Source organism: Athene noctua, chromosome 7 (assembly GCF_965140245.1).
Source record: "Athene noctua chromosome 7, bAthNoc1.hap1.1, whole genome shotgun sequence".
NCBI lineage: Eukaryota > Metazoa > Chordata > Aves > Strigiformes > Strigidae > Athene > Athene noctua.
This window is the reverse complement of record NC_134043.1, coordinates 37,845,414-38,976,672: the sequence shown is the minus strand read 5'-3', so window position 1 is coordinate 38,976,672 and position 1,131,259 is coordinate 37,845,414. Positions and strand designations below refer to the sequence as shown.

At 41.0% G+C, this 1,131,259-nt stretch overlaps 13 protein-coding genes and 2 long non-coding RNA genes across 45 annotated transcripts; 10 read left to right on the top strand and 5 right to left on the bottom strand.

The window, feature by feature from the left end:
* Nucleotides 1-231,904: 231,904 nt before the first annotated feature.
* On the bottom strand, nucleotides 231,905-261,102 carry LOC141962541 (uncharacterized). Its single transcript, XR_012633958.1, has 4 exons — nucleotides 260,990-261,102; nucleotides 240,093-240,182; nucleotides 236,639-236,740; nucleotides 231,905-234,726 (listed from the first exon to the last, which is right to left on the bottom strand). It is a non-coding gene; the product is annotated as an uncharacterized LOC141962541 (long non-coding RNA).
* A 12,714-nt stretch (nucleotides 261,103-273,816) lies between these two features.
* On the bottom strand, nucleotides 273,817-483,986 carry PLCL1 (phospholipase C like 1 (inactive)). Of its 3 annotated transcripts, none has more exons than XM_074910800.1 (6): nucleotides 483,484-483,986; nucleotides 316,740-319,211; nucleotides 314,334-314,537; nucleotides 303,388-303,463; nucleotides 299,462-299,571; nucleotides 273,817-275,760 (listed from the first exon to the last, which is right to left on the bottom strand). In XM_074910800.1, the coding sequence occupies exons 1-6, from the start codon at nucleotides 483,754-483,756 to the stop codon at nucleotides 275,578-275,580; spliced, it is 3,318 nt and encodes a 1,105-aa protein (XP_074766901.1). In that variant the 5' UTR covers nucleotides 483,757-483,986; the 3' UTR covers nucleotides 273,817-275,577. The 3 variants fall into 3 exon arrangements, with proteins under 3 accessions (XP_074766901.1, XP_074766902.1, XP_074766903.1); XM_074910801.1 differs by lacking the exon at nucleotides 483,484-483,986 and adding an exon at nucleotides 421,709-421,869 and having other exon boundaries at nucleotides 273,822-275,760; XM_074910802.1 differs by lacking the exon at nucleotides 483,484-483,986 and adding an exon at nucleotides 324,012-324,074 and having other exon boundaries at nucleotides 273,822-275,760.
* Nucleotides 483,987-500,137: 16,151 nt separating this feature from the next.
* BOLL (boule homolog, RNA binding protein) lies at nucleotides 500,138-526,615 on the top strand. Its single transcript, XM_074910808.1, has 11 exons — nucleotides 500,138-500,155; nucleotides 502,956-503,099; nucleotides 507,106-507,197; nucleotides 509,445-509,499; nucleotides 512,391-512,466; nucleotides 515,842-515,966; nucleotides 517,888-517,959; nucleotides 518,929-518,976; nucleotides 520,059-520,184; nucleotides 521,654-521,728; nucleotides 526,545-526,615. The coding sequence occupies exons 1-11, from the start codon at nucleotides 500,138-500,140 to the stop codon at nucleotides 526,566-526,568; spliced, it is 855 nt and encodes a 284-aa protein (XP_074766909.1). The 3' UTR covers nucleotides 526,569-526,615.
* Nucleotides 521,657-571,699, top strand: RFTN2 (raftlin family member 2). Of its 4 annotated transcripts, none has more exons than XM_074910805.1 (10): nucleotides 521,657-521,728; nucleotides 538,072-538,218; nucleotides 543,185-543,368; nucleotides 545,395-545,506; nucleotides 547,497-547,809; nucleotides 550,796-550,996; nucleotides 555,497-555,618; nucleotides 556,782-556,885; nucleotides 563,210-563,288; nucleotides 568,373-571,699. In XM_074910805.1, exons 2-10 carry the CDS (start codon nucleotides 538,080-538,082, stop codon nucleotides 568,640-568,642), a joined length of 1,524 nt encoding a protein of 507 aa, XP_074766906.1. In that variant the 5' UTR covers nucleotides 521,657-521,728; nucleotides 538,072-538,079; the 3' UTR covers nucleotides 568,643-571,699. The 4 variants fall into 4 exon arrangements, with proteins under 4 accessions (XP_074766906.1, XP_074766905.1, XP_074766904.1 ...); XM_074910804.1 differs by lacking the exon at nucleotides 521,657-521,728 and adding an exon at nucleotides 537,753-537,844 and having other exon boundaries at nucleotides 538,014-538,218; XM_074910803.1 differs by lacking the exon at nucleotides 521,657-521,728 and having other exon boundaries at nucleotides 537,759-538,218.
* A 2,260-nt stretch (nucleotides 571,700-573,959) lies between these two features.
* Nucleotides 573,960-587,441, bottom strand: MOB4 (MOB family member 4, phocein). 2 transcript variants are annotated; one of them, XM_074910783.1, is made up of 8 exons: nucleotides 587,269-587,441; nucleotides 585,126-585,188; nucleotides 584,507-584,607; nucleotides 582,859-582,901; nucleotides 582,509-582,595; nucleotides 578,173-578,252; nucleotides 577,261-577,372; nucleotides 573,960-576,375 (listed from the first exon to the last, which is right to left on the bottom strand). In XM_074910783.1, exons 1-8 carry the CDS (start codon nucleotides 587,326-587,328, stop codon nucleotides 576,244-576,246), a joined length of 678 nt encoding a protein of 225 aa, XP_074766884.1. In that variant the 5' UTR covers nucleotides 587,329-587,441; the 3' UTR covers nucleotides 573,960-576,243. The 2 variants fall into 2 exon arrangements, with proteins under 2 accessions (XP_074766884.1, XP_074766886.1); XM_074910785.1 differs by lacking the exon at nucleotides 585,126-585,188.
* Nucleotides 587,442-587,604: 163 nt separating this feature from the next.
* Nucleotides 587,605-590,420, top strand: LOC141962523 (uncharacterized). The gene is made up of 2 exons (XR_012633956.1): nucleotides 587,605-588,142; nucleotides 590,274-590,420. It is a non-coding gene; the product is annotated as an uncharacterized LOC141962523 (long non-coding RNA).
* A 2,186-nt stretch (nucleotides 590,421-592,606) lies between these two features.
* On the bottom strand, nucleotides 592,607-597,248 carry HSPE1 (heat shock protein family E (Hsp10) member 1). Its single transcript, XM_074910786.1, has 4 exons — nucleotides 597,115-597,248; nucleotides 595,085-595,249; nucleotides 593,541-593,630; nucleotides 592,607-592,967 (listed from the first exon to the last, which is right to left on the bottom strand). The coding sequence occupies exons 1-4, from the start codon at nucleotides 597,115-597,117 to the stop codon at nucleotides 592,917-592,919; spliced, it is 309 nt and encodes a 102-aa protein (XP_074766887.1). The 5' UTR covers nucleotides 597,118-597,248; the 3' UTR covers nucleotides 592,607-592,916.
* Nucleotides 597,249-597,594: 346 nt separating this feature from the next.
* On the top strand, nucleotides 597,595-607,636 carry HSPD1 (heat shock protein family D (Hsp60) member 1). The gene is made up of 12 exons (XM_074910780.1): nucleotides 597,595-597,726; nucleotides 598,516-598,691; nucleotides 601,560-601,812; nucleotides 602,355-602,437; nucleotides 603,117-603,212; nucleotides 603,517-603,610; nucleotides 604,023-604,191; nucleotides 604,538-604,637; nucleotides 605,719-605,964; nucleotides 606,173-606,347; nucleotides 606,954-607,132; nucleotides 607,224-607,636. Exons 2-12 carry the CDS (start codon nucleotides 598,518-598,520, stop codon nucleotides 607,374-607,376), a joined length of 1,722 nt encoding a protein of 573 aa, XP_074766881.1. The 5' UTR covers nucleotides 597,595-597,726; nucleotides 598,516-598,517; the 3' UTR covers nucleotides 607,377-607,636.
* A 2,083-nt stretch (nucleotides 607,637-609,719) lies between these two features.
* COQ10B (coenzyme Q10B) lies at nucleotides 609,720-621,267 on the bottom strand. Its single transcript, XM_074910781.1, has 5 exons — nucleotides 621,154-621,267; nucleotides 617,276-617,422; nucleotides 615,643-615,835; nucleotides 612,865-612,966; nucleotides 609,720-609,933 (listed from the first exon to the last, which is right to left on the bottom strand). The coding sequence occupies exons 1-5, from the start codon at nucleotides 621,237-621,239 to the stop codon at nucleotides 609,766-609,768; spliced, it is 696 nt and encodes a 231-aa protein (XP_074766882.1). The 5' UTR covers nucleotides 621,240-621,267; the 3' UTR covers nucleotides 609,720-609,765.
* A 6,686-nt stretch (nucleotides 621,268-627,953) lies between these two features.
* Nucleotides 627,954-651,212, top strand: SF3B1 (splicing factor 3b subunit 1). Of its 3 annotated transcripts, XM_074910777.1 has the most exons (25): nucleotides 627,954-628,055; nucleotides 634,190-634,356; nucleotides 635,669-635,770; nucleotides 636,476-636,590; nucleotides 638,428-638,507; nucleotides 639,709-639,876; nucleotides 640,014-640,248; nucleotides 641,077-641,289; nucleotides 641,677-641,798; nucleotides 642,424-642,621; nucleotides 642,713-642,814; nucleotides 643,554-643,733; nucleotides 644,187-644,273; nucleotides 644,402-644,672; nucleotides 644,937-645,082; nucleotides 645,171-645,317; nucleotides 645,431-645,556; nucleotides 645,951-646,172; nucleotides 646,450-646,632; nucleotides 646,732-646,843; nucleotides 646,930-647,050; nucleotides 647,477-647,608; nucleotides 648,496-648,768; nucleotides 649,229-649,445; nucleotides 650,732-651,212. In XM_074910777.1, the coding sequence occupies exons 1-25, from the start codon at nucleotides 628,028-628,030 to the stop codon at nucleotides 650,888-650,890; spliced, it is 3,906 nt and encodes a 1,301-aa protein (XP_074766878.1). In that variant the 5' UTR covers nucleotides 627,954-628,027; the 3' UTR covers nucleotides 650,891-651,212. The 3 variants fall into 3 exon arrangements, with proteins under 3 accessions (XP_074766878.1, XP_074766880.1, XP_074766879.1); XM_074910778.1 differs by lacking the exons at nucleotides 627,954-628,055; nucleotides 634,190-634,356; nucleotides 635,669-635,770; nucleotides 636,476-636,590 and adding an exon at nucleotides 638,081-638,111; XM_074910779.1 differs by lacking the exons at nucleotides 639,709-639,876; nucleotides 640,014-640,248; nucleotides 641,077-641,289; ... (15 more) ...; nucleotides 649,229-649,445; nucleotides 650,732-651,212 and adding an exon at nucleotides 638,056-638,111 and having other exon boundaries at nucleotides 638,428-638,482.
* Nucleotides 651,213-671,677: 20,465 nt separating this feature from the next.
* ANKRD44 (ankyrin repeat domain 44) lies at nucleotides 671,678-814,942 on the top strand. 18 transcript variants are annotated; one of them, XR_012633955.1, is made up of 30 exons: nucleotides 672,986-673,048; nucleotides 735,185-735,268; nucleotides 744,881-744,959; nucleotides 752,133-752,203; nucleotides 755,768-755,968; nucleotides 757,534-757,621; nucleotides 759,899-760,041; nucleotides 761,425-761,637; nucleotides 763,068-763,146; nucleotides 766,308-766,422; nucleotides 769,944-770,026; nucleotides 771,317-771,434; nucleotides 773,861-773,929; nucleotides 774,682-774,822; nucleotides 777,592-777,702; nucleotides 778,714-778,825; nucleotides 785,488-785,514; nucleotides 791,276-791,347; nucleotides 794,340-794,541; nucleotides 798,364-798,442; nucleotides 799,450-799,567; nucleotides 800,605-800,821; nucleotides 801,547-801,634; nucleotides 803,568-803,651; nucleotides 804,926-805,071; nucleotides 805,910-805,992; nucleotides 807,153-807,235; nucleotides 808,137-808,228; nucleotides 808,506-808,606; nucleotides 810,427-810,531. XR_012633955.1 is itself a non-coding variant. In XM_074910755.1 (29 exons), the coding sequence occupies exons 1-29, from the start codon at nucleotides 671,758-671,760 to the stop codon at nucleotides 810,690-810,692; spliced, it is 3,291 nt and encodes a 1,096-aa protein (XP_074766856.1). In that variant the 5' UTR covers nucleotides 671,678-671,757; the 3' UTR covers nucleotides 810,693-814,942. The 18 variants fall into 18 exon arrangements, 17 of the variants coding, with proteins under 17 accessions (XP_074766856.1, XP_074766859.1, XP_074766857.1 ...); XM_074910755.1 differs by lacking the exons at nucleotides 672,986-673,048; nucleotides 808,506-808,606 and adding an exon at nucleotides 671,678-671,784 and having other exon boundaries at nucleotides 810,427-814,942; XM_074910758.1 differs by lacking the exon at nucleotides 808,506-808,606 and having other exon boundaries at nucleotides 771,371-771,434; nucleotides 810,427-814,942.
* A 1,357-nt stretch (nucleotides 814,943-816,299) lies between these two features.
* On the top strand, nucleotides 816,300-861,789 carry PGAP1 (post-GPI attachment to proteins inositol deacylase 1). 2 transcript variants are annotated; one of them, XM_074910771.1, is made up of 30 exons: nucleotides 816,300-816,472; nucleotides 820,557-820,710; nucleotides 824,105-824,280; nucleotides 824,905-825,076; nucleotides 826,146-826,306; nucleotides 828,272-828,324; nucleotides 828,500-828,566; nucleotides 829,818-829,923; nucleotides 830,514-830,569; nucleotides 830,648-830,731; nucleotides 832,491-832,540; nucleotides 833,918-833,969; nucleotides 834,215-834,292; nucleotides 836,742-836,817; nucleotides 837,099-837,172; nucleotides 837,259-837,310; nucleotides 838,004-838,070; nucleotides 838,951-839,059; nucleotides 839,434-839,472; nucleotides 840,537-840,630; nucleotides 841,282-841,372; nucleotides 841,590-841,787; nucleotides 843,847-843,982; nucleotides 844,798-844,839; nucleotides 845,148-845,198; nucleotides 846,455-846,675; nucleotides 847,019-847,123; nucleotides 847,964-848,045; nucleotides 859,021-859,165; nucleotides 861,568-861,789. In XM_074910771.1, the coding sequence occupies exons 1-29, from the start codon at nucleotides 816,320-816,322 to the stop codon at nucleotides 859,144-859,146; spliced, it is 2,925 nt and encodes a 974-aa protein (XP_074766872.1). In that variant the 5' UTR covers nucleotides 816,300-816,319; the 3' UTR covers nucleotides 859,147-859,165; nucleotides 861,568-861,789. The 2 variants fall into 2 exon arrangements, with proteins under 2 accessions (XP_074766872.1, XP_074766871.1); XM_074910770.1 differs by lacking the exon at nucleotides 861,568-861,789 and adding an exon at nucleotides 860,102-860,217.
* A 603-nt stretch (nucleotides 861,790-862,392) lies between these two features.
* Nucleotides 862,393-883,403, top strand: GTF3C3 (general transcription factor IIIC subunit 3). Of its 3 annotated transcripts, none has more exons than XM_074910484.1 (19): nucleotides 862,393-862,550; nucleotides 863,534-863,636; nucleotides 866,139-866,341; nucleotides 866,775-866,898; nucleotides 867,369-867,560; nucleotides 867,841-868,006; nucleotides 869,036-869,183; nucleotides 870,814-870,886; nucleotides 871,895-871,975; nucleotides 873,057-873,160; nucleotides 873,762-873,933; nucleotides 874,382-874,584; nucleotides 875,191-875,292; nucleotides 876,204-876,339; nucleotides 876,972-877,209; nucleotides 877,575-877,765; nucleotides 878,440-878,564; nucleotides 881,323-881,475; nucleotides 882,418-883,403. In XM_074910484.1, the coding sequence occupies exons 1-19, from the start codon at nucleotides 862,452-862,454 to the stop codon at nucleotides 882,538-882,540; spliced, it is 2,736 nt and encodes a 911-aa protein (XP_074766585.1). In that variant the 5' UTR covers nucleotides 862,393-862,451; the 3' UTR covers nucleotides 882,541-883,403. The 3 variants fall into 3 exon arrangements, with proteins under 3 accessions (XP_074766585.1, XP_074766584.1, XP_074766586.1); XM_074910483.1 differs by having other exon boundaries at nucleotides 871,889-871,975; XM_074910485.1 differs by lacking the exon at nucleotides 871,895-871,975 and having other exon boundaries at nucleotides 862,393-862,560; nucleotides 863,532-863,636.
* A 44,191-nt stretch (nucleotides 883,404-927,594) lies between these two features.
* HECW2 (HECT, C2 and WW domain containing E3 ubiquitin protein ligase 2) lies at nucleotides 927,595-1,100,512 on the top strand. Of its 3 annotated transcripts, none has more exons than XM_074910722.1 (29): nucleotides 927,595-927,758; nucleotides 983,146-983,486; nucleotides 1,016,614-1,016,721; nucleotides 1,029,252-1,029,346; nucleotides 1,032,488-1,032,563; nucleotides 1,033,296-1,033,465; nucleotides 1,036,106-1,036,248; nucleotides 1,038,951-1,039,051; nucleotides 1,040,529-1,041,866; nucleotides 1,043,250-1,043,345; nucleotides 1,045,965-1,046,115; nucleotides 1,046,471-1,046,574; nucleotides 1,049,935-1,050,059; nucleotides 1,051,538-1,051,723; nucleotides 1,056,523-1,056,657; nucleotides 1,059,483-1,059,585; nucleotides 1,060,604-1,060,700; nucleotides 1,064,741-1,064,824; nucleotides 1,067,906-1,068,015; nucleotides 1,071,946-1,072,066; nucleotides 1,074,173-1,074,286; nucleotides 1,077,908-1,078,060; nucleotides 1,080,121-1,080,219; nucleotides 1,081,998-1,082,127; nucleotides 1,082,717-1,082,863; nucleotides 1,083,530-1,083,644; nucleotides 1,084,398-1,084,483; nucleotides 1,085,769-1,085,881; nucleotides 1,091,466-1,100,512. In XM_074910722.1, the coding sequence occupies exons 2-29, from the start codon at nucleotides 983,195-983,197 to the stop codon at nucleotides 1,091,575-1,091,577; spliced, it is 4,704 nt and encodes a 1,567-aa protein (XP_074766823.1). In that variant the 5' UTR covers nucleotides 927,595-927,758; nucleotides 983,146-983,194; the 3' UTR covers nucleotides 1,091,578-1,100,512. The 3 variants fall into 3 exon arrangements, with proteins under 3 accessions (XP_074766823.1, XP_074766824.1, XP_074766825.1); XM_074910723.1 differs by having other exon boundaries at nucleotides 1,085,769-1,085,889; XM_074910724.1 differs by lacking the exons at nucleotides 1,080,121-1,080,219; nucleotides 1,082,717-1,082,863; nucleotides 1,083,530-1,083,644; ... (1 more) ...; nucleotides 1,085,769-1,085,881; nucleotides 1,091,466-1,100,512 and having other exon boundaries at nucleotides 1,077,908-1,077,978; nucleotides 1,081,998-1,082,115.
* Nucleotides 1,100,513-1,104,985: 4,473 nt separating this feature from the next.
* On the top strand, nucleotides 1,104,986-1,124,005 carry STK17B (serine/threonine kinase 17b). The gene is made up of 8 exons (XM_074910725.1): nucleotides 1,104,986-1,105,084; nucleotides 1,107,693-1,107,848; nucleotides 1,111,600-1,111,812; nucleotides 1,116,047-1,116,191; nucleotides 1,116,410-1,116,536; nucleotides 1,117,518-1,117,566; nucleotides 1,118,957-1,119,136; nucleotides 1,121,139-1,124,005. Exons 2-8 carry the CDS (start codon nucleotides 1,107,727-1,107,729, stop codon nucleotides 1,121,419-1,121,421), a joined length of 1,119 nt encoding a protein of 372 aa, XP_074766826.1. The 5' UTR covers nucleotides 1,104,986-1,105,084; nucleotides 1,107,693-1,107,726; the 3' UTR covers nucleotides 1,121,422-1,124,005.
* Nucleotides 1,124,006-1,131,259: the final 7,254 nt, after the last annotated feature.

The following is a 1,131,259-nucleotide window of genomic DNA, read 5'->3' as shown; positions in this document are numbered from 1 at the left end:
CTTTAGCCTTACCTCAGGGATGGGGAGGGAACTGTCCTCGCTCACTTAGAGGGGAATTTTGTGGGGGGTGTCTTTTCTCCACTCAGGAAAAAAATCTGCAGGAATTGGGTCACTGTCATTATTTCGCTTTGGGTGTTGCGAGTAAGACAACTGCTTGCTCTGCACTAGTTCTGTGCTTGAAATCTTAAAGTATTGTCATGCGTGTGTGGCATTTTTGATGAACTGGTACATGTGAAGCTAGATGACGAAATGTATAGCTAGTATCTTGGATTTTATTTACTGGATAGGTCAAGTTTGAAGCTGCAGGGACTGAAGTTTATGCTTGATTTGATGCACATGAGTAAGCCAGTTGAATTCAAAGTTCAGCATCTGTGCAAGGCTTCAAGACTGGGGACTTGCTTTGTAAAGAGGATGATGTTTTCCTGTCACATTGCTTGGAATTAGAGAAGACTTTGCTTTTGTTGTCTTTTCTTATTCCAGTCTGAAAGAGAAACATCTGCCAGAGAAATCTTGGGATGTGACCTGTTTCAAGAACCTCTCAAACAATTCATGTTTGTAATAGAAGTGAGAACTGAAAACCACCTTATCTTCTAGTGTAAATATTTGGAAATATCATTAATACATTATAGTAATGGGATAATTATTAAATGCTTTGGTACTTAGTGTCACATTTTGATGAAAATCACTTGACAACAAATTAAAGCACTTTTATTGTAATTGCTATGGTTCTAGAGGATACACATGGTTATGCAGCATTAATTTTAAAGACTTACATGAATTTTTAAGCTTAGCAGATACAAACCTTTGGAGAATAGCCAGTATTCTTGAATGTGCTATATACACTCTAAGGAGTATTTAACTAAATCTTTTGGACCTTGGTTGGAAGTAATTAACATTTCTTCTAAACTTGCAATAATTCATACTTTTTTTTTTTTTTCAGTTACAGCTGCAGATTTGTTTAAAGTAAGCTCAAATGCTCTGTAGGTGCAAGTGGCAGGGGGGGACATATGAAAGTGATATACATGCTCCAGAAGATTGCAACATCTGATAGTTAATAATCTACACGAATAACCAAGCAATTGTGGATTGGACTAAGTGACTACTAGGAGCACAATTGCTACTGAAGCCAGTAAAAATCTGTTTTCTAAATCATGTTCCAGGAAAATGCTCCTTCATGTTATTGCATCTGTCCATTAAGAAGAGCAATTGGTCCCATGGAGGAAGGGCATCTTTAGCTGGCATATCTCTACAGAACATTTTGTGGGGTGGGATTGTTTGGTGATCCTCCAAGTAAACTGGCTCATGTCTGCTGCGTTCACAGGTTGTCCCTTAGGACTTCAGTGACCTATTTCCCAGACATGTCTTAAGTCAGTCTTATACACAATGGCTTTTGTTGGCTAGTTTAGTCTCTAATGTCTGTAAGACTTAAGATTGCTGAATTTGGATGCTCATGATGAGGCAGGCCTGGATTATTTTAAGATGAGGGTGGGACCTAGCCCTGTGCAGACATGGAACTGGATGTCGATAGTCCTGGACTTGTGGGTCACGTGAAGAACTGATGCATCAGGCTCGCCTCACATGTTGGATCAGTTGTGCTGTGAGGATTGTCTGTATTTCTGCCGTGTTTAATATTAGGCTTAGACCTCTGTCTCTGTTGCCTAAGAAAGAAAAATACAGCATGAGGACTCAGAAACTGGGAAAAGCAGCTGGAAAATCTTGCCCATATAGGGCCCAGCACTTAGTACATTAAGATTCATGTTGGTTCTCCTCAGCCTGTACTCCTCAGGGCAGCTGCTTACCCTTCCTGTGGCTACTGAAAGCCTTTAAACACAGTTTGTGGACTAGCTTTTATCCCTGTGGCACAGGATGACTGCCATGGGATTGTTGGCTGGAGCCTCTGCAACGACTAATGAGGTGGTGCTGGCCTCAGGTGGAATGGCTGGTGAGTGGGGATGACCTGAAGAGAAATAGTCTGTGGAAAGTTTGGCACAGACTCTGCACTGGGGTGCCTGGAGCAGGGAAGCACTGTGAGGGATGTGACAGCCAGGTCAAGGGCTCCCAGATGAGGTGGTAGCATGATACTCAGGGTGTTGAGGGTACATTGTGAGTGAAAAGCGCAGCAAGCTAAAAAACACACTGGGAATCTGAAGTTCGGGGAGAAAACTCCAAAAAGGGGCAGAAGAGGGATGAAAATTCTTTGGGAACTACATGTAGTCTAGGTTTAGCTTTGGTATTAAACCAAAGTTTCCTGTTTCCTCAGAGATGTATCCTGAGGCAAGGGCCTAAAATAGACTTGGGTATGTTCCAGGATCTCTATAGTGTGGTGAGTACGTATCACACTATTCCCCTTCAGGAACCTTACTGTTAAAACAAAGCCAAAAGTCTATTATGTTCCTGTATTCCCTGACAGTAAAAGTTTGTATTTCAAGAACAAACTCTTGGGGTTATAATCAAACAGCAACATTAATCTGCCCTCTTAGATGCGGGTAATTGATTGTACTAAGTAATTTTGTTGTGGTCTGTTTTAAGGAAAACATGTGGCCTGGTCTTCTGTGGGTAGAACTGCTTTTTCTTATGCTAGCTGAACATCCCATGTATCTTCTCATATTGGTTGCTTTTTTAAAGCAAAACCCAAAGGTAGTGACACAGAAATTGTTGTCTTCATTTGTGATGTCGTGTCCAAATTTTGATTATGAATGCTTTGTCTAGAAGGTTATGAGAAATTATGCTTCAGTGAATAAATGTTGTAAGGTCTGTGACTTCTACAGTTCTGTTAGTTCATTGGAGAAATACAGCTGAAAGATGGTGACAAATGTGTGTGCAGATGCTTTGCTGTTGTTCCCATATCTCTAGTGCTGGTTAATGTGGGATGAGCAAAAGAGCAGACTCATTGTCCATTTCTGTTCTGGTATGCAGCTTAGTTGTGCATTCATGTACTTAAACTATGTTAGGTTTTGTTTTCTTTAAATAAGCTTTAATAATGCAAGGCACCTTAAGAAAATATATAATTATGTGCAATTTGCTGCTTAAGAGTACACGGCGCTTCCTATTTGAACTACTGCTACCTCCTGAAAGCAGGAGCGGAGAACATGTCATCTTTGAAATTGAAAGCATTTTTCTCCTATGTGCAGAGTGACAGAATGCATAAAGCTGGTCTTTCAGATGTGCATATACAAAGTGAGATCGTGATGAAGCCTATTTTGAAGTAAATTTATTACAGCTATTCTGTATATGGCTATTACTTTCTGTTGTAGAACATTCTTTTCAGCTTCTGCAGCAGCTCTTTCTCTGCATGCAGGCTCTCCCCTTGTTCTCGTTTGGTTCTCTCAGTGTGAAGCTAGACTCTTGGATTGTTCTGGAAAGGTGTTTTACATGATGAACTCATGGGAAAATCAAGGACTGTGAGAAAAGTACTGAATCAATCTGGTTTTTAGCTTTAAATTCTCCCAGTGTCCCATTTTTCCTTTCTTTTAAGGGCACCACCAGGTCTTAGCAGAGTTCTGCAGATCGTAGAGGCTGTTTCACCTCATCCTATATGCAGCCTGCCATACCCACGGAATAGGTATGGTTCCTTGGTCTGCCGATTCTGAATTTTGCTTACTCCTGAAGTTCCCAACTGTCTGCAAAAATAAGTATTAGATACTCTGAAAGCTACAAAGCCCTTCTGTATTTTACAGACAGGCTGCATGCTATTCTCCTGAATGTCTAAACTGTACTTCTATCACCTTCACTTTATCCATGGATGCCTGGTTGTTGCCATGCATTTAACAAGAGCTGCAATTTAACCCAGTAAGTCAAGCTACTACAGGAAGTTCAGCCTGTCTATTAAGTGGTATATTTTGCCGTGGGCTTGTGTTGGGTTCAAGGCAGTAATTTTAATCTTCAGGATATCAAATGGCCCAGGCATCTTAATCTGCAAGATTTTCCATCTCTTCCCTTATGCTCCAAGACACAGAGAACCACCATCTGTTCCCACCTCTGGGTCCCATGAAGGAGTAACACATCATGATCAGAAAATGCCTGTGCTGGGGTACCAAACCTGGGATAGCCTTTTTTAATGAGGCAACATTCTCCCAGATTATACTTCCAATGTACTGCCACTTTAAATATGCCTGTAATGCAGATACTCAGTAGGAGAAGATGCTGGATTCAAAGAAGCTTATTTGTAAAATAAGCCATTTTGACTTTCAAATGTCATCTTTTCCTTTCTGTAAAATGGGAATGATTATATTTCTTGAACTTTCATTACCCTCGAGGTCAGATCTAATCTTAGAAAAAGCTTGAGGATTATAGTGTTTGCTTTTTTCCAGCACGCACAGTTTAGGAGACCACTGAATTAGACTCCTAGGTTGAGGGCAGGACTTTGAGATGGCTGCCTTTCCTGGGTGGTGATATGCACAACTTGCAAATTCCTTGTTCAGGGGTGACAACTGCAAATCAACAGCATTCTCCTGCCTGGCCTCAGACACACACACTTCTCTAAATGGAGACAACTGCTCTTATGCTAATGGATGTCTGCAGCTAGTTTGTGTGACTTTTTGATGATGAGAAAAAACTGCAGTGATGCTGGTCATTTTGATCTTTTTGTGGTTTTTTTAATACTGCTTTCTCCTCAAGTCTAAATTTTCTTAGCTAATTTACCACATCAAGGTGCAAAACTTCTGCCTTGCAATTTTTCAGTTTTGAAGACCACTAAAAACATCCTGGTCAACAAATGTTAAATTTCCAGTAAAAACTTGGTACCCTCCTGAAGTGGCAACCCTCATGGTGAAAAACCACAAACCCATTTGGCCTGGCCAGATGCTTAAATCTCCTTAGTTCAGCTGAGTAAATGATTCCTATGGTTCACCCCCACCCCCTCCCACTGCTTTATTTACTAACAGAGTAGTAGGATCCAAGATAGAGGGGTTAAAAGCTGGTTTCTCTCTGTTTTTTTTTTTTTTCCTTTCTTTTGAGGACATGACCCTTTCACATAAATGTTTTTAGCTTTCCCAGATTCTAGTCCCATTGTGGAATGTATGGAGGCAGCAAATAAATGATACTTTAAAAATGACATAATTTCATATTTACTGAAAATGTAATTATCCTATTAGTGTTGTAATGAACAGTCTATCCACCCACTCCGGGGAGAAAAGACAAACCAACAGTAGATCAAATACTGACAAAAAACCAATAGTAAACAGTGTGAGCAATTAATGCTTTTGGTATCTGCTGAGACAGTAAAACCTTGTATTGGCTTAGTAGTGTCTGTATTACAAATATGTGCCTGCTTCCTCCTGGATTTTGGCACTGCAAATTCTTGCAGCAGTGTAAGTTTTCTGCATCAAAGGTGACCAGATTTGTCTACCAAAGGAGGAAGGATGGCTGCTACAAACCGTTAACTCCTTTTGAGAAGAAGGTAATGAGCATGGAAGAGATGGTTCTGGAGATGGCTGGAAGGAAGGAGTGGGCCTGGAGGAGTTGCTGCCTTACGCTTTCTCTGGATGTACAGACACTTGAAACCCCTCAGCTGGGACAGCACAGCGTACTGGAAAATACAGAATAGCCTAGCTTTGAGGGCTGTGTCATGGATGGCAAAATGCATTTATTTGGTCTCATTCATGTTTCTTGTGAATGGTGATGACTGGTGAGCAGTAGGACAAGGAGCAGAGCAGCTGCCCTGGGTTTCTATACCTTGAAGGGAATCTGACTCACCTTTTAATAGTGATGCTTGCCATCAGGACCTCTCCTTTCTTTGGTCTTCTGTGGAGTTTTGCCATCCCTTAGTTGTGCCTGAGACAAGAAGGGGGGGTAGGCTTTTATTATGGGTGAATTGTCTGTTGTATGCAGACCTCCAGCTGAAGGTCTGTCCCTAGCTGTAAGGCTTCTTGACAATTAGGACAAGCACTGGGGAGAGGGCCAGGGTCACATTTGGAGTGTCCATTGGGATTTTCCATGCCTGTTTACTTGCAGCAACAAAGCTAAACCTAGAAAGAGGGACAGTTTTCATGGATATGTGAACAAGTAGGAAAATGCTAGTCTTATGTGTCCTATTGAACTGATGGAGGCAATACTAGCTAGTTAAAAAAAGCCCCACTGTTGAGTACTTATATAGAACAAAAAGATCCATGTACAGTAACGTCAAAGCAGCAAGAATGCAATTTTAATATAAGCTATTGCCTGTATGATGTGATATTAATTTTTTTTGTTTTTATATTAGGTGCCAAAGAATCCAAGGTCTTAGCCAGAGAACAGCCTGTTTGGTTTATATTTCTTCTTTTACAAAATTTGAAAAGAAAATATCATTCTGTTGGCATTATAACAGTGCAGGAAAAGTCATAACTGATTTAAGATGCTCTGTAGGCCAGTCCTCAGCATTTCTCATTTACATGGACCAATATGTTTACTCTTACATTTTTAATTAATTATAATCATATTAGAGTTATATTCCATATCTTTCAGAAACAATATTAAGCTATCAAAGGGAACGCATGTGTCTATACACAGACATTTCACTGCTATTAATATCAGAGTACTTCAACTTATGCTATGGGTTTATACTCTCATCAGTGCTGAAGGGCAGGGATGTAATTGTTAGCATTGTAAAGGTAGAGATTCGAGGCCCAACAGTCAGGACTGGCAATCCCTGAGGAGATGAGGTGTTTGGCTAATGTGAAACAAAACTCACATTAAATGAAAAATGAAGTTGTAAGAGCTTTTGGCCCTCTGAATGTGGTGCTATGCAGTAGTGAAGAAGACAGGAAGTCTGTGAATAAAACAGCGACTCACCTGAAGCAAAATCTTTCTCCAGCTTCACCTTTATGTTTTCCCTCTGCTCTCTCTTCCTCTGGTTTTGGCTTGAATGGAGAAACAGGTTTTTCTCTTTCCTGAGCCCACTGGAAATAATGCAGTACATTAGTAGTCCTGGGATGTGGTAATGGTGGAGGTAGAAGTTTCTTCTGGGCTGAGGTGCTAGCAAAACCAGATGAGACTAAGAGGAGCGAGCCTCTTCAGAGGAGAGTCCTAGCAGACATGCATGCATCTTAAATGTGTGCCTGGTAATGAATGTGCTGTGGAGGAGACTTGAACATCTGGTCACTTCATTCTAGTATTTCTTAATTTATAAGGATATGAAAATTTGAACATGATATTCCAGATAAAGTTACCAATCTGATAAGACTGTCATTCCCCATGAGTGAGCATTGTTCATGTGAATATGAGATGGAACTATTACCGTATCATCTGTGCCTGTAGCTCATTAGCAATGCACATTTCTGAGCTGGAAATCTACTTCATTTATGACTTTAAACTTGTTGTATGAGTGTCCCAAATTCTTTGCTGCTGCCTCTCTCAGAAAACTACATATCCAGGAGAGACTATTCTCCAAAAAATATTTTGTATATGCAGTTTGAAGAGCAGCTGACATATTTTAAGAGTCAAAACCTTTGACAGACATACTGTTTCACGTGTTGCATGCCTGGTGTGTAAATGTGCTTTTTGGGATGCCATTTCCCTGGGAGGGCAGAGGCAGGCTATCTCCAGGATGGTCAGTATCAGCTTGCAACTCAGCTGGGAAAACCTCTCAATCTTGACAGAACCTGAAAACAAATTAGGCTGATGCAAGAATAAATGCCTAGTTTTAAAGATCTTCCCTTCACAGGAAGAGGATGACCCTGTTAATCAACATTAACAGGAAGAACTCCTGGTGGTCCTGACCGAGGAAACAACTTCCACCCAGTGTCGTCTTTTATTTTTCGTTGTCTTTAAAAGCAGACCAAATGTTTGCTGCTCCTGCCCCCCTGCCCATCTGTCAGCTGAGATATAGGCTATGGCTTCTGTAAGATGAAGTTCTTGTGTGACAACAGTACCTTAACTGTGGCCAAAGGCTGGCTGTGGGATGCTGGCAGATGCCCTAGGGAGATGCTGTGTTTTCAGAGAGCTGAGGGTGCTTGAGGTACTTGCCATGACTTGCCCTGTTGCAAACTAGAAGTCCCAAAGCAGTGCTGAGATGGCTCACCAGCCTCTGTCCCCTGTGTGCTGGTGGCATATCTCTCCAGCTCCTGATTAGTGGGGGTGGCAGCAATAGCCTGAGACAAGCTCTTTGGTCTCCTGTTCCTCCTCCTCCTGTCTTCTTCCAGAAGACATGATCCCAAGGTATCTTGTTGCCTATATAAGCTGTGAGGCCTAAGCAAGACAGATGCTTGCTATTGAAGGGAGCCCTTTAAGGCAAAGGGTTAATGGCATGTAGGCTTGTCTTAAAAAAAAAAAAATCCTTCTTGTTGGCTGTGTGCCAGCTCTTCAGCATGCCCAGCAGCCCCTTCTTGGCACCTGGTGGCAGGGCCAAAGCAGGGACACCACGCTGGTACCCTTGGTTACCGCAAGGTGAACTCATAAGTGTTCTGAAGGTGGAAAGACTTAACTTTTTCATCTTTTGTGTATTTAACAATATGATTCTGTGGGGGCCTGAAGAGAGAGCAAGCCATAACTGTCTCCTTAAGCTGCTGCTTTTGGAGGTTTTTTCTTTCTGTGAAACATGGAGAAATAGAGCTAAGGTTTACAGTGATAGTTTGGAGTCAGGATGAGTGGCATCATCCTGGGACACACAACCAAACTTTGGCCTGTATTTCTGCAATTATTACCCTTAAAAACACAGTGCTGGATTTATTTTTTTTATCCATCCCCCCCCTTTTTTTTTCCCTGGAGACTAAAGCATTGTTCATTAATGCTTACCAAGACCCTGAGTGTTCTTGGAGAAAAGTCTTTTGGAAAGTGTCACATTATATAATCATGCTTTTTTTTTTTTTTTTTTTTTCCCCAAGTTGCCACTTAGTGCCATGCTTGCTCGAGTACTGTGTGGTCAGACAGGAATGCCAGACAGGGGAGGAGCCTTTTGGATCAGTAAATTTGGTCTGAAGAACAGCTACTGTTTTCAGGGCAGAAAAGCATGTTCCTCCTCCATCTTTGTCCCATAACAAAATTACAGCAAACTAGAAGAGAGAATTCTGTTAATCAGAATAGTCAATTGGGGAATCATTAGCTCTGATTTTAAACACTATTTGTAATTTGCTTTAGGGTCTGTAGCCTAATTCTTTCCTTTGAGTTAATTAAAATATGTTTGAATGTGACAGACATTTCCAAATCTTCCTGCAATCCAGGAGGAAGGGTAGGGTTTTTTTGTCATCCTCCATCAAGTACAGAGGCTCTGAGCGCAGAAGAATTTCACTACAATGCTGCAAGGTTGTTTACCTTAGCTCCTTCACAAAAGATAATCCAACAAATTACATTAATTATAAACCAATATGTTCTGTTCAATTCCCACATGAGCCAAACCTGGGTATGAGCATCTGCTCTTATTTTCTGAGCTGGGTTTTGAGGACAAGACTCACAACAATGCTCAATCCATAATTAACAGAAAAATTAAAGATGCAACATCCCTTGCATCCTGCTTTTTGAAGCAGCATGTTTAAAAATATACATGCACTGTCCTGGCAGTTTTTATTCAACATAAAAAAAACAATACTCTATTGTTACCCCTGGTGTGTTTTTGTTTGTTTAAAATATTTACATTTATGTTAGGCTTAAAATAAACATGTAAATACTTTCCATAAGAAAAAAAAAAGATTCATAATTCCCTCTTGTGCTACATTTTTTCTTTTCAATTGTTTCTCTCCCTCCCCCCAAAGATGACCTCTTTTCATAAAATGTGGTTTATTCTGCATTAAGCATATTGTTTTCTTTATGAAAAAAGGACTGGTTGGGCTTCTTCTTATTTTATTTTTTTAAGTGGCATATTTTTTCAGTTTCATTTCATAACAGGAAACAAAAGAGAACGTGATTGTTTGACCTGGTTACCAAAGAAATATTTGGCTAATAAAAATCCCATTAGCATGATGCCAAGTTCTGCTAGTTGTTTATGGTAAGCATGCCTATACAATTATACTCCATTTGCATGTCGAAGGGTGGAGGAAAGAGAGCTTTTGTGGTTTAGGCACTAGACTGGCACTTGAGATAAGAGATCAGTTCCCAGCTGTGCAGCAGACTGACTTTGAACAGACAGCAAATTTCCGTGGCTTACTTTTGCAGAAGGGATTAATAACACTCATTTTCTTGCATTTTCCATCTTGTTTCTGTAGAAACTGGACTCTCAAAGGCTGCTTGCCTGACATCCAGCACTGGGCCAGTTGTAGGCCCCCACCCCTTGTCCAAGGGGGATAACTGCATTGCCTTTACCTCAGAGTGCTGTAGGAGCAGGACTAAATTCATAACTCACTCCAGGGGATTTATTAATTGATGCTCAATAGAGCTCATGCAACATAAATTAAATAAAAAAATTATGTGATTGCTACAATCCATTCCCATTTCAGGGAGGAACAACTGAATTTCTTGATAATGAAGGCCTTTCCTTTGTGCCTCCCATTCCTTGGATTTGCCTATGGCCATGTCTGTGCTGACAGCCCCACAGCTGTTAGCTGCTGTGGAGCAGCCTGTTGGCCTACCCCAGCCCTGGTCTTGCCCATCCTGCCCAGAGGTGTCTTCCTTGCCCAGGACCCCTGTGTTGCTGCTGGAGACATGAGTATGGTCACTGTCCTGTTGTAGTTGCGCTTCTTGTACCGCCATGCTGTGCAGCAGCCTCTGTAGGATTGCTGGGTTTCCTGCATTTCATGCAAGCTTTGTTTTAATGAACAAATAATCGACAAGAAAACAATAGAAATTCATTAACTATGGGTGGGGAAAAATAACACGGAAAAGTTTAACATGTCGGGAAGCATTTCTTCTGGAAAGAGAGAGGGAGGGGCCATTTCTTTGAAAGCCAAGACATGTAGCCCCTGGAAGTTCAGAGATGTTGCCTCTGTTCCCTGAGCTTTTTTTGTTCCCTTGGGACTTGCAGCATGGATTCAGCTGTGAACATGCTGCAGAGAGCAGGATGTGGTGAGCCAGAGGCTCTGTGGGCTCCCTGCTTGGCAGCGCAGTCAGAGCTAGTGGGGCAGTCCAAGGAGGGACTGTGGGAGCTTTTCTGGAGTGACTGGTTGGTGCAGAGGATTTTTCTTGTTTAACCTTGCTTGTAGGAAAGGCCTTGAGCCTGGTTGTAATGGTCAGGAATGCCAGCTCCTGCTAAACACTCAGATCGTCAAAGCTTGTTATTCTGGTGTTCTTGGCATTTGTTTGAAAAACAGGGAAGCTCCCACCCCTTCCAGTTAAGGGGGTGAGCTCAGTGTTAATAAGCGGGAATAAATCCTCCAAGTGTTAAATGTTGTGGTTTTTAGTCTCAGAGCTGGCTGGTGATCTCTGATACTGGGTGTAGATGTATCATAACAGGTACATGGGAATGGAGGGTGCTGCTGCCCACAGGTGGGAGGGAGCAGGCCTGATGAGAAATGCACCCAGAGAGTTGCCCACCTTCCTTCTGCAGTGCTGGGGAAGGGGCACTGGCCTGGGGCAGAGCCCCTTGTGTCTGGAGCAGCTGCTCCTGTGTGGCCCATGCCACCCACAGAGGTAGGGCTTGCTCAAGCTGCTCCTGCGGAGATGGGTAAGTGGTGGCCTTTGGGTTGGGTTGTCACGTGTGATTTCCTTTAGACAACATTTGTATCTTCCTGGGCTGTAAATAGGTAACTATAATGTCCTCAGTAAGAGAAACTTTCAAAGGCACTTCTCAACCTTCTTCTAAATTTAAAAAATAATCAACAGGCAGTTCTTGGTCTCTCTTGCATCTTTGATCATTTCTCCTCCCACTTCAACTCTGCTCCTTGAATTCTGGGACACGCACATGCCAAAACCTCTTCCTTTGCTGGGAGTATGAAGTTTTCAGCTGCACAGTTTGCAGTGCGCACTTGAGGAAAAGCCTTCTGCCTTCAGTACGGCTCTTGGGGAGAAAGATCTGTGTTCACTGCACAGCTAAGGCATGTGCTGTGCAGCAGCTCTTGCTTAGTAGGACTCTGAAAATGACTTCAAAATGGCACAGTGTGAATGCTGCATGCCCAACGTGTGATATTAAAACACTTAGAACTGGATCAAATCAAACCCAGTTTTCACCACAAACGCGCAGAGGCTGTTCTTGTTTGAAGACTCTTTTCTTGCCAAATTCCATCTTTCCACACTGAGCTGCTTAAAAAAAAAAAAAAAGCCTTGTGTATGTATGTATTTATATAGCTGAATGTTTTTTTGTTCACATTTTATACAAAAATATTGCCTTTTGGCAGGGAGTCAGCTAGTAGGTGTTAGATTCAGAACGTATCGTAAAGTTACGAGTGACTGCAAATGACATTTACACCCTGTAAATCTGGTAAGGAAGTGTTAAGGTCCAAAAATCAAGGCCTTCAAAGCTGGGGAATGACAGAATTAATAATTGAATTGAGCTCTGTGTGTGTGTGTGTGTATTTATAATTATAGTTACATGACTTCTTTCTTTTTTTTATTCCATGGGACCTGTCTCTTCTGGTGTGTAGGTGGTTATTCAGTCTTACTCGCACCATGTGTGAATTTTCACCACCAGAGCCCTATGGAGTTATCTATATGTGTCTGTGCTGGGAGTGGGTCAAGGCCATGAGGTGCTGAAGTCAGAAGTAACCTGACATGGAGACTCAAGCATCAAGTCCTGTGAAATGGGTGGCTATTCCTCCCTCATGTGACAGATTGTATGGAGTCCCAGGTATGTGCAGGGTAGGGGGAGCCACTGTAGCCTGATGCTTTTGTTATCCCGCAGTCCCAGAAGTTGGAGGCAGCTGTAGCTGTTAAATATGGTCCTGTGAAGCCCCAGGCTCCTGGAGCTGCAACAGAGACTGAGATAGCATAGCTGGGGAGCAGGGTGGGAATGTCTAAGTTGTGTTCATGTGGGAACTACAGATATCTGCAGAAGTTTCTGAAAAGCCTGCAGCTTGGATCAATAAGTCTGACTGGATTTCCCATGAATGCATGTGTCCCAAGACAGAATGCACTAGTGTTTCTCAGATAAAAGCTGCAAGAATCACCCAAGATTTAAGGAAAAGTTAGAGTATGGGGGTGCACCTGCTCTGAGCCCATGCCAAGAATCCCTAGCCCATCTCTGAAGGAAGTTTTCTTTTTGTTAAATAACCTTCAAAGAAGGAGGTCCCCTAAGCTCCTGTAGAGGGCTTATTCAAGTACTGAGCTACCTTGATATTTTTTTCCTTCCTAATCATAAGAAAAGTGACATTTGCGTGAATCAAGGCAAATTCTTTCTGTGCTATCCCTAATATTTCTGGAGAGCAACTGCTCAATGTCTTTTTCATAACCTTTTTTGGAAGAGCCTTATCATGTAATCTGTTGTTTCTAAACAAAAGTTTACAATGAAAACTGTCACTTGGAGCAAAGGCTCAAAAAGCAAAGGCACGTCTGTGTGTTATTTTGTTGGTTCTGCATTGCAGAACCTTTTGGAACCCACCACAACCCAAAAGGAAAACCTTATAAAGCATTTTTTTATTATTGGATTTTTGAGTTATTTTCAGTTTGGGGGATATTAGGTTTCTACATATTATAGTTGGCTTAAGCTTTCTTGTTTGCTTGAGGTTTTCTCCTCTTAGGATAATTTTTTTTTAAAAAAATGGAATTCCTCTTCTTTTAATTCTTTCTATTTTAAAGCAATGTGTTCATTACACTTGGATCCTTATTTTGGAGTCACTTCACTTACTGGAGGATTAAATGGCATTTCTACATGTGTAAGGAGTTTAACAAAATTGAGTGGCATTTATTGAATGATCTTGTTTTTATTTATTCACAAAGTGCACCAGGATATTACTCACTAAAGCTCAAGTCTGATTTTTATCTGAGGTCCTGGCCTGAGTGAGAGACAAAAACACGGGCAAATTAAACAAGAACATCAGTAACAACTCTTTAAAATAAACTTGTAAAGTAAATTTAAAAACTGTGAGTGAAGTGGAAGAAAACTAAAAGAGAATGAGGAAAGCCAAGCCTTCTCCCAGGTCAGTAAGAGGGAAGTCTGACGGTGTGACTGAGGGTAGAATTAGCCCCATCTGCCAAGTGCCTTTGAGCAGTAGGGATGTCACCTGCCGCCCACTCCCCAGGAAGGCTTTAGGCCAGACTCTGACCTGATTTTCACCTTGTGCAATACTGACTGCAGACTGTCTGCACAGATGCAAGTTAGAGAAGAAATTGACTGGGTGGGTTTGTAAACATAAGTAAAGGAGTACTGTTTCTGTAAGCTCTGAAATAATGTTTGCCTCCTGTGATAGTAACTTCCTTTCAGTACTTGCTAGAGGTGCCAGGCTGAAAGCCCTGGGTGATGGGTCCCTCTCAGCAGCTGTGGGAGCTTTACTAGGCTTTCATAATAAACACTCCTCCCCTCCAGCCAGTTGGTTTGGTCCTCGGGGTCTCTTCTGACACTGCCATAAACTGAGACCAAATTTACTAATTTAAATGAAATAGATGTGCAACACTGCAGTTTAGCAGTCAGTGCAAAACTAGCTGTTCATAAAGCAGAATGGCTTCTACTGATAATTCTCTAGAAGGATACAGGTTCTCTCTGTGATGGCTGCACTGCCCTTGTAATCTGCAGCTTGTGGAAATTGCTACAGGGCTATTAAACCCCATATATGCCAGAGCAGTACAGAGTTTGTTCTGGGTTATGTCTCTTGGGTTTCAAATAGGATGCAACCTATACTCCCTTCAGGTATCTACACTGAATGACTCAGAAGATGGAGAAGGGTTTGACTTGTGTGAAGGCATTTGTAAGGTGTAATTTAGGCATGTAAATTAACTGCTTCAGCTCAGATACCAACGCAGTGGAGAGCTGCTGTTTTTTTACCAGCTTCTCTTGAAGAAGCTGAGCTTGCCTGGGTTTGATGACCACATGTGGAGGCTGGCTCCTGTGGCACCAATGACTTTAGGAAAATGTCATGAATTTCCCCTCAAGTGCAAAACTGATCACCTAGGTCCTTATAGATGTTAGCCCTCTGATCCTCTGCAGGGGTGCTTTGCCATTGTTGACACGTGTTTCTGGAAACCAGGGACTGCTTCAGTCATACTTGAGCTTTCTGTAACTGTAAAATATACTGTGTCCCTTTTATTGCATTTAGAAAAATTAGTCTGTTCTAAAACAGCTGGCTGCTTTGAGGGCGTGCAAGTATGTGTGTGACAGCGCATGCTTTTACTTTTTAATGAACTATTTCCCCTGGCTTCATCTTACTTCCACAGTCTATTTTTGTTGTTATAATGACACTGGTCAGTGAAGCTCAGAGGAAATCAGTCATCAAGATGCATGGTGCTGAAGCAGTATTTCTGCTGTGGTGGGGATTGCATTAATGCCTTTGGAGATTTCTTGCTGTTGTCACTGCTGCATCCACACCATAATGCAGAACTACCTAAATTGAACCAAGAGGCAAAATTTGGAGCTATATAACTAAGTTACCTAAGAAAAATTTCTTGGGACATTAATTTTAACTCATGCTAGAACAGTCAAAGTGACCCCTAATATGTTCTGTTGGGATACCTGGCATCTGTTATCTTACTCTAATGCACAGGATTTTCTTCATTTCCTCACTAGCAAAACTGGCCTGGAATCTGTGAAACTTTAACATTGTGAAAATAAAGTACACCACCAAAATAACAACATTTTGGAAATTAAAGTTCTTTTGGTCACATACAGTTAAATGAGGGTTTAGAGAAAGGGACCACCCATATTGACCATCTAGAACTTTGAACAGCTATTTCATAACTTCTCTCTTTTGCTTTCCTCCTCCTCCTGCAGGTGCCCCTTTTCCACACTGTTTTGCACTGTGTTTCTCCAGGTGTGCTGGTATATGTAAACCTGGTCTATGAACTATAGCTCTGCAATAGGTATCATATCAGACAAATCGGGCTTCTTAAACCCTACAGAAACATTCATGGTTATCTTCTAGCAAACTCCCTGGGATCCTTTATCCCTGTGATGTTTCTAGGATATTCCTCTTGCTTTTGCTGCCTCCACTTGCTTAATCTCTCATCTCTGCTTGGTTCCTTTGCATCTTTTCAAAAAGACCTGAACAGAAGCTCGGTCAGTCTGTGGGGGGAAAATCAGAACAAGCCCAGACAAAGTGAAATGCTGTACCCTTTTTGCTCAGCAGCCTAAGTGGCTTGGAGAGCCAGCTGTCTTTGGTTCCTACCTCTGCTATAGTGCTCTTGTGTATGGGGATGGTTCAGCATTTATGCTTCTGTATGCATAGCCCTAAATGTAACAAATCCAATTGTTCTTAAACTTTCTCTTCAGACATTCAACCCCAACTAGCTAGTATCTTTTAGGGATACAAGCAAAACCCAGTTTTCCAGTTCTTTAGAATATCTTTTCTACTGCTTATTCACCATTGCTTGTTTTGTTTTGTTTTGTTTCTCTTTTTATTAGTTGCACAGTGGATATATTCAGACAGCAGGGTAATAAAAGAGCACATACCTGGCCTGAATGCCTATCAAAATGGACATTATGAATGCAATTAGTCTTCAACTCCCATGAAATAAAACTAGTATCTGAAAATTATTCTTTAACAGAGAGAACTGGCTCTTTCCTACCTTCCTTTTTAAGAAATAACAGCAAGAAACTGTGGTATTTGAGATGGCAAGTGGGAAGTCCTACTCATTTTGTTTTCTTTCTCAATTTTTTAAAAGTTGATTATATTTTTACCTGAAACCAAATTTGTCAGCTTCAGATGCCTTGTTAACATAAAATTAAGACAACAACAACTTGTAAATTGTAAAATTTATGAAAATAAAAATGGATTAATATTTGATGAAGCATCCATAAAAAGAGACTTAATTGTTCATATATTATTTACGAACTTTGGGGAACAATTTATCTTGTTTTTACCTTTTAGAATAGCCCCTGAGAGCTGTGGTGCAGAGCTGCCTCTCAGAGTAGGAAGGGCTTAGTGTTCCTTCTTCCTGGGGGCTTGTTTTCTACTCAGCTGACCATGGTCAGGGAATGAACCCTCCTGTACTATCAGGCCACAGACACCCCCCCGCTTCCAACCATCTCTTGCTGTCCTTGATGTGACCTCAGGCCACAGGTCAGCATCTGTGTCAAAAGACCCAACTACAGCTTCAGTGAGTAGCATTGAACGTGACACAAAATTGTTCTGCCTTCACACACAAACTGTTGCACATCCATTTTCCACTCCTTACTGAGCACAGAGAGGGAGTCTGATGGGAGAACTTTGTGTTGCAGATGATGTAAATTGCAAAACCTGCTAGAAAATTTTGATTAATTATTAGTTGGGTTTGTGTGTGTGTGTGTATATATAGGCACTCTATGTATAGGATATGTAGTATGTATGAATGTGTTGCCCTATGAGTATGTGCCTTCTGTTCTTAAGGATGTATAAAAGCCATTTTCCCCCTTCAGCTGCCCTGGTAATTTTTTTCTTTTCTTTTTTTCCCCTCCCTCCTGTAGTCTATTCATGCAGAAGCGATCTGGGCAGAAACGGTAGATGAAACCTTTCCTTTTCCTTGGGAAATCAGGGAGTAGAACTTGGCAATGACTATCAGTACAATAGAAAATGTTTCCATGCTCCACCAGCAGACAAGTACTTAAAGGGGCTTCTCATTAGTGAGTCTTGTTACAGGTAATAATGTGAGGTGTAAAAGTCACTTTGCCAGACATCAACTTTTGATAAATATATTTTAATTTCTTTATTGAGTTTTAAAGTATAAAACCCATTGTTGAATAGGTGCAACTGAAAAACATATTAAATAGCCTTCAACTCTTCACATTTGTATTGAACATCCTCTCCAGGAGTGACATTTCATGTTACCATGGAAACAAATTTGACATTTCAAAAATACATTTATTGCTGGGTCACCAAGATAGGAATTCTGAAAGAAAAAAGGTCAGAATATTTGCCTGTCTTAGAGATATTATACAGTTTGCTGTATTCCTTTGGAGGAAAGAAATATGTGGTATCGTTGTAAAATAGCACGCTCCAGCTTGATCCAGTTTGAAAATATTTTGACAAGATGGTGGCAATGTTACAGGTCAATAAAGCGTGTCTCAGTCTCTGAGATTTTGCAAAGTGATTGAAACTGTTTCTTGGATCAAGACCTTTTCTGGATCAATTCATGTTCCTAAGGACTTTCAGTCATGGCTTTCATAATTGCAGTAGCTGTTCTCAACTTCATCATTTCTCCTCATAGAAAATATTTGAAAGATTGATATCCAGATTTTTATTTCATATTCAGAAAAAAAAATACTATCTTGAATTGGAATTATGCCAAAGTTTTATCCCAGATAACATATTTAATATAAAATAGAAAATTGAGGAATCAGTGCTAAGGTTTGATACTGAAGAATGTGTGCTGTATTTAAAAAAGAAACATGTAATTTAGATACTATTATATTAAGATGGGTCAAACGCTGTTCTTGAATTCTTTGAAGTAGTTCTGTAGTGATATACTATAAAATTAAATACTGGTAAAGTGAAAATACTGATCATATAAAGTGAAATACTGCCTTTTCATACACCTTTTACATGGAGTTATTAAAAGCTAATAACAATTGGAGAGTGAGTTATGCCCTGCAGTTAAGATCTTTGTCATTTGTACTAGAAAATTATATCTTTGAGCAAGGAAAAAAGTGGGGTTCAGGGGAATGTGACTTTGGACAAGTCCAGCTCCCTTAAGTGATACTGAGCAACTGCAACAAATGTTTGTGTGGAGAGGTATGCACAAACCTGGCCTCTGGTGCTGACTCAAAGCTGGCTGGATGAGACCCAGGTCTATTGTGTGAGTCCTGGGCACTCCTGCACCCAATGATGCTCTCCGAGAAGGGCTTTTCAGCTTCCAATCCAGAGTCAGCTTGTATCTGGCCGACTTGAAGTGTGGAGAGGTCACCAGGCATCTGTCTAGCCATGTCTCTGTAGACATATATCCACAGAGTATCAACATACACGTATTTCATTAGACAAAGAAATACTTTTGGGGTGGGGTAGCTCTGCTCTTCTTAGGTCTGTGTTTTTGCCACTTTGTCCCACAAGTATGTTTTCCGAGCATCATGAAAGGGGAAATCGCTTGACTCAAAGACATCCCAGAAGTAGCATTAATTACTGTGCCCAGCTGAATTGTCATTGGGCTGCGTGGGGACTGGGGAGGAGTACCTCCCATTAATATCAATGGACTAGTCGTGTGATGAAACCCTTAAGGACCACACAGAAGACTGACCTACTTAGGTATTAACACTGCTGTTGCTAGACTTGTATCTGCTTTCAACAGCAGCAAGGCTTTCGCTTCTTAAAATACAGCCATCTAACTTTCTTGTAGAAGAGGAAAAAATATCTGAATAAAAATCTGCCTCTGATTGCTAAGGAGGAAGGTATCAGTTAACAAGAGAAATTTTTGAATGGCCTTTCCTTTTTCTCCTTGTTTTCATGGTGAGTGTAGCCTGGGTTGAGTTCTGGTCCTCTTTGCCTCTGAACTTGCATGAAATCAAACCGGACCAGCAGTTTGTCTGCTTAATGTAAAATGTAATTGGAAAATGTGTAATATAAAAAACTCCAAACCCATAGGAAGTGTGTGTGTCGCAGCTAGACTGTAGTCAATATATGACTTGTGTCGAGCCTGTATTCTGTGTGAATGTCCAAGTTGCAAGGGAATAAATCTTTGGGTTTTGCTGGTTCTTTTAATGTACCCTGTGTCTGTTCAGAAAGCAAGGTGTTAAGTACTTGCAAGTGCAACAGCTGTGCAGGCAAACATGATTGCTTGCAACTTATATTCAGTTGTATCTTGTATGACCTTGGACATTAGAGACTGTTTACTGAGAGGGGATGCTGCCCGGGACACTGGGGTTATCTGCTACCCTCTCCAGTGTCTCACAGGTTGGACAGGTGGGTGGACTTTGTTTCAACATCATTTCAAACACAGTGTTAATGCTACTGAGGCAGAGACTCCTGAGATTAGCACCTATGTTTATGATGCTGAGCAAAGCCAAGTCAAACTTTCAATGTAAAGATACTAGTTAATATTTTATATAAAGTCCAAACTAGCTGCAAAGCTAACAGGGATAGTTCCATGGTATTGGCAGCTTTAAAGTCAACTGTGATAGTCTGGTACAACTTCAGGTTCTCTGGAGCACTCCCAAACCTCATGAGTTTGGCTCATTCAGTTAGGTGTACATAGGACTGGAAACCCTGAGTTATTAACAGAATTGTAATCTGCTATACAATAATGTGCAGTAAAAATACCTGTGACAGAGTGCAATCAAAGCTGAAATCCCCTGCTGGGCTCCCAACAGAAAAGGTGATTCCTCGCTGTCTGTCCAATGCCCCTTCAGAACAAGGAGCTTTGGGAAGTGAGCACAGCCAGTCTCCCTTATATTGGTGCTGGTGAGACTGCCAGCCTCTGTGGGAAGGGCATGTGCTCATGTGAGACAGGGCATCCACAAGGGACAGCCCTAAACGTGTACTTTAGGACTAAAATGGTTTGAGCATCTAAACATGTGTGTATGTGCATGGGGTACTTCAGTCTGCTTTGTAGACACATGTGCCATAATCTCATGTGAGCTATCAAATCCCAGTTGACCTCTCAGTATGCCTGCTATGATCTACTGTGATTTACCCTGAATTAATTCCAGTTTGAATTAAAGCTGATCTTTGAGGGATAGACTGTCAAGGAACACAGTCACATCACTGTTCCTGCCTCATTCCATGCTGTCTAGTGTTAACTAACTGCATAGATCAGGACTTTGTTTCTACTTCACGCTTTCCAAATCTTTTTTGTTATTTTTATGATACTCCTGCAAAGCTGTTCCAGCTCTTCAGCACCTTCAGCTAGGACACCAGAGAGCAGTTACAGCTAGTGCAAAATTGTGGGCACTTCAGGGTCTATACTCCTCCTGGCAATGTCCCTGCTTGTGAATAGAGGAGGATGTAATACCCTTTTGCCTACGTCCTCACTGTGAGGGTTCCTATGCAGGTGATTGTCCACCAGGATACTGTTAAGTGTTTCTTAGAGATGAAGATAGCCCTCTCCCCATACCCAGAAGGTACAACTCACTGGTTTGTTGGTATTTGCACCCTGTTTACAAAGCAATCCAGATTAGCCTCCCTCTTCCTTATTAACCACTCTTTCACTTGTATCATCAACCTCCTTTATCACTAATGATAGGTTTTCTCCCGGGTCACTGAAAAACAGAGTGTAGGGCTGAAGGCTGGGTCACTGCTAGGAACACACCTGCTCAGGGACATCTTCCTTTCCATATATTGTGTTTTGTCAGTTCACCATTCATAAAGAGTTAATATGTGCCAAGCTGACTTTTTGTGTTGTGTTAGTATCATCATGCGGTCCACTGCCTTTGTAGAAATATATACCTATTACCTCAGAACTATTACCTTTATTGGCAACACTAATTTTATTTAGAGAAAAGATGTCAAATTAGTTTGAGGAGCTCTGTTTTCCATAAACCTTTGGTGCTCAGTATTAGTTATATTACCTTCCTTAAATTTTTAATTGATTGAATCCTGTATCTGCTCTTCCATTATTCTACCTGGGACAGTTCTTTGTTCTGTAAGTCATTATTTACTTGCGCCATTCCATTTCTCTTCCCAAAGCATTGCCTCAGCATTAATTTTGTTTCATTGATCTGGTTCTGTCACAATATCCAAAATGTTCTTGAAAATCAGCTCTAGTTATTCAGAGTACCCTGATCTTTATTTTTAAAATTCACAGGTGATGATTTTTGAGACTAACTTGATCTAAAAATTAACCTTAGCAGCCGCTTGATTTTTGCCTCCCCATATATTGTAGAATTTAAATATATATTTGCCAGTTGAGTATTTTGTGGTGTTTACCTACTGTTTCCAGATACTGATGTTTGAGTGAGTTTGCAAAACACTTGGAACTCTTTATTGTCCTCCTTGTGTTCATCGTAATTTCTCTTGTGCATTTATCAGTTTTCTACAGTTCCTAGTTCTTTATTTATATTTATTACTATCTAATTTTGTCTCCTTACACTTCTGCTTTGGTGAGTGTGTTTAATTTATTCTGATTGCTCTGACTTCCCTTGAGCCAGGTTGAGTTTCTATCCAATGTGGCCTTTTTTTCTTGATTGTGGCTTTTGGGCCACAATCTAGTAATACGTTTTTAAGTAGTTGCCAGTTATCATTCATGTTTTTCTATTTAAATTCTTTCCTAACTGGTTCGGTCCATAATTGTTTTCAGCTTTGTATACATGTGATAGTTTAAAAAGACAGCTATAACTTACGAGTTTGGGCTTTATTCTGTTTGCATGTAAATGTAATCAAGTCACAATCACTTCTATGTAAGCTACCACTAATTTTTAGTTCTGTGATCAGTTCTTCTTTATCTGTCAAAATGCGGTCTGGTAGAGAATTTATTTGAGTTAGGAAATTGTCAGCTATAATTTTTGGAAATTCCTAGCATGTTTCATTATACAAGACCTCCAGCATGTCACTCAAGTTGGTGTTCTTCATACTAGTGTGTATATGTCTACACACACGTGTGTGTGTGTATGTATGTATACATATAATTGGTCTTTTGATAAGATTATGAATTGCCGAAGGAGCTTAGATTGAAATAAAAAAAAGAACACGACTAGAATTCAATTCCTGCTTTTAGTCATTTTGGTTCTTGTAAGGATTGTAAGGTTTTGAACAGCTGCTCAAAATCTGAAAATTCAGAAATCCTCCAACCTGTTTCTGACTTGTCATACACATAGATAACACTGGTGCGTCATTTCATCATTTACCATTTGTGAATTCTTATTTATTTCTCAAAAAAACCCCAAACCCTGTCTACGCAGCCCAGCTAGCACAGGAACTGTTCAAGTGTGCCAGCAGAAACCATCAGCGCCATGTGACTGCTCTTAGGCTCTGCATAGCAAGAGTTGTTGCCATCAGACAGCAACCCATGGGTCAAAGATTGTTTCTTTAAACAGTTTGGAAAACATATCTGTATAATGCTCAGGCTTCGGATGACTCACAAATAGAAGAAGCTCTGCTTGTAAATTGAATTGCATAGGAAAAAAATCCCAGCAATTCTTTTGGTGACCCTTATTACAAACTATCACACACAAGTGAAGTACTTAGTCCAGGGAGTACTCTTAGCTCTATTTTCTTGTGATATAATGCAAAGAGATTGTTTACCGTCAGAGGAAGAAAGGTGAACTGCTGGTAAGGTCTGAGACCTTTGCTCACCACTCTGGCTGTGACAGTGTTACTGGGTGATGAATTTCTCCTGTGTTCAGAGTGCCTGGATAAAATAATGCTAAATTAAAAAACAAAACAAAACAAAAAACACCCTGTTCTTCTCAGGAACATTTCTGGAATACAGTAGCTTTTTACTGACATGTTTAGTACAAATCCTGCCTCTTTGTATCCTGTGGAAGCTACCAATAGTTGTTCTTGAAAGAGCATACTGTATCCCACCTTCTCCCGGCTGCCTGTCTCCTGCTCCTGCTCCCTGAAGTCCTCGGCTTCCTCGTGCTCCTCTGCTCTTGAGGACAGGGCACTGCCACCTCCCTGGGCTAGCAAGGGTGCCTGGAGGAGTTTCCCTGGGTGAGGGGTGCCCTTCTCAGGCTTCGCTGGCTAATGAGCCCCGTGCGGTGCAAGGAGTTGCTGGAGGGAAATTCTCGGTGCTGCCTGATGTACAGGAGTGAGAGGCGTTCGCGTGCCGTGCCATTAGCCTTAAACACACATTCCAGCACCTTCGCCTTGACCTCTTAATGGCTCACTTAGTGGAGGACTCGGGGATTATGAATGAGTGTGCTTGATCGTTCCCCTGTGTTTACCGATTCAACTATGTTAGGGGCTTGTTTTCCTGCATCAAAGAAGAGAAATACACTAGGATGGTTGGGGGGGGGGGGAGGGGAACCCAAACCAACCTAAAAAAAAAACCCAAACAAACAAACTGGCTACACAGAGAAACATATGCAGAAGAAACTTGTTGGTGTGGAAATAGAAGGGTTATTTTCACTTCTGAGGAAGTCCTGTCAGTCCTCCCAGCATTACATACCAGAAGTAGAAACCGCTCTGGTTTTCTGGCTCCTGGGGCTCAGGACTGCTGCCATACTTGAGACATGCTGGTTTTGACAGCACAGGAGAGGTCAAGATTTGCTGAATTACTTTTGCAGGCAGGGACTGCCTTAGCTCCTGCAGTTGATTGTGTCTCCTCAGCCAGAATGTCTATTACTGGGACAGTGTCAGCAAAGAGAGAGGTAGCAGTGGTGGTATGACTGAGAGGATGTGAAAACCAGTGGAGGTGAGATCTGTGGAGAGAGATCAATAGACAAAGCATAGCCGGTTGGGGTCACAGCAGATGCTGTTAGGAAGGAGGACTAGGAATGCCTAAAACATCACACTAACAGGCTCTCTGCCTGGATCAACCTGAGTATCAACATATTTGCACCTTTCTGCAATTTTTTGTAAACTTCAACAATTTCTGGTGAAAATATTTTTTGCCCAAAGCAGGAGGGAGGGGAGAGCAGAAATTTGGGTTTTGGTTAAAATGTTGAAATGTTTCACTGCTATTTTTTAACTTCCGTGAAAGAAAAAACCCTCCTGTTTTGTTTTACTTTCTCTCTCCCTTTTTTCAAAGAAAAGGTAAATTCTAAAAAGCCTGTTTATTAACTTTTCAATTAAGAATCTGACAGTATACTGAAGTTCTTGAGTGTAATCACAGCACTTTTGACATCTATCATGAAATGTTTTCTTTGCAACCAGTTTGAAGTGCAGTCACGTAAGCACGAAGAGACTGACAGGACATACCTTGAAACGTGTGGCAGGGCACTGAAGGGGAGTTACTGCTCTCTGCACTGACTGGATATAAGCTGAAGCCTGCCACTGCCAGGATGGGTGGGCCAGGCCTGGAGTGGCCCTTGCTGGGGCAGAGACCTCCTACCTTTCTGCTGTGTGTCTCTTGTCCTTAGGAAACAAAGACTTTGAGCAGTGATAGACTGCTCTTGCTGGCTGTTGAAAGTGGATTCCCAAGTTCAGCTGGGAAATGGCAGATGAAGGATTTGCAGAAAGGCACCACTCATTCTCTGAGGCTCAAGTCTCCTCTCATCAGAGGGTGTTTACTTTCCTTCTCATGTCTGTGTTTCCTTCTCATGCTGCTGCTTTCCTTGCTGCTCACTGCTCAGAGGAGCAGTGGGCTTGTACTGCTTCATGGGCTCACCTTAACTGCAGGGTCACAGCTCTCAGATCTGGGCCAAGCATTTTGCTCCACTGGCAGCTGCTTATAGACTGCTGGCCGCAGTTGCTTCTCAGGCTTTTGTTTAAAACTTGGACAGTTTTTCATCTTTGTTCTAGCACTGGTGCAGCTCCAGAGAAAGTAGCAGTGGTGGAAACAATGGCTTATTCATTTTTATCACTCTTTCCTATAGCTGCTTAGTGTTATCCTTCATTTTTGCCTACAGGCAAGGTAAAATGCTTCAAGGTCAGCTCAGAGGGGAGCCAAAAGGCTTGCTTGTGCTGTGTTTGCTGGCTAGAGAACCTCAACGGTGTGCCTCAGAGGAGCCCATTGCTCTCCATCTGAGGTGTGAGGCATCCTGATTCAATCAGAAGACTATGCTACACTGCCCAAACCCAGTCCAGAGCAGGCAGGTTGAAAGGTTGCATCCTGCCCAAAACCCTCCTGGGAAGGAGTTGCCTGTGCCAGGGTTTGCATGGAGATCTCTGTTGTGAGGCTGAAGGAAAGGCAGAGATGTTCAGCACTTTCACTATCACCCACTTGAATGCAAGAGAAAGGGAGATGAAGCCCCAACAGGCTGATCCTGCGATTGCCTCTGCTTGCCAGTAGCCTGGCAGTTGCACAAACCCCTGCCAAGGCCGGTGGGTTCCTCTTGTGGGAGGGAGCAGTCTCAGACCCCTGAGTCTAAATGACCAACTGGAAAGTCAAGCAAGTATGAAGAAGTGATCCAGTTACAGTCTGTACTTGAACACAGGACCATACCAGGTGTTATTTTAGGGAATGGCAATATTTTCCATTAAACAGATTAAATAGAGGAGTGAAAAAGAATAAGTAAAACCGAAAAGTGTTTCCAGTGGAAGAACGGAAAGAAAAAAAGAGGTCCAGGGCAACCTTCAGACAGATCTAAGTAAGCTTAGGGGTTGATGCGCTCTTTGCTGGCAAATTGTGGGTGGCAGGCCTCCTGTAGCCCTTCCCCTCACCAGCTACTGCTCCAAGTAAAGTATATTGCTTTTTGGGGGCAGATGTGCTCACTACTGGGGAACATGCAAGGATCAGTTTAGCAATTAAATGCAACAGCCTCTGCTGCACCCTGGTCAGAAGGCAGGATCTCCTACTGGCATCGAACCTGCTCCCCTTTCAGAGGGACCAGTATGCTTTGAATAAAAATGTGTTTAATAAATCACAGGCTCTATTTAAATAAACCTTGCTTAGATTGTTATTTTTAATTGGGGAGAGGTGTGGGGCACAACAAAAACAACCTGACATAATAAAAGTCAAAGGATTGGGTAAGCTTTGCTCTGGGAAAGGGGCACAGGAGGGGGCAGACAGAAGTCCATGAAATCCAGCTTGCAATGTGGTGCTGCATGCAGAACGTAAATAGACTTTGTGTGGGTGCAGGCCTAATAGGAAATGGGTGTGCTTGCCCATACTTGGCCGCCTGGAAAGCGGTGGCCATGCTGGGCTCACCCTGCCCTGGCTCAGCCACAGCTGCCTGATTGTACGTGGCATTTGGAGCAGAAGCTGTGCCTCAGGCTTTGACGCTGCCCAAACGTTTCTGCCTTTGCTTTCTGCTTTTCTTCTTTCAGGAGCCTGTAGCCTGCTTCACTGCTCTTTTTCTCAGGCAACGGCGGTTGGTTCTGCCAACAGTGTGGTTCAAACCTGTTTATTAACAGTTGAAGTAGAGTTGCGCTCCAGAGTGGCACTAGCTTCTGCTCTTTTCTGATGACAGTATTTGAAGCTTAGGGCCATGCAGGGTCATATGGTATCACTTAACAGTATGCCGATATGGTTTTCAAGAGTATGCTCATGGTCTTACTTCCTGCATTCTTTCTTTTAAAGATCAAGTAAGCTTAATTATCTCTTGGCACCTCTGTGCCCTTCCTGCCTTTAAAGCTGAATTGTGAGCCATTTCCATCTCCATGGGTGGATCTGACAACTTATCCTTCTATTTATCTAGTTTGGTATTTTATGGAATCTATTATGGTTAAATGTTCTGGTTCATAAAGCCCAGTTTAAAAATAAAATATGGAATTGGTGATTCAGATGTTCTCTGCTTTGTGCTTTAGAAATTCTGCTTGAAACAAGTCTCTTCCTCCCTCCATTGCTACACATCACAAGGATTTGCAGTCTAGAGTTCATTAATATTGCCTGCCCATTCCCCTAAGCACTCAACCCTAACTGATAGTAGAGGCTGCCAGTGTGGCAGAGAAGCTGCTTAGGAGAGAAAAATAAGCAGAAACACATCCAAATATGAGCAGGCTGGGAGAAGCGTCCCTTTCCCCATCACTGGCTGGGCCACTGGGCACGAAGAGAAGTGCTGTGGGAAGGAAAAGGAGTTTGGTGCCTTAGGGAGGAGGATTTGGAGATTTGCAGGGAAAGCTTGGTGGGGACCTGGGGAGGGCCAGAACACACAACTGGGCTGTGGTAGTATGGCTACCTCTGAACTTCATTTTACACTTTCCCTTTTGCAGTAAGATGTTGCCACGTTTTTGGTGGTTGTGTCCCACGCCCCAAGGCAGGACCTACAGTGATCCCTGCAGCCAGCTTCAGCAAAGGGAGGTTGGCTTGGGTCTTGTATCTCTCATATCTTCAACAGCAGGTGAGCAGGATGGAGCCAAGAGACAAGCGGACAGGCCTCAGCTGGCTTAGCCTGATACAGCTTGGAAAGGGATAAAACCAACCTGACTTGTGCCAAAGGAGTAACTGGCCCTGGGCCATGATGGTTTTACCCTGATCTCTGAGTATAGACATGCAAAACCTCCTTAATACTGCTATATAACTGCTCTCAATGTTACTAAGTCAAACTCAGGAAATCATGATCTCTTCTTTCTGACCTTCAACTTATTTCTTTTGTTTTCAACTAAGTGTTTCTTTGACACTGCTTAAAAACAAATGGGATCCTTTGTGTTCCACTTCCTACCACCTTGTAATTTATGCTTTAGCATGTTGTTCCTACCAGTCATTTTTGGAAAGATCTCTTTCTATTAACTGTTACTCTCTTTTGAGAAGAAAACTCTTTGGGAGACTTCCCTAGCCCCACTTATTTAAATCACAAATTCTGGTCACTACTAGGAGTTGCATCTATTTCTTTGATGAAATGGTAGACTAGGATTGTAGCCAATACCTATAAAAGTGGCATTAGTAGAGTTGTAAGAGTCTAATGGCTGTGAGTTTAAACTCCACATACAGTGTAGTAAATTTTACAATCCACATTTTCAATGTAAAAATGGAAATGAGATAGAATAAGCAGCTCCCCTGAGGTAGCAGTATAAAATCTACAGTAAATTCTTATAGCACTAAAAAAGAAAAGAAAAATCACAGCTAGTTGCTAGTGACTATAATATGAGGAGTTCCTGCTCACCTTATTCTGGGTTATCTCTGTGCATTTCTGGCCCTTCTGCTTTGTAGGTATTTGTTAAGCACATCTTTGCTAGTTTTGCATAAAAACACACAGTCCAGAAGCATGTCTGCTCCAAAGAGCTGGAGTCAAGTCGTCTTGCCACAAGGAGGGGGAGTGCTGTGCAACAGAGCAGAGTAGCTTATCACCCCTTAGCTTAGGCACCAGCAGTGATGATACGAAGTCTCTGATCTCAGCAATGACCTGCAGCAGTAGCTTTGGGAAACTGTGGTACCCCAGGGGAGGATGAGACTAGGCTTGGCCAAATGCTGTAAAAACAGTACTGGGAGATCCTGTTCTAGATTAGCCTTCATGTGGCTCCCCTCGCACAGGGGGAATTTCTATTTTACTGAACTCACAAGTAAAACAGGCTAGTGTGGGTTGTTTTTTTCTGTGCAAAATTGAAAGCTGTTTTTCCTTCGAGATGGGGGTGCTTTACTGGCTATATAGGAAATAGTACTGTACCAATTGTCTGTTCGGAGAAACCTTGTCTGGTAATGACAACCTGACTGGATTTCCAAACTAGTCTGTTAAAATGTTCTGCAGGAAAGTTAGTATGCTCTTTTGGCAGCTATAAAGGAAAGTTAATTGTGCTTGGTTTTTCCTCTGGGAAAGAAGTCATTCTGCATGGGATGCTTTTCCTTTGTATCTGCCGTGCCAGCCTCCAGGGCTTCTAGGGAATTGCTTGTAGGTACACAGACCTGCAAAGATGCGTGTAAGTTGGTTCCCACCTGCTGAGAAGAGGCTGCAGATGCCCACTCTGCAGTCAGCATAGCCTTTGGTGCAAGGCTGCCCTTTCTGCTATGTCCCCTCAGTCAGCTTTCTCCACCTGCTGCCCAGTCCCACACAGGGTGTGGTACCACAAGGGGCCTGCGCAGACTGTCAGCAGAGATGCCCATGCTTTCCGTGTCCCAGTCTTGCTTGGGCATGACAGACAGTGCAACATCTACTCCCAAATATCTAGATGAATGATTACAAAAAGTGCTATTTTTGAAGACATAGCAGTCGATTATGCATTTGACAGAAGGTTTTAGGAAATAGGCAATGTGGGATGTACTGGGAGGAAAAAAAAAATCAATCTGTGTATTTGTCTCTTAACTAGTTGGAGACACATTGGCACATATTTTTGGCACATTAATGAATTCTGCCTTATTTAATCTCTGCTACTCTTATAATATGAATTTGTGTTCCATTTGGGTGTTAAAAATCAGAAAGTCAGGGAGTTAAGTTTCTAGAGGAAGTTATAATCACTTCAAGCTCCTGAGCCGGAATGAGGAGGCAGCTAGAGTTGCTCTGAAGGAGAGCAACCAGACAAAAGGCTTCGTAATGCAGTTTGCAGCATGTCCCTGTAGCTGTACATCGGTGACAGGGAGGGCTCCGCGTAGCAGCGCAGCTCCTTGCAACTTCCTGGCAAATCATTGCTCAGCCACGTGCTCCGGCCCAGGCTGCCAGCTGTGCTGGATGCAGAGGCCAGGGAGCACCAAAGCCTCAGCAAGCATGCTGGGGGCTGGAGACTGCCCTTTTTCAGAATAAACTTTGCCAGTTTCTTTGCATCTGACTCCATCCTGCTTTAAACTTGCAAGTGCTTAGCGCTTCTTGCCAATGACTTACTTTCGGTAAATGTAACATAGTTCTTTTTCCTTCTTTCCTCATTGTACAACCACTTCAGTATTTTTTTTACTTGAATGAGTAGAGGACTGCCATGTACAAAAGATCTTATAGTTTGGCAAAAAATGGCTTAAGTAAGAAAACACTATGTTCTGTGGAATAAGTCATCTTTTTTTCCCCAAGGGCAAATATTTAGGAAGACAAAAGGGGAAGATTTAGAGAAAACATCGCTGTTTTGATCATGAGGTAACAGCACTGGAGCTGGCATCAACAGCAGTAGTATGGGCAGCAACAGAGAAGTTGGAGAACTAGCTCAATTGTATGGTGTTAAACTTGCTTTTGTGGTGTGTTAGGGAGGACAGCCATGGTTGAAGCTGACTGCGGTGGGCTACCTGGGGAGTAGACGCTCGCAGTGCATATCTGAGTTTCAACTGGATGTGGCCTACATTTTTTCATAGTGCAGTTTCATTGAAATCAAAACATTTCATGAGAGCAGGTAAATTGTTGATATTTGTGAGATGAAAAAATTGTGGGTTTTTTTCCCCATGCTTTACAAAACAATTTTGTTTTGACAGTGTCAAAATAACAGGCTTTCAGAGAATTGTTTAGAAAACTCAAAAATGTGATTTTGTCAAAACCAGTTTTTTTCTGTGTGAAATTGTCACTTTTGATTAAATGTTTGATCTAAAGTTTCTAGACAAACTAGAGGTAAATGGGGGTGTTTAATTCTGAATAATTTTGTCTAATTTCCAGTATTTTGTACGATTCCTTGTATTGTCCTTTCATCTCACAACTCCCTTCCTCTACCTGTTCATCCTCAATAAGGTTGGCTCATAAAAGCACATAGAGTTTAAATTTATGTTACAGGAAACACAGAAAATTTGGTATTTGTTTTGCCACTTTTGAGACAAAATATTTTGAAAACATCATCAACAGCAATGTTAGACACAGAAATTGTTTTTATTTTTATATTTTATTTCTGACTGACAACAAAGCCAAATTCCAAAATCAGATCAAATTTTTCATGAAATGTAAATGTTGAGGTCTGGTCTGCCTTAGGGTTTTTGGGTTTTTTCCCCTATATTTCTGAAAGAAAAGGATTTAGCAATATAGTTATGAATGATTTCATTAGTGCTAAGCTGAAGTGAAAATAGGTTTTAATCTATAAGAAAATCAAAATTTTTTTGAGGCTTGGAATGGAGTAGAGGAAGGTGTGAATTCCAGTTTCCAGCTACATGCAGTGTCAAATACAGAAATTCAGCTGATCCTCAGGCTGCACAATTTTTTATGAATGAGGAGGAAGGAGGGGAGGAGACCAAGTTTACACTACAGAAAGTGGAAGTGGGAAAAATTTACCTACCATCCAGGTGGATGCTGATGGCCCAGGAAGTGCTCCCCTGGGCAGAGCAGGGCAGCTGGGGGGTTGTAGGCCTGATGTGAGGGGGGGTTGCGCTGCTCTCCCCATGGAGTCACCTTGTCCACAGCAGGGTAGATCCATTTCTGGTCCAGCTATCGGGAGCCCGTGTGCCCCACTTGCAGCCTCATGTATAAGCACTTAGTGATTTCGTTTTATGTGAAGTCCAGCTGTCCTCATTCTTTGAAGTACCTTCTCTAGCATTAACAGATGTTCAGTATCACTTTGCTGCTGTAATCAGGATGTCCTTGATCTTCATTAGAATGCACTGTACCTCTGTGAGCAACTCTGTGTGTGTATTTTTCCCTGGTCCTCTGGAAGATTGCAGGTATGGAGGAAGCTCACTCCCCAGGTGGATTTGGACATCTGACTGAACATCACAGTCAGCTGGGGCAGAGCAGCAAGTGGCTGCTCAAGTTCATTGCCAATGTATCCTAGTTCATTTTATTTGCAGAACTATTTGGAAAAGCCAGAGTGTGTGTATGGGTTTCTTCCATCTGATGTCTGAATTGCTGTGCTTTCCATTTCGTGCTGTTATGTCATTTAAATGCATCCTTATTTTGTGATTTCTTTTTAAGGAAGGATTGATACTTCTGGAGGTTTGCAAAGTGGCATAGATCAGCTTGTTTCCAAGACACTGGTTTTAGTCTGGTCTAGGTCACCAGACACAATCATGTCATTTAACGACTATTCAGTGTATTTAAAATGAGCAAATACTCTTAACCCATTTCTCAGTGGAAAAGCATTTTATCAGAACTCCCTGAGAGGAAGCTCCCCTCTGTAAACAGCATCCATTGGCAGTGAGAGCAGCCTGTGCCTGCCAGTGCTCTTGCCATCTCCACTAGTACCTTATTGACAGTCTAATCACTTCTGCACCTCAAGTGCCCTATTCCTCCCACAGCAGTAGTCTTCCCATTAAATAAGAGATGTACCTTTTGGCTTTGTTTGCCTTTTCACTGATGTAGATTGTGGTACTACTAAATAATGATAGATGTCCTGCTGATGATAATGATGGGGAGGGTAATGCTTTAGTGCAAACCTGGTAATAAGAAAACTATGTATTTAATTTACTGTAGTTTATTACCTATTAAATTAATGTCCCATGCATGTGGAACATGGTAAGAGTTTGTCCGAGTTGCTTGGTAGGCAGGTTTTCCTGAGTTCATCTCCTATATCACATTAGTTTAATATAGATAATGGACACTGTCTTTCTATCACCAGTGGAAGCTGTCCTTGTCTTGATTATTTCAGCTCTCTGTTACACTCTTTTCCATGAGGTACCTGCTATGACGGGTGCTGAATGGTCTGTGGTGCCTCCAGGCCTAACTCCTTTCACAGCCTCAGCCCTTTTCTGCATCAGACCAACATAGTGAACGTTTGCTTTTTCTATGAAAATAGAGGTTCCTTCTAAATGTGCTTGTTTTCTTAGGATATAGGATGAATTTCGTGAGTTTTACAAGTGAATCTATCAGTTTGTTAAAACCCATCAAAAATGAGTTCCTTGCTAAATCACAGTCCATCATTCTTTTCCAGGTGACACTAGTGAACCAGAGCAAACACTTTAAACTGTCTGTATTGTCTTAATGGTCAGTGTTGACTGTATTGAGGAAAGTCTCACAATGGTTGTACACTGATTACTGTTATCTAATTCCTACTATGGATCTGTTGAGGATGACAGTGTCCTCCGAACTGTTTAGCTGTTGCCCAAAGGAGCTGTGGTACTGGGACTGCAGCCGCTATTGCCTCACCTCCGTTTAGGACTAGCACTGAGACAGAGGTACAGAGGGACATCACACCTCTATGGAAGGGCTCCTGTCAGGAGATTTTTAGCCAACTCTTGTTCTTTAAATGCTCTGTGGCCCACAGCTGCCAGTGCCTGAAGGTTTGCAGATACGCCGCTTGCTTCCTTGGCACAGGGTAGGGCGAAGTATTGTACGAAAAAGTGGGTATCCTTAAAGCTACTGGACACTGAGATTTTGGCTGATGTTCCCAACTCGGGCAATGCCAGCCTTGTTAACACAACTCAATAATGTGACTTGTCAGCAACAGGAAAAGAAGAGGCAAATCTGCTACTAGAGAAACAGTGACTTTTTGAATGTGTTCTTTGCCCTTGGCTAACAAGGCAAACCCAATCCAGCAAAAGAGCATTTAGATGCCATTCAGTGTGCTGGGCACTCGGGTGCCTAAGCCTGTGTCCAAGGCACACTGGTAAAACAAGGTCCCACCCACAGCAATGGACAGGGGACAGTTGCCCCATCTAGAAGCCTGGCTAGTCTGATCTTACCTTTTTGATTCATATGGGTCTGGGATGAAGCTCTTGGTTCCAAGACGAAGATGAAGAGAAGCCTGTCCAGTTGCTAAGGTTTTCAGAAAATTTCTTTGGAGCTTGGTTATACATGAAAAGCTCCATATTCTTGCTCAGTGGATATGAGCTGAGACTCCTACAGCCACAAGGTCACCCTTAGAATTGTGGTCTGCACAGGTATGTTGCTTGTTGTCTTTTGGGGGTTTCCCTCCCCCTGCTTAAAATCTTTGCCATCTTTTTGTGTAGAATTCAAAAATGTTTTCTGAGACACAGGAGCATGCAAACGAAACAAATCTGGTTGCTTCAGGGCAAAAAATGAAGGGGAGGATGGGATCAAGCAATAAAACCCCAATGAATGCCAAGCTAATAGATCTTTAAAATCAATATTCATCTACTGAGAAATCACAACCACTAATCTTATGGTTATTGCCTGGCATGAGGACCGGACAGCTCTACAGTTCTGCACTGGAACAGGGTACACCAAGAGTTTTTGGGACACCTGGGTTACTTTCGCTTGCTATTTTAACTCTGCAGCTCTGCAGTTGCTGAGTCTGTGAACTCCTGCAAGCAGTACCAAATGCTCATGTGTTCAGTTAATGCTCACATACTCAGAGTACTAAAATAATTACTGGGGTTGGGCCAGAAAAAGATTTTCCACCTGGGTCAGATTTTCATTTTTTGCACTGTCTGTAGAGTAGGACCTAGGTTCATCTAGTACCCACATAGGAGATATCTTTAATTCTTTTTCTCTCTTAGGGCTTGTTATAGTTAGGAGGTTTAGTCCTTTTGTTATGTGATTTTAAATTCGTTGTGGGGTGGTTTGTGACCCACAGCCAGCGGAGATGTTGGAGACTGCATTATAATAGCTATATAGAGAATAGCTGACAGAATAGGTGGCTGTAGTTGTCGATCTCCACAGTACTTTCTGGGCTGAAGTTTGTAATATCCTTGTAAGGTTTTTATCTGTAAATTACTGACATGTACTTTCATTCTTCATTTTCAGTTTATCATACATACATATGTATGTATGATGTCTTGAAGCATTTAAGACACTTCTCTTGTTGATCAGGCATCAGTGATTTTCTTGTACCAAGGAATTGTCTCCAAAATAAAATGTAGCTTTTAAAATACTTCCTCTAGGGATTAATTATTCAGTTTTCATGCATGATTTGCACTAATGTCAGTGAAAATTGCTATCACAGAACAATGAAAACCAAAACCATGGACCCTGAAGCAGGAAAATGATTTGTCCTGTGCAAGATGTCAGTCAGAAGGGCTGTTTTAGCCTTATTTCATGGTGGTCATAATAAAAACACTGGTCAGATTTGATGTGGGCTGCAAAAAATTATTAGTCACTCAAGTCCAAGTCCAGCTTATCCTGGCAGCTGAGTTTGGCACAGTACCAGTTCCCTGGGTACATTGAACTCTTGGGGTGTCAGTGAAGGTGGGAAGGGTATTTGCTCTTTGTGCATTACGCTTCTAAACCATCATGTCTGCGAGCTGCAGCTTCTGAAATTCGAGAAGGGTGATCTCTTTGTGAGATGCAGGGTTTGTCCTCTGTAATTTAGCAATATAACCCCAACAGTTGATTTAGAGAGTTGCTATATATTAATGCAGGTATGTATTTGTGGAGAGAGTGAATTTCAAAATAGGCATCTTGGCCTGGTAAAGGTAAAGAGCTGCCTCCAGTAAGCTGGAGCCTGCTCTGGTAGTACAGCTTGTGCTGAGAATGGAGTTATTCGTTCTTTAAATAAAAATCCACATAAGAATATGCCATGTGGAGTCAGATCCATAATAGTGATGAGGGGTGTGCTCATGCAGTGGTAAGAAGCCAGTGTTTGAGACTGGAAATGTATTTAGGCTCGTCTCAAATAGACCACTGTGTCAGTTCATGCTACAGCAATCTTTTAAACAGTTGTTACTTATTATTATTATCCAGATTGAATTAGATGCTGTACAAGCACAGAACATGAAGATGGGCCCTGCCCAGAAAAACTTAATATGGATGTGACTGCTTAAGCTATTTTTTTTTTTATTTGAAAATAAATACATAACAGCTGCTGCCATTCCAGAGGAAGGACTGAGCCTATGAAATATCTGGCTTATATAAAAGTTAATAGTTCTTTTAAGCTACAGTCAAGTGACGGAGTGGGTGTGAAGGGGTGGGAAAGTACTCAAATTACCCACAACCCTGGACTAGCTGGGTTTTCCTGCTAATCAGATCAGCAGTGAAACTGTTAACAATGTTGACATTCACATTGTCATCATTAAACTGCAGCCTGAACACTCCCTTTTGATTAAAGGCAGCATTTTAAATCTCTCCTCACTATTGTTGGGGCAATCCAGCAGCTCGAGCCAGCAGTCTGGCCTTATATTCCTGCTTGGAAGGTTTCCCTCCTAACCAGAGCTCTAAGAAACTTCACTGTCACTGAAAATAGCTGAGAACTTCCTTTCCTTTGTATGGGGCAGGGATCATTTTACCAGTTGTACCTGCAACGATTTTTTTCCTTCTGTTGAGAAAATGATGAGGATGTGGCTCCCTGTTCTGTGACTTGGCTGCACACAAAGGCAATGACAGACAGAGGATACTTGACTTTTGCCCACAGTTCAAACATGGCTTTAAAATTACAGGTGCAAGTTTGTGGTTATAAATTGCTGCTGCAAAAAGGGGAGGTGGCCTTGGAATAAACTGTGTCATCAGCTTTAGCAGTGGGAAACTGAACATGCATGAGGGATGTTGCTGGAGAAATGTTAGCATCTTGTAACCACCTGTCCCACTGCAGTGGGACCCTTGGAGATAATTGAAAACAAGTATGTGTTCAAACAAAAATCAGGGGTTCTCCCTCTCTACTCCTTCCTCTTGATTTAATCAAAATAAGGCATGTATTTTTGTTGGTTATTTATTTTTCTTAAATAATGTGGAGGGAAGTGAATTTGCCCCAGTGTGTGAAACAAAGCACAGCTAAATTCAAAGCCGTGTCCTGAGACACACATCCAAAAAAGGGTTTGAATGGAAACATTGACACAGCCTGACCTGCAGTGGTAGTGCCGTGCCTCAGTACAGTAATCGCAGAATGCATGAGAAGCTGGAGCGCAGCCCTGGGTGGGGTGCGGCAGTGGTAGGTTTTATAGGGTGCCATGTGTATTGGAAACATGGTCATAAATGTGCATAAAAATTATCATCTTCAACTTACTTAATAAAAATGAGTCAGAATAAATAGGGAAACGTGAAAACACATTCTCTGCTTGTTTTATTGAATAGGGGTTTGGCTCTAGAGCCATGGTCATTCTTTTTTGTGGAAGGCTTTTTCTTTCTTTTTCTCAGTATATGTGTGTGAGAGGATACATTTAAAAAAAAAAAAAAAAAAAAAAAAAAAGGAAAAAACCTCAATCCATTTACATCCTTCCTAAACAGTTCAGCTTTATTGCTTTGTGGAGTCCTACCCAGTTTCTCTCCTTACTGGGCAAGAGTTTGCAAATGTTTTTTCCTTTTGTAAGCTAACCTGCCTGCTCAGGGCAGCCAGGAGCCTCCCGCCAGGCTGCTCACTGCGGGGTCACTTCTGGAAGGCCACAGGCACAGGCAGATGCAGCTCACATCTACCCACAAAACCCTGTGTGGACTCATGGTCTTGGATACTTGACAACGTTGGAGACAATTTCTCTCTCCTCTTAGTGCTGTGATAAATCCGAGTGCCAGAAGAAAGGAAAATAAGCATATTTGGAGAAAGTTAGAATGGAGAAAGTTAGAAAATCTTTGTAGGAAACTGCTGGATCCACTCACCTCCAGTATCTGGCTTGGTTGTGTTGGAGGTGTCTCAGGCCTGCTGGCTGCTAATAGTCCCTAGAAGCTGTAAATGAGCGTTTTATGCACAGTAGTGCTCTGTGCTATGGAAACAAGAAGGGCCAAATCCTGTCCTCTGCAACCCTATGATAGGTGGTGAGGGCTCTTCTTGGCCCAGGTGCTGGTGCCCTGGCACTGTGACTGTGCATGGTCCCCATGCTGGTTGTGCCCGCCTTTGCTCTCTGAGGTCCACAATAACATCTTCTTGTAAGGGGAAAAATTGGGGAAATATTTTTTTCTCCTTTGTTCAAAGGTAGCATGGTCCCTGTGGTGTCCTGGGGAGGTTTGGCTCTCCATATGCCACTCCTGCCTTCTGCAGCATGACAGATGCAAAAGGTCCTTTTACATTTACCGTGGTGGCATGACAACAATGTGTGTCCCTCATTACCGGCATGTGTCACTCCCAAGGTCATGGAGTGCAAATGATCCTGTAGCCATAAAAAATTAATCTCTATGTTCTCTGGTTTGTCAGTCTACACATAACTGGCCACATCCACATTTTGGTTAGTCTGGTGAAAATTAAGAATAATCCAGCTGAGTTTAAAATTGTTCAGTCTCGTATAATGGTTAGCCAAATACAGTGTCTGCCTCTCTCTATGTACATATTTATTTATACATATATATAAAAATAGATGTCTGTATATATAAATGTGTGTGTATATACGTGTATATATATGTGTGTATGAAAATGCTCCACATTCCTTTTTCCAAAGATGGAAAGATATCCAGAGGATCATACTGGAGGAGCAGTAACCATGGCAGGGGGTGGGAAAGAGATTATGGACAATATGGAAGGAAGCAGGGGATAAAGAAGATTTTCTTCTTTCTGCATTCCAGTTTTTGTATGTGCCTGCACCATTTTATTTGGAGTATATTGTCATGGCAAAAATAAAAGCAAAGTTCATTTACTCAGAGGAAATGAAATAAAACCATGTAGACTTAAACCAGTAAAATGTAAAACATGCTGGCAGCATTGACCTCCTCCTGCTTTACCTTGACAAAAAAATAAATAAAAAAAGTAATGTTCCTGGAAGGCAACTAGTGCTGTGACCTGCACTAATTAATCTGCCCATCAGATCTGATTAAGCACTTCCAAATCTGGCAAATTGCCACACTTCTTGGGACACAAATGTAAATAAATATGAAGATGGTAAATCACAGCCCTCCAGTGATCCTCTGTCAGCAGCCACAAGCAAAGAGTAGCAGATACTGAGCCTCCAAACACTCCATGCCTGATAATAAAAATGTTTTTGTGTGCAGGGATGAAGCAGAGCACATCACCATCTGCTCAAGTCTCTCTGATGTCAGGCAGCCTATGCACCTGCTGAAAGGCCATCTCTCCTGGCCCTCAACCCCAGTCAAGCAACAGGTACAGAGCCTGAGGGCAGGGCCATGTCCACCACAGGCTTAGGTTTTCCCATATGTGTTAGTGTGGAGGTTTGAGACATGATTCACATAACAGTGGTCAGTTGCTGCTCAAACTCAATCTCTGCTGGAAGAGCAGATGAGCTGCAAAGCCACCCGAAGGGGCTGTGCTTGCACTGGGAGGGGATTTGCAGGTGTTTTCCAGAGCTTCTTTTGCAGCTGACTGTCTGTTCCTTGCGCTGCTTGTGAATGAGGGCAGATCCCTGCGAGGGCAGCTGTGGAGCCCTCTCCCCAGGCTCATGGCAGCATGCTGCTGTTTCCCGCGCTCGGGCACACGGCCTGGCCTAGCCTGACCCGGCACCACCCCTCAGCTGGAGCTAAGCTTTAGAATACAGTGCCTACAATGGCACTAGTGTTACTGCTTGGTTTATAACCCCCTCCCTGCTTTGAGACTATCTGGTGTGGCAGAGACTTCTGAATAACATGTATTCAAATTGGTAAAATGCTTTGATTTGATCATTTGGTCTCAACCATAAAATTATTTCCCTGGATTGTTGGCCTTGGTGTACCATTAAGCGTTTAAGAGTTTGAATGTCTTTGTGGGAAAGGACTGAAGTTATTCCAGGTAAGGTGTTACTATCTTCAGTTACCCACAGTGGACTGCAGGGGTTGATGGATCAGTCCCGCCTACTCTGCTTGTGTACATACAATAAAAAAATAACAAAATATAGATGAAAGTGGGGTCTGACTGTTCAGGATCTCTGACCATGCCTATAAAACAGCGGAGTCCTAAAAGTTTATAAATAACTTGAACCAGTTTTACTTTGGATTGCTTTGTTACAGACAGTTAATTATAATAAAGGACTTTAAAGTATGTAAAAAAGGAGAAGGTTAATGAAGCTGAAGGTGGGGGGGAAGTATGCCAAAGGCCCTTTTTCTCAGAAAAAGGTTCAAGTTCCTGAAAGCCATAACATCAGCTGTAACTGAAAGTCTGAAGAAGTGTTCAGGTTCCTGAAAGCCATAACTTCCAGTGTTGGGGCCACAAGATGACTGTAAGTAACAGCAACTCAGTCCCTGGTGCAGTTGGTGCAGTGAAAGCTGGCTGGCTCATGCACGAGTGGTGGGATTTCCCTTTTCACACAGACTTTGAAAGAAAAGATCAGCTGGCGATGCTGAGGTCTAGTAGTCTTAACCTGAGGGGCTAGTATTGAAATCCAAGCTTTTTTAAGCCATTTAGGTCACAGTTTTCTGAAACTTAAGTGAAACAGGTTGGGGGTGGTTTAAATAAAGATCTCATATCTTCATGTACCTGAGAAACGGCCTGGTTTTCAGAGGTGCTGAACCCACACTTGACAAATGATTGATTGATTTCTTTACAGAAATCCTTTTCTTTGTGTAACTGCCTCTGAAGTTTAATCCTGGGTTGTAGGTGGTGCGAAAGCCTGTTTAGTGGAAAAGAAAAGGGTTTTTTCTCCCTCTGTATTATACAATAGCACTGAAATTACTTTGAGAGAAAAAAGTGAATACAGTTTTAAAAGACTGTCTCAATATGGAGTACTTTGCCCTGTTACCCACATGGAGCATGACTGGTATGGAGGTCGGGGGGGCCCCACAGCTGGGGGGGGCTCCCTGGGTTCAGCAGGACTTTGCGTTTCCTTGTGCATGGCCAGGCTTGCAGGTCTGTGTATTTCTCTACCCCAAAAAGTTTGCCCTCCTGTAGGGAGGAGTCTGATGGCTGGGCACCCTGCTGCCATCGCATAGTCCTTTTTGCAGGCAATCCGTGCTTGTTACCATTCACTTATGTGTATGTTTTCTGCATCCTCTGTTGCCAGAATAGAGATCACAGGACCTGCTCTTCCTTCCACTGCTCCCTTTGAGTAAATAGCCAAAAACTAAAATAGGGCAGTACTGCAATAGGGAGAGCTAAGAAACTTACAGCAAATGTAGCTGAATGAGTCTGCTGCTGTATGTTACCTGCAGATGTGTAGTTCAAGACAACTCAGTTCCTTGCCTGTTTTAAGGGAGCAAGTGTAGATGGAGGCCACTAGAAGGAGGGAGGGGCAATGTGCCACCAGAGAAGTGGGTGGTTAGGTTGTGAAGGCTGTCTCCTTCAGAGGCAAGGCTGAATTGGGAAATGTGCTCCTGAGCATCCATGCGTGGTCACCATGATCTATACCCCTGTGTGAATGGCAGCTGCAGGGCTGATGAAGTGCACAGTCACAGGCAATGCACACACCTGTCAGATATGGAAACAGATCTGTTGTGATGATCTGCTTGGAGGTGTACAGACTGGGTTTGGAGGAAAGCTCGACAGTGCATTTTCTCCTAGACATTCCTATCTCACCTGCAGGCTGCTGGGTTTCCAGGGAGTCAGTCCTGCTGTACAGGTCAGAGCAAAAACAGGCACCACCGGAGCTTCCAGTATCTGTGCCATGGTCGTGGAAGGCTGGCAGCCTGGCATGATATGTAGTTCAGCTTTCATTAGTATGGTAGAGAGCCCTGAGGCTTGAGAACAGCAGCACAGCATGAGGGATTTCAGACAAGAGCTACAAACCCTGTCTTTGTGTCTCCCTACTCATCCAAGGCAAGTACAGCATGATGCAGCCAATAAACAATATTAATTCAAGGGCTTATGTTCCTAGGCTGAGTTTGATCCATACAAGTAGAAAAGGCCTCTATCCTTCAAGCTACTCGGTGCTTTGAAAATGCTCCTGTTCTGCATTGTATTCTGTGTGGGAGATAAAGTGCACTGCAGTCTCTGAACCAAGGACCTGTGAACTTGTCCGTGCCATGGCAAGTCTTTGGTCTGCTGATTGTCTGTTTTCATGAATCGTTACAAAAGGATTCCTTGGCTAGCACACCTCCTCCTCCCATAACTTCAGAATGCTCTGAGCAAATAATCTTTTCTTAAATACAATCAAACAATAGTATCTTACACAATAGGGAGATGTTTGTTGATTCATTGATTCATGGGGTAAGCAAGCCTTGAATACATCTTACATCCACTTTATAAAATATGTGCTATGGAACGCAGTCTCTGGCAAAATATATTATAATCCATTAGCCTTGTAGGAATAATTTAAAAAAAAAAATCTACACCAATCTCAGCCAAATCACATAAAACGGACACCTCATGTTTCATAAATGAATTAAGCATAGTAGAGCAATTGTCCTTGGCTGTAGGTCCGTGTTCTTATGTGACAGTGCCTTCCACACAATTATTTCATCATAAAGGTGTTTACTAACATTATTTTCCTTGCAACAGTTTTTAATAACATTCTTTGGGGAGTAGTTCCACTTAAGAGTCTTAAATTACTAGCTTTTTCAGACACATACATATTGGCACTTGTGTTTATGAATGTATTTTACCGTTTCTTTGTGTTTGATATGTGGTGGATTAGTAGATTATGTGAGACTCAAAAGAGAATAAGTATGGTTTTTTCCTCTAGAGCTGATAGTAAATGAAAATCTATTTTCATGAACATCTAAAATGTTTTTAAAGTTGTTTTTCTATGAAAGTTAAAAATGAATCAGTTCCCTGTCTGTTCGCCCTATTTGTTTTTAAATGATATCAATATGTTTGAGAATTTTCTCTATCTTCCTCCAGTTTAACAAGCACTACTACAATGACAGTTTAAATAGCATTTTTGATTTATGAAAGGAAACATTTCTTTTCCCCATGAAACCCACATTTTGGTGAAGTTCATCGCCATTTTATGTAAAAGCTTTTTTTTCCCCAAAGGCTGTATTTAGTTAAAGGAAAAAAACAGCTATAAATATGAAGAGTTCCACAGATTTCAAGAAGAGGGATAGGAAAGAGGTATTAGGAACAGAGACCTCTTAACCTCTTGCTCCCAAACCTTAAGTGTTCTGTAGATGCTAACATACCTGGAAAAGGGGAGGACAGATGCTCTGCTACTGGGTTAGCTTCAGCCCAGTAGGCTTCTGTGCAGCTACCACTATAGAAGTGCTGCTTCCTCTCTGGCTCCTCCCTCCATCGAGGCTCCTTGTTCAGGTTGGCAAGAGGGCTAGCACTGCCATCTCCATAAGTCACGCCAGCCTGTGCGTAGCATCATTTATTGCACTTACTCTTTCCTGAACCTAGCTCTTCCAGAGAGACAGAGAGCAATAGCTCAACGTTAGTGGGGACAAACTTGAAGCTCTCATTGGCTCTTGAGAATGAGTTTACTTTGTCTCAGGGCTAAGAAGAAATGCAGCAAGTGCCATTTGTGCATTTGCCCAAGTTGTCTTCCACAAATTGCCCGCCTCTGGGGTTCAGCTCTCCAGAGAGGGACCATCACAAAGAGAGAATTTCATATTCAAGTGAGCAGACAACAGCATTTGTGTTTAATCTTGCTTGGAGTTGTCAGCTACCATTAAAATGGATTTTCTATCTCGCTCTGCCTTTTCTACTTCTCCTTTTATACCATCTTCACAAATTCAAATTATTGTTTGAAAAAAATTGTTACCAGGAAAAAAACTACTCAGACTCAATGCTAGTGATATCAAGTTAAAAAGGTATTTAAAAAAAAAAAAATAAAAAAATACAAGTACAAATATTATGTTGTAAGGCACAAAAAGCCATACTAAAGATCAGTTATTGATTACAAAATTTCAGCTTATTATTTACATAAGTCATTTGCATAATGGTTGAAAAAGAGCAAAAAAATTTATTTTTTTTTTCTCTCTCTAAATGTGCATGTTTTTCTTGCTCTACAACGATAAGAACAAGAAGATTCAGGAACTCAGGAAATAAAGACCAAGAGCTAAACTCTCTTCTTGTTTGCACCTGCCAAGTCACACTGAAGTCAGCAAGCTGGTATGGGTGTAAACCCGGACAGAATGTCAATCTTTGTATTTTCTACTGTAGAGCTAACACTTGCTGCTTGAGAGGCAGACTGATGGATCTCAAGCCACAAAAGTCTGAATCCAGATTTCTAGGTCTAGATGCTCTGGACTGTCAGACGAGATGAGCACTTGGCAGCTCTGAGTTTGACAAGAGTCCCAGAATGTTTTGGAATTCAGAGAAGGATTTCAATGGCTAAATATTAATTTTGAGCCTAAAGTGATCTTCTGCTTGTATAGAACTTGATAGTAAATCCTCAATGTTTAGATAGCCATTTCTGGTTTGTTGGGCCCTTGTAAAATTAGAGATCGCTTGCCACTTTTGGATCTGGTTAGATCAGATTCTAGCTGTCCTCCAAAATATATGATCTGTTGTCTCTGGCTTCGCGAAATCAAGTCATTTGTCTAACAGGAAAAACCTTCTTCCTCCCCTGAGATGCACATGAAAGTTAGAGTTCATGTGTGACTACAGGTATGGTTTGGTACTGTGCTTGGATGGTCATAGTACAAGTCTGTGATGAATTTGAAGAATAAAGGGAGGAATACCAGATGTCTGCATCTGGAGCTCAAAATATATGAAGATTTTAATGCAAAATCTCTTTTATTTTTTCTTCTCTAAATGTTACCTTTTTCAGAAATCCTAGGAGGAAAAAACTGGTAGACTTCACTACCTACAAATTCCCCTTTTTGCCTGAAGAAGATTTCTAATGTTCATGCACTCTCCTATGGTGCTTGGCCTTGAAAGTATGTAGTGCTTGGCACTCTTATGTAGCAGTTTCTGGAAAACTTTTCAGTATGACATTTCCGTTCCTTAAAGCTAAGGAAGAGAACACTATTTTATGATCAAGTCCATTAATGCCGAAGTGGCATTAATGCTGGGTGAAAATAGAAATGGAGGCCAAGAGTGACTTTTGTAAGTGCATTGATGAGAAGAACTGCCATATGTCCACATCCCAACCCAGGGCTGGTTCCCATGCAGAGGGGACTCTCCTTCTCTCAGAAAGGTACCCATGTGATAAACAGGGACATGTGAATGGATACTTGGTGCGATGTAAGGGCTGTCTTAAGGGTTAATGGATTGAACTTCTTGGCATGTGTTATTCACTGCAGTCTAACATTGAGTTTTGGCACCACAGTACAGTAGCAGCTTTTACACACTGAACAAGAGAAAAAGTGTGTCTGAATTTTTCCATCAACAGTCAAAAGCCTTTGTGTCTGGTAAACTTGTACAGAGATACTAATTTAAAAGAACTTCAGCATCAATTAAACAGGTCACATCTGATGTATTATGCATAAATGAGTCTAAAAAGTGCTAGTCTTCTACAAATAAAGCAAATACGATGAGGTGATATACAATTTCTCTCTTAAAATCAGCAGTCACTTGGACTCAACAAAGAGTAATTAATACAGTTTTAAAAGGTACACTATATAATTTCATGAATACTTAAGGCTAGGATGAAATAATACCCTATATTGGTCTTGAACCACAATGAATAATATGATTATTTTTACTTTGCAAGAGGTCACAACAAATGTTTGAGATTTAAGCTGCCATAACTACAAATTTAGCAGAAAGTAGGCATTTAATGATAGATTTCATTGCTGTGGTTTAGGTTTTATTTTGAATGTTTGTTTTGTCTTAAAAACACTAATGCTAAAATGTTGTCTCAAATCTTTATTTTCAAATTACTTATTATATCACCATAAATTACAGGGTGCAGTAAAAGCCAGATTTAAAAGGAGGCATACTTTACTTTCTCATATTTCTAAAAATAGTGCAATGCTTATGAAACCCAAATCATCATTAAAAAAGTTCTTTTTATACAACTGAAGTTGCTAGTGCTGAACTAGTGGCTTTCCTCCAAGTGGCACAATGGACTGCTCCAAATTTAGGTCTGTAATGGTAGAGGTTAACTTTAGGAAGTCCGAGTAAAACTGTAATCTATAATTCTACCACAATTACAATGTTTTCTCTCAAATGATAGTGAAGTCCCTGGGGTGAATGCTAGCAAATACCTTGTAAAGATGTTCTTATGGCTTTTATTGTTTTGATGCTTTCGAATTCTCAGCACATGTTATTAGATTCGGCAAAAGACCTGGGCTGCGACCCAGGACTGTTCAGAGGCTGTGGGTTGCAGTCGGCTCTCAGCACTCAGCCAGACGCAAAGGGTGGAGCACGTAGTTGATAGCGAAGTGATGCATATGCCACGTTGACAAGATGATGGGTAAACAAAGCTTAAGGGACACTTGTTAAACTCAACATAGCCAAAAATGAATCTTTGCCATGATATTTTTAGAAGGTTTCAGCCTAAGGAAAACATTCACCTGTGTGACCTGAAGAGAAGTCTAGAGAACTGGTTGCTGTTTAGCCATCAAAAAAACCATATGTGCATCTTTTTTAGATGCCCTCATCAGTTCTTTCCTTCCGGGCATATTTTTGGAAGACTCGCACGTCTTCCCCTGTGAATCACAGTATCCTGCCGGCTTGTCAGAGTGAGGTGAGACCAACACACGTCAACCCTGAACCTAAATCCTATCTAGTAGGTGTGATGTGAGGGCTGCCAGCAGCCAATGCTCCTTTACCGGGCCACCAAAGCAACTCTGCATTACTGCTGCAAGTGCTGCTGCTTGTGCCCTCAGCTCATGGTATAGTCCCTATAAGGGGGAACCTGAAGGACGTGACCATTATAACGTTACATCTGCCTGGGAGTGAAAGAGCTGCGTGTCTGCCAGCATTTAGAGAGCTCTGGTGTGAGCAGGGTAACCCTGGAGAAGCAGGGGTATATAGGTAGCAGTCTGGATAGGAAGCACTGCAGCCTGGGGGACTGTCGGCACCATCAGGTCTTGTCCTGGGCAATATAAAGGTTCAGAATCAGTGGTATTGAAAGCTGCCCTGATCAGCACGAGGAAGCAACAGCCTGGCTGGGGAGAGCTGCCGAGGGACCGAACACAGGGCCCCTCATACAAGGGTGCAGAGGAACAGCTCCTGGTGAAATGGGATTTCTGAGCAGGCATTTAATAATGAGTTCATTCAAGCGTACCCTAAATAAATGAAAATGTAGTGGAAATCTTTCTTAGCTAACTTCACCAAAGCTTTTGGCCTAACGTGCTGCAGGCGTTAGCACAGCAAGTAGGTGGCCTGTGCTGCTGCCCATACTCTGTCAGGAAGACAAAGAATCTGGGAGAAGCATCAATCTGTTTCTCTTCACAGGGCTGTCTCTTCCCCCCTTTGTCAGTCAAAGGTGTCAATGTCTCTCCCCTCTATCCTCCCCCCTCCCTGAGTTGAGTAGTGTCAGTCATTCCTGTTTTTTTCTTTTTATTAATGATTTTGCAAGGCTATGTCATTACTGTGCTATACATTTTTATACAGATGGCACGACTGTGCATTTTAATGGCAAATCTGTTTCTCACATAACGCCTGAACTGCAAAAAGACTTTGACAGACTGGTTCAAGGAAAACAAACTGGTTTTAAATGTAGCAAAAACTAAAACAATGCCTTTTGGCTCTCCTAATCATCTGAACTCAAAGGATTATTTTATTTGGAAGTCAGAAATCTTAAGGCGAAGAGTGGACCAAACTTGTGTGTTGAAAGAAAACCAGAGGAAAGAGATAGAGAGGTTCATCCTTCATGGGCTGTATGTTCTGTTCAGCAAGACACAGAGGATTCATTCTTGATCCTCAAACTAATTATGTTTGATCAGAACTGAATTTGGCCTGTAACTCTGGAGACTTTTGGACCCTGCAGGGTTTTGAATTTCAGGAAGAACTGAGGTATTAAGTTTATAAATGTGAAATTTAAAGGGGGGGGGGGGGGGGGACCAACTAGAAAATGAGAAATATGTATGTGTTAAATACCACCAAAAGCAAGGAACAGAATACATATTTGTCCATTTTTGGAAAAGCCTATTTATTCTTTGATCATCTTCTTTGCATTTTATGTTCTCTTAAGGCTACGCAAGTGCAAACATTTCTTGGTCCTATCATCACCATTCTCTGAAGTCACACATCAATTTCTGTTTATGTCCATTTATCTGTTTAATATCTTCATGTTGCAGTTGATATATGAACACAATTTACAGTAGCCCTGATCTTTCATTGACTTCTACGCTGTGTAGTTTGGTAGCTCAAATCAGAAATGTTAGTCCTCTTTACCTGCTCTGCTCCAATGTATTCACTCACATGAATTGGCTGAGGTCAGCAGAGAGTTGCAGGTGTCTTAAAGCTCTTGCATGTCTGAATTTTCACATTCTTGATGCCTTTATATCCCAAATTCAAAGGACTTGACAACTCTTTGCTTTGGCACTTATATTCATAGTGAGTAGAGCTCAATGGCTATGTTGGAAAGGATGACCAGGAGAAAGAGGAGGAGAAATTAACTCTTATTAGCACTGCAAACCTAGATATTCTCTGAGAGCCTCAAATAGCAGCAAATTCTGTCTGTTGTATCGTTGGGTGTGTTCTTGTCTGTGCTGGCTGCAGTGAAGCATAAGAATAGTAATGTTCAGAAGTCTATAAATATTTGTTTTAACATTTGAGGAGCTAAGGAAAATGAGTATGAGATGTAAAGCATAGACAGACCTAGCTGCTGTTATTGATATCTCAGTCTCTTGAAGCAACCCAAAGGTATCTCTGAACATAAGAGAGTTCACTACCTGCTAACAATGCTCCGAGGTGCTGGAAAGACAATATAATGTACAGGCATTCTTCTTTTGCATTCTTCTTTCTTCAACAGAAATCAGCTTTTTCTGGTGCTGCTCTTGATCTGCTGGAGACACATCAGTGTTCAGATTTGACTCCCAGGATATTTTCCTTTTTTGTAGCCTGGCTGACTGTAAACATCTGGTTTTTGGTAGGCCAGTACTTCAATAACATTGCAAAAACTGAGGTGGGGGAAAAACACTTTGTTGGAGTGTCTGCTCCCTCTTTCTTCTTCCAGTCTTAATGTTAAGCTAGTGTCAGACTGAAATCACGTGGTCGTTGACCACAGCTGCATTTTATATCCACTTCCGCAGCATGTGTGTAAGACTATAAACATAAATTATTGGAGAGTTGTTTCAAGAACGAACGACAGTGTATATAATTAAAAAAGCATCATTTACAGCATTCTTTCATGACAAAGTGTTATGTCACTTTTGTTCCATCATAAATAAAAGGGGCATTGGATAAATTCTTGGCATGATGGAAAAGCTGCCAAATATGAATGTGGCTTGAATTTATCGGAATTTCACTATTATTTTTATTCACCATGTTATACAAAAGGCATCCTTTTGTGTGGCGCAAGTAACTTTCTCTCTCCGCCCTAAATATGTGGCAGGTGAAAACCATTGCGCTGAGACATTACAATGGTAATTTTTTTTAGTTATTCCAAAGTTCTCTCCCCTGAAGTATTTTTCCTTCATGAAGACTGTTCTTCAGTTCTAATGCCCGTTTTTTCTAATTTGAGTGCTCCATCAGACTTCCAGGACTGTTTCAGGAAGGCTGGGAGGAGGCAGATGGCCCAAGAATACAGAGCAGGTAAAGATTTGGCTCTGTATGTAAAAAGCTTTACTGGTAGTGTGAACTTGGAATGTTTCAAGTACAGTTGATGTTATTGTTATGACCTAGTGGAACAAGGCCGTATTTCTGCCTTTTTAAAGGCAGTTAAAAAACTATCTAATTTTGGAAGCAGTTAGAAAGTAATAACATTTGATATACAAAATCCAACAGGACTTTAAGTTTTCAGGTTGCAACTCCTAGAAAGCAAATAAAACCAACGGGGTAGATCCTGTACACTTCATTTTCAACACTGACCTGAACACCCTCAGCTGGGTATAATTGCTATTGTTCCCTGTGTCCAGTCGTTAACCTGTATGAAGATGATGACTGGTATCTACATGGGATGGTACAGGAACTGAGGAAATACATGCAAGAACATTTCAGTGCCATTTAATGAAAAATCACTTCAGCCAAGTCTGCAAACCTTTTGTTGACCTTTTTACAAGCAGAATTTTGTTTAAGAAAGCAACTTTCAAGAGAGCTGAGAGCTTTTGCATGTGAGTTCTGTGAAAACAGAGACTACTATTCTCAGTAAGGTCAACATTTTCTTGTTGTTCGGTTGTCCAGTCCATGAGAAGATAGAATAAGCAGTGATTTCATCCAAATCAGCAGCTAGTTAACTCAGAGGTTATAGGTTGTAGGTAGACATAGACACAGGTATGGTTTTCAAACCCATTTTTAATGACTCTTAGCAATAGCATTACAGACTTGTAAGGGTTTAGCTAGTTATCTTGCTATCTTTTGAAATTTTTGCTCCTTATTTCATAGTTCTTGTATCTGTATTTGTCCAGATGCTCACCCATGTGAATTTGTATTTGATGTAAAAGGATGAGCACAGGCTAGCACTCTGAGCCATGGCAGCATGCTAATGACTGCCTTCTTGGCAACAAGGATGCATAACATCTTTTAAAGAGTTAGATATATAGTACCTGCAGGGGCAGGGATCAGCTGGATAACAGCCACTTAATGCTGTAGAGAGCTGAGAGAAGGTGGCAAGCAAAGCTCTGATTTGTGGTGGGTGGTTTAACAGGACTGTTTGGTACTAAAATAATTTAGTGTAGGAACTGGAAAGTTTGCAAGGGCTCCTGTCCTTATGGATCAGGATAGTAAGAGATTCCAATCCATGCCCTGCCTTTGCCCAGAAGGTAGTGGCATTCGAAGTACTGAGAGTATTTACAGTCTATTCCCTGTTTTTCCAGCAGGTAACCACTTACTCTGTGAAATGTCCCTGAGCAGATAGGCTGTGATGATTTGATAAGGTTTTCTACACATTTTGTTGAGACTGTGGCTTGCTATTTGTTTCTCAGTGGAAGTGGATGTAGTTTTGCTTACCATGGGATTCCTAGAATCATAGAATAATTTGGGTTGGAAGGGACCTTAAAGACCATGTAGTTCCCACCCCCAGCCACGGGCAGGGACACCTTCCACTAGCCCAGGTTGCTCACAGCCCCGTCCAACCTGGCCTGGAACACTGCCAGGGAGGGGGCAGCCACAGCTGCTCTGGGCAACCTGTGCCAGTGTCCCACCGCCCTCACAGGGAAGAATTTCTTCCTTATAGCTGATCTAAATCTACTCTTTTTCAGTTTAAAATTATTACCCCTGGTCCTATCTCTACACCCCCTGACACAGAGTCCCTCCCCACCGTTCCTGTAGCCCCTTTCAGCACTGGAAGGCCGCTATAAGGTCTCCCTGGAGCCTTCTCTTCTCCGGGCTGAACACCCCAACTCTCTCAGCCTGTCCTCACAGGGGAGGTGCTTCAGCCTCCAGATCATCTTCGTGGCCTCCTCTGGACCTGCTTGAGCAGGTCCATGTCCTTCTTGTGTTGGTGCCCCCAGAGCCGGACACAGCACTGCAGGGGGGGTCTCATGAGAGCAGAGTAGAGGGGGAGAATCCCCTCCCTCGCCCTGCTGGCCACACTTCTCTTGGTGCAGCCCAGCACACGGTTGGCTTTCTGGGCTGTGAGCGCACATTGCTGGCTCACAGTCAGTTTTCCATCCACTGATACCCTCAAGTCCTCCTCAGGGCTGCTCTCAACCCACTCATGGCCCAGCCTGTGTTTGTGCTTGGGATTGCCCCGACCCGTGTGCAGGACCTTGCCCTTGGCCTTGTTGAACTCCATGGGGTTTGCCTGGTCCCACCTCTCCAGCCTGTCCAGGTCCCTCTGGATGGCACATCCCTTCCCTCCAGCATGCTGACAGCACCACACAGCTTGGGGTCGTTGGTGAACTTGCTGAGGGTGCACTTGATCCCACTGTCTGTGTCACTAACAAAGATGTTAAACAGCACTGGTCCCAGCACCGACTGCTGAGGGAACGCCACTCATCATTGCTCTCCACTTGGACATCGAGCTGGATTGTCACAAGTCACCTGCTATTGGAAATAAAGAGAGGATTTCACTCCAATGATAAATTTCCCAGGGCAAATACCTGTAAAAGTGTCCAGTCCAAAGAGGATCATAGTGGGAGTTGTCACAGCTCTCACCTGACAACTGTCCATCAGTCTGTCTGAGCACCTACCCCTGGTGCAGGAGGGCTGCTTTCTAGCCCCAATCTTGGATTATCTCCATGTGGAAAACAGGCACAGGGCACTGGTGCATAATGAGTCCTCACCCCAGGGCGGAGGTGAAATGTGGCCAGGAGCTCAGCCACAGATGTGGCAATCTGATCCTCCTCCTGAAGGGAAACCCCTGGAGGAGATCCATATTTTGGCCATGGAATTAATTCCCTGAGTTACCTCATGGGATATCCTAGTTCCTATTACAAACAGCAACAAAGCTGTTGTTCATGAGATAAGTTGCGTTTCCCCTTTTTATTAACAGTGCATTAGGAGAACTAATTAGTGGCACCTTGGAGATTTCCCTTCTGGGAATCCAGGCTATAAATATCTTTACTGCTCAGCAAGGAGCTTTGCAGAGTGGGACTGTATGGGGGATGCTACAGCTGGTTAAACAATGCAGCATCTATGTGGGTGTCTCTGTTAGATTAAGAGAATCTATAAAGCTTCTTCACTGAAGAGTGGTTGTAATTTTTCATCAAAACATTTTTAATTGAAAAAAATGACTTTGATTTGCTGGAAAAAAATGTGGCAAGCTTCTGCTTTGGGTTAATTTTTCCATTTTCCTTCTGTTAGAAAACCAAAATAATTTCACTTTTATCAGAATTAAAAACAAAGGAATAGAAAGGAAGTAGTGATCTTTGCACTGTTGAGCTTCAGAAATTGACTCCTCTGTTTCCATTTGTTTAGTAAAGATGTGAATAAGAAATTATGAACAAAACCTTGCAGAGGTGTGTGGGTTTGGAGAGTTTCACAGTGACTAGCTTCAGACATTTCTTATGAGGCTGATGGAGAGCATAGATCTTGCCCAAAGGGTGTTTCGGAGAGCCTGGCTTAGGCACTTTGCATTTCCATCCGATGGATCCAAGCCTTCCCCATTGCCTGAAGGTGGAGCCTGGGCAGACTGGGTGCCTAATTTTAATTTTGGCAGCACAAACATTGCCAAATGTTCATTTTGTTCATTTTGTGTGCATGTGTATGACTGAGTAAAGCTTGAGGAATTTTTAACCAACTTCATGCCTTAGAAATTGATAGAAATGTGGCTACAAGTGAGTTTTGATCCTGACTGTTAATAAATGTTAAACTGAGAGAAATTAATAAAATTCTGTGATAAAGGCCCTTGAAGAGGTGATGTCTATAAAATCATGACTGGCACTGGGAGAGTGGATGTGGACTGCTTGTGCATTGGGGTTTTCTTCTGTTGCAGGAGCTAGGGGACATTATATGAAGGGGGCAGACAGCATTTTCTTCCGCGATGTTCAGTACTCTGGTGTGCTCACTTTCCCCTTGTATGGTGCCATTGGCAGCTGCTTGGCTGCCTGATCAGACACTAAGCTTAGAGGCACCCTTGATGTGACTGTGGGTGCTGAGTAGGAGCATGGGACAGTGTGCAACTTGTCTTCTGCTGCTCTGAGTACAGGAAGTTGATGACTTGTGCTATTTTTCCTCTCTTTTGATGTTGCCCCCCGTCCCCCCTTTCTCACCATTCACTAGTCCTCTAGAGCACTGGGAGTTGCTTTGCATGCTCAGTGGCTGCCCTGAGAGAGGCAGTTTGACACTGAGCATTGGCAATCTTCAGAGGCTGGGTGCTGCATTCCAGCAGCCCCCGGGCTGTCCTCCATGGCAGTTCCTACCGGCCCATGTCCAGCCTGACTGCTTATCTGACAAAGTTAACTTGATCCTTGTTGCAGAAAGTCAGGAGGTTGAGATGCAAGCTGTGTGTTAGTGCTGTATTTGAAATTTCCTGCGCAGCGTGACTTCAACTGAAATCAATACTGAGCATTTTCACCATGCTCAGAAAAAATTGCCTCAAAAAACTCTGCCCTGCCCTGGCAGGGCCATATCTCTGCCCAACCACACGCTTTCCTCTGGAAACGCACCCTTCCACCTTTTGGACAGTTTCACTGGAGTTGTGCTGCTAGAAAGCAGAAAGGGTGATCCCTGAGGAAGAGTTGTACAAGGCTCAGTCATTCCCGAGGTGGGGCTGTCAGGGCCTGGGGCAAGGAGCGCTCAGTAGACTGAGCAGTCTGGCTTGGGGTGCATGTGTTCGGGCGGGAGCGTCGGCAGCATACAGCAGCATCAGGAGGTTGTGCTGAGAGGGATGGTGCAAAGATCTCTGCAGAAAGGGAGGATGTTGAGAAACTAATAATGAGACTCCAGCTTCAAAAGGAGATGAAGAGAAAAAGAGCCTAGGGCAGGGAGAGGGGTGGAAGAGAAGGTCCCTATTCAAGCTGATGGAAAAACTTCCACTGACTTCCCTGGAGCCACTGGTTAATCTTTATCACCTGGGAAAGGATCCGAAAGGGAAAGTGGTCTCATCACTGAGGGTGTGTTGGGCAGCTCAGGCAAGTGCTCAGGGAAGATAACTTGCGTGGTCAATGCAGTTCCTCTTAGCCAGAAGAAAGCTCCAGTTCGTCACTCTGTCTGACATTGCTTGCTAGCAGAAACGTGCCTTGATGGGAAGCTGAGGACTTCAGATGACTTGAAACCAAAAGCTGCTCAACGGTAGAAATGCAAAATATTTTAGGGAAAGGCTTAGCACATACCTGAATTTCCAGATTATCAGTGTCTGTCTTTTAGCGTCTCCAGAGTTTTGTATCTTTGCAACTAATGAAAAATACACAAGCTCCTTATTTTAGAATAATTAGTAGAGTTCTAGAAGCCTTCTCCCATTGTTGTCTGCAGAAGTACAGACTTCTTGGGTAAGGAGAACTGCAGAATCCGGAGAGAATAAGCTGCATTAACATTTTAGCAGTTGTGTGACCCTTGTGCACGCATGTTTGCTATTATTTCTAGGAGCTCCCTGGATGATAAGCATGATATAAAAAATTTAACCACAAAGAAAAAAAAATGTTTAAAGGACTGTTATGGGTCTGACTAATCCCAGGAAAGCAAGGAAGTTCAGGATTCAGCCGACTTCATCTGAAATGCTGGCTGTGCTGGTTTTCATTAGTGAAATCAGAGTGTCGGATGATGCAATTCACCACCAGCTCTGTATCACCCTGAACCAGAACCTTTTTGCTGGTGATTTTTAAAATCCTAGAAATGTAGGGCAGGAAGGACTTCAAGAGATCTTCTCATCCTCTGCAAGGATGTGGAGTCAAATATGTCTACTCCATCACTGGCATGTGCTTGTCAAGGTTTTTACAAAAACTTCTAGAAAAGTACAGTCTGCATTTTTTCTCCCTTCAGTGTTTCTTAATCTGTGGCCAGAACCCCAACCTGAATCATGTTCAGACTTGAGGTGGTTTATTCTTCTCTCTTGCTGTGTTGATTCCTGGGCTATCCAACTGGTTTTGAGCACTGTGTCGTTTTCCACATTAAAACACTGTGCCTCTGGTGTGTGAGGGAGGAGTGAAGCTCACCCACATCCCAAAGCAGAGAGGCAAGAATGAAGTAGTGGCCCAACTGAGCAAAGGTTGAAGATGCTATCACTTGCATCAGGCCATCTGAAATACTGTTTCTAGATTGGGCTTCAGGCAGAGTGAAGTTTCATGTATGACCCATTAATTTATATGCTGACCCTTGTTCTCTGAAAGTGCTGTTGGGCTCCCTTCTTTTCTTCTTCCCCTTAGCTGGTGCTGGCTGCTCCAGGCTGCAGAGCTGGGAAGTGGGGATCAGCAGGGATCAGCTCTGCTCTGTGCAAACCCCTTCTGGACACCAAGGAAGGTCAGATGATATCGGGTTTGGCTCCCACAAAATAAATTGCTTTTCATCCACCTTCTTCCATCTTCCTCCTGTTGCTAAATGCATCTTGAAACAAGCATAGAAAACAGCTATATATTGTCCTGGTACCTCAGACCAAATATGAAAATGTTACATGTTTTACCTTTTTAGTGGAGAAAATGGAGCAGTTGCTGGGGAGCTGAGCAAATACTTCAGCATTGACAGTATAGTCAGCTGACTGCTACATGCATCCGAACAACAAAAAAATGACTATATTGGCCAAAGCCGTGCTCATTCCTGTTTTTGAATTTGCTTCCCACAGCAATTCTAGTGGACCAAGAATTATTCATATATGTTTCCAAGAATAATGGATAAAACCAAATTGTAAGCTGCTTGTAGGCATAGTCAGAAGGAGATCTAATTTTCCAGATTACTCAATGTGAATTATTAATTCTGCTTGACTAATGTGGAGCAGTCTCCTGGTGTTTCAGAGGAAAGACAGTCTGCTTTATCAGTTCATTGCTGATGCCTCCCTGTATTTTTCACGTCACATTATATTTAACTTTTTCTGCCTTCCTGAATCAAGCCTAGCACCAAGGGAGGGAATAGAAGTGCTCTGGTTCAAACAGCTGTGCGAGACACGAGCTATTTGATAACTTGACTGCTCCTTAGGGCTCTTCAGTCCTTGGACACAAGTGAACATGGCCCTTATAGGGCAGTGGGAGTTGGGAGCCTGCATAAAAAAAAAAAAAAAATAAAAAATCACTTGTACCTTACAGTAAAACCAAGACAACAGAAGACAGCCCCCATCCCATGTTCCTCAGCTATAATTGTTTTTTGCCTTTTTGCTGTTTTCTTCTCTTTAGCAAACTGTGCCAGAGAGGCTCAGTGCTCTGCTGCCTGTGAGTTGCAGTTTTATGTGGGTAGTGCACAGGTGTCTGCTCTAAATGATGGGCTGAGAAGGGACTGGGGCTTAGCTTGTCTGGAAGGAAAGGCTGTTGCAATTTCAGGGTCAAATCCTACATGTGTACTTTTGGAGTAATTTCAGTGATTTACTAGAGTTGCTTGGGATTTACTCTGGATTTACACCAGGGTGGATTTAATCTGACAGATAAAATAGAGCTCAGAGCATCTGTGCCAAAATTGAACAAAATGTAAACACTTCAGTCCCTCAAGGACGCTCATCCCAAGTGATAGTGGAAAAAATAAAGGAGCTTTGCATTATGGCAGGTAACTCTTAAGAGCTAGTAAGCTGAAGGAGATGAGAAAAAAATAACAGCGCAGTGAACCAAGCCATTACAAGTACTTTAGAACTGACCCATTTGAAATGTTTTTTAAAAAAGGGTTAGAAAACTCAGACCTCGTTTTCCCTATGAAGTCAGGAGGCAGTAAGACGTGGAGGTGCCTGTGCACTGTAGGAGCGTGCAGGACAAGCCGGGTGCTCAGTCAGCTGGACGGTGAGCTGCAGTGTGGGACGGTCCAGCTGCCAGGTCTCTGGAGCTCAGTGCAGCAAACCTTTTTCCTATCTACACTGATCTAGTTTGTGACAAGGATGAGAAATGCCACAAAAATGAAGATCTTAACAATCAACCCTTACTCATTATACAGAAACATTCTCCTTTGTAAAATATGATGTATTCTAGCTGAAAGCAGGCCTTTTTTCTGCCCGGCCTTTTTTCTGCCCAGCCTTTCCTACTGGTTCCTATGTATTATGGTGTATATAGCTGGGCTTCTGTGGCTTGAGCTGATTTCTAGACAAAGGACTATTCTCAAAGCAAAAGGATAAATCCAGCCAGGGTGCGTTCGTGTCACAACTACAGGTGGTACAATGGGGCTGTCCCTAGTCTCCAGGTCAGTACCACTGACTGGGTTACCACAAGAATTATTTTTTTGTAAATAAAGACATTAATTGGTATTTTTAAAAGACAGCTTATCTCAAAAAACTTCTTACTTATTTTCCCCTGGCCCTATTCTGCTTTTTCTTTTCTGGCTACTTGATGTATAAGTTGCAGTTGCTTAATGATGCAAAGCTCATATCTCTTAAAACATTCTTCATGATTTGGACTCAAAATTTCTATAACTGGTTATTTTAGATAGGAACTGTACATTTTGGAGTATGCAGCATCCCTCTTCTGTAAAATATACAGACCCTTTCATTGCACTGTATTTTAGTCAATGTTTTTGGATATCCTTTATCAAAAGAACCATTAATGAGACTTTCCAATTCTCTCTCCACGGGCACATAATACGCTCTATGTCTTTAATTAGCACCTTCATTCCTCTCCCCCTTCCCCCTCTCCCAGGAAAAAGCCAAACCTTCTTCACTACCAAAATGGCCTGTCAAAACCTGACAACTGAAGTTCTGCCTTGTCAATAAAAAATTGTCTGTACCACTGTGCAAGCTGAATATTTGGGACTGGTGCAAAATAACGCACCAGCTGCATTGTCTGCTTTCCTACATTATTCCATTTCTGCTTAATTTTTTCAGGGCTACTGAAGGATTTCTGGACTCCCCTGAGCATTCGCTATAGAAAACAGATCGTATTTCCTTAGGGGCTGTGCGGAGAATTGCTCTAAGAGAGTATTTGTGGATGCATATGGAAATTGTACATGTGTATCCATTTCTATATGCTTTCCTGTGTGTATTAGTATATTCAGAAGTGCTGAGAACTCCTCTGTCAAAGGGTACGTGAATTCAAGCATTGTTTTCCTCTCAGAAGTGGGATTTTACTGGGAATGCTGGCAGGCCCCTCACAACAGAAGGATGGGTGGGTGCTGCTACTGTATATATCTGTTGTTGTCACATTGGATTTTGTGCAATAAAAATAAAACCCTTGGTCAGAAGTGTCATAAAAGTTTGATTGACTTTCCTCTTTAATTGCTTATCATCCTTGAAGAGACTTCTTGGCATTTAGAAACCAGTGAATCTGTTTCCCATTTCTTTAGGCTTTATAAATACACCCTGTTTATATTAAAATGATAGACAAATATACATAAAGCTGGAAAACATGACCACAAACTCTTTTCCTCTCTCTATGCATTTAAGGAAAAAAAAACCTAAAGACACTTTTATTGTTGCTAAACTTTTGCCCTTGGCTGGTAGAGCCTTCTTTATGTTTTAACAGATCCAGACATCCTTTTCATGTGGTCCTTGGATGTTCTATATTTTATATCTCTTGTGGCTTTATAAAAAGGGAAGAATGAGCTTGCTGCACAAACATATCTGATGGTAATTTTTTTGTTGTTTTTTGCAAGTCAGAAGTATTGTGACGTTTCCATTTTTAAAAGAAACTTGTTTCTCCCTGCTCTGGGAAGCAGTGTTAAAGGGTTTCAGTAAGCCAACGGAAACAGAGTAGATGGAGTATTTTGGGGCTGGGTGCTGGGGAAGGCCAGGCGAGCACAGAGACCTTAACTTGCTTGTGCTATCATCTCCCACCATCAGAGACATAGCCTGTGCTGCCTGCAGCCTGGCTGTGAGCTTGCTGGGGCCTTGGGCACTAGGATAACACTCAGGGACTGTTGCCACAAAGGTTTAGCTCCTTTCACATATTTTTTCGCCTGTTGTGGCATGTTTTTTGCTGGAGGACCCCTGTAGGATGCGCTCAAGTCCTGCAGAAATTGGATTCTAGGCTCTGCTCCAGCGGCAGACAGGGAAGGGGGCCTTGTCTGCGCTGTACCCCTGCGTCAGGGAGCGGGTAATGAGGTGCCTTTAGTTTGTTCAAAACAGCAGACTGTGATCCAAAAGGGGAAAGAAAATGGAAAAAAGGGTCTTGTGGGATGCTCTGTGGGGCACTTAGCTCTGACAAAGCTCTGGTGGGGCCCTTCACTGCTGAGGGGAATGATGGGCAGGGAGAGGGGGTTGTGAGGAAAGGGGAGTTCAGGGGCTGGGTGAGGGGCTGTCACCCCTACTGTGCCACTGGAGTGAGCAGGGGTCCCTGAAGCACAGAGGATCTCAGTCCTTGTGCAAGCAGATGCTCTCAACAGATTTAAGTGTGCCCAAATGCGGCAGCTCTATTCGACGATTTTGTACCAGAAAGGAAACTTGGGTTTAATACTACCATCTTCCATTCAGAGGAACAGAGCCCCCAGATGATTCACTGACTAAATACATCAACCCCCTGAATATTTCTAGAGTAGTAAAACCCAAGTTAAAGAGAGAGAAAGTGCAGCTCAGCCATGAAACGATGTGGTAGTTGTAAAATGAGCCATATTAGAAAAAGGCTAGTGGACAGCATTTTCAGATGTTTGCCAACTGTTTCCTTCTCATATAAAGCATGACTTCTGTGCAGCTCTGTGTCAGCATGGGGATGTGGTGCTCTGGGCTTGGGGATAGGGCTAGAGAGGCTGGGGCAGAGAAGGAAACTCCTCCATTTTCTTTTTGAGGTGATGCATGCTTGTGTTACAGTTTCCAGGGCCTGAGAAATTCACCCCTCAGAATGAAATGCTGGCAGAAGGTGCCTCCTGTTAGTGAATTTAAAATTTTAAGCTTATTTAAACAGGCAGAGTAGCAAATCACATGCCCCAGAGGGCTAATTTTGTTCTTTCTTCTCTGTTTAGGGCTCCTATGTGTGTTTGCTAGCCTTGTGGTCCTCACTGCAGTAGTTCTCATGGAGAGTTAACTTCAATGTTTGTATAGTTAACTTTTTTTTCACACAGCTTTATAAAACAGCATATCTCTACACAGCCATACTGGTCTCACAGACGTGAAAAAAATTGTTCTAGGTCAGGACTTTCTACTGTGTGTGACAGGCAGTGAAGTTCCTAAGTTTGGTAATACACAAAACCCAAGGTTAAGTTTCTGGAGCAGAAGGGTCACATCTTGGTGCCTGTGGCTGGGGTTAAATCTCCCCCTGCAACACTGTTCGCATAACACCACCACTGCTGCTTCAGGAACTCATCTCACCTTACTCTCCTGGCTCTTTTACAGAAAGGTAGTTCCTCCAGATTGAATCAGTGACTTTCTTAGTTTAGCATGTATATTGCAGTTTAATTCTGAGATTAAAGGGATATGATATCTTTTATCACTCAAATGACTACAGAAAACCTCAAATCCAAACTCTCATACCATTCTGAAATTCAAGATCAGTGCTCTGAAAAACAAAGGCTGATGTTTCTTGCCAGTTACCAAAATCAACAGCTGACTGGCACCAAGCTACCTTGGGTATTTCAAAACTGTGTAGAAACAGGAAAATACATTTGGACAACTGCAGTGCTTTGACTGTAGACTTCAGCAGTGAGGTGCTCAGGTTTTACTCACTTGCAGGATTTTAAAGGTGTATTAGGAGAAGTCTTACGTGTCACTTCAGGGAGAGATATGCTAGAACAGGAGTAAATGTCCTCTCTGGGACATTTCTGCCCAAAATTATCCTTAAGGTTTAATGTTGGAAAAAGGTTTGCTTCTATGGGCTGACCCCAAGCTTTCTCCTTCTAGAGATGTTCTCTCACCTTGATCAAAAGGTTACTTGATGAAACCCATATTATTCTGCCAGCGCAAGCCTGCTTAGAAACCAGGGTTTCCTTGTGTAGGGATTTTATCCTGGAAAGGGCCTCTCATTGCTTTTACACAAGGCTGCCAGGTGCCTTCTTTGACCACCCAGCAGCATTCACTACCAAGGGCTGTACTGATGACTAGCAGGCCCAGATGGTCTGGCTCCTGCTGTTCAGAAGATAAGGGGCCTGAGGGCATCCATGTGTGCCATTAAAGGGTTCGGTATGCAGCACCTAGGAAAAAGTCACACAAGTCCCTGTGGTCATCATGAAGCTAGGTGGATTGGTCACTTAAAAACAGACGATGGGTTTTGTGGCTCTTGACAGTTTTACATCAGTATTTTTTTACCTGTGGACAGTATAAAGGTGCTCTGGAAGATTTAAGCTGAAAGAAATGTCGGAGTTCATTTCTCTTCAGCCAAGGGAATCTGGCATGGGTAGGAGTATTGTAGGAGAAAGCTTCTCCTTCCACTGTTCCCTTTCCTAGCAGGAGCAGAAGCTCAGTGGTAGTTCATTGATCTGGCAGCCTTAGCAAGGCTTTTGATCCCACACTTTCTCTGAAAATTTGCTATGTGTTGATATGATATCAGAGGGTTTGGGTGTTGGGTTTGTTGTTGTTGTTGTGAAGTTTGCATAGGCTGTGGTGAGCCCTTCTATGTCCCGCAGTGAACTACTAGGAGCAGCTCTGGTCTTTTTTGACCATGAGACTTGATTACTATAATTACCTCTTTGCAGGGTGTTCAGTGCAACATCTCCCCAACTCGCAGTATGTTTGGACCATACCAACAACTAACCCAGTTAGCTGTTTACTAACAAGGACAGGAGTAGCTGTCATTTTTAAACTATACTTTGTAGCCTTACTTGCCTTTGCCTCTGGCATGCTCTCCATCAACATCGTTGACTGCTTACTCAAGCCCTAAAAGTTGTCGAACCCACTATAAAAAGTTAATAGTAGGAAAGAATTTAAATTCATTTGTCATCATGGAAGAAAGTAAGAAGATAAGTAATGTTGGAGTGGAAACATTTTAGGTAGATTCTGGTAGCTCTCAGCCCCATTACAGTCTCACAGATAATATGGATGATGCATGTCCCAAGTTGGTGCTGGCAGGGCAGCACAGGGAAGCTCTGGGAAATATTAACCAAGGGGACATCAAGTGGGTTTTGTCAGTGAATAGATGTTATGAGGAGAAAGATCAAGTCAATTACTTTATTAGGTAGAACAATTTAGAGTGGAGCTTTGCTGGGGTTTTTTGAGCTAGCTCTGTTTGACTGTGTATTAGTTAACTTTTGATTACCCTTCCTTTCCGTGCTGGAGCCATGAAAAAGCCTCTGCGGCCCAGCCTCAAACTTGGTTTTCACTTTAGCCATAACTTGTTCTAGTCAGATCTTTGGGGGGCTTTTTTTCCAATCTGTTGGTGTTTAATGGTGGTATTTTTTAGAAAAATGAGAAAATCCTGAGAAAGGCATATTTTGAAATCTATCTTTGTAAAATGGCCTAGTCAAGAAGAGCCTACCTGATTTGTTCTTTAAATCCAAAGCACTAAATGGAGACGTTCAAAAACATTAATCACTGGGGTAACACAGTGCTCATTGATATTTGTTAGCGCTCAGTCTGACTGGTAACAGATCATGTTTTATATCCTAGGAAATTTGCTGTTAAAATTAGACATAAATAGAGGTGGGGTATAATTAGTTATTTCTTCCAGATGGACTAGACTGCACTACTCAGTCAGATGATCCCAAGCAGTGTAGTGTACAGCTGCCCTCCCCCTCCTGATGCAAGCTACCCTCTCAGAGGAGCTCCCCTGGGCAGCTCTCTCTGTGTTGCCCTGGTCCTAGCACTGGGACCTAGCAAGGGTCTTCACATTCCTCCATTGCCTGCACAATCCCACACATACAATGATGAGGTTTTCTTTGTTAGCCCCAAGCAAATTTTTGAAACCTCACTGTAAGTCTGGAAGCACACACATTGTCTTTCCTGCTATATTTTTACTCCCAGCAGAACTGCTTCCAGAGCTTTAAATGCTATCCATTAACTAATTTTTATTTCCGGGGAATCACATGACTCCAGGATAGGAGGTTTAAAAGAAACAGATGGTACAGTGAAACCATAGATGAAGTGGTGAGCATTTCCAGCTCTGTTTCTGGTCTTCCTGCTCTTGGAGATGTACTACTGATTGGGCTGTGCTTAGATAAGGAGAGCGGAGAGGTCGTGGACCCTACATGCCCTGGTTAGCTCAAGCTTAGGGCATTAAGCAGCTCATAGGTATGTGGTTGTGCCATCTACCTAATGCCTGCATCAGCCTGATCGAAAGCTTAAACTTGTAATGAAAAATATGTCTGGTTTTTGTTTGGTCTTTTGAACCTTTGAAACACTGAAGATGTGCTGGCTGCCACGGATGCTGCTGTAACTCTCATTCCCCTCCTTGTCTCTGCTCTTTCACTCTCACTGATCTTTTCTTGTCTTCCTTCTCCTCAAAAGAGGCAGAAAGTGTTGGCAGGACCCTTGAACCCTGTTAACAAGCATCAAATAGAATTAATTTTTACCTGTGTCTCAAAATACCTGTATTTAGCACCTTCATTTCACTGTGAATGCTTTTATTTTTATAGTTATTTTAGAAAACATTTTCCCTATTGTAAATATAATTATTATATATATGAAAACAAAAACTCTACTCAGCAAATAAAGGTTCATCTATGCATTTCTTTAGTTCCAGTTTTTATTAGCGGTGCTAGAGGTATTTTTAAAGTGTTTATTTAATCCAGCTATTCAGTAGTCTCCAGAGTCCAGGCTTCTGCTTTAGTGCTGAATCAATGCTTGGTCAAGCCTTAAACTTTATGGGTTTTGGCACAGTGTTGAAACAGAAGCTTTGATGCTTGAGACTGCTGCCTGCACAGAGCAAATATAAATTTTGATCAGTACAGTAAGTGTTCACCATTTAAAGTGTCAGTGGCCAGCCTGTAACAATCCCCTTGCCCCAGAGCTGTCAGGCTGGGTGGTGCACCTGGGCTGTGGGCATGGGATGGTTAAAAGCTGCAGTGTGTTCCTGGGTGCTGCCTCAGCCTGCGTCCCCTGTGTCGAAATAGTTTTGTTGTCTGATGACAGTTCAGGATAAAATTACTATATCTAAATTCCTACCGGGCAGCTATTACTGATTTTGCACAGGCTGAGTGTTGACGAAGCTGCCCTCCCTCCAGAAGCTGTGGGTCAAGGTCAAGTCTGAGGAACTTCGTGCTGTGACCCATGAGCCAAAGCTGTAACTTCTAATGTTATCATTCAGGTGTGCTTCAAGTCCGATGCAGGAGGAAGGCTTTGTCTTCTACAATCTGAGCTAATTCTAGTGGTTTTCTTTTAACATGTACCTGGATCTCATTTGGATAATGTATGTAGATAAGTCTCTGATGTAGAGGAAAGCCAAAACTTCACCCTTTCAGAGCCCTATGGCTGCGATGTATTTTTCACTTGGTGATCTTGGTGCATTCTCCAAGGTAATGTACAGTGGACAAAAGCTTGATTACAAAGACCACATTTCAGCCATTCACCTCTGGCTCCCTGGCATGGCTCTTTGGGAGACAGCCTGCTTATGCCAGCTGTCCTGCCCCTGCCCTGAGCCAGCATGACTGTATGCAACCATAGGGCCTTGTGCCAAGCAGAAGCAGGTTGTGGACACCCACCCTCCAGCGCACGTGGGGACTGTGTGATCCTCCCTCCCCACAACCTCAGCTTCTCTGACGCACAACTTGTGGCAGATGAGGAAGCACAGTCCCTTGTAGTATTCTACAGTGGAGGGATCTCCACTGCCTAGTGTGCAGTGGTGGCTTTAACGTGCAAATTCCTCTCTCAGCTTCCCTTAAATACTTCCTTGTTCTTTTGGCTTGTGTCTTCGTCCCTTCCACTGAAGATGTGATTGCAACCTGGGCTGTAAGTCCTGTAGTGCCAATGCATGTTAACAGCATATGATGGAACAATATTGTTTCAGTACTTTACTCTGTGACCTAAGGAATTCTGTTAATGTCTTCCCTTATGTGTTTGTATGTGGATATGCAAAGTGTATGGTGTGATTTGGTGCTGTAGAGATTTCACTGACATAAGCACATTTTATCTCTTCCACGTGAAAGTTTTATCTCTATCTGATATTTCTCATGAATTTTTTTGTACAATTTGGAGCATGCAGGGGACCTGCCTGGGTCCCTGAGCACCCCTGGTTCAAGACCTGCTTCTTTACCTCCTCCTGGCGCTTTGTGCCATGGCTCCCCACGGTGGCAGAGCCTGTGCTGGACGCAGCTGGCATTGCTTCCTGGGTAATACCAAAATGCTGAGGGGCACACTAATGTAAGCCTGTGGCACTGCACAGGGTTTTTTTGGCACAGAGTCTGTGCTTTGGCCAGTCATTTCTGGAAGGGGCTGAAAGGCTCTCCACTCAGAGGGTGGAGATGGCCCCTGCTAGCTAGCAATGACTGAATGCTTCTGTGGAGAACAAACGTTTTCTTTTGTGGTGTTTGATAGACAATCACACAGCCAACTACTGAGAACTTTATTAGCATGCTTGACAAAGGCTGTGAAGTCTCAGAATTGATCACACAGGGAAAGGACCCTGTGAGATTTCAGTGGAGTGGAACACTGGCTTCTTCACCACATCCCACAGAGCAGATCTGGGACTGGGAGCAAGGGTGCAACCAGGATGGAGAATTGCCGGAGGAGTTTATCCTAATGTTGCAAATTAAATCATGGTCTTCTCCTGATATGTTTCCAAGACTACATTTAAGAGAAAGAAAGCAAAAATGTAAAATATGAGTTCTGGTAGCACTGTTAGGCTCCAGATATGTATTAAGGAAAAAAAAAAAAAAAGGGGTTTCCAACTTCATTTAACAACACCAAGAATTTATGGCCTGTCTGTAAGCCCTTAATGGGGATGTTGGGGGAGGAGAGGAGCTCCTTTCCTCCTGCTGCCCTAAAGGGATCTCAGGAAAGTCTGTTGCATTTCCTTAGCCACGCTGGCTCTCTGCACAGAGACACTGATAGGTTTGGTGCTCTCCTCCCTCCACTCCCTGCTGTATCTGTGTCAGGAGTGCTTAAGGGTGGGGACTCACCTGAATGACAGCACAGGCAAGTCCTGATCTTAGAAGGCACCATTTGGCACAACTATGACACTGGTAGGTAACGATAACTGGAAGTGGTCTCTGTTACTTGTTCCATGAAGCTAACTTCTGCTCAGTGGAAGAAGTTGGACAGCTGAGTAATCTGCTACAGCAGCATGTCACAGCTGGATGCAAGAAAACTTGGGCAATGCCCTGAATCCCTTGGCTGCTGCCAGGCACTCCCACTTGCCGGTGGGTGGTGCGCCTTTTCTCTCTGAAGTGCCGGCTGCCATGAGAGCAGTTACAGGTTTCAAAGTTTCAGAGGCTGCAGCGAAGCGGGGCAGATCATCGGACCATACTCGGAGCAGCTGAGGTGGCTGAGCAATGGTGCACCCGTGTCTGGATGCTGAGAAGCTGGCTGCAGATGAGGTCAGCTTTGTGCTGGTGGCAGGCTGGGCAGAGCAGGGGCCATAGGTGAGCTCCCTCCTCCCCTCGCCTCCACAGCTCCGCGGAGCTTGATGTGATCTCTCTGCCTCCCGCCACAGGAGGAGAGGGCAGATCATAGTACCCAAGACTTCCAAAGCCTTGTCATTCAGATTTCAAATAAAAAAAGTAATTGCCATCTTGGTCACAACTTGCATCTGACCTGCTTTTGGTGGTGATAACCCTTCATTTTTATCATGTGTTATGTTGTCTAAATTAGGAAACTTTAATAATGTATGCAATTTATCAGAAGGCTTATGTGATAATGGCAGAAACTTACATAAAATGAAGAATTTATAATGCTGGATTAGTCTTATGAAACAGTGGTGTACCTTCATAAAGAGTCCAAAGAGCAATTATTATGTGTGTTTGACTGGCACTGTAAAGTCGTTAGTTCAATCATCATTGACCAATTACTGCTTTATTGTATTTTCTTTTTATTTTTATGGTCAGAGAATGGCATTTTTCCCACAATCAGTCCTTGAGCACAAAGACAATAACAATTAAAAGAAATATTTTAAATCTGGGTTTTATCTGCACAGAGGGACCCATCCATCACTATAAAGATCAGTTTTGCATGCAGCTGTATTTCAATCCAATAGCCCCCAAATATCCAGTTTTCTAGAATCAGAAGTTTTCATTTCAAACATTCTTCAAAAAATGAGTAGTTTGCATTTCACAAACTTGCTCAAAATATTAGAGTTCCTTATGACCTTACACTTGTTTAAACACTGCATGTTTACAAAGATGTGTGCGTGATAAGGTTACATATGACACTGATTAGAGTCCAGATAAGAATGATTATTGCGGTCATTAGGGACAGACTTGGGCAGTATCCAATATTATCAGCCAAAAGAAATAGAGAAATGTAATACTGTGTGAAAATGCTTATTTATCCTGACAGAGTACTGACCCGCAAATATGGTTTTGGTCTGTAATTAAGCTAAAGGTATTACTTGCAGTAGCTTAGTAATTGTACCTGTCCTGAGCCTTGGCTGCCTGATCTGAAACTCAGGAGTGCGGGAGCAAACCAGCCTGTGGTTTGGGGTGAGGTGATGTGGTGACAGGCTGGGGGATGACCTTGACTTCAGTGTGGCTGCACTGGTGCGCACTGTCGAAGGACGCAGTTTTGGATGGTGTTCAGATCCAGGCTTACTGTGTGAAAACGAGCTTTTGACATCTAACGCAGTGTGTGTCCCCTTAATTGTGCCTGTGTGCTGTATTGCCACCCAGGCACCCTGGGGATGCTTGACTGAGGCTGTTCGGGTTCAGGGAGCAGCCATGGGCAGCCCCTTGCTGTGGCTTTCCTGAGGTGGCTGGCCACCCTGGGAAGCTCCGAAGAGCCAGCATGTCTGCACGTGTGTGTAAGGCACTTGGTGCACGAGAGACCCAGTGTTGTTTGGCATCCCAAAATGAAAATAAAGCCAAGCCCAGCATTTGTCTCCCCAGGCCTCTGCTGCCCAGCTTCTAGCACTGCCCGGAGGGGTAACTTCCCCTGGCCCTACTGTTCATGCTCTTGTCATTCCCCTCTTCCACGATGCCAGCTGCTTCCTTGCGGTGCCTGCCTGTCCCTGGGCAGGAGCAGGCTTCCTCGGCTGTGCTGCTCACCCTCCACCCTGACAGGAGGAGCAGCACATGGCACCACAGCATCCTCAGAGTAAGAACACATGGCATCACATATACAGCTCAGTCATGTGCTGCCTAGCAGGAGCCATCAGCTGTTCTCTGCATGGCAGCAGGTAAAACACCCACCTCTCCTTTTCAAAGCCCTCCCCAACCCAACAGGGAGTGGAGTCACTAATACATGTGTGGTAGTTGTCTCACAGCTGCCGCAGCTTTCCACAGGCTCAGCAGTAGCTGAGCTCTGAAACAGCTTTTGGGAGTGGATTGTAAAGATTGAGTCTGTCCCCCTTTGCTGGTGTGATTCAGGCAGTGGCAGTTTCCCAGATGAGGTGCTGAGCACCTGTGCCAGTGGTCCTGCGCAAGCTGCAGCTCCCAGATGGGACTGTGACCAGTGCTCAGCACCAACTGGTCATCAGCTGAGCAGAGCTGCTTGCTTCTTGAGAGATATTAGTGAGCCTGTCTTGTCCTCCCTCAAATTATATTTATATTTTGGGCTTAAGGTTTGTTTTTAAATCATGAGAAGTTTTTTAAAGTACATAAGAAACCATGTCGGGGGGGTGGGGAGAGGTGGGAAGAGGGAGCAAGTCACGGCAATGGAAAAAGGGCTACTGAAAAATGGTACAATGTACAGAGGCAGTTCCTTCTTTTTGCTTATTTCAGTTTCACTTTGCAAGTATTTTTTTTTCCCCTGCCTGGTGTACATCCAAAAATTTAATTTAATTCCCCAATCGGATGAAATATCTAGAAATCTCTGGTCACTACAATTAACTATAATTAAGTGGTGAAAAATTCAGATTAGCTGAAGAGGTCAGCCAGATTTCCAGCAACAAAACCATTTTTTCTTCCTGTTTAGATGTGCACCAGGCAGGCTGACAAATCCACAGGTGATTTGCCCTGAAGTCGTCAAGCAAGTTCCTCAGTACTTATAGTCCAGGCCTAAATGTGGAAGCAATGAGATGAACCCCATAAGTCTAAAAATCCTGCAGAAAACTGGTATCATGTGTCCCCATCTGCTTTCAGATGACTTATTCTGTGCATTACCTCTGCACAGTCTCTGGCTACAGAGGCTGGACTAACAAGGGCATCAGACAGATGAAAAGCTTGTCATGGCTCCTTCTGTAGGACCTTCTATCACAAGTACTGACACTGCTTACAGTGGGTGAGGAATTTCTCCTTGGCTCCAGTCCTGCTGCATCCAACCTGGGAAGTTTGACAAGCTACAGCCATCTCCTTCCACTGCTTTCCCAGTGATTTCATCCACGAGGGTGGTTTTACTAAGCCAGACCCTCCTTTCCCTCCCCCTCACTTTATTTTCTTAAGAGACTTAATCAAAGGTAATTTGAGTTCCCATTTCTCTATCAATGGTTGTATTTAAAAGGAGCTTATCTGATTTCCATCACCAATTATGGGCTCCCATTTCTTGTTTATATCCATCTCAAATCTGACAAGGTCCCTGTTTGATTTTGATAGGAAGTCAGGGCTTCATACAAAGCTAAGGAGACTCTGAAGCACATTTGTTCGGGTAAAATAATATCTCAGGAATTACTTCACTTGTGCTGCATGAGGAGGGGGTGGAATAGGGTGGTCCCTGCCACTTCTGTTGAAAAATAAATTCTGAAGCCAAGATAGTAAATATTTCCCTGAGCCAACACGGTGGGAGGGAAATTACAGTGCCCAGGAATATTGCTATTAAGGAGACTTGAGGTCAGAGGTTAATGTAACAGGAGTTGGTCTAGCCAGAAAGGTCGAGAAAGGTTGGCCTTATAAGTACAGAGCTGTTTGATGACTTTTAACTATTCTGGGCAAGAAAAACATCTCTACTTTTGTCTTTGGGAGATAGCTGGCAAAAGTTGAGGCTTTACGGAACTGGCTGCTAAAATCTGATGGACCAAAAGTGAGTTGTCCCTGGACCATTAATGCTCTTTCAGCTTTGCACAGCAGCTTTTAACCTGTCCTGGTATTTTGCTGTGCTTGATTTTTAAAATTCATTTCTTTGAGGCATATGAATCTCTAGGATGCCACTGTAGCTCACTCAGAGCTTTGGTGGCACATATCAAAGCACATGGTGGCATTTCCCAAACCAATTCACTTAGCACACTCCTGGAAGAGGCTGAAGCCTGGAGCCGTTCCCAGCAGTGGCAGAGGGTTAGCAGGAGAGCACATGTTCAGGAGGCAGTTGCCACTACGTGGAGAGCTTTGTCTTCGCTGTTTGAAAAGCTGGTGGATATTTTTATTTGGTTTTGGTTTTATTTTTTTATTTATTCTTTATTTTCCATAGCATAAATGTCTGTAAAACCTTAAAAGTAGGCAGGCACTTCTAATGTTTACCATGGGATAGCCTGGCAAGGCTAATGTGGGTCTCCTTGCCCCTCATGTTACGTCTCCAGGCCACTGTGATGCCAACCAGCATGTTAAGGTGGGCCACTGAAGCAGATGCTGGCTCTTTGCATGCTATCTCTGCTCACCAGGACCCAGGGAACCCTGCAGGCCTGGCACCCTGTCTTACAGCTGGACACACGAACTGGGCCTGAACTCAGCAGTGACCATACCAACGCAGCTTCTGGTTGGGCTGAAGCAAGGACAGGTTGAGCTTACGCCTGCCATAAAAGACAGTCAGGGAATCTGAATGAAAAATGCATCTTTTCATGGGAGACAATTAATATCAGGGTGTGTTTTCCACCTTCTCAGTCCATAGGTGTTCCTCAAATCCACATGACTCTCACTGTGTGGTGGAGAGGGAGGCAGGGCGCTGAAAGCTCAGGTCCTTGCACAGCAGACAGGCAGGTGGAAAAGTTGCCTACCATGCTGCCCTCACTGTCCTCCAAAGACTGCAGGATCCCCCTGAGATAGCATGTGCAGGGGGCAGCATGTGAGGGAAGCAACTGTAGGCTGAATGCCCTATAGACTCAAGAAGATAAATTAGTACTGTTCTTAACCTCATTAAGTTTTTTGCTGGGTCTTCTATCCCTGAAATGAGTGATGGAGCAAAGCCTAATGTGGTTCGGGAAAGGTGCATATTTGCTGTGTAATGAGGAGCTCAGTTGCCTGCAGGAGGAGTCAGGAGCATGTGGAACCAGGGATCCTTCAAGCAATTTGCAGAAGGCTCCCAGCAGCACAGGGGGTATGACGGCAGCTCTCAGCCGGCCACATGCATACATGTCACTATGCAGACCATCAGTGCAAGAGACCATACACTGGGATTAACTGCTGATAAGTGCAATTACATGGCATTGTGAAATGTCAGTTGCACTGAAACAACACTAAAAAAAAAATTCTTGGTCTGTCAGGCTGTATCTAGGTACTCTGTGGCTCTTTGCTGTCTCTGGTCTGGCAGAGTATTTCTTGCTCAAAAAAGAAGTAATCTCCCAGTCTGTTTTATGACTGAAGTGATTTCTTTTCTTGTGTGGAGAACTCCAATCTGAGCAAAAGCTCGTAAGGAGGTTCAACCCAGCACACCCTGCAAGCTTGTGTTGTCATAAGAACTGAAGTATTTCAGGGGCAAGTTTCTCTGAAAATGGGTGATATGCATGTTTTGACACTCCTGTTATTTCCCTTTTGGGGGTAATGTCATGCCTCTTTCTCAGAGGACATCAGCTTGGAGGTATGTCTAATTGTTTTGACTGGTATAAAATGTGGAAGAGCTGCCCTGGGAAGCCAGTCTGCCCATGCCTTGATGTGAAAGCTTGTAGAACTTACAAAAGTTCAATATTAATCGCAATAACTGGTTGCAGACTCTTAATTCCCGTTGGCACCTGTCTTTCATTACGAAAGGAGAAGCCCCTCTACTGGAGCTTTTCGATGCTCTGTCTATTGCTGATTGCTTCTCCACAGTCATACATACTTTCCCAATGCAGCGGCCACATCACACATAACGTGGGGTTAGCGTTGTTCCACATTTTCCTCTCTCTTCCTACGAGTTGCACATTGGCCCTGTTCCATTCTGCCTACTATCGAAAAACTCAGCATACTTGATTTACTGTGTGCAACGCTCATGTTGGTAGTCTCTTTCCTTTCCTGCAGTGGCATGTGTAGTTCAGCTTTACAATAAAGGGTCTGTATAACACACAGCAGGATAATCGGACAGATATTGGCAGGGCATCTCATCAGTGCCAAGCCAATTAAACCATTAAACCTGATATAGTAAGCTTGATTGCAAGTGGCTGTCTGAGGTCCTCACCAAATACAGTCCCGAGAAGGGGGATATGAACAGAATGTGCAGAAGGGGGCCCTGCAGGAGGAGCTGGGAAGCTTTGACATCCATGCTTTTGAGTAATTACATCGGTTTGGACCATAATGCAGAAAAGATTTTTTTAGTGCATGCATTAGAAAACAACTCAAGTTCTTTATGATGTGAGATTAAATTATTTCATCCCAGATAAAACTTAAGACCAACAAAAATCCTAATGCTTGATTGCTCTTGAGGTAATATTTCAAGGCTTGAATCATTCTGTTTTAAAATACCTCAAGTTTACAATGATAAATCTACGAAGCACTAAAAATCCTACTCAATCAACTCTGGTTCTTGAAATGGCATCTGCCTTTGAGCTATAAAAATAACAGATGATTTTTTGATAGCTTATCAGTTAACAGACTGCTTAGTTAGGATAGCACATTTTTATGCTAATCTTAGGGCTGTGATGAGCGAGAGAGGGAAAGAAAATCTATAGTATTATTTTGTATCTACTTTAAGTTCAGCCTAGCTTTTGGAAAAGATTTGTCCTCTTCTAGGAATTGCCAGCCACACGGGGGTTTCAACACTCATCTGAATGGAGGTGGAATTGATTTAAACATCTTAAAGTGGTAATATATGTGGCTGTTTAATGGTGCCTCTTCTGCACCACAGAGCAGACACGAGGCAAGTGAAACAGGCGTTGAGTGCTTCCCGGCATGGCTGCCGAAGCATCTCCCTCAGCCCAGGAGAACAAGTGGCATTGCTGCCTCAGTGAAGTTTTGGGTGCCGTGGTCTCTTAGAGATGGTGAGGCAGACGGCAGAAGGAGAGATTTGCCAAGCACCTTGTCCTGCTCTCTGCCCTCGGTCCTGTTCCTCTGTGTGTCCTCTGAGAGAGGTGGGAGGAGGCATGCAGTCTGCACTGGTGGGACGCCTTCGGGGAAGGAAACAGAGGGGATGGCACAGTCGGGAAGCACCTGGGCTTTTCTGCCTGATGTGTCAGACGTGCATGCTGTGGTCTTGTCGTGGGTTTGCTGAGGAGAAAAGGTTCCTTCCATTTATCCAATTTCTTGATTCCCTAAGACTGGGATTAGTCTGGCAAAAAATTCTATTGTGACACATTTGAGGCTGATTTGGCATTTTGCTGGCATAGGTTAGAATTGATGGTGTCTCAGTGGCCAGGCAGGGGCAGGATTTGAATCCTCTTTTTATTCACTCTGAAGAATTCTCACATTCTTTAAACAGAAATGATACAAAATTGACTTGGTATCCGCTACCATTTCTTCTGGGAGATGAAGTGACAACCTAGATGGACCTTGATATGACCAACAGTGTCATTTTTGCATTCTTGTGCTTTTGATCACTCATTTTTGACACATTCTTTTTCCAATTTCTGTTTTATAAAACGCTTGAGCTGTTGGGTTTTTTTAATAATAATAAATTAAATCCACATTCAGACATGATTTTACTTGAATTCAAGCTGGTCAGGGGGAAGGTAATAGGTGGCTTGAATCTGATGCTCCTTACTGAGATTGTTTCCTACCCAATTCTACATCTCTGTTGAGTAGAAGACTATTTTAACTGAAAATCAGTATGACCATTAAAAAAAGTCCTATACAGTCAACTTTTCTTATGTCTGTTCTCTGCTACGCTGACCATGACTTCTTTCTCTTATGTCTCATGAAAAATTATTTTAAAACTGTATAAAAGTGTCTCATGAAGCACAAGAGCTGCCCATGGAGGTAAAGCTGATTCTTTTTCTCTGACACAAATATGCCAACACCAGTCAGACTCCTTGATCTCTTTGAAAGGGACTAGTAGAAACTAAATGAAGAGGCATGTGAAATCTTTGTCCGCAGTTGTTTCAGCCAGAGATTTTTACTTTAGAGGTGGCATAAATCAAAGTGGCGCTCAGATCTCAACTGGCCAGTAGCAACAGTTTGTTCTTGATCAAATTATTCTGACAGATCCAGAGAGGAATTTGGTCACCCGAGTGCCAGAAGTGGGTCCTTTTGCTCTGGATGTGATCCAAAGGCAAAACTGTAGAGGATACCTGGAGATAAATACTGAAACCTGAAGATATGCAAGGATGTTAATTACTATGTGTAGACCACAAAATTAGGGATGTTTTCCCCTTTAGGGTCAAAATCAAATAAATGTACTTGGTGTCCCAAGCTTGAGGGCATGAAGAATGGAAAAACAAATGAGACTAGCCGCTGCCTTCCCTAGTTTGGCAACTTCCTTAGACTTTGAACTCCCTGCCCAAGAGCAGCTTCCATTTTCCCTTCAGACATGCCACTTGGCAATGACCATGGGAAGGAGGAGAGATGGTGTCTGCCTTGGTCTGCTGCAGATCTCTGTGCTGAGGAAATCAGCCAAGGTGCATTTGTAGGGAAGCAAGCCAACCCCTTCCTCCTTTGTCTACCTGAGTAGGTTGGAGTTTGTACACACAGCGCCTAAAACGCAGAACGACTTGAATCTGTGTTTTCATGGGACTGCCTCTCAAACTTGCCTATTTCTTTGCAGGAAACTTTTGTTGAAGACTCTCTTACCCAGAGGGCATCCTTATTAGTGACACAAAACTGTTAACAAGATTCAGTGTAGCCAAAATCAGCAAACAGTGCTGTGCTCCCACAGACCCCCAAAATCTGGGTGGGAGCATAAAAAGAAAATATGCTTCCTGTGACTATTCTAGATAATTATATTATACTATTAATTTAAGCCGAAAGCCCCAAAAGATCAACTTTTCAATTGCCTGCATCTTCATCCAGACATATATATCAGATAAAAATACTGCTAAGGATAGAAGAGTTAAATTACGTTTTCCCCATATAAAGCAAAGTTCTAATGAATTTGGAGCTCATAGTTGGACAAGGCAAGGAAAAGGTTTACTTCAATAGTTTAATCACCATGCTGTCTAACTTGCTAGTGGATTTGCATGAAGGCTAATCCTATTCCTCTGTTCTTCTGCATGTTGCCTATTACTTGATGCAGCACTATAACAGCAGACTGGCTCATCTGTATGCTCCCATCTTCTCTGTTTCCAGAGCAAGGTGCTTCCTTACTTATTCACACAGAAATTTACTTAGCCCTCTCTACCAACAAGAGGACCTTGAGATGGGTGAAATTTTACAAGAGCCTGCTTTTTAAAAGTGTTTGCTGAATGAAGTGTGAAAAAGAGTAATGGAAAATCTTTGTTTAAAAATGAAAATTCTGAAAGTGCTCATGTGGATAAAAGTTGAAGACAGAGGAGTGAGTTTCTTCATTTTTATTTCTAGAAGGAAGGAAGTCACTCAGGTTTCAAAATGCCTGTAATACAATGAGTCTGCATGTCAGAGACAAGTACTCTCATTAAAATGAATTTACTACAAGAGTGTACAGAACTTTATGCAGATTTCATGAAATCTAATGCTGAAAATTTATGATAGCAAATAACAAAGCTTTGATTAGGCTGATGGGAATGAAAGCTCTTGGAAAGACTGGATTAAGACTAAACAGAAAGTAGCAGTACCCGCTAGAGAGACCTGAGCTAAATAACATGATTCGGGGCTTGTAGTGGCTTTGTCACATGTGGCTTGTTGGTTGCTTGAGCTAGGTGAGTAAAATGCCTGCTAAATTGCCCTCACAAGGTTTCCTGACATGATTAGACCTATACATTTTACTATTGCTGTATGTTATTCTGGTTTATCACTTCCTTCTTTCTAATGTTTCTTTGGCTTAATTTCTCCCCCCGGACTGTGCAATATTGTGCAAAAGAGGCTGTGTGGCCTTGGGTTTTGTGCATGTGTGAGTGAGAGGGAAGAGAGAAGCATAACAGTGACTGATTTGGGTCCCACTTCTGCTATGCACTAAGCTCTGATGTTTACACACAATCCTGCTGCAGGCATGATGTGAGGCATTGGTTGGGGCAGTGATCTCCAGCTAGCTCAGCTCTTCAACCAAGCTAATTTAATCAGGTGCAAATTTTCTGTAGGTGAGAAAGGTGTGGGAATTAGATCAGCTGACAGGAAGGAGGCTACAGGTGAGCATGGACAAGGAGAAGAGAACCACTCTCCATTTTGCGTCAGGTGTGTAAAAAATATCCCAGGGAAAGAGAGCAGCCCAACTCCTGTCCTGGGCTTTTCCCAGCACCCTCAGCCAAACTGTTTTGACCAATGGTGTTTTGGGAAGCATCAGTGGGCAGGAAGGAGAAGAAGTGGGAAGGTGTGGAAATTGCTCCTGACCAAAAGCTCTCTCGACACCTGGAAAATGAAGCTTTGTTTCCCTTCCTTTCTTTGCTGGTTGGGCACGTGTCCTCCCCTCAATGGTCAGAGCAGATCCCTGTCCCGTCACTGCTGTTCAGGAGGTTCTTGGGTGCTGTTCCTATTCAGTGCAGAGGCTAGGCAATTTCAGCTCTTGTTTTGGCAAATACTTAATTCACTGACAAAAGACGTTATAGAAGGCCCGAAATTGCTCACTGATTTCACTTCAGTTTCCTGAAAATGGTGGGATAATTTTCACAGGATTGAACAGAAAATCCAGTTTGGCTCCCTATCTCCCTCGCTCCTTTTTTCGGAGACACCCCTCAGGGACAGGCAACATTTGCATTTATGCAAAGAAAATGTGAACACTTGGGCCACCACCCAAAGATGGGCATTCATTTTGAAATGCATGGCTTTTAGTTTTTTCCTATTAAAACCCTTCCATTTTCTGTGGCTTAGATCTAATTATGTCAGGCAGATCAATTTTAAATGTGGAAGACTTGCATTATTAGAGCAGCATCCTCAGTCCCGGCCTCTTGCCTGTCTGGAAAGTGCTCCATGCTCTGTGGTACAGGACTCCTAGAGTTTCTGTATTTCCCATGCTGAATTGTCCTCTTCATATATAATATTTACTTTCACCTCAATTAGATGGTAAAGTTATTACTGGGTGATCAGTCATTCTCCTCTCTTTTGCTTGAATGAATACTGGAGTATTTTCTATAAAGCCAAAGAAATCCAAAAGCATTGAGCACCAGTATGTCCTGTGATTGACCAGCAGTATGTCTGGGATACCTGTATCTTTTTAGTTAGGAAACATACCTGGGATTTCACCTCTACATAGGAAGATGGGCTCCCCTTGGACATCGCTCACCCTCACAGTGATCCATGAACCGGTACCTCAGAAAATTTTAAAATTAAATGTTTCTGGGGCTTTTTCAGCACAGTAAGTGAAGCTTAAGAAAATTACTTCCACATCAATATGAACCTTTTTTGCTTTTTTTTTTTTTTTCTGGTGTTGTAAGTCGAGCCACTGAGCTGATAAATGTGTTATTTGTGCAGTGCTATTCAAAGCCTTGTGATTTTGGGGCCAGGTCATAGCCATGGTATTTAGCCTGGATGTCAAGGTGTGGATCACACCAAGGTGATTGCCAAATGCTTTGCACTAAGACATTTTGAGAGCAACGACATTTTGCTCTGCAGAAAGGCAAGAAAACAAGCCATTTCCCTCTCCCCCTGCTGCAATGGTTTTTATTTTACACCACCAAGAGATGACATAGAATTTGATGAATTTCATCCCCTTTTTTTTTATACCCACTTGAACTACTATATAAATATTAATAGCTAAACACATTGCAAACAGGTGGGACCCGTTCTGCCTCTGGAGAGCTGCCACCGCTAAGTGATATCTCAGATGGGGTGACAGAACTTTCCCATGTGGGCGCTGTCTCTCCCTGCCAGCCCCTCGGACACGCCTGGAGCTGAGAGCTCTTTGTTTTTTTGGGCTTTTTTCTTTTTATGGTATCGCTATAACAGTTTTTCTTGGTCTTTTAACAGCTCATTCAGAAGGGGAAGGACAGGGAATTAAAAGGCTTTTTTTCATTACCTTTTCAAGTTAGTGGGCTATTTCAAAGGGGTTTGTTCCCAACAACAGACCCCCCATTTTGCGTTTGTGTCTGAGGGCAACATTTCCAAAACAGTAATAAAGAAGTCTGTGGGCTGTACAGTAAATTCAGCTTTCTGTCACCTCACATCTTCCTCTAACCTGCTTTGCAGGTACTTTACAGGGAGTGGTTGTGAGAGTTGACTCTGTGTGTGCAGCTGTGTAAGCAATGTCCACATCTGTGATCTGTTCCAGTGCCCCTGTGAGCTGGGCTCTTTTGGGCAGAACTTTGGGCAGCAAAGGAAAAGGGGTGGTTACAAGAAGCTGCAAGTCTGGAAGGAAGTCTGAGAGGCAATAGGGATTCTCTGATTATTTCCTCCACCCCTTCCTGAATATAGCATTAATCCTTCCTTCACTGTAAAATCTTAAAAAAGAAATAATGCATAGAGTTTACTTGTCACAGACCATGTTGGGGGTCAGCAGGCTGTGGTGGCCGCCTCCAGCCTGATGGTGTTATTTGAGCTATCGCTGCTGCCTTCTCAGGGCATGTGGAGCTTTCTTTTTTTTAATTGGGGAAGCAGTGGCCTTTTTCCCAAGTAAAATCATTAGCGGAGTTCAAAGAGGTTGTTTGGATTTTGTTTTTTTTTCTCAAAATTATGTTTCCACAGAAGCCATCACCACATTTTGACTTTCAAACAATTACAAATTCCAAAATGTTGTGTTGTTTAAAAATAATGTTTTTTCCTAAAATATAGTTCAATGAAAAATATACTGTTCTTCATACCATTTACTTCTTTCCTATTAGAACTAGAGAGATATAATGTAGTCCCAGCCACATTTGGGAGTCTGAGAATCTGGGACTTGCAGGATACATTGTACTCAGAATAGTTTCAAGTGAGAAATTTCAATAATCTTTAATTTATCTTTCTGTAAGAATACAAAATAGAAGGGTTTTTTAATAGGTTGTGTTTGGTTTTGTTGTTTTGGGGGTTTTAAAAAATTTGGTTTGGGTTTTTTTGTTGGGTTTTTTTTGTGTGGGTTTTTTTTTTTTTTTTCCCCCCCCCCAAAAAGCCCTTACAAAACCTAAAGATTCAAATTTTCCCCTGGGGCAAGAATAGAAATATTAGTGATGTGCCACTTGCTTGGTGGCACTGTAGAGGGAACGGTACAGGCATGAATCAGGGACTGCTGGCAGAATCACTTTCCAATATGTGCAAATAAAAATGCAGACCACATATTACATCTGGGGTCTGAAGATTTACCAAGCTGCCATAAGGCCATAAGTTTGGTTGTTTGCAGTTTTGGGTTTTTTGAACCATTGAAACAGGCTGCATGAAATTATGCCTCCATTTTTTTATTAATACATTTTTAAAACTGATCCTAGCTGAGGAGTCTCCAGCATTCCTATTTAATGTTCTGAGTAATGAGCATAAACAATGCTTTTAAGATATTTTTACCTGTGTATAATCAAGCCATCTAGCCACCAGTAACTGCAAATGTCACAGATTTCAATGGTCTCTTTGGGACTTTTAATCTGTTTGCTTTTATAAAGGAGGTGATTTTATTTTTACATTAAGGAAGCATTAACATCATTAAATGGGCTCCCACTTTATGATAACTGCAAATGTCACATTGATCCAGAAAGATAAGAAAATGTGCTCGTCTTTGGAACAATATCCAAGGCAAGAGCAGGCAACCCACACTATTTGCATTAAAAAACAAATTGTATAAATGCAGAAGATTGATGTGCCATCTGTTCATGTCCTTCACTTTTCTGGCTCTTCTGTGTTGAGATATTTTTATGGAATAGTTACGTTTATTATTTTGAAAATGACTCACAGGTTAAAAAAGTTTATGATGGGCAATATAAGTTGAAGATACTCGTTTACAGTGTCTCAGGTATAAAAACTGGCATTAAAATTAACTTCCATGCCCACAAATAAACTACAGTATTCTGCAGTCTATACTACCTAGATCCTAGGATCAGAGAAAAAGACTTTACCAGCAACACTAGCAGTTTATGAGGTGAATCCAAAATATCTAACCTGTACATTGTACTTCTCAAGTAATAGAAAGGCATTAAAGAAGGTATAGTGTCTAGAAAAAGCTACTGGTTGAGGTTTGCAACAAGAAGGTAAATAAAGGGTAGAAGCTGTCTGTGATCGGTCTGTATGTTTTCAGTGAAACACTGGCATTAGCTGGGGTGGATGAGGTGAGCAGAGTGTTGAATCGTCAGAATTTTTGTCGGAATGCTAAGCCCAAATCACAGGCAGTGACTGCTAATAAAACCTGCAAGCTCCAGAAAGATATCGTGAAGGAAACCTGTATGCCTCACCACGATTGCTCGCTATCGCCTTCATCCCCCTCTGCTTGCCACACCAAGCCTGCTTTTGCTTGAAGTAATGTTCATTCATGCAGTCCTCTGTGGTACCAGCTTATTTTGGTTTGTACCATGCTCCATTTGGAAATGATCCTTGTCCCCAAGTTCTCCCAGGCTGAGGGCAGGATGGTGGAATGGCAGGGGAAAGCAGGAGCATTGCTCCATCACCCAAAGGCTGGGAGCAGGAACACAGGAGCTGCCATGTGTGGTGCAGCCCTGTGGGGTGAAGGAGTTTGAGGATCCCAAGGGTGAGCAACAGCTGGGAGAGAGGGAGGGAGGACCCAGCTGCAAGAGGCTGTTGAAAGAACCAGGGCTCCATATCTCCTGATAATGGAGCTCATACAAATCTTCACACAGCAAGCAGGAAATGGTGGCTGGGAGAAGGGGGCTGATACTTGTTTTGCAAGTTCAGAGAAACCACCGGGCCCACAAGGCTCTCTGCTTTCAGCAAGAGGAACATTAACAGAGACAAGAGAATTTACTGTCGTTAAATCCAGCCCATTGCATATCTCCAAATGTGAACTTTCTGGGAAAAGGTTTAGACATTTGTCATTATTCAGTATTTGTTCTTGGTGTTACTATTATTTTGCCAGTGCCCCCACATTTTGGGTCACTGGTGGTCTGAGGCTAGTAGAGCCCTGCAGTAGATGTGACAAATGTTCATGTGTGTCAAGAGAAGTCCTTGTTTATCTGCTTTAAATCACCAAAGACAATTGAAAGAAGGAATGTCCGCCCAAAAGTTGAGACAAACAGTAATTAAAGGTATCTTAACTCCTGTATCAGAATTTCCCAATATACATTTTTTTTACAGAAATGGAATAAGGTACTGTTCTGTAAATCATGTAAATGGCTTCCTGAAAGAGGATGAAAACAACTTCTTCAGATGTAGATACATTATTTTGTCCCAGACTGCTTGCATGTCACCAAGGGACAACATGGGTTTGATTTCCTCATAAGAAACATTTTCCTTTCTGTCCCCAGATTTTTGCTACTTTACCTCAGAGAGAGAAAACTGTGTGGCACTCTGTGCTCTTTGCAGAGATGAGATGGGGACTGTGCCTGACTCAGACTCAGACCTGGCCCTGTAAACCAAAATAAAAACCCTAGGAATGCCTACACCAGGTTGCTACTCACAGTAGCCTTGGAAAAGGATGAAAATGAGGCAGGAGGATGTGATCCTGGCCCAGCCTCCAGCATTGTGTGGCTCAGAGACTTCCTGAATGAGGAGGGCCTCATGAGTCAACAGAATTGTCTGATCACTTTCTGAACCCATTTAACTTTTAACTTCCACAGCGTCTCACAGTGAGAAGTTCCCAGGTTATCTATGCTTTGTGTGCAGACATGTTGTTTGCCTGCTTCGACCTTGCCACCTGTTTGGCTTGTTTGGTACTCTTCCCACCTCCAGTTCTTGGTTTGGAAGAAACAGTAAGCCATTGGTTTCTTCAAATTGTTTATCTTCCCCATGTTTCCATAGGTTTATCAATTGCTTATAACCTGTTAGTCATTAGTGGAAGCAGACTTCATATCAGAAAAACATGTTATGAGTTAGACTCGCATTTTTTAAACCCAACCGAAAATATCGTGTTGGCATTGGTGGTGTGCTTGATAGCTCCAGCTGAAATGAAGATATTGTCCTACAGCCTGCTTTGGGTGGAGCCTGGAGTTTCGTGGTCTTTTCTGAGCGTCATGGAGGATGAAATTAAGAAGAGCAAATCTATGTTTGATCAGCATAAATCACTAGTAAAAAAGCCTGCATCTTCTCCACTGAACTTGTTTTACTGGCCAATTGAAATACTTGAAAATCATTTCAGTGCAATACTGAGATATACTAAAAGTGTCTCAGCCTGGAGGTGTGCAGTCAAAACATGGCAAAGCAGGAAATGGGAGCACAGGCAAAAGAAGTGATTGAATGTGCCCAGAAATAAAGTGAAGAGCCAATGATCCGTACTTAACATAGTTTTATAGCCTGTGTTCAGACCCTGGCCCATCATGCCACCTAATCATACCCATGGGACAGGACTTGGTGGATGCAAAGTTCTTCCCATCTTTTCAAAGTGTCTGCACTACCCTTTAAGTCAAACAGGTTTGCCACTGCCTCAGAAAACACTACGTTTTTACCTAGCTGTCAAGTCACTTAGATCCCACGCTACCCGTGATTCTGGCAGTTACCTGATGGTTGTTTGAGTTTTTACCTGCTTGTGTTGATCTGTCATGTAGCTGTACTTGGGACCATGGCTGGAGTGACAGGGTGGCCACAGGTGAGTCATAACTAAATGAGTACTATATAGACATTTTGATTTGGAAAACTTTTGGTTCCATAATGGATCTTGAAGTCCTTATTGCTGAGTCTGCCTCACAAAAATCAGCTACAGAAATTGAAGATGGGGCAACAGAAACCACAGTAATTCAAAACAAAGTGGATTTTAGTTTTTCTGTTGGAATACATTTTATCTTCTTCAAATCTTTTCTAGGAATGCCCATCTAAAAACTTGAGTAAAAAAGCTTGTGTCTTAAACAAGGGAATATATAGTACATCTGGTACCTAGAAATGACACCTTTTTTCCTTAAGTAGGTAAGCCCTGTCCTTAAAATTTTACATATTATGCATTAATAAAGAAGTTCACTTTTAAATTGAAGAAGACAAAAGCCCAGCTTTGGAGTATCTGATGTCTCTGGTCTCAGGTCAGGAGGGTCATACAGTTTTTTCTCGAAGGGAAGGACCTTTTCAAATAAGTTGTGTGCTGAATAGGTTCACCTTGAAAAAGACCCAGTGTTTACTTTTCACTTTGAGAGGGAGGCCAGCTTTGATGAAGTCTGCGTATCTTAGACTTTACAAACAATCTTTAGCACATTGCTCCAGCTAACTATCTGCACAAAGTGAATCCTACCTTACAGATCAGTATACTGTACAGCTAAAAAGAAAATAACATTAAAAAGCTCCAGATGTTTCAACTGATGAAATGAAAGAAAGAGAGCTGCTCAGCGCTGTACACACTAATATTCACTCACCATTTTTCTGTGCTCCCTCTCTCTGGGCTTGTTTCTGTCTTTCACTCAAGATTTGCACCGTAAACAGTCCAAAGCAAGGACAATCTGTCATGATGTTTCCTGGTGCAGACACCAGCAAACTGACCTGGGTCTTGACTTGCAGCCGAAGCTCCTAGAGCTGCTACTGCAGTTTTAACAAGGCCTATTAATTCCATATGCTCCAAAAATAGTTCTGGAACATCATGATAAAATGGGGGGTGTCCTGTTAAGGAAAGGTTTACTGCTACTATCCATAATCTAAATTTTCACCCTCAGTTACTTGAACCTTTCCTGTTTTGTTGGAATAGAATACCTGATTTTCATCTGAGCCTTCTGTAAACCTGGGAGTCACTAGAACTAGAAAAAGGCATGTATTTGTTACAGAATGAAAGCAGTGACCCAGGTTCTGTGCAAGTTCATCCTGGTTTCAGATGGCACTACATAAATGTAGCGGAGTAGCACTGCCCACTGTCAACACCATTCAGGCTGCAATCACCATGAGTAGCTGCAGGTGGCCAGCCTGATACCTTCTGATGTGCTCAAAGCGGGTTTGGGTACCTACTTCCTCTTTGGTTTCAGTGGGATTAGAACACCTGACTCTTTTTAAATTGTTTTGTGGATCCCCACTGGTAAAAAACACACCAGGAAATTACAGAAAATTCATGAAAGCCCAGATAAACAACTAAAGGTATTGACCATTTTGTAGGCTATCCCATGCATCCTTGTAAAATGCTCTGTGGTTGACTGTGCATCTTACCAGATGTCAGATACAAAGCCCGTGACAGATTGCAGATAGTTTTACCCAAAGATTGTCAGTGTAATTTTCACACTTCTTCAGGAGTTTTTGGGGAAAGAAGCATCTACTTCTGCGCCTGCGGCAGTAGGAGAACAGGCCGTTGTACGGCAATTTGGAGCCTGGTTTCATGCAAGGCTGAATTCCCAGGTTAGTTTGGTCAAGTCTCTCTTTTCTTCTCTGCCTTTGCTTCTGTGCCTGTAGAAAGGCTGTGCTTATACTGACCCAAGCTGTAAATGCTTATCCTTTTATATCCCTCTGACTGCTATTGTTATTAAAACACATAGTTCAGTTGTGTATGTTTTGTTCCCTTTCCCTTTCCAAAACCTGCTTGAAAGTTATCCTCAGTATTTCCCCGGCAGCAGTGTCATGGCTGTATGGAATTGCATCCAAGCATCTGTTGGTGTGTTTGCACGCCCGTCTGCCCATGTGCTCCTTGTTGCTATCAAAGGTGAGATAGCACAGCTCAGGACAAGGCAAGGAGGACTTCAGCCTCACTGCTTTATGTGCAAAAAGACACAGACAGAAAAAGAGAGATTTATTTATCTGTGAAAATGGCTTGAATTGCCACTCAGCAGCTTTGGTGGATGACCTTCACACCAGGGAAGAGGCTGGTCTACGCTGAGTGCATTTTACTCCTGTTCATAGAAAAAACACATAATGTTTTAGCTGCTTTTTGTCATAAAAAAGAAAGAGGCCGGTAAACTAGCTGCCTCCGAGAGGGAGAAAGGGGAGAAATTCAGCACTGGTTTATATATTTGTCTGTGGGAAACCTCTAGAGCTTTGCTTTTTGAGATGGCCAGGGTGTGGTGGTACAGTTTTTTTTGTAATGGAAACCATTATTTACGCGACACTTAGACCACAATGCTCATTTCACTCATTAACTCAGCAACATTAAGACTGCTTTCCTGACAATGGGAGTTAGATATTCAGCGTATTGTTATTGCCATTCTTATGCCGTTTATGCAATGGAAGATGTTTGCATATTACATTTGTCACAGACAAGTATGGGGTATCAGATGTAGTGGTATTATTTTAAAATAGAACTGTAAAATGCAACTAAATATGCTCAGTTGCAGAATGCTTTGGATTTTCTAAACTGAAAATTCCCATAAACTTATAAGAATGTGGTGCAATGTGAAAGTTAATGGCTCAGGGGACTGGTGAAGGGAAATAAGGTTTCTTAACTCTTGATAAATAACACAAATCAAACCCAGCTTGATCATGTCTGAAAGTCACTATTATTCTCAGATTTACTTTTGTTTTGGTTTGGTTTGGTTGTGGTTGGACTATATGAATTTATGATCCAGTTTCCCAAATAAAAAGGTGACTCATTCTGATTTAAAAAAGAAATCAGGGTTGAAACTGAAGAGCAAACATTTTTTTATATACTAACACAAAATGAGGGCTTGTTACCCCCCCCCCCCCTCTTGGAATGAGTGCTCCTAAATGTATCCTCCCCAGGGGAAACCCTTCTGCCCTCCAGGATGAAATGGCTGTGCTGAAAGTCAAGTCTGCACGCATTTACAGCTTGGGTGTGTTCTCAAAAGGTTTACTGCACCTTTGGCATGAGAGGGAGTATTGCGAACCTGTGGGGAATAGCTTGAAGGGAAGTGGTGGGTGAGTGATCCCGGGTTGTTCTACATCATCATAGCGCAGAAACTGAGCTAGTTCAGCCCTAGGGCCACACTGCGCTTCAAAGAGGTAGATTTTAAGAAATTCTATTTTATATGTTTTAATGAAGAGGATGGTGAATTTAAAAAAAAATCTGAAGAGGAGCAGGGGAAGGGTATGTAAAAATCCTCAAGTCTGGAAATGGAGCAGGTAATGTTAAAAGACAGTACGTTTGAGGTAAAATATACTGCAATTTGGTTCTGCTATGTAAAATAAGCTTTTGATTTATGGAGTGTCAAAAATGTAGATTTCTACGCCTTTCACGATGAATTTTTTTGGCAAATTTTTGGATGAAAATGATTATGGGAAAAATGTTCAGAATATAATTATGGCTTTGCTGAAGAATTGAAGGCTCTTTAAAGATGTTTTCTGCCTGTATCTGCCATTGCTGCTGTCAGAGTGCTTCACTGAACTACTGGGTGGCCCCAGCTGCTCTGTATATTTTACCCCCACCCCTCCTCCAGGGAGTAAAAGTACAGTTTGGCCCAATACATGCTAGAAATGAATTGATTCCACTGCAGACTCCATGCAGTACATGCTGAGATGATTAAATAAGGACTATAAACTGTTGTAATAAAATATCATAATTTGAAGTAGGGATAGTCATCTTTGTTTTGTGGTAGGACAGCACCTATGGGGTCCTGGCCCATAGCACCAATAAAAATGATAATACGGACCATCCTTCATGCGCCTTTGCTTCTTTTGGGAGGCAAAGTCCAGCTGAAAACATTTTGAATGCTGGTTATTTGAATGAAAGTATTTTTATTTCTAGCTTCTGCAATTAGAACAGCAAAATTTGAGTGGGAACATTTTTCTACCAGAGAAAAGCTTAGCCTACAATTTAGTCTCAATTTATTTGGTTAGAAGAGCTGAAGAACAAGACGTTGGGGGCATCCACTGGTTAGTAACCTCACAGTGAACCAGTTGTGGTGCATCTATTTTTTTTTGCACTTGGCATCCCTCTCATAAATATATTGTGGACCCCCTCAGAGGACTTGCTGTTACCTCCTCTGCTTTGGACACCAGGGGAGGAGGAACCCCACCCTGTTCATGAAACCGATGTCAGCCTCACCCAAAGTCCCCATGCCAGTCTTTTGAGGATCTGGGTCTGGTACCAGTGTATCTCTGAGCACTAGGTGAATCCCTTCTCTTCAAATCTGAACTTTATTACCGTTTGAGTATTGTGTACCCTTCCTTATTAACAATGGTCCATTTAAAACAACTGTTTCTCTGTTGTCAGAAATTTGTCTGTAGTTTTCACAGAGGCCAAGGATGAATTAATATGCACCATAAATGCATTAAGGTTTGCATGCTTAGCTCTTCCTGGAGGCTATTGTGAAAGCCAATCCCAGGCTCAACAGCAACACATCAGTATTGCCTCTGTGAGGTGTGGAAGTGGGCAATGGCTGTAATTGAGTCTACACGCAGTGTCTGGAAAGATTTTATGTCCAGCAAGCCACTTATTCTTATCTTGCTGTAGTATGTAATGATTAAAGATATTAATTAACACTTCCCTCAGCACTACATAAGGTCTGCATTATGGTTGTGTGTCTACAGCATGGGTTTCTGAGGGAGAAGACATTAGTGCCAGGATGCTCCTTGGTGACCTACAAAGAGAGTACTTAGTCTTCATTCTTTGTCAGCCCGTGGGCTTTTTTGCTTTATACAGCCTCTACAGATATGGGTCAGATCTTGATCCGGTAAAAATCCATGTAGTGTGACTCCAGTGAACCCATTCCAGCTTACACAAGCTGGGGAGCTGGTCCTGTACGCTCTCTAGCTGCTCTGAGCTAATGCTGCTGGCTGTCTTCAATGCTGTATTCTCTTCCTGCCATTAGTGGTACTATAATTAAGCTTCTGCCATCGTTTGCTGCCCTTTTCTACACATACACCCTCCTACATCTTTTGGAGGAATGTTCCCTTAGCAAAACAGTTTGCATGTCAATTGCTGATACAACATTGTGTTCTCGATGCCATGAGGTTATATTAGCACTTATATTTGTGTTCACAAGGGTTGCTTGCATACATAAAGCCTGTGAGTGTTTCAGAATTGGGGCCATAGTATGCAGTGTTACTGGGCAATAATCTTATGATGTAACCATAAACCTCGATTGTCTGTTTAATATCTCAGATGTTTCAATTTGCATTTCGTTAAAACTTGGCAAAAGGTTATCAGCTCAGATCCAAAAATCTCACAAAAATTGTTCTAATATGTAAAGTAAGTTTTGATTTATGGAGTGACAAAAATGTAAATTTCTAAGCATTTCAGTTTATTTTTTTGCCAAACTTTAGACTAAAATGACTTTTTTAAAGTGAAATGATTCTGGATGTAGTTATTTTCATGATTGTGGAGTAAAAGCAGTTGAAGATGTTAATTTAACTGCATTTACAAATAATTCTTATAAAGCTCTTTGCTTCCCAGGAAATGAATAAGATGTCTCTACTGAGCTTATTAAGAGGAAGATCTATAGACAGAATGGGATATTATTTTTGCAGGGAACCTGAGTATAAAATAATCTATAAATATATTTAATATTACTAAAAATATATATTCCTCTTGATCTCCTCATGAAAGCTGTTTACTCATTTCAGAGGAGTTTTGCCTGACAACAAATCATTGTTGTGTAACACTTGTGGTGAAAGAGCACAGTAAAAATATGTAATATTTCAGAGGAGACTTGTTTTGCAATAGGAATACCTTTGACCATTGAGGAAAAGATTCATTTCATGCTGTATCTACTGCTGAAATATCACTGAAGTTAACACAGACTTCCAGTGTATATGCAGACATAGATTTTATAGAAGAAATGTATAACAGCAGATTGCCTCTGTTAGCATGAAATTCGAACATTGGGCTAGTCTCAGATTTGTACTAGTAGTTTGGAGAAGAAAAGACTATCAACACCTCACATAAAAATCCTCAATTTAAATTCAATTCTCAGCTTTTCCTTTAAGATACACAGAAACACGCTATTTCTTTCATAAATCCCTACTTTGTTGTTGTTTTATACATAAAACAGGCAATGGGGTCTCTTGTGTTTAATCATTTTAATTAAAAGTGTGAATTTTGCCAGTTGCATCAGCTGGTCTATCATTTCCTATGAAAGGATTTCTGCTGTGAAATTGGTTTTAAATCTGGTTACCTTTTAATATTTGAAATCCCAGAAAAGTGTTTGGATTCAAAGAGAAAAATATAACCCATTAACTTTGCTTTTAATATTGGAAATATATTATTTAAATTTGATATTTTTCAACAAGTGTTCTAAAATACTCATGGGATGGAGTGCAAGGAACCAAGCCTTATTCAGTGTACTTGTAGGCACAACTTCTCTAGATAAAGCTTGAAATATCTCATGCAAGAAATGTCAGCATTTCCAAATTCTTTTCCCCCACTGAAACAAATAAAAAAAAAAAAAATCAGAAAAGGAACATTTTCACACAGCAGGGAAAGGATTCTGAGGAGTTTTGAATGGGAAATGTCAAAACAGAAAGTGTAACTGTTTCAGTTTTCCATTTCTTTTCATTTTGATTCAAGATGAGATTTTTCATTTTGATTATCTCCATCACAGAATGAAAGGCCTTTGTCAAAACTGCCATTTTCACATGAAAAAGTTTCAAGTTCTAAAATTCACCTTTTTCCGGTGAGAAGTCTTGTTGACTGAGGCAGTTGGACCAGCTCTAGCATGATGCTGAACCGCAACCAACAGCTGTCCATGGCTCGTGTGAGGGTCTTGGGGAGGCTCCACTGGCCAACCCCACCGGCTCTGCTCCTCAGCTGAGGCAGCCTCCAAAAGGAGGTTTAGTCTGAGCCCAGTGAGTTGAAGGGACCAGCTGGCTTTGGGTGGGTGTCAGGCGATGGTGGCAATGTGGCCCCACAGCATTTTGAGGGAGAACGCAGGCAAGGAGAGGGAGCAGAAAAAGGGGAAGACATGTGGCCCCAAGGTGTCCCCTTCATCAGGCTCTCCCAGAGGCAATGGGCAAGCAAGGCGTGATGTGCCAGTTGTGCTCTCCATCCTCTGTCCACAAACCGCCTCATTTGAAAGGAGTCCAGGATTGAAGACTCCCTAGAGGCAGTTGATCAGAGTTTCTCACAGACTTGTATGTCTGAAATGTCAGGTGCTGTGCTGACGTTTTTGGGTTTGACACTTTCATATGTTTCAGCCATGGAGCAGTCGGGAATGAAGGACAAATCTGTGCGTTCCTCCCTCGCTCCCTCTGTCCCTCGCCTGCCTGCACCCGCGTGGGCAGCAGGGCTGTTTCCTCCTCACCATGTTGTATGACATTTCTGACAGAGCCAGGACAGGCAGAGAAGACCTGGGACAGATCCTGCAGCTTCATCCCCGGTGGGAAGGCTGGCATCCCTTCATGGTCCCCAGCCCAGCTGTGTCTATCTTATCCCCATCTGCCTGGAGAGGTCCCCTGAGACAGGGCATCAGTCCATGTGGGGACAGCTGTGCAATGCTCTGGGGATGCCAGCTGTATTTGGGGGTCTGAAGGGGTACTCTGGCAGTGACAACATGACAGCCCAGGTGGCTTTCAACAGAAGGATGTTTCTTCTTCAAGGCTTTTAAAGTGTGTGCATGCATGCAGTGCATCTCCCTGAAAGAGGCAAGATACGTCATAACCAATTCCCTTGCTGTGCAAGAACAGGATAGAGTCTTACAAACCCTTAAAAATACAGAAGGCACTACAGTAAATAGCCATGTAGGCTCCTGATGCTTTAGTCATTTATGTGTTTAATGCCTCATTGATCTCATCAGGATGAGTGACACGGCTTTAGTAAAATATGTGAGTAAAATTTGCAGGATGCTTTATAAAGGTGAAGTTCAACTTCTGGTGACAGAAACCACAGCTAGAATTTTTTTTGTATGCAAGAAGAAGAAAACCCTTTAACCTCTCTCAGTCTCAAACTCTGTTCAATCTTCTCCCCATATATGGACCATTTTTAACTTTTCCTTATTGCATTCCTGATATGGGAGGCAAACCTGTTACTGTATGTATAATACTTTTTCACTGTGATCTGCTTAGGAAATTAATATATATTTTTAATATTTTAAAATATTTATATTATTTAAATGTGTATATACGTATTTAAAAGTAAAAATCTGCTGCGTTTTCAATTGCCTTTAGTTACAGCAGAGAGAAAACAAAACTTCGATTTTTCAGATGCTTATAAGCCTTCCTTTTAGATCTCATAACAAAGCTTATTTTTTCATTGGAGCACACATGTCTGAAATTTATTGCTGGTTGCTTATTTTACAGAACTTTCATCCTGGCAGAGTTCACATGAGTTCACCAGATCTCAGGAGCGTTCACCTAGGCTGTATTTATGCAGTTTTGAACATACGTATGCAATCTCAGTCTAAACAATATCATCATCATCATTCAGCCCCCCAGCCTTTCCCTATTAACAGTCCATGAGCCTCACCTCCTCTTTAATACATTGATTACATTTGCTAACACTCCTGCTCACAACTGTCCAAGCCGATAACCTGAGTAGACATCTTTGCCATTCAGCCATGCCTTTGTCAGCCCTCGATGCATGTGGCACACCAAATTATTCTTTGCATTAGCATAAACAAATAAATAAGTTTAAGAAACATTAGTTAATGTTTTCCCTATATTTGTGTTAATTATAAGTACACCATACCCAAGTACTGATATAACTTTATTGTATAGAAGCCTTCAAGTAAAACAGTATTTATTGTGAAAGATGATTGCAGTTTCAATAACAACTCCTTCTTATTACTTAAAAAACATATATTTAGCCAGATACCATGAACACTAAGTTTAGTTCACTTGGCAGCACTTTAACCAACGCTTTTATAATCTTTGTATTTAAAATCCCAAATAAGCCATAATTCACTGGCCATGCTGAGTAGTGACTGTATGTATCCTATGTTTTAGAATAAAAGTATAAAATTACAGAGATATGATCAATTATTTTAAAAAATGTAAATGCAGTGAAATGGTGTAGAAGAGAACCACATTGGTCTTCATTACTCTGAAAACAGAAATTGCTGGGAAGCAGGGGAAAAAGCAATCTGAAAAGAAACAGTTCCTGGGGAGAAATGGCTTTTCTACAAATGGCACTGAGTGAATTCAAAAGAAAGTGGCTAACAAGGCATTTCCTAATAACAAGCCAAGGGTGTTTCATACCCCTTCATCTTTAAAATTACAAATGTAAAGTAAATGTACTCTGTCTTATCACGGGATTACTCACTGGAGCCCACGTTTTTCTTTGGGACTGAGACTAGTGTACAGTATAGTGTAGTATGTTGTGTGAGATTCTCTCACTGCTGCATGTGGCCATCTCTTTTGAATGACGTGGGGCTACAGTAGGCATCCACTTGCATGAGAGACCTGTTTTCACCTTCATCTAAAATGTTCTCCTACAGCCAAGGGTTAGGAGGAGTTTGGGAAAACATGTGGTGCTCTCTTGTTTAAATACAACCTTGAATTTTTTGGTTTCTTCCTTCTCAAAGGAACAAAAGGACCTTTAAAGGCCCATTGAAGGAGCGCTTCTTCTTTGGGTTCCAGTCAAAAAGGGGATTTTACACACTGTTTGCAGGGTGGATAGCCCCTTGTATTTAAGTAGGAGGTGGGACAGGTTGTCTGCATGCTGGCAGTGCCCAATTTATGCTGCTGGCCAAGGGCTGGTGAGAAAAGAGCAGAGCCAGATCCTTTAAAGCGTCTCCTCCAAGTTGTCTTGCTCAGTTCAATTCATTCTGGGTCAGAACAGGAAAGGGTCCTGCTTTCACTGAGGAGGGATAAACTCCCTTCGGTTAAACACTTAGTTAGGGGTAAAGTGTTGCACAGAACATTTAATCTGGATTTGAACAGAGTGGATGAGTGAAACTTTTTGATTTACCTTGTTACAAGTATAAATATTTCCTTTCAAAAGTGTGGCCATGTGGAATGAACCAAAGCTTTCCTCTAAAAGGGAAATACTTAACAATGGCCAAAGGATAGGAGATACATGTGCCATCACCTGATAAACACAGGGCTTTATAAAAAAATAACATTTTGAAATTTTGGTTAACTTGATGAGAATTAGAAACAACATGAACACTTATAAATGATCTTTTGAGGGCTGATTATAGGGATGAGCTAATATTTCAATATTTTTGGCTTATGATGTGTTTTTTTTCAAAATTTCTAAGATGGACAACATAGAAATAAATTAAAAAGAAGTGGCGCTACCTAGTGGGTAAGGAAACAAACTCGATCCTCTACTAATTACTGAAGTCCCACGGTGTCTTCCTTCTTTGTTCTTCAGCTTCCCACCTGTAAAGCAGCATAAAATTGCTGACCTCCAAAGGAGCTGGGGACCCCTTGAGGGAAGTGACCCCTCAAGACAAAGGCATTCTGGAGACAGTGCCCCAGGGATGGTCTTTTAGATACATTTCTCTTAAGCTTGGTGTTGATGTTGTGGTTTTTTCCGTGTTTTTTTTTTTTTTGTTCTTGTGTTATATGATTTGTTAAGGATATGCAATTGCTTAGTAATGTTTTGTGTAATTTTTACCACATTCAAAGGTAGTGGAAGCTGTTGGCTGTCCTCAGTCAATTGGTTGAAGCAGTAAAGGCCTTGAGGATAATTAATTTCCTGCAAGTTTTAGGAATATATGCGGTTGGTTAGAGCAGAAAGGCTCTGTCAATTTTGAAATATGGAAAGGATATGGCATGAACACACATATTACCAGGCATCAGAGGATGTGTGTGCCCAGAGAAGCCATGCTGTATGGCCCAGGTACCTGCAACACTTGACTAGAAGCTCATAGCCCAAGTCCCTACAAGCTCAAGCTTAGTCATTTCTGGTGCCATTGGAAATGCATGCTAATGTTACTCAGGTTGCACATTTGCTGCCAAAAAGTGCTAGTCCTACTGTCCATCCCAGTCCTGTCTTCCCCGTCCCACCCCAGTCATTGTGACGGCACCAGTATGCACACTGTGGAGCAGCTGAGTGACTTGCTCTGTCCAAAACTGGATTTTTTTGACCAGGTTAGTCTTTAACTTGACAAGATCCTTGATCTAGTCCCTGAGACAGTTGTGTTAGTGTTGGTGCTGGTCCAAGGGATGAGTAGGAGCCTGTAGCAGGGGTGGGGCTGTCCCTTTTGGTACCTTCAGCTGATCTTGACACTGAACCCTGGGGCTCCCAGTGAGCTATTTGTTTTTTCTGTGATTGCCCTGGCTTCTTTGCTGCTCCCATCTCAGGTAAACCATTGTGAGTTACCAGGAAAGTCACCCTGCATCTTTGTTGCAAGCCTTTTGGGTGAACAGCAGCAGCTTTGCACTTGTGAATTTTCTTCTGTTCCTCCTAACCATATTCTAATTTGGAGTTTCTCATCTTTCTGTTTAACAGGAAAGATGCCTGCTCTAAAAATATAGAATATGGCTCCAGATCCCTGTTCTGAGAACAGCTGGTCACGTTCAAAATGAATGCCTAAAGAAAATAGCAAATTTGAAAAGAAATGTGAATTTCTGAATTCTGGCAAGTGAAAGGCTGGCCTGAGGTAAGCCAGCCAATTCCTGGATGACTCCAGCACCAGTGCGAGCGCCAGCACTTTTGCCTTCTCTCTTTCGCTGCAGAGCTGGTGCTAAGGTTTCAGTTTCGCGTAAACCATTCCCCAAATGGTTAGTTCTGGAAATAACAGCCCAGTTCCAACGATGACACAGGTGACATTTTCAAAATCAAAAACTGGGACAGTTCTGTAGTGACATTTTTAGGGTCTCAAAATATCCCTGCAAAAGACGAACGTATGCTTAAAAAAACATGCTGATGTCACTACTGCCAGTGTCTGCTTCAACAGCGATACATACATACTTCCCTGAGCACAAGGTTTTTTCCAGTTGCTTTAATTCGAAGTAAATTGTGTCATGAAACACCAAAAGTGCTGCTAACATTCATTCTGGTCTTGTCTGAATCGTGAGGCTGAACCAATTTAACTTAAATTAGTTCAGTAAACCGGAGGAACAAGTATGTAGAGTCTCCTGGATTGTTTAAACTTGTTATCTTTTAGTCCGTACGTTTGATCAGTATATGATAGCTGGTCACAGCTTGGGTTTTAAATGTCATGTAGGCATGTGCGTACAAGGCTGCCTGGGTAAAAAATCACACAACTGTACAAGCCACCACAAGCATGCAAACACTTGCATCAGGAGGGGGGCTGTGCAGGGGGCCGTGCTCAGCGGGTGGCACTGCATACCCCAGATCCTGGCGTGGGCAGTGCTCAAGTCTTTGATCTCTGCAAACGTGCTCATTTTGGAGGAATGTCTTGACCATGTGTTTTGCAGCTAGGAAGAAATCAAACATTTTTCAGTTTAGATTGAAAGTGGAAAAACTTACACACCTCTGAGGTGCTGAAAGAAGCTCTTGGGTTGCTGAGATGTCCTATGGGGCAAGGACGGTCTTGCTAAAATAAGTGTCAACGGTCCTTTTATTTTAATGATTAGAAAGGAAAATAGTTTTTCACACAAAGTCACAAGTCACACTAATTAGAAGTGGAGATTTCCTGCCTGTCATCAAAATACAGTAAATCCTGGAGGTTCTGTGAGGCATACGGTGTTTGGGACAACGTGCTGGAGATAAGATATCTCTGTTAATGAAGTACAGAACATGTTCCCCTTGGAGACTGCAAGTTGCTCTGTGAGCAGGGATAATTGAATTGTTATAACAGCTTTGTGAAAAAAACAGTTTTGCCCCAACTTGCAGATAGCCTCTGAGCTCAATATTCTTGATGTGAATTGCTCATCATGGCATGAGGTGCATGGGGGGAGGGCGGGAGCCAGCTCCAGCGCCCTGCCAAAGCCTTGGCTCTCCTTCCTTGGCAGGGCTGAGCACACAGAGGGTCCAGGGTGTGGGCAGCTGAAGAGAACCCCATGCTGCTCAGCTGTGCGCTGGAAGGAGCTGCAGGGCTTCTAGGCATTTGCAAATGTACCAAACTCATTTGTCCAGGCCCCTTCGCTTAAAGGACAACTGCTTGAAGTGCTTTACAATGTTAAGTGTACACAGCAAAAGGTGACAAGTACACAGAAGTAAATTGTAGGCATCTTAAACATCGCGGCTCTACTCCTCCATTACAAAATGGCTTTTCTGCTGATGGGTATTTCCTACAGTGTTTGTCAAACAGTAGGTTCATGGCTTAGTCAGGGACAAAGTTATTAAGGACATAAAACGCCATCTGGATGATGCTAATAAACATAAAACCTAACCTTCAGATACACTGCTGCAGTGACCAGACTGCGCCAGACCAGATTACCCTTTGTTTGTGTTAAAATCTGAGCCCTGTACTAACCTTCTTGGCTGCCCAACCTCATATATTTTACTCCGAAAACCTAAAATGTGGTTATTCCAGTGAGACAACCAAGTGACCTGTCCCTGGCATCTTACTGGAACACTGTCTTAAAAGGGCTGATTTCCTAGTAGGGTTTCTTTTTCGGTTTCTAAACAGTTGGTGGTTGGTTTTAAACTTTTATTTAGGATTTCTGCTTCTCAGTTTAGTTGGCAGTTCATGTGGCGAGGAAAAAAAAATTTAAAACCCTCTTGCAAGCTGAAAAAACCCAAACTTATCCTATAAATGCATTTTGGACTTGTTTATATGAGAAAATTATGGGATTTTCCATTCAAAATCTATTCTGTGCTGTAGGAATGACCTAGCTATCACTTTACTGCCGTTACCTCTTGCAGAGGATATTGCTGTAAGGGAGAGAGAAGGCTATCCAGGCCTAACCCTGAGCTATCTAACATTAAAGGATGGTTTTCCTCTGCAGGAAGGGTTTGGTTTTCTTTCAGCGAAAGGACATGGTTTGTCAAATGAATTTGTGCTTATCACTAACACTTGTCATTGAAAGACAGTATTTGCTGATAAACATTACACAGACATTGGGGTTTGTTCTAAATACAACTGCTTTGCAGGTAGTAGATGAGAAGTGCTAGCAAAGGGCAGCCTTTCCAGTTGCCCCCAACAGCAGTGATCTCTAGATCTCTAGAAGACAAGGACCGGCATCAGCTCTGGGTGAGCAGTGCCTTGCTCTGTGAGGACTTGCACTGAAACCAATGGTTCAGCTTACAGTCAGGTACTGCAGACCCTGCACCAGGCCATCAAGATCTCACCCCTGTTGGCAGCAGTGTAAATAAATATCTGCCTCTTCACCCGCCCAAGCTGAACTGAGCAGACCTCTAGACAAATGCAGCTTCATGTGTTATTCAGTGCTATGAGACTGTGAGGAAGATGCACACATTAAGGTGTCCAAATCTGATGCCAGAACTAGTCAGATGCTTCCCAAATGAGCATGCACATGTGTGAGAATGAAAATGTTACACTTAAAAAGGACAGAAAGTGAAGTTTGCTGTCTAATCAGAGGCTTCTCCATGCTGTCAGGCTGATTTGCAGCTTTGTGTATGGCGTGTTAAAATAGGCAGGACAATCGTAAGGTACCTATAAGCCTAGCCTAAGCTTCCAACGCAACCCAGCAGCAGGGTGGTTAAACAGGTTTGCCACTGTCACTTGGTACTTGTCAAATAGTGTTGGTTTTGAAAAAATAAATAAATAATGAAACACTATGAGCCATGCCATGCCAATTGCTGTGCTAACAGCAGCAAAGGCTTCACCACTTGGCAGCATCAGTACATGCCCACAGGCCTGAGCAGTAAGCCTAGCATGGGGAAATTGCAGCTATAGGCACATGTATCTTCTTTTCTGCCTTCTCTATATAGGCTCAGTATGTTTTCTAAGGGAGTAAAAGGTATTTCCACTGTGCCTGTGTGACGATCATAGGGATAGTTCTGGGAGCAGGAGTGCGAGTAGCTGACTCTCGCTCTGCAAAATAGTGTCAATGTTAATTATTCTTCTGCACTTTTACGCCTCTGTTGCAACCATCATTTAATCTTTATGGTAGATGATACTTTTGTATATAAGCTTAAAAGTATCCCCTTCCTTTGCCCCCAGAGAATTCAGCTTCTGAAGATCTGTTCTCTATCTCTCTTTGCTGATAATGCCCCTGTGACATGAGCACCCCTCATCTCCATGGAATAGATGAACACAGATGAAGCTCTCATGAGGCCTTGATCGTTTCCTCAGGTCTCATACAAAACCACAGGAGGCACTTGCTTCCCCACGCAGTGTCCAGTCTCAAAGAAAAGAAAAAGCAGGAGAGTTTTAAGCAAGCATGGTGAGGGAAAGTTGGTGTTTTAGTGCAGAGCATGGGTTTCCACCTGGGCATGTGTTCTTGGCACTCCTCCATCACCCAGCGTGAGATGGGCTCTTTGGTGCAATGCGGCAGCTCGGGATGGGGCTTCTCCTCCCCTGGTAGTGAACCATGTGCAGAAAGCACTTGGTTTCTCCTCTCCAGACCCCTCTTCTCTGTCCCCTACACTCTGCATTTGGGATATGGCTTTTTGCACATTTCTAGTCAGAGACACAAGGTGTAAACAAAGTGAAAATGCTTGGTCAGTAGCATGTGCTAAACTAAACCAATATCTACTCATTAAGTCTTAATACTAGTAAGCCATTTGGTAAAAACCTTCATTTGTCTGAAGCCATTATGGGTGTTTGACACTCAAACAAAAGTAGCATTTCTGGTTTTCATTCGATATATACTTTGGCTCGGATCTTATGTTTCTTTTCAAGAATATATTGCCTCTAGTTGTCTCCATGTGTAGTGGATTTAGCTTCATGTGGAAGAAAGTAGCAATTTTTGCAAACAAAAAAAATTCATCCTTATGAAAATTGGTTGCAATTTAATAATTCATAGAGTAATATTCAGAACAAGAAACATCAGAATAGAACTTAACTAAATATTCACAGTTTGGGAATATCCATGTTTACTTGCTAATGCTTTCTGCAAAATATGAGCCCAAATATAGGAAATCTGTGCTATTATTCATTACAATTAAATGGGCTTTGGTTCTCAGAGACTCCTGCTAAAATCTGCACTCTTGTGAACAAGTCTGTACTAGATTATTTAGTGTCTGCTATTAATAAATATTTCATTGTGGTGATGGAAAATATTTCTTTTGCTTTGTGATACAATCCCATTTTTTGCATCCTGAAGAATATTTAAGGCTCTTTTTTGTTCTTTTTTCCCTGGGATAGGACTTTCATGCACAGGCAGCTGCTGATCTGATTTAGCGGCTTGTATTTGGGTTAGTTGGCTCGATGTGATTGAGACAATGTGGTAGGCTGGGGAAGGCAAATGGAAGAAGTGATAAGGAGCCCAAATTATCCTCGGGAAATTGTCCCCTCCTTCAGTGATACTGAGATGCTGCTGAATTCAGACAAGGCTCCTGACCTTAAACCAGGATTTCAAATGGAGAGGCCTTTTCAGTCAATGGTCTTTTTAAGGCCAATGGAAAACAAGTGAGTTTTCCAAAAGCCATTTTTCAATGGAAATGTTCCTTTGCCAGAGATACCATGAGTAATCACTTCCTGCCACCAGAATGGGACTCTATTGTGTGTCAGTAAAGTGAGATGAAGGAGGAAACCTGGCCAAAATGTCTCTGTGTTTCACCATACAGCCTTGGGAAACCAAGGAAATTCCTGAATAAAACATCTTTTTTTTCCTCATTTTTATCAAAACATCCATGGGAAGATAAACAGGCAGGAGGGGAGAGCCTGGGAAAGAAGGGGCAGATGGTGGGTTTCCTGACCAGGTCAGCTTCTTTGGCTATAGGACTAGAAGGTCCTCAGTTCTGCAGGACTTGCTGACTCTGCCTCTTCTTGGCTGAAAAATTCAGTGGGCCACAGCAATTGTACAGACCTAGGGATTCTTTCTGTGCCACAAGCATCAGTGCAAATCCTGCGGTATTTATGAATACCCATTTCTGATCTTGGCAAGGTAGCTTCTCAGGAAGATTTCTCTGACTGAGCAGCCCCCTCCATTGATGTCTTTATATAGGGGATGTGCTCTGGCTAGCGTTAATTTAACATAGGAGTCAGATTCTGATGGGTGATAATCCAACACTCGTCGAAACCGTGGGAAAATGTCTCTTCAATAAGAGCAAGAGTAAGCCCACCTCAGTCAGCTGGCTCAGATTCCCATTCTCTTTGGCTGCCCTTTAGAGTAGTTGATTTTCATGTTGAGTTTGTTGTGGGTTTTTTTAAATAAAAGATCAGTAATAGTCAAAGAAACAACTGCAAGGTAACTGCTCACCGTGCAGTGAAGATGTGTGTGCAAGTTCTGCACTTCCCATGCTTGCCTCAAGGGCTGAATGTGAGTCAGGTCCTTGCTGCAAGCTCCGTGACCGGGCACTCTTACAGATCCAACAGAAGATACGGAGGAGGAAAGCACAGATGCAGGGAAACAAAATGCCGCCTCCTGCTTCTCACAGCAGAGCTGGCCAAAGCAGCGTTGCCTCTTGCTTCCTGGTCCATTCTCTGCCTTGAGCTGTGTTGCTTCTTCAGTGTTAAAGTGTCCAGCATAGCCTGAAGCTCAGTATTTATCCGTGTCCATTGTACAATGTGTTTTTATGGCAGAGGTCTGCATTGGGGGACTACGGGCACTTTAGTTATTTCAGTACAGGGGTCTGTGGAAGAGATGGCGATAGTTTATACAATCTATCCTCTTGCTTTTTCGGCAGTACTCTAGTGGCTTTTCCAACATCCAAGTCTGATAACTGCTTAGGAATCCAAAATGTAGAGGTTGTCAGTGCTTTCTAATTCCTCCATTAGTTCAGACAATTGATACCATTTTCTAGCTGAAGAAGTTGGCTTTTTATGTTGAATGAACCATGCTCCAATGTCCTTTCATTATGTATGTTCATTAATGAACAATCCCCCCTCCCGCTCAACCACCTCCCATCTGCCCATAATGTAGTGGCTATTATGTCGCTATACCAAAATCACACACCCTTAACTGTTTTTAATAATCTGCGTGTGGTCTGTCTGGCTGTTCTGTCTGTCTGGCACAAGTTTCCAAGGCTATTAAAAAGGAAAAATAGCATTGGCTCCTGTCAATGAGACTGGGGAAGATTTTCAAGGTCAAATCCTGCAGCAAACTGCTTTCTTTCATAAATGTGAGAGACTTGTAAGGACCCCATTCACGTGATAAATATTTATGATTTGGGAGGAGGAATTCAAGACTAAGTGAAATCTTCTGACATTGACTATCGTGGGAATTTTGGGGGGAGAAGGATGTGAACAAAATTAAGGGGAAACCTTCAGCAATTTTAATTATTTCAATTGCATTTTCTCAGCAATTTACTTTTCACTTGGGAAAAATTCTTTTCCGTTTGAAACAGTGAATGTGAGGGGAATTTTTTTCCTTTCCAGCCTGAGTTCCTTATATTAAGCCTGTAAATCCTGAAGTGGGACTATCGCGGTGCAAAATACTATTGCAGTAATGGATTTGTTGGCATTCCTCAAAGCTGAGGGACTACATGAATTTGCCAGTGTATGGATCTGCTTTTCTTCATTCCAAGTTTCTCAGCTGACTTGTAATTATACTGCATGGAAGGCATATGTTTTCTTGGGGTAAACTGCGATCTTGACCCAGGGGATGAGTAAATTCTTATTCTTCTTTCCTTTCTTCATGTAGAAGCCTAAAGAGATGGAGACCACTCCCTTTAGACTTGAACATGTTTCTTTGACATTATCTTGGTTTAAGGGATGAAGTGCATTGTGTAAATATCCCGTTATTGGAGAGTTTGAACCCTGAGTGTGCTAAAGAGGTTGGCCAGATCTTCTCATTAGTGGCTGGACATTTCTAGGAAGCACAAGTCATCACGATTCGTGTGCAACCTGATTTATCTGTGGGATTCTGACTTTTCTTTTTCCATCAAAACTGTTTCAGCTTTTTTTAGTGGGTCCTTCTGTATCTTGGAATTTTCCTTAAGAAATGAAATTCAATTAAATTTTAAAATCTGAATAACCAGAAGCTTTGAGTAGAAAACATTGTACCCCTAAAAGAGACATTCCTTTGGGGATGCTGAAGCATCCAGTCAGCCATGTTTGATGGAAACAGATGGGGAAATTTCATATTCCCAAATAGTAATATTTTCATTCTCACTTATATTTACTTTATTTTCTATTTGTGCATAATCCAAACATACTCCTTCATGGACTTAGATTGTTAGTCTGGCTATATCCTCCAAGATGCACCTTTTGCAAAGTTTACTGTGGGTTTTAGCAGTTGTGCTAGTAAGCACAAGAATTTGTGCTCCTATGGCAGATGAAACTTTATTTGAGCTGATGAGGGAAACAAAATTTTTTAAAAATACTAGGTTATACACAGAGATAAAAGCTTTAAAATATTTTTGTATGCATAAGAAAAAAAATAACCCTGCTATGACAAGAAAGTTAGCCTGAAATTCATATATTAAAGCCCAGGAACTTCAGTTCTAGCACAACATGGAAAAGGAAAACATTTTTGTACAGTTTGAGTAGCCCATCAACACAATCAACATGTTCATCTTCCAAGTCCAGGAGGAGCCAGGGGACAGGCCATGCAGGAATCATGCATTGGTCCCAGCAGCCTCCACACATCCCCTTCCTCTGAGATCTCAGACCTCAGTGATGACCCCTGCCCCTCCTTTCTTCCACCTTCCTTCTCAGGCCACGCTTCTTTTAAACCTTGGTCTTCATCTTGCTGCCTCCCTGGCCTCCTCAAACACCCTTCATGCCTTGGGTTTTGGCCATGGTGTCCAGCACCTGGAGGACCTGCATGTTCTTCAAGAACCTGAGAGTGGGGCCAAACAAAGAGACAGCAAATTCCCTAGGACAAAGCAACGCTTGTATTCAGCCTCACCCCCTACAGTTTTGTAATATTTTCATGTGAAACCAAAGCTTTCCAAGTGGTGCTCTCAAAATATGAAAAAATCTCTTGTGCCAAGGATCCAGACGGTTCATCTGAGCATGGTGTGTAGCATTTAGGAGCCCCAGCATACCACTGCTGATGACTTCCATCCTGGGCAAAGCATAAAACACAAGTTACTTGTGTCTAACCTGCAGAAAAAAATTCAAGTTGCCAAAAATTTAAAGGAAAAATTACATATTCTACTTACTTTATTCAATGATTTGCAAACAAATCAACTGCTTTGTTAAGAATGATGGCTTCAAATCTGAGAATCTTAGAATAAAGGATTTGAAATGGGACCCGCAGTCTATCCTAGTGACAAGGTTAAAGCCCCTCTCTTCTTGACACTGACTGTGAGAGAGCTTCATAAGCCTTCCTGTGTTCCTTCTGAGTGGATGAGAGGGTGTTTTATCAGTTACAAATAATGTTTGGCAACACTAATGTAAATGCAGTTCAACTTTGAGTGGAGAGATTTATGCAGTGACAGGTCAATTATGTTATTTTACATTAACATTTACTTAATACCACTATTTACTTGATTAGGGCTTGCTCTGTGTGTCCTGGTTAGAGGAAAAGCAGTAAGTACCTGCCAACAATAGGTAAATGCTAAGTGAGAGGGAGTCGCCAGCCAGTGCTGATGCACTGTCCGGTCACACTGCTCAGCTCCCAGGAGGGGCTGGCTTCAGATGCGTCACCTTCTCCTGGCTTCTTCAAACCTGCTGTGCAAGGGGAGACAGTGCATGGTGCAGCATTCCCCATCTGCATCATTACTGCCTATGGGAATGATTTGTGAATCAGACAGGTGTTTTCAAATCTTGATAATCAGTGATTTATTAGGAATGTATTTTTCACTTTTTTTTTTTTTTTAGATTTTTCTTCTTTTAGGCTTGAGGAGAAGCAAACTTGTAGATGGCAAAGATTTCATTCAATGCTTCCTACTTTCAAACAATTTAGTATATCTAGGGAAAATCACAGATATAAAACCAATGTGCTGCAACCGCTCTTGAAATGGCTCTTTTTCTGATCCTCTCATTTGAATTCAGAAAAGAAGAGAGATAAATAACTTTAACTGAAATAGGTTAGTATTCCCTACAAATAGCAGCCGTGCTCTGTGCCCAGATGGATGTTCACTCTGCCAGACGATGGTCATTTCACGGATAAAGTGGAGCCACAGGCTTCCCAGGCCGGGGGGCAGCTGGCAGAGAGTGCTGGCAGCACCCCTGTGAGCTGTACACTTCAGAACCTTCCCTGTGGAAATGTCTCTGGTTGTGTGCATAAGGTCCAGATGCTAAGAAGGGGAAAGAAATGGGAAGGGTACATAGACCTGACTGCCTTAAGTCACTGTCTTAATAGACACGTGACAGCATCTTCCTTGTCTCCCAGCACCTTCTCAGCTTTGCTCCCATCTCCTCAGGGCTTGTTCTGCCATTGGCAGTGGTGAATGGGGGTATGTCCCATCTGTGTGCGGTGGACCTCATGTTGAAACCGTGGAATATTGCACTGTGGGCTTTGATTTTCAGTGCTTAGAGACCAGAGCATGCTCCCAGGCAATCTAGCATCAACTGACTTCTTACTCCGAAACAGATAGAAAGCCTCTTTCAGTCCTGCTCTCAGTTTTCCTCCATCTCTGTCCTAGAGATGAAGCCTCCAACTTGAGGGCAAGCTCTGCTCTTGGGTCAACAGTGCTGCATGAAGATGTTACAGCCCCACCACAGCCCAGCTATCCTGGTCTCCCCTCACTTCAGGTCCGTGGTTAGAAATGTTGTTTCTTTGGCTTTGTGTCATTCACCATTCACATTGTTTGGCTGATTATTCACACATGAGATGATTAACCTGATAGTGCTGGTGGCTGCCTGACATCAAGCGGAACACTCGGGAGTTTATGATACTTGGATTGCTGGCAGCCAGGTTCACAGTTTGCAGAAGTTAAAAACTCTCACTTTGCAAATAGTTTTTTCCCATTAATTTGTGTATGACACTGAAATAAAAATAACCTTTTCCACTTTCTATTCCCTCTGAAGGAAACCGTGCTAATAATTAAGCTGTGTGCCAGGATATTTAAGGAAGAGCAGATACTGAGCTGAATTCTAAACAAAAGCGTAATGGAAAGCAAAACTGTGTTTTCTGTCTAATTTTCTCAGATGTTAGGGCCTATTTATGATCTCCCTCATGCCTCAGAAACCTCTCTGAAATCAACACATATGTGCTGTCATGCAACCTGGTTAAATTTAGCAGGGGATGAATTTTCATTTAGGACAACTGTTTGCTCAAAGCTGATAGAGTTTCAGTTTCAAGAGGAGCGCTGGGTTTAGTTGTTACTGATCTGCCGCCTGGAGAGCTGTGCGATCATCCAGATAATGTGTTCTTCAAGTACTTTGCATGCACTGGCACAGAGGGTTCCCACTGCCCCACAGCCTCAGGGGCCAGATCCTCATCTGGGGTGTCCAGGCTGACCCCTCCCCAGAGCCAATACAGCTATGCCACTTTGCACCAGCTCAGGGTGTGATCCTGCCTGCAAATGGCACCAGCAAGTTAAATCAAGATGTTACCAATTTTATTTCTAACTGGCCAAAATGTGGAGTATAAGACTGCCAAAGTGCATCAGGGAGCAGGCTTTTCCTAACTTCACCACCGACTGTCTCCCTGTTTTTGAAAGAACAGGAGAAGTTACGTGTTCCCTCTTGCAAAGTCTGCAGGCTAAAGCAGCCTTAAATCTGCCTCTTCAGCCTGGACACGAGGAGAGGGTTCAAAAGGAGTTGAAGCAAGTGTTGCTGAGCACAGGCACACAGTTGTTCTCACCTCTAGCCCTAGTGCTGGCAGCCCTGGACCTGCCCTCTGAGTCAACAGCTTTTCCTTGCTGCAAAATCCTCTGCTGCATGCATTTAATCCTGAGGAAAAGGGGACTAATGAGAATAGCCAAAGGGGCAGACTGTCACTAGACATGAGAGAGCAGTCTTACCCCACCCGATGGTGCTGTGCTGGTGTACGTACCTAAGAAACCAGTCTGTTACTTTTCTAATTTTGCATTAGGCAATACTGATTTCACAGCTTTTATTTTTGTCAGAAAACAGTACTTAATAAGCTGGCTGTTAGATGGGCAACCCTAACAGTACTACCTTTTAATGAGCATTACTGTTTCGGTGGATGTGGGTGTGTACACACAAGAGAAAGCATATGAATGTTGGTAACAGCTGGAATTTAATTTAATAAATGAACATAGAAAATGCAGGATTGACTAGTAAGATAAATGATTGGCTTTTTCATCACTGAGATCATGAGCCACATTCAATCCAGACCAAGCAAGAAAGAAACCTTTTGATTAAATATAAGGAGTCGTAAAGGAAATTTGAGTACAAGTGAGTAAGTTCTGTTTCACGGTTGCCACACAGAGGTTGCAGGAGGTCCCAGCTCCATTGCCAGCTGCTGATGAAGCATTAAGGACCTGTGGTAATGGATTAACACAGTCCGGACCCCACCTTTAAGGTTGCTGTCCCAGTATGCTGTATTAGAAACCAGAATCTGAGACAACCTTCTCAAGCAATTTTCCTCACCCTAACTTACATAGCAGCAACTCCAGGAAACTGGGGAGGTGGGAGAGGGAGTTGTGGGGGTTTGTTGTTTTTTTTTTTTTAAACCTGAAGTATCAGCAGACTCCTAACCAAGGGGATTGTTTTTTGTAAGTTTGAGTTTAAACAGAGATGGCAGTTTGGACATACTAAGGAATGTTTTTAAATAAGGGCATTTTCATTGTTTGCCATCACTGCTTTCCCCTAAGAGAGGATGATGTTACCATATGTGAGAATGACTTGGTCTAGAAATCTTGCATCTGTTTTATCTACTTGCTCTTGCTGTGAACTAGTGTGTTTGATTAAAGTTTTTAAGCTGTATGCTTACTGTTGGAGCTCTTATGTTTGAAGTGTTAGGAGTCTGAAAACTTCATTGGCTACTTTAAATCTTTTGCACTTAAACCTTGCAAGAAAGTTATTTTTGTTGGCCATTTCTCAAGCACCAGCAATGTGCTCAGTGATGTGTGAAATGCTAATATCAGGAAACTTTCTTTCTCAAATAATTTGCAGTAGAGAAGGAACAGATTCAGTGAGACAGGGTGAAGCCCCCAAGCCCCTGTCATGAAGTCAACAAGAGATGCTTTCCTTTTCCTTAATGCAGGGTGGTTTTTTATTTCATATTAAGGCATTTTGGCAGAAATGATCTTCCAAAACATCAGGCTTGTGCAGGGCATTGCATGTATTTTAATGTCTCTCTGGCAAGGAGAGCAGCTAACAGGCAACAGAGAGCCTGGCTTGGTGTGGTCTGAGAGCTCAGAGGACCAAAGCCTCAGTAGCCCTGGCTCCACATTGCCCTTGTGCTGCGTGGGTGCTGAGCACCGCCCCTGCAGCGAGGTAGCATTTGTACTAACTCTACAGTGGCGTCTGCAGCTACTCACGGCACAGATGACAGGTTAGATCTGCTTCAAGTGTCCCAGAAGTCCCTGGACTTGTCATTTCTCCAAGTTTAAAGATATACTTGAGGATTCTAAAAATATTGCGTCTTCCCACAAAAAGTAATAAATTGAAAACTGTTAAGATTAGTTAAGGGCACTCATCCTGACCATGCCTAAAAATCAAGGGAGTGTCCACTTAAGAGAGTACATATTCTTCCTATTTTAACCCACACAAATCGCACTTATAACTTCCCCTGACAGACACTGTCTCTATAAATAAGTCCCCGTCACCTCCCCCGGGTACAATAACACAGTATACTAGAGGTGTCAAACATACGGCCCATAGGCCAGATCAGCCCACATATGTACTCAGAACTGACAGAATCTAATCTTTCATCTGAAGAAAACGAAGTCTCTAGACCTCAGAAAGGCTTCAGTAAGGAGTTGAAACTAAAGAGTTCAGTAACATCTGCTTGAATCTGTGGGCAGCCAGACACAGGGATGGAGGGCAGGAATTTGTCGTTGACTTCATCGGGATGGCAGTGCTTTGGGAGGATTATCAAGCCTCACATTTTTTCTCTGTCTGAGAGACTACAGTTGAATTTAACACCCTGAAGAAAACATTAATGTTCATTTATGGCTAGTTAACTGCTTGTTACATATTTTTTATGAACACAATTATTGAAAATAATTTCCCTTCGTGATGCTTATTCCTCCCTTTACTTTTGCGCTGCCGTGAATCTGTGGCCACCATCATGGTCTGCTTCTGGCTTCATTTTGCTGGGCTAAACTGACTAAGATTCTTGGGATCCGTGCCTCCCTGGTCACCCTAATAGCCCTTCTTTCTACCTGTTTCATCTTTCCTGAATATAGGTGGTGATGAGAATTTGCCACACTCCTGGTGAGGTCTCCTGGCCTTGAACAGGGCTGTTACTGATGCCTTATCTCTGGGGAAATTACCTTGCCTCACCTACCACAGCAGACTCCTGCTTTTCTCAAGGCCAAGTCATGCTGGTGACTCACACTTGTCCTGTGACCAGACAGTACCTCCAGGCCTTTCTCATCTGCTGTCATTCTCAGCCAATGAGCTCCCAGGGCACAGCAGCGATACTGCTCCAATTCCTTACAGCTTACCATTGGGCACCTTGTGCTATTGAATCCCACCCTGTTTCTATCACTCCAGTCATCCAGCTGGTCCACTTCTCCTCCTCTGGATCAGAAATATCCCTCCCATGCACTCTTTTTCTCCACCTTTGTTGTGTTGATTCACCTGTCTGAACCATTAAGAAAATAAAAGCACTTGTTAAAAAAGGATGTTTAGGATTTTTTATGTCAGGTTTTTAAATACAGGGTTTTGGACTCATCTCATTTTGTAACAAAAATGGAATTGTTTTCTCTTGCAAAATTATTTTGGGTTTGTTATTTTGAAGGGTTGCCATTCTGACCTGGAAAAATACAGTATGGATATTATTTTGATAAAACGCAATGATTCCCCTGGTGTCGCAGCTAAGCTGGGACAAATCCCTTTATCTGGGGCCCGAGATACCACTCAGATGTGCACTGCCCTAAAGCACATTCATCTGAAGTGGCAGCAGCACCAAGAAGCCAGTGTATTAAGTTCTGCTCCTTGCTCCAGTTGAGTCCTTGTTTTCCCTGACTTGGTCACAGAAAATAATGCTGTTACCTAAAAAACACTGTTGGCCTCTGGTGACTCAGGGCTTTACCTGAAATGTTGTAAAACCACTAAAATGTCTCCTCCTACATGAGATGTTCGTGAGACTGTGGGAATCTATAATTTTTTCTTGATCAGGTCTCAAAACTGATTAAAGGGACTCCTTCTGCCTCCTTCCTTTCATGTACAAAATGGTCTTAGCTGCTCAATGCTCTCAATTCCTTATTCAGTGGTGAGGGAGTCATGCCGTGCTCCATCAGCTATCTTGAGGGGCTTTTATGGCATTTAAGCACTGCTTCTGTTTATTTAAGTGGTACGTTCCCAGGCATGGCCATTTAGGGCACGTATAATCTTTTCAGCCATAAACCAGGAGAATCCTATTGGGGTGAAACTGGAAACCATCGCACCCACACTGAAAACACCATTATAAAGTATTGACAGGAAAGTGAAGGTTGGGGCTCTTGCTGTTCATTCTCATTTAGGAGACAGAGACATTCAGCATTGCCTCACTCAAAACTTTACTAGAGGAAAAATCATCAAGATAGATCTGTTTTCAACCACAATACTGAAATTGTTTTTTTAAGTCAGGTTATTTCTACAATGAGACTTTCGCACGAGGCATAGAGCACAGGCCAATATACCATATTCACTGGGGCTGGGAAAACCAAAATTACTTTCTTTTTGACCCTTGAAAGTTTCTGATATCTCCATTTGGTTTGGATTTTCCCAATCTCCAACATGATACTGTAGCTGAGTAGAGCATATGGTCCTAATAGATATTCAGTCCAGATGTTAGTTGTCTAATATGTATCCTGAACGGCTGTGCTGAGCAGCATATAAGAAAAGCTGGTGGAGCAGTTAAATAAGGAACATGCACATTCCAGTATTCTCACCAGTTTACGAAAGTTAAGAGTTCCAGATTGCAATACCTCCGGTTCTGTCACTTTGAATTTCTGGGAAATGTTAAGAGCATGAAGCTTGCTGTACATGCTAAGAGCAGGCGGGGAACAGGCCCACCTGAAACCCGAGCAGAAATGTGAGGCTGAGAGCTGCAGCGCGTCCTGGCTTGTGCGGGCAGCAAGCACTGCCCTCTGCTCCATGCTAGATGTGAGAAGTGCTCAGATGTTTATGGTCTCTTGGTACAGCCGAAGGCTGGATAGCAGCTCACTGTCTGGACGGTCTTGGAAAGGGCGTTAGTCTGAGAGAAAAATTCACGCTTAGTGAGGGAGGTGAAAATTTCCCCCTGCAACTTTTGAACCCAGGGGCTGGTCTCTACTAAGCCTGAGCAGCAGCTATAAATGGTAAACATTTTAATTCTGTTAGACTACATGAAAGTGGTGATGGACAAAGAGAAAGAGCATTAATCCTGCTGCTAAGGGAAGGGCTGCTCTCCGAACGGCAGCCTGAATGCCCCCCACCAGTGGGAAGAGCTTCAGTCAGAGCATGCATACTGCTCAGCGCAAGAAAATCCCACCACAGATTACAAAGCCAAGGAAGCCTTCATGTTTTCCCTGCTGCTCGGAGAGCTATTTATATTTTAGTGTTCGACATAGCACGTAAGCTGAGAACAGACCTGCTTTTCTTCTCCCATACTGTATCCTCTTCTTGCTGAGGTGATGCTGGGGCTTCTGGGGAGTCCCGTGCTGCTGGTTACTGGTGTGAGTAAGAGGAGACTTGTGAGCAGGGCTTGTGCATGGCTGAATACAGCCAAACTGGTTCACAGCAACTTGAAGTAGTCTGAGACATCTGGCATGTCCTTCATTCCCTTTTCTTTGGCTAGAGCTGAGGAATGATAAATCTGTGTGATGCTTAACTATTCTTTAGCTCTCTGGGCTAGATTTTAATTGAAGAATAGGAACAGGACTATATCCACTCCATTTCTTAAAAAAAAAAAAAAAAAAAAAAAAGGTCAAAACCTCCCACTCTCTCCTTAATCTTTCTCTTCATCAGGAAGATTCACTCCCTGTAACAGCCCCTCATAAACTGTGACCAGATGAGGGTCCTGACCTTACTCCCTGAGTTCTCTCAGCTTCAGCCTTGTCCTGATTTCCACGGAAGTAGGACCCCACATCAGGGGATAAAGCAAATTGCTTTATAGTTTTAACCTGCAAGTGCAACTTACTCAGCAAGGAAATTAGCAGCTTCAAACACATGCACAGGTACACACAAACCCTCTTATTACTCAAGGAAACCTGAAAGTAGTTTCAGAGCTACAAGTTTATTGACTGGGAAGTCAATAAAAAGGATTAGCTTTTAAGATTAACAGTAAAACTTGATTGCTGCTTTCAGCAGCTAACCTAATAATTTCAGGAACAGAGACTCTGGGAGCTGTAGATCACATACAAAAACTTAGTGAACATCTTTGAAAAGGAATGTTTTTTACGCATGGATGGAAATAATTTAAGCCACATAAAACAGCCTAGATATGCTCTACCATGTGTGGTTTTCCTCCTTGTCAAATAAAGAAAAGAAGACTTTGACCTTTCTTAGGAACAAAAGGAGAGCGTTTTCTTTATGAGAAGTACTCTTTAGTGGTTAAGTACAAGTGTCTCATGTTAATTCTCAAGGTCTATGCTTATTAATGTTCAATTGTTGATTAAAGGCATTGTCTGCAATTAATGCCTGTCAGTGATGTTTACGCATGATGATGATATATCATCAGAAAAGGTAATACTGTTAATAAGTTGCAGCCCTGAGAAATAAGCAGAGGGTAAGTGCCACATAGAGGCGGTCTATCTCATACACATGCTACTGGATACTAAGCTGGACTCTTGCCTATCGACCCTGTGCTTGCTCACAAAGGCTTTCCCTGCTCTGCAGAGAGGCAAGTTTCTGCTTTTGGATTAGCCCAGGGAGGTGATGGAAGGGATGCAAGGGGGAATATGACAACAGAGCTGACTGGGTCCCAATAGCAGCCTTCTGGCGGTAGGACTTCTGGGGGGAATGCCATGGTTGCCTGCGCTGAAAAACACACAAGCAACTCTCGGAATTCCTTCTCATTGGCCTTTAGAAGAATGTATTTGACTTTTCTCCCAGGCTTTCAAATTCTGCCTCACCATCTTTGAAAGACTTTTTAAGCTATGTGGTAGTTTGAGGCAGTACTGTCCCTGTGCATGGTTGTGTTTCAGCCTGTGGCGTAGCTGTGTGTCTTTCTTGTATTGTGTTAACAACTTGACTGTGGGTCCCTGAATGCTGAAGGGAACTTGCACTTCTGAGCTCCCTCAATTTCAAGCAAAATTGTGGGTTCAAGGTTAGGTTCTCCAAAAACATGCCATAAGAATGATGCAAAAGAGAGGATTTGAGTTCAGACTTCTGAGATCAGTAGCTGCAATTTGGCTGGATGAGATGCAAAAAATGTCTACCTTACCAACTGTCAAAGCAGCTAGAGTCAAAGGCAAGAAGTGCATGTTCAGCAAAATAGAGAGTTGTCTTCAACATTTCCTTGGAGGAAAGGTGTTTGAAAGAAAAATAAAAGGCAAATAGAAAAGAAATTGTAACTGGAGAAAAATAATTCCATTGCCTATAGCATAATAGGCATAATGTACATGCATTCTATTTTACTACTAGTTCATTACTCAGTGTCATACCCGAAGCAAATCCTGACTCTAATAGAGCTAAGTAATTCCAGCGACCTGGCCTTAGCTCCCAGGCTTAAACTTGTGCCAGGACTAATCCCTCACAATTCAGTGAGGGCCTGCCTGCTTCCCTCTCTGGGGATCAAGTTGCTCTCTTTTAAGGCTGAAGTCCAGTACTGGTCCTATGTGGAGTATGGAGCTGATCAGAAACCTGCAGAAGTCATGTGTTCTTCCCAAAGGAGGTTTGAACTCCACACAGCATTTGTAGGAAGAAGAAGATCCCTCCTATTAACTCTGAAAGCCACTTTTAATTCTCTTCTTAAGTTTCACAAACAAATAATTGTGCGAGAGATAATGGTCAAGAGGATCCCCCATAACTGGAAAGCTCAAGGGGATGAGAGGACAGGAGGGAAGCATGATGAGAGAGCGAGCCCAGGCACAAACTGAACATTTGTTGCATTAGATGGAGCTCCACTCCACTGTGAATTTTAAGTGGACTTACACAGGGAGCAGTTGCAGGGGCTGAAGGCAGAGCAAGAAGGAATAGTGGAACAGGACCTCTGTCCCTGTGAAGAACCTTCTCATCCACCTGCACAGGTACTCTGTGAAAATCCATTTACATCACTAGGAATCACACCTCTCTGAGGACAGTTTAATACCCAAAGCTCTTGTCCATGTGAAAATAGACCTTGGAAGGTCCACTGCAAAGTGGATCTATCCCATGGTGGAAAAGGACCCTTAGAAAACTATACTGAAAGTATAGCACTTTTTCAGTCAGTCTCCAATTCAGGTTCCCCAGTCAAGGTGCAGAGCACAAATCTCTGGGTCAGATTTGTCCAACCACAGATGAGTTTAAATGCTCCAGGATTCAAATGTTTAGATAATCCTCAAATGTCACAAATTCTCCATGAATAATCAAGCTGCTCATTCCAGGATGACATCGCCTGTACCTATGGGAAGTGTGATGCCATGCTTCCACCCAGAAAAATAAAAGCTTTTGTCCTCCTGCCAGTCAAGTTGCCAACGTAGCACTCTGCACAAAGCTGTAGCCAGCTCTGAGCCATTACAGATGGGCTCCACAGTTTTCTGTCTTCATTTTTAATAGGCCTGCAGGAGTAAAAAAGCAGATAGTTTCAAACAGCTTCCACTCCCAAGCATCCAGAATTTACCACTGAGATTCCAGTGGAATGCACTTTTGTGAGTTTTAGGTATTGAACCCTCATTTCTCACTGGGATCCATCTTCACACTGATAGATCAGTCATTCTCAGTACAAACAAAGCTCTGCTTTCCTGGGCAACCCACATCAACAGAACACCATCAGCCTTGTGTCTTTAGAAGTCTTACCTGTTTAGACATTCTTAGTGTACTAAGTTTGGCTTTGAGGTCACCCTTTCATTGTCTCTCTTTTCTTTGATTTGACCCACCTCATTTGTGGTGTTCTGGATTCAGTCAGGTCTCTAGCTTATTGACGGGAAAGTGCTCTTTGGCAGCTTCATCCTCAGCTCAGCTCGGTCAGTAAAACGGCCCTTGTTGTTGACTCCAGTAGATGCTGAATGAGATCTTGAGTGTCTTTTGCTCCATTATCTTTGGCGTCTACTACATAGGGAGCACAGCTTGCAGGCATTCCAGAGCTTCTGAATTTGCCCAGCATCTGCATTCCAGATAACCAAGAGTCTTACTTCTTAAAAAGAAAAAAAAATGATGCCTATAAACCATCCTGGAAGTTTACATTACATCAAAGTGCAGAAGAATGCATAACCATTTCATTCTGCTTCCAGTCTTTTATGCACAGTTCTAGGTTATTCTTTCTATTTTAGGAAAACCTTTAAACATGATTTGGGGTGACATAAAACAACCTTGCTGACAGTATGACAAAGATAGTGTGCCCTTTCAGAAAAATCATTGTGTCTATTTAAATATTAGGCTTCAGCTTGTTAGTGAAAAATGTGTTGCGCACAGCTTTTTTTTTTTTTTTTTTTTTTGGTGTGGGAAAATACAGTACAGATTTTGAAGTTTAGAAAAGTCTGGCAAATTACAAATTAGGATAATAATTCATGGGAGTAATAAAATATCAGACTTTTATTGCCCTATTGAGAAGGGCATTAAAAAGCATCTGGTAACTTGAGGTTTGGAAAGATGGTCTTTGAAAGACTTGGTGGGTTAAATATTAATGTAGAAAATATGGCATCTGTAAATGCCTGGAAATATGCTAATAGGGCTTGATTCAGTGAAGGATCAAGCATTCCTTCGGGGTGCTTACTGCCTCCAAGAGCTCCTGCTGACAAAGGGAGCTGAGGGACCACAATATCTCCTGAAAGCCTATGGTGCCTGAAAGAGCGAAGTTCATAATGAACATCCCAACGGCATTTGGTGTCAGCTGGGCCAGCTGAGGGGGACATGGCAAAACGAGAGTCACCCACACAGCTGAGGTGCCCCAGTGCAGCATTTTCTTAGGCCAGCCTGGGCCCCAGGCAGCCAGGAACAAGCGGCAGAGCCACCCCACGCAGTGCCGTCCATAGCAGGGGGCTGTGAGGCAGGTCACTGGGGAAGCTGGGCTGAGGGAGGAAACAAAGGCTGTGTATCTCCCAGCACCCGTGGTCCGGTACCCTCCACTGCCAGGCTGGAGGCAATACCACCCCTGTTATCTCCAGTAAGCTGGGGAAACTGGCCAGAAAAGCTGCTGTCCCCCAGCGTGGCGGGAGTGTGAGACATTTTCTTCTGGGGCCAGCAGGGCTGGAGAAGGAGACTCTCACATTCTCCCCATGTCCTCTAACTCTGGGTAGCAGCTATGGTTATCCTCCCATAAAGTCTTATTCTCTTTTTACCTTAATTCTAGTCATATTTTTCAGTCTGTTATTTGTTTAGATGTGATGGTCTCAGGGGAACTGAAGTCCTCACTCATCAGCCTTTTATTGTTTGTGCTGAGGAAACCAGCCCTTGTTAGCAGTGGAAACCTCCAGAGGCATATGTTTTTCGTGCTGTTTTTCAACACAGAGAACCAAACTGTGTGACTTACTGTCCTTTTGAAGACACTGTGAGTGCGAGGGAGACTGGTGAACTGGGGAAAGGCACCTTTCTGCTTCAGTCACTACTTCCTACCTGCAGTGGGCTGCCCTGGCTTCTCACCTCACTCCAGCAGCAACAGGTTGCCAACACAGTGACAAGGGCTGCACTCTGCTCTTGAAAGACCTCAGTTTTATTTACATTACTATTTTTACTACCCTTCTCTCTCTCTCCCCCCACTCTGACATGGTCTTTAGGTTGCTGGAGGAGTTACTGTACCATGTGCTCCACATTGTCTACATGCAGCAGCAGAGCTGTGATGGTGCCCAGGGGTCTCAGGCTCCGCTGGCCACCAAGGAGCCGTCAGGGAGTGCAGTGCCATCCCTTGCTCAGCCATCCAGGGGTGCCAGCGCTGTCGGTGCAAGGTGCTGGGGAAGCCTTGGCAGTACCGTAGGCCTTTGTTAGCACTTGTCACGGAGTGAAGCTGCGAGGGGGCTGCGTATTGCATTCCCTGAGACAGAACAAATACGTCTCAGCTTTCTGGCATTGATTTTTGACAAAGGATTCAAGAAGCTGCAGCTGTGCTGGCTTCCTCGTCCCCTCCCCCGCTTTATTACAATGCGTGTTGTTCTGAAATACTCAATTCAGCTATAAACAATCTACTCTATCAACAACATGCTTTTGCACTTTTTGAAATGGTGCTTTGAGGCAGATAAATGAAAGTAAGTATGGCAGCTTGCCAGTAAAAATCCTGCAAACTGTATCATCACAGGGGCACTGACTAAGACAGCACATTATTTTATTTACTGTGGAAACTGAAAATCCATTTCTGCCCATACAATAGCTGTTTATTTCATCTCTGCTTGATGTTTGTTCTAATCTTTCTTGACACTTCTAGATAGTAATGGTTCACAAGCTGTTCAGATCAGTGCTCGCAGGGCTCCATCAGCCAGCACTTCTTTCTGTTTTTAGAAGTCCAGCACCCTCTTCACTGGTATGTGCCCTCTAGCCAGCGGCAAGGGAACCTACTCAAGCCCTGGGCACAGGCAAAGTTCTGGGGAGGTCCTACAACTCCCTGGGTTAAATTAGTACGTTTACCTCTACCAGCCAAGATGTATACAGAAACCCTTATTGCGAATGCATTGCAGTGAGCTGACCCAGAGAAAGGAGCTCCTCAGGTTTTGAGTTTTTCTTTCTAGATGTTCAGCCCATCAGATGTTTACATTGTCTAAATTATATCATGCATCCCATACTAGATAAAACTGATTTTGAAGTGCAGAAAGATGAGATGATGGGGTGACCAGTGCATTCCTGCTAAGGCCTGCTGGATTCAGCCTGGCCCTGGTGATTTCTTAATCTGGACGATGTGTCCTGTGACGGCGCAATGGCCTGTTCCCCAGCTCCCGCCCTGGTGGAGTGGCTCCTCCGGCACCACTCATCACAATGGCTTGGAGACGAGAGAAAACCAGGCTGGGGAAGAATGTTGAAACCATTTCAAAAACCTCTGGAGAGAAAATGAGTAATATTTTGTTTTCCTGAATGGTTTCACTGAAATTTAGGGAAAATAATTGCAGTTGAAAGATCTCAGTTTTTGTTGTTCTGTTTTTTCTTTATTACTTGTTTTCACATGCTTCTTTTTTAATATACTTCCTCCTACTCCTCTCTGGCCTCTTCCTTTGTTACCCCTTATCTGATACCCCACCACAGAAAGGTGCAGAGACAGTGGAATAGAAAGAAGAAAATATAATAAAGAAAAGATAAAGAATAATACAAATTTCCTTTTCCAGATTCAGTGAAAACAGTTTTTTGTTAACTTTCAGATCTTAATGATGGACTTTTATGACCAAAAGTCAACTGAAAATTATTCTAAGCAGCTGTGTTTAGCTCCTGTTTGGTTACCTCGTTATTTCTGAGGAAACCCATTTTATCCTTTGACACAGCCAGAGAACCTACCATGTTCATTTGGCTCTGGGAAATTCTCCCCTCTGCTTACCTATTATAACCCACTGTGCTGAAGGGTCAGGAAACTCATGAAGAACCTTCTGAATGCTGTTTTGTTGGCCATCTTATGCTGAACTTGACACTTTCATAAGCTTATCCAGAGTACAGTTTCTTCCTATGTCTTCTTCTTGACTTTGAGGGTGTTTGTTGAAGTATAATAGTGTTTTCATGCATGAATATATTCTTTTCACTGATACTGTATGATTCTGTATATTCTACATTCATGATTACTTAAGGAAAAACACAAAGAGATGCACCAGAGGTCAAAGAGCAGCCAAGGCATCTCTGTATCCTGCAGCATGGGAAACACAGAACTTTGTGATACCTGGAAAATCTACTGAATAAACAAAACAAAACACTTTTAAAGCCACCATCCATGGCCCACAGACAGAACCTCCTTGACACTTACAGTAGAGAAGGTGATTGCGCAGGACAGCTGAGATTCACAAGCAGAAAAGCTGGTAACAGTCCTGTTGTGCAAAGCACTGGCCCCTGGTGCAGTGCTAATGAGCAGGTGTCAGTGGGAAGGCAAAAAAGCTGTGTATGGCGTGAGACTGGGTAGCTGTGCTGGTGAGGAGGACAGCCTCTAGCAGAAGAGGGAGGGCTGAAGATTAATTAATAAGAATTACACTGTTTGGAGAGAGGGGTTCCTTTAAATCTGTGGACTTGGCTCTGCTCTTACCTGTTTCTTCTAAATTCCGAGCAAAAATTGGTAATGCAGTTTTTCATTTGAGAATAACCTACAAGCTGAACATGCAGGATTGCTGAGAACTTTCACATGGGTGTCAGGCTGATAGGTAAGTATTGTTCTTCAGTCTGCCAAATTCAGGATATACCTGAGTGCCTGCATTTTTGTCTGTTTTTTCTTACCTTGAATCTATTCAAAATAAACTCGAACTGACAATTACACATATGCATTGTACATTTGAGACCCACAGACATACTTGCAAATTAGCCTAGGGGACTGAAATGCATGTCTTTGATTAATTTTGGTGTTAAAGCGTCCAAATCCCTTACTCAGACTTGCAGTATTCCTCTATAAATATCATCCATGCTCCATATTGGTGGTCTTTCTTAGTTTTATTTCACAAAACATTTATTGATCTCTGTTCTCAGCCCATCATGCTTCAGAGCTAAAAGAAATGGCCCTTCCTTTCTGCACAAATGTTTTCCTAGAGCAACCGTGATGGTAAAAGGTATATGAATTATTTTGAGTATACTCATTTTATGAATCACTGAAATATCCTCAAAGCAAAATCCAGGCATAGAAAGACTATGTTTCAGACCAGAGGAGTGACTCTTCAGCTAATGCAGTGCATTCAGCTGTTTAGGACAATCTGGAGAGAGTTCTGCCCATCCTGGGGGCTTGCTGGAGGTGGCAGCAAATTAGTGCAAAACATTTCAGAAAATGGAGGAGTTAACTTTTAATATTAGTTGACCCAAGAAACTCAGCAGAAAAGGGAGAAAGGATGTTCTCCCACATGATGCAACACTTAACATTTCCCCTCTCATAACTGTAATGGGGGTGAAGAAGCTAGGACAAACTGCCGTCCTACAAAGGCACTGCTGGTAGCTGCCTTTGTACAGAGGTGCTGCACTGTGCTGGGTGGGTGAGATGACCCACAGCAGAGGCATAAAAAGCTAAACTCCTACAGGGTCGTCTTCTTCCTCCTGTGCAGGAGACAGGGATATCAGCAAATTTACACCAGACTAACAAGAGTCAGGGCTTCACAATTTTAACAGGATGTGTAGTTATAAATCAGTACATTCTTTGCAGATAAACACAGTCTTAGCCCTTGGAAACCTGTGCTGCTTAAACCCCAGGGTAGACAGGATTACTATCTTAAGACTTTCCTTAACAGCGCAGGGCCTAGTCATTACATGAGTTTATTCTAAAATGACTGGTAATGTTTTGACCGCTGCAGAGCTGGAGTAGAGCTATTGTGCACACACAACTGTTTTGACAACAAATAGAAAATAATTACATGAAAGTGTCTTGTGTCTTGGTGAGTACAGCTCTTTCACTCCAGAAAGCAATACAAACTGTGCCAGGCAAATATCAGCTTGGAAGGAGTCGTCATCATCATCAGAGCAGCTCCTGCCTAGACGAGGTTCATGCTGCTCTGGCACAGGAATGATTGTTTCCAACCTGTGCAATGCACAAGTGGGTTCAGATCTGGGGGGAAGTGGAGGGGAGAGGATAGGAAAAAAGCATTAAGGAAATCCCACTAAAAATGCCCCTGGGCCAGGAATGTCTTTGCTTGTTTTCTTACTGAAAAGCAAACGTTTTAGAAGATGTTTCTTCTGGCCTCATATATCAAATATAACCACATTTTATCCTCTCAAGTACTGACAGGATTCCCAGCTCCTTCCAGAGGCTCAGAGAGCTTCCACAGCAATGTGATTCTTAAAGGGACACAGAAGCAGCAAAAAAGCAGTGGACATTGCAAGGTGTCAGTGTGAGCAACGAATCAACATCACCTCTGCTCTTGCAGAGTATCCCTTTGGATGAGAGCTGGTGCCCATCAGAGCTACTGCTCATCTTTCTGTGTTCAAATATGCAGCAAACCACTGTCAGAAATTCCCATAATGAAATGTCTGTTTGATCCTATTCCCTTTCTTTTCTGTTCACTTCCCATTTTCCTATTGCTTGTATCTTGTTCGTAATGTTCAATGCCTTAATAAGAGGCATTAACTCTATCAGGCTATGTATCCTCCATCTCCCAGTTCCCGCACCCCGCGAGAATCCTTGTTGTGTTGCATGTCGTGGCGTGGCCATGCCGACACAGGTGGAGGGACCCCTTTCACAGCTCCCTTCAGCCCTTTGCCCCTTAGGAGGCATTCAAGACCTCGTTGGTACCAGTTCTGCTCTGAAACCTGTTGGTGCTGATTTATGAGGGAAGTGAGGCCTTGGTGTGGGTAGAGAGGAGAGGGCGAGCAGTGATATGCAACATGTGCTCCACCAAAGCCTCCCTCCTCTCAGCCTGTCAAAGGGGAATCGCAGGGGGTACTTCTGCCCTGACCCGTGCTCGCAGCGCTCCCCTTCAGCACGGCCACCTGCACATACCCTGGGTGAGTGCAGGGGCCCCAGGTCCTTCTCAGACAGGGGGGGCCTGCACACCCCACCTGCTTGTAAGATACCTTATCCCTGTAAAAGAAGAGGCATTTGGCCTTACAGGTGTCTGAAAGGCTTGGGACCAGAGCTGAAGTTTCACTGCATAGGCACACACTTAAGAGATGTATCATCCTCCAACAAGGTGACGTAAGAGGTGTGCCCTGGGCACCCTTGGATCCAAAAGAGAACATCTGACATCCCTTTGAGAGAATGACAGTCAGTGGTACTAGTTAATATAAATCAGGGACCCAGGAAGAAGTTTTCTTGGGGAAAGCAAAGTAAATTTAACCCAGCTGGCCCCCGTTCCTCCAAAGAGTTATTGCTTCTTCAGCCTGAAGTGGGAATTTGCTACTAAACAAAAAAAGAAGTGGGATTTTCCATGCAACAGATACCAAATGTAACTGCTGGAGGAGAAAGCAGGTGGTGAGATTAGACATGCCTGATGCTGACAGAAAGCATGTTTGTGCCTAATACATCAGAGAAATTGTTCAGGAACAATTCAGCCATGTGAAAATGTGACCCTTGTAATATTGCCAAGGTCAGAAAAAGCTAAGGAGATCCGCTGAGTAAGTGCTGGTCCTGCAAGGAAAAACCATCTAGAGGCAGTGTGGTTGCCGAGGCAGTTTTCCATCAGGGTCCCATAGGGGCAGAGGCAGGGAGAGGAGCTCCTGCTGCTTTTCTCTGTTCTTGCTGCTCACAACGAAAACTCCTATATTGAGATCCAAACCTGCTCCAGCCCACCTGGCTGTTGGCTTTTTAATCACTTCCAGGTTGAGTCTAAAAAATCACACTGGTCCAGAAAGGTTCATGAAACCTGTGGGAGGGAGTTGAGTCTCTCATGGGTCCTCTTCTCATGCTGTCTTCTTTTCTTTTGCTCTGTCCTGAAATTGATGAGGTTTAATAACCCATTTCCTTTCGTCATGTTAGGGCCATCTTGGGGAAGAGAGGGAACATGACTCTTCCTACCTGCAAAGATGTCCCTGCTTGGAAAGTCCCTCTGCAAACCCCTAAGAGGTGTGTGAACAGTTTGTGGCAATCCTGGGGTACACCAGGTGCAGGGAAGAGGACAGATGCTTTTATATAAAAATGACAGACATACAGGCAGGAATACTGCTCCTCTGAAGTCCTCTCTTTTACTTCCCTAAAGGTTTAATGTAAAAGACCAGTCTCATATCTGCTAGAAGATTTGGGCTGAAGGAAAGTTAATAGCCAGATGCTCTTCCCAGGCAACTAAGAAATGGTTTAGATCTTTGTCATGCCCTGGCCAAGTGAGCTGTGCACAGATAGGCCTGTGTCTGGTTGCCTGGCCTAGTAGCAGGGAGGCACAGAAGAGGCAAATAGTTTTGGGTTGATGCAGACGATTTTCACAGTGCCAGCTTGGCACTCCGTTGCTCCCTTGGTAGCATCTGAGGAGATGTTTGCAGGAGACCGGCTCTGAAGATTGTCTGAGGCTCTGTGAAGGAGGGAGAAAAAGATGAACTGGCAAGAAGTTAATTAAAACTCTTCTGATTATGAGGTAGAATTTAATACTTTAAAAAATGCAGTGTGACACAGTGCAGCACTGCAGCTGAATTAATCATGAATGAGGATAGTAATTTTTAATTTTTGTGTGCATGAGAAAAACACTCAACAGATTTGACAATTAGAGCAGGGTAACAGCATTGCATGGCACAATGTGAAGTAGTTTTTCCCAGTGGTTTTTGAGAGGGAGCTAAACAGATGTGCTCAAATATTTACAAGTGCACAATATTCACATGCTTTTCAAATGCTGACCCTGCTGATTCGCAGAAGTCTGCTTCAATCTGGAGACCAGCTACTGCGGTGACATAGGCTATTTATCATAGGTAACACAGCGGCACTACCGCCAGCTCCCAGCATACTTGTGTGTGCAGTTGTCTCCTACTCTACTGACAGTGTTATGCCACCTCAGCAACTCACCTGTATCACCAATTTGTCCCACTGCAATCCTGGCAGCAAACTGGGCCCTGCTGGCTCAGCCTCAGCCTGTGGGGCAGGAGGGGTTCCTGTGCCACACCACACCAAAGAGAAACAGGTTTGATTTCAGCCACAGCAGTAAAAATCATAGTGCAGCTGAAGTGACATGAGGGCAAAGCAGTTTTGTAGGGGTCTCATATTACATGTTTACGCTGTGTAATTCAACAGGGTGAGCCATCAATTATCTGCATCAAAGTGACCACCCAGAGACCCAGTGTATTTGGCCTCGTCTGTCACTTAGCTGTCCCCTGTCACGCTTCAATTAAGAGCTGAGAATGCCAGCTAACATTGTCCACATTACCAGCAGTGCAGGGTGTTTCATTGCCTTGTTTTCCTCAAAAGGAGCCCAAAGAAAAGTCAGGTTTGTTCAGCACAAGCTGTAGTTGGGGAGGATTCAGGTAAGCCAGATGGCAATGTCAGTGATGGATGGCACAGATACCGTAGGGCTATGCCTGAATATCCTAACTGGGAAAGCTGAGCTGCGCTGTACCTCACTGAAATATTGACTATTGCAGCAGTTGCTTTACACTGTTCAATTGGCTGTGTAATTGCTTTCACAAATTAAACAAAAACAATGGTGAAAATATGTAAGATGTCACCTGGACTGAATTGTGGTTCAGATCCCCAGTGAAAATGAGTTTGGCAGCCTCCCCTCACTTCTTATCTGCTCGATTTCAGCCTGAATGCCTCTCTGCTCACAAGCCCAGGTTGGTGTTGCAGGTCAGGCTTTAGATGTGGTATGGGCACTGCTGCATGAGAAGCCCTGCTTATCTGGCTCAAGCCAGGGTAATTAGTGTCCCATTTTTTCCAAACCATCCCACACATTCCATGTTTTGTATACTTTTTGGTTTGCTGTGCCTGCTCTCCTGAGTTTCTTTACTTTGAAGGACAAACACACAATGCTGCACTTTTCTCTTGAGCTCACATTTCCTTTATCATTTAGTCCTGTAAATGTGTTAGTTGTTTAGCGAAAGCAAAAGAGGGAATGAGAAGGGGCTGGCTCATCCAATTGCAAGTTTACAAGTCAACAGGTTCCACCTGTGCTGACCTCTCTCTACAAGCTCAGTGGCACAGACAGCAGTGAGTCAGACAAAGTGGACAGCATACCCAGCTCTTTCCTCTCCCTCCCCTCTCCCCCATGCTCCTCAGACAGCAGTTAGGGGGAATTAGCCAGCTGGGGTTCTCCTCATGCCAAGGGATTTCAGGCAACCAAGCACACCTGCATTTCAGTTTCTTTGCACTGCACATTTCTGAGGGCTGCACTTTGCTCCATTTTCCTTCTCCTTTTCCAGCCCAATTGTGTTACTGATGCAGTGGCCTGCATTTAGGAGCAGTATGGAGCTGCTGAATCTGAAGAGCATCAAGAGACACTACAATGGACCTGCAGAGTGTAACTGCAGCGGCTATGATGCATCTTGTGGAGAGGTTAGCTCACCCACTCTTGAGTGGGGAAACTGGTAAACTCTGCATTGAATCCCCTTGGAAATTATGATTATTCACACATTGTCTTTACCAATAGGTGTGAAGACCCCTAGCCAGTGTTAACCTCTGTCTCATCCTGGAGCCACAGAATGGCTCAGTTTTGTCTTAAGTGATTTAGATTGGAAAGCTTTTTTAAAGTACCAAATGAAAGATGGCTCTGTTTCAGCCTCACTCTTGAATGCCAACATGCTTTTCAATGCCAGTTACTGTGTATCCCAAAAAGAATGGGAAGTAGTGTTAACTGTCTTGGATTTGGTTGACAGTGCCCCATGTAGAAAAGAAAATGAGACCGCTGCATTCAGCCTGAGAAGCAGAGTAGCCCAGGTAGCCATCTTCACTCTCAGTGAAACTCAGGTATTTTCTGTACCAGTGAGAATCTGGATTGCCACAGCCGGAATCACCATCAGGCAGTCACAGAGATACAGAGTTTTCTATCAGTCAGGCTGGAGGAGCCCATGTTTCTCATCAGATAGATGTAGTAGTGCTTTTTAATACTTTTTAATAGTTTACAAAATTATGATAAGCTCTGCAAGGCCATTTAAAATGGATAATCTTCAAGTGGTATTAAGGATTAAAATGGGTCTGCCTTGTATGCCTTAATGGGCCCCTCACAGGCTGTTCAGCGTTATCAAAAGGTGATTTTAAGAGTTTGTAATAAATATGTTCCTTTGGGGAAAATTAGGAAACAGGGTGGGATTTGCCATCCTTCTGCTACTTCCAAATTGCTGTGCTCTAACTGAATTAATTACAGTGGGTCCTTCTTGAACTCCAGAGTGCCAGCTCACTTCTGATCTATTGTTCAGTAAAGAGGTTTGTCCTTAGGGGGAAATGTTTGCTCCAAGAGACAGGGCTATTTAGTATTTGATTATCAGCCTAGGAGAAATTAGTCAAATAAGGCTCCAGCTTCATGAACGCTTATTTGCATGTTTAACCTTCCATTGCTGAAGAGTCCTTTAGATTTCAAAGTGCAATAAAATAAAGCTTGCCTGCAGAAATCTTATGGGGACCAGGGACTATGAGAGCTATTTATTCTCAAACCAGAAGTGAATGACTTCATTCAGAAAGTTTTCCTTGAGCAAGCTGTGCTTATCTTCTTTTAGTGTTCAACTCTTTGTCTTTGTCCATGCCACTGTCAAGGGTTGAGCCTGAAATTACCGGGAGATTTGAGTGTATGAGCTAAACGGGATAAAATTACTGAAAATACTCTGCTTAAGCATTAATTTGTCATTTCACACTTTTCTGTACTGATAAAGTCCATGTCCTTGGGCAACTAAATTGTCAGAGTGGTACAAAACCCACAATAATCCTCTGTGAACCCTCTGAAGTTTCTCTTTATATATAAATTCCACTGTACATCAGTTAAAGTATTTAAAGTACAATTACGAAACTTACACATTTCATTAAAATGTAAAGGTTGAACGATTTCTTGTGGACCCCAGCAGAAAACTTCTCATAACACCTACCAGTAGTGTCCTGCCAGCAATGTGCTTACTGCTATTTTCGTCTGCCTAAAATCAACTTGAAGACACTGGAATTTACCAATTTGTTGAAAACTAACAGTTTTGGAGGAGAAAGTGGTTTCTTTTGGTTTTACCAAATCTATTTGATCTTCACTGTTTCTGAAGCAGGCCTTTACCTCCTTGGCTCCCCAGTCCCCTACGCCTGTGCTTTGGAGCCAGCATTCCCTGAGGTTTCATATTGACTGACTTCCAGTTACCTCCTTGCTGAGTATACTGAGAATCCATTAGGGCTGAGATGGTCCACATTTTCATGGACCTTGAGTGTAGTTTGGAGGCCTCAGTTCAGGCAGAGAGCCTTTGAAAGTCACAATAATAATTGTACATCACCAAAGGATTTCGTATAACTGCAAGCTTCCTGCAGCGCTATGTGTGTAAACCCAGAAAACTCCATGCTTAGCTCTAGCCATCTTTCTCAACTGACAGGTTATTTTATGTTAATGTCACCCAAATAGGTCTTGCAACAGGATGTTCAATTTCTTCATTTTCTTAACCATATGATTGCAAAATAATAAGATGTAATACAAGAGCAGAAAGCATTAATATAATAATTTGTATTAACCACACAATATGATGACATGCAAAACTGTCATCTGTATATCCAGCTCACACTGATTTTGACTAAAAAATATTGTAACTAGAGGTTAGGGGCTAGAAAGTTTATTGAATGGGGATGGTGATGGTTAATTCAAGGAATAACTGAGGGAGGGGCAAAGGGGGAGTTTATGGGGCTGCAGATCTGCTAACCCCATGTTGTTGGTGTTCCCAGTTCACATGATGAGGAGCACGCAGTCAGACTGGGCAACACCACTGTCCCACCTGTGGCTACCTTTACTGCTTTTATTGTGACTGCCTCCAAGCATGTAGTTCCATTTTAAATCAGCATAAAGATACACTCTTCCTAAATTTCAGATTGTAGTTTTTGAGTCTGTGATTACTGCTCTGACTTTGGGGTTAAACTCTGACTCAAGAAATTGAAGTGGACAAATGGTCTTATTGCCTTCTGCATTTCACACCCTTAATCCTGTTTTTAGGCATCTTAGTGGATCAGCCTAACATCCTACTAATGAAAATACTAAAGCAGATATTTCACTTTGAGTACATTAATAATTCAGCACCAATATCTGAAGGCCAGATCCAAGAATAAGCTGGAAAACTCCAACGAGGTATGTACCACTTCTACTTTTACCCTGTAGGGCAGTGGTATTCACCTATTTTTGCCTGCAGGACCATGCTGAGTGGCTGAAAGCATGTGTGGAATCTGGAACATTTGTGGTGCAAACATCATTTCAGCATTCTCCTACGCAAGAGATGATGAAACTTCCTAAGATGAGAGCCTATGTAAATATGTGTTATGCATCAGCTAGGCAAACAGATGAGGGAATGTTGTTTTTAGAAGCTCCAGATGATGGCCACGATCCTGTAATGTGATTATTGTGAGCAGAGACATACATCCATCTGCAGTCCAACCAATTCATCCTCTGCAGATCCAGTGCAGGACTGGGGTATAACTCTGCATAACCACCAATGCCAGCTGTGAGTCAGGAGAACTGAGCAAAGCCAAAAAGGCTGATCCTGTCACCCTGAAAGAGGTGAAAAGGCATGGGAAGACCAGGAACCCGGCCATCCATGCTGATACAATATTTATTCAATAAAATATCTTCTGACTGTGTGGCAATAGCCTGTGTCTCAATGTGCACGATTCCTGGCTCCCTGCTAACCTCTGTACATGCTATCTGTCTTAAACACCCACAGACTGAGAAGTGGCCCTTGCACTAGGGAGAGTGGGGTCCATCCCCTCCTGACCACTGAGGGTCACTTCAGCAATCCTTTCAGAGTTATTTTCTTTGCAGAAAAAACAGAGAGCAGCAGGGCATATGCCAATGCCAAGCCTGGCACCACGGTCACAGAAAAGGAAGTGCCCTACTCCTGCATGGTAAATCTTCCCCAACCCCCCAGGTTAAAAAACCCCAAACATTGGAGTTGCCACTATAAACTACCTATTTACAAACCTGTTCTTTTGCAGAAGTAATATCTGTATGTATATATGTACATATATATTTATAGAAAAGAATGTTAAAAAGACTACCCTCCGTCCATTGTAATGTCTTCTTTGGTATTCTTATTAATGCTTAAATTAAACCTTGATGTCTAACTCTTCTTGAGCATTCCTGACTAGAGTAATTAATTTATAGGTTGTTCTGAAAGCATATCAGCAAATGGGCATCAATGCAGATAGCCATTTATTGCTCCAGCAGTGAGATTAAACAGCTTGTGCTTTTAACTACATGGTACAAAAGATATAAAACTATTTGCTTGAGATACTAATCCAGGATGACCTGATATAATGTGATAGTAAAATCGCTTTTCCCAAAGAAGGGATATACTGCTCTGCTCAGTACCTCCTGCTTTCTGCTCCAAGTGAATAAACATACAGCTGAACTGTCCCAGCCAGGTGTGATGCAGGAACAAATTGGGATCACTCCGTGTCTGCTAACATCAATTCTAACTCACAGAAGTGGCCCATCACTAGCTCTGCAGTCAAAATGCTTACTCTGTTTTCTCAAGAATCAACAAAGAATATGCCACAAGCACAAAAAAATCACCTGATTTAAATCTCTAAAGACTGAAGCACCATGGTTTAAATCGTGTGCTTGTGTGAAGCAGACAGTAAATAATCTTAAAGACAACGTACAAAGTCTAAATTCTACAGAAGCCCTAGTGATCCAAATGAAAAGAACTTATGTTGGAACATCTCATCTGAAATAATCTGCTCCTCAGAACATCGGAGTCACACTCTGTCAGCCTACAGCTGCTAAACTGTCCAGCAGGTTGGGCAAGAAAAATTGCATGCTGAGTTTGAATATTTGTCCTCTTCTTCTGTGTCCCAAGTTTAGCTCTGTGCCTTTATCTCTGTTCAGAAGGAACCTGAAACACAGTTAAACTCAGCTCAACAGCTCAATTTAGACTGCACATAAGAGCACATTAACTCTTGACTGTAAAATGCACACCTGTATTTGAATAAGTCAACCTTGTCTTGATATGGTAATAAGGAAAAAGAGGGTTAATGGATGGTATGGTCATATACCTAAAGATAAGAGAAGTTGGGTGATATGTACCACTGCCTGAACAGTCTTTCACAGAACTCAGCTCCCACAGAATAGAGGAAAAATCAAGCAACCTCATGGTTGTATGTTCCATTGTAATGGGACACTGATAGTTGCCATTGGCTGAGAAAGAATTCTCACGTTTTGGATCCTCTAATTCACTGTGATCCTTTAGATGTTAAGCTGTGAAGCAGTGCTGAGTTTGGCAAAGCGAGGAGGACAAAAACCCATTCCTATTCTAAGCATGCTACTTCAGCTACTAGCTTTTCATTCAAGAAAGGGATTTGTTGACAGCAAAATTATTTTCTTAGAAAAACACTAAATGAGAACATGACAAATGCTGTTGTGAATGTTCACACAACTCCAGGAGCAATCAACCATGATTATTCAGACAGAGCTCCTGCAGGAATGGATAGAGCTAAAATCTTGAAATTTGGCAAGAATAAGGTCCTCAGTAAGGAGTAGCACTTACAGTTGCTCTGGAGAAAATCTCGTTTCATTAGCCAGATTCATGCTCACTTGGAATTGACCATGTGCAGTAGAACATCTTGGCTGTATGGATGCAATTAAGAGATGCACAGTGAATAGTTGCCCTGCAGTTAGTGTAACATATGCTCCAGTACTTCCAGACGTGACTACTGAAGTTGGTAGCAAAATCCTGATGTCTTCAACAAGGCCTCAATGTTGGTCATATAAAAACTGCTACATGTGAAAGCAGCTGGGGATCTCTCCCTTCCCTGGAAAAATGTGAGAAAGAAAGGAGGAATCCATGCTGAGGAACTGACTGAAAGGCTGGAGAGGCCAGTAGATAAAGCCCTTGGCTTGTAGGATTCAGGAGACAGAACGATATTGCTACCCAGGCTGTTTGTCTTCTGGCAGATGCTTTTATATCTCTTACACTTTGCCTTCCGCACCTCAATAAGAAATCCTCAGCCTAACCCCTACTAAAGGCATCAGAGCATTCCTCTTCAGTCTCCATAAGCACTGATGTAATGTGCTTAAAATTTAAATCCCAGGGCCATATGTACTGTACTCTCAGGAAGAGGAAAGGCTTGTTCACTGCTCTGGACCACTGTTAGAGCATCTTGGCCTCAGGGACTGAAGCTCACTTGGTGGCATCAAGGCCTGTGTGATATAGGATAGTAAGAGGCTGCACTCTAATGAGGCAGCGATCTGAGGAGAAGCAATCTTAGTCCCAGCAGCGGTTGTGGATCTGAAGCCTCCTTAGGTCGGTGGTGCCAAAATCCAGGGCTAAACTTGCAACACGCATGTATTTCCCCAGTGACCTATCCTGAACGCTGGCTCCAAGCAACCCCCACTGGAACTGTGTATGGTTCCCCACTTGAACTGGCTGACATGAGCCCATCTCTCATCATGACAAGCCCAGCAGGTGATGCACAGGCTCATCTGGCACTCCAGTTCATAACCATCACCAGCTCTGCAGATATCAGGACTGTGCCGAATCTTCAGACAGGGCAAACAATTTCAGGCAAGATAAGGACAGACTTGATTTTTTACCCAACCAGAACTTATTTATGTGAGGTTTCTGAAAGTTCAGTAGTTTTCACTCCACTGCTGTGTGCTTTACTACTGCCTTCTGGAATCAAGGGAGGAAGTAACAAATTAACACAAGAGAAAGTGTTCTTGCAGCAACACCACGGTGGGAAAAAAGTAATGAACTGCTGGAAATCTACCCAGAAACATTCTTCTGATCTTCCAAGATTTTTTAATCTCTGTTCCAGGTCCCAGAGGTCTATAACGCAAAAAGTTTTGGATATTTCTGCCCAACTCTTTCCCGACTAGTTTCCTTTTCACAAGTCCAGGGGTTGGAACACGTCCCTCCTCATTCTGCACTTGGGGTCTCCTGCTTTTAGCAAACCCTCGGGAGCTGGGGCCATGGTGGGAACATGGGCTGGGCACCAGCCAGACACCTCAGGAAAGCCATTTGCTGTGGCCAGGAGCTCTGCGACTGCAGAGGCTGCTGCCTCCTCTCCCCAGGCTTCCCCAGCTCTTTCCTTTTCTTGCGTGAGTGCCATCCTCATCCAGGAGAACAGCTCTGCCCACCTACTCTTTAGCTCTGCCTTTAACTCCAGGAGCCAGAGCTGGATTCTCTAGTACTGATTTGAACATCTTCATTTGAAAGACCCAGGTTACATTGTTTAAAAGCAGGTCGGATCCTGTTCAACCACAATAGTCAGCAGGTAATTCAAGTGAGAATGCACAGTCTAGGATTTGTACGTAGCCACCTCACCCCATGGAAGGTTATGGAGAGCACTGGCTGGCTTCTCCTCCCCACAGCAGTTGTTAAAACATCTCTGCAAGGTCGTGGACAATATTCCAGCTCATCAAAACTGCAGATAAACACACTTCCTTCCCAAAGAGCGTATGAAAACAGCTGTTCGGCATTATAGTGCATTGCAAATGATTTCTTGTCTCTTCAAAGGCAGTTGCTAGATAATCCAAAGGTAGTAGTCTGAGAAGCACCTATCACCTGCACTGAGATATGCTGGTTGGAGAGGTAGCAGGAGCAGAGGAAAAGCATTCATACGCCTGACTCACTTGCATCCCACATTTATTAACATGCTTTTTTGAATTAAGTGGTGGACTTCTGAGGCAGACAACATGTCAAACATTTCTGCCATGGTCTTATAGTAACACTCATTTCACTTGCTTCAGACTTGTAGGCAGGGCTCAACCTCACAAGATTTGGGGCAACATGGACCTGCGTGGCAAGGCATGGCCACAGGCTGGGATGCAGGAGGGGTCTGTGGGGAGCACAACAGTAACAGGGGCAGAAATGGGAGCATCTCATGCAGGGGAAGAAACACAGGGGCTCCTACACCATGGAAAACCAGACCCGCTTGCACAGGGAAAGAGGACAACAAGGACTTGGCCTGGGCAGGCACAGAGGTGGGAACAGCCAGGGTCCTGGCTGGAGGCAGACTGGAAGGTGTGGGTCCTCCGCTTGCTCGGAAACATCCTGGAAAGCAGGCAGCTCTGCATTTCTCCTGTCTCGTGGTGAGAAACACACAGACAAGGCAACCTGTAGTGCACACGCCTGCTGAGGAAACAGCCCACCAGGCCCTGCGGGGCCTCCTAGCAGGAGGTAGGAAAATATGTAGAAAAAACTGTGATTTAGTACTGTCCTTGTCCTTTCTTTAGTTGTAAAGCTACCCAGGATAGTGTTTGTTTATCATCCTAGGCTTGCATGTGTGAATGGAGTGCTGACTTGCTTTTTAAAAGCCCCCACAGTGGGCAAGCTTTCTAAGGCCAAATTAAAACCATTAGTTTGCTGCATGATCAACTGGGACAACTGACAGTTGATGAAAATGCTTTAGAACAGACAGAACCCTCAGAAATAAATAACTCAATTCTCCCAAACTGAAGGCAGCCCTCCATCCCCCAAAAATGTTTCCATTAAGATACTGTTTACACAGATTTAATCAGTTGTGTCACTGGGGCACAACAAAAACAGCAATGTGACCTGCTGAGATTTAGCACCAGATTGCGATTTACAATCAAGGCACTAAGAGTCACTGAAGTGCATAGCTCCCACCCCAATTACTAATTAATCAGACCCAAAGAGGTCTCCATAAGAGGCATAGCAGTCAGCTGTGAGCCCTGTAATTTCAAAGGGCTTCTCTATCCTTTACGTAGGTATGCTGAGTTGGGAAGCTTTGCATCCTGCAGTTAAGAGTGGGTCACAGGAGAAAACAAACTTATTAAAGTTTTTGGGGTTTGGTAGGTGCTTTCCCTTTTCCTCCTTAACAAGAATACAGCTAGCTTATTTGAAGTAAAGCATTGTTAAAAAGTCGGTGTGAGATGCTGGGGTGAAGTGAGTTGGCTACCTTGCTTTCTTGAAAGTGTATGAATACTCACGTTCTTTTGGTTGGTTTAGTTATTTGTCAGTTTGTGGGTTTGTTTTTTGTTTTTTTAATTTGCTTGAAAGCATTAACAAAGTGGCAATAGCTGCATTGGCTTCTAGCAACAAAATGGTAACACAATGGCTCAGAGGGGACAAAAACTGCAGCCCTGTCCATCACCATATGCCACAGGGAGCGAAACCCTGCCAGTCCTGCCTGTGCATGGGCTTCTTCTGCAGCTGGGAGCGTATGCTCACAGAAGGTGCCATGGGGCAGGACACCAGTAGTGACCTGCTGGCAATGCAGGTAGCAGATCCCAGCAGGCAGCATGCCTTGGGCTGTCTGCTGCCATGCACATGCAGGGAGCAGATCTTGCTGCTGGCATGCAGGCATGGTGTCAGTGGTTTCAGGGGCGCTGCCAGGGCAAGGCCAGAGGGGGATTTATCTGGGGAAACCCCCTGGGCTGGGAGGGCCTGGTGAGCCCATCACTGGGTGTTGGTGGCACTTGGTCTTTAACCTGGTACTGACTGTCTTTAACATTGCTCCTGGCTGACGTGGCCATGACATATGTTAGGCCAAGTGTGCTGCTGCCTTTGTGTGGCAGCAGCCATGGAGCCCCTCCAAAAGGAGAAATGGGGCTTTGACAGTAGCTGTGGCATCTCTGGGGTTAGGCCTGAGGCAAGGCCCATCAACGACAGCGTGGGATCACAGGGAGCAAGGCATGGGCTTGGCATTGTTGAACTCTTGGTGGGTTTACAGGTCTTAAGCTTTAAAAGCTGCACTGTGGGTACCCAGCTGAGCTGGAGGGGAGCAGTGCTGCTCCCCAGAGGCTGATGGAGATTCCCTGCACATGTTCCCCAGCAGTCTCCTGCTCCTTTACAGGTGTTAGAGAGTTTTCCACTGCCTTTGGATCCACTAGACTCAGTGGATCAATGGGCTCTGAAAAACATCTCAAAGTGTACCTAAATAATTCTTCAACATAGCTTTTAATTATTTCAAGAAAAAAGGGATAGTTCTGACATTAAAAAAAAAAAAAAAGTATGGATTCGATCCTACCATATGATGGTTTTGCTTTCTTTATTGCACTTCATAGAATCATAGACTGGTTTGGGTTGGAGGGGACCTTAAAGACCATGTAGTTCCCACCCCCAGCCACGGGCAGGGACACCTTCCACTAGCCCAGGTTGCTCACAGCCCCGTCCAACCTGGCCTGGAACACTGCCAGGGAGGGGGCAGCCACAGCTGCTCTGGGCAACCTGTGCCAGTGTCTCACCAACCTCCCAGTAGAGAATTTCTTCCTTATATCTGATCTACATCTACCCTCTTTCAGTTTAAAACCATTCCCCCTCATCTATCCCTACACCCCTGACACAGAGTCCCTCCCCACCGTTCCTGTAGCCCCTTTCAGCACTGGGAGGCCGCTATAAGGTCTCCCCGGAGCCTTCTCTTCTCCAGGCTGAACACCCCCAACTCTCTCAGCCTGTCCTCACAGGGGAGGTGCTCCAGCCACTGAGCATTTTTGTAGCCTCCTCTGGACCTGCTTGAGCAGGTCCATGTCCTTCTTGTGTTGGTGCCCCCAGAGCCGGACACAGCACTGCAGGGGGGGTCTCACAAGAGCAGAGTAGAGGGGAAGAATCCCCTCCCTCGCCCTGCTGGCCACACTTCTCTTGGTGCAGCCCAGCACACGGTTGGCTTTCTGGGCTGTGAGCACACATTGCTGGCTCACAGTCAGTTTTCCACCCACTAATACCCCCAAGTCCTTCTCCTTAGGGCTGCTCTCAATCCACTCATGGCCCAGCCTGTGTTTGTGCTTGGGATTGCCCTGACCCGTGTGCGGGACCTTGCCCTTGGCCTTGTTGAACTTCATGAGGTTCATCTCATTACTTTTATGGTCAGGCCAATCCTTCTTGATGCTGATAATCCAAAATAGAAACCCATAATTTTTAATATAAAAATAATCTATGCTTTAAGATGAAACCACAAGATATTGTGAAAACAGGAAGTCCAGTGTGTCATTAAAGAGGGTTATTTAAGTATAAATATTATTTGTTCTATTTTTTTAAGAGTTCTGACTATATTTTAGGAGATTATATAGATTTATTTTTTGAGAGCTAGGAAACAGAGTAAAATCATGATGGTGGTATTTTTCTAGTCACTTTGTCAAATGCGCGACTGTGCAAATTACATGGGGGAAAGAAAAAGCCTTCCCTTTTCTCACCCCTCGGCAACGTAACAGGGAACAGAACTGCACATCTGTAAATAAATGCATCATTAGATTCTCATCAATTTGTAAGCTTCACTTGATGTATGGCTAAAATAATCCCACAAGGATAACTAAAGAAGCGTTTGCTTTCAGGCACACACACCACAGACCAGCAGAAACACTATTTCAATAGAGCGGGGTTTTTTTTTGTTGCTGGCTATTTTTATTTTTATTTTCTTACAACAGTCCACACTAAAGAATTATTTTAGATGCATTGCTACCAATATATTCATTAGTTGAGGATCTCTGGACATATTAAAAGAACACAGTAAAACAACTAATGATGCACTTGAGCAGTAACAGGTTGTCATTAGAGCAGCATCTGCTCTCATCAGAGTTAATTATTCAGTTGCTTTGTTTTCCAAGTAGGTGTCTGGTAGAATTTAGCAGAATCTTAATTAAAACACATTTTCAAACTCCATGGATGCTCATCTCATCTAAAGAAATCAAGACAATTTCCACCATAAACATCAAGCTTCAGTTGAGCCATCAAACAGCAGAAGGATCTCAGCCAAGGCAAGTTTTAGGCATTAACCATTACAGTGCCAGTGGGATGCAGGTTGCTGTGAACTGATGCCCTGATGAACTCCCCCAATGAACCGTCCTGTGCACATACCAATCACCAACACAGTTAAGTAATGAGAATACTCCTACTGTGTAATTACTTTCACAGTACAAATCTCACAGATGCTGCATGTTAATTCTGAGCTGCAGAGGGGAAGCATGTGCTCCCCAAAAAACATGAGTGGCTCTATGTTCAGGAACAGATCTGCTTTCCCGTCCACTTCTGCTGTTCTGAACACCACCACCTTGGGCAGATCCCCTGAGCTATCTTGCAGCAGATGCTGGTCATTTTGAAACTTTTTATTTCCCTGCACTCTTAGGCAGTGCTGGAGAAAGATGTTTTTCCTCTTATAAAAAATTCTCCCTTGGAAAGCCAAATGGAAGTGTTCTGTCTCTGGTCATAAAAAGATTAAGTGATTACTGTGAGGCTGCACTGACTGTCAGAAACTTGCTGCTAATACAGTAGCCACAGACATGCCTGAGAACTTTTCCCATCGGATGTGGTAAACCCAGCATGCTGCCAGTGAGGATGCTTGCAGGCAGGGAGTGGGGAACTGGACAAATCCATGACTGCGTGTTCCCACTCAGCTAAAAGATTTCTGTAAAGGAAACAACCCTCTGAGGTAAACAAGCTTAGGTTCAACCTGCTTCACTTGAATGCCGTTATCTGTGGTTACTTTCCAGGGTCTTCTCTTTATTAGATTTCAGCAAGTACATACCAAAAATGTTCAGTCTATGAGTAAAAGCTTTATTTCCCAATGGCCAGCACAGCATATGAGAACTTGGATCTTAAGCTTGGACTTGTTTGCTGCAGTATATTGACTTACAGTTTGAGCTGGTCAGGAATTTTCTATGATAAAAATGGTGTTTCGTCAAAAGAAAATATTTGATGAAAATAGAGCATTATAAGCAGGCTGAGACAGCTGGATTCAGCCCTGGGGATGGGGCTGGGAATGTTCTGATTTTTCATGTTGAAACTATTTTGATAAAAGCATTTTTATTAATAATCTTATAAACAGGTTTTTGAAAACTATAGATGAAAGAAAAAAAAATCAAAATTATCATGACACATTTCAGGTTTACCACAATGCAGTATCTATTTCAATCCTGTTTTACAGTGCTTTGAAATAAGCTTTTTGGTTTGGTGATGTTTGGGAATGGAGCTGCACCCGGAGAAGTTTGCTTCTGTCTTTTCTTTTCTGATCCCTTTTGAAATAAAAGTTGTTCTAATGGAGAGTATCTGTCTGTCATGTAAGGGAAACATGGAAATCTATAACTCAGTAACTGTATTTTAAAGGCTTGTACAATTTTTTTCTGGTCTTTTTGAGGAGCTGAGTGAGCAAACCCTCCACAGAGCCGGGGTAATGCCAGACTCTGCAGTATCACGGGACTTCTGACTTGGCTGATGGAAGTACCTTCTGTTTTGGACTCCTTAAGGGAAAACACGCCTCTGAGGAACACCAAGGCATTTCTTTATACGTATTCTCCTCCTCTTCCTCCTCCTTCTTTTTGCTGCTTCTCACCTCAGAGCAGCTGTAAGAAGCTGCCCTTCAAAGTCAAATTGTGCTTGGAAAGAAGCTCCCCAGGAGCTGTTTCCCCACCACCATCTTCCCTCTTCCCACCAGAAGTGACTCAGGATGAAACTGATAGCTTTTCTCTCCTGCCTGGATGACTTGTAAGATCTCACACCCGACAAACAGAGCTCTGCGGGAGCACTGAGGTCCTGTGAGGGCAGATGGACATCTCAGGGCATCCTGAGGGGTTTGAAAGGATGCACGTTCATTTTTCATTCCATGCCTGAGCAGCTGGATTCGCCCTTTCTGGCACACTGACTTTATGGGCAACAGGGCTTAAAACAAGGATGAGCTGATAACTGTAGTGCTACCACCACCTCCAAAATCACGAGCTTTTCTCCAGAAGAATCAGTTTTGCATCAGAATTGTTCTGAAAACTGGCTCAGTCTGAACACCTGATGGTCCACACTTCTGTGAGCACATGCAGAATATGACCTGAATAACTCGCCCACAGTTTTATCCCTCAGGAACAATCCAAATTCATGCCGTTAGGAACCATGCCACGGGTCTTTGCTGGCTCCTCCACTGACTAACAGGCAAAGCAGGCATGCGGATCAACAAAGCCGTGGGCTGATGCAGGTGGCATTTTCATGCCACAGCACTGGTGGATGATGTGAAGCTCTGCCATGTTCGAGCATCTCCTGCTTCTGCAGGCACTGAGCAGCCATGGCTGCAGCTGCTGGGTGGCTGCTGCTGCTGCAGTGATAGACTGTGTCCAGGGAGCTTTGCTGCTGAGCTTCCTTTGAAAGCTTCATTTTTGCCTAGAAAAAGACATATTTAGGGACCTCTCAGTGTTGGAAGATGCTTGTGCATAACCACTTATGGCTTTCAAATAGATTTGCTGCTTGGAAGGAATAGGCAGCCCCTGAGCTGTTGTCCCCAGTGTGGGACATGGTGCCCTGTCCTGAGGGAAGGTGGCGTTTTGGAGGGGAAGGGCTTGCTGGCAGTTGTGCTCCTGTCACCAGAGCATTTGTTGTGCAGAGTGAAAATAAATAAATGAAAGCAGTACTTTGTTCTTCACAAAAGCATCTTTTATTTACTTGGTGAGTGGGGTCTTCTCGTTTCTCCTGAAGAGTGGCTGCTATCCAGCAGAGGTAGTCGCCGGAGGCCGCGAGCAGCATGTGTGCATGAGCTTCATATGGCATCTTCTGACGAAAGACAAACCATGATGAGCCAGTGGCACCTGGGCCAGGGCAGAGGAGAGGGCCACTGTTCCTGCCGCTGTGGTGTGGTCATGGTGACTTGGCCAAGCTGCAGGTCTTACACATGGCCCTCGCTTTTGGAAGGGAGTAACATGTATTTACTCACTGTTGTGTGCTACCAGCAGAAAGATCTACCTTATGCCATCCAGTCTAATCAGCACTGGGATCAAAGAGTTGCTCAGCCAAATTTCATGCACACACCTTTGTAAGTGTATCTGCACACATGCTTACATTTAAGAACACAGCTTGCAGTCAGCATCTGTGTATTGTGGAGCTCAGCACACTGGGGTTCCACCGCTGAGCCGTGCGGGCTGGGCCGGGACTGCTGAAGGACCAGAAGGGGTGAGACGTGCCACCCCGGCGGGGCACCCAGCCTGCCCCATTTGAGCTGCGGGCGAGAACTCTGCCTTTTTACTGTGAAGACTTCTGTGCCTGCAGACGTGCGTTTTTCCACCCTAAGCGAGATCAGATGGGTTGTAATAGCGGAGTAGGCAGAGAGGGGGGCGCGTAGCAAGCCCAAAACTGTAAGTGGGGAGCTACAGTGATGCAAATAGCTCATTCTCAGAGCTCACACTTTCGGCTCAGTGATATGATCTGATCAAATTTGTCAAATTCTTTGACAGTTAAAAAAAAAAAAAAGGAAAATGAGGACTTTATTTGGGTAAAATGGATTTTTATTAAAACCTTTATAGCATATTTTGTTTCACTCAGAACTTAACTTGAATCAGTGTGCCAAAGACTGAGTTTCTGGTGAAACTCTATTTCCTTTCCCTCTTGCCTAGTCCTGACTGCAGGATCAGGCACCTGCACCACCCCAGCGGTCCTGCACAGCGGTTTTGGTGTGGCAGAGGAATATCCTAGCCCCCAGCAAGCACCCAGGGCTCTTCCTATGCACAAACTGACACACAGAGTAGACAGGGTGCTCACCACTGCTGGGGCCTTGCTCCCTGCTGGACTATCCTGGGCAGTGCAGGGCTTGCTTGAGGAAGGGTGGTCGGGGTGGCTGAGCTCAGCCCATCGAAATGCCGCTGGGTGGGACCCCAGCAAAGCCTGGGCACCAGGTGCTCTGAGTTAACCTCTGGGTGAGCTTATTTTTTTCCATTGATTACAGTTGGGGCCCAGAGGAACAAGGCTGAGGTTGAGAGTGGGGCTGACCTGTAGAGAAGATGCAGTGGTGAGAAGGGCTGACCTGCTTTGCCTAGCCCTGATGGGAGATGGTGTGCAGTGAGGGCTCCCTGGCTGCTTCTCTGCCAGGCTGGGGTCTCTGCAGCTGAGACCAGGCTCCATCTGCCCTGGGTTCCCTGTTGTCCAATTGCCACCACTGCAGCAGGACCAGAAATGCTGTGCAGAGACCAACGAGCAGTTTGGGCTCTGCCAGGTTAAGCCAGCGCGAGCATGCGTCTGTGGCTGCGTGGTTGGTTTTGTGGTGCTCTGGTAGGCTGTTATGCCTGGCTTCCTGGCAGTGATGCTACTTGTTGCCTTTTGTGCTGTTCAAACCCAGCTCTGCTAGTTTTGCTGTGATGGTGCCTGAGTGAAATACTGCAGAGACCGCTTCTTGCTGGCCTTACAAAACCAGAGATGAAAGCAAGTGATTTAATGTTAATGGGAGGTAAGGGGAAAGCTACCTGCTTGGGTATAAAATCTGGTTTTAGAATGAAGATGCTCACTGTGCTCTGAAGTGTGTTGTCACTGCCAGGGTTTGACCCAGTTCTCTGTTCAGCTGGGCTGCCTGGTTCTGGGAAACTCCACCTACTTTCAGTGCAAATACGACATCAGCTCAATTAATCAGGCTCCGTACAGTGAAAGCACTGAAAGCCAAAAAGTCCTCTGTGACATTTATCTCTGTCTTCATTCCTGGGGGAAAAAACACAGGCACACAAACCCCTCCTAATGAAAATCAGACAGTGTGAGCAAGTGGCTTTGAAGCAAAGTTTTTCTGCTCCTAAACTGTACTTCAAGTCATTACAAGCTTTGCTTGCCAACGTTACAGTAGCTGAAGCAGTATGTACAGCCTGTGATACGCAGACTGGAGTAAAACCTTCTTCATGACATTTTGTTGTATGGGAAAGCTTGAGTTTTTGGAAGACGCTCCGATAACACAATATGGAAAGCATGCTATCTTAGCATTTCCTACGCCGACTTGGAATGCCTTCTGTTTGGAGAAGATCCACTGGCAAGTGAGGGAAGGTCTGAACAGTCAATTTAGATTTTTCTTTTAAATGTATTCTGTATGCATATACTGTGGTTATTTTGAGATTTTTGCCTTCTGGAATGATTACTGTCTGATACCAGATAGAAAAGTCATTATGCGTAAAACATAGGTGTACGAGTTCAATAGCTTAGGGGAGCTGTGGATGGAATGAATTAAGTTTTGTGAAGGTGTGCAAACCTTATTTGTCTTTAAAACCCTATTCCACACCTGCAAGCTGTTGCCATTAAATTAAAAATCGGTTGTAGGGTCGGCTTTCTTTTCTCTGAAGCATGGTTTTGCTGAGGACAACTCGACACCCTAAGAAAGGAGTAACATGTAGCTGCTGTCCGCAGATCAAATGTATGATCTCACTGTGGTGATCAGTCCCTTCAGTCCCTTCTGTGGTTATGCCCTTCCATGCCCAGCTCAGATGGACTTGACATAATTTTGGGGGGAAGTTGGAGTCCTAACCTCTTTGTGAGTTAGACCAGTGTCACACCCCTCTGAGCTGGACCCCACAGGTTTGGCAGCACTACTTGCCTGGGGAAGGGCAGTGCCTTCTGTCCCGGTTTGAGCTCATGCCCTGTGGTACAGCTGGGTTGTGCAACAGGTGCCTGTCTCTTCCAAAGAGTTTACAACTCACAGGGGAGTGTAAGCAAGTGGGATGTTATCAGAATATGTTAAAGTGTTTTGTGCATTGGATCTGCATTACCTAAATGCCTTTGAGATGGCTGTGAGTGGTGGGAGAATTGATGTAGTTGGCTGGCTGGTGTGTGTCAGTGGAGAAGAGGGAAGGATATGCACGAGGAATGGCAGCAACAGTGTTGTGCAGCGTGGCACAGCAGAAAGGACAAGGATGGCTGTACGGGAGGTGCCAAAGTGGCTGGAAAACACTGCTCATCTACAGTGTTATAGGAAACGGCCATGGGGCAGGACAGTGGAAGCTCCCCCAGATAAGGGTACCTCATTGTACCTTGCACTGCCTGTCTGTATGGGGCAAAGACAAAATGCTAATAATATTTCCTTCTTGATTCCTCTGTAGGAAATCCAACGGAAAGGACATAGATACTAAACTCAGCAGACAGCCCCCCATGTACCCACAGCTTTTGCTTGCCTTTGCTGCCCTGCTCGGAGCACTGCACAGCTCCAGAGTGGAGTGTGACCTGCTGAATGGCTGCCCACCCCCAGGACCTGCTGCTGGGGAAGACAGGGAGTCCTGCTGGCTCCTCACCCCCTTCATACTCTAAATGGGGCTTGGGTGATGTGACTAGGTGCAGCAGGGCCGGCACGTGGCCTTATCCAAAACCTGGCCCAGTAAGCCCTGAAGCTGCTGAGCTGTAGCTCCAGCAGCCTGATCCAGCTCTCTGCGCATCTGGGCAATGTGTCAAAAACGTGGGATGCTCAGCTCCACCATGGCTTCGTGGAGCCCTTAGTCACAGCTGGCGTGGGAAGGGGAGGCAGCGAGCTGCTGGCACAGCCTCCTTTCCAGTGGAAGCACAGCTGGCACCAGACTTTGGTTGCTGTTGTCCAGTGACTGCTCTTCATCTCCTACTCAAAAAGGTGTTTGCTTACCATGCTGCTGGGGAGTGCCTGTCACGGGTAGGGAAAGTGTCTGGGCCTGTTGCTGAGCTGCTGGTTCGCACCTGACAGTTCACAAGCAGCATTAGCTAAAATCTGTGGCTACAAGCTAGCAGGGACAGGAGATTTTCCTCCTTTCCTCTCTCGTCTTGGAGGATGCAGCTCTGCAGTTGCCAAAGTATCTGCTGATGACTGCTCAGCTCCGGGCTCTCGTGGATGCTGTGCAACATAAAGTCAGTAACCTCTGTGCTGTGTGCAAGCAGCTAGAGAAAGTCAATCCAAAAAGAGCATGTGAACAGAAGGCTGGAAAAAGAGCCACTTGATTATTCAGCTCTTAAGAGGGAAAGAAAATAATTGCTGCAAGAGCAGCAGAACTTATGAATCCTGTTTTTTCTCTGGCGCTCTCTCACATGGCTTGATTATCTTGCATCATCCTGATTAAAGCTTTTCCTGTGGCTGGAGTATTCATAGCATTGTTTTCCCTTGTAGGATCTGTGGTATCTAATGGTATGGGTAATTTCACACTGCAGTCTCGCTCTTCAGAGGGGACAGCAGTTCAAGTCTCTCTACTATTTTCTTGAGACTCATAGGAAATTGGTATATCTGAGATTCCTTTGTGGCATTCAATCTGGCTGAAATCAGCCATCAGAGCACAGTAGTACCAGAAAGGACTGGGAAGTAAATAGAGCAGTTGCCCAAATCCTGCCTCCTTAAGAAACCAACTGGGAAAAAATACATGTGTTAACAACACGCAATTGAATACTAGGGTCATTTCATCTCCCGCATTCCCAGCTGAGTGTGTACAGGGCTTGCTCACATGGTGCTTTGAGTGTACCTGTTCTCTTATTAGGCTCTGATCCTGCAAACACTTCATTTTTCTGCCTCAATACGTGCCCTGGAAGCTGCAGAGCTCTTTCAGGACTGAAATGAGGCACACGTGTACAGCTGGTGTGGCCAGGGCATTAGGCTGATCATGGTGGAGAGGGAACAGCCTGTGCTCCTGAATCTGGATAAGGCTTCCCAAAGTGCTACTTGCTGGGTGGCGGAATGTGTCAAGACACCATTCCCATGGGCAGAAGGATCTGTTGGGCAAAGGCTGCAGTGCAGGACATGCTTCTGGGAGGTGGCACCGTCATCTCTGTCCCTCATGGGTGGTGAGGGCAGGGTCCTGTACCAGAGGGTGCTGGGGGTGCCGCTGATACTGGTGTCCTGGCTGTGGCACAAGCTCTGAGGCTGGCAGGAGTCTCTGCTGGTTTCCAGGGCCAGGGGAGTTGTGTTCATGCCGGGGATGACAGGCCAGGAAGGAAAATGGTTTTTCAGGAACTGTGGCCTTTGGTGTGAGCTGGCATAGAAAACGAGGTGTCCGTGGGAGTCACTGAATCCCAGATTTGTTTGGGGAGAGAGGAACTCAAAGTTTAACAAAACATTCCTAATCCTAGAAAAATGCTTTGCTTTGAAACACTTCTCCTAGCAGCATCCGAGAGGCCTGACACGCTTTTAGTGCCTGCCCGGCTCACTCTGCGAAATCCAACGTGAAGCCTGTTTCCCGAGCCTCCACTGATCAGCGCCTCGGCGCAGGCATGGCCAAGCAAGCGCTGCTGGCAGTCACTCCGGCTGCTCAGCGCTCAGCGCTGGCACCAGCCAGAAACAAACAGGCAAAGTGCCACGCCAAAGAAAAGGGAAACATCTTACTCCTTATTTAATCAATATCAACAGACATATTAACAATTGCATATCAACATGTGCAATTATTTGTAACCCACCAGTAAACATGCTCGTTAGGCCAAATCTGGTGGTCCCCTGCAGAGGCGAGAAGGCAGGAGCATGTTTGGGAGTGCACTGTCTCCTCTGGGGACGTGGCTGGGCTGGGTGCTGGGTGCTGCTGGCACAGAGCTGCCTGGGAAGAGTGCTGGAGCTCCGGGAGCATCACGGCTCCCAGGGTGGTGCACATTCCTGGGCTGCTGCGTTGTGGGTGATGAGGGCAAAGTCATGTCCTCTGCCCAGATGTGCCTGCAGTGACCACCACGTCTGCTCTGGGCCCCGCGCATATTTACCCTTGTGCGAACTTTGCACAAAAAAGCCTGGAGCTTTATCTTTGGTGGCTGCCTGTGACTGGCAATGCTGCAGCTCTGGGTTATGTGGTGTTATAGGCTAGAAGAAAAGTTGGTGTCTAACAAGTACAAAACCAAGGTCTGGCCTCCAGCAGGGTGATGGCCTCAGTGTCTGGGCCCTGTTTCAGGTTCTGGCAGTGGCAGGATGACTTGCACCTCAAATGGCGTGAGCCAGTGGTTCATAGCCTGCCGTGCATGGCTGTGGACAGGGGAAGAAGCACTTCTGGAGTGGGTCCAGGGAGGACCTGCAGGAAGGCTCATGGTGATGGGTGAGCCAGAGTACAGCTAGGGCTTCAAATTCTCACCTGTGCAGAGGCAGGGTGGTGGTGCTGTTGTTATGGTATTGATTTAAGAATAAACTAAACCTCAGTCCTCCTTATCCGTGTGAATTGCATCTCTAACAAGGCTTCTCATTCCTTCCTTGGAACAAAGAAAGTTTTGTGAGTCCCAGTGTCTGTATTGAGGGTATGTCTGTAAAGAGAGGCAAAAATAGACCTTTGCGTTAATGTGAGGAATGCAAGAGTCTTTAGTGGTTAAAGTCCTCCCATGTGAGTGTGCGCGGGCAGGAGAGGCAGCACAGCCAATTTGGGTGGTGGGTTGGTGGAAGAGATGCTGCCTCCCCTCTCCTGGGGCCAAGGGGCAGTGCAGCTGCCCTGCATGGGGGACACCAAAGCTGGGGTGCGGGCTGCCTTTCCTGAGCCTTCTCTGGCTGTCAGCTCGAAGACCATCCACTCCCTGCAATATTTACAAACATATCTGCCTCTAAAATCTGCCTGAGTTTATCAATGAGACTGGGATAGCATTACAGTGCTGTGCGCACACATGTTATACATTCCCCCAGCAATAATTCCTTCCTCCAGTTATGCTATGTATTTAGTGCATTCCTCCAGTATGATAATCATAAACATGCTTTTTAAAAAAGGCTAACAAGGTTGAAACAAAACATAGAAGCTGGCCAAATAGTGTTAAGAGGCTGTCGCAGCCCCTGAGGCTGGGATTTCTGTGTCCTGACAGCCTCTACCCCCTCAGAGCACAGGGGAGCTGCTGCCTGCTGTGCAAGCAGAAATGCTGTGGCGGGCAGGTAGGTGACAGCAGCCAGCTCCGCTCGCTACCTGCCAGGCAAACGGCTGGGGCTGGCAGGGGCAGACGGGAAAAGAAGGCTAAAACATAACAGAAGTAACAGGAAGCAGGTTGAAAATCTTTTCCCTGTTTACATGTCGACCCAGAGAGTTGGGGGGAAGCTTTGTGGCGTGTTCAGCTGTTGCTAGCTGCCTGCCCTGTGCTGAGGGCAAGGGAGCTGCCGCAGGCAGCTCTGGGTCCCTTGGGCAAAGAGTGTGCTGGTCTTTCCCCAAGCAGCCCTGTTGTTCTCAGGCTCAAAACCTGCTTTCCCACAATTTGCACATGAAGCAGTGAGTGGTACAAGGCTGTCACCTGTGTCACAGGTTTTCTGGGTTTTGTTGTTGTTGTTTCTTTTTTTAAATTTATTTGATGGCTCCAGGTCTGCCAATACTTAGCTAACAATTAAATGCTCTCAGGTTTCTGTGGCCACTGTGTCCCCTTTGGCTTGTCCTGAGCACAAAGCTGCTTCTCAAGCTGCCCCCAGCACGAAGCAATCACTTGTCTTTCCCTTCATCCCACTTGCTCAGCAACAAGCACCCTGCAAGCACTAACTGCTCCCAAGCAGGCAAGGGTGCGGATAACTGTCTGAGCTCTCTCTCCTCCCCTTGCCATGATCAGACAGTGCCAGGTTTCGTCTCTGGTGGCCCCTGTGTTACCCCGGCCTGCAGTGTTGCTGGGAATGCTTCGAGCAGCATCTTCCAAGGCTTTCCTTAGCCAGGACTGATAGATGGGGTCTTTTGGGGGTGAGAAAGGTGAAGAGGAGTTTCCTGTGTCTTTGTGGGGCACCCAAAGTCATCAGCCTGGCAGGAGCCATTAACCTGGGAGGTCTGGGCAGGAATTAGCAGTTGGTGAAGTTTTTTTTCCCCTCTCCCTTGCTTTGTGGGAGCCATTAGCCTTCCTGGAAAAGCAGACAATTGAGCACCCCGATGGCAGCATGCTCCCATCAGCCTGAATATGTTACCTGTGCTTCTGCTAGTAAGCAGAAAAATCATTAACCATTACTGACAGCAGTAAAATGCATCAAAGATGGGTTTTACCAGAAGGGATTGCCAGCTGCAGTGCCAGCTGCCCCATGCTCCCCACAGGGGTAGCCCACTGTGGCTGACATCCCCACAAGGCCAATGGGGCATGCAGGGATCACAGGGGGCAGCCACAGTATCCAAGGGACCTGGTGGTGACAAGCGGGGTGGTGTTTCTGGAGGATCTGGGAGGCTGAGGTGCTCCCCTTGTGCCGCCTCTCAGTTGGCCACTGAGCTGAGCATCTGCCCTGCTGACAGGCGCCGTGTCCCACCACACTGCCAGGGCTAGGGCTGCTGGGTTCGGGGAGGAAAAGCAGCTCTCCCAGGACATGTCAGTGCCGCATACTTCCTCAGACTTTTAAAATTTTTTTTTCCCCCTAAAGGCAACAGAGACTTGTTTGGGAAAGGCAAGCAACTTTCTGCATCTATCCTTGATATGCAGGCACTGGTGCTATTTTTGCTTATTTTCCATCCCCCAGGACAATTTAATTGTAGCATTTCAGCTGGGCAGCCTGTGCAAAGCCCTGCTTCCCAGGGCTGCCATGTCAAAGTGAAGCTCCATGATGTCTGATGGTGAGAAGCTTATGAAGTGGGGTCGCATGGGGGTCCAGGGTGAGGAGAGGAGGAGGAGGCTTGGGTTTGATGCCTGCAGTGCAAATACTTGGCCGGGAGCACGCATCGAAGCACTACTGTGTGTGCCTCTCTGTCTGCATTCGTCTTTCAGGCAACAAGCGGCAGCACATTATCGGGTGTGTGAATACATATTTACTACGGTAGGCCCAGAAGGGCTTTTCAACAACTTTCCCTGCATGTGTTGCTAACAAGTCACTCTACAGATTTACCAAGTGAGCAGAATCGCAAATGTTTCTCTTTACAATGAGAAGTAATCAGAGAAGGTCTAAATGGCAAACAGCGATCCAATATATACATTTGTCACAGATATAATGTAAAGTCAGCTCAGCCTCTTTGATGTCACATAAACATGTCATTTTGAAGCGACTCAGTTTTGCTGGCATTTCATCAGTGAGCGCACAACAAACAGCACCAATTACGCTCCATCGCTGTTTATCATTTGCCTCCTTTAAAATGCCCATCCATTACCAGCAGAGCGGTTTGCAGTGTTTAGTCTCTGGTGGGGATGGTATTCCACAGCCCTCAGCCCCAAGGCAGATTCTCTCTTTCACTGTTTAACCCACTGGTTTAATTACTGTGTGGGTTCAAAAAAAAAAAAACCCACCCAAAAAAACCCCACCACCCCAACAAAAAAAACAACAAAAAGCCCCCAAAAAACCTACCCCAAAAAAACTTTGAATTCTGCATTCCAAACCTATGTAATATTTAGACAGCCTCTGAAAAAAGAGATGCTGCAGGGAGATGCATTGGGAGTAGGATTTCTGTTTGAGGAAGGAGGGAAGGACACATCCCCATCTCCTTGAGTGTCCCTGTTATTTGTCTGGCTTCCTTCTCCCAAGGGATTTTGGGAGGGCATTTTGGGAGGGGACACAGGTCTCGCAGGTAGGCCCTAGAACCTGCTGGTGTGACACTGGCGCAGTGGCCAGAGCACAGCCCACTGGCTCGGCTGTGGTGGGTCCCACTGCAACCAGGCTAGTGCATGGAAAACCACTCTGAATTCACAAATAAGCGTCTGAATTCCAGCACTTGTGCTATGGAACACGTTGCTGGTTAATTGAAGGAGGATGCAGTGCAATCCACTGTGTATTAGCAAATCCATTATTTGTAATGTCCATCTACCCCCACATATACATGTGTGTATGACATAGTCGTCAGATCCTATATTGATGTTATTTCAGAGAGTTTTGGAGATGGGTTATTTTAGATGTGCTGTTTGAAATACTAATGCTACCAGCTGCTGAACTCACTGAAAATAATATAGTTATTCTGTTTGCTTCCCTGCTAGTAGTTAAAAAGTAATGAGTCCTTTTATGCTTTCTTTACATAATAGGCTCCAGCCAGAAAACTGGATGTTTCCTCGTCAATAAAATAAGAAAGAAATTCCCAATATTAAAGGAACAAAGATGAAATTGAGTAAGTCTTATGTTATTGTGGTTAACAGTCAATAAGGAAAACCAGAGTTTTGTTCTGCTGACTTAAAAAAACATTAAGCTGTAAATATCTAACTCTATTCTATTTTAGTGTTGTGTGTTTTTGCCTTTTTTTTTCTTTAAATTGAATTCATGAAAAAATTCCCTCCCAAAGTTTTGGTGTTAGTTTGCTTCCTCCCCTTCTTTTCTCTAAACATCAACCAAATTACATACGAGGGCCTTTTCTTCCTAAAAATCTACAGAGCTTAATGGAAGCAGTAATTTTTCACATGAAGAAATAATTCTGGGGGTGCTGCATAGTGAAAATGGGATTTCAGCACTCATGAAAACCCAGTCAAAGAATAGGAGCGAAATGTCTGAGGTTTGCGCTTGTGTGGGCAGAGTTGTGTGGGAGGGGTTTGGCTGCAGGAAGGATGGCAAGGCTGCAGCCTCCCTGGGCAGCCCAGCATTCAGCCACTGGTGATGGGACAAATACTTCTGAGCACACTTAAGAAACCTGAGCCACCATAAAATGTGACCACACTCTGCTGACTTACTAGCAGGCAGTGGTTTTGAGGAGTTTCTTCACCTCTCTGAAGACGTTCTATGACAAATGCTCGTCTTGGGTGGGAGAGCCCAGCAATCCTTGCCTGGCACACGGGAACCCAGCTCCCAGGCAATTTTACTTCTAGACAGGGATAGGTCCGGGCACACAAGCTGGATCCAAAGGCTGCAAATCCAGCATGGCAGAGGTGTAACATGTTAGGAAGAATAATATATCTGAATAATTTGAGCAGTTGATAGACAAGCAAGGTTGGACACTTATATAAACTGTTGAGTTAGCCTACAGATCATACTGGTCATTAAATATAGCTGTACTGTAAAGTGTGCGCACACAAATTCACTCTATATATTTAAAGTGCCCCAACAAAGGCTTTGGTTGCAGTATTTAGAGGAGAAAACTGTTTTCTTTCCCCTGAGATCAAACTGTTCCTGAGGAATAATTTGTCCAGTTCTAATGTATAATTAACATCTGAAGGTGGAGACTGCTGTCGCCTATAAACATTACCATATTTCCGTATTCCTACTCTGCAAGTTATCCATTTTAAATAGGAAACCGCACATGTACAGGAGTAAAGCAGGGCCTGTGACCTGGCAGCCGTGAGTGCTGCTGGTGGGGACGTGGTCACCAGAGTCCCTTGCCCTGTGGCCGTTCACCTTTGCAGCCTCCCCTGCCTGCCCTTTGCTACTCAATAACCCCCTTCACGGACTTTGTATGCTTTCCTCAAAGGCTTATTTAAAGGACGGGGCTTATGCCAAGCCATGGGTTATCACAGGTATAGGTTATAGGAAGGAAAAAGAGAGTGGTTATGTGCTGCCGTGGCTCTGCATCCCTGACATGGCTGTGTGGTGGGACAGGCTCGAAGGCAGCTGCTGATCTCTTTCCTGCACACTAATAATGAAAGCTTCTCAAGGATCCTTCCACAGAAACTATGGACAGGTTTTGGATCATCTGCAGAAACTTTGTTTGTTATTTGGGATTTAATTGTGAGTTTAGCACTTCTTTTCCTCCCCCTTTAATCTAGTTAACTGGCCCTAGGAACTTTTTTTCTTGACTTTTTTGACTTTTACCATCTGCTAGCATTGATCACTCAATGGTGAATTGTGCCTGTCATTCAGGAAGGAGCACATTACTCCTTCTCTAGAGCAGGACAAGAGATAAGATGGGTGATGCTCTACCTGGGCAGGGCAGTCGCACAGCAGCTGCCTGCTGGCTTGGCCATACTGAGGCCTGTACAGCTGTTAACCAGAGGCGAGGCAGGGGAATCAGTGCTCCTGGGAGTGGAGTCCTGTGCTGCTGATGCCAGCCTGACAAGAGATAAGACACAGCACTGTTCTGGGCCAATGGAGGAAATTATTAGTGCAGCATTGGCAGCCGAGCCATCCCAGCACACCTAGCAGAGGGGTCATTACAAAGGAATTCACCCGTATCACCCTGGGTCCCCTCTACTGCTATCAGAAGAGAGTCTTTTCATTGCCTTTTATCTTCAGAATTGTTTTAAGGAGGCAAGTGGCAGCATCCTCCCCAACAAGAACTTTGCAAGAGCAAAGGGTGCAATGGCTGGGGGCTGCAGCACTGCTTGCTGGAGCATTGCCCAGACACAGGGGTCTGCGTGGCCGCAGCCACAAGCCGTCCCACATTTCTGCACATGCATGGGGTGGAGTGGCCCACCAGCAGCTCCAGCCCACGTGCACCCAGACTGTGCCTTGCCTCCATCCTAGCATGTTGCCGAGGCTCTTGTTCAGCGCAGCCATCGGCCAGGGGTGTGGGGTCTCTGCGCTGTGTTGCAATGACTCTCTTTGCTCTGCGGCATGCAGCACATGGGAGCATATGGCTCTGTGTCTGGTTTGTTTGTTTGTTTTAGTTTTTTTGTTTCTTTCTATTTTGGTTTACTGTCACAAATAATTTAATTATCCCATGACTTGCCATTTCAGTTATGCATTGTCTCTGTTCCTGTTTGACTTGGGGGCAGCTGTTGAGCTCTCCAGATTTAGGGCTCAAATCTGCTCATCATTATGTGTGAGCACAACACAGCCCATCTTGTAAAATCAGCAACTCTGCACAAGGTAGGCATGTGTGAGGGCTGATGGGCTGGGATGCAGCGTACATCCCACACTGGGAGATGGGACCAGCCCTCGGCCACCACGAGTGCCCTGCGGGACCCAGAGAGGCCTGAGGACACGGTGGGTGTTTGATAGCAGCCAGCAAAAGGGAACCCACCAGAAGCACTCGTGGGTTGTGAGGTAGGCTACAAAAATCAGCTCAGATTTTTTTTCCTTTTCAACAAAATCAGCCACGAATCTTTCTTGATTTGGCTGCTTTTTTCTGTCCAGAGCCTTGACTTTACAGTCCCTCCTGTTCTTGAAGTTGTTCCTCATAGATGTGATACCAAACAGGTTAAAAGCAATTCCCCCCACGCCACCTGTACAACTGGAGAGGCCAATGAATGGGAGATAGAGATGTTCAAGGAATCCCTTGATTCCAGTAGCCTGGGGCTTGAAGAACCACGCCTTGTAATAAAATGCCAAAAGTGGGCTGTAATTAGCATTGTGCTGATGACTGATAAATTAGGTGCTGCAGCCCTCACTCAGAAAATTGAACCAATGTGTGTCGGTCCATCACTTCTTATCAAACAATCGGTGTTCGTATTTACATCCCCTAAATCCCAAAAAGTAGCTGTAAACAATCTGCTGGAAATGGATGGATGACTTGTGCCTACAAGCATGCGCCCAGAGGGGAACATTTGTTTGGCTTTTACCTATGTTTCTCTCTCATGCAGTGGATTTAGGAGGCATGTCCTGTGGGAAGATAGGGAAGCAAACAATTCAACAATATCTCGCCGGAGCTCTGCAGACGCTTATAAGACATACAGCTGTTTCTCTTTTTAATTTGGAGAAATACAGGCCTCACAAACAGGGTGGTTGGTTGTTCCTACAAATAAAAGCCCACAGCTCAAAGGCAAAATATTTTGAAGACAATGTACAATAAGAGCCTTTTTTTTAGCCATGTAAAAGCTGTTTTATGAAATTAAGCTGGAAATATCATAAGTGGGAAATGACCACAGAATAAATAGGAACCTTTTAGAAAGACAGCAAACATGTGTTATTTATTTTCCTAGTAAATGGAAGTGGCAGATTCAATCAGCAAGAAACATCAGATAGTTATGACCATTTTAATCACATAAAAAAAAGTTCATAAGTTTTGTTTATGGTACATTTAACAACATTTTCAGTTTAGTATAGGGGTAAGCAGATAACTTGTATTTACTAGTAAACTAGAGATAAGTTGGGACCATTTCTTCTAATATAGGCAGAAAGGGGGCAAGAGGTAGAACAGTGATGTGTCTGTGCCGTTACCTTTTGCACTCCGTGTACACATCTGGAAAGCATTACGATCCGTTGCATCAGAAATATTTTAAAACTATCAAACAGTTCCAAAGCATGCACTGTACCCCATGAAGAGAGACAGCCTTCATGCCTACCATTTCAGAAGGCTTGTCAACATGCCAAGGAAACCTATTTTATATGGGTCTATCTCTGCTTATATTTGCTTGAAAGCTTTAAAGTCACGTTCAAAAATGTTAATGCTAGATGTTAATTTTAGAGATGGGACAAACGAGGGTTATAAAATAGCCAGCTGAGATTAAATCCCTACATAATGACAAGCTGCTGATATGCCATCAGTAGCTGCAAGAGGAACATGGAAGGAGGGGACTGGACACGTGGCGTGTGTCTTGGCACTGGGGGTGCATGAATGCCAACACTGACCAAAGCCAGCACAGCTTTTAGTTCATCTTTCCCTCTATTTTGGAAGCTGTGCATCTCAAGTTGAAACCCGCCACATGGACTCGTACATTATGAAGAAAATAGTCATAAGCAGATGTGTTGAGATCTAGATCTTCCAAGTGTTGTTGTAGCTGTGTCATTTTGTCAACCTTTGCAGACCCCAGCGCCTTGTCCTCACTCAGTGCCTGTGTGTGGTCTGGAGACAGTGGGAGAGCTGGGCAACTCCAGTTGCTCAGGGAGAAAGGTTGATTTTCCTCTCAGCAAATGTTCCGTTACAGTAAGAGCGAAAGACTCATATTTGAGGGACATAGAAAGAAAATGTACAAGCAACATAAATACATGGGGTGTTAACTGTGTGCAGAATAGACTGATTTATGAGGAGATTGTGTGCTTTTGTGGATACCACATGTGGTATTAGTGTCATCTTGTTTTGGGTTGTAATATTGTAATAGTCATACTACAGATGAAAATTGTATGCTTGGGATGAAATGTGTGTACTGTAAGGGTTATCCATGACGTGCTAAATAAAAGGAAGCGGTGCTACAAGTATAAGTGTAATTTCTATTCTCATTCTGATATCTCTGCTTTTCTTGCACACATGAGTGTTCCTTAGAGACAGCAGTAGATAGAGAGTAAGCTCATATTCTTAAGATATCAGCTGTACTGACTTCTACAGAGCAGTGAACACAAAGAGGGGTAGCAGGCAAAAGCTCAGGGAAGTCTTTATCTGGGTGAAGAGAGAGGAGTTAGCAAGCAGTGGTTCCAGAAAATTAGCAGAAAAGAAATATAACCCTCAGGAAAGATATGGGTAGAAACATGCTCAGACTCAAGTAGCAGTGATGTTCCTCAAGTGCCTTAAGTATTCATGCAGCCAAGGCAGCGCAGCCTCTTCCATCTAGGTTGCTTTCAGCTGAAGATCAAAAACTTGTCAGATCTGGTCTGAGAGTCCAGGGACTGGCCTGCATTACAGGGCTTGACGATGCCTGGAGTACAACCGCCTTGTGCCTGGGGTGCCCTGAGGTTCTACTTCAGCTGCACAAGAAACTAGATGTCCTGGGAAACTGGCTGAGGACATGGCATAATGCTGCCTGTATCTCCTGATCTTGTTGACTTCCAGCAAGCGGAGATACACAGCATGTATATTAAAATAAGAGTTGATTGCTTCTAATGACAGGTCTTCAAAAATTAAAAATACCCTGTTTCTTAACTGCACCATGTCTATCAATGGAGTCAGCGTAGAACACAGGGAGCAAGTAGAGAGACTGATTTGAAGGTGACAGTAAAACTTGCCCTTCATGGGGAGGTGTTGATGGCAAAGAGCAATTCAAGGAGGAGATGCTTTCACCCATCTGCTGAAAACTGCCTGTCCCATAGCTTTGTTTCTGGGATATGAGCCGTCTTTCAGTGTTGGGTTAGCTTGAACAGCCTCTGGTAGCTGTTAAACCAGTTTGGCTTTGGCCAGTAGTGGGTTAAGGAACGTTCCCAGGATGCTTCCCACCAGCAGAGGAATGAGGCTCAGGTTGGAGACGAGTGCTTGGGTTGGAAGAGTGGTCCACAGCATGGGAAGACATCATTAGATCTGTCTAAGCACAGCAGTCATGGCATCTGGAAAATGCTGGTGTCTACCATTGAAAATGGGAGGGAAAAAATACTAGGAGTCATGGATTTTCTCAGATTCAATCCCATTATGAAACCCAAGTATCTTTGACAGAAATAAACATCTACGTAATGTAACTAGATCAGTGCACTCATGCCAGGGATTGTCTGGATGAATGGCGAATTCCAGCTAGTTTACAGCCAATGGTTTAGCAACGTCATACTTTGGGTAGTTGTCAAGCAAGCTGATTTAGAAAGAGACTTGGAGGGGGAATGGTACTAAGAACCACGGTTAGAAAGGTTCTAAGGAAAACCTTGTGTTGTTGGGTTTGGTCCCAGGCTGAAGGCAAGATAACGTTCCTGGGGAGCAAGTGCAAGAGCATGGCTTTACTGCCCATCCTGAAAAGAACTCCTGTAATAAGATTAAATGCAATTTCTTGGTTTCGCTTTCTAACTGAGCAAGGGGGAAGAGGTTACAAGATCCTCTGGTGCTCAAATCTTGGGAAGACCTTGGGGGTGGGAGGGATAAAGGAATTTTCTTGTGGTTAAAGTCCCCCGGTGCATGATGCTCAGATATACTTGTCTGAGGGCAAAATAAAGTCATGAGTCTGTCAAATAAATACAGAACGTACGCTTTGGCCTTTAGAAATCTGCAATTTCATACCACTCTATTTGAATTTGCTTTAAAATAGTGTCTGTGAACAAAGTCACAGAAGGTGCTAATAACAGAGTAAAACTAGAAAACCTCTTTCTATTGTTTGGGCTGTGTGTCCCTCAATGTGTATTTGTAATGTGGAAAAAAGCTATTGTCAAAAGCACAGTAGCTGTGCCTCAGGTTCAAGACGATTGCTTAAATTCTGACTGCCCCTTGATGAAGATAGTTTTTGGGTTATCAAACCTGGTGGATGGGCTTTCTTGCAGACTGAAGTCAGTTGATGACCTTTGGGGTTTTTCTGGTATATCTGATACTGGTTTTGTGTATACATGGTGCTATGTCAGTGAGTGATGATAGCCATGTTGCGTTAGCTCTGACATTCAGAAGGCAGATGTGTGATTAGCAAGTGAAGGAATATGGGGGAGCAGTGGCTGCTGCATCCCTGGGCTCCACCGCTGGTCTGTAGCATCAGCCTGCTCTGAGTGAAAGAGGTGTGAGGTCCTCTGCTTCACCTGCCACCTTGATTGCCCTTGGTGGGAAAGCATTGACAGGTAAACACAGGCATGGTTTCCTCTGGCCCCTCAGCAGCTTCAGAGCAGGATCTGTTGGAGGTCTGAGGGTGTCTGGGGTCCCCAGAAATTACTCTCATTCATCAGTAAAAAGAGCATGATACAGTTCTGTTGGAGGAAGCCTTGTGTCACCTAAGAAACATGACAGGCGTGTCATTCTAATTGTACCAAGCAAATACAGGGAACAGCTAAGTGACCACCGGGATTTGATGACTTGGCTTTGAAACAGGGGTGGGAAGGAGCCTGGGAAGGCATGAAACAGTTGAGTGAAACCAGCTCTGCACAGGGCTTGGGGAGCAAGTGCACAGCGTGTTGCTGCTGGGCCTTGTCCCCGATTGGAATTTCTTCAGTGTCCTTCAAAGCATGAGGTCTGAGAGGAGAGGTGGGAGATGACTCCTTTCCCAAAGGGCTGGTCTGGTGGGACAAACTTTCTCGGATGCTCGTGACTCTCACTGCTTTGGCAGGGACTCAGAGTCAGGCCCCAGAAGGAGATGGAGGGAAAGCAGAGCAAGATTTTGATATGGTAGGAAACTGTTTCCACTCTGCTGAAACATTTAAATGCTCAAACAGGGGTACGCCTTGGCCATGACACCAACAGCAGCTTCAGCATTGGTGCTTAGGATGTAGCTGCTGACTCTCCCAGGTCTCTCTCATGTGTGTGCTTGCTCTCTATATATATGTATGCATATATATATATATAGCTTAAAATAAACAATGCCACACAGCTGCTGAGTCAGATACTGGGCCCCAGTTGGGAGCCTGCAGCTTGGCATTACCTCTGTTCCCTTGGGGGATTTCCAGCATAATTTAGCCTTGAGCTTGATTAAGACCTTGGGTTGCAGCAGCCAAATAAAGGCTTATAATAATGTGGAAGATAAAAAAATAAAAAGTCATAATGCTGTGTATGAGAAAAGCAAAGAGCAAGGGTTATGTAGCAGAAAGAATAGGCGCCGTGACATTGCGGTATCGTCTTGCACATGGCGCTGTGGTGGATCCCGGGCACGATGCTGCCGCTTCCAGCGCAGCGAGCATGTAACAACAAAGTCATGCAACAGATGATGCCCTTTTCCTCTGACCCCTGATGTTTTGTAGAAAAAAGGAGCGTCCATGACACAACAAACATTATTAGTTCAAGTTATGCTATGGAAACATTGCACCACGCCAGTGAGCAACCTCAAGGCAGGCTGTGTTGCCTGCCAGCTGAGCCGTGCCACCCCAGCTGGGGAGCGCAGTCCTGCCCGGATGTGGAGCCCAGCCACAGGCTGGAGCTGGCCCTCGGAGGGTGCTTTTTCTGTTGACTTTTCATCAGGAAAATGGCACACTTAGCCTATGGAGAGATGAAAAATTGTCTGCTCCTGTCCCCCACACAGACAGTATTTCTGTATCGAAGCATAAGTGACACTACTCGGTTGGGACATGGTGGTAAGGTGCAAGCATGAGTGCACACCCAGGGGAAGAGCCCCTCGCTGCGGTTTGGTGATCAGCACTGGACTTGGCAGTGCAGAGTAATGTCTGTTCTGCATTTGGGTTTGCCTCTCTCTCTCTGCCCCGAACACACACACAACTGGGTAATTAAAGTCACTGAAATGTTCTAACACAGGAAGGTAGTCTGCATTTTGTCAGGAGGTGAAAAAAAACGTTGGCTGCTATGCAATGCTGTGGACAATAGCTGGAAGAAGCCAAGCTCTTTTCTCTCTTGGAAACAGATCTCCCGTGCTAAAATAGACCTTGCGTTCTTCATACAGGGTTGACAGACAATTTTTTTTAAAAAAAAAATTATATTCCAGGACATGATGCTAATTCCCCTTTGCATCTTAGGGGTCATTTATCCCAGCGCACTCTTGCCCTACTCCAACAGCATCTTTGGACAGTCATGGCCCCAGGGCCGGTGGCAGAGAGACAGGCACCATGCCGCAGGCTGTCCTCATGGGAGCAAAGCGGGATGCTTCACTGCTGAGTTGAGCTGGTGCCAGGTGCGGTGTCCATGGCAGCAATGGTACCTCTTCCCTTGTAAAACTAAGACCTGACCCTTGTACATGCGAGGGGTGACAGAGCCCCAGCGCAGGACTGGTTACCAGCTGCGGGGAGCAGGAGGGCTAATGGCAACTCTCCACCATGTGGGAGTGATTAAAGAAAGAATTGTGCTGGATAGATCCCAGATGAGTTAACTCAATAAAGTTGTGGCCTAATTAAACCACATCCCTTGCATCTTATCTGTCTTCCTGCATGTCCAGAGCAGTACCCAAAGACTGCGCTGCTACTGAGCGTTCGCCTCACACTGCTACCTGTGCCCCGGTCATTGGGCAGCGCACTAATGAAACTGTGAGGGGATATAATCTGATTTCAAATTCTTGCTATCTGGAGTCATTATGCACTGGTCAGGCGCTTGAGGGTTATCCCATCCTATAAATAGGGAGGCAGATGCATGTAACTCTTTCAAACATGGCTATTTCTATTAAATATATCCAATTAACCTTGAATAGTACAGAGATCTGAGAGTGGGAACAAAACTCATAATGTGAAAGGCACATGGAGTGTTCAATAACAAAGTAAAATGCCTGTGAGTTTAAAGGGTTCTTCCTGCTCACCCAGCACTGTGGAGGTTTATTACTGCCCAGTCTCTCAGTGGCCAGGCTGTAGATGTCACCTGTGAGTGACAAATCTGTGCCTGATGTCAGTTAAACAAAGGAGGAGGCGTTAGGGGTGACTCGCCAGGGTGGTTCTGTAAGTGAAAGATCACACCCATAGGCACTGCACAGCAAACGCGGAAGCTTCTGGTGTGGTTTGCTGTGAGTAGGCATGAATTTTAATGCGGATCTGCAAAAGCCGAAGCCAGAGGGTGCCTGGGGAAGCAGCCCAGGGGTCTCTCCCCAGCCCCACCAGAGGGGTCAAAGGGTTCCAGGTCAGGATCTGGCAGGGAACCAGCACAGACAGGGCGGGAGCAGTTGTCCTGGAGTGTCCACTGATACCTGCGTGTGCTGGCATGAGGAAGGGCTGCCCTCATGCTTCTCCGTGCTGAGCTGACACTGGAAGTCATGAGGGGCTGCTGGTATACAGACGTCAAAAAGAAGAGAAAAAGAAAAGAAAAAAATCTTTTGCCCTACTTGTTTTTTAGGGAAGCTAACAAATGGTGACCTGTGGAACACCACCACTAATACGCATGGAAATCCTCTTGTGGGAATTCGTTACTGACCTGTGAGAAAACAAATAAAAGCTTCTCTCGAGTGGGAGTGCAGGAGGTGTTTGTGGCTGGGACCAGGCAGGGTTGCTACCTCTCACTCAGTGCTGCAGTCACAGCTGCGTTTCTGATGCCTAGCTCACCACACAGCCAGAAAGCTGATCCCCCAAATGATGTTCTGTTAAATGACTTGGAAGGAAAAAAAAGTATACTAGTGAGTCCTAATAGGAAGGTTTATATTCCACATATCTGGTCTATGTCTTGCTGCAGAAATAAACAGCCCTTAACTGAGAAGTCTCTGTGGACAGGAGCATAATAGATGAAGGAGAGATGGTTGTGTCATTTTGCTCAGTTGGTCATTACATGGAATTATAACTGTATTATCAATAAGCCTCAATGTCATTACCTTGCTATACTTGGCAAATGCACACATGCACTCAAATAAACATTCTCCATTAGAAATATTGCGGCCCATTAGCTAACTCTAGCTGCCTGCAGCCCAGCCAGCAGCTCCCTGCTGCTCACCTGGCCGGGGGGATACTCTGTGCTGCTCCTGCAGCAGCACCAGGGCCCCCAGCATCACCCTCCCTGCACCCCACAGGCTCTGGGCACTCTTCACTGGGATGTGGCACCAGCAGCCAGTCTTGTCAAAATGTTTTGCTAGTCTAAAAGTCCTTCTTCAAAGGTAAAGAAATTTAAGCGCTGATGTAGCCATATCAGCATCTGCAGCCTGCGCGGTAAATCTTTTTGCAAGTTTCAGGATATTTATTTTTAAAGAGTGAATTAATAATAATTGTTTCCTCCTTAATGAAGATAAGTGTCACTAGAGACTTGAGCTATCGTGTATTTCATGTATATAGTCTCAAATTCTTCTGTAGCCCTCTGCAATTTATTTTCACTCAATTAATTTTATTTTATGATAAAGTAAATGGCCCACAGTGCTGATGGGCATTAGCTGTGGAGCTATCACATTATAATACAATCAGGTTAACTCCTAGCACTATGAGTTAACATTCCCATCTGCCACACATGCCCAAAAAAATTATTATCTTTCTGGAAAAGCATGTCTCTAAGTCTGCTAATAACCTGCAGCTGAGTTACCATCACAGGCCAAAGGAGCATGCACCCTGGGGGGGCCTGCAGTGCAGGACCTGTATTGCCCCTGAAAAGCACCAGAGTGGATTGGGTGGATTCGTTATTCTTCATGTGATTTTTTTTTTTTTTTTTAATTGTGCTGTTCTTGGTGTGTTAAACTTCTGGGGGTTTTGAGCTGCAGTAAGAAAAGCTGGGTTTCAAAATATTGCAGGCTTTCAAAACCAAAGGTGATATTTTCTAAAGTCACTTTGAAAAAAAGTAACAAACATTTCTAGAAGGGCCATTTGCTGGATTTGAGGGAGGAAAATGTGAGATAATTCTTTTCCCCTAAATACTATGTAATATATCCATAGTCAGTAGAAAACCCATTTTTGTTTCAGTCACAGGTGCATTTCCCACCCACAGCCCACCGCCAGGGTGCATTTCCCAGCCCCTCTGCCCAGTGCCCTTGTCACAGCAGTGCCACAGCCTGTGCAGTGCTCCCGTGGGGGCTCCCAGCATCCACGGGGAATCAGGGAGGTGTGCCCCTGAGACACTGATGCTGTTCTCTGGCTGTGCCCCATGGACTAAAGAGGCATCAACCACAGCTGAGACCTGCCTTACCCTTCACACTGGTATTGCATTAGGAAATGCCACCGTGTTTTTCTTTCAGAGGGCTTGAGTTTGAAGGAAATAGGCTTTGGCTGAGTCCTTGGTTTAAAGCTACGTTGAAGAAGGCTCAGAGTGAAACTTTATGGTCACGTTTGAAAATTCCCCCAAGCAGGGGTTTGTTGTGGAAATGCCACCGCAGCCTTTGCTGTAGCAGCAGCCCTGCTCTGCGATTAGTGCTCTCCTCTTGCAGGGGCTGCCAGATGGTGCGGGGACAGGCGCCCGAAAAGAGGCACCCCACGTTTGGTCAGGGTGAGGCAGGCATCACCCCACAGCTCCTCGCTCCCACCTCTGTTGGTGCTGCGCCTGGTGCCGAGGCACCCGCAGCATCCAGGCAGGGTGGGCAGGACTGTTTCGAGGCAGCGGGTGCTTCAGGCAGGTTGGTGGGTGGGAAGATGAGTTTTGGGTTGGAAGTAGGCAGTACTGAGCACATCAAGTACTCCAGAGTGATTAGACCGGGTTGAACACCATGAGGTCTTGCTAACTGGTGAGATTTGGAGGCATTTGTTTTCTCACCCCATATGTACCTGAAGATTTTGAGCCTTTCCTTGCAGTCAGTACAACTGGAAGCTTTTTTTCCCATAAAGTTGGCTCTAATGCCCTAGCTTTGGGAGGTGAAGCTTGAGGGAATAACTCCTTAATGATAGTAATAAAAATTATTTAGTCAATAATAACGTACTCCCAGAGTCTGTGCCGCTGGTTTTTCCTCCCAGAGGAAATCCCTGTGGGCTGGAGCAGTTTGTTGTGTAGAGAATGCACAATCTGCTGATTAAAAAAATAAATATATATTTTTTATTTTTTTTTTTTTAAATCTTCCCAAATTTAAAAAATCCACAGCAAAGGTTGGGTCTTTTTGGGTTTGCCTACTCAGACTGGGTCTTTCTGAGTGAGCAGCACCTCTCACATCATGGGGCTGTGGAGAACGTGGCCTCAGGGCAGGCTTGTGTGAGCTGAGGCTGGTTTTAGCTTGGGCTAAAGAGGAGAGACCTGCTTGAGCTGCAGTGCCAGGGCAGCTTTCTGCCTTCCCTCGGCAGTGATGCCCACGGCACTGGGGGACGCCGCAGCCACCCCGGGGGGGGCATGGGCCAGCAGGGACCTGTGCAGGGGGCTTCAGGCTGAGTGAAATGGCAGTTTTACTGCTTAAGTGCAAACAACTAAAAACACTTTCTCAACAAGCACCCAATAAAACTGTATTATTACATCCTGTGAACAGCTCCGAAATCCTTAACTTGGGGATATCAGCAGCTTCTCAGTGAAACTAAGCTAATAAACAAGTAGATAATTAACAAAGGCAAACATGAATCTCGGTACCAGTGACTTCATATTAAGAAACCTTCTGGTTTTAATATTTGGCATGTATGCATGAAATAATTTATTGCTGTTTCAAAGCAATTTCAACTGTTAAACATTCATTGGTTTGCTGAAGGAAATAGTAAAAAAAATTCTTTCATGTGAACATTAGTTCTTAATTTTAACATTTCCTTATTTTCTATAATGGGATTTGATGTGGCAATAAGCTTTAGGAACAGATCTAAGTGGAAAAATATTGTTAGCAGGTGAAGATTTTCTTACCGGATCCCTTAACTATCTGCTGAACAGGATAGTTCATCAGCGAGCACCCGCTGAAGCACGACGTTTGAGTGGCAGGGAGGATTGCCTCCCTCCCGTGCCAAAGCTGATAGCCTTAGGGATAGCTAAATAAACCCTCCGGTAAGAGGCATGCTCTGCATCCCTGTGCTGCTGCTGCCCAGATTTTGGGAAGTATCAATTTACTGAAGGCATATGTGAATAAAGCGTATCGGCTTGTGACTTCAGTGAGCAGCTGGGGGGACCTGTGGATAGAAAAGTGCCATTCAGTCATCACCGTGGCTCTGCCAACCCTTGGCAGCTCAAGCCCAGTAGCAGGCAGCCGGTGAGCCCCAGTTCACCGCCAGAGCTGGAAGAAAAGCTCTGTTTTGACCACGCTTGCAGCTAGTGGTAACTTTCAGTTTGTCGAAAATTAAGTTGTATGTAGAAATCAGGCATTTTTGCACACAAATTCTGTGCCCTGTTATATCTGGTCTATGTTTATGTACTGATTGCAGAAAGAAGATGTTTTGCTTGACAGCGCTGTGCAGCTGAGAGATAATATACAGAAATGTCTCCAAAATACTTCCAATCTATTTTTATTTTCATGCAGTCCTGAATAATGTCATGGCATGGCACACCTTTAACTCACTCTGGAAAAGAAAGCCCACGTGGGGAGGACCCATTGCCTGCCTGGTGCTGTGTGTCAGAGCGACCTTGCACTGCTCCTGCTCAGTGCTTGGGCTGGCACAAGGGCTGAAAGAAAAATCATTTGATTCTGGAATAATTTCTGTGCAGCTAATGCAATGAGAGCCACAACTGGGACAGGGTGTGCTGCGCTCTCAGTTTACAAATGCCTTGCCAAGTCCCAGTCCCTGCAAAGCACCAGCCCACGGCTGCCATTCCTTCGCACCCCAGGCACCCCCAAGCAATGTGCATGGTGCAAGTTCGCCATCCTCACCGCAGCTCTGTGCTGCCTGCATCAGGAAGGTTTTATTTAACAGAGGTATGGAAAAGTGATGATACGGTTTTCTTTCCCAACCTTATTTTACTATTAGTGCTGTGGGATATGGAGAGGTATGGATAGGCAGGAAAGCCACGGCATACTTTTGAATAGGAAATCTAGCAATTTCTTTGTGGTGAGTCTAATCTCCTGCATTTTTCCCAGCTTGGTTTTCACTATTATTAGGCACAATTAAAAATTAGTAAAGCTGAGGTAGGAATTAAAGTTTGTAATTAAATTTTCTCTCCCACCCGTGGTTAGCATGAGTGTGATGTCAATTTACAAGGAAGACTCCTTTTTGCGGCAATTAGCTTTCAAAGAAGTAGACAGTAATGGAAAGCATTTGCTAAACTGAAAAGACTATGGTAAACCATGGCTCTTTACAGTTAAGGGACACTTTCTGCTCAATGTGGGGCCAATGGCTGACTCCGTCACTCTCTGCCAGCTCCTGCACGGGCCCCGTGGCCGCTGAGTGATGCCCCATTGGACATCCATCTCGGCGTTTGGGTGAGCCCCTGCAGACAGCACCAGCCAGGGTCGTTGCGAGGAGCTGGCGAGCCCTGCACGCTTATCCAGCAGCCTTTGTATTGAAGTTGGAGGTGCTCTCGCTCTGCTCGCCGCCGCTCTTCCCCCGCGCTGTGAAACCAGGGAGGTGGGAGCTGCCCGCCTGCGCGGCGGCTGCCCTACATAAAGCGAGTTCCCAGGCTTGCATCTCATTTCAGTGCAAAAGTCAAACTGAATGACTCATGCCAAATCTTTTTATCTTGTCGCTGCGACTGTCAGCGTAGCTGAACTCCAATATGACTATACTTATTGGAAGGGTTATTTTTAAGTACTGAGCATATATTTATATGTGTGGCGATACTTCATCATTTTCAGCTGATTTGATCTACCGGAGCAGAATAGTCCCTCTTTATAATAATCTCCAACATGTTAACTCATTCATCTGGGTAAGGCAACAAGTTCAAGTGAGGCCTCCAATATGTTAATTATTCATGCATGAATCTTTTATTTCATCTAGCCTCATCCGCACCAGACTGCCTTTTCTAGGAAAGCTCTCTGTTGAGAAGAAAGCAACAAATACTGTACAGTGATTTGAGGGGAAAAAAATCAGCTGCATATTCCAAACTATAAATTGTCTACTCTCAGCCTTTTTTCTCTACTGCCATCTATTGTGCAGCAAAAAATGCATAGTTCACTGGCACAAAATCGTGAGTTCTGGGTTAAAGAAGAAGGGTGATTTGATGGTGGCTCCTGGGTGCTTGCTGTTTCTTCTGCTCATCAGAGAACCTATTAAGTTAATAAGGAAGTAAAAATGACCAGGAAGCAATAATTAGGAGGCCTTAGGAGCACCTAAGAATATAGACGGGATCTGGCGTTAGAAAGTACAAAATGGGCTGCCGGGGCTTTTCTTGTAAAAATTCCCCATAAAGGGGAAGCAGCCCCTGGCTCCCTGGACGGGGAGCACCTGGACAGTCCAGCGTGGGCCAGCCCTTGCACGGCCTCCGGCAGGGTAGATGTTGGCTCCTGGCCCCACACTCAGGGCTTGTCCCCCACCCCAGGGAGACAGGCAGGGGGTGGCACAGGGGCCCCTTGCTTACCTTTCTGGTCCCCCTCTATGTTTCTTGTCCCCCCTCTCACTGCACAGCTGCAGCCCCTCCAAAGGGCAACTGCAGTCAGTACCTGTGCGACAACAGGCGATGACCAAGATGTAAATGGGGTTTTTCTCCTCCCCTTGCTCACTGTTAGAGGCAACCTCCTCTCTCCAGAAAGGCACTGTATTTCTGCAGAATGGGCCGTGCCATTCCTGAAGAAGCTAAAAGACACTGTTTGTTGTCTGTAGTGACAGTAACTGAGAAAAATGCCTTCAGAAAGGCAAGTGCTATGGGCCAAGTAGTTCAGGTGTATCACATGTGTTTTGTCTCCTGCTCATACAGGTTTTACTCTAACCCTACTCAGTGGAACAGGGTTGCTCCTGGTTTACACTGATGTGATGGGAGAACTTGTGCCCAAGACATCCTCAGAGAGCCTGGGTTTTCAGAAACATAAGCTGGCTTCAAAACTAGGACTGTGTGAGTTTCCCTCACAGTCTTGCTCTCACCCTGGTGCCCAAACAAACAGGACTCATTGCGGCAGAAAGCAGCCCTTGCCATCTCTCATTGCAGTGCCAATGGGGTGCTGAGCTTGTGGCCCCCAGCGTTGTAGATTACTGGTGACCATTGGTTTTTAGGGATGCCTACTCCACATAGGCAAAGACAGACCTACCAGTAAAGGTGGGGTTAGTGTTACTGGAAACTCAGGGTGAGACCTTCATTGGTTCATGGGGGAACGCATGGCAGATGTTCCAGCAGCTGCCTGTCCTGATGCAGGCACAAGGTCCTTTCCTTTCCATGGCATAAAACCGCCCGACAATAAAGATAAAACTCGTTGAGCCCTCCTCCACTTGGGATGCCTCTCAGGACATCCCCGTGAAAATGCACCATCTCCCATCATCAGTGACACACAAAGGGTAACGTCTTAGCTACCAATTTAAATTAATTTGTATGTCATCGAAAGCAGTAAATTCACAAACTAGAGGGAATTCAGCAGCAACATCAAGTGCAGAATAACAACAGTGAAGATGCACTCTTAAAAAAAAATCCTAAAAGGTTATGACCAGAATATTTTCAGGGGAAAGAAAGGTTAAAATAATGAAAAATATGATCAAAGTAACAGAAAGCACATGAAAATTAACAACCATTCTTAACACATCTTGCATGAAAGACAGCTGAAAGCCAGTTACTAGTGGAGCAGATATGACAGAGTATTGAATTGGTTTTGAACATGTGAATGGTGTAATGCGCTGTGGCCCTAGGGCAGAAAGGAATACAGCTACGACGGCAAGTATTGCTCCTTTTGCTGAATGCCACGACAGTACCTGGTTTACAACTTTACAAATACTAAAAAGTCATCCATCTATATCTAAATCAAAATGACATTCCATATTTTCTCTGATTTATTAGTAAACTACTAAGTAGCAACATTAAGCTTTTAGGAAAAGATTAACAACACTGCAGTGGTAACCTGTCATCTTAATTTAAGGGAAAGCTGCTGAAAATGCTCGCTCTTTGTGAGGGAACATGCAAAATCCTTTGCCTAATGGATGTGGAAATGGTATTAGACCCCTTTCACATCAGGACATTAAAAGCATGTTATTTGTTTGTTTTTAAGTTTTGCTCTGGTTTGGGTTTGGTTTTATTTCAAAGGAGAAAGTATGCAGGCCCTTGCTCACCACGTGTGCGTTCCCCGCTCTCTCCCCTGGCCCCTTTGCCAACCGGGCAGAAACGCAACGTCCCGCTCCTCACCCAGGGCTTGGCTGAGCCACAGCCGAGGGTCCCAGGCACAGTGGCTGTGCTGGCATGTCAGGCGGGTGGCGTGTCCCCTGGCTCCCCCATGGCATGGCCGGCCTCTGATGGCTCCAGGGATGACCCTAAACCATGGCCTAGAGGCACCGCTGACAGCTGGGGGCAAGGGGCCACGCATCCCTCTCAAGCCTTTTAAATGGTAGCCACTCTGTCTAGGAGCTTATGACGGTGGTCCCAGCTCCCGCCGGCTGGGATGGTGCTGCACAGCAGCACTGACAGGACTCTGCCACCAAACCTGCTTTTCACAGGAATACACGGATTTGCCAGAGCCGATAGGTGACAGGTGGTTGTGCTGCATCTGTGCTGGCAAACCCGTCTGGGTCTGCCTGGTGCCTGACAGACCTGGAGATGCAGTGCCTGCAGCTTTGTCCCTGCCCTGCGAATCGTCTCACCCAGCCAGCCGGGACCCCCAAAAATGTACTGCCTGCCTGCGTGCTGCCCTGCTCAGGGCAGCCACCAGGCTCAGCTTCGCTTGGTATTGCCAGCTGAGACATGATGCTGGCTTTAAAAATGGTAAATTTGAACTTTAGCCCAGAATTAATTTATATTAATGTAGAAGATTGAAATGCTGCTGTTGTGACCTAGTAACACTGCTGCTTACTATGCTCTGGTGTAAATGAAATGGAAGATGCCGAACAATGACAAACCAAACCTGCAAAATTTGTAAAAGCTTTTAAGTCCACTTGAACACAGAGGCAGGCTGAACACAGAGGCAGGCTAAAGAGAAGTTTCCATATCAAGGCTGGACAAAAATTCCTGACTGCTTCCCAGACAAGCAATTGTTAATATGTGCTGGTGAAATCACATGAACTCAGACAACATATTTGGCACAAAACTCCAAGCCCCCTTGTCCTGCAATTTTTGCCCTAAAATGTCTTACAAACTAAGTAAGGGTTGCAAAAATCATGCTCAGGTTTCAACAATAAAACATAAAATAAGTATTGAATCAATATTGCATCCTGGTCCAAAGCTCACTCAGGTCAAAGCAAAATTCCAATAGATTGGGATATGAATTGGATCAGCCCTTAATGAGGTGTTGCAAAAGAAGTGCCAGTAAAATATACAGGCCAGCATATATTTTATGAGGAAGATAGTCTGAAGTCAACATTACAATTTACTAATTCAGTAGAACAGCTGGAAAAATAAATTTGTTTAGCTAGAATAGCACATCTATTTATTGAGCTTCCTTCCGAAGCTATGCACATATCAACAGTAGGATTGGTCTCTAAAACACGGGGGAGGAGAGGAGGGGGATGATGGTGAATTCAAATTGATGCGCTACTTATTCCACACTAGTAATTCAATTAATGATTTTATAGACCCTACGCTGTCTCACATTCTCAGTCGTTCTCAGGCAAATGAGATGGGGAATCAAGCAATTAGCTGGGGTTGGCAGTGTGACGGGTTTAGCCTGAGCAAAGTGCCACACAAAAGCCACCTCTGGCTGCCTCTGCTGGGGTGGGGGGCAATGGAGAGCTCGCCTTCAGTTTTTGCTTTCACACTCCTGTCACCAGAAACTTTGGTCCATTACTGTCACCAAGAGCAATGGACTGGCCAGTGCCAATGTAAAATGCTTTTATCTCATCACTCATTTCCATAACATTTTTGGCGGGGAAAAAACCCTAACTGAAGTTTTCCATTCTTGGTCTCTGCTGAGGGCTGATGACATAAGGAAATAGTTGTGTGTGATTTCTGAGTTATGACCAAGCTTTTGGCCAAAGCTACAGCAAAGCCAGTGCTTGAAACTTGAGATGAATGTAAACTTGATCCAGGAAATTGTTTAGGTACCTGCCTAATTTTAAGCAGTGAAATAGTCCTACTGCATTCACCTGAATTACTAAAGTGCTTGAAGATAAACATTTACTGACATCAGGCCCTGAGACCCCTTGATCCGTGCTTCTTCCAGACCTGGATGAAGTCAGGGCTGGGCAAACAAAGTGAGGGTCTTCTGTAAAATATGCTTTGAGCATTTCATTTTGTTCGGGTACTTCATAGCAGTATTTGCCGATCTGCATCAGGCCTCATACTGTACTGCCAGTGAGAAATTATTTTTGTATGCACGTGTACCTGAAAGGAAGCTGCAGAGAGCTGGGTCTGAGCCTCTTTAGCCTGGTAGAAAGCGAGAGGACAAAAGGGAATGGCCTCAAGCTGTGCCAGGGAAGGTTTAGACTGGATATTAGGAAGCATTTCCTTACAGAACGGGTTGTTGGGCGTTGGAATGGGCTGCCCAGGGAGGTGGTGGAGTCCCCATCCCTGGAGGTGTTCCAGAGTAGGGTCGATTTGGAGCTTAAGGATATGCTGTAGGTGGGAACTGTGCTAGGTGAACGGTTGGCCTAGATGATCTCCAGGGTTCTTTCCAACCAAGATGATTCTGTGATTCTGTGATTCTGTGTGCATGTACACTGCGGGCACCAGTTGCAACCATATCACTTAAGAGGGTGTCCCTTATGCTGCCGGAGGGAGGGTGTGCCGGTGGCAGGGCAGGTGGGTCCCTGGTAAACCCACGCCCTGGCTTAGTCTGGGGTAACAGCCTTCCTGGAAAGGCAGCAGGCACAGTGTCGAGGCATTCTTCTCTCAATCTTTTTTTCTCCAACATTCATCCCATTAGTCATTGTTTTGTTTACAATTGAACATCTCTCTGAAGACTTCAAGCTGCAGTTTTGCTGAGATATCTGACAACTGCCATCCTTGATCTCAAGGATGCTCTGCACCCGAGTGACTGGATGCAGGCAGGAGTGTCGGCTGGACGTGCTGCCAGCCGTGCCTCTGCTAGGCGAGAGGGTTCAGGGAGAGCTGTGCCTTAGTGCATGCAGGGCATGCCCTCGGCACGGGTGCCTGCTGCTAAGGCACACTTTTACTTTCTTCCTATGCAGCAAAACTACCTTTTTTTCAGGAGGCCAGTGGAGGTCTCTATATTTTATTCACATAATCCAGACCTTCAGTGTCAGTGCCTGAAACGAATTACTGTTTATATTAGAAACTTAGTTTAATAAATTAAGTCTGGTCTATGAACTGTCAAAGTTCCTATAGTCTGCAATTCATATAGAACAGATGCCTTTTCCATGACTCTTAACTAGAAGTGGCCAACTTGATTGCTTCCTTTTTGCCATTACTACATTCTGTAGGTTTAGTTATCTACTGCCTACAGAGAATTCAAAACAATTTAAAAGGGCATCTGGTATAAAGCACTCTCCAGGAAAAAAAAAAAAAATCTTTCCATATACAATAACTTTCTGTTTAGGTCAGAGAATTATTCAATAATTGGCACTTGTTTAACTAGACCATTCAGAATCAGTTTGGTTTGGGTTCTCCAATTGTAGGTAGAGTTACAGGGTTTTTTTCTTTCCAAACAATCAGGTTTGTGAGTCCTAATTTCCAACATATTTGTGGCACTGCTGTGATTAAGACCTAACAACTAATTTTTGTACAAGTAACAAACATATTTCAAAAGTGCCATAAATAATTCAGTGATTTTTTTTCCCCAGATTGTTTATAAATTATAAATTTTCATTTACTCTGTCCTAGTTTTATATAATACTGATAAAAATGAATAGCTAAAAGCAACGGTTTAATTGAAGAATAGAAAATGAGGGTGTGATGGTCAGAACAGACCTCTTTGACTTGCGTTCCAGTTTCCCAGTCACCATCATTTAAAAAGCTGGACCTGCTTATACAGACTGTCAGAAGTCCTCACTTCCAATATTTATGTTTTGTGAAGCACTTTTAATGCACAAACAGTTGTCACATGAAAAGTTAATAATGAAGCACATCTATGAAGATTAAAAGAGAGTGGGGCTGATGCTTGTTGCATCAGGAGTTATACGTCCAGGCATTTCCAGGTAATATTTTTTCCATGTTGCGCATTAAAACAATCCATTGCAGGACCTCGAGCCTGCTGGTGTGAGCAAGAGGGAGGCTGCAGGACCGGGACAAGTCCCCACAAGGACCACAGGGAACAGCTGCCTGATGAAATTTTCATCATGCTCCCTGCTAACATGTTAAGCTTTCAGGATGGGGTATAGCCTTGTTGTGGTTGGAAGTAAGAAACATTTTTCTGTGTTCCTGTGTTTGTCACAGCCTGTGAGACGAAGCAGCCCCAGGACAGCCCGAGCTGTAGCCACCACTGCTGCGGGCACAGTGTCCATTTGGCAGCGATTGTTTCATTAATGGCTGTGGCAGGGGCTGCTGGCAGCAGGGGCTGTGCAGAGACTCTGCACCCCTCGCTCTGACACAGCCAGGCTCTGCTCCGCTGCTGGCTATACCATGGATCTCTCAAAGCAGGCTTAGCCCCATTGCAAAGTTGCGTCCCAGGGCAGAGCCATAGTCCATGAGTTCCTCATCTATACCCGGAGGATATTTACTGAAAGTGGTTGTGTTTCATGCTTCCTTTGGTGATGATTTTCACAGCTCAGGCTAACTGTGATATGTCACTGAACACAGGTTGCTCTCATCTAAAGTGCCACCAGCGCTGCTGTGCCATTACATGCAGTGGCCCCCTGTCAATTGGACATCTGCCTGGGGTGCCAGTCAGGGGGGCAAGTTATTTGCTTTGGTGCTCTCCTCCTCTTCAAGCAGAAAACAAGAGTAAGGTCAGGTAGGAAGAGAGAAATTTCCAAGCTGGAGGGGCCTTCAGTCTGGTCTTGCAGCCTGCCCCTACCCATGGCAAGAGCAACCTGATTTTGGGGAAGGTGAGGGAAATCTTGTAATGCCAAGTTTGAAATAGGAGTTAGTGAACCTCTGCAAACAGGCCACTATCTCCTATCCAGAGGCATGAGAGGACCTTACCTGCAGAAACGCACTCTGCCTGCCACGGTTACGAACAAACGCTGTCTTGTCTTGTCTTTTCTCTACAAATCCTCTTTTTTTTTTTTTTTACTGTGAAGGTTAATACTACTGAATAAAAATCTTCTGATGGTGGCCGCAAAATGACAGGAAGGCTGGCATGAAGAAGAACATGCTGACATCCCCTTCTGCAATATCTGTGTCAGCCCGTGAGCAAAACCAACCTGCAAGACCCAAAGTTTACTTGAGATGTAGCAATGCTGCTCCATCCCAGTTCAGCTGTGTCAGTTTACAACTTGATCAGGCCCACAAGCCTTAAAAAAAGCAACCCAGTACAAGCACAGAGAAGGGAACATATTGGTGGCAGATCATAGGGGAGCGGGGGCTGCCAGGTCTCTGCAGGAAGCTGTATTTCATGTCAAATGACGACCAGCCTCGTGGACAGCCCACCCTGCTCAGGGCTGGGAGGATGTGGGGTTCGTTGAAAACACCACCCGCTCCTGCAGCCCCAGCCTCCTCCTTCAGCTCACAGAGCCAGGCAGCAGTCACAGGCTCAAAAGCTCTTCATCATCCCTGCTTTCGTAATTGATCGCAACAACGTGGATGATAACGTTACTCATTAGTCATGAAAGTTGCTTCCTCTGTGGTAAATGGAACTGCACAAGGATGCTATATATACATCTATGTGTTTATAGTAAGTATACATATAAATAATGTATACATGTGTAACTAATATGTAGAAGCAAAATTTTGCTTGTGCGGGAGAGAAACATCTCTGTTACTGTGTTTGCGTAGATGCTAACCATTATGCAAATACATTTTGTGGGATATTTAAACACAAACGGAATAGCAAGTTGAAATCGGGATTAAGGAACTAGAATGTAAATGGCAAACGTATACTAGAGCTGAGAGCAAACTGTGTATAGAAGTACAGTGTGGATGCATGGTTTGCTTTCATATGGGAGGACGAACAACTCTGGAGCTACAGAGCATTGGGAGAGTGTTGTCACATCTTAGTGCTCCATCTATTTTTTATAAAATAGATGCCCACAGAACTCATCCCAGTGTAGCTGCTGGCAAAATTCCTGTTGGATTGGGTCTTTTACATTGTATAGTGATCTCAGGTTTCCAGTAACAAGGCACATGGTACTAAGCAGGGCTCATAAACATGTAAATTGTAGGGGTTGATGGGTCTGCACCATGCAGACGTTTAGACGTAGATTCAAGCACCTGGCTGAATGGGGCTCAGACTTGCTAGTCACACATTGACTAAGGTGTGGCTACTTCAGTGAAAGACTTCTCAGTTTACATAACTGACTTTGTATTACCTGGCTTGTCCTACTCCCAGTCAGGCCAAACATGCAAGGATCAGTTCAAAACATTACTTCCAAAAGTAGCGACTTTCTTCTCTCAAGCTTCCTCTCTGATTTCTAATTTAAATACATTCAGAAACCCTGTGTAACTTCCAGCTGTGTTTTTCTTGGTGTTTTTAAATTCATTTATTAATCTCAAATTGTTGGGTGGTTGGTCTTTTTTTCACTTGGTGTGCTTGTCCTTTTCCTCCTGTACAAATGACACGACTCCAATCTGCTGGGTATGCCTTTCTCCTTCAATTACTCTGTTCCGAAACTTTATTCATGTCTTTAATCCTTTTTTTTATTGGCTTGTCTTTTTTTGTCTTCTACCCTTTATTTTACTGTCTCTCCTCTCCACAATGCTCTAATTATCTTGACTTTCCACAGCCATTTTGCAAGCCACTAGCCAAGGCAATTTCAACATATTTGAGCTTGCCAAAGTATTCTTGGATGGTCCTTGCAATGGAATTATACTGTACTGAACCTAAATCTGACCCGCTGCTGCTCTGATTATAGCCCTGCCTGGTCTGCATTGAAAAACCCCAGCACATTTAAAGAGACAGGTTTCATATTATCTTAAGAGGCAGCTGTCATTCTCCTGCATTCCTTCTTTTTCTAATTAGTTTAGTGAAATGGTGCCTGTCAAACCCACTCTTGACAGTGATCTTTGCACTCCGTTTCTTAAGCTGAAATGCCATTGTCCCATAAAACCTCAAGGACCATTGCCATCAAGGGCTCACTGTGAGTGACTCCGTTATACAGCGCTATGAAATAAAATATTTTTTCAGCCAAATCCACATGTGCCTGGTTCATAGACCACTGGAATTAGAGGGACTCTTTCCACTAGCTTCAGGGCTTTGGATCCTGCCCTATTTCTATTCACCCTAAAAAGCACAAGCTTTCGGCAAACGGCCCGTAGCATCACCCTCCGAGTCACAGCTTTACCTCTTGTATCTTCCAGTCCCAATAAGAAAAGCTTCTGCGTAGCCACTGACCCTAGATGACCTCCTGGGTTATTCTCTACTCCACTGTGGGACTTCTACATTTTTCAGTTGTTTTACCCCAGCTGGAATCTCATGTGCAGGGGGCTCAATAGCAGAAAGTTGGAGAAGTGGTTTTATTGGACAAACAGGAGCCCTAGAGGAAACGGGAAGCTTTCACAATGATGCTACAGGCCCAAACACAGCAGTTCCTATAGTTTATGTCTATATCCATATGGATACCGTGTGACCCAGTGATGCACATCACTCACAGCCTGAGTGTGAGAAACTGGCATGTGCAAATGCTAGCATCTGACCCACGCAGGGCCGAGGGCCATCCTTGTGGATATTCGCTGTCGTGGGCAAGCAGTGGCATGGCTCAGCGTTACACATGCCGGCCGAGGCAGGAGGCACACTGTGTGCTGTGCAGCACGAGGAGCTGTCAGCCAGTGCCTTGTAGCTCCAAACCCTGCTCAGCCTTCTCTTTCAAGACCCATGTCTTAGAACTGACAGAGCCATATTGATCTGCTGTTTTACTTCTTTTATTCCAAGTCATTTATTTCATGAAGAAAAAAAAAAAAATCCGAAATTGCAGTGAGCAATGGAAGTAAGTCTGCTTCCACCTTCTTTCTTTTTTTTTTTTCCTGTTACTGTTACTTCAATTTGCTTTCCTCTCAGCCTGGCTGTGTGTACCAGCAAGCTCAACATCATGTTTTGTCATCATGTACTTGTCCCCTGAGTTTTTTCCCATTTGTAAAGTTTGGTATGAGGACCAAATTTCGTGTCAGGAAAGATTAATCCAGTGATACCTGCTGAGGAACCCTGGCTGGGTTTGAGTGACTCTAAATATCTGAGGCATATCTGAAAGCCTTTGGCAATGAGCTGTGGGATTCCTGAGGCCATTTGCAATGGTGCTGTTAAATGTTGCCTAGCTGAATGTCTGTCAAGGTCAGTGGGAATGAATTTAGGGGCAAATGAGCAGCTTTGAGAGCCCACAGCCCGGGTGTGCTAGAAACAACCTGTATCATGATCAGAGATGGAGAGCTCATGGATTCAGAGTCTTGGGAGAGTTTGGTGTAGGCACCCATGTGTGCAGGCAGGCTGCAGGGGCAGCGGAGGCAGGAGTGGCTTTGGTTGTTTGTCTAGATGAAGGTCTCTGACAATTCATCTCTTGTTCCCTCTCACTCGGTAAACCTACTTAAGAACAATTTGATTAAAAAGTACAGCAAGTTTTTAGTGCATTGAGATGCAATCTCACACGGCTCTGACCACTGGCTGCGATCACGTGCCTGGGTCTCCTCCCTGCGCGCAGGTTCAGGGTCTCCGGGTACCTTCCCAGCCCTGCCTGTGATCTGGGGAGCAGCAGGACAGTGTCCACAGGCCTAGGGGCCCTGGGGCAACTTGGGTTGAAGATCCAATACCATGACGGTGTTTAAACACCACCAACTAAATAGTCACAGAAAGCTGAATTATTTTAGCACTACCTGTGTACATACCTGTCTGTCTTTAGGAACGCTAATTCCTTCAAACTTAAAAATCCTGTTGATCCCTTTTTGACACCCCCTTCCTCCTTTCTCTTGGGACAAACCTTTTTTTCTGAAGCTACCTCACTGACACCTCTCCTTTGCTCTCCTTTTTAGAAGTTCTAAGGATTAACCATGAGCCTCCCATCTATCTTTCTACAGGCTTAAATTATGCAGATCCACAAGCAATATTTGATCAGAGCTATCCAGTATACTCAATGAGCTCTGGACAGTCTTGAAGCTGTCTTCTTCCCATTGATTTCTCAACTGCTCTCCTCTGCCTCTGCTACAAGGACGGCAAGTAGCTGCTCTATGCTACGCATGGCTGGTGTCTGCTCTCCGTCTATTTTAGCTTGTCCTCAGCTCCTCACTGATGTACCCAAGGGCTGAAGCTGTAGGAGACCCCCCAGCCCTGCTCCAGCCCTGTGAGCTGGAAGGGACAGACCCCTCAGCGCCTCTCGATTATTTGCCACCCGCCGTAAAGCTTTTCCAGGCATTGTCTTAGCAATCAATGGAACCTCGGTGTTTTGCAAAAGGATTCTGTGTCCCCATCCCTTGCCAGTGTTGTTGAGTCCCTATGTATTTGTTTCAAGGTCTCCGGCGTTGGCGGAGCGGTGGCGTCAGCAGATCTCAGGTGGCTCGGGTCCTTGGGTCCTTTTCTTTATCCTTGGAAGCCTTGAAAGTTTTCCCCAGGCGGGAGGTGAAGAGTCTGTTAATTTCACACTTCAAAATAATCTTTGCCCTCTATTTCTCGTTCTTAAGTACGATTGTGTTATCCAGGGAGATGTTTTAGGGACTCGGTAACAATGTGGGGCTTCTCCAGCTTTCTCATCCAGTGTTCCCACAATGCTTTTATTTCCATTGACTCGAAGCACTTCTTGCCATTCACAAAAGCCAACCACAATGCCCCGCGGGCTGCTATCCCTCCGGCTCCGTGCTTGGAGGCAACCAGCCAGGCAAGCCGACAGTAAATATTTAAATCTTGGCAACACTAAAATAAGTTATTTTCCCCTGCACTGCAGAGGGCAGGGGCACAGAGCGCCTTGGCGTGTTTCTGGTGACCTGTGCTGCCAAACGCCAGGAAAGTGATGCGAAGGAGGCAGCCCCTGCTCCTGCCCACTGGGCACCAGTGCCCCGGCAGAGAGGCTGAGTGCCTGGGCATGAGACCAGTGAGGCATGACCCCCCCGCACCAGCTGGCATCCCTGCTTCCCACCCCAACCCTTCTAGCTGGAGAGGCAGAGAGAAACAGGTAGAAAGGCTGGAAAACCAGTGGGATTTACCTGCTGATCTTACAATTTGTCCTTCCTGCAGCCCTGTGCCATCAGTGCAGCCCTGTGCCTGCCCAGGGCTCCATGCCACTGGGCTGGTGCAGCCTCTGCACCATGATGGTCCTCCAGCACTGCTGTCCTTAGATGCAGGAAGGACCACATTTCACTTGGAGAGCCTGGTGATATGAAGAAATTGAAGTGTATGAGTATTTGTATCGTACTAGTCTAGTTAGATTTTCTCCTACAGATTTAGTTCAATTTCAGCCAATTAAAGCTCCTGCCCTCAGCTCATCTTATACCACAGGTCTTGTGCACAACAACTGGGAAAAAACCTGAACTCAATGAGTTCCAGCACATAGTCTGTGATGCGCATCGAATTTTCTGGAGTAGAATTTGAAAGATTTTAAAATCAGAATTTTTCTGCAGAAGGGCCCAAGAGGTGTTGTGGTGAGGTATCCATGTGTGAACAAGAAATAAGGACAAAATTGTAGGCTGAGCTTCGCTGGGAAATAACGAGGTGGGGGAAGTGCAGGGGTAACTGATGTGTTCATGCCACAGTGTTGCTACCTGTGGAGCACCTAAGCACAGCTTCTGGCTTATGCTGCCCCCATTTCCTTTCTACCAGAAAAAGAGTCAGTGTGTATCTGATCTCAAATGTGGCCCTTCCATCCTGCACTGTGCGCCCTGACCTCTCATGGCATGCTGGGGACCTCCACGTGGTCCCCAAACTGCTCCGAACTTAGGATGACTGAGGGGTCACCTGCTTCACCCTTCCTCTCCCAAATCCACAGCAGGAGCTCCAAGCATACCTCCCAGTACCGGTGGGGCATAACAGGCTCATTTGGGGAGGGAGCTTGCAGCAAGCTTAGGAAACAACAGGGTATTTTAATCTTTTCCTGCAAAGCTTTGCACAAGAACTCGTGTTATGTTTGGCCGCATAGAGGAGTTCTGTCTTAAAGAGTTGGTTTTCTTCTTGCCTGAGGGGGGGAGGAATGATATCAACCAGATTTGTTGAATGCTAGCAGTTTTATATGTTGGGATTGTAAACACTTTGGGTCATCAGCCCTCTCCTCTTCCAATGCCTTTGTCCAGGTGCCACACGAGGAGCCCCTTGTCCCTTTTTCAGCCATGGATGTTCCCAGGACACTGCTAAGAAATCACAGCAGCATTTCTCATCTTCCCCAAAGTGCTTGCAGCTTCAAAGGCTCCTCTGGCCCCAGGAGCACCTCTGACTATTGGGGCTACTCTCTTTCCAATTTCTGCTCTACCTGCTCATGTCCGGGTGCGTTGGCAGTGTGTTTTGGGGACGTATCTGGTGTGTGGGCTCTTCCATGACCTCCTCAGTGGTGGCCAGTCCTTGTCCCCGGGCTGCAGCAGCCATGCAAGGGCACGTGTCCCCACACAGACACCCATTTGTAGGAATGAATGTGTCTTCCCAAACACTCAGGCAGATAAAAACCATATGTGTTTTGGATTAGTTTCCCCCAGCTGTTTTTCAGCTTGCATTTTCCCTCGAGCTGAATAGGATTTTATTACACACTGCCCAGGTTTCCTGTTCCCATGGGCCCTGGCACTGTCCCCCTGAGATGCCCCCAGTGCCGCCTGTCCCCCAGGACAGCGGGTCCAGTCCCTGAGGGTCTTCATAAAGCACCACAGACTCAAGCACCTCATTGCTTTGGAAAGTCCTGGCCCCCATCGCCCCACAGCGCTGGCAGTGCCCTCCTGTTCCCAACGGGGCAATGCAGGAGTGGCCACATCCAGGTGCTCCAGTGGGGTTTTGTCTTCAGCTCTGCCTACTCCTTGCAGTCCCCCGCTGCTCTGCACCCCAAATGTCTGCGACCTGGTCGAGGCTGGTCCAGCATATGGGTTACCCCAGCACAGATCAAGCTGCATGTGCCAGAGCACATTTTTGGGGTGGTCTCTGCCTCCCTCCCGCCCCTCCCTGGCTGCTGGCAGGGCAGCAGCTGCCCACCCTCCTGCCCAGCTGTGGCCTTGCAAGGTTCGAGCTGGTCATTCCCAGCTATAGAAGTAACCCACGTGCTGTACAGAGAATCGCACAGGTCTAGATATCAGCTTGAAAACTGTTGATCTTGACATCAAAGGGAAGAAGGAGACTATGGCAAGAGTGTGGGTTTTCAAAAATGCACTGGCAGCAGGATTGGCCTGACCTGCAAACTCCCTCCAGTAGGAGCTACTTAGCAAATCAGGTCAGATCCCTGCCTTCAGACATCAAAACTTTCTCACAAGCCAATAACTCGGTTTGTATTCTGTATTTAAAATGTTTAATTGCCTCTATCTTCGTGAGATTCACTTTTGCAAAATTAAGTGACAGATCAGTGGAAATGTGGTATATTTGGATTGGTATCTTTGATTTGACTAATTAAATGAAGGCTGTGGTAAGTTCACAACGCCGTAATTTGTGCTACCTGGTGGCTTGGTGGCAACTTCATGAACAGGGGTACAGGCGACCCTTGCTGAAGAGCCTGCCTGGATCCACGCTGGCTTTGTTCAGGGGGAGGTTAAGTGCACTCCAGCGCTGACAATCGCGGCGTGAGAGGCTCTCAGGAGGCGGCAGCTGCGGCAGTGCCTGTGCGGGAGGGAGGGGAGCTGCTTCTCACGGGGGAGACAGCCAGCCTTTCGTAAAACTGAGCGCCAGAGAGATGATCGTCTCTGCTTGGGAAGCAATTGCTCATACTTGTGTCTCTCATCGTGCTTAGGGAAAGCCTCTCTCCTTTAGTCAGGGGGCCAGGCTGCCCCAAAGTCATGCTCTGACTGTAGGGGGCTTGGGAACAAAGCTTCCCACAGGTACAGGAATCCCTCCCTGATTCCTGGTGTGCGCTGGACCTGTGTTTGGGCAACACCGCTGCACCTTTTATGCTTTGATTCTATTAATTACAGGGTAAATATGTGCTTTTCTCTCTGCATTTCAAACAACTAGGGAGACAGCACTACTCTACCAACAGCACCAAGGGCTATCGGCCTTCAATTCCTGATTTGGTGTCCAAGCCCCTGGTCTCAGTTTTGGGGAAGAAGGGCCATCCCATGCAGCACACTGGTGTCAGGAGAGCTGATGCTCATAGTTTAACAGAGCTTATTAACAGAAAACCCGGATGTTTAGTCTCCTCTTCCCTGGGGTTTAAAAAAAAATGTTTTCCAAATATTGTTGCGTGCCATAAGGTCTTTCCCCCACTGCCAGTCGCTTCTCCGGTGCTTGGATGGGAGTCACGAATTTGCTGGCAGGCTGTGTGGCAAACCGACGCTTCTGTCTCCTGCCACCCATCAACCGGCCCCTATTAGAAGAGAAATGGCAAGTGGTTTATTTGCTGCCCGTATGGCAGCCCTTATGGGGCAGGCATCGGGGGGGAGAGAGTGCCTCCTGCCAGTGGGTCGGCCCCCCCAATCGGAGAGCAACGGGGGGGCGGGGGCCGACCCGCTGGCAGGAGGCACTCTCCCCCCTGACGCCCCCTCCCTGGCTGCAGCCTGCCTCTGCCGAGACCCCACTCCCTCCGCACCCCCCTGCCGGCATAAAAGTGGAGGCTGTGAGGTAAATCCCATCCCATCAAAACTGCAACATGCTGGGATTCTGCTCTCCTTCGGCCTTCCCCATCTGCAGAGCATCGCTGTTAACCTGCCACCAGCATAGTCCCTCCATAACCCCCTTCTCCTGCCTTGTTTTCTTTGGAAAGGCTGTTGCTCCTGCGGTTGCTGACAAAGTTTCTTTGTAAGCGTCCTGCGGGCTGTCAGTGCCTCCTTCCCCAGCCCGGCCAGCAAGGAGGGCTATCACTAATGTGTGTCATTCATCAAAGCAAAATTACATGTGTCCCAAAAAAAAGGACAGCATGCAGACAAATTACAGCATGCAACAAATTGCTTACTTGTAGAGGAAAAAAAAAATACAGCATGCTGTTTTCCTCCCCTCCCAGGGGTAGGTGTTTAGTTCAACGTATTAAGACTGAGAAATCTAATTATAGCCACGGGACGGGGGAAGCCCAATTGCAGTGAGGCACAGGTCTCGCCCCAGTCGGTGGGTGCGGTGCAGCCAAGCTGTGCCGTATTCCAGTGGGGTCAGCCCGTGGCCCGTGCTGGGGGGCTCCGGCAGCACCAGCCAGGCAAAGCCCCCCATGCTGCGCTGGGGGCATAGCATGGGAAGCAGCCCTGAGGCTGCTCTGCCTTGCACCAAAGCACCTGGGGCCACAGGGGAGAGGGGATGCCTGCACAGGGGGATATGGTCAGGGCAATTTTTATTCTTTTTTAAGGGTTAATGGTTTAGATTATATTTTTTAAGCACCTTCCTGTAGTGAGGGACACTTCATTTCTCTGTGGCTGCAGCCGTGCTGCTCTGGTGTGAGCCAGGGCTCAATCTGTGGAGAAGGGCTGGCCGTGTTGGTGAGTGGCTGGTGCTAGGGAAGGGGGGGGCTGGAAGGGGACCCCCCCAGCCAGGTGTCGGCCACCCGCTCTAGTAGCCAGCAGTCCTCCCGTGGCAAGGCGTGAGCCTGGCATGGCACCTGGCACAGCTCCTCTGTCCCCAGAGGGAAGGGCAAGAGCGGGCCTGGCCCCTGACCGCCCTTGGTTCCCACCTGGCTGCCCCACCAAGAGCACCCTGCTCTCCTGGTTTTATCTTTCAGACTGCAAAAGCCCTTCTTACATAGTTAATTCATTTTCATTAATCACAGTCTTCTCATCTACTTGTTTATGTTCTTCACTCTTTCACAAATCTAATCTGACATCCGATTTACAGATTTCAGAAATTAACCTTCCTCCAGTGTTTCTGTTTCAATGTATCTTTATTTATTTACGTTCCTGTCAAGTGCCTTTCAATGGGAATGATTTCTACTTTTGGCAAGCAGAGGAGCCTATTGTTTTCCACGGAAATGTAAAGTTTTGCCAATGGGGTAGAACCCAAATGGGTAATTGTGGGTCAAACTGTACCGCCCTTACTGCAGTTCTGTGGCACTCGTCTGTAAGGCGTCCCAGATAGCTGGGCTGTGGTGCAGCCCCTTCGCAGCCTGGGCATCCCAAATGCCTGCTGGGAAGAGGGAGCTAATGGTAGATCCCCCTGCCCCAGCTGGGGCTGGACGGGAGAAGGGCTGGCCCCCTCACCACTGGAGCTCTCTGGCAAAGCTGCAGCCCAGCGCTTTGATTTGCCACAGCAACCTGTGTGCTCCTCAATCAAACAGAGAACAACTGCCTCTAGGAACAGGGATTCTGTATTTCTGAAGCAACAGTTAACCTGGCAATGACATTATTTTCTTATTTGCAGAGGACAGTGTGTGCATTATTACTGAGGCACCGCAGAAATAAAGCTCTTTGGCTCACTCCACATTTGAGAGCTATTGTCTTTTACAGAGCATCATGCAAAGAGCAAGAGTAGCTTCTCCTGCAGCAGCTGCGGTAGACCTTGCAAAGGAAATGAAAACAAACCACAAACAATTGTTTATCAGAATGAAGAAGAAGAAAACAAAGGGGGGAAAAGTGAGGGCACAATGCACCAAGGATTAAAGGTAATTTTGGAGTGGCCCCAAAATAATTGCCTCCGTTTTCCCTGGAGATGGTGGTGCTGCAGGCAGGAGTGGAGGCAGGGAGTGAGAGCTAATGGGTGGCACCACGCAGATGCAGCTGTCTCCACATCCATGCTGGCATCAGCGACATGCACACCTTGCAGAGCTCAGCCTCTACGCTGGGCGTCAGAGGGCAAAAGAGCCGTGCCTGAATAACACAGATGTTTTTCCAGAAATAGTGTTGAAGGGTAAATGTAGATGCAATAAAATGTAGCATGGGTTTACCAAAGGCAGTTGGTATCAGACTAATCTCATTTCCTTATTTAGTGAATGATTTGTCCAAAGCAATGCCATCCACCCCCTTTCATACAGTGCCCTGTGGGAAATTACGAGATAAACAGGCGATGATGGAAACCAGTACAGGAGCTACAGGGTGGCAAAGGCAACAAGCATAGTAGAGATGACAACTTCATAAACTTCAAGGGGATGTGTTGCGTGAGAGGGTAGTTACTTGTCCAGTTTCTCAAGTATCCTTCTTGGGACAAGACCTCTTCCCTATTTTAACCATTTACCTTGACATCAGTGTGGTAATGTGCTGATGCAGTTTGCTGGAGAGGGCAGAGAGGGACGTGGTGCTGAGGCAACTGGATGACCACAGGCTGGGTGCTGCCTGGAAGGAAGAGTGACGGTCAGGCCCTTGGGAAATCATAATTACTTCTGTCATTAGCTGGGAGCACATTGGTTGGGAAGCACATAGGGGCTGAATTAATCAAGCCCTGGGTGAACCATAAGCCTCTGCTGGGAGGTGGCCATGAAAGTGGGAAGTCAGTGGCAGGGCCTATCGGTCCAGGCAGCCCCAGCAGAAGCAGGGCCAAGCACCATTCAGTTTGTCATCAAGGTGGCAGATAATTGTCCACCTTCCCAGGGAAATGGTGGGTGTGTCTACCACTGCGAATGAGCCTGACCCCAGAGTAACCCCACAGCCTTTCCTCACCGTCGGCTGCTCTCACTGTCAGACCACATTAGAGCCAAACGGTGGAAAGAGGAAGAAGCCATAACCTGCAATAACCAACCTGAAATAGCCCAGGGAACCGCTTCCTGACCTCATGGACTTCCTGTGAGTGTCTCTCGCCTGCTGTAGCACGGGTGGCAGCCGGTGCCAACAGCCCTGTGTGCAACCTGCACCCCTGGGTGCCCTGAGCCACCGCCTTGGTGGCAAAGCAGTGGGGAGCAGTGCACCCGAAATTCCCCCTGTGGCGGGGCGTTCGGGGAGGTGCCAGCCAAGCCTGCGTGCCCCTGAAGGCCGGGACACCATTTGGCTGCCCCGTGGTTACAAACCCAGCCCATGACCTTCCCTCCATCTGCTGTCCGGCCTCACGGTAATGGAGGGGTTTCTATTCTTGCTGTGCTGAGTCCACTGGCACTTACCCATCCTGTAAACAAAACCAGCCCTCTGGAAGCCAGTGGACATCAAGGATGTAATTTAGTTTCTTAATAGCCTTGCTGAGGCTATTTCAGCACTCACGCCGCAATGGTGGCGCGGCGCTCCCTACCCCCTCAGCCAGTGGTCAGGGCGAGGGACAGCAGGATGAGAGCCTGGCAGGACACGCTGATGGTTGAAGACATTCCGCTGTCGGAGGACTGCTCTGTCAGTCTTGCTTCATTACAATTATCTCGCTTGGATGATCTCCTTCCCTTCCTTAGCAGTTGCTATAAGGTTATTGTATCAAGCACAAACGTGTTGGTATTTCATTTCCCTCTGAAACTTGAGGGCAGGAGGTGGAAAGCCCAGTTTTCCCCTCAGCCAGGTGGTTCCCCACAGCAGGGTCCTGTTGGTGGTCTTACTCCAGCCCAAGCCCTAAATTTGTTTCTACTCTGGTGTACTTTTGCCACAGTGTTGCTACATGGCATACTCCTAGACTCAGTAATAGTGCACCATACATCACTATTTATAAACATAAAATAAAGTGCATCCGATTTGAAGGCATTTGCCTTCGTTTGGTTTTGGTCTATGGAGCAATGCGCGACTTTCAGAGCAGTGGGGCGGAAGGACGGAGTCAGAAATATATCCCTTTTGGGTACCTTTTAAAAGCAGCCGGGCGGCTGTAAAGGGAATCTTTCCCCTTCATAAAATATTAGAGGCAACAATATCTTGTCTGCATTTTGTATTTCAGTTGCTCCCCCTGCTTTCCAACGTCCATGAACTGCGCAGCTTAGTCACCTGCGGCCGCCAGGATTTTGGTGGTTCAGGCACCCTTCAGGAAAGCGTTCACTGCCGTAAATCAAATGGCTCTGACAAAGGGCTCATGTAACCAGCTGAAGTGCATCACCAGCATCCCAAGGCTACCGCATGCCACGCAGGCCTCGCCACGCCGAGGGCTTCGGCCAAGGCACGGGCAGCGTGCTCCTCAGCTCTCCTCCCCTTGCACTGAACGCAGCTTGCCGGCACTGGCCTCGCACCTGAAGGCGTGATCCAGCACCCATGTCTGAATCCCACTGAGCTGAGCATGGGCAGCCTACAGGAGTCTGACAGCTCAAAAATAAGGTAAAAATTTACTGTCCTCGCAGCAAGGCTTTCCTGAGAAATTGTTGCCTGGGCACTAATGTTAGCTTTGCCTTTGAACGCTTCTCCTTGCCGCATGCTATTAATGTAAACAGCAGGTATTGTTCATGCAGCCCTCTTTCCCCCGTTTCCTCCGCCAGCCCTGTATTTTCAGGGACAACTGTCACAACGTGGCATCAGGGTATGGGGACGTGGCAAGTGTGCCCCTATGGCAACCACAATCTCACCAGCAGCCAGGTACACCAAAACAATTTATTTAAACTCCGAAACGCTCGTTCATTAGAAACGAAACCATTTTCCTTGGCACTTGCAGCTCTCCGTACATGTGCAAATTCATTCAAAACCCAAATTCCTTCTCTGAATTAAATTGTCAGCCTCCCACTCAGGCAGATACATTAGCACTGACTGTGTAACATCAGCTCAGCTCTCTGTATAACATATGAATAAGCCTTTAAAATTGTATATTCTGCCCTGCAGCATTTGTCTCATATTTTGATCCTGATTTTTCTATGCTAAAATGCTTGCTGATCTATTCAAGTGCCTTGATGGTTTACGCGCTTCTAATTTAGGGTTCATTTGGGACTTACCAGTTCTGTGCTCGTTTGGTAACAGTTCGTTCACTTACTAATACATTCTGAAACCGTGGATTATAATGGATTTCTGAAACTGTTAAAAATAGTGACAAAAGATTTCTTCACATTTCATAATGTGTAGATGTAGCAGTTTATACTTCTGAAGGAGATCTTAATCACCATTTTAATTTTCTTTTAGAAAGAAAAAAAATGTTATTTATCTTTAGAAGTGAAGACAGGGTTCAGGGATAATTTTGAGAGTAGGTTATAATAAGACACTTCAATTAATTAAAATAAAAAGTCATATTGGCTAGAAAAAATTGTGTTGATACAATACCCCAAAATTAACAAATAAGTGATGCCTGCCACAGAGCCGTAGGTTGAAATGCAGTGGTTAAAAATAATACCTCTTATTTTCAGTAAATCACCAAATATATTGCCTTAATGAAATTTCTTATGAGCAGTTTGAGTTCCCAGCAAACCTTAAAGGCCAAGAAATAGCACCTTGGAGGCCAGGAGGGGAATAGAGCTCTGCTAGCCCCAGAGCCATGGCAGAGCCCTTGGCACGAGGCTGTGGTGGGCAGTGCTGCTGTATGGGGGTCGCTGGGATCTGCGTGTCTCCAGCTCTGTCAACGGACAGATCCTGCGAGATTAAAATAAATGGCAAACCTCCCATTGACTTCGAGCGAGAAAAATATCCTATCTTTTCATGTGCAGCGTGAGTAATAATTAAAAGAAACATATGGGTTTTCAGCTGATGTACAGCCACATAAGGATTATCAATGGTATCTTTCTCCCTGTCCGTGTCCCTGCCCCATGGATCGATTTGCTTATCCAACAGCATCGAAACTCAGACAAAAAAAAAAAAAAAAAAGGCACCCTGCTTCCATTGTGTGCTTACAACTGCGGTGCTACCTTTTTCTTTTCTCAGAAAGAAAATGCAGACCGCCCTGCAATTAGCAGCGAAACCATGAATACTTTCTTCGTTAACCACAAATGGTTCTTTTCGCGACGAGCGGGCTCACATATGTTCTAAATATGTTCAGTTTCATTAGGCGGCGAAGCGCTGTGGATCTGCTATTTTATTCAGGAAGGCAAACAAGAGCTGCATATGTGCAACATAAGTTGAGGAGAATGGGAAAAACTCAAGGCACTTGCCGAGTGCCCAAGATGCTCGGACGTGCTGATTTAACGTGGGATTGCTCCCAGCTTCTTTTTGTCAGCCTTGTCGCTAGTGGAGCTCAGCATGCTCAGGCAGGTGATGCTCCTGACCTCTGCCAGCCTGAAAGTCCTTCAGAAAGGTGGATTTGTGTGCTACAGGTGACCTGCTTTGAGAGGGTGGTTGGCCAAGTTGCTGGGGTTTGTCTCTGCTGCCCAACACTGCCCCTTGTGCTGAGGGGCCAACTGGTCCTCAGAAATCAGTGACCCTTTCTATGCAAGATTTACAAAAGGCAGATGCAGTGGGACGTGGCACTGATTCCTGGGGAGTGGGGGGGTGAAGCCACCCCAGGTCCAAGCCCCTGCATTGGGGGACAGCTGGATCTTGGGTGCTGTAGCAGTTCGCAGGCTGAGACAGGTGGCTGCGAGCTCCCCCAGATTTTCTCCCATTTGGAGAAAATTTGGAAAACTGGCTCCCAAATTTTTCTATTTGCAGTTTTTAGAGATCTCCTGTGCATTGCTTGAATGTTTCTCTAGTTAGCTGGTCAAAATTTTTCAAGTATTGGAAATGCATATTTTTTTAATAACTCAGGAGCACAAAAATTCACTTTTTCTTATTTTCTTCAAACCATATTGGACACTGGAAGCAAAGCAGCACAGCAAGCTGTGTGTGAGCAATGCCTCAGCACCCCCCCACTCAACACAGCTGCCCAGTGGACAGGCCACTAAACCACTAAACCACTAAACACTTCTCCTCTTAAGACTGGATCCCACACCCCACATCACTTAGACACCTGCAGTTTGTTCTGGTGAAGAAGCTGGTAGAAACCATTCTTCAGACCTCAGTGTCCCTTTTTTGTCTCTCCCCTGAAACCATGATGGACTGTTGTTAATACATGTAGGAAGTTTATCCCGCATAGAAAATGAAGATTTGTGTAAATCACATTTTTTATGTAAACACATACAGTGTTAAAAATATTCACACCCCTAAGTGTTTCCCATCATGTGTGTGCTAATGAGTGGATTATGAAATACGTTTTCTGTGTTTTACACTTGGGCCTTCTGATCAGCTTTCTCCCACCAGAAGGGACCCCAGAGGAGGCTGGACGTGCCTGCGATAATCACAGTGCTGTGAGAAGTTTTAAGAAAGTGCACTGTGCCCTTGATCCCTACTGAGAGCTGGAGGTACCGTGTTACTGATGCAATGTCCCGGGACTTTGCATTTGTCAAGGGGAAAGCTATCTCCTTGCGAAATTGCAACCCATTAGAGATATCTCAGGTGGTGCTACAGAAGGTGGTACTGCTTGAGTGTCTGTCCAGTGCCTGCAGCCAGGCAGTGCCCTCGCTTAAATTGTATATACAGAGAGACATTCCTCAGATGTAAAGACAGCAAAATATAAATAGAGAACAGATCTCAGAGGGCCCCAGAAAAGGAGTTGTAAGAAATTATTATTATTTGCTGATGGTATAAGAGGTATGGTTTAAATGCCTGATTTGTGGCAGAGAAGCAGTTGTAAACCACCAAATCAAATAAACTACTGAGAGCTGCCTTTGTAGGAACAGCCAGCGATCAATAAGTATCCCAATATCTGCGGCAACTCAATTCATTCTTCTTCCCCCTAAACCCAGGCATTATATTAATAACGTCTTTAGCTGTGCATGGGTTGCTCCGCGAGCTTTGTGCAGTGCTGCCAAGCGATCTTCACCTCAGCACACCCTGTGCCTGCTGCCAGGAGCTCAGGAAGCATGGAGTTAAATAAGTTTGCCTTCTCCTCCATCTGAACAATTGGAATCAGCAGTTTGCATTATTTTAAAAATGAATGCTCAGAATCAGCAATTTTCTTTTTCCTTTTTTTTTTTTTTTAAGATCTTGAGGGTTTTTTTTATTTAAAGTGGAAAACTACATTAAGTGCAAGGCACTCAACAAAGAAACAGTCATAAAGCCTAAGTATTCTTAGAGTTATAAAATATGTCCGTGGTGGCAATTCTACTGCCAACAATGAAGTTTTAAGCATTAATATGCCTTCATTGCAGTTTTAATGCCTTAATATTGACTCTATAGCTCTTTTGGGTAATTTTGCTTTCTCTGGTACTTGAAAGGTGATGATGTCAGCGTTCTTCGTACTGATTCATATGCAGGTTGATGAAGCTGAGTTATTTATTGAGTTCCATTATATTTTCTATAAACATTAGTTCTCAATAAACAGAGACATTTAGCCGAGGGTTTATTTATTAAATAGGTACTGTACAGATGGTTTTGCCACACATGATGTGCTGCAGAGGATATTACTCAGGAATAATCAGCTGTGTTATAGCTTGGCTAAATTAATAAGATGATAATGATGAAATTGATGCTTTTGAGCTAGGCTTGGTAAATGGTTTTTGCATAAACAAACTGATAAATTTGAGAAGCAATTACTTGCTTGTCAAAGATAAAAACACAACAGGGCCCATTTATAGTTAGGTCCTATTTATTTTTAAAGATTGTACCAGATTTTATGTTTAATACGCTGCAATTAAAAAATAATACTTAAATGAAGAATAATAAAAAACTAACTTTCTGAGCTCTCCTTCAAATTTGAAGATGCAGCATTGCTTGGTTAGACATCAAGTAAACTTTTTCAAGGCTTTCACTACATCTAGAAAAAATATAATTGTTTTATGAAAGATGCTGTCTGGAGTTGTGCAACGCAGACTCTGGCAGCGCTTTCTGTAGCAGTATTTGCTCTAAAATCAAGCTGGATTTCATATAGAGAAACACAGTCTCCAATTCCCTGTTTAATGTAGGTTTCACTGCAGTGATCACGCAAGCGAACAAAACACACGTGTACTCCCCACACACACACAACTTCACGTAACTCTCCGATAAAGTAATGAATTGTGTGTGTATGATGTATGTGTGTGTGTAATGAATTGTGTATGTATATGTGTGTACATGTACATACTTGTCTGCTAACAAAAATGTGGGTCTGTTATGTGGTTTTATAAGCCAGCCAGAGTAGCTTATTTATGTTTATTTAGAAAAAAAAAAATAGACGAGTGTTGTGTGGCCCTGCTGGAGAGGACCTCATGAGCTTCTGACACTATCTATGTTCTCAGAGTGATAGCAGTACTTTAGTGACTGTGGTTGGTCGTTTCCATCTGAGGGTTTGAAGGTACCTCGTGAACACGCATTCAGCTTTGCAGTGTCCCTGAGAGGTAGCGGTTATCAGACAGCTCACCGCTGTCTCCTCGGTGGGAACGGGCAGCTGCTGTGTGCACCAACAGGACAGTGATGCTCCTAACGATTGATTTTACCTTTTTGCGTGCTGAAGGAAGGGTTTAGGCCTTCAATTAATTCCTTCTTTCCCTGGAAATTGCCATGTCCCAAGGACACCCATGTCATCTACATTTAAATATTCCTGTGGGACTGTCCTAAGTGGATTATACCTGAAAATAGATATCGTATGGCCAAACGTAGCAAGCTGCATAGACGTGTCATAACTTAAAAGCATGTGTTTTCCACCATGACACAAAAGGCTTTTACTTGTAGGCTTAAAGAGAGCTTTTGCTTAATTACTTTGCTCCATAAGGACCTAAAGCCTGTAGTAATGCACAGGAGGAGCCCAGCCCTGGGTTGTAGCCCTGCAGTGGCATATGCCAGCAAGGCCATGGGCACAAGGTCCTGCTCACCCAGGAGAACATCCCACCGGGAAGTGGCGTGGCACCATCAGGAAGTTTTGCAAGGGGAGTGGGTGAGGAGTCCTTTCCCTTGCTATTTAAAATGTCCCACCATGAGCAAGAGCAGATTTCTAACAGTCCTTCTTGGCTGTTACTTTTTTTGTAGGAAATTTGATACTGAAGTATTAATGTATTCTATGACTTTGTTAGTGAGTCCTTCATACATTTTTCTTGCAGCCATTCAAATAGAATTTAAGGTTTTATGCTGACCTGAAACTCTCAGCCGAGACAAGCAGGAGAGTCAAGCTCTCAGACACAATGCCAACATTGACTATGTAAAGGAAACATCATAATGTGTTGCAACATCAGCAACATATATAGAACAATCCACAACCAGACAGTTTTTGCTGTCAGCTGTTGGTTCAGGTTTATTACCTGAATTATAACTATTAATTATAACAAAAAGAAACAAGGTCATTGGATTAGCCTTAAAAACCTGAAATAAAGGTGTCTACAGTGCTGTGTCAAAGGTATGAACCTCATTGATGAGTTTTGTGTTGGATTCAAGGCCATAGGGAGACACAGGGAGAGAAGCTTTGGTTTTCTGCTGGTTTCAGCAGGTTAAGCTACCTCAGGCAGAGCCTGGCTAAATATTTAGCGATCAATTTTAGCATGTGAATAATCCCCTTGACTCTTTCCATAGAAAACATAGGGGAGTGGAGCCATCGCCCACCAGCATGGGCTGGGAACACCATGGCTCCTGGCTGCAAACCGAACATGCAAACCAAGGTGGCAGCCACAGCCTCAGCCATGCCCGGCTCCTGCCACCCCACAGGGAGACAACCCCCCTTGAATGCTGCGGAGGGGAGGAAGGGCAGAAGCTGCCCTTTCCCAGTAAACATTGCCACATCAGCCTTTACAGTATCATCATGTAAATGGCTGTGCTTGCAGGATACAGGGGAGTAGGTCTGCATTCACAAAAATACTATTTATGTCCTTGTAACTATTTATAAGCTTTTGCAAACACCTGTAAAATGTGCTCGATGATCCGCAGGGAGATTTTAAATGATGTGACTTTGTGAAAATCTAAATCCAAAAATACGGTGCAGATCAATCTGCTCAGCTGGGACAGGTTTGCAGGAGACAGGGCCTTCCCTCCACTGGCTCTCCAGGAATGGCTTTAACTCAGACATCAGTGTGAATTGACATCCCTGCTGCTGAACATGTTTAATGAGAAGGTCTTGAGCAGGGAAAGGTGAAGCCATTTTCATGCTGTGGGGCCACACTTACCCAGGCTGGGGATCAGTATGAAATGGAGCTGATGCCTTTCAGCTGGATGGCACAGGGTGGCTTAAAAGTGGGTCTTGGCAAGAGATTTGGGTGAGACCTCTCTTGGAAAAAAAGAGTCTCTGTATTCTTTTGGGTATTGCCATGTTTCTTGTGCTGAGAAGGAAAAAAACTGAAAAAAGTCAAAGTCACGTCAGTGCTTTCAAAATAAAATTACTTTTTAAGTATTCCTGGGAATTTCATGTGAAAAATGATAAGGTTTTTTTTTAGAAAGTGCCATGTTCAAAGAAAATATTTACTTTTAAGTAAAACAAGATTGCTGTGAGAGAAGATTTTTTCCTCCTGCACAGATTTACAGTACCCAAAGATTGTTTGTCAATGAAAACCGAGACAGAATTTTCCCAGAATGTTGAAGTTTTTTCTTGCTTTAGACAAGGTCAGTACTGAACTTTGGTTTCAGTAGAAGGGTCAGCTCCAAACTGCTGTCATTAAAAAAATTTACTCTGAATAGAGAGAAATCTGGAGCTGCAGCTGCACAAGATGCCTGGGCTTAGGACTGCTGGCCACAAGTGTGCTGTGCCGTGCCATGCTGTGCTGGCGCAGCGCTGTGCCCGGCCTCTGCCAGCACGGCCAGTGCCTGTCAGGGATCACGGCCACGCTGGCAGCACTTTCTTGCATGTTTCTCACCGGACTGCAGGGATCAACCAAGCCACTTAGCACTGTTTGCTGTAACACTTAGGTCTGCCTTAAAATCCAGCGTATGGCAGCACTTTAAAATAGAATCATTCATTATTAATTAGGTCACAATAAAAAAATCCTATGGATGCATTCGTGACGTTAAATGAGCCGATCCCAAATAATGTGATTGTAATGAATTCCAAAGGAATAAATAATGACTGGGCCATTAGCATAAAGTGTCAGCCACAGCTCTGTGCTGCCCGCCGGCACCCGCCCGCCTGGCACCGCTTCCAAACCCACCCAGCCGGCCGCCGGCCCAGACGTGGGGTCCCTGGCCACAGGCTGGCGTGGGGGTGGCAAGGTCTGTCCCACCATGGGGAGCTGCTGCAGGGAGTCAGGGCACATCAGTGGCTCCTGCCAGGGCTTGCAGTGACATTGCCCCCAGGACAGCCACCCCAGAGCCCCTTTGCAGGCAAGAAGTAGGATAAGGTAGAAGCATGCAGGAAGATATTTTTGCACCTCTTGCTCTAATATATAATCAGAGATTTTGTTCCATGTCTTGCATAACCAAATTAATTAGAAATTTATCTGACCAGAAGTTCAGATCAGCGTGCATTTAAGGCAGAGGCCGTCCCCGTGCGCATATTTGCTCTTTTTGTTGTGGAACAATTATCTGCCCGTTTAGGAAATGCAAAATTTGTTTCTATTTTAATAGATGCTCTTAACCATAAAACAATTTCAGGCTGCTTGTGATTGTAGTGTGCTTAAAAACCTCTGAGAGGAAAACATCATTTGTAACCCCCCTCCTCCTATCCAGATCATGGCCCCAGGTGTTTCTGGGTGGCCGTGGGGCAGGCAGCAGTGCCAACCCGCACTGGCACAGACCAGCACAGAGCCGACGGTGATGGCACAGCCACCTGGGCGAGCAGAGGGCCGAGATGGCAGGGGAGGGTGACAGGATGAGGCCAGAGGGAGAGAGGTGCAGGGAAGGAAAGCAGGGATGGTGGGTTTCTGGGAAAGAGAGCTGTTTCCTTCCCCCAAGCCGTAAGGTCTGTGCCGGGGCAGAGCAGTGTCGTGAACACAGCAACAGGGCAGGGACTAGTGGCAATGGGGACACCAGCCCTGGGCAGAGCCCTCCATCAGCCTCACCGGGCACCTGGCAAATAAAATAAATAGGTAGAACAGGTAGCAGGGACGGCGGCCGGACCTTTTTTGTCAGCATCCCCTTCCCTCCCAGCAGCCGAGCAGACAGGCGCGTCAGGTGCCTGTGCCCCTCTTATGTCTGCTGTTAAAAAACCCAGCCAGGGAATGTCATTAGAAACAGCCACACCATCTGCCTTTTCCTCCCCTCCCCTTTAAATAAGGAAACACCTTGTCAAACACATCCCACTAAATATCCCTAACACCCTCCCGCGCGCTTCGCGCTCAGCGGTTCGCGGGATCGTGCACCATCTGGACCCTCGCGCTGCGTCTCAGCAGCGAGGCCCCGGCTCGGACCCCACCACGTGCCCCACGGCCGCCAGCGGGTCTGGCCTGTGCCGCCCGCATCCATGTGTGGCAGCAGGAGGTCACAGAGTTAAGCAAAAGCAATGAGTTCATGGGGGGAAAAAAAATGTCCAGCAACTCCGCTTCATATTGCTAAACCTAGAAAATTAACCAAGGAGGACCTTAAACACAGACATTTATTAACATGTAAATGGACTGAGTCAGCAATTAGTCAACAGTCAGCATAATCGACTAGAATATAGTAATTAAGTTGCCATTTAATTATTCCCAATTCATTTAAGGTAAATATTTACTACAGTCATGGGTTTTCCATTGTCGTTTGCATGTTCAGAGGGTCTGCATCAAAGTTTCTCAAGAACTTTAAAAAGTCAGGTTGCCTACTCCTGTCCTCACAATGCGGGTCCGGGCTGCCATGGGTGAGCGTGGCTGAGGAGCATCACCTGGTCTCCTGTGCTTGGAACGGGCTCCGCAGGACCCCACACCCAGAGCCTCCAGGCCCCGAGCCGCGCAAAGTGGTAGCTGCAGGGGGTTTGGGGGTCGCCCCGGCTCGTCTACCTCCTGCCCGCGCCCCTGCAAACCCAGGCAGTGTCTCAGGCACACACGTGTGCGCAGGCACACTCACACACACACCCCCTGCTCACTGACCGTGCAGATGAGTCTTTGTTCTTGGTGATTACTGTGCAGACAACACACTCACCCGGCTGCACCGAGACACTGCGTACGAACCAAGCAATGTGCTGATAAGTGAAATAGTGTTGAGAAGAGCCTTAGGAGATAGAAGAACATTATTTTAAATTATCTTGAACATAAAAAACAAAGTGAGGATTTGGCAACCTTGCAGCAAAAACCTCAAAACCAGTTATTCCTTTTAAATAAAAACAAAAATGAGAAACAGTAACTATTAGAAATCCCACCTGGTGCTTTCTCTGTGTTAATGATGCTTCTTAAATTGCATGTGGATAAATGGTAATTTTGTCTCACACCATTAAAAACTAATGGAACCCTTGATGATAAGAAATGCCATAGCTAGCTTGTTGGAAAACGTTTAATTAATAAAGTAATAAAATTATTGTAAACTAGTGCAGTTTCACAGAGGATTCAATGGGATATAAAACAGATAAAACATCCTTGAGAGTTGGTACAAGAAATAAATGCTCCTCTATAAAAAGCAGCACTATAAAGTTAAGCTGGTCTGTGTTATACCAAGTTAAGACAAGCTGTAGTGATAGTAAAGGTATTCAGATGAGCCTTTCATAAGAAGTGGTGGGAAAACCTCATGAGTGCAGGCAGGTGGTTTTTTTCCGGAGCAGAAAGCCGATGCACCTTCCCCTCACTGGTGTGAGGCCAAAGGTGGCTGCTGACGGGAACTGCAGCTCTGTGAGCCCATGGGAATATTTTGATGCTGTTACTGCTGTTATCGGCCTGTCCCAGAGCTCCCAGAGTCAGTGAGACAGTCTCCAATAGCCTGAGCAGGTTTGGGGTGAGGCACTATCCGACCTTGCTGCTACAGCTACTTCACTGCTTAATTTTTGCGAAGCAAGTGGCTGGCAGAGAGCAGGGAAGAGGGGTCAGACACTTCACCCCCACCCACCCTGGTGCCAGGGAATGAGCCCCTATGCAGCTCTGCGCAGCGGGTTTGCAGCTCCGTGCAGGTGGCCGGCCGGTGGCACGGGCAGTGGCCCCGCTGCCATGGCTGCGGTACCGAGCGCTCGCACATCAGGAGCTCGGTGCATGTACGTGGCATCTCGGCTGCTACATGAGCAAAAAAAGGGCTGGAGAAGCGCAAGCATGAGGAAAAACACACCAGTGGTTTAGGTTGGGTACTGCTCCTCGTCCTGCTGCTGACCCCAGTCTGTGCTTCATGTCCTCCTGGGGACATTTCCTTGCGGTTTTTAGGGATGAGTCTCCTGTAACTGGGAGACTGTAAAGAGGCTTTCCACATTGCATGAACTGTGCCAGGTACCACTGGTATGTACAGCTTAGTATCTACACAGAGCTGGTATGTTAATGCTTGTGGTCATTAGGCTCTTATGGCTTGGTTGTAACAATGGGATAGTCAGACCTTAGTCGTAAAAAGTCCACTCTCCTCACCAAGTCACTGCAGACATTGCTGTGCCCACTGATGCAATGACAACTTCTGATTAGTGTCTGCAGCACCATCTACTTTTAATTTGAGTGCCTTTAGTTTAATCTGCAGTCTCCACCTTGATTCTTAGTTAGAAGCCATGCTGCTTGATCTCTAGTTTTAAAATCAAGTGGGGGGTTTGTGTTTGGCTTGGTTTTTTTTTTTTTTTAAAGCACATCAGCATAATTAAAACTGCTGACAATAACAGTCACCCAGCCCCCCAGGTGTGACAGCACACTGAGGGGCTCCTTACTCACTTTGGCCTTGGTGCATGGACAGACTGGCAACGTGAGACCTTTTCCCCACCCAAAGCACCATCCGCCTCTGAGAAAAATACTGTGGTTTCCTCTTGTAGGCAGATTTATTTTTGAGGTAGCCTCAAAAATGTGGGCACAGGGAAAAGGCTGCTGCTCTTTACTGAGGCAGTGTGAAAATATTTATGGGGCTTCATAATTCAGCCCCACTGGCAATACCAGCAATGACTTTTTTATCTCCTTGGTGTGTGAGAAATGAAAACATGAGTGGGAGTTCAGTAAGACTAGTACGGCCAAGGCTGGGATATTTGTTCCCTGGCAAACTGTGGTTGCTCTTGATTTAGCCACAGTTTTCTCAGCTGATGTTTTGCAAACCCAGCAGAAGATTCAGCTTTCAAGGCTCTGAAAGTGAACACAGGGCTGGAAGCCATCCCTGCACTCACCGGCAGAGAGTCAGGCCAAGCCACCTCCTTTCTAAAGATGTTGCTGGTCCCAGGACCGCACAGCTGTGGGGACAGAGATTTAATCTTTTATTTGTCCCATATGTTGTAAGTATGTCATAAGATGATGACAAAATAATACAAGTCGGTGGCTGCTTGAAACCTTCTTTTTTTTAGCAGCTGTGTTTTTAGAATATTATAATTAACCATCCTTTTGCCTTAATCACTTTAAGATTTCTAAAATAACTAGGAGCTTACTGTACCTCCCCTCGACATGAAGCTTCCCCATGTGGGAACCATGACTTTATTTTCAGTAAGGGAGGGCAGAAGAAGCAGGGCAGAGCTAGAAACACAGTAGAAATTACAGCATAAATTACTGAAATTACTGTAATAATTTTAACTCATAGCCATTGTACTACAAGCAGGAAAATAGGTGACACTGTACTTAATCTACACAATGACTGAGTCACTTCACCCAGGCTCTTTTTGCAAAAATTTAAATTAAGTAAGCGTGGTTTTTGTCGGAAAAAATAAAGGGTGAACTGTGAGTAAAGGCAAAAATATTTGTCAGCTTGCCAGGGAGAAGCGTGATTAAAAGCTGACTGTTAATAAAGCATGTGGGTGACAGGGCTGTCTCACCACGCAGTGCCGGCGCCTGGCTCAGGTAAAAGCAGAGGGCTTTAGCTCAACAACGCACTCCTGTCTGTCAATGTTAGGTTGGTTTTTTTTAAAAAATGACATGTTTTCTTTTGGCAGATGGGAACAAGCCTTGAAGAATAAATTTTTTGGAGGCAGACAAATTGGCTGCCTGGAAATATATGTATTTAGGAACCTGTCGGGTGGCTGTGAGTGTCAGCACCATCCCAGCTGAGCTGCCCGGCACTGCTCTGCATCTCACACACTCCAATCTCCCTGCAGTTCCCCCAAATCCCCAGCCGGCCACTGCCAGGCCGGAGCAAAATGACAACTCTGATACAAGATTTGCTCTGGATATTGCTGATATTGCTTTGTGCCTGCCTTATAACACTTCCCCGTTGGCTATTTCTCCAGTCAGGGGATTTTACCCAGATGAATGTGCTTGCCTCCCTCTCACCAGCTGCCAAAATCCAACTTATGTGTAAGTGGAAATAACGCTGTGGCCCCCGGTCGATTGGAGCCACAATGCTCTTTACGAGAGGAGGCAAAATAAAACTGTTCCCCGTGTTAACAGCTGCGAAAGCCGACTGCTGAGAGGTTAAGTGATTTGCTGAGTGTGAAGGAGGACGGCACCCGGCTCTCAGGAGCCCCACTTCTGCAGTGGTGGGGGTGGCATGGGGTGGACAGGAAGCCCCGTGGGGGGACCACAGACCCTGGGCATCACCACCAACCCCAGCCCCTCATCACCTCCCATCCCCATCCCCACACGAGCAGCTGGTGGAGGGAACCACCTGCAACGTGTCTACCCCCAGACCAGGCGTAAAGAAAGTTTCGCCAGTGAAAAAATCCCCCCAAAATTAGCTACTAAAAGCAGGTGTTGGGTTTTGTGAGTCAATGCCAGAATAGGTGGCAGCTGGAAAGATTTTTGAACATCTCAGCAGCGCCTAATGTTGGTGGTAAGAGAAGGAAGAGGTAGATTAAGCTGAATCCAGATGCCTTGAAGCCCACATCAGTGTACATGGCCAGCACAGGCTCTTGTCTGTCTCGAGACATTTAGGCCTGCTTGCTTAACCAACAGAAACAGGCACCTTTTACGAGCAAGTCAGGATGCCCAGATCAGAGCCTAAGTATCTATATAGTCCTTCAATATAGGTGGTACAGCATATGTTAATACAGTAGAATAGTTAATTTCTAGAAATGTAATATTTATTGCTGCTTTGTTAGAGGAAAGTGCTAGACATGACATGAATGTATATATGCAGGTAGGTAATAAAAAACGTACAGTAAAAGGCACACTTAAAATTAGGCAGTGTTGTTCCCCAGTTTTGTAGGGTCGGTAAAACTGGTAGCAGCTCCCTAGCAGTGGCTTCATCTCCACACTCACAGTGTGTGTTCTTAACACCTTCCTTCACTGCAAAACTGAAGTATTTAACCCAAAACATACAAACAAATCTGTTATTCTCCTCCTTTATTAACCTTACGAGTCCTCTGAAATCTCACACGAGGAGAAAGCTCTTCCCTTTTCCTTTGTCTAAGCAAAGAGGTATAAACTTTACATACAAATAGACGCATGCATACATGTAAACCTACCCATGTAATCAGACGCATGCAGAGCACTCTTTCTTCTTTTCTATAAATATATATACACATATGTATATCCACAGATATACAGGCATGTGTGCGTATGTGTGTGTACAAAGAGAGAGAAAAAGACTCTTAGAAAATGAAAGACAAATGTTAGAGAATGATATTCCCAAGCCCTCAAATCCCTAATCATGAGTTTGATGCAATATTTGCCCTAATGGGAAATGATAACTGGCACTATTCCAAAGCAAACCTCGAAGAAAGGAGCAATAAAAAAGGAAAATGCTAGCTTGGCAGTTAAAGAAAGAGGAGCCGAAGCGAGAACTGCTGTCGGAGATAATAAAGAATTAACCACAAACCTCTTTTCTATTAAGCACAAAAAAGGATATTAAAATAACATGCCCCCTCCCTAAATGTTTCAAGGCTTGTGTCATGCTTTTCTGCGCAGCTTCCCTGGGACGTTCTGAGCCACAGGGCTGCAGCCCCGTGCAACCCGCCTCCCCAGCCTCCCCTCTCGTGCGAGGAAGGCTGCTCCTCTCCAACACACAGCAACTCACTTACAATCATGCTCCTATTTTTTTTTTTTAACTTACACATTATGTCCCAAATCTTGCCCTTTCCAAGAAGAGGGAATATGGTCACAGCCTGTGACCATGTGGACCTGCAGGAACTGGCTGTGATAGAGCAGTTCTGACAGGCTCTCTCTTCCCTTCTCTCCCCTTGGGAGCCTACGCACAGCAAAGCCCGCTGTACAGTGCAGATTTACTATATCATCCATACTGTCCATCGGCACAACGACATCTGTTAAGTATACAGTGAGTCTTAGAGCTCTGTTTTCTGGTTGTAGCGGAAAACATCAGTGCTTTTACCTGCACATTCTTACTATGATTTTTACATTCGGGGCATTTTCTCACTTCAAAAATTACATGTGATAAGTTACACAGAAAGCGCCACGGATCTGGGACAAAAAAAAATGGTGAAAAAAACCTGAATCAACAGCTGCTAGGTATAGGAGAGAAGAAAACAGAAGGGAGGGCTATGAGTCAGGAGGCACTTTTCCATACAGTATCCCCCTCGGGAGCTCACTGGGACATCCCATAACATTACCAACAAAGAGACACTGCTGTCTGCTGATTTTTGGATGACAGAAGTGGGGCTGACTCCCAGTGCATGTGTGCCTCGGCACTGGAGATGCCCTCATGCAGCGCTCTGCAGCCAGGGACACAGTGGAGGGTCCCAAATCAACACCCTTTCTGTCTGTTTTCATGACGTATAGGGTTTCAGTAACTGCTTTTCCCCATTTTGTGACTACCCAAACCATTCTAACAGCAAGATCCAACATAAACATCCCTTGAAATTTCCACCTCAACTAAACAGCAGATTTTACTACGGCGATTTTAAATTTGCAAAAGAAGTGGTATTCAGTGCGCTACAGACCCAACAGGTTGAAGTTACCTACCCCTTTACATCAAGTCAAAGAAACCCTCAATGATCTCATATTTCAAAGCCATTATGACCTAACTTTGATTCCTTAGCGCATAGGGAGGCATTAATCGCACAGTGTAATGAAATGTAACAACTGCTTTGGTACTTTCTTATTATCTGGGTCTTTAATATGCAGTTTAACAAGAGCTAGACTGTAGCACCTCGAACGGGATTTTGTAGAGCCAGTGCTCGCTTGTGCTGTAGGAGTGCCCTAAACCCAAAATGACACAAGCCAAAGCGATGAAGATGCAGTAAGGAATTGCTAAGAGTTTATAATACATGAACTTCATTGAATGAAGTACATCTGCCAGTAAGAGCTTATTTACAAAAACAATGTGTATCTTGCATTGATCATAGCCACTAAGAGGGTAAACTTTAAAAGGAGGAAAAAAAAAAAAAAGCCCACCTGTACAAGACATTCTTTAAACCTAAATGTCTTGCTCTTTTAGAATTCTAAAAACTCTTTGTGAAGGAGATATAATCCACAACTCAGGAAACTACTAATGCAATCTATCTTTCAGAGACAAAAATCAAAACTCCCTCCTGAGCTATGTCAGTGCAGAAAAGCAGAGTTAAACGTCAGCTGCTTTTATCTGAGTGCCCAAATTTAAAAATACATAACCAGAATTATACCAACTATTACATGGTTTAAAAGCTGATCGTTTGTATGCCAGTACCTGTCTAGGTGAATTTCTAAGCTGAGTTTAAAAAAAAGAGATCAATAAAGGTGTAGGTGGAGACGTTTAAAAAATAACTACTGGAAGTGGTGAGCCAAGATCTTCAGAACAACTTGTCTCTGCCTGAGGTACAGGCAGGCTGGTTTTTAGATCAGTCACCTACAACTGTGGTGTCATGAAGTGGAAAAATACCACTGAGAGTCATTTTTAGCAAAGAACACCAACAGCTCCTCTCACATTCGCATCCAGTGAAACTCCATTCCAGTTAGATTCATTGCCAAATTGTAAATTCTTATTTGATTTATCAATCACAATTTTATATTGTTAATTCATATGTTCATTAGACAAATCTATCCCTCCAAGGTAATCACTTAAGGTACTGCTGGCATGTGAACATGCACAAATGGATAATTCTTAATGACCTTCCAAGTTGACATATTTTTGGCATCAGTTTTCTGTATCCTAATTTCAAGCTGCCTCTCTGGTGTTATCGTAGGGCTGACTTCATTCAGCCCAGAAGGAGGACTTGCAATTGGAGGTTGCTAGTAGGATTGTTCCCATCAGTTATCAGCAGAACAATTAAAATTATCTCCTTGGATGAAACCCCCATGTCTCCAGCTGGGGAGACTGGTAAGCAGTCCCCTATTTCATCAGCCTTGGAGGAGAAAACTTTCCCATAGTACAATTTGACCAGCTTTGTGACTTTTTCAGTACTTCCACAGTTAAATAATTTTTGGCCTGAAGATGCTTGGTGCAAAAGATAATCATTTTCATAAACATAGGCCATCCAGGCTACTTTTCTGCCGGCTGGTCCACACATTGCCCTCCCACAGGGCCAGGACAATATCACAGTTCTTCTACTGCAGGTTAATGTAGTGCAGGTGAGTCACAGACCAATGCACATATGGCATAGCCATCTATTGCAGGTGTCCAGCGGACACTCTTTAGACCTGTAGATGGATCCATCGCTGGCTGCGGATGCCAGGTTTGCAGCATTACAGAGAGATTAGGCCAACTACCAGAAAATGCAAGAAAATTTTCCATATTCTTGATTTGATAGATGGGATTTTCCCAGCTGAATGACAGTTATTCACAGTGATACCCATACTCTACAAGACCAGCTCTCTCCATAGAGGCATCATCCCCGCTGGGGCTGTGTGGGGTCTCCATCCCCTGCCTCACACCATTACTGCTGCTCACCCAGTGCCATGAGAAGGGGAAAAAAAGGCAGTGTCCTACACACAAGGTTTCCAAGGCTGTCAGTGTTTCCACAGTGCTACCCAGAGGAGATGTGGGCAAGGAAAGAGCAATTCCTGGCATTTTCCAGAGGCTACAAGAGAAAGGAGGAAGAAATATTGGGGGGAAAGCTGGGAAAGGCAAAGTGCCGCCATCCACTGAGGTTTGGCAATTGGCTTTTATGGGTTGGGGACGGGAGTGAGATGGGACGGAAGAGAAAAGTGCCAGGAAAGAGCCTTTCCTCAGCTGATGGCCGATATGACCAGACCAGCCCCTCAAGAAGGAGCCACTGGGGCGAGAGGTGGTGGGTCGCAGGAGAAGCTGGCAGGGGCGTGCGTGCGACGTGAGTCCCCCACGCATGGCGGGCTGCCGGCAGCACCCAACTGCCTCTGAAAAGTTGAAGAAAAAGAGTTTGCATCCCTTCCTCAAAAGCACAGCTCGGGTTGCAAATCCAAATGTATGGACAAAATGTAAATGCATTGTGACAAGCTGTACGGAGAATCAAAACAAGGAACAAGGAGCGTATGTTTCTTTTAGAGAAATGTCCTTTATCTCGCAGGCAGAACGAAGCGTGTGGCATTCAAATGTTAAGAATTTTTACACACTTTCATGAAATACTAAAGAGAAAAAAAAAAAAAAAAAAAAGGGAAAAAAAAGGAAAAAAAAAAAACAACAAGAAAATAACCCAAGTCCGTGTCACTTCTCAGCTAGTTTGGTTATTGCTGCTCCTGAGTACTGTAACATATGCACTTTCCCTTTTGAAAATGTATCAAAGTTGTTATTTTGGGGGTGGGATAAACTCTTACCCATGCATATCTTATGTTTCGAAGCCAAGAATGCTTAAGAACCTGCTCTGGATCCGCACATCAGATGCATAAGTGATTAGTGACAAGTGACACAGAAACAGAGAATGTGCTGTGTTACGATGAATAATAAACGCGCAATTTATGCAGGCAGAGTGAGCGGGGAAATGGCATCCTGCACTTTTTCCATATAAATAATGTGAATCTCTCAGCAATGTAGCCAGGCCGACCGGGGAGTTTCTCTAGCCCGCCAGCCACACAAGCCGGCGGGGAGCAAAGCGAGGACGGGTGAGGAGGGGTCGCCCATGAACAGGGCTGCTTCTGGTTTCCTATGGGTCATTACAGAACAAACTGAGGGCAATTGTCTCTAAACTAGAATCAACACAGGAAAAAGATTCACCGCGGGCAAAAATTTTCACTATCTGGGAGAAAGAAGCTTTTGGATAAATGAGAAATATTCACTGAAAAATATTAGTATCATTTTCTCCTTCCTTGGCTTCTGGAGAGCATCACTACAGTGTCCAGTGTAATAAAATTGCCTTGAAATAGGATTGGGGGCATCTGTCTGAAAAAGCAAAAAAATAATTTTTGAATGAACAAACAGTTTTTAGATGAAGTTTCTCCAGGAAAGGTGAGCACACACCCCTGGGAGGCTGGTAGGGCTGAGGAGAGCTGGCAGCAGGGTTACTCGAAGGGCTGTGGTGTACCTGGTGGGCACCTGCTACTCTTGCAGTTTTCATTAGCAAAACCACATATAATCGCTAAAAAAAACCCAAATGCCAAAATCAGACATTTGTCCTTAGCCCAGCTCTTCTGTTTCTCCTCTTGTGTGTGTCTGCCACACACAAACACCAGAGTTGCGGGGCGATGCACACTCATCCTCCCTCAGCCCCGCATCCCTCAGACACACACTCAGCTGGGGGAGCCAGTCCCAGGCTGGCCATGGGGGCTCCTGCAATGTCCCTGCTTTGCTGCTTGCTTTCTTCTGCCCCTTACTGCCCTCCCACATATTTCCCATTATCCTCCAGGAAAAAGAGAAAGAATTTTTTTTTTTTTTTAATTAAAAAATATCCCAAATGCACCTGCTACTTAACTCTGCACATTTTTTCCTGGCTGTCCTGGCCTGCCAACTCCAAGCAAGCTTTTCTCTCTCATTTTTACACTCTCTCTACACTTCCAGAAATGTACGCACTTGGATAAAAGTAGAACTGAGAGGGGAAAATGCATATTCTGTTAAATAAAAAAAAAAAAAAGTTGAAAAAAGTGTCTAAAAGATGGATGCGTAAAGAATTCATACCCATACTTTAACTCTGCATTTGAGTTATATAAACTGAACTGTGGTAATTACCAAGCTCCTCCAGATTAATAAACAATTACCATAGTAACTACACCATCCTATGAAACCTATGCTCATGAATTTTTAAGGCATAAATGGAAATACACGCCAGTTGAAAAAGTCTCCTATTTATTTTGTTCCTGGAAGACAAGGGAGACAGATCCATTAAAGGATCTCGTCAAGTTATTTCTTCCTCTGCTGGTTCCTGCAGCCACACTTCGGACAAGTGCCATATATTATGTACCAACTAGGAAAGTCCATTACACGGCGTGGGACTGTGGGGTGGTGAGCGGCAGGGCTGGCCTCGCACCCTGCTCCCCCAGCAGCCCCTGTAGCATCACACCTCGTTTCCCCAGTTGGTTTTAGGTGACATGATGCACCTCTTTATATGCCAAAATTTAAGGGGTTAGTCGGCAGAGCAAGTTGCTCAATGGGGTCTTTATTTTTATTTTTTTTTTTTATGGATAACGTAAGAAAAGCTTTCAGGTTGATGTTGCATGACCGCACATGGGAAAGACATCTCTTTCATATACTTGTTAAGCAAACTACCATGAGACAATGCACACATCCAAATGTAGCCTTCCACAGCACGGTGTGATTGAGCCTTATTTCCAGCATATCCACCAGCATCCCACCAGGTTGACCCTACTTCAGGGCACACCACAGCCTACTTTCCATGAGCGGACAAATCCAGCGTGAGCCTCTCTCGTGCCAGAGCCTTGCACCTGGGGCCATGCCGGACACAGGCGTTCAGCCACCAGGAAGGAGCCCCGCGCTCCTCCTGCCTCTGAGCCACCCCTGCCCTCGCTTCCTCACAGGAGGCACCAATGATTAAACACAGTCTATGAGATGCATTCAAGGTCATTAAAAAAAGCGCTTCCTCCTCCAACAATGTCAACTCTTATATTTTACTATCATAGATGAAAATTTGATTTGAAAGCTTGCACCCCTATTTCAAAGCTTTAACAAAGCTGAGCCTGGCTTTACTGCACTTTGCAATTTGTTTGTAACATGTAAAAAGAAACGTATCAAAATGCCAAATAACAAGATTATATATCAACCTGTTGATAATTCTGACAGGAAAGCTGAAAAGCAGCAGTGAGTTAAAAAATACTGTTCGGCATTTGCAGTAATAGTCTAAAACATGAGGTGAGACCTCTACGCTTCAAGTTTGAGCAGCTTACTTTTGATAATTTTGATGAGCTGAAATAATATCCCCCTTTTGCAAGAAAGTATTTCTTCAGACACTCCGAGAGTTATGAAAGCCATTAAATCCTTGTGGATTGAAGGTAGAAAAATAAATTGTATGTATTTTAGACTTTGAATGATCTTCCTATAGCAATTTTCGGGAAAAAAACCTATGAAGAATTCTGCAATTTTAATCTCCTCAGTAGCTTCCCATTACTAAACAAGCAGAACGCCACAGTACAAATGTGGATGTTACATGTCATCTTGATCTGCTGCTTTTTTCTTTCATTAAAGCTTTAATGCAGCAATTATGGCTACGTTGCCCTATAAAAAAAGGAAAAGGCAGTTTACTTTAAAAAGTGAAATTGCATAGCCTACTATTTAATTATACACAAATGTAAATGGCCTATTTTTCCATAACTGGTTATTACAGCACTGTTTTACTTTCTGAGTTTTCACAATCTCTAAAACCTACAACGCTTCCTGCTATATAATTGTTTTGCTACATTATTGTTTTCATCTTATTTTTTCTTTTAATGCGAGTGCAGCAGGATAAATCTTGGTTTTAAGCCAGCCAGTACTTCATCTACTTAAGCTTTTATAGATGAAGATTGCTGTAATTATCAGAATACCCGCTTATTTCTGAAGTATTATCTTGGCAACCTGCTGGCATTTACAACCAATTAACAAGCTTTGCCCATTAGTTGCATAAGGGGTATCACAGAGTAAAGCCATTGTGTGCTAATTTTCTATTTTAGATAATCAGTTTGGCCATCCAAAATGGAAAGGGGAAGAAAAGAAAGGTTTGACACCCAGTGGCAGACATGTAAAAATGACTACATGCCTCCCAGAGACAAAGGTATCCAGCGCCTGCATGATTGCTTCACTGTCGTCACCACTGGGTTTTAAGTATTTATTCCCTTTGTCTCTTTTGGAAGAGAAAATAGAAAGTACAGCTTCGGCAAAGTAATCATGTCCTCTTTTTATTTTTTAAACAGACTGGCTTCTCCCTCTGTCCTCTCAGGCTTGTAATTTCACCAAATTGTACAAGTGTTAAACACGATTTCCAAAAAAAAAAAAAAAAAAAAAAAAAAAAAAGAGAGAGAAAGCAAGTGAGAGAAAGAAACCTGGCTGCCGGTAGAAATCACAGCTTTTCTCTCTAATCACAGGGGCCGAGCAGAGCCCTCGCCCTCACACCGAAGGCAGCCCCTCTCCCTCGCCTTGTCGGCACCGCACTTGGTTAAAGCCATGTGCCGGCCGGGGTTTTAACCAGGCACCTCTATTAGCACATGGGCTCCTGGACATCCTTCGGCTCCCGGCTGCTGAGCTGTGCACCAGTCCTGGCCATCTCCTCCCTGCCCTGGAGGGTTTGGGGCAGGGGGACCCCCGGCACAATGCTGGCTTGGATAGTAATGCTGGGCACTTCTTCTCCATGGGGAGAGGGGAATAAAAAACTGTGAGAGTTTAGGGGATGTTTTTTTAAGCATTAACCTTTGGTTAAGGCAGTGTTTTCTTTCCGCTTTGTCAGGTGCAAAGAAGGGAAGATGCAGCACCATGTGGGTGCCATGAGTGGGAGAATACTCCTGCCTGTGGCCACAGTGCTGCATCCTCACGGCATCCCCCCAAAGTGCTCAGCCCCACCAGAGCTATCTCCAGAGCTGCCCCATGAGCACCCCAGCCCTGCTCTGCTGCCCCATTCACACAGCCTTTAGTTGTGTCCTGCCTCGAGCACGGGCACCATACCCCAAAGTCGGCAGAGCAGGGATGCAGGCACAGTCTGCTACAGCACCCCAAACCAGCACTGCTCTGTCCCTGCCTGCCCATGCCAGCCCCTGTCTCTGCCCTCCCACCTTATCCACGCTGCCCACCTGGCACCAGGCACGAAGCTTGGTCTTCCTCAATCTGCTGGCCCCAGGCCTAGGCTTGGCCTTCCTCCACATCTCCATCCCATCCTGCCCGCGCCAGCCAGGACCATAAGGGCCCCCTCCATGCGGAGGCTTGTCCCGCACTGCATGTCAGTGGGCAAAATGGGGCTCTGATCCTGCCCAGGGAGCCTCTAGGTAAATAACAACGATGAAATGATTATGCTGCAGGCAGCCGGGCTTGCCCATTTAATTGTATATAAAATTAGATGTTAGACCTGGTATAGATGCCTGCGTTTTGTAATAAGGATAGAAAGTAATCAGTTTAAAGATGAGTGCAGTCCTTAAAGCATGGTTAGATCCCATTTACTCCATTGAACAGAACGGGTGGATGGTTCCTGTTGTAAAATGGTTTTATAAAATGTAGCGAACTGTACAATGACGTGTTTTATTTGCCTCCTGTGGTTTAGATTCATATTTTGCTTTAGCATAAGTTAAACAAAATTAAGACTATGATTATGCTAAGAGGATGCAGCCAGTAAAGATAGAAAATGTTGAATTCCTCAAAGTCATAAAGAATTATCAACTGTGCAATTAGTAAGACTGAACATATACACTGAAGTCTATTAAGTCATAAATGAATGTGAAAAATGTTGTGCTTGGCAATTTGATGTGTATATTTCTCTTAATTATTTTAAATTAATTGCTATTGGCTACAATAATTAGAAAATTTAAGATTTAAGTAAGGTACGGCATAACCCCCCTTCTATGAAATGAATCTAGTTATATAGCCAAACCCTGTTTTTAATTATTTAGGCTACTGAAAAGGAAGAAGTAAGAAGGGTCAATGAGCAGAGTGCTGGGAATGTCTCTGAGCTCCTCAAAGCCTGTCTGTTGCAATGCTGCCCCAGGCTTGAGCACCCTGAAGGCCCTCCACTGCTGGCAGGGAGCACAGAACCCCCCAGCAGCGCTCTCCCCTGCAAGCTCCAGCAGCATGAGAGCTCACAGATGACCATTTTCAGGCATCCCTGAATATTTCCCCCCCCCAGACCTGGCCTGGCTGCACGGCTGTTTGCAGTCCCCGCAGCGGGGCAGCACATCATCAGCCCCTGCACCACCAGCTGCTTGACATTTCTCCTCTGCATGGTCACAAGATGATGACTGTTGAAATGAGGAAAAAAAAAAGTGGATTTCTCCCAGTCCTTCACTCCTGAAGGACCCTTGAGAGATGAAGCTTATCCCAAGCTAAAGGAAAACATTTTTGGTTTGCCCTTATATACGTACCATACCAGCGTAGCAGTTTACCCCGAGGCAGCTAAGGCATTCTGCGTGCCTGGGCTCTACAGACAGCAGGGAGCAATGCTCCACAGAGGTGCCCCATGTCCTGCTGCAGGAGCCTGCCCCGGCTGCCTGTGGGGCCCAGCGTCCCAGCTCCTGGCACCAAAGGCCCCATGTCCTGCAGGGCACAGCATCCCAGCTCCTGGCACTGAAGAGCTGGCGGGCACAGTGGCAGGGCACTGGCAGGACAATGCTGCTGCCTGGTGTCAGGCACTGCACGGTCTTCTTGGGGTGGTTTCAAGATGCTACAACTAGCCAAGGGGAGGAACTGACTGAGACAACAGGTATTGACAAAAAATGAACATTTCAGAAAAGCCAACATGTTTTTTTCTGATGTTTTGTAAATTAAAATTTTATATTTTCTGTTCCAAAATGTGATTAGGAGATCACTTGTAGAAGGTATACCCTTTTCCCCACATTTTTCATTTTGTTAACAAAAAAAGAAAGCCTGTATTTTAGGGGAGTTTCTTTCAAAGTCTCAGGTGAAACAGCAGCTATTTGCCCAATCCTAATTAAGCCATTCCCAGCCAAGCTTAGTGTGTCCCGACAGCTTTACCAAGAAGATAACAGAGGCAACTGGAAAATAGGTGAGCAGAGAAATTACCAGGGAAATTAAACAGCACCCAAAAAAATCCCCATTACATGTTCTGCGTCTGCAAGGGAGGAGACGTGTTCCTCCAGGACTCTCATGTCTATCACTAATATTATTATTAAATATTTACATACTACCCTCAGTTTGCATGCCACTTTACAGAGATAAAAGATGCTCTCTTTGTTTATCTAATATAGTCTGTAAGATCTTCAGCGAAAAGAAAGTAAAGTTAGCAGAAAGAAAACATGATGAAGATTAAGAAATGGATCTAATGCTGGTGACTCAAAAGTATTTTTAAATTGTAACAGAGCATGGGACTAAGGCTGAGGGAAGCTAATGGCATCAGGGCCTGTTCTGCTTTGAGTAGCCAGCCACAGTGGTCATGTGGACCTATTCCCCTGCAGCTGTGACCCAAAGAAAATAATGGCATCCTGTAACCCCTAGGAAAATACCTTTTTTATGACTTGTCTAAGGAAAAGAGAAGTTGGGCTGCCACAGTTCAGCTGTATGTTTTCCCAGACTGCAAAAGTGGGAAAAGGACCAGTACACTGCACCACTGAGCCGAAAATAGAAATCAGAGTTGTTCAGTCCTTCAGCTTGGGTTTGCTGCATTTGACTTAGTTCCCTCACTTAATTTTCATTTCTGACAGTGCAACTAGAGAGTCCCGACAAATTCAGCCTTCCCTGTCAGACACGCGTGGCTGGGGAGGCTCTGGCCTTCAGCTGTGGGGTGAAGCACTGCAGCAGCAGAAAAACAAAGCAGCAAAGGTAGAGAAAAGGGAATGCTCAGTGCAACTCTATCTGCTTGGGGCATGGGTCGGACTCCTGTCCAGCAACGTACAGGGAATGCACCTCTGCAGAAATTATGATAAAAACCCCTCTTGTGGAGAATAACAATCTTTCTATAAAGTCTGTTAAATAATTTAACCTATTTTCATGTAGACATTGTCAACATCTTGGGTAGCCAAGCCAAGCCCAATGTTAAGCTGCTGTAGAAGGCCCCTCTGCTGCCTTTTCCCCTGGGCATGGAGGGGAGCTGTTGGGCCCAGCAGATGCCAAGCCTGTCCTGCAGGTCTCCCCACCATGCAGTGCCACAGGGCCTGTCCCCAAAACCCCCAGGGCTGGGGGGACTGTGGAGGTGGCAGCGGCAAAGGCAAGGCCATCGGGCTTGGGGACAGCAAGAGGGAGGTGAGGAGGGGAGATGCCCGCGCCTCCACCAGAGGAGGTCCAGGTGTCCCAGCTCAAGGGGCAAACATTCCTTCTGGGTCCCCACCACCCACCTATTATTTGCCTTCACAAACTTGGTGATCAAGAAAAAGAATATTTCTGCTTTTTAAATTTTCAGAAGCAATCCTAGCCTAATCAATGATGATGAGAGCTTTCTCCAGGTCTCCTAGAAGAGATACATTTGTAGATGGACATGAGCCATCATGCAGAGAGAAGCAGCAGCACTCATCACATCACCTGAGACAACAATGGGCAGGACATGCAGGGCAGATGAAGTGTACTCTAAGGCATATAGCAACATATAAATCTGCAGACACACGCATGCATGCACACACACATACATATGCACTCATATATATACACATATACATATACACGCTCTTAGCAATTCAGTTAAGATTAATTTGCTTTGGCTATTCCATTATTTTACTGTAGTCCTTGTATAGTACTTAAAGAATCAGGTTAAGCATTCTGCATTAGATACACAAACAATGCTTCTTTACCTCCACATGGGTGTTGTGAGACTTTAATTAATGTTTGTAAAGTGCTTTCAGATCCCCAGAAGAAAGGCACTATAGAAGTGTGAAGTCTGATTATTTCACAGTATACAAAAGTAGAGGTGAAAAGAAATATTCTCCTCCTTACACATAAAACTACTGATCTCAACTCCTGCATTTAAAAAACCAAGATATTAAGAAAGAAAAGAATTCTGACCATGAACCTACTTCAGGCTTCTCCTTTGCCTTTTTCATCTGATTTCTGGTTGAGTGAAATAATAAACTATTGTATTGCTGTAAACTCTTTGTAAGTAGATTTGACTAAGACAACAGAGTTCAGTGCCAGCAGCTACTCTGATCATTCTTTTAAATGGAAATTTACCGTCTGCTGCATCACATGGAAAAAATATAGAACTATTTTTCACAGCTTGTTCACTGAACAGATTATTGGAGGGAAGAAAAAAATAAAAAGGCTTCATTTTCTACAGTTCCCAAATCTCAGTGTAGAAAGTCTTGGCAATTTCCTTTTGAGAGGAGACAGATTTCACTTTCACATTGATTTAACAATGAGAAGTGCGTCCAAAATGAGGGCCTGATTCTGAACATTTAAATGGTTAGCCATGGTTGATTCAATAGCTTATCTATGGGAGCAAAATTACTCACATCCATAAGCCTATGTAGGATCTGGTCCTAATATAGAACCAGTTCTTGATGTCATAAAATCTTTTTTAACAGCATCTTGTGTTACATTTAATTTATTTCACATGGCCTCATAAAATAAGATAAAAGCTTGTAAGTCTAAAAGTCATATAAAGAGGATGGAAAAAAAAAAGGTCCTACAACGTATTCGTGTTTATTAAATATTATCTGCATGCAACTTATAGAGTTTTAACTCCAGAATTTCCAAATTTTTTCTAATCCTAATAGCAGTCAGCAAGAGCTGCCAGTGCATAATATAAACAGATTACAACACACATGCTTTTTGGAGAAGTCCTTCCCAAAGCTCTCTTCCAGACAGGTTCTCTCTTTTAGCTCGTGCTAGCAGCACCAAAGGTGCCTTACCAGCTTACCTCTTGGTTGGGCATGGCACAGGCAGTACAGCTGTGGAGTCTAAGCCCCAAATGTAGCTCAGGAAGCTCCATTGTGACAGGCGCAAGAAACACTAGCTTGTGTCAAATATGGTTCAATCTGACAGTGGCCTAAAGACTGCACAAGCAACTCTACAGTTCACCTATTTTTAAATATAAAGAAAGGCTCCAAACAGAAGACTTATAGCAGAAATATAAAATATAGACTTAGAGCAGAAAAACATCTTCGACGCGAAAGGCCTCACCCTTCTTAAGAGTACCTCCTCTCCACCACTGGAAAGTGTGCTTTCTGCTTAGGTCCCAGGAGGGGAAGGAAAGGACCACAGCCACATACGCCAGGATTTAGGGCGAGCTCACCTGCAGCTGGCAGGACACAGCCAGGAGGTCCCAGGAGGCATGCATAGTAGCCTCTGGGGTGTGAAAAGGAAAGCAGGTCCATGGATGCAGCTTGGCACCCACAAACTCCCCATGGAAAAGGGGCTTATTTTCCAATATTTGAGGGATGACATTCTGGATGCTGGGAGGTGAGCAGATTCAGGGACAAGTCAGGAGGTGAAACTTGGTCTGCCTTTAGAGCTCCCAAAGGTGTGTGTGCATCTGGGCAGTGGCACAGTCCTCCAAGGTTGGTGGTGGGGCAACCAAATGCCAAATGCAGCAACTTCCTGTTCACAGTATTGGTCCTTTACTTGTGCAGATGTATAATAGAGATAATTCTGAAAGTGCCTTCAGCATCTCAGAGCATGTCAGCAACTTCAGAGGGCTACTGGAATGAGTACTTGTTGGCCAACAAGAAAAAAAAAATTGTAAAAATAAAAAACCCCAGTGCTCTGGTTCTGATGCCCAGAAGTGGGCATCATAACAAGATAAGGGAATGTTACTTTTTTATAAAAAAAAACCAAAACAACAACAACAACAAAATCCAAAACAAAAAAAAACAGCTGCCCTTTTTTTCAGCTAGCATTCCTTTAGTTTATTAACAATAACCATTACCATAAGAAAATGATGAGGTCTTACCTGATGCTGCTATTAGTAAACTGGTTTCACTATCAGAAGGCCATCACAGACTGGCACTGTTTTAGGAACCAGCAGCAGACCCATCGCCTTTCCTCCAGGAAGCACAAGTCAGAGGCAAACCCAGGAGTAATGCAGTAAGCAAACACTACACTTCCAACCTAAGCCCTGGAAAAGAAAAGTTACTTTTGATGAAGTAAAAGGATTCCTGAGGACAAATTTCAGTAAAGATAAACTTTAACCATAATTTGACATGTCAATAAATAGCTTTAAGATAATCGCACGTACCTCTTTGGTAGGCAGCGGTCTAACCCAGGCAAAGATGCTTTTAGAACATGGATGTTCTCACCAGCCCTTGATATTTTTCTGCAATCCAGGCAACATCCACATTGAAAAACCTACGCCACAGCTGTCAGGGCTTCTCTCCAGCAGATAATTAAATTCCAACTTTATTGCCATTGTGACAAGTGAGCTCAAGTTTAGTGATACCATCCCTGCCAACCGAACAAGCATGAGAACCATCAGCTTTATAGTCATTAATCGCTTTGCTGAAAGAAGAGGTGCCTGCAGTACTTACCGGCATCCTCCCAGGGTAGGTGTTCAGCCTCCAGGAGATACCTGACAATAACATAAATACATCTCAAGGGATGACTGCCTTTGGATCAGTGTGCTTATGCAAGAAGGCCTGGCAAAAATGGGACAAGTCAACAAGTTTAAAAGATTTTCAAGATCTCTTCCAAACCAGAGAAAGAAAGGGTTTAGCTTGGGCAGTCCTATTTACCTCCCTAACAACTGCTTTCTCATAGTTATCTTGCTTCATATGTTATTTCTAGGATAGTTATTGAACTATTCACATTTAAGTACAGCTAGAGAAAAACTGGGGTTTTTTTCTCACAAGAACACGGCTTCACTGCTAGCATCCCAGACAGACTCTCCCAGTTAATAAAAGGTGACCAGGTCTCACGCTTAAGAACCGCACAAGCCATATCTGTTCCCTTGCTTTGCCCACTGCTTAAAGCTAGCGTTCCTGCTTCAGTAGCTCCATGGAGGCCGTAGTGGAGATCACAGTTACAGAGGCATACATCTGCCTCCGACATGCTGTGCCAGCCGAAGAACAACACAGACCCCACACAGCCTCCAAGCTCTCACCTGGAACACAGGAGGAGGTATCTATGGCCTCCAGGGAAGCACTCCAGGAGCCTACTGTTAAGCCAAGGGCCAGAAAATGCAGCGCATTTGAGCAGGACATTTGACCTGACTCTCCCATTGACTCAACAAATGGCTCAACCAGCCTGCTATAAAGTCAGTCTCTTGGAAGTCTCTCTATCCCCTCTTAAAACTGAACACTGGCACACACTTTCTGAATCAAACACCGCTGCCCCAGTCCATGGGACGTCAGCACTGGCAGCTGGGTGGGGAGGTCTGAGGCTTGATAGCACCTACATGCTGGGTGTAGAGACTTAAAATTGTGGCTGAATAGGTTGGCCCCTTCCTAGATCTCATCCTAGGCTCCCAAAGACTGAGTTTATTCATCACCCTATGTGCTTTGCTTGCAGCATTGGCTTCCCTGCTTGTCAACATGCCGATTTCTGAATTCTCAGTGCAAAGGAAGCCTTTCATGGTTTGGCATCCTCTTATATGTTTATGCTTCTCAAGATATATTCTCTAGCCAAGTCTTTAAGTTCTTACATTAGTCCCCAAGCCCAGACATCAATCTGTTGCTGATCAGGTCTTTTCACATCATGCTGCTTTTATCTGGAATGCTGTTTCTGATGCTTCCAGGGAAGCTCTGGCTGATGTTTTTAAGAATGTGGTTAATTTTTTTTTTCCTTTTTGTTTAAAATGACACTTGAGCACACTATTTCTTTTAACCTTTTGCTTTTACTGTAAGACTTTAGCAAGAAATTTGCCTTATAAATGCCTATTATGCCAGGGAGGTCCTGATTTGCATCTTTGTCCTTGGATAGTGTAGAGGCAGCACAGGGGTCCACACAGAGACTGATTTTTTCTTTTTTGTCTCTTTTATAGTCTACAATAAAAAGTTTCTTTAAAGGCAAAGAAAAGAGAGGCACATGCTTAATATTGAAGAAAAGCCTGCTTGTGCTTGGTACATTGGAGAAACAGTTCAAGAACACTTCATCCTCCTGCAACTATTTCCTGCACTTCTGCCAAGGTTAGGGAAACCTTGGGTTAGCTGCCGTCTGAATACCGCAGGCTGGTATCAGTCTGAACAAGTTCAGCTGACTGCTTAGATTTTTGTCTTTATTCTTCTTTCTGTTGTCTCCACACTTTGGCAAATAGAAATCACCTTCATCTTGGGGGAGGCCTCAGCCTGAAAGCGCCCAACAAAGAGAATTCCCCGAGAGATGCTGGCTGGGGGGTCAAGGTCCTTCCATTGAGTCCCCCAACTCGACTGTGTTGGTGATCAGCCAGCTGTCATGAAAATGAGACACTGTAGATCAGTGTGGTCTGGGACCAGGTGGGTCAGCAAACACAACAGCAGCCTGATAAATGACTGAAAAATTAGACCAAGAAAAAACCACAAGAAAGATACACACACTCCCCTTACATGTAAATTCCCTTTTTTTCACACCAGTGAAGAAAGAAACAAAGTGGAAGAAAGCAAAAATAGCAGGCAAGTATGACAGGCTTTACCTCATTTTTCATTTGACTTCACACGAAAAATACCACCGATCAAAACAATCCTTGGATGCTGTTTGTTTTTGCACACAGGTCCTCTGATGTACAACCCAGAAGAGGAGCAGCACTGGGACAGAGAACAGACTGACCAAGGGATCCCTGCTCTGAACAGCTGCAGGACACCCAGGTCAGCATGACTACAGGAGGATGCAGTCCTGCCACCATGCTCGCTTCAAGTTGCCCCTTACACTGGGAACTATCATCCTTTTACATGCTTTAGGTCTAAGTCTAGATCAACCAAGGGACTGAAAACATTATTTTGTGTCTATTGTACTGGATGATTACCCAGAGCCAAAACCTGAAGTATTAGCTTAAATTCACATTTAAACCTTTAATTTTTTTTTTTTTTTTAAACTAACAAGTATATCTGGAGCACCTCATACAGAAATGGCTTAGGTGAGATCATTACATCACAGAGTATAAGCTCAAATGGGCTTTGACACAGTGACAACTGTTCTTATCACCATGGAGCTGCCCCAGCGTTTGTGCAGAGACAACAATACTCTCCTGAACTCATTCTGTGTATCTTATAGTGAAAGCCACCTGGGTAAACCTGACCTGCTGGTTCATGGAAAATAAGACAAAAATACAGCAAATTCCTCCTCTAATGGTTGTCTTCTTTGTAATAAGGATCACGCTAATCGCTGCTTTCTCTCACAGGACCATGATCTGGGCCTAATTGTAAGAGCTGCAGACATTTAGCGGTGGGAAATGGAGAACACAGGGAGAGGGAAGAGCTTGAGCACTTCAGCAGATAAAGGAGAGCAACTCCTTCTTCTGTATGCTCCCTTGGGGAAACGGCTGAAGACACATTACCATGGCTACCTACTTCAGCAGACAATTCTTTTTTCATATATTTCATGGCATCGGAAGGGACCCCAGTGAAGGCTTTCTTCTTCTCTCTTCCATGAGGAGATGCCAGCAGCAGTTCCTGCTGGTCAGTGCACCTTCTCTCACTGTGCTTGCACTCACCAGTCCCTCAAAATCCTCTGTGGACCTAGGGCTGCCCTGCTCCTGCTCCCTGGGAGCTGCTCTCCACTGCACTGGCAAAGCCCCGAAGATGAGCTACTAAAAACCCTGCCATAGCCTTGTGAGGCTGCCAGGAAAAGGGCCTGGGCCCTTCCGTGCTGGGGAAAGCTTGGAGTTGGGAAACAGCAGGAGAAGGACCAGGGGGAACAGGGGAAGAGCACAGGTGTACTGTGGACGAGGTGTCCAGAGGGAACGGAGCGCACTTCATGACTGTCAAGACCTCTTTTTTTCCTTTCTGAACAACTGTGGCTAGAAATACCCTAATTGGCAGTAATGCAGTTAATGACCAGGAACTGGTTAACTACATGGGCAGCTGGCCAGGACAGTGACGGGCTGAGAAAGTCAAGGAGCCATGGCGGTGCTCCTGGCCCTGCCTGCCGCAGGGTGCACCCCATGCCGTGTGGTGGGTGGCTTTGCCCAAACGCCCCCTTCACTGGGCAGCAGCAGGGCCAAAACAGGGACCGGCCACCAACAGTTGCTGTTGCCCCATGGCCCCGTCCCAGGGCATCCCACCTCCAAACAGCGGCTCTGGGGTCCTCACAACACTGCCTAACTCCTCTGCTAGCAGCGTTCCCAAACCTGCGCTGTGTCCCCCCAAACGCGGGAGGAGAGCTCTGCCGCTTGCCTCCGCCCGCAGCCCCAGCCCTGCCATAGTCACACTCCACCCCACGAGCCAAGCAACTTCACTTAACACATACACATTAAGGATTGCTCTAACGTTGCTCATTTCTAGGTCAATTATTGACTTGAATCATGTTAAAGTTTAACGTAAATATGCTACTATATCACCTGTACATATATTACGATAATTATATTGGTTACAAAAGTCTTTTAAAATACTAGAGAAACTAGCTACTACCAGAAAATAAGGCTCACAGACGGAGCTGAAGCCCATGCAAAGAAATACAAAGATTCCCATTACCTTTGCATCAGCTTCACAAGGAATAATCAATTTAGATTATTAAACACACCTACAAATTAATTACTCTCCCGTTAAAATCTTTGCTTCCTAAAAATGTTTTGTCTAATGCTATTAGAGAGAAAAGGGTGGGGGGGGGAGAGCCAAGAAAGGAAAGGCATTTTATCATGAGCAGCTTGTAAAGCTACAAACAACACGAGAATATTTTTATTTAAAAAAAAAAAAAGCACTGCTAACTTTTTCACATTTTAGCAAACTTTTCAATTAGGATTTCTTCTTGGTTATTTAAATATGCTTAAAGTAATGATTTTCTGTAATTTGTCTTTTTCCTTTGGAAACATACCGTGCTATTGTCAGCTTTAAAAAAGAAGCAATTTTCTGACTTTTGAGATTGAGCAGGTCATGGAAAAATTACTACTGTGGGAACCTATAATTAAATAGAAAATGCAGCTGCACTTATAAAAAACTAAAATTAAGTTTATTCTATTAATACTTGATTCTAGAATCGTATTTGACTCTTCAGACACAGGTCTTAGCTGAAACTGTACCTTACCTGCAGAACATCACTAACTGCACAGCTACTTGCAAAAGCAGACATGATATGATGTGTACAAACATATTGCCAATTATTTGCTGTTCATCTGAATTAGATTCAGTATAGCACGATAGTCATTTACACATGTAGTCCCTTTCTCTCCTCTTTTCTTAGTATTGGCACTACATCTTTGGGTGTTGGTTTTTTTTAAGGAACTCAATTAAAATAAATCTATGTAAAATCAGTAATGTTGATTATAAATTTAACTAGAAAAAGAAGTACAGAAAGGGGCTTTTGAACAAAATTATGTTGTACATCTGAACTGAATAAAGATCTCTTCCCAGCATTTGACTAGTCATGAAATGGAGACAAGATTCTGCACAATACCATAATGCAAAACCAGGCTTTGTGTATAAATAAAGAAAATTTATCATCGTTCTCAACTGAGTATTTACACAGTACCCAATTCAGCCTCTGAATTAATTCTAAATAAAAATATTGATAAAAAATGTTGTGACCCACAATAGATTTTAAAACACCTAAAATATACAATATTAACAAAAGCCTCACCGAGAAAATAAGGCACAGACATGCTAACAATTCATGAGACTTGCTCTGATGTCTGATGATAAAAAATACTTGCAGAGAAATCTTAAAAGAACTATATAAAATCAGAAGCCCAAATCAGTCTGAAATAACAGTATTAATTTTATTTAATAATAGTAATGAAAATAGCAGTTTTAAAATAATTGTATTTAGCATGATCACCTTTTATGATTTTCTAGGGTAATAATAGGTGAGATTCCAGAACCTGTCCTTATTGCATGATAGTACAGAAATTACTAAATACAAATGTTCTTTTATATACTATACAATAATTCATAAAACTATATTTCCTTTAAACTTCTACTAATTCACTAAGTTTAAGGGTTGTTTTTTTCTTTTAATAAATAGGAAGGAAAATTTCCATCTTCTTTGCCTCAATCATTTTCATATATCCAGCTTTCTGTGCTATTATAAAGAATGCAACTAAACCCATGCAGTTTATATAAATATCTGTACCCTATTTATTATATGTAAGAAGCTGAAATCCTTTCTTCGTGTGCAAACTAAACTTCATTATTGTTAATACACTTATGTATTATATCTAATACAGCTATCTACAACTACTGTGCGATGAAAACAGCACATCAGAAACAGTAAAAAAAAAGATTTGAGAAGAAACATTATACACAACACAGGAAAGATTTTTCCCTTTCAGAAACAACATGTGAGCAACAGAGTCATCGCAGAGAAAGCCCACAAAACCTGTATCATCGTGTACACTGCTTGAATAAGATGCCCAGAAGTGATCCTAAGAACCAGCAGTATAATTATTTAGATTTCACATCTATGGCTTGCTTTCCCTCAGCTGCCTGTTTGGTCAGTGGCGTGATTTTTTTTTCGCTTCATGCCGTGGAGCTGGATTTCTATTTTCCAGCTGCATATATTCCACGGAGGAAAGGAAAACTGATCCATGAAGTTCCTATTTGCATAAAGCACAGAAACATCTGTCACAAGATTCTTGGTGGTGGATTGAAGCATCAGGAGATACTGCCGCTGATCATCTGCCCTTAATAATAGCGAATCCTTTTTCTGTCAATAGGAGCTCTGAGTGAGGGTGTTTAAGGAGTCAAAGAGAGAATTTGATCAGTGAAGACATATTCTTACTATTACTTGAAATGAGTGATCGGTTACGTGATGCTGTCTCACATAAACACTCAGAAATGAGCTCTGCCCCAGGATCAGCAAATGCCCCGTTCCATCTGATACCAGTTCCTTGCAAATACAGGTCTTATAAAGGTATACAATGAATTAATCAGCATCCTGCAGTTGCCTACAATGCACAGCAGCTTTTTTTTGTTAAACTTTATGCAATGAATGATCCGTGGTAGCAGGGCTAACATTAGAAAGTGCTCAATCTGCAGTGCTGTTTTGAGTTTTGATTTCAGTTTAGGGAATCAAATAAAAAATCTCGAGGAGGATTTATCTGTGTCTCAGATCCATAAAATTTTCATTCTGTTTCTGTATGTATATATAATGCACGTCTACAACCATAAATATCAGGTGGAGCAGCAAAATCGTTCATACAGAACACACAAATAGAATAGAATCTCGGTGAAATATAATAGCGACTATTTAAAAAATGGAATGAGTGTTAGGTCAAGTGTTATTTCCAAAATCACTAGAAGTACGTTTGGTAATATACAATATTCATATTTCTGTATTACATTTTGCTCTTTTTTATTACAGACTATTTTCAAAAATTGCTAGCTCTGTTGATATAATTGTACCAACAGATTTCAGGCTGGCCTCCTCTCTCACACCACTGAGAGTCAGAAATCAGTGTAGCCTACAGTATGCAGTGCAAACACAGTGCCCTTCTCAGCTCATGTGTTTTGTGGAGTTTAACAGCCAAACTGCGAGGAAAATAAAGTTTCTTCATATTTACTGTCTACTTATGTCAGAAGTAGCATGAAGGTGATCGATACAGCGCTATTCTCTCTGTTTTCTGCCACCAGCTCCAAGATAGCTGCCTTCCTGAGCTAGGTCAGCAGAGATTGATATCACATTAGTAACATCTCATTCATCATTGTCATTGCAAAACAAAAAGGCTTTAAACATTTCTTATTCATAGCTGATCTCTGTAACATGCATGCATGCTTTCCCCCCCTCCTCGATCCTTCACACATTCACAGATACCTCGATTCAACTGTAAATGTCTGGGTGCAGGAAATACCTGCTCGGGAGTGCAGCACAACAGGGTCACAGTATACTGTGAAACAAACAATCGTAAAAATAATACCAAAAAAACCTGCAGCGGGAGTGATCTTTGCTCCCATACACATATTTGTATAAAAAGTTTCTCTGGCAGTGGTTCACCAGCAGGCAGTAATCAGCTAAGATACTTCTTTGTAATTTTTCTGTTTCATAAATAATACAGGAGTTTACTAACAGGAAGTTTGTGGGAAGCAACAGTAAACAGTCTAGCAATCCATCTGTTATTGCGGAATGCAAGAAAGCTGAATCAGATTCTCTGCAAGTGGACTATTTTCGTTGTTTGTGCTAGCAAAGATGTGTGGGAAATGGGCATTTAGAGTCATTATTAACGTGAACTCTTGCAGACCTCCTTTCTCCCTCGCCTTGCGGAAAGGGATGGCTGGGTGCAATTTCAGCAAGAAGTGCGAGTGCTTCAGTGCCTACAGGGCAGTTTATTATAAACTTGAGCAAAAAAGACAAGGCAGTTGTATCATATGTGAAGTATTCAGGTGACAGTTACAAAGAGACTTTTACTTCCTCGAAATCAATCTCAGAAAGAATGAATTCTAAATTAAAACACACACAAACTCCTGTTAGCACCTTCCTCAGCATCAAGAGATTTATCAGGAAGAAGTTGAAGGGTTGGAGGGACCTGGAGTAGGAGGAAAGGAAATAAGGAAAAATAAGGTAACGACGGAGGTTGTACTGACAGCCTTTCTGTGCCAGCACAAGTAGAGAGTCAAGCAAGGGTGAAAAAAAAGCTAGTATCTTTCCCGAAGACAGGCTGTTCTGCTGGCAGTCATCCACCCTTGATATGTTGCTTATGAATAGAAGGCTAGAAAGAGAGTGGGGGCAGGCGTGTAAATTAGTCACTACTACTACAAAAGCAAGGTTTCTTTGCCAGCGGCAATGCAGTGTCTCACCTCAAAGATTAATTTGTAGCTCTGAAAGTGTGCATCCAAGATGAAAAGTTGTGCTGCCAAATAAATGAGAATCAGAAGCCTAAGTATAGGATTCTATCCTGTGCTAACTAGGAATCATTTCGTTTTAACAAGCTAACAAATTCTGCTTATTCACAATATGTCTGAATATTACACATAGCACTTGATTTAGAAGAGACAATAAATACACAGAAAATCTCTGTCCCGAGCAAAACCTAGTAAGCTGATATAGGAAGTTGTCAAGGAACAAAAATGTCAAATTCCTGGGCACGATATCAGCTAACTGTTGTGCGTTTAATAAGCTGGGGGCAGTGGCGCAGAACTGCCCTGCAGTAAGTACAGTTTTCAATAGGATGCTCTTAACGGCAGTTTTAATCTTTTTAAAGTCTTTACAATGGCAGTCTCGTGTGTTGTGGAGCCAGTGGAAACCTGGCATGTTGGCAGCGCGATAATGCCGCCGACAGAGGTGGGGCCATCGCTTCGGGCGCTGGGCTCGCCGAGGCCGGGGTTACCGCTCCGAAGCGGGAGAGCCGCCGGGGAGAGGCGCGGGCGCCCGCCGCCGCCTGGCGAGACTGCCATCTTCTGGCGTCCCTCTTCAAAGCCGCTCGGGCCAGCGGGGCAGGCGGCCTCGCACTAGGAGAACGTCATGCCTTGGCGAACTCGGCGGCACGTTTCGGCTGCGGGGCGCGATCCGAGCGGTGCAGTCTCACCGCACCCCACCCGGGCCTGCCCGAGCACCAGGAAATGGCGGAGCAGCCGTACCCCTACCCCTGCTCTCACCTTCCCCGGCCCGCGGCCTCAGCGCGGCTCCGTCCTGGCTAGCAAAGCCCAGGCACAAGCCCTTTCCCCAGTTAGGGTCTCGATAACAAAACAGCGGCGTTTGTTTTTTCTTTTTTTCCACCGGGGAAGGGAGGCCCTGGCTGCTGCCCGGCGTGCCCGGAGGGTGAGGGACATCCCCGGCGCAGGGCTTCGGGCCGAGGGGCTCGCTCCCCCGCACCCGCACGGTGTGAGCAGCTGAGGCAACGGGTCGGGGTGCTTCGGGAGCCGGGGGGGAGCACACGGCCGGAGCGCGGAGCTCCGGAGCCCGAGGGCTGGCGGAGCGCCTCGCACCCCGCGCCGCCGCCCGCCGCGCTCCCGAAGGGCTTTGGTGCCCCCTGCCGGGCGGCGGCGCGCACTGCGGCCCGCGGCCCGCCGCTGCCTCGGCGCTGGGCAGCGCGGTTTTCCAGAGAAAACACGAACTGCCCGGCCGCCTGCAGCCACCTGCTGAGCCGCCGCTACTCACACAACGCAGAGAAACTCAGCGGAGCGGCCCCCGCGGACAGCCTGGTCACTCTCACCGCTTTTACCAACCGCAGCTTGGGTATGAGGACAGGCTGAGAGAGTTGGGGGTGTTCGGCCCGGAGAAGAGAAGGCTCCGGGGAGACCTTATAGCGGCCTCCCAGTGCTGAAAGGGGCTACAGGAACGGTGGGGAGGGGCTCTGTGTCAGGGGTGTAGGGATAGGATGAGGGGTAATGGCTTTAAACTGAAAGAAGGCAGATTTAGATCAGATATGAGGAAGAAATTCTTCCCTGTGAGGGTGGTGAGGCCCTGGCACAGGTTGCCCAGAGCAGCTGTGGCTGCCCCCTCCCTGGCAGTGTTCCAGGCCAGGTTGGACGGGGCTGTGAGCAGCCTGGGCTGGTGGAAGGTGTCCCTGCCCGTGGCTGGGGGTGGGAACTACATGGTCTTTAAAGTCCCTTCCAACCCAAACAGTTCTATGATTCCATGATTCTATGAAATAGCAGGATAGTGACGTTTTCAAGGTTTCAGTGTCTGCATAAAACTATTGGTGTTCTCACATCCTTGGCAAACATACTTTTACAAGACAACATTGCACCATTGCCACTGCAAGCAGATACTGACAATTTCATCATGCCTCCAAGTAGTAAAAGACATTACCTAATAACTGCATAGTATAGTTAAAAATTCAGCATAATCTGCACCAATTACACCTGGAAAACTGGCAGAATTGCCAAAAAAAAAAAAAAAAAAGGACTAAGATTCTAATGATTTTCACTTAAACTGGTGGAAAAGCCCACAAATCCTTCTTTTGAAACGTCAGTATCTGAATCTGTAATGTCAATGACTGCACAGAACCGGTTCTTTCCTCACATAAACTCACCAGAATTGAATCACACAGCGCTGTGGGATTCCTATATGGGTACACAATGGGTTTGAATCACTGACACCGGCAGAAGAAGTGAAATTGTCAAAATCTGGTTTAGTAAAGCTGTGGCATTATGTCCTATGACTGTCTCAGGCTGTAGCTCAGCACTGGAAACATCGAGTCTTTGCAGCTTTTTTTTTTTTTTTAAAGTATGGTAAAATTTCCTACTGCTCCTGACTGGTCTAATGCCTGTTCCTACCTTATGAGCATTCACCTCCAAGTGACAAAGCACAGATGTATGATTTTATTGCTCTAACGACCATGAAGGATATCTTATGTCTTAGCATCTAAATCTCATCCACTTCTTCACAGTTCAAGAGATGTGTCACTGAGCCAGGACTACGGCAAAAAATATTGCACAGTAAGAATTGGCGTTGTTTTGTTACAATTTTTTTGTTCTGCCTTTCACTTTTTGGTTAGAGTAGAGCTTGAGGGCGTTTGTTTATTTTTGCATCACAATGGGGTTAATTTCAGTACTCACCAGTGTACTACCACAGCCCAGGTACGAAGAGTGAGGTAGTTATGATGGTGTGGGGCTCCACCTAGGCACAGACAGCCTCTCCTCAGGAGCAGCTCACTTGAACATGGCATGCACTGATGCTCATAGTTCTTCTATTTCTGTAATCAAAATGAGTCACAGGAATCTGTCACAAGAAACTGCCGTGATGAAGGGTCTTGATGGTACTTCTCCTGGGTATCCACTGATATGCATGCCTGGCTTTTCTGCTCTGGGTATCAACAAAAACTCATCAAGCAAGTGTTTGACGTTATGAACACCTGTGCACCACAGGAACTATAAATGTGAAGTAATTGCAGGCTGGCAAAACAGTCCCAACACTGCCCAGTCAGGACACAAAGCCTTCCTTTCTGGGAAGAGCATGACAAATGAACTTACATATGCATTGAAAAAAATCCCTTCCACAGGGAGCCTGAGTCACTTCAACGCTTTGTGAGTTTATCAGGTAGCACATCAACAGGTCAAATGCAAGACTCCACTCACCTTCACTGCTACAACCTAGCCAAGGCCCTGAAAATCAGAGCTCAAACACCACAGCACAAACTCTCTGAGCTGTGATCCCTGCCACACCTGTGAGGTACTGCTACCGCTGGAAGGATCTGAGCTGTTATGACCTTCCCACTGATTGCAGTTTGGAGGCAAGCTCTCTTTCACTTGCTCCTGACCAGCCTTGCCAGATATCTTGGCTTCAGCCTGCCAACAGAAGAGTCTAGCACTGAGTGCAACCTATACCACTACATATCTGGATTTCCTGGCAGAAGGCTGCTAGGAGTATTCTCCAGTGGATCCAACAGATCAAAACAGATCCAGCAGATCTCATCTCTTTCCCAAGGTGCTAAGGGGGAAAGTGATATCTCCACAGGCATGCCCAACCTTCACCTCCAAAATGCTGAGCCCTTGGTTCACACTGGCTCCAATGTTGTGTAACAATACAAAGGCTTACACTGTAGTAATTGGTAGGGAACTTGGATTCTGACCACTTTTGAGGAGCCTGCCTTAACTACCCTGTTGGGTCTTTCCCTAAGCCTCACCTCCAGGTAGTGAAAATAAGACTACTTCATGTCCTCCTTTGACATGCACAGATAGGTTTATACTCCTGTGGTGAGTTCTCAGGATGCTTCCTGTCTGCCTCTCACATCTTCATAGCAGTCAGTGCTCCTCTCAGCTATAATCCCTGCAGTACCTTCAGGGATAGCAGGAACTTTCCACAGGGGCCGGAGGCTGTATTCATTGATGGAGCCTCTGAGAGCTGGGTACCTCTCCTTAGGTGTTCAGAAAACACAAATGAAGCAGATTTGATTCCATGATGCAATGTCAGTCTGTCATCATAATTACAGAAATGAATGGTCAAACTGCTTCTCGCCAGTCTTCTTCCACCAAATGGAGCTACACTACAGGAGATGTCTTTTCTTACAGGGATGAAGTCTTTACAAAGTCCAGTTGCCCCAGCTGGATGAGTCAATCTGTATTTTATGCCACTCCTGTTCCTGCTATTTCTCTCATGTTTGGAGGTGAACTCGTGCTGAAAACCACCAACACCATTACATTAGCCCATCAACTAAAATGTCATATAGACAAGGACCTTAGAAATTGATCCCAGAATGGAACCTTTGCCCAGATTTATTGAGTCACGATGCTAAATTATTTCCTCTTTACCAGGGGAAATCCTGTCTCTATAGTTACCTTTTCTCTTTACTCCAGTTTTGTGCCCAGCTCAGTTACCTGATTCGTACTATTTTTTCTTCTCCTGTTCATGATGACCAAACCCACTTCATCTGTGGAAGAGTATTTCATGTGGGTTTGAAGATAGTGAGGCTAATTTAAAACACATGTGCACATGTACATGCATGCATGTGTGCATACGTGTGCATGCATCCACAACCACACGCGCGGTTGAAATTCAGTCCAGGAAGAAAAATGTGAACAGGAAAATACAATTGTTGCTAGGAATCATGACACTGTGCAGCAGGTAGCAAAGCAAAGCCGTACCATAAACACCCAGAAAAACAGATGTTGAGAGGGTGTGAGCTGGAGGTTGGGATTCACACAGTTCTGTGTCTTGCATAATCTACTTCTAGCCAACACCGGGCAAAACTGGCCATAGAAAGTCACAACATGGGGAGAAGCAGAAAAAATATACCATGATCTACCAGACAGACTGCAGGCTGGCTGGCTGAGAACTTCTCCCAGGAAGGGAGTTTCTCCCATTGTAATGGAAATTTGAGTTAATATCAAGTAAATGATAAAGGGAGATTGTCTCCCTGGTAATGTCCATGGAACAAATGCAGCAGCTTTTGTTGGCATGTGCTCTTGAAAAACACATGCTGCTTTGCTGTGAGAGTAACTGAGGAATCAGTGATCTCTTCAAATGAGGACTTCTGAGCCCCAACATTTCTGACAACCTGAAACTCTCAGAGATGCCAATAGAAATTGAAGGTGTGCAGCATATTATTAGAGATGCACAGAACCCCACATCACCAGGTTGAAAGACCTTTATCACTTGACATCAGAGCCTCTTGCACAGAGCAGAAAATGAGCAAAGTAAAGGAAACACAAACGCCTTTGTGCCTACAAAGGAAGAGCTGGAGAATGGTGCCAGTGGTTTGCAGGGTTAGGAGTGGAAAAGTCTTGGTGAAGTGTTCCAGGCCCTTGGACTCTTGCATGATGTTTCCACTTCAAGGTGCCCTGTGGAGTGAAGCCATGCCCTGGAGCCTTACAAACTCCAAGAGGCTGCCCAAACCTGCCTATGTTGTCAGATCTTCTATGAAAGCCACATTAGTGTAACACAGCCTGGATGATCCCAGCATGTACTGGCTCAAGCACAGTCCTGCTCTCCATCTCTTTTGTGCCCTGAGAGAAATCCGGGCACTTTAGAGTTTCTGATAATCTGTCCTCTTAAGTAAAGCATTAATTCAGAGAATTGGAATGCTTAAAAACAAACAGAAAATGTAACAAAGTTAGCTAAAATAGCTTAAAGTTGAGGTAAGTATCCAAACATCTAGTACACAGTAGCAAACAACAGAGACCAGCAAAACAGATTTTTCCCAGGCACTGATCATACATGATTCCTAAGGACACCAGGACCAGTTTGATGCTTCTGTGTTCCTTGTAAATTGAAGATCAGTACTGATTTAAAGGTCGTAGCGTAGCCGGACCTTAATCCCACCCACTAACCCTCCAGCTCTTGAGCTGTCACATGCCAAGGAGTATTAGCCGAAAGCACTCGGGTCCTCTGTGACAGTGTTTGGGAGACCAAAGCAAGGCCCCGTGGCCTAGAGATCAGCTCTTCCTCCCTTCACCCTTGTCTGCTCAGCTTGCTGTCACATCTTCTCCGAGGTCAGCTCTTCCCCAGCAGCTTTGCCCAAATCACTTTGCTAGAGTTTTAAAACCACTTGAAATTTTTAAGACATCCACGACAAACAGTCGGAGAAAAAGGAACTGGGAAGGGCAAACTATTGGCATACCTGCTGACAGAAACTACCTTTTCTTCAGAAAGAGAAATGTATGGCTTCCAGTTTGGTTACTCTCAGAAATTGCTGCTGGGAATATACCAGAAATACATACCTACACCTTCTTTGCTCTCAGATGACAACTAGCACTAGAGATGCTGAGCTCTGATGTGTATATTCTCTACTTTTCCTGTAAGGAAAAATCATGTTGAAAATCCAAGGCATCTGTATAGGTGGCGTGTATGCATAAAGCTCAGCGCTTAAAGAAAGACATCACATTTTATTAGCAACAAACAAATAGGCACATTCCTTAGGTCAAGAATGTAGTATCTCTATGTGTGGTCGTTATAATAAAGTTAACACAGGACAGGGTTAAGGACCTACAATGCGCACGCCCGGAATGTGTGTATCTATCTACAATCTACATGAAACATAGTCACCAAAACTGTGTGTTCTGAAATAAAGAAATAATTACCTGGAAAACTGAAACACATTAGAAATAGTTTTAAATGTTAATCTAAGCAATGTTTTAAATTAATTTTGTTTTAAAGTGTTCTGACATTTCCAATACAATAGTTCCATACGGAGCCTCAGCGCTTAAAAAAATAAAAATAAATTTTTTTCCAGATCTTCCCAGCTCTGCGTTCTACCAAAGGCCATCATAAGGTCAGTCTTTGTGATGTTCTCCCTGGAGATTTTTGTCTGCCCTAGCTCTCTGAATATCTTTTTCTGTCTTTGGTCAGTTTTTCTTCCCAGCTCCTCTCATTACATGCAATAGTACATCTTCTGTTTCAGTTTGGGGCTATTGTGTAATGTTCCCCAAGTCACATCTTGGAACCAAAGATTCTCAGCTTTCTCGTGCTCTTTTTTTTCCCCCCACCTTGTTTCGAAAATATCTCCCCCTGTCTGGAGTTGCAGACATGTTTACCAATAGTTCTGTTCTTTCTTGAAATATTTCTGGTTTCCACCTATTTCACATCTCCTTGGTCTACATGATAGCAGCAATACCCGCATTTCTGAGTGCTGCCCTTCTCAGTCCCGTTTTGTATGTTCCCAGTTCTTACCTCTGCCACTCTTACGCTTCTGTGAAGTACCACGTACCAGTTGGTGGAGATGTGGTGCTCCTGTGGGTAACACTGTGTGTCTTTGTAAAACAAAACATGTCAATAAAAGCACTTATGCTGACCTCGAAAGAATAGCAAACATATTCTTGCACTTGAGAAATGAGTCACTGGACTTTCCTACTCTCGTCCACCCTGAAACATGAGTGTCTCCATCAAGATCCCTGTAAGGTGTAACTTGCAAACCATTGCTGGGTTCCATCTCATCCAACTGCAGGTATCTGCAGCACAGACAACTCTATCCAAATCAGCCATCAACACTTTTTCCCTAGCTGCCAGAGGGCAAAGCCAATTCATCTCAGCCTTGGCATGCAGACGCACACACACATGCACACATGAAGCTCTAGGAATCCAGATCTGTGTAAGTCTCTCCCTCCACCCGTGGCAGAAGGGCGGGTATCTATCTGCAGTGCAGACATCACCTATTTGAGCCAGTTGCCTAAAGGTGGGCAGATGCTCCTGATGTGCTGTCACCCACGCTAGACAATAATCATGGAATCATGGACTGGTTTGGGTTGGAGGGGACCTTAAAGACCACGTAGTTCCCACCCCCCAGCCACGGGCAGGGACACCTTCCACTAGCCCAGGCTGCTCACAGCCCCGTCCAACCTGGCCTGGAACACTGCCAGGGAGGGGGCAGCCACAGCTGCTCTGGGCAACTTGTGCCAGGGCCTCACCACCCACACAGGGAAGAATTTCTTCCTCATATCTGATCTAAATCTGCGCTCTTTCAGTTTAAAACCGTTACCCCTCATCCTATCCCTACACCCCTGATGCAGAGTCCCTCCCCACCGTTCCTGTAGCCCCTTTCAGCACTGGGAGGCCGCTATAAGGTCTCCCCGGAGCCTTCTCTTCTCCGGGCTGAACACCCCCAACTCTCTCAGCCTGTCCTCACAGGGGAGGTGCTCCAGCCCCCCGATCACCCCCGTGGTCTCCTCTGGCCCCACATCACCGGCTGAAGGCATTTCCCCGTACGGAGGCAGGGAGAGCGCACGGAGCTGCCCCTGTAGCGGCAGCCGCTTGTCCCGGCGCGGCTGTGCGGACAAGGCTTGCCTGCTGGGGCAGCCGCCCGCCGACCCCCACACCGCGGGGCACCGGGGCGACCCCCAGCCCGGCGGCGGGGGCTCTGCCGCTCCGCGCCGCTCCGCCAGAGGGCAGCCGAGGCAAGCGGCCGCGCCCGGCCCCGCCCCGGCCCCGGCAGGACGCAGCCGCCCGGGCAAGGACGGAAGGGGTCCCCTGCGAACGGGGGTGAGCGCCTGGGGACACCCCGGGAAAGCACGCCGCGAAGGATGTGCAAGCGACCAGTGGAAGTAGAGGGGGGCTTCCTCCTCAGAACGAGCGCTTAGGAAACGCAGGGGAAAAAGAACAGATGAAAATGAGTGGACGAGCAGACGTGCTCCAGTTACTATTAAGAGGAAAGACGCACATTATGATGAACCTAAACTCTGCTAAGGCAGCTGTTATGCCTCCTGCAGAATCCAGTAGCAAGGCTACTTCTGCAGAACAGAAAGGCAGCATCCAGCGTGAGGGAGGCTGAAATCACCACACCCCAACTAGGTGTTTCGGGATTTCAACCAAAAGGTAGATTTAACAAGATGCCATTCTTCATCCCACACAATACTTGAAAATTCCTGCATTTTCAAGGGACTGATTGAAAAATTTCTCTCAAGAGGACGGCTCTTAAGTCAGCTCCGTTACTTGCAATCCCAAAACTTCCTTTTTAGTGTATATGTGGAATCTAAGTATATATTTTCTCATTGCTTCAACATAAAAAATGCACAAAACAATTGTTCCTGATTTCAGTATTAAAACTTTATTCATACCAGGACTTGGCAGTAACATATAAACCTCAAGTCAATAGCTGAAAGGGAACGGCATGTTTTTCTCACAGTGCATTTAATTAAGCTCTCAAAGGTTTTAATTTTAAAAGACTTTTTTAGAATTTTATCTTCTCCTGTTTCTTCAGTAAACTAGATCAGAAGAGTTCTTTGCATGGTCCAATGGGAATATCTACAAGAAAGCATTAGAAACTGGATTTCCAAGCACTTTCCCAGATCAGTTACCAAATGAATTTCCTTCACTGGTGCTCAACCATCTGCAAAGCCTGAGAAGTGTGTAACTGCATTTTCAGCATGAAAAGTGTCCTCTGCATGGATTTAAAAATTGTGTGTGCACAAAAATAAGAAAGTTCAGTGATAATTTGAGTCAACCTTGACAAGGGAAACTAGACAAGAATACAGCAGCTCATCAAGCCTCTCAACAATCCCACTAAGTCACTGTTCCCAAGGCTCAGTCATGCTACTGGGAACAGAGGAAACAAGTATACATGGCCTATACTGGTACCCAGCCCAACTCTGTCTAGTCCTATAATCTGGCAGACAGTCAGACAATGGTTACACCCATTTTTTTATGCGCAGCACATTTTCCTTCCCCAGGGAGCTCCTCAGCAGAGGGGACTGAAGCTGCTGCTACTCCCTCTTCAGAGCCATCAGGACCCAGGCTGAAGACAGGGCAAGTGAGAGAACCCCACCACTGGGTGTAATAAAAGCACAATGTTCCTCAGTGGGAAACTACTCCAGTCAGGAGATTTCAAAACAGTCACAAACATCCGCTACTTTCTTTAGGCTACATTTTCACAAGGTCAACATAATCGGGGTTTGCCTATTAGATTGAAATTTCTTCAGAAAATACATACTTTGCAAAAGGCCAAGTTAGCTGTTATTATTACAGCGACATACAGTGTCATTTACAAGCTCTAATTATTTTGGAATAATTTTTCTGTCAGTGTAAAGCAGCCAGAATGCACGGAATTTGGCTCCACTGATAAAAGTAGCAAACATTTGCTTTATGTTCCATGTTTGCGGGGTGGAGGTGGGGGGGGGAAGCTTATTTTGAAAAGGTCAAAATTTACAGGGGGAAAAGGTAGGCTTAAATCCCAAAAATACAGCAGGTTTAGCTCTGTCCCTTTTAATCATCTGGATTGTAGGAGCCTGGCTGACACCGAATTAAGGAAAACTGAAACCAGATGGTGTAATTGCAGTTTTCTATACTGATCTTTTAAAGCAGCGCTGACACACTTGAAGAGAGGTAAAACATAGTTATGTGAGGAAAGCACCAGCATACTGCAACCTGTAAGTGAGAAGTTTCAAAGCATTAAGATCTTTGATGGCTTTATGGTAACAGTAACTGGCAAACACAATGTGCAGTGAAAATACCTTCCTTTCTCCATTAAATTATCCTTGGACTTTTTCACTTTCTTCTCTTCCTCCTTCTACCAGCAGGAGTCCCACAGACATTAGGGCACAGTAAGAACTGATAAAAGACTTACAAATACATGGTAGGTTCTTTCTAATCCGAGTTAGTGAAAAGTCTTCCATTGCAAGACATCAGAAAGCTATTTTAGAGATATTCCTCTACCAATAGCAAGTCGGCCCTATTTAATGTAAGCTTGGAAAGTACACTGTCAACTTGAATTTGTACCCACATAAAAAAAGAGTTTAGAAACCCATAAAACTAGTAGGAATGTTTACACAATTTAAAAACTTTCCAGCAAGAACTGTAGCTATTAAACAAATCAGCATGTCCCAGAGTGTTTGCAGCCCAAACATTGAAACATTAAGTACCCAGGAATATAATTTGCCATCAAACACTTTTTTAAAGAAAGATGCTCTTTATTGTCACAAAAGTTCCAGTAAAAAAGGTAGGGACAAAGGAATCTCATGAGTGAGTACTGAGTGTGGTATAGACAGGGGGTTACAGGTTTGCAGGGCTAGATCCTAAGCAGGAGTGGTGCTGGTTGTCATGCCAACTGGGGACTGTGATTATGGTTTATAAATTTGCAGTAGTCCTTTTAAGGCCACTTTAGGCCTTCAGGATACGGATCTGGTGAAGAATCATGGCTCCAGTGAAGTCAATAGCAAAAATTCTTCAGTGCACACAAAGCAACCCTACTTCTTCTGTTTCAAAGACTGCCAGTACTCATATATAGAGACTCTAGTAAATTGCTTGTATAGTGCAGCCAGAATATGTTCTAATAGGTGATGAATTCTTCTCCTTTTTTGGCAAAGTCCCTTTTGAGGAGCATAGCAACTCAAAACTGGCCCATGTCAGTTCACAGCCAGCGCACCCCCTTTCTGAATGACACCACTAAGTATTCCTAGCTGCAGGCCACCAGACCCCTCAACACAGGTCTGAAAATGAGGTGCTGCTTTGAAAAGTGTCTCTTCACAGTGTCCCTTTTTTCCTAATGAAGGCAGCAAGTAGGATTCCTTCCTAATGGTCAGCCCACTGGAGACTGAAAGTCAAATCAGATCCTTTCTCAGCCCTACTGCAGATTTAGCTTTTTTACAGGGAAAACATGATACCAGTTAAATTAATGATTCACTAGTCAGTAGAGAATACACCTCAGCTTCTCTTAGTGTTGTTATTATATTTATGAATCTTTGAAAACTTGATTATCCATGTTACCACTTTAGTCAGCAACCAAGATTCAACATACACCAGAAGGTAAAGAGAGAGAACAAAATTGTTATCTTCAGAGGGGCTTTCAGCTATCATAATCACACTCTGCATAGCAGAAGTTTTCTTTATCATCTCTCCAATCACAGTGCAATCCAGAAGGAATGGAGGGAATTGCACTGTGTCCGTTGCTGTTACCAGCTCACATCAATGCAGTTATTAGATGTAATGATCTATTTTATGGCCCTTCACAACTGTGTTCTTCAGGGGACAGCCTTCCCATCCACTTGAATTTGATAAATACATGTGAAGTATGAATGACTCTCAGGTTTAGGTATGGAAAATTCTTTGCATTTGCCTCCTGGGAAAAAGGAGGATGAAAACATAACAATTAGTTTATTGTCTGATGATACTCTTCACTAAGTTCACTCCCCTTTGAGTCAAAAGTCAGTATGTTTATGCTGAAGACAGCATCATATAGCAGCTCCTTGTCCTTCTGTCCCTATATGCCTATTAAACTGTCCCTCCTGTTCCACCACATATAGGAAGAGCATCAGTAGAAATGTGAAGGTGCCCTGTAGTAATTTACTATTATAAGTGCCAGTGTATATGAAAAAATAAATACCACATATTGGTCTGATTAATGCATGCTTGTCATATTGATTTATTTTCCTAAAGGCCTGTGTGGGGCTCACACAAGGCCACTACTCACGGGTACCTAAGAGTAGCTCCAGAGGAGCCAGCATGTGGAGAATGTACTTGGGATGGACATGAAGGTCACGGGAGTGCACCTATTTCTAAAACCATGACAGAGATTGCAAACACCATGAATTTACCACACAAATCAAAATGTTCTCCTCCCCATGAGAATTCCAGAGCATACCTCTAGCCTGAAAGTCTGCACATGGGACTCATCCTGGTTGTATGTGATTATTCCCAAGAAGTAAATTCCTTCCTCTTCAGAAGCATCTTTCATACCCTTAAAAAAGAGAAGTGAGGAAGGATGACTTTTCCACCATTCTGGAGAGAAAAAACATGGCAACAGCCCCAGTGGCTTTTGCAGCCCCAGTCACAAGTCTCAGGACTGTCATTGGGCATACAAGCAAGAGGAACCAGCAGCCTAAGTAAAGAGGACCAAAAAAAGGAGCCTTTCAAAATGATTCACTACAATGATAAAAAAATGGAACTTGCATAGATAGCTAAGTTCTTTGGAGCACTCATGATCTCCTCTGTCTGCAGTTCTGCTTTAGAAATGTGAGCCAGCATCACAGCATGTGGGCAGATGACTCCGGATGTCTTTCTCGTGACATATCCCTGCAATCCATCCATGGCTCAGCAGTTTCCTTGGTCATCATCCATCTGAAACAGGGCACAACAGGGAACACTGAACCATGTTCCAAATGACAAGATCCAGACTGTACGCAAACTGCTCTTGTGGCATAGAAATCTCAAGATCCAAAGGCCACCAACAAAACAGAGGACAGACAGACTGACTGTTCGGCAAGCAGGTCTTGTGGATTTTTTTCATATGGAGGACAGAAATCAGACTAAACCCGTTCCAGTGCTGTTTAAGAGAGTTATGGAACAGTGCTAGAAATGCTGCTCAATGTCCACATAAGAACCTCCATCATGGATATATTTGACACCAGATTACCAACATGGGGATTTTTTCTAAGTAATTTTGCTCCTTAGTGGAGACAGAGCCAAATAGGGTGAGTCCACAGGTCTTTAACACTCTATACAGGTTCTCTCAGATCTCCCCAACATCTGGTGAGCGTAACAACCTCTACCTTTCTGACATGAGATCTCCTGGTGGAAGTAAAGCCACATACACAGCCTTGCAGGTATGAATGGAGACGAAGTAGCTGAGTTCAGCTCGAGTCTTCGCTCCAGCCTGCTCCTCTACCTTTGCAGCAGATGCATGCTTTTGTGGGCAACTCAAGTAAGTACCAAACATATATATCTCGTGCAATGTGAATGAAATCAAAAGGCCTGTGAAAGAGTTAATATTAGCTGGATCTCAACTGCTCAATAATAATCCATTTTAAAAGGAATGTTTTAATTTAAACATAAATAAAACATCAGCAAATGTTACTAAAAGACAAAAATATGATTTCTGTAGCTTCAGAAATCTCAAGCACTTAAAAGACATAAATGCATGTCTAAACACATCGGTTCTCACAAAAAAACCACAGATTTTTGAAAGCTATAAAAAGCACATATTTCATCACAACAGTAATGGTATTTGCACACAATTTTATCAAAACTCAACACTACATGCTTTCTTTGCTGTGAAATACAAGTAAACTCTTTCTCAAGAAGCAGAAATTATCAGCATTTTCTAAAAATCACTGGTCAGAGGATACCACATCTCTAAAAGCAACTTGTTGAATCCACTGGTGAGAACTGAAGTTGTAAGTCAACAGTAATGGTCTTATGTCTGAAGGATATGTTTAAACTTCATGAAGTCAGAGGTCCTGCACTTGATGTGCCATGTTTGTTTACTATAAGTGACATAATGGGGACCACACTGTCACTTTTTCAGCTATAGTTGTTTGGTTTGGAATTATTAACCTACCCCAACTTGGTTTCAGTTCAAAGCTGTTCTGGAATTTGTTTCAGCTTTCCTTTTTGACCCTCAAAAGAGCAAGATACTTCTTCTTTACACCTAGCTGCCAAGATCCAAATTTGTAGTTTCTGTGTTTCCCTGGTAACAGCTGGTGATGTCATAAATTTACTAAGTGGTACAGGGAGACACTATGCTCTCTGCAGCCGTGAAAGCCTGGAAGAGAACAGCTAGCTGGCTCTCTGCCTGGCTGCCAACACCATTCACCTTCTCTGCCTGCCCAGCAATGTTTCTAGATCAATTTGGAGAGTTCCCCAGAAAGCTTGAATCCTTCTTGGCAATGGGAGTGGAAGGTATACAAATACCTGCTCTTATTTATAGTGTCTCAATCTTGACTGTTTTGTGAGCTCAGTATGCTGAGAATTGTTTTCTAAGCAAGGTTTGTATCTGAAATGACACTCTGAGTTTTTTGTTTGTCATCGAAGTATCTGTCAACCTGCTCAGAACTGGCAGCATGCTCTGCTTCCACACACATCACTGTTGCTAACAGAGACTGGTGAGCTTCTCTGAAGGCCAATACCCATAGCAGAGGTCAGCAACAGGTTCCTGATCAACCTGAGTTACTCTGCCCAGCGCTGTGTCATACAGAAATACCTTGGGAAATGGGGGAACAAAGAGAGCAGGTGCAATGCCCTGATTTCTTACCTGGAGAATGGCATCCAGGAAACATTCATATTCCCAGCAGAATTCAAACACACACAAATGTACTACTCCACTGGAAGTTTCACTCTATTTCACAACAGTCACCTGCAAACATTACAGCACATGCATGAGAGAAAAAAAAGCTTTCCCGTTATTAAATACTAAGAGATAAAAGGAACAATCACAGAATTAGATGCATAAAAATTCTATCGTTTGTGTGCTGCAGTCACTTACTTTCTAGTACATACAGGCAATGGAACTGGTGTTCCAGTCCTGAGATGTGGCTCACAACTACACTGAAAAGAAACAGGTCTGCATATTATTCTTCTGGATTAAGCAAAAAGTTACTTATTCTAACTCAGGGCATTTCTCTTTGAGGAATAGGCCAAGAGAAGAGAAAGACTTAGGTTTGTTACAGAGCTATCAGCGTGATTTGAATCTGATTCATCTATTGATTTCAAAGCAAGATCCTCCTTGACACAGTCTCTTGTCATGCTTCCACTGGAAACTTTGAAGAAGATAGAAAGTAAGGGAATTCTGTACATAAAGAACTCAGGAGTCAGTTGGACACATATATTCCCCAGGACAGAGAGACAAAAGAGTTTTTATATTTTTCAAGGTCTGTACTCCTGATAGGCTAAAAGCAAGTCTACCAGAAGCAGATACAGAATTTCTGCAGAAGTTTCATCATCGCTCTACAGAAATAACTTGCCTCTCTAGTTTTATGCCTGCTTTGTACTTCTGATATATCTAGAATGAGGAAACACCTGTGCAGCACACTGCGGTGCCACATGGCTCAGAAACCATAAGCACATCCAGCTCAGGTGCCTGTACGTAGCTGTGTGACCTTTAAGTTATCTCTGTTATCCAGGGCTTTACTATGGGAGATCATCGCTTGGATAATTGTCCCTGATGTCCTTTTTAGAGTCAATGCAATTGACCACACCTTCCCATTGACCACTTCCAGACCAAGGACAGAAGTTTCACTGGTGACCCCAGCTCAGCTAGACCACAGGAGTTACAGGAAAAAGAAAGAAATGTAGATGAGCAACAAGATGATGAAAGATTTTCCCTCTCCATTTCATTGTTCAGATTCAGTTTTGACAACTAACAGCAGACTAGTTTCTCACAAACTCCTGTCATAGAGGACATCTCAGAAAAGATCAAAGAACTGCACCTACAGAGAAATACTGTTCTTGTCTACATTGGCTATTCCTTTAAGTTTGGTCTAAAGCTTTTTAAAAGACTCTCCATTTGACAGATGGTGCCTCTTCTTTACCGCTTCCTTCTTCCCCTCAACTGACCAAATAATGGATTTCCTTGGGATTCCATCAGCACCAAACATTAATAAAGTAAAATTACTTTGAGAGATAAGACCCCTGTAATTTCCCCCTTTTTTTTATATGGCTTTAGCCTAGAGCTAAGGTCTTGCATGAACTAAAAGAAAACCAAACCAAAACAAAAAACCCCACAAAACCCAAAGTCCCTAGACAAATAAGAGGAATTCAGAGCACAGTGATGAACTCTACAGCACTCCCTAGAAAAGATGCCTAGGAAGAATATTACTGCTAGAAAAGCAATCATCTTTGCTACTGGTGCACAGTGAGGAAAAGAAAGCCCTAGGCTGAAATTGGTATTAAGCTTATTTTATTAATTTCTGTTATTAAATCATAAAGCCCTTGAAATCATTAAGAGGCCAAACTGGGTGGCTAAGACCAATTATTCAGGAAAACACACTATGGGAAAGGAGACCACTCCTGAGTATTAGCAAGAAACATGAGGAACTGCCCAGCTTTGGTCTCACTGGGAATATGGAAGTACTGTCCGAATTTTAGCATTTTCAGCTGTAATGGCTGATGGACATCCCTAAACAGAAACCTTAAGGTTTTAAGGGCCCACAAAAATGTTTTTTTTAGCTTCTATAATAAACATCAGAGTACCTGGACCTTAGACCCAAGAGTCAAATAAATATATAATGATTTCATTTACTATAAGAAACAGTGAATTGTACCTGCTAATAGAGCATTAAGAGCAATAAAGTCCATCACTGTGTTACACTTAGAAATAGTAATGGCATATTTTAACATCAAGTGTCCTTACAAAAGGTTAATGAAATCAGGATGTCTTTTTCAAAATAATTGTCAAGTTAATCTTTAGCAGTCTGACACTGGTGACATTGAAATGCAAGAATAAGGGGTCACATAATATTAAATAGCTAACTAAGGCATATTAGTTGTATCATAAGATGTGTAAGCAGTGCATAAAATCTACAAATGCTTCTGTGTATTTATGTTTTAAAGATGATACTGGCATGCCTAATGGTTTACACAGAAGGCAAGCTATTTTTCTAAGATCTCTGTAACTAGTTTATTCTTCCTGCTTCCACCAAGCACAGGAGATTTTAATTATAAAACAGTTAAGAGTGTTATCCTTCAGAAGATGACCCAGAATACTTGCATTTTAGTATAAACTTAAACCCTGTGCCTTTTCTTGTGCAAACTACAAGATTTCCAATAATAATTGTAATTGGTGTCTTGTGACTTTTTAGGACAAGCCTATCTAAAAAACCCCACATATTAAACTGTGCTGTCTTCACCTTTATGTAACAAGTAACAGCTTGATAGATGGGGCTGAAAAACATGAGTCAATCTTCCTTATCAACTGCAACATTTGCAGGATGTGTCAACCCAAACCATTCTATGATTCTATGTTCTCCAGTGGCCACAGAGCTGCCCACAATATTTTTACCTTGGTGGCTTATTTTTTACTGTTCTGAATGAGAGAGATTTTAAAGCTTCATTGGTACACAATAAAAAGGAGAACATTCTTCTGTCCCAAATGATGGTGAGAAGTGGATGGAAGTCCACTGAAAAATACCATCTTAGAGAATTTCTGAATTGGTTTCTTGAGGTTTCTGAAGCTGAGAGATGTTAAAGGTATTCTCTAAATCAAGGGATAAGTGCCAGATGTATTTAAACTTTGAATTTCCGCATTTTTGTACTTTTCTTTAGTAAGCAGTGCCCCTATCTTTGTAATCTGGAATGTGACTCTCTAGTTTGCAAGCATAAACTGGTTTTCTTCATGTGCTGTGCCTGGCATGAAGACCGATATCAGCACAACATACCCTGCTCTCCAGAAGCAGCTATTCCATACAAGCAGGTCCTGTTAGCAGAGCCAAATGCTGAGACACGAATGAAAATCTTTTCCTGAAGGGCTAATGGTTGAAGTGATGCCATTCCTGTTGAGAGCCTCATATCATCATGAGATCTTACTCAAAAGAGACTTTGTTGTCACTCTTATATGGGCCTGTCTCCATTTTCCTTCTGCCCCATCTTTTATCTCTGTCATGTATCACAATTCTTGACACTTTGAGACTATTCCATCAGGCAGACAATTACCCCCTTGTCTATGGACATGCACTCGCATTCAACAGCTTAAAGAGCTTCAAAGCCCTTACCTTGCAAGGAACCCCAGGTCCCGCTGTTATGGAGATCAATAGCCAAGTTCACACAGGCAGGCAAGGTGAGACTCTCCATCCTTCAGTGATCTACAAAGAAGAAAGGACCTTTGCTGTAAATCTCATTCATTCTCTCTATCTTAAAATGGCTTTAGCCAGGGGCAACTCTAAGTGCATTGTAATGTTTTGGCCTCAAAAAAAGACTCATTACTGCAATGCCAGTCCACTCCTGAGCTCATGCAGCAACTGAGCAAGTTCTAGTTCATGATGTAGCTACAAACAGATGCTAACTAAAGACAGCATAATTCCTAACACAAACATTTCTTCTTTAGTAGATCTGGACAGGCTGGAGTTGGCTAAGGCCAACTGGAGGAGTTTCACTAAGGCCAAATGCCGAGGACTGCCCTTGGGCCACAACAACCCCCAGCAGGGCTACAGACTTGGGGAGGAGTGGCTGGAGAGCTGCCAGTCAGAGAGGGACCTGGAGGGGTTGATAGACAGCTGGCTGAACAGGAGCCAGCAGTGTGCCCAGGGGGGCAAGAAGGCCAATGGCATCCTGGCTTGTGTCAGCAATAGCGTGGCCAGCAGGGACAGGGAAGGGATCTCACCCCTGTACTCGGCACTGGTGAGGCCACACCTCGATGACTGGGTTCAGTTTTGGGCCCCTCACTACAAAAAGGCCATTGAATGACTCGAGCGTGTCCAGAGAAGGGCAACGGAGCTGGTGCAGGGTCTGGAGCACAGGTCGTACGGGGAGCAGCTGAGGGAACTGGGGGGGTTTAGTCTGGAGAAGAGGAGGCTGAGGGGAGACCTCATCGCCCTCTACAGCTCCCTGACAGGAGGGTGCAGAGAGCTGGGAATGAGCCTCTTTAACCAAGTAACAAGCGATAGGACAAGAGGGAATGGCCTCAAGTTGCACCAGGGAAGGTTTAGACTGGATATTAGGAAGCATTTCTTTACAGAACAGGTTGTTGGGCGTTGGAATGGGCTGCCCAGGGCGGTGGTGGAGTCCCCATCCCTGGAGGTGTTGACATAGCGCTGAGGGATCTGGTGTAGTTGGGAACTGTCAGTGTTAGGTTGATGGTTGGACTAGATGATCTTCAAGGTCTTTTCCAACTTAGATTCTATGATTCTGTGATTCTTTATTGTGCTCCCAGCGGTCGTATCCACACCTGGCAGAGAAGCTTTCAGAACGTTTGACAGCTGGATCTCCGAGTAAGCATACTTCTCACTTCTGTCAATATTGCATTTCAGTATAATCAGATTGTATAAACTCTGCTGAGATCTGAGATCAACCCTCAACACATTTTGGGGTAAACACCCCAAAATGAAACCGAGCCAATCACATTAAAAACCACATCTCATTTCTTATATACCTATCAATAAAAGCCACACAATTGCAGGTATCTGTGCTCCAAAGCAGATACACATTGAAGATGTGCAGGGTGTCTAGTCTAGAACCATCAGCACCAGTGAGCAGACTCAGTGGCTCTTGGTGCTGCGTTAACACAAGCTAACCTTGAAGAAGGGTGACCTTTAGCCAGGGAAAATTTTAAAAAACCAAACATCAAAATACAGTTAAACCTCACTAATTCCAATTTGTGTCTACAAAACTTGATTTTGTTAATTAGCAAATAACAACTGAGTTGAAATGGGAGCCTGTACTTTACCACGTACTAATAAATTATTTTTAAAAGGTCATATTACATCTTCCTATATCATCAACATTCACAGCTACAAGAACATTAATAAAAGATGAGTTTGTGTTTCTATGTGTATATCTATGTGTGTCTGTATTGATATACACACTAACATATATACATTTCTTTAAAACTCTGTGCTCTGAGCTTAGAAAAGCTCCACTCTGAAACCTCAAGAGTAAAAGTGGAAAAGCTTTTTGCACAGGGTAGAAGATAATAGCAATTGTCTGCTGTAGTGTCATTCAGATTCCAGAAGAGACACTTAACAAACCTGAATAGGTAAATGTCAGTAAAGACAAAGTAAAGCGGGGCATTGTTGCTGCTCGGGGAAGAGTGGCTTTCGCCACTACTTGTCACTAACTTCCAGCCTTAAGTCTCTGCAAGGAGGAACCAGCTCTCAACTATTCCATTCTTAAGTATTGGTATACATTTTCTCTGGGGTTCTTGCCCTTCTCTCATGCCTGCAACTATGAATCAGGATTTACTCCACGCAAGCAAAACCAGGGAGAAGAAACTCAGGCCTTCCATCTGTTTTTCATGAAAAACATTTGCAGTTACTCTTTACCCTTTTATGATGACAAAGCAATGTCAGAGTTTAACTTCATCAGCTCCTTCACCTTCTTCAAATAGTGACATTTGATGCAATCGCCATAAGGAAGTTTAAAAAAGAGTAACAGCAGCAATAACAGCCGTATTCTGAACTGACCTCTTCTGATTAGGAAAATGTCATGTAGCTGTCAACAGCTAAGAATATCATGTAGATTTAACACTTCTCTTAACTGGAGACTTCAAAAGGCCACATACATGACAAAATGAGACTCACATAGACTTCTGGTAGTGAGGGGCTGAGCAGACTGTGGGCAGAACTAGCACCAGTACTCTTGAGTCCAACAAAGTAACTAATAAATACCAATATTGTGCATCAAGAATATGACTGTGCTGACTGAGATGCAGTCAGGATCCTAAGGCTGTTTTGAAGCACACATAGTTTTGTAGAAAGAACGTTATTAAGTTCTGTTTTCCATTTTATCTTAAATATTATTGATATTATTTTTCTCACAGTGATCAAATATTACTGTGAGAAAGCTCTAATACTGGCTAAATGAAATAAAGAGATCATATATTCATTGTTAACCCTTGCATAACAACTTGCTTTATGTCGCTGGTACTACTGTACCAGTAAAAAAAAAAAGAAAAATAGCAGAGCAAAAGATTGCAAAGTGAAAGCTTTGATCAGATTGTCAGCAATTCGACATGAGTATATTCTGAACTATAATATAAAAAACCCTTATCACACACACACCAAAACATCTTATTGGAGACATGTCTATTTTTAACAGCATCCAGTGTCCGACAGATGCAGATTTCATCCTCACCTTTCACATACAATAAGGAAGAGGAGGGAAAAAATAAAAGGAAGAAAAAAGAAGTAAAGCAGCAGATACATTTAGTGTTCCCTTTACCAAAATAAAGCTTAGCTTATTTGTAGCTTTTGGCTTTCAGCCTTTCCTGCTAAGCTGATTGAATTCTTCAGGAAATGATGCATGAGGGGAGGTTTCCAGCCAGATCTGTTGAGGAACTGAAGAATCCCAGGAGGGTGATGATAAGCTGAAGTGATGGGTATGATAGGAGGCATTGCAGATATAGATAGGAAGAACAAACCAGTTTCAGCTAAACACATCCAAAATGCACAAGCCTGAAAGTGCATTTAGACACTATCAGCCTGGAAAGATGCCTGCTTCAGCAGAAATGACTCGTCAGGGGCAAGCACTTTAGGACTTTTTAATCAGTATTTCCCAACTGCTGCACTGTAGGCATTCCTCCTGGCAGCATTATTCACTTCACTGCCCGTATGCCCGATCATAATGGCTGTCTCTTGGTCATATTACTTATTACTTTTATAAGACAGCAGCCTTCCAGCTGCATGACATATGTAGCCCACAGGCATATACTTTTAACATATGCTGCATCTTGTCCTTTACACTGCTCCTATTAAGCTGACACAAAATGAGGAGATTGGCACTGCTCTGTCCTCTAAGCAGTCAGTATGTAGGTCCAGGAGCAAGAACAGAAAGCTCCCAGTGTTGCAAGCCTGACCTGAAGGATTAGGAACAGTAAGGATTAAACATTGCCATGTGTCTAACCATGCCCTCATGCTGAGTGTTCTTGCCTTTGCTTTTCCTTGTAAATTACCTTTCTTTTAACCTACTTTTTCCATTCAAATAGAGAAGTGCTCCAGAGTACTCTTGTAAAACTCGTTCTGAATAAATAGCCAATGACACTTTAAATTAGAGCACATCACTGTCAAACCCATGAGACTTACCAGAAGGCAAAGTACAGACGTAAGATTTACATGAGCTATTCTTGATTTTTACCCATTTAAGCGACAATTGAATCAGAGCAGCATTTTTACCACAGATCAAAGACTTGTTTTACCTGGCTGGCTAAAGAAATTTTATCGTTCCCTTGGTCATTCTTAGTCAGTTTTGTCTTTGCGGTTCAGCTAGGAGACTTGCATTCTACAATAAGCATACAGTTGTGCAAAAACTCTTTGTTACTTCTCCAATGGGTTGTGTAGAAAGCTCCTAATACCACCATCCAGTATTTACTGCATTCTTAGCATCACGTTAAACAACTATAAAGATCTCTAGTTTATAGAAATGAAACGTGGAAGCAGTTAGATAGTCAACCCTAACTCTTTCTCACTGATATATACACCACATACATATGTACCCACACAACAGAATCTGCTGTGTTCAAAACACAGATGACCCAGTGAGTCATAATCATGTACTGAAAGATTTAAAATAGAACTATCCTTTCCTGAAACAGCAGGTCATGAAGCATTACTTTGTGTTGGGCATTGAGAACTGAGCAACCTGACTTTCATGCTACAATGTGTTCCAAAACACTTTGGGCTCATGGAGTTGGTGGTTCTCCACTCAAATCTATGCATAGTCTGCACATAGAAGAAAGCAATATATAGAAGGGAAAATTAGGGATGACAGACTGCTCTAAAAAAACTTCAGAAGAAAATAAGAATTGGTCTTCTATCTCTCCAACTGTCTTCCCCACAAAGGTGTATGCTGTGGGTCTCCATTTCATGTTAAGCTGCAGCTTCATTCCTGACAGAGCACTGTGCAGAGGCTCAGCATTACTTACAAGAGTCAGTCTTGGCAAAAGGGGAGAAAAAAGAGACTTTCAATAACTGGCATTTTTTTTAGCAACTTCAGAAGTGCTGGGAACAAAAGAACCATCCTGACTGTACAGCTGTAAAACTGGAAAGCAGTTTATGAAAGTCTGCTCTCGTCAGGAGCTCTGAATCTGCTCTTGAAGGGCTAACATCCTCTAAGTGCTGCTGCTCTTTTTCCAATGTCTCTTTGCTTTCTATTTGACCCTGGGATTAATGCCAGGCTGTTCCTGAAGCTTTTAGACCTGCAGACCATTTGTCAAACCTCTAAACCAGAATATGGCCACAGTGCAGAGAAGCAGGATAAATTTAGCCCATGCTGGGTTCCACAGTTGGATTCCTCTGTGATGTCCAGTGCACTTCATTTAAAACTAGCTCAGGAACCTCTATACTCCGCTGCAACACAGACACACTCCCCAGGCTTTGTACCAAAGACACAACGCCTCTTTAAAAGGCAGTCTTGTGCTCTTGATGAAAAATCATAAAGCAGGAATCATAGAAGTGTTCCCTTTAGTCTAAGATTTTTGTGGGTTAATCTTTCACGGTGGCTGAAATGGTGAAAAGGGTCTTACAGGAGTGGTGTTTGGAAGACTGGACACCACATGTGTCAGGGCACTGCAAAGGCAGCGGGAGCTCCCCAGGGCTGGCAGGGGAGGGACTCACAGCCAGGGCCTGGCCTACGCCCGGCCGGCCTGAGGGCAGCCCCAGCCAGCAGGCACCTCCCTGGGCATGGGGACAAGGCCAGGCCAGGACGTGCCCCCGTGGCTGGGGGTCAGTTGAGGGCCAGGTGCAGGGAACCAGGATCAGACACAGCCCCAGGATGGCCAGGCAGGGCCTGGGGCTGGAAAGGGGCTGAGGCCAGGCCAGGCTGTCAGCGTGCAGATCAGGCCGGGCTTGGCAGAGCCATGGCTGGGCCAGGCAGGGCTTGGCAGAGCTGGAGATCAGCTTCCTATGGCATTGCTGGGGCAGGGGCTGAAGTGGGGTCCTCATCCATGGGCAGGGGTGAGAGGAGGCCCCAGGGGAGGCTGGGCAGGGACACCGAGGGCCCATGTTAGTGTCCCACGGTCCTGACACCATGAAGTAACAACGTATGCACTTGGGGCTGTCACGGAAGGACCATGCAGCTGCCTGACACTAGACTGTATCCATATTTGAAAGTTTTAAAACACGATGGAGAAAAAAGTATATATAACTCTCCAGCAGGAAATGAAGAGGCATTTTGGTTTGGTTTTTTTTGCATTTGGCATACAGAGGGCATACTCAGCCTAAACCTAAATATAGCCTTCTGTCTGCTTAGGGACTATTTATTCTTTCTGTCTCCTGACACCGGTACACACAAAATTTGTTTAACATTCAGCAGATGCAGCACTCATACAAAACCATACAATCTGTTCCAGAGAAATCAGCGGTAATTTTAAGAATCCATTAGCATGCTGAGGATGGAGGACCAGCCAGCAGCACCATCACAGCCATCCCTTTCCCAGCAAGGAACCACAGTTCTCCCCCAAACACCTGAAACTGGTACTGGGAGTTGGGAAGTAAGATAGTCAGAACCAGCTGAGGCAAGGCTAAGGTATGACTGATCAAGAGTTTTTCCACCTGACTAATTTTTCCAATAAAAAGTCACAGACTGTGCTCCCTTCCAAAAATCACTTTTTCTGTCAGCAAAGTCAGACCCACGGCTCTCTGCCCAGCCGCCTCTAAAGCTTTTGCAGTTTTGTTTCTGCCTCCAGGAAAATGGCCTTTTTTGGATCCCTGCATGTATAATAACCACATGGAAAAATTAGCAGCCATGAAAATTTCAATGCAAAAGCATTCTTTTCCATGCTTTTGGAAAATAATGACTCTGCTGTCAGTGATTAAATTAGCAGCCTTAATCTCAGATCACACATTCATCCAAAGAGTTTCATTATATATTAAATAGTGCAGTGCATATAGCCTCACTTAATTTAATAACTATTCATCTGATGGAAATCTGACAGATCTTTAACTATTAGAACTGAACTATTTTACACAGAAGATTTTGTCCATTTGCTGGCAAAATTTGTTATTGAATACAGTGAGTCAATTTAAATATATACTGTATGTGGCACACATAAACATTATTCAACTCAACAATTACTAATATCCCTTTTTCCTTTGCAGTATCAAGTTTTTCTATAAAAAGACACACTCTTAAAAATGAGCTGCATAATTGAGTCTCCAGGGGTGGGTTGGGGTGCGTGCCCCACATGACTGGGCCCCTGGGGTCCCCACAGGTCAGTAGGTCTTTCAGACACCTGTGTCTCTGTGGGTTGGGGGGTGCCCCAGATGGTAGGGTCCCTGGCATTCCCAAATGCCGTGGTCCTGGGAGTCTCCATGGGTCAGCAGTACCCCAGTTGCCAGGGTCCTCGGTCTTTCTGGACACTAGGGCCCTTGCCTCTAGGGTGTGGTGGTGATGCTGGAGGTGATGTCCCATCTGTGCCTGCATTCACTGCTGCGAGGTGAGCCCAGCCTCAACGTCACCTCTGCATGGCTGCTGTGGGCACAAGGACATGGTGGGGTTGGGGCAACCAGGTGATGTTGCAGCATTGGCTAGAGCATGCCAAGAAGGAGTAGTAGTCAGGGTGCAGGAAGAACTGGGACAGAAAGAAGGTCATGGCAGGACACTGGGGAGATGAGGAACAGGGACACAGGGACACATGGTGCCTATAGGATTCCTGGGTGCTTTGGTCCTTCACAAAACACCACAACTCTAAAAGCAGTGTTCCAGGATGGGTTGCTGAGTCAGTTGCCCAAAGGTTTCAAGGGCCTGCCAAATATTCACAGCAATGGAACAGAAGAAGAAAGATCAGCATGAGCACAGTTGCAGGAGAATGTACTAGGGACAGCTTGTTTGTTTTAACAGAAAATTATCTTTTGCAATGCTTGATGCTAAAGGAGTCATCATTCCAAATTAAAACAGACAAATCAGCCAGGCTCATCTGAAAACAGAGGCCAGCGCTCACAGCCAACAACCTCCAAAGCAAGGAGCAATCATTGCAACTTGGGGCATCTCAGAGGTGATATGGCACCCACCCACTGAAAAGCAGATCTCAGGAAAGTATTGAGGGTGGGCTTTCCAGACCAAGTGCCCCCAACTTTAAAGGCTGTACTAGGAAGCTGGGGCCAATCTATTAAAAAGAGCCTACCAGCTGCCACGGGATATTCCTGCCAGGTGTCACTGCTCATCCACAGGATGAGTTTGTAAATCCAGAGATAGAAAAGACACAACTGTTGTGACACGAAGTTGCATTTCTCTAGAAAAAACCTGCAGAGAAGATAGCCATATAAACCTGAAACCTTAAGTCGTGACAAGAGCTTGGGCCACTCAGAACTACACAACCTGTTTAACAAGCTGTCATTAACACAGCAGGGGTAAACCCCACTGTCACTGAAGACTGGAAGCCATTGCTGATTTTAGCAAAACGAGGATTTCTCACAGGACATCCAACACCATTGAAAGAAAAGAAAAAGAATACTGAAAATCCTCTGGAGATTTTGCTCTTCACAGAAGAAAAAAAAAAAAAGAGAGAGAGAAGTAATTGCTTCATTTAATGATTGGGAAGATTAAAAACCCCAAACCCTTAATCTCTCATTTTTAAGAACATGAATGTGAATCTAATTCTCATGAAACACCTATATCAATAACTTCCTCTGTATAAACCTGTTTTTCATGCAGAGATGTGTTCCCAGTTCAGAGCCCAAAGAGAATAGGCAAGGCAGGTACTTGGATAAAAAGCTAGACAAAGAAATGCGAATGCATTCTGTGGAGAAAACAGGAAAACTCTTAAACTCTTAGCACACCAATACACCTGTTAAGAAAAGAATCATGGCTATTTACTCAAGCACTTCAATGCCTGAAAACGTATCTAAAGATGTGCAGGTCTAACTCCTTAAAGAACATTTTTTATTCTAAGAACACCAACTATAAACACAGTTACAAAAGAGCACTATGCACTACAAAGTCTAGCGCTACTGTGAAAACTGTAGTAACGTATACACCTCTGATGGTCTAGCCAGCTGCACAAACTTCCTCCCAATCCAGTCTGCAGGCCCTTCTTCAAGAGTGCCAACTACCTATGTTGTCCCTCAGGTGGCTGCCTTTTGCCAGCGAAAAATTTAATTCCCAGATATTTTTAGTCCAGATCTACTTCCCACATCAGCACTTGAATCTGGAGATGGTTGGAAAGTGTACATGTACTTTTCTTATTCCACCCAGTAGTTTTAAGATGGTCCTCTTCCAGGAAAAATGTTCTGTCCCTCTGAACAGAATTATAAATAGGGAGAGAGAATTCAGATGTGCTGTTTCATTTTATATGCCTGTGCTCTCTGTTTCAGTAACAGCACATGCTGGGTGTGATTCAAGTCATTTGCCTGGGGTCTGCTCCCAGCACAGAACTGTTATGGAAGTAGCTTTGCATGTTGCTGCTGAGCAGCGGGTCCACTGACTCCTGATTCTTGAGCTGCATTCGCTGCCAGCTGGCACTCACACATCACGTTCAGGCAGTCCTTCTTTGCTGTTTGTCCAGGTTCTTCCTGTCCACTGAGTAGATGAGTCTGGACTTCACATAGCTGAGTTTGGGTCTAAGTGGCTACAACAGTCTGAAATGACTGATGCCTAAATGCACAGACTGCACCGTGGCACGTGCCTTCTCATCCACTTCCCCTTCCATTTAAGATCACAAGACATATCCATGGCAACTGCGGCTACTGCTTACAAGAAAACAGAGACATTAGGAAATGTCTAGAATCTCCTTCCACAGTTTGGCATCAAAACATAGGTTGTAGATCCAATGCCTCTCAGTTCCCTGGGAACCATCGACCATCTCCTTCCACAGTTTTCTCTAGGGACCCCAGGCCACTAGAGCACCATAGTTACCCTAAATACACAGCAGCAATCAAGCACAGCACTTGGCTTGAAGAGAGCCATTTCCTGCTTGAAGGATCACTGCAACACAGAAAAGACATGATGGTAGAAAAAAGACAGCATTGGAAAAAAATTAGTTCATTATACGGGAGCAAGATAGGAAATAGCAAGCAGCTTGCATTTCATATGGGCAGAAAGGTGAGGTCTAGGAGAAAAAAAATGGACGTGTTGGAACAGTCTGTTCCAGCAAAGCTCAAAGCTAAATGTGGCACAGAGACATGCTATTCACCCACAAACTCTAAACCTACAGAGGAAGCATACGCCTGTCAACATTTTGACTGATAATAGAATTAGCTTCACATTACAGCAAAACCAAAAAAGGCTTGAAAAGAGGACCCTGAAATGGAAGAGCAAAATGAAGGTAACGAAAGGGCTTGTTATACTCTGCTGATCCTGGCTGACAGGTACTGAGGACAAAGAGGTTAGAGGGGCTGTGTATTGTAAGAGAGTCTGCCACTCCCTGATATTTGTGTACATTTACAAACCCAACTGATCCTTTGGCGTGACAGCAGAATGAGATTAGAATGATGCATACCTGACAAGAGAGACTCTTCTGATTTGCTGTTTGACTAGCCAGCAAAATACTCACTGTGCCTTTTTTTTTTTTTTTTTTCCCAACTATTGCTCAGACATTCATCAATGATTAGTTTGTAAACGAAGGTCAGGCTTCTTCCTTACCAGGGATACTGCATATAAACAAAGGAACAGGAAATTCTAGTTCTGGAAAGAAATGCAAGAAGAGATGTTCCGAGACATCCTACTGGAATATGTGTCTTGTTCTGTAAAGTTGCAGTGATTATATTCAAGACAGAGGTTTTAGGTAAGTTATGCCTCTTATTAAACCAGCTGATATAATGGGAAGAAACAGAATTTTTCCAGCCTTCTTGTGTACTTGAGAGACTGTTTTCTTTTTCCCAAGACTATGCAATTCTGTCTTTTATTTTTATTACATTGTTCTACAAGGCTGACTAGATCATGCTAGTTATAAGAATGCTGCTAAATCATTGCAAATTCCCCTTGAAAAGACACCACAAGCATGAAATAAAGAAAAAGTTTTAAACAAAAATTTTATCCCTTCATGCTGATTTTGGATCAAGCCATAAAGGCTCAGCACAGATGCTGTTAAGTATAGCTGAGAAAAAGGAGTCAACAACAAAAGTGTAATCCTTAGGTGCGTGACTCCAGGTAGGAGACCAAAAAAATACCAGTTATATTCCACAGAGCTATAAAATGGTGTCTTGTCTTTTTCTTTTCTTTTTTTTTTTTCCCCCAGAATTGGAATATTCAGCTTTCGTATCCAAAGAATGAAATTATCACTCTTGTCAGATCTTAGCCTCACGCTAAAGAGTAAACAACACAAATAGCCCTTGACCTGGCGAGCTTCAAATTGCATTCTCCCCACTTTTGGGAGTTAGTTGTTACAGTAAGTCTTGTTATTTTGATCACAGGTAGATGTTCAGCAGTTACCGATATTCAGTGGATGTTGCATGTGCGTAACCATCAAAAAAGCAATTTATGAAAATATTTCTATTGATCGTAACCCACTCCTCCACGTTATCACTATTGCATAGGCTATCCCAATGGTTATCACTATTTCATACTGAATATGAAATACCAGCTGGGTGTGCTTTTCACTGCTGAAATCTTTCCCCTTCATAGAACATGAAAGTGGTATGTTCTGCTTGGTGATAGCTCTAAAGCCTTTTACTGATGGGGATTAAAAACTGCTGTACAAAGGAGTTAAAACTTTGTAGTGTTATATGTCACCACTGCATGTACAGAGGGAACAACAAAGAAGACTGTCAGCGAGGTTTACCAAGTTTTGATGGGGATGCACTCCACTTTAGCCCATGGTTAAGTCAGGGGAACCCCCAGTGTTCATTACCAGAAGCATGCACAGTACCAAAACAACTCTTGTATCATACCTTCCCATCATGGCTTCACATTTCAAGACAGTGAGCAATGCCCTTTCCTGGAGTCCACACAAGAGAGTCTCTGGTGGCTATTTTCAAACTCCATAGTAGCGGCTTAGGACTTGTGCTCATATAGATCCTAGAAACAAAGCTGAACAATCACATTTCAGCAAACACATTTAAAATGTTTGGTTTAACTGTGGTTTCCAGTAAGAACATTTATTGCTATCACAGTAGTGTCCCTGGGTCTAGGATCCCTTTGTGTTTAGTGAGGCATAAGCAGAACTAAAGACCCTTCCTGCTTGAAAGCACTTGCAATTTCAGCGTAAGTAAGAGACAGCAGGTGGGTGGAGACAAATGGGCAAGCAGAAAGAAATGTGTGCCTACAGAGACAGGGCAGTGCTATGGAGAAAGTGTCAGACCAGCTCCCAGTGAACTAGCTAAGGTGTCCTAAAAGGTGTCCAAACAAGGGCAGCCACTTGGTGTGATCAGTCCCCTGCTACAGCTTCTAATGCTTGAGCTGCTCTCCTCAGAGCTAGTCTGATGAGTATGATGCTAGTATGAGCTAGTATGATGAGTAATACTGGTCAGCAACAGTGCTTGTCTAATTATTGTCGGGCTAATTTGAGCTACAAGTCTCTCCCCTGCTTTTCCACCACACTTAGCAGCCAAGCTTACAATGAAATGGCAGGCCAGGCCCAGGAGATAACTGTGCCAGGAGCTTTAAATCTTCTCTGATCTCTGATGGGGTGGGCAGAGCTAAAGAACAGAAGTAATACAGTTTTAGTAATTAAACTGTTGTTCTGTTTCACAGTAAACCTTGCAATATTGATATTAGAGAGACAGAGATGAAACACTGGACTATAAGTGTGTGTATGTTTGTTTCTCAATCTGTTGTTGGGCAGTGGGTGTAAAGGAGAAAAAGCTGGTTTTCCTGCTTCTTGATTTCAAAATATGCATAGAAAATACATACAGAAGTGGCATACACAGATCTACCTAGAGGATTTCCTTGAACATCACATTTCCAAATGAGCAGATCAAAGATGCACAGGATCAAACTCTCTTGAGGAAAGCAAAGTGAATAGTCTCCAGTTTTCTCTTCTGGTAACAATTCTCTAGGCAAAGACATAAGGAGTCATTGGCCAGTTGTGTAATTTACACTTACATTCATGACCAGCTGGTCACAGACTCAAGTTACCCATCATCAGCTTGGCCCAGCTGGTGACTCCCCAAGCTGCACACTGCACAGCACAGGTAGCTCTGCCACTCCAGCACCTGCTTGCCAACAGGGTTCACTTGCCCAGCTGAACAGAAAGCCATGCAGAGCTGAGTTGTCCTGCTCTCACCCCAGCACCCCAGCACACCACACAGCTCTGTCCCTGCCGCATGCAACCCCTCAGCCAAATGCCAGTTTCCTTTTACTTGGGAGCATGCAAATATTTATTGGGCAGAGAACCAGTTCATGTGCGAATTCCATATAAGGTGTCTCCTCTCAGGCTGACAAAAAGAAAACAAGAATGTCTCCTAAAGTGAATTTTGAGAGTATTTAAATCATTGAACAGGGCTTTCTATCAAGGCCTCCGCTACACAACTCCAGAGTGATGCATTGCCATATCACACCTCAGCTTTATCTCCAACCGTGGGACTCTTTCTTACGAAGCCAATAATAACCAGGCAATAGCTGGCACAGCACAGCGATTGTGACATACACAGGAAGCAAGTATTTCTGCTAAACTTTGAGGGAAATGCAGAGCATAAACCCTTGGTATTAACCTTCAGATTGTGATTAAAGACACTGTCATGTAATTTTCCTTATAATTCTCTTCATGGAAATGAGAAACAGCAGGTAAGGGAGGCTCAGACATGGCTGCTTTTCCAAGAGCTATATCACTTTTGGAAGATTAAGAACAAAAATTCTCTTTAAGAAAAATGTATTACAGTACAAGTCAGAAAAGCATCTGGGACCATCCTGTCTCTAAAATTAGACATCTAGTGTTTATTAGATTGGCATGAAAGGTTGTTTGAAAACAGTTGATGGAAGAGCCAAGGACCAGGATTAGGAGGCCAAACACAAAGCAGGATGCACAAGGCTTCCTAGCAGCAGACTGCAAGAGTGTGAAGAGAGGAGGGAAGGAAAATACGGAGTGCTTGAAAGGTAGTAGAGGTACTGAGAGTTTTTCCACATCACCATATTGACACCGGCTGTTTGTAATGAGCAGTTCCCAGCTACAGTGCTGCTACAGCTAAGCCATCATTTCTGGCCCTGTTTTTCATTACCAAGGAAAGAGGCAGGACTCAGAAGAGCCAAGTGAGACTCAACTATACTAATCCCAAATGGAAAAATGAGCAACATTCTCCTTCCCATCTCCTCCCATTCTTTGGTATCTCTTTCTGTCTCTCTGAAAACATTTACATTTAATGAAGGTGGGCATTTTCTCATTTTTGCAGGGGACATTAAGAAATTGGAATCAGTTTTTAATAACGAATCACCACTGAAGTGCAGCAGGGCATTTCCAGTGGACCTTTCTGTTCCAAAGCTAGCTGAAGCTGTCAGGGAAGAGTGCCTTTTGCAGTGATGAGGCTCTGAAGAGACAAGGGCCTTGATTTTCAGACCAGAATTGGGAGGCAAAGAAGAAGAAATGTCAATGGTCCTCCAGGGTTTATAGACCTTCTGCTTCTATTGAGCACTGAGAGATGATTTTGCCCTTTACACATCTTGCTCTAACTTCTTCAGAGCCTAATGTAAATTTGTTGAGGGGTCTCTGTTTAACTTGGAATTCCTTCAAGTTAGTTTGGCTTTTTACCAACTACATTTGCCCATCAGATCTCCTCTGTGGGTGTGCCCTAGCACTGTGAAAGCACTATATGGCTGCTTTATAGCTTGTTTTTATTAGGCTTAAGGAAGAGAGGGGATCTGAGCAATGAAAATGTAGCTCTGATACACCAAGTTCTAAGATAACAAGAAAGTAGAGTGTACGTGAATAAGCAGTAACATGTGAACAATAGTATGACAAGGCTATAGATTTCCTCTTTTGTTTTCCAGACATAACAGAAGAACTCTTTAAATGCCTGGTAAAACGAAACATGTTTTCTTAGAAAGGAGCTACAGCCCATCTAATATACATCAGGAGTGGGGGGAAAGCGAGCAGTGTGAACCGCCATGGGAAGCTCTATACATGTCTGTGCAGACACACAAATTGCCTGTACAAAGTCTGCAAGCATGGTGGAAAACCACTGCAGAACTGCAAAGACTACACAGTTGTGTATGGCAGAATGTGCATGGCTCCATTTTAAGCCAAACAGAGACAATGTTCATTGTTTTATCTAGTTTCTTAGCACTTAGGAAATCATATGCCACACTGTTCTTCCCTTTATGGTTGGCATTTAGGAGGCTTGTGGTCATCGGACTGCTATCTGTTAGTAAACTTTAAAGGAGGTTCTTTTCTTAAAAAAAATTATCTTTTCCAGAAATAACTTCAATGATTTAGAATGTTGCTGTAAAAGTGTATCTATCTGCTTGATAAAAAAATTTGCAAAGTTGACTAAACCCTGGAAAGCTGACAAGCCCATGGAAGCCTTTACACTGGTTTCAGTGGAAAGGGGCTCTGATCCTACAGACACTGCCAGATTTCACACAAGACAGCTAGGACTGGATTGAAAAAACTTTTCAATTAAAATAATCAGCTGTTTGTAACATAGAGATGAAAATTGTTTAGACCCTTAATCTGCCATCACCCCTTTAAACTCTTAAATCACAGCTGAAACTACTGTCTTCTTCCCCATAGCCCTTCTACATGTCATTCAGGTCCTTTGACTCTGCTCTATTTATTTAAGCCTACTTTGGTGTGTCTATTCCCATGATACTGTTTTCACTGAGTGAGCCCAGCATAGTGAGAATTTTGATCTCCTCCTGACAGTTACATAACTCCTCCCCCTCTATCGAGAATTTGGGACACAGGCACACACTGCTGCAGATCCGCCCTACAAAGCAGCAGCTTAATTCCATATAGAAAGGTGAAAAAACCCCCAACTGTTTCATTGAAGATAAAACATGCAGATAGTTCTATTCTTCTGAGAATACTTGGCTGTCATACTTAGAGCCCCCTTATTTCACAACATATATTTAAAATAGACTGTTTGGAGGGGAGCAAGTTTCCTTCCTACCCACTCCCTTTCACCACCTCTGCTGATTTTGTGGTTAGACTTTCCTCAGGAAATTTTACCTAGAGAATTTGCATACAGCTTTGAGATACAGATAAGAAAAGCTGTCACCTCTGAAGAACCAGCCTCGTACTCAAATTCCAGTGGCCTCAAAACTCAAACTCCTCAGCTCTGCACCGAGTGGGGAGGCAGGTGCAGCATGCCCTTTGCAAATCCGGAGTGATGCCTTGAATATGCTCTGGGGTGAAGAGCAGTCTCAAGAGCATATTTCAGCTCACAGAGCCTTAGAGCCTGCCTGCTTTCTGCCCCCACCAACAACTAGTAGCCCAGCACTACCATGGCCACAAGGGCACACTCCATTTAGCAAGAGCTGAGCTGAGGATACTTGCTAGCAGATGAGGCTGCCCAGGACACATCTCTGCCCAGCTACAGACAAAAGCAAATACACTCAGGCCTCCAGAGGGGTCTACACCTCAGAACAAATCCTCCCTCTGCTCTAGAAAGGCAGTGAGCAAGCCTGCCTGAGAGGGCAGGCTTAGATGTTGTGGTGACACAACCAACAGCATGGCAATGCCTAATAACAGGAAGATTCTACGGATCATTGTAATTAAAGAAGGTTTATTTCTAGGTACCTCACTGCAATATTCCACTAGAAACTGTGGTAACCCTAAGACCTCAGGTTTTGGTGCTAGGTCACACCTCAAGGTCACCAACACCTTGCCTCGTGGCCTTCTCCTGGGAAAAAAGCACTGAGCAGATTTCCCAAAACAGCACTAAAATCTGTACTCATGTGATGAACATCCAGTTTCTGGGTGCACAGAGTGCCCAGGAAAACCTTGTTTCTAACTCAGTGGTCTCAAAAGAAGGAAAATTTTAAGTAATTACATCTAAAAGATGTATTTGATCCCACTTCTTGTTCAATATTTTTGTTGCAGAAGACATATTATTGTTACAATCAGCATCTGAATACACTCTTTCTTGGGGCATAAAACATTGGGTACACAGGGTGCATTTAACATCAGTGCTGAGCCTTGCACATGCCATCACACAAACCCTTCTACTCACCAGATAATCCCTTTGAACTTTGTGGGACCCTTCATGAAACAGAACCACCACAGCCTTTGTGCACAAAGGCAGCACAGCTCAGGTTACTGCTTGAGGTATGGCCCAGTCTTTATTAAAGATAGTTCAGTGAGGCTCCTATGGAGTTACTGTAAAGCAGGCTTTTACCATATAGCTTGAATACAACAGCCCATGAGATCTGGCAGCAAGTTCAGAGGAAGTACAGCATCCAAGTTCTTTTCCAGTTTGTCTGCAAAACGTGATACATTAAATGTTTTGCTTGTGATGATCTGCTGTATTTGGCAGGCAAGACAAAAGGATTTTGTCATTGTCCAGTAAAGCTTTCAAGCAGGAATTGCCAGCAAATCAGTGCAAGAAGAAACAAGCAAACAAACAGACAAGAAAACCCCCAGGATTCTCCAACCCTAAAGCAAGGTAGGGTTTATGCTCAAAACACAATTTTTTAAAAAATTTTTTTTTGCAAAGAATATCTTGGCAAGAAGAAGTGGAAATTTAAAAGCACCTTTGGCTTCACTCAGATGATTTCCATCGAGGCCATCGTCTTCTTCCTTTGTATACTTGACTACTGATGATGTATTAATATGGGCCATATTCATTTTGTTGGTTCTCTGAACTGTCTCTGGAAGAAGCAGACACTGTACGTACTCATCCAGCCAGGGCAGCGGTACCACAGACAGCTGTGCTGGGCCATACCCATAAGCCCCTCAAGGTGGGGGCAATGAAGACACCACAGGAACAAATAACCGGTTAACCTGCAAAGGCAAGGTCACTGCAAGTTTCTCAACACAAGCCTTCAATAAGCTGGCACTCAGGCTGCCCCGGACACTTGCCTAGAGCTCACTGTGAGCCAGGCGAGCAGGCAGCCCCTCTGGCTCAGTGGCATGAAAAAGAAGTGAAAAATTAAGTGTCTGCTTCAGATACAGATGCGCACAGACTTTTATGTGTTTAGAATAGTTTTCCCCTTAGGACTGGGGCTGTGTTGGAGCTGCTGGCCACCTGTGTCCCTTGCTGCTGCCCTGAAGCTTTTTTCAGAATACTCTGGGAGAAGAAATGCAAATATATTTCTGGAAACTATGTAGTGATCAGTACAGCTGGAACATCCTTTACCCAGCCAGCAGAACCATTGACTTCAGCCACTGCAGTTTTATTTCAGCTGCAGCAGCACTGTTCAGCAGAGCCGTAACAGTATTAAGCCTGTCCCTCCCTACCCTGGTAGCAGCCAGCACACCGGGTGCCAGACAGGCTGCTTGAGTCAACGGCTGCTCCCACTGGGTAACAGGTTGGCTGTGCTGGATGGGACGTGCACACATACAGCTGTTGCAATCATAAACAGACGCAAGGCTACAGTTCTGGGGGAAACATATCCGCATCTGTGTTATCTCAAAGCTGTTATCTGTTTAATCTATTTTCTCAAGTCAGCATGGAGAGAAAGTTAACGTACAACTTATTTCATAGTTATAATCCCAGTGGCTCAGAAGTGCTGCTGGGACTGTTTTGAGGCCTAAATCACTCAATCAGCCACAGCACAAGCAGCAATCTTCAAAAGCAGTAAAAACCTGAGATTCAGAGGTAGTGACAGTGGGCACATGGCTGAATAACCCTGGCCCACAATCCACTGTACTGGAGAGTAATCTGATGACAGAAGATGTTTTTATATGAACTAGTTTTATACTTTCCACATCCTGCATTTTGATTTTTATAGCTATCCTTCAGTAGGAGCAAAAAATCTCCAGACAAGATCAGTATCCTGTGGTGGCAGGACCTCAAACATACAGTATTGTCACTGTCAGGAAAAGCTTGTGACAATAACAGCCCAGCCTCGCTAAGAAACTATCAGTCATACTTTAAGGAGGTGTACAAGGATTAGGCACTTGCCCGAAACAACTTGGGATGTCTCAAACTCAGCTTTAGGCATCAGAAGGCCAAGTCAGCACTTTCTCTACGGGCAATTCTTCCTCTCTTGAATGACAGAGGCAGATTTTACAAAGTTGCTGCGAAATTTTCTTTGGATTCTGCCTGATTGGTAAAATTGCCCTGCTAGTGGCTGCTCGGCAGGAAACCAAACACTGCGAGTGGGCTGCTCTCCATCCCCTCAGATCTTTTAACATTTTAGTAGTGGTGTCAGTAGGGAGCAGAAAATCTTAGAAGTATTGAAAATAAAACCCCACAACTCCTTTATTGCAATGCACAACTCTGAGACATCAGCAGAGTTTGTCCTCAGCTCAGGGTTTTCCCATTAAAATAAGCCCACTGAAACCAGCTGTGATCAGAAGGTCTTTGTCCTGCATCTAATTTCCCTGCCAAAGCATCTCTTCCATCTGAGTCTCTGCAGGGAAGACAGTCAGCTCTCTGTGATTCTACCTCTAGTCAAATCCCCTGTGCCCTACTGAAGGTGACAAAGATAATATTTTCTGTAACGTCCAACAAATAACTGGTACTGCACATTAGAAGTATCTCCCTCTTTTACTCCAGTTTAGGTGTGAGCAGGACAGGTCTTATCCTGCAGTACTTGAGAAACTCTGTTCAAATACACTCCCTTGTCTGAACTTTTCAAAGTTCTCTGCTGTTCTGTTCATTTTTGCCATAAAAAGACATAATATTTCCTCTAAATGTCTGCAAATGTGGGAGGAAAATACAGGCTCTTCAAGCACCTCTGTCTGCATCTGATCAAATGTAGTCTCAGAGTTCAGAGTGGTTGTGTTGCTATTTCTACTGCACTTCAAAAGAACAAAGCTTCTCTTCTGTCAGAAATTCTTAGAAAAGTGTAAAGCAAAATTAATATTTTGCATACTGCATTCCCAGCAGCCAAGCTTTGAACAGTAAAAAGTCTAAGTTTTCTGAATAGTCCGACTGCTCAAATGACTTCTATTAATAATTTGTCAGAAGAATTTAGGACAAGCTTCTTGAAGGCATATTGATCATTTTGAGTCAACATTCAAGATAATAGCTCTGAAACAGCATGCACAAAGCGGCCAAGTAAAAGTCATCTTTTCAGATAATTGTATTCATGAGGTCAGCAGAGGACACTAACTCTCAGCACTTCGCTCAGTTTCCACATGATCTCTTCCCCCTGGGGTGTGAGATTAGATCTGGAGGAAAAACAGTTACCTCTCATCTCCCAACCAGTCATCAGCACTGAATCTCACAGTACTGCTACTGAGTCAACTACAAATTGCAGCAACCTGTAGTCATGGCCAGGGCCCACAGGGAGGGAAATGAAAGGGCCAACCATGGTGAAGTCTCTTACCCCTTCTTTGTTCATCTGCCTCTCTCCTGCACATCCCACTCAGGCGAGCAAGAGTTCATAGCACCGCAGTGTTCACGGGCACTGACACTCTCACATTCTGGCCATTGTACCCAAGGAAGACCAGAGTCCCTGGCAGCTTGAAAGTAGAAGGTGGATTTAGGGGCACAGAGCTGGGAAGGGCAGGCAGGATCATCCAGTGAAGTCACACCACGGGGCTACTTGGAGATTCAGTGTCCTCCATTCCTGTGCACAGATCAGTGCAGATCTTACTGAGAGCCTCAAGTACAATATAATAGCTAAGCTGCCCATCCCAGGTCAGGGTACACAACTGGTCAGTCTGGAGGACAGCCTGCTTATGTGGCAGGGAGCAGGGCAGGCTGGCACATTTGGGATGATGCAGCTGGCTCAGCCAGCCAAGCTACAGAGGGGCAGGAGCACCTTTCACAAAGGGAGAGAAAAGCAGAGGTAGAGATAAGGCTCTGTTATCTCTATGGCAACTGCCAGGGACCTACACTTTGCTCACTGGAGAACGGAAGAAAGGGAGAAGGGGGAATAAATCCAGAAAGCCTGGCCAAGAAAATGCCTAGCAGGGAAAAACAGAGGTGGGAGAGAAGCGTGGCCCAGCACTGCTGAAGGGGAAAAGCAAAGGGCTCACGGTTGGTGTCCAAGGAGGAGACTCTCGAGCTCACAGCATGGGAGCAGCTTCGCCAGCCTCCCCATCCACACCCTGAGGCACACGATCTGCTGCAGCCAGGCAGTGCTCTCCAGCAGTCCAGCAAAAGTTCGCTGTCATTTTCTAGGAGACAACAACAAATTTGTGAGACTCGGATAACGGCACAAAAGGTCTTTAAGCCTGAGATGTGAGCAGTGCTGCAGTGCATACATAATTTAAGGACTGAAATATTTGTTTTACTCAGGCCACAGATGACTATTAAGCGCAGATAAAGACACCAAATGGATAGTGAATAAATTATATTCATTGAAAACCGTCTGAAACAATGTAAAATAAATACTGAAAAACATCAGTCTGAGGATCATGCCAAAGCTGTACCACTTGTTTCATGTTTGCATCAGAGTACAACAAAAAGGCAGTTTTGATTCAAAGTAGCCACATTTGTTCAGCTTTCCCTCATCCAAGAAAGCTTCATTCTGTACAGTCTGGAAGTCAAGGTGAAAAATGCACTCCTTGCTTCCCACACAGTCACAGCACAAGAAGTTACTTGCCCAAAATGGAAACATACTGTGCTTGCTCCAGGCCTCTAGGAGACTCCTGTCCCTGCTCATCTCCCCTCTGTTAGCCAGCAGTCATTCATATGCCCTAATGATCTGAGAGAAAGAGTGCAAGATGATTCCTAGGAACTTCTCTCTACACAGGTAATAGAACGAGCCCATTTAAAAATCTGTGTCTGTGGCATGGGCTGTCTAGCTTGCCTGAGTTTCAGTTGTAGTGACAGAGTGGTTTGCACCACTGAACTTTGTGATTCGGAAGAAAACACAAGTGCAGAAGCCTTGCCAAGCAGAGGAATTAACAGCACAGCCCCTTCCAAGCTGGGAGGACATTCACTTAGCACAGAAAATCTCTCAGCTGCTCGTGCAAACAGAGGACAAGCTGCCAGCTCAGCAGTGGGTCAGAGACTTACTCCAGGCTGAACAATGCACGAAACCTCGAAACTCTAGGCTGAACGACGTATTTCCCCATGAAACCTAGAGCGAGGCTTCCCAGGCTGAGGTGCATCTATACTAACCACAACCTTGCTCCAAGAAAAAGGCAAGAAAAGCTTTTCCCCAGAGGTGAAGCAGTCAGGTTCACCTGACACAGTCATGGGAGATACTGGCCTCACCTTGTGGCCAGAGGAGATGGAGCGGCCGAGGTAGTGATATCCCTCAACATGACCATGGGCTGGCTCAGTTCCCCAGGCTGTGTCCTTGCTGCTGCAACCTCCTCATTTGTGAGGGAGAGATGCTGCCCTTCAATGAGGGCCAGGCTTGGGCAGGGTCTCCTCAGCTCTTCCACAGGACAGGCACAGGGAAGATGGTGGGTGGCGACTGCCGAGAGTGCCCTGACCACCAGCCAGCACCTCTGCGCTCCTCTCTTCCTTTTGGCAAGACAAGAGCAATGAAAACACAGTACCACATTGACTGTTGGGGAGTAACTGTGCAATAATCTGCTGCAGCTCACATTGCTGTCTAATTTATCAATGCACCAGCTAATTTACAAGCGGGAGATTGGCATTCCCTGTGCCCTAGGGATGAGCTATGAAAGGAACTACTGCCATACGGCTCAGGCAAAGCACGAGGGATTATAATGACAAAACATGGCCTCACACACTGGGGTTTCTTTACCACAGAGCTTTTTGGTTAATTGCCCTGTTCTCTCACCTTGCTGCCAGTTTTCAGTCACTGGGCAGCAGCCATGAATTAACCTGCTGGGAGCTGCCCCATATCCATGGGTAGTTCTCCAGCTCAGCACTTGTCAAACAAGACATTTAGTTTCCATTAACTAAAGGTCTGAATTTAAGGTGAATGTGTTAAACTGCATCAAATGCTGTTGGGGATACTCACATTCACAGATATTTAGCCTTAATTAGGTTGATCTTAATTAACTTTCAAATCTAGGCCATTTTAGCTGTCCACGTATGTTTAACACCATTCAGCCACTGGGAAACCGAATTCCGTTTTTTTCTTGGGGTACAAACAGACAACCAAGTTACAGCATACCACCTCAGTCACAGTAGTCACTCATGCTCACACTGTAGCCCTTCACAAACATGACATCTGACATGTTAACACAAATATCTCTCCTTGAGGTTTAAATGAAGGTTTTGCCTCACAGCTGCAGTGGGGCAGGGGCACCCGCAGCATTAGCTGAGCTCTTGGAAATAGGACAATTTGATCAAGCCTGTAGGATGAATAGAGAAGTGGCCCCAGTAAATGCGTACATGATGAAATGACATGTATGCTCTGTGGAAAGGACATACTTATCTCAGTCAAGCAAAGTCAGCCGGGGATCATTTTATCTACTTGAAACAAGCCTCTCCTCCATGAAGTGAGTATCCACAAGGCATCCAGCTTTGGCTCACCTCCTTCCCCTGGGAAGGGGAACACGATCATGAAGGCCGCTTTGCAGTACCCCCACAGGCTCACACATGGGACCTCACACATTTGTCACATAGAGACATTCTCAGCCTCAGCGTGACACTGGTTAACTGCAGCTGTGGCAGCTTGTAATTGGTCTCACACATACATACTCAGGGGTGCCCCAAGCATTAGGGGAAAAGTCTTCATCATTTTCTCAGGCACACTGGCCCTGCCTGCAAGGATGGACATAGCCTCCCCATCCTCTGCTCCCACTGTACAGCCTAAGGGAGCAGGTTTAGCACAAACTTGCATGAAAAGGGCAGACCCGAAAAGCAGGGGCTTTGAGGCAATTATTCTCTAAACAATTCAGCTGTCCTTCTGCTGCAGCACCTGAAGTTGCTACAGAAAAAGCTTTGTTTTCCCCTTCATACAGCATTTTAAAGGATTTTTAACCCAGTGACCTGGTGCACTGCAGTGTCTGAAGTTAATGATAACACAGAAGAGACTTCAAGTGGCTTTGGCTCTTCAAGTGCAAGCAGGGATTGAAAAGCCTTCTGAAGAGACCTGACATGCCCATTGGAAACCCTCCCATGATCACTTCTCTCAGCGTTTGCTGATGTCCCGGGTGCTTCCGGAAGCACGCAGCTTAGTGGGATCCTTTCACCAGCAGAGCCAGAGACAAGGTGGAGGACTGTGGCACAGCAGTAACAAGTGTGAGGCTCCTTGGGAAGGCCTCTGCTCATCCTTGCCAAAAGAAACAGCTGAGGATGAGCCTGCAGCAACATGGCCAAAAATGGTTTGTTTGCTCAAAAACCATTGCAAACCATGAGCTGAAGAAGGTCGATAAAAAAAAAAAAAATCATCAGGGATGGTGAGGTTCAGCCTCATAGAAAGGACTGTGCTGTACATCTTGCAGCCAGGCACAGCATGGGGACCTCCCAGCCTGCACCAAGGTGCAAATAAAGCTGGTGTAGCCCAGCTTGTGGCACACCACTGCCAGCGCAGAGCCCTTCGTAAGGGTGTCCTACCCGTGGTGGGAGAGGGAAAGTGCTTTGGCTGTAGGAAACCTTGGGTTTTCTGTGTTCCTCTTCAGCACAAAACTCTCACCATCAGTGTGATACATGGGTAGTTTCACTGAAGCAAAGGGGTTTGCTTGGCCCCCATAGATTTTGCTGAATTGCAGCCTGTGTTCATGCTATGCAGACCAGTGTTTCCAGGTAGAACAATCTCTGGGGAAAAACATACCCATGATCTCTTGTCCTAAATAATGGGCTCAGATACCATTATAGGAAGTGACCAGTAAAATTCTGTATCTGAAGAGTTTTGGGCACCTCTCCATATGAGCACCAGCATAGCACAAGAGAAGATGTCTTTGGGGCTTCCTCTGAGAGGACTGTATTGGCTCCCCTAAATGATGGAAGCAGTTCAGGTGCTGGAAACAGCTTTAAATCTCTTTCACATGAAACCCCTGAATGACCTTGTATAACCTATAATTTTTTTCTTCTTACAAGAAGATTCATTGACCTGAAAGAAGGATTAGTAACTGAAAGACATCAGATTTAGGCTACCAGGCAGAAATCCTTACTAATCTTGGCTAATCTTATGCCTGCTTAAACTCTGCTTTCAAAAATTCCTGTTCAATCACTTACAAAACAACCTATATTCAAAAGACAGACTGTTGTCATTAATTGCCTTTATCCCTCATCATCTCTCTCTCTCTCATCTGTCTTAAAGAAAAGCTTAACTCCCCAGTTAAAAGTTTTCCTTGGACTTAATGGTTCACAGAGGACAGGGAGTTGTGGCCTGCATGGGGATGGTGAGGGCTGCATTGCATTCCCAGGGAGAAGTTTGGTTCCCTGCTCTGCTACAGACCTTGGGTCCCCCATTTGCTGATCCCCTGCGCTTTCTGTCTCCATGTCCCTCGTTTGTCCAGTGAGGGCATGCCGCCTCACCTGATGGATGTGGTAAGCAGAAATATTGCAGGGTGCAACAGCATTAAAATAATAACAGTCCCAGACCTGGGAGTCCCAAAGTCCCATGGGACCCCTTCCAGGAGAAGAGGACAAAGCACGCCCTGTATGGGCATTACAAAAAATGATTTCATGGCCTATTTCCCTGCCATCTGGCAAAACCAACCACTCAGCAGGGACCTCACAGGACTGAGGCACCTTCTCCAAGAGGAAGACCTTCACTTGCTAAAATATATATAGCATGAGACCAGAGGCTGCACACCTTCCCCCTTGCCACCCTGCACCCTTGCAGCCGTCCCGCAGCGCTGCACAGGGTGCGTGCCAGGTCCCAGGGCCCTGCTCTGCCCACACACAAGGCCTGACCTCTGCCGTGGCAGGAGGCAGAGGCACGGCTGTGCTTTGCACCGCATCTCTCTAGCAGACGTGACCACACAGGCAATGGCACTAAATCCCCGTCTGACATCTCAGCCATTCTGGATGCCATTAGAGGCAATTTTCTGTCCAGCCGCCCATTTTAATGGAATGTGCAGTTAAACAGATTCACCCTTTCAGCTTCACTCTACAGAGCCTTCACTCTCTAGTCACCACTGCTCCCATCCCAGGGAATTACAGTGCGCTCTGTGATTCTCTCTTGCAGGCAGACACTCAGAGAAGTAGCTCTTGACAGGAAAAGTGTATAATCTAGAAAGCCACCTGCTCAGCTTTCATTCTTTGAACTCCCTACAATCAATTTGCCTTTCCCAGGAGAAAGTGCAACTGTTTTCAGTGCAGGAGGAAAGAGAGAATTCATGATGTGCTGTAAGAGCACAGCCAGTCCCAGGTAAAAGGACTGAAACCTGTTATGTGGGAGCAGCAGAGACACACTAGGATCTCTGATGCTGACCTTCCAAATTTCACGCCACTGTCCTTGTGCCTGCTTTGGTCTCTTAAAGATTATCTTCATGCTCCCATCAGGCCAGGTTGCAATGTTAATACTATACAAAAAGAAATGTGGCACATCACCTTCCTGACAGGTCTCCATTTTCTCCCTGCGGCCAGAAATGTCGCTCTGCTACAGGGGATTCTGTTGGCTCAACATCCCATGGCAAGGCAACAGTCCACCTCGGGCCCCAATGCCTGAGGCTAGGAGCACAAGGCCTGTGGAGCTGAAAGCTGCCCCTTCTCCGCATCCTTTGATTTTTGCAGATGTGAGGGTTTAAACCATTTAACATCACCAAACTGTTCTTAGCAAACAAAGGCAGTCTCTGCCCCTATGTCTTTAACCTGAATCCCCACAACTCTGCCATCATATTTCTTGGATTTTCTTGGTTAAAGAATGCAAAAGATGAGCAAAGAGATACATCACTTGGCCTTGTACAAGTGTACACCTTGTGACAAGCTGTCACAGGTAGCTGTCCTTTATGCAGATAAAGGCTTGGCTTCTCTTCAAGGATTTCTACTACCATTTCTTGTAAGATATGGCACGAAGCAGGCACTGTTAGGGTAAAACTACTCCTCTCCTAAAGTGGGCAGCTAAAACAGATGGGACAAAACGTGGCCTAAAAATACCTGTTTCAGCACTGACAATAGAGAGGGTTTATCTGCTCAGAAAGACCTGACTAGCGTGAGATGGCTGGCAGCCCCATGCACAGAGTTGGTGCTACAGGCAGTGGCCGGCACCACTGTCCCCAGGAGCCCACGCTGGTCTCCCCATCAGGCTGAGATGCTGCTAACTGTGTAGCTTCTCTGAGTGGAAACCCCTCTAGGGGAGCTCCCAGTGGTTGGAGGGCACCACACAGGGATGCACTGAGCCTCTTGCAGCACGGAGTTTCTCCAGGGTACAGCTCAGAGCACCATCTGTGTCCCGCCTGCCTTCTAGCAAAAGGCAGGTCTTACCACTACCTGCTCCCTTGGGTACTAGGGACACATGAGTTCTTTTTCCTCGCTGGATAGCTGGTATCTAAAGGCCCCAGCATGTAAGCCTACCCAATAAAAATTCCTCACCAGGCCTAAGGCTCTTTCCCATGTGCATCATTACTAAATACTGTTTAGTCAATTTTCACATCCAGTTCACATAAATAATGGGAGAAATCAAAACTGGTGCCATTCTGTCTTCATTAATGCTGTTGTCTGACTCCACATCGGAGACTTTCGTCTGTCCTTATTTGATGCCTGGTAGAAACATTTTTCCTGTGGACATTTGTGTTCATTTGATGTTAATTATGACCTTTAAGCATTAACAAAAAAAATCCCCTGGCAACAGCCTCTAGGCACAAAGAGAGTGTGACAGACCACGGTGTCAGTTTTCGCATAACACATCTCCTCAAGACCTGGGAGGGACAATTCCAACTGAATCACAATTACAGGTTTATTTCAATCACCTTGCTAGGAAACAACAAGTTAGAATCAATAACAACAACAACAAAAAGTAATCCTCTTCTATGGAACTGACACACCCTTGCACAAACAGAAGTATCATATCTGGTACTGTCATTCAATGGTATTAATTCTCTGCACGCATTGTAGCTCTTCTTACACATCCTGCGATGGCAGAACACTGCTGAAATAAAAGTTCACAGTGTTTTCAAAGCACCCAGTGGCAGGGGCCAAGAGGCCACAATGAGAAATGCAAGTATCAAATGCAAACAATTTAGATGCAAGTTGATGTGTGGTTTTCCGTATCTCAGCGAAGAGGTCAGCTGTGCCAATAGACTCACTGACAAGTAGCTCAAGGTAACACCTCCATCCCAGCATGCTGTCTTGCAGATGGAGCAGAGCTCTCCCTGCTCCTGGAGGGCGCTCCCTGCTCAGCCCTGCTGCGCTGCCCCAGGGACTGAGCTCTGCAGATGACCTCAGCCCATGGAAAAGCTTTCCTTTGCAAAATGGTTAATATGGCACATGTCTGAACCACCACAGAGAGCAGAGCATGGCAATGCTAGAAGTTTTCACAGCTCCTGACCCAAGATACACCTGGGTTTGCTGATGTCCCAGCCTGCTGGATTGCAGGTGGTCACTCACACACATCCTGCTTCCACTTGGACCCTAAATACTGCAGCAGGCTTTCCAGAAACACAGGATCAGCTTCTGCTTGCTGTAAGGGGTATGTGCCTCACATCAAGTCCTAGCCAACCTCAAACACAGTTTGCGAACCTGAGCCAATCTCATGGAGCTGGTGTTTTGGGTTTACTCTCATGACAGCTCTTCAACTCTGCACTCAATCACCTCCAAAATGTTTTGGCTGATCTGACAAGAGGGTACCCTACCATGGCATCAGCTGCCCATTGCTGTACACCTCTAGACTGTTTCCTTGGCCAATACATCAAACACCTCAGAATAACTGCCTGCCACCCTCCCACTCAAGAGTTGGGACAATGTACCGCTTGCCTTGGTGAGGCAGCGAGCACCAGGAGGCTGGGATGGGCCTCAGCAGGAATCAACAGACTGCTTTGCGTGGGTGCCCAGCTACTCACAGACAAGATTCAGGTGAAATGTAGTCACAGCATTAGCAGGTAAAATTACAGTTTGGCTTTGGCGGGAGCTGAGCCTGCTCATGCTGCAGTTGGTCTGAGCCTCCTAAAACCAGCCTCACCAGGTGGTCTCTTGAGTGAGCAGCCCCACAGCGAGTGCTGCCAGCCCAGGGCAGCCCTACACATCCCAGTGAAGGCTCCCTGAGGCCCTGGGCTGGGTGCCTGCTGGTCCCACACGAAAGCATTGCACAAATCATTTCCTTCTCACTGCTTGGACTCCATAAAACCTAGAGACCATCGAGGAGCACAAAGGAAAGGAGCAAATCAGACATTCTCTGGTGCTGAGGGAAAGGCGGTGGCACAGCTCAGCTGTAGCTTAGTTGCCCTGGCTTTGGAAACACCTTGTGCATGAAAGCTGCTGCAAACCAGCAGAGCACGGCTGAGTCAGGGCCCATGAATCCTGATGGCGAAGGCAGGAAGGACAGTGTGCCAACAACAGCAAGTAATGGATTTGCCAATATCAATACATTCTTCAATACTTTGTTTCAGCCTCTCCAGGAGGCTCAGTTTCTTCATTTTTCACTTTGGGAGAACCCAGCTACAAATGCAGCAGCAACTGATCCTTTGGCCTATTTGCTATGTGCAGGAGAGAGCAGCAGCACCACTTGCCCTCTCCCCTGTGCATGGCACGCTAATGCTGTAACTGCAGAGCTGCGAAACTCCTGCTGTGCTTTGCTGCCAGTACCCTTCTCCATCTATCAGCATAATAAATAATCATAGCAGCTCCTGCTGTCTGAATCATAATTTGTATCTCGTTTCTAATTGTATTATGTGTAGCTGGTCCACCAGGCCCTATCTGAGGAAGCATACAAATAATTCATCTGTATTCCTCCATTCTCCTCATACGTGCTCCCTGACAAACCAGATTAATACCTGTCTTTATCTACTTCTAGTCTGATCTCCATCCTCTATACCTAGTATCTTATTTAGATGAATTTTCAGCTGCCATCTGAAATTAATGCTTCACCTGACATATTCAATCTCTTCCTGTATTCTAAACTCTTGATTAAATACACTTCAGAGACTGCGGATGAACTATAGGCATTCAGTCAGGTTGACTTTGAGGACCCATACTTTTGGGTCAAAAAAGATCATCAGTTTTGTTTTACGAAAAATAACACTCGGTACGTTACAGCAAGCAGAAATAGCTGTGATGCTCTTGGTAGCACATTATATCACTGAAGCACACCAATTTTATGATTTTGCATGCCAGAGTCAAATGAGGCGATTTAATGAGATGTCACTTAAAAATGACTGACACCCACAACTGCGTTGAACAGCACTCCTACCCACCGGGCCACAGCGACAACCTGCTCACAGCCAGTGTCATCAGTGCCACAGCCCCAGCTCTGGGAGGGCTCCGGTGGTGGGAATGCCACTAAGTCCCAGGGTCGTGGCCGCAGACTCTCCTGTCCCCTGAGGATTTCTCCCACAGCCACACTAATCCATGGGCCAGGGATGGGACTGATTGCCACGGCTGCCATGCCCCCAGCCCTCGCAGAGATCTGTACAAACTTCTGCTTGTGGAAAACAACCCACCAGTTATCAACCCGTGCCCTGCCCAAACCACCACCGCAGGGAGGGCGACGGCTCCTCCTGGGGGCTCTCGGTCAGCACTCACCCACACAGACCCCACAGCCCAGCATCCCTCCACACGTGCGACCTGCTGACATGCCACCTCCTCTCCATGCTCACTTACTTTTGGCCTCAACTATCACATTTACTTCCCAACCCTTATTATCTTCATGTCTTAATAAATGAATGAGACCCTGCTGTGCAGTTTAACAGGGAAAACACTTCTAACACCACCAATAACTCAAACTTGCCTTTGCATTCATTTTTCTTCCAGTTTCCAGAGTAGTGTAGTGTGGACTGTGCACAGCAAACAGCTGTCAAATGTAACGCTGCCTCCTGCTCATGCGCTGTCTGCCGAGATTTTGATTTCTGCACGTTTTCTTGAAATTACTCCATGAATATTTTCTGCAAAAGCAATTTATTCACAAACTGTTTCAAATCATCAAAGAAAGTAGAAAATCCTCATTTAAAACATGACCTCTTTGACCAGGAGCATGTTCATGCAATACTCTATTGCAGAGGAACACCCTGTGGGACAGCACTTGCATCGCATTTCTGGCCTGGTTGCTCACATCTCAGTTACTGAACTCACATATTCTTCAACACTATTTTAAAAAGGAAACGTTTTGTCAGGAACATGCTGTGGAACTCAAATGCAAGGCTGCTCAGCCTGAGTCTGTGCAAAGGGAAGAAGGGACCACGGCAGAATAGTCTCAAACAGCACTCATGCCTCGGATCCAGGAAACGCATCCCAGCAGTACTCACCAGTTGCCCAGGGAAGCATACTGCCTTGTGTGCTGTATGGCAATTTGGAGACAAATTTACCAGGAACAATATTATGAAAGCCTTTGGATTTTCATGCCTGCCCAGGGAGGTGAGAGGGGCTGACAAGGGAGGGCGTTTGGGTGCCTGGTGTTTGCTCCATTCCTGAGCGCACATTCACTGTGCCCAGATGTTTTCAGCCTTCACAATCACCTTTCCCCTTCTAAGCACTGCACCTTACAAGACCTAAATCTCAGACTTATTGAACACGTACATCATCTACTGCTGCTGTGATATGAGCCAAGGCCACCACTCTCAGTCCCACAGCAAGTTGTGGAGGCAAGAAGAGATTGCTCCTGCGACCCCCTCACCTTTCTTTTCTGAAGCTTCCAGAGTTAGTCCCCTCCGTGAGGCTGCTGTCTGTCACTAAAGGAGTGGGACAAAGGCCAAGGAGGCTACGACCTAATGTTTTAGTCTGAACAGAGAGATGGAAGAGATGGATTATTATACAGGCAAGCTCCCTCTGTGCATGCAATTATCTGATAACAATCTATTTTGGGAGATGAATCTCAGAAGGAAGAACATGCAAAACTCTCACCTTGTGTGCACTGGGAAGCTGCATTATGCTTTTAAAAACAGGGAATAAAATGCATGAAAAATTATATAGAAAGCAGGAGAACAGCATGATGCTTTAACTCGTGTTGAGCTCAGGGAAGGGAGGGGGAAGGGGTCAGCCCTGCCGGTCATGCCAGCACATGAAATTTGGGAAAAACTATTCCTGCTGATTTAAGACTAATCAGGCCTGTGAACAGATGGACTACTTCAGCCTCTTTCCATGCCTCATGGCTGGATTCTTTCATGCACATAAGAAGCAAAATCCAAGTGAAACCTCTGCATCCACCTTTCTCTCGTGGACCCCGGTGCCTAACACACATAGAGGTCATGCTGTAGCTTTGTGCCCCAGGGAAGGTGCTGCTGGGGCCCCTCTGAGCCACCCACCCTATCTTGGCTTGGGAAATCTGTGGGAACTTAACACCTTTCAGGTGTCTGCCCCTTTGCCATGCTTCACCAAAGGTGCAGGTTGGTAGGGGTCAGAGACACAATCACGTGGGCAATGTACCCCTGCGCACTGGAGGAAGCGATGCCCTCAGGAGAGGGGAGCAGCTCATGGCCCAGACCTCCTCACACATGCTGGCTCCCTGGCACTCACCAGTGGTGGGAGGACTCGGCAGATACTGGGGTTACAGGACAGGCCAAACACAGTGCCCGGATATTCTCCTGAGAGCACCAGCACACTCAAGGGGCCTTCAGAAACGTGTAATCTAATCTGTGCCTGGGAAGTAAAGTATCATCAATCTTTTCTTACAGATGAGAGAATGACACAGGAAAAATAAGTAGTGTAGTAGTGTAGAGATGCAAGATTTGGTGGCAGAACTGAAATGAGAACCCAGGTAGATTTGTACTTCTGTACTCCCTCTGGCAGACACCTCCCCACACCAGTCCCTGAGAGCTTCTCTGATTTCTAGTTGCTAAAACACACTGTAAACAACTGCAGATACGTGTAACCCTTTCCTGACATCACTTCCGCAGAAGCGATACAGATAATATCCACCCATTCAGGTGGGACATCAGGCAAACTGTACCAGCACAGGGCCCAGAGAAGGTTGTTGTGCCACTGCAAGAAGTCAGGCATGTCATGAAACACTTCCTGAAAGGCCAGGCAGTCAGTCCCCTGTGTGTTGTTGCTGTTGATGTTGGATATGAATTTTCCATGTGTTCTCCTTCAAGGCTGAATTTTTATTATTCCAACTGCCACTTACCATACACTTCCACTCCCAGTGACTTCAAAGGGGGGCAGCTTTTGCTGCCAGCCCTCTCTTCGTGCAGGAGGAAGAGTGGAGCTGCTCCGGCTGCGAGGCTGTGGGCGCCAGGGCCAGGAGCACCCAAGGTTTTCTACTCCCTGTATTTTGACACAGAAAGCCACACAGCATGACTTTGGCACAGGACACAACATGAATGTGAAACACGGCATGGAAGCTGTGTGTGTGCATGCTATGGGATTTCTCTCCAGCCACTGTATTCTGGTTCTGCAGATACATACAGAGCGAGAGCTATGTGGTACCCCTTTCCATGTGAGAACAGAAAGCAAGCTCTTCTCTATGTAATTTTATGTTCATTTGTTCATAACATCAGAGGAGGAAGGAGGACTAGAAGGTATTTTGCCAGCAGTTCCTGTACAGACATTAGGATAGTCTTTTAAATTGAGAAAATCAAAGCTATTTCTAGGTTTAAATGAAGCACCACACGGCAAGCCACTCACCCTTCCTAAAGCTACTTCTCCCTTCCGAGGGAGAGGTGCTTTCTGAAGGCTGATCCTTCACAACTGGTGGTGCTAGGTTAACAGTTTCCATCCTCCCTAACTGTAAATACTGAAGGCCAAGTGTTGTTTTTTGTACAAACACAAGCCATGATGAAATCAGGAAGGTAATTCAGGAGGTCAAAACATGAATGTACACGCTGACACCGCCAGTCCGGGCTTCATGTCTTGCCTGAAACACAGAAGACACCCCCTCTCCAGAGCTCAGTGAAGGCTCCTCTAATGGAGGATTTAGGGCTGGATCTGAACAAGTATGGCAAGCTGAAATGGTATTGAAGGCATCTGAGTTATAATCTCTGCAGGACCTTCTCTCAAGCAACTTACGCGCTCTAACCCACCTTTATCCAAGTTTCACTGGTTACCTTCTGTGTTAAATCACTTTAAAAACATGGGTCAAAGTTGTTTCATAGCTTTACTCTCTCAGTAATGTGCAACATGAACATAATAGTGTTATTAAGAAGTCAAAAATAACTTAACACAATAGTTATATAAGATTCTCCAATGGTCAAACTTTCAGCAATTACTTTTTGTTAAGTTCAGAAAATTAGCATATTTGTTAATCAAATTAATTTAAAAAGTAGCTTTTCAAAATAAAAGCAATGCTTTAAATAAATATAGTCTTTTTTATAACCATAAAACACTTAGTCCTGTTAAAGGTAACACAAATACTACACTCAAGCACAGTACTTAAACGATTGAAATGAATGTTGTGAGCATACATGAGTTGGACACTGGGAGGGACGAGGATGCATTGCTTCGTGACGTTCTCTGTTTCTTTTCTACAGCAACACAAAGAGCATCCAATTCTCAGAACTACCCTAAACATATGACATGTGTCAAGATATTTGTAACTGCTGCACAAAAATGCTGGTACCCTGTTTTTTCCCCAAGCTATTTCTCTACACTACATCTGTAGCCGTTCTGCAGCCTTGCTTCAAATTTCTAGCTGAGTGTAATTCTTAATCACAACAACGATTAAGACCAGATCCTGCTTGCTTCATCCAACTGATTTCAACATCTAAGCAGAAGGTGGCAAGCAAGATCTGACCTCTCATACCTCTTGCAGTAAAGCTCAGAGTTTGTGAAATCTGTAAAACCTCCCTTCCAATACTGGCACCTCTGGGTGTTTCAGAATGGCCTGAAGCTCACCTTCAGAGTTCATGATCACTGAAGGATATTCACAGCTTTCCTCGTAACTATGGGGCTGACTAGCTATGTTCATTACTACACGAGTTAATGCCTATCAGCAAGGACTGTAGCTGTCCTGCAGATCTACAAGGTAGCAATGACTTACTGGAATAAAATAAACCAGCTAGTTCTTAGATTAGTACGCACTATCTGGGTGTATCCTGAAGAACAGTTTGCTAAAATTCTGTGAAATATACACCTCAAATCTAATCATAATCTATTCAGCAACTCTGACCATTTAATATCTCTTTTACTTGGTTTGAATTGTTCACTAAAAATCACGTTCAGGATCTGCAGCAAACCGCTGGTTTTGCCCTCACAAAAACAGCTGTTGGTAACATTCATTGTTGGTTTTTGTTTGTTTGTTTAAACAACGTAACACTAATGTAACCTATAAGTTAAATGATAAAAGCTGGAGAGTAAAATAAAGCACAAAACTGATACAAATACTCTATTTGTTTTGATCTTCAGAATGAACTGCCTATTCAAAGATGACAAAGGAATAAATTAGCAAATGGCTAATGTAATGCGTGAAAGGGCGTCTACAGGATTTGCATGTGCACACACACACACACACGCACTTGCATACAGACATCTTGGCTTCATTAGAAATCTCACTACCAGAGTTTAACTTAGATAAATTAACTGCATTAAAATACTGACATTGTGAGGATTTTAATACTATCAACACCCTGTAGAGGGCATTCCTGTGTGAATTTTTAAATGCTTTAAAAAAATAGTTTAGAGTTATTGAAATCTGTGACAAATGCGACAGCCCTGCCTCCCCTCACAGCCTCCCGTTCTCATCTCCGGTATCCTTCTCCTGTATTGCCTCCAGGGACCGTTTTGACTTGGCGTCTGCATGCCCGCTTCCAGTTTTGCTCAGTCCGCACGACAGGCACGCCAGCTGGATCTGCTTCATGTTCTCCAGGGCTTCGTTCTTGGCGTTCTTCAGGAGATCTCCTTGGCCCTGAGGATGCACAGACAGACACACAGGAGAGAGTCAGGGATCGCACACGTTGCTCGGGACCCCAAGCGGCAATACCACTCTTGTGTCTTGGCCATATTGTTTGGTGCTGTGGAACGCATCCCAGGCCCGGTCTCAAATCCCCTCTGCCCCCTGTGAATGCCAGCCCCTGGGGAAGGGACCGAAGGCCCTTCTGAAGCCCGGCACCCAGCTCAGTGAGTAAGGCAGCAGCCAGCACAGTGCGCAGGGTGAGGGGGATAGGGACCAGACTCCCCCCACTTCCAGGTCACCCCTTGGGAAATAATTTGGGCCTGGCCTTAAGGAGCCCCTGGGCAAAGGCATTTGCTCTTCCACAGTAAACAGCAAGGACCTGCCAGGGACAGGGCAGCAATGGGACGTGGTACCCCCTTCCCGTGCCACTGCTCCACCCTTGTGCCCTGGCATCAGCTCGCACGTGGCAATGGCCGCCTGTCCCCAGCCAGGGGTCCCCTGCGAGCTGCGAGAACCTGGTTACCCACCCCTCCTTGCACCCGAATTTGCTGCCCAGCCTCAGGCCCTCCACTGGCAGAGGCAAGCCAAGCTCTGCACCTGTATGAAACACAACATCCTGTAGTGCTACAGTGAATCCATCAGAACCATTTTATGTGGGACCTTCGAGCAGGTGAAAGGGAATGAGAGACTTCAGGAGCAAAGGCCTGCTTCTGGATCTTCTCAGAGCATGTAGAAGTGAGGTGACTAACAGGATGTCAATCCAATTTGTAACTATCAGGAAAAATGTGCCATCAGAAATGCCAAAATGAGTATTTATGCAATACTGACATCTGAAGTGCCACGAAGCTACAAGATTCTGGTGCTAGAGGATACAAATAAATAAAAGCCAGGAGATGCATCTGGTTATTAAAATTCAGTATCACTAAGAACTTGAGCTGCTCTTCTCCTAATGTCACCCAAAGTACAGTTTAAAGTACACCACCCACTGCAGCTGGTTATACACATATTCAGAAGGAAGACCTATGCTGACTGAAATGTCACATTCACACCCCTGCACCCTGAGCTGAGCTCCTGCAAACCACAGTCACTTTCGGGGGTGTCAGGGGAGACAACAGATATTACAGCAGGACCTGGGGCACACTCAAGGGGCAACGGATCACCGACCCTCCTAACCGGATGTGTTAGACAAGTCACAGCACACCACCTTCCAGTAGTGGGAGCATCTCTCTGCTCTTCTTTTCCCCAGAGCTAAGACGAAGGATTTATCCCACACCACTTAGCACAGTTGCCTATTCGCCAGTGCCTGGCACCGCACTTGCACTGCCTGAGCCTCTGTAAACAATGCTCACAACGAAGAAACAATGGTGGCTTGCAAGTCCTGCTGCACTGGTAAACACCATGTGGGAACCCACGTCATCCAGGGATGGCAGCCCGCACCCGAGAACGTGATTGCCTCATCTGCCGGTGACATGAATTTGTCCCTGCTGAACAATGCAAATAACTACCCAGATGCTGGGAATCCAACTCAATGTGAGAATTACAGAAGGTACTGGGACTGTGTGAGCGGCTCTGTGCTATTTGGTATGAAGCTCTTTTGAAGAGATTTGTATCTCAGCAGCATGACAGTTATGGGAATACACAGACAAATAGCTTGGGATTCAGCAAGCAGACATGGTTTGAAAAAACAAAACAAGGATAATTTACCTAGCTCATATTTCACATAGCTGTGATCCTGCTTTTAGGACAGAGGTTGATCTTATGGTTAAAGGCAGTGGGCAGGACTCCAGGAGCCCCGTAGCTGCCTTGAGCACCTGGCACACCCGAGTCTTCCTCCCTGTCTGCAAATGGCACAGGAATCATGACGGTGCTGTAGTGACGGGGACAACACACTGCAGCATGAGCAAAGAGATCCAACAGCAGTATCATTATCGACATGATAATGTTATCAAAAAGGGTGATAGATTCTTCAATACACAAATCCAGTTTTAAATAGTTTGGGATTAGGATGAAATAGACCCAGCTGCAGTGAGGCTGGTGCTTTTTCTTATCATGCACACAGGACTGAAGACACCAAAGGCTGCAACAATGAGCAGACAAAATCGGTGTGATGATGCTTTGCAGCCTTAACTTCTCTAATTCAAAACCTGGTGCTATCTATTCATGCACAAGAACAGAAAAATTCCCTTAGCACAAGAAGCAACTCAAAAGTAGGCATCCCTACAGAACCAAGAACAACTAAGCCCAAAACCTGGGAGAGCCAGTGAAACAGAGAGGTAAAATGATGACAGTGAAAGCTCAGTACCCTGAGGCACCTGGTGTCCCCTTAGTTGGGGTATCTGGGGAAAGACTTCTAGAAGCCTGTCCCCTGCTGCAGCAAGGCCAGCGTTTCCCCGGACAGTGGGAGCACTCAGTCGTACCATGCGTGGAGCAGGTGCAGCAGCACAACATGGATACAACTCCATAAGATGACACAAAAAGAGCTTCAGCAGAGTCTGTGTCACCTTCTTCATATCTCCTCCTCCTTCTTGGGGTGAGGGCAAAGCATAGAACTCTTTCTCAGGGTGGTCCACAAACCATGTCTTTTCCTAGGGACTCTCTGAGATGCTCGTTTAAGGGAGGCTACTTGGGACTTGATACACCCCTGCTTGGAGGATGACAGCCGGAGTCCACCCTGCCAAGACTCATATCTGAAGTCCCCAGAAGCCAAGGGACTTCACACCCCATGTGAGGGTGCGGAGCCACCCGCTCTCCCTTATGCATATTCTGATTTCACATTTAAGTAACCAGGCAATTCAGATTACAGATTTTGTCTGAGGCAATGCACAACATGTCTTCAGGTTCCAAGAAGAAAAACACTCCTCCTGAGCATACTTCCAATATTTTGAAGACATTCTTATTTTACAGTGATCTAAAAACAGAAATGGACTTATCAAAATAGTGCCATCCCATTCATGTATAGACCAACTGATTTATGTCTTAGTCTCCTTGTATCTTTTAAACAGCTGGTTCATTTGAGCAAGCTGAAGGAGCAAAAATGATTTTGAATAATCTGTCACAAGAAAATTAACGACAAACCAGCCCCTTCTGACAGAGCTGTCATAATTCTAGAAACACCATAAAAAAAAAAAAATCTGTGGGCATGCTCTGTTTGAAAAGCCATCTGTTTGCTTTGAAAAACTGGCTGTGAGCATAATCCACTTAAGAAAAATGTCAGCAAAATTGTGTCAACACCTTAACAAACTAAATACTGAATAGAAGCTAGAGTAAACTTTACAAGTATAATTGCATTGAAATAACCTTCATAAATCAGTCATTGTGATCATCTCTGTCCACAGAACAATCCTCTTTGCCCTTACAAACAAAGCATCTCTCTTCCAGACAAAGAGAGATCACAATGGTCCACTTCAACATCCATCCATCTATCCATCTCTCTCTCTCTCCCCCTTTGGCTACTGATATCATCAGCCTCCCTGAAAATAAATACTTGTGAGAAAGGTTAAACTCAGTATTCAGCACGATGTGAAATTAAACCAGAATAGATTGAGTGTTCTACTTGAAAAACTGATCAAGGGGTCCATTTTTATTTAGAGTTAGGGAACATTAAACGTCAGGTTTCATACACCTAACTACAACTAACTACGGAGCCTCAGCACAAATTAACATTATAGCACAAATAATGCAGCTTGTCAAGCAACTGTAAGATTATAAGCCTTTACCTTGACAGGTTCATGCTACTTAGAAAATATTGATAATCTGACCTGGCTTTAAATATTGCTCACTTTCAGTGTCAACCCATGAAAGGCTTTAAGAAGCAGAAGTAGTTCTAGACAGACACTGGCAAGGGCCACAGATGGGACAAATTCTCTATGTTTTTAAAAATTATTTATTTCTTTTGTCAAATCAAACTCGTAAGTTTTTATGCGTCAAGATGACAGTTCAATATATCTAACAACAACCCAGACTCTGAGGTTGGCTAAATGAGAGAAGGTGGGTTAGGCAAGTAGCACCATTTTGTGTTCGACTCCACAATATTATTTTTTTTAATATGCTGCATGTATATTGCTACATAAATATAAAACTATGGACACGGGTATGTACATTAATAATTCCTATTTCTATTCTTGTGCTTTCTAGGAAACACCCTGTGAGATGTAGGTCACGATGCACTGCTAGTTTTGGGCACCCACCAGCACTGGGGACCGTGGCTATCGCACAGGCAGGACCTGAAGCCCCACGTTGGCAGCTGCCCGCCCCGGCACTGGGGGGCTGCAGGAGGGCCCTGAGGCCACCACTCACCCGTGCAGAAGTGACCTGCACTGACAGGCTGCCCCATGCGAGCACCTTGCTCTACCACTGGTGAAGTGGAAAAGCCCATGTTGAGCAACAGGGCCTTCCCGCTGTTCAAAACTGGCCGTGTTTTCAGGGAGGCTGAAACCCGGGCTGCGAAGGCCATTTTGTAATCTGCTGCTTGCTAAAGCAGACGGTTGCTTATCTCCTGGCAGACACATTCTCTGACAGCACGTTAGGGGAGCTTTCCTCTCTGCTCCTCCAGGGCTGAGTAAACAAACAATAAATATCAGAGGTCTTACTGCCCATGCTTACTGCTCATGATATTACTGCTATTTTTTAACATTTTCTCAAAGAAACAAGCTCTTACATTATTATTTAATGAAAAAATAAAATCTCCAGAGTCTACCAGTTTGGCTGAAAAAGCCAGACATAGCCAAATAAAAAAACCCACAAGCATTGTGTCGCTCCACATTTCAAAGGTAACACAAGTAAGTTAATGGCAGCAATAGTCTGTGCCAAAGGACTTGTAAAGCAGAAATGCTGTAGCTCTACTGTGATACTGGGATACTCTGTGTGGAGGCAGCATTTACCATAAGAGGTGCATTTTCCAAGTGTCATAGTGGGACTCTGATTGTGTTTAATATTAATAAGGAGACACAAAATTAAATGATCATACATGGCTTTGAAAATGTAATCCTGAGGAGGAAATAATTAATGAAATGATTAGGCTGCTACGTTAAACTTATTACAAAAAGCAGATATTTTTCCATGTCTCCTTCAAAGTTAAATGTGGGAACAATTGATACGAATTTGATTATGATACATCCACATTTCAGAACAGAGTACTCAAAAAACATACAGAATTTCTGTATCAGTGCAGACTTTAAAAACCCACCCTTTTCATTATTACCATGTTTAGCTTGTCAAGAGCTTTGCTTTATTCTCTGTGACAAAGATTATAATGCACACGTTGGCAAGAAAAATTACTGTACACAAAGATTACACACAAAGCTTATAATCACTTCTTGCGCACTGAAAAATAAAAGAACTGCAAAAATTAGTTACCTCACAGGAAAAGCAGAGGCCAAACATTACTTGTTTTAAACCCTTGTATAGCAGAAATTCACTTCCCGTCATGAAAATAAAAAGGCCACAGATTTAAACGATGCATTTAAATAGCACTCCTTATGCTTCTGGTGTATCATTTAAGGTCTGCGTTTTGGGGGTAGTTTCCCACACACTCAATTCTGAACCAAACGCAAGAGCTTGTCTCTACCTGGCTGAAACCAGCAACAGCTTCTCCAACAAGCAAATTGCGCGATTTGACTGAGCCCTCACTGAGGCCTGAGTCACCGCGTTTCTCGGTATTTGCTAGTAATTTCAGACGTCAAACTGAGCATCTCATTTTGGTGTATCAGCATGTTACTGACAGCCAGAGACCTTCTCTCCCATTTCCCAAAGCAGGATCTAGCAAAGATTTGCAAGAAGGAAATAGAGCTGAGAATCAATTATATCACATAGAGAACAGATCTGAGATGTATGAAAAAGAAAATATTCACCCAGGGAAAGGCAGTCACCCCTATATGAAGTCTTAAATCTCTATAAGCATGAGCAGGAAAGAAATTATTGTGGAATAGACTGTCATGAGCAGCTTTGGCAGAAGGTTACATGATAAAAACAAGATGAACACAAGTTTTTAAATGAGCACTAAAATTGAATCAAAGGTTGTGCCAAGGTCAGAAGCTCTAGGGCTGATCTGCTCAACACGTAGCCAGCAGCTGGGACACCTAGGTCAGCAAGGATGAGGAAGACGACAGAGAGGAGGAATAGTTAACAGAAACAATCTCCTAGTATTTATTTCTGTATCTAACCCTGATTACTCCTCACTTCATCCTTTCTCTGTTTATTTCATCAACCAGCTGTATGGATGCTGGCTCCAGGCTTTCCCACCTGTCTCGTTACACAGGGGGCTCAGCAGGTTCAGAGAGCTGAAAGAAACTCAAGCTTGTTTCTCCAGGAAAAGCACCAGGAGCGCAGAACCAGCCTTGGCTGCACTGTATTTCCCAACTGTCTTACTACTTAGGAAAAAAAAATCCTGTTCGCACCCGATATTTGCACGAGTCTCAGAAATGAAACCAGACCTGCAAGCAACATGGGCAGCCTTGAGGGCACCCACCTGCTCGCTGAGACACACAGCCCTCAGACGATAGGACCCAGCCAGCAGCCTCCTGCCAGCAAGCACCTACCTTAAGGACAAATGCTGGGTGAAGAGCTAAGGGGTAACCATCTCTGCAAATACTATTTACAAAGCATAGTCTCTTTTACAGTGGAGTCAGTTTTAAGAGCAAGAGAATAATAAGGTGGTTGGTAAAATTCTCATGGCAACTCCAAAGCAACCTGGCCAGGAGCTCCCTGTACAAAAGCTGAAGGGGTTCTCAGCAGTTCAAGGGAAAGCGGGCAGTAATCTCGACTATGGCCCCTCCACAGAGCCCATTTGGCCTTGGCTTGCCCCAAGCACCCAGCAGGTTCCAGTGTCCATCCTTCAAGGCACAGATCTCTGCAACCATAGCAGGTGTTCAGATACCGTAGCAAAGGGACACGGAAGAGGTTAATTAGAATGAATAAATAAATGATAATAAATAGAATACATAAATAAGAATAAAGTAAAGTAGGATTCAGAATGGCCCTAACTTAACATCACCTGTGGCTCTAGTGGGACTACTCATCACAGCCACGAGCTGAACTACTCTTTTAACACACCCAGTGGATTCGTGACTGCAGACGGGGGTACTCTGGCCCAGGGATGGAGCCTGATGCTAAAACTGTAAACGTGGTGTGTTAAGATCAATACCCAGGTCACCTGAAAACCAGCTCTATCTGATTTTTACTACTTATATTTAAACTCCCAAACTAGACCAATCCCCATTAGTTGCCAGTTGTCCCGTGCAAACTGTTTGTAAAGAGGATGTCTCAGACAACCCGAGTGGGTCGCCCTGTGGGGGGGGAGCAGAGCGAGCTCTGCAGAGGCGGGGCAGTGGGCTGTTGGCTGTTTTTCTCCCCCTCCCGCCTGCTGTTGCCCAGAGACAGAACTTGCCTAACTGCGCAGGTACAAGCCAGAGAAAATAAGAACTTTCTGGAACAACCTATTGCGCATGTGCAAGAAAGACTATATGAAGGCAATATCCCACGTATGTCTTTGTCAACTTGACACCTATAGACCACGCTGTGGCTACTCTGTGACAGTGTGGGATCCAAGGGTGGCGATTCTCCTTTTCCTATCCCCTCCTCCTCTCTTTTCTGCTTCCTCTTTCTGCTCTCTCTCTCTCTCTCTCTCTTCCTTATTCATGTGTATAAGTTTTGTAGGAGTTGAATTGGGATAGGTTGTTCATTGACAGATTATTAGGAAAATGGTCTCATCACCAAAGTGCCTTTATTCGTTCTCCTGACAGTTATCAGTTGATTGTTGCCAAATTGTCTCCATTCACTTACTAAAGTGGTCAGCTAATAAAGTCACCAACACAATTGTTCCTCTGAGTCACTGTGGTCACTCGGCCGGCCCTGCGGCTCTGCCGAGCAGAGACTGGCTCTTCCACCAGCACACAGGCTCTCAGGGAATTCAAAAGATTCACCCCCCTTGTAACCCACTGTGTGGGACGAGACACAAACACCAAAACTTTTAAACCGACTTCATTTCCACTTGGGTCTCACCCCAAAGGTCTGCATTGGAGAGGATGATTAAACCTACAGAGGTGACTTGTAGATTAGATTAAACCTAAATCTAAATCTAAATCTAAACCTAATTAGATTAAACCTAAATCTACAGAGGGGTTCTGCATTAGCCTGGTTAGTTTCTAGGAGGCTAGGAACAGTTCATTGCACAGCTAAGCCCAGAGCTCAAGGCAGTGACGTGAGGGGTTGGGAAGAGGGAACGGCAGCTGCCTCTACTGGTGAGGAACTCCCCTGAAAAACACCCATGGCATTTTTCACCTTCTTTTCCAGCTGTTGCAAAGGTGCAGTTAAAATCTAAATGGCGTGCTGGATACCAAGAGATGGTCCCCTTGGCATCGCACCAGACAAGGCTCCCTGGTTTATTACAAAACTGCCAGCCCACCACTTGTATATCCCCAAATCACGCAACACAGCCAAACGCAGACCTTGAGGGCAGCCTGGGAGGTGGAAATGAACAAAACACTTCTGTCATACAAGGAGAACATCCAAAGCAGTCATGCAATTAGCAAAGAAGCAAATACTCAGAGAAGCTTCTGATTCTGGCTGCTGGCCTTGCCAGCATGAGTATATCACTGCCTTGGGCAGCCATGGCAACTTAGGAAAGAGGGTCTGTATTTGTAATTCTTTTAGGGGATTTGCCTAATGAAATAAAGGCAAAGGACATACACGGACAGCTTGCTCTCTGAAACACAGTCAAGTGCCCTCCCAAACCCTACTGGTCCCAGACTAGAGCCTGAGAAGGAATTAATGTCAAGCATTTGCTTGAATACCTAAGTGGCAAAAGCACTCATGCTGTAGCATTCCTTATTGATCTTTAAACAGAGTTCTCCACTGAATCCATGGGCTCTGGCAAATCAATTGCACTGTATGGCTACTAATCTATTCCTTCAAGCAGGCGTTTTATGTATAAAAAGAGTGGGCTTTTATTTTCATTTTTTAAAAAAATGTCTTTTCCTTCTCTCTCATCTGGGTGTTTAAATTAAATTACCTTATATCAGGCTGTCAAAAGCAATGAATGTGAACATTGACTGTCTGTAACTGTGCTGCAGCAGGAATTTGCTTTCAGAAATAATGTCATTAATTTGATGTTAGCCATGTGCTGAACCGTTCAGCTGCTTGTGCGTCTCTCAGGCACTACATCTAGTAGACAGTTTGCAAGCACAGCCACAAATGTACGGACTCTCACTGTCAACCCCTCCATGCCTATAAGCCTGCCTTTTTCTGGTGCTAAGTTTGAAATCAAAGGGTAGGCTGGGAGCCCAGGAGTGCACAATCAATGCTAAGAAAACCCCACATTATTGAAGAAATTTATTTTTGATACACAGCCATGAGATGGAAATCAAAGCTGTATGTCTAGGCATTTATTTCTTAGTCCTCCTTTGGTCACAAAACCAAATTCCCCACATGTACCAACACCAGCTGGTAACTCCAGTAAAGTCCAGAGAGTCCAAAAAAACCAAAACAAGGTGAAGAAAAATAAAGCAGAAAGCATAGAATTTTCTTGCATTTCATTTTTCTGAGTAAAAGGACCAGCTGCAGGAAAAGATATGTTTTGTAGCTAACAAAATAATTGTGCAAATCAACCCCCGAGCAAAACAGGTGACTGGGAATAGCTGCCACCCTACCACATCCCTGCTCCCTGGTGCCCTCTGTGCTGACTCACAGACACCCAGGCTGCAAGCCACACAGTTAACATCAAAATCATGTCCTTCATCACAAGTGTGGACAGCAAAATGTCCCTTAAGTTCGTCAGAACCTGAAAAGGATTTACTAATCTCTGAACTGATTCTGTTTTGACTGAAGACAATGGGAATGTGTGCTGGTTTGGGGGTTTTTTTTGATGCAGGGAGTGTTACAGGAGATGTACTACACTTACTGCTCTCCTTAGACTGCTGTTTAGGACAACAGCTTAAAACACCATACCTGAAGCTATGCTTAATGCTAACTGAAATAATCTAATTAAGATGAAATGAAATTATGCCTGTTAGAGCACAGCGTTTCTGGACAGGTAACGGCATACTTGTGCAGTGCATGTTCCTATGTGCAGCTGTGCAGCTCCCTATGCTCTCCTTGTCTCTGAGTAACTGCCTGGCACAAACCCTAATTTCTTAGCAACTATATGGTTTGCAAATCCTCGTGCTGCAGTGGTGACTGGCAAACATCACCAGCTGGCTGGGGTGCAGGAATCTGCAGAAGCCACCCGAGCTCCCCATTCCTACTCACCCAGATGGAACATGATGCCCCTGTGGTTTGGCTGCTCTCCTCCCTTCGTGTGAAGTGCTGCGGGCAGTCAGTTTCTAACCTGTTCACAAGTAGCACAGACCATAACTTTATGCTGAAGCAGAAAGCTTTAAGCTGTGACCAAAAACTCCAAATGCTGTGAAACGTTAAGTGAAGAAAGAGAAAGATAACACCAAACGCTGTCTAACTGCTAGGAGGGAACAGGTTTTTTGAAGATCCCTAAGCAAATGCTCTGATCCACCTTGTCCGTCGGCTGGGACATTCCCTGTAGAGGGACCAGCCCTGTCATTCTGGTCCCCTGCAGTCAGAAGCAGGTTTGCTGGTGAGAATGACAACGAGCTCAGTAAAAGCAGAGCCGAGCCACCTTCTCTGCTCACATTCCCCCAGCCAGAGGTCAAAGAGGCTCCCCATGGGCACAGCGGCTGTGGGCCCCATGCACTAACAGGGTTTGCTTCCCTTGCGAAAACCCCAGCCTCCCTTTCCCAGTGTAGATGTGAAACCAAGTACCAACGGGAGCTGGTGTGGTTATTTTTGTAAGCAGCACACTATCCCAGCAGGCAGAGAGCTACCAAAACAAAGTGACTGGGAGGGGAGGAGAAAATCAGGAGAAGTCAAAAGCAGGCATGGCTGGACATGACAACCCTCCATGAAAGATGGGAATGGAAATACAAAGCAAACTGGGTGAGCCAAGCACAAAAATAAGTGGTGCACGATGGGGAATGTAGTTTTCATTTACACATTCATTGCCCCAAAATGTCAACAAGGGAAACTGAACAAGCATAATTTCCAACTCATTTTAATGCCATGCCACAGAAAATAAGAGGCTTTTTGACAAAATTGAACTCAATTTTTAAGCCTGATACAGAGGGCTGTAGTAATACCTCCACAGTTACTGGTGAGGGTTGAAGAGGATGAATTTAGACTACTCAGCTTCAGATCACCGAGCCACCTTCTGAAGGAAACGGTCCTTCTCCTGATGCTGCCAGCAGCCTTGTGTCTCAGCCCATTCATCCCAGACTGCTAAATTTGGCCCCTCAGGCTGAGTTCTGCAACCGCTACCACCTCTGTCAGTGCTTGAAAACATAAAGTTTCAGGTGCTTTTCTGTGCCTTCATGTGGCTCATCTCCTTCCTGCTGCTAGGTACACCAGCATCGCCAGGTCACTGGTGCGATGGAGCAGGAACGCAAGCGACACTGAGTGAGAAAACACAGAGCACTTAACTGAGATTATCACCAATCCCTGCTCTGCCAATTTAGAGCTATCACAGCGGATCAGTAAGGCTCCTCCTGCCAATACAGGACCGTAATACAGACAGTGCTGGAGAAAAAAACTACTATATGGGCCTTTTTAATTTACTCCTCTAAGTCTGACTGTTGTGTCTTTTTAGTCTGCTCTCTCATGTACATAGCCTATCTGACATAAGCAATGCCATCTTTTCCTTTTCATGATCTAAAAATAAACAGCAGCTGCCACAGCAAGAGAATCACTGGTCTCTTTCTCAGCTTTTCTCCCCAGATGGATCCCATCTGTACCTAGGGAAATGACCCATAAGAAAGGGTCTTTTAGCTCCTGTAGGGTTCATCACCTTGCACTTGATTTCATCTGACCCAGGTAAATGAAGACTGTAGCTGTCAAGGACACAACACACAAGACTGCAGTTTCCCAGTCCACTGTTTATACAGTAAAGCTTACCTCCACCTGCATGCACTTGGGCCTCTCATCGCCCTAGCTCCCATGAAAGTTTTTGGGAACATCTGCCACATTTAGGGCTTATGTGATCTACCTGGGTTGCTGGGGAAGAATAACTGCAAAGCAAATGCCTGGTCTCACTGAACACCTACAGCCTTCACTTAACTGAGTTTACGGCTTTTGATTAACTGTCCAGGCCCTCCCTGTGGATCCATATTGACAATAATCATATATGTTAACACAGAAGTCTCTACTCCACAGTCCTCTACTGCTGGTGGATCCAGACTACAAAATGGATCAATACCACCATTGAGTTAAATAGTGTTTTACTTTAACCACAGCCCTCAGAATAGTGGTGGGGATGAACATTTTATCTTTTCAAAGTCAGGAGGGAGTAATGGAAGCTGGACTGGCACAATGAAATGGGGAAGGTCATGCCAGCAAATCTCTGCCTGCTGGATTCAGAGTTCAGTTTCCCTGACTCGTGTACTCACGCAAGTGCAGAAGTTGTCAAAGGTCCTGGCAAGCAATTGTATTATGCACATCCTAGCACATGGAGAGAGGATTCCTATCTATGCTTGGGAGGGAGAGGGGGAGAACTCAGCATTCATACAGAGACATGCTAGCTCCTAGCTCCAGCAATGCACAAGGGCCAGGTATCACTCTGTTATAAAGTGAGAGTACGTTACCGGATTTGACTGAGGCCACTGACAGTGCCAGGGAAAAACCAACCACCATCTTAGCAACTGCAGGGGAGGAAATTGGAAGATGGAGCAACCCTCAGCTTTCATCACCTCCTGAGCTCCCCCAGGGAATTAGCTTAAATTAGACACCTGTTCCCCCACAGGGAGAAGGGTTTTGTAGATGGTGGCATGTAATTCACATAACAAAAGGAGCAGTCAACTTTCCATCATTTATAAGTGCTGGGAAACTGTTATGTGATCTGCTGACAGTAGCTGTAATGAGCTCAAAATATACCACAAAGGTAATTTTTAGAAGATGTTAAACCTCTTGGCACACACCAAAGTTTACATTCAAACGTATTTCAGGCTAGCACCAGTTTACAGCTCCCAGAGAAAGGCTCAATTCAGATTTCACAATAAGCAAATGCTGCAGAAAAAAAAAAAATGTACAAGCAATCCTCTCTTAATGTTTTCACCATGTACAAATCAGTGCCCTGCTCTCTCCCTGATACTCAACAGCCCTACGCAAATTCAGAAAAAAAGACTGGGGGTGGAGGTTTCAGACAACAACTCCCTCTTGCTCTGTCCCACCACGGACCACCTAGAAATGGAGTCCTTCACTCAGAGAAATGCTCCTTCATACGACAGCAATGAACACACAGGTTGTGGGATGGAGAAGCTCCCCGGTGGCACAAAGACCCATGCCTAATGAACCAGGGAATTTGTCAGTGTAGGAACAGAACAGCTTTGGGTAAAAATCCCCCCAGAGCCCGTGGATTACCCAGGCAGGGTGCCGAGCTGACACAAACATGCTCCACGTCTGGAGGAAGACAAAGGGAGTTTTCTCTACCCATATTTCACTAGCCCTGAAGCAATCACAGCTCTGCCAGACCTTCACCAAGACACAGGATGCTGATTCACAATGGCATTCTACGGTTTAAAACATGAGGAAGACAAAACACCTGGCAGGCACCATCAGTGTCATCTCTAAGTTGTAAAGTGAATTCGCTAAATGATGGACATTAAAATACAACTGAAATTATTTTAAAATGTACCGTGTCTTTTCAATAATAAATAACCACGTGACTGAATCTCTCTTCTCATATACTATTACATTTAAGGGACAACAGGAATCCTCCAAGTTACATAAAGAGATAACTGGAGTTTTCTAAGCCATAGTCAGTCCCCAAGTCCAAGTGAAAACCCATTTTGTGTGTCTCGGCATAAGAAATACCATGCTGCTTAACTGACCACCCTGAAGCAGTATCAGCAGTGAATGTAAGGGAGCAAAGGCTATCCCGGTCTTCAGGGCCATGAATAACCACCCAGATGAAGCCCCAGGGGACAGAGCCAGCGGTGGGGGAAGGAAGAAGGGCTCTCCGAGCCCCTCAGGAGTGCCAGGCACTGGGGCAGGAGCACTGCCTGGGCACAGGCCCAGTGCCACCCCACAGGCCAGGAGAGGACCCCAAGGAAAGGCTCCCACCCAGCCAGCACGCTGCCTCGCTGCTTGAGCTGCGTGTGGCAGGGCTGACGGCCTGGCTTGGGTTATAATGCAATTTTTAATACCTTGCAGAGGCAGCTGCTCATTTTCTTTCTTTGTTAAGTGCAGTCATTGACAGATAAAAGCAAGAAATGTGTGAATTTCTCCTGAAACTTATACTTTTATTAGAGCCCTTTTAATTCCTCAAAATGAGGTCATGCTGTCATATTGGCAAAAACGAGATTCCCAACTTTCACGTCTTCCAGGTTGCGTTAATTAACTCCACTGCCGGGTACGGCAGTCTTTGATATCTGTGTCTTAGATGAAAATGTCACCGTTGCAGGGGAGAGGATGGTGGCAGAAGTTGTTAAAGTTCCTATGCCACTTCCATTTCCTGCCTTCACTGTCCTCCTCCAAGGGATGGGAGGCAACACTGACCCAGTTTTTACACCAAAGCCATCCTCCTTTAGTGGGGAACCATCTACAAACATTATTCCATCCAGTTATCCTTCTGCCCCCACCTCTCCCCTTTGTACTACCCATTTTCCAGCTCAGTTCTGCTCAGGCACACATACATGCAGGAGTAGCTCCTTTTCCTCAAAAGATTAATACCTTCAAGGAACTTGCAATCCCACCTGCTGATTTTTCAAATAGCCTCCTCATACCTGATAATCTCGTTACTGTTCAAAGCAGCATTCAGAGAACAAAATCTCTTTGTTTTCACACACTACCACCTGAACAGTATTAATTACTTTTCCAGTTGCACAGTCTTTGGACCAGATGACACACTCCCTTGAAAGAATCTGGCGTTCGCACCCAGGTGCCAAAATCCCTTCCAGGTTGGTAGAGATGAGAGACAAGAGCAGTGCAGCTGGGGTGCAGGCTGTGATGGGGTCTGTCCCACTGATGGGAGCCGAGCAGTGCCAGATCCCACACAGCTACTCCAGCGTGAAGTCAGCATGAACATGGAGTCATACACTTGTACAAACTGCATCAGAGTGAGACACAGCTTTTGAGTTGTGAGAAGTTTAGTTCAGATCAAGGATGGGGAAGAACCAGACATGTGGTGGTTCTCCTGCTGCTGTAGCATGATTTAGATGATACACACAACTGGGACGATGCAGAGGAAGGGGCTGTGTGAGTCTGGGACGGAGAGACAGAAAAGACCGAGACACCGTGAGGCACAGAGGTGTAACTGAGGCAGGACGGCCAACCAAGCACGGGGTTTCACTGCACTGCCAGCCTACACAAGGAGAGAGCTAGACATCTATTTTGGCAGACTAGTGCTATTTAAACATCTTGACAAGCCTCCATTTGTGAAGAGACACTAAAATTGGTTTTCTACACACAGCACCTCAGCGTGCCAACCCTCTGCTGGGCTCAAAGCCCATGCTGCCAAGGTGGCCTTGGCACAAGGGGTGCCGGGCACAGGGACCCCGCATGCTCCTGGCCCTGCCTCCCACCACCATCACTGCAAGGCAATGCACCTCGCCCAGCAGGCACAGCCAGGGGCTTGGCATTAGGTCCAGGGCTTTTGGCAATTTGTCACATCACTCAAAATAAAGGCACATCACAAGATTGCTTGCCATCTATCTCTGGCTTATTTTAGTCAAATACAAGGAAAAGGGGCTAAGCAAGATATCAGCCAAGGCTTTTCATACAATCTTTCATTTCTCTAATCTGTTCTTTTTGTCCCAAAGTTACTGTTGTTCTGCATATATATTTGATGGCCTGTCCCACCTCCTATGTGCATACATGCACATGTGTTTGCACACATACAAACCCATCTCAGTGGAACTGAAGGAATAATATTTACATTTGAAATGCAGAACTTTGGATTCCAGTCAAAAATAATAATAATAATAAACAAAAGAAAAGGTTTACATCAAAGGAAGGCGGCTCACAGCACTTGTTTTCTGGATGAACTTTGGTGACCCTCCATTTTTGGTCTGTCCTGCACTTGGGTCCCACACAGATTGCAAGAGGGTCCTGTCCCTAAACCTACTGTTGTGGAACACCTACAGGAGCAGAGCCCTGGTGCTGAAGGAGGAAAAGGGAAATGAGAAAAATGGTAGAGACCCACATTTATCCTCAGATGACTCTGGCCATCAGCTCCTTCCTCAAGCACCAAGTGACTCTGGGTCCCTGGGTGCTCCAGACACTGGGTGTCACCATGGAGAACACCATAGCCTCATATCAAGCACCTTCCATGCCAAGCATTTAAGCAGGGCTTAGATCCACAGCAACTAAATCTTTATTTTGATTCTGCATTGGGGCAGCAGGAGAAACTATACAGCCTCTCACAGGCCCTTCCAGTCCTATTTTATATGCACTCAAATAGCTGTTAAAGGCTGGAAAAAGACAGAACACAGTGTGTGCTCCCTGAATGAGCAAAACTGTTAACTGGGCTTGGTCCTGTGGGGGCCACGTGAGGTGGAGAGGTGAGTGCTGCTCACCACAAGCACCAGCGCTGCAGGCAGGCGAGTGCAGATGCACATGGATCCCTGTGCCTGGGCAGTTAAGCACCGACTCCACCTGATCCAAATGCCTGGACAGTCGCTTCTTGCCAGTCAGCGAAACACTCCTGCTGTGACATTATTCAACAAAACCCCAGGAATAACTGACTAATATGGGACAAAGTCTCTCTGCTTTGTCAAGACCTCCTGGGACTTCATGCCCTAACGCTTCTCTTCAGAAACTCACATATCGTGAAGGAGCACGAGCTGTGAACCCTGGCGATTGTTGCTCTCCCTTCCCCCATTAGTCCCTGCTGTTGCCAGCATTTGGTACTTGCAGATTTAAGATCACTTGGGTGGCCTCCATGTATATTTTAAACACATGTGAATATTTAATTTGCTCTAAACCCAATTCATGTCTTGAAATTTTCCTTGGCCAAGAAAACAGAGACCTTGTCAGAAACACCATTAGGGCTTCAAAAGCTCGCAGGGAGCAGCCAGGTACCCAGAGAAGCCGTGCTGTACTTGTGTGAGACTGCTCACTACATCCTCCCCGGAGCAATCCTCAGCAGCATGGCTGATGGCCAAGGAGAACAGCATATTCCAGTTCATTAACTAGTACCGCTGAGAGACTGGGATTACACTCCTTTTACCCTGATACATACTGTTGGAAGTAACTTTAGAAGTTTCCATCATGAGATACAACTGACAAAATCCACTGAGACCAAGAGTCTTTTAAAGAGCTCTGGTTCCTGCCTTTGGCCACGGGCAAGTAAGTCAAAAGCCAGCGCTGTGAGCAGTGTCAGGGAGAGCTCGAGGAGGCATTTACCAACCGAATCAGAGAGAACTGCACTCTGCTACGTACAGGAAGGATCTGCTAACCTAACAATTACACAATTTGGTTCTGTCTAAACAGCTTTGCACATGAATCACACACTTTCACCTCCTTAACTTGTAACTCACTATCTTTTAAAGGACTCTCAAACTCCCTACACCAGAAAGATCTTGAAATACCTCCCCACAGACAGACGAGCCCTGCAGCACAGCCCAAGCACCAAGAGCACAAGCTTTGCCCTCTGAATGAGCTCCCAAGCTGGGAGCCTCTGAAACACTCACCACCGCATTCTGAGTACGCAGAGGGCTGGGGAACAAGTTACACCCATGCAGCTCCTCCAGACTCTTCACATGCCGAAGAGGAACAAACTAAACCTATCTTCTTCCTCACCTTTCCCTCTACTTTTAAATAAACTGCTTCTAGCTAAGCAGGTTGGCATTTACAATAAATGGATGTTGACCATGCTGGACCTTTTCCCCTTCTCTTTAGCACTCTCTCAGAAATCCAGCTGTTTCACTTTTTTCTTTTTTGTCCTTCACTTCATGTGGAAGAGACCAACCTGATCTAGTAACTACACGAATAATTAGAGCAGCTCTGCATTTCCTCATATGCTTGTAAAACCTGTCGTCCCATCAAAGACTGACTGGCTCAGTCAATCTCAGCTGCAGCTAAGCTGGTCTAGGAGTAAGACACCAGATCACTCAAAAGTAGCCAGGACTCATAGTCTGGAGAGGTTTAAGAGTTAGAAACAGCACTCCGAACTGCATCAACAAAGGAAATGCAAACAACATGGGGACTAGACGGCAGGAAAGGCATTTAACTTCTCCAGAAAAAGAGCCTGTGGGGTAACCACATTCAAAACATATTTATCTAGGGAGATCTGGAGACAAGTAGACATGGAATAATACAATAAGCCCTGCATTTAAAGGCAAGCATGAAGACTCTGTGCCGCACAAACCACTCCTGCCTACTGCTCTTGCTGGACTATCACTGTCACAAGATGACAGCAAATCACAAGAATTTGCTGCTAAGCCACTATGGCTTGTATTTCATCTATTTTTGCAGTTTCACAAATTGAGCACCGGTGCACTTACGTCCACAGAGATATGCTGGGGAAAGGAGAGACATCAGATATGAGGAATTTGGCGGGGGGGAAGCCTAACTGACACTTATGGGGAAAGAAATACATGGCACATGGAATACAGCAGCTTTATGGGGGGCTGGTGAATTCACCATCCTCTCACTTTACACCTAGATGGTGTAAACTGTCGTGTAAATTCTTTGTCAGCAATTATACGACATGTGGTAGAATATATTGTTACTACTGTGCTTAATTACAGGAAATGTCCCTAAGATTCTGCCATGCTGCTCTGTTGTTCACTCTGTAGCACGCCTAGGAGAAAAGCCATGGTTCCTTCCTAACTGCAGGAAAAAGGACTGCTGTGAAAAGGCCCAAATAAATCTTACTTACAAGATGGTTTTGAGAGTACTGTAGAGTATCCATTAAAAAACAGTTCCATAGTGACCTATAATTATCCTTAAATTAAGGCTATGAATGGACCTAGTTCTTCCAAAGATCATCAACAGCTCTGTGCTGATCTTGTGCACATTGTGCATAAGGCGCTTCAGAATAATATTCACTGTCCGATATGTTGCTTTTCTTCCTAAAGAAAATGGATAGTGATGTAAATTCATCTCAGGTTAAGTGAAGCCAGATAGTCTGTGAGTACATCTTTCAGAAATCTGGCTTTTATCTCTCTAAGTAGCCTCAAAGTGCACATTTGGGGCTCTACTACCCAAGTGAGAAGTCTGGTTGCTGCAGGTCTCCCAAGCAACTGAAGGCTGATTGTCACAAATGACTGTGATGAAGAAACAGGCCATTTGTGGACATCATCCTCCAAAAGTGCTATTTGTGCACTGTTTTGCTGCATAAAGCCACTTACACCAGAGCTAACATTGATCACGACTACATCATAAAATTGTGGATTTCTCCCCCAAAGAGTGAACTGCATTAGCAGTTTAGTGATTGTACACCTTCTGCATTCAGCAACCTCCCTTTATACATCTAATCAGCATTAATTTCAATGCAGGATAATTAGCAGAGATACTCGTGGATGGATGCTGAAATGATCCCTGAAAATTTAACCACTTGATGTCTTGTAGCATGTGCTAGCATTTGGAGTCCTAGTAAGAAAGAACACACGGCAACAGAGGTGAAATCTTACCATGGGCAGCAAAAAAGATTTAAAAACCCGCACATTTCAGAGCAGAGACTAGATTCAAACATTTGGGTGTCTTCCCCTTCAGTAAAAGACAAAAACAGTAAATGCCACTTTACCTTTGTGCTCCCATGTTTTGTCTATAAATAAGCCAGTATGTTGGTATATTAACTATCTAGATATTTACCCTCAACATGCAGTCAATTATCTGGTGGTGGTGTTCCTAGACTTTGTGCTGATCCACCAAAGCACAGATAGCTCAGCAAAATAAATCTGCAGAGAGCAATGCGTGTCCACGTGAGAGCAGTAAATCTGAACCACAGTCAGCACACTCAAACTTTGCTTGGCTTACTCGCCAGACTTTTGGGACTCCGGCAGATCCCAACTTCTTTGCCCAAGTAAACACCTCCTGGCAGTCTGTTGCAGTCGTGCTTCAGCAAGGCCAGCAGTTTTGCAGGCTACACGTTTTTTTTTCCCCCAACATTCTCAAAAACTCATAGAGCAGTCATTAATTCAGCAGTTTACAGATGTGACAGATGCAGAGTGCCTCAGCTACTGGAAAAGGCTTGAGACAAGATCCCACAGGAGAGGCAGACGGCGTGGGCAGAAGGGCCCCAGCAGTGGGGGAAGCCAAGAGGGCTGGGAGCATCCCCGAGCTGGCCCTGCACACACACCACCTGAACATACCCGAGCATTCCTGACCTGCAAGCTGTCTAGTGCTCTACAGCCACACCAAGTGGTTAATGTCCCTGCTCTCAGAAGGACTCATTAGCTCATGGCCAGAACTGCCCTCACGAGGCTTCTCAGCTTCTGCCTTCTAGGGCCAGGTGCCCGGTTCCCTCCAGGCACAGGCAGGTGGGAGCTCTTGCCCTTGGCAGAACAGCCATGGGCACCAGGGAGGGGGTGACCTTGCCAAGGCCAGGCGGGAAGAACACCGGCAGCTGGGGAGAAACAGGCACCAGCCCACGCACCCCTGGGAACCCCTTCACTCCATGAAATGAACGGTTGCCTGTTTTAAAAAAGGGCAAAATGAATTGTGAACTTTTGATGCAAAAGAGAGGGTCGGCCAAGCCAAGCAGTTTTGCATGCTCATTAGGATGAAACGAACTGTTCCTAGCACCATGGTCCCCATGAGGTGCTAAACACAAAATTTCTTTTGCTACCTTTGCATTTCACTGGCACTTAATTAACTACAGAAAGGAACACAGAGGCACAGAGACAGCGGTGTATGGAAATAAAAAAGAAAGTGAGACTAAATGTGGGATCATAACCATTCCTGCAAAGTCGCTGTGAGAACACGATTCTTCTGTCTAGTGTACTGGTGTCGTGCCTCTCAATATTATGAACTGCAAGACTGATAATATTTTACACAACATGGGACCAAGTAAGATGTGACATTTAAAAAATAGGCATATATGACAAAGTTGACTGTCACTGAGTTCTAACGTCCCTGTTCTTACTATCTTTTTTCTGTTCTGGCAAACAGTTTGTCCTTTTAGTGGGTATTACTAATATGTAATTAGGTTTATACAAACTAAGGAAGAAAATTACATTATTTAGATTCATTCTTATTAGGTACCTCGTAGAAGTACCTCGGGGCATTTTTAAACAAGAACAATGCCCACAGTTATGATTTTTATAAAATATACTTTAATCTTGCACTTTGTAACTATTTAATGATTTTGCCAGAAGCAATTTCTTATTGCATCCCCTCTTTGTATTCAAAGCTTACCTATTGCAATAAGTCTTTATAAAGGAATACATTAATTAAATATGCCTTAGCTTCACTAGCCTAGGAAAAGACTATTAATCATCTCACAGGCATAAGCACAACATAATACTTGCTGCTGCTCATGGGCACCTCACACAAACTGACTACTGCTGCACGATATAATTGCCTCCAACAGCCCCGAGCACACAAAGAGGCTTTCTCCCATCAGTGTTGTGCCATTCACTCACCTCATCTAGCGTAAAACAGCTGATGCATTTGTGAGACGTTACGGGCTAATCTTTTCTTTTCTTACATCGCTATACCAACATATAGTGAATTATACTTGTAGTGACCACCCTGACACTAGACATATGGAGAACACCGATGGCTTGAGTGGGTCAGGGTTGTTGTCCTCTCCTCACCAAATCCTCCCAGGGAGCTCTCACCAACACAGAGGGGAGAGTCAGTGCCAAACACAAGATGCAACTGTAACCAGCAAATAGGTTTGCTATGGGCAGGGTCTCTGAAATGCAGTATTCTTCAAGGAAACAAAAAGTTGAAGAATAATGACTGATAGTCTCATATCAGACACCTGAGGTACAACCACACTTCTAGTCATCTTATGTCATTGCTGAGTTGGATTTCAGTCAGAATGAAAAGGTGTTTCATGTGCATTTATACCCATGGGTAGTTGCCACAAACTCTGTTAATATTTTATTATATGAGGAGGTAAAAAGAAGCTGTGGCTTAGAAATTAAACATGTCAATTATTCCTTGACCTTGACTAGATGTTTGAAATGCTCTTCAATATGTTGACAATGTGTGCTAGACAGCAATTATTTTTCATGGACAGTGTTTCTCTGATACCCTACTTGTACCTTCGTTAACCACAGGTCACCCTCAGAGGTTCAAACTTCTCATTTAAAAGAACATCTAAAAATGGAAAAGTTTAGAGTAACCCTGACTGTGTTTAGAGTGACTCTGAGCATGACGCATTTATTTTACCTAACACAGCTAAAGATATGTCAGAATTCAGGTATTCAGAACTGCTGAGTGCTTTTTTTTTTTTTTTGTCCTTTTTAGCTACTTGCCTCAATTATGCTGTGGGGAAAAGGTCAGCTCCTTCCACCATGTTTGAACTGGTTGCCTTTTCTCTTCATCAGAGGTCCTATTAACTGAGCCTACACTGACTCACTTCCCCTCTCTCTCATGGTCAGTCAACATAGGCAAGAAACCACAGGTGTCCCTCAGTTCTTCTCTAACCCTTCGCTACTACCAACAGTTCTCCCAACCATTTTTGCCCCTCAGCCTCTCTGTTCCTAACTCCTTTTTCCCCCTCGCCTGCTCAGGACATGTTAGTGCTCTTTCCGACTCCACAATGCTGAAGCATGCATCTCCTACTACTCTTGCTACCACTGTTGCATGCTACATTTAGGTATATATTTGATGAGGAACTTTGTAAAAATTCCCTCTCATCAGCTGGCTCGCCCTGGGATGCCAGCAAAGGGAAAGGCACTGCGTGGTCACAGGGAGATGCTGTCAGACAGGGCAACTGCTTAACGGGAGCTGAAGGGAGGAAGTGGCAGGGAGAAAGCGAGAAGAAATCAAAGTGTGATCTATCAGAGCAAAGTGGGAAATGAGGCTGTGAAAGAAGGCGCGAGCTGAATGCTAACAACCTGAATGCTTGGCTCAGGTCCTCTCCTTGCCGTCTGCTGTGGCTGCAGCAGATCGTCTCCTCCTTCCATCTTCGGCTGTCCCTGGGTAACTTCACCCAGGCTCAGACATCCAGCTACCGTGACAATTTGTGGCTGGTTGGTGCTGAACTGGTAGCTGAAGCCTGTCGAGTAATGTGATCACCGTGCCATGTGTCACTGTGCAGCCAGGATGGAGGGATGAAAATCCTTTTTTTAGCTGTTTGGATAGTGCTCCCCTTCTGAAACATAACCCTGACGTTTCTGCAGGATCTACAATATTCCTTTCATGAGAGGCCCCCACCCCCACCCTGTCCCTTCCTAAAGAGATGCTCTAGTTCTCATTTTATAAAATAACTATCTGACACACAGAGACCTCAGACAGGTCATGTTCAGGGTGTGTGGGTTAGAACAGACAACCAAAACCAGGTCCCTGAGCATACAAACCAGAAGCTATCTTTCCTCTTTAGTTCAGGCTTAGATAAATTCCCTTCCACAGATTCCAAACCAGAGATACAATTAGACATATTTGACAAATCTCAATAATTGGGGTAATTTATACATCCCATTAAAAAAAAAAAAAAAAGTTGCTTCAGTATTAGTAAGACAGTATAAATAGATCAGCTAAAAGACCAAAGGTTTGCTTATAAAGTTAAGAGAAGACACAAAGTGGTGCTTTCTGTGCTTACCTTCAGCACTGTGATATTCCATGCAAAACTCTCAATGGCTTTGCTTAATTTTCTTCCTTTCAAACCTTCCTTTGTCCCGAGATTATGAAGTTCCTCATGGAATTCCATTCCTAAAAACACAGATTGCTACATCACCCAGTGCATGATTGATTTTCACTATAACATGTTCAGGGAGCATTTTCAGCCTCGCAGCTGGTACTTCCTATAACCTCTTTCTGTGTTTCCCCCCCTTCCCTGTTATGACTCCATCCTGAAGAGCATCTTCCATAATAAAAGGGCCATGTGCAGTCTTGAGATTGTGCTTTGTATGTAACAGTGTTCTCCAGTGCTGGGGTCCCACAGAGGCATGTGCCTGGTCCCCACACAAACACTCCTCCAGCACTTCTGCTTGCAGTCTGCGTTGCTGGCAATATTGCGACAAAAGGCAATCTCTTGTCACTCTCCTTGAACAGATGATTTTGTACCTTGGAAGGCAGTCTGACACACATGGAAGATACCTATTCAGCACAGCAAATACAGACTCACATGCAAAGCTCCTCGTTAATCTTAAACACAGTCATAAAGAAAAGCCCTTGTACTTCACAGTGATAGATTATGTCAGAAATGCATACTGCTAATCACAGGATTGCTATTCCTGCAGCCTGGGGAACTGAGACTTCCAACCACAGCCCTGGGAATTGTTGCATTTCATTGCTAGATTCTGTGGCAAATGTCTGCACATCTGTCACTGAGTACAAGAATTCAGGAAATTTGGGAGCAGATTAAAAATCTTAATGAGTCCAATTAGCTCACCAATTCCACAAGATTTGCACAGTGTATGCAAACATTCCTCTGAGTCTGGTGTGGATTAAGAGACAAAATGGAGAGAGAGCTGCTTGTGTTCCCCTAACTTGTAGCTTACAAAGGCCAAATTGGCACTAAATCACTCCAAAATGTCTGAAGCTGAGCAAACCATGTTCCATCTCCAGTTGTTTCATAGCTCTCCCTCCCCTAACGTTTTCAGGCAAATGTCACTTGCAAATTCAAGCTTCATTGAAATTACATCAAAGAAATGCCCATCGAGAGAACACCTGCATGGAGCAAACACAGAGTGCTGTTTAGTGGGTTGCTGAAGGAGTCAGTCCTTTGACAGCCCAAGGCAGGCTTGCACTTGGCATTAGCTTGCCCAAAGCATTCCTGGAAGACTACCAACAGATTTCTTCTTGCCTTGCAATGACTCCAGGAGCTTGAGAACACTGAGGCAGTTCAACCCCACACAATGGAAGATTTCTCTACTGCTTATTTTCCAAAGCTTTGCCCACTCATAGGTTTTGCTTGTGAAGGGCAACAAAGCCCCTGCAGCACTTCCTTTGGAAAACAGTCTAAATAATTGCATTTTGAGCAAGATTCCCCTGCAGGTGTGCCTTGTGCCAACTGACTTACAAATCATTTCATTTCAGTAAGTGACCTTCAAATGACTCAAAAAAATATAAAACATATGAAAGCTAATGGTGCTCAGCTCCATGTGGACAGCCCTGCCTTTATGCAGCATCCTTTTAGTTACTTTTCCCTCAGGACCTCACTTCCCCACCTGTAGCTTGGAAATAGTGCTGCCTGGGAGAGAGGGAGCCACAAACTGTGGCTGTGGGCAGGACCACCAACAAAAACATTGAGCAGTTCAGCCCTCCAGGCTGCTGCTGACCACTGTGCATTGGGCTGAGACTGCACATGAAAAAATAATAACAAAACCAGCCGCTTGAGAAGCCATCTGGGGGAGCGGGCAAGACCCTGGGGCACAGGGAAGCCAGACCAAAACAGGCTAGGATGTGAAGCAGAGATATGGTGGGAACCCATGTTCAAAGGGACCGGGTGAACAAGAAGGTCATAGGCAACTGTAGTTCCACACATCTTAATTTTGTGTGCTTCATCTTGACACACTGAAAATGTTATTTAACAATTTGCCTGCCTAACATTTGCAACTAACTAACTGGCAATTGAGCATGGTGAGGAATCCTCTCTCTCCTACCCCTTTCCTCTGTCTAAATCCTGAGGCTTCAGAAGAGCGTATCTCCCCAGCCACCTTCTTAACCAGAAGTGATATTTTAAGGCTAACAAAGCAAAACAAATTAAAACAACAAGTAGATACAGCAAAAAGAACAAACTTGAGAAATCCATATTTTTACTGGGGAAGGAGAGGAGAACTGCATGAAACTCTGACCATCAGCGTGGTGGCCTGGTCCTGATTGTGTTCTCTGCTCACAAAGACACCAGTGCCCTGCCAAGTGTCATGGGTTGTCCTCCGTGCACAGCACAGGGTGAGAAGAAAGCTAGCTGATACTGCTGAGAGTCTGTAAAATTTAGTGCAAAGTATTGCTTTTAAATTATACCATTTAGAAAGACCCCCTGGTCCTGCGTTTTCCTGTCACTGTCCCACTCCTAAACCCTCAGCACCTGATGAATGCTTTGGGCTGAGGATGTTTATGCTGCTTATGCAGATACACAGAAGCTGAGACATGACACAAGATGAGGCCCATGAAATCCAGCAAGAAACAGCTGCTTGCCTCTCCTCCCTTTGCTACCACAGCACCAGCATGGATCCAGAGCTCTGAATTTCCAGGAGAAAGGACTAGGTTCCACCCTGCTTTTGCATCACATGAAAATCAGTTAAATGGTATTGTTGAAACTGTTTCCAAATTTCCTCTAATTAAAAAGATGAATTAAAGGATTTACTACAAAACACCACTTTCATTATGTATATTTAATAGAAGCAAATGGCTGTAGCCTGTGTCACTTGCCAAATCCAAAAATGCACATCAGAAACAATGGTACTTATGATTGTTGAAGTCCCAGAAGACTACACCCAAGAACACAAATTAAATGCACTAGCAAGTGTTTGCATTACTGACCTTCAGGGCTTGCTACAGGTTAGGAAATGTGCAGCTGTACAACTGAGTGAACTGACACCAGATTTAATTTCTGCAGTGTGAACCCCAAATAGAAATACACTGCATATATTTTTTCAGTATGGTTTCTGATACATGAAAGCTCATGGATTTAGTTGTAGAGGATTACCAGGGCCAAACTGGACTCTTATCTCTCTAGCAGGGCTTATTCTTGTGTATCATTGGAAACTACAGGAGACATATCCCAGTCTAGCCTGCTATCCTGAGCAGGTGATGAAGAGAGGTTGGCATGAATAAGCTGAACTGTGAATCACAGACTCTTCGGTGATTTCTACTACCCTGAAAAATGAGTGTGAACCTGTGGCAGCACAGACAGCACACAGGTGGCCACTTCCAAAACCACCTCTTCCCTTTCTACTGGTGCACACGAGGCAGAGCTCTAGTTCATCTGAAGACATCCAGTACAATAAACCAGCAACATATGACCTACTTTAAGCCTACTTTCAGTGGTTTGCACCCACATACCTGATGTACATAATGCATAGCTACACAGGTTCACTGTGATAACATGGAATTATGTCAGCATAAGTTTCCAAGGTCTAAACCAAACCTAAAGAGCAAAAGTAAGTAAAGGTAGGCAACAGAGCTTGGTCCTGTGGGTTTCATAATCTCTTGCCCCCTCTGTGTTTAAGGGAACAATTGTGGTAAAGAATGGAGCTCAGTAAAGGCAGCACACATCTTCTCACTCCCTCTTTGTAACTGAATGACTTTCTAGTTCATTTGACTAATTTAAATGCTGTCAGACATTTCAGAGCTGTAGAGCAGATGGAGAAATAGCTTTTAAGGTGATAGCTGAAAATTCTTCCACAAACCCACTGCACTGCTACTGGAGGATGAGCCTTTAGGCAGGTGATCTGCCAAGGAGAGACCAGGATGCTCCTTAAATACCAGGTGAAAGATGCCGCATTAGTCACAAACTGTAAGTAAATTATGGCACATCGTTCTCCATTTCCCATCCAGAACTGCACAATAAAGAAGGATTACCTGCTTTCTGGCACTGAACAATCTTGTCATGAGTGATGTCTGCCGTCTCAATGAGAACCCTGCTCTCTTGAATCATCTGTCAGAAAATAAACAGGAAAAAAGCAGCATTACTAGGGCTTCCTGCAACATCTAGTCCACAAAAAAGTACAAAGGTTCAAACTTAAAAGGAGCGCTGCTCTGCAAGCAACAGTAGAGAGATTGGAACATTCCTTTATATCAAGGCTCCCAGATCTGTATCAAGCTAAGTGACAGGTGACAGTTGCTCAGAAAATGTTTTTTGCTCCAGAAGTTAAAGAACTGCTGTTTTACATCAGTGAGACACCACTGCAAATAACATGAAGGAAACACCAGTGATTTCAGAAGAAAGCAGAGTCAGCAGACAAACAAAATTTATTCTATGTGAAACTGAGCCCTTTCTAATTAGTATTTTTCTTGAAACAAAAAGAGAAGTATAGTCCTTGACATAAGTGATTATCAAAAATGTTACCAAGTCATGAATAGCGCTGATTTCCAGAGGTACTTAAACCTGTGCTGAACTTTATGCACTACAGCGGTTCAGACAGTTATAGTATTTCTTGAGTTTCTTTTTGGAGATATGCAGATCCAAATCCTATCCTATCCTATCCTCAACATTTCTGTTGAAGTTTAAAAGGAAAAAACCCAAAACAAAACAAAAGAGACAGTCAGTTTCAACAAGCCTACTCACAAGTTTCAAGAGATATCCATATTTATACATCTTCCTAAAGTAGCCCATTAACAGCAAACAGATGAAGTGGCCATTATGTGACAAGTTTCCTGAGCCTCCCTTCTTGCAAACGCTATTCTCCTTTGACAGTAACAAACCTTCCAAAACCCTTCAGAAGCCCAGGCAAGCAAGCAAATTGTTCCAATGTTATATTCTGTGAAACTGCAAAAGGTGGCACATACATCTGTTACAGAAGGCAAGAACATGCTGTATCACAAACTATGCCTGAGAACAATCACACTCTCCCGGGACATACACCACAAACCCCAATCAAATCCAAGCAGCATGAGAGCCGTGCCAATTAAAAATGAAGCAAACTGAATTCTGCCTAATGTTACATCCTGAAATTACAGAAGCCACCACTGAAAGCTTTGCCAAAACGCTACAACTGCTAAAAGCCTTCCTACTTTCAAACACACTAAATATGAAAACACAACCAGTAGGTTTTGATGATTTTAGTGGAAGACAGTATAACAGTATTAAATTAACATTTGCAAGTTAGCATGTCTTACTGTTTTAATTTATTTAACAAGGGAGGAGAGATGCTTCCACTTGTCACACCCAAATTCCAAGTTCTGGAGAAACTCAGATCCAAATTTTGCTCCTCATGTCATTTTCATTTCTAATTCAATGAAGACAGGCTGCACTTAATACAAATACCTATGCCTTTGCTTTGATATAACAAGAACATCAGAAAAACAAAATCCATTACCAGCTCCACAGGCAGAGAGAAAAAGTCCTGATACATCTGCAGAATGTAAAATTGTTTTTTAACAGAACATGCCCAGTGGATATGCCTGAAATTGAAATTACTTTTGATAGTATCCTTTGCCTTTCATTCTTATTACTTGCTTGTTCATGCATCATGTTGATTTTTTCCTCTTTGATATTTTTTCTTGTTATCTAGAAAGAAATGACAGTTTCTACCCACCCTCTGGCTTTTCCGTACCACAGCAGATAGTCATTTTGTGCTGAAAGAGCCATTCAGCTGCCAACTACAAATGCCGAAGTTGGTCTGAGCAGTAAAGACACGGAGAATCCTGAAAAAACCTGCAAGTCACTACAGAGGCAGACAGAAGCCAAACGTGCATCTCTTGCACATGCAGACCCTGAGCCCATGAGCCAGCACCCAACGCTGCCCGGGCCAGCCAGGTGCTGCCAGCATCACCACGGCTGCTGTGCCCTGAGCACCCACCACCCTGAGCCTGGACCCCAGGGGTATGTGCCTGTACTTCCGACCCAGCAGCAAGGTTTTGCCCAGCAATGTCAATGCGTCTTAAGCTGGGACAGTAAATCCAAAGCATCCAACTCTCCTGTGCTCAGATCTCTGAAATGGAACTTGACTTATGAGAGTTTCATACATATATATATACACACACGTACATATATATATGGCCACAGGAAATTATCCTACCATGCACAAAAAAAAGCAGGCTTGAGAATCATGCAATTTGGTAATCTAAGTTTGACTGTATCTTCCTCCAAATACTGGATCGGCTCCCAGGAGTTTCTGGTATGCCTGTTCTAGGATTCTCAGACACGAAGTTATTACATTCATTTTTTAAGAGAAAAGTGGCAGTAAGATGTCAATTTTCCCATACTGCAGAGTAGGTAGAGCAGTCCTCTACTCCTTTGATGCTGACATCAAAGACTCACTGCTCTCAGCTCAGCAAGAACAAACAATTAAAAACAGATCATATAGCAGAATTTAACCGGTTCCTGTCTTCCTGCTTGGCAGCAATTTTGACAAAAATAAGCAGCTTTTGACCCATGACAAATCTTCTGATTCTGAGCTCCTTAGGTCAGTGTCTGGGGTTAGGGGATGCCCTTGGTGCACCACCTGCCATCCTCCCTCACAGGTTCCTCTAGGAAATAATGCACTAGGTAGAAATAACACACACTGGGCCAGTTACGATACGTGATTTTGGCCAGCCTATGGTGTCTTTGTCACCTGTGATAACACAGCGTGTGGGACCCGGTATCCTACGTGACAGGCCAGACTCTGCTCCCAACAAGAACTGCGTGTGCAGCTTCAGCAGGCATGGAATCCTGGTTCCTAACGCTGCAGTACAAGATCATAACAACAGGCTAATGCAAGGATGAAGCCTGGGTGTTCACTTTGAAGAACCAAAGACTGATTCATACAGATAAAAGTACAACAGGCAAGTAACTGCTATCCAGGGTGTGGGGTTTTTTCCCTTTGGTTTGGTTTGGGTGTTTTTTGTTTCTTCTTAAAGCACATCACAATAGATAGTCTTAACAGGATTCTGTGGAAAACCTGGCAACAGAACTGATACAACTCTCACAAAATAGCCAAACTAATCTGAAAACCCACTTTTTCTTTTCTTTTTTTTTGATTTTCCCCTTTCATATGTTTTCACTTACACACAAGGTAGTACCTTGGGATATTTATTAAGTAAACATTGTAAAGATCACCTAAAAAGCTAAGTTATTAGTGACTGTTTACTGGAATTAATGTCAACAATGGTCAATATTCAATCTAAAGCAGGTAAAAGCAGGTGAGAGAGCCTCAGCTTGAAACTGCACATCCTTTCATGCACAGGACAGCAGGCAGAAGTTTTGGCAGGGTTCCTGGCTGCAGTGGAGGATGCTGGCCAGGGATGCAGCAGTTTGGACACCTCCACCTGGTCCTGTTCCTCAGCCCCTGAGAGACACTGTTACCATGGGTCTGCTCATCAACAGCTCCTGATCACAGTCCTGTGTCATGGCATCTAGATACACTTTTTTGGCATTAGTCTTGAAATGAGGCCATGGTCTCCCAGTCTGAATGGTCCCCTGCTTTCCCAGCTGGCATCACATCCAAAACCCTGCTTGGGGATGTCACCTGTTTCCCGCAGTGCCAAGACAAGAACCAGGAGCCCTAAACACAACATGGAAGGCTGTGAGATTTTCTGCTGGGAGGGTAACCCCACAAATCACACGATAGCCTGATTTTCAAGCCCAGTTTTGACAGTAACATTTCAGAAACCACCAATCTGTCTCAAATGTGAAGAGTGAGTTTTCTGATGTTCACAGCATGAATTTCCATGCACCTTTACTCTGCTCAGACCTGTGCTGAGCAGCGCTCTCGGGCAGCTGGGTAAGCCCCAGCTATGTGCCTGAAGCCCATCAGGATGCTGTTTAATGTCAGGTCCCAAACGGCAACTCGCTTCAGTGAGTGACTCTCAGAGTGAGAGACATCCTGCTCCCTCAGGAAACTCATGTTTCTACAGTGTTAACTCCTGAATGCTGAGCTTCAAGGAATTAACCTCCAAGCAACATACACTGAAAGGCAACCTTTACAAGATGGATGCTGATATCTGGGTCCACTTGGGAGTCAGTGAGGAAATTTTTAGCAGTTGCTGAAGCTGGCAAGATTGCTCAGGACAACTTGCATTTCCCATGTCAGAAAGAAGATGGTAAACTTTACTGAGTGATATGTTTAACATAACTACAGGAGAAAAAAAGTGGACAAGAATAGGAATGAAAGCACACAAAACCGGACCTCAGTATAGGGACTTAAAAAGCTACCTTGCTGACCAACCTTATTCCTATTATTCTTATTAAAGTAAGCAGAAGGGGAGAAGGCTGAATGAGAGAAACTACCACACACCTTGACATCATTTGGGATCCTGCTAACTTCAGTACTGGGCCCTGTGTCCTGAGGGCTGAGACCTGCGGAGAGGGCATGGGGTTCCTTCTGCGCTTGCTCGTCAGCAGAGCCAGAGCTCTGCGGGAACCAAGGACAGCCCTGCTCCTCCTCTCATCAGGAACCCCTGCCACGTTTCCATGGGAGCAGGGACACATGGATTTTTCTGAGTCCTAGAGATGCTAACCCTCCTGGTGAGGCTGCAGCACTAGAAATGTTCTCACAAGAAGTGAATATGGGGTTGTTCAATTGACAAAAGATGCACGTGGCAAGAGTCCCAGAAGTACAAGTCACATTTAATAAATTAATGGGAATGAAGAATACAAAGCCTCATCTGCATAGGTCAGGTATTTTCTGCAAAATAGCTCATTTAATTTAAATAATTCTTATGCAATGCTGAAAGCAAGAAACTTAAACCTGATTCATCTCCACCTACCTGAAGCACCCTGTTACAATCATGCTGGTTTCTCACAAAAGCATGGGAAGCAAAAGCTGGCACAAACCCAGGAATTTCTCTCTTGTCTGGTATATAAGACCCAGGAGGTGGAAGAGACCACAGGCTGAAAATATACTCGACTTGTCTCACTTAAGTGTCTAAATAGAACGTGCAATATCAATTTTAAAATCCCATTGCTTCATGGAAAGAATGATGCTTTACTTTGTCACTTCTGTTGGGTTAATTATGAAGATAAATACATTTGAAGTGAAATTTTAAAAATCTTAACACTAAGGGCATCATATTTTTACTTACAAGAAATTAACAGGCTTATTTATTGTCTGTACTAAAGGCAGTTTAATCACAGGATCAGTACAAACTGAACAAAAAATATTATTTCTTTTTACTGTAATGAACTCCTGTGCTAGAGGCCAATTCTTTTTCTCATTACAAACTATTCTACAAACTGAAAAGGAAAGAGAAAATTAACACAGCAGAAGCTCACCAAAAAAGACAAAAAAAAGACAGGAAAAGCTCCTGGTGGTAAATTAAAGCACTGTTCCTGCTGGGAAGATAAATGATACAAAAGGGAAAGTTCAAAGAATCCTCTTATAAATATTCCAAAGTTCAGAACAGAAATTGACTGAACATCAAACTAAAAAGCAGCTTTCTCTCAAGTGTCTCCTCATGGCCGTTGTCCCAATCTCCTATGTCTTTCATTGACAATGAAGAGTTTTGCCTGGGTAAGAAGTATCATATTGTGCCTCTATTGCTTAAAAAAATCCAAACCAAACAAGCCAACAAACCTCATACACACCCACACCCCCAGCCCACCATCAGACAAAAATTAAAAAGGCTACAAAAACACAACCAATTTGGAAAAATAGCTGAAGCACAAATTGAGCTCACGAAAATTTGAACACGATTCCCTCTTTAGCACTGAGTATTTCTTGCAGACATCTGGGACAAGAAACAGCCAGGCAATCAATCGTGTGCCAGCAAGTCTTGCAAAAGAGGAAGGATGTGCACGTGGTGCCAGGACGTTAGAAGGAACGCTGGCCACCAGTCTGCCTTGTCCCTGTCCCAATATGCTTCAAGCCAGGTTTCTGTATGTGAGCCTTTTCCTGCAACAGCCCAGTAAGAGGAACAGTTATCAGGGATGGTTACATCAATGGGAAACATCTGAAATAACTTATCTGTCGGTAAACTGCCAAAGGAACTGAATGAAATTCACCTTAAATGAATTTTTGCTTACAAATATTTTTTTTTAAATATGGTGTCAAGAGTGTTGCAGGATGTGATCTGGTGTATGACCAGTCCTCCAAAAAATAACAGGAGCAGCGGAGGAGCAGCAGGAGGGGTCAGATTTCAATATGCTTATGCTAAAACAGAGTAACTGAAGTATCCAAATGGAACTTCATTTTGTAATAAAAGTTCTGATCTGACCGTTTTCAGGTCCTATTTAAAAAGGGACTAAGGGTCATGGGCTATCAGACAGAGAAACTGCGAGAGTGGTGTGTAAAAAAGAAAGTTAATTATAAGAAGTGGAGAAAGAAACAGGATAATTGCTTTCCCAGTCTATGACCAATTTTGGATGGAAATATCTTCATCTTTAAAATAGATACAAATTCAAGACAATGTCCATGTACTGGACTGGGTTTGACGTCAGTGCTTCATGACACTTCCTTGGCAGTGGACACTCTGCTCTGCAATATCCCTTGTCTTCGGCTGCTCAGAGAATTGTGAAAAACATTCCTTTGGGGATGACACTGTCCCCGGCAAAATATGAATTTTAGTGCAAAAGCTCACAAAAATCTATTTAGTCATTTTACATTGACATAAACTGGGAAAACAGACTTTCTTCTTGGGAATAAAGAGATGTCACGTCTGCATCAAGACAAAGAAACCCAAAAAGACTGAATCTGAAAGAACAGAAGATTAAGTTCCCTTCCACACACACCTCAGCAGATTTCTGCTAGAATGCACAGCCCAATACCTGTGTCAACAAAAACACTGCCATTAAATACATCAAACTAATTCCCAGCAGCACCATAGATATTACCTCTCTTCTGAAAAATCCCAAATCCTTCTCCATGTTGACTGAGACATTCTTAACTAACTTGCCATCTCTCAACAGTACCTACAGACATACTGTTCTTCTTTACCTGTCTGATCCAAAATAACAAGATCAGTTCCAGTAAAGAGGCTTGAATACAGAGAAAAACATTAATGTCAACATGAGTCTACAGAACGAATAGCTTCTCTGTTCAACCTTTTTTACACCTTCTGTTGTTTATGATTCAAAACTATGTAAAGATACTTGGGGAGCTTCTTTTATTTTTCTAGAAAAATTCCTGTATGCACACGAGCCAGGAAATCGGGTGAAACCAAGAACATTTATTATAACTTGTTTATTGCTTTTGATTTGCAAATGATTCAATCATTTGATCTTGGAGGAAAAAATAATGTCGAACCAATAACTGAAATGCAAAGTGCACAAGTGTCCCTCAGTTCATGCATGCTTGCATCAGCACATGAATACATCGTGCAGAGAAACCACAATCTGTTTCTGAACAATTCTCAACCAAAAAAAATCCTAACTTCACGGGATAACGGTTTGCAATGAATAATTCCACCATCTGTCAAGTCCAGCTGGGCCCCATCCCTTCTCTTCACATTGAGTATCTCCTTTTTTAAGGTGTGATCAAATGAACCATCAATTTGACAGGTTGTAAGGCACACTGCACGTGCTGCCCACCTGAACAAGCATCTTGCCATGGGGAGAAAGACAGTCCTTCCTTGTAGGAAAGGAAAGGTCTGAAGAACAGCTTTGTAAGTCACACGCTACGCTATCCTAGGACGTATGTGTAGGAATCAATGACATTACTGGAATCCATTCATCATGCTCTATGTATGGTATCAACCAAAGCTGTAAGTTGAAATAAACCATTCTAAACTGTATTGCTGGTAGCTGACACACTTTCAAAAATATTGTATGTGTATTATCAACTGTTACCCTTATTTTCTTGGTTTTGGCAAATCCCATTCCCTGCTCTCCTCTGCAGAAACTCTCATACAACCCAACATCATCAATGAAGTCTCTTCCTCCACAAGACATGGCAACTGTTGAGTTCCACTAAACCATTGCAATGGAACCATTTTTTTAAAAAAAAGAGAGTTCTGAACAATCATTCCAGTTCCTTAAACAAAGCACATTAAATTTTATTCTAATAAGGCTTCTCTCAAAAGAAAAAATTTAATGTGGAACACAATGGTAAAATTAATTGCCCAGGAAAAAACAAACAAACTGCACAAACCAGTCTTTGTCTATCCTGCCTGCTGACAAAGGCCAAGTAGGAAAGAACAGACAGTTAATTGTTTTCCAGATCATTGTGGCAGGTCTGTGAGCATTTGTACCTCCATTTGCCTGGACTGTCAGCCCTGTCTATGCCCCATTAAACACATAGGCAGAGTTTATCATTTCCACAGGGGGAAAAAGGAAAAAAGTATGTTCAGTTGGCAATTTCCTGTAGGGGGAAAAAATTCTAACACATTAGGGTTGTCTTTATCTGACTATTTTCAAAGCAGACTTTTTAAAGAATGTGAAATATGTCATGTTTCTGGAGGTGGTGAGTGCCCAGCACTCAAGCTACCTGGGCTGTGGAGCCCAGTAAGTGAGGCAGACCTACAATCACAGCTTCCCACTATGAGATTTAGGGTCAAATTTTTTCAGTTTTACTGTAAAAGGAATTAAGAGGTACAGCCCATTCATACAAGAGGGAGGCCAACATAAATAGCTTTTATTTTACGCATTTAAAATTGCTCTCAGGCCTATTCCCCCAAAAAGTGCTTTGAAGTGAAGAGACAGTTCTGGGGAATTAGAGACATGCAGCAAACATCTGTGGATCCAGTTTCTTGAAGCCATATTTATTAACAACTTAAAATGCTGAACTGTAGTATAACTTGAATAAAAGTCAATCAGTAAATAACAAGCTAAAATATTTTATACTTCTTTCCACTAACATCTCCTTGTGCTCTCATTTGCACAAAAAAAGGTGGAAAAAAAGAAAAAGAAATTATTGTTATTAAGAAGAAATACACCCTGGATTATACCAGGTCATTCTGAACACCATAGCAAGGAAAAGCCCTCTCTCAATATTAAACTGAAAATCCCTCCCCACACTGTATTTTCAAATATCAAGATTGATAGACCCAGTTCATTTTTTTTAAACATAGAAAAGGATAAATAGATTTCAATAATCTGCTGCTGGCATTGCCTTAAAAGGCAAATATCCAAAATATAGCAAAAATATTTATTAAATCTGACTTCTGCTTTTTCAGAAGCAAACAGTTTTAGCAAAGTAAAAGGCAGTCCCAGACAAAGTGGGTTAAAATAATTTAGTATTGTGTACTCATTAGCTAGAATTACATCTCAAATCAACCCTTATACAGGCACAGAAAAATTCCCTTCTCTCTTGCAGCCCTCTGATTTTATACTCCTTGCACTGTCTTGACATTCAAGGTACATCTTCCTCCATCAGAGACAAATGTGAGAGCAAACATTACTTACAACAGTTATACAAGTGTTTTTATCTGTATCTGAAACAGGCCTTTCAACTATTTAAATTGAAAAACTGTTTCCAAAGCACAAGGAGGCCTTGAAATGTCCCATGTGTACTCTTCAGTATATAATTATAAAGATAAGAGGTGACACTTTCATTCTGGTAAAACTCCATTAAGCAGGCCTCCAAAGACAGAAAAATCTCTTATTTATGTGGTATTTGTTCTTTCAGACAGACATCACACCATGTAACAAATCTATCCAAAGAAAGTCTAATCTAAAATATGGCAATCAGCTGGATTTGCAAATCCTTGTTCTGGTATTGTTACAGCTGGTATTTTATTACCTCACCTTAAACACCTTCAAGTAATATAAACTACTCTGGGAGGAACCCAAGGGTTACTTCAGAGTATTTTTAGTCATTCTCTTTTAACCAACATCAGTGTCTCCCGCTTCCTTCAAGCTAATTTTCTCCTGAAAAGTGTGTTAAAACAGCAAAAAATGAGAAGAAAAGGAGGTGACCATTTGACACGTTGAATAACTGGTCAAAACTTGCGATCCCTCTTCACAACGCTTCAGGGTCGAAAGCAATCTGATACCCCCACAGTTATTCACCATTTTATTAATTACGAACATAAGCTGCAGAAATAACTGCCGTGCACTGAATATGCATCGTGATTTAGTCTGGTTGCCGCTGCGTAATATCTAAGTCAGGGTTTGTAAAACCATGTGGTTTGCTACTGGTTGCTGCAGACAATCTACTAAGGATGGGAAGCAATGGGGCAGTCTCGGAGCCCGAGAGGCACAACATGACCACAACTTCTGCTGCTGGAAGACACCCACAGCTGTTGCTCAGTCACCCACAGCAGTGACATATGTCATACAAGGCTGAGCAGTGGCACTCACCTGGAATTACTGCAGTTCATCTCTCTACCTTTTTATAAGTATTTCTGTACCATATTGACCTCTCTTTCCCCATGCAAATGGGCATTTTTAAAACTTCCCTTCCAACTTTGCCATGCCCTCCCCAAGAGCAACACTGGCAGCGACGTGGGTGCTGCCCATGTGTCAGGGGATGTACAGCTGACATGCCCGCATCGTTCAGCTTCCTCAGTCATACAATGAGTGACCTACAGTGCTGCTGAAAGATGTGGGGAAGGGGACGGTGCAGCTTTTCCTGGCAACTCCCATGCTGCAGCTCCCTGCCTAATGGTCTTGCCCACTGCTGCGGGGAGGCCAGCAAAGGGCAGTGCACAAATCTTACTACTTCCAAGGACAACTAACAGCCGGCAGTACATGCCAAATTGCTGCTCTTTTTGTAAACAAAGTCCTCTTCAAGTGCCAACCTGTGCTAGCCACAACCGTGTTTAAAAAAAGAAACAACAAAAAGGCCAGTGTGGCATTTTGGTGATGAAAGAACAATTTTGCATAGCCTAAGTCATTTGAAGAGCCTTGTTCATTTAACTGCAATATGTGGGCATGTGAAAGCCAGCGGGCATTGCCTGCCACCTTCAAATGGTGGGGAATGGCAGAGGGAGCAGTGGTAAGCACCTACCAGGTCATACGCCGCCAGGACCTTTTTCTGCACGTCGGGCATGGTCCCCAGAGGCTCTAGGTAAGGAAATGCGTCCTTCATGCAGAGGGTAACGGAGGGGGTGTTGTCACTGCTCACGAGGCGTGAGGACAGCGTCAGGATGCACTGCTTCAGGCTCGCGATGGGCGGCAGCCCGCACAGCTCCTTGACGGACACCATGGCATTCTGGGGGAGGGAAAAGAAATATTTGAGACATGTTGCTGCTTGCCACTTAGTCCCCCCCCGTCTGCCAGTACCTCACTGGCGCCTGCCTGCTTCCATCTCCTGATGTGAGGCTGTGCTCCCCTGCTGCCCGCCATCCCTGGGTCCCCCATGGACCCCGGGGTGCTGGCACACACAGGAATTCCCAGCCAGCCCCGCTCTCAGCTCCCTGAGCCTACTGCCAGCTGCAGCTTTCCCCCAGGCCCAGGTATCCCAGCTGCCAGTTCTGCAGCTATTTTGCATTGCAAATCCAGCCCCAACAGGGACAAGCTCTGGTCCCCAGCATATTAAACCATCAGCCTAAAATGCTATTTCTCTTCCCAACTGTTCAGACTCCAATTGCTTTTGATGCTCTAATCGCCTCATTCTCCCGTCATTATCATCCTCCAGCAAGAACAAGTTCGACAGACCTCATATTTCCCATGGGAAAGGCAAGCAGGAAAAAACTACTTTGTTTTCAGTCTTGCATTACCACATCATAAAGAAACACAAACACTCTTTCCCCTTCATGGGTCACATGTAAGAAAATCAATACTGGATATACAGGTCAAACCAAACTAACATGCCAGGATTTATTTATTTATCAAGTCAGTGGACGTACAGCTGACATGCCCTCATCATTTAGCTTCCTGGGTCACACAATGAGTGACCAAGATGCACAAAATCTAGGAGTATTATAACAAACCATACCTTCTAAATGTTCCCCCCCACATCTTGCTGAAAAAAGTCATCAGAAAATGCCCAGCTAATTAATAGAGGCTTTTCTTATTAATCAACTACATTAGCATGCAGTTAAAACTAACAACTGTGTCTTTATGAAGTATTCCCCAGAACAAGATCTTGTACTGAATTTCACTTGGAAGGAACATTAATGCTGTTTCTGAGTCAGATTCAGAGTATTTTCTTTTATATAGTTCACATATAGTGCCTGACCTAGACAGAAGGTGGAGTCAGGGGTTCAAACTAGTTACTTTCAAGGCCTGCAGCAAAGGAAAGGCTGGGAAGAGTTTCCCATTCTTAAAAATATGCTTAGACTATTCCTATGGGAGTGATTTAAAACTTATGTCATTTTGTAAACTTTTCCAGCTGCCAACATTTAATTTGCTTTAGACTCTGTCCAGAAGAGTGGGGTCAATGAAGTGCCATGCGTTTTTCTCCTGTTTTCAAGAAAGAAAAATGTATTGTTTCTGTATCTTTACCAAGGAGACAGCTATGGCTGATTTCAACTATTTATTAAGGAAAACTCGTTGTTTAATACTATTCAGTTTTGTTTCTAGGCAGCGCCTGGACCTCTGAATTGAGCTGCCCCTTAATCAACCCGCAGAGTCCCCCCTGCTCCAGAGAAGAGTACAGGGTAGGCTGGTTCTTGTCTGGCTTCACTGCCACTTCGCCTCCCGCCAGCCACAAAGGTCTAACCCAAGCAGCTGTGATGGTGCTGTGCACCTGGACCCCGATGCCCCCAGCCGCAGCAGGCTCTGGCTGCTCTCGGAGCAGCACGGGCCAGCGGACTCCGTGCCAGGAGACCCTCTGAGCCAGGACGCAGCACCAGTGTCTGTGCTGGCACTCAGCCAGCCAAGCCAGCACAGCCATTTAGCAGGGAGTAAATTGCATCCAAGTGGCATTCAGTGCCTATGTTGAACATCTGCAGCCCTTGGGCAAACGGTGGAAACACACGTTCAGGGAAATGTGCTGTTCTTTGCACAGTGGATTTCTCTGGTGTACATAAGACCTTAATGGCAAATCCACTGTTTCTTATACTTACCCAGACAAAGAAAATTAAGAGCATAATCCTCACACAGTTAGCAAAACGAAAGCTTGCTGGTTTTTTCCAGGACCAGCAAGGAAATTACGTTTTTGAGACCTGAGGCCTGGAGACACAAATGTACCCTTAGTTCTGCTTTCTCAAACAAAAACAACCAGTAAAGCACGTGTTTGGAGAGGGCGTATTGATTTTTAGAACACTTTTGCCTAATCCCACACTTGCTTGTTAGTGAATGCCTGTTACGGTCAGTCTTCCAATGTCCAGTTAAAGGCTGACAACAGTTGTAGGTCTGAAGCTTCACCAACTTCCACCAGCTTCAGTAAATTTGCCCTACCAGCAGCTCACACCAGGATGTCCACTTCCACATTCAGGACACACCAACACACATGACCGAAGTGTCATACCTGCATATTTTCTCTCATGTCAGTCGCCTCTCGTAGTGGATGCACTGCCAGCTTAAAGATGTCATCGATAGTTTTGAGACCAGTGTTCCTCAGCATGGTGTACTCCCTTGCTTTCTTTCCTATCCTCACTGACAGGCTGCGCTTTTGGGCCTTCCCACCTCCACTTCGGTTGGTTATTGCAATGTGAACAAAGAGAGTAACGTGCTCCATGATATCACCCACAAAAGACCGCAGTGGTATGTGCCTGTATCCAGGCTGTAAGCACTCCAGCGGGACGGTGTACTGCCCTATGAACTCATCCCCAATGTAGTCATCATCCAAAACAACAAAACGGATCATGGCCAGCTCCGGCAGATTGATCTGGAATTCAAAGCTTTCATCAAAAATGGGGTTATCACTGTTTTGCTGAACAGTTTTAGTTCTTTGTTCGGTGCAGTCTGCAGGAATTCCATGTATTTCTATGCAGACATAGGGGTCTATGACATCCCCTTTTGCACATGCACCCTTGGGCTTTGGAAAGTTCTGACCACTGATTATTTTGACATGTAGAACTTGGGGAGAGACCCCCGGAACAATGCCCTTGGTATTTGCACTGAAGTAAGACACTTCATCACGCATGACTGAAGGCCTGAGAACGTACCCGCACCCCCCGTTCTGTAGAAACCAGCCAGTGTGTAAGTCCATCATGGGCCCTGGGGTCTGATAGTTCATGGCCACTATCTGGCAACCACAATTCCAAAAATCTTGAGGATTTAAGTTACTGGAATCTATCCTCATAGCACTTGGGTACACCCGGGACAGAAATTTTTTGTTGTAGTTGACAAAATCTTCAGGGTATTCATTTGCAATTCGACTGGCTTCTGCCTCACTGAAGGAGCACATTTCCCAATAGTTTTGAGCTTTCATGGATGTCTCAAAATCTTTGTATTGGACAGATTTGCATAGGGATACCAAGTCAGACAATTCCTTGCAGAGCCAGATCAGCTTCGGTTCCCTTGAGAAGTCCTCTGACAGCCTCCGGGATATTTCAGCCTCTTCATCTTCATCCGTGACTTCTCCTTCTAATATATCCTGGTCACAGGGCAGCTTCTTCCCCTTCACAATGATCTTCATTTTCAGTTTCTCGGGGGATGGGAGGTAGACTTCTGAGGATAAAGGTGCCTCTGTGTACAGTTTGTTTCCAAAGATCCTTCTCATGTGTTGTGCCATTACCTTCTGCTGTTGTACCGAGCAGTGGTTCCCCAAGCAGAGAATAAGGGGGTATTCTGAAGCAAAGAAGGCCAATTTGTTTATTACCTCAATAACATTTCGAAAGGCAAGTGGCGATGTCATGTTGTTACGGTTACAAATAATGGGTTCATTATCTGGGCCGTCACAGACGTCTAGTTCAATACTCCGACAACTCATCTTTAAAGCTCTGACATAACCATTGATATCAGCTGGCCCTCTGAGCTGGTCTTCTATTAGATATGTATTGTGGGATGCATTGATGTAGTAGTGTGACAAAGGCTGTGTCATGTCTTGGACAATTTTTTTGTGCTCTGGGTCAAAAATATCACATTCTGGGGACAACAGGTATTGAGTAAATCCATCAATTGCAAGAAAACCTTTTAACCGCCCTTCTTGAGAAAGCTCGTACCTGCGTATAATATCTAGACACATTTCTTCTGTTATGTGGGTCACTCCTTGCTCAGCCTCTAAAAACAGCATGAGGTCATTGGCATCTAGATACTCTTTGTTTTTAGATATCTGCACGAGTAAGAAATAAACCTCAGGTCTTGTGCAAAGTTCGCTGAATGCTTCACAAAATTCCTCTTTCGTTACTCGTGTTGTCAGTTTCTCCTTGCTCTTCTGGATTTCCTTAAATTTTAATCTAATCTTTGATTCCTTTAAGGTTGGGTTAAGCTTCTTTATTAGCTCCACAGACGTATCTTCTAACATTATGCCATTACCATCAACATCTGCTGCTTCGAATACAGTTTTTAGCCAGGCAAACCGTGGGGTATTATGGCTGCTTTCCATCAAATCTAGTGGTTGTTTGCTACGAGAAACCAAGTACCTTAATCCTGATACCCAAATATTGGCCACATCAGCTGAATTGGCAACCAAGTCAAGGGACTCATAATTCTCACCGTGAATTACTGACAGCGCACAGTCCTCAGAAATTTGGTCTGCAAGTCCATTATTCCTGAATGTTTCTGTGTTCTTCCCTAGTCTGATTTCTTTTATAGCAGAAATATCAAGTTTGGCTTTGTCAAGGTCCTTCTTGGAAGGCTCCCAACGAAGAGCCTGCAGGTCAGGGTCCAGAGTAAAAAAACGGTTATAAATCCGGGAATTTGGACGAACTTTCTTCAATTCACACCCAGCCTGCATAAAGCTGATACAGTCGCTGGCACTGCTTATTTTCTTCTCTGATGGCATGCTGCTGAAGGACACTGTTTTCTTTCTTCCACATTTTTGGTTTGAAGGATCCTGTGGAATACATTAAGAAAAAGAACGAGTAAGTTTTCTTTGGCCATTCCACAAGTGCATAAATAATAGAGAAGATATGTTTATGTAAAGATAATTCATGTTCTTCTGAACCTCAAAACACAACATATTATCTCTTCCCACAATTCAGTTCCCAACTGAGCTATAAAATATACTGAGCTATACAGCGACTTGATTGATTGCAGCATTAGAGATACCATGTTTGCATGAGTGACATTTGCAGCTATTAAGCTGCCTTCCAGATTTCAACAACTCGCTACAGCTATGAGGAGGTAGTATCTGGTTGTGTCCAATACATTTTCAAAACAGCAATACATGGGAAGAGAGGTTTCATGGGAAGCTCCAGCACCTGGTTAAGGTCTGCATAACCAGAACTGGGGTGGATCTCACCAGGATTTAAGGGATATCATGAATAAATGAGGAACTTTGCAATAAAAAGCATGAGAAAAGAGTCACAGCCTATGTGGGAGGAGAAGGGGAAGAAGTCTCCAAAGCAGTGTTAGGAGGAGAGCCTGGGATGGGTCACCATGCCTGTGGGGCACACATGACAGCTTGGTGCTCAGCAGATGAGCATCCTTCCTCAATTCTGCCTCTTTTCTGCAAACTTGGACACCTCAAGCAAAACTAAAACAAAATCAAACAACAGCCATGAGACAGAGCCCTGAAATACAGGCCCAGGAGAGTCTGGGCTTTCTTGCTGGTATGTTTTAATGTCCTTTGGCCAAAGACATTTTCACTAGGCTGAGAAGGCCATCTCTGCTGCATGCACAACTGCATGGCTCTCACAGCTGCTCTCATGGGAGCCCCATGTACCCCTGCAGCCCTCATCTACTTCAGACTCTCTTGTGTTGTCCATTTGCTCTGAAAAGTGGCCATTCTGGTAATTCCTGTGTACCAGGACCATAAAATGCTGTGGAAAAATGGACAACCAGGCAAGAAACCCACAGCCTTTTTCTTTAGGGCATATATTCTAACTCTTCTTGAGAAAATATTTAGCCAGACATGATGTGTGATTGTCATTTCAGTATCAACTACCTACTTACTACTGCATGTAAACCTAGCTGCCTGCAAAGCTTTGTGCAATTTTAATGCAGCAACTAAATTTAAATCATTTCCCACACATCATCAATTCAAAACGTTTCACAATAATTATAAATTGCAAATAATTCTTTTTTCTCTCCATGATTTCCATCTATTCTATTAGTATATAAACTATCCAACAGCTACCAAAAATATTTCAAAAACATCATTCAAGGCTGTAATTAATAGTGAAACATTTGTTAAAATTGCTTTCCCTCCTATTTCCCGAGCCACCTGCCACACTTTCCCAGTCCTCTATCTCCTGCTGTTGAAGGGATTTTTGTTGCCTGGATTTTGAGTAGAAAAGGAGCCCCAAAGTGAGGAAATGTTGGTGATGGGTATAGGCACACAGCCCTCTACACCACAGCCCTCAGGTTCAGTCAGAAGATATGCACCAGGGACCAGCTTCCTAACAGCCCCTGGACACCTGCTTCGAGACACCAAACCCTCTGACTGTCAAACCCTTTGCAGCATGGACTACCCACCCCTACCCCAGGAGCTGGTGCCCTGCAGTACCCATTTATCTGCTGTGTCATTCACCCTTCCTCAAGTCATACTCCCCTGCAAATCCTAAATGTAACCCTGCTCTAGCAGAGCCCTCCATCCACCTGTGTCCTGCCGTTGGGCGCTGTCTGCGCCCGAGCAGAACCCAGTAGGGTAGCTCTCCCAGCCACGGAGCATCAGTCTTGGTGCTTGCAAGAACATCTCCACTCACTGTCTGCATGTCTGTATAGATACTTTCAGCAAATTAATCACTATAAATGTTTCTACAAATTGCTATTGTTATTCACTCACTTCATTCAATAACATCTGAAATATTTCCAAAACCTCAGCAACCCAACAACTGGATTTAAAGGCGTGGGATCTGCTGGGAACAAAATCAAAGCCTCTAAACTTCTAATGCTCAAGATTTCTCAATAAACCGATACAGCAACTTCTACTGATGAGAATAATTACTCTGTTGTAGTACTTTTATGAGAATTGATCTTAAAAAATAGGAAGAAAGTCAATGAAGCGAGTGCCTTGGGTCAGCTACTTTTTTTAATTACAGTTTTCTGCTAAAAAATTCTGTTTCTGCATTAACATACTGCATTTTAATACACAGCTATGGCTACGAAAATCTTCAAGCAATAGATACTAATGAATACAAATGTGGGTTCTAAAAGAGCTTTTCTTTCCTATTTCTTTAGGTTTATAGGAGCAATATTTAGATTTATGATTAATTAAGATTATTTTTCTCATATAGGAAGATGTATTAATGGCCTTTGAATCTGCAGTGATTCAGTGCTTGATGGTGCGTGGCTCCTCAGGGCCATACCTCAAAAATTCATCAGAGCAGCATAACTGATATAGCTACAGGTCTGCCATTTTGTCTTTGCTAGAGAGGCAGAATTGTTAAGTGACTAATTTTTTTCTGCAGAAGAATAAAAGCCATTTATTTTTAGTTTCAAGATACCTGTGCTCTTTGATGAAAATAAGACATGGAATTAATCAGCTATTTTTCATGTATTAAGGTGGGAAAAAACCTAATTAGCCTCACAGAAAATCAACAAAAGTTGCCTTTTAACATTCAGTTTTAACCTCTCAGGGATTTTGGAGGGAATTATATTATCCTCTGTGTTCTCTTTCCCTGCTTTTATTCTTGATGGATACTTCTGGTTTCATACTTGGTGATACGATGTACAGAACACCAGAATTGTACAACAGCAGTTCTTCATCTCTGAGTAGGACTTCCCCATATCTTTTAATCAATTGAATAGAATTCAAGTCTCATCCATGAACTAATCACCTAAAATTACAATATTTGAGTTTTATTGACATTGACAGGATTATTTTAACTGATGCTAACAATCTCCTCAATATACTGTATAATATACACAAACCCTGCAAAACTGCAATTGCTAACTGAGCTTATTACTGCTTCAGCTATTCCCCTCTCGGTCTCTACAGAATAGGAATATACTCAAGTCTTTCAAAGTGAGAGCTGCTAATTAAGATTTAATGTGAAAGTTTTCATTCATAGTGATGAAAAAGTTATTCATTCTAGTGTTACAAAAACTCAAAATGTGTTTCTGTAAACTCAAATGCTGCCTTCTCAGCCTGACAAGTCAGGCAGGCACTCCCCTTTGTTCTACCACATTCACACTGCTTGAACAAGCATCTCCAGATCCTGACACCATGGTTTAGTCAGGCCACACACCTCCAGATTCAAGGGATCACCCTGGGGAGCAGAGGAGTGTTTTCTTCAAGAAGTGTCCTCCCTCTACTGAGTTTCACTCATATCAGAGCCTGAGGAAGACATTTTAAATATACTTTGCCTCCCCACTGATCTTATGCTGAGTTTAGTTGAACTGAGCCTACAGAATTACGTTGCTAATTTTAGTTTAGCTATTGTCTTTAAGTCTTTACCTTAAGCCAGTTTTGACACATTGCTCTTCTAAGACAAGACATCCAGCTAAGAATATTTCTGTGCTGCAGTGTCTCCAGTGGCTAAATTCCTGCTCCATTTTACCATTCACTGGAACAGTAACAAGCACAGCCCCCTGACAAACTAAAAGCTACCAACATCTATGTGAATAAATAGCAAACCTGCTCTCTCATGCTCTTGTGCTACCTGCCACACTGCACATTACCAGAAAAAGCCTCTGTACAGTATTTACCCACACAAGAGCACTTGTTCCCCTTCATTAATCAAAGTAATCAGAAAGCACAGTGAGATGTATACCTGAATCTTGGAGGTGAAAAGTCTATCTTTCTCCAAGATGGTCCATCAAAATTGATCTTACCACACAGTAACTGGCCTAGGACTGCCCTTTATCCTCAGTCACTTGTACTGATGACACTGAATTTGTTGTGACAATGAAAGAAGGAAAGGATGACATTTGCCAAAAAAAAGAACATGAGTGTGAAAACAAGCAACTAGCTTGTAGGTTTTTTCACCCTAAGACCTTCTCTACCAGAGATAACCTAGCTCTTTACAAAACACTGCTACTGGAAACACAAAGTTTGCATGCACGTAACACATACAAAAAAGAAACCCCCTACTTATATGGGTCACTTTGTGCTTTCCAAAGCAAGACACTTATTTCAAAAGTGACTTATACTATGGTTTCTTTCAGTTCTTTGGACACCCCCTATAAAGTGACCTCAGTGGCTGACTCCATCTCCTGCTCCTGAGCCTAAAGACCTCAACCACAAGACCAGTTCAACATGTGCTTAGCTCTCAGTGTACACACAGATGCTCTGAAATCAGTTAACACCAAGAAGACATAGCTGAGTGCTGGCCTCACTGCATCTAAAATTTTCTAAACGATTCTAGAGGGATTCAGAGCTCCAGTCTAAGCACGCTCCTAAAATAGGAGCTCTCCTGTTGAACACATCATCCTCGTCAGAGGGACTGGATGTGTAAACAACGGGATCACTAAGCCATCAGCAGTTGTGGGAAAACTCCACCCCATCCACCCTGACCTTTGATCACTCAATCTTCTTCTGTTTAAATCAAAGAGCTAACAGAAATAAATAAGTGGGATTAAAAAAATATGAATAAACATGCTCTCCACCTCATCCCACCCACTTTGTCAAAATTTTAGGACATAAATCGTTGATCTGAATTTAAGAAAAGGGGCAGCAATAAGAGCTGTATAGCAACCCTGCACACAGAGGTCAAGCTCATGAATTATTATTTGTCTGAAATTAAGTTACCTGAAAAGCCTCTAAAGCATGGACAGTCTTCCAGGATTCTGCTAAGGGCAATAGGAAGACACCAAAAGTCCTCAAAGAGCTGCAGGGCTTCTGTGAAAGGATGTGAAATTCAGTAATGATGCTGAGAACTAAACCTGTTAAGTGTGGTTAAGAGCCATTTCCCCAAAAAAACAATTCACATTTTCACCAGTGAGTATCACAGTTGCTAAAAGAGAAGCTTTATAGCTTTATACTGATTTTTGCCATCCCCCATGAACCTAGCACTAAGAAACCGATAACAGTCAGCTTAGTGTGCCCTCACAAATAGATTGTGATAGTGCATCTTAAAAGTTATCTGCTCTAGAAACTCCAGATGATCCACTTAATTGGCCAACTGCTTACCTGATTTTTTTATTATTTTTTTTTTCCCCAGGAGAAACTAATTAGCTCTAAAGGGTGAGGTTTTTAGGAATGTTTCTATGTATTTCAGTTATACATAGACAGAATCCCAGACCCTGAAAATCTTAAAAGATTTACAGTAGTTGTGGTGGGAAAATCTATAATTCAAAGCTTGAACCCACAGTACCAGAATGTAATTACTACAAGTAGCAACAATCATTGGAAACTGGTATTCAATATTAGCACACAAGGCTTTCTTCTGTGAATCTCAGTCTTGTTCTGGCCATCCCCAGAAAGCATCCCAGGACTGACCATTTTGCAGATTTTATCAGTTCTCCTCACAGCCTCTGCTATTACAACAAATTAATGAGCTGAACTCCCTCTAATCTTTCTTGGCAAAGCCCGTAGGATGTAAGTATCAGATATCCACTGTGACAACTTACAGGACAACAAAGAAAATGTTACCTACTCAAAATTCACCCAGGCTGACACCTCATGGCACAAAGCAGCTACCTTTGCACGGGGGCTGTACAACCAAACAACCTCATCACTGGCACAGGCAGCCGCAGGGATGCTGCCAGTCACGCTTGGGCTAACTGCACAGCTCAACAGATTGCATGAGCAGATGTTAATGCTGTGGGATAGACCTCAGTAGCCTCTTCAAGGCAAAATTCCTGCTAATTCAGGGAGTTGAGCACATGTGGAATAAAGACTGCATCAAAAGTTTAACACATGCGTTCTTAAAAGCTGGGATACACACGTAATGGAATAAACGGAAAATATAAGACAGAACAAAAACACAACATGGACAGATACATGAGAACACAGCATCCAGCAATTTTCCAAATACCAAAATAGTCACGACAGTAACAACTAACTGGATTTGCAGATGTACCAACTAGCAGTTTAAGTCCAGCTCAAGCTGCAAGCAGAAGCCTAAGCACTATCATCATTCATGAGAAAGCAACAACTAAGGGACCTCAGACACAGAGGAAAGAAAAGTGTCACGGGGAACAGCAATATCAGCATTTACAGTAGGCTTTTCTCAACTCCTCAGGGTTACCCAGACATCAGGTGTGGGTAGTGCACTGTCACCAAGACCTACAATAATGACTTTACAGTCAGCTTCTCATCAAAACAGGAGGAAACATCACCCTGCAAAATGGGCATTCTGGGGACAGGAAAACAGAGTGAAGACAATAGCTTAACTATTCTGGGATGCTGAATAGTCCTCACTGGAGAAGTTCAACAGTAGGCATCATTATAATGACTTGTCTGCTCTCCTCTTAAAGGACCTGCCTTGCAGAGCTCCTCCCTCCACGCAAAGCAGGCCACAGCTCCTATCAGCCCCCCTCTGCAGATAAGTAAACTGAACTGAGCAGTCTGCATCAGAGTCCCAACAGATAGTGCTGTTTCAGACCGGGGAGGAGAGGTGAGTAATCAAACCAGGGGTCCTTATTTGAGCTGATCACCACTGTTACTAGGTGGCACAGCAAAAGAGTCTCTCAGGTTGGAAGGTTCGAAGTTACTTAGATCAAATGCATGCCTTATATTCAATCTGGAGGCAGCCAGCATCAGGAGTAACTGATAAGAGTTCAGGCAACGTGAATTCCTCTCATTTATACCTACTTAAAACTTCTGCATTGATTTCAGGTTTACAGAGGTGACTGCAGCTACAGGGCCTTGTACTGAACAAAACCTGAATCACAGTAGGAAGAGCTACATCTGGAGAAAATGGCCAGATGCTCCACATAAGGGACAAACGGGAAGCTATGCTCCATCCACTCTTTACACAGACATGGAGCAAAAGCATTACAAGTGCACATGGCATGTAACCAGCCTGAACCTGCAGTAGAAAAAAAAACAAAATGAAGAAGATCCAAGATCAACAACTGGGAAACACCAAAGATCTGGTGCCTCAACATCTTCCCAACAGCTTGGAGCACCATGACCAGGACTCTAAAATATTGCTATCAAACACTGTGCAGGCTCACTGAATTACAGCATTACCCTGACATAAGGGCTGCTGTGGCCCCAGGGAATAGGAAAACGAGTACTGCAGTATCTGCACATCTTGGCACAGCGTTAATGTTCATCTCTTTTGCTAGTCAGAGATACAATGGCTCCACAGTGAGTGCAGAGGACACTACCACAATGTCCTTCCAAAACAACTTTCTGCTGTCCCTAGTTGAAACAAGATTTAGAAGCTGCTCTGTACATTAGCACAGGAGTGGGTGCAGTCACTCCTACACCTGCGAGCTAATGCAGAGATACCTGACCCAGCTTCAGGGTCCTCACCCATGGTCCTGCTAGCAGGGAAGCCACAGCTCGCTTTGCATGCTGCCATGGCCACCACCCTCATAGTGTCCACATCTCAGTATCACTGCACAGGCTGCACTCCCTGTGCAGAATAAACTGTGGCAGTAATCCCAGCGATCCACAGGACTCAGAGTGCCAGGATTCAAACCAGAAAGAACCTACTGGGCTTGAAGCCTTTGGAACTATAGAAGATGGACTCTTGATTTCCACATCACCTGGGCACCAGAGAGAACAACATCATGCACCACACCCCACGATGCAAAAATTCAAACATGAACACAATAGACTATGCACACACCTTCCTGCAGGCTTTTAGCTGCAATGATTTAATATATTTCTGCATCTTTTCGAAACACAACATATATTTTAAGTATTTTGAAAAAATTACTTATTCAGACACAGACATAAAATCAGAGCAAGACCTTCTCTGCATCTGCTGTTTAAAGGAAAAAAACCCAAAAAAAGAGACAATTGCTAGAATCTGACCTGTCGGAACTTGAAAGACTTTTTTTTAAAAGAAAGTTCTCCTTAAAATCTGACAGAAAAGGATGACCTGTAGACAAGCCATGTAAATTTTCTTCAGTGATTTCATGGAAAACATTACCTGAGCCAGGTTATGCTGGTTAAAAACATTGTCTCTTAAACAGGAAAGAAAACCAGCTACAAGAAAGCAGTACATTACAAACTGAAAATAAGAGAAGTTTTTGGTGTGGGCTATAAAGTAAGGAAAATAATGAAATTAGTGAAGGAAAAAAATAGACAAAAGAAGAAATTACAACAGTGGAGTTGATACAAGCAGGAGAAAGGTTTGGCGGCGGGTGGCAGTTACAGCAGAGAAGGTCCATGTTCATTTGAAAATATTAGGAAAAGGCTGAATCCCACCAGTAGTCTATCACTGAGCAGGAACACCGGTGGTGTTAATAGTAAAAAAGAACATTTATTCACTGAACAACAGTAAATGATTCCAGTAGTAACTCAGGAGGAAAAGTCAAATCAATTTAGAAAGGCTAAGGAAAAACTTGCCCCACTGGTACTCCCCTTATTACACCTCTGAATGCTGGATTTGCAGCATATCCACAAGTGGGTATTTTTCATAGCCAAAATAATGGAAAAGCTGAAAAAAGATTTGATTAAGAATAAAAAGATGATTATCATTAACTATTTCCAACATTATGGAAAACAGAGCTTGTCAGACTAACCTGATATCTCTTCTTTTATGAGATTAAAGGTTTGCTTGATATGCATAATAAAGTCTTTGTAATATACTTAGACTTTGTAATATATTATGGTTTCTGTAATGTATTTGACTTGGTACTGAATGACATTTTGATTAATAAGATATAGCAATAAAAATAAACTCAGAAGACATTAAATGGATCAAACACAAGATAAACGATATGTCTCAAATGCAACAGTAAATGTGAAACACTCATCACGCAGATATGCTTCAAATGGGATCCTGCAGGGACCCATTCTTAGCCCAGTGCCATTTAGCATTTTCAGAGTGACCTAGAAGAAAGCATAAAATCAATATACATGGAGTCTGAAGATGATACAAAGCCAAGATTTGAACAACGATGAATAACAAAGAATATGGGTCAGTCATCAAAAGCCAAAAGACTGATTGACAAGCAATGCATTAAAAAAAAGCAACATGTTCCAATAAGGACCAAAATATGAGGTCATAAATCTAGAAACACAAGGGACAGGCCTTATGTACAGGAAATGGTAATTTTGGAAAAAACCCCAACTTTGTAATCCAGAATATGAGGTCATAAATCTAGAAACACAAGGGACAGGCCTTATGTACAGGAAACGGTAATTTTGGAAAAAAAACCAACTTTGTCATCAGAGATGATTAACACAGATTATAACAAAAAGATCACAATGGTATACTTGGTTGTATGGTATCTACTCAGGATAGAAAAGTTCTATCTTTGTATTTGTCCATCGTGATAGCCTCAGTTTAGAAATTACCTTGAAATCTAGAGAGAATTCACAAGAGCCACAAGAATCAGGAAGATTTTGGAAAACATATTTGAGTAAGAGATTCCAGATTCTTTTAGTTCAATACACACATCATCAGGTCATGAGCAATTGCAGAAGCCCAAATCAATATAAGGAATCACTTTAAAGTCACTTCTTATACTCTAAGAAAGGCATATTTGGGCATTTTATTCAGAATGTAATGGTTTCAGTTGAGTAGTTTAATGAAACAGTGAATCAATGTATTTTAAGAAGTCCTTCAAATTACGTTTCCTTACATACCCTGTAGGAACTCAAGATGTAGACTGTCATTGTCACAGATTGTAGATGATTATATAAGATCAGTGCTGTTAGGTGATATATCCCTTCAACACCTGGAAGTTGACACATTCAGAGTAAAGCTAAGACTTAAAAGCAAAACCAAAAACCTCACCAAAAACAACTCCAAAAACAACCTGCAGTGAGGACAGCTGATGATGTTCTCTACCTCCTGAGGATGGCAAGAGAGTCTCCATCACTCAAAAGGCACTCATCAGCACCTGATTCCTTCCTAAAGGATGTCCCATGAGATCCAAGGTGATCATTTAAAGGAGATCATTTAAACCTTATATGATGGAGAGTGATTCAGATTTCAGTGGTATCTTCTGGCCTGATGATTTAGGTATTAGCTCAAAAATTCAACCCCTTATTTTTCCAGAGAAAACCACTGAACGTGACTATACCTTCTGGTGTGGTATCATGGCACTAGAGATTACCAGGCACTAGGGGCCCAAAATAGGATGACCAATTTAATTTCATTCTGAATCTTACAACAACCCTCTGGGAATAAAATGTGTAATCCAATAAGCCACCCAAATCTCCATAGTCTAATCACATTATTTTAAGCCCTTTTTAATCAACTTAAATTATTTCTTCATTAATCACATTTACGCTGATTCAGATTAACCCCAATCCTTAAATTTATCAATGAAGATACAAAAAAAAATATTAAAAAAGGTAATAAAACTGGTTTAATGGTAATATTTTTTTAAAATTCTGATTGTCATTCATAATTGAATTATTAAATAGGTTGAGACAGAATACATAAAGCTAAATATGAACTATGTGGGCAAGATAGCAATATCATTTTAGCTGATCTATAATGCACAGGGGGTGAAATTTTGCCTCGAGCACGCTGTCTAAAGGCTCCAGCATTCTGTGAGAGCAAAAAGCAACTTTCAGCATACCCAACAAATGCATTAGCTCCTCTGAGGAAACTGTTTATCAATTTCGGAAAGCATCCTTGCGGTGTAGGAGTCTGTACAGCTGGTGTGCAGGCCCTCGCAGGGGTACGCACACCACCTCCACAGGAACCCACAAGACAGATCCCTGCAGCAGTCCCGGCGCTCCCCAGCTCGCCCAGCGTGGGTGGGTGTGTGGTCCACCTCCCCGTGCACGTGGCATGCCCGTGAACTTGGGTTGTCCTATTTGTGCTTTACTATCCTTTGTCAACAAGCTTCATCACAAAACTAGGGTTAGGGAAAACGTTCTGATTGCTCCTCTACAAAGCGTACATATGGGCATCAAGGCATGTCTGTACACATACTCAAAAATTTCTGAAGTATTTTACTCTCATCTGCAGTTTTCTAGCTTTGCAACTATGTGCATAGTGCATTCAATATATTCACCTTCAACATCCTCAAGCTGAAAAGCTAGGTTGTAGGAATAAATTATGCATGTTGATATAAAAGCAGACTGCGTCAAGCCATGAAACATGCTGCTACACTGATAAAGGAGTTGACAGGGCTAAAACCAACATACAAGTGAAACAATTATTTCAATGGTCTACTTAGCAACAGTAAAACAAATTAAATGTCTCCCTTAAAAGCAAAACACAGATTTCCCCATTAATACAACAGAAATAAGTACTCGAGAGACAGCTGTGGTAGCCTCATTAAATCATATTATGTGAATCTAATAAGTAGGCATATTCCAAATTTTTACCAATGCAGACACTGAACGTTTGCATCACTCAGTAAAATCAAGAGTAAATGATGCAGGTTACAAGCACTTTGATAAGCCTTCACAGCAACTGTAGCATCATAAACATCCAATTTATTTTAAGAATAAATGATTTGCTATGGTGATGTGCTACAATTTTTATCACATTTCTTCAAAAATATCCACCTTCAAGGGCAGAGATCTCCTGCTTCCTGGAGCTCAAGTCTTAGGAAAAGAAAAAACAGTCGCTTGGGTTTTTTAATAAATACAGGACTGTAATTATAATGTAATTTTATTCTGGTCATATATTTTACTAAATAATTACAATTCTTTTTTCTCACAAGTAAATTAGCTGCATTGTCTGATTATTATGGTCCCTTGGGTTTCACATGGCACATACATTTTTACAGTTTATCACCAACCTGGCATAATTGCTTCCATCCAGCTAATATTTAAATATTATGAATTAGTGGCAATAGGGGTATTAAAATAAATAATCTAACCACAGTACAATTATACTGTAACTGTGACATAACTTAGTACTTTATGAGAATAAAATAACACCTGAAATCTCCAATAGTTTTGTACACTTGCAATGTTTAGAAAATGTTGAGCAAGAAGACTGGTTTGCAACCAGAGAAGTGGGAACCCCTGGCTTCCAGTTCTTCTTATGACTCCAGGAATACTACTTAGGAAACACTATCTTCTCTGGATTTAGATTCTCATAAGACTCATAAATGTCTCTAAAGCACAAATCTCAGTATCTTCAGAGACAAGGCAGTCTCTGACAGCGTCTCCATCCTTCCACTCACCTGGGGGTCATATTCAGGCAGAAAAGGGGGTGTCTAACAGCAGGGATGGGAGCAGCTGGGCCAGTGGTTTCAGGCAACTTTTTGGTTTTGGAAGTCCAAGTTTTCTATCTGCATTCTTGAGCATGGAAAGCCACTGGCCCCATTGCTAAACCACAAGCTTCCCTTACCATCTTGCACAATTGTCATTACCACCAACAGGCACACTCCCAAAGCAATTTGAGAAGGGCCTAAAAGACATCTGCTAAATATTGGCATTGTGTAGTTTTGCAAGTGTGCGCAAATGATGGCAGGAGCATAGCGTGAAAGAGCTATGGTTCAAAAGCTGGGACAAAAATGCGTGACTTATAATTATGCTGCAGAGAATTAAGCAAAGGCCATGTCTGCCAAGCAAACATAACACTTTCTACATTACTTCAGAGTCATGTTGGGAATGGAAGCTATTTACAAGAAGCATAAAAAACCTGAATCACGGAATTGTCTAGGTTGGAAAAGACCTTGAAGATCATCTAGTCCAACCATCAACCCAACATTAACAGTTCCCAACTACACCACGTCCCTCAGTGCTATGTTGACCCTACTATTAAACACCTCCAAGGATGGGGACTCCACCACTGCCCTGGGCAGCCCATTCCAACACCTAAAAACTTGTTCTATAAAGAAATGCTTCCTAATATCTTGTCCAAACCTTCCCTGGCGCAACTTGAGGCCATTCCCTCTTGTTCTATCGCTTGTTACTTGGTTAAAGAGACTCATGCCCAGCTCTCTGCACCCTCCTTTCAGGAGCTGTAGAGGGCGATGAGGTCTCCCCTCAGCCTCCTCTTCTCCAGACTAAACCCCCCCAGTTCCCTCAGCCGCTCCCCGTACGACCTGTGCTCCAGACCCTGCACCAGCTCCGTTGCCCTTCTCTGGACACGCTCGAGTCATTCAATGGCCTTTTTGTAGTGAGGGGCCCAAAACTGAACCCAGTCATCGAGGTGCGGCCTCACCAGTGCCGAGTACAGGGGTAAGATCCCTTCCCTGTCCCTGCTGGCCACGCTATTGCTGACACAAGCCAGGATGCCATTGGCCTTCTTGGCCCCCTGGGCACACTGCTGGCTCCTGTTCAGCCAGCTGTCTATCAACCCCTCCAGGTCCCTCTCTGACTGGCAGCTCTCCAGCCACTCCTCCCCAAGTCTGTAGCCCTGCTGGGGGTTGTTGTGGCCCAAGGGCAGTCCTCGGCATTTGGCCTTATTGAAACTCCTCCAGTTGGCCTCAGCCCATGGCTCCAGCCTGTCCAGGTCTCTCTGCAGAGCCTCCCTGCCCTCGAGCAGATCAACACTCCTGCCCAACTTGGTGTCATCTGCAAACTGACTGAGGGTGCACTCGATCCCTCGTCTAGATCATCAGTAAAGATGTTAAACAGGAGTGGCCACAACACCGAGCCCTGGGGGACACCACTCGTGACCGGCCGCCAGCTGAATTTAACTCCATTCACCACAACTCTTTGGGCCCGGCCATCCAGACAGTTTTTTACCCAGAAAAGCGTGTGCCCATCCAAGCCACGAGCAGCCAGTTTTGCCAGGAGAATGCTGTGGGAAATGGTGTCAAAGGCCTTACTGAAGTCAAGGTAAACTACAAACACAGCCTTTCCCTCATCCAATAAGCAGGTCGCCCTGTCGCAGAAGGAGATCAGGTTTGACAAGCAGGACCTGCCTTTCATAAACCCATGCTGACTGCGCCTGAGCATCTGGTTGTCCCGCTTGTGTTGTGTGATGTTACTCAGGATGAGCTGCTCCATCAGCTTCCCGGGCACCAAAGTCAAGCTGACAGGCCTGTAATTTCCCAGATAATCCTTCCAACCCTTCTTATAGATGGGCGTCACATTGGCCAACTTCCAATCAGTCGGGACCTCCCCGCTCAGCCAGGACTGCTGGGAAATGATGGAAAGCAGCTGGGTGATCACCCCAGCCAGCTCCTTCAGCACCCTCGGGTGTATCCCATCTGGTCCCATAGACTTGTGTGTCTATGTGATGTAGTAGGTCACTGACTGTCTCCTCCTGGAATGCAAGGGGCTCGTTCTCCCAGTCTATGTCTTCTGGCTGAGGAGGCTGGATGCCCTCAGTACAACTAGTCTTGCTATTAAAGACTGAGGCAAAGAAGGCATTAAGCACCTCAGCCTTTTCCTCATCACTTGTTGCCATGTTTCCTCCTGCGTCTAGCAGGGGATGGAGGTTCTCCCTGGTCTTTCTTTTGCTGCTCACATACTTATAGAAACTGAAGGAAAAGTATTCACAGGAAAATGCTGCTAACCACTAGGAACCACTTTTCCACAGACAAAAAATCAGCTAAGCAGATACAGTGGAAAGATAAATTTTAAGGAAGCGCCTTTTTATTGCTCTAAAATAATTGGTTGCCTCTTTTCTTCTTTCTTGTTATTTCCCATCAGTTCCTTTAGGTGGGTGTATGAGCAATGATCACTCCACAACACATTGCTCCTAGGTAAATAAAGGGTAAAAGAACACACCTCCATGTAGCTGCAGGACTTGTTAGCTCTTGGAAAAAGAGACCAGAGGTGGACAAGAAAGCGCCCTGTCAGGGAGCCAGCAGCAGCAAGTGCCCCACATGCCAGGGGGCAGGGGACACACACTCATTCTCAGAATGGACTGCTCCTAACCCAGCATACTTGGGGGAAGTCAACTTTGGAGCTATGTTTTTACCACATGACACTGTATATTTCTTTTCTAGTTGGTGGCTGCAGGAAAATCATATCGCTGCAAATATGCCATTTAGATACTTTTTAAAATGTGTCTGTCTTTTAATGGAAGACTAAAAAGGACAATAATTAAAAAATTATACAGTTTTCAGAAAATTATAGAATTCATTTGCTTTGCCTGTCAGCTTTAATTTTTAAAGCTCTTCATGAAATTTCCAGTCTTAACCCTAAAGCAAAGCTTTATGCAATGAAGGGCAGACATATTTTATGTCTGTTTAATTATAATAATGAAGACTTTGGTAATGCATTTAAAAGAACTACAGTATAATCAAGGCTGCATCCAGAGAACTGCTTTGTTGTACCCAGGAGAATTTGTCCATCTTAATTAAGTCTCCTCTCTCAGAACATCGTGACTCTTTCATCTGAAATACCTTATGTAAGCACAACAGCTCTAATTTTTGTATATAGCATACACTGGTTTTCCGTGCAGTTTCTAACACTATCCTCATGCTTCTTAGAGCAAAAATACAGAAAACATAGAAAACAGTCTGGACAACGTCTTTGTATAATGTTGCTTCAGGTTTGTAGTTCAGCAAGGGGGGCAGCAGTAAAATATAAATGCCCTAATGCTATCATTAATCCGATTCAGATTAAATTCTCCTAGCTCACACAAAGCAATTGTTCTTTACTTACCTGGATGTAATGAAAGCAGAATCTAGCCCACGGGAGCAATGTACGAAGTTCATGGAAATCCCGTTCTTAATTATACCATATTTTCTGGCTATATTATTTTTAAGATATATTTGGAGTCAGGATAACAGAACAAAACACTGTAGTAGAACCAGGTAATTTACAGGTAGATTTAAAAAAAAAAAATCCATTAGAACTACCATAGACAGTAAACTCCATAGCTCATTAATTTCAGTGGGTTTTCTCTCTGCTGTTTTCCAATTTTGAATCAATATTGAAGCTTATGGAAAATATTTTCCTCCTTCTGCCTACACAAGAACAAAATGAATTAGAGGGTTTTTCTGCAGACAATGTTTTCAGCTGGGATCATTATTAACTGAGAGAAGAAAAATAATCAACTCTTTGTACGCAGTAAAGTGGCAAACATTTTTTAATTATGTACTTTGGAAAGTAGCACGTTTCTAACTCATCTTCCAAAGCCAATTAAATTATCTGTCAATGAGTTCTTCAGCTACGAGGTAAATTGAGGCATGTCAGATACTCTGTAATTGCTGAATGTTCTCTATTGATCAAAGCACACTGTTGTAGCTCAGCAAACTGAAGTGGCATTACTGCCCTCATGAAAAATGAATGCTTCATCCTGCAACTATTTGCCAGTATCTGAAAATACAAACACCAGTCTAAGTGCTCCAAGTGAAGCGCGGTCATTCGGTGAGCACTGTGCACAACCAAACCAACACAGATGTGTTTCGGTTGTGCTGTTTCTGTGTTAAAAGGCTGGCACAACCCAACCTCAATCGCTGGTTCCTTCCTAAACCCTGACAGAAAACATGACTTCTTCCTATCAGTAACAATATGCCCCAGAATAAACTCGCATGCAACATTAGAAAAGTGTGGTGTATGAAACTACAAAAACCACACCATCCAGAAATTAGCTATAATACTAAATTACAAAGGATAAATCTGGAAGGAGTCTAAATAGATCCTTTGATTTCAGGGTTAACATGGCCATCTGAAGTGACAGAAGGGAAGAACTGAAGGGTAGAACATTTTCAGAGTAGTCACTAAGGCTGGGCTGTTACCTTCCAGGGTTTATAGCTTGCTTTTGGTGGCACACTCATTCTGGATTCCTTAATGATAAACTTGGAGAGCTTTCTCTTTCTCTGCTTCCTGAAAACACATGGCTTGAAATTGAATTCTGAAATTCAAGTAGAAGAACATACAAGACTGGGTATGAAGCAGGTTTTCCTTGCAGCCCATTTCTGAAAAGCTCAAGTACAGATGTCACATATCATTGTATATCAAGTTAAAGGTACTTCTGTATCAACCACTGAAGCAACAGATCTGACTCCAGAGTAACATTCACTCAAGCACAAGTTCAGTTACTTTGCTTTGCATGAAGCACAGAGCTGTTGATACATCCTCAGCTCTTGTCAAGTCAATGAAATGTTTAAATACAGATCTACTACACTGAGTGAAACTTAAAAGATATTTTAGTGCTTTGCTGATCTCAGAGAGTCACCCACAGTCGTGTAGGAAGTAGAGGGCTGAGGAGCCGTGAACGCTGCTGACACGCTGTTATATTGAGCCACAAAACCACCCCTCTGTTTTCACAAAACCACCCCTCTGTTTCTGTTCTAACTCTGTTATCAAACCGACATGTTTTGTGAATCACATCGTCATGGTAGGAATGTATCAGCATGCAGTAAAAAAAAGTCAAACACTTGTCTTAGTAAAATAAGGCATTCCTCTGCAAGTACAGAAAAGACACTGCACACCATTCCTGAATGTTTTTTTAACTAGGCTGCTTGGGATATCTTCAGAAAAATCAGACTACATATCTGAAAGATAAGCTTTTTCATTTCTGACCAAAAACATGATCTGGGGGCAGGTAGAGAAATGGGCTTGAAACCTCTTAACCTAAACGATATCCCTTTGACCATGAGTTCCCCATTGAGCAAAATGTAATAAACAGTTCAGTTTGGATAATACCAAATGTTGTTTTCTTACTTAAAAGTTTCAGTGTAATTTTTTTTCCTTTTTGTATTTGAGTGGTTTTGTTCATGCGATACCAGAAAAGATACACAGAAGTGTCCCGTTACTTCTGCCATTTCCTTTTCATATGCTTGAACAGTGATGGCATGAAAAATGTTTATTCAGCAGAGTTTGGTGCAGAGCTGGCCCAATGCAAAAGCAAACCCAACAGTCCATATGCATAGCCTCGCTAAGAAAATGATATGCTGCCCATAGTTCAACCAGAATTTTCAGAGACAGAAAATGTCTCTTAGATCTACAAGATGCAAGTGTTTATGCTACAGGGAAGAATGGGATTAAAAGGTCTGGAAAATCTTTTCTTATTTTTCTATTTAAGCCTGTGCAGAATGACAGACAATGTCTGGGAAATAAATGTATTTTAAATACACATCCTGGATGTGTTTATACTCCATTTGTGACTAACATAGGGAATTGAAAATAAAGCTGCATTAAGTCCTGTGGCTTTAGACAGGACACATGGGGGTGAGCACACACGCAGGAGCACGGGCATGCAGCAGTGTGAGCATCATCACACACAGCTAAGATGGAGCCATGAAGGGATTTCACCACCTCCTTTCCAAGTGCAACCTGTAAAATTATAAAAAACTTGGTACATCCTGAGCCATTTCAAGAGCAAACATTTTCTCCCACATAAGTATCTCCTTGAAGTCCAGAGAGCAATCATGTCTTGCCAGGATGGTTACACAGCATCCAGAAGGGGAAAAGGAGGCAGAATGAGAAAGGAAGAACTCTAGCAGTGAGAAACTGGGAAAACCAGCGCAAAACTTCCCTCCTCATAATTACCTTGGTAGAATAATGGCAGAATCATCCAAAAGGAGCAACCAGAGCCCCTTCCAGCATACACTGCTACTGCTTGCATTAATGAGAGCTGTTCTTGAAAACAATACATAAATTGACATTAGTTCAGTCTGCATGTATAATTTCAATTCACTCTCATTTTTCACGTCAAATTATGTCAGATTTTAATTAAAAATCTTTTGACTGAAAATTAAAATGTCAGTGGTGATGCACAGATGCTGCTGAACAGATTTATCTTCTCCCTAACATAAACAAAAAAGAGGAAATACCTAAGAGTTTCAGGCAATAGTCTGCTCAGCCAGCATCAGGGACTGAGCACCACTGAATTAAGTCCCAAGGTTGTATTTTCTTTCTAAAGATATCTCTTGCTGCCAGCTACATGCTTGCAGGATCAGGGACTACCCAGCTAAACTCTATTATTCAAATAGCAGGGGAATGTAAAAGCAAATAGCTTCTAAATGCAGTATATCAGTACAGGGTGTGCCTAATGCATGACTTGGGAAACTCCAAACAGCTCCTCCACACATCAGACAAAAGATGGTCCCTTAGCAAAACTGAAGCCTTCAACTCCACCACTGGTATGTCACCCCACGCAGACACCCACAGCTGCGCGCTCACCCACCTCAGCTTCCCTCCAGCTGAGGCACTGCAGTCCCACACATGGATGGGACTCAAATGCAAGGGCTGAAACTACCTTCTACCTCTCCAGAAACATTCACTAGGAGAAGCGGTGATGGAAGAGCCACGCAGTGCAACACCCATTTTCCAGAGCTGCTGCTCTAATGAAGCCTAACTCCACTTCTTCCTGGTCTAACACACCAGCACTCAGTTATCTATAGCTTCCAAGGGTCTCTTCCCCAAGGTCCCTTTTGGCCCTGCTACTACCAGCTAACTTACAACTATTTTAATCAACAGACTGTTCAATCTACATCCAAGGTCCACAGGATCACTAGCATGAAGCGAGACCTTCTTTCTCCATATCTGCTGTTTCTTGATGTTTCCAGAGGCTCTTCTGTTTGGTTCAAAGAAGTCAGAGTTCTAAACTTTGTTTATCCACCACAAACTAGCTATCAGCTTCAGCCTGTGTTTCAGAGTTCATGCATGGTTAGGCTGGGCCCATCATCATATTCAACCAGGCCCTACTGATGCTGCTGGCCATTTGTGGGAACACCTTCTCTTATTCCACAAATAAAGCCCATTCCCACAGCTTAACTTTGTTTTCTGTCTACAAATTAAATAAGAAAGACAATAAAATTCTGCATATTGCAATGTACTCTTACAGTGAATGGGGAGCCCTTAAGCAGAGTGGGAACATAAACAAAAATTAAGACATGAGTCATACAGAGCAAGTCAAAGAAAAAAAAAAAAGAAAAAGAATACTGATACACAAAGGGGGTGAAGAAATTATCGGTTCAAGAGAAAAGTCATAAGCGGAAGCTCATGCAGAAGGGGCACCGGCAGCACACTGGAGAACTGGACAAGCTAAAGAGCTTTCGACACCTTGCTCAGTCCAACTTTCCCTCCTCATTAAAAGAGCACCAGAAATAGGAAACCTGTTCTCCAGGGAGTACATTTACTTCTCAACAAATGTTACCGAGAGTTGCACTACTAACGTTGATAAAAGGAGGGCAGTTTAATCACTAGAGCTAGTTTCGGGTTGCTACTGATTTGATGAGGATCTGCTGCTCAAGTTACTAATGGTTTGAGCCTAATTTTCTGAAAATTTGCTTCCGCGTTCTCAGTGACTGCATTTATCACCCCGTCCTCACTCCTGAGGTATCTAACATCACTGCACCTGTCAGGTGCTGGGAACAGAAAATTATTTCTTTGCAGTATTAAAAAGGCTGAAAAAAGAAAATGGCTATTACTAATATGCAGCTACAGTGCTGGAGGTTTGTACAGGACACGGCAGTTCCAGAGAGCTGAATTACATTACATATTTGCACATGGCAATTTGCGCTGTACAGGAAATACTCTTCCCCTTAACTAAGTCCCACTGTTAAAACAGATCAGCCAGAAAAAAAAGAATTAACAGAGGTTGGAATGAAAGAAAAGCCAGCCTGATCTTTTCAGCTGTCTGCAGAGCACAGGCACGTCCCTGCTAACCCCTCCAGCCCGTGCGCTGTGGTACGCAGCTGCGCGTGGCAAGGATGAGGGATGCAGAAGGCAATCAGCAGTTCTCATCCTTGAGGCCAAATGTCGAACTCAAGGAGCCCCTCTGGCAGCAGCAGAGGCACGTGGCCCCAGCAGACCCCAAAGGCAGAGACCTGCCAGGGCAGCCAGGCAGCACAGTGACACCCAACATGCCACCGCTTCCCCAATGGCTCTGCCCTAACCTGTCAACAAACCCAAGCATTTTGTGCACAACTGCTGTCCAGGGTTGGCTCTCGGACGGCTCATCCCTTGCAGACCTGATGCAGAGTGTCGGCCAGGTGGGGGGCGGCAGCGGGCACAGCCTGGCTGGCCTGTGCTGAACGGCGAAAGCCTGAGACATCCAAGACATTCCGCACTCAGGCATGAACACAGTGATTCACAGTATCCATTTCAGTTGCCAAAACTATTTAATAAGCCACTAGTAGACTTCAGGCTTGAAATTTCACAGGGATGTTTAGACTGAGAGCTCATACAGTGACAAACTTCTGGCTTTGAAAAAGACTGTTAAAAACCTATCTTCGGTCGTTTACACATCCTCTTTTTTAGTGTGAGACCTGCCATCTGCCTACTGCAATTTGCCAGTTACGCTGCCGTATCACCAGCCACCATGCTGCCGCCACCGCGCTACTATAACGCAGACAGAAACCTCTCTTGGCGCTTTCACACCCACACACGGCTTTTGGACTCTTGCCCTAGGAAGAACGAGTGGCTTAGGTGCAGAGGGCAGGAGGACTTGGTCATTTATATCGCAAGCACTGCCATATAGGTAGGCTCTTCCTCTCCGGGAGCAACAAGGAGCACCAACACTCCTAAAGTCCAAGCGAGGAATCCCAGTGAGCTGCCACCCCTCTGCTGGCACTACAGAGTGACTGCCTGGCACCCACTCCTCCATCACAACTGCATCCACTCCTGCATCTCCTCCATCCGTTTTCTGGACACTAAGCAAGGCTCCCGAGAGCAAATTAAAATGTCAGCCCTCCCACAGACCCTTCATTTGACCTTTGACACAGTCAAATTCTCCCTCCTTGCATCAGTTCATCACCCACAAGATCAAAACCACTCGTGTGATTTTCCTTCCCTGCCTTGCCCTGTAGAAGCCCAGCTGTGGGAGCAGCACATGAAACAGCTGCAACTGTGTGTTCAAACACAGGGCTGATGCACCTGGCACACAGTAAGTTCATGTCCCCTGCTCCCTTCCTCACCTGCCTGAACCAAAATGCATACAGCGGACTGTTTAAACACAGAGGTAATTTGAATTAAATCGTCGTAATGCATTACTGGAACATTCCTGAAAACCAAGCGTTTGGATTAGTTTTATTCAAAAGCCTCTGAACAAACACCCAGCTCTGCTGTAACACCACTGCTCTTGCTTTGCCTTTGTAATTCAGTTCCCTCTGTGAGGGACTATTTATCTCATTCCACTTGCAACATAAAACCTGTTTCTCCAATCAAACCTCTACATTATAGATGGTTATATTCTCCTTTATCATAAGCCCTCTAACAGTCTATTTCATGTGAAGGCAAAGCACACAGCTGAATGATGAAGGCGGCAGCAGAGAAGCAATCCTGCTTGTGCAAAGGACCTCTCCCAGGATTTTAGGCTGTTTGCAAAGGCCTGGCTCCAGTGCCACACTGGCTGTGATTACACTTGACTAGGTTATTCTGATTTACTGCGGATAGAGACGGCGAGGCAGGAAATTGGCTCAGCAATGATGTACTAATGTATACTCCTCTCCAGAAGCTCAGTCCCTCTAAATATGAAAATGTTAAAACCATGTTTTTGATAAGCATGAAAAATCATGTAAAGTCATTACAATTTTATTAGAGGAAACATTTTCAAATGCACTGATTAAATTAGGACTAATGACTTGGACCTGAAGTTATAAACCTCTAATCTCATCAGCACTAATGACCTCCTGAAATAGAAGGGAGGAAGTCAGAACCTTCAAGGCTGAGACAAAGAGCACACAGCGTACACCACCAGCCCTTTATTGGGCCATACTGCAATGGATAAAACTGGGCGAGAAGACAAAGACTGTGGAGAGCCAAATCACAATCCACACATTACAATAGCTTCGGCTAACGGTGATTTTAACCACTGTTTAAAATCACTCAGTTCTTCAGCTCCAATAAACATTGAGACACTGTAATCAAATAGCAGCCTATAAAAAGCAGTAAGTGTTATTCTGTGTATATTCACAATGAAACATATGGAAAAGAACGTGTTCAACCTGCAGTTGTCTCCCCAATGCAAATGGCTTCTGATGTGCACCTCCCAGTGCACAAGTTGCATGCAAACATCCCACAGACCAAACTGCTAACTCCAAACAAAGAATGTGCAGCAAGGAGCTAGTCATAAGGTGGCATTCACCTTCCCACTCTGCTGTAATACCACCACTCTTCTCTCACAAAAAGCTCCACTTCTTCCTGATATAGACACTGGTCTCCCCGCACGCACCTACTCAGAGGAGGAGCACAGGAGAAGGTGTGGACCCTTCCCTGCACACAGAGCCTAAGGATGGATCCAATTGCCCCTTACCTCCCTGATGCTGACTGACAAGGAAAAAAAATATCATAACTGAGTGGGCCTAACCTGTAACCTGTATTTTGAGGTGCCATTGTCAAGATGAGGGAGACCTGAGCTTGATAAAGAGAAGAAAATGAGCAAAAATGATTATGCATCATCTTAAATGTTCTCCTGTGTCCTGGAGGTGATCAGGGCTTGATCTCATCCCTGCTATGGTTGAAACAATCTCAGGGACACATGCAACGTAAACTCATCTCCAAACATCTGCACGCACTCAGCAGACCGGGTGGAAAGCTGATGGTCCTCACATCCTGCTGCCCAGGCCCTGAGGACTGGGATGTGACTGCTGCCTTCTCCCTGTAAAACCGGAGAAGTTTCTTCATGCTGAAGGTACCTCCTGGTGGAAACAATCAACTAAAACTAAATTGCTTGTACAACAGTGCATACCTGATCGGGACCTTTTATACGGAATCCTCCTTTTCTTCTCCCCCAACAGCAGACATTATAAAGGATATTTTATCCTATTTTCTTTTTGCCCCTCTCTTGTTTAGCATTTCCCCTCTTGCTCTGTGAAAATCCTAAGTAAGAAGGAAGAGTGAAATGAAGGTATGCTATGTCTCTCAAAATACAAACAATAAACTGGGAGAAAGTAAACTGCTCTTCCCTAAATTCAACAATTATCATTATCTTACATGCTTTCTGAAACACCAGCAAAAATAAAACCTGCTGATGGAGTAGGACCTGTTTTAACAAAGGTTGTATCTCTGAATTTAGCATTACGAGAGAAGAATAAAATAGCAAATAGTGGAAAACCAGCAGAATTATCCAAGTGCTTTCCCTCCCCTTCCCTCTTTTATGCAGTTTGTAGATTTATGCACTTCTCTTTCTCACAAGAACTACATCACAGGATAATGTATGATTCATTCATTCGTTCATTAAACTTCACCAGCATAGCTTCATCTGTCAGGTAAATGGGAAACACATACTGACAATATACAGCTATGCATTAACACTATTTCTGCCTGTCTCACCATGAGCTCAAATCCAAAAAACCAAGACCCAAAACTCATGCAACACACTGGGCTCCTACATCACAGTACCCAGTATAGTGAAAAAAAATGAGTTTCAGAGCTTCAGCTCTGAATCTCTGAGACACATGAGAAGCAAGGAGCTTCCTGGCTACAGACACCTTGCTGCATGCTAGAAGCTGGAAAGATGCTCTTCTGGTGCAACCCCCATAATTTCCAGTAATACAATACAGAAATTCTCATGTGTGTATCCAGGAACAAGAGTGAATAATTCACCTTCACATTTTATGCAGATTTTGTCTAAAAGTCAGACAACTAATTACTTGAAGTGGATTGCTATTATAAGATTTTTTTTTTCCTTTTTAAACTGTCATTCCAGATTTGGTGTGAGTTTGTTTGCTTTTTCTTTCCTTTCCTTTATTACAGAAATAAACTTTCTATTATTAGTCTGTATTTGTCATTAAATATGTAGCGTGTGAAAACACTGGTGGGTGGTTTTTTGCTCTATCAATCTCTGTTCTGTTGTAACAACTGGGAACTACATCTTAGAGTGCATTACACGTGAAGTATTTAGAACAAACAAAAAGAGAACACTGGCTACCCACATACATTAAATATCTGGTAGCAAAGTGGAAATAATACATGTGGCAATGCAGCTGCACAATATTATGTTAATTGAGTCTGTCCTCCACCTCCCAAGCCGCTGAGTTTCAGCCTTTTTCAGTATTCTTGAGTTATCTTTTCTTTCATTGTAAATAAAGAGACTTCATTTCCAAACTCTTCCTATCTTTATTTTTTCCCTTGAACTCACCTCTGAGAGACTTAATGAGGACAGAAAATTGATCAGCGAGTACATTTTATGCCTTATTTGAAAGCACATAAAGTTTCTCATAAGTCTTCTTTCTAGGGAAGATGTTTGCAGCAAGTTCTTCTCTTTTATAAAAATATTAAGAAGAAAGATGGAAGAGATAGACGTGGCAGCCTAGGACTTGGGCACGGGTCCGTGCCGTTCAACTTCCCAAGAAGATTCACTCCAGGTGTACAGGTACAGGGTTGGGTGAACCACTGTAACATCAGACCGTTGTAGCTGCCACTGCTAGAAACTATGGTCCATCCGTTGTTCCCCTGGGGACCACAGCTGGACTGCCATTGTCTCCCAGGCACAGCAAGTGCTCACGCAGTAGATGGCGTGATGGTAATCAACAGATCGCCACCAAAAAAGTCTGTGCTCACAGCGGAGCTGGCATGGACTGCTGCAGCACTCCTCTGCAACTTTCATGATACACGTTATCTTGGCTGTTTACATGTGGCAATATGGGAAAGCCACCTACCAAAGAAACTCCCAAATCAGCTACACCAGCACATGAACGTCCTCTTTGTATTGTGTAAGTAAAGCTGATGTTGGACAGGTCACATGCAAATCTCATCTTTATGTTAACTGAAGCCTCAAGGGATTTTGGGGGGGAGGAGGTGGGAGGGTGCTGTATGGGGAGTGAGTATTCTATTTTCAATGAGCCCTTGGCTCCTACAAAAATTGGCAGTAACAAAAGTTAATGACTAAACCTTCACTGATTTCAATGTGTGAATTCATCACTCTAAGTAGAAAGGGGAGGGGAAGAGTGGCAGAAATTGCATACGCCAGATTCCAGCCCAGGGTGAGCCCTAACCGCTGCATGTGAACCTGCCAGCCAGCGTCTGGGTGCAAAAGCTGACAAAACCACAGAAGTCCCTCCTGTCAGTGCACAACTCAGCACACCGTTGTGAGGATCAACTGCCAAACTCCTGATATGACAAAACACAATGATTTGATTAGCACAGATGTGCTCTTTAGATACCAAGACTGAATATCTCCTCAGCTGTGCACTGCCAACCCTCCCCAAGGGGTAGCCCAGTGAGTTTTAGGATTAATCCGAGAGATTTTGCTGAGGTCATGAACATCCCGTGTCCCAAGTAACTAACCTGTGCTGAAACTTGGCTCCCCTTCAAGAACCATAAGGCTCAATCCTGTTCTCTTTTGGTTTTATTAAATTAAAAACAAAACCACAAACAAATAATGTTTGAGTTCAAACCCAAATCTTCATCTGCTTATGGATCACTATTTACACGTGGGGTTTTTGCCTCCTAGAGCTGTCCAATTCCAAACGCATTTATAATCCCGTCATCAGAAACATAACATGCACCATAGAGTGACCAAACATCAGCATGGCAGAAATAAACAACCTTTGGCAGAACACACTGGGGTGCAAGTTAGATAACATGCATCTACAGGAGTAGTAGGAAACAAAAACAGCTCATCACCCTTAAAAATACCAACACAGTATGCTTAAAATTTTCTGTTGCTTACTGCTATAATTAGTGGTTAGCAAATACTTATATGATGGCAACATCCAAATGTTGCAACAGGATGTTGGACAGCACTGGGTAGGTACCGTATGAATAAAAAGAGGCAACAGTTGGCTTACAGGGTTGACTGTTAATATTGCTTGCATTTATTCCCATTTCTGGGGAAAAAAAAATCTTACTCCAAAGGAAAATTTAAAGGGCACTCAGTATATACATTGGCTCCTCAGGCTATTAACACAGAATAACTGTGTTAATAATAATTTAAAATAAATACTGTGTTAATAATAAATACAAATTACTCAGAGCAGTAACAGGAAATGATGTAGTTTGATAAAAATCCTAATAACAGCAGTGGTTTTCTTGTCCATATTACTACATGCACTGTTTGTTGAAAGGGGCAGAGGGTTTAATAGATTTCCCATGTTATCCCAGAGTAATTTTTAAATTGAACTGGAAAACAGTTTGTGAAAAATGAAAGCATGTTTAACTGCAAAGTGGACTCAAGACATGCATTAAATCAACAAATCTTATTAGGCTCCGTTCATCTATAATTCTCACCGGGTACAAAAATGGAAAGTGGGTGGGAAGCTGTTTCAAGTGTCTTTGAGCTTCCCACTGATGTACTCTAAACAAAAAGTTCAAGGTTTCTGCGGGAAGAGTAACAAACCCACCAGGACTTCACGAAGGGTGCATGTCCTCAGTTTTCCCATGAACCCCTCTCCGCTCCCAGCGCAGGGGCTGTGGGAGCGAGGTGCCCTGTCTCACCCGTGGCAGGGGCTGGCAGGGGCTCTGCAGCCTAGACCCTCTCACTGCAGGCAGCTTGTCTGAGGAGGAGTGTGTTTAACATGACTGTTCTCAACAGTCTCCCTACACACTATTTGTGCTAAATTTGTCATTTGTACTAGATTGTTCAAGATCTTCTTTTAAACCATTTGTTACTTGTAAATTTTCACATCCATTTGCAAGAAACAAACAAAAAAAAGGGTTTAAACCATGAATTTGGCTATGATCATTAACCTGTAATTGATTTTCCATTACATTATTTTAATCTTTTCATACACCCATTATAATATAGACTAAAACTCAGTCTCTTTAGCAAGCCAAATGTGCTCACAGTCAGGCTCTCGGGCAGACAGAGAGTCTTCACCCAGCCACATGTGGAGGTCAAACAGCACAGCTTAGGCACACCCTATAAATAAGTGGTTATAGTCAAGTATGATAAGGTCAATATTTTAATAAAAGACATCCAGGCCTCTTCCCATGCCTTGAAGAGACAAGGGAAGGAGCAGGAAGCCTATCAATCCAGTGAGGCTAAGAAAGGGAAGGACCTTGCCAGCTGGTTGTGCTACAGCAGGAACACCCATCAGACTGATGGCGAAGTCCCAGCTGCAGTTCAACGGCGATGAGGGAGCAACTGCAGGAGGACCGAGGGCGGTGAAAGGTAGACAAGGATGCACCATTTCCCTTCGGATGGGATTAAACTCAGCTCACACGCAAAGCAGAGTTTCACCAGGCGTATCGCCAGGGCGCAGCAAGGGGAAGGCAGCGCTTGGCCAGCGGAAGGGCCTGCAGGATTGCACCTTTGGGAACCACGGGCATCGCTCCCACCCATCTGCCGTGGAGCGCACACGGCCTTCAAAGACCAGAAAGAGAAGCAGGAGCCCAGCCCGCTGCTGTGCAGCACTCAGGCAGCAGCTGCGGCCGGGCTTCCAGGGGCTGCATCCAGCTGCACACACCAAGACACCCTGCTCCAGGTTCTGCTCACAGGGAGATTTGCCAAGGGGAAGGCAGCTGGCAAAAGCCAGTAAATCCTTCAGCTCAAGCTAGCAGAGATCCTGCTGGGCCCCTGCCAGCTCTGATGGTGGGTCAGATAAAGAGCTCTGCGCTCCAGGTAGCTCATAAAAAGAGATTAAAGTTTCCTTCTCTTTGCCCACTCAGGCAGAACAATTTCCCCTCCAGATTATTTCTGCCTTCCTCCACTCAGTAGAGGAGGCTGCAAACTGGCTGTGATTGGGGTGCCCAGGTGGGAGGCATGGGAAAGCTACAGTCAGAAGGGAGAGGGGCATAGTCAAGGAGGCCCCGCATGTCCCCCCCGTGCTCACCCTCCTGGCCCTGGACCATTAATAGGGCATGATTGTGCTTCCTGCTGTGGCACAGAGCCATAGGCTGCAACACAAACGTAACCGAGTTGTTATAAATATAATTTTATAAGCATTTAGTTGTCACACAACTAAACAATCATTTCCACGGCACTTAAGTCCATCCAAACCGACTGTGGAGGTCCATCAGACTGGGAGATTTTCTCTGCTCCTTGCAACGTGGCTTTGACTGATGAGGGAGCATGAGACAAGCATTAGCCATCTGCCTTGTTAAACTTTGTTAATAATGCAACAAGCAGGACAGAAGAGGCAGCTAAAACAGATGGAAACTCTGACAAGACAATGCTGCTTCCCTCCAAGGACAGCCATGACCTACCCAAGCTCCAGGACAGTCATCTATACATCAGCATATCCATCTTCCCCAAGAAACACAAAGCTAGCTCCCCAAGGCTTGATATCCCTTAAGCCTCTCCACCAGAAGGGATACAAGAGAAAAAAGAAGTGATAGAGCAACACTGTGTATCAGCCATGCAATTACTGGTTGTACATGAAGACCATACCAGCTATGCTTCTCCTTAAAATTTGCAGAGCACCTCCCAGCTGAAGTTTACACCAACAAAAAATACTTGTCCACCTGGCAAAGGGAATCCACTGACCAGGCCTCAGGTATGGATTTGCACATTTTTAAAAGATGGAGGTCTGAGAAGGAACATACACACCTACTCTCACATCCATGTGCCTTCATATCAGGTAATTGATTATAGCAGAACAGAAACACAAACACCCAGGTTAACCAACTACTCAATAAATCAAGATTTTGTGGGTATTAGTTGACATTTCTAGGGAAATGTAGTATAATAATGAAAAACGGTGTTACAAGATTCTCTTCAAAAGCATTCAGTTTATTTTTCCAAGCTCAGTAACTAATGTTAGTATCTCTAATGCACTGAATATATTTGCTGTATAGTCCCCGAGAACCCCTACTCCCTTTAGCACAGTCTGAGATTTCTGTTACTGCACCAAGAATCTCAAAGGAACAGCAAGATAATCTACTTTCTCCTATCTACAGCATCTCTACTGTAACTGCTGCTTACTATACCCCTGCGTGGTGCCTCAACATATTTACACCTGGTTTTGCATTTACTGTAAGTTCTTTACAGATCGTAATTCTGAACTTTGTTCCCTGTAGAGAAACTTTCATCTCTCAGTGTGATTCAGGTTTCTACCACATGACAGTTAAGTACAACATCTGAGCCCTGAGGTCAGATTATTAAAATTTATTTCAAGATCGTGCATAACAGAAAGCATCCGCTCACAGCAGGAGCCTATGTGAACAATTAAAAACACAACAAAGGTACCTTTCTCAGCTGTCAAGTGGCCATTCATGTTTTATTTGGGCTGTTACGCTTGTTGCTGCTGGTTTGAAATGAAGATCAACACCGTTTGTGGACAAACATTCTTATAAAACGTAACTCCTGTTGAACTGCGCAGGTGTGACACAGTAGGTATGGCCTCACCTCACAATAATAACCAGCTGGTTTACCCTCACATCTGCCACACACTCCACTTTCAGTTGCACCTTCTTGGAAGAGTTATAGTGTTATTAATATACTTACTATACTTCAGATCCACTGAAACCAGCCGGAGCAACTCCTGAATCCTGCATCTTTTAGCACTACGTTCCTGTGAGAGCCAAAAGCAGAGATTTTCCCCTAAGGTGTCTCTGCCCCATCCCTATCTGGTGCTGCTGCAGTGCTCCCACAGCCGTAAAACATTCTGTGTAGAAGAAGGTTACTTTAATTAGCGGATGACACCGAGATTGTTTCGGAAATGGAGAAGTCTTCCTCTCCCATTTTCTGTTTCACAGCCTGTCCCCAAGTCTCTAATTATATATATTCACACCTCCACACAGAATTTAATGGGAATGGAAAGAGACTGTTCATCTGCAGGCAACACATCATTTTTCTCTAAAATGTGGAAAGTTGTTAAGTAAAATGTCACTAGGAAAGGAATTCCAGGTGACTTTAGATTATTTAACTGCCCACACAATGTCTTTGCATACACCTTGAAATGAAAGGTTCCTTCCCATTAAAAAAAGTACACATGATTTTAGGAGTTTGCAATTAAAAATGCATTGAGAAAGTGTTCTGCCTCCAAGCTGGTGCAAATTTTCACAGCTCTACTGATTTAAACAGGCCAATGGAAAAAAGTCAGTTCAAAATACCTCTTCAAGTCCTTCATTCATTTCAGACTTTGTGAGAGAATCACTCTTCTCGCACCCAACTCTCAGGAGTTTTGCTAAAAGATACCCTCAAGATGTGAGGGCAGCAGCAGCCTCAGAAAGGCCAAGACAGTCAAAACTCAGCAGAATTATTTGGTTTGCTTCTAGCAAAATAAAATCCAACACTCACATTCTTCTAACAAGTAATTCCTGTCAGGTGACTTACTAATATTTTTACAACTTTGTACAAATTTATATTTTCATCTGGAAACATTTAAGGAAAAGGGCACTCAATAAATATCTCAATGAACTACACATCCATTTCTTGATAATCTGCTGAAGAGATAATTCCTACCAGTTACAGAAACCTAAAGTCCACTCTCGGATTGGCTGGTTTTTGCACCTCTGACAAGTGTGGAGGGAATAGGAGACCCAGGAAGATGACATCAAGCAAAACAGGGTGTTTTCTTTACCACAAAGCTACTTTCTGACACAGCATGTTCAAAAAGGAAAAGCTATGAAGTAGGAGGACTTCACTGACAATTTTCATTAGGATTTCACTGAAAGAGAAGGAAATGCAAGGAGCTAACATCAAATGAGAGCCTCCTACCTCAAGCTCCCCCCAGGGCTGGGGCAAGGGAGGCCTGAGGGCACTCTGAACTAGGGGTCATGGCCAGAGTGTTTATCCCCCAGCTGGCACACCGCTTGCTGGCCATTGGGAGCCACCAGTACCCCACAGGTGACTGGTACCTCCACATGGGCCAACCCCCACCCTGCCAAAGGCTCTGCTTTGGTGAGCATGACCATAAGCTTCTCCCCCTCACAGGCCACATCCGCAAACTCCACTGGGACACAGCTGACACTATCTATAAACATAGTTTTTACCATCCAAGGCAGGACCACCACCGCAGAGGCAGCACATCTTGTCAAGGACCTTACTCTAGTTCCTGATTTTGCAAAGGGGCAAGACGCAATATGATGGCTGCCTGCCTCCACCCCACTGCGTTTCCTTGGAAAGGGCCACTACAGCCCGGTGAGAAGCAGGGTGGTCTCAGCCCATGGCTGAGAGCTGTAGATCCCAGACACCTGCACACAGGCTAACAGGAGAATGCAAAACTGACATCTGCCTCCAACCACTTCAACATTGGGACACTCAGGTTTGAGGCATAACCTTTGCAAGTAACAGTTTGCTGTCTTTTTGGTTGGGTTTCTTCTTGCGATAGCAGGTTCTGTACACCAGCTTCCCTCAAAAACCCTTCTTAAAAGAGCATGTCTACTGCAAGGTGAAAAACAACAGCTATTACTACGACTCTTAGGGTACTCAAGTGACTGCATGTTATAATAAATGGGTCATCCTGAACTTTACAAGCCAGAAATATATTTCCAGTGTTTTTAGTTTATTCAAAAAAGGTCGATTCCAGTTCTGTAAACAGAAACTACCTCCAGCACCAAGGGTCTAAAAGTCACAAAGTGAGCTGGAATATGCATCTCCTAACTGCAAATCCCTTAGTCATCTGAAAAACAGGAAGTGAAACAAAAGCCCACAAATAAATTGTATTTCAGTCACTGGTCAAAACACTGGACATTTCTTCCCAGAACCTCTGACCTTTACTCAATATCTCACAGAAAATAAAGTTTTGAGGGATTTTTGCTCAGGATCACATTTGCCTCTCCTATGCATATCTTCAACCCTCATGTCAAAGAAACCCTCCTAAGAGCCAGAAATATAAACTGCAGTTCCCTCCAGAGCTCAGCTCTCTCATGTTCTCCTCCAGCCGCCTGGAATCAGGCCCCTTCTCCCATCCTCTCACCTGGGAAGCACCATGTCCTGGCCTCGGGGGCTTCCACCCAGGCAGGGACCTGCTGCTCCCCCTCCTCTCGTGATGCTGCCGTGGCAGGATGAAGGCAAAGGTCACTCAGATACCTGAATCTTCTATCATGTTCATGCCCTGCTACTCCACATCCATATGGCAGACAACAAAGATACCAAATGAATCAGGGCTTTCTCCTTCCAAGTAGCACTATCTTTTAGAATCATTTTACCCAGTTCTTGCCAATATCTACACTGCAAGATGTCATCATACTACCCTTAAACTATCTATTCATAGGATCATTTTCCAGATGTTCAGTGATTAAAATGAACTTGCTCCACTCCTTCTCAAAGACAGGAATAAAGTACTAAATTATCATTGACAAAACTTAAGAAATTGAAAACTAATTTCTTTCTTTTTTTTTTTTTTTGTGGGAACACTTCAGTTAAATGTAGTGTGAGCTTTTTCATCCCTCCTCCCATGGCATATTCTCCATCAATTTTTACTTTTACAGGAAAGAATGACAACTTAGTGTTTGCTCGCAGTCTCCCTCTGTGCTATTAATGCTGCAGCTTCCTCTTGTTCACAGCAAGCACCCTGCAGGATGTGTCTGTAGGAGAGAGAGAAGCTTTTCTTTATGCTAACGGGGTTGGCATGCATTCCTCGTGTCACCACTTGCTCAGAACTACACTTCACAGATTCATCTCTCTTGCTCTTTTATTCCTTCTCACCACTGCTGACTCTGCAATACGTTCACCTACTTAAAGTCTGCTTGAGCTCAAGTTGTGAGGCATTAAAGAGGTTTTAATTTCCAAGGAAAGGGAGATTTAGAAAGACTGTTCTCACTTTTCTGAAGAACATGCACACACAGAGCTTCCCCTGGTTAGTACATCATTAGTATTTCCTTCCAAGAATTCCACTGCTTGCAAATAGATTATTTTCAGGGAAATGTGCTCAGTGTAAAATCTTGCATGGAGGTGTTGATAAGCTAAATGCCTCTCATTTTGCATAGTCTTTTTTTCTAGTTTGGTCTGTAGGAACTTCCTGGGAGGTTGTGTAAAACGCGCCATGTTTGCTAGGAAAGACACGCAAATGGTTGTAAGCACCAGTCACCATGGAGGGCTTAAAGGCAAATGTGGACATGGCGGTGCACAGAATAAACACAAGGTAAGTGCTGCTCTCGGCACAAGTAACGGGTGTCTTCAGGGTCACTGGTATCCAGCCAGCCACGGTGATGGATAGGCTGCCAGTGGCACCAGGCTCCCCACCATGGCTGGGATGGATGGGACCTCCTGGACTGCTGCAACTTGTATCTTGAGCAGATGAGAAGGAAAAGGGTCTGTTTGTGGGCTTCTTCTAAAGCAGATTAACAGGAAAAAAGGAAGACCAGAAAAAGCCTGTTCTCCCATGCTCATTCCTGTGACCTTCTGACAAGAGATTAATCTCTTGACCCCATCCATTTAGAAACAGGAAGGAATAAAAACCATGTTTCAGTTAACAAGGAACACCACAGTGTTGACCAGAAATACTTGCCTCTCTTTCTTACATATAGGTAAACTAGGTAGTTCATTACATAGAATATTGCAGCTTTGGGGAGGGGAAAAAACCCAAAGCCAACACAAAAATTAGTATTAGTTGAGGTTTGTTTTGGTTTGTTTTTACATAAAGGTGGAAAAAAAAGTAAAGATGGACATTTTCACATTTGGAAAGTCAGAGCCATGCATCTTAGTCCATGTTATATGTCCATACTAAAACTACAGTCTACAGCTGGAGCTACAAATACTCACAGCCTTAAGAAATTGGGTCACTTATTCACAGAGCCAAATTTTCACATTTTCATGTTCCAAAATCCCTTTTAAGTGGTTTACTAAAGTTGCACAATGCTTTAGAATTTCTTTTAAAAAACTGTTCCAGCTAAGATTAGATTTGCCTTCTGACTCTGCTCACATACCTAAGACTACAGAATTATTCAAAATTTGTCCATTCCATGGTCAATTCGTCCAGAAGCATGAAATGATTACACTGGCATAAAACATTTCTTCTAATTTATAAGCCTTATCTGAGGTAGCATTGTGATTGATGCTCAAGTGAAGAATTTCTTCCACATTTCATTTTAGGTTAAGTATCTAATATTCCACATATGCAAAGAAAAAAAAAAAAAAAAAGTATTCTGGTTGCAACATGAAGCTGACACATCTGAGATGCCAGTGGACTGGTTTCTGATTTTTGCTGTAAGAAAGACTGCCAATATTTCTTTGCTTCTTTCAGCATTTCTAAATTTTCCCCTGTCATCATCCTGAAATAGTGGGAGTCATCCCTCACAGCACAGCAACCCCCAAGCCTCTCCGATACCAAAACCGATTGCAACATAACAGAAGCCATGAAAACCGTTTTCTCTCTGTCAGGTTGAAAGCAGAGCATAGATGCCTTAAAACAGGGGGGAAATCTAGAGAGATATAAAGGTGTTTTCAGCCTCTTGAAAAACACCTGAACCAAACCTTGAGAACAACCAAGAAACACTGAGTGTATAAGTGATGCTGAAAATTGAACTTTACCTAGAAATCCTCTGGAAAATGAATGGCTACTGCACTTTGTATTCACAGTCAGCAGCAGCAAGACCCCCCTGAAATAAAGCTGGCTGCAGAGGCACACAGTTTGGTGCATGGGGACATGCCAGGCTAGTATCTCTTGCTCCATGTTCACTGTTCTCCCAGCTTATTGTATGGTTTAAGCTCACCATATAATGAACACCTCTATTCCTCCACACAGCTACACACACAAACCCTCACCTATTAGGGCCTCACAGAGGCTTTATAGGAGTCTTAATACTTTTGGCTAAAGGAGTGATACATAAGGCAAAAAAAAGGGGAGTTAATGTTGCCGATTTCCTTTACCCCCTGCACACCAACAGAAAGGTATCATGCCCCAGCAAACCTCTCCACCCTCAGGATGTTGCTCTCGTGTGTCCCCTTGCCCTCTCTCAGTGGAACCCTTTTAAACCACTTTTAATAACCCACTAAAGCCATGCATCTGCCTACAAACCAATACAGCACCTCGCCTATTCACGTTAAGGAGGCTTCTTTGAGTATCCTCTCCCAATAGCAACCCACAAAGCCAGTTCTTACTTGAATGGCACGAAGATAATTGAAACTTGCAGTTCTAACCAGACATTGAGGCTGAGCATCCAGCCTCTGCTTGGGCTGCTGCTGGAAGGAAACAAAAGCCCATGTCAACAGAGAGGAATGATTTAAAATGTTTTCACTTTTTATAGTGATGCACTCTATAGCACCACTTGGTAAACAAAAAAGTGCCATTAAATAGCTACCGGTAAGCAATTCTGCAGTTGACAGGTACCCAATTCTTTCTTCTGGCCTAAAGGAAAAAGATTTTTTTGTTACGTCAGAAAGGCAAATAAGTTGGAAACATAGCAATTATCTGAATCTATAGAGCTCAGTTCTGCTCCAGTCACCCTCTGCAACCACAACAAAGGCAAAAAGGGTGAAGAAAGCTAAGATTGGGCCTTGAGTGTTTAAAGATGACTCACAAATCACATGCCTGTTTATGACAAAAATTTCCATTAGCACTGAGGGTACAGCTCTGACCTCACTGAAACCAGTGGAAGATTCACAGTGGATTTCAGGATGTCCAGGAAGTATCTCTCCAATGGGACCTGTGCAGCAGCAGTGGCAGCACTAAGTTTATTTCTGATGTGGTTTCTTGAAAAGGTGAAATCTCATTATCTGCATCTCTTCTAAAAACCTCTGTTTATCACTGAGTCTTTATTACCAGGGGCATAATGAGGCTCCTGTTCACTGACCATCACGTCCCCCTGCTAAAGACACCGCAAAAACGGAGAATAAATAATGAAAGTATTACCACTGAAGGCCCATTACAACATCAGGTGCCTGAGCAATGCTGATTAAAAGATCCCCTAGCCATGGTGAGAGTAAGTGACAATGGAAGGGATGGCCACACTTTCTTATGGTGTATTCGACATTTCAAAAGTACAGTAGCAGACCTTTTAAAATGTATTCTGTTAAAACCAACATGAAATAAATATGCATTACTAATTCTGCATACATTGTACATTGAAATTGCTGCAGGAAAATGCTTAGCAATATGAAAGTACCAAGGTTATTTCTGAGGTGTAACCTCCACATTTAGCATCCATCACCTACGATGTTCCTATTACTCTTCAGCAGAATTAAAGCCACACAATGTCCCCTTCCCTCCACCACCCATAACACAGAAAAAGAAAGGGTGTAAAATGGCAAGGAAGCCACTGTTCTCCTCTTGCTGGTCCACCTTCCTTCACTGATCCACCTCTCTTCACTGTCAGCAACCTTAATTTTCATTTGATACACATGAAAAATCAAAGACACCAAACACAGAAAGGACCAAATCTCTTCCTCAATCAACCTGCAACGCCCTGATGTCGGTGGCTATGCACTGAAAGCAAACCTTGCCCAGGCAGAGGATCAGCGCTGGTTCAGCAATCAAATGTCAAACCTCATTTTGGCCAAGCTGCTGCTGACCTCGGTCTCAGCAGTGAAGGTGACAGAAGGACAAAGGCCGCTCACAGCCCATGCAGCCAGGCAGGCATCACCCCTCTGCTCTCCCTGCTGCAGCAGCAAAGTTGGCTCATTATGGTTAAGCACTGCTGCATGGACAACACGGTTTGCAGTCAAGTTCTCTGTGAATCAGAAATCCCTTCCCTGATGTCAGAATCAGCACAGGGATGGCTCTTGCCCCCATGGATGACGACACTGCAGAGAGACAGCAGCACCGAGGAGGCAGGTGAGCAGAAGAGGTACAGCAGAGGTACGAACTCACACACACCTTCACAAACCAGGACAAGTTTGATGCTGTACCGAAAGGCAAGGGAAGCCCTCCATGGAGCACAGAGAGTCAATGTGATCTATCTTTTCAGTTTACCCAGCTGACAAGAAGTAAGGGCAATCTGTACATCTCCTGCAGAAATTAAGTGAAATTGCAGTGTTCAAAAATAGTCATGTTGGATAAAAAGTAACTGAATGAAGCTGGCGGACTGAGTTGCATTAAGCACTGAGGTATTTAAGTGAAGATTAGGAAAGAGCACAGGTGTTTCAGCTGGGAGAGCCAAAATAATTAAACAGCACTAGTCCCATTGTGTGGTGCAGCACTGATGACAGTACTGGAACATCAGGCCACAAATGGAGACTGTACTAGGACTAACCTGTACCACACATCACAGAGCTACTTTCCAGTCAACGTAATGTAGCTTAGGTTTTTCTGAAAAAAAACCACCCCAGGTTAACAGATACTGCATACAGGCCTAAGAAATTAATCTTTAGGGCATTTTCTTGAGCATTTCTCCCCACATACTGGGTAAAGTTAGGAACAGTGGACAGGTGCCCTTGGGTCATGAAATCCCATTCCCTGCTGCAGCACATAAGCATGTCAGGTATGTAAGGCAACACCTCCGTCCTCTCACATCCACCCCAGCAGCACCCAAGTCCTAGAGTGGTGAGAGGGAGGTAAGGGAGCAGCAGTGAGAGAAGAGAAGGCAGAACTGGAAGGGTGGAAGGAGAATCACAACAGCACTAGAGGACAAAGCTGGCCACCAAGGGCTGCAGTAAAAGAGAGCAAGCAAGGGGAAAGAACAACCACCAACTGGGTGAAAATACACAAGAATTTCCCTGTTACCAAAAAATAAACCACAGGTGAGGGGACAATGCTGTGGAGGTCCCTCCCATAGCTCCTTCTGGGGCTGTCACCTGGGGTAGCCTGGCACTTTTCTCTGGCTCAAAGGCATGGGAAACACCAAGTGGTTGGAAGACAGCAGTTTATTCTTAAAAAAATCTCAAAATTTATGGGATTTCCATTAATTTGCCTCACAAAAATTTCTCCTTTGATCCCAACTCCCATACGGAAAAGAAGGGAAAACTGAATATGGAAAGGAAGGAAGATTTCTTTAAAAAAAAATTATAGGAGATGGGGGAAACCTTCATTAAATTTACCTTACATAGAAAGGAGTTTAATTTGTAAAAACAATAGAAGGGTTCTTCCCTATGACTCAAAGCGCATTCACAAAAGATCTCTCCCATAGATGCACTGAAGCAACAGCATTTTTTTTAGCATGGGAGCAGAGCAGCTGCCAAGTCTATTCTGACACTGTAATCACTCTGTTAATCACAAATCCCTACAACATCTCTTAGCTACATAACTTTTTTTTTTTTTTTTTTTTTTTAAGAAGCTTTAGAAATAAAGACCTTTTCCATTTGGTCTGCATGGTATTTTAGTTCAACTGATGAGCCTGGTATTGTAATTCCTATATTCATTAATGCAGCCTACATTCAAAAACAAAACCTGTTCTGGAAGCCATGGTTCCTGTATATCTAGGAGCTGTGTTTACCACAAGAATGCTGGAAATAAGAATAAATTTAAACTTTGCTCTGTTCATTAAAACACCTAATGAGAAAATTGCCACCTAGAGCAGTAAATGGTAACTTGTGATTGCTGATGAAGTCAGCAAAGCTCCTTTGTAAATACAATAAGTGCTATTTCAGCTACTCTGGCCCTGACTCAAAGAACCAGCATGTTGTTCATTCACAAAGAAAAACGATAGGATTTGTACAGTCTGCAAGTGCCTAAACGTATTTATCCTACTGAAGTGCAAAGCTGTACAGAACAGGATCCTCATCTCACTGAGATCAGGACATCTTTTGACGCAAATTGAGGCAAATTAAACTCCGGCACCTCTAAGCTGTAGACCAGTCATGAGGATCTATTGTGTCCAGAACTTTAGGAGCAAAAATAAAGCAACCTGGCTTGAAAAAGCACGAGTGAAGCACTATGTTGTTTAATAGCTGTGTGTCTCTTCAGAAAGGAGGTGTGTTCTACCATGGCTGGAAAGCACAGCTATTCATATTCAGTCAGTCTTACACCCTAGCACCATTTTTATTGGTCTCAACTCTTTGAGACAACCAAACCTCAGAGGCAACATGAAAGTCATGCAGATTTCAACCACAGTTATTTCTGGAACTGCCAAAACTGGAAGGGAATAACCTCTCCCCCATGTTTTTAATCAGTTTAGAAACAAAACACGTGAGTATTTTCTCACCATCTCATATCACTGACCAAACTAACACTTCCATCCCAAAACACGTGATGCTACAGGAAACTATTCAGTCACCAGGGCAATGGGAGGAAATTATCACCAAGCTGCTCCTTAGTTTGTCAGCAGAGCCTGTAGCTTCATGTTTGAGCTCCACCACACCAGGGCCTCAGGCACAGACTCATCGCATACACCTGACACTATGCCAGTACCCCTCTTAGACAAACTGCTCAATATTGCATGATGGTTCTTTGTAATGTATGCATGCTGATATATCTACTGCCGTTACTGCCATCCAGACCACTACAGGGAGTAACTGGAACCACCGAGCTCTAACCAGGACTTTGATCTGCTATTCCTTTTGTACGGGAACTTTTGAAGCAAAATCTGTTATAACCAATATGGTACAAACTGGCAGGTGAGAGCAGAGTGAGCTCTGAAGAACATTCGTGTGAACCTGAACTAAGACAATGTCATTTATGTCACCATGCTGAGTTTAACATGTTGCCTTTCACCTATTAAATTAAGCAAGGGCAAGGCACTTTCCTGTACTCATAGCAGCAGAGTTAAATTATGCATTCAGAGCTAATTATCTGATATGCTGTTTAAACCCTGTCATTATACGTGTTGAATAAGGAGAATGCAAAAGTAGCTCCCAGGCCAATAAGACAGACACAGGGTGAGCATGAAAGACACAAACTTCCTCTAAAGGACTGCGACACTCTAGATACCAGCTGTCCACCTCCAGCATCTGGACAAAACTCTGGTGTATGGCATGGACAGTGCAATGATGATCATTTTGGTCTCCCGGCTGGGGCTAAGTTGTGTTGACAGATGTGGGTGCCTGTCCTCTCCAGTTCCAGGTGCTCTTTTAACATGACTGATGAACCATCTTGCAAGATAGCATGGTGGGCAGCTATTATTATTCCTCTGGTTTTCTTCATCATGCACATTTTCTGTAGTCCGGAGGAACCACAACATTTTGAAAGCCAAGGAAACCATGCAGCCCCAAACGTGCAGAGGGAATTACTGTGGCACATACCAGAAACCACCAGCAGAGACCAATTTGGTTCCCAGTCTGCCTCCCGCTCCCCCATGGCAGCAGGAGCATCCCCACAACCTCCAGAAGTGGCACAGAGAGCCTGGCTGGAAGCCTGCCAGTGGCTGCCTCTCCCCTTTTGCAAAAGGCTGGCAGAGCTGCAGAGAGCTTTGCTGGGGAGAGCAGGGAAGGAGGAAAAATGCTTTCTCCTAGCACAAATACAGCTGTTTCCACAGATGCACGCCTGCAAAAATGCTGCTTTTGTTTCAGGCAGGAGTGCAAAATCTGACTGGTCCTCCACATGCTGCAGCTGCTTTTGGTAACGAAGGCCAGAAGTCCTGAGAAAAGAGTGATTCTTTTATGACCTGGAAAATTTTGTCAAGAAATGATGGTAAAACCAGGTTTCATCTGTACTTAACAGCCACAACTGGCAAATACTAAATGAAAACAATGAAACTTAGGAAAGCCCCACAACTGGGCAGGGATGTGAAAGCGTGGGACCACCCCATCATCATTACTGGGAAATCCCTATTCCCCAGAAAAATAAATTTCTGCAGATGACATCGCCCCGGTTCCTGCTGATGGCTGGTCCCATGAGGCTCCCTGCTGATCCATCCCAAGCCTCCCCAGCCAGTGCTACTCCTTCCCTTCTAGAAGCAAGGATAGGCACGTCCTGCGGCACAGCGAGCCTGCGCCATCCCCACAGCCCAGCCAAGATTTTAGGCCCCCACAAGTTTTCTTGGTGCTTTCTGCCTGCACCCAGGCCATGATCCCCAGCCAGCCAGAATGCTCCTCCAGCCACAGCCACGACAAGCACCCCAGTGCCTCACACATCCTGCTGCAGACTTCTTCAAAATGCTTCCCTGGAGGTTTCGCCAACTTGAATGAAGCCCTTGCAGTTCCCCTCATTTACATCAGGACTGACACCAGGCGCAAAATTGAGGCAAGATTCATGATAACAATAAATAAATAAATGCTGTCCTTCAGGGCAATGAAGTTGAACTCCAAAACTAATTTCATCCAAGATAATGACAGTGATTAATGACAGTCCAAAAGGATTCTGTCCCTCCAAAAAGATGCATTTTCAAATCAGAAAAAAAAAAAAACAAAAAACAAAAAACCAAAACTGAAAATGTCTGCTGATTTGTCACAGCAAATATGTACTTGATGTAAAAGTTGACCAACCAGCGGGACACCAGAATTGTTTGCTGTCCTGGTTTGTGCTCTGAGTCCAAATGGCTACAGGCCGTGTGATTATAGATCGTCCACAGGGTAACAGGCACCACATAGAGGTAAAACGGCCAAACAGCAGAAGTAGCCAAGTTCCATTAATCACTGACAAAGCATCCTGATGCTAAATGCTTCACATTCATCCTTTCCTGAGCTTTTCACTTTGCAGTTTATTATAAACAGAGCTTGGCTCCAGAACCTCAGTAAACCCCCCCACAAAGCCACATTTTTCAAACTGTCATCCCTAGCAGTCCTGCGCTCTCCTGATCATGCACAAATGTTCCTCCTTATTTACATTATGTACCTTAAGAATATTTTTAATTATTCTTCTAGCCCAACAAACGAGCACTCACAATAATTCGGATGCTGGCACTGTCTGTCTGTGGCAGGCAGACGCTACTGTGCTCAGAAGAAGGAGCTATTTTTATTTTAGCATGTGAGCAGGCAAAGCTTTTCAGAATAAGCAGACATTAGAGAAACTCTTACTCCATTTTTTTGCTGCTCCCTGCCCCTTGCTCCTTGGGGGAACAGCACTGCCTCATTCATGGCAGGGAGCCCACCTGAGGAGATACAATGCCAAAAGACAGCTGCCTTTCAATGGTCCCCACATGTTTATACAAAAATTACATATTCCTTATTACAGCTGGAAAGCTGGCCAGACTGTACAAGTTGTACATTCCAATGTATTGGAAAGCAGGATTTTTAAAGGATGGCAGGTTCCTGTGCTAATATTAAAACATCAGCTACCCTGCAGATCAGCTGCAACTAACTTATGACTCACCTTCCAGTGGTGGCATGAATTTTGAACTAAGTAAAAAGATAAGAAACCTTTGGTTTTCCACAGAACACTATCATCCTAACAAAGGCTTGATGAGCTTTTGTATCTTCCCTTGCCTCCCCATCACATTTCTTGTCCCACCCTTTTCCTTAAATCTTACACACATTAGGAAATAGTCACCATAAAGCACTTAATTCTCTTTGTTCCTCTATCCACCCCACTAGATACTCTGCCTTTCCCACGTCCATTGGCCTACAGTTACACAGCCTGGCTCTCCCAGATTTCGACAGAAGCGGCTGCAGCTTAACATACAAAATAGCCTGTGGGCCCTTCTCAACCTCAACTTACGAATGCTTGGACCATTCCCCCTCACCTACTCGAGTTTTTCACATCTGCAAAATGCTCAGCAAGTGCTTATGTGTAAAAGCACTGCACAGGAGAACATTTTGCAAAGTTTTAAGCTGCCACCATAATGAGATGGAGCTGGAAAGACTCATGGATGGGATACAAACACCCCACAGCCCGGATCCCTGAGGCAGATACAGGATGCATTCAGCAGCTGCTCCTTAAAGGGTATGAAGACAATTCAAGTGGTTTATACAAAAAAAAAAAAAAAAAAAAGCCCCTGTATCTACAGCACTGCTCTATCAGCTGAGCCGTGCAGAGATGGTTCTTCAAAAGCCACTTGGGTTCCCCAGCACCACGCCATCCCTCAGTTCCACACACAAGTTTTTCTGTATTACGGCTACTGAAATAACTGGCAGAGCCCAACAACAGCCAAAGATGGTAGATATCCAAGTTGCCAGGTAAAGGTGAAACTGCAGCCCAGATGTATCTCTGTTCACTGGAAGTGCCTGCACCATTCATGACAGATATATATGGCAAAAATGGTCCCTGACAGGAAAAGCTTCTTGTTGATATTAGGTAGATCAGGCCAGATTCTTCCTTAGGGTAACTGATCTGCAAAATGGAATTGAAATAGAGATTGACTTAGTGTTATCGTCAAATTGTCATCATTTTTAGATACACTTCTGCTTATCCTCTTCCCAGGACTTCAGGTCCTGGGTGGAGAAGGCCATGACAGCTGGGAGAACATGAGGTACCTTATGACACATCTGTCTGTACATTTTCCTGGTGAGAAAGGCTTAAATGATGGTGGTAACATCAAAAAAATTACCAGGGACTTAGCATAGGGCAGTTCAAAAGAAAAGACATATTTCTGTGTCGGTGTTCAGAGGTTGATAGGATGCTGAAAGCTCTCGCAATTTTCTTGCCATTCAAATGAAAACCTCAGCTGCAAATTCAAAATCACCAGACTGCAGCAACTGTAGATAAGAGAGTCAATGTACCTTGCTTTCCAAGTCAGGGCTATTTAAGCCCTAACTCAGTAAAGTACTTGTGCACTCAGCATCCTGTGACTCATTAGGCTGCTTGCTCTCCTAAAAGTCTTCCTCAGAAACAGACTCTAACTTCCAGAGAGAAGGGGGAGCAAATCTCCTGTTTGCTCAGCTCCACAGAGACCAAAAACTTCCTGGTTTTGCCAGGGCAAGATTCTCCAATAAAGACACTAAAACAGGCAACAAAACTTCCATTTTGAGGATGATTTCTCAACCCCTGGTGCAGAAGTCACCATCCTGGCAGAACAGCCCCCTGCAAAGTATGCCTAAGTCCACAGGGACTTAGGTTGTTCTAGTTCAGAGTGGTTTCTGTACTCAGCCCAGGATGAGAAAAGCACAAAAACCTCTTAAAATAATCACATTTTTGTAAGTCTTTTTCAAGGCTAAAATTCAATATAAGACCTTTTAATTGTTCTCAAAACAAACACTGCAGGTCACAGTCCAGTGGTCCTCTGCTAAAACTCCAACTGCAGACCAAGGGCATCTTGCATCAGACAAATGAACCATTCTGTTGGGCTCTAAAGAGGCACTTCATGTACTAAACGCCCGTGCATTCACGATGCTAAGTATCTATCCAGGCTCAGGCTTCAGTGCATGTAGTAACAAGCTGTAAAAACATGTCAGCAGGATTTGAGCTGAAGTTGCCAAGTGTCAAAATAGGATAGCATTTAAAACATTTGCAAATTTTGCTTATGATACAGCAGCACAAGGCAAATATACCACCATTAGCATTTCAAAAATATTTTCTGAAGGAAAGGAAGCTTTAAAAATAACGTTGTTTTCTCTGGCATCCCTATGCTAATAGATTCTACTTTTAATTTTTAAAGTCTCTTGTATCCAGGCACAAGGCGTCACCATCTCCTTGTGCAACTGAAACTCCACTGGCAAAGCAAACGAGACCATGATCCACCTCTCAATTTTCCCCCAAAAAATCTTGAAAGTTTTGTGCACAGGCTGGTGTCTCACGCCACTTTGGATGTCAAAATTCCATTCACAGGTGACAGTAAGCTTGTGGCAATCCCTCCAAGAGAGCTCTTTCAAGTAAACTACATCACATCACTGAGAAACATAATTAACTTCCCTTATAGATAAAACAACTAAGCCAGAGTGAAATTAAATTATCCAAAGTCATCAGATTACTGCGTCTACCATCATTAACCACAGCAGACAGGAAAGTATTAAAGCAACAGGAATGAACATAAAACTATAAGGTAGGGAAAAGGAAAAGCGAGATTCCTACTGAAAAAAGAGTGTAACTGCAATAAATGACAGTACTATAATGTATAATTGAAGAGGTGGTGAATTCTAGTCACACTGGCCCTCCCTACCCATTGGATGCTTTGCTGTACAGCACCAACATTTTTCCAGACTATTTTATGCATGTGTTTCAAATACACTGAGCTGTTTAATCTATCTTTCAGTACATTGGTTTTTTTTTTCCTTTTCCTCTCATCTTGTCAGGTATCCAATCCAGGTCTGCGAGTTTTAAACACTGCTAAATAATTCAAGAATTATCTACCCAGAAATCTCATTAGCTAAGGTAGAGAAAGCATAGCTAAAATAGGTAAAGATGATTCATTTTGTTTCTATTAGCTGAAAGGACACAACAAACAGCTGAGAAGATCTAAAGTTACACACTTAACATGAAACAACACTAAATCTTGAGTACAGCACTGAAACAAAAACCCTGGACAAGCAAGAATTCTGTAAGTAAGGTCCTCCAGAAGGCAAGTTATTAACGTGACTTTCAATCTGTTTGGCTCAGTAAACCTTCAATGATAAATATAGTCTGTCACTGTTTCAATTCAGGATTTCTATACACTTCATTACTCATTTTCCCTAACATCTACTTGCTATATTTCAAATTATTCCATTTTACCGTATAGCCCCCTTTATTTCCCAGCTGAAAAAAGACAGACAGAAGCACTGTGTTGGCCACTGGTAGTGAAGAAACTACAAAGTTTCAAAGTATTTTGGAGCTGGTTATTTTACAGGATTTCTATGTAACAGAGGTGATTACATAGTGTGGTGGTGCTAACAGTGCCACAAGGAACCAGTTAGGAGAACTTCAGCATTTCTGCCCATGTTCACATCATGACGGGCCAAATGCTGTTAACAGTGCTTAGCACCTCCAAGCCCCTCTGCAAGCTCCAGGCAGCTCCAAGACCTAATTCACACCCAAAAGAGGCATACCTTGAGCTTGACCTCAAATCCATCAGACTGCAGCATCAGATGGGAGAAGGAAGTATTTTTTCCCCACCATCTGAAGAAAGTAAGGTGACCAGCACAAATGGGAGGAGACTCTGCTGTAAAACCAGAATTAAGATGTGCCATGGTGACAAGACACAGCCCTTCCATGTTACTATTCACCAATTAGCACTACAAAACTTTGTACCTAGTTTTAGCTTTAAGGCTTCTCATAACAATGTATTTATGCACATGCTTACACATTTTAAGAAGTGGGGCCAAATGAATATAAAATGATTAAGTTCCTTAACTTCAAAAGTGATGGGCAAGTTTGGGCTTTTTATTTTAAAATACTCTCCCTGCCACACCCCGGAGAGGCCTGATTTTCACGAAGTACCACTCGCCCTCTCTCCAGGAGATCCCTTCCCTGCCATGACTCAAAAGCAGCCAGCCAGAACTGCGGGTCACACTGGAGAGCACAGGCTGCACTATGCCAAACACCATGTGTATCCAATGCTCATCTTCAAATCCTGACCAGCTCGTTCCCTTCCCAAGTGTGTGTTTCTGAGCACGGAAGCTGGCTTGCCGTAACATACAACATGCCTACCTTGTGCTCCCAAGTGTGGCATTCAGAGAGCTCTCCTCCTCTTTTTTTCTGGAGCACAGATACTAAATCCTCAGCGTTCACAAGAGGACAGTTTCCAGGCTGCAGCCTTTCACAGCATACACCTGGTAGGAAAGCTATGCCCTGACACACAGCATCTCCAGGTGTCAGAGCCCAAAGACCACTCACCCTGCCAAAGCTGCATTTCTCACCACTGCTAAAGGAATTGACTGTATAGTCAATCCTGAAGTTTTAATGCTATATCATCTGCCTAAAAACAAACAAAAAACCCCCTCAAAACAGTCCTAAGACAAAAAAGAAATTTAAGCAGGAAGACATGAATTTTAGTCAAACCATGTGCACAGACACAGAGGGATAAGGAAAACTTATATTCTGTGTACACTAGGGGAATACCTCTGGGTAGGGGCACCATTAAAGCAGTGTTGACTGGAGATACAGTGTAGAACTGCAAACCAGTAGCTTCTATCAGTTCAGGTAATGAAGAAAGCTATGCCAGGAATAAGACAACTTTTCTTTGGAAGTGTAGTTCCATTCTAGCTAAACTCTTTTTTTTTGACAGTTTTGCCAGTCAAAAAATGTCAAAAGAAAACAGAAAATAATCACATATGCAACCAACAGCTGCAACACAGCAAGGGTTTGTACATCTTCATCTGGTATAACCAGACTCATATAGCCAAAATCTTGTTAAAAATGCATCAGCACATACTGTTAGTTTTCTATTTCTAACCCAGGAGAGTGTCAATTCATTTCAGAAGCTCTTCAGCTCAGAGCTTCCTTAGACTTCAGAGACTCAGAAATGTTGGAGAGCAGGGAAAAGCTTTATTCTCCCCAGGATCTGAACAGCTGGTGGCGCTCACAAGAGGGGTTACACCATAGAGGCAGAGGGTGAAATTCTACGTGTGGCTTAAACTGGATCCAAGCCCAAACTCCTGCACAGAGTGTTCTCATGCTCGTGTCTCCCCGGCTCCAAACCAAACATTTCCACACACTCTCCTGTGTCAGCAGTGCAATCCTACAGCAACACAGTAAAGCAGAAAATTGATCCAGGTGAAAGCTCATCTTTGGCCGTTTAGTGTGTGCTAAAACATACGTTATTATTGACGGGGCAAACTTGTACCTAAGAGTCTTCAACATTCCTGAAGGAGTATCAGGGGACACTTTACCCCACAGAATCAGCAGAACTTCTCTAGGAGTTTCAGAAACTGTTCATGTGTATTTAACTTATCTTCCTACTTACTAATACTCACAAAACAGATTACCAGTATTTATCAACAGATCAGATGACAGTCCTTCCCTAAAGCTGTCAAATATTGTTATTGTCATAATTTAGGAACCAGTACTAAGGAATATAAAAGTAATTCCGCACAGCACTCTGAGCTCTGGCCCTCATTTCAGCTAAGCCAGTAGGCAAAGTGCAGGAAGAAGGACCTACAATGTTACGCAGAACATGTGTAACGCTATGCAGTATTTATGTCATGTTGCACAACTATACATGGCTTAGATAATTATAAATATTGCTATAAAGTGTTATAAAGAAACACTAAATGGTACCCTCAAAAACAGACTGGGGAAGAAGGCAGTGAATACCATCCATAAAGGGAGAACCTGCTCTGAATTAAATGTAAAACTGATCTCTTTCCTCCTCTCTCCTGCCCAGGAACTGGCCCTGCTGGTCAGATCTACCACCATCCGCCCAACAAGACACCCAGCCAGCTCAGGAGAAGCCCCGGAGGCTGAAGCGCTGAGCCCTGCCAGCCCGGCGGCATTTGGAAAGACCCACTGTCCCGATGTCTTTAGCTGCAGGTCCTGGGCACCGTGCTCGGAGCACCGGCCAAAGAGGGGGCTGCAATCCTGGTTGGTGTCTCACACACCAGCTTGCCCTGTTCAGCCTCTAGCCTTCCCCACCACTGCAGCCTCTCCGCTGGATGAGTGTCCAGCACAACCCACCAGCCCTAAGCCCCAGGCAACCCACCAAACAGAGCACAAGCTCCCTCCCTCCAGGAGCACAAGGCAAAGGAGGCTGCTCGGATCCCTTGCCCACCCAGCCCTCTGCACAGCAGTGGATGTGCTGCGCTGAGAGACACAGCCCAGTACAACAGATGAGATTCAATGCGAGGATTACAGCACTGCTTCCGTGTCTGGCCTTTAAAGGTCCCCAGACAACACCCATACCAGGGCTGAGCTGAGCCTCAGAAACCTAACTGCTGAATGCATTTTATGGACATAATTCCCAGGGTCTTTGAAAACAATGCATTCTGTCAAAATAGCATCCGATCGAAATGGGCTCTTTAACCACCCAACAAAGCCCTGTTTGATGTGCCACATTCCAGGAAGCACAGCTCAGTATGATTTTATCTGTGTGTTGTCAGGCCCCTTGTGCCTTTTGTTGAAAAACTAATACATCTCCACAACAGGGGAGAAAATACTCCCCTCAAAGTATGCTGCCAGAAAAAGAACCACCATACCAAGTCTCTCTGGTGGCACGTTTTCTGTTTTCTTCCTTCAATGATCTACATGCCCACCTCCTAGAATTAGGGTCTTTTTTTCAGGCCACCTGTAGTGACAAAAACATTTGTACTAATCCAGCCACTGAGACAAAAACAGAATGTGCTTCATTCAGGTGCATCCTCTTGAACCTCCAATATCTGTGCATTGCCTAGTTTGCTTTTAAGTCATTAGTCATGATGATCATCTCACTGAAGTCAGTGGGAGACCTCAGAAGAGAAAAGGATGCTTCCTTTCTCCTGAGGGCAGGATGATTACACCTTGGCATAAATTTCATTTTTCACATCCATGCAGACCCACACAAGCAAATGGAGTGCGTTCTTCTCTAATGGCAGTGCATAACCCAGAGGGAAAAGACAATACCGAAGAAAAAGAAGTCCTGCCCAAGCTTCTCAAATGCATGATCACAATACAGTGGCCCAAGCAGGCTAAACAAAAGGCCCATCTATCTGCCATGCTTTCTTGGACAGCTGTTAATGCGGGGGACTTATAGGAGAGCATTAGTGCTGACCAGTGACACTCTCCTGGTACAGGCTCTCTGGACGACTTCTAGATATCTATGACTGAGAAACTTCCTGGGCCAGCAATAGCATTTTTGTGTTTAATAGCTCCCAAACAAATTTTATATCATGATTTTGCTTTTTTGGAATCAGCTCTGCTTCAAGACATTCCTATCAAAATATATTTGGCAAAGTATTTAATCTGAATGACTTCTTGTATGAAAAAATGTATACTCTTTGGTCCCAAAACTGCCACCTGACAGTTTCATTTGAAGTACCTTAGCTTTATTATGAGCAAAAATAAGCAGTTGTTTCCAATCGATTTAATTAATGTTGCTCATAGTTTGTAGAGCTCTGCATTCTTCTTTCTGTAGTTTCTTTTCTGGGATGAAGAAACTTCACCCTAGAAGTCTATAGTTGTTTAGAATTTGTCCCATACCTAGGACCGTTCCTGTCACCCACACTGTGCCCTTCCAGTACCACTAAGACAAGTCCAACCTGGCTAAGATGGCCAGATATGGCCATAGACTGAGTCACTGCTTAGAAGATTGTAAAGCACAGTGAGAGCTGATAACTCACTTCACATCCCTATGGGCATTACTAATAGCTGGAGGCAATAAGCATCCACCACCACCCGAGTGCCACATTCTCTCCCAACCGCAAGTTCCAGCTCAATTAATAAAATGACACCCGTGACAGTCTGGCTTGTTCTGTTTAATGATTTTCTTGGAAGGGTATTGACTAAACCTTCATTCCTGCAAAGAGTGCGCAGAGTCAGAGCATTTGCACATCTTAGTACTTTGGTGCCCAATGCAGCTGTCATGACAGGGTGGAATTACCACTTTTTTATTCTCTATCTCTCTCTTTCTCTCTTTTTTTTTAAATTTTGATCAGTGCTGAGCCCAGGAATGGAAGAATTCTTTTGCCAACACAGGCACCCACTGAGCTGCAACTGCATCCATGGCAGCCCACCAAATACTGGGCTCTGTGCTCTGTTAAACTGGCTTCCCACAACTGAAATCCCATTGCTACCCATGATGCCATACAGCCACCGAACCAGGCGGGTGGGATGGGAAGAGCCAGCCCAACACCTTCCTGTTGCCCCGTTAACTGGCACACACACATGGCTGTTCTGGAGCAGACCCTGACATACACTCTTCACAGATGTTGACTGGCCCACAGTCAACGAGGCCAGCAGATTTACAAAAAGAAGCCAAGAAAGTTGTGACCATTTTGCTCCATGGCAGCAAGCTGAAACTCCCTTGCATAAGAAGTGAGAAAGGAAATGGGGGAAGAGGTGTTTTCTAAACACCTTCCTCAGAGTTTACGCACAAAGAGAAGTGTTTCAGCCTATGAAAGCTGGATCTGTTGAGCTAAAGAACAATGTATTTTGCACTCCCTCACAGCTGTTTTATTCACAGAACACACACCTGTTGGTCAGCATGCCTTTGGAGAAATGGTGGAGAGGTGAAGCAATCCTGACCTTGTCAGCTACTACTGCACTGCCAACCATTAGCTTCCACGCGCTGTGAGTCCATGCTGCCTGTGCTTCTGTGGTCTTTGCAATTCAGTTGCTGCTCTGAGGAGAGTGTAAAATTAAACCACTTGCACACTAGGATTGACTTGCATAGTTCTCTATACTATTGCATTTCCATATGGCACAGATGTGATTCCTTTTCTACCTCAGCACCCGTCTCCCTGCATTTTGGCTTGTAGTTCTGGCTTCACTTGCTGCACTGCTTGGAGCAGATGTTTTTATAATAGCTCAAGATTGACCTAAAACCTGCTTGGTGAATATTAATGTATAACAATTACAGAATTTCTGACCTTATTTATGTAAGTGAGGCTCTTAGTTCCTTGTTATATTACCTTACTTTTGGCTGAATGAAAACAAAAGTTATTTACATCATGCTGTTAGCTGACATCCTCATTACTTGCTTGCACTTCCATATGCAAACTCTACCAACAAAACCCTGCACTATCAACAATAGCTATGGGAAGACAGGAATGGGCCTTGTTCATATGTACATGTTAACAAAATCATTTAAAAATCTCAGGTTTTAAATCCACTTAGCAGGTTGATTCAATACAATGTGAGTTTTCTGGATTTTGTTTTTAATCAAAAAGACACATATTACTTGTTTGAATGATTTAGAGAAATCTAAGCATATTATATAATCGCTGGTTTTTATTAATCGTGACAGCATACAACCCTATCAAAAGAAAAAAAACAAGTTGACAAATCTACCAGTGATTAAACCATACTAAGTAGGAATTATATTTTTAGCCTTTAATACTTTGGAGTATTAAATTAATACAGAGTCCCAAACAAACCGTGCCCTGTCAGCCTGTAGCTAACATGAAACCAACCTGACCTACTAAACAGGGTTATGCTTCTGGGCCCTTTTTCACCAGAAGGGCCTGAGAGTCCCGCAGGCCTTTGGAATTTCTCCAGTTATCCATGGTTTGTTAAAAATCCACATTATTGCTTCAGAAAGTGCTGCAGCCAGCTTCCTGAGCCATGCTGGGTGTTAGACTTCTCAGCACCAAAGTATTTCATCTTGAGCAGACACCATCCCACCACCTCTGCTCTGACACTGGACCACCTTCCCCTTCCATGCACCCCACCGCACAAGGGGAAGCAACCTGCCCTTCAACAGGAGTGCCTGAACATCTCTGCTGCTTCTGTATCACAGCTTACAATTATCCAAAGCATCTCCCCTTACACATTAATTCGCTCTCCAGAAAGTGTCATTGAGCCTGTTCTCTCCTGAGATTGAGCGGCCTATAACAAATCCCCATCTCAATCTTGTGTTTACTTAAAATATACATCAGACAAAATAGTTTTTCAGTGTGTAATATTTATAAATACTACGTCACAGATACAGCTACTTGGTGCCGGAACATCATCTTTTTGTGTAGGCACATAAATCTATGAATGTATATATAGTCCTGTGAATATATGAACAGGAAATTGTGGCTTCTCACATATGGCTATGGAAGTGACATTAACCAAACGCTCATTAAATAGGTGACTGCTTTGAAGTACTTCATAAACATACTTAGCATAATGCATTTTGCATCCTGACTGGGGCTTCCAGAAACTACCAGAATCTAAACAAATTAGAAAGACAATGTTTCTAGAAATAATTGCAAGACTCATGTTTTCTGCTTTACACAGCACCAGTATTTTAACTCAATGACCTGGCATTTAATTTTTCTGAAACGTGACATTTAATTAACCTTGATTCCCTGCATCACTTCCTCTTGCCATCACACCAGAAAGCTGCTCTCTAGACAAGATAGCTTTAATCTCTAAGCGCATGTACGTGTGTGTATGCTCACACATCCTACAGAAGAATTTGCATGCATTATCAGGTAACTTGATTAAGAACATTAAGCCACTGCACTGCAGTAGCTGCACCTTTTACGGGTCTGTTTGTGCTGGCTCACCAGGCACTTGGCCGGGGTATCACCGAGCAGAGCTGACCCAGCACGGGGCTGGGGACTGATCTCCCCTGGGGTGATGGGGGACCTTGCCCAGCTCCAGTGGGAGCTACCTGCTCAACTATTCTGAGTTGATTGTGCCTCCTCCCCTGCATATAGCTGCACTGGCTACTGCTATATATGCTCACAGATGTTGTTGTCTGATGCCTTTAATGGTCACTTGTGGTCTAAAAAAATTTTAAAGGCAACTAGAAGGGGCAACAGATGCCCTTCTGTTAGTTTTACAGAGACACAGGAATGAATATAGTAAATAATGTATCATATTTCAGACCCATCTTTTGCATTGTGTAAGCAACAAGACTCCTTTCTTGTTCTAGAAAACTTCCAGTCTCTCTTCCATGCTCCAAAATAGCGAGGAGTATACAATTATATTTGAAGAGTTGCAGCACAAACTTTCTAAATCTTTGCTCTCGCCTACAAACTTAGGGATATTTGTATCTGTCACTTCAAAGACGGTAAGCAGCCTGCACCTATGGCTATCATTAGCTAAATCTGTGCCTTCTGATACTCACTTTCCACTCTCATATTTTATTTTCATTCCTCTCACTTGGAAGAGCACAAACTCCTTTATGTGCTGGAGTAAAGCTGAGAAACAGTATTTAATAAGCAAAACTGTGCCTGTTTTATTTATTTAGGCAGTTTCTCTGAACTCACTGAGCGTATTTGCATGAGTGCTCCTCATCTGGACTAGCTGTATACTACAGAAAAAAACCCCTCATAAATAATTGATACATCATAAAAACATATACTTTGGGAGCTATTCTGCTCCCCAAGACCTTTCCTCTGTTTCTGTTCTCTTCTTTATTACTGAGGACATTTGTAGACAACAGGATCATTGCTTCTTAAGTGAACATCTGCTATTAAAAGCTATCTCCCAAGTGAGCCAAATCTTGCTTGCCTTGGTCACACGAATAGTTTTATTGACTTCAGCAGAACTATTTGTGCGAAGCAGACAGGACTTGACCTCTGCCAATAACTGCTGCCATGTCCCTGCAGGTTGCTTTTGATACTTTGGTGATCTCAAACACCGAAGTTTTAAAGTACTAGTAGTTTAAACAGAAAGACACTAAAGAAAACAAGTTCCTGCGATCATATGCAACTCTAGAGAGTCAGAAAAGAAAGTAGACAATAAAGCACAAAACCTTATTCCTACCAAAATGTTTCTACCACATTTCAGTGCCTGTTTTGTATAGATAAATCTCTCCCAATATTGTTTTTCTTCCCAGTGCTTAAAATCAGAGAATGCTACAAACTCAAGCATCCCATGTGGGGTACCTGACATCAGTTTGGGGCTAGTGAATAGAAGTCATTGCTGTGCTTGGATAAGGGGTGGGAAGTTACGGCAAAAGGGCAACTGTAAGGTGAGCCCAATCACACCAGCTGGCAGATCTGCAGGCCTTAAGGGGTGTTACAAAAGCCAGGTTTTACATCAAACCTTCATGCCACTGTGTCTTGCACAGATGCATGACTTCTTACATAAGAGTAACATCTGGCAGTTTTTCAGACGTCTTAGTTCAAAACTACATACACACAACATCTGCCAGCTCAGACTGCCGCAATGCACACATTACATCGGGTAATATTCTTACTGCTTCCTTTACATTTGTACATTGCTAAGTGATAAATCCACTCCTTACAAGCAAAGAGATTAATCACACAGGAGGCATTGCTGAACTCCTCCATTCAGCCATAGCCACAGCCGCCCCTCATTAACAATTCAGCCACAGTGCCACATCCTGTCAGAGCTGGACTTCCCTTCTATGTATATTTTAGTCCAGGCCTGCCTTTTTTGTTTAAGCAAATATTGGAAAACAGTCCACTGCTGCACAGACGGGTACATACAATATGGGTATACTCCACCTCTTAAAGAGCTGTCCTCAAATGTCCAATTCATTCAGAAATTATCCAAGGATTCAAATGCACTCCAGTCACAACAAGAGCTGGCTAATTCCTCGGAAAGTGACAGCAAATCTACTAAACAGCACAGTCTCCCTGCTCAGCCCTCCTGTGAAGGAGTGAATTTGCTGCTAATCCTTTTAAGACCATCTACCACATGTTGGCTAGTAAGGACCAGTGCCATTACAGTGAAAAATGTTGTAATTTGCAAAATATTAGTTGCTTTCCTTCTGATGATAATGGCTGTTTTCATACACATGACACACAAAATAGACTTTAATTTATCTAGGCTTTTAAACAGTTTGGTGTTTTAGTTTAACTACAGAAGGCAATATTTACTCTAGAGGCTTTTTTCTGGTAGTTAAAGCACTTGCAATTTAATTTCCTTACTTTATGAACTGTGTCAGAAACAGCTATTCAGGACACATGCTTTACATTAGGACCTTCATTCAGTTGTGTTCTTCCTGAGGACTATGGCACTGACACTACCTACACAACACCGCAGCACAGATCTTCCACTCTCCTACATTTCCAGCAATCCACCTACAACTACTCCTTGGAACAGGGAAGGCCCTTTCATTCCTAGGAAGAGAAGCCCTATGTGTAAAATCACCACGATAACTGAGCTGGGCTATAGCGGGGCTGCCAAGCTTCCTGTACCCCCAGCACCCTGAGCTCAGCGGGGCCTGGACTGAATTCCCCGGATAAGGGGGGGCAGCGGGGGTGCCTGGCTTTCTGCAAGCAGGTGGCTGCTGTCCATGCCCTGCCTGCGCTGCCAGCAGACTGATGGCAGAGGCACCTAATGAGGGGAGGGTGGTAAGGGAATGTGATAGGCAGGCTGAGAGACAGAGGCGATGGTGTGTTTGCAGGAGTCCCAATTATCTCACGGAGTCAGCTGACTACATCTCTCCCAGCTCCTTTTACGGTATTCTACTGTCCAACTGGTACCAAAAACAGAAAATGAAATGGAAATAACTGGAACACAAGAAATGATGCAACTAGTGGGAAATTACCAACTCCCTGACTTGAATTCCCTGTAGATCTTTAAGGGGATTACTGACAGCTCTTCTGAAGTCTAAAAGAACTGACAGGCATTTGGCTTAGAAAACACATATTTCCTTGGAAAAGAGAATAATTATGTACCACTTTCTCATTATCCATCCACCTCCTTTTTTCCATGTTAGTAGGACAGGGAGGAAACATTGCTGTCTGACAATTCGTTTGCTCTAGTTTATTGATTTCTCATATGAAGCCATGTTCCACAGGCAGTGATGTCATTTATTTCCATAGCAACTGTATAACATCAGAGGACTGTACCTAAGCAGGTGGAAGAAAACCTTGAGGGAACAAAAATATCTTATGTTCCTTCAAATATGCCTGCATCAGAAAATGTCTGAAAGCTAGCTCTGAATGGTCTTATAAAAGACGGAGCAATGACAGTATTATTAACCATTTTTCAGGCAGTGGTCAAATCTAATTCAGATGTGCAATGCCTACTCCGCTCTGCAGAGCACTACTCTTTATGTGCCACATTCAGAGAAGCAGCAGCAGGACACAGCTTTTCATCAGACCTCCAACCACCAAAGTTCCCCCTTGGCCACCCCAAGAGCAGCGCTCACCAAGCTACCAATGAACCCAGGGTGGTTATCAGCTTTACAGAAGCAAAATTTACCCTTCCACATCAATACTTAAAACGTAAGTCATGCCATCAATGCCAGCCATCTCTATTCTCTGCATGATGAACTTGTGCAGCAGCTGGCTTCAGCCGACAGTGGGCTCTTAAATTTCTCATTCTGCAGAAGAGATGGCATGGAAGTGGTCCAGGAATAGGATTATCTGATTTACTGATTACACTCATTACCTCTCTCAGAAGGTAATTTTTACCCAAAGTACCAGAAGTTCAGGTCATCAAAGCCTCCACGGCTCAGCAAAGTCCTACATGTGGTATTTGCTCCTCTTCAGCAGTATTTGAGCCGAATCTGATCTTTTTTCCCACTTAACTGGCCCATTTCTTTTTCTCCCCAAAAGGTGCAGCAGTCTCACAACCACAGGAAAACGACCCTGCTAGAGCCCCTTTTTCACTACCTACTGAAGTGTGCTGATGTCAAGGAGAGGGACACACCCCAAGGTCAGCCCTCGGGGACAGACAGGCAGGCAGACTCACGCCTGAAGCACTCGACCCCTGACTCACTGCCTCTTGATTTAGCAGCGTCTAAATGGAAAACAAGACACAAAGGTGCTCAGCGATTATCAGCAGCTGACAGCAGCTGTGTAATGCAGAGTCTTCTTAGCACCGCCGGACTGTGTACAGACCTGCTCCCTTCCAGTTCTCCCATAGGCATACACAGTATTTATTACACCCCTCCAGATGACCAGATGCAATCAGCTCTTCCTACCATCAGTAAATATCAAGTAAGCAACTCTACTTCCATCACTGTAAAATACTTTCAGAATCTATACTGATCAAGTATTCCAGGCTGATTTCTGTTTTGTCTAAAAAGAGAAAGGTGAAGTAAGGTGCTTTACACAGCAAACAAAAACAAATGAAAAAGTAAAAAAATAATTGTTGTGACTTTCACAGAAGAAAAAAGATTTAAAGATATAACCTTAAAGGAGGTTCAGCTAATGAATCTCTTGTGCAACAAAAGCACTAGATGGTAAATGGTTGCCTATGCAGCAGGTTGCTAAATCCATTATCATGAATTCCTGATTCAGTTCATTTTAGCAAAGCATAAACGGAGGCTTTTGCTTTGAAAAACTTCAAATTGCAACAAGAAGCTGGTCTCCTGTTTTCCTAGTAGCAAAGGATATAAACTGAGAAGGTATGCTTTGGGTAAATTAAAGACTTTAATTATTCATTCGCTTGACTAATTAATCTGTAGTTTCAGTAGAGGTAATATTTTCTTTAAAGTAACCTCAGTACTCATGGAGATAAGAGCAACAATGGACAGTGCAAATGTATTTTTCTTTCATCCTATTACCACCACATTAGGCTGTGCATAAAACTTTCTTTTGATATGTGAGTACTTTCCCACTGAGGTAGCACAATATGGGTTCACATTATTGCTGCCAATAACCAATATTTTCCATTTTTATGGTCTGTGTACCTTCAGAGGCTTTCCCCTGATTTGTAATTCTATTTCCCATCCATTTTCAGTTCTCTCCCGCATTTGCAACCTATTGTCAACCATGATTTGATTGACTTTGCCAGTAATGCCCCTTCTTGTGCCCTCAGTCTGTGCTTAAACATAAATTATATTGACAGCTAGAGAGACTTGACTGATAGCTCTCCATGTTTCCCTTTCTGGGTTTAGCCTGTAAATGTTGGTATGTATAGTCTCATGAAGGCATTCAGATGAGGAGCTACATCACTAAAGATGCTTCAGTGGCAGGCAGCCTCCCTGAAACACTCTGCATCTATTCCCACACTTCCAGATGCACCCTAAAGACAACATCAGTATTACTCAGCCAATGGACCCTGCATAGTTGCACTGGAGAACACGTAACACATTTAAATAGACTAGTAACTAGTTAAACCATAAAATGCTGCTATTACTACAGAACAATAGATAATTCTCCAGTTGTAGCCCTGGATCAGTTTAATGAGTTGACTAACATTTTTCTACATTAACTTGTTTTGTATTCAAATTGTACATTGGGGTGTTTGGCCTGCGTTGTATTGCCCTATTGCTATTATACAGATACTGCTAGAAGGTACTTCCCTCAGTGGAAAAGCCTGCAGGGCTGCATCCCCTTCTTCCTTTTGCCAGGTAGCCCAAGAAGTGACTGTTCAGCTGGGAGCAGAGACCAAAAGAACATCTTCCTCTTCTGGCTGAGGAAGATCTGTTACAGAAAGACACTGAGGGCTGTTCCTCCCACACCTGCAGCTGCAGAAAAAGACATTGAAGAGATCTGTGCCAGATAGGCAGGGCAGATGCAGCGAGGGGAATATCTTCCCAGCATCCAGAGGAGGCCAGGTGTCCAGACACGATGCCTGGGGACCGACACAGAGGCTCAGCCCCAGCTCGCAGGGCCAGCCCACAGCAGGACGTCCTGGGACTGGCCAGGAAATATGCTCTGAGGGGTAAGAGTTCCCCTCCACCAGGAACACATCTGCAATGGGATCACTGAAGATGTCTGCAGTGATGATACTCAGATGCACTCAAAGACTGTTATTTTCCAAAACAGAAACCCACACCTAGACAGGGAGTTAGTTATCTGGCCAGATTTTCAAACTCAGTTTCCATTAGCCCTATTGACTTGAAGCTTAACCTGACAAAGTCTTTGCTACTCCAGTGGCCACCCAGCACAGATCCCAGCCCTGTGCTCCAACGCTGCAGTACCTCTCTGATCAGGGGACGAGAGTGACAGGGGTGCCTGCCCTCCGCTCTCCTGTGGCACCTGGCATTTATTGAGACCCATGTGGTGAAAAATCTCGGTTCACATTAACAAATCATTATTTAACAGATTATTCCATATGAAATATCAGAAATTAACTTCAACTAAGTCTTGCTTGTAATTCAATTAAAATTTAATTAGATGTAATTATTTTGGAATGCAAGAACATACTGCCTTTTCCCAGCTACTCACTCTCTCTTACATATCACATAAATATCAAAACAATCTGGAACCTCATTCTAACCCCAACTGACATTGGTATACATCACTATTACCTCTACCACGGTAATACAGTCTGCCCAGGTGTTCCAAGAGCATATTGAATTTTGCAGTCTTTAAGACCATGCTGGTATTACCTAGAACAGGAAAGAGGAGCATTTCAAAAGTATTTTCAGTTCTCCATTTGAATTTAACATGTGGAAAACTATTTTCGTTTGTGCAATTAGCTACAACCCTAAAAATATTTTCCTACTGTATTCACTGAGCAACAGCAAGAGCTCAGACAAAACAGGAGCAAAAACAAAGCAAGCTGAAGCAAGTCCATTTATGTCTAGTTCTGTTACTTCGTCTTTTGTGAGCTGAAGGACCACATATGACGGACAGCTACCAGCCTCTTGAAATCAAATCAGTTTCTGTCAAAGAACATTTGTATTTTGTAAACCAATTAAACCACATGAATAGTACAAGCATGAATAGGCTTTTGTTTTATTCAAATTAAGATAGTTTGAGTTTGTGAAGATGCAAATAGATATGACAAAAAAGGTAACAAGGGTACAATAGAAAATTACAAAGCAGGGAGAAATTTAATTACATGCCTGTTTGATTGAAAGTTCAAGGTTCTTTTTATATTGCTTCAAATTTAAAAATTCACAGATCCCTTTCCTCTGTTTTCCAAATATGTTAAGGAAAATAAGTTGGTTGAATTTATCCTTCCATGGTTTTTCATTTCAGTTGCATGCTATTTGAATCCTTTTATTTCTATGGAAATGCAAGACCAGTTCCAAGTCATGAACTAACACACTTTCTTTTAATGAAGACTGGATCAAAAACTGAAGTCCTCCCACGACAGAAAAATCCTGCAGAATTTAAGTGCACGATAACCCTTCTAATAAAAATTTAAAGAAAACCTAAGCCAGCCAGCAGAGCTCTACAACACTGTACTTGACGGATGAAAGAGCAATGCTCTCCATCAAATACAGGAAGTTTTTTAAGCAGTTTTTCAGAACACTGTTTCATTCCCCAAAGCAAAACCCTTCCACTAGATTGAAATCAGAAACTCCTACTGACACAAGCAATAGGTTCTGCTCACAGCCTGGCTGCAGCCTGACCCTGTGGAGCCCACTATCTTCATCCCTATCGCCACCTCAGGGCACTACCCCAGCCTCCTGCAGCACCACCCCCTAATTCCCCTTCACTTGAATTCACTGGGATTTTTTGCTGGATTAAAGAATAAATAAGTAAATAAATATCAAGAGAGTAATTTACAAAAATGTATGCACAACAATAGCCTTCCTCATTCCAGAAATCATATTCAGGCTGAGGAGAGTGGCCCAAATAGATGACATTCTGCTGTATGAGTCTTGAATGAGGACTTCAAGCATCTGGATCTAATCATATTCCCATGAAAATCAAGAGAAGTTTTGTCAGTTTCACTCGCAGCTGCATGATGTGCACGACACTGCTGGGAGGACAAGTGACCTATGGAAAAGGGCACTGACCTGGGTCTTTTATCAACTTCTAGGTGAGAACTCACTACAGTGAAATAAATGCACGTGGTCATCACTGAGCCCTGTGGGGCAAGTGAGAATAAGCATTAGGAACATGATTCCAAGTAATAACCTAGTGTGACAGAAAACTGCTCCTTTCTTGCACTAAAGAAAACCAAACCTTAGCCTTTAGGAATATCTATTTTTACTCTGCCATGCTTTTTAATGCAATTTGTTGGCCTTTATGGTCCCAGTTATATAGACAAGCTGCCTGATGACCTAAAGGGATCTGCACAAGTAGCTCTATCTGTAAAGAGCCAAAATATACAGTTTGTGCTGTGTAAAAGATAAAGAAATATAGACCCCATCCAGTTCCTGATGTTTTCCTACCACCTGTCTGTTACGGGACAGAACAAAAGCTAATAGTGCAAGGTGCCAAGTATCTCCTGTAAATTAACCTCCTATGTTTTCAGTCCTAAAAGGGGATACATGAATACAGGCTCATGTTACTGGAAGGATACTCACATAGGTCTTCACACATTTTTTTTACCCCTTCACACAACAGAAAGAAACTGTACAATGACTTACAGCAAAGAAAACAAGCCAACTGCAAAAATTGTGCTGAATATAGCTAGAAGAACTTAACACATACTTTATCTTCCTCCATGAGACTGGCTCCACGGCTGCTCTGGCCCCGACAGCACAATCCAAGTGCCACCCCTTGGAGCAGCTCGTCCATGGCTAACAAGGCTGGCTGCAACATGGGCAACTGCTCACCAGAGCCAGCCTCTGCCTCCTGCCATGCTGAGGGCACAGGTCAGCAAGGGCTGGCTGAATCTCTGTTACTGCTGAAAATGGCCAAGTCAGCTGAAAACAAGAAGATTTTTTAAAAAAAAAAGAAAAAAAAAAAAAAGGATGAGGGCAGACAATGACATGAATCTTGTCTGACTTAGACTTCTGCAGAGGTTGCAGGTGACCTGTCTGTACAGTGCCAGCTGGCAGCAAGGACACAGCCCTGGCATGCCACCATGTCATTTCTACATAGAGAGTTTCCAGAGAGGAGCTGCACTTGAAGCAAACTAAACCAAAAGAAACGTGAGAGCGCTGGGAAGTTAACTAGCCTGTTGGCCTGCACAGTGCAGTAGCTTTATAATAGCTTGTGAAGGGTACTAAATGTGCTGCAATTAATACCAATGAACCTTGGAGTATATTAAAGCACATTTTGAATGAATTAAAGCTGGCAGCACCCATACAGAAGGAAAGGTTCTGGTTTTAGACAACCTTCTTTAAAATTTAAACAACAGCTGAGGATTTGGCCCAGCAAGCATAAAGAAAACTCAAGCAAATCCATCATCTTGGGCTTCACAACAGACATATGTGTGGTGGAATAACTGCAGTTCTTAGTTTTCCTTTGGAGTTTCCACCGGATAAAACAGATCTAACAATTATAATGGGATAAATGCAAGGCTGTGATGAGGTGTCATGCCAGAAAAACTGCAGCTGGCCAAGGAAACTATTCAGAAATCACTCAGTGTGCAGTTCTCCATTACAGGACCTGTGGATAGTGGACGACTGTTTCAAAACAAGAAGTTGTACATTCAAGCATAAGACACCAACGGTCCTTGAATAAGCTCCTTCAGTACTCCCAATCCACCTGAGCTTCATTTACATCACTTCTATTTATCCCAGCAGAAAACATTCACATGACAACTTGCGAGACATGGGGCTACCACCAATACTTCTACAAGAGTATCCACCATCAAAAAATCAGTCTAGTTATCTTCCACTAGGCACTGACACTGACAAATAAAACTGCCATTTCAAAACCAAAATTAAATCATGCCCTCCACAGCAAAGACGAACCACTTAAAATGTAAATTTCTCTAGGGTTTTAGCATTAGTTTTTGCTTTTAAATAAAATGACATCCTGGGAAAACAGGCCACTGCTTAGTATGTTCATGCACTATGAACGTAACTTTGTCACCAGACTATTTCCTCTTTTATAGTCAGGTTATATAAGGCTATTACTCATCTTTCAAAATAATGTTTTCCTATTCAAATTACAAATATTAGAGTGGCATTTACACTTCAGTTACTTGATGGCATTCTAAGACTGCTAAATCATGTATACATTGAGTAACATACATGTCCAATTTAGGGGATTATTTAAACAGTTTCCTGCTTGCACAAATGAAGGGAAACCTGAATTTAGGAATTGCATGGAAATAATTTACAACTCTGTCTCAAAAGGGACAATGCTAACATAATTTTCCCCTTCTTTATTGAGCTTTGGTGTTTGTAGGCTTTGGACTACAGCATGTCTGACAATGCGTTTCAGGGGCATGCTCGGCACACGAGAGAGTAGCTGTGGAAGCCTGGTGTCCTTCTCCATGCGTGCTCTGCAGACCTCAGGGACTACTTCCAGTGAGCCCACAAGCGGTTAGTAAGAAAAGTAAACCTGATGCAGGAAGCTCTCCATCAACTATTCACATCTGCCTCTCCACTGGAGAGCCATTACAGGTCAGCAAAATGAAAAGGACTGAAAACATATTCCATATTTTACTGTGTCTTCATGAAGTCATCCAGAGCTGAAGCACATAATATGGCCAAGTACAGAGTCACGAGCATTATCTGGGAAGAGGTAGGTCCTGCTGCATAAAAAAAAAGAAACAGCAAGAAAAAAACCTCCATTACAGTTACATCTACTAGTAATACAGACTTCCTGCACACAGAAAAGGTGGGTATTACTATCTTCCATGCAGTACAACTTCCTATTTATAAGCACTGCTCCCTCCTTTCTTCCTTCCTACATTTCCCTGTAGAAATTTCCAAGTACCTCTCCAATCGCCAAGGGCAAAATCTTGCCTCCACCAGTGGGAAACTGCTGATGGGAAATCTGCCACTGATGTCTATGGGATCATTATTTCAGCCTGCTGTGGGAGGGATCTCTGCCTGAGTGAATCCTGCAGGACTTGGTCCAGGAAGAGTTAGTGCTCTCTTGCCAGCAGCACGACTCCTCCCCTTACCTAATTTCCATAATAACTGGGAGACAGCAAGACTTCCCCCCTCCCCCTATTAATTCTAGCTATGATGGATGCTCTGTGGAAGCTGAGCATTACTTCCGCAAAATGATCTCTGGTGTAATCGCAGAATTTAATGGCCTTACACGACCCAAATAGGCTGTGTATACAGGCAGTGCTGCCTGCCCAGAACGTGACAATATTTCTTTAAAGTTGCTAGTATTAGGCTTCTGTGGATATATAGTCCAGTTCTCTTCACTTTTCCCAGTTAAAACCTTCCCTTTGGATAAAGGAGCAGATCATCAAAAAGGACAGTTCTAGTCAACAGTCTTATTAATAACAACAACCCTAATAACACAGTCACTTCCACACAGTTTCCACCTCAGTGACTTCATACACATTCACTCAATAAACATTCTTATACCTGGGTAGCCAGCAAAATATTGATTATCTTCCTCTACTTCACTTTGTCTTTTATAAGCTAGGAAGTTCCAGTGAAATTACATGACTTGCCTGCAACAGAGTCCAGAACTCAAATATTTTCACCTTTCAAACTGCTCAGGCCCCTTCCAATTTCTAGTCACACACAGAGCTGCTTCTCTCATTTAAACCATCTTTTGATTTAGTTTAAAAAGAGACCATAATTTAGGTGAAATATAATTCAGGAACACTTACAATAAGCATCTCCATCAGTACTAACACCAGCTGAAGAAATTTTACAAAGCAATTGCAGCCTAGTAATCGCAATGCTGTAAGGGAACTTCAGATCTTCAAATTGTTTACTTGCTCAGTTTGCCTGCTAAATTTATTAGGAAAATGTTAATCACTGTTGGTTGTCAAATTCAGACAATTAAAGGCACATCTTCTACACCAGCTCCAGTAGACCATTCAAACATCATTTGTACAGAGGATGGCAACTTTAATTATTACAACAATGACCTTTCCAAGCTCAGCATGACATAAGTCATTCTGATACCTCTGGCATTTTATAGCCATTCCCATTTTTAAATGGATGCAACTCTCTTCCTACAGCCTCCAATGTGCTTGTCTTTTAAGCAACTAGATGTGACAGTCAGATATGCCAATATCCTGCCTTACCTCTGTTAAACGTAAGTTACTCTGGCACCATAAATTTCAAAATCCACAGCCCTCATTAAGAATAAAAACAAAATACGCACACAGTAAGAGAGTAGAGTATCTCCAGGAAGATACTATACTCTACCAGCTTTACCAGAGAAATTCACAAATAAAACATTTAAGCCACTCTGCAGAGGACTCATAATAGAGAGCTACAGCATAAAAAGAAGCATCAACTGACACCACACTGCATTTCAACAGAATCCCAAAATGCTAGGCTGGTTTAATTGGACAGTAAATGCTATTGCACACTTCATAGGATGAAACGACCTTCCAAAGCTTCTTTTTCAAAAGCTCTGTCTGACAAATACTGTTTTGGAGACTAACGATGAGCAAAAACCAGTTCATGCTTCTCTGGAATCAACGGATAGGCTTTGCAGAAGGTGTTGCAGAAGCCCTGGGTACTGCGTGCACAGAGATAAATACCTAACACCTTCCACCAGAAAAAGCTGAAGACTCTTTGAGAAAGCACCTACCCATAACTATCTTTCCCCCGTTACCTCACACCAACCTGCAAGACCTGCTGAACAAACAGCAGATGTTCGTGGGCCATCAGTGTTTCAGAAGGTGGCAGAGGAGTGTGAAGGGTCCTGCCAGAGCTCACTCTGCCCAGCAGAGTCTCCAATGCTGAAATCCAGCATCCAGTTAGATAAAAGGTTTTCTGCCTTGCCTGTGATTAGAGCAGACACTCTTTTGGTTCCTTTATTTCCCACAAGACAAAACTTGAGACATGTTGACCAAAAATACCATGAAAGAATATTTGCACTCAAGAGAACAAAATCAATTGCTTCTTCAATGAAAGATGCCAAGTAATCCAATTTACCTCTCTGCAGTCATGATCTAATTTGTTGTACAAACACACATACACACCCACTTTCCCTCCTCTGCTTTTGCTGTACAGACCAACCCGAATATACAAAAGAGCCTGCACACCTGAACATAAACCTTTGACACTACCTGTGCACTCTACATGGACACGTGAACTTTCAACTCTGCAGCTGGAATCAACCAGAAAGTCTAAGGCGTCACACATTTTGTGAAGATGATAAATTGTGATGATTTTTCAGCGTTTTCAGCCAGCAACTGCATAACCCTTAACAATGAAGGTGCCAAAAGGAATGGCTCAGAGGCAGAGGAAAAACTGCCATCATTCTTTACAATTTTCAGATTCGGCGCATAGATTTTGTCACATTATTAAAAAAGGGCCAAAGGCTCTATAGAGACAAAGCCCCTCTTATTCTGTGCTGTGCTGTATATCATGCTGTTAGACAGGAATGTTGAAAGGCCATTTTACATGTTTACATTATAGAGCAGACCAAGGTCTTGAATCTTACGGAATTACATTATGGGAGAGAAGGAAAACTGTGGTTTTAGTAACCTCAAGACGAGATGTATATTGTCCCTCCCTGTAGAAAAACAACATGAGAATGCATAGGCATGTGCATGGGCAGGTTCCACTACATCTTAGCTCAAATATGGTTCCTCATCATGGTTTAGGAACAGCTTACTGAGCACCCTGAGGAAGCATGGGTACTGCAGCCAAGTTTAACAATGGAGCAGAGACTTCCCCAAAATAGGGAAGAAAACCGGAGCTCATCAGTTGGTAAGGGATTTTTGAAACACTTGCCAAAACTTTACATGTTTCTAGTGCTTTAAGATTAATTCATTAGCAGCAAATATACATGAGTTGTCAGAAAAATGGGAAAAGGAGATCAGCTGACACTGAAGGAGACTTCCTGAAGGACATAAAAGGATAGGGGTAAGACTGCTTTTTCCTCTTCTGAACCTTTCAACACAAGAGGGATATTGTCCTCTGATTTGTAGATGTTAAAGAAAGTCAGAGCCTTCAAAGTAGATGTTGGTCATATGTTACCTGCTGGGAATAAGACATCACATACACACAAATATCACATCTACATAAACAGAGCACAAATAATTGTGCAATAATGTTGAAAAAATCTGCTATATTTTTTAAAAAAAAAAAAAAAAAAGAAAAAAAGAGATGAGTAACACTTTCAGTACTGGCCTAAAAACAGCCCACAGTATTTCACTTCAACACATTCATTATGGCTCACAGATACTTTTTAAGCTTTCATATAAGCAAAATTAATGGATATTGCTGAAACAATAGTATAATTTGATCTTTACAATAATAACTAAAAAGCCTCATAAAGCACAAGAGCAAGCAGCAATGAGGCTGGGAACTAGAAAGCATCAGGCTTCCTATTACACTCAATTTAATTGTTAATCATGTCATGTACTCACTTTTTAATCTCTTTAAACCAATAGAGCAGTATGATAAGTAATAAATTTGTTTTTATGAGAAAGCTTCTCATGTATCCTTGGTTGCCAGGAATGAAAACTGTTTATGAAAAAGTAATTTACAGCAAAGTTTATATGAAGCATAGAGCATCATGGGTATCAAGACATATGAACAACAATTCAGAACAGACAGAAACATAAATATGCTAAAGTTTAATATTAATTCCTCTTATTTCTGGGATCTTTAATCTACAGTTTGTAAAGCTTATATTTATATTACAGTTTCTACTGTTTCATAGTAGCTTATATCTTTTCAATTCTTCTAAGACTGGGGAAATCCTGTTCACAACGTGCAATGAACATTGCTGTTGGTATGTTTTCAAAATTGGGACTTCATTGTGGACTCTTGCCTTTTCATTAAATAGGTGAAACAAAACCTGCAGCAAAGTTAATTATGATCCACATGTCTTTGACAACAAAAAGTGTTTTTCCTAATCCTACAGCCCAACAGAATTCAACAAGAACACGAGCACTTCCATCTCTCTTTTCCTAGATTTTAATCCCCATCCCAGTGAGACCTGCACCAGGCTTAATCCCAACTCCATTGCCTCCTCAGGACCTTGTGTTCAACCCCTCTTTTCATACAATTTTCTCCTAATCCTTACCTGTTTTTTCATACCATCTTCTCCTAATCCTGAGCCTAAACCTAACCCCAGCTGTCCCTACACACTGCAGATCTCACATCAGCATCAGGTCTGAGCACAAGCAAATTCACCACTACCAACAGCAACAGCACCCCTAAACATGGCCCTGCAAACCATTAAAATTCCTCCAAACCCACAAACTTCACCTCACTTCTTTTATCACAGCTTTTCTCTTACTTGAATATGAATCCGACTTAAATCACAAACACCTTTGCAAAATGATATACAAGGTATTTGTCTCTGATGTCATCAGCATTCACATTACCAACGGGATCCATGCAGGATTCAAAACTGTACTGAACTGCTTATCCCTCTATACCGCACAAGTCCTCATCTTCTCAACCACAACTCCAAATTTTGTCTGGAGCAAGACAACAAAAGTCCTTCACATATAAATGTGACATTCATGGCTGCCAGCCATCTCACCCACCTTAACATACAACGTTAAGACTCCAACAGGAACCGAACAATTCTCTCACTCAAAATCATACAAAAATTTTTCTAACGTTAAATGCAATCAAGTGATTATTACCTGCAAAAAAATGAAAAAAAACTTATTTGAACATGCCAAAGCCAGCCCACACCACAGCTCCAAGACCTGTGACTTTCACAATTGCTCATCCTCTTTTAATAAGCCCTAACAACAATGCCAATGTAATAAATGTCAAAATCACTAATTGTGGCTGACTTCACTAACAAACTTTAGCACAACTCTTCTTAGCAATTCAACCTGTATCCTAAAGCTGCAGACCACAGAAGATGAGCCAAGAAACACAAAGTCTTGCTCTTGTGACCTCAAAACTTAACCTTCACAAACCCTAATCCTAGCCTTAAGGTACTCACATCACCAGAAGCTATGCTGAAGATAAGTTGGCACATTCACCCTCAGCACCAGCTGTCACCCCACCATACAACACATACATACAACAAACCTGAATACCCTGTAGTCCCTCCTGCCAAAACTAGCTCTTGTGTCACACTAACTGCTCCTGGAAGGGATTCAGCAAGAAATCGATTGTCTTCTCAAGGGGAGAAAAGGTGGCAGCTCTGACACCAGCCTAGAAGGAAAAACGAGGCCAGAGAAAGAACACACAGAGACTTTGATGAATTTGTCATTACCTCAGACCTAAAGCAGGGAGCAACTGTCAGAGCCTGCCGTGTTGACTGTTTAGAAGCTATGGTATTTCTCCGTGCATTTCCAATGCTCCCAGGCCTTAGGCAGGATGATTAATAGCCCTCTCTCACAGCTCTGTACGAACGGGAAGATAACAACAATGACACATCACTGTGGCTGAGACTCTCCTAGTTGCTGCCAGCCTTTGGAAAGTTATAAATGCTGTGAGTTCTTTAAGCCTCAGGTAAGGTGTGTCAGGAGCCCTGGTTCTAGTTAGAACTTCATGCAAGTAACTCTCGGCTAAGCAAAGATCCTTTAACAGTCTGGCAAAGCACTGATCAGAGTGACAGCTAAAAGGTCAATCACCAACTAAGCCATAAATGTTTATTTAAATTTTAAAATATATAAATATATATATTTTTAAATTCTTTTGGTTTTTTTTTTTCAAACTGGGAGCGTGTAAGGCAGACCTGCCCTTTCAGAAAGGACTAAGAGTCGGTCACTTTGTTCCTGGCACATCTCCTGATCCTAAAAACCTCTGAACTCTACTAAATCTAAATTCCTAGAGGCATCCTGATAACTAACGCAGGCAAGTACTATCCTCTAGAAAAATCAAGGCCTGCTTTCAGATGTCTTCCCTACTCCGAAATCCTTGCAAATTCAATTTGCGTGCTTAATTAGCATCTCTGCCCTCATGCCGCACTGTTTACAAGAAGCAATCCTCATTACAGTTATGCATCTATATTTCCTCTGCTTCTGAGTATACATTGTGCATTTTAATTCTTGAATCTGTTTCACTTGCTGGTTTGGGTGTGAGACGCACACATCAACACTTTGAAGAGCCAACCTACCACCTTCGTGTCTATTTTGCTCAGTTATATTTATAATCTAGTTCTTGAAATTCCTTTCCATAAAGCTTTTCTGAAATACCCGGAATCTACCTGTGCAGCTGTAAAAAGCCTTTTGATCTTAGAAGTAGAAATGACCCTGGAAGCTCATGCAAACTTGAAAGGTAACACATTGAGGGATGGAGGGCACGGAAGATGAAATCAGAGAGCTGTATCAAAAGAATTATTTTTTTAATGAGCACTTGTACCTGTTTTCTACCCTTTCTCTTCCTGCATGGATTTAGAGCACCTGTCTATGTGCAGCTCTGCTCAGCCTCCAGCACCCTCTCTCACACACACACGGTTCAGGCATGCAAGGGAAGTGCCACCTTGCAGATGGGGAATGGGGCAGACGCTCAGGAAGACGCTGGAAGAATTAAAAATATCACACAAGTAATGCAGCAATGTATTGCAAGAGGCAATTAAGAGTACCATTAACATATTCTCCTAGGTATATATTAGCTGGCCATTTGTGTCCATAATGGATCAGCAAAAGTTGTTTGGGAAACAAATCTAACACAGTGTGCAAATAGCCCAGATGCTGTATGATGCTGCTGATGAAACAGCGCTGGAAAAGCTTGTATAGCAAAATCATCTGAGCAAGACTGGCAAACTAAGAAGTAAACCTATCCCTTTTATATCCTAAGCTTAATACCTAACAATTTAATTTGCCTCTTCTTCATTTGCTTACTCTTTGCATCTTCCTCACACAACAAATTTTTACTTGGGCACGTCTGTATGCCAAGCCAGCACCGTGGCGTGCCAAGGAACACCGCATTTGTCTGGTGACCAAGAAACACACGTGCAAAGAGGCTGCCAAAACTCCCAGGTGCTTTCTTTGAGGCACTACCCATGCCTCATTATGGATACCTCCATGGGGGGTGGTCAGAGGGCCTCAAACTTTTCTGTTTTGTGACAAAACACCATCTTTGGACCTCTCCAAACCTACAGTAAAGGCAGGCCCAGAACATCACTTCATGTCTTGTTGTGGCTTCTGTCCTCCAGCTTCTGCACTTTCTATGTTCATCCCAACTTGAAAACCCAGTGCGACCAAATGCATTTTTTACTGTTATGTGTAAAAACTGACCTAGAACCACCTGCACTGATAGCCTACTATTTCTTTTTACATGACGTACATTTTAAATTTTCTTGTTTGATTTATTATTTGTTTTGATGGATGCTTGATCATTTTGATATGCTTCAGCTGCTAACAAGAAACGGTATAATTTTAAGACTGGGTACAGCAGGTTCAGGTTCCACCATGGTCCAGCCCCTCGGTAATAAAAGCTGGGAAAAAAATGTGTTAAACTGTATTAAAAAGATACTAATTTTTCATCTTCCAATAAGCAAAGCCAGATTGTATTGGTATTTGTGCACTGGAGTGCAAGGTGCATGTCACTACAGTAAGGGTGAGATCCATCAGAAGTGACCAGCCTCTAAATTCCTCGGTGATCAAGCCGAAGTCATGGAGCTGTTCAATAAATACTACGATACAACACGAAGTGTGCACTGAACATTGTGTAATCACTAATGAAGTCACTGATGTCCCATGGAAGGAGGAGGTTATCTAGCATTTCCCTCACCCAGGAGGGACACGAGCTCTAATGGGGTTGCTCTGATGATGTGACACAGCACAAAGGCAATGGATGGATCAGACTCAACACCCATCCAGACCAGACATCAGACAGTCAGCAGCACAACAGCTCAGTCTCAGTACAGCCTGAACCCTTCTCTAGCATACACCTTCAGTTTTTAGAAATCATGGGGTTATAGGCTCCCATCCAGATTGGGAAAAATGCACCTTTGCAGAGACAAAGAATTTTGCACGGCCCTGTTATTGATGCTCTCTGTTCCTCCAGCAATCAACAAAATAGTAGCACAAGTAGTAGCACTTTATAGACAAATAAAAGGCATGACCCCTGCCCCAAGCAGTTTACAGTGGAATAAGAAAACATGGTAAAAGGCAAGGTAGTGGAACAAGAGAATTGATACAGCATAATGTCAGGAGGGTGCCTGCTTTCATGGCCCAAGCATCCTGCTGTTTCTATTTTACAAAACAATGGCACAAGCCTCCAGGACCATGTCTGCCCTATTATCACTAAATGTGCCAGCACGGCAAGCCTAAATTTCACATGAATGATTCCCTTCTCTAAATCCCTCTTTTCCTTTGCTTGCAATGCTATTGTTTCTGTAAGATCTCATTACATATTAATAACCATTCACCCATTCAGTCTGATTCCAGATGGGAAATACCAGCTATATAGGGGCTGACAGAACAAGATTTTATTCACAGGTCTTAAAATTTCAATGATGTTTCCAACTTTACCACGGTTTTCAAAGCCAGGAGAAAAGAAACAGCTTGGCACTCAGCCATGCTAACAATCTACTTGACTTCTTCCAGGACTACAAGCTAATTCTGTGCCTGTTTAGATTAACCAAGAGTTTCACTCTTCAATTGTCACCTCATCCGTCTGCCAGCTACATTTTCCAGACAACTATCCTTTCTTGCTGTTTTGTCTCCTCCGGTTTCAAGCAGGAGAGCTATTCACAACCATTGCAGTGGGCTTAATCACGATGCAGCCTCCTGTGATTAACAGTCATGAAGCTCAAATAAGGATACTGATGATAAGCACATTAACCACCAGAAGAGAATTTTAATCATTTCATAGTCTTCTGCACTGGAGCTCTACTTGGCATCTCTCTGTAAAAAATAATGGCCACATATACTGCAGCTTTACAGCCCTGTTCACTTCAACTGCGTACATTAAATACAAACATACTTCACTGCAATTCTATGTATTGTCTTATTCTTTATTCCTCTTTCTCTACCATGATCCTGCATACTGACCTTGGTAATCACTCTGAAAACAAACAATATTCACAGTTCAAACTCTTTGACTTGAGCCTTTTATTATCCTGTTGTAGATTCCCCCTACTGTCTGATCTCTCTGCTCTTTTTACTGTTCTCTCTTTGGAAAAGGATCAATAATATATTTTCAACAACATGGAACATAAGTCTGTGGAAAAACAAATACCTATCTTTGTATCACAACGTAATTATGTCAATTTAGTGCCTCAGGTCCCCAGGCAAGTTTCCTATCTGATAATAAGAAGAGTTAATGACTAGCCAAGGTTTGAGCATACTTATACCTTAGCTGTGCAAAATGATAATTCTGAATCAAGATGTTCTATTAAAAGAAAAAAAACCCTTAAACTTGAAAAAAGTAGTTACTTGAACAAAAGGGTTATTTAGGTAGTGAATCACATCTTGTTTTTTAAATTGTATATTGCTGTGATCGTAAACAGCACAAGGTGTGCATGCAAACAGACCATACTTATCAGTATGTGAGATGCACGCATGTGGAAACATACACATAATAGAAAGAAAATTCAGTTACAGATAGTAATATTTTCCATATATAATTAACTTTCATTAGCATCTCTTAAAATTAAAGCTTGATTAGAACTACTTTCTTGCATATATTTGTAAGTAAAGGTTAGCACATCCTTTACAACTGTTTTGCATCCTTCAGTGGCCTGCAAGGTTTATTTTACAGTACATTACTAAGGCAACCACAAAAGCCACCTTTATTCTCACATGCACTGAACTCACACAATTTTTTTCCAGAGCTGGGGCTGTTAAGTTGCCTCTCGCACACTCCACCTCCAGTCCCACCAAACATACCATTCATCCCCCATCTCTTAAAGGGCTTACCAATTTCTTTGACTTGATACCCAAAGGTCCACTTGTAAACCTGTGGGACCAATTCCATCCCATCTGGGAGTCACCGAGCATTTAAAATTTCCCCTTCTGCATTCAAAGCACTTAATTAACTTCCCACAAATAGCATACTACACTACCTGCCCTGTTGATTTTTCCTGAAGTCTTTTCATCCTCTTTGCTCCAAACGAGACTGCTTTTCTGCAACAAGAAGACAAAAATCTCTCTACCACTGTTCCCAGTTTCCTCTGTGTATATGTCTGTCTTGAACTACAAGGATATGAGAGAATACTGGAAATGCTATACAGAAACCAAATTGCCTACATGCTCATACATGCATAGAACAACTTGACAATAACCAAACACGTCTGTAGAGAATATCAGTATTTGCAGTTCTAAGGAAATTATTTTCTATATTTAGACACCATTAGATCATGCTTTCATGCCTCAGTTCATGAAGATGCCCAGCAAGACAGGGCTGAAATGTCTTCTTTAAGTTTCTGACAGGTGATTTCAATTACAGTAACTTTCACTGTCAAGCATCAGTTTGCAATTAAACTGTAAATATATCTCACACTGAAAAAAACCATAAAGTGAACTACAAAGAATGGGCACGTGTTTGAGAAGCTTCCCTTTCAACAGGAGCATTCCTTAAGAATGAAAAACCTCAACTTTCTCAATTTCCTATGCCTGGGAAGCTTCCTTTAGCAAGATCATATTTTTTTGTTTATTTCTGCAGAATTTAAACTCTCTCTGCAAAACATGAGTTAATAATCTTGGTGACTAAATGACAGGCAATTTCCAAATGTCAATGAATGCTGGGATTCTTCCAGAGACTGCTGGTATCTCTGGTACCTCCAGTGCTGCCTGTCACCTTGTCAATAGAGTAGAATTGGGATGTCTACAATTCAGATCCAGCAAGACCGAGCAACACTGTGGGGGGACATGAAATGCAGAAAAAAAACCCAAAAAACACATCAATTTCACCCATGGCTTGTGAGAACACCGAGCAGTAGGTGAGGGCAGCCACAGGAAACACTGCAAAAGAAAAAGCAGGAAGAGTAGCACCTTTTCACAAACTCTAGGACTCTAAAGCAACTCCCACGGAAGCTGGTACTGCTGTCAGGAGGGGGAGAAGGAAAGGACCACTGCTTTGCCCCCTGCCTTCTAGCAGCACATTCCCACCCCTTGCACTCTTCCAGCACAGGCATTTACGTAACTGTGCAATGAGCTAGAAATAACCCAAATACACATTACAATGGATGGAGTCTCCAAGGCCGATGAGTGAGAGCAGAGAAAATAGGGATCATTTCCTCCTCCTCTCCAGTAGCTGGAGGAGGAAGTTATAATGCCTAAATTGCAACCCCAGGGCACCGACACTTTCCTAACACGTCATTCCTCCCTGTAGCTGTAACTTCACAGCATCCTAACCACTGTCACTCACGGACAGAAGTAATTCATTAACCGTAAGGGTGCCAAAAATACTGACTAGCCCTTTATATTTAAAGGTTCAGAGCCCATCTTCAGTGTTTTGCATGCAAACATACTGTTTCAGCTAAGTTTTCAGCCAAGATATCTTTGCATTAGACCACAGATACTGCATTTTAAATGGAGCTGTAAGCACCTGGAATTGAAGACACCCTCCCTCTCTCCCTGCGACAGCTGAGCAGTTGCCACCAATGGAAATAAAAAAGAAGTGAAAAATTAAAGTGTAATAACTTATGTTGATGTGAGGCGAGCTCTTTAACCTCTTTCTGCCCAGTCCGCTCCTCCTGACATTTAGAAGACAGCCAAAGCTTATAATGGAGGATTAATGGAGACCTGCTTTTCAGCAGGTATTGACTGCCAGGGTTTGGGTACATCGACTTTTCATCACTTGCTCACAAGATAGACAGTAGCTAATAGTACTTCATATCATCTGTTCAAACACTTGTATGTGTAAAAAGTAATAGGTAGAAGCAATTTGTATCTGCTAGACTCAACAGTAGCTTCAAGATTTCTTTTTAAATATTTCCTACTCAACCAACATTTGCTTTTCTCCCCTGATATGTTACGCTTTTCAGAAACCCGAGTCCAGTCATTTACAAGCTTCTACTAAAAATCCACTTTAAGACTAAAATCCACTTTATCTACTAAAAAAAAAATAATCCAGCTTTAGTGTCGTGTGCCCAGTCTTCTGTATACTCATGACAACTTAAAAAAACTGAAGCTATTTAATACTTAGGTCCACTGGGACTTGTATACAAATAAATCCATCAGAAAGAATCATCCTTATTTTCCTTCCTCCTTATGGTAGGCCATCTGTGCAACCCCCTGCACAGCTAGAGAAAAAAGCAGAAAGGACACACGCTAACTTTAAAGCAATACAGTTATAGGAGAGAGGAGCATTTTGCTGGTGGTAGCATCATCATCAGACAACCCTTTTGAATCAAAGGAACAAGTAACAAGGGAGCCTCAAAGGAGGTTTGCCTTTATCCACATCCTGATGGAAACCTCCAGCACACAATCATAGCTTCAAAATTTTTCGACTACATTCAACTCTTAACCACACTAACAGATGTTTAGACCATTACCTTGTATAGAGAGGTTACACCATGGTCTTGCATGTATGTAAGGACAGAAGTCAGTCAGTTCTTTGAACCAGTCTCTTTGTTTCTCCTGCTCATAACCATATTATCACGGGGGGAAAAAGAGGCTGGTTTTAAGCCCTTTAGTTTTGTTCCATCATCTTAACAGAAAAGCCCGAGCACTTGCTGCTCACCTTAAAATGGGGTGGGGGGAATCATCCCTATTCCAAATGGCAGTTTTCACATCTGAAATTTAGCCACATACCAAGCGCTTTCTTGAACAACAGCCAGGTCCCACAGCAACAGCAGGTATCCCAGTAGTCCTCATGTTCCTGATGGCAGAAGCATCTACACGTAAACACCAGCAACTAGAGGGAAATCCAGCCTCAGTGCTTGTAAAATTGCCAGATTTTGAAAGATGCACTGAGACCAGTCAAAGCCTAAAACAGTAGGGTTTTACTCACCAGGGTCAATTTAATGATATCTTTCACGTCATCTGTACTGAGACTGATGAATATATTCACACCACTAATTTATTATTCTTTCTTCTACCTGTACTTTCCCATTTCTCTTACTTGAAAGATATATCAACCTACCCAGAAGACAGCATGTTTAAGAAGGGTTGACCAATCTTAGAGGATTGTGAATTAAGAAAGATTAATTGGACACAAATGTTTAAGTCATAATTTTTTCCCCACTAAAATATGATTTTTTACTAAAACAATGTTTAGTCCAGTTCAAGGGGTTTTGTTTTCCCAGAAACCAGCTTTTAAAAATGTATCACTTTAATCAGCCATTTACTCACCCCACCCCCGTTTTTCATTTGAAACAACACATCATTTTTCATATACTTTTTTTAATTGCCTCAAGGACTACATCACAGTAAGGACAACCCAAGCAAGCCATCCCCATTTACAGCTTGTTCCCTCAAAGGAGCACTAGTCACACAGTGCCTTCTCTGCACACAGAGTGCTTTCTTCTACCGAGCACAAGATTTCACCGCACAGCTCACCACTGTAAATCAGCTCCCCATTACTCCTCACTCTCAGCTGAAAATGCAGTAAATTAAGAGACCATCTTTTCACTCTCTGTTAATACTAAATCCAGTTGTTGAGAGACAGCACAGAGCATTAGGCTTTAAAATGGTTAGTGAGTAATTTCTACAAAGGCAGTTTGGGTCCCTCTTTCCTCAAATAATTTTTTCTGGATAATTCTGTTTCAGAAGGAAAATAACATTCTTTAAAATCTTAGCAAATGCGCTACTGGAGACAGTCTGGTTACACCATCTCAGACCAGCACAAAGCAGACTTTTGCTCCTAGAGGCACAACCCTTCCTTCAAGGATTAAAACTGGCATTAATCTGTCCCTCACCCTTACTAAGTAGTGAAGTTAGCCAGCACTCCAGCTCCCTCTCCCTTCAGCTCCCCAGCCAGGCCGTGGGAGAGGCATACAAGGAGCCCAGACCCCCCAGCCCTGCCTGTTTTTCAGGGAGGGATGGGGTGGAGGAAGAGCCAGATCCATTTCCAAGGCTGCCAGCCTTGGCTGATAAAAGTGCTCCCCAAAGATGTGATGCCTTATTACAGAGTCGGGGTGGGATGTATACAGCTGAACTGCCAAATAACCTGATCAGTACTTGCTCATTCTTCTCTTCTTGTTACATACAGAAAATAAATATACTGGAAGCCTTATGTGAAACTCTTAATGGAATAGACTCCTTAATGAAGTGCTTGTTACATCTACATTGTACCTAAATCACTACCTGTGGTATTACAAATAAATTAAATGTAAGAGTAATGCAAAGAAGATGGTCCAGCAGTTTAAGCCCCTGCTTCCACTTGCAAGCAAAACTGTGACTCTTCCTCTAGACAGCAGTTGTGCAAGAATATAAATTGCCACTGCAGAGGCAGTGAATATTTTTTCTATATAAAACAAACCAACCTTATTATATGCATAAAATATTCCAAGTTTCCACATTGTGTCACATTTGTGAAAGCTTTCATCGAACAGATCTTCATTTCAGTAAGGCCACAGAAAATTTGGAAATTGCTCTACATTATCCAAAAAACAAAAATACGGATGTTCCTTTAGTCTGTAATTAAAGTGGAATCAGTTTCCACTGCTGTCATCATATTAAATTGTGGGTTTTATTGGGAGCTAGCCTCTACCTTATTGGCCTATTTCAATTGTTCTGGGTGTAATAAAGATAGATTTGAATTTCCCCACAGTCCAGTCTAACAGGGATCTTGCCCTACTAATACAAGGTAATGGATGGACAAGCTAAATGGAGAGGACCTAAGGTGATGGAAAAATCTGCTTGTCAATCTTTATAACCATTTAATTATAAGATGATCACTGTTATTTCTGTGTTGTCTCTTTTTTCCACAGGAGACTCCTACAGCAGGAGATGGGCAGCACCATGGCCTAAATATGGCCACAAGTTCTCCACATGCTCTGCTGTGATCCAGCCCTAAACCAGGTTGAATTGCCATGCAGCCCAACAGGGGAGTCACCTGCACAGATCCGCAGGCTCTCCTCATTGACTCTCTTCAACCTTTGTTTGCTACTGTGCTTTGTTTTCTCCCTCACAGCTTGTCAGCTCAGGAAGGCATACCGAGTTTCACACCATATGCAGATTATGAGCAATTATTATGGGATCTGTAATCCAGAAGCATTTGATACGGTTTACACTACCTACAGTAAGATGAATGTCTGAAGGATCCCACAAGGTGACCTGAATCCAGCTCTTCCACTAACATGATAAACAAATCCTGTAAATGAAGGTCAGAGCGGCAAACAATTTTGCATATAGGAAGCTCTGGCACCACTGTTTTCTTTCTATCTGCTGCAATCTCCTTTATTTTTAAAAGAAAATGGAAAACAAATGTTAAAACTTGCTTTTAAGAGTTACGGGCAACAGAACCATGCTAAACAGTTCCACATTTCAACCCTAACTTAAAGTCCAAAGCAAAGCAGTTAGTTTAAGACCCTTACTCTACACCACAACATGCAGAGGGCCCAGAGAAGGAAGCTTGGGGGGCTCTTCCCAGCCCCCTGCTTACGGCTTCCACTGAAGGGTCCTCTCCCAGCAACTCTCCCTAGCAGATAAAGCACTCCTCAGGATCATACATGTTATTACATGCTCATACCTAGACACAGCTGGACATCCGCTGTAATCTACTAGGCATCCACTACTGAGTAGCAAATTTCAAAAAATCTGAAAATGAAGCTTTTATGTTAAATGCTTGCTAGGCAGAATCACTCAGATCTTAATGGATAAAGTGTTTCAGCTTTGGTGACCAAATGCTGAACAGTCTGGTTCTTAGACTAAGAAAAACATAAAGCGTTCAAATTTTAATTTCTTTGAAATAAATGGGGGGGGGAACTCCAAAAAACATTCCCATATTTTCTCACAGATGGAAACTTTCTCCCAAGAACATCTACTCAGGCAAAAAGTTACTTTTCTTCTGAAGATGTTCACCCAAAGACTGCCAACCATCTTCCCTACCCCGTGGCCCCAGGCAGTTTTCCACAGTTTTATGATGACAGTGGTTTCTTGAGTCAAAACCAGATGTCTACTGAGTTTGAAAAGCTTATTAGAAAGGTTTGTTTGCTTTTTTCATCATAATTTTTTTACAGTTTCGTTGTATCCTCTGCCTAAGTAATCTTCTAATTTACTGTGCTCTATTATCTGAAACTCTTTCAGTAAATATCCACCAGCCAGACCTATGAGTGCTCCACATGGGAAGACTGAAACATTTACTGACTACCCTATAATTATTCCCTAAGTTTGGATGGGTTTCTTAATGCAGGCTCACCAGTCATGATCAGCCTCCTTAGAAACAGCTTTCGAGTTCACACTTCTCAGTACCACTCAAAAGAAACAAACAAGCAAACAAATTTACAATGTATAAACAACATGCAACCTTTTGCAGTTTTGATTCTAAATAACAATTATTTTAAGGCATTCCAAAACCAAGCACTCTCTTCTGTATAGAAAAATGGAAAAAGGAGCAGCGGAGACCTATGCTTTGGCCCGTATTATTTTTCAAACCATGCCAACCATATGGACATCATTTATAAAAACTGGAGTCATACGGTCGCACACTAATCAGCATGACCTACCATTACAAATGAAAATCACTTTCAAATGAACATGTATTATGTCTTTTGTTCCAAAAAGTGAGACACAAGAAATCGCTTGCTCTTAAAATTACATTACCCAAACATCTTCTAGATTAAAATATAGCTATTCCCACATCTCATCATTACCTAGTAACACAAACCAATTATGAAGTAATTTTAATTCAGATCTAAATGCTGCAGGAACAGTAAATAGTAAATAAAAATACCATATCTGAATAAATACAGGAAATACATAGGTTGTGCAATTATTTCAGCAATTGCAGACTAAACACTGAGTGAACATCTGTGCTTTTGTATAGCCTGCCGACCGAGGAGGATATATAGGCTCAAATAAGGCTACCGAACAAGGACTGTCAACCTTGGAATCTTAAAATGTGAATTTAAAACAACTTCAAAGGGAACCAGACTCAGGTTTGACTTTCAAGAACATAGTTCTCCACTCAAGTTGGAGCTACATTCATTCCCCGTCTGTGAGAATACTTCTACTGGATCCTCAAGAGCAGCCACATTCCCATGAATGACCTTGCATAGAACAACTGCCTGCAAATCCATCACAGTCACTCCTTCCACAAACACCCAATTTCAAAGATGTAAGCAGTTAACCAGACAGCAGCATCTGTGGGATTAACACACATGTAAAATGTTTACGACCATTAACCAGGTTCTGCAACACTTCCACAGAATTTTATTGTGTGCCCTTTACTAGCTGAACACCGCATTCATCTGTCTAAACATTTCTTTTCCCTTAATTCTCTTAGTATCAGGAAGGAAGAGGAAGGAATATATATGCATATAGAGAAGGAAAATATATGCATATCCTGATAAAATGGGTTTCAAACATGAAAAAGAGAGTCTTGTTTTCTTATCAAAGAAAATAAGTCCCCACGTCCTTGTCAGCTGTACAACTGGCTAGAACATCTCAGTCCTGAGGTAGCTGGAAAGTAAAAATACGGGTGAAAATGGTCTCACTCTACATTAATAAGAGGTCCAAGGGACAGAAATTCAGCACAGCCATACTCAGCTTTCATCAGGAGGTATCTTAGGCACTGCAGTATTTTTAGTCACTAGGAGCAACATAATTATGATATGCCAGACATTGCAGTGTACTCTCTGCTGACACGGTAAATATGCCCTTTTCAAACAGTCTGAGGTTATTCAGTCCATTTTACTACTAGTGCTGGATTGCTCTTGACAGTTTTTTTTCCAGTACTTCCTCTAGTTTAGTTTCAGATGCCCCTGGATGGAAGGTGATTATTTTAGTTGGGAGATAATCCCCAAACTGAAGGGGTCTTGGCGTCTAAGGAGAAATTAAGCCCTGTGAACCCTAAGAGAAATTCAACCTGGCCTTCTGCTTTTTTTAATTTCACCTAATCAGTCTTAGTCGGAGCCTCTTGTAAGTATAAACTGATTGTACCCAATGCTTTCATGATAAAGCCTGTAATCCATTAGAAAGTCATCGGCGATCACAAAACTCAATTTACGTATGACCTTTTAAGCCATCCAATCAAAATTATTCCAAATCACTTTGGTTAATGTCAGGTCTGACCTGCAGACTAAGGAAGCTCATTAAGTGACATACTCAACTATACATGTTGATGTTTCTCTCTGAAGAGGGAGTGTATTTCTCAGAGGTTCCTCTTTCATTCCCCCACGTGAATCATATGCTGTGTCATACATTTTATTTGCAGCTGTCATCTGCTTTTGAATTGTAGCATCAGAAGAGACAGTCAAGGATACAGCCACAGATGCATTAAAACATTCCCATAAGCCAATTTGTGGGAAGATCTAACTCCTCTGTGATAACTAGCACTTTATGGCATATTGTGAAAAGTAAGAAAATTATGTGAGGGCAGGGTATTGCAAACCAAGTATGGCATTAGAAATGCAGAAGGGATTCACTGGACCAGTTTATAACCATCACTGTAAAATGACATATCATCCTACTTAACATCTTTACTTACTGAACTTTACATCAAATACATCAGAGCAATCAATTGCCTAACAGTGTTTCTAAATTAGTCTCCCTGAAAGATGCAACTGATTTTCTGAGAGCTGTGGCTAACAGCATACTGGTTTGTACTTTTTTTTTTTTTTCCCCTCAGATAAGATCCCAAAGCAAACTGCCTGCATTCAGCCCAGTTACATAACTGCCTAAAATGTTGTTAGCAAGTTAAGTGTTTATAAGGGCCATAGGATTCACAATACAAAACCAATCTGCTCAGAGCTGGCCACTGTATCGCCTGGAAAGAAAGAGTTACTGTCACTCCGCTTCATTTGCTAAGAAGGGTTCTTCTGCTTGGTTAAACCCTGAATGGACTCAATTTAACCGTCTGGGCAGTTTCTTACCTCATCTAGCCACGTGCAAGGGACTTCATAATTTCCCAAAGCAAAAAAAGGACAGCCAATTAACTAGTGTGAGGGACATCAAAATATCTTCCCAACTGAAGTAAGGAATAAGAAATTCCTGAGGGAAGGTTCTGTGCCTGAAAAAAACCCACAGTTGGGTTGGAAGCCTACAAGGGAGCCAAGACTCCCCAGATCAAGGTCATCTTCTGCAAGCACAACACCTGGGTGAAAATAAACAACATAAAAGCCTCCACCAGAAAGCCCTGAACATGCTGCAAGGAGAGAGGAGCCCCTGAAGCTAACCCAAACAGACAGGTAACAGGATTATTGTGCAACTGTTTAACTTCTGTTTAACCCTGCCTTTGTAAAAGTATTGTCCCCTTTAAACTTCATAAATAAGTATCTGTATTTCCTTCTAGCTACTCTGAGGTACAGTTGATTTCTGCTTACCGCCAAGGACTTCAGCCATTAAAACCAGGGCTGAAATAGCCTCTAGGTGCCCAGTGCTCTTCTTGGAAGTGCTGTGCTCACCCTCAACTAAGCTGTGTTTGCCAGCATGGGACACACCGACTCCTGCTGTATACTGAAGAGGTCTCAGGTGAGCTGTATTGGCTGGGCACACTCCTGGGCAACAGCACAGAAGCAAGGTGAGTGCTTGCACCCTGAACAGCCAGGCAGTTTATAATAGGCAGACTGGAATAGGAAACCGGTTATGTAGATGAGGAATTTCCAACCTGTTCAGCAAGAGCACAAAGGAAAAGCCTACATCGAACACCATGCAAAAATACTTGTTAGCAGAGCTTGCCACACCTGGAATGAAACATTACAATCACACAGAGCTGCTGATAAAAGTCCACTTGACAGCTAGGAACCTAGTAAAGTAATAGCAAAACACAAAACCAGCTGGCTAGAGTGGACTTTGCACATTTCTACTAAACACAAAAGGAGTCTGCACCATATTCACAGTTTTCAAAGAATTGTAAGTGTTAATACACAACAGAACACTTATTTGTAGCTTGTTGTTAAACAAAAAAACATCTTAAACACAATCTATTTACATCTTATCCTGAGACAAGAATACAGTAGTGTTGAAGCCGGCCAAGAGGTTAGTTAGGTGTCAATCTGGATAAAGCACAAGAGGATGCTTTTGAAGTTCCCTGGTGTTTGTGGCATTCCCTTCCTGCAGTCCCACCAAAACAGTCTTCCTGCCATTTGTAACTACCTCTGCCTATTTCTGGGCTACTAGGTCAGTCAAAGCACTGGCCTAAAAAGCAAGATGTCACCATGGCCTTCTCCTTCCCAGGCTTACTTGTCCACAGCCTCTCCACATCCAAGGATGACTTTTCTGTGGCTGAGGAGGTGAAGATGAGATAGCCAGGCCCATTGTCCTCCCTGAGCCCAGCACAGCAACTAGTTTAAGGCAGCTCATCCTTTGGTGCTTGTTAAGCAACAGCTTTCCCTCCCTGTCTCCCTACCCCATGCAGCTCTGTGGAGCGATCTCCCACCTCCTCCAGTCACAGGAGAAGACAACCTGTTTCAAAAGCCAGAGCCAGCCCACGAGCTTGCAGCTGAACCACCCTGAAACACAGCTATCGCAGCCCAAGCGGCAATAAAGGTCACTTGATCCTCTGTGTCCCCAGGCAGCTGAGGCCACGCTCTGGGAAATAAAAGCCAGGAAGAAATCGGTGTTTCCGAGTGACTGTCAATACACAGGGTTGTAGATTAACAATAACAAACTAACACCTAATAAAAGCACATGAAATGAAAATAGGAAGAGAGGAGAATGAGGGACATGTAAAAGTCAGAAAGAGACAGACAGAAACTACAAGGACAGAAGATAGGAGGTGCATTTGCTTAATTAGCAACAGTCAGAAAAGCAGGACTATGCAAAGTCTAACAACAGCCCTTCAACATGGGAACAATCCCTCTCTAACCTGTCTAGGAAGCACCTCCCCTCTCACTGCAGCATTCACAGTACTCGTTTCTTTTATCTAATTACCACCAAGAGGCATCTGCTGCTGTTTGCATCCTCGCTCTAATGAGAAAAAGCAGCAGCCAGATCTGGCTGGAGCTGGGAAGGAGGAGCATGACTGCAGAGATTATTTTTCCTGAAGTTCATCAGAAGCACCGGCTCTTCAAGGAGATCCAGAACTGTTCCAGATTGGGAAAGGGGGCAGGGGGGATGAGCATCAAACAGATTAATATAAAAAGAGTTTTAAAAGGAGTCAGTGAAGGAGAAAGTGCAACATCAACAGGTACATCCAGGGCTAAATGCTAACCCTCACTGCTCAGCTGAGAGAGCTATTGTGGTAGGGACCAAAAGCAACTGCTGCTTTTTTTAAGACTGCCAAATTCAACCAAGGGTAACTTCACACACAACACAATCTGAAGTTGTGTTTTCTAGTACACCACAAGGGAGCTGTATCCTATTTCTGATGTAAACATGGGACATGGTGCTCTAATTAAAGGTGTCTCTAGCCCATAGTATAACTTGTAAGTGACATTTCTGGTTTACCAGCTTTAACAAAGTCTATTTAAGAAAGGCTCACAATACACAAGGTGCGTTCTGGGAATAATCTCTCTCAGCACACAAGCAAAGAAAAGATGGTTAGAGTCACTCATTAAAAAAACCCCTATTTTTTAACTTCTTTGCAAAGACAGAAAAAAAGTAAACCTGCCTTTTAAAAAATGCAGCAACTACCCCATAATTTTGTTCAAAATGTACATTGGCACATGTATTAAGGTCATTCACCTCGCAGGGAAAAGAGAGACCTCTAACAAAAATATATGCTAGGAAAAGCTATTACTGACCCTGACAAAAAGGCACAGATGGTGAATTCAGTTCCAATAAGTTGATAAAATGCCGCACAGAGTCAATAGATGGAATTACTCTTTTTCCATTTCACGTCATTTAGACCGGCAGCCCTAGATGACAGATGTAAAACATTTGCCTCAAAAGACAATCATTGTAATACATGCTAGTACGAAAACACAGACTAATGTTTTAGGATAAAAAAAGCATGGGATTTTATTTTTTATTTTATTGGAAGTATAAACCTGAATAACCTGAGGTATTTCCTCCATATTTTGAGAAGCTCCTATAGGCCTTGCCTTAGCAGGAGTTTAATTTGTGTTGTTCAGTTACCTCAGGTAGGATTATTCCCATGTTTATGGGAATTTTCAATCTCCCTCTCAATATTATAAACATTTTTCATGTAGTACTTACCAAGTCCATCATCATTAATTTCTTCGTGCAAGAGAAGTTTGACCACAAGTACCAATCTGAAATGCTTTGCCTGTATTTAACCCCTTCTTCTAATCACATTGTCTAGTGGCACTAGGGTCCACTGACTATGCCAAGGCAAAGCCCTTTCAGCACCCAAGCAGACACCAGGGATCTAAACTCTGCAGGTATAAAACAGGAGGAGCTGCAGGGCTCTAAACAGCATATGTGTCACTACAAAACCTGTGTGAGCCAAATACACAAATACTGAAGGACAGCTCTGGATGTCCCCCATCCTGCAATTTTCTCAAAACTCTTTTCTCTAATGCAGTTTAAGACAGCAAACAAACTGCAGTAGTACCTGCACTGTGGGTACAGTCTAATTCCACAAAGAGTTACATGTGTCTGCAGCTTCAGTACCCTGGAGCAAAGCTACAACACGTTTCTAGCATCAGCATACTGGCCGGCAAAACTATCCTTCAGCAACAGTTTAAGGCAACTTCCTTCTTCTCAACAAGTTGAAGTAAAAGCAGTTGAAACACCTCCGTCAGAACACAGCAACCCCCATCCTACTGTACTGCAGTGCTGTTGGTTGGGTTTTTTAAACTTAGGTGACTGCTCACACTGATAATAGACTTTCCTGTTGTCTCCTCAAACACCCCCCCCCCCAAAAAAAAAAAAAAAAAGCTTTTGTTTATTGCCATGTCTAAAAATCTAGCTTGAAGATGTTTTATATCTTGACTTGAGTGTTTGCATAACGTTCCTCTAAAAATGCTCTCAAACTGCATACACACTCATGAAAGCTGTCAGAAAATGATGAAACTGTTCTAAGTGACAATCCGAAAAAATGTAGGGAGACTATCCTGCTTGGACTGAACCAATTTATTTCCAAAAGCAGATCATGGGCAGAAGACAGAGTCCTTCCTGTGAGAAAGCAACGGGGGGGGGGGGGAGGCAGATTATGTGTCCCTCTCTATTCCCAAATGAGTGTGCTCAGCAAGAGCTGCCTCTGTGAGGTTATACCCAGCAGTGGCATTCCCCAATTTGCATGCGGAAGACCCTCCACTCTCCCAGCAGAAAGAACAGAGGGCAGCTACTGGTGCAAATATTTGGCTTTGAGCTGCTGAATAGAAGCCCTCATCACTAACAACTTCAAACCTGAAACAATCGTACCAGTATGTTGAGAAGGAAATCTACTACACTGGGAATCCCCCCAAATACTATCAAAATTATGAATGAAGTACAGGTATTTGCCATTCTACACTGACGTGACTTGCTTCATGAAGTTAACTAGAATTTAGGGGACCACTGAGGCAGAATCCTGGTTTTGGCACAGAGATGCTAGGAGTACATCAGCACCACTCCTGCCTCCTGCTGCTAAGTGCCTGATCCTTGGAAATGCATGTGCACGGGTTGCTTAACACTGGGTAGTATCTAAAATTACCTACATATTGAGGTGTTCATTAGAGAGCTTAGTTCACTAAAATAATCCTTCTCTGAACAGTAAATGCATTCTCTGCTTCCCAATGGCAACAGTTGTGACTGCTGAATATATGAAACATTTGCAATTACAGCTGGATTGCAGCCATGCCCTTTGGATATGTTCTTCTCTGTGAAGGACAAGTCTGCTAATTAGAATTGCTATAGCTCTAAAATAACAAAAGTCTTTCAAGCAGAAGCTTCTGATGTTTTTAACTACTTCATGCTTTTATTTTAATGCTTGTTTCACACTAACCACGTAGTATGCAATTTGGATGCGAAACCACTAGTATCCGCCTTTTTTTGCTATACTTAACATAGCTGAGACCCTTTCCTCAAAGACAGTCCCACACTGTAGACCAGACATTTCTCTGAAAGGAATAAGACCTATTATAAAAAATAAAAACTTAGAAAGTGTTCTTTACTTAGTTTGCAAATGTATCAGTATCTGAACTCTGAAGACCTTACCCACAAAGCTGCTCAGACATACCAAATTACTTACGCATGGTAAGGTTTGACTGGCAGGCACCAACCACAGTACCTAAGAGTTACCTTAAGACTTCTATATTTTCAGTTGCCTCAGTTAGCCTAGTTTTAGAGCAAAAGATGTCTCCTCCATTCCTGATGTTCTGATTCTACAATCCGGAAGCTGTCACTAAAAAAAAAAAAAAACAAACAACCCAACAACAACACACAACACATTTTTTATTTTAAAAAGTGTTTTTAACCGAGCAAGTAGAAATTTTTCTACCAACATCCCACTCACTAAAAAGTATTTTGAAATATGGAAAATCCTTATTTTAAAATCATACTTCCTTGCTAATCTTGGGAAAAGTGCCTGGCTTACAGCAGAGTTGTCCAGAGTCCTGTAGGCTATCTGAGAGATGCTGGCTTGTCTTTCTTGTCGCACACCAAACTCTATTGATCTCCCTCCCATGACCAACTCCAGGTTGTTTCCAGCACTACTTCTTTCCAAGGCTCTCCTCCTTTCATGGAATATCTCAATTTTTAATTATTTCACCCCAAATGTGCCAGCTTGTATTTTTCCCCTTTGAATCTCGTTTTATTTCTCAAGTGTGTTTTTAAGCTCTCTAGAAACTTCCTCACTTTTACATTATTTCTCTGACTTGCCAAGCAGTGTGAACAAATTAATTCCACTGCTGAGTTTAACCACCTCTGCAGCTCACCTCTGCCTTCACAGAGGAACAGTATTAAACAGCATATTGTATTTTCTGAAATCATGATCAGTCCAGGTCAGGACCCTGCACACAACACAGGCTAGTCAGTCAGGGAAGGAAGATCCCGAGTCTACATGTCTGACAGCCTCAGTACAGAATCAGCTTTTATTTTCCTCAGCTGAGCCCCTAGGCAAAACCTGATGCCTGGATACTCGTGCATATTGCTCCTCCTCACTCCTTCCCCTGAGCCCTGTTCACCCCACAGCTCGGGGCAGTACATACCCACATACCAGCCAACCTGAAGGCTACAGCGCGAAGCTTCTGTCAGACTATCCCTTCATTACAATGCAGTTTCATCCCCTCCTAGATAGAGCAAACACTTCATCGCCTACTTGTGTAATTTGATCTAAAGTTTTGATCAAATCTGCCTGGCAGAATTTGTCCTTTATAAACTGATGCTGTTTATTGCTCCTTGATCTTCTCCATACTTCCCCTCCCAGCTCAGAGCCAAGAAACCCTCTGACTGCTACAGAGCTATACATTATTTCATGACTCTAAGCTCTGTTGATTTTATTTCCTCCCCCCTCCAAGATCCTCCTTACTGAGCACCTCTTCCTTCTTTTCACCCACTTCTCATCTGGCTCTGCACATTAAGTGTGGTTTAACACCCGTTTCTAAGATGTGGCCGCATAAGGCAATTTTTTTATCATGTTTTGAAAGGAAGGGTTCTCCAGTCTGTTAATATTATTAGGTGATAGATCATTCAAGGACCTGTTAATAGCTACTTTGAGGCTCCTGCATTTAAGGGACAAAACTGCCCTGGCCTGTGTGAAGAAGCAAGGGAATAACAGGTTACCCCTAGCTCCTTCAAGCGAGCTCTGCCAAGCCATTGCCAGGCCGAGCCCCACTCCCAGGACTGCCCTTCAGGCCCAGCCCAGCAGTAGGAAATGGGGGCTCATGAAAGATGCCTGCACTCCCCCTACTCCCTGCAGGGTGCAGGATAGGGGGCACCCCTACCCGGCCACCCAGGAGGAGGCAGTGCCCCTGGCCACGACTCCCCCAGCCATCCTGGTCCCTCCAGGCAGGGCACCACTGGGAGCTGCTGCTGGCCCACGTGGGAGCTAGTGATTTTTGTAGGTATTTTTCTATAGGTGGGTCAAATTCCCGTAGAATCACAGGTGAAATAGCCCAGAGCCTTCTTCCCAAATAGCATGCATTGCTTAAAAACTGGCCCATTTGCCACACTGCTGGCAAAAGGGGATTTTCTGGTACAGATAGAGTTTTTCCTAGTTTTTCTCTGAGATCAGTTCATGGTGTAACTACATTGGGAGACAGTGAAAACTTTTACTACTTTCCACTGTACTGAGGATTTTTTTATTTATTTTTTTTTAAAAGTTGGGTAAAACTTACTTTGTGTGTGGGAAGGACTCTAAAATGTAAACTTTTACACTCTACAAAGTCTGTTCTCACTGTGCACATAAATCGCCCTGATGACAATGAGTGTTATTGTTCACATATTTAAAGGAAAAATGACCTTGTTTAGAGGGTTAAAAGTGCCCCTAAAAAAAAAAAAAGTATGCTAAGCCAATAGCAAAATTACAAACACTGCAAAGGACAAATCCAGGAGTAATGTCACAAAATATTCACATGACTTTCATACTAATTAAGCGTGTCTCAATTCTGAGTTGCACGTTAGTATGATACCTATGTCACATTTTAATTTTTCTTATTAACAAGATCATTAAAGACTGTTTAATGCCAGTAACGGGCTTTGTGTTAACCGCAGGGAGCACCACTGTTCTTTCCTTGCCGGTCATGGCTCTGCTGAAAACAAGAACCATTTGCATGTGTCTGAGCTCAGCCCTGAAAATCTCCTCTTGCCAAGACTCATTTATCAGTTTAAGCAAACGATAATGTAATTTCAAACAAAAGTTTTTCAAACTAGTAGCTGGAGTATTTCAACAAATAGCTGGACTATTTTCTGCTGTTATCTTGTAGCACCTTTAAAGACCAAAAATAGTACAAAATACATATTTTTCTTCACAAAATAGTCATCTTTAGGGAGTTCTACTTTTTTTCTGGGAAGATTACTGGCCACATACTCGAGTGTCGAAAGTTGGCATATCCCCAGTAAAAACCAATGGAGCTACACGCCTTTACTCCAACTAAAATCCCTCATTAGCTGTGCTATATATTTTATTGGTTACTGTGTATAGCTTTGGATTAATCACACCAAAACAGCATGAAGAAATGCATTATCACTGAAAGAACGCATATGAAAAGAATCATGTCCTAAACATCTCCTCATTCCTCTCACATAGCTCTGCTGATCATATAGCCTTCTCAGAGTTAACTCACAGCATCTGTTACGGTCATTTTCTTCTAAAAATGTCTGAAAACTACATTTGATAGCTTATGCTACACAGTGAAGTGGATCACATGAAATGTTGTGGTTTCCATATAAATACAGTTGTTCCATCTTTTACTTCTTCTAATCCACATTTACCTAAATCACAAGATTCAAAATTTAACTGCTGATAGCAGTTACTTGGAAAGGAATTACTTCAGCAAAGCCAGTATAATTACTAATGATCTTATGACTAGTTGCTCTCTTCAGATGTTCAGTAAATCATCCATAAATTCATTCCACCTACTATCTGTTTATCATGTCAGGCAAGCTTTCTGACAGCGAGTAGAAACAGCTTTTAAAAGGAAGGAACCAAACCAGTACATACACCTTTGCCCCAAGCGATAAATGCAGCATTTGAGGCAAGCCAGAAAAAATCTTGTAATCCAATGGTTGTTGTAAATGCCTGTACCGATATCAAACATCGCTCCTAATAAGTGTGTGGCGACGTGCAACGTCCACAGGCAAAGTAGCTTCAGTCAGTGGATTTTTTTAATTTTTTTTTTTTTTTCAAACTCAACTCTTTCCCCAGTCTTCTGCCTCTGAGACACTCCTTGCCCTGCACAACCTCTTTTTTCCTTTTCCTTGGCTCAGAAGAGCTGGCAGCAGCTCAGTTCCTCCAGAGCAGGGAACCAGAAGCCACCTGCATTTACAAGCTGCAAGTGCAGCTACTCCCCAGCTCCTACCAGACAGAGCAGATGAAGCCAATAAATAACAATCTGCTCTTTCCTGATCCATTTAAACACTTCGTGAACTTTAAACTTTCCCACAGCTCTGCTAGAGGATACAACCCACTTTGACAAATGCAAGCCTGAGGCAATATTTCTGTCCATTCAGAAAGCAAGCTGAAACGCACAGCACTGCAAGGTGGCAGAGCAAAACCCACGCTTCTTCTGCAATCGTTTGCTTACAGGTTCTCCCCTTCTGTCTTGCTCCCGAAGCACTCAGTGCTGTTGCTCTTTCAAACACAAGCTGACATATGATCTAAATTCATCTTCATAGAAGCACCAGTGTTCTGGTAGGAAACAGCTCCTGAAGAAGTTAAAGGCGTTGTTCAGCTGAGCTGGTTGAAGATGAGGAAGATAAAAGCTCTTCTCCACCTCAAAACCAATCCCATAGCAATCATGTTTGATTTTAAATAGATTTAAGCCTAATCTTGTATATACTCTTCTCAGCGGAGCTACAACCATCACTCTTCCAATTACTCTATACACCTGCAGGCTGCTTGAGTTTTACATAAGCTATCAAAAGCCCCCTTACTCTTTTATTTGTTTGGATTCCACATTCTTTTGTGTTTATTTTCTAATAATTCAAAGGAAAGTTCTATGGGGTTGGTTTTTTGTTTTGTGGTATGTCTTTTTTTAATAACTGATGCTCTCGCTCCAAGAGTTAGTTACAATGGACTGTTCATTTTTTGGCACGTCTTCCAAGTATTTTGCAGCACATTCTCAATGGCATTATGCAATCATTTCATTAGTCTCAACTGTTTCACTTGGCAGTAAGATGCATTATAAAATGATGTCATCTCTTGGAAAAGTATGGAAGCCTGAGGAGGTGACAGTTTCAGGGATACACAAACCCTAAACCAACAGTCACTTGGAATTCAGAAATCCCTATCTCTGTATCTGTTACCTTTTTTTTTTTTTCACCAATAAGCCACAAAATCATATTGCAGTTAAAAAACACATACAGAGCTACAAAGCTGCTCCCACCACCACCACCTCCCCAAAAAAGGGAACATTTTGATCTTGGACCCATTTTTAAAGAACCTTTTGGACTACCAAAGGTAATTCACATTCAGTTCAGTACACAAGGCAAAACAATGACATACAGCATGCCCCTCCGCGATCTTCACTATTGCAGTATGACATGATATGCATGACCTAAGTCACCTCATGGTAACAAAGCATAATTTTTCATCACCTTGCCACCCGATAACCCTACTGAGTGATTTTTACTCCAGAAATAATGGCCTAATTAGATCTTCCAGATGCCTGAATACAGGTAGTCTTTCGCAGAGGACACACATTATGTTCATAAGTCACCCAGTGGCTCCCGGAAAGCCAAATGTTTCCAGAGCAAACAAAAACTAGCATGGAAATTTTCCTGACAGGAAGAGCTGGTTCTTGATCCGGGGATCTCCTTCCCCCCCATCTCCCACCACACTGTATGCCAGGTAGGATCCTCCCTTCAGGGGCTAGGAAAAAGTGGCAAACCTTTTTAATTTTGACATTTGCAGTTCTAATTTCTCAGACTGCCTCTATCACCTTGACAAACCACATTTCTGAGAGATCACGTAGCCAGAACAGCCAATGCACTGAACTGCAGCTTGTGAGGAAACTTAACTCTGCCTCTAGTTTCAGTATGGCCTCAAAAAAGTAATTTATCTTCATTCTGCTCAACTTCCCCTCTCTGCAAAACATCACAGAGTCCGCAACCGCAAAATGCTTTAAAGAAAGGCACAAAGATAGTATTTTTTAATAACAGCAGCAGGATATAGATTGGACCACACAGACAAATTATAACTAACTGGTCAATATATACAATATGAAAATCAAACCAAATACTATCAGTAAGCAGTAATAGTGGAAGATGGTTATGTGTAACCTTCCCTTTCCCTGTTTCTCCACTGAGATGGTCACTTGCCTGTTACCATGTGATAGACACTACACAATCTAGGATTCTAACCTGTGTGCCGCTCTGGGAATATTTCTGATCATGCAAACAATCTCAGTGAACACAGTCCCCTGATTTTCAGCAAATTCTATAGTAGTTTTCCATTAACCACACCACAGTCGTCACCGACACATGAGCACAGCATGTCAGCATGCCAGCCTGCTGTCCTCTTACTTTGGATGCTGCCGTTTCATGCCTCTGGATGACAGTCCCATGTGATTCTGGGAGGAATTGGAGAACCGGTCTGACACTACAGAAGGCTGCATTTTGAATAAACAACCTGCAGTTCTGAGGTGCCCCAAATTATAAATTGAAATGTGGAAAACTTAATTTTACTCATGTCCAGTTATCTTAAGATCACCTGCCACATTCAAGCAACTGCTGACAAGCAAGAGAGATGGGAATGGACATGTTGGTCCTCTTATCTCTAGACATCTAAGATTAAACTAGCAACAGAGTAGAGCCTACATCGCATACAGAGCCCAAAACAATCCAATACTACTGCTGTTGTTGCAAAACAGGCTGCTCTGAGCAACTGGATCTTTTCCCAACACCAAAGCAGCTGGCATTGCAGTCTGGGGATCACATTGCTCCTGTCAGCATCAGGGCTTGTCATTAGCTGTTAGCACACCAGAGGTGACAGAGTAATCTTCACAGGAGGTAAGGGAAAAAAGAAAGGGCCACATGGGTGGGGGAGAACTTCTCACCCACAGTTTAGCCTTTCCAACACTGCCTGCCAGAATGTGGCAAAGAGAGGATGAGGAAAAATCCTATTGTCAGGGGAACAGCCACAAATTGGCAGACCCCAGAAATGCATCACGCCTTCTGATAGAGCAGAGCATGCAATTTTATAGGCAAGAAGTAATTAGAACAATGCGTAATAGCCAGTGGAGCAAAGAAGTGCTGACAAAAGCTATTTCACCTATATACGTCAATATTTTCTGACAAATATCCACAGAAGTTTCTGTAAACTCCTGTCAGAATGAAATATGCCATAAACAAGAAGTCACATTTTTAAACAATGTCACTGAAATGAAATACCATACATCAAGTGGATAAATAATTATTCAGGGAGTCTCACAAGTAAAATTTGTAGGGTGAAGTCAAAGCAACCAAAATCAATGCCTCATTTTTGTAGCCAGAAGAAACTATTGTTGTTTTTTCAATGGCTGCATTCCATTTTTAACACATGGTAGACTTAAACAAAAAATGATCCTGAAAGCCTTTAAAAATATAACTGAGCTAATATTTGTACTTTTCATCTAAGCCAAGCTCTGCCAGCACTAGCATAAGTATTTAATTGCAGTTTCATGCATAAATCAAAATCACTGGGAGCGCAGAGAAGAACTCAACAAGTATCTGCAAGGACCACAAATCAGAAAGTAACAAAAATGTAAATAGGCTTAGTTTCAAATGCACCTTTAAATACTGCCAATATGAATTCAAAATTTTACAAAAAGCAGACTGTATGAAAAGCCAAGAGAAGATTTAGAAGTTATTTATGGCACTGCAACAGCATTCTTTTATCCTTTTTTAAATACAGAAACAGCACTAGATGAATAGTCTATGCTTACAGTGTCTATTGTACCATAGAAGTCACCACCAAATCTGCTGTAGTGATGCATTCACCACACATATGCTGACCTGGATTTTCTTCTTCAAACTTTATCATTTTGCTTTCAGGGCATTTCAATTCAAACACTGTTCAGAAAACCACTACTCAGGTAAACATCTTTCCTTGTGTTTTATGTGTTTTCCTTGTGTTTTCCTTGTGTTTCATGTAATAAAGGAGAGCAAAGTAAGCTCGAGCAGGAATAGCCAAGTACTTTTACGTGCTTAGAGAACCTCAGCAAAGAACCATGACTTTGTGCTGACAGGAAGAATTTCAGTGATCGCTATTGCATTAACCCATGCTTTCCTAGTTTAGACGCACTCACAGAGTAAGCCTACAGGGGATGATCAGAGACTCAAGCCAGATAGTCCACATGGTGCAGTGCTAAATTCATGATACCACTCTGAGCTGGTCATCATGGTATCTGGGGCTCTGTGATGGGCCTCCCAGAAATGCCACAGCCAGCTGGCATGCTGGCAGAGCCCTCTCCTTGCAGGAAGGGGAGGCAACCATCAGAAATGGGAGCAACAGGATGATACGGGGTAAGGCAGAAATAGGGGAAGATGACAACCCCAAAGCACTTCTCAGAGACCTTGTTCCTCAGAGGTTTCTGTTCTAGGATTCATCTAAATGGAGCCAGCAGACACTTCTTTGCACCCACAGCTTTGATAAGCTCTCACAGTCTGGTAGCTTCAATAAAGCAGAGAAACAAAGAGTGAGCTTGCCTTTATTATGACACTATGTGGTATGCCATAAATAACTGCTTAGGAAGAATAACTAGACAAACACTTCAAACTGTATTTGTCAGATAAACTGGATAGAATACATCCAGTGATCACATCAGCCTTCCTATTGTATTTATTAATTTGATTTTTAATCCAGCAAGCAATAGCACTGACAGCAGGTCTCTCAGTCATTAATGAAGTCTAATTTTTCTTTTCACTCCTCATCCCCCCAGAGGGCCTACTGAAAAGAATGGGGCATTAGAGAGAGGAAGCCTCGCTAACCCTACCAAATCCAGTGAACACAGCCCAACCCGTGGGACACATGGTGCTGCACGAGACCTGGGACTGATCTCTGGGCCAGGGTAGCAGCGTGATCGGGTTTTCAGCACACGTGTACATCCCGGGCCTGGCACAGTGAAGAGGAGACGCCTCCACTCGACACTCTGCAACTCCTCTGCAGTCACCGTGAGGCAATCCTGGGGGCTGCAGGGACAGTGACCACAGGACGACTTGAACCCAGTTCTAATTTAAGACCTGTTCAGGATTCATGATATAGTAACAACAGTTTCAGCTTAGCTCATATGAACTTCCTCAAACAGAACTACCTGGACATAGCTGCTTAGCTGTTTAAAATTATCTAAAAACGTGCAGAAAAAGACTTTTCAATAATCAGGTCTGCAGAGCTGGGAGTTTATAGGGAAAATCCTATGAACAAGACAGTTGTAAACATATGTAAAGCTTCTTAAACTGAATAAGCTGTTTGAACTACAGGCAGCATCACAGTACCTTTGTGCTTCAGTATGAAATTCAGTTTACATTGATTTTAAATATTCTTTAACTTTCTGAAAACCACATTTTAAACTTATGTCTTTTTAAAAGAAGTTCAAGAAGCCTAAAAGTAAGCACCGTCACTTTTTCTAGCAGATACCTTTGTGTACCTGTGCTGTGCTGCCCTGTTTGGGGGGTGGGGGAAGAAAGAAAAAATAAAGTATTTTTCCTAAAATCTGATCCAGTACCCTTGAAAGAGTAGACATAACCTTGGAAATGTGAAGGATTATTATTAATAAGGTAACATTCTACCTTTTGCCCGAGCATCCTAGAAACTTTCTCTTTTCCAAAAGAAAAACATAAGCAAATTCACCTAATACCCTGTATTTCTGAGGTCTCATCTCTGATGGGTTTAAGCATTACCTCCTTCCCTTTGGTAGACTTCCATTTTTCACTCATTCATATCACAGAACGAAAACATCCTCACAGATTGATTGTTGCCAGTCAGTGGCATTGTTTCTTATGACTACCTCCTCTTGTTCACAAGTCACTTGAAAAGCAAGAGTCAGCTCCTCTCTCTCACTGCTCTTCAGTAATACTGCCTGATGCTTTAGATCCCTAAACATAAAAGGGTTCACAAGCGATCAGTCAAGATCATGGAAGAAATGTCTGTCAAAAAATATCAAACATGATGGGGAAGACACAGCATTTAGCTTAGAATCACAGTGCTGCAAGAAGACAGAAACATGTACTATCTTATACTTTTTTTAACCTATAAGAGTTGCTGCTATTCCTCATACCCAGTATCTTCTGGGTAATGTGCGTCATTGTTTTCACCCTGGTTGAGTTGCCACATAAGAGGGTTGTGCCATCAGCAAAACAGAAATCTTCTAGTACCATTTTTAAGCTATGTGACAAATGTGCTGTGTCTGTCTAGGGTTTTCTATGATAGAGTCAAAAGCAGTATTAAATAGAAGGGTGAAAGGATGCTTCTTTTTTTTTTCATCACCAGTGTTTATGTTAAAGTAAACACAGATTTGAGTGACTTATTTAAATGTGGAAGTTGCAACCTGATTTAAAGCCTCAGTGTTGTTAATTATTTTTTTATTGGCATACCCTAACACTTTGAAATGTGCCAGAGCAAATTGCAATAGAAACTGTCAAATGCTTTCTCAAACCTATGCAGCTAGGAAAAATTACTCTCTTTCATGCTAATTTTGGGGGTGAAAAACTGGCTAACACATCATCTTCTAGGCTGAAACCAATTCAGACCCTCTGTCAGCTTTGCCTCAACTGGATTTTCTCTACCTAAGAGAGCAGGGAACACCCAGAGGCCAAGCAGCAGTTGCAGCCACCCAGCACTCCCAGGGTGCAGCACTGCAGCTCCCCTGCACAACTTCAGCAACAAAACTGCAGCTCCCACATGGGTTCAGCTGCATCATTTCCCACTTTGGAGCGTCTACTCCATCACCATATGATAGCCATGGCCTGGCTTGGAGTTGCAAGCCAGGCTAGAAAAATTATTAAACCTTTTCCTACAAGGCTGAAATTTCTCCAAGACGGAGGATTTAATTTTAATGAGGGCATTAACAAAGTAACATCTTCCCATAGCATTGCCTTGGACAAAAAGGGACTTTTGTTCACCAAGTTATGAGGGAGGAAGCTGAGGGAGTAAAGACTTCTGTGCAGTTTTCAACCAGAGTAACTATTTACTTAGCACCAATCCTTTATGTGATTGAAGTCACTCAGGTTTCCTTTTGAAACAATAATTTTGTATTAGCAGTCTTGTGGAATCTGCTATCTGACCAAGTTTTAAGCTCTAATGCTTGGAACTGCTTTACTATCCCCTGCCTAGCCTTCTCAAGGTTCAACCAAAGAAGAGCATCTCTAAACTATCCCAGAGACATACATTTCAGTCACTCAAATCTTTTTAAAGGCTCATCAGTGGTAATGAGCACCTCATTATTACATTTTCCAGCAGTAACTGAAGCAATGGCTTGCAGTTAACTAATTATATGCTCACCTATAAAGTAACATTTAAGTTATCAGTAGCCTGATAGTGATAACTTTAATATTACACTTTAAACAAACAAACAAAAAAAAAAGGTAATATAGATTGTAAGGGAAGAACTGCCTGTTTAAAGGTTCTGGTGACTTCCCTCTTTTAAAAGGACTCAAGGGAAATCCTATGCACCCCTATGAATTCCTACAACTAGAAAATTTTATTGCTTCAGGAAGAGGAAAAAAAACATCACTCATGAAGTTAAACAGCCACCATTTCTGCTTGACATTTTCAAAGCAACAAATAAACAAGGTAACTGCTCCTGCCTTCAGGCCACTGAGCTCTGACTTGATACCACTAATTAAAACAAACCTACATCATAAGAAACATCTCAGCAACAAACATAATTTGAATTATTCAAATTCAAAATGTGAACTAATAAATTCCCTTTATTAAAGAATAGCAATAAGTGCTAATAAATTATCCTTTCCAACCTGACACTTCAAGCAAGAGATTTGCTGTGATTTTTAATGGTAACAGCCTTAGCTGAAGGATGGGAAGGGCTAATCCTTGAGCAAGCTTTAGAGTTGTTCTGGCTGCCTCCAACAGCCCCGGAGCATTTAGTCACAGTGAACAACCCTGAGAGTGTGCATGTACTTGGACCCTGCAAATGCCTCAGCAAACTTGTTCTTATTAGAGAGTCTTCAGACTTTTGGGGGGTCTGTGCCCTCATATGAAAGGATTTGCATTGTGGGTCCCCCTAGACAGATGAAGAGCAGTGGGTGGGCTGCACTCCATGTGGCCTCCTTCAATACTCTGTGTTTGCAGAAATCTCCAGTCCAGCAGATTCCTTCAGTATACACATAATTTTAAAACACTCTACAACAGTTTTTAAACTATGCATATGCTTAGTTTATTGGATCAAGGGATGAGTATCTATGCCTGTGCCTCAACGCAGATGGAATATTTTCTGTGGGACTTGCTTTGGGCAAATTTCCTAAGCTTTTGCATTGAGGTTTTTTCTTGCGCTGTCCAGTAACAGTAAAAGTGACTGTAAAATAGAGTACATAAACTATGTCTTCCTCCTTCCCCTCAATCACCTTGCAAATCCAAAAAAGGCCTGAATGCAGTCTGTTCCAACAGGCACAAGTTTTTTTTCCACTGCAAATATTTGTTTAGGCAGCCAATCCAGATTTGATATAATTTTGATGTGATACAACCCTGCTCACGTCTGGTCTCTGCCAACATTATCCTCCTTTGCTATTTTGCTTCCACTGAAGAAAGTATTTAAATGAAAAGCACACTTATCTTTTTATGCTCTGAAATACACACATCTGTTATAAATACCTAACCTTTCTGGAACACACACCCTCCAAATACACATTTCACAGACTCCAACATCCCTAGATTTCTCCTTGGCAATACGCAGCAAAGCAAATTGAACAAAGCTGATCCTAACATGGGAAGTTACAGTAAACAAAAATGTTCAAGATCTTGAGTTTATTCTTGGCAGTTTCATCAGTTTGAACTTTTTACACCCACTAAACAAGTTAGAGCTTGCCAAATAGCAACACACATTTGGAAGTCTCAGCAGAGTCTTTCAGGGTGAAACAACATCCTGAGGTCATGTAACTGCTCCATTTTTGAGGAATGTGAAGAAAATGTATGAACAAACAGCAGGAGTACCTCCTGTATAGCACACATATGCTACTTGTCTTAAAAATAAAAAAGTGGAGGGGAAAAAAAACTAACCCAAAAGAATGGTAACTAGCAACATAAACTCTTTTAAGCCCAAGTCATTAATGATGCATCATTTATCAGCATAAATGATACAAAGTTCTGCAAGCTCCCCCTTGTTGAACCTCTATGTACATAATCATTACAGCAAAGAAACCTGAAGTGTTAGTTCTGGAGGTCAGAAAAACAGGAAAAGTCCAAATGCATCCTGCTGTACGCACAAATACTTCAGTGAACTAGTGGATCCACATGTTGTGTTACAATCAAGAGTCATGCTCGTTTATAAGCCATAAGGACCTGATTCAACCTAACTCAGAACTGCTGGCTTTCTTGTGAATCACTAGATAGTGGCAGCAAATACCACATTCTTAAGATTTTGTCAATCCTTCTACAAGTACATTGAGGTGCTTGAAATTTACAGCAGCTGTGTCCCTATGTCCTCAAGGTGTCCTTCCCCTCACTCTTACCCTGTCACTCACTGTACTCATCACAGACACAGAAGACATCCACGGGTTATCTAGAGGTGGTTTCCTACCAAACAACCTCCAGATCCAAAACACACACACAACTGTCCCCAGTGGTTAACAGCATTTAAAACAATGCAGCTTTCTCAGGGCAGACCCATTTTTATCATCTGAAGGGGGAGCATTAGGTTGTGACATTCACTGTGAAGCCTTCCCAGGAGGGTGGATGTTGAGGCACCATCAGTTTTAAAGATCCCATTAATGCTGTCCTCAGATTAATCCCCAAAACACTGTTAACCCTAAGACATATTTTCAGTGGTACCACTACTACTTCAGTTTGTGTAGGTCAGGTTCCCACAAGACCAGAATAACCAGCATCTCCTTTACAGCCTCAGCAAAGGGACACATGATTGATCGAAGTCACTAACTCTGACCTTTATTCCACCCAATCAAGTACCCAGGGAAGGTCAGGTAGTGGTGGATTGCATTACTTTTAGTTGAACTGGTAAACATACAGTATTAAGTCTCATTTCTACGTATCTGACAGCAGGTACGTACAGAATCTCAGGCTGTCCAGCTGAGACATGGGTCATACTCAATGTGGGTGTTCAGATTCATGCAGTGTTTCTCTCTGGTTTTCCAAAGTGCTTGTCTTTATTCTGTTTCCCTTTATTCTTTATTGATGCCAACGGTGCAGGGGCTGTGGCAGACAGACAGACAGATGTGCCAGTTTGCTCCAAAAATGGACAGGCTTTGACTCAATCTTACCTTTTATGGTAGCTCAGTCCAGTGCCTTTGGTAGGAAATCACACTTCAAGCCCTGCTTTCAGCAGCTCCATTCCAGCCTAGGACCACAGCTGTCCTAAAAGATGTTTTTCAATCACACAAGCAGCCTATTGTCTTGACTTCAACCACAGGCAAGAGGCGAGTTTCTCTGAGGTTTGCATATCCTTCCGGGGAGCAGAGCTGGGATCACAGGAGCCTACAGGTGAGGCAGCGTTACTCAAGCCCTGTAGAGTATCACCAGACCAAAGATTATTGCACTGGTTTCGTTTCTCTTCAAAATCAAATAATACGTAAGAGCAGGGTGGCACCAACCGTGCATATGATAAAACACCACAGGTTATCTGAAGATCAGGGAGGAGATCTTGCTTCCTCTTTCTCCTACTGAAGCTGTGGGTGCCTTGCCATGTGGGTATAATGTTATGGACTGTGCCAGCCCCGTGCCTTGCAGGACGGAGGTATGATGTGACCGCAACCCACAGCGCGATGAAAGGCAGGCGTCTGCAGGCAGGCTCTGGAGACAGCTGGCTGTTGGCTGGGTAGGCGCAAGGCAGGATGCCGTAGGATTCCCCAGGCGCAGCACAGGGAGCCCTTGGCTCTACCCTAGATAGGCATCAGTGCAGCCAACACACGTCTTTTGAGCTGGCAGAAAAACTTGTTTTCTCTGGAGTTGGATTTTTAATTTCTTTGTTTTGTTAGGAAACAAGTAAAAACCTTACTAGTGGCAAACATTATGCAAAACAGAGAAAACCTCTTGGACTGCCTCAAGGCTCACAGTCTCCACAGCAGAGTTTTAACATCAAGATTACTTACATTGCTAATTTCAGTCAAGATTTACTATAATATAATAGTTTTAAAAAGCAGATTTAAATCACTGTGCTATTTTATCAAGTCGGCTTCTTTCCTTAATTACTTTCCTAAGGAAAAGCCCATTTAATCTGTGGGAGCACATCTCATTTCAGTAATGAAATTGCAGCTCTGTACATTCAATCTAGCTCTGTCCACTTTCCAGCTTGTAAACAAACAAAAACAAAAGAAACAAACAAAAAATAAAGTAAAAAACCCTCCAAAAAATGAAAACACCCTCAAGTAACAGTTCCTATAGTGCCATGGGCATATCTGAAAAGGCCTCCATGCAGAAGAGCAAAAAGAAAGGCTACAGTCCATCTGCATTTCCTAGCTTCTACTACTTTTTTTTTTTTTAATCCTTATCCCCTCCACATGATTCTTCTCAATATTTGGTATGTTATCATGCTTCCTCTAGCCTAATTCTAAGCTAAACCATTTCTAAACAGTGGAATTACTCTCATTTCACTCTCTAGCAGCTGGCATCCCCTGAGCTTTGCATCTTGTTAGATTTTATGATTGTCCATGCTCTTGCTTCACATAGGCCCTGCTCCTGCAGTCTCACCCTTCTAGGCAGAGCCATGTAGACCCCTGCAGACCCAGGCCTACAGTTTCATCATACCCAATAACCAGAAGAATCTGCTCACATGTACTCAACCGCAGTGCTGTATTTCCTTCCTTGCTCTTACTCTCAAAGGGGTATAGATTTATAGCTTTCCGTAGTCTACACTTTGCCAAACAATCTGTACTCGCTTCTTTCTTCAGACTCCCCTCCAGCATTTTAAATATTTATCGCTCTCATAGACTCCTTCCAGTTAGTCTATGTCATTCTGACACTAAAAAGTCACAGAAATAAAATGGCATTTTAAACGCAGGCACTGCAGCTTTACAAAGTAGGTCTTCAACCTACAGGCAGACTCTCGTTTAATTTTCACCTAAGACTCCTTTGCCATTATTGCTTGCCAAGTGTATTGCCCCAATTAAATGTCTGCTTTGGTTTACTTATTCTGAATACACTTGCTTACATACAAGGCTGAATTTCATTGTTTCTTATTCACATTCCTCATGTCTAGAGCTGCCATATTTTGCTGTTTACCCCATCTTTAAAGGCATTTGCAATTCCAGTCAGTATGCTACAGTCTGCAAGTCATCTTGTTTCTGATGCACCAGCCTGGAAGACAGGTCTCTGTGCTTGCTTGAGACTTTATGGGGAAACCTCCAGACTGAGGACCTGAAGATGGTACACAACAGCTTCCTCCCACTTGAATGTCTGAATTTCCCCCTGAAATGCTGGGGTTTCAACCCCAAGCCCCAAATTAAGGTTGACATGTGGGTGATTCCCACAGCCCTTCACAAAGAGTGGGTGAGTTTGCCTTTAGGCTTCCCTCCAGGGTGCGGCGGCCTGGCAGGGAGTAAGCAAAGATCAGGTGTCCCACTGAGGGATAAAAGCTGGGACCCCTTGCAGGAGGGGCAGTGTCTGTGTGTGAGGTGGATGCCCTGTGCAGAGTTCCCTGTTGGGGAAGGATCTCCTGCCTCCCTGGGACTGGGCTCCAGTCAGGTCTGGCTGTTGTAAATGTGGGCTGTGTAGAGATTCAGTGTGTGGCTTCCTTGGTCTTATCTATTTGGCTTGTTGACTCGGTTGTCTCCCATCCCTTCTACGGGAGACTAGACTCCATGTCACCATTTATTCCACCCATTGTTGGTCATGTGGTGTCGTTGTTGGGGTCAGTGGGATTGATGTCAATTATGTATAATCTGATTGACTTGTTTGTACCCCCAGCGCTCACCCATGTACTGACCTTTTGTATCAAATACAGTTTGGTTATTGGTTCATCTTTATGCTGGCTGTGTCCTTTATGCTAGGCCTAGTAATTGGCAAAACACCCTCCAACACAGATCAAGAATCACATGTGGAGACTGGCAGTCATTCTCAATTTAAAACACTTCTCTTGCTGTCCCCACCAGCAGGTCACCTCTGCTCCAGACTGACTGATTTAACAGAAGCCCTGTACAGTGAGAACACCTCCTCAATGATGTCTGTATCATATAACCCAAGTGACAGTAGTATTCCAACATTCTGAATTCCCCTGCCCTCCCCATAAAGCACTTGTATTACTACAGTGAGCTTCGCCCAAGTGCAAGCAAAGGAATTCTTCACAACACTATTACCCAGAAAACATTAAATTCTCCACAGTCATTTTGCTGTGTTTTCCCAGACTTCCTCATTTACCAATATTGTGAGTCTCAGCCCACATTAGCAGCACCCATCACTCTGTGTAGCTCTTCCAGTGCAGGTGAGCACCAGGGAAAATCGGATGCCTGGGTTTCATTGCTGCTCCCAACCAGACTCTTGTATGTTCTAAACAATTAGAACTCCAGTGAATGGAGCAGCTGAGGATCTGCCCCTCAAAATGGTAATAGTTTGGTAAAGCAATTGATTAGTCCAGCCCAGCTGCATATGCACCTGAGCCATGCCTCTTGCATTATATCCAGAAATGCTTAGCAATCCATGTGTCACACAATACAACCTGCATTACCTTTTCTACAGTCACTCCTTACTGCAGTAGCTGAGTATCTTCTTGTAAAAAATCAATGCTAGGAAAGTCCCTGATGCATTTGTGGAAGCCTCTAGTGCCTTTTTTTTTTTTTTTTTTTTTTGAGAATAATTACTTACCAATGTAGGATACAAAGCATTTATGTTTTAATAACAGCAGTTTCTCATATCTTGGCTACATTATATGTATTCATTTTTTTGCTTCTAATCTCCACAACATACTTTCTTAATAAACTTAATGGCAATATTGTGATTTTAATTTCAGCTGGAATATATCCAAACCACTAAATCTACTCTGGAGACCTACTGATTTATGGTCATCTTTTAATAACTTCCTATTGGTTTTATTAAAGCACCTCTGGGTGCTATTGCAGTGGAGCTATTTGCAATTGCAAATGAACAATGAAGCAGATTTTCTAAGAAAAAAAAATCCAGAGGCCTGTGAAAAATACACACAAGAGAAACAGCTTCACCTACATGATTGCATATCATTCAGTGAAATGCCCAATTGCTATGTGCTGTGTTTAAACTAGACTAGAACAGCTCTTAAGAAGAAATGTGGTTTTCTGATTGCTTCCATAGACAAATCTGGACAAACCTGTGTCAGAGATGCATTATTCAGAAGATGCATAGCATAATAATAATACAGGAATATTTTAAGGCCTTAAGGTATTTCTAAACAAAAAGGAGTTTTAATACAGCATGTGAAATGAAATCAGCAGTGCCAGGAAAGGACACAGACCTCCAAAAGCCAAGGGCTATTATACTAACACAGAGCTGTTTGTTACTGAGTTTGTGTGAAGTATACCACAAGTGCCGGCCACACTGTATTTACAACTGCCTTGGCAACAACTCGGAAGAGGCTATTAAATAGACCTCTGTCAAAATTGGATCCTTCCCATCCTAGCATCTTCCGTCAGACCACAAGGAGAAAATAATAAAGAGGAAATAAACCTAGAAAAAATTAGTAAAGAGAAACCATACCATGAATTGATGAGGCCTATTGTGTACTCCAGGGCTTTTGTTTCTGCCTTCTTTTTGTCATGATTAATTCTTCTGCAGACACTCTGTTGCATATTATGGTACAACGGGGATTTTAGAATGAAAGACAAACTGTTTTTATAACCAAGTAAACACTGAATGGGATCATTCTAGTTTACTGTATTTTCAAACTGGAAAATCAAAACAAAACCGGCAAGACAATTAGGAATTCAGACAAATAAGTAGAAAGTAAAAGCTGGAAGTTGTACTATAAACTAAATACTTAAATTAATTTTGATCCTTCTCCGAAAAGGCTTTGCTTCTCCACCTCCCAAAAAACCCCAAACCCCAACAAACAAAAGACAAAACTGCTGGTCATCTACGGATGCCTTTGGCTCTTCTGTTACAGCACAGAGAACGTACTGGAGGAAATTCAACTTCACCCCATGATTCAATAAGATTATTTAGGATGAAGAGAGGCTATTTCAAAAACTTAAGGTAGGATCCCAGACAAACAACCTGTTTTGCAGGAACACTGCACACTCAAGAGCTCCAGGGTGATTTCTGCCTGCCAGTGTGAGGATCCAGGCACCACCTCTGATGGGAGGAGCTGTGCCAGGATATGTCTCAGGAGGATCAGGGCAGAGCCCTGAGTGCTGCCACATTCTGACTTCAGTTCACCTGCTTCTTCCTGGTCTGAATAAAGGTAGTTTGTAAATAATTATGAATTCTAGCAAAACTGGAATCTCAAAAGGCACAGAATGTGGCAGGGGGAAATCTATCCGGAATCAAAGTTCAGGCCTCTTCTCAATATTTGCTTTAGCATTTGAATGCCCTCTCAGCTGAGGGAACTGGGGGGGTTTAGTCTGGAGAAGAGGAGGCTGAGGGGAGACCTCATCGCCCTCTACAGCTCCTGAAAGGAGGGTGCAGAGAGCTGGGCATGAGTCTCTTTAACGAAGTAACAAGCAATAGGACAAGAGGGAATGGCCTCAGATTGCGCCAGGGAAGGTTTAGACTGGATATGAGGAATCATTTATTTCTAGAACGGGTTGCTGGGTGTTGGAATGGGCTGCCCAGGGCAGTGGTGGAGTCCCCATCCCTGGAGGTGTTTAAGAGTAGGATCAACATAGCGCTGAGGGATGTGGTGTAGTTGGGAACTGTCAGTGTTAGGTTAATGGTTGGACTGGATGATCTTCAAGGTCCTTTCCAACCTAGATGCTGTGATTCTGTGTTCTGCAGGGAAGCAATGGAAGTGCCAGCAGCCACCATATCTACAATCCAGTCATTCTTAGCCTGTGGAACAAGTTAGTGTTTGACATAGGTGTTCAAAAGTATCTTAAATGTTAAATTAAGCAGCACAGAAATCAAGTCTAAATATGAGCTATCACATTGCTTAGAGCATGAACCAGATGCCGGGGGGGGGGGGGGGGGTGGTGGTGGGGGGGGGTGGAGAGAGCAAGCACATAATTAGAAATAAAAATGCTGAGTCAGATTAATCTTTTATTCCCATGAAGCAAAACCTGATTGCATCTTGGCATGTGCCCCACTCAGCCCCTCGGCAAGAGGAACAGATTTATTCAGATGACAAGCAGCAGGGAGCACACAGAAATGGCATATCCACAGATGCCTGTCTCATTGAAGTGGAAAAGGAAACTTTTTGGATGTTGAGAGGAAAGCACCAAATGAAGCAGCTGTGTATAAACAGTTGTTTTCAAACTTTTTTCAACATCTAGACTCCTATACTTTTTCTAGTGGCAGTATGAAGTGCTCAGACACTTGTCTGACTAGGAAACTTGCTTTTCCTTTCAACAGATCCCTCAGAAGTAGCCCATGGACTGCGTGTTTGTGGTCCACATGCTACCTTGGCCTTTGGGTCTTTGGTCTAAGCAACTCATTCACCTAGAGCAGCAAAAAGAAAAAGCAGAGAGAAGGAGGAGGCAACAAGAAGGTGATCCATCCCTCACCCCATATTTGTTCTGTGCTTCTGGGAAAGCTGGAGGTAGCTCTTGGCCTGCCACTCTCTCTCCAACTCCCTGCCCTGCTCAGCTCTGATCACTGCCAGCCCCTCAGCCCTCTTCATCCCACAGGGCTACTGCCATTACAACTTGCAGGCCAGGTTACTCTGGATGTGGTGAAGCCAGAAAGACTTGCTTCTGAAACAGTTTATCCTAAATGGACACTGCTTGGACTGCTGCTTTACTGAAATACATTCACAATGTTTTTAAACAGTCAAATCTTACAAGCACCCACTCCCCACAGCAGTTTCAGGCCATTCATTCCTGACTTCCATCAGGCCCTGCTCTACCCCTTCTTGTCACAGCAGGCAAGACAACCATTACTCAGGGCAAAATAAACTAACACAGCTCAGTGACAGAGAGAGACATTTGAAAGGTCCGTTTCCATCTCCACCTAGTGAGTATGTGCTCTACTCACTCTGGGACAACATTTAGAAGCCTGTTCTACGTATTTTTCATGCATTATATAGGATGTATAGTACTGAGAGTACTGCATCACAAAATTGACCCGTTCAGACTCTTCCAAATTCACAGCACCTCACCATGAACAACAAATGCTGACAGTCATCACTCATTTCCTTATTTAAAGGAATTACTTCAGTGGATGCAGAGCATTACATAAAAGACTTTCAATTTTATAGAAAGGCTTTGGATAACTGTTGCCTCCTAATCTCTCTAATCTTTAGTTTTTGTTTCATAGCAGACTGTTTCATGGTGACTGGTGGAGGTGGAAGGAGGATGAATAGGAACAGGGAGTAACTCAAAATCAAACTGGAAAAGGGATGCACCACCAAATCCGACTCTTTCCTATTAGTATTGCAGAAGTATTTAAACGGCAACAGAGCTTCCCTTCAGAAAGGGCAAACAATGTTATTAGCTGACAAGAAAATAAAGTGACAGAATAAGATTGTTAAGAAACCCTTTAAGGAAGGGAACAGTTGTGTCTTCCTCCAGCCTTTGAGCTAAGGCCAGATGAAGCCATGGCAAGCCTTCCTTGAATGCAGATCAGACCAAACACTGTACCCTTCCTGCAGATTGGGAGACACTCAGACTATATTCTCATTCAATGCTAGACATAGTCTTTATCATGCACAGGGTGGGTGACTGAGGAGCCCCACAGAAGTACGATGTATACATAGGACTCCTTGTCAATCTGTCTTACCATCAGCAGTATTTCTCTGAAGTCAAACTGGCTGGTTGCTATCACAACCACCATACAGCACCTCCTTTGAACACTTGCTAGATCCCAGGTCCATTTCTACTGCAGATGTCTAAGTACAAGTCGTGGCTTAGTATTAACACATATTTAGTCTGTGACATGAAATAGAATTTTTTGAATGATCTTAAGATAGTTTTGCTGTCCACAAAATACTTATGAGCTCCATTTGGAAGATCACATGATCCAAGCACAGACCATCATGCATTCAGTGTTACCAGTCAAGATGCACAAGGTCCATCTGACATGACCACCTGAAGTCTGTGCAGTACCACATAACCCTGTCTACCTGATTTTATCCTAAGAAAAGAGAGTTTTGCAGTAAAACATTAAGTGTCTAATTCTTCAGCTCATGGTTTTTGTTATATGAAGTCCTGAAGAGATAAAGATGAAATAACAGCACAGACAAAAGCAGCAGCATCTTTACCATAAACTCACTCTAGAACACCCTTGGTAACATAAATTTTTAATGCTTTTTTTCTTGCTTTCAGGTAGTTCAGGTTCTGACTGCAACCACAAATCACATTAGGGGACTGAATCCTTTCTAAGAGTAACTCAGTTCCAGGCACTGAGCTGAATTTGGGCATGCGCTTTTTTAAAAATGAGATTATTCATTTCTAATCAAGAAAAAGAATGTAATTTGAATATCCAAGATGCTCCAGAGATGTAAAGCCAGAATGAGATGTGCAGATTTTTCCTCCCTCTCACAGACTAGATGGATTCTAGGTTATGGCTCAACATTTATAAGCAAATTCACAGATGCCCCAAGACCCTAGGAAAGACTTAAAATACACAGGCCTCCACAGCCTGAGCATAATGGTGATTACAATTTGCACCTTGATTTATGATGAAAAGTCAGATCTTTCTTACTTCACACTGATTTCTTACACATCAAGTTCCATGCAGTAAATATGCTAATTAACTTTTTTTTTTTAAGCAAAACAAGTGCTATGTTTATTTTGGAGTCTATTTGTTTTCATAACATTATCTTAACTTGGAGATAACTGTCATTTCTAGAATACACGTATAGAGGCAATGTTCCAGTAAGGTGCTCTGGAAAACAGACATAATTTCTTTTGTTGCTCCCAAGAGAGAAGCCCAAACAAGCCCTTATACCCAGTGGGAATCCTGGTCTGACAAGCAGGGATAAGTATAAAAATCATGCAGTGCCTGAGGTTATAAACACAGTGTGCAACTGCTGCTTGCAAAGCTTCAGATACAAGACACTGACCATTATCACTGTCTTTTATTTCCCCCATATGCCATCTGTGAAGCAAGATAAAACAGTACCAGGCAAAGAGAGGTGTGATGTCTTTAAGGACAGGTTAAATCAAACCGTGCCATGAAAACACTCTTTTCACAAATGTATTTTTAGTATAATTCCAAGGCTATAATTTTATCTTGCTCCCACACAGTGTTTTCTTATCAAGACCTGCAGTCTCTGTTATAATTCAGGGCAAAGAGCCCTGACTGCTGCATTCTGCTGTTGCAAATAAAAACCAGTACTATTTACTGGCTTTTAAGTACCACATACAAAATGAACTGCATTGCTTGTACAAAAGATGTTAGCAAAAATATTCTTAGACCATTTGACTTTTATCCCAAATAGGAGAGAAATCACTTCAAAGAACTATAAATTGAGACTAGGAGGACCAAATCTAATCACAGCTCATTAAGTGATGTGATGACTTTAAAAAAAAAAATCTCAGTTTTTAGTTATAAAAATTACACTGTAGCCCTCAAAATGGTGAATTTGAAAGTGTGACCTGTGTATAATCCCTATAGCAATATTTGCCTGAGTCCGTGGCCAGTCCAAAGTGGTTCCAAGTAGAGTGAAGGGCACTGTGTACTTATCTGTCAGTATTTCTTAGAGTCAGTAGTCTGGGTGGCAGCAGAGGATTCTCACAAAACATTAGCCTCTTGAGGATTTTACTGGGTTAGATGGCAGCTCCTTCTCCAGATGGGCTGATTTCTACAGAACCCACTTAGTGTTTGTATTGAAACAGTAATTAGATTTCACTTTGGTGGTCTGGTTTCCAGAATTGTTTATAAAATTGGGTCCCTGCGCTAAACTGTTTGTGTAAATCCTTATACATTGCAAATATTTCAAAACTACACTGCAAGTGTGGTTTATGGTGGATCCAGGAAACAAATCACTGTAGCAGGGGACATGAATAACAACATTGCCCCCTTCTTTTTAACTGTACATGGGGAACCCGGATATTTCCATAGTTGTTCTCTCTTAGTGTGGGAAAGTCTCCACCATAGACAAAATAAATACAAATTGTAACATTTTACAATGAGGTACTGTAATGTACGATCTTAAGGTTAAGACCTTGGAGAAGAACAGAATGTAAGATGAGGCTTCCCTGTTACAAGTGACAGCTATAGCGCCACGATTCTCTAGGAAAAACCTAGAGTTCATTATCTTATTACCTGAGTAAGTTCTATTGCTCCAGAGTAACCAACAGCATCACAGCGTTTTTATTACTGATTAAAGGTAAAACAGTGTTCCCCCTTAAAACATTAAATAAAAAAAGCAATTAATAATTGCATGCATGGGAATAAAAATGACTGGTACATCTGGAGATCAAAGAAGAAAGCAACAGCAATGCAACTTCAAAGCGTTTTCTAACTGCTTGAGTTTTTTCAAGGACACTTCCTTACTCTTCTAATCCCCGATTAAATGTGTGCCAATTGGTCTGGCAGAAACTCCATCACCAAACGTGGAAAAACCACTTGATGCAGGTCTCTATACACAAGTGAGTGCACACACATTTCTAAGAAATTTCTCAGTTTTATCTTCTCCCAGAAGCAGCAGGGCCAGTCCTACTCAAGACAGGTTTGCAGATAAAGTGCAGCAGTAGGATTACTTGCAACATTGCTGTTTTATCTAAAGCCCTCTTCTAGATGTGGTTTATACCAGTTTCAAAGTGCTGGGCCAGTGTCAGTACAGCATAGACCTTCACCAAAAGAGGTAGCTTGTGGGACAAGACAGCTGTAGGCACAAAAGCAAGGCTGTCATCCTCCAAAGTAGACTTGACTGCCTTGGTCTTCACTTACTTCCTTTCAAATGGGTAAACGAATTCTTAAAAACAATACTTCCTTTTTTTTTTTTTGTTACAACAGACATCTAAGGGATGCTGATGAGCTATCTTCATCCACAAAACAAAAGTATTATTAATCTACTAGTATTGAGAAATGCAAAAATACTTAACAGCAAAACCATCCAAGTGCTTAGTGATCTTTGAAAATGTTTCTTTCTCCACAGCAGAGCTCAAATACCACACCGGTGCTCAAATACCCATCAAGGCCAATGCGGTCCCTTCGGTTTCTCTAGAATACACATGCAGCTGTCAAATCTGCAATCCCAAACTTGCTGTCCAAGTTCATAGACATGGTGAGGACAAATACCAATTCCTCTGCCAAGTCTGACAACCTGAGCCCTATGCCAGAGTTAACTGCCCTTCAAGGGGCAGTCCACATGCTGCTGCAGCCCAGGCCCATTGCTGTGTTTTGAATAATTTGGGCTGGGTGGGGCGACTGACTGGGCTGAGCACTGCTAGGCACTGGGACAGCTTGCGTGGGCTCTGCTTCGAGAGACAGAGGCCCCTTCAGCTCATCAGCATGGCAATACATTAAAAAGCAAGTGAACGCTTATTTGATGTCTGTGAAAAGTCAATAAACCTTCCATTGCAAAATCAGCAGTAGGTAAAACCCTTTTATCTCAACACTACCATTTTTCAGCTCTAAAAGAAGGAAAGCCATAGAGCTTTTCTGCTTAGCAGGCCTTTTGATCTGTGTAAATCCCTGCCTTCTTGGTTCTCAGTTATTTTAAGTCAGACAACCCTACAAACTGCGTGCACGGCTCAAGCCACTTTTTCCCACTAATCTATTTTCAAAATGCATGTCAAGATGTCAAGACTAACATTTTCATTTCATATTCAAGATATGGGTCATCTTAGATGTGTTAACAGCTGCTTTCCTTTTCTCTGTCTCCACCTGCAAGCAGCAGTAGTCTCCAGAAAGTCTTCAAAAGGTTTGGGGTTTTTTGTTCAGTTGGGGGGCATTGTTTGGTTGGGGTTTGTTTGTCTTAAGAGCTGAGTGAATGTTTTAGCCCACTTCCTTGCCTACTTCCTACAAAAGCAGAACAAGAAGAATGAAGAAAACACATTCTATCATAATCTGGCACTTCACGTTTTTAAAGTTTATTTTAGATAAAATTATAATGCATTTGCCTTTTTAAAACTTAAATTATTGGGGTTTGGGTCTTAATTTTAAGGCAACTGTACTTCTAACATAGAAATCCTTGTTAAAATCAGGTGTGCTAGATGTACAACGATGTGAACCCATTAACACACACAGCATCACATTCATAAAGCATGCATGAATGGAAACCAGTATGTGTTGTATATATAAAATACTAAGAATTGAATTAATGCATTACTACATTTCAAACTGATAGTGAAGTGGCACAAGATATGATTGCACTGGCACCCCAGCATTACTTTTATTAGGTTTTATTTTAAAGGCGCTAATTTGCAATGCAAAGGGAAAAAAAAGAGACCTAATCCTGTAATCACAAGTGTATTGCCAAATTTTTGATGGCTGTTTTACAAGAAGACCTAGAGATTAAAATCTAGCAGATGGTGAATCAGTCTGAGTAATAACAAGGCCTTTTCTTGACGAGTGGTTAAGGTCTGAATGCTGTAGTCTTCTCTACTGCTTGATACTGCTAGAAGTTTTATCTAGTTGTAACTGGAAGAAAATTGTTTATTTCAACAAAGCCTATTTTAATTATTAACCAGAAGATTAATACTAAACACTTTGTGCCACCTCTCAGTATATTCTTTGACTTATATAAAACTGATTAAAAAAACCCCAACAACAACAACAAGAGTGTGACTACCTCACACACCAAAAAAAAAAAAAAAAAAAGCCTTATCTGGGAAAAAACTAAAAGCATCATGCATAGACACAGCATTCAGACAACTTACCTGAAGAGGGAGGCCCTTAAAAGGAGGTTTAATATTCAGACTTCACTGGAGAAGTGCTTTTAAAATTTAAAACTAATCTGCAGGCTGGAAGGTAGAGCAGTTGCAACTGGAAAGGCAACCCCCACCTTCAGTTATAGTTAAAATACTACATTGCTAGTGTATCAAAACAAGGATTGTGTGAATGTGATCACAGTTAGAGTCTCCCTTTCTCCTCCAGCTGCTGGGCTCTGACTGGGCTGATAACCAAGACACAGTGCTACAGCAGTGGGAGTTGTTCAAAATACTGGCCCAGTCTCCACTCGAAAGCAATATACCCCAAGTAAATAGAGGAGCAAAGTGTTCAGTGCCCTAGCCATCCTCAGCTCGCTCTCAGATGCTGGGAACCCTGCTGGAAGTTTAAGCATTAGCCATATGAGAGCATTATCTAGTTTAACATATGGTAAATCAGTCTTCCAAACTGGGTTGAATTTGAACTTTCAACCTAGAGATAAAAGGTCCACTTCTGAGCCACATTGTCCCTGGGGTTTTCCTCTTGTAAGTAACTCAGTCGTGCATATCTTAAGTGGATCATCACGCATATCTTAAGTGGATCATGAAAAGGACAATAAAAATACATGTCATTTAACAGTGTGTTTAAACTAGAAGAACAAGCAGTTGTGGTTATTTTTATACTTTGCCCAAACAAGGACCTGTTGCCACCTCCTGTCCGTGACCCAAGAAAACAGAAAAAAACCTATCAGTTACACTTACCACTTTCAGAAAATGTGAGAGGGATATGAATAATTTTTCTCACTCTCAAATTCATGGTAGCACCGGTATAATAGAAACTGACTGCCACCTTTCACTAACAGTGAAGGTACATTTTCCTGCAAGGTGATGTTTGTGGAGATGAGTCATGTTAGTTCTATTTCAAGGTAAACTAACTAAAGAGAGTGTTCAGGACTAACTTAGTAGCTGCCTTCAATGGTGATATAAATGGTTTTCCTTCATGGTGGTACCTGTCATTGCATTTCTTACCTTGTTAGAGGAACCTCCCCCAGGGTTTTAAAGAAAATCAACTTTTCCCAGCTATTATACATCAGAAGCCAAAAGGGGTTATAAATTCACAAGCTAAAAAGGACTCTCTTTGTCGCTCGCCCCTCCAGGCATTCCCATCGTAGTAGAAGTGTCCTGGGATAGCTGGAAGGATCTTTCTCATGGAGTGATATGCAGCTGTTACCTCTCAGACATTCTCACAAGATTGAGCTATTTTAGTTGGGACTTTCAGTAAAATCTTTTCTTAAACATCTCTGGCCAGAAGTATGAGCCCAGCAAGAAGCAGCTGAACCCAAGAGGTTAAAGTCCAGGAAGAAAAAAAAAAAAAAAGTGTGTGAGTAAAGCACAAGAATGCAGTGAACTTTCAGACAAACTTATCTCCTGGCTGAGCCAGCTTTGCCTGCCTCGGTACAGTGAACAGACTACTCATATGAAAACCAGTTTAAACCACTGTATAACAACAGGACCAAAGGCACCCTGCACTAGTCAGAAGTTATGATACAAGCTAGCACTGGCAGCTTTGAGTGTGCAGGTTCAGCTGAAGTGACCCCATTCCTTTTTAAAGGAAATGTAGTACCATGTGCCTTAAAAAAAGGAGTCATGGCTTTAGAATAGACAAATAAACAACAGCCTTAAACAGTCGTAACCTTTATTAATCTAAAATTTGATTACAATCTCCCCATGAAAATAAAAGTCTGGTTTTTGTTAGGAGACCTCTCATCTGTACATGTTTCCTGCCAGGAAGAATGGTTATGATATTGCCTATCAAGAACTTGATCTACTTTCTCTTCCTGCTGTCAAAAAATTAAGTCATTTTACTATTTTACAAAGATTAGTATCATCACTGCGACAACAACCCTATGACCTGGAGAATACCATAAAATAATGTGGCAAGAAAAAGCAACAAAAGGAAACAAAGAATTAAGAACAATTCTGGAAGCATTCCTCTCTGGAAATACTCCTTTTTCAGGAAGCTCAATTCAGGTAATCTGTAGGTCAATTTAACAAGGAAACCAAGATGAGTGACTTCTTTAAAGTTTATAGAGAGACTCCAACTACAGACCAAGATTTCACCCCAGACCAGGCTTCCACTTCTCACCAGTGTTGAGAAACCTCTGAAGGGGCACTTCTGATTCTTCCAAAACAGCGTGGGAAGCCACGGAGACAGATAAGCCGCCAAAGGAAGCTCACGCTGAAGCTACTTTGTTTTGCTGCTCAGACCAAGGGACCCATCAGGTAAGACAGAATGGTAGTCAGAATGTCCCCCTCCTCTAAAATAGGGAAAGCATTGCTTCATGCTATCTCCCCGGAGATTACACACTTCTGGAATGCTGTCGGTATTGAAAACACAGTAAGAAGGTTAAATACTATTATTCTTCCCTTAGTGTTCCTTCTTGCTTTTATCTTTTCTCATGGCCTAAGACATTTATGCTTACACGACTCATACACTGGGATTATTCTGCACACAAAAATGATTAAAGACACACAAGTAACTCAGCTTAACATTTCTTAAATGCTCTTAGGTCCTCTTTTGGCAGCCCATTAGTGGTAGCAAGCATCTGATTCACTCTTATTCATTAAACAAAATAGTATCACTTACTATGTAGCCTACCTTATAGTGAGAACTGTTAACAGCAATACAAATAACCAGCAGTTTTGACTGCATACTACAGCATCCACCATAGACCAAAAGCAACAGGCTAGAAAACCTCTGAGTCATTCTGGTCCCTCAGTTAAGACATTTTTATGTGTGCTACAGCAAAACAAAGCCTGCACTTTGCACACGGGCATTTTCAAACTCAGGGCAACAATGCCTTGAAGACGTGACAAATTTAGAAAGAAATTAAGTTGCATTCCTTTTTCATTCAGAACAGGCTTTGAGTCCATTTATGTAAATGTAGAAAAGAATCTGGTCCTAGTTTATATACTCAAAACCCCAATTAACTTCACGTTCAACCCTCTTTTACTTTTCATAACTTAAAACCTTTCCATATCTTTTTCATACTTTTTTTTTTTAAATGGCAGACAGAACTATTTCCTAAGGCTATCCAGATGTAATAAAGCATCTTTATCATCTTGAATAATTCCACTTATTAAATCCTAAACCAATGTCAAATTAATATTTATGAAAGAAGTGGATTTCCATGAGTATTTCACAGCCAACACTATAAATGTCATTCCCACTCTGTATTTCCAGCTCTTCAGTGTCAACTACTTTGTGAATGATAATCACTTCTGTTACTGTTCAATGACTGTGCTGTGCATACTACAATCAAGGAAATGCAATGGAGATGAAAAGTTTTTTTATATTATCACAAAGCTTTATGCTAACAGACAGTCTTAGTTTTAATTCATGTAACTACTGAATTAATTTATAAAATGCATAGCTGGTAGAAAAGACAGTTGGCATTTGTCTGTAAGATGAGAATCAGACTGAATATTTTTCATCTTGTTTTAGACAACTCATTTGGTCAGAATTGGTACTGCAGGGTAACCAAAACAACAGGTATATCACAGGTAAATTTTGCCAAATGCTCTGGCTGCAACAAAAGAAAAAATGTTTTCAAACTGCTGGGTTTATTTGGCTCAGGTTCAGTAAAACATACCAGAAAAAAAAAAGGAAAAAAAATAATCTCTTAATAGTTTATTCCAGCAGTTCCAGAATAAACTTACGTTTCCACAACATTAAGTTTTCAAGCTCGTATAATAAACACCTGCCCACCCCAAAATTAATGTTAGATTTGCAAACAACTGTTCCCTTTTACCCAACAACCCCGGCCTCTCCCAGGCTGCAGAGGATCCACATTGTCCTGTTTGCACTGCTCTCATCCCCCACGTGAGAAATCTTGGAAATCCTGATTTAAATTCCTGCTCTGAACCAGGTAAAGGATGGTGACTGCTCAGTGGCCTGCCATTTGAGCACTGGGAGCTGGCTTCACAGCTCCTCCGACATGAATGAAAAGCCTGCACGATGCCCTCAGTTCAAGCGAACTTAGAGCTTGCACAAAGGGGAACACAGCTCCTGGACCTGTTTTGAGAACTTTACTTTCCCTCACAAAAGGAAACCAACACATTTTTGCAGATGTCAACACAGTTAGATTCAGATACATCAGCACAAACTGTTCTGACACATCAGAAACACTGCATTTGACACAAAATGAAAAATTCATTTTTCCTTCATTTCAGTAAGTAAACATTTTTTAATATTAATCAGACTAGCCCAACGTCACTTTTTCTTTTTTCTTTCTCCCATCCCCCCAGTTTGATCAACAATTGGAAGTATCAGTACTTTATCTGCATAAAGTGGATGCTTTCTGATCCAAAATAAAGATAAAAAGCCCAAAAGAGGAATGCTAGTAGTTAAAAAAGTAATAAGGAAAACAAAAGAACACTAGTGCCTTTCATGATCTATCTTCTACAATCAAAGAGGAAAAAAAATCCTATTTGGCATTAAGATAATACTTTCTTGACCAATCTAAAATGAGCTTTCCATTGTGCTCAGTAAAAGATACCATCCCAAGTAAACAAACAACAAGGGCAAGAGAGGAAACAAAAGCATGAAGATACTAAGCAACTTACCTGAGGTCACCTGAACTTATTGGAAGAGCCCAAGATAAAGCCTATGCATTTTGTTGCCCATGCACTAGCCCACACTGAGCCTAAAAGCCTTCCGTGGAAAGCGGTTCCGGAAGAAACATGCCAGATGTGAAGACTATATCCAAGAAATCGAGAGAAAAAAAGTCAACTGTCCCCTTCCACTCACACTGCTACAATGCAACATCCACCTCCCAACCAGGGGGAACCATGCAGAGAACCACTGCCTGGCTGCCTTACAAAGCTCAGAAGAATAATTACAACTAAGGGCAGTCTCTATACCTACAGCAGCTTCCTATACCATCTCAAACCCATCACAGCACTCAAGTCGTAGAGATTGTGAAACCTTGCTTAAACTCTTAAACCTCAAGAAAAAGGTGATCTGTCTGTCCAGTTTTCAGAGTGCCTGTAATATAAACCCTGACCTTCCAAGCTAAACTAGGCAGACATGTCTGGAAACACTACTTTTGTCTGGGATGAAAGCATGGATTGAAAAGCTAAACAAATATGTAAACACAATATTGCTTTCACCATGGCACCTTGTTCTCTAGCATAGTGTTGTACTTCTTAGGTATTTTCATTTAAACAAGTCTCAGGGTCTCTTGGATAGCAATACAACTTTGATTATTGAAATGACAGCTTTGAAAAATCAGCTCAAAATGTATGATTACATTCATTTTGTGTTGCACAATCAAAGAATAATCCTTAAGTGAATAAAGTAAAGAATCTAAGAGTAGTAGATCTACAGTTTAAGTTACATGAAAGAAATTAATATGCAATTGCATGGGCCGAGAAAGCACAGATCAAAGTGTTTGTCCTTCTTCACTACAGATGAGCAAAACATTTGGAGCGTTTGACTTAAAAGCAGTTTTCCCTCTTACTGAAATTTTTAATGTTCATTTTCATTGAGTAATGATAAGGATGAGAAAAACATTAATACAAAAATAAGTTCACTTACAGATATTGAGAGAGACAATACAAAAATTTCATGTTCTCTCTCAGCTCTATTTATCTAGCTTTAATTTTGTGAAATGTGTTTATGGCAACTTGTCAAAGTTATGCTGATTTTACAAGTAAACAATGCTGCCTACTTACAAATATATCTCTGACAAAAGGAGCATTAACTTGATATTTAACAGGAAGCAACCAATTTTCTCCTCAGCCAGTAAATTGTTCTACAGCCATTAACTTCTTTTATAAATATACATTGATGCTGCTATTAATCATTAAATACAGCTTCTAACACAATAAAACATTAATCATTAATGACATTAATTGCCAGTTTGTTACAGCCTTAGTAGTATCTTAAGTGAGCAAAAGCCTCATTTATTGTAGTCTCTAGGCACTGATTCCCTGAATGATGAATACATAGTTTTCCTATTACACTAGTGAGAGCATTATCAAGGTCTTCAGTGACAACTGTCTTCTCTGAAGATTATAAACTAAATGCATCTTGCATTTTTTTCCTCTGAAAAGAAAATGCTTTAGAGTGTGATGTGCATTTATTCGTGCTCTTCATTAGAAGTCAATTTGCCTCTGGACTTCCCTGTTGCAAGACTTGTAGAACTTAAAGGAACATGAGGTAAAAGTTTGTGAATCAGTAAATCCAACTTAGTCCCTTTGTTGTGCCTTCATTCACCCCCTACATACCAAATCTCTGAGAGCCCTCATGTTAGCTGTCTCCCATGTTAGTTCCATCTCTCAAGACTATCCTTGCCACATATCTTCCTGTATACGCCTTCCTTGCTTCTTCTCTTCTTTGGACAATAGCTGCTAAACTTATTTTCCAGGATATCTGCCTTTTTAACTTAGTACACAGATCTCCCTCCAAAGCTCCTCTATGACACTGACTCCATATTGCAAGCAGTTCTCCCCTTCCAGCACCCAGCTGAGCACCTCCTTATTTCAAATGACAGGACCCCTACGGTAAGACACTGAGTTCTCCACCCTCACCAAAAGCCACCTGTGCCACTCTGACAGAGCTTCTCAGTACATTAACAAAGTCAGTTTGCTCTCACTCCCCCGCTTTTCCAACACCCTCTGACCTCTTCCCTTCTTTTTCTTGACCCTTCTTCTGAAAAATAAAAACAATAAGAAATAAAAATTAAACATAAGGGTGCTTAAAATCTATGAGGACAGTTTCCTTCTGCCCACACATCATGCCTGGGTGGGTGACAGCAGCAGAGCAAAACACACTGTTTATCCTCATTGCTCTCCCACACTGGAAATACGACACACGGCAACAGGAGTCTCAGGAACTCTCAACTTCTGCACCAGTGTGTAGCTTTTGCGATTCAGGTATTTGAGTCTAAAATAAAACGGGCACTGTGCAAAAACAAGGCAGCAAAATCCAGCCAGATATGTACGTTGATCAAAATGTGAGCAACTGCACAGCAATCGCTTACCTGTATGCAACATCTTCAAAACCTAACAGCAATGAATAGTAACAGATGATGTAGCTACAGGCTTTTGGTTCACTTGGTTGGGTGCAAAACACATTAAGAAGCTCTGAGGTATGTTATTTCTTATTAAAAAAAAAAAAAAAAAAAAGCAGAACAGTCTGCAGATTTACTGCATAAACAATAACTTTGGAAGAGAAAAATTATTGCAAATACTACTCTCTTCATTTAAAAAACCCAGACCAAACCAGAACAGCTAGAAGCACCAGAAAGCATTTGCAACAGGACCAACTGTTAACCCACCTAAATTAACACCCAGTTATTTGGGAGCCAGTTGGTACAACAGAACATCCTTCCTGTTTACCAATAGAGAACATGTTTTAAAAGAATAATCTATCTTAAACTGCACTGGAAACCAAGGGTCTCACTTCACAGAGGGCTTCTGTTTAAATCAGAAAACCAGTCAGAAGAGCTAGTGACTTGAATACTAACAGGGCACAGGGGGTGTGAAGGAAGCAGGAGATAGTGATCTTGGCCTACAGCTGTCCCCCTGAAGGGACAGCAGCCCTGAGGAGCTTGGCAGGGGGGAGCAAAGCCTGGCTGAGGTGCATGGCAGGTGTGGGGCAGCAGCTCCTGCTGCCCAGCTCCCCGGGGCACTGACCCAGCCAGCCCTGCTGCCTCCCACCCATGTCCAGGCTGGCGCATTCCAGAAGGGAGCTCTTGGGAGAATGACAAAGCACACTCATCCGCATGTGGGTTTTTTTAGCGTTATAACCTCTGCCCGGGTACTCTTATCAACACCATAAGTAGTAACAAGTTAAAATAGGGAAATGAAAAATATAGCCTTCTTGTCAAAGGTTACTTTTTTCTCTTTTTATACAACAAAATGTTAGATGAGGTTTAAAGGAATATTTTTCTCCCCACACAGTTACCTAATCAGGCTTCAATTTAAAAAGCATCCATATTCAGAACAGAAGAGGACATGCTAAAGTTCAAACAGGGGATTAAGTCCAGTTCTCATGAGGTTTAACGCTAGGAAAATATTAAAAGGCTTGTCTTGAATAACAATATCCTTAAGACCAATATTTAACTGCTTTCTTGAACTGGGGCCAATGAGGGAACCATAACCCCGAGGACTAGGTGGGTAGAGGGAATTTAAGAAAAAAATCAATTGTAAATTACTGTTAAGATCAGTGGCTGCAGGAGTGTATTAGCATATTTTATTTCATTTTGGTACTGATATTTGCAATTTATGTGTCTTTTGTGATGACCAAGAGGAGATACATTCATGCAAATGAGCAACCTGACTCAGTGAAGAGTTTTAATCTTGCCTGCAAAAAGAAGATAGACCATGCAGTGAGCGATGGCAAGCAGCACCATAAGGAAAGGCACCAAACTGGTCCCCTCAAATGCTTCACAGCAAGGTGCCTGTGACTTCAGAAGCACCACTCTTACAAAGGTTCAGTACCTTAAAAATTCAGTGATTCAGTGAGAGGTCCCCCGAGTGTAAAGGCAGAGAGGAGTGCCTCAGACTCTCAGACAGCTCCTCAGGCAGAGAAGGTGGTTTAACCTCCCACAAGTGTCCTTAGGAAGGCGGGGGAAACACAGCCCTTGGTGACACAGCAGCAGCCTTCCAGCTCCCAGGTCACTGCATGCCAAAAGCAAACACACTCAGGACAGAGGCAGCTCAAACCCAGTGATTTTGCCCATTTGCCTCACAATTAAGTCTTCCAGTCCTCTCAATAACTTCTTTTTTCAACCACTTTCAGTCTGCTTCTTGTTTAAATCATGCTGCACAAAATGGTACAGCTCTCTGGTGAGGCTACATCAATGCTACACACAGAGTTACACCTGAATCTTACATACGCAACTCCTGCTAATAACCAGAGCAAAATTTTCCTTCTTTCAAGCCCCACTAGCACAGCGCAGTTGACTCATTCATGATCGCTTAAAATCTCTGGATTTATTTAATATACCTGTCAGGCCAGAGAGGCTACATTTTGCATTCACACGTTTTGTACTTCTTTCCTTAGGTTTCCTTGTCAAAGTTAGCATGGCTTTTGGAACACTGAATAGAAATGCCCATTACAGAGCACAGAAATGCTTAAAGGAAACACATGACAGTCATACTTGAATGCACCCATATGTCACCCTCTCGTAGCACTTCAAAAATATTTTTTTGTATTAAAGAATCATGCATTTGCAGCAAATACTATGTTTTGCTGACTTGAAAATCTGTAGGTAGGCAGTACATGTCTTTCTCGCTTTCTGCCATGTGAAATAGCTTGTGACTGTGTCCCAACAACACTTTTCCTCTACACACCAACTTCAGTATCCTCTACTCAAAGATGTCACAGAGGTACCCATGCAGGAAGGGGCAGAATAACAGAACAACAAATCTAAATTCATGGTATTAAAAGACTACATAATAAATACAATGTTAAATTTACTATTTAACCTGTCAGAAAACATTTTAATGCACCTGCTGGAGGACTGCTTAAATTGTTTTCAGAAAAAAAAAAATAAATTAAAAGTTCCCAGCAGGAGACCCATGTTCTAACCTTAGATGAGACTGACTGCAAAAGCATCAGTCTAATCAACTACCAGAAGGACAAAGCCAGTCCTCGCCAGCAGCAGTGCCTGCCACTATACACGCTTCCTATGCTGTTGTCCCAGACAAAACGGACCACTACAGAAACACATTCCTCCACCAGGAACTGCATCTCTGCCACCACCCATACAGTGCTGCTTTTTTTGCCCTGGGATCCATAATGAAATAGCTTTGAAGTCCAAAACAAAATACTTCCTCAGATTCTATCAGGTCCAGCCTTGCCACTGACAACAAAACAAGATATATTAAATTCACACTTCTCAAACAGTGGATAGACCATAGCAAATAGAGTGTACTGAAAAAACACCACCCCCTTTCCCACTGTTTCATCTCCGATGGACATTTTACTTAAGACTCTCTTTTCTTTGAATTTTGTACTTTTTCTTGATATTTGTGGTCTTCTCAATTTATTTCTTTTTCTGTATTCATTGCTTTAAAAGGAATAGAAAGAACAAATGTCAGTGAGTTACAAAAGCTGGCACCAGATAAAGAGATGGTAAGTATACATCAAACACATTTGCACAGGCAGAGGTGCTGGGAAATCTCGACAAGATACAAATCAAGGATATAAGCAAGGAAACTGATGGAACAAGACACATATCCTTAATTTGGTTTGCCCTGCAAAGAGCCTTCCTGACCTGCTCAATCTACATGAAAGATTAAATGTATTAATACATACAAAAATCATTCCTTATGTCACTGCGATACACATCCCAATTTACTCACGAGGACATATGCTAATACAGTCACATGATATCCACTGGCCTTCACAACACAGCTCCCTGAGGAGACCTATGATTTATGTTTCTGCATTGGATGGGTATTATATCGTAGTCAGAAAGCATTTACAACCAGGCAAACTAGATCACTCTGGCCACGGCTCTCCTTACACTAAGCCCTTTACATTTTTCTGGCAGCAAAAAGAAAAACTAACGCAACTGTAAATCTAACTGGTCCCCATTTAACTCCTTTATATCCATATGCAAACATCCATTTTCACACTGTCACAGTCACAAGGCTGGACTGAGACACTCTACCCTGCGACCAAGTCCTTATGTCCTCTAAAAAACACCCCAAAACTTTGCAAGGAAAAAACCTATAGCCAAATGTAATTATTACCATTTTACTTTAGGACCCAGGGAAACAACGCAAAAATACTAAGACTGGTTGACTGAACTGAAAAGTTAGTACAAGATCCCATGGAACAAGACGGTAATACAATTCCTCCCGCGATGCGGCTCAAAGGAACACCAGGCCATGGTGCCATCCTGGGTCACACTCTGGGACTCCCAGGCTGCCCAAGAGGTGCCCTGGGCACCCACTCCCACACCATGGGCTAGCCAGCCTTGCTTGGTGCCATGCATCCAAAGAGCCCCAGAACCTCCAACAAACAATGTTCAGAGGAGGGAAAGGTGGGAAGCATCTTGATGCCACCTCTTAGACTTCACTGCTGCAAGGATTGTAAGTCTGGCCTGGGTTAGGACGGAGAAGGTAGCAACCATCTCTTTCCACAGCCACAATTGAGTGTGCAGAACATGACTAGCTCAGAGCAGACAAACAGCAGAGAAAGAGCAGACATCTTCCTGATAAAACAAAAGACTTAACTGTTGGTGAGACCGATTACTTTTAGGGTCACTTAATACTCTCCACTATGTGACCTTGCTTAAATTAAATGTCATCTTTCACCAGCTGAATTCCATTTACAAGAATGACATTAGAGGGGAAAAAAAACCCTAGACTTACTTTCTCGTCTTCCTGTGTCAAAAAAAAGTGATTGACCCTTTCTTTGATCCATTCCTGAAGATATGTAACACTAAGGACTCTTCAAAATAAAAGCCTTTTAAATCAGACATTCCAAGTAACCCTTTTTTCTCCATGTCTCAGTTACTTTGTCTATAAAATTAAAGATACACCCTCAGTTTGCAGGTGAGGAAGGCAAAGTAATTATTGTCTGAGCAACACTAAGCTATTATAGTACTGACAACCAAGGGAAAGCTCATGAGTTAGTTAATCTTATCCTGAAAGCATCACTTCAACAGCATGTAGTAAACATAGCCTGGGGTACACACACAACAATGACAAAAACAAAATACTGAAGAGCTGATCATTAGGTAAAAGAGCCCCTCTTATGTGCTGGATAAAGAGGAGCCTCAGAGAAAACACTGTATGTGGCCAATGTGACCATAAAGGAGAGCATTATAATGTACCCACATGGTAAGCCATAGTTTGACTACCTGGGCAATCTTAAATCTGCCATTTCCTTCCTTCTGAGAGCTGACTTCACCACCCCACTGATGGCCTTTTAATGTAGGGAAAGCTGTATGTTTATGGGAGATGAAGAAAAATACATCCATCCTCAATTCTCAAGGAAAGTTTTAAAGAAAAAAACCACACATGTCAAAACTTGCTAGGTCCAAGCCCACCACGAGGCTGAGAACTGCCTCCTCGAGCAAACACAAACAATGGTCAGTCATGCTTACTCCATAGCCACACACCAGCCCTGGACAACCCTGCTCGCACAGCATCCCCCCAACCAGGCCAAGGAGTGGACCTACTCATGGGGTGGATGAAGCAGTAGCAGCACTTCCCTGGCTCCCATAAAACAAACGGAGATTAAATGGAAACAGGAAGGGGAGAAACATCCAGCATGTTCTTCCAACTCACAAGGGAGGGAGAAGAGTCAGAGAGAGTGCATTGTGGAGAGCTGTAAAAAACAATGCAAAACAGATCTGGCACAGGCTTCCAGCACTTCAAGACAGCACTCTGAGCACTGCTCTCGGTAAATAGAAAAATGCCTCAATACTGTATGGTATGATGTTGGGGCACAGCCTCAGACAGCTTCACTACATAGCTAAAATACTGCTTTGCTTTAATTAGTATAACAGGAATGATGGAATATAATCAGCAACCCAAACCTGTTTTGAAAGATTTAACAGTATGCAATATAGAACAGAGTAATTTTTTCAATGGATTAACCCTCACCTCTAAAGCGGGTCAGACAAAGCTTAGGCAATCAATGAAATTAATTTGAGCCTCTGGTAATCCTCATCAGGCAAAAGTAAGCCCTAAGCAGCAATATTAACTTTAATTTTAGCTTTCCCAAAACATTGATTTTAATTCCTCTTTCTAAAAGCTTCGAAGAAAGTTATTTTAAATACGTATAAATGCAAGGAAAAGAATCCATGTTTACCTGTTCCTTCCTGAGAATCAAAATTACTTAAGTATAGATTCTCACAGTTTATATTAATTAGTGGTTAAGATACATATCTGAGTCTGTTTTGCCTCAGCCATATAAAACCACTATGCAATCATGTTCATGAACCATCCAAGGAAAAGCGATCCACACCTTATGATAGAAATTTAAGGCAAAGTACCTTGGAAGAAGAAATTCCTTCAAATTCCAGCCCAAATTAATTACGATAAGATTCTTCTGATTGACTTAAATGGACTTTGGATCCAAAATTTACGAGCTGTGCTCTTAGAAACCAACAGTGAACATCAAATAACAAATGTGGTTTGATTTAGAGTACTCTCATTTTCAGTGTACTGTTCAGCTCTGTTGCACTGTTCCCCCACGAGTACTTAAAACCAATTTTACACTTGAACTCACCAACAATCAGTGCTTTCCTACTTACAGAATTTCAAACCAGTCTTTCAGTAAGTTAAATATTTTAAATCCTAAGAGGGGAAAAAAAAAAAAAAAAAAGCAGATGTCATTAGGAAGCATACAGTATTCAAACAGTCCTTCCAATTTCAAGAAGCAAACAAAGCAATCACAGAAGGATTCTCAGTTTCCCATACGTCTCCCTCACCACCAAGAACAGTCCAGGTCAGTTCCTGCTGCCTGCCTCCACAGTAATCTATAGAGCAATACAGATTTGAATATTGTCCTTTGTATGTATGGGATGAAGTCACAAGGACTGCAGAGGTGACAGTGCCATGCTACTTCTTTCTTTTCCGTAGCTTTTAATGAAACAAAAAAATGTTTACAAACCCTATTTCCTTTATCCAAGATTAAAAAGAAAATCACAAAACCCAAGCAAAAACACACCCCTGCCACCCCCCACCCCCCGCCCCCAAAAACCCAACCCACCAAACCCCCGAGCAAAAAAGCTTTGTCCTTCACAGTTCAATTTAATTTGGAGAAGGAAACAGCACCTGATAAGGTATACAGTGATTGTTCCTTAGGAATATATGCATGACAGCTGCAGATGCTTCTTCTTTAGAAGAGGTTGTATCTCAAGAGTTTCTTTAAGAGATATTTTCAGTAAACAACTTGACTATGACCATACAGGTTTGCATAGTGGGCACATCAGTATAATGCTGTGGATCTTTATTTGGCAGTGCTTCTACATATCTAAATGCTGTGATGCTTCCACCATCAGCCCAGATAGACAAGCTTCATCCCAGAGTTAATCTTTGTGCTACAGCCCATACGGAGCCTGGGGTACAGAGCCAGGTAGGCAGAAGTACAGAAGAAGCCAGGATCTCAAAACTGCCTCGCTTCCCAAGCCCCAATGGCTCCAGGGTACTTATACAAATAACCATTTGGTCAGTGTATCTTCACTGCCAAATGACCCAAGGAAGACAACAGCAGTCCCAGGGAAGGACTGTTCATCACTCACCTTTGCTATGTTTGCTGCTCTCAAGGAAGGAAGAAAAACTAGAACTGAAAGGAAACAGAACTAATTTAACAAACAAAGCTGGAAATGCTTTCTATGGATCTTTGACTGGGTTTATCCATGGTCTTACCTCAGACATCCTGAACAGTGCCACAAAAAATATTAAGGATAGTACTGCACTCAGGTTTGGAAAGAGCCCTAAACCACCAGACTTTAATATATATGCCAGGCTGCAAACAGAATACTAATACTTCAGCCTCTGCAGCTGAGAAGAATCCAAAAATCAAACCCCAGCAGGTATGCTGCTGTGCCAGGAGGCTCTCACCAGGTCCAGAAAGCTGGCAGAGCTGGCAGCAGGCAGAGGAACACATTTGCACAGATCTCTGGTGGCCTGTCCACAACTCCACATTGCTGTAAGGATGGACCGAAGATCCCTTCCTCCCTTCAGTAGGATTAAGAGTCTTTTTCCACCCCAGAAAGAGAAAACACGAAAAGAAAAAAAAAAACCAAACTCATTCTCTGAAGTCTGGCTACATAACGTTTTAGATCCCAGGTCTACACCCAGCCTTCTAACCACAACCAAATCCTTATGGAGGATTTCAAATCCTTATGGAGGATTTCTTCTTACAAGAAAGCGAATGGTAAATCAGGTAGGAAGAGCTGAACTCCACTGTCGACAGGGAAAAGGAGCCCCACTTCCCAAGTAAATTCTTCCAGGTCATGCTGCATCCTACTGACCTTAAAACATCCAAGGTGGGGGCTGGAAGAGTAAGAAAGTAAGAGACAGGATGCTAGTGCAGCACTGATAGGAGATAATGCTGTACTAGCTTTAAAGTCCAGCCTCTTTTGGGAAATCTCTCATTGCTATTATCACAGGTTTTCTTCCAATATTACCATCATAGAAGGATTAGGCAGGTGGAAATCTTAAATTTTCAGTTTGTTTACATTCTACATTTGACAACAGTTTGTTCATAACCAGAACTACTCCCCTGAGGAGCATTAATCAATTTCCTTTGCTGTATATGGATTTTTCACACAGCTTGCAGGTATAAAAAAATATTTTCAAATGAGATCAAGTGATTGCAAGAAAACCCACAAAAATCAGAGAGAAGAACAGAACACAGATGTTCTACCTCTTTTTTTTTTTTTTTTGCCTAGTATTTGGAAAGAAACCGTCAACAATACATTACTATATACTGACTTGCTTCAATCCCAGCACTTTTAAAGGATAAGAAAGTAGTAAGACAAACCAAGAATAGTAAAAGTAACCAAGTCTCTTAAAGGCTTTCTTTCCATCAAGGACACTCAGAAAGGACTTGACTACACAGCTTTCTTGCCCATGTGGTACCATACAAGTAACTCAGCAGAATGAACGTTACCAAAACACAGACTTAATGCCACATTATTGCTTAAACCACTATAACAAAGTTTTTTCTAAATTCTAGTGTGATTGTGAAGCAATGCAGAACAAATAAAAGTATATAATAGACCCTCTGGTATCTGCACCAAAGCAGTTAGCTACATTCGCCCTTACACACAAGAAAATCAAGTTCTCTTCATTTAGATTTTTAGGATAATTTTGCTCATTTCACCATCTACCTCTCCTCTTTTCCTTTGGCAGATGGACTTAAGGTACATGCAGGAGTTAAGAGTTCTCTGACAATGAAAATTTATTCCTTACACATCAGAAAATAGACTGCTGCAGCCACCCCATGAATACCCTCATCAGTTAGCTAGTCACTACCCAAGAAACAGTCTGAAAGACATGGCAGGGAGCGGAGGAGGGAGTTCAACTAAGTTTTGAAAGAAAGAGCAGCAGAAGAATGGAATTCTATGTTGATTGGGTTTTTTTCCCTCTTATGAGGAAAGACAAGGCCAGAGGAGAAGGAACATATCCATGCAAGGCAACACTGTGATACCCTACTACTCTTTCTGTCTTCAGGGCTTGATGGGGTGGGCAGACCTACAGTCTGCAAAAAGGGAGGCTCCCAGTGCTCCCAACTGCCTTGTAAGGCAGAACACAGGGGCAGAATTGATGCTGAAACGCTGTCTCAGCACCTCTTTGAAGCCAGCTGCCCAGCCTCAGTTGCAGCAAGACAGCCTGATTTTGACACAACTGACCATGCAAAATCCTACCATGTCTGAGGAGAGGAGATGGTGGCATGTATTTCCCCAGAGCTCCTGCAGTGAGTACAGTAAACAAGATTATGCCTCTGATGTGTAAGTGCTCAGAGTCAAACTAAGCTCACCTAATTGCTCAAATTCAGACTCTGGTGACTGCCCGGGACCCAGGGATCAAGTCCCAAACCAGGAAAGTTCAACACATGATTATCCTTTCCCGACTGACCTTAAGCACAGAGTAAAGCTCTTGTTATTTTGTCTTTGCTGGTCTTGCTTCTTTTCAAGACACTACAGCACAACAGCCATAACCTGCAAAGCACTGAAGTCCCCAGGGTACCCTTAACTTTAACACATGGCTTGTCTAAGATCTCCCCAAGTCCTAGTGCACTCCAGGATAGCTTTGTGTTCTATGTTAGCAGCCTAATAACAGTCTAATTAGTTGCATTAAGCCAAAGAGAGCAAGCAAATCTATTAATAAACACCATTTTAAAACAGAACTGTTCATAACTCAGGCTTCTTAATAAAACCTCTACATAGCTGAAGAAGAAATAGCTACATTACACTCAAATGACTAAGTCTGAAAAATGAGCTGTTCAGCAGTACTCGGGAAAAATTACCTCAGATTATTACTAGTGAAAAGTGCGATTTCATTTTTTAAAATGCCAGTGATTCTTACAAAGTATCTATGCTGAAAAATAAAAATAGTTTCTTGGAAATAATTATGCACATGAGATCCAAACACTACCACAAACATCATTTGAAGGTTTTACTTTATGTATTATACTACACTAGTCTCTCTTAGCTCTGCCCATCTTTAAAACCCTTTTGACATGCAAGCACAAGCAAAGCGGCATGGCCGACCTGGAATGGCTTTGTGGAGCAGAACAGTTGGCTTTAAGGCCTCAGTCCCCTGCCCCACAAACACACACCAAGGGCTTTGCTGGGACTAGCTCTAACCTGGCCCCAGGCTGGACACTCAAGAGGGAGCAGAGCATCCTCGTGCCCCCCCTGCTCTCCCCAGAGTGTGGCTGTGCTCCCTCCCCTAAACCACCCCACAGTGAGTAGCAGGCAACAGTCAGGGGGCTTGATTCAAGAGCACACTCGCTCTCGCTCTGAGCTGAAATGCTGAAACAGATGCACCCAGAGGAAGCTGTTAAATCGTATCCCCAGAGTGCAACAAACTAAGGACAACATTTATCTGTGTGAAGAAATATTGACCAGTTGTGTAGTTCTCTTAACCAAACCATTAGGGCTTCGAGAAGGGGGAAAAGTGAATGCATTTTCCCTTATTTTTTAATCTGATCACTTAAATTTGTAAAAACATGTTAGTGCTAAGATGTATTGTCTCTGTGTTAGTTATCTTTGCTATAGATTCTGAAAATTCTATAAGAACTTTACAAATACCTCTATTTCACCTAAATATATATGCTTGTGAAAATACACTACCCTTGGGGTATGCTGAGTGGGTAGTGACAAGATACTGTCTAAAAGTCTTACTTTTGCTCCCAAACCATTAAAAAGAAACAGCTCTATCCTTAAGGGGAAGACAGCTCCATTTACAGGGCAACATTCTCTGTTGTGAATAAAGAACTGAGCTGTGCCTATGTATCATGCTGATTCTCAATACACTGCCACCTTCGAACCACAGAGCTTATCTTCGGGACACTGCCTTTGAGGGCCTACATCCATTTGACCCAGTAAACCAAAGCTTGTTGGTGACAGAGCCGTGGTTCCCAGAAAAGGTCTGGAAGATCAAGACGACTTTACAAGCTCGACAGCACATCTTCTTTGCATTTTTCACACTGATAAATTTTCTCCAGTTTTCTACCTATAGAATAGGAATCAAATAGCAAAGTCATGTGTGCATATAAGCAAAATTACTACCCTGCTCATGCCTAAAACCTCAGTAGAAAACAGAATTTTTCAGAAATTATAGGATCAAACAGGGTCATAAGTACTCTCCTAATGAGGAGATGATGGAAGGGCTTTTTGCAGTTGTGTTTACATGCTTTTTATTTCATATTCTTTTCATCATGCGAAAGCTTTACAATGTTAATGCAAATACATTACTCATGAAAGTGAGAATCCAAGAGTATTAGCCTGACCTACATAGGCTGTGAACAAATTGAAAAACGGATGCTGACTTTCTTGAGACTGTTATCAAGAGTTTTTCAGCAGGTTAGACTGCTCTTAGGTAAATGCTGACTAAATACAGAGTGTTGAGGCAATGTTTCCAGCTCTCTTTGAACTGTGTGTTCAGAAGTCATGCACACTAAAGGCCAAACCGATGAAACCATCTATTGCTAATTTTACTCATTAGCAAGAGCTTGCCTTTTTTTTCAGTTGCTTATACACTCGTCAGCTTTCAGCTCTTTGAGCGGAAATTTTCCATATCAGGTGCCTCCCTTTAAAGAAAAAAAAAAAAATAAAATTCAGCAGTTCCAGGAGCAAAGCTAAGGAAAAATAAGTTGCCTTGCCAACATTTGAAGAGAGGTCAGAAGAATGTTTAAAAAACAGAATTGCACACAAGGACCCTACACTTTGAGTACCTGACTTTGCGACACTACCCAAAGTATATCTGAAAGAGCTTTTTGTGTGTAACATACTATTAGATGGGGAAATATGTATCAGTTTCACCTCAGCTTGTAGTTTAAATGTGAAAAATACATGCTGCTGTTCTTGCAAGTTGTCTTTTCCCACAGAAGTCGATGGGGGGCAATCACCTGTAGAACGCTTGTAAGAATCAGGCCCTGAAGCATTTGTCTTTTCTTTCCGGAATCTGTTTCTATTGAAAAAAATATATTACACATAACTCCCTAGTTATTCATGTTACAGAGAGGATACCTACCCACAATCAGAAAACTCAAAGCAGAGAGTCCATCTCTGATGTCCACCCCTCCCTGAAGTCTTCCAAGATCATTAACATGAAATGATATTGTTGCCAAGCATGAACAGCAACACAGGGGACAAGGAAGTGAAGAATCAGCTCTCCCAATCTTTGTGCTGTAGCAAAACCAGCAAACTGAGAAGAAGCTGAGTGTGTCAAGAAACAGAATGAGTAAGCAATAAGTGGGTGGTTCAGTATGTTCATTTTCCTCCACTATTTCCATTTCAAGTGTCAGCTTCCCAAAATGTATTTAATTTGTACTATAAATTTTGATTCCAAAACTCTTGCCATGCTGTTCAAGGAAACAGTCTGCCCATACACATGTAAAAGGAAATACTGCAGAAAATCCTAATGACAGCAAGGGCCCTTGTATGAAATCTGTTGCAGCTACATTTGCTTCCAGATCTGAAATAAAATGGTAAATGTTTTTTTGGCTGGATGGATCTAGTGACAAATGAGAAGCAATCCCCTCATCATTTTTCCTTCACTACGCAGTCCATACCAAGCTTTCATCCAGCAACAGCAGCAGACTGCTGACAGGGTTATCAAAGAGGTTTCTATGGGCTTTTAATTACGGTTGCAGCCTCTATTATAATAATAGCCTTCTGACTCCTCACTAAAGCCCAGTGTTGTGTTGGAATAACCACATTTCACCACTCCTGTTATTTAATCTTTGGTATCTGCTGTAAAAGCAACAGAATTAATGAAAATGCTTTTCTGGAGATAGCCTTCATCATAACATGCAGAACTCAAAGACAGGTTCCTTGTTATAAACGCCAGATGAAAATTGCCTCCCATAGCCCCAGAAGGAATGATGGCATCTGTAAAAGCTCTCTCTTCTCTGTTCCCTGCCATGGCAGGGTCTCACCAGCCCCATTGCTGGCTACATTGGCAATACGCATCAACTAGTTTAATCAGAGAAAAAATGGTCAAGTGTGGGAAAGCATCTGTACCTGGGTGAGCAGGAAAAAAAAAAAAAGCAAAGAGGAGGGCAGAACATGGCATGGCATACCCAGTAAAAGAACATAGCAGGACACTTTGGCAAACACTGACTGCCCCTGCACGCATCGTGCCTATCTTGGCACATTTCCCACAGGGTCAGGCAGCACCACAAGCAGTCCCCTCTGCAGTCAAGGGGGCCTTCTCCAATACGGTCCTGCAGCTCTGAACCACCGGTATCTGCCAACAGGAACAGATGCACACCCAGTGCAATAGGATCTCTGTAAAAAGCCAATACATTAGGCATTTTCCTCAACTTAAGCTTCAAGAGATTCAGGTTGGTATGGCAGCCACTGAACTCTTCCTTTCATCTAACAGTAAATAAAGATACAGTTTCCTAATACTTCAGGATGAAGCACTGAACAGATTGTCCATGGCTGTGCACCACCTGCACTGACTGATCCAGAGGGAGAGCAAAGCACCCTCAGAGGCTGTAACTTTGAACTGGTTGCTATGCCCATGACAGCAAAAAGCATCTCTACAAGTCAGACAAGGGAAACAAAGCCCTTACAATAGGTAATTAATAACATTAAACAGAGGGGCCATGACTCCTGTAATTAATGCCATAAAAAAGCAGGGTCTCATAAGTAAAAATTGTAACTAATGGTAAAGCAATATTTAGCGAAAGGGAGGAAAACTTACTGATCCAAGATCAGAACACACCCCTACAGTGATAGTAAAGGGGGAAAAAAATCTGTAATGATATATTACACACCCATCAAAACCCATTAGTCACTCTAGCTGAGTGGGAGTGTGGAATTTTGCAAGCTTGTCATAGAACAGGATTTACTGTGTCAGCTCTAATTTTAATTGTCACTTTGTTCTGGAAATGTGATTAAAATGGAAAAAAAAATACTAAATAATGGATTGCAGACTTAAAACTGCTTTAATTGCAAAAATTATTAAAGTCCTTGTACTTATGTTGTTAAAAACATATAGCCTCTGTTTGCACCCATCCAAATACTGCTGCAGATGTTAATTATTTGAAAATGTACATGGAGCAGGCAGGCAAAGCCTGGAATTATTACTTACTGCCAATACTGTGGTCAGTCCTTCAGGTCTTACTCCAGATCAAGTTTGTACCGCGGCAGAAACTGTGCATGCATAACACCCCCTGCATTAGGAGAGCTGCAGGCTCACCTCCTGAGCTGGGAAGTCCAGTAAAAAGAGCAGGAGGGGTGATGCAGAAACTGCATTAACAAAGCCAGAGATTTTTCTCAAATTCAGACATGGCTTTTTGAGCAGTCTTCAGCTCCACTGACTTTTCTCTTTTGGAGCATCGCAGACCAACTGGAGGGTAACAGAAAGTAAAGTCACTATTTTTCTCCCCGGCTCTCCTCCCTGACCATCAAGAGACAAGGATGATTTGCTTCCCTGCTGATACAGCTGGAGCACAGCCTGAGGATAAGAACTATTTTGATTAACTGGGTGTTCCATAATTAAGAGTTTTATGGGCATCCCTCCTTAGTTTTGCAACATACATAAAACCTTGAGCTCTCCTGAGAGCTACTGGCAGTTAGTTTCTAGCAGGTCTTCCTGCTACCACTACAATAAGTTTTCTGCCGAACCATAAGTCTTGCATACAAACCAGTTTATTTTTACAATGCCCACAAATGGAGATAAGTCTACAAATCCTGTTTACCAATAGCTGCTGCTAAACTCTAGTCAACATCCCATTACTATACCTTAATCGTTAATTTTGATTAAAATTATTTTCTCTAAGTATTTGTAACATCCTTATCAGCAGTGCATCTGCTATGGTGGTTTACTATTCGGGTTTTAACATCTATGCTAGTCAGTGGCCTCAGCAATGTTGCAGGTCACATATCAGCTGAAGCATGCACCCAGGTACAACTTCTGTATGTGATGCACCCCCTGATTTGAGACTGGAAAAAAATTCTACTTTGTGAAGACATTGCCATCTGCCTAGTACTCTATTTTCCCATGAGCTGCAAAACTGCTTCTCTTGAAGTACTTCACCCTTCTTATCCTGTTTGTATGAAAATTGGACAAAGATATAATGGCAGCTGGTATGGAGACGAGCCAAACAGTTCAGTCCTAAAATAGATTTTGCTTTAATTCAAATTCTAACCTGCTGCTTATTCCTGAAGGTGATGCCACTTCTTCTCAAAATTAAGTTCTTGCCCACAGAGCCACAAAAATTACACTCCTTACCACAACTGACCCTGAATTTTTCAAATGCAATACTAAATTGTAAGCTTAAAAGCTGTCCACAGGCTCCAGAGTGTGACGTGAAACTAATTAAGAAACTTTTTCTTTTTAAAGAGCAAATTAACTTTTCAGAAGCCTGAATTTCCATACCAAGCCTATTCCACATTTAACATCACCAACTCATTAAAAGTTTAAGGATAACACACCCTCCTACAGAGGGTGTCACTCCAAATGACACTGAACATCTTTCGCTTGTCTTTTCATTCAGTGGAAGAGAGAGAGGCCCAAGTACAACTTGGAAGCTGGGCCAATGGTAGTTATGTGTATCCACTTATTTCTGTAGTGCTGATCAAGTCTGTACTCTTCACACTCATTCATTCAGTCTCATACTGAGCCATTCGACTTTGAATGTGTGAAGAATCATAAACAGATGATCTGCTACATATGGACTCACAATGCAGAGGCTCCAAGCAAAGTCCTGACCCAAGTGATGTCAAAGACACTTTTAGATCATACAACATTTCACATTCCTATTTTCTGTAAAATCTCTTGTTTGTGTCGATATCAGAAAAGGGGTAAACAAATGCAGCTGCTTGGGTTTAGATCTAAATACATTGGGTTTTAAATGAATGTTTGTGTAAGGCAGATCAATCTCGCATCCTTTCTTTACTTACTGTACATCTCAAATAGTCATCATCCATAAGGAACAGCTTCACTGCTGAATGTGTGCTATATGTAGATGAATTCACACAAAGTGTTTTGGTTTTTATCCTGAGAGTATTAACTCGACTACAATCAAATCAGTTTTGACTGGAGCTATTATAATGTACTTTCTAACCTCTAGAAAAACGGGCTTCTTGCCAAATATGTGCAAGATCAGGATAATAAAGCTGCATAATAAAGGCATGTATATTTTTATCCTTTACATGTCATCTTCTGTATATATTTGTCCACATACAGTCACTTTTTTGACCAATCAAGAAAATTGTTAACTCAGAAAATTAGTTTCACAAAGATAGGTCTAAAAAGAATCGTAGAATCATTTAGGTTGGAAAAGGCCTTTAAGATCATTGACTCCAACTGTAATAATATATTGGGATCACAATATAAATGTTTATGGTTGTTTTATAAAATTATTCCCACTATGACAAACAGAAAAGAAGTTATCCCATCTCTGCTAATTCCCCTTTCTGAAAGCAACTGCACACAGCAGGCATGGGGTGGGTGTCCTTTTACTTCTTGTTTATATATACACAAAGGCTTTAGGTCACAGGGAACACTCCTATGGGTCAGCAACAAACCAGCTTTCCTGAATCCATAGAGTGTTGCTGACGGCATACATCAGAGTTGACTTTACTATACTTTCTAGCAATAATAAGTGAAACAAGATTTTACAAAAGGACCTATTGAAAAGAGAGTCTTTGTACACATTAACAGAAAATGCAGCAAGCACACAAGGATAAAATCTGTATTCAAACAACGTTGAGTATGTAGACTCTACATCCAAGACATACCTTCTTTTTCAAACATTCACTAGGCCAGAGAAAAGACTCTCCTTTTAACATGAGCAATCATGACACTAGAGCCACAGACTTACCAAATGTTTCTAATCCAACATCAGAATTGATCAGTAAAATTGCCCAAAGATAGTTAAGATATAAGCAACCTAAGTATAACATTGAGTATCCATGTGGACAAACTGTTTAAAATAAGAGTGAGGCAGGGCATTGAAAAACTGCCTCCATTAATATCTGTGAATCTCCACCCACAAGCTTGCAGTGGATAAAGGAAGGCTCAGTCTACTTTTGTAGGGATTTACATCACAAATTCAGTGGGAGGTTGTCTGGTTGACACTGAGGGCAAAGAATGGACTCACGCGTACAAAAGTGATGCTTTAAAAGTCCAATGCCATGATTAGAATGAATAATCCAAGAGATAAGCCTCTCATTTCTCAAAGTACCTTAGCCCATATTGTATCACTCCATAGCAGAACATACTAAGCTTCTGCTTACATTACACAAATTGCTTGAGTAGGAATAAAAACAAAATAAAATAAAAAAAAAAAAATGAGCTATGTTTGTATTTACAGACTAACACTTCTCTGTCTTAGTGACAATGTTTTCTTCTTTGCATATCCCTGATGCACATCTGTGACAAATTCTGGGTCTATGTGGTACCAATATTTTTCAGCAGAGAAGTGTAACTGGGGTGGATGGTACCACCTTCTTTTGATAACACAGTTGCCTCCCCAAAAAGGTTCATCTAGTCCAAATTTACCCTTTAAACTGACTTTTATAGAAACTTATGTAATAGCAACACAATTTAATACCCCGGCTTAGCTTTCTTTCCAAGGCTAGATACTGCTACTAACGTAGAGCCTACAATCATCTGCCAATGCCATGAGATCTTTGCTACCTTATATTATCTTGTTTCACACATTTTTAAAACTGTTAGTGTTACTATTAATGAGAGAGTGATAAGGAGACTAAAAGTCAATCAGAAGCATATTACAATGAGTGGATCCAGCAGTTTCTTCGCAGCTAATTATCCCGAGGTTGCTTCAGCACAGTAGCAGTTATTCTTCACTGATGCCAGAAAAACTCATCCTTTTAACCCCAATCTCTAATTCGTCTCGATCAAAGTACATAAACATTTTGTTAAAGCACTCTCATAAGGCCCAAGTAATCATTTAAACATCTTTCTTGGATTAACAGCCCAAAACAAAGGTTTTGCTAAATGAGGGTATTTTAATACAAACAACATCCATGAAAAGCTTGAAGGATTTAATTTGCAACCAAGCCTGCTGTTATCTCTACTTCCTACTTTCACAACAAAATTGAGAAAATGAAGACAGAAAGAGGAAATAATAATTCATCCATCAGCTTTAAGACCTCTCTAGACCTTGGAAGAATCACCAAGACAGTATTTAGAGGAAGGTCCCACCCAGCAGAAGAAAAGTTGGCCTCTTCAACCCCTCTAAAAACAGAGCTAGAGAAAAGGAAGCAATCAGTGTCCACTGATAATTACAAGATAAACAGAAATAAAACATTTTCTTTGTTTTTTTCAGTTAATTGGATTTTTAAAATATCTTAATATGAAATAATAAGCTAAAATACATCTTATCCAAATTCTAGCTGTGTAAGAGAACTATTCATTGTATCTAAACTTAATTTGACCCAATGGTTTCTACTGGACAGGAAAGGAATTACCAGTAAACTAACCCAAGGGATGGTGTTTGTTCTAAACCATCACACTATGTTAAATTTATGGCCACACTAGTCAGGAAAGCAGTGCATTGTTTTACAATACTGCTTAGCAGCAAGAAGTCCATTTGACATCTAAAATTTTGTAGCTTCCAGGGAAAGAGGGAAAGCATGTTAACTTTAATTTGGAATTGGAAGACTGTCATAAAATATTCTGCAGTAGTGTGTTTCTTAAAAAAGATGCAATAAAAATATTTAGAGATTCAACCATTACAATGCTTGGATCATCAGAAAATAGCTATCATAAAAAAAGCATCTGGAGGGACAGTGAGCAAAAGGACACTTCAGTACATAAACTCTGTGGTGAGGGCAAACATAGAAACTCTACAGCAAGAAGAAAATCAAGGCAATTGGGATGGCCATTTTAAGTCATGCAAAAATAAATTAGCGTAAGAAAGATAAGAAATGACACTTTTGAATAAACATCCTCTGAAAATTAGAGGTGGAAGTCATTTAAGTCATTGTGCAGAACAAAAAGTTTTGAGGAATGAATACAACCAAGTGTCCTATATGCCTTGCCCTGTATCTCCACAGCAACATCCTCTGCCTTCATGTCCTCCTTTACTTACAACAGCAAGTCCCTACCTCTGAGATACTGAAGTTGCTCCTCAAATACCCTCAACAACCCACCACGTCCCCTCACGCTCAGCAGGACTGGCCACCCCACTGCAGGAGGGAGAGCACGGACACACAGCTCCCTAGGCAGCCTCCCCACCCAAGTGGGGAGCCACAGGAACTCTGCCAGAATCTATGAACTCCACAGCACCCGCCTCTCTATCAGCATCAGCAGTGAGTTCAAAAGGACACTCACAGAGTTAGCAACCAGACCTTGGCAAGAAAATCATGCTTAGAATATTACGCAATATGCATCTTGCACAGCTTTTCCTTACATGATCCAAGTATGATAATCAGAAACGACAAAACACAGTTCCCACAACGAAACCCTGCAAAAAACATGTCCCCTTGATTACCTGAATTGTTGTAACGGCCACTAAACAAACAAACAAAAATAAATAAATTAACTGGTAACTAGAAATTGCAGATAGGACTTGAAAATTTCTTGGCCTTAAATAACGTGCCACTGTCAAAAATTAGTAATAGGAAGTTAGTTATGAATAATTCACCTTCATAAGAAGCACCACAGTTACAGCCCTGTCACTCAAATTAAAGTAGCAATTAAAACATTTCTATGTGCTTTAACCTCGTACCTACACCATTTACTTCTTCAAATGAAAAAAGACCCAAGAAATCTACTTTTATTTTTACTAGTTATATGTCACTAATGGAATAGACTTGGGAAAGTGTTCTGGGAAGGGGCTTGCTTTAGTTGATATTTCCTCACCTTTTAAAAAAATAAATGAATTTATATGCAAAAACACTCAGGATAATAAGCGTCAGGAAGAAATTAAACCCAAGCTCAAATTGCAGAATTTTCAATTCTCACTACTACTGACACTAAACTATAACCTCTAGACCTAGGTTTTGATTTATGTTAGAAGAACAGGCATTGCAAATGCACGTAGGCTTAAACATCTCTGCGTGCTGGCCTACTGTGTACATACAGAGGATGACTTGCTATTGAAGGCCATCTATACCTTTAATAAACATGCAAAGCAAGGTGATGAGTACAGAGAACTAGGTTGTTACAATAAAAATATTTCAGCGCTTGGTTTTACAGGCCCTGGTCAATGTTTCTGTCAAGCAAGCTCTGCTCCAAACAAGTCCAGAGATGAGAAAATAAAACAAGAGCAGTACACTGTGTGTGACACTTCACTCCCACTTTTGTACATCTCCGTCGCTTCAGGCAAAGTAGCCAGACTGTGTACTTCTCCTGCATATGCTGTGGGAAGCAGTGATACAAGGGAAAACAGAGCACTGAATCCTTCCTTCTCTCCAGGAGACCCAGGCAGGATCTGGCTCACAGCAATGTTCAACCACAATCCTGCAATTAGTTACATGTACATTTAGCTTGCCATTATTAAGGATCTTGCTGATACATGGCAGGAAAACGATGGGCTCACAGGATCACAGTGTTAACGTGCCTAAAGAAAACTTACAACCGAGAAAGAATACAATTTATGGTTATTTCTTTCATCAACCAGTTCATGCTATGGAAGTACCACTTCAACATTCAAAACCCACTGAAACCTGGACTACACTAATTGAGTCCTCCCAGTGCTTTCCTGTATCTTTTAATTACACCTTTTAATGACACTATTTTTCAGCAAAATCTTATTTAGATGTGATAACCCACTAAAATAAAGATTTTAGTCTCATAGATAAAAGAATCTTTGAAGAATAAAACAGGTTACCAATTCACAATCTGTATATTCTGGCAATATATACATTTATATCTGATACATAATATGCAATATCCAGAATAAAGGCTGCTTGGTGCTCAACACCAAGCTTATTTCTCTTGGTGGTCTCTCTTGTGGGAGGTTTTACCACCCTGAAAGTAATCCACCTTTTCTATAGAAACACATATGTCAAAGTATTTTGCAAAAGCAGCAGGAATAGCTATTTCGTAGACAGCAGATTTCCGTTCCCATGGTTGTAACCTTATAAAACAATATATATTTGAAAAATAAAACAGAGCTACACAGATTTTAAGTGTACTTGCTGACTTTGGGTAATAGTAGCCTCTAAGGAATAATACTTTTGCCTGGCTGCAGAAGGATCATTCTGATATCCCTTTCAATTTGTATCCAAAGTAAACCTCCTAAGAAAGTTTATTTCTCCTCCTAAAAACTTCAGGTTGAGATTTCTTTATCACTTGTCAAACACATTATTCAAATAACTCATTACATTGTTCAATCACTGCAGCTCTTGCCACTGGTTTCTATAAAGCTGATTAGCATAATACAACCTGTATCCTTCAGTTATTTTTGTCATCCATTTAAGGATGGATAATTTATATCTAAAAATATTTTTGGCCTAATATTTTTCTTTATAGTCAAAAATTATAATTTATAGGACCCATAAAATATAACACAATTTGAAGGATTCTTTCCAAAATAATGGAGTATTAACAGTGCTGGCAAATTCCAAAAGGGATACAGGAAGACAACTAAATTAATCTTTGACACAAGTCTACATGCCCTGTAGAGGAAAAGAGCAGGAAAGAATGAAACAATGGGCAGTTCTGATTCCCTACACTGCACCAGGAGGTCTCAATTTCAGGAACTGGCAATCAAGAGTGTGTCTGTGAAATGCCTTTTCCCCTCGGTTCCATCCTTTTCTTGGTGGTTTTCAGCACATCCACAGAAGCCTTCTTCCTCACAGAGGGAGGGATTTTACATTGACATCATAATCCTTCAAAGGAAAAAAAAAAAAAAAAGTGAAAGAAGGGGAGGCCCTTCCTTTCAAAGCAACAAAATGAGTAGTTAAGACTTGAGAAATAGAATTAGAGACCATGAGACAGGAAGAGTACTGGCTCTCTGAGTGAAGGATTCCCGAAAAGCCAAGAAATTCAGTTTCTTCCAAGTCCTCTGTCAAGAGTTATTTATGACCTGCCTGGATTGTCACACTGCCACACTGTATATAAGCTCCAGGAGGGGAGAGGAAGCACAAAGGGAAGGTACCCAAACTGACAAGAGCATACAGAATCCAGCAGAGCAGACCAAAACCCAAGGTGAAATTTCTTCAGTTTTGCCAAAAAAATGAAAAAAAAAAAAAAAAAAAGGATGTATTTCCAGTAACTGACTTCAGTAAAATGGTAGAGAGCAATGAAGATAAGAAAGTGCCATTATTCCACTGAAAAAGGAAAATTCTGGGGCTAAAGGGTTTCCATCAGTCTGGAAAAATAAGAAACCTAAATACCTTCAGGACACAGTCCAGCAAAACATGAGTACTGAATACTAACTAGGATCAGCATCCAAGACTCTTCAGTTTTTTGTGTTAGTTGGGAAAGTAATGTATATATAATCTCCATCCTTATATTCAAAAAGGAAGAATCATTGGCAGAAAGATAACAAGACATAAATATACTAAGATTTAAAACCAACTGTTGTTATAAGAGTAACTAGCAACTTGTCACACAAGCAATATTTATCATATTTATGACAAAGGTGTTAACATCAATTTCAGTAAAAGCTATTCTGAAGGGAGCAATGCTTCTCCCCTGCTGGGTGCCACAGATTGGGCAGCCGTGGCCAGCAGGGAGACTGGCTATCCAGGCTGGGGCTGCAGCCAAGCAGCCCAGCAGAAGAAACATTGCATCCTCTTTAACCTCACTGTTAGCAAACACAAGAGAGAAAAACCTCACATCCTCAAAGCTGGATGGAAAAGTAAAGAAGAATTTAACTTCTGTTTTAATGCAGTGGTTTAAAAGTCTCATCCTTCTGGAGAGTGATGCTCCTCCATCACAAAGACTCTCTTCCTCATTCAGTAAAAGAATCTCTTTGCTGTCTTTTCTGTGCTTTCTCCCTTCTTTCTCCAACCCTCAATTTTTCATCAGTATTGTAACCATACTGCTTTTAGGGAAGACGCTTATAAAAAACCCCTTAACTTTTATTGTACTGCATAGTGTCCTTATAAATATTAAAATTAGAGAGTGTCTGCCTGTCTTTCTCTTATCATCAATCTTAAATGCACACAAAACATTTTGAGAAGGAATACAAGGTATTATATAAAAAGACAAAGCGTGGGGTTTTCATCTGTGAAATTATTGTTACACACTTGAACTAAAGACTCACCACTACATTAACATGGCAACAAAACCAGTATTGCTTTAAACAGTACTATGGGATAAAAGAAACACCGTAACCCCTACATGATCCAAAGTTGGTTTTCGTGCAGAAACTATCATTCCATATTCTGACATCTTGGGAAACTGTTAGAGACTACTACAGAAAGAGTAATCATAGCTCCATACTTTTGCCAAGTATAACAAGTATTTACAAAAAAAAACAACCAAACAAACAAAACAAAAAAAAAAACCTCACAGAACACATGAATACTCAAAAAGTCTGTTGACAACACGATATTGTCACTCTTACTAGTCCACTGTTAGTGCCACAGCAAATAGATCCCACAAGTTTTGGGATATTGTAACAGTGGTACATGGTGATCTCAGGCACAACCCTGAAAACACCAAGAACTGGTTCGATACTTTTGAACCATTTAGGGACAGCACAGAAAACTGACTTACCATCTGAATGCACGAAGTCAAAACATATGTTACTGAGAGTTGAACCTGCACTAGCAGGGAATCACAATGACGGTAAACTAAAAGCACTATTTTTACGGACAGTCATCAAATGGGATTTAATCTGGACTTTTATGTGTGGTTTTTGTATCTGTAGTCAAGTTGTCTTCCATTTCCTAAGAATTCTGCAGTGTAGGCAAGGCCACAGATCAAAATCAGGGGGTGGACTCTGAGTTGGCAGTAACAAGGTTATGGTAGATAGTGAATAAAAAAACTAAGAAATAAGAGTCAAAATTCACAGGTTGATCAACACGGCTGTGGCTTGATCAGCCATTTGGAAAACAGTGAGCACATTCTCAATAGTTTCAAAGCAGGAGAGATTTAATTCCAACATTCAGGGAAAAAAAAACCATTACTATGTGGACAAAAGGTTGCAAATGTACATTTTTTAACTTGACAGTGTAGTTAATGATCTTCACCATTAACTGATGACCATATGCTTTGCAATAAAATAAAATGTTCTATTTTTAAGTGGCAAGATAAGATTGAAAAAACAGGAAAGAGCAGAAGTTTGGCCATAAAATGAGGTAAAGCAGCTATTTAAAAATGGCTCACAGACTCTGACAAAGGTTAGAAATAATTAGTCAAGGCCTCATTAAGTCACACTGCAAGCTTTCTGCACTGCTCCCGTGCTCTATACATCCAGCTTATTCTCCCTAGCTGGCAGACACATTCAATGCTGCCAGCCTCCTCTGTTCACAGCTTTTATCACCAGATGTTGGCTTCACAGAATGGACAAAGTATAGATAAACAGGATGAAGCTTTCACTTACAAATTACCCTTACTCACAGAAAAAAAAAAAAAAAAAAAAAATCATAGGAGAAATGTTAGCCAAAAATTTGAACTGGACTCATGACCAACTTCACCTTCCCTATCAGTCCAAGGGAAGGATTTTGCAGGTCCATCACAACCTTTGTAGTCTATATGATAGATACTCCAATACCATCCTGTATCTCCCTGCATTCTGGCAATAATAGATACTCCAATACCATTCTGAATCCCCCTGTTTTGGCTCCAAGTATACACTACAGTAACAGAAGCAGCATATTTTTACAGGTTTACATGGGAAAGGTCCCTGCACGTAACTGTACAAGCTCTGCTTTCTCTTCTGGCAAAATAGTGATTACCCTACAAGCACACTATGGCCCACCCCACAACATAGTCTAAAGTGAGCAGGAGAAGGGAATTATTTCCTAGGCTAGTGTCCTCCAACTCTCTGAATGCTTCTAGCTGCAGTTATTTGGCAGTTAAACTTTTCTTCTTGCTTTTCACACCTCCCAGAACAAAGTACAGTGGTGTCCTCAGGGAAGAAGGCACTCAGACAGATCTGTAAAACCAGATAGGAATCCATCGCTGTAACAAGTCAATTAATTAAGCAGCTAGGCATGGCTGGAAGTGACCTGCTGGGAGACACAGTGGTAAACTTCTCAGGTAGTATACAAACGATGAAGGAAAAAAAACCTAGAGCAGTCAAGAGCAAAGGAAGCATTAATCATACTGGAAACACCATGAAGCTTATCTTAAATGTTAAACAACCACTTGGGAAGAGCAGCAATTCTCCCTAGTGCATTGCCTGGATTATTTTGCTGCTATTGATCACTAAATCATCACAGGAAGAGAGAAAAGCTTCATATTCTTTGGTTGTTAGTGGCTCATCTGATATCATTAGAAGCTCATTTAACAGATCCCTGAAGTGTCCAGCTGTCTCAGGTCCTTCCAGAAGGATGCTTAATACCTCCCTGATGCCTGATGTCTGGAGTTTTAAATGCTAGTCAAGTTAGCTTCTCCAGCCTTTTCTAGAAGGGGTTTAAAATTATAATTACAGTAGAACTGCCATTATCAATACAACTGAGTGTGACAGGTGCCCAAAATACTTTCTTGACATAGTAAAATCTGTTATAAAGTAATGTCAAAACACGAAAAAAAAAAGGAAAAAACAAAAACAAAAACAACCTCCAACAACAACAACAAAAAAGAAACAAACAAAACCATAGTATTTTCAAAAACACATAAGAGGGAGGAAATCTTCAAGTTTTGCAACAGAGCAAAATCCAGTGGACAGATTGATGAGTAGCCAAGACCACTAACTGAAAAATAACTGGTGATATCAAGTTACATAAACATTCAGCGTGTTTACATCTGTTCTACAATATTATTTACCTCCATATTTGCATTCATGCATTAATTACTTTATTGGAGCATAATAAACCCAAAGGGGTAATGCAATGTTACACCCAAACACTGCCTATGGATTTAGATATCAACCATAACTGGAAATGTACAAAGTTCCCAAAGAGAATCACAGAATCATTAAGGTTGGAAAGCCCCTTGGGATCATCGAGTCCAACCATCAGCCCTACTCTACAAGTTCTCCCCTACACCACATCCCCCAGCATCTCATCTAAATGACCCCTAAACACATCCAGGGATGGTGACTCCACCTCCTCCCCCGGCAGCCTATTCCAGTGTCTGACCACTTTTTCTGTGAAAAATTTGTTCCTAATGTCCAGTCTAAACCTCCCCTGTTGCAGTTTAAAGCCATTCCCTCTTGTTCTATCGCTAATTACCTGTAAGAGGAGACCAGCACCAGCCTCTCTACAAAGTCCTTTCAGGGAGCTGTACAGAGTGATGAGGTCTCCCCTCAGCCTTCTCCTCCTCAAGCTAATCAGTCCCAGCTCCTTCAATCCCTTCTCATAGGATTCGTTCTCCGGGCCCTTCCCCAGCTTCTTTGCCCTCCTCTGCACTCGCTCCAGCACCTCGATATCTCTCTCGTATTGAGGTGCCCAAGACTGGACACAACACTCCAGGTGTGGCCTCACCAGTGCAGAGCACAGGGGGACTGTCACCTCCCTGCTTCTGCTGGTCACACTATTGCTGATGCAAGCCAGGATGCCGTTGGCTTTCTTGGCCACCTGGGCACACTGCCAGCTCATGTTCAGCTGCTTGTCAATGAGAACCCCCAGATCCTTTTCTTACAGACAGCTCTCCAGCCACACCTGCCCAAGACTGTAGCGATGCAGGGGGTTGTTGTGGCCCAAGTGCAAGATCTTTTCATTCCATTAATGTTGGCCCACCGATCCAATCTATCCAGGTCTCTCTGCAGAGCCTCCCTGTCCTCATGCAGATCAACACTCCCACTTAACTTGGTGTCATCTGCAAACTGACTGATGATACACTCTATGTCCTTATCAAGATCATCAGTAAAGATGTTAAACAGAAATGGTCCCAACACCAAGCCCTGAAGTCACCACTTGACCGGCCGCCAGCTGGATTTAGTTCCATTGACCACCACGCTCTGGCACCAGCCAGCCAGTGCTTGATCCAGCAGACCATATGCTCATCCAGGCCATGAGCAGCCAGGTTTTTTAAGATAATTTTATGGGGAACTGTGTCGAATGCTGTTTGAAAACCCAGGTAGACAATATCCAGTGTGAACAACCACTAAAAATACAGATAGGCATGACAACCAACCACACACACAAAAAACTCCACCAAAACCCCCCAATTCATGTACTGTTTTAATAATTCAACAGTATAGTTGACATTTTCTATACACAGTCAGGAAAATTAAAGAACAATTTCCACTATCCAAACTGCAAGTAACTGGTGTTTTCCCACAGAGGGCATTCATTGCTCCTATCCCGAGAGATATCGTTCATTTACAACAGCCAGTATTCAGCACTCACGAAGGTAACATTCACTTCTGATACCAAGAGTTTTGCCAATGACCCCTGAATAGTCTTTCCTACCTAAATACAGTATGGATCAAATCCTATTTCAGTGCCACAGGCCTAAGTATAATTGAATACTAGGATAAATGAAATGTCAGGCCTGCAACACCTCTGTGTAGGCAATTCTGTTGGCACGAGGGAGTGCTCTCCATTGCAGTTTGCCACAACAGCACAAGATAGTCTGCGCCTCTCTTCCTCCTCAGAGAGCATCACAAACAGCGGCTTTTTACGGAAACCACCAGCTCAGTGAAGGTAAGCACATCAGTTTTCCAGCAAACACACCACCCCATGGATGCAATGTTTGCTGTTTTGCATTCACTGATCATTCTGACACTTTTGTTTATCTCCATCTTTCCAGAAAAGGGCCCTTGGACTTTGTCCACACAGAAAACTTATTTTAATTAAGAATTAATGCAAACTGCTATATAGACAACCTAGTACCAGCATTAGTTTTAGCTAAATCCTGATGACTGTCAGTTTAAATTTAAGACTTGTCTACATGCAACTTTTTAAAAAAATCCTTCTGAATAAACCATTGTAATTTGTATTTACAGTAGGGCAAAAAGAAGGAGATAACTAAAAAAAAAAAGTACTTTCAGTATAGGCAAATTACTTGTATCTCTGCTGCAATGCTGACTTAAAAGTCCTTTTTTCCTTTTTAAAAGAAGTTGTATTTTGCAATAATTACCAAGTTTAGCTCTTGGGTTCACTAAAGTAAACATTACCCTTTCTCACTGCTAAAATTGTGTAATAATGCAAAATTTAGCTTAAAAAGTCAATTTAACATGTTCTGTGAAATTCTACTAGCATGCAAAGTATTTGTAATAGGTACATAGGTAGATGGATGGAAAGATAACAAACTGAGCAAGTAGAACTATATTCTTTAGAACATAGAGATATCCCGACATGTAAACACTTCAGTGTTTTCCTTGAATGATATTTGGAGAACTGTGCAATATGTGCTCCTGGCTGCAATATGCCACAACACAAGTTAGAGACATTCTGTGATCCCTGAGTAGGTGTACAGATAGGTAAACAAAGTAAATGGCATTTAAAATAAATTTAAAAGTTCTGTATTATACCACATCTACACCATATAAATGGCGCATGTCAGCAGGGTCATGTCTTTTGCCTCACAACAGTTCAAACAATACAGAAAATGCTGCAACCTTTCTACGTTAGAAAGCCCATCTTTTCACTCCTTGCTCAGTGAATGGAACACTGTGCCCACACTGTTCCTTTCAAATCCTCAAATTTCTAAAAATGATGCCAAATGCACTTGCAGTAGGATATAGCTCAGTTGACTCAAGCTGAGTATCTCTGAAGAAGTTAAAAGCTGGTCTGAAGGAAATATGCAGTTCCCTCTGAAGAGAAGGAGTATGTGGAAGCCAGGCACCAGCTATATGCCAATTTGTTTAAGAAAACTAAGAAAAATATATGGTCCTCTCCTATTTGGAAGGCAAGGTACTGCTATAGAATCTGAGCATACTCTTAAGCTTTGGGGTTTGTACTTCACAAAATATGCGGCCTGATTCTTTGAAAAGCAACAAAACTGATCTTCTCCAGACGCCATTAGGCACAGCCACCAGTGGGCACCAACAAGGTACAGCTTCCCAGCATCTCAGTTCTCTGCACTGCTCTGCAGTTCCTCTCTGTTTCTCTTCCAGTCTCATCTCTGCTTGGTAAATGGCATCATCCATCCAGCATCAGCTCACATCTAGAGATGAGTCTGGGCATGAGCCCTCAGAAAGGTGAGTTATTCGGGCAAAGGGGCAGTCCTCTTAATGACTCTCCAGCAGTCAGGAGATTTCATCACAAGTGCTTGTGTCAGCATTTCACAGCACATGGGACATTGTTACAGTGTAAGACAGCCTTTACACAGATCAAAGCAAATAAGGATTTTAATCCCATTTCATTAAATCAACTTTTTTTCCTATCACTTAAACTTTATCTGCTCCCCACACCCACACCCTCACAGCAAGGCTACTGAGCCAAAGCAAAGCATGCTGCTTAACACAGTCACATTTCACTTTTCCCAAGCCAAAAAAATTTACTTATCCTCCCCCTCTACTGCTGCAACCCAGCTGCTTCTGCAGAAAGACACCACAGTCCTTGGACTGGTCTATGTAATCTATGCTCAGGATAAAAATATAACATAATTTAATTAATTATAATGGTTAAAAGACCACAAGCCTTCAAAGTCGGGAGGTATTGCTTGCAGGGAACACTCCTCTGTGGTGACCAAGGGTACCAGGAGAATGACCTGAAGTCTATGAATAGGCTCTGATTTGATCTCAATGAGATTTGGATCAGTCCATTTAAATTAATTACATTTAAGCAACATTCCTGTCCATCAGACTTGTGGCTCTCACCGCTGTGTATGAGGTGCCTCCCTCTCATCCATAAAGATGTAGAAAAAAAAGTATTGAATAGGAGCAGAATTGTTAATATGCATTCCACAGACCCCACAGCAGCACTACCAAGCACATAACTCACAGCAAGTGCATTTGTTTATTAAGTCATTTTTTTCTCAGCTCTAACAGCAACTTAATCTTTTTTTGTGTTTCTAATGAAAGCAACTGTTAATTGAAAACAATGCCCTGAAATTCATTCTTCAACAGTAATGTTGTTCCAGTTTAACGTAATAGTTTTGCCAAACCTCACCTAGCTCAAAGCAGGATCAGCATAACAAAATTAACAAGATTTTAAATCTTTAGGAGCCTGAAAAAGAACATTTCAAAGTAAAATGACAGATTTTAGTGATTGGGTATTTGTGTTCAACCCAATCCTTCCTCCATTGATGGCAATGGGAAAATTGCCACTGATTTCAGAGACTGCAGAAACTATGTTTATACTCAAAATCTGCATTGCTTTAGGGAGCAGCTGCCACTGTGAATCATAACACTGAGAAAGAAATACACAAGCTCTATATACTATGACTTGCATTTCCAAATCATACACAAGTACAACCAATTTTACATAACACTGGAAGACGAGACTTCTTTCAGAATACATCCATACATATTTCCCAGAACAAACCTGTCTTTACCCCAGCACCAAGACTCAGGTGTTACCTGCTGAGCGAGGCCAGCCCCAGCAGACCTCATGCACAGCATTCCCCCTGAAGGCTGCACAGCCTGCCAGCAGTCTCTGGGACTGGGCTCCGTCTACCACAGAACACAAAACATTTGCAGAAAGTCTTTCTTCATACATTTATCAAATTCCAACGTCTATATTTTAGCCAGTGCTCACAGAATTTTTTATTAAAGTATTTATATGAGGTAGCCTGGAGGTGTGTCATACTCCAATGGTATATAATTCCTACTATTACATTTGTTAAATTAATAAATTGATATTTAATTTTAATATTTAACTTTAATAAATTAATTTCATTAATTTAATAAGATCCTATATAATATCATTTGGAAAAAGAAAAGAGATCTTACAGTAATTCATTCATAGTGCTCTCTCCTGATAGCTCTGGCTTGAAGAGATCAGCCGTCACTTTAGCTGAGCAAAATGCAACTTCTTATCAGGTATTTATGAAAATTGTTATAAAATTAAAATAACATCATCAACAACAACAATGAAAAACAAATCACATGGCTCTTCCAAAGTACAGCTTATAAAAAAATCTAACGCCAGAACCCAGAACTCATCTACATTGACAATGAGTTGTCTATGCTGTATTTTACAAGTGTCTTAAGAGAAAACCTAATGTTAAGTAAAACATAATGCTTCTTATTCTTCTATGCAAATAGCAACAGTAGACTAAAACTGACAGAACCCGCCAAGAATCTCTCTCAAAATATTTTCCTGACAACAAAAATGAAATTAAAACCCCACTGTGATATTAACTGACAATGGTAAAACTTGCCTAAGCGCTACATGGATGTGGAAAGCTTAATAGGAGATGCCCGAACGGCTTTGGAGTTGCCCCAGAACAGGTGGTGAAAGAAGAGAGGGATGCAAGGAATTAGATTCAACCACAGAGCTGGCAAGAGCAGGACCAAGGCAGCCCTTGCTCATCCTCCTCTTGTTCCCTCCACCAGAGCTGCCGTAAGTGCTTGTGGCAAAAAAGACCCTCTGGCCTCCTTACAGCTACCTTGCACCCTCTTGCAGGCCCACCACTCTACCCCAAAACTGTACATCATTCAGCTGCTACTCCCCTGAAATACCTACACACCTCTAGCTCTGTACATGCCCAAGACACCTCTACACCAAAGCAACTCAACTCAGGCAACAAAACCGTTACTTTTCCACCCTGCACAACTTTCCCTGCAGATGAGCTCAGCACTGAATCTGCAAATGGGATCCCTGTGGCTGTGCTCCAAGCTCCTGCTTGAGCCCTGGTCACTGCCCTTTGCCTTGTCCCTACCCTGCTTGTGCACCCTTGGCTGGCTCCTGACTCCACTGCCCACGCTCCCAGCCAGGCTCTCCAGTTTCATTTCAGTCTTGCCTGCTCCCTGTGACAGCATCCCCTCCCAGCAGCATATAATCCAGTTTTCTGCATTTCACTGGAGTTTCTAGACATGCTCTCACCCTGCTCTGTCCCATGGCTTTCCCAATTACTTGAGCACTAGCATCTGATTACTGATTGAGGAATTGGACTTCCTATTGCTATTTACTTCCTTTTTCTCGCAAACATGGCGTAGCCAACACTCTCGTGCGGTCACTACAGCACACTTACTCCTCAAAATGTAAGGACTTTGCAGTAGGATCCAACAGTTCAGAATTTCTTACATTCATGAGGTCTTTTTCATCAATACTCCTGGCAGAAGTTTTTATTTGGTTGGTTGTTCTTTTGATTTGTTTGGGTTTTTTAAGCACATACACTTTCTAGGAGATACATCAACCCAAAACACAGAGAAAGGTACACCAGCATACACAAAAGATGCAAGATGGATAGAGCCATGTTGGCGTAAGCAGTGGGCCTCTCTCAAACTGCAAATGCACCTTACCTTCTATTTAAGCAACTTCTTTTTTTGTTGTGTTTTCCCCATACTATCTGAAAGAGCTAAATAAGATATAAAATTTTTGTAGTTTACAATCAAAACATATTAACAATCCATCAAAACTGTCTAATGAGTTAAAAACATGCTATGCCTACCTATAATACAATACAGGTAATTAGATCCAAATTACGCTGGGAGTATCAATGCTCAACATAGCTTGACAGAATTTGGGTCCATAAAATACTAAGCCATGAGCACTATGCTTTATCTGATTCTAGACTTATTTGAAAGGTATATAATTAATCAACCAGCTTCATACTGAATAGATATCAAGAGATTGTTACTGCCCATTCAGAAGTTGTATCCAAGTTTAAAACAAATTTACAGTAAAGAATGATTTTAGAGTCCTAATTATCCACCACCCTGCTTCTTCTGTAGTCATTTGCACCCATGCAAATTAATAAAATTAATACATGACAACTTTGCAGTACTAAAACTAATTTCCACTTTGTATGAATCGCTGAACAAGGCACTGGGCAGCAAAGACATGCTCCTTTTGCCCCTCAAAGAAGTACCAAAGCAGCACAACATAGGTCAACCAAGAGGGGTGAGATCCAGCAGGATGGAGAACCTCGGGGGGGATAGTCAATATGAACATAATAACCATTTTCTGTAGCCGTTTTTGCTAAGATTATCCAAGACATGGTGTGAGTGTTAGTACTCCCCTGAGCATGCAACTCTGGAGGAGAATCAAGCTTTCATGGTATACATTTACAACTAGAATATTTTTTAAAATATTCCCAGTACAGTAGCAAACAGTAACAGTAGCAAACAGTAACCGTGGTGTCGGTTACCTTTTAGACTTTGATACACCTTTAAATAGGCATGTCACAATAACATTACTTGATGCATGCTGCCCAAAATAATCCCAAACCTAATTTTGTTGACATAAGTGGCTCTGGAACAGGAATATTTTATCTCAGTCTGATGCCAGTTAATCAATTAAATTAGGACCTGTACACAGTCTTAATGGTCGGAGACTTTCAGCTTAATAAATACACGTTTTAACAATGAACCACAACAAAATGAAGTCATGACAATCATCTCATTAATTTAAACATGTTTCAGAAAGGGTCTCAATAATCGCTAAAACTGAAAATTTCTGACATAAAGAGATTCCCCCAGAAGACAGTATTCTACATAAGTAAGCTTCAAAACCAAAAATGTTTAGAGTACAGAAAGATTTAAGAACAATGCATTTGACTGTAAATACACTTCTGCACCAATACATACAAAGATATCAGTCATTTGTTAGTATTTGGTGAAGGTATTTAGCATTTTGCAGAACTTAACGTTTTAATTAAGTATGAGTAGTTCCTAAACTGTCATGCATGTTAAAACCTCCAATTCATATTGGCTAAAAGAAAAAAAAAAAAAAAAAAGCGCTAGAATACATGTGCAATTAATCATCATTCCCCATTTCTTAGAAAAATCACCAAGGTATTACCAAAATTACACCTACCAGGTGCATCCTGGAAAGAAAAAGATATGTTGATTATGTCTACAAGCATGATCAGCTAAATGTTTCACCACAGAGGGTGCATTATTGCATCTACAGTAACTGCCTGCATTTGCACATCTACTGTGGGGAAGGACAGAAAAAAAATATACCATTAATTCAAATAAAAGATTCTTGTTACAGATGGAGTTGATCTCAGTGGAACCACAATATGAATAAAATATTATCATAAGAAACAGGATTTGCATCTCTGCAGATACGAATGCTTAGTTTTATTAACAGCTGCTTAACATATTTGGAAAACAGTAGAAAGCATGCCTCTGCCACTGCTCTACTCACCAGCACCATTACTCCAACAGAACATTATTTTTAATCATTACTTATGTACTTCTGCACATTAGTCTCTGTGTCACATAACATACTTGAAAAACAAATCAACAAGTATCACCAACTTCACCTCTCATTCCTGACCATAATAGCTCCTACCTCTTACCTAGAAAACCTATCAAACAACTTCCTGAAAAGACCTGCCACAACTTGTATTTGCAAATCACCAGACTTGCTGGTGGTATCCTACAGAAAGGACATTGTTCCACCAGTTTGAAAAAAGTCCCCTTTCGGTAATCAGTGGAAGACATTCAAATAACCTTGACTATTATGATCCTGTATGGAAAGATACCACAAACACAATGCTATCATCCATCTCTACCCACATGTTTAATGAGATCACTAGTCGTGGTACATTATGTGATATAGGGAACCAACTGACAAGAAGACTACTCCAGAGTATAGCCGTCAGCATAACGGACAAATTTGCTATAAACTTTAATAGAAGTAATTTGCCCTGGATGTAGGTTGCTGCGGTTTGGTTGGGGGTTTTAGATTTTTTTTTTAAAGTACTACTAAAGTTTATACAAGTCAGTGTAAAGGCTCCCATTGATTTTTAAGAGATTTCTAGCCAGGTATCAAGTTCTCCTTGAGTAGAAGTTAACTTAAATAACTTTTTACTTGAGTACAGAAATGGCTGGAAGTAACCACCTTTCTTAAAAAGGCAAAAAGGTCAGTCTCACCTCTGTGCCTGGCAAGATCATAGAGGGGATCCTCCTGGATACTACACTAGGGCACATGGAAAATAAGGAGGCGATTGTGGCAGCCAGCATGCTTCACTAAGGGCAAATCATGCCTAATGAATTTGGTGGCCTTCTACGATGGGATTACAATGCTGGTGGCTAAGGGAAGAGCAACTGACATCATCTACCTGGACTTGTGCAAAGCTTTCGGCACTGTCCTGCAGGACATCCTTGTCTCTAAACTGGAGAGATACAGGTCTGACACATGGACCACTCAGTGGATAAGGAATTACCTGGATGGTCACACTCAAAGGTCAACAGCTCAATGTCCAAATGGAGAGCAGTGACAAGTGCCATTCCTCAGGGGTCGGTGCTGGAACCAGTGCTGTTTAACATCTTTGTTGATGACAGGGACAGTGGGATTAAGTGCACCCTCAGCAAGTTCACCGACAACCCCAAGCTGCGTGGTGCGGTTGACACACTGGAGGGAAGGGATGTGCCATCCAGAGAGACCTGGAGAGGTGGGACCGTGAAAACCTCATGAAGTTCAACAAGGCCAAGTTCAAGGTCCCGCACACGGGTCAGGGCAATCCCAAGCACAAACACAGGCTGGGCCATGAGTGGGCTGAGAGCAGCCCTGAGGAGAAGGACTCGGAGGTATTAGTGGGTGGAAAACTGACTGTGAGCCAGCAATGTGCGCTCACAGCCCAGAAAGCCAACCGTGTGCTGGGCTGCACCAAGAGAAGTGTGGCCAGCAGGGCGAGGGAGGGGATTCTCCCCCTCTACTCTGCTCTCATGAGACCCCACCTGCCAGTACTGTGTCCAGCTCTGGGGCCCCCAACACAAGAGGGTCATGGACCTGCTTGAGCAGGTCCAGAGGAGGCCACAAAGATGACCAGGGAGCTGGAGCACCTCCCCTGTGAGGACTGAGAGAGTTGGGGGTGTTCAGCCTGGAGAAGAGAAGGCTCCAGGGAGACCTTATAGCGGCCTTCCAGTGCTGAAAGGGGCTACAGGAATGGTGGGGAGGGGCTCTGCATCGGTGAGGGTAGAGATAGGACCAGGGGTAACAATTTTAAACTGAAAAAGAGTAGATTTAGATCAGATATAAGGAAGAAATTCTTCCCTGTGAGGGTGGTGAGGCCCTGGCACAGGTTGCCCAGAGCAGCTGTGGCTGCCCCCTCCCTGGCAGTGTTCCAGGCCAGGTTGGACGGGGCTGTGAGCAGCCTGGGCTAGTGGAAGGTGCCCCTGCCCGTGGCAGGGGGGTGGGAACTACATGGTCTTTAAGGTCCCCTCCAACCCAAACCAGTCTATGAATTCAAAATTATTGTATTTTGTGGCAAATCCAATCATCAGAAACAGCCTAAATTAAACATGAAAAACTCCAATAAATTGAATGGAAAGAAACTTTTGCATATTATTCATAGATTGGCTTGGGTACAAGGTATATATTAAAATGGTCGGTAGCAAGTATAAGTGACTGTAGGCCTGCATAAGAGAAAAATCTCTAAGAAACTTTTCTGGCAAAACTTGGATCCCTAAAGGCCTCAGAAGCTAAGTGAGCCTTCAGGACAGCTTCATAGGACCAATATGCATAAATCCTGAACCTGAATCCCATTTTATACACTTAAGTCTTCGGTGGACTGTAGCAACGCAGACCACAAATAATTATTATTGATAACTTGACACACAAAAAATTGCACAAGACCTAATTCCTTTTCACTACAATGTTATCATCTTAGGCACAGCCATGTTGCTTTGTTTTCAGGGAAGAGGTGGAGATTAAACCCCAGTCTGAACTGCCTACCACCCTCAATGAGAAAGTATCCTAGTGATAAATGCAACAGTTCTATAGAAAAACTGTCCATTTTCTGTGATACTATCTACTGGATATAATTCATTTGACAAAAGCAGGTCTACAACCAGTACAAGTTCTGTTCAAACCTGTCTTGAGTACATGCTTATGAAAAAACAGTGGTGTATGGAATACTGGTGCAGTGTTATAAAAATACACAGGCTACAAACAGCTGTGCCACAGCAATCCAAAAAAATCTCCAAAATGCTTCTCTCTGTAAAGCTGGCCAAAAAAATCCCCCAAAAAACTTCTAATTAACAGAGAAAATTTTTTCATTTCCAAAAAATTTTCACACTAGCAATAATGGAAAACAGTCTTCTGTGACTCTTAAGAGTGTATTTAAGTTTTTCTTAACAAATAGATACCGGGTTAGATAAAGGTCAATCTAGGCTGGTATCCCAGCTACAGGAATACATGCATGGGGAGACATTTAAGAAGCAGGAAAGTACAAAGTAATCAATCCTCTGCTGTAGCTTCCCAGTGTTCAACCACTTGCAGTTTGGGGGACTTTCTAAGCCAGATGCTTTTGGTGCATTGTGAAGCTCTCCTCCATCAGTCGTCATTTTGAACCTGCTTGAACCCATTTACATTTCTGACTGTCACAGCTTTCTGTGGCTAAGTGTAGATTTAATCACATGCTGCATTAGAAAATACTTTCATTTATTTTAAACCTACTGCTATATATAACTATCACGGGGTTTCCCCTGCTTCACGTTCTGTGAATATGTGTTCCCTGTTTCCCCTCTCCAGAGTGTTTGGAAATTTACATACATTAAAATATCACCTGCCAGTTACCTTTTTCCAGACCAGCCTGATGGATTTCTCATTTTGTGGCAGTTGTTCCATGGCTAGGCATGTCATTCTTGCCCTTGCTCTATACCTCTTTAGGCTCTACTGTAGTCTTTAATGTATTCTCTACCTAAGTATTTTCCTCCTTTTCTAGGGTACTTATGAATATGCCAAGAATGCAGTTGTGGTAAAAAAAAAATCACCACTGGGCTACCAACTAATTAATCAGCTTTAATGAATCTTAATAATCTACAACTATGACTATGTAAGTAGCAAGTATCTAAATATAAGCTTTCCCAGGAAAACGCTAAGAGTTACTGGAGAATCACTACAGTCCTGAAAAACTCTACTGTCTTCTGAAAAAAAGTCTTAAATAGTCATTTTGCATAGACAGGTGTATCATGTATTTAAAACACTGAAATTCTGTCACTGCACTTCAGAGCACAACCTGAAAAAAACTAAGCCTCATTCTTTTTTATTGTAAGTTTGGGGGGTTTTTAAACTAAAAATGTCACTAGGATAAATACAACTTCTTGAAACAAGACAGCTGGCTATCTTGATACACTTCCACTGATTAATTCAATTGCAAACCCCTAATCCTTGCAGTTCTTAGACTAGTAGTATATGACAGGCAAGGAGAGCTCAACTGGCTTTCAAAGAAAAAAAAAAATCTGTGCATGGAACAGAGGCAAAAAGTCTCTGGAAGAACTTCACTGAAAGGTCTCATAGCTCTACTGCAACTGAAGTTAAAGTCTGACTCTGCAGTTCCTACTTCAAGTTCATGTCATGGGCATATTCTGCTGTTACTAATACCGAGCTGTGTTATCTGCTCCAGCATCTTGACACAAAGATCCAGGAAGAAAAAAAAAAACACACGGTCCCAGAAGTTTGTATTGCATGCAAACAAAGCAGAGAGAGAAGCCTGATAAGAACTGACAGGGAAATATTTTGGTAAAAAGTTACAAAATATTTCAGTAGGCATTACATAACAAATTACACAGCCTTCCTATCCTTTTATTTAAATGCTTGTATGTGGCAATGTCAGAAGGAACATGCCAGAAGGAAAACAACATCAGTCAACTCTGTTTAGAACCCCACACAGGAAGGCTTCTAAACCATTACATGTAAAGAAGAAAACCAGTTCTTTGAGCACTGTCTTCCGTTCTCCTGAACTTAGAGTGGTTGCACTTAACATTTTATTTGCCCACAACTGGCCCTGGATTATGCACAAGACAAAAAAATAGGAAACACTTGGCAAATAATTTAGCCAATGCATGGTCCATCTTTGGGCTTCTTTGAAAATGGGTGAAATCCTGTGCACTCTTGCCCTTTCTCCATCTCCCAACCATTATACTCTGCTGACTGCAGGCTCCTCACAGCAAAAACCCTTTCTTGCTCCAGTTCTGTAGTAAGACCATTTACTTCTCCCTTGAATTAAAGGAAAAAAAACAAACAAACAAAAAAAACCCCACAAACCCCAAAACCCCAACACCTAATGCACATACATTAGGGAAATTTTCTAAAGCACAAGAGCGGCTACAACTGCTTCTTATGAATGTGATTTCAAATTTACCTCACTCTACAAAGCTGTGAACATCAGCAAAGCAAAATGGGAATAAAAACATCCCAGCTACATTTTGTTCTTTTTATAAAATAAATGAGTTGTCTTGTTTCTGAAGCCAAATATAGAGCAATGAATGCACTGAAGATTATCTAGAAGGGTTCATATTTTACTTGCTGTAGATGCCAAATGTAATTTGCTGCAGGAAAGGTTTTTGCAAGTCCCTGTTCAGTCCTTTATACTTCACAGTTATACTGTGGATGCCAAAACACTCCAATGTAAACAAGTCTGGCTTCCACTGGAATTGCACTCTCAGAGGCTAACCTTGAAACTTGCGGAGTTCTAAAAGATAGATGGGGAAAAAAATGCTGCTTAAAGTACTTTGATCAGCCAAATCTAAAGAATTTTAACTTTTTGCTTAATTCACCAAGACCACTCATGCTTAAAGTACACCTTTAAATAACTGGGAGAGAAATGGGAAAACAGGGCAAGACTGTTCAACTCATGCAGAATAAGAGCTTGCCCTTACCGTACAACTTACTTTGCTTTCTTAAACCCCCTTTTTCAGCTGGTAAGATCAGCTTAAAGTGATGGAATACTATTCTGACTATAGATTTATATGAACATACAGACTTTTTAGAGTAAAATAAATATAACATTGTAAAATTAATTTCCCTGCAAAACATACAGTGCTTAAGAAGAACTCCTGCATGTTCAAGTCCTGAAAAAGCAGAAAAGGTAAAATGAATTTGGGGAGTTTTATCTTAATGTCCCCTAAAATTTGCCTTCAACATCTGATGAACATTTCCTAGGACATCAGAAAGTCCTGGAAGATGCAGACAAATAAATGATTTCATTCCTATCCCACGTTAAAAGTATTTCCCATTCACTAGTATAATGCCAGAGGAAAACTGTGATTCAAAACACTTTTATACACCACTGAGACAACCTTGTGGGAATATAAACATAATGCTCTGTATGGTGTCCCAACAGTACGCCTTAGAGATGCATTGCCTGCCTATTCTCAAGTTCAGATAACTGCTATCAGACACAAACATGTTATCTAATTTAACAACTACATTTATGATGAATTATGGCATTTTAATTTCCATTTCTATCATAAGACCATTTCCAGACCCTGACAATGATTGGAATAATTTTCTGGTTTCCAGACAGGATCTATGCATAGGCATCCTTTGTTCTGAAGGCAATGCTGTCCTAGAAATCAAATTCTTCCTCATACAGTGTTCAACCCATTGACCTTATCGGCCGATCCTAGTTGTCCTTTGCAGGTGCTAAGTTTGAATGCACCGTTCCTAAACTCAGGAAGCTGAGTTTACCCAGTATTTCAGATGAGGCCTTACCAATTCCTTTTATAACAACATTAATACTTTCTTATCTCTATCAGAAATCTCTCTGCTGATAAACACCATCCCAGGATGTATCTCAAGAAATTTCCTCCACTTGGAACACAGATCATTATCACTCTCAGTAGTATTGCTAAATATCAACCTGTAACGAAAATGCTATTAAAACTTATCCACCATTTGTGACATTAAAACATATCCACCATATAGAACTGGTGTAGTCTGTAAGAACAATGTGTTAATTTAAATCCAAGATTGTGTATTTTTGAAACCTTTAACCAACTCCAACAGAAAATACCATTTCCATACCAGAACACTCACACAACTCTGGTCCCGGGTTAGTAAAGCATTTACGCAACTTCAGACTGGAAGCATTCCCGTTACATTCAGTGGATGCCTTTAGAAGGCTAAAACCACACTTCAATGTATGGTTGGATTTAATGGGTTAATATTTCAAGGTGGAACTTTCAAAGGATCCTCGAGGCTTTTTTTGCACTTAACTACCTCGGTCTCCTCTGAACGTTAAAGGTTTAAAATGAAAAAAGCAAGTATTCTGTTTCCATTCACAGGATGAATGGATATACCAAGCTCTAAGAGCTAAGCGTGCGTTCTTTGCTTCTTGCCTTGAGCTAGAGCTCTGCCCAGTGCCTTCACACATTTACAGAAGTCTCGTTTTCCACCGTTCTCCCGATGCCTTCCAAGTGCAAATCACTACAAGAGGCTCACTCGTGACCATATGCTAAATTAAGTTAGCCCCGGAGACTTCATTCATCGTTTCCCCAGAAACTAGCGATTAGCCTACGTACTTGCAAGGAGATACCATTTAATTTGAAACCACATCGCTTATTCTTAAAAACTAAACTGGGAAAAAAACGCCGATAAACATAATCATAAGGCCCTTTTCCTTACCAGCTTATAACAAAGGCGGAGGCTGTTAAGATCGCGCCTGACCTGTTAATCTCACATCAAGGGTGTTAAACACCCGGTGCTGCTCCGCACCGATCTGTCCCACTCTCCGTCTCCAAACACGCCTTCTGTTCATTTGTGACACTGCATATTTTGCTACTCAAGAGCAAAGAAAACCATCGCTGCAGAAGCTATTTATTCTGCCTCCAGGTGCTTCATAAATATTAAATAAGAACGGATACGGGCTGCCACACAAAAACTTTACAACTCCGCGGGAGGCGGCCCCGCTGCGAAATTCCCGGGGCGCGCAGGAGCGCGGGCGGGACCCCGACCCCTCTCCCTGGAGCAGCACCCCACGGGGGGCCCTCTCCGGAGCCCGCTCCCCCGGGGCCGGCCGGCCGGGCCCCCGCCGCACGGCGGCTTCAGCCCGGGCAGCCCGGCGGCGGCGGGACCCGCGGCAACTCCCCGGCCGAGCCGGCCCGCCCTTACCTTAATGATGCTGCTCCTCCGCGGGGTGGCCTTGGCCGCCTCCAGCAGGCAGGCGTCGGGGTCGGGCGCTGCCGCCGGCCCCAGGCTGCCGCTGGGGAAGCGCTCGGCGGCGCCGGCGGCCGAGACGCCGCTGCGGCGCTCCCGCCGCCTGCCCGCGGCCGCCGCCGGGGCGTCCAGCGAAGCCGGCTCGGGCTCCTCCTCGGCACGGTGAGCGGCGTCGGGAGGGGCACGGCCCGCCGCCGGCGGCTCTCGGCTGCCGGCAGCCTCTGCCATCGCCCCGCCGCGCGGTGTCAACTTCTCCGGGGCGCTGAGAGGGCGGCGGGGCACGGGACGGGCACAGAGGGACGGACGGACGGCGTCCCGCGGCGCTCCCCTCACGGCGCGGCAGCGCCAACTTTGCCCCGAGGAGCCATCCCCGTCCCCCGCAGCTGAGGGTGCCTCGGCGGCCCCCGCGGTGCCGGGGAGCGGGGCGGGGCGGGGCGGGGCGGGGCGGGGCGGGGGGAGCGGGGCCGTGCGCCCGGCGGGGCGGCCGCGGGGAGCGCGCGCAGGAAGTGCCGCCGCCGCCGCACCGCTCTGTTGTGACAGGAGCCGGGCGTGTTTTGACAGAAGGCGTTGACGGACGGGGCGCCGGACCACTCAGCGCTGCGGCGGCCCCTCGGGGGGCGCCGCGGCGGCCAATAGCTTTGGCGAGGGGCGTGCCCGCGGGACGCCTGGATGGGCGTGCGGGGCGGCGCGGTGCGCGGCCGAGGGGCAGGTAGCGCCGCGGGTGGGTCCGCGGCGTGGGGAGCTGCCAAACCCAGCCGCCCGCACCGCAGCTCCGGGCACAGGGCGCGGGAGGGGCCGCTCCGTTCCCTCCGCCCGTGGAGAGCGGGCGGCGGGGCAGCCGCGTGAGCGCTTCCCGGCCGCGTTCCAGGAGGGGTCGGGCTGTGAGCAGGGCGGGTGGAGGTCAGGCGCCCTTCGGCCCGCAGCCCGCGCAGCTGCGGCGGCCCTCTGTTAGGAGCGCGGCCGGGGAGAGGCAGGGACGGGCAGCGGGGGAGCGCTGCCGCCGCCAGCCGCAGCGCCGGCGTCGTGGAGGGAAACGCGGCGCTCGGGCCCCGGTTGCTGAGGGCGGGCCGGCAGAGCGGATGCGAGGCGTGAGCGGCGGTGGGTCTCGCAAAAGACGGCGAAGACTCGCGTCGGGACCCTCCGTCGCTTGCAGACGAGCCCGAAACGCGTTAAGTCGCGCGGGGCAGCGACTTGGCCGCCTCTCGCTCCCCTCGGCTCGCTCCTCTCGCCGCCGGGGCCGCAGCTCGCACCCGCCGCGCCCCTCGCAGCCCCGGGCCCCTCACGGCCGCCGGCGCGCGGCGCCCGCCGTGGCAGGGCCAAGAGCGCCCCCTGGCGGCGCGGAGCTGCCGCCGAACAAGCCGCGGCCGGTCCCCGCGGCCGGTCCCGGGTGCGGCGCTGGGCTCAGCGCGGGGCGGGAAGAGGAGCCGCCCGGCAGAGGCTCTGCCCTGGCAGCCGGGCCGGGAGCCGGGCCAGCCACGAGGCGAGTGGCTAGTGCGAGCGCGGTGCTGTCCTTCGCAGCTCCCCGGGTGGTGTTTAGCGGCAGTGAGGTTATCTGCAGGGAGGCCTCGGGAAGGATGGGGTGAGGGGGCGTGCAGCAAGGCTAAAAGCCTGGGAGAGAGGAAGGCACGACGGACACTTGAGAAAGAGGTAATACAGAAATGTGGAAAATAGGGGAGGGGTAGGGCTGGGCAAGCTGATAGTCACCGGAGATGTAAGACTATCCAAAATTACAGTTGTTGGCTTTAAAGGCGGTAAGACGCAGCGGAAAATTTAATCTCTCTGGTTTCTAAAGTAATTTCCTAATGAATGTGTTGGGCACCTGTTGGCAGTCAATGATTAAGAGTAAGAGGTAACCTCCCTGCCCCAGCCGGTCATTAACTACTAACAAATGCCTAACTACTGGATATAATTGCCACTTAAAGGAGGTTAAATTTTTCTGTATATATACAGTATATAACATTTATAATTCCACGTAAAAAAACCAAGTTCTGCCAAGGTTACTGAACCATTTACCATGTTCAACACAGAGGGACAGATCTAAATACCACTGAACTTTTTTTCATGAGCTTCCATCTAAATTTGATGTTAAAAAATGTCATAATACATGTATATAATAGTTGTTTTGTTTTTTTCATGGAGAAAGGCCACAAAATAAGTAACCCTAAAAGAAGATACAAAATAATCACATTGAAGAAACATTTATCTTAAAAAAATACTGGAGAGAAAAGAGGGATAACGGAGTGGAGGACTCAACCCCAGCCTGCATTGTACAAGAGAGTGAACGTGATCCCAAGTCATTGCAACAAAGAGCAAGAAAAAAGAATAAGCTTATGGTTACATATCCACATACTGTCACGCAGACTGACCTAAGGAGACTAATTTAAAGACAATGTGAAAGGTAATTACCATGCAGTGTGTTGTTATAGGAAATTATTATTTCACGTAGAAATGTGTTGCAGCTTTTTTATAGATTTTGTGAAATTATATTAAGTTTAACCACGGGTTTAATTGGGAACAGCAAAGTACTGTCATAGCTGGAACCTGCTGCATCCACCAGAAACTGCCTGTAGCATGTTGCACAGCGACATGCATATAACATATTAAAGAACTTTATCCTTTCTAGGATATGTCTTACATATTTCAACTTAGAGAGATATTTATGGTCAAATGCATTTGTCTTCTGAGATCAAAAGTTTAAAATAATTCGATTCTCACCTTAAATTACAACCTTTGACGCCTGAAGTCTTTAACTGAAAACCTACAGATTTTCATAAACATCAAGCCTATGGGAACACAAAACAAATCATACTTGTTTTGTCCACAGGGTGCAGAGCTTTTAGAATTATGTATGGGGCAGCTAAGAGAGCATTTAGTTAAACTTGTCTTCAGAAGAGAATAAAAGTTTGACTTTTTTTTAGTACTATATTTCTGACTATGCATCTCTGGATGCTTTTGAGGCATCTGTATCTATCTCCTTCTGTTTGTAAATGTGAAGGACCATGAATTATGAAGGAAAAGAGCAATTAATTTTTATATCTCATTTTAATATCCAATTTAAAAAATAATTAACAAAAGGAAGCTTTACACTAAAAGTGCTTGGATAGAAAGTAAGAAAGTTCAAGACTGCTTGGTAATAAATATATTTAACAGGTTTCCATATTCAGTTTGAAGATGATCTGATGCAGCTCACTGTACAAAAACACTGTGGTGTTGTCTACAATTACTTGAGATTGCGACAGATTTTCAAGAACAGTCAAGGAATTCACTCAAGCTAAGAAAGGCAAGATGATAGATTTTTAAAAAATCTTATTTGTGTTTGCCTGAAGACATGAGTCAGCAAGTGCCTGCAGTGTCTATTTTAATGTGTTTTTTGGTACACTCAACTTACTCCATGCTCAAGGCACACAACTGTTCCTTAGTGGGTGTATTTTGTATGATAAACCGTCTGAAAATACAGTTGTCTTGGAGCTATGCTGGATTATAGTTTATATAAGCCAGTAGTTTCCACCCAGAGAGTGCATTTTGGGAAGCTCTTAAAATTAAAGTGTTCTTCTGGGAGCTGAAAGTGGTGCTCCTGTACCAACTGACCATTGCTGATGAAGTGTGAAAACTGACATATTTTCCTGTGTCAGGAACATCTCATTTGCAAGACCAGGAAAGAGCAATAGGGAACAAGTATGTATTCAAGTATGCATACTCGTATTCTTCAAGTATGCATTCACGATGATAGCAAATCATAATTCGTTGTAGAATTGATGAGACTTATGCAAAGTTATTGATGAGAAAATGTGTTGCAAGGTATTTCTTAGTGAATTTTTTAAGTCTCAGTAGTTACTGTGTCTGTACTGTTATATCCTGAATACAATATTATAAAACAAAGAAGCGTGTTAATGATATCATTTATTTCTACCAAAATGTACTTGTTGCTAAGCTTTGCTCAGGTTTTGGCAAGATAAATTCAAGTCATATTTTGCCGATAAAACTATTATCAAGTTTTTAGGCTGGGGGGAAAACGAAAAGGCAAATTCAGGTCAAAAGATGATCATCTTTAATTTAAAATGTACTGTGTACGTTTTCAATTTTTGTGAAGTTTAAAAAAATATTTACACTATTTGATTCAATGCCTCCTCATTTTTTTGTTTATTCTTATTTTGTCTTACCTACTACTTCGTTGAAAAAGCCTCCCAATACTTATACATCTTTATTTTCTAGGTAGTATAAATCTTGTGTCCTCTCTAACTTAGCAAGAAGTTCTTTTGTGATATGCCTCTATCTTAATGATGTTCTTGTTCCAGTTGAAGTCACTGATGAATTCTTTTCCTTGTCTGATCTGATAGTACTTTCAGAACTAATCCAGTGGTTTTAATAATTAGAATACTGTGGTTATGGAAGATTCCTGCCAGTTCTTAGCTCTGAGGAATAATCCTTTATTTTAGCAGTATTATTTGCCCAAACAGATACACCAATTAAATATGAGAAAGGGTAAAATCAGGACCTCAATTAGGTGATGTCTAATCCTATTTTACTGCCGCTGCTTACTATATAGACACAGGCCCAAGCCCTTGGTGTGGAACATATTCATTTTTATATGGAGATCAGTGCATATGAAAAGATCATTACCACTGTGAAGAGCCCCCCAAAAGTTAGCAAACACCAAAGTTAAGGTTAGTGGTCCCCGTGCAGTTTAGTATCCCTTGGTGAGAACGTTGCAATCATGCTCTAGGACTGCGGCTCCTCTCACCACATGGGATAATCCCTGTGGATGAGACTGGTTTCCTCACCTTGAGCCCTATTCCAGTTATTCTCACCTTTCTCCAGACACAAATTTTACTGTCATCCACCTCCTTCTCCTCCAAGCTGTATCAAGGTATTCTAGCACACAGCATCTCCTCCCTCCTTCCCCTCTCTGGATCCTCCCAGTTAGTGCTACCATCATTTGCTCACCAGCTGCCATGGACCACTCAGCACAGGAGACCTGAGAGACCTACTGGACATCCTTGCCAGAGTGGTTGTGGCATTTTTTGCCACTGTTGCGGGTACTTCTTTCATTGCTCCTGCTATGGACTTGCTTTACCCATTTGCCCCCTTTCCTGCAGGCTCAGCTCTTACCACTCTGCGTTCAACAGACATATTTTCCTTCACCCCCAACCTGGGTGTGGTGATGAGTCACTGCAAGCAGGAGGGAGAATGTCACTGCTCGTGGCTCTGCTGGTTGACTTTGACTGTGATACAGCTCAACTGCTCCACAGCCCCAGAGAAGATGGAAAGGAGCCCGGGTTAGATAATGCCTAGCATGAACAGAGGAGTAAAATCTGAGAAACAGAGATTCTGTAAACAAATTTTTCAGAGGCAGGTAGCAACATTTGAACAAAATCCCTGATAAGGAAGTGATTCTCCTACCGAATTTAGAATCAGTTGCAAAAGAAGGTGATATAATTTTTCCAAGGGAGGATGGTCAAATGTCACATGGTGGTTTGTTTTCGTAAATACTTACAAACACTTTTTTTCCTATTATGATTTTCAAGGGTAGATGTTTGACAAGAATCCATTTCCCTTACATAAACAATCACAACATGAGTCATACATACACCCATTGTCACATTTTTGACTAAAGTGATTGAAGTTTGTGAAGTTAACAAGTAATTGAAAATAAGGTTTTTAATGGACAGTATCAGATAATCCCCAAAGTGGTGCTGCAACCCAGGCAAAACACAGGAAGCATTTATTCATTTGTGCAATTAGTGAAGCTTTCTCAAGTTCCCCATGTTTAGCTGCTAGTTGCTTAAGTTTGGGGAACAGAAGGCATGTTGTATACATTCTAACAGAAATTATCTTGAGGATTTGGAGGAGTCTTAAAGACAAATTCTTATTCAAGTCTAATGATACTTAATAATAACAGCTCTTGTTTAAGGTAGGTGATAATTCCACTTCATGAGAACATTTACCCAATGACTGTCTTTTTCACAGAGCTCTTTTTAACTCCTCTCATCATTGCTTTTAGTATTTCTTTGGCTGTGACACATGCATAGAAATCTAATTGTAGTTGTTGCTGCCTTTCAGGCCATGTGAACTTGTTAACTGCTATGATCCAATAGGTGTATGCCATGTCCCCCTTTCTTTGGTAATTACCTATCAGCAGGTGCAATAGCATGCCAGCCAGTGTACTGTGTTGCAGCCTTTCACCTCCTTTCTAGCTCAGTGGGTATATTCAGTGTTAGAAATACACGTGGCACCATGGTTCCCATCCACTTAGATGCAATTTTGGGGGAACATTTGGATTATCATGAACTGTGCAGCTGCTGGGGAAGCAGCATTAGTGTTAAATGATACCTACTAGCTAGGAATTATTCCTACTGAGGATAGAAAGCATTCTAGTAATGTCCCAGTTAAAAAGCTACTGTTACGGTCTCTGATCTTGCCACCTCAGAAGAAGATTGCTAGCAATGTCAGCAGTGGCTGTATTCTCATTCACTTTGTAGTTAAAGACTTCAGAGGTAATTTGGTCAGTATACCAAGCATGGAATTTAGGCTGTTCTTCTGCCTGTTACTCAGACACACAACTTTCCTCTTAACATGAGCTCTCTGAAAGATTTTGCATTGTTCAACTAGGTTTGGTCATAAACAAGTTAATCATGTGCAGCCTGGACCACTGAGGGGATATGGACTAGCCCAACCATCAGGAGAAAAGACTACTCATTTGAATTCTTTCTGGGGGGTCCTGACAGCGATGGAAGGAAAAGTATCATATAAATTAATAGGAGTGGATCTGTACAGGGAGAGCATTGGTGCCGAGAGCCTGCTATCCAGACCACAGGCATTTTGAGTGGGGGTTACTTAGGAAAAGTCCTAGTCCAGTCCCATGGAGAGAATAGCTGCACATTAGAGTACAGTAGTGGTAGTCCTGTGGCAGTGTCTCTTTTCATTTCAACTGAGAAGTCATCAGGTTGCACACTCAGAAACTGCTCTGTGATGTGAACCAAGTAGGTAAGTTAGGATGGAGATTTGCTTCAAAACTGCACCCTTGATCCAAATAAAAATGCTAAACCAGATACACCCAAGATGCGTCAGCGTTAGAAGTACCTCGCTATCTTTAGATCACCTGTGCCTGAATGTCTACCTAAGGAAAGAGTGTAAAGAGCTATACCCATATCTGCCTCATTTCAAAGCAAGCTGGTTTCCTATAGAAAAAGTCAAGGCAGTGCTTCCCAGCAGTATTTTTGACAGCTTTTATGCTGTCTTGAAGTGGTAGTAGATGCGAGCAGAGAACAGGTACCCTGTACCGTCTATTTTTATACTGGAGCTCAAGTTATAGGCAGACTTTGGCCTAGTCCTTGATACCACTTCCAAATACAAGCTTACATGGAACTAGATAAATGGATTTGAAAACTTGCTAAAAACATTTATGTCTTGTTTCTCATGCATGCAAATCTGGCCCATCTTTCTTAATTCACTAGAAAAAGTAATCTCAAAAAAGCATGCTAGGTAATTATGATCAAACTGTAATCCTCAAAATAATGTAAATTCCTCCGGTATTAATTGAACAGGATTTTAAGAAGATTCAAAATACTTTCCATCATAGATGAAGTATATTTAATCTTTTATTGCAAAATCTCTTGTTTCTTAATGTCAGGTTAGAAGATACTCTAAGGACATTGAAAAGAAAGGCTAATGACTAATCTATGTAGGCTTATTTTCCTGAAATTTGCCATTGTGGGAGTACTAATATGTATAAACTGGAAGCATTGTTAACCACTGTTTATCTCTTTTCTAGGTAGTGTTAAATAAGCTGGTAATTAAAATCCATAGCCTATATTCCCACTGCAGTTTACATGAGGATTAGCAAAAGTGAAGCATTCTGCAAATAAAAAGCCAGGGCACTTTTACTCCCAAATGCAGAGATTTACAGACGAATCCACAGTAAAACTAGAAAATTATACCCGTGTTGGGCAAACTTGACACCTGTTTACACTGTGGTTTGGAAGAATCCTGTAATTCTAACCAGTTACCTTTTCTCTTAAGAAATAGAGAACCAGTTCTCTTTATTTAATCTCAGATATACAAGCAGACTCAGTAGCAAGATTTGGGAAGATTAAAAACTGAAGTGTATTAACTCTTCAGGTTATGCTGCTGTCAGAAGACAGCAGGACTTTTCCTGTCCTCCGCGTATGTGAAGTCCAAAGATGCCAAGAAGTGTTATTATGAGCAGATATATTATGAGCAGATATACACAATGAAGCTCAGTGAACCATACTTGAGCAGGACTTCTCAAAGGTTTGTGATTTTGGGGAGGATAGGAAAAACAAAAGGAAGAATAATGTCTCTTGTTTTGTAAATCCCCTGCTCCATAGTGGTGGGCCAAAATTTATACTGAATTATTTCCTATAAGCCACTACAAATGAAAGTAATTTAAATTACCTACTGGTCCAAATACTTATAAACCCTTGATTTGAATTGAAGGCAAAAGGTAAAAACCATTTCAGAGCCCACAAATGCTCTGAGATTGTATTCTATAAAATGCAAAAAAAAAGAGGGAATTGCAAATTTAGCAAAATTAAAAACAAAGAAAATCTCCTAATCACTCACACAGGCAAGATAAGTGTTCTTACACAGCTTGATTCTAACTGAAACATGAATATGGAAAAATCTCTTCATCTTACAAAAAAACAAATCAAATTTAGTGTTAAATCAAGTAGGGAAAGATTAGTAATCCTTTTTAAAAATCAGTGCTTTGAGTTCTTGTTCTTCCTACATATCTAATAAATTTTTTTTAAATAATAGAAATTTTCAGAGGAAGGGACCTTCTTTGTATAGTTATTTGAGATCTCCAGATAAAATACTCTATTTCATTATACAAGTAGATTATGATGAAGTGTTGCCCATTAAAGTTTGCCAGGCTTATTTCCCTAAAATTGATTAATAAATATCAGAAACCAAGTATTTAAAAAAGGATATAAAAGTCCAAGGTTGTAAAACATACTCCTTCCATCTCTGCAACTGTTATTTTACAGTTGCAATTCTCCTTTTCACCATTAAATTTCATATTTGTTTCAATCAACTGACATGGAAAGTGAATCAAATCATAATGCATAGAATGAGCCCAAGCATAAACTTTTCTTCCTGTACTCAGATGTATTCCTCCCATTTCTGTTCTCTTTTGACTCCTATTAGGTACTTAACTCACGTGAGGGAGGAAAGAAAATACTGGAAAAGACAACACTTCTTTGTTTCATATCTTCATAACCATCCTGAATTAATGCCAGTTGGGACTGCAACTACAGAAGCTCTTCATTCACAGGAGAAAGGTTGGTACATATTTCATTCCATATAGTTCTATACAGCATAGTGTGGGAAAGATCAAGACAAAAAGAAGTAGAGGTTGATTATTTTACTGCTGTGTTCAACCATTCAGAATAGTGTTTCCAATTATGTTGTATTTTTCTTTCACTTTTACATGTAGAAGTTTTGAATAACAGATAGTACAAAAAAAGCAACAGAAATGTGTAGGGATATATGCAAGTATTCCCCCATAAATGAGGCACCTCCTAAAACAGAGGCAGCTGTCTTATCTGAAGCTGAAAAACTGCATGTATGGAGTACATTACCCTGTGCACGAAAAAGAAACAAAAAAATACCATATTGGGCAACAATAAAATATCTTGACTCTTTTGCTGTGTTTATGCGTACCATTCTACTTCACATCACTGAAGTCAATAGAGAGAAAAGCTCCTGGCCTTTTGGACTACTGATCTAAATAAAGAAAATTACAACATGATTCTTAAAAATGTCCCCAAGTATGTGGGTTAGATTAGCAACATCCTATCTACAGTGAGATTCGTCTTTGCTTCCTTTTATTTGGGATTGATACCTAAACATACAATGACATTTGAAGACTCAAGTCGTAAAAGGTAGGATTAGAACCCAGAGCCATTTTCTCAGATGGCAGTCAAATGAATTGGGAAAGGAAGAACCTTTTTACCTTATAAGAACCCTTTAACATCATGGCAGCATATAGGTGTTATTAAATTGCACTTACATCCATGTAGCTTTACGCTTCCAGAGCAAGCAAAGCCTGTTACTTTATCTTTCTTGCCAGTATTTTTTCCCACCTGTGTTTCATAATACATATCAATTGTTTATAGTCTTTTCTATTCATTTATTTCTGCTGCAGAATTTTATATTCAGTTCAGTGAAACATGTAAAATATATTATGACAACTGCAAAAGAGTATTAAAAACCTGAAATTTATCAATCTCTGGATAAGTATTCAATTTTTATTTGACTAAGGGAAACACAGTAGGGAAAAAATGAGAGGAAAGGCAATCAAGGCTGTCACACTCAGTTAAAGTAAATGAGGAGTCTGATAATTTTCTCTTCACTCACCTAACTGGGATCTATTAATGTTTCCGTGTGACACACAGCTATGGTGTTTAGTTGGAGGACTATGCTTTTATATTGCATAAAGGAATCAGATTTCTCAGTAGACCTATTCAGTACTTCCTATTAATAAACACATTATCAGATTTAACAAAGGTTTGTAATGTAATTCTTCCATTTGCTAGGGGTATTTATTAAAGTACTGATAAGCTTTACAATTTCACTCAGATATATTCTATTTTTAAGTACTTTTCCAGATGTGGCACTTGTAACAGTATCTTTCATATATTAATTGTGACAAGTTCCATCAGCAATGGAGCTTTTACGCAGCAGTTTCCAGTAAGTTCTTCCCACTTGAGGACATGTAAAATAAAATGCACACAAATGCCTTTATAAATAAAGCATATACACTCTAAACTCTGAAGTGAGACAGGAAACAAGCCAGCCTTACGTAGTGACTTCATTCCAATAATCTATGTCATGCTGACCGTTGCTTTTGGGAAATAAGGCATTGTTAAACTAAGTTATAATATCTAATTATGTCTCCAAATTTGAAAGAAATCACTCATTGCCCTGATAGATTTTGAACTAGAAATCATCCACAATAATGTCAATACTCTGCAAGGATGGATGGCTTTTGTTATGTAGTAAAATCTACCAGCCTGGGAAAATAGTATCAGGAGAGCAGTCCGGTGTACTGACCATTCGTGTCTCCTGTTCCTCTGGATCATCCATTGCTGAGGGTGGGGAAAGTGAAACAGGAAGCAAATGAGCAACTCAGATAAGAGCAGCACAGCTGAGTTTGATGGAGCCATAGAAAACAGTGTGTGAACCCCACTCACCCACCCCAGTACGCAGACACGCAGCCCACCAAGCCAACAGAGCCCCCAAGTACCCTGCAGTGCTCCTAACAGACTCCTGAGTGATGCAGTACCTCCCTAGTGAACCTAGTACCCCCTAAAGCCCCCTTATACTCTCCCAGTGCCCCCAGTAGCTCTGAGAGCCCTCCCAATAGTATCTAGAGTCCTGCACTACCCTGAGTACCCAGTATCCTGCCAGAGCCCCCCAGTACCCACCCTGTGATGGCTGCAGGGATTAAAGGCATAGTGGATACCAGTGCAGCCATTATGAGGAGGAAAGGGGGACCGAGACAAGAGGAAGCAAGCAACAGTATTGTTAGGGCAACCAGAAACACAATAGAAGGTAGCAACAAAGGGCAGAGAGAATGGTGGAAATAGGGATGGGGTGAGGAGTTGCAGCTCAGCTAGAAGGAAGACATGCTCAACTAATCCAGTGTCGTGGTTTAAACCCAGCCAGCAGCCCAACAGCACACAGCCACTCACTCACCCTCCACCACTCCAGGGAATGGGGGGAAACTGGAGGGGTAAAGGTAGGGAGACTTGTAGGTTAGGATAAAAACAATTTAATAGTTGAAATAAAAAATAATGATGATAACAGTAGTAATAATAGAAAATACAGACAAGTAATACACAGTGTGATTGCTCACCACTTGCTGACTGATGACCAGCCCACTCCCAGCTAGCGATCCTGGAGAAGAGAAAATCCTGGGACTGCAGCTGTAGAAGGAGAATGAGCTTCCTGATCAGCCCTCACCTATATACTGACCATGACCTTGTATGATATGGAATATTCCATTGGCTAGTTTGGGTCTGTTGCTTTGGCTCCGTTCTCTCCCAGCTTCTTGTGTACCTGCACACTAACAGGACATGGGAAGTTGAAAAGTCCTTGATTTCTTAGTTTCCTGGTTTGAGCCCAGAGGGCAACTGAGCACCACACAGCCACTTGCTCCCCGCTTCACCTTCAGGAATGGGAATGAGAAAATAAAGAAAAAGGCTCCGGAATTGAGACAAGGACAGGGAGGGGTGATCCACCCATTTCAGTCACGGGCGAAAGACAGACTCCTTAAGCAAAGAAAACATCAGTTTAATTCAAACAGTAACAACACCACCACTTAGCAGACAGAGTAGGACAGTGAGAAGCATTATCACATCTTAAAAACACCTTCCCCCCACCCCTCCCTTTTTCCCAGGCATGGCTTTGCTCCCCATTTCTCTACCTTCTTTCCCTCAGTGGAGCAGGGTGGCAGGGGATAGGGGTTGCAGTCAGTCCACTGCTCCTTCCTCCTCAGGGGGAGGACTCCTTGCATTCTTCCCCTCCTCCAGCATGGGGTCCCTCTCACAGAAGACAGTCCTCCATGAAGCTGCTCCAACATGAGTCCTTTCATGGGATGCAACTCTTCCCAATATGCTCCAGCACAGGTCCATTCTGCATGTTGCATCCTCCCAGCACCAAATTACAACAGTGGGGGCTTCCCACAGAGTCCCAGCCCTCTTCAGGCGCAGCCACCTGCTCCGGCGTGGGGTCTTCCACGGGCTGTAGGTCAGCATCTGCTCCACTGTGGACCTCCACAGGCTGCAGGGCACATCCTGCCCTCACCACGGGCTGCAGAGGGTCTCTTCTCTGGAACACCTGCCCTCCTCCTCCTCCTTTCTTCCACTGACCTTGGTGTTTGCAGAGGTGTCTCCTTCACAACTCCTCCCAGGTTCCCCTTTTTACATATGTTATCACAGAGGTGCAGCCACCATCACAAATTCTCTCACCGTTGGCCAGAGGTGGGTCCAACTTGGAGCTGGGGGATCTTCAAGAAGCTTCTCAGAGGGGCAAACCCTGTAGCTCCTTCCCCTGCTACCAAAACTCCCTGCCACACACACAAACTCGAAACGCTTAGCAACAACTAAAAACATTGGTACGTTTTTAACATGCTTCTCATATCATATCTCATACTGAATCCAAAACTATTCTAGCTACTACGAAGGAAAAAAAAAAAAATTAGCTCTATCCCAGCTGAAACCAGGACACCCAAAAAAGGGAATGGTGTGGGAAAAAGGCCAGTAAGATGAAAATCTCATCTCAGAATACACACAACCGTTTCAATAAATGGAAATCTTCCCAGAAACGAGTCATTTCCTTCCATATTTTTCACATGGCACTGACCATAAATTTTTTATTCAGTGGCACTCCTTAGGTGACCACCATAATACACTTCAAAGCACTGTTAACTCTCTTAGACGGTCTACTCGAAGTCCTTGAATACCTAAGAGCTCTTGGCTTTTTGATTGTTCTGGTTAAGGCTGAAGGTGTAGAGAATCCATTCACAAGCTCATAAGAGAAATCACTGTGCACATCTTAATAAATTACAGATAATTTTTTTTTAATACAGTTGTAGTCTATGCAACAGAGACAGAAGTTAATCTTTAGTAACAACCCAAAAGACATTTTTATGAAATTGAGAGCAGGAAGTAAGTCATCTTTCATCAGGTACATTCTGGCTCTCCCTGTCTGACAGCGATATATTGATGCTTGTATTTCCATGAAAGGATCTTAAGATGCTAGTAGGAAAGCCAGCATTATTATCTGCAGATAAGTAACAGAAGCAAAAAAGGTAGCATGTCTTTTCCAAGCTCAGGGAATCAACCAGTGAAATAGCAGTCTGTTGCCAGGCCCTTGTATTACTCATAAAATCATTCTTGTCTTTTTGTGCCCAGAGAATTATTTTCCTTTCTCCTCCCAAGTATTTTTTCTCCCTATTTTTCACTCCTGCATTTTTCAGTTTCTCTTTCCTCACTTAACCTCTGACTTTTTCTGATGCTATAAAAAAGGACAAAAGGCAAGAGCCTACAAGAACCAGCACATTCAAACTCTTGTCTTTGTCCAGCACTGCGTTTTAATTTGTGGGAGAGAGCAGCAGGAGAGATCATCTCATGCTGTGTCTATCACTGACATGCAAAGTCAGAAAAAACAGACACATTCCTGACTTCCTTGAGAGTGACTCCCTCACCCAGGATACGATTCCCTTAATGAAGCAGCCCCACAGTGCTAGGGATCCCAGTAACTTTTGTTGTAATATTTAAATTGTGTATGCATGGCAACATTTTTTTGCCAGCTCTGCTAGTAGTCATATTTATAGATGTGTTGGATTTTCAGGTTTTCAGTTTTTAAATTATCAGAATAAGAAAGACTTCAATCTTATTTATTTGTAAAAGTCCTATTTTTGTCACAGTTGCCTCATTTTAGATTTAGGTTTTTTAACTTGAGAAGGAGGTATAATGTAGGAGATCCAACAATTAAAACTATGTAAAATACACTTCCATGTCTCTGAATGTTTCTGTACTCTTTCAGCTGTCCTGACTTCAGTTCCCCAAATCAAGATACAAAGCACATGAAAGGCTTGGCCTATTCTGCCTTTCACATCACTAAAATATAGTGCCATTCTTAGGATAAGCTTTGATGATGTCTGATAAATATTCAGAAAAGTCAATGAATGCAATTCAGCAAAATTCTGTAATCTTGCAATATAACTATTTCTAAAACATCTAGTCAGCTCTGTTAAAATGGCCTTTTATGCAGTTTTCTCAGATAAAAAGAATCACTACTAAGGGTTAAGCATTATATTGTTATATGTGACAGGCACAGAATAATTAGAAACTTTCCATTTATTTTTTTTACTCCCTGTGGTAACAATAATGTTGCAGAAGCTGGTAGATGTAGAAGGAACACCAGAAAAGTAAGGAGCAGTGTAGGGTCCTGTAAAGACTGCGAGGTCTGTGCCCTGCCTATACTCAGTGAGAGTTAAATGATGTAATTTATATGGAAAATGCTCCTGGGTTTCAGCTGGATCAGTATAATTTGCATAAAGCAAACTTAAGCAAGACACAAAGATTTGAATTCAGCTGAATTATATTTTATGGCAGACATTATCAAGATAATCTTTAAGTTTTTATTTTAAAGCACCCAAAAAAAGTAAAATAGGAAATTAGCCACTAATAAACTGACCCTATGGTGAATCCTGACATTGTCTTTCAGCTGCCATGACTTAGCCTATGAACATCTTATCACTTTGAAAACCAGGTTTCCCACTGGGGTGGTTCTCGCGGCATGCCTGCACACCAGCTCTTGCTGTCATCAAATCAAGGATTTCTGTCAGGCTGTACCGTGTAACTACATTGATTATGAGCTTGACATTTGAATCACACTTTTTTTTCCCAGACCTGTTTTGCAGCAGAGCTATTTTCAGGGCAATCTACATTTGCAAACAGGACGGAATGGCGGAACAGGGGAACAGGTTGTAGTGCTGTTTGTTAAATGACCAGAGAAGAACACCTGACACAAGTATTACTGTTGGTCCTCCTCCTCCCATTCCGTAAGGCTGAAAAAAAGCCTTGGAATATTTTGAAGAGTAGTCATGAAGGTCAGTGTCATATTCTAGTCTCCTCTGCTAGCACACCCCAAATCACATCACTAAGGTCATCCCAGGCCCCCTGCGGCGCAGCCTGCCTACTTGGAGCTGAAGCAAGGACAGCTGTAAAGTCTGAACCACGTTTTTGCCTCTGTCAAGTATGGCCTGGTGAGCCAGACCCCAAGAACAGCCTCACTGGGCACTTCTGTATTTCTCCCGCGGAGGCCAGAGGACAGGTCAAACACGTGCCCTTATTTTCCTCCCCGTTTCACTCCCTGCTTGAGGGGAAACCCCCAGCTGCGGGTTGCCGGCAGTGTCCTCAGGTGGCAGGCCTGGAGAGAGGTTCCCGGGCTGCCCCGGGGCCTGGCAGCGCCGCTCCCAGGCCGCTACCGGCAACCGCAACCCCCTTCTCGGAGCTGCCGCCCGAAGCAGGCGGGACGCCCGCCCCGGGCGCTGTTCCTGCGTGGGGGCCCGCCGCTGGCACGGTACCCGCGGGGAGGGCAGGGCACACGGGCACAAGCCCCGGGCAGCCCGGCGGGATGCGGGCAGCGGCGGGGAGCAGCAGCGCCGGTCCGCCGGCGGGCAGCGGGCGGGGGCGCGGCCGCAGCCCCCAGGGTCCTGCGGCGGGCGGGCGGTGAGTGAGGGCGCCAGCAGGTGCCGGGGGAGGGGCGGGGGCGGCAGCCGCCCGCTCGCCGCAGGTGGGGCGGGGGAGCCCGGCCCAGCCCAGGCGCCGGGGGAGGGGGCGACTGCCCCCGGGGAAGGAGGCCTGAGGGGCAGCGCGGGGCGTCTGCCTTCTGGGTGGGGGCGAGGAAGGGCTGCTCCGGCCCGGCCCGCCTCCCCCTCAGTGCCCGCCGCCGGGCTGTGCCCTCCCCCGCCTCTTGCAGGCCTCGCTGCTGCTCGCCGGCCGCGCCCGAGGCGCACCTGAGGAGCGCGACGCGTGCCCGCAACGTGACGGGCTCAGGCGGCGGCGACGGAGAGATGGAGCCCGACGGCGCGGTGAGGGGCCGGGCGGGGTGATGAGGCCGCCTACCCGGGTGGCCGGGGAGCCGCGCCGGAGAGAGGGCGGCGAGCGGCGGCAGGGCTGGGAGCGCGGCCTTCCCGCCACAGCGGCCTTCGCAGGCGGCCCTGGCACTGTCCCCGCCCGGGGGGCGGCCGCCATTTCCTCTGGGGTGGCCTCGAGGTGTGGTGAATCGCGCCCTTCGCCTTGAGGGTGCAGCACTGCCTGTGTGCCCCATTTCTGGCGGTCTAGGATATGGGCTGTAAAAGAGAGTTGTTTAGGGAGCAGGGTGGGATTAGTCACCAGGCCTTTGTAGCGTTTGGTTGCCTGACTGTGGGTGTGTTCAACATAAAAGAAAGGTTATCAATTTTGGTAAAGAGCAGTTGTCAAACATTAAATAACCCATAAAAATACCAATCAATATGCATGTCTGTACTGTTTGGAAGAAAAAAATTATAAAAAGTGAGTTTACAAGCTTATAGAAACATGATTAGGCAAGTGACATGCTGTTAGCACACTTTTTTTTTTTTTTAAATGCTGTTTTCTTGCAGCTACGCTGGCACTGAAGAAACGGTGTCTGAGATAGCTATCAGAATACAGATTTTAACACCTTAAAATTCATTGGGATTTAGTGTGGTGGGAGTTAACAAGTGATATGTTTAATTCTTCGTTTCTTCCATTTGGAGTTTGGGTGTTTTGGTTTTTTTAATAAGAATTGAAACTCTTAAAACTTCTATGGAGAAAATTAAATTTGAGATCTATGAGGTAAGGAATACATTTTGGCTGAGATGTCAACCATTAATTGTTACTTTATAGTTAAATTTTAATATTTTAGTGCTGTACACAATTGCCAGATGATTATACAAGTAGAATATTGTATTTGGTGTGAGAGATGAAGAAAGTAACCTAGTTCTTCAGAAGTTGTTCTTAAATGAAAACATTCATCCTTTGGCACTGTAGCAATTATGAATGTTCCTTGCTTGCAAGTGGTGGGTTGGGGGTTTTTTTCAGGTTAGACACTACTCTAGGGTAGTATTCCCAGTAAGAGGAATGCATACTTTCTCCTGAATAGATTAGGTTAAAGACTTGGGTTTTTCCTCTGCCCCAAATAAATGTGCTTTCATAAATTTGGAAAGGATTTCTGTCTTCCCTAAAGCTAAAAAGGCATGGACTGAGATGGATTTATTGTCTTTATAGTATCCAGAACAATAGCATTAACCCATTGCTCGGAATTAATAGGACTAATTCTCAGCTAAGGAAATAGCAAATAATCCTGGAAGTGCTTGTAGAGCAAACTAAAAGATCACTTTTTTCCAAACATTCTTCTCAGTATCTCACCACACTTTAACTGTTAGCCTTCATTTTTTGTGTGTTCTGACAAAGTGATTTGTTTTTATCCGGAAATCCTTAAAGGCAGAGATAAGAAAATGCTGTTCTGTTGAGTGAGAGACGCAACATCAGGAAGCAAAACAGTGTAAATAAAAGGGACCTTCTGTGAGGAGAACCATTTAAGAGCATTTCACTTTCTGCTATAGTTTTTGAAAGGCCAAGATACGGGCACCACAAGAAGTGAAAGAACTTTGTAACAGATGCAGTAGCTTGATGTTTTTAAAATATGCCTGTATGTGTTTTGTCAGTCCACAGTACTAATGTTAAGGGTTGCACAGTAGTAAGAAAAAAAATATTTTTCTTGAAATCCTTTAAAAAGAAAGGTTGGGGGATGAGAACCCTAGATTCCTACTTCTAGTTTTCAGTACTCTGCTTACTGTTAGTCTTGTTATCTGCAGCTTGCAGCAACTGCTCATCTTTCACTTTGGAGTCCTTCCTTAGTGGTACTGTCAGGGTACTATAGCCCAGGAGTGGTTTTAGTAAACTTCAGTTGTGGGGGAAACAAAACCACAGCAAAAATGGTCTTGAAGCCTACTGCAGTTCCTATTAGAGAAGTTATTGATAATATATGTGGCTGCTTTACAGCTATCGTCTCACAGTTAGGGTGGACTATGTATGGTGGTATCAGTTTGTTCTGAAAAGGAACATGAATGAATTTCTGAATGAAATGGAAATCTGTGTAGTTTAATAATTCACAGGTCTAAGAAGGGTGGAAGTTCAAACATCAGGCAGACTTCGCTAAATACTGGTTTCCATGAAGCTCCCACCAGAGTGTGTTCCTTTCCTTTACAAGGGCAAGAGCAGTCTGGTTCCTCTTCTGGAGAGAGAATTTCTGTTCGGATTACTGTGCACTGTATTGTAGGCCAAGAGTGTGTAGAAGCCTAGTCTTCCAAATTCTGTTCTCATAAGTTACAATGAGCTTGTTAATTTTTATGTGGTGGAATTATGGGTGCTTGGCACTTGGAAAATCAAGCAGAAACTGTTGCAAAGAGCGGAGTTCTGTAGATGTGTGTGAGAACACGAGTTGAAAAGGTCCTTTCTATATAGGCTTAAACTAAGAGGCTTCTAATAAGTTATACTTAATTGATATCTGAAGTAGAATTCATAACTTGGATCCATACAGCAGGTGCTGTGCAAACATAAAAATTTAAGATTGGGGCATTAGGTAATTCAGAAAGGTGTTTGTCAAACTTGAGACCATAGTGTATTCACGAAATTACTACATTGGTTAAATCTAAGCTTATGTTTAAACAGTCTGCTGAGCTGCATTCTGATTAAAAATGTGCTTAATGTTCAGTTTTCCAGCATTTCCTGTGTCTCCCAAAAAGTTCTGTATGTATTTTGTTGAGAATTTTTTTCATTTTATAGCTTATAACATTTGAGATATTGAAAATACTTTCTTTCTATCAGCAGACCACAAATCAGACGCAAACAGAATCTTTATCTTCATGTCCCAACACTGTGTCACCAGTGGTATTAAATGATCTGACCAATGCTCCAAGGCTTGGAACAGTTACTCCAAATCGTGTCTTTGTAGGAGGAATTGATTTTAAGGTATTCTTCTCCCATTTTTATTACTAAACTATGATTTATAACCCTATAAAAATCAATAGGAAAAAATGTGAGATATGATCATGTGTATATTTGCTTAGGTGGTAAGCACCCTTCATTATAATGTTCAAATCAACAGTAGAGAATAGCTTTAAGCCTTGATTTACATAACTGCTACAAAGTTGACTCCTTGTACACCTAGCTGCTAGAAGCTTTTGACATACTGGTTCGTCAGAATTTCCTCTTTTCAAAGATGATGGCTTTTGTCATCAGCAGACCTTATGGTAGAAAAGTATGTAGCAACAGTTAGTGTAATTTAATAAACTGTAAACATAATGTTATAGATTGCAAACAGAGCAAATGTCCGTAGCTTCAGTTCCGCTAGCACTTTTTTCCAGTTCATAGAAAGAAGGAGCTATAGTGTGTGTGTTCTTCACTAACCATACCGTCCTGGTTTCAGCTGGGATAGGGTTAATTTTTCTTCTTAATAGCTAGAATAGTGCTGTGTTTTAGGTTCAGTATGGGATTTCTGTTACTACTGTTACTGTTTTTATTTCAACCTGTGAGTCTCCCTACCTTGACTGGGGGCAGGTGAGTGAGCAGCTGTGGTGTTGGCCTGCCAGCTGGGTTAAAACCGTGACAGTCTCGCTAATTTTCTTAAAAGTGTTTGTTTTAAAACAAATAATAAAGCTTCAGTGGGCAATTTGCACTACTGATCTTAGAACGTTTGTGCCTTTTCATATGCCCTAAACCCATCAAATAACAGTGAATATTGAGCCACTCTTACATTGTTCAGTTGCTTTCAGTATTTGTGACAAGAGGTGCACCAGACCTTTATACCAGCTACTCTCATTTTTTTCTTTCTTACCACTTTAGATAATAAGTTAAGTCATTGACTTTTGCAAAACATTCTTGATCTGCTTAGCTGTTTCTTTGTTCCCACCAAGAGTCTCTTCTCTGTCTTAATCCTCCTGGGCTGAGGACCTTTTGAGCGCTGACTCACATGAAGAGGAGGAAGAATGACAATTTGCTCGGTCTATTTTGCATAATAAATACAAGAAATTCCAGGATCTTCTGGCTCATTTGGCTGAGATAATTCAGAGGCATTCATAATTCAAGAGACGTTATACAAGGTCTTTAGTATATTTGGGCCTTAGCAAAGAGGCACAGTAGCTTTTTGCATTAATAGTAAGCAAATTGCCAGAGCTGTAAAAAAGCCTGTTTCACTCTGTTCTTTCTTCACTGCAATTTCAAAGGTTAAAACACTTTTCTGCATAACATGTATTCTTAATTGTCATATTGTTCATTTTGAAGTGTCTTTTGACATCTTGGTTCAGTCACTGATATAGTCAAAATCTATTGTGAATCTTAATTTCAACAGCAGAGGAGAAAGAGTGTATGTGTGCCTGTAAATATAAAGATGATGGATTTTGTTGGGAGAGGAAACAGAAGGGAGGAAACCTTTGTAGACATTTTAGCTACTCTTCCATTTACTATGACTCTTGATATCAAGTAGAGTCTTAAATTTCTGTTCAAATCGTAGGATAAATGTGTCAGTCTTATATTGCTTACTATTTGGAATCCTATGGCAAAAAGGATTGGGTTTTGTTGTTTTTTTAACCCCTATGGTCTCATTTAAGTCAGCTGGGAAGGTGTAGGTGTAAAAAGCTGTTAATTGAGACAATCAACAAAAATTTATTTGCTTTCCAGCAAGCTCTTTTATCATTTTGTCAGGCACTCACATTTGGTCTATCACCATAGCAATGATTCCTATTTGTAAGAGGAAACATCTGGCCTCTTAAATTTGAGAGAAACAATTCAGTAAGAGAAGTTACACTTGGGTGCATTTTCATCTTGGTCTAAGGAGCTCTTTCTTCAGTGGTGTATCTTTGAACTAAGTGAAGACTTAACAGCCTTTCTTAAGAATCTGGCAAGTGCCTTTGTCCTGTTATGAGCAGGAAGAGGCAAGTCCTGAATGTGTTTCTGGCAAGCTTCTAGATATGATGTTTGTCCAGATACTTGCACATGGCACTGAATCTTAGAACAGTGTTTCTTTCTTACTCCCCCTTGAATACACTGCTTTGAAGAGAAACCTTTGGCTTTCCAAGTTTATAGTCTTGTGCAGCCATCCCTCATGTCCTTGAGGTATTGAATGACACTTGCAGCACTCAACAATCTTAAGGACTCTTTGGTTGTTTCTTTGTGTATTTCAGCTTTCAACTCTTTTGTCATAGGTTCTTTTTCTCAGCTTTGTGAAGCAGCCGAGCTACATGAAACATACGGAGCTTAAAAAACCCGTCTCTTAGAAATGGGAAATTTTATCTAAAGGCCTTTCATTTTTAAACAGATACGTTTTGGTGTTCATTGGAGAAAAGGGAAAGAAAAATCTCCACTGCGAGTCTTTTGTACTTTGTGTGTGCTTTGCATTGCTTGAGAATGTGCAAACACTTTGGCATATGCTATAGAATTGTTTTATAGAAGCTATCAGTTGCTTGGCTGAATCTGTTTTCCTTTATACACAGGCTTTCACACTTCTGTTTAGGTGCAAAGCATGATCATCTATTCAAGAGAGTGGTTCTGGATTCCAGAATTTTTTTTTAGCGTGTTCACGGTGGGTAGTTTCTCAAGAAGCAGTGCAGACAGCTTTCAAGGAGAAGACACAGTTACTGAACTTTAATAAAATATTGCGGTGTTTTGTGTCTGTTCAGTGCACTTACAGGTGTTGTTACTCCTCACATTTTCAGAGCAACTGAGTATTTTCTAATGTTTTCATGCCTGAATACTTGGATTAGTGAGGGAGACAAAGCAGTCTTCAACCATTGTTGCTCTCTGCTTACAGGTTGTAGCAAGCATGCTGCATTATTTCTTTTTGTAAAATGTGTCTTGAGGGTAGAATTACTCAAAAAGAGCATTAACTTCATATTCTTTCCAGCTATGAAAGTTGTTTAAATTGGGTTTTGTTTCTTTTAAGATCTTCTTGCTTCTCAACCTTGAATGAGGCAGATAAGCCTTTGATGTGCAGGATAGGATTTAATAGATATACATACAGTTAAAAGCAGTAAAAGTAATTCACTTAAAGGTGAAATAGTACTTCTAATATATTTCCTTAAAATAACAAAAAATATAGAGGAGTATGGAAATTGCTCAAAGCATATAAAGATCCATGCATATAAGCATATTTCTTCCAGCATTGGGTATAGTATTAACTAAGGCCTCTGTAGAACAAAACTTCAAAATCTGAAATGCAGTGTTTACGGCACAATATTTGAGATGTGCTTACATTATAAAAGAAAAGTGGTTCATAGAAGGTAGACGAGTGTTCCCATAGCTTAGGTGTGCCTTTACTTCAGGAACTTGTCTTACTCCATGCATACTCAGAAAAGAACAGTTTCTTCCAAGTGAATTTAGGCCATTATCCATTAAAAGGACCTTTTCTTAATTTATAATAGGGAGTTCCTGAGGTGTGCTTGTACATATTTTCAGAGCCTTACATTAAATATACTTTATATAGAGGGATTGTAGTATATTAGATGAATTTGATTACTAAGTCAGTGGTTTAGTGGGGATTTTTTTCATATGTGACCTATGCATATCCTTTATGGACACCTACATAGTCTGATCTTTTGACGTTTGAAAACATTACAGTAATGTTTCATATTGTAAACAGCACTCTAGTATGTAATTTACAGAAAAAAGAATTCAGATCTAGTAAAACTGCTTCAGTGGTCTTTACCTGTAAAAGGACAGTTGTCACATAAATCCACTAAAAGAGGAGTTTTAATATTTTAGTGGCTTTCTAGCATTATTGCTGAGTATGAAAATGCAGTAATCAAACAGGAGCTGTGAAGTTCATACATGCTCATTCTTTTCCTATCCAGTGTTATAGTTTGTAGCAAACTTTATCCAAAGTATAGCCATTAAAAGTCTTATGGTAAATGTTAATGGAAAAACTATGCAAACCAACTTTTATTTTTGTTTTTTTTTCCCCCCTCTTGAATTGTTGTGCTAGACTAATGAAAATGATCTGAGGAAGTTTTTTGCTCAGTATGGCAGTGTGAAAGAAGTGAAGATAGTAAATGACAGAGCTGGAATATCAAAGGGGTTGGTATAGTAGAATAATTATTGCATGTCGTAGAAATTGAAAATCTAACAGAAAGCTGACTAGAGTAAATTTGATTATGCTTTTCATAGCTTGAAATATTACTAATTTTCTGTTATTGACTTTCCCAGTTATTCTATGTATGCAAAAATCTCTTCTTGCCCTTTTAACATCTACATATAAATGTCTTTATAATTTGCATAATTGTAGAACTCTGTGTTGTTACAAGATGAAGCTGTGCACAACTAGGACAAAATCAGTAGTCCTTTCAGATTTTTTTGTGACAATAATAAGTTGATAATACTAAAAAGGTAATTTAGTTATTAAACGTATATACTTCTACTACTGAAAGCCAGTGTGGAATGGAGCCTAAGAATGCAAGAAGAGGTGATACTCCTGATTGTGCTGAAGTGCATGGCAGTAACAGGTTTTGTGTGAAGATTTTTTTGGAACAAGAACATAGGAGACAGCTGACAATGAATCATGATTGCAGAAAAGGGGGCTAAGACTGGAAGTCAACAATAAGAGAAATGCCAAAGGGCAAATCTGGAGGAAGATTAAGACTGGGTAGTAAACTTATTGCTAGAACCCAAAGGATGGTAAAGGAAACAAGGTGGGGAACTGTACTGCCACAGAAGGGTAGGGATGGGGCTGAAGCAAAAAGGCATGTACCTGTAAAATTCACTTTTATCAGAAGTTCTCTTCTGAGCAGTAAGCCTGTGGTGTCTGAATCTCAGAGTTTTATTGGTTTCAGCACTTAACATGTATCAGTGAATTACACCCTAAACTGCAGGTTTTACCAGCACGTTGGACTAGATCCTGGTCCCAGATCTGTCACCAAGCCTCTCTTTCTTTTACTAAATTCCAAGAAATACCTGCAATTTGCAGTACATGTGTCCATACAGTACAATAACTCAAGAATACCCAGTTATTATGCAGTTGTGATTACCAACATATGTCTCTCAGTAAATATGCTGGAAAATAATTACTTTAAATGGTGTTGGGATTTCTATTTAAATCCAAGCATGGCCTTCATTGCTTCTTGTTAACAACTGATTTAAGAAACTTAAAGGTTGTGTCATTGATTATGTCTATTAGTTTCTTGTCCAGATAGCACATAGAATGCAAGTCTGTGTAGGTAAGGTCCCAACCTAGGCAAACAGTTCCTCTGTTCTTTGAACGTGGAAGTGTTTCCAGATTTATTTAGAGAAGACAATACAGGAAAAGCCCACAGATTTAAATGTATAGCTGATCAGAGACTTAAATAAGTATGGAAACGCTTACAAAGAATGATACGTTGTATTGCAAAATTTGATCTGCTGACTGGAGTGGCAGAGACCTTCTTGGTATCTTCTAAAATCTGACCCAGAGAAGTAAGCCAAGAACGCAACAAATTACGCATACAAAACTACTGAAAGATTTCAAAAAAAAGATTTGTTGAAATTCAGAAAGTTGAAGCTAATTTGGGGGGGGAACCAATTTTTTTTGCGTGCTTACATGTTGTGGTACATACTTCAATTACAACATCAGATACTTTTGCACAGACAGTGCCACATTTAGTGGCCAGGGTTTCTTTGGAAATGAATCGAGGAGTTTTGGTACAGCAGGAATTCTGTGTAGAAAGCCTCTTTGATTTGTTGGAGCAGTTAGAAGTATGGTGAAAGACATACTGTGTCGTGAAGTATGAGAATACCTCATCCCTGATCACCACAGAACTCCTGTTCAGTGCTGGTCATGTCAAAAATTACAAGAATAATTTCTAGATAAACACTATCTGTTCATTGCTGCTTTTTTGAGAATTGAATTTAATGTAGTGAATAGTGATTGTGGGAGTGTAGAGCTTTCACAGTTGTTGCTGAAGTAGGTGAGAGCTGTGCTATGAAGAACAGTATAATAAAAAATAACATCCGAAGTGCCTCCTCTTGGGCACCCATAACAAGTAAGAGCTTTGAATCAAAATCTCTAATAAAAGTGAAGGAACTAAAGATGTACACTGAATAACAAGGACAATACAGAGATTTTTGCATAGAAATGGTAATATACCACCACATACTTAAATATATTAGTAAATAGACTGTAATGAAGATGTTAATTTAAGATTACAGTTGCTACAGCAGTCTTTATTTCAACAATTAAATTTTTTCCCATTAGTTTACCTTTTAATGTCACTTGTAGTATATATCAAGTAGTAATGTACAATGTATATAAATATTAATTTCAGAGTCTTAGCTTCTTCAATTTTTATTTAGGTATGGCTTCATTACTTTTGAAACCCAAGAAGATGCACAAAAGATTTTACAAGAGGTAAGTGGTAGTTCCCATTATGATCATCTCTTGAATGAAATACTTCTTATTAGACACTCAGTAGCCCTGGTTGTCTAGTTGTCTTCGGTTTGCCAGCTTGCATTTGAAGATCTGTAAGTTTTTGGTCTGTGTAGTTAAGAACATGTTCTAGAGAGCTCTAAGATAAGACTTATACTGAGAACTTCTGGAACTTGGGAGGGGACTTGCCAGTGCATAGTACAGTCCTTGACTTTGACGTACAGTCTTTACTTCCTTAGTCTACATGTGGCCTGTAGTACATACAGAACTTTGCAGATGTTATACTGCACAACTGCTTTCATTTGCTTCACTAGAAAACCCATTGCTGTCAAGATTTAGAGGGGAATTGGGAAAGGTAACTTCTGTTTTATCCTGACATGTTGGAGTGTCAGAGCTGATGTAATTCTTTTCAGGAATAATTAGATTCACTTGAAGTCTTAAACAGTGAAGCTCATTTTATGTCATGTAGGTTTTGCTTCTCAGCTACATTATTGTCTTGATGCCCCTTGTAAAACCTCCCTTGAGACATGGTTAGCTCTTCAGCTTTATGTTAGCCCTTCAGTTTTTGGTTGGTCTTTTTTTTTTTTTGTTTTTTTGACTGTGTGCTCCATGTTCTGGTTGGAATGTATTGGAGGTCTGTCGGTCAGGATCTATTCATACACATTAAAGGTGTCTGGTTGCAGAGGAAAAAAAACCCAGAAAATAGTCTCCAAGGCTTGCAAATTGCCTTCTCCCAAGTATGAAGCTGGTTAAAATGTTGAAACACCAAACCTTTGGAATTTCATGTATTAAAATTCAAAATAAGAGCTGGGACATTTTCAAATAAATTCTCAAGAGTGTTTTCAAAAAATAGTTACATAGAGTCAAAAGAGTATACAGACAGGAACTCCTTAAGTAAGCTACTTTTCATGGATTTTTAATTGTTTTATTTCTGTGAACTAGAAGAATACCAATGATACTGAGTATCATGATGAAAATAGTTTAGGATTTTTTTCCTTTGTTATAACTGAAAGGCTGCTCCATGTGAAGTCTTACTGGTGTTTTATTCAATGATACTAATACTTTTTTCTCTACTATAAGTGCTTTCATTTAGATGTTCTACAATTCTATCACATTTTCCATCTTTGCATGATGCTACTATCTCATATTCATCTTAAGATCAATTAGCATCTAGGTATTTCTCAGATGTCTTAAGCTGAGAGTTTCTAGGCATTAGTAATTTATGTATGAAATTAATTTTTTTCATTTTGTACTCTTGCATTTTTATATGTTCAGTTTATGTGATGTTTTGATTTGCACTGATTTTTTTGCATCCTACTTTTCTATCATGAGTAATGTTTTCAGAAATTTCTTTTTCTATGTTGCAGTCTTTGATAGTATTAAATTGCCTTAGTATCAGGAACAGACCTTGAGGAGTTTCACCAGGATCCTCTTTACAGTCATGCACTATTACTACTAATGCTACCTTTTCCCATCTTTCTGAAGTAATTTTTTATTCATTATAGTTTTTCCTATTAGTCTTCACTTTCTGTATCAATGTGTAATTTTCATGCAGTGCTGTATTGAATGCTTTGAAGAAGTCCGTACAGATTAGGTATTTCTCTTAACTGTGAAAGCTGTGTATGAAAAAGTCTAAATTCTGATGGATCACATCAATGAAATACATTTCATTGGGAAGAACCAGTTCAATTGTCTGTGTCGGAATGCAGTTTGACTGAAATGTGCATCTGTTTTCTAGGAGTTGCTCTGTGTTTAACAGGCTAGCTAGGTATGTTTGTCATAATTAAGACTTGTTTATGAAGTCCCAGATTCAGCAAAATAGCTTAGCCTCCTCCTAACTTTAAATCTGATAGTTGGACATTTCGGTACAGGTGTTCAAGTATTTTGCTAAATTTGACTCAAATGAAGAAAATGTATTCATTACCTAACTGTTTGAATTTGACTTAGAACTATTTCTTTCTATGTTCCTCTCTAAGAATTAATTATCACCTTACTGGAGAAGTTGGAGCTCTGAAAACTTTCTGGTGTCATGTGGTAGTGTTTAGTGCACATTCTCCCTTGCATAGCTGTTCAGGGAAGCAGGCCTTCAGAACCCTTCTAGGTTTTGCAAAGCAGTATTAAAGAGATGCTGATAACTAAAAAAAAAAAGCTGCTTGATTTACCCTATTCCTTTTCATATATGAAGTAGTGAGTTCAATGTCAATTTAACAACAGAGGCAAGGTTTTAAGTTACTCTGGACTTGATGCTTACTTGCTATTGTAAACAAAACAATCGGAAGAGAATGTAGCTTTACTTGTGTGTACCTAGCACTTATTTCTTAAATTCTTCTGCAGTAGTTTAGCCTTACTAGGATATCTGTTTTAGTGTGCTTTTACATTTTGTTAGCCTGAATGTAAGGAAGTTCTAAGGCAACCCTGAGTGAATATGAGATATTTTTTTTAGATTCAGTTCTTATAATCTGACCACTTTCATCTTTTGTAAAATAATGTCATTATCGTAGGAAAAAAAATTTATCTTTATACTTGAACTTATCAGTTTGTGCACACATGTGCTTTTATTAAAGCAGTAAATACATGAGAGGTAAAACTAAAAAAATCTTCTGGCAATTATAGTTACCAGTTGTTGGTCAAGAGGCTCCATGAGGAGTAAATAATACTTGAAATTACTAATGATTTATTTTGTGTATGTGAAGTCTATGGTTAGGATAGAAAAGAGATTAGTACAGCTTTTGGGCTTGGATTTTTTTTGAGATGCACTGTAAATAAAACTTGGGGGAGGGTGAAAGCTACTAAGTGCCTTGTCTACTTGTGACTTTTGTTTCTTGGATGCCTAGATATATGTAGAAAATAACATTATTTTTCTTGAATTCTAGGCTAAAAAACTTAATTATAAGGATAAGAAATTGAATATTGGTCCAGCAATAAGAAAACAACAAACAAGGAGCCCCCGTATGTATTTTTACTTGCATTTGTATATTATGTAAGTCATTATGAATGTAAGTTTTTAATCAAGCTGTGCCTGGTCTTGCACTGTGTTAGTGCTGTGCATGGAATGTGCTCAGAATGGTTCACAGCGGAAGCAAGTGCATGCCAGTAGAAACGTCCAAATAAACAGATTGATCTTTTGGTTCTTTTCTCTTTTTTAATATATTACTTTCTTTCTTAGAAAAGATCATCTATCTAGGAACGAACTGAATGGAATTTTCTTTCAGCTGCCAGGCAGAATCTCAGATCTAAACACTTAGATTGTCCTCACAGATTCTACAGGATAAAGCAGGCTGTGCTGGTTGGTAGGGTTGTTACTGATTTACTTTATTTATACTGGCAGAATCTGTCAGGACTCTTGCATCTTGCTTTCTTCAGTAGAAACCATAAGGAATGGGTGGTTGCAGTCACCATTCAGTTCTTAAGAATTCTTTGCTGTAAGATAATGGAATGGATGTTGTATTTTCCTTGTGTGGCAAAGAACCATTTAGATTGAACACTTACATAAAAGAAGTATTGATACGTTTTATCACGTGTCTTGAGAAAGTATGCTGTTAAGATGTTCTTTTGAGGGGGACAGGAGACATGGCCTCTCTATCTGCCGGGGCCGTTTTGTTTCTATAATACACTACTGGAAATGTAGGATATGAATCACCAACTACTAAAACAAGATCCATCAGTTTTTTGCATTGCAGAGCATGCTGGTTTTTTATTCCTCAGTAAGGGCTATGTGTCAGATGTAAAACATGTTCCTGTTAAAAGTGCAGCAGGGAAGGAAGTGTACTTTTGTAGCTTTCCTTCAGTATGTGTCCTATGGTACCTTTTGGAAGATAAACCAAAGCTTTTTCTCATCTTCAGTCTGAGGACAATTCAGAAGAATTTTAGTTTCATTCTAAAGCTTTCTTTAGTTGTTGCCATCACGTTATCAATTAGAAGTAGTCCATATGTACACTACCACTGTTGGTGTAGACATGCTTTCTGCAGACAGGAAGTTTCTCTCTCTTCCTCCCCTCATGCATAGGTATGCCCTCCTCCCTTGTAAGTATATAGGATAATGTTTGCACAGGGAAATGGAATACTTCGTTCCAGCTGTATAGTTTCTGTGCTCTAGAAAATATTCAGCATAATCTTTGCTCAGTCATCATCAAGGGATTATATGCCTTTTTTTTCCTGTGCTTTATTTCCCTGTCGATCTTTGACTTGGGCTTTCACAGCTGTGAAAGTCCCTGACTTGCTGTGCTTCCTTCCTCTGACTCTTGTGCTGAATGTATTGGTAGAAGAGGGGCATATTTCTGACTCTGTGTTTTTATTCTGGATCTGGCAGAACAGAAGGGAAAAAAAAAATCCCTCAAACATTTTTTGGAAGAAGACTGGTGTGCCCTTTTGAGATCTCCATGTTTGTGTCCCTGTTTGACTTTGCCACTTCTTCCTCAAGCCTAGGATAGATCTGTGATACAAGATCATATTGGCATCTAGGGACATATCCTAGGATCTGATTTTAGGGTGTCTGCCCTTGTGCTCAGCCTATCTAATCTTAGTCGCTGGGATACTTTGTCCTGCTGCAGCTCATCTTGAGGTTCATGAAGCCATAAAACCTAGACTCTCAGTATCACTGGAGGGCTGTGGTTCTATTTAGCTGAATTGAAAAGACAAACCATTTATTGCTGTCCCCTCCAGCCCACCTGTAATGTAGGATCTGTCTTCCCTACTATTAAGCAAAACAATTTTTAGGTCCTCTGTCATCATAGAACCTTTTGTGCTAAGAACTTGGAACATACTGGGGGGAACAACCAGATTGCTTTTCCCCAGCTCCAAGTATTGTGAAAGTGGGCATTCTAAAAGCTGAAAAGTAGAAACTGAACAGCTGGAAGAAGAATGATGAATTGTTGTGGTTTGGAAGAATTTCAGATAGCTATACCTTTCCCCAAGTTGTTTTATTTTCCTGTCACAGTGAGTTTGCTGGGTTTGGTGGAGAATGTTTCCTTTTCCTTTGAAAGAGACTTTCAACAGCAGAAAGTTCTGTGCAAGGTCCTTGGTGGTTAGCAAAGTGGACGGGATTGTTGGCTGTGGAATTCTGTTGGTGTCCGCACTTGAGATATCAGTAAGTGCTATCCTACATTGCTTAGTGGAGCTAAAGTAGCCTTTAACTTTTTTTTAATTTGTGTTTAACACTGTGCCAACAACCATCTTAGCCTGACCTGTCTATGGCTAATATTTCAGCTTTATTGTATCCAAATGGCTTTCAGAATTCTCTAGCAATTAGTCAAACTCTTACTATTGATAAAAACTCTTGAGTCATTGTGGGACCCTTCTTGATCCTCCACTTAGCATTCTAGTAACCTCTTTGGTGTTGTGTCTGTCCATAAAATGGCCTTCCTCGTGGCACTCACCTTTGCAAGGGAGATGAAAAACTAAAACTTTTCAGTGTTCTTTATATTGTGTTCTTCCTGAGTTTTTTCAATGCTATGTTACTACTTAATCTGATTTTAAGATTTCTATTTCAGTTACAGAATAAATTTCCCTTTTTTTTTTCCTGAAGAAGTCTCTTTATATTTGGAACTGAAACTTGTCTTCATGTTTGACATGAAGTTCTAGAAAAATAGGAAGTTCTGTCCCATCCCCCCCTCCAAAGAAAATGCAGACAAAAATAGTCTAGGTGATCTCAAAGGCAGTTTGAAAAAGATAAACAACCTCTGCATATGGGATAGATATCTCTTTATTTGAATAATGTTTGCTGTCAGTACTACCAGTTGGAGGGCTGTTTAGATGGGTCTCTGCTTTGGGATCGGACTGTGTTGACTTACAGCCTCCACCATAGCAGTAGCATAGCTGAGAAATGTTCCTTTTGCTGACATCGAGATACCAGTTTTTACTTTTGCCAGGCTTTGTGTCATCAGAGCAACACAGTCTTTGTATCTTGAGAAACCAGGCTGCACCCTGTAATTAAGTCATTCTGTTGGTTTTAGTGGTTGGATCCCATTTCAGCTAAATACGAATATGTGGACGTTACCAGTTGATCTCCTACAATGTGAAGTCACCTGTGGACATTTGAAGATTAAAAATATATTTGCTATTAACTGGAGTTATCTGTGTTTAGTAATTTATACGCATGTCATCTTCTGCACCCTTTCCCATCTACCTCTGGAGACATCCTGTGACCGTCTGCTTTCACGGTTTTGTGTTTGAGAGGGAATTAAATGGCACTAGGCACACTGCCTCATGTTCTCTCCTTTGAGTGTGTTGCTTTTCTGAAGATCAGAAGTGATCTTATTTTTATGACCTACGCATCTAAAAGAATAAAATCTACTACTAAGTAAACTTTTAAAATATTAATTCCAGATTCAGCTGTAATACCAGAAGCTAGTACAATGTACTTTACTTCAAGCGGATATCCTTATATTTACCATAACGGAGTGGCTTATTTTCATACGTCTGAAGTTGCTTCTGTTCTGCAGCCATGGCCAGTAAGTGATTTATTTTTGTAGATATGCTTTTCTGTGGACCAGGATGAGTGCAGTGTTTTCAAGTCCCTCCTGCTTCCAGTTTCTTTGGCAGTGCCTTGTGTTTGATGTTTAAATGGCTTCCTTATACTAGTCTGTTTATTTTGTGGGTTTTTTTTTAAAATATTACTTAAGTTTATTGTTCTTCTGCAGGGGACTTTTGCTTTGATGTGACCTATTGGACAGGGTAGTTCAGAGTCAGTGTGGGCCATACTCCAGGAGAAGCTTTGGTTTACTAAGTAGTTGCTGGTGCTTATGACCCTTGATTGACTCCATTTATTATTCCTCCATGAGTGAGGTGTTCTTGGCTGCAAACTATTATGCTGAGAATGAAAAGAGAACATAATACTAGATCAACAAAGCAAAATTGAAATTGGGTAATTTTATACTCATTCACATATTCTTTTTCAAGAATACGGCTTGTTTTAGGAGGAAGATAATTCAATAGATTAATTTTTTGGCTTCGGTAGGCTTGGGCAACTTGGACAGAATTTCTTGGGAAGTATAGGAAGGAGTTGTCAGTCCTTTTTTTTTTTTTTTTTTTTTTTTTTTACAAGAGGGAAGGATTGAAAGACTGATAGGGTCTGCATGAGGCACAGAGGACCTACATAGGGGATGTATCCTTACCAATTTCTGTGAAAGCAGCATTCACAGAGGCTGTACATAACCATCTCTCTATTTGAGTGGAAAATTCCTTTATGTATTGGGAGAAAAACTCAATAGAATTGATAATAAATATAAACAAACTTTCCCAAAACAGATGAGGGCAATAATAGATTATGTTGTTTATTTTGGCACTCTAGAATCTTTTTCTCGATATTTAATCTCTGTTTTAATCACGTCTCTTCTAAGATGTCTGGTCCTCTAGTAGAGGCATGATTTAGTGCCTCAAATCTTACTTGTTGGAAAAAAAAAAAGAGTATTTTTTTGTGTCCTAGTACTGAACTTTGGTTCTGGTGCCCTGGCTTATATCCACTGTGTTTCAAACAGATAGCACTTAGTCTTTCCAGTTACAAATAGCATTGCCTCTTTTGGCTTCAGTTGTTTACGTATTCTTAGTTTTTATCATTAGGTAGCTATATAAAGAAGTTAAGGAAAAAAACCTGCAAATTTGATGTTACAGAAAACATTAATCATATCAAAGGTATTAATACTTTTGGGGTGTATTGTGAGTATATTACAGTGCAGATTGGAGTTTTTTTCCATTTTGCATTCTGCATTTTCATGTAGTGTAGAATGAATTAAAGCTGTTCCTTCCTAAATATTTGCAGAAATGAGGGAATTGCATGACACAGGAGTTGTACACACTAGCTTTGAAAAATCAGAACTAGAGGTTCACAGTGCTATGTTGTCCTCTACAGTAGCCATATATTTCTGCCCCCCCTTTCTTTCACTAGTGTTTCTCTGATCCTAAACTGGACCCCCAGAAAACCCAGGCAGATTTGTATGTGGTTTACCTACCTAAACCGGCTCACTGTCAAATGGGATGAATGCTGTGGCTGGTGTGAGGTAGGGAATGGAAAAGGGAAGACTGGGTTGGGGCTGTGGAGAGGGTAGGAATACATCAGTGACAGTTTAGCTTGCCCTAAGTGTTTACAAAAATGTGCCTGTAGTCAGGGTAGTGGGATGGCCTTAACATTTCTCAGTGGTGATGGCCTAGTGCTTTCTGGAAAGAACTAAGTAAATAATCCAGAGACTTTTGTTTCCTCTCTAATGTAGACCCTTGGAACAACAGTGGTTTTGAAAAACCTAAGTGCGAATTAAAACTTGGTAATTCCATTTTCAAAAGGGAGGGGAGGTGGTTCAGCATTATAGTGCTCCAGAAATGTTTTTGACAGTTTATAAAATTGCTGCATTAAGACTTGTAACTTTTTTTCTTTTTAAGACTCGTTCTGTTTCCAGTTCACCTGTGATGGTGGCTCAACCAGTTTATCAGTCTCCTACATACCATTATCAGGTATCTGTTTGAAAACGGGTTTCAGACCATCAGTGTTCCTTCCAGCCTGCAGTTTTATTTACAGCACTGTCTTGGGTCTGTTTATTCTTAGGAAATAAAAAGACTGTTAAAAAGCGTCATATAAAACAGATTTTAATTTCATCAGAGGCTTTCTTTTCACTAGAATACAATTTATTCTGCCTATGTAACTACATGGAAATGTAATAAATTAAAATTTTCTTTGGTGTTGCGAGACAACCAGCTTAGTACCATCCTTAATTTTTATCATCTAAGCCAAACTCCTGCTCAGAGCAGGGATAGTTAGATCAGATTTGTTGGGAACTTGTTCAGTTGAATTTTAGATAGTGATGGAGATGCTGCAACCTTTGTGGACAGCCTCTTGCAATACTTGAACCTTTTTACAGTAAAAGACTTTTCTTTATAACGTTAAAATTTTCAGTATTCCAGCCTATGTCCCTTGACTCCTGTGCTCTGAACATCTCTGAGAATCTGGCTCACTCCTATTTATGCCCCCCCATTAGGTAGTTGTAGCCAGCAATAATTATCCCTTCCCACCATTTTCCTTCTTAAGGCTGGACAAACCCAATTCTCTCAGCATCTCGATATATCTATTCTCCAGTCTATCCACCATCTTGGTGGCCCACATCTGAACTTACATAGTATGTCCATCTTCTTAATGTGTATTAGAAAGTTAACTGCATTTTGTACCTTCTGTTTTCCTGATTAAGCGTACTTCTTAGATGCTTCAGTATTGTAGAATCTTATGAAATGCCCAAGTCAGAGGCTGAGTGAAAGCAGACAAAACTGTTCCTGAATTATTTGAGGGCTTAATGAAAATCATATTTCTTCTTTTTAGTTAAGATCTGTTATAGATTTGAGAGAGTTTTGATTCTAGTATGTTGGGAATTCTAGTATGTGTATGCATATGTTCTTAACCACATAATTAATATTTTTGTTGTTTGTCTTTAGGCACCAACACAGTGTCTTCCAAGTCAGTGGCAGTGGTCTGTTCCACAGGTAAATACAGTTCATCGTTGCAGCATTTTACTGTAGGTTTGCATCTAGTTTAAAGCTGTAGTGTGGTTATGTAACAGTGAAGTTTCCCACTATTCACAACACACTTGAAAGAAATATTAATTGCTGTATTTTAATAATGCATTTGTAACACTGACTGATACAGTAGAAGGCATAAAATAGTGTTTATTGAAGCATCAAATATAAATCTGACTTAAAGCAACTTCCCCTCCTCTCTCTCTGACAAAAAGTTTGTATTAAATTATCTAATAAGTTCTCAGAAGTAGGTAGAAACTGCTGTATTTTGCCTGATAGGAGAAATTAGTATTAACTAGTTTATTAACTAATTGTGATGTTTCGTTGAAGTATTGCTGGCAGAAACATGTAGATACGCAGTTATGGTGAAATTAGATCCAGATTCTTGCAATTGGACTTGAAATAGCTAATTTGGTAATTTTGGGGGAAGGCTTAATCAGTTTTGTGATCTCTGTAGCAGAGGAGCTTAATATAAAATCCTGACACTCAAGGAACTTGGAAAAGTTTGAAGCTGAAAGGAGGACCAAGTCCCTTAAGTTTGAACTGTTCCAGTGTGTCTTCATTACTTTAATAGCAGACAACATTGGCCAGTTATTGCCAGTTCCACTCTATTAACAGATGGCAGTCTGCTGACATGAAATCTGGGTGCTGAATTACAGAAGTACTGTGGGGTTTATTTAAAAAAAAAAAATACTCGTTTTTTAATGAAAAATTTCTGCAAGAGAAAATTAAACTGTATTATGTTTCTGTGATCTTGAGAGTAAGTTTTCATAATTTTTATAAACTTTAGGATTTCTCTAACATGCTTTCCAAAATGTAAATAAAATCTGAATAACACATAGAAGTGATTAAAGGGCATCTTTGTTTTATCCTACTACCTGACCTTTCTACCTGCTTCCCCCTCACTTAGTTTCTTTAGGTTATCAAAGACAAATTTGTCACTGTAAAAACTTTATCTGTGTTTATACATAGCAAAGACGACTGTAAAATAAGTTTTGGTAGTTATAGTGCATAAATCATAATTTATTAAAATAATGTGTTTATTTCAGTCTCCTTCGTCTTCACCTCCATTCTTGTATCTGCAACCATCTGAAGTCGTTTATCAGCCAATAGGGATTACCCAGGAAAATGGATGTATACCTCCACCTCTCCTAGTGGAAGCTACAGTTCCTGAGGTATTTTTTTATAAAAAATTGTACTTACCATTGAAGCCTTTATCTGCAACTGAAAAACAGAATCTTTTAGTTTAAGCACAAGCAGTTCAGTGCACTTACATCAACTGTTTCTTATTCTTACACCCATGTTCTGCTGTTAAATCATTTAAATTGTCCTTGTTAGAGTATCTCTTCCAGTTTTCTAGGAGGATGCTTTGATAGTGAGATATTTTAGAAGGTCACAAGTGTATGACAGACAGCAGTGTAAAGACTAGTCAATTTGTTTTGTTTGAAAATAACATTTAATTAAAATAGGAGTCAGACTCTTCAGAATGCTGGTTTAGTCTACCCAAGTCATAAGTTTCCTGAAGTAATTCTTTTTCTGCGTGAGTAGAAACTGACTTCTAAATATTCTGAAGATCAGAATGAATTAAGAGTAGTTGAATGACTAAGTAATTTTTTCTTAAATTACAATATTTTTTTTGTTTCTATATCAAATAGCATTTCTAAAGTTTCTTAAGACACATTAATGTACAACAAGGCTATTTGGCCATTTCTTTATAACTGGATACTAAAAGTCACAGTAAATAATTGCCTACAGACAAACTTACTATAAAATTTGAAAATGTGTTATGATTAATTGGTACTCTCCCTCTTTGATAATTCATGCCTCATTAACAGGGATACCAAAGTAAATGGTAAAGTAGGACAGTAATCAAGTATTTTTACAAAAGTTGAAGAGTATTTTATTGCTACAAGAGAAGTTCCATAACGGGTATTTCAGATATCTTAAGTGGGAAATCCTGATGTACCCAAGTAATTTAATTTCTCTACAAAGGTCTTGAATAATGTAAGACTTTGGTTGTTGGGGTTTTTCTTCTATTTTATTTTTTTGTATAATCATAAATCTTACTAGCAGTGTTGTTTTTTTTACCTTTTGTATTTCATAAGTCAGATATCAACTTATATAGACAAATTTAAAATCTGTGAGCACTAAAAAATCAGTTAAGGAGTATTTGGATGTGGCGTGCTCTCAGTTCGCAGGTACATAATTTGTTGATGTTGAAGGAAGCAGTATGTGGAAATTCAGAAGATGGTTTAAAATTTGAAGAAAAGCCTGTGTATTATTTGTATATAAATATCTTGTAAGTGTGATAATGCTGGGAATTATATTTCAATATGCTAATCTACACATCTAAACACCGTTCCAATTAGAGCTGAGTGAAATGGATTTGTAGTAGAGAAGTGTGCTACTTCTGTCAAGGAAGGTGTTTTTGGACACTGATCTAGATAAAGTGAATTTACCAAACTTTGGTACAGTAGGGAAAACAGATTTAAATACTATTTTGTTTTTTAAAAAGTCAGTAGTTTAGATAAACATAGCCCACCACTTGAAGTTTTGAGGAATCTAAATTCATGTGAAGGGTTTGCAAAAACAAAACTGTGAAACAAGATTTTTGCTCACTTTTTGTAATTTTTTTTTATACCAGTTGTATTCTGATCATGGACTTCAAGCACCACATCACCAGCCTTATGCTCAGAGTGCCATAGCAATGACTGCACCTGTGAGTATCAAACGAAGACAGTCAAGGCAAGCATGGTAGTATTACTGTCCCCTTTCATGAAAGGGGATGGTAAGAGAACAGGGACAGGGATGAAAAAAATTTTATTAATGAATTGATAAGAAAAACAGAAATGTTGCGGAGAAACAGATTTTTCTTCACTTGAGGCTTTGTTACAGACTACGTAGGTATTGGAACTATTTAGGGAAACTAAGAAAAACCCAACATGACTAGTTATTTTAAAACTTGAGGTACAGAGAAAACTGCGAGTGAAAAACGTATCTTGAGAAAACAGTGAACCTTGTTCAGTTCTTTGAAAACGATGAAAAAGGCTTGTGGCCTTAGACAAGCACCTCATGTTATGGAGAGGTGGGGTTTGGGAACACGGAGCATGAAAAGCTGTCCCAGTTGGCCACCTGTGGAGTTTTTTTTTTCTGATTTTTGAGTGGCCATTCTAAAACTTATTCTTTCATGTCACCCAGCACAAGTTGTTGGGGTTTTTAGGTCCCAGTTTAAGGTCCTTTTGCATAAATGAGTAAGGTTGTTAACATAACATATGAAATAATGCCTAAATTAGACTTGGTCTAGGTTTGCCTAGTGAAGGACTAAAGTTATCAGTGTTCTTACTTGATATTACAGCGCTTACTCAACTACAAATGACAGATTAAATATGAATGGATCGAAGTCATGTTACAGACTGTCTTCTATAGGTATTATTTCATTTACTTTACATTTGTTTTAAGAGAATCTCTTTTTCCAGACCATTGTGTAACGATATCTACTAAATATTTCCAGTAGAGGGGGCTGTAACATTAAGTGTTGTCTTGGAATAAAATGCAAGTACTCCATCAAACTAAATAGAAGCAGAGTATGATTTTGAGAATGCTAATCCAGTGTGATTCATATTTTTAAGAAATACATAAAAGGGAGTTGGTTTAACACAGTGATCACAATATCCACTTTATATTCCATTTTCTAAGTGTATGAAAACACTTTTTTAAAAAAAATGGCAATAGTAGTCTCAGAATCAAACACGAGTGCATACTTAACTGTATCAAATAGAGAAACATGCTTTTTCATCTTGAAACTTGACTTTTATTATCTTTCCTAGGGCCAAGGCTATATGAACACAGTAGTGTGAAGTAAGTTACAAGGTAGATCGGGAGCACAATAGCTCTTCCTCTTCTACAGTAATTGTCACAGTACCATGCTTTACTTTATAGCAAAGACAAAGTAGTTTGTGATAAGCAATAATGTGTTAATTTACAGTAGAGTATGTGCATGCATGGTAGAACTATGTTTGGTTACTGTGGCATAGGAAATGAGATGCAAATTCAGACTGCTTGTTTCCTGATCTAATATTTTCTGTGTTTGAAATCACTTCCAAAGGTATGAATACAGACAGTCAAAGCTGGCATAACCCAGAAATTGATTCCATTTTCCACACCCATTTCCTGTGCTGGTAGTGGTTTTTATGAGGCAATACGATAAACCTGGTCAGGCAACTGATGTAGTTAAAGATGAAGCCTCACTCCCACCACCCAGAAAGAGTTAGCTTAAAGCTTGGATCAGTTCCTCAGACTGGTTTGTCATGAAACTGCACAAACTCTTGTACCTGTACAAGAAGCTTGGGATAGGATAGAAGAAGTAAGACTTGTGTTAGGAGTGCAGATTTAAACTTGATGAAACTGGACGTGAAATTGCTAATCCTGTCCCTTCCTTCACTATATTTCTTGTTCATTCTTACCCATTTTCTTAGAAGTCTTGTTAGCCATAATTGAAACTGCTCTGTTCAGGTCTCAAGTAGATTCACAGATACAGTTACAAAGACTTGCTGAATTCTGATTACTTTATTCATTACCAGATGATGCCAAATAGTTTGACAGGTTTTAAAATTTATTTATTTATTTAGCTTTGTTTAGTAGTTCTGGAATATAATTCTTCCTTTCACATTTCACCTTGCCTTTTCACATACCCACTTAAAGTTTTGAATATGTTCCACGTGTAATGAATATGATCAGCTCGTGTTGTATCCAGCACTCTGGCTGAGCGCTCAACAATGATTGGGGGCAAAAAAAAAAGAGCAAATGTTGACAGCACACTGCTATGTGTTAAGCAAGTGGTTGTGTCATTACCACCTGCTCCCCAGCTGCATTAAAATACTGCCTGCTGGCTTAGTCTTGTTAAAATAGCCCAACAAATGTTATCTGTTGCTTGAAACGGCCAAGTAGTGGCTATGTAAGAGAGAGCAGAGGCCTAGAGTAACGCCCTTACATTGAAGATAATCTGCTAATCACCTCCACTGCATGAGGAGTTGCATTAGGAATAAATACATGCTTTGTACTAGGAGCTATAAGTCATATGGTGAGTGTAGGATGGGTACAGCCAGTATCCAGGTAATTTTGGCAGTTGTAGACTTCTTAAAGCTTTCAAATGCAGTTCAAAACAGAATGCATTGCAGTCATATTTTAAGAGTCATAAGGGTGAGCAAGCAAAACAGATGAAATCTTTTTTTGAAGAAAAAAATCAAAAATTTCTAAGCCAGTGTTTCTGTTGCTGTTGTGGATGTATAAATAGATAACTCAGTTCATTAATCATGTAACCATGTAGCAGTTAACAAAGGAAGCTTCAGTTCTGGCAATTCTCTAATTTTATTCTCTCAATGCTACCACTTAGCATTTTGTTGATGTAACTTTCAGTGCAAAATTTCTGATAATCTCCAGTGAAAATTAGAATAAAACATTCCCCAACTTAAACTATTTTTTAGATCCAATTTTGGTATTTAAGATCAGGCTTGAATCAAAAATACTAATGCCCTCCCTTTGATCATATGTTTGCTAATTATCCTTTGTATATAAGATGTTTTCATTTGGGGATTATGGCATGTTTTGTTCATGAGTACATGAAAGTGATTTCATCTTTACGTTTATATGAATGGATAAGGTTGACATTTTCACTCTCAAAGGTTTTTTAGGAAGTGTCAAATTTTTTTCATCTCTAGTGGACCATGCGCAGTGTTTCAGATCATAAATCATTCTCTAATAAGGAGATTAATGTTTGGATGCTCCTGGAGGACATGTATGAGACTGTGGCTGGTAGTAAGATCTGTGTAGTCTACAGTAACAGCAGAAACTTGAGGGAAGATTGAAATCAGTGTTCTCTGGTTTCAGACCAGGGAGAAATAGCTGTGAGTTAAATTTTTGTTTTACTGGATGGTTATCTTGAGTTCTGGAGCACTGGCCTGGTAAATGTTTATTGGATATTGTGTGTGTGTATGAGGAAGACCCGTGAGGCCTGGGGAGCTGAGCAACAGAATTGTAGTCTATATAAACTGAACAAAGGTGTAAAAGGTTCTGGCATGTGGAGGTGGATAGGTGGGTGGCATTGGTTTGGGTTTTTTATTCTTCTCAGTCATCTTTTCCAGTAGTAGTATACCTGTCAGGGTAGGCATGGTGAACACTATGGGATCATACAGTGTCTTTTCCTATAGGAGACCTTTTAGGTCCTTGGGGGAGGAGAGGAAGTGTTCTCTTCTATTCAAGTTTGGACATTTAGCTGCAGGAGGAAGAAAAAAAAAAAAGATCAGTCTTATGTTATCTGAACTTTTCACTCCTGTCCCCACAATAGACTAGTTTTAGCTGACAAAATATGACAGTATTTCTTAATTCAATTCTTGGAACCTAAAAGTGCTATACGCTGGATTGACGTGCTGAGCTATAGTACTTCTTTTAAGCTTACTCTTTTATTTAGAAAATGTTCTGAAAAGGCACGGAAGAGTACAAAGGTAGTAAGTATTTTTAATTTTTCTGAAAAACCAATGAAATGAGTTCTCTAACGAGAACCTATCAATGACAAAAATATATCCCAATTTTCAGATTTGGTTGGTTGGTATTTGTCACTACTTTGTTTTCTATTCCCCACAGTCTTTTTTGATAGCTTTAGAATTAAATTTTCTACTTATTAGAAGAAAATACTCTTTCGATGGATCAAAGACTTTTTTTTTGCTTGAGCATTTCCAGTCTACAGTATGTTGGCAGTAATAATGTTGCCTCTAACTGAAAAGGCATCTTGCAGTATTGGAACAGAATTTAGGGTTTTCATTTGCAATATGGTTCATGTATATATGCATTCAGATCGTAATGGTGCATGATGCTAACACCTTGGCCTTTTGGTAGTGAGTGTTCTGTAAATTTAACTTAACCTAGAGCACTCCATTTTTCTCTACAATTAAGAGTAATAAGGTAAAATTGTGTTCTGTGTGTATAATATACATAAATACACATATGCTTATACGTGTTTGTATACATACACATGCATGTATACATAAATTATGGTTTTTGTAAGAGGAAGTCATGATGTAATGTTGGGAGAGGTGTATTAATTTTATATTAGTACTCTGTGCTATTGTATGATATTCCATCTGGAATAAAAAAATCTACAATGTATTTTCTCTACAGGTATTTTTTTCATTTATACATGTTTTGAAATTGAGAGAGAGTAAACCTTTTGTTTAAAGTTACCTTAGTCTAGGAAACATGAATTTAAACTTCTGGTTGTCATCATCTGTGATTTAACAAGAGGCTTGTCACCAGCTGTAGCAAGGTCTGTTGCCTGTAAAAGGGGCATTTTAAACTCCACCAGAAACATATTTGTTAATTTTATAACATCAAAAGGTGCAGATGGCATGATTTTTCTCGCATTGTTTCATTATATGTTTTCCTTACATTCTCCTCTCTAATAGTTTGTTCTCATTCCAGTTTAGGGGGATTTTTTGTTTTTTTTTTTTTTTTATCCATATGTTTCTCTCTTTCCTTGACAGACACTATGGAGCATTCACTATTAAGCCATTTGGGCAGCTCTAGTCTACCTGTACTGATTTTTCTTGTCCAGTCCTTCCCATGTGGTAGAGATCTATCACCAACATACCAGCTAGCAGCTGCCTGTTGTGCAACTTGGGGTCAGTTGTTTCATTGCAATGCTTTCTGTTTACAAATTCATAAATAATGAAACATGCTCAGATAGGATTTAGCATAGCCTGCAATATTATGTAGCGGCTTCCTGCATTTTTGTAAATATCCTAATAATTCTCTTACATAAAATAAACTTTATGTAATTCATATATATTCATTCCATCATTATTTTCTTCCTAGTTCAACTGCCTAATTTCTGTGTGTTTGGATTATTTCCCTTCATCAGGGAGGGAAGTTTTCCATACTTCAGTGTATGATTTCTGTTTTTGAAAACTGTTTTAATTCCTTTATTGACAGCTCGACTCTCTCCCCTTTTCTCTCTATTTTGTGTGATTTACAGTGGTTTATATTAATGAATCTATTCTCTGGCAGGTGCTTAACCATGCTTTCATTGTGAATAAGGTGCTGCTTTTAGGTGCTTACAGTTCTTAAAAAATTAGGATTTTAGTAAAAGGAAGCTAGGGAAAAATACATGTTTTGCACATGTTAAAATTTGTGTCCATTTTTTACTTGATACCTTTAAACAGCCCAGTGATTTGTAGCAGAGGCTTGCTATTTGTTAAGGTGTGACTTCTTGTCAGTGTATGTGTCTCTGTGATTTATCCTCAGACGTGGCTTTTAAAAAGTACTAGAAGTTTGCTAGCATGCAGCTGAGTGTAGTTCATTGGGACCAGGCAGTAGAGAAGAGAAGAGAAAATGTTGGTTTTGTCCTCCATATTCTAATAGTAATCAAAACTAAAAAAAGAGTAAGAGAAATAGATTGGGACTGAAGTCCTTTAAGGTTGATGTAATGAAAGCTACAGTGGGCAGGAAAACTGGTACTAGATGGTCATGGAACCTAGTGAATCAGGAAAGCAATATCCAACATGATGTGGAGCTTGTAGATGAGGTGGAAAAAAACCTGAAATCTTGAGGTTGAAGTGGGTTGAATATCCTGATAGGGATGTAGAAACTACAGCTTGTATTAGGAAACTTGGCAGAGCCAGGAGGGAGGGTGAAAAGATGAGTAAGTTCAACAAAACAAAAAAAAGTTAGTGCTGAAAAGGCCTGGGCTAAGGAGATAAGGTTAGAAAACAAAGATAGCCTGAGTCTATAGTGTGGCATAGTAAGAATGGGAAGAAAGGACTCAGATTACTTAAGTAAAAAGAATAAAACAGATAGGAGTCCTGCAAATGGGATACAGAGCAACTGAGATACAAAGGTAATAGAATTTCATCTTAGGAAGAATAAACAGAATAGGACATATATTCGGAAAACTGTTGTTGCCAGCACCTGAAATGGTAGCCCTGTCTTCTGTATCTTGCCATCCTTTTGTCGGCAGCTAGTGGCATCCACTGACAAATTGCTTAATCGCAGTCCATTGTCTATTTGTGAGTTTACAAATAGGTGGCTGTCAGTCTTTGAGTTCTAGCTACTAAAAAATTATGTAAGCATTATTATAAATTCCCATACTAATGCATTGCTCTAGGCTACATCATAGCGAATGCAAAAGTAAACAAAAGTTAAATAGTTATGCACTGTAACATACTATAAAGATATATTTTCCCTGTCCAGTTAGGAAGAGGATACAATTGCCTTAACTTTGACATCCTTTACTAAGACTATATAATCAACTAACAAAACTTGATTTTTTTTTTTTTTTCCCCAAGTAAATTTATTCTGAACTCGTTCTAAGATTCCATACTTGTAAATAGAGGAAGGTATTTCTTGCCATTATTGACTTCACCTGTGTACATAATTGAAATCTGCTTTTCCTTTTTAAACTGTCTAGCAATATCAAAATGAACTGTAACTTTTCATTGAAGCATTATTAATGTAGTAAATAGGACAAACTTTGAAATAGAAGAAACAACACAGCATTTTTTCCTCCCTTTAGGAATTGAGGTCGCATTCTGTAAGAAGAAATTTTTCACATCATTCATCTGTGAGTCTGAAACCTCGATATATATGAAGTCTCCATTTTCATCTTAGAAAAGATTACAGAATGGAAGATAAAATTCTGACACCGCCTTCTTCTACACGTTCTGTAAAACAGATCTTTAGCTATCTACTCTGCTAACCTACCTATCACACGAAGGATATGTTCTTCCTGACTTCTAACATATGCCTGAAAATGGTTAAGTTAAAATACCACTCCTTTTTGTAAAGTAATAAAATGAAATGTAGTTTGGACAGGTAAAAACACATGAAACCATGATTTTATCCTGCATTTCCTTTCTTATTAAAAAGACTGTTACAGGATAAAATGATGATTTCTGATACACAGCCTACTGTATAAACTCTGGTTACTAACATAAATTGAAAGCCAGCATACTTTTATTAAAGGAAAAATTTATAATTTCTGGATTACATAAATTTAAAAGATCAATTAGTTGCAGAGTAAAATCCATTTTCCCACATGCTGACAGCACTTAAGTGCTGTGGGTTAAAATCTGGTTATTTAAATCTACGTGCATTTTGTTTCAATTCCAAAAGAGTTTACTTTTAGGTTTTTTGCAATCGGTACTCTCTACTTTTATAAGGCATTTTACTTATGTGTCATTTTAGTGCTTGAGGATAATAACTTTAAAATAAAATTTGGACCAGTAGTTTCATAATTATTTATGGCTGACATTTTTCTTGCATATAGTAAGCAATAAGTTTGGGTTTACAGTGCGTTTTTACCTATAGAAAAAGGCAAGAATTGACCTTTTATCATTACAAGGCCATTGCAAGCTTCTTCCTTCTTTGACTTTCTGTTATCTGTGCAAAATCTAGGAACTCCCTGGCAGTATCACCAATTGAGATGAAACACTACTTTCTCCTCAGCTGCAGGGAGATGAATTTTTTTTTTCTCCTTGCTTCTCTCACCACCCTAGGACTCCTCCCATGTTTTATAAAAGACAGGTTCCTCAAAGGTTAAAATACAGCCTCTGTAGTTAATAGGAGTGCAACCTTTTTAACTTTATTAATAATTTTATTAATAAGCTCATTGCTTATGTAGCACAGAGGTCTTTATGTAAAATATCCTTGAGCTTTTCCTTTTTTTTAATCTGCTCTTAGTAATTTGAGGGTTTCCTTTTTGTGGTTTCAATGGTGTCTTAATCATTTTAATCACCTTTTTAATCATTTAGGGATTATGGAGTGGGCATTGTAGTCAGTAAATAATCCATATGTAATATGTAAGTATATTTAAAGATTATTCTGGCAGTCAATTACATTCTTTCATGTTGTGCAGGAAGAGAGGTGGAGTCTGGTTCTGTTCTTACACTGTTTTGAAATTGTGAAAGGAGATGCCATGTACTATGTTTTGGATGCAGGTTTCCTCATATGACTTTCTCCTTCTTGCTAGGTAGAAGAATCTACACAAATAAATAGTTTCTGTTTTTAAAAACTTGTCACCATAGCAGCTGTGGGGAATTGTTTTGCCAATAAGTATCAAAAAAGATAGACGATCTGTTGGATACGTGGGGATCTCAGCCTATTCTTGAGGGGGAAAGCGCTCATTTGCTGTAGATCGTCATGTGTCTGAGCCAGTCTACCACTAAAAACATCTGTCTGTTTCTCTGATTTTCATATTGTAGAATTCATCAGTATAAATTTATTACAGAAATCTTGGCATGTAGTCACAGTAATTGATTGCCATGGAAGAATTTTTACATAGTAAATATTTTTTTAATGAAGTGCTGTCTCTGGAGGTGCCAAAGAGAGGTGGTATGTTCTGTTAGAGCTGTATTTCTTGTATCTTGGAACAAAGGCGCATTTGACCCAGGCTTCAGAAGGTTTAGTCCCAAGTCTTTGTTTTTGGAATTCACAATTTGTTTACCAAAAATGGCTGTTGTGTTTTTAAAATGCTTTAGAGATCCAAGAAGTAAATTTTACAGCGAGTACTATCTTAAAAACATGCTTACAGGGAAGTCTTTAGAACTAATTGCTTGACAGTGTACAAATACTGTGTAGTCATTCACATGTCATCAGATCGTGGCTCTAGTCCAGATACTCATAAAATGTAGTTTATTTTCTGTTAATTGGTACAGATGTTAGATTGTTGATAATGAGTTGATCCCATGGCCCTTGCTTTGAAGATGATTTACTTTGTTTTACTTGCATGTGAACTCGAACATTTGGAATGACATTCAGTGTTGGGCACAGAAGTACACCTGCAGTGTTCTACTGTGGGGCCTGTAACATCAGTCTGGAGGCGCTTGGTTAGGATTGTGTCACTAGGTCTTAACAATGTTTCATTTTGATTTGAGAGACCTAGAAGAGACCAAGACAAAGCTCTGGATATTGGCTTTCCTCCAGGAACCACAGGTCACTGTTGAAATACTGAGAGCTCTCAGTTGGTACTGTAGCTCATCTTCAAAATGCATGCCAAGAATGATGGCATAACATCAGTCAGTACCAACTGAACCTTTAAGCTTTCAGTAGTTGAATCCTTCCTTCGGCACAGTAACTGACTTTGTAATTCTGTTACAGGGATACACAAATGAAACGTGCTGAGAAAGAGCTAAATAATTTCCTCAAGTAGTCCCTCCAATTGCATTATCTTGACATTTTAGCATTCACGACATTTTTTAATCTCTTACACTACACAGTGTTATTTTCCTGCCACTTAAAATTTCTGTACACATAGAGATGCCTGTGCTTTTATACAGAAGTCATTTAGTTAACTGCAGCTGTTAAGATCCTGATCCTTCTCTGATTTCAGGGTTGGAGAAGGGTGGTGTTCTCTCTGGTCTTCTGCAGTTTTTCATGGATAGTTGTAAGGCCTTACTTGTGCTAGGAGAGAGCACAGCAGATTAGGACTGTGCCCTGTGGAGATTCAGTAGCTAATGGCAAATAATCATCTCCGTCTTTGTGCACTGCTTGTCACATTGACATATTAGCAAACTAAATTAATTTTCTGGCTTCCACACCCTAGAATTGAGAGACCCTGCCAGTGTCTTTTGTTTTCTACTGAGCTAGCTGTTACAGTATTCCTAGCAACCATTGCCTATTTAATGTTATATTTATATGGCAAAACATTAGTTCTAACCTTCTTTAATAGGTAACACTGGATAAAAACCTGTAGACAGGCAGAAAAGTTACTGAAGTTATTGCTGTCTTGTATTTTTGTGTTTAAGGACTGTTTTTCTTGCATTAAGTAGAATTCTCTAGTCCACTAACATTTTTGGTTCCTGCTACTTCTGATCTTAAGTATCAGAAGTCCATTCATCATCCCTAAAAAGCTGTTCACGCATTTCATATTAAATTGGCAATTCTTTATATTCTGAAATCCATTTTTCAAAATAGCTAATATTAAGTCAATGAGCAAACTGCATTCCAGTAGTATCTGAGCAGAAACTAGCAGAACACATGGCACTCTTTTTAAAATGTTTTTGTCTGTTTAACATAGTTCTGAAATGTGAGTTGTATGGTTGTAAAAGTTTTTACAGTAAAAATTACAGTAAAATAGATTTGTGGCTTTATAGTGTTGAAGTAGTTTTAATTCACCTGGTATAAAAGTTTCTTATGTTTCATATTTAAGTAAAAAATACACAGTTTAAATCATTATTTTAAGGATCCAAAATATAATGCCAGTGTCTTGATACACATGTGCAGTCCTGTATAGAAAACCTTATAAGTTGTTATGCAGAAAAAACAAACAGAGATATAGAAAGCAGAACAGTAATATATACCTCTCATTTTAACAGTGTTTAATAATGTAGCTAAGACATGATGGGAAAGCATAGGTCTTGTAAGGCCACCTTCGAGTTTGAGTCACAAATAATTTAAGGAAGTATTGAAACGGTAATTTTGAGGGCCTTGCGTGGTCATTCTGTACCTCTCAGTGGAGCTGTCATCTACGTAAGTGTGTACATGTACATTATAGGTAAACAGAATACTGTTCATAATATTTCCAACTTGATTTTAATCAGATAAACTAGAACATCCAGTTTCATTCTAGAATGCGTGGTTTTTAGTTGATCACATAGCTGTGTAGTTTGATACTGTATTGCAGATACAGATGATATAGTTACTGCAGCCTTGGTGAGTGAGATACTGTGGATGTGCATAGGTAAAAGCTTAATAAATTTGATGATCTCATCTTAGAGAACTTTTAGCAATTTTATATATCAAAAGCTCTTTCTGCTGAAACTACCTGTAATACAGCAATAATAAACAAGTTTCTGTAGTTTATAACTTCTAGTAATGTTCTGGGTTGGTAACTAAAGTTCAGTTTGGTCCTATCTACTGTTTGGATTGTAACTTTTGTTTGTTTAATTCTAATGTTGATGAGTAGGTTAAATATGGATTTAGAAAAGTATCAAAAATGGAATTAAGTTATCATTAAACTATGCTTTTACAGTCTTAAAGTACTGTTGTCATCTCTGTTAATTATTTTTAGAACATTACGTTAAAATATTATTGTGGAAAAGCTGGCATTTCTGCTGAGGTTAACATGTTTAACAAGACTATGTTCCTATTACATTCACAAAAAATATTTCTTCAAAGGAAAAAAAAAATCTAAAAAGTTTCAAAACCAAGGAGTCTTCAGAATGGAGCACTGCTACTTTCTTCACAGCTTTAAATAAATTAGGGACTAAACCAGTTTTAATCAAGTCATTCTACAGAAAAAAAACCTAAATGTCAGTGTTCTGTTTTAGTTAAAGTAATAGTTCTTGGGCATGTGAAAAATATTTGATAATTGAATTGCAGAATTTTTCTGATGGAATTTTTTTTCTTTTTCTGTCATTATCCTGTCCCAAGCAAAAACTCTGTTTTACAACTCCAGGCAAATATAAAGGAAGTAAGCCTAAGAAGTTCTGAGAGGAACTGTGAAGTTCAAAAGTGTTGCAATTTGAGATGATTAATATTTAGGGGGTTTTTAATGCATTGTTTTTGAGTCCTTTAGTGTTCAGATAGCCTCATGTTCTGGGGAAATCTGTCTGACTTAGCTTGTCTTTGTAATTTGCCTTTTTATATTATTAATGTGTCTTCTCTTAAAAACATTCTGTGTCAGTGATGAGTGATCTATAATAAATAATAATGTTGATTTTTAAATTTAAAGTGATCATTTTACATGCCTTTGTAAGTTGCACATATGGGTGTTTTATGACCCAAAGTTGAAACATGTTTGGTCCAAATATTATGACAAGTTTTGACTTTGTCAGAGGAACTAAGTTATCCTTTCTGTTTCTTGTTAGTTGAGCCAGTTTGGGTCCTAGTGAAATCTTTACAAATGGCAATAACTTATTCTTTAGGTAATTGGTAGTTTTAAGGTATGTGTATTTCTGATGCATGCTACTCTTTAACCTCAAGCGTAGGAATGGATCTTTAAAGGCTGTGCAGCTAGTATTTGTGAATGTGTTCCATGTAAGCTCATTAGTTAAAACGTTTTGAGTGAATAACCTTCTCTCCAATGTACCACCAGTGATGGTATTGTCCCAGTGGTGGCCTAGCAGGCTGGGAAGTGTGATGTGCTCCTCAGAATCTTCAGTCAGTTCTAAGTCATGGGATTGAGCAGGAGTCATTTGTCATGATTGCAATACTGCTTACAAATTTTATAGCCCTTCTTATGAAGTCCTATATATATATTTTTTTTTTTTAAATAAAATGCTGCTTCTTTTGAAGCTTTTTGACGTTAATGTAGCATTAAAGCAGTATGATTCCTTTTGCTTTAAACATACTAGCCCATAGCCTAATCAGAAGGAGAGAAGGGTGTCTTTAAGGAAATGTTTGCTCAGGATTCCGGTACAGCTTACTCTCTGAATTGCAGTTTCAGTATCTTGCGATCTTTCTTGAATTTTGGCATCCATTAAAAATTAAATGCTTATAAGTCAATTTCCCTGAACTTCTATTTATTATTTTTAGCTTTATTTTGACATTGTGCATACACAGAAAAGGAAAATCTGTAACTGCACTGTTTTAAGATTTCAATCAACAGAAAGATGACTTGAAAAAATAGCACACAACTGTCAAGTACTGCCTCCCATTCTTGATCTTTTAAGATACTGGGGGAGGCAAAGTTTAAACTGTATTATTTTATTAAATAATTTATGCAGATCATATTTGGGTTTGGAGAAGGCATTCTTGTAAATAGGCTTTGTATTCAGGTCAGTTTATCACAGATGTTCAGAAATCAAAGTGTCATCTTTGTAGCAAGAGACATTTTCTCAGAAAGGGGTGTGCTAGTGCCACTTTTATTTGGCACCAGTGCCGCATATGGAGAGCCTACCTGGATGTCAGTAATGTTAATAGTGAGCAGCTCAGCATGGAATCAGGAGCAGAGGAGCATGTATTTCAAAACATCAGTTTCAAGCATCAGATGATGTCCTTACATTCAGTGAGTTTAGTAATGCAACAAGAAAGATAAAAATGCCTCCCACACAAATGTTTTCAAATGTCCCATGACACTGACAACAGGGAACAAAGTATATCATGAGCAAGGGACAGGAACAGCCCTGAGGTGTGGGTGGACAAGAAGGCTTGTTGGCTCCCTTTCTGGTCAAAATTACTCTCCAGAACTGCTGCTGCTGAAAGACAGTCAATAGTTCAGCAGTGGGCCCATGCTCCTCTTGGTGTGCTAGCATTCTGCATCTTTGTATCCTTTTTCTATTTCATCAGAATCAAAACCATAGGGGGATCCTGGAAGCCTTCCACAGATGTGTGGTTCCTTTGGATTAGTTGGTCCATTGTTTGGTTGTCTTTGTTTGCCTTTGTAAAAGTCTAAAAATTATATCAAGCTTCAATGAATAAGCCTCATGCTCTTTCAGTGGGGGTTGCTGTGGCTACCACACCTCAGTGAATCACAGTATAGTTCTAGGGTTCTGTTCTTTGATACCAATTCCCAGAGCCTTCGCATTTTGGGTCACTGGAAATGGACTGTGTTGTAGTTTATATCCACTTTGCAACAGGATACTGTAGCTATTCAGGCAGCTCTTGAATCCAGGAATCTTATGATCCTGTTCCTCTCTGGCACTTTTGATGCAGTTTTGAACTCCTATGAGGGATGCTGCTAGTTCTTTGTTGGTTTTGTTTTTTCTTTATTCTGACATGTGGGATCTTTGGTTTCATTGGTTCAGTCTAGTGACTTCTGAGACAAGTCTGCAATGACAACCGTGACTGACTTCCAGCTTGGAAGCTTATAACTACTTAACTGATCTAGGGTGACCCAAAATAAGGATGGTTGGTTTTATCTGTAACAGTGTTTTTGTGTTGGTGTCATAAGTTTGTTTATACTATGAAAAATCCTGTCTTGGTGAGAGGGTTGAAATACGGATTAAGCCTTGTCATTAAATATTCAAAATACAGTATTCTGGCCTTGTCAAAAATGTACCTATCTTTAGTTAAATAAAATAAAAATAAAGCAACTAGCTGGCAACTGAATTAGGGCTGTAAAAAGTTTTACTTGCACCTGCCTTAGTCATGACATGGCTTTATACAAATGGTTACAGTGGATCCTGAGCACTGTGTGGAATGAAGCAGCAGGATTCTCAAGGTTGAGTGGACGGTTTACATGTATGTCTGGTATAGCAACAATTCAGGGATGACCTTTACTGAAAAAAAGAAAAGTTTCAAAAACTGTAAAGCTTTTTTAAGTTCAAATGTACAATTCCTATCATCCAAAATGGTATTATGAATCTCTGGTTTCCTTAAATGACTTCTCTAGATGCAGTCTAAAAATTAAATTTCTCTAGTTTTTGGGAGCAATTTCTGGGTAAGCAGACATGCGGGAAGCTGAAGAATTCTGCTTTATTTGGTATATTTTCCTAGGTTTTAATCAAGAAGGCAACACTTGAGGGATTTCCTCTTGGTTTCAGTACCTGGGAGCTTGTTTTAAAGACTGTGTGGTAATCGTGACTTCAGTCCTAAGCTCTGCCCTCAGTGATACTTAAATTCTTCCAAAGTTAAGTGACTTTAAACTATAATGTGGATTTCGAAGGGGATATAGTCTGCAGATTCACCATTCTCAGTAAGCTACTTAAATAAAAGATCGTTTTGTTTGTGTAGAACAGGAAGAAAACCACAAATGGTTAGTGCCTAATTTGCAGTGATATAGAACATGTGGGCAGTTTTTATAAGATTAATATTTTTCAGTGGAAAAAAAACCTTTTAAAGTTCAGATGTACAGTTCCTAGCATCCAAAATGGTATTATGAATCTCTAGATGACTTAATTTCTCTAGATGCAGTCTAAAACTAAAAAGGTACATTTTCTGACCACCCATCCTGGCAGCAAGAGGGCCTTATAAAATCATTCACTGTTCCTTTTTTTCCCATGCATTATCATGGTCTGCGTCAGGTGTAGTACAGTTAAGTGTCTTGCAGTAGGTAATGTAAGAGTAATGAGAGCCCTTAAAGTTACACTGAATTTTCATGACTTTAAAGACAAATTTGCTTAGGAAGCAGTATTGAGAGTCTACAGCTGTACCAACTGAGATCAGGCTGGCAGAGGAGGATTTCAGTTGTTCGTTACCCATGAAAAATGGGGGACAAAGTCTTGTAACTATATTCATATATAACATTGAAAAAGTCTTTCTGATTTGAAATGAGGGATATTTCAGTGTCGGTTTTTTGGTGTTGATCAAAACCAATTAGGTAAGTGGATTTTAGCAATGTAGATTCTTACTGATTTCTTGACAAGAAATTTCTTTACTACGTATTTTTACATTATTACAATATATTACACTATGTTCATGGGGGTTTTTTCCCCTCTGGAAGAAAGTTCCTGTGGAAAGGAAATAGGAATCAAACTTTGAAATCTAAAATAAGGACTAAACTGCTTTTCATTTACTTTTCTACCCTTTGAGATGCCAGAAGCAATTTCCTCTTGAAGCTGACTTCCTTTCTGGAAATGATTTTTGTCTCCAACCATGTTGAGGCTCTTTTCTCATTCTTTCATTCTGACTAACTTGCTTTTTCCCCTCTGACTTTCTACTGCAGTTGAGAACTTCTGGAGGTAAGTAATTACAGACAAGTTTCTCTCTAACTTTCTCTTCCAGTTCTTCTCTCCCCCCTACTGCCCCCCCTCACCCAGTCAGTCTAGAAGGACAAACAAAGCGCTATTGGTGTCCTCTGCAAGAGAGCACTGATAGGGGGCTGGCTGTAAATTGACGTGGCATGGAAAATCTCTGCTGGTTTGTAGCAGCTCTAAGATTGCTGCGGAATCAAGCCTACTCTTACCAAGTTTGTAGCTTTGAAATCATCATGGGCTTACTGTTTCTATATAAAAAATGAATGGAAAGTACCTCCGCTTTTTGATTTGGGAACCGGACTTTTTCTCTATTTGGATTTACAGCTAATAGAAAACAAAACCAAAGGGAATTACTTGGTTACTTTTTCTGCTTTCTTGTAGTGAGAGCGACAGATCTTGCTGCTCCCCCCACCTTTTCCTGTGATTTAATCATTTGCAGATCTTGCCATGGGGTGCGGACTAAGAAAGCTGGAGGACCCAGATGATAGCAGCCCTGGAAAAATCTTTTCTACATTGAAGAGACCGCAAGTTGAAACAAAGACGGATTCTGCTTATGAATATGTATTGCTGGATTTTACTGTAGAAGGTATCTTTTTATATCTTTACTATTCTGAGAAGGCAATGAATAGGATTTAACTTTGTTCTGTCTTGTTTGACTTACAGTAATTCTTAGATACTTTTATCAAAGCCGGCCAAAACGTAAGACTTTTATTTTGAAACACAAATCGTGATGAGGTCCTCACTTATATAAAATTACAATGAAAGCTACTGAAGTATTTTTAACAACCAAACCCTCCAAATTACACAACTGTCCTTGTTAAGGAAGCTGGCTAAAAACTGTTAGAGGTTTTCCTAGTTTCCTGTGAGTCAGATACTGCCATCCATACTCACTCTGAATAATGGTTTTCTGAATTCAGCGTGATGGTTCAGAAAATACACTGTGCCTGAGCCTTAACTGAATAACAATTTTAAAAAATGCACTCAACTTCTGAAAACAGGCTGTCATTGTCCTTGTTACTTTATGCAGAAGTAAGTGTTTCTTAGTTGTATATCAGGAGTAGCTTCTTCTCTTATGCTCACCCTAGCTTCTGGGTAGATATTTTAGTAAGAGTCTTACAGTTTCATCTTACTGTTTTTTTTCAAAATGCTTTACTTGTAGTTGCTGAATAGTCTTTTGAAATCGTGACCAAAATGAAACAAAATTTGTATGCGTAGCAAGAGACAGACAGTGCTCTGTGGGATACTTCCTTCCCGAGGGTGTCCCGTCTCTAACAGAGCAACTCCCTGTTCCACAAAGTTGAAAACATAAACAAGCCCAGATGGCTGCCCTCTGAGAACAGACAGCTCAGTTTTGCAGTCACTTTGTAGTAACTTCATTTTCTAACAACCCAATCTACTGGAAATTCCTAATAACAAGTATTTTAAGTAAATGCAATTGTTAGAAGGCTTTGATAAAGGGAGAAAGTGTAAGTGCAGGTCTGGTTACATTTTCAGGAACATTTTCATAAACAAAACTTGGCCTCTGCTTAGTTTTAGATCTAAATTAAAGGACTGTAGTAATAATTTAAAATATATCAGTCTGTTCATTGAAAAACTGCAAGATACTAACAGAAGCCACATTCTACTAATTTCTGGTACTTGACATCCAACTGTATTTGTTCCGTTTATTTACACAAATAAGGAGTTTTTCACTGGTTTGTTCTTTTTGAAGAAACAAAACTTTGAGTAAGTAGTACTGGAAATGAAGCCAGGTTGCCTAATGCATACATGAATTACTTAACTACTGATAATAGAAAGGATAGTAAAACATTAGTTTTTGCAGAGGAACTGAAGAACATTTAGTGTTCTTAAATAGTCTGTGTTCTGGATAGTTTTGCTGTCTTTTAAAGTAACAAGTTTCTAGAAGCGTTGTGTGAAGAATTTGGTGTGAAGGTGGTTGTGACTTTTTTAAAAAATCAAACAAGTGCAAATAAAGGTGCATCTCTGTATTATTCAAATAACCTAGCAGTAAAGCAGTAAAGATTCATTTTTGCCTGTTTAGTCTGATATTCAAAAGTGCTTAACTTCATTGACTTACTTAGCATTTGTAATTCCACAGTGAGAACAGCTTCAGATAGTTGTGTAACTTTTTTAGATGTCTAACTATAAGCAGGTGGATTTGTGAACACAGGTATCTTTCTGTTGAATGGTTCCATCTGTGTGTGTGTTTGACCTTAAATATTTTTCTTTGGGATCTCTACTTTTTAGAGCTAAGATAACACAGAAAAAAACGGTGTATATATTGTCTTGGAGGCATTTCTGAATTGTTTGCTTATGAAATACAGGGATTGGCTAAAGTACTGTGGGGATATGTTGGGCTTTTGGGTTTATTTTTTTCCTTCTACCCCAATCAGCTAGCTCACATACTTGTTGCTACTTGAATATCCTTTGGCTGAATGAAACTTAAGGGAGAGCTTTTTATCACTTTACACCAAAGTTAGTTTTCACTCTTCTGTCAAGTTGTCATGGCACTCTGCTGATTTTCATAGCAAGATCTTCCCCAACATCTGATATTTCTGTTTGCCTGAGTGACTTGTTACCACTGGATCTTACACCAAGTAAAACAGAAAATCTACACTTAGCTTGCTGTAGAATCCTATAAAGGATACTATGTCCTGCATTAAGATAAAAATATAGCAAGCATAAATGTGTTATTTCAATGTAATACGCCTTATTCTCTGCTTCATCAGATTTATGCTATGTGAAGTCAAAATGAGCCTGCTGGGGAGACGTTTAGGACCCCCTGATCTTCTCCCAGGTTGTGATATAGATTAGGACAACCATGCCACAGTCTAAATTTGCTGGCTGGAGTCCCTGTGTGTTTTAACTAGTTATCAGCAGTGTAGTGTACCTTGGTTTCTCCCCTCCTGGTCCCCTAAATACTCCCATCCCTACTATAAAATCGCTTTGAGTTCTGTGTAGGTGGTTATGCATCAGGAGAATCTCAAACAAGAAAATTACAGCCAGTCTCTTAGTTTGATGAGCTTGAATAGTACAAAGGAGAGGGAGTAGTGGACTCTGAAGTGTAGTTTTAAATGCCTGTCAAGGACTGTAAATTCTGCAGTCTCAGTCATGAGGCGTATCTCAGTTACAAAAACAGCTATTATTTTTTGAGGTTAGTTTAACCAAAAACTAGGGATAGTTTAAATACTCCTACTCAAGCAGAATGTTTATGCATTTTTCCACAACCCTCCTATTAGGGAAAAGAAGGAATATTGATGCAGCTCACAGATGACATGCTGCGAAGGTCTTGTCACTCTGAATAACAATTTGAATATATGTATGAAGTAGCTGTTTAGTTGTAATCTTCAATATCATGCGTCTGAAGTTTACTATACAGCCAGCAAGGTAGCCGTTACTTGTGAAAGTATTTTGGCTACCTGTTGACAGCACGTCAGGAAGGAAATTTTCGTAATGAAAAATAGTTAAGACATTTGCAAAATCAGTGAAGTGATGATCATGCTGTACACATTCCTGCTTTTTTGGCTTGTGGGCTGTCGAGCAGTTATTTCTTCAATACATATTTCATATCTCCTAGATTTACTATGAGTGGAATCACGGAATGGATGTTACTAAGTGTTACTAAGGGCAAAATGTCATCTGTCTATGAAAGGGAAGGCTGTGATCTATTGTCTGTTTAAAAAAGAGAAGGCAAGGTAGCACAAGAAAGTGCAACAGCCCGGTCTCTGACTGAGAATGGCAGAATTTACATTAATAGGTTGAGTTTGCTAGTTATCAGCAATAAACCATGAATATACATGTTGGTGATACTTTTTCGTGGTGTGCATCTCCCATGGTACATGTTACTCTGGTTTCTCTTGAGCTGTTAAGGCTCTTAAAGTGACAAGCAAAGCAGGCCTCCGCTCCTTTTCCCTTTAGTAAGAGTTGGTATGTAAAAGCATTTGGCTGTTGTGAAACATTAGTTTCTGGTGTGTTTTGGTTTGTTGTGGCTTTTTTTAAAAATTAAAAAAAAAAGCCCTCCATAGTGTATATATATCATTATTACCCTCATTTTATGGTGGGAAAGCAGTATACAGGTTGACGTTTTACAGAACATATCACTCATGAACCAGCAGAATTCTAATTCAGTTTATTAGAATAAAATATTGAGGTCAACTAAAGATTCATATGCCTGGTTTATGATACTTTAAACCAGTAGGATAGGTGGACTTTGTGACTTGCTGTGTCTTTGATAAAAGTCCTTAGATTCCCTTGCTGCTGCCCACTTACAATAGATGGAGATAGATAAGGGGATGTAAGAACATGAAATTAACTCTTAGTGAATACACTTACAAAGTGATGAGTAAGTTTTATGTCATTGCATTTACCTGTTCTTTTTTTATACGTAATTTTTTAAAAATCACAGAATAAAAGGAAAATTAATATACTTAATAGTTTTCAGTTTATTGTATGGTTTAAAAGGGAATGTTTAAAGCAACATGTTAAATTGTTTGTATCTCAAAAAGTGTTGTGAGGTCACTTAATTCCAGTTGAGGCATCCTTTAATACTGGTCTTAATATTCTGAAAGTCTTGTCGAGAGGGACCCATCAGAACACAAAAAAGTACCTCACTTGCAGCAAGGGTCACTGATAGAGACTGTCAAATTCCAAGCCAAGCTGTCTTGTCATAAGGGTTTGTATCTGCAGAGGATGAAAATTTTGATGATGGCAGATATATGCCGCCATAATTACTCTTAGTGTCTGTATATGAGTATTGATTTTTTCCTCTCTGAGAGCATCTACACTTCCAGTTGGAGTTGAGGGGAACAGGAAATATGAACCATCAGACTGACTGTGGCAAAATAATATCATCTATTACCAGTGTGGAATCATTTATCTGTGCAAAAGCTGTGGACCAGACCATTCAAAAAAGTTTTCCCTTATCAATTTCCCCAATAACTGTGTAGTACCTAGCTGTTGCCTGCTGATTGGAAATGCTTGCACACACTCAGAGGGATCCTCCTTAGCAATTACTGACACCACACAGCTTACTTAAGTGACAGGTACTTAGGTGTACTGGAAAAAGGAGTTGGGACTATGTTAAAATTTCAACCTTCACTCAACAGATAACTTCCACGGGATCAAAAAAAAATAATTTAAGAACAAACCAGTTGTACTAGGCTTAAATTCATTCTATGGGAATTTACCTCACAACTAAGGTTGAAGGATTTTAAGGCTTTGACTAGACAAAATAGTTGCCTTGTTAAGTTCAGACCTGTTGTGTGTTTAGATGTTGATGCAGCTCTTAAATTAGCTTGACATAACTAGATCCAACAGAAAGTGTTGCCAAATAGATTAAAAATAGATCATATTAACTTGTAAAAATATGTACTTCAACTAACTGAATACTGTTGCATCAGCTCTGAATCTGCTTTTCTTGTATAAATAGAACTAGCTTTTTAGTAAATGCCTTGGGATAGACTTTTGTGTGGTTTATATAAAAGGAACTCACCCGAAAAGTACATGGACATACACAGTATAATGTGTTTCTCTTCTGCTTTCAATGCTTTTAGCTTCCTCAAATCCAGAAGTTATCAAGATCGGTTCTGTGTTGGATATAGCATCTAAGGTGGAAGAATATTACAGCAAAGGATATGTTGTAGGAGCTGTTCATCCTATTATACTGCCAATTGGACGTAGAAGGAATTTCCCTGCAAGTCACATGTATCGAGTGGTACTTTCACGATTAAAATTAAGGTAACAGTGAAGTAATTTGAATACATTGATCCTAATTTGAATACATTGATTACTTAAGCCATTTGTAAGTGGATTGCTCGACATGCATAATTTATTATCAAGTTGAAATGAGCACCTCAGAAAATCAAATAACTGTTAATTGTCTAGAAGGGTGAGCAAGTTAGTAATGTTTTTTTAATTAACACTAAGCACATAGTAGGCTAATGTTTACCTTGCCTTAGTAAATGTCCAAACAAAAATCTAAAGTTGCTCATCATGATTTTATTTTTAATACACTTTTATAATAAAGTATCAACTGTTTTAGCACTTGCAGCAAATACAAGATTAAACAAAACACTAGAAGAGTAATAAGCTGCTTTAAATGCTCTCAAGTCTGTTTTTTCTTCTTCATTTTCATGTTTCACTTTTCCCATAGGAGCATTATTTATAAAGCATGAATTAGCATGTCAGAGTTTATGTTTCCTTCTTAATAAGAAGGAAATAATCTGTGATTGGAGGTCATACAAGAGCTTGGTTTTGACACTGAAGGAGAGTCAAGTGTTTGTGTTTTTGCTCCAGCTCTATAGTCTTGTTTATTACACCTGTTTTCACTGCATTGTAATCACTATGTGATCATTACAGAAAATGTACAAATCTTACCATTGGTTGCTTTGAATGCAGAGATGATAACCTTTTGTTCTTATTTTGAATAACTAGAAAAGTGGATTTCTTATTGCATTAAGAGCTGTAATGCTTCCCCTTGTCTCCTGAGTCCTAGCACGGTGCACAAAGATTCTTTCATTTGTGTTTGGAGGACTGGAAGGGTGTGAGTTGCCAGGTGCCCCCTGCCACTCCAGTAATGCTTCTGTAAAATATGGTTCATTTGAGGGAGCTTCTCAAACACTTCGCTTGAACCAGCATTGTCTGTGGTATTTGCTGTTCAGACAACTTCCCTTTGTAAATTCATCTGCAAACCAGGTGAATGTTGTCCATGTGGGCAGATGCTTGAGTGAGAGAAAACAGAATACTTGCTCTCTGGAGCTGAGGCTTCTAAGAGCTGACACTGCCAGCGCACAGCTCCCACAACTCACCTTATGGCTGTAGATGTGAGATCCTTACAAAGTTGTGGCTTGAACCTTTAGGCCCCTGAGTAGGTGAAGGATGAGACCCTGCAGCCTACATGTGAAACTGTTGGGTGTAGGTTCCCAGTTTCTTTCCTGTGCAGGTGGCATATGTACCTATGTTGGTTTTCCTATAGGCAAATACACCTTCTCCAACTACCATCTGGAAAGTAACCTTTTATGTTTGAGTGTGTCTCATTGATAGTTCATTCTAAAGCAAAAGAATGTGTGAAGGAAACATTGAATAAAGCCCCATTATATTCTTGATATACACCAAATACTGTTGTCTGAATAACAACCTAACTGGCTTCAGATAAAAAATTATGAGTACTATTCTTTACCTGTAAATGGAAGTTAAAGCTTGTCAGATACTCAAATCTGAGTGATTTAAACATTACCTAACCCGAAGCAATTTAGTGTTATATTTCTAGTCTTTGCCTACACTGTATTTCATACAATAGCTGCGATTCTGCTTTAGTTATAAAAAATAAACAGCAGCGTGTTAACAGTGTAAAAGTACCATTTCTATTCATACTGTCTCCTATAAAACAGGACCCGGTTTGTGCTTGTTACACTTAGAGCTTAGATCTGTGTTTCTTGCATTATCAGAGATTTTTGTGTTTATTACAAAAGCGGGACTGTTTGTCAATAAAGCTGAGTTTCTAGAAGATGTCTTAACAGTCTTCAGATTAAATTCCTGTTAAATATTTAATATTCTTAACCTGACATTGTAATACACAGTACCTGCCACTTTGTGTAAGGAACAGAACAAAACACAAAACCAGCTGAGTTCTAAATAAAAGTACGAAGAAGCATTGCCAGGATTTCATTCATAACTATTCCAAAAGAAACGAAGGCTATATACAAGCATTTGCCTAAGTTAGTGGCAAACTCCTGACAAAGGCTGCTTTCTTTCTGTGTTCTAGCCAGAAGCATGCAGCACCCAGAGGACAAAGGCACCCCAGGCTGGTGATTGAGGAATGTCCTTTAATGTATGAAACACTGACAAATGAGGTCGTGAAAGAACTGTTAGAAAAGGTAATGAAGATTTTTTTCAAACTTCTCAGATTTTTATTTCTACCATGCATGTAAGTTATATTTAGTGCTTGATGGTTTTTTTAGTTTTGAGTTTTATCCTTGGTTTATTTTACAGATGCTACAAAGTCTTTTCTTGATGCAAAAGGAATTCTTTTTCTTCACCAGTTGCTTTTTCTAATTTAGGACTGTAAAGCTTTGAGAGACTGACTGCTTACACTACTGAAAGCAGAATCAGGCCCAACTCTATCAGGCTTTACAAAATGCTAATATGATCACTTTCTTTGGAATTGGCATTTTTCAGAAGTTTTATGTTATTCTGGATTAAGTAAGGTATTACTAATGAACATTAATATATTCAATTTCAAAGACAGATTTTTTTCATTCTTTAACAAATACAAAATACACAGTAACAGTATTAAATATTTACTTGGCACAGCGTTCAAAATATTGTGTAGTTAAAGAAAACTAAGCTTCCACTGGAATGTAAGCTCTAGTTCTTTTTGTGGTTAACTTTCTCTACAAAATTGAAGACTTGCTGAAACAGGAAACTATTGTTATTACAAGAGTTAAGAGTAATATCTTTTACATTAGTTGCCAAGGAAAGAAGTAGAGGAAAAAGCATATTGGAGATCTTTAATGATCTTTGAAATTACTGAGTTGTTTAAAATTTCTAAATGGCTTGTTTGGAAATTTTCAGGTGTTTTGAATTTAAAATGGGTTTCTATTACAGACTTAACACTACACAGGTATTGCCAGGTTGGTTGTGTAGCATAGCAGACAAACATTTAAGGGAAAAGTGCACTTGAAATTAGCAGTGATTCAGTTTTGCAAGTGAATCTGGCACAGACGTAGTATGTGAAAATAATTTGCTTTGAAAATGCTTAAAAAGTCTGAGCCAGTAATCCAGTAAAAAGTTAAGGTTTTTAAGATCTTAAACAAGACTTTGTGGCATTTCAGGAAAACATTGTCATATTACCTGTTTTTCTGCATGTTTCTTCTCACATTTAAAATTATTTTGGCTGTCTTAGAAGCAGCAGCTCTGTATTATCACAGTGACTGGCATATCATACATCATTGCTGTACATACATAATGGCGGTAGATAGTAACACTTCAGTCTACTGTGGTACTAAAAAAGGATTTTAGTACCATGAGCTATCTGAATATTATTCAGCCCACTGATTAACAGTTTATGTGAGTTAACTGGATAGAGATCCTTCCCTCTGCCATCACTTAATCGTGTACTTCTCAGGTGATTTCTTCTTTCTGAGCTGGGGTTTTTGTATATTTCTGGAAAGACTTTATTGCATGGGAGAGCTTGTAGCACAAGATGATAGAGGGATCACCTTCCTAAATGGCAGCACTCCTTATCCCAGAAAAAACCCCTCTCCCTCCAAGAACAGACACGTGCCACAGGTGGCACATATTCTGCAGTTGTGTTTTGAAACTTCAGTGCAGAGAAGACCCACCACTGACTGAAAGCAATTAAGGGGGTTTAAATTTGCCTCTAGCTCCCTTCATTCTCTGCTCCTTCACTGTTCTCAGTAATAGTGAAGCTGAGTAGCCTCTAAGGGAACCAGGGGATAATGAATCATGACACGTGACAAACATATTTCTGTAGTATTAGTGGTCAGTAATTTTAATACAACTGGTATTACATGTTTAGAGAAACAGTACAGTTTGTTGCACCAGTATACTACTTATCACTATGTAAAAAACTTTGGATTTGTTCTAAATTAAGGACTTTGTGTACACTGAAGTCAGTACCAGTGTTGGCCACCTTTCCTGGCCTGAGCCCAAAGATATGCTGGAAGACTTCTGTTTACTTTGAAGCATGGGCAACATAGAAACATGAGCAGCCCTTCTGTAGTAGTGTTGTATTATGTCCTTGAACATCAGCAGTTTAAACAGAATATGTATATAGAAGGTTTTTTTTTAAGTTACATGCAATTCTAAAATCACTTTGCAGATAAATGTCTGTTGTAAACACAGGTTAACGAAGCTGCTAAAAGAGGAAAGAAGTTTGTGGGATTTGTAACACAACATTTTCCTCAACCGAAAGCCTGTAATGGTACAAGCACAGATGGAAGTGCAGAGCTGGAATCAACACTGGGCAGAAGAAATAGGGAACACAGAAGAAGAAATTCTGATGAGAACTATAAAAACTGGAATGAAGGGACATTGAGCGGTCACTCATCTGAGAGTGGGATAGAGGAGGAGGTGCAAGGAGAAAGCAGTCTGTTACAGGATGCAGATTTCCAGTTTGGAAAAGAAGTCAGCCCTGTTAAACTACGAAAAGGAGATGGTAATAAAAGCTGGTTTTTTTAAATTGCAGAACTAAAGTATTTTATTGAGCTGTTGCTTTAAAAAGATGTTTGGAGAAAACGCAAACCAAAACAGCATGTTCTGTTGTGTCAAATACAACATTTGGAAGGTACATCTTCCTTAAATGCATACGTATTCATAAAAAAGTTGCCAGTTGAAGAAACAGAAGAAATATTTACCTCCTGCTCTGTGTATGTGTGAACTGTGGTAATGTATTAAAATGATATTTCAGTTTTCATATAGAATACTATAAATGTACTGTCAAAATCTACATTTGTAACTTAAAGAAAAGAAAAAACCCAAACAAACCCCCCAAAATTGCCCACAGTGTAATTCTGATTTTAAATGTGGTGCAAACAGATAGCTTGCCTGCTTGATATATGTATAACAAATATGTGGCACTAAAAAACTTTTCTTTTAGAAGGATGCAATTGTTTTAAAACATTCTCCTAAATGCATCTAGCTTTCACTTACTCTTAATGTTAAATCATAAACATGTGAAGGATTTCCAATAATATGTTATGATTCCAGTTCTTCCTGTTTCAAAACTGACAACAAGGAGAGCCCCTTCCAGCTAGAGCTGTAATTTTATGTGGGTCTAGCCAACGCACATCATGTACAGCAAACAAATCCGTTCATAATGGATTCTTTCTGGTTAACATGCCTTCAAGAAGTGTCCTGAAAGAGATCACTTAAGTTAATGCACTGACCATGAAATCAAAGAGTATAATTGTTACAAAATGAATTTACACTAAAGAAAATTAAGCATTAAAAAGGAAATGTATAGGAAGGAAAAGTATCATTGAAGAATGTTGGTGCTGTGGTAGAAAACTTAGTTGAAGAATCTGATACTGCCTGAAACAGTGACTTCTGATACTGAAGCACTAAGGCCTCCTGACTTGCTAGGAAGAAAAGGTGAAAAGGAAGAAGTAATCTATAGCATGAGAACTAATGCAAGATAGTATTGTGTAGAAAGCAGGCAGCATGAAACTTCCATGTCAGATTGCATTTTGACATAATGGGTTCTTTCTGATGGGCCAGACATGTTTTAATTGCTCTCAAAAGGAACGTTTTCACTTTCCTGTTAAAGAGTTAAGCACCCTCTCTACTCTGTAGACTGGCAGGATAATGACTCTAAGCACTGAGATAATCAATGTTCCTCTTATTTTTAACACTTGAATTAAAGCAGTTCTTGTACAACTGAGCCTTTATAGCATGATCTGTTAAAGCTTAACTCTTTCATTACAGCTTGAAATAGTGGGATTGCTATATGTATCAGAATAGAAATCCTTTAAGTAAAAAACATAAAACTCTTGGTTCTGTTCAGGAGCTTTGTTCATGCAGGTTGGTGTGACCAGGTAGATTAGCAACCCGTGCATCGCCTACATGCAGTGTTCTCAGGAAATTCTTCAAAAAGCTTTGGCAAGAATATGCTGGGCTTCTCTATACTAGTCAAACACTTAGTAAAGTTATTGGAGTTCATAACTTTCTATATTGGAGTTCAGACTTCTAAAAACTTAAATACCTTTCTTTGCAAATATTGTAAGTAACCATTGTTTTTAAAAATACTGATGTGAATTTTCAAAGAAAGCCTTACATACATGTAGGTGTGTACTGTCACTTCAGTATGTCATTTCTATTTAGGTCTGTCCAAAAGATGCAAAACTGAGTGCTAGATGTGGGGGTTGTAACATTAAAATTTTGACTGTTTATAAATACACTGCTTGCAGAGGCAAATTTCTGATACACATGAGCAACTGAATAGTTGTATTGGGAAAATTGATTTTTTTTTTTCTGAAGAACAAATATAAAAGTGATCTCACTTCAGTATATGGGAAAGGAAATATAGATTTGTCAGAGTAAACACATTTATGCTGATACAACCATCTGTGGAGGTGATAAAATACAACTGTATAGGAAGGAGAGTCATCTCTTACTGATAGTTAAAAATTTTGTCCTGAATTAACTCTACCTTATTCCAGGCACCTGATGTCATTTGCAGTGGGTGTGGTAACTCTTCTCAAAACAGACAGGGGTTCTCCCAGAGATTGGATTTACTGTCCAAATCCTACTTTGGAAATCTCCCTCTATTTATGGAGCCTAGAGAGACTAGCATCTTAAGCGGGGTCATTTAAACCAAGTTCCTTTGTTTGACAATGTGAATACTTCTGCTTTCTAGGGGTTGGTTTGTGTTGATTTAGGCAGTGCAGATGTTTAAGTATTAGACAGTCTGAGAGCTTTTTTTGGCAACTGCTTTGTGTTATTTCTCCACAATGGTGATGTACATGTGAGTGTATTTGTATAATATATTTGTATAGTTAGGACTTCATAATTTGTCACCAGTCATTTCCTTAAATGCTATGGATTTGTAAATTTTAATTTTTGATGAATGCTTGTTTATGATTCTAACAGCACTGTATTAATGTCTAGATACAAAATGCATTTGAGGATATGCAGGTTTTGTATGCTTAACTCACACACTCATCACTTACTGTGTGGGAAACCCCCGTAGGCAACTAATTGTACTGGTACTTAAGTAATCTGCAGAAAATAATGAGTAAAAGCAACACTGTGCAAGGCATTCCTAATATTAAACATTTAGAAAACTGTCTTTAGTCTTCAGTTATAGTCATTTCAAATATTTGTTTTCAGAAGTTCCACAAATAACAGAAACGAAGCCTGTTTCCACTGCACTTTTCTTATCAAAACCCATCTCCTTAAGAGGTCCAGTGACAACCTAACTGTAATAAGTTCAAATTCTTCTCATATCCCAGAATGTACCCCCCCACCTCATCCTGAGTGTGTTTAGGGTTGAAACTGAGTACAGTCACACCAGGAAACAATTCTTAAAACTGTTGCTTAGAATTAGAAAACTATGTTCAAATGTGATATTATTAATGTTTTTATTTTGGAGCTTTCCAAATGGCTATTCCAGAGACTCATTCTTCTTCCTTTTCTCTTCTTAGACAAGCTATATACAGTCTTCAATGTTTTTGATGATGATTCTACCTGCTGGACCTATCATGAAGGTGCTTTGTCCATGAAAGTAACAAGAAAGGGGCCTGTTATTAGTACACTGGAAGCAGACTGGCTAGAATTAACCACATTTTATTATAAACAAGGATTGTCCTTAATTGATTCTTTTGTACACTGGGAAACTTCTAAAGGTGAGTACTGTCCCACAGTGTCATGAAGCTTTTACTTGTTTATGCAGAACTACATAATTTGCAAGAATAGATCGTGTTTTGTTGCTTGGTGTGGCGGGCAATATGTAAAAAAGTTCAGATAGTCATTGCGAATCTCTAGAATCTGATATGTGAAAAAGTAACAGCTTGTTTTGTGGGTGGTTCTAGTGCTGAATAATTGAAATGTTGGATGCTTTTTTATCAAACTGAGGATTTCCAAAGCAGGAAAGCAAGTGTAGCATTATAATAAAATAAACCTTTTGCACTAGTTCTTTGGTTTGTTTTATTTTTAAAGGAAAAGATAATGGGAAAAAATCATGTTTTCCTGATGTTCATATTCTGCTGCTCACTGTAGATACTGTGCTGTCCTCTGAATACTTCTAATGAGACAAAAGAGCACCTTGAGTTCTCATTGTGCTTACTGTGCCATTAAATCTAACTCCATGCTTCCTGCTTTCTCCATCTCTTTGGGCTTAAAAATTCTTTCCACAGCACCAAATTGCATTAACATTTGACTGTTAACCCTGAATTTTCGGACATGTCTGCAGGTTTTTCTGGTCAGATGTGGACATATGCAGAGAGTATTTTTTTTTTTTGTCCTGACTCTCAACTGTAGGCAGGTGTTCCAGGACCTTTTCACACAGCTGGGAGAGAGGTCTTCCCTGATCCCTCCTGCTTCCTGCGCTCTTCTGCAGGAATCTACCCGTTCAGTTAACACCCAGGTTGTTGCAAGGATAGAGCTTCAGGCCACAGGATTTTCAAGTTTTCTTCATTCTGGCAGTTTCAATTCGATCTCGGTTTTTATTCTGGAGAGGTCCTACTATCTCTTCCAGAGTTCCTAGCCTTTTCCCTGATGAACAGACCCAAGGCTGATGCCAGTAGTGCTCCTGCTGGCCCAGGCCCATCACTGCACACCCTGCTGAGCCCAAAACCCTGAGCTTTGGCCAAGCTGTGAGACAGCATCATAACCACTGTTGACAACAGCAGAAGCTCTTTGTTGGCTGAAATATTTTGAACTTTAAAACTCTGTTGTTGGTAAAATAACGTAATTAAGAGATTCATTTCCATTTGGACTGAATTTGTCTGAAAGCCAGCAATTAGAAGTGTGGCAAAAAATAGTATGTAGCTACTGTTGTGCAATTACTTGAAAATAATATGAAGATAATGGTATTACTCTGGTGTTAGGAGAACACGCCAAGAGAGTCTGACATAGTTAATAATTTCAGAATTTATTAATTATTGTAATAAATGTTGTTTGATAGCAAACTTAGAATTTACACTTGTGATATTTTGGTTGGATTTGTTCATGTCTTGTACTAAGTTCTGATTTGTTGGTGTTTGTTTAGAGTTGTTTGGTAGTTCAGTGTAAGCAAGCAAAACAGAACTGCAGTGCAGAGAAGTCTTGTAAAAAGTTGTTGAAAAGGATTCAGAGACAAACAATTTCTGCAGTACTCTAATAATTTAAGTAAATTAATATATTAATAATGTATTACAGTGGATTTCATAAGTAATTTTACATCTGCTTCTTAGATGAAGTAAGGAGGGTAGAATTACTGGGGTTTTGAGTGGTTTTCATATTTGCTATATGTCTTAATGCATTTTTTTCTGATACCCTGTTTCAACATAACATGCACTCACTATCCCCTTTTGCAAGGCTTGGGTTAGTGAAGGGCTTACATTTAAAAAAAAAAAAGTCTAAAACACAAAATCTTTGGAAGTTAGATGATGTGGGTTCTTCAAAAACCAAACCCTGAAAATAATTCTCCAGTTTTTATTCTTCTCAGTAGTTTAGTTTTGAGTGTGAATCACGGCATTTCTGGAGCTCTGCAGTAAAGTAAATTTAGCGATTGTCGGAGGAACACAGATGCATCAACATAACTATATTCAGATTGAATTTGGTAGCTATTCCCTCTCAAACTGCATATTTTGTGCACATAAGCAGCCTAATGGCACAGTTTGTATTGGTCATCTTTTTTGCTCTTAAATTCTAATTCCTATCTGTTGAAGTCAGTGGAAGACTAAAGTTTCATTTGGGGGAGGAGAGGTGAGAAATCAGACTCCTACTTTTCAAGTCAGATTTTTTGTAGAGCTGGAAAATAACTCTCTGGAGATGTGTTAGAATTTACTGAGGGGTGTTTTTGGCAGCTGTTGAAATTAATCTTTGCAGCTGTTGTCCAACAACAGTTTTACAGTCTTCTCATTCTCTTGTAGCTGTCTGCTATTCTCTATATGAATAACTATCCCATCTTTAATACCCAGGTTATGACTTATTTAGGGGTTTCATGCTGCCTCTTTGAAGCAGTTGGTCTGCTTCAGCCCCACTTGGCTGGTATGTGTTTCAGTTAGACTCATGGGTGGGACACAGCTGAATTAAACTGGATATATTCAGAGGCACAGCTCACTATGTGGATGGAATTCTGCAGCTGATCAAGTGTCCATAACCACCGTTAAGAAATTAATTTAGCTACTGAGTTCTTAAGCTAAAGTGTTTGTTCTTGAGGTGAACATAAAAGAATTTTATAACCAGATAAAAGTTTTACACCCAACAGAGGGAAACCTAAAATGTGTATTTGAGGAAAGTATTTAAGCACTTGCACTCATTACTTCTTGTATGTCTGCATGTACATCTAATTGTCATCTTCACCTCACCTTTGTATTCTTTTAGACTGTGAGGTGTCTTTAGCAGTAGTTGTCCTTTTATACAACTTTAGCAAAATGAGAAAAATTTAGCTATTTTGACAAAAATAAAAACACTGGATACAAGTCAGGCAGCTGCAAAATCTTTCTCTGAGTTGGACTCTACAGATGTTCTACAGAGTCAGTAGAATTCTGTCGCTACCAGGATCAAAATGCAATACCCAATTTAAGGTAGGAGGAAGTTTTGGTTTTCTTTAAATAATTTTCTTAGTTAAACTATTGTCAATTCTTAATAATTACAAACTTCTGTGTTCTGCTGCCAAAAGAAGATGTAGTCATACTAAGTAACTTTTCTTTCAGCAGGCATTTGGATGAATGTAGTGTTGCCTTCATTTGCAGCACTGTCTTTTTGAGTACTGATATTAACAAAGATAAACTATTGCAATTGACAGAATGGGCAGATGAACCAGTTAGCCACACATGTAGCTTTTTCAATATAGGTGATTTTTGACATGGTATACTTAATGAATTACCAGTTTTGTCTCAAAATACCACCAAGTGGAGTTTTCGTGTCAATAACTCTTTAAAACTTAGAGTTATTCTATTATGTTTGAAAAATGGTAGAAAAATAAATATTCTAACATGTTGTAGGTAGACTGCCTGAACACTGAAGAAAGCTCAAAGTCCTTGAATTTATCAGATGGAGAATTTATGAATTATTAGGAGCTGTGCAGATATCCGTATGTTTGTGCCTGAAGCCATATATATTCAGTTCCATATACAACCACATTATATTTATGGGTAATCTAAAAATAAAATAACATTTCCAATATATCTACAAATGTGTGGCAGAGATAAATATGCAAGTATCTAAATAATCATAACTCAAACTACATACATATGCTACATATAGTAAAAAATAGTATGACTAAATAGTTGGTATTTTATGTTACATTAACAAGCATGCTCAAAATGGGAATTCCTGGTTTATGTCACACAACTTCTGTGCCATCAGTTTCTAAAACCAGAGCAGTTGTGTTCCATAAGTTTTCTTTGTTTGCTAGGGTTTTTTCTTTATCTGCTTTCCCTGAAGCTGTGGCAAAACCGCTGATCTCTTTACATGTCTTCGTGCAATATTGGAGAGGATTTAAATCTAATATTCTGAGAATTATGTAATTTATTGTTCAAATTTAAGATAGTCAGCTGTCAAGGTATAACTGAACAAAAGGCTTCCCAATGGCTCTTAGGAGAAGGAAAACCAGAAAATGAACTAGTATTTGATGCACAGCTTTAGTTTGGGCCAACCGGATACTGTCAGGCTTTGACAAGTGAGTCAGGGAGTTGTGCTGTGGAACTTCCTTCCCATCAGGAATCTTCCTACAATTACTTCTGTTTCAGGCTCTTCCTGTGGCCGTTTACATATTTATTTAAGTAACAGTAGCTAGGCTTTGCACTTTATGCTTCATTTATCTTTGTGCTCTCTCCCACCACCCCAAAAGCCACACTTACTGTCAGGCGTACAGTATTAAAGTTGAATAAAGAGGGTTTGGGCCCATCTGCTGCGGAGGATATGAATATAGGAAATTGGAATTCAGAGTCAAGCATGGAAGTGGCTAATCCTTTTGAGAAAATGGTTCGTAGTGTTGTGTAGAAAAAAGTATTTTCAGTATTGGCTTGCATGCTTCATCAAGTTGTAACTAGATGCAGAAATAACCTCAAATTTGACTTATATGCTGTCTCAGTTTTTAGAGGACTGTTCAATGAGGAAAAAACAAGCCTGCGTGTACATCTTGATATCAACCTAAAACTTTATATTTCAGTTTATGTTTGTCTTTATGTTCACAGGGGACTATTTGCCCAAATCTTTAGAAGGATTGTTTATCTATGAAGAAGAAGGTGCTGGGGTTCCAGGTTCTAACAGGAAAGGAAATGATGCAATAGTTGTTGAACAATGGACAGTCATTGAGGTAAGTTGTTGATTATTTAGCAACACTATTTCCTACTTAAGTTTTTCTTTTCTTTTTTTTTCCTTAGAATGCTTGTACCGGTGTTTGATAATCAGACGTTCAGGATGGTTTCTTGAAGCCACCTGCATAAGCTAAACTGAAGCCCTGAATCATCAAAATGAAGTCAGGCCTGTGGCCATTGGTCAATATGTATAAAAGAAATAGTCCATGGGAGTTCTGGACTGACATTTACAAAATTCATACTAACACATACAACCACCAAAGAAAATGTGGGATTTTTAAATGTATGTGTTTCAGACCAATTTAGATATAATTTCAACAAGTGCAATTCCACTGACAGTGTGCTGAAGTGTTTTTAAATAAAAAGGGGAAGAAAATAGGAAAAACTGGAAACAGAACAAGAAAAAATTGTTGGTGAATTAATTGAGTGTGGTTCTCAGATGTATATTCTTAGTAAAATTTTACTGTTAAATATGAAAGACTTCATTTTTTCCAAATAAATTTACATGTACTGCTGTAGCATGGTACAGCAATAAAATTATTTAATGTTTTTAGTATTTTTAATATTGTCAGATTACTGGTGTGAATTAATGACATCTGAAAGTAATTGTTGTTGGGAGGATACTAAGGGCTTTTGAGATATTCCATGATAAATACGTTTACCAATGTGAAAAGAAACAGCATAAAACTAAGACCTTGGATATTAAAAAAAAAAAAAAAAAGGCAGCACATGCACACATACAGAACCCCAAAACAAAATACCACCAACCCCCAGAAACTTAAGTATACAGCTAGGTGTGATGCTTGTTGTTCAGATGTGAAGTGAAAACCTAAATACATGAAGACACCTATTCTGGTGTTTAAATTCAGGCATTAATTTAGCAACATGACAAGTTTAACAAGTGAAATGTACTTTGAATGTCTTCATGAATCAGGCTCATGTGTAAAGTTTTATGTTCTGTCTGTTTTCCTAGTCTTCTGTAGTCTCAAACTTTTCATATTGTTTTCGGTTTGGAATAGTGAATCTCCACCAGACAACACAGTTTGATGTCACCTCAAAGGATTATCCCATTATAAATAGGGAGAATTGTTGTAATTTGTGTAGAAGTGTGAGTAAAACCTGTACAGAGTCTCCTTACTACTTTTTATGATTATTAATGTAGGGGTGTGAAATTAAAACAGATTATGGACCTTTACTGCACACTCTGGCTGAGTTTGGATGGCTCCTGACCTGTGTCCTGCCTACACCTATTGTCCGACATGACAGGTACCCCAATAATAAATGACAGCATTTTTGGTGTATATCTCTCAAGTGATTACTTGTGTACTTAAATGTAAAAGGAAGGAAAATGCTAATTAATGTTAACAGCATATAAAACATGAGATGTAAGTAGCATTATGGTGGAATTCTTTTTGCCACACTCTTTTAGGACTTCAGTGAGTTTCAGACTAGATCAACAATCCTAAATTTAAAATACACCGTTTATATCTAAACATTAAAGATTTTGTTTAGGAAACTTTTTATCACATACCCAGTCCCTGGCAGTGGGGCAGCAAATCTCGTACACCTCAAGTTTAAACAAGTGTTGAAATGTTTTACTAATTTAGGACCTTAGTGAATGACTGGTTTAGACTATGTAAGAAGTCACATTGTCACAAGACAGTCATGCAGTACTTACTGCAAATTAGGGAGGAGAATGTGCTAATCCAGCAAGTTATTGGGCTGTTTCTCTTCTTTAATGTAGACATTATGTTTCATTTCAAATATAGTACTAGACTACTGGATTTCAGTTCTCTTACTGTAATATTTATTTAGATGACTGAAGGGGGCTCTGTATATGTAAGAAGAGCTAAACAGCAGACATGGATCCAGTGTAAGGTTTCAGGGAATTTTTGGGGTGTTTTGGTTGTTTTTTTTTGTTTTTTTTAGCCAAAACAAGGTACTGTGTGCTTCATGGAATCAAGCTAAAAAATGGCAAATGAAACACTGGATTAAGCATATATCTCTTTTCTCCCTCTTTTTTTTTGGTTGGTTTTTTTTTTTTTTTAATTTTCATCCTATTAGATTGCCAGGGTTTGAAAACAAGCAAATAAATGTACTGAGGCATGGCTTAGGGCTCATTAAGGACAGTGGAAAGAGTGGGTAACTTGAGTGATCTTTGGATCCAGACCTCACTGTATTAAATCAATACAGCATGAAAAAGGATGAAAGGTTCTAAGAGAACTGCTCCAAGAAAGTGGAATTTTGTTCAAGTGATTTTACATAATTAAATCAGCTCACCCGTGTGAGAAGGAGGTTTTTCTGTTGAGGAACTAGACGTTGAGTTTTTTCTTGGCTATTTTTGTAATAGTTGTTTTTAACCAACTGGTTAAATGCAAAGACAGAAGAAATTGTGGTTAAAAAAAAAAAAAAGCATATACTGCTAGGGTTTTTTTTAAAGGTCTCTGTGTGGTTTGTTTTCTTGGAAATTTATCAAATTCTGAACTTGATCCTACTCCAGAGAAAATCAGTTTCCAGAATATGAAACAAAATGGTTATCTTTTAATATATTTCTTCAAACAAAATTTCGTAATCTAAATGTCTTAGCTTTGAACATGGTGACTTGTAAAGGTGTGTGAACTGCTGAACCTGGTTTTCATAAACAGCTGAGATTTTTGGCCAAATCTGAAGAGCTTTAGAGTAAGCCTTTAAGATCTGGATCTACTTTGAAGTACATGAGTGGATAATGGGAGAGAAAGATTTTAGTAGTCAAGGTGCACTGCGGGTCATAGGATGAGAGAGAAGTTTTAACCTCAAACCTCTTCTATCCCACAAGCAGTGTAACTGTACCCATCCCTGTGCTGTAGGGTTTGGACAGCAGGGTCAAGGTTGTCCTGAGCAGCTGCTGGTCAACCACTCTGAGTATCCACCTGTGCTCACAGCAGGCAAAATTGTGCTATTTTGTACCTCATGGAACACAGAGCAAAGGCAGGCCTTTTAAAAGATGCTAAGTGCTATAAGAAAAAAAATAGGAAGAAGTGCTAACAGATTCATCAGCCTGGAGCTGTTCCTTGAACTAGTAAGAAGGTAATACCCCAGCAAGATACTGAAGTTGCACTAGATGTCTGAAGTAGTGTTGCTTCCCAGATGTGAACAACCAGCCCATTAAGAGATGTAATCATGCAAAAGGGAGTTGTAGGCTGGCTAAATCTGAAGTTGGATTCATTTTGTATCAATGCTAGGATAACTCAGACTAACAAAAAGCATTTGTTTTCTGGCCTAAATGGTTGGGTAGGTGTCTGCATGAAGTGTCTGGATGAATTGTCTAATACTTGTTGTCCTAGTGTGGCTCGTGAGATACTTTTGGGAGAAATATGATAAATCATGTTTCATGTGCCGGTAGTGTGTCTCATATACAGCTATTCAGTTTTCTTTGTAAAAGGAAAGAGAGCCTGTGAACAAGAAATCCTAATTGGGAATTAAGAATGCTTAATAGTCCAAAAAAGAGTGTGGTTCTGTTGCGATAGGCTGTGTTGATTGATAAATACTATTTTTAGGCACTGATGTTAGTATTTAAAGAGGAGAAGAAATTCCAGGATGGTTACTGTGTGTCTGATGTGAAGATGACATTACTGTGGTGGTGGATTATCCTAGGAATGCAAGTTAAATGTCTTAATAAAGAAGGACACTTTGTGCTGTCAAGCAGCTGGTCTCTTCCCAGACTTGGAACTCTGACCTCAGAACCCAGCCTGAGTATTAACAGGCCTCAGAAACACTGAAAAAACAAATGAGCAACGTTTTGGAATGATCTGGCAAATTCATCTTTTTATATTTATTTTTTTCAAAATAATTTTTACAAAGTATATAAAGAAGATTCTAACAATAAAATCCTAGGAGGGCAGCCTACTCCCCATTTTTATTCACCATAATATCTTGCTCCTATTCTCTGTCTTTTTCTCCTAACTTATTGCAAAACTTTCCCTCATCTCAGATTATCTGTGATCTGTTCCTATCCATTATGCTGCCCACTACTCATCTGCAAATGAAGAGTGTGACCAACAGGCGAATACATTCTGGGGTGTGACAGGATTGTCATGCAGTGATGTGTTCCTCTTTTGGTTTTTAAATGGTTAGGATTTGAAACAGTTTAAAAAACACACCAGGCTGACATGTCTGTTTCTGTGTGGTTTGGTAATTGCTTGAAGTTTTTCTTTTTATTTTGTGGAGATGTTCCTCTCCATAAAATAAAATGTCCTGCTGCGTGGAGTGTTATGTCACATGATAGCTGAATGTCCTGGATCACTGTCCTGTTTCAGGCAGAGGCAGCAGTCTATAGGCCTGTTTAGTCCTTTAACTCCACTTCAATGTCTTGATCATGTTGGATGCAGGAAACATTTCCTTGAGAAATGTTATCTTTGCTGTTACAAATAGAGCAAAGGTAGACCTTATAACAGCCTTCCAGTACTTCAAGGGGGCTGCAGGAAAGAAGGGGAGGGACTTTTTATCAGGGAGGGTAGGGATAGGATGAGGGGTAACAGTTTTAAACTGACAGAGGGCAGATTTAGATTAGATGTAAGGAAGAATTTCTTCCCTGTGAGGGTGGTGAGGCCCTGGCACAGGTTGCCCAGAGCAGCTGTGGCTGCCCCCTCCCTGGCAGTGTTCCAGGCCAGGTTGGACGGGGCTGTGAGCAACCTGGTCTGCAGTCAATAAAGAATTTTTTTGACACAAAAAGAATATAAGACAGATCCACAATAACCTTAGTGACCTAAAGAGCCTCCTGTATTATATACAACTCTTACTACATAAATGTCTTCAGTACCAGAATTTGACAGTAATTGTGTGAATTTCAGAAGCAAGGACAAAAAACAATAGTCCTTTTAAGAGTTAAATCTAGTGAGTGGAAAAAATGTTAGAAGATACTTTTCTGGTAACTTACTGCTACTGCAGTTAATTTAATAGTATTATCAGTTTGTAGCATTTCATACATGTTTGTAGTCTAGAATTAGATTTCTAAGGTTTTTAAAATTTTTCATTAAACAAGCCACTTACTGTCACAGGCTAGTGTCTGTCTCATAACTGAAAGTCTAAATTCTGTGCAATTCCAGAGGAGTGCAAAACTGTATTTTGGGAAATGCAAAACAACCTTAATGGGTTAAAAGGATTTATTATCTTCCTCCTTTTGTTCATTTTTCAGAAAACTTTTGTCTAACCTAATTCTAAGTGCATTGTATATAAAATGTTCATGCATAAAAAAAAATCTGTAAAAATCAGTCATTGGCAGTACTGCTTAGCTTCTAGCTTGGTGATTGTTTTGGGGGACTTGTTAAATATATATATGTAAGAGGAAAAATTTACTGCACATACAGCATAAGCAGACAAGCAAACTGCTGGTGTTTTAACAAGAGAGTCCCTGTTGCCCTTCATCCCTCTTAAAAGAAGAGACGGGAAAAATGCTTCAGCAGCCTTACTCTGCAGTGACCTTTATTTCCCCTCACTGATTACTGTAGTCCCTGAAAATGCTCAAGGCAGACCGTCTACTGGCGCCACAAAGCAGGCAGGCAAATGCAGTGCAAAAACACTGACTTTGTGAATATTAATTTATCATGACAATCTACTTAATCTAAGTTTTCAAAATGGCCCTGACTTACAAGGCAAAGAGGAAATGTGGAGGTGTGAGGGAAGCCATGGAGTGGCTTGCTCTAAGCACTTTTACTCATTTAAATTCTGTGGAAATCCCACTGTCATTGAGTGCTTTGTGAATTAAGCTCATAGCCACTTTGTCGTGTGTGGCATTTTAATAAGGTCAGACTTAGAAAATTGTTAATTTACTTATTGTCTACTCACCATCGTGTCCTTTTTCTGTTCTAGTAGAATTTGTACAAGCTGTAGCTTAATGTTTGGAATTTTTTCTTTTCTCTGAAGAAATGCAGACACTGTTACAAAATAAGCCGTAGGCTCTTCCCCATGTCAGAGACTGTGTTCAGCTTTCTTGCTTAGAAGAGAGATTTCCCAATTGATATTATCGAAACAGACATAACTGAGGCAGGGAGAGATACCTAGCCAAGTGGAATAAGGTTGCAGGATTGCTGATTTCCTTGTTGTGACATAAAATTGTAACACATTTTCTTTTAGTGAATGCAAAGAGTGAGGTAGGCACACTCAGAGCAACAAACCTTGTTGACTTAGGGAAACTAATAAGTTTGTTCTCCTGCCTCCTTGTTTTCCCCACAAACTGGAGTTTAAGATAGTTTTCTGTTCTCATCCAAGGAAGACATGCAAAGATATTCCATGACCTGAGTTCAGCTGGACAGAAAGGAAGACTGTGAGGGGCCAAACACAGTCACAAAACCATCATCACTGACTAATGATCAGATGTTGCTGAGTTTGCTGGGAATGGCGCTGTTTTGTATACTTTCTCAGAACTTACTTCCAGAAGCTCTACTGTTAACAAGCAGGCTGTTAACAAGCTCTTCCTGATCTCATAGGAACAGTTTTAATCCCTGTTTTTTTTCTCTTGGAGCAAGTCCCTAATGTTAAACTCAGATCAGTTCTATCAGTCCTAGCTCTGACATAAAACATTAATCAGTTATCTCAGCTCTATGTGTGCAGTTGTTAAGATTGTGACATACCCATACTGAATTACAAGCTTACATTATTTTACTAGTTCTTTCTGTAATGTTATGCATAATACTGTTTTAGGGTTGATAGAATAGGTAGAATAATGGATACTTCACATGAACTCACTACGTCTCTTTTTTGTTTCGCTACTTTAGCACACTCTTAATTAAATCTTCAGTCACTCTTCTGCCAAGATATTTCAGTGTCTTTCCTTTAGATGCGTGAAGATCTCTCTGAATACTGCCCAGAAGTTGGAGTTGGGGTGAGAAGGAGAGTTTATCAAAATGTAGTATCTGATACTTAAAAGAGCACAGGAACCCTCCCATCCTAGAGCTCTGGTCTTGAAATTCTTGCACTCTTCCAGTGACATGGAGCTGGGCTTTGTAGTACATATGCAATCAGTGTGCTGACATGTATTTCTGATGCAAAGGTGATGAAAATATACACATAAAAGCTTCAAGAGGATGTACCACCACTACTGAAAGTGTAACACTTCTGAAACATCTATCAGTAACATCTAGGTTGGTCTTGAGCAACAACTTTTCTCATTTATTTTTCTGAAAATATTTCCTTTAAAAAAAATTAAGTGTTCCTTTAAATTATATCTACCACAGCAGTATCCATATCTGTAAAAGTTCCAGGACTAAAAACTTCAATTCCTTTTTTTTTCCCTTTATTTACCTTTCTACTATATTCTCTTCTCGTTTCTACGCATGTACCTCTCATGTACAAAATGGCCAGTGTCATTTATCTCACTGTGGATGTAGAGCTGAAAAACGCAACACCTTAACCCAGCTCTACGCTTCTATATTTTTTTTTTCCTTTAATGTGATTACAGAACTGTTCAAGAATTAATTAAAACAGTTATTGGTAGTCTATCCTCACTCATGGACTTATGTACACACAGCTTACAGTTGACTCTGAAAGGTATGAACATGTTACAGTAACTATTACTGCCTTTAAGTTATTGAAACAATTTTCTTTAAATTTTAGTGAAGGAAATCTGGCCACAAAGCAAGTAATTTTTCTTCAGAGACCTGTTATGTGGAATTCTGCTGTCCAGACACCAGAGGTAATGTATTTATGGTATTAATATAAAAACAAATTAGTACTTCACGTAATAATTAGGTACAGAAACAAATGAGACTTCAAAATTAATGGGAAAAAAAGTGACAGAAGAGTGTTTTACTTCTTTCAACTTCAAGTTTGTGGAGAGCTTTTTGCAGCTGAACTTACATGTTCTTTTTTTCTCAGTCATATACCTTTTAAATTAAGCCATAGAGAAAAGCATAAGCTTGCTAAAAACCTGGTTTGTGCTAAGAAATTACTGTCTTGGGTGGATGAGGTTGGCTGTGCTGTTCAGGAAGTCTTCTGATTCAAATCCTGGATCTGTTGCACATGAAAGGAAACATTTTATTTTGACCTCCAAAATGGCTACTTTCACACTTGAAGAAGAACACAAGTGTCATGTTGTGCAAGGGCTACTGTGATCTGAAGGGGGTGGGGGGGGGTGTGTGTGTGCTGTGTTGCTGCATGAAAATATGTGACAGAAATGGAGGATTTAAAACTCCTGCAGCTGGACCTGAACAACTCTTTGTCCCTTTCGAGTGAGGCTCTCATAATAGCAGTTGTATGAAAGTGCTTTGAGGATTAAGTGACTGGCACTCACTGTGTTCTGCTCAGTCAAGGTCACAGCAGTTATGCACCTGTATAGTGCTATAGTGAACCGTGCTGTGGCCAGAGAAGGATGAACTACTGATGGGCTCTTTGTGAAGTCTTTCAACATTCTGTGATGGATTTTCATTTTTGTTATTTCTGGGTTTTGATGGCCATTCCACCTTTCTCTAAACAACGGTGACTTTCCTGTGATAGTCTTCAGCAGCTATGAAAACTATGGACGTACTCAGTCATGTCCAGCACCAGCATAGTAACTTTACAAACCTTGTCACTCATGGTGTTGTATACTATCGTAAGGCAATGATACCTAGTCTCTTTCCATCTGTATAAATAGTTCCACGAGTCTCTATAAAAGTTCTTGCATTCATACCAGATCTCTCTCCCTCCTTTTTACCTTCTGTCCTGTCTGTTACTATCATCTACATATTCCTCTACTTAGTGTTTCTAAAATATACTCTCTCCTTTTTTTTTTTTTTGTTCCTGTCCAGACTTTCGCTTATCTCCAGTCTAACTTCCTTTTCACTGTGTACCCTGATAATTACTGCTTCTATGCCTGGAATAACTGTGTTCAAAATGCACAATTAAAGTCCTGTTTTATTTTTTGTATCTATTGCTATCTGTAATTTATTTCCTCATTTACAAAATTCGAGCTTCTGCTTTTTTCTCTTCTGTGTAGTCTCCCTCGCCAGTGTGTTAATCTCCCCTTCCATTCATACCCTGTTCTAAATTCTGCCAGTACCTCATAAAATCTTTTTCCTTTAATTTCCCCCTGTGTGCCAAGCATCTGCACCTTTTAGCTTTCAAAGCTTCTGACCCTTATTCTCATGCCTGACTTTGTAGTCTTTACACTCTTTACTAAGACTTTTCTGAAAGTATGTTTTGGAACATAATTTTGATATCAGTACTGTACAGACCTTATTATGTTACTTATTATCAAAGTCGTACTTGTCCTGATGCTTCCCTACCTTTTTAATACTCTGTATAATAAGGGCATTTACTCCTGAGATGAATACCCTTTCCTTGGTAAAGTATGTTATTTCTAACTAAAAGCATCTCTTAAAAGGCAGTGTAACTACATGACACAAGTTAGAATAGTTAAGACTGGATTCTGCCAGGAAACGTAATACAAACCAGTTCTGTAAAAACATTTAGTACAAGGAACTGATGAATATTCGCAACTTGGTTTAAATTAGAAATAGGAAGCGTTATGCTCACAGTTTTAAGCCAAGTTGTTAGGTGATCAGCAGCTTTGGTTTATACAAATAAAATAGTGTGCTTTGTGGTTATTGTTTTCGTTGTTGTAATGGGAAACCTTTGACTTAAGTATTAACATACTGGAAGTAAACAAGAAATAGCTGATTTGTAGCCATTTACACCAGGATTACTGCGTTCAAAATCCGAACAAAGGTAGTATCTAAATGTGCTCTTTAAGTACCAGTGAAATGCTTTACTTCTCTACCAGGAAATTTCAATATGCTGAGGTCATTTTAGCATGGGATAAATGGGTAGTTGAGGCTGAAGCTGAAATGTTTAGCAGAGCAACATTTTCCTTCTGGTTTTCCAGTTATGTTGGTTCCCCATGAATTTTAATCTTTTTACTTCATTGCTTTTTTACCAAAATGTCTGAATTGTCAAACAGCATATTACCTTCATCACAATTTCAGTTCAATGGTTTAGAATGTCATGCTAGCTTTGCACTGAGTAGCTAGATTTCAAAAAACAAGCTGCTGAAATTCGAAAGCATTAACTTTTGCTCTAGAAACTTTAATATGTTTATTTAAAATGTCCTCTGGACATTGATGACATAGCCATACAACTTTATCAAATCCTTGCAAAGGTTTTAGTAAAAACATCTAATTCCTCTCATTTTCATTTGTACTGCCCATCTTTTCATGGATGTTCAAATTGCATTAAAGCTGTTGTTAAAAAAAATTTCATGTCCACAACTTAGGATGTTTTTGAAACAAGGAGATACTTCAAATATCTAAAATGTTTAAGTTAAAAAAAAAAAAAAGGCATTACAATTCATGTTTGTTTAAGCATACCCTTAGCATGTTTACAACTCGGGTACATTGAGAAGAATGCTACCTATGAGACAGTCAAAATACAAAACCAGCAAGGCTCTTTCATTCCTGAAATAAGAAAGCAGCCTGATACAGGCCTTCTCAAACACTTAAACTGTCAAGCCCCTAGAGCCCTGATCACCTCACTTCCCAGCTCTCCACAGTGCAGCAGGGTCTGGCCGCGGCAGGAGCTTTGCCACACAGGCAGATCAGCTGCTGGACCTCTGTGACTCATGTTCTGGAGAATGGCTACATGGGGTACAGGTTGCTTTGTGTACTCAGGACTATCTTTTTTTTAATTGTTGGGTTAAAGTTAGGCATTGCCATTTCTAAAGGAAGCTTTTTGTCAGTAAGAATTAAGGAGAAAACCCCAATTACCTGGTCTCTTATTCCCACGGGTACCTCAGAGGAGGGTATATTTTATGTCCTCACAGCTCATCTCTCTGCCCTCTTGTATATTCATGGGATAGTGCATGATGACCTGACTTACGCTTTGCGTAATGGTTCAAAGGCCTCTTGGATTAGAAGGCTATGCTGGCTCAGTGGGCTCTTTGTTTATCACATTCCACTTGCTTTACTAAGAAAATGGTTCAGAGGAGGAGATCCAAGATTGAACCACACAGTGCTTGAGGGTTTTCTGGGTTTTTTTCTTCTTTCCTTTATTTCCCTTAAGCAGACTTCATCCTCTTACTGTGGCATCCAGGCGAAGCCTATTTCCTTCTGTTTCTCCTGAGGCAACACTGTTTCCCCTTAGTCTAATTTCCCAATGCCGCGTGTAACAGCTTCCCTAAATGCATTTCCTTTAGCCACAAGGGCCATTGTTTTTACTGTTTTAAAAGGGTTTGAGAAAAAAACTTAGCAATGTATAGAAGGGGGGCACAGAACTTGCCAGAGCATGAGAGACAGAGTTGTGGAGTGATTTTGTTTTTAAAGTGATAGCATTTATGCAAATCCTCCTGCAAGAGCACATGTGTCCTTTACCCACCAACATGCCGCTCCATGCTGGGGCTGCGTTCCAGCTTAGCTGGGTGTGCTCCTGCTGTGGACAGGGCTGTGTCCCCTGGCAAAGCATCTCCTGGTTTAGCAGTGCTCATGCTGACAGCCAGGCTCCAGGCAGGCAGGCAGGGCCCTTCTGCCTGTCTGACCATGCTGCTCTGGTGTGTCTCAGGGCACTGACACTGCCTCTGGGGGTGCTGCATCATCGCAGAGCTGAGTACCTCAGGTAGATCCTGATGCTAAAATGAAATAAACGTTTTATTTATTTGTAATACCTAAGAGGACTCTTAGCATAGTCTGATAGGGTTTTGTTTGCATAAATCAAAATCTGCTTGCTTTTCTTTTTGATGTTGGCAACCATCACTTCAAGAAGCATGTCAGGAGATCCCAGTACTAATGTCAGACTGTATTTATACCCAGTTCTTCATCTGCAAGGTCTCTTTAGACCCCCTCTCAAATTACTGTACAGGACAGCTGCTGACTTCTGTCTGTGTAGATCCACCATGTGGATTGAATGCTATTCTCAATAAACTTGCCATTACCTGGAAAGGCTTTGAAGGTTTTTATAGGGAGAACTGGAAAGATGGGAAAACATAGCAGTCTCACCATGAGATGGATCAGTGGGAAATCTTTCGGTCCTATTAAGGGGTCAGATCACATTAAAAGAGTTCGGTGTCAGTGGAGTTCAACTCACACCTTCATCAAATGCTGCACTCTCGTTGAAGCTTCAAGGCAGAACTGTGTTTGTGGAAGTGATCAACATCCACTGACTCAGAGCAGCTTGCAGATGAGGGCACTAGCCAGACAATGTACGTGGTGGCATGCAGATCTGTGAGTGAAGGAGAGTGGACGTGTGCCTGCAGCGGTAGCTGGAGATGGCGGAGCTGTGTCAGCTGCTGCCTGCCACTGCCTGGCCCTCCCGCCCCTCGGGGCAGGAGGGACCTCTGCAGCTGAGAGGAAGCTGATAGCAGGAGCAGGGCCACCCTCGAGCATCATGGCTGCAGAGCATGAGAAAGGGCAGCGCACGCGTGTGCCGCATGGCAGTGTCAGAGCTGGGGTACGTTAGACGTGTTAGGCACAGAAATCATGCTTTCTTCAAATGGCTGATTTTAGCGTGGGTAAAGACTTGTAAATCATTCTGGATCTGCCAGGGACTGTGTAACAATTGAGTATTGTTGAAGCACCTTTTTTAGCATTTGTTTGTGCTTTCTTGAATCTCAGCCATGTCTTGTATCTCCTTTGTCTGTCTTGAGGTTTTTTCTCCAGAGGAGTTCATAGTTTAAACCGTCGCATTAAATGCTTCCTTATGTTAAAATACAGCTCACGTTAAATCCGTGCATACCTCATTGCAAAGTGTTTGGCTTACACCCACACCCCCCCTCCCCCAAATAAGCCAACATTTAAACATCTTGTATTTCAGAGGAAATCCTTAAGACAAGTTATTGGAGAGGAAAAAGGCAAAGTCTCTAGCAGGAGTGTTGGATTAGACACAGCTACTTCTCGCCCTGTAGAAATTGGACAGCCACCAGATGAGTTTCACCTGTCTCCTTCTAAACAATGTTGGACGAAGGAGGGATCCTCCCAGTATGGGGGCTTTTCAGGCTTCAGTAGCAGTGATGGAGTATTAAGGGAACTGGATGATGGACAATTTGACCAGGAAGATGGAGTCACTCAGGTCACATGTATGTGATAAAGTAAGTAGCTGCATCAGATGGACATGTACATAATTCACACAAACGTTTTTTTAAAAAAAAAATACTACTTTAAATGCATTGGTATAATCCTATGACTTTTCCCAGACTCATTTTGTATTTTTGTCTGTTTCTTTGTTGTGTTAATCCTACTGTAGTAATAATACTACTGCAAAATAATTTGGTTTTCTGTCTCTCTTTAATAGAATAACTACATGACTGGGTGCTCTGCTAACTTGTTAATGCTTTTGACAAACAAGGAAGCAAATTCTGCAAAACAGTGACAGTTTAAATTTGTGTAAGAGAGAAAGGAATGAGGATGTTTAGTATTTTCCACAAGCTGGAGGAATGTTTGCTTTTTGGTTTTCTTTTTCTAAGGGTGTTGTAAATATTGATGGGGAAAATGAACTGCCTAGCTGTTATTTTAATGTAATTTTCATTTTGCTTGCCTTGCATAAATTCAAATGCCTAGAGAAATGTTAAGTCTTATGCTAGAGTGTTAATAATTTAAGCTACATTCAGACTTGGTATGTACAGAAAACCTCTGGAGGTTCCAGCCAGACACTTGCTCCTATAATATAACTTCATGTATGCAGGTTTTACCAGGGTTCCTTGTACATCTAAGCCAAAAGCTATCCAAGCATATAGCTTGTATGACATACTCATCATTTAATCATGAGTGGAAATTAAGAACCATTCACCCCCTGAAAGATAACTTGCAGCCTATGAAAAAGTAGTTAGAGAAACTCACAAAGAAGCATGGACAGCAAGGTGCACAATGATGCTGATAGTACACAGGAGGAAGTAAGCTAAACTTGATGGCCAATATTAGACCATAGACTATATACAAATGTGCTGATGTATATATAAAAAAATTCTCAGCTAAATGTATCTCACACTGGGTATACTGTATTCAACTGCATCAAATACCAGAAAGTGTTCAGAGGCAAGGACAAAGTTGCTGTGCTTTTGTCCTCACCGTGGGGAGGAGCTGCTTACATTAAGGGAGGTTAACACGGGCAGGGCACCCTGGGGACAGGCGTGAGCAACGTACTGCTGTCTGGAGATGACATTTTACAGAGGAGAAGATGAATAAAAATGCATCTCCAGAACAGAACTGAGCAAATGTATTCACAGCATTTCTCTGTGTTAGCAGTACATCACACACATCACCTCAGGATTTTTGATACCTGTCTGGGCGTGCTGTACTGCAAACACGGAAAGAAACGCTGTAAATGTATTTAACTGGACCACCCTGCTCCCCTGGGCTGGCGTCCTGCCGACTGCTGTGGGAGTCACCCTGTCCACAGTGGCAGGCGCTGGCACTAAACACAGTGGGCAAGTGAGTGCAGTGACAGGAAGACCAATAACCAACTCCAGGTGAGCCCCCAGGAGATGGCCAGGAGGGTGGAAGTCAGACTGTGATCTCAGTGGTGGGGACCTGTGCAGAAAGAACACTGGCAGAAGTTGCTTATTTCAATAACCAAAAAGTAACTCATGAAAGAAAAAACCCCACAGTTGCTACAATAAGCAAAAGTAGTACAAAGCCTTAGTGCTATTTCAATTTACTTTATAAGGCAAGGGGGCAGGGGAAGAAACCCTTTCTACTTGCATGATTGTCATAGTGGCGGCTTGAAATGATTACTGCTTTGGAGCTGCTTCCCAATTTCGTGATAAAATTGTTTGTTTTTCACTTCGGAAGAGCAACTCTAACAACTGTTTGTAGCAGGTTTGGGTTTTTTTCTGAAAAAATCCACTGCCCTGGAGCTGGAGACATTCCTTCCAACTTTTTTTTCCTATTGCATGTTGTTGAAAAGGTCAGCTTCTATTTTTCTCACTTGAATTTCTTAAGAAAAATGCTGGCAGTCTGGCAAAATAGTTCTGAATCGTGATTCTTAAGAGCCAGATACACGTCAGAAATTACCTTCTATAAAGCAGTATCCCTGCTTAAGATGGTTAACAGTAATGAATCCTAAACCAAAACTGAACTACACCTATTTAAATAAGTTACACTGTATAAAGTAATAAATTGAATGCAGTTGATCTGTCTAGAATACATTCACTGGATAAAACAAATCATGTCACTGAGATATTTTCATATCACCTGTTGAGAATGCAGAAAATTCAGATAAATTAGTATCTTTTTAAAGAACTTTTCCCCCTTACAATTAATGGGATGTATTCAAGAGAGATCCTGTTTTGGAACAAAGGTAGAAAATTGAGTATGCTCTGGATGTAGGTACTTCACAGGTACACTAGAGTATCCCCACTTTTAGCAAGAAAGGCTTTTCTTCTTAAAATGAAATAAAGCCATATTCCTTTCTAGCAGCCTACAGTTTTAACTTGAGTCCTTGCTCTTGAATCTCACAGGTGTTGACTGTGCTGCAAAGCTCAGAATTTCTTTCTAGTCTTTTTAATTCAGTGTAAATACACTAAATTGTTTGCGCTGAACCCACTTAGCAATTCCTATATAATTAAGGATGGCTTTTTTAAAATGACATTTGTCTGACAGTATGTAAAGTTGCCTCTGCCATAGAAACACTAATCTAGATTGTTTTCCTAGCTCTCTATTGTCTTTCAGCTCACAGGGCTACATTTAGGCTCACTATTGGAAAAAAAAAAAAAAATACAATTCTTCATCTCAAAAAAAAAAAAAGTCAACCTCACAGGAGCCAAGATAGGTATCTGTGAAGTGAGTGTAATGGAGAGCATAGTAAAGGAATAAATTCCTCAGCATTCTTTTTTTGGTACAAGAACTCAAGGGGATCATGGCAGAGGTAAGTATCAGGTTTGAGACAAATCACGGTATCTGTTCAGCCAGCTGCAGAGCACCTTGCTGCAGGGTGCTGTGCTGTCCCAGTCTGCTTATTTTGGTATCTGGAAGGTCCTCTTCTCAGTCACCCTTACAAAAGTAAGCGTAGAAACAGCATTTTCTGTTTTGAGAGATGTATGAATTTGAGGTCTGACTTCAACGTGCTCATGAGTATTGTATTTCTTTACTTCTGAAAGAAGAAATACAACTCCACTTCAGCACACCTGGTAGCAGAGAGGGGAGAGCACCCAACCTTCTCTTGGAAGTATGCAGTTGCCTGCATTCTTGGACGACAAAAAATGAGAATAACTTGCCAAAATATAGCGGTATGGATAAAGAAACAGTTTAATTTTATCCTTTTTTTTTTTTTTTACAATATAATTCAGACAGTCTCAGTTTCCCTATTATGTAGAGTCTAATCTACATGGATTTAAAAGGTGACTGAAAAATTCCTGAAAGGAAAACCGTCACCTTATTCTCTCTGAAGTCACCAAACCAGAAACTGTTGGGAGACTCTGAGAGTTTGTCTGACTGACTATGTGCTTATCCTGTTCTTTATTGTAAGCACCCACGCTTCATCCCTGGTGGGCATGGAGCCGAGAGCGTTCTCCTGCAGCAAGGCTTTCTTTCAAAAATCAGGGAAGAGAGGAAGAGAGTAAGTTGCTTGCTCTGTCTGTGTGAAGACTGTGCAAGAATTACCTGACTTCATGCACTAGTTGAACACAGAATAAACCACACATCTTCCTAGAGCATGAATGCTGAAACCGGAAATAATGGAAAATGCTTCTAAAATTATAGAAAATCTTCTGGTTTGCTCTTTGTACTTAAATTCTGAAAGCCAACTATATTTTACTTGGAAAAGTGAGAAGGGGAGGGTGAATTTTGGGTATAGGAGATTGTAATTTAAACTACTTACTTCATCACCTGGTCTTACACAAACTAGAACGTTAAGGTATGCCTTCATTAGTGTTGTGACTGGCACGACAAACTAAGTTTATAAAATTGGAAAAGCTGTCAGAGTAACTCTGGCAAGGGCTTTTTTTTTTTGTATGCTCTATTTTTATATATATATATATACACACACACAAACACTTTTAAGTTTTCATTTTACCAGAATGTATTTTACATACTCATTTTTTTTATTGAAAGAACTGCAAATCAAAGCATGGATGCAATCTCTGACAAAAAATATAACTACACTTATTTATTCAATAACAGGCCACAATTAGAAGCCTGTGTGTCTCAAATGTAATAGAAAAGTCCCTTACCTGTGTGTGACAGTAGAAGTGGCCCTGAAACTATTGGAACAAAAAGAGAAGGCAACCAGTGCTGGTCATGAACCTCTGCAAAAGACTGTTTATACTTTCTGATGCTTAAATTGTTTGGAGAGGAAATACTTTTCTAGTGTTTACAAGCAGGAAGAAACTATCCACTGTAACAAAAAAAAAAAGTGCCCTGCTCATAATTGTCAGAACAGTTTATTTACATACTTGGTCAACTGCAATAAACTGCTGCTTAACTTCTGTGTTTCTGGTCTGTAAAATACTATTTTAAGCTAAGATCCCTTCTACAGTTCTGATAGGAAGCTTCTCACCATTAAAAACACTTACCAAATCAGCCACCAGTTTTGTGATGTTTGTCTCACGCTGATGTGGAATGGGTTAGGTCAATGTAAGCCTTTCCTCAAGCTAGAATTACTTTTTTGCAGTCTTGTCTGTACATCCACACAGCTCACAAGGCAAAGCTTGTTAGATTTACAGCCAACTGTTAAAAGCTGATTAGGTTTTCCTTGTTCTTAGTATATTCATCTTTGGAGGGTAAAAAGTGCAGGTTGCTGTCTTGACAATTTCCTATGGCTTAATTTAGAGAACAGTCTTAGTTAGGATTTAGATATTTTCAAAGCCAGATTTCTCTATCAGAATTTAGACTACTGCTATGAATGAAAGATGTGAACGTTCCTGACTTCAGGTATGTGTAACTTGAAAGAGACAAAGTGGTTTAGAGGAACAGGTCTGGTGACATACTCTGATCTGTTTAAGCAGATAAACTTTGACAACACCTGGGAGAATTAAAATCTTAAAAGGAAAGTAGCCAAATCATTGTGGCTGACTTGTTGCAAGATATGTTAAGACCAACATCAGGAAAAACCTCAGTGACTTAAGGGAAAAGTAATTTGGAAGTTGTGCTTTGCTTACAGTATGCCCTTGCATCTGTGATGTGCTGTCCCAGTCTGCTTATTTTGGTATCTGGAAGGTCCTCTTCTCAGTCACCCTTACAAAAGTAAGCGTAGAAACAGCATTTTCTGTTTTGAGAGATGTATGAATTTGAGGTCTGACTTCAACGTGCTCATGAGTATTGTATTTCTTTACTTCTGAAAGAAGAAATACAACTTCACTTCAGCACACCTGGTAGCAGAGAGGGGAGAGCACCCAACCTTCTCTTGGAAGCATGCAGTTGCCTGCATTCTTGGACGACATAAAAAATGAGAATAACTTGCCAAAATATAGCGGTATGGATAAAGAAACAGTTTAATTTTATCCTTTTTTTTTTTTTACAATATAATTCAAAGACAGTCTCAGTTTCCCTATTATGTAGAGTCTAAATTAAACCTGTTAATATTTATTAGACAAATCAATGGTTTGCTTAGGCTAACTGAAGTTTTACGGTACCATTCAGGCACATGTGTGTACACAGTACTCATGTAAACAATAGCAAGGGAAAATACAAGCAGTGTTTCACTTAGGCCTTATATAAAATCAGCTTAGTATAGCAAGTCAACTTTACAGTGCAAACCTGAATGAGAATAAACAGGATTAAAACTTCCCGAGTTTTGTTTTGAAGTGAAACTTTTAAAGCATAAGAGGAAGAAAAGAGGTTTAAAATTATAATGCAGTCCTGAGCACCACATCATTTTCTTTAATTTTGCAGAGGAAATGTAATTAGCAACACCAGTGACACGTTTTTGCCTATCTCAGTCACCGCGGCCACAGAAGCATGCAGAGTGACTGTACAGAACCACACCGTGGATGGTCCTACAGCAGCTTGTAACAGAACTAAACACATTTTACGACCTCCAGAATACACTCCTCCTACCTGCAGTACAAATGTCAAGATACCTCTCAAAATCAAGTAACCTGGTCCATACAAGGCAAGTTAGAACTAAGTGTATAGACAGTAACTGAAGCTGCTTTCGCTCAGACAACATCTCATGCAATTACCCCACTGACAATTAAATACAGTGATAAACATGAGACAGAAAGAGCTGCTGAAGAATACAGCTGCTGAAGTACCTAAGCTTGGTCTCTATTTTCTCATTGTTTACATTCCCTTTACATCCAGGTGGTACAGTTGCTTGAGGTGTGCTTGATTCATATAAAGAAAAACAGAATTTAAGGCATGTTTAGTATATTATGAAAAAAGACTTATTAAAAATAGGTGGACTCCCTTCTTTCCAAGTAAGTATAATGTAGAAAACAAAAGTGTAGATCACAGAAAGTAGCTGAGTTAGCCCATTCTGACCTGCTTAAAGAAATAAAAAGAGGGCCCCTGGCAACCTCAGAGAGGAACAACCAGCTAACTTCTTAAACAGCTAAGAAAAATTAATTTAACATACGAACACTGCTAGTGCTTTTAGACCCTGCATTCATGTACGTTTAGCAGTATGCCTGCTATATTAATCTCTAAAACATTTAATTCTATCATTCTAGACATAACACAATTAAGCAGCACTCATGGAAATTGTCAGTTATTGCAAATCTGCAAACACAACTTGAAATAAACATCTTAGAAGGGAACAGAAGCATGAATCCAAATCTTTCTGTCAAAGCATACAATTCAGGTGAATGAAGAAAATAAAGTAAATGTTGAAAACATGATTAACTTTTGAAAAGAATCGGGTTCGATATTTCAGGTACTTAGACTGTTTTTACTAGGAATACAAGCAAAGACCGTGCTAGTGTGTTATGTAGTGTAACATGAATATTTATGAGGTATAATCTGTAAGCAGTTGCCATAAATATGCACAGGTAGAAGCCATTGACTTTTCTGCCACAGTTGTTCTTTAGAGAAGTTGTGGACTGGAGCAGAGCAGAAGCCTGCCTTAACGGGACAGAACCTCTTCCCTGCTGCACACAAACCTCCACGGTTAACAAAAAACAAGTCCACAAAGTAGGTTAGATGTGTATCAAGAATATATATGTTCAATAGCATAGTGAAATTGTCCTTTTGGTATTACTCATACTATAGATCCTATTAGTATTTGGATATACGCATACAAGCAATATGCACATCCAAAAGTAAATCTTCAAAGCCATCTTAAAAAAATAAAAGCTAAATTAGGAATAAGCTACACTGCAGGAAGCCTCCCGCAGAATTATATATTTAAGGTGATAATCTTTGAACTAAGACTTAATATAGCTACTGCATTAAAAAATGGCTTACTGTGAAATCTTAATCTCACTTTTTTCCCACCCAATCAGACACATCTTCAGGATTGTGATTCAATGATTGTTTAGCAGCAATTTTAGAGAACTGTAAATTCTTTTATTAACAGGCATTATAAACAGATACTACTTTTATTTAAAAACCATGAGTGCCACACTGATGAATATACAGCTCATGAATAACTTAAAGTATTTCCCATATTAAAAGGCAATGCACACAGCATACAAAAAGTATACTAAACAAAGCTATGAGGATACGTGATTGAAGTGTCTAAAATGATATATATACAGTACATCATTAATGTCTTGTTTATAGTCAGTACAAGCTTCTGTACTGCCATTCCCATCATGCCTCACTCTCCCCTGACACTGAATTTTGCACTTCTTCTTCCAAAATTGGTACAATCAGGTTATCCTTAGACATCAGGTTATACTTCATCACAAACTTAGTGAACCGGTGACACAAGAAAGTTTCATTCTGGAGATGAAAAAAGGGGAAAAAACAATGTATGTAGAAGGAATATTTTAAACAATTGAGAAGAAAATACTAAAAGAAACTGCTTATATGTAAATCTAATGACGCAATTACAAGTCTTAGAAAGAAATAGTAATGCTTAAATGGTAAATGTATTACTTCTTTTAAATCTTTCCTTTACTGCTTGCTTATAGTTACTGCAATTAACAACAAGCTCTACTGGACCTCAGGCTTAAGTCCCAGCACTTAGACAAGAATATATTCAAGTATCAATGCAGTCCTGATCCACACTCCAGAAGAGATTTTTAAGGTATTATGAAACTTCTCCTACACACACTATCCCCAACACAACGGGGCACAACCACTCCACAGCTGCTCCAGCAACCCTAAGTGGGATTTGATACAGGTCTTTTACATCCAACCATACCCCTTTATCTCCTTTCTATCTGTTAATTTCTTTAAAAGGTGGAATTTACTGGAGCTGCACAAGCTGCCACCAATTACTGTTTCTTTGCAGTTTTACAATTAGAATTCCTTAACTGCTGTGTAACCGGGTACAAACAGGAAACAGACATAAGCAGTACTAACTGTACCAAGTGCTTGAATACATTCAGGAGTCTACAACAAGATGAGTTTGAGTTGTTTGTACAAAACCTCAAATTCTGACCTTTTTTCCAAATGAAGGAAATCATAACTGGGTAAACTAATTATATAAATTAATGTTCATTTATGTATAACATAGCATTTCAGTTCTAAAACTGTAATCTAATCAATACTTCACTTGAATGTAGATCTGGCAGGACTAAAATAAAACATGTAATTGTATTACAACTCAGCTGCAACTTCAGCAAATGCCCTTCTTTCAAGATGTAATTCGATACTACTTACTTCATATTCATCAAATATCTGCCGGTGATGAAAATAAGCATGTGAAAATATTCTGTAAATCCTTCGGCACACTGATCCTAATTTGGCTACAGAGGATTCCTTTATGCTAACCCTGTAAGGAGAAAGGTTACAGAAACAGGTCTTCCAAAATGACTACCGAGAGAGATGCTGACATGAACTCGTACTATATAAATTACATATGAAATTTAGACTTAAGCAGTGCAAATATATGTGTCTGAAATTGATTATTTTTGGAAGGAAAATAAAAATGTTGATGAATATTCCACATTTTAAAACTACTCTCACTACAAAAAAAGTTTTGCCTGTAGATAAACATCATTAGTTATTCTGGTAAGGGATGGATTTCTGGTTTCTAGCATTGATGGGCAAAGGGAAAACATCTTCCAGTTGTACCTCCTTGCCAATACCAGATTCCTAGAGAAGCACAATTTTGACTTCTCCAGTTAGATTCCCGTGATTCAACATGTGTGCTGCCCCTTCAGTACATTCCGTCTCTGTCTTCTGTGGTCACTGATGTACCACAGTAGATGGGTGTTGGCTTCTGGAGGCTTTCAGGGCCGTAGTGTTTAAGTCCTTTGAGTCACTGCATCTCTCTAAAGGCCATCCTGTTGTTTAGGTTGGCACTACTCCAATGGAAGCCCCATAACATCAACTGGTATTAGTAAGACAGTTTCCACCTAAAAAACACCCTTCAGCTCCAGTAAATGGCAAACTGTTTGAACAGGCAGGAATTCTTCCTTAGCTTAAAAGTGGCAATAGGCCTACCAACAAGTGGCACTTCTGATACTTTCAGTAGTAAACCATGAAAAACATGTTACACCTCTCAACATGCTTTCTAAGTGTTTATGTGCCACCTGCTCCCTCCCTCCTCCCAAAAGAAAGCATTTTTACCTGCTGGGGAAATATTTATTGCTATTCAGAAGACATGCAGCTCCATCAAGTGTGTGTCTGGTGTAGTCTATAGCAGGACACTACAAAAACAGTAAGTGAGCACATGTATGAGTGCATGCACAACATTGTCATGTAACTTGTTTAAAAAGAAACATTTAAATTATGCTTCCCGATGCTTTTGACTACACTGGTCATTTTTATTGCCAGGAGTTTCACATAGCTTCTCTGAAGATCTACATTTCCTCTTTAAGTGAGCCATTTCTTTTCTCTGTTTCACAACCCATGTTAAGTTATTTCAAGAAAAAAGTTACTATGGAAATGTGATAATGCACAAGCAGTGAATTTTATGCATCTCCTTAAGTAAAGCTGGATAATAAGGATACATACTGGGAGTACACTCAAAGGAAAGACGGTTGTTACCTCACAGTTCACCTATTTCCCACACAGTCAAGCTGCCAGACTCTTTATTTCACAGCCTAAATTAATACCTGATCAAAAAAAATCAACCAAAACAAAACCCAAACCTGCACCCAAGTATATCAATGTTTTTGACCTTAGCAAAGAAAACCAAGATCATTAGTGTTGCTAATGGGATGGCTCCTACTGTTGGAGTGTTGGAATGGAAGGAGACAGGCTCTCGAGGAAGGACAGGCAGGGGAGATGATGAGGGAGGTTGTCCTCTACGTCAGTGACCAGCTGGAGTGCACAGAGACGTGCCTGGGGATGGATGAGGAGCTGACTGAGACCTTACGGGTCAGGGTTAAAGGGGGCACAGGGACAGGAGATGCTATAGTGGGGTCTGTTACAGGCCACCCGACCAGAAGACCGAGTGGGTGAGGCCCTCTACAGACAGGTAGGAGCAACCTCATGTTCACAAGCCCTGGTCCTCATGGGAGACTTCAACCACCAATACCTTCTAGAGTCCATAAGCAATCCAGGAGGTTCCTGGAATGCGTTGATGGTAACTTCCTTCTCCAAGTGATAGGGGAGCCAACAAGGAGAGGTGCTCTGCTGGACCTTGTTCTCACCAACAAGGAGGGGCTGGTGGGGAGTGTGAAGCTCAGGGGCAGCTTGGGCTGCAGTGACCACAAAATGGTGGAGTTCAAGATCCTTAGGGCAGCGAGGAGGGCGCTCAGCAAGCTCGCTGCTCTGGACTACAGAAGAGCAGACTTTGGCCTCTTCAGGGATCTGCTTGGCAGAGTAAAATGGGATAAAGGCCTGGAGGGAAGAGGGGCCCAAAAAATCTCATTAATATTCAACAATCACCTCCTCCAAGCTCAGGAGCGATGCATCCCAACAAAGGGGAAGTCAGGAGGCCTGCAGGGAGGAACAAGGAGCTCCTGGACAAGCTCACACATAAAAAGGAAGCCTACAGAGGGTGGAAGCATGGACAGATAGCCTGGGAGGAGTACAGAGAAGCTGTCTGGGTAGCCAGGGATCAGGTTAGGAAGGGCAAAGCCCTCACAGAATTCAGTCTGGCCAGGGACGTCAAGGGCAGCAAGAACAGCTTCTATAGGTATGTCGGTGATAACAGGAAGACTAGGGAAAATGTGGGCCCTCTCCAGAAGGACACGGGAGACTGATTACCTGGGATATGGAGAAGGCGGAGGTACTCAGTGACTTTATTGCCTGACTCTTCATCAGCAAGGGCTCCAGCCACACTACCCAAGACACAGAAGGTAAAGGCAGGGACTGGGAGAAGGAGAAACTGTCCACTGTACAAGATCAGGTTTGAGACCATCTAAGGAACTTGAAGGTGCACACGTCCATGGGACCTGATGAGATGCATCTGTGGGTCTTGGGGAAACTGGTGGATGAAGTGGCTAAGCCACTATTCATATTTGAGAAGTTGTGGCAGTCCAGTGAAGTTCCCACTGACTGGAAACGGAGAAACACAACCCCATTTTTAAAAAGAGAAAGAAGGAAGACCTGGGGAACTACAGGCCAGTCAGTGTCCAGCAAGATCATGGAGCAGATCCTCCTGGAAAGATGTGCTAGGGGACACAGAAAATAAAGAGGTGATTGGTGACACCCAACATGGCTTCACTAAGGGCAAATTGTACCTGACAAAGTTGGTAGCCTTCTAAGATGGGGTTACAGCGCTGGTGGCTAAGGGAGGAGCGACTGATATCATCTACCTGGACTTGTGCAAAGCTTTTGATACTGTCCTGCACGACATCTTTCTCTTGAAATTAGAGAGACATGGATTTGATGGATGGACCACTCAGTGGATAAGGAATTGGCTGGATGGTCACACTCAAAAGAGTTGCGGTCAACAGCTCAATGTCCAAGTGAAGAGCGCTGACAAGTGCCATTCCTCAGGGGTCGGTGCTGGGACCAGTGCTGTTTAACACCTTTGTTGGTGACACGGACAGTAAGATTGAGGGTACCCTCAGCAAGTCTTGCTGACAACCCCAAGCTGTGTGATGCGGTCAATACGCTGGAGGGAAGGGATGTGCCATCCAGAGGGACCTGGACAGGCTGGAGAGGTGGGACCAGGCAAACCTCATGGAGTTCAACAAGGCCAAGGGCAAGGTCCTGCACATGGGTCGGGGCAATCCCAAGCACAAACACAGGCTAGGCGAGGAGTGGGTTGGGAGCAGCCCTGCGGAGAAGGACCTGGGGGTACTGGTGGATGGAAAACTGTGACCCAGAAAGCCAGCCGTGTGCTGGGCTGCACCAAGAGAAGCGTGGCCAGCAGGGCGAGGGAGGGGATTCTCCCCCTCTACTCTGCTCTTGTGAGACCCCCCTGCAGTGCTGTGTCCAGCTCTGGGGGCACCAACACAAGAAGGACATGGACCTGTTGGAGCAGGTCCAGAGGAGGCCACGAAGATGCTCAGGGGCTGGAGCACCTCCCCTGTGAGGACAGGCTGAGAGAGTTGGGGGTGTTCAGCCCGGAGAAGAGAAGGCTCCAGGGAGACCTTATAGCGGCCTTCCAGTGCTGAAAGGGGCTACAGGAACGGTGGGGAGGCACTCTGCATCAGGGGTGTCAGGATAGGACATGGGGTAATGGTATTTAAACTGAAAGAGGGTAGATTTAGATTAGGTGGAAGGAAGAAATTCTTCCCTGTGAGGGTGGTGAGGCCCTGGCACAGGTTGCCCAGAGCAGCTGTGGCTGCCCCCTCCCTGGCAGTGTTCCAGGCCAGGTTGGACGGGGCTGTGAGCAGCCTGGGCTAGTGGAAGGTGTCCCTGCCCGTGGCTGGGGGTGGGAACTACATGGTCTTTAAGGTCCCCTCCAACCCAAAACATCCTATGATTCTAGCTACGTGTATAACAAGCGAAGCCCTCACTCTGCAATCAGGTACATGTAGAAGAGAGGGAAGAAAGTAAAGATTAACTGAGACAGGCTGAGAGAGCAGGAACATCTGTCCATTTTGCCATTCTCCAGTTTCAGGAAAAAGACTTCTCAGTAGTACATTCTGGTCAGTAGTTCAAGGCTGCATCACTCACTATCTGACCATTAGTTGATAGCTATTATCAACATGGAAAAAGGTAGATGAATGATGTGTATTCAGAGATAAAAAGCAGCCTGAAATTCTCCAGTCTAGCGAACAGACTTCCTGCATGCTAATATATGGAGTGGGGATGAGAGTTAAAGGTTGCAGTGGGAAAGAAGTTGGCCTCCAGAGCTAAATCAAGGCATCTCAGGAAATTAAAATAAAAAGCTTACAGGACAAAAAGGATAAGGTTAAGAAGAACCAACACCTTATTCTGAAAGGTGAAACACAAAGATAAATATGACAGAGTGCACTATCACAGAGAAAGGCCTTCTGAAGCAAAAAAAAAAAAAAAGTATCAAGTGGTTCAACAGGAGTGCTGAACAAAGTTTACAGTAGTTGGACACTCAGGGAGACAAGCTACTGCCATGCTGATAACCCACTCGACATAAAGCATTCTTATGACTCCACTACCTTTTAGGAACAGCTTCCCTAAGCACGTGCACAGGCTGTCACTTGCAGAGCGTCAGGCTTACATGCCTAGTGCTATGGATCGAGGCCAAAGTTTGAAGAGGACAGCCTATTCCCAGCATGTGCTCTTCTTTCAATTAAACAAAGACCTTTATCCACTGAGTCTCAGGCTGTCTCAACACAAATTAAGAGAGAAGAGGGCTATGTGCAAAGTCTCTAATACTGCTGTAGAAAGCAGTTGCTTCTTACCTCATCCCGTTCTTTTGTAAACCACTACACAATAGGAAAGAGGGAAACTTCAAGTGATATTCTAACCCACACAAGCTCTCAGTTTGAATAAGAAGCCAGCTATAATGGTCTCCCCATGAACATATGAACTGTGAAAGAAAATCCTACCTCAGTGGGGTCAGTTTTCCAAAATACCATACCTCTTTGGGAGTTTTATGAGCTGCACAAAGAAAAATCCATTGTTCAGTAGCTGTCATCTGAGTACAAGTGTCTGGGTGACATTCACTCTGTTAAAACAATCGTTCAGTTATGAAAACCGCCCAACAGCAAAAATGAGCTGATCTTTTCAAACCACTTTCTTGCCCCATCCCCCCCCCAAAAAAAGGTTTTTTTACCAGAAGTTTTCAAAACCCTAAAAAACCCCTTACCTCAAACCACTGCTTAAGTCTATGTGTATAAATTTAGAAGAAATCTCTGAAAATTCTGCATCTTACAATACAAAAAAAGTCTCCTCCCTGATACAATATAAAAATATCAAGAAAAGAATTACCTGAAGCTTGACAGCTAGTCCATTGAGCTCAAGGCAGAATTGTCTAGAAATAAGAACACAGCAGCATCAAAATCAACAATTTGTTTACCCACTGGAAACTTCTAATAAAAAACAAGGTTATAAATTCTGATCTTCTTCACAGATCTCTAACATTTTTGGAAATTTTTCTTGTAAAGTGGAAAAAATACATCAGAACATGAAAAAAATCATACTTCAAGAATACCATCAAATAATTTCAGCTGATATCACACCTCAAAAGGCAACAGGCTAGGAATTAAAACACAAGGACCTACAAGTTGAGAGAAACAGAATTCACCCCAGCATTTTTTTTTTACTCAGCAACACAATTATATCTTAATTCTTACGTGACAGTAGAGGCTGAACTTAGCCAATAATTAGTAGAAGTGTTTAAGATACCAACTTCGTTTTGAAAGAAAGTGCTATTTCACAAATACAGATTAAAAAAATTAAAGAACGCTTCAAGAAAATTGATTTCTTAAGAGTGTAAGTTTTGAATTCATACAGCTGGACCATTCCATCCTTCTAAGATATACTTCCTTCAGATCAGTTAAGTGGCTGAAGACCCACCACAAATCATTAACAGAGTAGGACAGAATTCTAGAAATACTGCTTTCACTAGAATGTACCTGAGAGTGAATTCTTTAACGTTAGAGAATTCACTCCTCCATCTTACAAGACAAATCTGAATAAATTTTCCAAAAGAGACAATATTTAGTGACAAGTCACTTCTATGAATCTACAATGATTTTTGGTGTACACGAAACGACAGGGGAAATCCTTAAAATGTGTCTTCTCCAATTGTGTGTATACACTTTTTCCTCTTGTGAGGATTCCCTGTGTCTATTGGAACTATTCCAGACCAGAGGAGAAAACAAGAAAACGGGAGGCAAAAGTTCAGGATATAGAAATCTACGTATAGCTTAGATCTGAAAGTATATTTGGTAAAATTAGAAGACACACTTGTAACAACAAAAAAAAAAAAAAGGACACTAAGGTATGTAAGTAAGGGATACTAAGGTAATGCCAGGAAAAAAGGATTACTACATATCTATTAACAGGGTGTAAACCTACACTACAAAGGAAAAATACTTTCAGGCGCAAACTACCTAGGCTGAACATACTGATTATACTGAATAATAAAAATCAAGAGAAGGACAAAAAGTTCTGAGTTTCCTTACAGCTACAAAAAGAACTCTAAGACACAGGTATTCATGCTTTCCCAGCTAAAGCCTGTATTCCTGCAAGTTTCAGAGGAAGCCCTGGGAGCATCTAGAAATCCCATTTCCAATTAGTGGAGATGAAGAAGTGACGATAGTAGGAGAAAGTGCTATGGAAATTTATGACCACATTTTCATATTCAAAACATGCTAGTAGAACTTTTGAAGAGAGGTACAAATGTTTTCTCAAAACACATCTACAACACTAGATCAGAGTGCATCATAAATCTTTAGAAAGAACAAGGAATTCAGAAAATAATTAATACCAAAATATACGCATATTTAATAGTAGAAGTATCGAGTTTCATTTAAGTTACTTTTGGTCTGTCATATTCAAAAAGACTCACTACCACTATCAATGAACAACACTTAGAATCAGCACACTATACGGACAAAAGATGGATTCTTACCTTAAATGTTCATACTTCCATACACCTTCATCCTGGCCTTCAGGAGGTTCAAGGATCTTATCAATGTTGGAACAGTCCGCCCTTATGTTTTGCTGAATATACTAGGAGAGGGGGAAAAAGTAAATCTAGATCTTCTTGTAGTTATCGTAGGACAATGTATTTAGGACAGTACATCTCTGAGGGACTTTGAGAGAAAAACTCTTTACCTGAGAAGTGACTGACAGACTAAGAAGTTAAAAAGTAGACAGGCAGGGTAAGTAAATTGGTATAAAAAAGGCCAGTCTTAAAAATACCTTTCCTCATTTAGAAAAGGTAAAAGAATGGGTAAATTTTACAGCTTTTTTACAACATCGATCTCAAAACAAAAGAACCCCAGAGGAAAACCCACCATTTTCTTAAATCTATTTTGTTTAAGCCACACATGGAAATTCTAGTTATTTCTGCATACACAATTAATAATTACAATTTTTTTAATATACGTAGGGTGCTTAGGAAATTCGTTCCTGTGCAGCAACATTCTAAGCAGATAAATAGAACGCCCTGTTCCCTATTTTTTCCAACAAAATACAAAACTCAGGAAACTGAATTTATGAACAACATTTCACGTAAGTAAGAATACCTGCTGAACAGCTAAGGTACTATCCATTTCTTCAAAGGATTCATCAGGCCAATTGTAGAAGTCCTGTTAAAAAAAGTTTAAACCAGTTTAACAAAAATAGAGGGCGAGGAAGAAAAGCACGCAACCTACAGTAAGCTCGAACATGCAGGAAAATAGATGTAGTTTATACAATTCCAGGAAGCAACATCTTAACCAAAGCAGCACAGTCTTGGCAAGAACAGGGTGAAATGGAACTTATGCTCCTGATGTTACAGTAGTAGAACATCCCCAAATCAAAGTTCTGTCTGACTTGGCATACTATAAACATCGTCTCTCCCCCACATCTTGCTGTAACACCTATATAGCCTGCATTTTTAAAATTAAATATTTTCATAGAGTGCCCATTTCACATATTAATCATGTAAGAATAGGGAAGAGGTCTGCAGAGAGTAGCATTATACGATGGCTATAAAACTAAAAATCCCAGTACGTTCTAGTAGGAACACACCCTGAAAATATCTTCTCTAAACTGAGATAACACAGTGTTATCTCAGTCCCTAACTTGGAACTATATTCTCTCGGTATGGTCAGCATGCTGCACAACCGGATGGTTACCAGCTCTGCTAACCTGCCGTGTTTAATATCAGTAATGATAGAACCCTCCTGAAGTTTCACCTCGGATCCAGCTGTACGTTGGTGTTCCGCAGCAATTCACACCTGTTGCAACTGTGATCATCCCTGACATATGCATTTTCTTACTTCGCATTTTTCACATCTAAAATGTAGTGCTACTCTCCCTTATTATCCAGAGATACTGCACATCAGCCTCCCATAGCTGTCCTAGTAGACGCAGTGACTCAATGAAAATGTTCCCACTGTGAAGCTTAGCAATCTGTTCTTGGGGGAACACTGTCATCTCCAGAGCAAATACCTAGAGTGAATATCCAGTGTTGAAATATCATTAATTGTATTTACATACTGAATAGCTATACCACAGTGTCAACCAAAATTAAAAATTAAATACAGCCACAAAAAAACCCACGATTGCATCACTATACACAAAATTCTTCATGAAGAAACGTACATGAACTTTATAATATACTTTTGTCATATGTTAGCCCAAATTTACCAAACAGAAGGCACAAAACATTCAGTTTCCTTCATAGATTAAACATGTATAGAATGATTTACAGGGTTGTGTAACAATTTTACTCCTGCACATGATGACAAAGAATAGGAGGAGAAACGAGATGCATTTTTCCTTCAACACTGTGTCATATACTGCTGTTTCTGACTGTGAGCTCTCCTCACAGAAGCAGAGTAAGAAAGTCTTGCATAAAGGCCTCACAGATCACATCTCTGAAATAATCTTTTAAAATGTCGCTTGCGTGTTTGAGATGCGCCTTTTCAAGATGACCTTGAAAGACCAGAAATAAGTCGGTTCCATTTCGATTAAAAGAAACGATCTGCCAGCGGCCCCGGTTCACTCCGCGCGGCGCGAGGTGACGCGAGGGAGGGATGGATGACTCGTCCCTCCGGACGCACAGGCCGGCTACCGCCCGCCGGGCCACGCCGAACTCCCCGCCCCAGTCCGGCCGTCGGAGCCCAAAGCGACCTCACTCAGCCCATGACGTATTTAGTCATTTAGCAGCAACACCGGTAGTACGCTGACAGCACTGAAAAGCCAGCGCTGCCTGAAGGAAGCCCGAGATCCGGGGACCGGCGCTTCGCCCCGGCCCGTGCCCGGTGATTTCACAAGCGCCGGCAGCGCTGCTGCCGCCCCCGGACCCGGAGGGCACCGCCGATGACAGCCGCCGCGCTCCGGGACGCGGACCGGACGCCACAGACTTTCGCTCCCCAGCGGAGCCCGCAGAGCCCCGGGCGGCGCGGCGCTGGCCCGCCGGAAAGCCGCCGAGCCCCGCGGGGAAGGCAGCCGCCACGGCCCGCTCCCCCCGCCCCGGCCGGGTCTCGCCCAGGCCGCAGCCCGGCTGCGGGGAACAAAGCGATCCCGCGGCGCGGGGCTCGCCGCCCGCAGCCCGCCCGCCCCGGCGGCCCGCGCTAGGCCCCGGGAGGCCCGGCGAGGCCCGCGGCTACGCCCCGACCGGGCCCGGCGCCTCGGCGGCGGCGCTGCCCGTCCCCACGCGCGGCGGCGGCGCTGCCTCACCTGGGCCTTGGTGCCCGGCCTGTTCCGCCTCAGCACTGCCGTCCCCTCCGCCATGACCATAGTGACAGCGGCGCCAGGACCCGGATGCGGCAGCGGCGGGCGGGGCGGCGGGCGAGGGGGAGGAACGGGCGCTGCGGCTGCCGCGGCCCCGCGGAGGGCGGGAGGGAGGCGGGAGGCAGGCAGGGAGGGAGGGAGGGGCGGAGCAGAGCAGCCCGCGCGCGAGCCACGGCCGCCGCGCGGCGGGGAGCGGGAACAGCCGCGTGGCGAGGCGCCTCTCGCGAGAGCGGCCGGGAGGCGGCGGGAGGCGGCGGGAGGCGGGCGGCCTGCCGCCCCTTCCGTCCCCGGCCCCTTCCCGGTGCCCCGCTGTGCCTTCCCCTGGCCGCGGGGGTGCGCCGAAGAGCCGTCCCCCGCGCGGGGCTGGAGGCCCGGGGCGGGCGCGGCCGCTTCCCCGGCCGCTCGGGCCTCTCTGTGGGGAGCTCCGGCAGCGGGGCCTTCCTGTGAGCCTTGTGTCCGCGAGGGACAGCACCCCCCGCACACGGCCCCGGCGGCGGGCGCGGTGCTACCGGCGGTTCCTGCCGCGGTCTGTCGGTCGGTGCCCGCCCGAGGGAGCACGAGCTGCGCGGTGAGGCCGGTGTCACGACGACAAGGCTGTAGCGGCGAGCGGAGCTGTTGGTTTTGTGAGATGAAGTCTCCAGAGATTAACGAGCTGACTGTTTGTTGAGATCGTGCGTTCTTCAGATTTCATCCCGTTTCATCAGTTCCCCTCTGTCAGCATCTGACCGCGCGTGCTCTGCCGCAAGGTCAGTCCTCACTCGCTCCAGACAAGTCTCCGTACAACACAGCGGAGCCTGTGAAATTTTGTACGACATGAACCGTAAGGGCGTGAATTTTTAAAAATTCCTTTATTAAAGATAGTTGTTAATACTAAGAATAATGAATTAAAAAAAAAAAAAAAAAACACAAAAACAACACAACAGGGTTTTGAAGCAAAGTACTTCAAAGCAGGTAGGAAGCCTTCAAAGGCAGGATCAACAGACGTGGGAGTTTGGTGTGCAGAGGTCACAGGCTAGTGTGCTGATGGAAAATAGAATTTGCTGCTGTTTCAAGCTTTACTAAGTCGGGTGTTACACGTGTTGACTGTTTGGGGGAAGAAAACATAAAAAAGGCATATAGTTAGCATACAGCCAGCTGATAAATAGGTCCCTGTTAAAGGCAAGTAGACGTTTTGGAAGACAAGAGTGGCTCTTATTATTTCTTCAGTATAAGCAAGAAGAAAGTTACTTGGAAGCTGCTCAGTTTCTAAGGAATAGAGGGTAGGAAGGAATAAAAAATAGGTCAATAAGGGTGGAGTGCTTCTGTCTGTAAGCAAAAATGATGAGACCTCAAGGTAGAGACAAGATACTCCCCCTTATACAATCAGTACATAAATGGTTGCAGTTGCGTGTTGTTTCCTGAAAAATGGGGAACACTGGTGCCTGATGCTGCCCCTACATACACTGCATTAGAGTGAATGCTTGCTGGGGGGCTGTATGTCCCCAGTGCTCTAAATAACACGTGCTTCCCCATGTTAAAACATCCTTCTACCCAGTGAGAGCTAAGAGTATGTGAAACATTTCTAGACTGAAAACATTGAAAAATCTTTAATTGGGTTTTGCCATCAGAATGCACAGTGCATTTTGAATAGTTATTTTGCTTGGGCAATGCCATGACCAGGATCCTGCCTTGTTCTGGAGGCCAGATTAAATCTGAATGCTGGGCAGTGTGTGAACGATGAGAAATAGCTGACAGGGTGATCTCCTGCCCGGGTAGACACACCCAGGTAACCAGCAATGGCAGCTCCATTCACATTACACTGTAACTCAAAGGTGCCATTCCTAACTTTAGGCACCGGAATTCAGATTCCATTAGTTACTTTTTTACTCCTGGCCAGCATTCCTGCCCCAGGGATGTTAGCTCTTTGAGTCACATGGTGAAACTCTGCACTTCTTATCAATTTGTGTAAAAAAACATGGAAATGTTGGGAGAAATAAGTGCATTAGAATGAAGGGTACAAATGACCTATTACCTCATTAGATCATCTGTAATCCAACATTAATTTTTATGAGATTGATGTTATAATCAGCCAGTCCCAAAATAAAAGAAATTCTAACTGTTTAAGTACTTTCAAATTCAGCAGCTTGTTTGGAGGTTTTTTAGTTTTGTTTTGTTTTGTTTTCCTTTTTCTATCATCGTATTCAAGGTTTTACTGATATCTTAAGCACAGAAGAGTTGCGGATTTGACATTTCCATTTGTCCCTGACTTTTATTTCATGGACATCTTGCTTCTAAAATGGAAATAAATCGGGCTATGAAGAAATACCTCTCAGATAGAAATATGTATCTGTTCATATCAATCTGCAACTGCCTCGTGGGTTTGCAGAAAAAGGAAAGAAATCTGCAGTGTTTCTTCATGAAGACGTTAAAGTCTGCAGGTCTCTCGTGTTGCCCCTCAACAATACAGATTAACTCTGTATTCCTGGAAGCTGGTCATTATTTTTGTTTTATTGGATTTCAAACTGGTTCTAAACAAAATCTGAACAGCAGCAATTTCACTTTTTGGTTTTCACCTGGTCCTCATTGCCTTATGACCTTCAAGAGTAAAAAACCGGAATATTTGGCCAAAATCTGATTGACTATTCCTGTGCTGGTATGTAAAAGTTTCATCCTTTTCTTACTATGGCAGTATAAAAGAACCAGGATGATAAAGGTTTTCTGAAAACAGTATAACTGCTGCTAATGAAAGCTGTTCTGAAATGTTGAGAGAGGAAAGTAGCAAAATAGATGGAGTCCATCTTGTTTCCTTATGATTCAGACAGTCTAAGGAAAGGCTGGGGAGGACTGTATCCCCCCAAAAAGCAGGCAGGGCAGTATGTAACATTTTTGCCAAAACTGAAGCTTTGAAATAGTCTAGAAAACAGTGGGACAAGGAAGTGAATGATTGTAAATGATTCTGTCCTCCTCTACAGAACTTGAGGGATATGGAAATTGGCATGCTGTCATGGACCAAGAAACAGGAACCGCAGACGGCTCACCTTGGCTATGTAATAGTTACCTTGTCCTTGCTTGCAGTGATAGCCTCATGGTGCAAGAATAAAATGTTCTCTGTCCATCAATCCAGCAGATGTTCAAGGGTGTCCTCCCTTTGATTAGGCCTAGGAATGCTTCCCCTCCCCATCCATAAATTACTTCTTCCCATGAAAGTTTTCAGGAGAATGCGACTTTTGCTTTCAGTCAGTTCTGTAAACACCAGCAGATACAGCCACACTAAATATTTTATTAAATAAGCATGATAGCAAGCTGCTGAATATCTGCTGGGGCTGAAAGCATGGGTCAGAGGTAGAGTTGGGGAGAGACAGACTTGTGTGGCGCGTGCTGGGCAGCACCGCAGCGCGAGTGCAGCGTGATCCTGCTGGGGAGCGGGCTGGTACGGCGGCGCTGCCTTGGCCGAGGAGGGCAGCGCCTGGGGAGGGAGGTGAGCACCACCGGTAGTCAGGGGCATGTGCTACCTCTGCGTCACCTGCCCTCAGATCACACCCCACAGGTTGTAGTGGCTCCAAGAACCGTAAACATCGTGAAGTCATTTGCTGAGCGGGGATCCCATGGAATTCACGTCTCTAAAAGATGTTGTGGAAAGAAATGCTGAAATGTTAGGCCTAAACATTTCTGCATCTTTTTCCCATTGAGATGGGGTCTGGTTTCCATAAGTAGTTTGTAAATATGTTGACTACCTCCCTCTCTTTGGTATGTGACTACACTAGAATAGCTACCTTATCATGGAAGATAAAGGTGTCCTTGCTCTGGGGGAAGATAATGCTTCTCGGTGAGTTTTGTGTTCTATTACACAATCAGTGGTCTTTCAAGATACTTATAGTGTGATAATCTTAAATTTCAGCTGTAAAGTGCGCTGCTGTAACTACAGAAGTTAAAACTGCAGTAGGGCAGATTTCAAGAAGTAGACCTTTTATACTAAAATGTATTTCTAATTTAGCATCTTCCCTGCTAGCACATAGTTCAGTGGATGTTTAACTACCTGAACGGTGTAACTTTTGCCTGGTTTGCGTACAGCTCCAAAGTAGGTAGTGGTAAGCAGCACACACCACAGCTACGGTGAGCAAAGGGTGTTACAGCCATGACTGTCAAATGTCACTCCTACCAGAATAGCTGGGTGGTAACTGGCACCAAGGTAAAAAGTGGCTCCAGCCCACCTTTGTGCTGAAGTTTAGCTGCTGCGGGAAGGGACCCAAAACTGCCCTGGCAAAAAATAACCTCGTGCTCCAGAGTGCATCAAAGCTCAAGTCCCCAACTGCAGCCACTGAAGTTCTGAAAAATATTTTTCATTGCAGTCCTTTCCTATAATCTCTGGAATAAGGCTGATAGTGTCTAGCAATCTTAATTCCCTAACAGCACAAAGGGGATGAGAAAGTACCATTTAACTACTACTAAAATTTCAGTAAGTCATATACTGATTTATTTCACTTAAGACTACATCAAAACATTTTAAGGCAGTGTGTTCTTAGGCTGCACTGGATCCACGTACACATACCAACTCTGAAAGCAGTGCTAGGAACACAGTGTATAAAGAGCAACTTGCTTACACCCGCATGAACAACCTTGAATCCTTTTCCAAGGCAAGACAGGGTGGTTAGAAACATACAAATTTGATGGCTTCAGCATTAAGTAAATCTCTTGCTTTGAAGACTGTTGCATTAAAGATAAAGGAAACACAATTTCTCAAATCGGGTCTCTACTAAGTTATGGCAAAGCTGGAGATCTGGCCTGAGATAGCATAGTAATCGGTAAAGATATTTGCTTAAAGATCAGTATCAGCCCCAACTGTGCCTGATTAACTGCTGGAGGGAAGTTATATTTTATATCTACTGGCAAAATTGAATGAGAGATAGGTAAGAAAAACTGTTGTAATTGTTATCTGCTTCATCTATGAACTGGATGATTTTGTTTAGCAGAGGTACGAGTAGTACCAAGCTCCTCTGAGCTGTGGGACAGGCTGGTTGCAGCAGGGTGGTTGGTGTCTTCCAGTGCACAAGCGTCTCAGCCAGTGCCGAGACAGAAGCTGTTAAAAACACCTGTTATCTTAAGTTCAATGTGCAAGGGAGCTAGCTGCGAGTCCCCTTCATCACTGCAGCAGCGTGATAACCGTTTTAAACTCATCTCCCAACTTCAGCCAAGTTTAGGGAAAATAATATACGACTAATATTGAATACTTTCACCCAGATTAGTTCATTACACAATTGAGACTCTGTTTCACTAAGCAATAGCAGAAACTGAGACAGAGACAGAATAGTTTTATATGTTTATTGTAAAGACCATTACAATCTCAGTACAGAGATAAGGATACAAAATGATGTTGTTTGGAATAATTAAGGCTGGTTGGTGGACATCCGAATTTCACTGTTCAGTGGAACTCAAGCAAGAACGACTGATTTCTGACTGTACATATTTTTATTTGTGTTCCATCATTACAGTGGGATCACAAGTTACTTCAGAGACTCAATGCCTGCTTATTATAAAACAAAGGACATTATTTACATGATGAAAGAAAAATTTCAGCATTTTAGTGGAATGGATGACTGATACTGCGACTGAAAAGTTTAGTCCACGTACTTCCCAAGAATGTCACCATCTCTAAACAAGTAGTAGTCCTGCAAAGAAAAGAAACATTAGGAGCTGTCATACCATTTTTTTCCAGTTGTTCTGCAAATACTGTCTTGTTATGAAGTCAGGGCTACCACAGTCATAAAGTACAAAACCAGAAGTGAGCTAACAGAGTTCTACAGCTGAGTTCTTTAAAAGACTTTTTTTGTTCACAAGATACTCTCTGGGAAAGCTACCATGTTACTGGTTTTAGCAGTAGAAGTGCAAGGACAGTTAGAAGATAACTCTGCAAGCTTTCCCTGTCAAAAGCAAGTAGACCCCCAATAATTTCAAAGCCTTTTAGGGTTCCCTCTAATATAGATTTGGCATATGGAGCCACTTCATCCACCCAGAAAAGGTCAGGCCAGAGGTTTTCTCGGTTACTTCCTTTTCAGCCGGGGTGTAAGTAGAAAGTACTACAGGTACCACAAGCTGGCCGGATTCAGTTGCTCCCATTTGAATACCAACAACTGCATTTCTTGAATGCTTCCAGCACTATTAAATAGTTACAGTATTTATCACTGGCAATATGACATTTTGGGAACCAGCTACATCTGCATTCACAAAGTTGGGAAACGTACCTTATCTTCTAGTACAATCTTAGTACCACCGTATTCTGGTAGCAAAACCTTTTCGCCAACTTTTACACTCACTGGCTGAATCTCACCGTTCTGAAAGAAAAAATAAATCCTTAGTTTTCCACAGTATAGACAGATGTCATAGAATTCCTCCAAACTACAATGACCCACCTACATATAAAATATTAGGGAAATCGCAACAACTCTGTATTTTCATTGTACAGCGAAACTAGAGCATACAGGCTTACTAGGAAGAAAAGCACACCAGTGAATTCTCAAGCATTGGAGTCCTGCAACACTTAGGCAGTAGAACTGCAGTGATTTTCTGATTACAATTAATTTTAATTTAGTTTGGAGTGTAAATATAGCTGTGAGGTCTTTGCTTGACATACTGAATAGGACTTAAGAAAAAAAGCCACCCCAGGAACCTGAGCAATTAAGTGACAGACCATGAAATCCCCTTCTAAAATGAAAAGAGAACATCCATTGCCATATTCTATAGCTCAGGCTAATTTCTCCGAGTGCCAGTTAAAAGTACCCTCCCATCTTTGTTACTTTGATCAACTTGTCACTCTTCCTGGCAGATCAGTTGTTCAGAAACACCTGATAAAGTTTAATTGTGTTTTTGTATTATAAGTAAAATATTAGCATGTTAGTTAAATATTAGCACCATTTCACAATTTAGCTTTGAAAATCAGATACTGACACAAACCAGCATGATTGGTATGGAGGGACTCATGGTAAAGAAAGACTGAGTCAACATGCCCAGGTTGAAATTTAACCTGTTTTCCACTACTGCTACTAACTGACACTACTTTGGTGGGGAAAAAAACCATGCTGATGCTGAAGTCCATAGCCACTGGCATCTTTGTGAAGCAAAGACTGTCTTTTTTTGATGATCCCAGATGCGTATTCAACACGCAAAATGAACAAAAAATTATTTAACACTTATTTCTTTTGATTTCTTTTGTCCAGCAGTAAGCCTAGCCCTTACTGCTATTATATTTGCACAGCACAAGACAGTGAATGCCACATTCTGGGATTCCACCCTGCTCACAAGCCACAGAAAATCAGGCATGTCATAATTTTAACTAAGGCAGCTGCTGGTCCTTCAAGGTTTGGCTGGGAAGAGATGAAAACAAGATATCCCCCAAAACACTGTTTATGTATTTAAAACTAAAAAAGACAAAACCAAAACAACACCAACAAACCTAACCAAAACCACAAAATGCAAAGAAGCCCCAAAACCCAAATTGAGGCTGCTTATAAATATCAATAAATACTTATTTTTAAAAGGCAAGTATCTTCCATTTTACAAACGATGAAAGGAATGCTGGAGTTCCATGTCAGTGTCAGTCAGGAGAACCTGGAAGAGTTCTACCTCCTGTTTGAATCTGTACTTCCAACTTCAGTCATTGCTGTCATCCATTTTTGTGAGCTATCACTACATGTATGCTGCCACCACCCCTTCCTTAGGATAATACTCCACCTACCAGCACACCATTACTAACTGCACCCAAATATAATGAATGCTTCAGGATATTTACCTTTCCTCTGCCTCCAGACCCAACTGCCACTACTGTTGCTTGTAGCACTTTCCCTTGAGCTTTTTCTGGAATCATGATGCCTCCTTTGGTTACTGTCTCAGCTGCACATCGTTCAACCAGAACACGATCAAAGAGGGGAAGAAATTTCCTGAATGCTTTTCCTGCCTGTGGAAGTAATTGTACAAGAAGAACATACAACAAAATTGCAATTAAAAAGCGGTTTTTTTAAAAAAAATTCCAAACCAAAGTGGTTTCTCCTTAGAGAAATTGTTAGTTTGAAAAAACTGCTGAGCATTTATTTGTAATACTAGTGAACATATGCCATCTTTGATTGCATCAGAACTCACTACGGAGACAAGCAGATGCTGGGCAAGGCGGACAGCTGAGCCACAGGAAGAGCTACCCCAGCGCGGGGAGGGGGGGCGCATAAACCACCACCACACAGGGCAACCGCTGCCTCCGGCTGAAAAGCTCCGCAGGCTTTTAATCCCAAACCCCGAGTTACTGTAGTTTGGTCAGCATAATTATTGATTATATGAACTGTATTTATGCGGTTCACAGCTAGATTTAATGATAAGGATCTCTTGGGACAGCTGCATTTTTATCCATTAGTGGAGTCTTTTGTAGTAAAGAAGCAAAAGTCTCGCCGGGCACCCCCATCAGTTTTACAGGTACTTCCAAGCCTTGGCATTTCACATAAAGATCCGCAGCCTCCAAAACCTGAAATGAGTGCTGTTACTTGTATGGACTTCTAGGCTGCAACTTTACAAAAAACTTCAGGTTTAAGCCCCTAAAAACAGGAAAGCTGGCACACTTCTACCTTGACTGCTTCACTGTCTGCCTCTGCTTAAGCAGAGTTAGGGCGGGTTTTTTGTTGAGGTTTTTTTGCAACTACTTACTGCTACTGGCCTGCACTTCAGGAACAGCAGTCTAACTCCCAAGTACTGGATAAATGCAAGCACCGAATCCCGACGAGCAGGGGTCAGGGAGAAGGAGCTTGCTGTCATCAGAAGAGAAGATACAGCACCTTGCCATGGCACCCAGAGACAGTGCTGTGCCAGAAGGGCACCCGGAGACACTCACAGAAACAACTGGAAACAAGGCCTGGCGTTCCCTGCCCTTCCCTGCCCCTCTACCATATACACACATTTAAAAAAAAATTACGGGCAGAGCACGAGCAAGACAACACATGAAAGATGCGTGTCCAATTAATGTTACTACCACAATGATTAGAAACAACGGAGGAAGAGTCTGCCGATTATAATCGGTTTCATTCTGTAAGGGTAACAGCTCCGACCCTTTTTTTAAAACGTTTTTCTGTGTTTAACAGACATAAGCGGCCAGACATACGAACAGAAGCATTTTAAGAAACGCTACCTCCTGACGTTAGTACCATCATAAAGTTTCGCTGCAAGAACAAGGGCAGCTCTGCCCTTATCCCATTCTCCTTCAAGGTGAGATCTCTGTAAAAAAGCTTAGAAACCCCAGAGAAGGAGCCATCAAGGTCACAGCGCGGAAGGGTTCGGCTTTACCTCCAGGCTCGGCCCCATCACTCCGCGCCGCGCGGAGCCCTGCCCGGCCCAGCGCAGCGCACCGCCCGCTGCCAGGGCACTCCCGGTACCGCACGCCTGCCAGATCCAAGTACCGGGAAGCCCGGGGCAACCCCGGCCCCCAGCCCCGCGCCCGCCGCTCTAACAGCTTTAACCCCAAGGACTGCGTGACCTTGCGGCGTTACCGCACCACCGCGGACCCCACCCCCCCTGCGGGGAGCCGCGCGCTGCTAACGCCCGCCGAACCGGCCCCCGCCGCGCCTTCGGTGCTGCTGCACCTCCCGCCCGCGGCTCAGCCCGGCCCCGCGGGCACGGCAGGCCCCGCCGCTGCCGCCCGCCGGCCGGCTGCGGGCTGCTCAGGGACCCCGGCGGCGACCCCCGCCCGCGGCGGATAAGCGGGCCTAGCAGCAGGCCCTACGGGGCTCGCCGCACTCGCGCCGCGGGGCAGAGGCAGCCCCGGGGCGGCGGGCGCTCACTCACCATGACGGCCCCCGCACTGCCCGCCACCGACTGGAACTGACCGGGCCGCCGCAGGCGCACGTGAGGAAAGGTCACCGCCTGCGCATGCGCGCCCGGCGCCCCGCCCCGGGACGAAGGCCGGCCCGGCCCCGGCCCAGGTCACCTTGAATTCCACCGATTATTTTTCGCCGCCGGGGCTGCGCTCCGGTTGCGGCGGCGGCGGGCACCCCGTGGGCGCCCCGGGTCGCGCTGCCCAGCGCCCGCAGGCTGCCGGGGTCAGACACCCGCCCGGAAGTGAGGTCGGCTCAACTTTGACCTCCGGCGAGCATGAGCGTTCCAGAAGGTTCTGGAATTGGCGGGCCCCGGAACCTGCATGGTTCGTGCTGGAGTTTGCTGCGCATGCGCGCAGGGCGGCGGGCGCCCCGGCCCTCCGAGGGCGCTGGGGCGGGGCCGGGGCGGCTATGCTGGTTCCCGGGCCGGGCGGCGCGGAGCCCCACATGGGTCGGCGGCTGGCGGGGGGCGGGGCCGAGGCGGGCGGTGCTCAGCGCCTCCCCGCTCCTGCCCGCAGACCTGCCTGTTCCGCTGCGAGTCCGGACGGCGGAGGCGCCTGCTGCTCCCCCGCGCTGCCCGCAGGTGAGGCCTGGCCCGGGCAGGGGGTGCCGGTGGCCCCCGGCCCCTTCCCCTGTGCCCGGTCCCTTCCCCTGCGGCAGCCGTTGCCGTTGTGGGCCGAGGAGCGCCCGCGCGGGTGCCGGCCCGGCCCGGCCCGCTCTGAGCACGCGGCCCTGGCGGCCGCCCGCGCGCGGTGGGGGCCCGGGCGGTGCGGAGCGCTGGGAGCGCGGCCCGCGCACCCCCCCTTCCCGCGCGGGGGTGATGCCGTAGCGGCGGGGCCCCGGCGGTGCAGCGCGGCCGGGCTGGCGGCAGGGGGCGAGCGGCCCTTGACCTTGCTGCGCGTGTCCCGCGGGAAGGGGACATGTGGCCTCAGGCCCTGGCCCAACCCGGGGGGCCCGGCAGCGCCCCCGGACCCCTTCCCGCCGCGGCGCCGGCCTGGCAGCCTCGACCGGGCGCCCCTCGGAGCGGCGCCGCCGCTGCTGGGGGGAGGCGCGGGGCGAGCGGAGCCGCTGGGGTCCCGCCGGGCCCTCACGGTTTCCCGCCCCAGCGCCGGGGGAGGCCGGGCGCGGGGAGCTCGGGGCTGCCGGAGGCTGCTCGGTGAGGAGCTGCTGGAGCCCGGGTCTCGCCTTGAGGCTCGGGGCTCCCCAGCCCTGTTACTGGACGTCGCTTGCACGTCTCTATTTTAGCCAGGGACAAAACTAGAAGTTCATGGTCACTTGCTTTGCTTACTGAATCCTTTTCCCCCTTTTTTATTCCAGAAGCAGCTGTGCAAAAACATAATGCTTGTATTTTCCTCTGGATTTAATTTTTCAGACATGCTCCGTTTATCTACAGTACTCCGTCAGATAAGGCCGGTGTCCAGAGCACTCGCGCCGCATCTAACACGAGCGTACGCAAAAGATGTGAAGTTTGGGGCAGATGCTAGAGCTCTTATGCTTCAAGGAGTAGATCTGCTAGCAGATGCTGTAGCTGTCACCATGGGGCCAAAGGTAATGGAAGTTTTTGCATTTATTTCATGTTGACCTGGTTGAAAACACCATAGTAGAAGACAGTTGTTAGTTCCCCCTCTGCAGAGCCACATGATTGCCATCTGCAGATCTGTAACCCAAAGCTGTGGGGGTATGGGCAGACTGCTGCAAGCAGCCATGTTCTCGTTTTTGTCACCTGAACTATGATAATAGCGCATGTGCTTTTCATAGTAACAAAGTAATAAGTAATTGGATCAATGCGAAAGGAGCAGGACATTTCTTTGAACAGTTTGAAGGTTAAGGGGATGTGCATAATAGCTTACCATGGCTCGCCTGACAGCCTGTAACGATGCAGTAGATAATTTAGTTAGCTATAGCATGAGGTGGGTTAATTAACATGTGGCGTTTATTTTTTTTAATAAATTACGGGTTTGTATCACTTTACTTTTTAGTATTAACAAGGTGAATGAAACAATCAAAGCGTAATGCTGAATTTTCAGTTGGCTGGTAAATGTTATCAGGTTAATTGAAATTCTGTGGCAGTGGCGTTTATGTTGGTTATAGGATAGAATATAGTGTCTGGTTCGCTGGAGTTGTAGGTCTTTTGAAAAACTAGCCACTGTATTCTGCATAGTCATGCAACATGCAGTAAGGCTCGAAGTAAGATTCCTTTTTAAAAAAGAGACACTGATTTTCTTGGGCCTCATATAAATATCTGTTCTTTACAGTAACAGCATATGCATGGTAGTTCTTCTCAAAACTGCTTGGCCTCTGTAAAATTCATTTGTGTATTTCTTTAACTTTGGTGCTCTGTTAGCTTTATTCAAAGGCAAAAATGTTGTGAGATGAACAGGTAAAGGTTAAGGAACAGCAATTTCGGCAAGCTGTGGCTGTTTTCCATAAAGGAACAAAGTTTAAGTCTAGTCAGTTAATTTAACTCTTGTTGTTTTGGATCAGGCTACTTCGTGAATGCCTAAGCATAGTTCTAATGCACTGGTTAAAGGGCAGTTCCTGATGCAACTTACTGTAACCTGGTGGGGTTTTTGTTCTAGAGTTCTCACTTGGTCTGCTGTTCTCCATGTATCTGTAGAAATTTAGGGATTGTACTGTAATGCCTGATTCTGCTTCCCACATTTTTAAGAAATACCACTCTGGTGGAGAAACTTCCCTTTGGTATTGTTCTGTACTTAAAGAAATGCGGTTTGCAGTCTCACGCAATCTTCTGATACTGCTGTCAGTTTGTTGATTACTTTGTCAGAACTAGTTTATGCGAGTGCTTGGATTCTTGATATGCAGGACCATTCAAAATGCGTCTGTATTTACTGGTGGTGGACCTTTTTTCACAAACACAGATAAAAAGTGTTTGCTGAGTGTAAGTCCCTTAATGTGGTCAGATAGAAGTAGATTTTGTTGGGCTGCTCTCCTCATAGCTACCAAACAAACATTTGGAGTAAGACCGTGTCAAAGTATAGAATAAAATAAGCAAAACAAGGAGAGGCTACATGAAGATCTTATCGGTAGCAGCATCCTCCAGAGGGTTTCTTAGTCTTGAACCACTTTTAGATTTAGAAGTGCAGGTCAGATAATGCAGCGGTAATAAGTCAGGTTACGCATTATTTTGGCATAATTGTTTCATGGCACAAAGTTAGAATTATGTAAGCTCTTTCACAAGTTCAACATCAGTAATCAAAGCTTAGCATTTCTTTTGCAGCTTCTAGGGCTGGTTGTACTTCAGCAGCAGTGTAGCCTCGTGCGTGGCAGGAATCCAAAGTTCGTGCAGCGGTTGAGGCCGAGTGAGCGGGCTCTGCGAGGGAGGAGCACGGCGCAGCGTGCTGTGTGGGAATCCTGAGCTAGCTTGCTGGGCACGTGACCCACACCCTGGCTGGGGTGCGATGGGCTTTCAGCGTGTCTCACAGGAGCCAGCACGGCCAGCTCTGAGCTGGACCTGACAGGCCGGCCGAGGGGACTTATGCAGCTCCCCTGGGAGCGGCAGTGCTGAGCTGGGGCTGTTGCTCTCCCTTCCCCTCCACCGGCAGCTCCAGCTGTCAGGATAGTTGAAGTTTCAGGGCGGCAGTGGACCAGAGGTGGCTCCTCACATTTCTGCTGCCTCCAGCTCAAACTGGAACAAGATTGATGGGGGCAGCTATTCAAGCAGTTGAATTCATCTGGGAATGAGCCACCCTCCTGTGCAGGTGCTTCTGCCCTGTGTTCCCTGTATGGGCCATAGTTTCCCAAATTAACTGTGTTTGTGTATCTTGCACAGGATAGTCCAGCCCAGCTTTTTAGTTGTCTCGGGTACATGCTGGGAGAAGAAAGGCTTGTTAACATGCACCATTGGACAAATTATTGCAGTATGTTAGCACAAATTTGTTAAGTATTCTCAGCTCTCTTTTCTAATCACTGATTAGGTTTGCAAGTCTCTGCCTTGTTTTTTTTTTTCCAGAATGTGCATTGAATTGAACTTTGTGTTACTGCTTTTCAGTCATACAGGCTTTTTACTGTGACTTGATGGAAATCTTGCAAATTTAGTTTGTTATGTTGCTACATTACATTTTTAGAGGAAAATATCAGTGTTAGAGGGAATCTCCCATTATTTTTCACTGTAAGGCCAGTCATATTTTAGTTGCAGACTCCTGAGTCTGGGTTATTAAGCATTATGGCTGGGGAATGAAGCCTCATTCTGTGAAAGTATAAAACCTTTGAGCCATTTTTCTAGTTTTGCAGAACCACGGCAGTGTGCGTGCTTGAAAAAGCTGAAAGCTCTGTGCAAGATGAAGTTTCTGTTCAGCTGTGGCTGTTCAGAAGGATCTTCACCTTCAGCTGAACTCTTAGAGTAACATGCTGTGCATTTTGTGGTTTTGATTTAATATTTGTTCTCTCTCGCCCTAGGGAAGAACAGTTATTCTTGAACAAAGCTGGGGAAGTCCCAAAGTGACAAAAGATGGTGTGACAGTGGCAAAGGCAATTGACTTAAAAGACAAATACAAAAATATCGGAGCCAGGTTAGTTCAAGATGTTGCCAACAATACAAATGAAGAAGCAGGAGATGGTACCACCACTGCAACAGTGCTTGCGCGTGCTATTGCCAAGGAAGGCTTTGAGAAGATCAGCAAAGGAGCAAATCCAGTAGAAATCAGGAGGGGTAACTTTTTTCCATTGCTTTTAATGTTTTATCACTGTCTTCTCATATCCCAAATTTGGCTGGCTTCCTGAATAAGCTGCCTTCTTTTTGGAGTGCCACATAAAGCCTTATATGAAGAACAAAACATAGAGAAGCCATTTTTTTCTGTTACATTACTTACTCTGACCATTTTTTTGGTTTTCTAATAATTTTACTATTTTGTATACAGTTACCTTGTTTAATTTGTCATAGGTAATCTCCACTTAAAGCCATTTCTGCATTTAATGAATTTCTGTTAAGCATATAAAATTAGTGGTGCCGTGTACGTAGATGTGTTATAAATTTTAGTCGTGACCGAAGATTCCACCGATTCCAAAGAACAATCACTAGGTGTACAAATGGCAATGTGGGACTAGAACTGCCAGTTGCTTGTTTCTGAATGTGTAAACTCCATGCCTTTTTGCAGAGTAGACCGAACCTGTGATTTGTTTGTTTGGGTGTTTCTTTTCTTCTCTGCTGTATGCCATGTTTTGTTCACTCACAAGCATTCCGTTCATCTTTAGGGGTGATGCTTGCAGTTGATGCTATCATAGCTGAACTGAAGAAGCTGTCTAAGCCTGTTACAACTCCAGAAGAAATTGCACAGGTAAACCAAGTTTACTTAGCTATTCAAAAAAAGTCTTGTGGTCAGGTTTAATGGAGTTAGGTTATGCATATGTGACACCTGAGTATTTTTCTTTATATATCAAGATTCAGAGTGTGTTTCATTGAATGATCTTCACGGTAACATTCTCATTTTCTTGAGTTGCTTAAAATTCCCAGTATTCTCCCTTCAGTCACAGTGCTAGAAGTTAGTTCAGAAGGAGGTAGTTTTTCTCATCTTCAAGCTTCATTCCAAAATGTGGTCTTAAAACAGAAATTTATGTGCTTGGGAAGAAGTGACAAGAGTGAAGATGCGTTTGTGATGGGAGGTGGTGGCTAACTTGTGGGGATGCGGCAGATCTGCTGTGAGAGGTCCAGGTGGAGGTGGGTGCCCAGCTGGGTCTCAGGCAGCGGGTGTGCTGGCCTCTCCCCATGGCTGTGGATTCAGGTGGCCCGTGTGTGCTCCGTGAGGTCGGTGCGTGGGATCTGGGCCTGTGCTTGAGCTGCCCAAGAGCCGCCAGCCCTTCTAAGGGAGTTCTTGGCCCTGGCGTGGGTGTGCTGCAGGCGGCTGCCCTGTCTTGTCAGGAAACCTGCAAACTGAAGACGGTTATTCTGATTTTCTTTATAGCGAGGAAACAAATCACTTGCATTGTGAAATGAGATTAAATGGTTTATGGTTTCAGGTTGCCACAATATCAGCAAATGGAGATCAGGAAATCGGCAATATAATCTCTGATGCAATGAAGAAAGTTGGACGAAAGGGTGTGATCACTGTCAAGGTAAGAACTGGCCAACATATGGACTGAGTGCAAAGCAACTGTCTCTTCTCCAACTAGGGCTGGCTTTTGTGGCGTGTGCTGCTCCTGTATGGTATCCCACTGTCATTCCTCCCTCCCCAGCTCCTTTAGATTGGGACTTGATTGCTGTTCCCTCTTAGAATCCTTTTATTTTGAAGGGAAGCACATCAAACTGATGTGTGGTGCAGAGCCTTTTGTTCTGTTGTGCACAGTTTGCTAAAACTGTACTTGTGCTCTTGGTAGTTAATAAGGGATCTTTAATGTAGACTTTTTTGCACCTGAACAGGATGGAAAAACTCTGAACGATGAATTGGAAATCATTGAGGGTATGAAATTTGACAGAGGCTACATCTCTCCATATTTTATTAATACAACCAAAGGTAAGTTAACAATAACACCTGTCAAATACTTTACAGTGGCTCTTGTAAGTTAGAAATAATGGTACCTGATGTAAAGACTTCAGTCTGTTACACTGTGTACCACAGCAAATAGGATGGGGGGGAGTCCTTCCCCATCAGAAACTTCTAACTCTAGGTAAAAGCTTGCGCTCTTTAGGGTTTTTTTCCTTCTCTGAAGTGTGGACAGCATCCGTGCTAATATCAAGCTGGCCCAGCAATACTCCAGAACAATGTAGAATTAAAGGTGGACTCTTGGAGAAAACAATTTGTGTTTCTTTTCTCTAATGCGGTTGGAAATTGCAACAGCAGCTCCAAAGTAGCTCCTTAAGTTTAAGAGAATGCTTGATACGTTTTTACAATTGCATTGTTCAGACCACACATGTTGTTCCTGCAGGGCAGAAATGTGAATTCCAGGATGCTTATGTTTTAATCAGTGAAAAGAAAATTTCTAGTGTACAGTCCATAGTTCCAGCTCTTGAAATTGCCAATGCTCACCGCAAACCTTTGGTCATCATTGCTGAAGATGTTGATGGAGAAGCCCTCAGCACTCTAGTCTTGAACAGGTGAGGCTCAAAATCCATACTTTTAGACAAATACTGCTTTTTTTTTTTTTTATCCTTTTAAAGGCATGCATAAAAAGCATGTATTTGAATATGTTAAGGTGTAGTGCTGTTGTCTGTTCTCCTGTTAGTACCCGACAAACAGCAGCTTTTGTACGTAGCCATATTGCGCATCAATTCGAACAGAACTTCAGGCGTTTCCTAACTGCTTGTCTGGGCAAAACCAGCTCAGTTCATGAAGGTCTCTTCTTGCTTAATTGTTAGAGTTGTACTGAATTAATTGGTTTTAGTAATTGGACTTGTTCTCTGAATACATGTGGAGTGTTGCTCTCTGAATTCTTCTCTTCAGACTAAAGGTTGGTCTTCAGGTTGTTGCTGTAAAAGCACCAGGTTTTGGTGACAACAGGAAAAACCAGCTTAAGGATATGGCAATTGCTACTGGCGGTGCTGTAAGTAATGATGTTTTAACTGGCTTTTTGCTCTAAGAAATGCTAATGGTATTTAAGAAGGAAAAGAATGTATATTTTTAGGTCAGTGGCTTGTATTTGCTTTGTAGCAGGCTGTGTCCTCTTCTTTCAAAAATGTAACAGTTAACTAATTTGTGAAATACTTTTTTTTTTTTTTTTTTTAATGTGGATATTGATAATTGCTGTGTGATTACCCTGAGTAATACGTCCTTTGAAGTTACACACAATTTCCTTGCAGTATTTATGTTGTTAAAGGGGAAGGAGGAACTGCAAGGAAATCTCTTTAGAAATAGCAAAGCTTTCTTGCAGCCTTATAAAATGGATTGTCTCACGATTGCCCAGACTGGAGTATGGCAAATATAATTGTTACATGTTGGGAAGAGACTGGTTAATTTTCCTTCGTATTCAACTTCTCAAATAGTTGATGTGCTAATTAGTGTCCCTTTTTGCTGCTTTTTTTTATACACGCTTCAAAATCATAGCATGATACTGGAATCTAAAGGTGGTTATTGAAATTAAACTTCATGTTTAAGCTAACTGGAGCACAGAGTAACAAACCAGCAAACTCTGAGTTTAGTGCCAACGTTTACAACTCCTTGAAATACCAGGAGGAGGCTGTAACACAACTCTGCTTTCCAGGCACTGTGGATGGGTGAGGTACATTAGTCACGGCAATAATTGGGCATTAGAATGGGCTGCCCAGGGCAGTGATGGAGTCCCCATCCCTGGAGGGGTTTAAGAGTCACGTTGACATAGCGCTGAGGGATCTGGTGTAGTTGGGAACTGTCAGGTTAATGGTTGGACTGAATGATCTTCAAGGTCTTTTCCAACCTTGATGATTCTGTGATTCGGTGAATGAGAAGCTGGCAGCTCCCTGCCCCATGAGGGCCAGTTGGAGCTACCTATGTGCCTGGACTCGTTAGGAGAAGAGTTATGTTCAACTTGGCTGCAGTGGTGTGCTTGTTTGACACTGCAAGCCTGCTGTGTGTGTCCATTGTCTGTAAATAAGAAACTCACATGTGAAGGAGCTGTGAATTCTGACTTTTCATGTAATTTGTTTCAGGTGTTTGGAGAAGAGGGTTTGAGCCTAAATGTAGAAGATATTCAGGCTCATGACTTTGGTAAAGTTGGAGAGGTCATTGTGACAAAAGATGACACTATGCTTCTGAAGGGGAAGGGTGAAAAGGCTCAAATTGAAAAACGTATTCAAGAAATTATTGAACAGCTAGAAGTTACCACAAGTGAATATGAAAAAGAAAAACTGAATGAGCGATTGGCCAAACTCTCTGATGGAGTAGCAGTGTTGAAGGTGAGAAGTTAAACTTATCAACTAAAACTGTGTGTTTGGGCCTCTTGAGTGCTGAGGTACAGAAGACCGCTGCCAGGATGGGGGAGCACAGGTTTGCTTTCTGGCCCGAGCTGCCTGTTTCCGTGTTGCGGCAGCAGTTCCGTAGCCAGCGGTGCTCTCCCAGCCCGGCTCCTTGTGCAGACCCTGACGTGTGCCTTGCTGCTTGTAGGTTGGTGGAACAAGTGATGTTGAAGTGAACGAGAAGAAAGACAGAGTTACTGACGCCCTGAACGCGACCCGCGCTGCCGTAGAAGAAGGCATCGTTCCGGGCGGTGGCTGTGCATTGCTCCGCTGCATTCCAGCACTAGATGCCTTAGCTCCAGCCAACGAAGATCAGAAAATTGGTAAGTAAATTACCTGAATGTGTGTGTGTAAGTGTAAAGAATGGGTTTTCTCTGGCCTGAGGCTTTACCAGGTTAAATACAGGTTGCTTTGCTTTCAGTGAGTTTTGAGTTACTTGATCTGTAGAATCTCCTTGGTACAGCCAGCAGTCTCTGCTTTACAGTGGGAAGGAGCTTTCACTGTGTCCCTGACTGGGATGTGAAGGAACCAGTAAAAATAAAGCAGCAGGACCCCTGCAAAGAATTGTAAATCATTACAGGAAGGGTGGAGTTGGCTGTTACAGCTGTTGCAGGCAGACAACGAAATCTGAGAATGCTTAATGCAGCAAATTGAATGGGAAAAGGCTTTGTGCCATGTTACAGTAATAATGCTCCTTACTGCTTTTTGCAGAAGTAAAACTGAAATGGGTGTGAAGGTCCTGCAAAGATTTCATTTGTTGACAGATGTCAGGCAGCAGAGAACTTCAGCTGTTTTTATCAGTGCCAGGGAAAGAAGCTCTTGCTCAGAGGGTTCTCGGTTTGTATTGGCCCCAGCAGATGAGCGCATGCCTTGGCACAGGAGGCAGCAGTGTGAGTAATATGTAATTTTAAACATCCTTTTTCTTACAGGCATTGAAATAATAAAGAGAACACTGAAAATCCCAGCAATGACTATTGCAAAGAACGCAGGTGTTGAAGGATCACTAATAGTTGAAAAAATCCTGCAGAGTCCAGCAGAAGTTGGCTACGATGCAATGCTTGGGGATTTTGTAAACATGGTAGAAAAAGGAATCATAGACCCAACGAAGGTAACCTAAAATAGTCTTAATTCTCAGCTTTCCTTCCTCCCACCTCATGTGATGGTCAGAAGGTATTAAGTTATTTCTTTCCTATTTTTAGGTTGTGAGAACGGCTCTGATGGATGCTGCAGGTGTTGCGTCCCTCTTGTCCACAGCAGAAGCGGTGGTGACCGAGATTCCTAAGGAAGAGAAGGAGCCTGCGATGGGCGGGATGGGTGGGATGGGCGGAGGAATGGGAGGTGGCATGTTCTGATTCCCGGGCCAGGGCTGTGTCATGAGCTGTGCTGTTTTAAGACTGACAGTTCTGACTTCAAAAACTACCGATGTCGGTGCAAGAGGGTGGATAGTGACTGAAGTGAGGCTGGTGTTTAAAAGAATCACTGTAACCATCAGTTACTGGATTTCATTTAACACATATAATTGTTTACAGTCATTGTCCATGCCTACAGATAATTTATTTTGTATTTTTTGAATAAAGACATTTGTACATTCCTGATAACTGGGTGCAAGATCCATCTCCCAAGGTCCTGATTTAAACTTAATTAAGGCACTTGATATTCTGTTTCAGAATTTATTGGTGCTTGCCAGTACTAGGAAGAACTTGGAAGCCACTGTGCGTGAGACTAAGACAACTGTGTACAAAGTAGGCAAATATGGTTATGTGACCTTTATGTAATAAAACAAACTGCTCAAAAGTGATGAAATGTATCACCTTCTTCCTCTGCACCCAAAGCCACAGCCTGTTGCTGCTTCTAAGATTTAGTAGAAATCAGACACTTATGTTTGGAAATGACAGGGCCTTGCCTGCCAGGACAGGGTCCTTTGTCTAGAATGTTTCTCAGAAATACAAGGGACTTTAATTTTGCAAAGAACTCTGTGCTGAGCGGGCAGTACAGTTCCCTGCACTATTAAATAATGCTGTGAAACTAAGGCACGTGCACTGACGTTATTTTGCCCGTCTGTGCTGGACCAGGCTGGTGCAGCTCGCAGGACCTGGGAGGGAAAGCGCCCTGGGCCCAGGAGAGGGAGTTGTCTTTGCTGAGGAAAGGGCCTGCCTGGGTTTTTAAAGACTTCCCTGCTCAGGGGTAGCAGGTGGTTACCTCCTTGCCTGGAGCCTCCCACTCTTCTAGCATGTAGCTTGAATTATGTTGCACTAGATGCTGCTTTAACCTTAAAAATGATGGCTTGGTTTGCCACCTACTGTTTGTCTTTGCTGCGTGCTTTTGGACTCTGCTTTCCAAATGTCAGAACCACACCGTTCCAGACTTGGGTGTGCTGCTCTGATTGTCTCAACATAGGAAACTGCTTTACAACTCCTCAGTGCTTTAAAACTGACCTCTTAACCCAGCTATCACTTCCCCCAGCTTCCTACCCTTAATGAGAACTACCCTTCCCAGATAGGGGGTGTGAAATTCCAATTGCTCTTTCTGGAAAAGTATCTTCCTATACTATTTCATACCCTCTGCTCTACCAACCAGGCACTTTGGAGAAAGGATCTGCTTCAACACCTGACCTGAAGCTTCCCCTCGTTTCAGTAAGGAAATTTGCTAATGCAAGGCAGCACAGAGACAGGATTTTAAAACGTGTTCAAACAGATTTTAACATGTTTCTTCAGAGACTGGAAAGAATATTGTCAGGACTAGAACTACTGACAATGAATTCAATTGACAGCTGGTACTGGTGTAACAGGCCAGTGGTAGTACAGTACGGGAAAGACCCCCAAGAAGGAAGGTTTAGCTCTGCAAGGTGTGTTTGTTAACGGCAGCCAGCCTTGGGCATGCTTGGCTGCAATAAGCAGAGATCACCTTGTTCCTCTCCTGCCCTGCCACGAGGGCAGCGCTGTGCTACAGCCCCTTGTGCATCCCTGCCCTCCCTCCCAAAGAGGTAACGCTCACGTGGGTTACAGCTGTGTGGGAACTGGGACCTGTCTGCGTTCCGGGAGACGCTTCTACCCTACCCCGACGGCAGCCTGGGACAGCCGGAGGCGGGCAGGCAAAAACGGCTGGCTAGAGCCAAAACTCCTGCACTCAAATTCTATTACTCCGCACATGACATGTACCCCCCGTGTTTAACCTCTGAAAATTGAAGAGTGTTCAGGCTGTGTTCCTTTTTCTATTGCAGTTGCTGGTCAGAATTCAACAGCAGCTGGTGATTCCTGACTTACCCTTGTCCTTTACTTGGATTAAAAGCACCTGCTACCCAATGCCTGACAAACTGTTCGTGCTCGGCAAAGCCAGAATGCCCGTTTCCCTTCGCTTCGCCGGACCGTTAAGTTACATTCACACTACTAATAACTTAAACTTGAGTTAATACATTACAATGCTGAAAAAAACCATAAGCTTGGATAAGGCAGAACTTACGCTGTGACTACACAAACCCTTTGGCAAGTTAACAAATGGCAGCCTGAGACACCTTGTGTTACAGTAGCTGCCAACTCTCTGTTCCTGATAACACTTTTAAGTTGCACTTGATTGCAGCTTGAACATTCTATATACATCTGGCTGAACAGGTGTGTTTTGTACAGTATAAAATCACACCCAAAGCTCAGATAGGAAATAGACGCCCCAAAGGAGGAGCGTGGCACCTCTCGTATAAATGAAGTGTACAAACGAGTTTATAATGGAGGTGGTTACAATTCTCCTTTATGTGTGATGAACTTCATGAAGCATTAGCTCCCGAGGTATGCTTGTTTCTGGGCCGTGGAGTTTGGATGCTCTTCTTTCAAAGGCAGCTACCATCTGCTTTACCACTTCATCAAAAAACAGCGTAGCGAGTTTTGAGTGTAGAAGTGAACGAAATTCAAAAGAAACCTGTTTAAGACAATAGAGAAGAAATGTTTTTCCTGTATCTACTGTTGTAGTAAAATGCTGTTATAAATAAACAACTCAAAGAATCTCCAGCTAGTCTGCAAGCAAGTCAGAGGACTGTCTCCCTGGGCTTTTCAATTAGAAGAATAATTCTGGTTAGTTTTTCTGAAGTAATCATTTCCATTTATCTAAGCTAACTGTATTTTACTTAACAAATGCCACATCACAAAACATAAGTAAAAGATTTGGGATGATGAAAAAGCTATTGACAAACAATAACTTAGTTGCTTTGCACACAGAACTCCCTTGGAGGACAAAAGTCAGCTGAAGACAATCCTGCGTGGCATGACAGACAAGACAGCAGACTTACAGGTAAGCTGGAGCAAACCCAAGAAAAAGCTGCATTTAGAAGCAGCTTGAAATAGCTACCTATTAAATACCAAGATTTTAAATCAGTCTTTCCATCTAGGTAGCTGTAGTTACAGTATGGTCAAAGAGCAGTTTACTGACTAAAGCTACAGATTTGGTTTTGTGTGCCATATCTCCTACCTGAACCCCTCCCACCCTGGCCTGTCGCTGTCGTGACTCGGGCAGTCACTTCCAGAGTACAGACAGGCTGGTGAAGTCCTCTGTACCACCTCGGGCCTCCCACTGCCGTGCTCAGAACTTCAGCATTTTTTTTTCAGCTGCTTAATCTTGCCATTAAACTGAAGCTACTGCAGCAGTTAACAGTTATGGCAGGGGCACAGAGAGTTCACTTTCTTTCTCCACCCTCAAAAGAAAAGGTCACTTTTACATCAACTAGCCTTAGTTATGTTTTTGTGCTCTGCTGGCCTTCAGTCTAGTTAAACAACATTCCCCTAAGGCTATGGAATCGCATTGTTTTGGAATACGCAGCTTCCTGAAATGATTACGAAACAAAAATTTGCTCTTCTGCAATTTTATCATCGCTTCTGCTATAATGTGTCTTTTGGATTGAGATTTAAGTATTTTTGCCACTCCTGAGAAATCTGCAGATTAAATGCTAAATGGCATATCTCAAACTGCTTATAAGTAATGCACGTTAACTGCGAAACAGTAGCACAGAAGTCTTTAAACTACTTGGCTTGCGAGCCAAGTGAAGCTTCATTTACATTTACTTGACCTCAAGCGCCAGTAAAATTAATGTGCCTTTTGCAAGTCTGAGAGTTGTCACTGAGAGCATGTAGAGTTCTGCAGAGCAGGGATAATGTGTCTGGCATCATGTTCAGTACCTGTGAAAACCTGAGGTATGGTATAGATTTACAAAGTTTGCAGGTGGTAAAAATGGTGTTACGCTTCAGTCTGTATACCAAATCATTCAAAAGCTGAAACCAAACTAGAAAAGCTCCCTGCTGTATGTATGTGTCTCCTGGAAACAAGCTGGTAAAAGAGGACACATTAGCTTGTGGGAACCAGCATAACCCAAAACTCAATTTACATTTTTGAAAGAAAACAAGAATTCTTGAAATCAAAGTTGTCTCTGGAATATCTGTACTTGCACAGTATGTGCTGAGAAGGGCTTATCGTCCCTATCTGCACAGGCCCAGAGGCAAGCAACAAAGCAGGTCAAGGACTAGCGAGTCCTTGCGGACTTGCCTCTGCGAGGCAACCCCCTGCTCAGCTAGCTACATTTGCTTCTGCCACCTCAAAAGGGGGTAGCCACTAAGAAGTGTCAATAGTGTTTCCCCAAGAAAGTGAAAACACCCACTTTGAGTCCAGTCTTGACTCCCTTTGACATTTCAGGTCAATAACTAGTTAAAAGCTGGCTTTGGTGTGGCAGGGGGGGAATTTTCCTCACAGACTCAGCATTTAGACTATAGCCTTTAGACACTCGCTTAATTCAGGTTCTCTCAACTGATTTCTGGCTTCAGTTAAAAGCTAGTTTATGTACTGGTTAGTAGCAGGAACTGGCACTCACCTGCCTGGAGAAATTCAAATACCATGAGCAAATAACATGCAAATCCCATAAGAAATGTATTTTTTTTAATGCCTACAGATTCAATTTTACCATTGAACTCCATGAAGTGCAATACAGCAATGAGCTGAAAGTTACTAACCCAAGGAGACTTACGTGCTAGTTTACAAATACTCAAAAGCTTTTTCTTATTTACAGACGATAAGTTTTAAAGCATAGTACCCCAGTAGATGGCAGCAGGATCAACCCATTTCTGTGTACTTGTGTAGCCTGTTCTAAACCCCACCTTAGTTACGGGCTCAATGCAACACCTACTCTTAACACTATAAAATTTAAGAAAAAAATGTGGTGACAGACTAAATAGACAAAATGGAAAAGCTGTAGTTTGAGTGGAAAACAACTTGTCTAGGAGTAACAGGCTAAATCAGATACTAGATTTAAAGGGCAATCGTTCTGAGCTGCAGTGATAGCCCATCATATTCTAGAAAGACAGCAAAAATCTATTATACCTGTATTACAGAAGGAAGGAGTAAGACTCAAAATACATGGAAGAGTAAAATTGGAAGCCAGAAAATTAAACTGACCAAACTGCAGGCCAAACAGGACAGATGGGAGAATACCTACTTACTGGGCCCAAGAGCACTTCAGTTGCAGAGTAATTAAAGGAAATAGCAAAGTATGTTTAATATTTCTCCCTCTGCATTTAACTGTCTAAAAACTTGAGCACTTTTAGAATTGTACAGTAAGAGATACCAATCCCTAGACTGTTTCATGATATGCACACACCTCACAGAAGACGCTGTCTCTGAAGAACACTAATGGCTTCCACGTGGTAAAGCCTGCAAAAATTTTTTGGATAGTAGTGACTAAAACTAACTTGTTTTCCATGTGTATGGAAAATTAGTTGCAGGCATTAAAAAAAAGAAAGCACAGTTGAAGATACTGTTTCTATGCCCTGTTCCTAGCATGTGGTAGTCTTAATTAATTATAATACTTACTGAAAAATCCAGTGTACATGTCCTTGGATAACCAGGGATACCTGGGCTGAAACGCCACACTGTTTCCAAGTGATTAAATAGTTTTCCATCTGTGCAGGATGCCTAAAATGAAGTTTAAAAAGTCAAACTACAATTAAATTTTTATAGATGTGACAAATTGGTGTTACTGAAGTTTGCATTTGCATTTTGTTAGACAGTGAAGGATCTCAGGGCAGAGTTAAAATTAGAGTGCAGCCAGTGCAAGATCCCATTTGTACAGTGTCCCTTGCAGCAAAATAATTGAATTCCTTTTAAGGGAGAGGAAAAATTTTGTGTCTTGAGAGTCATAAAACAGATCTCTAGCATGACGCATAGAATGCTAAAATAATGCTAATGCTATATACCAGAATTATGAACAACACTGCTTTAAGCAAAGGATATGGATATTCACTGTGTTTGGGTTTGTCTGGGTTTTTTTTTCATTACATGTATGTAATGTAATGAAAGGCCAGGTTGGACGGGGCTGTGAGCTGGGCTAGTGGAAGGTGTCCCTGCCCGTGGCAGGGAGGTGGGAACTAGATGATCTTTATGGTCCCTTCCAACCCAAACCAGTCTGTGATTCTACATACAGAATTATTTATATACTGACATTCAGACCAGTAGTCTTAGGCTATAGGAATACTTAGCAACAAAACATACCTGACTGAAGACAAACTCCAAACATCTTTTGTCGTCACAAGATACTATTGTGATCAAGAGCTACAGTAAAACCATACACTCAGGTTTGTAATCAGCTTCTACGTTGGCTTTTAGTTACTGGCAAGCCATATTTAACTAATGTTTCAGGAGTGTTTGCACATGCTTCCTTAAAACAACACAGTATTTGGAGTAGTTGGCTTCATACTTTTCATGACAACAGGGTCCTTATTTTCACTCATTTTGCTTTTAGTACATATAGCTAATTTTCTGTGCCCATATTTATAATAGAGAAAGACTGAAAGACATACACTTCAAAATCATCCAAATACATAATCTCACTTGTTTTGGAACTTCTAGAGAGAATTTCTATAGTTTTTTAATTCTTTTTTTACAAGTTCTTACTGTTATCACAAGCAGATCTGATCCAACAAGACTAGCCATGATGAATAGGTGTTGCTTGTGGTTTGAAAGCCATGGTAAGGTAAGCCATCTCAAAGACTAATCAGCAGCACAAAAATACCTACATTTTTCTGCCCAGGAATGAGATGCAGTACCTTACTACTTCTACAGCCAGGGGAGGAGTAGAGGCAAGGTTAGACATGAAGAGCTGGGCTTGCTTTTCCTGCTGCTGCCAAAAGGGCAGGAAACATGGGAAAATTGCCAGTGTCCCCCCCCCTTGCTTCCAACCTTGTAAGTAGCAAACTCACTCCGTGCTTTCCTCTGTGGCACTAGCTGCTGCTACCACCAGTCCGATTTTTCCATTGCTCAAGCACTGCTGCCATAAGCAACAAATCCGTGCTCGTTTTGTTGCCACCAGCAGCCCACTATGCTAGACCACCAGGCAAGCTGCCTTTGCTCAGAGTTGTTCCTGTGGACAATGAAGCAGTTCAAACACGGTTGCTCCTCTAGAAATGTTCCTACATGCACAGAATGTAAGCTAGAAAAAATAATCCCAGCAGAGAAAGTGCTAGTAAGTCTAGGAGGAGGACATCTGAAGAAACAGTTCTCACAACTTTCACGGTCTTTTCTGCGACAAGAAATTATCTTTTGAGTGAATTAGGAGGAAAAAGAGCTGGCAAGTCCATCTGATAGCTATGTGAAAGGAAAAAGCCAGTCTCGTCAGGGAGGAGGAGAAAGGGAAAGCAGTCAGCATGTAAAATGCACATCTTCCATTGGAGCTGTTCAACTTTAAGAAAGGGAGAAATACACTTTTTTTTTCTTTCCAGAATCATTAAGTACAAAGTAAAGCACTTTGCATATTCACTTTCCAGTTGACCTCTCCCTTGTACTTAAACCCAGTTTCTGTTTAGAGCAGTGTCTCTTAAAGAGGAAGTCTAGGGAAGAACAGTGAAAGAGTATATCCAAACAATTATCTCAAACAGCTATCAACTGTTGTAATTCCACTAGTTACGCCAAGTTGAGATGTGTCACATGAAGGGAGAGGCAGTTTTGCTGTAAGGAATCTGTTTTGAGCTGTTCCTAACCAAAACAAATTTGAACATGTAAGGCAAACTAATCAGAAGATTCAGGCTTCATTTAATATTTCTGCCCTGACATTTTTAATAATTGCTCTTAAAAAGCTGAAAACGGGAGAAATACAATTGCTTCTCTTCTGAACAAAGGGGCTTTGGATCCACTCTTCTATCTTCTTATCAACACACTGAATAACAAGTTCTTCTTAAGACTTCTCATATTAGCTAGGGAAAATTCTCAGAAGAAAAGTAATGACAGGTATCAATTTTTCTAAGGCATCAGAAGCTACAGTTGTCAAAGATAACTTCTAAGTTGTGTTAATTTTGCATTTAGAGGGGCTTGGACAAAATTTTAACAAAAATGGTGTATCTTCATTAATGGAGGCTAGTTTCTCTAGCAAAAGGAAATTAAAAAGCAGTTCCTCCCCCACCTCACCACACAGCTTATGTTTTAAAAGTACATTCAAATTCTCTCCAGTTAACCTAAGTCTTTAAACAAAAGCAACACAAGTTTTGAGCCACACAAAGCACTTTGAGCATCAATTTTGTTTCAAAATACGAGTGAGTTATTTGAATTTCAACAAACAAAAGTTATGGAAAGTTACAGCTAAGAAAAAAAAAAAGTTACCTTAACTAAATGCGGTCTCACTAGGGTAACAACTGATGTGTACCTCTCTACTACAGGAGGGAATCCTATTTCTAGCTGTGCTTTGCAGTATCCAGAGCGCTTCGATAATATGTCTGACTTTTTACACCAAGGAACAAATAGTTTGTAATTCTCCACAACGGCAACAACTTCATACATTTCCTGCATAGAATACCTGGAATCAGAAATACAAACATTAGTTACAAGGTTTTTTAACCTCAAATTCAGATTAAAAAGTTTCAAAGATTATATAAATGGCAGTCACTCGAAAACACTACCACTGGTTTGGGAAAGTAAAAAAGAGAACAAAAAAAAGTAATAAACTGGTAAAAGTCTTTGCATAAAGATGCAAAACACCACACAACATCCAACAGTAAAGCTAGCAAACAGTGAACGTGGTGTCTGCTACTTCCTGCAGTATCGGGTAAATATACATACATTTCAAATGGAAAAATAGTTTTTCCAGCATGGTTGTGTCTTCATTTAGGTAGATCTTAAGATATTCCACATAAAGAATACACGTCATGGCTACCCAGAAAAGCTGTATCAAAACTACTTTATTTCATAAGGTTTAAATAGAGGAACACTACTTTCCTTATTTTATCCCAAATAAAAAAACTTAATTAAAAAATACATGCAATGGAAAAACCTCACAGCATCACAGAATGGCTGAGGTTGGAAGGGAGCTCAGGAGGTCATTTTGTTCAACCCCTCTGCTCAAGCAGGATATTGAGTTGTATGAAGGAGTATGATGGCAACGTTGTAATGTGGCATAGTATTACATAGCTATGGCTTTTAATTTTTAGTTCTGACTCAGGAAAGAACTAAAGCACATGCTTAATTCCATCTGTGCTTAAAATGAAGCATATGTTCAACAGTACTCAACAGTGAGTACTATTGGACCAAGGTTCTTTATAAGTGCCTAGGCAAAATCTGTTGCAGTTCAAGAACTATAACATAACTGAGTATTAAGCACAGTAAAAAAAAATATGCTAATGAACAAATAGTTCATGCCATTGTGGACCAGAGACTGGGGGTGGATTCCCAGTCTTGTCAAATTAACTGGAATTTTCCCACTAGCTTTAAGGCAAACAGGATTTCAAAATCTTCTTCTATGTGCCTAAGGTTCTTTATCACATAAATAAGTATTTTCCTCCTTTTAAAGACAGAAGAAAATCTCAAGAAGTGGGAAGCAAAACATAATGTAAGTGCAGATGTTATCACGTATTTGGGACAGAAAGGAACAAATTGACAGTTTTCACACCTGTGGGTTTATTCCTATTTCACCAGATGAAATTAATAGTGTATTCTTCCCTTTCAGGGTTGTTTTTGTTTTGTCATAGAATAGAAATATTATTTTCCAGCACTTCCTTCTATGGGGCAAGAGTTTTGTCTTCCTACACTTTTTATACTCAATTTCAGGCTGGAAAAGTCCAATCTCTACAAATTCTGAAAGTCCTTCCTAGGAATCCTTCCTAGTCTCCAGCTGGGCAGAGCCATAGGGACATGTGTCTTCAGGGCTGCTCAGCCCTTGAACTTCTAGTGTTTTGGATTAATCACAGCAAACACAACATCAACAGGCATATAAAGTGTCTTTCCACACATTTATACAAACCCTATAATTCTTCTTTCAGAATATTCTTTTCTTTTATTTACTAGTGGTGCAGCAATGTTGAAGAAAGTTCTTGAAAAGGTATGGCTCATTACAGGTACTTGCAAAGGAGAAATTCTGGTCATCAGAATACCACAAGAAGCCAAGTGCCTGCAACAGTGAAAATGCTTTTAGATGTCTTTCAGCAAAATAAATAACACCACATTCAAGTGAGACAAACAATCTGTTGTATAACATTCCTGAAAATGACAGATTCAGATGGAAAAGCAAAGGCTCACACAGTATACAAACTGTTAAAAAACCACAAGTTGGTTGGTTGGGGTTTTTTTTCCCTTTAGGAGAAACTAAAAATAGCTCCCAGTCACGAGAAAAGTAATTGGCAGAGTAAAATACAAAGGCATGTTAAATGTTGACTTCATGGCAGTCTGAGTTCATGTACAAGCCTCATATGCACTTAATTTGCAGAACGGGCTTTCTCAATAGCAAAATCAAGGAAGAGAAGGTTCCACTTGGAGATACAAAGCTGAACTCTGCTATAATCCCCCTGGCTGCCATCCTTCTCTCAGGACAGTTTCATTTTGAAAGTCCTTTCAAGAAGTGCATTGCTTAGCCAGCTTCCAAAATTTCCTTCAGAAAAAAATCATGCAAAACCTTGGACACAGTGTTTTTCATAAATAAAACTTAACTACCTTTAAAAATACTAGTAATTTTAAGATTACACTGCAGTGTTCTCTGTCTGTGAACACCTACACTAAAATCTAACAAATATTCATCGTGATTAATAGGTCTGTTGTGCTAAATTATTGATTTTGCCTAGATTGAGTCAATTAAGATGCAAAATGCTACTTCAACAGCTCCAATTTTTGGCACCAGGAAGTTAAAAATGCCACTGTTGCTGTCAGCGATTCTACAAACATAAGCTAAAGGGCAACCTGGGTCTTTTACTGTCCTTTCTCTAATTAAACAATCAGGACTATACTTCTGGATTCACACAGACAAAAATGGAACCAACCTTCCCCACTTAGCATTAGCCTTGTTTGGTGGCTTATTTGGTTGTTCTGGTGGGTGTTTTTAAACACAATGAACAGATAAATGCATTTTTTTTACTAACCATCAAAGTAGTCTAGCAAATTACAGTTACCAATTTTAAACAATTAAAATTATTATTAACATGTTCTTTAAAAATCAACATAACTTTTAATTCTAAAGAAAGACAGTAATAACCTGGGACTGACCACCCTAGTTTATACAGTCAGTGTATTAGGAGACAGGCAAACAGTAAATTGATATTGAGTTCAGAGGAACATCATCATCATCTGATTAGAAACATTCTCTACAGTCTTTTAAAAAAGAAATAAACAACTGTGATACAAAGCAAGATGACTGACAACACAAACTATAACCACTGCAGCTGAAAAGGAATCACTTAAGATGGGACAGAAGTATTGTGTCAGAATTAAGAACAGGTTGACTTTAAAAGCCTTTAGACAACAGACTCTGCAAATATTTGCAACTGTATCTCAAGGGATGTGGACACGGTTTGGGGTTTTTTTTTCCACACAGACTGGTCAGGACTGTTAAGGAAAAGCACTGCTTTGACAGAAACGCTGGAAGGGTGCCAGGAACATTGTAGCTGCCTCAAGCAGATTCATAGAAAGTGTTCAAATGTTTGGACCAGACCTCCTCCTCCTGGTGAGCAAATTGAAATTACTTTCTCCATCTGGGGCTAGGTATAGTACACAGTCCAAACTAGCTGCCAGGTTTCTTCTGGTTTTTACTGTAATGCTATGCCAGTATATTGTTTCATACACTTTTATCTAGACTTGTTTCAGCTACAAGACTGAAAAACAATCTCTACAAATAATCTTTTAATGGCTGTAAGACAATGTCCTTTTCACAGTTATATTGCCATGCAAGGAAGGCAAAGTTAAGAGAGGTTATAATGCTAACAAACATGGTGAGATTTCATCTCTCTCCCAATTTTTTCTGAAGAAAACCAGATGCTCTAAGAATGTGCTGGGCTCGGTCCCAGTTGAGGAAAGCATACTTCTTCAAGAAATCACGAAAGCACAGATTTCAAAGGATGTCACACATGTTTTTGTGAGCCTGATCAAGGCCACAGAAGAAAAGCCAAGTCCATACCAGCATTTAGACACACCTACCACCTCTGTGTTTACCCTCTGACAGTAACGCAACCATATCCACTCACACTGGCATCATTCAACCCCTGTCACTCGCTGCTTTCTCTCTAAACTCTTGGCCACTGAGCACAGTATCACCTGACCTCTATGACCTGAAAAGGAAACATTTACTGGTGTATCGTATACATATGTAAGTGATCTATACTCAGTGATTACTTTTGATAGCTATGAAATTTTCTAAGCCTAAAGATTAACAAATTTTTGAAAAAAGGAATCTCAAACTCGTAACCATAAAGGCTGATATTATAGATAACTGCGTGCCAGGGCATTTGTATTTACTGTTATCCCAGCTGTTACTTTCATAAGGTTAGTGATATGTGATGGCCATTTTATGGTCTGTGAGACATGAGTTGATCTCATTCAAATTCCTTCTCAACAGCTGTTCACATCCCCAAAAACGTGTTGCCAGCAAGTGTCCTCATTAGCATCTCAGTCTGAATAAGTACAAGAGGCTAATTTACCACCTGAGTCCTTGAACCCGAGTCCAGCAGAGTAAAGGGTCTGCCGAGTTCACAACAGGTACAGAATATACACCGATGACAACTGCAGGACGTGAAAGCATATCCAGCTTCAAGGCTACAAATAATACAGCACCATTTTGGATTCAGCTTGCACTTGCTTAAAACCAGCTGCTAAGATACCTGCAGCTTACACTAGAAACATTTTCAAACTTAGGTTGCAACCAGTTACTTAATGGCTTGCTTTATACCAAACACCCTTCCCATAATCGGTATTGCCCTCAGGGCTCCAAGAAATGACTTTTTAAAACAGTGATTTTGTTTGCCAGAGTTATTTTAATATTGCAAACATATCCTAAAGATTAAACATGGATATACATTAAGAAATGTGGTCCAAGATGACATTACACCACTGCACAGTAACAATTACGTCAAATGATTGCTTGAAATTTGACATCATGAACTATTCTTCTTCACCATTTATATGACAGTAAGACATTGAATTTATCAAAGAAACACAGCAGCATTGCCATAACAGAAGCAACAGGTGAACCTTTTTTTCTCCTAAGATTTTCAAATCATATTCCCTCTCTCATCTGCTGTTCTTCTTCCAGTTAAGAGATCAACTCTTATCCCAAAGCATGTTTTGTTTCTCAAGTTGTTCCAGCCAGCCTTCCATGTGATCAGGGTATAAGAAACTTGTTGCATTATCTGAAGTGGAAAACATCTGGGCGTTTTACACAGCTTTTCACTTATTTTACGGATTGCTCAGTTATGCAACTGGCTCAAGCAGAGGAGAGGCAAGTTGATAATCTGAAAATCGTTTGTTCTTCCGTTGACCCTGGCCGCTGAAAGCGGCCAACAGCTGCCGAAGTCGAGGGCACCTCAGCCGCCCCCGCGGGACGCGGAGCCGGAGCGGACCCGGGGGGACCTTCCCTCTCCCCTTCCCCAAAGCCAGGAGCTTCTCTGCGGGGCGGCTCCGGGCCGTGCCACGAGCCCCCGGGCGGGCAAAGCCGAGCAGGGGCTCGCCCGGCACCGCCCCGCGGGCTACAGCGCGCCTGAGGCGGCCCCACCCCACCTCCCCCCGGCCCGGCCCGGCCCCGGCCGCGGCGCCCCGGGCGGGCGGAGGGAGGGAGGGAAGCCGGGGGCGGCGCGACGGCGGGGCCCCGGGACGGCACACGGCTACCCGCCGGGGCCCTGCCTGCCACCCCCGCGACCGTACCTGACGGCGGCCGCGCGCGGCGGCGGGGGTGCGGCGGCGAGCCCACCGGCCAGGGCCCTGCCGAGCGCCCGGCCGCTCCGCGCCATCTCGGGCCCCGCTCCTCGCCGGCTGCCCCGCCCGCCCCCGCGCGCTGCCTAACGACGGCCGCGGAGAGCCGCGCCCCCGCCGCGCGCCCCAACCGCCCTATCGCCGCGCGGCGGCCGGCGTCACGCGCCGCGGGCCAGCCCGCCGGCCGGCGCTGGCGGAGCCGGGGGCGCGCGCCCAGTCACGAGACAGCTCGGGCTCGCGCGGGGCGGGGGGGGAAGCCCTGCGCCTGATTGGCCCGGCGGCGCGCGAGCCCCGCGCGCGGCTATAATTGGGCTTGTGCGCGCGGGGGGCGCCTCACGGAGCGGCGGCGGGAGCGACCGCCATCGTCATCACCACCGCCACCACCACCCCCGGCGTCGTCAGGAGCCCTCCGCGGCGTGGGCGCCCTGGAGGGGCCCCTTGGCGGAGCGCTTTCCCCCCGGGCGAGGCACCCGCTTATCCCGCGCGTCGCCGCCGCTTCCCTCAGCAGAGCGCTGCTCAAACGGCTGCGCAGCGATCCGGTGCTTAACCTGCCTCTGCTCGACGCCGGCTAAAGTTTAGAGCAATCAACGCCATTAAAACTTACTGGTACCTCCATAGGCCTGCCTACAGTCACAGAGCATGGCTTTACTACACATTGAGACAAAAAACTCGTTACTCGTGGTTTCTCATAATTCACCTTGCAAATACAGCCTCCTTCAACAAAAGCGCATTTTACAACTATCCTGCAATTGAACTATTGCTTAAACATAATCTGCCTCGTGATAGATATCATATTACATGTAAAACCGTGTTACACAGAAGTTATTTAAAAGTAAGTCTGCAAAATCTATTTCCATAAAGTAGTACCTTGCTAAAATTCAGTTCCTGGTGTGTTATTCAACTCCTGAACTGAGAGGTAATACTTACGCTTCATAATATTTACAAATCCTTAACTTGAACGTGTACCTGGGCTGTATCACAGTAGAAAGTAAACACACAATGTCAACAATGTCTCCCAACTACATGACAAACCCTTTCCCACCAATTAAATGCAACTAGAATTTCACATCTGATGTGAGTTAAATTGTATTTTAGTTAAAGTAGTTAAGTTAAAGCAGTTTAGTTAAAGCTAGTCCACATATACATCATCTTCAGAAAAGTCCTCCTCATAATTATCTCAGTGTCCTTGCCATTAGCAAAATCACTATTAAATAAGAATACCACCAATTTGGGTAACTGAAACTAATTGGAGCAGCTCTTTAATCATGTCTGGGTATGGTGCTTTGCTGATAGGCTGTCCTATAGCATGTTCTTCATATTGAAGTTGATAGAAACCAGACACATGTAAAAAACCATGTTCTCCGATGTAGGTGAAGAACAAACAGCAAAGCCAGAAATACAAAAAAGCCCCAGTCCCAGCCTGCCTGCACCACCAGCCCCCGGCTCCAGTCCTTATTACTAGCTTCATCCGGGGGTTTTGCTACTTCCATCAGTCGCTCTTATTTGCTGGATTCCATATTTTGCCATGGGAGTGTGTTCTGCCTCTGTTCTAGCTTGCTCCTGTGGGTCAGGAAATACCTCTTAGAGAGTCTGATGTCTTTTAGTGTTTAGAATAACCGGAGGATCAAGTATTGAGAAGTACAAGAACACAGATGTCTGAGGGCACTTTGAAGGTTTCTTGCCTTTTTTTCTCTTGTTAGACTCAAAATTGCAGTTCTTACACCTTGCTTAATACCTGCTGTTGGAAGAGAGATTTGCATTTACTAACTTTGACAGGAAAAATGGCCCAAATTAACACGGCCAGAGAGATGCAAGACATTTCTGATACACCAGAAGGAGCTGTACTGTATGACCACAAAGAATTTTTTTTTCTAAGTGCTATTTTTGTAATACCACCACCATGAAAAAAAGGCTAAGTTTAAACTCTGATTATGAGGCTTATGTTATTTAAAAAACACTTAAGAGTTTTAAGGACCCTTTTAAGTGGACAGAGAGACAGAGTCAATCTTAGATGAGACAAGCATATCCCTGTTTAAAAGCAGGCTATTTTTTACCTAACACATTCAGCTCTATTCCCATAGATGACTGAGTAGGGCAGCTAGTTCAGTATGTTCCTTTGGCAGCCAAAGATATGCTGAGTAAAGCAAAACTATGGCCATTGTATTCCTATTTATAAATGAGGTTTGAATAATATTTGCCTTTGAAATATCTCAAAATCTCTCACAATCATACATTTACAAGCATGAGTGATGATTAAGTTGCTAGTTACATGATCTGAAAATGATGCAGATAGGAATTAAGAGCAGATTTTTTGTTTCACACTTAAGTGGATTAATCAGGACGTACAATATAAAATCAAGGTAATTTTCTTATATTTCATTTAGCACCAGTGAACTGGGTGTTTCTGGCATAGCAAGAATTAAAGCATTTGACTGTAAACTTGTTGTGAAAAGACTTAGACTTTTTAGACCTTCATATGATCTTGGTAAATCCAAAAGAGGTTGAAACCTCAGTGCATACTCACTAGCCAGTTTTGAAATCCAGCTGCTCTGTTCGTATCCTCTCCCACTTCCAGAACAACACAGGCTGTATGGATTTAACTGTTAAGGAAGAACACGATCAGCAGTAAACCACGCAGACACCAGCCTCAGCTTCTCACGGACTGGGGAAGGATTGCTGCTCGAGGAAGGCTGTGTCTTTTGCTTCTCTGCAGGGCCGGTGAAGTCCTTACCCAAGCACCCTCACCCTGCCAGCCCTGGGGTGCTGTGCCAGTGGTGACACAGGCCTCCTGTGGGCCTGAAGCCTCCTTCCTCTTGAGATAAAACCTACAAAAGGGCCCTCAGACTCCCCCGAGGGACCCCACACTACTGTAGGAGCATAGGTGACTGCACCGTCCCCTCTTTCATTTACGTCCATCAGCCTGTCTGTACCAGCAGTGACAGACAAAGCGAGGCTCTTTTGTGTTCAGGTTACACACATACCTACTATGCTGCAAAACACAAAGTAGTTAATGATAACAAAAAGTTTATCATCCAAAGTGTGGTTTTGTAACTCACTGGCTTCTCAGTGAGAAGAAGGATCCTTTCTACCTTGCTACCTTTTGGCACCAGAAGCAAAAACGGGACTGTAAGAGATTTTGTTTCATATTTCTTGCTCATATTGTGTGGAGCTGAAACAGCTGCTGTTGTTAAGTATTTCCTCTCTTTAAGAATTTTTGCCCTTATCTGTAATAGGCACAGCAATGTCAATAAACTGTCCGTGGCATACGAAGTTAAGCACAGACCTGGGGTGAATTGAAGGACTGGGAGTTTAGACCAGGTTTGTGGCTTTTTGCATAATATCAGCTTATTGTGCAATTCTTTAAAGCATTGGGTGTGGGGAAAAAAGAACACAAATAAGAAGTTCTTTTTGGAAGAATCATCAGGAGGGTGTAATCAGAAGTATGGCTTCTTTGAGTGAACCAGCGCCAGAAACTTATACTGGCACAATAGATGGGGTCAACCAAGGACAGGCAAAGTGGCTGGATATTTCTTCCAGCCATGGTGCCAGCTAGTGACAGCTTAAGCTGGCCATGAAATTGGACCTGAATCTGTTACATAAAGCAGGACCTCATGGGTCTGTAACTCAGGTATGATTCCAGATCTGCAAAGCTTCTGGGCTCTTAAATCCAATCTGTACAGGGATCTCCATGAAGTTTATATACAGGTGTATGTGGGGGAAAGGGATGGGAACTTGGGCAGGTGAAATAGGACTGGTAAACCACTAAGCTACTACCTTGTCCATATCCTGTGGAAGCTATGCAATAGAGATACTGTTCAGGAGGCAAAAGTATACATATGTCAGGATTCAGGGCTTCGACAGCCAGACACAAATTAAAGAACCTGGGACAGCATACAGAATTTGGCAGGGGAGGGGGAAGAGCACTTTACAGTGCTTCATCATAGCATAATTCCCCTCACAGCACAGCACTCCCTCTTCTGCAGGAAGTAGCATACCTCAGAACTACTACTTAGAAGTGTTCCTCAGGCTCACCACCCCTGAGCTCAGTTCTGTTTAATAGCAGAGGAAATGCAGTATCGCAACTGTTCTGCATAAGTTGGAAGTCAGGCTGAAGAAACAAGAGAAAGTTACTGCAAATTGATCTTCATCGTGAACCTGAGCATGTGACATTTACTTAAAATAGTTACATGCATTAAATTCTTGCAGTAGGGAATTACTGTCTGCCTCGACCTTACTCTCACATGTCCCTGGGCAGCTCAGTAAATATCTCCTCTTGTGGCCTATGAGTATGTGCAAGTGCATCTTCCTAGAAATGCAAAACTGAGTTTAATAACACTAAAAGAAGAACCAGAAGACCCTCTGCACCTTCAAATGACAGTTACTCTTAGGAACATTTGAATAGCTGTAGTTATATAAAATATTACAAGCAGAACTGTTCAGCAAACTTCTGCAAGCTAAGCAATACAATGCAAAGACAGCCAGACCTATAGATCAGTTGATCAGTCAAACACACATATTTCACAGAAAACACACAACCTTGGCTTTATTTTCTTTAAGACAATCTTCAAAAAGTTGTAATGTGAACTACCAACTTTCATAAGGGGATTGATTAGTGAGTAGTGAATATAAGTTTTACCATCATGTATTTATCTCCCTTTTTGTAAGTAATTTATACAATTTATGCTACTGGAAATTCTCAAGCTGACTCAACTTTGCTTGCTGCAGACAATTCTGAGGAGATTAGAAATTTAGAAGTTGTACAAGAAAACTGCACGATAGTAAATAAGATGCATAAGATCACATATTACGCTGTGTTATGAAATATCATTAATGTGTTGAACTTAAGTGATGTGGCCAGCCTTGGTGGTGTACTTAGGTTTGTGATTAACCACTACTAAAAGCTGAGAGAAGAAAAAATTATCTCATTCACAACACTTTACTATAAGGGAGGGTTTCCAGGTCTTTGCATGTGGACAGAATCAACCCCATTCAGTTATGATGTATACTGTAGACTGTGATGTTGGAATATGTATATATTACATCAACAGAACTGGGGAAAAAAAGGTCATATTTTCCAAATGAAATGAGGATGCTGCATAAGCACAGTTATTGCAGAACAACTAAACAACTTCTGTTTACATTTCCACGTATGTCATGTTCCATAAACCCCTGGTCATTCCCCCTGCTGTCTTCTAGGCTAGTCACGTTTGTCCATGTCTTTGTTGAACTGCAGTCCTAAAATGAACTCCATCATCATGTGCTCCATCAGTGCCTTTGACTGTGCCAAGTAAAGTGTAATGATTGCTTTTCAGGTTTTATATGCAATGCCACATTTAATGGCTTACAATCAGGTTTACTTTCTCTGCAGCAGCATGTTGATACTGATAGACATTTCACTTTGATTTGCTATCCACATGTGATCACTTTCTGATTATTTCAGCTATTTTGAATTTACATACTTGATTTCAAATTCCAGTATGTAGTATATTTTGCTTTTTGTTATTAAAGTTCACCTTGTTGTAGGTGAACACCTGTTCACAGCTTGTCTTAGATTATTTCTTGTATGGATCAATACACGATGGTTCTGAATTCCTTCTACCTGCTAGCTGTTTTGGCCAGTTTAGTGTCATCTGCTGATTTTAGAAACATAGCTTCTATTCCCTCTTTCAAGCCTTTACTAAAATATGAATCTGCCTCAAGTGTTGTCATCCAGTAATGCCTCCATCTTGTGGCAAGTACACATTTATATGCTTTATTCTGATACCTAGCAACTCATCTGTTGGTACGGGGCCAGTTACCCTGGTAAGATGAAACAAAGGTCAAGCAATTTGGCAAACATAGCAGAGCATCCAAATTCCAGTGGCACCAGCTGTCAGGAAGAGACCAGTATCGTGAGAAGCAAGTTTTGAGGAAACAGTAAGATGTCTGATGATTGCCTTTTGACTGTCTACACCGTATACTGGAAGCGTCATCATCTTTTGGTGTCTCAAATGGGAAAAAGACAGCTTGTAGCCAGATAAGGGAAGAATGACATTAATTCTCTAGCCCGGAGATAAGAGAGAAGCGCTGAAGCGCTTGTCCCTTCGTACACAGAAAAGCTTCTTACTCTTGCGTGAAGGTCACTAGAAGACACTGCCCCTGATGAGCTAGCCTGCAACCCACGGAGGGAGGGCACCACTACATTACACAGATAAACCCAGACTGCGTGACAAGATATCCGTCACCATGGGGACCACGCTTCGGGGGGAGTGGAGTCGGCTGCACCCCACCCAGCTCACACGCCCGGGCACCGCTCAGTCCCCTGCCGAGCCCCGTCCCGCTCCCCGACACCCGACGGCCGCTCCTCCTGAGGCCGGCGCCGTGGGCAAGGCTGCCGGCGCCTGCTCGGGCAGCACCCCCCTGCTGTCAGCCGTCCCCCGGGCAGTCACCCCGGGCAGTCACCCCGGGCCTCTCCCCGCCTCCCCTCAGCAGGGCGCAGCCCGAGCGGCGCTCGCTGCCGCCTCACCCTGTCCCGGACGGACAGTTACCGGGCAGCTCAACACCCGCCCCAACCCCTACCGCGCCCGCCTCCCTGCCGATCAGTCGCGCTGTCATTCGCTGGACGTGCCATCCGTCACGGGGTGGGCGGGGCTTGGGCCCCGGCTCGCGGGACTGCCCGAGCGGCAGAGCGGCGTCCGCTTGCCGTCGGTACTGCGCCTGCGCAGGGCGCCAGCGCCCGGAGAGGGGGTGCGGCCGCGCCTGCGCACTGAGCTCTCGGCCTTCCCCGTCGTAGCGGAAGTGGCGGGGCCGCGCTAGTTCCGCCTCGGCGTTGTTCGCTCTCGACAAAATGGCGAAGATCGCCAAGACTCACGAAGGTAAAAAACCCGGAGATCGCTCGCAGCGGCGCGTCTTGTAGCTGCGCGCCCGGCTGTTATTTTTCGGTTGTTTCTCCCCGGCTCTGGGCAGCGTCAGGCCCGGCTACTTGGGTGTGGGCCGAGCGGGCTCGCCCCGCGGCGGGCGGGCCGGGCCTGTTTGTAATGGCGTCGTCGCTTGTGTCACCGCCATGCCCGGGCCGCCGCCCTGCGCTCGGGGGCTGCGGGGGTGGGGCTGCGGGAGGGAGCCTGACTTGGGGGGGGTGGGGTGGGGGGGGTGCTCTTGCTGTGCACGCAGGGGAGGAGGACGGATGGCGGTTGCCAGGCCGGGGGGGCGGGGACGGTGTATCTTAGCTCTGGCTTTGCTGCCGGAGCACGGGTCCCTGCCGGGCTCCCGCTTGCCAGCACGAAGCCGAGGCTGAGCGCCGTTCCCACGAAAGGCCGCCCGTGGTGTGCGCCTCGCCTCCGCTCCCCATCGCTACGCGCAGCTCCCCGCCCCCGCGGCCCCGGCGCTCGCCTTGAGCCCTCGATAGGTTCTCGGTAAAAATCGCTCGGTACGCCTCCTCAGTTTTGCATCGTAAATGTCAATAACACACGTTTATTCCCTTGACCGAGCCCCTTGGCCTGGGTCCGCAGTAAACAGGAGGCCAGAAAGGGAGGGTGAGCGGGTGTTGCCCGCTGAAAGCCAACATGGCCTGAGCTGTTACTAAGCGTTGTGTCGACGTGGTGCTCACTGAGAGAAATGCCCCGAAGGAAGGGAAAAAAAAGTGTGAGGTCTCAAGCATTTCAACTGCCATTTTAGCGCGGAGGCTTCCTGCCGGCTGGGTGTTTATGTAAGAAAACTGCTCTCTGAGAGGTTTAATGAGTGAGGGCTTTCATAGGCAGATTGTTATTCTCAGAGGTGCTGTGTGCCTGTGTTCACTACTGCTTCCAGCTCTATACCATGAATCAAAGCTTTCTTCTTGGACAATGTTTGCGGCTTGCCCTGCTTGTAAATATTTTCAGGCAAAGGAGAATAATTTTTAGAATTGTACTGCTTCTGTGTTCTTGCTTTTGGGTTTTTACTCATGTTTCTGTGTATGATGGGTGATCTGCTCCGTTTTATGTTAATTTACAACTGTAATTCAGTAATCAAAACCTTCTTGTTCACAAGTGGTTGTACACTGAGAGGTAGGCAGGGTGCTCAGGTATTCATCGCCTTTGGGGCGGCAAGTTTTGTGCTGAAAAAACTTTTCAAATGGAGAGGCATCATCTCCTGTGGAAGTGAGGTTAATGTAGTCTCTAACTGTAAACCTAATTTGAGTTTGTAGATGATGAAAAGCTTAAACTAATGTATTCACTTCTTTTAAAAAACAATTTGATTTTTTTTAGCATTTTAAACATTTTTTGTAGAATTACAGAAATTGTCTTGTTTATATGCTGTCACATGCTTAAGAGTTGTGTGAGGTACTAACCAAGGAAATATTACCCATCACAGTGTTCTGCCTCTCATATTACCTAAAGAGCTTTTAATAATAAAATAGTAGAATTGCTGTTGTTTTGTTTTGTTGTGTGGGTTTATTTTTTTAACTTAAATTGCTTGTTTATTGAAGCAAGTGGTCGTCTATAGACTTTAATGAAAACATTGGCATGCTTCCGGTTGCTGGTGTTTTGATTAGTGTATCAGAACAGATTTTAAGGGGGGGGGCAGGTAGTTAAATACAGAATTATGTATACCTGGGTATGGTCGTTTAATGCTGTCTTTCCCAACATGGAGGTATTAGCTGAACAGCTTGATTAGTTATCTACTGAGTTCTAGCCTATCTTTTTTTCAGGTCCTGACCGATTTTCCAAATTCAGTTGTTACTAAATTGTGTTAGAATTTTCACATCTTCATGCTGTTTATTAAATACTCGTTGATCGATGTGTTCAAGACACAACTTGAAAGAGGTCTCAAAACAGTTTGAGTTTCAGTTACGTAGCTTAAGGGGGAACTCTTTGTTTTAGGCTGAAAAGTAAAGTTTTAAATGGCAGTTTATAAGGCCTCATTAAATGCTTGAGCTTTGAATGCTGTGAAGGTAGCATTTAATTTGCATAATTTTTTTCTTGCTCAGAAAAGAACAAAGAGATTTCCAAACATAATAGACCTAACATGTATGAGAGGGCTAACGTAGCTAGAAATAAAGCTGCACTGGGCAAGCTAAATGTGCAAAAATATGATAAGGCATGAAAACATGGAAAGTACTTACACTGTAAAGAATTACTTCAGTACAAGGTCTGATTCTTCTTTCTTTTTTAATGCTGAATAATGTCTTGCACTCCAGGCATTGTAAATAGAACTGCATGCATGGTAACGGGAGTATGTATTTTGAGAAGGTCTGTCATGATCTGGCTGCAAGCTAGATTTTCAGTGACTTTGAATTCAAATGTGTCGACTTTAATAATATTCAGCATTTATGGTATGTTTCAAAGCAACTGCCTGTTAGTTCTTTTAAAATACCAAAATAGATTAAAGAGGGTAAAATACAGAAAAAGGAATGATCAGTATGATACTATCCCCCCCCTTTTTATTTTCCAGTTCCCACTCCCTTTACTGGTTCTCTGTCCTTGACTGAAGTTTCTGTTTATGTCCTAGTTGACTCAATCATCAAACAAGTACTTTGCTTTGCAATATGTATTTTTAAGCTTTATGATTACTGTTTCTTAATTTGATTTGCATTTAAGTGCTTCGTTAAATAGGATGTGAGCCTTTTCAAGAAAGTTCCACTTAGATCAAGGAATGAAAACACATTTTTAATGTCAGAATAGTCTTTCCCAGCTAAATACACAACGTTTTTTAAACTGGCAATCAGACCTAAACTGGCAGCAGACCTTTTAGACCTGGTTAAAAGGGTTTTCTGGCTTGGGTGTTCTCTTCAGTGTGCTTAATTCAAACTAGCACTTAGAGACTGCATGACATAAGTTGAAAATCATGGTGGCCATGAGTGGGGGTTTGTTAACCCTATAGACCCTATCCAGACTTTTTTTTATAGTGCAGATGATCCAGCATGTTTTGCTGTAAGAAAGTGAGAATGGTGCTTAGTCTGCAAACACCTGTACCCATGTAATTTAAAGGAGAAGGCAAATAATTGAGATCTGTACTCTCTTCAGTAAATACAGCTATTTTAAAAATAAGAGAAGGCAGCCTTAGTATGCAAAGAGTTGGTAAGAACTATTAATAGGAAAATATTTTTGTGTTATGCTTTTCCTGCAGAAATCCCATAATTGTTTTTATAGACTGTTGATGGTAGCAGTGGTGGGAGCCCATGCACAGGCAAATGTCTGTGGCCCATGGTGTGTGGCAGGGTGCTTTATTTGGCTGACCATAGGTCAGGTTGATTCCGTGGACAGATGATGGAAAGGTTTTTGTATGGTAGGCAAGATCTGTAGGGTTTTTCTTGTGTTGAAGTTGGTTACAGCTATGGGTGCAGTATTAGGACTTAATATACAACTAAAGAGGCAATGTGTGATTGTAGAACTGCTCTTTAGAAATAAGAAACAATGTCATTGTACTCAAAATGCACTCTGTGCTAGTAGTGTTGTCCTTGGTAGCAATGGAAGCTTCAGGTATTCCCTTTCAGCCCAGTGCTGCATTGCACCAGGCCACAAAAGGAATCAGGAACTTGATCTGCTCTTTGGAAGAAACAGAAACAACTAAAAGATCAATGAGGAAAGTATTTGAATTGTATCAGTTCCATAACCATGCCATAGGATGGCTTCACAAAAATGGAATACCTTCAGATGACACTGGTAAACAGCATACGTGTGATATGCCTCTGAAGATGGTAAGAGTACTCTGTGGGCAACGCAGGGATCCCTCATTCAGCGGTAGTTTCTTCTGCTGCTTCTCCAGAAGCATGTATTACGGAGCAGTGTGTCTCAAGTTCCGGACTCATGGGAATCCCCTGTGCTGTGCAGGATTTCATGGGAAGCTGGATGCACCTGGGGGCAGGGTTCAGCAGATGATCATGGTCAGTGGTATAAGGCTTCTGTCAGGTTTCAGCTTCTCATGAGTTTTCTGTAATACACAGGTGACTGTCCAAGTTGCCCTGTTCTAGATAGCTGCACAAGGTTGAGGGAAGCCCTTAACTGGCAGGAGCAGGATTCTCCTTATCAGCTGCTATGAGCTGCTATGATGTATCTTCTGTGCATGGGACTCTTGATGTGTTTGGAAGCATACTTCTGCTGGTGTCTTTCTTTCCCCACTAGACCACTGCAGGAATTGCAGATTTGCTGTCAGGTTTACTGTGTTTAAAGTGAAGTCAGTGTTTTGCACTGCCAGTCCTGCAGGCAGTACATGAACAGTTAATCCTGCTGTTCTCTCTTATAGCTGTATAGCAAAGATTTGTCAGGTAAAACTGTGCGTTCAGTTACCTCAGTAGAAAACATGCCCTTGTACAGGAGGCATGATGTGGCTTGCTGTTGTGGGTTTGTGTGGGGGGGGTTTTTTGTTGTGTGTGTTTGTTTGTTTTGGATTTTGGGGGGTTTTTTAATTAGTGGCAGTTTGTGATAAGGACCCAGCTTTGACTTTGTCTTGAAGTTTATAGGGCTGACAGTTTAAACTTTTAAACTAAGCAATTCTGATGCTGCAGTCTTTCAATCACTAAAAAAAACCCCCAGTCGCTAGAGCCAACCCCCCTTCTCCCCCATTTATGTCTCAGGTTCAATAATTTGGACTAGCAATAATCTTACCTTTTAAAAAAAAAATCTGATCTTAATTTTTGGCAGGTTTGTTAGCAGATGTTGTACTATAGAGTTTTTTGCAAGATATCTTGGTGGGAAAACCTTGTGAAATTTCTTTGTCCTGAAAAAGAGAAATGAGGAAAAATAGTAAAAAAAAATAAGTGACTAGACTAGATTTAAGATTATTTGTGAATAGAACTTCCTGTAGCTTTTGTAAATTGGCAGATTTCTCTCAAGTTAATTTAGCAGGCAGTACTGCTTCATGTGGAAGAGGGCAAATCACAGAATTGTTGAGGTTGGAAGGGACTTTTGAGACTGCACAGTCCAACCCTCCTGCTCAAGCATGATCCTTGGTATTCTTTCAGCCATGAGATGCAACTCTTGGGTATTATTTTGGCCATAGTTGTTTGATCTACTGAAATTCACACTGTATGGATAATTGTCTTTACATGGCTATTGAATCAAATAAAATTCAGATGGAAACAGTAATAATTGTTATGGAGTTAGCTGTGCCTTAATATACCTACAACACAGTTGCATTTGTTGAAGACAGTTGGATTACTGTAATTTATTTCTTGTTGCATTACAGCAGGTAGGAGGAAAGCATGATTTAATTTGGTTCCTTGTTTTCTGGGTTAACAAGTTAATGTTGTTTCTGAGAGTAACAAGTTTTTAAGATCAGAGATGACCACCAGAGTTGATTAGTCAGACCCTGAATCGTTAAAAGAATGTTAAAGCTCCCATTTGTCCTGTTTGAAGGGTAAGCTTTTTGTTTTCGGGAAAAATAGTACACTCTTCAAGGAGTAAATAATATTTGAGCTGCCAGAGTGAAAAGAAACTGGTCCTGACGACTTTTTTTTTTTTTTTTTTTTGACTAACTTGGTATCCAGTGGCACATGAGAGGATTTTGAGTTTGTTCAAAGGCAATACAGCTTTGCAGTATATTAGATAACAGAATACAGTGTTATATTAAATGTTCTTAGATTTAACAGTAGCTCTTTTGAACAGATTGGTTAAAATTGGCAAAATTGGTTTGTTAATATGTGATAAACTTTTGAAAGGCTTTTTTTAATGAGAGGATTACATTTGTTGAGGAAGTGTTGTGTTAGTGCGGTGTTGAGAAGTGTTACTGCAGTGTAAATTATCTTCCATGCTATTTCTGTTGGAAGATGAGATACATTAACAGTGGGTTTGAATAGTTTGCTTTTGGCCATACAGTTGAAGTATTCTGTGCTGAAAAATAATATTACAACTTAAGGAAAAGTTGCTTATATACATCGTGATTTTTATTGTTTAATGCATCATATCTGTTTATTTTCTTAGAGATCATCTTTGAAATTGTGTGAAAAACTAATTTTGCTGTACATAGTAACACGGGTATTATATTTTGTGTGTATGTGTAAAAAGACCTGTGGGTTTTTTTGTCTTTACCCTAGATATTGAAGCACAAATTCGAGAAATACAAGGAAAAAAGCCTGCTCTTGATGAAGCACAAGGAGTAGGCCTTGATTCCACGGGATATTATGATCAGGAAATTTATGGTGGTAGTGACAGCAGGTTTGCTGGATACGTCACTTCTATTGCCGCAACTGAATTGGAAGATGTAAGTGATTTTGTGTACTTGTTTAGGGCATGCACTCTAAGTATTTTGGAATTAATTTTGAATAATTTTCAATAGCAGTTGCTGAAGTAAAAGCTGTTGCTGTTAAAGCCCTACTAGACCAAATACATCTTAGCTGGGAAGCCTGTAAGTTCTAAGTCTGTCTTGTACTTCATGATCTGTGCTTTGAAAGTCAGGTGGGCCCAAGTAGAAGGCAAAAACTTGTGGCCTGGTATTCGTTGACTGGAATAATTAACTTTGTTCTGTTGTCGCTGCCAAGATGAAAAATGATGGTGGGGAAAAAAACCCTAATAACTTGGGCCAACCAACTTAAGTGGCTATTTTAAGATTACTATTTCTACTTTATTTCAAGTTTCAGAGTAGTTTTTGAGAATTGGCTTTTTCACTGTATTATGTTCTCTTTATGTACCCTGTTTGTAAGATTACTTTCTGTTAATTTCTAATATTAAATATTTGACCATTTTTTCAGTTGCAGGAGCAGTCAGAAACTACAGTTCTGACCAAAAATACATAGGCAATTACATATGATACTGAGTGAATTATATTTTTAAGAGAAGGGAAGACTGTTATGTGCAGTTTAGTATTAGTTGATGTATTTTTTTTAATGATGTACTATGTGTCGTTTGTAGCCGCCCAGAAGTTCCTTAATTAAAAATTTTCATGACAGGGTCTCACTGAAATCAGTTCATAGTTTTAAGAGAAGTCTTTCTTTTGTGTTGCTGTAAATTATTGCACAGAAACTGGCTACTAATATAAGGAAATAGATAGCGAAAGCATCTTACACATTCTGAGTACTTGTTTTTGCCATTGTGACTGAGAAGGTGTAAATAAATTAACATTATTTCTGTATTTTTCACTGTTTCGGAAGCTTTTTTTAAGGGTTATTTACTAAAGTTTTATTCTATACCTAGATGGCTTTTAAGAAAAAGTGGTTTGGATTTCTGTACACCAGTTTTCACATGCCAACTGGGGAACTATATCAATAATGCTAATATGAAATGGAGACTTTTTGTCTAACTAGTGTAAGCAGCGTACTTGATTAAATGTAGCATATTGGAGAATACTTCAGTCTTATAGAGATAAAGTTATCTTTTTAGTGATGTGGGTAAGTTTATCTGATTAAGCAGTTTGGGAGTAATAAAACAAGCTATATGAAAAAGCTTGCTAAAAGTCAGAATTAACTATTCTAATTGTTGATTTTGATCTTTTCTATGACTACAGTATGTTTATTTGACATTATTTTATCTAAATATAATATCAACATCACAAAATTGCCGTGCGTTTTTATTGGCAGGATGATGATGACTACCCTTCTACAAGTTTGCTTGGCCAGAAGAAGCCAGGGTACCATGCTCCAGTGGCATTGCTTAATGACATACCACAGTCTACTGAACAGGTACATCTTAATTAAAGGCACAATAAAATACTCTTGTAGGTATTAAGAGAAAGAAGTGTTAAAGTTTTTCAATGCCAGGTGTTGTCTTCTGAACGTACAAGATATATGTAAAGAAATACGGTATTCTGATTTTGCTGTAAGCTTGTTACTGCTTTAGCTTAGAATTCCACAGGGTAATGAAAACTGGCACTTCTGCATGTAAAGGCAATGTGGGCATATACACTAAACTATTAACAATTACTTTTTGATAGGTTGGATACTTCAAAAATGAAAGTAACTGGAAAACTTCATGTCCTTTATACTTCTGTTTTTGTAAAGAAAATGTTAATTGCTTACGTTTTATATTCCTGGACTATTTTTCTGTAAAACTTAAAAGCATATGAAGTAGTGTCAAGTACCCCTGCAAAAAGAAGGGGAAAAGTTGACAGCATGAAATGCTTTGGTAACGAGTGAATAAACTTTTTAAAATAGCAAATTTTTGTCAGAAGTTACTTCATAAGAAATTCTGTGGTTAAAAAAAAAATCCAGGTACAGAAGTAAAATTTATATTAATGTAGTGGTTTGACATTCCTGCATAATTGAGATTAAAAAGAAGGTAGACCTTTTTAGTAATACTGCAAATAAATACAGGCTTATGGTCACCAGACATTTTTCATATTGTGCTTCATACATACGTGACTAACAAGCTGTTCTTTTGTTTTTTAGTATGATCCTTTTGCAGAACACCGTCCCCAAAAGATTGCAGATCGGGAAGATGAGTACAAAAAGCACAGGCGGATGATGATAATTTCCCCTGAGCGTCTTGATCCTTTTGCAGATGGTAATTTATTTTGACTTTTCTATACCCTTTATGAGATTTATTGTCTTTAATTGTCTTTAGCCCTTTGATTTCTGTTGGCATGCTTATAAACTTAGTTTTGTTTTAAACATCCCCTTTTCATAGAGATTTGGTTGAAAACCTAGATGCCATATTCTTCATCTTTATAATACGAGTTTTCTTTCCAGGTAGAAGGACAAGAAAATAATGAGCCATTGCCATAGAAACACAAAGGGTTAAAGGTTTCTCTTTTCATTTTGTTTTGGGTTGTGCATTATACTTTGTGTATTGAGTGCTCAAATTCTTTCAGTACCTTGAAAGTTTTCATTCCAAGTCATAGATTTACAGGGTTACTGCTTTTGAAATGCTAGTTCTCAAAATAGAGCACCTAATTCTTACCATCCTATGTAACCTTAGGTGGTATAGCTAAAAGAAACAAAAGCGTATATAAGACTTTGATACTATTAATAGTTCAAGTCTGTTCTGATAATTTTAGAATGCAAGTCAGGAAAAGGGGTATTAGTGGGTCTGACAGAAACTTTCTTCAGGTGAATGAGTTTCACGTGTGGCAATAAGGTGCCTGTTGGCTTAAAATTAGTAGCTATTTTGCAGGTTTTACAAATGAGAATTTCAGCCTGCATGAATTAATAGGGATATTAATTATTTTACTTGCTTAATTGTAATTGATATAAACATGTATTGTCAGAATTCACAGGCCCATACTAACTGTCCTTAATTTCTTTCCTACAGCAGTACTGCTATATGCCAGTCCTGTCTGCATTCTTAAGGGTGCAGTTCAACACATCCTGTGTAGATTATGGTGAAAAAGTATTCCAAAGGAAAGTCCTATCAAAGCTAGTGTCAGAATGACACAGCCAATTGGGCAATGATCTTCAGCATAGAAATGTTTAAGAAGTTTATTTTTTTCCCTAAATTATAATGCTGTACCACTTGTATAGCAAACCTGCACATTTTTCTTAAAGAAAAGTGTTTTTCTTGACAAGTCTAATTTTTATAAAGTTGGGCTTCTTGTAAAGTACTTAAAAGTGTAATTAACGCAAGATACACAGCATAAAACAACTTATGGTATACAAAACCCATTACCTGTGAGTATCATTGTGGTGGTATATGTACTGTATTTCATTCAGCTCCCAATCACAATTGTACCTTGAGAAGAGGAGAGGGGGAAAGTGTCATCAAAGAGTGTTTTGGGGTTTTTTGTTTTGTTTTGATTTTTTTTTTTAATGAAGCCCTTTTACAATATGACACTAGAAGATCTGGGAGACGTCTCCAGATTTGTCAAACTTATAAATGGGTCTTTATGATAAAACATTTTAAACAGTACTTAGGTATGCAATAGTTAGTTATAGTCAGATAACAACTAGGATTTAACAGCTTACACAAGGTAATGTTTTGAATATAAATATCTTTCCAAAGTGTTACTAATGGTAAAGAGATAATTTTCTAGGCTTCTATTCTGCTGCTTGAAGTCAGAACTGCTGATGGAGACAAAGGCACGAAAGTGTACGTATTCCGGATTAGCAACCCAGGAACCCATCACTTCTGAAGACTCTTAACTGTGTTGTCATTTTATCATTTATATTGGCTTTAAAATATTTGTTTGAAACTGCAGTAGTTATGTTTGTGTTCAAACAGGTTAAATTGATCAGCAAACTGAATAAACGTAAGATACATGTAATTTTTAAAATTTTCAATCAAAAAGTAAAATTAAATGATCATGCAATAATATAATATTAAAGCAGGACAATAGAAAAAGTCAGTATTTTCGGCTTATCACGTACTCATTGTGCTCCATTCCTGTTGCTGTTCTCTTCCGCAGGAGGGAAGACACCAGATCCTAAAATGAATGCCAGAACATACATGGATGTTATGCGTGAACAGCATTTAACAAAAGAAGAGGTGTGTGGCGGGGAGGCTTTTTCACTTGAGCTTAGTTTCATTTTACAGCCTTTGAAAGCATGTTAAGAAAGTGGAAATGGAAATGCTGCTGACATTTTGTCTTGACTTAAAAGTCCTTTCCTTTGGAAAATCCTGTTCTCCACATGTTGAAAGTCAGAATTTAAAGATGGAAGTTTTGAAAAACATCTGTTCTATATAATATCTAAACAATGGAGGGAGAAATAGTCTCAGTCTATTTTAATCTGGATATTTTTATAGCACTTGGACTTCTTGTTTATTTTCTTCCATAGGATGAGAGACAAAAACTAGTGGTCACTGAGGGGTATTCAGTGTCAGAGATATTTGTTTTTGAGGTCTGTGTAAAGGGAATCCAGGGAGGTTTTAAAAGGCTTTTCTTGAAGCACTTAAAACAGATGTTGCAGTACTAAGAGGAGCGTTGACATTTGGTTTTAAATATTAAAAAAAAAGAGAAGAAAAACCTAAAAGTACATGCTTTATTGATGGCTATTAAAAATTCATTTTAATAAGTAAGAAGATATTGGTAACATAATACATTGTTTTCTGTAATATCTACAGTGCAGTCTTGTTAATTAGAGCAAGATCTTCTAGTTCCAGTGACCTCTGTAGATTGATTTACCCTACTTGATTTACCTTAATTGAGCAATTAGTTCCTCAGTTTTGACAATATTACTATTTAGAGATCCATTGATAAGTGAAAAACAGTTTATGTGCTGTTTTAACAATGTCATCTCAGAATTTTAGAAAACAGTTTCAGACCTTTTTTATGTCGTGAGAAATAACTCACACAAACACATTTTCTTACTCATCCACCTTTAATTTCCTGAAGTGGAACTTGTTTGAAACATATGTGTAGTGATTTTTAAGGCATACATATAGACGACAGAAACTGATAGCACTCCAAATTCTCTGTACTTTTGGATTTGTTGTATAATCGTTTCTATAAGAAATCAGTTTAAAAACATCCCTTCAAACAAATAGCTGCTCTGTCAGTATAGAGGAATTTGAAAAGAGGTTGAACCTGAAATGAAAATAGTACCTACTTGCATGTTATTTGAGCAAAACATTAAAAAAAAGCATAAAAAGATAAGATACAGCTGAAAAACTCTTATAAAGGTCTAATTTGAAGAGGCCTTCTTAAGAAATCTGTTTCTAATTGTTGTGTTCTTGTACCCTTGAATAGAGGGAAATTAGGCAACAACTAGCTGAAAAAGCTAAAGCCGGAGAGCTCAAAGTCGTCAATGGAGCCGCATCTCAGCCACCTTCAAAACGCAAACGGCGTTGGGATCAGACAGCTGATCAGACTCCTGGTGCCACACCTAAAAAATTATCCAGTTGGGATCAAGCAGAGGTAGTAATCCTAGTGTTCATCAGAAGACATTGTTAATGCTAATCCTCTTGAATTTCCGAAGTTTCTTCCTCTATAACTAGCAGTCTTTTACTGTATAGTATGAGAGGTATTAATACTTCGACTTTTATCTTGTATAGACGCCTGGACATACACCATCTCTGCGATGGGATGAAACTCCAGGCCGTGCAAAGGGTAGCGAAACTCCTGGTGCCACCCCAGGCTCAAAAATATGGGATCCGACTCCCAGTCATACACCAGCAGGAGCTGCGACACCTGGACGGGACACACCCGGCCATGCAACACCAGGCCACGGAGGTGCCACTTCCAGTGCACGTAAAAACCGATGGGATGAAACACCTAAAACAGAAAGAGGTATTTACGGTGAACTGGAAAGTGCATATTAAGTTTTAAATGGTTAATTGTATAGGGTTTTTTCAGCTTAAGTAAAGTAGATTTGGACGTTTGGCAAGCAGTAATTCTGACATCTAGTGGTTGATGTGAAGTGATGTTTTTGTTGGAGTTTGTAGCACTGAGTTCTGCCTGTTGGTTTAACTCGCATCTGGAAAAGCACCTCGCCTCAAAAATGGAATCAAAATTTTGTGGTATATCTAGTGACTGCTGCAGGTTGAGATTTTAATGTGTGAAGGACATAGTAAAAGAACTCATGTTGAATTGTGATGAGTTTGTGTTGTCTTTTTGTGATACATTTGTATATGTTGTTTTTTTGTATGTGTATGTTTAATTTTTTTGAAGAGGTTAGTATTAAAAGAAGTTTTGGAAACATTTTCTCACCTGCCTAATTTGAATGAGGCTCGTGTCAGAGAACAGTGAAACACCATTGTTCCTTAATGCTTTTACCAAGGGAGTACGTGGAGTAGTTTGTTCAATTTCTACAATATCTGAGGAGGTCTTTTGTAATTTTTAGAATTTCATCTATTTATGCTAAGATTCAGCATAAGAAGGTGATGTGCTTTTTTCATAAATTGAAGTTTGCTGTTGGATGATTTTAGTGTAATGCCTGTGTTTTTTCAATATTTACCAAAGCAGTCTTTATTTTTTGTCTAGTATATTTGTTTATTTGATACTTGTTGATTTGTATAGACAGGAGGATGAGATAATGAAAATGGGTTTGGATGTTGATACTGTAGTTGAAGTATATCCTGTTTAGCCTCCTGCAAAGGTTGTTTTGTTTTTCCTTAGATACTCCGGGACATGGCAGTGGGTGGGCTGAGACGCCTCGTACAGACAGAGGTGGCGACTCCATCGGTGAGACACCAACCCCTGGAGCAAGTAAAAGGAAGTCACGATGGGATGAAACACCTGCTAGCCAGATGGGTGGAAGCACTCCTGTTCTCACCCCTGGCAAAACACCCATTGGTACACCAGCTATGAACATGGCAACTCCTACACCAGGTAAGCCCAGACCATTCTCTAAGGCTGTGCTTTCTTTTGTGGAAATGAAGGATTTACCTTTATATTGTATTTTGAAGTAGACTTCTGCATATCTGAACATGTTAATGTTCTCCTGCCTGTATGAAAGCAGTTAGTATATGCTCAGTTTACCATTTTTAATGCCCACAGCAGCTCAGTTCTGGAAGGTAATCGAGACTAAGCTTTTATGTCTGTTCTCGTTCAATTTAGTTAGTAAAAAATCAATAAAAGACTGGCTACAGATTTCAAGTGCTATGGAAACTTTGGCTCAAGAGAGTGCTTAAAGGTTAAGTAAACAAGTCATATTTTCTCATACAGAAGGGTTTTTTTAATCCTTTTTTTGGTAATTTTTAAAAAATTTGAATATAGGTCATATCATGAGCATGACTCCTGAACAGCTGCAGGCTTGGCGTTGGGAAAGAGAAATTGATGAGAGAAACAGGCCACTTTCTGATGAAGAATTGGATGCTATGTTTCCAGAAGGATACAAGGTAATTCATCTGGATTAAAATGCAGCAGACCATGATGTTTGGGTTTTTTTTTTCTGCCAGGGATATTGATTTTTTTTTTTTTAAACGAAGTTGTCCCAGAAGTACAACGTTTCACATGAAGTATTGATTATTGATTGTAGATGTTTGTTTGATTCAGTTACTAATATAATTTATTGTAAATCCATTAGAAAGGGAGAACTAAAGGGGATCTCTGCTTCTTCATGGTGAGAATGCCTGTCAAGGCCAGAAGTGAGCTCTGAATGGACTGATAAAAATACTAAGTCTGGATTTAGAAAAACATAGAAGAGAGTCACAAATTTGAAGTCAGCGAGTACACTGTGTTGATACAGATATTGAAGTGCCTCTTTAATACTTTGTAAAGAGACTTCAAAGTTTATTATCCAAGCTCTCAGCAGTGGAAGTGAGCTTCCTTCTGAAATGCTGTCAATACAGGATAAACACAAATACCGTCATGGTGAATTTGTATTGCTGCAAACATGGGATCTAACGTATGCAGTAACACTTGCACAAATCCTCAAACAAATAGAAGTATAGTAGTGCTTTGTATTTGATGCCTTCCTCTTTTCATATCTGTTGTGCTAAGATACATTTTGTTCTTCTGTAGGTTCTTCCCCCACCAGCTGGTTATGTACCTATTCGCACTCCAGCTCGTAAGCTTACAGCCACTCCAACACCTTTGGGTGGTATGACTGGATTCCACATGCAGACAGAAGACCGGACTATGAAGAGTGTTAATGACCAGCCATCTGGCAATCTTCCATTCCTAAAACCAGATGATATCCAATACTTCGATAAACTGCTGGTAAATGAGATTTCAGTCATGCTGATTAAAGTTTCCTGATTTCTTTTGAATATGTAGCAATGCCTATTTATTTGTCTGGAATTATTTGTAGGTTGATGTTGATGAATCAACTCTAAGTCCTGAAGAACAGAAGGAGAGAAAAATAATGAAATTACTTCTGAAAATAAAGAATGGCACACCTCCCATGAGAAAGGTAAGATGAATTGTCAGATGCATTTATGTAATTTCATTTTTCAAAAATCTGTGTTTCTTTTCAGGCTTAGTTTCAGTTGTCCCTGGGATTCTCTTTAAAATAATCTCCTAAATTTTGATACTTGTTTAGTGCTTTCTTCCTCTTCTGCATCTGTTTAGCTTTTTGTTTGTCATTCAGTGTAATTTAGTATTGCTGCTCTTTGTACAGTAATGTCAGCCACTAAATAATATATGGCTTATCTTTATATATTTTTTACAGTTGTGAAAAACTAGATTTATAGTGCTTTTTGCTTGCAGGGCTTCCTAATTTTCTGGATTTTGCTTCTTGCAGTTAAATTAGCAGTGTTGCTCTTAATTGAGTTTCAGCCTTGCACATTAGGTAACACGTTAGCAGTCTTGTCTGCAGTTTTTCTCTAAACTGACCATAGCACCAAGCTGTCTAGATGCAAGTAAGTGCTGTATAAGCAACTTTTCAGATGGAGCCCTTCTTAATCTTAGACCGTGAGCATGCTTTTCTTGAAAATTGAACATCTGTGAGCTAACGTCAGGGTGTTTCTCTTCATGCATTTGTTTTTAAGCAGATCAGCGTAAGATTGTTTTGAGTTTTGCAGTGGTGGGAACAAGTATTTTGAAGCCTGTGGTTGCAATGAATTACATTTTAACTTGATTAATATCTACCTGTTTTGTAATTGTTCACTGTTGTTTCCTTAGTTTAACATAGGCTGTTTGGTTTTGTTTAGGCTGCATTGCGACAAATTACTGATAAAGCTCGGGAATTTGGAGCAGGGCCGTTGTTTAATCAGATTCTGCCACTGCTGATGTCACCAACACTTGAAGATCAGGAGCGTCACTTGCTTGTCAAAGTCATTGACAGAATTCTCTACAAACTGGATGATTTGGTCCGACCTTATGTACACAAGGTTGTTGCAATTTACTGTTTCATCTTTGAATTGCTTTTTCTGATCGTTGATGGGAGAAGTGTGTATTTTATTTGTGTATCAGAAGATGATGATACCTTTTTTTTTTTTTTTTAACACAGTTGGATTTCATATTTCTTCTGAAGCTAAACTTTAAGTTTTTGTAGTGTGACCAAAATGTGGGCTTCATGGTATTAAGGCATGATGTAAAAATGTTGTATGCACACTTGAGGATGGGAAAGGGGATCTTATATGATTTAGGTAGTATATCCAGGCCAGGTCCTTTAGAGACAGAGAGCTGTAAAAAGAGCATAATAGATCAAAATTTTTTCTGGTTGTCATAAAGCTTTAAGCTTGGACCCATGGAATGATCTCTGTTCCACGGAATCAAGTAGGGTCAGAAATACTACTAAAAGTATTAATGAAAGGAAATACTAATTTGTTCATCTTTTTCAGATCCTTGTTGTCATTGAACCACTGCTGATTGATGAAGACTACTATGCTAGAGTGGAAGGCAGAGAAATTATTTCAAACTTGGCTAAGGTAAAGTTCTGTCCTTCATTAAGACACTGAGTGGGCTTATGTATAGCTGCATGTTTATAGGCATGGCAGAAGAATTAAATGTGCTGTTCATAAATCCAATTGGTATGTTTTGTATGTTTTTCCTTCAGGCTGCTGGTTTGGCAACAATGATCTCCACAATGCGACCTGATATTGATAATATGGATGAATATGTCCGAAATACAACAGCTCGAGCCTTTGCTGTTGTGGCCTCTGCTTTGGGCATTCCTTCTCTGTTACCATTCTTGAAAGCTGTCTGTAAAAGCAAAAAATCCTGGCAGGCTAGACATACTGGCATCAAGATCGTACAGCAGATTGCTATTCTTATGGGTTGTGCTATCTTGCCTCATCTCAGGAGCCTGGTTGAAATTATTGAACATGGTAAGTTCTGCCTTCCCAGAGTTTTTTATTCACTTTATATTGGGAAAATTTTTCATACCCCTGTGAGGCACAGTGATAGTAAGGTTCTTGTTTTGTGTGTTCGTTTAACACTGAGATACAGTTCAGCTGACTCTGAAAGAGGAATAGTTGTTCAGTTTTCCTGAAAATAAGCTAACCTTTTTTATACTACCCCTCTATTTTTGCTATTTTGAACTTAAGTCACAAGAAATGCAAGAAGTGGTACTATACACTATTCTCTTGCAGGTCTGGTGGATGAGCAGCAGAAAGTTCGCACCATCAGTGCTTTGGCTATTGCTGCTTTGGCTGAAGCAGCTACCCCCTATGGTATTGAGTCATTTGATTCTGTCCTGAAGCCTTTATGGAAGGGTATACGACAACACAGAGGAAAGGTATATCTAAAATACTTTCTTGAGTTTGAACTGAAATGGATATATTTCTTCTGTAACTCATTAGGGACATATTTCTGCATTTAAATAGGGCTTGGCTGCCTTTTTGAAGGCTATTGGTTACCTGATTCCACTCATGGATGCTGAGTATGCAAACTATTATACCAGGGAAGTCATGCTAATCCTTATCAGAGAGTTCCAGTCTCCTGATGAAGAGATGAAAAAAATTGTGTTGAAGGTAGGTGAGAAAGATTGTTTCGCATTAATATCAAATATGTATGCTTTTCCTAAACCCCCCCCCCCCCGAACCCTACGCAGAATTAAAACTGTTGGATTTTTATTTCCTGTCAGGTGGTAAAGCAGTGTTGTGGCACGGATGGTGTTGAAGCAAACTACATTAAAACAGAAATCTTGCCACCTTTTTTCAAACACTTCTGGCAGCACAGAATGGCATTGGACAGAAGAAATTACAGACAGGTATTTTGTTTTTTTTAGTTGGAAAATTGTTTACAGTAGAACAAAATTCATGTTAGAATGTTCATTCAGGCTAGATGTCTTGTATGTCCTGAAACTGAATTTTGTTTGGATTGGCGATTCAGAAGTTACATGACTAGAAGATTCACGGATTCTTAGGAAGCTGTCAAGACATTCTACATCTGTGAATAGGAATCTAAATAGTTTTAAGGTGGGGTAGTTCACCCCATTTGTGATGTTTAAAACATTGGCTGTTTTCTAAAGGTAAAACCAGTTGTTTGTAATGCACTTAGCACGCATGATGTTCCTTCTCCTCTTCAGACTGGAGAAGTTTATTTTCAAGATGTAGAAAGTAGATTTTAACAATTCTTGCTTACTTAATGATTCTGTATTTCAGTTGGTTGATACAACTGTGGAGCTGGCAAATAAAGTTGGAGCAGCAGAAATTATTTCCAGAATTGTGGATGATCTGAAGGATGAGGCTGAGCAGTACAGAAAAATGGTCATGGAAACAATTGAGAAGATAATGGGAAATCTGGGGGCAGCAGACATTGATCATAAACTGGAAGAACAACTTATTGATGGTATCTTGTACGCCTTTCAGGAACAGACCACAGAGGTATGGGCAAGGACATTTAGTATTTGATTCACTTTAACAGCGAGACAGCTTACAATTAGTAATGCTAACTCATGCTGTTAGTTAGTTATGTTAGTTATGTATGCTTCTAAGTCAGATTTTTAGAATCCTTCTTCAGATGTTGGTGCTTTATTCAGTGAAATCCAGAAACAAACGCTGGATTGTTAGCATTTTAATATCAATTTTAGATAATGTCAGCTTTAATTAAAATGTAGTATTGCTGTTGGTCTGATTTTTCCTTTGTTGTTTTTGCACTCAGGATTCTGTGATGCTGAATGGTTTTGGGACAGTGGTTAATGCTCTAGGCAAAAGAGTTAAACCCTACTTGCCACAAATCTGCGGTACAGTTTTGTGGCGTTTGAACAACAAATCGGCTAAAGTTAGGCAGCAGGCTGCTGACCTGATCTCTCGTACTGCAGTTGTCATGAAGACGTGTCAGGAGGTATTGTATTGACTTCTACTGCTAAATGTGCTGTAATATTTCATAGCAACGAGAGGGGAAGAAAAACCTCCACCTCTAAATCTTCTTACTTTGTTGTAGGAAAAACTGATGGGACACTTGGGTGTTGTGCTGTATGAGTACCTGGGTGAAGAATATCCTGAAGTACTGGGTAGCATACTTGGAGCACTTAAGGCTATTGTGAATGTTATAGGTATGTTTCTGTATCAATTACATGCCTGTTCAAAAGCAAAATGAAAAGGCCTTATAAAACTAAATATGCCTCTTTGAATTCAATAGGTATGCACAAGATGACCCCGCCAATCAAAGATCTGCTGCCACGACTTACACCTATTTTGAAGAACAGACATGAGAAAGTACAGGAAAATTGTATTGATCTTGTTGGGCGCATTGCAGACCGGTAAGCTGACTAATGATGAAATAGTTGACCCTCTCTGTGGGCAATTACTGTAGCAGAAGCTGAAGTTGAGTGTCAGGTTTAGCATCTGGGAATATACTGTCATATCTCTTGATATTTCTTAAGTTGAGCATAAAACTAAAGATGGGATATTTAGCAGGCAGTCTGTTGAACATATTTTGTAATTATATTATTTTGCAAACACTTTGTAAGAAGTATGTTATCCATTTATGCAAACTTAGAATGTATGCAGTATAATAAATTTTGGGTGCACTGTTAACCAGTGAATGTTAACAGATACCCGATGAAGGAAATTGCTTAAGCAGCATTCCTCTGCTACTAGCAGATGAATAGGTGCTGCAATTTTTGTGGTTTCATTAAAAAACTTCTAACGTCACTGAAGCAGTAACTCACTTTATTCTATTTCAGAGGTGCAGAATATGTTTCTGCAAGAGAATGGATGAGGATCTGCTTTGAACTGCTTGAATTATTAAAAGCTCACAAGAAAGCTATCCGAAGAGCCACAGTGAACACTTTTGGTTATATTGCAAAAGCTATTGGGTAAGTTGGTTTAATGCTTATCTCCTCCTACACACAGTTACCTAACATAGTGATGATTGTGAATTTTATGGTGAGAAAAATTCAAACTTACCTACATTTAACATGTTAAATGCATAGACTTCATATGACTTATTTTGTAGAAGGAGAATACAGTCACCTGTTCTTTGATAATACAGGGTGCTGCACTTTTGAAGTAAATTTGTAGACCAGCAAGGTTAGAGTCTAATTTGGTAGCAAGAGTTGTTTGTCTCATTAATTTTTGATACTGTGATATGTGTTCAGACCTTCTCTGTATTCTTTATGAAAGAATACTCTGATTTAAATACTCAATCTCCCTTCTCTTATTTTTCCCCAAATCAGCTTTTATTGATTTGAAAAGTATTTTTTGCCACTAAGGTCATACGGCAAGTCAGCATATTGTAGAATGAAGCACAATTCCTATCTTTATGCTTATTTGTAAATTAGTCACCAATTACTGACTTAATGCAGATACAGCAAGCAACCAAGGAATGTCATAACTGTGCTTATCTATACAGGACACGGCTTATCTGTGTCAGTGTGCATGGTTTTATATAAGTTTGTCATTACCTGTGGAATCAGAGTAATAGTGTGGAGACTACTGCTATCCTCCAGAGTTCACAAGAGGCAGAACAGAAGGCAGGAAAAAAGCGAAGTCTAGAGAAAGTAAAAAATGTTGGGTATGAAAATCAGATTATGCAGTTGCTTAAGCTGCTTTACAGTTTTGTGGTTTATGTTGTTTGCCCTTTATCTAAACTTCTTTTAAGGGCTAAGCTGTGCTTTTCTGCCACTTGCTATTTGAAACTCCTCTAATTTATCCAAATGCTCACTGAATCTATTGACATGGACATGCGTGTTATCTCTTCCAGGCCTCACGATGTGTTGGCTACACTGCTGAATAACTTGAAAGTACAGGAAAGGCAGAACAGAGTATGTACTACAGTAGCAATTGCTATCGTAGCTGAAACATGCTCACCTTTCACAGTGCTGCCTGCACTCATGAATGAATACAGAGTTCCAGAACTGAATGTCCAGAATGGTGTGTTAAAATCTCTTTCTTTCCTGTTTGAATACATTGGAGAGATGGGAAAAGATTACATTTACGCTGTCACACCATTGCTTGAAGATGCTTTAATGGACAGGTGAGTGCGCTTCTTTCTGTCGATGGTACAGTTAGCCAGTTATATATTTTAAGTATGGAGCTGGGTCTTAAGGATAGCAAATAGGCATATTGTCCTTGTTTGCTAAAGATTTTCAGTGACCAGCGTGATTTGGAAGCCATTGTCTGCAAATAATTCAGATTATATATTCTTATTTTACTAATACTTTTGAAGATTAAAATGATACAGATATATTAAATAAGTTCTTATGTTCAAACTGGTTTTGATAATTTCTATTGTTAATACTTTTACTGTGGAATCAGAACACAGTAATTTCAATTTACTGATTTTTTTTGTTAATCTGCCCTTTGCTGTCAGTAGATATGGGTAACAAGTATATATTAGTGCTTTCAAAAAAGGTGTTATTGAAAAGAAGTATTATGCTTGTCCACACATGTTGCTTCTGAGTATAATTCATTAACAGACTGTTGTTCTCTTTCAGGGATCTTGTACACAGACAAACAGCCAGTGCCGTGGTACAACATATGTCTCTTGGTGTTTATGGTTTTGGCTGTGAAGATTCTCTTAATCATTTGTTAAATTATGTATGGCCTAATGTGTTTGAAACCTCTCCTCACGTCATTCAGGCAGTTATGGGGGCTCTGGAGGGCCTCAGAGTTGCTATTGGTCCCTGCAGAATGTTGCAGTATTGTTTACAGGTATGTCCTTGTGTATGCTGGGATGGCAGAGACAGCAATTACTAGGCAAGGCTTCTTTCCAGGAGACAGAAAAGTCAACTGAAGAGGATTTCTAGGAAAGGAGAACAGTGTGGCTTTTGCTCTCTTTTAAAGTATTCTTTAAACAGGGCATTCTGTACCAAGGACTTCAGTAATTGAAATATGCAATAAACGGGGATTTTGGTACAGTGAGATAGCTGATTGCACTGAGTTGCAGGTAATGTAGAATATAAATAGGCTAAAATAGCCTGGCACTTGTAACTTGAAAAATTGAAGTATCTCACAAATTTTGAGGATGCTGATGTCTGGGGAGTAAATTAATAGTGTAAGGGGTTATGAGAACAAGCAACAAGTGAGAAAAATAAATGAGAGGATAGGCTTAATATTAAATCAACATTGTTTGTCGTTAGCCAAGAAAAACAGTAAGACATTTCAAGCTGCGTAAGAGTGAACCACTAGGAAACAGTGCTGCTTTGATCAAAATTTACACCATCACATCAACACCAGTCAGTTCAGCTTCTGTAAATGTGTATGTGGTGGTAAAATCTGAAGGCTCCTTTTCTGTGTGATTGCACGTAACAGTTCTTGCTGTGTTGGCTATAGAATCTAAACTTTGTGCCAGTTGGGAAGCAAGGATGAGTGTAATGCAGATCAGTGTGGAGAAGATGTGACAATATTTGATTAATTCTTTGTACATATGGAATTTCACTTTTTTTTTTAATGTGGGGGCCCTCAGCATAAAGATACTGACATCAGTAGGAAGGTGAAAGAATTCTCTTGCACAGTGTATTTTATTGCAAATACTACTTGTGTATTCTTCTTATATAGAAATGTCTTTTCTGGAGCTTTCACATTCTGCTCGGTTTTTTTTAGGTTTAATAATAGTTTATCTCATGTATTCCTATCTGTGTGCTCTGCACAAATCATAGTTAGCAAAGGCAAAGATGAGACTCGGTTCCAACCAAATATACTGCACCAGGTTTTAATTTTTATTTAAAAGAATACAAAACTAGAAATACATTCAGTGGAATTTCTCCCTGCAGAAAAAAGATAAGAAAATCTGTCTCTAAATAATACTTTGTTACTACTTGCTGATGTAGGTAGTCACAAAAATTGGGAATGACACATTTCATGTGCTGCCTTTGTTACAAGTGATGTTAGTTACTGTTGCTTTCTAAAATGCTTATTGTGCAAAACTTTGATTAAAATCAGTAACAGATGTTTAGATCGTAAGCTTTTAATAAATTTTGTTCTGTTCTGTTTTCTAGGGTTTGTTTCACCCTGCCAGGAAAGTCAGAGATGTTTATTGGAAGATTTATAATTCAATCTACATCGGATCACAGGATGCTCTGATAGCACATTATCCAAGAATCTATAACGATGAAAAGAACACCTATATTCGTTATGAACTTGATTACATCTTATAATCTTCTTGTGCAGTTGTTTGTGTTTAATGCACAGCTGTTCTTCAATTAAACGCTTCAGATTTGATGATGTAAAATTTTAAAATACTGGAGATCAGTATAGAAGAGCTGGTCAGAGGCAGAGCTAGGAATCCAGTAGCATGATTTTTTAAATATGTCCTTGTTTTTTGATGTTAAACAGTTAAAGCCAGTAGTGACCAAGAAAACAGTGATTACAATGTACTGGAGGGATTTCATTTTGGATTCATCTTTATGAAGATTTAGATTTCATTCCTTGTGTTTAAAGGGGAAGTTTATTTGAGAAATAAACATTTGTGTATAAAAACTAATTTGTGTGTGGTTTTTGGACAGAGGGGCTTGTAAAGCCCCTTTGGATTAAGTATTTGTTCATGTAATAAATAGGTGACATAAAACATTTTAACCTTTTTGTCATCCCCTAGCTTTTGAATAAATAAGAAAAATGTACAAACTGTAGTTAATGTGTGTATCTTTGTCATGTAGTAATGTAGCTGTAGTCTGTCTGATGGCTGTAGTAGTGGCAGTTTATTTTCATGGAAACAGTAGTGTTCGGTTGCTTGCCATTGTTATTGTTTCATCTGCAGTATCCTTGTGGGGATGGATTAGCTTGTTAAATTTTCAGAAGTTAAACACTTCGTTGTAAACGGTTTGTGTAAAATCAGTTGTGCAAATCATGCATATTGTTCACATTTAGCAAGTCTTTCAGCATGTGTGGCTGTATAAAAAGCCAAATAATATTTACAGGCTGTGCTGTAATTCCTATAAAGAGCTAGGAAAGTAACGTCCCCAGCACCTGAGATGAGGCAATTTCTAAGTGTGTGTGTGACATAAGAAATGCTTCAGCTTGATAGAAGAAAAGCATTCTATCCTTATTAGCTTTTTTCTTTCTGTGCGTGTACTAAAAAGAAAAAGGTCTTGATATCTGACAGTAAACCGCATAAAACACAAGGTTGAATCATTCTGTTAGTACTGTACATTATCATATGTTTGCAAGAAAACAAAAGGTAGTAGCTGGCTACCAGGCATGTTGTTCTGAGAGTCCTTGATTCACGTGGAGTGTTTAAGTTCCATCTTATGCAGTTCAATGCAGTGTTGTTAGCTGGCTTCTCTCTGCTGTTATACATAAATGTGAGATTCTTTGGCTGTTTAGCATCTGAGAAAATTCTACTCTACCTTTTAAGGCCTAAGTTGGGGCATGGGGTGGTACGACAACAACTTGGGAGCTTTCTGTTCATGAAGGTGCTAATTAGGAAATGAAAAAGTGACTTTTTCCAGCAGTGTGCTTTATTCTAAAATGTGTTAGGTGAAATAGCTGAAACTTCTCCAAGTTTTTAGTCCTCAACCATTCCCTTGGAGAGTAACGGGTATTCTAGTCTACATCTAGTGCTTTCTCATTTAATAATATTGTTTGTATTACAGATGGCCTGCCATTTCATTGCTTCAGTAGTTCTGCAAGATAGAACCAAGCAAGTGCCAATAGAGAGGGTGGAGGGCTGAAAAAAAACCCCTGAGTTTTGAGAGAGTAGCCAAAAGAGAGCTCTGAAACAGGTAGGAATGGGTGTTCGCTCCTGACTTCTAGATGTGGCTTAGCAAAATAGTTATTTTATAAACAAGTCAGATTGTAAAAATTTTCTAGTAAGATGGAGGGGAAGAACTTCAGCTAGTTCTCATTTTTATCTTTCAAGCTCGTAATTTTAATTCTCAAAGGTATTTTCATATATCGTTTTGAGGAAGACAAACTTTCTTCTTTCATGAGAAAGGGAAAGTGGAAGTTCTGTTTGAAACAGAATTGTGTGTAAAACTGTGATGTTCATCTTTTGGGTTATTTTGCTATCCTGAGTATTTGGTATGAAATGGGTTTGAAACAGCAGTTTTGAAGCACACTTCTTTATATGAAGTATCACCAGCAGGCCTTTTTTTCCTTCCTGAGACTTTTGTGGGATTTGTGGATCTCTTACCTATAAAGTCCATCTCTGGGTCATACACTGGTTGATGGGACTTCAGCAGCCCACAGCAGCTCTTAAAGAATTTTGCCTGTGTTGTTTAGCAACCAGACCCAAGTTTTATTTAGCACAGGCAGATTAAGGAGATGATATGTAAGGATACTGACTTCCTTTTTTGTTCTGCCCAAGGGCAAAAAGTTTTGGGGAAGGAAGTAAAGTAACTATCTAGATATACTAGTATGACATCTGTCCATCTGTAGACAAACATGTTTCTTTTCCAGTGCAAATTAAGATCATTAATGAATGGGAAAGTTTTACTCTGAGGCGGTGGCTGGTGCTCACCTGCAGATTTCTGATTCTGGACCACACAGGGCAAAGCATTTAAATGAATTGGGTCACTGCTATTTAAATAACATTAATGAATAATAAATTGTGCCATTAATATAAAAAAATATACTAGGCTAAGTGAACAAAAGATGTACTTCTGCTGTTTCGGTGCTTGTTTCTAAAATGGGAGACATGCCATGGCTTGGCAACTGAGAAGTTTACCTTGGTACAGAATTACTGTGTGGTGTTTGGTAAATATGGGTACAAGCATAAAATCTGAATGTCCAGAGTTTCTCAACATCCTTATTTAGGTTTCTTTGTAAAGGGAACCAACTGTTCCTTCCCAGCTCCCCCACTGTCCCCCACCCTTCTGGATTTACATACAGCTCTTTCTCAGTGAATTGCAGAAGAAATTCTGTGGGAAAAAGCCTTCACTGAGAGCTTGGATTCTTCTGGACAGGCTCATCCAGTGTGCAGAATGAGGTGGTGGGACCTATAGGGAAAACAAAGGTATGTATTTTTTGTATTTATTTTTTTTAATCAATTACAATTGATGCCTTTAGAAAGGGGTAGTGAATTAAGAGAGTATAAGCTGTACTGCGATAAACCAGAGTGCAATAAGCCATACTGCAATAAGCAATACTACCTTGGGCTTTTCCTAGTTTAGAATTTGTGATTTTACAACTTAATGTGGTTTTTGATTGTAACCAATTTTTTTTTTGATTTATCCTTTAAAAAGGATGCAACAGCTGTATATACACCTACATTTCTTACAGTCTAAACTTCCCCATCAAAGCATGCCCCTTTACAGCTTGAGCTGGTAGGGCTAAAATTGGCCAAGGCTAGCAGTTATCCTTAAGGTATGCTAATCTTAAAAGATTGGGAGAAATTTTTTTCTGTTTTTTGTCTGAGATACTTTCTGAGAGCAGCAAAAGATAATGATCTAATGTTTCCTCGATTTTACAGTCATTTACATTCATTTTGTCGTTGAATTCTCTTGCTTCTGTACCTCTGCCTCTTCTGCTATAATTTCACACACATACACCCCCTTCACTCCTACTCTTTTAATTCAGTTGTGCCCACTTTGCTTATACCTCATTTTTCTATGGTATCTATCTAATCTGCATCTGTCCCTGCTCATTCTCTGCACCAAAACCTGTCCACCTCCCCCTGTGTCTGTATCCGACTTCTTTTCACCCCTGCATTTCTTGGCACAGTAGCTGTGGTGGCAGAGCACTTAGGAGAGATGCCTCTTTTTGTTGCACTTAACAACTGCAGCAGTTCCTGGATGCATGAATCATCCGTCACTGCTGGAAAACTCTCGCTCTGCTTCTGCTGCTCAGGCTGCTCAGGCTGGAGTGTGCCAGAGACAGGTGAGTCTTGAAGAAATATAGCAGCCAAGCTCTAAATTGTTTTGGAAAATACTAGGAAGTACAGTGTACGTGTATATCTGTACTGGCGAGGTTGATGCTGGTCTTCCTTGCCCAGAGAGAGCTATGTGGGCTGCTCCTCTGCCAAGTGGAGATGGAGCCTGCTCAGTGGCTTTTTACGTTTGGTTTCTTGATCCTATAGTAGAGTCACTGTAGGAGTCAGATGGAGCTTGTCAGGATGTTCCTGTCAAGATAAGGAAACATGATGCCAGAAGGTTACTGAAATGCTAGATTTCATGTGATGCTGTTTTGTGTGTATCTCCAGAGGGAACATTGGAAAGCCTATTCCAAAGCACAGCAGAACTTCAAGCCAGAGTTCCTGCTCAAGGCAAAGTTGAGGAGTTTAAGTTAGTAAACTAGGGTTTGCAAATAACCCTGAAATGTATTGGCAATTGTCATTACAGACATAAGGTAAATTTTAATTATCTTTTTTTCAGAGACCCTGAAATTGCTCAAGAAGTGGCAGTTTTTCCACAGAAGTTTAATTCTCAGCATAAGGTTTTAAGGTTTTTTGGATAGAATTTGAAGGAATTGTGCATCAGAGTATGGATCTGATGGTTCTTAAGTAAAATTGCATGTAAGAGTCCTTAAGAATTAGCAAAAAAGACCTCCAACATTTTTTTCTTGTCAGTGAAGCAATTATGCTCTCTGAAAAATGGTTCATTATGAAGTAGCTTCTAACATGTTAAGAAAGGTTGAAGCTTGATATGGTTTTAATAAACAGAATGGTCTTAACAATAAATACGAAGAAGCCTTAGGAATGTTTGTTATCACTGTGGCATATGTTCTGTTCACTAGCTTTACTGACAAACCAAACCAAAGCGTTTTCCTTCCCAATTTTACATCCATGTGACTCCCAGAGATTACATGGTACAACTTTTTTCTTGGTTATTTTTCACGAGCTTGTCTCTTGAGGCCACCTTCTTAAACCTTTTGGTGCAATGACTGTTGTGAAATCAAGTTTCAGACAGCATTGTATGACACTGATTATTCTCCTACACATTTTTCTCCAAGATAAGCAACATATTTTCCCTCTATTTAAGCTGCTATAATGAATACCCTCGTTACTAATAGACCGGGGTGGGATGGGAAACAGCTTTCAAATTTGTCGTTCTTCACTAAATGTGGGAAGTGTTGATGTCTGAGTAAAGTGCTTGCCTGTTATTTAATGTACATCTGCGAAGCAACTGCAGAATCTCACTCTTCGCCAGTTGATTAAAAAGGGAGGAGGTAAATGTGACTCTCTCTCTGATCTGGAGGATAAATCTGTACATCAGTGTGATGCTACATGCTGGAGAGCCTTGAGTCTCACCGGTAGTAGCTGAAAGAGATTTTTGCTGCCCTCAGCTTCCAGTGCTGGTTTTCAGATCTGGCCCACATGGCTTAAACTACAGCCTTCCCTGTGCCCTGCTCCCAGCTCTGCCCCCTGGAACTGTTGTGGGGCTTGTTAAGGCCTCCCAGAAGCCAGGTTAATGGATCCAGTGCACCACTGGGTGAGGAGTGCATCTTCCTTACCCAGTTATCCATAGTCACTCTGAATGCAAGCCCCAGACCTAATGTTCTGGAGGTTACAAATATGATGCTTTGTTTGCAGTCAAAACAGCAACAAATGTTTTATGAATTGTGAATAAATGAGGGAGTAAATTAATGGACTTGATCTGTTTATCCCAAGACTGATGGGTCTCAAGTCAGTTAATGTGTCCCCTCTTGATAGTGATCATAATTAAGAGTTTCAGGTTTTCTGAAAGCTTGCTTTCTTGATGAAAAGAGATTGTTTGTTTGTTTTCTTGTTCTTAAGATCTTCTCTAGGGTCTACATCCATTTGTTTATTCACTCTGAATCTCCTGTTCCTTTCAGAAGTAGGAGACAGTTTGGTCACCTTAGTATCTAAGTGTTCCTTTCCACTGATAGGTAAATATTTCTTTGCTTTATTAGCAACCCTCTTCTGCACCAAGCTGGCTAATAAACTGATTCAATGAGCTGTACAAGTTGTCTCCCCAGTGCCCCATTTCCTCTGAGAGCTTGTGTTTTTCGCTGGAGAATGCCATCTTTCACTGCTCCTTGTGCTCTGTACCAGATTTTTATGTCAAAACCATACATGATACAAGCCTCTGAGTAGGCTAGCAGTCATTCATTACTGGCTTTTGATTGAGACCAGATGTGATGCCTGTTAACCACAGTAGGGTGACAAGGGTCTGAGGTGACTTATTTCCAGCCTTTTCTTAGGTAACTTTAGAAATATTGACCTTCAATCCCTGCCTGTCATCCAAAACAGTAGAACAGAACTGTGTTCAAACACAGTGATTTTGCTTTGAAAGCTGTGCGTTTCTGTCTCTGTCAAAGTCTAAGTCTCCAAGGATCTGCAAATCTTGAGCCCAGCTGATAAAAGGAATGGAGCTGGCCATTTATTATTTTAGCTAATAAAAGAGGATATTGTATATTAGCTTTTTCACATTCCAAGGCACTAGCAACAGAATGAGGGTTAAAGGTGTCTGATATTCACAATTAAAGAATGGAGCCTTTGTTTTTAACACAGTATGCAGCTGAGACAGAAGGAATATGCCAGGAAATGAAAACCAGGTGGCTTGGGTTTGAATTTTTAAGACCAAAGAAATGACCTTCAAAAAAGGCTATTTTCTCACTTAATAAAAGTAAGTTAAATGTATACAAAATCATGTAATTACTCTCTACATTGGTTTGCAGATGTTTCTGTATGTGTCTTGTTTTTCCACAGAACAAATACGATGCTGAATAGATTTGTCTTAAAAACCCTGTTGAGATACAGCTAGAGATTTCTGTAACACTAGATTCTAAATTCATTTTGACAAGATTGGAAGGTGCATAATATCCAGTGAGAGGGGGCAGAAATTTTTATCTTGCTGCAATATATAGTAGACATTCAGCTGCATATAAACATTACTGTTAATATTGCAGTAATAATACTACCAGTTACATGATACTACCAGTCTTGTGTCAGTACCTTAAAAACCTCCCCTACCCTGACATTTTAAAAAAAAAAAAAGGCAAAATCAAGGGCATAATTTTTTTTTGTTCCCTTCTGTTTATTGTTATATTTATTTTAGAAGATGTAACCACGATAACTTAAACTTCACGTAAGATATCTGTAAAATAAAATGACAAGTTATCATTTAACACAATTACAGGTTTTTTTCGGGTACAGCTTTCATTTAAAGCTTAGAAAACTAGAGACAACACACTTCACAAATCAGCTCGGTTTTGTTCTCCTGAAAATGGTGAACATGACTTCGTGGTGACAAGCTATAGGGTCATTCTGTTTCCCACGCAGCAGTACAGTTGTGATTGCCGTTTGAGCTCTGCGGAACTGCGTGCTGCAGCTGCTGTCCCCTGCAGTGGCAGGCTGTATCACGGGCACTGCTGCTCGCCCAGATGATGCTAGAGAAGTGTACTGGACTGCAGGTGTAAAGCCACTTCTTCAGCTGACAGGTCTGCAGCACAGCACCTATTGCCACATGCTTTTCTGAGGCAAGAGATGCATTCACACATTGTGACTCTCAGGTGGTGGCTGAGAAGCTTCTCTTGCAGCACTCCTAGAAACCAGGCTTCCTGCTGAGTAGCTAAATTAAGGCTAGAGGTGTTTATTGATGGGGTGGTTTTGGCTGTGCAACCTAACTCATTGTTAAACATGTTCTACAACTTGTTGGTGTTAAGGCAAAGTGTATTTTTTTACAAGTAGCTATTGAAAGCCTGGTTTATCTTAATTAGATAGTATGTTTCCAAGATGTGTTTTTCTTGCCTGCGCTTATACTGTGCTTCAGGACGTTGTCTGAAATTTTCTGCCGCCTGTACACACAGTACGACAGGCCTAGGACAGCAGCTCACCAAGATTCATATTAAGACTCAACCTTACTTTTCATAAGCTCTTTGTTGACTCTAATCAGGTATTCTACTGAAGATGTGAATGGGCTTCTTGACTTGCTAAGTTTAATGAACAAGCTTATCTTTGTCCAAAGTGCTTCCCTGCTAGTCATCACCACCCTGTGGTTCTTTGATTTTGTTGGTTTGTGTGTAAGATTTTAGTGGAACGTTCCTGCAGAGTTTACAAGACAAAGACATTTAATTACCAAATGCTGTCATGCACCTATCGTATGCTCATTATTTGTAGGAACTTACAATTAGTAATTGCATCAGCCTTTGCATGGCATATATTTTAAGATCTTTCTTTGAATCACTGTCTGAAGATGGGAGAATAACTTCCCAGTATTAATATGCTTTTCCTTGCTCATGTGTAAGTGAAAAATGCATATGTGTGCAGCTTGCTGTTTCTCTTATGACCAGTTAGCTTCTTTCTGTACCTCTTTGTGTTGAGGTAGCTCTTGGGCACTTCAGTCATTGGAGATGGGCCTGCAGTACAAACATTTTGGAGTTATTACATTTTCATATGCTGGTTATTCTCTCAGTGTTAGAAATGCAAGTCTGCTGTTCATGACAGCTTGTCAGCTGCCAGCTCTACATCCTTTGTGCTGAAGTAATGCTATGTACTGCAGTTGTTCACCCTTTAAAAATCGTATTTTTCGTGTAGTGTAGGATATGCAGTGATTTAAAAACAAAAACCCACAAAAAACCCCAAACAAATAACTCGCCAAAACAAACACAAAATTCAACCACCATTTGCATTTTAGCTTGTATCGCTAGCTGCTTGGATTGTATCCATTTTGATTGGGTTAAAGCTCTCTCCAGTGTCAGAGAAGAGGCCTTCATAGGGGTCTTTGCTGGCACTGCTGTGAGGGATGCTTATGTGATACAGATACTGCCATTTGGGAGGTGTTTTGAGACTTCCTATGCAGTTCAGCTATCAAAGAACTTCCTGACACATCTGTTAAAGGTTTTACTTCTGTTCTTGCTTCCTTTGGATTTCTTGGGGCCTCCTTATTACCTACCTCTGGAGTTTTGCTGCTATGGATTGTAATACAGAGGAATTACCATGCATCTGATTGTAATACTCCTGTTACCACTGTTTGCAAATCATCTCTCTGTAAACACGTGCGGTCCTTTTATTTATTCTTTCCTTTTCCAAGATTGTGTGCTCCTTCCATTGACAAAAGTTGTAACCCTTGACTCCAATTCTGCTTTTAACCATTCCAACTGATGAGCAATTATTTTTATTTCACACATGTTCCATTTTTATATTGTTTTACTGATATGTTTTTCCTCTTTAACTGGATCATTTTCTTGTTATGTCATATCCATTTGATATGGCTTAAAGTCAAAACTAAACTCCAGGTATCCTAATCAAGATAGTAGTCCTGGAATTTGCTTAAAGTACCTGCTACCACTGTGTTTAGCTCAAATGCTTTCCCACTTACTCTAGAATATACTTTCTGATGATGGAGAGTTAAGGTCTGGGTCCTTGGTCCAGTGTTACATAGAATAAGGGTCTTATCAAGCAAACAGCTTTGCCTTGCTGTTTTAATTTAGGGTTAAAATGTGAAACTGTCCAGCACACCTTGTGTATTGTCTTGTCAAAAGTTTGATTTACATGCTTGAAATTGGGCAAGTGGGGGTGTAAAGAAGGGGCAGTGCATTGCGATTAAAGCATGGTACTGGATACTGGGACTTCTGCTCCGATAAAGGGTTTGGTCAGTGACTCCATGGCTAAACTTTTCTGGAAAACAGAAATTGTGACACTAGTTCTTGGAAACCAGTCTGAGGGAAGTCAACGGGATGTCACAGTAGTTGTTACCTTCTTCTGAGAGGTGCTGTCAGAATAGAAGAGGCACTGTGTAAAGCATTGATCCCAGAAGGAGGAGGAAAACATACTTGGCATGCAAATTAATTTTATCTGCACTTCCCTTGTACTTTATCTGTGTACACTTCTTATGTAGTTACTTTGTGAAGTTCTCTGTTTCACCATGTATCCTTGAAAGTTGACACTTTTAACCCCAGTTGCTACAAGGATGTATCTATGGGGAGAAGACATTTGTACTGGGGAAACAGTGTACTTAGCGCTAGTTTTAGGGCCTGCAGGAATGAGTGCCAGGGTCCGACCTCTGAGGAGACCAGGAGATCTAGGTCTGCAAGGCATAACTGAGCTGGTAAATCCACTCTAAATCCCATGAGAGTTGTTTGAGGCCACTCAGCTCCCTGGGCTTGAGCCCCTGGGCTGTGTGCAGGGGGGGCATGCTGTGCCAGCAAGGCTAGTCCATACCGCCCCTGCCCCCCCCCCCCCTCCCCCTTCTACCAGTGATATTGAAGTGGATCGATCTGTTTTATTCTCCTTCATATTCAAGCAATCTAAAAAATACTGCAGTTTAGTAGCTGTTGAAAATTTAAACATCTACTTGCCTCTGGGGTAAATTATTGCAAGGCATGTTTAGAGAGGATTCTCCGCAGCAGTCTAGCCCACAGGAAGACATCTGAGAGCCCAGCTGGTGCTATTTACTATGGCAGAACAATGCTGCCCATCCTTCAAGAGGCAGGTTCCTTTTCCTTTCCAGGGCTTGGCTGTGTCTCATTGCTACGATATGAATGCTGCTTAGTGTTTCTTTTTTCATATCAGCTAAGCTGAGTTGCTGGAGTGAACTCAGGCCATCTGTCCTGATGCTGGAAAGGAAGAGTACAGCCTGTTGTCAGCTATCTTAAGCTGCTAGCAAATCAGCAGTGTGACATGAAGGACTTAGTAAGGAGTCTCACACTGAATTACAGACCATCGTGATTAAAACCAGTCTGCCCTACTTGGCATACTGGTTCAAGATGTTACTCTTTAGTGGGGAGCATTCTAGTAATACAGGCGTAGCTTTTCCTGCCTCTCTGACTGTGTCCCCCTCCCCACTTCCACATAAGTGGGTTTGAATCCGTAACATACTGTTTGGGAAATTAGTTTCCTGCATAGTCAACACCAAAAGTCATGGAATCTCTGCAGTGTTGTACTGAAATATGTTTCCTGCACTAAAGGAACTGCAAAACCTGCCAGGAAGTGCTGCATGATAGGATTGTGATTTGTAAAATGTTATTTATTGTAAGTACTAGCTACTTCTGCCGTGGCTGGACAGCAGTGTTAAGGTGTTAATGCATTATTAAATCATTAGTTCTAGTATACAAGCATAAATTTGTTTTTAATGTGGAGTAAACAATAAAAAATGTTATATCCTGATACATTCACAAGTTTTGTTTTTGAGAGATAACGGAATGAGCTCTCTCCTTGCCATTCACTAAAGATGCATGTTTGATGTTTCTGAACTCCAAATGTTCATCTGCCGTATCTGGACGCTGGCTGCTTCATGGTGCTGTTCTTCTACCAGCAAGGTATTTTTTCATTCTCACTGTGCTCTGGGATTTGGGGAATTAGAGGGGAGTAAGGCAGCTGAACTGTAAGCCTAGAAGCTCAATTCTGACCTTCTTTATTCTTGTAGCTGTATCTGTGATTATGTCTGGAGATGTTAATAGTGACATTATCTGGAGCACAGCCATTGATCCAGTATTCTGATCTTGCAAGGGGATCAGAGGAGACATTTGCACTCATGCAGAATCTTACAAATGTCCTTGAGGCATCATGCAAGTGCAGGACCTATCTGTAGGGGCTGAATCCATAGATTTTTATCTTGGGACTAGGCATGTGTGCTGAACATTATTTATTCCATCCATTGCTAAGTCAAAATATTGTGCAAAATGCATGTTTGAGTATACAATGCCAAAATAACTTTTAACTGTTGTATTCTGCATATGTAAAAGGTACTTCACAGAATTTTAAAAAAACATTTAGCAGATATTCACTTTGTATGAACTCTAAAGGGCTTATACAGTGAAAGACAAATCCATTTTAAAAGGATTTGAACAGACTGCAACAGTCTCAGTCTTGGAGTCCTGACTTTCCTCTCAGACACCTTGTTCCAAGTCACATAAATAGAGGGCGGGCTCGTCATTTCTTAGAGGGAAAGTAGGGTTTAGTTGGAAATGCTTCATATTTTAGTCTGTTGGATCTTTTTCGTTTGTTTATTGAAGACTTTCAGCAGTTCTTACCCGCGGAGGGTGGGTTTTGGTAAAGAATGTGCCAGATGAACTGATGTTGATGTTTCTAAGTCAGAGCAAGGTCATATGCTATCCAAAAATCCAGTACAAATAAAACCAGTCAACCACAGGATCTTCCTATTCATGGCACTTTCTGCACGGTCTTCACCAGTGTCAGTACGTGCTGTAGGCTTTCCCAAGATGCATTGTGGAGGCAGTATGGCCATCAGGCAGGTCATTATAATTTCACCAACGTCATTGCGGTTAAGGACTGATTCCTGCCTCTCTACCCTGTTTCTCTCCAGTCACTACAGGACTTCAAGAGACACTCCTGATCGAAAGAAATTACAATTTTTTTTTTCTCTCCCAGGAGCACAATAAGCCCATATCAAAACAATCAATTGTTTATTCTGATGAATGTATGTAATTATTAAAAACAGAACAACCTCTTGGACAAATGGAACTTTCATTAAAATCTTACAAAGTTCTCCTTCCATTACCTTGTTTGGAAAAGAAAAGGGATTGGGGTAGAGAATGCTTTGTTTTCTTTTTCTTTGGAAACATCCTTATTTGGCATCTGTAAAGCATTTACATTCCCTAGTTCTGGATCAAAGTCCTTTCATGGCTCATGTTACTTATTTCCTTCTTTAACTGAAGAACAGAAAGAAAAATGGATTTTTCCTCCCTCAGGCTTACAGTATAAACCATTGTAAAAATCAAATCCCAGTTTTGAGCAAGGAAGTAGTGAGAATGAGGAATAAAATATCTCAAAATATATAATCTGAAGACCCACTGCCACCCACTTCAGAATGAATGCTGTCAGTAACTGCAACTCTCTGTAACAGTTATGAAGCATGGAAGGTAAAATTTAGTAAAACTAAACTAAGATAACTGTGCTGCTGGATTTCATCCATTCCTCATATTCCAAAGGTTTATGCTCTTCAGGGGAGGAACTTTGTCCTCTTCAGCCCGTGTGGCGGCTAGTACAGTTGGCCAAGTATTGGGATACAAACTGCAGTTGGACTAAGCACTAGAAACATCAGAAGCAAAACACTGCTTTCTTTTATGGCATGAATGGCAGGATGAAATTTGGGGTTGGCAGAATTATTTTCTGATAGAAGAACAAGAAACTCCCGTGAATCAACTATGACACATGATCTTGTTTTAAATTTGAAGGAGAGTGTAGAATGTTTTGTTTCTGAATGCAGAACAAATTCTTTCCAAGTCTGCCCCTCCCATTGATTCCGTGCCCCAAAGAGCTTGGTGTTTCTGCTTATTTTCAGAGCTGTGCTGGCTATACTTCTGGCTTTCTGCCTTTTGTAGACACATGGAGCTGAGTCCCATCACCCCCTCCAGTTTGCAGACAGGCTTCTAGGCTGTGGCCTGTGACTGTGAATATTGGCTCTCTGCTGTTTCCAAGTATTGCTACAGCAAAAGGTTATATAATGGCTGTTTTTGATTTATCTTCCAGGAAGAATTTGGACATCTGTCAGTTTTAGCATGGCCTGTGATGATTCAACTAGCTTGAGGTAAGCCAGTGCCATAATATGCGTTACCTTTGTTCCCCCAGCTTTGTTCTCCTGCAAACAAATGTAAATTCTCATCTATATTTTAGTGTATGCAGATATTTTAATTGGTTTACTTCACAGACTTTCTTTCTGCAAAGTTCTAGTCCCTTTTTGTAAGGGAATATATAGTACTGCATAGCAAGTTTTATATCTAACTGTAAAGCAACATCAACTGCCTGTTAGGCCGATTTGTTTCCATTATCTTTCATGCAGCAGATCTGAACTTAATCCAGACTTCCAGCATTTCTCCAAAATGTTACTGACACCCTTTGTCACATCATTCTCCCTACAGGGCTCTTGGCCACAAAGCTCCTTTTGGATTATGAGCTAAACCCTAAAATCAGAGAGAAAACTACCAGAGTGCTGCTCCTTCCTTGGTCGCAACCGCATGGTAGTCACTGTGTACTTCCACACTCCTTCTAATTAAATGCAACTCCAGGGGTGATAATTTCGTTCTTCGTGTGACTTGAAAAATTAAATCTTTTGCTGGCTCTGGGTACTGTGAAAAATATAGTTGAGTTTGAAGAAGGAATTTGCTAGCAGAACAGTCCCAAGTCTTACCTGGGTCTTAGAGCTGGTGTTGGACTCCTTAAGTCTTGACGGAGGCTCAGGCGTAGGCTCTTTCTTCCTCTCTGCACACTGAGACTAGATTGGTATGGATTCCTGCCTAATTTAGCTCGTAGAATGCTCCTCACTTCTAAGACTGTGACCTTGGACAGCCAACCTGGTTGTTTCTTTCCAAAATTATTCTGTTTTGGCTGATAGATTTCAACATAGCTGGCATGCATCCATCAGTGTCCCATTGGCTGTACTTACTACCAGTCACTTCAGTACCAGACACAAGTGAAGATTATGCAGGTACTGAGAAGTGAAAAGACCAAGAACGTGAAATCTTCTTACATTAAAATAATGATGATGTCCTGGTGCAACTGAGATTAAAATTTGGTATTTTATATTAGTGTGAAAGTTCAATGAATTTGATCTTGAGGATGAAGGTAAAAAAGAGACTTTAAAGATTACAAATACCTAATTTCAGTAGGTTATTTAGCTGAAGTGAGTGTATAAAGAGAGGCTGGTGTAGTGTCCATTTGAACGATCAATCATACTTTTCTAATGAGAATGACTCAGTAGATAAATACAACTTGTACAATTACCTGATGTTGCACTCAGGGGTACACAAGATGTTTCAGTGTTACAGGAATCCTACCCTCTGGAGACCATTTGCTGAATTCTTTAAAGGTCAGGCATACTTTGAAATGTAAGTCAGTGGAAAATGAGGATTTAGGTTAAAAAAGAATACTTCAAAGCTGGTGAATCACTTCAGACTATGAGTACTGGAAGATACTGTTTTTAAAGTCCAAAGTCGGTTGTCCTGAGTTGGGGGTGTGGGTAGAATTGGAATACTTTAAACTCATGTATACTTACACTATGCACAAGGAAGCCCTAAACATACCTTCCTTATGTCTTCTATTTTCTCTCCATGTTTCCCCTAGAAGATTAATGACACAGGAGATTTAAGATACTGTATATACCCATAAATGGAATAAGGTTGAGAACAGAAAATTCAAATACTGAACTTTCCTCTTGATAACTTGGTTTTGCTCACTCTTTTTTTTTTTTTTTTTCCCCTCATTTATTTTTCTTCCTGTTTAACTGCAGTACCTTAGCACCAGTTAGTGTAGAGTGTTTCTTTTGGTACAGAGTCCAGACTCCAGAGCCAGGCCAACAGTTTGGTAGTGGGGTGACATGTCCAATGTGGTTTTTTTTTTTTTTGCTTGTATGTTGGGGTTTTTGTTTTGTTTCTTTTGTCTGTGGGAAAACAAAGCAGAATCAGATAACTTAGTGTTTCCAGGTAAGAAGGACAGGAGATAAAAGTAAAAATCCCAAACAGCAAAATAACCAAGATCTCTGTGGCCTTCTTTATGTGATACAAGACAGCAAAAAGCATAGGCTTTTTTCCCCCCTTTGTCCTGTCCTCACAGCATCATGTGAAACCTTGTCCAAAACCTGTGAAAATCAATGTGTCTTTACACTGGTTTCTAGAATGAGCACTGGGCTACGTGACAAGTTGCTGAAAATTTTGTGGTGGTCTCTTGTCAGGAATGGTAAAGATAGATATGTATTTACACAGGCCACTAACACATTGTTTTAAGAACTGAAGTGAACCTAATGCTCACCATTGTCAGTGAAATCTTCCTTTCTTGCAGAGATGCATTTCTAGACTGGTGTAACCAGAAAGGAATTGACCCAGCTTAGCCTGTCTATTTGTCATCTGCTTTAATTCCTCCCCTGTTTTCAGTGCCTAGTACTAGTTACGTGGACATCTGCAGGAGAGGTGCTAGCTAAGGCCAACTGTAAGTACACCTTAACATATGGGGGAGTGTTTATTCCTTTTTTTATAACACAGCAGAAGGCTGCGGTAGTTATGATTTCAGCTTCAAATTCACAGTTTCCAATTGTATCATATGTCTAAGCCTCTCTGTGCATTAACTATATGGCTGCAGAAGGATAATCAAAAAGTATTTGAAATGAGAGGAGACCTGTGCCTGGATAAGAGAAGGGGCTGCTACTGTCTCCTCTTCTCCCCTCTCTACCCTTAGCAGTGGATTGATTCATTTTGTTTGATCGTCCCCTGCCTGCTGCCCCCCAGTATTAAACAAGTAGATCTAGGAGGAAAAATAATGAGATAAAAAGAATCTCTCTTGGGGGAAAAATAATAAAATAAATTCCACCTTGTGGAAATAAATTAAAGCAGAAGGGAGAATACTTCAAGAGGGCAATGACAGGCAGCTTGAAGCATCCTCTGAGGTGACTGCCCCCCTCCTACCCCCCAGTCACCCTGTATGCTGTAGTGGTGCAGGAGGGGGAGATGGTGACAGCAATAATTAGTTCCTGTCTCTGGTGTTTTGCCCAGTTTCCTGCTGTGACCTGTGTTTGCCCTTCTATTTCAGATTTGCACTGCTCTGTGTGTTTTGCTTGTTTCCACCATTGCAGTCTCATAATGAAATTTATACATCACTCTAAACAGACTCCCACCGAGTCTGTAAGGGGGAAGAAAGCACAGCAGGATTTATGTGCTGCTGTTAGAGGATCGGCAACAGGTAGAGACTGGAGGCACGCTAGATATCTGAAGTTATCAGAAGTGGTTAGAGATAACAAATGTATCTTTTGCCATCAGCCCTGTCTTTCATCCATGCCCAACAGTGGCAAATAAACACTGCTAAGGAATATGCTGACTGTATTTACTTTAGCTTCCTTCACGAGGCAGGAGCCAAACACACATCTAGGAACAACTGCACCCTCCATCTGTGAGTGATCATCTTGCTTAAATACAGCAGCAGACCTGACTTTGGAGAGCAAAACAGAGCCGAGCCCTTCCCCTGCCTCTGCTGCTCAGCTGTGCAGGCAGAGCAGGAGCAGGGAGGGGAGGGTGGTGGTGCAGACTTTTGGCTGCCTTAAAGTGACCACATCCTGTTAGGCTGCGGAAACATCAGACTAATGCAGAGATATGTCTGTCTGAGATGTAGGAGCGCTTGTGAGGATCCAGCAGATAATTTGCAGACATGCTTGTATTGCTGCAGGAGTAGTAGTGGTGCACGGAGAACTCCTGACCTTGCTCCTGTGCTCGGTCTGTTCACCCACTTCCCACCCACATCAGGTTCTCTGTAGCGTTTAAGTACACTGCAACTGGATTTATTTCAACGAAGTTACTTTCTTTTCTTTTCCTCTGGTGCAGCTCCCAGATACTGTTTTCCTGGTGCTGCATGGGAACACTAGTACTGAGTGTGTGATGGCAGAGTAATGCTCAGAGCAGCAGCTGGTGGCTGTTACCTGAGATCCTTCTCCAGCTGTGCCAGAGTGCCACACTTTGCAAGGTGGTAGACTTTCCTTGTACAAGCAGGAAGCCAGGCACTGTGAGACTGGGTTGCTCATGCAGGAACACTGGGGCACAAGAGAATAGTGAGTCTCCCAAGTCCTAAGTCAGTGCCCAAACCAAGACTTGCAATATTATACCACATGAAAGTGGCATGTGAGATTCTAACGAAAGGCAGATTGTTTATGATGATGCTTAATTTCTGTTGAAGTCACATGCTTAAATCTAAGTGTGCCTGGGAGTTTTGCTAAGCTCAAGAGGGTATAAGAATGATAAGTGACACAAAATCTGAATGAGGAAGTGGCTTGTGCACATATGACTGCTAATAGCAAATGGCATTCATCCAGTTTCAGATGGAATTGGAGGAACTTGGGTTTCACTGGAGAAAAAAAAAAAAAAAAAAGAGGGGGGGGAAAGACAGAGGCCTCTTATAGTGGGCCATTATCCTACAGAGCCCTGTTGTGTTGTGGCCAGAAGATCAAGAAATCTCAGTATGGCAACTGCAAAATATTTGGGGCAGTTCTGTTCTTCCTTGCTGTTGGCCAGATACTGATTAAGTGCTAAAGCTCAAGGCTTTGTGTTCCTATTTTGTTTTTTTAAAATATGTAAAGGGGTGGTGGTGTTTGTGTTTCATCGCAGAGTTGAACTGGATGCACAGAGTCCTCTTGGGATCGGGCACGGGTCAGTAAGGATCAAATGCACCAACCATTCTTAGAGGGTTTCTTTTCACTTCCCTGTCAGTGTACCCCCTGGGGCTTTTTCCTTTCCAAATACAGTTTTAATCCAGGATTACAGTATCTGGCAAGCTCGGGCATATTCTCATTAAGGCTGTTGCACACCTGTTTTGATGATACTTGTTAATGCCTCAGTATGGAAAGTCAACATAATGCTGCAGGTTTGAGAGTTGCAGGTATTACCATTAATTGAAAAATTGTCTCTGGATACTAATATTTTTGTGCCTTTCCTTCCCAAAAAAGAACTATCTGCATCATATTAAGACCATACTGCATCATTTCACATGAAAATGTGCTATGAAATCAGTGTTATGTACCAACTAGGGCTAAGAAGTTACTGAGTAAAATAGCACAGAAAAGAGAGTTGATTCTGCATCGTAAGTAGAAGCCTGTAATGTAGCTGTTTGTGCTGTTTTGTGAACAGGAGAGGAGGAGGACATTGTACTTTCAGAGAAATCTTGGATTCCTTTACTGTGATAGCAATGATTGTAGCACTGTGACTAATCTGGGCGGTTCAGGCAAATGACACTTTAAATGGGTAGTGTCATTGTAATTGTAAGGCCCTCTCTAAACTGAGGGCTGCCCTGTTAGCAGGGGATGAAACACTTGCTGCTGTCCCGCATGCTTCAGGGGAACCTTCCCAAGGAGCCACATCTTAGGTGGTTGGTCCTCCCAGACACCACCCTGTGGGGCCTGGGAAAGAGGAGCTGGCATGAGACTGTGCTTGTTGGGAACAAAAAACTTCAGAAAAATATTTTAACACTAGCTTGCATCTAGCCCAGTTATTTACACCCAAGGGACTGGGCAGCTCCTGCATCAGCAGATTCCCATTCAGATGGCATGTCATCAGCTTAGCTCCCTGACAAGAGATTGTTAGGGGTCTCAAAGAAGGTACCAGGGTTAATACCAGATTCTTAGATGGGAAAGCGAGGGGAGCACGGAGCAAACCCAAAAAATAATTTTCCTTATGTATCCACTAAGTTCAACTTCAGGGAAAATGCTATGGTGAATGCTGAGTCCTTGGAAATAGGCCTTTACAATGCAAAATACCAAACCAGACCTTTACTTCTAATGCTGGAAGTTCTCTCCATTCTCCCTCTTCCTTTTTTTGCTTGCTCTCAGATGGAAGCAAACTTCTGCTTACTTCTGACCTCTGTGTGGTGAGCATGTGTTTCAACAGAGCCTGGGAGCAGACTGTCAAAGCAGAATTTCTGGACTGAATCAGCAGGACAGAGAAAGGCTCCAGTCCACGGTGCATGGCGGCGCTGGGCTGCCAACTGCCCTTCTTAGCGCGTGGTTTGACACAGGGCAAATCTGCTGATGCAAGCATAATGCTTCTAGGTGTTCTGGCATGATGAAGACCATAAGGAGTGAAGATATTAAAAAAGAAAAACTGCCTGAGTCCATACGTTCTTAACAGGTACTGGATTCTCTCTTGTGGCTGCTTTTTTCTTATTTTCTTTTATTAACACTGTTTTCCCATTAAGACCCCTTTAAAATAGAGGGAGAGAAAATGTGTTGTAGCTTGTATGTTATTTTTAATCCCCATTTATAATGATGCCTCAGAAGCCTGAAACCAACATCTGTTTCCTTCTTGGATAGGTTTTCTTCCATAGAGGACACTTCCCTTTTTTTTTTAACTACTTAAAGTCACCCTGTTCTGTAATCAGGGGCTGAAAAGTCATAATCACAGTCATATCAGATGTGTTGTGGGGTGTAGGAGCTCACTACTGCAGAATCTAACTTGTTGGGAAATACCTGGCCTCTGTGCAACACGGAGGGAGGAAAGAGGGAATCTTCAATCCTTTGCTCGTCAGTTACTTGCCCTTGGAAGAATGTCATTACCCGCTTTACCTTCAGCATGTTTGTAACTCCTGGTGCTGTGCATAGTGCTAACGATTTTAATCAAATCACATGCTTCAGGGATTCAGCTTGTTGCTGAGGGGTAAGGAAGGATTCACCCCTTTATGTTTGGTTTTTTTTTTGTTTTGTTTTGTTTTTTTCCCTTCCCCTTATGTGCTTGGCTGTGCAGTTTTACTCTGGTGCTCCTGTCACACTCACAGCCAGATCTGAGGGTGGAACTGAAGTTTCCCTCCCGCAGGTCAGCTCAGCAGGAACGCTGGATGATGCTCATTTTCCTCTGCAGCACGGGGCCGGGACGGCGCAGCTTCTTTGCTTGCTTGTTTAAAAAGAAGTATGGTTTATCTGATGTGCGAGTCCTCGAAAAGCGAAGTAATGCGTCGAGTATGGAAAGACTTGGACTCATCAGCAGTCACCCTGCAAGGCAGCTGCTAAAACCGTATAATCTAAGAAGAGGTGAAAAACGCACGGCAGTGACCCTTGACAGTTGTGCCTGTTGGATGGGATCGGACAAACAGTTTCTCTGCGTATGCGTGCACACACGAGCACCCGCAGGGAAAGTGAGAGGCCTCGGCTTCCCCTTTTCCAGGGCTTTGCGCAGCACCTCCCCTGCGGCCCCCTGACACGACCCCTGCGCCGGTACCGCTGGGCTCCCTGCGGGCGCTGGGGGCTCCGGGCCGGCAGCAGCCAGCCCCTGGGTGTCCCGCGGGCCGCAGGTGCCCCCGGGGACCGCCGGGCCGGGCCGGGCCGGGCCGCCCCCAGGAGCGCGGGGCGGGTCCGGGCGGCCGGGTCCGGCGGGGCCGCCCCTCGCCTCGGCCGGCGGGGCGGGGGCACCGGGAGCCCCCGGGGCGGCCCCGCGCTCCGCTCCGCTCGGCGCAGGCACCGGCCGCCGGCGCGAACAAAGGCGGCGGCGGCAGGCGGCGGTGGCGGCGCGGCCCGTGCGAGGCCGCCCGCCCGCCCCTGCTTCCTGGGCCGGGCCGGGCCGGGCCGGGCTGGGCTGGGCGAGGCGGCCCCCGCGCCCCCGCCCCGCCCCGCCGCCGCGGAGCCGCCGCCGCAGCAGCAGCGCCGGTCGCGGGGCGCGCTCGCCGCCCGTCGCAGGAGCTGCATGTGCGCGGGAGGAGCGGCGGAGGATGGCAGTGCTCAAGCTCGCCGACCAGGTGGGCGCCGCGGGGCGGCCGGGAGCGGGGCGGGCGGCTCTCCCTCAGCCTCAGCGCGCCGCGGCAGCGCGCCCCGGCCCGGCTCCGCGTTGCGGCGGGGCGGCCGAACCGCCGGGGGAGGCCCCTTCTCCTCAGCCGGGGGACTCGGCGGGGCGCCGAGGCGGCGGCGGCGCTGTCACCCCTTCCCCGGCCGCTCGCCGTGGGGCGCCGGCCCCCGCTGCCCCCCGCTCGCCGAGCCGCCGCAGATGCGCTCCTCTTCCCCTCCCGGCGGACATTGTCTCTGCCCGCTCAGGCGGCGTGTGCGGGCCGGGGGCCGGGGCCGGGGCCGGGCAGGGCGCTGCTCGCCGGGCGGCGCCAGCCGGGTGCTGGCCGCAGGCGCTCGCCCGTCCCCCGCCGCGCAGCCGATCGTCTTCGGTGAAACCCTGGCATCTCCCGTTGGCGCGGTGGGGATGGAAGTGGATGTTGGCTCCTTTCGAAAGGCCTCTCGGCAATGCTTGTCCTTCTTTCGGATTTCTCCCTCGTTTCATTGCCGTGCCACACGGTAGAAATTATTTTTCCTGTCGCCTTTTTACTTAGGAAATGCCTTTTCGGTTTAGTTGTCTCTGTTGTTCACAAGCTACCAGGAAAAGCCATAGTATTAAAGCCTTAGGTGGTGTTAAATTTAGCAATGGTCAGACAGCTGTAATCAGTATTAAAGTATTTCTTATCGGTGGTAGTTAAAAGCTTTTAAAAATATTTAGTAAATTGATAGTATAGCTCCCACATCCTGATTAATCCACATACTCTACCAACTGTTAGCGTGCTTTAATCTGCTATTTTTAATTTAACGTGGTCTGCCTGTGATCAGCAGCGTGGGTGTCCTGCAAGCCTCAGACCTTCCTGTTGGGTTCAGGACTGTCTGCAGCCATCGCCTCTCCAAATACCCCTTACTTAAACACCGCAAGCCTCGCTCACAGTCTATTTATGCTTTTCTAAGAAAATCTTCCACACGCACAAAGCCGCTACGTAGCTTGTTGAGAAGAGTTTGAAAGGAAAAAAAGGGTAAAGCTGTTTCTAAAGTAAAAGCGGCACTGTGTGACCAAGCACAGTCTATAACACATTTTCGTGTGTAAGAGAAGGCTTTTGTGGACTGTCTCCTGACATGTCCCTCGAACATCCTCATCTTTAGATGTGGTGCTTATGACTGGTGAAGAAAATGTTTCACACCATGAGGCTTCACTACCCTGTGGTGCACAGACCGAGTCTCATAAATGAGGAGATTCAGGTAGGACCTGTGTATTAAAAGTCCAAACAGCAAGCATTAAAAATACATATAAAATAATTATAGCATTTCAGTGCTTTTTACATGTTTAACGAGGCTCTTGTACTTATTGCCTTTAGAGTTTTTAAACCTTTGCTGGAGTCTTGCAGCAAGGATTTTGCTTCAGCAGCAGTAGAAGTCAAAACAGATTTAAGCCAAGTGGATCACGTCTTGATGAAGTCTGTATTGCTATAAAAAACCGATAGTCTGTTGTCCTAGAGTTCTCCCTTCTCTTCTGAGAGCCCCCAAAGCTGAGGGATGAGACTCCTTAGAGCTGCCATTATGCCCCTGCAGTGCACCTGCTTTGGGGACGCTCAAAATGTTGGTGGATGCTCATGGTAGTTCCTGGTCAGACTGTAGCTTGGGACATGATGTGACGGGCTGATAGTTTTTCTTTGTTGGTATGTGCCTCCTGTTATTTATAAAGGGATATGTTGGTCTACCTGTACTCATCCTATGGGATCTCTTGATTTTCTTCAGTTTCTTCACCAGATCTTTTTCCTTCACTTTTGCGAGACTGGAGGAGGGGGAGGATATGTTCAAAGCTGGCTGCGGTGCTTCCTCTTAAACTGAGTGCAGAAGTTTGTATGCCTGTTCCTGTGTATTTGGAGCCGTTGCTGGTGGCGTCTTTCCAACATGCATCCCGAGCAGTTGTAACCAAGGCATGAGGGCTGCGCAGCCTGCAGCAGCAGCTCTGTGTCTATCAGGCCAAGCTGTACTTTTCATCTACATAAGGTTTGAAGAACACCATCCCCAGGCTGGCCCACCTTTAACTAAAAGAGACATGGTAGCAGCAGCCCCACATGTTTGTAGATAGACCCAGGCAAAAGAGGGGTGAGGTTGGGATGAATAATGACGTGCCTGGGAAGATTTGCATTCCTGTAATAACTCCTGCCCGTGCTCAGACTTGCTGAGGCTCCTTCTGTGTTTCTTCCGGCTCTTGAGGATCGAGGCAATTGTGGCAGTAATAACTGCAGCGATTCAGGAAACCATTTCCTTTTGCTTAAACACCAGAGGCCACAGCAGTCCGTGTGCTTGCAGTGTCCTGCAATGAGAATTACTGTACGTAGGACACTGTGTACTGTGCATACTGCAGTGGTCAGGACCTGGGGTGCTGGGAGTGTGGGCTGCTTTTAGTGCACCAAGCGTGTAGTCTGGTTCAGGTCTTAGTTGCAATGCTCAGGGGAGTTTGACTCTGAAACTTGAGAGCTCTCTTCTCAGCCTGTCATTGTGATTTCTGTAACACATGCTTTCCTCTGGATCCATGACTTTCTTGACCAGCAAGGAGAGCTTTGTGTAGGAGAAGGCTGGAGAACCCCCATGCTGGGAGTTTAAGTGCATGTTTCTCTAAGTAACCTGTTTCCTCCTCACCTCAGTTCCTGATTTCTCTCACCAACAACATCTAGCAGCACATGGAGCATTCAGACAGATGAGAAACTAATCACACCATTTCTCATACTGACTTTGAAGATAGGCTTTCATATTGCTTGTTTTTTCGTATAGCTGAAAGGTGCTAAAGTATTGTTATGCTTAATCCTTCAAAGAGATTATTGGTACTTTTGGTGCATTCACTCCTCAGACAGGAGAGTTTAGCGTTAGTGTAGGTTACTTGAATTTGCTTCCAGTGATAGTAATTGCTAGCTTGTCAGTCAGGCCACGAGAAACCCTGAAATCATTTAACCACAGGAAGTGTGTTCTACCATTATTAATTTCTGCATGAATTTCTTCCAGGCCTTCCTTTCTTCAGTAACCCCCCATTAGCCATTTTTGAGTGACTAAATGTTAAGCTGAAAACCTAAAATAATTAATAAAACTTAAACTGAATGCCTGGGATTGTAATCTTTGTCTATAGTGGTGTGTCTCTGCAGTTGTAAATGTTCTGATGTTCTGAATATTTCAACTGTCATATAGAAATATTGAAAAACTTACTCTAAATCTTAAAACTTTTATCTAGTCCTTTTTTTTTTTTACCATCTCTGCAGGGAATGTTGGTTACAGCAAGCATACAAATTGCTTTAAGGACTGAAAAAAATTTTTTTTTCTCCATTTTAAGAGTCATTGCTGTGTTGTTCCCCATCCAGTTTATTGGCTGTACCTTTTCCATTTTGATAAGTGTTAATATTTTATATTATGTGAGGGTGAAGTTGTATGCGGTGAAAACCTTTGCATTTAAGCTAGAGTTCAAAAGGAGCAGAACACAAGTGCTTCAAGTGGGTGGCCAAAGGCTTTCAGGTGTGAGTTGCACTGACACAACCTGAGCCTGGCTGTGCATGTGTGACAGGGCATGAAAACCCTTGTTGTGCCCCTCAGGTACTGTTTTGAGGAAACCTGCTTGCTGCAGCTCTTCATTCCTTCCTGTATTTTGAGTTGCCATTCCCTCCTCCTCGTAAGTCTCCTTTCCCCTTCGACAAAGCTCTCTAAGAGTGGAAGTATCGGTTGTTTTTTGACTTTCATGGCTGCTTTTAGAGCAGTAGCCGTTGCCTGGACCCACCTCTCTCCTGTCCTCTGAGTAACCAGCATATGCAGGGTGCTTCCTGCTGTTGCTCTCCCTGCCTGCTGCTTGCAGTTCTTTGCGTGGCTTTTTCTTCATACTTGCACTGAGTAACTTGGTTTCTTGAGAACTCTGTTTGCCACCTGCAGACTTTTCAAGAGAAAAGCCTTTTAGGCAAAGTCATGCTGAGTGTACTTTCAAACTTCAGGGTTTCCATTGATGGTCCTGGGCAGCAACCACAGACAATTGCTTTTGTCAGCACTCTGTTGAGAGGGTAAAATATCTTAAAATATTTTTCTATGTAAACTTCTGTGAGTTAGCTTTTGGAACATTATTTTGGAAGAATCTAAGTTTCTGTAGTGTCTCCATCTCATTTCCAGGCTTGCCTTGCCAGCTGAGGCCCTTCTTGCAGGACTACCAGCTGTGCCCACAGGCCTGCGGGTTGTCTGTAGCTCACTCCATCCTCTTCCTCCTGTTTAAAGCCAACGAAGTCGGTCTGTGCGTGGCTGTGTTTGATTTGGGATGCCGGCACTCCGCCTGCGCAGACCAGGTTGCCTTCACGTGCCTCGGCACACATGTGCCCATCGTGCCATGTGGGAGGCAGCAGTGGTCGAGTGGCTCATGCGTGGGGAGGTCCTGCTTGGTGATGACTGTCAGAGACTGGTGCAAGCTCTCCCCTGCCTCATTGTTGATTATAGTTATGCATGTTTATGGAGGGAATGTGTCATTCTGCCTTTGAAAGACAGGGAGAATGTTTACTAGAAACAAAAATAAAATGGGAAGTTACCTAGAGGTGAAGCCGGCATAGCTACTTTTAAGAGATGTAGTGCTTAGTGTTTTTATGCCTGTGCTGCCAAATTTGGTGCGAAGCTTGCTGTAAATCCAAGACAGACACGGGCGCTGTCTAGCCTTGAGTCAATGCGCTTGGGGGGTTCAAAATTTACCATGACTTCAGTGTCACCCGCTCAGGCCCTGTATGTACAAAACAATTACTTTTAGACTACCTTTACAAGCATGCATATGCACGCATAAGGGTAATGAAGCCTAGATAAATGGTTAGTGTGTGCTCTTAGGCTGCTATTAACTGCAAAACCTCATCCTGTCTCCTGGTATTTTGCCTGTTGTCCTCGATTGCTGAGAGTAATACAGTGTGACTAGAACCAGAAGGACCATTTCTCTCCCTCCCTTTTCCAAATGTTTTCCTGTGTTTGACAGTTCTCCACTGACCATCAGAGTCCTTTTTGTTATGGTCACAGAGAAACAGCATTAAACAGATGTTTAAATAATTTTAAACAGACGTCAAAGATCATAAAAGTTGACAAAGGCTGGACTTGTGTCTCTATACACTTAAAACCAAAATGAATACAAGAGTAACAAATGATCTCCTAATAAAACTGGTTACATTTCCAAATGGTCGTGTGTCTTTAACTTATTTCAGAATCATTCAATTGACAAGGCCATCTTTCTGCTTATCCTTTTTTCTATGACAAGTAAAAGCATCTGAGAAGATGGCCCAGAATCTGCTGTACAAAATAGGAGTAATGAACCTGTGCCCCGTGGCCACACCCAGCCCGTAGTTTAATTTTATGTGGCATGAGGTCCGACAGTTCCTCCACTCCTCATGTTATTGCTAGATAATAGTAGGGTGCATATTAATTTGCAAGCTGCCAAGTGTTTTTGAAAGGGCTCCCAGCAAGGGATAATCCATTTAGTACAAAATACCCAAGTAGCCACAAAACAAAGGTAACTATGGGGCAGGAAGAAGAAGGAATTTACCCACAAAAGTGTTTCTCTCTTATTTCTTGTGAAATAAAAATGTGGTTGGACCTAAATAACCCCACCACTGCAGCCATCGGCTTTCTAGAGCCGTGATGTTCGTAGGCATGCAATACATGCTGTGAGAAATGTCTCTGTGCCTTTGAAAATAAAATAAAAACTTTGGAAAAAATGGGATGTACCAACATTCCTGCCCTTGTTCAGACCTGTAGGAATGATGGTCTCTGCCATCTGGTAGGGATGGCACCTGAGCTCTGAGACATAGAAGCATAGACTCATTTAGGTTGGATCATCAAGTCCAGCTGTAGACCTTACACTGTCCACCTAAGTCCACCACTAAAAACCTAAATCCACTGCTAAACCATGTCCCTACACATCTTTTAAATGCCCCCAGGGAGGTGGGGGCGGAAAGCTTTGAGTTGCTAAAGAGAGCAAGATACAGGCTTGAAGAGGAAGGTGCTTGCTTTTTTTTTTTTTTTTTTTTTTTTTTTTTTTAATCATGACTGCTGCAATAAGTATCACTAGTTTTGGTATCAGTTTTGTAGCTTGTTTCAAGGTAAACAAGAAGCACTTCAATCAGGAGAAATTCTGGAGTGGTGTAGTGTGCTCAGGTCTATGATAAGTATTTCTTTAGCAGAGAAATCCGTCAGAAGTTTGCTGTTTGGTAATACTGTAAGGGTTTTGGAGTGGTTGCACTTAGATGCCTGTGCTGTTTTGAGAGGATGTGTGCCTGTCATGTTAGGATGCTAGTTTTCTTGAATTGCAGATGGTATCCAGCAAAACTTACCTTTCTGTGTGCACTTGAGGTGTGGTATTTTATCTCTGCATGACAAGTGCCTCATGACCTCTTCCTGCTCATCTCTTAAATGAAGATGTGGTTGTCATGACTACGTTTAGTAGAGAAATAAATGTTCCTCCCAGCTTGGGCGCTTGTGTAACAGCTTGGTTTGGGCAAGGTGGTGTTTTTATCTGGATTCTTGCTCAAGGGTGGGCAGATAATTTCTGAGACGCAAAAATAAAAGTGCCCAAGCTGGAGCTAGCTAGTCACTGGATGTGGTGGTTGCTTGCACTACGGCTCTCCTGGGCAGGGTTTTGAGCTGGTGCCACTCCATCAGCAGCACCACGGCAGTGCTGTCGGTCACACGCTGGTCTTTGGGCAAATCCCTGAAAGCCAGCAGAGAAAACTTTTAAGGGTTGTTTCTAGAGATCTGGGTGTCGCTGATCCTGCTTGTTTGTTGCCAGAGAGGCAGAGACTCTGGGATGTGGTGCTGATGGGAAGGGTTTCCCCATGCTGGCCCAGCACTCTGTGGTATGTTCACCCAGAGGAGCCGGGCCAAGCGCCTTCTCTTCCTAAAGCTGTCTGTCTGATCAGCAGATCTCTGACTGTTTGCTTGAGAAATGAGCAGCGTACTCTTTAGGAGTTACTGTTTCAGGCTGTCTGCAGGCTTGGGCAATATTTATACAAAATATTTAATGCTTCAGCATGTTATGTTTTTAGGCTTCTTTTTACTCTGTTTTCTATATATATATAGTTTTTTTCTTTCAGTGGTACTAATACAAGTTCTAGTGTCATTAGTTGCCTACAGGAGCGTGTGTTGTAGGTATAATCCTATTAGGCAAATGTTTCAGAGTATATTCTGATAACATTGACCATTTTATTCCTGCTTTTCTTCTTGAATGCCGTTTCACATATTGCTGCCTGTGTATGTTGCAGAACAGACAGGTGAGCTAAACTTGCTAGCAGAATACCTCTGTATTTTAACCGTTTAGTTTGAATGCTTATTAGCTGAAAAATGTTGCATTTTCAGCTGTTTCCATTTTTAAATTAACAGGTTTTTTCCAGAAGTACATATCTGACATTTGTCACTTTTTTGTTAGCTGGAAAGCAGGGACTGGAAAGTTCCCACAGCTGCTGGCTGTGGCCTCAGCTTTGTTCTAATTGCTGCGCTAGAAACATGTAGCAGCATGCTGTTGGAGCCCTTCATCCTGGTGATGGGTGGGAATCCAAGCATTACAAAATTACATTTAAAGGGGAGAAATTACTTGGCAGTTTTATCCAAGGGTTTGAGGTCATTACTGAAGTTTTCAAGGAGTTGGTCAACAAATTACAACATTTAGTTGTGGCTAGGTAATTGTGACATTCTGAAAGAGTACGTGCTTTTTGATGACGGACATTTGCATGTGTTTTGCTTTGGGGGGAAGAAAAAGTCTTTCCTGGCTGCGGAGGTGCAACCGAAAATGGAGACTGCTTAATACATTTCTGCCATGCAGCGCAGAACCTCCTAGCCAAACGTAGGCTCGTCTGCTTGATGTTTGTGCTTGGTGTTATGAGCTGGTTTTATGTGCGGCCGTGCATTTTTGTGCTAGAATTATTTGTAATGGCTTGCTTTCTTATTAAAAAAGATTACTTGGGGAAAATGCCCTGACAAAGTCCCCGCTTCCTCCTTGCAGCTGCATGCTACTGCATCTTTATGAGGAAGTAAGCAAAACCATAACGGTTGACTTCTGCACGCAGTTTTAACAGATATACCTGACGGCGTCTATTTACTGAGCTAAGGCTTTGGCTTTTTTGCATGAAGGAGTTGGTTCCTCATGAAAAACCCTTGTGCTCTTGAATTATGTATGTGCAGGATTGCTCCAAGGGCCACATGTTGATATTCTTAATGACACAGAAGGTCTGCAAATAATTGCTAGTGATGAATAATTTGCTGTTTAAGCGTTACCATTTCTATTCTGGCATATTTTGTGATCTCATTATATGACCTGTTTTCTCCCCATCTTGCACCCTTTGTAATTTTACAGACTTGTTGCTTGATCAATGTCTTTTGTCCATGAAAAAGCTTTAGCAAAATAGTTGTTTGGTACCTACAGAATTGCATAACTCTGGTGTCCCTGTAGAAAGTATTACCAGCAATAGAGAGCTTGTAACTTGAAGAAATTCAATGGTAAAAATGTAAAAATCAGGTATTGCTATCTGCAGTATATAAACTGAAGAGAAGACAGCAGTCAGCTGCACTGTTAGATGCACAAGCTTTCACATCCTAAATAATTTCAGGGAAAGGAAACTAGTGTGAACATTAATAAGCTTTTTTTATATGCATTTAATCATTAATAATGTAGGCAGTACCATTCAGATGGAGAACATAACCCATTTTATCATAGCATCATTTTAACATGATAGGCTCCTTGCCTTTCCAAGGTGAAAGGGCCACAGATTGCCTTCTGAAATCTCATCCTTGGATGAAGTTTTGCTTTCAGCTGCATTGAATCTGACCAGTTTTGCAGGAATATGGGGAAGCTGCTTCGTATTTATAGTAACACGCTGGTAGCAGCACCTGCCTTTCTGTGTTTCTGTGTATAAAGTTCATTTTTTCCATACTTAGAAGAAGGTGGACAACATGTCATTTTCACTAGTGTTTTCATTCTTGCCTTCCTAGGTGCTTTTTTTAAAATAAAGGTTATTTCTTTTGTCTGGTGTGCCACAAGGCAGCAGAGCAAAGCTTGTGCCTTGTGCTGTTGGAGGCAGCCTCCAACTTGCAGGCAGTAGGAGGCTGGGTCACAGGCCACCAAGTTGTGCTGGTGTCTCTGCCTGAGCCAGCTCTCTAGCCATGTGAGCTGGTGCCAGCAGGGAGCTGTGGATTTTGAAGCTAGAAGCCTGCAGTATTATCTGGTAAAACACTGATTTGCTCACTGTAGTCTTTAGTTGTTTAACATGCCAAGGGTAAAAAATGAGAGAACAAAGACCTGAAATATCCCATATTGTCTTTGTGCTTCCAGCTGCTTTAATGTGCTTGCACGCAGCATTTATCTCCAATTTAAAATCAAGAGAGGGACTTATTTAGTCATTGACTCTAGGAACATTTCCAAAGTGTTCTCCCAATCAAGTGTGCCAGATCCTGCAACCATTGCCTCTGTTTGAGAGGAGTGTGCTTAGGTGAGTGATCCTGCTGCATCCCACTTGGTGTAATTCAAGTCTAGTTTGAGGAAATTTCTCCCTTCTAATGTAAACAAGCCCTGATCCTTTAGGCATATGTGTAATCCTGCTACTCCATTAGGAGATGTGGCCCTGCTTCTGGTGGGGTTTTCTGCAGATGGAGCCCGTGGCTTGGATACCCTTGGCTGGAGGCAAATGTGAGATTTTTTAAAAAGCTGCCAAGGTGGCTTCAGAGGTGGAAGAGAGGGAGGAGGAGCGGGAAGAGCTGCCCTGTGGAGCCGAGGCAGAGAGCGCAAGGGATGCTAGGGGGAGGCAGGCAGCGTGTAGCTGGAGGCACAGTGCTGCTGCCTCATGGCACTGTCAAGAGAAGGTGGCCGTTACCCAAATTTGCAGTGGGAAAACTGGGGTGCAGAGAAACTCTGTGGCCAAGATCAGGCTGAGAAGGGAGCAGGTGACAGAGCAAGAGCCAGATTATGATTTGCCTCTTTCAGTGGCTGATTCATAGTGGTGCCCTTCTTCCCTGCAAGTTGTTTTAACACTTTACTGTGTGGGCTGATGCCAGTCTTGTGATGTTGCAAGATGAGAAATGAATGGTGGCATACAGTTTCATAGCACAGTGTTAAATTCAACGAACATCTAGTTTATTTAGATATTTGTTCTATAAAGTGTAAAATCAGCATTGGTGCTGCTTGAGAGAAAGTGCTCTGTTTGGAAATGGTCTAGGTCATCTGGTAGGTAAAGGTTTATTCTGGCCAATTGCAGTGGGTGGCTGTCTTTGGTCACTAATCCTGTGTCATAGGTTTAGTGTTGTATTCTGGCAGTGCAGGCGGTAAGCCTGAGATCAGTGTGTTGTGTATCAATGCCACTTGCTTAGACTAAATGTTCTAATAATCCAGGACTGTATGGCTCTTGGCCACAGAGCACACACCCAAAGCTGGGTGGGTTCAGAGAAACGGAGAAAGCCTTTCACATATGAAGACACTGTTAGTGGATCAGGTGGTGCCCTTTGGGTCTGTTCACATGAGGTCCATTTCAGTCAGGCTGAAACTGAGCAATCTTCTCACTAAGTTTTGTTCATTACATGTAAATATTTATAGCCATATAGTCTAGTTTCTAGTTAGAAACTAGATGCTCCTTTTAGAAGCATTTTCATGAAGACTGGCTAATTTGTGCATCACCCTTGCTACCCAGAGAAGTGTTATTTCTTCTCAGCAAACGGGAGCAAATGGAGCTGAACAGATCTGTCCTCCTCCACAGAGAAAGGTAAGATTAGCTCACACAGTCTTGTAGCCTGTGTAGCTCAGCGTGAACTGTACAGACCCGAGTCTCTGAGGAGGCACCGGCCATTTGTTGGGAGATCTCACAGCCCAGGAGCACCCGTGTGCCCTGGCTTTGCGGGTGCAGTTACCTGGGGTAGGTGGTTACAACAAGCCTCGCTGTTAGCCTCTTCCTACGGGCACACGCACAGCTTTCACATTCATCAGGCACTGCATTTAGGAACTCCTGGTTCCTGTTCCTGGGTAGAGTTTGCATCTCTTTAATGGGTTTTTATGACTGCTTTATGCCCTCCAAGGCAGGTATGTGATTTACCAGAGAGCTGCCTGGAAAAGAAGACACAAATGATGGCAAGCCACAGAGCAGGCACGTGATTTTCAGCACTTCTTGTTCCCGGAGGGCCTGCTGAAGACAACTCCAGACAACTGTCTGAAAACCCTTGTGCGACTACTTAGAGATGACTCTGGGCAGACACATGGTCTCCAGGCTTTAAAAGAGGTCTTTAGAGACCTGCACACTTTTGGACAGATGTCTGGAGAATTCTTTGGTTGATTCTGTTGTAGGGACAAAAACTAAAAGGAGGGTGGATGAGGAGGCGTAACTCAGGTGCCTTAACTTTGCTCCTTTATATTCTGCCTCCAAAAAGCTCTAGCATGGAGCAAGTTTTCACCTGGTGCCTGTTTACAGCTGCCTCTCCAGTACCCAGCAAAAAGGGAAGGCTCTGATCCACAAAAGTAACAGAAATGTCTTCATATATTACCTGGCTCTTTGAGATTATTGAACTGTTCAGTCTGCTGGATTGAATTGCACTGCTGCTTGCTGGGATATTGGAGCATCAAAAATAAGTGCTGTGTAAATAACTGTGCTTCAGCTGTGTGGATGCAATCCCAGGAATAACGTTGCATTTGAAAAAGAGTGATTGTTTCATTCCTGCTTCTGTTGGTGTATTTTGTTTGCTTTCAGGCAGTCGGCTTGGAGAGAAAACAGTCTAGATTTTTGCCTGTTTTTAACAAAGTGTTAAGCTAACATGTTAATTGAACCTCGAACACAGGCACTAATAACTTGAAGCCATGGTAGATGTTTCACCAATAAGGTAATTCTCTCTACAGAGGGATAAACAGTTTGCTCAGCAAGGGGAGAGCTTGGTTACTCGTGTCTTAACTGCATAAGTTCATTTGTGTTGTATTCCACTTACAGTTGTGCTGATCCCTGGTGTTCATAGCATGACAAGTGGAATCAACGTAAAAGCCATCTCTGTTGAGGTCTGCCTTAAATGAGTTTAAAAGCCAGTCAGACCTAGTTTAATCTGCTTGTGCCCCTTTTTTTTGGAAACAAAAGTGGTTGAAGAAAAGGTTTGCATTACTGACAAGCCCTTAGAGGGTAGTTAAAACTGCTTGCGGAAATATAAATAGGAGGGGCTTTACTTGATGGGGGCACAGGTGAGGCTGCAGGAGCAAGGGTCTGTTCCCTGGTGGACTCCTGGGCCCCTATGCTCTCCCTACCCGCGTGGCTGAGCCAGGCTTGGGATGCTCTCCCTGGTTTCTCCACCTGCTGCCAGGCAGGCCTGTGCACTGGTTTGCTTCGGGATCCAGGGATCTGCTGCAGGTTGGTTAAAGCTGGTGTAGCTCTGCTGGCAGTGACTGCCCAGGTCCTTGCTGCTGGGAAGGGGGCACATCGTGCAAAGCATTTGCTTCCTCATCATTAGGATCAGGGATCCAGCGTGTAGGCTGCTCTGTTTCACCCTGGAGATCTGCTTTGTTATGCTGCCAGCCGTTTCTCTAAACAGAGGCTAACCCTGGATTTAACGATCCCAGAAGGGACAAAGGAGTTCAAGTGTGGTTTTGATCTTTGTTGCTACCCTGAGGCGAAGTTAGATGATTTGCTGTGAGCTGATCTCAGTTGTGCTTGGAAATTTACTGAAGCAGCTACTCCAGAATAATTACTCTGAATAGATAGTTTGGTGTGGGCACTCATATTCTTGCATAAGAAGGGCTTTTGCTAGTCTGTCTTAATGCACCATGGAAGTAGAATAACTGCTGACTAATTATTCGAGAATAGCTCTTTCAGTAAACGCCTGAGCACAGAAAAACCCCACTACAGAGAACAAATACACTCTTCATCCCACCCCGATTCAAAAGAGGAGGTTCTTCCCAAGGTATTATAATAGTTCTGTTCATTCATGGCTGTTTAGAAAAGAGCATACCAGCGGTAAGTTTTATGGTGCATGACTTAAAATATTTCATATTAATTAACAAACAAGTACCAATTAATTTTACATTATGATGCTTAAAGAGAAGACTGCAAGGAATGTTATTTAGCTGTGGCTGTTTGGCAATTATGACCTTGTATATAATAACAGACTCAATAAATTCTTGATGTGAGAGCGCACCATTAATCAACACAGAGTTAATTAACTGTGCTGCTTACACAGGAAGCAATGCGCAGAACTGTCTGGATGTCTGTAGTGCTGCAAGGCTGAAAATGTTTGATTTGATACCTGGCTCGTTCCCACAGAATTTTCCCTCAGAACTGATGCTGAAGGGGGAGCAACGTTTCCTGTAGGTGTGTGGGCTCTGCACTCCTGTCCCACAGGTCGTTTCCTTCTGCGGCACTGACGTTCTGGCAGACCTTGCCTGTGTCACTTAGGCTTTCTGTCACCTTCATGGAAAAGGTGGAAGCAAGCCCTTGAAGGAGTGCTGGAGTACTGGAAATAAAAAGGGCTCTTGCAACAACGATTTTGGTCAGGTTAATCCTTATAGGACTGCCCAGGAAATTAGGAATTGATGTGATAAGAGTTATACTCATCAGCTCTCATTCAAGCTTTATACAGGATTTTTTTTTTTTTATTGTGCATTTTTTTTTAATAGTTTGAAAGGTAGCTCAAAAAGGGGAAAATTAACAAGATTCAGCACACCTTCAGGGAGAAGAGCATTCCGTCTCTGTACCACTCGCCCCTCCACACTCCAAACAGATCTTCTAATTTTCCTGAATATGTGATGCTTAAAAGTATGAAGTTGGCTTGGCCATTGAGAGTGACCCTAGCCATCATTTTGTTGGTTTATTGTTGGCTCAGTGTGCATATTAATGTGAGGAAGGGATTTCTAACCTGGGATCATAAATTTTTAATCATCTGGCTTACCTGCTTTTTTATGTCCTTTGAACCACTTTCATATCTGCAGTCACCGTAGACTGTGTCACGGAGGAATTCAAAGGTCTGAGCTGTGGGAGTGCTTTAAGCTTTGTAACAATAATGCTCAGTTACAGCCGGTTTGGAGAGTTTGAGCAGCTCCATATGAGAGAGAGAAAGCAACTGGGTCTTGTTTTCTTACTGCTGGTATGTACAGCCTCCAGAGTTAAAGACTTCATATGACCTGTTTTTATTTTTGAGGTTAATTTAGCTTAGAGGTCTAGTACAAACACTCTTCTTTTTTAATTTTTTATTTTTAAATAAGTGTGGTTAAGTGTAATCCTTCCTCTTCTTCCCTCTTTCTGCCACCTGGGCTATTAGTCTTAATTACAGAGTCCCATTTAGTAAATCACTAATACAAGTATAGCTTTGTCCATTGCCACAAGATACAGTGACCAAATACGTCCAGAAATAGATGAGCAAAAAATGTATAGTTTCAGTCTTACTCTTCCTTCTGTCTTGCTGTGGTCAAAAATGTACTGCCTATTAATAACTGCTTTTATTGGTATAATGTTTTTAGAGCTAGGTGACTTCAAAGATTTTAAATGCTCTTTATGTTTTTATGTAATGGTCTCTTGCTTTGAGTAGCGAAGGAGGTGTTTTACTTGCCTCCTCTGTATACCAAGACAAATGGTTTCTCCATATTCACCCTCATCTATAAAGTGTAATGAAATACTCTGAACAGTTTATAACGATGAACTAATTATGGGGGCCTGGGATTTGGGAAGGGAGGGAGAGAAGAAGAGGTTTCACTTTAGATCTCAAGAGAGAGGATAGTGACGATTCAGCTAATCTCTCCTGCAAATGAGGTTTTTCTGCCGCAGCCACGCAGCTTCTGTATTTGATACAGAAGGAGGCAATAATTTCTAAATGATGGAAAAACAGCTGTTCTTTTTTTTTTTCCTCCCCAGTCTGGGAAACAGAAGTCAACTGACACCTCTTCTTATTAACCCCAAAGTGTAGCTAGTGGTTATGGCCTGGCGTTCCTACTTTTTCCGCTCTCCCATCCAGCTACCTCTTTGACCGGCTGGCATGACTCTTACCGACTCTGGCGGCTCATCCTGTACTCCAGCTGCCGTCCAGACAGCGCATTCAGAAATGCTGCTTCAATTAGGTACTTAACACTTTCTCAAATTCAGACTTGTGCCTAGTTTTTCACAAGCCACAGGGGATAAATCTGATGAATGGGCAATACTGTATTAAGGTAATATTAATGACAACTATTCTGTTTTAGTACTGTGGCCGATGGTCCCACATATATTTGTTAGAACATACGCACTACATAATGCATATATAGATTCTTAACATATATTTTTTTGATTTCTGAGTGGCGTCAACCATGGTTTTCTTTAGAGCCATGTTTATTATTCCTTGTTTTGAGGAACCCTTTCTCTCTTGCCTATATGCCAGCACAATTTGTCCTTCCTCACACCTCTTGTGTTTTCTGAGCCTGACAGAAGATGGTCTGTGCTTTCCCCTGTCCCCAGCTTGTGTCACAGAGGATTTTAAAATGTTGGACTTTACTCCTCCATTTCCCATGTCTTTTATGTTTTCAGCACAGTCTCTCTTTTCTGTTCTTGACACTGCCACAGTCTCTGCAGGGCTGTGGAGTCAGATGAAAGGTAGCGGTTAAAACTCCCTTTGCAGCAGCCCTTCCTTTGGGTGTGCTGGTAGAAATCCCTTGGATCTCTGCTGAAGTTTCATCATCCCCTTCATTCTTAGCTTCAGAAGAACTAGGATCTTTTTCTCCTAACAGCTCCAAAAGGCTGGAGCTGGGGGCAGTACAAGCAAGAGTCATTATTTCTCACATAGTTTTAGGTATCATATGTCATTTGTGATTCATCATTTTATACATTTCTGAAGAGACTTTCCTTCATTCATTCTGGCCTTATAAACAGGCCATACTTTTTCTCTTTAAACAAAATGGAAATGATTTTATAAATATGTTAGATGTAAGTTGAAGACTATGATAAATGATATTAAAGGTCTGTTATGTGATGTGGAAAGTATGTAAATAATGGATGCAATCAGAAAAGACTGAAAAAATAAAATGTAAAATAGACATAGCAATGTGAAGTTTTATATAGATTATTTTTGAGTATGTGAAGGATGGGGAAAATATGACTGGAGACAGGAAAATGTTATGCCTTTTTTAAAAGGAGGGAAGTGAGGAGCCAGGGAATTAGTCAATGTAATGCCAACATTGTGAAGTATACAAAGCAAATTGTTGGACAGCAGATTTATAGGCATCTAGAGAATGTTAAGGTAATTAAAAAAAGAAAACCACAAAAAAAGCATGGAAACATATGTTAATCCTAATTAAGGGCCTGTATCTTTAATTTTCTTCTGCAAAGATTCAGAGAGATGAGAAGTCTGTTATTTCAGATTTTGAAACTACAATACCATTTGTTGTAGCTGGTTCACAGTTTAAAAGCTGTAAGTACAGTGGGCTGCATCCTGGTCCCCCAAATTTCAGCAACATTTGAACTTCCCTGCATTTAATGGCATCCAGTCTTTTTGATGGTATAAGAGAAGGAGGAGGATCTCAATGTTGAAAAGTCATAAAATGTCTTGTTCCCAGAAGTCTCTGGGGTGGCAGAGGTCAGGATTTCTGAGAAATGAAGTCGCTGTGTTGATTTTTCTATTCTGTTCAGGGAAATGGGACTCAGTGCACTCTTTCTGAAACTTGCATTCACAACGCCCGCAGAAACAACCCCGTAAAGGCCCTGGACTTTTGCGAACTGCTCTACCCACAAGGGGACTAATAAGGAACAGTAAGTGCTAGGCTTGTTCCTCATAGAAGTGTGATGAGATAGGCTGACACCTGGGCAATTTTCAGCTGTTTCTAAATAGGGAAGCTGATAGAAGAACCCTCTGTCTCTTCACCACTTGCTTTCCATGACTTGTTTTCTTTGCAGACCCTCAGAAGGGTGCTCTTAACTTTCTGCCAGTGATGCAGCTTTCTGATCAAGCTTTTGCCATAGCTGCAGCAAACTTGGTCAGTGATACAGGGAGAAAGACACTTTTGGCATGAATAGAAATTACAGGATTTTGTTGCCAAGGCAAGCAATTCCAGTTTCAGCATGCAAAGGGGGGAAAAAATATGCCGTTGTTTAGTTTAATGAAAGCTGTAAAACTGAGGGAATATAAACGTGCTCTAAAGTATCCTTTTAAATATGTAAGGAATTTAACAGTGTCTGAACCTACCCAGCATTATAAGGTAGCAATGGCTTGTAGATACTGACTCTTCTATTTGGAAGCATTTTTAATCCTTAAATGGTGCACTATAGTTGCTTTCTTGCATACCAGTACAAGTACTTCCAGCACATTACAAGACAGATGAATGAAGAACGGAAAGGAGAGAGATAAAGTGATGTTTTCTGATCAGGAGTTTTCTTTTTAATAGGCCTAGAAGGGCTGTCCAGGGCATTTTGGTTGTGTTGGTATAGCTGAAGGATGACTGAACGGAAATTTTAATGTTAGGAGGGTCACATGGATCAGATAGTACCAGAACTCTTGCTTGAAAAAGGCTTTTCTGCTTAATAGCTTTCCAGGTGCAGAAGTTAACATCTTACAATATTTGTTAAGTATTCAGAATTTTGAATACTTTATTCTTTTGGCTGCAACTGGACAAACCAGAATTTCTGCTGCTTGTATGGATTTTAAAGGTTTGATATATTTAGCTTCTTTTAACCTTTCTAATAAATTCCAGCTGAAAGGAATAGTGATTTAAGAGAGTTAAGAGCAGATATCTATACACAGCAGATCTGAGAGTACATTTAACTGTTTCTCACGACTGCAGAACATATGCTGTAATTGCTTGAGAAGCCTTCAAGGTGAAATGAATTAAATCAAATCTTGAAAACAAATGGACAAGTTAGATGAGTAGAGTAACAGTAGGGAACGTGATTTCCGCGTGCCTTAAATACCTGGGACAGGTTGTTTTGTGATTTGTGAAGCCTTTGTGATAAGACAGGAGCTCTCTGTGGCTGATGCCAGTTCTTTCTTTGAAGTCTCTGCTCTCAAACCACATTGTAAACATATTACTTTTACTGTAGCAGGTTGGCTGGGTCTCACAGCTATATTTAATGCATTCTTGAAAGCATTTGAGCTTGTTGATCTCTTTCCCATTTCAGTCAGTTCCTGATGAAACCGCTGCAGGTTCTTGTTCCAAATAGAGGGAACCCTCTGGGCGGGACCAGAGTGGAGAACAGGAATGATGCACTGCTGTGCTTCCATTGGGAAGGACCAATAATGGGCATCATGCTTTTAGCATTTCCTTTTGCAAATGTTAAGAATTGTCTTATAACTGACTGTGTTGCCCCAGCATGGAGGCTTCAGCATTCCTTTTCCTCCTTCCCATGAATGTAAAAGGAACGTCCCATCTGGTTTTGTAAAGGTGTAGGTCTGCACATAACCAACTAGCTTCTCTAATGTTCAGAGAGGCTCTGGCCCCACTGCGAGCTTACATTGCAACTGGGTTTTTTGTGTTTGTCGTTCTGCTGCTGGATAGCTTAGGTGAACCCGATATTCAAAAAAGAATGGTGCTGGTTTTTCCTCTTTTACTGTACCGCCTCCAGAGCTTGTGAAAGTCAGTATACAGCACTTGGAGCTATTGTCTTTCTGTTGCCAAAGCTTGCATCTTTCATAAAAACTTAACGCTTTCTTTCCCACCTCATCCTGGCTCCAAATGGTTATTAAATTCAGCGTGTTGATCCCCTGTAACATTTCTCTCCTTGTTATCAGAATAGCTGAGACCCTTTGGCTGTCTGCTTTTCCCTTCTTGAACTTTGTCTTGCTTCCTTTTAAGCCACCCAAAGCCTGTCTTTGAAATTGTTTTATAATTATTTTCATCTGTTCACTGTCTTTGATTTTTCCTCCTGCTTTATTCTTGTCTTCTGAAATTATTTTATGCTATGTGTTCTGCCAGCTGTGATTTTGCTTGACATGCTCTTGGCAACATTGCTGCCTTGTAGGGTTTCTGTAGAGAGAGGAGGCCTCTGCAGATGGCCTGTGGGCAGGTTGCTGTGACCACAGAGATCGGCTCAACATGTGTCCTTAAAACTAGGACTCAGACGGGAATCCTGGTGAGGCAAATCCAGGTATTTCTTGTTAACTAAAGAATGCTTTCCATGACTACACATGCATGCGCCAGTAATTATTTTACACCAAAGTACCTTGTGAACATTGAACCTTCCAGATAAGTTTCACTGTTTCCTGGTTGAATCGATGTCAGTCAAAAATTCCTCTTTTAAAAGTAATTCTTTAGCATAGGGCCATAAAATACTGGGCCTCATATTTTGTATTCTGTCCGATTTTGAACTGTCTGGTGCTAAAATATGTGTGTGAAGCACTCAGTCATGGTATTAGAAGGCACCTACTTTGTAGCTGCTGTGGGTTTCTAAAAAGGTTGACTTTTTTATTAGAAATAATTTCTTCTGCTGTGTGACTCCATGTAGCTTTATGCTTAAAATAGGAATAAAACCATACCCTGTCTCTAAAAGGTAAGAAGTGTTATCAAATGTTCAGGAGTATGTTCAACAGACAGATATAAATTAAAAATTCGGTCCCTGAATAGTGTAATAAAAAGATTAGGACTAAAATAACAGTAGGCCTGTAGGTTTTATTATGTCATGGCAGGATTTTCTGTGAACAGTGCATAGGAGACCTGGATTCTCTGAAACTGGCTACCCAAAACCAGCCAGGACCCCTGGTCCCTGGGAGCCGGGGCAATGGCCATCAGTTCCCTCTGCTCGCCCAAGCACTGGCTGCCAAATGAGCTCCCAAAACTGAGAGATGCTCCAACATAGCCAAGGAAGTGAAGTAAGGTTTATTATACCAAAATAAAAAAAGTGTGCTGTAACCTAGCCTCATGAAATCTTCCTTTAAAAAAAGCCTAAACCAAAAAATAACAAACCAAAAACCCCACCCAAAAGAACAGTCACTAGATACTTCTTTTTGAAGGCTTAGTAGAGCGAGGATGTTGTGGCACATCATGGTGTTACACCCAGTAACCCACTGATTTCTCTCCTCTGTACTTACGCTGCTTTAGCAAGATGCCTTACAGCTGTGTAATTTCTCCTTTATTGGTCCTACCTTATTTATTTTTGATGCATGTCTTCCTTCTCCTTTAAATCACGATAATTTTCTCCCTGAAGATTGTGTGAGAAGGATGACAGTAGTTTGCACAGTTTCTCTTGCAACCTTTGAGTGCTTGTACGTAAAACGTCAGCTTGATTGTGAACCTAACAGCCAGCACGCCAACATGCAATGTCAAGATGCAGCTTGTGGAGCAGCATGAGTCCCTTGCTGCCAGTCCCTCTCCCCAGGCTGTGCCCACCTGAGCAGCCGTGCTGCATCCTGTATTGCTTATGAGCACCTTGGTCTAAATGACCCCACTGAAAAATTTCTGCCTTAACATGTGCTGTTCTGGCGCTGGCCTGAGATTTTTGAGACCAGCCCGTCTGGCACGCTATCAGGGCATGCAGAGGCTCCTTTCTATGGAAGAACAAATTATGGAGAATATTGATCTTCTGAAAGGCATTCATTCCTGCTTGCCTTTTGTTCCTGCTTCACCTTTCAAGGTGAAGATGGTATGGCAAGACAAAGGAGTCACTTGGAGAGTTGTCTGTGGCTTGTGGGGCCATCTATTTTGCAGGCCTGTTATAAGCTCCCTGCATATGTGTTGTTACTCTACAGTATGTTTATAAAGTGTGTGCAGGTTCAGGCTAACAAGAGAAATGCATTTATCTTTTGCTGGCAGAGACAGCAGTCCCGTGGCACTAACATAAAATATAGTTTGCTTGTGGGATAAATAGAAATCTCTCTTCTCTGTTAACCAAGTGTCACTTACTTTTTAAAAGTAACCTCTCATAAAATACCCTAACAAAACCTCTCCGGTATTTTTCTCCCCCAGCACAGCCTTCTGGATTTATGTCAGTGGTCTATAACAATAATGGTAAATTCTACCATTTGGGAACTACCTTTTAGATGTGCCGACAAAAGCTTGGCTTCACCGAAATTTCTGGGCGTGTTGCCATTACCTTGGGCAGAACTAGTGTCTCCCCCTTGGGTGCTGGCTCCTGGTGCTGGGAGTGCTCGAGAGACAGTCTTGTGTGCATTTCTTCTGTGTCCGAAGGCATGAGCTCCTTGGGCTGGAGTTGCAGTCCTTGTGCAGCACCTGCTGAAGTGTTTGTACATCCCTAATTTCTAGTTTTTGTCCTTAATTTAGTTGTTAATGTTAGAATCATTGAAACTGACTGTTGAAACTGACTATTCAGCCCTTGAGCCTTCACCCTGATAGCACAGATCTTGCTCTTAATTTACCCCTCTTAATTTGCTTATGTTAGCAAAGTTAACATAAGGAAGCACCCTGATGCTGGCAGGTGGCCATGTGAGGCACCTTGGAGGGCTCAGTGAAGGTTTGACAAAGGGTGGGCTTTCAGATTTCACCCCCTGAGAAGACCAGGGTGCCTTTTGGGATAGGCATCAGTAAATCTTTTGCTTAGTGCGTAATTTTGAAAACAGGTAGAAAAACAAGTTGGGTAGAAAATAGTACTATAGTGGCACATAAAACATTGGTCTGCTTTTCAGTTAGCTTCTCAAGTGCTTCTCAGGCGCTTCAGTCACAGAGGTTGTGCTTGGCCTCCACCTGTAAGTGGGCACATAGTGCCGACATGGGATGGCCGAGTACGCCTGTGGCCCTGGCTCAGCCCAGTGACCAGCCTCAAGTGCAGCCCTGCCCTGGTGGCTGCCATATGTTGTGGGACCTTCAGGAGATCCCCCCTCCTCTGGAGGTGTCTGGCACCTGCTCTGTGGCTCTTGGCCAGAGGCAGGTTTTGGCACAGCACTCACAGGTGCTGCCTTCACTTGTTCCCCTGCGCTTATGTACCGATCGGGTATCTCTCCTTCCCAAGCCACAGGCATTTTGCTGCTTGTGTGCTAGGTATTTCCACTGTGGTGCCGTGGCTATAATCAAGGTGTCCTCCATCTCTGTGCCAAACGTCTCCTGCTGGACCATGACACCAGCTTTTTGCTTTGCCAGAAGGAAAAGATGAAGTCTGAACATTATCTTTCACTTGTGGTTGAGTCTGTCTTTCTTGTGGCTGCTGAAACAGCCTGCCACTGGAGTGGTTTTTGGGATGTTGCTGGAAGGAATGGAATGGAAAATCATGGGGGTGTATTGGATGGCATGGGCTCAGGAATTCTGTCTGACATCTCTTGCTTTAAAGTGATGAGCTTTGCTGCATTCATCATCCTCCTGGGGACTTGATGCATTGGGTGATGAGCAGTTGGGAGGACATGAGGAAAGGGTGTTATTTTGGTAGATGATGTGTGTGTGAAATACACTTCTTTTTGGTCTAATCTTTTGTGGGGATGGCAGTGCTGTTAGTTTCTGAATTGTTACTTTGGCTTTTCTTGATATACCATTACTCACTTTCCGCTCTAATCTTTAGTGGTGTTTTCAACTGTTACACATTTGTCTTTTTGCATCTGACCGTGCATGTAATTGTTTATATCCCTTTAAAATGACTGTGAATTATTTTATTCTGGTACCGGTATATTTGACAGTCATCACAAACAAATGTCAGTCATTCCTGAGGTTAAAGAAGACAGAACGGAACTGACATACACTGTCCTCTCCCTTCTGTACATCTGGTAAAATCTAGGAAATATTTCTTTTTGTATATGATAATAAGCTCCAGTTTAATTTGTTGTTAATGACTAAGTTGAGGGTTCTCTTTTCCTCCCAATGAATCTTGAACCCTCAAGAATCTGCTCCAGTTATTTGAGGATAGAATTATTTATGTCTTAACATTATAAGAACGGAGAGAACATGATGTAGCTGTGAAGTAGTTACTTGTTAACCATATTATTTTAGACACTAAAGAGTGTTTTACTGAATTTTTAATTAGTAAAAATACTAATTCTGCATGCCTTGTTGTTCATTATATTAACTGTAAGTTTAAATGAATCTCTGCTGTCTTCGGTAAAGTGTAAACTATATCTCAGTTTGCTGCAGTTACCGGCAACAGTGTTCTGTAATTGCCGTATTCTGCATCGTGACAGACAATTTTATATGCATAGTTTTTTCTGCCATAATTTCTAGTGTCTAAGGATCAGTGGACCGTGAAATCGGATCTATGTGACTATTCCTCGTGTATTAGCATTACCTAATTTTCTGTGGCAAACTTTGGTAATGCAATATGCTGGAAGTTTTTGGTTGCCTTTGTTCAGCTGGAAATGACCTTAGTTGTATGTTAAATTGACACGCTGCTGACATTCTGGCCTGGATGCCTAGGTATACAAATAAACTGCTTGATGAAATGACAGCCACCTGTTTTCTAGATGGACAGGTACTGACTAATTCAGTCCAGGTAGATTGAGAGAAGAGTGAGTTAAGATTGTGAAGAGTGAGGAAACAGACTGAATCATAAAATCTGCCTCTTGGCCTGACAACTTCCTTTTTGTATAGGCCTTGCAATATTATAATATGGATGCATGTGTTTGTGCTGGTGTATTTGTGGTTTGGGTAGCTGACTTGGGGCTCCTAGATTCTTGTATACGCAAACTGTGATGAAGGCAATGCCAGATGAAGACAGGGGAGCAGAAATGCAAGAAAAGAAGGGTCTAATCCTTGAAACCTTCTCTGATGTCATCCTGCTTTGCGAGTCACAGCTTCACTTTTTGTGATCGCAGCAAATATAAAGCTACTCTATATGAGTATGGCTGAAAACTGAGGTTCAGCCTGGAAATTGGCATGCATTTAAAAATGAAAAGGAGTCCTAGAGTCTGTAGATACAAGGGAAGATTCAGTGGATAAACCTCCATGGCCCAACATGGCAGACATGGGATTAAGGGAGATTGTGGAACATCCCCAGGCTTTTAATGTTTGGATCAGTAGTAGTTTAGGTCCATCCTCTATGGCTCATCACTTGTTTAGAACTGCAATTTTGCTGAAAACTCTGGGAGCCTTTAGAAAAATGCAACTATTTTGTTTCTTTGAACTGGATGACCCATCTCTTGTGCATAGTTAATAAATACAGAATTTCCTTTTAAAATAAAAGCAGGTTGCTTTTTAAAATAAAATCAATAATTAGATCTTTAAAATTCAGTTAATTGCATATTTACCTCTCATGATATTCAGGAGATATCAGTGTGTGTGTGTGTGGGGGGGGGGCATTTGTTGTCGGATGCTGATACCCTGTATTGAATAAAGAGAAGTCCAGGGTTTAGCAGGAACAGTGAAAATTCATGTCTACTTACTTCCACATTAAATAAATGAAAAGATATCTGTTTAGACTGTGTCAGCAAGTTAGTTTTAAAAGAACCGGAGGCTTTCTGTCTCCAGTAGTGCGTTTGTGTATATACTGACCAATAATTTTACTTTTAGTAGTACTCTGTAAAATTAAGATATATCACATAAAGACGAGTACCTGATGTAATAGCTAATGTTAGCTCTACGAATGAGGAGTACTGTGAGAAGCGTGTGCACTTCCATGAAATATTATTAAGGTGAGAGTAAGCTTTTTCCAAACAAGTTTAGTTTGTGAGGTATGAAAATGTAATGTTGTGTTGTGCTTCATCGGGCAATGGAAAGCTTCTGAAGCTGTTTACAAAATGCAGTGTTTAATATGACACTACACTGTATGTGAAAATACAGCTGGAGTAAAGCCAGGACTAGTACAACAAAAGACAAAACAAAAACAGAGGCTGGAAATTTTCTAGAGAGAACAATAGTGTGAGCAAGTTGTCACATATCAAAGTATGCATAGAAGCTTAAGCTTGGCTTCTTTCGAAGGTTGTGTTTTATTTCTGACTTGGAAGACAATATTACAACATCTTAAATCAGCTCTTATCTGATCTGTCTCAGTAGTTCTTGTTTCTGTGCCTGTTGGTATAACCTCTCTGTTTCTTCCCTAAACCATCGCAGTGGAAAGGTTTTGCTGCTTTCTCTACATCCCAGCAAAACTCAATGGAAAGTCTTACACTGACTTGGTGGAATGCGTTCATCACTAAACTGCTGATCAGGAGCGGGTCAGGGCACTGCCACCAATTCTACCTGCTGCCACCAATTCTCCCCGCCTTCTCCTGCTAAGAAACATCATGTTATTTCTAGTCAGTGGGACGTTCCTGCCAGAAGCCCAAGAAGCTCAAGGGTGGAACAGACCTTGCTGGTCACACACTGAAATAACTATGCGTGATGAAAAAAGCTACAAAAGCTTATTCTCAAACATGCCATTAGTTTAAAGTAAGCTCGCAGAGTTGAGAAGGCAGAAAGGGGCTGTGTTCATGGTGCAGGGCTGACTTCTGTGCTTTCTCACAAGATAGCTTACATGGGTAGGTTTTGGAAATTTTCCATACAAAGGCAAACAAACCATGAGGGCAGCAGTCATGGCCCAAAAGATAAGGCAGTGTAGCAGTGTTTGTGTTAAATTGCTGGTCACTGCTCCAGCAAGCTCCTACTAAGAGGCAGTTTCTGTGTCTTGTACTTTAAAATCTGTGTTAGTCAGATGTAGACCTGGTGTTGCCATGATTTCTTTTGCTGTGCCTCATTAATAATGAAAGAACTGAATAATATATTATGGGCTAATGTCTGGCAGTAGAAGCAGTGGCCTAGATTTGACATGTAGTTGGTAAAAGTGAGTAAGGCTGCTTTTCCCCCCCCCCATTGTTATTCCAGTTGAATTGAAAACCACTTTTACTGTCTCCTGCTGTCTCCTCTTCTGTCAGTCAGATGGGGAGTCTCAAACTAAGCTGCATGAGTTGAGACTTTTTATCTGGAAAAAAACTTACTGATTCAGAGAAATTCATGAATGTCCCAGGTTCAAGTGTTGAGCTTTTCTGTTGTGTCCTTCTCTGTTCTTAAGTGTTGTAAGATCCCGCCTTTGATCTGAGTGATCTCTGACATGATGGTGTGATTCATCTTCCCAGGTAGAAGCTGACCTCTGTCTTCTGAATCGAGGGTGGAAGTCAGTCTAGGCTTCAGACAGCATTACAGAATTGCAATTCTTGAAACTAATTTAGCCCGTAGCAAATTTCAGATGTGTTCTCTGTGTTCTGTGCATTTTCTTTCCTGAAACTTCTCAGCTTTCTCTTTTTCTTCCCCTCGTTCCATATCATGTTCCAGAGGATGCTTACAATATGGGCTTTGGAAAATGGGTGATGACTTTTCTCTGTGTGAAGACAGTTCAGCCATAGCTGTCCTGTTCATTGAGTCTGTATTTTCTGTATGCACTTGCAGATTGAATTATTCAAGGTTTGCAAAGTGATGAAATCTTAAACTCAGGTAAAATGAATTGGATGCTATAAACATCCTACTTCCCTCCTTCCATGCCTTAGTGATGATCTCATTCCCCTATGCAGTGAAATTTAGGATTGTTATAAACAGGAAATATTATCAAAACAAATTGGCTGCACCCACCCTTAGAGCTTCAATTATATTTCAAGATCTTGCTTGAACCAAATAGGCTGTATTTGTGCAAAAGCATAGAGCTCTGATTATATCACTATATTAAAAAAAGGGTTTGTAATAACATGGGAGAAAATCACAAGTTTCACAAGAAAAACTGGAAGAGATCCAGTTCTAAACTTGGCGGGTTTAGTTATATAATTGAAGGTCTGGGAGGTCAATCTGTTCCATGCCATGGTCTAACTTAATTTCTATAATTAAAGCTGCTTCCGCCTCCTTTCCCCCAAATAAATTTGACAAAATGCTGTTCTCTCTTTAGCATGGGGAATAATGAAAATTATGGACTTGTGACTATGTATTACCTGGTGAACTCTGCAGAAGTAAGGGAGATACTGTCTTTGTAAGTCTCTTATCCAGATTTATTAGGGCTCATTAAATAACAATGATACTGGCCAATTATTGTTTATACTGAACTGTGCTTATGGGTTCGTTTCCAGGAGGAACAGAAATAAAAAACACCACACAAAAACTGACAAAAAAATCCCCAGCCACCTTCCAGTAGCTTTTTAAAAGAGAAATTTAGGCTAAGTTGTAACTGCAAATTTTTTTTTTAATTTTCTATAGCAGTTTGCATGTCTACAGTGGCTCCAGCTGACTCCTCCAGCGGCTGGCCCTTCTGTACCTGGGCGGTCTGCACGCCTGCACGGCCACCTGGCTTCACTGGGCTCACGGGGCTGGTGATTGCAGCCTTGTACTTTACTGTTCCTTTTTTATTTTGCGCCTGTGTGGTAGGTCGTGAGGAAAACCTGTTGTTGTTGTTGCCACCTATTTTGAATGACACTTCACCCATGCACTTCTGTACATACCTATCTGTCTGGTCCTTTTGGGGCTAAACGAAAGCACAACTAGTACAAGCAGGTAGTTTTCAGTTTGGGATCTGGGTGCTGCCCTGAGCAGAGTCCGGCATGAGCGGTTAGATGTGATGACGCCGAAAGGAGATGTTGAGTCATGACGAGGAAAGGTGGCGGCTGCTGACCAAAAGTATAGTCAGGGTCTGCTGCAGGAGTCCAAGCTGTTTATTTTCTTTTGTGTTGCTTGTTTAGCATTTGCTGTTGTTAAGCTGCCTGACTGTTGTGGCTGGAAGCTCTGCTACTTTTAGTTTCCCAGGATAAGCAAGAAGCTTGTAGGTAGACCAGAAGCCTCAAAGCAATGATCTTGGTTTTCTCCACTTCCTAATAAATTTTATTCCTTTGCTCAACCTTGTGCTAAAGAGACTTTTTGGGTTACCTGAGGGGAAAGGTAGAGGAGCAGGATTGATCTGCTGTAGCTAGTGGATACACACAGGGTGGCTGGTGCTGAGCGAGGCGCTGGCAGGCCCTGTCCTGCAGCTCGTCTAGGTCCTAATTACAGCGGGAGATGTGTCTTGGCAGAGGAAGTTGTTTGTAACCCCGCTGCTGTGTGTCAGTGCTGTTTGGTCGTTACTCATCCAGGCTGTTGCTGGAGATCCAGTGTAACAGGGAGCTCAGGAAGTCCCCAGGTCAAGTGCCCTTCAGTGCAGGCATCCGGCCAAACCAGGTGGTTTACATTTCTGTCGCTTCTTTTCAGAGTGAGCTGTGTGGAGATGGTTATTAAAGTTATCACAGACAAAATAGCGCTGTTCCCCTTTCTCTCCTATGTTCATCTCAATGAATGTATTCATTCATGTTAGTCATCCCAACCTCTTAAATCTTTATACATGCATAAGCAAGACTTGACTTGTCATTGAAGTTCAGCAGGTGCATAGATGTTAAAAGTGCTGTCTCTTCTGTAATTTTCCTGATGTGGTGATTTGGCCTTTACCAAAAGCCTTAGGTTTAAATGACACCAGATATATAAAAATGAGTTAGTTATGTTGCTATGTTTATTTTAATAATAATCACAAGACGTGTCTTCGGTTTTCTGGGGATGTACACTAGCAGAAGTTGTGTTTCAGTGGCCTTGCGTGGTGCTTGGCTTCTGCAATGGCTCAGCTTCTGTTCTCAGAAATAAAAACCTTTGTGGGAGATTTATGGAAATACAGTGGATTTTCCTAGGGTTTGGACTTCCCCACATCAGCTTCAGGGGAGTCTGGTGCTGGGTGTCTGCAAAAAGAATACCGGTCAGGGAGCCTTCACATCTTCAAAAAGGTGTAAAACCTGAGTCTGCTTTTAGGGGAGGGCAGCCCTAAGGACAGGTCTGTGGCTCTTGCTCTGTAGCCAGTGAGGGCAGGAAGCATCTGGTGCAGAACTGGCTGCTCGTGACCGAGGAGGGAGCCTGAGTGCCTGAAGTGCCCACAGAGCTGCTCCTCCCTGCCAGTTAAACAGCACTGGTACACTCGGAAGCAGCCGGAGCTAGTTTTTCTGGCATGGTCATGGTATGTTGCGCCAGTGATGTAGTGAAACTCATATATAATTGCCCCTTGAATACTATATACTGTACTGTATATACTGCACTATACTATCCTTGCTCTGTTGTGATGCAGTAGCCATGAGGAATGATGGGATCCCTAAATCCATTCCTAGATGTTACAGTAGAGCAAAAGAGTTATTTTGGGTACTTGTAAAAAGGTACTATGTTTACACAGAAGAAGGGTGTATATGATTTTATTTTACCATAAGGTATTTATTAAGAATAGTTGACTGCAGCTGTTTTTTCCAATGCAGCTAGATATGATACTCAGAAGGATGTGATACTCAGTTGAAATGTACATCTCGCCTATTGGCTGATCAAATTTTGAATACTGGAGAGTTCTTGTTTTAATAGAGCCTCTAACAATGGCATATGTGTGGTAAACATAGCAGTTTGCTTATTTTCTGGTTCAGTTGCCTTCATCTACCACTTAGGACACAACAGTGCTTATACCTTGTGTTATACCTCAGACTCTCCCTTCAGCCATCCTTACCCCTTCTATGTGACACAAAGTCCCAGAAGAGACTTGGCAGAAGAAACCCCAAATAGCCTGCCCCCAGCAAACTGCCCGTGCTCCTCCCTGCAAAAACCCTCATTGGTGAAAGAGCATGAGAAGCAGCTGATGGAGTTGGATCCCCTTCTAATCCATTGTCCCATTCCCAGTTGTGGCCAGCTTCTGAAACCACAAGGAAGTTACAATGATGCGTAAGGAACTCAGGTGGAGGCTGATCTCCACATCCACAAAGGTTTTCTCATATGCCCCAGTTGTTTGAGTTGGATTAAGTCTTGAATTCAGACTTTGTAGATCTTTTTCAAAATATGTTTGTAGTATACATAGTATATACATGTGTATATATAATATACGTGTATGTATAAAATATTGCATTTTTTACTTACAAAGTTTTGACTTCTACATACAACAAATTTCTTGACCTTAGGAAGCACAGTGAAAGGATCCCAGTAATTCTTGGCAATCTTCAAAACTCTCTGCCTCTGTCCATGTTGAAAGAGAAGATGAATCGTCCATTCCACCAGAAAGTTACAGGGTAAATTCTGCTTGGCATAATGCCTTAGTGACTAAGAAACTCATAATTGGCTCAGTGTGGGCAGAGGATCTGTCTGTGGTGAGCTGGGAGCTGCACAGCAGACACGGAAAGTGTGTCTGAGGGACTAGGTAGGATATGGCATTTATATGTATGCTTCATGCTCTGGTGTGTTAATTGTTGCTCTTCAGAAGTCCTGTCCAGTTTGGGAAGGGCTGCTTGTTTCTTCCCACCCACCCCCATCCCCTTCCTTGTCTTAAGAGGAGGAGGGCCATACTGTGGATGTTAAAGGTTAACATACTTGCTGAGAGACAGATACTTCATTGTTTCTTTCCTATATGAATTCAATTGACAATGAACCTTAAGCAACATTCAGTAGCCTTGGCTAGTTGCGAATGCCTTCAAAATAGTTGGCCAAAGCTGAAATAAATAATGATTTGAAAACCCATAATAAATAAACCAACTCCAAATTTTGCAGTTAAAACTTCTTAGTGATGATTACCTGATATTATCATTCTTGAAGCTACTTTGTTGTTAATTACTACTTTGATACTGTTTTACTTATGTATCTTAAGCCTAGATGCTGCCCTCCTACACCAGCCTTGCAGCTATTTGGCTTAAACACAAGAAAATGACAAACAAGTTCTGCCCATTCTCGTTTAAATGCCAACTAACTCCATTAATGTCGTCATTGTTGTTGTGAGCCTAGTGTTGCAGGACTTATGTGAGCATTTATTCATATTTCAAAAAATATTGATCCTTTTTAAGTTACAAAAGGGAAAAGGCATGACTTCTGGAATAAAACTTGACTTCTTTATGCATGTTTACTTTCCTTTAATTCTGGAAAACTCATGCCTTTTATTTGAGACTTTGAGGATGTTTTCCATCTGCATTGTAAACTCAGTGCTTGCTTCAAAGCATGCATGCAATTTGTAGACTTGTACTGCCTAGTGAATTGTTGGGACTCCTTGTCTGCTGTGTTGAGATGAATGCATACAGAAGTTCAAGTCCTTTATTTTTTTCTTTCACCAGAACTGAGCTTTTTTTGCCACAAACAGAACCTGAGCTCTTTCTTCTCCAACCCTTTCTTTCCTCTCTTCTCCCCTCTGTGTCAGGCTTGATTCTTATTTCTCTTTAAATTGCTATTGGGTAAAAACATAGGGGTAAATAAATGGCTGTTACAGTTGCAATGACATTATCCTTTCATCAGGTAAAAACTCCTCATCCTCTCCATCATGGTGAATGTGCCACTGGCTCTCCCCAGGCTGTGGTGCCGATGGCCGGAGCTGGCCTCCTCAGGCCAGGGCTGTCGGTGTCCTTCCCCTGCCCTCCGCACGGAGCTGGCTATAGCCTGCATGGAAACAGGCAGTAATGCTAAGCTGTTATCAAACATTTCTTCTAGATGTTAATGAAAACCAGTTCAACCAGCAAGGTATTAGATACATTATTCATTTTATAAGTAATTCCATCTTCAGTTTAACAGGCAAGTGCTTATTAGTTAAAATCTTTGCCAATGCCTGAAGGAATGTCTGAGCAAGCAGATTTTAAGGTGCTGAATGAAGCCCAGTTCCCAGCGATTGACTAAATGAAGCTACCTAAGGACTTGAGGTGAAGGAAGAGGGCTGTGGGGAAGTATTTGTTTCAATAAGCAAGGGATAAAACCCAAACCGCCAAAACCTGTGCCGTTTTTTGTTTTCTGCCTGCCTCCTGGAAGAGAGCGCCTTCTGGTCTTTCTTTTGCTCTCCTGTGTTTTTTCATGTCATTTGGGAGAACTGAAACCCAGACCACCATCATTGGATTACCACGTTGCCCAGATCTCAGCAGACCTACCAGCTTGTCATCACATGTGTCCTGGCATTGCTTCTCACACTGGAGTTGTTCTGGGATGGAGGCAATGCTGAACGTGAATGTGCACATGTACTTCCCCCAGCCAGCATCAGCCATGGTGAAAGGGGGAGGAAGTGGAAAAAGCAACCCATCAGTATGTTTGCAATCCTCGATTTGAAATATCTATCCCATTAGATAACACTCTATTACTTGCAGGGAGCTGGGGGCTGTCTCTTCTTGTGGGGACGTCTCAGTGAAATGTAGAATTATTTTTGGCCCTGCCATATAATGGCTAACAGTCTCACAGTTCAGCTCTTCACAGTCCTCTTGGTGACACGCAGTTGTCCTTCAGGTCCTCGGTTTGCTGCTGTGCATTAGGAATAGGAGTGAGCGTGTGTTAGATGTCATAGAGACAGTCTGTGGAGAGTGTTTGGAACAGAGACTGATGGAAACTTTCCATAGCATGAGCTTTTGCTATGGAAAAACTTAAACTTCATGAAGAATTTAAATGAACATAGTTATATCTTGACACGTTATTTGTTATTAGATTAAAACTTCACCATATATGCTGAAACACATTGAAGCACAACAAAAAGCCATTTTAAAGCTTTATTTTGAAATTGCTGCTGGGATGTAAAGCTCATGTGTGTTGGGAGAGGGGGTAGACCAAAGTGCAAACCCAAGCACATGCATCTGCAGAGGCTACAAAGCTGCATTTTTTTAAAATAAGTCTTTCTAGATTTAACTTAAACCAGTCATTATTTAACACAGGAATTGAAGGATTTACAAACTTTAGAGTAATGATTTTTTTCCCCCCAAGATTTTGTCTTGAAAAAATGTCAAACAGAGGTTTGTTATGTGAAGAGTTCATAGATGACTTCGGGATTTGCTTTAAAGAAAATTAGTCAGTCTTTCTCCAGACAGCTTCAATCTGTTAAGTATCATCTTCGTGTAGGCTGTGATAGTATCAAAGGGCGCTTTGTTTTTGCCTCCTTCATGACGTCCAAAGGGAAGAAACAGAATAACATTAACCTTTTCATATGTACATGTTTGAAGTTATAAACTTAAAAATCCATGAATGTACTTCTGAAAAAATCTCTTCCCAACTGGGTTCCTGTATTCCAACTCATTTCACTGTTGTCTTTTGGTAGTGAAAAACACTCAGTATTTACTATGCATTTTTTGGCTAGTTGCCATTGCTTGCTGTTTATCAGCATGCTGATGTTTTTGGTGGAGGAAATACCCATGCTATTTTGCTACATATAATCAAGTTAAGCGTAGCTTAATTTACTACTTTCTTGCTTTGTTTTGGTTTTGGTGGTGGACACCTGCAGACATTCGTTTGGTATGTCAGCTCTGCAGGGGGAATTTATGAACATTTCTTTTGTATTCCCTGCTTACTGTCTACTGAGCTGGAATCTACCCTGGCATTAATGAATAAAATTTTAAAATTTAACAGCAGTTCTTTTTTTCTTCATGTGTATAAACTGAGAGAAATACAGAGATTGAAATTCTCCTATGATTTCTGTTTCTGAAGGAAAACAGAGCAAAGATATGTGAGAAAGTGGTAGGGCTCAATTTCTTAAAAAATCGATTTAGTAAGCTTTCAGGAATAGGGTATTTGGTCTGTAACATAATTTATATCCTCAAAATTGTTGTGGAAGGTGGCAAAGCGGAGCTACATGAGCACGTGGATCACACCCGAATGAGATGTAAACAGCACGTGGCAATAATGGGGTAAGACTGTGAGGCTATAGTAGCACAGGGATGTGTATAAAGGATAGAGGCTGTTAATATGTTTTGGACGGCTTTAAAGACTTGGTTTAGCTGCTTAAAAGTAGTTGTTCATGATAAAGCAGAACTCATAGTTTGCTTAATGCTTTTGCTTAACATCAATTACTAGGGAAGGGGAGGCAGGTAATAAAATAGTGTTTCCTATGTGGTGATTGTTAACTTTTTAAAAAACTTAGTTCATCTGGCAGAATGAAGGATAGTTTTTCACCTGTCTGAAGTGGGTTTAGAGATTCAAACAGCAAATGGTGGCCACTGTAAAGTAATTTGCATGACTTTCTTTTCTTGATGAATAGGGCAGTGTCTCTCATCCTTAAGTATCTTATGGTGAGCTAATCTTTGAGTCAAATCATCTATTTGTTCTCCTTAGAGCTCAGAATTTAACCAGAGCATCTATCAGTGCAAAAATTTATTTAGGAAACTGCTTTATACCTTTCCCCAGTCCATTTCTGTAGTTGGGACTGAAAGTAAGTGCTTATGACATGTGAAAATATTTGCTAAATATGCTTCCAATGTCTGAAGAAAGCTCTGATCCAAACTTTTGTCCAAGCTGGGCTGAAATGCAAGGGTCACTTGTAAGAATTTTTGGAGCTTATAGTGTTCATGCAAGTTTTGGATATAAGCTGCACTAAAATAATGTGAATATTACTCTTTGACATACACAAACCATGATCTTTTCTCACATCCTAGTACAGCATCATGACTTTTTTGGGGTGGGACTACCTAACATGTAGTTTGTAATGGAAATTCTCATCCTCCTCTTGCCACCTCTTAAATGATTTGTCACCTCCTTCCTCCACCCAAGATGCTTTGAAGAAGCTAATATTTTGAGGCAAACACATAATTGCAAGTAAATGCCACTATATTGCAGCATATCCTTCCTTTTATGCCAGCCAAGCCGCACAGGCAGGAAGCAACTTTAAGGCCTTCAGAAGAAACTATAAATCCTTGCTGTAGCACATCTAATTCTGTTTCAGGTCTGAAATGGCTGCCTATGAAAAGTCATTCTGTGGTGTCAAGTAAAAAGAGGTGGCAAAACATTTAGAAATGACTACATCTTTCCTATTGCTGTTTTCCAGCATAATGAAGTGATAGAGCCACTCATGAACCTGACTTTGAACATTGGCGTGTTTTCTTCATGTAGCTGAAGCTTGCTGAGCAACTGAACTTCTGGACACCCATATTCCCTTGGAGATTTGTTGCTTGAATTCTTACCTGACACTAATATACTGCTCTTCCCTGTGTTTTTCTGCCCTTTCACAGAAGATTTCTGTTGTCCTCCAAGTCCTCCCTGTCTTATCGCCTCAGAATTAACAAGAAATTATCTTGTATTGCGACAAGAACTTTTGTTGTATTTTTAAAGGAAATAAGTGAAACAGCTGTCTAAAGAGTCTATATCAGTGATTTTGTCTTTCTTTTGGAATAATAGTCCAGCTAATTGTTCCTGCACAAAAAGTCTGTGTAAACATAGAGTTGTTGCTCACTTTTCATGTTATTTTGTAGAGGAAATAATAGATTTTTCTTTCTTTTTAAAGAGAACAGAGAAATAATTATGGACAGTTTGTTGTGTCACCCAGGGAGCCCTCATTTTATGAATTAGACTGTTATTGTGCCAGCTGACATTCAGATACAAAAGAGCTTCTCCCAGCAGGACACACTGCTATTTCCCGGCGAGGAGCCGCTGTGGTGAGGGACGGGCAGGGTATGTGCAGCCCTGGGAGCCCTCGCTCTGTTCTCTGCCGTTAGACGTGCCTCCGCCCTCAGGCAGGTCCCTCTGCCTGCCTCGGGGGAGGATGATGTAAACATCTGCGACAGCACTGCTCCTCCGCCGCCCTCCCTGAGGAAGCGATTAACTTGGATCTGGGCTGGGCTGTAGCTGACTGCACAGTGCCTCTTTTTGTCCCCTGTAGCTGCAATCACGTGAGGGTGGTCTGGCTGAAATCACTTGCCTGTGGGATGGGAAACATCTTTCCTTTTCCCCTTTTTACGTGAAAAAAAAATAATCATAATTCATTCATGTGCTGATCTCCACGTCTTGGAAGCACTGGTTGCAATAATCCTGGGTTGCACAGGCAGTGCAGGTCCTGCTGCTAATGGTGGGCTCTGCCCTTGCCCCTCCTGGGACACGGCTTCGTCCTCGTCTCTCCATTTCCCTTCATGCAAAAAGGGGGCAAAACACTTGGACCTTTGGTATTTGTAACGGCTGTACTGAATGGCAGTGCTACGGTGTGGTCTCCGCTTCCCTTCTCCCCATCCATTGTTTATGCTGAGCCTTAGATAAGATGAGTATCTTTTGGTTTTCCTGTAGATAATAATAACAGCCTGTCTCTACCAATACAGGATTAGGTTCTTCTTTCAGGAAGACGTGGGAAGGAAAAAATGAATGTGGGTTTTGTAAAGTATGCATGACAGAAAAGGTTTGAGGGCAGGGAAACAGCAGGCTGCACTCTGGATGGGAGTGCAAAGGGTCTCTACTGAGCACTGATGCCCTTGGAGAACCCCTCTGCCTCAGCTGCGTCAACTGTGGCCTGTTTGCTGGTCACCCAGCAAGATCTCCTCAATGTTGGCATTTTCCCTTTGTGAAAATACCATCTTGCTGCTCAGTGGCAAAAAGCAGTTGTCACATTGCTGTGACGAACAACAGAAATATAGGAGTTGCTGTATGGGTTGGTGGGTTTCCATCACTGATCTCGTCAGTCGTTGGCCTCCTATCGCTTTTCTTTTCAAAATAAGTGTTGGCCCTTCCTTATGCCTGTTCAGATTCTGTGCCTCTGTCTATATGGAAAACTGATCTGCTTGTTCTGATAATGGTAGTAGCCTGGATTCAGTTTCAGGTCTAAAAGTGGGAAGTGCCATTGATATCTTGTTGGCCACAGTTAACGAGGCAAAAGCTTTGTTTTTGACACTGTGTTTATGAGAGTGTTCACATGTCAGTCTATCGCTCCGGATATTCTTGGATATTTGTAGGAATGCAGGTGGGTGGATTCACAGATCAACACCTGAAAGGAATTTGGAATCTTCAGACTTGCCGTGTGTTAATTGGACTGTAAGCTAGGACAGAACCCTCTTGTCTTTTCCCTGATCTACGCTGAAACGTGGCTGCTGTAAAGTAATTGGGAAGCATGTGCAGAGTGGAAACTCCCTGGAGGGTATTCGCATTTTTCTGTGTTAATTCTTCTGTTGCAGGGGGAAACACGGTTTGTTCTCTTTTTTTGTTCTTTTTTTTTTGCCTCTCACTAATTCATTCACCAGCTTTAGGTAAATCAATCTTGTAGATCTGATTTTGTCAGCAGAGACTATATAATTGGACTCATGGCTGTTCACATGATTCCTGTCTGCAATGTGTCTTTGTTATTGTATGGCTTTGCTGTAATGCAAAGGCTGTGAGGCTGTAAGGATGTATCGGTTCCGTTCTGCCCCTACCTAACTGTGTCCATGACATTTGGAAGCAAGACCAAAATTTTCTGTGACCTCCTTTATCTCTTGCTGTTCTGTCTCATGGAGGGTTCATCCTTTTCTTTTATATTTGTATATATTTTGTCCGTCTTATCCCATGAAATGTGCTGGCATTTAGTTGTAACCTGTAGTTACTCATATGATTTATTCCCTTCTTGCCTTCAGAGTTTAGTCTTGCTTTAAATGGGACTTATTTGGATGGCAGCCTTTCACACGGCAGCTCCCTTCCAGAGGATAGATTTCTAGATTTGTACTTACCCATCAAAACAGGACTTTGGAGCAAAGTGTATGGGTTGTCACTTAATACTACTTTCTGTCTTTTAGTATGGTTATATTCATTTAACTTCTGTTTTCAGCTGCTTTCTATGATTCTTGATAGCACAAACGTCCATAATGTAATCCTTTATAGTTCATTTTACTGCTCTGGAGGAGACACTAATCTGGCTTAGTGGACGCATTTTCATTAACTTGCCAATAACATGCCAGGGAGAAACTTTGGGCTGGCACACCGTGGCACAGCATGAGTTGTTCATGACAGCAAATGTAATTTACAGCAGGAATTTTCTATTGTCAAAATGTCAAAATCAAGGCTTTAATATTGCTGTCTTCTGAAAGAGGCATCTGCACGAATGGAAGACTCCTGATGGCCTTACACTGAAAATGAAATTGCTGATGATTTTGAGACATAGTTTAACAACCAGAATATCTTTTCTTATAAGAGATTCATTAAAAAAAAAGGACAAGTGCCAGACCTGTAGGCTAAGGTTCACCTTGCTAATTCTTCAGATGTTGTGTTTTAATAATTTCTTGCTATGTATTTGGAAGAGGTTTTGTCTTTTATTCTCTAAAGACTACATGACAATTAAGCATCTTGTGTGCCCCAATACTTTTCTCTTCTGCTTACATTTATTAATTTTTTTTACTGATGAGAGTCTTTGTGGGTATTTTGCAATGCCAAAATGTCAAGGCTCCAAGTGTGCTAAATGGTAGAAAGTGCTTATCTTCTTTCTCTGTGCAACTTAGAGATGTGTTTATTCTTCTGATCTGTAAAGTTGAGGCCCACTGTATTGCTGTGTGTTCTCGGCAGCACTCCTACATAGGGGTAAGGTTTTCCAAACTCTCTGTGTGGATTTCTGTTTGGGTCCTGACCCTACAAACACACTTGCCCTAGTTGTGCTGTTTGTCTTGACTGAAAGGTTATCTAGTGCAAAGGATACTGGAGCTGGCTGGGCTGTAACAGACACCTGTCTTCAGTAATACACCGTCCCCTATGCTCATTTTGTTCTAATGTCATCTGAGACATTGTGATACTGTGTTTGAAATGAGGGGGGGAAAAAAGAACCCTCTTGGGACCTTTGTTTTGGATAGACATAAGGAAAAGCTGTAGGAGACCTTACTTTTTTAAGATCTGGATGCAGTTGCCTAGAAGTTGACTGTGTCTTTAAGAAAAAATGAAGTATTTATATCTGAAATCATGTTTACCCTGCAGTGTTTATTAAACCTGAGTTAATTTTCCTCCTCATTCTATGGCTGCAGGAGCTTTGCCAGTAATGCATTATAATAATTGATAGTCTAAGCCCGTGCTGCTCCTGCTCTTGCTGCTCTTGGAGCTGTGGCTGGCTGAGCCCTGGCTCCAGCGATCTCTGCTGCAGGAGCCCGAGCTGCTGTGGAGAGGCTCAGCCTTGCAACTGAGTTCTCTTTTGTGTAAAAATAATAATTATAAAGCCTTAATTACACTCTCTCTCTCTCTCTCTCTCTCTCCTCTCTCCCTCCTGTCCATTACTCTGAGGGGTTCTTGAAATAGAACAATTAGCATCACACTGTCACATGGCAGTCTTGCGCTGTTTTAAAAAAATAAGATCTCTGTGTCTGTTACTTTTTATTTTGCATGATGATTGAGGATTACTTGCTCTTTTTAGTCATGTGATATTTTTGTCAGGTCTGTCTTGGCTGAGGTGAGTGCTATGAGTCACGCAGCTCTGTTGGCATTGGCTTTTCATCTGGTCTTCCTCAGTCACAAACACTTCCAGCCTGAAGCCCAGGGAGCTGATGGGCTAATTGTCACGATGCTTTCAGAGGCAGAATCTGCTGTTGGTTCAGGTCTGAAATCTTGCTTGGCTTGGGTATTCACAAATGTAATTTTCAGAGAAACTTCTACATCTGGCATGCATATCTTGGGAAAGTTTGGAAGAGGTTGCTGCAGTCTGAGCTGCCCACAGAGATGGATTACCTGAGGGAGACTCAGGGGGATGGACGCCTGACATACCCAGCATGGGCAAACAGTAGAAGGATGCTCGGTAAGTCTGTGTGACTGTCTGAGCAACACAGAGATTATCTATATTGATGTAGCTTGTTTCTGTTGCACACCTTCTGGTACCCTTGCATTTTATTGGTGTTCCTGGGCCCAGCCCCTTTGTCTCACTTGTTTTTTCCACCACTTGTCCCAGGGGTTCTCTTCCGGCTCTGAAAAGCACTCAGATAAAACATGAAAGAGCTGAGGATCTGGAGGGTATGAGAGTTTTTCTTGGCCCAACGGTAAATCATGGATCTGGGCTGTGAAGCCGCAGGTTTTTGAGTAGGAATGCCATGTTTCTGGAAGAGTAGAAGTGAAGATTTTTCTAGTAGATTAATTGTACTCTGTTAGTGTCTTTAGGTTGGCTGTCAGGGGCAGAGCTACTTCTGTGGAATGGGGTGAACATGCACAGTGCATGTATCCACATATGCACATATACACATCTGCTTTACAATATTTACATAATATCCTGCTTACACTAGAAATTTGTGTTAACATGTCTGTACCCATGCAAGGCATGTGGGGGTTTTCTGATTTTTAGGATTTTTTTTTTTTTGCCTCTTAGTATAGACAAAGTTATACCAGTTATACCAAATCATACCAGATTTAGTGTCGCTGTATTTTAGTTTGTTCAATTAACTGCATAGACTAAAGTTAAACGTGAAATCCCACAAAAACATTTAAAATTCTTCTAACCCTTCTGGTCTTCACTAAGAGGTTTTTGTTATGTGAGCACATCAGCAAAACTAAATGTGGAATAGCATTTTACTTGTCTTTCAGCTGGGTGGTTCATGCATAAGAGATTATTGTCTTGAGTATCTTACAGCATTCTAATGCTCAGCAGAACATATTCTCAGACTTTTTTTAAGGGATGAGTAAATAAGAACCATCTTTTCTGTAGATAAGAACTTATTTCTTCTTGTTCTGTTGCCCTCTGCTGATGTTATTTATTTAGTTATTTCGTGTTGGAAAAATCTGTTTAAATTCCTTTACCACCTAAGATCATTGCACTAGTGCGTAGCAGTAATTGTGATTTCTTGCAAATGAGATTAATGCTTCGGACTAATGCCAGCTATGTGGTCTTGGGCTATAAAGCCACCTAAGCATAAGATGCTTGCTTCTAAACATGATGTACGTTGGTCGTAGGCATGCAGAAACAGCATCACTGTTGTTTCTTATTTTCCACATTTTCCTTTTCTAATGAATTAAGCTCTGTTTTGGGTTGAATTTTCTATGAAGAGACATTCTTTTCAGGAATATGGATGCTGAACTAGTTCACTGGGTAACCTTCATGTGACAGGTTTCCCTGTCATTGATATGGGCTGGGTGCAAGCTGGTGTTCTGAAACGGAAGAACTCAGTGTCCAGTTACATCTCTCTTGTGTCTTCCCAGTTACTTTGGGAAAATGAATTTCCACTACTTACAAAAATGCATTTTATGTGGCTTATTTTGTCCAGACTCTATGCCTAGATGAAGAAGAGAACATAAACTGCCACTCAGGGTTTTTTGTTGTGATTCATGCAGTATATGCTGTGCATTTTCCCTTTGGGGTTAAACTGTGAAGTCTGTTGAAGCTCAAATGTAGTGGAGGGGGGGCTTTTACTTTCATGAGATGAAAGTAATTTCATATCATGTCATTTGAAGGTACTGCTGCTGTCTGGTCTTTTGGGATGCTTTCTTTTTATTTTGTTTGCATATCTTTGCCCCAGCCTCTTTCCCTTGGACCTTTTCAGAGATCTCTAGAAAAGTTCAGGGAGTTGATGACGCTGAAGAAAACAGGATAATCACAAGAAAAGTGATGTTGTCCCAAAGTGCAGACAGCCCTGAGCAAGGTTAGCAGTCATCTTTAGGGCTTTTACTCCTCCAGATATTTGAGGAAATCTTTACAAGAAATCTGTACGTCGTTTGGATCCGTAGATGGCAGGTTTGTTTTTTTTTTTTTTTTTTTTTTAAGTAAAGGAACAAAATGTTGTTGTTAAAGTGTTTGCTATGAAAGCTGAGATCTTAAATCTACTTTCTGTTGGACCTCAGTCCTTGAAAATATTTTATATTCCTGGCCAAAGGGTGTTTTGCCTTTTGCAGAGCTAAGTTCCAAATGCAAAGTTGAATCACTTTACCTTTATGTTGATTTTCAAAGCATTAACATCAATCCAGCATGGGACATTTGAAGCATTCTATGTTCTTCAGTTTTTCTCAGCACTCATTTTAACTGGGTTGAACCCTTGCAGGAGAGGAATTTTTTGCCCCATGTAAGGGCTCTGGTGGACAAGTTCTGGCAGATTTGATTGCACTGTAAGGAATTCCTCCCTCTCTGCTATAGGTTTATGGCTATTAGACTTGTCTTAAACGTTTTTCTGCTGGTTTTTGTCCCAAGATCAGTGAGAACAGAACGGATGTCTTGCTGCTGCTGTTGTTGCACTAGCAACAGCTTGTCCCTGCTGACACAGTCGGACTGAAGTGCCAGCAAGGTTTCATGTTAGCAGTGAACTGATGAGCTGGCTGGCTGGCAGGGATGGTCCTGGAACCCGTTTGCTCCTTGCCATGCACTCCTGTCTCGTCCTGTGCACTAGCGCTAGTGTTTGCTGGGCTGTTCATTGAGCTTCTGAGACTCTCAAACCAGCAGGAGAATACTTGTTGCCTCTCGGAGAGTAGGATTCAGCTCCCCAGAATTGTTTGCTATGGACCGCATGAGGAGTCTGTCGGGGAGCTGGTGGCTAGAGCAGGGTTGAGGGGGAGCAGCACTGGCCCTTATCCCTGGACAGCCAGCTGTGCCCTGGACAGCCAGCTGTGCCCTGGACAGCCAGCTGTGCCCTGGACAGCCAGCTGTGCCCTGGACAGCCAGCTGTGCCCTGGACAGCCAGCTGTGCCGTGCTGCTGGTGACTGAGAGACTGCAGATGTGGCACATGCCTTGTTCTATCATCTCTGCTACCAGAGGGGTGCCGAGTGGGTGCCTGAGGACATTAGCACCTTAGGCTGTTAGAGCTCACCCCTACCTCTGGCTTGCCAGAGCCCTAAGGCAAAGTGAGTGTTTTGAACTGGAAAACAAAGTGCCAAAACGCTCTGGCAGTTCAGATCTCCAGAACAGAGGCAGTGCCCAGATTGGAGGTTTCAGTCTTTATCTCTTCAAGTCCATGAAAGCTAAGGTGACTGAACTTTCGGAACAGCCTCAGTAGTGTGTGTGTGTCTGTCTCCCGATGTCTCCCAGTTTAGGGTGGTGGTCAGCAGGCTCCCTGCATTAAGCTCCAGGAGGCACAGAACATAAGCAGAAAGAACTGAAGCCATGCATTCTTCAAGCTACTAAATGGAGGATGTTGATGTATAAGAAAAACCTATCAGAGTTTCCTAAAGAAGGCTTGTCTAAAGATCCAGCTAATGCTATATATTTTCAGAATATTTATGTGACCGCATCAGGTTAAAATGTCAAAGAGCTATTTGATAGTAAATGAAAAAAAAAAGCTGAAAAATTGAAGTAATAATTCATGCTTTATGAAATAAAGCAAACTACCTCCTGCCTAGTTTAGAAAGAAACTTCCTCTGTAGATAGGGTTTGATGAACAACATGTCTTTACACAATTTAGAAAAAAGAAGAGTTAGAAGTTTAATCTGCTCACAATAAGCAAAGACAGTAACACAAGACTGGTGTTGCTCATTAAAAATGAGTAATTTCTGCAGGAAGAAGTGGCGTCATCAGTGACTACAACAAAGAAGAAAAAGGTACACAAAACAGGGCTGCAAACCAGGCAAAACTAGGGGAGAGAATATATCTATTACTCAGTCATAGCCAGGAAGAACTACCTGGAAATATGTAGGAAATAGGTAATTTTTTATGCAGCAGATTTTACAGTAAATTTTCCTATTTTCTAGTAACTGGAATGTTTGGTCCATAGTAAGTTTTATTTTGGATAATCATGGAAAACAAAGTGATTCATTGTGGGCGAAGACAAAGTGAAAAATGGGAACAGCAATGACAGCAGTCACATTGCACATAGACATTGTCAAAAATAAGCATTAGCCTTTCCTTGCGCTCTCGTGAAATGGGAGGGTTTGGGCTCACAAGGAATTTGTCTTGGGACACATAGGTTTTTTTATTGAAATAATAAAGACTAGACTTCTAGTTTCTGACCTGGTGTGCAAGGGATAAACCAGGTAATGGTTTTGATAATGCTGTTATGTGGATTGCTGATTCTGCCTCCAAACCTGGCACATTGCTTGGATAGATAAACCCATACTGCATTTTTGGCAATGGGATTGTTGTCACTGGTATCTTATGGGTGAAATTAGGTTGCATCGAACTTAAATTTATATTTTGCTTTTATTGCATCTTACTGAGGCATTAATGGGTCCCTGATACTCTATAAAAGATATGATGGTTTCATATTCTGGTGGTTAATTTTTACCACTACTTAGCTCATTTTCTCCTTGAGGGCTTATTAGCAGGTTCTTCATTGGGTGACATCGTTGTGCTTTTTTAATCAACCTTCTAGAATTTAACATACAATGTATAAGGATGAGAACATTATTAACTTCATTTCTTTTCACTCTAGTAATTTTTATATTACAGTGAACACCCTGATTAAACATTTATCTGGAAAAGGCCATGATGAAAAGAAAATGTAATTAAATATAGGAACTAAATATTGAACTCCTGACTTGAGGCTGAACTGATAAATGAAATTAAATTTACACGGGGGAAAAAAAGTACTGTAAAACTCATCCAGTATTGTGTTTTAATGTTTTATTCAACTAGACCTACAAAGCAAGCTGCATATATCAACTACAGGAACTGATAATTTCTGAACATCTTATTTAGAATCCACTTATTTTAACTGTGTTATACTAGAGTTGCTTGGTCTTTGGAAAAAGAAGAAGAAGAAAAAAATCATCTGCGTTTGAAATTCAAGCAGCACTGGTGCAGGAGAGTTGTGTATGGCACAGTTTGGGTTTCCTAGTTAGATTTTAAAAACAAAGCAAACAAAAAACAGGAAAGCATTATATTTCATAGACAAGATTGCTCAAGAGAAATTGGCCTGTGTGTCTCATAAATTCAGGTGTCAGAGCAGGAAGGCAAACATGGTGCTTGGTTACATCGAAGGTAGCAAGGCTGGACCAGGGCTTTACTTTTGAAGGCTGCGTGTATCTGCCCTCCCCGCATGTGCGTTCAGGCTTCTTGGCACTCACTGTCGCTGAATCAGGAAGACAGAATTGACTTTTCTGTTGGACTAATTGTAGGTTTTTTAAGACATTAATTAACCCTTTTTTTCCTACAAAGGGACTTTATCAGTGAATCCCATGTCAGAGGGAGGCTGCAGAGGGTTACCTGCTGCTTGGGATTGCTTTCAGGGATCAGCAGTGCCAGTGCAATGATGCTTGCAGCCAGAGTCTCCTGCTGGGCAGATGTGTGGGTGACCAAACCGCGTGTACGATGTAGTGCTTCCAGAACTACACTATGAGTGTGGAAATACTGCTGAGTCCATGGTTGGCAACGGATTTAGACAACTCTGTAAGATACAGGTGCAAAAAACAACCTACAGTTAAACATTTCAGGAAATTAAAATCAACATATATTTTGCTTGCTTTCTGTTTTATACTTTTGAGGAAGTGCATTTTATCTTCTGTATCTATAGCACAGTAAAATTACTCCCTCCCTCCCTCCCGGGGTTATTTCTATGACATGATGCTGTCTGGTTAGATACAGGATGTGTTTTGTCCTCTGGGAGTATTGGGCAGCTGACAGCCGTGGTAATTGGTACCTAAGTGATAGACCCTGTGAAGTGTGGATGTTGGGGATGCAGACCTTCTCACTGCTCTGCTTTGATTTCTGAACCAGTCCCATGGGAAGAAGGGGTGGGGGGGATAATTTTTGCCCTAGCAGTACATTAATTATTGTGCCATCTGTGTGACTGAGGGCATTGGTGTGATTTTTGGTGTGATACGAGACAGCAGTGTGCTAAAAGTGAACAATCACTAATCTAGTTCCTTTCCTTGGGTCTAATTCATGCCTAACAGCCGGCTGCTTGGGAAGGAAGGGAAGACAAGTCCCTGGGCTGCTCAGCTCTCCCTCTGGCTGGGTTTTCAAAGCACAGGCCAGCGTGGGAATGAGCACTGGTGTCTACGGAGTCCAGCTGAGGGTAATAGAAATAAAATGTTATCTTGGCAGTAGGAACCAAGTGTGCAAAAAGATTCCCTAAAGCGATTAATCTTTACATCTCCTCAGTGCACGGATCTTCTCTCCTGGCTTTTGATTAGCTGTGATTAACACAGCTGGGCACTCGACTCCCACGAGCTCCTCTGACGTAATCAGGATGCTCTGCATCTGTGGAGGATGAGAGGCCTGAGCAGCTTGGTGCTCTCTGTGTCCCTTATCCGCCTGCTCCACTGTGTCTGCAGTGCCCGAGCTGTGAAACTCCCCTATATAGGGTTCTGCCTCATTGATATGAATGTGGTTTTCAGTCACTTGATGCAGTTTCCCTCTGGAAATCTTTGTGGCCAATTAATGTTCTGATGGATGGCCTTTAAGGAGAAATGTTTTAAATATGTATCTATGCTTCTTTGTTTTTACAACCAGATTCAGAGCTAGGTGGCATTTTTCATACAGCCCTGACTTGATTTCCTGGCACCTACCTTGGAAAGGGTTTGGGACTGACATTAACAGCCTAACCCCTTGCATCCATAGGGGAAAGCAGGCAGCTGGGAGTGAGAATGAACAGTCATGGCAGAGAGTAAGCATGAGCAGAGCAATTTTGAAATTTGGCCTTTTGAATGAAGTGCTTTGTTTAGTTTGGAGGCAATGGCACACACGTTTACTGCCATCGATATGACTTTTGGCACTTTCAAAATGTATAGTGGAAACAAGTAAGAGCAGTATGTATCTGTGCCTTGGTGAGCCAAGCCCTGGGGATGGACAGCTCAGGGGAGGTGCTCCCTGACTCCTCTGCTCAACCCATGTAGTGCACACTGTGTGTAAAACATGGCCTGAGATACCTGCAATGGATTTGGCAGAACAAAACAGCAGAAGCATTAATCTTTCAATTTCTTCTTATTTATGGGTTTCACTGTAGCTGTCAGTGACATCTTAGTGGAGGTTTGTAGATGCAGCATTTCATTTACCTGTAAATTTTAATCTATTTTAGATAACACAGTTCTGATTTGCTATAACTTGCAAAATTATCCCCTTACAGGCTTCAGGAACCTTCAGCTTGTCAGTCTGTGTTTTTTTTCCCCCTCCCATCATGCAAACAGACTTGTCTCTTGTTCATTTATCTAGAACATCTTAATTACATTTTGCACATACAATAGTGTTTGAGCAGCAGTATTTGTGAGAAATGATTAGGAGAAATGAATGTGAAAAGTGGTTTTTTGACTGTGAGAATAAAGTTTCTTACCACCTACTTTTAAAAATTAGAGATGTTAAACCCTGGGCAGAGGTGTGCAAAGGCATCACTGTCATAGGATAAGCTTCAGGCTTTACTTCAGGGTATAATTCTTGACTTTTTAGAGCCACAGACTTTTCAAATAGTGGAGTATGTGGTGGTTTGAACTGAAGTAATCATTCTAGGTGCTGGATAACATTGTAGTTTTCATAAATCCATCTTGGATAGCTCTAAAGGTTTGCTCTTGTTTTAAAGCTGTATGACCCAGAATACATGAATTTCTTAATATCCTTTTCATGACATTTCTAAATTTCCAGTTGAGGCTTGTGAGGAAAGCACTGTGAATTGTACTCATGCAAGGAAAACTGCTTCAACTTCATGACAAGTCATGTAAATTTGTTTTTAAGATGAGGTATGTGACAGTTCTTCATGAAGGCTTGAAAACAGAGTCATGTTTCATGGTAACAGCAAGAGAGCATCTCGCTGTCTGCCCTGAGTCACAGTGCACTGGTGCTGCTGGCACATGTAAAACTGATAATAAACGGGGACACATTCAGTAAGCAAGACAGGTCTGAGTTCAGTCTGTATGCATGGTGAACTTCCCTTAGACTTTGCATGTCAGGACTTGGTTTTAAGTGGTAGCCCAAATCTGGCTATTCTACTTTTGTCCTTTTTTAAAACAAAATGTAATTTAAAAAATCTAACTTGTTGCAGCGGGCAGGTAGTCTGCCTTTTATTTCTCTGGTTACTTCTGCTGTATAATATACAAAGGATGAATGTTTTTCAAGTGATGTTGCTCTGGAAAGGTACAGTCTGTATCTCTGAGATTGCCACAAGGAGGGAAGCTGCAGAGGACACAGGTGGTAGGTAGTCATCAGCTGTACGTATCAGATGAATGCATGTATGTTTGAAAATCTACAAGCTCTCATGCTCGTAGCAAATGAGGGAGAACACAGTTTTTACAACTCTCTGCTTGCCAGTATTTGTCGCTGATTTGACTTTAGTAATCATGATTCTTCCCTGCAGAATCCTAGCTCCCCAGTTCTTGCATGCTGTCCTAGCCTTCAGGAAGCTTAGCAGGAAGGATCAGTTTGACATTAACCATCAGGAGAGAAGGTGGAAGGCACTGAACTCTGTCAATAAGAGATAACGTAGCAGGTTGCAAAAATAGAAAGATGTAGGATTCGCACAGCAGAGGATACTTTGGTTTGGGATTGAGTGTAACTGCTCATATCCAGCCTGAGTCGAGTGTGGCTGGAGGCTGACTAGTGATGTCCAACTGTGATTTACTTCCCTGCCTTATCTCTGCTAGACACTGCCTTGCAAACTTGGAGTGCATTGCAGCCAACTTTTGCTCTCTTAAATACAGCAAGCTGAATGAAAGCTGGAGTCAGATAGCCCTCCAGTGAAAAACTGCAAAAAGACTGGCATGTTATCAGTTGTTACTTCCTACAAGAGCAAGCTGCGTTGTGTAGTACTTCCATTATCTGAAACAGAGCGGGCTGGTGGGGTTGGGTGCAGCCATTTAGAAATGTGATTTGTGTTTTTCTTTGTTCACAGAAACCTGCCTAAAGTATTTCCTGAGGCTTTTCTCAGAATCTGTGTCAGCACAGCAAGTTAACTAGTGGCAGCTGTGTCTCAAAGAGTAGAAATTCAGCATGGTGACACTAATGTCTTTATAAGATAACCTAGATTAGAAATGTCTTGTTCTTGGTTTGCAAAAATCTGTTCAAATATTTAATATGACTCAAAGCTTGTATTTTTTTTTTTCTTTTTCTTTTCTTCTGTAGAGACAGAAAAAAAAATCAAGTGAGAAATACTTAAAATGTGTCTAGGGCCCAAACAGTTTTGGGGAACTAGGGAACTGGAGTTATAGAATACATCAGAAACATGCAGTCAGCCCCCGTGGTCTATGTACTAAGCTATGGCATGGAAAGGGGCAAGAGATTTCCTGTGTTTCACTGTGCTGCTTATCGCTGTATGGATTTCACCTTCCACATTTTAAAAGATGTCCAGTTTACAAGTTAGAAAACTGAAATAGGTTATAAATGAGACCACTGAAAATCCAGATTGCGTTACTCGAAGCATGTGGCAGGATAGCTCCTTCCTCTTGAGGCCTGGAAGTGCAGGACCAGTACAGTCCCAGTTTTGGTCCAGTCAGATCTGAAGTCCAGACCGCAGAGCTGCCTAGTCCAAGGCAGGAGGGCAGGGTGCTGTGGGTAACTTGTCTTCACCAGGAAGACTTTGATGCTTTTTCCTCCCCTCTCTCTAGTTACTGCCTCAAGGTTCTACCTGTGTTTAAACAGCCTGAAATCATCTGTACAGGCATCTCACTGGAATGGACAAGGGTACATCCACCTTTTGGCTAACGTTGCTATATTCCCATGGCTAAAGCTCTCTGCCAAACATTGTTTTAGCTCAGTGTGTTGGGACTGAATTCCCCTTGGACAAGTCCCATTTTCAGTGCAGTTTCAGTTGGTTGATGAGACTTTGCAGATAGCATAGAGAAACTGTCATCCTACTCGCCTTACACCAGAGGAAAAGGGAATCTGGAGCCTGCACGAAGTAGCTGCAAGCAGAAGAGTACTGTACTTCCCCATGCAAAACTCAGTGAAAGCAGTTTGACAGACTTCTGGGAACAGGCTGCTTCCTTTTTTTCTTTCTTTTTAAAATTTTTTTTAAAGTTTTTGCAGTCATGGTGAATTAAGATGGTGAGATGGCACCACCTTTCCCACCCATATGAAACCTTGGCCATGCCTCCAAAAGATCATGCAGCTTCATATGTTGAGGGAGAGGTTTTTAAAAGCACCAAGCATTGCTTTCAGTCTCTTGGTGTAGTTTGAAAGTTTTTGCTATCAACTTAAGTGTAGACAGTGGTGTTAGGTGGCCCTTAAATGCATTTTGTTTGTCCTGTACTGAAAATCTGAGGTCTGTGACATAGCAAGATTGTGCTTTCCTACGTACTCTTCTGATGTGTTGGTCAGTTGGTGAGTGGTGAGCTACATATACCAGTGTAAACAAGACATCAGAGAGGGAGACATACAGGTTTTAACTTACAATTGTCACCATAGAAAGCAGGCAAGAGCTTCGCGAGGACTAAGAGGGAGGAGGCTGTAAGATGCAGAGATATTTGCTTTGTTTAGCAGATCAGAGTGGCAGGGTGACCTGAGAATGGACAAACCAGATACCAAAATAGGACAGTGGTTTACCAAACGAGTTCCTTGAAAAAGAGTTGAGCAAGTGAAGAGCTAAGCCTGGGCCTAGCTTAGATGCTCTCAGATCTCACTAGCTTCTGATGCTTTACTTGAGTTATGAAAATGAATGGAGATGATTACTGATTTAGTTCCACAGACTCTGATTTGTCATTTACATGGGATTTAGAAGGCAAACTGTAAGGTCAACACCTGCTGCTTCTTGAGTTCATAGAGGAGGTTCATCTCCCATCGCATGATCCCAGAAAGACATCTCCTTTTTAAAGACGGTATCTGGGGTAACTAGTGGCAGTGCAGACGTGTTCCCTGGGCTCTTCCTCAAACATCCTCTTCTCTGATCAACAGAACAACTTGAAAGAGCTCCCTGTTAAAAGGAATGTTCAAATACCACAGGCATCCACAGTGGTGTGGCCAAGGAATCATAAAAGAATGGTAAACTCAGACTGGATTGGGAAATCCTCTGGTTTGTTTTGGTTTTATCATTTAGCTAGATTACTGTAACTCAGCTTTCCTGATCTCGTCTCATTAAGCAGTTGATCAAGCTGTCACCAGCTCTTTCTACTGTTGTCATTAGAGAGGGGTTGAGAATAATACCCCGCTTAACACCACAGACAAAAATGAATGTAAAGCACATTGCCACTGCCTTGACAACAAGCAGTTACATGTGCTAGCTGATTAAGTGGTGGTGGGTTGCCTTCTGTTTTGTAGTAAGGTCACACATTTCCTGGGCTAAATTTGACAAAACTAATACAGGAATATTTACAAAAGATTTGGAGAGGAGATCATGATTTTTAGAGATTTAAGATACAGATTTGTTGGTTTTTTTTCATATAAAACCTGTTTTTTTAAAAAAAACCCAACACTATTTTTTTTCAAGATTTAAAGTATTCCTTTCTGCAAGTGTTCCTTTTGGCATCAGACTCATGATGCATGACAGAACAACACAGAATAATAAGTTTTTAACTTCTGAAGTGGAATGGTTCACAAAAAACCAAATGAGAGCCTGAAGTGCTAAGCTATGCAAATCTTAACTTTCAGCTTTAATAAGCTATGGCCTCTCTAGCAAAATAAAAAATGGGGTTTGGAGTACAAATGGCACCTCCACTTCTGGTTTAAAAAAGGTTTTGTAAAAACTTTTTTTTTCCCTCTTTCTTGGTAGCCTGAGCACTTTGTGTTGCAGAAGGGCATCTGGACCGCACTCTTTCCCTCTCTTGTGTTCCCTTTTGTTTGTTTGATGATTCTTTGCCCTCCTTTGTTGCAAAGCAGGCATTTATGAGACTCTTCGGAAATGAGTGGTGTTTGTCTTGACTTTGCTGGAACAGTCCCCCTGTGGCTGAGCACCCCCACACCGAGCCTTTGTCTCCATTAAAAAAAATAGCTCTGTTTGGGCAATGATTATTTCAGACTAGAGGGGATCAATGTGTCTAGATGCGATAGGGACGAAGAGCGGGTCTCTAGCATAGCTGGGCTGTGTCTGACCACAAACCTTACTGCTTGGCTTGTATGACAGGAACTGCAAGTGATGGTGGAGAGCTGGGTGTACAAAATGAATTAGCTGTGTTGGGAGCTGGGGCGCTGAGCCCCTTTCTTGCTTTGCGTCTCAGTGCTGAATGGTTTCAGCAAGAGATTGTGGCCATGGCTGGAAGCTCCTTGAGAAGTAGGAGGAAGATATGTATCCTACTTCCTCAGCTGATGAGAATGCACACACTTATACTTCTGGCTGATGCTTCTCATTCAGGATTATTTTTTGTTGGATATGGAGATGTATTTAATGCATGGGATTGTGTGTGATGAAGGGAAGGCTGATACTTGTTCTCTAAACTGTGACAGTAGTCTCAGAGACACCTTGCAGCCTTTCCAGACAAAAGTGTTCCTAACTTGTGATGGTAACTTGTTGGAAGAAGGAGTATAATAGCACATTACAGCTCTCAGGCTCATCTTCGGGTGTAATTTGAGTCTGTACAAAGTAATTTTGAAGCTGCTGGATTTGTCACAGACAGATGCATCCTACTTGGAAGATTGTGAACTGGTTTCTGAAGTGAAACGTTTTTAAATTTCCATTTAATTTCTTCGGCCTAGCTACCTGATATTGCATTTGTCAGCAAAGCTTCTTTTTTTTTTTTTTCCCCCCCTGTCAGCTTCAATAGTTAGGTTGATGATGAGTACAAGGATATTATCAGGATATGTTGAATCAAGCTAACTTTGCTAATCTGTTCCAGATTCAAAATAGAGGTAAAACATCTGCTTTGGTTGTTGAGTGGAGCTCCATGCCAACTGTAGCATGCCTAATGCAAAGAAAGAGATGAAAATCTGCATGTTTGCACATAGTTACTCTGCTATTAATGGAAATAACACTGTCATCAGCCCCAGTAATTAAACATTTTTAATCTGAGTTTTATACTAGCTATGCAGAAGGCAAATGCCAATGACTAAAATCTGCAAAGATTTTACTATTTTATGACAACAGTAATAACTGACCATGGTGCTCTTCAAGAGCACTGTGAGCTCCATGACCCTCTAAGAGAAATCAGAAAACATACGTGTTTCATGTCTTTTAAAGTGTATTAGACACTGACTATATATGAGAAAGTAAGTTGGGAGATTTTCTGAGTTTTTCTGGAGCTGCCAGGAGGATGGCTATGGTGATGGCACTCATTCACGAGAGGAATGAGCTTCATTACAGTGCTTAGGAGACAGGTGGTGGTGAGGCTTTGTGTGTGATGTGCAACGCAAGGGGAAGAGCAAGATCCACCTGTAATATAATGGTGAGACCAAACAAATCAGATGTTTCAGATTTTGCTCAAGTCCCTAAAATGTCTTGTCCTTCCCTTATGACATTTTCATGACCTCAGAGGTTTGCTGTTGTCTGGGGCTTGATTTAGACACCCGTGACAGCAGGACCTTGAAGGTGTTGCAGATCAGTGCTAAGAGGAAGATGAGATTCGGGAATATGTGAGACCGTGACTGCAAAATATATCTGTCCTGAACAGAAACTCAGCTTGTGAACTCATGTGAAGAAAACCATAGCTGTAATTACCTTCTAACAAGTGAACGAAACAGGGCCTGAAAGTTCTGTTGGGGTCATGCCACACATTACTGTGATCCTACCCAAAGGCACTAGACTCCCCTTGAACTTCTGGAAATATATATATATATATATATATATTTATTGATTTATCTAGAAATTTCTCTAGCACCATGTGTCACATGCTAGAAAATGCATGTTCTGTGCATTTTATTGGAAGTACAGTCTGCTGTAGCTTATATTTTTTGCATTAAGCTTTGTATTTATGTAAGTGTGGTGTGAATTTTGTTTGGGCTCTTCTGCTTTCGTGTGTTCAATCCCTTGCCTACAGAAGCCTTTGACTTTCACTGATCACTGGACTAGATCTGTTTTTGAAGTTATGGTGTTCTGCAGTCCACTGTTTGTATAACTCAGTCAAATTGGTAACTAACGTCCTGGTTTGTGTTGCCTTCAATGGAGCAGAAATGCATCCTCCTTGTGTGCAGCAAACTCTGTATGTCTTAGATGTGGAAAACTTGATTTCTTTTAGTAGCAACCTTTTATGTATTGCAAATTGCTTTTATGTTTCCCTTTAAATTTTTTTCTGTGTAGGCTGAATAGCTCCAATCTGTTTAGATATTCTCTGTAAATCATGTTTTAGAGCTCTGTTTTGCTCTTCAAGTCAAGTGGTGCCGCAAACTAAATGTCTCACTCCAGTTGCAGCCCAAGCAGTACTGAGCAGTGTGGAAGGACTACTGTGTGTTTTGCAAGCCGTATTCCTATTTTAAGGTCTCTTCCTCTTTCATGACATTGTTCGGTTACGTTCAGTTAGTAAACTGCAGCCCCAAATTCTTTCTTGTACAGAACTGCCATGTAACAACTCCAGATTTCTTGCTAACAGGCATGCTGTGTTCTCCTCCATACTGGACAGTGTCCTCCTCTTCCTCCAGCCCAATTGTTTGTATAATTTGTTGAGGTGGTTGTAAATTTTGATCCTGCCCTCCAACATCCTGTAGTTGTTTGTAGTTCAGAAGTATCTGCAAATTTATTAGGTCACTCTCTGTTTCATAGTTGCCTTCTTTGTGTGTACATTAATATAAACCAGACCCTGTTAACCAGCAGACGTTCTAATCTTACCAAGTAAGATCTTACAGAATCAGATGCTGCTTTATAGTTCTCTAAATCAGGATCAGTTTTCTAAAAATGAAAGGATTTTCATTAGAGTGTATGATGAGTATCAATGCATGCTGCATATATCAGATATAGCACTTAATTACAGTACAGATAGAGATTCACTGGACTATTACTCTTGTACTGTTGAGTGTCCAGGATGCCAGATGAAAGGCCAAGTCTCGCTGTGCTGCTGCACTGAAGGAGGAATAGGAAGAAGTTTCTTAAACCAGCTGCAGTGTGTGTAAAGGTCCTTGCTCATGCTTACCTTGGCAAGGAAGAGAGCGGTAAGTCATGGTTTCATAAGTGATAAACTGAAGGAAGATAAACTTGCAACATTTCCGTTTCTCTCCTTTTTTTCTTTTTTTTTTTTTTTTTTCTTTTCTACTTGGTTACCATTGCTGCTGGTTGGGTGAAGGCAGGATGTCAGCAGTCTCCAGAGGATGTGGGGCTACTGAACGGAGGAGATGTTGTCACTTTAGGTGGACAGCTGCAGCCACCATAAACCTGTTTGTTCCCCAGAGCATTCCCCCGCTGTGCACAGAATTGGTTTTAATCCTTTTTTTATTTTGTGGACTTCGACATCTATGCAATTGGTCAAAAAAAAAATAAAAATTTGCTGGTGTGCTTGAAATGTGTTTGAAGACAAGTGAGCAGGAAATGAAGCTTTCAGTAGGGTTGATGGTTTTCAAGTGAGCTTCTCCACTAACTACTTTGTTCTTAAATCTCTAGTGAGGATCAGACCTGTCACCAGGGTTGCTGTTGCTCTGCCCTGTTACTGGCCATTTTACTTCTCTTGAGGTTCGTAACCTCATGTTGCCTGAACTGCTCTCAGCCATGCTTATGGTGGGGAGAAAACTCTTCTGAAATCAGGTGGTGTAACATGGCACAGTGCCTCTCACTTGGGAGTTCACTTAAACTGATTTACACCAGCTGGAATTTATGCCCCCAGAGATTTTGCTCTCTGCTATGCTCTTGTTCAGAAACACTGCCTTTGTGCCAGGCCTTCTTCCCTACTCCTGTCTAGATGATAGATGGATTATGGGGGAGGGAAATTAAAAAAAAAAGGCAAAAGCACTGGGAGTCAAAATACTGATGTGACAAGGAGTACTCAGATGGATTAGTAGTGCAGCACTCACTGCTGGGGATGTATAAAATGAATTGGATTTTTAAATTTTTTTAATTTTTTTTTTTTTGGTAGTGCCATTACAATCTGATGACTGTTATTTAATGGTATCGCTGATATGTCTGTTGTGAGCTATTGCACAACACACACTTTGTATTGAGATAAAACCCCAAGGAACTTTGAACAAACAAATTCAAGAGGACAAGAAAAATTCAGGATACCATTAGGTCGATTCTCCTCAATCTTTGTAGATATTCCAACAAACCTTATTATGCTGTCTGTGACAGACTTTTCTCCACTAAAATGGATAAAAATGCTGGTGAATATAAAAAAATGTTATGATACTATGTTTATTTTTGTCTCCTCTAAAAATGCTTTCTTATTTTAACTAGTCTGCAGCGTGCTGAGTCTTTGTCTCCACTTGATTAATGTAACTTCAAGACAGTATGTATTAATTAATTTTCCGATATGATCTGCAGGCACTTAAAACCCCCAACCCTTCCCCCCAAGCCCAAATGCCAAAACCAAACCAAAACCCCACCACTTAAATTGAGACAGCCTCCAGGAATGAGAATGAAGGGAAGGACACAGGGCAAATTGAATTAAACATGCTTAAGCACTTTTCCTTTTTAGAAGTGATCTAAATTTAACATGTCGTGAGTTATTTCGGTGCCTTTAACTGATAAGTATAACAAAACATAGGCCACTCATGGTGTGTTTGGTGTGTACAGGAATTTCAGGATTCCAGGAATGGCAGGATGTAACCTTCATTTCACCTGGAAACATAAGCAATTCTTGGGGCAGTGGATAGGCTTCATAATGAAAAATGGGAGGCAGCCAAAATCTGGAGCCAAGCTAACATCCAGAAATAGATCTGCCGAGAGGCTTGTTTTGCACCGTCCGGAATGGCATATCAGAAATTGTGTGAACAGAAATACTGCGCTTGATCCAGCATTGCACAAGCAGAGTCAATCCTGACAATTTTCCTTTTTAAGTATCATGAAAGCTTGACTAAATAAAAATTGTGTTAAAGTTTCAGCTGTCTTAATATGTTGTAATATTTTTTTCCCGAGATGGTTTTGATTTTGCTTACGGTTTTCTTTCTTTTTCACTTGCCTGAAATGCAAGTGTGTGCTTGATAGTGTGTATTTGCAATTCAAAGTGTTCAGGTGTGTATCACCCGAGAACTCCAGCTCCCCTGGTCCAGCAATGGGGTAGCAGAGAGAGAGGCAAAGGTTTAAATCTCTTGGAGAAGGCGAGTAGATGAGAGGAAGGGGCCAGTACAGGGAGGACCAGAACGGGAGGGTGCAGGGGTTGGCAGGGAGGCAGGGGTGTGAAGCAGGTTTATTCTCGTTACTTCACAAGCAGTGTGCTTACGGGAAGGTGAACTGGAGTATATTTTGGTTTGCACATCACTTAATAAATGATTAATTGTGATTGTGTTTAATTATAGAATCAGTCCTGTTGTTTTCATCTGGTGGGAGACATGGAGTTTTGCAGGTGGGGTGTAAGCAAAATCTGTTGGGGTCCTGTTGACGGGGATCAGAGAGCCAGAAGCCTGTGGGTTTCCAGTCCCGAGCCCCGTTTGCCATTGCATTGCATGGGATGGAGGGGAAAGCAGGTGATGCAGCATGTGTTACGATGGCTCTCTCCCTTTTCGGGTGTCCTTTTGCAAACATAGCATAAGCAACGTTCAAAGCCAGAGCCTGAATGGAAGGTGTTTTTCAGATTGTCATCTGACAGTCTTGTTTCAGGCACCTTTACTGCAAACTACTTCAACCCTGTGTCAGTGAGCATGCTTTTTTTTCCCCCCTTTCTTTCATGATGTACGATAGCAGTAATGAAGGAGAACTTGTAGCTTTGGAAAATACACTTGGTGGCCTAAAGGTGATTACTTGGTATTTCCATCCTCAGGAAGCAGAGGCGTGTTTGTTAGGCCTGCATTTCCAGACTCCAAACCTGATCAGCCGAATTCAGCTGGAGGGTGGGAGTGCTGCTGGGATGCAGGCCCTCCCCTGGCCATGCTGCCCAGAGGCTGCACAGCCTGCACAAGCCACCCGGCTGTCCCGGGGAGTGTGGCTGGAGCTGCTCTATTGCTGTAGCTGTTCAGTACCTTGCCAGGTAGCAATGCGTACCAGTGATTAAACTCAGGTTTTATTAATGTCACCAGCAATGGCAATATCTAATGATCATGTTAGAATCACTGTATTCCAACTATTTCTGCACCAAGTATTTATGGAAATATTCAAGTCTTGATTTGTGAAGCCGTTATGGGAAAGGCTGAGTGCATGCCTAAGTGGAAACTACCTACAGACTGTATTAGTATGACGTGAATTATTCAGACATTTGTGAACAATTACTTAAAATCCGGAACCACTTATGTGTTACTGAGCTTTTAATCATTGGGAGGGTGGAGAAGTCACTGAATACAGAACTAGCATTGTTTCTAACACGCTGGACATCTTTGCAGACATCCTTGCCTGATGCAGTTGATGCTGTTCAGTACCAGATAGCTGTACCGATAGCTGTAGGTGTGCACTAGGGTGTTTTTGCGTTTGGACACTGAGCATTTGTGTTTTGATGAAGTTGTTATTCACCTTTGAATAGACAGATCGGAGGGACAGGCTCTCGGGCACCAAGGCAGCAGGCAGCTTCAGGAGATGCTGGGTTGTCCAGGCACATGCAGACACCCCTCTCCAGCTCCTCTTTCTTTAAAAAGTTTAGGTACAGTGTTACTCTTGAAACTAAACCTATGCTCTAGTTACAGTTTATATTTACATTTTTTTCCTACTCTCAGGCGAAAGTAACAGCAAATGAAGCACTGATTGATTCTCCGCTGCTCCCAGAGTATGTTTCCTGTGTGCCCTGTGCCATCAACGCTAAGGTCTTTTTTATGGTCTGAAGGATGAATGCAGCCTGAGTTTTTGGAGAAGCTAAATAGAAAGTGACTGTTATAAATGACATGAAGAGAAAAGAGGAGCCATTACAGGAAAAACTACCACTTCTTGCAATTAAACTTAAATGCCCAGCACATCCCTCTAAGCAATTTACAGCACAGCGTGGCAGCGAGTTTTAAAGTCATTGGTCTGGGGAAAGTGTCAGAGCACAGTTGTTCTGTGTCCTTTAAGCAGTAGCTTTAAAACAACACGAAGATCTGAAGTTTGCAAGGGCCATCTACTCAGAGTTTTTCTTACTTTCAGGAGCATTCTGTTGTGTTGTGTTGAATACTTCTGTGTGTCATTTAAAGTTTGCTGGTCCTTGAGCATGGAAACTCAGTGGACAAATTGCAATGAGTAGCAGCGGGTAGGCATATATGCTGTCCTTTCTGCAGCGGATTATGTGCAATCCCTATAAATAATTGGGCTAGCCTGCAAAAAATGGAAGGATGTAAGAAGATAGAATTAAATTAATTGAAAACCTTTTTCCTGACGTATTTGAAATATTTCAGTGTACAGGGTATCTATTGACCTGGTCAGTATAAATGTCCTAGGTATGTACATTTGCTCACTTAACAATGCTGTCAGCTTGCCGTAGTGCTTCCAGAGGTTCAGTACACCCTATTTACAGATTTTATTTTCTCCACTGGCCTTTCAGTAGCTCGGACAAATATTCCTTAGAAGTTGCTCAGTAAAAACCTGTAATTGCTCTGAAACACCCCTTAGCAACCATCCAAGGACATTCTTCTCCAAATACCAGCTCTGTGAAAGTACTTTGCTGTCAGAAACTAGTATATGGAAATTCTAATAACAGAAATGCAATATTTGAAATGATAACAAATTAAGAGTAAACTTCTTTTTTGTATTTACCCAGCAATTAATTCCTAAAACACAGTAAAAGGCTAACCCCTGATGCAAGTGAAACAGACTTTTTAAGGCCTGTTAAAAAACTATTAGTGTTGAATAATTTTTGTACATGGAACTGTATGAGTACTAAACAGCAGGAAAATGCATTCTAAGAATTAAGAGAAATCCAGTTAATGACTGTTCGTTTAAAAAGACTTGTAAGTTAAAACAGCATTTCAGATATCCATGTTTTGTACGCTTGAAGGGATAAAGTCCTAAATTAAAACTAGGAAGAGGAGCAGGCTTTGTGCTATGACCAGTGGAAGGCAATAGATGTATGTGATGTGACATTGCAGACAACCTTGTAATCTTGATTAATGGGAGTACCTGCAGAAAAAAAGAGGGGTTTGGCAAAACACTGACAAAATCAATACCCCTTTGAAATTATTATGTGTCTTGCTACATTCTCTTACTAGTTATAGAGAAATGAGTACATGTATCCAAGTGTTTAGCCCAGCACCTTGATGTAATGCTATTAAAATATTAAAAGGATCGGTATATAGCTTCTTTTACCTCACAAGACCTAATGATTGTATTTTATATCAAATGGTCTTGGGAATCTGTCATTCTTTCCTCATCTGCCTTCAGGTCCTGCAAAATGAAAATCTGGATTAAATAAGTCCTTGTTAGTGAGTTGGGATATCTAAAATCAAGACAAAGTATTTAATATATGTTACAGTTACTCAGTGAAAATACTAACTAGTTTTCTAGGAGCTTCAGCACCCGCTTTAGACGTAGTAATTAAGTGAACTGTCTCAAGTTTCATGTTAAGTACTTCATCTCATCTGGTGTTGAGAGACCTGCCAGGGGTGGTTGGTAATAGTCTTGCCTTTCCTCTGTACTGTCAGGTTTACAGAAGAGAATTTCCCAGTGCTGAATTTCTTCCGCCAGTGTGGCTTGTTGGCTTTGTGGATGCCAGCTGACCTATAGGACATTCTTCCATGTGGGTTTAAGCTCTCAGTTGCCAAAATAATCATTGTGTGCCTTCAGTTCAACAAGCTAATTTTACCTGGTGGATTGAAGTTCAGCTTGCAATTGCCCTGTATGCAGTAAAGATAGAGATATATTCCAACAATGGAAGATGTCTGCAGATAAAATTTATTTTTACTGTAATGCTAATTACAACACAAAATAAAGAACACTGTAATAAAACTTGTTGATGAGCTTCGTGCTTATAATAGTAACTCTGTAGCAAAAGTGACATGGAGAGGTTTTTGTTAACTGTGGGTGTATATTTTCAGGAAAAAATGTGAACACTCCCAACTGAAATTCTCTTTAAGAATTTGGAAGCTCTGGAGAGCCGAGATGATGAAACAGCTGTTCATCATTCCAAAACCTGCAGCCTTGCTTAATTCTAATAATAGTTATATATAACCTCCTCTGAGTTTTCTTTTTTTTTTTTTTAAAGTTCATTCTGAGTACTTAACAACTTCTGAATTTGAAGAATTTTAAAGCAAAATATTTCTGTCAGTGAAATAACCCGTTAATGATGTTGTCACAGGTTTTAGAAATTATTTCCAAAAATATACTGTATCCTGTGTAGATGAACATGGTTATCACTGAAGATCAAGGAAGTAATCTGTTCAGATCATTGGACATCCATTATCAACCTGTATGTAACTGCACAAGCTCCATTTAACCACTGTCAGCTGAGTGGAGCAATACTTTTTCCATTGTGCTGATGGATGCACATGCTCATTCTTAGCTCTGACCTCAATTTGTTACAGCACTGCAACACACTTCTGACATTTTTCTGAACACATTATACATGACTGTGCGTCTTACACAGAAACGTGCTCTAATATGTAATAAGAATTCCTTTACAGTAATGTCTTTCTCACTTCAAAACTAATACCTTTGAAAATGAAGCAAAATCATGAAATAGTGAATTAGAAAAAAGGCCAATTGGAAAAAGCTGCACAGCAGTGACTCAGGACGGTTATCAACCTGTAGTGGTTTTATCTGTTCTTTCCAATTCGCAGGCTCTGATCGTTCTCTGTGATCTCTGGCTCTTGATGTTACCGTTTGCAGTGACAGATTCTACTGTAATTAATTTATAGAAAGTATATCCCACAAGGAAAAAGGGCTGAGGGACTAAGGCCTTTGCAAATGGGTATATGGCATCTGTCAGCAAAGGTTATGTATATCAGCACGGTGAGACTTAGAACATGCTTCAGAGGCACAATAAAGATGGGGTTATGATATAAGGAACTGAATATAGATATGACTGTGGCATGCTGGACAGAAATTGAGGTGAGGATCTTGTATATGTTACAGGTCTAAAGAATACAATGTTTTTCTCAATCTGTTTTCTGTGTTATGCAGCTGATGTTAATTAAAAAGGTCAATCATTTCCTATAAAACCAGGTGTCTGATTCAGATTTCTGGCAGAGGAAAGAAGGCTCAAGCTGATTTATTATAGACTTTCCTCTTTTTTTAATGTGATGATGCACAGTAGTTTACCCTCTCCCGATTAAAAGAAAACTGTCACCTGTAACAACAGCATTTGTACTTAAAAAAAAAAAATCAATAGATTTGAAGTTTGTTGAATTTTTGTTTTGGTGATGGTACCTCTGTCTGAAATGTCAGCTTGCCTGTCATCAGAGCCTGACTGATGTCTTGCGTTGGGTGCCGGGTGTACCTGCAAGTGAGTTTAGTGCGTCCAAGTTGCTGGGGATATTTGGGGCTTGGCCACTGGGTTGTGTTGCCATTCAGCTGGAAGTTGAGGAGTTCTCTGCTTTCTTGTTTATTTTGTTATTATGTTTTGATGTGAGCATTCTAATTTCTTAAACATTAGCTGATTCTTTATAGCTGTTAGATTTGCACTAAGTGTAGGAATTACTGATTTTTATTAGAGCACTAGTTGAGCGCAAGATCACAGAATCAGTTTAACTGATTTCTTCTGGTAGAGAAAAATGCAGAAATGAGACTGTCTCACTCTTAGCTAAATTTTGATTTGTTTCAGTTTGGCAGATGAGAGAGAATGGATCTGGCTCCAAGGTCTGGTGTTTGCATCCTCTGGTGGGGGTCTGTGACTGTCCTGACACGGGCTGGGAAGGAAGCATTGCTAGATGGTTCAAGTGAAATGCAATTTAAAAAAATTTTTTTTTCAAACATCCCCTGCAACTTGTAAAACTTCAGACATTTGTGATAGAAGATGCTACTTTAGTCTTTTTTCCATTGGAAGAGTGGCAAGAATTAAATTCCAGTGTGAATCTTTGTTATGGACATAAGGGATTAATATGTCTTAAAATAGACACCATCAGCTTAGAAATGTATTTTCCATGTTTGAATATGTTGAATTTTGCAGTGAAAAGATTGGGGAAAAAAAGCTATTTTCTCTGTTCTTCCAGCTTGTTTGTGGATTTGGAGATAGCCTGTAAACACGATAGTTAAATTCTTCAGAATCATAAGAACTGTTGCGGTTTTGTGTGTTTAAGAGGCATGCATGCTTCCATTTTGCAGGGTTATTTTAAATTCTGTTGATTGCGTGGCACCACAAACTTTTTTGCTAGCAGGACCATGAGGCAATCTGGAGGTGGGGTGTGAGCTCGGGGGGCACATGCTGCCTTCAGGACGGGTAACAGTGGAAGTGGGGCCATTGCCTGTTTCAGCTGTGTGCTTCAGAGGATAGGTACCTTTGTAATCTCTCCCCTTCTTTTTCTGAGTCTCCAGCAGCAAGGATTTTGTTCTTTTAATTCAGCAGATTATGTTCTGCCAGCTTGGTTAATAACTCGGATATTTGCTGCTGGGCGTCCAGAGCAATCCTGGGCAGAAGGACTGAAATTGCCAGCTCTGGACATGTAACAGAGCGGTTGAGCATATGCAGCGCTCCCTCCTGCTGATGGGCAGTGATGCCAGCATTGCCAGAGGAATGAGCATGGCATATTGTTTCTCCTGTATGCCTGATTATTTATTTATGCATTCCGATTCATAATAGCATAATAACAGACTTGAAACAATAAGATAATTATTTTGCTTCTTGGGTGGTTAAAATTAACTGTGCTCATTGCATATTTATTCAGTAAAAAGATACAAGATGTTTAGTAATTGCCCAGAAATTCATTATCTGCATAATGTTCTGTTTCTAAATGTGTATTGCATGACCGTTAATCTGTGCCAACAGCAAGCATGCAGCAATATCTGATGTAATTAGTTTTCCCCTTACATGCCAAGGAGAACATCTGGGCTAATTGCGTGTTGTTGACAAAAGTTGCCATTCTAATGGGGGTCCCTGTTTGTGCACACACCCGCTCATTATACGTACAAACATACTCATGATTTCAGTTTATCCTCAAGCAAACTGATAGTTCTTACTGATGAGATATTCTTGGTGATTTGTTACTGGGGTCATTCGGTGTCTGTGGGCAGCATTAGTAAACGTTCGCAGGAAGAATATACTCTCCTTTTAAACAGAAAAGAAACAAAACTGTAATGCTGCTTCTTCTGTTTTATTTTTCCAGCCACCACTGGTCCAAGCGATTTTCAGTGGAGATCCGGAAGAGATACGGATGTTGATCTACAAAACTGAGGATGTCAACGCCTTGGTATGTGACTTGGCATGTTATGTGCCTGTGATACCTAAGCACCATGCTTATGAACTGTTGCAATGACAGTATTAAACATGTCCTTAGTAATTAACACGTAACAGGATGGAAAATACTTGTAACTTAGAGACTTGGAGCTTCAGTGGATTCCTAATTAGTAGTCTGAAATATAATTATCTCCATCAGGTGACTTTAAATTTTTTAAGTGTATGGTAATTATTCTAAATGTGCCGGTCAGTCAGGGATGTTGTTTTCTCTCTTACTGAGAAAATGAATAAAACCGGCTGAAAGCTACATATCTTTACTCTCTGTAGAGTTTTCTTTTATGAAGAGTTTTTGCAGATCAGGAGCTGCTAGTCAACATTTGACTGTACTTGAAATAAAGCTTCACTATAGGTCTCAGCTGTGAGAGTAAGGAAGCAGTATCTTGGCTGCCATTTGCCCACAAAGGAATTATTGTTCTGCAGATTGGTTTATTCTAGCCAGAACAAGGGTAAGCAGCTAAAACAAGTAAACAAGTAGTAGTAAAGTGTTTTGGCAGTGAAAAAAAAATAATTTCCATTTGAAGTTGGTCTTTTTGTTGGGGCTTCTTTTTCCCCTCTTTGATTTTAACTTAGAAATGATCCTGCCAGTCCTGACTATAATCTGTGGCCTCTGCAAGTGGTGAGAATATAAAGCAGAAGCAGAATGGTGATTTCCAGGTGTTTTCTGGACTTCTGAATCAGCTTTTTTTCATATCATTTCTCTGACGTAAAGCCATCAGCTAACTCCAGCAGTTTGTCTGGCATAGTCTTGGCACTGCCGTTTTTACAGGCAGTAGGGTCCAGCCATCTGGTTCAGAGCTGCAGAAGGGAACTGGAGAAGTGATCCTACAGATCTGGTTAACTGGGGCTCTCCTTCATTTGCTGTCAAGTGGAAGGAAAGGCTTGCTATGGTTTGAAATGGGGAATCTGATCAAAGACACCTTGATGTTAGGCTTTCCCTGTGATTATCAGTGCCTGGTTGTTTTCTTGAAATAAGTTCCTAAAGGTGTTTCCTTAAAACATCATATCCCTTGAGTTTCCTCCTTATTTGTTTTCCCGGATGGTATTAAAAAAAACAAAGAAAAAACCCAAAACCAACCAATCAACCAAAAAAACCCCCAACCTAGATGAACATGACAGTCCTAAAATTTCCTCTGTATTTCATGTTGTTTTTTCAAAATAGCATTTTCTGTACAAGGGTATTGTTGGCTTCTCAAATGTTTTTATATTCTTTGGCTGCAAGTGTGGTAGTGATGTTGCTGGGGAGATGCTCTCAACTGTCAGGTGTAATATTAAATGAAGAATATGTATTTTGCAGATGAGTACTATAGTACTTAATAGAAAAAGTCATTGAACTTGAATGGTCTTGCCCCAAATCCCGTTGAAGATGCTAAAAGTCCATCCAAAAGTGCTCTGCCTGAACAGCTGTTTTGTCAGGAGCAAAACCCAAAGCTATTCTTTGGAATAATTAGAAGAATACTGGTCAACACAAATTCTGAAGATTGCGTTCTGGATAGTCATTGCAGACAAGTGTCAAATGCTTAAAATGTCACTAAAGAAAGATCAAAAGATAGCATTTTTCCCCTTTGTGCTATGAGTTGGCAATTTGCAATGCATACTTATGTTTCTATTTTAAGGCTGTTTTAAATGACTTCCATGTTAGTGTTTCTCTAGTGCTTTGTTGCTCACATGAGAGGAAACTCTGACACTGTTTGGCAGTGATTTGTCCTTTGTTGATAGTTTTAGTTAGTTAATATTGGAATAATTCACATATAGGTAGGACAGGGAAACAAAATAAACTGTTTTTGCAGCAAGCTTTGGGGATTTCTGAAGTTTTTAAAATTGTTTTTTGGAATCTGCAAGAAGAGAGGCATTTGGAAGCTGGAATTAAAAAGCACATGGAGAAACCATGCAAAATTGATGATATATATACATTCTTCCTAAGAGAAAATGAATCTCAGAAGAAAGAGTTTAGAGCAAATCAGAAGCTACTTGTTTTTTTCCCTTGTAAAATAATTAATATCTTTCCAAGACAGAAGTGTATGTTGAGGGGAATGGCTACATTCTGGATGCTATGGTAATTGTGATACTGTGGTAACTGTTTGGTTTAGAAGCATGGGTTGAGTTCATTGTGCCACCCTAACGGTTGCTTTGACCTCTCCAGTCCTGAGCTCTGCTTTGGGGGAATATGAGGCTACTTTTGCACCCTCAAGGCATGGACAGCATTATACTTGGCTGGTGGTGAGTGATTCCCTACCACTGAGTACCAAACACACGCTGTTTCAGTGGGAACTGTGGTCTGCCTGTGGGGAGCGTTCAGCAGCCTGTTTTCCCAGGGCATTTGGGATATTGGGTTGGACCATCCAGACCACCAGATTAGTTTCAGGCAGACATCTTCTATGCTTGCTGCTTGGTACACTTAGGAATGTCAGGGTGATCGTGCTATGTGTGTGTAGGTGGAGACTTTTTGGGGTGACATTTTTACTTTGAGAAAAATGTGATGGAATGGTGCAGACCCTTGAGTTTGTCTAGGAATTATTTTGGATCCAGTGGTAATCCCTGGTTAGATGGGATTTGTAATATATGCAGCTGTGAAACACCCTATGTATGCAGAGTCCAGTTCTTACGTTCAATGTAATGATTTTCTACTAAACTGAAATTCTTCCTGTAAAATATCTATTTTCATCTCAGACTTCTAGTTCAGTTTCCTTTCAAAATATTTGAAGTCCAAACAAAAAAGACAAAACAACCTTCCAGTATTCTTCCCCATAACTGATGAGATGCTTGCAAGCCAATCAGATATTTCTTTCCCTGTGTTTTTTCTCTTTATTCCCTAAGCTTACTTTTTCACTTGGATAAAACCTTAAACCCCAACATTTATGCAAAACTTTGATTTCCCCAGAATATCTTCTATTTCATTCATAATTTTTTTTGGAAAATAAATAATACACCCCCTCACTGCTGCAGTGAGACTCTTGAAGGCAACATCTGCTTTCTCAAAACTTGGTTACTTCTGTGTCTGATGTTGAGGTATGAGTGCTAATTCTGCCTTCTCAGCTTGATCCATGTAGCCTCTTTGCTGGAGAAGCTGCAGCTTCTCACTGCTCAGTGGTGTCAAGAGCTGCTTGAGCAAATGCTTCCCCACCCACTTCCACCCAAATGAGATAGGTTAGGAGGAGGTGATGGTTTAGCTGAATTTGGCTTGTTTTCATTAAAGGAGAGCTGCAGAGCCAGCAAATCTAGGTGGCTGCAGTAACTCCTGATGGGCCAGGCTGGGGCTGGGTTGGAGCCACGCTGAGGTTGGTGACCCTGGGCACTGCCTGCGAGTTTAGAGCTGCACAGCGGTTCTGCAGAGGAAGGGGCAGTGGCACCACCAGAGATTGCAAGGCCTTACACGCAGGAGCAAATATTTAGAGCGTGGTCTATTACAGGATAAGGAGGGCAAGAAGGAAGTCCTTATGCAGAGACATGGATGTATGCTTTTTTAAATTTCTTTTTCCCATTATCCTAACTTGTAAGGCACAGATTTGCAGGACTGCCTTTGTTAAGAGGATTCAGGCTTCACCAGGTCCTCACAAACACAAGTTATATATCTTTCTCTAATATTGCTAAGCGTGCTTTTTGAGGTGGTACAAGTGCTTGAGGGTACAAATGTGCACACATTTAAGATTGTGAGTCTGAAAGACTTTGCATGCTTGGGATAGCTAATGTGAAAAACAGCTTGTCATTCGGTTTGGAGTGACATGTTTGATTTAGGACTAAGAGAGACACTGATGTGGTATTTCAGTAATCTTGGGAACCAGATACTTGTCTCTGCTCTTGTCCAAGGAATGATGATTTTCTTTTTGACACTGCAGTCTCATAGGAGAATAAAGTTATCCTGGAAGTAAATGTGCTTCTTCTAGATGTAGTTCTGCTGTGCTGGAAAGTCTTCCGGAGGATTTGTTCAAGAATTTTGGAAGCCGCCTGCTTTGACACAGTATGACAGTTTGGTGCTGGCTAATAGCTGTGTTTTCAGTGGGTATTTAGCCTTTAGTATGTCAATTTAAGTGGGAAGTGCTGGAGAGTATTTTTTTTTCTACAGAATGAAATTATGAACAATTCTCAGGAATGTATGAAAACTGAATACTAACATTGCATTGATGCTTGTGATGCAAGACAACTAGTATGAATTTAGTTTAGAAGAAATATTTTTTCTTTTAGAAATTAAATAGAATTTAAAATATTTTATAAAGAAGGTGTTTGAACTGTGAAGAAGATTCTGCTGGAGTCTCCTGAGTGTCTGAAATACTGGGAGTTGTTTGTGCAGCATGCTAGTATAGTAGTGGGTACTAAGTTTTATATATCTATACCTCCTTCTTCCTCCCTCCCTCCCTGCTGGTGACTCATGTTATTGTTGTCCTCAAAAGGTTTGAGATAGTTAAGGATGTACAGGCCATTAAAAGCTCATGGCAGGGTTTGGCTGTAGCTGCATTATTTTCTCCAAAGGCAGCAACGTCAGCCTGAAATACCTGAGTTTTCTAAATCTCCCTTTCCCTTCAACTCACAAGTGATGTATGCTCCCTTGTCATCAATGCCCCCCCCCCAGTCAATATTGCATTATTTATAAAAATAGGAGAGTTACTTAACTCTAGCTTTTGAGCCTTACACTGGAAAACTCACTGATATAAACATTAAAATATTTCCATTAGTTTAGGATAACAGTTTCTATAGTCTCAATCTAGAATTAGTAATTCATTTTAAGTTATCTTTTTCTAGCATGAAAGCTACTGTCAACCTCACGGAAGAAAAGGGTTAGATGGGGGAGGAGGGGGAAGATAATTTTTCTTGTCTCTAGAAGATCAAAGTATTTGCTTCTTCCACCTCATGGCAATTAGTCTTCAGACTCAGTCCAGAAAAATCTTTGTTTCTGAGGCTAAACTGAAGATGGGGGGGATGAGAGGTGCTGGAACCAGGATCTGCAGTTTGAGATGAGAACCTATGTGCTTGGTAATACAGAAGAAAGAGCACCAGGCATAAGTTACACAGCTTGACTTTCACCTCCCAGCTGGCGCTCGCAGTTAAGCATTTCAATTTGCTTTGTGAATTACAGGCTTTAATAAAAGAATCTGTGAGAGGGAGGAAATCCTGAAGCGCCAGAGATTTTCTTTGCACAGCATCAACTTTTGGTTCTAAATGGTTGTAAATAGCTCAAGAAGTAGCTGCTTGTTTACTTTTAGCTTTTTCAGTTGTTCCCAACTATTTCCCAGTATTTAATTTTTATGGAGTCAAGTTGCATCTGAATATTTGGGGTTTTTTTAATGGTACCAGCTACTTTGGGCTATTTAATTAAGATATGCTCAGGTCTAAAGGTAGTTAAGAAGCAGGAGGTTTGTTTCTGCTGTTGTCTTGTTTAACCTTGTATCAATGGAAGTTGTAGCCATTCATATGCCTCTGATACATTTTTGTTTATTCTGCCACCCAGGCAGATGGCTGGCTGCTTGGAAGTGCTGGGAATCCAAACACTTCTTACTAGTGAAACTTCATTAACTCTGTTTCTGTGGTGCTTCCTTCTGTGCTGAACTAGTCCCGTTGGCTGCTTAGTCACTTCGGTGACAAAAAGAGGATACAGGCATTTGTTTTCTGTAGCAGTTGCACTTACATTTTAATAACAAATAACTGTTCCAAACATCAGATCTGAACAGCTGCAATTGATACAAAAGTTCAAATCCATTATGTACTTTGAGATGTAGGCTGTGTTGAGTAGAAACTGTTGGCTTTTTTCTTAATGTGCCTGAATATTTTACATCTGCTGATATGATCCATCCAAGCCACCATTCTGCTCATCTTTGTGTACTTGGGAGCCTCTGTTCCAGTAAAGCACTTAGACTAGCCTATCTTTAAGCTTCAGAAATGCCTTATCAGTGTCACTGTGATCACTTGAACAGTTTAAGCATGTGTTGAGTGTTTTTTCTTGCTGAGGCCTTCTGTCCTTGGTTGCCTGTTTGTTAAATTCTTAATTTCCTTTATCGGTACTTTAAAAAAAATTAATGTGTACAGATAATGTTAAAATGCAGAATCATCTTTTCTGTGAACTAATGTAAGTCATTAATACAGTTTTGGGGAGAGAGTGTTTATCTCATCTCAGCATGATTTTCTGGCCATTGTTTAGCTTATTTACTGTCTCATACGGAACTTTGTTCCTCTGAGAACTGCACTTAAAGCAGATCTGATCATTTGTCTTAATGCTATTTGTAATCCTGTTATTCTTGCTCCCACCTCCTTTCCTTGATAATATATGTTCAGGTTTGGGGTACTGCCAGACCTTTCCCTGAAATGACAAATTTTCTTTTTATTCCTCTCTCTGTAGCCTTTAGATCATTATTGATTTACTTGTACTCCTTTTACTACCATCATGCCACAAGGACATCTATAGCTGAATAGATGTTAGTGCATGGGCCAGACACAAAGCCAGTGAGCTATTTAAGTCTTGCTAAAGCAGTACACAGCTTTAAGGAGAACACAAGGTTGGGCAGATTGGCAGATGCCTCAGTTCCTCCATTTCTGTGTCAGCCTTGTGTAGAGTGTAAACAGGAACTTGAGGATGTTCCTCCGCTCAGTTGCTCAACCACACGCTCAGCTGCAGGTGTTGTGTGTGGACTTCTCTTGGCCAGACTCCTGAACACATTGCCTGTAGGGCTCTTCTGTGGGTTTTTAATTTTCTATACCACACATTGGGTTTTGTCATCTCATGTGAGGGTGAACTCTGATTTGTGCCTGGTTGTGATAAATGGAAAAAAATTAGGGTTTATTTCCTCTTTGTTTTGCCAGTTATCAGGCCTAGCATAAAGGACACAGCCAGCATAAAGATGAACCAATAACCAAATTGTATTTGATACAAAGGGTCAGTACATGGGTGAGCGCTGGGGGTACAAACAAGTCAGTCAGGTTATACATAAACGACATCAATCCCACTGACCCCAACAACAACACCCCACGACCAACAATGGGTGGAATAAATGGTGACATGCAGTCTCCCATAGAAGGGATGGGAGACAACCGAGTCAACAAGCCAAACACATAAAACCAAGGAAGCCACACACTGAATCTCTACACAGCCCACACTTACAACAGCCAGACCTGACTGGAGCCCAGTCCCAGGGAGGCGGGAGGTCCTTCCCCAACAGGGAACTCTACACAGGGCATCCACCTCACACACAGACACTGCCCCTGCCTGCAAGTGGTCCCAGCTTTTATCCCTCAGTGGGACACCTGACCTTGGGTTACTGACTGTGGGACCCCTGGGGCTCATTCACCCAATGGCTCTGTCTGCCAGGCCGGCCCCACCCTGGAGGGAAGCCTAAAGGCAAACTCACCCCCCTCTTTGGGAAGGGCTGTGGGAATCACCCACATGTCAACCTTAATTTGGGGCTTGGGGTTGAAACCCCAGCATTTCACTCTTGGAGAAATTAATCTTAAATTCAGTTACGTGACTAAACCCATCTTTCTCTGAAGACCTGATTCTCACTTAGTTTGATAGAATTTTGCATTGATTTTAAAAAGTGAAAGAGAATTCTTACAGAGTTATTCCCATTACAGAAGGATAAAAATTGTACTTTTCTGTTTCATGTCCTTTCCTCCCTCAATTATCAATTTTCTATCAGATTTGCAGTTTAGTATAAAACATTGCTTATAATCAGTAAAACACTGAATAGGCTTGGTTCCTCAATGTAGAAAACTGCTTGATCTTGTATTGTTAGCATTCAACTTCAGACTACTCTGTTCTGTTGCCAAACTTGGCTGTGTTGCAAGAAGCTGCCCCAAAATTTATCACTGACAGGTACAATAGGTATTACAAATACTACACTGTGCTAAAGAGAGATTTGTGTATTAAAATGAACAAGCTAAAAAAAACCCGAAAAACCCACCAAATCTATTTCTGTACAAATGTTTGATCAGTCTTAGTGTATTTTTTGCCATGGGTTGCCTTAGGACAAGTAATACGAATCAATACTTATGAAAGGTCTTGTATGCACTCATGTAGCCTGTAAAAGTTAGTCTGTGGTGGATTATGTCTTAGGATCTGAGCATATGAGACCTCGAGCTTGTGATTTTGACATTGCTGGATGGACACTGCTTAATATTGTTTTAATTTGCCTACCATGTGAGGAGGTGAAGTGCTGTAAGATATCTTTCCCTTTGACCTGTGACAACCAGGGTGTCGCATAATCTGTCTTTTGAGTGTTTTATGTGCATGCCCAGTATGTAACATCAAAACCCACTGCAGCAGAATTTGAGGACTACATACATCGTGTGTGTTTGAAAAGACCCAAAAATATAAAAATTAAATGTGATTTATTCTGGTGACCAGTGGCTCTGTCTCTCACGGTGCTGGAAAACAATTTTCAGCATTCACATGACAGATGGTTCTGTTGCACTGATTTTTCCACATTTATAGCATATTTTGAAGACAGTCCAAAACAGCTTGCGGTTGGTGACCTCTTGGACATGTTGAGATGTTTTACTTGACAAGCTCAGAGACATGTTTCAGGGAGAGAGTGTAAATACCACTAGGGTTTCTGTGTTGGTATAATTTGCAGGAACTGTTGAATCTATTACCTGCTTACAGTGTTTAATGTTGATAGGTTTTAATTCACTAAGTTTGATGGATATGTCTTTTAGAACTTGTTTTGTATTAGTGGATAAGAAACTGAAACGAAATACATTTAAGACTGGAAACAAAGGTCAAATAGCACGATTAGCAGTATTAGCAGTTCTTGTGACTTTTGTTGCCCGTATTACAATGTTTAGCAGTTTGTTTTAAAGGCCTATGTTCTGGAATCATCTGAATAAAGCAACAAAAGAAAGAGTTTTTTGTAAACGCTGTATTTACACCCTTTGAAGATAGAAAAGAAAATCTTAAAATGTCACTCCCTAAGGCTGAAGATTACAGAAATTAAATAAAAGTAGATGTACTTCAGAAATTGTATATATGATTATTAGCAATTCTTTTAAGTTTAAATTTTTATTTGTGTTTAAAGGTCAATCAAGGTGTACAAACCCATTTTGGACTGCTGTAGACAGCCAGGCTAAATGGTGTACAAGAACCTTCGTAGATTTAGAGGATTGCATCTGGTCCTTGTGTGTGGTTCCAAAGCATTCCCAAGGGTATGGTTCCAGAGCCTTCTGAAGAGTCTGGTGTCACGGTGTCATATTGCTGATGCAAACTGCGTTACAAAGTCTAACGTCCAGAAGCATCTGAATTATGTCACTGCAGTATTTAGAGTGGAAACTGTTTCCGAAAGAGACCCAGGGATGATGTCTTCCCTCATTTTGGAGTTGATTTGATGTACCTGTGAACAGGATATCAAGTAAAGACAGTGTCTGCAAGATCTGGTGGAACCAAGTGATAAAAAAGTTGAGAGTTACTGGGAGGAAGTGTGTTGTTCAGACCTTGAATTTTGTTCTTTCATTAGTTTAGATTAAGTTTCTAATTCTAAACAGAAATACACATAGAAAAATAAACCCTATATACAAATTCATTGCTCTCGAACATTAACACTGCAGTTATTTACTATGCTTTATAACTGGGCAATGTATGGTTTTGTAGGATGCTGAGAAACGAACTCCTCTTCATGTCGCATCGTTCCTGGGGGATGCAGACATCATTGAGCTTCTCATTTTGTCAGGTAAGGTAGTGTCCCTCACTGTTACTAACTATAAATTAGCTAATTTTAAAGCTACAGTGAATACCCAGCAAAGCATATGTGTGAGCTTCGAGTAGTGCCTATTTCTGAGTTTCACAGAGCTGGTTGCAGTTGTTGCAAGCTTAAAAAATACTTTTAAATTTGGTGAAACAATTATAAAACATGCACTGTGACTGAGCGGAATTAATAAACAAATCAATTAGTTTTTAAAAACTTCTAAAGTGTTCAAACTGACAGTATCTGTGAATTCAGAAACTTGCTGAAGTACATATTTGAAATGTGGGCTCATGTCCTGGAGTACAAGCTAAGAATTCCTGTTAAGCAAAAATTATTATGGAATAATAGCAAAAAAGTTATGAAAGAGTTGGAATTGTAAGTGGTATTTACATTAGAAACATGATTCTAAGAGTCGGGAAGTTGATTTGGAGAATAGAAACTGTGCAGCAGGATGTATCTAAAGAAAAAAAAAAATTTCCAACTGTTTTAGTGACAAAAAACATGATCAAAATATGTCAGAATAAAGCATGAAGCAGACATCTCTCAAGAAGTACACATAATTCATGGAAAACTCCTGGATGTGCTTGCAAATTTCAAAGGGAGTGTTTTTCTAAACTGGAGAAATGTACTTATGGAGGTTTAAGAATGTGGAATTGAAGGGAACTTTATGGTACAATCTAACCCCTTTCAAGCAACCTTGCTATATGATTGGTTTTGCAAATTATTAGACTGCTTCTTCAAATGAGCTGCATTATTTTTAGAAAGTTATTTCAGAACTATCAGTCCTGTGATTGCGAGGCACCTTCTCATTTCCAATCTCGAATCCCGCAATAATTCCGTCTGGAAAGGATTTCTAGAGGTTACCTGATCCAGCCTCCTGCTTAGAGGACCAACATAATGATTTAAATGAATGTTCCTCTGCTGACAGGTTATGCTTGGGTGGGTTTTCAATATGCTAAATGCAAACATCGTTTTCTTCACTGGGAGATAAGAGTTAATAAACTTCATCTGTGCATGTGTTTTTGCAGTGTGTTGGTGTTTGTTGCATACTGTTCCATTCTAGTGTGAAAAGATTGCAGGAACAATGTCTTTTTTCAAGTTTTGCAAGTAACAGCACAGTCAGTATCCACATAAAGAGGAAGATGAAGCTGTTCTGCTCATTTCTCCTCTGAATACCCATAACATCAAAAAATGTCCTGGTGAACATTCTTGGTTTCTATCACATTCCTAATGAGGGGAGGAGACTATCTAATGTTCTTCTGGGATGCTTAGTTCCATCACCTCGCTGCCAAAATGTCATCCACGGGCTATAGGGTCTGTCTGGTCAACAGCATAAAATGCAGGTGATATGTCTTGGCTGTTTTACTATATCCGAGTGAGTGTGAAAAACTTATATTGTGGGCTTTTAAAAATTGGACTTTGTGTCAATGGGACTGTGCTGGGGTTCAGTCTGCAGGACCTGTGTGGATCTTTCCCAACTAGCTCACATGAGTCGAAATTAATCTTGTGTTGCGTATTCTACCTGTTCCTTTAATCTCTGAAGTATCATTACTCATGATGAGTATCAGTACTTGTATCCAAGAGCAGGTTTGGAGATTTATGAGGTTTGGAGGAGCAGAATTATGAGTTACTCTGAACACCTCTTCGTTATTACGATCTCTCTGTGAACTAGGCTCCAAAGACAACAGCAGCATCTTCCCTTTGCTTCACCTCTTCATTCAGTAAACTTTATTTGTAAAAGAGTATCTTGAAAGACTAATCTGATCATAACATTTAGTTGTATAAGCAGAAAAACTTTGTTGTCTGACTTAAATTGAGATGGTGTTTTCATGGAGAGAAAGCACAAAAATGCTTGCTGTTGATGTCAAACAACCATATTCTCATCATTAGTAGAAGCTAGGAGGAGTGGCAAACCACTGCATTTTGTACAGGGCTGAGGAGAGAAATTAAATGAAATATGCACACTCTGAGATTTGTGGCCCCTGAACTGGTGGCAGCACAAATAAATGTAGTGTCTGTTGAATAAAACTTCTGCCCAGGTGGTTGGAGACAGACCAGAAATGGCTTTCTAGGTAGCCACTGAAATGGAGTCTGGAATTGATACAGGAGAGAGAGTGCCAGATCCCTTGACTGGTATGAATCACCCCATTCCATTAAGTGTCAGAGCTAGGTAGATTTACACCAGCTCGAAGGTATGATCCATAATCATATGGTTCAAACTGGAGAAATGTGCTGTGTGGTTTTGTTTTTCCAGGCTACATGAAAGCAGGGAGCTTTGAGCATCTCTTCATCTTCTTTCCTTCAAGAAGGAGAAGGAACAGGGTAACCATCTCACATAAATGAAGTTCTGTATGATGACACAGTCATGGATGTGCAAGAAGAACTGTCTGGGCAAATACAAGCTCTGTTCTCATTTGTGCTGGTACCTTTCCCGCTCCTGGGTTTTGAGTGGTGCCCGAGGGCATAATGTTTGAGCTCAGTCACCAAGGAGCTTGTGATGTTGGCCATATTACTATGCCTTACTATTTCAGACGGCTCTGAGCTTCTTGGCAAGAAAATTACACACTGGGAGTGTGCGTGCAGTATTGACATCCATTCTTCATAAACTGCACAATAGCTGAGGAAAAGGACAAACCCTGGCATGCTTTGGAAGGGTTCCTGGTAAGCTCTGCCACATAGATTTTGAAAACGAGACTGTCACATGCGCATCAGGTTCTGGGCCACCCCTGTTGTATAGGCAGCAGGGGAAAGTGCTGTGTAACCTGAACACACAGTCAGGGTTGCTTCTTTTATGGCAGGCTAAAGAATAGGCAGATTTGAGAGGCAGCCTTCTCCCTGCCTTCCCTGTGGCTTTGACACCCCTGTCCTTGGGGATTAGGAGTATCCCCTTTGGGTGAAAGTTTACAGGCTGTCCCAGTACTGTCTCCTCACTCCTTCAAGAGTGACCCAGGACTTGTGCGCTCTCCCCTGGTGGGATCCCCAGGCCGCCTCCAAGGAGATCCTGCCTGACCTCCTGTTTCTGACATGTAGGTGTTCAGTTCCTGTGTTCACATCTAGCCACAGTGCTGTGCTGCTCTCATGTTGTGGGTCCCAGTTCCATCTATTGGGTGGTGCCACTCTGTTGTTATATTTTATTTGTACTGATCTTTGCATTGTGTCTGGAGGTGTGTATGAGGTGGGGGTCATTCCTTTGACTTTTGTGTGCCTATTGCTGTGTCTCATAGCAGGAGTTGGAAAGGTGCACATTAATAATGTCATTAATAGGTTAAAGAATAGAGTTTCCTTCCTCCATTGTCCATCTCTGATTTCAGAGATTTAGACTACAGAATCTAGATTTATTAGAGACCTGTGGATTTGGCAGATGTGCTGGACAGAAAATTGTACTTTGGTTAGGATAAAGAGATGTTAACTGTATTCCTGAAAGCCAGCATCAGGTTGTTTATTTCATATCTCAAAAGAACAGAGGCAGTTGCAGATTTATTTCCTCTTTTGGCAGAAAAATTTAAGAGTGAAAGATGGCAAAGATTACAAAACAGCCATATTAAAGAAGAGTGGATTACAGAAAGTTTCCTCTCTGTTGATTTTGTCTGTAATATTATATGTTACGTTGTCCACTTCAGCCTCACAGAGCAAATCCAAGAGCCAAGCCTTTCCTTCAGGCCCTGGTACAAGCCCTCTGAAGGGCAGAGTGCCGAGGAAGGGGCTGAGAAAAGGCTTTTCTCTGGAGAGGGTTTTTTTTTTAAGTGTCTATTTTATGGGTTGAGTCAGTGCTGTGGCTACCTTAAAGGATGTTAAGGAAAATCTTTAAAGCAGCTTATCTTTTAGCTGTCTGAACAGGAGCCAGCAGTGTGCCCAGGGGGCCAAGAAGGCCAATGGCATCCTGGCTTGTGTCAGCAATAGCGTGGCCAGCAGGGACAGGGAAGGGATCTCACCCCTGTACTCGGCACTGGTGAGGCCGCACCTTGATGACTGGGTTCAGTTTTGGGCCCCTCACTACAAAAAGGACATTGAGTGACTCGAGAGTGTCCAGAGAAGGGCAACGGAGCTGGTGCAGGGTCTGGAGCACAGGTCGTACGGGGAGCGGCTGAGGGAACTGGGGGGGTTTAGTCTGGAGAAGAGGAGGCTGAGGGGAGACCTCATCGCCCTCTACAGCTCCCTGAAAGGAGGGTGCAGAGAGCTGGGGATGAGTCTCTTTAACCAAGTAACAAGGGATAGGACAAGAGGTAATGGCCTCAAGTTGCGCCAGGGAAGGTTTGGACAAGATATTAGGAAGCATTTCTTTCCAGAACAAGTTGTTAGGCGTTGGAATGGGCTGCCCAGGGAGGTGGTGGAGTCCCCATCCCTGGAGGGGTTTAAGAGACGCATTGACGTAGCGCTGAGGGATCTGGTGTAGTTGGGAACTGTCAGTGTTAGGTTAATGGTTGGACTGGATTATCTTCAAGGTCTTTTCCAACCTTGATGATTCTGTGATCTTTTCAAGGAAGATTGTACTATGAAGGACACCGTATTCACCATTTTGAGTGAATTATCAGCCCTCTTTGGCCTTATGAATACAGGTTAATTCAGAGCGTGTTGTAGGAGGTGCACTAAAACATGGTTAACATACTTGGTCCGGAGTGAAGGGAGCGACATTGAATTTCTGGGTGACTTTGAGGAAGTGTTGTGGGATGGATTTGAAAATTTAAGCTTCTGATTTTTAGACACAGCTCATTTTACATGTCTTAGCATGTTGTAGCACACTTAGTCTTTAGAGTTGGATTTCTGTGTGCCTCAGTGCTTTCAAAGAGCTGTCCCCTGGGCTGTCACAGGATGGACATTCAAGTTTGTGAAGTGTCGAGGACACCTTTGAAAACATGAGCATTGCTCTCTGACTGCCTCCACTTGATCTCCTTTAAAATGACAGATATTTTCCGTCCTTGAAAGTGAGCATCAGTGCTGATGAAGTTTTTTCATTATTGTTATCCATTGCATGAAAGGAACTGCTGGGAACCTAAAAGCTGAATTTTGGTGAAGGAAATGAGCAGTACAGAGGGAAACATTTTGAAGTCTCTTCAGAAAATGTGCACCTCACTAAATAAACAACAGTGGCTCCTGTAACAGATGACAACTGAATTGTGCAGCTCTTTAAAAACAGAATCACAAATATATTCAGCAGATGCATTGAAATAGATATGTAAGAGGAATTTCACTTTGTCACATAAAGAGTCCCAAAGCACATAGGTAAAGGGATGTGGAAAACAGCTGAGGAAGAAAAGGCTGATAGCATGCTGTGTATTATTTTATTTACACTGGTATTGTTTTGCTGTTATTATTTTCTTTAGCTGTTTTCTTGGCAACTATTTCAGTTTCTCAGAGTTTAAGTGGATCAGTGAAAGGCATGAATAGCTACTGACAGAGACACTTCGCTAGGTTTTCTAATCATGTTCATGTTCACCAATGCCACTGGAGTTGTTGAATACTGAGGAATGATATGTTTGTCACACTTCGCTATTCCACACATAAGCCTTTCTGATTTGCGACCATCTGCTTGTAGGAGTTAGTGAATGGGTAGAAATAAACCAAAAGAAACCTTAGTTAAGAACATAAGGCAAAAAACCAAGGCAAACACAAAATAAATTGCTAAACCTGAAAAGAGGTATTTGGTGGGAAACATTAGGAATTCGTCTAGGCAAATTGCATCACCAAGACCCTTACCAGGCCAAATCAGTATAAGGTAAGGTGCCTTGGAGTCCCGTCTGTCAGCTTGCTGATGGTGGAGGAGTTTGTTTGTCTTAGTCCCTCTAGAGCCTTGGGCAGTGGAGGCAAAGGGCAGGATACTAACATGTATCAACTGTAATGGCCTTTTCATGAAGGCAACAGGAGCTAACAGCTTCCTCACTTAGATTCAGTGGTTTTCTTTTCCTTACAGCCAAAAAAGTTACATCCCAACTTGTGGAAATATGAAAGAACTTGTTTCTTGTCTGATTATCTAGCATAATTCCCAGTAACCGCTGTGATTCAGAGGCAAGCACCTTAATATTCCTGAGAAATGGCTCTCAGAAAGTACTTCTGATTCAGAGAGTGTGATTTATTAATTACAGGGTTTTGCATGCATTTAAGTTACGGTGCAAAATGAAGCTTAAGAATCCCTTTGTTCATGAAGTTCAGAGGCTCATCCAGGCTATGTGTATGATGGCTGTGCTTCTCTGAAATTTTTCTGCGTGTGCTGGTCTTCTCAGACTAGTACTGCTACCAGCAGACCTGAGAGATAGAACGTTTTCAGGTTAAGCATTTTTAAAAATTAGTTTCTCTAGCCCTTCTCACTAGATTGTCTTTCTGGGGTATCACATTAGTGCATAGCTTTAACGTTTCTTTCAAATAAATGTTTTATCTCACAAATGTACAAGATTCTTTTTCTTGTCTGCAGTCAGCCAGCACTGCTGTAGTTGTTAAATATTATTCCTTTATTCTGGCAAACCACCCCAAGCCCATCCTCTTGCACAGCTGTCTTTGCTGGAGTGCACATTAGCGCTGAACCGCACAGGAGGCGAACAGATAGTCTTCTTCATCCCTCTTCTCCTGAGATTGCTGAGTAACACCCATAGAAGCTGAGGTGTACTAAGTGCCCAGTTCTTTCCTCAACCTGAGCTTTTACCAGTCCTGTTTTCTTGGTGTTGGCAAGGTTTGCGAAGCAGGGAAGCAGTTATATCTTTTAGTGGTCTGCCTGATGGAGCTGGAAACCAGAAGCGGTTGTTAACGCTCATTCCTTTCATTATGTCTGCAGACAGCAGCAGAGCTCTGAGCAAAGGGTTGCTTTTTTTCCCCCCAACTGTATCAGTTGATCTAAAAAAAATGCATATACATAGACATATGTGCACATACATACATACATACATATGTCATCCCCTACCACAAATATTCCTTCTTTTGTGCCCTGTAAACAAAGCTACTCCTGATAGTAGTCCAACCTATCCAGTTCCTTTCCTTCCAAATCACGCTTCAGCTCCTGTCTGTCCTGGATCTGGAAGTGCATTTCCAAGGTGAACAGGGTGCCAGGAGAGTCCTGGGGAGCACTGAGAGTACCACATCCAGCTCAGCTCTTGTTACTAGGAAGCAGTTGAGCAAGGCTTTCGGCGGTGCAACCAGGGCATGGATGTAACCTCTGCTGTTTACTTGCAGGCGCTCGTGTTAATGCCAAGGACAATATGTGGCTGACTCCTCTCCATCGAGCAGTTGCTTCAAGAAGTGAAGTGAGTAAGATTTGATTACCCTGCTTTTGCACATAAACTACATGCTGGTGGAAAAACCAAACCATTGAGAGCCCTAGTAGGTAGCACGACGACGCAAACAGGGAAAGCGTTTTCTGTGTGCAGGGCCTTTAGCATTGCAGCTGGAGGCCAGCTTTTACAAGTTATTAAGCCTTACTCTGCTTGGTTTTCACCTTGTGGAATGCTTTATGTTACCATAGCAAGTCATATTGATCAACCATCAGCTGGAGTGGGTGACTGGGACTGAAGCGGGATAGAGTCCACAGTGCTCTACAGTGGTCACGTCACCTTCAAGCGGTGAAATAAAGAGGAATAAGTCCACATGGATGTATGCATGCTGTGCGTGTGCCAGAAGGGAGTGGATGTGTATGTGATCCAACATGCATTACCGCATAGTTTGTTTTGGTTAATTGCATTTCAAGGCATCCGTTAGGTTTTCTGTTAATACATTTGATTCATGCATAAAGGAGGCTTAGCTCATATTTTTTCTACCTGACAATCAGAAATCTTCTGGCATCTTGTTGTACTTCTTCCGTTGCTATCTCAAAAAGGAGCAGCAATAACTATCAGGAATGCAGCTCAGGCATGACTGTGTTTTCAACTGCACCATTATTCTTGGCTTTCCATTTTGGACCTCCCTGTTTACTTTTATCCTCCTAATACTTAGTTAACACTGAGCTCAACCGAACTGGCTGCTGGGGACGAGGGGAGGGGTTGTAAAAGAGACAGAGGGTGGCTGTCTTCCAGAGATTGATGGACTTGAATCACCTCCGTAACAGTCCCAGTGCTTGCCAAGCCTGGAGGCAGGAATCCTGGGCTCGCTTCTGAACTCGGGCATTGTTTGGCTGCTGGCTGAGCTTCCCAGCTGCTGGCATCCGCTGAAACCCTCTGAAAGGAATATCTGATAGAGTATGAATGCTGTAATGAGGCAAAATACAAAAAGCCATGTTGGAAAACAAAGATCAGACTTAAACCTTAAAAAACAGCCACAATCTTTCTGGTGCGGGAATTGCAGTGTGCTTGGTTTCTTTTTTTGGATGTGTCAGAGTACATGATTTTTATTGTCAGTGACAGTCCTAACAGAAAGTGTACGTCTTTCTGTGGGTTTGTGTCTCATCTTTAACTCTTCGTCAGCTGAAGGCCAATTGCACAATAAGAAACCGTCTTCTGTTGTGTCAGCAGTTATGGTACCTCAAAGTGAGTGCCCAGGTGCAATAGTGAGGCAGCAGGGGAAGGCACCAGTCTTTGATGCCTTTTTGTGGTCTGGTATATATTTCATAAACACACAGAGCTTTCTTCTCCTGATCTTTTTTTTTTTTTTTTTTTGGTTGTTATTTATATGATCATTGCTACTTTAGTAACTTTAGTAACAACTTTGAAACAAGAGTCAGCATTTTGAGGCTCTTTTGGTGCTGCTTTTACTTTATTACGCAACCTAACAAATGTGCAGCTTCAATATAATAGGACAAAACTGATGGTGATAGTAGTAGGTAGCAGTAGGTGAATTCATAGTTCATATTGATTGTAGGAGATGAACTCATGGTCCAAAAGTTGACCGGTAGGACTTGATGTTGCTTTTGAAGTTCCTGTGAACACAAATGCTTTTAGAATGACTATCTATGAGTTTTAGGTTTTATTATCAATCTTTTACCATGAAGCTTTCACAGGATTTAGAAGCTGTCTCCTTGCACCCTTCTATAGATTTATTAAAAGCACAAACACATTTTTACTTAAGTCTTATTGATTTTTCAAGTGGGCTTTAGGGATTTAAATGTTTATTTACAAATCAACAGCCCTCAGGTGTGTTTGTGCAGGATTGTTGATGGATGTATCAGCTTTCAGCCGTATACAGTCTGAAAAAGAGATTTGATTCTGATAACTTGGGATAGCTACAGACACTGAACACAAAGGCTTACACCATGGCATGGACTGCATGCACATGTAGAGATTATGTTAATAAAAAGGGATACCTCATGCTCTCAAAAACAATAAAATTAAAACTTCTTCATAAATATTTTAACATCTTGATCCCAAATCTGTTAGAGCAGCAGATTTGCAGATGTAAACAAAAATGTGCAAATGTTTTTTTAAAAAAAGTCTAAATATTTTTAGCTTAGACTTTTCAGTCCTTACTATTTACTTTTAAACATTCTCCTGTAACATTTTCTTTCCTTCATTAAGAGTCAAAGTGCATGAATTTTCCTGTTGATTTCATGTCCCAGCTGGGGAGGTCTCCAGTGAATTACATTTAAATGACTTTTAAAAATAGTAGGCCTGTAATTTGAAAAACAAAATCTTGTTGAGACATCAACAGTGATATTACTGGTGTTCCTAAGGGATGCAATGTCACTAAATGAACAAATCTGTAGAGGACAGTTTGTGAGATGGCTGTAGAAAATGAAGACAAAGAACTAAAACTCCTAGTAATGGACGTATTGTCGATACAGACTGCAGGCACTCTCCCGGGCCATTCTAGATATAAAAGTGCTATTTCAAGACACTGTATGGGTGTGTTACTAATTAATAACATTTTGGCTGGGCTTACCAGAAAACTTTTCAGTTTATGGAGAAAGAATAAGGTACTATGTAGGACTAGGGCTCTCCCACTTACCAGCTGTGTGTTGTAATTAGCAGACAAGGCTACTTGAATGCTACTGTGTCCCAGTGGTTCCTTTGTATTTTGTTTGTTGGTGGGGAAAAAAGGAAGAAGAAACAAAATGTAATTTTGAGACTTGTTTTTTCATCTGAGTTGCTTAATGGCAGATGCATGAGTAGAATCAGAAAAGAAGTGATTTTTAATTCTCCAGTGAGGCAAGTCTCTTAAGAGAGAACAGAACATTTTTTCACTGGGAAATATTCACTTTTAACCAAGAAAATTAACCTTAAAAGATGTTGTTTGATCTCAAGCTGACAGAATGGATGTTGCAGTGAAGACCCTTGGCCTGGCATAGCCCTTGGGGAGGGAAGGAATGCTAATGCTAACGTGGGGACACCGGCATCAACCCTTGCCTGTGATTCTCATGTTTTTGCAAAGCTAAAATTTTGTTTTCACATATTCAGTTTTATTTTCTCCCTTTTCCTGTTTATAAATAAAACTTACACAATTTGCTATGATTTTACTGTCCAACATTATGATGTGGTTTTCATTTTGTAAATAATTTCTGTAGCAGTGAGCTCAAATAAGTACATTCATTTCTTCAATGAGAGCACAGTTGTGATGACTGAGGTACTGAAGATTAATCGATGAAGCAGGTTGGGCTCTCTGCACAGGCAACTTTGTACATACTAAAATCAAACTGGGAAATTTTGATTGTGAGGACACTGCTCTAAATGGCAGCAGAGGTGACGTGTACTCTGGCATCTGAATCAATGATGCCGTTTCACTAGCCTGAGAGGTTGTTTTGATTGATTGGTCTCTCTCCCTCCTCCTGGCCATGTCTGATATGCAGAAGTAATATGCATAGGTAATATGTGCGAGCTGTCAAGGAGGTGGGCCATGTATTTACCAAGTGCTTGGTTATTAATATTACTGTGTTGCCGTTGCAGGAAGCAGTGCAGGTATTGATTAAGCATTCAGCTGATGTCAATGCTCGAGACAAGAACTGGCAGACACCATTGCACGTGGCGGCTGCAAACAAGGCAGTGAAGTGTGCAGAAGTCATCATCCCCATGCTGAGCAGCGTCAACGTCTCTGACCGAGGAGGGCGGACGGCATTGCACCATGCAGCTCTCAATGGCCACATTGAGGCGAGTTGTTTAAGAGTGTAATTGATTGTTTGTTTGCTTGTTTATTTTCTCAGTTCAAACAGTTGACCAGCTGTGGCTGGGTCTAGACTGAACCCTGAATCCCTGACTCCCATGATTTCTGTCATTCAGCTGCTTTCCAAAATGTGTAACAGGTTTCCTACCTGCAGAAACAAGACAGTGGCTGGAAAGTACCTGTGCAGAGCCAGCATGCAAGTGAGATGTGCATGCAGACTTGGAGAGCTGGCTGTGCCACCAGCTCCAGCAACTCAAGTGTGTCCTTGGCTTTTTTGATCTTGACTGCCTGTGAAAATAAGAGTGGTAGAATGGATAGAAGGGAAAAGTGGTGGATTCATTGTGGATTCATTTCATACTGAAGAAATGTTCAGCTGTGTGAGATCCAGTCAGTCTGCTTTTCTAATAAGTCTTCTAGAAAATGTGTTTCTGGATTTTCTACTTATCTTATACAAGCAAACCCTTCTACTCTAATTACTGTTTCTATATGAAGAAAGCATACTTTTGTAAATAAAGCACCTACGCAAAGGGTTTTGCTGGCATCTTTAGATCTGGGTGCAAGGATCCTCTTTTGCCCATTCCACACCTGAAGATTTAGATATGGAATAACAACTCAGACTGGAACAGTAGGTTTCTGTCAAAAAAAGTTGATCAGTTGTACTGTAATTAAAAGAAGGAAGAGGAATGGTAGTTCCTGTAAAACACGTGGCATTTGGACTTTAAAATGCTGCATTGTAGGAAAGAGATAGTAATGCTTGAGTCTAGCAGTCATGATCTAAAGCTCCTGAATTTTTGGATAGATTGTGTCAGAAATGTTAACTGTGAATATATGCTGTTATTAACCGATCTCTGTGGCACAGCAGTGTACAAGAGGAAGACAATCATCCAGCTCTGCAATTTATTATTTTAAAATGTTGTGCTGAAAAAGGCATTTGTTGAATGTGTTTTCCATTCAGTTTTCTTTATTTTTTTCCCTGATTTTCTTATGTTTAATGTTGGATGACTGTCACTGGGGAAAGCAGCTTTTCACCTCTTAGCCATGCTGTCTAAAAGGCCAGCGTCACATGCAAAGCAGCCTGACGCCTGTCTACACTGCCATGGGCACACGAAAACCACTGTGGTGTGGCAAAAAGTAGACACTCCTTGTTGAAAGATCAAGCAGATTTTAAGGTTTGTTACTCCACAGTCTGGAGGAATCTTGTCCCAGTCCACAAGAAAGCCCCTTAAATTGGTCTTCATTAAAAACCTAAGAGCAATGTTTCAGGCCCGTTTATCTTCCAGGTGGTTTACCAAGTTGAATTTGAAGCACACTGAAGTAGCAGCACCCTGCATGCTCACAGCCCCCTCTGTGGACACAGAACTTGGCCTGGTTACTTATGGCCATCACTGGTCCATGTCATTACTGCACACTGCTTTGAACATTCTTTGTGTAATTCCCAAATTTATCATTCAAAGGCAGGATTTTGTGGTCCCAGATTTATTGCTAGAATGACTTGTTATAAACTGTTGAGTGTGATCTACAAGGCTGGTTTACTTGCTGTTGTTGCTTCTAGATGGTGAACCTGCTCTTAGCCAAAGGGGCAAACATCAATGCTTTTGACAAAAAGGACAGAAGAGCTCTTCACTGGGCAGCGTACATGGGTAAGGCTTGGGCTGTTGCTCCTTCTTTTTAATTTCCTATTCACAAACCAACAGCATGTTTTAAAATGGGCAAGAGCAGCCCTGGCTGTGGAAAGTGAGCATTGTATTCACTCTGAAGAGTGAAAGGTTCAGCTGATGTAAATACACACTGCCCATTTATGGTTTGGCACCAGGTGAGAACTTGGCTGTGATCTCCTTTTTTAACACAGTCAGTTGTGGGCTTTTTGTGTTGTTTTTTTCATTTTGGTCTTTTTATCCTGATTGTAATTCTAGCCTGAAGTATATTTGGGCTTGAAAAAGTACAGATTGTATTTCTGTCAGTTTTTGCTAAAAACTATTTAGTGCAAAATGCAGATCAATACAATAATAAATTTTGCCATCTATCTATGTTTATAAGTAGCTAAGTTATGATATTGTTAGGAAGCACTTCACAGACTTTCTTCCCGTTAGGAGCAAATTGTTGTCCTTTTTTTCCTGAGTGGACAAGAGCAACTGATTGGTCTATTCAAAACATCACTGGTGTTACCAAATACCGCTTAATTAAATCAAATGACCTTATCATTCCTTTAAAGTTAAAGGAAGATTTCTTATAGTGGGGCATTATAATTTAAAAATACTAGGACAAGATTGCCTGTGATAGTGGTCACACTTGTTCAAGATCTTTTGTTGGCCTTGCAGTATATTCCAGATTACAATTTGTGAGGTGGTGTGTGCTCTTGGCCAGGAACTCTTTCATCTGACTAGTCAAAATCTTGATTTTATTCTTGGCACTTTTGGAAATGAGATAATAGGAGATTTTAAACTATGAGAAAAGCATATTGTGCATTTTTTGGGTATACACAGACAGATGGAAAGACTCTTGCCAATGAATGTGATTTGGCTGTTGAGCTAGCAAGCCTTGAACTCCACTCTGTAGAGGTGAAAGGTTTTTATGTTGTGCTGTGCAATTCCACATCTCTTTTGCTTAATTATTTTCAGAAATTCATGATGTACTTTTCAAAATATTTAGATAGCCTTTAAGGCGTAAATTAGCAATGAGATTGTATGTGTAATTTGGACAGAATTTAGATAATGAGACCTGAGCTTCTTGTGTAAGCTTTCACATAGTTTCTCAAATGCTTAAATGTCTTCAGGCACTTTGGACTTTGTCTATGAAGTTTCCTAGTACCTGCCCATGACCAGAGTTGCCTCTGTCATGCCGGTGCTGTACAACTCAGATGGTGCACAGCTTTATATGGTGTTTGACATAATACATTTTTAATGCTAAGAAAGACAGCTCTGCTTCAACATGAAGCAGTGAGGACTATTCCTCAGCCTTGATTTAATTTTTGTGGCTAGGGCACTATCTGGGAAGGTAGACCAGATGGTTTGAGACCTTCAGAAAGAGGAGGAAACTGAAGATACACATGGGTTATAAGTTGCATTTTGAGATGCTCAGCTCTTCCCCTGTATTCTGTAGGGAGATCCTAATTCAGGGGTAGGCGTTTTGCTCCCGAAGACAGATGTCCCATTGATCTGGCAGTCAGCTCTCAATCTGTGTGAATGTTGAGGCTATTGCAGTTATTTTAGTTTGCAGACTAAGTATGTGCGTATAGACTATGAGTTCAGATTCAAATATTTTTAGACCTGTATTCGGGATTTTTTGCGCAGTTTTGTGTTAATGATACAGTTTTGGAGATTCAAAAACCTGATCCGCGGGTCAGTGGATTCAGTAGAAAACCTTGTGTTTGTATTGGTAAGCTTTGGATCAAATTCTGCACTCATTTAAAATTTAGATTTCTGTGTCCTCAATAGTGCTAGAAAAGAGGATACCTTCATTTTATCATTTATTAAAGTTATTTTGTACTACTAACAAAAAAACAGTGTTAGCAGTTGTGTTTGCAGATAACATCAATAGGATGTTGTTTTGGGAGACTTGTATTATTATGGTCCTGTGCTCACTGTTCTTTCTGTAACAGGGAGAATAAAATATAAACTGTTATTTTTAGAGAAATAAATTGGAAAGAGGTGTGGTTTTGTTCTTTTAATAACTGGATAACTAATTCAGTAAAAAGAAATTTGACACATCTGGTGAAGGTGAATGCATGGATTTCTTGACATGGCTTGGAGCCAGGATTATGAACATTTACGAAATAGCTTTTTTTTCCTTTGTAAAACTGTGGGAGCATTGTGAAACAGCAATGAAAGGGGCAGTGCATTAGCAAGAAAGCAGTGCTCTGGGAGAAGTGATGCTGTAGGATGGTATACTCATTGATTACTATCTTTCATCTTCTGAAGGTCACCTGGAAGTTGTTGCCTTACTGATTAATCATGGTGCAGAAGTGACTTGTAAAGACAAGAAGGGTTATACCCCACTTCATGCAGCTGCGTCCAATGGGCAGATTAACATTGTGAAACACCTCCTTAACCTGGGTGTAGAGGTATGTGGTAATGGGCTCTTTGTGGCTTCCATGTTTCTCCATAATTGGAGATATTCTTTTCTTCTTTCGTATGGATGCTGCTACAGACATTGGCAGAACTTCTAAAGAAAATAGTTCCCATTTTCTGGACCACCTTGTGCTCCATGTGGCTTATTGGTTGAAGAGCCAGGAAACATTCTGGAATAAAAAATGTCTGATATGGACAGTAAATTCCAGGCCGCCTTGCTGAAGAAATCAGGAAATATATGCCGTCCCCTCAGAAGAAGATGGAATAATGAAATTTACCTTGGCTCAGCATTCCTTTTGATATGATGAGTGGTTGTTCTCAACATATATACTGCATACTTTACTAAACAGCAGTCCAGGCTGTTTATGTTTAGGGACCTGTATTTCTTCTGTAGCTGATGGAGGGAAGGAGAAGGATTATTTTCACTCTGGAAAATAATTTTTTTTTAGGGCACAGACTTCTCTTAGTGTAATATTGTCAACTCAGTGGTTCAAGCAGCAGTGAGATGACCAGAAGGACCTGCATGAGTTAATCAGAGATGTCAAATAAAGCCATTGCATTTTCAGCTGACTTGACCTGTCAAAAAAATGTCAGAAGTCCGTGTTCACAGGCTGTTGACTGTGAAGTTGAAGGGGAATAGGTGTTTCATGTTATTAGCAGTACTGTGCTAATAACTGCCTTTAACTTCCACATTCTCCACCACTGGGGATATGATTTTTGAGACACCTGTATTTCATGGAAGGGTATTCTCAGTCCCTGAGTCTTTTGTACAATCTGCCTAGTCCTGTTTTACAGAACTGCAGCTGAATAATAAACCAGTCATCAAGAAGAAACATAATCTTAATTTAATCTTCATAATAATGAGCTACTGAAAGTGGTTTCTTATTGAAGTGTAAATGGCTGTGCAGTTTCACCTCCCCTTCACTCAGACACCTTCATTCCCTTTCCAAAACAAATCTGTGGAAAGAGTTCTCAAGCGTGATTCTGTTCACAAAAATTCAGTAGTTGGTGTTTTAATTTTTTTTAAATAAAGATTGTGAGCTTTTTAATTATCCTACTTTCTCACTTATATGTAAAAGCTTTTCAGCTGTTAGGATTTTTGTCATCATCATCATTACACAGTCCTGCTATCAGCTTTAAGCTTTATACAGGCTTTAAGAAATTGCCTGTAGGATAAAAAGTTAATAATAGTAAAGGTAAAGCATTCCAAATTAAGGTCTCTGGGAGTATATTTTTGTCAATGAAATTTACTGGTGAGAAATATACCCTGTGACAGTTCAAGCCTCCAGCTATTTCCATTTGCAGTATGTGATGCATTATGAAAAATGGTAAGCCTATGTCTGTAATTTTAACTATGTCTCCTTGTCTCATTTTAGATTGATGAAATGAACATCTATGGAAATACTGCACTTCACATTGCCTGTTACAATGGTCAGGATTCTGTTGTTAATGAGCTGATTGACTATGGTGCTAATGTAAATCAGCCTAATAATAATGGATTCACTCCCTTGCATTTTGCTGCTGCCTCCACTCATGGAGCACTGTGTCTTGAACTGCTAGTGAATAATGGGGCAGATGTTAACATTCAGGTAAAACTTGCATTGCAGCTCTTCAGTTTTACTTTATCCTATTTTGCATACCTCGGGAGACTGGAAACTGTAATAACGAGTACAGCATGGCTTTAAATCTTTGATGGAAGTAGAGTGATGCTGAGAATGTTGATCATTAAACTGTTTGGATGAGATTACTTCCCAGCAGAGGAGCTCTCAGTGCCTTGATAAATATAATGACAGATTTAAACTCTAGGCCAGCCACTCTCCTGAAGGCATGAACCACTACTAAAATATAGTCCCAGGAGCTATGTCAAAACGTTATCTCAGGGAGTGGTGGTAAGTTTTCCTTCCCCCTGCAATATGGATTTAATTAAAACTGAATCTAAAAAGTTCTTTTTGACTTTCCCGGGGAAGTAAGAACTGAAGGTTTTTTGTTTATCTGTTTTAGAGCCTGAGTTTACAAAGTATGGTTGTTTAGAATATCTGAATGCTCTTGAGATAAATCGATACATCTTGATGAAGCTGAAAGGGACTTGCTGTTACCCAACAGAGGGTACTGGTATAGGTACCAGAAGACTTGAGATCTCTGAGTTCATAAAAGATTTTATCTGCTTTACTTTAAACTCTGCATGTTTCAGTTTACTACCTCTAAAACTGGTCTCTGAGCATTTAACACCTCTTGCAAGTCCCCTGAGATCAGTGAATAGTCAGTGCACTATTTAAACTCAGAATTATTAAAATGAAATTGAGGATTGTGCTTGCCAATGAATGTGAAACCCCATGCCAATAAACGTGAAGTGATGTGAGTAGTGTGGTTGGTACTCTTCCATTGCTATTTTCTCAGCTCCTCGGCTTCCCCAGTTTCAGTTTCTTTCTCTAGAACCCAAAACATTGATCTCTACTCATTGTACCTTTCCTTTCATATGCCTTCCTTGTTTTCTAATTGTCTTTTGTAGACATCCTGTTTTTGACTGCGTAGAAATTTATTAACCAAAACTTTTTAATATAGTGGCTTTTATTCTGGGATGTGTGTGTAAAATGCAGATTGAGAAACAGGATATAGTTCTTGAATCTCTCAGAGACTACTTCTACTCAGCTTTATTGTTCCTTCACTTTTCTTTATTCCCCTTGTTGCAAGGGTTAGGAAAAATAATGACTGAATGGGAAATATTACTTAAAACTAATATTCAGGGATAATATGTCATATACCTGTAGGTTTCTAACAGGTATTGTTACAGCCAGGCTGTAAGGACAGTCTCCTCTCCAGCCCATTTCCTACTCATTGCTAAGGAACTGTTAAACTTGTACACTTATAGCTTCTGCACTTACCATCATGCATAGATTCAGTCCTACTATGGCAGAGGTTTTATCTGAAGAACAGCTGTAGGATGTTGAGCTGCGAGACTTCAAATTGTTTCCACTGCTTTACATGCAAAATGGTTGGGTTTATGTTTTGTTTCTGTTAGAGTAAGGATGGGAAGAGCCCGCTGCACATGACAGCTGTCCATGGGAGGTTCACACGGTCGCAGACCCTCATTCAGAATGGTGAGTTTCTGGGCCTATTTAATGACTCTCCAAAAGATTAGGCATTTCTAAGGTTTCAATTTTCAGTTGTTGTGACTCAAAGTGCCAAAGAACTGCTCTGAGAGTCGCTTAGCTCTCCATCAGCTTCTGGCTTTGAGCTGCACTGACAGGTCTCATTCCAGCATGTCATCACAAATTGAGATTTTGGTTGTTAACAAAATCCTGTATTTCTCCAGCTGACAGTGGTCCAGCTGATCTGTTGTGATTCTTAACCTGAAAATAAGAGTTCAAATCTCTATTTAGGTCTTTTGGCAAAAGTTTCCTTCTCAAATTATTTAAAAACTAAAAAAAGAAAAGTTTCTAATTGTCCTCCCTTGGGAAGCCTGGTGTTGTTACAACTCTTGATCATTTTCTCTACCCTGCACTCAGCAGCTGTACTTTTTTCACTGCCCTTAGGTCCACCCCTCACCACTGTCTTCATTAAGTGTTGAATAAATACTCGGGGGGGGTGGACCAGTGCCACCTGGTTTATTTTAGTATAGCCAGGATTCCTGATTATCAGTCATTTATCAGGTAATTCCTTTGTACAAAAATACTACAGAGCATGACAGACATTATTGTTGGAGATCTGGTAAAAGTCTGTTTCTGTTTGATAGAGTTTGCTGTTACTGATTATTTACTTATGCCTCCCAGCCTTGGCCAGTATACCAGACAGGATAGTCTGGGGTTTGTTGGTTGTTTTTTTTGTTTGTTTTCCAAAATCCCAAACTTGGAACTTGGGTGTGAGATGTTGAAGATGACTGAACAGTTGCACTGTGAATGTAATGACACATTTACACAGTATTGTATTTTAAAATGCAGGTCTTCAGTACCTCATGCTTATTTCGGGTCATCGTGCAAATTGTTGTCACGTGTCTCCCTGGATAAATAAAATAGTAATAATAAAAGGAGTTTGGGCAAACTGGAAGAACTGTGCTTTAATGCAATTTTTATTTGTTTAGTCAAATATGCTCTCTGACTTACAGCTGTTGTGTGTTGTATTTGTGTGTGAAAGGACTGGCAGTTCTTCATCTGTCCTTCACGCCTCTCTACTCTTCTTCAATATGCTTGGGTTTTGCTTCTTTCTTTCCTTGTTTGCTGCCCCTCTGATTTTACTATTGTACACAGATTTGATTGCAAGTGACTTTATGCCTCATTGCCATGGGATGTTGTGGAAGAGAGAAATGTCAATGATTTAACGAAAAGGAGTTTCATTCTGCAGTACTTAACTGCAGTACTTAATGAGTTGGCTAGAGAGTCTCAATTTCTGGCTGCTGTCTCTAGCGACTTGTAGAGGACAAATGGATTACTTTAAAACTGGAAAAGTGCAAAAGCAATACCTATCTTTAAAAATGGGGAAAAAGAAAAGCTGGAGAATTTTACATAGGTCAGCCAAAAATTCTGAAATGAGTGAATGAATAAACAGTTTGTAAACACTGAGGGAGGAGTGGGCAATATTTGGCATAGATTTTTCAAGAGCAAGAGATACTGAACACATAATTCTCTTCTACACAAGGGTAATAGGCTTTGCAAACACAGAATACTCCTCTGACTTCTTTGTGAGCAGGTAATGTTTGGGGAGACCTATGCTGGTGGAGGCTCCACCCCAGGGAACCTGTTTCAGCATTTCACTGACCTTAATTAACTGTTAGAAAACATTGTATAGTGTTTTACTAGGACTTTTCTTGTCACAGTTATGGCATTATCTCCTGTGAATAGTGGACATGCAGTAAATATTGCCACGATGTTAGCAAGACTTTTTACATGCTTTCATTTTCTCACAGCAAACTAACGAAGTATTAAAATATCACAGTGTTGGTGCATAACTAGTTGAAAAACTACATTCAGAGATCAGTAATAAATGGATTGTTGTTGAAACGGAAGGTGTAGAGAGGGGTTTTCAGTTTCCCTCCTGGGTCTGGAACTATCCAGTATTTTCATTAACAAGTTGGATAGTGGAGTAGAAAATGTGCTTTTAACATTTGGAGAAAACATGAAGTTGGGAGAGACTGTTAGTTTGGCAGAAGGTAGAGTCAGAATGGAAAATGATCCTGTAAAATTGGAGACAGAAGTTAAATGCAAGTGAAGCAAAGGAAAGATCCCACACACAGGCAGGAGTATCAGTTGGACAAGTTCAGAATGGCAACAGCTGGGTGGGTGGATGGTGGTTCCTCGAGAAGGGATCTGGGGCTTGTGGAGGATTAGAAGCTTGTTGACCATAAGTCGACAGTGTCATGGTGCTTAAAACAAATGATCAACAATGTAGATGGTACTGTACAGTGTACAGGAGTATATAGATAGGAGTGTAGCCAGCAGGCATGAAGTAATCCTTTTGCTCAGCTCAGCGTTGGGAGATGTCAGCTGTAGTACTGTTCCTGGGCTTTTGACATTTTACTTCCAGAAGGATGTGGGCCAGCTGGAGAGGACTGGGGGAAGGGCAAGAATAGTTGGGAGTGCAACAAACCTGACTTACAAGGAGAGACTGAAAAAATTATGGTCCCTTGGTCCAAAAAGAAAACAAGGACTTGATAGCAGTCTTTGCATGGATCAAAAGTCGCAGCATAGAAGAAAGAAATAATCTACTTTTCCTACGTGAGGATAAAACACAAGAAGATAGGCTTCAATTATAACAGGAAAAGTTCTACTTAAGCGCTGTTCAGCTGTTCTTTGGTGAGACACAGAGAAGGCACACAACACACTTGTTTGCAGTATGTTCTGGCTGGACTTGAACAAACTATTTAATGTTGCTTTCTTACAGGTGAGGTTGAGTGGCAGTGCCTTTATGAATGAGGGCATAGTTTCAGCAGTTTATTTGGTTAGTTTAATTCAAGATATCCATTTGTACCTGTAGATGAGCAGCACGTCTGAATCATATACTTGACTGTTGTGTATCATCCTGTTCACCTGTTTCCCACCATTTTTCCCCACCACTACAGCTGGAGAGGGAGGTGAAAATACTGCTGCCAGACCACGTTCAGTACCAGTGGCTGACAGCTTGCTGTGTGTTGGTTCTTGGTCTCTGAAATGTAGTGTTTCTGTGGCTAGACTGATTATGCTGCATTTGCTAGAGAGAAATAATGATTGTGGCCACTGGTTCATGCTTAATCTTTCAGTGTTAAACTGTATGAAAATATCTTTTGCAGGAGGGGAAATTGACTGTGTTGATAAGGATGGTAACACCCCTCTGCACGTGGCTGCAAGATATGGACATGAGCTTTTGATTAATACCCTCATAACCAGCGGAGCTGATACTGCCAAGTAGGTGCCTGAAGCGGAGCTGTTTCTAATGACCAAGTGTTCTGTCTGATGCCTGGAAACACAGTTACTCCTCGGGTTCTGAAGTGTGAAGGTTAAAATGGATAAACGTGATTGTACAGTACTTCAGCAGGTGACATGGGTTTAAAATATGAACACTTGGCAAGTGTGGAGGGGAAGGAAGCCCTACTAAGTTCCTACTACGACCAGTTAAGCGGTTACAAGTAGTACAAGTGCTGCTGCTTTTTCCTAAAGCGTTGATGTGGCACAGTGGTATATAGTGTACATGAAGTACGTATGTATATAAAGTGCATCTTGATCACAGTTATTTCAGAAAGTCCGTAGCAGTGTTTGTATAGGAAATGTAATTGAAAAAAATTCAGATGCCTTTCAAGGGAATTGTGTGCACATTCCTTAGTATCTGAGTTAGCCTAATGTTTAGTGGCCTGTCATACATGTTGATTATTCTTTTGTCTTGTATCTTTAGATATGAAATAAGATAATCAATAGAAATGCAGTATTGCATAGCAGATGTTACTAAGTATTTCTGATAACTACAGCCTGTCTTGATGTTGCATGGTTTCTGATACTTAGGTGGCTGAAATAATAGGACTGCTTTTGTCTGATTTGTGAGTTTGGGAGTATTTTTGAACAGAAAGACAAGCAGTTGAAATTAGACACATTTCTAAGCGTTAGTGCTTTCTGCTTCAACTCAATTTGTTTTGTTTTTTTTTCTCTTGCACATGTGTCAAGACTGCACCCACAATATACATATTGTCAACTCAAACATTGACAGGTGCTTGATTTTTAAGAGTACTTGAGTATTGGTGAATTATGTTAGGTTCTTATGGTCTGTTAAAAGAAAATAGCAAACCCAAAGGTAAGCAAAGGTGTATAAGGCCAGAGTAATGCCTTGCCGTGAAGGATATCTGTACCATGTGTTTAATAGCAGCATCTGATTTCATGAAGGGAAGTTTTCAGTGATTACTTTCATGTCTCCAAAATATAATTTTAGAGTCTTCTACTTAGAACCTATCATGGAAGTCAATGACTATTCTTGACTTACATAGTTAGGAAAACCTACTTTCAGATGCAAATGGGCTGGTTTTAATTTTGAAGATACTTGCAGCTCTCAGTATTCTGTTTGTTTGCTTGATGATGTTTAAAAAGGGTCACATTTTTGCCCATATTACTTTATCAAGTACAACTGTCACTATGCAAACTCAGAAGGTGGAACAGATCTTCAGTTGGCATGGATAATGAAATTCCACAGGCTTCAACTTACGTCACTGGATTTTATTAACGTAGCCAGCATCAAGATCTTGGTGTCTCAGTAGACATGTATTTTTCCTAGCTCTTTCTCCAGTACAGCAGGTCTCAGTCTGTCTCTTATCTTGAGGCTTTAAAGGGAAAATGAGATGCAGTTGGATAGCCCACTCTTAGAATCAGGGTTATCCAGTTAGAAATTTCTATTTCACACATGGGCAACTGGAACATTGATTGAATAAAATACTTTTTCCAGCAGCAGAAATAAGTGAAATAAGAAGTTGGCTCAGAGACACCAGGCAGATCCAAATGATGCTACTGTCTGTGCTAAACAAGGAGCATTGAAATGCTGGGAATGGGCTTTCATATGTGCTGCATGTAAATAACTCTGGCTGAGCTCCCTGAACTGGCTTTGAAAAGAAAATTCTGCAGTGTTGGTAGAAACAACTGCAGGCAGCTCAGTCAGTCTTTGAGGCAACTGCATTTAAAGGGGAAAGTGTGTAAGGGGTGGGAGGAACCAGTGTGAACAGAGCTATAGAAGTGTGATGCTGGTTAGCAGATGTGCAGATAGTGTATTTCGATGGAAACCAGCCAAAGCGCGCTGGTGGAAAACTTGACGTGAAAGAAGAAAAGTATTGCTTTAGATAACTAGGTGGAGGAGGAGGTAGAGGGAAATGGGTGTAGGAAGATGCACGGTGATACAGAATGTCCTATATTAGCTTAAATAAATGAATGCACAGCTAAAAAAGGCAACCTGTTCATACAGATGCAGCAGCTTGGTGGAGCTTGTGCCTTTTCCTTCAAAGAATAGGGTGTCAGATCATCTTTTAATAGATTTACTCTAAGATGTAGATGCTGACACTAGCTAGCAAAATTAAAATTTGTACAGCACCACAAGTCACTCCTAAGTGTAGTGAAGCATCAAGGAGGACACATTTATTGTGAAGACACAGGAAGGATGAGCCTGTGGTTCTGGTAAGAGTAAGTTTTTCAAAATTAATTAAATACATACGTGTATAAAACATTGGAGAGAGCAAGATATCTTTATAAATATCCACATTAATTTTTGTCTAAAGCTTCAATAGTAATTAAGATTTATGGTGAGCCTTGCAGAAAAACAAGTTTCTTCATCTTTGGGTCCATATCTGAAATCCTCTTCCATGAGGTGATCATACACTCCCATCCACCAATTGTCTTACAGAAATGAAGGGCAGATATGAATCCATCTGCTATTGTTCAAGAGTGTGTAATTTTTCTAAAATATATCTGTTGAACCAGGCAGTAGATGATAATCTTGTCAAGATAGTTGGTTTCCGAAGCTCCGTGTTTATGTGCACTTGGAGGACTGCCGGTAGGATATTTCTAGAATAACAAGGTGCTTTTCACAAAACAATGCTAAATGACAGAAGCCAAGATGTCCAAACCCAAAAGTCTTCCAAGACACTAAGCAGTGGCATGCTTAGGGAGTGAACTGAGCTGATTTGATTTGCTGATACTAATAAAAGCTGCTGAGTGCTCAGCTTGTTTAAAAACTGTGTGGTTGCCTGATACAGATTTAGCCTAATGATAGGTGTCTACCTTTTTTTTTTTACCCAGCATGTCCACTCTGAGAAGCTTGTAGTGTAACTGAAGAAAAGGCCCTGTGTTAAAGGGGGAAAAAGTGAAAGGGACTGTGAGGAGTGTAGCTGGAGCAAATAGGAAAATTGGGTGTTTAGTTCTTAGGATGTGGGAAGAAAAACCTAAGTGTCACGGCAGCCTAAAGGAAAGAGTGAAGAAGAGCCATCAGCTACCCCAGCCCCAGGGAAGAGACAGAGAGAGGGAAGAAGGGGAGGCTTTGAAAACCCATGAGAGGTATCTAAAGGATGTTAACTGCAGGAAAAATGGGTTTCAGAAATACTATCAAGAAGATTTCTGCATTTACAGATGCAGAAATTTGTGCATCTCGTGCCGGGAAATTGAATCGAAGCAGTATTTGCTCTCCCACTTCCTCCCTTACCTTGGCTTTAGCCTTGAATTTTTACAAACCTTCCTGCCCCATTCTGTTCAAAGCATAATGCCAAAATGTTGCTGTATCAGAATATTTTTAACTCCCAAGAAGGCTGGTAAGGAAATACAGATAAAAATAGCATGGCAGGAAGAATCTTCCTCAAAAAAGATAAAAAATGCTGCCTTTGTGGAAGGAGCTTTTGATGTGTTGTGTCTGTACGCAACCTGCATTTTCACATGACTCTGTGTAATGCGGCTGTTGTGCCTTTCAGGTGTGGGATCCACAACATGTTCCCTTTACACTTAGCAGCGCTGAATGCACACTCAGACTGCTGCAGGAAATTGTTGTCATCGGGTAAGTAAATCCCGCCAGTGTCTGTGGAGCTCAAGTAGTGTCTGTCTCTGCTGCTTTCGGCCCCCTTATACTCATTGTTGTGAATTGTTCAAATGAAAGACTTCCTGTGCTGCTGTGTTCGGCTGTGTGGTGTAGTGTACAGGAGCGTGCGAGGCTTTCCTAATGGCATCCTGTATTGTTCATGCCTGAAGCTCTTTTCTCCTGGCAGGTTCAGAGAGTTTATAATAATTCAGCAGGAGGAGGGAGGAAATTTAGGACCCTTTTCCAAACTGTAGGAGTGTGAGATGCTGTTTTGATTTGGATTTTTTTCCCCCTGAAGGAATAATTCAGGAAATTATCTCCTTGGTGCCTGAATTGATGCAGGTATTTATATCTCACTGGTGATGATGTATTTTAGATACAGCTGAAGTATGTTTCTAAATCCAGGCAGAGTAAAGGAGTTAGGCTGGCCAAAGCTCTGTGGGCATGAGAGGGGAAACGAGTGAAAGTGTAGTGTCGAGAGACCATTCTCAGGATCCTCATGAGAGCCCAAAGCAAAAGAAGCAGGAGTTTGCTGATGCAACCGTTTCAAAAGAGGCAGTGATCAGGTGCCAAATTCCAAATTTTTTTTTTCCAGGTAAGAGTTCCCATGAGTTAAAAAGTCATAATGCAGATCATATGCTTTTTCTATAAAACGGCTTCATTACTTAACACGTAAAATCTCCTACAACTACTTTTTCCCCTAAACTTGAGTTCTGTAGGATATAAAAAAAGTGTGAAAAATGGTGAGTACATATCCCATTACATTAAACATTGGTGCACTCTGGCCTTGACCACTCGATCAAGAAAGGAAAGAAAAAAGCTCTGGGTGACCCGAGTTAATACTGCTAGGCGTATATCATCGGCCTTGTGCATTGTGATGAATCTCCCTGCGTGCTCCTGGAAGCCTCTTTCCAACCTAAAAACCACACCTAACAAAAATGGCCCCATTTCATGTTCAGACTGACTCTGTGTTTTTTTCTCATTTCTTCATGTTTTCTGTCTTCATGTCCTGCTGTTGCAGTCCTCTTGATAAGTATCTGCCTTATAAATGCCTGTCACATGGTTTTAAATAGGGTTGGGGCACAGAGCTGGATGCAGAAATATAATAGATGCTCGTCGACTTTGCAGCTCTTTTTATAGAGCTGCCAAACTGGAGCAGCCGCTCGCCGTTCCCGTGACAACCTCTTTCTGACTGTAGTTGCTTGCGTTCTGTTTTTTTCCAACTAACTGATTTTTCTGTCTCTGCAATGTTTCTTGTGGTTTAACTAGGACAAAAGTATAGCATAGTGTCCTTGTTTAGTAATGAGCACGTGCTGTCTGCAGGCTTTGAAATAGACACCCCTGATAGTTTTGGAAGAACGTGCCTCCACGCTGCCGCTGCAGGAGGGTGAGTAGCTGTGACTGTAGCTGTTGTAAGTTATTCAGTGGCTTCGTTGCAGATTTGGTGCCAGCCAACTTGACTGTGCCATCCACAGAGGAATTTATTGTGGCGCAAGAGAAGCAAAGTGGTCTGATGTCAGATCTGGGTCACTTGAGGCTGTCTGTTGCCACTGCCCTCGTGTAGGGGTTTCTTGCAAAGTAAAGGGGATGGTCTGGTTCCCTCTACCGCAGAGAGCTGGGTTGTGATTTGAAGCATGGATTTCAGCATAGGGTAAAGCTCTTCCTTTTCATGCCCCTGTGAAGACTGCTTCAGCTTTGGGTGGGGGTACTGCATACTCACCCAGGTCTGTCTGTTGGCCACAACGGTTGCTGAAGGCCTGTGGTCAGCAGGAAATCAGTTCCTAGAGCAAAGCGAATGAGGAGGAGGAGCTGTAGCTCCCGGGATGCTGCTGGCAGGGAAGTTACTGCTTTGAACTGTGTCCTTGTCTAAAAATTCAACTGCGCAACAGTGGCCATCAGATTGCAGCCCTGGAGTCCAAATGCAGCTCATCTCCCTCTTTCCCATTTTTCAGGTGCGAGTTCAAAAGTTTCTGGATGAAAAACCAATAATCTAAAACGGCAACAACAAACCAACTCCAAACCAAGCAAACAACCCCCCCATCTCCAAATTAGAAAGTCAAAAGACTGTTGTTCTCTCAGGGTAATACATTTCTGATGAGTGCTGGGAGGCCAGAAGTGGAAACAAATGAAAACTGAAATACATAATTTAGGTTGTAAATGTAGCATCCGGTTCGCTTAAATATTTCCAAATAATTGTCAGTGGAGTGCTGTGAAGTTAACCTAGCAAAAGGACAAAACATTTGTCAAGGATTGAGTTTTGACTCTTTTGCTGAGTACTTCATGGCTCAGAAAACAGCTGAAATGGAGCATTGGCTAGAACCCAGCTTGGATTCTCTGTGGTTACAGCAAGCAGAAATGGTCATCCACAGCAAATACGTGTCAGTCTCTCTGGAAGCTGTTTTTACTTCTCAGTGGACCAAAATGTATATAGCCTTTTTTTTGTTATTACAAAAAACGAATGAAATTGATCCAAGTACTGTTTTTATTATTCTTATGGTGTTACTCTTCTTGATACTCGTCTCACATTAATAGAGGAGGTGTGACTGTTGCTTGGATGGAGTTTATCATAGTATAGTTCAGATGCTACCTCTTGGATAAGGCTGCACCCCAAAAGAATAATACAAACAACATGGCTGTCCTAAAGAGGAGAGGCTTCATAAGAAGCAAAAGTGGCTCATGAAAATAAACCGTATTTTTCCAGTGGTTTACTACAGTTGTCATCACTAACAACTGTTTTTATTTTTAGTACATTGCGGTGAGTGTGCTGTAGCTATTTTATGCAATAGCAGTTTAGGGATGAACATATGCCAACATACTGCATCCAGTCTTTTTTTTTTTTTTTTTTTTTTTTCCTGGAGCTATACAGAAGGCATTCATTTCTTTCCTGACACATGCTTGTTATTCCCATTACATTAATGGGAGTTGCATGGGTACGGTGAGGAGAACATATTTCAAAGGCCTGCTCATCTGATTGTGAACACAAATGATCTATTGCCCCTGTAAATGACAAGGAGTCTTGGAAAGTGCTGTGCTTCTTTATGTCATTTTCTGGCTTAGAATCATACATTTATTGGCTTGAATTGCAGAACGTGAGGATTCAGCTGTTTTATTTTCTATTAAAAATCACCTGGCTTTAAACAAGATGAAGAAGCAGCTATGCTGTGGTAAATTCTTTTGATAGATACAAAGCAATGGAATCTAACTAATCCACCTATATAAATGCAGTATTGTTGTGACAGTCACTTCAAATAGCTGTGCCCCTTAAATCTATCAATAGTCAACAAATCATATGAGAATAAACCTAAAAGTTACTCTTGTGATTAAATCTTACTAAGTAAACAGGATTTGAGCAAAGTCCTTACTGTTGAATACTTTGCCGAACAGGGGTGAGGGGTGGATTTCGTTAAATGTCACCTCTTCATTATTAGACTGGCATTTTATAAGCTAGCAACAACTTTCTTTTGAAGTTCTCTTACAAAATACCAGTTCAGTGTGGGAAGTATTAAAGTACAGCTTGCGTTGAAAATCTACAAACACACTGAATTCAAATTGCATTTACTGTGCTGTCTTTGGAAAATTTTTTTTTTTTCTTCCACAGAAGAGAAGTTTGAGGTTTTCTAGAAAGAAAGGAGATAGTTTTTTAAAGCTTCATTTTCTATTTAATTGAATTTCATGTTGTATTTCTCTGTACCTTGTTTTTGCATGGCAAATAATACAAAAATAGAGTAACATTTTTCTTTTTTGGGGGAGGGGGCAACACAGACATAAACTTCTGTTTTGTTCATGTTTTCTTTTCTTTACTTCTCTTTCCAGTAATGTTGAATGTATAAAACTCTTGCAAAGCAGTGGAGCAGATTTTAATAAGAAGGACAAATGTGGGAGGTAGGTAAATTATGAAGCTTGTTTAAAAAAGAAAAGAAAAAAAAAGAATCTAGCAGGCAAGGAAGAAAGACCACCCCAGTCTGGAAATCATATGTTCTATGAAAAATTACAGTAAAATAAAGTAGGAGTTTGTCCTTCTCTGCAGAACTCTTGCTGCTGCAGTGATATGGCCAGGCAGACAGGTGCAGGCTTCATCAAATACATAAAAACCATCCCGCCCTCTTGAGTTTTCTGTTTTAAAAATATCACGGGGTTGTTTTTTTGTTTTTTTTTTTTTCCTTGTTGCTTCTCTTATTGCCTAAATTCTTGTGCTTTTGTGCCCAAGACAACACCTGGGTTATGATGGTGATATTTGACGTGCTTCCTAGACGTTTTTTTCCCCCCTGTGAACTGTTGCTATGAGTGTTGCTATGCCGGCTACATAAGATGCTGCAAGGGACACTGAGCTTTCTGCTTCCCCACTGGAAGAAAGTAGTGTGTATGCAGAGCAACAGCAGAGGCTGTCACTGGCAATAGGTCATTTACAAGCCACAGATTGATGATCTGTATCCTATTAGGCTTTGTAGGAGAACTAAAACTTCCTATTAACACAGTATTTTGTTAAATTCCTGTAACTTTGCATTTCATCAGAGGAACATAAGGCGCTGATATTGACTGCTTGAAATCTGTAGGAATGCAGCAGTTAAGATTTATTGTTATCCTTGGTGGTGCATACTGGAATATGAGGTAATAGATTGTCACTTATGTTCCAGGACACCTTTGCACTATGCAGCTGCAAATTGTCATTTCCACTGTATTGAGACACTGGTGACAACAGGAGCCAATATTAATGAAACGGATGACTGGGGACGCACCCCTTTGCACTACGCTGCTGCTTCTGACATGGATCGAAAGTAAGAAGGACTCTTTGTATTCCTTGTTTAAAGTGTTTTGCTAAACCAATGTCATTCTATTCTCTTCATGATGCTATGTCATTTGAGCCAAAATAGTGATCCCACTAGCAAACGTATTTCTCTCAGATGGATGCATAACTCCACACCGAGTTGCTTTGACTATAAGCCACATCCCCAGATGATGTGGCGTTTCAGCTCTATGGTTCACCTTTGATGTAACGCACCGTTTTGCAGCCACCCTGTCCTAGTGAACTATTTTCACAACATTTTGTCTTCTGTTTTCTTCTGTTTGGTTTCCTCACAAGAGTAAGCTCAGAGAATTTTCTACATCTGCTTTTCAAGTCCATCAGAAGGGGTGGAGCAAGAGACAGCAGAAGGTCAGGTTTTCCTAGACGGGCTGTAGTGACAGTCAGACATCTGGAAAAGATGGGATAGATCTACCCAGAAGTCTCTCTCCGCTGTCAGATCTGATAAAATTGCTCACCCTGTCCAAACAGGTTGCTTTTTAGAGACTAAAAAGAGAGAGGCCTGGGGAATATGCTTTGGCAGAATGCAGTGCTGTTCTTTTGAGAAAGGGGGAAGACAGCTGCAAAACATAGAAATCCTGTGGTTAGTGACTGTAGTTCCTAATTCTCAGATAGTTGCATATTTTGGCAGTCTCTTCCTTATAACATACTGTATACAACAGGCTCACAGTTATCCTGTTAGTTCTCTCTTAAAACTGTTAGCAACCTGTATTTATTTTAGGTCATCCCATGTTTCTCTGTCTCATTCGTCTAAACAGTAAGGAACTATTTTTTTGTTTTCTTGTATAGTGAAGTCTGGTAAAAATTCATCTGGCTCATTCCCAGCAGAATACCACCTCAAAGCCACTGCAGGAAAACTTTGGCTTAACTTTATGGTAGAGGTTTGCATACCATGCCAGAGCCGTGGTAGCTTCTTCATCATTTGCTGTGATAAAACTGACATAAAAAATGTCTTTCCTATCACCCTCAAACGTGAACAGTGCTGGGAAGAAGGCAGCAGAACCTTCAAAGGTCTGTGTTCAGCATTACAGTCAGAGCAGGCTTGTAGAAAGGCTTTCACTGCTGACTGTTTAATTCTGTCTTGCCAGGGTGAGGCATTATTTGGGGTGTTGAGAATGGTTGTGCATTTTTCAGCTTTTGGCTCTTTGTAGGTGAAGTTCCTGCATTTAAACAAGCTCCTGGTAAACTTCAGGATGCATCTACTTCCATCACTATTTTTTTTCTTTACTTCAGTCACATCTTGAACATTGGCAGGAATATGTGGCCTTTATTTGCCCCTATAGTCCAAACAAATTGATTCTGATATGATGATGCTGTCTTCTCATTAAATTTTCCAGTTTGAGATGTTCTGGAAGAAGCCTTGTTGCGTACATGAAATGGTATTTGCAGTCCATGATTTTATAGGTCAGCATATTTTTTTTCCTAATGAATGGCAAAAACCTCCCAAGGTCACGCAACCTCAGTCCAAAGACTATTCATAATTATTTAACTTTGGATGTGGGCAGTTAATGAGCAGGGAGAAGTCTTGGTGCAGTGAGGTTGCCCTGTTGTTTCAACTCTGGTAAATGTGTTTCTGGTCCCTTTCCTGCAATGGAAATCACAACAGCATTTTCATTAAATAGATGGTTGCAGTTTCTGAGTACGTACTGTTTCTCAAGATCATCACTTATTCTCTTCAGGGAATCTTATTTTGGGGTCTCACTGATTTGTAGTTAACTGAAAGCAGATGCAGGTAGGACTTCAGCATAGCATGTGAGTACTGTCTATGACAATGTTAATATTCAGGGGAGTTATTTTATTAATAAGTAATTTTTTTACTGAGTCAGTGGACATCAGACAGACCCTGGGTTTGTAGAACAGCCCATTATTTCTAGCACCCACAGGAAGAATGTCAAATCTTGACAGTTACAAATGGAAAATTGCATATTAAAGAAAGAATGTACTGTTCTGCATTGTGCAGAACCCAGTCAGGAATTTGCATGTTATATTGGGAGTGAAATTATCAACCGTCCTTCTACAAACCTTTCAAGCTACTAATCCATGATGATGGCAGTTTGTAAACAACTATGTTAGCCTTGGTGGCCAAGAAAGATTATAATCACAAGCTCACGATTGTAAGATCACAGATCATAGTCTTCTGTCTGCCATCCATCCAGCTGGGAAGCAGAGGTGCCAAAAATGATCTGGGTGTGCAGGAATATGAAGACATGTTGAGCATTTTGAAGAATCCAGATGAACTGACCAGGAGATCCACACAGTGTTGGCCAGATATTTCACAGAAAGTGATGAGAGTCAGCAACCCAGATTCAATATAGACCGATTTAGTATCAGTGATTAAAGTTTCTCTAAATCCTAAATTCTAGAGAAGAACTAGCAGGTTACTGAAGGAAGAAGCAAGCTGTGGTAATCCTGAGTTCCTCTCTGCAAAGGAAACAAAATGCATAGCATTGCTGTGGGAGAAATGGAGTGATTCTAGAAAGTGATGATCAAACTGTTTCTGATAGAAACCAGAATTTTCTGTGGGTTTTTTTCTGGCATTGACTGGTGGGACGATAAACTACCATGCTGTCTTTTTTTTTTTTTTTCTTTTTTGCAAAACTTATTAGCTGCAGACCTATGAAGGACACACATTTAACTTGTATAATTCTTATTGTTGGCTGGAGGAGGTCAACTCCTTGAAAAGGAGATTGGGGATGGGTGGCAGATTGCGTCAAAATCACTGGTATAATATTTTGAAAAAAAGTTGCATTTTTCTGTCCTCTGTGCTAAGAAGAAAGAATATTTTAGGTAACTCCCATGAAAATGCTGAAGAACTTGAAAGAGCCAGTGAGATGAAGGAAAAAGAAGCTGCATTGTAAGTTTGGTGTCAATAAAGCAGTTAGACTCCATTTCTGGAGAATGCCACTGCTTTGGGCTGCAATCTACCCTCTGCTTTTGCTCATTCATTGCTCTGCTGAACAAATGCTTGGCTTTAATGAGGGCTAACGCAAAGAAAAAAGCTCTATGCTCTTCTCCGTGCATATATTACCTAATATTTCTGTTTCTGTGCTTGTTACTGTTTCTTAAATGAAAATGTACTGCTTCAGTAATTTAATAATTCTTTAGTATCATGCACTGTCTTATTTTAATTCTTTTCACTGAGCATGTATGTTGCAAAAAGAAGTAGCCAATGGATTCCTCTATTTACTTAGATTGATATTTTCGTCTAGCTGTGTAATGATTTTTTTGTTTTAAAAATCCCCTTTTTCATATGACAGCCTTACATTCACTACAGATTACAAGCTATGGAAGAAAGTACTAATAACAAAATGATGATTTCTTGATGGTATAAGAAAAAGTGGTAGGCACTATAAAGAGCATAAGGGATCCTTTGAAAAACAGCTGATTTAAAAAAAATATTAGCCAACAAAGAAGAAAATGTATTTATGTACATACATGCCAGGAAATTAACTCAGTTAAGTTTTTATTTTTCAGCTTGCCATTGTGCATGTTTAGAGGCCAGTGGTTTGATCTAAGAGTTTTTACGTACAGTAGTAACAATTCTAGGCTGTTTACATCATGGTACAGAGTGTGTAGGGTTTTTTCAGGCTTTGTAATAGAAAATGATGTTGTGATCTAGAGTAGCAAAGGTTGGCTTGAAGATTGTTGTTTATGAAGAAGATCTTCAAAGATGAGTAGGAATTTTCTGTTTTAAAAATGGTGAATTTGGGGAGCTCTTGGTTAAAAAGAGAGAAACTTGTAAGCGATTTGAGGTGCCGCTAGAAATACAGAATTAACTGCCAGTTTTCAGCACTGCTCCTAGTTCCAGTGAGAGATGTCTGTTAAATACTGTGAGATCTCATTTAAACAAGTGAATTGTCCACAGGTGTCTAGAGTTCCTTCTACAAAATGATGCCAATCCGTCCATCCAAGACAAAGAGGGGTACAACACTGTGCATTATGCTGCTGCCTATGGGCACCGGCAGTGTTTGGAACTGGTGAGTGCTCAGACAGTTTGGAGAACTCTTAACTGCTGATATATGTATATATGTATATGTATATATGCTAGTATTATGAAATGCCCTGACGGTTACTATTGGAATTCTTTGGATATTCACAAATCTGTGAAAACCTGCAATACAGTGCAGTTAACTGAAATATATGTAACCAGCTGTATCTTAAAAACATGTTAATCTTGATAATCCAGTCCTTGTTCAGTAAGTTGGTGGTTAAATGTTGTCTTTGAGTGGAGTCCATGTGTGCTCAAATTGTTTTTAACTGTGATCAGAATATTCTTCGTGTGTGTGTACGTGCCAGTAGTAAGGAATAGTTCCCAGTACATGATGGTGTATGTGCCTTCTGCAGCTGGCACATTATCTGACTTGCAAACTGAGAGAGTAAATGGCTTTTGTCAGCTGCATACCTGCAGTGCCTGTCTTTTCTCTGATGAAACAATAGCAGCATTGATAAAGTTACCATAGTCAAGATTAACCTTGTATGCAATGTCACTGGAGTTTTTATTGTCGTTGTTGGTTTTTAATATCCTGCCCTTGAATGATTAGAAATTGTATCTCATAAAAAGCCAAACATTTTTAGCTGAAACTTGGATTTGGGAGATGTATAAGTACAGATTTATAGAAGTTTGTGACTTGTAAAAATAAGTGTCATGAAGATGGATGTTAACTGATCTGCTTTATATACAGGGCGATCCATCATTATTGTGTCACATATATGTAGGCTCTAATTGATTTTTAAAAAAGCTGTAGTAAGAAAATTGCATAGATATTCAGGCTTTAGTAAGAACACTGTGTGCTGTTTAGTGTTTGATGTTGTTTGGTTCTTTCTTTCTTTGTTGAAGAGTCAAAGTACTTAATTATTGAAAAGGAGCTCTGCACAGCACATGCTGCTTTCACACCACGTTTACCAGCGCTGTCAGTTGCTGCCGCCACAGGAGAAATATTGCAGCTGGCCTACGTCAGGGTCACAACAGCTAGGAAACCGTGACCTGTAATAACACAGGGCAGCCCTGGGCCAGAATTTCAGGTGGGATGTTAAGCCTTTTTAGCTCCCACCTGCAAGCATGTGTATCTAGGACAGTTAAATATTATTGCTCCTTTGTTGCTTGTGGCAGCGAGTTTGGCCTTTCCTTGTGTTGAGCCTTTTCCTAGAGCTGATCTCTTGTGGCTCTGCACGTGGGGATGGAGCGGTCTTCTGCTGAGCCTGCAGCCCTTTTGGAACAAAAGCAAATGTGCTTGGTATTTGAAGGGTGTATATATAGAGTAGACTCCTCTGTGATGTGTACAAGCCTACGCTTGTATGGCCGCAGCAATGTGTATTGCAACCTTACCCGTGTCTTATCACCAGATTCTTGCATGACTTGCCCGAGCAGAGATTTCTACAATGGCATCTTCACTGGGGAATTGTCTTTCAGCTTTCATATCATAGTCCCTGTGCACCACTAGCACGCAGCAAGGTCCCCTGTCTTTTCTTTTGCTTGTTGCTGTGCATGTTTTCTGGCAACATATCAGTTGCAGACAGCAAGCTGCTATTAAGTCCTAGTGTTGCTTAGGCTTGCCAGACAAAAGGAAGAGCTGGGAATGCATATCAGAGGTGTTGGATTTTATTTTAATTTTGGAGGGTGAAATGCAAACTGTGGGCTAGAGACAGCTGTGCAGCAAGTGTTCTATATTTGGACAGAGAAATTCAATGTTTTTCCATGTCAGTCTTCCCATATTTGTGACTAGCTGGAGTATACAAACCTAAGGTCAAGCATCATTTGCAGAGTTGTAGTCATGCAGCTGTTCTATGTGCAGCAGTCAAAGAAAACTGCTACAAATTTCAGCCTATTGCATGCAAAGGGCCACTGTTGTGTGCTAAGGAGTCTACCCTGAAAGTTTTGTGAGGAATGGAATTTTTCCATTGGTTTTCAGGGGTTGACAGACGTCTTGTTTCCTCTCTGAAATACAAAAGCTAAATGTTCCAGAAAGTATGTGTGCTCAGTCAGCAGAAGGACCAGGACTTGTCATCTTTGCACCTACTGTCAGGAGAAGGAGATTCTGGTTTTTTCATGTGAGCACTTGTCCCTTAGCTGTAAGGAGTTACTGAGGCTGGAGTGTAATAACTTATATTTCATAACAGTGACTAGTAGATGTGAGCACCACCTTTACGATGATTTTTTTTTCATTGCTTGGATTCAGGATGGCAAAATGGTCAGGACTTGAGTGGCTGAAAGGTAATTGCGCTGTGGGCATAAAATCAAAATAATTCTTGCGCCTAGGTTTATTCACATATTCCAATATGAGACTCCCAGGTGTTAAGACAATTGTTGATTCCTGTGCTTCATTTGGTATATTAGTGTCATCTATAGACATCACTATCCTGTAATGCAATCAAGTTGTTTTTGGTAGAGTTGTGGTTCATGGCTCTCTGTAGGCTGTGTGTAAAAGCTGCCATAAGAATTAATCTGGTGGAGATGGAAAGGAGCCTCACTGCTTTGTGAGGCTGACCGTTAGCTTGGTCACAGTTTGTTGTGTTCTCTGTGGTGGACCTATGACAAGGACTTTGTCATGAACCATGATCTTTATTTCTGGTAGCTATTAACCACAGTACATTGACTGCTCTAGTGATTCATAGTTGAATGAAGCATCCACTAAGGTTTAATTGCTTCTAGGCATGACTTTTATCTAGAGACCTTCTTTTCGACACAGCATAGCAAAGAGAACAGTAAGTCGTCAAATGCCATCTTAGTCCTCAAGCCACTGTTTATCTAATGGAAGCCAGAAAATCAGCAACGCCATGTGCCTCATTTCTCTCCTCTGAGCCGCCCTGGGCTCTCCTCAGTAACAGCGGAGGCAGCTGCTGATTCCAGTTAATGCTGGAGGCTCCCTTGGTGGATTAGTGTAGAGTAGGTATGCAAGGACAGCTGGCTGTGTCTGAGGAGTACTTGGATAGTTTTGTTGGTGTATCTTGGAAATACATTTTTTTCATTTTTCTTGTCTTCAGTTCAAATGAAAAGGAAAAGTAAGATTCATAACACTTTTGTTTGCTCTTACTCAAGGAGCAGTGGGAGCCCAGCAGCCCTAATTCCAATGTAATTATGTCTGTAGATAGGCAAGGAGATTTTTAATTTTGGTTTCACATGTGCAATAACAAAGATAGATTGATGTCTTTCTTAAAAGTGCTAACTTTGAACCGCTAATTTGTATCCTAGGAACTCTGACATAATACTCTTAAAATATTTCCAATCCCTTCCGTCCTGAAGAATAGACTTTCAGTCAGGATTATTGAAATAACAACATCATTTTTCAGTGCCAGATTAACTCTTATTTTACTGTTTTATCCCTTGGGTAAATATGTTTGGTTTATTATTGATAGTTCATAGATGAATGTATCTAGGAATTATCTTCCCTAGAAGAAGACAGTTCTTTATGGGCATAAAACTGTTAGAGGAAATAGTACATATACAATATGAAGCTTTAATTCTGATCAAAAGTAAGGCAAAGTGGGTGCAACAATAAGATTGATTTTATGAGTAATGGTTACTAATATTTCTCTACATGCCTAATACCGAACTTCGACAAAATGTTAGGGAATTTTTTTCAGTGTTCCAGAATATGTCAAGTTTATAAAAGACCTTGCAAGATTAATTTTTTCTTCTCCTCTCCCTCCTAGTTTTTATAGCAGGTATCTGAAATAGCTTATTTCTAAATAGATGGTCACTTTAAAAAAACAACTTTGGAAGAAGAAAATGCAGTATCCAGTAGAGTTTCCTTCCCTGAGGGATCTGATCTGTGCTTCAAGCACCATAGGTCCTCAGCATTACAAAATATTTACACATTTGAGTACAGTTTAGGAAAGTCTGGTTTATCTATGAAAATATAGTTTCATTTTTTGACTTTCGTGTTTACTGTGAGCCTAATACCTTGACCAGAATTTAGCTAAATTGCTCTGTGGGTGGAGGAAAGATATTAGGAGAAATAAGGATTAAGAGTGAAAATGTCATATCCTTTGAGCCAAACAAATAGAATGTGTGTTTATGTGTTCAACCACAGAGCTCAATGACAGAAGCTTTTTTCCTGGAGGACCTTTAGGTTGTCTGGGATATTAGTGGGGTAGTTGCCCTGCAATGGATGATGTGATGTTGCTAAAAAGAGGAGAGTGGAAGCAGATTCTTGAATTCTTTCTCCATCTGTAAGAAGCCATTCATAAAGGCTGAATGGTGGGCATGTGTGCTCGCAAGCAACTGAAACTCCCATCTGCTTCCCTACTTCTAAAAATAACCTCACGTTTGTTAAGATTGGGACTGACTTCTTTGGTGTTCCGTAGTCAGGGATATCGGTCACGATCGCTGGCTGGTATTTTAGAGCTGATCACATCACCAAACTGCTTTGAAAAAAAAGAAAAATATGGTGGGTTTTTTTCATTGAAATGATCTCTTATCTCAAAATCCTTAGTGATGTGAAAAGAGTGAAATTGAAATTGTAATTTCACATTAAAATTCTATCTGGAGAGCCAGTCAAGCACTTTGTGCTGGTAAAAATAGGTTTCTGTGCAGTGTTAGGGCAAACAGAATTAAACGCCTGTCTCCTGTAGTGAAATCTCTTCCTCTGACTGTAAGCCTTGATGGATATTTTTTTTTGTTTACTCTGTTCTTCTCTTTATTCCATCAGCAAATGAAATTCAGTCTTTGGCTAATAGAAATTGAGGCTGGGAAGAAGTATGGTTTAACCGAAAACAGCATCCAAAAGGAAAGGCAGATCTCGGTCTGCCTGCCTGCAACAAGGCAATGTGCACAGCTGTCTGTGTCAGGGAGAAGGGGCAGAGGGAGATTTCTTGCTAGCAGGAGGCCAAAATGGCCATGCCGTGAAAGGAGAGGCTGGGTTTAAAGAGAAAGAAAATGCCTTTAATTACAGAGGCTGTTGCCACTGGAAAATAGTTAAGCCTTAAGCTGTGCCTTCCAACGTTTGGTTCCTTAACCTGTGGAAAAACTGAAATCAGAGACCACATAAATCTTTGATGTGGCTGCTACTAATTATATGTGTCTCTTATCAACAAGAATTTGTTCATTCATCCATCTGAGAGCAGGACATTGGTAATTAGTGATGAGTGAATCACAAATGTGGTTAGGATAGGTGTTCAAAAGCCTTTTGCCACATGGGGATCTGGCTTGGGTGCTTGTCCAGCAGCAGCCCCTAGGCCTCCTTCTGACTCGAATCTTTACTTTCTGGGTTTTCTCCTTATAAATGCCTGTCCCTCTCCACGACCAATGCCCTCTTTCTTAAAGGGAGTGTTTTGTCTGAAACCAGTTGTGATAGTGTTCCGTGTGGTCATAGCATTTCGTGTGGTGAATGACTTTGTATCTATGTCTGAGTGCTTTTCCTACATGGAAGCTCATCTTTTGGTGGAGAAGTGCAAAGTCATTAACTCAAGTGGTTCTAAAAAGGAAAAGAATTTAGGAACTTAATGCTTGAAGATAACTTTAATAAACCTAATTTGTCTGTCAGTCCTAGAAGTCCCCAAATCATGGCAAATCGATTTAATTACTTAAGTTTTGATGTCAGCATTAGTGTGATAGGCACCCAGTGATTAAATGATCAATAGGAGCCTATATATCCTAGATATACTGGTATATGTTAGCTTATAGCAGTGCATTTTGGCTTTGATTTTGTGTTTTGGAAACTAGATAATTTTAATCCTAAAAAATGTTTTCTAGAAAGCTAATGCTACTTGTGAACTCAACGAGGGCAGGAATTTACCATGTGCTCTGGCACCCTGCTGGCACTTTGGCTTGTAGGGATAGGAGTATTGCCTAGCATCTCTGAGGTTTATTTTCTGTCTCTCTGACAGATTTTCTTTTTTTAGTTTATATTTTTATTTTCCTTGAGTGGAGAAGCAAGGCACTTACTTCTGCTGACTTCTGACAGAGAATAACAAGGCCATTGCAGAACTGAAAGAGACATTTTTTCTTCAGTTTGGAAAGAGGTCACGGACTTCTGCTGTTGCCTTAAATACCTGTCTGTGTAGCTGTGTGTGTGGTGTTTAAATGTGTGAAGTATATCTGGCTCCCTCAAATCTACTGAATCCAATGAAAAAGAGCATTTGACTATGGCATATGGCATTGCATTAGACCGTATAGCTCAGAGTGAGCTGTGGCCACTGGAATTTTAGGAGTGTAATCAGGCTTATTTATACAAGGCAAGATGTTTGCCTGCATGAACACTTTGAAAAAGAAACTATCACTGGTTTGTTGGTTTTTGTAGACATTCAAAGCAATCTAATTTCATTAGGCAAAGTCTCCCACAGCGTGTGTATTTTGTGTCTGTATATCTGTATTTTGTCAATGGAGTAGATTGATCTAAACATTCTCATTATTTTGCTCTCCCCATCATCCCTTACGAAGCAATGCAACTGGTGTCTATTCACAGGAGCTGTCTGACAGCAGGCAGTAGTCATATTGCTTCAGGAGCGTTTCATCCCTAGGTGAACGGTGCAGAGATGGGTGCACGCAGGATCAGGTCTTGGTTTATGATTCTGTTCATGCACTGCTTGCAATGCAGTTTATTCTACAGGAAAAAACAAACGAAAAACCAAGAAACACTTGCAGATTACCATTACTTGAATACTTATGTCTTTAATTATTCTAATTGACATTTTTAATTAGATTGGAAGCAAAACTCCATTGGATATAGTGAGTAAATGAAAAATGATTGCATGTTGTGTATTTTCATTTTTATTTAAACTTCTCAGTATTTTGCAAATCCTTGTATTCACTCTGATAAAGCCTGAGGAAGAAGAATCACAACCCTTAACTAGCATGCCATGTACTTCAAACAACTGCATGTGTGCTGCTTTCATTTCCATTGGATTTCCTTCTTGCTGTTGCTTACAGGCTCAAGCTTTGCTAGGAAGTCTGTTGCTTTTCCTCAGTCAGTCTTAGGAGCTGTGAGTCAAGTGCACGTACCCGACTAGCATGACGTTTTTCTGGATGTTAAAGTAACTTTGCATTTGGTAATGTGAAATGGAACCAACACTTGTCTGTTTTCTGGAAGTTTGTGGCTAATTTCAAAGTGGTTCAGAGAAGAAATGTAAATTCCACACCTTCAAGTGAGTCTGGATTTAAAAAGCACTTGTGTGTATTTTACAGTAGAGGCCCAAATGAGAGGAGAGTAGCAAAAATACAATTGAAATGCACATTTTTTAAATTGACTGTCACTGTTTTTCACCAGTGCTCAAATTTTCTAGCTAAAGTGGAAAGCTTTTAAGGATAATAATTTCTCTAACAAAAAGCCTTCCTATACCTTTTACACAAGTATAGGAAATTTTGTGAAACTTTTACTGGGTAAGAGGGTCCTTAAATCAAGTATGAGGCTTTACAGTACCTTTGACATAGAATTTCTCGCCAGAAAGATGATATACATGATTGGAGTGTGAAAGTTCCGGGTTCAAATCTCTGCCCTGACTGACAAAGAAATTGGATTTCTACATCTTGGGAAGTGTCCAACATATTATGCTGACTGGTACTGGGTAGGATCTCTCACTCTCATTTGGAGCTGTCCTGCTTCATATAGTACTCGCTGGGTGAGAATCTTCTGCATAACCCACTGAGTGTGGCACCTGTATGGCTTAATATGAAATGATTTTGTATGAAGTTGAAGAGCTCCAACAGAAGATTAGTGACCTACATGAGAACAGCCAGTGGCCTGGAGGTCTGCTTGAATTTTGAGATTTAGATTTGTTTAAAGACTTGAACGTTGTTCTCTTATATGCCAGGTAAGTGTCCTGTTTGCATGGCAGTGACTGTTCTGGTAGGTATTGGATATTTAAACTTCGTACTGGAAGAGTTGCATGGACCTACTAATAAATTTCTTCAGACTCAGTCTACTTAAACTCTTGTGAAACAGCTTCTTGCTTATGTTATTTTAACTTCACCCATAATCTGTGCACATGAGTGAAACTGATGTAAATAGTGATTAATACGATTTTTAAAGCCTGATTTTGGGAAACATATCAGACATTGGGTTAAGGATGTATATTGGTTTTGACCTGATCAAACTGAAATAATTTGATCATTTGTATTTACAAATATGGAAAAATCTTATAGGATTGCTTGTCCCCCTCAAGGATATGTTTGTACCTCTTCACCTTTGAATTATTCAATCAAGAATAATTCTCAGATTTAAAAATGTGTTTCCTTGGTATAAAGTAGTACAGAGGTTATTCTGTTACTCTTTTCTATGTAATCTGAAAAAACTGCTGAGACTCTTCAATCTTGTGCTTGCTACTTGCTGGAAAAGCCTTTATTTAAAAGAAGCTGCTGCTGGTATGTTTTCTCCCAGTAGAGACAAATATCTATTGAAATTTATCAGGAAAGATGATATTAAAAATGACATCCTAGCTGATATACTTTTATTTAGTTATGAAAGTGACATTAAAAATTGTTAGTAATTGCCGCTTCTTCTGAATGACCTTGTAAGTGATAAGCTACATTGTTATGTAATTATGGCAGAAGAGCAATGTTCAACCCTTTTCTTTTGTCTTAATTGCCTATTGATCAGCTCTTCACCTGTGTGAAAATTTCTGAACGCTGTTTGCTTAAGAACCTTTCAGAGTAAAGGCCATTTATAGATTTTACACATGAAATCTAATGTTTTGCCATTTTACGATTAATATTAATAGCGTCAAACGGAAGAAGTTCATTAACAGTGCTGGAAGTATGCGTGTTGGAATGTACAAGTTGCCTTACTCATTAAAATAGTAAAACTCTCAAAGAAAAGCCACTTTAACTTCAGGGGTAGTTAGCTCAAACCTTTGACATAACTACCAGTAGTGTGCTTAAATGGCTGTGCCTAGAGGTGTGTGGGTGCATGATGGCTTTTACAGAATCAAGCGTTCTGTTCATTTTTAGGATTTGAGATAGCACCCATTGTTACAGTGTCTATGGTTTGAAATTTCTTCTGACATCTTCCTTTTAGAAGGGTAGCTTAAACCTTTTATGCATGATGAAAGTGTTATCTCCTTTTCTGCCTAATGGTAATTTTAAATTACCGAGATGCTCCATGAAGCGGCTTTTTTTTTTTTTTTTTAGAAAAAAAACCAGAGCTGATTTTTGAAATATATTACAGTCTATAAGGACAATCATATAAAGTATCCTGACTCATTAACTGGCATATCTGAGTCAGAAAAAAAAATGGAGGGGGAAAAAAACCCCTCACACCATATCCTGCCGTATAATCCTTTATTATAATGACAGAATAAAATCAAGCAGTAAATCTTCTTATGCCTGTAAATACCCTTACTGTACAAATAAAATAGTGAGAACTGTAAAAGTTATTCATCTTCATACAGAGCTGGGGGAGAGAAGACAGTTTATAATAGCAGCCTTGTAGTGCTGTTAGTTTGTAACAATAGAACTGAATAATTGACATGTTTTATCTTAATTTGTCTGCATCTCAGTCCCAAAGCATTCAAGTTCCTGTTTCAGAGCATGAAGAAGACTTTATAAACGAAAGTATTAAATAGAACTGTTATGGGAAGTGATGGAGTCATGCTGGGAATTTCCAAGAGGCAGAAGGAGGAGACTATGGGTATCCTTACCTTCTAAAAGGTTGTGGCCTAACCAGAGAGAAGGGTGCCATCAATTTCACTTGCAGTGTCTCTGCACAATTCTGACATCTGCTTAAAATCTGCAATCAATATATAGAAATGCAATCAGCTAAAAGACATCATTTCAATGGCACAAGAAATTAGAAATGAGATATGATGGGACATTCTCCAGTCAGCCACCAGTAACCATAAACTGTTAGTAATTGATGCTTACTTGTCTGTCTTCAGTGAAAAGCACTGGCCAGGTTCTGGCAGGCAGGTATGTGTCACAGCACAGCAGACACGCTTGGATTGCTCTGCGGTTTGAGCGATTCACCTTTTTAAAAACAGAGGCAGCTGTGGGTAGCTTCTTAAAGTACGCTCTAAGATGGAAGCATTATGGAGCTAGAGCCCCCCAAGGACACACTGGTTTATGTGTTCTTATTAGAAATGCATGGAATTTACTATCAACACATTCTTAAAACCATAGAAACACTGGTGAAACTGGAGAATTGCATGGTAACTTGGACCTGGCACTTTCTGTCTCTTTGCATATGATGTTTATCCTTCAGGTGACTTAGTTTTAATTGTTATAAAGCGGTGCTTGACAAGGCATATTAAAAAATTATTAGCACTGTGTCTTTAATCTTCCTCTTCCTGCTCTCCTTTATAATTTTTCTTCTTGCACTGTATGGCTATGTATTTGAACACTACCAGTTTTACCATCAAATTCTTGTTTATGCTTGACTTTATGATGGAGATGTTCAGCCTAAGGAGTAATAAGCTCATTAAGTCTAGTCTGCATCAGCCAAAGCTGCTTTAACTCTAAGCCACAGAGATGCCTTTTGTGAGGTGCTCTCCAATCCCACAATTTGTTCCTTTAGAGCCTTAATTTTGTCAATTTTCTGTGTGATTTTTTTCATCTACTGGAAAGGCAATTATGTGCCTTGTGCCAGGAGACTTTTGGAGCCTTCTGACAGGTTAAGGGAAGTATTTCTTTGTTAAGATTTTGATTGTGGCATTTCAACAGATGATGATAAATGTAATTAAAAGTGATTAAATTAGTCTGCTGTGCTGGCCTTATGGACTCAGAGTACAGGCCAGTATTAGGCAAACAGAGAAACAGTCTTAGTGCTTGGGTTTGTTTGGTGGAATCTTTTAGTTTGTTTACTCAGTAGAGAAAATCAGAATGTATTCATGTATTCAGAGCTGGCTACTGCTTCATCCTGTTTATAGCTATCTTTTACATAAGAGAAGAACAATATTTTAAACTGGAGGTGGCTCCACATGGCAAGACCAAATGTGTTTCCTAACTCTGCCCCAAACCTACTGAAAAACTGGTGTGGGACTTGATTTTTTTTTTTCTCCGCCTTACTTCAGGGAAGTGTTAAAATCTGTATTACCAGTTAATACACACACCCACTTGCTTATAAGTGGTATTTGATTCAACACACTTTTCTTTCCCAGTCCTGACGTTTTACTAGGCACAAAATATACAACTAAACAAAATTACTGCTTAATTTTCTAGCTTCTTCATAGGATTCAGATTAGTGTCCTGGTTTAATAAGAGATTTGTGACACCTTATGCATTATTAATTCTAGCTTGTATTTCAATTTTATTTTTTGTATAAATTTATCCTTGATATAGCTCTATTAAAGTCTAATTTGTTACACCAAAAGTTCAGGCATATGTCAGAGTTTAGGATGTGCCATCCATCATCTTGCAGCGTAGGCAAGCCTACTGTAGGCTTTCAGTGGTCTCTTTGGAGAGTCTTCCATGTTTTCATACGCTAGAATTGTCCAGATTGTCACAAAAACTTCCACTTTTTCAGTCTTTTCATTAATTCCTTACTCAAAAAATCCCAAACAAACAACCAAACAAAAACCCTCAAAAAAACTGTGTGAAAAATTGACTTGTAACCTTAGAAGCATTACAAGTCAGTTGTAGTTACCTGTCATGCTTTTCTTTCATTTTTATGGTTTCCTACTACTAATTTTCTGTAATATTCTATTTTCCAGTCACAAAAGTATTTGGAGAGTAACTCTCTGAGTAGTTATTAAGTAAAAGGCCATGCACATGAACAGTGCTACACAAGAAATGTTGAATTGTCAATATTGTTGTTAAGACACCGTATGATTTTCTTTGCAGTCTCAGTTGGATAAGTTGTCAGGGTTCATGTGCTATTGCAGAGTGGTGCTAATCCATAGTTACTTCTTCTGCTTGGACAGAAATTTCAAATGGTTTTGAAGCCTTAAAATGCTTTGGGATCCCTTGAAGAGGATCATATAAAAGTGCAATGCATGTTATTAGATGTTTGTAAGAGTTCAAGGATGTGATGCATTTCGGAAGACCGTCATTATAGGAGCAGGTTCTACTTTGATAAATTATAAAAATGACTGTGAATGACTCATAGCTCAGTTATAATTACTCGCAGCACTAATTATGTGTCAGAATTATCCGAAGCACTGTATCAGACATGGCTTGCCTATGCGTTACCTGTGTAACCATGAAACTGCACTTTTTCCAATGTAAGCTTACTCAGGGCTCTACTCCACAAGTCCTTCCTTCTGAGGGTTCCTTTCTCACCCAAGTAGGCCCTATGATTTCAGGGAAACTAATTAATCAGGATAAGGATGTTCATAACAAGCTTTTAAATTAGTTTTATAACTTTACCCTGTGGGAAAAAACTTGAAAATACTTTACAGAAAAGGTTGTGAAATATTTATTCCTCACAGTCCTTCAGTATACACTGCGGACATCTGAGGACAAAATATATCTTTGTCTGCTGATGTCCATGAGAACTTATCCTGTCTCATTCAAAGATGTTTTAAGACTCTTTTTTGTTTTGTTTTGGTTTGATTTTCAGCTTCTGGAAAAAACTAACAACATGTTTGAGGAATCTGATTCTGCGGCTACGAAAAGTCCTTTACATTTAGCTGTAAGTATGAGATGTGTAAAGTCTTTGATCATATCTCCTAGAATAATTCCTTAATCTCTGTGCTTGAAGCAAGTTGAATCATAGACTTGTTTTGAAAAAGCTGGGAAGGGATGTAGGCCTAACAAAACCAGGGTCTGGGCTGGAATAATTAATTAAGTTTTTGGCAGTTGAAGCTCTTGGTTCTTACTGATGACACAGACACTGAAGTGAAATTAAATGGAAAGTTGCAACTTTTATTTCTAACTAGCTTATAAATTTGGGGCTGGAACTTGTGCCTATGGATTTGATCATGGAATGGGATACTCTGAGGTTCTCCTGGAGATGTGCAGAGTGCCAGAAACTAACTGGTACACAGCAAGGTGTGGGAAAGCGTGATTAAACCCCAGCAGAGCCCTGGGAGCGTGCCATGGAAGCTGCACTATCAGGACGGGATCCAGCACATGTGGCCTCATAGATCACAATAGCTTCCCTCTCCCAAGAGCTCAAGATTCATGATCTCTCTTCCCAGTTTTCATGTGGGAATCACAGAATAGTAGAGTCTGACATGGAACTCTGTAGAACACTTAGTCCCACCTCCGTGCTAAAAGCAGAGTCAGCTAGAGCAGGTTTTCTCAGGGCTGTGCCCCATCACATTTTGAGGATCTCCAAGCATGGAGAGCTCACAGCCTCCAGGAAATCTATTCCAATGTCTGATCACCATCACAGTAAAAATGTTTTGTTTTGTTTTTGTTTTTTTCATTAAATGTTTAAATTTGGGCCCATTGCCTCTTGTCTTGTCACTGAGCACCCCTGAGAGGAGTTTGGCTCTGTCTTCTTTGCTCCCCCATCAGGCATTTATATACATTGGTTAGACCCTCCCTGAGCCATTTCTTTTTGAGGCTGAACCATTCCAGCTCACTTAGCCTCTCCTCAGGCATCTTTCACAGACTGGCTCTTCCCTGAATATCCAACCTCACTATGATGTCCTCCCCTGGAAAGGAAAACAACTTGTTTACTCAAAAATAGGGGCAAGTTTTAATTCTGTATTGATCATGTATCTCTGCTTACCAGTCAGCCAGAACAGCTCTTGGCCTGATGTTTGAATTATCCATGAGTAATCTGAGGGAACAAGAGCCAAAGCAGTTGGGTTAAAAGGCTAGGTTTGTCACTGAACTCTTCTTCCCATCTTTTCTTTCTGCAATTTGAATATTGCAGGAAGGAGAGTGTTACTCTTAAGCCCAGAGAGGAGTTACAGCCAGCATGATCACCAACATAAATTGCTGTGCTGGGAAGGGCCTTGCCCTGCAGCTGGCCAAACAGCAAACTCATTTCTTCTCTGGTCCCTCTTGGGCAGAATCCTTGCATGGACACTGCCAGCGGCTCTCCCTCTTGTATCTGTTGCTGCTTAACATCAATTCATTCACTGTGGACACCCCAAACCCACGGCCTAAAAATTAAAAACCTTACCTAAAACATCACTATTTCACACTTCAATTGCAGCTATCCAGGAGTGCCTCTGACATTTGTTTCAAACCCTCCCGTGTACTGGGGTGCCTGTGGCCATCCTTTTCCAGGTCTAGCAGTGTCCACACGAATCTCTCCACATGTGGATCCAGAAAGCCAGCAACCTACACCAAACCATGAAGCCTTGTTAAATGGCTGATAATGGCACAGGGGCCAAGGCCTCTGCACACTGACATTTGACCCTACAATGTAAACAGGATTTAGGAACAAGGGGTGGATTAACAGCCAACAAAATACTGACCTGCCATTCGCTGAGGCTTTAGTGCATGATTATGGTCATGGTGGATTAAATGACTGCACAAGCAGACCGATGGGAAGAAAAAGTCAACTTTATTATCCTGTCAAGGAGAAGATGGGGTATACAGTCTGCAAGGCCCCTTCAGCATAGATACCTCATATTGTGTCAAAGATCAGGTTGTTGCTAGTTGTTTTCGAAGTAAAATTGCCTTGAAGAAAAGCTGACAAGTGCATCAGAGTATTTTCTGAGATATGGTTTCCCTGTGCCCTAATGTCTCTTTGCTTTTTTTTCTCTGCCTTTGCCTTTCTGCTTTCCTTAAGTAGTCTTCTTGGTCTAACAGGGAAGCAACTGTTATCTGCACTCTCCTGTTCTTTTGAACTTTTAATGGTTACTAGGAGCAAGCTGCTGCCACCATTACTTAACCTTGAAATTCAGTGGCTCATTGGTTCCTTCATGTTTGCATTTCTTTTCCATTTTCATTAATTGCTTCAACTCTGGTAATACTAATTATGTGTTCACCTCTAAATAAAAAGGATGTTTTCTGTGAGTCTGACAGTAAGGAGAGGAGGGCAGTCTGTGCAAAGCTGAATGAAATGTTTCTGGTTTCTGGAGCTATCCACTGGGTTTTTGCAGTGTCATCTGTGTTTGTGCTGTTGGCCCAAATGTAGGTCTGGAAGCGCATCTACTTGTCCACTATAGTTGTTCCACCAAATGATCCTACTGGCAAGAATACTTCATGAAGCAGCAGCTATAAACAGCAGGTCAAATTTGTGTTTGTATTTGCACAAAAATGTGTTTTGAGAATTGCTTTCATTTAGTTGGAGACCAGCAGATATCATTAATTTAGCACCCAGTTAGGTGATAGTCCATGTGACCTCCGACCAGCATCACTGTAGTGAATCTAGTTTTTGAAGCAAACATTTCCCTTGAAGATACTGTAGAATGTGAAAAATGAATCGTTGATTTGCCTGTGCTGAATTGGCAAATTATTGCCTGAAATTCCTCACCTTGGGTTGTATTAGAAGGTTAAACCAAATCAACAACCAAATCAATAATTTTTTAGTTTCTTGGCTACAGTGTAATTTGGGAAAACCCTTTTAAGTTGAAGAGAGTCCTAAGGAATCAAGAAAACTGTGTGATTTCTACTGTGTTTAGGAGACTCTGACAATGTTGGATTTTATTCACGTTTTATGTGAAAATCTTTGAAAGAAAAAGGTTGTGTTCCTTACATGACACTTTTCATGTTTCAAGGCCTATAATGGTCATCACCAAGCCCTGGAGGTACTTCTCCAGTCTCTGGTAGATCTGGACATTAAGGATGAGAAGGGACGTACAGCTTTGGACCTGGCTGCGTTTAAAGGACATGCGGAGTGCGTGGAAGCTCTCATCAGCCAGGGTGCTTCTGTCACTGTAAAAGACAATGTCACCAAAAGGACCCCCCTCCACGCTTCAGGTGAGTGTGCGCTTATATTGCACTTGTGGTACACACCCTACAACACAGCAGCAGTTACCTTTATCCCTATGCACATTTCTTCTGAACAGCAGGAGATTTTGACTTGTATTGAGGACTGCTGCTTGTTAGCTGAGGTCCTACAGTTAACCCTTTCTCTTTCATTTCCTTGGTCTTTTTTCCTCTGTCCCTGTGGTTCAGTCCTCCCTCATACAGAATCCCATATTTTTCCACAGCACTACTGCTCTGCCCTTCCCTGCTTGCCTCCACTTTAACATACCTCTCTATTGCCACCTATTCTTTAAGTTACCTGGTGTTTCCCCTATGACATCTTCTCTTAATGGTTCCTCAGCCAAAAAATCAGGGGAAGAGAGAACACTTGCCTCACTGTTTCTCCAATGGAAGAAAGGTTGAAAATACAGGTAGGCTCTGATTGGTGTTGAAATTTTCCTGGTGTTCAAAACTTTCAACCTTCTGCACTGGCAACACTACAGAAATTCACCCCCTTTCAGACATTATCCATCTTCTGAGCTAGCTTGTGAACTTGCTCTTGCTGGGAGTCTCCTCCATTCCTTGTGTGTTGAGTGCTAATTATGCAAAGTTCATAATTAACTGGAATGTGTAGAATTTGCCATTTATTTAAAGGTTATTATTTAATATGTACCTGTCAGATAAATACACGGAGGTGCCAAAGGGAACGTTGCTCCTCTGGCTGTTCATCGAGGGGTTCAGTACAGCATAGCAGTGACCTCTAGTGGGAAGTGAAATTAATACCTCACTGGATAATTATTTTCAGGGCCAGATTTAATTGTCTTTCTGTTTATCTTTTAATCTTGCTTAGATTAAAATGCATATACATCCTCTAATACCAGTTTATTCTCTGCGTGTGATCATGCAAGTGCAACCTAGAAACATAAGGTCAAATAGACTATTACAAGTTTGTTTGCAGTACTGAAGAAAATGCATGTAATAGATCTTCACAGCATACTAGAAAATGCTTTCTGCCTTCTTAAATTTTGCAGCAGAACTGAGAACATTACTCCCAACAATAAATTAATCGTATAGAGATGTGCTGCCAGAGTTTACATATCACAAGTTTGAGACCATAATTCAGTGAGAGGGGGTTTTAGTTGTTTTTGATAAAAACACAAAATATTAAGTCCAGCTGATCCTCAACCTGTTAAAACTGTTGGCTTAATTTAAATAAAGATCAGTGCCACCACAAAACTGGACTTGTGTTGATCAAGAGCTTTCCTGTAGTCACTTCAAAGATAGCTGGAGGTCTGATGACAAACAAGGTGTGACTTTGGTACATCATCACTATAGCAATGATTTTGCTTTAATTTAAAAATTTGGTTGTAGTGACGTAGCAATATTTTTGTTAGTGGCTCTGACTTAAGAAATGAATTTGTTGAATAAATCTGTTGAGTAGAACTTAGTAGTTTGTTCAGTAGAATTATTTTAATACATACATTTTGTACCTTCGTACAAATTCTGATTGTATTGTGGGTTTTTTTTCCCTGTTTTAACTTATTTTTTAATTTCCCCCATCGCTGTAGTATGAGTGCCTTCCATGTAAAACGAGTAGGAAGATTCGTTGTAGCCTTTTCTGATCTGTGATACTTTTTTGCTTCTCATATTAAAAAAAAAATACATTCCAGGGATACAAGCAAAATGTTCTTTAATCTGCAGTGAAGCAAAATAAGTTAGGTATGTATTTAAAAAAAAAAAGGCAAGAAAATCCTACACACAGGAATGAGACCCTGAAGAGAACATGTACCTTAAGCAGAAGGGAAAATACCGCACAGACGAACTGAATATCTGAATTCTTAGTAAAGGAAATTTATCACTGTCACGAATTTGGAGGCTTTCAATTGTGAGATAAGTGCACTTTGGGTAAATATCCATTAAGACACTCAAGAGCTGTGCAGAGTTCTGTGGAAATTACCTCTGGAGTAAAGCTTCGGTCTCCAATTATTATAAAAAGCCACTTGTCATCTGATGATTTTTATTATGGTGTTTCATAACAATACGTTTTGCTTAGGAGGGTTTTAGCAAAGAATGATGTCACCTATCGGCAACTCTGCGTGGTGCCACTGCAGTATTCAGCGGTTTTTTCTTGCAGTGCAAGTGTAAGAGGTAAATTGGCATATTTCGAGAAATCAAACAGAATTTTTGCTGATTTAATCCCTTGAGTGACAATGCGAGTTTGCACACACAAAAGTGACTACTTGCATATGCAATACTGTGCACTGGAAAGGAACCAAAAGGCATGTGTGCCCATCCCCTTAAACGTGTTTGCCTTCATTCCTTCTAATTACACAAGCCCAGTTCTGAACACAACAGTTAAGGAGACCTCAAGTGGGGGGTTAGATTGCAGGATTCTGCAGAGCTCCCTTCAGTAAAGGGATTTGTAACTTTAGCAGAGAAATCACCTGACGAAGTATTTCTTTTTTCTGCCTGTCCCCCTCAGGGAATAGACTTCCTCTGGCCTCATAATATGGAGAATTTCCTTAGCCGAAATCATATGTTCCCTGTATAATTTTATTACCACCAGTCTTTCCTCTGGCTAGTTTAGGGAATCTGTTGCAAATGTTCCCCTAGTGTTAGTGTTGTAGCTCTGCTGGCAAAACTAATGTTCCCTGCAGGGTCTGCGAGATGCCTCGCAATCGCTGGGTCAGCTCCTAAGAGTTTCTGGGAGTATCTGTTCTAAAACTCATTTACCAAAATCCTTTTCAGATGTCGTTGTGAACAAGTTATGATTTCTCTTCCTCCTTCTGGGAGGAAGAACAGATTATTTTTTTTTTTTTCCCTGAGCCAGTGACTCATCAGCCCTGCAGAACTGTTTACATGTTATGTATAAGGCATTAGTTAGTGGTAAATAACTAAAAATGTATTTTATTTTTCTGGGTAGAGCAACTAAGAGTATTTTTGGATGAGTGATTTAAATGTGATGATGTGTGCCTGTTTCTCTGCCAGAATGATGTGACATAGGTGGTGTCCAAGGGTTTTGCCTCAGCCCACAGGGTGTAGGCTGTGTGAATGCATGACTTGCTGTAATAAGAACACAATCTATAGCTACCGAGTACAGGAATTATTGTTTTTCAAATAAGAAAATATTGTTCTCTTCATCCCATGAAAGGCTGAATCCTTTAAACCAGCTGACACACAGATGAGTTTCCAGTGTCAGTCCATGCAAAATGTAGTGACTCAGAGCTGTTTTCCAACAGCCGTGGTTACAGTTTAAAAAGCAAACGCTGTTTTTGAGAACTAGCTGCGGCTTCCAATAATGTTAAAAGAGAAAAAATGGAGAAACCCAAAGGGAACTTTAGTCTCTGGTGTTATGTGCTGTTATGCGTATGACATTTGTATCATTGGTCATTCTTTGCAGATGCTTCTCTTTTCATAGCAGCACTGAAGAACTTGCTTGTACAGTGCACACAAAATTAATGAGCCTTGCCAATGTACTGCCTACTGTGTTCCAAATGTGATCGCAGAAAGCCTTGTCTGCCTGCTTGGACTGAGGGGTTTTGAAATGCTGTCTGGTTTAGTAGAAATCATCTCAGTAGTGAAAATCACGATTTCTGTTTTATTCATTTGGGATTTTTGTATGTGAGAGAATTAATCCTTGTCTTACTGAGGTCAGGGAAAGAACAGCTCACCATTTCATCAGCACAAGTTAAATGAAAATTGTGGGAATATTCTTTTTTTAAACTGTGGAATATTTTCCTTGTTTGTAAGGAAATTTCTTGTCCGTAAGCATTACAATGGAAAGGTATCTGAAATTAAACATGTTTTGATTAAACATACTTTTTTTCTTTGTAGTCATTAATGGCCATACACCTTGTTTACGGTTGTTGCTAGAAGTTGCAGACAACCCTGATGTGACAGATGCCAAAGGACAGTAAGTTTTCTTCACAAATTTTTTTTCAGCTCTGTGATTCAAATAACATCTCAGATTTCTCACCAAAAAAAATTATTTGAAATACCGTATTTCCTGCACTTCACCTCATAGAATTTGGCAGAGGTTATAAAGTACACATTCAGTTGATCTAAGCCATGTGTAAAGGATTATTCATTAATCTTAGCCTCTGCTTCATACTTTAAACAGTTCTTCATAGATGCTAAGGGCCAGATTCAGTAAAAACTAACAAGCTTCTGAGATGTTTCTATAGAGAGTCTTTTTCTTTCTAAACATTGCTATTTCAGGGTTTACTTGGTGTATTAGACTGGTGCAGTGAAACGGTATGTTTATTTGAGGTGACACATGCATCTGAGATGTTCCTACAAAAATTTTACTTCTCGTTAAATGAGTTATAGAGGGAGAATAAAGGACATTTTTGAAGTGAAAATGTGAATGGTTTAAAAAGTTCATTTGGGGTGCCTGGAACATATCTGACTACATATAATTTTAAATGGTATTAGCCTTATCTAAGAGTAGAAGGAGAATAGATCACTTTCAGAAAAAAATGGAAGATATGTTAGTCTAGATTTTGGCTTGAATAGTTTCCTTATGTCGCTTCATCCCCTTTAAATAACTGCCAGCATTTGCAAAAGAAATTTGGGTGATTGTCATCTTGGTAAGTAGCAGGGACGTTCATTCACACGTGGGTATTGTAAAGCTGATGTGTGGCTGGAGGTGACAATAATTGTAGGTGGTTGTCTTGAATGATGTTGCTCTGTAAACTGCTTACAAATGAGCTTGTTTCCGTTTCAGTCCTGGTAGTTGGTTGTTAAACATCTTAATAATTTCATATAAGAGGTCTTCACTTGGGTGTTATATAGATGAGTATGGTGGGTAGGAACAAAGAGAAATGGAGGGCTTCCTGATTTCTCTATTCTTGTAAGTTAGCAGTGGCAAGTCATACGTAGTTTTATAGCTGTGACCAGTTTGTTTTTGTTTTTTTCTAGAACCCCACTAATGCTTGCAGTGGCATATGGGCACATTGATGCTGTTTCTTTATTACTTGAAAAAGAAGCGTCTGTAGATGCAGCTGATCTCCTGGGATGCACAGCTTTACATCGAGGGGTGACTTAATTTTCATAATTCTTAATTATTTGTTTTACTATGACTACAACTGACAAACACAGGGATATTGAATGTAGGAAATATTGTAAATGATTGGAAACATGACCAAGCACTGTCAATAAGGTAAAAAGCAGGACAGATCTGCTCTCAGTAATGCTCTGCTTTTGACTTTATTTCACATTTTCTTTAATTAATTAGCGCTAAAATACTCATTAGACCATTTTTTTCTTGGCTCTAGACACTTTACAATAGCAGTCATTATTATTATAACTGAACACTTTATGAATTCTGAATATAATTTATTTAAAAGAACTGCCTAGCAGTTATTTTCATTTTTCTTGGGGAAGATGGTGTAAATAAGTAAGCCTTAAGTTTTTTCTAGAGGTAGTGAAACTTGAGGCAGGTCTAATCTTTTCTAGGAGTCAGCTTCTTACCCAATGCGAAGTTGATGCAGGAGGTGACATTTACACAGAACTCTATGATACCTGCAGCGAGCAGTTCAGCTTAGGAGTCCAGCACAATTCCGTAATAAAAGCTGTAGCATAAAAATTCTGTTCTGTATCGATAGCAATACATGAACATGCCCAAGATCTCAAAGCTAACCTATGTATGACACAGAGGTCGCTGATAGTAGCTCACCAGCTGTTAAAGCAGCTCTACATATTTCTGATGATATTCTTGATCTTTTTTTCCCTCAGTTCTTCTCTCACATTAATACATGGTTTTGAGAAGCCAGACTCAGGTTTTCTGAACATCACCCCTTGTAATCTGTTTCCTTAGTCTTAAACTCCTCCTGGTGTTGTGCCTCACCTAGTGGAGGCTCTTCCACAGACTAGGGATCAATACCTTTGAAAGACAGCACCAAATACATGTCAGTGTCTCAGTTACCACAGGTACTCATGGGAGCAAAGGAGCTTTAATCTCTCCCTTCTGAATCCCATCCAGGCCGTTTCATATTCACAGACATCAATCATTACATATTTCCCAGGCAAGAATCTGTATTATGTCAACCTCTTTACTAATTTCTTTGTTATCAGATTATGACTGGGCATGAAGAGTGTGTTCAGATGCTGTTAGAGAAAGAAGTATCTATTTTATGTAAAGACGCCAGGGGCAGAACACCTCTGCACTTTGCAGCAGCTCGGGGTCACGCCACTTGGCTGAGTGAGTTACTGCAGATAGCACTTTCAGAGGAAGACTGCAGTTTGAAAGATAATCAAGGTTATACACCACTGCACTGGGCTTGTTACAACGGTAAGTTTCTCCCTGTGGGCTTTTGCCAAGTTCAAATGTGGCCTCAGTTTTAGGGAAATGTGATAACAAAGCAACCTAACACTTCGAGAAGCTTGAAATGAAGAGGCAAATTATCTCCCCTCTACTTGCTCTCCGCAGTTAGCATTTGCTATGTTCACCATTCCCTTCCAAAGCCAGGGAAATTCCAGCCATACTTCCCAGTGGCTTTGCAGCTTGTTTGCTCCCAGTCACAGAAGGCCAGGGTGAAATTCTGATTTTACTGACATCAGTGATGAAATCCTCATTGGTTTCTGTGGGGCCAGGAATGCTCATTTGAGGTGTCACCTTCTTAGTTATTGATGCAAGACACTAGTGAATAGATGGATATTCTGAACTGAACTGATTATTCTAAACAGGATAATCTGAATTTGTTGCTTAAAATAAGGATAAAGCTTCCTAATACCATCATTTAAGACCATCTCTGAAGATGTGTAAGGCAACATACATAACATCACATTAAAAAGAGACATTTTTCCTTTCCTCTTTTTCAGTAAGTGGTAATATTAGCCTGGGTCTATCTTCCTGCTCTATTAAAAAAACCCCAAACTGTTTATAATTTTATCACATAAGAGCTTATATACACATTGTGTTCAACTTTAAGTGTTAAATTCTAATCTATAGAAGCCTAATATTAATTAAGTGAATTACTGGCTTTGTGCAAAACTTAAATGTCTGATCTCTTATAGGTCATGAAAACTGCATAGAGGTACTATTGGAACAAAAATTTTTCCGCACATTCTATGGTAATAGCTTCTCTCCATTGCACTGTGCCGTGTAAGTAGAAATCTCCAGTAACAAGTGATTTAGGATATGTCTGGAAAAATTAGCAGTATGAGAAGAAAGCTTTTTGGGGTTTTTTTGGTTTGTTTTTTTTTGGTTTTTTTTTTTTTTTTTCTGGCATGAGGAAATAATTTTAAAGCTGATCATAAAATTGCACTTCTGCTGAAAAAGTGCCAGAATAAAGAGTATTTTTTTGGAAAAATTTCATACATTTAGGCTATTTGATGAAATTCTGACTTGTAATTAAATAGCTGCATTTCTGCTCCCTTTCTAGTTTCTTTTCCCTTGCTTACAACTACAGACCTATGCCTTTTCTTCACACAGGCTGGAACTTCATAGCTCTTCCATTCTTAGGCCATGACCTGGGCTATAGTGCCTTGGTCCGTGTAAGTATGAGCTCTTGAGGTTCCTTTGAAACCCAGTGGCTGAAAGTTAAGAAATTTGTCAGAATCAAGATATCAGAATCAATCCTTTTTTAGCAATAGGAACAAAGTGATAATGAAGGAAGGGTTTGAAACAACAATCTGTGTCATGCTAGAATGCTGTTCTGTGCAGGCCATATTTTTTCCAAGACAGCTGAATGTTCTTCGGACTGATTTTCTTCATGGTCTTTTTTCTTTCTGTGATAATCTTTTGAAGGTTTGGTACTTCTTACTCAGGTCCCAGCCAAAGGGATTAATTTGTTGTAGAGGCACACTCTGTATCCAAAGTTCTCACATTACTTATAAAGAACAAAAACATGGTGGCTATTATAAGTTATTAATCTTCCATGCATGTATTTTATATATATTCATTATCCAAGTAAAGCAGTATATTTTCATATGGGAAGGATTCTAATTGAGCAAAATCATACCTTTTCATAACATAATTGTGAATGCATTTTTTAAAAAATGAAAGATTACTTTAGTTTGTAGGACCTAACATGCTTATTAAAACATAAGCAATCAGAAGAATAAGGAATTAAGCACTGAAAAAACAAATGCAAACTTTCCTAATTCCTGCCAACAGTTACAATGACTGTATTCTGTTCTGTGTTCTATTAGAAGAATGAATGTCTTCCAGAAGTAATGATAGGAGTTACTATTGTGTAGGCTTTCCTTCTACAGTCCATAGCATTGGAAAGTAGAAAAGTAATTTGTCATGTATCAAACTTTGAAATTGTAAAAACCACAATATATTAGAGAAATAAAAGCATATACAAAGCACTGGTTTTACTCAGCTTAAAATCATTAGTGGCTGAAACATTTTGAAATTTGAAATCTGAATTTGTAGTGATGGCTTTGAAAATGTTTTTCTCAATATTGATATTTTGTTAAACTAGTATGTTATTCTCAAACCCATTAAAAATGCGTGCAACTTTAAAATGAAAACAGCTACTAATCCAGCAGTGTGTATTAGATATACTATATGTCTAGTACTGTTTCTAAAAACTGTTTATTTCTATAATGAAATGAGACAAATTAATAATAACCAGAAAGAATATTAATTGAGTACATCCATCAAGGAAAAGTGTTAAATGTGTGAGTTTGAGGAGATGTGGGCTTCAGAACCTAAAGCATTAGAGGAAAGCTTTCTATATGTAGGTACCTACATATAGAGTGCTTTCCAGATCCAGGTGTGTTTGACATTTAAACTAAAGGATTTTAAGGCATTAAGGTTTTAATTCTAGGTTTGTGCTGCACTTTGTTACATTTGTGCGTACTGAATTGCAGGATCAGCTTTGCTTGAGACTGAAATTCATAGTAGCTGACACAGTTTTGTTAAATGGAGAGATGATAAATAATAAAAAATTTGACTAAAAGAATTATGCGAAGGTATGTTAGGATAACTTATAAGAAATATTAATGGGAAGTGTAGTAAATTAATATTGGAAAATGGGAAAAGATATAGACTTTTTACCTTTTTGAAAATGTTTTTTCTTTGGCAGAATCAATGATCATGAAAACTGTGCATCGCTGCTCATCGGAGCCATCGATGCCAGCATTGTCAATTGCAAAGATGATAAAGGAAGGTAATAGTTTCTTAAACAAATTGCATTTCATCGTCATGAATCCATCTAGTATTTTTCATAATTATTTCTGAACCTCTAGAACTTAATCCTTATCTGATATGGTTGAGCTAAGACTTGTCATGCTGACTTCCAGACAGGAGTTTACACTGCAAGAGAGTTCAATGGTGGCTCACTTGAACCAGGAGTACTATGAAATATTCAATTTCATAGTACATATGAAAAGAAATGCAAAAGAAATAGTATTTTGTTTGTTTAGAACAGCTATGACTATAGGCTGTTTACTTGAACCAGTTGTCTTTGTTTAATAATTAAACACATTTATCTTTGCTAAATGGAGTGATACTATGTATGCATGGAAAAGTAGTTAAAAGCTTTAACATTATGCTAGCACTCTGAGGGTGCAGAGCTCAAAACATGTCTGCAGCAAAATAATACTGATACAGCGAGCCAAATCCTTAATTTGTCACACTGGTAATCTTCTGTGTTTGTGTATAGATATATCTACTTTTAATTAAAATTGCTGAAATTCTAAAAATTTGTTACTCATTTTTGCTATTAATTAAAACAAATTCAAGACCTTCAGTAATGGTGATTACTTACTCCTGTAAAGATAAGACCCTCTTACCCTTACTGAGAAGCAAAACCTGAAGTAACACTAGGAGCTGGGCTGTGTACCAACCGTCTTTCATCTCTATTAGTCACACTTCAGACCCAAAATGTCGTAGGGAGACAGCGAACAAATTCTAGTGTCTCAGTCTTGTGGAAACTGGTAACTTTCAAAGGGGACAGAATTCCTTCTGCCTTTTATAGTAATACTGTTACTGTTGTTTGTTGCTGCAGTGTTTTTGACTATAACTTAAAGTACTTCATTTTTTTTAAATAATGGATCAGTTCTTCCCATCTTAGGCTTGTTTAAAAAAAAAAAAAATCAGGTGAATAAGTATGATGGATTGTACTGCTTTTCATATTACACAGTATGCTCCATTAAATTAAATATGCTGCTAATATGAGATTCTCAAGTGTCACATTGCCAGAGTATCATAGCCACCTTATGCTTCCCTTTTTTTAAAGTTTATATTGCACCAGAACAGAGACTGTAAATAGTATTTAACTTACTTCAGATGCTGCTACTGTAACGTTCCCTTTATGATAGCTCAAAAGTTTCATAAAAATAAAGAAAAAGTGTCTTTCACTTTCAGGTTCTTGAGAAGGTAAGGAAACAGGAATATTGTCATTCTTTAGCAACAGCTGTGGTTGTGTTACTTTCCCCACAGAACACCCCTTCACGCAGCAGCCTTCGCGGATCACGTGGAGTGCCTCCAGCTCCTCCTGACTCACAGCGCACAAGTGAATGCTGCAGATCACGCAGGGAAAACACCTCTCATGATGGCAGCTCAAAACGGTCACATAGGTGCTGTAGGTAAGTACATCCTTGCCTCTGTCTTGAAGGGTGAGTGCTACTGCGGTTACTATCCCAAGTAGGTGGTCTTTTTCCTGTGAAAACTAAGGAAGAAAAAGGAATTGTGTGGATGTCTGTAAGAAACTACCTTTACATTTGTAAAAAAATTATTTTTCTTCTCAATCATTGCTTCTCAGCAGTCTTGGTGAAAATTTGCAATAACAAACTTGAGTCTTACTTCCTCCTAAGAGCACACTGTAAAGAGCATGAGGGGAGTAGTAATTCTGTTCTCCTGTTTACTTCCTTGATTTTATGGAGCAATCAAACTGCACATGTGAAAAAGACTGTGTAACCTTTTCCCCCTGCTCTATTATAGGAAGTTGTATTCTTAAAATGGCAGCTATCAGCATCTGATTTTCCAGGCTAGACTATAAACTGTAGACATACAGATTAGGGTCATACTGCTTTAACAGAATTCCCTTCTCTCCACCTTCAGCAGCACAGACTGCACCCTAAATTTTCTGTATCCACTTAGTACTCTCAAAGCAGGATCCACAGTTCTCAGGAGGAGGTGATTCAGGCAGAACTTGCTGATTATTAGTTTATAACTAATATGTTTGACAGTTTGGGGCACAGTGAATGAGCTATTAGCTGTGCCTTTGCTTGCTGATTAACTGCACAAGATGAGTCTGTTCTCATTCGTTATTTTCACTTCATGTTCATAAAGCTTACATCACATAAAAACTTAATTGATTAGCATGTATGGACATGTATATTGAAATAGTAATTTTTTTCCCTCTGTTTTTACATGTTCATCTGCCCATTGGCTTTGTTCATTGATACCTATTCTATACCTCAGACTTTTTGGTGAACATTGCCAAGGCTGACCTGACATTAAAAGATAAGGACTCGAATACATCTTTGCACTTGGCTAGCAGTAAAGTAAGTTGAAGACCTCTGTATGCTTCTATTCTTGTCATAGTCTTTATGTCTGTATGTGTGTGTTTATGCTCCTAATTTTTTTTCTGCAGTGGAAATGTCACGATCAAGCTTGTGGTGAGGAAGGGGGCATTGGTCTAAGTTTTTTCTCAAGTCTGTTTCAAGGTTTAGTAAATTGAGAAAATATGGATGCTTCTTATGACAGCTGAAATATGAGGAAAGGAAACTAAGAGAAATGATGGAAAATCCTTTGAGATTTTACCAAATAATCTCACTGTAAAGTAGCTTAATGTGGGTTCAGTGACAACAACAAAAAAAAGAAGGTATTTATTCTTTTTTCTTATTCTTCAGTTTCTGTAGAAGGAACCCAAAATTTTTCCTTATGCTCTGTAGCAGTAAAACAGAAGCATTGATCAGATTAGTGGGGGTCTTTTCCTACCCTTTCTTCCTCTTAATTCAAATTGCTACTGCTGTTTCTGGAAGAAAAAATGCCCATGGGATTCCCTCTCCTGGGCCTTTTCTTTTGCTTCTACCCACAGATTGGATTCCAGTGTGATAGTATTACTCCGGCTTCTGCAGACACATGAGCCTCACTGAATTCTCAAGGTCTTTCAGGCAGCTGTTCACCTGCCAGGGCTGTAGGCTTGGCATTCGCAACTTGCTGTGCTCAAACAGTATCGGAACTAAGGCCTGGATCTGTATTATCTCCAAAGTTTCCTTGTTAGCACTCTCACATCAAAGGCATTTTGTAGTAGCTTATTTATAAGAGAGAAAGGCATGTAAAGACCCAGAAAGTGGGTCTTTCATTTCTGAGATTAAACTCTCTTCCTATGTTACTATGTAATTCTCATAAATAATCCATTGAATGCTCTCTCAAGAGAAACAGTAGTCTTCTCTGAAAGTTGACAAGGTGAACTCATATATAATGAATGGAGGGTTGAAAGACAGGTGAATGTCTAAACTTCTAAACACGCTAAAGCGTCCTAGCAGTGGCGGTTTGTAAATGGTGTACAGTTCACCTGCTACTTATATATCCTTATAAACTCAGTAGCAGGTATTGTATTTCAAATTGAGTTATTAAATTTCGCTTTTTTATGTAAAATTTCTTTCCATTTCAAACTCCTCAGCAAATTAACACTATTTGCTTTTTTCCCCAACTACAGGGTCATGAAAAATGTGCCTTGTTAATACTTGACAAGATACAAGAACAGAGCCTTATTAATGCAAAAAATAATGCATTGCAGACGTAAGTATAGCCTGATCCTCTCAAGTTCAGTTGACTTACCAGAAGATTACAATTTAGCATTCAAATTCATGTCTCAGATTTTTTCATGGAACAAAAAAGTTAATTTATAATTTATTTAGACTTAAGGTGATACATTTAACTTTTAGGGGGGGGTTTAGGTGGTATTTTATGTGCAACTCTCATTCACACCATACATTATCAGAAGAGTTAGAACCATCGATATTCTTACTCCAGCTGCAAATGTTTGACTGGGATGGGGAGATCCCCCAGTAGAAGATTGAACCACGAGTTCAGGTGGCAGATCATCTAGTGCTTGCAGAAGAATTCATTCCCTCTTAGCGCTTTTTTCCCCCCTGCAATACGAAATCGTTTTTCCTGTCCCATTAGGTGCCCCCAAACAGGACCATTGGGTGTTGGAAAGGAGCAAACCGCTGGTTATTTTTAATTTCCAGTTGTTCTGCAGTAATGGAGATTAGCAATTGAGTATTCAAGGATAAAAAGGCAATATGATGATTCTGAGCAGTAGTAGCCAGAATTAAGGATGGAACAAAAGCATTTATTCAGTCTGAGATTAATTTTCCTTTTAAATGTCAATTATATGTGCTGCAAACAGTGGAAAAATTAGAGCTTTTTAAAGAAAGCCTTTAGACTGGAAAGTATTAAGCAATCTTTGTGTATGTAAAAGGTAATTATAGTTGTCTTGCACATATATTTTATAGATGTGGAACATGAGGATTATTTTAAAGGCTGTAATGTAGTTTAATGTCTACAATATAATTGTAATGATCCAAAGAACGAAAACATTCTCTCTCTGAGGCTGGGTATGCTTTAAGCATTATCTCACTTTTTTTAGGAAGTCTGTTTTAAACTGACCTTGAATTTAGTTGTCATGTTTTTGTAGACCTCTCCATATTGCTGCACGAAATGGCTTAAAGATGGTGGTTGAAGAGTTGCTAGCCAAAGGGGCATGTGTCCTAGCAGTAGATGAAAATGGTAAGTAAATAATAAACTCTGACAATCTTCAGTAGGACCTAACAGGTAATTTTACAACAGACCGAAGCAATAGACTTAAAAGCTGATGATAGACATCATTGATGCTTTTATCCTTCCAAGAACAGACAATGAGCTGTGTGAGTACCTATTAAAAAAACAAGATAATATTTATTTTTACTGAATATAAAAATGTATTCTATACATCACAGCGGTCCCTTTTACTGTTCATTTTGCATGTACTGTCAACAGCTAGTCTTTTTTTAATGCTTGAGTGCAGTGGTAACTTGAATTTCCTAAACATGCAAGTGGCACCGGATAATTCTGACGCCTTGCAGAAGAATTAAGGATTATGCATTCAATCAGCGCATGTTTTAATGGGTAGGAAGAAAACCATCAACATATGTTTGATTGTGTCCTAGTTCATTCTGAGAGCAAAGCTTGTGCTTATCAATTATCTGACCTTATCCAAGGTGCAAGTAAATTACTGTTGCTCATAAAATATATGATTAGTTAATAAATCTGATAATTTTGTTTCAGATCTCAATGAAGTCTTTCCCTAAACACTATAAAGCCCATAGAGTGCTGTGCTTCTATAATTAATGTTTTCAAAAATGTCTTCCTGAAATAAGCTGGTCTTTCTTACAATACTGACTTCATGGCATTATTGTAACAATTTGGTACCTCCATCTTCCCATATCTGTAATGTAACTATAATAATACTCACCCATCATTGCAAGACATTTGAGATCTATGGATGAAAAGAACTGAGTGGTGAGTATTTACTACTAACCAAATGATACCTAGATATACTTGCATGAATGAGTTCTGCTGAAGTCATCTGGCCCTAACCTCGTTTTAGAGATAGGGGACAGAAAAATGAGCCAGACTAGCTTCTAACCACAGTCTTTATAATTAAAATTGTACATACAGATCCAGCTAATTTGCATGTACGTAACAAATGAAAATTTAAATTTTACACACATTTAACTCTTCTAGGAACAATTGCACATGCAGTTTAAAAGAGAGGAATTTAAGTACAATCTTAGTATAAGTACAACTCTAAAGAATACTCCAGCTTGGAACTCGGTGGAAGAGGAAATTCCATTTAGGGTATGCATTCACTGCAGTCAGTGCTTAAATGTGGGTAGTTTGCTACAAAAATGTACTCACATTTGTCCACCAAACTCATCTACACTGCAGGTGTTCTCGGCTTCCTTAAGGCAGTAGGAATCAGTAGCAGTCATTGCCTCAGATTACTGTTGCTGCAGCGCTTAGGGTTCAGCCATCTGCAAAAGAATTTGATTGCTCTTAAGCATAATGGAGGATTTGTTGGAAAGCACTGGGGTACTACACAGCAGCCTTCAAAATATATAGATGGCAAGTGTGATCCGCATACTGGTTTCCAAGATTTGCATACGTGAAGAGCTGCTTTAGGGGCAGCGCTTGGGCAGGAGCCAAGTTAAACTGCAGTGAAGACAAACTTTTAATAGCCCCCCCACCCCGTTCTTTGTTTTACTGTTTACTGACATCTGTATAATATTAACATTGTATTTAAAGTGTATGCCATGCTTTCTGAATAGAGTCATTATTTTTCTAACATAATGTAAATTTGGGTAATTAAACATCCATGTAGCCATACCCGCTATACCTCTACCAAGTGCACTGGTCTAATTCTTTTCTCTATTAATTTAATTCCTAAATAAACTGCTTTCCAAGTTGAGCAGATACACGACTGATAAAACCATTTGCTTATTACTTCAAAATATTTTTAAACTAATATCTTTTACGTTCTAATGAAAGTCATTGTTCTCAGAATGAGACTTGTTCATACGCACAGAAACTGGAGCCAGTTTCTGTCCCTGTCGCTGTACTCCCCGTGTTCTGTATTCATCATACCGTCTGTGCTGTAGAACTGTGTTTAGCAAGTGCTTTTATTCATATCGTGAAGTCTGTTTGCTGCCTGATTTTTAAAAAAATAGTGCTTGTTGTGGTCACAGTGATTTAAATGCTCCGTAAAGTGTGTATTTTCCCAGCATGTCTAATTTAAAATAAGTAACATAGTCCTGTTGCCTGGCATGGTTGTAACTGAACATACATCTCCTGCTTACGACGTCATCTAGAGATGTATATGAGGAATTCTCAGCGCCATTCTGAGTACCCTTAGTACTAACCATTGCCTTGTCTGCATTTGTGCCCAGGTCATACGCCAGCCCTGGCTTGCGCTCCTAACAAAGACGTGGCTGACTGCCTGGCACTCATTTTGGCTACCATGATGCCTTTTTCTCCTTCCAGTTCAATGACGGCTTTCAACTTCGTTTGTTTTAAAAAAGACAATTTGGGCAGGACACATCTCTGCGATGGCTCCAGTATGAGTAGCATTAACTCTTACAATAAGCCCTTGAGTAATAACATAGGAACAGTGGATGGGTACAATGAAAATGATTCAGATTCTGAAACATTTTGACTTTTTGGTATTTAAAAACTATTTTTCTTTATTATTTCATTTCAGCTTTATTTTTGTCTTTTTAAACAGCTCAAAACCCACGGCTATATGCTTAATTCTTATTCCTGATAAGTAGGTATTGAAAGATTTGTAGTGTTGATGAGAATCAAGCCTTGAAATAACAAAGTTAGAGGGATTTACTGGAACATGCTCCTATTAGTGTTCTGCAGCTTTTTAGTTTCCTGATGTTTTCTTTAGGCCCTAAGTGCCCCTGTGGAAAGTCTCTACCTCTTATTTTAAGTAGAAAAAGAGAAAATGCCTTTTTTCTTTTTGACAGCACAAATAAACAGGGAACTATTTGTAAAAAGTTCTTACATGTATTAGCTGTACCTTTAGTAAACAAACATATTTCCAGTGTAGCCTTCATGGATTCGAGCATCACCCCTTTCCTATGTTTGTCTGTCTCCTGCTTCCAGGGGGTCTGATAATTAGATAATTTTTTTACACAAACCAAAGGTAAAGTTGTAAATCTTAAAACTGCCTGTATTACTTTTCTACAGGAAATGAAACCTTTTACATTCTGCGTGTATTAAGCACTTAAACTTACAGAAGGCACTTTTTACAGTTCCTAGTTGCAGCACACAATTAGAAAAACATGGTTATTAACTCTTAAGGCCAAATTCTACTTGTCTCACCATATTTTCCCGTGGACATTAGTGGAACTGCTTGTATAAAATGAAAATCACTTAGCCCTTATTTTTTTTCAATTCAGCACAAACATGTACAATTTATTTGCACTACAGAATTAGGGTCATTAGATGTTTCTGTCACCTGAGCCATTAATCATGAATCTAGTACCAGAAAAAAAAAAGGGGGCAGGGGGCGGAGGGAAATCAGGTGTAGACAAAGGTGTATGTAAAAATTTATAATGACTTGCCAACTTAAATGGATTTTTTTCCTTTTCTGTGCTTAAATAACTTTTACTGTAAAAATTATCAAATTTTTACATACTTTTGCCAGTGTTTGGATTAACAGAGCAAAAGTAAAGCAATGAAAGCATAACACCAAAAGTTGATATACCAAACACCAGAAAACATAGTAGTGACCATGCAGGGGATTGGAGATACATGCTAAAAAAGCCTACTGTCACCAGCTTTTAAAGCAATGTCAACTTTGTGAATATGTTTACTCCTTCTGCCAAAGTTTCTAGGTCAAATGGACCACGACCCTCATCTGCAACAGATGTACAAAAGGAAGAATGAGACTTTGTAAACAAAAACAAACAAACAAAAAGCTATCATGAACTAACCAGCTGTACCAAGAGGACCAAAATGCTTCAGTAATTAAATGGAAGACTTTGCTACTTTTATTTTTTCTTCAAATGTGAGTGACATAATGAAGTAGTTTTTCTAAACCATAAAAATATAAACTTTTGAGGTAATGAGTAGTCTTGAGTGAATTTTACATTTTATGACACAGGTTTCAAGTTGACATTTGTAACTGACGATGTGTTGACCACAGGTGTTTTTTTTTCCAGACTAAAGAATATGTTCATATACTTTTAATGTAAATGTGTTTATATTTATTTGAAATGAAACAAATGCCCAGGAATAATAACTATGGCTTGTTCTCCTAGTTAGCGTTTGTGCATACTATTTGGCATGATGCAAAATGAAATGTGAATCTAGGCAAGACTAATAGCCTGACTAGAAAAAGGAAGGGCTGATGCACTTTGGGAGAGTGCCTGTCTTCTTGTATGGAATGCAAAGATTAAGTCCACAGGCTGTATGAGTAAAAAGCAGAAAGCAAAACACCTTCTCTCATTTAAGAGCATAAGAAAGGGATCCCAGCCACTTGCTAGACAAGTGAGAGAACACTATACAGCTACAGTGATGAAGGGAAAAAGTAGTATAGCATGGAGTCAAGGTGTTCAAGTTCCTGTGATTCATGCTCAGGCTGTCTGCAGGCCTACATCTGTGCTGGGAGGAGAAGATGAGCTTCCTCAGTGCAGACATTCGGCAGGGTAAATGAAAAACAAGGATTTTTATTGTAGTTGCAGTTTTTAGCCATGTTCCACTGAATTGTTAAAAATGTATTGGCAGAATCCAATTCTTTAATTAGGAAGAAAATTATATATTTGGTTTATTTTGGTTTGCTAAAAGTAGATACAATTTCCTTGAACGTTAGGTAAAAGTAAATATTGTTTCCTCGAACATTAACAAATTTCCAAATTTTATGACAAAAAAATCACAAGGATTAGTGTCTCTAAAGGTGAACATTTCTTTTCCCTCAACTCTATATTTTATGCAGTAGAATGACAGAGCACCTGAAACCCTGGTTTTCTCCTCAGAAATAGCACAGAATAATATTTTTATGATTGATTTTTCTCAACAGTTTTGCTTTTAAAAGTTGCAGAATAGCAATAACCACCTTACTTTAAGCACTGAAAATAAGAGGAGAAATCAGTTGTTAAAGTTTTCAGCAGTGTCTGTTCAGAAATGAATAGAAATCCCAAAATTTGCTTTTTTAATATGGAATGATGGCATTGAAAGCAAATAAACAGATGGGAAATGGCTGCCACCTGTCTAACAGCAGGACCAGCCTTTTAATCTTATTTTAACCAGAGAGGTAGGTAGGCTCCTTGGCAGGATTAGTTATAAATCTCACCCTGAAATACAGAAAGTTAAGCTATCCTACATTAAGTTGTTTCATTAGGAAAAAAAGAGTCCTCTTTGCAAAGAGGATGATGTATTATTTTAAGCAGCCATTAAAAAAAGTCAGTATTTTTACTTGCTACCATACAGAGTTACTGAAAATATTTCTGTATATTTACAATACCTTGTAACTCTGGTAATTGCATAGTCCAACAACTGCTGCATCTTGATGATGTATACAGCATTATAGAAACATAGGTGATTACTGAATTACTTTGATCCTTCTAGGAACCAAATCTAAACTTTATTGATTAAACTTTTCTGTAAACTAACAACGATATAAGTAGGCAATATTCCAAAAATCATAGAAACACACGATTTGTTAGCATCTTAAGGGCACTGCGAACATCATGTTTTGAGTATGCTGTATTTAGGAGGAAAACTGTCACGAGCAAGATATTTGGAAGTACTCAGTATTGGCCTATCCCACATGAGTTACCAGAATCCCTTTTTTCGTATGCTAGTACGTTAATCTGTAACATAATTTATCACATGTAGAAATAAATTTCTAATTTAGGACAGGTATTTAAGCATGGAAATAATTTTACTCTTGTAAATAATCTTCTTGCCTTTCTGTGGACTTTTTACAAGAGTAGAGTTAGTCATACATAATTGTTGCACTTAACCCTGGATCCTGCAATTTACAGTACATGGAGGACTCCTGTGTCTGCACCAAGCAGAGGTTATTTGGGAGGGGCAGCCATCTGCCCAGGTGTCTTAGCAGGGTTGTTTCTTCCTGTGTTTTAACCACAGCTGCAGGTGGAGCCCATAGCAGGATGGGATCGCAAGTCTCATAAATACTGAGTTACAACCTCTGGACTGCCTGAAATTGCTGTGAAATAGCTCAGGGGATTTCTGTTCATTGCTACTAAAAGGGCACCATAATGTGTTTGATACTTTTATGCAGTAAACAACTGCCTGATGATTGAATTAGAACAAACACATGAAATGAATTGTTTATTCATTGTACTGTTGAGAAACTTGGTTATGTATCTTGAGGATGATTTTTAAAAAATTTTGTGATTTTTATTCTTAGTCATGTAAGAAATATTAGAGTGCCTTTTTATATTTGTGTATTATGGAAATGTTTCGTGAAACTCGTCTTTTTTTTAATTATTATTATTTGAGTGTTATAAAAGCAATATATTACCAGTAAATTTTCATTTCAAACCTTCTTTGAATGTATAAAGTGATTCTTCTTTTCATATGTTCTACCTGCATTGAAATGAAAATTAATATGCTAAATTTCTATAGGAATAATGTATAATTTTTGCAGTGCTGAAAATGCTTTCTTATTACACAAAAAGTAAACCTTAGGTCAGTGTTATAGGAAAGGGCGTTTTAAACTAGTGACAATCTGAGTGTGTGTATAAAATGTAATTTTATGCGTTTCTTATGCAGTGATCTACATATTAAAGCCAATATCTTATGTTTTGTAGGTTTTGTCTTATATTTTCTGCTTTAGCATGTGCAATATATCTTTACAAACCATGTGATACGAATCTGGTGCCAGTGTTATATTTTGCATAACATTTGTAATAAACAATATAAAATATTGTTTGATGGTTTCAGTGGGGTTTTGTCAGTATTGTTTGCTTTTTGTAAATTGAAGTTTAAGGACTTGGGTAAATGTCACATATGAAATGAGGAAAGAGACTTAATTCAGTGAATGACTTGGAATTCAACCTGAATTTTCTCAAGCACAGTTTAGTAACTTTTTCAACTACTGAATGCTGTAATAATGTAATGAAGAACCCTAACTGTAAACTACTCTTGCAATGCATTCAGATGGTTATTTTTACAAATAAAAATGGTACAAATACAGTTGGAATGAGTAAATTTTGTTTCTTTTCAAGGAGGGGGAAAGGCTTACGTATTTAGCTGTGACAATGAAAATGCAACTCCATCTATTTCTATTTCCCTCATATGTAACTACCCCTTGTCTTAGTAAGTTCACGTTAGTATTGTTTCCCATGTAGATTGTGGGGGAGTAACTTTTTTTTTGGTCGGTTATTAAATATTTTACTGTTAGTTCTGACCGATGAGCAACGCCAGCAATTGCAGGTGTTGTACATGAGGGTGGGGTATCAGTCCCACAGAGACTAAAACCCAATGAAGAAAAGTGCCTAAATATAGTAAAAGTGTTTAATTAAAGGAAACAAACAAAACTCACAAAAAAAAACCCCGGCTCCTCTACCCCCAAAAACCCCAAACCAACACCAGCCACCATCAACGTCTTTTACGTATTCAGTGCTTGAAGCTTTATGGATGTTTTGACTAAACGGTTAACAGGACAGGAACCTTAAAAGCGCCTGAACCGTGGGGTTTGCAGGTTTGTTTTCGGCAAGGTGAGCCGCCGCGATGCTCTAGCCCCGCTCCTGTCGGCACCCCCTGCCCTTGCTGCCAGCGCGGAGGCGCAGCGGTAAACCCAGGCACCCAGGGGGCATTTTGGGCTCCGCAAACGCCGATGAGACGCCGCCGCCTGTTGAGGCGGGCGAGGGGAAGGAGTGTCCCCTCACAGACCTCAGTCCGACGCGGCGCCCCGTCAGCAGCAGCGAGCCCGCGGGCCGGACGCGGCTAAGCAGGCGCCCCGTCAGTGCCATGCTAGGGAGGTCGGTCATGGCGGACACGCCTTCCCCTACAAGCTACCGGCTCGGGGAAAGCCGCTGGGGAGGTTCCTGACCTCCCCGTAATGGCTCCCAGGCTCCCGACATGGCGGACGGACCCTCCTCAGGCGGGGGGGAGGCGACCAGCCAAGCGCCGGGACCTTCCCAAGATGGCGGCCGCCCCTCCCGCTCCCGGCGGCGGCCAGGTCGTGGCGCCAGCCCGCCCGCCCGCCCCGCCTCCCGGGCGGTGGCGCTTCCCGCCCCGCTCCGCCGTGCCTGTGTGCGCGGAGAGCCCGCGGGGGGACGGGGGCTCCGCTCCAGCACCGCCATGGTGCGGGGGGGCTGCCGGCCGCCCGCGTTGGCGGCGCTCTTCTACGGGGCGCTGGCGGCCCTGGCGCTGCTGGGGGTGCGGGACGTGCTGTTCCTCTACGAGGAGAACCGGTGCAGCATGACCTACATGTACGAGTACCCCGAGTACCTGGTGAGTGAATGTGGCGGCGGGAGGCGCCGAGGGAGCGGGCGGCGGTGTAACAGGTGGGAGCCCGCCGGTCCCGGGGCGGCCCCGCCCGCCTCGCCTCAGCCGGGAGCCGCTCGCCTGAGGCGCTGCTCGCCTCGGCTGCCCGCCTCTGCCCTGCCACAGGGAACGGGAAACGGCCCCGAAGGCGCTCAGCCGCGGGAGAGCCGCCGCACAGGCGACTCCCAGCTGCTCCCGTAACTTTGGGGTTAGCTAACTTGGCTGAGGCGGCGCCTGCAGAATAGCAAGCTGTAAATGGGGCAGAAATAGTTTTGGCTTGGTCGGTGTAGCTGGCGAAACGCTCTGCTTTGGCTGCATCATGTAATGGTGCACCTTGGATAGCTACGGAAGGGAAAAGCTGTCTACCTGTAAAGTAACGAGGTGTTTTGTGCCGCTGCCTGTATTACAAAAGAAAACGAATAAAAAAGCTTCCGATTTTCTAACCGGTAAGTACCTGTAGTCCTGGTAAAACCGGTCAAAAGCTTATCCAAGCTTTTGCAAGGGAAGAGGCTGGGGCAGGTCCTCTGACAGCACTCACAGCACTGTTAGTTGCCCAGGAGGCTGCGTCTTGTACTTCTTGGTCCTTTTTGTGACATTATAGAGCGTGAAGCAATTAACGTGTTTTAAAAAAAGTGAATAACTAAAGATTCAAATCTGAGCGTATTTCTCGAGCTGAAGAACAGTAGTGCAAAGTCTTCGCGGTGAGCACTTTGTAGGTGGCACATCCCACCACGTATGGGAGAACTTGTAAATCTGTCTGAGGTCCCTCTTGCTTTGCTAATGAAGCCTTTTAGAAACCTCTTTGAAAACCTTGAATCAGATTGAGAGAGAGGACTGCTGATGGAACTTGTTTTCCAGACATGGTATTATGGCTTAATAGCAGGAAAATGTAAATATGTGGTAGGTTCACTGCTAATACTGCATAAACAATTTCTCTTTCTAATAGCAGTTCTCAATACAGTGTTTTCTGTCCTATTAAAAGCATCCCAAAGCATGTTTTGTTGTCTCTTAAACATTCATTTAGCATTATCTAGGATATAATCTATGTTGAAAAATAAATGAACTGCTCTGAGGCAGGTGGCAAGCTGTCTTGCATAGTAAAAAAACCCCCCACCTTACTACCTAAATTGGTAATGAAGCAGGAAGTTAATTTTTGGATCTGTTAACCTCCATTCGCTACTTTGACATAGTCATGTTAGCTTACAAAAGAGAACCTGTGTGGTGATGTTGGTGGTTGCCTGAAATTCTCATCTGCCATCACACATCTTTTGTATTTACTCATTATGTCAAGGTTTAAATTCTAAGCACCTTTAGATAAGTGTTGTGCTGGTAGGAGATGCAAGGCTTAAGGGTAAGCAGTAGCTCCATGCAGGACATGCAAGTCACAGTTGGCTATATGCCTTTCAGAATTTCTATCCTAAACAATCAATTTTACTTTATAGAAAACAGTACTTTTGTGGGCAGAGAAATTATGAATTTGTCGGGGTTTGCCGAGGTATTTTACTTTTCAAGCACCTCTTTATTGTTGGAGGGGTTGTTTGTTTAGTTTTTCATGTAATGCTGGCATTGGTAGGAAACCACAAGGTAGGAATTTCAGGTGAGGGTTACCTGTCCTCCCTTCCAGATTGGGTATCACATTACAAAACAACTATTTGAGCAATTAAACACATGAATCTTCATTTCTTTTGTGTCTAACAGTGTGGGTTAGCTCACAGTCAAGCTAATACTAAGTAATTAAGTAAAAGGAATCGGCTTGGATTTTTTTTTCTTTTTTGTAGTTAACCATATTTTTTTGCATGAGTTGTAGAACTGCAGTATTTGATTTTAACCTACCCTTGTCCTGTCCAGTTAAGCCTGATAAGAAATTTGGAAGTTAGTAATCAGAACTTTTTCACATAAACCTAATTTCTTTGGGAATCAGGGTGAAAAATTAAGCCTACATTGACACTGTAAAAAGTTACTGTAGCTCACTACAACCAATTATATAACCAACATCTTGGGAATTCAGAATTTACCACCACTGTCATGGAACATGAATGTCTGCCTGTTTTTCTTTGGAGTTATGTGTTGCCATTTTGTTACAATATTTGAGCATGTGATTTACTGAAAAACCCTGTTGTTTTGTTAGTACAGTTCTCACAGATTGTGTATTTTTTTTGCTTTCAACATTGACCCACAGAAGGGTGGCTCATTCATTTTATGTTCTGTAAAAGTTTTGGAAAAGACAATCAAGAGGATACTGGGGAAGAACAGCTGATGATCCATCAGGAAGTCCCACGAACATATCTTGATGGCACTTAGTTGAGTAATGGAAACAGATTAAGTCTTTTTTTCACGGAATTTTGAAAGCTTTTGTAAAAGGAGGAGTAGGTAGAAATGAGAAGGGGACAGTGAAGTTGGAAAGGTGAGATGATGGAAAAAAAGTAAAGAATGTTGAAAGGATTATCTGAAGACATAAGCCCTGAACAGAGCTTAACCTCTAATATGTGTATATTGTTATAATATATTATAAAAATGTTTATATATTATAGAATACACATTTTAAATACATATCAAATGTAAAAGGTTGCAAATAACCAGTATGGCAAAAAAATTGATGGCTCAGGGAGAAAGGAAATAGTCTTTGTCTGAGGAGAGACAAAGGAATACAGGGGAAGGGAAAGAGTGTGTGGAAACAAGGAATTAAAACTAAATCACCTTTACTGTAGATGTAATTGAGAGAAACAACTGAAATATCAGAAATAGAGAAGCTTCAATTTTGAGAAAGCAATTAAAAGAGTCTTTAGTGAAGATTTCTGATGCAAAACTGAATTTAGTTTCTAAATTCAGTTATTCTCTAAAGTGTTTCCTTAAAATATAAATTATACCTTAATACATTTATTTAATTATCTTGTCTCTAAATTGTCATAAGTAAACAAATGCTAGAACAAGTGTATTTGCATTCATAGAAACTTTAAAAATCTGTATCTTAGACACTCAAAATTATAAACCAACCTCCATACAGAAGTTAATTAAATATTTTCTTGCTTATTACTTACTTGGTTTAAAGCAGTGTCATATGGCTCTAAGAGTCATAACTTACTTGTCTAAGACTTAATCATCATCTAGCCCTTAGGTTCAAAGATATTTTATTCTTTTTGGGAGTTCATAATCCTGTGAATAAGTTATATGATAGGTTAGGTGGTTAGTTGTTTGCTTCTGTGTTCTAATACAAGAAATATGGCCTTCTTTAAGATGACAATTGACTGTGCAAATTGGATCCTGAGTTTACAAAACCATGTTGCATGTCACTAGGCTGCAAAACTGATTCTGAAAACAGCAACAAAAAGAATCCTCCAAAGTATCATGTGTTTTATTTTTTCTGATGAGCCATATTAAGGTGGTTCCTACTATTGTTTACATACTCATTGCAAGTTACAGCTCTTAAAAAATCACTTCAGAGAATTGACACTGTAATTTACCCTATCAGTAATAGTTGTCATCTGACAGTCACCTACATAACCCTGCTCTTGAGATTTAGCTTTGGTTTCAGGTGCAGTAGCACATCTTTGTTCTGAGTTACATGGTGTTGGAAAGGATTCTAGAACCGTTCTGGTGCATTAGGAAGAATTATGATCGCTCACATGCCCCAGTTTCTGCTCTCAAATTCTTGTGTCCTGGAAGAAGTGGTTGGGTTTCGACGTGCTTTCCCCCCCCCCCCCCCCTTCTCTGTAGTGTAAGGCTATGTTTACTTTACCAATGTGCAACTTTAAAAGATACATAATTACATTCATTTGAAGTTTGTTTCAAATACAATTGATAGCTGTTTCAAGTAAGTAACTGCAGCCACTCACTATGCACAGTAATACCTACTTAAACAACATACTTGATACCTTGCTTTAAAAAAAACCAACAAACAACAACAAACATTTATTCTGTGTTTTTTAGACTGTAATTTAAAACAATACTTAAAACATAAGCCAGATCATTTAAATGACTGAATAACCACTCTATTTTCTTGTTTGCAGCAATATAAACAAGATATTAGGGTGTTTTTTAACTTTTTCAACAGAAAATAAAATTACCCAAGAAAACAGCCAGACGATATCCTGCATATGAGCTCTATCTCTATGGGGAAGGGAACTATGCCGAAGAAAACAAAAATCTCCTATTGACAGGAATTCCAGTTCTCTTTCTTCCTGGGAACGCTGGCAGTTACAAACAAGGTAAGCATTTAGCTAAGTTATAGGTATGTTACAAAGAGCTCTCACGTTTATTCATTAGGTAGTGGCACGAAGCTTTCTGGTTGAAATAATATCAATGAGAGTCATAATGGTTAATCATATTATGATGTAGATGTCTTTGTTAGCCCACTTCTTAATTTCAAGGTCAAAATACGTTATTTATGTTTGAAATTAGTTGAACAGTTGAGCTATAATATTTTTCTGGAGTGAGACTAACTTTTGAAAGCCAGAAACAGTACAGTTTATGCCGTACTATGGCAGCACTGCACCTTTGATGTATTTTTGATTGCAAACATCTAGTTAGATTTCATTTGAACAATGTTTAGTGCAGCTAAATAAAACAAGACCTGAATTTGATTAGAAGAAACTGCACAAGCTACTGTCTGTGATAGAATTAATAATGTGCTATAGAAACAAGCATCATCGTGTGGCTTGCCCTGTAGTTTCATTATTTCCTGCTGCTTTATGTAGTGGTGTTTTTTTCTTAGCATCATCTTCCTGCTTTACACATAGCCTGCTCTTGTTTTCCAGGTTATTCATTCTTACACTTCTAGGCTCCAAATGAAAAGAAGTAATAGTTTTAAAGCATTTTTATTTTTCATTGTAAATACTGAAGTTCGTAGTTTGATGAATGTGAAGTATAATGTTTAAGTGTTTATTCAAGTATCCAGTATTCCTTCCAGGCTGGGTTTGTCAGACTGTTATTTTTGTTCTCTGAAATGTGCTTTGAAACAGTTAGTAATATTCTTATGATGTCAGCAAAATTGATGTGTATGTATGGGGAAAACCACCACATCTAAACCCTGATGACTTACTGTGAGAATTTTTCCTTATATTTACACTAAACTTGATGATAAAATTATCAGATTTTAGAGAAGCTTTACAAAGTTATTTTCTTTGAGAACATACTCACTTAGCTCATAATGATATTTTACCAACTCATACTTTCAGAAAATCCATACAGGCTTGCAGGCACAATAGCATCCAAAGAAGATTATGAACATAATGATTATGAGAGATGCCATATGGACTTTTGTAATTGTGCATAAAGTATTGCAAATCTGTGAATTAATGCTGTCTCTAAAAGCATGGCAGTATATCACTATGCAGGAAATAGAATGGTATTTTCAGGGCATGTTAGGAATCAAAAGGAAGTATCAGAAGAAAAACTAGGGGGGAGAAGTACTACATGCTGTGGATATAATGTGCTACATAAGATCAGTAAATATTTAAATATATATTCTTTGAGAAACTGATTTAGAGAGACTGGCAATAAGCCATATGTGCTTTTTTCAAAATCTTGAAAAATTAAGTTGTTCTGTCTTCATCAGTGGCTCAGAGTAGTGTTTGCTTTATTATGGGATTTATGAAAATTCATATTTCTTCAGAATTTGTGGGATAACATACTTTAATTCTGTTATTTAGATGAGCAGAGAAGGTGTTGCTATTGTTATTTTCGTAACAATGTTTAAAATTTACTCATATTTGCTGAGCAATGAAGACAGAAGTGCTGCTGCTGCTGCCTTTGTGGGGCTTGTTATTTTCATAGAATCATAGAATCATTTAGGTTGGAAAGGACCTCTGAGGTCATTGAGTCCAACCGTAAATCTCACACTGCCAAGTCTTCCACTAAACCATGTCATAAGCCCCATGTCTACCCATCTTTAATACCTCCAGGGATGGTGACTCTACCACTTCTCTGAGCAGCCTGTCCCAGTGCTTGACAACTCTTTCGGTATCCAACCTAACCCTCCCCTGGGGCAGCTTGAGGCCATTTTCTCTCATCCTATCACTTGCTGCTTGGGAGAAGAGACTATCACTCACCTCATTACAACCTACTTTCCGGAGGCTTTGATGTGTTACAGCACTTTTGAAACATGTTAATTCATCATCTTTCATGCGCACTAAAATGAACCTTTTAAAATTCAGACTTTGAGTAAAAGATGGTGGTCTGAGAGATCCTGAGATCCTGAGTTCTGTTCAGGAATGTCACACACTTGTTATGATCTTTGAAAATATTCTTGTTTCTTTTACTGTGTCCTCCAAGATAAAAAGTTGTGATAAGATTCTTGACCTTTTAAATACTTTTTATGTCTTTTCAAACTATTTTTAAGGTGTTATTATTGCTTATTAGCTTTAGATAGAATTGGTAAAATGATTGACTACAAATTAGATTTATCATTTTCATCATGCTGATAATATCTGTTTGCGTGTTTGTACATAGAAAGTATTTAATAAATACTATTTTCCCATTTCATGAGCTTCATTGAAATTTGTTTGATATGTTAATTTCTATAGCAAATTTTTTCCAAGAAGGAGGTTTCTGCAGGCTGCAGATCTCTGAATTTGTTGCTCTCTAGAAGAATCTTGAAAATGTGCGCTGGATTTGGGCAGACCTTTCTGGCGATCAGTAGTTATGTTATGTACTCACTTCTGGGACTTTCTTTTATTTTCATCTTCCCCTACCATGCTTTTTTATTTGCAGCCGTAACTGTTCTCATCCTGACATGTCTCCATGGAAACTCAGGGACAACTCTGCACTACAGAAGGCTGTATTGAATAGCAGCTAGGGTTAGATGGAGAAGACGGGTCAGAAGCAAGACCTTGTAAACAGAAAATTTTCTCCTTCAAGGTTTTAGGTGGAAAAGTGTCCTTTAGGGTTTGGTTTTCCAATCCCCTATACGTATCTTGGTGGTATTTGGTAATGTTGTCCTACAGTTGATGGTCTTTGAAGGAATTTTAGGAAAGCCTAGCAGTAGCAATGCCTCTAGAGTTGAAGTCAAGAATACTTGTTTTCCCTTCTGGTCCCGGTGGTAGTAAGAAGGTGCAAATGAGACGAGAAAAGCAGCCCTCAGGTGGAGGAACATAATTTTTGATCTTGTATAAATTTGGTTTTGACATGAAATATCTCTGTAGTCAGTGGTAAGCTAGGTTGCATGGATAACTGCCATAAGCACAGTGTGCAGGTCTTGTAACTCATTCCAAACTTTCTTTTCATCTAATCAAGTTTGTTCTTTTCCACATTTTTCTGTAAGCTCGTTAATGTTTACTAATACTTTTTATCAGAGAAATTCCTATAAATATTTCTTTTCTCATTTTACAGTTTGGTTCTGACAGCAACTGTCTGATACTTTTGCTCTATTTATATCTTCAAATATGTTTCTGTAAAACAAGTGTGATTGCATATTAGAAAAGAGATTATTTGCTTTTGGATTTTTTTCATCCTTTTTTTACTTTTATAGATGATTGAGGTGAACAATAGATTTCAGATAACATTTGTTTCTTAATAAATTATATATTTATGTGCTTGTCTACTAATGACAGTGATAAGCAGTGGCTATTAAACTGTTCTAATTGATGTGGTTTCTTTTCCTAGTACGTTCTCTTGGTTCCATTGCTCTTAGAAAAGCAGAAGATGTTGACTTCAAGTATCATTTTAATTTCTTCAGTGTCAACTTTAATGAGGAGTTGGTTGCATTGTATGGCGGTAGCCTGCAACGACAGACCAAATTTGTGCACGAATGCATAAAAGTAATTCTTAAGTTGTACAGGGTAAGTAGTGACATATGCTGAATAATGTACTTGCATTTGGGAATGGAATTCTGGGCTGCCTTTTCTGCTGGAAAACTGAGGAATGATGAATGAGAGAGGGAGACTTTGTAGTGTGTGTAGGTAATGGAATGTTATAATAGTGCAACAGAGAATTGCTGCTCTTTAATAGATTTTTTTAAAATGCTTGTGACAGTCCCAGAGCTTTGGTTAGTTTCTATATTATGTTTCTGAATAAATACTTTCATGCACAACGTATGCTTTTTTGTAGTAGAGATGTAAACTTTCCCTAGCTTATTAAAATATTAATATAGCATCACCTTACATCCAGTTTTCTCTAGGAAAGTTCTTTGATGTCCTATGCCCTTAAGAGTCTCAGAAATTAAAATAAGCTTAAGTCTCTTATGTTTACACAGGCTATATATTTTGAGCCGGAAACTTCATGTTAAGCATGTTTTTTGAGATAGAAAATAAATATAAATTTAGTTGCTAAATTTTTCAACTTGATACTAGATAATATTATGCTTTAGAGGACATAAGTTTGGGGGGAAAATAATGTATAACTGATAATCATAGTTCAATGTCAAATCTATTTTTGATGTGTCTACTCTCTGCTCTTTGCTTAAGAATCGAGAGTTTGCACCAACCAGTGTTGCAATAGTAGGTCATTCCATGGGTGGTCTTGTTGCAAGAGCATTGCTTACTCTGAAGAATTTTAAGCCTGAACTTATAAACCTCCTCATTACACAAGCCACACCTCATGTTGCACCTGTAATGCCTTTAGACAGATATCTTACTGGTAAGTATTGCCAGATATCTAATTACATAGTACATTTATTGTTCCTCTCAAGCAGTAATAGGTGAGGTTCTTGCAAATCAACAGCAAAATGTGCTGTTTTATTTACAGTCATTAATCTATTCCTTGGTTACTTAGGTGATTGAGAACGCCAGGATACTGAGAAAGTAAAGTATCATAAAATGGATTATGTGAACTTGAGGTTCTGTGCAGGGCCCATGGCTCTGAATAATTTGTAATTTTAGTAAGTTGCAGAGCATGTTACTAAATTTGAAACCTCTCCAGCAAATTACATTTTTTCTTTCTTTTATTTAAAACTTGACTTCTGTAATGGTTTTCTTTATCAAAGGAGTTGCCTAAATAACATCATTTCTGTATAAGTTGCTGAATTTAATGTTTGTCACGCCCAAAGGTTGTGGGGGTGAGAATGTTAAATATAGATATAATTATATATTTCATATATTTACACAAAAGATAGATCAAATTTTCTGCTTACCTAAATAACTGGCATAAAAAATAAAGTATACTCATTATGGATGTACGATGTGCTTTTCAAAAAGCTAAATTTGACTAAACTATACTGATGAAATATGCACTTGGTGATAATTGTACTGCTGTGTGTAGATATTGAGGGAACTGGTGAAGGAAAGGGAATAGACATTTATTTTCATTATTCTCTGTGGCACCTGAGAAGAATGGATTATCTCTAGCTGCTGAATTTGATTTTTTTATGCTTGTATTAATTCTCCCTCCTACAATTGATTGCAATGCAATGCTTCTTCCTTGCTGTTTCTGGATTGTGGTTGTCCTTCAAATAAATCTATGGTTCGCTATTTTAACAATATATGTGTTCAGCTGATACAGAAATTGTCAGTGTATGTATCTTTCCCAACTGCTGCCTCCTTGGGGTTAAAACAATAGTTTTCCTTCCTTATATTTATCAAAAGTGATAATCAGAGTTTAACTGCCTCTAGGGGGGCTTACAGAAGCTTCTAGTTAAATGTTTCTTTATCTATTTGTATATCATATAGACTTATGGGGAAACTGTGATTGTTTTTAATGTATTTTACAGATTTTTATACAGCTGTAAACAATCATTGGATTCTAAAGGCCCGAGACTTAAGAAATTTAACTACCCTTTCTGTGGCGGGAGGATTCAGAGATTACCAAGTTCGTTCAGGACTGGCTTTTTTACCAAGATTGAGTCAACATGACAGTGCCTTATCTGTTGTGGTAAAAAATACAAACTATTTTTTTTTGTTTTGCATGGAGTTATGTTAGATAGCTATTTATGTAATGCATGTATCTGTGACTAGTTATAGTCTATATGTGCAGCATAGTATAACTAAACCCAAAAATACTACGTGTGAAAAGATAAAGTAGATAGTGTATGGTTATAAAATCATAAATAGCTCATATAGTGTAAATGAGTGTCCACTGGAAGGGTATGTGCTGGCGTTGAAATGAATCATCTACTTGGTACTGTTTCTTCTCACCACCTTCTTGCACATTTTCAGTTCCAGAACTCAGGTTTTATTTTCCTGTGTTTTTGCAGAAGATATGTATATGGAGACTGACAGATGTGCAGTATAAAAGTAGACTGCTTGTTTGATTACAAAAAGAGAGCTCTGGCTTGGAGCATTCTTTTTGTATTTATTGTTTTTTAAAGAATTTAGGAATAAAGGATGTACTGAATCAAGTCCAGTATTCTGCTTTTGCAGGCATCTATCTTCTTCCAAAATTACCTAAGAGGCACCATAAAGTAGTTACATTTGTCATTCCATCCCCCCATTAACAGCCTGTTCCGAACATGGAAGACACTCCCCAGAAGGGAGAAAATTTGTAATTTCGAACTTCCATTTACTGTGCAAGCCAGTTTTTAAATGTGTTTGTTCTGACATCAACTTGAAATTTTATCTAAAATTGTTGTCATTCCCTTGGTGTTTACCTCCTGTCTGTGGTACAGAAAGCTGTCTATAAATAGTCCCAGCTCTGATTCTGCTAGGCTAAGAAGATTAACTCTGCATTCCCTTCGTCCTAGTAACCATTCTCTGCATCTGCTCTACTTTCATTTCTCTTGAGTGTTGGTGACCAGAATTTTGCGTGAGATCTCATGTGCACTGGTACCAGTTCTTTCTCATAGTTGGTTTTTTTTTGTGGGTTTTGGGAGAGTTTGTTTTGTTTTGGCGGTTATTTTCGTTTTTTCTTCCCAACGGTAATGCATTAGTAGTTCATAGGTTACTTGAATCAAGTTGTACAACTAAGTGATGAGCTCCATTTACGGAAGGCATTTTTGATAGTATTAGCCCTTAATATGCAATACATGCAATAAATACACTTATACAAATTAATAGTTTCAAACTGTCCAGTTTTTTCTGCATGGTGTTCTGATGCTTCTTTCTGTTGAGGATGCCCTTGATTTTTCGGCAGCAGCTTTCATTGGCGTATTTCTATTCTTGTGTGCCAGGATCACTTATTAAAATAGTAAGATTAGTCATAGAAGCAGTCTTTGAAGAAATTTTTGGTAAGTTCCCTCCACACTATTATTTGCCCATTCACCATTAGTCTCTGCTATCTAACATAGATAACTTGGTCATTTTGTTTTAAAAGTCCTGTTTTACAAGTGCTTCAGCACTTGTGATGGTGGAACTTGCAAACACTGGGATACAGATTTAGCAAAAGCCACCTGGTTAGTCATAGGGGATCTGCCAGTCAAGGTGGAGATAAAGTCCCTGTGGTACACATTAAAAATATGCTAGGAAAGATATTCTGGATTATTTCTGTCTCGGGTAAAGATAAACCCATTCGTGAGATTACTTTTGTCCGAGGACCTTGGTGCACTTGGTGGGTAATGCGGAAGGATGGGGAAGTCCAATGTGTGCCTCAAGGGGATTTAATTTTTGGGTGAAAACAGATGATGAATTGAATTGTATAATGATAATTGCTAAATAACCTCGTCATTGCATATCATCATTGCTATGGTTGATACATATTATACTAATGGTAATCATTAATTGCTTCAGCACTTGTAAGATTTTTGACTGAAGAAGTCATTCTATTGTACCCTAGTTGCTGAAACTCTTAAGAGAAACACTATTCTTTTTAATAATTGCACAGATTTGTTTAAGTAAGGAGGGAAAAGGCTTGATTAGAATTTTAAAATGTTGAATACTAACAAAATCTTTTTTCCTTCTCCAGAGCTCAGCTGTGCCTAGAGTTTGGGCTTCAACAGACCATCTCTCCATAGTGTGGTAAGCTGATGGAACAAAGGTTAATTGACTGACATACATTCCTCTGTTCTTTACTGTTATCACATTATAAAATAATTTAACTTTAGCATAATATTCTTATGATGTCCCTTCTGACTACTTTTATTCCCCTGGATATCTACTTTCAGGATTTAATTTTACTTACTCTGTTTTATAGGTGCAAAGAATTGATCCTGGCTACCATAAGAGCTTTTTTTGATCTCATAGATGAAAACACAAGACAGGTTTGTATATGTGATCTCCTGTGTATTTCCCACCACGCTTTCTTCTTCCATTCCAGAATGCTTAATCAGGACAAATATCACTTAATTATACAGAAAACTCCTTTTTGATTATTCAAAGTCACACTGAGAAAATCGTTACTGTTTTGTACCAGTTACTGAAAAATCCTATGGCTTTGTGCTGTTTGACCAACATCTCAGAAATAATTAGGTGTTAACTCAGTTTTTATTACTGACTGCTTGATGCTTTATAGCTGGGGTGTGGATTGAACTTTTCTTCCATAATGCAGACTTTGAAAGGTTGTTGTCATCATAGTGGCCAGCACTTATTTGTGGTGTCCTTTTGCAAGCAGCACTTACAAAACCAGAATGCAAGTAAAATACTAGCAGCTACCATTATTTATTGCTTTTCTAAATAAATATTCTGTATCTTACTGTTTGAAAACTGTTGCAGAAATCTCCCATTGCACTCTGTTCTTGTTCTGAAATGTTATGCAGCTGTAAACGTGAGTTAGAATTAAGGTCCAAGACGTTAAAAATGTGTAAGCAGAGCCCCAGACATAGAAGAGGAAGGCTTCCAGGTGTTCTTTTTGAGGCTGCGTGGGGCAGACTTCTCTAGTTTCTTATGTGTACTCTAGCGTGTGATAGAGACAAAAAGGGGGTACTGTGGTTCTGGAGTTGATTGGCAGTGTGCTGGAGGGTACAACTTTTCAGAAATCAACTTTGAAAAGCTGAATAGACAGAATTTAGTCCTGGAAATCTGATTTGGTAAGAAAACCCAAACCACCCAAACCAAAAGCAAATCCCAATGCAGCTCAATAGCTATTTGTATGCTTGAAATATTAAGACAAGATGTAGTAAGATGGATTTGTGAACTCGGACTAGTAAATATAAATGTGATAATTTTTCCTGAACTCTGGCACGTGTGTAGTTTCAGGAAGAACGCACGTGTGTCTGTAAAGAAAGTTTAATGATTTAATGGTTTTCTTGTGTTAAGAGTAAGCAAGGATATAAACCTAAAAGCTTTAGATATGCTCTATAACATGTGTAGAGTTTCTGTATTGCAGTGATTGACTATTGATGGCACTTCATTTGTTCAGATTATTGAATTTAGAATAGAGTTGGTGTACCGTATCTTCTAACAATCTCTTCTGCTTCTCATTCCCAAAACTGTATTGCTAGCTATGATCATGTGATGATTGTAAATCACACAATTTGGTAAAACAAAATTTGACAATGTGCTCTTTTTTTTAGATAACTGCAGATCCAAAGAAGAGAATGTCTGTATTGAACCACCACTTTGTAAGACACCCTGCAAAGATATTTGAGGAAAATCCCGAAGCTTTTACAGGACTCACAGGTGTGCAGCAGTTTTCTTTTGAACAGGATTCAATGATACTCCTTGGTTAATATTTAATCTTCTCACTAACAAACTTTTAGAATACATTTTTGTCATTCTTCAGACATTTGTAAAATTATGTAAGAGTTAGACCTCAACTATCAGCTTTCATGTGGCTTCAGCACTAAATAGATTAGGAGCAAAAATCTGTCATTTTTATATGGCTTAGATTCTGGAGGATGAGCAGGAGTCATATTTACACCAAGGTGTCTGGAATAGCTGGATGTCAAAAGTACAGTCTAATCTATGCTTACATCCCATGCTTGCAGGAGGGATAGTATGGGTGTTGCAGAGCCATTGTGTTAGGTTTATGCTACTCGTGGAAATCCTGAATATTCAGATCTGCTTCATCAGTAACTTCCTTTTTTTTAATGATATGGCAGGGTAAAATGGACTGCACACCACTGGTTTCTTTGTAGCTGCTAAGAATGCATAATTTACAGCCGTTTATAGATAAGAGATAAAACCTTGGTGATAATTAAAACACAAGATTTTGGAGATAAGGATAATAGTTCCTGCAGTGTGGCATATCAAAACATATTTCCTTTTAGGAGCTTTCATATGGATTACAGTCAAAGCCTCAAAATGGACTTACTCAGTTTACAATGTAAGTAACATTTTTTTTCCTCGTTGTGTTTTTATGTTTATTATTTTATTCTAATGAGCATTTTTTTTTTCTTTTAAGGATTCTGATGGAAAATATGTCACATTTCCTCTTGCAAGCCACAGAAAATCATACAGTCATGTTTACTGTGAAAATAGTATGTTGGTGAGAAAATATTTCTTTAATGTTTGGAGTTTATTTATAAAGCTGTGGTTTTTAAATTTAGATTTGCTGCAGTTTTAAGACAATTTAATGAACAGTTGTTGAAATTACTGTATCTGTTTACATTCACAGCCTAATATACTATGTTAGATGTACTTCTTGTTTTAGCATGTTGCACTTAGTGTTCAAGATCTGAAACCTTCAATGCCACCTGAACCTCAAATATTTTATTTTTGGCTCTCTTATGGTTAGCCACAAATTACGTTCTCCTTTAATTTAGTGCAGTTCTTTACTGATGGTTTTGAATGAAGAAGTTATTTTTAGTGCTGTCAGGATTCAGCCATAATTCTAATTTGGGAAAGCTTTTTATAGGTTTGCTTTCCCCTAATAAAATTTAAGTGAGCCTGAAAGGCTACAGAGATCTTCTACTGAGCAGTGGAGGAGAATGGAAGCCAGATGAGAAAATGGCACCTTCTTAATGTTCTCATCTATTGAGAGGAGAAGCAGTAATGTACATTTCTTACATTTTTGGCTCAAGAGACAAAAATTCAGCCAAAATGTTTCTGAAATATTTTTTTTTAATATTTTTTGAAAGTAATTAATATAATCTCTTGGCAAACTGAAGAGGGATAAATATGCTTCTCAGAATTATGTAATTTAGAAGAGTGGCAAGACAATTGAGACACTTTCCACTTCCATCCTGCCTGTCCCTGTTGCCATTTCTCCCCTTAACAAAGATGAGACTCATACCACTATTGTGAAAAAAGATTGTGTATTCTCAATGCTTTTCTAATTGTTCTTCTCAGTAGCACCTTCAATATCTTTACGTATTTGTTGTGATCTTAGTTGTGCTTTAATAGGGTAACTATTACCTTTGTTATAAAATCTTAAGGACAGGACTAGTACTGCTTGAGGAGGATGAGGTAGAGAAAAATGTCTGAGATATTTGCATCATGGTGCTACTGATTCAGAACACTTAAATTCTCGAGGCAGGGAGCAGTAGAATATTAAAAATCTGAAGTATTTCTTGACTACTTAGGATGTACCTTGAGGTGCTTCTTTTAGTTAAAAGTTAACTCTAATTGAATTTTACATCATATATAAGGCGGATTTTTTTTTTTTAAGAGAAATGATGAAAGTTTGTTTGCTTAACCTTCTATCTGTTTTTAGAAAATGTGTTGATTCGTAACTAGAAAAGGTGGCAAATTGAAGTTATTTAAAATGGTTCCTAGAAACCCCCACCTTTCAACTCTTATGCTTCATCCTTCCATCTTTGTAATTGTGATTCCAGGATTATGATACCAGGTTTTTAGTGGAGTATATCACTTGTTGTTAACACAGAAGTCTGACTTTATTGTGAAACGAAGTAAAAAGTGGATATCTTTCAGTATAAATAATTGAGGAAATCTGAGAGAGAGGTTTTTTATCATCTTCACTTTTACACCTCATTTGACATCTGTATGAGAGTTTGGGCACTATAGTGATAGCTGCTGCAGACACATTTAATAGAAAAGAAGTGAGATGAAGATGGAAGTTTGTTACTCTTTTTAGTAAGTTAATTGCACCAAGGTTCTCCCATCAGAGGATTTTTAGAACAGTTGCTGACATCTGGTGCACTGGGACAGTTAGCATATAGAAATTTTGGAGAAGATTATCAGCATTAACTGCTGCATTGTTTGGAGTAAAGAACTGCTATTTTAAATATATTTATACATACAGTCACACATAGGTAATGTGCTATTTTATGGTGTTGACTTTACAGGACACAAATAGCTGGATTTATGGCTGTATGAACAGTAATTCATCAATGTGGTGAGTATAAGCAGTTCCTGTTCTTTATTCAAATGGATCTAGTGAGGCTACATTTGGATTTCAAGTGTATTAAGTATCCTCTTCCTTAGGAAGAAAGAGATTGGGAAGAAAAGTTCTTACTGTGAATAATTCATGCTTTCTGTATCACTAAGGAAACAGAAAAGGTTTTCTCAAAATTACTGCATGAATACAGGATAAAATAGGTGAACTCTTTCTCCTTTAAGCTATATTTTTGTCCTTCATAGCAGTGAGAAGTTGTTCCTGTTGCTCTCTAGACACTATATGCTGTGCTGGATTCCTAAATTGTGTGTTTTGCAGCATCTCTTTAGAATACTATGACAAAAGACATCAAATGTCACTCAAAGCCTTTAGAAGAGTGGATTGACATCTCTTTTTTTTTTTTTCATATTCCAAAATTGTTATTGTCCTATGAAAAAATATTTAGAAATGTGGGTGATTTAATGACTATTTGAATCAGGTCATTGTAAACTGGATTTAAAACTCTGTCTTAGCTTACATTTGCAAAGTAAGTTCAAAATAAATTCAGTCTACCCTTCAGAGTAGGGAAAGCTTCCAGGTGGAAGAGCTAGCGTAATATTTATCTGTTCTGGGATATGTTCTGAGGTGTACAGCCACAGAGTCTTGCCTCCAGCTGATAGCCAGATGTCATAATTACTTTTTCCTGATCCAAGGAGAAGTTGGGTGTTACTCCTTTGTATAACCCTTGATAAGCATCAAGTGCAGGTTAGCCTGCTACCTAAAACCTCATCTAATAATAGTGGTTTTGCTGTGGGTTGTGTCTTGAGGTCATATAACACTATTTGGAGAAACAGAAATTACCCTGGTGTTCTAAAAATCATAACTTAAAATGTCTGAATGAATGAATGAATGTGTTGCAGTTAAGTATGTTAACTTCATATAAGTACACACCATTTTAGAACTGCTGCAAACTCTGCAGCATCTAACAACTTTCGGTTTATATGACATATTTTAGATTTTCCCGTGGGAAAACTTGGTAGTTTTGATGTTTAAAAGATGTCAATAAAACGGTGTGTTAATTCAATGTCAGTGCTGTTTTAGCTCATTAAGAGTTTTCATTATGTGTCTGAAGTTGCGTGGCTAACAACTACTGAATGTTTTGTGTAGGACAAAGAGCATTGCTTAACTTGTTTTTGCGAAAACAAGACTTGCAGCATTTGAAATTATTACAGTTTGATAAATTACTGTGGTAGCTAACTGTAGTAGACCCAGACTTGTTCTCAATTTAAAATCATGTGTATCCATAGAGAGAGATAAACTGGTATGTTAATCCACTATCACAAGGTAGTGCCTGCATAATGAATGTGCTCATCCTTTAATGTGCATGAATTTTTACAGCCTGGAAGCAACTGATTTATCTTGGAGAGCTGAGTTACTTCCAACCACCAAGGTAAGTACTATATGTAATTTTGTGGCAGGAGGTGCTTTGTGGGGTAGTTGCATGTCATGGGAGAAGGATTTGTTCTGTTTACAGCATTGGAACATGCAGTTGTGTTCCAGAGGAAGGGGTACAAGAGGTGGACATCTGGGAATTGGCAAGGGGCAGGCTAAGGGGTATGTTCAGTCATGGCTTTTCTTTTTCTTTTTTTTTTTCCCATTTTCTTTCTTTTTCTTTTTTTTCCCCTTTATTTTAAGGTTGTAATACTGAAACTTCAGGACTATCCTTCTTTGTCGCACATTGTCATTCAGGTACCACCTACAGTTGGCAATAAGGTAAAAAAAAAAATAAACGCAGAAATTGTTTGCTTAGTGTGTTCATAGCTTTCAGATGCTATGACAGAAGGAAAAGGAAGTATATTAAATATGTGCGAAGTTACTTTGAGAAACTGTAGACCTATGCTCCAGTGTGGCTTGAAGGTAACTGTTATATTCTGTAATCTCAGAAACATTTTCATCTGATAAAATACTAAAAACAAGGCATGAATAGTACTTGAAACATGCAAAGCAACAATTCTCAAACCAGTTCTTAGACTACTTGTTGGAGACTCTAGTGTTCTTCCTTGTTTTTCTTCATATTCTGATTGCATTCCTGAATATTTACCTTTTTGAATAGTCAGTTCTCTTATCCAGGGTAGCAGAGAATGCTGTAGATAATTGAAGACACCACATATGGATTCTGGGGAGCATGGTACAGATAACTCTGCAACTCTGAGACCACAAATAATGTGATAGACTGAGTTATAGAATTGTAGAATCATAGACTGGTTTGCGTTGGAAGGGAACTTAAAGACCATCTATTTCCCACCCCCCAGCCACAGGCAGGGACACCTTCCACTAGCCCAGGCTGCTCACAGCCCCGTCCAACCTGGCCTGGAACACTGCCAGGGAGGGGGCAGCCACAGCTGCTCTGGGCAACCTGTGCCAGTGTCCCACCGCCCTCACAGGGAAGAATTTCTTCCTTACATCTAATCTAAATCTACCCTCTCTCAGTTTAATACTGTTACCCCTCATCTATCCCTACCCTTCCTGACACAGAGTCCCTCCTCACCGTTCCTGTAGCCCCTTTCAGCACTGTGAGGCCGCTATAAGGTCTCCCCGGAGCCTTCTCTTCTCCAGGCTGAACACCCCCAACTCTCTCAGCCTGTCCTCACAGGGGAGGTGCTCCAGCCCCTGAGCATCTTTGTGGCCTCCTCTGGGCCCACTCGAGCAGGTCCATGGCCTTCTTGTGTTGGTGCCCCCAGAGCTGGACACAGCACTGCAGGGGGGTTCTCACAAGAGCGGAGTAGAGGGGGAGAATCCCCTCCCTCGCCCTGCTGGCCACACTTCTCTTGCTACAGCCCAGCACACGGTTGGCTTTCGGGGACGCAAGTGCACGTTGCTGGCTCACAGTCAGTTTTCCATCCACTAATACCCCCAAGTCCTTCTCCTCAGGGCTGCTCTCAACCCTCTCATGGCTCAGCCTGTATTTGTGCTTGGGATTCCCCCGACCCATGTGCAGGACCTTGCCCTTGGCCTTGTTGAACTCCATGGGGTTTGCGTGGTCCCACCTCTCCAGCCTGTCCAGGTCCCTCTGGATGGCACATCCCTTCCCTCCAGCGTATCGACCGCATCACACAGCTTGGGGTCGTTGGTAAACTTGCTGAGGGTGCACTTGATCCCACTGTCCCTGTTGCCAGCAAAGATGTTGAACAGCACCAGTCCTGACACCAACCCCTGAGGAACACCACTCAGTTGTGCAGAGTTTAGTAGTTCTGAATCTCACAGATGAGTTGGATGTCTTTGCACCAATGCCGCTCGGGAACCCAGCAAGAGGAACGCTTGCAGTGAGTCTAAGCAGACTTTGGATGTTACCCAGCTAGGTCTTGCAGCCTTTCTAGTTAGTCCTGAAAATGGCAGAATGCTGAGCTTGAATTTAAAGTCTAAGTAGAACTGACATTCTGTTCTGTAACACACATAGTCTGTATGGCTGTGGTATGATAATCCATGATCTGAGAAATTATTCACAGCTGAAGTGATTGTAGTGCTCATCTCTGTATCTTCAGATATCTGTGACAGAGACATCTTGCAGTTAAATTAGCAAGATATGACAATCTGGATAAGCAAAGATAGAAGAGAGATCACTTGTGAAATGTAACCCGCTAAGTTGCAGTCCAGTGTTAAATCTTGGAAACTGCTTTTTAAAAGTAAATAAATGCTGGATTTACAATGGGATGGAAAATAATTTTCAAGTGAACTAAATACTTATTAGAGATGGTACAACTCATACCTGCTGGATGCTTGGCTTTGCTTTTCCATGATTAAGCTTTAGGAGACAAACTGAAAGTTCTTTTTGCTTAGGAAAGTCCAAAGTTTGCTTAGGACTTTTCCAGAGTTTGGACAAGTCAGTCTCCTTTGCAACACAGCCCAAAAAAAAGATGTACCTGAGAAGGAGGGATGTGAACTGGTTTCTAGGCATTCTCAGCTGTTTGCATAGTCTTTTGAAGGCTGTTGCAAATGGGTGAGAGCTAGAGTAACCTGAAAGTCATGCTTATGCTACCCAAACTTGTACTGCTGTGTACAGGAACAAACTACTTGCCAGTCCTTACCAGCAGAGTGTGGAGAGGTGGCTTTTCAGTATTTGTGTTCTGGACTCTGCCTGAGCCTGTGAATAGAATTTGGCAGGTGTAAAGGCTTTATAGTCTTGTGTTTGGTTTAGATCTGTATTTAATATCCTGAATTGCAGTATACTTTGGACTGTGAATTCTTCAAAGAGGATTCCAGAAGAGTACAGCTTCCTGTAACACATCTTTTTTCATTTGGTAAGTATAGCAGACTACTTTCGGAAAAAAATTGAAAACTAGTACTACTAGTATTTGATTAATAAATTTGTCTAAAAGTTCCAGTGGTCGGGAGTTTTGGGGGATTTCTTTTTATTGAAATTATTGCTTTTGTTACTAACAGAAAAAGAAATAAGAAATGTGGGGGGTTTTGACATAACAGGTGTAGAACCACATAAATCTACTGGAAAAAAAAAATCTGAAGATGTAGTGAGTTTTCAAGTAATTTTATCTAATATGTGAAAATATTACATCCTTTACAGGGCTTTCTTCAAGCAAAATTACATTAAATTCAACTGGCTTGCTTTACAATATACAGCTCCAGCACTTTAACCAAGTAAGAATGCTACTAACGTTTTTGAGCTAATATAACCACTGTTTGGAGAATATAAGTGATTTTTTTCCTTTTTTTTTATATTCTAGATATATCAAGCTTTCAAAATTTATATAGAGAGCCACTGCCAGTCACTCAAAGGTAAATATAAGTCTTCTAAAATATAAATTTATAAAACAAAGCTTGTTGAAAATTCTTAAGACTGAAGCTGGTAGAAACAAGTCCTCTTAGGCAGTGGGGTTTAGGCAGTACTGTTATAATCTGCTCAAATGTCTCTGTTAATATCTCTCACTTCCCGCATAGCTCAAAGAAAATGTGGAATTAGTCCTAGTATGTTTGTTTTTCTTACTTCTCAACAACGGGAAGTTGAACTTTCAGCAGGATTCTGTATTATGTTGAAAGTGTTTCTCAAGAATAGCAGATTTGGCTGGAATTTTTATTTGCTAATTATTTGACTCAAATCAGAATGTTGAGCTACATAAGCTTGAACAGAATGGGATGTTTTGTTTCAAAACTGAAAAGATGGATTTATTAGCTTGTGGTTACAGCTTTGTATTGAAAACCAGGGGTTTTCTCAGACCTGTCCTGCCTTTAAACATTGATGTCTCACGGTCTTGTTCTGTACAGCATGAGTTAAAACATGTCATTTTTGTTCAATGCTAACTGCAGTGATCTGCACTGTAATGTCAATTGCAAAGCAACTGCAAACCCAGTGATTCTGTATAGTGATCTATATGCCACCTTTGTTTTACTTGCATTTTAGTTTTTGGAGACAGTTGCCACATCTTGTTCCTAATTAATTTTATATATTTTTAAAATTTTCTTCCATTTCAGAAAGAAAACCTAGTGTTTACAGGCTTCACATACCCTGGTCACATGAAGACTCAGTAATTGTAGCAAAGTAAGGACTTTAACAAATCTTCCTGATACATTTTTGAATAATGTTTGCATCCTGTTGTGGTAATATTTCTGATATGAGAACTTCTCCAGTCTCAAGTGTTTGGCTTTTGGCACCTCTTCTTCATTTACCTTTCTGCGCTTGTTGACAAAGTTGCTTTGACTTTTTCTCAGAGTAAGAATATCTACTAATTGTTTGTTTAATAGTTCTCACTAATTTCCTTGAAAAGGAAGTCAGATTTACTGGTCTGGAATTCTCAACGTAGTCTTGGACCCTTCATGAGTGGAGAATAGAAGTTGCTCTGGATGCTGGCTTCTTTCCATAACCCAGGGTTTGGATCATGTAGCAGCTCTAAGTATCTTCAGCAGCCTAGTCCTGATGAAATGACGCAGCTTGAAATGTGTGTCATTCATGAATCACAGTTGAACAACCTGTCTTTATTTTAGATGGTTGTAAGACTGCCTTCCTTTTTTATTTTAGAGGTCTTGAGAATAGCTCCCTATTTCCCCCCCCCCCTATATTTTCTAATAATGTAATATTTGCGAGAAACTGAATTGTATTCTTGAGAATCTGTCCTTCCTGTTCTTGTCACTCAGCATATTTGTGTTCTGTGAGGCAGTGTGTATGCTAATGCTAAACTTGTCTGTTTTTATTAGTACTATGCCCCTTGATAGTTCAGAGGACAGTGGATTGAGATTATGTAGTTTTTTTATCCTGTCACATATAACACACACAAACAAGTTCATTGTACCATTTCACTCATAGCTTGTGGTGACACTTGCTGTACTAGATCTGCTTTTATGTGCACTTTTTGAAGACTAAGACATGTTGGGCTTTTTTTTGATTATAAGGACAACAATTACTGATTAAGTTGCTCTTTCAGAGTTCCATCTTTTACTGAGATTTCTGCAAAACTGCATATTGCTCAGCCTCAAAATGACAGCAGAGTTCCAGAGTTAAATATTTACTCTTCCTCAGACTGTCAGTATGAAGTGAGTAATACAAGTTTATTTTATAGCTAGTATGCATTGATGTATAATTTTTGCATAATTCACTGTTTTAAAACGTAGCTGATTAATTGAAATAAATACTAAACAAATCTAAAGGTGGGTTGTTGGCCTTTTTGTAAGCGTAGTGCATGTCACAAGTATTTCACAACAGCTGGAGTGATACTGGAAGTTGGGCTCTCATTTCCAAGAAGAGCTTTAAAGCATTTGTTTTTAAGAAATCAGTAGTAAGCTGTTGTACATTTTAGTTATGAGATTGCTGTATTCTTATACTTAAGTTGGCTCCTTAAAAGTAAAAGAGTTTTGTACTTATGCTTACTGTTATATAAAATAATAAAATATTTGGTTTTTTTATCAAGGTAATTCTGAAGACATCCCTTTTACAGATTCTTGGGCAAGTAAGAAAACCTTCTAGTGTGAGACTGTTTTATGTCAGTAGCATCTACAGAAGTTTCTCCTTCCTCCCTTCCCTACTATGGCACTTCAAATTCCTTCTCAATGCCAAGAGGAACACTATTCAATGATTATTTAAAACCTTGTCACTTGGCAAGGCATCCCATCTGCATAAATGTCAGGCCTCGGTTTTCAGAGGAGTGAAAAAGCACTCTAGCTCTAAAGAGCTAATGTAGATGTTGAGCAATTGGCTTTGTGCTTAGGTGGATATTTGTAAAGAGATGACACTAGGTCATTTGCACTTTCTTGCCTGATGAGTCAGTAGTGTTGAAAGTTTAAATTATACTGGGCATCAACTAAAAGTTAGGGGAAAAAAGTCAAAGTAGATCCATATGCTCCTTTTCATCAAATTTTATTTGGTTATCAGTGAAGAATACATTTCAACATTGGTACCAGTAAAAATAGACTAGCCATCTGCAGTTTTCCGATTCTAAAAAGTAATTAATTTGCAAGCACCTAAGTATAGTGCTGGAATGTTACTGGCAAGTTTCCCTATTTGAATGTATGCATTTTTATCAAGGAATTTTCATTCTGTTACCATTTTAGAAGAATTTGTGTGCTATTTGTATATTAATCATGACTTGGGACAGTGGAAGCCAATTAAAACGTACATGAAATTGCTTTCAAAAATTCTCTGCCCAAAAGCATGTATAACTATATGCAGGTTTTGCTTGGAAAGTGGCCTTTTAATTTATTTTACTGAAACACTATTAACATGCTACTGCATTCTTTTAATATTTGTTTTGACTGGAAAAAATAATTCATTTATAATGTGGTCATTTATCAAAACACATTTGATTAGCCGTTCATGAGAGATCTGAGTATTTTCTATATATAGCATTAACTGCTGACGGTGGTTATCAAATATTCATCAAAATGAGAAACTTCGTATCTTACAAAAGATATTTATAATCACATTATCATTCTGGCATCATGATAATATTTGTATGTGTGTTTTTCATATATTTTTTAATATATAAAAAGTTATTCTTGTATCCTTGTCTTTCAGATAATAAGGTTCCATGCTGGCGCTCTTCCTGTCTATGTTGTTTCTAATATTCTTCTTACTTATGGAGGACAACTGAGCACATTGATATCAGCAGGTGGCTTTCTAGAAATATAATTTTTTTTCTGTCACAAGCGTTTTTAGAAAAAATACATATCCAATTTACTGTTGAAACACTAGCTAGTTGTGAAATTTTTTTTTAATCTAAGTATTATTGAACTTGTGCAAGTACTTGGATCTGTGCTTTTCAGTTTTGTTTTCTGTTTGTTGGTAGTTCTCCAAGGTTGTTTTGTAGCTTACTGTTTTATTCTTCAGTCCCTTCTTTATGAATGATTGGTGTTGCACAAAATTTTAGAATTATTAGAAGTCTACTTAAAAATACATGTAAAAGTTTAAAATATATTAATATTCACAAAACAAGTGTTTCTTGCATGCAGATGAGATTTACAGACATAACTTTTAGATGTGTCTTCAGACAAAATGCATTTTTATTTAAATTTAGATGGTGCTTGTAACAAACTTCATAATGTCTCTAGAAGCTCTTGTGACATATTACCTGAATGTGAGCGATCCAGTGAATAAGGGCCTTTATGATGAAACATACTGACTTACAGGGCTGTTATAAGACATGATGATCTTTAAAGTAAACTTTCAAACCTTTGTCTGAAGTTACTTTTTGTTGTGGATCTTCTTTGTTAAAGTTCATGACAAAATAATAACTATGGATGCTTTCTGTTCTTGGTTCTAGGCCAGTGTTCAGACTTTTCCCTTGAACTAGTTAGGACAGCTAAACCCTACAAAGTAGAGCCTCTTTTAAGCATTGTTGTGTTTCTGCAGGGGTGAGTTTGCATAACTTACTTATTTAAAGCAGTTTCCAAACCAGAAGTTTCAGTAAAACTATTGGTGGGGAGGAATATTATTATTTTATTTGTAGTCATTGTGAACACCTGACTCTGATTTTGTTTGAAAGGCTGTAGTAGGAGGAATAGTTGATACATATTTTATTGTAAGGGTGATTGGAAGTGATAAGTAATAGTGCTTTCATATTTTTGGCAGGTTTAACTGGTTTAGAGAGATATGGGAGTCACTGTCACTACCAGAGGTGGATGCTGCTGTACTGAGGAGTCAGGATGCATGGTTCCCCCTTGTGTCCCTGATTCTGTTTCTTTTGGGGACAGGCATTGCCTACTGGAATGGAGTATTTTTCTCTACATCTCTGAGACTCTTCTCTTCATTATGGTTAACTCTGTTTAGGTAAAACAACATTGTGCTAAATAATTATGCTCTTTTACATGCCTGTGACCCTGTGATTTTTTTCTGTTTCCTTCAGCGTGAATGCTTGGGAAGATTAAATTCTGCAGTATAGTTCATACATGGTTTTAGCCATCTGTGTGTGTTAGTGTTAAGTACTAATGAAGTCCGAGGAGAATTGCCTCATATTCCTTATTCACGTCTCCAAAAGGGAACATACAAGGCTTTCTTGTTTTCTTCACCAGCTGTTATGAAGGTTTTCACTTTGTTTTTGAGGAAAGCTTGTTGGGGAAAAGAAAGCAACTGTGAACTATTCCTTTTTCAGTAGCTCAAAAAATAAATGTATATATCTAGAAAAGGCACTCTAAGCATTGTAATCCGTTCCTCATTCTTCATATTGGACAAACTGCATTAAAGAATGCAAAGAGGTTTGTAAAACAAAAACTTGGGTGTGAATTTCACCCTACATGACTGATTGATTTTATATATCTAAGGACACGGGAATATTTTTGCTTGTAGAGATGAGTATTCAAATATGAAAGAGGGTATGAAAAAAGCAAGGAAGTTAAAAAGATTTTAAAAGAGTAAATTAGTAAATTGGATAACATACTTAGCTCTTTTAATGGTTTGACTGTTCTTACACTGATAACAGACCTCAGTTAGATTTGAGCCAACTCTGTCTCCAGAAATTTGGTTGAGATGCTTTTTACTCAGAAAATATCTGCTAAATTAACTCTCTTTTTTAATCACTAGTTCTTCTAGTCTTATTCTACCAAATAACGTTGTGTCAGCTATTTCTTCACAGACATCTTATTTATAAATTCCAGTGGATGCTCAGAAACTTCAGTATTAGTTTTATGTGATGAAACGATAAACTTCTAAGTTTTGAAACTATGCTTACTAAATTTTTAAGAGTTGCTTCATACCCATTTCATTAAAGCTTTGTATTTCCTGCAAACCCTGATAATGTCTTGGGAAGAGGCAGGAAAATAAGATTTTGTGTGCCTGTCTGTAAGTCCACAGGTGCATTTTGAAATTCTAGTACCTTACACAGGTTTTAATCTAGTCCCGAATTTCTTGGAAAAAAAACCAATGACCACAGTATCTATAAATCTGTCTAAGATAGATAGTACTTTTGTTCAGTGTTCTGAAATCATCTGATATGGTCAGCAGCAAAGAACTTGTTACTAGCTGTCTGTGGAATTCTTTGTTCTTGTCAACTAGCCTTCTTTTTCAATATTTCTTGCAAAGACTTAAGATTGTATTTTCTAGATAATGCTTTTTTTGGTGTTCAACATTTGTTTTAATACTGGAATAACCTGTGAATATTCAAAAAGTACAGACTTTTTCATAGTTCTATTGCACTTCCTCCTCACCCCATTCCCCTTGTTGTCACACCTTCTCAGTTTATCTTTGTCGTTTCTGATTCATACTTGACTCTTAGTTGTATCAGCTAGAATCCAGAAACTCAAAATAAGCTTTTTAGTGTTTCTCAGACTGAGCAAGCAGAAATTCTGGTCTGGGAAGAATGTTTGTCACGGAATTAATCTCTTGGAGACTTATTGTTGTATGCTGCTGTACTATCATTGAAGACTGCAGTGCATTAATGTTTGTAGTAGGAGTCACTTTCATGATGCAGCTGTGCAATAATAATCATAAGATACTCATTCTCTTGGGCTGAACAGAAGAACTTAATGACTGTTGCAGATCTACAGTTAGCATTCTCTAATGCTTTGTGTTCACCAGTGTATCCTTTATGGTCCCCAGATGAAGTAAAAATAATGTGCTAGTTATAGTTACATCTAGTTACGTTCTGGAAGGTGTAAGATTGTTTTGTTAGTTCATCTGATATGAGAGTTGTTTGGAGGGGGGTGTTTGTTTTTTGCAAAGTAGCTTATGTAGCAGTTGTATATATGTTCGAGTTCATCTAACTTTATTTTTCCAGTGTTTAATCAATAATCAGGAGCAATTCTTTTCAGTCATTCACGAAGTAAATTATTCTTTGATCTTTGTAGTTTTGATGTTCTTACAAGAGCATAATAGCATTTTTGTCTTTTTTTAGACCTACTGTACTTCGAAAAGATAACAAGTTGATTACACTCAGGAGATTCTGTATGGTGTTATCCCTTGCTTTGGTTAGCTGGACCACTTGTGGTGCATTCGCTGTATTCCTCATTTATCTTCAATACTTGTTTAAGGTACTGAAAGGCTAAACATTATAACTGAATTAAAAATTTTGCATGCTTTGGATTAACCCTGTGTTGAAACCAAAACCACAGGTTACCATTTTTCATACTTAAATGTTATTGTTGACATACTTGAAATAGGTATTTTTTTAATTTATCGGACTCTCACAGTCTTGTAATCTTAATTATTTTCTTCTTTTGATAATGTTTTTTCCAAATAAAGGTACAGTCCTGCATGCCCACTACAGTAATGGGTATAATTGTGATTTTTTTTAACATATGGATATGTAATGTTATAAAATCAAGGACTGATAGCTCCCTTGAAGAGAAACTTTAGCAGAGGGAGGACTTGGAATGTTTTGTTGAATGCTTCTTATCTTTAAAGACTTTTCACAGATCTTTATGGAGTAAAAGTAAGGAGGGTGGATGTGTTGTAGAATTAGGGTAGTTTTACTGTATGTCTAATTTGATCCCTTGGCTAGTGCCACAAAGATCCATATTTAGTCCTTGCCATTCAGTTTCCATGGTCTTCCTTGCATCAGAGTGTCTAACTTATCTGATTCACCCTGTGGTTATAAAGCTGTGAAATCAGCTACTATACTTAGCTACTGGAGCATGCATCTGGGAGTTGGGGCACAGAGCAGAGCACCTTACAGGTGGTCTGAAAGGGGTAGGTGGCAGCTGAAAGCACAGCCTGAGGAACAGGCCTATCTCTGATTGAACTCCCTGTGACACAAGGTTACCCTATGATGTTCCCATGCTGATATTACTCCCCCTTCTGCAGTAAATCTCCAATGTGAGACTTTTCCTCTGTGGCCTGCTTACAGGTTTCTGGAGAAAGTGAAGTAGAACTGAATCAGCAGCAGGAGGTGAGGAACATGCAGATTTTCCACTCTGTATTCTCTGTCAAGCACAGTGGAAGGAGAGAAGCACAGAGAGCATGGAGAAAGCAGAGCAGTGGAAGTTTTCTCGCTGTTCTTGGATGCACAGAACAATGTGGATGCTGCTGATAAAAAAGACAGAGGGAGTCCTTGCATTGCAGCTATATTAGGGCCCTAGAGTCATCTAGCTATAAAAAGAATCAAAACATAATTAGCCCAATTTTTTTTTTCTTGTATACTACAGCTTTTGTGTGAAGAAACATTACTAAGAAAATGCTGAACTGTCTGTCTTACAGGTTATAAAAATACATGTGAATGTAAGAGCAGAAGAAAACATGTTTAATGGGGTAAGTCTTGTTTCCTGCTTCTGTTCAAAACTGTGACCAAAAAATTGTTGGGCAAATGTATGCACTATGAATTGTTAGCGGTAGCATTAGGTTGTGTTGTGATGACTGAATGGTGGTAGTTTCCTTACTGTGTGCATGATGTGAAAGAGAAGCCAGGACTTCCATCACATATGACTATTGCATTCACTGTTCGAGACCACTGCAGTGTGAGCTTGTCTGAAGTTCATTTAAGAAGAAAAAGCAGTTTAAATACATACAGAACAGTAGTTTTTGTCTACATTTTGGTATTTGACTATGCATGCCTTATCTAAAAAAATAAATTTAATTTCTAGATAATAGTCTATACTACAGGTAAATGTTTTTTTTTCCAGAGAGGTATTTTGTGAAGTTTAGGGGTTTTTGAAGCAGGATTTATAGTACAATTTATTGTACTAATATATATGTAATAATAGATAGTACAATTTATTAGATGGATATGGATTGAGACTGCAGTAAATTGGGAGCTGTTTAAAAAGGAGTGAAGAAGCCTCGTTGGTTTTCAGGTGTTGCAAATTTTGTTTTTTCAGTTACTTTAAGGTATAGCATCCAAGATGTAAGCACATGTGGATAAGGCATATAATAACTACCTGTTCTTTTTGCCAAACATAGTTAAAGCAGTCTGCCAGAAAAAAATACTGATAGTTTTCTTTGGGTTTCAAATGTTTTTTGTGTGTTTAGTTTTAAATCTTCTCCTTCTCTTCTTGCATCTCCATATAATTTTTGAGGGGAGTTTCATTTGTGTTTTTAAAAATTTTTTTCTGTCACTGGCAGTTAGCATCTACCAACTCATAGTTTATCTTTGTTATTTTTTCCTACAGCTTATGTTTTACTCCCAGTTGCATTACCTCCTGTATCTTTTACATGAATGATCATCTGTGATTTTCACCTGCATGCTTTATTACTTGTTTTATTCTGTTCTTCCTCCTTTCAGGAACTCTATTTCTTATCACTGCACTGGTGTCAGGGCATCTCCACTTTCCATTCTTTTCTTCCAAAGACATATAAACTATCACCAAGAGAAATTTCTGGTTAAATCTAGCTTCAAAATTGAACTATTGAACTTTATCTCCCAAAGAGCCATCAAAAGCAAACTGCAAATTTTCTTTTTAAATCAGAGCTCGTATGACACTGTTGTGACAGCTTTTCTCTCCTCCTCCCTCAGCATGGGTTCTTACAAGCCTGTGCGTGTTTTTATGACTTTTGCCTTTTATTTCCAGGATTCAGACTGCTCAAAAGAAACTTCACAGAACTCCAGTATATTCACAGTCAAAAACCAGAGTTCGATGGACAGTACCTCAAAAGCAACACAATCTCTTTGCAACAGTACAATTGCTGAAGGCATTAGCAGTCTTAAGATGCATGTTACAATTCTCAATTTATTCACATGGATTGTGCTGCTCAACTTGCCATCTTTAATTTATTGGTTAAAAAATCTCAGGTAATTTCTTAAATTGCCAGTAAGGGGGAAGAAAAGAATATTAAGCTTTGAAGACAGTAAAAATTGCAAATGTTTGACTCTACATTATCAGCTGCCTTATAGTGTCAAAGATGTCTGTTAATTATATCTGGGTTTTGTATGCAATCTGGTTTATGTTATAAGTAGGTGTTAAGTGACTCATATGCTGAAGGAAGTAATGATTCAGAAACAGTTTAAAGTCAGGCTGTGATGCCATGTACATTTCATGTATGTTTGTTGTTATCACTACATGCTTATTCCCAACTTGGAATTTATTTGGTAGCCTAGTTTAGAAATAACATGCTTTTTAAACCATTTTTTGCAGGTACAATGTTAGACTTGATCCTGATCCATGTAGGTCTACTGCTATTATACTCATATGCATTTTAGAAATTCTCATGAATTCAAGTACTTCTGAAGTAAAATCAAGGTACTGTAGCCTAATCCCCAGTTTTTGTTTTCCTGTTTCTTTCTTGCTACTTTCATTTGCGTGGTAAAACTTAATTTATGCTGCACAGACATGCTCAGCCTATATAAAGATTCATAAACTTGTATGGTTAAATCTTAAAGACTGGGTAAAATGCATGCAGATCACCTGTAGTTCAGCAAAGTGGAGAAAATCACTGGTATTTACCACATGGATTTAAATGAAGTAGTTGCTATCTAAATAATCAGTTGCATAAAGACTTCTTTAACAGTTTTCTCAATGCATTGAATCCTTCCAAATATTACAGAATCCTAATACATTTAGCAATTATTGTCAGAAAGTTACAAGGAAAAATGAATTCTAAACCATCATAGTTAAGTTCTTGTAATTCCCCCTTATGGGCACACTTGTGGAAATGTAACATGCTTTCTACTGAATGAAGAAGTTCTGAGGGCTTGGTTTTGCTGACAGGGAGAGCATTTCTTGTTCAGATATAAAATTAATGCCTCATGAAAGATAGTGACTAATAACCAATATAGTTTATCCTGTTGGCTGGTACCTGGTAACTCAAATGATCTAAACCATTAAATCTTTCTTTGTTACAGGGAACTTATTTCTAAATTAATGTAAGCATATTTTTAAATGACACTTTATTCGCCTTTTTCAATAATTGGTCTTGCTTATGCATCAGTTGTTCTTGCCCATTACACCTATTTGTTCTGTTTTAAAAATGAACAAATCCTTGAATCAATTATTTTTCAAAAGAAAGTGAAATATGGTATTTGCCTATCTTCTCTGTGTATGGCTACAAAAATGGCAATTTTTTTCTTTATATTCTTACAGCAAACTCTTGAAGATCGCAGCCAAAGTTCCACTCCCTTTGTCTGTTGCAATGTTGGCCTTTGGACGAATGCATTTATACAAAGTACCGCACTTTGTAACCTTCTCTCTTCTTCTACATGTGCTGTGTTGTATTGTGTAATGTTCGTTATATGTAGGAAGAACAGTGCAGCCTAGAAACTTAACACTGGAGATGGGGAAATCTTCAACAAAGAAATGCCTAGATTTATATCATCAGTAGTTTACGTTATGTGTGAAAGAGGACAGAACTGTGAATACTTTATGAAAAGTTTGTGGTTCTGTTCATGTTGCTTAGAAAGCTTTTCATGGTGTTTTATTTCCTGACTGTGAAAATTGTGTGTATAATTAACTATGTGTGTGTGTAAGCACATAAATCATATTAGTGTAACATCTCAATACTCTGTTTGCCTTGTAAACACTTTGATATCTCACTGTACTTCTTTGTTGAAACAGACTTTTTTACTCTCTATGCCATACAGTGCGTATGTTCTCAACTTGCATCTCTTGCAGGTCTAAATTATGCTGGCTAAAACCCAATACATTTCAAGCACACTGTGATGACCACAAAAACTACACAGCCAAGTATATTCTTAATCATTTTATGCTACATTTAAAAGCTGCCACAGTTGTGTCTAGACAAACTAGAATGTACTGCTTATATAAAACTGTTATTTCTATCAAATCATTTTTTCAATCAGTGTGAGCTGAACATTTGCGATATTATTGAAAGTCTTACACATTTTACTTTTTGTGAGAGTGAGAGAACAACAATATTCTGTGTAGCTTTCTATTCAGGAAGGATACCAGCAGATTCATAAACAATTTGCTGTAATGTTGTTTTAAAACATTGTCAGTTTTCTCTGGAATTTTGTCAATTCTGAAGTTACTCCTTGGACCTTGTCCATATGTAGAAGCTAGCAAATGTTGAGGTATGGTGTGAGTTTACAGTGCAGTTGCTGTATTGCACTTTTTCCAAGTAGACAAGGCAGCGTTTTTTGCTATTGTAAATGGAGAATCAGCCATCTCATAATAAATATCCGTATATGAAATTTCACATCCTGCCATACAGTGCTACCTTCCTCACGTGGACTAACTCTTAGTGATAGTGGGAAATACTGACCATAATTATTAGCTCTGTATAAAGCATTATCTTAGTGCCTAGATGCTACAGTGACTGCCATTTATAATAAAGCCTAAAATAGCTATGTGTGAGGAATTCTGTCCTCTGGGTATGTGTTTTGCCAACAGAAGAAATCTCAGTAGCCATTAAATTAAATTGATATATTGATTCTGTGTAGAGATGAGCCTACTACTTGCTTCTGTGTTAGCTGTCTGTGCTCTGTCCAAGATACCTGTTATCTTCTTATGGAAATACTAGACCAGCTCAATCATCCTATACAAATAAGAGGAAACCTGCTACCTACAGTCAATCAAGTATATTCTTGATATAGTAGTACAGGCAGTATGACCCGTTAATTTAACTATATCTCATTAATCTTGCCTGAAGTGCCTCAGTTAGTTCTAGTGTGTTGTTAGGGTCAATTCATATGCACGGACTGGAAAGAATTCACACAGTGACTTTCCAAAACGAAGGACAAATATGAAGTAGGTATCTCTTTTATCCACTTATATACAAGTCGGCAGTTCAAGCTATCAGTCATTAAAATTGCTTTAACAGAGTACGATTATTGCAGTTAACCAAACCACTGTCACTGTTATTGGTAATATATGTGCTGGTATTCTAGTCTTAACCTTTTTTAAAAAAGGTTAGGTTATACATAGTTTTTGTAAATCGGAAAAGTTTTTGAATAGATTATGTCTTGATACTTTCTAACCAAATGTACTCTATGGTATATGTATATAAGGTAATTTGTGTGTCTAAATATACTTGTAGCTAAATCCACCAGTTGGTTTAGCCTAAAAATTGCTGTTCAGACATAGAAGAATAGAGTAGTTTTTCTGCTTTCAAATGGCTGTGAATGAAAAATGGTGGCAGAACTGCACTGGGGCTGGTAATAGGCTGTCTGTGAAATGTGCAGGATCTGATTTCTGTGGAAGATGATTTTCCTTGGCCTTCATGGTCCTTTTGGCTTACTGCTCTATTTTCCTTTTGATTTTGTTTTGCCATCTTAATGGGCACTTTATGCACAAATCAATTTGTTGGAGCTGTTGGTGGAATAAAATAATAATCAGAATAAGGAGAGCAGTCTCTGCATATAGGAGCTTTGATAGCTTCCCAAATCTGCCACAATGTGAAACATTAATTACAGCAGCATAGAATAACACCACTTTTTTTTTTTCCTCATTTAATTATATATTTAAAGTTGGAAATTGTGTTGATAGTTATCACTCTTCATGAAATGAGTTCCAGAATTTTGCATAGCTTCCTACCTGATTTTCAAGTTGGGGGTACAAATAGATATAGTCCTGAGATTCCAGATGACAGAATTTATCGCATCTCCTTCAATACTCCATTTTTTCAGTGATGATTTACTTTCACTGGGGGAAGGAAGGTTGGTCTTACTGCTACTTTGGATTTACATGCATTCTGTGTCATTTGCTAGATGAAGACTGTTCTCAGAGATGTGCATCTGGCTTTTGCAGTGGTTATGGACTGTGTTAACTTCAGCTGTTTGATTACGTGTCTAATCTCAGCTAGATTTTCTATATAATCAGTGGAGGGGGATACAATTAGAACAAGTACAGAGAACAATTCATCCCATTCTAAGAGAGGATAAATGATCCTACTTGCCATTCTGAAAAGGACAAGATTTTATAACAGTCTAAAATTGTTTTTCAGGTAAAATACTATGACTGTTTGTTGTTACTTTTGGAGAAGAGGCTTCTATTATGCTGATTTCTAGTTCTGCCACTGTTCACAAATCTAATCTCAGCAGAAATGTAGGCTAATCCACTATAAAAACTTTTAATTGTGTGTATGAGGAAGTGTAAATATTACTGAAATATCCTTTATTATGAATTAGGCTGCATTTATAGAACAGCTTTTGGCAAATATATTGTAATGTCTCTTAGTACCTTAAACTAAATTAAAATTCCAGATTATTCTTCAAATTTTAGATTATCTAGACTGTGTGGGAGAAGATCAAGACGCAAATTAACTTGCAATGGATTAAACCTCTGCTCTATAAGGGAGGATTTCTGTTAACATGCAGACCCAAATTCTCTCCTTTTTCAGAAGCTGAAGTATTAATTTTGCAAACCACTCTTCATCATCCATGTGGATGTTCTCCACATTTAGATGGAGATTATGCCACATAAGCATTTAGGTTGAGATTAAGCCACCATTTTTTTTTTTGTCTTATACCTCAGGATACATTCAAAATAAGGACTATTTGTGTGGCTCTTTTCTAGTATTTTTATAAGCTATCAGAAACAAATTAAAACACAGGGTAAGAACCTAGAATACCAAATGTCACTAATTTTAGGGACAGCATATATGTACAGCAGAATCTTTCTTTGGCAGAGGGAGGGAGAGCTTTAATGAGAAGCTTTTGTTGACATCTCCATACTCTGAATTGCTCTTTAAGTCTATAATCTTTTCTAGTTGATATGATCAAATATGATCCTCATAGTCTTACCATGCTGCAGTCATAGCAGCTACACCTGTAGCGAACAGTTCATGAAAGGTCTATATTTGTCTGGGTAGGAGAAGCTGTTACCTCTTGACTGGAATTACCAGATGTACCTGGAAACGGAGTGAATGAATGAATGTTGTCTGAAGGTGGTGTTTTCAGTTTTGATTTAAGAGTTGGTTATGGTATATCATGTTTCAGCATCCTGTTAAAAGGGGGATTGTGGTTTTTTGTTTGTTTTGGTTGGGGTTGTTTGTTTTGTTTCAAAAAACATTTTAAGTAACTGGACTTTAATATTACTAATATTTAGACTTCTGCTCTGATTTTGGTTTTGAGTGAGCTGATACATGTAGCAATTCATTTAAAAAATATTTATTTGCCAAGTTTTAAAACAAATAAATGAATAACACAACAAACTCCTAAACAGTGTAATACTAATATATTGTAGAAGACAGAGAGTGCCTGTATGTCTAAGTGAATGTTTCAGCTGTAACCTGATTGGGCTACCTTTAAAGTCAGTGTTTAAAAAGATAAAATAAAATGTATTGATACTTAAAAAAACCCAAAAAGCATTGTTGCATATGAAGTCTAGTTTTCGTGTGTTTGCCAGTAACAAGATTACAAACTTGTTACTTTTTTCCAAAACCTGATACATGTGCTTCTAAGCTTTGACAGGACAGAATAAAGTTGATCATGTGCCTGTGCAAACATTTGAGAAGATTTCATTTGATCAAGTTTATTTCAATACAGCGATGAGTGTGTTTACACTTTTGTCTTATTTATACTGAGAAAAAAACCAGACATTTACAGACCTTCAGTACTCTTTGAGTTGCTGAATATGTTTTTGGAAGCAGTTATACTGTCTGTATAATAATTGTGCTGCTGTTTTAAGTCACTAAAGTATTAGAAAATTGTTAGCTGTAAAACAGTCTAAATTATTTATGCTTATATTCCATTTCATGAGGAACGTTAGTCACTTAACTTACAGCTTTGACTCTTTACACCTCTTTTTTTTTTTTTTTCTGGGACATAATCAAGCTAGCATTCATAAGCACTTAGCACTGTACTGTAAAAGGTTTAAAAACTTTCAGCATTGTTCCTTTAGAGGAGACGTGCTTTTGTCACCAAAGCTATGTGCCTTGGATGCCTCTGGAAATGTGTGCCAACGAATGACAATTGAAAACAGATTCATTTTTATGTTAAAGTAAAATCGTGTTTCTGTCTTTTTTTGAGCCAGAACTTTAAGCTAGTATTCCTAACAGAATCCTTAAAATCTCTAAAAGTTTATTAGAAAGCCTTTTACAAATATTGTTTTTTCTGATGAATATTCTTATTTATGGAAGAAGGTATTCAAAGCTTTTTAATCAGCTTGTTTATCTTAAAGCTTAAATAAAATCTATGAATTTCATCTTGTTAATAAACATTACTGCTTTAAAAAATAAATTTCAAGCATTCAAGGAGAAAATTCTATAGCTCTTAACCAAATCTGCCCAGCACTTCAATTTTTCAGGTATCTAAGCATGTAACTGCCTCAAATATGTGCTTATTGTCTTGTAGCATGAAAACCTGAGTCAAAGCTGTGATGTTTTGACATTAAATTTGCTTAAGATTTAGGATCTCATTCTGCATTCTTAAATGCAGGTAGATTTTGCTATTCATGCTGTCATAAACAAATCTTGTAAACGTGGCCTCTCCACAATTATTGTCACGTTGTGATCTAGATTCTGTAGGAATCTGTGTGATGTCAGAGCTAATTTTGTGTCTATAAAAGTTGGGAATGGAACACACAAACTCGTTATTTTGCAGCACATCGTTCCAGTTCCTCCATCCATATGCTGTTGTTCTTACTTTGCAGTGTCCTTCCACTGTAGTACAATATGTAATGTTCACAGTACTAGTAGGCACTGGGACTGACCTAGTGAAGATACACAGCAGCTGTCCTGTAGACTTGTTCTATGGAAGTTTTGCATGATTGTTTAAATACCAGCAAAGACTTTTTTTTTTTCTCTCCAACTTAAATAATTTCAGGATATATATATATTAAGTATCAAATGTGCAAGTGTGTTCATGTTTATTTTTATAAAAAGCTAAGTGCACTATTTTGGGATCAATTCAAGCTTTAGTATTTTCCACTTATGTCACTCTTGAGTGTGAAAACAGTATTTGAGACTGCAGCACCTGACAACTGAAACATTTTACAGAAGTCTGCAAGTAGTAATGTGACACACATAATTAGAGTGTCAGACCAAAATTGAAATGTTAAATTCCTCACTGTGACTTTAAACTTGTAGCTTTCTAGAGCAAAAAAAGTTACTGTGCCTTAAACCAGTAAATGAATACACTCTAACTGTAGCCTGTGGACTTCTGTAGCCTTATATTTGATTTTTGAAGTTGACCAAAATATTTGTGTGGATCATACTGAAACTTGATTTAGGGAAAATACTTTTAAAAAATTATTTCAACTTCCTTTTACTACACTTACAGAAATGAAGATTTATGATAGTTACAGTGTATTTGTGGTTTGGAATCACACCAAACAAAGTCAGAAAGCTTTAGCTGACTTTAATTTCTCAAGACTTTCTATTGTGACAATAAGCAGAATAAGGAAGAAAAACTAGTCTCAGATCTCTGTCTCAACTTTGAAGTCTATGTGTCAAATTATTTTAAAAAATTTTGTTCTTTAGTTTCTCCAAAATAAAAAAATCCTCTAGTTTAAACAAAATATTGTATTTAAGCCATTGAGTATCAATATCTATGCCAGTGTGAGAATAAAACTAGATGGTGGGGTTGGTTGGTTGTGTTAAAGCTTTGAATAAAGTTTTGAATAATGAATTTCACTTTTTAGGAAAAATCTTCATATGTAAAACCCTGAAAGGTCTTTTGGGAAAAGAAACAAAAAAGGTTTATGTATTCTGTTCTTCTCCATTAAAGAAAACCAGAAATAGTCAAGAACTTAGTCTGGTTTTGATACAGTAGAAGGATTTCTTATGTATATTTTTAAATATGAAATGATCACAAAAAGCTACCACTGGCTTTCCTTATGTGTCTCTACAGGATTCTTTGTATGTTTTGAACAAATGCCACAAATTCTGACACACCTCCCACGTCCCCCCCAGTATTATACTGTGTAACACTGAACCTTGGATAAAGATGCCATCTCAAAGCTTATCGTTGGACTGTGGATATTTAGATATGCACACAAAATGACTGCATGTCAGCTGATCACAGTAATTGTTTGAAGCAATACAAATCAAAGTTATTAACTTTTTCTTGAGAGCTAGCTCGAACCTGGCTGCCACAATGCTGCTGATGCTGTGGCACAAAGGAACCATGCAACTTTTCTGTCTTCCCTGCTACTTCCTTCTGTATGTTAGTTTCTGCCTTTTAAAGCTCTTATTCCAGTCATCTAACTTTCTCTTCTTTCCTTTGCGATGATGCTGTTTCAGTAATCCTAGCCACTGTTGATTTCCTAACTACAGGAGTATTCTAGTATTAAAATCATTGGGAGGGCAGAACTACTTTTAAGGACTTTATATATGATGATTAGTCTAGAGAAATTGTGTAACCTAGGCCTGGTAACTTGATTCCCTGCTTACCTTTTAATAGTTTTTCCAAACATGAAGACAGAATAATGTTGGCCAAAGTATCTGTTTTGGGTAACTGGGGGGAGGGAAGGGGCTGTTGGTTGGTTTTAAGAGGACTTAAAACTTTGAAGAACACATATGTAATGTTTGGAAAAAGCTATCGCTTCACAAACAACCTGTCTTACATGTCTTTAACCCTTCCTCTGCTTTCAGTTCTTATACACCTAGTGTAAATCTGGTGTAGTAGGTGAAGCTAACTCTTAATAGTTACAGGTTTCTAGAGATGTTGACAGAGTCTTATCTATAAATGTTTGGATAATGCTATAATAATTTATTGTGCTTATTAAAATTTTTATAACTGAATTCTCAAATACAGATCGTGCAGTGTGTGATAAGCTTTGGCAAAGTCCTTGTCTTGTGAGATGCTGAGAAAACCTTGGAGACAAGGTATCTTCAACTAGTGATGAAATTGCTGAAATCTGAAATCTCAAAATCTTTCAAAACTGTGCTTTTAGATACTGGTACTTTTTTGTTGAGGGCACCTTGAGTGGGAGCTACTCTGGGATGTTTGTATTTTGTTTGATGGTTTCCCTGTCTGCAGTGTATACTTCACATTTTTTGGTCTTTTTTTTACCTACATGCGCATGACTTAGAGTACACTGTATAGCATATGCTCTGGCTGAATAAACACTTCTGTATATTTTTGTATGGTGTTCTAACATGGCTGCATTAGTACAAATGGTTGTAATTCACAAAAAGTGCCACTTACCAGTCATACTCTGTAGAGTGTTGTGAATGTTACCTGTACTTCTGTTGTACAAACACGTTAATGAGTGTTGTGATGAATGTTTGCCTTTAGTCTTTGCTCAGGTACTCATGTGGAGCAGTTTGGTGCTTTTCCTTCTAACTTGTAATACTTGGGATTCTAAGCAGAAAATAAAAACAGTGAACAAAAGCATTGTGGTTAGAGCAGTATTTTAAGTAACAGACACTTTTTGCATATCTCATGTAGAATACAATAAAGATCATACCTGATGAAGCTTGGCTTAGTATCTTAACTCATGTACCTTAGGCCGTTTATACCTGCCTTGCTATCATGAATGAGAAATGCAATACAATGGAAGATATTTGGCAAATAATATAGTTTATATAGAGCATCATACGTATAGAACTCGTTCTCAGGTAAACTAATTAATTTTAAATTTGCCTTTTGTTCCAGAACAATATTTTTACCTTTTTGAAGTAACTTGCGAGAAACAGAACGAGCAATGTGATGAGCATTTTCCACTTCAGTGCAAATTAATTCAAACATATGTGACTGTTACTGTGCCTTAAGGGCTATATAATTAGTATAACCACTTTCAAAAGGTTCGATTAGCTGAAGATGTGTGTCTGTATACATAATGTGTCAAGAAAACCTAGTGCTTAAATTTAGCTGCATTAAAAAGGCAGCACACTGACATCTAGCTTGGAAAGCATTTAAGCTAGCTGCTGTTCTCAAAAGGAGGATGCAATTTTGTCCAATCAGTGTAACTGTGCTAACAGTATTATAATATGAACGTGTTCTGCTTATATTTGACTTTCACTGAAGGAAAGGGCTATAATGAAATTAACTTTAAAAAAACCCAAACACATAAAAAAAACCCACAATAAATTGAGCCCTAAGTTTAAACAGACTTTTAACTCAGGAAGCAACAGGTTTGTAGGATTTTTTTTTTAAGACAGCTTACAGAAAATATATGCTAATTAAATCTCTTGCATATCTGCATATTCCTACTAAATTCCTACAGTAATAAAACTTATTTCAAATTTATAGATGACTTCAGTATGTTTTACTAGCTGAATGTACTGTGTATCCCCCAGCTGCTTCTTTCTAAACAAATCAAATTAATTAAAACGGGGGGGGGGGGGGGGGGGGGGGGGGAAGGATGGAAGAAAACTGCCACTGTTCTGTTGGGAGTTTTTTTAAAACCTAAATAAGGAACTAAAATTTAATCCCAAACTGTAAATCAAGCCTTTTTCCCTTCCTTCCTTTTCTCTAGAGAAACATATTTCTATTTCTGGTTGATTTAGAAGGGAAATTATGCACAAAATTAAGCTAAAAGTATCTACCTAGAAAATCAACAAAGCAAGTTCTCTTACATTGGGACCTGCCTTTTTACAATCTCTTCTGTTGCTACTGCTGTTCTGGTTCTTGATGAGTCTTCTGTCTGGAAGTTGTCTATTAAGAAAAGTAATTGAAGGGTTTGGACGGATTTTTTTTTTTATACGTGTGTGAAATTTTTTTATTGCAAGTCTGTAGAATAATATACAAGCTGGATAAGTTGACTTGTATTTTCATATGTTACTGCAGTTATAAAGATAACACTGCTAGGATTTTGTTACCTGTGTTGCTAATGATGTTTGGATGTTCACAACTTTGCCTGCCTGGAAGGGTAGAGTTAGGTTTTTGTTTTTCTTTCGAGATTTAAACCAAAGAAAGATGTAAAGCTTCCAGTCAGAAATAAAGATCTATAATCCTGACTAGAGATAATGGTCAAAAACTTTAGTTAACATGTCTATTTAGAGATATATTTTATGTGCTACTAACTAAAGTATCACCTAAATAGTGGAGAGAAGAGTATAATGCAATTATAAGCAAAAAATTTGAGCAGCTTTGAGATGAAGAATGCTATGCAATAAGGACAAGGTAAATTAGCATAGAACTTCTTGCAGTCTTTGTCTTAGTTCTAGTCTGACAGGAGGATATTGACTGCCAATAAAATCGGGGTTGGAAAGCAACACTTCCATTAAAATGTTATGATTTTGAATCATGAAACAGACCTTACTTTTCAGTCTCTCTGTCTCCAGTATCAAGAAAATGATCCATATCTCATCTTGCCTGAAAACCATTTAACCAGCTGTAATTATCTGTTAGGGACCATTCTGGAGATATAGCTAATTACTTTTAATTAAAAGTAATATTTTGATACAGCTCTGCTATCTCTGCTGGGAGTTGTTTTAAACTTACTATATGCTTACCACCAATTTTCTGCAATGTGGCTTAGGGAGGAGGAATTTGCACTGCACTGTTCAATCGCAACAGGTCTTAAGAGTATTAAGGATGAAATTCTCAAGAGTCTTTATGTCATGGCTGGAAGTGGAATCATTACTGTATTTTTGAACTCCTGCTAACGTCATTGACACCCACCTACAGTCCACTAGAAATATAAGTGCAGAGATCAGTTTGTTCACAGATTACAAGGAGACTAACCAAGAAGGGGCAAGCCAGAGCCAAATTCACTGGTAAGCTTTATTTTAAAGAACGTGAAAGGGAGAATTATTTCCTTTTTTTTTTTTTTTTTTTCCTTGAATCAAGTTGTGAAATGGGTCTCTAGTATCTTATACCAGGCTGTATTATTATTGCACTTTTTAATATATGTAGTATACTTTCATGGAATTAAAAAAAATTGAGCTATCTGGATCTCGAGCCGTATTTTTGCATTCTTCTTGGAGCACATAAAGATCTAATGCTGTAACTAATCGGCCAGTGAAAATGGCTGTATGTAATAACAAATGTAGATTTACAAATGTAAGTATTTTGTGTTAAATGTCACCCTAGTTCCTCTCAAAAAGAGAATGCAGTGGCTAGAAATATCTTTGGTATAGGAAACGTTTCTTCATAATAATTTGTACTTCCTAGTACATTAGTACTAGGAAAACAAAAAAAAGTTGCTAGCACACAGATGTAATCTGCAGTAGGCAGATTCTCCTTGCCATGGATAAATTATTTTCAGCACTCCACTAGATTGTCATCCTTGCTCTGTGCTACCAGTGACAGCTCTGTAGGACTCAAGGAGTCTGGTTCGTTGTCCTTTTACAGGTAGTCTGTTCATCTCTTCAACATGTGGAAAGTGGTGCTCCTGGGTCTATATACAGTACTGGCTGTGAGAGGATTCGCAAAGGGTGCTCCTTTCCAACCAGAAGAAAAATGGAAACCTCTAGATAACCCTAGAAACAGAGACCTGGTAAGGAAATGCTGCAAGAAAGGTAGCCTAAGTTTTGTGTGGGTTTTGTTTTCCATTGTGAGTATTTTTATCTTCTAAATTTAAAGGTAAGAGGGGCCCATTAAATGTAGTGTTAGTAAGTGCACTCTTTGTATAGTCAATAACCACAACTGGATGAGCATGCTTCAGTCAAGATGCACCCCTTCACTGAAGAGACATTCTCCGTGTGCAGTAGTGCATAAAACTTCCTTCTATCTCCATCCAGCAGCTTTAGTTTTTAAAAATGTATTTTGATTATGCAACCACTTGTTTTATGAAACAGAAAAGGAATTATTATTATGTTTCTTTCAAATGTGTACTGTTGATTGCATGCTGTTTCATCTTCTGGAAGTACAAATAAGTTTTCATCTGACACGTCACGAATAGAGGCTAAAGGTATGAAAGTTAATTACAGCTAAGAAAATATTAAGAGAACATGCAAGATCTTATAAGGAATTTGTGAAGGAAAAAAAAAATTATTTTCTCTAACTGTTTTAAGAAGCATTAAATTTACTTTTAAGGAATCTAAGGGGCCAGTTCAAATCACTTGCCCACTGTTGCTAACTCTTAGAGAACATTTCTCTTTCTTTTAGAGAAATGTGCAACACAACTGTAGTGTTTGCTCTCAGGCAGGGTTTTGCTGTGCCTGTTGTATAAGGGATACAGTTTGAATCCTCTGTGGTTCAGTGGAGAGCGTAGATGATCAGTAACAGTTGGTGGTGTGTCTACTCCACGTAACATGTACAAGCCATGGACAGAGTGGACATGTCTGAATTATACTACCTGTATTGTACTGGTTTATGATCAAAATAGAGGATTTAATCCCACATAGAAACAAATATTGCCTCTACTTTGTGTCAGTAGAAATAATAAAACTCCACTGGGCATGCTCTATTTTCACATATGCAATACGTTCAGTTTTTCAGAACGCTCCAGGCTTATTTTTCGGGCAGGGGTCTTGATCTCAGAAAGTTCCCAGCTACTTTCACTGTGAACAATGAAGGGCCAAGAAGACCTGTCATCTTCTACTCAGATCCAATTGCTTCTGCATTTGCAGATTATGAAGAAAGGAAAAATTCTTTTCCAAATTATTTCAAAGGCTGAAACATGTTCTGACTAAGGTAAAAGAGAATGCCTTCTCCTTTAACGTTACATGTAACCAAGTGAAAGATCTGGATTCAAGTGATTCTCCTTTCTGTTTGAAGTATAAAACCAACTTTTTTTTCTGAATAAATTAGAATTGTAGTACCTTAACTCTTGCCTGAAGTTGGTTTAAAATTGTTGAGGTAGAGATTTATTAGGTATTTATTACTTCAGTAAAATAACACATGATGCTTGTGCAGATCAATATAGACTGTACTTCTTTTTTTTTTCTTCTTCCCATTTTCATGCAGAAGAGAATTCCGAAAATGTACAGATAATAGAGAATGCAGATTTCATTTAAATAATTGATATGAGTGAAATGATAAATTGAGACTAATGGTTTTCTGTGGTGTGTGTATATTAAGAAATTTAGACATAAGTTATTGCACTAACCAAGCATACATTATCTTTTACATCTTTGTCTATTCATGCTCTTATCCTTATTCCTACTGCTAAAATTGAAGGTTGATAAAAGGATTGCAAATTTATTCATATCTCTCTGTAAATATGGAATAAAATTTCAGTGGGTCAAACTTGCATTATTAATAAATCCAGCTTCAATTTACCCCAGGTACTTCTCAGCTATTTTATCTATGGATAACCATACTCCATAAAAAATAATATATCTCATTTTGAGAGTCAGTGAATATTGGCAATTCTGAGAAAAGGTAAATAATTGTTTTCTCCCATTTTACAAAGAGTTGAAGATTTCAGTAAGATTTGTAAGATTCAGTAAGTACTTTGGTGATTTACTCCATATCTTTGTAATCGGTATTCATGTTAGGATTTCTAGCTCTGTCCTACTCTCTGCCTGCTTAACCACAGATTTCTGTAATCAAAAGCACAGCTCCACTCTTCTTATTATCATGAATCATAATGAAGACTGCACTCAAATTTTAATGCTAAATTCTCTTTTTACCAAATTTTTGTGTCAGGAAAAAAAAAAAAAAAGCATCACAGAACAGCTGTTGTGCATGACAAAAAGCTGCTTCGGAAGAGATGCTGTAGCTCTGCTGTAAGTTACCGCAGCAGTGAGAAAATGACTGGTGGAAGTAATTTGCTCTGCATAATTCAGGATGATCATGGTAGTTCTTTTCAGTGTCCAGAACTGGTTTTGGGAAGTAGAGGTCTGCTGAGCTCATTTGGGGTATTTCAGCCAGTGTTACCACATCTTGGCTTAGTTCATACCCTGGTTGCATATACATATTTGTCTCATCTTTTTTTTTCTTTCTCTTTTTCAGGTATTAACTTTTGAACTTCATGTGAGGTGGTAATCTTTACAGCAAAGTATTACGGCTTTGACCTTTTTAACTGTTACCTGATAATTTAAAATTTTCCTCACAGTTTTCACCTATGGCATCTGCTATCATGCTGTAATTAGCACATTTGCTATTGACAAATGTGTGATATTTGGTTACTACAGTTTGCCTAGCCGAATTGTGTTTGTTTAAACATGAATAAATGTGGAGTGCAACAGTGCTTTTAACTACCCCAAGCGTCTTTTGTTCGAAACTGGTAAATAAAGGTTACCTTTCAATTTATTAAAACTAGTTATCACAAGGTATTTTGCAGCAATTTTTCAGGTACTCTTACCAGAAGCCTTCTAGCTGCTTGGGAGAGTGAAGCTCATGGGGCAGTTCCAGCCCCAGGGCCTGCTGCCTGCTTGTACCCCCCCACACACACCGCCCCATTTCTGACCGTGCTCTAGTCAGCGAGGCATCTGCACGACGGCTCTATACGTATATGAAGTTACGAAACGCTTCCCCTGGAAAAATCACACCCATTCCTGGGGAAATAAGAGAATCTAACACCTGCAGTGAGGCCGGGAACAGAGGCGCTTTCCTCACGCCTCCTGCTTTTCCGCCGCTGGCTCCCGCGAGGCAGCCAGCAGCGCCCACGGCCGCGGCCCGCCGCAGCCCCCCGGGCCCGGGAGTTCCTGCGGCCCGCAGCCCTCGGCTGCCCGCTCCCAGGGCCGCCGCTTCCCCGGGCCGCGCCGCGGCGGGCGGAACGCGTGCGTGAGGGCGCGGGGCGGGGCGGGCGACATAACGGGAGGGACCCGCGTCCCGTCCTGAACAAGGTTCCCCGGCGGCGGCGGCTGCTCCCGCTCCTGGGTGGCGCCGGCGCGATGTCGGGCTTCAGCCCGGAGCTGATCGATTACCTGGAGGGGAAGATCTCCTTCGAGGAGTTCGAGCGGCGGCGAGAGGAGCGCAAGAGCCGCGAGAAGGTGAGTCTGCCCGGCCCGACAGACCCCCGGCCCGGCCGGTCCCTCTGTGACGGCACCTGCCCGGGCGCGGCCCACTGCGGGAGCAGCGAGGCCTCCTCTTGTCGGGGGGGGCTTATGTTAAGTGCTGCTGTGCCCAGCTGCTGACTGTGTCTGTGCGAAAAGGGTAAGAAACTAACTGCAATTTGTAAGGGTCATTAGGTGCTGGTAGAGCAAGGTGTTCAGGGCAGCGTAGACCTTTCAGAAGTGCAGAATGCAGCATTTTGGTTCACGGCGGTGTGTCTTGTTTCCCTGGACTTGGCAAAAGCTAGTGGCAGTTGCCTTCAGGCACCGTAATTCATTTTAAGATGGAGCAATGAGTAGAAGCAGGTTTTGATATACAATCACCCAGTGTATACTGCTACTGCTCCCTCACCATCTTCTGTCTGAGATCAGTTTTATGAGAGATTGCTTGACTGGAGCGTCTTACTTAACTTTAACTTTGTCATCTTTATGTCAAAATGCAATTGAGCTTCTGTATTTCCTGGTCTTTAGAGAGCAAATTTAGTAGAACTCATCTGTCATGGAAGGACAAGTGATATCCTAGGGCAACCTTCTTACCAGATTAACAAGTGTTATTTTGCTATTTCATTTGGTGTTCAAAAAAGTAGGCTTCTAAAAGGATTTGTCACACATTTGTAACTTTTTTTAATAGTCAACCGTGTCATCTTGCCTTACTGTAATGCCAAATAAGGAACAGACTAGTCTCTTCAGTCAACAGTAATGTGAACAGTCACCATCTGAGTCACCTCACATTGATAAGAATATAAATGTCTTGAAAGCAAGAAATGCTGGGGTTTGTTCGTTTGATATAGCGTTTATTCTACCTGTTTCACTAGCAGTGCAAAAGCTGGAAACCAGTGGTCTAAATTATAATTGTCAATATTAGGGAAAATAGGAATGAGTCATGTTGTAAAGCTGATAACTAATATTGTTGGTGTGCGTAGGATGGCGAAAATGCGTCTGCTGAGGAAAATGCTGAGGATATAGAGGCTCCGTCTTCATCCAGAAAAGCATCTGGCAAATCCCAAAGTCAGGATGAAACTGATGGTAAATGTTAATGTCATAATTTCGGTGACAAATGTATTTAAGAGGTCACTGACAGCATTTGCTCTCTGATAGCTGACTTTTTATAAATATGTGACTGATTCTTTTGAACCTGTGGGTATTGAAGCACATTGTTAGAATGTATATCTTTGTAGAATGTTCCAAGTTGTAGCCAGGGTTTTAACTTTGTTCAGTGTTTTTAAGGGGCTGGATCTGGCCAATTTGACATCATTTTCTGGAAAACCCTCCATTTTTCCCTCCTGGCTTCTTAACCACATGGTCTTAATTATTTACTCTTTCTAAAGTTACAAATAATTCAAAGTTTTTAACTTACGTCAAGAAGTCTTATTTCTGTTTTGGTTTGGCTTTTTTGCTCTTCATCTCTTTGTTTGTCTTTTGCTGAGACTTGAATGTTTCAGGATATTTGATTCTACTGTGTGAGTGTTGCTTTCTTCCGTTGTCATCCAAAGGGAAATATAAGAGCTAAAAAGAGGAGGTTTCTTCTCTTTCTTTGTGTTTTTTCTCATGCTTAGTTATCCTTTGGTCTGTTTAGAGTGCCTACATTTATTTCTCTCCTTATTTTCTGCTGGATATTCCTAGCCACAGATTCCCTGGCTGGCTTGCTTTGTGCAGTTACTGGGATGCTAGTGTTTCCTTAGGTGCCTTAGCAAAATAAGTTGAACTTCCTTGGTGTTCCTACATAGTGAAAGGATGTGCAGGAAGTGGTAGGAGCAGCACTTCTCTCTTTAGTTTGTACCGGTACTTGTTGATCCTGTGCCTCAGGTTCTGGATTTGAGTTTGGGATTTAGAGTGCTGCAGTCTGTTTCAGACACCTTCTCTTCAGAAGCTGTCCTCCATGTACCAGTCAGGGCATATTCTTGTGGGATCACCAATGCTGTGAGATGGTGAAGTGCGATTTTTGATCCCTTTCTGTTGGTTCTTAGACTCCTATTGCTACTTTCACTGCAAATTCTCATAATTGTGGTTTGTTTTTTTTTTTCTTTCCTTAAATTTCAAAAATAGGCCTTAAATTCTCTCATGTGTGTGGAATCGATGTGGTGCCCCAGTCAGTAAGTGCCTTGATTTTGAAAGTACATCCAGACCTCATCCTAGAAAGACAGAAAATGAACACTGGAAGTGTGGCTGGAGCCAGATATCTGTGGTTCCTTATTGATGCCTTCTTTCTGTGGTTATTTATTGACCCCTTCTTCTTGCTGATGTCTTTGAAATACTTCCAAGCTGTTCTTTTCTGCTCTGTATTCCATCCAGTCTGTTACATGGTTTTTCATGCACATCATCTTGATCTAAGAAAAAACATATCCTGATAGATTTGTGTGAGAATGTTACTTCTGCTCTTACTCCAGAGTACACAGAAGCCTTAAGAGCAGTCAGAATCAAGGAATCACGATAATATTTATCAGTATTTGAAGAGTTGCTATTAGAATCAGGCTATTCAGAAGAAAAATGTTAGAAGTGGTCATTGTTAAAATTGCTTTTTATACACAAATCTTTAGAGCTAATCTGCTACAATCTTCAGATGATTCTTGCAGCCAAGACTGAAATAAAAGGGAAATTAAATTAATAATTTTATTTTTTAGATGGGGGAGAAGAAGAGTCTTGATTTTTAGGTGCTTAATATCCAAGTCAGAAAAAAAAAAAAAAAACAAAAAAGCAACCATAAACTGAGGTGTAGTACCCAGTTCCCTCTTGTATATGGGCAATGCAGGACAGATTTATTTTCCAGTCCTAACTTGATACTGTGGTTATTCTTTTATCAAATATTCAGTTGTCAAATCTGTAACCTTTGTACACTACATATTTTGAATTTTTGCATAGATACAGACTTGTAGGCAGTTATAACCCTAGGTTAACTTAGTAATGAAAAGTTGTAATTAAAAAAACGTGAAAACTTTTAGAATTATATGCTTTAAGCATATTTATTTTCGATATATAGCATCATTTATTTTAAAGAATTTTGTTATTTCTTTTTCTGGAGAAATGTGAATATTGCATTTACACATGTTAAAAGGTACTTATTGTCATGAATAGAATGGTTACAAGATCTTGATTTAAATTACTTCTAAAAATTGTTTGCTGCATTATTGTTTAGTATAATTGCTCACTTAGCCTCTTCAGCTGAAAAGATTTATTCCATCCAACCAGTTCAGTGCTTGAAAATTGCTTAATATGCTTCTCTGGTATGGATTGAGAAAAATGTTGAATAAACTGTTGCTTTGTTCTGTGCGTTCCTCCATGCTTTCATTTCAAATATCCAAAAAATGTTAGAGGCTGAGGTATACTAAGCATTGGTGATGAGTAATGCAGTTTTAAAACCAAAGAGGTTGTTAATAGTTTTTCTGCATTTCTGCAGGCCTTTTTCTTGTAGAATAGCTGTTTCAAGAGGGCTACTAATTATGAAGAATTCAGTTTTCTCTGCACTTGTCTGGATAAACAGCGTGTACTCTTGATTATATCATAAACCTTTTCTGCTTCTTTCTCAACCAGGAGAAACTTCAGAAGGCATCAGTAAATCTGTTCATCGGGTCTTTGCATCCATGCTTGGGGAAAATGAAGAGGAGGAGGAGGAGGAGGATGAAGAGGAAGAAGAAGAAGAAGAAGAGGAAGAAGAAACTACTGAGCAACCCACAGCTGGAGATGTTTTTGTGTTGGAGATGGTACTTAATCGAGAGACCAAGAAAATGATGAAAGCAAGTATTTAAACTTTCGTATATCTTCCCTGTATCTCCTGAAGCATTGTGCATAAATGCCAATTTGTGTGATTCTTAGCTACTTGCTGAGAAACTTCTCTGAAAATAATTCTGTGTAGGATACTTCTGCTTATGTTAGTGTTGCCTGTTTTGTGTTTTGTTTTTTTTTTTTTTTAAATTACCATAGATTACTGTTTGAAAACTTTCAAAAATAACGAAGTGAGCTTTTCCAGTGTCTGGATTGTGTTTGTATTGGCTATCAGAGTTACTCTGTCAGTTATCAAAATTAGCAAATACTTTGGTCAGTCATTTTAATATCGCTGCTACTTAAATAACTTGTTATTAGGTTGCGTTAAGCAGAAGTGTGACTGGTGTCTCCTGAATTTGGGCACAACTGAATCTTCAGTAGAAATAATATCCCATTTCCATTTAGGAGAAAAGACCTCGCAGCAAACTTCCTCGTGCCTTGAGGGGTCTGATGGGAGAGGCCAATATCAGATTTGCTCGAGGAGAACGTGAGGAGGCTATTCTAATGTGCATGGAAATCATTCGACAGGGTATGTTAGAATGGTAAAACTTTTTGGCTTTGAAGTTGGGTGCCATGTGCATCAGGAAATTTCAGTGTGCCTTCACTGATGATGAAAAGACTCAGTACAAGGAAAGTAACTGTATAACTGGTGTGGAATTAAGAATATGTAGTGCATTTCCTTTATTGTTTTGCTTATGAAAAGAAACTAACACCCTAGCCTTTGTTTAGTTTTACACAGTTTGCTTTTACTGTCTTTGTAGAACCAAGGTATAAATATCAGCCTGACTTACAATGTACAAAAATGTTATAAGTGGTTGTTGTTAGATTCAGTCAGGCTGTTTAATAATTTTTAAAAAGGAATTGGAAGCTTGTCTGCAAGTTTTTTCTGAATTTAAACAGAGCAATGTTGCTGTTTCATACATTATCTGTTGCTTGCAGGAAGGCAAGTTACTTGTTTTAAAACAGTAGTTCTTAATCATTCTTTTTGTATTTTCACAGCTCCTCTTGCTCATGAGCCGTTTTCCACTCTTGCCATGATCTATGAAGACCAGGGTGACATGGAAAAGTCATTACAGTTTGAACTGATTGCAGCTCACTTAAATCCTAGTGATACTGAGGAATGGGTTAGACTAGCAGAAATGTCACTGGAACAGGACAACATTAAACAGGCTGTTTTTTGCTACACAAAAGGTACCGTAGCAACCATTGTAGTAGTTTAAAAGAAATGTTAGATGCGAATGGCAATAATTTTGTTTTCTTATGATTTCTGATTTGGTTTGCTGCAGTTTGCTCAGATTCTGGTACCTTTGTCTGCACGTTGGTAAAAGATGAATGAATCTTTAATATAGGCTATCCCTCTCTTACAAAAACCTTGTGCGTGTCCGTTAACATTCACCTAGTCGGGGAAATGAATGTGAAATCCATTGTTGCCTTTTCCTAAACTAGGTTACTAATACGCTTTTTCTTGTAGCTCTGAAATATGACCCAACCAATGTGCGTTATCTGTGGGAGAGATCAAGCCTGTATGAACAGCTGGGGGAACACAAGATGGCAATGGATGGCTACAGACGTATTTTGAATCTCCTGTCTCCCTCTGATGGAGAGCGCTTTATGCAGTTGGCTAGAGACATGGCAAAGTAAGTTGGATTTTAAAATACTGTGATTTTGTTTTCCAGGGTTTCTCAAAAGCTGGTATTTTTAAGCTCTGCAGCTGGTTCAAGCTGGGTATGTAGATTAAATCAAGGAATGCTGGTGTTTTGGCTGGGTGTGACCCCCACACAGGCATTCATTCCCCAACTGTTATGATGTTTCCAAAGCCTGACATGCGGGAGTTACTCCACGTAGGATCAGTCACCATCTTAGCTGTGAGACAGTAAAGTGCAAATACTGATTACTGAGAAAATGCCAAGAGTAGGCAATTATATACAAATGCAGTACATTTTAAATCTATATAATATCACTAGAAACCTGGAAACTTATTGCCAGAAAATCTGAATGAAACAGTGTTCAATCTGAAATACATACCATCTGCAACAACATATAGTTTATATGTAATTTTTGATTAATTTCTGGAGCAAGTAGAAATCTGACTCGTCCCCTTTTCTGCTAATGAGAGCAGACCAAATCATAGAAGCTTGCCTAAGACAGAGAAGGCTTGTAATTAAAGTGTGTAGCTCTCTTACCATAATTTTTATGAAGTTGTTTAACTACTATATATCTCAGCTTTCTCATACATAACTTGTAGAAAGCTGTTATTGGCCTGTTTCAAAACAGTGTAAGTCTTTTGATCTTCGTGGTTGTAAAATGCACCAAAAAAACCCCAAGAACATGAATTGTAACAGTATTATTATTGAAGGTTTTTCTGAAATGAGGTCAATGTGATACATTACTGATACCTGCCTCAAGTTACAGGATATTGTGATGAAAAACTCCAGTAATGTCCTAACATGATGGGGATGAAAAAAATTGTAATTATTTAAAATGCATAACTATCAACACTTGTAAGGAAAGAAAAAACACCCCCTTTCTCACTGTCTTTTGTAACTTAAACTCTTGCTAATGAAAATATTTGCTAATAGGCAAAAATAAAAGAAATAGAAAATCCTTTTGCTAGTGTTCAAAGTATTTATCTCAAATACTTAGTATCTCATATCTGTGTTTTATAGGAGTTACTATGAAGCCAATGATGTGACCTCTGCTATTGAGATAATAGAAGAAGCCTTTGCTAAACACCAGAGCCTTGTCTCTATGGAAGATGTTAACATTGCAGCTGAACTATATATTTCTTCCAAACAGTATGACAAAGCACTGGCGGTATGGAGAATTAAATTCATTTCTGTATCATGTTCAGCACCTTTTTGCCAGTCAGGATGGACAGTTGGTATTCCTGTAGTGCTTAAATATGGTCATGTTTCTATAGTGGTAGAACTGATCAGTTACAGATTGCTTGCTGTTACTTCTGTAGTAATTAGCATTGTAGTTAATGGCTTGATTTAATAAGTTAGATTTGTATGCTGTTCTGGGTTTAAAATTTTGCGATCCTCCTTCTCTACATGCCATAATCTTAATAGAGACCTATGAGCAGGTTTTGTGAGTATTGCCAGCAGAGGGCATTCTCTGAGTTGAAGGTTAAAAGGGTGCCACTGAATGGTCTAATGGTTCAAATGCAGACCTTGATGCTTTATCATTTATGCATTAAGCATCAAGCATACATTCCAGAAAGACAATATATCTTGATTCTAAGGCATCAGGAACTGGAGAAGATCACTTATACATTCCCACTTTGTTCTAGCTGTTCTTAAGCCTCACTTTTGAGGCATGTTTCCAAGTTTATTTGGTCTGGTTTTGAGAGGGAAGACTTTAGTATCTGGCCATTGTTATACTTTCTGAGATAGATTGAAGAGACTCTATTAGTTGTGACTTTCTCCTTGTGAACATTCTTATTTGCTGTTATTAAATTACCTCCTTTTTTTTTTTTTTTTTAAATATAGCTCACTGTCTGTCAGTGCAAAGCGTCATGAGCCTGTAAACGTTTCCTCTGACCCTTCTCTGTACTTCTTCCCATTTAAAAAATCAGTCAATTTTATGTACACAGTATTTAGCTCCGTATTTATTAATACAGTACTCGGGCATAGAACTGTTCCCCTGTTTCTTCTTGATGGTTCTCCTTGGGTCTATTCCTGTGATGGTCTTTCTTGTTCCTGGGTAGCTGGTAAACTGAGCCTTTAAAAAATAACTATCTTGATACAGTCATCTGGTATGCTCCTCCAAGGGCCATGTACTCCGTGTTTATCACTCATTTCATTAATAAAATACCAAACTGCACTGGGTCTTAGACCAATGGTCCTTTACACTTGTGCAGTTCCCCCCTCACAGCTCCCCATTGGCCAGTGAATGTCTTGAATTGTCTGTCTTTGGTTGCTAATTTTTTTAATTAGTTGTTCTATTGAATTACAGTAGTTTCACACTAGGCATGGTGTGTATGACCAGGGCTGTTGTAAAATGTCTGTATGTAGCTGTGAATTTTATTTAATTATTTATTTTAACTGAGACAAACCATATGGTTTCCTTGCAATTCTGAGAAATTCTTGGAGCACTTTGGAAAGATCTGTGGAGAGCTTAGCTGTTTACCTAGTAGTTTGCTTTCTTTTTCAGTCTTCCAAAAGGCATTAAAAGAAGCTATAAAGGTTAAAACCTTTCCTAGATGTGATAGTAACTGTTGTATTTTCTAAAGACATGCTGATTGGATTATCTTAGATCATCCAGAAATAGTGACAAAGACATAAATTGATCAAACTCAATATTAGTCAACTAACCCCATGTGAAATGAATGCAGCTTTTGTTCTGATAACTTTTGTGATGTCTAAAACAACTACCGTGCAAGCTCGTTACTCCATATATTCTCTAAATTTTTGAAACAACCTGAGTTACTTGTCTGTTTTAGGTTATTACAGATTTTGCAGGAATTGTACTTGAAAAGAAAGTATCAGAAAAAAGTCCAACCGAGGATAAAAAAGGTAAGTAGCTAACAAGTGGTAAATGTGACCCTGCTGTTCATCTAATATGACATCTTTCTTTCTGTTACCTTTTCAGCTCATGGGCATATTTTCATGCATGTTGACAGGCTTTTTTCTTTGGAAAATTCTCTGTGTTTTTAATGAGTTACATGGCCTGACCTCAGCTTTCTATAAGGAGTTACTCTGATGTCCAATTAGCCCTGCTGACTCATTAAGGACAAGGACTGCTCTCCAGGCAACTGGAGCCCTTTTAAAGTTCTGAACATTCCTCTGAGAGACCAGTTATTTCTGCCAGTTAAATAGCTTCTGAAAAAAAATTAGATAAGCTTAGCAGCATCTATACTCAAGTATCTCAACCTTTGTCCTGAGACTAATAGTCTTCATAAACTCTACTTCTGTTATTAAACATTTAAATGTTTTGGTGTATACAGATCTAGGGATATTAGCTTGTAATTGAATAAAGTAGGTTGCCTTTGAGAAACCTGCTTTGTGAAAGTCATTGCTTAAGTCTGAAGATGTTTGTTTGGGCTGTAGAATGGTCACAGCATGCCAACTCCATAAGCAGACAGTCTGTTCTCTGATTAAACTGGTTGGTTGTTTCAGCAATCCGGTTCAAACCCAATGTAGGTATAAGATATTTCTGTTGGCTTTTTGCTTTAATGGACCAGGTAAAAATAAGTTGATCAGTGAAGAACTGGCCTGGTAGAGGCTTTTAATAGATAATTTATAAGAAGCAAAACTAGCAAAACGAGTCTAGGAATTATAACACGGTGTTGCCAAGTTACCCGGGGTGTGCAGTTTCTTAAGACCTAAACTACTTAAGAGCTTGGTTCCCCACCATCTGTTGCTTTATACGTTTTTAACTGCTTCTTGCTCTGCTGTCCTTCAAAAAAAAAAAAGTCCACTTGTCAGAGTAAGCTACCAATTGATCATGGATTCAAAAGCAAGTAACTTTTGTCTTAGCTGGTGTTACTAGAGTACTCTGCTCATATTTTTAAAAAGATACAGGGGCAGCGGTGGAAACTCAGGAAAGCCAGGAGGCAGTGACTGATGACCAAAGTAATCCAGTTGCTGAATCCAGTGCTGCACGTAAGTAATTTAATTTTTAAATTTTGTGCAAGTCTATGAACTGATCATATGCTCAGGAAACAGGTCGCAATCATATAAAAATAGGGAAAGGTTTCTAACAGCAGAGAAATAAGGCTTCATCCAGAAATCATTTCTTGTATACAGTCTTCCGTACTCAAAACTTCATTCTAAGCCAGCCAACCACCAAAGCCAAAAGCATTCTCCCAGGGCTTACCTACTTTGAAAATAAATTTTTTAATTTTGTAAGAATTTATCAGTAGGTGAATATTTACTCTGATGCTGGCTATTAAGGTGTTCAGAGAATGATGAACTAATCTGCATGTTGTGATTTGCAGTAGTTGGATGTGGATGTAGAATGTAATAAGGAAGCCTTATGTTGGAAATCACAGTTTTCTCAGGTTATAGCAATCACCCTTTGAATGCCTGATGTAAGAATTAAAGTGAATGAGAACTTAAACAGGGTAGTTAAGAAATTGTCATGACTGCATGTGACGAAATATGATAGTGGAGTTTTACTGTGGGACCTTTAGTTTGCAAGTATTGTCATGGGTAGCTGCTTTGTCTTGTGTTTGCATTCTCATCAGATTGCATTCTGTCTGCATGTTGTGTAAAGTTCTGTAGTTAACTGTGTCTGACAATGTATACAGCTAGATCCCTGGTACACAGGACTTAGCTTAATAACAACAAATACCTTATTACAGGGTATTTCTTTCAAAAGGCAAGAACAGGGTACAGGTGCATAAATTGCTAAAGGAAAGCTTTCTGAAGCAAACACATCTTAAGAAGGTGAAGGCTCTAAGCACATCCCATGGGATCCTGCTGTTGAAATCAGTGCAGACTGACAGCCCTTGATACTTCACATGAAATTATTAGGATCAGAGACGGTGGGAAGAAGTTGTTCCAACTATCAGGAAAGATATAAAAGAAGGGGAGAGGCCAGGCCTACACCAGCATTAGCTAGAGTCAATGAGAATATATTTTCTTCAGTGGAGCTGAACATGGGGCTTGGAGGGGATGTGGAGCTTGTGAAGTGCTTGTTAAAGCCTATGGGTTCAGAAATAAATTCTTGGTCTTCTCACAGCTGTGGAGAAGGTCAGCTGCTGCATACCTGAGGGTGTTCCCATAGACATCACGGTCAAGCTGATGGTGTGTTTGGTTCACCTGAACATCCTAGAGCCGCTCAATGTAAGTAGAAACCAGCTCAGAAGTTGGGGGACGTTCTAATAAATTACCAAAGCAAGTAATTATTCCTGTCTTCCTATGACTGAGATAGTTGAGAGAGCCATGGAGATGCTTTTTACTTCCCTCACACTCCAAGAGAGAAACCTAGCAGACTTGCAATAGCAGAAATACTGTTTCTGAACTTACAAATGATGCCTCATGTGGAAGTATTACTAAAGCAGGGTAAATCACAGCCTGTGTGCTATGACAGGCCTGGGATCGCATTGCAAAGTTGTTGAACACTAAGGAACACTGCTTTGTTTTGTTTTGAAGCCCTACGAAATCTTTCTTAAAGAGCACTTCGCACTGATGGGTGCTTTCACCCACTGGATGTGAAATGTATGGATGTGAAATGTCTAGAATAGTACAGTGTGGCTTTTTCAGGAATTCTGAAATTCAGATCTTTATTTTTCACTTTTAAACTAACATTTCAATAACGGAAGTGTAGTTGAATGCAAATAGAATAAAAATCTTCACCTAAAAATGTGAGCTTCCAATAACAATACCTTAAAGAAATGTTCTCATTGGCTATGTGCTTTTAGCTTTTTGTGTGGGTTTTTTAAAGCCTCTTTTGACAACTCTGGTGGAACAAAATCCAGAAGAAATGGGTGACTTGTATCTGGACGTCGCAGAGGCATTTCTGGATGTTGGAGAATACAACTCAGCACTGCCTCTCTTGAGTTCTCTTGTCTGTTCAGAACGATACAACTTGGCTGTTGTCTGGCTTCGGCATGCGGGTGAGAAGAAGCAGGACTCCTGAACACGTGGTACTGAGAGATGATAATACAATGCTGAGCATTTCCAGGCACCTTTATCTAGGATCACAGGAATTTTAGATTCATATGTTGAATGATAATTGGTACTTGCAAAACTATAATTGGAGTTTATTATGACAACCCTGTCATGGAGTGTTTTCTTGTTCTTCATATAGATTGAAATTTACTTCAGCTAAAAATACTTTATTTTCATGTAAGTGAAAAAGCATCTATTCTGCATTCCATCCTGTGTCAATTTATGATGCTTTAAGTGGAACTGTGGATGTATCTGTACATATATCTGAATATTTTCACCTTAATAATACATGTTTTGGATGCTTTTAACTGAAAAGTATCTGAAAAGTATGTTAACTGTTTTGCAAATCTTCTTCTTCTGCCATGTAAGTGTATTGTGTTATGTTGTTTCTAGAGTGCTTGAAGGCTTTGGGACACATGGAGCGTGCCGCAGAGAGCTATGCCAAAGTTGTTGATCTTGCTCCATTGCATCTGGATGCAAGAATCTCACTTTCAACACTTCAGCAGCAGCTGGGCCGACCTGAAAAAGCTCTGGAGGCTCTGGAACCAATGTATGATCCGGATACACTAGCTCAGGATGCTAATGCTGCCCAGCAGGTGAGTAAAGTGTTCGCTGCCTCCAGTGTAGGATGGATTGTACTCAGCTGTGATAGCAGTCAAAGATGTCAAGTATATAGGACCAGGGATTGAGACTTGCTTATGTACAGCATGGTGAGCCTTCAGAGCACAGCGAGTGATTCGTTACAGAGTATCAGGGATGAGTCCTCATGGCTCTTTCTCCCTGACCATTTTATCAGTATTTCCCCACCTGATTACTTCTGTGTGATGTACAAGCTCTTGGCCACTGAGAACCAGTCTTGATGCCAGTCACTGCATCAAGTTGATCAGCAGTTGCTACTTACGAGCTACATGGTTTGGCCTCTATTGATTGTGACTGATGGCGTAGAGAAGGTTCTGTATCCCCTTTCCAGCAGCACCTTCAGTATAGGTAAGAGTTGTGCTGAATTTCTCTGAAATTGGAGAATTTGAAACAGTAAATATTGCAGGGCAATTTAGGGAGATCTTTAATTCTGCTGCTAAGATTCTTAGAGCTTTCTAGAAGCTTTTACAAGCCTATTAGTACTGTATTGAGTCAAAATTGTTTTGTTTTAGAAAATCAGTCTCTCTACAAGAGGTTGAATAATCATGTTCAATATTATCTAGGAATTAAAGCTACTCCTCCATCGTTCGACACTGTTGTATTCCCAAGGCAAAATGTACGGTTACATAGACACTTTACTGACAATGCTGGCAATGCTGTTGAAGGTAAGCCAATCTTTCCAGCTACACTTTAAGAAATTGGACAGCTATGAGTTGGGTTAAGAAGCGACAAACTAACGCATGAGGTACGTTAATGGTTTTTATGTGCAACTGCTTTCATAATTTTGCTAGGTAATGATCTTTCAGGGAGCCTATAATACTGAAGTTCCAAGCCTGTAGTGTTCAGAGGACCCCTTGAGTGTATAATTCTTAATACAGTGACTTCAATGCACTGTTTCTCCGTGTACATAGAACACACTGAATACTAAAGCTGCTTCTCACCTTTTTAGCAGTCAGCATAGTGCTTTCCTGAAGTGTTGATAATGACTTCTATTTCAACAGTTTTCTTTTGAATTTCTTAAATTTTTAAAAAATATTTTCATATGATAAATTGACCACAGAAGAATCTGTTTGGCCGGTAAATTCAGTGGTAATGGTTTTGTGTAAGTTGTTTTTTCGTTTGATTTTTAAATAGGGAGTGAAGGAAGGGAATATTTAGACCTCAATTTTATCCATCTGGTCAGAGCCATTACTATTGTATTACACTGGTTGAATAGCTGACTATCCACATATTTCTGAAACTGGTACAGAAAGGCATTGTTCTTGTCATGCCTCTATGAAAAGAGTTTTTGATTTCAATATATACAGGGATGTTCCAATCCCAGGAGAAGCCTTTTAAGCCATTTAAAGAGTTTGTATATTTCTTTTGCATAGCCCAGTTTGTAGTGGAGTACGAGATAATGTAGAGATAGTACTCCTGCTGGGAATGTTTTCTCTCATGATCTTGCTCTGTTGGAGTTTCTAAGTTGCAGTCTGTTTTGACATGCAATGTGAGCAAGATGGATTGGCCATGAAGTTGCCTTTGTCATAGGATGTATTAGCGTAACCTGAAATGCTGCCCTTAAATTTGTTTCTAGGTAGCAATGAGCAGAGCTCAGGTGTGTTTGATATCTAGTTCCAAATCTGGAGAGAGACACCTCTATCTTATTAAGGTGTCAAGGGATAAAATTTCTGACAATGACGACCAAGAGACAGCAAATTGCGATGCGAAAGGTAACAAATGTTTATTAAAAACAAAGCAACGAGATGAACTTAGTTGTGAAAAATGAAATAAACGTTACTATTTTGCATGCTAAACCTATGCAGTTCATGTTAACATTGCTTCATTTCTAGGGCAAAGAAAGCAGCAAAAATGAAGATAATATAACTTAAGGGAACAATTCCCATTCAGAGAAAGCTAGTAAGGTTATAGAATAATTCAGATTGGGAAGGACCCCTAGAGATCATGTGGTCCAACATTCTCCTCAGTGCAAATATAATGCACACAAATCTAGAACACAATAGAAATGCATGCTTTAAAAGTGGTGTGAATTTTTACCTGGTCCAGACTCAGCTGAGCCAGATTACACATTCTCAAGCACCATTTGGTAGATTAGGAAGAGTAACTTTAACGCATTCACATAGTATGTTTACAACTGGAACCATGTGTATTTCTTGACATTTGTTCCCAAGTTTTGACTTTTTTTGCTGGTGTTTTACAAACCTAACTTCAACTGAAAAGAGGAAATATCTTTATTTTACTTGTTAATGCTGAGAATATTTTTGAAAATATGTTTGATGTATGCACCTTTTTTAAGAGTTTAGCTTTCTTAATTTTTTCAATTTACTGACTTCAATATTTTTAGCAATTTTTGCTGTTCTCACGAGTGTTCTGACAAAAGATGACTGGTGGAACCTCCTCCTAAAGGCTATATATTCCTTGTGTGACCTCTCCCGGTACAAGGAGGCAGAGCTACTAGTGGATTCCTCACTGGAATATTATTCGTTTTATGACGATAGACAAAAGCGCAAGGAGCTGGAATACTTTGGGCTCTCTGCTGCAATTCTGGACAAGAACTTCAGAAAAGCGTACAACTATATCAGGTGAGTAGTGAGAAGGTAGAGCAATCTCTTCTGTAACGGCTTCCACTGAGGCTGGAGTCATACTGCTGAAAATACTGTTAAAGAAGGCAGGCTGATGCTTTCCAGCTTTTGCTAAAACAGATAAGGCTATTGAAACTAAAGGAGCTTTCTGATGGCCTCTGATTCAAAAAAATGCACAATGCAGTAGGTTGGTTGATTTGGTCAGAACGACACGTTCTGTCTTTCACTCTCAACTTTGCCTCAGTCACTGACCTGCTCTTTGAGTGTCTCTTCCCTGTTATCTTCCTTAAACTGTTGAGTTTATTGCAGACACAGTATTTACTATATAGTATCTCCTAATTTTTCGTATACTTTTCATTCTACAGAATTATGGTAATGGAAAATGTCAATAAACCTCAGTTATGGAACATCTTCAATCAAGTGACTATGCAGTCTCAGGATGTTCGTCACCATCGCTTTTGTCTCCGCTTAATGCTGAAAAACCCTGATAATCACGCATTGTGTGTCCTAAATGGGCATAATGCGTTTGTATCTGGCAGTTTCAAGCATGCTCTTGGTAATATCATTAATGTTCTAATATTAACAAATATTACAAGTGATTTTTTTTCTGAGAAAGATCTATTAAAGTCATTTTTTTGGTACATCAGAAAATTACAGATAGCTTCACAGTGTTAGTCTGATGCTTTTATTATTTTGTACACAAATCAAAGCATCACTAAAGAGTTTTGCTAATAAAAATTAAGCTGGCACTCTTCAAGTTTAGCACACATTGCAGAAATAACTAACTTGCAAAGATAATTTAAGACTAATGTTAATAAAGAATAAGAAGGACAGAAAAAGACCGTTTTAAACAGCAAATAAAATTGGTTGGATGTTTTAAGCAGACCTTTGAAGTAAACGTGCTGCTTTCAGTCAAGCCCTCCAAATGTCACACTTAAGATGTGTGGCCTCCAGGATATAAATCTCAGCAAGGACCATGTTTGCCTTCTGTGTCTGGTTGTTTTCTGCTGTGTTTTTACGTCACAGTCTGCATTCTTCCTTCAGAGTCCAAGGAGTGCTGAAAATAGGAATTTTTCTTTCAGGTTTTTTCCTGTGTATTTTGATGTAGTCATATTAAACTATTTCTATTCTTAGTTCACAATTCTAATTTGAAGATTTTCTTTTTTTGCCCTTAAATTCTTAAGAAAAGCTTTTGACAACAAACATATCGATTCCATTATTTGCTTTTAGGACAGTATGTGCAAGCTTTTCGTTCAAACCCAGATGAACCTCTGTACAGTCTTTGTATTGGCTTGACTTTCATCCACATGGCTTCTCAGAAATATGTGTTGAAAAGGCATGCTCTTCTAGTACAGGTGAGTTAGTGTGACTATTTTTACCTATAGTGTTTCCTGGCTTTGTATCTTGCAGACTGTTATGGCTACAACATACCCAGTTTAAATAACTTTTCATAATTAATATGGCTTTTCAGGAGAGGGAAGTGGCAAAACATGAACATAGATGAGTATGCTTTTGAACTATGGTTATCCCCATCTGAATCTTCTCTCCTTTTAGTTAAATGTAGCTTGTTCTGCTGTGTGTATACAATGATTACTCATATAGATTTTAGCAGCTGCCAGCTGTTTGTGAAAATATTACAAATTTCAGTCTTGATGGCTGTAGTCTGGATTGTCTTCCAGATTTTTCTTCTCGCCCTGTCTTGCTCAGAAGAAGTGCTGTACAGTAGAATCTAGGCCACATGCCCTTTGTAGATATGTCTCATAACCTGCATAAAAATGTTCAAGCAAACTTTACAAATTTGGTGGGTTTTCTTCCCTGTCTTCCTTCTCTCTTTACCCTTTTAGGTGCCTCTTATAGCTCTCTCTTTGTGAAGATCTTGTGAACTCCAGTTCAGGCTATCCTCAATTTTTCAGCTTCCTTATTTACATTTTTATTTCATCTGCGAGATCTAGTTACAAACCACAGACTGATTATTTCCAAACAGAACCTTGAAAGTAATTTCCTCTACTCTCCATCAAGTATTTTCATTAACTTGAAATGCCTTTTAGTTCCTGTGGCCACTGAGCTCAAAGTCAGCAGAATATGGTGAGGATCCTGAGCTCTCATCACTTCTGAAATTGCCGAAAAACTGTAGCTTCTACTGATTTTGACAAAAGCTATAGGTCCTCAGTTACTCAAAAACAAGACCAGTTATGTCAGTGTCCAACTTAAGACATTTTGAACTTGCAAACTTTGGCCTAATTTTAATGTTTTTATCCACTTCTTTCTGTAATCAGCCTGCCTTTCTTATGTGGGCTGCTGTGTTATCCTTTTATAATGTACTTGAACAGTGTCCTATTTATGTTGGTCTCTGGTGATACTGTTCCATGCTTTCTCTCTTCTCATTTCTTGCTTACTATACTTGGTATTTTTACATCCTCTCCTGCTTCTATTGTTGTTGATTAATAATTCGACCACAGTGACGTACTGGTGACCTAAACTATGATAGATGCTTGTGTCTGAACTTATTCCTCATTTTAAAGGAGGTATCTTCTCTGTTTACCAACATGGTCGCTAGAAAGAATGTTCTCTATTTACAACAGAGTCATCACATTCCAAAGTGGTAACAAAATTAAATTCACGTGAGACGATGAAAAAGTTGTGTGCTCGATTTCTCCCTTCTGAATTCACCTCTTCTTTCTGTCCCTCCTGAGTTTCTCTCAGAGCTCCTTCAGTGTCAAATGAAACACTGCATTTTAATGTAAAATAATACTGTATGCATCTTTGTCTTTTGCTTTGTTCTGTGTGGGAGGTAGCTCTGGTCTAATGCCATTCCTCTTTATAGCATCGTACAAACCTTGAGTCATGAAGAGTCCGTAACACACTAAGCTGGTAGGCAGTGACATCCTACAGATGAGAAACAAATCACTTCTCTCACTTTACAGCATGTCAGTGTATAAACGAGACTGGTTTGTTCCAGCAGTGCCTGGTCACTGTCACTTCATGCATTGCCCTGTGTTACATCTGGGACATCAGCACCCGAATGGGCCTCTAGTCCCTGTGGGGTCCTGCTGCCCTGCCTGAGCCACAGCCTGCCACATAGGGGGAGCGGGTGTTCACACTACAGTTGGCAACACAATTATGGACACCTGCGATTCTGCTAGTCATATAGTTTAAATACATAAGCATCTATTTCAATTTTAAAAGCAAAATAAGAAAGTATAACACAGAGTGCTTCAGCTTTAAATTTGTTAAAGCATAGAACTGGAATTGCTGGGTATGAGTTTTCTTTCGAATTCTGCTGGAAACTTGGCAGTAAAACATCTGCTGGCTTCAAGAAGGGATGTGAACTCCTGCCTCTACTGCTTTAGGGTATATGGATTTTTCATGCTGTTACTCAGTGATGTTTATTTTTGGCCGCTTTATAAAGTGCTATACTGATAATTTCCCTGATAACTAGTATTGGAATAAACATTTATATGGAGCACAAGATCAAGAAAAAAATATGCTTGCATCCCAGAAATAATACTTTGATATGTACTTTATGGAGTTTAGAATTTTGTAGAATTCTGAAAAGCTGTAAAATTAAACCATTTCTTGTTGCTATTCAAGGCAAAGAGTGAAGGAAAGGGAATGAAGGGTTGGGTGTTTTTTTCTCCTTTAAAGAAAAAAAAAGTTGTTGAACATTATCTTTTAAAGATTTTTTTTTTTAAAGAAAAATAAGATCTTGCTGTAGTCCTTTGACTGCATGTCTTTAAAGGTAGTCAGTTTAGTCATTTCTTCCGAACTTGAACCAGTCTTTTCTGTGTGTATATTGCATAAACATATACATACATACTGTATACATATACATTTAGCAAGCTAGTGCCATAAGTCACTATATTAAATAATTGTGTGTTCCATTTATTAAAATATCTGCCCATTTTTATCAATGGCAATGAGACTGACAGAGCACAGTTTTTATGGTCTCAGCAATCAAATGTGAGTGATGTTTTGCCTTCAACTGGCATGTGTTTTTGTGGAGAAGCATAGACCAAAAGTTTAAACAGACACATTGAAACACCTGTTCTCCAGCATATTTTGCTGCCATCTTTTGAAAGGGAAGATTCACTAATGTACATAATATGTGTGCAGGGATTCTCCTTCCTTCACCGGTACTTGGACCTGCGTGGACCATGTCAGGAGTCTTTCTACAACCTTGGTCGTGGCCTTCACCAGCTGGGATTACTGCACCTGGCAATCCACTATTACCAAAAAGTACTTGAACTTCCTCCTCTCGCCTTAGAGGTACTGTATCTTTGTCAGTTACACACAGAGAATAAAGTCAGGTCAGTGTTAATAATTTCTCAACCATCGTTAAAATAGGTACATAAAATCGGTGTAGTTGAGTTTCCTTCAATTTGCATTGTAATTCCTTGTTATTGGAAGCCCAAATCCAGTTGTCACTTGGTGACATGTTCAAGCATGTGTTAATTTTAAAGGTGTATGAATTTTGAAGGATTTACTAATAGGCTGAAGTAGCAGCAAAAATGGTTGCTAAACAACTTTACCTGAATAAATATCTGAACTTTATATATATTACGTGCAATAAATTATATCTGGAAGTGCTATATTCTCACCCATGCTATCAAACAGCATGCAGCAAGATGAACTAGTATTAAGAATGCCTAAATGCACGTGAGCCATAGTTTTACTCTAATTGATCTGTATTAGATCATCGTAATTGAAGTGTCATACATTTACAAGTCTGGTCTGAGAGAAAGTTTTTTGCCTAGCTTTGGCATGGGTAGGTAGAAAAATTACAAGTGTATTTCAAAAATGGTAAGGGTTGGTAAAGTAAGAAACATGGGTGTTAGTGCTGGGAATTCAAAGCAGCAATCTTGTGACCGGGTAAAAGGTACACGCAGGATTCACATCCTGATTGTAGAAACAAATACTTTACAGACAAAACCAAATTAAGATAGTACTTCTCTGTTTCGTGAGGTGGCTATCTAATTTCCAGCTAATGGTTTGAGTAAGTAATTATAAAACTCTTTGGTGTTTAACAACATGTGGAAAGTGATTAAAAGAGGGAGGGCACAAAGAATACTACTTTTTTTGTTTCTATACAGCTGAAAGCCTATATAAACCATGAATATGTGATTTGATTCCACCGTAATTGTTACTCATGTTTCAAGTTTTATACTATTTTTGCATATAGATAACTTTTTTTAATCATTATTTTTACAGGGAATAGAAACTGATCAGACAGACTTGAGAAGAGATACTGCCTTTAACTTGTCGCTTATTTATCAGAGCAGTGGAAATACTAGAATGGCTCAAAAGATGTTGTATACCTACGCAGTTGTATGAGGAGGTTTGTGGCAGGTGGAACTGATACTCTCTGTATTAACTCTTGCATTATGCAGTGCTGGGGAAACTGGTTTTATGTACGACTTTTATGTATGACCGTGTTCTGGGCACAACGCTGACATGCTCAAGTGTGTCTGTTACTAGCTCTTCTTCTTAGATGCATTGCTCTGTAATCTGATGCTCAGTCTTGTATATAGAATCAAACAGTGAAAACTGAAGCCTGGTGTGGTTTGTTAGTTGGGGGGTTTTTTTAGGGAAAATTTACAATGTGCAATATTACAAGGAGTTACCAGGTTGTTCAAGAAGCCATATTTACTGGTGATGAGGGTTTTTTAATGTGCAGCAGTAAATTACTATAATATAGAAGAAATGGCCTCATACTAATCCCTAGAGGATGGAGGACTCAGTATTTCAAGATCTTTGAAGTATTCAGAATTTTCTATGAGTTCATATTCCTGGCAGCTGTTCTATTTGAAGGAAATTGGTTTCTGTTTTACTGAAATCAGTGTGACCTTTGTTGTTCTTCTGAACTTGTTAATAAAAATGCTTAGGATAGTGATAATGTTCACTCATTCTCAGCAATCTTGCTGAATAGCTTACAGAAAAATATAATATAACATCATACAGCTTATTATTTAACATACATCGCAAATAGTCTGGGTTTGTAATTATTTCTGACAGTTGAATGGTAGTGTATGATGGTGCAAGCATGCTGCTTCCAATCCAGCAAGAGAAGCAGGATGCAATGCTTTATCATAAAGGAGTATATAGTTATATGTGTATATAGAAATGGATATGTTGTGCACTACAGCAAAGTAGTAAGGCTGGAAAATATTTTTCAGCAAGGTAGCTTGCTGAATAGAAAACAAAACCATGCTGTTGCCTCCCAAGCACTCTTGTTACTTATGGTATCACAGCTAACTACTGCTATTTGCTTTCAGCCCACTTTTATATGTGTTTGTGTTCTGTAAGCATTTCACATAATTGCAATCAGTGATTAAGAAACAAGTCTGGTGGAATTGCCTAGACTAATTTTAAAGGTAAGAATTTTATCTCAAATCAAACATTAAATTACAATAAATTGCATGTCCACTTCGCCAGAGTTGGGCTGGGCCAATAGTGAGAAGAATATAAAAGTAAGAAGCAAATACCAAGAAAGTCTGACTGACCCACAAGAAGACAGAATGTTTTTCTTGGAAATAGCACTTGGCAGCCACTGACTAAATACAAGTCCCATGCCAAGTTTGCAGAACTATAAATTAAATAACCATAAGCTGCAGAAGAAGGGAGAGGATGACTCCCTTACCTCCATTTTATTTCTCATTCTTTGTGATACCACGTCACTGTTTCTGACAGGGTAGCTGTTTGCTGTGTGAGCTGGAGCTGACTTACAACCTAGGTACAAGCATAGCATTGTTGCATCATCATGGGGTAAAAATTATTCCATCGAAGCTTTCCTTATTCTTTATTGGCCTTTTCACATCGCTGATTTTTTTTCTTCTTGCAGCAAATGACTCCTGTCCCTTCATATGAAAAAAGTTTCTCATGTCTCAGGAAATACAGCCCTCAGCACTGAGCTAATGCTTAGAAAACAGAAGGCAGAAGTCCAGTACACTGATTCCCTTTGCATTATTCTTTTCCAAAACTGTCTAAAATACTCAGTCCTAGTGCTTGTACATTTTTAAAAATAGACTTGACACAGAGAAAGGTTGTGGGTTTTTTAAGAATTGTCTTAAAAATTGACCAACATCAAAGCATTACTATTAATTACTTTATTTCTGATCCTTAATGTTGTTAGAATTCTGAAGCAGTTTAGTTTTTAAACCTAGGAGGTAGAAATCTTTAGCATTCATACAAATAAAAAGGAAAAATACGATCTGAATTCTGATTACTTTTAAAGTGCTTTCTAAATTGTTTTTAAGCACCAAATAACAGAAACTTGCATCTAATTAAACCCAGTCAATATGGACTGGAAAGTTCATACTGCTAGCAAATAGTGTTCTGAAAGCATTTTCTAAGCAATTTTGAGCATCTGGAAGGAAGAGATACTACTTGTCTCAATGCCAGTGATGTAAAGCTTTCTTAGTATTTGTGGAAAAAGCTATATTTGAAGATAGAACTTAGATGTATCCAACTTGCATTTATGGTTACGAGATAAACAGTCTTTTATGAAGATCCCTGGCAGTGTTCAAGGCCAGGTTGGATGGGGCTTTGAGCAACTTGGTTTAGTGGAACCCATGGCAGGGTGGTGGAAACTACACGGTCTTTAATGTCCCTTCCAACCCAAACCATTCTGTGGTTTCGCTTTTATACATTACGAGTATGTTCTGTTGTGATGGTGCAGTGGTAACAGATTAGATGAGACAGGACTTCAGACAAAGCCAGAGACAAAACAGATGCTATACAAATGTGAGCTCCCCAGTCAAACGTTTGAACAGGCCCATGTGAACTGATCTGCTTAAGAGAAAGCCCAGAACATGAGATGTGTACAGAAAATACATGTGCTAATCTAGGCTTTAAGTATATAGCCAGAGCTGTACTGTCCGGTACAGGGTGGGGTAAGTTTCACTTGCAATGCTGCTAATACAGTGCCTTTTTTTCCAGGCAGTGAACTTGTGAAGATGTGCTGCACATTCACCACTGTACTTCATGTAAGGGATGGGGGATACACAGGGGATTGCAAGTTTGAAACACAAATATTTTTGGGGGTATGAGCATCTGTATGGGATTTATTTTGGCATGCGCTATATTCACGTTTAGGCTTACCTGGCTCACAAGAACATTAACACTGGGGGAGATGAACCCAACATGTCTCCTAATTCTCCTTCACAGTAAGGACTATTTTACTGAAATGTAAAATCATAGAATGGTTTGAGTTGGAAGGGACCTTCAAAGGTCATCTAGTCACCCAGACCACCCCACCCCCCCACCCCCCCCAAAACGAGCAGGAACACCTTCAACTAGATTTGATTGCTCAGAGCCCTGTCTAATCTGATCTTGAATGTGTGGGAACAAACAGCAAGGCAGGAAAAGCTTGAAATCCAGCCATTATAATTTTGGGAAGGCTTTCATAAGTCACTGAGAACAAGTGACAAAGAGGGAAAGAATACTTAAATCAATGCCAGCCTCACCTGTCAGCATGTTGGGAATATTCCTCAAGCCTCATTAAAAGAATTAGTAACAGTTTGGTCAACCACACTACATATATTGTCAAACTACTTGGTTTAACCATGATAATTTTGTCAACTGTTTATTGCTAAAGAACTATTTTATATAAAACAAACACTAACCCAAGGCATACTTAAGACTGCTCATAAAAACATCTACTGATTGTTGTAAAACCAGAATCATACCTTTTCAGTTGTGCTTACCTGATACCAGCATTAGCAAGTGTAGAAAGAAGTTTACCATCTACATTTGATGAAGGCCACAGATTGAAAAGAAAAAAAACAACTCAACCTTTTTGCTGCTTAGAAAATTCATTTTTAAATACTACAAATATTACTATAACTAAGAGTTAGCAGCCACCAAGCATGCGGAAAGGCTAGCAGTGTAGATCGCAATTACTGATCCTGCAGGTGGCAGCGGTGTTAGGTTGCTACAACTTTATTGAAATTACTATGTTTAAAGAAAATAAGTTCTTGTCTTGTGTACTTCTGATGTTTTGAATGGGTGAGCTGCCACTTACCATGCGGTGGTTCACATTGCAGAGCAGGCTCTGAGCAGACAAACTAGTTTCCTTTCAAAAGAAGGCAAGTTAGAAGATGGCTTCTGGAAGTGCTTCAGTTGCTAGTGAGCATTCAGTCAGCAGGATTGGACTAGAACAGATCTGGAGTAAAAACCAATCCCAAAAATTTCCTGGACATCTGGAGCAGCTCTTTCATTCTGCATGTGACCCACTGAGCTGCATTACTTTCTAAAGCAGGTATAGCCAAAACATAAGGTAGTGCTAAAGTTAAAAGGTACTGGGATACAATAATCCTTCACAATTACAAGTATCTTATGGCTTTGCACCCTTAACCCCAAACAGGTTTAGAAGCAGCAAGAGGATGTGGTGAACCTGGAATAGACTGTCACTATGCAAATGTTAGTACCAAGTTTAATGGGCACAGCATATAATCAGACATTGCACTTCAGTGTACAGGGTAAGTGCAGATGCACGGTCCTAGGCTGAGCGGGGGACTCTGGAACAAGGAAGGGGTGAAGAACCAACCCTTGAGGCATACCATATGTTGGTAAAAAACTCCCGCAGAGGGAAAGCTGAGGGGTGGTTGGTGCTGCTGCCCTGCCAACGTGCAGTTCATACAAATGCAGCTGCCTGTGCTTTGTCCTTTTTTACAGGCAAAGGTCAGGATCATTTGTCCTGTGTTAGGCAACCTACTTAAGCATTCGGTATAGACAAAAGTGTTAAATGGTAAGTGCTATTTGAGAAGACTTTTCAGCTGTGATTACAATTTGAGTTCACAGCAAGAAAAACTAGACTACAGTTTTGTCTGCTGTTTGCCTGAGGGCACTGTGGAGGTAGAGAGGTGCAGCTGATGCTAAGCCACCTAAGCAGCTTTACAGAGCAGGTGTGGCATAGATGCCAGTTGATTTCTGAAGGAACCAGCTTGACTGGGACAAACCTAAAGACATATTGCGTAGGCCTGCTTTTAAGCAGCACAACTGAATGAAGCTCAGAGGTGCATTAGCTGTAATGGTGTGCTCAGCCACCCCTTGTTCCTTAGAACAAGTATTTGCTTCAGGGAGGAGAGGCTCAGGTCACCATGAATTTGTCCAGAGTCCCATCACACAAGTTATAGTTTAGGACCAAATTTCTGGAAGAACAGAATGAACTAATTCCAGTGTGTCCTTGGGCTACTCCTAGGCTCCAGAGGTATGCAAGACTTCCCCTGCCCCCCCCCCCCGATCTCACAGAAATAAATAGTACCATTGATCCCAGAGCAAACAGCTCTGTTGAAGCAGATCAGAGTGCAACAGCACCTGTACTGAGGCTAGGTTGTATTGAAGCCACGTGGAAGAGTAAGTCATGACAAAGACGAGCTGATCCTTAATCGAACAAGCATGAAAACTGTCCATGTTTTAATCATCTTCAACATACTATGATGTAAGTCATCTGTGCCAACTATTCTTTCCCCAGTGTGTTGTTCCACAGTAGGATAGATTGAACAAATTCCACTAATTCTTATGAAGGTAAGATGATGTGTGTTATAACATCACGCACCTAATGAATTCCTTATATGCTCCCAAAATATCCCAGGGCTTATGTTCTCTCATGACCCAGGTATCATCTACCATTAAAAGCAGCCAGTCCTGCCAGTTCCTCCAGTCCCAGTCACGTCAGCATGCAGCCACAGATGCATGACTCAGTCTTCTGTCATTCACCTGAACCCCCTGCAAACCAGTCTGAGATTTGTTTTGATAGCACCTGCCAGGCCTTAGTCTAAAGCTGGTAAAACAAAAAGTGATGAAAGCAAAGATGTAGCCTATCAACAGCATACAGTTTACAGTGATGATAAATAAAGAGTAACTGTTTTGCTGTAAATAGTAGTATCAGCTTTCCAATGCAAAGCACCTGAGTCAAAAAGACAAGGTGAGACGTATGAGTTAATTCAAAACACAGTTTGTGTTTTAAACAAGCATTCCTAGGTCCCGTGTGAGTCCCTCTTATTTGTGAGGCTGCCTCAGTGATACAGACCTATCTAACTACGCCAGATGAGGTAAAGCTCAAGTATTCTTGGAGCACCTGGGTGCCAGCAGGGAGTCTCATGGTGGCAGGTGATGCTCTCCCTGGGCCAGGTGTCACCCAGCCAAGTGAGCTCATTTCCTGCCCAGCTCACAGGGGCCTTCCTAGTGCTCAGCTGGAGGCATCAGGTCCTGAGCCCTGCTGTCCAGGGAGGTGTGAGTGAGAAGCTCTTCTTGCTTTTTCTCCTGGGAAAAGATGCAATATTTTATGAAGCTGATGACTCTTTATGGAACTCTTGTTATGGAAGAAGAGGCTAAAATTTTAGCAGTTTAACATACACATCCCTTAAAAGCTAATTACACAGCCATATAAGAAGTATCAATTATGGAGAAGTCTGATGAATCTGCACAAACAAGGTAAGCATGGCTCTTGAAAGGGTATCTGTAAAAGCTGTGGAGGAGGGGAAGGAGAACCACTGAAACAGAGGTGAATGCCGAAAAGAAAATATACTAGCTGTTAGCTTTCAGAGAAGTATTTGGTTAATGAGCATGAACAAAACATGATGTATGTGTAGTAGGACTTAACTCTAAGCACAGAAACAGTCCCTTGAAGCTATCATGTACCTTCTTTGCTGCTTAAATATGTCCTTTGCCAAAAGAGGAGGAAACAAACAAAACTATTAGAGGGGTCTGTTTTCCACCCCTGTGTAAGGAACTACAGAAGAAAGTTTAGGAAACTGAAATTCTGACTGATAATGAGCTACCAATTATTCCCCCACCTATTTTCTTTGCTTCCCCCTTTGAAGTGAACGTAGTTGCTTTCTTTACCTCCTTTTTGGAGCTGCTGTCCTCAGGGTTCTTTGGCTGGTGGTTTTTCTCGACTTCTGTCTGCAGGCTGTTAGACTTAAATGTGACCCAACGGTGAGCTTCTGCGAGGTTAGCTGTGAGCTAGGCAAGACAGTGTAATTAGATCTGCAGAGAGAACAGTTAACGCATGCTGTGTTCCAGTGTGAGCTCTTCCCCAGTACATAGGGGCGGGAGCTCTCCATGATGCCCTCTTCCATTGTTGGGGAAAGGATGGATTGGAGAGGTCCTCACTACAAAGTTGACCCTCTCTTAGGAGGATGATGAAGTCAGCATGGGTCTTCAACACAGCATAAAATACAGAGGCATTGGGAAGAAGGGGGGGAAAATGCACACTGAGGACAACAAACTCCTGAGAAAGATGAGGGAAGACTAACCTTGCCTGAAGAATGCTGCGGAAATCCTCCAATCACAGAACAGTTCTTGGACCGATAAGCAGCACGTAAGGCCTCAAGCTGGGGCACCTTTATTACTTTTTAAATTTTACTTTATGATGGTTAATACCCTATAAAACATCTAGACCCCTAGATTTTCACCCTGAACTACTATAGTAATCCATGCAAACTATAATAATTTGGATATTGTGGTACAGTAGTGCAAGGATGAGGTGAAGCAAGGACAAATGGCTTCTTAGGGTGTGGGGGGGAAATGTGGTTTTCCACGATGTCATGTACAGAGTGACACAAGAACAGCTTGGGGGGGCAGTTTATTTGGCAACAATACTTTGTTTGGTTAACACAGCTATCCTGAGCCTGATAAAAGCAATAGGCTGGGGGAACAAAAGCTTTTCTTACAAGCCCCACTAAACTGAAGTGATTCACAGAAAAGATAAAAACCTTTTTTTTAAAAAAGAAGTATGATAAATGCCATTTAGTTGAAAAGGCCAAGTATGCACCCGACCCTTACCAGAGACCTGTATCTGAGATTGAGAGGGTTACTTGGTTCATCTGCTGAAATACTGTCTTGTTACTTTAATTATTATTCTAACACTAACTAGTGTCACCTGTTCTGACTCTATGCTGGCTTTCTTCAGTTTCTTTTCTGGCTTCTTTTTGTATTTCTTCAGATGTTTTAACTGTTCTTTCCAGTTTCTAAGTAAAAAAAGTAACATTAATTTCTATACAATTTTTTATGGCACAAATAAAAAATTGCAATATAACAGAAAGACTTTCTGATCTTTATTGTAAATAGCTTGGAGTTCTGTCTTTAAAACCAAAATTAATCCTGTCTCTAAAGTCAGATATATAATGAATGTGTTAGGTTGTTACTCGTGCTTTCTGGAGCAGATACAGTAAGATTTACGGCAGCGTCTTTTGAATGAGTTCATAAAGTCTTTCTGCCACCACTTCTACAACCCCATAGATTTTGCACAAAAATGTTTCCATGGGTGTCTTGCCGCTTTTTCATGCTGTTATCACTTTACCTGACATTTGTTTTCCAGCTGCTGCTTTTGCTTTCTCTCTGCTTCCAGCTGGATCTCCAGCTGCCTGTTCTGCACTTGCATTTCATGTTGTTTTTTTCAACAACACTTGCATCTCGCTCCACACACTTTCCAACTCTGACACATGTTTCTGGACTTCCTGTGACTGAAGACAATACAATAATGAACTTCCAACATTTTAGCAGATCTGTCTCTTCCGTAAACTGATCGAGAAAGCTTGTTCAGAATTCTTCTGATACTCCTCTTTTATTGCTTTCATTTTCCTCAGTTCAGATTCAGTCTACTGGAAATTGTTGAGAGAAACAAAACTTTGGGAGTTTTTCAGGCTTACTGGCTGTTACATGGGGTATATTTCTGCAGATGTCTGCACATTGTGTCCCTATTTCTTGCCCTGTGAGACTGAAGAGAGCTCCACTGAGAAAGGGGGGAAAAAGCAGGTGGCAGTGGCAAAGGAGTCTCTGTTCTTATTTTGGATCAGGTGCCAGTTGAGCCGCAAGTTCTACAGCCATAAAGGATGAAAAGGGACTAATCACTACACAAGCAATGTTTGGCCCAGTCAATAATTAAATAGACTGTATCCACAAAATGTTAGAGGACCATTGCTACTAAAAATGTCTAATGGGGGATGGCACTCTATGGCATCATATTTAGTATGGGGAGGGGACATGACAGGAGAAGTCACACAATTACTGTAGCTGCTATTGATCTGTTCATCTTCTGTTAAGAATTGGAGTCTGGAGTTAGTTTTATTTTCAAGTCTAGCTCCACTGCAAAGGATCAACAGCAGTCCTACTCAGTAGGAGATGAAAGGAGTTCTCAACAAGGATGTCTGTCTTTACTGAAAAATGTGTGCATACCTTTTTCCTTTCTGTGTTAGCTTTACAGGTCAGGCATTGTCTGACTTGAGCTCTCTGGCTTATTAGCTTTTTCTTGGAACTGCACAAAGACTCTTCCAGTGCTATTACTTTCTGCTGCAGCTCCCTGTTAGCATGGGAAACTTCAGCCAGTTTGCAGGTGGATTGTTCGAGGGATTTCTTTACGTAAGGGAAAGAGGAAAAAGTGGGTTCATGTTAATTGTAAGAATTTGTTAATTCTATACAACAATTAATAAGCAGCACACCCAATTGTTTTGCTGTATTTGAAGTATGCTATAGCACCTGGTGTTGACTTTTCTTTACTACCCTTCTAACAAAGGGGAGAAGAGTGAATACTGGATCTGGATAATACTAAGATTATGCTGAGCTTTATGATACAGCCCCCGAGAAACAAAGCAGACTTCCAAACCAGTATTTCATCCCTGGAGACTGCTGTACAGCCCCAGACTAGCCTTTGGAAGTCTCTGGAATGGCTGATATCAATGTCTAGATCTTATGTACAGTGAGGTATATTGTGTTGGGGGATATAGAGTGATACTTGAAAAAGTTAAGGGAGCACAGATACCGCTATGCGTGGCCACCAAAATCTCTGTCCACCACGTGACAAAATTCTGTTTGGAATTTTGGAACTCAAGTAATGGACAACTCCATGATGAATGGAAAAGGAGACATATATTTGTCTCGAAGAACAAGCTGCTTTTGTTCTGTTGGAAGACTGTAAAGCAGATCTCCTTCTCTGGAAATTATTTGAATTCTATTCTTTCTCACCTTAGCAGATTCTTGACAGGCAGCTTTCCTGGAAGCCTCTTGTCCAATTTGAAACTGCTTCTTTAAAAACTCTTTAAGTGTTCAGTGTACATCTTTTCCTCAGTCTTGGCTTTTTCCATTAACTGTTCCCTTTAAAGAGAAGAAACAAGTTCAGTTATTCATGTTTATATTTAATATGCTTTGTTTTTTAACACAAGGATAGGAAAGACAATTCCATTGTAAATACTTGAGTCTTGGTTATACTCTCTGCACCACTATTATTTAAAGATTGGAATGTGTTTTCTAATATTCCATATTCTGTTTATTTAAAAAGGAGGTTCAAAATAGCTATACAAGGTAAATAGACTTTTGGGATTAAACACTTTAAGACAACTTACTTTCCTTCAGAAAATTAAATGGCTGAGCCTGTTTAGACAAGGGATAATGAGATTCAGACTGCAGCCTCGGTTTGAGGCTTTACTTACTAGTGTTCAGTTTTGGGTGGGGAATTTAAACAGCTATCCTGTGCTCTCCTTGCTACAGCAGGCCACTTCAGTGTGAAAGTGATACCTGTTAACCTTATGGAAAAGCTGTTTGTAGAAGTGCCATCATGACCCGAGCTAAACAGTTCCTCAGTGCAGCAGAGGTCAAAGAGTCGTCATGGGAATGAGTGAGAGAGACCATTTCTATAACTCTGCATCAATCTGTCTTTATCATACTGTATGGCTCAGCATACAGTCAATGCTGATATTGATAGATGAGTAAAGCCATAAAACTCTGACATTAGTGCAAAGTAATGTTTCTCCTCAGGTGTAGTATCATGGTCTTACCTGCAGAACATCAGCTGTTGATGCTCAGTTTCTTTAGTTTTCAGTTCGTACTGAGTTTGGATCAGCTTGCTCTGCAGGGTATTATTGACATGCAGAACTTCTTCCAAGCTAAGAACAAGTGTTGTCTTGTCTGCTTTAACACTTTCTAGTGCCTTACAAAGTAGTTTCACCTGTATGGTAACAACAAATCAGATTTATACTTACCCAAAAGAAGCAGCTTAGAAAGGAATAGAATTTTTTTTTCCTTCCCAGTCAGTATTAACTTATAGGAAATAACAGTGTGTCCACCAACTGTCTGATTATACAGATGTCCTAAGCACAGGCATCTAGATGGGAATCCTTACGATGCTAATCCACTGACTGACTGAGTCAGAGGGATCAGAACAACTTGTCATATAGCCATGCCTTTCTTGGAAAACAAATGTTCTTTGCCAATAGTGAGTGTGTTTGGGTTGTGAGGTAATCCTTTTGACACTAAGTATTATGAGGAGAGATGAAAACAATTCCTTGGACTATTTCCCCCTCCATTGTAATAAAAAAAGAAAGCTATATAAACTTTCAGAATCTTTGCTGATATTATGCATCCAGCTGCAGACTGTAAAATCTTCACCTGCGCCAAGGAAATTTTCTTTAGAGAGGAGATGCTTGCCTCCAACACTTGGATAATAATTTTCCTGCTCGACAGCCAAAAGTTGGTTGAATATTTTTGTCTTGATTCACGTGAATGTGTCACACTATATTGTAGTCAGAGAAAGAAAAGGTACTTGGCTCAACACCAAAAATGCAGTGGTGGCTGTTACTATGGAAAAACGTGGTCTCTACCTGGCTGCTGTGCTGCTTTTCCATGGCTTGGTAATGATCCAATTCTGTTCCATTTTTCATTGAGTCTGTCTCCTGAAAATGGAAAATGCATTAAAAAAATAATGCCTTAAGTCAATCTATGCACATCTCCTCTGAAGTGGTGACTGTCTCACAGCTTGGTTGTCTACCTTAACCATATTAAGTTTTGCCTGTCACTGAAGTTAAAATGTTTTTTACTTACTTTCCAGAAGATGCACAAGGCCTGCCAATCTTGCAGAGTTAGCTACAAGCACCTGGTGTACTTGGTTCACTAAGTATGTTTCAGTGTTGCAGGAAAGGATATAGAAAACTATTCAAAGAAACTTTTCCAAGAAACTTTTCCTATACCTTATTAGCCAGAACCATGGGGAAGGTGCAACTCTTCAACTGTATCTGCCTTCACCACACTGCTGACAGACCACAGAAACAGTATCGCTTTCACTTGCCTGTCTTTTCTGAGGTTGCTGATTTCAGTGTCCTTGTGTCCCAGCTCTTGTGCATCCCACTTCCAGAGCTGCTCGTATATTGTTACAAGAAGCTAACACATGCTCCAGCATGGCTGTTGCCTTACTGTGCCCATTTTTTGCCATGTCCTGGTGTTGCAGGTTTGCCGTCTGCAGTACAAGAAATTATTAGGAAAACAAGCAGGAAAATCAGTCATCTATTAAGAGTTTTATTAAATGATTCTTTTATAAGTAACCTGCACTCTTGCACCAGTGCCAAGATTATGCAGTGGTTCCGAACATGGAAATATCTTTCCCTGGTCACATAACCTTTTTTTCTACCCCTGGTTTAAGCCCAAGATGAGTGTGTGGTGGTGTTCTTGGGTTTTTCTGTGGCTGTTTTAACTGATAGTTCCAGTGCTTCCGAACTCTTGGCACACAGGCTTCAGGAGGTGCCACAGATGCATGAAGCTGGGTTTTTAGTAAAAAACAGTCATTGATTCTAATGTTGCTTAGCCTGAGTTTTCATCTGCATCTCTTTCAAACAAAAAGCACTCAAAGGTTTTGGTCCCCATTAATTTTCAGCCATTTCTTCATTGTTATCATTAACCATCATAACCCTCAGTTCCTGGTTCCAAGCACCCCTCTGGCCTGCTCCCACTGTGAGACCTTTCTACAGCTACTTCTTGGTATATACAAACCAACGGAACAGAGTGTTTTAACTTTCCCCCAATCTGAACGCATTCAGGTCATGGATTGCATTCATCAGTCTAATATCCAGTTGCCTTTGGCTACCTGATGGACCATGCTCTATGATGGAGAATAAAGTACAAGAGGAACTTTGATTCATTTTGCTTTCTGGAAACAGAAGACAAAAATAGAACCTCCTGTTTACTAGGGAAGTGTCCTAAACGTGGTTACATCTTCTGTTTAACTTCCAGATCAATGGCAATTTATAGGTAGGATTGACAGTTTTTCACTTGCCTCTTCAGTTTTCCAAGTCAAAATGATTACCAGATTGCTTTGGTATCTGAGAAACAAGGGGAGTCTGTAAAGAGCATTTACTGTTACAGGTTCATTCTAGCTTGTGAACAGAAGTCTCAGTGCAGTGACTTGACCTTACAGCTTAGAAGAGCAAACTCAGGACAGAGCAGTGTCTGCTTCACAGGCTTATACCTGCAAGCTTGGTTTGACTGACCAGGATAACACGTCTTCTCTGTACTTCTGTCTATTAAGACTGAATGATCAGACTGAAGTAGAATAATTATCTGCCTCCCAGCAATACAGCTAAACAAGTATTATCTGCAACTCTTTGTTCTCTTACTGGGAAATAATAATAAATCATGAGAGCTATATAATCCAGTAAACTGTGTGTTTTCTAGCCTGAATACAAGCAATCAACTTGCATGAAAAACAGCTCTGTTCAGCTGAGCTTGCGTAGTTCTCATGTTTGCTTTGATGAAATCAGGTTGTTTCCAGCTGCAGACTAGAATGCTACTGTTTACATTAAACATATCCTCTGTTCTTCAGGAAAAAGTGTGTTGAATCTGATTTCTAATGGCTATGTAAGCATTAGTTAGTCTGACCCTAAATCTGAAGGGCAAGTTCTCAAAGTTCCATTTCACTTGAGTGTATTTGGTCTTTATGCAATGCACTTGCAAAGCTCACTGTTATTGAAATGTGCATTTACAGCTCTTCCTCCAGCTTTTGCACTGCAATCTTAAGAGATGTGACAAAACAGCTCAGCTTTCTTTTAGTGCAGAAACAGAAAATCATTATCTTCTCTGGAACGCAGAAGAAGAGCTATGTAACAATGCCTTTCTGCCCAGAGCAAATGTTTTCTTTTCCCTGAGTCCCATAGTAGGAGAAGCAGCAAGTGACTCACTTCTAATTTACCCTTCCATAGAAATAATCCTGGATTAGAATTCACCTTGTTTTAATCTAAGTATGATGTCTTGGTTGCTTCCTTCTGTCACTGCCATCAGACCTAGGACTATTGCATAAATGTAGCTTTCTTGCTCTCTAATAATCACTAAACATTCTGTGCTGTTTTTAAAAGAAACTCGGGAATCTGCAGCGCTGTCCCAAATTTTGTCATAGGTCACACTGAAGTAAAAGTTTTACTTTCAGCACCTCCGTTACTATCTAGCTAACTTCTGCTTAAGAAAGCATACATATGGTTTTTATTTTTGCTTACCACCATGGTTTGCATCCCTCCATGTTAATTTGTATTGTTTGTGAAGCTTTCAGTGTTTCTAAACTTTCAAGCAATTCTCTACACATATATTTTGTTTTAATGCCCCCTGGTGGTTCTTAGCCATTCCAATATTTTCACACATTAAGCAACTTCATTATCACAAATCCTAGAGATGCTACATCAACAGCATCTTGTCACCCAAAGGCAGTGTGAGGAGGATCGAAGAGGATTTTGACATAGAACTTTTCGTATATGTGCTTGACACTATGCAAATAAATTGAGAAGTGAAGATAAATAAGCACTTCCCTCAAAATAAAGTACTGAAGAGCTAAGGTTAAACATCCTTGGGTGAGCATGAAACACAAGTTTCCCTTTTGAGCTGACATATAAGGTGCTGAGAGGTACCTGAAGTTTTCCTTTGTCACAGGTCAGTTTATTTTTGTTGTTGGTCAATTCTGCCTGCACCTGCTGCTGAGGAAAAAAGAGCAGTCACCATTCTGAAGGACAAACAAGGCACAAAGCAACAAAGTTGCTCCGTGTCCTGTTTCTCCCTGATCACTTTAATTTTGTTGCTTCAGGTATAAATTTTCAATTAGGTGAAACAGATTTTTTTTTTTTTAAATCTAAATGGCATAAATTCCTCCAAGACAGCTTAATCTCTAGGAAGAACTGCTCAGATTGGTACAACCTTCCAGATGGCCACAAGAAGGCCGCTGTCCTAGAAGCACGAGCAACAGAAATGGAGAGATTAAAGAAATCTTTGTCAACAGAGAAGCAAAACTGACTAAAGAATGAGAAGACCTGGACAGAATTAAAGGAATTTAGAAAGACAGTAAAGAATACAACGTTTAAAATCAGGCAACTTTTTAAGGTTCTGAATGTTCTATTGATTCATATTCTTTAACTGATGACTGCCCAAGGAGCTCTGTGTTAAAAGGGAAAAAGATACACATATGTTACAGATTAAATACTGTAGAAATATTACTGATTATCAAATAACAAACATTGAAAAAGTGTTTCAGTTAATTCTTTAGCATTGTGATGTTAGGACAGCAGTTAAATGTTTCTTAAGATCTCCAATGTATATGTATATATAACTGGTCATTACATCCAACAGTGTAAAAAAAACAATGGTAAAAGCACTGGTGGCATAGTATTACTAAGCTTTTACTCAGCTTCTCTGGAACTGGTGAGGTATCCTGATCCAGGTGACTGAGGTTAGTGAGAAATAATGGAATGGGAACAAGTTAAAAACAGGGATAAGGTCCCAAGTGCGAATTACTCCACAGAGGGCATAAAACTGTTGTCAATATCTTCCAAATGTAAACAAGCTGAATATATATGTACAGGTACAGAAGCTGTGTACCTGTAATAGAAAATTAAATGGAGTAATGGATTTTAATGACATACCTAAATGTCCAATACCTGAAGCTCTGTTTAGTTCTCTTAGTTCATCCCACACAGACATCTAAAAAGATGGAGTAGTAATACATTTGAGATCTTACCCTTTTGTTTCATTTTTTCCTCTTTTTGATTCCTTGAAGTGATCAGCCACTCTCCATAAAATACAGATTACTTCAAAGAGCGCCTTGATTCCTGCTACAGTTACTTATTAGTCAGGTCATCAGTTATCTACTTTATTAGTGGCTTACCTGCTCAGATACCAGTGTAGCCAAGTGATCCAATAGTCCTTTGTTCTCTTCCTCTAGTGTTTGCAAAGTGAATTTCATTGAAACCATTTCTAGCTATGAACAAGGAAATCCAACTCTAATTGTGCCACTTCAAGATTTCCACAGTCACAATATACGAATATCACAAAACCTCAGCACTATGTATGGATTAGGTGTAGTCTCTCCTGTTTTGGAGAGCTCTTCCGCAACCATGAAAGAATCATGCTGACCTCAGTCACAACACTAAGGAATTTCTCATATCACAAATGTTAACTTTCCTTTTCCAGACTATGCATATGCAAGGCAGCTACACAGGTAAAACAGCTGAGAGAAGCTGAAAATTATTTATAATTTGCCATAGTAGCATAAAAAACTTTACTACAAATAGGCCTTGTGTAGGTAGCAGTAAGGTGGTTGCTCCAAAGGACACATCCATATAGACCAGAAAAATATCAAAGAGCAAAGTGAAAGCTATGGCTGTGGTAAATATCACATTATTTAGAAATAATGTAGTTAAGAGAGAGTATGAAAAATGAAAGGAAAACTTGGAGAAAGACAACACTAAATTTAAAGAGCTGCCATATAAATTGCAAGATACCTTATTCTGTTTTTTCTACTTCTAATTAGTTCCTTTCCGGTGTTGTTTCATTTCTTCTTGTCCTTATCTGTCAAGAAATGTGAAATCACTGTACCTGAAAACATTCAGATTCATAGAAATACTAGGCATCTTCAGAACAGCTGATCTGAAGGTTGCAAGTCAACTCTGAAGTTCAGAAGTAATACCTGCAGAGCTTCCCTGTCTTCTCCCTTTCATGCTTCAAAGAGGAGACATTACAAGTCAAAATACAAGCATAGTAGGAAAAGGGAGAGTGTCACACTTGCCACTGCAACAGCAAAAAATAATTGTTCTGAAAGCAAAACTGGTATGTAAATAATTTCGGTGATGTGGGTCTGAAAGCAGCCTACAAGAATACAGTTTTAAAACAGTAAGGTTTCTGTACCTCCCATTGAAGATCTTTCTTTTCTGCCAGCAGAGATCCTTTCTTTTGCAAAGCTGTCCCAAGTTCCCCTTGCAGTCTTGTGGTGTGCTGCTTCTTGAAGATGGTATTGAGGCTGAGTTCACCTTTAGTAGCTTTTATAAATATATTTAATCTCAGATCCTTATTACTTCCACTCAGTTTCTCCCTTTCTAGTACTTAGAATGCCTATTAACTCCTACATTCCTTTTTCTCAGGGGTTGTTACAGGATGCTTCTAAATAATAATAATACCATCTTTACACTCTTCTCACATAACCTGTGACTTTTTTTTTTTTTCTGTACTGAAAACAAATCTTTGCCAAAGAAGGACACTAACACTTTTTAACACCACTTTTACAGAATTTCCATTCCTATACATAAAGTATTTTACTTGAGCATGTCCAGAGAAGGGCAACGGAGCTGGTGCAGGGTCTGGAGCACAGGTCGTACGGGGAGCGGCTGAGGGAACTGGGGGGGTTTAGTCTGGAGAAGAGGAGGCTGAGGGGAGACCTCATCGCCCTCTACAGCTCCCTGAAAGGAGGGTGCCTCTAGAGAGCTGGGGATGAGTCTCTTTAACCAAGTAACAAGCGATAGAACAAGAGGGAATCGTCTCAAGTTGCACCAGGGAAGGTTTAGACTGGATGTTAGGAAGCATTTCTTTCCAGAACGGGTTGTTGGGTGTTGGAATGGGCTGCCCGGGGAGGTGGTGGAGTCCCCATGCCTGGAGGGGTTTAAGAGTAGAGTCAACATAGCGCTGAGGGATCTGGTGTAGTTGGGAACTGTCAGTGTTAGGTTAATGGTTGGACTAGGTGATCTTCAAGGTCTTTTCTAACCTTGATGGTTCTGTGTATTCCCACAGATTATCAGTATTAGGAATTAGTCTGTTACCTAATGTCTGAGCTGCAGACAACTTTCTTGGACTGTAATAGTAAGCTATGTACCTTAAGCATGGTCTGATGATCTGAAATGAGTTTAGCATCTTCCATGGCAACGCTTTGGAGCATGGTGCGGAGCTCTGAGCATTGCTGGTTTAAGTGGTCATTAAGGACCTAGTTAGATAGAAGGAGGAGGAGGATGACATGTTTTTAGGATTTTTTTTTTTTTTTTGTCCTTCATAGCAGCTGTCAGAAACTTTAAAAAATCTCCTGTAGATGTGGAAAAACCTATTTAGTTCAGAAAATCTCAAAAAAAGAATTGTTCACATAGTCCCAATTAACGGTAGACTTATTCTAAGCTGTTTAAAGTTTACAGTAATGGGAAAAAAGGTAGCATTTTTAAACTACCAATCAAGCAAACTACTTATTAGTTTTAGAGCCCAGAAAAAAAGTAATGTCTCTAAGGCAAAGAAGACAAAAATTGAAAATGGATCCCTAATAATTTCATAGTTGAATTATTGTAGATAATCAAGAAAAATAGAACTTTCTGTGAAAGACATATCCAAATCCCATTACCAGTGAATGCTGCCCAGTAAACAAGTATCGGGGGTGTGAGAAAACAGAAAAATGTTTTCTAAAATATGTTCTAAAAAGAGGGAAAGTAAAATAAATAAAATTTTCTAGAATATACAGAGGTCAACCTTTTGTCTGAAAAGGCAGAGGAAAGTTTAGCTAAGCAGGTACTCCATATTTGACTCATGAATAGGAAAATATTCATGTAGAATCTATAAGTGGGAAGGAATATAAATGTACTACTTTAAGGGTAGATAGAAGAGGGAGCAGCAGTAGTTTGGCATGTCCTGGCATGTGAAGAAGTCACTTTCAAAAAAAGCTGATTCAAAATATGTATTGGGAAGAAATCTGTCCAGATTTGAGGTTGGGAAATCTGGAAGAGTTATATAGTGATTGAATTTCTTCACTGGAAGTTGTTCATTAGCCCACATTACCTGGGGGCACTAAACTTTGTCTCCTGACCTGCATTTGCGACTGTCCAATAAAGGTATAATTATTTCTCACTGTAATCACTTTTGTTACACTTTATTTCCATTTTGAAAACGAGTAGCTATTCTCATTACCTGTACTTTCTCTGCTGTTTCTCTCGGGGCAGTCATTTTAGACTAAAGCTGCAGGTTCTTTTTGCGTTGTTTGCTAAAGGACAGCTGTGCGTTCTAAGGGCAATAAAACGATGTCAAGTGAGAAAAAAATTTAAATGTCGTTTATGCAGGCACTTCACAAATATCAAATCTTTATTTCATACGTGCCTGTTTCTTTTAAGCTTTTGACATGTGGCTATGTGCTCTTGCAAGCACTGCACATGGCTCCTATAGGACAAGCCTCTTTCTGAAATATACCTTGTAATAATAATGAAAGTGCTAACTGCTCAAACTTAGCTTTGAAAGTTGAGGGTGACTTCATATCCTTCTGAGCTCAAGCTTATTAGTCTCCACTATAATTAATCTCAATACTCTTGAACGTAAATGGTCTCCCTGCCAGAAGTGGTACAATTCACAACTGAAGGAATCCTTTGCCAGTACTGTGAGACTCCCTGTCTAAGCTGAAATTTTACAGCATCTTCACTGAAACTGACGTTTTCAGGGAAGACTTCAGACAGCAAGCACAGTCTCTATGTAGGCAGTAAGCATACCTCTTCGCCCATTTAGTACCCAGTTGACCAAGGTTCTGATTTTTCTGTAGTATTAATCACCAATCTGTCTGTCTCCTTTGTATACAATACCTGTGCTACCACAACTGTGTTTCACGGTCAGCTCCAGCTTTCCGAGGAAGGCATTCATATCACTATTTTGATATTTCAGTAGAATATGGAAGTTAATCTTTCAATAAGTAGAGTAACCCCATACTGGTAAAATAATAAAGATACTCAATGGTTATTAGCCTTGGTCGCATTTGGCATTTGTCTGCATAAAAATTCCACCTCTGAAGTGTGGTACATTTGAAAGGTCACATGTAGGCTGTGCTGATATTTATTTAGCTATTTTCCTCAATTTACTTTTGCTTATTCACTAAGCTGGGAAATGATACAGTTCCTGGAGTCTGAAAATAGAAAAGAATGTCAGGACGTGCTTTGTTATCTGTTTGGTAATTTTAAAAGGTGACATTGATTTAATGTTTGAGTTTAGCTAAGTTACTGAATATGTCACAAACAGGTAAGGCTTCTACAAATGTGTTCTTTAACACTTTTCTTGATAACTTTAACATTTCAGCAAAATTGCTCTTTAAAATTGATTCTGTAGATTAATTGTAATTTAATTTTAAAATTAAGCATGCCATCATGCCCATCTCCTACGCATACTGTTTCTGTGATTGCTTGAGCAAATCAACCCTAAATCTCCTATTCAGCTGTCTAGTGTATAAGCAACTGTTTTGTCCTGACTATAACCCACAGCCCAAATGCAGCTTTCCAAGTTTTTGTGCATTGACAAGGAACAATAGTTAGATCCCTGATTAAACCATACAGATCTAAAAGCAGAAGCATTTTTGTTGGCATTTGAATCAACCTGCCTGTAACAGCTAGCCTCTTATTCTGTTGTGTTGTATAACATACTGGAAAAAAAGGAAGACAACACAAGATGATTCATCATGAGCAGGGTAGGGAGGGAACTCTAGCCAAAATATTATGACATCCAAGGTAGCATCAAAGGATCACTAAAAAGTTCCTTCAGTTAACAAAGGGAAAAAGCATTGATCAGCAGGATTATTTTTTACAGGAGTAAAGAAAACTTGTATGTCTCATTTAAATTTGTCATTTGCATATGGACTTGTTGTGAAGGAAAGAATTCTTCTTCCATCGTTCTCCCCCGTTCAGCCAACTCTGCCACAACATGACAAGTTTCTCTCCTCTTGCCGTGCCTTACGCAGAAACACTGGCTGCCTTTTGTGAGCTATAGGTTAATTATTGCATATATGATTCACAGAAAAACAAAAAAAGTGTATGGGAAACAGGAACACTTCTATAAATGGAGTAGCTAGAAATTTGAAATAGGTCCTTAGAGAAGGATCACAAGAACAGTAACTATGCTAGGATTTAGGCATGGTCGCTGTGAGTTATTTGGGAATATGGAACACGCTTTAGGTTAGGAACATTTACCTTTAATTTTGCTGGATAATTTTAATATGGAGCTTCCCCCTACCCTGGAGTGCATTAAATGGCACTTAGCTCCCATATAAGCAGCTACTTTCACATCAGCAGACTGGGAATCTACATGAGATCAACTAGAGTCTTATCCAAGAGCTTGTCCTTATACTGATGTTTAATAGAGCACATTCTTTTCATCAGCTGCAAAAAGACTCATTAGCAATGGGCCCATCAGTTAATGGGCCAGATGAAGTCTCCTCTGAAAAGAATTTATGCTGATGGAATCTTTTCATATTATTGTGTATTCATTACCCTGATTACCACTGTTGTCAGTTTCCTCGAGGTAGGAAGAGGCTTTGGAAACACCGCATGCAAACTGAAGGCCTTTATTTTATCACCTCTTAAGCTGCCCTCCATTCCTGCTGACTGATACGCCTAGCACGGGTCTGGAGGACTTCAGTGCTTGTTTTTAATCCCTGTGGAAGCAGTGAGGGAAGGGCTAGAAAGATACAAGAACCCACTGTCATACCCAGCTCAGCTTTCAGGTGTTTGTCCTGTTGCTCCAAGTGGGCAGTTCTTTCCTCCTCCTCTTGCAGCCTCACTCGGGCTAGCTGCACATCTTTAGGCAGCTCTTGGCAGTCCTGCTGTAGTATCTGGACCTGCAGTGATATCACAGATAATTCTTTAAATTGCAGAATTCAGTCAGGCAAACCTAAGCAAATTTCAGAGTTTGAAAAGTTGGTCTAACTGGAACAGATATAGCCTGATCAGCTTCTCCTCTCTTTCTGCTTGTCCCAGTCTTATGCAGAAGACCTTTATGGCAAGCAACTCAATTTCTATATGTAAGTGCAGCGTATGTATGTTTATAGTCAGGCAGAATCTAACAAGTTTGCACAATTCAAGAGTACAGAAAAGATCAAGCTATAAAAGATGAAGGTGAATGCAACACTCAAGGCACTTTCCAAGTCTTTCTCATGCTGTTTGGTGAGGAATTTTTTTTTTGTTTTAACACTAGCAGATAAATATGCCACAGGGTCACCTATAACTATCAGAAAGTGATAGATGAATTAAACTAAGCTTTTGCTCCTCACATGATAATAATTCATACAGTTCAATAATGTATCCATCAGTTTTCCATTTCTGATGTAGAAGAACACAGATGATAAAAGGCATGTAGGAAAAAGTAGTCTAGTGACTTGTAATAGAATTTTATATGTTTCAGGGATAGAGAGACTTTGATCATCAAAAATTTGAAAATAAACCCTTTATCTATTCAAGTTTTGATACTTTGCTCTTTGCTTTCTTTTATCCTTACTAAACTGTTGCTATGAATTCAGAAGTCTTAGAATGACTGCATGTGATTTGTGTGTGTGTATGCACGCAGAGAGGGGGATTGGTTTTGTTTATTTGAATTATGTGTAAGTTAACTCATTTCTACAATGAACTATGGCCCCTCCCCACACTCCAAAATAGCTAGATCATACAAATATGTTGAGAACAAAAAATCTAAACTTTGTCATCATGGCAATTAATGGATAAAACATTCTTACTCTCAGAAGGTTTATCTCAACAGAGTATTTTCAGAAATTGCATTTTCTATGTCTATCTATTTATCAGCACCTCAGTTATAAAGAGGCTTGTTTAGCATGGTGAAGAAGAGGTTAAGACAGGATCCAGTTGTGGCCCACAAATCTCAGAGGTGGTTACAAAGATTATGAAGTCAAACTATTTTCAGTTGCCTTGAATGATTTAAGAAGGGGCAATGGTCCCATATTTAAGATTGGAATGTTCAAATCGGATGCTAGAAAAATAATCTTAACTGGAACATTACTGCAGCCCTATAAAAAATACCTAAAGCATCCTGAACTCTGCTAGAAAAATCCACCACTGCCCCAATCTAGTGTTTGTGATACTCCTGCTTTGAGAAGGAAGTTTGACTACATGATTTCTTCTGATCAATGTTTTCACTAAATGTTGTAGTTATAAAGTGTTTTAACTGGTTTCTAGGAATGATGTTGAAGTTCTTGATCTTTCTCACAGATGAGAAAATGAAAACACACAAAAGGGTGAAAGTTTCTCAAACATTCTTTCATTCTGCTTGTATTATTGTCCTTTACATGACATATAACAGTTGCTTGGGGTTCCTCCACAGACTCCTGCAGGCTGATCTGCTGAGCTCGCTGTTCTGTTAGCTAGGAAAAAGAAACAATTTGTGACCCAGGTCCAGTTTAAGTCAATTGAACAAAGACTTCGAGATCATATATAAAAGGTGTTCTGTCTGGGTATTTAGTTATAAGCATGGCTGGCACGTTCCTTTGGGTTGTGCACATTCCAAAATTGCACCCAGAATATTATTTCAGGATCTTCTTATCTTTAAATAATATTTGGCAAATTCAGCCTCCTACTGAAGTCCTTGCTCTTGTGCTTACGTCCTGAAGTCTACAGTTAATTTTCTGGTTTGTGTTCCTCAGCTGTGATCACTATATCCATCTAAAGAAAATGAAAAGAACAGATATTTATATCCTTTCATGTTCATAACTATTGCAGAAGCAATAGGTATTATAAAAAACAACTGCCACACTAACACCTAGAACTTGATTTCTCTCTCCAGTCTGATGTTCTCTGTTCTGAAGCACTGAATATAAGAGTGCAAGCACTAAGAAGCAACATCTTGTCTAAAACAATTAATGAGATTGAGTGACACACTCCATTGCAGTTCTCTTCAGGGGAGATAGTAATAGAAGTATAAGACTGAAATACCAGAGAAACGCAAGTTCCTGGAAAAACAGTAAAGCTATTGAGAACTCTACACATGACAGCTAGGATGAACTGAAGTCACAAAGATGGGAGAATTACAAGCCCCAAATATTTTTATTCTTGATTTGCTGCATAATTTTTTTAAATTAATGGATGCACACATTCTCATTATCAAAAGTATTTGCTCTTACTGACAACAACATATCATAAACTCCTTTGATCAGATGAGTATACTTTCTATTTAACTATGTCAGAGATGAACATACTTAAAAGCAAATCTGTTAATACTTGAAACTATAGTAAAATCATCTTTTGTACTCGTTGTAGTTGCCATAGCAGTGCTCAGTCTCTGAACTTTTGCCTTTTCTTCAGCCCCTTTAGTATCACTTAGGCACTGGTTCAACTTCATTGCTTCTTGCTGTACTATCTTCATTTCTTGCAAATGGATTGCATTGAGGTGCTGCTTCAGCTAAGCTGCTGCAGGGAAAAGGCAAAAAACTCAAATTGACAGAAAAAGCATATGGAGGGACAATGAAGAACAAAGTGGTAAAACACTCCTTTTTTACTACCTGCATGCTTTGGACTCAGTTCCTTTTCTGTCTGCAGCCAGAAGATGTTTAATTTCCGTGTCTGTAGAAGACTATAAACAAGAACTCTGATTCACCAGTGTTTCACAGTGTGTTTTCTCCCACAAATGCTACCCTGGCCTGCATGGGGCTAATGGCTGGGTGACTAGCAGGTGTTTCTGAGGTCTCCGAGTGGAAATTCTTGAGGCTGAAAAGAAGAAAAACCTGACCTACTCTGTGTATGCATACCTACCTGACATGGCACGTATGCGTTACAGAGGTGATTAGATTACAAACCAGGTTTGGTAGAGCTGGAAGGTTTCCTGTGACCCCTGGTTGCTGTAGCCCATTCTCACTGGCTCTGCCAGTACCAGCTCCCTCATGGAGAGAAGAGCAAAGCATGGGAAATGGGTGCAAAGATGAGGAAAATCAAGAAAAGTATGAACTCTCCAAGAAGGAAGAAGCTGCGCCCTGCTTTCTCCTTGCCTTTGCCCATTGACGCTGAGCTCTTCCAGGTCTCGCGCCGGTGCCGTGGTTTGCCTTCCACACCCTCATCCTCATGGGGAGCGCCATGAAGGCCTCGGGCATGGTTGCCCCGATGCTGGTAGGTATAAGGGTTGGCCTGGCCTCCTGCTCTTGCCCTGTGGGAGCCCTCGCTAGCCGTGGCTGAGGCCCCTCCCTACACGGCAGCTGCCCTGGGCCTGGGGCTCCTCTCCCACCAGCCCGGCCTGCCGAGCCCCCCAGAGCCCCCCAGCTGCCGCCCGCCGTGGCGCTCAGTCCCCTTCAAACACCCCCGCTCCCCGCGCAGCCCGGCCTGCACCCAGCAGGTTAAGCCAAGTGCGGGAGGTGGCGGTGCCTGTGGAGGGCAGGCGCCCCGGGTGTCAGGGTGTGCCAGAGGAGCCGCCATCGCTGCTGATGAATGGGGTCCTGGGCTTTTCACAGGAGATTCTGCTTCTCCTCTCCCTCCCTCCTCCCCGCCTCGCAGCCCACACCTGCCTTTATAACAGGACACTGACATATTTTAGTGTTTGAAGGGGTTTAAAATCAGCTTTCAGGGCCTGTAGGCTCAAACCTCCATAGGGAGGACGCTCTGCAGGAGCATGCTAACCTGTAGGCTAATAGCTATTTTTAGACATGATCGATTTACTGCGTATCAAATGACCTGTTCACTTTGGACCCTAAGCAAGTATTTTATACTTAAGGGGCATGCAGTTATTTAATGCAGATCAGCAATCTTACTGAGTTATGCTGTCTCTATTGTGCATCTGAGGTGTCAGTCTTTTAAAAATGTATCACTTTGGTCTATTGAGATTCATTTTTATGCAGAGAGGAAAATTGACTTTGTAGCCTCCCGGTTAGAAAATGCAACTGTGAAACTTGAAATGTGATGTCTGAAGCAGGCATCAAGTAACAGTGCTGCAACCATTAAGCATTAGATGTTCTGGGGTATGAAGCAAAGGTGTTTTAAGATATTCACACTAGAGATTTAGAATTTCCACTTCACTTTTGGCAACTCAGCTGGCTTCTGAGGGGCATTTGCATTATGACTTAATTCCTCCCATGCCTTGAACAGGGAGCACGAGCACCTAATTCCAAGCTGAGGATTTTGCACAGGATCAAACATCACTCAGCATGCAGTGTGGCAACATCTAAATACCTCGTGACAACCTATCACTTGGCCTCAGCTTTGCCTGAAGCTTCTAATGTTGAGGTAATATGTGTTTGGGGTGAACTGGTTTGTAGGGCATGTTGAGATCTGGTTATTAATTACATATCTGGAAGTGAAAAGCAGATGTTTAAAAATTTCCTATCTATCTGTAGATGGCAGCAGAGAGGAACTGTATTTATTGGACCATCCAAACATGGTGACTCTGCATTTTGTAAATTGTGCAACTGCAGCTGGTGGCTCTCTGTTAACGCTGAAAATTTTGCATTCTGTTGATTAATATAATTGTTTTGATTTAAGGATCCTTTGGCATTACTTTTATTTTGGAGGAACTTGCAGCTTTTCTGAGCAAAGAGTGTGACACTGCAGACAGGACAACACTGTGTTTGAGCAGTAATGTGTATGTAGTAAAAGGATCTTCAGCTGATGTAAAAATGTCTTGCTCCACTTGAGAATTTGATCCAGGAAGCCTTTGCCTGGGGCATGTTACCAGGTGGCTTGTGAAGAAATGTAGGATGTGAGTGACTATAAGGATCACTAGGGAAAAAGGAGATTAGAAATGATAAATTAAGTAACTCTTAAGCTTCTCACCTAAGGAATAGATGGATAAATAACACTGGATATTAAAACCGATGTTGTTTTTATTGTATAGTTTCTCAGTAACTACTGGTGTTGTACTTAGGCAGTTATTTAATCAGAGGATATTGATACAAGGCAGTATAGGGATGCCTATTTTATGCATTAGAATAGTATGTATAGGAAGTGAGAACATAAAAGAGCAACTGATATGTAGATCAAAAGGAATTTCAGAGATCCTTTTATGAGATGAGGTAGGGTAACAGTATCTCTCAGGCAGTTAATTCTGAAGGCACTATATAACTTTTGAAACAAATCAAATGCTATTCATAATTTAGCTTGCATTAAAAGAACTGATTGATCTGAGCTTTTTATTCACATTCTTTATTTTACTTTCAGAAGTTGGTGTGTAGTTCAATAAAAGTAATTTCATATAAAAAATGTAGGAGTAAAACATATACATCAAATTGTCTGAAGCATGTTTTCCAGGGGAAACTTTTAAGAAGACAACTATGATCAAAGAACTGAGTGTTGAAGTTAAAAAACTTGATGTCCTTTTCTGCTCTAAATATCCTGCCCGACAGTTTTGTAGGAGACTTCAAAATAATCTAAAAATGTTAATTTATTTTATTTTTAATATAATTTATATGGCAACAGGAGATGGGGCAGGCAAGTGCATTATGATGACAGACCACCCACTATTTTCTTCAAATCAGTATTGTTTCCTCCATGGTTTGCCACCTGCATAAGCACCTGGTGGAATCATCGTTGCCGCACAAATTTCCAAGCTAAAACGGGATAGAAGAATGCTTTGGTTTGTGGTAAAAAACAGAGGTGAACTTTTGTTTCTTACCATAATACTTGTTCTTTGTGTGACATGTACAGTAGTTCTCATATTTCCGTAAAACTTTTGTGTAAATCATATATATATATATATATAAATACCGGATAATTCATACACTGTTTTTATTGTTTCAGCAGTTTTACTGTTCCAGTCTATTTTTGTATATCACTTCCAACCAGTTTTTCAGTCTGATTTAAAATTTTTCAGGGAATGGGTCTTTTCCTGGGAAGTTTTTTCATATTCCGATAGAGCTGACTGCTTAAAGGTGCCCTTACATTTTCCTTTCTTGTAATGACATTTCTTTTAGTTAAAGCCTTTTTACTATTCTGATAATTTAGCATTTCTACTTAGATTTGCTGTGTATTTGTAGATAAATATGTGCTACAACTGTTATCAGTTAACAAAGTTTTATTTCAACGTATGTAAAATACTTTCCTTCTTCATAGTTTTGTTGATCTTTCCTGAATTCCTTCTTCTGTTTTGTGGTAGAACTGGTCTTTGTTCAAGGCAGAGTCTGAGCTGCCAGCATTTCTGCAGTACTTGTCTTTAGAAATCTTTTAATCTCAATTACTTGCTCATGCAGAGTGCTTTGGTATGAAGGTAAATCAGAGAGCAAACACTACTATAGAGATCTCTATTTTGGATTCCTTGGATATTATGAGAAATCTTGCAGCAGTAGGTGGAAGTTGCAAGTTTGAATTAAGAGGTGGGAAAAATCAAATGGCTAAATTGGATCAGTTTGTCCGTCCAGGTTAGCATTCTGCAAAAGAAGGTACTTTGTAGGAGTAAGAGCCTCAACTCTATCACAGCTGTAAGTCTGCTTTCCTCAAGTGTTGCTTGGATTAGTTTGTCCTCTTCTTCTAAATTGCCCTTTTTTATTGCATCAGATACAAGCTGTAGAAATGGTTAGTTGAAAGTTTCTTTTTCAGAACCCTTCATGGTTTTTTTTCCTCCTGTCTGTTTTACTATTAATGAGATAGAAACTCCTGAGTTTGCCTGGCCCATGCTGGTGGACTCCAGCATGCTTTAATTTAATTCTCATACAAGCACATCTGTGGCTTTTTTCTTTTTTATTCTCACTTGCACATTTAGAAGGGTATCAACATAAATATGCTGAAATCCCTGTTCTTTGATCCATCCTTAAAACTCTCCTACACTTACATCTGCAAAACTTGGTGAGAATTCAGGTTATCAGTGTGTTTCTACCACTGTGGTGGTTTACTGGCAATAACTCTGTCCAGCCCAGTCTGTTTGCATCCATTTGTTCTTTGTAGCAACCTGTCAGATCTTTAGAAAAGCTGGAGACCAGAATGTCATGAAAAGATCATCCCTGGCTTAGTATTATTAGCTGCTATAGAGACTTACACTAAGTATATTATTAGATGTATTACATAATAATATAGCATTATAAGTATTCTATAGAACATATTTTTTCCTCCTTATGCTACTGGTATTGATAATCCTTATTTTGTATACCAGATAAAGAACAATGTTCTGTTTTTGTCTCTCTATGCTTACCTGCCTCTGATCTGCCATCCTTTTCCCCTCCTCCCCTTTTTTATAGTAAGCTAATGCAATATTTCTTCAGTTTGACAGCTTTGTCTCAATCAAGGAGGGATAATAGTCAACAATGCAGGCAGACAATAGCAGAATACTTAGATATCCAACTTGACTGTTAAGTTGGTACTGCTGACAGAAATTAATCTTTTTTTATGAGTATGGTATAAGAATGTTTATATGCAAACCAGTGAACATGAAGTTAATGTTTCATTGAAGATGCTATTGTATTAAAATATTAGTCAGCATATTAATCTTAAATCATTAAATAATAATAAATCAGAAGACCACTTTTGTTTTTCAGTTTCCTACTTATCCTGTTATTTTTATAGCATTGTAAAATTAGTATACAGTGCTAATATGCTGATTTATTTCATACAGTGTAGACCAGAGCAAAAGAGAATATGGATTTGGCTTTCAGGTGCCTAAACAGAGAAGTCTAGTGCCAGTTTAGATATTGCAGGCCACTGAAGATAGTCTCACAGGGCTAACAGATGTCATGCAAAAAATAAGGGGGTGCCAAGCCAAGAGAAGCCAGCTGGGATACTTGAGGTTGTCTAAAATGGCACTAGGCACCTCTCTAATGAACCAGATTCCATTTGCAATGTCAAAGAGATAATTTGTGTGTACCACGAGGAAGATAAACATCTTAGGTGATTACCAGTGTTTCATTCCTCTTCCTTGAATCATTTTCTTGTTACTAAGATCAGTTTTTATGAAAACAGAGTTCAGATTGGCATGATTTAGATTTCTTCTGATTGTTTTCCTGTCTGAGGTAGTCTGCATTAGCATCTTTAGAATGACTCATGATGATGTCACACTGAAAATTATGAGTTCAAGGAGATAGACACTAGGACCAAATAAACTAAAACCACCAGATTTTGTATGAAGATTAATGTCTTTAATAAGAAACATTCAAGGAGATGATTCTCTCTGTACATGTATAAACTTATATGCAGAAAATACAGTAATAAATTTGCATCTAAGTTTTTATTTAACTAAGTCTTCCCACTTTTTGATAGGACACACTGGGTTACTAGGTTCTTTTCCATCCTATTGCTCACTCCTAGAATACTGGGTTTTTGTGTGCTATTGAGCCCAGACTGAATCTTTTAAACAAAAAAAAAAAGTCTTGCACTTTGGGTGTGTATGAATACAGATTTGATTGATTCTCACATGTAGCTTATCTTTTCAGTAAACCCCAGTAACTGTAGTTCAGAATACTGTCAGAAACATTTGAAATAGAAATACAAGTTCTGCAGCTGTATTCTGTCTTCACTTTGTAGGCACATGAGAAGTCTCTAGTTAAAAATAAGGCTTAGGTTTCTCTTGCATTGGTTTTCTTTCTTTGGTTTTCTTTTGTCTTACAATTTCGGTAATTAAAAAATGAGCATGCTGTATATATCATGTACAATGTTTTGGCTATGAAGGTTCATAGTCTCTAAAAGAGGATGCAAAACTATTTGTCAGTCTTTTCTGCACAACTTTGTGGAGAGAATAAATAACATTCTTATCAAACTTCATCTTAATGTATATTCCAATAGATAATATTTGTAGTGTGCAAACGCAAATACGCGAAGTGTGGAACACTTGTAAAATAATTGGCATTTTATCTGCATTCTATTAATTCACTTGAAGAAGGGTCCAATAAGATGGCAATTTAAGTGGTATATTGATTCTGAATCAGAACTCTAACTTTTGGAAATCAGGAAACAGGCCATAGAGCTCTAGACAAAGGGTCAATCAATATCTTGAAAAAATGTCAATTTGCTGTCCAACTCGTCTCTGAGAAGTCTGCAAAATATGAGATGGCATCTGCTCCTTTAAGAGTATGTAAAAGTCCTATTGCTTTAAATAAAGAATTTTTTTATGGCACTCAGATTTACCTCAGCAAGTAGTCATTAGCCAAAGTATAATGTTTTATCATTTTTAACTTCTGTGTACAATAGTAAGAAATTAGAAAGACAAGAAAGAATGGCAACACTTTGATATCATTCCTGTTTCACTCAGACAGAGGACCAGAATCGGATTCTATCTTAATTAGCTCATATCAGCTTATCAGGCCATCTCCCTATCTTCAGGGGTTTAGCATTAAAAATCTAATGTGGCACTAGACATTCTTTCCTTTTTATCTTTCAGAGACAAATATCCCTCTTTCAGGCACTGAACTAAAAAAACACAGATTCAAGCGTAATCAAAGTGTCATTGTACGTGACAAGTTAATGCTTAGATTTCAATCGGTTTAAAGATATATGACAAATCTAAATCACATCTAAAGCAGTCAGACATGATAGTCCTGCAATGACAGAAACGTTTGTCCTTATTTCAGTTGTCACTCTTTGCACCTCTTTCACTGAAATCAAATTAAATCATACCAGCACATTTGGTACACATAGATTATAGAACAGTGACCTACACTCCTGCTGAGAAGCAGTATTTCATGTAAGCAGAGTACAGTGAATTCTGCTAGGTGTTTGAATCCATTTTAAACAGATTGTCAGTAGTACTCCTACAAACAGTAACATTCCTTATTTACGTCTGTGTAACTCAGCGCAGTGTGAAACAATTGCATAAATTTTATGAAAATGAAAGAAAAATTCTGTTCTTTGTAGAGGCCTGTCTTTTCTCATGCTTTAGGAATTGGCAGTGGAAATGTTGATTTTTAATCTAAAAAAACCATTATAATAATGCAACAATATTTATAATAGCTTTTATTATTTTCCATGTTATGACTTTCTATAAGTTCTGGCTGTCTGTCTGAAAATCTCCAGTCCCGATACGTAATATCGCAAGTTTCAGTTGTTAAATCAATAGCAGTGCTTTTAGTAATGTTTTTTCCTATTTTAAATTCAAAAATTGAAAGCTGTAAATCCTATTTAAGCGCTTTTTATCAAATAGAATTAAATTTTGAGTAAGGGCTTGCCTCTTGCCTTAATGACAGTGACACATAAGCTTAATGTATCTGCTGGCCTATTTTCTGAAGTGCAAGAGTCTCTAAGGGTAAGACACTGACGTGATAGAAGAGGTAAATGACTGTTATGTTTTCAATTTGTTACTGGAAGAATGACTTCTCCTTCAGAACAAGTAATCAGCAAGACAGGAGAAACCCATCTAATAGTAAGATAACGAGCCTCAGATTTAAACTGCAGATGCATAGAAAACAAGGGCATCACACAGGATACATCACATTTTAATTAACATTTTATGTCTGCATTTAGGAATTGTTGATGCAGTCCTTACTAGGAACATTTTCTTTTCAAATATAATCAAAAGTCAGCATGTATTTTTGGGAGGGGTTTTGCCTTATTATATACTAAACCTACCTTGTGCACTCTTTGAAGTGCTGTGCTATTTTAGTGTGAATAACCAGGGACTGCTGCATGGCCCAAATCCTGGGAGTTGTAGACTGACATATGCTGTAAACCAGATGCATGCACAAAAGGAGAATATGGTTTGACCTTTTTCACTTCAAAGTCTTGGGTTCACTTTGTACAGAATTCATTCATCAGTGGGAGGGATAGTGTCATTTATCTGCTTGAAATTCATGGTGGTCCTATGGGGCTGAACCACAGGACTGGGGGTCTTGAGCCTGGATTTATGCCAGCAGCAGAGAAAAAGCAGAGGAGCATAACCTACACTACTGGCATCCATTTTATGCTGGGGTCCTTGGGGGTGTAATGGACTACATGGGAGTGCAGTGCAAAATACCAGTTCTGCACCAGAGAATATAGTCTGTTCTCCCTTAAAACAACTTGCATCAGTAACAGTTATTAATGGAGCTAACACGTTTTGTTATCTTGCGTTAATCTATCTAAACCATATTCTAATAATAATTGTTTTATTTTTTCTCTACTAGCTGTCATTTTTGTTGATGTACTTATGAAAAGGTGATGGTCTGATTAAAAGGCTTAACTGCATTTACAAACAATTCAGGGTTTTCTGTACTTCCAATGGTGCAGTATTTAATTATGTTAAAATGAAATTGCCCTAAATACTGCTTTATAAAATACTATTTCCCTTCAGACCTTGTTTCCTTAAATGAGGACAGATTTTTTTATTCTTAACTCTCTATGTCAAACTGCAGACATCATCTTGGTTCTGCTCAAAAAAAGTATTGATGAATAAGTACTGTTTATTTAAAGAGAACATTAAAATTCTTCTGCTAATGCTGACATTTGGCAGCCTGTTCACACCATACGGAGTTTGATGTTTTTCTCCTAATTTTTAAGAAAACCCACAGAAAGTACCCTAGCACTGGGGACTTTGTAAGTGACTTTGCCTGCCACTTCCAAAGATTTGTGTGATTATGGAAAGAATGCACAACTGCATTCAATAAGGCAGTGTCAGACCCTTTAAAAAAATAGGAGTTGGAATATCTTTCAGTAACTGACAGGCTGCAGGATGCAATAAGCTCAGATGCCTACCTGTACAGTTAAAATTACTGAATCATAGAAAATATAGGCTGAATGAAATGTTGACTTTTCCTGATGTCTAGTACTTACTAGATGAATTTACTAGGACAGATTTTTTGTCCATTATATTTTGTAATCAGAATTCATAACTATGTACACAAAAAGTGTATAATATGCTGTAATCTCACTGTGCATTTTCAAGGTAATCACTATTCTTTACAGAATTTGTGGACAAAACCACTGTTCTGATCATTTGCTCTGGTGTCCTACGTAAAGTATTTCAGAAATGGTTCATTCATAGTTCATTCTGCCTTAGGGCAGAAGGATGGACTAGACCTACATGAATAAATTCAGGGTCCACAGACCCTGGTGGTATCTTAAACAAGAGATGATGTGTAAAGAATTGCATCTACAAAAAAAAAAAAAAAAAACAACCAAAAACCAACAAACCAAAACCTCATACAAATATATTTTTCTCTGAGTTAGCAGCTATGTGTCACTGGTTTTTGACAGGCAAAGTCAGGAATTAGGCCATATTACTATAATTTTTCTAATGAATATTCTAAATGAAAATGGTACATATGGTAACATTTTACTTCAGTACAACTTCTTTTGCTGCCTAAATGCTAAACATTTATCACATGCCCTCCCACCAAAAAAAGAATACAACATTTCCCATAGATTTTTTTTTTCCCAAAGTACTATCTGGTCCTTGGATTTTTAAAAAAGGTTTGGAAGCAGTGTACTAGATGATGTCTCTCTATTCCTTCCCATCTTTTCCAATAAATTTGAAAAAAACTAGGAAAGCTCTGAAGATACAGAGCGCAAACAAACTGTAGAAAGAACATAGCTTTGTGTGGTAGAATGGAAAACTAGAACTTGGTGGCCAGGTGCTCATATAATGTCAGATATTTCATATCAATATGTGCTACTTGCAAATCTGATATCAGAATTCTTGGGTTCCAACTAAGGTGCTGTTTTGTGAATAACTCCAGCTAAACCATTTAATATCTCTGCTCGTCCCTTGCTATACACCTAGCTGAGAATGTGTCAAGCAGTCTCCTACAGTGTCTTACCACTGTAGAAAGGCTATGTTTTGCCAAAGTAATTGAAGCTTCTTTATTGAACTATACGGTATATGTAAAATAATGATAAAAACAATGTCAGAGCAGCTGTCATGTTTTTGTCAAGCCCCTCTGTTAAGGTAATAAAGTTTGCATTAATCTGTCAAATCAAGAAAGACCATCTTCCCTGATGAAAGAGTTTAATGAAGCCCATTGGGAAAGGTCATGGAAGTTGAATAGTCATGATTTGTAATGCACTAGTATTTTTCTGTAAACTATGTGAACACCTAAATCCTGTAAATATACTTTTTTTTTTTTTTTTTGTATAGTGCTGCTAGTAAATTTACAGTTGAAGTTGTTTTTAAGTAGTATTCTTCGTTCCCACGTTACACTTGCTACGTTACAAGTTATTTACTATTCCATGAGGTTTTAGTAAATTGGTAACATGGAAAAACAGGACTACAGAAAGGTTTTATTATAGTAGAAGAATATTCCAACATTTATAAAAATATGAATTGCAACGATGAGGTGACACTTATGAAAAGGATAAACAAATAAACAGAAATGTTCAAACAAAAATGATTAAACCCTTCAATTACACTTTTTTTTCCCCAGTACGCAAAAGCAACAGGGAAATTTTAATCCCTTTGTAGCAGTAGTGACAGTGAAAGCTGTTGCTACATTGAAATGGCGATTGCAAAGGAACTAAGCCTCGTGGATTAAAATATTGCAAATTATGGTTTTGTTTTTTTTCAGTGAACTGAATAGATGCACTCAAGTACGTTTGTAATAAACAAGCAAACAAAAAACCCCCTACCATCTGTCTATAAAAGCAGAATTTAACCATCGAGTCTTAAATGGAATTTAAAATTAAGCTTTTACAATTTAACATAAAAGCTTTATATTTGACTGACTTCATTATTGCTAAATTTTGGTTTAGGATTTTCACTGTAAACAACTTTCTTGTTACATTTCTGTTGCCTCAAATAACCTCAGGGGAAAAATTTCATGACCTACTTCAGTCTAATATTATATTTGTATTTGGGCCCATTATCAAATAAATATACAATTGTGAATGAAAAAGTTACATCTTTTCCTATGCAGCCACAACATTTTATGTTCCAGATCTTGATATCCTCTCCAATACTCACTTGAATAAAATCCCTACTGGATTCATTCTGAAGTTATTATGTCTTATTCCACTCTTAGCACTTTTAGTCTTGAAATTATGGACTTGTTTGTTGTTCATGAATTTAGTGCTGCACTTGGGTGTGATGCAAATGACTTTACAAAGCACACAGCTAAAAGCAGAAGTAAAGTATCCAGGGAGTAGAAAACAGTTAATGTTTAGATTAGAAGTCAAAGTAACAGCATTGTGGTTTCAAACAGAAGTCATCTCATTCCCTTCTCCCTTGCTGTCTCTTCCCAGCCATGGGATCACCTGTCTGTCATATCAGATCTTGTGCCGCTTGGATTGCGTCGTGAACCTATTCATTTTGCTAACTCATAAAATACACACTTTAACTGGGTTTTAGTGAACAGACCATTCTTTACCATGCAATTTGGTGGTTGCTAAAGCAGATGTAAAGTAAGTGATGGGACTGCCTGAGGAGGATTGGTAGGGATTTGGACCCCACCTTTTTGCTGGTGGTGAGATGTTAACTTAGCCAAAGCTGTAACATGAAACTGCCTTTTTGTAGCTTTTATAGCATTGGTATATTTTTATTCTAAAATCTAGAAATGCATGCCCAATAAAATATACATTAAGTTTTCCTAATTTCATTCAAGGATTTGAAAGTGTATGATATCTTGTGTGAGTCCAGGAAATTGTATGTTCAGTTCTAGTCCTGTCATTCAACGATTTGAGAAAATAGCAAGTCCTGGACACATTCCAATCAGGGACTGATAATTCTTTGTTAACTGAGTGTCAACCATATGGTGCAGTTCAAAGGTCTAAGCAAAAATGTGCTGCTGCTGCTTCATTTTTAAGCTTTACATTAGTGCTCTTGCTGTGGAAGAAACAGTATTTCTTTTCCTGCCACTTTCTGTTCATGTGTCAACCTAGCAATTCTCAGAAAAAAATAGACCTAATACTTGAAATAAATAGCAACTTCAGCAAGCTTCTCCAAATCGCGTGTAATTTGAGGCCAATTAAGATGTTTAACAAACGTATACTAAGGATATTCTCCAAAATATACCAAGTTGTAATTGTAATGATTTTTAAATGGTTAGATGACCTGGAATATTTTGTTTTTCTCAGAATATCATACCTGCCTTTGTGGAAGTGATGTTGTAACTTCATGTGGAAGTTGTAGCTTGATGCCTAAGTATCATTTATTATTCATAGGAATATTACATGGAGATGACTTTTCTGCAGTAATATAGCACTTTACTGAAGTTATTCAGAAACCTTTGATCACAGTGTAGTAAAGTACCATGAATTAGCTATCAAGGCTAACTAAGTAACATTTATTCCCTTTTCTTCCTGTTGCATTCAGCTTTTCGCTACAAAATTAATTCCTCTCATGCTTAATAAGATGCATTAGCTTAAAATTAAGTGAGCTATTCAAATCCGATTAGGACAGACTTTTCAGAATTTAGAATCCTTTTTCTGTTCATTGGTAAAATTCAGGTACAAATATTCACCTTGCAGAATACTCACCTTGCAGTAATCTGGTCACACGATAACCAGATCACTTACATAGCCTCACTCACATGATCAAAAGTTTCCAGTACCTGTGTCAAGTAATGGCATCTTTGCCTGCTGAACTAGATAGAGTCCTTAGGGTGAGATAGATTTTTGCAACTGTAGACTGCACTCTGTCATTGCAGCATTATTCTTCATAGAATACTGAACATACAGACTTGCTTTAAAAATCTATAGATATGATCTGTACAACACATTCAGACTTCACTAAAAAACGGCAGGTAGCATTTCATACAACATACTAGGCAATGGAGAATAGCTCCTACGGGTTGTAAGTGCGTGATGCCACCAGTCCGTTATCAGGCAAAACCTCACCACGGAAGTCCGGATACCTGTCTGTGTAGTACATGGGCTGTGTTATGTCCATGCTTTCAGCCTGTCATTGTGTAAATCCAAGTTTCATAGTATGTGGTTTGGTACTTTGCTTCAGAGATTAGAAAGAGGGTCTTTATTACAAACAAAGTTTGGATAAATGAAGTGTAAGTGGTCTCTAAAGTTGCTTTATGAAACAACGGTTGTACTAAACCACAAAACTGAGGCTTGCTGCACCTATCAACCAAAACCAACAGAGGGGTGTTGATGTGACAGGAATGATATGCCCTGTGAATTCTACTGCAGAATAAAGAAGACAGCCATTATTTTTGGTTTTGTGTGAAGCAAAGTAGGCAAGGCCACAAATGTAGAGCAGTTTGCTGCCTGCCTCAACTTAGTAATGTTGCTATAAAAACAAACACATTTGTCAGTGAGAGAAATGCTTCTATGTGGTTTTGGTACTCCTGGAATAATTGCCATGTGATAGTTTGGATTCCTGCTCTGAAATCACATACCGGCCCAAGTTCTTGCATGGGATTTAAATGCTTGCCTAATACAGTGATGTGAGCTTAGCTGAAACCTGACAGGTATTCCTGATCCAAATATGCCAGGCTAAGACTGACTTTGATCTTTTCAAACTGCACTCCAGATATCCTTGCAGTGTGTCATCTGCGTATCAGAATATTTAAAACTGTAAATACTTATGGAGATCTATTTTTTTCCGTGCTTCAGTTTTTAGAGGTTTGTGCAGACATACTCTGGGCTGGTCTTACTCTATTTTTTCTTATCTTTGAATTTTTAATGAATGTCTCAAGATTTCCTGTTCTTCTTGGCTTTGCTCTTCCAAAGCACCTGCAGGGCTTCAGGTTTGGTCTCCAGCATGGAGATTCTGTGAATGAGAGTTACTACCTCTTCGGCAGTATACAGCAGTACACACCACCTCTCTTTCCTGCGGGTAACACAGGCAGATAGTCATCCGAGTACAAGGCTCAGCAGTTAGCTGTACTGTTGATCACTCTGGAGTTCTTATTTGCGCCTTATTTCCTACACTCTGTACTATTTACTTTGTAAACCCAAATTATTTGGGTTTTGGTTTTTTTGCTACTATCCTATATGTGTCATCACACTCTTCTGAGCAGTTTTTCAAATTTGAATGTGATTGTTTTTCAGATACATCTAGTGGTTTTGTCTGTTGATGTTTGGCTTAACTTGAAGTGCGTGTTTAAATTTGTCCCTCTTCAGTGAAGCAGTGCACGAATTTAAGAAACATTGAATTTAAGTGCATGCTTAATGCACAAGCACTTTGCAGCATGTTAATATGCCTCGTTGTGGCTTTAGTTTGGAGCCCTTACTCTGATGTCGTTCAGCTGAGGTCCCCATTCTCGATCATACTGGTTGCTACACTGCAACATCGCCAGGTCTGTGTATTCAAAATCTGTAAGTCTCAAAAATCTAATTTTTTGTTTGCCTGATTTTTTTCTAATACATACGACAGATATTGGAAATCTAAGTAAGAGTTTTGAGTCTTTTAAAACCTTTCTATTGAGTCTTTTAAAACCTAAGGCAGATGAACATGTTAAGGAAAAGTTACTTGTATAATATTTTTGGGTAAACTTTCTAAGAGAGAGGTACACCTACCGGTCTCTTCCTACTCTGGTGGGTTTTTTTTTTGAATGTTTGGTTTATGAAGAAAAGAGTTGGCTCACACAGTAGGGCTGCCCAGTGAGCTACTGTTAAATAAATCTATGTTAGGAATGGATAGGCTGCAACATTTCAAGGTGGACAGATAGCTTACACTATATTAAAGAAAATAGAGTAAGTTAGATTTATATTCTCATGGAATGTATGTTGCCATTGTTACAAATGAATGGTTTGCCACTGCTGTCTTTCCATGTGATGCCAAGATAAAAATGCCAGGTGAAAATTAACATTGAAGTTGTATAACACCTTGCAGTAAGAACAAGGTAAAAATATCAAAATACAAGCTCTTCCTTTTGCTTTGAGCTTCAACAGGGAGTGAGATTATATTCATGGCTGTTAGGATTTTGCGGTTATCTTTGTAACAGTGCTGGTTATGGTTACGGTGACACTTCTACACAGAAAACTGATTGAACATTGGCTGTATACCATCATTTGTATATTATGCAGTCACTGAAAGAAAGTCTTCACTCTATAAATTTGGCAAAAGAGTTGGGGAAGGCAAAGCCCTAGTAATTTTCACCATTCTGAATTGAATTCTTAGCCAAAATAACAGTCCTTTAGATGACTCTGTGGATTCTTAAATATAAACTTATAGTCCTTTCATAAATGGAAGAGGATATAATGGGTAAGAAAGCAACTGTGGATGGAACTCTTGTCAATGGGACTTTAAGAAGGTTTAGCTGGATTAGGCACAGGCAAAAAGCTTCTTTGTAATTCTTCAGGCTTTCAGAGTGGCTTTATTTTTCTGGCATTAATGTTTATTTGTTCTGTGCAGGATAAATGTGGCTCAAGTGTTTGACAGCTCTCTCTCAGTTCATGATAAGTTGAGTTTCCACTGCTGACCATGCCTGTTAGTGAAATGTGTATTGGTGTTACCCTGTTTGATAAAGCTCAGTGAAGCATAAGCATCTCCTGAAGAGAAGCTTCCACTTACAGTGAGAAGTATATTATTTCTGCCTGAGCTGCAGGGACATTTTCCAGCCTTGCTAATTCCAGATTCAATCCCATGTAGGATGAAGAAAGAATTAATGTCACTAGGGTAGCCTGCTGTCTGGTTGCCAAAGAAAGTCCTGCTTGCTTCAAATCATTTAAAGAGAATTCATTGGTGGTATAGCTCACTCAGTATCTGCTGTATTTTCTTACTAGATGCATCTAGGTGATAATGGTTGCTGTTGTGGGAAGCGGTAAGACTCCTAAAGAGATCATTTGAGGATTTTATCCAAATTACTGATGAAATGTGTAATTCAAATAACCATTGTTACTGTCCAGAGAGGTGCAAACTAACCCAGCTAAACCAGAAAAATACTCTGGGATTTGAATCCTAGTGATATTAGTGAATGTGGCAGTTCTGTGCCACCTGCTTGAGCCTTTTCTGCTCTCCCTTCACTGGGGAAACCCAGAAATTGTTCCACTACTGTCAGTACAGATCTTTAAATTCATCAGGGTTCTGATACAGATTTGTGATCCTCTTTTCAGCCTCGCCAATGTCTTGATACCTTCACAATCTTTATATCGTTTGCCTTCTCAGCCTGATTTTGGACTGCTTCCTCACAGACTCCTTTCCCTTGATTCAGCAAGAATATTCCAAAAGAACAATGTATTCTTTTGCTTTGGTTATGGAAGCTTCCCGATTTTACAAAAGCAGGATCCATTCGTACTGTAGCATACTACCTCAACACAGCCTACGTATACTGCAGGCTTTCTTCAGATTTGACTGACACCTTTATAAGTCAAATAGCAAGATCATGAAAGTGTGTTTTACAAGTGACATTTCAGTATGACTTTGGATGCAGTGTGCATGGATTTAGTCCTTTATTACTTGCCTAAGGGTGCAGTTCTAAAATTAAATCTCTGCAAGTACCAACAGAAACGGACAATTGCTTTTATCGTGACTTTAACCCCAATTCAGTGATCTTTATGTACATTTCAGTAACTATCTGGAAGCATTAGAAACTGCAGCAGATTTCAGTTCTGTACCCAAGAACTATTTCCATAATTTTATAAAATGTTATTGGTAGGAGATTGCTTTAATATTTTCAATTGATAGACTTCTTGTTAATGGCTTTGATTTTTCTAAATTAAAACTTGGCCATGTGTTTATTTGCTTTATGTATGAATGTTCTTCTAGGTCCAAGACCAGAAGGCCAACTCTGGTAAGCGCTCAGAGATATCTTTGGGAGTTTTGCCAGATCAGGGTCTGCAGATTTGAGCTCTAACCAGATTAATCCAGATGGCCCGGTGCGGTGGGTCTTCTCTGTACACCAGAAGGGTGGAGAGCTGCTGTGAAGCCCCTTCACTGGCTGGATAAATGCCTGCCTGGCACTGGGTAGTACCAGATGGCGACAGCTCCCGAGGGCCCATGGACCAGCTGCAGGTGGTTGGAGCAGCAAACCCCAGGCGTGCTTCCCCTTACTGTGCCCTCCCCTTTCTCTGCTCAGATTGCAGGGATGGGTGGCATCCCATGGGGTGGACAACTCCCCACTCACTCAGGGACTCTTTTATATCACAAAAATGCCCAGCTGGGGAGCTGCAGATGGTTTTTCACTCTCATTAAGTCTTTTGTGCAGCACAAAAGAGGCAGAACAGGCCAGAGAATGTGTCCTGCAGATTTTGGCACCTAGGGTGATTCTTTCAATTAATACTTTCACCTGCTGCACAGTAATCTGTCCAGAAGTCTTGTCAAACATTACATTTCCATCCCACGTGAATGTTCTTCCAGTTGATCCTCTTAGCCTTTTTATGTTTGGCTTTTTAATGGTCATGGCAAAGAAACTCTTATTTTCGGTATTCAGCTTGGCCCATTGTCTTGCAGAGAACTGAATTGCTGGGAAAATACGAATTCTTCATATAATACAGAACAGCATTTCTTGTCTTTTAACACTTCTAGCTGTTGAATAGGAAAGTTACTCCCTCAAAGGGCATTGTTCTTCATACACTCTACTGCTGATCACACAGTCCTAGATGATGACCTTCAATAGCGATTTGTCAAGTCTTCTTTGTTTGCCCTAAATGATAACCAAAAGGAAGAGACAGGAGATAGGAAGTACTGGAATATTGCTTTATTTTCTTTACTTGCTGTTTGTTGAAAAGCTATATTTTTCTTTTTCTGTACTTGTCTCTTTGTTATTTGTGTGGGAATAAAGTAATACTGCCAGGCAAAATGCATATTGTTTTTTAATATTAATGTCTAATGAATTATGTTAAGTATAAGTCCTCTTTTGTTAAGTTACCAATGTCCAAAGTTAGAGCTGCTGAAAATCCCTTTTATAGAGGCTATATCCTTGTGTCAGTATGTCATAGGCTCTCATCATATACAGAAATTTAAGGGCATTAATTAGAAACTTTGGATGTCTAATTTATTTTTATGGTAAAAGATTTTTACAGTTCATATAACTTTGCAGTTTTTTACTAAATAATTTTGGATGACTGAAAATATTTTTTTCTCCAGTGAAACGTTTTTCAAGAACATAACACAAGCATTTAATATTCTAGTACTACTTCAGCTGGTTTTAGATCCTAATCTCCAAGTGAGAGTAATACAATTTGTCCAGCTTTCACCCATGGATACCTTTGCCTCAGATACATTGTAACTTAACTTAAAAAAGATATTTCTCAGTCTGGAAAGGTGCTGCCATGTGTTGTGTACTCCACATTTCTGTTACAGAATGTTATTAGAGCCTGAGCAAAGACAGTAGGAATATACACTTGGGCAAAGCTGATTTTGTATGAGTTTCTGTCACGTTGGTTTCTTTCGTATCTACTTTTCAGAGGAGAGATGAGATGGATCCAGGTAGGGGTGGTGGAAAAAGCAGTAAAAGTTGGAAAGAGGAGAAAAGACAACTGTTTGCTCCAAAAAACCCACGCTGGTTTTCTCTATTTTTCAGTTTGTTGAAGGTTTACTACCCATTGCCTCAATGCATGGCTCTGAAAAGTTGGCCTGTTCCTTATTAGCATAGTGTCTGTAGGTGAGTAACGACCCGTGAAGACAGAAGTAGCAATTCCTCTATGAAATGTCTTTATTTTCTAGTGTGTACCCAATTCTATTCAGTTACAGACAGAGCTGCATCTGGGAAAAATAGAAAAGAATCCTAAATCATACCAAAGACAGAGGAACTGTTAACAAAGAACTATGCATGTAACATCACATATGATACGGATGTATCGGAGATAGAAGCATAGAAACCACCACTGGTTTGTAACTACTGGAAACCTGAATTTCTACAAATACTTAATATTTTACTATTGTTGTGATCACTGCCATTTAAGTTTGGGAGAAAGTCAAGGGGATTTAAAGATTCATTTGAATTAACATTTTTGCCCAGTGGAAACAGGATTTTTCTGAAATGAGTGCAAGAACATTCTCAAAATCCATTTTGAGGAAGAGAAACATGAAAATACAGTGTATGATTTCTGTAGTTTTTTGATTTGACAGATGAGAAGTCTCAAAGACAGTCTGCACTCATGTCTCACAGTCAAAGGGCTTTTACAACTTGCAAATCCACTGAGAATAATTCATTAGTTAACGGTTTTCATCTTCTCGGTTTCTCATCATCGTAAAAATGTCACGATAACCAAAAACAAAGCACAAATAATTATAAATGTTATGAAACTTTTGGCATTACACATCCTTTTCTCTCTTTTCATCTTGTTTCGGAAAGTAAAATAGGCATTATATTATCAATGCCAAGGCAAGGTACTGCTGAAGAGAGATATGTATCTAAGAATGCCCAAATCACCGCTAACCTATGTATGATTATCCAAATCTGGGCCTTTAATGTAAAGCCAAACAGACTTATTGCAATGATAATTCAGTACTCAGTAGTACTCCCTTAATTATAAGGAGTCACAGAAAATTTGTGTAAGACTGATCTGTTGCACCCCGATCATTTGCACACTAAGCGCGTTTAAACTATCTTGTAAGTGCCAATACATCTGCAATTCACAGAAAAGAACCAAAACAGAGTTTTAAAGCTTCAGATAGATGGGAGAGCGTTAATGACTTTTGCAGCCTGACCTACTTCGGGATACAGCCACATCGCTCCTGTCTGGTGTCCTACAGAAGGGCTGAATTCCCTCCCGTTGAAGCCCAAGCCAGAAGTGCCATCGGCTTCCATACAGAAAGGATTTCAGACCCAGGGGGTTGAGAATACACTATAAGCTATACAAAATTTACTTTGTATTTTGACATCCATTTAATATGGTTGCCAGATGGTTATTCTGAAGAAACAGCATCTATAGAAACCCATTTAGGTGCCCGTATATTGGTAGATAGATATACTTTAGAAAACAGAGGTAGGTCACGAAGTAGTTAGGACTAACATGCTCCTTGCTTGTGGGAAGATTTTGCCTTCATGTCACTCAGAAAAGAAAACAAAGCACGACACGTCGTCTCATAGTAATAACCAAGACCCGGATCACGTAAGTCGAATGTGCCCATTGTTTCTGTCGCCGGCATTACCGTGGTTTTGTCGGGCTGTGATTCTGCAGTGTTACCCATCACCCGTCCTCTGATAATTCCTGTATTTTAAGTTTTCATCTCGTTTACATTTTTAGTAACCACATTTTCCTATGAAAACGTTCCTGAATTCCTTGCAATGGACAAGGCACAAGTAAAACTGCCGAAAAAGTAGGAAACGTAGCGCTGACTGCAGATAGCCGCTTTCACGCGGGATAATTGGCGCTGCGAAAACGATACGGACCGGCTCGTATTCGCGTGGCTGAGACCGACAGCTGCCGGTGCCAAGAGCCGCGTGTGAGCCAGAAGCGGAACTGGCCTTTCAGCGCACGGTCCCAGCGGTGCTTTCTCGCAAACAGCGGTTAAGCCGCAGCAGCTGCAGGACCGTCTCCCGCACCCGCACGGGGAAGGCTCCTCACCGCCGCCGCACCGGATTCACCCATTCCGGGTGCGCGGGCCGGGGCTGGCCGGGCGGATCTCGGCGGGGACCGCGGCCGGGGTCCCCCGCTGGGCGCCGGAGCCCGCTCCCGCCGCGGGGCCCGGGCGGCCACGGAGCCGCGGCCTGGCGGGATCCCCGCGGCCGGCGGCGGCCGCATCCCCCTCCCTTGCTTTGGCCGGGGGGCGGGCGGCTCTGTTAGCGGCTGCCCGCCGAGAGCTACCCGCCCCCGGCGCCGCCCAGGCCCGCGGGGCTGCGGCCCCGGCCCGGCCGCCCCCGCCCAGCCGCGCCTGCCGGTGGCTGCGGGGGATGCGGGGGGCCTAGCCCCGGCGGGGGCGGCGCGGGAGCCCCTGCGCGGGGAGGCGCTCGCCCCGCCGTGGGCGCGGAGGGGCCACCGGCGGGAGCCGCCTGCCGCAAGGACGGGGTGACTCCGGCCGCCGCCCGGCTCCGCAGCGGCGCGGCGCGGGAGCCGCCCTCCCCCGGAGCCCGCCGCGGGGCGCGGAGCCGCAGTGCGCGCCTCTGCGAGGTGAGTGGGCGCCGCCGCGGCCGCGGAGCCGCCCGGTGCCGGTGGGAGCCGCCCGCGGGGGCGAGGGACGCGGCTCAGCCCGAGGGGCGGCCGGGGGCGGTGGCACCCTGGGCGGGGGGGGGGAGGACCGGGCCGCGGCGGCAGGTGCGGGCCCGCCGGACCCGCCCGGGGCGGCCCCGGGACTCGGGGCGGGTCGGGGCGCCGCTGCCCCCGCGCCGGGCTCGGCGGCCGCCCGGGCTGCCCCGCCATGCGGGCGGCTGCGAGCCCCGCGGGGCTCCGCTCGGCTCGGTCGGCGTCGCTTCGGGGCCATTTAATTCTAACTGGGCTCCTGCCCGGGGAGCGCGGCCAGCGCTTGGGGCGCCGCGTCGGCTTCCTCCGCTCTTCTTCCCCTCGCCATTTAGCGTATTTATTTATTTATTTACGCGTGAGCCTCTTCTCCGGATTTTATACAGCAGTGGCCGTGGCGGGGAGGAAAGATCGCTGCAGATCTCCAGCGCGTTGTTCTCAAAGCAGTGGGGTTTAACGTGTGCTTCTATTCTTGTGTGCAGAAAATACAGCACAGTGACAGCGGGGGGGGGGGGAAATTCATGTTCTCACCGTTCTGTGGATTGTTTGTTGATGTGGAGATCCCTTTTTTTTTTTTTTTTTCTTAGTACACTTGCTTTTTTCCTCTTAACGTTTTCTGAGCACGTCACTGCAAACCATGAGGGTATGTAAAAAAAAAAAAATAAAAATCTTTTCTGGGCTGTATGATGTAAAAATACAGGGAGTGTCGTGTATGTAGACAGTAATAGTTACATAATTTATTTTCTCCTATTTTGTTGCTGGATGTATGTCAGGAGCACGGAGAGAGTATTTATAGCATTTCTTTCCCCGTTTCTTTTCTGGGATGCTGTGTAAGGGAGTCTGCACTGTACTACATTGGATTGGAATGTTTGTAAGAGATTCAGCCCTGAATCCCTCCCGTACCCGAAACCCCAGCAGGGCCCTCACCTTGCTTCACTTCATAAATGTCCAGGGCTGATTCTTGTATGCTCAAAAACTTCTTTTGTAGATTTTTTTTGCCCTTCTTCCCCCAAATAATTACTTTTTAAAAAAAACTTTTTTTAAAAATTAACTCAAACTTACCAATATTTTAGTAGTAATTATCCACAACACTGAGGAACTGAAAGAAATCTATGTCATGGATGGATTAAAACAACTTCTTCCAAATTACAAGTGAGCAGGTTGCCCAGTTCTTAGACTCCTTTGGAAAAATATTCTTTATAAGATGATACAGTTGTGGTTGCAGCATCAGGCCATAAGGTATGATGTGTCATTATTAGCAGATGAAAAGAACAAACCTAATGCTGGCTTTCAATCACTGCTGCTGTTCAGGCTCTAAATTTCCAAAAATGTGGATGCCTTCATGCCAGCTGGAGTATTTGCCATAGTGGATGTTAGGCACTAGTCCACATGTGTGTGGACTATATATTTCTATACTTATTTATATCTTCTGCTGGAATTTAAACACATCACCTTAAAACAGGCTCTAAGACTGCGTGGAGCTCATAGGGTTGATGGGAGACCATTTTTAGTTATGCTTTGTAGTAGTTTAGTTTTACAGAATTGCAGTTGAAAAGCCTTTCGTTTATCTGTCTTTATAAACAGCCTTCTGGTGATGCCAGTGCAAACTTGTGCTGTATCTTTGAGTCTCGTTGTCACTATGGAACTGGATTGGCTTGGAGTATTTGCCAGTCTCTGCAAGAACCCTCTGCCTTCCTTAAAGACCGGTTTACTATCTTGCTATTTATTTTTAAATGCTAATGGGCATTTCTATTTGTTTTTCACTTTCAGTGCTTATTCAAACTCGGTAGAATTCACAATGTTACACCTTTAAGAAGCCCTGTGATAGTACAGTGGCTGCCAGCCAGAAACAATATGCTGTTTTGTTATATTTCCTGAGAAGAAATGGAATAAATTTTGTGTTGCCCCTTTTATAAGATTAAATAGTAATGCCTAACTGAAAAAAATTAACTTTTCTTTTTTTTTCTTCATGTGCCAACATTCTTTAAACTGCAGCTGAAGCTCCAGTATGCTGCAAAATAAGGGGGCTTTCTGTGTACGGGACTCAATCTGCAGATTACGTTCTTGAATAATTAAGTTTAATACTTCTTCCATTTTTTCTTTTTTATTCCAACTCAGCATTTTGTTTTTTCAAAAACTCTCCTTTAGTTGGACAGAAACAGGATGCTTAGGCTATTGCATTTACTCCGTTGGCTAACATGTACTGATGAAAGGGAGAGGGTGACAAAACCACCTATTGGAGTAATGTTACTTAATGATTGAAAGTAAGATGTAAATATCTGCTTAAAACTAAGTAGCGTGTTCAAAACACCTTGTTTGAGACCATATCCAGCAACGTGGCCTTTCATAGTGTGGGATGTTCCGAGTAGCTGAGCCTAATTTTGTTTAATCCAGCTGTCATCATTCATGGCACAGTCATAGTCTTTGTCTTCACATTGTCTGTTGCTGATCTCTTGGTTATATTACAAAGGGGGAGAGGCTGTAATGAAGTTACTTCTCACCAGTAGAAAGAGTATTCATTTTATTGCCTGACAGATGGTACTGAATTTGACATTTTATATAGAAGTCCTCCAACCTAAAAGGAAAGGAGACATACTCTTGCAACCTTGTGAGACACTGTTTTGGCACTTTGAAGCTAATGGTGGCATACGAGGTGTTTATCTAATCACATCAGGGCCCTTTGAAAGATGAGAATGGGATTAACTGTTATTTTTTTAAAAATATGTTGATATTTGAGTTTAGTACCTGAGAAAAGTTCCATGTCAGCCATTGAAGTTGAAGTAAACCGTGCACAGTTTATGTAGACAGTGATACAGGGCCTCTGTGATGTTTCTCCATGGCAGTTTGTTTGTGATCAGTTGGAATATCGGTGATATTGAGGGAAAGGTTGAACATGCCCATTTTTCTGGCAAGAAGATTGACAATGGTGATAAAGCTTTGTATAGCATGGACACGTGTTACAAGGGTACCTCTTCATGGGATGAGATGCTAAGTAGGATGTGATCCTAAAATACTGTAGTACTTGTAGAAGAGTTCAAGTAATGCTTCTTTTTTTTGGTATTTTTTTTACAGAAATGTAGACATCAGTGCTTGAAACCTGTGTATTTTCTTAGAAATGATTGTCTAATTCGTGAAAGTAGTATCATAGTTGCATGCTCTTTTCTAAGCATCTTTTGAGTAGTCATGTTAAAAGACTGCAGTCAGATTGTGAATTCTCATTGGAAGTGCAAGCCCTGGACTTCAGTTGGAGATGTACTCACTCATGTTACAAGTGTACATGTTCCAGTCATCCCTTCCAACATGTAGAAATCCTGTATTTGTTTTGATAATGTTGGTGTTAGGTTTCCAAGTTCTGCTACCAGGATATATGAATTTAGGTTTCGAGGCAAATGACTAGTCATAGCCTTCCTATCTGTCTGTCTTACTTATAGAGAGCTGTTCCTTCTCCTGATACCCTGTGGTACTGGGGAGAAAATGAAAAGTGACTGAAGCTCTATCTGGTTTGGATGTAGACAGTTATGACTACTATCATGACTGTGCCAGTATTTTGTGTTATGTTACGTTTACAGTTACGTGTCACAACTGTGGTTTTTTATGATTGGGGAGGACTGGTATGCTGATACCAATTGTTTAGTGGACAATAATACTTGTTAATAACAAATAATAATTTGTTTAGTAAATTTGCCCTGAAGTATGCAGGTTTTGGAAAAAATAGATAATAATTGCATTTGAAAGTTAGTTTTGAAAGATAAAAATAATATTTTGGAAGAGGATCTTTTCTTTGAAGTGTAGTCATCAACCTTTCTACATGACACAGCTGCAGCTTGTGAGTGTTCTGGAGAAGCAATAATAATGGAAATTAATTTGAAATTAAAATGTGAATCCAGAATTATTTGTCCAAAAGACCCAATTATTACAGTCAGACCAAACAATTTTGAAATAGTGCACTACTTGTCCTTTAGAATTAAGGAAGTACCCAAAAGTGGATAATCGATGGGGGTCATCTGAGCCGTTTGCTTTTGGGAGAGTTAAGGAGTCATTGTGACATAATAGTTTGGGTTCTTGTTCTTTGTATTAGCACTGGAAATGAAAAAAATCCTGAAAATAAAGAATAGGATGAAATAAACAAACAAACAAACCTGTACTCTTCGGCTGGTGTTTCTTGATGCTGGTGTACAACAAATCATGAGATCAGCAGACAGACTGGGGAGTTGTTCAGATAGTGTTTTGGTTCAGATTTCTGAAGGTGAGTGCCTCTGTTAATTTCTGAAGCTGTATATACACACATATAATTTGACTTGTGGACTTTTAGTCATTAAAACTTTAGTAACATTGTCAATATGCCTATATGCCTTGTACTGACCACCAGAGAAAGATATTAGGTAACAAAAATTAACATTTTGATAATAAGCCCACCTAAATATTTCATGGAAGACAGTCAAATGTGTTTTGTTAAGTGCTATGGTGGCCAGGATCCATTGGCTAGGATCCACTTGAAAAATCAGATTAAAAGTTTATGTGCTTGACAAATACAATGTCATTAGTTTAAAAATTCCCTGAAGGCTAGTGTTGTAATTAGATGAGCCCAAAGCATACAACAGTAAAATTCATCTTCTTCCAGGAATGCCCAGCAGCATCTTTTAAAAAATAAAACATTGACTGATCCTTGTTGGACAGAGTAACCACAGTGAGAAAGAAGAGTTTGCCAGGAATGAATGTGAGAGCTGAAGCCACAGCACCTTATGGTGAGTGGAGCGGATCAGCCGCAGCCTGGTGGGAAGCAATGAGGTCTGTGAGGATCCTGCTGAAAAAAAGCTCACAAGGGATCGTTCACTAGGTGCCCCATACCAAGGGCTACACTAAATTGGATATTACATGTGCTGAGGGCTGGCAAAACAGAAATAAAAAGTTACAAACCCACCAACTCCCTCTGGGTCCTGATTGTCATAAAAAGGCATATGCCCATCTTTGTGTGATTCCTCTCAAGAGCATGTGAGCTTTATAGTGCTAGTCTACAATGTTCCGGCTTCAGAAGGTGTGCTTGTTAAGCTGTGTGCTTTCTTTATTGAAGATGCATTTTAAAACCAGCTACTCTGCTTGGCTGATCTTGTTACTCTGCTAGATTACTCACTGGAATCTGTTTTGAGCTGATAGTTTGCTAAAGAGTTATTTCTCCCACTAGAAATAACAAAGAGTAGAGATTGTGAACTTACCTCTTTAAAATGTAACCATAGCTACATAAACATAATTTAAGCTTCTCGATTAATTTCTCTAATAAAAATGTCTACATTGTCTTCATGAACATAAATATTGTTGTTGAGGAAATAATTTCCCAAATGTTTGTATTAAATAGGAAAATTACAAATGTAACTGTGGTGGGCTCTCTTGAGAGTTGCAAAACTTTCATTAGGGTCAGTAAGTCTATGGCAGTACCCACGGTCTGAGCGGGTTTAGAGCCTGAACTTGAACGGTGCCACAGGGCTGTGGCACTGTTCGGTTATTAGCGGGCTCCTTGGCATGCTTTTGGCCAGTGTCAGCAGCCCAAATGAGGCACAGCTCAGGGAAAGCCGTGGCCTGGGGACTGTCCCAAAACAGACTATGGCTAAGATAGCCCCATTTCGTGAGAGATCATTTAGCATGTGTGCTGTACTGCGTGGCTTGAGCACCTGTTTCCTCGCCTGTTCTGCATACGAGCGCAGATGCAGCCATAAAGATGCTGCTGCATGTTTTTGGATAACAAAAAGCTCCAGTTGCATGTTGGGTTACCTAGAGAAAAACAAGCCACTGTTATTTATGAGAAAGCAACACCTGAGAAAGATTATTGCATGTTGTTTCATATTTGTGTGTCTATATAGATAAAAAAATAGATTATTTCATATAACAACTGACTTCTTATGTTTTGAAAAATGTCATGTTGAGTGATGTCTCGATCTTCCCAAAATGCTGTTAGGGTCTTTTAAGCGTGTGTAGCAATGTCTCAGAACTAGAATGTGTGTCGGAGTTCATGGTTGTCTTACAGGGTGTTTTTGTCTCAGATGTTCACCTAGTAAGCTCTGAGTGGTAGATATGACACCACTTTTCTTGTTTCATTTCCTAAATGGTGTTTCGATTTTCTTAGAATGAAGTAACTTCCAGCAAAATATAACAGACCTAGCTCAAGTTTAGAAACACATTTTATTAGCTTGAGTAAGTGTGTATTATGAACTTGCTCTGAACTTGGCTAAGTATGTGTTAGTGAGGTGGCTGTGAAGTGTGACAGGTTGATATTTTTCATGATGAAACTATTGGTTAATGTAGAGAGCCACTGTAAACACTGTGGTGCTGCTGCTTAGCAGTTGTAAATTGTCACACTCCTTAATGTTCCACAGAATTCTGACAATTTTCACTTCTTGCCTTAATTTGTGTCACATGTTTAGTTACACTGAACAGTTTAGATGAATTTTTGTTCTTGATACCAAAGATGTAGGCTTTTTTTTTGAGAGAGGGAAGGTTTATTTTTCTTCTTAGGCATTGTGCAACATTCAAATGAATGTTGCAAATTATGGAGGGCTGATTTTTCCAGAGTTGATTTATGCATACCTTTATTATAAATAGGTAAATAAGGTCAAATTGTCAGACTTGAAGTTATAAGAGATGGACTAATCGCTGGTTTAAAGTTTTACCCTTATTTTCCTTAATTGAATTTGGGTGGGTGTTTTTTGTTTGTTTACTGTGTTGTGGTGGGTGTTGGGTCGTGTAGTCTTCAAAATACTCATTTCCAGTGACATCCCGTGTCTTCTAAAAACTAACTCACTGTTTTGGAGGAAATCTTTGCTTTTATGTTACATTGTTTCATTTCCTCCTAATAGTGATACTGATACTGACTGTGTGCAAAGGTGTAGTCTTACCTACTGCATTTCTAGCTAGGGTAAATTAATACAAGGTTTTGGCTTACATAACGCTACAAAGAAGACTTATGTTAAACTTAAGATGTGTTTGCCTCATCATGATAGAATCAATCACTAACTGAAACAGTTAACTGCCAAGGCTCCAAGAACATGAAGTCAAGAGACTTTAAAAGCTTGCTTATGCTTACCTTGGTTTGTAAAGAGTTTGAGGTAGTATAGATACAAGATGTTCAACACCTCTTGGCATAAGCTTCATCAGTTGTCAGCTGTACAAGGACAGCCCTTTATTAAGGGGAAAAAAAAGCGCGCTAACACATGTTTTTCTTGCTTCTGTAGAGAAATTTATTACTATTACATTTCTTGATTATAAATGGGTGAGGTAAATAAAGTCAATATAAGGAGAGCTAATGCATATATTTAATTTTTCTTTTTATTTTAGTGGGAGAACTACCATGTGTTGGCACGAAGGAAGCCTTTGTTTTAATCTTAAAGATTTTGGTTTTTTTTTTTTTTTTTCTTACTGTAAATTGGTCATTCCTACACTGCTTTTTTTAAGCAACACAGTCAATTTTGAATGTGTGCACAGAAGAAAACATAAGCCCTTGGGTCTTACAAAACACGAGCACTGACAATCTCTCAAATACTCAGTCTGGAAAAATAGAAATACTTTTCCTCAAATCTTTCTTCTGTGTAATTTCATTTTTTTTGGTGAAGCTCTAATACGTGGAAACTTTTCTGACAGATTAACGTGATTTTTAAATTAATGTCATCCCATTATTAATGCCTAAAACAGTGTTGCTATCTGTATATTAAACAAAGACTTTGTGAACTAAAATATGCGTTGATTAACCACATGTGAAACGTTTTTATACAGAATAGAAACAATCTTGATAAGTATGGATGATGCCAAGTTCAGTCTTCAAAACACCTCAGAAATAAGAGAATCCTGGAACAAGTCATATATCTGGACTTCATTTCCAAAGGAAAGACACGTTAACTAGTGTCTTAGCTGATTCTGTGTCATTTGGAAAACAAAAAGCAGTATTGAAAGAGTAAAGGATTTAGCTTTCTACTGAATATGCTTCATGACTAGTAGTGTAGGCAATAAGTTGGCTGCAAGCAAGCTTTATTTGTCAAATAATTGTTTTGATCTTAGTTCACAACCCTAACATAAATTGATTAATGTTTACTCATGTAAGTAACCGCCCAAAAAATCAGTATTGTAATCATTCCTTGTTAGTACAGAAATGGTTATGAAGTCTCTCCCTGCCCCTGCAGTCTTGACAGCAGTGGGGGGGCAGGACGGTTAGGATCTATACAGTATCACAACAGATTCTGATTGTGTGTCTTCTTGCTGTTGTGGATGCTTATCGTTTTGCTCCTCCTCTACCCAAAATACATTTTAAATGTAAACCTCATTCATTACCTCTTGAGAAACTGGTAATAAAATCTTATACTTTCAGATTGACAACCTAAGTACAATGCAGATTGTTGAAGCCCAGAAATTACGTCTTCTAAGGGAGGAGAACCTAAGGGAAGTTTTGCATCCTCTGGAGAAAAAAAAAAAGTCTTGTCAATTGAGTTCTGTACTTAATGATTTGAATATGGGAATCTGGTCTTTTGTGTAATACTACTGTTATTTTCTGAATGTTTTCAAACTTACTGAAGCTTACTGAAAAAATAAATGCTTGTAGACCTGATTCCAGCTAATGTAAATGGGCATAACACTTAATTGGGCTATTGTGCTTTACAGTTCTTAAATCAGGCCAAATACAGTTTAAATTAAGTGGATTAACAGAATGTAATCTGATCAGTTTTTCCTTCAATCTGTGCAATGTACTAAGAAACTAGTTTAAAAATTTGGTGAAATGTAGTTTACTACAGAAAAATAGCAGAAGTATTGCATGATACATTCATATTTCATGTATATGGGGAAAGTTTTCTTGCATGACTATTCTACTTTCCAAGTTGCTCACTGGGTATCCGTATTACTGCTCGTACTCTCTCATCTTTGTAAAACCTTAGATAGTTCAGTGTAACTGAGCTTGATTGAAGACATTCTATCTCATTAAAATGTAGGTAATCATACACTGCATTTTTGTAGCTCTTCACTTAAAAGTTCTTCTTGTTAGTTACCTGGAATTAAAAATAGTCTATATGTGATCTCTAGAGCATGAATATTTCAAGCTGTAGTTAGGTGCTACAGCCACATTTTCATCTGCAGGTGATGTTTTACTCGTCTATAGTTTCTATTAAATAGTATGGCTAGAAATCTTACTGAGGTGAACAGAATATCACCTATTTTACGGTTAGCAGGAACTGAACGTATAAGAGTGGAAACTGTGCTTTTTTGGGGGGCAGAAATATAAAGTAGATTTAAGTATTTATCCATTATTCATAGGTGTAAAGGACCCAAGGAATAGTGAGTTACAAGTGTTTATAGCACTGTTTCTCTCAGTGCAGGAAAATTTGTTTTATAGGCATTTGTGGTGGAAAGAATGAGTTGATCTGTTAACTATCCTATAGATGTGCTGTTCTGGTACAATGCAGTTAGCAAAACCCAGGATTAACACTGAAAGAGCTGGGGATAAAATGCTCTTGGTTGTAAGGATTCAGCTATGGAACAGTCTTCCAAATCAGATCAGTGAAATCTGAACTCCTACAAATGCTTCCAGACTTTCGCTTTTGAGAAGGCCCCTTCATGAGAAGTGATGTCTCAATGTGAAAAGCTTCCTCCTGCCATCCTTGCCTTGCTTTCAAACATTATGTAATAAAAAATGCTACCCTAAACAGTGCTTTTGTTTCTTAAATGTGTCAACCTCCATTAAATCTGTTAAGGACTTCACTATTGCTTTTGATTTACAAGCACTGTAATATTGGCCTTGGTGGTGGTATAAAACCAAAAGGCTGGAGCATACATCCTCCTGCTTGCTGCTGAAACTTAGGAAAGTAATGCATCCCCAAAATACTATAAAATTTCATAAGCATCATACCATTGTAGAAGTTATATTCTATACAGTGTTATGTCTGACTTACCCTCCCATTCTTGATAGTTCAGCTGTTAATGGAATTGATTATTTTAAATTCAGCTGGCTCATTGTAAGAGTCCAAGTGATTTTGCATAATATCAGATCATGAGTTTCTATTCCCCCTAATTGTCATTAGTGTGTGTTTAATGTGGCTTTTTAATTACAAAGCTATAGAACTTTAATCAATTTAACTACAGAACAAGAATAATTTGGGTTTTAAGAATATATATTCTGAAATGTCATGTATCTATTATCTTTAAATTATTCTTTTGATTCTTTTCTTTGAAGTTTTCCTATCTTATCATCCTGTATGTCCTAAAGCGGTTTCTCTTCTGATTTTCTTCCCTCACTGATTTTTTTTTTTTTTTCCTCTCTCTATTAGTTTTGTCTTCAGGCATCTCTGCAGTTCTCATCACTCTTATCCCTCCCCAGACCTCCAGTAATTTTGGATTTCTGCAGTTCTCTGCATATGCATTCATTCTGATGGTCTCAGTCATCCTTTTCTGTCTTGTCCTTTCTGGTTGAGTAAGGATGGGAGCCTGGAGAGTAAGGTGAAGTTTGATTACCCTTGTGTAGGGTAATAGAAAAAATGGTTTTTAAAATGATGTATTCTAGCTGTTTGGGTCAGCTCTGGAGACAGCCATGCTGCCCAACCTTGGGACTAGCAAAATGTGAATTGAAAGGAGGCTTGTGCCCAGAAAATAGGGCATGTGATTAGGATTCAGCTCCCTCTCCCCTCTGCCTGGTCTGTAGCAGGTGTCTTGGGTCACCTTTTTTATCAGTTGCTGAACTCTGTCAGTGTTCTACTTTTCTTAAAGGTACTGCATCTGAGAGACTGAAAGTCCTTGATGTCAAATTTTCTCCCACGTGTCAAGGAAGGGTGGCACATACTAGCTTTTGCTTTCACCCCCAACAGCTCTGGTGCATTGGCAATCAGGAGGAACATTCACTTGAGATTTTTTCCCCTCTCTAAATGGAAGAGAGGGATGCTGTCTTCCAAAATATGCAACAAAGCAAATGGAGCAATGAGTGACAGGGATCAATTAGCAAACTCATTTGGTGCAGGTATGCACACAGTTTTTATCAGTTGGAGTGAGTTTTACTCTTTTTTTCACAGAACTTCACCATAAAAGATTAAGGTTAGTACACTGAATTTTTTTTTGATCTCTTAAAAAAAATTAAAAATACAGTGATGTGCCTACACACAGAATACTAATTTTAGGTTAAGATTTTTTTAGCAAAATCATGAAATTGTTAGAGCCATGTCTGAGCTGAGAACAAATTTGTAACACTTTTACAATGTTTTCTGCATACAGTCATTTTGAAGCATCAGTCTAGAAGTGACCCATGATGCTTTAATAGGTTTTGAAAAGTAATTTTGTCAGAAGACAGGAGTGTGAGTAATAAGTAAATATAAGTGATTTATATGTAGTTATGCAGACAGAAGTGTTGCAGAAATGCATGTTAGTGGTACTTCTAAGATTCCTAAGTAATGAAAACCTTTTTCTGTTTCTTTTAGGACAGTGGTGCTTTAATTGCATCTGCTCTTGGAACTCTTTGACACAGGCATATTTGTTTGAATTACTTGGCAAAACTCTGGCATTTATGATGTCCAGAAACCTTTTGTACACTCATTTGCTTTGTTAGTTTTGAATATTATGATTAACATCAATACTTAGAACTCTACATGGGCTAATTTCACTGTCATAGCTGATCTTAGTGAAATGTGTTTGTGTCTAAATTTCTGAATTTTGATCCTCTTGGCTTTTCTATCTAATGGTCTTGTTGGAGTCAGCTGCTCACAGCAAAGCATTTAGAAAGCAGCTGTATAAGGATTTCCAATCCTTAACTTCTGTCAGTGTCCTCTATTTTTCAGCCTGCCTCAATTCATATGTTGCACTTTGTCTACGGATGACACATTTGACGCACAAAATTGTAGGCCATACTCTTGAATTTCTGTTCTACTTGATGAGAGTTTAGCACTGGGTAGTGCCTACTGAGCTGCAGCTCTATTTTGCCCTACAAAATAAGAGTCACATAGAATCATTCAGGTTGGAAAGACCCTTGGGATCATTGAGTCCAACCACCAGCCCTACTCTACAAGTTCTTCCCTACCCCACATCCCCCAACAGCTCATCCAAATGACCCTTAAACACATCCAGGGATGGTGACTCCACCTCCTTCCTGGGCAGCCTATTCCACTGTCTGACCACTCTTTCTGTGAAAAATTTTTTCCTAATGTCCAATCCAAACCTCCCCTGTTGGAGTTTAAAGTGATTTCTTCTTGTTCTGTCACTAATTACCTGTAAGAAGAGACCAGCACCAACCTCTCTACAATGTCCTTTCAGGGAGCTGTACAGAGTGATGAGGTCTCCCCTCAGCCTTCTCCTCCTCAAGCTAATCAGTCCCAGCTCCTTCAATCCCTTTTCATAGGATTCGTTCTCCGGGCCCTTCCCCAGCTTCTTTGCCCTCCTCTGCACTCGCTCCAGCACCTCGATATCTCTCTCGTATTGAGGTGCCCAAGACTGGACACAACACTCCAGGTGTGGCCTCACCAGTGCAGAGCACAGGGGGACTGTCACCTCCCTGCTTCTGCTGGTCACACTATCGCTGATGCAAGCCAGGATGCCGTTGGCTTTCTTGGCCACCTGGGCACACTGCCAGCTCATGTTCATACCAGGTATGTAATTAATAACAAGAAGATCAGTCACTAAAATTAGAATACCCTTTCTTTTGATAATCTGTGGAGGCAAACAAGCAGTTTCATGGGAGATGAGCCACTTTTGCAAAACCAAAGGCACAAGTCAGTTTCATCCTAAATATTTGGTATAGCTTGATACGTAATAGTGTGTTGCTCTACAGTTGTACAATTAACAGCTTATTTTCACTGTTATTTATACATTAAGAAGAAAGCTTGGCTCTATATAAACAGGAAGAGAATAAACATGCATGTCATAATATAATTAAATATTTAATCGTAATTATTTTGTCTGGAAAATACTCTGGGAATTGTATAAGCTATGTGTCAGATGTGTATCCATCACTAGTTGTACAAACCAGCAGTATATGACTGTAAAAGTGTACTAAGGTGGAAGGCAAGTTAACCTGTATAAATGCAGTGTATAAATTTCAGCATGCGATGTAAGATACACAAAGTGAAAGAAAGATTAAACAAAAGAAGGAAATGCCAGGACACTAGTACTGATGCAGTTACTTGGTGAATTTCCTGGTACCATTATCACAGATTGTGTTTCTTTTATGTTGGTTGGCTTTTGGCTTTTTTTTTTTCCTCCTACTGTAATCAAAGTAGCTGCAAAACACAAATTAAGTTTTATTAAACCTGCCTGACTGCTGTTTCTGATATAGTTACCGTTAATATTTTCTTCTCATTTTCTTTCTTCTCCACTATTGATGTGTGAGGAAGCAATGACTCTCGGTTGTCTTTACAGTTAAAATATGTTCATAGAAGTACAGGCAGTCAGTAGCATTTTAAGGGAAATCATTTCTCCACGTTGGAAGTGTTCACCCATCACCTGGAATAGCATAGTTACCCATGTGCATGCTCCTTGTGCTTTCCAAATGCTAAGTAAAAGGTTGTTCTAAACCACTCTAAGCATCTTTTTAAAAGCAAACAAACAAAAACCACACAAAAAAACTCCACACCAAAAAACGACAAGTGAAACACAAACTCCACGAATAGATAAGTTGCATTGCACCGCACTGTGTTCTGAAGGTGATCCAAGATGGACTTGCTGTGGTTTGATACAGTAAAATTCCACCTTCTGAAGTGGCTTTTCATCCTTCCCTTCGAAAGCTAAGTGTCCAGCTGAGAGTGGAGATTTTGTCAGATTACAGATAGAAAGGACATCTCTAAAGTAGCTTTCTCCTAACACATTAATGGTCACGCAGAACAGGAACAGGGCCTTGATGTGAAACTTGTGCACCACAGGGAGCCTGCTGTATGACTCAATTTTGCTTCTCTTGCTGATGGTGGAAGAGATAGCTGGTGGGGTGGGGTTGTGTTTGCAAGATATTTGGGCTCTGGGAAATATAAAAATAAATCAAATGAGAGCAAGAGAATTTTGAAAATGTAGTTCGGCAAAATGCATTGGATCATGAAGATTAAAGAACAGCACGTAAAAGCATCAGGTGTATTGAAAAGGGTAGTGATTTAGGCAAAACTAAGTTTGTTGCAAGGCTTAATGAATCCGTACATCTTCATTTGTTTTCATTAAAATCCTGGAGTGCAAGCTAACTTTTTTTTTTTTTAAAATTATATGCTTTATGGTTCAACTACTTAGGAGGTAGAAACTGTCATTATTTTGGTAAGTAGATGGCAAGTTTGTGAGCTTTTGTGGTTCAGAAAGAGCCTCAGAGAGAACATTATCTTGAAATGTTTAACAGTACCAGCCCCCTGAATTACAGTGTCTTACACTGTGCTTCCTATGTGCATTAAACAGGAGGGGTAACAAGATTTTAGCAGCTGAAGAACATCAGCATAAGAAAAATAGAGACTTGCATAGCTTGTTCTTCTACTACAGGGTCCAGGAGATTTTATACTTTCTATAGAAAGTTAAAATCACAAAAGTATGTTTTAAATGTACACCCTTAATCATTCTGAAACTCTTAGAGATTTAAGAATATAGAACCTAGACAAAAGATGTTAACAAGTATGAAATAGCTTTAATGGAACTGAGTAGATCTTTTTTCTTGTAAAAAAAGGCTAGTAAGAAGGATATGACAAATACATATAGAATTGTGAAAAATATACAGAAGCTGAATAGATTTGGTGTTTGAGAGGGTTTTTTTGATTCTTTCAGATAATGTAAAATCTAGGAGGCATTGAGTAAAACCATCAAAGGACAAGCTTTAAGAAAGCATAATTAATTGATGCTTGTCCTAAAATATCATGGGAGCCAAACCAGACACATTCCATGACAGTAGTACTTGGAAATGGCTCAGAACTGCACAAATGTGTCAAGATTCATGGGGAATTGGAGGTAGAAGTTACAGCTTATACAGAGCGGACTGATAAGACTGGGGCGGGGGAAATAAAACAGGCTTTTGAATACACTAGTCCTTTTTCAGACTTCAGGTAGCAGCACCAATCTTTGAAAATAAATACACATAAATACCAGCTCCGAGTTTAACTAGTAAGATAAACTTACTACTGGTAAGTTGATAGGTACCTGAGAAAGACTGTTCTCAGAGACAACAGGATCTGTAAAAGATACCTGCAATTTCCTTTCCTTGTTTGCAGACTGAGTTTACGGTTCTATTTGTTGTTAAAGGAAAGATTTACATAATCCTGCTACTAGCATATTTTAGTTCCCTCCTTTTCTGTCTTTGGCTGGTTGGTTTGTGCTTATTAATATTTAATTAGATCGATATTAGATCATTCCACATGCTGCTTTTTTTTTTTTTTTTTTCTCTTGGCTCTTCACAGGGCAGATAACAGGACAGACAACTCTTGGTTTTTGCTGATTACAGAATATATGGGTGGTTGTACAGTTTTGGAATTGATATTGTTGTCAAAGTGAGAACGTTGAAGGGTACAGGAAATACAAGTAAAATTTTATAATAATGGTATCTGGAGTTGCGGGATTGTTACTGTGTTCTCCTCTGTGCAATTTCAAGAGGATAATAAAATAGCTTGATGTTTTAAAAAATGGGAAGGAAGATGAGTAAGAGTTCACACATACTAGACACCCATGATGTTTTCTCCCATTAGATAGCACGCAGTGGCCCATGTGATTACAGCTATGGGGATGTATCAAAATTTAACTAATGCCCAGTCCTTAATGCAACAGTGAGGGAAAGGAAGAAGCAGAATTTGACTGGAAATTAGTGTAACTATTGGTTCCCCAAAGCTACCCTTCAAAATAGAAAAACAAATTGACTGCTGTTGTGTGAGAAGCTTTTGTTTTTATGCTTTGCTTTCAGTGTGGAGGCTAAATGATACTTGCTTTGGAAATTGTTTTATGTCAATGCATTCATGCAGTAATTTTGCATAAAGGAAGACTTTCCTGCTAGAGAAAAGCTTTGGATAACTTAATCGCATTTCAGCCCGTTTGACAAGTTGCAGGTGGTGCTCTGGCTGCTCTTCCAGAAAAAAAGCGATTCATCATGACCTACAGCAGGGTTAAGATATAGATAGACCCACACTGTGCTGAGTTTTAGTTTAACTAAGCATACATTTGGGTTTTTTCCACAGTGTTTTCTAGACAATTAAATACACTCAGTTGTGATTCAGTAAATGGTCTTTTTTGATAGAAATGTTAAAATGTGTGTAGGTAGTTCATTATCAGAGACATGTTTGTATTTAATGTCTTTTTATAAAGCATTTATGTTGATAGTTCTCGGAACAAGAAATTGTAAGAAGGAATTTATGTAAAATATTTTTCCCTTAAGAAAGGAAAAATAAATGGTTTCATATATACCATGAGCATTCAGACTGGCGCTGAGGAACTTTTCAGGAAAATACTGGCTTTAATTCAAGTACCTAGATTTGTAGGGCTATGTAGCTGAACTTTGTTTGATCAAATGAAAGCAGTCTTAAACAGCTTTAAAATATATTTCTGATATAATTGAACTTTGTGCATGAGAGAGGAACTGCAAAGCAAAAGTTAAATTTCATGTATGATTCTGACAGAAAGTTATCAGACACTGAGAGGGTATTGCACACTTAATTTTGAACCTTATCTCTCAGACTTTTTTCTTCATGTTCTCACAGACCGTGCAGCCAGAGGCTTAGTGCAGGACTGGGGTTCTGCATAATATTTTTTATTCAAAAATGTGTCATCTGCTTTATCAGCCTTCAAAAGGTGTAGTTACTTCCATGGTAGAAATGTGGGACTAAAAATTGGTGGCATTATGGCAAACTCTGGCCAGAATGAAAGAAAATGTTGTCCTGAAAAAAGTTGCCAAAGAATCGTGAGACAAATTTGAACACTAAGCAAGAAATCTGTGTTTTATAGTGGAGTATATTTAAGACTTGAACTGTTTTGAAGATGAAATCCAAAATCATTCAAGTATTGAAGCATGTTTTTCAGTCCCAGTGTGGCAGAATGCTGAAGTGCCTACTTAATTTCCATAGATGCTTAATCAGATGCCTGGGGGGGAGCTGCAATTGCAGATGTTGAGAAATTTAAGTCAGACTCTTTCCTCTTTTGAAAATCAGCTCTATTTTTACAAAATAGAATCCCTAGATTATTTTTTAAAAGCAGGTTCCTATAAGGATTTTTTTTTTCATTTAGAGAAAAGGTTTTAGATCAAAAAAGATGGAGAATTTCCTGTTGGAATGGAGACATAAAAGTTTATGGAGTAAATGAATACTAGAGCTTCACATCTCTGAAATTGCTTTTGAAGACAAACACAGATAAGTTTAGTGTGTTATTACTCAGAATATTCTTCTAGCTATTATTTTCTTCTTGTATGCTGTAGATCACTGTGTATTTAAACACTAATATTTTGTCCAGATTAAGCTTTATTCATATTACATGTGCAATTTTTGATTGACTCATGCCTTATGTGTAACTCTGAAGGTAAGTGAAATGCAGGTGAATGTTCTTTTTTGTGATTTTGCAGTATTTAGGGTCTAATGAGACTACTGGGGCTTTAGCCTTATCTGCAAATCAGTAAACTGGTGTCAGTTTGGTTTCAGGCAGGTACTATACTGCAACAGTGGCATTAGACTGAACAGTTGTGTGGTTAGAAACTGGGAGAAATGGGATGGTCAGAAATGCTTAGGGCCTGCCTGTTAAGTGTTATATCCTCAGATGATCCATCTAACAGGGAAAAGCAATAAAATCTTTTATTCAACTCCCTGCTCCCTAGCCAGAATGAGATAAATACAGACCCTGGAAAGAAATGCTGTTCATTTCACAACCTTTATATAAATTCTCTCAGAGGTAAATTAAAGCCTTCACTTTATAAATATATAATGCGACAAAGATTCTGCCTGATGGTAGGCCTTGTGTTTTTGCCCTCTGTCTTTCCCAATAAACTGTTCCAAGGTTCAGCTGCAGTCCCTGCTAGGAAATTGCAGACTGTTTCAAGGTTGAATTGATCTAGCTCTAATTGTTAGCTGCTGGATCCTATTGCATTATTATCAGCAAGGTTGAAAAGGTCTTGCTACCAGATCTCCTCCTCAGTGAGTAAGTGCTTATGTCTGGTAATCAGATGACCTCTCAGTCTTCTCTTTAGCTGACATAGACAAGGCTCCCTAAGAGTTCAAAAATGGAAAAAGATCGCAGAGGAAAATAAATGGCAAATGATGGTAAGAGTCTAGGAGGTAAAGCAAATAAGATGATGTTTGTGAAACATCTCCCACTTCAGGGACAGAAAAATTGTCTGAGAAAATTTAAGTAGACCTTTAAGTTCTTCCCCAGGTCCCTGAAGTCTTTCACAGTATGTGAAACGGTGCCTGGCATGGCCTGTGATGCCAGTGTGGATCTTGGCCAAACACTGCGTTGCAATTTTCAATGACTGCCTTCAAAGCAATTACCATAAAACTGGAAGGTTTTAATACAAACTTACAGCTTGACTGAGACGCTGGGAATGATCCTTCTTGGGATTAGTATTTAGGATATTAATCCACATGTTTCATTAAGAAAAACAGAAGAAACATCATATCCGGTATATAAAAATGTTTAAACACTTTTTTCCTCCAACATTATTGACTTCTCATTTACATCTGTATTCAATGTTGATTTAAGCTCTAATTTTGGGACCACTTTTGTGCAAATTTCCATTACATTCATTATGGATGTGCAGAGTCTGCTTGCATGAAAAGAGCTGCAATGTTGTGATCCTCTAAATTTAAGGATTTGTAAGGTGACAGAAGAAAGGATAAGAATAGCTCTAGGAAAATGGTGATTGAAGGTTTCTACTACCCAGAACCACTCATCCAGCCTGCAGCCCACTCTTTGTGTGCTCTGCAGCTGTGCCAAAAAATATGCTGCATGAATAATTCGGACAGTTGTGGCCTGTTTCATATTTCTTGGCTCAACTTCAGAAAAAATCAGGAGGTGTGCATGTGCACATGCTCTCTGGCAAAATACCCTTTTTGGAAGTGTTGGGGAAGGGCATGCAAGCCAGTAATGTGTATGTACAGAATTTGGAGCACACATCCAAGTTCAAGGGACAGAGAGGAGATGTGGGATTTGGTCTTCCGTTGACGCTGGAAGAATCTCAGGTGTCTTGCCTAGTCAGGAAGACTGGATATACTGTATTCTCCTGCTGAGTACAGATTGAAATTTTTACTCGTCTTGCTGGTTGAGTTAATACACAGCTTCTGGGGAGGTGAGATGCAGAATTTGATGGGTGAATTCTCCAGCCTGTGCCATGCAAGAAGGCAGATTAGTTAGGCTGACTTCTGTCCTCGGAAGCTAATTCTGCGGCAGTTGCTACATCTTCCAGAATCAGGACCTGTATATGCCCTTTGTACAGTTTTCAAGTGTCATAATTTGTCATTTTCCCACGTTTTAAAATATTTACTGTGTTCCTCTATTTCCCTTGTTATTCCTTCTACTAGATTTCTTTTTGTGTCCCGTTAGTTCTTGCCAGTTATCATTAGCTCTGATCCTGTTGGTGTAACTTTTTTTTACTCGAAAAAAATGCAGCTCCACTGATGATATCTGAAAGCAAGCCAGCAACAACTAAAGAATGAGTGGAAACAAAGTCTGCCAAAGTTTCCTCATTTTAGATGAAACTGCATGACTTGGATCTCACTAGTTTGAATTTTCATGGTTTTTTGAATATGTCATGGTTTAATCCCAGCCAGAAACTAAGCACCACATAGCCACTTGCTCACTCCCCCTGCGGTCAGAAGGGGGAGAGAATCAGGAGAGTAAAAGTGAGAAAACTCATGGGTTGAGATAAAGAGAGTTTAATAGGTAAAGCAAAAGCCACACACACAATTGAAGCAAAACAAGGAATTCATTCACCACTTCCCATTGGCAGGCAGGTGTTCAGCCATCTCCAGGACAGCCCAGCACCGTCACATGTAACGGTTACTTGGGAAGACAAACGCCATCCCTCTGAACATCCCCACGTTCCTCCTTCTTCCCCCAGCTGTATAGGCTGAGCATGATGCCATACGGTCTGGGCTAGCCCTTGGGTCAGTTGTGGTCAGCTGTCCCTGCTGTGTCCCCTCACAACTCCTTGTGCACCCCCAGCCTGCTCGCTGGTGGGGTGGGGTGAGAGGGAGAAGAGGCCTTGACTGTGTAAGCACTGCTCAGCAGTAACTAAAACATCCCTGTGTTACCAGCATAAATCCAAAACACAGCCCATACTAGCTACTGTGAAGAAAATTAACTCTATCACAGCCCAAACCAGCATAGAATGGAAGTTGAATTTTGACTGTAAGGCGATCTTGTTGATGACGTCCACACAACCATGTGCCTCTCAGATACCTGTTTTTCCTTGGCCTCTGTGATTATTGGCACACCAGTTGATGCTACCCTGTAGAATTATTTAAGTTGGAAAAGACCTTCAAGATGAAGGCCAAGCATTAACCTAACTCTACCAAGTCCACCACTAAACCACATCCCTAAGCACCATATCTACACATCTCTAAAATGCTTCCAGGGATGGTGACTCAATCACTTACCTGGGCAGAGGGTTCCAATGCTTGACAACCCTTTTGGTGAAGAAATTTTCCTAATACCCAATCTAACCCTCCCCTGGGGCGGCTTGAGGCCATTTCCTATTATCACTTGTTGACTGGGAGAAGAGACTGACACCCACCTCACTAGAACCTCCTTTCAAGTAGTCCTAGAGAAGAATAGGGTCTCCCTGAGCCTCCTTTTTCCTAGGCTAAACAACCCCAGTTCCCTCAGCTGCTCCTCATAAGACTTGTTCTCTAGACCCTTCACCAGCTTTTTGCTTTTCATTGGACACAATCCAGCATCTCAGCATCTTTCTTGTAGTGAGGGGCCCAAAACTGAACAGAATATTCCAGGTGCAGCCTTACCAGTGCTGAGTACTAGAGTCCCGGCGTTTAAATGAATTCATGCTGTCTTCACTCATGTTAGATATCTTGTGTCCATGCTGCATCACCCTAAGAAGACAAAAATTACGTAACACTAAAGGGAAGAAAAAGCCTTTCTATTTTTTCTGTGTGGTTTTGTTGTATAAATGGTATGGCAATGCAGCACTGCTGAAATTAAGAGTTCTTTGCTGGTTAGTTAAGTATACCCTAAGCTTATTTTACTTTAAGTCAACAAATATGCATATGTTTGGTGTAGAGCTGGTTAATGAGCCACAAGTGAGAGTGCTGGGAAGACAAGCCATGGAACTGGCAAGCTTCTTCCCTGTTCCATGACATGGCTGCATCACAGGGTGAAGGCAGGCTGTCTGTTGGATGGATTTGCCTTAGGGACAGTAGTGGAGCACTGGAAGCAAATGCTGTTAATAGTATTAACTTTGTATTTTATACTGGTGTTGTATTTGTATCTACTGTGCAAAATAAGAGGCTTCATGCTTTCAGGAAATCCCAAGGTATCAGGAAATTTATGCACGTGTAGCTCGAGGAAGTTTTGTTAGATGAAAGTAATGGTTCTTGTTGAACAGGAGGAGTCCTCTGTGTTTGTGAGTCTTGTGAATTTTCTATTTTTCACTAATTCGACATCAGTTGGGAAAATGGACGTCTTTCAAAGTACCGTACCGGCTAATTTGGTGCAGAGAAAGTAATCTTTGTGTTTTACTGCTTTGTTTTCAGTGAAATGCAAATTGACTTTCAGGTTGAAGATAATACTATGGATACATTGCAAATAGGATATATGTAATAAAGAATATGAACATACATTATTAAATAAACTTAAAGCTTTGGTCTAGCAGGAGTTTTGAATCAAACTGTAAATAAGCATTACAATGAAATGCCAATGAATGTGAGATTTAACTCAGGGTTAAGCTTTTTAGGCTTAAAAATTCAGCTATTTTAAAGGTTAAGTGAAATGTGTATAGCTTTAGACTAATGAGCTATATAATCAGCGTATCAGAGTTTCCTTTACTTTCTTCTTCTGGCATCACTTGTCTGGTTTGTCAGGTTTTTTTTTGTGTGGAGAAATTCAGGACCAGTGTTTAAGGATTGACAGTTTCTGATAATTCATTAGTCTGATAAAAAGGGCATGCTGCAGAAATTGGCAATTGATTTCATTTCTTCTTGAAATTGCTGTGTTGGGTGGTAATCAGACTCATTAATATATTCAGTATCACTGCAAAGATAAACTAAACCAGTGATTAGTTTTGAACTTTTGTGTAAGAAAATACACTTGTGTGAAGGGAGAGGATATGACCCATCTCTTTTAAAAACTCTCACTAAACCTGGTTTTGCTGCATAGTTGGTCCTACTGGAGGATTCTGAATCTGGGATTAATGATCATTGACATGGTTTAACTAAATATTGGGGTCTTTTCAGGCCTGAAAATTGCAGAAAAGACCTGCGTGGTTGCGGGTTTTTTGTTGTTGGTGGTGTTTTGGTTTTTGTTTTTGGTTTTGGGTTGGGTTTTTTTTTCTCCCCCTAGGTGAGGAATCATGTTTAACTATACTCCTGTTTGTAGTCTATAGCAATTTAATGAGTTTCTGAATAACAAGACCAGACAGTGAATCAGTCAAAGATGTTCTTGTGTTGGGTTTGGCCTTTGCTGTTGCTACTGATGTGGCTTCTAATCCTTCAGAAAAGATGAGTTCTGCTTCTTTTACCATCAAAATACTGGGTAATTGTTTTTGTCAGGATCTCTCTTAATTCTCTATCTGCTTCCTTTCATTGAATGGAAATCTACGTTAATCCTTGTTGCATGTTAATTTTTATTTTCTGTTGGTTTTTGATTTTGTAGATTTTTGCAATTCTGTGGCATTGCTCCGATTTCTCACGTTTCTACCTCAGCATTTGTTTAGGCTAATGGGTAATAGTAGTCTTGCAAACACAGCTGCAGAGTCTATACAACATACAGTGAAATAGAGCTTGACCTAGAACAGTAGCCGTCATCCTGAGGAGAGGACTGAAATACTGGTTTGCGGAGCTAGGAATACTGCATTCTGAATCCAAATTTGCTGACTGACTGTTGCCTACCATTTTCTACTTTCCTTCCAATCCAAATTTCAGCTTTAACAATATACGTTTTAATTTGTGTACTCACTGCTTGCTGACCAACCTCCTTTTTTCTTTTTCTTTTTTTTTTTTTTTTATATGTGGATGGTTCCTCAATCATTTCCCATTAAAGTTTTGTTCCCTGTTCTGAGCAGTGGAATTTTAAGTCTCAGACTTTCTGTTCTGGAAGTCTCCATTTCCTCAGTTCTGGCATAAACCCTTCACTGTGCTGCACAGATCCTGCACCACTGCAATTTGTGGGGCACCCTTGCCATCAACATAAATAATCCTAGTTTCATTGTTTACTAGGATAAGAGGCATTTCTTTTGTGCAGTACTGGTTGTATGCTGCTTATAGTAGTGTGGGTGCTGCTTGGTGAAAGAGTGTATTCCTTTGCAATACTAGGTAAGCTTTCAAGAGTTATTGTTAATTCTTAAACAAAGAAGGTGGTACAGCATTAAAAATTTTGAAAATACATGCCTGTCTCCTTCATGGGAATGAGTCTCATCCAGCCTAACTAGGCAAGAATTACCTCCTGAAGCCCCTCCCAATCTGGATTGCACTGTGATTCTATCAAGGATGCAGAAAAATAAGCCTTCCACAAATAAAATTTAGAAAAGGCAGCAGAGGCTATACAATATATATGACTAGCCTAGCATTTCTGTCTCCAGGGTGGCCTTATTTGTGAATCTTCACACATCCTCTTTTATGTAAATGGACTGCACAACTGGTGTTTAGTATTGCATGGCAGATGTATTAAATAAGGAGACGGTACTGCAGGATATTGTATGTAATATTTTTTGTTAAAGAGAGGATACAAGAAAATAAGAAGATAGGTCCTCAGTCTAGATAGAGAAAGAGAGGGTAGAATGCAGGAGGGAGGAAGAGGATATGAATGGATTCTGCAAGTCATAATTTTTAAACTTTTTTACAAAAATAAACATTTTCTCAGATTCTAAGGCCCGCTTGGCCTTTTGTAAGCTTACTGAACACTAGGGAGCTGCTAAGCAGTTCAAGACGGAAAAAATGCTTGTACAGTGGTAAGGTATCCGCTCTAAGAGGGTAAGGTTGGCCTTTCATCTGCATTTTTAACTGAACGCTGTCAGTGAGGAGAATTGTTAGAGCTATTCTCCAGGCATACATAGTACTCTGCTCTGGCAGACCTGCAGAGAACAGATGTCAGGTCCTATCTTGGATCAATATACTTAAGTTCCCACTGACTTCTTCAGACCCCAGTGCCTTCTAAAATGCAGGCTCTAGCAAACTGGACGTTGTTTTGAGATTTTGCTATGCTGCTGACCTTCTATTTTCTCTCTCTTTAACTCTCTTTTGTTTACATTCTTCAGGGTAGGAATTGTTTCTCACTGTCTAGGCAAAGCACCTTGTTTGATCCCTGCTTTGGGACCTTGCTCAGTATCTTAACACATGAATACCCCCAGGCAGTTGCTTGAAGGGTAGCTGGAGCTTCACTCTTTGTTCCTGAAATGTCAGAATGATTGATTTTTTTTTTTTCCCAAGTCCATTAAACTTGGATAGACCAATCTAAATTGAGTGTAGACTTCCATGAGGAAATCCAAATAGGAAGCTTCTTAAAGTTGATGCTTATGGTGGATGTTTCCACTCATCAATGACTTTGTTTGATGGAGATTTTTTTTGTAGTGCAGTCTGTCTCTTCTCAAGTGTCCAAAACATCCTGGGCAACCAGGTTTTGACTTCTACCTGTTAAAGAACATGGTTGAAGTAAGGGATGTTTTCCCTGTTTTTTCTGGCTCGAGGCTAAGTGAAGGCTTGTGTGCAGTCCTACAGTTCTGTGATGACCGTGCCACTTTCAGAATGTATGTGGTTTATCAAATTTCGAGATAACTTTGCAATCAAATTAGAAATTAAAACCCGAGGTTTTGATTCTTTGCTACCTTTTTACCATGGCTACAACAAATGAAGCTTAAGACACACAAAGAACAAAGTCTGTCATGACAGTTCTGTGTAAACAAGTAAGTTTACCTTTGCAAACATGGAAAAATAAAAGATTATGCTATAAAAAACTGCACTTCTGAAAGCTTGATGAATTTAACCAGTGCTGAAGGAGTCTAATCCACTTGTGTCGTATATGTGTGCACTTTTTTTTTTTTTTTTAAATCTAAATAGTTTAGGATTTCACAAGTGAGGTTTCCATGTCAGCGGTTTAAGAGTGCAGGTTTACTGTGGAAAGCATGTCAATGGAGAGCAAAGAGTAATTTCTCAAACAAAACCTGACAGCTTCTTTGTGACTCCCATTGTTTTGAGGACTTCATGCTGAGTGCCTCTAGTTATGAATTCTGACCTGCAGTAACCTATGGCTTAACCAAGCACTAGAACACAGGTCATTCTCACAGAGGGAAAAGGTAAAGTACCAGGTCATTGTCACGTATAAACTGGCATAGCTCCATGGATAATCAGTTAAACTAACCTTGGTTTATGCCAGTCTACATATTCTTAGAATATGGCTAAGAAGTTTTCTTACAAATTATATATAAAAATAATTTGCAACGTGAATGGGAAGTTACTGTATATTATATGGGCATAATCTACTTAGATCAGTCCTTGAAGATTCTATTTTTCCCCATTGAGAGTTCATCAGTAATCATGAATGTCACACAAATAACACCCTTTTATTTGCTTTCAGGGTATGACGCTATTATATGCTGTGATTTTGGATATAAAAGGCTCCTCTAAATCCAGGTTTTTATGATATTATAAAACTGTTTCAAAATTATAAATGTTATTGTGTTGGTATGTGGGATGTTGGTGAGTATAATATTTGGTCTTTATAGATTTGGATTTTTAATATGTGAAGGAAAATAAACCTGACAATCATAGTAATAATTTTTTAATTCTGTAGTGTTTTGTGCTGTTAGAGGACTTAGAATAGTACCATCAAAAGAAGCACAAAGAGAAAAACGTACAGGAATGAAATCTAGAATATAATATATTAAATAATACTATTCAAGGTTAAAAATTGTTACTATATTGCATTGCTATTAGCATGTAACTATTGTGTTAGCAGGTTTTCTTGCTTGTCAGCAGAGTTCCTCAGTTTCACCTTTTGATTTTGAACATTTTGAATTAAATTCATTTTATTCAGACATCTCTCATTCCAACATATTTTTGTGACTTAATGGAAACAGATTATTTTTGTATTATATTGTATTTTGCTCCAGTAATACATGTTCAAGGGATGTCTGTAATTTTGAGGATCTTCTTTTTCTTCCATAATGGTGATCTGTCCATGATATCTGTCTGTTTTCGTGTATTGCCATTGTTTGTTATAAATACCAATGAATGCAGATGCTGTGATGACTCACTGGTGGTAAATGTCTGTAAGTGTCTCCAGAATGTTACAGCGTTGCAGTTTTCATAAATAAATAGATCAGATAGATGATGCAACATCATTTTGTGGAGGCCTTCCACAGAATAATTATTAGCATGTGATAAAAGTTGAAGTGAGCATGTTCTACAGAAATGAAGAGTGATAAGGACTATTTTGATATAATTTCCACTATGCCAGTAAAACTTCCTAAAAAATAACATTAGAAGAGAGAAGTAGCAGCTATCAAAAGTATTTATGTATTAGTCATTCACTGAAAGTGGTTTTCTATTTAATCCTGGAAAAATAGATATATCAAATCTGATAAATGTATGGGTAATTTAGTGTGAAGGCATATCCCTCTTCAAAAGGAACAAACGCTTTGTTCTTCACAAATGTATTTATGAGCCTAAAAAATAGTCTTTGTGTGGGAGAAGTAACAGAAAGTTATATGAAAGATTCTCCTAAACACTATTAAATATTTCTGGAGGCTCCACTCTAACAGATTGCTGCTATGAGCTCCTTCCTTCATCTATGTGCTAGTGAGTTTTATTTATGTAAAATATCTAGGAGTCTGTACCCATGTCCCACTGAATTTGATCATATGGCATGAGTTTTGTCCAGTGCTGCATAAAGATTGTATAGTTTAAGATCATAACTACTTTAATAAACATGGATTCATGTCTGTTTGGTAGATGAGCTTCACTGGAGCAAGGGCCTCTACTTGTAAATACAAAACATCTTAATGTTTTATTGAAGCTTTTGAATTGGAGATTTAAAAAGCTGTAACTTCAACACTGGTAATTCCATTCATATGTTTACATGTGTATACACACACATTTTTTTGTGATTATATATAATATGCAAGTGTGTGTGTATGACATCCTTTCTGTTTTACAACAGAAAAACTGAAAATCCAGCAGTGAGACATACTAGAATCGAGCTGCATGGTAGCTCCCGTTGCCTGGGTTACAGGGGGACTAAGTCTTCTCTGGACTAATCACTCAGTGTATAGTATTTAAATAGAAAAACTATTATATGACTATATTCATAGCAGTTTTACTCAGACATTGTTACGATGTATCAGAGCACACTGTAGCTAATAATTCATTTCCAATTCCCTAATGGCAAACTTATGAATGATTTACTATCCACAGCAGCAAAAGCTGCATAATTTAAGAGTTGAGTTAAATGTTGAGTAAGGATGGCTTTCTGCTTGTTGCAGTAGATATCCATGCATAAAACAAATTTAAGGTCACGCTGATTCTTTTTTCTATGCTCAGGAAATACCTTTTAGAAGTGTGACTATAAATAGGAGAGAGTAAAGGATGCTGGAGTCAAACATTCCCTCCTGAATGCGCCTGATGCTGCGTAGTTCAGCAGCCAAGGTTAGGGGAAGGGATGGACTCTGGCAGCCCCAGAGCGCGGGGTACTGCAGGAGAGAGAAGTGGGGGCTAAGACAGTGATGTACGGAGCCCTGAAAGGAGTTAGAAAACCATCTTATGAGAAAAGCTTCTTAGAAGGAAATTGGAATATGTAATTTTTATGGAGCTTAAACACACCTGGGTTTTAGTATCTGTGACAATCCTATTGGAAATCTCTTGAAATCTGCAGCTTTCTCAAAGCAGCTTCAATCTTTCATTCTTTGTTGGTTTGCTATTGTACTTGTGACTTGTTGATATCCTTGTGCTGGAAGTTTGCATTAATTTTTAAAAAAATGCATTGTATAACTTCACTGTATCATTTATTCTACTAACCTGTTGTGAAAACAAATTTCATTGTATACTTGTTATTATCTTGGTATCTTAGTGTGAGCTGAGATACATTACTGTGTGAAATTCATTCTGATTACAGAGAGCATCCATCCTTTGCAATCTAGCATGATTTGACTGGCTAGCATGAGCATAAATAGCATTTACTGAACTGTAGAAATAGTGTTATAGTCTAGATTTGATAGCCTATTCAACATTTTGGTCTTAACTGTACAATGATGTAAAAAAATATAGTAATTGAGTTTAGCTCTTTGAAGGTAGGTTTTCAGGCAACTTGTCATAGTATGTATAGATGTAAACAATATGCAGTAAACAGTACTGTAATTCTCATTTTAAAACGTTTATCAGAAAATAACTAATGAAGGTGTTACCATACTAGTCAGCCCAAATATGGAATGAAAAGCCAGAGATTTGTTACTGCAGTATCTTGGAACAACAATGAAAACCCGAAGATTTTATGTCTTTGCTTAAGACTGTAGTAGTTTCCTTCAGTCAGTGACTAAGAGTTGTTAGGCACAAGTGCTGGGAGGGAGGTGCCTAATGGGATTCTAATCAATATACTGTGAAAAACCTAGCTTGTGGCCTTTATTGTTTGTATAATATTGTGATGTATGAGCTGTGTTATCTGTAGCACATGCTTGATTCCTAGGTATTACTAACTTTGCAGTTTTCAGCATTCCAGTGCTGCTGAAGAGTAGGAGGTTTCTGGTAATGCTTTTTTACACAATTTTCTGGTCTAGGACCTTAATTTCCTGTTGCAGGTAGTTTCCTCCAGTAGCACCAGCATTACTTTGATAGAATTCTGGTGAGTTTTGCTGCTGTCAGGAGGCTCTGGAAAGTATCTGCAGCTACCAGTAACTCCCATGTGGTTTTTTACACATTCCACCAGTGGATCATAGTCCCTTCAGAGTTAAACATCTTTATGAACAGGTGCTCTGACTGTATGTGATTTTTAGAAAACACCTGATACACACTGTGAATGTCCAGAGGGACAGCATAGGCAATAGCAAAACTGCTTTCATTCTAGCATTTATGTAATCCTATATTATGCCCATTTACATGATACACTATTTTTGTGTTCTGTTTGAAACTAATAGATGTACGTTCTAACTCAATAATGGATGATGGTGTAAGTGACTCTTGTGGTTTGAGCCCAGAGGGAAGCTGAGCACCATGCAGCTCTTCACTCACCCCTTCCCCCTCAGGAAAGGGAAGGAGAAAATAAAGAAAAAGGCTCGGGAATTGAGATAAGGAAATTTCAGGAGGGATGACATTACGGTCAGGGGCAAATGACAGACTCATTAGGGGAAGAAAAAGAACATCAGTTTAATTCAAACACTAACACCACCACCACCTTAACAGTGGTCAGTCCACTGCTCCTTCCTTCTCAGAGGGAGGGCTACTTGCATTTTTTGCCTGCTCCAGTGTGGCGTCTCTCTCACAGGACACAGTTCTCCATGAAGCTTCTCTGACGTGAGTTCATCCCATGGGCTGCAGCTCTTCCCGAGCTGCTGCAGCGTGGATCCCTCCCCACATGTTGCATCCTCCCAGCACTGAACTACCACAGCGGGGGCTTCCCACAGAGCCCCGGCCTTCTTTGGGCACAGTCACCTGCTCCGGCGTGGGGTTCTTCACAGGCTGCAGGTCAGCATCTGCTCCACTGTGGACCTCCATGGGCAGCAGCAGGGCGGCCCTGCCCTCACCGTGGGCTGCCGGGGAGTCTCTGCACGTCTCCCCCCTTCTCCTCCTCCACTCACCTCGGTGTTTACAGAGGTGTCTCCCTCACAACTCATCCTCACAACTCCCACTCCTCCTCCCAGATTCCCCTTCTTAAAGACGTTATCACAAAGACGTGGCCGCCATCGCTAATTGGCTCAGCCTTGGTGAAAAGGCAGGTCTGACTCGGAGCTGGGGGGAGCTTTGAGAACCTTCTCACAGGGGCCACCGCTGTAGCTCCCTACCCCACTACCAAAAGCACCGCTACACACACAAACCCAACAGAGTGACCTAAAGAAAAAGATCAACTGTGTTGATACCCTTGATTTCCAATGCCAATCAGTGATGAATTAATGAATTGGTAAGTATTCTAATGCCTTCGTCTTTATCCTGTCCTCCTTAAATAGTTTTAGGAAATTAATATTCTATAAAGTCAGATTCATTACTGAAAAGGGACTAAGGCAAAAGAAGACATTTGAGATAAGAGGCAAAGGACTGCTATAAATAATGCTGCTCGCTCTTACCACCCATAGATGCCTTGATTCAGGATAAAATTAAATTATTGTTGATTTCTTCTTGCTGCTGAGGTTCAGCTCTCTTAGATTACAGAGATCAAGTTCATTAGATTATGCATTTACCAAAAGTGGAAAGGAATCCTCTTAAATCCCAGATACAATATAGCAGGATTTTAATGACATTGAAACGAGCTCTGTGAATTCACAATAAATATTTTGAGGAGGTTATAAAAAATTATTTCTTTCTAAGAAGTAGTTTATCAGAGGTAAATTAATTCATTTACTCCTTGAGAATACTGTGCCTGCATAATTTTCAGGTTTTTAAAAGAGAAAAAAAAAACTGTTACAGTAATTTCACTAAATTATTTGAGTGTTTCTGAAGGATAATCACACAGATACAGTGAGTAGCATAGTAAAAGTAGCTAAGGTTTGAATTTAATTTTTTTTCCTGGTTTAGACCGGTATTTTTGTCAAGTGGTGTTTAGCATGAGACTAACTAAATTCTGCAGGCTTCTGCTAACAAATCAAAGTGGTACTTCAATCTGTTGTACTCCCTGTTGGTTTTATGGTTTACTTAGAGTTAATTTCAGTTAAATTATTGCGTTATGTAGCTGACATATTTTAGGATGCCAAAATAAAAATTCCAGGACATTATTTTTACCAAAGAATGCTTATATGTAACTCCCCTGTGTTCTGAAATTTTGGGCTTAAAAAGGAAACAAAAGCCACCTTAAATACTTAGGTGGGTGTCTCTTAATTTTTCTTTCTTTTAAATTCCTGAATAATCCTATTTTTTCCTATTTATTTCTTTCAGTTTACTATGTTCAAAATCAAAAGTAAATTCAGTTTGCATTTGAGTGGTGCTTCAGGAGAGACAGTTCTTTCTGCAGCTCCTGATTGCAGTTGTAGTGAGTTGGGCTGTCTTGCTAGAGACTGAACATAAAGTTAGGCTCTTAAATCTGATAATTTATAAAATATAATTGCAGACCCCTAGCTCTGAACTGTAGAAGCATTGGGTCCTGGACAGCAGAGGAACTTCAAATGGAGCAGAGTAAAGCTGTCTCTCTGATGGTGACTTTACAGAATGTGTTTTCCTTCTTCCTGGAGCTGCGAGCTGGAAGCCTGACATAATAGTCTTATACTCTTTGGAGAGATATGGAGAACAACATTATAATCGTTGTTTTTTTTTTTTTTTTCCCTCTCCTTGCAATACTTGGAAAGCAGATTTCTCAGTTGTTTTTTCCTGTAGCTACAGCTTTGGTACTAATGTCCCTGAAGCCATGTGAAAGTTTATTTGTTTATTTTTCTCATTTACAGAAAGCCAGACCAGAATAGCTATTCTCAAGTGAGAAAAGAAAGAAGTGGAAGGAACATTTAGACACAGTCTTTCAGCTGAAAGTCATGTATAAATTCAGCTTCACTCAGGAGTGCTAGCGTGGAATCACCAGTTTGATAAATGCTTTTAAAGGGAGGAAACGTACTGATGTTCTTCCAGACTGGAGTTCTTGCTTTATCTATTTGTGGTTATGTCTTTTGCCACTTTCCCATGTCTCTGAGGAACACTAAGTATGAATTATCACTAGAGATTTTGTGAGGAGAAAAACCTCACGTCTAAGCATCGTGGTTTTAATTCTGAAAGGAAGAAGATTGCTGGGAAATTTTTTTACCACTAATAAAAAATAGCAATAAAAGTCATTGGAGCTGGCTGTATACATTTAACCACAATCTTTCTTTGCAATCGTAGTGTCAGCATGAAAGAAAGCAGCAAATTATTATTATTTATTTTCCCAGAGATGGTGATGAGATGTGGTGAGGTGCATTATGCGTGGTTAAAATTCATGCTTTAGATTCTGTTTCTTCATACTACTCCAAAATGATGTTGAGAGAGTATAGATCGGCTTTATAAATCTTTTTCATAAACATAAAATGCCAGGAATTCAGAGCTGTATGCACTAGTAATATTTCAAGGTGTTGTCTTTGTATTGAGTCCTGGTTTGTACTGGACAGGTTTTTTTATCAATTGCATTTAGAGGTGCCAGTTTTGCTTTGCCCAGTTGGGTTGTGTTAGCAGACTCTATTGGGAGAACCACAGAAATGTGCTTTGGTAACTCTGTGTGCCAGTAGTAGACAAAGGTGGCAGAGCCAGGCTGTAATATGAAGAAAAGTTATAAACAAAAAATTACAGCATAAAAGATGTTGAAGGTTCATTAAAAACAGTTCCGCTGTTTAAAACTGCTTCACCTTGGCAACAAAATGTTATTTTAATCTGCCATTTGGCATGTTTAGTTGCAACCCCATTGTGTGACTGTAAGCCTCCGTTATAGTTTAGGTGTGGAACAGAAGAATAATTCTCTGAAAGTGGTGGTCAGCTGTGAGGCAGCAGCACTGAGGTCCCTTGTGGGACTTGAGGTTCCTTTTTGAGAAAGGTGGCAGTCAGGTGATGGTGCGTCTGGTTGAGTTCAATCAAGGGAGTGAAAAAGAAAAGAGCAGAGGGATGCTCTACCCCTTCTCTGAGGAGCTGACTGAAGGCTGGTACCACTGCACCTAGAGAGCAGTGCTGAAAAGGGTTTTCCATTCAATATCTGTTCTGGCAGAAAATAATCTGCTCAAAAGTAGCTCTGAAGAAAGTGGAGACAGTCTGGGCAGGAGACAGAGAGTGCTGATACTCCACGTAGGGCTTGTTTTTTTGACTAATCTTTTCTATTTCTGTTCGTCAAAAAGTAAGAGTCTGCTCAGAATGAAAGACATTTTGCATATGAATTAATACAGTGCTTTACAAATATTCACTACAGCTTTAAAAAAATAAATGTAGTTATTGTTGGGGAATAACTGATAAATATTTGAGATGAAAATAGAGAATCTCAGCCACTTACTGTGGAGAGTTTGGCAGGCTTTCCAAATTAAGCAATTTGGACTAGTTTTGCGTTACTTTGGCCAATTTTGCTGGTAGTGAACTGGTCTATCACACTAACATCACAAGTAACTTTGTCAAAGTGAATTCTTTGGGAGAAATAAGATGGCACACTTTTCTTCGTATGTGAAAGGATAATATATGTAAGAGACTGAGCTATGATAAAATGTATCTTCCTTATTTCACTGCAGTGAGATATGATATCTTTGAGTGCTGAAAGGGTTGTGTGATTAGCCTCAAACTTAGACATTCCTTTTATAGGGCATCAAAGGACTTCAGAAACATGCACTTGATCACTGCAATAACTTTTGGTAATTAGAGGCATGGAAAAATACCGTTCCTAAAAAGTGTATAAAAGAAGTTGAGACTGTTAACTTTAGAAAGAGAAAGAAATAATGGGAGTGCCAGAAGCATACCAAATTATGAATGTGGTTAGTGACTGTAGTTGTATAATCTAAGCTCATAAATGTAATGTGAGAGTGGGAGTTTGGGCAAAATACATGTGTGGTCAGGCTAGAACCAGCTCCTTGTCCAACAGAGATGCTGGAACATCAGCCCCTTACTTTAGTTTAAGCTTTTCTCAAAAGAACGGATAGAGAAGTTGTCGGTTGGCAAGAAACTGTTCTAAAACGAGTGGGTTAATCCTAGTAAATTGGGCTTTATCAAAAGCACCATGATATTTGAGAGCAGTGCAGTTTAAGTATTTAATTCAAAGAGAATTTTGGCGTTGTTGAAATTTTAGAGTAATTGCTGAAAGACCCTCACTCTTCATATGCTTAGTTTCAAACTATTGTACTACATTCTGCAAGACACGGATTAAAATTTTCCATGAGGCAAAAGAGAATGGTGAAAGTAAGGGCAGATGGCAAGGTTTGTGCTTTTTTTCAGACTACAGCTTGACAATCAAAACATGGACATTTTCTTCTCTTATTGTTTCTGCTTTGTAGACGTGGGACCAGATCAAATGAAATCTGCAAAGATTTCTGAGAATAAAAATCTCAGGAAAACACAAGAAGTTGTAGCAAAAACATAATGAAAATGTTTTAGCAAAGAGATTTTTCTATTATCATGTGCAAGAGAGTTTTCCCCTCTTTCCTTTGTTTTTCAGTAAATGTCTTACCTTCTGACATGGCTGTTTTTTACTGAGTGTTCGTCATGTTTTCCAGGTTGGCATACTCACTTCTCTTGGTTGATTTTGTCCCCTTGGTGAACACATCACCCTGCTATGTTTAATAACTAAAATAAATTGCTTGTGCGTATAGCTTTAAAATCTCATACTTGAAGTCTACCAATTTTTTTTTTTTTTTTTGTTCCTTGACATGCTTCCTTTGTTAGACAATGAGTCACAAGCTGTCTCATCCTATTAATAGCTTGTTAACTTTTAATTTCTAAACCTACTTTTGTAAATGTACTGTATTTACTAAATCATTAGGAATACTCTGTTTCTCTAAATATCTAATTATGCATTTCAAGGTAGTTTTATCAATGACTGCATACAAATTGTATGGATTAACAAACAGTTTGCTAATAAAATCCTCTGTTTATTGGAGGGTGACATTTTTTTCTCAAATAAAACATGGCTCTGGATAACTTGCTGGCAGCGTGGCTTGCGCAGTGTTTTGTCATTCAGTTTTTCAAATCTTAGATCCTAGTGATATGTTTTAAAAATAAGTCACTGGAAACAAGATCAACAATTTGAACCCTGACAATACTCTTCAGTCTTTTTTCGTAAATATTTTGAAAGTAATTTTAGATATTCACATAGTTAATGGCAATACAGTACGAACACCTATCAGGTACCAATTAGAGAAGCTGTCAGGGATGGTGTGAAGAAGCGAGGAGAGCTTTATATAGCAATTCTCAGTTGAATGTGTTGAGAGGGTTTAAACCCTTTTTCTTAGCATATCATAAGTGTTTCAGGGATGGTTAAGATGATGTTGGCACATTCTGATAAGGAATCTTGAAGCAAATGGAGGAGGACGCACCTCAAACCCAGAAAGTAATGAAAATTTTTCTTTAAAAGTACCAGTCATTTCTGTGGTTTTCATATTTATTTAAGGCAGTAATGTTAAGATGAGGGATTTACTCGTGGGACTCTTAATACTTCAACAATTTAATTGTGCACATTCAGATTGCCTCTGACCAGTTCCTGCATCTTTACCACTCCATTTTTCTACCCTTCCTGCTCCCTATTGAATTCTCTTAGAAAAAAACCCCCTATTATTCCCATGTGCTGTTGATATTAGATGTAAAATAAAATTTGTATTTCCAGTATCCTACCAACTTCTGTTTTCTTCCTTAACAAAAATAATTGCATGTTACGAAATGCAGGATGTCTATACCATTGTGTTGAGTAATTGGAAATGGTAATGCTTTAAAAAAAACAAACTGCAAAAACAAACCCCTCAGAGCAACTGTTGAATGCCCATGAAATGGTTGATGGTGTGAAGCTGGGTATTGTATTGTTGGTCTATTAATAATAGAGGAGTTTAGTCATACCTGAACCATGCCTATGGATTAATAATGGGGTCATTATGGATTCTAGATAAGGAGAAATGGCCACCTCAGCTTTCATGTCTGTTATGATATTAGGCTTAGCAGCTCTTATAGGAAATGACATCTTCAAATTGGAAGTTTGAAGTGAGTAAAATAAGATTTGCTACACTAAATGTATTGCTGGGCTTGTTTTGATCTATGATTAAGAAAAATGAGATCTCAATTTTGTTAGAGCTTTCTGTCATGCTAATGTTATTTGGAAGACCTAAGGCACATTGTGTTTCAGGCTTTACCCCAGTGCTGAATCAGCCTTTCAATCTGGTCCTGATCCCAAGCTCTCTCACGTGGCAGAGAGTCTCCCGTTAATTTCAGCAGGAATTGAGTTAGCCTTCACCCGGTCAGCACATGTTTGTGTGTGTGAGTGTACCCACAGAATGTTGAGGGGAAATATCCTCTGGCTGCAGTTGGGACTGCAGGGATGATGTCTCACTGTCCACACTGTTACTGGATGATGTTAAATTGCATTTTACTCTGTGCCTCCCCAAATAAAACTGGAAGACGTATTTGTGTCTTAATACAGAAAAGGTTCCTCAGTCTGTATGTAGGTTGTAAGACATCTATAAAAGCTCATGTTATATTTGTATCTGTTTCGTTATAACTCATTAAGTGTAGACAGTATCCCAAATTATACTTCTTAGAATTAAGGAGTCGTGTATTTTTCAGGAATTGTTTTTCTGAACATATGCTTTTTCTCATATGCTTAAATCACTTTATTTCTGTTACCTGGCCTTATGACACCTTTTGACATCCTCTGCGGTATTCTATAATCTCCAGGAATTTGAGTGCCTATTGTGTCATGCATTCTTAATGGAATCATGCCAGTAGCCTGTAGGTAGCAGAAGGTGCTGTCCTGGTGGTGTGAAAGAATTTCCAGTAGTCTTGCCTGATGTAAAAAGCAAAAACCAAAACCGAACCCACACAAACCAACAAAAAGCCCACCATGCATTTCTTAGTGTGTTTATAGCTGGATATTGGTTAAAATGTGGTGTGCATAATGCTGCTGTGAGCCTTCATAAGCTTTTCTGCATGTGGTGTTAGAGCATGAAACGCAGGTCCTTTCAGCCGCCAGGGCCAGGAGACCCCCTGCATCTTCTGGGCACACAAGAGAGCAAGTGGAACTATTTGAAGAGTGAAATGAAAAAATTGCAGGTTCTGGTTAGCTCTGAAAGGCTGGTGACATGACATATAATGGGAATGATTTAGTTTCCTGAGCCTCTAGAAAGTTCCCTGATGGATCTGTGGTAGTATTTGCTGATCTTTTAATTACCATGTGTTTCCCTCTGCAAAATGATATGTCCAACCGCTAAGTGTACTATTAACACATTTTAAAAGCCTATCGATTTCCTTTTGTGTAACTTGTGCTCCCTGTACATCTGCTTGGTCAGAGCTGAACTCTCTAGTAGATCAGCACCAGGTTCCCCTCGCGTTGATGTCCCGCACTCTGCGAGTGATGAGGATGATTCCAGACTGAGTACAGCTTGTCTTGCCACGCACAGGCACCTGCAGGCTCTGGCTGCTGCTGGATGTAGTTCAGGACCTGAGAGGTTAGATGTATCACTGAAATTCATAGCGAAGAAAGCAACTTCTAATGCTTCATCTTGTGTGGCCATGCAATACTCCAGTTTTGAAACTGCTAATTGTTACTTCTGCTGAACCTTTGTCTTTATTTATTATAAAATAAGTATTTGCCAATTTGCTTGGAAGGTTAGCGTGTTATCCTAGGTTTTTCGCTTGCATCAGAAGGATCAGTTTGCATACCTTAACTCTTAAATGCCACAAGTGTGCTCTGACACTCGTACCTTTGCTAAGTCTTTTATTACCGTTTGTTTCAGCAACTATAGCTCTGAGGTAAAGTATTAAGGAAGACACACAATTACAGTGATGATCCAAATTTATGCTGCCAATCCACTGCAGTACAGATTGCTTTTGCTAACCCAGTACTTTTGGTGCTAATTTTCTAGAAAATGCCAGGAAGCTAAATAATAGGTTTCAAAAAGTTATTTTCATGGAAGATGTTTGGCATGACTATATGTCAGGTTTATATCTGCTCAGAGTTGTTCCTGACTTCTGGTCAGCTGCAGCAGGAACTACTTTTACCTCTGTGTTAGGTTGGATGCAATTATAAAGCAATTTTTTTCTTACTGATAAGAAGAATTATTAGAGAATAAGTGTGTTTGAGAATAGCATGTTTTATAATTGAAGCTCTATTTTTGTTCTAGACAAAATATAGCATCTGATGGGATGTCAGCAACTCTGGTGTATGTGTTCCTCTGTGAGCAAGAAAAAATGGATTTAAAGTAATTGTATTTGTGTTGGTGACTTTAAAAATAGTCTGCTTTGTTTCCCACAGTCAGTACTAGTGGAAACCTCTGAATTTCCCGTGAATTTATTCTCCTGATCACAACCTGGTAACTCGGTGTTATTACACTTGGATTCAAAACTTTCGCCATGTCTAGTAGGGATATTTGAAGTTAATTAACATAGTCTATGTTATGTAAGTACAGGAGGCTTGCTGAGCCATTTTCAGCAGTCTCTTGCTTTCCCACCTGCAGTTGTCATCGCTGGTATGTATTTGAGGCTTGCAGGGTGTTACAAAGGCTACCAGTGATGCTTTTTGAATGAATGAGTGATCCGATTCCTCAGTGTCTGTAAACTAAGGCACTTCAGCAGCAGGCGTGTGTCGTCCCTGGATGTGGTGGTGATGACAAGAATAGCTAATTGCTGCTTCTGATGGTGTTTGTGACTTTCTGAAGTGTTTAGCTTCTGGGTTCTAGAAGCATTATTTTAATAAGTGTTTTTCCGTTTTATCAATACTTTGGTCCAATAACTGGTATTCTTTTGCAGTTCCAGCATCCTTTCCGAGTTTTTGATGTTGGCAGCTGTAAGATTTGTTTGTATTTTAATCGGAGGTTTGTGTATACATTACAGAGTGTGGCAGAATTGTTAGTGAGCTACAACAACATCCTCTTCTTGACTGGGCTGCTACTGCTGTTTAGGAAACACAGCTTAAACTTGCTGCTCTGGAACCTGATGGAAGGGTGGTTGCTTAAACCTGACACTTTTCATTATTGAGCTAATGTAATTACATCATAGGGAGAAAACAATTTAGTTGTAATAATTAGTAATTTGACTGTAATCATATGGTGACATAATTTATCAGACAAATGATTTAAAAAAAAATACATCTGTCTCAAACTACATAGAAAACTGCCAGCTAACCAGCAGTGTTGATAGGAGACTTCATTCATAGGTTTTAAAATAATGATGACGTGCTTTTGGCAAACTGTGAAGTTCAATCTGTATGCAGGTATTTGTTTCTAGTGATTTCTCTTTAATTCTGCTTAGTAATAACCTACAGCAGAGGTTGGCTGTGACATTTTGGCACAAGAGGAGGCCTGACACAGAGGCAGTGGCATTATCTAACCAGAAAGCTGCATTGCATCTTACTTTTTGGGAAGGTCACCCTGTGAAGTTAACTTCTGAATGTGGGGTAGTGCCGGGACATTTCCACTGACAGGCAGAAAACCAGCCAACCAGGATAGGGTTCCCCCCCACCCTTTTCTTCCTTTTTTCTTTTATGTCCTCGGATTTTGATCAAGTTGTATATAGCTGTTTTCAGTCAGGTTTTTTTCTAGGTTAAACCAAAGCATTTCATACTATTCTTTGGATATTAAGAGGCAGGACATTTGCACAGGCAATACTGAATGATAATAAACTGGTCGCTTCCCCACCATACAGTCCCAGTGTGAGTTGGGCATCTGGCCACCAGTTGTTTTTTTTTCTTTTTTTTTTTTTTTTTGAGGGGAAGAGAGTACTCTGTTCCCAAATTCCTGTCACGCTTTAAAACAAAATGAATAAATAGAATTTATTAATGCATAATGGAAACCTCTTAGATGAATCTGACTTTACCACTCTCTGGTGCCAGGTTCTGCCTGTGATCTGCAAAATGGTACGCAGAAAGGAAGATCCTTCTTCATCTGTTGTCATCATGTTGTAGCTGTCGTCATCACTACCCAAATTATTAGCTAAAGTTAGTTGATGTCCCTGTTAGCTGATCCTCTGTTGATGTCCCTGTTAGTTGATTCCCTGATTTTCACAAGTATTATCTACCTGTATCTTCTCCCATTCATTTTTATGATGTCAGAAGACGCAAAATACTGGAACATTTTTCAGAGGTGTAGAGCAATATAACTATTATTTTGTTACGCTGTTCTCAGTTACTGGTGGGAAACAGGGGAACGGAGAGGAGAGTGCCCTGCTGAGCATTACGAAAACTTTCCCTGTATTTACCTAAGTGGTGAATGCTTCTCTTACATGCTATGTCTACATAGAGCTGTTGGTATCTTTCACCTTTTGGAAATGGATGCCAGGCTACAACCTTTGCCTTGAATGTATGGTTGGTCACCTTTCCTGCTGTTGTGGCCAACCCTGCAAGCTAGTGCCCAGAGGGTAGGGTTAGGAGGAGTTCTTGTGCTTGGTGCAAGGTTAATAAATGTGTTGTTAAAACTTGGTATTCAGAGAGAGCACAGAGTCAGAGAGATGGCTGCTCTAGGACAAACTGGATTTTTAAGGCTGGACTGTGTTGGAGGAAATAGGTTGTTGGTGGATCATGCTGCAAGAGACTCCTTTTGAGGCACTTGGAAGGGCTTAAGGGTGATAGGAGGGTTAGGAGAGAATCTCACCCTGCCTTTGTAGAGAAATCATATATTGAGAGACAACATATTCTGGATGAGGACAGAAAAATGAACAGATGGGCCTAATAATGTACCAGATGAAAAATCCTAAGATTTGTAATTAAAAAAATAAAACAAAAAACCCCCCCCAAACCCACCACCTCCCCTCGCCCCTGCCTGCCCCCCTCCCAAAAGCCTGGATCCTGGATGGTTGGAGCAGGGATGTTTGTTTGAAGCCCAAAATGCGCGTGTGCATAGTAAAGGCACCAAAATAATGAAATTGTATTGTGGGTTTTTTTGGGGTTCTGTGTATTTCTACAGCTGTGGTAAGACTGTTTCTGAAACATCTGAAAACATCTGTGCCTCTGATCACTGAAACTATCATGTGTCACAGGAAAACCAAACATAAATCTTGAGTGTTTACTAGGATGAAGCTCTAGGGGGGATGAAAAGTGTGCTTTGCCCGTATTATTTTGAGCTTCCAGGAAGTCATGTCAGTTTTACTCTGAATTAGTAGCTGTACATTTATGGAAACCTCAACTTTTAAATTGTCTTCACAAAGGCTAAGCCAAGGAGATTCCAGTGAATATCCCTGTCATATTATCATACCTTTTGTACTGAACCCCAGAAGGAAGATGAAAATGGTAATAGATGATACAAATGTTTTTGTTTTGATAAGCTGTTATTTAAAACTGCAGATTTATCCATAAAAAGCTGAACGTTAGCTCTGCTGTAAAGTGGTGAGTGGTTTTTTTTTTTTGTGTGTGTGTGTGTGATTTTTTTTAGTTAGGAATACCTCTGATGTGGATTAAATTACTTTTTGTTGTTAGACAGTGAGAAATAGAGAAAATTCAAAATCAAACCAAAATTATTTTTATAATACAGATTTCAGAGTAATTTGAGATGATACTAGAATACAGTGTGCTACCATTTCTTTGGTTTTGTTTCCATACAGTATTAGCAACTGCTAACTCAGTATGTGTGCTTTGATTTAAATACACCAAGGTTGTTTTAAAAACATGACTACACAAGACAAAATCTCTTAAAAATAATAAAAAAAATCCTCAACATAAATAAGTGTAGGAAATTTAGGCCTCCAGATGAGATTGTCGTCTGTTTATATATTTGATGTTATGTGTGCTAGAATTTCTTTGCTGTATTTATAAACACTGATTTCAATCTTCTTCCGTTTCCTGGTGCTGTAGCACCTACGCCCTGGGGTGGATTTATATAGAACTGTGCTGTGTTCCAGAATGCCCTCACTCTCAGCCAGAATGAGTGCAGTCTTTATTAGAATCTTTTGTTCATTTATATCTGTAGCATGACGTGACGTTAGAAATGAATGCTAAAATCCGAACAGAATATTTGGGTTTGTTGCATTTGGCTTAATTTTAGACTTCCTTCCTTGGTGGGATGATGAAGGCATGAGGAGAATATGTGTATTTTAAAAATGAAATGTTAAGATTAAAAAGTAAAAATTAAAATAGATATTTCACTTTTATTGAAGTCTAGGAGTTACATCTGCTGCTGTTTGTTCTCTGATGCAGGAATCTTCTTTCAAATGGATTATTTCTAAACACACAAATTGGTGATGGGGACTAGGCTGCTGAGAGTCATGGGCCTGTTGGTAAGATGGGTGAGCAAGCTATGAGAATCCACATGGTTTGCTGAAGATTCCTTCAAACCTTATGATAGAGGATGGAAGTCTTCAGAATCCTTTATGCCTGGGTCCCAAAGGCTTTTTCTTTGTGCAGCAATGAATTAGGGCCACTGACAACAATGTAAAAACACACAGTGAGAGTCCTTTTAGCAATAGACCATTTCTTTGCAGGATGAAGATGAATGAAAATTGTACAGCCTGGAGAAATTGTGATACATGTATCTATTTTTAGCTCTATTTATTAAAAACTCATGCGTATTTAATAGTAAAAGTATTAATTCATAATAGGCCTAATCTTTAATACCCCACTTTGTATTGTTGTCTTTTCATTAATTGTTCATTTAGGTTCGGAAGGATTTCTGCTTCATTTAGTGCAGAAACTGAGGAAAGCAGCAAATGCAGCAGTAGCCCTGCAAGGAAAAAAGTTGCAGTATGTGATCACTGAACTAAATAATGAGTTGTAACATATACTCGTGAGGCAAGGAAGCATGAGCGGTGATAGCTTTGATATCCCTGACTCCCTAGTGGTCTGCATTCTAGCTGAAATAATTTGCTTATATAGGGGGCACAGACCAGACACAGACAAATGCGTATTGGGTGTGCTCGCAGGTGATGGTGCTGTATGAGAGTTACTTCAGGAGTATCATTTTTGTCATTGTGGAGTTTCTTAGGGCTCTTAACTATTTTTCCCTTCTCTTGAGTGTGATAAACGATTGCAAACTGTAAATCAGTAAACTGTTAAATAGGGAAGGCTTTTTCTATCCATTTCCTTTTCCCCTTCTAAATTCTTTGAGATTTAGTGGGTGTCTCCATGCTTTTAGCCCGTTCCCTGGAGTGGGCTGTGTTTCTGCAGAGCTGTGGTCCTCATCTCTGACAGCTTCAGCAGTTGCGCTGCAGTGGTTCAGCATTAAACAGACAGGGACTTTGGGTGGCGTAGAGTATGTCTAAGTGTCCTACTGATGTTCTTGCTGCATCATAAATGCAGGCATCTTCTGTTAATAACCTGTCCGTATAAATTAATTCATCTGACTCACACAGTTGTGGAAGGGCATTTGTCCAGATGAGAGTAACTAGATACCAGTCTGACTTTTTTTTTACTAAAATGATGAAGTAATCTGTTTCTTGATGTATCCAGCTTAAATGTTTACCTAAAATGGTTTAAGTGGTGTTTTCAAAAAAATAGTAAAGCAGTTGGTGCATAAGAATTCTGTCATAGTGTTCAGGCATGAAATTCTAGGCTAAATTATATTTCTGGGGAAAGTCTGAAGTAGGATATAAAATTGCATTTTTTTAAACAAGTTGCTAGACTTTGAGCAGTTTGTATGTTATTATTTTCTGGTTTGTAAAAGACAGCTAACAGAATGGGTTTGTTTTAGAGCCAAAGTGTGTTGAGTATTACAAGTGATGTATCTTGTAAGTACAGAGGGCAGTATCATCAACACCTTGGTACACAGCCCTCCTGACTTTTTTGCTTGGATTTATTGAAGCTGAAGAGCAGCATCTGCATATAATATGGACAAACGGTACAAACAGAATGCAGACAAAGAGCAGTTTTTTCTTATTCCGGGCTCTTTTTTTTCAGGTTACAAGGAAACATTTTAAAATAGAGCAGGTAGGTTTTCTGAGGAGGAAATCTTTAGGGCTTAACACCTCTAGTTTCTTCAAAGATTATGTTCATAGTTATTTGATTCTCTACATTATTTGTAACTTAATATACCGAACATAATCAGCACTGCATTTTAGCAGTGTGTCAGTTACTGTGGTAATGCTGCAAGTTCTGCTCAGAGAAGTATATATGAGTATATGGCTTAATTTTTACCTTTCAGCTACAAGTTTTTATGTGTTTTGAAGTGTTATGAAGACAGGGAATTGAAGAAAAGCTGATAAAAACAAATTCCTAGTGAATCTAGGAATACTGTTACACAAAATACAGTAGCATTGAAATGTTTTTGCTAATGGCACCTCCTCCTTAAGGACATACCTTGCACTGTCAGCAAGAAAAAGGCATTGCCTTTGAGCTGACCTAACAGTTCTACTACTCCTGCTAGTTTCAGGGACATCTTTGGTAGCTAGTTGCTTGTTACATTATCAGGCAAAAAGCTCTGTTAAACTGTAGGCAAGCAGAAATGTTCTGACGTTTTATTTCAGCCAAAGAGTCTCCTCAAATCTTTATAGAAATGCAGTCTTTTTTAAGGGGAGATTATAACTTGTAAAATATTCCTAATTGAAATACCAGAAGGGTAAAAGGAGCAGGAGGATGGAAATTTGAATGTATACTGAGGGACAGTTAAATTCATTCCAGCAAAATGTGTCAGTTTTTTAAAAATAATTGCTTCCTGTTTTCCTGATCTACTGGTTGTATCTATAGTTTATTTATAAGACTTAGATTCACAAAGCTTTGTGTTTGTTTTGGTTTTAATTTTACTTTGTTCTTTAAGGAGACCAACTGAGTCTGTCTTAGACGTCTCTCACCCCCACTTCCTGCCCAGTTTTACCAGGCTAGAACTTTTAAAACATCAGGATCCAGGGAAATTACTTACCTACAGACTGGTGGGCACTCCTTTAGTTCTACTTTTAGTCTACTACCATGTTACATTTATGGAATTCTTGAATTTGAAGTCAGTGAATATATGTTTTACACAAAGAAATTACACTTTTGAAGTTGATAACCCTTTTGTGACAAAATTAATAAATAGCATAATGAATTGAAGTGATGCGATGCTTTGAGAGGAACAGAGCATTCCTGCGTTTCCTGATAACATGAGAATGGCTCGGTGTGAGAGATGTACCTGTTCTGTGGTGTTTTGATACCATTTCAGTGAGTGAAATCAATTTTACGTGGTAGGAAACTGAGCTTGCACAGGCTTGGTAATGGGAATGATTGTATTGGATTTGGACTTGGATGGGTGGAACAATGAATATTCATTGTATATTCAATGGATTTTCATCAGTATAGAATGGATTTTCAGTTTAAAATTGAATAAAATTAAATTTGTATAATTGCTTATTGCATGGTATATATACTAGCTTTTACTAATCGCCAAATAAATACTTAAATCAGGCTTTGTTGAGTATTGCTAAAATATAGCTGTCTTCTATGGCTGTGACTCTGAATAGTATCTGCATTGGTACCGATTGCAGAGACTTGGAATGAAATTGCAGAACTACTGTGATAGGAAGTAGTAAATAATTGTACTACTTCTTCTGTCAAGTACATTATTCTATAAAAGGCTTTTTGAATTGTGGCTTTTTTGGCCTGGCAGTTTTCCTTTCTTTTTCAGAGGAATACATCTTTTCTTTGCTGTTTGTCACGTTTTTTGGCATTGTACTCTTTATTCTGGTTACACGTTTATTTACTTTCCTGGGCAGACAAACGCTAAATTGTTCTTTTATGTAAAAGTTCTTATTTTGGTCTTTACTGTCTCTTGTTGTGAAAAAGCCTTGGGAGAAGATGTGTAATTGGGGAATTCTGGGCTGGTGCCTCTGATGTTCTGGAAGTCCTAAAGACAGGAGGGGCTACTCATTTTTCTTGTCATTAATATGTGCTTGCAGGCTTTCACATATGTAAGTATGAACATATATTACAGGTTATTCACAGAATAATTAAATTCACATTTGTCCATCCTGTGACAAAGTAGCTTCTCAGAGAGATGGATTGTGTAACCTGACATCAAAAGGCTAAACTGAGTGCAACTGCATCCAGTACTTCAAGGGAAATTCATCAGGATAACCGATCGACAGCAACTAGCAGCAGATATCTCAGTGTCAAGAACACTGAGGATCAAGCCTCTAGCAATGTTTTAAAGTTTATATAGAGTAATATTGTATTCTGATTTATCCAAGGCCATAGTTTCATAATACACTGGGTTTAATGGCTGCATGTCTGTACCTCCGGTCTCTGCCTCATTCGTGAACTTTGAGGCGTGGTGCTACAGGTAAGATTACTGAAATAAATGAACTTGGGTAAAGCAGTTGCTGCTCCAGGAGGAGGTTGAGGGACCGTATAATACATATGGAGCATAGCCTCTTGGCTATGAAATTGTGCTAAAATTTCCGGTCAAGTTTTGTTTCTTCATGTGAATAGTCTAGAGGATAAGAGTGTATCTGGTACATTTCACTTAAATTTATGTGCAGTTCTTACATTGCTATTTCCAGTGAAAGACAGGGATGAGCTTTACACCATAGATGATCTCTTGTATATCTACAGAGCAATGCCGAGATACATCTGCAGACCCACCAGATCTCACAGCCTGGCAGCCACGGCAGAAAGGATTGTATGAATCCTCCACAATCTCTTCAGTGCAAATTCAGACAGGTTATCCAAGTTCTTGGTGCTGAACACTGTATTTCACCTAGCTGAATTAGCTTGAAATATTTCAGGGCTTTCTTACTCCATTTTAGCCGTGGAGATGGCAGTGCAGAGACTTGGGACAATTGTTTACGCTGACAATGCAGCATGTCAGTAAGTACACTCTGTAACTGGTATCACTGTAGGCATGTCAAACTATACATATGTGTATGGATGGATGTATGCACTACTCTCTGGATACATATTTATGAGCAGTGCCCAGATCTTCTGTGTACCAGCTAGCTCTGTGCTGAAGCTCTTGTGTGAGAATGAACATGGTAGGTTGTACAGTAAGCACAACAGTACCTGAATGGCTACTGGGCAGGGTGTGTAGACCTGTCAAAAATATGCAGAACCCTTCAGACTATTGGTCTTCATAACAGGCTTGAGCAGTAACTTCTGCCTGATGTAAGGGAGTTGCAGTTGGTGGGATAGAAGACGTAAGCCTTACTCAAGCAGCTAATGTAGTATGACAATACAAGTGACATTTGTTTCCACCTAGATACAAAAGTGTTTAAGACTGAATTTACAAATGAACTGTACAAAAATGCTTTGAAAAGATCAAAAATGGATATTCTGTTACAGTTTGAATTAACTGAGCTATTCTCTGGCAAAATAATGTGCTGCATAAACTCTTTTTTAGAAATATACATTTATGCTGAACTATATGCTTTTTCCTTAGGGAAGATTTTCAGCCAGTCTAAATTATATGGTGGTTTTGTAATCTGAGCTGATGTTTAATATCTGAGCTGAGTCACTGGGTTTGAGTCCAAAGGATACTAGAGTATACGTACGCACTTTCGTTCCTTTTTCTCTTCCCTCTCCTGTACAGCAACATCCTGTGAAATTTCAGCACAGTAATTTTTAGCTGTACTTTAAAACATCTGAATACAGTTTCCAGAAGTAAATTACGGTGCTAGTTGTGATTTCCCAGCAGTGAGCTCAGAGGATGAGTTAGCAGGGTATTCTCAGCACAGTTTACTTTTTTTGTTGTTTTGCCAGTGGTTTGGGCATAAGTCTGAGCAGGGCAAAAAAAGAAAAGGGCATCTAGACAAAACTCTGTACTCTTTTGCACAATCTTGAGTTACTTCAACATCCTCCACAGATGAAGAAAGGGAGATTTTGTACTCTCAATTGCCTTTTGGGGGAATGTCTGACTCTACTACCTAGCACAGTCACCTGCCTGGCGTAGGGCATGTAATTTACTCTGGCACTCCTGTGGAGATGGTTTGAATGGAGAAGTCAAAACATTTCTCTTAGGAGAAGATTTACAAAATGTTGTGTCTTTCAAAATGCTTCAGTTGACTTTCTTGGCATTTCTCTTGATTAAGAAGGAAATCTGGTTAAGTAATCCTGTACATATAGGTTCTTTTCTGGAAACTAGCGTGTTTATTAAATACTTTCATCATCATTGCTTTGGCTTAAGCAGCTTCTAAGAGTATCTAGTAATTGTCCTATTCTGAAAGTCTGGCTTTGTTAGAGGAGAAAGTAAGCAGATCAGCAGAAAAATAAAGTGTTTCTGAATTTAACTTTTCTCTCTGCATTTCTTGGTAGAACAATTAATATTTCAAAACAGTTAATATTGAAATAACTTGAAGTTGAATTCAAGTTTCATATAATTTTTAGTATCTTTTGAAAAGCACCCCAAATGAAAAAAATATCCATAATTGGCCATTCAAATAAAAGCAGTGAACACAAATTTACTTTCAAATGTGCAGATTAGGAGAACTGTGGAAAATAGAGACATCTTTTCCCTTTTAATCTCTGTGAGATATCGTCTGTCTTTTTGTAATGAAAAAGAAAAATGGTGTCAGGGGTGTAATGGTGTGTTTTTTCAAGTTTATGACATCTCTCTTTTTTGTGTTTAATTCAATCACAAATTCTCTAGGTTTAGAATGATCACTTTTTTCCTCCAAGATATCCATCACTGGACTTGTTTGGATCATTTACTTGCATAATTTATTACTTAAACTGTGCAGACCTATTGAGCACTCAGGCATTCTAGGTAGCAATATAGAACAGTTATGATTATATTTTAGCTGAAGGATCTCATCAGCTTTCTGCCTGATGTTGATGCTCAAATCTGTGCAGTTATGTAGTATAATGTTTGTTTTATTTTTGAAATACTGAACATCATGATCTAGTGGAACAGTATTAAATTTCCACCAAATGATACAAGTTGATTAATTCATATACTAAATGATCCTAAAGACTCTGGATATAACCATGGTCATGTAAGTAAAGAGGCTTTATTACTTTTTATTTGTAAAACAGTGGAGAAAAATAGATCCCAAATAGCGGATTTTTCTTAGCTCTTGAATACTGTGGCAGCCTTTGCATTCATCTTTATCTGGTGTCTGAGTAGGAAGCATCCAAATGTGTTAGCTTAACTTGAATCTGATAAAATGTTAGCTAATGGGAAAAAAATCCTAATAATAAGACAGTGAAATACCGTCTGAGAGGAATTCCATTATGTGTATTGCATCTACTTGATGCGTGGAAATTCTTGGAAGTATTCCAGGAGGAATAATAAGAAAAGGATGTCTGGGCAGAATGATTAAGCTTTTCTTTTATTTCTCTCTGTACAGAAAAGGGGGTCTTCATGTCAGCTTTATCTGGTTTTATGTATTTATTTATTTAATAGACCAAGTCTGTGTCTCCGGATAGTCATAGAAATATCAGAATACAGGGCTGGAAGGAAATTTTAGGAGCTGTTGAGTTCACCTCTTTGTCTTGGGCAAAATCTGTTACTGATGGTCTTGCTGAGTAAGTGGTGAAATTTACTGGGAGGGGCCCCTCTGTTCTGCTGGCAGAGCTGCACAGCAGCTCTAAAGGAGCTTGAAAGCTCTTTAGTACTGAGAGCTGAATAAGTGCAGACTGCTTAAGAATATGAGTTAACCATATGGTTAACCATCACCCAGCTTCTTAGGTAGGTTTTGCAGCTCTCAGTGAATTCTGACTATTTTGCTTTTGTCAGAGTTTGTAGCAGGTTTGAAACTGGCATATGGATAGCTGCAACTGCACTGTAGTCATACCTTATCCCAGGTAATAGGCTAGCTTTGAGTTCTGGGGGGAGAGAAATCCCCAAATTCTGAATTTATTCAAGAAGCATTTTCTTTTCTCAGCCCCTTATTGCTCAGAGCTGGTCAGTTTGAGTCTTTTACTTTATTGTAGCATTTCTAAATCTTTGTACTGAACAAAGCAATGTCACACAGTGTACGACTGGGAAACCAGCATGTTTTCTGTTCTTCATATTTTTAATGTGTTCTTTTGCCTGTATAATTATGTGGATTGCTTATCTCAGCATGGGAATGGCACTTGAGAGAGACATTGAGCAGCATCTGAATCTGTCCAACAAAGAGCGACAAAGCTGGTGAAGAGTCTAGAGAACAAGTCTTCTGAGGAGCAGCTGAGGGAACTGGGGTTGTTTATCCTGGAGATAAGGAGGCTCAGGGAGACCTTATTGCACTCTACATCTACCTGAAAGGAGGTTGTAGCAAGGTGGGTGTCGGTCTCCTAAGTAACAAGTGGTAGGACAAGAGGAAATGGCCTCAAGTTGCCCCAGGGGAGGTTTAGATTGGATATTAGAAAAAACTTCTTCATGAAAAGGGTTGTCAAGCATTAGAACAAGCTGCACAGGGAAGCAGTGGAGTCACCATCCGTGGAGGTATTTTAAAGAGATGTAGCTGTGGTGCCTAGGGACATGGTTTAGTGGTGGACTTGGCAGTGTTAGGTTTACAGTTGGACTTGATGATATTAAAGGGCTTTTCCAACCTAAACGTTTCTATGATTCTATGAATGGGGGAAAAATTTGGGGGCCAGTTGTGCTGGATGGCTCTTCCTGCCCATCTGATGTACAGCAACAGAGATGCTCTGGTGCAGAGCACTCCCCGAGGGCGGTGGGCTGCCGCATGGCCCACTCTTCGCCTCGTTCCTCTTGCGGGTGATGTGACGTTGCAGTGCTGTGACATGAAGCCAATCCCCCAGTAAAATGTCTTAATCATCACTTCTCCAGCAGCACCCTCGACCACCTGCTCAGAGCAGAGGTCTTGTCCAGCGGCTGATCAGTCATGCCCTCAGGGGCAGCCCTAAGTGTCGGATAACAGTAAATGGTGTGGGAAGAGGCTGTTAGCAAGACCTGTAAACCACGTAAGAGATAACTACATAAACAAGAAATGAATCACTGTTATGAGTAAGATAAACAGGGCAGCATGTGAGCTTTGGTTTGTTTTGCATTTTGGATTGGATTTTGGTTTGGATTTTTTTGGTTATTCCTGTGCTGGAACTCCCAGACTTTCATTCATGTGTTTTTTAAACTATTGAATGTTTGACTGCATGTCAGAAATAGTTTGACGTTTCTTTTCCATCTCCTGTAGTGAAGAAGGTTGAGCAAGGTTTTTTCCTACCTGTATTTTGTATATTAAATAGAACTTTTTTGCAATTCTGGTCCGTCTATGATTGGTAGCTGAGGAACATATATAGATAGAAATAATACTGAATTTGTGCCATTTAGAGTTTAAGAGGAAATCAGTCCTATTTCTCTCTAAGCTTCTTGACAAATACAAGAAGAAAATACTGTGATACAGTTAAGCAGCTTTGGTATAGGTTTCACTTTTCAACTAAAATACTTTGCTAAAGTTAGTATCTGCTGATTTCTCAAATGCCCATATTTTCCCTATGCTTTTGACTCAGTTTCCACATTTCAGCTTGCCTTCATGAATCAGTATTCCTTGCCAGCTTGGTCTGATGCTTAGTGAAATCCCTTCTCTGATCACATTCACCCCGATTAGCCAAACCTTCATGGCCAGGCAGGTGCACACAGCTAATTGTGGGTATTGTCTTTACAGTATAGTCTGGATGCAAATACTGTTTCAGTGGCACTTAGCAGGAATTGAAGGTGGGAGGATAATTCTTATATCTGGTCTCTACTAGGATATATGTGGTAGTGTACTGTTAGTTTTGTTATTAGTGACAGACATCAGGAATTGTTAACCAAATGTCAGATAAGCAATTCCTCTTGTAGGCAGGAAGGCGCTGTGAAAGGTTTTCATCCCATCTTCAGACTGAATTTTCAGACTACAAGTGTTTAAAGTAGTGGCTCTTTTCTCCTTTCTATCACTCCTTATGTTTTGGGTTTTATGGCAAGCACCTTTTCCCCCTTATAAAATATGAGTGTCTTATTTCTCTCTTTACAAATCTTAATTAATCTCCCAGTTTACTGTGAGATGTGACATAGCACTGTCTGACACTAGACAGCCTATAGACCTTTGCATCCTATTTCACCGAATTTAGAAAATATTCTAAAAGCTTACAATTCCTGAATTTTTGGAGGTGTTTTTTCCGTAATAGGAGCTCATTTACACGTGAGTTTAACTTGTTAATTGCAAATTGATTTCAGTTGCTTTAAGTTAAGTGATTTGTTGGGATCACTGTTTAAATCATGACTTTTAGGCACTTGGATTTATGAGTAGGATCAGGGAAGTTACCCAGCATTTAGATTTGTGGCTTACTTTCCTTTCAGAAACTAATACTGTTCGTGATTCACCAGAGTGCTAACGATAACAAAAATGGACTGTTTCAAAGGAGTTAACCTTTTTCTAAGGCTTTTCTCATATCTCAAACTGTGTGATAGTCCTAGCTAGTACAAGTTAGTTCTTATGGATTAGTTTGTCCATCTGCCACATAGAAATTTTCAGCATGTTCCAACAAATGCCGGTGCTGCCCTGAGTACAGTGTACTGCTCTGCAGCTGAAGGAAGTTTTTTCATCCCTCCTATTAAAACTTTGTCTTTAACTTGTAATCGTCCTGCATGACACTTATTTTGCAATGATTTTACTGCTGTAAATCCACTGTATACAATAGTTCAAATTTACATAAATCTCCAGTTGTGGGACAGAAGAAAATTAACTTAATAGCACGCTGTCAGTCTGTTAATTAATCTCACCCAATCTTGTGCTGTAGAGGGCAGTGGTAGTTGGGTGATTGTACATGCTTGTTGTGGTGAACAGGCTCGGGTGCAAATCAGGACTCTTCCTGACTAGGGGGTACAACTCTTCCACTGTGACATTTAAGACTTAACTGCTAGTGTGTGCTGTTACCAGATCACAAAGCAAAAAAGAAAGGGGACAAAAAAACCCCCCAAAACAAAGGGAGATCACAGTGACTGGGCTGATCCCTCCATGTTTCACTGCGTTGTAGGGAAGTTGGTGGCTATTTCTTATTTACCCTTCTGTTCTCAAAGTCACCCAGCATTTTCAGATCCAGCGAGTAATACGTGGGCATAGAGAAACAAGACACTAACTTCCCTGACTCTCATTTAAGAAGGCCCTCTACACCAAAGTTTCCTTTGCATCACCGACACCAGTGTCAGAGGCAGAGTGTGCAGGAACATGACAGAAGGAGTTAGTGAACCCCGCTGATGTGCAGCACCAAAAATAAAATGTTTTGTGTTGGAAGCCAAAACATTGCTCATGTCAGGAAAGACTGATGCGTACTTTGGGAAGTATGGTAATCTTCATGTCACTTCTGTATATGTGGAATTATTGAACGGATTTTTTTTTTTTCCTTTTTTTCAATATTTGATGCTGAAATATGTACAGTGCATGATGAATTACATAACAGTTGGATGATTTGAACTTTATTTTTCCTCTTTGTTAGTTCTTAATATTTCAAAACATCTCCAGTTTAAGAAAAGCTGGAAAATAGCAGAATTTGTGATACACTGGAAGAGTGCATACTCTGAAATGTTATTAAAAAGAAAATTGAAGATGAGTCATAGGAAATAGAAGTGAAGAGGCAGTTTTTGAAGATTCATCATGTGGGGAAAGAGGAATGAATAAGAAAAGAAAATCCTCAAAATATGAAGATGCCTTTATGTATTTATTTTTAAACTATCTTAATCACAGTCTTGGGATCTCCAAGTGCTCTACTTGTTTTTCTTTCTAATAATTAAATGTCTTTTGACCTCTAGAGGCGGAGGTTTCTGTTTAATAAAGCAGTTGTCAGACATTTGATTGGTAGCAGTGTTGTAGTGTAGGTCTGATTACAATTAAAATGCTATGGGAGTGGCCAACCACTCCATTTGTTTCTCACGGGCTCTGCTTAATTCTGTGTTACAGGCTTCCTTGCTGGAAACGAGGAGCATTTGTAGCAGGTGATACTCAGCACGGTCTGACAATGCTTGGGTTATTTTAAGAGAACATATATATCTCTGTGTGATAGCTGAAGGCTATGACACCAAGAAGAAAGCCCAAGAATAATATCTGGGTACCTCTTACTTGGTTTGTTTTTTTTTTTCTTTCATATATGTACATCCACACATTTTTCTTATATGTGGTTATTTGTGTATATAGAAGTAAGGAGATCATTCCAGTAGTATGCATCCCTCACAGAAGATACTATAGTGGAATAGTTGATGTCATTGGTTTCAGTTGCAGTCTTATCAGAAGTGTTGAAATACTATTTTCAAATTGTATAGAGAGTGTAAGGAGTCCAGGACAATTTTTTCTGGGTGAGCTCTGGAGTTACCACTGGGCAGGAGGACTGCTTTGGATTGGTTTGGCTTTGAAGGAAATAAATGGTTCCTATTCCATGTGAATATAGTATGGAAGATAATTTTCACAGTTTTGAGTGAAAAACACATTACCATAAAATTCAGTTTCTTCTGAAAGCAAATCGTTCTGCCAGATGAGGACCACTTTATTTCCTCTGTAAAATAAACAGTGAGTTGATATAAACTATAGCTTTTGAAAAACGAAAACAGCTTTGGTCAAAGTCATGTAGCTTAGATAAGGAAATTTTCATATTCCTTCTACGGCAAGAGGTTACCTATCGCTGGATCTTTCCTCCTATGAGCTGTTCCTTCTGTTTAATATTTTGCTATTCTTGTCTTTGATTTCTGATGATTTATCTCAAGTTGTGAGTAATGTGAGAGCTTATTTTCAAATGACAGTACTTTTAGTAGCTATGGCTAATGAGATGCAAGTTCAGCTTCTGAAGATATGGTGTGATAATATTGGCATGGCCATTTCAGTGAAGACCTTCTAGTGTCTCCTCAGGGCTAGAGGAAAGCCGTTGTGTTTATAAGGCCTCTGTTTTCTGATGTGTGGAGCAGAACAACAAAATCTGACTGCACATATAAACTGACATGGGAAATATATATCTGTAGTCTAAAGTACCTCATTCGATGGTCTGACATGTTTTATGTATGGTATAGAAGATCTCAGAAGCTATGCTTTGTATCTTTAAAAAATAAAATCCTTACCAAATTATTTTATAGTAGCATGAATCTGTGATACCATATTTCTGCTGAAATATGTCCAACCTTATTAACATCTTCAGTACTTTACTGATTCTGAACATACAGGGCATAGAGAGCATTGCTGGAAACTTACATATCTAGGTGGAAGTACATCATATGCTGCTGTGATTTCTTTGGTGGAAGATGAGTTCATTAACTCTTCACTTTTTCAGCTACTGTCAGACTTAAATTAACTTTGTTACTGTCGCTGTTCTTGCTTGATAGATGGTCTTGGATGTTTTGCTTTGTGTTGCTTTCTGGCTTATAAATGTTATTTCATGGTGTGTGGTTAACTGAATTTTGTTGCAAGGGATTCATGCTTTGTTTGTTGTGTTTGTGTTTTTTTTCCATGTACAGACACTAAGGTGGCTGTAGTGGTAAAGCAATGAAGTAAAAGATTTTACTCAGTCCATTTTAGGCTTCTGTAGGAACATTTTTGCACTAATGCCTCTCCATTTAATATTTGACTGAGTAACCTGCTGTCTCACTTTAACACTTTAATTTTCTTCTTCATGATAGGTCTCTGAACAACAACTTTTTCACGTAAATTGACAGAAGTGGAGAGGAGATGGCCAGTTCAGCCCGAGAACATCTGCTTTTTGTGCGACGTCGCAACCCACAGCTACGGTATACTCTGAGCCCAGAGAATTTGCAGAGTTTGGCATCTCAGGGCACCATGGCTGAGAACATGAACTTGCAGCGTGCCAACAGTGACACTGATTTAGTGACCTCAGATAGCAGGTCTAGTTTGACAGCCAGTATGTATGAATACACCTTGGGGCAATCTCAGAACCTCATAATTTTCTGGGATATTAAGGAAGAAGTAGACCCGACTGACTGGATAGGACTTTATCACATAGGTAAGTCAGAACCATGTTGTAGTATTTGTGTGTTTCTTGCTCTTTTGCCACTTTATATTTCCTTTTCTGATATGTGTTCTGGCACACTACATAATTAATCTAAAGATAAAGTTGAGTTAAGACTACAGAGAATTACCTTGAATTTCTCTTTGCTTTTCTCAGTGCAGTGAAATATATAAAAACATGATTCTAATTAATGTAGATTGGTTCCACAATGACCTGCTAGAATATGAAATGCATTCTCTTAAACAACAAATGTGCATATGGTTTCCTGTTTTCACTTTTGCTGGTGACTGGCTTACAGACTGGAGAATGCGAAGTACCATATTCATCATGTAACTTGACGTACTTACAGTGCAATGTTTATACAGATTTTTTGACAAGTAAATTCTTGACGTTTATGAAAAGATATTTTGTGTAAGTCTTTGATTTTGTAGAACCGAAATTGTATCAGTTCTGAAGGAGCGAGAATTTCTGTTTATGAAGAATTCTTGTAGAAGTCATTCCTCTAAAGAGATTCTTTTATGTGCTTTTTTTGTGCTGTTCAGGATATTTCATAGGAGGGAGCCAGATGGAGCTCTAGTTTGGCATGCAAGGGTATGTGGAGAGTGTGTGCAGCAGCAAATAATGTGGCTCAAAAGGAGTGGATCAGTAGGTCAAAGCACTGAGTCCCTGGCATCAGCAGCATCTTTGGGCTGGGATTTTCCATGGTATTATGTCTAATCAGGACCCTAGATACAAACATCCCTGCCGTGTGTGTGGTTTGGAGCTGTCCAAAGGACAATCCTTATGTCCCCACTAGGAACTGGAGCGTTGCTAGCGGGTAACTGTAGTGGCACATGGGGTTTGTTTGTCTTCTCAAGGAATCCAGTTCATCTTGAACTAAAATCACTCTCTGAATTTAATCAGTGTTCAGTAAGTGGGACTGATTGATTGATTTGTTTCAAAATTGCACTGTTTCTCTGAACCTAATTACTAATGTGGAAGGCAACTGTCAGTTCAATCTGCCAAAAACAGGTATAGCAGAAACGTGGAAACACCTCTGACCACTGGAATTTTGTCTGTGTTTGGACTAAGCTTGGTGCAGTGAAATCGGTCTCAGTAGGATTTCAGAGGGATATTTGCTGTGCCAGCTTTTACCAAGATGTTCTATCTCTGCATCACTTAATGTTACATGCTGTGTACATGGTGTTTCTGGCTCTCGTTGTGTCTGCTATTTTTTTCCAGCATTACTGCAGCTCCTCCACAAACAGGACAGTATTGACTTGTGCTGTTCCAGTACTTACCTGACTATAAAAGCTGTACTGGAGTTGCTGCATGAGCTGCAGTCTCTCCTGGAATGAACTGTGGATATGTGTTAACATTTAAGTCACCTAAATGAAGTGTCTCTATAATAAACAGAAATTAATCCTCCCAACGGCATTAGCAACTGAAGTGTGATCTGCGCTGTAAAATGCACAGACTGCTAAATGGACCTTAAACATTCTAATTTAAATACATTGAGAGCTTCATCTGAATAAAGCTTTGACACCCCTTCCCATTGTTTGTTTTTCATGGTTCACAGCACTTCAGGATTGATATTTAAGATGCTACAGTACATCATCTTTCTGTAAAATTCTCATTGGTTCCTGTTGTAGGCTGTAAGTGATTTTTATCCTACTTTGATGATAAAAATATTTCTACTTTCAGTCTGTTGAGCCCCTAAAGTACAAAACAACGTTAAGTTACCACAGGGTAAGAATCCTATAAGGAACAGCCAAATTTATGCCTTCTTGGGCCTAAACCCCCCATCATGCTACTGTGGAATACCAGAGTGTTTGAGTATGTTGGGTTTCCTGTTTTTTTTTTTTGTTTTTTTTTTTTTTTAATGATGAAAGGTCCAGGAACTCGTTCACATTGAGCTTTTGTCTTCACTGCCACTTGAAATCCATGAATGCTTCTGAGAGTTTTGTTACTGATTTAAAATAGAACTGAGCAGAGTTCTTCCTTTAAGACTTGTGGTTTCATGATTCTGAATGATGCAATTACGTGTTTTTTACAACAGAGAGTTGAGGATATATTCAGCCTGATGGGCATGCCTGTCTGATTTAGTTTTTTTGATAAACTCTTTCAAGTATCTAGCATATTTTAAAACTAAAAAATGATAAAAGTAATTTGCATAACTTTTATAGACATAGCTAAAGTAAATTAAATCCCATAGGGTATAATCCAGGATTTTCAGTCCTTTGTAATAATTGCTGTGAAGTATCCCTAGTTTCCACTTACTCTTTGGAAGTTGAGGACACTCACTAATTTTCTCAGGAGAGGGTTGTTTATGGGTGAATATATTTAAAAATAAAGACTCTATTATATTTGCATGAGATTATCCGTCCTGTTCTTTCTTTAATATAAAAACCATTTCACTTACAAAGTCGATCTCCTTTGGCACTGCCTCTTGAAGGCAGCAGAAATTGTGTGGTCACAAGACAGCACTGGGGCTGTACCTCCAATGTTCCCCCAGTAAAGCACCATTTTTCAAGGAGTTAGGAACAGAAGAAGGCAGATATTTTGCACTTACTTAAAAAAACCACATTGCATAATCAAAAACACGATCCTGTGGCTTTTTTTTTTTTAATGTTGGGTTTACAATTAACTGCCGTGTAAGCCGCATCAATGTTTTGAGGAGGGAAAAAAAGCGAGTTTTAATTCTGTAAACGAAGAGAAGGTTAAATTCTAAAATGAGCATCATTCTGAGCTGAGGCATTAGTATGGAGAGACCTGGCAAAGGCCTGAAGCAATTCAGGTACATTTTCACTTCAATTTAATTTTGTGGAATGCATCCATTATAAAAGGAATTGAAAATTACGCACTGGGAAACTGTCTTGCCTCTTCATTCATTAATTTATTCAATTAGCGCGCTCTCATGAGTTTTCTGTCATGGGAAAGGAGTCAGTTGTGTGCTTCTCAGTGTGGTTTTACCATGGTTAAAACTGCAGTGGCTCACTAGGAATCCCACCAAACTTATTAGATCCCTTTCTTTTTAAGAGACTGACTACAACCCACCGTACACATTCACCCACATATCGATTGGTGCTGTTCAGTCACAAGACTGTCAGTAACCAGATTCACTGCCTTTACTACTAGGTGGTGTGCAGATTATTGGCTTGTACTAGGGAATAGAAGATGGAGCTTTGTCTAGTGCAGTACAAGTTCAGTGAAACTTCTTGTCTGCTAAATGGTTATGAAAATAGATATCTTCTTGAAAAGAGAAAAGCCTAAGGGGAGAAACACAGAAAGATCTTATTCTGAAGCACTGATTCTTTTTTTTTTTTTTTAAGTGCATGTGAATTTTTTTTTCAGAATTCTGTTTTTTAAAAAAAAGGAGGTAAGTCATAAATGAACAAATACTTTGTAGAAAAGACTACATATTTTATTAGACATTAATTCCCTATAATGTCCTCAGGATACTCCTCTGCAGTAACTTTTGGGCTTTCATTTTTAAATGCAAGAACTTGAATCTGTGAAAAATTATACATAGCTCTACATAGCTAAATTTGTGTTCAGTTTTCCCAGAATTCTGTATTCTAAGGAATGTTTTCAGATACATGTGTGTTTGCTGGTTTTAGTACCATACTTATATCTTCCTCTGTTTCATCACTGCGTACAGCTAAAATGTGATCTGTTTTCTTTGTACAGAGGGTCTTCCTTTCCAGCGTATTCCTAAGGACTACCAGAAGCAAAGTGTATGTGAGGGACCCAGGGTATTCTGTGAGGACAAACATTCTTTTCCTGACTATTTCTGGGTTTGTGCTGTCTGAACTTTTTAAAGTGTCAGTAGCACTTCTTGAACAGTCTTGTCCATCAGATTTGGTTGAAGCAGCTTTCTAGCTCCAGAGGTGAGATGCGTGGAGAATGTAGATGACACATCTACAAAAGCACAGAAAGTTGTCCCAGTGAGACTATGTGCAAGGGAGAAATGTTTTTTTTCTGAGTATTACCTTTCCTTTAGGTAAATTAGGCAGTGTTGCATGAAATGTGAATTTGTCAAATCTGAAACACAGGTTTATAATTTTGAATTCAGCTTTAAGCTTTGTCTAGAATGGGCTTCTCATTTCTTCTTCAGGACAATTTATGAGGATTGTCACTTGAAAGTGTCAAGTGTGATGAAATTCAGAGAAGGGGCTTTTTAATAGAGATATTCTACCTGTGCTTACTCTGAGGAGTAAAGGTAAATTTTCAGTCTTTCTGTCCTAATGAGAAGGAAGGAAGAGGTCCATTCTCTCAATTAAACGTTTGTTTGGGGTTTTTTTAAGAGCTAAACTAGGATTTAAACTGAAAACCTTCTTCATCTTTTGAAGTGGTAGAAGACTACAAAATTAAAAATAACTTTTGCATCATGTTAGACTCTTTAAAGTTTTCTTGTCCAGTACTGACCCAACTTTTGCTCTATACATGTGTGCTTTAAAAATGTTTGTTCTAAGCAATATTTAAGCTATTAGAGTTTTATAGACATTTTTTCCTCTAATTAAGAGGAACTGAATCTTGCTATGGCAAGAGTCCTATAGTGAGTAAGGCTGTGCAAAGTATTGGACCCAGCTGGAGTTAAGGTAGAGAAATGGATATTCATTTTGAAGGGACTATGAGACATCCCAGTTTTCTTGCTATTGTTTTATTGAAAGAGGGTACCAGGACTTCCTTGGGAAGTGACAACTGTTTAAGAAGATTAGTAGGTGGACTCTCCACTGCTCATGGGATGCTGAGGGAAATCAAGATCAGGATGCTGATCTTGATGAGTTTTATGTGTTGCCATGAAGTCTCATATTTAACAAAATCAGAAAGTACAAAATAAAGAATAAAAAGTCAGGAGAGAGAACCAGACCCTACTTTTAGTTTAAATAGATTAACTCCCATGGCCAAATTGCCCAGGTTGGCCTATTTTGTCCTCATTTAGAGAGTCCTATTTATGAGATGCATGCCCTTATTCTAGAGATCGTTAGCACATTTAAAATGCTAGCTATCAAATGTCACTATATTTATTTCCCTTGGCTGCTTTTCACAGGCTGCTTGACTTTTTGTCGTACCTACAACATGGAGCCACAATAGCATTATAAAAAACTCCCCAAAATCAAAGCAAAAAACCCCTGATGCAAAGTTATATAGGGCAATTTAGATAGGATCTAGGTTTATATTAGGGCTTCTAGGGTAATAGAGTTTGGAGCCTTTCCATTTCAGGTCAGACAAGATTAAAAAGAAAAAAGCTTTCACATAAACTGCCTTTAATACACTTTAAATAGTGGCTTACATTAGAAAGAGAGGTTATAAAACGTTAAGATGCTTTATTCCCAGAAGATTTCTCTGGTTTTCAGTATAGAAAACATATGAAGTAGTAACTTCCAGAAAATCCTGATTATTAATTTGATTTTTTTTTCCTTCCTGTTTTAGAAGTATGAGTAGTTTTCTGTACTTTAAAATCTGAGCAGTACTGTTAATGTCTGTTGACTAGTTACTAGACATAACAGTATTAATTTGTGATTGCTCCTTATTGTGGCTGCGGCTAAGTCTGCAAACCATGGGCTTGACTTTCTGTGTAGAAGAGTTGCTCTTTACTCAGCTGGGTCTACAGTAGAGTTTTTGGCTTAGGCTTCCAGGAGGCGGGCTGTTTGTCATCAACCATTGAGGATTATAGTTATTTTTTTTATGATATCACCCGAATATCTAAGCACTCTGGTGATTTACTCTTAAAAAAAAAAAAAAAAATAAAGAAAAAAAAAGAACCAGCTATGGCTCAAACTCTGGAAGAGCCATACCTGTGCATGTTGAGATGTCATTGAAACCCCCACTGGAGATGTATGCTTAAAAAATACATTTAACAAAGCAAAACTCATAGTCAATGACAAGTAGGATTACAGGAGAGAACTTGGATTCATCTTGGCCTGCATCTGAGATTGATGCTAGTCTGTGTCTGTCTGATTTTGATACTTGTGATACAAAAGTGTGTGGAAAAAAGCTGCCTTGAAATACTTCATTTGTTGGTGGCTCAGTAATATTTAGGGAAAGGCCACATCTTGAGTGGTATGATGCAAAGTGAAGACAGTCTTAATACCAGAATTGTATCCTAAAATCACATGCAGTGAGACTTACAGTGGTTTAAAAAAAGATCTGTAACAAACCAAGGGTCTTCAGAAGCTTTCCCTCCAGGAAATCTTATTCATGGCACTTCTATTGTATTCTTTCCTTTCTTCCTAGATCCTGACCCACATGCAAAGCTACTTTTTCCTCAACACAAAATTTGGTACTTTCTCTTCCTCAGTTGTGAGCTAGTAAATTTTGCTCAAAAATCAGTGTATGGACAACATAATACCTTCTCTTTACTGCAAAAGTTAGAAGACATGAGTAGAAGGTGCTTTCTCTTTGTATTTTCACTGCATACAGCAGATACCTTAAAAGGTACACTCACTATATTAAAATGCACTCATTATATTTGTTTTAAGAAGAAAATAATCACTTCCCTGCTAATAAATAAAAACAAAACCTAGAATATTGTAGAGTGATATTTATGTCTGGGAGAAGTTCAAGCTGTTACAGAGAAAGTATTGCCAGAACATCCAGACTTTTCTGTTAATAGTGTTTTTTAAGTTTTTGAAATACCCCTGACCTGAAAACTAGACAACGTAGCTGCAGGGAGAACACTTTCAGCTGTGTTGTCAGTATCTTTCCACTGCAAGAGGTTTTGGCATGACAACATTTATAATCCTTTGGATAGAAAGCAGCATTCGCCCCACCCTGCCTTTTTGAAGTGGCTGTTCCAGCAGGTGGGAAGATGGCAAATAACAAACACTGGATAATGGGAAACAATGTACACTTCTGAATTCATAATATTCCCTTCTATAATAAAACTGTCTTGTGCTAGCTTTGTTTTTTATTTGCTTGAAGGAGGTTGGCTTTTAATTTGATTTTTTTTTTTAAAGTCATTTGCTGAGCTGTTTTCTATCATCAAATCAATATGCCATACAGTATTTTCAAAATAACTTGAGAAAACCAGTTATTTCAAATCACCGACAAATGGACTGAAAAAGTTGTTGCATTAATTCATCTATTGATTTTTTTCATGTAAGTAATAGATTATAGATTAGTTTTGCATTATGCACAGTGTTAGGATTCCTCCTGTAAATTTTTTATGAAGTTCTTGGCTCCTTCTTCTGCATGGATTTATCAATGACTGTAAGAATATGAATTAATGGAGAAGTGTTACAAGCTGAGGGTTCAATATAGTGTGTTAAGGATGTGACCAGTGTAGGTAAAACCAGTGGTGCTTACAAAGATGAGCAACACTCATACTAGGATGCTGAAACTAACACTCATTGGTGGATGTTTAATACAACCTTTTGATATATGCTGATACTTGACACACAAGTTTTTAAATTATAACCGGATGATGTTACTGAAGGTGCCAGTGTTGATCATGATAGACTCCTTTCCTAGCAAAGCTCATCAAGATGTATCTTGGAATTTATGCTATTTGAGGAACAATACAGGTCCAGAGAATGGCCAGACCCGACCATCTCAGAGGTCCTCTGATATGGGAAAATTTTCAGCTGGGTCTGAGCGGTACCCAGCCCTTGTGCAGTTTGGCATAAGAGAGGCACTGATGTGGGGTGAAGATGCTACAAGCATGCAGTTGAGCTGACTATGCTTAGCTGGTGTTTACTCCTTGAGAAAAACAAAGCTTACAGACATCTGCATTGGCAGTGGTTATTGTCTCTTTGCCCAGCAGCATACAGGACTCCATTTCTCTCACTCTGACGGGCAGCCAGTTCCCAGACAAGCAAATCCCCTGCATCAGAGCTTTGTTTCAAGGTCTGGTCAACCTCTCTTCATGAGATCTGCCTCCTTTGTCTAGCAGTCATTTAGAGTTAATGTCAGACTGTTTAGTCTTCGATTGTATTTTGAGTCACCAGTCACTCATTTGATCACTAATGTGTCAGTAGTCCTTGAAAATTTATAAAAATTAGTAGTCATTGCCCTTGTCACACCCACCCTGACCTTGGGAATAAATTAGTCCTTTATATCCCAGTGTGTGGTAATGCAAAAAATGAACCTACAATTTCCATAAAAATAGCAGTCATTTCCCATGTACTGTAGTAAGGAGAAGAGATACAACAAAGATTCATTACTTTGCTTGGAAGAAGCAAGATGAGTACTGTAAAGTGTTTAGTGAATGTAAAGGAGCTTATTTTAAAAATTTATAGAATATAAATATTAGTTTATATTATTTTAAAGTTAAAAATAACTTGCATAGTTATGCAGATATATAATCAGATCATAAGGGAAATGAACAGAAAAAATTTATTTTGCATATTTAAGAATTCAGTTTCAGCTTGATCTCTTCTTGCATGTCACTGTTAACATCAAGCCCTCTTTAGGTGTATGTAGAAGAAGGTTTGATAGGTACAGGTCACCATTTTCTAGTTTTCTTACTGAAAGTGTGATTAGAAATTCAGTTTCTGTTTTTCCCAACAATAATTCTCTGATCATTGCTATTCAGTTGCCATTAGAATTTTTCATTATTGGAAATAGTATGAACTTTCATGCTCCATTAAATGCTTCCTTCCTTGACAATTTAAACTTGATCTGATGGTCATAAATGTGATTTACATGAGTGGAGTTGCGTTTGAGGATAATTTTTGATGCATTAAAACTGAAAGCTTGTACCTACTAGGTGTCATCTGTGAAGGGGACTAAGAATTGAAGACAGTTGGTGCCTTGCAAGATCAGGACCTTAATCAGTGTTTCATCTTTGCCATCAAATGTGAAAGCACTTACTCGCATATAAAGCCAGTTAAGCCTAAATGGGTTTGGCTTTATAAGATGAAATATGCATAGAAAAACATTATAGCACAATAGCAGGCACCTAACCTTGTCGCTGAGTTAAATATCCAGTAATGACCTCCTAAGAAAAAGAAAAAAAATAGTATCTTTCTATGTTCTCTGTAGTTTATTTTGTATACAGTTTCATGCATAATGTACTTCAGCAGATGGTAGCTTGCAGGGAGAGGGAAAATACAGTTCAAGAAATTTTTCAACATAGATGCATCTCTGAATTTTAGTAGACTTGCAGACAGGCAGTTGCTTTCAGGCTACTGAATAAGGATGCAGCAATTTACCAAAGTCAACAATGAGTAAGATTTTCAGGAGTTATTGATGGGGTAGTACTTAATATACAGGCAACACCACTTTGATATATTCTTTAACTTGTAAATTATTTGAGCAACAGGATGAAAAGTGCATTGTCTAGTTCCCTTTTAAAAAAAACCCATACCCGTGGTATGTTTTCGGCAAGTAAAATCAAAGACAAGCACTGACATCAATGGCCTTTCACCAAATTATGCGAATAGGTTTATTTGTTGTTCATTCAGCTAGATGTTCTGAGTCATTAGCACATAAGATTTTGATTTAGAAAAGTGGTCCTAATTGCAGCACAGTTGAGTACACTCCTTCTCTCCTGCTCAAGCAGTTAAATAAAAATTACCGCCTTTCAGATCAATCTAGATTACTGTCTTCAGTGCTACTATTCACTGCCCATTGGCTGAGCAGCACTAGGCTGGCAGAGCATTTACCCTCCCAAGAATACGGACCAGCTCTATGCCGATTTAGCATCTTAAATGAGATGAGGGAGAGCAGCAGGGGTAGCTGCAGGGAACCTGCAGGAGTGTGCAACTGGGAGTGAGAGGGACTGTCTCTTTGGTAGTAATTTGCCACTTGACCTGCTCAGCTGCAGTGTGCAGCAGTGACCCCAGCGGAGAGGGTGGGATGGGATGGGAGTTGTAGGCTGCTGTAATAGGAGCCCAAGTCTGACTGAGCTTTTTGTAGTTATTTATGCTCTGGGTGTAGTTGTATTGCTGGGAGTAGCCGAGTTGGTGAATTTTTGTTTCTAGTTGCATTTAATTCTAGGTTCTGTTCTTTGCTTGCAGCTTCCCAGGGAATTACTGCTTTTAAAAAATACTCTGCTAGGAATGTAAAAGAAATCCTAGAAGTGTTTTTATCTGTAGGTCCTTTCAAGATATTTACACAAATTAATAAAGCTTCTTTGCCTTCATTAGTCTGCACGGTTTTGCGGTTCTTTTTTGCTGTTGCATGTTAACACAATGAGAGAGAAAACTTTTTACTTCTGAGATCTCATGCTAAAAATTTAAGAAGGATGTTTATCTCCTTTTTTTACTTGTAATGATGATTTTAATATAATTGGCTTTGATTTTTGACGCTGGTAAAATGATACTGCTTCTAAAGAATGGCAACATGACCTTCATGTTTCTTTTGGCTTTGGTGTCATCCAGTTTAGTCTGCAGAACCATTTACTACTTGTAATAAGCAGTATTTGACTTTATCTGCCCTCATCTTCATGACATGAGCTTAAAGATTTGAGACCAGAAGTAACTATATTGGCATCCTTTTTGTTTAAGAGGTAAATCTTAACCCTGAAGAAATAATCCATCTCATTACAAAACTAGTAAAGCATATGTGTGAGGAAAAAGATCTAGACAATGCATGAGGGGAAAAATGTGATTCCTGTTCCTCTGAAGATGATATAGTGGTGCTGAAGACAAGTTAGCAGTCTTTCTGGTTATTATTATTATCTGTGGGGAAAACTTTTTGAACTGTCAGTGTATTGCTCTGGAGTTAACCTATCCTGGCAATTCTAAATTCTCTTCTGCTAAAGTAGACTGCAGAGATCCCAGGATCTTCCAACCTCCTTTTTCACTCTTCTGCTTCTACTGCATGAGAGGTAAAAAAGAATAGGTTGGTAAGATGCTATTGCTCGGATAATCACAGAATCGACTAGGTTGGAAAGGACCCTGGAGATCATCTGGTCCATTAACCTAACACTGACAGTTCCCAACTACACCAGATCCCTCAGCACTATGTCAACCCACTCTAAAACCCCTCCAGGGATGGGGACTCCACCACCTCCCTGGGCAGCTTAGTCCAACGCCTAGCAGCCCGTTCTGTAAAGAAATACTTCCTGACATCTAGTATAAACCTTCCATGGTGCAACTTGAGGCCATTCCCTCTTGTTCTATCACTTGTTACTTGGTTAAAGAGACTCATCCCCAGCTCTCTGCATCCTCCTTTCAGGGAGCTGTAGAGGGCGATGAGGTCTCCCCTCAGCCTCCTCTTCTCCAGACTAAACCCCCCCAGTTCCCTCAGCCGCTCCCCGTACGACCTGTGCTCCAGACCCTGCACCAGCTCCGTTGCCCTTCTCTGGACACGCTCGAGTCACTCAATGTCCTTTTTGTAGTGAGGGGCCCAAAACTGAACCCAGTCATCGAGGTGCGGCCTCACCAGTGCCGGGTACAGGGGTGAGATCCCTTCCCTGTCCCTGCTGGCCACGCTACTGCTGACACAAGCCAGGATGCCATTGGCCTTCTTGGCCCCCTGGGCACACTGCTGGCTCCTGTTCAGCCGGCTGTCAATCAACACCCCCAGGTCCCTCTCTGACTGGCAGCTCTCCAGCCACTCCTCCCCAAGCCTGTAGCGCTGCTGGGGGTTGTTGTGGCCCAAGGGCAGCCCCCGGCATTTGCCCTTATTGAAACTCCCCCAGTTGGGCTCAGCCCATGGCTCCAGCCTGTCCAGGTCTCTCTGCAGAGCCTCCCTACCCTCGAGCAGATCAACACTCCCACCCAACTGGGTGTCATCTGCAAACTGACTGAGGGTGCACTCGATCCCCTCGTCTAGATCATCAGTAAAGATGTTAAACAGGAGTGGCCACAACACCGAGCCCTGGGGGACACCACTCGTGACCGGCCGCCAACTGGATTTAACTCCATTCACCACAACTCTCTGGGCCCGGCCATCCAGACAGTTTTTTACCCAGCAAAGCGTGTGCCCAGCCAAGCCAGGAGCAGCCAGTTTTGCCAGGAGAATGCTGTGGGAAATGGTGTCAAAGGCCTTGCTAAAGTCAAGGTAAACTACAAACACAGCCTTTCCCTCATCCAATAAGTAGGTCGTCCTGTTACAGAAGGAGATCAGGTTTGTCAGGCAGGACCTGCCTTTCATAAACCCATGCTGACTGGGCCTGAGCATCTGGTTGTCCCGCATGTGTTGTGTGATGGTACTCAGGATGAGCTGCTCCATCAGCTTCCTGGGCACCAACGTCAAGCTGACAGGCCTGTAATTTCCTGGATCATCCTTCCAACCCTTCTTATAGATGGGCATCACATTGGCCAACTTACAATCTGTCGGAACCTCCCCGCTCAGCCAGGAGTGCTGGGAAATGATGGAAAGTGGCTTGACGAGCACCCCAGCCAGCTCCTTCATAATGTCTTTTTACTTATGACTGCTGTGCAGTTAGACGTATTTAATCAAAACTTTGTCATAATATACCACTTTAATTTCCAATGGAAAACAGTCTTCTGATTAGCTAGGGCATGAACCACCAATTACTTTGAAGCAGGTTATTTGGTACTCAAGAATATTTACTAATGTCTTGGTAATTTTGTAGATAATGTACTCACCAGAAACTCCAGTTGTTGTGAACAAATTGAAGCTATGTCTGGGTAGCTGAATGTGAGTACATTAATTTAAAAATTGCATTTGGCTAAAACTAGAGTGTTGTGATTCTTTGAAGATGAGAAGAGCCCGTTAAAAGTACTTGATTTCAGAATAGTGGAGCAGGACAAACTTGCTCTTTAGAGGTCCCACTTGCTCACTGTTCAAGGATCTGAATTACCACTTAGCATTACTCCAGTTCTCTTTTTGCTCAAAGATTGAGCAATTTCATTCTGAAAATTAAGACTGTGATTTTTTTGGTTTGTTTGTTTTTCTCCAAATCCTAATTCTGCACCTTCCACCCAGTTTCTTTTCAGGGAAGGTTCAGTGGAAATATGTCAAAATTTAGGTTTATGACATTCTGGGTACTGTGAGCAAACAAACAAAAGGCTAATTTGAAGTAGAAAATGATGGATTTTTTTTTCTCTTTTTTTCCCCCCCATCTCCACACACTTCTTATTTTTGCTTCTGTTGGTTTGGGGAGTCTGTATGTACCTTGTCACTTGGTCTTTCTATCTGTGTTTGTACTTCTTTTTCTTGTATTTTTATACCATATTTCTTGTGTTAAGATGAGGGGACGTCTGAATGGGAAAAATTGTTAAGATGATGAAGAAGTTGAAAATCCCTTGCCCTAGAGAAAACTAACATCTCCTCCCTCCAAAAAAACCCACCAACTTTCAGTGTAGTTTTGGGTTGCATCTAATTTGGTTATAGTCTTCCTTTGGATGCTTGCTGATCTGACTTACTGTGCAGCTAACCAAGTGCTTTGTCTAGTGGAGCATGGTAGGAGGCGGTGTGAGGCTGCTTCTCCATGGGCCATCTGCTGATCCAGTGGTTGTAACTATTAGCTGCAATGTGAAACTACGTCATTAGAAGAGCAGTTGGATCTCGGCTTTTCTGCACGAGATAAAAGCTTTAAAACAATGAGATATTTCTGGATATTGGGAACTGGCATGTTAAGAGCTTGCGTATGATGGAGTTAGTGGATTGCAAAAGGGCATGCTAAGGTTTGGAAACCTCTTTGTTTGCCAGACCAGGTAAAAGTGACAAATTTTACATACAGGGATCAAGGGATATTCCAGTGCAGAGAAGTCATCAAATAGAAAAATGAAGTCCAAGGGAATCAGCTGTAAAGACTGAGCAGATACTGATCCAAACTGTAAAGACTGTGAAGAGTAATGGAGAAAATGAGAAGGAGGCACAGAGATTTTACTGTCTTTATTGAATCTGTCTGAAGAGTGACTTTGTGCTGCAAGCTCAGGGTGCAGTTTCCCTCCATCGTGAGAGCCTCAGCTGATCATTTTTCCAAGAGCGGGGTGGTGTTGATGAGATTGCCTCTCAGAACTGGCTGGTGATGCTGCTGTGTTCTGGGAGATTCAGTACCATGTCTGGACCATGCGACATTTCCAAAAGCTGTATGTGCATGTGGGGTGAGCCTCCCAAGTGAAACAAGAGGCTTAGCACCTTTGCCAGCCCAGCACATGGACATATATTTTCACTTGCTAAATGTCTAGCCAAAGGCATCTGTTCGGCATTGCCATCCTGCTAAATTCTTGTCTAATAGACAATGGCATAGAAAAGTTTTAATGAAAAATTGCCTTTTTTCGCTTAATGACTGAGAATACTCAAAATACTTGAGTTGCACTCTGTCCTTCAAAAGTCTGTGAGAATCCAGAGAAGGGCAAAAGCGATTTGTAATAACTACTATTTCATGAAATCTTTATTGTTTGGCAAATGGATTTTTCATTTGTTCCTGTCATGATCTTGGATATTCAGAAACTTGAAACCCTGGAGATGAGTGGTTCTTGGAAAGCCTGTGAAAATGTTTCTGATTCTATCCTTTCGTTTTTGAAGAGTTGAGCTTTTCCAAGGCAGTGCACTTGATTACATTGCTGGAGACCCTTGAAGGTAGGGACTTCTTGTTTCCTTGTCCCTGGGTGATGACCTCCAGGTATCCAGCATCCCCAGAGCTCTGTGATGAGTTGGTTCTGTGGTGTGTTATGCATCTCACTGATAAGGCTTCATCTTGGGATGTATAATTTGTCTATGGACCCTATGTCCTTGGTGGTAGGTGCCAGGGATGTGAAATAAAGTTCTCGTGAGGCATAATGGCAGCAGTATTTTTAATTTAAATACTGGAGAGATTAACTAAACTGTTTCAGGGAAGGTTTTTTGTCTCTGCAGGGTTAAAAAAACAATAAAAACCACTTTACCTTCCTGATTAGCCATGGTATGTTGCTTTTACAGTGAGCATAAGGAGAGTTATGATAATGGGAAACAAACATCGTGTTTCACAGAAAATATTTCAGGTTCTTTTAGAACTTCCTCCTGCTCATTTCTGTAGAAATCTAAGACTGACTTCTCTTATTGTGTGTGTATTGGATGAATTTCTTCCAGGATGTGTTGGCTCATTTCCTTGAGTACGTCTAAATTTTCTGAATTTTTTTCAGTCACAACAGATAGCTGAAAAAGCTTTAAGGAAATGAGTCAACCTCCTGAAATAAATTGCTTACTGAATACAGGATACTGTGTATGAAATCACAGACGCCCTTGATAGTTCTGTTGATACTGATTTACAGATATTCTCTGAAAATCTCTTCAATATACTCCATGTTCCAAAAGGATTTGGGAGAAAATATTCCAAAATAGCACCTGAACTTTGCTGTTAGAAATGTAGGGCATTTTTTTCAGACTTCCAGGTATCAGTGCGAGAGAGGTGCAGATTGGGAAGTGGCAGGCAGAATCCTTAATGTGAAATGAATGATGTCACTGAACTTGTGTGTAAATTAGGAAGAGTAATGTAAAGATACTGAGTTGAGGACTACCAAGCTTTCTTATAACAGCATCCTAAAATCTGAAGGCTACGTAGGCGATATGCTTCACTCCTTATTTCATCACTTGCAAATAATTTGCGTTCTGATTTCAGGAGCCCCTCTGATGGTCTCCTGCATGTCCTGTGGTTGCCTATAGCAGGTGCATTTGTTGTGAGAGGAGGGGCTCATGACCTGGCCTCCATCCCTTTGGGACCACAAGTGTCCCAGCAGGGAGTTTCTCTGCATGGAGCTTTGCTGAGTCACTGCGCTGGCAGCTGACTGAAATCATACATAGTTAGTTTAAAAATAAGTAAGAGGATACCGTTTCACTAACACATATGTCTTATACAGTAGGTAGTCAAGGCTTCGGGATTTTCTTTGCTTCCCAAGAATTACATAGCAACTCAGGGACAGAAATGACGAAGCCAGCATCAAACATCATGATTTGGAATTTTCTCTCTGATGAGCCCATCTAAAAGTAAAACCAGATGATCCTGAATTTTTAAGAAGTTTGACATCTGGATCTGAATCTGAACTTTGAACTTAGAAGCAGCAGTAATTAGCTGGCTTGCTTTGCTTTAGTGTATTACACAGAATGTACGTATTGCAGGCAATATATACCACATCTCCAGACAGATGACATACACTGTCAGCTTTTTAGACATTCTGAATACATTTTCTGTATTCAGATTCAGAAAAATCTGAATACACGCAGATCACAATGGAGAGAAGAAAGCACAAAGTAACTGGAAAAGATGTGACCCTATTGGTATTTAGAGTGTCTCAGAACAATGAGAGTTGGATAAATGCAGGTACAAAATACAAATCCAACTGCGGTGCTCTATCTAAAAGTTCCCCCCCTCTACATCCAACTCCGCCAAAGGGAGGGAGCTGGAAGATGGTGCAGGTCTCTGCCTTGGATTTTCTAGTTGTCATCAGTGTTTATCTGTTACTTGCAGTCATGAACAGTTGACTTGTTGCTTCTTTTGTTGGAGCCTAAGTTGGCCATGGTAGTTTGATATTTGGATTTGTATGCTTTTTAATATGACCTTTGGGAGTGAAGTAGCAGTATGTATTAGTAGTTTCAGCTCCAAATTCCACAGAAGTTTTGTCCTGATGTTCAATGCAACAGAAATCTTTTCTGAAGGAGGAGCATAAGTACTTAGTTATTCTGAAGAGGGTGAAATATGAAGGGGAAGGTGGATCCAACCAACCAAAACCCTCCAAAACCAACCATTATAGTGAGCAGTTGTAAAGCAGTCCCAGTTCACAGTGTTTAGAATTTAGGATAGCGATGGCTTTTTTTCCTCCATTTTTTGGATATTTACAGAAGAGCATGATGTGGTATATCTGGTAGGGTTTCTCTCCAAGTCCTTACAAATATTTCCAACCCTCTATGCTTTCCTGGTATAAAATCTATATACTTCATTTTGCTGTTAGTTTTTTAGTTAATTATTCCCAATTCTTGTGGAGGTGGCAAAGTTGGGGCTTTGTGACCATATGGGGAGGGAAAGGAGGGTGCTGCATTCTCCTTATCAAGGGCTTGCAAAAGGGCAGAATAGTCATGGTTTTATTAAAAATATCCCAAGCAAACAAAAGTATTGCATTAGTAGAAGTGTCCCGAGTGAAGAATCTGAAGAAATTATTAATTGTAATGTATTTGGCAGGAACGTGGGAAAGAAAGTGCTTGACACATTGTTAACTTGGAGATCAGCATACATGCCTCTTGCAGGTTAAGGCATAGGGAATGGTATCCAGAGTGGTAGAGAAAATCAGCCAAAACACATGGCAAACTGTTGATATGTTGTGAAAAAATGGGTTTGGTCTCCTCAGCAAAGAACCAACAAAAACTTGTGAATTTCTGTCAAGTAAACAAGCCCCAGGCTGCAATGCAAGGGAACCTGAATCAGGTCAGGGACCGTACGAGAACGCAAGCAGAGACAGAAGTGAACGAATTACATTTCTTGTGCCTGTATACCTTGCAAAAATAGCATCTTTGAAAGTGTATATGCAAATTTAGAATGTGCTCCTCTTCAGAAGTATTTCTGGGTTATCCTGTGTCTGCTTGAATATTAATACAAAGTATAACCACACTATATTGTTTGGTGGAAATTACTGAAGAAAGCATGATGTGCTTCTGAAAAGTGAACTGGGCCAGACTTCAGTCATATTTTCATCCAAAAAACCCTTCTCCTGGTGTCTACAGTGTTTCCTTAATTGTGCTGTTAAATTCTGCAATGTCAGCATGCTAGTGCCAGATCCCCAAATTGGATAGTCTGTGTTTGCAAGTAATCAATGACCCCCGTGTAAAATTATACAAAAATAAAGAAGGCACAGTTTAGCTGAAAATTATGCCCCAGGGACTCAATTCGCAAGTTGTATTAACAAAGTTTTCAGGATCAGAGCTCACTGTATGAAATCGTGCATAGGTAGCTGTAATGTGTGACCGACCTGAATGGGATTTTTTTTGTTTAAGAAAGCATTTTTGTATACTTTAAAGCCATAGATTTCTTTTTTTGTTGTTTTTATATATTGCTTGCCTACTTCTTGGATATACACTACCATATTGAGTAGTGCTGGCTGTTGTCATCTACCAGTAACATTTTCTACCAGGAACAGTTAAGATATTTTATTTCAGGTGCAACATTAGTAATAAATGCTTAGAGATATTACTTCATTTCTTAAAGTTTTGCTGGGTTTGAGAATGAACTCAAAATATCCTATACAATGTGTTCATTCTGCTAATTATTAATGGACATATCAAATCTAAAATTAATCCTGAATCCTTACATCAAAAGCAGGAGGTAAGTAAGAAGAAGAATCTGGTTAGAGCTAGGAGTATGAAATACTCACAATGGTAAAGCATCTCGGCACATTTAAAGTCAATTAGTAGCGATGGTCTCAATAATGATCTTTAAAATATTATAATGTTTAGGTCTACTTTTATGCCAGTTCAGAACAAAGTTTTTTGAATAAACTCACTTCAGGTGAAGAGACTATAAGAAGCTTGGAAGAACTTTTCAGCAATGGAAAATCTACAAAATGAGGAATCTGCCATTAGATCTTGCAATCATGAGGCACTGAGGGGGAGGTGGAAAGTGTAGCTGGCCAGCAAAACAATTGGTAATGGTGACAAAGGTAGTGAAGGGTGATGATTCAGCATATTCCTTTAATAGCTTTTCTTAGCACACTGCTTGCATAGACGTGCTCTCTTTATGCTGACCCATTCCTCTTTATCTCGCTTTTCCACAGCATTACTTATCAGCCATTTGGATGCCTTAGCAAACATACATATATAAATAAAATAGGAGGATGTTACTGTTTACTTAAGCTAGATGTTATGTGATTTGTAGAAAGGAAAGGAGAAATTGCTTATGCAGAGGTATCCACAATATCATAGTTAATGTGTTCAGTCCTTAATAGAGGTATGAGATGCATTGATGCCTATTTCTACCTTGAGTTAGAACCTGTATTCTTGGACTGTTTCCTCTTTTTGTTAGTTGGTTTTACATTTGGTTTAGATTACTGAAAAGTTGAAGTATGACAAAAGTGTATTGTTTAAATACAGATTTTTTTTTTAAATATTCCAAACCAGCAAGCTCTTTGACTTTCTAATAAATTCCCTAAGAAACCTATTACTGTCAGATGACAATAGACCAGTTTGCATTCCTGCTTAAAGAGCTCATAATATTGAAGATAAATTTAAAAAATAACAGCTGCTAAGGGAATATTTAATCCCACAAGATCCTGAAGAGATGTGTGCTGCAGAGACATCTTTTATTGACAACTTTTAGAAACTAGAAGGATTTCTAAAAGGCAGGGAGTAATCACTTGGAACTGGCAAGGAAAAAAAACATTTTTAGAAATGTTTCTGTATTAGACATGAGAATAGACTTGAACGCTAAGAATGAAATGCTGGCTGATACTGTGGCTGTCAAAAGGATGGAAGATCAAGAATATTGATCAGACAATGTCAGAAACTGCAGTCAGTAATCAAGTGCAATCAAAAGTGAAGCTGAGGAATCCGGAGGCAATCTTTCCTCTCAGTCATGAATCAGTTGTTTCCACCCAATGCTGAAGGATGCCACATTGCTGGAAATCCAGAGATATTTGTGCCATTGCAATAGTTCCAGGGTTCAACCATTTGAGAAAGCAAAACACACACTAACCTCCTGGATCCCTAGATGTCAGCTGCTGTATGTAGGAAAACTCCTTTTTCTGGGAATTTTATCTGTCCTGTGGGTATACTGCATCTAGGGCTTCTTATTTTAGCCCTTTGTCCCTAGCAATAAATAACACTTTCACACAGTAAAAACAAGAAAAAAAGGCTAAATAAACACCAAGTAAAACAAGGTGAAAATGCGGGAGTGATTGAGCAGTTAAATGAACCTACACAGGACCCTTAGGGAGTATGTCTGGCACTGACTTTGCTCCTTGCTGATTCTTTCCAGGAAAGAAAAGAGAGCTTTGGGAAACCTGAAAGTGGTTTTTGTCAAAAGCAAAATAAAACCACCCAGCTAGGTGGCCACAAAACCAGCTGATGCATCATCATGTACATAGGCTGTGTTAGGTCTTTGGGGGATGCTGGCTCTGTGGCTCACAATGTTTTGTGCTCTGAGTTTTACACCCTTGCTAATGATGAATTAATTTTTTTTTTTTTTTAAATGAAAATCTTACAGAAAACCTTCAGTAAAGGTTGAAACTTTCACCTGCACAAAAAGACACATGTCATAACTGGCAGAGGGTATGCATATGTGGGCAGTTAAAACACTAAAGTTGTTTTGGTGGTTACACTCATTCTTCTCCATGGCCATCAGCAGAACATGCCATCTGGCAAGGGAGTGTCTCCTTCCTATTACACACCTGAGTGCTTCCCACAAATGAGATTTCAGCTCATTAGGATACTTTATGCCTTATGGGGATTTAGGAAGAAATACATAGCTTTTACCTCTTGTACTGTCTTCTGAGTTGCGTATTATTTGTTCAGTTCTACAACAGAAGTATGTTTACTGAACTTAGCCTTTTCGTTTACTTGCAATTTGCACATATACAGCTAAAGATTTGTCCAGAATTTACTCAGAATTATTATATATACACCTAATGAATCTATATGGGCTTGTGGCTCTTTCACTGAAAGCTGTGAGATGGATCGAGGGTTAGAAGTGCAAGCTCTTGGTCAATGACACAGCTCTTGTGCTCATAGGTTGCTTTCTTTTGATGAGTGAAGATCGTGAAGTTAATTTTCTGGTGTAGCTGCTTAGGGTTGGTTGGTGTTTGTATCCCTGCAGTGCCTGAAAGGTTTTGTTGGACAATTTGTTGCACACACAGTAAGTGACAGTTCCTGATCTGAAGCGATTGAGCTCATCCTTTGTGCTGTATGAATATTTTGTAATGCTGAAATGTAAATATTTCTGCGAGTAATGTGTCTCTTAGAATATGAGTAGAAAAAAACCCACATCAAGTGAATAATGCACCAGTGTATTCAGGTCAGCTTTTGTAGGAGGTAATAGCAGAGATTGAGGAATTTGTATCACTTGAGTAAGTTAGAATGGGACTTTTAAAATTATTCCTGATTACTGTGATCAATGACTGGTTCTGGCTTTCCAGCAGTTTTGAGGATCATCTGTCAGGTCAAGTTTTTGCCTTGATAAATTTATTAACCTGAAAACTCTGTAAATAAATTATAGTTTCTTCCTGTATATAATCATCTCAGTTTTAGGACCAGAGGATGAAAAAAGGAAATAAACATAGTACTTGTCAAAAGCATTTGCAAAATTGATGTGAATTTTTAAAGTACTTGCATATCATCATTAAGTTGTAGAGCATGAGAAATAGGGTGGCTGCTGATAATTAGAGCTGGGATGGCTGCTGATAATTAGGGCAGGAAGCTTTGTAGTAGTAGTACTTGCCTTAGATACTTACTGACAGGGTTTCTCAATAATGTACCAGAACTACTGTAAATCCTGTATAAAGTAGGGTAGTTTCTTCTACTGTATGAGTGACTGGAGGAAAAAGGAAAAGGGAGCCAAAGGATGGGCAAAAAGAAAAGAAGGAAACCAGAAAATGTTCTGTACAAACTTAGAGGTAAGTAATAGCAAATATGCTGGTAATAAATTTTACTCTGATTAATAGGTAGTCACATTGCAAAATTAATTGGGAGAAAAAGAGGAGTACTCAAGCCTAACGTTTTGGTGGACAATTGAGAAGTACTTGTTTGCTGATATCTGATTTTAAAATTTTGTAAATATAAATAGAACAAAAGACACTTGCACAGTTTCAAAGTACAGATTTAAAATCTCAGATTTAAAATGTCAGATTTAAAATCTCTTCTAGCCTCTTGTGCTTTTTACACATGTGCATTTCAGTGATGCATATGATGTTTAAAGGGCATATGTACATTTAACAATGATTTAAAATGGTGTTTTATTTTTAGATTTACAAGCATAAAAAATAAAAATAATAAACAGTCATCTTGACTCTATTTTTAAGGCCTCTCAGTTATGGCAGTTGTGTTTGCTGATAGTTACACAAGAAAAAACTTTTTGGAGGCAAGTCAGTTACAGGGTAACTACATGTGGAATCAAGTGTACTTAAGGTTAGTTATGAGCTAGTAATGGTTCTCGACTGAGCCTAAATTTTACCAAATTAAACCCAGACGAGATCATTATGTCATTAAATCTGATTTCCTATATATTACAGGCCACTCGGTGCTGCCCGAACTTTAACTAGCCTGAATATTCCAGTTCTCAGAAAATGAAAAGATGAACCATTGTCAGAGAGCAGCAGCAGACCGAATTATCATAATGGTCTTACTGCAGAGGAGGAGTTGTTCCAAGTACATTTCAGGGCTATGAAGGAGGGAGAGGGATGGGTTTGCTGACCCCAGTGATAGATTTGACAGGGCTGCCATAACCATCTGGCCCTTCCTGAAGTGATTTCCACTATTTCTACTTCAGAAATATTTGACCAGAAAAAAACAAACACGAAGCAAACCCCCCAGTTTTTCTGGTACCTTTCTGCATTGCGTATCTGCACATGACCAGATGCTGCTAGTCCATAAAAAAACAGCGTGAAGGCCATGAAATAAATGACCCCTCACTTTTTCTGCTGGTTGTGAGATTACATATGATCTGTACTAAGACAGCCACACCGGAGAAACCCCTCTCTGTAAGTGCAGCTGTGCTAGCAAAATTGTTCTTTTGTTGGTAATGTTTATTTACCAACAGAATTTATCCAATAGGCTATGTTGACAAAAGCACAGCTTTGCTGGTATCATGTCTTCCACAGCAGGAATACTTTGTTACATTTTCTAGTTTTTCTGCCAAAGACTTGTGATGGGAATGTGGTTACAGATAATAGTGCATGCTTTTTATTCTTGAAAAGCTGCAGTTCTCCTGTGCATGTGGTTAAATCAAGCACAGCAGCTCATGCACTGCTAGCAAACAAGTGCTTATCTGACACCATATAAGGTTGTGGTTGAGAAGGAAAATGATGAAAAACATTCCACAATAAACTTACAGGGAGATAAAATATGACACATAAAAGCTTAGGTACAGCTGCTTCTTTCTTTTATTTATTTATTTTTTAAAAAATTAGATCTGACAGTATTTACCCAAAAATACCCTTTTACAGTTAATTAGGAAAAATGGCTTGTCTTTCTAGATTTGCTAAATAGTCCTGTCCCAGAATAACAGGCTTTTAGGATGCTTGTACACACAAAGGATTTTTTTTTGTTTTTCTTGGACTTTCTACCATTAAAAACAGGAGATAATCACCTTTAGGCTATAAAGTTGTGGGAGTGTTGGGATGTGTTTGGAGATGTGATGGGGAACTGGTTATCACAGAGAGAAGTGTATTAAGAAGGAATTATAGTTGTGAAGATGGGTTTGTATCTGAGTTTTAAGAAGGCGTCAGACACAATGAAGTGCTTAAAAAGAAAAAATATTTCTGAAAGTGTCAAGAGTGATACAAGAGAGAGACAGGGTCCCCTTTTCCTCAGTATATTGCTTTCATCTTTGCTATCCTCTTCTCTGATCTTTCTAATATGATAACCCACTGAATTGGTCTAGTATGTTAGATTATAAATCTAGTCCAACTTCCATAGCCATTGGTGGCCTAAATCTGAATTTCCAAACTGTTCCCTGCCTGGTGGCCCCTGCTTTTGGCTTTCTCCCCAAGGAACAGGCTGTCTCCATCTCTGCAGATGTCACTTTCCCCAAAGCATCAGCAATTCTGACTGTGAGTTGACATGAGAGGTGGTGCAGCTCTTGCCTCAGCTGTGTGATGCTTCCTTCAGGAAGAGATGGAAGGATCCCACACACAATATTTACCCCACATACAGCTGGCTGGACCTCAGTGAACTAAATGGGAGGTAAATTATTAGCTTTTTGGAAAGATGTAGGGACTTCCCTGAAGTATGATCAAGTATCTAATGGTCTTTATGGCTAAGGACATGCTGTACCATCTGTCAGAATTTATTCAGTGTTGTTCTCTAGCTTAATTTTTTTGTCTCACATTATGCCTTTCTCATAGTATCCAGTCTTTTGCTGTGCGTTGCAGAAACACCTAAGTGTTGTGTACATGTGTTGTGGAGGATCTGGCTTCCAGGTGAGCCTGGCCAGCTGGTTGGTGACCCCGTGACACAGAGCACTTGTGCCATGGGGCTGGCACACATGTGAAAAGTGTAGATGGGAATGAAATGCACATCATTTTATGTAGAAGGATTAATAAGATTTTCAGGAAAGAGGTTAAGCTTGAGGTCATTTCCTTCCTATTGTTATGCTTTTGAATTTTTGCTAGTGAGATGGGTGAAAGGATTTATTTTTGTCTTTGAATGCTTTGAATTTCAATGATGTCTTTACTTTGAATACAGAGAAGTAGAATTCCACTTTATTCCTGCCATTGTACTGTGTCATATGTCTGAAAAAATTATTTGTATTTTTTTTGCAATATCTTTATGTCCTTCGTTCTAGTTAACTAATCCTTTGAGCCAATGCTGTGCCTTGAAATATCACATTGTGTGAGGGGCACATAGAGATGCTCTGATCCCCACATTGAAGCATTAGTGTACATATAGAAGGAAACAATATGTAATAGTATAATTCTTGAAAAAGAAGGAAATAGTCCATCTTATGTCCAGTGTCAGAATAAAGGCTGTGTATAAAAATGAGAGTAAGGTTCTTACCACTCTATTAATTTAAGCTTCAATAGCAAAAAGGTTTTGTTAGTGTTTGGATGGGACATATGATATGGCTTCTACCTTCGCTCTGCTTCTGCAGCTGAAGTAGGATTGAAGAGTTAGAGAAACACAGCTTATTCCTGACCACCCTGTTAGTCACAAGTAGAAAAATGAATAATTGCTCTTGCTGTGTAAAGTAATAGAGTGCAATAAACGTCAGCAACATAATATATGTGGTATGTAGGGGGTCACGCAGGGCAGCTGAGGGAATGCGAATGGAGTCTTTCCTCTTCTTGCTGACAGTGTGGGGGCAGTAAGTGGAGGTATGTGACCCTAAATTTTGGTTGTGCAAGGGACCAAATTGCTGCTGTGCAGTGAGGAACAAACACCTCCATGATTTTTTCACCCTGGGTCGTGATATTACATACCTGAATATAGATGATGATGATGATCCTTCACGGCTAATATAGCAGGACTGTGCCACCAGAAGGCCAATATTTGTGTCTAGGTTGGAGTGCAGTGTCACCCTGCACCCTGTGGCAGTGCACCATCTCCTTCATGAAGAGCCCCAACAGCCAATTCTCTCCTATGTGTGGCTGTAAGAGCATCTGTTGTACCTTTCTCTGCCCGTACTTTTCTGCCCTTGCTTTTCTCAGCTTTTCTCTGTCTTATATTTCTAACAGCATCCAAGTTTTCTAAAGTGTTATGAAGAGTAAAGAGATCTGTGGTAGCATGTAGTAGGTTTTACTAGCTGCTTAGGCAGCTTTTAAGACTCTTCAAGACTTTTGTTCTTCTCAGCTTTTTTGGGGGTTGCTCTCTTGGCATTCAAGGGAGGACAGTTTCCAGCCACTTAATACACAGCAGTGTTTAAAGTTTCTCTTACAATAGTCCAATTCTGGTGTTCTTTCCCCTCCTGTCCTTTGGAAATACAGTTCCTAGAGATGCTCATTAAAGCATAAAGTAATACAGTAGCTTTCAGTTCTTCGTTACCAAAGAGACCATCTTAATTTCTTTGACTGGAAGCATTTTTGGAATGTTGTCAAGACAAGTATAAATAAATATTCCTGTAAGAGTTGGTTTTTTTTTCCCTGGTTTTTATTATCTGGTTATTACTAGGAAAATGAAGATTTGCTTTGAGACTTGTATGCTTGTGCAGCACTAGGTTCAATTTCATTAAATGTGTGCTGTGAAGGACTCGATCTGCAGACCATGGACAAGACTGCAAAGATACCTTTAAGAACCCTTTTTGTTCTTGCCAGGCTGGGCCTGCTTTGGCATAGTTTGGGTCCTTGCCATAAACTGAAGGAGCTGTAGGTCAACTGCCAGCATCCCCCAGGAGGGTTGTGAGCAGTCAGAGCATCTGGCAAAATGGAGCCTTGTCTGAGCCCCTGCACTGAAGTGGCATTTACCAGCCTGAAAGAGGAGAGGTAGTAATAGCAGCTCAGCCACCTGCTCAGGAATGCCCAGTGCAGATTTATCCTCTGTTAAAGGCAGCTTCATCCCAGCCAAATGTCACAGAGCAGTGTTGTCTTACCTAAAATAACTGGGTTTGTGGGGAAGTTACGCAGGAGAGCGAAATACTGAGTAAACAAAAGCCAACACTTCCAGGGAGCTCCCGCTGTGCTCGTTGCTGTGGCTGCCTTGCCGTCATTTCTAGGATTTAAATGATCCTCCTGTTGACATCAGCCCGCCTCACGCTGCAGGGCTGGGGCTGTGCTTGGGAATCCTCCCATGGACGAGGCGAGGAAGGAAGTGGAGGGAGGATGGGGGTTCAGCATCCTGTACCCTTTGCAGGGGAGTGGCTGCAAGTAGCTGAGCTTGAAGGACGTAATACTTTATATGTTTTAACACAGGCAGTTTGAACCTTGATAAACCCCTGATTGAAGGAGAAGAGGCAGATGATTGTGTGTAACTGCTAGGAACTTCTGGGGAGTTTGAGAACATCCTCCTTGAAACCCTTTCCTTCAAATGACAAGAGGAAGGGAGAGGACAGACACGCTTTGTGGAGCTGAGATTATGCAACAGAGCTAAAGCCTCCAAACTTGAGCTGCACAGGCTGGGTCCAGAAGGCAACTTTTGTAGAAAATACCATTTGTGATTGGGAACAGGGATGCTATTTTCAGGATCCATCCTGTAAAATGTTAATTTTTTTTATTCTTCAGTTTGTTGATTGGGCTCAGATGGAGGAATGCAGTTTAGGATCCACAGGCATCCCTTGGAAGGGCCAGGTAAGGCTAGAAGGTGCAACTAAGCGTTGATCTTTAATTTCAGCAATGTATTGCAAAAACTAGTGCTGTCTTGCATGAGAAATGTTTTGGTTCCACCTGAAAGCCTGCGAACTGTTCACAGACTGAGATGGGGAATTCTGAAAATCACATAACATAAGCTCTACGTAGTGGGTTAACATACGGTAGTAACTGATACGTAGTGTATTTTAAATGGATTGACATATGTGATTTATTATAATAATTGCTTGCAGTGGAAGCTCTGCCTTGAAATTGTTAATTTATTTACTGGCTTTCCAGAAAAGGAGTGAGGCCTCAGGTGATAAAATTTGTCTTTTCCTTTAAATGTGTCTTGGTGCAGTTTTCAAATACTTTTAAGCATATTTTGGATATAAGGGGAAAATTGCTTTAGTTCATTACTTCAGTAAACATTGTGTCTATTTCTTTAATGATTACCCATGGATTTTTTTTATTTTTCTTTTAGTATTTCTAGAATCAAAATTATTAGAGGTTACCAAAGTGAAAATATTGCACAAAATTTAGTGTTACAGACTTTCCCAGTCACTCGCTCAAAATCCACAGTAAGTACTATTTGGAGAATTCTTACGAATCTTATACTTTGGTGGCAGTCTGTTTTACTGCTTTGGAAGTCTGTGCTTACACGAAAAAGTGGAGTGCACTTACTAGCACCAGGACAGGTTTTGGAAGTCATGCAGTAAAATGCATGTTAATCAGATTTGTTTTATATTGGAGATGCTATCCCAGAGATCTCCTGGCTCAAAATTGAATTCAGAAATATCCTCTAATGCATATTAATCACAAACCTGTTACTTTTAAAGACTAAGTGAAATGACAGAATAAAATAGATAGAGGATGACCATTCTCAGTGGTATGCTTATGAGAGAAACTGATGGCAGATCCATGAATCTTAGCTTGAGACGTAGCCTTGTTATCTACCAGCCTTCCACCTCCTCTGATACATACTGTAAGAGAACATCTGACAAGAAAAGTAACATTCAGATCGATGCTTTATAAGCTTCCACAGGCTGAGTGCAAACACCCCTCTTAATAATTGGACGCATTGCACGCATCATCTTCAGTGCCCAAGAATTTATTAAAATTAACCTAACATGCTAAGGAAGACAGCATTTTGACAATCTGAACTAAATTTAAAATTTTAAATTAAGAGTAAACACTACAAGCACTTCAAAAGATTTTGCATAGAACATCTTCCAGAAAGGGATGAAAAAATGGAGACTGGGATATAAATCCCAAATGAGGGATTATGCAGGGGTACAATGGTGTTACCAACATGATTGTTTTTTTCTGAGCTAAGCTGCATGGATTTTTCAAGAGCTGTGATTTGGAATACCCATATATGGTAGTGAAAGATGAAAATTGTAAAATTGTGTGTAGTTAAAACCATTCAGGGACATTCGAAATCTATTAAGCATCACCTTCTCTCTGAGCTCTGCATGTAAGCATCTTTATAAATGTATTGCATAAAAGAGATCAGTATGCAAAAGTCTGAAGCTCTTAAATTACTATAGGGAACTTTTAAATTTTTTCCTGTGCAGTAAGCAATCAGGGATGTTTCCAAACTAGGAGTTTGTGACTTCTATTTTGGTATTTGAAGAATAAAAATCCTTTGTATTCATGGAGACAAACCTTTTATCATCCAACCTAACACTACTAACCACAGAAACTGGGACCAGAAGATGAGCATTGGTTTGCATATGAGCAGTCTCTGGGACTATAAGGCTTGTTTGCGATGTTAATTGGTAGTAGTTCTTGTTTTTTAACTGTCTTACCAAAGACTGTATCTTGTTTGGTTTTTGTTGATTTAAGCTATGCAAGATGACTGTGTAAGGTGATGGATTTTGGGTAGTTTATCCTTTTTCCTAAGAGAGAAATAGCGAAAGTGTTAAGACACAAAGAACAAAATGTGAACTGCATGGAAGCCTCATGATCCCTGATGTCAGATACTGACTTAGCAGGGCTTTCAACACTCCTGTAACATCCTCATGCAAAACTGGAAGTAGCAGTCAATAAAGCAGGTGATTGAGCTGCCATTCAGATAGGCTTGAAAAATGGGCAAACAGGACTGTCACAAAGTTGAAAGGGAAATGCCAAGTCCTGCTCCTGGGGAGGATGAATAATCCCCGACACCAGGACAGGCTCAGGGCTGACTGTCTGGAAATCAGCTTTGCAGAAGACAACCTGGAGGTCCTGGTGGACAACAAGTTGAACAAGAGCGAACACTGTGCCCAGACCACCCCCTGGCATCCTGGGCTGCAGTAGGAAGAGCATTGGCCAGCAGGTTGAGAGGTGGTCCTTCCCCTCTACCCAGCACTGGTGAGACACATCCGAGCGCTGGGTCCAATTCTGGCCTCCCCGCACAGAAGCAGCATGGAATACTGGAGCTTCTTAGGGCTCTCACTCTTTTATGGGCATAATTTTATTGTGAAAACTAATTCTGTAAAAACAATACCTTCTTCTTTCATTGCACTGTTCATCCATTTTTCCAGTATTTCTATACTGTTTTTCACATAACTGGACCGAATTAATGCCATGTCAGAGGGAGCTGCATCCCATTCCCTGTCACATAAGGGCAGAGCTGTGGACACAGGTGGAGAACTACAGTGCTGACATGGAGATCACGAGCTGTGGGTATTACAGATGCTGTTGGTATCTAGCGTAAAGGGGGTTGTAATGATGGTGAAGCCTAAAAGTGGAAAAAAGTCTTAATACCAGGTTTGACTAACTACTTAGCAGTTAAATAAAGAAACCGTTATTACTCAGAACACATTTGCTTTACAGTGATTTCAAGGAGCACTAGTCAGTGTAAATTTCCACACATTGATACATTTATTGCTAACCACTTCTCATCGTAGAACATGTCTCACAGGTGCTGATTTGTGCGGGGGTTAATAAGTTACTTTCTGTACTATTTTGTGTCTAAGAATTATTGAAGATAGAAAAGTACTGTGTGTCTTTCATTGTTTTATTTCTTTCAGAAGTGTAGACTCACTGGACAAAATACCAGTGCAGTAAAGACAGTATTTTGTTGAATATTTTATGTTCTGGGGAGGGATATTTATATCTACTCCTTGGCCCAGATTCTGGAACAGCCACCGGTTTCACAAGCAGCAGCAATTATGTGCTAAAATGGGACTAGAACATCTTAGAATTGAAGTTCCCTATGGAATATATAAATATAGCGTGTGTGTATACGTGTGTGTGTTTATATACACACGTATATACATAGATATGTTTTGGGGAAGAGAAGAGATGAGGTAGTGGTAATTCTGACACTGCTTTTTGTGCTCTCTTTTTTTCCATTTTTTTTAATGCCTTTTTTTTTTTTTTTTTTCCCCCCACAGCTGAATATTACTGAGACTATCACTGTTTAACTGGGTTTTATTGCAAAATGTTGATAAGTAAATTGTGGCAATATTGTGTACTTTAATGTTTTCATGCTATTTGATTACTTTTTTTTGCTGTTCTTTCTTTTTTAAAAATCCATGAACTGAGGTTTGAAGTTATTTTTCCATATGCATTAGTAATGTTTTTTTTTCCCCCCTATACGAATAACATCATAAAAGTAGAAGAAAAACATCTGTTTCTGAAGAAGACCGAAACTATCCAAGATAAATTCTGTAATTTGAGTCAATTGCTGACAGGCAGTGGTCTGTCAGCATTTTTTGTCCCCTTGTCTCCACCACCTTCTGTTGCAATGGCAGCGTGTCTGTGGGCAGAGTATCCACGACTTAGTCTTCATTGGTGCAAAGGAGACTATTCCTTCATGAAAGTGCTAAAAATCCAGGCACTTTCTTAAATATTGGATTTTATTAAATAAGGTGTAAGAAAATGTTCTTCTTTCTTCTAACTAGGAGCTCAGAATTCAAGACTCAGTTCATGAAGTACCCTTTCTGAAGTTTACTAACGTTCCTGTAAAAACTACCATTGACTTAGTTACTGATTTTTAAAAAACAATTGCTTGTGTCTAAATGTTGGAAATCTCAGTGTTAAAGGCATATTTCATTGCTTCAGAGTTCCTTAATTTTTTGAAAAAGATAAGAATAAAACTTTTCATGTTTATGGCTATAATATACCAAATATCTGTCCTTCTGCTTAGAATTATGAACAGACTATTCTCCAATTGATTAAATACAGAAATTCAGAACAACTTGAGCATGTTAGGGGAGGTGGTTTTCTGTCATACATCTTTATTTATCTAGACATAATGAGAACACTGAATAATTTAAAACTATCTGTGTTTCAGATAGCTGTGGAATTTTTAAAGAAACTGCTTGCTTTTGGTAGTGATGATTTGGATAACCAAGTTTGTATGGTGAACCAAAATAGGCACTAGTGTAGTTTTGCTGGAAGTTAAGCTGCATCTCATGGCTTCCTTGACTTCTGTATATGGAAGATAATAGTGAGACCTTGGGTTAGGAAAAGTAAATAAGTCAACAGCGTATTGTTACAGTTAGAGTGTCATTGCAAACCACATACAGAGATTATTTTCTTTTGAGCCCCATGGGATCATTTACAGGCTGTAGTTTCAGAGTTCCTCTTTATATAACTTTGAAAAGAAGAAATAAATGGGTGAGATACTTTGTTTACTCTGAAAGTTTTTGGCTGTAATGAAGAATAAGTACAATTGTTTTGTGTTTTTACTGCTGTGTGCCAGACTTTATGGTGTATGCAGTTTATGTACTATCATGTTGATTTCACATAGAAAGTTAAGCCCGGGAGTATTATATTTTGGAGGATCACAGGCATTAGGAGAACGCTCCTGTCCCTTCTCGCTGCCATTGAGATAATTATGAAACTGTTCTGGACTCATCGTGATGTTGAGGTGTTCAGCCCACAGATTTCTAAAAATTCTCAGTCGCCCATGCCTGGAGACATAAAAACGTCAACAGCTTGCCATGGCCACCTCTTGACTCTTCAGAGCTCTTCTAGGTTGTGAACAGGGTGCACAACTTACTCTTGAGCAACCACAGAAGTCCAGTGTGTGTCTGGTAACGCTTTGCATGTCAGTTTGGTGGGATGTGAATGTGTAGAGTGCACTAACCATGATTCAGTAGAGTTACCATGCATACACTGAGGTGAGCAGTCAGAACAAAAAGGAGAAAGAGCAGCTTTAGTGTAAGATTATATTTTTATGATAAAAGTAACAACGCTGCATTGTTTATTCTTCTTTCATAAATAGCATATGGATTTCTAAAATGTAGGTGACAATTCTGTGATCTTATTTATGTGGGAGTTCCTACCAAAGTACAAAGAAAATGTGCTTGAATGGATAGGAGCTTTGGAACAAAGACATGGTAGACTAAGTTCTTAAAGTCTTTAGGATTGCATTCGAATGTGTGTAATGAAACAAATTTAAGACTAAGGGATATCAATTACCACTGGAAAGAATTAGGATGTTGTATTTGAGGTCACAGGTATAATTGTCTGATTAAGAAACAGCTGCCTAAATGCACCTGTAAAGCATCCAGAGAACTTCTGTACAAAAGATTTAAGCTGGATTTATGTCACTTCCTCTGGGTCATCATAGCTAACCTTTGTGCCCTTACAAACAGCTTCTCACTCTGGTTGTCTTTCATTCATACAGCGTTCTGGGTGCCTGAATACAGGCTGGCGTATAAAAAAACAAACCCCAAGACTTGTGTTTGTTACCGTTAGGACAAAAAGCTTAGTTTGAGAGGGGAAAATACCGATACTGCTAAGCTGACCTGCAGATACTTACTGTTTGCTTCTCCATTCTCTTTTGAATGTATTTTGCTGAATCTCATTTGTATCTCTGGCTTACTAAGTAACAGTTCTGAGCTTTGAGCCTCAAACTCGACTTCACTGATAGAAAATAATTCTGTACTTGTCAGGAAACTGGAAGTGCCAGATTATTTTGGTTTATGTAAACATATATTAAAAACTGAAGTAAGTCTTGCTACCTCTAGTTGCAATTCCATACTTCCTAGTTAGGGAATAAATGCTGGATTTTCACATCACAGAGCAGGACTGCTATATAAAACAGTGTGTTAACTCTGTGATGAAGTTTCAATCAGCTCTACACTCCCAATAGGCTCTCTGTTGAGTTAGGGAAGTTTTGGAATTTAATAGTTTACCTTGGCAGGTCACCTCTTACAGGAAACCATATATTTACTTTGGCTCTATGTATGTCTGCTCACTCTGCATAAACTGATCTAACTATCAACTGTAAAAGAGAAGCCATTTATCTTTTGCCTAAAAAAATATTTTAAAATATTTTTTTAAACACAAGTAATTTTTTATATCTGAGCCTCTTGAAACAGAAACCCAAGAAAACTGCTATTATAAATACTATTTGACAGTTTTCTTTTTCTTTCCTCTTTCAGATGAGAACTCTCCAGCCAATTTCTGGGATTCCAAGAATCGGGGAGTGACTGGCACGCAAAAAGGACAAATTGTATGGCGAATTGAACCTGGCCCCTACTTTATGGAGTGTGAGTACCTATTTATCCAGTGCATATCCAAAGGCAAGCATGCCTTTGTGTCGACAAGTCAACAGGATGACATTTGATGTGCATTTCGTTAATCCCTCTGATAAACCAAAGGAATCGATCATATTGCTCTAAAGGGCGGATCTTTCCAGTGTGTTTGCTGGACATTATAAAAATGAAGTTGAGCTTAGATGTACATTTGTATCTAGGAACATTCTTAGACAGCATGCTTAAGTTTAAGGGAGGAAGAAATTGCCTTGTGCAATGTTGTATAGTATGTACACATTGAAAGATGAAGTCCCTTCCCAAGATGTTTAAAATTTCAGCTGGACAAACATTAATGGTAAATGCACATGAAGGAAGAGGTAATAAACTAGTAGTGCTTGCTAATATTTGTTAGTAGAAGGTTAGAGTCGTCTCTAGGAAGTGCCAGCCTCCTGTCCAGTTGCATCAGGATTTCTCCGCTGAAGTTTCATTGCACTGGGAAATCCACTGGGCAGTTTTGAAATACTGAGAGTCTCTATGTGACTGGAAGAAAAAGCCTTCACTTGGAACTCTGTAAGGAGTATTGGTATTCAAGTTCAAATTGGAGAGCTATGCCACTTTCTTAGGTGACCAGGATTTATAGGAAGCTAAGCCACTGTGATGTGTGCTTTTTTTAAAAAAAATTTTTTTTTCATTTTTTTTTTTCTTTTGGATGAAAAGGAGCTATCTTAGCATCTAAAGTATATGATCCCCTAAAGAAACTGATGTTCTAATCCTAGGATATTGTGACTGAGCTTGCTGGAAACTCTGATATGCCAAGCATCAAAGTGGCAGTCAGTCCCAAAAGAGCTGTGAGCTGCTCTACCACCTGTTTAGCCTCATAGTAATGACTCCCCCTTCGTAAATGAAAAAAAAAAAAAAAAAAACAACGCCCACGCTGTTACTTTACCATACACTGCAGTGCTGCTAACTATAGGTCTTGGCAGAAATTTTTATTCTCATTAACTGATATAACAGCAATAAATGTATTTCCAGAGGTGTTGTATATCCTGTACTATAAATAATTATTGAAACTTATTTCTAAAACTCATTATTGAATGTTGCCAAGTTACCCTATGTGGTACACAGCACATTAACAAAAAAAGAAAAAAGATTTAATAGGATAAAATTGAATACAATTTCAGGAGTTCATTACAAGAAAAAATGATTGAACTGAAGATAAAGATCAAGATAATTAATTTTCTTGGTGCCAAAGACAGTGGTATATTAAAGCAGACGGAAATATATGTTAGGAGAGTTCATTGCTTCATCTTTCTTGTACATACACTCTATCAGTATTGCTGCCAATACAGACAGTTTGACTTCAAGGATGTTTGTTTGTATCTTTTAGCTGGTTATGTGTTGCTCCATAATTAATGTATGGAGATGAGGCTCTTGAACACTTCTAGTTCATGTGAGTAACCTAAACTAATGCTTCAAGAACTAGGAGTTTCGACTTAAAATCAGCTGCAACTGAATTTGCAACTAACTGCACTTTGTAACTAACTGACAGAGTGCAGGGTATACGTCCTTTGGTTGTGGTTATCTTCACTAATGAACAGTTCTGCTGTCATACAATGAACAAGACACAAGCAATTATGGAGCAGCTGAGAACTGTAAAAAGGATTGCTTGTGAGCATATGTTACTATAGAACATAGTATGGCAAATAAATATGTCACCAGTGACACTTGTGTTCCTTGGGAGAGGCCAAAAATTGCACTGAAACACTTAACTGAATTTTGGATTCCACTTTTTAAATTAGAACGCTCCACGGATATGTGAACACGTTTGCTCAGCAAGGCTTTTTTCTTGTAGCTTATAGGTGGTGAAGCAACTCTGATGCCACTACAGGCAGCTGCTTTTCTTCCTTTCCTTTCCTTTCCTTTCCTTTCCTTTCCTTTCCTTTCCTTTCCTTTCCTTTCCTTTCCTTTCCTTTCCTTTCCTTTCCTTTCCTTTCCTTTCCTTTCCTTTCCTTTCCTTTCCTTTCCTTTCCTTTCCTTTCCTTTCCTTTCCTTTCCTTTCCTTTCCTTTCCTTTCCTTTCCTTTCCTTTCCTTTCCTTTCCTTTCCTTTCCTTTCCTTTCCTTTCCTTTCCTTTCCTTTCCTTTCCTTTCCTTTCCTTTCCTTTCCTTTCCTTTCCTTTCCTTTCCTTTCCTTTCCTTTCCTTTCCTTTCCTTTCCTTTCCTTTCCTTTCCTTTCCTTTCCTTTCCTTTCCTTTCCTTTCCTTTCCTTTCCTTTCCTTTCCTTTCCTTTCCTTTCCTTTCCTTTCCTTCCCTTCCCTTCCCTTCCCTTCCCTTCCCTCTCCCTCTCCCTCTCCCTCTCCCTCTCCCTCTCCCTCTCCCTCTCCCTCTCCCTCTCCCTCTCCCTCTCCCTCTCCCTCTCCCTCTCCCTCTCCCTCTCCCTCTCCCTCTCCCTCTCCCTCTCCTCTCATTGCTAAATCACCACTCAGGAAAATGCAGCAGGTGGCTGCGCGGTGCAGGTACAGCTGCAGAGATGAACTTATCTCCCCTGTTAGCCTCTTTCTCCTGCTGTGGTGCTGATGTAGTTTGTAGTCTCAGTATAACAGTGCATGTGATGCCTCTGCCATAGCAAGGGAGCAAGAGGGAGAGGCAAATGGAGAGGCTAACATCCCCAGTAAATATGTGCCTGATTATTGAAGTTAAAGTGTATCTGATGAATCTGCCATTAATTTCCAAATTTTGGAAATAACTCTACAGTCATAGCTTTCTTGTGTTCAGAAATACCTTTGCTAAGAGGCAGAATATATCAGATACAGGTCATGGTATTAGGGGTTTGTCATATTTACCTCTCACAGTAATGACATGCAGCAGATCATGAGCAGCTTGACCATGCTCCTCTAGGAATGAAAAGAGCAAGTGGAGAACAATCCCAGATTCAGCAGTGATGTCCCAGAATTTTTGAAGCAGCAGCTCCAATAAGGCAACAATGTCTGGGGGACCAGCGTGGACAAAATGTGTAACTGGATCCATCTAAACTCAGCTGAAAACTAATCACAGCATAAGAGTGCTGGCTGCATCCAACCTCTTGCTCTAACTGGGACCAACACTTAACCCGGTCAGCTGTGGCTTGTAAAGCACAGTATTGAAAACCTCAGGGACAGAGATTTCACAGATGCTGTAGGTAACCTTTTCCACTGCTGCAATATTGTTCCAGCTGAACAATACTGGTCTTCAATCTGAATTGCCAATGCTTAAATTTGGAGCCACTGGCCCTTTTAAAGTCTTTTGATAGGACTGGAAAGAGTTGAGTTTGTAATATTTGTCTTGCCTCTCTTCACCAGACTAAACAAGGCCAGCTTCTTCAGCCTCTTCCCATAGCTCACATTTTCTCCATCCCAACCATCTTTGTAGCCCTCTGCTCTTCCCTCGGTTTTTGTCCATGCTCTTGAACCTAGGGACCCAAAACTAGGCACAGTATTCCACACCAGTACCAAGTAGAGGGGGACAGTAACTTCCATCTGCTGGCCACACACTTTCTAATGTAGCCTGTGAGGTGGTTTGTTTTATTTGCAATGAGAGCATTCAGTTTGGTGTCCATCATGAGCCCGGTTCCCTCTCAGCAAGGCCGCAGCTTTGTCAGTTTGTTCAGAGGCCATAGTGATGCACGGGTTTGTTCCACCCGTGGTGCAGAGACTTGCAAGTCTCCCTCTTGAACTTGCTGCCGTTACTATTGACCCAGTCCGCTAGCTGTTGCTCTTGCTCTGCTGTATAGAGAAGCTCCAGTGGACTGATGGTAAGATAGGTATCTAAGTGAGTTAGAGCTGGGCTTATGTCACTACAGGGTTTTCTGGATTGGAGCTGTTTCATGTTTGGAGCACAGACTGTGCTATACCTATATGATTGGCAGGCTCCCTACTCTACCTGTACACAAGGAGAAGAGGGGCATATTTGCTGCAAGCCTGGGAAGCCTTGAACCAGCTCTGGTAATGAGGACTGATGATACTTGTGAACAGAGTTATGGTAAATAACTACAATAATCCTTTAGAATTTACAGTCAAAACTGACGTGAAGTTGTCTGTCTTTTTGGCAAGAAAAGGAATAGAAGTTACTAGACGTTGAATGATGAGTTGGGATGGGTCAGTGGTGCTATCCCAAAGACTTTGGTTGTCTAGCAGTGTAGGTGCTTAGGAACATTATGTATCTTTTCACCAGTAACGTAACATCTCTGTAGGGTGAAGTGCAGAGGATGAGAGCGTTGCTAACAAGCCATATGCAAACAAATTTCATGCAGAAGGCGTATTTCCATTTTAATTGCATTAATGTTAATCAGTGGAAGTCAGCTGAACTGGGCCCCAGACTCTTTCTCCAATCCTCAGATTTGTATCTTTTAAGAAAAGTATTTTATGCCTTAATTTGGGAAGCTGTTTTTCCTTGAGCATAATTGTAAACATTAATAGTTTCACTGTGGTCTGTGGAATTTATGCTTATGTTTAAAGGTAGGCCTCGGATAAGCATTTTTCTGAATTTTGCACTACTGTGTATGCACAGTCTTGTAACTCAATTTTCCAAGTTATTCCATTTCTTCCTCTTAAAATCCCTCCCTATCAATTCATCATCTCCCATTTCCCAATCAAGTAACATATAAAGACATAGTTTGCCATCTGCTTTATATTCAGATCAAGCAACCTGCAGAAAGAAGGGCAGGGAGAGTCTCATCATCTTCACACTAAAAACATTAATTCTCCCTAAAGCATCCAAAATTAGAGAAACAAGGATGATCAAAGAAAACTCTCACTTACTCTGGACAAAAATCAACAAAAAAAAATTCTGTAGACTCTACCCTGAGAAGGGAGCATCAAAGGAATTAACAGTGAAATAATGAGAAATGAACTTAATGTATTCCAGAAATAAAAGCAGCCTCTGAGGGGAGTGGCTGAGGAAGGGGAGGGTGGGCAAGAGTATGCAAGGGAGAAAGAAAAGACTTGCAAAGATGAAGTCTAGCTCACCATCACAAACAGCTGGTGTCCTTAAGCTGTCAGACAAAGTGAGAGGCTCTGAACTGCAGAGCTAACCAGTACAGAGGCAGGTGTTCCTCTTTTTTTTCCCTGGGGAAGGAGCAGGCGTGCCATATAAGCATGAAAGGGAACTCAGCCATTTCAGAGATTCAAGAAGGTGAATTTGAGCATCAGTATGCCTGAGATGCTGTTTCCTTACTCGCATAGTAGAGATGGCTTTAAAATATCTTGCTCCAAGGCTTGCTAAAATGTGGGGGAAGGAAAACAATGACTCACTAGAAAGCTCCTTCAAGTTCTTTGCGGTGTAAACTACAGAAGGATGGCTAAACATGGCCACAGTTCTACAAATAGTTTCCACCCTTCTCCTGTAAAAGGGAAGAACAAGTTCAAGGAATATTATTCTGAACAGGTGCTAACAGTGTGGAGGTGCAACACAACTTAATGCTCTCGCGTTATTTATGGTCATCTGGTATTTAGCATGGCATCAGACTGTTCAGTACATCAGAGCCTTTAGTCTCTGGTGCAAGAGAGGCTGCAATTGCCCCAGGAGTGATTTTAGATAGTGAAGTGTTTATCTGGGTGTAGCAGTCTGTGAGCTTGGCATGGCAGAGGCTCCCTTTGGGGCATTGTGGTGAAACAGAGAGGATGGTGTATTCCTTATGGAGAACAGAGCTAGGAGAAGGATGGAGTGAAATGATCCATGGGAAGGCTAGTGATAGAAGAAGCATGTGAAAGAAAGCTTGAGTTTTATAAAGACTAGTTGATAAAAGCTGCTGCTCATTTATAAACTGTGGCTTCTAAGTCAGTTTTCTGCAATATGGGGAAGGACAGATCATGTTGGAGGTGCCATGGGAGGGAGATTCAGTACAGTACAGTCACTGTCAACACAACAGGTAACTGGTGCTCATGCACTTCCATATGCAGAGTCCCCAGAACTGTAAAATCTGGACATATTCTCATAGGTAGAACAGGCTGGGGGCTATTTTCTGCTGCTGGGAGCGACTGCCAGAGTGTGGCTTGTGCCCGTGCAGCCAACCCTTTCCCCTGTGTCAGGGATGCATGGTCACCGTTCAGCAGTATGGATGGTCGTGTGCTCACACTTGAGTCCCTACCATGGTCCTGCCCCGTTTATTAGTACAGGCATAGACCAACAGGATCTTTGAGGCTGTATTGGACTTGTATTTATAAGTTTTAGCCTTGATCCCATGAGTATTAATTACAGTATCCACAAGAAACACCTTCACCTACTTTACCTGTAGTGTAATGTCTTTGTTGTTATTTATGACATTCAATGTCATAGTCATTACTGTGAGTAGAATAGAAATATATTGATTTGCATATATTTTCTTTACCAGTGCTGTGGCTTATGTCTTGAACAGTAATCCATAGTGGCAGCTGTTGGGATTCATCCAGAGACTGCCAGTCTTGTCACATCAGTCATTTCTGAATGACCCTTGGGATGTTTGTGGTTAAATTGCTTCTGGTGCCACACTGCGATGCAGTGACTGCACAGATGCTGTCTGGTTTGTACTTAAAATCTTGGGTTTGTGGCATGAGTAGACTATGTGATATATTCAGAAAATGTGGTAATAGATGTGTTTGCATTACACGGGTATCATAAGTGAGGTTTTGTGTGGAGTTATCTGTATTCAGTCCCTATTTCCATGAAATTATAACTTTTGCGAAAATAGTGTATTGAGACTGAAACTGCCACACTTTGTAGCTAGCAGAGCAAACTCCCAGCTCCCTTTTTTGTTAAAGAAGTTTATATATATTGAAGGAAAAAAAAAAAGCCAGTTTCATAATTGATGTGCTTTTAGCTTTTAAGGGTTGCTGTAGAAAAGTTGTTACTACAGAGACGCACCCAGCTTAGTATTTTTAGTGGTTTTGATAAGAATGCTCAATGTTAATGAATGTTCTATCAACATAATTCAGTACTTGTATGCAGTCTTTATATTTTTTGACAATTTAAATTAAATTCTAAAAAGGTCGTTGTTTTCTCACATGGTATTGTTCTGATCCTGGAATGCTCGTCTGTGTAGCACCCTGTGACCAGAGCCCTTTCAGTGGTCTGTCTGGGGACTCATGGTTATTGTCCCCACCCTATTTATAAACACATTCACTGAGTTAGAAATGCTTTTATTATTCTTCTGCTATTTATATCTGTTGTCTCTTAACAGCTATTTTTTGAGTATCACAAATAACTGAAACAGGATCAGGTCTTGTATTTTTGTGTGGCAAGCCTTGTTGACTTCCTTAAGCACATAATACCCACAGTGTTTTGTTTTAAAGGTTAGATTCTAGTTAAATGCTTTGCCAAACTGGAATATAATAGGCAATGCACGTGACTGTAAATAAGAATGTCTGAGTGACAGCAAAGTGAGCGGGGCTGGCAGGGATAGGTAGGCTCTGTTATCTGAACAACCACTTGTCCAAGTAGTTTCCTTTGAAGCAGGTTAGATGAGGAGAGACCACTGGGACATAAACAGTTTTTATTATTGATCCTAGTCTAAAAACCTTTCTGTAAGTCTGCTTAAGTCACTTTCTAGTTTGTTGTTTGTTTTTTTTTTAATCATTCCTTCTGTAAAATAAATTCTATGATATACTTTCTGAGAGAGATGGGCAGTACCTGGAGGCAGCTAGCTTTTGCACTTTTGTTCTGCTGTTGTGTTTGCTATGCAGTGCTGTTCCCAGTAGGGAGGAATTGAAAAGGTACACGGTTAAAGTGATGCAGGCAATACAATGTTAAATGTCCAAACAAAAAGGTTGTGTTCACTGAACTGTCATGCTAAGGAAAAGAAATTCAACTGACAGGGTGTGGAGAGCACTTCTAAATTCCTGCAGTTGTCTGTGAGGTGTTTGGGTTCATCTGGGAAGAATTAGGGTTTAACTCAATGGCTTTTCCCTGAATTGCATCTCACTTTATAGCTTTGTAAAGCCTGAATTAGAGTAACTTAATTTGTTCTAGTGACAAAGTTTTCTTAAATAAGCTTCATGAAACATGCTGTCATATTTTTCAGATAAGTTTACGTGATGTCAGCTTTTTCCTCATTAAATGTTGGAGAGCTTATGTTTATGTGTTCTTACAGTGAACACATTTGTTTTCCTTGAATTATCAGTCTCCTGGAAAGAGTGCTTTCTTCTAGAATGATGTTCATATGTTCATGTATTCCAAGTTTATGTATTCTGAGTATCTTTCTATCCTAAAGCAATTTTTTCATGGACAAAGTTAAAGTATTAAAGGCAGTAAAATGGTAGCTAAATTAGGGGACTTCAGGGAATGAGTGATGTTTTAAAAGCAAGTTATTTGGTATAAACTGATCTCTTATTATTGAAGAGGCAAGAGTGTATGGTCCATAGAGAGAAGTATAACGATATAATTTCATGCAGGAGTTCTTTTGAAATTCAAATGTCAATGTTTGAGTCCCAGATAACTTTGTTAATTCCAACATTTTTATGTAATGGACCTGAGCTATAAAACTATGGTTATAAAATGATAACATCTATTGGCTTTTAAAGAAGGGGATTATGGTTTTATGGAGTGTTCAGATTAATTAACATATATATCATTTTTATAAGTCTGTGTGATAATTTTTGAAGAATCATAGATACCCCAATTTAATTTTTATCTTATTTTTAAATGAAGAAGGAATTTCTTGTGGTCCATATGATGTCTGGAGGAATGTCAATGACAATGGGGCATGTGTGATATCAAGAACACAGAGCTAGGTACAGTCATTTTTTTTCCCTCATGAATGAAAGTACTCTTTGTTCTGAAATGTCAATTTTTTCTTTAATGAGACAGCAAATAGTCCTGTCACCAGGTACAGATATCTTTCCCTTGCTGGATTTACTGCTATTAACTTTTTCATTACAGATCACATACAAAGCAAGCTAATTAACTTGTTGAGGGAAGAAGTAGAAAAGAAAAAAGATAAGCGCAAGTTTTCCCCTAAAGGAAACACATGAAAGCAAGGTGGCAGGAAAAATGAAAGAAACTGGGAAAACTCTGTAGATGATGCATGCTATTGTGCAGTTTACAGTATGGAACAGTTCAGATGAAGTCTGTGTATTAATATGGTATTGAACTCAACTCCCTAAATATTAAAGTGCTCTTTGCATATAATTAAACTTACTGTTTCTGAAGATGTCTGTGTATTTATGGGGCTTTAGTTATAGGTAGTAGGCTGAGATGTGTTCTTTCTATCAGGAACAGCCACAGATACCTATTTTCAGTATATCTGGAGCTCAGGAATCTGTCAGTCATCAAGAAAAAACTATTCTAATCAACATTTTTACTGATAACACAGTACAAGAAATGTCAAAAAGCTAGGTCCTCAACTTTTTTGAACTGACAGGGTACCTCTGAGATTTCTTCTACTGTGTATTAATTGCAGTTTCTAGCATTATTAGCCACCAAAAAAAAAAAAAAAAAAAAATTACTTAGCTGTCTCTGGAGGGGTTGTATTCTTGCTATGTAGAAGATCCAGTCTTACAAACCCATATTCACTTGGGCAGCATCTGCATGCATGTGATGGGTAGCCCATTTTTCAATTTTGTGCTGAATTTCAGGCACAGCTGCTCTTCTGTTAATCCTGTCAACACAATGCCAACAGCAGGTCTGCTGTTCCTGTGTGTAGTGCTGTATAAAGCCCAAACTAAATCAATGCTGCTTCTGTTGGGAAGTGGGGTTTTTTGTTTTGTTTTGGGGTTTTTTTTGTTTGTTTGTTTGTTTGGTTTTGTTTTTTAAAATTTAATTCCTGTGAAAGGGATTGTCCAATCTATTTCTTCAATCACACATCATGTTCTTTTATCACCAGCCACATACAGGTATTGAAAAGTACTGTACGCTTGTAGAAGTCATTGAGAGGAAGAAATCTGAGGATGCAAAGCTTGTCATTGCATTTCAGCCATTAAGGGAACGTATATGTTAGTGTAGTGAGAATATATTACAAACTTTGGTCCACCTTTACATTATGGTCTCTCTGTGGATAGAAGCAGCAGCTGATAACCTTTCCATTGCTAGATTCTTTTCAGAAGTGATGAACTGAGAGAAGATAGTCAGTGATAACAGACTGAATAAACAGCAGCTCCAGAAACTCTCTGAATAATAATGCTGGGTTCACAATAAAGCTGAGCAATGTATCTAGAAAGTAGAAGTCTTGGTGGAATAGTCTGTTGTCTTACCATGCTCTCATGTAGTCATATACAATATGATTGAGAGATGGTCAAGACTTGAGTCTTGGTTACTTAGTATGTGCATTTTACAGTATGGAGAGTCCAGCACTTGGTATGGATCATGTCAGCTTTTGCAGGTGCTGTAAGTCCAATTTTATGTGAGCTAGAAATTCTTGTGTGTCCATTTGGATATAAGCTTTGTTGTTAGATCAACAGAATTGCTCAGTTTAGGAAGAACCTGCAGGTCCTGACCCATAATTTTTGGGTCTGATGAACCTTTGTAGGTGATTAGAAATCCTGTCTGCATTTTGAATATTGCTGTAAAGCCTGTGGTAAATAGAGCATGTTTTGACTGTGTGTATGAACTCAGCTGTGAGGAGGAGGAAGTGGGATCAGCAGCTCCTTCACCTCGTAAGTCCCTGGAGGCACTGTCAGCCAGACACTTTCCTTTGAAGAGTGGTTCTGAGGTTCCTCCTCTTTGTTCTGGAGGGGAAGATAGTAAATAAATGTTGACCTGTAACTGCAGCAAATTTAAAAATAAATAAATAAACAACGCTTTTTGGTTGAGCAGGCTTGCAGGATGGGTTTCTGATCCTTCTGAGTATGGCTACTAAGTGGGTATTTTATCTTGCATTGATGAAATACCTCAGCCCTCAAGGAATCATGCTGTATGTGTCTCAAAACCTTATACAAAACATTTTAGTTTTGTACTTTAGGACTACCAACATACTGTTAAACCACGTCAGAGGAATTAAACTGCCAAGACTTTCATCCACACTCTCTGCTGTGTCTGAACTGGCTGTTGTAATTTCTGCCTGCCTGTGGCCACTTCTGTACCGAGAGGTAAACCCTCATCAACATCTCACAGAAGAGTTATCCCAGCAGAGAAGGAAAGCAGACATTGTTCCAGATGGGGAAAATCCCACAGGATCAAGGGTAGCCATAATTATAGCTGTTCTGCTGGGTTGGAAGAATGCAAAGAAACAACAGTGGAGGTCAGGCTTCGGTTAAACATAATACTCTTTTGTTTGCAGTAAATGCAGTTTAGCAAACAAAACTTTAGTGGGACCAGAAACATGGTGCAATGTTTACCTTTCTGTGTTCCAATAGAAAGTGCTTCAGGCTTCTTTCACATATGTGTCATGTAGCTTCTTCCAGAGCCTGACAAGAATCATCACAGTAGCACATGTCTTGGTAAGCCTTTTTCATAGCTGATTATGTTGAAATAGTAGCAGAAGTACAAACTGTAGAATTAGGTAAGTTACTTTTTTTGTCTGTTAAGTAACAGAAGGATCCAACACACAAAGAGGAGATAACCAGCTGCTCTATTCTTAATTTTCTGTTGAAGTATTTCTGAAGACAGATCACTGAATGATGGATCCTACTTGTGTAGACTGAGCTTTCAGGAGTAGACTGAACAGCCTATAAATAACTTTCCACCATGATCAGCCATACTTGCATCTCCACTCCTACCAGAATGTCAGAATATCTGTAGCGCTAATGTACAAACTCTTAAGAGCTCAAGTTTCATAGTATTTTACCTTATCCTCAAGTTGAGTCTGTTTAGTTTACCAGATCAGGGGTATTTTTGGCTCAGCATACTAAACGATAGTAAAGGTTTGAAAGATCACACAAAAAGGGAAATCTTACCAGTTGGGATCTGCAGGAGTTAATCCAAGATGCAGTACTTTTAAACATTTTCATCAGTGGTTAGAAATCCACCTATGTGTATAAGGCTGTAGAGAGAGGTCTCTATTTTCATATGATTAAATAATTTAAGAATAAAAAAGATGTGTAATTATTTTTTGATTTGCAACTTACAAATCTGCTGAAAAATAAGTTCACATAAACCCTATTATGTTGAAATGGACTTGTCTTCAGAGATCAGTACTGATCTCATTTCCTTCTCTCTGGACTCATGAAAAAACAAAAGTGGATTCGTGTGAACTGTAGCTTGTGAATACTTGGGCCTTTCTTACCCAATAGTGACCACAGACATCTCACTTCAAGAAGTGGAAAAAAAAGAACTGTTGGGTTTTTACTGACTGAATAGAAATCTAGATAAAAATAAAATAAAACAAATTTAAAAGGACATAATTTCCCAGCTCTTTAGCTAAAAATCTATTCAGACTTTCTTTGAGACAAGTTTCCAATTTTTTACAGGTTGAGAGAAAATATATTTCAGTTACAGTTACTGTGTGCTTTTACAGCAAAGACCTATCAGTCAACTGCCCAAACTCGGACTCCGTGAAGAGAAGTGAACTGTGACTCCCTGTATAAACGTGTTCCTTTCATTGTCTCTCTGTTACCTAGGGTCAGTCACGAGGGGTTTAATGTGGGTTTTGCTTTCTTTTCAGCTGAAATAAAGATTTGTTTTAAATACTACCATGGTGTTAGTGGAGCCCTCCGAGCTACTACTCCATGTATCACTGTGAAAAACCCTGCTGTGATGGTAAGTTTAGATTATTTGTTCATTATATTTTTATAAGATTATAATAGTAACTGTCAGACAAACCTATCAATATCAGTCTCCTAGTTTTATCATTGAGTGCATTTTTTTTGCAAAAAATTATATTGCCTGACAAAAATCACCAGAATTGGGAAATGCTTTTCATGGTTTTGTATGGTTCATGATAAAATACCAGTAAAAATGTACTGAGCTTAACTGAAATCTTTTATGCTAAGGATTTGATTTTGCTTGCTTTCAGTTTTGCGACTTAGAGTTTGCTGTAATTTAACACCATAATAGAAATTTTTCACACTGGTTATATAACTCAAACTGAGTCCTTATCAAAAGTCTCAATTTCTTCTTATTTGTTAATATTAAAAATGAAGTTGTTGCTGAGATAGTGTCACAGATAAGAACTGTTAGTACAGAAATGAAACTGGAGAAAACTGCTCTTGCAAAAATTATTGAATTTTAACTTTTCACATACCACTGAAATTTAGTAATTCTCTGAGAATTATTGTTGTCCTATGCTTTCATAATGAGACTTGCTCTTTTGAAAGACTATAAGTTTTAGAGGAGCTCTTTTTAGTTGTTTAAATAAGTTGTGGAAGAAGAGCCTTCCAAACTTGTATCCACGTGTTTTTGATGGAAGTTATTTATCTAATCAGCTAGTTCTTCAGTTGACATGAAGTTTCACAGTGCATTTGATTCATTGATATTAGTTGCCAATTATTTAAGATAGCATCTGTCAGGATGGTGCCCTGATAGCTTCAGTGTTGAAAATACTGTAGAACACAAGTTGTTCAGACTGAATAACTTTTATTCCCATCCTGCACTTTTTCAGCATATATACAAGTGCATGCTATGGGCTATATGATACTATATGTGCTATACTAGGTTTTATATCTTATTATACCAAGTGTTTTTTCTTTTTTTTTTTTCCTTTCTCTTAGAATTGCAGACCTAGACAATAGCATCACGGATTTGTCAGATCTTTGTCAGATCTGAATATGAATAATATAATTTTGCAGAAGGCATATGAACTCTTGATATTTTACAGAAGAAGATATGTTACAGTTAATGAGCTTGACAGCCACTGTCTTTGATATCAATTTATAAACTAAAGAAAGTAGGGTAACCTGATTTTGAACAAAAGAAAAAAATGCATCTCACAATAACCCTTAAAATGGTCTATGTGTTGCACAGTATCATTACTGAGAAGCAGAATGATTATACTGGATGGATAAACCATTTGAACTTGTGTGTCTTCTTGACCTTTTCACACTAGCCACCGATATTTTTGAGATTCATTGCACAGAAAGGCATCTGAACTTCTGTCTTTGAATATGCATTTGTTCACTTGGTAGCTACCTGAAGACCTGTGTTTCAGAGTCATTGGTCAGTCCTGAGGGGTTAACTGTCTGTCGTTATTTAAATTTTTTTCTTTTGAAGGGTAATGCAGGGTCCTGAACATTATATGGAATTTATACACCTGCTAGAAGGTGCAATTGTATATAAACGTTTCTGTTTGCACTAAAAGTACATACTTCCAGTAACAGTGAGCTGTTAGTTTCCCTGATGAGACATAGTGTTCCTCTGGCCTTGCCTGCGCAGTGTCACCATCCAGGGGGATGTGCCCCTTGATGCTTCCAGGGAATCTGTCTTTAGATGAGGGGACGCTGATACAGCTGTAATTAACCCATTGCTTTTGATGCCCTCGTAATTTTGATAGGAGCTGTCACTGCTTAGGTGTCCATATAAAGTCACTGGCATAATGATGTCATGCTGTCTGGGAAAGGGATAGTTTCAAGCACTCTAGTGAGAACGGGGGTGCATTGTGAAACCAGCAGTGAGAGAAGGGAATGGGCTGGCTGGTGACGGGCGGTGCTTGCTGGCATGGTGTGTTCCCTCACAAGACCTCTGAGGCCCATGGGGACATCGGGCATCAACATCGTTACTGTTTCTTCATCACTTCGTTTGACTTCTTGTTACATATGAAGTATTTGAGTTTTGCAACAGGAGAAATTACATGTGTTTGCTAATTTCAATAAAATTCCAATGTGATTGATGATTTTTGTGGGAAATATTTGAAAGTTAATGATATTAAGTACCTTAAAGCAATATAAAAAGGAATTATTATGTTTTCAGTTAACGCAAAGTGGGCTTCCTGCAGCTACCTTGGCTCCAGAATCGTTTGTCAATCTGGTAACTTCAAACTGTTCAACTACTCAAAACTGCTTTATGTACTTCATCTATACACATAGGTGTGCCATGCTTATTTTTTTTATCATTCAAGAGATTGGATGACTTCCTGTTCTATCACTAGTATTAATCCCCAGCACCATGTTTGGCTGAAGCTTTTTCATCAGGCTATGTCACCTTTTCTGCCTGAGAGTGTGTGCCTACCCAGAGAACTGTTTGGACTTGAACGATAGCTCCATTGATGTCTTCATGATAGATTATTCAGCTGGATGCACAACTCTGACTTCAAAGGCAAATTATTCTGCTATTTGGAAGGGCTAGACGTTAACACATGAGAAACTTTGTATTTTGAAATAGTGCTTTACCTAAGGAGGGATTTCAGTAGAAACCAAACCTGAAAATCTGTGAAGCATAAGCTTTTTGACCACATTCATATTTAGATATCTGATGCACTTTTCTGTTTAAAAGGAGCTTTTGTTCATAGATCTGAAGGCTTTTGTTAGTTTGTCTTTGATCTCTTTGCTTTTTTTGTTGCACAGTAAATTATCTATTTGTGGAAGGTGACAGAAGTCACACATGCTGTCACTGGCCAGCTCAGTGCTTTGGTATGTATTACCAATCCACACTGTTGATTTTATTGTACAGAAGGGAAACATAAGAAAATACAGTCTCCTTTTCTCTGATTAATAGTGTCTGCATGTGTATTAGCCTATACATGTTTGATTTGGAAGATTCCAAGTACTGATGTGTTAGCACTGTGTGGCATAAATAATTGATGTTTTCCTAGGAACAAATGCTGTAGCTCTGCCTGTCTGTGGTAACAGGCAGGAGTTGGTCAGATTCATCCCCGGCATACTACCTTACAATTGCATTATCATCCTCAAGCATGTACAAAGCAGACAAAAACTTCTGTGGTATATGTCATTTTTTTCTCCTCTTCAGATGGGAGTAGAAGGCACGGATGAAGGTGCTTCTGGAGCCCAGCACTCTAGGAAGTTAGTCAGCTTTACCCTCTCAGGTAAGAAATAACACTACTCTGTGTTTTACACATTACTGTTAAAAAAACACCCCAACATTGCTGTTTTAAATAACATCTAAGATGGAACACCTTTCTTCTTAGCCTCTGTAGGAGCACACTCTAGTGGCTTGAAAGATGTCGTTTTGTTGGAACTTCTGTTGAAAACAAGCCAGAATCATGAATCTCCAGGAGTGAAAGAAATAGATTTGATGAAACCCAGCATGAAAAATTTGGAGAAATTTCCAGTTTGCACAAGGGACAGTTCCTCTCATACTCAAGAGTTGAAAACTTAGCCTCTAAATAAAATGCAAGCTGGTAGTAAAAAAGCAATGGCTGGAAATGGTGATTTAGAAAGGAAAAAAAATCTTTACTTGTAACACAGCTAAGCAAAATAGCTGTAGAGGTGCAGTCTACCAGCTTCACTTGTTTTGAGTAGCACTTTTATGTGTTTTTTGGTTTTATTTTAAGAGTGGAAATACCTTACATACTGAGGCTAAAATATAAATGAGGATGTGAATACCTTTCCTCCCTATATGGTCTTTGGAAAACACTTCCTGCTTTAACTGTCTTCTGTACACTGGATCCAGTTAACATATAAGTATTTTTAAGTTGCTTTATTTAGTAGTTTATGGTGAATTGATTTCCTGGGTAATGTTTTAGGAATGCGCTCCTTTGTGAACTAACTTTAATTTACTCAATTCCTTTTTCCTTCCTTCTTGTTTTGCTTTATAGATATTAGAGCAGTTGGACTTAAAAAAGGAATGTTCTTCAACCCTGATCCTTATCTAAAGATGTCCATTCAGCCAGGCAAGAAAAGTACATTTCCTACATTTGCTCATCATGGCCAGGAAAGAAGGTCGACTATCATCAGTAACACAACTAATCCTGTTTGGCACAGAGAGGTAGTGTATCCCATTTGAGAGCTGTCTGCCAGCTGATGCAGTGTACCAGGCTTGTATCTTCTCTTTATGCATTAGTCCTTACTCTTGAAGGCTGTGAGCTTATTTTTGCAGTTAGTTATTTAAACTGATACAGAAATTGTAGTAATTTTAGGGACCCTGTGGTTGTATAAAAACAGCTATCATCTGTGTATTTAAGCTGCACTGCTGTGAGGTTTTCATTTCCTTCTCTGCTTGCAGCCCTGTAGATGTCTTGAAAATGCAAAAATACATTACAATGGATTATAAATTGTGGCAGGACTCTTTAAGAAAAGGGACAATAAGTAAGCTTTTATGCTCAGGGACTGCAACAATTGTTCATTTGCAAATGATATTCTCATCGTACATAGCAGGTGACAAGCTTTCAGCTTTGCCAGGCAGAGGGGATGCTCTTTGCTGTTGCCTCTGTATGTGCTGCTGGAGGAAGGAAAGCCGAGGAAGGCATTATAGCACCACTCAGCAAGGGGGAATGAAAAGGCGGGTTGGCAGAAACCAGTTTTCCAGATGTGTTTATATTGGGTAAACTGTGCAGGTCTTGGAGAAGGAACTCAGTCTCACAACTGTCTCTGAGCACAGAAGAGCTAGGCTGTGTCTCTGAAGATAAACGTTTATCTGGGAAACAAGGTGAAAATGCTGACACAAGTCCATAACCCTTTCAGGACCAACAAGCATTCCTTTTTTCTATGGAGCAGCCTCCTATACTGTGTTTGATGAATATTAATGTGTTCTTTAGGAAGACTGGAAAATTAAGTGGGCTTTGGAAAATGTTCTCACAAATCATAATCAAACCAAACAAGCAGTAAAGCAGAACAGAGCAAGGCCAGCATTAGCACTGCTCTGGGGTGCTTGATTGTGGGAAAAGACTATAGATGTGTGGAAGTCTTGAAATCTTAAAAAAATCAGAGTTCTAATCTCTAAACTGATTCTTCATCTTTCCATCCATCCATCCATCCATCCATCCATCCGATAGAAAGAAAATCAACTCTTCCCCCTTTTTTCTCCTCCAATTCTCCTTGGTTTGGAAGCTTATTAGAAAAGTGGTGATGTTCACTGGTGCACGCATTGTATCGGCTTGCTTTAGCTGCTTTATCTTCCCTTGTAGCAATGCTCTGACAACAGCAGCTTATGATACCACTACATATGCTGTCCTAGTGGTGCAGAATTGATCCTGGTTTACATCTACACTTTTGAATCTTTTGGCCATCTTCAGGCAGACTTGACAGAGCAGCACAGACCTCAGAGATAATGTATTCACAAACTGCATGAAAATTGATGTTAGGCTGAAGAGAATAATTGTGATAGTGTTCCCTTGTAGGGAAGGGTGGAAGAATGATCTTACCAGACATCAAGAAATCTTTTCTAAATTAGCACCATTGTTGTTTAAAGGCCCCAAGTACAGTAGAAGGTTCTGTTGGGACTTGCTGAGAAGATTTTGGAACTTCGGGGCAAAAAATCTATAGAAAATTCTCTTCCTTTATTTACACTGCTCCTGAAAATACTCGATACACATTGCCCTTTTGAATTCCTGTCATGCATACAAAAAATTAATGCAAAGCATGGTGCTGGAAGGGAAGTTCACTAAGCACAGCTGTCCCAATCCAGTATCAGGGAGGGTTCTTAAACGATCCCAAGAGTGAGATTAAGACACAAAAACGAGGTCAGATGCCATACAACCTTGTGAATTTTATTTTCTATAACAACTGATAATAGCAATAGGACAGAGAGAAAAAGAAAGGAAAAGTCAGAATCCCTAAGCAAGAAAATGGTAGAGATGCAGCAAGATTAATTACCACCTCCAAGAATCCAGAGATGTACCATTGGCTTGGTCTCGGTGCAGGTGATGGTGCTCCAAGAGTGATGACAAGAGTCAGAGAGAGAGCCCGAGAGAGGAGTATGCAGTCTTTTTATTGTCCCAGTCTCCATGATTTCTCTGAAGAGCCCACCCATTTCCATGGAGCTCATTGTCATATGTGCCGCTCCGTCATCCTCCATGCGCACATGCCCAGGCATTCACAGTGGTCGTGCTGGCCTGCACGTTTTCTCACCCCGATTTAACTTCGGGTGGATGTCCTGGTTTCGTCGGGGACAATTCCTCTCCTGAACCGTCCACGGTGACAGGATGCTGAGGCCAGAACGTGGTGGTGATGCAGCAGCAATGTTTGAGACAGATACAGTCCCTTACAACAGCCTAGAGTGAGGCATTTTCCTCCTTCCTCCTGCACTGACCTGGCTACTCTTCTATAACCTGATAGAGTGCAGCAAGGATTCCTCACTTTTTGCTTTCTTCTATCTGTATTAAAGCGAGCACCTAGGATACATTGCTTTCTCTTTTCTGACATAGATCATAAAAGTGGTTTTATCCAGTGCAGTTTCCTACTGAGCAATTATTTTCAAGGAACAGTAAAAGGGTATGGGTTTCCTGAGAGGCTAGTTACATGTGCAAAAATACAGTGCTTAATAAATGATGTTGACGTTATTTGCAGTATGGAAACGGCTGTCATCAGTCATTGCTGTCAGAGTTCACTGCGTGCTAGTAGTAATTATGTCTGTACTTTCTGAATAAAGGTGTATTGATATGGTGTCAAATATCTTCTTTCCTTCCAGAAATATTCTTTTGTTGCACTTCTCACAGATGTCCTGGAAATTGAGGTTAAAGACAAATTTGCTAAGAGTCGTCCGATCATCAAGCGCTTTCTTGGGAAGTTAACCATACCAGTTCAGAGACTATTGGAGAGACATGCAATTGGGTAAATTAATACATTCTTAATGCTAACTTCCATTGATCAGGGAGACTCAGCGTCTAGGATAATGGTGCAGAGCAGCCTTTCTGGCTTACTGTACAGTCCAGCAAATTTCTACTGGGTCTGTAGTAAGAAATGTACTAGGAATTTTAATAGTCTTATTGCCTGACTGGAAGATGTCGGTGTTTCTAGCCCAGTTCTGAATGCATGTACCCATGTTTGTGTACATGTGTGTCTATAATTTGTTTACAGCTTAATTTCTTTACACAAAAAATGTTACCCTCACAAAAAATGTTACCCTCTGACTAGCTAGTCAAGAAACAAGGCATTATCACAATACTACATGATTGTGTGCAAATATTTTAGAGCAAGCAGATTTTATTGTCTCACTTCTTTTACAGTTCAAGTATTTTTAACTGTCATCTTAATAATCAGGGATTTGATATCTGTTCAGCTAATTGGCCAGAACTGCAAGGCTGTGATTCCTTATTTTTCAGAGTGCTGGTGGTACTACGCAATAAAAATTGCCTTTTGCTATGAATAGTGCACTGATCAGACTCAAAATTTACCTGTTGTTCTATTTAAAAAAAAAAATCTGTTCATTTTTTGATAGCTAGCTGTTCTGGTATAAAGATGCAAGTCACTTAGAAACTTTCAAGATGTCTTATGCTTCATGATGGTTACTGGAGGGAATCACAGCATAGTCAAGTGAATGATCCAACAAGGCCTTCATACAACCACATGCACTGAAAAAACCTGAGACCTGGCAATTAGGCACTGTGATACATTGCAGGTGTAAAGCAAACAGCTGTCAGTCTGCAAGACATGCAGCAGCATGTGTGAAAATATTTTACATTTTTATATTTATATTTTACATTTAAGACAGAGAAGTAATTATATTGTTTTGTTAACATTCTTTTACATATATGTGCTATAGTTGGCAAATTAGAAAAAATAATTCCTTGAAAGATCGTGGGAGGAAATGAATTATTCAAGTGTGCTTTATATAGGACCTAACTTGAAGTCCGCTGAAGTTAATGTGTCTCCATTAACTGTAAGAGGCATGGATGAGGCCCGTGAGGAATGATGGTGAAGTAAAATGTGTTTATTCTTCTCTGAAAGTTTAAGGGCATGGAAGCATCATCGTGCTTTTGCACAAAAAGCAAGCTATAAATGACTGGCCTCCTTTTTCACAGATATTCCCTTCAAAGTAACAAATTGTATAAATGGAGAGAATAAAATTCAATTTGAAAACATCTCTCAACTTTAAGTTTCCAATGTGGTGGTTACACTGGTAAAGTAAGAATAAAATAGTAAGAGTTGTAGGAATTTTAATTTTTACAACAAAAGTTGTAAGAATTGTAAAATTCTTCTGATGCAGAATTTATTTAAAAAAAAAAAAAAAAGCATGCCCATTTGTATTCCCTGTATTGATGATCAGTATTAATGAACAAAAAGGTGAAGTCCAGAACCAGACACTTTTAGACACACAATTAAAATTCTATCCCACTTTTAGCTGTCATCATAGCTCACAAGTTTACGTAACGAAATGGCCAGTTGCTTTAAATTTCATGAAAAATATGGTAAATGAGCATGAGAATCATCTAGTTGATTCTAGATGTACAGAGCAGACAGTGGTCATGCCATGGCTTTTCTCTAATCTCAAATGGCCTATAGTAATATAAACCTTATGTAAAAACTGTGGAAACTTCAAATGGCAGTCTTCTGAGGATACCCCTAAGTCTAGCTGTAGAGTTGTAGTTGGAGTACAGAGTGATGAATCTGTGACAGATCCTGCTATAATAATTTGTTGTACTGCACCCTACAGAGCAATGTGGGGAGGCTGCTTTGCCTTACTGTCTGCTCAGGACTTTTTTTGCTCCAAGTTAAAAGTTTGGATGAAAAGTGCTGCATCTTCTTTCAGTGATGACCTTGCCCTTGTTTTAGTCTGTCACTCATATTGCCGTAGGATTATTCCCAGTAATGGAGAGGTGTTTATACCAATATAAATTTATTTGCATAAATAACAATAATTTCCTGTGGTAGCCCCCTCCTCCCCCTTCAGCTGTGCTGAGGTGGGGCTGTGAATTCTGGCTGTGCCTAATAAGAAGGTAGAGCCTAGGATCTGGTCCTAAGTCTCAAGCTGGTACAAGTACTTAAGTCTGAGTCTCACTGAATTCAAATAACTTAAGAATGTGCTTGAAGTTAAATCCAAGCATTAACAGCTTTTCTAAATAGGAATGAAGTGCTTTACTGAATGAGAACTAAAATGTGAAGCAACTGGGAATTTTGTATATAGTAAAAACCACAAGGGGGCAGAAGGTTTTAAAAAACGAAAGGTTTTGTTAGTCATAATACATTTTCCGTTGGGGGAAGGAGGAAGTTAGGGGAAAGGGATCCTTTGTAGTTTGATTTCTTTAGGATTTAAGAAAAGATTTAGGGATGTATAAGAATTGCTGGGGCACAATCTGTATTTGGAAATGGTTAAAAGTTGTTAGGCTGTTTTATCTGTTAACTAAAGGCGTTTTACACCATTGTTGGTTTTGTGCTTTTCCATACAAGCTAGAATATGTGGCTGATTTTAAGATTGTAATAGAAATTACGTTCTATCATGCTGACTCTTCTCTGATAAGAGCCTCTGATACAAAACACTGGAAATAAAAAACCAGTTAAAATTTAAAAATAAGCCAATATCTTTGTTTTTACAGAGATCAGGTTCTCAGCTACAATCTTGGCAGAAGGCTGCCAGCTGATCATGTAAGTGGCTATCTCCAATTCAAAGTGGAAATCACATCTTCTGTTCATGAAGGTGAGAATTTGTCAATGATGTGAACTGAATGATAGTTGTATGGAGAGATCCTAGGATCTGTATTTCTAGGTTTTTCTCATTTGCCATAGTGCCACTATTATAGATTTTTCTATTGGGATTCAAAATTTAGATATGTCAAGTGCTGCTTCAGAGATGGTAATTCCAAAAGAGCACACAATCATATTGTTTTCCTGGTTTTTTAGATAGGTTTTAAATGAATCTGCTTATGATTCTCATTTTATGGGATAGATTGGGAAATCAAATTAATTGTTTCTCTTCACTCTGTAACACCTTTGGCAGAGATAAGCAGTTGTAAGTAAGATTCCACCTGTGCTCTCCTCCCCTGCTAGTCTAAATGCAGATCATTCTGTCCTGTCCCCCTTTCACAGGACTCTGTCCTGCTTAGAACCAAGAATATATGTTATGGTTATGAGAATACATGCTTCCATCAGGCAGTTCTTTTATTTCCCATTTCCCGTTCTGAAGACAATTAGCAGAACATGGCTGGCACAGTTACATGTTTATCACATAGATGTGTCTACTTACATGTTTATGATCTTATATTCTCCTTCATTAAACTTGGTATAATCTCTTTGGTAGTGAGATACCTCTCTATCTTTTAACTTGATACAGCCTTCTTGCCTTTTTTTGTAGCCATGTAGTCCTCATTAACGTGTTTCTCTGTCACCATTAAAAAAAAATTGCTTCTGTCTTCACTCCTGTTTATTGCCAGGGTCTCTAGTTCACTGACTTCATGGTTAGGTTTCTTGCAGTTTTACAGACACTTACAGATGGATTATTCAACTCTGTGCCTATTTGTGGGAAGTTACCATCTCGTCTCTAAAATGAGATGGTTTATTTTCATTTCCCTTATATATCTATTACCATAGTATGCCTAATATCTCATTAACTTTACTTAAGTAGATTCTCCTTCTTTACTGTGGGAAGTCCTATAAATTAACTCAAAATAAATGTTGTGTATAGAATTTGATATCTGTACACAGTTTGTCAGTCCTCATGTGATCTCAGATGCTGGTTGCATGCTGCTAAGGGTGTAATGTCAACTGGTGTCAGTGACTGGCTTTATGTAAATCCTGCTTTTGGGTATGAGAGATATGCTGAAGAAAACTGGTTCCTTGATAGTAAGGCTGGTTTTACTGACAGTTTGGTAAGATGCTTGACAAGTGCTCTGTCTTTGGAAATCAAAATGGGAGTCCTCTAAGGTCATACTTCACCCCTTAAATTTTCTATATCCTACAAAATAGTATAGACTTACACAGAGAAAATTCTGTAATTGCTGTTATAATGCTGTAGATGACTCTGGTTTTTTAATTGTATTTTTTTCCCTTAGTTGTCTGATTGAAATAAGCAAATATCTTGAAAGATGTGTATTTTTATATCGCTTCTGTGATGCAAAGTAGAATGCACTGTCTGTTGCTGCATAGTGTTTCACATTCAAGTCTTTGTGTCTCTGCAGATGCTTCACCAGAAACAGTTGGCACTTTGTTAGGAGCGAACTCTGTAAATGGAGACTTGGGGAGCCCCTCCGATGATGAGGACATGCCAGCAGGACATCATGATACATCCACAGTGTGTTCCAATGGTCCTGTCCTCGAGGAATCTTCTGGAGAAGCAATCCTGAGACATTCTTTAAGGACTAGTAGAACTCTGGAAACAGACCAGGATGAGTTGACCTCCAGTGCTTCAAGATCATCACCTACTAGAGGTCGCCAGGACTCACTAAATGACTATCTGGATGCAATAGAACACACTACTCATCCCAGACCCGGGACGTCTGCCTGTGGTGAGCGTCCACGTGGAGCCTCCCCAAAACTGAGGAGCAGCTTTCCTACTGACACGAGACTTAATGCTATGCTTCACATTGACTCAGATGAAGAGGAGCATGAACTACATCAAGACCTGGGTTTTCCATCTTCCTTGGAAGATGATGGTGGTTTAGTAATGCTTAATGGTGCTACAAGAAACGTTGAAAGAAATGGTTTAAGTTACTCATCAGATCAGGTAATGCAAGGGCCTGCAGAGAATGAAAATGTTTCAGCCTCTGAAGCTCCTTTGCCATCAACTGATGACCAGCAAGAGACTCTTCCAGAGCTCCCACCATCACACTTAGCAGGAGGTGAAAGCCTGCAAGGTTCTCAAAGCGAAGCACCAGCAGACCAGGCTGGCAGTGAGTCGTGTGCCACTCAGGAGGCAGAGCAGCCTCCAGGCAGTGCGGATGCAGGAGCTGCTGATGCCGCTGCTGGGAGCAGAAGGGGAGTTAATGAAATGGAATCCATTGATCAAGGGTCTGAGCCTTCCCAGATGTCATCAGAAACCGAGCAGAGTGATCCTGCTCGCACGGAAAGTGTCAGTGAGGCTAGTACCCGGCCAGAAGGGGAGAGTGACGTGGAAGGGGCAGACAGCTCTTGCAATGAAAGCGCGACTGTGCGACGTTCCTCAGTTGAGATGCGGTGTTCTTCTTTTGAAAGTGCCAGGTTTCCTGAGACTCCAGCCTTCTCTTCTCAGGAGGAGGAAGAGGGAGCTTGTGCCACTGATGCAGCTAGAATTGAGCCAGGTGCTGAAACACAGGACTCTGCAAGTAATTCTGGTTCTCTACCTGCGGTACAGTTACCTCAGGAGGAAGTACAGGAGGCTGAGGCAGGTGAATTACAAGGCCAAGACGAAGCAGAAGAAATCTGGCGAAGAAGAAGCCTGCAGGCAGCAGCTGCCAATAGCCAGTCTCAAGATGAAGAAGCTGAAGGAGCCCAAGCAGCTTGTGAGGGTGCCACAGCACAGGTTGAAGGAGCTACTGGAGGTAACAACTGCAGGAGTCACTTTCTGAAGTGACCTTTCTGCAACGAATAAAAATAATTTGAAAAATCAACATCTGAAAATAAAGATCTTCATTTCTCAATTTCATTATCTTTCAAGATTATTTTTTTTCCTTTGAGAATTGTTCCCTTCTTCAAGAGACTTGGGGTTTTTGATTTCACAAAAAAATCAAACCTGAAATATCCAAGACATGTTTATTTTGAAATTGGATATATTTTAATTCTTGAGAGAGTAGTGAGAAGGAGGATGAAGAGGAGGAAAGAATTCCACAATATTACCTTGCTTGCTAATCAAAATGGTAATGAGGGGGGACAAAAATCCCAAAACTATGAGGTGAAAACTAGAATTTATATTTGAGTCTTTTCTTTCACATGTTTATACATTAGCATTAAAACATGAGGGTAATCAAAAGAGAGTGAGGGTAATCAAAAGAGAGTAAGGGTAATCAAAAGGATTTAAAAAAAAAGATTGTTTTTTTGGTCACATTTCAGGCTGTTTATCTTCCCTTTCCCAGTTCCTAACCTGTACAGACACATCCTAGCACAGCTGGAACCATGGAAAGGATGAATGTGTTACTCAAATAAACACTGTAAATCTCATACCAATTGTAAAATGTTTTTAACACTTGAGAATTTTTTGTCTCACTAAAATCACTGAAAGTGGAATTTTGTCCCTAATGGATTGTTTCCAAGCACATTTCACCGTGGATTATCCATTCAGTTTCTTCAGGGATTGAAGTAGATCTAATCAAGTGGGTTTTTGAATGCATCTCTTTCATAACATTTCAGAAGTTTTGGGATCTATTCATTCCTTCTCTTCATAAACAGCTCTTTGATTTGGAACAAATAATTTTGGTATTTATTTCAAATACTACCGATACTTTATTTTACGGCATTTTTTAGATGTTTGGGGCTCTTTTTATTCGGTGTTGGGTTGCACCATGTTTTGCAGATCAGTGTGGCTGCAGCAAGGAAGCTCAATGGACAGTTTCACCTCTCACTCTTACAGCAAGGTTTCTGCAGGGGCCAGGTAGAACTTTGTCTTGTTCCTTGCTGGGATATGGCTCAGGCACACGCTGTTGTTTCTGTGCCCTGGCTTCTGGCTACAGGTGGATGCAGCACATCCCAAGAGGTGACATTTTCAGGACCAGGACGGTCCTGCAGTGCATCCCAGAGAAATCACTTACCTAGAACTGTAGACATAATTTATGTTGCCCCCCACAATAGATGACTATTAGGTATATCCTAAAATATTGTAGTTCTGCGGAAGCTTTACCTTGTCTTGTTCACTGTAGAGGCAACTCTAGGGCTTCCCTGGAGCCCATTTTTTTGACTGAAAAAATAATTTGTGGGCATTTTGATTCCAGGTTCTCAAGCGAATGGCCATCAGCCCTTGAGGTCGCTGCCTTCGGTACGTCAGGATGTTAGCCGGTACCAGAGAGTGGATGAGGCTCTACCACCAAGTGAGGTTCTTCATACTTTAATTGGGGGATAGATAGGATGCCTGGATCTCATTACTGACATCTCACTACATTTCTTTTTTAAATGTGAGAACTGAGAATGAACAGCTGAGAAGTTCTAAGTGAAGAGTGATGATGATTAAGTCTAGTGCTGTTTTGTAAAAGACATTGTGCTCAGTCTGCAAACTACAGGGATGTGTTATGATAATTATACCTGGTGTATGCAGACCTGCTAAGCAACATTTACAGAGAAGTAGGAAGGTACGGTGCTGCCTTTTCACTACTCAGTGCACATGGAGGTGAGGTGATATGCTGTATGAGGTACTTGGAGGGAAAGATGTCAAGCATCTGAAATCTCTGAATACTTCTTGAATGGTGGTGATTTACAAAGAAATATATAACATCTTTAATTTAAACAGGTGTCTGTGTTGTCCTTGCATTTTTTGAGGCAGTATGAAGAATTAAAGAGAATTAAAACAAATTAAAGAAAAAGAATTAAAACAAACCTGGGTATTAAGCAACAGTTAAATGAGCCTAAATTGACAGATAAATTGTAATTTCTCTAATGCATATGAAAAATATATTGGTCCCAATTGTTGGACTGATTCACTTGCATAAACTTGGGGCAGTGAAAATCTGTTCAGTATTAGATTTAAAGAAAGGAGAAAGGACAAAAAAAAAAAAAAAAAAGCTATACAGCTAATGGGCAAACAAAAAAACCAGAAAAAAAAATGTTACTGAAGTCTGTGGCAAAGTTGTATTATTTTAAAGGAGTCAGGAGTTCAGATATTTAGTATAAAATGAATAGATACTTATTTCACAGTATGGAATGGGACTGTTTGCTCTGTAATTGGAGAGGGTAACTGGAAGGAGCCTGATAGCAAAACAGATATAACTGTGTATTGGAAAGCCAGGGGGATGAGAAGATTTTGCTCTCTGCCGCTTCTCTTATAATCAGTGCATATAACAAATCAGTCCTGTGGCAGATCCTAAAATGAATTAACTGCCACCTCAATAAACCTGTATTTTTTTTTTTTTACAAAATTGTTCCTGGGAGATGTATATATTTCATTTGCATTTTTATCACTTTTCATACTGAAAAAGAGAACATTACAGGAAATACTCAGAGGTCAGTGTAATAAACAATAAAAGCATAGAGAGCTTTTACAGTACCATGGTTTATACATAGATTGCTTTTTGTGTTTCAGAGGCAAACTATACATTACAAACACTACTTGGAAAAACTATTGGAATGTTAATGGAAAAGGTTTGGCTGTGTGGTAATCTAACATTTCTGACATTTGCTGGGATTCTACACAGTCATGCATGGGCATGCATATTCGCAATCACCACTTTACAGTCAAAGCCCAGTGCAATCTTTATGTAGATTGTTCATTTGCTAATGTGAATAAAATCTTAAATACTAATTGTTGCCTAGATTCAGTTTTTCTCTTCAAAGCTCTGCTTTCAGATATGTAACACTTTTAATATTTTAATGGTGAAAAATTAGAGAAAGCATTTAGAATATGATTTTGAGTTATAAACTATAATTTCTTCATAATTTGGATTGTGTTCTATTTGTTATTTCACCAGAATATGAAACCAATAAAGAAAAATAGGGGTATTTCTTTCAAGTGTGTGTTGGTTAAGTTAAAGAACAAGAGAAAGAATTGAAATATTTATTTAGTATTTCTGCCTGTAACATGCAACATTATGCTCCGATTCCTACATTCATAGGGAAAAATCAACAGATAAGCTTGACCACATAACCTTGATGAATTACAGTTTTGCAGTTCAGCAAGCTGAATTACCTGTAACACATTTGTCTAACAACAGTCTAACCAATGGAAGATACCCTTATCCATTACAACACTGATGCAGGTGCTTTACTTTAGAAGCCGTTGCCCAAGTGTTTAAACTTGTGTATTTAAACTCGAAGCCAGGCAAAAGTGCTTTTCTTCTGCAATACTGCATTACAGAAATGGTGACTGTATGTCAGAATTGGACATAAAATCACCATAAGAAAAAGCTCAACTATTATACAGTGGTTCAGAGTTTGACATTTAAGCAGAATAATGAATTCACAAATTTAAACTTTTTTTTTTTTTTGCCCCCCCCCCCCCTCAACAATTCTATCCTTCCTGGAATACCTCTGTGTTTTGTTTTGTTTACAAACTCTGGATAAAAATTCTGAGTATTTTTAATCCATCAGAAGGTATTACTTTTTTTGAAATGAGACCTTTGCACAGGAACATCTGTTTCAATCATTTTTTTTTCTTTTAAAAATGGAAATGTTTTCCAGAGAATGTTAAAGTGTTTCAGCTAGCTTTTTGGAGATATAAATGAAATTTAGTGGGAAATGGAACAGAGAAAGTAATAGAAATTATTAGATATGGCTATCATAGAACATTACCTACAGTGGGGAATTTGATTTATGGGATACAATAGGGAAAAGCCGCATCTCTTAACCCTTTAGTAAGAAAGTTCTACGCTGAAGTCATCCTGTAAAAGAGAAATAGAAACTTGAAACAATAGATTCAGTTACCAGAATGACAGAGCTAAAATAAAGAAAGAAATAAACCCTAAGCCCTCCATAGTTCACAGTATTTTATTGCTACTTAGACTGGGAGGCTCGAATTGACAGCCATGGACGGATTTTTTATGTGGACCATGTGAACAGGACAACAACATGGCAGCGACCCACAGCCCCCCCAGCCCCACAGATTCTCCAGAGGTCAAATTCCATACAGCAAATGGAACAGCTGAATCGCCGGTAGGAATTACACTTGTTGCTTGTGAATTGTGTGCTTGCAAAACTGCATTCACCATTGTAAGACAGGGTATGAAGACAGGGGGTTGCAGCTGCTACCACAGCTGGCCATATGTATTTATTTTTATGTGGCTGTCCCTTTTAATTGGCATGTGGGCTTTTGTATTCCACCTGTGTTCATAAGCTGTGTGACTAAAAAAAATCTGATAATGGTTTTCAGAAATTCAGAAGACTATTAATGCAGAAATTAGAGGTCAATGTATATTAACCTACACGGCAGAAAAGGCAGGCAAGCTCACACAGAACCAGAAGTGGATCACAGTTACTGTATCCTATAGATAAAGTTTTCTAACCCTAGGTACCAGAGCATCCGAAGAACAATGACCAGCGACAGGCCTGAAGAGCATACGAATGCCGTGGATGGAGCTGGAGAGGAAACTGACTTTCACCATTCTAATGCAGGTCAAAAAAAAAAAAAAAATTTTTTCCCTCTCTAAATGGAGCACTAATCTCATAGATGATTTAATGAGAGTGACATAAAGCAGAGCCTAACTTCTGCCTCTGAAAGTCTGGGTGAAAAAGAAACTATTAGTTTTCATTGCTGTATAGTTTTTGAAGACTATGGCTCAGCCTGTTCAATACGCTGAAGAGATGAACGTGCGATTCAGAGCTGTGAGATTCTTCTGTCAGTACCTGACTGGGTAAAAATATAGGCAGGACGTTTTCAGCAAAAATGTATAAAATTATGTGGTCTGGGTTACAAGTATTTTGAATTTGCTACTGCATTTTGAAATGGTAGAATATAGGACTTAGAAAGGTCTTTGGGCATTCATCAGCTTCATCTCCATGCTGAAGATAGGATGAGCAGTACCTAAACCATACTTTGCAAATGCTGTCTCTTGTGGTCTTATAACACCTTCTCCATAGACAGTCTACTCATATTGTTTCTCTTATATTCTTATATCTGTTACTTCCTAGTCTTTCCTCATAGCTTGTGTTTTTAGATCTCCAATTATTTTGTTGGCTTACTCAGGATTGTCTTCAGCTCCTGAGGAATATTTCAAAAAATTAAGTAAAGCTGTGACTCTGCTGCACTGAGGAGATTGTGGAAAAGTTATGTGCCTTATGTACAACTCCCCTTGTACATTCCTGCATAATTATTACTTTTTTTTTTTGTGCTAGTTTGACACTACCCACCAGTGTTCAGTCTTTGATCTGCTAAAATCAGGTCCAGACTCTTCTGTGCAGATCTTTGGCACAGGTATCTGTTTTTCATCTGGTGTTTGTGCAGTTGATTATCCCTGCCTGCACACAGGTCTTTGTACTTTTCTAATGTGTCACTATGGTTTTGAATCTTGCCCATCCTGCTGTACAAGTACTGCAGCATCTCCTAGTTTGAGCAAGTTCTGTCTTCCCTATCCAGTCATTAATAGAAATAATGAATAGGACCAGACCCAGACAGATCTCAGTGAAACATCACTTAGTGCACTCTTTCTGTTTGACATATATCATAACTGCTCTTCAGTATATTTTTGCAAAATGCTGCATACCCATCTCCAGGTGGTTTCATCTGTTTCAGATAATTTTCTCTCTCAACATGATTTTGAGAGCATTAGAGGCCTTATTGACATCAAAATATGCAGCCTTTCCACCACTCAAGTAGTTTGCTATGATTCATTCTTCAGAAATCCGTGTTACTTGTGTTTCTCTACCTTGCTGTCTTCTTGTTGCTTTAAGTAGTTTGACAATTAGTTCATGTGTATGTCTGAGAATAGAAAATATGTCAACTCATCTATAGATTCCTTCACGCTTTTTTTGTCTATTCTTAAAAATGAATATAATATTTAACCCCTTTGTTTTTTTCTGAGAACTCCTTTAGACCTCTGAAATAATCACCAATGTATCAGGGATTGCTTCATCTAGTTTCCCAAGTGTGTTAGAGTACACTTCATCAAGCCCAAACAGTTTGAAAGCCTCTGATTTCCATCACAGTCTTTAACCTGATGTTTACCTATTCTGGCCTAAGAAGAAAGTTTTCTTTCTTATCCCATATTTTACTTCTTCTGGTTGTCTCGTTGGTGTTAACTTTTTGAATGAAGACAGAAGATCTTTTTTAATGAGCTCTAAGCATCATTAGTACTTTTTCCTCTATCTAAGCGGTTCTCGCCTTGGTCATCTTCCTACCACGAATTTACTAATACATTTATAAAGTTCTGTACTTGTTCCATTTATACTTTTTTTTCTTCTGCCATAGACTTTTTCTTTTCTATCTTTGTGCACATGCATGTGCAGCTAGATGGTTTGTTGTGCTGCAACAATCATTTTAAGGCAAATTCAGGGTAAACCCAAATCAGCAAGTTTGGCTGAACAAGCTTTTCATGAATCACATTCCTCTAAACTGCAAGAAAAACCCACCTGGTGACCCATTCTGGTTTCCAGATTACCCAGACTATGACAGCGAACCTACCAGCAGCACGTCACAGCATCTTCCAGGGTGTGAGAAGTGACTGGTGTACACCCAAGTTTTGTACCAGCACAGAGTTGACATGCCACCGTGGTGCATGCCTGGAAGACACTCCGAGCCCAAACATTCAGGCATAGCTTCAGGGGTCTTTATGCTACACTGCTGTTGCTCCATAGGCATGCCTCATGTGGGAGGGCTTGGAGTCTATTGAAGTGTCTCTAAAAATCATCTTGTTCGGTTACTTTTCCTTTACTTACTACCCTTCTGTTTTTGGGTTTCTTTTAATGCTTAGAATGAATGTCTTTTTTTTGCCCATTCCCTTTTTTCCAAAATGTTTACCCATCCATATTCAGAATTTTACCCTGCCTTTGTTTTTCTACTGCTCTTTTTAAATTTCTTATTTTTCCTTTATTTTAGAGTCTCATTCTCTTCTCCTTTCTCTGCCTTTGGGTTATGATCTTTTATATCCATGGTAGATGTGTTCTATATGATTCATGTAGGGGATGAATGATGGGGAAGTGTGCAAATAGTGCAATATGTAAAAGAAAGAAAAGGTGAAATGTAGACGATGGCATACATCTTAGAGTAAAATCACTGCAGAACCAATCTGAATTTGCAATTTTCCACTTACATTAAAATAGGCATCCAAACGTCCTGTTGATTTTCAAAAGTAATTGGGGGGAACAGTTTTAACATTGTAGCAAATACCACTCATAATATGTTTTCAGTTCCTAGTAATGTCAAAAAATCAGGAGGCTTCTGCAGTTACTAGGAAAAGACTCAATTGTTTACTGAAAGTTGAAACTGAAAGGTACTTCCTTGGCAACCTGTTTCTTACTTATATAAGCTTCTTAAATACTGTATCAGAATCGGGGCTTTGTTAATGGCAGTGTTTTTTAAAATTTTGTTTTAGAAGAGGAATGAAGCATTTTTAAGCCTACAATGACTTTTATATCCATTAGTTAGCATTTAAAAAACACCTGTATATGGCTACAGTATAGTAATGTAGGCTTGCCACAGGGACCTTCTTGCATCTTCTACACAGGTACATATTTGGTAACCTAAACTGGATGTGATTTTATTTTTTTATACATATATATATATATATATATTTTAATGATTGTTCACCAAAAGCAATAAGTAAAAGTTATTAAACTAAAACTGTGATATTTTCAGGAATTTCAGTGCTATGTTAGAAGAAACTTAGGTACGCTTATGTGGAGAATACTTATTAAATCTGAAATAGTTTTATACCTAGTGCTTTTCTTGCTTGTGCGATTCAAATTGATATAGTTGTTTGCAGTGATGTTTTGGTAATGATTATTACTTGAAGTCTTTGTCATTCACTTTGCTGTTAGATTTTCGAAGAGAGAATGTGCTGCCTCACTCTACCTCCAGATCCAGACTTACTTTATTGCTCCAGTCTCCCCCTGTGAAATTCCTTATCAGCCCAGAGTTCTTTACAGTGCTGCATTCTAACCCTGTGAGTATAGCATCCACAGCTGACTTTCTTAAATATGTGCTTATAAATATAGCTGTCTTGTGTACACAGATACTGCTCAGTGTTTGATGGTAAGATATTGGTAGTACATAGGGAGGCTGGATTAATTCAGTCATCATCATTCCTTGCAGTTGGTGAGCTATCATTTGTCCTAGTTGGCATTATAACTTCTACAGTTCTTATTTTTCATTCAATTCTTCATCTTTCTTATGATACAAAACTTGTTTGCTTACTGAAGCAATAACTTTCTTACTGTGCTTTGCAGAGGTTGAGAGATGATTCTGAGAATGAAAATGATACTTAGTTTTTAAGATCACTTTGCTGCTTATGGAATGATTTGTTTACCCCAGATTGCTTGGTTTATATCCTAATATATTGAACGTCACACTGAACATAAAAGCATCTCAATATATGTTTTCCTTTTCCATTTTGCCTGTTCTTCAGTGCTGCTTCTTATATGTTTTTTGTGGTTTTTTTCAATGTTTCTTTTCTTCTGTGTAATGGGATGTGTAGTGTAAACAGAAGTAATGGAATGAATAACATATTGTCTGCAAGCACACTTGTTAATAAAATAGTGTTTTCTAAATTGCTGGTCAGCGTTAGCTTGGTTTTGATATATATGTATGCTTATCTGTATCTGAATAATTCTGCTTAGCTTGCATAGCTTTATTCTGAATACATGAAATAGGACAGAGGTAGATAAGATCTCTGGCCGGGGAGTAGAGAGGTGTAGGGGCACAGAATTACTTAGGGAACAGTACAGTGCGGTAGGAGGGCCTGTGTCTTGGCTTCTGTCTATCACTAAGGGAGAAAAAGACCAGGTGTCTGGTTGGCTGGGTTTTTTTCTAACTTTTTTTTTTTTTTTTTTTACATTTTACAACTTTTATTTAAAGTTTTCCCTATTCCTAAGTGCTCTCCTTTTACTTTCTTGTTTTAATTTTATTACATAAGTGACACATGGACCTACAATGATAGGGTATATTTGAAAAATCAATAGGTGGAAACAGTATTTATGTATATTTATGATAAGTTCTACAAGTTTATGTATCTCTGTCCTGCAGAAAGCCTTACCAATTTTATTGCTGTATTCTATGGCTGCATTTGACTCATTATTCCAGAAATTAGAAAATAGCTATGAAATCTACTTTTTAATGTTATAGAATTCTTTACAGTTCCAGGAACAAGTGTGCTAAATGGAATATGTAATATATTTCACACTTTTCTGTAGTGAGTCAATTATAAAATTTTGTGTATCTCAAGCAAAATGAGAAACATTACACACTTATTCCAAATCTTCAGAAAGTAAACCATATTTTTCATACTGTTGTGGCTTAGTAGGACATAATTTTTAAGGTTTTATAGACGATTAGATGATTTATTTACAGTGGAAATGTTATCTTTTGTAGCAAGAAGGAATTTTATCTTTTAAAAGTATTTCTTTTTGCTGTTTATTTTTCCAGAGTGCCTACCGCATGTTTACAAATAACACGTGTTTGAAGCACATGATCACCAAAGTCCGGCGGGACACCCACCATTTTGAGCGCTACCAGCATAATCGTGATTTGGTGGGCTTCCTCAACATGTTTGCTAACAAACAACTGGAGCTGCCGAGAGGTTGGGAGATGAAACATGACCATCAGGGCAAGGTAACTGTAATGTACATGTGGCTCTGTTGAGTGCTTAATTTTGAACGTTGCAATGACTGGACGCTGTTGATTGCTCTTAACAAGAGTGTAAGTTCTCCAGCTGTAAAAGGTGTGCATCCTTTTCTCCTGCTTTTGCCAAAAGAAGATTGGAGTTTCTCGTCTGTGCTGAAAAAGCATTATATGAAAGGAGAAGGAGACTGATAAGTGGGTACTAATCATTACAAGGAAAATTGATAGAAAATTTGTAGCATTTTTACAATGAAATAAATTGCTTAGACTCCTTGGATGTTTAAAACTTCTTTTGAAAAGAATTATCTACTGTGCGTAAACACAGGCAGTTCCGTGGAGCTCTTTGGAGTTTTGCCTGTGTACTCATAAGATAATTTAAATGTAAAGTTACTTTAGTATTATCTATGAATTTTATTTGGTTACTGTTGAACCAATAGTATCAGTGTTTTTCTTGTTTAACTGACAAACTTTTACTTAGGGCTTTTTTTTTTTTTTTTTCCTTCTTCAACCTCAGAGTCGGGTGGGATTCACTAGTGTGCATTGTTTGCATTTTTTTTCTTTAATAGTTAACCATTTTCCTAGGTGAGTCCTCTACTCAAATGCTAAGTAGTTCCAGTGTTCATCAGTTTCTGAGATAAAATGGATGCGCTTAAGACTGGGATAGCTCTGGGGATGATTACCCTGTTGGTTATGTATTGCTTAACAGGAAAGAAATGGTGGTTAGTAAGTTTCATTAATAGGGATCTTGAATAGTTCCAAGTCCTACTTCTTTTCAAAACAGGTATCCCTTTTCAATTTCTGACAAAATATTTTAAAATCAAAGAACAGACATAGTAGTAACGTAATTTTAAGGTAACTTTAAACTAGTCTATCCTCACTATCTAGAATATGATTTTCTCTGTGGAAGATAGGAGGATTATAAATAGTCTGCGATTAGTATGTGAGGAAGTGATAAGGCTATCGGTTCATGTGAGAAGTCCTAATTAGGACTATAAGCATATTAAGCTTCTCTGTTCTTAGGTTTATCAGTCTTGGTACGGTTAGCGGTGAGCGTGCATATAAATAATGATCTTGATGCTTGAAAAGATTACAGGCAGATTCTAAACTGAAAGGTAGAAAAAGTGCTTGAGGGTTGTTTTCTTAGGTTTATTAACTCTGGAAAGCATTGTGGTTTTTCATTGGAAACACAATTAGGAATGTGCAATTACACTAACCTTGTTCTTTGCCTCCCTCACTCTTTTCTGTTTTAAGTAATTCTTTTTCTGTTCGGTTCTTCAGAGGCCACTTTTCTCTTGAAGAATACAGCAATTTTCAATTGACTTTAATAGGTGAGAATGGAGAGAATTAGACCTTTGGATTTCTGGTGTGGTATTTAGTAACAATGATGCTACCACAACACTAATCAACGAGAGTAAGCACTGAATAAATCCCCACTGGGATTTCTTCACTTTGAATTAGGCTCAGTATGGTTCATTTTCATTAAGTTGAATTGCCTTTGTCACAAGTAGCACTTGTGGCCAGTAGAAAAGCCTATTTAGCACTCGAGAGAGAGGGTACACGGTGAGACCAGTGCTTGATGAGACCTGACCGAAACTGGACCTGACATTTATCAAAGTATAAAGCTAAAGAGAAGCAAGTAGAAATTAGCCATGCCAAAATATATAATTATATTTCCTTTCCCTGGCTACTTTTCTCTACTGAGATGAGGTTTTCCTTTATTTCTCCACATATATTATAGTAAGAGGCTTGATGCTCTTGCTCACAAGGCACAGCAATCATTCTGACCCTTATGCAGTGCTGAGTTACTAGAGTTTTCACTCCCCAGTGTCAGCATGATCCTGGTTGCTTGTCCTCTTTGCAGGCTGTCTTCCAAGGTCACCTGGGGACTGCTTACTTCTGAACGACCTTCAAAGCTGTACAGCAAAGCCCTGTTGCCTACTCTTGACTCCTCTGTGTATCCTCTACAGAAAATCTGGTTGGCATGCAGTTCTTCCTAAAAGATCTGGCATAACTAGGATGGCTCTGATTGGCATTACAGATGAACCTTTATCAGTCACTGACTGCAGGGAGGCAGAAGACCACTGGAAAAGGTGGTAGCAGGAAGCACCCACATAGGCTGGATAGGTCCCAGAGCTGAACTCAGTCAGACAGCTTTGAAATTCTGCATTGCTGCATACATGTACATACACAGATATATCATACAGATAAGCACCCAGTGCATTTGTGCAATATGAGTAAGCACATGTTCATATTTTCAAGCTAGATGCAAATGTATATACTTGTTAATTAGATCTTTGCAAGATGTGCAAATACACCATAAGTTATTGTAGGACTTTAACTGTTTTTTCTTTCTATAATGAAAGAATCCATTGTACTTGATTACTAATGCCTTACAATAGAAGAAAAGGTATTTTAGCAAGCTTCATAGGCTTTAACCAGAAAGATAACTTGGGCAACTATCTGTGTTTAATAGCCCAAATGTAGTTTTGGCACAACCCATGTCAGTCTCTTCAAGCATCATAGATTTATGGATTATAGCTAGACAGTAGTTATGAAAGGAATTTTTTTGAAAGGAGACTGTAAGGAGACTGTGAGCCACACTGTATTTTGAGCTGTGTACCAGTGTCCAGATTAACTCAAAGCCTTGAAGCTCCAATGATTATCTTCAACAAAGCTTCAACGTAGTAATTTATGCTTTATTTTAAAGTAGGTTGCTACTAGCTGGCCTGCAGGCATTCATATTTAAGAAGACAGGATTGGTTTTAACTTAATATTTAAACTGAGTTCTTTGTTTAAATGTAATGCTATATGCAATATTAGACTGTTGCATAAACTCAAAGAACTGTGTAGTGCAACTCTAAGTAGTACTTTCTCCTATATTGTATCAGTACCTTTTTTTTTAATGTGATTTTACAGTATAATGAATCAACCTTTGTTTTGATGAAAGTGCTTATCATCTTATAAATACACATAGACCAGACTAGATAAAAAGGTAGACAGAGGGATATTTAAAAACCCTCTGTATTAACCAGTTGCTAATAAGTGAAATAAATCTATATACCAATCAGGAGCAAAATTTTCAGAAAGACTGGATATGTTCCAGCAGCCTCTTTCAGTTATTTTCCAAGCCTCAAACTGAAATTTCAGAATGGTTTTCATTCTGCATTCCCACTAGTTTCCTATTCTCTAATCTGTATACTTGCACGGCAGGTGACATCATTATTTGTCAAGGTGAACAAGTCCCGCATCAGGTTTAAACATTGCAATTAAAATTACAGTTATTGAATACACTTTATAGTTTTTGAACTGTAGGAGGCTTGCTGGCCTCTTCTGGAGCATTTCTAAGGTTTTGCAACTCCATATGCTTCTTACTTGGGAAATGGAGGTATGAACATTTTCTCCCACTACAGTCCGTGATGGTATTTAGTTGTATAGCATAACACACTGGTTTGTCTAGCTACCTTTATAGCAGTCAGAAGAGTTGCATTTTCTCTGGTCTGGCTATACTGAGCAGTCTGAAACAATGATTTCGTGAATACTGTCAGATGGTGTTGTGGCCAAAAGAGCCAGTTCTGCTCTCCTCTCGTCCCTGGTGGGCTGACCGAGGTCAGAGGAACCAGCAGGGAGAGGGACAAAAAGAGTAATTTTAGCCTGGACCAGCTCCCCAGCTGGGTTCACTGCCTGGCTACACAAACACTTGTGCCAGCACAAGGCAGGAAGGGCATGCAAGGGATGAAACAAGTGGTCAGGATGGGGGAAGATGAGATTGTTTCTTTTGCTGACACCACAGGACTGAACTGTTTATGAAAATGTGGTTGAAGTACCTCACTGGTAGCCAAACACAGAAATGGCTCCCACAGTCCCTGACCACCTCTCTGCTGATCCAGATTGATCCCTCAAACCACATGTCACTTTCCTGTAACTCTCCTGCTCAAAACTGGGGTCTTTTTTGCCACTTCCACATGATTTCAGCATTGTGACTGCAAAAAGCAAAGTGTGTTGAAATAGAACAGTGCTGCTTTCCAAGTGCAACACTAACACTGGAAAAAGTTTAAATTTCAGGGTTTAGAAACCTTTTTGGTTCAAATTGGAGAGAATTGTGGGAGGTTTTCATTTTCTAGGATACATGTTCTTGTGACCTTGCTTTCAGCAAATGACTTACTGGACAATATGTGATAGTTCTCACCAGTTGCCTGGTTTAAATGTTTTTCTTGCATCATCTTTGTGTCCGTGGCTGACCTTTTTTTTTTTTTTTTTTTCTTTTTAAGGTTAGCAAGCTTAGAATACTTGTATCAGGAGGATGGCAAAAATGTCTGTTGGCCTGTAATCATGGTTCATCACAGGATGCAGTCATACACTTGACATGTATACACAATTGTGTTCATAATTATATGGTAAATAGTTCACAAAAGGGAGTGGTTTTGCCACTTAATGACATCTTTTTAGATGCTTATAAGGAAATGAAAGGGAAAATACACCAGGATTACTTTCGTTAAACATTTATGTCTTCTCTTCTTGACAACCATAATAAAGCTTCCTACTTCTGACACTTGTCAGATGAGAATTTCAAAGGGCTTTATAGACATGAATGAAGTATGACATTAAAGAACTCATCCCTTCAGTGAGATGGAAAACTCTTCTGCTGAATGGAGATTTAAGCCACATAATAAGAGGAAGATTTTCCAAAGCCTCACATCAGTGAATAAAACCTATATCCTGTATAGACCTTAAACTTGGACATATTTTAAAAAGTTTTGGCTATAAATTATTTCTTATTTTTCCTCCTCTAGGCTTTCTTTGTCGACCACAATTCCCGCACTACCACGTTCATTGACCCCCGGCTTCCCTTGCAGAGTAGCAGGCCCACTAGTGCATTAGTCCATCGGCAGCACTTAACTAGGCAACGCAGCCACAGCGCTGGTGAGGTAAGTTGGATCTGGCCCTTCCCTTGGGAAACCACCAGGGTTTTAGGATCATCCTATTTCAGATCATTCCATTCACAGTTCCATGTTGTGAGGAGCATGATGCTTCTGTAAGCATACGGTACTCATCCATAAAGATTTATGTAATTTTCTAGCCATTGTTGCTTCTCAATGTGTGATTTCAGAGAAAAAAATATCAGACATGAGTTTCTCTTGCTATTATTTTGCAGTAACTCCATTTAACCACAGGAGAGCATCTGATTACAGATTACCAGTATCTATATTCTGTCTTTTGGTGTCAGAATATGTATTGTTGTTTAGCATGGTGTCTGCCAAGTATGTTGATGTAACTCTGGAAATAAAAGGGGGAAAAAATGTGCATGTGTGTATATAAATCTAGATGTGCAACTTTCTGAATAAATATAAAGAAATCTTAACTACATATAGGCTCATCAGACTGTTATATGCATCTGTTATATGCATTTGCATATGTATTTCACCTCTACTTTCTAAACAGAAATACATGGAGAACACTATTTTGTTAATATGTCACTGGACATTTTCACCAGCAGTTTCCATATTGTTGTTGTAACTTGTTTTTTACTTCTGAACAAGTGTATGTACAATCTCTTAGACTTCAGTTGTGCTTTATTTAACCTCCATACTGTTGGCTGTAAGTTGTCTTTTCAGGGGGGGACTATTCCATGCCAGGAATTAAAGATAATGCAATTAGAATGGCAAGAGAAAGGCTCTGATTTATCCTTTTTATAGCTCAGTCTTGTGGCAGATGAAGTTCTTCCAGAGGTCTGTTTCAGAGCAGTCATGAATCTTCTCTGCCACTTCTCTAACAGGGCTTCTGCTGAGCTGCAGCAAGTGCATATCATTGGCTGCATATCTCCTCATATCCTGTGTGAATATGGTTTAGTCACCCATGATACTTCCCCCCCCCCCCCCCCCCGTATATTTTACAAATGGTTTTAAATAGCATTTTCCATCAGCTTGGTGATGTGATGTAGGCAATGATGTCTTACAGCAGGCAAGGAAGCTAGAAGTGTCTTCATATAGGTATTTAGATCTTCAACAGGGTAAAGTGTTGTGATTGATTTATAACAAAGGAGAAATATATTTTTTTTCTTAACTTTACCAAATATGCACAGAGATTATCTTTGTTTAAGCAGTGTGCAGAAGCTCTGCACGGGAAACAGAGAGATTCATGTCAACCATGCTGCTGAAACTGTCAATACTGCAAAATAAGTGTAGTTTATCCTGAAGGAAGTCATCGTATATAATGCATATACACAGTGCTGATTACCTGTAAAAATTTTCCATTCCATCTAACTACATAAAATTCTTTAAACCATGTTTCTACATGTAATTTTAGAAGCATGTTCTTCATATTGTTACAATTGTAACTTGAATTGACGTATAATTCCAGATAGGAATCTCAAACATAGCAATTCAATGCAGTATTGCTATTCTGGGAATGATGTTCATTTGTATGCGTATGTATGAATCCGAACACCACTTTTTCTTCTGTGCTTATGACTGAAGTGCTGCATATTTGCAGCTGGTTTTCCTATTTTTAAACTCTTGCATCAAGGAACTGTACATTATTGCAAAAGATGAATACTTAATGAAAAAAATTCTCAAAATACTTTCTTTGGATTTGCCTTGCCACAAACTTTGATGCTTTGAAGCCACTGACCCAGTTTTTACAGGGGGATGCTGTAAAGGAAACTAACCAGTGTAAGGAATGCCTTTTTAGCTAAAGCTGAACTGCAGCGCGAGGCTGGAGCTAATAATAATGGCATTCCTGTTCCGGCACAGTGCCTACAGGAAATAATTTTTGATTTTTCTGAGAGAGTATTATCAGAGAGCACAAAGATCTTGGGAGACACCTCACGACTTTTGCTTCTTCGTGATTTCAGAGACTGGATTTAAAAACAACCTTTATAATTATTTGATCTTTTTCAGTTAGATGTTTTGGAGATCTCTGAAGCTTGGAAGTATAGTTCAAATGCTGACCATTTCATGTAGGCAGAGGAACTGAGAAATAAACATAAAGGTCCAGCAGAATGAAAAAGAGGTTGAACAAAATGTTTTATATAGATGAAATACAAAATACTGACACTGTACACATGAGTGAAGCCTCAGCGTACAGAAAACTGCAGAAAAGTTGCCCTGACACTACAAATGCTACCAGGAGCTATTTTACATTGTGGTTCTACCCTAAAAAATGTTCATATGCAACATTTTTTAATCCTGGAAGGTGGACACAAAAAAATCAGAACCGTTTAACTGAATGATTATAGGAAACATATTTTTACCAGTTTTGGACTCATTTGCCTTGCCTGAATTTGAACTTGCTTCTTTATCCTCCTGCTTCAGCTACAAACTTGTTTCCAGTTCAAATTCAGGGAAACTCCATTCATGCACAGAGGTAACAGAGGTGCTAATGAAGGAGCACAATTTGATTTTCAGAACCTTTGATATGGATAGAGATGTCAGTGAAGTACAAAAGACCCTCTGAAGGAATTCCAATTGGAATTTTTTAGTCCTTTTTCAGAATGGGACTATTATTTTAAAATAGCAATAAACTTTCAGTCAGTTTTGATTCTTCATATTAATGGGCACAGTATACTAAATAATGTTTTACTAATAACTGTCATACAACACATCTGATTCCCTTTGAAGTGGTTACTGGGGATAGTGATCAAGCAAAGCATTTACATACCTGTTTAGGTTTTAGCCATATGAGTTCTCTCTTTTATGTACCCAAGCGCACGTGCGGGCATAGACACTCATTGTGGTTACTTGCACATTTTCAGGTCGGGGAGGATTCCCGTCATTCAGGACCACCAGTTTTGCCAAGACCGTCTAGCACGTTTAATACAGTCAGCAGAGCTCAGTACCAGGATGTGGTTCCTGTGGGTATGTCAGCGTGCGGCCTCTATTCGGAGAAGTTCTCTGTGACTGAGTGTGTCACATCAGTGCGCACTGCGGGGTTTTTCACTTGGCTGGGGTGGGTGGAAGTTATCATTTGTTATGATTACTTCAATCCATCAGCATTTCCCAGTTGTTCAGTTGCAACCTGCAGAAACAATACTGAGAAGTGTCTGTGCAGAACCAAAGAACTGATGTAAAACTTCTGCCTTCCTAGCTCACTTACTCTGTGCAGTGACAGGAAGAGTTGAAGCCGGTGAGCCAAGTTGTGTCCTACTTGGACTCCATGTATTCCCAGTGATTTTTGTACAACTTCTGAGCATCTGTTTTGGCAGGATTCCAGAAAGTGTTAATCAGCTTGGAATTAGTCATTAGCTTAATTTCTGTTCTCAGTTACATGCACACAAAGTTACCGACTTCTGTGCCACCAAGAACAGAGTTTAGCTTATTGAATCTAACAGCTGTCACGTTGTGCTAAATCAAGATAAATTAATCCGATTGACTATAACTGGCCCTTTGTACTGTGGCATGTTTACTTGAAAATCTCTGCTAATGTAAATCCTTCCCCTTGCCATGGACATGGTGTGCATACATTGCAGGCCTAGCAATTAGTGAGGATTTGATGTGGGTGTTTCCAATGACTGTTTAATGTTTGAGAATGGATTTCAGTGCCGTGAAAACCAAGGTCCCTGCAATTTTATTTTAACAAAGAATATTCTAGTTTGACCTTAGCTAAGAGAGTAAGCGATGAAATAGAATAGAAATTGCTAACAGAATTAGAGCTGTTAACAGTGGGAAGGGCGTGTCACAATAAGATTTGGTTCATAATCAAGAAGCACATTCCCTAAATGATAGAATCAGTAGCCTTACATTAAAAAGTATTAACACAACACTGCTAAACTTAAAACTGTGAAGGTTGCTTTCCTTATTGTTCAGAACTCAGAAGGAACGTAGTCATGTCTTTTAGCATCTCCTTGTTTCAGCATATTTTTGTTGATGTTTTCAGCTTACAATGACAAGATTGTTGCATTTTTGCGGCAGCCCAATATCTTTGAAATTCTACAAGAGCGTCAACCAGAACTTACCAGGAATCATTCACTCAGGTAATAAAATTACTGAAGTTTACTATTCTCATTTCAATACAAAATGCAAATTAGAATTAGTTTCTTTCATTAAAATTAGCCATGGAACATAACAGATTGTAGACTTTTGGCTGATTGAAAAATATTCATGAAGCTGTGGAAAATAGTTCTTTATTTCTTTTCTATGTAACTACCTGAAATAAGATTTAGGAGAACAGAGGTGATGTGTTGTTAACAAATAAAGGTACCTACAAGAAAATGTTTGGAACGACTGGCATAAGAGATTTGCTGATGTCTTCAAAATGTGCCAGGACAGCTGGATGTCACGGTAAATGTGCCCATTCATTTGAGTATGTGTACAGCTGGGAGCGTGAGGCAGAATGGTGTTTGGTTTTGTCCTTATCTTCTGAATGCGCACTTACAGGAAGTCTGTCCTCACCTAATGACCTTGGAGGTAATTTTACATCAGTCAGAATTTTTAGTGTTTCTCCAAAATTTACAAAATAATTCAGGTTTTTGCATAGTCCAGTGAGATCTGATGAAGGACAATCTTTGATTGTTGTATGGTTGTGTAACTCCCTCGTATGCTTAAACTAAGGATGTTATAGAAATTCGGAAAGTGGCAAGATCCCTCTGAAAGTGTATCACACACAGACACTTTAGTTCATGTATTTGGGTGTGTAAAAGATGTATTTAATAACTTAACAACTTGGATATTAGTGACTAGGACTCAAATGACTGTATCTGTTCTTCCTTCGACACTAAATTTTAAAAATGCTGCTTCGTTGGTTGCAGTCTGTCCTGCGCAGAGAGCTGTCAGTGCAGCACTCTGTGTTCCAGATGCCTATCCATACCGGCTGGCGTAGCAGCCCAGCCCCGATTTTATTTTTTTTCTGTTCTCATAGTGTTACTTACTGATCCCTTTTCCTTCATGTCCTGCAAGTTTCCAAAATTCAACAAGCTGCCCTGTTTTGCAGTTTCCCAAAGCATTCTGTTCTAACATGATGAGGCTTCTATGTTAAAGATTTGTTTTACCCTCTAAATAAATCCTGGCTGTCAAACCTGAAATGACATACTAGCAGAATACACGTTCTCTAGAAAAAACAGAGGAAAGGAGGAAAATAAAAATCTACAGTTCTCAGCCTGTCAAAACAGTTCCTGTGTTGCACCCATATCACTACAGGCAACTTTGTCCCACCAGGCTTGGTTTGAAATGTGAGCAAACTAATCTGTTGGGAAAGTATACAAACAATTTCTGATTATTAGTAGTTTTAAAATTCCTTTTTCCTTTCCCCAGTGTGCTTCACTTCCTTTACTCTGATAGCAATCAGAGTGTCATTTTCTTCATGTGTTTTGTGTTTTTTTGATAATTTAGAGTTCAGACTGTTCAAAAGACTTGTTCGTATTATCAGATTCTGCTTCTTCTAGAACCATGCTTCCTGATTACAGAATCATCATTTGCCACAAGATGAGCCCCTCTAAAGAAAGATGGTTTTTAAAAGATTAAAAATGGAGATCAAAGGATAAAAGATACTGGTTTCTGTAATTCCTCATCTACTTGAGGATAAATAGACCGAAGATATAGGTCCAATTTACCTGCTTTAGCAGAATGATTGAGGATTTTAATGAACATAGTTTTATTTTATATTAAGTAGGTTTAGTCAGAGAAACCATTCTGTTAAGTTGAATGGTTCCATTTTAGTCTTAGTCTTGGAAGTTAGTAAATTTGATTAAGGTAAAGTATCTTCCATTATACGTCTCTTATATTCTTCCAGAACGGATGTTTCAGTAACATTTCTTATATTGTTGTAGAGATCCAAGTTTCATTTTTCCTAGTTAAGACCCTGATTTAGCAAGTCTATTTGATATGTTGTGAGACTAAGCAACTCCAGTGACATTGCTGTAACACTTGATGAATTAAGACCTAAGTGAAACCTCACACTGAATTCTCTGTGTAATTTTTTTTGTGTGTGTGTGTAGTGATTAGTACAAATGTCATTAATCTATTTCTTTTTTTTTTTCACTGCAACTGAAGTAGAATGATGATGATATTAAATGTTATTATTACTACTATTATTGTAATAATTATTACATAGGTGAGGAGGAAAATCAGTGTTTGGCCAGTGGAAGAGGACAGATAATTTGAAAAGATCTCTTACATTTTCTTTGTAAAATAATTTCTCATTCCTAAAAAGAATGAAGAGATGTGATAAGAAGCTGAGGATATATTAAAATGTACAATGGAAGTATACTACAGGTGGGAAATTGATGTTCAGAGGTTTTAGGGTGGAATGAGGACATTGTACTTACCATACTGTTATTCAGCGTGTAGCCAGAATCAAATTTTATTGCATACCACCACAGATAAAACTGAGATTGTTAAAAAATGTAAAATGCTTCAGGCAAGGTACCTATTATACATTAAACAGAATTTATATCTTAACAGAAGGTAAAAGGTATATATTTAAAAAACTGTCATTGAAATCACAACTCTCATTGGTAACCCCAAGAAGTCATGGATTGCATTCACTTGGAGGGCTGTCAACATTAGTTAACCCAGAAAACATCCTTCTGGTTCTTGGTGTTGCTGCTATTTAAATGCTAAAATATGTTTCGTAATCTGCCATTTATTTCCTCAAACCTTGCTGTTTGGGCTCTGATGTAAATTGGAGCAGGTTCTGGAGGTGTCCAGACGTCCCTGCCCTGGGCACTCCAGGGCCATGCTCACAGGTGGGCAGCGTGTGTTGGCTTTGGCTCAGCGCTGCGCTAGTGGAACTACAGGGCTTCCAGGATGGGCTCAAACCTTCACGGGGTCTTGATGAAGCAGGTACTTGACTTTCAGTACCTCTCTTCATAGCGTGTGTGAATTACACACTCCTGCTATGTCCCCCATGGCTGTAAACATAACTGCAAGTTACCAGGGAATGTATGTTAGGTCCACTGTTTGAGAAGTTCTTTATGCACCATGATTTTAGAGACAGATGGCAAGAAATTTGGTTTGATCCTTTTGTTGAAACTACTGTGCCCAAAATTATGTGTTTCAGAAGTTCATATTGCAGCTTAAACTACGTGCAGCTGCCAGCAGCCTTGTTACAGTGTCAATTGCACGGATCGTTTCTGACCTTCCTGTCGCTGTTGGTAATAGGACATTGGGGTGGATGGACCTCTGAACTGAGCCAATGCTGATGTTATTATGGAGAGTTCTTTACTTTTCTGTTTGTTTGGGGGTTTTCTCCTTTGGAATTAGGACAGTTTTTACTACACGTTTGTTTTTTGTTTTCCTCCTGAAGAGTAAAGTCAAATTAGAATTTATCTCTATTGTACCATCATATACCTTGTACAGATAGAAAATAAAAGGAATGTACTTCTATTTTAGAAGGGAGGGAAAAATTCTACAGAGAAAAAGAACAGGAATCAACCAAGGAATAATACTCAATATAGATCCTAAAAATCTGTGTGTTACCATGCTCAGATGCATAGATTCCACAGTAGTGACCAAACTGGGTCTGGGAGGAAGGGTGTGTGCTTGGATGAGCTGCAGGGGGTGAAATAGTACAAGGGCTTTTCTGGAAGATCTCTTAAATCTACAACCCCCCTGCTTTTAAAATTACAAGTGTGCATTGTATTGTATGGCTTGCATGTGTACAAAGGTTCAAAAAAAGACAGTACCTCTTTTAACATGTCACTTTCAGAACAGTAATGTCATCCTGCAGGGCTCAGCCTCCTACTTTGAATTCGGGGACACAGCTAGTGTGAACTTGAAGGATTGATTTTTGTAGGTTGTTTTTTACGGCTTGGGTGGCTGTACTACCTGAAGCAGCCTGAGCATTGAAGAGATGTGGGCAACAGGAAAACCATTCCTCAGAACAAATGATCTTTTTGGATGTAATATTTTGTTGCTCATATGGGTATAGCGTGGCAGGGAAAAAAAATGATTTCTGAAATACAGAAGCATAACCCAGAGGTTTTTGCGATATGCCCTGTACTTGTTCTTTCTGCTGTGGTGTACTTTGATGCCTTATTTGCAAAAGATATTTTGGAATTCTATTTTGCTTACTCAGGGAGAAGATCCAGTTCATCCGGACAGAAGGAACACCTGGGTTGGTGCGTTTATCCAGTGATGCAGACCTTGTCATGTTACTCAGGTAGGCACTGCTGCTTTCAATGCATGTATGGAATATGCTGTGGCAGGTGCTGAGGAGCCTTTCAGTGAACAGTGTGTGCTGACTTAGTGACCTGATCATTTCCCCTTCAGTACTTGGACTTGCAGCTGGGAGAGCTACAACTCAAGGGTCAGACTTTTTTTTTATTTTCATCATGTTTAGTTTCTAGATGGTAGTTGGGGGTCACATTTTTTCATAGGAGTGATGGAATGTGATATTCTGTCCGAGGAAAGGCAAGTGCGAAAGTGCTGTGCTTATCACTTATATGGGTTTGCCCGGACCACCTTTTATTTTCCTGTTGCATCCAACTCTGGTGTTTAGATAGGTGGTACAGGTTAGACCTCTTTGCAAGAATGTGCCTTCTACTGCTTTAAGAATGCAGCTCTAGTTCTGTGGTTTGGGAAGTCTGTACTTGTGAAATTCATACTTAAGATGTGTCTTTGTTACTTAATGTCTTGCTGCCTCTTCACTATGCTGTCAAGCATTGTCCCCTTTAATAAAGGAAATCCTGTTACAGAGTTCAAGAAATGGGAAGCTGCTTCTTTAATATTTTTCACTTAATTAACTCAAAAAAACAGGCAGATGCTTTGCTACAGTTAAACCCTTGTATCTTGATGTTGTATTCTCATCCATTGTAAAAATGCATCAAGAAATTCATGAGTATATTTAAAATTGAATCTAGTGAAATAGGATTGGCATTAGTAGTATTTTGAGGTCAGGTTGCATAATGATAATCCCTTCTCATCCCTAAATCTCTGAATTAATTACAGCTATAAAAAAAAAATCTCATTTTAAAGCCATGCTGAAGCTTTTTTAAAATGCAAATATTGTTTCTTAAAAAACCTTTAAAGATTTTTGTTTTGATACATAAAGCACGGAGACGACACAGGTTTTATACAGAAAAATCTGGCTTCAGCTATCTGTTTTTAAATAAAGACTGCTTGAATGATTTTATTATTGCTCTTTGACTGGATTTTGTTCCTTCTAGTGTCCTGGGAAACAGCAAAGACTGCAAATAATTCTTATAGTGGAAATAAAGAAAATTCAAAATTTTTACTGCAATCTTTCCTTTATAGAAAAGCAATAATCAGTATAATTTATTTTTAAGAGAAAAGTAGTAGCCAGTGCCTCTCTAGAATAATTTTATAATATTTCCAGATTTTACTTCTCTTAATTTACTTTTTGCCTCCCCCCAAAAAATCTAACTGAAAAGCATTGCTTGAGGATTTTCTTCCCATTTTATTAATAATCTAATAGTACCATTGCCCTGAGGACATATTATTGATAAAATATTATCTGTGCATCCATTAGTTTCTTAAAATGTTGGCTGTTAAACCTCAAGACTGGATGCAGTTATTGTGAGCTTATTGTGAGTAAATACTGGTATAAAATCAGAAGTGGGCTAAGATAAAACAGTGGTGTACTGAGGTGATGAAATTTCTTACCATTATTTAGTCTCAGTGGATTTTTAATTTAATAGTATTCTCTAACAGGGTGTCATCATGACACTTCTCTACAAAAACCTGAAAAAACTGCACTCTGGTCATAATGACTCAGTATTCCTGGGGCTCAGGATGCCTGGGTTCTGTATCTAGCTTGGCTGGTTGGATGATCTTGGGGAAGACCGTATGCATTTACATGCCTTTGTTTCTTTTGTTGCAGGGAATGATATAATTGTCCTGTAAAGCACTCTGAGATATAGTAAATAACTGAGTGGTATCACTATTTCTGATACTTTTACTGCTTGGCACTCTGTACATTTTTTCCCATGCTTCAGTAAATATTAAGTTGCCACTAACTAAAATAAACCAACCCCTATGTGTTCAGGGTCTGAAGGAGGTACAATGAATCACATTTTTAAAAGTACTCTAAGAACAGCATTATATTATGCTTCAGATATTAAGAAGAAAATATTTTTCAGTTTCTTCTTCTAAACAATTTGTTTGGTATACCACACAAATCATCATTTTAACTTTTTAATGTAATCCAAGATTGAAATAGTGATTTATATTTTATCACATTTTTAGCATCAAAATGTAACTTGGAGGAAAACAATGCATGGTCACAAATGTAAAAAGAACTGCCAGAAAATACCCATTCCAAAAAATCTCATGAAAAAACTTTTTCTAGGTATTTGTTGGGTGAACAAACAGTAAGAAACATCTTTTATTTGAACGTTGCTTTCATTGGTTGAGCTCTATACTAAAAGATTGGCTTGTGATTCTTCCTATAGCTAAATTTTTCAAAATAATTTTTACATATTATCTCTACAGTTTATTCTTATCTGTGTTGTCTTTAACATCCAACATAGACTTTGATAATAGATCCATTCTGATATTAGACATTCTCTTTTCGGATTTGCTTCTGTGAATTTTGGAAAAAGGCTGAAATTTATATATATATACAGACTCTATGTATACAGATGCAGTGATTAGACTGCAAAATGTTTATTGTTTTTCTCTTAAAAGTTGTGTAGCAATAATAGATGAGGCATGAAGTAACTCAGCCTGAACAAGTTAGATGTGATATCTGTTTCAGCAACAGTGTTAGCATTAAAGATAAAATAAAGAAATAATTTATGCCACCAAGCTTACTATTCAATACACTCAACAAGTTCAGATGTGATTCTTAATCCTGAATGCTTACAATGTTTGTCTCTATTCCTGGTCTTTATGCAATATTGCAGATCTTTTTCCAGGAAGGTGTGGCTAAGGTTATTGACCCCTTTGTCATGAGAACACGTTTGTTGTTTGTTTTTGTTTTGTTTTGTTTTAAAAAAGGCAGATTGGCAGATTTTAAAGGCCAGTATTTTAACTTGAAAAGAAATATCACATTTTGTGTAGCAATGTCCATAAAAGTAGTGATTACTGCTTTCTAGTACTTTCAAGATCTGATTGAGGGAATGGCAGTGAAATATTTTGCAGCACTCTAAGTATATATAGTGGAAATAGGCAAGTGACTACCACAGAAAGCAGGTTAGTAACAAGAGATTTATTCCTAGAAAGTGAAAGATGCCATTCATTCAAATAAACATGTTATTCCTTATTTGTTCCTTTTTACCAGCTTGTTTGAGGAGGAGATAATGTCATATGTGCCGCCACATGCCTTACTTCATCCTAGTTATTGCCAGTCCCCAAGAGGCTCACCGGTGTCTTCACCTCAGAACTCTCCAGGTGAGTTGCTCAGGCACAGCTTCTGCAGGGGCTGGACAAAACCATACTCTCATACAGATCAGTGAAGTCAGCAGCACACTCCCGCTGCCTTCCCAGAAGTCGGAGAACAGGAATAATTGAAAAATTGTTTGACTATAATTTTTTGTCTCCTTTCCAAATTGAAATTCATGGCAGCCTAAAGCCAAGAACCTACTGTGTGGAAACTATAACCTATTCCCCTTTGCGGTTTTCAGCTTTTAGATGGGTAAAGTTACATGACTTGAAGCTGAATTCTGAGTGGTCAGTGAGCTTGTCACTGCAGTACTTTCATTTTGATGGTACCTGGAAGATACTGCGGTAGAGTTAGTCTCGTAATTTAGTTTACATTATGCTGCATGTAATGACTTCCCACCTTTCTGAAGATACAAGTTCTGTTGCTCCAGCAATGACAAAGATTTAGTCCTATTTTTGAGCAAAGTCAACAAGTGTGATTGCATTTGTCAGACTTGAACGTTTGCTTTGGGCTCACAAGATCTTTTGCTGATAGAAAAGATTGGTGTATTACAACTTCAGAGGCTGTGATTTTGTTCTGACTTGTAAAACATGTGAACTTGTTTTTCACTGATCCGAAACAACTAAGTGACTGCTTATGCCAGGATCCTGATGGCTAGAGAATTAAAAATATGAGATCTAATAACCATACGTTAAAATGCCAGCATTAATGGGGCTGTGGGGCAATGAGTAACAATTTTATGTAAAGGCAGATTGTTGTCCCTTAATATGAGTTCAAAAAATAGTGTACTGCAGCTGTCTGGAAATACACATTAGAATGGAATTAAATTAACATTTTACATAGTAACCAAGTTGTGTGTTAGATCTAAATTATTTCAAATATGACAAGTTCATTTGACCTCTGCAAGCTAAGTACAGCAATTTGAAGTTCATAGATGTCACTATTAGTTTTCTCAAGAAGATAATAGATAAGTAAAATAAAATCAGTACAGTAAATTGGAAGTGGTTTAACAGGATTTCTACAGATTTGAGAACAAAAGTATAGATAAATGGAGAACATTTGGGATGTAAGCAGCTCTAGGTAGTTCCAGACAGTAAGAAAATTCTATCAGAAATAAGTCCTGTGATTTTTATGGGCATTTCCCTGTCCACAATCATAAAAAGCTTTTCCTTTTCAAGAAAGCAGATTAAAACCGTTCATAAACATGTCCTGAGTGGTAGCTTTTCCTGCTGCTGGACATAGGACCTCTGTTGGACCTACTCAAAGAAACTATTCAAAGAAGTTAATGATCTTACAGCACTCTGCAAAGCAGCAAAATATAATATTCACATGTATTGATATTTTTGATACACATATAGTTTAGATATAACTTTTGCTGAAAAGAAATTAAGTTTGAAATCTGCATGTATGCATCTTATTTCCAGCTGCAAACCTGGCAGTCTTTTATGAGTAAAAATAGTTTTGGTTTTAAAAGTTATAATTTCTTCATTACTAGTACATGCACCAAAGCATTCTGGGCAGGGCTCCACTCCAACAAAATATTTCAAAGCGCATTCAGTCTTTAACATGTGATATTCTCATCTAATCCTCAAGGAAGTAGCACATCAGTAAAGGATGAACAGTGATGGGTTAATCCCATCTCTATTCTATTACATAGCAAAGTATAGACAGACCATTGACTCTCCCTGTCAGTCTGCATGTTTGTGTACAAATGACTGTTCTGATGAGAAATTGTGAACAGCCCCTCATTTCTGTGGAGGCTCTGTGGTTTTTTTGTCAGCTAAGCTGTCTGTGCTGCACTGCACAAGGTTGTGTGTTATGGATCCATTGTCAGATCAGTCAAAATCGGTTGTACTTTCTCTTTTGGGAAGGATAAATAGTCATGAAACTACTCTTTATATCTGCTTTAAAATATAACCTCTCTGAAAATCAAATATGATTATCACATCACTGGTGTTTTTTAGCTCTTCCATTAACATCTTTTGTTCCCAAGGTGGAAATAATCACTATAATTGCCCAGGAATTTCTTGGCATATGCATCTGATTTGCAGTGAGGACTTGTCATGTGCTGACAGAATAATATACTGCTGGTTTTTGAACCATGAAGTAATGTGTTACAAGATTTATGTTCTGTGGTATCTCTCAGCAAAAACTTCCTTCAGGGGTTAAGAATAAAGTATGTTTTTGTTGTGTTTTTTTGGTGACTACATTTTTGTACCTACTTTGACCCACAGTGAAGATAAACAAAGCAGGGATAAAAGGCCAATAATTAAAAGACTGTTTACAGTTTCAAGTTTCTGTAAGTTTTCTAGAGAATTCAGCTGAGTCTGCCGTTAGAAGCCCTTGGTGCTCTCAGTAAAAGAGGATAACTACTATAGATTAATCAATGACCATGATTTGTTTTCCAGAGGGGCCCTGCATGTTCCCACTGAAGCTCTAAGGATACCTTGACACTTTCTATTCCTCCCACGCATCACACTAAGCCTAGAACAAGTGGCAAGCGTCTTTCTGGTCAGACAGGTCTTTTAAAGACCTGCAAATGTCACTCAGTGTTAATACTGATCTCTCTTGTCTCTCTGATCTCTGCAGAGAGATGACTGCAGCTTCCTCCAGCAGCCACTTCCGCAGGATGTGCTCCTCACCTTGGCCGTCAGACCCTTATGCTTTGTGGCTAAGGAAGCTGCTCTCTTTTCCCCTGGTCTCTGCCCACAGGCTGAACAGATACACGTTCTCTCATAATGTCAGATGTTACATTCTCATGTCTTCACCCATAGTAGCAATAAATGTTTCCATATTGGCTTAGTTTCGTACAGGGGGCCAAAACAAAACCGAGATAAGAAACCGATTGTCACTTAGAAGACCGAAGTCTACATATACATGCTTCTAAACTGTTCATTTGTATTTCCAGTGCATTGTGGGCCTGTTATATGACCACCAGTTGCAGATAAGTAGTTGGAAACCTATGTATACTGTAGGGCATGAGAAATTTTAAATGTACTCTTGAGTGTTTTGTGGGGGATGTCTACGCAGCCATACAGGGCAGGAATTTAATGTTATAAAAGCCATAGTTGAGAAGATGAACGTAAAAGGGCTAGGGTTAATTGCCTCTTTGGCACACTGTCATGCAATCAAATAATTTGAATTTATCCAGGGAGGGTGTGGAATAGTTGTTCTAATAGTTGTAATATTCAGAACACATCAGACTAAACACCTAATCTGTATGTACTAGACTTGTACATGCAGATGTGGGGGTATGCCATTTTTTTAGCATTCAGTTCTCATCTCTTCCTGCTTTTTTAAGTCATGACCCTCAGAAACAGTTTTTGGAAAATAAATTCACTTAGATGACCATTGTGTGGGTTCCTGCAGTCACATGTGAAAAGTTCCACAAACTTAAATTTGGTAGTCTTTTCATTCTTTCAATATTTTTCTTCCTTGTACTTCCCCAGGGGAAAACTTCTAGTAGGGAATTTCCAAAATTCTTCTTTCTTCAGCTTGATGTATTCAGCAGAGGCACAGCAGAGTATAGTCTGTTCATGCTTAATTTCTGAGTTCTTGTTTTTCCTGATAATATTAAAACCAGAACAGACCAGAACATTTATTGCATGAGCTGTTTTAAAGGTTAGATGTAAAGTGTACTTGACAAACAAAAGTTAAGTCTTTCCAGTCGATTGTGCTGGCTTTTAATTCCATCTTTTGCATTGACCTGGATTTGCTCTTTTAAGATTTACTTTAGAAAGATGATACTATTGGAAATGAGCAACCAAAAAGTCTTGGATGCAGAGCAGATTGAAGATATGCATCTTTTACTCTTTATAAAGGTGACTAAACCAAACATACACCATGCCTTTTGCTATTAAGAAGCCTTTTCAGTAGAGGATGGGACATGAATCAGTTCATGTCACTACAGCTCATTGTTTGCTTATTGCTTCCTGCAGGTACTCAGCGTGCCAATGCCAGAGCTCCAGCTCCTTACAAAAGAGACTTTGAAGCCAAGCTGAGGAACTTTTACAGGAAGTTGGAGACTAAAGGATATGGACAAGGCCCAGGGAAACTGAAGTATGTTGAAGAATCTCATGAAAATGGATTTGTTTCTCAGGCAGCTTGCCTTGCCTTGCACGTCTACAAGCTTCTTCCCATTAGAAGGAATGCAGATGTTATGGTTACCCTTGCACTTCTGGAAATATAAAAGCCTGTCATAAAAGACTTAGTGCCAGCATGGGATTCATAGCAGAGGATACAGAAGGTTCTGAGCACTTCTTTTCTATGTTTGCTCCAACTGTATTTCCATACAATATTACCAATACAGTGCCAAAAGGCACTTTGGGAAGAGGCGTGCAGAATAGGAGGCATCTAAATTCTTCCATTATAGCAGTTGCTATGATATTAACAGTTACATTCTCTCATGTCTTTTTTCCATTGAAAAAACTAGATAGACTTATCTTTTCTCTATCATTGCCTGTATTGAAATTACAGTCCTTTTCAGTAAAGAGGACTCATATAATTAAATATTATTAAATTCTAAGGATCACCTTAAAAAACTGCTAACATTTTTACTTCAGCACTCTGAATGTTAGAGTGCTTGGAGTGAGGTCTTCTCTCCTTCATTTATTTGGTAATTGTGTGATTACATGCTGTTATGTTAAGGATCATCATCGTAAAATACTTTAATAATTTTGTAAATTACCATGTCTTGTGCCAGCTATCAAACTCTCGTAGTTTGATACTCTCATAGTAGCCATGAGGCACTAATATTTTTAACCATTTATTCTATTTGAGTAGGGGGGTAGGTTTTTTATTTGCTTGGGCTTTTTTCCCCAGCCAGTCACTTCTCACATTTTGCAGGAATTTCTGTAGAGCTCAGACTTCATTTATGTGAGCTTGTTAGAAGTTTTCCACAACTGAGATGGGATTAAAATTGTGTTATTTAGACAGTCCTAAGAGGCAAGAGTTGGCCTTTGTCTGCCTATAATGTAATGAAATCATAAACACTTAAAGCTTAATCTATGAAAGTTTTGCCATGAATACTTGGGCAAATAGGTGCTAGAAAAGAATGGCATTTGCTACCTGTAAGATCCATTGCATTTCTTGCACCTTCTTTTCCTGACCTATTTGCCATCCCCTGTGGATTTTTAAGCAGAGCAACAGCTCGATTTTTGAACAGAAGTTTTCTCTGGGTTCCTGTCCCAGGTGTACACTGACCTGCTCCTTTTTTTCAAACCAGGACCCCAGCAGAACTTACACACTGCCTGGGTTCTTTTGTTGCCCAGATATTTTGCCAGTTCCTGGCCTCTCCACTTGTGTGTCCTCTGCAGGATAGCACAGTGCAATCACTGACTGATGTCTGCACAAGTAGTAAGGCCAGCAAGGGCTTTTCAAGAGGTTCTGTGGTGGCATAAGCTTCCTCTGCAGGCAGCAGCAGCTCCCAGCTTCGGTCTGACTGACTGATCAAACGCAGATATAAGGCAGTATTTGAATATAAAGCAAGCTAAGTTTCAGGAAACTAATTAAACACAGTTTTTTGGCAGAAGATAAAATGTTTAAGTAAGGAGGATTCTTTCACCTCTTATTTTAGATCTTTATGACACTTCCTCACTTTCACAATTTTTATTTTAGAAGGTACACTGTGTTTTAACATATGATTCTCCACTCCGGTTTTGGACAAGCATTTGCCATTCCTTCTGGACTTTTTGTTTCATCACACTTATACTGGGGATAATGTAGGGATGTGTGATTCTGGAATTACCATTCAGTGACTTTCCCATGGTTTTATCTTTTTCCTTGTTAAGAGATTGATTTTTCTGTAAAAGTTTAGATTCTTGCTTACAGTAAGACTGATACGGAGGCCTAGCCTTATAAAAGGATTTTAAACTTAATGAAAATGCCCACTTCAGGACCTTTTCTATTGAAGCCTTGAATTTAAAGAAGAAATGTGGTAGAAAAAATAAAAATACACTTCTTTGTATGAGAGACGTTTTATTGAAACCTAAAGTAGATTCTTGAGGGAGATAAGCAGCTTCTGTCTGTTACTCTGATCTAGATCAAATTATCCAGCAGAAACACAAATCTCTACGAAGGCACCCCATTACCTTGCAGTGTAAATAGATGTTTCCAACTGTGGTTCATGTTCATGAATTGCTGTTTCAAAATTATTCTGCTCTTCAGATTAATCATCAGGAGAGATCACTTGCTAGAAGATGCCTTTAACCAGATCATGGGCTACTCAAGAAAAGACCTGCAGAGAAATAAACTATATGTCACATTTGTTGGGGAAGAAGGGTGAGTAGAACAGGGAAGTAAATGTGATCTCAGAACTCTGTGCGTCTCGCAGCTGCTGTTTCACCAAATTTCTTGTGGTCTAGAGTGAAAAGAGGAAGGATTACAGTCAGGAAATGCCATATACATAAACCTAGAACATACAGCTGTTCAAGATGACTTCTTAGGCATTGTGAAATGTATCGTGCCTTTGCAGAAGTTTGCCTTTGCATGTGTTTATGTGAGTTTTCACAGGAGTTGGTGCATGTTTCAGAATGTTGCTGGGAAAGCAAAGAAAAAACAAACCACTTTCTCATGTTATTCTTATTTCTTTTCTGTCAGTGCTGACATTATATCTCTGGTGCTTGTTAAAAGACAGCTGCCATTTGCTGGAGGGAGGGTGCTTCAAGGGCAGGCTAGAGGCTCAATCCTTAATTCAACTCCTGTCTGAGACAATGGGAGCTGAAAGCCCTCAGTGCTACAGGAGGTGCTCACTGCGTCTCCAGGGCAAGGCCTGTGTCACAAAGAAAAGTAACTAGGCTGTTGCTAGTTGTCAAATAAACACAGATATTCCTGGCATTTCAAAGTCATTTCAAAGAATTCTCAGTCTGTGTCTAACACAAGTCTAAGGTGTTACCAGTTGCGAGATGTGCATTGCAAAGCAAGATGTGGTTAGATTTTCTTTGCAAGTGAAACTGGTACTATTTGCCTCTTTCATCTCTTGATTTGTGCCCCCGTTTTCAGATCTAAAAGCCTACTGCCTTAGGCATATATTTCATGAATGTATTTGTAAATACATTCAAAATTTGATTCCTTGATATTTAGGAAACTGCAGCACACAGCTCTTGGAATGCTGTAGTGTGCACTATTGCCACGCAATGTGTTGAGTCTTTAAAATAGCTAAATTGTAATAGAAACATCTCATACAAGATTAGATAAAATTAATCTGTCTTTGAAAACCCCTAAATACTGTTGTTTGTTTAAAGTTCACCCTGAAGTGCTTAGTGTTAATAAGGACTTGCTGAAGTCTTAAAATAAAAAATGTTGACAGCTGAGAGCCAAGTGTGGACTTGTTCATATAAATAATATCACCATGCTGTCTGAGGAAAAACTCAGAACTGGAATGGCAAGGCTGGTGCAGGATGAGATTACACTATATTGACAGAGCAGGGTGGGGAAGCAGGAACGAGGCCTGTCTTACACAGCCCCACCAGCCTTTACTTTCACAGCTACAACCTTGACTCAGTTTAAAAATGAAAGGAAAAATTTTAAAATCATACTTGAGATAGAGATTGATCCAGATAGACCGTCTCCTTCCATCAGACATCAGGCTTTTGCATTTCATCACTCAGTACAGCAAGATAAAAGTGACCTGGAAATGGGGATGACACATCCTGTTCCCATTATATTCAGCTTTACACAAGACTCTCTTCTTAATGGAAAAGAATGAGTTAATTAAGAGCAAAGTCAAATTAAAATGACGTCAATTCTCTATTTACAAATCTGTGTTTTGAATGAAGAAAGGATGTGTGCAAACAGTATTGTTTCATCAGAGATGGTGCAAGGATATGTAACACATCAAACTATTCATTTGGCTAGGTGTAGAAAGACAGGTCAGGGTGGAGGACAGGTGGAATACTGAAAGTTAATAGTTTCCTATTTGCTGCTTCTTTCCCTTTTTTAAGTTTTTAAGTGGGAGTTTGCTCTTACATTTCTTTTCCTCTTGGTAGAGAGGTGTAAGTCTTAAAGTCATGGGTAATGAAATCCTCACAAATTAAAATGTTAGTAACTATTGATTTATTAGTGTATAAATTAGTAAACGAGGCAACTCAGTTCCTGCTGTTCATATGATTTCTATTATGTCTCATAATGTTTGGTATCTTCCTTGAACCTACAGTCATGCAATTGTGATGCTAGTTTGATGTTTTTACATTCATACTTTGGGTGGTGATAAATGAAGAAAATTTTGATCTAAAGAATATGGTTCCTTAAAGTTATTTTCCCTAAATTCTATTAACTATTAGCAGAAGCTGCTTTGCATTAAAGAGTGTAAATCTGAAGAATAAATGATGCTTCCTAGGAGACATGAGTCATGTTGCCAACAACATACTACTCTACTCCTGAATACCCAAATGCCCCACAGTTGCAGCTGTTGTGTGGTTGCATACCTCTTGTATGAAGTTTTCTCACCCTTGTGCCAAACCTTTAATTGTGGGATAAATCCGACTGGCAGTGCAGGACTCTCATGATTGATTTATTTAACATGACTCACAGTAACTCTGCATACAAAAGGAGCTGTATGAAATGACTGGTAGTCAGGCACACAGTTTCTGTTCTATCTTAAGATTTCATAGTGTGTTGATTATCCCAGAAGTTTGCAAGAATATTCCAGATGACCCTTTACTTGATCCTGGTATTTGTTCCAAGATTAAGATCCAACAGTTGTCCATGATATCAAACCATGTTGGTTTTTTTCTGCAATTTGAGGATGGAATCTGCCCTTCTTGCCAGGGTAAGGGTCTGTTTCAGTACTTCACTTCTGAAGCTTAACAGAAGCAAAGTGCTTCCAAATGACTGAAGGGAAAATGTTTTTCATTCAACGGAGGAAAGGGGCTTTGTCTTCAGCTTGATAATGGTACCTAGCCTTTACTTTCCTGACTTCATCCTCAAAGACAACTCTCATCCATGGCTTCTGTGAAAGTTCTTGAGCCAAAGCTGTTTCTAAAGCATCAGTCCTATGTGAAAGCTGACCACCTCTGTGAAACTTATGTTTGTGCATTGTCTTAGTACTAAAGCAAGACCTTCTTAAAAGTCAAGTACGAAGTCTTCAGTCTGTAGAAGATACACCTTTGTTTGTTAGGGTTATAATAATCTCTGTTCCCCACAGGAAAATCCCTAGTTTTCTGTTTTCCAACTCTACCAGAACATTAACTTCATACTTAACTCATTTCACTGGTGACCTGCAGCATAATGTCAGAATTCAGTCTCAGTGCTTTGTCAGCAATGAGTTTGTTTATGATTCAGGGAGAAGGGGTTATTTAGATTCCTTGTTCATTAGTACTGGAATCTTGAAATAGCAAAAAAAAAAACCAAAGGAAATGCACTCTCCAAAAGACATTTAAATGCACTCAAGTTTGGAAGACAGACAAGAAAATTTAGACCAAGAAAGATAAATCACTGAAGTTATCTCACACTATATTGCTAGAGAAAACAGAAATATTATCCTTCAATTTGTCCTATTGTTGCAAGTCTGCAAAAACAACATATGACCATTGTTTGGTTTCACTCTTGATTTGTCAATGCAGATAGGTCTAATGTCGTCTCTTTTCACGTTTCCTCCTCCCCCCTTGCCCCCAATTATTTAGTTATATTCCTGTGGCAAAGAGGCCATTACAGCTGGAGCCAAAATTTTTAATGAGAGCAGCCTGCACAGAGCACTTCATTCCAGTCCTCCAAGCCATTCCATTTCAGAATAGCCCCACGAGTACTTCACATACCTTGGCGTTGAGCAATCTGAAGGATAAGAGTTCTGGTTAAAATCTTACAAAATTTTAATTAAAATACAGCATAAGGAATGTAGATTCACAAAAGCTTTTCTTTGCACATAATGAACACTTCATAGTAATGTCAAATTTCTCTTTAAAGGTTGGACTACAGTGGACCTTCAAGAGAGTTTTTTTTCCTGGTGTCAAGAGAGCTCTTCAATCCATATTATGGTTTGTTTGAATATTCAGCCAACGATACCTATACAGTACAAATCAGTCCCATGTCTGCTTTTGTAGACAATCACCATGAGTGGTAAGAATTATTTTTCTTTTGCAGATACATTTTCTGTTGTTCCCACTTGTAGACAGTTTCTCGTATCTGCTCAGACATAAAACACAGAATCTGATCTTGTTAACCAGCAGCAAAGTAATTGCATTTCTTTAGACTTCCCTGATTTTGTTTTCTCTTGTGGTTTTAAATGATCTTATTTCTCACAAGGTCAGCAAAACTATGATTTGGATCATGTACCATGGGATTGTCTCACAACACAACTCTGCATTTCTTGCACATTAGCAGTCATTTCATGAAAGCAATATTAGCCTCTTGTGCATTAAAGAAACAGAATGAAACACTGGCTTTTTGTCAACTAAGGAGATTAAGGGAGATTTCAGACAGGTGTTACTGTATAATTTGCTTGAGTCTTCCTGAAGAGTATACAGGTCTCCTCAGTGGAAAAAAAAAAAAAAAGGAAGGAAATCTATGGAAGTATCTTAATTGAGAGTGGGGCGAGACCACTGATTACAGAGCTCTTAAGTAAAGTCTGTACATACACACACATACTTCTGAAATAGTTATCAGGGATTTTTACATAATCCCATTTTCAGAATTATTAGCCAGTTTAAATCACCCTCAGTTGATTTAAGCTATGATATTGCTGCAAGTCTGTAAAGCTGTGCTGTGAATATTAGCAGAGAATTCTGTTGTGTAGGTAGTTAGATGACAGTCATAATGGAATGACAACTGCTTATCAGTGTAGGACAGATATATACTGAGTTCTTATTTATTGGAAGCCAGTTATGAAGAATGAATATCAGAAAGGAATCTCTTTTAAAGCTAGTTTTAAAAATTAATAGAAAATTAAATGGTTGGCTACGTGTAGTTCAGTTCATTGAAGCAATCTACCTGTTGAACTCCAATACTGCAACAGTAAATGGCATATGCTGTATTGGAAAAGCAGAACAGTCTGGCAGAAAGGAGATAAAAACCCTTACATGCTATGCAGCCTCTGCCAACATTTTGTATTCATTCTGCAGTGCCGGACCAGAGACCCTGGGGTGAGGGAGGCATAACTGCCTGTTCTGGGAGTGCTGGTGCAGGGGCAGCACTGGTTGCATACAGCTTCAGAGGGAATTCAGAAAATGCAGCTGTGACAAGCAGTTATGCATGGAAGGAGAAGGGTCTGCATGTCACACACCCATCTTGCAAACCCTGTGTACAGGCAGGTAAAATAAAGCCCTAATATTTCCAAGAAAACTGTTGCTGAGGATGCATAAACAGAAGGTTTAGAAAACATTGTTTTCTTTGAAAAAGAACACTAGACTTAAATCTAGTTCCAGAGATGTGGACGATTTTTCACAATGGATCTTTATTCTCATGGGAGTATTTGCAAAGACCTTACTATTTCGAAGTTGCTGCCATCTGATTTCAAATCTGTCAAACTCCCTCCCTCCCCCTCAACCCTCTTTACATGCCCAACAAAATGAAGATGATAAGGGAAGAAAGAGAGAAGGGAGAGAAGGAGACCATTTAGATCCCACTAACATAGTGCTGGAGAGCACTGCAATACATAAAAAAGCTTCCAGCCACTGTTGGTGAAAATATGTAGAGCGAGCTCCATAATCACCAGTCAGAAGAGGGAGCAAGGAGCCACTGTAAGCAGAAAACACAGACATCAAGAACTGTAAGGCTGGGAAAGGGTAGAAAAACCTTTGGCCTCCCAGTAGCATGAAAACAAGTTAATCCTATATGGAGTGTGTAAAGAAAACAGACAGTGGCTATCGTTTTGGAAGATAAGCTTTTATAAAGAGGCTAGTCCAGCAGGGGTTGATTGGGTTAAGATGGATTTGACATTTTTGAGAAGTTGCAACTTAGGTATCTGAGGGATTTTCCACACCCCACAGACTTGCATTTTTTCTGTGCTTTACTGAGAATGTAAAAGAAACACACACACACACACACACAAAAGCCACCACAATTTAGACATAGCTATCTGATTTTAAAATGGTGTTCGGAAATATATGTAAGTTTTGATGACAGAGCAGTGTACAAACCACAAAGTTTCAGTATAAAAATTGTAACTCTTTCTCTTCCAGGTTCAGGTTTAGTGGTCGAATTCTTGGTCTTGCTCTGATACATCAATATTTGCTAGATGCCTTTTTTACACGACCCTTTTATAAAGCCCTCCTCCGAATGTGAGTAGAATTGTTGCCTCCTTTTTTGTTTGGTTCCTTCCCCATGGACAATGCCGTCTTGCATATGGATATATTAAGATTGTTTTATCATCAAAGAACACAGGCTGTTATTTATAATTTAATCATTTAATTCCAATCCAGGACTTTTTAAAAAAGTTTACTTGTTTCTGCTTATGGTTATTAGCCAGTTACCTAATAAGTGAGAATGTTATTTCTGAGCAGTATGAAAACTTCATGTTTTGTTTTAGTCACGTTATCAGCTTTCTTCTACAAAATCTTACATTTGAAGTTGTACAGTGAGATGCTGTGGTTTTTTTTCCCAGATATTAATAGAGTTCTTACTCATTTGTCTTGTAATGTCTCACAGGATAGGGTATGAATCACTTTGTAACTTAGACTGCACGACCCGTTCTCAGAGGTAGGCTGGTTGTTGGCAGTCTCCATTTTGAGGAACTTTAATATACTTTAGACTTTGTTTTCAGAACTACTACTGTTGTGGCTAAAACAATGAGAGCTGCACTTGCTCAGCATGTCTGGAATTTAAGACCTAATGAATTTAAGGTGCTTCACTTTTCATCCTCCATTTGAAAACTGGTTTTGAGAAGTCTGGAAGGGTTGTTTTGTTTAAAGCATCATACGTTCTCATAGTGTGGTAGATGTAGTAGTGTCATCCATTCCTATTGCATGCATATTTTAAAAGTACCTAAATGCTAACAGCATCATTTTAGTAAGAATGAGGACCGACCCCAAATGCAACTCAATATTATTACTGTGTGACTGCCACATTAAATTAATTGTTTAACCTGGTGGATCTATAAACAGTAAAATTAAAAATGAGGGGCAGCCACCTTTGTACACAGCCTAATTCATGCAACTTCCTCATCTAAGCCCTGCACCTTTGCTTTCCTCAGAACTGATGAGCCATCCAGACAACCTCTGCAGATGGGACATTGTGGCCAATACATCAATTTTGATGTAGGGGCTGTTAATGCAGGATGTCACTTAAACTACCCTTGAGCATCCAACTAAAAGTACGGAACTTCTGACTTTATACGGACCCAAGAATAGAAGCAGGCAGGGAACCCTGCAGCTGAAAAGCATCTTACTTAGTGAATAGCCCCAGTGTCCTATTTCACAGAACAAGATTTAAGGAGTTAAAAATGGCAGAAATTGCTGCCAGAGCGTTAAATATTATTAACAGATGACATGTTCAAAGCTCGGAGTAGTAACTGTTAAGGACAGCAAGGGGCAGTTGGCTTACGGGTTGGATATGTAAAAGAAGGACTAGGTAAGGGAAATACGGCAAAAGGTAAAAAGATATTTCTGTGGTAAGTGGGGTATCTGAACAGACTTCTTTGCACAACAAAGAAATGAGAGAGAGGCGGTCACATAAGCAAAAAGGATAGTAGTTGTTTGTTGTAAAAACTTACCATTTCTTTTATGATTTGATTTTTTTGTCTCTTCAGTATGTGACTGAATTCCAAAATATTTTTTACAGGAAGCATGGACAAACTCACCATAAGCTTAAAAATTAATGTGTTTTCAAATTAATAAATTCTGGAGTTTTGTATATTGATAAAATTATTTTGTATTGTACAGTAACTGCTATTACTAGGCAAATAAACAGAGATTTGAAGTAATATCTTCTTTATTCTATTGATTCTTCTCTTGGCTTTCATTCTGAGCCTGTTTTTCTGGACTGTCCTATCTGACTTTAGTTACTGAGCACATGCTACTGCCGTCATCTCTATTTGTGTGTTTCTTCTTGTTTATGGTAGACTCTGTGACCTGAGTGACCTGGAATATCTTGATGAAGAGTTCCACCAGAGTTTGCAGTGGATGAAAGACAATGATATACATGATATCCTAGATCTCACATTTACTGTAAATGAAGAAGTTTTTGGGCAGGTGTGCAAGATTCTTAATATAATTTCCTTTGTGTGCTCTACTGCTAGATAAACATTTATTTGGACAGAAGAATTATTATCAATGCATGCTGATTTGAAGTTGTTTTTATAAAATTCTGGTTGATGAAAACAATGTTGAAATCTAAGGAGGAATTATTATTTGTAATTGTTCCAACACGTCTTTCTGGTTAAGGAGATTTTCTGGTCACTATCTGAAATTTCAGAATTTTGGATTACTCTGCTGGAGGTAGTTTGAATTTAATCACAGCAGAGTTAGCATTCAGAGGTATTACAATACCTTTTTTATTATATTATTTAGAAGAGTTCACTGCTTTAGTCGCTGTAAAGATTGTTTCTTCTTCTCAGCTTATTCTTCATACTAAACATGAAGATTCTTCAGACTAAATGGGAATTTAAATATGATTTAATCCAAAAAAATATTTGTTGTATGTTCCCTTATTTCCAGTTTCCTAAAGTTAGTCTTGGCTTGTCCCTTTGAGGAATTGCTTCAGCTTACAACTTTAGATTATTACAGTTCTTTCTTTTGTCTTTATAATACTGTGTTGTCACTTGGACATTTTTATCCTAAGATCACAGAACGGGAACTAAAGCCAGGAGGTGCCAACATCCCAGTTACGGAAAAGAACAAGAAAGAATACATAGAAAGAATGGTGAAATGGAGAATCGAGAGAGGAGTTGTCCAACAAACAGAAAGTCTAGTTCGTGGTTTCTATGAGGTAAAAAATTCCAAAATGAAATTTACTTTCTTCCTTTATACTTCCCAAATATTTTGCTCCTCATACACATTTCCCACATCCAGAGTCCCAGAAGCAGATAGATATGTAATCAGAAGGGCCTTTACAGATACCTGGGAGGGGGGATTAAAAAAAAATGTTATTAGTCATTGACTTACACACTATGGTTATGTATCTTCTTTAAACTGGAAAATACTGTTGATCACTGTTTGTATAATTAGCAGTGAATGCTTGCTAAAGTGACCCGTCTGTTTCTTCATTTGGGCCATTGAGGCTTTTTGTGGGCATGCCATCCTCAGTGTAATATGGTAGAGTGAGTATATTTCAAGGTATTTCTCTCTTACGTGTTTTAACATGGACAGTTAAATTGAATGTATTGAACTCAATCTGTCCTGAAATAATTCAGTATTATTTGCCAGTAAAATTCTCTCCCAGTCACTGAGGTCCTCTAATGAAACTGAATGGAACTGCAGTGCAAGAAGTCCATTTATTTGCCTTTAAAAAGAAAAAAAAAAACCTTAATTCTTTCCATTCATGAGAGAAATGTTAAATGTCTTAGAAATGTCTTAGTAGCTGACAAGCCTTTTATGGGGAGGCAAAAATCAATAAATGAAGCAATGTTGCTCTGCATTTCATCTCCTTTCACAGGTGGTTGATGCAAGGCTTGTGTCTGTATTTGATGCCAGAGAATTGGAACTGGTTATAGCTGGAACAGCAGAAATTGACTTGAGTGACTGGAGAAATAACACAGAGTATAGAGGAGGTAACCTTAATTCTGAATTGTTCGCTGACAGTGTTGGGGAGCTTGGAAGTATCCAGTTTCTAAGACACTAAAGAACCATCCCATGAGAGACATCTTTAGTATCTTTTGAACTTCTGTGGTTAAGTTTGCTTTAGTAAAAGGTAATTGATCCATTTTAGGTTGCTTCATTGCTTTCCCATGCAGCTCTTCCCTTGCTGTTCTTGTCTGGACAGTGTAACAGAGCAGTCTTCTCCTCAGAAGGGACTATGCTCATCTGAGCACTAGTAGAGTGCCACCCAGACACTGGAGACAGATGGAAATGGTAATCATTCTTAGTACGATATACCTCTTTTCCACTCTCAAGGAAGGCAAGAAGTTGGAAGTAATACCAGTGACTGCAGGCTGGCAGTTGAGATAATCTGAGAACAAGGGAAGATTTGGGAACTACTTTGAGTGAGATGGTTGCAGCATCATTTGTAGCTTTAGAAATATAAAATGCACAGCATTGGAGTATTTCAAGAACTGGCATTCCTGTTAATGATTGATTGATGAATGGAAGAAATGCTTGCAAAAGAGATTTCACTCCTTTTTTTGTCGTAGTTTAAGATTTGCAAGCATTTTAGGAGTATTCTCTCACCTCCCGTCTTCTGCTGCAGCTGGATAAGAAATATGGCATTATTGTGACTTAGGGCCACACTAGAAAAAACTTATTAACTATTCTCACAACCACTTTTGTAGCACCTGAAGGTATAAAGGCTCTTCTTGTTTTAACAGGTTATCACGACAATCACATTGTAATTCGGTGGTTCTGGGCTGCTGTGGAAAGGTTCAACAATGAACAGCGACTAAGACTTTTACAGGTAAGGAAACAGCTGATCTGTGTAGAAATAGTGTGCATCATTAAAATTAGATGCTAAACTAGTCCCATCCAGGTTTATGACATCCAAAAATGATGGTGGCTAGTGGGAATAACCTGACAATCCTGAGATTAACTGTAATAATTTTAAGTGACTGAAGCTCACAGCTATTTTTATAGATTTCTAGGTTAAAAAATACATTTAAGATAAAGGATCTGATGTCAATAATCCTTTACTATTGATTGATTAAAAGTATATTAAGACTAGGAAAGATAAGGAAACCTGAAAATCAGTACAAGTCCATTTTCACGAAGTCAGCCTGCAGAATTCAGTTGTTCTGCTGATGAAGGACAAAAACCTCTCAACAGAGGAATACATGAGGGTTCACTATTGAGTTAAATTTTAAAAATTCAGGTTACATCCATCATATCTGTAAAGAAACAGACAAAACCCCCACCCCAAACCCTACCACGTTCTTGCACTATTATGAAATCAATGTTATTAACAATTCAAAATTTGCATCTGATCATTGCATTACCTATATGAGTTTGATGAAGGATTTTCTTTCTTTATCTGTTTAAGTACAAAGCAGTGTGGGACATCTCATTTGATGGAGAGCCTGAGATGTCTGCTTATATGTTGCTATCACATCTGTTAGTCAAAAGTTTTTATCATATCCTGTTCATTAAAAATTAAGTAGCCTCTGATCTGTCAAAAAACATGTTTGATCTCTTCATGACAGGTTATAACTAAATCTGCTCAGCAGGATTGCATTTCAGCAAATGTCAGCGGACATTCTACCTAACCTTCAGAATTTAGTTCTTTTCTTACAGTATTTAATAATGGTTTACAAAGATACTGAAATCTACATAGCCAAAAAGACATAACATGAAGCCTTTATCATACATTATTACTTTTTTTATTAGTTCCTCTTAATGCAGAATAAAGACATTAGGGAAAAACACACTTAGGCCCAAGTTTAATTAACTTGATACTAATAGTGTTTTATTCTACAGTATTTATGTAGCATAATTATGCTTTCAAAGAGAAACCTTTGAAGGAAATTAAATCGATAAATTGTCCGTTCTAGAGCCCTAACAGGTAATGGTCTGGTTTCCCTTATCCTCCATTTAAAGTAGCATTTATCACTCGTGCCTCACAAATATCTTTATTTTGCAAATGCTTTTACATAAGCATTTGGACTTCAGGGGGTATGCTGATATAAATAAATTTCTAACCTGCACCATTTGTGTATCCAGTATCCGTGATGTTTTGTTTGCCCTGGTAGTTTGTTACAGGCACGTCCAGCATACCTTATGAAGGATTTGCCTCTCTGCGGGGGAGCAATGGTCCAAGAAGGTTCTGCGTAGAGAAGTGGGGGAAGATCACTGCTCTTCCAAGGTACAACTGTGTGTGTATTAATCCTACAGATACTTTTGAATATCAGTTTTCAGGATAACAGATAAGCTGTTTGAGAAACATAAACAAATTTTAACCAAATATGCAAATATACTATACCTTACATGCAAATTTCCTTCCCCATTGTTCCAGTGTCTAATACATCCATTTCATCATTTTTCTTTGAACTCAATTTTGTTCTCATAAGATGGTCAAGGCAGTGTGACTGTGGCTGACATCCATATCGTAATGCTTTTTTAATGGAAAATTATATTAGAATGATAACTACTTCTGAATTTGATTTTGTTATATTTGATTAAATGTACAAGTATTTACTTACTGAGCATGCAGTTCATCACTTAGGAGCAAAACCTAATATGAATTAAAATGAAATAGCACTAGTGACCGCATCTCAGTGAAAGCTAGTATCAGACTTCTTGCATTAGACACACACAGTTTAGTGGTGTAATTTTTATGCTCTGATGTCAAGAGTGTTAACAAATGTGGAAGAGACAAGTTATGAACTGAAGAAGGGGTGTATTTCGAGGAGGGAGTCATTTGACTAAAGAGGCAGCACAGGGACAAGAGAAGGTGGAGATTTCCAAGAGAACAAGTAGGGTCAGTTGAAATATGTGAAGACAGTAAAAAAACAGTATGAGAGTCCAAGATATGAAACAAGGATTGAGTTGTACAAGCCCTTGCAGAGAAGAGGCAGCATTTAAATTGGGTGATGGCCGGTTTGGAGGAGTAAGATGAGAAGGTTTAAAAAAACCCCAAAGTTGCTTTTGTAAATTTTCCATTTTGTAAAGACACGAAAAAGAGTTGTTTTCAAAGGTCCATGGTAACAATACTAGGGCTAGATTAGTAACATAGGAGTGATGCAAGAAACATCTAGCAAGGACTCTTCATTGACAAAAAATGACAGGTTCTGGTTCTATATTGTGATCAGGCTGATTTCCTTTCATCCGATTCTATAATTCTGTAGCCTCTAGAATGGGTTAGACACGGATTAGGGTGCAGAGTGTGGGTGAACTAACTCTAATCAGATCTCAGCTTTAATATGCTGCTTATAGCCTGTGGTGGTAGCTTTGGGCTGAGCTGATCAATGGAGGAAATTCAACCCTAATCCTAGCCCATTCCTCGTAAACAAGATTCCTCAGGAATAACTTGCATTCAGAGTCTCTATTTAGACCTAAGGCGGCTGTCAGACACACAGAGAGTTTCTCTGACCAAAATCCCTTAGCTTTTTCCTCCAGTGTAGTGAGAGGCAGAGACGTCTCTTGGGTTGGCACCTGCCTGCAGGCTGCAGTTTGAACTGCACTGAGCAAGTCAAAGACTCAGAAGTGGCACTGTGAAATCCGCAGGCACAGTGGTGGCCTTTAAACAAAGCCATCTTTCCAGTTTACTGTACAAATGAGAGCCAGGCAACTAAGGATTAAATAAAGATAAGCAAGTCCTGGAAATGGCTATTTCAAATCAAATACTCTAATGTCTTTTCGGGGCCTAGTAATACCTTCTAGCCTGGTAAGTCTACTGTATAGTTTGTTTATGATTATTATGGACTAGCTTTCATTCTGTTTAAAAAGAAAAAGCTTTGATTTTTTAAAAAAATAATTTCTGACTTCAAAATACAAGATTTTATTGTGAGTTTAAGTAAGAAAAGAGATTGTGGGAGTTTTTCCATATATTCCCTAATACTGGAATTCCTGATGCTAACAAGCACAGCTTGCAGCATGGAAAAGGTCAGGACATGCCAGAACAGGATACTCACAATTTCCTCTGAAAAGGTTACGCAGAGCCCTGGTTGTAATAAACTGCAGAGTAAAACTGCTTCCTGTAGTGCAACATGGAGAAATGTGTTGAGAATCTTTGCTACTGTAGGGTGTTCAGCAAGTGTAGAGGAAATGCCAACTCTTCACTTTTAGCAGAATGTATAATGCCCTTGAAATTTCATATATGATTCCCTTCGTTAGGAAACATTTGACTTTCATCTCTGTGGATAGTTTTTAGTATACAAGTGTGAGAATTAACATAAACGAATAACACACTTGTTTTGTTAAAATCAAAACAACTGTGTATGACAAACATCTACAGTTGTCATGAGCTGGCAATTCCTAGCATTCATACATGGGGAACCTTGATCTCGTAAAAAATAAATGATCTTCTGTGTTTGTGCTTAAATGGGATAAGCCCCGAGCAGAAAGCACTATCTGCATTTTTATATATCTAGTTCCTGCATGTGGCGTAGCTTCAGCCTGCGTCTCAGCAGCTTCAAAGACTTACTGTGCAAACGCCAAGTAGTACTGGCTTGGAGGTAAGGCACCCTTAACAACGACCCCGAGTAGCAAACTTTCAAAAGGTTTCCAAACAAGCCCTGCATGTGTAAACACATTGCTGGATCTGCTGAGCATGCTGCCCTAGGACTCTGTGACTCTTACTGATTTTCAGATAACTAAAGCATTTGTGTTAAGGCACCATCCCTCACTTGTTGCAGATTGCCCTTTTGATTCCAGTGTGAGCGCTTGTGAAGTTTGATAATACTTAGTGTGAGGGTGGTAAAAGCTAGGACTCAACAAGTCAGTGGACGTTATGTTTCTTCCTGTTTCTAAAAAAACAATTGCACTGTTGAAAATTTAAGAATACCCATCCCTATCCCTTCTTCTTGATTTTGAGACACAGAAGGCAACAAATGTAGTTAGGTATGTGAGTGCAGTCTATGCAACTGTGAATATAAACACAAAAGTATTCACTAGATGTTTACCTAATTCCCACTGTTCTGAATGCTGTGCAGTCAGTTCTGCTGAATCAAAATAGTGAGATTTCTGTGAAGCGCACGTCAGGTTTCCTACCTTGTATCACTGGTTTTTACACTATTAAGTCAGTAGCATGTCAAAGGCCCCGAAAAGACTGTTTATTACAGGTTTAGCTTAACTATTGCTATCCCTGATGCCACCTCTACTTCCTTCTTTTACACTGTGCTTTAGATTACACTAAATCAGCAGAAGGACTGTTACTCTTTCAATTTACTTACATGCTGAGAAATTGGTTCTGGGTTCATTGCTGTACATTATTTATACATATATGTGATGATTCGCATGCAAATAGTATTTATGTCTACTGCTGGATTTTAACCCTAAGTCACTCTATTTTACTATTGTAATCAGGATGAATGGGAGATTAATTGGGTATCTAGACTACAGGAACCAAGATGGTTTTTCATGTTATCGTAAAATGTGAGTCCAGGAAGATGAATGGTTAGTGCCCACGTGGTTTGAAATGTTGGAATGGGAAAATACTGTCCAGAGGAAAAAAAATCCTTTCTTCTCAAAGACTTACAAAGTTGCTTGCTAGCGTGAGGAAGGCATACATTCCCTCAGAAGACAAAGATCTTAAGTTTTTGTCTTTTTTAATGACTTGGTTTTCCAAAGTAGGTGATTGCATTTTCAAAATTGCCCTCAAAATTAAGATAAAACTCAGTTCTCTTAATAAATGTAAACAACATGCCAGCTTACTATTAAACCAGTTTGTAATGAACCCCTTGCTAATTATATACTACGTCTTTTATAATTTGTGGTTTTACAGCCCACACAGCATGATCCATAGTTCTAATGAGTGGCTGTCAGCCCCATCCAACAGAAGCCTGTGGTTAGACTGTGAATTGTCTAAGACACTTCCACACTCTACCCTGAACTTAAGGGATCACTGAGTTCCAGTTGCCCATTTGCTGCTGGGTCCAAATCAGTCTCTTCCTTCAAAAGGGAAATTTTAATTTTTATTTTTTGTAAAGTACTCTGCAGGAAATGCAATACTTTATATGACAGATATTACTTTGTAAGGTTTTTGGAAAGGCAAACAAGGAGTACAAAGAAAGCTTCCTCCAGGAACCTTAGAGGGATGGCTGGGTGGAGAAAGTTTACCAGGCCCCTGGAATACAGGGTGGGGAAATGTCCTCTCTATGACACAACATGTACTAGCAGCATACTTCTAAGCATACTGTATTTAGGGAGGGTGCAAAATTCAGTGCTTTAAGTGATTGCATATTTGATGTTTGGACTGTGTTTATAATAATAATGTGACCTTCTGTACTCTCTATGCATTTCTTCGGCCTGATACTTTTTATGACACTGTAAGGCTGTAACTAAGTGTTTCAGCTTCAATGGGGGTTTGTAATGGACACTTCTGTTTTTAACAAGCGAGATTAACCCACTTCACTCATGTTTCATCCGTGTAGTTAGGAGCTGAGAGCCACTTAAGATGGCAATTAATGAATTTGCTCACATAAAAGGCAGCACTTACTGGCTCAGAGAAACCTCAGTACAGGTCTGTTGTAGACACTCAGATTTCTGGGACTGGTTAGGTTAGATGAGGAGGTGCATTTGCTGCGAGGAGGGAGCTTGTTCAGTCCTTCCATTGACATTATTTACATGTAGTACAGATCATACTGATGAAGGGCAGGTCACTGCAGGAAAAGTTTGTTTTTCAGCTGGATTGTATTAAAATAACCCTGTGATGTGTTTTATTGCAAAAGAATAAAGTATTTGTAAACAGAGATTTGCCAAAATACAAAAAGGTTTTCATCCTCTAAAATCAATCTAAAGTGAGGCTTTGGTGCAAAGCTTCAGAGCGGAAAAGATGCCTCCTCCAGCTTCTCTTTGCGTCATTTCTCCCTCAAGAAGCTATCACATCAATAGTTACGTTACCTATTTCACTAGCGCAGGCTTATCCACTATAGTGTTTTAGAAAGTATTACGCTTTGCCTGCTGTGAGGTCAGACAATGATATCCATTATTCTCCTAAGAGAATAAACCTTTAATATCTCCCTTTTCATTCCCTGGAAAAGGTTTTGAGAGTCAGTTCCAAGTGTGTCAAAAATCTGAGGTAGATGGACTTTGGAAACAGAAATAAACCACGTGGTTGTCCTCTTAAGAAAGCAGGGTGGTATGCTAGAGGTACATGCATAGTTTTGCGTAATTATGAAAAGTATTATTCTAAAGGTCATTGGCTTGCAGGGCCAGGTATGTACATAGTGTAAATCAGCACAAGCAGTACCTTCCCAAGAACACCATCCATATGCCAAAGAAATGTGGAAGGAAGCGCATTTGGCTGTCCTTTACTACTGTATATCTAGAGTATTTTTTTTATTTCATCAGATCTAATATCTTATGCATATTCAGTGTACTGAAATATGATTACAAACACAATATCTGAGTATCGTCAGTACAGAAAAAAATACTACCTTTCAGAAGATACATTTAAACCCAAGATTTCAGAACAGACTATTTGAATTGTATCATGCTATATCATTCTTTTCTTCTGCATATTTCATGGATAAAATTTATTCCATGCCTTTTGGGCTGTCAGTGTGTTTCTAAAGACCTTTATAAATGCTTCTTACTGGCTTATTTTAATTAGAAGAAAGTAGATTAGACATCACTACCTGTTCAGTTGGAAAATGTAATTTGACAGAACAAAGTCTTCTGAAAGAATACTATCTGCCCATCGCTACGCAAGCACATACCAGTCTGTGCGTTCTCTTTGAACTTTTAAAATAATGTACTTCTTCATCTCCTTTTTTTCCCCCCCTCAGGGCTCACACTTGTTTTAATCGTCTGGACCTTCCCCCTTACCCATCATTCTCTATGTTATATGAAAAACTGTTGACAGCAGTTGAAGAGACAAGTACTTTTGGACTTGAGTGATACGCAAACCACAGTGCCCAGCTCATTGGACTTTTGTGGATCTGTCTTCTCAAGGAATGAATGAACGTTTGTATTGGATTTCCTGGAGGAAAGTCATTTCACGGTGCAATTCAAATAATGAGGTTCCATGAAAGAGCTTATGAAGCAATTAAAAAGCATTGTGGTAGTGACTGTAGAGAATTCTGCGAAACTAGAGTATGCCTGATGTGCAGGGAAAACCAAGTCTTGCAATTCATGGTTTTTCAGGATGGCCAAACTTCTTAAGTTTATGTTCTGAGCAAACAAGAAACGTGATCCCATGTTGTGATCAACCTGGCTACTGCAAAACTGACATGTACCCAAAAACTGGATTTCATCAAAGTTGTTGAATAGAAAATTCAATCAAAATGTGAAATCATTCAGGCCCTTACCTACCCAGTAAATTATTTAAAAATCATACAATTAATTATATTTTTTTTTAAAATTAATGAAGGTACATTACTTTATGCCATATGTTCTAATAGCATATCCAGTACTTGCTTTACCTAAGACTACGAGTGCCTGCATGGTGTGCACCACAGAGCTCAAGTTCCTGGGGCAGAATTGGAAGGAAAGTCAGCAGAAAAGGATGTAACAACAATGGCTTGCATTAAGGAGGTTTGTGGAAATGTGTTTGCCAGTGGTGTGTATGACAAAAGATGAGCTGTTATAATGAACTTAATAACCTAATAAGACTGATTTTATGCTTTATACTGCATGGAAACTATTTTAAGAAGAAACTAGCAATTTATCACAGCATATCAGGAAAAAACCCTAACACAGTGACTTCTGTTTATTTTTATAGGTTCATTATATTATGTTTCTTAGAGTGTAAGCAGGAAACAAGCAAACTAAAACGCTATTTCTGTTTTTGTCACTTTCCATGCTTGAACAGACATTCTGCTAGTGTTTATTCTTTAAGCACTCTCAAGGGAAAAAAAATGCCTTTTATTTTTATAAGAGTAAAAAACTCCCAAAAATATTTTGCACTGAATGTACCAAAGTTGAAGGGACGTTATGATCTGACTGATAGCAAACTGCATCACTGTCAAGTATCTATAAAAATGCTTAGGAACCAGGCTTTTTCACAGTGCCATGTCTATAGATATCAGGACTGTGCACATAAGTAATAATTTTATAATACTATATGTGATATTGTAATATGCATTTATTTTAAATGCATCTGGGTCATTTTTCATGCATTGGATAACTTAATGCAGTGGAGTTTAATACAGATATTTCATATTCTCCCCACAACTTTTTATTTGTACAGCATCATAAAAACTAGCTCATTTGGAAACCCCTGAGTAACCTACTTTCAAATGAACCACTGGTCATAATGCCACAGTCCCTTATCAATGAACACTTATAAGATATAAACTGTTCATAGTGTCTAAGCTTGCATTTTCACAGATAAATAGTCTTCTTATCAAATGTTATTTGAAAGAGGTTTTATGGCATATCAAACGCTGCATGGACACCAATTTCTTTACGCTTAATTTTGCTGAAATACACGAGGCTTGCTCGCATCTATTTTTGGTACTTTCCTCCAGATGGTCTTGTGGAACACTTGTGCAGCACACCGTTTCTTGTACAGCTGCTGTCATGCAGCACATCCGCCACATTTTAAAATTCCAGGAATTTGCACTTGGATACTGGATGACAAGAACATGAATCTATCTTTGCGCTAGCTCTCTTGATAGTACTGAAGCACAGCAAGCCCTGTTCTGTGGGAAAAGTGGCTTTTGAGGTAACGTTCTTACTTTGGAGAGTCTTGAAAGGGCATCTCAGGGAGGTACCCTGCTTGTTCTTGAGGGAGGTTTTTTCCGACAGAGCTGAACTCCTGTGGAGATGTCATCAGCAAAGACTGCCACTCCACCTGCCAAGTCAGAAGGCAGGTGCAGCTGTGGTGGTGCCAGCAGCAAAGACTGAGAAAACCCTTCAGGCTTACTGAGAAAATGTTACCTGTGCAAAGGAAACCCCACTTCCAAAATCACAGTGAAAGCATTCTTTTACTTCAGGAACGACTGAGCTTCTGCATGACATCTGGGACTCGCTTAAGTAACATAGGTTTTCTTACGCTACTTCTGGATAGTATGAGGTAGCAAAGAAAAATCCAAACATGTCACCCTATTTTTACACATGTATTTATCAGTCTTTGCTAAGATTGCATGTCACAGGTGCTAATGCACATCTTTTTTCAGAACGCGAATGAGCAGTAGGCATACTGACTTTTCATCAGGTCACTCCAGCATGGCTCATGTTTCATGTGATCCATTCACTGAGTAGCTAAAACTCCAGCACTCGAAGCAGAAGGCAACTTTTGATTGGTTGGAGGACTGCAGAATTTTGATTTTACAATACTGTGTTATTCTGTGGTCTAAAAAGGAGATTTCCCAGGTGGAAACTGTGTCTATAAGTTTTGAACCAGAAACTCTTTGGAATGAAAAGTTTAAATATTTGGCACAAAGTAAGTTTATACTAGTCTGCCTTTTAAGTTATGCTTTTGTACAAAACTAAAACAATAAATGCATCTTCTCAGTTTTTATTTAAATATATCTATTGCAGAGATTTGTTCTGTATTTATGCATGTAAAAATAGTTGAAATTATTCATGATGATTCAGTATTCTGTAAAGATGTGACAGGGTCACCAGTGGAGCAGCTGTCAGTTAAAAAAATTTTTAAAAGTCCGGTATCCTTTCTAGCGTTAAGACCAAGAGAGACTGAGAAGTTGCTGCTTCCTCCTTTGCTGCCAACATCACCTGGGGGAATCTAGAAAAATGCTATTTGAAAGTGATGAGTTAGCTGCACAGATATGGCTGCTTGGCGTGCCTCCAGCACTTGGCTGGCTCTTTGTGATGGTATAGGCAATGCTGCTGCTCTGAAGAGGCTACCAGGGAGGGAGCATAAGAAAGGAAGCCTGAGCTTTCTCAAATAATCACGTCTCCTGGCTACTGCTTGGAATATTCTCCCTTTGGTGTGGGAAGCCATTCCCGGTAAACGTGTCCCGAGTGAAAGCCAACTTTCATGTCCTGCAGATGACTGCAACAGGTGACCATGGTGCTTTTGCTTATGATGTCCTGTGGCAGGCACAAGGGCCCGGGCAGAGAAATATTGAGAAGCCTTTCTGAAAGCCCTGTATCTCCTCAGAGCTCTTCCAGATGGTGCTAAGGAGCTTTGCATTCAGGGAGGAAAAAAAATGCCAGTCAACTTGAAGTAGACAAAAAGATTCCTTTCAGCTACATTGTGATGACAGCTCATATGAATTCAGCCTGCAGCATCTCCATCAGACAGAGTCTGGCTGAGGAGGTCCCCACAAGAGTTAAAGCGAGGTGCCCATGTTTCCTGCTCTGCTGGGAAGCAGAGCCATGCATTGCTAGCCAAAAAGCAGCTAGCAGGTCCCACGGCCCGCCTGGCACCTGCCAGTAGCACCTTCGAGTGGCCTCTGTCCCTGGCGCCCCAGGGCCACCTCTTCTCACGTCCCAGCATCCTAGCCATGCAGAGGTGTGCTTTGCTCACCTGGTGCTGCTAGCAGTCAGTTTAACCATCACAAATGCACCAGAAAAGCTTGTAATCAATGACATTACACAATGTGGTACGTCCTGTAGCAAGCAGTTACTCATTCAAAGTCTGCAAGCCAGCGGCAGTTAGGGCAGCAGCGTTTTCACCCACAGCAGGCAGGAGACGGCCACCTGCTACCTCTGTCACACCATCAACAGCACCTTGCAGGGCAACGCGGGAAAGCCTCCTTTTCATTTAAAATAAAATCCAATCCTCCTGACCAGAAGTAAACCTTTTCCCTCACTCCCCACCTGCTCTCTTTCCTTAGTATTCATCAGATAACTGCCTTTTTTGCTTTTAAACATAATTTTCATTATCCTTGTAGTGAACCTACCATAAAAAGGTGTTAATATGGCTTAGAGATTATCTGGAGTGAAATCCATCTGCATATGCAGCCCTGCTGGGCACCACATACACTCCACATTGAAGCAGTTAACCTTGGATCATACAGGGTACAGTAAATATATGTAATCTTTGGGGAAACTGAAAATCTAGGCAGCAGCATGCTGGCAGGACATCAGACAAAATTTCTGGCATGAGTTAAACAGGCAGAGAACCGGACTGGTAGTTTGCTCATTTTAAAATCGTAGGAAAGAAAAGAGGGTTGTGGTTTCTTATGTATTTTTAATCCTTTAAAAAGGTTTGGTTTTGTTTTTTTTTTTTTTAAAAAAAAGATTCCTTATGAAGCATTTGTAATGATATCATCTGATTGCTGAATGTAATCTCAGCAGTATTAATTGCAGATGTTTACTGAATTTCTGCAGTGGTAGCTGCAGAGGTTTATAGAGATACTTGCAAGCCCACTGTTTCTGGACTGAGGGAATTCCTCGTCACAAAAGGGGAATCAGCGGCAGCTGTGCTTGACTAGCCAGTATAAGTTCATTTCCTATAGCATAAAGCCAGTTAGTTCTTTTCAGTGAATGAAACTTATTTGTATTAAATTATACTGATCATTTTTCTTGCCCTTGTTTTTATGTGGAGGGGTAATTTATTCCTGTTAGCAGTAATGGGAATTAAAAGTTTGGTCTCCTGTTATAAGGTTACAGACTTAGCTTTAACATTGACCTTATAGTATGAATACTAAACCATCACTGCTGTTTCTCCTTCTCATCCTTTCCTCCTTGGGCAAGGAAATTGAACTCCAAGCAGAACTTAAGAATACTTACTCAAACCTGGCTTCTTAAACTGTTTGCATTTTGGCTCAATTATGCTGTACAAATGCAGAAATGTTATGGGTTGACTAGCTCACCAATTGCAAGTGAAAAATCCTTTACAATCACAGTGGCTGCTGTTGGACTAGTCTTTTTACCTAAATATTTTACAGTAAAAAAGGGTTTAGGAGCTTGAATTTGAAATTGTTTGTGGAAAAATAAATATGCATTAGGTAAATAGTAGGCGAAAAGAAAGACTTTATTGTAAAGCCAGTAAGGCTAAAAGCCTTTTTACAGCCCATTTTTGTTAGCAGTAGGCAAAATTATAAAGCTGACCATATAAACATACAGTTTTTACAGTATGTGTTGGTTTATGTTTTGCATCTCTTTCAAATACACCACAGGCTTCTGTTCAGTTTCAGACTGACTAGTTTCACCACCAGACAACTACTATTTAGAATGTTCATTCTATGGAATGCTTTATTGAAACATTTCTAGTATTTTCTAAAAGTAATTTTACTGTAAAGGAAGGTGTTGTTGAGGTTGAAACTTCATTTAGGGCCCTCCTTCATAAGCTTTTCTCAGTGCCATGTTATGCGTTAGGTATTTTAAGGTTAATGCATGGTTAATTTGAGAGTTCTATTTAGTAACAGTGATGACATAATGACCTTCTGGTCACTGCTTAGAAAGGCTTGTTCTGACTGTAGGTAAAAGGATGACAGTGAAGGACTCCTGAAATGGTTACAATCCATCGTACTATCTGTATGTATTCAAAATGCAATTAAAATACCTCCTGAGGACTGTGTGAAATAATTACTACACTCATTGATTAGCCCTCTTTCAAATCAGTAATTGGAATTTTGAACTATTTCCTTTGTGTACAAACGCAGTCAGATTACTTTGCAGAATAATAATAATAATAAAACTAGAGATGTATTCTGGCAGATCTCTTGGAAGTTATGGTGCGTGTGAAAGGGAGCTGAGCTATGCTTCTTTCAATCATTCTTCCCTTTAGAAAACTTCTGAATAATGAAAATTGTTTTTCAGTTGTTTCTTCTTAGAACTTTCAGAAATTTCTCACTCAGCCCCTACTAGAAAAAAATGGTTTACTTAGAGGGCTTTTGCTAAGCACTCAGGAGGTATGTCGTTCCACTAATTTAACATAATTTTGTGCTGACATCAATGTAATCAGCTTTCAGATGTACAGACCTACAAAACTTCACAGGACTTTGGTCTCCCTTATTCTGGGCTGCCTTCCAAAGGCTGGCTGTCCTCTCCCTTTTAATTGCACATAATCCTACAATCACCCAGAGACAGTTGCTGACCACCTACAGTGACTGTAGCTCTAGTATCAGAGGAAGATTTGAGGTTTGTTTATTTTTTCATCAAGAATTAAACCAGTCTCCTTTGTAACAAAAGCAACTCCCTTCAGTCCCGAGAGTCGATATGATCCCTGTTACTCTGACATCTAGATTGTGAGCAGTTTAAGAAAAACAGTCATGAAAGTTTTTTGGAAAACAGTTGATTAGGTATCCAAGGGCAAAATGTCCTTTGATTTTTGGTTTTGCAAAGTTAATAATGAAGTAGAGGATTTTTCTTGCAATGTTTTCTATTGCCAGAATTTCTGAGCCCCCATAGGCTGCTACAGGCTGTTGGCTGAAAGGGTGAGTAGCTCTTAAGGTGAGGCAGGTGAGTGCTGATCCAGAAATCACAACAGCACGTGATTTGTTACCTTAGTGAGGACTGTGCCTTCCACAGATGAGGCTTTGACATGCAGTCCTTGAACTGGTTTCTTCCAAAAGCTCGTTCATATCTGCATTGCTTGCTAATTGCAATGCAAGCAGCTCCTGACATACTCCATGGTCTATTCAGCATCTCTCATTTGAAATGAGAATTACAATTTTTATAGCTAGAAATACTCATCTAGCAGTATAAATCAGGTCAATAAAAGAACATTTTGCTGAGACGTCATATTTGCTTGCCATGCTGACTGCAGTCAGACATTGGAGCTGAGTAATTTTAAAATAGATTACTGTATGAATAAGCAAATAAATCTCTGAAGCCTCATAAATAATGCTAAGGAAGGAATGTAATTGTAGGTGCTGTAATGATAAGATATGGCAGTTCCACACAGCACATCGAGCATACAAAATGCAGCCATGGCATAGGGCTAGACTGAAGACAAGACTGAAAGAGTAGGGACAGAAAAAGGACTACACTTTGCAAAGAGAGAGCAGGACAGTGAGCTGTGCTGACCATGGGCTATACAAGAGGGGATACTTTTTGCTTGAAAATTAGACTGTGATAATGTACCCAGGAAAAATTACTATTCATCCTGAAATACAGTAGTGTTACTGCAACTGCAAGCCATATTTTACCTAATTATTAGGTTTTGAAAATCTAAAGTACACAATCAGAAAACTTATTTCTGTGTTGTTTTTTCTTGTTTTATTGGTTTTGTGTAGTTTGCTTTTTTTTATTTGGACTACTCTCAGGAAAACGAAGGCTTCTAAATAAATTAAGGGTGATGTCTGGAAGTTCTCTTACTCTTACTGTTTGTACAAATAATTACTGTGTTTATTACTAGGTGCATTTGGCAAGGGAAATAGCATCTGATAAGAAGTTAAATCATCACTACCAAAGGTGACTTTCATTTTAAATGTGATGGGCGAAATCCCTAACATTTAGATGTGAGAAAATAATATATATTTTTTTTTAAGATGGTTGGGGTTTGTGTTATGTCTGTGTAAGAACCATGAATTTTAATGAAGAGAGGGATTGATACAACGTTTCTAAAGCTTACTGAAGGTAATTAAAATATTCTCAATTATCTAGTTAGCTTTGGCCAAGCTGATGCAAGTCTTGACTCCATTTACACTGTAATGACATTATCAGAAAAAATACTGTGTAAGACGGTAGGAAGATTTTAGGATCTGGTTCTCTACCTAAAAGCTGATCTGTTTCTTTACCTGAAGACCAAGACTATTGGTTAAGTCAGTGTAAAAGAAGAATTCCTTCCAAGTTTTCTTCTTCAACAGGGTAACTGAGGTGGTAAGAGTCTTATATAAACTTTTAAGTCCTAAATGAGAAGACAACTAGTATGTTGGACCATAATGGTTCAATCGTTCCATATAGCAGGACATATTTCTGCAATGAGTCAGCAACACTCAGGAGACTGCTGTTTATTATCAGCATTGCAGGGAGGAAGAAGAATTATAATGATATTAAGTACATAAATCATAGCAGGATGCTTTCTCTTTGTACTCTCTTTCTCCTTGGAATGACATAGCCTTGAGGGCATCCATGAATCCTGATCAGCAAGGCTGCTTTTTGTATAAGTGACTGAACATTTGTACTTGTAAGGGCTGGTACAGTATGGAAGGGGAAAACTTTAGAGAAGAAGAAGGTATGAGGGATATGGTGTAGAATACTGGTACCCCCAAGTCAGTCGATATTCTTGCCCTTGATAGGCTACAGTTTGGGTTATTCAGCACGTTTGAAAGCGCATATAGTTTTACAAGTTTTTGTAGTGGGGATGCAGGCATCCAGAATCTAACAGGTATATAGGTGCATCTCCCTCATTTTTGACAATTACTTGATATAATTTTATACCAAGTTCTTTGTTTTTAAAGAATTTCAGGCACTGAGAATACAGAGTGCATATTTATTTCTAAGCTTTAAGTAGAACACGTGTATTTTTTAATCCTTTCCATACTTTTCAGTTAAGTGTTCACAAGACTGTATATCAAATACAATACCAAGTTTTTCTATCTTTCTACAAGCAATTTAAGTTTCATCTGAATTTGGTATATGTCTTTCACAAATCACTAAATGGGGAATATGTGCTTCAAGCATTAAGATGGTGTATGTCCTCTTCTCCATTTACATGGCATTACATTTCACTTTTTTTTTCTTTGAGGCAGAGAGAGCAGATACGAAATGTGTTGAGTGTGTTCCAGGGGCACACAATGTGTTTCGTTGTGCCTGGCTTCAAGGAATGTACTATAATGTTTGACTGCTCACAGATTTACATAATTATCTACTCAGTTGAATACATGACTGTTGTGTTGGATTTCCTGTTACTCAAAAACATTTGGGGAAAAGATTTTTCTGTGTATAATTTTATTTTCATACTGATCTCTATTTTGTTTAAGACCATGTTTCATCATGAAATCACTTAATTAAAATAAATCTTCTTACAAAATCCACTTTGCAAATCAACTCTTTTATTGTGCCTCTTAATATATGATAAAAACGTATTTTAAATGAGTTCCTCTCATCTCTAGATCATTCGATGTCCTTTGCAGGATTTTAAAACCTTTAGGAAAAAACACAAGATATTCCTTCTTACATCACCTTTTCTAAGTGACTTCTGGTGGCCTATGGAGTCTGGCATGTTACAAATCATGATTTTGGAAGCGGAGAAAGTAAGGATTCTGCAGCTATATGCAACATAATTTGAACAAGAACTACGTATGAAACAAAAACAGTGATAAATTAAAAGAACAACGCACCAGATACTGCAATCAATGTGTTGGAGAGGCCCAGGCTTTGTGTAAGAGTCTCTGCTTTTGAATGGGGTATTAGAACGGGCAGCGACATTCTTTACAACAGTGGCTGTAACACAGAAAAGCACTGTATTGTCACAGGGAAGTATCTTCAGGAAAAAATACATTTTTCTGTCTTTAATGAAAATCAGTGGCCCCTGCCAAAGATCTCCTTCTACTTTTGTAACAGATAATGCTAGTTCCAGTAAGAGATAATGGTCTTTATTCAACACTTAAGCAAGGTGTTCTCCGCACCAAGACACAGTCCAAGGAGACCTTTGCTCTAGAAGGGTTAAATGGCAAGTGTCACTTCTGTGTGTTACATAAACTCTCTGTAGAATCTAATATTGAAGTGATGTGTTGAAACTTCTAGAAAGTAATTTTGAGTTATCTTGCTGCTACTAGAAGTGCAATGCAAGCTAACCTAAATCATTGAAGGGGAGCTGCTGTAAGAAGAGAAGAGGCTTTGAGACAAGCCCTTTCAGACTCTGTTCTCTGTTGCTGTTCTCAGTGTTAAACTCGTAAGACATTTTCATCCAGATCACTGATAATTGATGCTATGTATTGAGCAATTGCTCGTTTTTCTCTCATTATAAAGACTGTGAAGCTCGTGCTGGGTGATACTGAGGCAATTGTGGTAAGCAGTGACTGCCCATTGCATTGAGGATTACCTTTTGTTGCTTATTTCCCATGTGTGAAGGTGGTGGGATTCCTGCAGAGATTTTGGCATGGGTAAAAAAAAGATATTTTTTTTTTTAAGTGACCTAGCTGTATTAAATAAAACCATGATATTTCTTTTTGCACAAGGGGGATATTGATATTCAATGACTAGGTCATGTCCAGAACTGACTACTGCAAATATGGCAGGAGGTGGCATGCTGACTCTGAGGGGGCTGTGGCAAAATGTCACATTTTGCTATTAGAGAATTTGCTTCATCTAATGCTGCTTTCATAGATGTCTGAGGTGTGGGTAATTTCTACAGGGTGCTGTTTGCTTGGGGTGGTGGTGCTTATGTTATCCCCCCAGAGTGAGAGAAACAACTTTTAGTGTCAGTAAGTACAGGAGTATCCCCCCTAAGACAGGCAGCTTTATGCTATGATATGAGATGCACTGAATCAGCACATTTTTCAGCTAGCCTACTACTCTGCGTCGTGTTCTGGTGTGCCAACTCCATGCTTTTCTGCCAAACAGCCAGCTGTGGGTACTTTGCACAACAATCACGCACTTTTCAGGCAGATTTGCTCTTGCTTCTTGAAGGCTGCAGTAGTAGAGACAACTTGCAGAAGACATGGATCTTTCCCCATGACTTTTGGACTGCAGGATACTGAAGAGGCTCAGGTAAGGCTTTGATTTGCACGTGCTGTTGCACTATGTAATGATGTACTGCCCTGTGGAATGGCTATGCCACAAAGAGGCTCAACAGCTCGGGGGAGTTACTCTTTTGCCTCATGTTTTTTGATGCTTTTTTTGGTGCTACAGATCAGGTTCTTGCCTTGTCAATGTCATCAAAGAAGTTACCACAAACAAGTTGGAGAACGCGGCTCAGACATTCTCATCGTCCAGCTGTGAGGCACTTAAGGTTGTGCACTTGCCCCACACTCTAGTGACGCTTTTCTGCTGAGAACAGAAAACATCTTCCTACAACACCTATGGCTCTGATCAGTGTGAGCTGTATATCACACCTTTGCCAAATGGATAACTGATCAAGAAGAAACAGTTATTTTCATGAAAGCCTCTAAAGACTGTAAAAAGCCAGCTTTGTAATGGATGGATAATTAAGGAAAGCAACAGAAGCAGTTACTAAGAAAGGAAATTATGAAGCTAACACCTTTGGGGTAATTAAAAAATAGCAATTAATGACCAGATGTATGCATCAGTAATAAGCGTAGTTCATGGTCCTGTACTGTTGTGACCTTCAGCCTACCATTCCCCCTTCTCCACCCTTTGTTTGTCACTGTGTGGTGGTGTATCTCAGTAAAATTCCAAAGTCCTCAGGGTGGAGTCCTGCCAATTACACCCTTAAGTGCCAGACATGTTTCTATGGCATTATATAAACAGATAACCCAAGACTACAATAACATGCATGCCATGAAGCATTTTTAGTATTTATTTGGTTTTCAGAACTTAAAGGGAGAGTAGAGCAAATCCTGCCCTTGAAAAGGATCAGTAGAGACACACAAGCAGCTAAGGAGACAAACATAAGCACTGTCATTTACTTCTTGGCACCATGTGCTATAATAACCTAAAAGATCTTAATTGTAGTCATCGTTTCGTTTTACTCCTGTGGATCATTCGGTATGTTCGGAATGCTGCTTGCTTTTCATACTGCACAAAGAACACTTCTCAACAAAACCAATCTTTTCTACATGTTGTATTTTTATTTGGCAGATGTATTTGAACTCATCATGAAGAAAGGGTGCTGTCTGGAACTCTGTGGGAGAAAGTAAAGATTTTGGACTTTGTCAAAAATATCCACGACTCAAAATGCTAAAAATCTAGATGGTCAAAGTGAGCAGGAGTTACACCTGAAAAAGCAGCTCTTGTTCTTAGTAGGTATATCTTAGTGTGTCAGCTGAATGGTGCAACATATTCCAAAGTCTTTGAGAATACTTTGTTTCCTCAAACTGCCTATCTCTTCATTTATACTACCTTAACTAATCTTAATGTAAGCACTGCTGTGACAGCATGACTTACGTCTCACCATGCACATAGCAATTACCCATTTCACTGGCAGTGCCATGGCATAAACAAAATTAACCCAGTAACTCTAATGGTGTACTGCTGAGGTTAAGTTTTTAACTCTTAAACTCTTATGCTACATTATTATTACTGCCTTTATGGCAAATCTATTTTAAGACAGATGTTTGCAAATTTCTAGGGCAGCTGGTTGGATTGCTTCACAGAGGAAATCAATTTGACAAACAAATTTAGAACTCTAATTTCAACTTATTTCTAAAGCATGCTTTAGGCTATTTTATATCCTCAGAAAGGATATTTGAAACCACAAGTTAAACTCTTTTAACTTTCTTTTTCTCCTTCTGGACTCCTTAAAGCAAGAGGCTCTGAAGACCCAGTTGCCCCTTACATGCATGAAGAGATTGTCAAACAGGCTCAGTGCAAGATGTGTACTTGTACAAAAGTAATAAAAAGTAGGTTCTGTTCCTATTTGAATAAGCAAACGTCAACGAGAACTGGTATACCAGTTTTGAACTGGACCTAGCCAGTGATATGGTCACCCCAGATTTTGCAGGCTACGTCATAAACATAACATAAAAAACGTAACCGTGTGCATCACTGCTGGTAAGTGCCCCCAAGTTTTGTTATTGTGGTTGTGGGTTTCTCGGTCAGATCCCCAGCTAGTAGACCAGAAAAGAAATCCTATGCTGCAGCCTTCACACAGCTCCCTGCGGCCTTGCGCAGCTGAGCCCAGCACCATCGCACCGCCGGCACCTGGCGCTACCCCCGTGCCTCAACCTTTCCCCTTTGGTCTAGCGCTCCTGGATACACACCGATAGGCCTCGTTACGGCCTTCAGATTAAATACAGCCCTCTGCCTAGGAGATACTATCGCTGCATCGCGCCCAAACCGGCGGCTCTCCCCGCCCTGCGCTCTGCGAGGCGGCGAAACAAAATGGCTCTCCCGCAGCTGCCCAGGACGCGGGGGGGGGGGGGGGGCGCCAGCCCGTGGCGCACGGTCCCGCTCCGGTCCCCCACCGGCTCCCAAGCAACCGGCCGGGCCCTGTCCCGCCGCAGGGCGCGGGAGGGTGGGGTGGGGCGGGCGGCCGGTCCGCCTCAGCGGAGCCGGGCAAGGCCGCGGCTCCCAGCACCGCGGGAGGAGGCGGAGGAGCAGGACCGCGTCCCGGCCGCGTCGGCGGCGCCCCTCGGCTCGCCCGAAGGAGCGGGGGCAGGCGGCGGCTCGGCCAGGCGGCACCTGCCGCTCCCGGCGCCCTCAGCCGCCGGCTCCGAGGGGCGAGGGCAGCCGGGCGGGGCCGCTCCCCGGCGGGCGGGCGCCCCCGCCAATCGCCGGGCAGGCGGCTCGGCCCGCCGGGCGCGGATTGGCTCTCTGCGGCCGGAGTGGGCGGGCCGGGCGGGCGCAGCCGGGGCAGCCACATCTACCGGGCTGCGCTTTTCAAACGGCGGCGGTGCGGCGGCGGTTGGCGCGGGCCGGCCTGCAGCGCGCGGGCCGTTACGGCCGCTGTTGGCCCTTGCGGGGAGTCCGGCGGAGAGGGGTGAGTGTGCCCGGCGGGGGCTGCGGCTCCGCGCCTCAGCTGATCCCGCGGGGCTCGCGGTGGGCGGCGGGAGCGCCGTGCTGCCTCCCCCGCCCGGTGCCGGGTCGCGCCGGTGCGCGTCTCGCCGCCCCGGGGAGCGCCGTCGGCAGCACCCCGAGGCGCGGGGGGTGCCTCTGAGGGGAGTGGGGGCGTACCGGGGATACCCGGCGCCGGGTCCCGGCCCTGACGCCGGCGGCCCGTCCCGGCCGGGTGTCGGCGCCCTCGGGAGCGGGCAGCCCCCGCCGAGCTCCCCTGGCGCTGTCCCGGGGAGCGGGGCAGGGCGGGGGCGAAGGGAGGGCTTCGCATCCCTCGGGCCTCCCGGGCGGGGGCTCGGGCCCGGGGGGGAGGCCGGCCGGGTGTGCAGCGGGCGGCGGTGCGGGGTGCGGATCCGCCGGCGCAGCGAGGGCAGGCGGGGCTGAGCGCGGGTGCTGCTCCCGCCTCGCTGCCTCTCGTCTGCAGCGAGCGCTGGCCGGAGCGGCGGCGGGTCGTGGCCGGAGGGCTGAGGCGCGGCGGAGGTGAGGCGGCGTGCGGGGACAGCCGAGCCCCGGGGCTGGCGGGGGACGCCGGCCCCGGCAGGGCCAGGGGCTGCCAGCCCCCCGTCGCCACCGAGGGACGTGCGGGCCCTGCAGTGGTGCTGCTCCCGGGGCCTCCTCAGCTGAACGTTTTTCTCGCCCGGAGCAGGGACCTGACTTTTTAACTTACAGAGTTAAATGAAGTGACTTTTTTTCGCAGTTAAAGATAGTTTAGTGGGAAACTTTCTCTTTAATAGGAACCTTGCAAGCTTCTGTGAGACCCATACTTCTAATGCCTGTTAGGTAGGGCTTTGGGTGCAAGGTATGACAATACGGGTATTGCTTTTAACTTTGGAAATAATTAATGTATTAGAGTTTGTCCGTTTTTTTCCATAGCTGATTGGATCTAATTCTACTGGATAGATTATGTGCCAGTTTGTGGGTTTCTGTCTGCTATGACTATGTTTTTCTTTATTCTTGGTGATACCAAGCTAAAAAGAGATGTGGTGTCTTAACCAAAGAAACCAAAGAAAGTTAATTCAACATAGGGTAAAAGTTATGCTTAATAATATATCTTTAAGAATAAAAATATAAAATGAAAGCTTACACAATAAATTTCATAGACAATTGACCTAATTAAGTTCTTACTACTAACAGAAATAAATCCTTTTGTGCTGAAGTACTGCAGTAACAAGGTAACACTAGCTGTTAAACTGTGTTTAGTGAGTACAGCTCTAAGGAGAGTCATGTAAAATTTCAGACATCTGAGTAAATTTCTTAAATGATAAAGTGTCATATAATTAGGGAAGAAGGAATGCACGTTTGTCACAAACAAGGTGATTCAAAGACTTGTGTGTTAGATTGTACTGTGACCCCCTGATAATTTTTTTAAAAAGCTATTTCATGCTTATCAAATGCTACTTTGAAGATACTAGAACTGCGTACTATTTTATTTCCTGCCAAAGCATGAATCATGGCTTAAATCAAAATAGTTCCAATATGAATATTCTTGTTCCAAGAATTGGGAATTTGAACAATGTTTGATGGGTACTGGATTATACTTGAATCATAAATAGTTCAAGTGCTCCCCCAGAAGTTTCTGACTGTACACTTCTGTCATTTGAAAACTGAAAGTCTATTTTTGTAAGTTTGTTAACTGTACCTGAACTGTAATTTGCCTTGTAACTTTTTTCCTTCACTAATAAAGGTAAACCTACTCTTTAACTTAAAATAAACCATCAATTAAGACTTATGTTATCCTTCAGTAACCTTTTTCTGTCTTGCTTTTGCATTTTAGCTGAAGAGAGGCTTCAGGCCTATAAATGTGAATGCTAAAACCCAGTATTTTTACTGTTTGGTTTCAGGGTTTTTTTTTTAACAGTAGTAGAAATAATGTGGGTGGGTGTATCTTCCTAGTGTGCTGTTCTACTGGTTTATTAAGGTAAATTAATCATGATTACTACATCATTTGGTTCTAAACGATCTGCATTTGCAGAGAGGATGTTGGCCATTCATGATGCTTTCTGACAATTCGTCTAAAATGAAACTTAGATGAACTGTGAGTTTAATAAAAAATGTGAATCTTCCTACTAGAAAAAACCTTTATATTTTTTCCCCTGTAGTTAGCTATTCCTGCTGTGTTGCAGACGAGAAACAGGAAGGATTTTTGGTTAAGTCCCCCAGGGATACCAGTTCAAAGTGTAAACTTAAGGGAATTGCTGGAATTTACCCATAATCCAAATAAGAGTTAAAGCTTATTTTTAGAAAGCTTAAAAAAAAATAGTACATATCATTAATAGTTATGTAGTTATTAGCAATTTTACTGGAACTTAAGCTTATCCCTAATATTTTATGCATATGCTCCAGGGGAAAAAAACTCCTCAACTTATCTCAAATGTTAAAATTATGAAATAGTTTTTTTTAAAAAAGTCTTTCAATTAATTTTCTTAACATGTCTTGATTAGTATTCCTTTCAGGTTTTATTTTTGCAGTGATTAAATGTGGTATTTTCAGTAATTATGGAATTTCCAAAACTCCCAATTGTTTTGATTTAACAGGTGACTGGTAGAAGAGAGAGAACTGTTCCTGACTATGTCGAGGAGAAAGTTGGAGAATAAAAGCCTTTCTGGCTTACTAGCCACATCTCTGCAGACACAAATCAAGACAGACAGTTTCCACAATTTTTATATGCTTGAATCGAAAGAGCTAGGAAGGTAAGATTATTCCTATTTGTTTTATTTTAGTAACAGGAATTTCTGCTGCAAGAGAATTCATTGTGCAGCGATAGACCTTTTCTGGCAAACTTTTATGGTAGTAGATGAAGAATGAAGTATGCCTTTCTCCTTCCCCACCCCCTTCACAGTATCCACTGGGCTGTTTGGGGACCAGGAAAAGGTATAGTGAGACATAAATTGCCGGCCTTTTCCATGTCAGAGAGATTTAGTCTGTTTTCATAGGCATGTAGATCTGGGATTATGTTCCTTTTCTTCCATTTCCCCTGTCTAGTCACACATCACATTCCAGGTAAATAAACTAAAGAGATGACATAGGGTAATACTGCAAGACAAAGAATGGGGATTTTGAGTTGGTTGTTCTGGTTGTTTGGATGAGTTTTTTAAAGTCCACAAAACAAGAGACCTTTTTCTCTTCCCCCTCCCACCCTCAAGCAGTTAGTCTAAATTTATAACAACCTGATATTCCAGAGTAGTTTTGCAGCCTGCTCATCTTGCTCATGTTTGCAACAGTGAAACGGTGATTAAAAAAAAAAAGGGGGGGGGGGGAACCCCTTGGTATTTATGACATTGTTTCAGACATCTGAGTTAATGCATTTTTGAAATCACTGGGATAATTCATACCTTGAAAATATTCAGTGAATTGGGTGCAAAGCCGTGCAAATACAATGCAATGGCCGTGTTTCCAAGCTCCTTGAACAGAAGTGGCATGGGCCAGTCTCACAGTTGTTGTGCTACATAGCGATCCTTTGCACCTGCAACTTGTTTTGTCAGCAGAGATGCTCTTCTACATGTGATTTTGTAAAGCCCTTTAGCCTTCATTGTTCTCTTGTTTGTTTTTTTCCTAGCACGTGCTTTATCTGGTACACTTTCATAAAAGTGCACCTTGCAGCCCATAACTTTACTCTTTTCATACCCCTTTGTCAGCTGGAGCTTTGAATTCTAGGCTCTTGAGAAGCAGTTTATATACACCATCCTCTAGAACTCCAGTATTCTTAAAACACTGGATTTTCAAATCACACATACCTGCGAGATGTCTAAAGCAAACAAAAGTTGTGTGGATTCCAAAACACGGTCTTTAGTACTTTCTGTACATGCAAAACCAGGCATAACAAAATAAATGTCAGAGTTCAATGAAACAGAAGCAGAGTAGTTTGTTTTCCAAACATACTTTCGACTTTTCCTGGCCTAACAGTGTGTGTGCGTATTTTTTTAAAACGTTTTAAGTGTTTACAACACTTAAGTGATGTAAAATCCACCATTCTCTGTAGCTTCTCTAAAAGATTTAATATGCTTTTCACTTGCAATTTCCTTTTTCCTCTTCAGGTTACTTAGTAAATGGTTCTTTTGTTCTTCTCTGTTTAAGCTTCCCAAGTCCCACTTCTTCCTCCCACACCCTTATCTTTTAGGTCCTTTGGTATTTAAGACACTGACTCATGAATCAGGCAGGTTATGTTTAGTGGGTTATGTAGTTTTGTCCTCAGTATGTGGATGGCTTGGCTTCTTTTGAAGTAGTTGAATTTCTCTGGTTTATAACTTGGGATAGGAAAACAACTTGAAATAGATTTTCATCTTATAAATTTGGGCTGTAAAGTGTGATGGTTAAGCAGTTTGCAGGCAACAAGGAGTGGGAACTACTTTGGTTGCTTCAGTGCACCACTTCAGATCTGACTTTTTTTGCATTTCTGGAGAAATTCCACTGCTCTAAAACAACTTTTTGTTGTAATAATTTTGTCTTAATAATGACACACTACAAATATAATGTAAACAATTGCAAATTCTTACATCATCAGTCTGGAGATACCGCTGACCCTTCAAAGCTGTTAGGCCTGCAGCAACTAGAAGGAAGATGTGCAGAAACTGTCAGGGAGGATATTGCTGTTCTCATGAAACTCACCCAGTTCCCCTTTTTAAATTTTAGAGAAACTTCTGTGGTCAACAGGGTGATGTGATGTTAAAATGAGGATGTAAGCTGTGGAGGTGTGTCTTAAACTTTAGTATATTACAAAATTCAGCTCAGTAACTTAAAATACTCTACAATAATAAGCTGGTTTAACAATTGGGGAAGGACTTGGCTATTTCAGGCTGACAAATAGTTGCTAAAATGAAGAGTGTGCACGTATCAGACTGCAAATAACTTTCACCTCTTTATTTTTCTTTTGAGTTTTTTACTCTTCTAAAATTTGGTGCTTTTAAAAAAAGGACCAAGATATCATACAACTGATAGCTTCTCTATCATTTAACAATTATCTCTATGTTAGCTGTTTTGTTGAATTTATTTCTAGATAAGTGATAGCAGTATGATTAAAAGTCGGCTTTACATGTTTAATAATTTAGTCAGATTGTACAAACTGTATGTAGTGTGGTTATTTGCAAATGGAAATCTGATAGTTCATGAGACGCTCATACATTTTTTGATTAAATATTGAAGTCTAGATTTTTTCAAAAAAAGCCTCAGACATGCTTTTTTTTTTTTTTTTATGATGTTCCTGTTAGACATTGGGGTTTTTTGTACCAGAAAAATGGCAAAGCCTGCAGGGTAACATAATCTATTTTACTAAAGAGTCTAATTTAGTAGAAGAAGCACAGCTCAGATAGCTCGTACTGAGCTGCTTCATTAAGTTTGTTCTTAATATGCTGTGGTAACAAAAACCATGCATGGAAAGGCATTTTTTTTTTTTTGGAGACATAAGTGTAGATCTTGTTCTTTGCACACAGTTTTATAACTGTTTTTAGAACTTCACACAATTTAATTTAGCCCTTCGAGTTTGTTTTGGGTTTTTTTTAATGATGTTTCTTATATCATTTGGAAACACTTTGCAAGTATGCAACTAGGCGTTTCTGGGAATGCAAAACTTGTGATTATAAAACTTTGTTTTTTCAGGAGTTTATAACTTGGCTTAAAAAACTGCATTTTTCCCCTTATTTTTTAAAAGGTCAGCTTGGTGTTTTAACTACAGTATGTGGTTTTCTTTTAAAAACATTTATTAGCCAAAATACATTTTTGTTTCCATACCTAAACAGTTGGCTAGGAAATAAAGCAGCACACTTTGTCTAACTGTAATTGAGAAAGAGAATGCTAAGTAGCGCGTTTTTTTCTGTTAGGATGTTGCAGATACCTGGGGGGTTTTTAGCAGTACTACATGATTTGTGGAGGGAAATTCTGACTAGAATTTTCTGCACTGATGACCTTTCCCCCCACTTCTGCATACAAATGTTTTATCTTCTGTGTTTATTCTCTACATTTTACACGGTTTTGCCTTGTTTATTACTGTATCCTGTAGGTGCTATAATGTGGTGGAGTTTTTTTAATATCCTATTGCCACCTGAACAATGCCCTGAGCAGGCCTGGCAGGATCTCAAACCTGACCTGCTTTAAGCTGGAGGTTTTGCTAGAGACCTACAGAAGTCCCTTCCAACCCAAGTTATTCTATGATTCTGAGCTCCTACAGTCAGAATGTCCATGTAAACTGATACTCTGATTTAATGCTTAGCTAGTCTGTATAAAGGGAATTGTGCTGGGTCTTGCCAAAGCTTCATCTGGCTTAGTATCCTTTCTCCTACAGTGGCTGAATGTTCAGGAAATAGTGTAAGAACAAGCCAAACATGGTATTCCCCTGATAATTTTTTTTTTTTTTTAGCTTCCAATTATTTGCCGTGCCTTTTTATTTCTAATGTTAATTTATGTACTTTTTATGTCTTGGGTCTTAATGTTTTCCCTTTTATTTTGTAGAGGAAGATGTGCTGTGGTTAGAAAATGTATAGCTAAATCCACAGGCCAAGAGTATGCAGCTAAATTTCTAAAGAAAAGAAGAAGAGGTCAGGACTGCAAAGCAGAGATTCTTCATGAAATTGCTGTACTTGAATTAATGAAATCTAATCCTCGCATAGTTAATCTCCATGAAGTTTATGAAACAGCAAATGAAATCATCTTAGTGTTGGAATAGTAAGTATGCCTTCATCAGATGTTCCACATCTGTAGTTAAAAAAATCTGTCAATATACTAATTTTTCGCATGCATTGCCTGAACACCCAGAAGAGTTACAACAATATGCTATATACTTTGTGCTAATATTCTACTTTAATATACTTTATAAGCTCTTAGGGAATTTTGGGTATGATTTCTTTTCTTTAAAGTGCAAAACATGGATCAGTTGCTGTTAATTTGCATCTTAGGTTTTGTACACACATTTTGTTACATCCACAGCTATGTCAAATATTGAATAAGGCATAAACCAAAATACACCCAAACCTATGGTAGTTCTCAAAACTAAAAAAATATGGACTGAAATACTATTTTTTACAAGAAACTATCAATAAAGAGTCTTCTTTCTTGTCACTGCATAACTCAGTTTCATAGACAGTTTCAAATGGAAATATTTTTTTCTGCCTTTAAATGCTATCTTGGGGTAACTTTGATTAAAACATGCATGTTTAAATTGAGCTTTTCTTTTGCTAGTTGGTTGGGGTTTTTTTTGTAAAAAAGCTCTGATAAATTTTCAGGTCAGGCTAAGCTAATATAAAACCTGAATAAAAACTCGGGTGTAATTTTTAAAATTTTTTTTTATTTCCTTAAAGAATCTTTCATGTAAGCTGACTGGAGAGAGTGTTCTCAAATCCCATAGAAAGTGCATAGTGCTTTGATGCATCTTAAATCATAGCCCCCACCCCCAAAAAAAGTAGCTACTGATGCCAGGTACACAGATTTCAGAGAAACTGAGCACATTCATGTTCTGAGAACTTCAGTCACTGCTTGATGCTTTTTGGTGTCTGAAAAGTTGTAATTCCTATGTGAGTTCTGAGCTTCTAAATTTATTGGTTTTGTGGTTTTAAAACTGTTTGGCTTTTGGAGCCGTTTCCTCTAAAATTCCCATATCTTTTTAATGTCCCTATGGCTTCTCATTAGCTCTGAAAATAAGTCTAATTTGGGACTTTAGTTGCAATTTGCATTATCTATCATATTTGCTGTATGTGTAAATTTTTGTTTGGAATGTAAGGAACAAAAATGCATTGCTTCAATTAACTCAAAGTCTCTCTTTAGGACTTAAGTTTCACATACAAAGTATTTGAAGATCTGTTAATGGTGGTCTGCACACACCATGATAAATTCCTTCAAATTTTCCAAGGAATGTAGCTAGATAATATTTAAATAAGCTTTTTTCCTGGAACTATATGATCCCTAACATATTATTCTTGTTCTGATAAGGCTAACATAATAAATAATCTAGAAGTAAAGACAAAGTCTAGATGAGTTTTGAACTTCTTACCGAGAAGAATTGCAACTTGACATAAAAGCCATACTGATTTTCCTGCTTCTGTCAGCTATCTGTCTTGAGTGTTAAAGCTCTGTGATGAAACAACTTAGCACAGAATCGTCTAGGTTGGAAAAGACCTTGTAGATCATGCAGTCCAACCATTAACCTAACATTGACAGTTCCCAACTACACCAGATCCCTCAGCGCTATGTCAACCCGACAAACCCCTCCAGGGATGGGGACTCCACCACCTCCCTGGGCAGCCCATTCCAACGCCTAACAAACCCTTCTACAAAGAAACGCTTCCTAATACCCAGTCTAAACCTTCCCTGGTGCAACTTGAAGCCATTACCTCTTGTTCTATCGCTTATTACTTGGTTAAAGAGGCTCATGCCCAGCTCTCTGCACCCTCCTTTCAGGGAGCTGTAGAGGGCGATGAGGTCTCCCCTCAGCCTCCTCTTCTCCAGACTAAACCCCCCCAGTTCCCTCAGCCGCTCCTCGTACGACCTGTGCTCCAGACCCTGCACCAGCTCCGTTGCCCTTCTCTGGACACGCTCGAGTCATTCAATGTCCTTTTTGTAGTGAGGGGCCCAAAACTGAACCCAGTCATCGAGGTGTGGCCTCACCAGTGCCGAGTACAGGGGTGAGAACCCTTCCCTGTCCCTGCTGGCCACGCTACTGCTGACGTTGGTGTTAATGGCCTAATTTGTAGTAGCATTTTGAAGTCTTGCAGTGAGTGTTTCTAATTCTATTGGAATAAGCAGAGGGCCGATTATGCTTTTAAATTATGTCCTTCTGTATGTAGCAGAGTACACAGGGATTTTTTTTTTTTTGTTTCTCTTTATCAGAACTCTGAAACAGTACTTTAAAAGAATTGCAAGAAATTAGTCTCTTACTCATAAAAGAATTTATAAGCATTTCCTGTTTAGCTGTATTTTTCTTCCTTCGTATGGTACTCACTGTTGTTAGACTGTATTGGTGGGGTTATTTGGAAGATATAGTGGTAAGAATCAGCTTGTAAAAGAGCACATTTTCTAAGTAAAGGAGAGAAATGTATGCTAGTTCTTAATAAGACCATCTTTTATAGAGGGAATTACTACAGATGTGAATACTTCTTCAAAAGCCCCACAACAGAGATTGTTACTCTTCTAATCTAAGGGTCAAAGCTAATGGAATCCAGTTATTTGGAGAGAAATCTGGCAGCTGTACTAACTCATTTTAGAGATGTACCAGGCAGCTGTACTAATTTTCAAATCTACCTAGTTTTGTTCATTGAAGAACTAAGGGCCCTGCAGATCAGGGCTGTCTAATCTGCTGCCATTTTCAGCAATGGCTGTAGGGAGATCCTATGTAGGAGGAGCCAAGGAAGAGCCAGTTCAAAGTCTGGCATTGTGTAGGATGCTGTTAGGTTATTTTCTTGGAGATATCTTACATTTACATATGCTGCAGGTCATCTAGTGCTCTTCTACTCGCCTTCTCAGTTGGTGCTCAACTTGCATGTTAACATCTTCCTTGAACTGGGAAGCCAAAACCAGGATGGTATATTCTAGCTGTGGACTAGTGTGCTGGGTAGTCACTTGCCTCAGCCTACTGGCTGTGCTGCTGCTACTACTGCCTGAGGTGCTGCTGAGCACCTTCGCTGGATTCAGCTCACTCTCTGTGAGGACTTGCAAGTCCTTCTCAAGCAGAGCTGTTCTGCTTTTTACCTATCTGGGTGTCCACCCATCCAGACCATAATGTAGTAACTTGGATACAAGAATATCATGGGGGATAGTGTTGGAAACCTTGTTAATGACATCCGCTGCTCTTTCCCTCATTACATTTTGTCATAAAGGCAACTAAGGGAGGCATTGCTGACACCTCACACAGCTCCAGCAGGTGAGTCACTGTGTTCATTCATGTTGTCCATTATCTAGCTTTTTTAATACTGTCATTTTGCTAATGATGAAATTCAGGCTTACTGATCTGTAGTTTTGAGGTAGCCCTTTATTTTTGAGAGAGAAACTTCAGGCAGTTAGAAGAGGCTGAATGATGATTTCAAACCCAGCATGAAAGGGAACAGCTGACACTGTGGCAAAGTGTAGAAGTTTAACTAATAAACCATATGCAATACAGTTATTTCCATGCTTCCTTTATGCTGTACTAATAGTAGGATTTTCTGTAAATAGCCTTTTTCTGAGGAAGGTATATTTGAGCTGCTGTGTAAAAACATGAAGCTTGTCAATCTCAGCTTTGTTGTTAGTGTGGAAATGGTAAATTTCAAAGGGACAGTCCTTGTATTTCTGAATATTCTGTGTCTGCTAGACTTCTGGAAGATACTGCTCACTAACTAAAGAGGCAATAGTATATTTAATCATCATCAGCATGCTAGGTTTTCTTCCTGATACCTCCCTGAATCTTAGTCTTCATCAGAATGACAGGACCTTGGGTGGCAAGTATGCAGTTTCCTCCCACTCCAGAAATATTCTTCAGCAACTCTCGCTGTTCATTGCATTGTAGTCTTACATTTACACCACAGCCACATCATGTAAAAAAATTACAATTTTTACTTTCAAAATGAGAGAATAGGAATACTGCTGGGCTTTCTTGATTTGAATTATTTATGAAACTGGTCTAATGTAAGAAATTTTAGATTTGACTTGAACAGAAAGTCATCTTCTGTTAGGGAATAGTTGTAGAACTCATCTTCCTGAAAGCATCTTCACATTCACTTACAGGAGAGCATGCTTGAAAAACTCCACCAATAAAAAACAAAAAACCACAAACCTCACCCAAACAACAAAACCCAAAATAAACCATAGTAATAATAATGATATTCCCAGCCTCTCTGAGAATATGATATGAACAGGTACTATATTTAAAATTTTTCCTCACTGAGTTTGAAAATTCAGGCTTAATATGTAAGTGTTCTTGAATGTGTTTCAGTGCTGCTGGAGGAGAAATATTTGACTTATGTGTCGCAGATCTGGATGACAGAATTGGCGAAAGGGATATTGTAAGACTTATAAGACAGATACTTGAAGGACTTTGCTGCTTGCATGAAAACAATATTGTCCATCTTGATTTAAAGGTGAGGCTGCAGCAGACTTTTTTTACTGCTTTATCTTCAATTTAATATTATGATAAGTAATTTGTTAAATACATAACAAAGATGAGAAAAAGTGTATAGTAATTTTTAAAAGTAAAATTTAGCAATAAGTATTGCATAATAGAAACTGAAATGTGATTTAGTATGCTGTTTTTTCTGCAACTTCTATTTTATTGAGAAATAAATCTTTTCTATTCTAGCCTCAAAATATTTTGCTGAGCAGCATCAGTCCTCTTGGTGATGTAAAAATTGTAGATTTTGGTATGTCTCGAAAGCTTGAGAATTCTAGTGAACTGCGTCAGATCATGGGAACGACAGAGTATCTAGGTATGGAAGAGTTGCTTCACAATTTCTTATGTGTGGTTTTGAGAAATCAAACAGTTTATGCAATGTGCTTATCAACTTACCAGACATTACTGGAGGAAGATCAGCTGGACAAGGCAACATGTCTTGAACTGTTCTTTTTTTTTAGACTAGTCAACAAATATTTCCACCAAAAAAATCCCAAATAACATAAATATGTGCACCTCTAATTTCATGCTGTAGTATTTGCTATATATTTGCAGACTGTTAACAAGAAATGTTTGCTGTTAAATTCTTTTGATTAGAGTTGAAATACAAGATTAGCTTGAACAAAAAAATGTTCTTTGAATTAGGAATGCCATTTAGTATGATGATTTCATGAGATTAAAATATTTTTTGGAAGGGGAAAGATTGCCATTAGTACTTGGCCGTCTCTGAGGGGCAGGTTTCCTTAATGATTAGCCTACACTTCATTTTAAGAGCGCTTCAATCTGTAGTGAATGGCTTTCTATCTAACTGTTGTGGAGGAATGATTTAGATCACTTAAAGAATCACTTTCAAAGGTATTAGCAAAAAGTGATTTTAGTGTGAATTCGTAAAAGCGCGACAACAAAGCTCGATGGCTAACAGCCACTGATCCTAAAATTGGCTTGGCCATCCGACTTTGCAGTGTTAACGTGCTGAAGGCTTTATGCACTTCCCTTAAAAAGCTATATACTTGAAAACCTCTTAGAAGAATCTTTTATGTGAATGAATCTGATTAGAAGATATCTTGGGACTTTAGGCTATACAGTGCTATTTTATTGTGAACCAATTAAGCATTGCTGTGTCTAATCAAAAGAAATTACTATTTTCAAGCCAAAAGGGTGAAAAAAGTTAACTCGATCATTGAAATTGCATGTTTAGTTGTACAGTAACGGTTGGCAAAAAACCTGCCAGAAATGTAGTATATGATTCAAGGCCACTTGACTAATGTGTTTTAATTTGCTCCATCTCTTTCTCTAGCTCCAGAGATCTTAAACTATGATCCTATTACCACAGCTACGGATATGTGGTAGGTTGTATATGTTAATCCATTTTATTGAGGTAGGCGTGACCATTTAACAGTCTAGGGGCCAGATCCAGACTGTTGGATGCAGTTTTATTTGGCTTCCAAGAATACTCTTCTGTTGGTGGCCTGACTAAAAGAGGGAGAGTTGGGAGGGGAAGGAGCTCTCGGAATGTAACTTGGGGTTTACAGAAAGTACTGTATATGGGTCTGTTGCACACCTAGTAGGGAACGCAGGTGGCTTCTGAGCATGCGGAGTATAGCTATTTGTTCAAAGGGAACAATAACAATGATTGGGTAGCATACTTCAGGTATTAGTTACCCTTGGATGACATGCTTCAGTTATTAACTGTTCTTGGACACTCTTCCCTCCCCACTTTTGTACCATTAAATAATTTTATTATACAAATGAAAAGAAGTATTTTACCTTTCTACTTCTTATCTTTAGAGCAATATGTGCCGAATGAGTCATAAAAAATGAGACAAGTATCTTCAATCCACAACTTTATTAAGTATACCTTTGTAGCCTATTAATTTCATGAGTTAGCGTAAAGGCTAGTTCTGAGATGTTTCCTTAAAAACATAAAATATTCATGTGCTCTTGAGAATATCTAAATAATTAAAATTCAGTTTTAAAAGTTGCTATGATCTGATTACTCCTTTGAAATTGCCAACTCAGAGTAGTAATTAAATCTGTTTGTGACTGTTTTTTAACCACATTATTTTTATGCTTTTGTGGGATGATGTAACAACAAACTATTGGTGCTGTACTCAGAATGACAAACACAGCAGCTGCATGTTTCCACACTGTAACAAGTACTAAGGCTTGATCTATCAGATCACAAACCCATTTCTATTATGCATCAAGAAACCACCTAAGATTTATAATAAATCACATGATGTGTGATACTGATGTTCACATGCTTAGGGAAAAACATCTCAGCAAGGGGATATTGTAACAACTTGGATGTTGACTGTACAGAAAGGTTGGCTAAATCTCAGCCTTCGATACTTCATCCAGAATTGTAGTGAAAGATGGGGTTTTATTTACATACAAATTAGAACATCTTCTTGTAGTTATATCATCCAGAATTGCCATATGTCCAAGAATGGGTTGTATAAAAGTGATGTATTTCCTTTTCCTAACAATTTCAATGGGAAGAAAAGGGTATATTGAAAGTGAGCCATTTTCCAAAATCCCCTGAGATACATACATAGCTTTCCTTGTGTGTGCTTGTGCCTAAGTGCTTGAATCGCATAAAACTGAGATGTCACGTGAGGTTTCTAACTCTCCGAGCGTGGCATACATCGGGAAGTTGGATCTGCAGTACAATAAATATGGGGGGTATACTGTTGAGGTATCCTAGTAGGATTACACATTGTGTTCTTACCTCAGGAACATAGGTGTCATTTCATACATGCTGCTGACACAAGAATCTCCATTTGTGGGAGCTGATAATCAAGAAACTTACCTTAATATATCTCAAGTTAATGTGGATTATTCAGAAGAAACATTTTCATCAGTTTCACAGCCTGCCAAAGACTTCATTCAAAAACTTCTCATAAAAAATCCAGAGTAAGTAACAAACTCTTCCGGGTAAGAATCTTTGTTTGTGGAGTACCTAGAAAAAGTGAATGTTATTTTGGGAGCTTAACACCACTGATATGATCAGTCAGACATTTCACAATGTGTTGGTATTATCAGCTGGATATTTGAAAGTGTAGGTTTGTATGCTTTTCCATAATGTATGAGAAGGGTCTTTGATTCACTGCCTGGCTATTCTTGTAGTCAGGCTTGTGCGTTGAGTTTCTTTATATTTTCAGAGGACAGATTATTAACAAAACTGATGAAATATATTCTAGAAAGGAGACATTCTTGTCTATAACTTTTTATTGCACAAGTTGGAGAGACAATGTAATCTTTGATGCAGTGCTTTCTTGTTTCCTGACTTTAATGTATCTTTCTACTTTAATACATTTTATATAAAAACTTGGCAGTCTTCTGACTGAGCGTATATTCTTGAGAAATATGTAGTGTTTTGCCATGTTCAGTTTTTTTTTAAAAATTCTCATGAGTATAAACTTCTTTTTGTTTGTAAGACACACTTCCATAGCTTAGAATTCTTTGAGAATTCAGACTCTAATCAAGGCCTCCCTAGCTGAACTTTGAGAAGATAGTTTTTGAGAGTGGGAGAATTATAGACATTAACTGTGCCTGCACTTGCTGTATAGTGTTAAATCTAGATATTTTTTAATTGTTGCACCAGCAAATGTAGTAAAAAGGAAAAAAAACAAATAAAACCCATCACTCTAAAAGATATATATGGGGGAATAATTTTTAGTAAAGTCAGTCATGTTCAGTCAGGCATGGTCAGGTATTATCGATTATAGTGCAAGGTATTGTCATTTCTGATGAGACAGTAGTCCCTGTCATCTTTGGTGAGCCTGCAGTGAGCAGGAGTGACCTTGTTTGGTTAAGGAAGATGTTCTTTGATAGGAGGGGACGATGGGAGATGATATCCATGAAGTGCCTACTTTGAAATAAGGGCTCCACATAAACTCATGTCTGAACAGTCCATTCTGTTTTAGTGTCTCACATAGAGGGCTTGTCAATATCTGGAATAATTCACAAAAACAATAGTATCATGCAGGAAACAGTTACGAAGAGCCTGCTTTGATAAATGTTAATGTGGACCTGCAGGATGGATGACATTCTGTCACAGTAACTACTCTACTTGCTTTCTTGCCTCTGGGCATCTCGGTTTTCATTATATCCTCAGTAACCTCTTTTTCCCCATCCCAATTCTTGATGTGTATACCTTCTGGAATCTTAAGAGGAAGAATCTGTCTTCAGACAGTTAACTCTGTAAAGTTACAGTTCTCTGACCAAAAAATATCCATGTGTTCTTGTAGAGTTAAGGACAAATAGTGGGCTCTGTTGCATTTCCAGCAAGTTCTGTGGAACTTAATGCAGTACACGGTGAAAACTGCAGTAGAACTATGCAAGGTTATCCAAAGGTACAGGTTTGTAAGTGTGAGGTTTATTTGGCAGTAGCTACATTTTGGAAGGGTTTATGCCAGATGAATCGCTAGAGTAAAAGCTGCAAAATGTCAGATAGTTTTGATGACATCATGTTATTTGGCCCTCCTTGAAAACCTAATGACTGAATAGTCATTAGCCTCCCATTTTACAGTGGTCTGTATAAAACATAGGACTTCAAAAGCATAAGCACATGCAGATACATATGTATATATGTGTGTGTGTGTGTGTACACAATGCTGAAAATGTTCCAAGGGACTATGAATACTGGTTGAGAAATACCTGTTCCTTGTTCTGATGAAAAGTGAAAAGCTTACCGGTTCTGACATTCAGCAGTAGGGGAAGCTGTCAACTAAAATTTAGATGCATGTTGCCAATACTTAACTGTGGTATGGTCCAATGTGGTAGTAATGGAAAAACAGCAATATTAACTCTTCAGTGTCAGTTTGGCTTAATATTTCTTACCATGTGTCAGAACTATTTTTGTTACATTTTCAGTATTTCTGAAATTAACTTAAGCAAATTTCCTTTTTCAAAGGGAAAGACCCACAGCAGAGGCCTGTCTGTCTCATTTGTGGTTGCAGCAAGGCGAGTTCATACTCTTGTGTAGCCCTGAAGAAACTTGTTGCTCTTCTCTGATGCCAGGACACACAACAAAATGCTCGGAAGAGCGCAATGTAAAATCCAGTTGTAATGGTACCTGTAGCAACAAGGAAGACAAAGAAAACATTCCAGAGGACAGCAGTACCGTCTCCAAACGTTTCCGTTTTGATGATTCATTGCAATATCCCCAAGACTTCATGACAGACTTCATATGTTAATGTGTAATATAGACTTTTATAAAGTGAATTCAGCATAATCTATTCCAGTGGTGAATATAAGATTATGGCTTGCCAATTCGTGCAGCATTGGCATACTGGAAATGCACTTTGATTCTTATGCCGGTGCTTCCTTTTCTATCCATTGCTGGCAATGGATTTAACCCCTGAGAAATTGGGGTTGTTGCACCAATAAAATGAATTATTTTTTTTAAGCAGATATAATTAAATATTTTTGCACTTTCAAGTTTTAGTCCAAAAATGATGCCAGAGTGAACCAACTAAAACCTGAAAATGAGTTTGTTTAAAGTCAAGCTTTGCCAAACAGTGGTTGAGTATGTGCACACTTTTATGACTAGCCTTAAGAAATTGGTCTAAGCAGGGAAACTGAATCTAGCTGTCTTACTGGGCTTATTTGTGACCATTCTCATTGCTTTAAATGGAAGCTAAAGGTGGTATGTTTTGGGAATATGATGTATCTTTTGGGGCCATTTGGAAAACTGCTTAACTTAGTTAAGAAAATGTTTCTGCCTTATAGATTTGGTCCACTTAAGGATTATAATGCATACTCTGTTTTTCCTGTGTTGGGTCTTTGCAATGCTTGATTAGAAAACGGGTAGATTGTCAGTCCTTGTGCTAGTGGTCCTTTGCTTTTTGTCAGTAAGTTATATTTGAAGAGGATGAGGATCCCTTGCTGATGTGAATATTTGATAAACTTTTTAGTTTGCTTTCCTGAAAACCTCTGAAATAGTATTGTCTACCTGTATTGACCTATTCCTCCTCTTAAAAGAAAAAACAACCCCCCAACCCAAACAGACTCTTGGGAGTTAAAAGTAGTAACTGAATAAACTGAAAATAACTGGTTTTGCCAGGGAAGCTGCAATTAAAAGCTTTCCATTATGCCCCTCTAATGTAGCAGTGCAGTGCATATTTCTGTCAATTATTGCTATCCAGAATAACTTAGCTTCATGCCTGCTCTGAGAAATGGACTGCAGTGTATTAGTATTTAAAGACAAACTACTTAATAATTGTTTTAAGCCTTTAAATTTGGTTTGTTCAGTGGGTTTGTTATTTTTTTAAGTTATCCCATCCACTTCCTGGGTTTAGGCTCTGAGAAAATAATGCCTATGTCAACTTTTAGCTTAGAGCAAATACCAATCATGCTGTAACAGCCTGAAGCTAATACTGACAAGATAAAATCCTAATCATAACACTGAGGCTGGAAGTCTTTTTTGTGTAGGGAATGTATTAAAACTCTTATAAATATTTTGAAAGTAAATGGCACTTTAAAATACTATTGAGAGTTTCCACTCAGAGCTTAGACTTAATCGTCTTTGATTTGGATTTGGTTTGTGTAATAAAATATCACAATCTGATTATCCTTTTCAAGTGTGCCTGTGGACTTGTTAATAGTTAGGCCAATTGAGGTTTTGGAACAACTTATGATTGAGAGGTGAACATAATGAGTGGTAAAAGGTGGTATTTTACCTTTCTTCACACAAGGAAGTAACAGGTATTTTTACAAATAGATTTCAATATAAGGTATCACCATAATGCATGGGGGAATTCAGGACTGTTATCTTTATTTTGGGTGACTTGTCAATAAGTGAAAAATCAAATGAGGTGTAAGGCATGTTAGACTCTTTCAGCTTGTCAGAAGAATTGAAAGTTTTCCAAGACTTAATCTCATGTGAAATGAAGTAATGGATATATTCAGTAGGTATGAAGCACAGATGCCTAGGTATAAATGAACCACACAGAGTCTCCTCTATGTATTAATTCTCATGTAACTTTTTTCAGCGATACTATTATAAAATCACTTTGAAGGCGGTTGTTGGATTGTATTCAGGTACCTTATACCCCTACTTCTCAAAGTTCTTGGCTTTTCCCAGTTTTGGAGTCATATCTAACATTTTTTTTCCACCAGCATGGAGTCTAATTTTGAACTGGGTAAATTAAATGCACAGACTATTTTATGCATGCTCAGAAGTTACAGTTCACTTAAGATCAAGAAAATGTCAAAAAGCTGTAACAAAGTAGAAAAGAATGTTTGTAAAATTGTTACATTTTAAAATTCTGCAAAAATATTACTGAACTGAAATTACAACTGGGAAGCTTGTGATAGTCTTTGTACATTAGTATTCTATTTTTAGCATCTGAAAAATAAAGCTGAAAGCATATGCCAGCACTTTATGATAAAGTTGTTATTCCTTAAGATTTTTATCATGGTATGCGATGTTTACATTTCTTACCACTTTTTGAGCTAATTTATCTTTAAATTTAAATAAATGAAAATTGATCTTATCCAAGGAACTTAAGTTTTGAAGACTTTCTGTACTTTATAAAATATGCCTTGAATCAGATTTTGTTTGGATCAGTGTGTTTGATTTATTTAAAAATATTATTGTGCATGCATAACTTCAATTGAATGTAAATGCATACATTGTAGACAATTGTTAGCCTGTCTTGCTTTCTGCCATATTACTGGGAATTACCAAGTGTAAATGAGTGATGAGTAACATTTTAAGATGACTGAAGTCATATTTCTATGCAGTTCATGACCTTTTTATATTAAAAAAAATAATAAACTGCCTTTTTTCAAAACTTCTGTGTTTTAATTTCTTCACAGAATCGGTGAATAGTTGAGGTTGGAAGGGACCTCTGGAAGTCATGTTTTCAAAACCCTCTGCTCAGGCAGGGCCACCTAGACCTTATTGCCTAGGACCATGTCCAGATGGCTTTTGAGGATCTCCAAAGAAGGAGACTCCACCTCCCTGGGCAACCTGTTCCTCACAGAAAACAAAGTATTTCCTTATGTTCAGATGAAACCTCCTGTGTTTCTGTTTGTGCCTATTCCCTCTTGTCCTCTCACTTGGTACCACTGACAAGAGCCTGGCTCAATCTTCTTTGCCCTCTTCCTTCAGATATTTATATGTATTGACAAGAGCCTCCCTTGAGCCTTCTTGAGGATGAACAGTCCCAGGTACCTCAGCCTTTCCTCAGAGGAGAGTTGCTCCAGTCCCTTAATTACCTGTGTCCTTTATTGGACACTGTGTCTCATGTACTGAGAAGCCCAGAACAGGACACAGTACTCCTGTGCTTAGTAGGAAGGAAGGATCACCTCCATCAACCTGCTGGTCATACTCTGCCTAATGCAGCCCAAGATACCATCAGCCTTCTCTGGGGCAAGGCATACTGTTGGCTCATCCTCAACTTTGTGTCCTCCAGGACCCCAGGTCCTTTTCTGCAAAGGTGTTTTCCATCTGGGTGGCCCCAGCATATATCAGTGTATGGGATTGTTCCTCCACATGGGTAGAGCTTTGTACTTCTCCTTGCTGACCTTCATGAGGTTCCTGTCAGCCTGATGCTTCAGCCTGCAGAGGTCCCTGTGGATGGCAGCCTGACTCTCTGCTGTATCAGCCACTCCTACCAGTTTTGGGTCATCTGCAGCCTTGCTGAGGGTATGCTCTGCTCCATCATTCAGATCATCAACAGGACTGGGCCCAGTATTGATCCCTGGGCCACGCTTCATGTTGCTGACCTCTAACTAGACTTTGTCCACTGATCAGCACCCCCTGGACTTGGCCATTCAGCCAGTTTTCAGTCCATCTCACTGTCTGCTCATCCAGCCCGTACAGCAACAGCTGTACGTCTGTAGAGAGTGTGTCACAGGCCTTGCTGAAGTCTAGGTAGGCAGTGTCTGCTGCTGTCCCCTCATCCACCAGCCAGTCCTTTCACCACAGAAGTTTATCAGGTTACTCAAGCATGACTTCCCCTTGGTGAATCCATGCTGACTACTCCTGATGAATCATGAACTTACCAGCTAACTTCCTGGAACCCTTCTATATGTGCCTGGCTTTTATACATAAAAAGTTTGTTCCTATACGTAATGGTCTAGTTATGTCTTGCAGTGTTTGCTGAGGTGATACATGGTCATTCAGCAAAGGCCATTAGAATTTAACATAAAAGGTAAGGAAACTTAAATGGAACATTCGTTATGCATATTGGCCTCCTAGGGCATTAATTGTACATTTGTTTCATTTTCAAGTGGATGGTTGAATTAAAAAGAAAAAAAAACCCTACAACAATTTTCCTTTAGAAAAGGAATTACACTCAAAAGAGGTGGCAACCCATTGTGGCTTGGATAACGTTTCCTACAAAGGTGCGTTTCATTGATGAAATGAAAGCTTTCTTATTGTTAGAAATGCACAAATGGGCTTTCTTAGTGAAATAGCATATTCGTGTGATTGCTTTGGTGCTGCTTGCAGCATTAAGTTCAGAATTTACATTTCCTGCATTGAAAGTTCTTATCTGGAATTCTGCTTGTTTTTTCTTTTTTAAAATCTTTTTAAGACACCTAGAAAACAAACTAGTCTGTTTAACCCTAGTAGTGATTTGAGACGGCTTGAAATTTGTGTCTTTTCAAAACATCTAAAGAAGGAGACGTTAGAAAAATGCATCATCTAGATAATAACTGACTATCTTACCAGGAGAGTTATGCTTGTAGTCTTGCTAAGTAAGGTAAGTCACACTTGGAAAAATATATTGTGAAATTGGGGCGAGATAAAAGCATGCAATTAATGTGTGTTTGTTTCAGAAACCAATCATCCTGTGCCTTAGGAACCTGGCAGCTGACAGACTTGAAAATACTGCCTGGCCCACTCAGCATTGGAGTGGGGAGCAGGTTAAAGAATGAGTCAGTGTGTAGAAAGTCTACCAAATTAGTGGAAACATTACAAAGCTGAATTGCCAAGTCACCTACCAGTGCAGGAGAGTATAAGGAAATTTCTTAATTAAAAGCAGGTATGTGAATGCTGACATAAAATTCTTACCTGGTTAGCCTGTGTAGTGTTACGTCTAGTAAATAAGGGCTAGACTGTTACATAAAGTATTCAGAGAATCAATCATTTCATGTGGCAGTGCTAGTTTTTGTTGCTTTCACAACACAACAGGAAGATAAAGGATGATTTTTGACCCAATAATGTGACAGAACTCCTGCAGAACAGTGAAACAAAGCTTTCGCCTTTGAGAAGAGTGTGAACAGAGGCTTCCTGTGACAAACACATTTGCATCCAGAGTTAGTAAGTCAGCATACCTACATCGACCACAAAGAATTAATATTTCTTTTAGTGTTATGATAGTCTTGATAGTAAATAAGGACTCCTTTTTCTTTTTTAAATTGGCACTCATTGGCGCTCAAGCTCATTTTAGTGTTCTTTCATAGCAGCTGTGTAGGTGAAATAGGCATACAAGTTCTGGTCTCTAACTTGCTGTGTTTCTGTTGACACGGATGAACCCAGACCTCTTCACTGTCTTTAAAAATCTCTTCCAAGCTCCAATAACTGTAGGATTGTGTTCTGCATCTGTGCTGTTAGTATGGTGGCTGTTCTAAAACAATTTGCCAAGTGATCTTTCCTTGATGGTCAGTAGTTCCACTGTGATCTGAGCAGAAGACCCATCTGACTAAAGGCATGCTTCTTAGAGCACATCATGTTTCTGAGAATGATTTTTACAAACATGTAAATAATTTTCATCTTATAGGGAAGAAAATACTTTTTTAGTCCTGTCTTTGATTTTCATGCATTAATTATCCTGTACTCAAGAGATATGCGTAACAAGACCTGACTTAATAAAGACCATGAAGTTTTTAAAAAATTTTTTTCAAATAGGGGGAAATTTTCTGGTATTTCATAGGAATTACTTCCTACTTACAAACCCACTACTTATTTGTGCTTCCATATTGTTAGTCTAGGTATGGCAAAAATAAGGTATACAAGGAAAACATACAAACCTGGTTTTATTTTCTAAAAATTTTTGAACTGAAAAATGTATGCTTTTTTTTCCCCCACCGAAAACTTCCCAAAAGTGTAATATCTCAGCATTCATGGTGAGTTGAAGTGTCTGTTACGGGTTTGAAATTATTATTTGTCTAATTACATTTTAAATGCTGTCCAAAATTCAAGTCCTGCCTATGAACATAAGAGAGTTTAACAATCAACCCCAGGGTTTGTGGCTAAGGGAAGAGTGACTGACACATCAACTCCCTGGATTTGTGCAAAGCTTCTGACACTGTTCTGCACAACATCTTTGTCTCTAAACTGGAGAGACATTGATTGGATAGATGGACCACTCAGTGGATAAGGAACTGCCTGGATGGTCAAACTCAAAGAGTTTCAGTCAACAGCTTGATGTTGCAGTGGAGAGCGGTGACAAGTGATGTTCCTCAGGGGTCGGTGCTGGGACTGGTGCTGTTTAACATGGACCTGCTCGAGTGGGTCCAGAGGAGGCCACAAAGATGCTCAGGGGCTGGAGCACCTCCCCTGTGAGGACAGGCTGAGAGAGCTGGGGGTGTTCAGCCTGGAGAAGAGAAGGCTCCAGGGAGACCTTATAGCGGCCTCCCAGTGCTGAAAGGGGCTACAGGAACGGTGGGGAGGGACTCTGTGTCAGGGAGGGTAGGGATAGGATGAGGGGTAATGGCTTTAAACTGAGAGAGGGTAGATGTAGATCAGATATAAGGAAGAATTTCTCTACTGGGAGGTTGGTGAGACACTGGCACAGGTTGCCCAGAGCAGCTGTGGCTGCCCCCTCCCTGGCAGGGTTCCAGGCGAGGTTGGACGGGGCTGTGAGCAACCTGGGCTAGTGGAAGGTGTCCCTGCCCGTGGCTGGGGGTGGAGCTAGATGATCTTTAAGGTCCCTTCCGACCCAAGCCAGTCTATGATTTATAACCCTTAAACTTGAATTTTGATGACTTTTCCTCTGCAGAAATCATTATCAATTATCAATCGTAGCAATTTCCCTACTATTAGAAGCCTCTATGAGAAAGCTTTACTTACGTCATTAAAGGTCTTTAGAATGTGAGATCCGTTACTTGTTCTATGTACGACTATAGTGAGTCCATGAAGGGTAAATGTGAGAGAACTTTAAAAAATCCATACGCATATATATTTAATTTTTAAAAAACACAGACAAAAGAGATTTTACATGGGTGCAGTACGAGAAAAGTTATTATGTGGGAATAAGTTCCAGTCTGTACTTTCAGCTGAGATTGTTGTAACTGCTGGAGTCATTTAGGAATACAGCTTTGAGAGATGAGTTGTAGGCATTTCACAGGCTGTGATTCCGTTGCTTTCAAACATCTTGTTCCATTTTTACGCTAGTTAATGTTTTTCAGTCTGTCATCTGAAACCTCTGGGGAAGAAAAAACCCCTTCCTGAAATTATTTTTAAAGCAATACCCAAATCTGAGAATTTTAGTTTTTCAACACACAGGAGTTGCTACAGTCATTGTACTTTCAAATGTTATTTATTTGCTCTAACCAAAACATACAAAGCATGCCAGTAAGTACTTCTGTTAAAAATTAGAGGACCACTTTTTTCACATTAAAAATAAAACATCTGGTCAGTAAAATACTCCACTGTACATAATTCTTTGGCTTAAGTTTTGTTAATTCCATGGAGTAAACCACATTGTTATCTACTGTTTAATACTTCTGCCTCTTTTGGAATGGAGAAAGAAACGTATTCTTGATTACTGGCACTCCAGAAATTAACTGAGGCATCAAGGCTGAATAAAAACCCCATGTCACTGAATCTTTCAGAAAATGAAAACTTAGTACTGAAAATGTTACCTATGGTCTTTTTTCTTTCCCGTATTTAATTTTACTGCATCGGTGATCCATTTTTATTGCAGTGATGCACCAATCTTTGCTAAACTTTTTATTACATAACTATATATGAACTGTATGATACTGAATGCCTATGTTCTGTTGACTTTGGCTGGTAATGGATTTTTTTTAATAGTCTGCTCTATTTTTTAAATTGCTTTTATTACGGTTCTAAAAGAGGTACTGAGGAATAGTCTATATTTGTGTGTACTCCCTTCTTCATCCTTTTGCCATTTTATTCTTTTGATCTTATTTTTATCTCTAAAGTTAGATTTAGATTGTTTTGTTAGGTATGACTATGGGATTTCAGATGAAAGTGAGATGTTAACCAAACACAGGAAGGCAAAAACCTGAGTTTTAAACCATTTTTTCTGCTGTGTCCTCCTGAGGCCTCAGAAATGCTGATTAAAATCAGCTGGTATTACATTTATGTAAATAAATTGTGTTTAACTGGTCACTGCAGGAAAAGAATTAAATATGGGGGAAAGGGAAAAAGAATCAACAGCAACATAGAAGTTCTTGCTTCTCTGTGCAGAAAGTTCCTCTGACAATCAAAAATACTATATACACAAGAATTTTTTTTGTTTATAATGTTCCTAATATTAGCAACCTGTGTTTTTCCTCCTCTGAAGAGTACAAGCAGTTGTGCCATTTTGAGTTTCCTTATCAGATAATGAAAAAACAAAATGTCACTTTCCACCAAAAGAAATTTTCAAAGCCCAACAGCTTATGGTGGTGTGTCCTGAAAGTGCCACTGCCTTCTGTAGATACAGTTTCTAATAGTCGAAGGATTCAGTATTGAAGAGAAATAGCATGGATTTCCCTTTGCATGTTTTCCAGCTAGGCTGTTACATATTATAGCCAGTACAGCACACAGCTTGTTTGAATCTCCCTAAGATATGTTGAGTATGAGGGTATTTCTCATTTCAAAATCAAAACCAGGCTTTAGTACTGTTTTAGAAAATGCACTGGGAATTCCAAGTGATGTTGAATTTTCTACAGATGGACAAAGCAAAAAATACCCTAATGATTCTTCACTTGTGGTATTTTAATGATGGGGCTTTTATGGTTAAAACTTTATACATATACTCTTATAATGCTTTATGTACAGCTCACAAGGCTGGTTACAGGCCTGAATCAGAGCTCGTTTATAGGGACTTTCCAGCAGGCTAACTCCACTGTAAACTGTAGTGCTATCTTTTATATGTTGCAATTCACAAACTATCTAACATGGCAACAACTGTTTCAGATCCCACTGAAATTCGAACCTGGTCACGGCAGTGTGTTATTAGTCATAGTGACCACACCAGTGATTTATTTAGAATGGTCCAAGCATCAAATTCATAACGCAAGGAACACTCAGAGAGTATTAAGGAAACTAAGAGAGATTTTTAATTTGTATTCTTCTTGTATTCTTTAATTTACTGATGGGGATGGGGGGGGTGTGGAGGCATGGGTTGGTTAAATCCTGTGTCTATTGTGCACAAGATGGGCTGATGCATGATGCAGCACCTGAAAAATCTTTGGTTGCTATTGTGATTTCGACACCCCAGTCTAGCCATCAGAGTTTACCAAGAATGATTTTGCAAGCACAGCTGAGTTTTTTTGCATGTTTAGTTGGAGCACAGGTCTCCCTGTTTTGCCTAAAGACAAGCACCTGCATTCACTTGCTGATAAACATCGCTTAATTTAAAAGGTAAGAAGGAACACCTGCTTGAAGAGCAGGGAATGGTACATCTACTCCAAGCGATTTTAACTCCCCGTATTGGTAGGCCTCAGAAGGGTGTTGGGGATTTGCCACGGGACGACAGTCTCAGGGAAGTAACAGCAAAGCTGAAACTCGAACTTGCTGTAGCTGCAGATATACTGCCATAGCATGCAGAGGACCGTCACTGCGCTTACCGCGTACCGACTTCCGCGCCTCGGGCCGGGGCCGCCGGGGCAGGAGCCCCTGCTGAGGCTTCAGGGCACCTCCGCCGCGCAGCCCGGCCTTGCGAGCCGCCCTGAGGGCAGGAAGCCAGGCGGCGCCCGGCCTGGGCCGCTTCTCTCCCCGCAGCGGGTCCTGCGTTAGGCCGGGCGGGGCCGCCGTTGCTCCGCCGCTCCGGCAGCGCGTTACGGGCCGGCCGGCCGGAGGCGGCGGCGGCCGGGCCCGCCTGTGCCGGGGAAGGGCCGGGGAAG

What these genes read in the sequence shown, in the direction of transcription:
- BOLL (XM_074910808.1), top strand. An exon ending in ACAACAAACAAGGAGCCCCC is followed by an intron (nt 512,467 to 515,841) that starts GTATGTATTTTT and finishes TATTAATTCCAG; the next exon opens with ATTCAGCTGTAATACCAGAA. An exon ending in GGCAGTGGTCTGTTCCACAG is followed by an intron (nt 518,977 to 520,058) that starts GTAAATACAGTT and finishes TGTTTATTTCAG; the next exon opens with TCTCCTTCGTCTTCACCTCC.
- GTF3C3 (XM_074910483.1), top strand. Translation starts at nt 862,452, where the DNA reads ATGTCGGGCTTCAGCCCGGAGCTGATCGATTACCTGGAGGGGAAGATC. An exon ending in TCCAACCGAGGATAAAAAAG is followed by an intron (nt 870,887 to 871,888) that starts GTAAGTAGCTAA and finishes ATTTTTAAAAAG; the next exon opens with ATACAGGGGCAGCGGTGGAA. An exon ending in ACATCCTAGAGCCGCTCAAT is followed by an intron (nt 873,161 to 873,761) that starts GTAAGTAGAAAC and finishes GGTTTTTTAAAG; the next exon opens with CCTCTTTTGACAACTCTGGT.
- ANKRD44 (XM_074910752.1), top strand. Translation starts at nt 672,992, where the DNA reads ATGAGGCTTCACTACCCTGTGGTGCACAGACCGAGTCTCATAAATGAG. An exon ending in CTCTCAATGGCCACATTGAG is followed by an intron (nt 755,969 to 757,533) that starts GCGAGTTGTTTA and finishes TGTTGCTTCTAG; the next exon opens with ATGGTGAACCTGCTCTTAGC. An exon ending in CAGGAAATTGTTGTCATCGG is followed by an intron (nt 770,027 to 771,316) that starts GTAAGTAAATCC and finishes TGGTTTAACTAG; the next exon opens with GACAAAAGTATAGCATAGTG.
- STK17B (XM_074910725.1), top strand. Translation starts at nt 1,107,727, where the DNA reads ATGTCGAGGAGAAAGTTGGAGAATAAAAGCCTTTCTGGCTTACTAGCC. An exon ending in ATCATCTTAGTGTTGGAATA is followed by an intron (nt 1,111,813 to 1,116,046) that starts GTAAGTATGCCT and finishes AATGTGTTTCAG; the next exon opens with TGCTGCTGGAGGAGAAATAT. An exon ending in ACCACAGCTACGGATATGTG is followed by an intron (nt 1,117,567 to 1,118,956) that starts GTAGGTTGTATA and finishes TTCTTACCTCAG; the next exon opens with GAACATAGGTGTCATTTCAT.
- HSPD1 (XM_074910780.1), top strand. Translation starts at nt 598,518, where the DNA reads ATGCTCCGTTTATCTACAGTACTCCGTCAGATAAGGCCGGTGTCCAGA. An exon ending in AGGGTGTGATCACTGTCAAG is followed by an intron (nt 603,213 to 603,516) that starts GTAAGAACTGGC and finishes GCACCTGAACAG; the next exon opens with GATGGAAAAACTCTGAACGA. An exon ending in CAACGAAGATCAGAAAATTG is followed by an intron (nt 606,348 to 606,953) that starts GTAAGTAAATTA and finishes TTTTTCTTACAG; the next exon opens with GCATTGAAATAATAAAGAGA.
- SF3B1 (XM_074910777.1), top strand. Translation starts at nt 628,028, where the DNA reads ATGGCGAAGATCGCCAAGACTCACGAAG. An exon ending in TGTTTCCAGAAGGATACAAG is followed by an intron (nt 641,799 to 642,423) that starts GTAATTCATCTG and finishes GTTCTTCTGTAG; the next exon opens with GTTCTTCCCCCACCAGCTGG. An exon ending in GGTTGAAATTATTGAACATG is followed by an intron (nt 644,673 to 644,936) that starts GTAAGTTCTGCC and finishes ATTCTCTTGCAG; the next exon opens with GTCTGGTGGATGAGCAGCAG.
- PGAP1 (XM_074910771.1), top strand. Translation starts at nt 816,320, where the DNA reads ATGGTGCGGGGGGGCTGCCGGCCGCCCGCGTTGGCGGCGCTCTTCTAC. An exon ending in AACACATCTTTTTTCATTTG is followed by an intron (nt 836,818 to 837,098) that starts GTAAGTATAGCA and finishes CATCCTTTACAG; the next exon opens with GGCTTTCTTCAAGCAAAATT. An exon ending in GAGCACATTGATATCAGCAG is followed by an intron (nt 840,631 to 841,281) that starts GTGGCTTTCTAG and finishes TCTTGGTTCTAG; the next exon opens with GCCAGTGTTCAGACTTTTCC.
- PLCL1 (XM_074910800.1), bottom strand. Translation starts at nt 483,756, where the DNA reads ATGGCAGAGGCTGCCGGCAGCCGAGAGCCGCCGGCGGCGGGCCGTGCC. An exon ending in GGAGGAGCAGCATCATTAAG is followed by an intron (nt 319,212 to 483,483) that starts GTAAGGGCGGGC and finishes TGTATTCCACAG; the next exon opens with GATCCTTCAAACCAAAAATG. An exon ending in TGTTCAGTGCCAGAAAGCAG is followed by an intron (nt 299,572 to 303,387) that starts GTAATCCTTCTT and finishes CTGTGTTTTTAG; the next exon opens with GAATGGAATTCCATGAGGAA.
- MOB4 (XM_074910783.1), bottom strand. Translation starts at nt 587,328, where the DNA reads ATGGTCATGGCGGAGGGGACGGCAGTGCTGAGGCGGAACAGGCCGGGC. An exon ending in GTACCTTAGCTGTTCAGCAG is followed by an intron (nt 584,608 to 585,125) that starts GTATTCTTACTT and finishes CCCCTCTCCTAG; the next exon opens with TATATTCAGCAAAACATAAG. An exon ending in TGGAAGTATGAACATTTAAG is followed by an intron (nt 582,902 to 584,506) that starts GTAAGAATCCAT and finishes TCTTATTTCTAG; the next exon opens with ACAATTCTGCCTTGAGCTCA.
- RFTN2 (XM_074910807.1), top strand. Translation starts at nt 538,080, where the DNA reads ATGGGGTGCGGACTAAGAAAGCTGGAGGACCCAGATGATAGCAGCCCT. An exon ending in ACACTGGGAAACTTCTAAAG is followed by an intron (nt 550,997 to 555,496) that starts GTGAGTACTGTC and finishes TTATGTTCACAG; the next exon opens with GGGACTATTTGCCCAAATCT. An exon ending in AACAATGGACAGTCATTGAG is followed by an intron (nt 555,619 to 556,781) that starts GTAAGTTGTTGA and finishes TTATTAATGTAG; the next exon opens with GGGTGTGAAATTAAAACAGA.
- HECW2 (XM_074910722.1), top strand. Translation starts at nt 983,195, where the DNA reads ATGGCCAGTTCAGCCCGAGAACATCTGCTTTTTGTGCGACGTCGCAAC. An exon ending in ATCCTGTTTGGCACAGAGAG is followed by an intron (nt 1,033,466 to 1,036,105) that starts GTAGTGTATCCC and finishes CTTTCCTTCCAG; the next exon opens with AAATATTCTTTTGTTGCACT. An exon ending in GACCTTGTCATGTTACTCAG is followed by an intron (nt 1,064,825 to 1,067,905) that starts GTAGGCACTGCT and finishes CCTTTTTACCAG; the next exon opens with CTTGTTTGAGGAGGAGATAA.
- COQ10B (XM_074910781.1), bottom strand. Translation starts at nt 621,239, where the DNA reads ATGGCGCGGAGCGGCCGGGCGCTCGGCAGGGCCCTGGCCGGTGGGCTC. An exon ending in TGAGACCGCATTTAGTTAAG is followed by an intron (nt 612,967 to 615,642) that starts GTAACTTTTTTT and finishes ACTTCATTTTAG; the next exon opens with GCATCCTGCACAGATGGAAA. An exon ending in CATGTACACTGGATTTTTCA is followed by an intron (nt 609,934 to 612,864) that starts GTAAGTATTATA and finishes TGTCTTAAACAG; the next exon opens with GTTTCTTTTGAATTTCGTTC.
- HSPE1 (XM_074910786.1), bottom strand. An exon ending in GGTCTGGAGGCAGAGGAAAG is followed by an intron (nt 593,631 to 595,084) that starts GTAAATATCCTG and finishes TTTTTCTTTCAG; the next exon opens with AACGGTGAGATTCAGCCAGT. An exon ending in AGATTGTACTAGAAGATAAG is followed by an intron (nt 592,968 to 593,540) that starts GTACGTTTCCCA and finishes TTTTCTTTGCAG; the next exon opens with GACTACTACTTGTTTAGAGA.